At 39.6% G+C, this 1,120,216-nt stretch overlaps 1 protein-coding gene across 1 annotated transcript; it reads right to left on the bottom strand.

Annotated features, from left to right (window-relative positions):
• Positions 1-244,427: 244,427 nt before the first annotated feature.
• On the bottom strand, positions 244,428-1,076,037 carry DISC1 (DISC1 scaffold protein). Its single transcript, XM_053712267.1, has 12 exons — positions 1,075,901-1,076,037; positions 1,030,930-1,031,849; positions 1,000,852-1,000,921; positions 894,944-895,085; positions 885,105-885,228; positions 861,970-862,205; positions 796,903-796,957; positions 741,108-741,210; positions 715,975-716,160; positions 366,605-366,665; positions 300,477-300,729; positions 244,428-244,583 (listed from the first exon to the last, which is right to left on the bottom strand). Exons 1-12 carry the CDS (start codon positions 1,075,914-1,075,916, stop codon positions 244,428-244,430), a joined length of 2,322 nt encoding a protein of 773 aa, XP_053568242.1. The 5' UTR covers positions 1,075,917-1,076,037.
• Positions 1,076,038-1,120,216: the final 44,179 nt, after the last annotated feature.

The raw sequence follows: 1,120,216 nt of genomic DNA, 5'->3' as shown, positions 1-1,120,216 counted from the left end.
AGAATATCCAGATATATATAGGAATATATATTTAATAATCAAAATAACATTTTCCTGCATGCCAATATAAGGTAAAACACATTATTAAATATTATTATACAATTCTTATTTACACAGTCAAATACATGGCCTTTTAACCCTTATAAAAATATATATAAATATTTATATCATTAATTTTTATTAGATAGTGTTTAGTGTGTAACAGTATATTTTAATGTATTTATGTTGTGTTTGGTACAACTTTTATTTTATCCCTAACCCTTTACGTGAGGTTCTTAGTTGCGCTAAACTGATGAGCGTTAAATTCAGCAAAAGCATTTGCTTTCAACTTGTATTTTGAGCGTAAGTTAGCGCGGGTGTGATTTTCCTATATTGCTTGTGCACAAATGTTAGTGCACCGCTTTACCAGCCCTTCATGTTTAAAGTGTCTTTAACAATATTTTGTTGTCATCATGCAGACAAAACTCTCTCTAAACACATGTGAAATAGTCTGGTAGCTATGAAAACAATCTCTTAAAGTAGGGTCATGTGACTGCTTTATTGATTGGATTAGCAACAGTTTCTGCTTGGGACCAGCAGTGCTCTGTGGGTTCCAAATGGTATTTCTACTTCCCGTTTCCTGGGGTTAAAAACATTAGGTGCAAGGTTGCTAGTGATAAAATGACATGCTCTAACGAATAAGAGTTTTTCATTTTATCAATATAATGGAACTTTAAGTAAGTACTCCATTTTATAGAAATCGCTAAAAAAGTGTAAGAGTGAATGGAAGTCAAAATTAAACTTTTATGATTCAGAATGAACAATTACATTTAAAAAAAAAATTAACCTATCTTTTCAGGAGTGTGCATGTGTCTTGCGCACATTGTTGCCAAAGTTGTTGAAGACATGCTCACTTTTCTAAGCCTATCTCAGTATGCTCTCATGGAAAGGAGCTAAATTTCAATAAAGGACATCAAGAGATGAGTTAAGTTTGATTACTGAAGAAAACTTTAAACATTTAAAGGGACATGAAACCCAAAATGTTTCTTCCGTGAATTAGGTAAAACATACAATTTTAAACAAACTTCCAGTTTACTTCTATTATCAAATTTGTTTTATTCTCTTGATATCATTTGTTGAAGGTGCAGCAATGCACTACTGGTTTCTAACTGAACACATGAGTGAGCCAATGACAATCGGTATATATATGCATCCATCAATCAGCAGCTAGAACCTAGGTTCTTTGCTGCTCCTGAGCTTTCCTAGATAAACCTTTCAGCAAAGGATAACAAGAGAAGGAAGCAAATTAAACAATAGAAGTAAATTGGAAAGATGTTTAAAATTGTATGATCTGTCTAAATCATGAATGTCTAATTATGTCTTTACTGTCCCTTAACAGTACACTAAATGCGGGTAGCAACTTTTTTTGAAGCGAAGCACATATTAATCAAATTGCTCTGTTTGTTCAAATATACACATTTGAATTTCGAATGTGTATATTCTATATATTAAGAACATCCCAAATCAAATTTAAATTCATTGTCATTCGAAACTCCCATATGCTTTCCTGTGTCCAATCGATCTTACATGTTTTGCAAAAAAATTCAAGATCCTTCATAACCGAATCTCTGAAAACTGGTATACATTTACATTTAGACTGAACTGGGAAGAAAGTGGAAGTAGGTTTAAGGAAATAGTTTTTATAAGTTAGAATTGTGTCATCTCTATCTAAACTGAGAGCAGGGGTTGCACACACACACACACACACACACGTATATACTACTTCTATGGTGAGCTCAATATATACATTATACACAATATGAGCCAGGTTTTTTAAAGCTCTCTACTCAGATGAGATGTTCTAAAATTATCCTCTGGCACTGTGAGATCCCTCACAAGATACTAAAAAGGCAGATTTTGCTATATTTATCCAAGTGGAGTTACCTATATTTTTAGATGTGAAGGAGAAAAACGCCCAGTTTTTTTAAGGTTTGCACTTTTTGCTTGTATTTTATAATACTTTACACTTATGGGGTCCATTTATTAAGCAGTGAATTCTGCTTCAGAGCCCCATCATTTCAGGTCCGTCTGAAACAGAAGTTAACAAGCACTCTGCTCCTTAACTTCTCCACCTTTTAGGTGGCGGACTGAAATCATCCCGATCCAATCTAATGATTTGGCAATGTACTTAAGGAGAGTTCTCCTCTGTGAAAAGCCCAATTGGGCTAAAAGAAAGCTACTCCCAAGTGGTAACCGGCCATAGAACAAGCTTACATAGCTGTTGTTCATACCTGGAAGAATGATTTTCTTTCTGTACAGTTTGTATAAAGTTGTACAGTGCAACCTATATTTTGGGAATTTGTGCTCTCTGAACTAGATTTTAGCTTCCGGAGGGAAATTTAGGCCTAGATTTAGAGTTTGGCGGTAGCCGTCAAAACCAGCGTTAGAGGCTCCTAACGCTGGTTTTTACCGCCCGCTGGTATTTGGAGTCAGTCAGGAAAGGGTCTAACGCTCACTTTGCAGCCGCGACTTTTCCATACCGCAGATCCCCCTACGCCATTTACGTATCCTATCTTTTCAATGGGATCTTTCTAACGCTGGTATTTAGAGTCTTGGCTGAAGTGAGCGTTAGAAATCTAACGACAAAACTCCAGCCGCAGAAAAAAGTCAGTAGTTAAGAGCTTTCTGGGCTAACGCCGGTTTATAAAGCTCTTAACTACTGTGCTCTAAAGTACACTAACACCCAGAAACTACCTATGTACCCCTAAACCGAGGCCCCCCCACATCGCCGCCACTCTATTAAAAAAGTTTAACCCCTAATCTGCCGCTCCGTACACCGCCGCCACCTACGTTATCCCTATGTACCCCTAATCTGCTGCCCCTAATACCGCCGACACATACATAATATTTATTAACCCCTAATCTGCCGCCCCCAACGTCGCCGCCACCTACCTACACTTATTAACCCCTAATCTGCTGACCGGACCGCACCGCTACTATAATAAATGTATTAACCCCTAATCCGCCTCACTCCCGCCTCAATAACCCTATAATAAATAGTATTAACCCCTAATCTGCCCTCCCTAACATCGCCGACACCTAACTTCAAGCATTAACCCCTAATCTGCCGACCGGAGCTCACCACTACTCTAATACATTTTTTAACCCCTAAAGCTAATTCTAACCCTAACCCTAACACCCCCCTAAATTAAATATAATTTTTATCTAACGAAATAAATTAACTCTTATTAAATAAATTATTCCTATTTAAAGCTAAATACTTACCTGTAAAATAAACCCTAATATAGCTACAATATAAATAATAATTATATTGTAGCTATATTAGGATTAATATTTATTTTACAGGCAACTTTGTATTTATTTTAACCAGGTACAATAGCTATTAAATAGTTAATAACTATTTAATAGCTACCTAGTTAAAATAATTACAAAATTACCTGTAAAATAAATCCTAACCTAAGTTACAATTAAACCTAACACTACACTATCAATAAATTAATTAAATACAATACCTACAAATAAATACATGAAATAAACTAACTAAAGTACAAAAAATAAAAAAGAACTAAGGTACAAAAAATAAAAAAATATTTACAAACATTAGAAAAATATTACAACAATTTTAAACTAATTACACCTACTCTAAGCCCCCTAATAAAATAACAAAGACTCCCAAAATAAAAAAATGCCCTACCCTATTCTAAAATTAAAATAGAAAAGCTCTTTTACCTTACCAGCCCTTAAAAGGGCCCTTTGCGGGGCATGCCCCAAAGAATTCAGCTCTTTTGCCTGGAAAAAAAACATACAATACCCCCCCAACATTACAACCCACCACCCACATACACCTAATCTAACCCAAACCCCCCTTAAATAAACCTAACACTAAGCCCCTGAATATCTCCCTACCTTGTCTTCACCACGCCGGGTTCACCGATCTGTCCACCGAAGTCTTGATCCAAGCCTCCAAAGTCTTGATCCAAGCCCAAGCGGGGGCTGAAGAGGAACGTCCATCCTCCGGCTGAAGTCTTGATCCAAGCAGGCAGAAGAGGACATCCGGACCGGCAAACATCTTCATCCAAGCCGCATCTTCTATGTTCTTCAATCCGATGATGACCGGCTGATCTTCAGGACCTCCAGCGCGGATCCATCCATCTTCACCGACGACTTCCCGACGAATGACGGTTCCTTTAAGGGACGTCATCCAAGATGGCGTCCCTCGAATGTCGATTGGCTTATAGGATTCTATCAGCCAATCGGAATTAAGGTAGGAAAATTCTGATTGGCTGATGGAATCAGCCAATCAGATTCAAGTTCAATCCGATTGGCTGATCCGATCAGCCAATCAGATTGAGCTCGCATTCTATTGGCTGATCGGAACAGCCAATAGAATGCAATCTCAATCTGATTGGCTGACATCCGGACCGGCAAACATCTTCATCCAAGCCGCATCTTCTATGTTCTTCCATCGCATCTTCTATGTCGTCATCGGATGGAAGAACATAGAAGATGCGGCTTGGATGAAGATGTTTGCCGGTCCGGATGTCCTCTTCTGCCCGCTTGGATCAAGACTTCAGCCGGAGGATGGACATCACTCTTCAGCCCCCTCTTGGGCTTGGATCAAGACTTCGGAGGCTTGGATCAAGACTTCGGAGGCTTGGATCAAGACTTCGGTGGACGGATCGGTGAACCCGGCGTGGTGAAGACAAGGTAGGGAGATCTTCAGGGGCTTAGTGTTAGGTTTATTTAAGGGGTGTTTGGGTTAGATTAGGGGTATGTGGGTGGTGGGTTATAATGTTGGGGGGGGGTATTGTATGTTTTTTTTCCAGACAAAAGAGCTGAATTCTTTGGGGCATGCCCCGCAAAGGGCCCTTTTAAGGGCTGGTAAGGTAAAAGAGCTTTTCTATTTTAATTTTAGAATAGGGTAGGGCATTTTTTTATTTTGGGGGTCTTTGTTATTTTATTAGGGGGCTTAGAGTAGGTGTAATTAGTTTAAAATTGTTGTAATATTTTTCTAATGTTTGTAAATATTTTTTTATTTTTTGTAACTTAGTTCTTTTTTATTTTTTGTACTTTAGTTAGTTTATTTAATTGTATTTAATTGTAGGTATTTTATTTAATTAATTTATTGATAGTGTAGTGTTAGGTTTAATTGTAGATAATTGTAGGTATTTTATTTAATTAATTTATTGCTAGTGTAGTGTTAGGTTTAATTGTAACTTAGGTTAGGATTTATTTTACAGGTAATTTTGTAATTATTTTAACTAGGTAACTATTAAATAGTTCTTAACTATTTAATAGCTATTGTACCTGGTTAAAATAATTACAAAGTTACCTGTAAAATAAATATTAATTCTAAAATAGCTACAATATAATTATAATTTATATTGTAGCTATATTAGGGTTTATTTTACAGGTAAGTATTTAGCTTTAAATAGGATTAATTTATTTAATAAGAGTTCATTTATTTTGTTAGATTTATATTATATTTAACTTAGGGGGTGTTAGTGTTAGGGTTAGACTTAGCTTTAGGGGTTAATACATTTATTATAGTAGCGGTGAGATCCGGTCGGCAGATTAGAGGTTAATTATTGTAGGTAGGTGGAGGCGACGTTGGAGGAGGCAGATTAGGGGTTAATAAATATAATATAGGGGTCGGCGGTGTTAGGGGCAGCAGATTAGGGGTACATAGGTATAATGTAGGTTGCGGCGGTGTACGGAGCGGCAGATTAGGGGTTAATAATAATATGCAGGTGTCAGCGATAGCGGGGGCGGCAGATTAGGGGTTAATAAGTGTAAGGTTAGGGGTGTTTAGACTCGGGGTACATGTTAGAGTGTTAGGTGCAGACTTAGGAAGTGTTTCCCCATAGGAAACAATGGGGCTGCGTTAGGAGCTGAACGCTGCTTTTTTGCAGGTGTTAGGTTTTTTTTCAGCTCAAACTGCCCCATTGTTTTCTATGGGGGAATCGTGCACGAGCACGTTTTTGAAGCTGGCCGCGTCCGTAAGCAATGCTGGTATTTAGAGTTGCAGTGGCGGTAAATATGCTCTACGCTCCCTTTTTTGGAGCCTAACACAGCCCTTCTGTGAACTCTAAATACCAGCGGTATTTAAAAGGTGCGGGGGAAAAAAAAGCACGCTTAGCTAATGCACCCCTTTGGCCGCAGAACTCTAAATCTAGGCCGCTCTGTTTGGGGTTTAAACATACTGGCACTGTATTGATTATGCTTGTTATATGAAAATGCTTCCTAAAAATATTTAATAAAAAAGTATATAACTTTTTTTCACAGTGCACATTTTAATGTGGAATTACAATTTTTAAATTTGTATTTATTGTTTACATTCATTAAAGGACTAGTAAATACAGTAGATTTGCATAATCAACAAATGCATGATAAAAAGACAATGTAATAGCACTAGCTTCAAATGAGTAGTAGATTTTTTTTCTGACAAATTTTAAAGTTATGTCTATTTCCACTCCTCTTGTATCATGTGACAGCTATCAACCAATCACTAATGCATATACATATATTCTGTGAATTATTGCACATGCTCAGTAGGATCTGGTGACTCAAAAAGTGTAAATAAAGAATAGATTGTGCACATTTTGTTAATGGAAGTAATTCTGAAAGTTGTTTAAAACTGCATGAGTTTAATTTTGACTTGAGTTTCCCTTTAAAATATGAAGCACTGTATTATATTACTTTTTTATTCTCTCCATTTTTAGTTACTTAACGGGGCAGTAAACCTACAAAATAATGTTATATAATTTTGCACAAAGTGCAGGGCCAAGTATATTACAACAAAGTTTTCCTGAGATTTTACTACAAAATTGAGTTTTGCAGAGCGAGAGCATGCTACATTCATTTTAATGGCGCGGTCGGGCCCGTGATGCACTTAAGAAAAAATAGACCCACTCAGTAGAGCCAGGAGTGGCGTTCTGCAATACTCAACTTCGTAGAAAAAAATCTCAGGAACAGTTTGTTGTATATACTTGGCGCTAAGCTAATGTTATATAATTCTGCACATAACATTATTTTAAAGGTTTACTGCCCCTTTAATTAGGCAAGCAAGTTCATACTTACTAATAAATTTGTACATTTTCTCAAGGGATACTGAATAATAAACTTCAGACATTAATTAAAGACATGGGGGCCCATTTATCAAGCTCCGGATGGAGCTTGAGGGCCCGTGTTTCTGGCGAGTCTTCAGACTCGCCAGAAACACCAGTTATGAAGCTCTGATGAGGCGGACAGGAATCGCCGAGTACGATCGGGTTGATTGACAACCCCCTGCTGACGGCCCATTGGCCACGAATCTGCAGGGTGCGGTGTTGCATCAGCAGCTCTTGTGAGCTTCTGGTGCAATGCTGAATACAGAGAGCGTATTGCTTTCTGCATTCAGAGAGGTCTTGCGGACCTGATCCGCACTGTAGGATCAGGTCCGCAAGACCTTTGATAAATAGGCCCCATGGAGACTGTGTCCTTCATACATAGTAATTGTCCATAAAATTTGTGTTCACCTAAAGAAGGCAAGTAGAAGATTAAAAAAAAAATACAATACAAGTATACAGTTAAGTGGAATACCTCATAGATTTATAATACATTATTAATACCACTGGGATTGGAAGATGTGAGAATTTAAATTCCACATGGAATCATTGCAGAATTCTAATTGAGTTTACATTTTCCTTTTTGACTAAAACCATCAAACATTTTCTTGATGTTGTTTTACCTCAGGAAGAAGATACTTGCTATTGCTTTGAAAAGAGTGTTGTGTTTTATCTTAGCTTTTTTTCTTCTACATAAGTAAGAAACAGTGTGCTCATTTAATGCTAAGGCATGCAGATTTATACCTTCTTGATCAGAGATTTTCTCCGGAGGACATAGCAAAATAATTATTTATCACTTCTAAAATGTCATGCCTGGCAAGTGTATAAACTCTTCTTGATTCTATCAGTACAAAAATTGTGTTGCTTTATAAGCATTTACCGGACGGTTACTCAAATAGCTTTGATCTTTAGTGTAGAGCTTCTTGTTTTCTAAAAAGAAATACATTTTAAATGTACTTGGTTCAAAGGTATCTAATACAAATACAAGTCAGTTATGTAATGTTTTATTTAGAAACTCTGTAAAAAGTGGTTTAATATACCCATTTTATTTTCTTTCATTATTCAGATAGAGGAATCGATTTTATACAACTTTCCAGTTTATTTCAGTTATCTACTTTGCTTTGTTCTCATTGTATCCTTGTGGGAAAGCATAGCTAGGAAGGCTCAGGAGCAGCAATGCACTACTGAGAGCTAGCTGCTGATTTGTGGCTGCACATATAATATGTCTCTTCTTTTTGACTCACCTAATGGGGTAGAATTATTAAGAGGCAAGCGGACATGATTCGCTGTAGCTAATCAGGGGTACAATGCACTTTTGCTTTAGTAATTGCAATCACCTTTCTTTTAATCTATTCCTTTCCTCTTTTTGTATTTAGAAAGTCTGTGTTCCCATTTGAGGAGGATAAGAGAAGGAATCCAGCTAGTATTAATCCTCTGATGGCATTAAGGATCTTCAATTCCATGTTGAAGTAGCTCAGCAAAGTAGAATGATCAAATTCTAAGCATGCAAAGCCATGTTGTGTAGTCAATATGTTGAATATAATTGTACAGTGTATCTCAATAACATTTTTTCATTTACACTAACAGTTTGAATGTATTCTGTGCATAATGTAGGAAATAGATAGTTTAGCAACCAAGAGAAGTGGGGAGGGAAAGGGGGGGGAAAGAAAAAAAAAGGGAGGGGAGTATCTACAACATGTACTGAACTGCCGTTACAACTAAAATATTAATAATTGTGCTTAAGAGTATGGGAGTTATTTCTTCTTGCCTTTATTCCATGTTTCCAAATTTTTTCCATGCAAATCTATTGGATCGGTCTGAAAATAGTGATACCTCTCCAGCTGTAGAAGTAAATCTATTTGGGCTGACCCAAATAGACCTACTTCTATTTAAGATTTTTATACCATTGAACATAATTATAATAAGATTTTGTTTGGCTTTATTTTCTAACTTGGGAAGCCCTGAGAAAAGCAATGTCCTAGGACTGTTGGGAATAATTGCTTCTAAAACAATTCTTCACAAAACTTTTTTAAGTCCACAAAGCCCCACCAAATATGAACTATGGTACCTAATTGGACAAATCCCCTCCAACACCTGCCCATAGTTTTGGAGTATATTTTCTGCAGTCTATGGGGTGTAAGATACCATCTTGTCAGAAATGTCTAATTTGTTTCTTAAACTTTAGCGGAAATAGAGAAAGATTTGGTAGCTCCAAAAATTGCCTTACAATTCTTTTGTTGAAATATCTGAAACCAGTTCATGATTCCAAGTGTTAGTAAGTTGCCCCAAGGATCAGCATCAATTTATACAGAATTGAGATAGAATGAGCAGGGGTGCAATCTGTTGTTTAGAAGGGTGCGTTTCTAGGAAGTGTTTTATTAGTGCATAGGCAAGCCACTTTGGGAGAAGTTCAGGATCTAGATCCATAATATTTTATTTATTGTGCTATAGAATGCATCTTGCTAGTGTTGATGATTGTGTAGCTAGGTTTGAAGAGGGGTCTTTTTTATGGGTGGGGTTTTCCCAATAGAATATTTGAGAAAGTAAAGAATTCAAAAACTGTCTGTTCTGCTTTTGTTGACATGCCTTCATTTTAAGAAGTTCCCCTCTTATTGCACATTTTTGGGCCTCCCATATGGTGGAAGGTGTGTGAGACTCAATAGTATTAAAACGAAAGTATTCCCTAAGTGTTTTATCTATGCCAGTTTTAACTAAACCATTTTCTATAAGGCCTGTTTGTCCAGCTTCCATATGAAGGGTAATATGAGTATGTACGGCCAGTCAAATTGATATGATACTAATACCAGGAAAATGATAATGCTTTATAGACCAAAGATAACCCTGCAGATATAATCTATTCTGGAATGGGAGTTATGTGGATAAGAATAAAAGGAGTAATCCCTACCCCTTTTAAAGTGGGTCTCTTGTAACTGCATAATGTCTCCATGTGATCTATGCAATTCCCGAAAGGCCATTGATCAGGTCTCAGGGCTGTTTAGCCCTTTGGCATTTATTTATAATGAGAATAAAATACCAATATTATGCAGAACAGTCCACCAATAGTAATATAGTGTCCAATGTTATCTGGTGCAAATACCAATATTTTATAGTATTGAAGTTGCCTGGAAGGTACTTAGTGTGGACTGATATAACATTTTTTGTTATGACCACTAAAAGTTTGGACCAAGTTCCTCTAAGAAGACTGATTGATAGAACTGAGGAGATGCTGACCATGTTCAGAAGAATGTGGAGCAAGTTTCCCCCCCCCTCAAAGTAACATACCAAAAGTCCAAGGCAGGTGATATGCTGACACTTATCTGAGTTTGACCATTTTCTTTCTGTGAAAACGTTTTTTTGAGACACAACCCAGCTTAAATGACTAGCATCTGTGTGGATATCAAAATCTGAGATACAATGAAAAATGGCTCTGCTACTGCAGACCTTTATTTCAATAAGCCACCATGAAAGCTATTCCTTGACTTCCAAATAAAGTAATATAGAATCTGCATAACTTTATCCCTTACAGAGATAATCTGCTGTCAGATGCTGGATAGCTTGTTTATGAAGCGGCTTGGAAAAGATCACCTAAGTAGAGAAGACCTGTAATTCTAGCTAGTTTCTAAAGAGATAGAGATAAAGAGAGAGAGACAGAGAGAGAGAGAGGCTTAGGATATTGGCTATCTTTTTTTATATAGCAAATTTTGATTTAATTGAGGAAAAGGATAGCTGTCTGTACTTAAACCCAAAAAGGTGATCAAGTGCTAAGCTGTAAAATTAGATTTCTTTTTATTGATAAAAAAAGCATAGGTGTTGAAGAAGAAGAGAAGTAGAATAAAGGAGAAATAGAACAGTGTTTAAGGGGCATATTTATCAAGCTTCAGGCTTGCCGGAAACAGAAGTTATGACTAGGGATGGGCGAATGTTTCGCAATAATCGAAAAATGAAATTAATTTTAACACATGCGTTTGTTCGAGTCGAATTTCGAATGTTTACATAACATTCTAACATTCAATTTTTGAATGTTTGGTTTCGAATTTTACAATTAAATTCAAAAATATTTGTTTAGAAAAATTTGAATTTATATATTTGTAATAGTATTTTTAATGCTTTCCTTAAATGTAATATTCAAATTCGTAAAATTCGAATTTATATATTTGTAATAGTATTTCTATAATGCTTTATTTAAATGTAATAGTCGAATTATGCAATATTTGAATTCGAAAAATTTGAATTTATATGTTTGTAATAGTATTTCTAATGCTTTCTTTAAATGTAATATGCGAATTATGCAATATTCGATCGAAATAGAAACATTCAAATTGATATATTTCTATCTATTATGTATCAATTTACTAGATTCCCTAACACATGAACTATTGCACTTCTGAATAGTATTTGTTAAATAGAATGTTAAATTCGAAATTTTGAATGTGGACATTTGATCTAATTATAAACATTCAAATTCGAAAGTGACATTTGAAAACTGTAAATAGCTTTCGATTATAGAATTTTTAAGAATATTCATTCGTATCAACATTCGGATTTGTAATTCAAATTTCGGTAATAACATTCGAATTCGGAAATTTACACATTCGCCCATCCCTAGTTATGACCTGTCTGTCTGCTCTGAGGCGGCAGACAGACATCGCCAAAAATCAACCCTATCGAATATGATCACGTTGATTGATACCCCCTCTGCAGGGTGTGGCATTGCACCAGCAGTTCACAAGAACTGCTGGTGCAATGATATACGCTGTCAGCATTTATCGATGTGCAGCGGACATGATCCGCAATATCGGATCATATCCGCTTGCACTATGATAATTAGGCCCCTAAATCTTGATTAATCAGGAGGATGCCATCCAAATATATATTTAGACAAACACTTCTTGAATGAAGGCAATCAACAACCAGTTTCAGGATTTTCTAAGAACAGACCAAAAGGAAGACAAGTGGATTTTTATAGCTTCCAATCCAAGAAAACTAAAGGAATTTACAATCAGAGTAGTAGATATTTTTTTAGTTTGAAGATAAAAAGTCAGTCATTGTTGAGGAGAAAATCTTTGAAAATGTGAACTATTTCAGTTTTGAAGTGCTTGTAGATCACAAACCCTGAGATTTATAATTGGTCTTAATTTGCCATTTTTCTTGGTGACAAAAAACTTATTTCGGACAAAATGAGGGATTTGATTTGGGAATAATTTGATGACCTTTTTTTGAAGAATGGATTGTTATTACTAACAACAGAAAAGTGTTTTTTTTATTTTTTGGAGTGGGGCATGGGTTTCAGCCGGGATCCATAGCTGGATGAACAGATAATAAGTTCTGTTGAGTTGTGGTAATGTGTTTTGCTTTATTCACATTGGTGGCCGTGCCTTCCAATAACTCCACTCTTATGTTATGGACCACTCTACTGTCATAACCCCTCTTTACCAGCTTCTCCTCCATCTCATCCAGTTGTTTTAACATCGTGGGTACATCACTGTTGTTGTGGATGACCCTAGTGAGTTGTGATTTGATAAGCCCTGTTTTTTGGTGCCTAGAGTGAAAGCTGTTAGCTTCCAATAAAGAATTACGGTCAGTTTCCTTAGTATATAAAGAAGTACCAAATATACACTGTTCATTATTTAATACCTTAATTATATTAAGGTCCAAAAAATGTACCTCCGTATCACTGTACTCAAATTTAAATCTGATGGGACAGTCCATGGAGTTCAAACCTGACACCCATTGCTCCAACTCAATCGCATCCCCTCTCCACACCAGGAACACGTCATCAATGTAACGTACATAGTACCTGATGTGGGGATGGGCATGAGGTTTCATGGCCTGCTGTTCATACCATGCCATGTACAAATTTGCATATGAGGGTGCCATGTTTGAACCCATGGCTGTCCCAGAGATCTGTAAGTAGTAGTCACGTTCAAACCTGAAGTAGTTCTTGTCTAAACATAGCATAATTAGTTCACACAAAAATTCCACAGGTGGCCCTTCATAAAGAGGATTGCCAGTCACCCTGGATCTGACAGCCCCCACTCCCCCCTCATGAGGGATGGAAGTGTATAGACTGTCAACATCCATGGTGACCAGCAAATCACCTACATTTAGATCAGTGTAACTCCTAAGAGTTTGTATCAAACTTGCTGAGTCCTGTAGATATGCAGGGATGCCTTTAACTACAGGTTGTAGATGGAAATCAATGAACATAGATAGACTGGATAATAGAGAATCCCTGGCAGACACAATCGGTCTGCCAGGGGGATTTTCTAGAGTCTTGTGCACTTTTGGCAACAAGTATAGCACTGGAATCTTAGGATGGTCAGTAATTAAAAAATCGGTTTCCTGTTCAGAGAGTATCCCTGATTCCAGACCCATACGTATCTGTTGGTCTATAATTCTTTTATAAGTGGCTGTTGGATTACCTTTAAGTTTCAAGTATACCCCTGTGTCCGAAAGCTGACGTAGAGCTTCTGCCCTGTAGTTAGTATAATCCTGTATGACTATAGAGCCACCTTTATCCGCTGGGCGGATGATAATTGAATTATCATCTCTCAGCGATTTAATTGCTAATCTTTCCTCAGCATTTAAATTGGGATATATTGTGTCTGTTTTAGAGTTATTGATGTCATGGCATATCATTCTTGTGAATCCCCTGATAGAGTGATGTGTTCCAGGAGGTTCAAAAGAAGATGGTTTCCTGAATGTGGGCAATGGTCCCATGGTCTCATTCTTAAAAAATTCTTTTAGTTTTAGTTGTCTCTGAAACTTATGAATATCTACCATAGTGTTAAAAGTGTCACACTTAGGGGTAGGTATAAAAGAGAGACCTCGATTAAGGACAGACATTTCACTTTTACTCAATTCCCTTGAGCTAAGGTTAAAGATGATATTTACTTTTTCTTTGTTACTTTTTTGCGTGTCTCCCTCGCCTATTGTGTGGTCTTCTCTTTCTTTTACATCCCTCTGGCCGGGTAACGGCGGCTTTGCCGCGGATCTCGTAACCACCCCAGAAAAAGACAGCTGTTGTGAGGTCCCTTTTGCATTGGCCCCTGAACTCTCATTGCCAGATGAATCCCCCCCACTGCTATCAACAATACTGAGTGTGTTCCTACCACGTGTGTTTCTACGTTTGTGTCTGGGCAATTCATCCTTACCATATAACCAACGATAAACATGTCTATCTCTATAATCATTTTCTACTGTGTTTAGTTTCTTATTTTTAAACATTATTAACTCATTCCTGTATTTAGTCACCATGTTGTCTAGTTTGGTAACCCAATCCTGTGAGCTATCATCCACCATAATCTGGTAGTTCTGCAGCTTAGTGGTTTCAATTTCCACTTTGATTTTTGCTTCCAGTCTGCTGACCTCCTCTATGACTAAAAGTAATAAGTCATAGGAGCACTTATTCAATATTGCACACCACTTTCTGCAGAACTCCATATTCTGGCGGCCTAATGTAGGTACATTTTTTATTCTGAAGCCCCTTGGTATATATTTTTTACGGTGATACCCCGAGAGGTATACCGCATGTAAGTGGTAGTCTCTTTCTTTCTCAAATTTAACAATTTATGGTATATATTTATAGGGGTATCTCCCCTTAACTCACTCAGGTCATCCACAACTCTTATTCTTTCGGCGTCTTCATCTGTGAATCCTAGTGTGGTAATGTAAGACTGTGCTTATCTCTCTTTGGAGGATATTTGTATTTTGATTTTTGAGATGAGGCACTCCACTTTTTTGAATAAGATATTTGTGATATAATCGAAAGTGTTATCAGAGAGAAGAAATCACTAACATTGTTTGACTCATTTTACCTGTGCTTGTTTGCAAACCCTGACAGACATTCATTTCAACATGGCAACCAGTATACCGGATATGGAAAATCTTTATATGGATGAGGACTTTAATACAGAGGCTCTAGGATTCACAGATGAAGACGCCGAAAGAATAAGAGTTGTGGATGACCTGAGTGAGTTAAGGGGAGATACATTTTTTGGACCTTAATATAATTAAGGTATTAAATGATGAACAGTGTATATTTGGTACTTCTTTATATACTAAGGAAACTGACCGTAATTCTTTATTGGAAGCTAACAGCTTTCACCCTAGGCACCAAAAAACAGGGCTTATCAAATCACAACTCACTAGGGTCATCCGCAACAACAGTGATGTACCCACGATGTTAAAACAACTGGATGAGATGGAGGAGAAGCTGGTAAAGAGGGGTTATGACAGTAGAGTGGTCCATAACATAAGAGTGGAGTTATTGGAAGGCACGGCCACCAATGTGAATAAAGCAAAACACATTACCACAACTCAACAGAACTTTATCAGCACTTATACTCCTATGAGTATGAAATTGACCAGATCTGTACGTCAACACTGGTCAATCCTGGAAACGGATACGACGCTCCCTTTCTATGGCACCAGGCCACCACGTATGGTGCATAGACGGGCTGATAATTTACGTGATCTGTTAGTGAAGACTGATCCAGTCAGCTGTTACCAGAAAGACACATGGCTGAAGCCCTCAAGTAAAGGCTGTTACACTTGTGGGGGCTGTACGACCTGCAATGGCATGATAAGAGGGAAGACCTTTCAACATCCACATACGAACAAACGTTACACTATTCGTCATCGACTGACCTGCACCAGTACACATGTCATTTACATGTTGATTTGCCCATGTTCCCTGGTGTACATTGGGAAAACTGTCACGAGCTTCAGAGATAGGATGGCAAACCATCGATGTGCCATCCGCGAAGCCTTAAAATCGTGTGATTCAGATCAACCTGTAGCACGCCATTTCGCACAACACAGTCATAGTGTCTCAAGTATGAAAACGATGGTCATTGACCATATTCCACCATTACCAAGAGGTGGCAATAGAGCAAATCGATTGCTCCAGAGAGAAACCAAATGGATTCATATGCTGGACACGGTCATACCAAAGGGATTGAACACTAATCTGGACTTTGGACCATTCTACACTAAATAACCCATAAACTGAACATGGACATATACTTTGATCTACCATCCCAATATGTAGGAACATATTCCAGGAATCCACATGAATCTTCATTCTAGTGGGTACACACTGGTTTCTATCTATTCCAATCAGGCATGAAGGAGATGGTTTCTTATGTGTCAAAAGAATATACAAAAATGGAGTCAAGTGTACATATCAAAGATAATGTTTTATTAGGGAATATAGTGTTAACTATGTCAGTCAGGGATTGCAAACTATTAGCATGGGTGATATTTGCTAATCAGTTACATTGTTTTTAATTTTGTCTACATTTAATGTGTCCCTTTATTTTTGGGCTGTTATGTGTGGGGAAAGCATCGATCGCGGTTAAACCACTCGTGGATCTTTAATTGAAAGGCACTGTTGTGCTTTATATGAAGTTTATCTTCATCCTCAAGTTGTCATATCGTTCGATGCCTATCTGAACTCATACGCCTTATATTGGGACTAACACAATTTGTTGGTGTTTATGTTTTTTCTTCCTGGCTGTAGGTTCCCATGACAACCGCCTGCTGATTGGCCTATACGATAGGGCTACAGTCACGCAGTTGGATGATGACAACAGTGGGAGCGGCTAATAAAGACACACCGTAGTGTGTTTACAAGCGGTTGCCATGGAGACACATGGCCAATTGGAAACGAATGACGTCTCACGCTCACGCTCACGTCTGAGCGCGATGACGTCAGGGGGGAGATGGAGGATCTGCAGGAGCGGGAAGATGTGAATATGAATGGGTATATAAGGTTGTATTTAAATGTATGTTGTTAGCGATTTTCTACTTTGGAAACATGTTTGTTCTATATTGGTGATGTTAGCAGAACATTTGACAAAGATGTCATAACGACATCGAAACGTTATGGATGTAATTGCTTTTTAAATCTATGAATTAAAAGTTGTTTTTTACTAAAGACCAGTGAGTGCCTTCTTGCAAACGAGGAATGAATATATATATATATATATATATATATATATATACAAAACACGGAAGGGAACTGCACTCTCATACCGGACCGGGTACACATCCCATGACCCTGCAACATGCTCAGCCCTGGGTGCCACTGGCACTCACAGGAAGCTGTGCTGTCCCCAGAGCCACAAGCAGTTAACCCCAGACAGGTCTGGGTGCAAGAACCATAGGGAAAATTACAAAACAAATTAATACAACACACAGAGAAAACCCAGCACTCACTTACAAGCTCTCAGCTAAGATTTAAAAGCAAAAATGGAAAGGTTAGTCACCGCATCTGGCCAAATGGGACAAGCTCAGGTACCACGTCAAGGTCCTCTCCAATACCTGAGACCCTAAAACAGCCACACAATGCAAGCTTTCAAATCCAAACAAACTGAAAACAAGGGAAGGGTGCACAGGAATATGTAACCACCCTAGACATATACAAAACACGGAAGGGAACTGCACTCTCATACCGGACCGGGTACACATCCCATGACCCTGCAACATGCTCAGCCCTGGGTGCCACTGGCACTCACAGGAAGCTGTGCTGTCCCCAGAGCCACAAGCAGTTAACCCCAGAAAGGTCTGGGTGCAAGAACCATAGGGAAAATTACAAAACAAATTAATACAACACACAGAGAAAACCCAGCACTCACTTACAAGCTCTCAGTTAAGATTTAAAAGCAAAAATGGAAAGGTTAGTCACCGCATCTGGCCAAATGGGACAAGCTCAGGTACCACGTCAAGGTCCTCTCCAATACCTGAGACCCTAAAACAGCCACACAATGCAAGCTTTCAAATCCAAAATTTTGTAATTTTGTAATTTTCCCTATGGTTCTTGCACCCAGACCTGTCTGGGGTTAACTGCTTGTGGCTCTGGGGACAGCACAGCTTCCTGTGAGTGCCAGTGGCACCCAGGGCTGAGCATGTTGGAGGGTCATGGGATGTGTACCCGGTCCGGTATGAGAGTGCAGTTCCCTTCCGTGTTTTGTATATGTCTAGGGTGGTTACATATTCCTGTGCACCCTTCCCTTGTTTTCAGTTTGTTTGGATTTGAAAGCTTGCATTGTGTGGCTGTTTTAGGGTCTCAGGTATTGGAGAGGACCTTGACGTGGTACCTGAGCTTGTCCCATTTGGCCAGATGCGGTGACTAACCTTTCCATTTTTGCTTTTAAATCTTAGCTGAGAGCTTGTAAGTGAGTGCTGGGTTTTCTCTGTGTGTTGTATTAATTTGTTTTGTAATTTTCCCTATGGTTCTTGCACCCAGACCTGTCTGGGGTTAACTGCTTGTGGCTCTGGGGACAGCACAGCTTCCTGTGAGTGCCAGTGGCACCCAGGGCTGAGCATGTTGCAGGGTCATGGGATGTGTACCCGGTCCGGTATGAGAGTGCAGTTCCCTTCCGTGTTTTGTATATGTCTAGGGTGGTTACATATTCCTGTGCACCCTTCCCTTGTTTTCAGTTTGTTTGGATTTGAAAGCTTGCATTGTGTGGCTGTTTTAGGGTCTCAGGTATTGGAGAGGACCTTGACGTGGTACCTGAGCTTGTCCCATTTGGCCAGATGCGGTGACTAACCTTTCCATTTTTGCTTTTAAATCTTAGCTGAGAGCTTGTAAGTGAGTGCTGGGTTTTCTCTGTGTGTTGTATTAATTTGTTTTGTAATTTTCCCTATGGTTCTTGCACCCAGACCTGTCTGGGGTTAACTGCTTGTGGCTCTGGGGACAGCACAGCTTCCTGTGAGTGCCAGTGGCACCCAGGGCTGAGCATGTTGCAGGGTCATGGGATGTGTACCCGGTCCGGTATGAGAGTGCAGTTCCCTTCCGTGTTTTGTATATGTCTAGGGTGGTTACATATTCCTGTGCACCCTTCCCTTGTTTTCAGTTTGTTTGGATTTGAAAGCTTGCATTGTGTGGCTGTTTTAGGGTCTCAGGTATTGGAGAGGACCTTGATGTGGTACCTGAGCTTGTCCCATTTGGCCAGATGCGGTGACTAACCTTTCCATTTTTGCTTTTAAATCTTAGCTGAGAGCTTGTAAGTGAGTGCTGGGTTTTCTCTGTGTGTTGTATTAATTTGTTTTGTAATTTTCCCTATGGTTCTTGCACCCAGACCTGTCTGGGGTTAACTGCTTGTGGCTCTGGGGACAGCACAGCTTCCTGTGAGTGCCAGTGGCACCCAGGGCTGAGCATGTTGCAGGGTCATGGGATGTGTACCCGGTCCGGTATGAGAGTGCAGTTCCCTTACGTGTTTTGTATATGTCTAGGGTGGTTACATATTCCTGTGCACCCTTCCCTTGTTTTCAGTTTGTTTGGATTTGAAAGCTTGCATTGTGTGGCTGTTTTAGGGTCTCAGGTATTGGAGAGGACCTTGACGTGGTACCTGAGCTTGTCCCATTTGGCCAGATGCGGTGACTAACCTTTCCATTTTTGCTTTTAAATCTTAGCTGAGAGCTTGTAAGTGAGTGCTGGGTTTTCTCTGTGTGTTGTATTAATTTGTTTTGTAATTTTCCCTATGGTTCTTGCACCCAGACCTGTCTGGGGTTAACTGCTTGTGTCTCTGGGGACAGCACAGCTTCCTGTGAGTGCCAGTGGCACCCAGGGCTGAGCATGTTGCAGGGTCATGGGATGTGTACCCGGTCCGGTATGAGAGTGCAGTTCCCTTCCGTGTTTTGTATATGTCTAGGGTGGTTACATATTCCTGTGCACCCTTCCCTTGTTTTCAGTTTGTTTGGATTTGAAAGCTTGCATTGTGTGGCTGTTTTAGGGTCTCAGGTATTGGAGAGGACCTTGACGTGGTACCTGAGCTTGTCCCATTTGGCCAGATGCGGTGACTAACCTTTCCATTTTTGCTTTTAAATCTTAGCTGAGAGCTTGTAAGTGAGTGCTGGGTTTTCTCTGTGTGTTGTATTAATTTGTTTTGTAATTTTCCCTATGGTTCTTGCACCCAGACCTGTCTGGGGTTAACTGCTTGTGTCTCTGGGGACAGCACAGCTTCCTGTGAGTGCCAGTGGCACCCAGGGCTGAGCATGTTGCAGGGTCATGGGATGTGTACCCGGTCCGGTATGAGAGTGCAGTTCCCTTCCGTGTTTTGTATATGTCTAGGGTGGTTACATATTCCTGTGCACCCTTCCCTTGTTTTCAGTTTGTTTGGATTTGAAAGCTTGCATTGTGTGGCTGTTTTAGGGTCTCAGGTATTAGAGAGGACCTTGACGTGGTACCTGAGCTTGTCCCATTTGGCCAGATGCGGTGACTAACCTTTCCATTTTTGCTTTTAAATCTTAGCTGAGAGCTTGTAAGTGAGTGCTGGGTTTTCTCTGTGTGTTATATATATATATATATATATATATATATATATATATATATACTGTATATATATACTGTATATTCACAGTAATCTCCACATTTGGAGCAGAGGATTGTGGTTAATGCAAATTAGCTTCAAAATGCTTGACCTTTTTGCCTCCAGCATCAGTTTTAAACACAGATTCCCTCATGGCAGTGATGTGTAACTCTGGACAGCTTTAAAGCATACCAGGGATATGAATTGCACAGGAAGAGAAATCTAATGAGGATAGCTGCTTCAGTCTTGATAGCTTTCTGCACAGAGAAACTAGTATAGGGCATCCAAAATGATATTTAAAACAAAAAGGTGAGGCATTGTGATCTTTATTTGCATATACTTAACCAGAATCCTCTGCTTCTGTGGAAACATTGTCAGTTGCAGTTTTCTATGAAGAAACTTGTGGGTGCGCTGAATAATGATCTTTTGTTTATCACTATACTCACAGTGGAGAAATTTTTTCAACTCACCTTTTTACCATAACTTATTTTAAAATTGTTCATATAATTAATCTAAATATAAATTCAGCAGAATGTCCATCCATTTACATCTCCAAATTTGATACTATGGTGCCTATTTAAGAAAGTGCGAGCGGACATGATCCGATATTGCGGATCATGTTCGCTGCACATCGATAAATGCAGACAGCATAAGCTCTCTGCATTTATCATTGTACAAGCAGTTTCCCCTGCAGATTTGCGGCCAATCAGCCGCTAGCAGGGGGTGTCAATCAACACGATCGTATTGGATCGGGTTGATTTCCGGCAATGTCTGTCTGCCGCCTCAGAGCAGGTGGACAGGTTATGGAGCAGAAACATGAAGGCTCGCCAGAAACACAGGGCATCAAGCTCCATACAGAGCTTGATAAATATGCCCCTATATATGTACTGCCACACGGGTACATCATTGCACAGTGCTGTCAGGTAGGTATTGGTACTTGTGGAAGCCAAAGCATTTGCATATAAAACAATGCTCATACTAAGGTTATTGACATATAAACTACATTATATTTGTGTTCAATTTGTAGTATTAAGAAAATACTTACAGGGTTTCCAAGTGAAAGAAAATATAATTGTGGCTCAATAACTATAAACATTTGACAACCCTGGTATAAAGCTAACACCTTACACTCTGCTGCTCTTAGAAAGTGAGCACTTTCACAAATCTGTGTATAACATCAAGAAAAAACTCTAAGTTGCTAAACTTAGAAGCAAGCTCACCCTCTGGTTCTATGCTTTGGGGCATCCACTCAGGGCCATCTTTAATATTGATTGGACCCTGGGCAAACATTTTCTTGCCCCCACTCCTTGAAAAGGTGATAAAAGCACCCTTTCAGCGCTAAAACTCAGAGCACATATTTTAAGTATTCCTGCTTCACACTTAAGCTGGAAGCTTTAGGTTATGTGCTTCAGTGCTAAAAGGGTGCTAAAACCACCCTTTCATCACTGAAGCAGGGAGCGCACTGAACATCTCTAAATATCCCCTGTATATAACGTTCATACAGCTATTGGCACAGTACATCTCTAAATATCCCCTGTATATAACGTTCATACAGCTATTGGCATAGTACATCTCTAAATATCCCCTGTATATAACGTTCATACAGCTATTGGCATAGTACATCTCTAAATATCCCCTGTATATAACGTTCATACAGCTATTGGCACAGTACATCTCTAAATATCCCCTGTATATAACGTTCATACAGCTATTTGCACAGTACATCTCTAAATATCCCCTGTATATAACGTTCATACAGCTATTGGCACAGAACATCTCTATAACCTGCAAAAATGGCTATGTGTGTGTATATATATACACACTTACACAATCCTAAACGGGCTGTATGCCAATGCCATTAAAATTAAAATCTAAATTACATGATCATCACTGGTGATGTTTTTGCTCACCAGAATGACCAGATGACACCTCTGTGGGACTCTGACGTGACCACTGACCAGCCAAGCTAGACTACATAATCATACATACGTAATAATAATTGGGAGCATCGCTGCACTGCTGGGAGCTAGCTGGTGATTGGTAGCTGTACATAAGTCTTTTGTTATTAAATCTCCGATGTGTTCAGCTAGCTCCCAGTAGTGCATTGCTGCTCCAGACCTAAGCTAGGTTTACTCTTTAACAAAGAATACCAAGAAAACAAAACAAGTTTGACAAAAGAAGTAAGTTGGAAAGTAATTTAAAATAGCATACTCTGAATCATGACGGCTCCTTTTTTACTTTACTGTCTTTGTAAAGTAATATAACAACTAGCACTATGGCCCATATTTATCAAGCTCCGTACGGAGCTTGAAGGGCCGTGTCTAAAGACCGCTGCTCCATAACCCTGTCCGCCTGCTCTGAGCAGGCCGACAGGAATCGCCGGAAATCAACCCGATCGAGTACAATCGGTTTGATTGACACCTCCCTGCTGGCGGCCGATTGGCCGCAAGTCTGCAGGAGGCGGCGTTGCACCAGCAGCTCTTGTGAGCTGCTGGTGCAATGTTAGATGCGGAGAGTGTATTGCTCTCCGCATTTAGCGAGGTGTTGTGGACCTGATCCGCACTGTCGGATCAGGTCCGCAAGACCTTTGATAAATCGAGGCCTATATGTTTATCATGATCAGATAAAAAAAGGATTGGAATGTTAATAATAATAATAATATATATATTTACTCTGTAAATTCATTTGACTTGAAATTAATTAATCACAAAACCAAATATCGCTGAGAGTAAGTCAAAGCCAACTACCCATATTTATACAAAAAATGGTTTACCATATAATGAATTATAATTTCTAATTCCCTACATTATTATTCCATTTTCCTTTCATTTCATTACGTATTACAACATATTGGAAATAATGTAATTGCAAGAAAACAATCTGTTCCATCTCATTTGGAAATAATAACATTTTGCTGAGTCCTCTCATTACATTTTGCTTCAGTGTTTTATCCTCTTAGGTACAAATCATCATATACAACATTCTCAGCAAACAATTGAGAAAAAAATATATATTATTTGTCCAATGTTTGTCTTTTTTTTCATATTGTAGTATTTTTCCCATTAGCAATGATATAAAAAGCTAGTCCTATCCTTGCTGCTGCAGACTGCAGTGAGTGCTAGCCTAACTAGGCTACTGCTTGCCTCCAGAGTCCCTCTCAGTTTGCTCAGCCTGCTGCTTCCCTCTCTCACAGTTTCTGCGTGCACCGCTGCATGCATAGGATGCTGGGACTGGGAGGAGGAGTGATTGCCAATAGAATTTTTTCTACCTTAATTCCGATTGGCTGATAGAATTCTATCAGCCAATCGGAATCTAGGGGACGCCATCTTGGATGACATCACTTAAAGGTACCTTCATTCTGTTTTAGTCGCCGGAAGTAGAGGATGCACCGCGTCGGATGTCTTGAAGATGGAGCCGCTCCGCGCCGGATGGATGAAGATAGAAGATGCCGTCTGGATGAAGACCTCTGCCTGTCCGGAGGACCACTTCTGCCTGGCTTGGATGAATACTTCTGCCCGTCTGGAGGACCACTTCGCTCGGCTTGGATGAAGACGTCTCCCGGTAAGTCGATCTTCAGGTGGATAGTGTTAGGTTTTTTTAAGGGTGTATTGGGTGCGTTTATTTTTTAGATTAGGGGTTTGGGCTTGCAAAAGAGCTAACTGCCCTTTTAAGGGCAATGCCCATCCAAATGCCCTTTTCAGGGCAATGGGGAGATTAGGTTTTTTTAGATAGTATTTTATTTGTGGGGTTGGTTGTGTGGGTGGTGGGTTTTACTGTTGGGGGGGTTGTTTGTGTTTTTTTTTTTACAGGTAAAAGAGCTGATTACTTTGGGGCAATGCCCAGAAAAAGGCCCTTTTAAGGGTTATTGGTAGTTTAGTTTAGGCTAGGGTTTTTTTTTATTTTTTTGGGGGGGGGCTTTTTTATTTTAATAGGGCTATTAGATTAGGTGTAATTAGTTTAAATTTCTGTAATTTGTTTATTATTTTCTGTAATTTAGTGGGGATTTTTTTGTACTTTAGCTAATTTAATATAATGTAGGTAATTGTATTTAATTTAGTTAATTTATTTAATTATAGTGTAACTTAGGTTAGGTTTTATTTTACAGGTAAATTTGTCTTTATTTTAGCTAGGTAGTTATTAAATAGTTATTAACTATTTAATAACTATTCTACCTAGTTAAAATAAATACAAAGTTGCCTGTAAAATAAAAATAAATCCTAAGCTAGCTACAATGTAACTTTTAGTTATATTGTAGCTATCTAAGGGTTTATTTTACATGTAAATATTTAGTTTTAAATAGGAATAATTTAGTTAATGATAATAATTTTATTTAGATTTATTTAAATTATATTTAAGTTAGGGGGTGTTAGGTTTGGGGTTAGACTTAGGTTTAGGGGTTAATAACTTTAATATAGTGGCGGCGACGTTGGGGGCGGCAGATTAGGGGTTATTAAATGTAGGTAGGTGGCGGCGATGTTAGGGCCGGCAGATTAGGGGCTATTAATATTTAACTAATGTTTACGAGGTGGGAGTGCGGCGGTTTAAGGGTTAATATGTTTATTATAGTGGCGGTGACGTTGGGGGCGGCAGATTAGGGGTTAATAAGTGTAGGTAGGTGGTGGTGACATTGGGGGTGGCAGATTAGGGGTTAATAAATATAATGTAGGTGTTGGCGATGTTGGGGGCAGCAGATTAGGGGTTCATAAGTATAATGTAGGTGGCGGCGGTGTCCAGAGCGACAGATTAGGGGTTAATAGTATAATGTAGGTGTCGGCAATGTCGGGGGCCGAGATTAGGGGTGTTTAGAAGTGTAAGATTAGGGGTGTTTAGACTCGGGGTTAGGGTGTTAGGTGTAAACATAAATTTTATTTCCCCATAGGAATCGTGCATGAGCACGTTACACCAGCTCACCGCTGACTTAAGCAGCGCTGGTATTGGAGTGCGGTAATGAGCAAAATTTTGCTAAACGCTCTCTTCTTGTCTTTTAACGACAGGTTTCTGAAAACTCGCAATACCAGCGCTGTAGGTAAGTGAGCGGTGAGAGAAAAATGCTCGTTAGCACCGCATAGCCTCTAACGCAAAACTCGTAATCTAGGTGATTGTTTGCCACATTACAAGTCCGCTGTAGGCTTTGTGGATACATTTTTATGGCTGACAGAATTGGAACACAATAGCATGTGAGTTTATTAGCCTATGAGGCATCGGAGAACACCGATCATGTGATTACACCTCTTTTCATCTTATGGTAACAAACTATTATCTGATTCCTAATCCAAGTGGAGTACTTTTAAGGTACCATTTTAATAGACATTTTATTCTCACTCAGCACCAAGGGAAGACGTCCCTATATTGTTCTTGTATTTCAGTGCCTTTTATTTTAAGCCTTGTTTATTAAAATATATGTATTTCTGAAGAATCTTTTGGTATATACTCGTGTTTTTATATATTTGTGTATTCACATTCTTATATATTTGTGTTCTTCCATATATTTATCCTTTGTTGAAGCGCTAGCTAGATTGTGTTTTGGAGTTTATGATATCTTATATCTGCTTGAGAGGGACAGATTTATAGCTTGGCTTTAAGGGATAATATATTTTGAGCAAGGTCGAGCGGACATGATATGCTACAGTGAATCATGTCCGCTCGACCTTTGGTAAATCTACCCGTTGTCTCAGAGCTTTTAAAACTGAAGAGTGGGATAATGAAGAGTCTTGACCTGTTGCTAAATTTGTTATAGCTTTGTAACTCTTTTCAGAGACTCAAAAAGTTTAATTTTTAAAAGGTAGACATTTGTGCTCGTAGGGCCTGGCTTTTGGTGGGTGCTGTACTTTCACTGTATTGCAGTTGGCCTAACAGTTTATCATTTCACTAGCCCCACACTTGACAACTATGCCCCACTGGAAGAGGTAGAGTATGCTGTATAATCAGAAGGAGAGATCTCAGCACGCCTTGTTGCAAGAAAAAGTGTGAGGTGTAGACCAGCTGAATAAACCTGGCCTCCTTTTTAAAAAATCTTCAATTTTTTTTAACATCAAAATCTATAAATATGTATTTTACTTTCCCTCTTTACACACTATACAGACTTCTATAGAGTAAAATTATCATTTCCTGTGCGTTCTTTGCTTAGACAAAAATTATTCTGAAATGCTCAAACCACCACATAAAAAAATATTACAAGCTTCAGATCAGGGTGAAATTTATAACTCTTTTTCTTTTGTAGTTTAGCAGTTCATGGTTTAAATCCTAAATAATGTAGCTTTAAAATGAAGTAAAGTTGTTACAAAATGTGTTAAATAAAGCTTTCTTTTGTTGCTGTTACGTTGAAAGTCTGAAGAGAAAACTTGACCCCCAGACTAAAGCATGAGATCATTAGCGATGCTGGCTTAAAGTAATGGTAAATCCTGTCATTTTTGAGAGTGAAGTATAAAAAAAAATTCATGCTGAAAGTTCGTTTATTTGCCTGCATCTTATGCCAAGATGAACTACTCCGGCTGCCCACAGCAAGACAGTGTTTTTTCAATGAGGTGACGTTTCCACCTCTTAGCCAATAGCTGTGCAAGTCGATTGGCATTATGCAGGATGGCTGGCATGCTATTGGCTAAAAGGTGTGAACACTGAAATGTATTTGTAAATACAATGGCTTAAAGATATCTAGCACAGGAATTTGAACTGGCTCAGCACTTGAGAAATAATAAGGCAGATATAAATGTAAATATGTACCAATTTGTTCTTTTTTTTCTGTGGTCTTGCTAAACAGAGACAGCTGAATACTTAAAAGTGATACTAAAGCCAATGAGATTCAGTAATAGTTATTTCTAGCATATCTACTGAATACCCCAAAGCCTAAGTCCTTGGAGTCTCGTTAGAAACTGCTGAATATTGTTCTTAGGCTTTTAATGATGAGAACACGCAATCCAGGGATAAAGATAATGATGGATCTGGGTTTATTTTTAAACTGGACTACTTCATATGTATAACAGGCTTGTGTGTATACACTGTGAATTGCTATTGATGAAATATAACCATATTATAACAAAATTCTGCTAAATATATATTATTATTATTATTATAACCTCTTTCTGGAGTGGTAAAATTCTACCAAAATATTGTAATGAATTCTTCAAAATTTCCAGAATTCTGTTACTGCTTATTTTGTAGGCAATTTGCACACAAAAATGCATAAATATTTAATGAAACGCACAAACAAAGATTATCTGATAGTGAAGTTTAATTTTTGCCAGATATTAAATAATCTTCTCGGATATTAAACTGAATTCCTTTGTCATGTTAAAGGAACATAATACTCATATGCTAAATCACTTGAAACTGATGCAGTATAACTATAAAAAGCTGACAGGAAAATATCACCTGAGCATCTCTATGTAAAAAAGGAAGATATTTTACCTCACAATCTCCTCAGCTCAGCAGAGTAAGTTCTGTGTACAAAGTTATACTCAACTGCTCCCAGCTGCAGGTAAAAAAATAAAAAAAAATGAAGAAATGAACAGCAGCCAATCAGCATCAGCAGTGCTGAGGTCATGAACTTTTACTGTGATCTCATGAGATTTGACTTGACTCTCATGAGATTTCATTGTAAACTTCCTTTACCTGATTGGTGAAATAATATGAGAGTGCACAATGCTCATCCCTTCAGATGTCCCAGGACAGACACACTAAAATGCTGCTTAGAAATCTTTTACAATGGGAGGTGGCTACTGAGGAACTTTTGAGGTAAAATATCTTTCTTTTTTACATAGAGATGTTCAGGAGATATTTTCTAGTCAGCTTTTTACAGCTATGCTGCATCACTTTCAAGTGTTTAAACATTTGGGTATTATGGCCCTTTAAGATAAATAAGGTTAAAAAAGGATGATATCAGAGAAGAAGTGCTTTATTCATTGTGGGCAATTTTGTATATTTTACAGTAAAACTATAATTATTAATAATCATTTTTTAACATTTAATATTTATATAACATTCCTTAAAGGACCACTCAGTGCAGTAGAATTACATAATTAACAAGTACATAATAAAAAGACAATGCAATAACACAATTTCAAATAAGCAGTAGATTTTTTTCTGACAAATGTATTTTACTCCCATTTTCCAGCCCCCTGTATCATATGACAGACATCAGCTAATCACAGACACTAGTCTGTGATTAGCTAATGTCTGTCATATGATACAGGGGGCCGGAAAATGGGAGTAAAAATAAATTTGTCAGAAAAAAATCTACTGCTTATTTGAAATTGTGTTATTGCATTGTCTTTTTATTAGCTTGTGCACATGTTCAGTAGGATCTTGTTCAACAGAAAGCGTGAACATAAAAAAACAGTGCAAAATGTCCCTGTCCCTTTAAGATATCCCTTTAAGATAATACATTTTTCATGTGATCTAACCTGACACTCTGTTAAAAAAACAGCATGAAACTCGAAGCGTGTTACACATATTTTACATTCAAATGTTCTTTTTATTTTTACATGTATACAGTGTATACAGGTATACCTCACTTTACAGCTCTTCGCTAATACAGCGCTTTGTGGAGCTGAATTTCAACCTCAGGATTTTGAAACAGTGCTGTAATCTTCGTGAGATTGTGAGAAAAGTGACTGGCACTATTTTGTTATGTGCAGTTCACGCTATGTGCAGTTCACTCTGTTTTATTATTGGCTGAATTGGGCCAATTCACCCTGTTTCCGCGTGAGCCTTTAGGCTCGCCGGAAACAGGAGTTAAGAAGCAGCAGTTAAGAAACAGGAGTTAAGAAGCAGCGGTCTATAGACCGCTGCTCCTTAAGTCATACACCACCTCTGAGGCTGCATACATCAATCCGCCCTATCCTATACGATCGAGCTGATTGACACCCCCTGCTAGCGGCCGAATCTGCAGGGGGCAGTATTGCACACAATTGCTCACTAGAACTGCTTGTGCAATGCTGAATACAGACAGTGTATGCTGTCCGCATTCAGCGATGTCTGGCTGACATGGTTCTCTACAGCATATCATGTCCACCAGACTTTAATAAATTGACCCCTTACACAGTGCAATCTGTGTCTCAGTGCTATATTCTGGTAGATTTTACTACAGTAATTGTCACTATTTTACAGGTACAGTATTTATTGAATACTAATTGAATACTGTGCTGTGCGAGTGGTAACACCCTGAAAAGTTAAATTAAATGCTAACTTTGAAAATCCTGGCAAGTGCATCCCTTTTCTTCAATACTATCAATACTTTGAAAGCACCCTGGGTGGATGAAATGTTAACCGTGAATGCTGGCCTGTCAGCGTGTCTCACAGCTCCTATTACAATCACTGGTCTGTGTTCAGATATCCACGCTGCAAGCATTATTCAGTGTGCTGTGTCTCGCAGCAGGTCACTCCCCTGTCAGCACCTGCAGTCTGTGTGTCTCATATCTCTCACGCTTCAGTGCTTATTACAATGAACACTATCTCTCTAATTTGGGCTTGAGCTATACCAACGTCAAAAGTTGTTATTAATACTAATACTTATTTTCAAACTCTTAATACTTATATGGTATAACAATAATATATAACCATATAAAGACTTACTGCCCTTCCTTATAAAAATCACCCTGAGTAAAACAGTCTATGCTGATATAATAGCCTGTACTTCAGTTGTGAAACAAATATAATTTATTTAGACTCTGCAGTTGTGATTCAAATAACCAAGGAACCTGATATAACAACTAAGCCATAAATAATGGATCCAGCAGAGCTTCCTCAAATTGTTTATAATTTAACACAAAGAGTTGACCAACTTAGTCAAGCCTTAAGAGAGTTACAATTAGAAAATGAAACTTTAAGAAAAGTAATAAAAGACACTGTCTCTACTAAACAGAGCCTTCCTGACAATCTGTCAGAACCATATATTGCACCTCCACATTTTTTCAATGGAGATAGGAATTTATACCGTCAATTTAAAAATGCTTGTCTGCTTAATTTCACCCTTAAACCTAGAACATACCCAAATGATAGGGTTAAAGTCCTTACAATGATAAGCTATTTAAGAGGTGAACCTCGCATTTGGGCAGACACTATCTTTGAGACAAATAATCCTGTTCTCTCATCTTTTTCATCTTTTCTGGATATCATGCATGAATTATACTATGATTCTAACCTACAGTATACTGCTGAGAAAAAGATGAGGAACCTAAAACAAGGTATCAAACCTGTTGAATGTTACATAACAGAATTTAAACAATATTCTATTGACTCTCAATGGAACGCCATTGCTTTAAAAAACCAGTTCAGGCTTGGACTCTCTGACGCAGTAAAAGATGAATTAGCCCGAACTGAGTTGCCTGAAACATTGGAAGGCCTTATGAAGCTCAGCAGGCAAATTGATAGGAGATTACGTGAAAGAAGATTTGAACGTCAATACCCTGAAATTGTTTACAAGAAGGATAAGGTTCTAAACCATCCCACTTCTAACAGTTCTCATACTGGTTCAACTGGTGCTGAAGCAATGGATATAAGTTTTATTAGAGGACCTCTAACTCCTGAAGAACGCATCAGAAGGAAGACTAGAGGCCTCTGCATGTATTGCGCATCCTCATCTCATACTTTAAAGGATTGCCCCTCTTTGCCACAGAACAAGAAGAGTAAGTACCATACCAATCTTTCTCTCCAGTTAAAGCATAACAACCCTCTTCATTGTTCTTTACTTCTTTCTCTACAGTGGGCAAATAAGCAAGTGACCATTCCAGCCATCTTGGATACAGGAGCACAAGGAAACTACATTGACAGTTCTCTGGTTTAAAAAAATAAAATACCATTGATAAAAAAGTTGTCTCCTATTTTCCTTCGTGTGGTTGATGGCTCTGAGATATCATCAGGGCCCATTACACATCACACCATCCCGCTCTCTGTCACCACATTAAAAACACATCATGAACATCTCACCTTTGATGTAATCACTTCTCCATTATTCCCAATAGTACTTGGGCTAGCTTGGTTACAGCTACACGAACCTGATATTAATTGGAAATCCTTAAATGTTCAATTAAATTCTGATTTCTGCCAACAGACTTGTCATAGAACCTTTTTTCACAGTTTATCCTCCACTTCAGAAACTCTGATACCAGAAATGTACAAGCAGTTCTCTGAAGTCTTCAGTAAGAAGGAAGAAGACACCCTTCCCCCACACAGAATCTATGACTGCCCTATTAAATTGAAACCTGGAACCACACCACCTATCGGACATTTATACCCACTTTGCCAACCAGAACTAGATCATCTAAAGACTTACCTAGATGAAAATCTAAAGAAAGGGTTTATCCGTCCTTCGGTTTCTCCTGCTGGTGCAGGAATGTTTTTTGTGCGGAACAAAGACCAATCTCTTCGGCCTATCATTGACTTCAGACAACTGAACAAAATAACCATAAAAAAACGATACCCTCTCCCCCTCATTCCTGAACTCATAGAAAGACTCAGGCATGCTCAGATTTTTACTAAATTAGATTTGAGAGGGGCGTACAATTTAGTGCGTATCCGAGATGGGGATGAGTGGCTTACCGCTTTTAGAACTAGGTATGGGTTGTTTGAATATCTAGTTATGCCCTTTGGCTTAACCAACGCACCCGCAACTTTCCAGTTCTTTATTAATGACATTTTCCATGATCTCCTTGACACATGTGTTGTTGTCTACCTAGATGACATTCTAATCTATTCCACAAATCTAGAAGAACATATCAAACATGTTAGTTGGGTTTTAGCAAGACTCCAAGTCCATCGGCTCTACGCCAAATTGGAAAAATGTATTTTTCACACCAACAAAATAGAGTTCCTGGGTTACTCCATCAGCCCAAATGGGATTCAAATGCAAGATAACAAAGTAGAAGCAGTAAAATCCTGGCCCACACCGTCAACACGGAAAGAACTACAAAAGTTTCTTGGCTTCAGTAACTATTACAGAAAGTTAATTCGCAATTTCTCAAAAATTGCGAAACCTCTGACTAAATTAACTAGTGCTAATTGCTCTTTCCAGTGGACCAAACAACAGGATGATGCGTTCAGCTTCCTGAAGAATTCCTTTTCATCTGCTCCCATTCTGAAATATCCTGATCCAAACCTTCAATATACCCTAGAGGTGGATTCTTCAGATTACAAACTACCATTTTAGTTGTTACAGATCATTTTACTAAAATGGCACATTTTATTCCTTATCACAAGTTACCCACTTCCATTGAAACAGCATACTTATTTCTAAACCACATTGTACGATACCACGGGTTACGCTCCATTTTAACTACTGATAGAGGAACCCAATTCACTTCACGCTTCTGGAAAGCACTCACTAAAGCACTCCAAATCGATCAAAGGTTAAGCACAGCCTTCCACCCTCAGACTAACGGCCATACTGAGAGACTCAATCAGTGGCTTGAGCAATATTTACGTTGCTATTGCTCATATCATCAAAATAAATGGACTTCTTTTCTCTCTATGGCTGAATTTGCCTATAATAATACCATTAACAGCACTACAAATTACTCTCCCTTCTTCGCCAATTATGGTTTTAACCCAAGATTCACTATCCAAACGACCGCTACACATGATTCACCATCTGTTGATGTGTTGTCACAAAACATAGCTGAAAATTTCCTACACTTACGTGATAACATCAAACAAGCTCAGGCTTCTCAGAAGAAATTCTATGATTTACGACGTAGAGCTTCTCCAAAATATTCCATAGGGGACTATGTTTGGTTATCTTCCAAAAACATTAAAATGCACTTACCAAGTAAAAAATTGGCTGGGTTGTTCCTTGGCCCATTCAAAATTCTACACATCATCAATGAAAATGCTGTTCGGCTTGACCTACCCGATTCTTTACCCATCCACCCAACTTTCCATGTATCATTATTGAAACCCTACTTAGGAGATAAGCCTGATGCACCTCTTTTACCCCCTTCTCCTATTCAATTGGGCACTGATGTCTATGAAGTTTATGATCTCTTGGACTCAAGACATTATAATGGAGAATTACAGTATCTGGTCCGATGGAAAGGGTTCGCCCCAGAGGATGACACTTGGGAACCTCATGCACACATTAATGCTCCGAAGCTTATTGCTCGTTTCCATAGACGCTATCCAAGTAGACCTAAATTTCAACCCGTGGTCGGCTTGCTTGAGGGGGGGGATCTGTAAGGATTCCAGTCCTGCTTTTACCTTTTACCTCAACTCACCTTCCTCACCTCTACTTAAGGCATTACCCTGCCCCAAACAAGTGCTTAGTTGTTGAGTATTGTTTGCTAAAACCAGTGCTCTGTTTCTTATAAGCTACATTCTTATCAAGAGAAGATCTACTTCTACTACTTTATCATTTGGATTACAAATACCAGCTGCAGTTTGGTCTCATAAAGGGACTAATAACAACTAGTCTCATTCATCCTGAAGTTTACTATTCCAAGAAGTATTAATTTATTTCAACTCTACATCTCTACAGGAATTGCTACTTAATTTCCAACAGGAGGATTCTACCTACTACCGCTACGGTATTTGTATCAAATCTAATTTACCTTGGATGCCTAAAGTAACGGCTAATTTCAAATATCATGTTTTCTCTTGAACTTTTCTAAATTGACTTTGTCTCTCAGTTATTACTGTCATTTACAACGTATGTTTCATGTTAATGATATAAACTTTCTTTGATTAATTTTCATACCGGACAGTAACGGACTTTATGTGACGTCACACAGCTTCACTCATCTCAGCGTGCCATACAGCTCCTTACAACTCAGCGTGTCTCACAGCTCCTGTCAGCACCTGCAGTCTGTGTGTCTCATATCTCTCACGCTTCAGTGCTTATTATAATGAACACTATCTCTCTCATTTGGGCTTGAGCTATACCAACGTCAAAAGTTGTTATTAATACTAATACTTATTTTCAGACTCTTAATACTTATATGGTATAACAATAATATATAACCATATAAAGACTTACTGCCTTCCTTTATAAAAATCACTCTGAGTAAAACAGTCTATGCTGATATAATAGCCTGTACTTCAGTTGTGAAACAAATATAATTTATTTAGACTCTGCAGTTGTGATTCAAATAACCAAGGAACCTGATATATATATATATATATATCCTTAAATGGGCATTTAAGGATATATATATAACCATGTTCCAAAATTTATGTAGGTGAAACAACTAGGAGGGTCCGAGATCGGATCACGGAACATAAATCTAACATCAGGACCAAAAACTCCAAATCCCCTGTTGCATGCCCCTTTAAAGAGGCAGGGCATGCAGTAAATCAACTAAGATATCAGATTATAGAATTTTTTCCAGTGGCGAGGAGAGGGGGAGATTGGGAGTGAAAATTAAAACAAAGAGAGGCTTTTTGGATATATAATTTAGAAAATAAGAGGCCTATTTACAAAATGTCTGTCGAACCTGATTCGACAGTGCGGATCAGGTCCGACAGACATCTCTGAATGCGGAGAGCAATACGCTCTCCGTATTCAGCATTGCACCAGCAGCTCACAAGAGCTGCTGGTGCAACGCCGCCCCCTGCAGACTCGCGGCCAATAGGCCACCAGCAGGGAGGTGTCAATCAACACGATCGTACTCGATCGGGTTGAATTGTGGCGATTCCTGTCCGCCTGCTCAGAGCAGGCGGACAGGGTTATGGAGCAGTGGTCTTTAGACCGCTGCTTCATATCTGCTGTTTCTGGCGAGACTGAAGACTCACCAGAAACAGGGGCCATCAAGCTCCATACGGAGCTTGATAAATGGGCCTCTAAGGGTCTATTAGGTATGAATAGAGATTGGGACTTATCTGTATTTTTATAAATGACCAGATGTATCAATATACAATTCCCATTGGATTCTGTATGTGGATATAATATGTTGAGAGGCCCTTTCCCTGTTATTTTTAGGAGGTGTTATCTCTTAGACCCATTATGGTCAACTGCAAATGTTAGTATATATCTTAAAGGGACACTGTACCCAAAAATTTTCTTTCGTGATTCAGATTGAGCATGAAATTTTAAGCAACTTTCTAATTTTCTCCTATTATCAAATTTTCTTCATTCTCTTGGTATCTTCATTTGAAATGCAAGAATGTAAGTTTAGATGCCGGCCCATTTTTGGTGAACAACCTGGGTTGTCCTTGCTGATTGGTGGATAAATTCATCCACCAATAAAAAAGTGCTGTCCAGAGTACTGAAACCAAAAAAAAGCTTAGATGCCTTCTTTTTCAAATAATGATAGCAAGAGAACGAAGAAAAATTGATAATAGGAGTAAATTAGAAAGTTGCTTAAAATTGCATGCTCTTTCTGAATTACAAAAGAAAAAATTTGGGTACAGTGTCCCTTTAATATAGGTTTTATATGGATAAGAAGTGCATGTAATGGGGGTTTCATTATGTTACATTATAATATATTGAAGGCTATGATATATTTAGCATTTAAGTTAACTTACATGTTGATTAATATAAGAGATAAAATGTCTGTTAAGTAAATATATAGAGGCTGTTAATAACTGATAATATAAAATGAGTAAAATGTAGCAATATGCTATTCTGTTTGATAGGTATTGAAAGGGTTTAAATTACATAGGGGAGGTGTTAAACAATTACATAGGGGAGGTGTTAAACAATTACATAGGGGAGGTGTTAAACAATTACATAGGGGAGGTGTTAAACAATTACCTGTGTGATGTCACAGTAGGAGGTGTTTGTATAGACCACTTAAAGGGACAGTATACTGTAAAATAGTTTTTCCATTAATGTGTTTACAATTGCATTTTTTACCAACTGCAGAGTAAAAAATGTATGAAAATTAGCTTTTTAAGGTTTATTTGTGTATTTTAAAGCTCTGATATTGTGTTTTGAAGCCACAACCTAATGAAATGGGTTGAGCTTGTAGGTATAATCAGATCTTATTACTTTATCATGTTGTGCACATATACCTGCTTCTTTATCTTATATTTGTCCATAAAACAATCACCAGTATTTGGAGAGAACAATGGAAAATCAACATTTTATTACCTTATCTCTGCTATATCCCACTGGGAGTGTAACTTCTGCTGGCTGTGTTTACAAAGCTTATCTATAGCTTGGACCTGCGGCCACAAACTTTTAGAATAGGTGGGGATACCACATGTTAAATCAACTATTTCAAATGCCAATATAAGGGTAAAGGAGCTACTTGTAAACAATTTAATACACTCCAGCAGGTAAAGTGGATCAATGGGAACAAATTAAAGGGGAGACATTTTTTTAGTAAACTGTCCCTTTAAGGACGCTGAGTGTGTTTGATTCTATACATGACTAAGGACCTTTAGGTTTGAAATGTTGTACTTTTACTGGCTGCAGTAAATAATTTTGATATTTATCTACGGTGCTGCTGTACTCTGTCTTTCTTAATAATTAAATTGTAATCAAGGTGCAAATTTCAACACAAACAAAATCAATTTACACTGAAAATGTACAAAAATTAGATAAACTCTACAGCTCAAAGCTTATATATTTTCACATATATCTATGCCTCATGTTATTACTGTCTAACCCATTTGTAATTGCTGTTTCTTTACCAAAGGATACTAAGAGAATGAAGCAAATTACATCATAGAAGTCAATAGGAAAGTTGTTTAAAATTGTATGTTCTTTCTAAAACATGAAAGAAAAATGTGGGTTTCAGGTCCCTTTTAATCTAATATATATATATATATATATATATATATATATATATATATATATATATATATCTATATGAATATATATATATATATATATATATATACATACACACAGGTATTGGTGTATATATTATATATTAATATTAAAATAACATTTTTCTGTATGTGAAGAACATTGGAATGTAAAAACATATTTATAACTTCTGTCACTTCTGTTCACTGTGGGTTTAACATGGTGTTGGGTTAGCCATATCTCCAGAAGGCTATAAACAAACTGAAATGTGTACAAAGGTGGGCTACCAAAATGGTACATTGTCTAAAAAATGAAACGTACAAGGAGAGGCTCATTTACCTAAATGTGTATAGCTTAGAGGAGAGAAGGGAAAGAGGTGATATGATAGCAACTTTTGAATATAGGGGGTTAGTAAAACTGAACCAGTGAGTATGTTACATAAAAAGAAAAATTCAAGAACAAGGGGTTATGATCTCAAGCTAATGGGTTGTATATTTAGGAGTAATTTGAGGAAGCACTTCTTTACAGAAAGGGTGATTGATTCATGGAATAAACTTCCACAAGAGGTGGTAATGACAAACACTGTGGGGGATAATAATGAGATAAGCATAAGGCTATCCTATGAACTAGATAAGTTTATTATTTTAGGAAATATCGGGCAGATTTGCTTGGCCTATGGCTTTTATCTGCCTTCAATATCTATGTTTCTATGTTACTGCATGAGCGCTAAGATTTTAAAGCACACTCTGTTGAACTCTATGGAGAGAATAAGTTAATGTGGTCACCATACCTGTAGTCCTTTAGTTAACGCCTGTCATGTTTCGCTCATGGGCCAAAATTTTCTTTCAACTTGTAATACAAGCGCTAACCCGAGCACACAAAAACGTTACTTCTGGCGGTGTTAACGCTTGAGGCAAAATCACTAAATAGCGCTCCATTTTTAATCTAGCCCATAGTATGTTGCTATTTAACATCCTATTATTTATTTTGATTTATAATTTTGCTAAATTATTGTATTTGTATTGATTCATTCAATGTATATGTTTATTATTCTTTCGCTATTAATTAATATACTTTTTATTTATTTTTTAGCAGCATGGAGAACATATATATATATCATTGATATTATCTGTTTTTTTTACTCTATACTAATAGTACACATTGAGGGGTAGTTATCAAGCCGTCTACTTTACCTGCCTTCGCCGGTTCAATACGCCCGCCTAAGCTCGCCTACCATCGCCGCCGCGGACCTGCAAAACTTCGCCTAAGTTATCAAAAAAGCTGTCAAAAAGCCACGCACCAAGTACGGGGCGATGAGCAGCGGACTGTGAGAGTTATCACTCATCCGATCTCGCTGCTCTTCGGCTTTTTTACAGCTTTATTGCTAGCCTGTCACTAAGCACCCACACTAACTATACTGTTCTACCCCCTATACCGGCACCCCCGGAGCCCCCCGCAACTCAATAAAGTTATTAACCCCTAAACCGCCGCTCCTAGACCCCGCCGCAACTCTTATAAATGTATTAACCCCTAAACCGCCGCTCCCGGACACCGCCACCACCTACATTATACCTAGTAACCCCTATCCTGCCTCCCCTATACCGCCGCCCTCTATAATAAAGTTATTAACCCCTATCCTGCTGATCCCGGACCTCGCCGCAACTAAATAAATAGTTTAACCTCTAAACCGCCGCTCCCGGACCCCGCCGCAACCTATATTAAACTTATTAACTCCTAATCTGCCCCCCTACACCGTCGCCACCTATAATACATTTATTAACCCCTATCCTGCCCCCCACTACACCGCTGCCACTGTAATAAAATTATTAACCCCTAAACCTAAGTCTAACATTAACCCTAACATCCCCTAACTTAAATAATAATTAAATAAATCTAAATAATATTTATCTTATTAACTAAGTTAATCCTATTTAAAACTAAATACTTACCTTTAAAATAAACCCGAATATAGCTACAATATAAATAATAATTATATTGTAGCTATCTTAGGATTTATTTTTATTTTACAGGTAACTTTCAATTTATTTTAACTAGGTACAATAGCTATTAAATAGTTATTAACTATTTAATAGCTACCTAGCTAAAATAAAGAGAAATTAACCTGTAAAATAAAAACTAACCTAAGTTACAATTACACCTAACACTACACTATAATTTAATAAATTATTTCTATTTTAAACTAAATACTTACCCGTAAAATAAACCCTAAGATAGCTACAATATAATTAATAATTACATTGTAGCTATTTTAGGATTTATATTTATTTTACAGGTAACTTTTTATTTATTTTAGCTAGTTAGAATAGTTATTAAATAGTTATTAACTATTTAATAACTACCTAGCTAAAAGAAATACAAAATTGGCTGTAAAATAAATCCTAACCTAAGTTGCAATTAAACCTAACACTACACTATCATTAAATTAATTAAATAAATTACCTACAAATAACTACAATTAAATACAAAAGCTAAGTTACAAAAAATAAAAAAAATAAGTTACAAACATTTAAAAAATATTACAACAATTTTAAGCTACTTACACCTAATCTAAGCCCCCTAATAAAATAACAAACCCCCCCAAAATAAAAAATTCCCTACCCTATTCTAAATTAAAAAGTTCAAAGCTCTTTTACCTTACCAGCCCTTAAAAGGACCTTTTGCGGGGCATGCCCCAAAGAATTCAGCTCTTTTGCCTGTAAAAGAAAAATACAACCCCCCCAACATTAAAACCCACCACCCACATACCCCTAATCTAACCCAAACCCCCCTTAAAAAAACCTAACACTACCCCCCTGAAGATCATCCTACCTTGAGTCGTCTTCAGCCAGCCGACCATCGATGGAACCGAAGAGGAGATCCGGAGCGGCAGAAGTCATCATCCAAGGGGCGCTAAAGAAATCTTCCATCCGATGAAGTCATCATCCAGGCGGCGCTGAAGAAGTCTTCCATCCGGGCGATGTCATCTTCCAAGCGGCGTCTTCAATCTTCATCCATCCGGAGCGGAGCGGAGCCATCTTCAGACGAGCCGACGCGGAGCCATCCTCTTCTTCCCGACGACTACCGACGAATGGATATTCCTTTAAGGGACGTCATCCAAGATGGCGTCCCTTCAATTCCGATTGGCTGATAGGATTCTATCAGCCAATCGGAATTAAGGTAGGAAAAATCTGATTGGCTGATTGAATCAGCCAATCAGATTGAAGTTCAATCCGATTGGCTGATCCAATCAGCCAATCAGATTGAGCTCGCATTCTATTGGCTGCTCTGGATGGATGAAGATTGAAGACGCTGCTTGGAAGATGACATCGCCCGGATGGAAGACTTCTTCAGCGCCGCCTGGATGATGACTTCATCGGATGGAAGATTTCTTCAGCGCCCCTTGGATGATGACTTCTGCCGCTCCGGATCTCCTCTTCGGTTCCATCAATGGTCGGCTGGCTGAAGACGACTCAAGGTAGGATGATCTTCAGGGGGTAGTGTTAGGTTTTTTAAAGGGGGGTTTGGGTTAGATTAGGGGTATGTGGGTGGTGGGTTTTAATGTTGGGGGGGTTGTATTTTTCTTTTACAGGCAAAAGAGCAGAATTCTTTGGGGCATGCCCCGCAAAAGGCTCTTTTAAGGGCTGGTAAGGTAAAAGAGCTTTGAACTTTTTAATTTAGAATAGGGTAGGGAATTTTTTATTTTGGGGGGTTTGTTATTTTATTAGGGGGCTTAGATTAGGTGTAAGTAGCTTAAAATTGTTGTAATATTTTTTAAATGTTTGTAACTTATTTTTTTTATTTTTTGTAACTTAGCTTTTTTATTTTTTGTACTTTAGTTTATTTAATTGTATTTAATTGTAGTTATTTGTAGGTAATTTAGTTAATTAATTTAATGATAGTGTAGTGTTAGGTTTAATTGTAACTTAGGTTAGGATTTATTTTACAGGTAATTTTGTATTTCTTTTAGCTAGGTAGTTATTAAATAGTTAATAACTATTTAATAACTATTCTAACTAGCTAAAATAAATACAAAGTTACCTGTAAAATAAATATAAATCCTAAAATAGCTTTATCGTTTTAAATAGAAATAATTTATTAAAGTATAGTGTAGTGTTAGGTGTAATTGTAACTTAGGTTAGTTTTTATTTTACAGGTAAATTTCTCTTTATTTTAGCTAGGTAGCTATTAAATAGTTAATAACTATTTAATAGCTATTGTACCTAGTTAAAATAAATTGAAAGTTACCTGTAAAATAAATATAAATCCTAAAATAGCTACAATATAATTATTATTTATATTGTAGCTATATTAGGGTTTATTTTAAAGGTATTTAGTTTTAAATAGGATTCATTTATTTAATAAGAGAAATATTATTTAGATTTATTTAATTAATATTTAAGTTAGGGGGGTGTTAGGGTTAGACTTAGGTTTAGGGGTTAATAATTTTATTACAGTGGCGGCGGTGTAGGGGGGGCAGGATAGGGGTTAATAAATGTATTATAGGTAGCGACGGTGTAGGGGGGGCAGATTAGGGGTTAATAAGTTTAATATAGGTTGCGGCGGGGTCCGGTAGCGGTGGTTTAGGGGTTAAACTATTTATTTAGTTGCAGCGAGGTCCGGGATCGGCAGGATAGGGGTTAATAACTTTATTATAGGTGGCGACGGTATAGGGGGGGCAGGATAGGGGTTAATAGGTATCATGTAGGTGGCGGCGGGGTCTGGGAGCGGCGGTTTAGGGGTTAATACATATATTATAGTTGCGGCAGTGACCGGGAGCGGCGGTTTAGGGGTTAACATATTTATTATAGCTTGCGGTGGGCTCCGGGAGCGGCGGTTTAGGGGTTAATAAGTTTATTATAGTGGCGGTGGGCTCCGGGAGCGGCGGTTTAGGGGGTAAACACTTTATTTAGTTGCGGCAGTGTAGGGGGGGTACAGATTAGGGGTGTTTAGACTCGAGGTACATGTTAGGGTGTTAGGTGTAGACAGCTCCCCTAGGAATCAATGGGATATCTGGCAGCAGCGAACATGAACTTTTGCTATGGTCAGACTCCCATTGATTCCTATGGGATCCGCCGCCTCCAGGGCGGTGGTTTGAAAACCAGGTACGCTGGGCCGGAAAAGTGGCGAGCGTACCTGCTAGTTTTTTGATAACTAGCAAAAGTAGTCAGATTGTGCCGAACTTGTGTGCGGAACATCTGGAGTGACGTAAGAATCGATCTGTGTTGGACTGAGTCTCGCCACAAATACGTGTTTCTCAGAGCTCACCACTCTGTTTCCTCAGGCAAGTTATACTGATCTTATGATAAAGTCTCCTATTTAAACCCTCAAGAGCTAATTGGGATATCAGTTACACCCATTGCACACCTTTTTCAAATAGCTCATGCAAGTGTTTCCATAACAACCTTTCAAGCTACACCCAACAATTCCCAATGGAGTATACAATATATATGGTACAATTTATACAGAGAATAACTTGCCTGAGGAAACAGAGTGGTGAGCTCTGAGAAACGCGTAGCGTGTTTTACTGACTATTTTTATGTTTATTTAATTTTATAAAGAATATTTTTATACATTTCTGAAGTCTCCTATCTACTATTTTTAACATTCATCCATTGTTTGCCAGAGTGTTATGTGTGCTGGGCCACTACAATATACCCAGCTTGTCTCATTAGCACTATAGTGTGCTCCATAATATGTGAGTATCTCTACAAAGGGATAAGTTGGGGTTTGAAACTATACTGACTGATCTGCACTAGGAGTCGCCCTCTGTATACCATTCCATTTTTTCAGATTTCTATCATTTAAGAGGAGCTGCCCTGCATATGGTGCACAGTTGACTGGGACACTGACAAGTTTCCAGACTGCTTACCTAGGCATTATCGTTGCCTTTACCAGATGTGAGTATAAAATCTGCATACATTTTATATCTATTTGCATATAAATTGGCTACACTAGGAGGCGCCCTTTCTCTTTTGTCTCATTCACCACAAATACGCTGCGGAATTCCAGCGTATTTGAGGTTGACGGCTTGATAACTACCCCCCATATTATACAGCAAAGAGAAGCACTCTACCAAGAACAAACAACAGCTCAGTAGCTTGTTCTATGGTGAGTTACCTAGGAGCAACCTCTTTTAGCCAAGTTGTGCTTTTCACAGAAGTATATCCGTCTGATCCCACCTAGTAAGGTCAGGCCAGCCCTGAAATACCAAGCAATTCTCCTCTGAACAAGGAACATGGCAACCCCAGATGATCCTGGTAACTGGGCCATAGAATAAGCCACTGAACTGTTCATTTCTATCAGACTTCTCTTTCTGTGTGTATTTGTATTACACATTAACTGAGTGTCAAAACTCTGAAGTATATTTTGTATCAGTATGAAATTGACACATTGGAATTTAATTTCCATAGAACTGTTATTTGTTTTAAATAGTTACTTTTTATTCAGCAGCTAGTTTTTTTTTTCTCCACACTAAAAACCTAGTAATTATTAGAAATTTCTGTTGCCTTGCTATAGAATCACATATCAAGCAAAGCTAAACATTTTTCAGAACAAAGTAATTCTTGTTTGCTGCAATTGTTTTTCAATAGCCAAATACTATGCACAACACCTGCCTTATTTGGAGGAGGCGATGCAAGCTTGCTTCTGTGCAAGATAAGGCTAGACACTTTTATTATGTTAGTTGCTATCTGCTGATACCAATTAAAGGGACATTAAACCCATTTTTTTCTTTCATAATTCAGATAAAGAATACCATTTTAAACAACTTTCTAATTTACTTCTATTATCTAATTTGCTTCATTCTCTTAATATTCTTTCCGGGAAAGCATATCTAGATAGGCTCAGAAGCTTCTGATTGGTGGCTGCAAATAGATGCCTCATGTGATTGGCTCACCAATGTGCATTGCTATTTCTTTAACAAAGGATATCTAAAGATTGCAGCAAATTAGATAATAGAAGTAAATTGGAATGTTGTTTAAAATTGTATTCTCTATCTGAATCATGAAAGAAAAATTTGGGGTTCACTGTCCCTTTAAGGATACACATGTGGCAGGGTTAGCCTTGATACATCTGTGCATTTCCCGTTCTGATAATTAGTTTTTTAGCTAAATTACATGGAAATGTGGCGAAATAAATCATGAAACTATATTTAAAGTATGATGGGAAGGTTTGACTGTATTTAGGAATTAACTATTGCAAATCACTAATAAAATCTGAAATTTTTTGACTGCGCAAGTTTTACGCACATGTTCTAAAACTTCTAAGGCTCACAGTGGTGGTTTTAGCACTCACCTGTATTATGAGTTCAACAGCGGTTAGATTAACATGAACTAAGCTTTGCAAGCTTTTGAAAAACTATGCGTGCTATCTTTTCAAAAACGCTGTTCTGCTTATTACAAGTTGCTGGGTAATATGCATGCGTCCACCCTATCGAGAACATTTCAAGATTTTTTAACCACAGCTTCTACTTTTAGTTAAATAATTGGGCTTCTAAATTTTAAATATGTTTCATCTACATATGGTCAAGAATCATTACTAAGGCGCTCACATAGGTCTACTGTAACAGAAATTAAACAGACATCACAGCCAATATGTCCCATGCCTATCAAGCCATTCTTGCCTTTTTGTAGCAGTGCTCTTTTGATTGACTTATTGACATCACTTCACTATTTGGCTATGCAAATTTGTATCCTGAGTTTGCTTGCTCACTTGCTCGTGGATAGCTCTGTCTCAACACGATTATATGTGCCAGCTGTATTGCCCACAACTGATGCTGAGGCTTATGACATCTAAAACATCTATACGCAGCACATGATTAGTTTATACCATGTGAAAAGGATGACTCAAGGCAATTTTACTGTCATAATTGGGAAGTTTAGGAATGCCATCCTCAACACGTGACATCTGCTCATAGTATTCCCTCACAAAGAGGACGCTTGGCCTGATCTCAAGAGGGACTAATAGAATATGGGGGCCTAGCTAACATGTGTGGGACAATATACTGCACCCACATTGCTCTGTGGCCATTGGAGACCAGAACATGGTATATTGCTTTTTTGTTTTTTAAGGATTCTTTTGAATTAATTATGCTGACATTTCCTTAAGTGGTACATATTCTCAACAAATGTTACTCGCATATCTGTAAAACTTGGTTCCATTTCTGTACACGCATTGGATTTTGTAGGCTCAGCTTTAATGTCCAGAATCTCATCCCTTTACATCTGCAAATGTTAAAAAGTGGTTAATGTTTTATATGTATTACCTTTAAAAGTCTTTAAAATTGACACTTGTGCCTTGTACAAAATGTTGGTCGTCATCTATCAATTTGTACAATTTCTCAAAAAAAGTTAAATCTGAAGGATGATCTGAAATGTTACATTTTATGATGATTGCAAATAATATTTCTCCTTACTATGCATTTGAGTTCTGACTTTCTATTAAAGGGTTAATAATAACCTCAAGTATAGTTGTTTTGCAAATAAGTGACATTTAGAAATAGGTTAGGGTACTTTTCCATAAATAGAGCACCACTCTTGCGCAATAGATTTTTTTACCCGTTATTGGCAAAATACAGTAGAAGCTGAAATTCCTCCATCTCCACTCTCTTTGTGGCCTCTGCCTGGGGATTCAATGGGGACGAAGCGTCAATCCACGAGTTTGACTTGGGATGGATGCCAGAGAATCGGCAGTGTTCTACACCAATCCTCTGGCATCCACCCCAAGGGAAACTATTGGATTGATGCTTCGCCCCACATTTAAATTCCCCCAGAGATTGGAGATGGGGGAATTTCAGCTTTCACTGTACTTTGGCAATGATGGACAAAAAATCTATAGCGCAATTAGCTGGCAGTGGCGGTCCGGTAATGGAAAAGTACCCTAAATTATTTGTTATCAGAAGGATATAGGTAGTATATTAGCTAGTAGCTCCTGTTTAATATAGGAGTCATATCTATATGTCTCCTATATTAAACTAATAACTATTATATTTTATTAACTAAAAACTACTTACTTTTAAAGGAACAGTCTATTCAAAATTAAACTTTCATGATTCAGATAGGGCATGCAATTTTAAACAACTTTCCAATTTACTTCTATTATCTAATTTGCTCAATTCTTTAGATATCCTTTGTTGAAGAAATAGCAATGCACATGTGTGAGCCAATCACACAAGGCCTCTATGTGCAGCAACCAATCAGCAGCTTCTGAGAATATCTAGATATGCTTTTCAGCAAGTGATATCAAGAGAATTAAGCAAATTAGATAATAGAAGTAAATTAGAAAGTTGTTTAACCCTTTGAGTGCTAACAACGGCTCGGAGCCCTCACAAATTTTCCCAGTCAGGTGCTAACGACGGTTTAGAGCCGTCGCTAGCACTCACCCACCTTGAGGGCAATCTGGTGACTGTCATCGCCGGGGCTTCACGTTTTGTGTGGTGACGTCACGCGCAATGACATGATGATATTACCGCACAACTTTATTTTAAAAATACAATAGACAGTATAGGGAAATGGGGCATGCTGCTTAGAAGCCTGTATTTCAGGCATCTAAGTAGCTACAGACCCCCAAGACCCCCCGTTGGAAAGGTAATTGACTAACCTTTCCAACGTTATAAGTCTTGGGGATCTGAAAAAACAAAATAAAAAAAAAGTTAAAAAAAATATATTTAAAAAATAAAAAACCCTCAAATCCAGTTTAGCACACAAAGGGTTAAAAACACAATTTATGCTTACCTGATAAATTTATTTCTCTTGTGGTGTATCCAGTCCACGGATCATCCATTACTTGTGGGATATTCTCATTCCCAACAGGAAGTTGCAAGAGGACACCCACAGCAGAGCTGTAATATAGCTCCTCCCCTAACTGTCATAGCCAGTCATTCGACCGAAAACAAGCCGAGAAAGGAGGAACCATAGGGTGCAGTGGTTACTGTAGTTTAAATTTAAAAATTACCTGCCTTAAAATGACAGGGCGGGCCGTGGACTGGATACACCACAAGAGAAATAAATTTATCAGGTAAGCATAAATTGTGTTTTCTCTTGTAAGGTCTATCCAGTCCACGGATCATCCATTACTTGTGGGATACCAATACCAAAGCTAAAGTACACGGATGAAGGGAGGGACAAGGCAGGAACTTAAATGGAAGGAACCACTGCCCGTAAAACCTTTCTCCCAAATATAGCCTCCGAAGAAGCAAAAGTATCAAATTTGTAAAATTTTGAAAAAATATGAAGCGAAGACCAAGTCGTCGCCTTGCAAATCTGATCAAAAGAAGCCTCATTTTTAAAGGCCCAAGTGGAAGCCACAGCTCTAGTGGAATGAGCTGTAATCCTTTCAGGAGGTTGCTGTCCAGCAGTCTCATAGGCTAAGCGGATTAAGCTTCTTAGTCAAAAAGAAAAAGAGGTTGCCGAAGCCTTTTGACCTCTCCTCTGTCCAGAGTAGACAACAAACAAAGCAGATGTTTGACAAAAATCTTTAGTAGCTTGTAAGTAAAACTTTAAAGCACGGACCATGTCCAAATTGTGTAACACAAGGATGGAACAACAATCTCTTGATTGATATTCTTGTTAGATACCACCTTAGGTAAGAACCCAGGTTTGGTACGCAGGACTACCTTATCCGTAAGAAAAATCAGATAAGGAGAATCACATTGTAAGGCAGATAGCTCAGAGACTCTACGAGCGGAGGAAATAGCTACCAAAAAAAGAACTTTCCAAGATAAAAGCTTGATATCTATGGAATGAAGAGGTTCAAACGGAACTCCTTGAAGAACCTTAAGAACCAAGTTTAAGCTCCATGGTGGAGCAACAGGTTTAAACACAGGCTTGATTCTAACTAAAGCCTGACAAAATGCCTGAACGTCTGGAACATCTGCCAGACGCTTAACTAGCTGACAATCCTTTTTCCAAACCTTCTTGAAGAAAATATAATATCCTAGCAATCCTGACCTTACTCCATGAGTAACCCTTGGATTCACACCAATAAAGATATCTACGCCATACCTTATGGTAAATTTTCCTGGTGACAGGCTTTCGTGCCTGTCTTAAGGTATCAATAACTGACTCGGAGAAGCCACGCTTTGATAAAATCAAGCGTTCAATCTCCAGGCAGTCAGCCTCAGAGAAATTAGATTTGGATGGTTGAAAGGACCCTGAAGTAGAAGGTCCTGTTTCAGAGGCAGAGACCATGGTGGAAAGGATGACATGTCCACTAGATCTGCATACCTGGTCCTGCGTGGCCACGCAGGTGCTATCAGAATCACCGATGCTCTCTCCTGCTTGATCTTGGCAATCAGTCGAGGGAGCAGAGGAAAAGATGGAAACACATAAGCCAGGTTGAAAGACCAGTGCGCTGCTAGAGCATCTATCAGTGTCGCCTTGGGATCCCTGGACCTGGATCCGTAACACGGAAGCTTGGCGTTCTGGCGAGACGCCATGAGATCCAGTTCTGGTTTGCCCCAACGATGAATCAGTTGTGCAAATGCCTCCGGATGGAGTTCCCACTCTCCCGGATGAAAAGTCTGACGACTTAGAAAATCCGCCTCCCAGTGCTCTACACCTGGGATATGGATAGCTGATAGGTGGCAAGAGTGAATCTCTGCCCAGCAAATTATTTTTGAAACTTCTAACATCTCTAGGGAACTTCTCGTTCCCCCTTGATGGTTGATGTAAGCTACAGTCGTGATGTTGTCCAACTGAAATCTGATGTACCTCAGAGTTGCTAACTGAGGCCAAGCCTGAAGAGCCTTGAATATCGCTCTTAGTTCCAGAATATTTAATGGAAGGAGAGACTCCTCCTGAGTCCACGATCCCTGAGCCTTCAGGGAGTTCCAGACTGCACCCCAACCTAGAAGGCTGGCATCTGTCGTAACAATTGTCCAATCTGGCCTGTGAAAGGTCATACCTTTGGACAGATGGACCCGAGATAGCCAACAGAGAAGAGAATCCCTGGCCTCTTGGTCCAGATTCAGTTGAGGGGACAAATCTGTGTAATCCCCGCTCCACTGACTGAGCATGCATAGTTGCAGCGGTCTGAGATGTAAGCGTGCAAACGGCACTATGTCCATTGCCGCTACCATTAAGCCGATTACTTCCATACACTGAACCACCGAAGGGCGCGGAATGGAATGAAGAACCCGGCAGGAATTTAAAAGCTTTGATAACCTGGACTCCGTCAGGTGAATTTTCATTTCTACAGAATCTATCAGAGTCCCTAGAAAGGAAACTCTTGTAAGTGGGGATAGGGAACTCTTTTCCTCGTTCACTTTCCACCCATGCGACCACAGAAATGCCAGTACTACGTCCGTATGAAACTTGGCAATTTGGAAGTTTGACTCCTGTATCAGGATGTTGTCTAAATAAGGGGCTACTGCTATGCCCCGCGGCCTTAGGACCGCCATAAGTGACCCTAGAACCTTTGTAAAGATTCTTGGGGCTGTAGCTAATCCCAAGGGAAGAGCTACAACTGGTAATGCCTGTCTTGAAAGGCAAACCTGAGAAATCGATGATGATCTTTGTGTATTGGAATGTGAAGATAAGCATCCTTTAGATCCACTGTAGTCATATATTGACCCTCCTGGATCAGTGGTAGGATGGTACGAATAGTTTCCATCTTGAACGACGGAACTTTGAGGAATTTGTTTAAGATCTTTAGATCCAAAATTGGTCTGAAGGTTCCCTCTTTTTTGGGAACCACAAACAGATTTGAGTAAAAACCCTGTCCCTGTTCCTCCTTTGGAACTGGATGGATCACTCCCATAACTAGGAGGACTCGTACACAGTGTAAGAATGCCTCTCTCTTTATCTGGTGTGCAGATAATTGTGAAAGGTGAAATCTCCCTTTTGGGGGGGAAGCTTTGAAGTCCAGAAGATATGCCTGGGATATAATTTCCAACGCCCAGGGATCCTGAACATCTCTTGCCCACGCCTGGGCAAAGAGTGAAAGTCTGCCCCCTACTAGATCCGTTCCCGGATAGGGGGCCGTTCCTTCATGCTGTCTTAGAGTCAGCAGCAGGCTTTTTTACCTGCTTACCTTTTTTCCATGTCAGGTTTGGTCTCCAAACCGTCTTGGATTGAGCAAAAGTTCCCTCTTGTTTATTATTAGAGGAAGTTGATGCCGCACCTGCCTTGAAGTTTTGAAAGGCACGAAAATTAGACTGTTTGGCCCTAGATTTAGACCTGCCCTGAGGAAGGGCATGACCTTTTCCTCCAGTGATATCAGCAATAATCTCCTTCAACCAGGCCCGAATAGGGTCTGCCCCTTGAAGGAAATGTTAAGTAGCTTAGATTTTGAAGTCACGTCAGCTGACCATGATCTAAGCCATAGCGCTCTGCGTGCCTGTATAGCAAAACCAGAATTCTTAGCCGTTAGTTTAGTCAAATGAACAATGGCATCAGAATAAAAGAATTGGCTAGCTTAAGTGCTCTAAGTTTGCCAAGTATGTCATCCAATGGAGTCGCTACCTGTAAAGCCTCTTCCAGAGACTCAAACCAGTACGCCGCAGCAGCAGTGACACGGGCAATGCATGCAAGGGGCTGTAGGATAAAACCTTGTTGAATAAATATTTTCTTAAGATAACCTCTAATTTTTTATCCATTGGATCTAAAAAAAAAAAAAAGCACAACTGTCCTCGACAGGGATAGTAGTACGCTTTACTAGAGTAGAAACTGCTCCCTCCACCTTAGGGACTGTCTGCCATAAGTCCCGTGTGGTGGCGTCTATTGGAAACATTTTTCTAAAAATAGGAGGGGAAGAGAACGGCACACCTGGTCTATCCCATTCCTTATTAATAATTTCTGTAAACCTTTTAGGTATTTGGAAAAAAATCAGTACACACAGGCACTGCAAAGTATTTATCCAGTCTACACAATTTCTCTGGCACTGCAATGGTATCACAGTCATTCAGAGCAGCTAAAACCTCCCTAAGCAACACGCGGAGGTGTTCAAGCTTAAATTTAAATGTAGAAATATTAGAATCAGGTATCTTTCCTAAGTCATTAACATCACCCATTGACTGAAGCTCTCTTTCCTCTGCTTCTGCATATTGTGAGGCAGTATCAGACATGGTTCTTAAAGCGTCAGTATGCTCTGCATTTTGTCTCACCCCAGAGCTATCTCGCTTACCTCTAAGTTCAGGTAGTCTGGCTAATACTGCTGACAGCGTATTATCCATGACTGCCGCCATGTCTTGTAAAGTAAACGCTATGGGCGCCCTAGATGTACTTGGCGCCATTTGAGCGGGAGTCCCTTAAGCGGGAGTCAAAGGGTCTGACACGTGGGGAAAGTTAGTCGGCATAACTTCCCCCTCGTCAGATTCCTCTGGTGATACATTTTTTAAAGACAGAAAATGATCTTTATTGCATAAAATGAAATCAGTACATTTGGTACACATTCTAAGAGGGGGTTCCACCATGGCTTTTAAACATAATAAACAAGGAGTTTCTTCTATGTCAGACATGTTTATACAGAATAGCAATGAGACTAGCAAGCTTGGAAAACACTTTAAATCAAGTTAACAAGCAAATATAAAAAAACGGTACTGTGCCTTTAAGAGAAACAAATTTTGTCAGAATTTGAAAAACAGTGAAAAAATGCAGTAAATCAAACGGAATTTTTACAGTGTGTATAATAGGCTAACAGAGCATTGCACCCACTTGCAAATGGATGATTAACCCCTTAGTTCAAAAAAACGGATCAAAAAAACGACATAGACGTTTTTTAACAGTCACTACCAACTGCCACAGCAAGCTGTGGCCCTACCTTCCCCAATAAACGACTTTGGAAAGCCTTTGGGCCCTTTAGAGATGTCCTATAGCATTCAGAGGGCCTTTGAGGGAAGCTGGATGTCACAGTTTGTAATTTTAACTGCACCAACTGTAACTTTTATACTACAACAGTGGAAATTGTTTCTAGTCAAAATTTAAGCCAGCCATGTGGAAAAAACTAGGCCCCAATAAAGTTTTATCACCAAAGCATATATAAAAACGATTAAACATGCCAGCAAACGTTTTATATTGTAAATATCATAAGGGTATTACCCCTGGGAGTAAGCATGATACCAGTCGTTATTAAATCACTGTATTCAGGCTTAACTTACATTAATCCGGTATCAGCAGCATTTTCTAGTGTTTTCCATCTCTAGAAAAAATTATAACTGCACATACCTGATAGCAGAATAAACTGCACGCCATTCTCTCGCTGAAGTTACCTCATCTGTGTAATCCCCTCAGACATATGTGAGAATAGCAATGGATCTTAGTTACAACCTGCTAAGATCATAGAAACCTCAAGCAGATTCTTCTTCTATTTACTGCCTGAGATAAAATAGCACAACTCCGGTACTATTTAAAAATAACAAACTTTTGAATGAAGAAAATAAACTAGCTATATTTAACCACTCTCCCCTACAACGTCCTTGCTTGTTGAGAGTTGCAAGAGAATGACTGGCTATGACAGTTAGGGGAGGAGCTATATTACAGCTCTGCTGTGGGTGTCCTCTTGCAACTTCCTGTTGGGAATGAGAATATCCCACAAGTAATGGATGATCCGTGGACTGGATACACATTACAAGAGAAATTACATGCTCTTTCTAAATCGCAAAAGAAAAAATTTGGGTTTCATGTCCCTTTAACTCTTAACTATTTACTATTATCTATATATTAGTAAATAGTTAAGAGTTAAAAGTAAGTGGTTTATAGTTAATAATATATAATTAATAGTTATTAGTTTAATTTGTAAATAAATAAGGTATAGTTAATAGTTATTAGGTTAGATTTATAAATAGTTAATAGTAATTAGTTTCATGTATATAGATAAAAAAAATGCATTCACAAATAAAAATATATATATATTTATTTGACAGATAATCAGAATAGTGAAATCTGGCATTTCTTTCACTAATAAATCTTGAAAAATATTGCCATAGTCCAGCGTGTCTGAAATATAAGTTAAACATTTTTTGTAGTCAAACTATTTGACAATGGACATTTTCAAAAATGGTTCTTACATGTTGAACGCTCATCTTTGCCGTGTACATTGTTTTCAATATTTTCAGGATGGGAGAGGAACACAGAACCCACATGAAAGAGATGTGATGGGGCCTCAGAACAAATATTAATCTGTTGTGAAATGTCAGAAACTGGATTTTCAGACGTCAAAAGGTTCAGGAAATCTTTTTCATACTGTTTGGTCATCAAATTTTTCCAATTATGTTCTTAGCTTTTCTTTTTTGCGTAATAGTATTTTCTTCCTTAAAGGGACAGTCTACTCCAGAATTTTTATTGTTTAAAAAGATAGATAATCCCTTTTTTACCCATTCCCCAGTTTTGAATAACCAGCACGGTTATATTCATATTTTCACCTCTGTGATTACATTGTATCTAAGCCTCTGCAGATTGCCCCCTTATTTCAGTTCTTTTGACAGACTTGCATTTTAGCCAATCAGTGCTGACTTGCATTTTAGCCAATCAGTGCTGACTCGTAGGTAACTCCACGGGCGTGAGCACAATGTTATCAATATGGCACACATGAACTAACGCCCTCTAGCAGTGACAAAAAGAAGCAGTCTTCAAGGGCTTAGAAATTAGCACATGAGCCTACCTAGGTTTAGCTTTAAGCTAAGAATAACAAGAGAACAAAGCAAATTTGATGATAAAAGTAAATTGGAAAGTTGTTTCAAATTACATGCCCTATCTGAAACATGAAAGTTTAATTCTGACTGTCCCTTTAAAACCTTCCTTTTTATGTCATATATACTTTTCCGACATTGTGGAACAGATTTCTCATTCTGCACAGTCAAGTTGACAATATCTGCAATGTCACTCCACAGGACATCCTTTTCTAATGTGGGTTCCTATTTCTTCTCCACAATCCCATTAGGTGGATATATTGCAGCTCTAAAGCAACCAAAAGCATAATTTTCTTCTAGGGTAAAGTGTGAAGCCACCATGGCAATATTTTTCAAGACTAATGGAATTTAAGGAAGTGGCCCAATTTATATTTTTTTGTCATGCAATTAGTACAATGTGTTATAAATTCCCATTGGCTGTTAATACGGATGATAATTGTATTTTTGGTGAAAATAAACTTTGCACTGAATTATGGTTGACAGGTGTTTTGTTAACCCCTTAAGGACCAGAGACGTACCTTTTATGTTACTGGATTGTGTAATTAATAGCGTGGTTTCGCAGCCACCAGCGAGATTGCGTTATTTCCGGTGACCAGAAGGGAGGGTATAATAGTGCTGTCTCTAACATAACTTTTGTTCAGTGTATTAGTTTCAGTAGTAGTGTTCTGAGTTACTTATGTTTCATGGTGTGCATAATTGCGCCCCAGGACAGCACTTGTATATTGAGGCTGGAGATCACTAGTCCTGTTCGCCTCTGCACACCCTGCAGCATGTATAAGTCATGTGTCCAAAAAAACATGGCTGAGATGTCAACCACAGGTGCACTCCTGCGATCATTGTAAACTGTGCTAAAGATGTAAATCCAATTAAAGTGACCATTGTCCTATAATTAAATTTTGTATATGCATATGCACAAGGTAGATATGTTAATATGCAGTTGTTCTAAGTGGTTTTCCAACACATTAATGGTTGTCACTATTTTAATTAATTAGTCTTATCCCCTCAGTTAAGGATGCCACAATCCCAAGTCAAAACACCAGACGCAAGCTTTGCGATAGAAAAATCTCGTAATCACAATTTACATCTTTGTGTAAATACTACAGGGAGTGCAGAATTATTAGGCAAGTTGTATTTTTGAGGATAAATTTTATTATTGAACAACAACCATGTTCTCAATGAACCCAAAAAACTCATTAATATCAAAGCTGAATATTTTTGGAAGTAGTTTTTAGTTTGTTTTAAGTTTTAGCTATTTTAGGGGGATATCTGTGTGTGCAGGTGACTATTACTGTGCATAATTATTAGGCAACTTAACAAAAAACAAATATATACCCATTTCAATTATTTATTTTTACCAGTGAAACCAATATAACATCTCAACATTCACAAATATACATTTCTGACATTCAAAAACAAAACAAAAACAAATCAGTGACCAATATAGCCACCTTTCTTTGCAAGGACACTCAAAAGCCTGCCATCCATGGATTCTGTCAGTGTTTTGATCTGTTCACCATCAACATTGCGTGCAGCAGCAACCACAGCCTCCCAGACACTGTTCAGAGAGGTGTACTGTTTTCCCTCCTTGTAAATCTCACATTTGATGATGGACCACAGGTTCTCAATGGGGTTCAGATCAGGTGAACAAGGAGGCCATGTCATTAGATTTTCTTTTTTTATACCCTTTCTTGCCAGCCACGCTGTGGAGTACTTGGACGCGTGTGATGGAGCATTGTCCTGCATGAAAATCATGTTTTTCTTGAAGGATGCAGACTTCTTCCTGTACTACTGCTTGAAGAAGGTGTCTTCCAGAAACTGGCAGTAGGACTGGGAGTTGAGCTTGACTCCATCCTCAACCCGAAAAGGCCCCACAAGCTCATCTTTGATGATACCAGCCCAAACCAGTACTACACCTCCACCTTGCTGGTGTCTGAGTCGGACTGGAGCTCTCTGCCCTTTACCAATCCAGCCACGGGCCCATCCATCTGGCCCATCAAGACTCACTCTCATTTCATCAGTCCATAAAACCTTAGAAAAATCAGTCTTGAGATATTTCTTGGCCCAGTCTTGACGTTTCAGCTTGTGTGTCTTGTTCAGTGGTGGTCGTCTTTCAGCCTTTCTTACCTTGGCCATGTCTCTGAGTATTGCACACCTTGTGCTTTTGGGCACTCCAGTGATGTTGCAGCTCTGAAATATGGCCAAACTGGTGGCAAGTGGCATCTTGGCAGCTGCACGCTTGACTTTTCTCAGTTCATGGGCAGTTATTTTGCGCCTTGGTTTTTCCACACGCTTCTTGCGACCCTGTTGACTATTTTGAATGAAACGCTTGATTGTTCGATGATCACGCTTCAGAAGCTTTGCAATGTTAAGAGTGCTGCATCCCTCTGCAAGATATCTCACTATTTTTGACTTTTCTGAGCCTGTCAAGTCCTTCTTTTGACCCATTTTGCCAAAGGAAAGGAAGTTGCCTAATAATTATGCACACCTGATATAGGGTGTTGTTGTCATTAGACCACACCCCTTCTCATTACAGAGATGCACATCACCTAATATGCTTAATTGGTAGTAGGCTTTCGAGCCTATACAGCTTGGAGTAAGACAACATGCATAAAGAGGATGATGTGGTCAAAATACTCATTTGCCTAATAATTCTGCACTCCCTGTATCTTACTAACTGTAATCTAGCACATACATATTTTTTTGGATAGAAATGGAAGCATTTCTTAAAATCTGTAAAAAAATAAAAAAATAAAATTAATATTACGGTAACAAATGTTTTTTTTATCATTGGGCTATGACATTCTAAAGCAGTTTTTTTAACCTTGGTGACACCCAAGGTGACATGCTATTAAACATGCCGACACCTATGTGCCGGCAATATCATTTTGTACTGTCCCAAATACCGTCATTTTTAAAGTAAGAGCAGATGAAATGAAGAAGTGATTAATGAATGTTCTTAAGTAGATAGTTACATGAAAGTTCTAACAACTGAGCTTTGAGAAATACCGGGGAACAAAGTTTGACAAAGCAATTGCAAGTTAAGATGTAGAAAAGTTTACATGCACAGTAACATATTCTGCACAAAGTGGTGAAGTGATACAAATTCTAATTACATATTCTATATGGATTTGTCATTATTACGGGGGATAGATTAGAAGTGAGATTTAGCAGATTTAGGAGTATTTATGATCACTTAGTGCATAGTCATTTAACGGGACATGGCAGAAGACAGGATTTGTATCCGGGATTATTAACTGCAGCAGATGTCAGGTTTAACCTCACAAGCACAGAAGATCACAGTTTATCTTCAGGTATTATACTGTTTATAACATTCAACTGCATATATCACATTGGTATTGTGTATGAATTAAAGGGACATGATACCCAAATGTTTAAGCACTTGAAAATGATGCAGCATAACTGTAAAAAGCTGATTAGAAAATATCACCTGAACATCTCTATGTAAAAAAGGAAGATATTGACCTCAAAATTTCAAAAGTATTTACACCCCACTAATCAGGATGCCAGTCCCAAGCACAGTCATGTTATTTTGTACTCAATTTAAAAGGACACTAAACCCAACATTTTTCTTTCATGATTCAGGTAGAGAATACAATTTTAAACAACATTCCAATTTACTTCTATTATTTAATTTGCTTCATTTTATAGATGTCCTTTGTTGAAGAAATAGCAATGTACATAGGTAAGCCAATCCACACGAGTCATCTATGTGCAGCCAGCAATCAGCTGCTACTGAGCCTATCTAGATATGCTTTATTAGCAAAGAATATCAAGAGAATGAAGCAAATTAGATAATAGAAGTAAATTAGAAAGCTGTTTAAAATTGCATGTTCTTTCTAAATCATGAGATAAATAATTTGGGTTTCATGTCCCTTTAAGGAAGTTTACTATGAAATATCATGAGATTTCAGTAAAATCTCATGAGAACACAGCAAAGCAATGCATGACCAGCTGCTGATGCTGATCAGCAATTGTTTGTTTGTTTTTTAACTTGCAGCTTTACAGCAGCTCTATTTTTTTACACAGCACTTACTCTGGGGAGCTAAATAAATTATGAGGTAAAATATCTTCCCTTTTTCAGGCGATATTTTCATGCCAGCTTTTTACAGTTATGTTGCATCACATTCAAGTGATTAAGCATATGAGTATTATGACCCTTTAATGTATTTGTTACATTGACTGTCAGCAATTGTCTCCATATCACCACTAGGATGATGAAAATAAGAATTTCTGAATATATTAAAAATGTCAAAAGTGCAAAATGGGACAAACTATGAAAGAAAAACTATAACCTGTGCTGTATTAAAGTTAAAGGTTTTTTTTTTTGGTTTTTTTTTAAGTAATCATTATTTATTTTATAAGATAGTGAAAGCAAATGAGCTATTATATGTGGGATAAAAGTCCAGTCCAATAGGAGGAGGCAAAACACCCAACATAACAGTGCTTTTAATCACTCCCACTTTCCCATTATCCTTTTTTTGCCCCCAGCAAGGAGTGATGGTCAAACTTGAAGTGCTGATCTTCACATCATTTGACCCGATATGAAACCCATTTTCCTCTTCAGAGAACCTACAAACAGTAAAAATCTCCCAGTAGATGCCTCCCATGTGAAATATGGCCATGCCCACTAGTCCCCTGTTCTACAGTGCGCTGCTACTTACAGATCCTTGGTAATGTGCTTGCAGTCTACTGCACAGTAGATGTGCTGACAGGTAAGAACCATGCACCTTCATAGGTGGCTATTAGCGTGATCATGTACACATGTTTCACACAGCCCGGGGACATACTGCAGTTACTTACACCATTTAACACAACACACAGTTGTAGGCACTTTAGATACTGTCTGTATAAATTTACTGTTGTTGGCTTTAGCACACACCAGAGTTTAAATCCTCATAATCTGTATGCTCTCAGGCAATCAGGAATGTTTTCATAGCTTTTGAGAGCAATTGTGTTATTTTCATGTACTGTATATTCTGTCATACACGATCGGGCGTATTGATGTCCGCAGCCTCAGAGGCGGCAAGCCAGTTAAGGAGCAGCAGTCTTAAAACCGCTGCTTCTTAATTGCTGTTTCCAGCGAGCCTAGTGGCTCGCGTGGAAACAGGGGCATCATGGGTTATTTGGCCCTTAATAAATCAGCCCCATAGACCTTGATTCAGGTAAGAAAACCTGTTACTAGGCACATTTATCACAAAATCTGGAAAGTTTTGCTTTCCTGATGTGAATAAAAGCATTCTCGTTGGAATTATATTAGAATTCCTCATATTCTTCAGTTTTTGCAGGATGGTCTGGATAAGGCTTTACCAGCTAGTTCCATTAAAGACCAAATTTCTGCCTTATCAGTCTTGTATCACAAAAACATTTATAGAATCCCTAAAATTCAAGCCTTTATTCATGCTTTGGTCAGGATTAGAACAGTTATCAGGCCAGCTTCTCCTCCATAAAACTTTAACCTTGTTTTAAGAGTTCTTCAGGCTTAGCCGTTGAAGATGTCTTGGAAAGTTCTTTTTCATTGGTCATTTCCTGAGGTAGAAGGATATCTGAACGTTCTACCCTCTCCTATAATTCCCCTCACTTGTTTTTTGACAGGAGACCCAAATATTCTTACTTTTATAAGGCTGTATTTTCAAATAACATCAATTGGTAAATTGTGGTTCCAGCTCTCTGTCCAACTCCAAAACAGAGATTACCCATAACTTGGATGTGGTCAGGGCCTTGAAATTTTAATCTGCAGGCCACAAGAGAATTTAGAAATTCTTCCTCTTTGTTTATCCATTTATCTGGAAAAAAGCTACAGTAATTACCTTGACAGCTTAGATTAAAAGCTTTGATTTGCAAAACATACTTGGTAGTGGTAGATTTTCCCCTCAGCAAATTACTGCTCATTCTACTAGAGCATTTGCCACCTTTTGGATATTCAGTTATTCCATTGAACATATTTGTAAGGAAGCTACTTGGTCATCTTTGCATACTTTTACAAACTTTTACTATTTTGACACGTTTGCCTTTTCTGAGGCTGCTTTTGGTAGGAAAATTCTGCAGGCTGCTATGCCTGTTTAGTGCCTTTACCTCTGAATCATGAAAGTTTAATTTTGACTACACTGTCCCTTTAATGGGACATGAAATACAAAGGGCTAAATTACAAGTGGAGCGCTAAATATCGCTTGAGCGCTCAACTTTGTAATACCAGCACACGATAAAGTATGCTGGTATCACAAGTAAATCACAATGCGAACTTGAGCTCTCATTCGCATTGCGCTCACGAGAGCTCACTTCCATAGGCACCTATGGGAGCTTCGTTCTGATGCTGTCAGAGACGGCATCAGAACCTCGAGCAGCTAAGGGGGTAAAGTAGCGATAGGCAGCATTTTTAAATATATATGTATATGAATATATACATATATATTTATGTGTTAATATGTGTATATAAACACATTACCACATAAATATATATGTATATAAGCATATTCATATATATTTACATTGCAGTCTATGAGAACACACAGTTCCCATAGACCGTAATGTAAAGTCACTTTTTAGTGCTGTTTTTTTTCTAACACCCCACTCCCACCAACTAAAGCCCCAAAACTGCTTAGTGTGGGTTTTGTTTTGTTTTTTGTTTTTTTAAATGCAATTTTTTTTAAATATAAAACTATAATGCCCTGTATTTTTAGGGCATTTGGGGCACTTTTAGAAAATTAACCAGAGATCTGATCTCTGGTTAATTTACATGGTGCTAATAATGTAATAGCTAGTTTATTATCGTGCTCCCGCAAACTGGCAAATTTGCCAGTTTTCGGAAGCGTGATAATTTAGCTCTCCACTTGTAATCTAGCCCTAAATAAATGCTAGATAAAATGATGCAGTCAAAGAAAAGATTAGTCTGATAATAACATGTAGATTTATTTTTTAAAGTTTTATTAGTTGTTTAAATATTAAAAAAATAAGTGTAAAGTTTTGGTGTCTATAAAACAATGGGAGCTGCCATGTTGTAACTTAGGTTACCTTCTCTGCTGTGACCAATTAGGGACAATAGGTCACTAGTGTGTGTAGCCAATGGCTGTGTGTGTTCTGCTCTTCCATTTCTTACAGGAACTAAAAAGCTCACAATTTCAGAATGGAGTTACAGGAAAAGGGGACAAAATAAATAATGAAAGTATATCGCAGAGTTTTTATATACAGTATATATATATATATATATATATATATATATATATATGACTTATCATTTATATTACCATCTCAAAGTGTTTAATGTCCCTTTAAGTGTTTGTTCCACCTTATTTCATGGTGGTCTCTTTAACTTCACATCTTGGGCATAAGGTTCCACATGTGATGGCTTGTGGACTCTCACTATCTTATGAAAGAAAACAAAAATGTATGCTTACCTGATAAATTAATTTATTTCCTGATGCTGAGAGTCTAGGAGACCTTCCCTTGTTTCTTTACAGTTGGCGGCAGTACCAGTTTGCACTTCACTTACCCTACATTATCATTGTCACCAAATGGAATGAATGAAACAATAACAGTGTTTTTTAATAAAATATATATTTTTCAGAGGTTAGACTTTATACTTAACAATACAATGTTATAAGATATATATAAAGTATAATATATTTTATAATATAATATTTCCATTTTTTATAGTGTGGCAAACTATTTTCAGCAAGGTCTGAAAATACAATCACTAGAGGTTTGAGACACAATACTATATATATAAATATATATATATATATATATATACCGGTATATATATACTGTATGTATGTATATGTATGTATGGGCCTGTCTAGATTTGTTAATGAACTACACAATGAGTTATTTTTTCTATATTTTGTGCGTAGTGGAGGTTTTTAAACTCGCCTTTTATCTCCCCCTAATTTAAAATGTTGTTGTATTCTGCCTGGAATCAACTTCACCCAGCAGTGATTCTAATCTTCTCCCAGCTGATGAGTGGCAAAAACCACGAAACAGTCTGTCCTGGGATGGTTATGAATCACTGCACTAACCCTAGCTAAGTTTATAAGCTGTGTGAACAGCGATACTTTGGCGTAAAAGGAACCTGCTGAAAAGCAGACTGAAGTAAAAAGGTGTGTCATTGTGTACTTAATTTGCATATCTTACCCAGAATCCTTTGCTGCATTGGAAACAATGTAATTCAGAGGTTTTATGTGGGAAAACAAGCCTCTGGGCCTGTCTAGATTTGTTAATGAACTACACAATGATTTATTTTATATATATATACATACACATATATATATATATATATATATATATATATATATATATATATATATATATATATATATATCCAGTACCAGGAGTGCACTTTAAACACATAAGTAGTATAATGAACTCTCCAGGATTATTTACTTTTTAACAAATAGTTAACCTTTTAACCTTTTTGTAGTGTTTTTGGGTTTCCACTGTCTACATCTAAACTGTCCTGTGGATAAACAATTGAACCTAGTGTATCCTAAAAACCTACTGCAAACTGCTTTGGATCTTTTTAAGGACATGAAACCATTAACTTTTCTTTCATGATTTAGATAAACAACACAATTTAAAAAAAAACAACTTTCCAATTTACTTTTATTATCTCATTTGCTTTGTTCTGTCAGTATTTTTTGTTGAAAAGCATATCTAAGTAAGAACTGGGAGCAAGCTGCTGATTGGTAGCTGCATCATCGGCTTACTGAAGTGTTCAGGTAGCTCCCAGTAATGCATTGCCAATAGAATGAAGCGGAAATGTTAATAGAGGTATCTTGGAAATTGTTTAAAAATGGATGCTCTATCTTAATCATGTTGGTGTATAGGGCCCATGCAGTGAGGGTTGCATGTCCCTTTAAGACAAGTTTTTAGCATTTTGCTAGATAGCCAGTCAGTCTTCAAAATAATCATCTACCTTCTGATACTTTGTTTCAGCCAACAATGTAGATTGTGTTGTCTCTTTAGTATCTCCCCTCTGTTTCATCTTCTGTATCAATGAAGTATCTGGTTCTAAACTATTTCCAACCATCATCCTGGATTTTGTGTTTACCAAATGCTAAATGGTTGTACTTTATGGCATGCAGCAGAGTTTCTGTCCACATTTTAATGAAAAGGGGTTGTTGGTAAATGTCTTCATCAAATCAAAATGTTGGATGAGTTTGGTTTAATCTTGCAAACCACTATTATGATTCTCATATAGGGTTTGAGTCTCAAAAACTGATGTTTTTGACTTTTGTATTTGCAACTAATATAAATAAATGTGGGACACTTTACACATCAACATATAAGGCATAAATCAATATTAGCTGGTCAAGGTTTGATACACACAGTTTGTAAACTGAGGTTGAATCTGACCTCATTCAATATGGCAGGGGTAATGTCAATGTGTAACCATTATTGCATTAAAAAAAACATTTGTAGGTACTTGGTTATTTGAAAAGTCTTGTCTGTGAGATCTATTGAGTTATTTTACCTTTGCAAAAATGGCCTGTGACTAACCCATTCATTTCTTATTTATATTTGTTTTGATGAGTTGGACTTACTGTGAATGTTACATATTTTTGCTAAATAACGTTTGTGTTGATATATTCACATGTTTTAAAGGGATAGTCTAGTCAAAATTAAACTTTCATGATTCAGATAGGGCATGCAATTTTAAACAACTTTCCAATCACATTTGCTTTGTTTTCTTGTTTGTTTTCATATGCTAATTTCTAGGACCTTGAAGGCCGCCTCTTATCTCAGTGCATTATGACAGTTTTTCACAGCTAGACAGCGCTAGTTCATTTTTTGCGATATTGATAACATTGTGCTCACTCCTGTGGTTACCTAGGAGAAAAATACAAGTCTTTCAAAAGAACAGAAATAAAGGGGCAGTCTGCAGAGGTTTATACAAGGTAATCACAGAGGTAAAAAACAGAATTTATGCTTACCTGATAAATTACTTTCTCCAACGGTGTGTCCGGTCCACGGCGTCATCCTTACTTGTGGGATATTCTCTTCCCCAACAGGAAATGGCAAAGAGCCCAGCAAAGCTGGTCACATGATCCCTCCCAGGCTCCGCCTACCCCAGTCATTCGACCGACGTACAGGAGGAAATATGCATAGGAGAAACCATATGATACCGTGGTGACTGTAGTTAGAGAAAATAATTCATCAGACCTGATTAAAAAAAACCCAGGGCGGGCCGTGGACCGGACACACCGTTGGAGAAAGTAATTTATCAGGTAAGCATAAATTCTGTTTTCTCCAACATAGGTGTGTCCGGTCCACGGCGTCATCCTTACTTGTGGGAACCAATACCAAAGCTTTAGGACACGGATGAAGGGAGGGAGCAAATCAGGTCACCTAAATGGAAGGCACCACGGCTTGCAAAACCTTTCTCCCAAAAATAGCCTCCGAAGAAGCAAAAGTATCAAATTTGTAAAATTTGGCAAAAGTGTGCAGTGAAGACCAAGTCGCTGCCTTACATATCTGGTCAACAGAAGCCTCGTTCTTGAAGGCCCATGTGGAAGCCACAGCCCTAGTGGAGTGAGCTGTGATTCTTTCAGGAGGCTGCCGTCCGGCAGTCTCATAAGCCAATCGGATAATGCTTTTAAGCCAAAAAGAAAGAGAGGTAGAAGTTGCTTTTTGACCTCTCCTTTTACCAGAATAAACAACAAACAAAGAAGATGTTTGTCTGAAATCTTTAGTAGCCTCTAAATAGAATTTTAGAGCACGGACTACGTCCAAATTGTGTAACAAACGTTCCTTCTTTGAAACTGGATTCGGACACAAAGAAGGTACAACTATCTCCTGGTTAAAATTTTTGTTGGAAACAACTTTCGGAAGAAAACCAGGCTTAGTACGCAAAACCACCTTATCTGCATGGAACACCAGATAGGGCGGAGAACACTGCAGAGCAGATAACTCTGAAACTCTTCTAGCAGAAGAAATTGCAACCAAAAACAAAACTTTCCAAGATAATAACTTAATATCTACGGAATGTAAGGGTTCAAACGGAACCCCTTGAAGAACTGAAAGAACTAGATTTAGACTCCAGGGAGGAGTCAAAGGTCTGTAAACAGGCTTGATTCTAACCAGAGCCTGAACAAATGCTTGAACATCTGGCACAGCTGCCAGCCGTTTGTGAAGTAAAACAGATAAAGCAGAGATCTGTCCCTTCAGAGAACTTGCAGATAATCCTTTCTCCAAACCTTCTTGTAGAAAGGATAGAATCTTAGGAATTTTTATCTTGTTCCATGGGAATCCTTTAGATTCACACCAACAGATATATTTTTTCCATATTTTATGGTAAATTTTTCTAGTTACAGGCTTTCTAGCCTGAATCATAGTATCTATTACAGAATCTGAAAACCCACGCTTTGATAAAATCAAGCGTTCAATCTCCAAGCCGTCAGTTGGAGGGAGACCAGATTCGGATGTTCGAATGGACCTTGAACAAGAAGGTCCTGTCTCAAAGGTAGCTTCCATGGTGGAGCCGATGACATATTCACCAGGTCTGCATACCAAGTCCTGCGTGGCCACGCAGGAGCTATCAAGATCACCGAAGCCCTCTCCTGATTGATCCTGGCTACCAGCCTGGGAATGAGAGGAAACGGTGGGAATACATAAGCTAGGTTGAAGGTCCAAGGTGCTACTAGTGCATCTACTAGAGTCGCCTTGGGATCCCTGGATCTGGACCCGTAGCAAGGAACCTTGAAGTTCTGACGAGACGCCATCAGATCCATGTCTGGAATGCCCCATAATTGAGTTATTTGGGCAAAGATTTCCGGATGGAGTTCCCACTCCCCCGGATGGAATGTCTGACGACTCAGAAAATCCGCTTCCCAATTTTCCACTCCTGGGATGTGGATTGCAGACAAGTGGCAGGAGTGATTCTCCGCCCATTGAATTATCTTGGTCACTTCCTCCATCACCAGGGAACTCCTTGTTCCCCCCTGATGGTTGATATATGCAAAAGTCGTCATGTTGTCTGATTGAAACCTTATGAATTTGGCCTTTGCTAGTTGAGGCCAAGCTTTGAGAGCATTGAATATCGCTCTCAGTTCCAGAATGTTTATCGGGAGAAGAGATTCTTCCCGAGACCATAGACCCTGAGCTTTCAGGGGTTCCCAGACCGCGCCCCAGCCCACCAGACTGGCGTCGGTCGTGACAATGACCCACTCTGGTCTGCGGAAGCTCATTCCCTGTGACAGGTTGTCCAGGATCAGCCACCAACGGAGTGAATCTCTGGTCTTTTGATCTACTTGAATCGTCGGAGACAAGTCTGTATAATCCCCATTCCACTGTCTGAGCATGCACAGTTGTAATGGTCTTAGATGAATTCGTGCAAAAGGAACTATGTCCATTGCTGCAACCATCAATCCTATTACTTCCATGCACTGTGCTATGGAAGGACGAAGAACAGAATGAAGTACTTGACAAGAGCTTAGAATTTTTGATTTTCTGACCTCTGTCAGAAAAATCCTCATTTCTAAGGAATCTATTATTGTTCCCAAGAAGGGAACTCTTGTTGACGGGGACAGAGAACTTTTTTCTTTGTTCACTTTCCATCCGTGAGATCTGAGAAAGGCTAGAACGATGTCCGTATGAGCCTTTGCTTTTGACAGAGACGAAGCTTGAATCAGGATGTCGTCCAAGTAAGGTACTACTGCAATGCCCCTTGGTCTTAGAACCGCTAGAAGGGACCCTAGTACCTTTGTGAAAATTCTCGGAGCAGTGGCTAATCCGAATGGAAGAGCCACAAACTGGTAATGCTTGTCCAGAAAAGCGAACATTAGGAACTGATGATGTTCCTTGTGGATAGGAATATGTAGGTACGCATCCTTTAAATCCACCGTGGTCATAAATTGACCTTCCTGGATGGTGGGAAGGATCGTTCGAATGGTTTCCATTTTTAACGATGGAACCCTGAGAAATTTGTTTAGGATCTTGAGATCTAAAATTGGTCTGAATGTTCCCTCTTTTTTGGGAACTATGAACAGGTTGGAGTAAAACCCCATCCCTTGTTCTCTTATTGGAACTGGATGAATTACTCCCATCTTTAACAGGTCTTCTACACAATGTAAGAATGCCTGTCTTTTTATTTGGTTTGAAGATAATTGAGACCTGTGGAATCTTCCCCTTGGGGGTAGTTCCTTGAATTCCAGGAGATAACCTTGAGAAACTATTTCTAGTGCCCAAGGATCCTGAACATCTCTTGCCCAAGCCTGAGCAAAGAGAGAAAGTCTGCCCCCCACCAGATCCGGTCCCGGATCGGGGGCCATCCCTTCATGCTGTTTTGGTAGCAGTGGCAGGCTTCTTGACCTGCTTACCCTTGTTCCAGCCTTGCATCGGTCTCCAGGCTGGTTTGGGTTGTGAAGTATTACCCTCTTGCTTAGAGGATGTAGAATTAGAGGCTGGTCCGTTTCTGCGAAAGGGACGAAAATTAGGCTTATTTTTAGCCTTAAAAGACCTATCCTGAGGGAGGGCGTGGCCCTTTCCCCCGGTGATGTCTGAAATAATCTCTTTCAAATCAGGACCAAACAGTGTTTTACCCTTGAAAGGGATGTTAAGCAATTTTGTCTTGGAAGACACATCCGCTGACCAAGACTTTAGCCAAAGCGCTCTGCGCGCCACGATAGCAAACCCTGAATTTTTCGCCGCTAATCTAGCTAATTGCAAAGCGGCATCTAAAATAAAAGAGTTAGCCAATTTAAGTGCTTGAACTCTGTCCATAACCTCCTCATACGAAGATTCTTTATTGAGCGACTTTTCTAGTTCTTCGAACCAGAAACACGCTGCCGTAGTGACAGGAACAATGCATGAAATTGGTTGTAGAAGGTAACCTTGCTGAACAAACATCTTTTTAAGCAAACCCTCTAATTTTTTATCCATAGGATCTTTGAAAGCACAACTATCTTCTATAGGAATAGTAGTGCGTTTGTTTAGAGTAGAAACCGCCCCCTCGACCTTGGGGACTGTCTGCCATAAGTCCTTTCTGGGGTCGACTATAGGAAATAATTTCTTAAATATAGGGGGAGGAACAAAAGGTATGCCGGGCCTTTCCCACTCCTTATTTACTATGTCCGCCACCCGCTTGGGTATAGGAAAAGCTTCGGGGGGCACCGGAACCTCTAGGAACTTGTCCATCTTACATAATTTCTCTGGAATGACCAAATTGTCACAATCATCCAGAGTAGATAATACCTCCTTAAGCAGTGCGCGGAGATGTTCTAATTTAAATTTAAATGTTACAACATCAGGTTCAGCTTGTTGAGAAATTTTTCCTGAATCTGAAATTTCTCCCTCAGACAAAACCTCCCTCCTGGCCCCTTCAGATTGGTGTGAGGGTATGTCAGAACAGTTATCATCAGCATCCTCTTGCTCTTCAGTGTTTAAAACAGAGCAATCGCGCTTTCTCTGATAAGTAGGCATTTTGGATAAAATGTTTGCAATAGAATTATCCATTACAGCCGTTAATTGTTGCATGGTAATAAGTATTGGCGCACTAGATGTACTAGGGGCCTCTTGTGTGGGCAAAACTGGTGTAGACACAGAAGGGGATGATGCAGTATCATGCTTACTCCCCTCATTTGAGGAATCATCTTGGGCAATATCATTATCTGTGGCATCATTGTCCCTACTTTGTTTGGACACTATGGCACAATTATCACATAAATTTAAATGGGGAGAAACATTGGTTTTCATACATATAGAACATAGCTTATCTGATGGTACAGACATGTTAAACAGGCTTAAACTTGTCAACAAAGCACAAAAAACGTTTTAAAATAAAACCGTTACTGTCACTTTAAATTTTAAACTGAACACACTTTATTACTGAATATGTGAAAAAGTATGAAGGAATTGTTCAAAATTCACCAAAATTTCACCACAGTGTCTTAAAGCCTTAAAAGTATTGCACACCAAATTCGAAAGCTTTAACCCTTAAAATAACGGAACCGGAGCCGTTTTTACATTTAACCCCTATACAGTCCCAGCTATCTGCTTTGCTGAGACCCAACCAAGCCCAGAGGGGAATACGATACCAAATGACACCTTCTATAAGCTTTTTCAGTGGTTCTTAGCTCCTCACACATGCATCTGCATGCCTTGCTCTCCAAAAACAACTGCGCATTAGTGGCACGAAAATGAGGCTCTGCCTATGACTAGAAAAGGCCCCCATCTGAAAAAGGTGTCCAATACAGTGCCTGCCGTCTTTTTAAAACAATCCCCAAGATTATGATAACTATTAAGAGTTATAATCTGCAAAATATGCTTAGCAAAGTAATCGTTTTAGCCCAGAAAAATGTCTACCAGTTTTTTAAGCCCTTATGAAGCCCTTTATTCTTTTACTTAATCTAAGAAAATGGCTTACCGGTCCCCATAGGGGAAATGACAGCCTTCCAGCATTACATAGTCTTGTTAGAAATGTGGCCAGTCATACCTCAAGCAGAAAAGTCTGCCAACTGTTTCCCCCAACTGAAGTTACTTCATCTCAACAGTCCTGTGTGGAAACAGCAATCGATTTTAGTAACGTTTGCTAAAATCATCTTCCTCTTACAAACAGAAATCTTCATCTCTTTTCTGTTTCAGAGTAAATAGTACATACCAGCACAATTTTAAAATAACAAACACTTGATTGAAGGATAAAAACTACATTTAAACACCAAAAAACTCTTAACCATCTCCGTGGAGATGTTGCCTGTGCAACGGCAAAGAGAATGACTGGGGTAGGCGGAGCCTGGGAGGGATCATGTGACCAGCTTTGCTGGCCTCTTTGCCATTTCCTGTTGGGGAAGAGAATATCCCACAAGTAAGGATGACGCCGTGGACCGGACACACCTATGTTGGAGAAAGTATATTATTATAACTGTGTTGGTTATGCAAAACTGGGGAATGGATAATAAAGGGATTATCTTTCTTTCTAAACAATAAAAAATCTGTAGAAGACCGTCGCTTTATCTATATTAGTAGTTACACACTGTCCATGCTGATCAAGTAGTCTCCTTATTTAGTTCATGCTCTAGACATTTCAAAAAACAGTCTAAACACAGCACGTGTGATGCGCACTTCAATGAATGTATCGCTTCTAATAGCTCTGCCATTAATAACCTTTCATGAAAATTATATGTTAATTAAAAGGTAAATTGGTAACATATGCTAAGGCATATATATCCAATTTAAAACCTATATACTTTGGGGCATATTTATCAAGCTCTGAATAAAGCTTGATGCCCCGTGTTTCTGGCGAGCCTTCAGGCTCACCGGAAACACAAGTTATGAAGCAGCGGTCTAAAGACCGCTGCTCCATAACCTGTCCAGGACAGACATCGCCAGAAATCAACCCGATCGAATACGATCGGGTTGATTGACACCCCCTGCTAACGTCCGATTGACCGCGAATCTGCAGGGGGCAGTATTGCACCAGAACAAGAACTGCTGGTGCAATGATAAATGCAGAGAGCGTATGCATTTATCGATGTACAGTGGACATGATCCACAATATCAGATCATGTCCACTTGCACAATGATAATTCGGCCCCTTTGCCTCAAAATCAACTCTTTTTCCTTTTTGGCGTGCAAAGGCCGCTAAACTTAAAACTCTCTCTCATACAGCTGCAGTTTCACCAGAGCCAGTCCAGCTCTATAATGGGGCCTGGTGGGACCTCAAGACCCAGGCAGCACTTAAAGGGACATGGTGAGAATATTGTTGCCTTAAAGGGACACTGAACCCTTCATGATTCAGATAGAGCATGCAATTTTAAGCTTAGATGCCTTCTTTTTCAAATGAAGATAGCAAGAGAGCGAAGAAAAATTGATAATAGGAGTAAATTATAAAGTTACTTAAAATTGCATGCTCTATCTGAATCATGAAAGAAAAAATTTGGGTTGTTTCCCTTTAAATAATATAAAAGTACCCAAGTCCCTTGTATACATCTATTTATCGCTTTTGACTTTAGGATGCAATGCAATGTTTGGGTTTAGACTGTAACAGAAAGAGAGTTAGGAGCATCAATAATTCTCTCATCCATTTTTAAAGGGACATTAAACACTTTAATATGGTAATATAAAATGATAAATCGTATATATAGAAAAAACTCTGCAATTTACTTTCATTATTTATTTTGTCCACTTTTCCTGTAATTCCATTCTGAAATTATGAGCTTTTCATTTCCTGTTAGAAATGGAAGTGCAGAACACTGTTATATTCCACACAGCCATTGGCTGAACACTCTTGTGACCTATTTATAACTGTATCTAATTGGCCACAGCAGAGAAGGTAACCTAAGTTACAACATGGCACCTCCCATTATTTTATAGACATTAAAACCTTACACTCATTTTATCATATAAAATAATAAAACTTAAAAAATATATCTACATGTTATTCACAGACTAATCTTTTCTTTGAATGCATCATTCCATGTAACATTTATTTGGTGTTTAATGTCCCTTTAAGAGTCAATTAGGAGAAACGTAGCATACCAAAATATAGACGCAATAGGTGGACAGAGCTTGGTCGCCATATTCATCTCCTAACAAACAAGGAGTTTCATCAACTTCGTACAAGCTTATAGATATGGGACCAGTTTCAGGATGTTTGTCTGGTTTGTAACAATAAGTAATCAAAATTATGTATTGGGTCTAGACTGTCCCTTGAACATCTGTATTGGTGGACAGTGACAAACAATAAGTAGTTTTATTCAAGAGTGAAACATCAATTTTTTTTTTTTCCAAAATATCCTTTTCTTAAAAGTAATAACTTTAATTACAATTGAAGGTAAATGAAAAATAGATTTGTAATATATATATTCTAGAAAATGTTTTTACACTAGTTAAATATAATATGAAAACTTCTTTAAAAATTGCTGCATTCACAATAAAATAGTGGTTTTGGATGTTATTTTCTATATACATTATTTGAAAACCTCCTCCTTTTTATGTTTGTTATCCAGGCGCAACTAAAGTGGTTTGTCTGTCAAATTTCTTTAAACAGACTAGTACAAAGACCCAAAAAAAGTTGTTTTTGCTAAGCTTATGTTAAAGAAACAAGAGATGTCCTTAAATTTGTACCACTAAAAAGTAAGAATAAGTTACATACTGTATTTTTTCTTTTGTATGTTAAAGGAATATAAAAGCATACAAAGAGAGAAGCGCTCTACCAGGAACGAACAACAGCTCAGTGGCTTGTTCTATGGCGATTTACCACCCGGAAGCAGCCTCTTTTAGACCAGTGTGCTTTTCACAGAAGAAAACTTTCCTGAAGTATATCAGTCTGATCCTGCCAAGTAAGGTCAGTCCAGCCACGAAATACCAGGCAATTCTCCTCTGAACAAGGAACATGACAACCCCAGACGATCGTTTCGGCCTCCTATGGGCCTCGTCAGTGAGGTGCAGCCACATTCCTCTAAGCACACTGGGCAAGGAGTCCACGTCTGTTTTCCCCCATCACCCATAGGGAGACTTCCCCAGGGTCATAATAATTTGCATACAAAGAGAGAAGCGCTCTACCAGGAACAAACAACAGCTCAGTGGCTTGTTCTATGGCGATTTACCACCCGGAAGCAGCCTCTTTTAGACCAGTGTGCTTTTCACAGAAGAAAACTTTCCTGAAGTATATCAGTCTGATCCCGCCAAGTAAGGTCAGTCCAGCCACGAAATACCAGGCAACTCTCCTCTGAACAAGGAACATGACAACCCCAGACAATCGTTTCGGCCTCCTATGGGCCTCGTCAGTGAGGTGCAGCCACATTCCTCTAAGCACACTGGGCAAGGAGTCCACGTCTGGTTTCCCCCATCACCCATAGGGAGACTTCGCCAGGGTCATAATAATTTGCATACAAAGAGAGAAGCGCTCTACCAGGAACGAACAACAGCTCAGTGGCTTGTTCTATGGCGATTTACCACCCGGAAGCAGCCTCTTTTAGACCAGTGTGCTTTTCACAGAAGAAAACTTTCCTGAAGTATATCAGTCTGATCCTGCCAAGTAAGGTCAGTCCAGCCACGAAATACCAGGCAATTCTCCTCTGAACAAGGAACATGACAACCCCAGACAATCGTTTCGGCCTCCTATGGGCCTCGTCAGTGAGCTGCAGCCACATTCCTCTAAGCACACTGGGCAAGGAGTCCACGTCTGGTTTCCCCCATCACCCATAGGGAGACTTCGCCAGGGTCATAATAATTTGCATTCAAAGAGAGAAGCGCTCTACCAGGAACCAACAACAGCTCAGTAGCTTGTTCTATGGCGATTTACCACCCCGAAGCAGCTTCTTTTAGACCAGTGTGCTTTTCACAGAAGAAAACTTTCCTGAAGTATATCAGTCTGATCCTGCCAAGTAAGGTCAGTCCAGCCACAAAATACCAGGCAATTCTCCTCTGAACAAGGAACATGACAACCCCAGACGATCGTTTCGGCCTCCTATGGGCCTCGTCAGTGAGCTGCAGCCACATTCCTCTAAGCACACTGGGCAAGGAGTCCACGTCTGGTTTCCCCCATCACCCATAGGAAGACTTCCCCAGGGTCATAACAATTTGCATACAAAGAGAGAAGCGCTCTACCAGGAACGAACAACAGCTCAGTGGCTTGTTCTATGGCGATTTACCACCCGGAAGCAGCCTCTTTTAGACCAGTGTGCTTTTCACAGAAGAAAACTTTCCTGAAGTATATCAGTCTGATCCCGCCAAGTAAGGTCAGTCCAGCCACGAAATACCAGGCAACTCTCCTCTGAACAAGGAACATGACAACCCCAGACGATCGTTTCGGCCTCCTATGGGCCTCGTCAGTGAGGTGCAGCCACATTCCTCTAAGCACACTGGGCAAGGAGTCCACGTCTGGTTTCCCCCATCACCCATAGGGAGACTTCCCCAGGGTCATAATAATTTGCATACAAAGAGAGAAGCGCTCTACCAGGAACGAACAACAGCTCAGTGGCTTGTTCTATGGCGATTTACCACCCGGAAGCAGCCTCTTTTAGACCAGTGTGCTTTTCACAGAAGAAAACTTTCCTGAAGTATATCAGTCTGATCCTGCCAAGTAAGGTCAGTCCAGCCACGAAATACCAGGCAATTCTCCTCTGAACAAGGAACATGACAACCCCAGACGATCGTTTCGGCCTCCTATGGGCCTCGTCAATGAGCTGCAGCCACATTCCTCTAAGCACACTGGGCAAGGAGTCCACGTCTGGTTTCCCCCATCACCCATAGGGAGACTTCGCCAGGGTCATAATAATTTGCATTCAAAGAGAGAAGCGCTCTACCAGGAACCAACAACAGCTCAGTAGCTTGTTCTATGGCGATTTACCACCCGGAAGCAGCTTCTTTTAGACCAGTGTGCTTTTCACAGAAGAAAACTTTCCTGAAGTATATCAGTCTGATCCTGCCAAGTAAGGTCAGTCCAGCCACGAAATACCAGGCAATTCTCCTCTGAACAAGGAACATGACAACCCCAGTCGATCGTTTCGGCCTCCTATGGGCCTCGTCAGTGAGCTGCAGCCACATTCCTCTAAGCACACTGGGCAAGGAGTCCACGTCTGGTTTCCCCCATCACCCATAGGAAGACTTCCCCAGGGTCATAATAATTTGCATACAAAGAGAGAAGCGCTCTACCAGGAACGAACAACAGCTCAGTGGCTTGTTCTATGGCGATTTACCACCCGGAAGCAGCCTCTTTTAGACCAGTGTGCTTTTCACAGAAGAAAACTTTCCTGAAGTATATCAGTCTGATCCTGCCAAGTAAGGTCAGTCCAGCCACGAAATACCAGGCAATTCTCCTGGGAATATAAAACCCTTTTTTTTTTCATGATTCAGTAAGAGCATGCAATTTTAAACAACTTTCCAATTTACGCCTATTATCTAATTTGCCGCACATAGAAGCCTTCTGTGATTGGCTCACTCATATGCATTTCTATTTCTTCAACAAAGGATACCTAAATAATATAGCAAATAAGATAATAGAAGTAAATTGGAATGTTGTTTAAAACTGTATTCTCTATCTGATTCATTAGATATTTTTTTCTGGTTTCTTGTCCCTTTAAATATAAAGGCAGTGTTTCCCTTTTCTTACTTTTTTCCCCCAGAAAAAAAAAAAAACAACAAAAAAATGATGGTGTTGTCCTTAACGAAGGAACATAGTATTAATTAAAACTGAAGTCTGAATAAAGTTATTCATCATGTATACAATCCAGATGTCTAGCAATACCATTTTTTCCTTTTGCATTTATAGTCTTTTTTTCCTTTTAAAACCTTGTATATCAGATACACTTTGCTAGACACTAAGCACTTTTCATGACCTGGCTTTTCATATTTATTTCAGCACTTAGATACTGCTCAAAAACACTTGAGAATAGAATCTGTTCCATAACATATGAGTGTAGAATAGAGCAGAGTTCTTCAAACTAAGGCCCAGATTAAGGCCCCTATTTATGAAAGTCTGGTGGACCTGATCCGACAGTGCGGATCAGGTCCGCCAGACTTCGCTGAATACGGAGAGCAATACGCTTGCCCTATTCAGCATTGCACCAGCAGCTCACAAGAGCTGCTGGTGCAATGCCGCCCCCTGCAGACTCGCGGCCAATCTGCTACCAGCAGGGGGATGTCAATCAACCCGATCGTACTCGATCGGGTTGATTTCCGGTGATGTCTGTCCGCCTGCTCAGAGCAGGCGGACAGGTTATAGAGAAGCAGTCTTTGTGACCGCTGCTTCATAACTGCTGTTATGGCATACGGATCTTGATAAATATGCCCCTAAGAGTTTCGCGTTAGAGGCTATGCGGTGCTAATGAGCAGTTTTCGCTCAACGCTCACTTACCTGCAGCGCTGGTATTACGGGTTTTTACAAACCCATCGTTAAAAGACAAGAAGTGAGCGTTGAGCAAAATTTTGCTCACTACCGCACTCCAATACCAGCGCTGCTTAAGTCAGCGGTGAGCTGGAGTAACGTGCTCGTGCACGATTTCCCCATAGGGATCAACGGGGAGATCCGGCTGAGAAAAAGTCTAACACCTGCAAAAAGAAGCGTAAAACTCACTAACGCAGCCCCATTGATTCCTATGGGGAAATACATTGTATGTCTACACCTAACACCCTAACATGAACCCAGAGTCTAAACACCCCTAATCTTACACTTATTAACAACTAATCTGCCGCCTCCGACATCGCCAACACCTACATTATAATTATTAACCCCTAATCTGCTGCCCACAACATCGCCGAACCCTACATTATATTTATTAATCCCTACTCTGCCACCCCCAATGTCGCTGCCACCTATCTACACTTATTAACCCCTAATCTGCTGCCCCAACGTCGCCGCCACTATAATAAACATATTAACCCCTAAACCGCCGCACTCCCACCTCGCAAAAATTATTAACCCCTAATCTGCCGGCCCTAACATCGCCGCCACCTACCTACATTTATTAACCTCTAATCTGCCGACCCCAACGTCGCCGCCACTATATTAAAGTTATTAACCCCTAAACCTAAGTCTAACCCTAACCCTAACACCCCCTAACTTAAATATAATTAAAAGAAATTGAAATAAATATTCCTATCATTAACTAAATTATTCCAATTTAAAACTAAATACTTACCTGTAAAATAAACCCTAAGCTAGCTACAATATAACTAATAGTTACATTGTAGCTAGCTTAGGATTTATTTTTATTTTACAGGCAAGTTTGTATTTATTTTAACTAGGTAGAATAGTTATTAAATAGTTATTAACTATTTAATAACTACCTAGCTAAAATAAATACAAAAGTACCTGTAAAATAAAACCTACCTAGGTTACAATTACAGCTAACACTACACTATAATTAAATGAATTCCCTAAATTAAATACAATTAAATACAATTAAATAAAATTAGCTAAAGTACAAAAAAAACAAACACTAAATTACAGAAAATAATAAACATATTACAAGATTTTTAAACTAATTACATCTAATCTAATCCCCATAACAAAATAAAAAAGTAAACTCCAAAATAAAAAAGCCCTACCCTACACTAAATTACAAATAGCCCTTAAAAGGGCATTTTGCGGGGCATTGCCCCAAAGTAATCAGCTCTTTTACCTGTAAAAAAAATTACAAATCCACCCAACATTAAAACCCACCACCCACACAACCAACCCTACTCTAAAACCCACCCAATACCTCCTTAAAAAAACCTAACACTAGCCCCTTGAAGATCACCTTACCTGGAGAAGTCTTCATCCAACTGGGCCAAAGTCCTCAACGAAGCCGGGAGAAGTCTTCATCCAAGCCGGGCAAAGTGGTCCTCCAGACGGGCAGAAGTCTTCATCCAGATGGCATCTTCTATCTTCATCCATCCAGCGTGGAGCGGGTCCATCTTCAAGACATCCGACGCGGAGCGTCCTCTTCATCCGATGGCTAACACTGAATGAAGGTTCCTTTAAATTATGTCATCCAAGATGGCGTCCCTTCAATTCCAATTGGCTGATAGAATTCTATAAGCCAATTGGAATTAAGGTAGAAAAAATCCTATTGGCTGATGCACTCAGCCAATAGGATTGAGCTGGTATTCTATTGGCTGATTGGAACAGCCAATAGAATGCCAGCTCAATCCTATTGGCTGATTGGATCAGCCAATAGGATTGAACTTCATTTCTATTGAGGATTTTTTCTACCTTAATTCCGATTAGTTGATAGAATTCTATCAGCCAATCGGAATTGAAGGGACGCAATCTTGGAAGATGTAATTTAAAGGAACCTTCATTCAGTGTTAGCCGTTGGATGAAGAGGATGCTCCGCGTCGGATGTCTTGAAGATGGACCCGCTCCTTTCCCCCGGATGGATGAAGATAGAAGATGCCATCTGGATGAAGACTTCTGCCCGTCTGGAGGACCACTTCGCCCGGCTTGGATGAAGACTTCTCCCGGCTTCGTTGAGGACTTCGGCACGGTTGGATGAAGACTTCTCCCGGTAAGGTGATCTTCAATGAGTTAGTGTTAGGTTTTTTTAAGTGGGTATTGTGTGGGTTTTAGAGTAGGGTTGGTTGTGTGGGTGGTGGGTTTTAATGTTGGGGGGGATTTGTAATTTTTTTTACAGGTAAAAGTGCTAATTACTTTGGGGCAATGCCCCGCAAAAGGCCCTTTTAAGGGCTATTTGTAATTTAGTGTAGGGTAGAGCTTTTTTTTATTTTGGGGGGCTTTTTTATTGGAATTTGTTTATTATTTTCTGTAATTTAGTGTTTGTTTGTTTTTGTACTTTAGCTAATTTTATTTAATTGTATTTAATTGTTAGGTTAGGTTTTATTTTACAGGTCAATTTGTATTTATTTTAGCTAGGTAGTTATTAAATAGTTAATAACTATTTAATAACTATTGTACCTAGTTAAAATAAATACAAACTTGCCTGTAAAATAAAAATAAACTCTAACGGCTAGATTTGGAGTTCGGCGGTAGATGGGTTGCTAACGCCACGCGTGTTTTATGTCTAACGCACGGCATTGTTTGACTCCGGTATTTAGAGTACAAAAAAGACCATCTAACGATGCTCCTAACGCGTGTATGTCACACGCGGAATACTGCCTGCGTTAGACAGTCTCCCATAGAGATCAATGGGAAAGCCAAAAAATAGCTTTTTTCACCTAACACTCGATCTCGCGAGAATACGCACAGCTCGGTCATATGACGCATACCACATCATGCACAACAATAACACGCCGCAAATGTCACAACAACAATCAATCAACAAAGCACACAAGCATTACACATTCACAAGCGGGGGGATTTTTAATAAAATTTAATACGGGGAATACGCATATACTTTAAGATGCGGAAATTCGCAAAATAACAACAAGGAATAAAAAATATATACATACACTAGAAAAATAATCGCATTCAATATCACTATATATTAGGACAAACATACATATACAACACTTCACTAATACCACACCATCGCAAATTCACATTTAAAAAGAATACTATTGGACAATGTTAGAGAAAATGACCACTATGACATCATCGCATTCTACACATTCCACAAATACTAACTCAAAATGAGCATGCGCAAATTCACACAACTAATACACATTGCACTAATATTAATTGCTAATAAAGCACACCTGAACACAATTTACAACGGAAATTGGTACATCATTAAACATTTACATAGGGTATATAAGCACCACACAAGCAGGGCTTCTTTGACTGTGTTGCTGGTGGGTCTTTGGAGATTGGAGGTTTAAGATTAGAGAGTTGGTGCATTATTGTGAGTGAGTTAGTGTTAGCGTGAGAGAGTCAGTTGTTAGTGTTATCGTGAGTGAGTTAGTGGGAGTTAGTGGGAGTGGGAGAGAGTCTGTTAGTGGGAGCGTGAGTGAGTTAGTGGGAGTGGGAGTTGTTAGTGAGAGTTGTTAGTGGGAGCGTCAGTTAGTGGTAGTTAGTGAGAGTTAGTGGGAGTGTTTGTTAGTGAGAATTAGTAGTAGTGTGTTAGTGAGAATTAGTAGTAGTGTGAGTTAGCGAGCGAGTGATTTTTCTGTACACGTAACACATTTACACGCAAACACATTCAATACATACATACACTTATCAATAACACTACATACACTCCATACCCCCTACCCCCTCATACTACACTCCATACCCCATTCCCTGTAGTCCCATTCCCTTTCATCCCATTTACTCTTATCCCATACCCCATACCCATCCCATACCCATCCCCTAGTTACATTTAGTTTACATATCCTCCTTTTAGTCTTCTTCTTCTTTTGGTTTATTTAAATACTCCTTACCCTCTTTGTTTTTTTACATCCCTCTCACACTTTCAGCACTTTTTTTGTCTTTTTAGTTCTTTATTTTGACCCCCTTTCATTTCATCACACTCACTTTTTGTTTGATTATTTGGGGTTTAGTTTAGGGAACAGATGGAGGCCAGGCAGGGGAGAGGTAGAGGGGGGAGGAGAGGGAGGGGGAGAGGAACAGGGCAGGAAGGGGGGCAGGAAGCGGGGGTGGAAGCGGTGGGTGGACCCAGCCACTTGGTTCAAGATGAACAAGTGGCTGGGCCCAGTGGCGGACAGAGTAGGGCTTCACAGTCCGGGAAACAGAGGGCATCGTCACAGGGGAAGGCCAAGGCGACTAGGGAGGCGAGGTTTTCGATGGAGGAGAAGGAGGCCCTCGTAGAGGCCTATATGGCCAGGTATAGGAGGCTGCAGCACCAGAAGACTACCCCGACTGACAAGAGGAGGCTCTGGAATGAGATAAGAAATGCAGTCAATGCAGTGGGTGGCCGGAACAGAGATCTGGATTCGATAAAACATCGCTACCGGGACTGTAAGATGGATCTCAAGAAAAAGTTAAGCCTGGAGGCCTGACATGCCGCAGGAACCGGTGGCGGACCTGCCCTGGAAATAGAGTACTGCCGATGGGAGGAAATGTTGCGGCCCAGCATCTCCGAGGTGGAAATAGTCGGTATCGGAGGAATTGATACCGGGAACCTGCCACTCTCATCTGACGGTAAGCTCATTGAACAATAAATTCACATACGAATGTATTTCAAGGGACACTATACGCAAACATTTACTTTCATGATTGAGGTAGCGAATACAATTTGACAAAATATTACCTAATTTGAATCATTCTTGAGATATATTTTAATTAAGAAATAGCCATGCACACGGTGAAACAATCACAGGAGGCAGCTATATTCAGCTAACAATCAGCATCTTATAAGCATATTTAGATATGCTTTTCAGCAAAGAATATCCAGAGAATGAAGCTAATTAGATAAGAAAAGTACATTAGAAAGTTGATAATAAATGTATGCTTCTAAATCATGAAAGATAAAACATTGGGTTTCATGTCCCTTTAAGGATCAGATTAATGCTATAACGTTGTTTACACGCATTCAATTACTTTGCGGTTACATCAGTATCTAGGCTATAGGTTAGGTGTGCATTTAAACAGACTGAAAACAAACGCGAAAACATTCAGATTGACCAGAGATATCACAAACACGGTTTAGAAAATGTGGAAATCGTATTGATTGTTTGTTAGATTTCAAAGTGGATTAATGATTCTGCATTTGTAATTGTATCGTAAGCTAAGTCATTTAAAGCTTGATTTGCAAATATGCTAATATATACATTTTTTTTTTTTTTTTAAATATACAGAGTCTGGGGAGGAGGCAGCACAAGAAACACAGCCTCATCCATCTCCCCGGGATGAGAGTGGTGGGGAGGAATTTCCACTTCGGAGGGAAGAGGCCCCCCGTGATGAAGAGCGCACGGAAGCTGATGAAGAGGCCCCGGAAGCAGAGGAGGAGCCCGCGGAACCAGAGGACCCTCAAGGACCCGCACACCGCCGTGCACGGGTACCCCGCCAAGCACAACAAGAGGAAATAGCGGAGGTGCGGGTTCTACTGGACTACATAGACCAGATGCGTAACTCCCGGATACAAAATATCGAAGGCCGCACTCGAATTCTTGATGGACAAAATCAAATAATTGAAGGACAAAACCAAATAATAAACATACTTAATAGAATCGAACAAGGCCAAAACAGAATCTTTAATCTGCACCAAGAGATGTTCAATTTTTTCCGGGAGGCGCATGCTGGTCTACCTCCTGGTCCGCCTCCTGCTGCTGGGCCTCCTGCTGCTGGGCCTCTTGCTGCTGGGCCTCCTGCTGCTGGGCCATCTCCTCCTGCCGGCCCATCTACTCCTGCCGGGCCATCTCCTCCTCTTCAGCCATCTCCTCCTCTTTAGCCATCTCCTCCTCTTCAGCCATCTCCTCCTCCTCAGCCATCTTCTCCTCCTCAGCCATCTTCTCCTCCTCAGCCATCTTCTCCTCCTCACCTTGGTCGTCCCAGTACTCTTCCTTCCACTCTTCCCACAACATCTCCAAGGAGAACTCTTCGGAGTCGGCAGTTGCCCCTCCCAGAGCCTCAGCCCCGTGGGAAGAGGGGAAGGAAGAGGAAGTAAGTATTTATTGTCATCTTTAATGTTTTTTTTATTTAATGTGTAATGGATAGGTATGTGATGATGTGGTTTTCATACACTTGTGGACCACACTCTGTATATAATCTACTTCTATGGGACCGGGTCCATGGAGGCAGATTGTTTGCAGAGTGTGGGTTATAAGTGTGTGAAAACCACATCATCACATACCTATCCTTGTTCATGATATTGATTGGTTTCTGTGATGTGATGTCCAAACTGTTTCCCGAATCGCAAACAAAATTACCATTACAATTATCCATGATGGCATATTACTGTTTGAATGCCAATAACACAGCTTAAAGGGACAGTCAGAAAATTATTGATTACAAAGAAAACACTGTATTACGCATTATCAAGTTGGAAACAACAAAACATGGAGAAATACGTGTGACTTATGTGCTTAACCTTGTATCTATGACTAGGAAAAATGACCACTTATTTGTTGTTCTGACATAACAACATTTTAGATATCAATGATCAATACATGGTAAATAATATGCTGTATGAGCACAAGGTTTTACATATACAAATGCTATCCAAATGCCCTCTAGTGGTCAAATTGTATAATGATTACATGCATTCTTCAAGCTCGAAGAAATGAGCACACGAACCTCATAGGTTTAGCTAGCAAATTTAAATAAACAAAGACAAATGATTAATTGGTGAGAAACATTTGATATCATTGATATTACAAAATTGACTTTTAGAATAATGCAAAACATTATTTGTTTTCTAAACTGTCCCTTTAACAAAATTACATATGCTAACACATATTTGAAGCTTGTTGGTATATCTACATGTACTTGTTCAAAAATTAAATATTGAAATCAGATTTATATTGACGTGTTAAATAAAGTCTATTTTCTTAAAGAGACATTATTGTGTTAATTTTTTTTTAGAAAGACATTTGTTTGAACAATGAATATGGTTTAAAGTCCTTTTAGGAGTGGGGGGTGAAAATATGCTAACAATAATATATTTGAAGATTAAACAATGTGGAACTCATACATGATACACAAATCAACATTTGCATTAAAGGGACAGTATACTATATTTTTAACAGAACTGTATGTAATAGACACTACTACAAAAAACAAGATTAACATATACTGATATCAATATTACAAAGCTTCAAACACTTTCAAAGAAAATCGGGTTAGCTCTATTCAAAATATTGATGAACCCCCATTACAACCGTAAAACAAGACAATACACCATCATACACAAAACAGGAGAAAGCTGGAGATGGTACTCACATGAAACTTAGAGGCTTGGCGAGGAGTCTGATAATTAATTACATTTTATTTGAACAGAAGCAAAATGAAACGTGTATTTGTTAAACAATGGACTATCTAACTAGAGACCAAATTAAAAGATTTCATTTATAATGTGAGTGTCTAATGAACCTTTAATAAAATATACAACGAAATTACATTTAGAAGAAGTCGGCATCATATATTTAGCATATGATAAAGCTAAATGCATATTGATTACTTTATTCTAACACAATAGCTCATATTTATTAATTAGATATCTTTAACATTAAACACAACAGTCATTTTTCTGAAAAAGGAACATATTGTTGACAAACATATTAAACAACATGGACTATAGAGATTTGCACTTGCCTCGAAATATCATATGCATGAAAACATTTTGCTTTCGTTCGTTTATTCAACCAGACATCCAGCAAAAGAGAATGTGGTGGTCTTTATCAGCTACGGGTCAACAATGTAACATGATGCAAATAATACATATTCGCAAGGTTTTTAAAATTGGCTGCAGTCACAAACGTGTTTAACGTGCACAAACAAATATTGCGGGACTACGTAATCCAATCAGACGTTTTTTTACCTTTGCATGTGACGTCTTAACATGGCGCTTCCTTGATCACGTAAGAACGCCATCCAATAAAAGGCACATTCTTGATCACGTAAGAACGCCCAAAAAAAAGGCGCATCCTTGATCGCGTCAAAACGCCATCCAATAAAAGGCACATTCTTGATCACGTAAGAACGTCAGTCAATACAAGGAATCATTGGACAGCCTGGCAGGTGACGTTTTAAGCAACATGGCGCATCCGAGATCACTGAAAAACCGCAGCCAATACAAGGACTCAGTTGACAGCTTGGCATATCACTAAGAAACGTATTTATATTTTAGGAACTAGTATGTGTCTAGATTGCTATCTAGGAATGTCACCAAATCATGAATCATCTTTTCGGACTTGACTGTCCCTTGAACTATAGCTATGGTGTATATCTTTAACATTTAAAAGATACACATGAGAAATACATATGCCATTGATGTTTTAAGATATGTTTTGATTGTTTTGGAATAACAATAATGATACATGTATTGATTAAACGTGTCATTTATTCAAGTTTAAATATGGTCAGCCTACCTATAGCCATATATGGGAGGAGAAGTATTTTGTTAACATATTTGTTAAAAAATATTCATCATCTAAAATATTTGCATTACACACAGAGATTTATTTGGTTACACTTTTACAATAAGATAGAATAGAAAATGAAATACATGTGCTGTCAACATTACAATAAGATTGTTTATTAATAAGATTATATGTCCTTGTTCATGTAAAAAGGACAAAAACGCTTTAGAAATGGAAATACATTCATTAACAATTGTGCTCACCATCACTTAAACGGACATTATTTTGTTTTTAAAAAGAGGATACACATAGACAATACTATTTCAATAAAATGAACACTTTACAGGGATTATATCATTGTATCAATCCTCAGATCATTTGTTAAAGGTGCATCAATTCATGCAGAGTTTCTAAATACACACATGGATGTGAAAATTGAAATATACATATATACACAAATAACAATCTATATATACATATATAAAACAATTACTATGCTAATCATAATCATGCAATGATAAAGCTAAGAGAAAAATATATAAAGACAAATAATAAGATTACATTGGAGATGTTAATCTTAAAGTCATTTACAATTGTCTTACATATATGATTTTTGAAAAAAAAAATATTTTTGGTAGGTCCCTTTAAGGATCAACAAGATAAACTAGAGCTTTCAAAAAATAACATGAAGAATGAGGACAAAGAATCGTGCAATTACATGTCTTTTATTAGTATGTAAGAAAACATCAACAACGTTTAGAAATAATCTTGTAAAAATAAGGAATATTTGAGCCATATGACAAGGTAACAGAGTGCATCACAGTCCATGAAGAGAGTTGCCAAGGGCCACCATAGCCCCATTGGAGACATATGACAAGGTAACACAGTGCATCACAGTCCATGAAGAGAGTTGCCAAGGGCCACCATAGCCCCATTGGAGACATATGACAAGGTAACACAGTGCATCACAGTCCATGAAGAGAGTTGCCAAGGGCCACCATAGCCCCATTGGAGACATATGACAAGGTAAAAGAGTGCATCACAGTCCATGAAGAGAGTTGCCAAGGGCCACCATAGCCCCATTGGAGACATATGACAAGGTAAAAGAGTGCATCACAGTCCATGAAGAGAGTTACCAAGGGCCACCATAGCCCCATTGGAGACATATGACAAGGTAACACAGTGCATCACAGTCCATGAAGAGAGTTGCCAAGGGCCACCATAGCCCCATTGGAGACATATGACAAGGTAAAAGAGTGCATCACAGTCCATGAAGAGAGTTGCCAAGGGCCACCATAGCCCCATTGGAGACATATGACAAGGTAAAAGAGTGCATCACAGTCCATGAAGAGAGTTACCAAGGGCCACCATAGCCCCATTGGAGACATATGACAAGGTAACACAGTGCATCACAGTCCATGAAGAGAGTTGCCAAGGGCCACCATAGCCCCATTGGAGACATATGACAAGGTAAAAGAGTGCATCACAGTCCATGAAGAGAGTTGCCAAGGGCCACCATAGCCCCATTGGAGACATATGACAAGGTAAAAGAGTGCATCACAGTCCATGAAGAGAGTTACCAAGGGCCACCATAGCCCCATTGGAGACATATGACAAGGTAACACAGTGCATCACAGTCCATGAAGAGAGTTGCCAAGGGCCACCATAGCCCCATTGGAGACATATGACAAGGTAAAAGAGTGCATCACAGTCCATGAAGAGAGTTGCCAAGGGCCACCATAGCCCCATTGGAGACATATGACAAGGTAAAAGAGTGCATCACAGTCCATGAAGAGAGTTACCAAGGGCCACCATAGCCCCATTGGAGACATATGACAAGGTAACACAGTGCATCACAGTCCATGAAGAGAGTTGCCAAGGGCCACCATAGCCCCATTGGAGACATATGACAAGGTAAAAGAGTGCATCACAGTCCATGAAGAGAGTTGCCAAGGGCCACCATAGCCCCATTGGAGACATATGACAAGGTAAAAGAGTGCATCACAGTCCATGAAGAAAGTTACCAAGGGCTACCATAGCCCCATTGGATACATATGACAAGGTAACACAGTGCATCACAGTCCATGAAGAGAGTTGCCAAGGGCCACCATAGCCCCATTGGAGACATATGACAAGGTAAAAGAGTGCATCACAGTCCATGAAGAGAGTTGCCAAGGGCCACCATAGCCCCATTGGAGACATATGACAAGGTAAAAGAGTGCAACAGGCACAACAATAAACTTTGAAAAAGGCCAAATGGCAACAATAAAAAAAACATCAACATGTGGACGGAGGATTCTTATCTGCCACCTTGGAGCATCTCCAGATCCTCCACTTACTGGTCATCCTCTTCATCGTCCTGTGCATGTCCAGCTCCAGATTCAGGCCTTGAACTTAATCGCATAATTTCACGCAGAGTCAAGTCCTGAACCCGGAGCTGGGCCTGCATGGTGTCGTTCATCCCTCTCAGGACAGCTGCGTTCCTCAACACGGCCTGCTCTACTCTTGCTATACCTTCTAGCATGAGCCATGCTGAGTCACAGCCTAAAATAAAGAATAAATTAAATATTAATGATAATTACACAACAGACGAAAAAAATAAGCAAAGATACATTGTCATCATAAAGACAAATCATTCTTTACATCAATTAGTTTAAATTTATTCTTTACACATGAAATATGTTATTCAGACAGACCGAAATCATTAAAGGGACAGTTTACTCAAACATGTTGTGCCCTTTAATTGGTTTTAGATGATCCACTTATACAGCTTGAGTGTATCAAATCTTGTTAAAGGATTTACATTGTACTTACATTAGCAATTTAAATATTTTAATTATACTGTGGTAGGCACACCTATCCTTAAACATTTTGGCATTGAGGACAAGCTGTGTAAACATAGCAACCTGAAGAAATTACATTCCCACTGGGTTAGACAAGAGATAATGTATAAACATTTGTACATTAATTGTTGGATCCAAGTAGTGGTGATTGGTATATGTAGTGATATCCAATTAAAGGGACACTGAACCTAAATATTTAATTGACTGATTCAGATAGAGCATGACATTACAAATATTTAAAAATTACACATATTCTTTAAATGTTTGAATTCTATAGCTAGATTTTGAATGCAAGAATGTCAGTTTTTAGGGCAGGCCATATTTGTTTATCAACTTTGTTTGTCCCTGCTGGTTGATGGATACATCATCCAACAATAAAGAAATGATGTCCACAATTATTTTCTATTTAAAATTAATTATAGGCATTTCTTTGTTTCAATAAAGATATCAAGAGAATGAAGAATAATTCATAAGAGTAGTAAATTATAAATTTGATTAACATTGCATGCTCTATTTGAATCACAATAGAAAATATTTACCTTCAGTGTACCTTTAAGTATCTTATAATGTTGATTTTGAATGATACTTACAGATGTGCCTGGGAAGGACAATTCGACACCCAGGACAATGAAGGTTGAGACAGGGGGGAGGGATGGGATTGGATTGGGGAGGGATGGGATTGGCTTGGGGAGGGATGGGATTGGCTTGGGGAGGGATGAGCTGCTGCTCCGGGGTAGGCTGTACAGCTGGGGAGTGGGGAGTTGGGGTCTGGGCAGCTGTACGGGCCATAATACGGGGAGAGCGGCGAAGGGGGTTGTAGGGGCATTTTTTGGGAGGGGCAGGAAATGATAAATGGGAAGGGCCGGCAGGGGTCTGGGCATGGGCAGGAGTCTGGGCATGGGCAGTGGTCTGGGCATGGGCAGGGGTCTGGGCCTGGGCAGTGGTCTGGGCATGGGCAGGGGTCTGGGCATGGGCAGGGTTCTGGGCATGGGCAGGGGTCTGGGCATGGGCAGGGGTCTGTGACTGGTCAGGGGACTGGGCAGGGGCGGAAACCAGATGACCAGAAGTGGCGGATCCATCTGAAAATTTAAAAAATATATATTAACATCTCATACATCATGAAATCAAATCAACGCATTTCAAATTGATTATGTTTTCAATATACTTAGAAGTGTGTTTGAATTTGTAAACAATTATGAAATGAGGATATGGTATGCATATAGGCACTCAGATGAATATCAATTACTGTCTGTACAATTATAACATTATTATTGTGTTTTGGCCTGGAATATGCATGTGACATAATGATGGCATGAATTATACATTTTTTAAAAAAATAATATTTTCATGCTGCCTGATATAGAAAGGGGGCAGTAGTGTATTTGAACAGACAAATAATATTCCTTTTCAAAGTGCAAAAGCTGTAGACTTTGAATGTCTTCAATGAAATGATTTAAAAAAAAGCAACATGTTGGAAACATGATAGATATATTTCACATACCATTAGACTCCAAGGCAGCCTCTTCCTCCTCCGTCACATATGTTAAATCAATCTCTGTAAAACATAACATGTTGTGTACACGTTAAGAACAGATATTATAACATATGTTACTGTTGTTCAAAGACACACATCAATGTTGCATTAAAGATATACACACCCAAAGTTATGATTTACATCATTTTGATGGAGCATACAAATTACATGAGATTTGTTATTCTCAATGATTCAGATTTTCGATGTATTGTTTGTATTAATTTAAAAATCATAAAAGCATAGTACATAGAACATTTAAGATTTCTCATGTGTGTATCACTTGATGACTGTTGTCAAAAATGAACATGGAAACAAACATATGCTATACATCTTCTGAATAACAAATGTGTAGACTAATAAAGTTTTAATTATTAATCTTTCAATATTAAAAGAAAATTAATATATAATCAGAAGATAAAATTATATGTTTGTTTCAAATGTTATGCTTCATCAGAATCATGCTCATAATATTGATTACCAATACACCTTCAATGACATATAAATGAGTCAATGGACTTACCAGGAGACCGCAAAGGCGGCTCTGTGTCACTGCTGGATTCCTGTGGGCTCACCACACCAACTCTCTCTATGAATGATATAGATGTATATTAGTAAACACATTTGGGATATCACTAAATCACATCTGTATCGAATTTTAAGATTAATCAACTTGAAAATGTGAAGAATAGAGCAGTCATTAAACCAAAAAATGCTTGATTGAATCAAGGGGATTCTGTTAAAAATGATGTATTGAACATATGTTTAATTTCAGACTATATTAGACATCAAACTCATCTCATACGTTGCTATTGCATATCTAAATATACCCATTGATCAATGTTCTTAAAAGAATACACACAAACCACATTTTGAAGAACAGCTGTTGACAAATCTAAACAAACACATGTGGCACATCGAGCCATTTGTGCAATGTACAGTAATCTTGTTTAGGACACAACACATATTTATCACAATACAAAACCAAATTGATTAGTACAAATATGTAATCATGGTGCTGTTAGAGTATGCTGATATCTATAAAGTAACTCCAACAGTGAATATGTGAATTATATATCAATATTGTTTAATCCAAAGAATGTAAAGATGAATGAATCTATTGTTTATTAAAGGGACACTGACATGATTTATTTAAATCATTGATTTCTCCGTTCAAACTGTTCAAAATGATTTAACATTGACTCCTATTATAATTTGAATGTTGCTACATTTTAATCTTAAAGGAAGAGAAGCAATATTGTATTCAATAAATATTGTTTGTTGAAGGTATCCACCAATCATCAATAAAAACCCAGGTTGTTCAACCAAAATTGAGATGCAGATAAACGTACATTCTTGATTTTAAAATACATTTAGCAATAGAATATTTCACATATGATGATAGTATTATATTTAAATGTTTATTAATATTGCATACTCTATCTGAATGACAACATTAATAATTGTAGCTCAGTATCCCTTTAATATAAAATTATATTGATTTGACAATGTTGGTGTTAATGAATTCTCTACTCCATATGTTGATGTAATGAATGGGATTGAGCATGCAATTCAAATCTAATATGTAATTTAAGGATATCCGAAGAATTATTTAATTTTCATCTATTAAAGGGACATTACATATAAATATTGAACAATGTGGATTTAGTATGTAATGTTCTGTCCATGTTTCTAAGACAAATGTCAATTAAAATGAGACATACCATACTGTGACAAGCCCTGCCTTAAGGATCCAGCAGCAACATCCATATCTGTAATATATTAAATGAGGATTGCATATCATTAATACAAATCATGCCATGTTTAAAATCTTTACATTATTAGCAAATCAATTTAAAACTATTAATCCTTTGGTAGTCCCATGAGTTAATTGTTTCCTCAATTCAATTCATGATAAATATATCCTGTACTCTTATTTTCAGTTGTGTTGTTTACTGAAGCTTTAATTATTTTTTGGTGTTATTTCATTCTCATCAATTGATGGGCATATGTTATAATTTATTTGGATTCTTCTTTTTTTATTATGTATAATATTGAAAATAAGAATACTGTATTCTTCACATATATAATAATTCACATTTCATTTTGACCAACATGTATAAAGCAATGCCACTTACAGCAAAGCCATGTTAACGTGTATGCGAAATTCCATTTTCGCAATCATTGCGCAATGATTCCAAGCGGAATTACGCATCCGTCATTTGACCAACATGTGTAAAGCAATGCCACTTACAGCTAACCCATGTTAACGTGTATGCGAAATTCCATTTTCGCTCTGTGACGCATATTCTGTAGAGCGCAAGACACATCATTCCTATTTCATGTGTCACTAATCTAAAATCAGATATCTAAACATCATATGTAGTGTATGTTGTGAGATCTGTATAGGTTTAGTATCTGACTATATACACATTTTTTTATTAAAAAAAAAAAATTAAGATATTATATGAAGTTGGATAATTACCTGGTTCAGATTCTCCATCTCCTCCCAGGCCACCGGACGGAGAAGCAGCTGCCCTGGCCCCCGCGTCAGGACTTTCAGATCCCACAGCTGGGAGGGAAGAAGAGGAGGCCAAGGATGGCGAGGATCTGAATCTTTTGGGGACCCGGAGATTGAGGAGCTCGCATAAAGTCACCTCATAAGGGAGTAGGTACAATTTCCGCGGGGCCTGTCTTTTGCCACCTCTTTTACGGGCTTGTACCCAGTCCCTTATGAGGTTGACTTTTTTTGTTAACCGCAACCTCATATCTCCGAATCTCCTCATGATCTGATCCTGGGTCCTCTGGACGTCACACACCAATCTAACCGCATTGGTGATAGACTCCCAGAGGGCCTTCTTATCAGGCGCATCTGTCAACCTCCTCTTGTTCCCAAACAGCTGGGGATAAAAGTCCTTGACGGCGTGGACCAGTGCAGCGCTCTCCTCCTTGGTGAACCTGGGAGCTGACATGCCTGCTGGGTTGTCCAATAAATATATTATAATAATAATAATATAAACTGCCTGCAGGCATTAGAGAACTGACAAAGATGGCAACGTGTAATGGACTTTTATATGGTGAAGTAAACATGAGATGCACCATGGGAAAAGTTATCTGTACATCTGATTAGATAAAAGTTTGAAATATTGTTAGAATGTCTGTGAGACCATCCTGACTCAAGTTGTGTTTGTGTGATGAACTCTGATTGGCCGTTCCTTAATGTTTCATATCTTAGTAACTTCCTTACACATACCTCATGGTGGTGCTGTTACTTCATTTTTCATGTAGACTTATTTGTAACTCATGGGCCTGTCATGCGGATATGTGTGACGCAGATTTAATATCCGTGATCCGTTAAATATTAATGATTAAATTCTCTTTAACATCTAATACTGTCACATTATTAAATGTTGTAGACATTTCTCGGTTTAATAACGGTCTGTTTCTTTAATACAAATACACATTTAATATTGTATGTCTTTATTGTTCATAAAATCCATTTATTGACTTATTGTGAAGTATTGATATTGCTCTATTAAATGTATTTCATAATGCACATTGATTGTGTGCTATTGTGTGACATTAGACTCTAATGTTTAAAGATGCTAATCTGGTGTTTCAAGATGCGTTTCCCACGCAATATTTCTGAATGTTCAAATTCAGGTTATAAGGTCAGTAACTTGGATAATCTGTTTATAAATGTTAAACTACAGGTTTGTTAGTTATTAGTAAATAAACCTCAAGCTTGTATTTGTCTGAAGTGCTCATATATGTTATTGTGCAATGGCGTCTTTATTTTTAAATAGACATTACAAACAAACAATTGTATCAAATGATCTGTAGAGATAGAAGATTGTTTAGACTTTAAAATGTATATCAATTTATCTTAGTATTTAGATATCCTCAACAGAAGAAATTTAAATGCACATGGTTGAGACAATCACATAAGGCATCTCTGTGCATCCACAAATCTTCATCTACTGAGCCTATCTCGATATGCTTTTCAAGCAAAGTATGTCAAGATAGGAAGAGAAGTAAATACACTCTTTAAATCTCTTAAAGGGACACTGTCCAAACAAATTTAGCGTTGGTGATTCAGATTGAGCATGAAATGTTAATCAACATTATAATTTAATCCGATTCTCAAATGTTAACAATTATCTTGTTATCTTTCTTTGCAAATCAATAATGATATTTGAGATTACGGACAATTGTTTAAAAAAACCTGGGTTGTCCTTGATTATTGTTGGATAAATTAATCCACCACAAAAAAACAAGTTCAGTCCAGAGTACTGAAGCAAATAAATTATCTATTTAATGCCTTATTTTTAAAGTAATGATAGCAACATCACAAGGAGCATTCATAATATGAGACAATTTTTAAAGTTGCTTAAAATAGAATACTCATTCAGAATGTATAAATCATTAATTTTTTAACTGTCTCCCTTTAAGTATATTTTTAGTTCATGTCCCTTTAAATAAACATTTCACAATAATGCTTGAAATATCAGAAACCTAGGCACCTTCCTTTTGATAAATTAGTATAACATATGAGTAAATAAAATTTAGATTAACTTCTGGATTGTTTTACACACTGACTGAAATATATATTGTAAAGGAGGTATTTTGGAGTCTTCAGCTTAGAGGGACATTAGGCTATATGTTATGTATGCATTTTGGATAAGATTATAATATTTGAACAACTTAATATGTTTTGGTATTCAATCATTAGATTGTAATTATATATATTTTTGGATTAAATACATTTCTAGATAGGCTATTTTGATGCTGATTGTTGGTTGCACATAGATACCTTATGTAATTGACTAAGATATGTGCATTGATGGGTTTTTTTCAAAGTATATTTAAAGACTGAATGTAATTCTATAGTACTTTCTAAATATGTTTAAATTCTTTTATGAATTATTTAAAAATCAATACACAATATACTTTGTGAATGTCCCTTTAAGGACAAAAACATTTGTAATGTTGATTTAACATTGTCAAAATAAACTAAAGGGGAATGAAAATTATATATAGATATGTGATGTCTAACCCAAGAGGTAAGATTTTAAAAACTACATAATATTATTAACTATAATTAAATGACTCCACTAGAAAATCAAATCGATTAACCTGCCATCCAATAACTAGCTTGTGAAAAATATCAAGTTAAATGACCTACCATTTATAAATGTAAAAATTAAAATAATTTAGAAAATAATGTTTTGAGATACCTAAGGAAGATACAAGATCTTATAAAATTAATTTTACATTCAACAACACTGTCACTTTAATGTAATTGAACCACTTCCCCTTCTTAAAAGTGAAAACAAATACTTTTTGAGAAATTGACTACATATCCGAAATTATTTTAACATCTAAGAATTTCAAAAGAAAAACATTGATGGATCTCACTCCCCAATGAATGTTAAAAATGATAGTTTAATGTAATATTCTCGGAATCAGTGGATTTTCCACAATTAATGCATTATTTGATCTTATGCATGTGCTTGTCAAATAGACAACTACCAGTCATGGGAGTCCAATTTTTTTTATTGACAGATTATATGGATATTTATTATAATCTGTTCCAAAGAGTGTATTTAATACTAAAATGTTTATTATTACCATTTTAAAATTTAATAGTTTCTGAACCAAAAAGAAAAAAATATTCCTGGAAGTCATCAGATGCCAATCTGAAATGTAAAAAATTTTTTTTAACAAAGTTAATACACACGTAGTCAAAGATTCATAAAATACATTTACAATCATCTTGTGTCTATGCTCTAACTTTGTTCAACATTTATTAATTATATTTAAAAAAAAAACAAAAAAAAACATTATATTGTGTAATAAAATTAAAAAAAAAATCTGATTTTCTAATTATACATAATAATGTATATCACATTTCAATAATATATATGTTGAACATAAATGTCATATTTCATGTCCATTCTTCCTGTGATTATTAACTAGCATGCATTGGTACACCAACCTGGATAATGCATGGTCTTTGAAAGTCAATTCAGGGGTAAACAGTTGATCTTCAATAGGTGTCTTATTCATCATTTCAAAAATAGAGGACTGAAATCCCATCTAAAAATTAGAAATTCATTAAGTGTCTGATTGTGATCCCTAAATATCTAATTAAGAACTAAATATGACTAATGTATGTAAGCTACCAATAATCAACATTCTTCCTGTGATTATTAACTAGCATGCATTGGTACACCAACCTGGATAATGCATGGTCTTTGAAAGTCAATTCAGGGGTAAAAAGTTGATCTTCAATAGGTGTCTTATTCATCATTTCAAAAATAGAGGACTGAAATCCCATCTAAAAATTAGAAATTCATCTAAGTGTCTGATTGTGATCCCTAAATATCTAATTAAGAACTAAATATGACTAATGTATGTAAGCTACTAATATTCAACATTCTTCCTGTGATTCTTAACTAGCATGCATTGGTACACCAACCTGGATAATGCATGGTCTTTGAAAGTCAATTCAGGGGTAAAAAGTTGATCTTCAATAGGTGTCTTATTCATCATTTCAAAAATAGAGGACTGTGAAATACCATCTAAAAATGAGAAAATCATCTAAGTGTCTCCAATAGGATGCCTCAACAGCCTTATTCTATCAAATAGTTGGCACTTACCATGTGAACATGTCTTTGTATGGTTTTCAAGGTCAGCAGATGTGAAAGATAATGCCAGACATGATCCCATTGGTATACTTCAATTTCAATCTTGGCTTTTTCCACTGTCAGTCTGGGCAATTTTCACTGTCAGGCTTCTAATTCTTCCCTTTCAGTCTTTAGATTAAGTAAGCTCCCTAATGGCATAAAAAGTTTATTCAAAATTACTACAAGTGTGTGACTCATTTCTGTAGCCCTCTCCCACCCCCCATTTCATAAGAAATTTCTGTCACTAGCTTACTGTGTAGCATCTTGTGTTATGTTCTATCAAGTGTGAAGATGAGTCATATTGAGCAGAACAAACCTCTAATGTGTGACATTGAACCATAGTCATGCTAGAGGATCCCTTTCTGAGTATTTACATTTTAAGTAATGTGTAAACTAAATACTAGTTTATAAAATGTATGCCATATGATGTATTTGTGTACAATTCATGCCAGCAACAGTCCAGACATTTATACTTACCAGCTGATGTCCTCTTTAAAAACCAGGTGGCAAAGACTCGCTACAGGACCCAATGGCCAGAGCATCACCTATATTAATAAATGAAACACATTTTTAACATTTGATGAACAATCCTAACATGTTTGCACAATTCTCTACTTGTCATTTCCCTAGAGTTCACATCTATTGACAATACTCCAGTCTAACTTCTATTCTTTACCGTCTAAAGTTGCGGTTGATGATGTCTGCTCTGACATTGAGCCCCTCGTCCCGGGAATGGCCCCTCTAGAACAGGATCATCCTCCTCATCTCTGAGGAGGTTTCTGTCCGGCCGGACGGCCTGCAGCATCCCAGCCCACTGTGCAATATTATGCAGGACGCTACAGGCTACAACGATCTTAGCCACCTTCTTTGGGTTGTACTGGAGGGCTCCTCCCGACCTGTCCAGGCACCTGAACCTCATCTTCAGGAGCCCGAACATCCGTTCAACCACCGCCCTGGTTCTCTTATGAGCCCTATTGTAGCGCTCCTCAGACACATCAGTCGGGCTACGCAAGGGGGTAATGAGCCAAGGTCGGCTCATGTACCCAGAATCATCTATAAATTATGAACAGAACATAATTCAAACAGAATCCTCAAAATAGTATTTGTAGTACAATAAAAAGTTTTGTACACGATAATCCATTAACAAATGTTTATTTTAACTTTAAAATATCTAGTTCAATATTATTCTCTATCTTCCCATTTCAGCTAAGACATGCTACATATGCGTATTTCTCCTAAATCAAGCCTTGTGTAAAATGCTAACTACATGGTTACATTACATTCTCTATCTGAGCATTTAAGGTAAGACATGCTACATATCTGCATTGAACTAAAAGACATTTGCGGAAAGAGACAATGACATGGTTAAATTGCATTAGCTAATATCTTCCCATTTCAGCTAAGACATGCTACATATGCGTATTTCTCCTAAATCAAGCCTTGTGTAAAATGATAACTACATGGTTACATTACATTCTCTATCTGAGCATTTAAGGTAAGACATGCTACATATCTGCATTGAACTAAAAGACATTTGCGGAAAGAGACAATGACATGGTTAAATTGCATTAGCTAATATCTTCCCATTTCAGCTAAGACATGCTACATATGCGTATTTCTCCTAAATCAAGCCTTGTGTAAAATGATAACTACATGGTTACATTACATTCTCTATCTGAGCATTTAAGGTAAGACATGCTACATATCTGCATTGAACTAAAAGACATTTGCGGAAAGAGACAATGACATGGTTAAATTGCATTAGCTAATATCTTCCCATTTCAGCTAAGACATGCTACATATGCGTATTTCTCCTAAATCAAGCCTTGTGTAAAATGATAACTACATGGTTACATTACATTCTCTATCTGAGCATTTAAGGTAAGACATGCTACATATCTGCATTGAACTAAAAGACATTTGCGGAAAGAGACAATGACATGGTTAAATTGCATTAGCTAATATCTTCCCATTTCAGCTAAGACATGCTACATATGCGTATTTCTCCTAAATCAAGCCTTGTGTAAAATGATAACTACATGGTTACATTACATTCTCTATCTGAGCATTTAAGGTAAGACATGCTACATATCTGCATTGAACTAAAAGTAGACATTAGCGGGGGGAAAATATATGGTTAAATTGCATCCTATAGCTGAACATTACACTAACATTTTAAAACTACAGTGCCAATTGTCAAACTAATTAACCATGTTGTGCACAAATACTCACCAACGAGATAACCAGGGGGCATTTGTCTTTCCTCAAACGGTCTCCACAGGGACGACAGAGAGAGGATGCGGGCATCATGACAAGCCCCTCCAAAATTCGCACACACATGCATAATCCTCATCTGTGTGTCACAAACATACTGCACGTTGAGGCTATGAAAATGTTTGCGATTTCTGAAGGGCGAGTCATCAATTGGAGCACGCAGCGCAATGTGGGTACAATCTATGGCTCCCAAGACATTGGGCAATTGAGCAATATCAAAGAATTCCCGCTTCAGGCGCCTCTAATCACCATCATTCTGTGGGAATCCTATGTATTGCTTACTGATACGTACCATGGCGTCCAGAAAGTTATCAAACACCCCAGAGAATGTACCTTGAGCCAGGCCATGCATGTACAGTTCTCCGGATTGAAAACTCCCGGAGGCCAGGACGTATAGACAGCTTAGCATCTTACTCATGGCGGGAACAGCAGTCCTTATTCTTATACGTGGCTCCAAATGAGGTTTAAGAAGATCGTAAAGGCCAATGAGCTGTTCGCGATCGAGCCGATACTTATCATAAACCTCAAAGTCGCTCATGTTTTCCAAGGTGGGTCTCACCCTGTAGACACGAGGACCTCGAACCAGATGACTCCTTCGTCTCAGTCTGATCCGCCGAGGCTGCCTGATTCGACCAACAGCTAGTTCGCCAATAGCAGCACCAGCAGCGTCTACCATGTCATCATCATCCATCTTTCAAAACAGCGTAACAAGGTAAGCACTTGATCTGATGTGGATCACAAGTGATGCATTGGCCATGTTGTTTGGGGGATTTATAGTACAATTAGTCCAATGGTAGTGAGTTTGTAATGATTGCTGATTGTATTCACCTGTTTGTATGTGAGCAGCGCGAATGCTTTCACAGTGGGCGTTTATTTGTTGTTTGCTGAAATGTTATTTTGCAACAATGAATCTCAATGTGAAAGTGTCAAATATCACACATACAGTGCATGTTTGTAATGTTTGTTCATATGCGTAATCAATATTTCTTAAACGCGATCTTATAGTAACAAGCACACGTCCAGGCTAACATGAATGAAAGTGCATAGTTGTGTATAATGTGCATCGAATGTGATCGATCAATGTTGCTGCAATATTGTTTGTAAACGATAAAGTAACAGCTGCCATCTGTAGTATTGTATATATAAGTGATTGGTGAGATGTCAATATTGTACGCGTCCCTTTAAAATCGCAATAATAATTCAGAACTTCCCGTCTGCCATCTGTAGTATTGTATATATAAGTGATTGCCGAGCAGTCAATATTGTATGCGTCCCTTTAAAATCGCAATAATAATTCAGAACTTCCCGTCTGCCATCTGTAGTATTGTATATATAAGTGATTGCCGAGCTGTCAATATTGTACGCGTCCCTTTAAAATCGCAATAATAATTCAGAACTTCCCGTCTGCCATCTGTAGTATTGTATATATAAGTGATTGCCGAGCTGTCAATATTGTATGCGTCCCTTTAAAATCGCAATAATAATTCCGAACTTCCCGTCTGCCATCTGTAGTATTGTATATATAAGTGATTGCCGAGCTGTCAATATTGTATGCGTCCCTTTCAAATCGCACTAATACTGAATAACTTCCGGTTGTCATCTGTAGTATTGTATATATAAGTGATTGCCGAGCTGTCAATATTGTATGCGTCCCTTTCAAATCGCACTAATACTGAATAACTTCCGGCTGTCATCTGTAGTATTGTATATATAAGTGATTGCCGAGATGTCAATATTGTATGCGTCCCTTTCAAATCGCACTAATACTGAATAACTTCCGGCTGTCATCTGTAGTATTGTATATATAAGTGATTGCCGAGATGTCAATATTGTATGCGTCCCTTTCAAATCGCACTAATACTGAATAACTTCCGGCTGTCATCTGTAGTATTGTATATATAAGTGATTGCCGAGATGTCAATATTGTATGCGTCCCATTCAAATGGCACTAATACTGAATAACTTCCGGCTGTCATCTGTAGTATTATATATATAAGTGATTTGCGATCTGACAATATTTATTAATTGTCCCATTGAAATCTCCATAATAATGCTGTTCCAAACTGTTGTTTACGTATATGTTGTATTGTTGTATTGAGTGTTAAAGTTCCGAAAGGGGCAGTACAGTCGTGAATCTGTGATGTGTATGGTTGAATCTTCTAATGACGTCATCATATTATTAACCTGCCTATGTAGTTCTGAAATCCTCATTGTGTTGTTGTATTTGACTACATTGTTATTGTGTGCTGAATAAAATCTAAATGTGTGCTTTGTGGTTGCGTGATGGGTGATGCGTGTTATGTACATGTACGTATATATTGTGATTGTGTCCCACATATGCTGACTTCTATATAGCGGTCTGGCATTGTTGTTCCTTCCCATAAAGTGACATCTGTAATCTGGTGTACTGATGTTCTTGTTGTACGTAATTCCTAATGGTTTCTGGTGATGGAATCATGATGTTAAAAGTACAGTAAAATCCATATGTTGTGTTTTGTGATTCCTCGAGAGAATGTAATGTGTTTTTCCCCCATCATTTGAATGCACATGTATGAGTGAATGTTAAAAGTAATGTATGTGCATCCATGAGTGATCATGTGTTAAGCCTATGTAGATATGCTGTCGCTGCAAGCATATGAGTTGAATAACTGAAATGCAATAATAAAGGTAAATGAGAATTGTTTCCCATTGTGTAGTGTTTGTGAATCCTGAAAAGTTGACATTATTTTTGTGTCTGTTTAAATGTAATATTTTTAAAACAAAAATGTTGTTACTAGTGATGTTGATTTGTAGTTGATGTAATATAAAAGTCTGAAAGAATTTAATGGTGTTGTGAATATTCAAACAGTAAAATCCATAAATCCACCATAGGGAAATAGTCATTTCTTGATCTATTTATCATAGCTGTGTCTAACGCATGAAATCATGTCTTTTCTAGCGCTGGTATTTGGAGTTTTTCTGTCTACGCTATTTGCGTGCGTTAGGGAAATTAGGGTTTCGCGTGCACGAGCACGTCTTCCCAATAGAAGTCAATGGAGGCTCTAAAATTTGTTCATTTTTTTTTTCTAAGACTGGTTTTCCTCGTAAAGTGAATGACGTCATGAGCTTTTGTGAAAAAGTAACTAAATCGTGTTCATTTTGTGATAAATAAATATTTTGTGTATGTCATGTGGTGTATATTGTTTGTATGCATCGATGAGTGTATGTTTGTGATAATGTTATTAGTTAGATGTAGGTATATGAGGGTCTTTTCCCGTGTGTCAATGTAAGTCAATGGGAAAATGGATTTGTGTTGTTTTTTTTTATAACACCCGAGATCTCGCAACTTTAATCCTTTGTATTTTGATGAAAAATTATTAAATATGAAAAATAAACATAGTGTAGTGTTTGTATGACTGTAAGTGTAGTTTGTGTAATATTTGTTTTTTGATTCGTGGATGTTTTTTTTGTCGGTATATGTTTACTACTGGTTCTGAGGTGTCGGTAGAAATTTGAGCCTTAGGTGTTTTTTGAGTGTCGGTAACTGAACTCTAAATACTGGAGTCCGTAAGAAACCCGCGTTAGGAGCCTCTAACGCTGGTTTTCACGGCTAACGCCGAACTCCAAATCTAGGCCTATGATAGATACAATGTAACTATTAGTTATATTGTATATAGCTTTGTGTTTATTTTATAGGTAAGTATTTAGTTTTAAATAGGAATAATTTAGTTAATGATAGTAATTTTTATTTAAGATTTCTTTTAATTATATTTAAGTTAGGGGGGGTTAGGGTTAGACTTAGATTTAGGGGTTAATAGTATAGTGGCGGCGACATTGGGGGCAGCAGATTAGGGGTTAATAAATGTAGGTAGGTGTCGGCGATGTTAGGGACAGCAGATTAGGGGTTAATAATATTTAACTAATTTTTGCAAGGCGGGAGGGCGGCGGTTTAGGGGTTAATATATTTATTATAGTGGTGGCGATGTCCGGAGCAGCAGATTAGGGGTTAATAATTTTATTTTACTGTTTGCGATGCGGGAGGGCCTCGGTTTAGGGGTTAATAGGTAGTTTATGGGTGTTAGTGTACTTTTTAGCACTTTAGTTAAGAGTTTTATGCTACAGCGTTGTAGTGTAAAACTCTTAACTACTGACTTTAGAATGCGTTACCATTTCTTTTTCAAATGAAGATAGCAAGAGAGCGAAGAAAATTTGATAATAGGAGTAAATTAGAAAGTTGCTTAAAATTGCACGCTCTATCTGAATCATGAAAGAAAAAATTTGGGTTCAGTTTCCCTTTAAATAATATAAAAGTACCCAAGTCACTTGTATACATCTATTTATCGCTTTTGACTTTAGGATGCAATGCAATGTTTGGGTTTAGACTGTAACAGAAAGAGAGTTAGGAGCATCAATAATTCTCTCATCCACCAGCATATTATCAGTGTAATTCCTTGAATTATTAAATAATCACCTTTTGTTAGCCACCAAGTTCCGCCCAGAGTTTTCTTCTTGTCCAGTTAACTGTTTTATTGTATTACAGTTTAGCAGTGCACATTTAATATTTTTCAGTTAGCTATTTCAAATTGCACATGCACAAATCAGAATGTGCGAGTAGGAAAACATATTTAAAGTGACATTAAAAACTTTGATATGGTAATATAAAATGATAAATCGTATATATAGAAATAACTCTGCAATTTACTTTCATTATTTATTTTGTCCACTTTTCCTGTAATTCCATTCTGAAATTGTGAGCTTTTCATTTCCTGTTAGAAATGGAAGTGCAGAACACTGTTATATTCCACACAGCCATTGGCTGAACACTCTTGTGACCTATTTATAACTGTATCTAATTGGCCACAGCAGAGAAGGTAACCTAAGTTACAACATGGCACCTCACATTATTTTATAGACATTAAAACCTTACACTCATTTTGTCATATAAAATAATAAAACTTAAAAAATATATCTACATGTTATTAACAGACTAATCTTTTCTTTGAATGCATCATTCCATGTAACATTTATTTGTTGTTTAATGTCCCTTTAAGAGTCAATTAGGAGAAACGTAGCATACCAAAATATAGACGCAATAGGTGGACAGAGCTTGGTGGCCATATTCAGCTCCTAACAAACAAGGAGTTTCATGAACTTCGTACAAGCTTATAGATATGGGACCAGTTTCAGGATGTTTCTCTGGTTTGTAACAATAAGTAATCAAAATTATGTATTGGGTCTAGACTGTCCCTTGAACATCTGTATTGGTGGACAGTGACAAACAATAAGTAGTTTTATTCAAGAGTGAAACATCAATTACATTTTTTTTTCCAAAATATCCTTTTCTTAAAAGTAATAACTTTAATTACAATTGAAGGTAAATGAAAAATAGATTTGTAATATATATATTCTAGAAAATGTTTTTACACTAGTTAAATATAATATGAAAACTTCTTTAAAAATTGCTGCATTCACAATAAAATAGTGGTTTTGGATGTTATTTTCTATATCCATTATTTGAAAACCTCCTCCTTTTTATGTTTGTTATCCAGGCGCAACTAAAGTGGTCTGTCTGTCATATTTCTTTACAAAGACCCAAAAAAGTTGTTTTTGCTAAGCTTATGTTAAAGAAACAAGAGATGTCCTTAAATTTGTACCACTAAAAAGTAAGAATATATATATGACATGAATATACTGTATTTTTTCTTTTGTATGTTAAAGGAATATAAAACCCAATTTTTTTTCATGATTCAGTAAGAGCATGCAATTTTAAACAACTTTCCAATTTACGTCTATTATCTAATTTGTTTCATTCTCTTGATATCTTTTGTTGAAAATCATATCTAAAAAGGCTCAGTAGCTGCCGCACATAGAAGCCTTCTGTGATTGGCTCACTCATATGCATTTCTATTTCTTCAACAAAGGATACCTAAATAATATAGCAAATAAGATAATAGAAGTAAATTGGAATGTTGTTTAAAACTGTATTCTCTATCTGAATCATTAGATATTTTTTTTCTGGCTTCTTGTCCCTTTAAATATAAAGGCAGTGTTTCCCTTTTCTTACTTTTTTCCCCCAGAAAAAAAAAAACAAAAAAAAAATGATGGTGTTGTCCTTAACGAAGGAACATAGTATTAATTAAAACTGAAGTCTGAATAAAGTTATTCATCATGTATACAATCCAGATGTCTAGCAATACCATTTTTTCCTTTTGCATTTATAGTCTTTTTTTCCTTTTAAAACCTTGTATATCAGATACACTTTGCTAGACACTAAGCACTTTTCATGACCTGGCTTTTCATATTTATTTCAGCACTTAGATACTGCTCAAAAACACTTGAGAATAAAATCTGTTCCATAACATATGAGTGTAGAATAGAGCAGAGTTCTTCAAACTAAGGCCCAGATTAAGGCCCCTATTTATGAAAGTCTGGCTGACCTGATCCGACAGTGCGGATCAGGTCCGCCAAACTTCGCTGAATACGGCGAGCAATACGCTTGCCCTATTCAGCATTGCACCAGCAGCTCACAAGAGCTGTTGGTGCAATGCCGCCCCCTACAGACTCGCGGCCAATAGGCCGCCAGCAGGGGGGTGTCAATCAACCCGATCGTACTAGATCGGGTTGATTTCTGGCGATGTCTGTCCGCCTGCTCAGAGCAGGTGGACAGGTTATGGAGCAGCGGTCTTTGTGACCGCTGCTTCATAACTGCTGTTATGGCATACGGAGCTTGATAAATATGCCCCAAAGAGTTTTGCGTTAGAGGCTATGTGGTGCTAATGAGCAGTTTTCCCTCACCGCTCACTTACCTGCAGCGCTGGTATTACGGGTTTTTACAAACCCGTCGTTAAAAGACAAGAAGTGAGCGTTGAGCAAAATTTTGCTCACTACCGCACTCCAATACCAGCGCTGCTTAAGTCAGCGGTGAACTGGTGTAACGTGCTTGTGCACGATTTCCCCATAGGGATCAACGGGGAGAGCCGGCTGAGAAAAAGTCTAACACCTGCAAAAAAGAAGAGTAAAACTCACTAACGCAGCCCCATTGATTCCTATGGGGAAATACATTGTATGTCTACACCTAACACCCTAACATGAACCCAGAGTCTAAACACCCCTAATCTTACACTTATTAACCCCTAATCTGCCACCCCCGACATCCCCAACACCTACATTATAATTATTAACCCCTAATCTGCCACTCCGGACACCGCCGCCACATACATTATACTTATGAACCCCTAATCTGCTGCCCCCAACATCGCCGAACTCTACATTATATTTATTAATCCCTACTCTGCCAACCCCAATGTCGCTGCCACCTACCTACACTTATTAACCCCTAATCTGCCGCCCCAACGTCACCGCCAATATAATAAACATATTAACCCCTAAACCGCTGCACTACCGCCTCACAAACATTATTAACCCCTAATCTGCCGGCCCTAACATTGCCGCCACCTACCTACATTTATTAAACCCTAATCTTCCGACCCCAACGTCGCCGTCACTATATTAAAGTTATTAACCTCTAAACCAAAGTCTAACCCTAACCCTAACACCCCCTAACTTAAATATAATTAAAAGAAATCAAAATAAATATTCCTATCATTAACTAAATTATTCCAATTTAAAACTAAATACTTACCTGTAAAATAAACCCTAAGCTAGCTACAATATAACTAATAGTTACATTGTAGCTAGCTTAGGATTTATTTTTATTTTACAGGTAGGTAAGTTTGTATTTATTTTAACTAGGTAGAATAGTTATTAAATAGTTATTAACTATTTAATAACTACCTAGCTAAAATAAATACAAAAGTACCTGTAAAATAAAACCTAACCTAAGTTACAATTACAGCTAACACTACACTATAATTAAATTAATTCCCTAAATTAAATACAATTAAATAAAATTAGCTAAAGTACAAAAAACAAACACTAAATTACAGAAAATAATAAACAAATTACAAGATTTTTAAACTAATTACATCTAATCTAATCCCCATAACAAAATAAAAAAGCCCCCCCAAAATAAAAAAGCCCTACCCTACACTAAATTACAAATAGCCCTTAAAAGGGCATTTTGCGGGGCATTGCCCCAAAGTAATCAGCTCTTTTACCTGTAAAAAAAAATTACAAATCCACCCAACATTAAAACCCACCACCCACACAACCAACCCTACTCTAAAACCCACCCAATACCCCCTTTAAAAAACCTAACACTAGCCCCTTGAAGATCACCTTACCTGGAGAAGTCTTCATCCAACTGGGCCGAAGTCCTCAACGAAGCCGGGAGAAGTCTTCATCCAAGCCGGGCGAAGTGGTCCTCAAGACGGGCAGAAGTCTTCATCCAGATGGCATCTTCTATCTTCATCCATCCAGCGCGGAGCGGGTCCATCTTCCAGACATCCGACGCGGAGCATCCTCTTCATCCGACGGCTAACACTGAATGAAGGTTCCTTTAAATTATGTCATCCAAGATGGCGTCCCTTCAATTTCGATTGGCTGATAGAATTCTATAAGCCAATCGGAATTAAGGTAGAAAAAATCCTATAGAATGCCAGCTCAATCCTATTGGCTGATTGGATCAGCCAATAGGATTGAACTTCATTTCTATTGAGGATTTTTTCTACCTTAATTCCGATTAGCTGATAGAATTTTATCAGCCAAGCGGAATTGAAGGGACGCAATCTTGGAAGATGTAATTTAAAGGAACCTTCATTCAGTGTTAGCCATCGGATGAAGAGGATGCTCCGCGTCGGATGTCTTGAAGATGGACCCGCTTCCGCTCTGGATGGATAAAGATAGAAGATGCCGCCTGGATGAAGACTTCTGCCCGTCTAGAGGACCACTTCGCCCGGCTTGGATGAAGACTTCTCCCGGCTTCGTTGAGGAATTCGGCACGGTTGGATGAAGACTTCTCCCTGTAAGGTGATCTTCAAGGGGTTAGTGTTAGGTTTTTTAAGGGGGTATTGGGTGGGTTTTAGAGTAGGGTTGGTTGTGTGGGTGGTGGGTTTTAATGTTGGGGGGGATTTGTAATTTTTTTTACAGGTAAAAGAGCTAATTACTTTGGGGCAATGCCCCGCAAAAGGCCCTTTTAACGGCTATTTGTAATTTAGTGTAGGGTACAGCTTTTTTTATTTTGGGGGGGCTTTTTTATTTTGTTAGTGGGATTAGATTAGGTGTAATTAGTTTAAAAATCTTGAAATTTGTTTATTATTTTCTGTAATTTAATGGGGTTTTTTTGTACTTTAGCTAATTTTATTTTATTATGTATTCAATTTAGGGAATTAATTTAATTTATAGTGTAGTGTTAGTTGTTAGTGTAACTTAGGTTAGGTTTTATTTTACAGGTCAATTTGTATTTATTTTAGCTAGGTAGTTATTAAATAGTTAATAACTATTTAATAACTATTGTACCTAGTTAAAATAAATACAAACTTGCTTGTAAAATAAAAATAAACCATAAGATAGATACAATGTAACTATTAGTTATATTGTAGATAGCTTTGGGTTTATTTTATAGGTAAGTATTTAGTTTTAAATAGGAATAATTTAGTTAATGATAGTAATTTTTATTTAGATTTCTTTTAATTATATTTAAGTTAGGGGGGGTTAGGGTTAGACTTAGATTTAGGGGTTAATAACTTTAGTATAGTGGCAGCGACATTGGGGGCAGCAGATTAGGGGTTAATAAATGTAGGTAGGTGTCGGTGATGTTAGGGACGGCAGATTAGGGGTTAATAATATTTAACTAATGTTTGCAAGGCAGGAGTGCGGCGGTTTAGGGGTTAATATATTTATTATAGTGGCGGCGATGTCCGGTTCGGCAGATTAGGGGTTAAACAATTTTTTTTAGTGTTTGCGATGCGGGAGGGCCTCGGTTTAGGGGTTAATATGTAGTTTATGGGTGTTAGTGTACTTTTTAGCACTTTAGTTAAGAGTTTTATGCTACAGCGTTGTAGTGTAAAACTCTTAACTACTGACTTTAGAATGCGTTACCAGTCTTGACAGGAGAGGGTGTACCGCTCACTTTTTGGCAGACTCGTAATACCGTTGCTATGCAAGTCCCATTGAAAAAAGAGGATACACAATTTACGTAAGTGGATTTGCTGTATTTCCAAGTCTGGCCAAAAAAGTGAGCGGTGAGCCTGTACCTTCAAGACTCGTAATACCAGGGGGCGTTAAAAAGCAGCGTTAGGACCGGCTAACGCTGCTTTTTAAGCCTAATGCAAAACTCATAATCTAGCCGAATGGTTTTAATCCAACAGTGGGTGGCAACATCGCTTTTAACTGGGCTGCACACTCCCCTACTTATTTGTGTTTCTCATAGTGTGCATCTCCGAGAAGCAATGCTTAATGTAGCTATAATGCAAGCCTTTTTCTTAAAGGGACAGTAAAGTCAAAATTAAACTTTTATGATTCGGAGAGAGAGCATGCCATTTTAAACAACTTTCCAATTTACATCTGTTATCAAATTTGCTTTGTTCTCGCTGTATCTTTTATTGAAGAGCAAAACTAGGTAGGCTCATAAGAGCTCAGGAGTGTGCATGTGTCTTTAGTACTCTATGGTAGCAGTGTTTTGCAACATTGTATAACAAAGCTACAAATAATGGAACGGTGGAGGTATTAAGGGTTTCTGATCAGCAGAGCTTGGTCGCAAATTTGGGGTATAAATTTAACCCCTTAATGACCAGTGACGGAATTATTCCATTATGGAACAACTGAGCAAACTGAAACTGTGTCCTTAAAGGGCTATCACGTATTACATTGTGTCCTTTGGTGCCTTCTGGGTTAATTACCTCAGTGCTTTTGTACTGGTTATTTGCTTCAGTCTATCTATTACACTTAAAGCATATTCCTTATTGTTACTAGGAAGCTAACTAGTGTAGCTTAGGCCTCTTTAGAAGGCAAAACCCTCTGATAATTTAACTAATTCCAGTTTTTGTTTGCTTTGTAAGGTTCTTCAGGTGTGGCTTCTGCTCAGCTATGTGCTGAGTGTATTTCTAACTTTTAGCCTTATAAAGATTGCTCCCAGGAAGTTTCATCTGAACGTTCTCCAAAACTTAAAGGGACACTGAACCCAAACTTTTTTACATGATTCAGATATAACATGAAATATTAAGCAACTTTATAATTTACTCCTATTATCATATTTTCTTTGTTCTCTTGTTATCATTATTTGAAAAAGCAGGAAAGTAAAGCTTACAAGCTGGCCCATCTTTGGTTCAGCACCTGGGTAGCGCTTGCTGATTGGTGGCTAAATGCAGCCACCAATCAGCAAGCACCTTTACAGGGTGCTGAACCAAAAATTGATAATTGGAGTAAATTAGAAAGTTGTTTAAAATTGCATGCTCTAGCTGAACCATGAAAGAAACAAATTGGGTTTAGTATCCCTATAAGGAGTAATATTACCTCTGCTATTAATGAGGCTGTTATGTCTCTTACTGTTAAGCACAGACGTTTGTCTTCTTTAGCGTTTAGTTTTTCAGGAACTTCCCTTTGGTAGATTCTATGAGGACGTAAGTAAAAATATAGATAAAGGGGAATCAGTTGATGTGATATACTTAGATTTTGCAAAGGCGTTTGATACAGTGCCACATGAGAGATTAATGCACAAAATTAAGGGACTGGGAATAGCTGAAGATGTTAGTTTGTGGATAAATAACTGGATTAAATATAGGGAGCAACGAGTAGTAGTAAATGGATCATACTCAGATTGGACAAAGGTAATCAGTGGAGTACCCCAGGGATCAGTGCTGGGCCCTATTCTTTTTTTTAAAAAAAATTTTATTTAATATTTTTATTGAGGATAAATACAAAATAAACATCATCAGGCAAATACAGAGTAAAAGAACAGATAGTTGAAAGCTAATATGTTACAGAGGTAATAGGAACATTTATGGCATTAGAGTATGTTTTAGATCACCTATTTTGTCAGTATAATTCACTCTAAATACAAACTGCAATTGCCCTTAAAGAGAAACAAATTAACCTCATGCTTTTATAATAAGAACAGACAATAAATCCCTGTATAGTAACAATTTGTTTTATAGAAGCAGCAGTTTTAAATCAGAGCTGCCTTAACCTGAAAGGGGGGCAATGTAAATTTCTAAGGCAGAAATAGAACAACTAGCCCTTTAATAAATCACTATAAAGGGATGGGTACTTTTCAGGGAATAATGTGCCCTCTCGTTAGATGGATCCAGTAAGTAACTATTTTAGGGCACAATTATATAACATATAACTAAGGAAAGGGACGTACAACAATAAAGTTGAAAACATATTTCACTATAACCAAACATAGCGATGGAGCATATACTATCATATATTATGAAGTCACAAGTTATATAGCATAGTAATTATTGGGAAACATAGCAAATACTTGTGTGCCCTTGATGAATCTGGTATATGGCAGTAAATAAAAGATTCATTGAAACCAGAGGGTCAGTTGCTATTAGATGTAGCCTTGGATTTTTAGATTAACAATGCAGATATATACATAAATGAAATTATTTATATCCCCCAGAGTTCCTCCACCATATTATAGTGTCATTAATCCGGAGAGGGTTTACAATGTAGATATGGCACTCTAATGACCATGTATAGCTATGAATCTGAGTGTTACATGTACCTGCATTAGTGCAAGTAAGTCCTAAAGTCATCGGCCTCACATAATTTCACTCCATTCCTGCATTATAGGCTGCCAATATATGCCTAACCCTTCTACCCCACTCCGGCTTTATAGATAGCTGTGTGAAATGGCGTATATGCTCTAAACTGGTCTATTCCGTACTGCTGCACGGATCTGAGTCCTTGTATAATAAGTTGACCAGGCATCTGACGGATTTGCTGAACCCTGCCACGAGGCTCTAGCTGAAGTGGGGGTTGAGGTAGATCACTCCAATGAAGGCCTTGAACGGCATGATCTCCAACGCCGCGGGCAAAGGCAGCATCTGGAGGATGAGCAATCCTGAGCCGTTTCAGGGGTCGTCAGCTTCACGTTGATGTGAGACAAAGGTTGTGGGTATGAACTGCATCCTTAACGGCTTCTCTTTTACGTTGCCCACTCCTATGTTTCCAATGTCAGGAATGTGAGACCGCAAGTCTCCAGTTACCTGGACATACACATTGCCTCTCTGTCTTGTCACTGGCCCCAAACTGTTCCCCGATGCAACCACTCCACCTGCAGCATCAGGCAATAGTGCATTGGTCAACAAAGCGGGTGAGTGTGTTACTGGGGTGTTAGATCCTATGGATATCGCCATAGGTACAGATGTATTGGGTGATATCTCCGTTTGTGGCTTCTTAGGGTGATCTTGTATCTCAGAGGTATCCGAACTTTCCCATGCTAACTTCATATGTTGTATCATGAGGTCTGCCCTATCTGACAGCCATTTGTCCAAAGCCATGACCAAGGATATTTCTATCGGCTGCATTTTGTTTGTTGTAGGGAAAGAGGTATAACTTTTAGTAGTTAATGGGGAATGTTCAGCATATACAGCTGCTTGTCCTGTGTCTGCAGGATAATGGGGAGGGCTAGATGAAGGCTTAGGCCGTAAGAAGGCCTCCGCTGCGCACCACATCTGTTAGGTCTTTCGGGCCGAAATCTGGGTGAATAAGTATATTTTTCTATTCAGCAGGTTCTGGATTGTAAAATACCGCTAATAAAATAGCTCAGATTATGAGATCTCAGAGCAGTAAACAGCGGATCTATCTGCTCCTGTAATCAGCCTTAGAGAAAAGCAGCCATCTTGGTTGCTGTTTCGACACGCCCCCCGGGCCCTATTCTTTTTAATATTTTTATAAATGACTTGGAGCTAGGATTAAATAGTGACATCTCTATTTTTGCAGATGATACTAAGTTAAGTAAGGTCATTAGGTCAGAGCAGGATGAACTTTCGTTACAAAGAGACCTGCAAAAATTAGAAGTATGGGCAGGTAAATGGAAAATGAGATTTAATACAGGAAAATGCAAGGTTCTACATTTTGGAAGTAAAAATAAGCAGGCAACATATTATTTAAATGGGACAAGACTTAGCCAAACACAGGAGGAAAGGGATTTGGGAGTAGTATTGGATAACAAGCTAAAGATGGGTGCACAATGCAGGGCAGCAGCTTCAAAGGCTAATAAGATACTAGCATGTATTAAAAGAGGCATTGACTCAAGGGAGGAAAGCATAATTCTGTCACTATATAAAGCACTGGTAAGACCTCACCTTGAGTATGGAGTGCAGTTCTGGGGACCGATCGCAAAAAAAAGATATTGCAGAACTAGAAAAAGTTCAGAGAAGGGCCACAAAGCTAATACGGGGATTGGAGAATTTAACATATGAGGAGAGGCTAGACAAACTGGGTCTGTTTTCTTTAGAAAAAAGGCGCTTAAGAGGTGACATGATTAGTTTATATAAATATATTCAAGGCCCATATACAGAGATGGCAGAAGCGCTGTTTATTCCAAGAAAATTGTTTGTGAACAGAGGTCACATTTTAAGGTTGGAGGAAAGGAGATTTAATCTCCTGCAACGGAAACGTTTTTTCACTGTAAGAGCAATAACATTTTGGAACTCATTACCAAAGGAGGTAGTGAATGCCAATACCCTAGATACATTTAAAAATTATTTGGATACATTTCTGTCTTTAAACAAAATTCATGGATATGATTTCTAGTATTAAATGAGTCACCTTTTAGTGGGATTATTTAAGCTTAACTGGAGCTTTTTGTATATATTTTAGATTTGTATAGGTTGATCTCGATGGACTTCGGTCTTTTTTCAACCTCATCTACTATGTATGTCCCCTCAAAGTTACCTTCTCATGATAAGGGTGCTTCTGACTCTTAGGACTCTTATTCTGACTATAGTCTCTCTGAGTTTCAGGATCTTGCTGCTATAGCAGATGATGTGTCCTTTGCATTGGCTTTCAGTGCTGCCATGGGTAGGAGAGAGGCGGGCAGGTGGCGCATTTGCGTGAGGAGGGGAGGAAGGGATTCCCTATCTACGAAAAAAAAAAAATTGTTGAGGGAGGAAGAGGGATGGGCTGCTGCACTACAGAAATTGGTGAGGTAGGGGGCCCCAATGAAAATCGTTTGGGGGGAGGGGGAGGGAGGATCACTACACTACAGAAAAGGAAAATTATATAAATGATAAAATATAGAGAGAGACCACGGCAAAATTATCAGTTTCTCTGGTTTTACTATTTATAAGTATGTACTGTATTTGAGTAAAATTATAATTTTTAATTTATTTTATAAACTACTGACAACATTTATCTTAAATTCCAAATAAAAATATTCTCATTTTACACCTTGATGGACCTGGCTGTGCGGTATGGAGCACTGTCCTTCTGGAAAAACAATCCTCAGAGTTGGAGAACATTGTCAGAGCAGAAAGAAGCAATTTTTATTCCAGAGTAACCTGGCACCTGGCTTGATTCATGCATCCTTTAAAAAGATAAATCTGCTGAAGCACTATCAGATCATTAACGATCCTCAAACCAATATTGCTCAGTCAATCTCTCTTATCTGACCAGCTGCCAAAACGATATATCCACATCTACTACAATCTAATTAGACCAAAAATTCAGGATTTACAAAATGTATGTATACTTCATTCTGGCTTCCAAATGCAATATAAAATCCAGATTATTATAGAACCTAAAATTGATATAAAATTTATAACAACTTGGCAATGAGAACACCAATGTTATTGAAATTTGCAGTATTTTTTAAACTTTATATCTCCAGATCTTTTTTTGCCACACAAAAGGATACACCTAGCCCATGAAAGCTATTGCCAATGCCACATTTTTGTCATGCTACTTTTCATAGGGGTATATTTATCAAAGCATCAATCTCAGTGCATTCGCCGGCATCAATACGCTCGCCAAACATCGCTGCCGCAGATCTGCATACGATACCCTTATTTATAAAAAAATCAGTCAAAAACACACGCATCAAGTACGGTGCGATAAGCATCAGACTGTTGTTAACTAACAGTCATCGATGTCGCGGTTATTCAGGTTTTTCCCAACTTTATTGATACAATTTCATTACTGTCCATGAACAAGCACATTTCTCTAAAGCTAATCTTTTATTTTTCATCTATTAATGTCCAAGAAATAACTACATTTATATTTGAACAAACAATATCTCATAGAAAGTTATTTTTATATTTATTTGTTATACCAAAAAAATCTGTTATATGATACTTTCACATACATTAATGTGTATTTGTATTTCTAGAAGTCATGATATGTTTTTTTTATAAATGATTAATAATGCTAGAATTTGTACATATATCTTTGCACATACTTGTATATATATGTGTGTGTGTGTGTGTGTATCCATTTGCAATCAATGGATATTTTAAAAGCTGGGCCAGTTTTCTCTCTGTACCTGTGTAACCCTTCTTGATTGCAATCTAGGTTTAAAAACCACCCTGAATATACTGATATTACTGAAAAAGAAATTCAAGAAAAGGAAGAAATACACTGAAAATAGTAAGACAGTAAAGAGGTGATTTAAATTTCTGCTGCATCTAAATCATGACAGTTAGGTGGGCTATCCCTTTGAGCTATCAGTTTAAGATTATATTGAATCAAACATCAATTTGACTTTTAAAATCATTGTCTAAAATATTACACTGTGTGTCCTAATGTCAGCATCAATGTTTATCTTTAATACTAATTTCACATATACATACTTTAAAAGTATAATACACAATGTAACAAATGGCACTTTTGAGTTTTGATGAGTGATCAATGGAACAAGTATTAAGCAATTTGATTCGTTAGTGATAGTTTAAAATGTATATTTGAATCAGATTGGCTGATTTCATAAATCATGTGATTATGCATATTCCAATCAAAAGTGGTTGAAAAATTCACAAGGGTGTAGGTTGTTTTGGAGTTTGTGTCATAATTGGTGCAAAAAGTGTTGAATCAAAATTGGTGCGTAGTGGAGAGTGTGACTTACATGGCTTAACATGGTCCACATAGATTTTTTTGCAAAAAATAAAAAGGAAGTTAGCTTTATTATGTTGTGTATTTATTTCATTTTTATCTCTATATCTATTTGTGCGAAAACTTTGGGGCAAAACTTTTCAACAAATTTGTAGAAATAATATTGTCCCCTTGCTTTGTAAGGAGAGACAAATTTGTAGCATACACCATAAGTAGTAATGTATTTTTCATTTTTATCCCTATTCTATTATCTACTAGTGAACCAAATGTTGAGCAATAATATTGTTTGATTTAGAAAGGGTATACAATTTTAATAGAGTTTCTAATTTTCTTTTATTATGTAATATACTTCATTCTATTGCAGAATCGAACATAAGCTTTCTGTGTTTTCAGACTCCCATTGAGTTCTATGGCATCCGCGACCTCAAGGGTGGCAGATTGAAAACTAGGTACACTGCATCAGAATACACAAGAGCGTACCTGTTAAATGTTTGATAAATTGGGAAAAGAGTCAAATAGAGTCGAATCTGAATTCGAAACATCTGTAATGACGCAAGCATCGATCTGCGTCGGATTGAGATTGCAGGATCGTATATTACGTCACAAATTTAAACATTTGCCGATCTTGACGCTTTGATAACTACAGCGGATCAATCTTGCGACAAATATGACGCCGGATTCAAGCGTATTTCCAGTTGACACTTTAATAAATATACCCCATAGTGGTTTTTTTTGTCATATGGCCATATTAAAAAAGTATTTATATCCAAACGTTCATATTTGCAAAAGGAATATCTGAGCTACTTATGGTTTCCAACTCGAATGCCAGAAACCATGGGTAACTTTCTTGTTATATGCATGTGCAAAACAATTACAAAATATGAATGTTTGCATGTCTATTGAAAAGAGGACACTCAAACACACACATATTATAATAAAAATTAGAAAAGTCTTTAAATATACAGTTGGTTAAAAAAGCACAACATGCACTTTTCTAAAACCATTCTAAAATGAAATTAGATTATTTTTTATTACTCATTATAGTGCCAATGATAGCCAGAATGCCTTGAAAAAAATGTAACAAAGAAGTATGGAGAAACAGATGCTTCTGCAGCTTATCCGACCCATCAAAGAAGATATTTCAGATTAAAACTGATGTAACATCTGAATGAGAGAGGTCCAGTATTGCTCTGACATAGTTGTAATTCCTGTACATCGCATAGTACCCTAATTACATTTGAATCATCCAAGCTTGCACTTATTATGTACTGTAAGCTTATAGAAAAAAAATCATATACAAAAATCATATTATACTACATGCACCAAACCAGATTTGTGTGCTAGAACACCTTATCCGATGCTGGAACATCTAGTCTATGCTGCTTTATTAGAAATAGTCAAGGCTGAGTTTGTGTTGATTAAAAAAAAAAAAAAATACAAAAAAACATATATTAATTTATTGTGCGCAATATAGCAATATCATGTCTGCGCTAATTGTTTTGGGTAATCAAATTTAACCTGTGTCAGGTTAGTGAAACTGAAGAACTTGCGTAAAAGGCTAGGGCTAAAACAAACGTTCCACCAAACACAACATAAATACATTAAAATAAACAGTTACTCTTATATAAACACTATTGGCCAGATTACGAGTTTTGCATTATGAGCGGCTCTGTAATAACTTGCAAGTTATTTCCACAGCTCACCTTTAATAGGGCTTCTATTACAGGTTTGCAAAAACCCGGCGTTATCGGGCAATATGGCAGCGTTGAGCTCCATACCGCACACAAATACCAGCACTGCTTTGAGCTGGTTTTATGTGCTCATGCACGATTTCCCCATATACATCAATGGGGAGAGCCGGCTATAAAAAAGCCTAACACCTGCAATAAAGGAGCGTAAAGCTCCATAGCGCAGCCCCACTGATTCTATGGGAAAGAAAATTTATGTTTAAACTCCGAGTCTAAACACCCCTAATCTGCTGCCCCTGACATCGCCGACACCTACTTTACACCTATTAACCCCTAATCTGCCGCCCGACATCGCCGCCACCTACCTACACTTATTAACCCTTAATATGCTGCCCAAATGTCGCCGCCTCCTACATAAATGTATTAACCCCTAATCTGCCACCCCCAACATCGTCGCCGCCACTATACTAAAGTTATTAACCCCTAAACCTCTGGCCTCCCACATCACTAACACTAAATAAATATATTAACCCCTAAAACAAAGTCTAACCCTAACCTATCTTTAATATAATTAAAATAAATCTAAATAAACATTACTATCATTAACTAAATAATTCCTATTTAAAACTAAATACTTACCTATAAAATAAACCCTAAGCTAGCTACAATATAACTAATAGTTACATTGTAGCTAGCTTAGGTTTTATTTTAATTTAACAGCTAAGTTTGTATTTATTTTAACTAGGTAGACTAGTTAGTAAATAGTTATTAACTATTTACTAACTATCTAGTTAAAATAAATACAAATTTACCTGTAAAATAAAACCTAACCTGTCGACACACTAACACCTAACATTACACTAAAATTAACTAAATTACATTAATTAAATACAATTAACTAAATTACAAAAAAATAAACACTAAATTACACAAAATAAAAAAGAAATTATCAAATATTTAAACTAATTATACCTAATCTAATAGCCCTATCAAAATAAAAAAGCCCCCCCAAAATAAAAAAGACCCTAGCCTAAACTAAACTGCCAATAGCCCTTAAAAGGGCCTTTTGTGGGGTATTGCCCCAATGAAATCAGCTCTTTTACCTGTAAAAAAAAAAACCAAACAAACAACCCACCAACAGAAAAAACCCACCACCCACACAACCAAACCCCCAAATAAAATCTAAAAACCTAATCTCCCCATTGCCCTGAAAAGGGCATTTGGATGGGCATTGCCCTTAAAAGGGCATTTAGCTCTTTTTTGTTGCCCAAACCCCTAATCTAAAAATAAAACCCACCCAATAAACCCTTAATAAAACCTAACACTAACCCCCGAAGATCCACTACCATTTTTGAAGACCGGACATCCATCCTCATCAAGCCGGGAGAAGTCTTCTGCCAAGCAGGCAGAAGTCCTCAACGAAGCCGGGAGAAGTCTTCATCCAAGCGGCAAGAAGTCGTCCTCCAGGCGGGCAGAAGTCTTCATCCAGACGGCATCTTCTATCTTCATCCTTCCGACGTGGAGCGGCTCTATCTTCAAGACATCTGGCGCGGAGCATCCTCTTCTTTCGAATCCTCTTGAAGAATGAAGGTTCCTTTAAATGACATCATCCAAGATGGCATCCTTTGAATTCCGATTGGCTGATAGAATTCTATCAGACAATCGGAATTAAAGGGTAAAAAATCCTATTGGCTGATGCAATCAGCCAATAGGATTAAGCTTCAATCCTATTGGCTGATCCAATCAGCCAATAGAATGCGAGCTCAATCCTATTGGCTGATTGGATGAGCCAATAGGATTGAAGCTCAATCCTATTGGCTGATTGCATCAGCCAATAGGATTTTTTACCCTTTTTATTTCCGACTGGCTGATAGAATTCTATCAGCCAATCGGAATTCAAGGGACGCAATCTTGGATGATGTCATTTAAAGGAACCTTCATTCTTCAAGAGGATTTGAAAGAAGAATGTCTTGAAGATGGATCCGCTCTGCTTTGGAAGAATGAAGATAGAAGATGCCATCTGGATGAAGACTTCTGCCCGCCTGGAGGACGACTTCTTGCCGCTTGGATGAAGAATTCTCCCGGCTTCGTTGAGGACATCTGCCCGCTTGGCTGAAGACGTCTCCCGGCTTGATGAGTATGGATGTCCGGTCTTCAAAAACTGTAAGTGGATCTTCGGGGGTTAGTGTTAGGTTTTATTAAGGGTTTATTGGGTGGGTTTTATTTTTAGATTAGGGGTTTGGGCAACGAAAAAGAGCTAAATGCCCAACCGAATGCCCTTTTCAGGGCAATGGGGAGCTTAGTTTTTTAGATAGAATTTTATTTGGGGGGTTTGGTTGTGTGGGTGGTGCGTTTTACTGTTGGGGGGTCGTTTGTATTTTTTTTACAGGTAAAAGAGCTGATTTCTTTGGGGCAATGTCCCACAAAAGGCCCTTATAAGGGCTATTGGCAGTTTAGTTTAGGCTAGGGTTTTTTTTAATTTTGGGGGACCTTTTTTATTTTGATAGGGCTATTAGATTAGGTGTAATTAGTTTAAATATTTGATAATTTCTTTTTTATTTTGTGTAATTTAGTGGGGGGTTTTTGTAATTTAGTTAATTTTATTTAATTAATTAAATTTATTTAATTTTAGTGTAATGTTAGGTGTTAGTGTAACTTAGGTTAAGTTTTATTTTACAGGTAAATTTGAATTTATTTTAACTAGGTAGCTAGTAAATAGTTAATAACTATTTACTAACTATTCTACCTAGTTAAAATAAATACAAACTTAGCTGAAATAAAAATAAAACATAAGCTAGATACAATATATCTATTAGATATATTGCAGCTAGCTTAGGGTTTATTTTACAGGTAAGTATTTAGTCTTAAATTGGTATTATTTAGGTAATAATAGTAGGTTTTATTTAGATTTATTTTAATTATATTAAAGTTAGGGGTGTTAAGGTTAGGGTTAGACTTAGGGTTAGGGATTAATATATTTATTTAGGTTAGTGATGTGGTAGGCCAGAGGTTTAGGGGTTAATAACTTTAGTATAGTGGTGGTGACATTGGGGGCAGCAGATTAGGGGTTAATAATATTTAACTAATGTTTACGATGCGGGAGTGCGGCGGATTAGGGGTTAATATGTTTATTATAGTGGCGGCGATGTCCGGAGCGGCAGATTAGGGGTTAATAATTTTATTTTAGTGTTTGCGATGCGGGAGGGCCTCTGTTTAGGGGTTAATAGGTAGTTTATGGGAGTTAGTGTACTTTGTAACACTTTAGTTATGAGTTTTATGTTACAGCTTTGTAGCGTAAAACCCATAACTACTGACTTTCAGTTTACGGTACGGATCTTGTAGTTATGGGCTGTACCGCTCACTTTTTGGCTGGACAGGCAAACTCGTAATACCTGCGCTGTGGAAGTCCCATTGAAAAAGGACTTTTTAAAAAGTGCGGTAGTTACGTTGCGTGACGGCCAAAAAAGTGTGCGGTACAGCTATAGCTATAAGACTCGTAATAGCAGCGGTAGTGAAAAAGAGCCATAACGCAAAACTCGTAATTTAGCCGTGACTGATTAAAAAAAAATCATAAAAATATTTATAAAAAAATATTTATAACGGTTTGAAGATATATGGTATATGGCCATGTATTTGCAAAGGGATCTAAAATACTTAAAGGGACATAATGCTCATATGCTAAATCACTTGAAATGGATGCAGTATAACTGTAAAAAGATGACAGGAAAATATCACCTGAGCATCTCTATGTAAAAAAGGAAGATATTTTACCTCACAATTTCCTCAGCTCAGCAGAGTAAGTTGTGTGTAAAAAGTTATACTTCAGTTACTGCCCAGCTGCAGGTAAAAAAAAAAAAAATGAAGAAATGAACAGCAGCCAATCAGCATATATAGAATAGTGCTGAGGTCATGAACTCTTTTACTGTGATCTCATGAGATTTCACGTAACTCTCATGAGATTTCATAGTAAACTTCCTTAAACTGAATAGGGAAATAAGGTGAGTGTGCATGTAAGCTCGCTCCTTCCGCTGTCCCGGGACAGACATACTGATTTACTGCTTAGAAGTCCTTTACAATGGGATGTGGCTACTGAGGAATTTTTGAGGTAAAATATCTTTCTTTTTTACATAGAGATGTTCAGGTGATATTTTCTAGTCAGCTTTTTACAGCTATGCTCCATCACTTTGAAGTGTTTCAACATTTGGGTATTATGGCCCTTTAATAAAGTGTTTTCTGGTGTATTTACTGTAAATATTTAAGATTACAATGTTCTTTATGTAGGGAAAATGTCCTTAGTATTTTTAAATTCATATCTGTATATATCTATACCTGTATATTTTCTTATAGGTACAGATATATATTTTACATTAACATTATCAGATATTTATAAAGACATATAAATTTTAAAATAAATAGATTTTTTTCCTATGTGAAGAACATTAGAATGTAAAATATGCATAACATGCTTTGGGTTGCACGCTGTAGGCCTAACGCAGTTAGCAAACATGGAGAATTAGTTTTGCGCAAATAAGCCCCACAGGTGTACACTAATTCTTCACGTGCGCCAACCCATTGTAGGTTATATTAAGTTATATTAAGGTGCGTTCTATATTTATTAAATATAAAATATTGAAAAATACTAATAATGTTTATAATTATTATAGATGTACTAAAATATTCTAAAAAATCTATAAACTATATATATATATATATATATATATATATATATATATATATATATATACATACAGTCATGCCAAAAATATTGGCACCCCTGCATTTCTGTCAGATAGTGCAACATTTCGCCCAGAAAATTGTTGCAATTACAAATGTTTAGGCATTCTCATGTTTATTTCTTTTCTTTGTATTGAGTGCATCAATGTAGTCTTTTGGTGTCACATCAGCATCTAGGTACATTGTACATTCCATTACTCACCATATTATTATGATTCCTCCTGTACCTGCAGCTAGTCAAGCTCCTCATTTGCATACTAGGTACTGCCATATTGGAACTTAAGTATTTTTGCACCCTGTGACAGTAGCGGTGCATATTCATATATAGTGATGTTGCCTTATTAACAGCTGTAATGTGCACTTCAGGTTATCATGCATGGTAGAGCAAGATTAACATTTTTACAGTGGCTGCATTCAAGGATGTTGCAAGGCGGCAAAAAAGCTAGGGGCTTCAGCCCAAGGGTATAATTGATGCCCCCCAACTTATTGACTTTAACCCCTCCCAGAACCCCACCCCCTAAATATGTCCTATTTCCAACCCATCATGCAGCAACACACACAGTCTTTCTCTCTTTTACACACACACAGTCTCACTCTCTCTCTCTTACACACACACACACAGTCTCTCTCTCTTTTTCACACACACTCACACACAATTTCTCTCTCACACACAGAGTCTCCCCTCACATACACAATCTCTCTCTTTCTCTCACTCACTCACTCACTCACTCACTCACTCACTCACTCACACACACACACACAGTCTGTTTTACACACACAGTCTCTCTCTCTCACATACACAATCTCTCTCTTTCACACAAACAGCCTTTCTCTCTCATAAATACACACGCACAGAACCTTTCTCTCTCTCACACACACACACACACACAGCTTCTCTCTAGCTCTCTCTCTGTCTGTATCTCACACAGTCTCTCTCACACACACACAATCCAGCACCAACGTTATGTAGGTGTGCACGCCAACTAGGGTTGTCACCTCAGCCATGTTTTCCTGGACACTTATGAGTTACACATGCTTCAGGGTTTGTAGGGAGGATCATGAATAGTGCTGTCTAAAATCCCTGTTTATGTGCTGTCCAGGGGTAAAATTAATGCCCCCCTCTGCACACCCTGCAGCATGTGTAAATCATAACTGTCCAGGAAAACATAGCTGATGTGGCAACCCTAATGCCAACGGTTAAGGCTGTGACACACTGCAAGCAGAGCGACGCGCAGCGTGTAGATGCAGCTGTGCGCGCTCAGTGTGTCTTGCCTTTTCATCTCTGAGCACTCTGCTGCGTCAGGTCGCGTAGCTAAGCGCTCAGAGATGAAATATTTGAACTTCAGAAGCGATGCAACGCGGAGCAAAGCAGCTGCTTTGCCTCGCACCGCATCGCTTGCAGTGTGTCACAGCCTTTATTGCATATATTAAAAGTAGATAAAACATCCAAAGAAAGGCAGCACCACCATTATACTTTTAATCCATTCACCAGGAGCAGAAAAGATAAAGCAAGACTACATTTCAGGTTACATACCCTTAGTCATGTCTTAAAGATTATGTGCAACATTTATCATGCCACACAGGCATTTAATGAGATACACAACAAATGTAGCATTACATGTGAAGTAGCTATTAATTCCATACTTTTTACCGGTGTAGGAGTGGAAAAAACTATCGCCCTTGATCAGACTGCTACAACTAGAGCAGCCCAAACAAGGGAAACAGCCATTCTTTTTAGCTGATATATACCCTGTAGTGTTTCTTTTCAAACTACCAATGTCTGCCCTTACCAATACATCTCTTAAATTAGGTGGGTGTGTAGAGGCTAGCATAGGGGAATTAGTAAAAATCTCTATCCCTGGGTTGCACTCCTTTACTATATGCCAGTATTGTCTAATGATACGTTGAACACTAGGACTAAAAAATTAAATTCTGATACAAATACCATCCTCTCCATCTGGTTCTTTTTCTTTGTTATTTTAAAGACTTACTATGTGTTATTTTATTTATTTCATCAATACTTCTTTTGATGAGTTCATCTGGGTAGCCTCTATCCAGAAAACGTTTACCTTCTAGAGCTCACAAATTCTTCATCCTTAACTATTCTCCTAACTCTTAGGAGTTGGCTCTTTGGCAAATATTCTTTCAGTGTAGGTGGGTGCGTACTAGTATTAGGATCTGTCTCTTTGTGATATGTCAGTATATAGAAGGCCATTGTGTTTGTATATTTTAGTATCCAAGAAATTAATACTCTCTTCACTACAAATGAGTGTGAACTGAAAATATCTTGAATTGATATTTAATGTCTTGAACAAACTATTTTAGGGATTCAAAGTCTCCCCACCATATTCCAAATATGTCATCTATATAGCGCCACCAAGTGGCGCCATATAGATGAAACAATTCATTCTCAAAAAACAGATGTTCCTTGTATCAATTCATATATATGTTTGCATAAGTGGGGGCGACGTTGGACCCCATAGCTGTTCTTTGACATTGGATGTTAAAAGTATCCTGAAATAAAAAGTAATTGTAGTAAAGAATAACTGTTGTTCTTGTGGGGTAAACCTCTTACTCTCCGCTAGGACACCTTTAATCACATCAATACCACTAGTGTGCATAATGGAAGTATAGACGCTAACAATGTCCAAACTGTAAAGGATACCTTTTTCCTAGTTACCTGTTAACTCAACAATTTTTAACAAGAAGTCACTGGTGTCTCTAATGTAGGATAACGATTGTGTAATTAAAGGCCTAAATAATTTATCTAAATAGATGGAAATGTTTGTGAATATAGAGTATGTCCCTGCAACTATTGGGTGGCCAGAAGGTTTTGATAGATTTTTATGCACTTTTGGAAGAGTATAAAAAACAGGGATGGTATAGTCATTTTTTATGATAAACTTTTTTGTGTCTAAATCTATAATTCCATATTTAAAACCACACTCTACAAATGTAATAATGCCCTTTTGGAGTTGTTTAAAGGATCCGAGGGAAGCTCATTGTATATAGAGACATCTGATTGTTAGTATAATATCCCCTTGATATAATAAGCCTTATCCAATACTATAGCTGCTCCACCCTTATCGGCATGCTTCAAAATCACATTTTTATTCTTTTTTAATGTTTCTTAAGCTTCATACTCCTGTTGAGAAAAATTAGGACATCTTTTACCATTCTTACCTCTGATCTTATTCTGCCATTTTTTAACATCACCTTTAACTAAGGTGATAAAGGTGTCAATGCTTGGGTCACAAGTAGCAGGTGTGAATTTACTTTTGTTTGGTAAACCTAAATGTTTAATTGATAATTCATTAATCATTACATTTGAACCAACATCCATAGGCTTGTCATGCTTAGCAAAAAAGGATTTGAGCGTAAGACTCCTGAAAAACTTATGCAAGTCCTGTTCTAATTTAAAGAAATCTCCAATTGTGTCCTTATAAAAATAAAAAAACCTTTTGTTAGTACCTCCTCTTGCACCATTGTCAGTACAGTCTTAGAGATGTTGATTACACTTGGCGGCTCCCGCGGCGTGTCATTTGCCATGGTTCTATCATGGTGCCTGTTGGAGTACCATGCTGCCTGATGTTTCCTCCCCCTGTACGACCTTTGCATCGGATTCCCCGAAGAGGAATCAGAGGTTGTCTCTGAGTTACTACCACATCTGGGAGATTGTTGGAAGCGACGGAGTGATGAACTGGAAGTGTTACCTCTGTCCCTTCCGGTTGGATCCCTGGTCCATCGGTAAACAGAGTCTGTCAGGTAATCCTGTTCATCGTGCAAAAACTTGGTGTGCTTCTTGCCTTCCATTTCTTTGCATAATTCGGCAATCTTGTTATTAACATCATTCAACATTTTATCCATATCCACAGTTTTACCGGACTCCTTTAGAGAAGCTTCCAATTGTTTGATCTCATCCTGTTGACCGTCAATTGCCTTTTGTAAGTAATCCACTGTTAGCACACACTTTCTCTCTCACAAACACAGTCTCTCTTACACACACAGTCTGTCACATATACACACACACGCACACACTTTCTCTCTCACAAACACAGTCTCTCTTGCACACACAGTCTGTCACATATACACACACACGCACACACTTTCTCTCTCACAAACACAGTCTCTCTTACACACACAGTCTGTCACATATACACACACATGCACACACTTTCTTTCTCACAAACACAGTCTCTCTTACACACACAGTCTGTCACATATACACACACACACTTTCTCTCTCACAAACACAGTCTCTCTTACACACACAGTCTGTCACATATACACACACACGCACACACTTTCTCTCTCACAAACACAGTCTCTCTTACACACACATTCTGTCACATATACACACACACGCACACACTTTCTCTCTCACAAATACAGTCTCTCTTACACACACAGTCTGTCACATATACACACACACGCACACACTTTCTCTCTCACAAACACAGTCTCTCTTACACACACAGTCTGTCACATATACACACACACGCACACACTTTCTCTCTCACAAACACAGTCTCTCTTACACACACAGTCTGTCACATATACACACACACGCACACACTTTCTCGCTCACAAACACAGTCTCTCTTACACACACATTCTGTCACATATACACACACACGCGCACACTTTCTCTCTCACAAACACAGTCTCTCTTACACACACAGTCTGTCACATATACACACACACGCACACACTTTCTCTCTCACAAACACAGTCTCTCTTACACACACAGTCTGTCACATATACACACACACGCACACACTTTCTCTCTCACAAACACAGTCTCTCTTACACACACATTCTGTCACATATACACACACACGCACACACTTTCTCTCTCACAAATACAGTCTCTCTTACACACACAGTCTGTCACATATACACACACACGCACACACTTTCTCTCTCACAAACACAGTCTCTCTTACACACACAGTCTGTCACATATACACACACACGCACACACTTTCTCTCTCACAAACACAGTCTCTCTTACACACACAGTCTGTCACATATACACACACACGCACACACTTTCTCTCTCACAAACACAGTCTCTCTTACACACACATTCTGTCACATATACACACACACGCGCACACTTTCTCTCTCACAAACACAGTCTCTCTTACACACACAGTCTGTCACATATACACACACACGCACACACTTTCTCTCTCACAAACACAGTCTCTCTTACACACACAGTCTGTCACATATACACACGCACGCACACACTTTCTCACAAACACAGTCTCTCTTACACACACAGTCTGTCACATATACACACACATGCACACACACTTTCTCTCTCACAAACACAGTCTCTCTTACACACACAGTCTGTGACATACACACACACACACACAGTAACAGTTTCACAGACACATTGGGGTCTATTTAACAAGGGCCGAATGGCCCCTCTTCCCCTTGTTTCCGCGCAAGTCTTCAGGCTTGCCGGATACAGGAGGCAGCGTATAGCAATCCGCCCGATCATGTATGATCAGGCTGATTGACACCCCCTGCTAGCGGCCGATTGGCCACGAATCTGCAGGGGGCGGCATTGTACCAGCAGTTCACAAGGACTGCTGGTGCAATGATAAATGCCAACAGCGTATGCTGTCTGCATTTATCGATGTGCGGCAGACATGGATCACTATAGCTGATCATGTCTGTCCGCACATATATAAATAGACTCCATGTGTCTCACTCACACATACATAGTCACCGTTTTCACACAGTACACATCCACACACACAGTCCAGAAAGTGCAGAAGATCCTAACTAGTGATGTCGCAAACTTAAAAATTTTGGTTCGCGAACCGGCGAACCACGTGAACCGTCATTGACTTCAATAGGCTGGCAAACTTTAAAACCTACAAGGACTCTTTCTGGCAAAAATAGTGATGGAAAAGTTGTTTCAAGGGTACTAACACCTGGACTGTGGCATGCCGGAGGGGGATCCATGGCAAAACTCCCATGGAGAATTACATAGTTGATGCAGAGTCTGGTTTTAACCCATAAAGGGCCTAAATCACCTAACATTCCTAAATTGTTTGGGATAACGTGCTTTAAAACATCAGGTATGATGTTGTATCGATCAGGTAGTGTAAGGGTTACGCCAGCTTCACAGTGACAGACCAAACTCGCCGTGTAACACACCGCAAACAACCGCAAACAGTCCATTTGCACAACCACGAGATAGATAGATTTGATAGATGGATACATAGATTACATAGCTCAATAGATGCAATATACATATGATAGATACAAATTACATAGATCAATAGATGCAATATACATTTTATAGATACGAATTACATAGATCAATAGATGCAATATACATTTGATAGATACGATTGATAGTTAGATAGATTCGATAGATAAATAGATAGATTTGAAAGATATATAATTTCTCTGACAGAGTATAACAAGACATGCTGTCTGGGACCCGTGGTGTGTTAAGTAGTACTATTCTTAGCAGTTTACTACTACCTGTTACTCCCCCTATCGGGGGAGGTCTATATGGCCTGCATTTTTGGAACAGGGAGATGGAAGAAGATGATTGGTCTGTCCTCCTACTTCAAATTTGTCCTAAACACAAGTGGCTGTCTCAAAACAGTCCGGCCACGAGATAGATAGATTTGATAGATAGATTATACATAGATTGATAGTTAGATAGAATCGAAAGAAGATAAATAGATAGATTTGATAGACATATAATTACCCTGACAACGTATAATAATAAAACATGCGGTCTGGGACCCATGGTAACTAGGATGTGTTAAGTAGTACTATTCTTAGCACTTTAATCCCTCTTACTCCCCCTATCGGGGGAGGTCTATATGGCCTGCATGATTAGCCTGACAAAGTATAACAACAAAACATGCGGTCTGGGACCCATGGTAACTAGGTTGTGTTAAGTAGTACTATTCTTAGCACTTTAATCCCTGTTACTCCCTCGATCGGGGGAGGTCTATATGGCCTGCCTGATTACCCTGACCAAATATAACAATAAGACATGCGGCCTGGGACCCACAGTAACTAGGTTGTGTTAAGTAGTACTGTTCTTATTAGTTTAATACCTGTTACTCCCCCTATCGGGGGAGGTTTATATGGCCTGCATGATTACCCTGACAAAGTATAACAACAAAACATGTGGGCTGGGACCCATGGTAACTAGGTTGTGTTAAGTAGTACTGTTTTATTAGTTTATTAATATCGGGGGAGGTCTATATGGCCTGCATGATTGCCCTGACAAAATATAATAATAAAACATGCGTTCTGTGACCCATGGTAACTAGGTTTATTTCAGTAGTACTGTTCTTATTAGTTTAATACCTGTTACTACCCCTATCGGGGGGAGGTCTATATGGCCTGCATGATTTTTTTTAATTTTTTTTTTATTTACACTAATGTTAGACCACCAAATATGAGTGGTGGCAAAGAGGAATTAATCACAGTATATGCTGTGTGCCTGGCACACAGACCTGATGGAAAATTAAATTAGATTAAACTTGCAATTAGCAAACTAATGTAAAAGTTTTTTTTTTAATTTACACTAATGTTAGACCACCAGACATGAGTGGTGGCACAGAGGAATTAATCACAGTATATGCTGTGTGCCTGGCACACAGGCCTGATGGAAAATGAAATTAGATTAAACTTGCAATTAGCAAACTAATGTAAAAGTTTTTGTTTTTTTTTTAAAATAATGTTACACCACCAGATATGAGTGGTGGCAGCGAGCAAGTTGGCACAATATATGCTGTGAGGCTCACACACAGGCTGGTGGCAGGCAGGCAAATGCAAAAAAAAAAAACGACTGGAGTTCTAGCCCTATGCAAAAAAAAAAAAAAAAGACTGGAAAACAAACAAACAAAAAAAAAAGCCAGATGTAGCCCTAAAAAGGGCTTTTTGGGGTGCTGTCCTTACAGCAGAGATCAGATGAGTCCTTCAGGACTGTAGTGGAGACTAAATACACTAGCCTAGCTATCAATTTCCCTATAAAATCAGGAGCTGCAACACTAAACCTCTTCTCTCTTCAAAAGCTGCATCACAATGATTCTAAAATGGCTGCTGCCCGGGACCTGGGAGGGTCTGGAAGGGAGTGTCTGCTGCTCATTGGCTGTAATGTGTCTGCAGACTGTGAGATACAGGGTCAAAGTTTACTCAATGATGACGAATAGGGGGCGGATCGAACATCGCATATGTTTGCCCGCGGCGGCGAACGCGAACAAGCAATGTTCGCCGGGAACTGTTCTCCGGCGAACAGTTCGGGACATCACTAATCCTAACGTTTTTTTTTTTTGTTCTTTAAAACTATACTATTTAAATTAAATACATTAACCTAGCCACTAAAGAAAAGTTTGACTTCATTTAAAGTTTAAAATACAATAATCATCTTCAGGACTAGACAGATTTGACATTCAGAAATCAAGCTTCATAACAAAACCCCCGATTATTTTTAAGCCACATTTCTAGCCATTTGCACCACGTTTGAAAATACCTCAGCTTTCACTACCTACAATGATAATACAAATTTACATTTCAAATTTAAATTCTTCTCCATTAGAGCAAAATATATAGAAAGCTAATGTTTAAAGAATTGACTTAAAAGAACAATACAAAATGACCCCTTCCCACTTCTCTGAGTCCTGATATGTTATGTGCAACTCTGTGGTAATAAGCAGAGATACGTGCACCTTCTATGGTAATAAGCAGAGAGATGTGCACATCTGTGGTAATAAGCAGAGAGATGTGTACCTCTGTGGTAATAAGCAGAGAGATGTGTACCTCTGTGGTAATAAGCAGAGAGATGTGTACTTCTATGGTAATAAGCAGAGAGATGTGTACATCTGTGGTAATAAGCAGAGAGATGTGTACCTCTGTGGTAATAAGCAGAGATATGTGTACCTCTGTGGTAATAAGCAGAGATACTTGTATTTCTATAGTAATAAGCAGAGAGATGTGTACCTCTGTGGTAATAAGCAGAGAGATGTGTATCTCTGTGGTAATAAGCAGAGAGATGTGTACCTCTGTGGTAATAAGCAGAGAGATGTGTACCTCTGTGGTAATAAGCAGAGATATACATGTACCTCTATAGTAATAAGCAGAGAGATGGGTACCTCTGTGGTAATAAGCAGAGAGATGTGTACCTCTGTGGTAATAAGCAGATAGATGTGTACCTCTGTGGTAATAAGCAGAGATACGTGTAGCTCTATAGTAATAAGCAGAGAGATGTGTACCTCTGTGGTAATAAGCAGAGAGATGTGTACCTCTATGGTAATAAGCAGAGAGATGTGTACCTCTGTGGTAATAAGCAGAGATGTGTATCTCTGTGGTAATAAGCAGAGAGATGTGTACATCTGTGGTAATAAACAGAGTGATGTATACCTCTGTGGTAATAAGCAGAGAGATGTGTACCTCTGTGGTAATAAGCAGAGATACGTGTACCTCTGTGGTAATAAGCAGAGATACGTGTACCTCTATAGTAATAAGCAGAGAGATGTGTACCTCTGTGGTAATAAGCAGAGAAATGTGTATCTCTGTGGTAATAAGCAGAGAGATGGGTACATCTGTGGTAATAAACAGAGAGATGTGTACCTCTATGGTAATAAGCAGAGAGATGTGTACCTCTATGGTAATAAGCAGAGAGATGTGTACCTCTATGGTAATAAGCAGAGAGATGTGTACCTCTGTGGTAATAAGCAGAGAGATGTGTACCTCTGTGGTAATAAGCAGAGATACGTGTACCTCTGTGGTAATAAGCAGAGAGATGTGTATCTTTGTGGTAATAAGCAGAGAGATGTGTACATCTGTGGTAATAAACAGAGTGATGTGTACCTCTGTGGTAATAAGCAGAGAGATGTGTACCTCTGTGGTAATAAACAGAGAGATGTGTACCTCTGTGGTAATAAGCAGAGAGATGTGTACCGCTATGGTAATAAGCAGAGAGATGTGTACCTCTGCGGTAATAAGCAGAGAGATGTGTACCTCTGTGGTAGTATATACTCCAAATGATACAGCAAAGGGTAGAATGCAATGTCTGTGCTCATGAAGACCTGGGGTTGCTGCCTTGCTCCCCAATCAATAATCAATCAACCAGTCGGTCCACAGCACAATAATATAAAAGTTCACTTTATTAGAAACAGGGTAAAAGAAAAAGTCACACATATCTATGCTTATTACCATAGAGGTACCCATCTTCCTGCTTATTACCACAGAGGTACACATATCTCTGCTTACTACCACAGAAGTATACATCTCTCTGCTTATTACCACAGAGATACACATATCTGTGCTTATTACCACAAAGGTACAAATTTCTCTGCTTATTACCACAGAGGTACCCATCTCTCTGCGTATTACTTACAGAGTTACACATCTTTACTTTGCTTATTACCAGAGGTACACATCTCTCTGCTTACTACCACAGAGGTACATATCTCTCTGCTTATTACCACAAAGGTACACATCTCTCTGCTTATTACCACAGAGGTACCCATCTCCCTGCTTATTACCACAGAGGTACATATCTATCTGCTTATTACTTACAGAGGTACACATCACTCTGTTTATTACCACATAGGTACACATCTATCTGTCTATTACCACAGAGGTACACATCTATCTGCTTAATACCACAGAGGTACACATATCTCTGCTTACTACCACAGAAGTAGGAAATTGGCACTACATAAGTTGTATAATACTCAGGATGATGTAACAACTACTGATATACAAACACTTGATACCCTAATTGGGCTATGGAATGAGAGTGAGGGACATGACACAACAGATACTGAGACATTTTTGGACAAAAAGATTAGGTTAAAATCTAAGTACATGCCTCCAATATCGAAATTTCCACAAATAGAAGTATATCTTAAAATGGTAATGACTGATTTCCTCAAACTAGACAACAATACTAAACACAATATTAGTAAAATTGAAGAACAAGCTCTAAAGGAGATCAATTCTTGGGAAGATGTCCTCATTAAGCCATCCGACAAAGGGGGCAACATAGTGGTATGGGAAAAAGACAAGTACATCATTGAAGCCAAACGACAGCTAAATGACAAAACGTGTTATAAATGCCTTTTCTCTAATCCAACAGAACAATTTTTGATTGAATACAATAAGCTAATTGATAATGCGAAAGATAATGACCTAATAAGTCAAAGAGAATACTCTTTTTTACAAGTAAAGACACCAAGAATTGCAACACTCTACCTACTACCCAAAGTCCACAAAAATAAAGAATCTCCACCAGGAAGACCGATAGTGTCAAGCATAAACAGCCTGTGTGAGCAAGCAAGCAGATTCCTTGATTTATACCTAAGGGAAATAGTCTGGACTTTACCATCATATACCAGGGATACGATGGACATCCTCAGTAAACTGAATGATTTAACACTAGAAGATGATTCAATATTAATTACATGTGATGTTGAATCACTATATACGTCAATCAAACATGAATATGGTTGTCAAGCAGTAGAGTACTTTCTTAGTATGCAATCAAGTGACAGAATGGAGCGCAATAAATTTGTGATAGAATTACTTACATTCGTATTAAAACATAATTATTTTGTCTTTAATGACTACTTCTATCTCCAAATACAAGGCACTGCCATGGGGTCATCTTGCGCACCCACATATGCGAACATATATCTTGGATGGTGGGAAAGAGAACATGTCTTCAATGAAAATCTAACAGCATATACGGAACACATCAGTTTATGGTGCCGCTATATTGATGACCTCTTCATAATATGGACAGGCAACGAAACACTCTTCAAGGAATTCATCTCCATTCTGAATCAGAACACAATGAACCTAAAACTGACCTACAATCTAAGTAGGGATAAAGTAGAATTTCTTGACATCTCAATCTATAAGGATGTGAACAATAAAATAAAAACGGATCTTTACAGGAAGGACACAGCAACCAACTCTATCTTACAATATGATAGTTGCCATGCTGAAAGTACCAAAAAAGCGATACCTACTGGAGAATTTCTGAGGATTAGGAGAAATTGCACTGATTTTGAAGTGTTTAACAAAAGAGCTAAAGAATTGAAAATAAGGTTGAGAGAAAGAGGATATAGCCGAAAAGTAATACGTGTAGCTTACCAAAGGGCTAAAAGAACTTTACGTGACTCCCTTCTAACTCCTAAGAACAAAATAGAAAGTAGTACCAACGAAATTAGATTTGTGACGACTTTTAATAACAACTGCACAAAAATATGTGAAATTCTGAACAAACACAGTAACATACTGAAATCAGATGAATCCCTATCGAAATGCTTGGGTAAGAGAATTTTAACCAGTTGGAGAAGAGCGCCCACCATTGGGAACAGACTGGTCAAGAGTCACTTTACAAGAAGAAATCCAAGTAATAGGAATATTACCGGAACCTATGCCTGTGGGAATTGCAGTTTCTGTAAATTTATGACAAACGAAAGGGAATTCACTACCTGTGTGGGCGACACTAAACGAATGCTCAGTTTTGCAAACTGTAAAACTAAAAATGTGGTCTATTGCCTTTTCTGTAAATGTGGAATGAAATACATAGGCATCACGACACGGGAACTCCGCGTCAGACTGGGAGAACACATTAATAGTATAAAAAACTGTGAAACAGACAGTAAGAAAGGCAAAACCCTAACACCAGTGGCGAAACACTATCTTCGCAAACATGGGAACAAACCAGATCTAAAAATTGCAGTCTTACAAGTAATTAAGACAGGCATTAGAGGAGGAAATGTGGAAAATATGTTGTTACAGGCTGAGTGCCGATGGATTTTTTGGCTGAAAACCTTAACACCACATGGATTGAACGAACAGGACGGATATAACTCCTTCTTATAATCCATACTAATAAAAATGAATTACGTGCTCATTTAAAGTCTAATAAATAACATTGACATTAGCACACTTCCTCTTTAATCTTGCTGTTATGATCCAGAAGAATATAGCATTTTCGCGAGACTTTAGTCTATGACCAGGTCTAACTGGATTTTTGCCACTAAGATTCACATTTTTGATATATCGTTTGAAAAGAAATAATACTGAAATACAATAATTTTTGATTTTGTTCTAATGCCTATCCTTTGTTGAAGCAATATAAGATTGATAGCAATAATCAACCAGGATATTTGCCACTTAACTAAGAGACTAACAATTGTATTATGTCCATTCCTTAGTGAAAATGTAAAATTACAAACCATTGACCTTATTCTCAAGTCTATCCTTTGTTGAAGGTTAAAAATACTGTAATTACATGTAACCAAGATTACTATTGTGAGACTTATTTTTGAGTATAGATGAGGTGTCAGTCTTTGAACCACGATTGAAAGTACATACAGACATCCCGGAGATACATTACACCAGTTGTCTCATCTATATTATTGTAATCGGGTTCTTAACACACATATAATAACCATACATAACCCTCATTTATATCTGAGACCACCGTATATGAGAGTAACCCCATAATTTTTGATCAATAACGTCAAAGTGGTACTCTATAACTTCTGATAGTTGCTAATGATGGGAGTATATAAAGATAGATATTTGTAAGAATTAATCGCAGGTTTATTTTAACCTTTGAAACAATGGTAAGATCTCCCTTCCCGCAGATGTATTTACTGCATAAATTAATTTTAAGTGCGGAATTACTAGATATTACGCAATGCAGAAATCATTGTAACATCTTCATTTGATGATATTCACTGTCATTCTAGCGCAGATTGTATTTACAATCTTAAGCGCTGTCAATATTTTCCTGCCCCATGTGACTCTACTCGAGTGATGTCATGTGGTAAACCATAGCCAATTAGAAATGACGCCCATGTGTACGAATGGGGGAAAGGGGTGTGTAGGACTACAACCCCTTTGATTGGCCACCATACTATTTTTAAACAGTGAGGCTCTACCCAGTCGGGTTAGCCTTTGACAAAGCCCGGATAGGGCGAAATGCGCATCAGGCGCTTAATTGAGAGCTCTGCAACCTCATAGACGTTACTTAGCGCTACTTTGTATCCATTCCGTTATTGAATTTTGGAATTTCTGCTGCCATATACACCGCTCCAGTACTGCACAGCTTAGCATAATTGGTTGAGGCTTGTCCTCTTTAGTAGATTTGTTTTTAGTGCAATCCGCGAGCATTTTATGGTGTTTTTGCAGCAGACCCATTCCCTTCTATGCTTATAGACTTTATACTTGGTTACATTGTTGCAGCTACGTCTTTAAGGATACTCTCCTAGGTTCACCAGCTCTACTGTACCACAATACAGCTTTTAATGCACTACACTGGTAGTCATTACTACCTTTTTAACTAATACAATTAAATGTTAAGTTTTACCTTACACCCACTGCATACTACCTCACTGTTCTATAATTGAAATACTAAGAGTGCTCTGGTTATCCATTTTTTTCTTTGTTTATCTACTACTTTACCGGATAAGAGCACCCCCCACCAGATTTATAGTTAATAGCTAAGACAGGAATACTTGGGTTTGATTACCCTAGATATACTATATACTAGCTTATTAATTATTTTGGGGTCTAGTTATATTGAATCCATTCCCTCCATACCTTATCATTCTATACTACCACAGAAGTATACATCTCTCTGCTTATTACCACAGAGGTACCCATCTCTCTTCTTATTACCACAAAGGTACACATCTCTCTGCTTATTACCACAGAGGTACCCATCTCCCTGCTTATTACCACAGAGGTACACATCTATCTGCTTATTACTTACAGAGGTACACATATTTACTTTGCTTATTACCACAGAGGTACACATCTATCTGCTTATTACCACCGAGGTACACATCTATCTGCTTATTACCACAGAGGTACACATATCTCTGCTTACTACCACAGAAGTATACATCTCTCTGCTTATTACCACAGAGGTACCCATCTCTCTGCTTATTACCACAGAGGTACCCATCTCTCTGCTTATGACCACAGAGATACACATATCTGTGCTTATTATCACAGAGGTACCCATCTCTCTGCTTATTACCACAGAGGTACCCATCTCTCTGCTTATGACCACAGAGATACACATATCTGTGCTTATTACCACAGAGGTACCATTTCTCTGCTTATTACCACAGAGGTACACATCTCTCTGCTTATTACCACAGAGGTACACATCTATCTGCTTATTACTTACAGAGGTACACATCTCTCTGCTTATTACCACAGAGGTACACATCTATCTGCTTATTACTTACAGAGGTACACATTGTTACTTTGCTTATTACCACAGAGGTACACATCTATCTGCTTATTACCACAGAGGTACCACACACTGGTTATCCAGTTGGTTAACCCATTGTGCAGTGAATCACTCTATATGGTGTTTTAATTAACCCATATAATTCCAGGGACCTAACCAGAACATGATAACACAGGGGTTACTCCTACAGAAACTAAACAGATTAATTCACACCATGGGGCTTAAAGGCATCACTCAGTTATCCCTGCACAGCCTGTTAGCCCAGATATATGTAACTCTGTGGTAATAAGCACCCAACTCAATAATAAATTATTTCACTTCCCTCATCTATCTCTGCATATTTCTCAATCTTGCAGTCTTCACCTCCTGTTTCTTTCAGGCACAGGGTACACATGTGTCAGCTCGCACTATACATCGCAATCTGAATAAAAAAGGGACGCTATGGTAGGAGACCCAGGAGGACCCCACTGCTGACACAGAAACTTAAAAAATCCAGATTGGAGTTTGCCAAAACGTACCTGAAGCCAAAATCCATTGGGAGAATGTGCTGTGGACAGACAAAACAAAATTACAGCTCTTTGGTATGACACAAAAAAGTGGAGAAAAAAAAGCCAAATCTGACACATTCCATGCATAACTCCAAAAATAGACTGGACAAAATTATTGGCACCCTCAATATAATAATTGGTAGCACACCCCTTGGACAAATTAACTGAAATCAATCGCTTTCTGTAACCACTAATGAGTTTCTTACACCTCTCTACTGGAATTTTAGACCACTCTTCTTTCGCCAACTGCTCCAATTTTCTAAGATTGGAACTGTTCCTTTTCCCAACTGCTGTTATGAGATCTTTCCACAGGTGCTCTATGGGATTAAGATCTGGACTCATTGCTGGTCAGTTCAGTACTCTCCAGCGCTTTGTCTTAAACCATTTCTAGGTGCATTTTGAATCTTTTTTTGTCATTGTCCTGCTGTAAGACCCATGACCTCTGACAGAAACCCAACTTTCTGACACTGAGCCCTACATTGTACCAAAATATTTGGTAGTCTTCTTATTTCATAATGTCATGCACATGCATGTAGAACGTGTTTGTCAAACATGTTCTACATGCGGTTGGAATTTAAGACACTGCAAACATATAAAGCTATAAACAGTAGTGAGTAAGCTTTGGGTCAAGTACATAAGAAAAACAGAAGAGATTAGATCTAGTTGGAATAATTAGGAGCTGTCCCACTAACAAAAGTGCTTGTACATTGCTTGATAAGGTCCTCCTATACCAAATAGCTAAAACGCTACATAAGAAATCATATGAAGGTACAAGTTGTAGCACTCAAAAGATATTATACGGCATCATAGTGAGTACTTGTGTAGAAACTATGGAAGGCATATGAGTGTGTAGCCCAATCCTTTCTGTAAACAACAAGTAGATCTGTGACAACTCAAATACCGACCCAGAAGCAGTTGTAGCTAGAATGACATGGTGCTTTGTACCTGTGCTTGAGATACATCCATATACTTTCCAACAAGCACATTTCTAAGCATCTGGACACCACAAAATGCACATCCACAATTCCCAAGGCTGAAGCTGTCAAAAAGTAAAGACGAGTCTACCCAACAGTCTAATGTCATCATTGTCTGCATAACACAAAATAACGCTCGGCATGAAATAACAGATACAACACTGTTTTACTCCACTTAGCTGGGGGTAACCACCAAAGACCCCAATGTGCCAGATTGGCAAGAATTTTCAGTTCCACAAAAAAATCTAATTTGACAACAATCAGTCTCCTAGGTTTATTTTTGTGGTTTTGGTGGTGTATTGGGCAAAAAGCTACTGATATTTGGCAATATAACAGCAGCCTCCACGCAGCTGCCAATATTGCTACCATTGAAGGTGCTGCCCAGAGCGTGCCCTTTAATTCATAATATTTGCTATTAAGGGCAAGATTACATGTGGCACGCCATTGTCAGCACGGGTCACAATAACCAATTTCTCACCCCCGCCAACTTATGCACTTTTTACAAGATGAAAGTAAACACATTCACTTAAGCTCAAACTATATTTGTGTGTATACGGTAAGCATGAGTGGAGACCTAACGTAAGATTGAAAGTTAAAAACAATGTGCACCAAACACAACATAAATGCATTAAAATAAAGTTTTCCACTCAAATATATGCTAGCCAAACTTGGAATATCGCAACCACGTTAATGTATTCCCCCATAGACTTCTTGACAATCCCACTACCTCCTCTGCAAAACAACTTCTGCAACTCACTTCCTCTTTCGGTTTGTCACAATGGACTGATTCTCCCACTCACAAAGATGGTCACTCCCTTGACCTGATCTTTAGCTATCGATGCACTCTCTCAAACTTCACAAACTCACCCTTTCCTCTTTCTGACCACCCTCTCCTTACTTGCAACATATCATCCCTCCCTACAACTCTCCCCCCTTATGCTCCTCACACCAAACTTCACAGAAGCATTATGTCATTAGATCAACAACAGCTGTCTAATTCCCTCAAACCTCTCCTCTCATCCTTCTCCTCCTTTTCCTGCCCTGACCAATCTATCTGCCACTATAACTCCACCCTTACCTCCGTCCTTGACAATCTCGCCCCTCTTACCATAGCTCGGAAATCAAACACTCATCCTCAGCCCTGGCATACTCCTCTGACACGATACCTACGCAGATGTTCCCGTACTGCTGAGCAGCACTGGAGAAAATCTAGGAATTCAGCTGATTTTCAACATTACAAATTTATCTTGAACTCCTACTATTCTGCCCTTAATTTCAATAAGCAACATTACTTCTCTACTCTTATCTCTAATCTTTCTTCAAATTCTCAGGTTTTTATGCTTCAAAATAATACTGTTTTAACACAGCTATCCTTTTAACAGGATTATTACAGCAAACCAGAAATCACTCACTAGACAGCCTGTTTCATTCTTTTTGGAACTCAACAGTAGGAGATAGATTTCTGGTTGCTGCATTGGTGAAGCTATTAGGTTAAACCAAAATTCATTTAAATTATGGGGGGAGATAAAAAACTGAAATTATAATCCTCCATGTCTCAAAATTAAATCAATGTATATATTTGCATAGGAAATTAGCACATCTAGGCAAGTATCCCCGCTTGCTTTTCCCCAGAAATAACTCATATACAATGTTACCAATGCACAAGAGAATTCTGGGTAAGTTATGCAAATTAGATATGCAAATTCTCATTTGTTTTGCTTCAAAATAATACTGTTTTAACACAGCTATCCTTTTAACAGGATTATTACAGCAAACCAGAAATCACTCATTAGACAGCCTGTTTCGTTCTTTTTGGAACTCATCAGTAGGAGATAGATTTCTGGTTGCTGCATTGGTGAAGCTATAATAAACACTACACTATCATTAAATTAATTAAATAAATTAGCTAACAATATCTACAATTAAATACAATTAAATAAACTAAACTAAATTACAAAAAAAACCCACTAAATTACAGAAAATAAAAAAATATTACAAGAATTTTAAACTAATTACACCTAATCTAAGCCCCCAAATAAAATTAAAAAAACCAAAATAATAAAATTCCCTACCCTATTCTACATTAAAAAGTAATCAGCTCTTTTACCAGCCCTTAAAAGGGTTTTTTGCGGTGCATGCCCCAAAGTAATCAGCTCTTTTGCCTGTAAAAAAAATACAACCCCCCCAACATTAAAACCCACCACCCACATACCCCTACTCTAACCCACCCAAACCCCCTTAAATAAACCTAACACTAACCCCCTGAAAATCTCCCTACCTTGAGTCGTCTTCACCCAGCCGGGCCGAAGTCTTCATCCGATGGGGCCAAAGAGCACATCCAGACCAGCAGAAGTCTTCATCCTATCCGGGCAGAAGAGGACATCCGGACCAGCAGACATCTTCATCCAAGCGGCATCTTCTATCTTCATCCATCCGACGAGGAGCGGCTCCATCTTCAAGACCTCCGGCGTGGAACATCCTTCTTCACCGGCGACTACCCGACGAATGAAGGTTCCTTTAAGTGACATCATCCAAGATGGTGTCCCTCGAATTCCGATTGGCTGATAGGATTCTATCAGCCAATCGGAATTAAGGTAGGAAAAATCTGATTGGCTGATGCTATCAGCCAGTCAGATCTAATTTCAATCCGATTGGCTGATCCAATGAGCCAATCGGATTGAACTTGAATCTGATTGGCTGATAGCATCAGCCAATCAGATTTTTCCTACCTTAATTCCGATTGGCTGATAGAATCCTATCAGCCAATTGGAATTCGAGGGACGCCATCTTGGATGATGTCACTTAAAGGAACCTTCATTCGTCGGGTAGTCGTTGGTGAAGAAGGATGTTCCGCGCCGGAGGTCTTGAAGATGGAGCCGCTCCTCGTCGGATGGATGAAGATAGAAGATGCCACTTGGATGAAGATGTCTACTGGTCCGGATGTCCTCTTCTGCCCGGATAGGATGAAGACTTCTGCTGGTCTGGATGTGCTCTTCGGCCTCATCGGATAAAGACTTTGGCCCGGCTGGGTGAAGATGACTCAAGGTAGGGAGATCTTCAGGGGGTTAGTGTTAAGTTTAAGGGGGGTTTGGGTGGGTTAGAGTAGGGGTATGTGGGTGGTGGGTTTTAATGTTGGGGGGGTTGTATTTTTTTTACAGGCAAAAGAGCTGATTACTTTGGGGCATGCCCCGCAAAAAGCCCTTTTAAGGGCTGGTAAAAGAGCTGATTACTTTTTAATGTAGAATAGGGTAGGGAATTTTATTATTTTGGGGGGTTTTGATTTTATTAGGGGCTTAGATTAGGTGTAATTAGTTTAAAATTCTTGTAATATTTTTTTATTTTCTGTAATTTAGTGGGTTTTTTTGTAATTTAGTTTAGTTTATTTAATTGTATTTAATTGTAGGTATTGTTAGCTAATTTATTTAATTAATTTAATGATATTGTAGTGTTAGCTTTAATTGTAACTTAGGTTAGGATTTATTTTACAGGTAATTTTGTATTTCTTTTAGCTAGGTAGCTATTAAATAGTTAATAACTACTTATTAACTATTGTACCTACTTAAAATAAATACAAAGTTACCTGTAAAATAAATATAAATCCTAAAATAGCTACAATGTATGGGTTTATTTTACAGGTAAGTATTTAGTTTTAAATAGGAATAATTTATTTAATGATAGTGTAGTGTTAGGTGTAATTGTAACTTAGGTTAGTTTTTATTTTACAGGTAAATTTGTCTTTATTCTATCTAGGTAGCTATTAAATAGTTTATAACTATTTAATAACTATTGTACCTAGTTAAAATAAATTTACATTTGCCTGAAAAATAAAAATAAATCCTAAAATAGCTACAATATAATTATTAGTTATATTGTAGCTATATTAGGGTTTATTTTATAGGTAAGTATTTAGTTTCAAATAGGATTAATTTAGTTAATAAGAGTAATTTTTTTAATTTAGATTTATTAAAATAATATTTAAGTTAGGGGGGTGTTAGGGTTAGTGTTAGACTTAGGTTTAGGGGTTAATTAGTTTAATATAGATGGCGGCGGTATAGGGGGGCAGGATAGGGGTTAATACATTTATTATAGGTGGCGACGGTGTAGGGGGGCAGATTAGGGGTTAATAAGTTTAATATAGGTGGCGGCGGGGTCCGGGAGTGGCGGTTTAGGGGTTAAACAATTTATTTAGTTGCGGCGGGGTATGGGATCGTCAGGATAGGGGTTAATAACTTTATTATAGATGTCGGCGGTATAGGGGGGCAGGATAGGGGTTAATAGGTATTATGTAGGTGGCGGAGTGGTCCGGGAGCGGCAGTTTAAGGGTTCATACATTTATTATAGTTGCGGCGGGGTCCGGGAGCAGCGGTTTAAGGGTTAATACATTTATTATAGTTGCGACGGGGTCTAGGAGCGGCGGTTTAGGGGTTGATAACTTTATTTAGTTGCGGGGGGCTCCGGGGGCGGCGGTATAGGGGGTAGAACAGTATATAGTATAGTGTAGTGTGAGTGCTTAGTGACAGCTTATCAATAAAGCTGTAGAAAAGCTGAAGAGCAGCGAGATCGGATGAGTGATAACTAACACAGTCCGCTGCTCATCGCCCCGTACTTGGTGCACAGCTTTTTGACAGCTTTTTTGAAAACTTTGGCGAACGTATTCAGGTCCGTGGTGGCGATGTGAGGCGAGCTTAGGCGAGCGTATTGGGGCCGGAGCTTGATAACTAGACGCCTAAGACTCTTAGCTTTTTGGATAATTCAACATAATCTATATACAAATGCCCCTTCATGTGTTCTAAAAAGTATGTGTCTGGCTTCTCAATATTCAGTATCAGTTGAATTCTAAATTACAAATAAAAATGTCACCCCTGCATTGTAAAAATGTAACCATGAGTGTCCATCTTTAGGCCCAAAGGCAACTATTCAGCCCTTCATTGGTTTTAATTTGTTTGCATTAACCAGTGTATAGATTATATACATACAGTACAGTTTGTGTGTATTAAACAATATTAATTGTGAGGGGGGTGGAAGGCTTGGTGAGTTTGTACAATTCTTTTTGTAGGACTTGACCCCTGTATATACATACATATACATATTTAGCCATGTCTAAGTATGTATCTTTAATGAAAAAAAATGCATGCAAATATCTTTAAGCCCTTATAACTTTTTTGATGCAATTTATTTTTATTAGATAGTGTTATAATGAGTGTAATTGTACTTTTTTATGTGTTTTTTGCAACTTTTTTGTCAAGTATAACAGTTAACCAGCGCTCTGAAATCGTGCTATCCCAACAGGCGTTACATTGATTCAGATAGAGCATTTAATTTGAAGCAACTTTCTAATTTACTTCTATTATCAATTTTTCTTTGTTCTCTTGCTATCTTTGTTTGAAAAAGAAGACATCTAAGCTTTTCTTTTGGTTCAGCCTCTGGAGAGCACTTTTTTATTGGTAGATGAATTTATCCACCAATCAGCAAGAACAACCCAAGTTGTTCACTGAAAATGGGCCAGCATCTAAACTTACATTCTTGCATTTCAAATAAAGATACCAAGAGAATGAAGAAAATTTGATAATAGGAGTAAATTAGAAAGTTGCTTAAAATTAAATGCTCTATCTTAATCACAAAAGAAAAAAATTGGGTTCAGTGTCCCTTTCAACTTGTAATAGGCATGCTACTTCTGACGCAAGCAAAGAGACAAGATAAAACCCTTATGTTATTGCGCACACAGTGCAGAATTATATAACATTATTTAAGCGGTAACTTCGAAAATGAAAAGTATTTTCCAATTTTGCAGTGTAACATTGGACTACCCTCCAGGATCTACTGAGTGGGTCTTGGATATCCAAAGTGCATCGCGTGCTTGCTGGCTACTCACAGCACGCCTGGTCGTGCAATTGGAATAAATGTAGCATGCTCCCACTACTAGACCAGAGCGAGAGCGAGCTACATTTATTCAAATAGCGAGACCGGGCGTGCTGTGACTAGCCAAGCCTGCGAAGTGCTTTGGATATCCAGGACCCGTTCAGTAGATCCTGGAGCGGAGTCCAAGGTTAAACTGCAAAATCGGAAAATACTTTTAATTTTCGAAGTTACCGCTTAAATAATGTTATATAATTCTGCACTGTGTGCAGAATTATATAACATTATTCTGAACCTTTACTGTCCCTTTAAAGTTCTCTGTAATTTTATAATTCCGTTTAAAAAAAATAAAAATAAAAATTAATCACATAATTTCAATCATTACATTAAGATTCTGATAAATATTAATTGTGTAACCTAACAATATATATTTTTTTCGTTATTATATGTGGATTTATTACTTGTAATCTGAGAATATGCAAACAATTAAGAATACATGCAAACCTCCAAGATATGCTACTTGAGACAAGCCAAAAGGGTTTTCAGCTGGTTAAGAAATGATGGGGCTGAGGAAAACATTGCTCTTGTTTTTGGCAGCTAACAATTTCAGAGCTTTGGCTAATATTGTTTTTTTCCAGTGATTACAATCCCTAAATACTTCTGGCATTAATACCACTAAATCTATTTCAAATTAAAAAAACAACTTAAAATAGTTATCTGTGTTGTTAATCTTGCAATTTCATAATCATAAAACAAATGGGTATTTCCTTGTATCTGACACAAAGTGAACCTATTGTTATAAAAGGCATCACGTATATGACAACTGCTTATTAATTGAAGCTACCACAGCTGTTAATTAATAGGGGAATTATCTTCTTTGATAGTTTTTCTTAAATGTGGTTTTAAAATTAAGTATATAGCCTTTTCTAGTTCAGTATATTCCTGGAATGTTTGTGTTGAGTATTTTTGAAGTGTTTTTTTGTGTCAAATGGAGATGGAACTACAGCCAAAGGCTTCACAGAGAGCTGCCAGCTTGCAGTCTTCCTTTGATAGGGAAATAGGCACTCAAGTTAATACAGTCTATTTTTACAGAGATGGAAATCCTAAGGAATTATTTTTGTCTTTGACATTTTTTTCCCAGTCAAGCTAATGCTCCTTTTTACAACCCAGTGTATAATACTACTGTATACTGTCTGTGAAGAATCTATTATTTGTATAAGAAGTGATTCATGGTAAATGGATTCAAGATGTTTTTTAAGCTTGTTCATTTGAAATCCACATGAAGGCATATACTACAGTGCCCTAGAAAATATTCCTCTGAATTCATAATAATTGCCCATGAATCCCTTCCTGATGATTATCCCTGCAGGATACTGTATGTATAATCCGTTCTCTAAACCTGGCCATGTGAACAGCATGAAATATTTAGTAATTTCCTGTAGTGTGTCACCTTTGTACAAGATGGTATCTATTATCAATGACTGAAAAAAGTCATGAAGAGGATAGAAATTTTATTTCCAATCAGTACTTTTTAATAGAAGATTAAACATAACATATTTGGATATATAAAAAGTAATAAACTCAAAAGGCAAGGCGAAGACTATAATGTATGTGTATATGTATGTGTATATAAAATAAATCTATCTATACATATATGTGTGTGTGTGTGTGTATATATATATATATATATATATATATATATATATATATATATATATATATATATATATATATATATATACTGTATATATATTTATACTGTAACAGTTCAAAACTTTTTTTCAAAACACAGCAACACTTCCAAGACCACATCCATTCTAACAAACAGTCCAGAACCTCAGGAGAGCCCTCCGGAATACCACGCTCCGACAACATGACTGCCCACTCCCGCCAGACTCTATCATAAGATGCCCAAGTACCTGGAGCCAAAGAATTCATCACCACTCGAGCCAGTCCTCCGTTCCAAGCTTCCACAGATGGGTGGGGAATTGGCACCCAAACTGATCTGCCCCTGGAGCTAACTCCTGAAACCGGCGCCACTGGAAACGAGAGAGAATCGGCTATAGCATTATCCACACCAGGAATATGTTTTGCCCGCACAAAAACATTCATCCACAGACACTTCAAGACCAATAAGCGCAAAAGCCACAACACCGGATGCGAGGAAGAGGACAAGGTATTCAGCACAGAAACAACCCCCATGTTATCTGTAAAAAACACCACAGACCTATTAACCAGATATTTTTCCACACAAACAGAGACACCACAATCGGGAACAATTCAAGAAAAACTAGGTTATGAACCAACTCACCATCAAACCAAGCACCCGGCCAAGCAGCCAAACACCAATGACCCTGAAAATAAGCTCTGAAACCATGACCCCCAGCAGCATCAGTCACCAAACCCAATTCATCATTAGAAATTCAAACCTCCTGGATCAAGCTAGACCCGTTAAAATCCAAAAGAAAAAGCCTCCACACAACCAAGTCATCCTTTAAGTCACGAGACAAACGCACAAAATGATGCGGCTGCCTAACCCCGGCTGTGGCCAAAGATAGCCGTGTGCAAAAAACTCTACCAATCGGTATAATGCAACAGGCAAAATTCAACTTGCCCAGCAATGACTGGAGATCCCTCAACGTCACCTTTTTTAAGAGCAAAAATCAGTCAATCAGCAAAATTAAGTCCTGTACTTTATCAATCGGTAACCCCTTACCCTACGACCCCTTACCCTAGCGTACTTGACGAGCCACAGCTCCATCGCTCCGACCCTCACTGGGGTTACTCCCTTTGTCGGCAGACTCAATACTCCCACTGGACTTCCTTTTTTGGAAACACTTGAAAAATGGGTGGGAACCCCCACATCCCGAGCACTCATGCCGGAATTTACACGTCGCACCTCACTTACAAAATTTCTCATTAAAGGCAAAACAGTAGCCTTTTTTTCCACTAGCCAGCGGCCCGCCAGAAGGTTGACTGCCGGCTCCTGCTCGAAAGGGCTGGGCAGCCCTAAACGGAGTCATGATCTTCAGCAACAACCCCATATCCCGATCATCCCACTGCATAGCTGGCTTAAACGATAAACGTTGCCTAAACTGTTCATCATAAGCCCACCAGGCCATTTCCCCCATACGTTCTCTGCGCAGCCGCAATTTCGTCCAGGTAGCAAAATAATGCCACACCCTGCTCGGGAAACTTCCCCGACATGACACTGGCATAAATAATGAAAGCTTAGAACCAATTGGTAAACGTCTTCGGCAACTTTCCGATAACGTTTTTTACGTTCCTCCTCTTTTCTAACCGAATCTTTCTTTGAATCATCAGGGATTTCAAAAGACTGGTCCAGAGGCAGGAGGGAGAAAAGCTCAATAAATTCTCGCTTAGTAATCTTGTCCCGGAGCTCAGCCGACAAGTGCATACCCAACGGCCCAATCAAGCAGAGGCAGGATCTGGACATTGCTGTGTCCGCCACCTTAAGCTCAGCCCCTACAGTCACTTTCTCAATGACCCCCACTGCCGAAACCACCGGACCAGGTACTTGGCTACCAGCAGCCCCACCCCCCGAGGGGTCACTACCCAATAAACTAACTGTAGCCTCCTTCACCAATGCGGAGGTCGAAGGAGATACCTCTGTCGGGACCCAAACCCAAACCACCGCTGGCGGGACCCAAACCACCGACGGACTCACTGGGACTCCCTGGCCCTCCAGCCGCGACAACAAATCACGCAATCCAGCCAACAAAGACCCCGACACAGACTCGCCACCAGACACTCCCCCACATTCCAGAACAGACTTCCCACCCCCAGCAGACTCAACCTCCATCTCACCTGAACTGGCCTCTGCTGACGGTGGAACACCGCCGCAGACGCTTTCACCCAGGAGTCTCGTCTGGAGCCCGCTCCTGCACTGCTCCTTAGCTGTGCCTTCTGCCACCGATGTCCCGGCAACCACGCCCCGTACATCTGACCCAACCTGGGATGGCCGCCGTACCACATTCTGCAAAACAGGAACACGTGAAACCACATTTGAGGGCAAATAACCACCCCTACCCCGTCTCCACTTAGATTGGTCGACCCTGCCAACTGTAGCAATCCCTCTACCTCTTTTTGGGACCGTCACCCCAAGGCATCCTGACCCCAACACATCAGAACCTGGCCTCCTATGTGATCTCCCTCTACCCACCCCAAAATGACCCCCAGGCCTACGCGGCCATCTGTCAAGTGACCAGGCACCTCTAGAAGATGCTGTAGATGTCAACCCCACCCCATGCACAGGCCCCTCAATACCTCCTCCTACCAAACCCACCAGACCTGAGGGACCAGGACCCCCAGTCCAAGGGACTCCGTCATCCCGCTCCAGGCTAATGGATTCCGTCCAAGAACCATGCAGGCCAAAGGAGTCCTCCTCCCAGCCGTCAACATCCGGAACATCACGAGAATGGCCAGCTGGATCCACCGGCCGTTCGCACCGCTGCTCCACCTCTGCAAAAGAAACAGATGCACGTGACAAATGACCCGCCCCTCTCCCCCCTTTTTGACCCCAAACCCCCCTGCCAGAAGTAACAGGGGTGACCCCGCCCCCGTGTGAATAAAAACCTGCATACCCCAGACCAGGGGAGTGAACGATGGACCTTGAACCATGGGCCTCAGGAGAGGGAGGAACATAATCTTTACCAGAGGAGGGGGACAAACATAAAGCCAAGACACCTGGGGGGGGGGGGGACTCCTCCCGGACATCCCTGAACATCTCTTCTAGCTACCCCTCAGAATATATTTCTTCATCATCCCCCAAAAACCTGCAGCTTGACCCCTTTCCTTATTAAATCCCTGGCCCTCATCTGTGGCTGAAGATCTGCCCGTAACACCAGGATTCCTCCCAGAGGCCTTATCTGCAGCCTGGCCTCTGACCCCATTGGATCCCCCAACATTCCCCTGGCCCTCATGTGTGGCCGAAGAAACAATATTAGCACCCTCATGTCCGGATCCCTGAACATACCCCTGGCCCTCATGCGTGGCCAAATAAACATGATGCCTGCCCTGATGCCCACCATATGAGGCCTCCACAACAGAGACAAGCCCCACCTGAGACCCCCCGCAGGCCTTATCCCTTGCAGCAACCCCACCCACTGCATATAACCCACCCTCACCAACAGGCCTGGACAAGCCATCACTCTGCTCCTGTGTCTGACGCAGCACTCCATTCACCACTGCAGGCCCTACACGGCAGTGAGCACCAGACCCCGTGGGGACTTACCCAAAACCAGGAAAGAAGCGCACCGCTCCGGATCTCTGACGCACTCTGAACTGCCAGGCCCCGCCTTCGCTGGAACAGGAAGATTCACCGCTGCCGAGGACCCAGCTGAAGACGAACTCCGACGGCCTGGGACCGAGACTCTTTTCTTTCCTCCAGACGACCGACCAGCAGGCTCCAGACTCAACCGAACAGGAGGACGAGAGTTCCTAGAAGACCTGGACCTCACCGTCGCAGCATCCGCCACCGGAACCGGATCACCAAAGATGGACTGGAACTGCTCCTCCAACCAGGTAGGCCCTCTCTCCACAGCAGCCTCCAGGATGCGACCCAACAGCTCCTCGACAGAAGCCATCGCTCAAAAGGCCAGAGCGGGAAAAAAGCCAGACCATTACCAAGATGCTTCTCCTATAATTTTTCTTAACAGACTGGCTATTTTCCCGCTTTGGCCTCTTAAGTATTGCCTTCTCTTGCTCCTCCCACTTCCTCCTTACCAGCATGAAAGCCTTATTCCTCCCCTGGTCAAAGGCCTTGCCGTCTAACTACGTCCGCCTCTAGGGGCCCCATTTCTGCAAGTTTTCAAATCAGATGATGTTAAATCCTTCTGAAATTAAAGTAGTTTGGTCATCATATATTTGGATTTTTATTTCTACGTGTCTCCTCAGGTACTGTGAGCTTTCTCTTTTATGATGAAACATATATGATAGTCCCAACTTTGATGTATTTGGTGATTTTATCATAATTGTATTCATTGCAATGCTCATGAATAGCAAATAAGTCTTTAGTCACTATGAAATAATCTTCATATATTCCATTAAATAAGATGCAGCTATTATTCCATTACAAAAATATATACAAAAAATAACAATGACTTTGTGTTTGATTTTACTTTATTTAATTATTTGTTAACATTCAAATGCCTGTAAACTCGCTTGTATATCTCATGGCTATGTTTGTCATGTGGGCCTTATCTGGAGAGGGTTTGAGTCATATCTGTAAGTCTTGGTGAGAAAAAGCACAATTTATAATCTTGTATTCCAATTAAAAAAGACCATATTCCTTTTAGAATCTGTCTATCCATATATATATATACATACATACAGGTGCAAAACACTTTATCCAAACATCTTGGAGAGGGGACGGAACCAAGTGTAAACAAAAATATCTTACATCTTTTACGCAATATGTATAATCTTGTATTTCAGTTAAAATTGACCATATATATTCCTTCTAAAAAAAAAAATTGTGTGTGTATGTACTTTTCAGATAACCCAAAACAGGCAAAGACAAATAGATAACCCACACAGAAGCATAATAATAAGTCAAACATCATTTAAAGAGACAATACCACATATCTTTATTGCAAATAGAGAATAGGACAAATGGAGAGAAATGATCTGTAGAAAAAAATGTGCATGAATATCTAAACAGTATATATTAAAGGGACAGTCAACACAAAAATTGTTATTGTTTAAAAAGATAGATAATGACATTACTACCCATTCCCCAGCTTTGCACAATCAACATTGTTATATTAATATACTTGTGTCTGTCTGTTTCTAAGTCACTAAAGACAGCCCCATGACCACATGCTTTTTATTAGCTTTTCACAACAAAGGGAGTGCTAGTTCATGTAGATAACATTGTGCTCATGTCCGTGGGTTCTAACAACACAGCACTAATTGGCTTCAATGCAAGTCAATAGATAATAAATAAAAGGTGTATCCCTGGAAGCAGGCAGAGCTGGATGGAAGGGAGCTTTGACCTGTGGGAGGTGAGAGCCCTATGGGTTGGATTTAAGGTAAATAAGGGGGTGGAGTATTCAGGCCTCAATATAAGGGAACTGAGCTGGAGAAGTAGCAGAAAGTTTTTTACAAGAAGTCTGTGTTGCATGTTTTTTCCAACTTAGTTCTGTTATGGCAGCAGTTGATGATCTGTTTGCTAGGTTGAGGGAGACAGCTGTTTCCAGAGACCCTACCTGGCTAGAGGACAAAGTGCGTTGGTTTCTGGATGACTAGCCAGGGGAGGTGGATTGGGAGGCACCTTCTGTGCGGAGTCGTCCGTCAAGGAGATCCAGGCCGCCTAGAAGATTGAGCCCAGAAGTTTTCAGTGGATCCAGAGAACCTGGGAAGCGAAGCAGGAGTTTTGGCAGGAAGAAGAGTGTAGTTCCGGTGACCAAAACAGTTGCTGTTGAGGTGGTGAGAAGAGGGCAGTCGCAGTTGGAGCACAGCAGGAATCCGGAGGTGCAGGCCACACCTGTTTCATCTGTGAGGGGTAAGGTGGCAATGCAGGTGACGGTGCACGGCCCAGCTGGGGCTGTTGAGTAGAGGGGAGGAGCTTTGAGGCTACAGAGGCAGGAAGGGTACAGCGGCCGGGTTGGGCCTGATGGTAAAGGGGGAGGGGTGTCTAGGCAGCTGGGAATGGAGGAGTTGGCCCAGAGGGACCTACTGAGCAGGAGAGAGGAGAGTTCAGTCTGCAAGGACAGGAGGGGCATGACGGTCTGGATGGGCCTGAGTCTTATAGGGTGTTGGGGAGCACATTTGAAGAGGAGGGATCAGAGGGGGATGTCCAAATAGATGAGGATAAGTCTTGTTGGGGTGATAGGGAGGTTCAGGAGATCCACGGATCCTTGGGGGTGGATATGGGAGGGGATGATGTTATTGTAGTAGAAGAGGAGGAGGTAGGGGCAGTCTATTGTTCCTGTTGCTTCCCAAGGGGTGAGTGGTCATGTTATTGGTACCTCATGTGTGGATTTATCTATTTCAGAGCTTAGGGCCACTGCTTAATGAACGGCAGCGCCGCTGGGCCCACAGGATCATGCGGAGTGGACTGACGGCCAGGAAAGGGATTTCTCTGGTCTGCAAGAATCTTGGACCGAGTCCATATGGCTTGATTCGGATGACGGCATTTCCCATGGGGAACGTACAGGTCCTGGACGTCAGGGGGTGCTGGTGAGTATGGCCCTGGTTGTTGCTGGGGCCAGAGGGTCCCTGGGGATAAGGTGGGTGGTGGGTCTACAGGCATTAATACTTCTTTGGGAAGGCCTGGTAGGTCACGTGGAGGGGTAGGGGCTGCTAGGGGCAGATCTCGCAGGAAAAATTGAGCTGAGGAGCTGTGGCCCAGTGGTGTGGGAAGTTCAGAGTCAAAACGTGTTAAGGGTAATATCATGGTTGGAGCACCCAACCTAGGGGTTCACAGGGTATGCTTTGGTGGGGTGGACATGGATTCACGTGTTCCTGTTTTGCAGAATCGTTCAAGGCAGCCACAACAGCGAGAGTGGCGTGAAGTGGTGTGGCTGTTGGTGGGATCTGATCACATGGCCGGGATTCCAGAGCCAGATGGGAGTCAGTCTAGGACTAGCAACCTGTTGCACAACCATGGTAGTACGGCTCGGGGTCATCCAGCAGTAGACTCATGGACAGGTGAGAGCAGTTTTCTTGATGAGGGATATGGGGTTAGTACTGTGTGTGGTGATAGTGTGCATTGTGATCATATGTTGCAGGTGTTAGTAATAGGCTTGAGGGATTTGTTGGCCAAGTTAGACAGTGCTAAATCTTTGGGTTCTTCGGAAGTGGCAGTACCCGAGGGACTAAATACTGGGGTTCTGGTGAGTGTTGTGGCTGGTGGATCCTCATTGCCAGACAAGAGTACTCAGTTGACAGTTCCTCTTGTGCAGGCAGAGTCCACTCAAGGGATTAGTGCTGTTGGGACAGCTGTGGGAAGTCCTGCCAAGTCAGTAGGGCCGGAGATTAAAGTGGCTGATACTGCTATGACCAGGTCATGCCTTTACTCCACTGGTCCCTTGGGCATGCACTTGACGGCTGAATTAAGGAATTGTAATATCCTTAGGGTAGTTATGGGTTAATTCTCTCAGCCTCTATTTCACTTTGCATTTCCTTTATAAGGCACACCCTTGTATAGTAATATTGCTTGGTATTGAATGTTTACTACAGCTGATACTAGCCTCTCCATACTAACGGACTATCTTGGTTTAAACCTAACTACTTGGTCTCTTCCTGAGACCCTCTGTTTCCCTCAACCCAGTTCCAGCCAAGATACAGCTTTATTCGCTGCACCAGATCCACAAGCATACCCTTACAATCTCCGGTTGCTATTTTTTCCGGATTCCGCAGGATCAGCTGTTAGGCGGGTGACATCACCGACGGCCGCACCGGATCCATCCGCAATGCCACGCTGCAAACTCCATACAGGCTGCTCACTGCTGCTCCACACAGCTCCGCTCAGTGCTCGTTGCAACCCCCACACCTACAGGTTGTTAAGGAAACGTAATCTACGCTTGGTAAGCGTTCTCAGTACTGTTATAAACACTAAACTATATACTTTGCCTATCTCTATGTTATATATACTAGCTACGCTGCTTATATTTCAAACTGTGATCATTCAGCTTATAACTTTAATCTGCCACCATGTTGTCTTGTTAGCCTCAGTGTCATACAGACATTGACACTGAGCTAGCAAATAACTATATTAATAACCTGAGCTAACTATATAGGTTATAGTATCTACCTATGTATCACTGCTTGGGATTACAAACCTATATTACATTTAATATGATGTTGTATTGTTTCTGGGTTTTCAATTCTACCTATCACATCTAATGATAAATTCAGTAAGAATACTCCAAGCTGTAATAACAACACTCTGTATATCTGGATTGTTACAGGAATACCAAGCCAAAAAATATATAGGTGTGATGAATCCTGTGGAGCTCTCTAATTATGTGGTTACTCTAGGCCAAAAAGTGGATCAGTTAAATCTGGGCCTGAGAGACCTACAGGTAGAAAACCAAACCCTAAAGAATATAATTAAAGAAGGGCTCACCCCAGCACCTCATAACACTGACACTCCATCAGAACCTCCTGTCAGTCCACCAGATAAATTTTGTGGCGATAGGAAGCAATTCAGACAGTTCATTAATGCCTGCACTTTATTTTTTACTTTAAAACCAAAAACCTTTTCTAATGACAAAATCAAGGTTTTGACAATGATATCATACCTAAGGGGTGAACCCCGGGTATGGGCTGATTCACTCTATGAACAAAATAGCCCTATATTAAACTCACTTGATAACTTCCTCTGCTCCCTATCCTCTTTATATGAGGACCCCCACAGACAAAGCACTGCAGAGCACAAACTCAGAAATCTAAAACAAAATAAAAGAGCTGTGGAGGATTATATTTCTGAGTTCAAGATCTGGCAGCTAGATTCAGGCTGGAACCAGGTTTCCTTAAAAAGTCAGTTTAGACTAGGATTGACAGAACAGATTAAAGACGAATTTGCTAGACTTGATTTACCAGATGATCTGGAAGGTCTAATGCAATTAAGCATCAAGATTGATCACAGAATTAGAGAGAGAAAACAGGAAAAGGTTTCTCATGACACCAATATCAGATACCACGAATCCAGAGTTCCTTCACAACTAAAGGGAACAGAGGAACCTATGGATATCAGGGCCATCAAGGGACCTTTGACCCCCGAGGAGAAAAACAGATGTAGACTTAACCACTTATGTCTATACTGTGCTTCAAAGGAACACGATGTTTCCACTTGCCCAGTACTTAAAAGGACTAAAAAGGGTAAGAAATGTGATACAGTGTATACCTTGAAAATTACCAATTCCCAGGTAACAAACTGTCTTATTCCCTTCTCTTTACAGTGGGACCACCGCCGCCTCTGCTCTGAAGCTGTGATTGATTCTGGGGCATACTCCTGTTACATAGATTCTGCACTTGTTTTGTTAAATAAAATACCACTAGTAAAGAAACAGAAACCTGTACTGGTGCGCCTTATTGACGGTAAACAACTTGAGTCAGGGCCTATTACACATCAGACAGTACCTATACTGGTTACATTACAAAACAATCACCACGAGTATATAACTTTCGATGTACTTACATCACCTATCTTCTCCTTGGTTCTTGGGCTACAATGGCTTAGGTTACACCAACCTACAATACTATGGGAATCTAACACCATACATTTCACCTCTCCTTATTGTAAGTCTACCTGTATACCACATATACCTATACTCTCAGTCACAGAGGTTCAAATACCACAACAATACATACATTTTGAACAAGTATTTTGCAAAAAAGAGGCTGAAACACTTCCACCACATCGGCCATATGATTGCCCAATAGATTTAATCCCGGGTTCCGACATTCCCTATGGGCACATATTTCCACTATCCGAAAATGAGTTATCACACTTAAAAGCATACATCAATGAGAATTTACGAAAAGGCTTTATAAGACCTTCTACCTCTCCAGCAGGAGCAGGTATCTTTTTTGTTAAAAACAAAGATCACTCCCTGCGCCCAATTGTGGATTACAGGGAATTAAACAAAAGGACTGTTAAGAACCGTTACCCCCTACCCTTAATTCCAGAGTTAATTGAACGCCTTAGGGGTGCATCTATATTTACAAAGCTCAACTTAAGGGGAGCATACAATCTGATAAGAATTAGACCAGGTGATGAATGGCTAACAGCCTTCAGAACCCGATATGGGTTGTATGAATACACCGTTATGCCTTTCGGGCTTTGTAACGCCCCTGCTACTTTTCAAAGGTACATAAACGATATATTCAGAGATTTACTTGACAGATCTATGGTGATTTATCTAGATGACATCTTAATTTATTCATCTAACATTGAAGAACACATTAAGCTAGTCAGAACTGTACTTTCTAGGCTACAGGCACATCACTTGTATGTGAAACTAGAGAAGTGTATCTTCCATTCACAGGATATTACATTTCTGGGATACCACATTACACCTCAGGGTATTTCCATGGAAACCGACAAGGTTTCAACTATACTTAATTGGCCAACTCCAAAAACAAAAAAAGACGTTCAGAGGTTTCTTGGATTTTCCAATTTTTGCCGGAAATTCATAAGGAATTTCGCTAGAATAACAAAACCCCTAACCGAATTAACAAAGAGCCAAACACCTTTCCTATGGTCACAGACCACAAACAAAGTTTTCCAGTATTTGAAAACATGTTTCACTACAGCACCAATATTATCTTTTCCCAAACCAAACCTCCAATATATCTTAGAGGTTGACGCCTCCCATTACGCAATTGGTGCCATTCTGTCCCAACGCCCCTCACCTCAAGAACCCATACACCCTATTGCTTTCTATTCTAGAGTACTAACAGCATCAGAACTCAACTATCACATAGGTGAGAAGGAGCTGCTTGCTATGAAAACAGCCTAAGAGCATTGGAGGCATCTTCTAGAGGGTACTGACATACCCATACAAATTTACACAGACCATAGAAACCTTCAATACCTCAAGACCCATAGGACATTGACTTCTAGGCAAGTCAGTTGGAGTCTTTTCTTTTCAAGGTTCTCATACAACATAACGTATAGACCCGCATCAAAAAATACAAAAGCTGACATACTCTCAAGACTACCCGACAAACCTCCTGTACAAACGCCATATGGAACTATTATTCCAGACCACTGTTTTCGCGAATCACTTGGAATACTTTTTAATGAGGGATCTTCTTTCCAAGAACATCAGCAAACAGATGCTACATTGCCTAAACACTTGTTAACAAAAGGTACTGACGGGTTATATCACAAAAATAATATGGTCTATGTTCCCCCATCTTTAATAATGACTATTCTCAAAGCCATGCATAAATCAACTTTAACGGGTCACCCTGGGGTACAAAGGACCATAGAGCTAACAAAGAGATCTTACTGGTGGCCACAAATGTCCACTGATATACTGAAATACATTCAGTCGTGTGAGATTTGCACAACCTGTAAGATTGAAAAACACAAACCAGTAGGTTATCTACTTTCACTACCTATACCTGAAAAACCTTGGACTCATATAGCTGCTGACTTTATAGTGGAACTACCAAAATCCAGTAACAATACTACAATCATGGTGGTTGTTGATTTATTCTCTAAAATGGCTCACTTCATTCCATACCACAAACTTCCAACCTCAATGGAAACCGCTACCTTACTCATCGATAACGTCATAAAATTACATGGTTTGCCTCTATCAATTACCACAGATAGAGGAACACAATTTACCTCTAGAATGTGGAGAGAACTCTGTAAGGCTTTATCCATTGAACAACGTTTGAGTACCGCATACCATCCTCAGACCAATGGTCAAACGGAGAGAACAAATCAGTGGTTGGAAGAATATCTCAGATGTTTTGTCACACAAAACCAAGATAATTGGACATCACTACTTCCACTTGCGGAATTCACCCATAACACGCCTATCATTCCACAATCAAGACCACACCGTTCTTCACCAATTATGGTTTTCACCCATTATTCCATGTCAACCCTCAATATGACAGTCAGTGCCCGGTAGTCAATGACACCACTAACAGTATCGCTGAAACCTTCTCCATTCTTGCCGACAACATCAAGACTGCTCAAGACAGACAGAAAGTCTATTATGATTTAAGGAGGAGACCAGCACCCACATATATGATTGGAGACCTTGTATGGCTGTCAACGAGGAACCTCCGTCTCAGTACGCCGACTAGGAAATTAAATAGATTCTACATTGGACCCTTTCCAATTAAGAGGGTAATAAACTCTAACGCAGTGACCCTTGAACTCCCTGAAGACTATAGGATACATCCCATATTCCACGTTAACCTGCTTAAACCATACAAAGAACTCAGGAATGCTTCTACAAGATCTACCACTCAGGTTCCCGTCGTTCCAGACTGTGAATTTGAGGTGGAAAAAATATTGGACTCCAGAAGAGTATCTGGCCGGTTGCAGTACCTGATCCATTGGAAAGGTTATTCTTCTGATGACGATTCCTGGGAGCCTTCCGTTAATTTGTCGGCCCCAAGGTTGATCTCTCTGTTCCATCGGCGTAACCCGGACAGGCCTCATCCTTGAACCCCAGAGTGGTTCATTTTGGGGGACCCCTCTGTAATATCCTTAGGGTAGTTATGGGTTAATTCTCTCAGCCTCTATTTCACTTTGCATTTCCTTTATAAGGCACACCCTTGTATTGTAATATTGCTTGGTATTGAATGTTTACTACAGCTGATACTAGCCACTCCATACTAACGGACTATCTTGGTTTAAACCTAACTACTTGGTCTCTTCCTGAGACCCTCTGTTTCCCTCAACCCAGTTCCAGCCAAGATACAGCTTTATTCGCTGCACCAGATCCACAAGCATACCCTTACAATCTCCGGTTGCTATTTTTCCGGATTCCGCAGGATCAGCTGTTAGGCGGGTGACATCACCGACGGCCGCACCGGATCCATCCGTAACGCCACACTGCAAACTCCATACAGGCTGCTCACTGCTGCTCCACACAGCTCCGCTCAGTGCTCATTGCAACCCCCACACCTACAGGTTGTTAAGGAAACGTAATCTACGCTTGGTAAGCGTTCTCAGTACTGTTATAAACACTAAACTATATACTTTGCCTATCTCTATGTTATATATACTAGCTACGCTGCTTATATTTCAAACTGTGATCATTCAGCTTATAACTTTAATCTGCCACCATGTTGTCTTGTTAACCTCAGTGTCATACAGACATTGACACTGAGCAAGCAAATAACTATATTAATAACCTGAGCTAACTATATAGGTTATAGTATCTACCTATGTATCACTGCTTGGGATTACAAACCTATATTACATTTAATATGATGTTGTATTGTTTCTGGGTTTTCAATTCTACCTATCACATCTAATGATAAATTCAGTAAGAATACTCCAAGCTGTAATAACAACACTCTGTATGTCTGGATTGTTACAGGGATAAGATGCTTAAAAGGGAATTTCTGGAACTTTTTTCACTACTACCTTTGGAACAGTCTTCTGAAGATCCGGAGGATTCTACAAAGGTAGGAAGAGAGGAAAAAAACGCTACAGGAAACTGCCCAAAACTTTCAAGTTTCAATTGTTTGTGATATACACCTGTGTGTTTACGGGCAAGTTTCCAGAGCAGGGGGCATCGCTTTTTTGTTACTTGGACGAAATAGCGGTGGCCCAGAGGACCTATGGGGGTATGGCCTGGTGGGCCTATGATGAACAGTTTAGACAGAGGTTAGCGGTTAAGCCTGACATGGAGTAAGATGATAGGGACATGGGTCTATGGCTTAAGATGATGACCCCGCTTAGGTCCTCGCAGCCCTTTGGATCTGGTGCCAGCAGACAATCTTCTGGGGAGACATTGGAATCGGTCAAAAAGGGATTTTTCTTTGCATACAATGAGAAGATTTGCAAGTGGGGAGCCACTTGCAAGTTCCGTCATGAATGTTAAGGGTGTGGGGGTTCCCATCCTTTCACAAAATGTTTCTGTAGTGGCAAATCCAGTTGGTTTTGTGGGTCCTTTGACAAAGGGGGCATTTCCAGTGAAGCTAAGGGAGATGGAGCGGTGGCTCGTCAAGTACGCTAGGGTGCGTGGCTGTAAAGAGAAGGCAGTTTTGCTATTTCATGATTTCGAGATTGTTTTCTTGATTCCTTTGGAGGGTGGGGTGGAACAATTTCGGGGAAATCTAAAATCTGCTAGCCAATGGCCTGGGGTGGTTAGGGAAAAGATTGATAGGGAGGTGTCCTTTGGCCACATGGCGTTCCCCTTCGGTTTTTCCTCCCCTACCTAACTTGAAGGTTTCTCCTTTGAAGGAACCTGGCAAGTTTAGGATGATACATCACCTGACATTCCCTAGCTGTCATTTGATAAATGACGGCATTCCAGAGGACAGGGCGTCAGTTTCGTATAGCTCTTTCGACCAGGCCATACAGCTGGTTCAGGAGGCTGGGACTTTCGCGTCTGTATTGAGGTGACTTTTTGGCTTCTGCTGGTGAACCCTAAGTCTCATCACCTGTTGGGTTGCTTCTTTGAGGGCGTCTAGTATGTGGACCTATGCATTCCAATGGGCAGTTCCATTTCTTTTTTGCCTTTCAAGTGCTTCAGCACGTTCTTGGTATGGGCGGTTAAGGTTGCGTTGGGTTCCCGGTCTGTTGTTCAATACCTGGACAACTTTTTATTTGAAGGTCTGGCTGGGTCTGAGGGGTGTAGGGGGTTACATGATGCTTTTTATAAGATAGCTGAAGAATTTGGGGTTCCCATAGCGATGGACAAAACTGAGGGGCCAGTGACTGCTCTCAGTTTTTTGGGTATAGTGATTGACTCCAAAAGAATGGAGTGCAGGCTTCCTATTAATAACGTTTCTGACATGGTGGGCCTGATTAAACATTTTTTGGTTACTTCCAAGGTGACCCTGAGGGCTTTGCAGGCCTTGATCGGAAAATTGAATTTTGTTTTTTTTGCAGGAGGTTGTCATTGGCTACTGCCTGAGTTGTCCGGCCTCATCATTTCATGAGATTAACTAGGGAGCTCAAAGATGACTTGAGGGTTTGGTTATTGTTCTTGATAGAGTTCAATGGGGCTGCCTTGTTCCAGGAGGTTAGGAGGTCCAATGCGGACCTGGGCTTGGTTACTGATGCCTCTGGCTTATGCGGGTTCTGGGCTTATTTTCTGGGGAACTGGTGCTCAGCCAGAATCATTGTTTGGGAGCAAACTTGTACGGAATTTAGTATTTTTGGAGTTATTCCCGATTGTGGCGGCGATGTTTCTTTGGGAAAGGGAACTGGTGAACAAATCTGTTTTGTTTTACACTGACAACATGGGAGTGGTGGCTGCTTTGAACTGACTGTCGGCATAGTCGCTGCCTGTCCTGAGATTGTTGAGGTTGTTAGTCCTAAAGTGCTTGCGTATAAATGTGCTGGCGAGGGCAAAACATATTTCATGAGTGTGTAATTCTATAACCGATGCTTTGTCTCATTTCCAGTGGCAGCAGTTTTGATACATGGTGCCAGAGGCCGATGCCGAGGGACAGCAGTGTCCGGTGCACCTCTGGAGGCTTGGAATGGAGGATTGGCTGGAATGGTGAGAGTGTCTTTGGCCCCAGGTACTTGGGCTTCTTATGTTAAGGTCTGGGGAGAATGGGAGGCCTGGTTGTTGTTGAAAGGGGTTTGTGAACTTGTCATGTTCTGTCTCAGGATATCATGTGAGAGCCTCAGTGTCTGGAACAGTTGCTTTAAAGGAAGATTAGTAGCAGCCATACTGATTGAAAATGATAACAAATTTATTTAAACAACAAAATACTTTGTTTAAGCAAATACTTGCAGAATATTTAAATATGCTACTCAGGTATGTTAAGACCACATACAGCAGGAGTGAAAATAAACAAAACTAGTAAGCAGAGATGCAGATTCAAAAAGGAAAGTCTTTCTCCTGGTAATAACTGAAATGTAAGATTAGCACAAGGCAGAAAACAACTTGTAAGCAGGTAGCAGGTTTAAAGGTAAAAGTCTTTCTACTGGTAATTGTTGAGTGCAGGAATTGCACAAGGCCGGAAACAAACTTGCAAACTGGTAACAGGTTTAAAGGTAAAGTCTTTCTTCTGGTTATAGCTGAGTGTAGGAATTGTACAAGGCAGGAAACAAACTTGTGAACTGGTAACAGGTTTAAAGGTAAAGTCTTTCTCTTGGTTATAGCTGAGTGCAGGAATTGCACAAGGCAGGATACAAACTTGTGAACTGGTAACAGGTTTAAAGGTAAAGTCTTTCTCCTGGTTATAGCTGAGTGTAAGGATTTAGTAGAGAGGATGGATCACAACTGCAGAGTATGCAAAATAAATGATTTGTATCACTTTTGGCAAATGGACTATTGAACAGCATAGACCAAGCTGCTTTCAGTGAAGTTGTTATTCTCAAGTAATTGAATTGCAGATCAGAAACTTGTCTGGCAACGAATGATGTAAATCACATATGCTGTTGAACGTCACAGCAGTAGTATAGACATAAACAAAGGCTGGATCAGAAGAAATATAAAAAATAAATCAGTTTGTCAGTAGCAATCTTTAGAGTTCAGCTAGCTCCCAGTACGATAAATCTTGATAAAGAAAAGCAGAGTTCCAGAAAGCAGGTAGTGTTGCTATTAGTGCTGGAGTAAGATATAACAGTTCAGTGTGAAGTGTAACTCTCAGTTTTAGACACAGTTAGTTAGTTTGTCACAGAATGGTATACACAGATGCTGATAGTCTTGTGGTCAGTAGAGTAGCAGGGAAAAGCAAAGTTCAATGTTTATTTGTACAGCACAGCTTAAAGTAACTACAGCGCTTACCCCCCAGTCACCGGATGGTGTGTAATAGAAGCGGAATTAATTCTGAGATGTCCTTGTACTTAGTCCGTGGGACGTTGTTTGTAGAAGAGTTGCGCTGTGTTGCAGTGGAAGAGAGGTTGAAGTCCGGTGTGTGAGAAACGCTTCAGTGGCTCAGATGAGATAGAAACTCAGAGGGAGACGGCAGCAAACACACTGCAGTATGAAATAAGTCTCTGTTGTAGCGTGCATGCTAAAAAGAAAAACTTGCCTCTGTAAAACTTTCTGTAGGCAAAATGAGCATGTGAACCGGCAGTATAAAATAAGTAATCCAAAGGTAGTAGCTGATTCAATAATTTGGAAGAAAAGCAGACTGGTTTGTTTTCAGAAAAAACACACAGCAAGTGGAAAACAGACACGCTTCAGAGCTAGTCTAGAAACTTAATAATTAAGCACCTGTCTGCAGTCAGCTGATGCCTTAAGTACAGGTAAGGCTGAAGTCAGGTGAATGGGAAAGGCATAGGTAAAACATGGAGCGGAATCCTTACATAAGGTGAATGGGAAAGGCATAGGTAAAACATGGAGCGGAATCCTTACATACGCCCCCCTTCAAGCAAGCCGATCCTCGGCTTGATGTTTAGGTCAAAGGGGATATCGTCTGTGGAAACGAGAGATGAGTCTAGGTGCATCTATATTGGTATAAGGCTCCCAAGTGTCATCATCAGGTGAGTAGCCTTTCCATCTGACCAGATATTGTAAAACACCTTTATGCCGTCTGGAATCCAGGAGGTCTTGAATTTCATAAGTGTCCGGATCTAGGGGTACAGGTACAGGTGGTAAAATGGTTTTCACTGAAGGATCATCTGAAGCTGGTTTAAGAAGGGACACATGAAAAGTAGGATGGATGGGTATAGAACTAGGAAGGTCCAGAGTAACTGCATTTGGGTTAACAACGTGAGTGATAGTGAACGGTCCGATATATAATCCTGCTAGTTTTTTACTGGGAACAGGGATTTTGATGTTTTTTGTCGAAAGCCAAACTTTATCGCCTATGGCATAAGATGGTGATGGTCGTCTGCGTAAGTCGTAGTATTTCTTCTGTGAGGTCTGAGCCTGTTGAATATTTGTTTTTAGGAAGTGGAAGTTTTCAGCGAGCTTCTGTAGTAGATCATCTACAGAAGGAGAATTTGGGTTATCCGTTTGTTCCAGGGAGAAATGAGGATGAAAAGCATAGTTTGCAAAGAAGGGTGAAACTTTGGTGGATGAATTAACCGAGTTACTGTAGGCAAATTCGGCCAGATATAGGTATTGTGACCATTCATTTTGCTGATAAGAGCAATAACAGCGTAGATACTGCTCTAGCCATTGATTTAATTTCTCTGTTTGGCCATTTGTTTGTGGATGGAAGGCAGTACTTAGGCGATGATCAATTTTTAGTTGAGCAGAAAGACTTTTCCAGAACTTCGAAGTAAACTGAGTACCCCTATCAGTTGTTATGATGGAAGGAATTCCGTGGTATCTGACAATCGAATTTAAGAAGAGTTGTGCTGTCTCACTGGAAGTGGGAAGTTTGTTAAAAGGGATAAAATGAGCCATTTTGGTCAGGATGTCTGTGACAACTAGAATGGTGTTGAAACCTGAACTCACAGGTAATTCAACTATGAAGTCCATGCCGAGATGTAACCAAGGTCTATCAGGTATTTGAATCGGAAGAAGATGTCCATATGGCTTGGCCCTTTCCTTTTTGGAAGTAATGCAGATGGAGCAGTTTGAGATATAGTTTTTAACAGATGTTTCCAAATTTGGCCACCAGTAGGATCTGCTGAGAAGTTCCTTTGTTTTCGTAATACCTGGATGTCCAAGGAGAGGTGGATCATGATGTTGTTTAATTAGAGCAGGTCTAAGAATCTCAGGGACATACAAGAGAGTCCCATGATAGTAGAAGTTGTTTCTACGAGATAGTCGGAGTTGAGGTAGCTGAGGATCTGACCGTAAAGCTGTTTGAAGTTGCGTCTTGAAGGTGGACAGTAGACCCAAAAATCTATCTGGGGGAATGATAGAAGTAGATTCCTGAGTGTTTGGAGGTCTAGGGCCTTTCCTAGAAAGTGCGTCCGCCTTTCCATTTTTAGAGCCGGGCCTGTAGATGATTTGATAGTTAAACCTGCTGAAGTATAGGCTCCATCTTACCTGTCGACTAGAGAGAGTTTTATTCCTCTGTAGGAACTCGAGATTACGGTGATCCGTGTAGATGATTATTGGTAAGACGGTGCCCTCCAGGAGATGCCTCCAATGTTCAAAGGCACGTTTTATCGCCAGGAGTTCCTTTTCTCCAACAGCATAGTTCATCTCAGGTGCAGAAAGAATTTTGGAATAGAAAGCTACTGGATGTAGTGGTTGGGATATACTGCGTCTTTGCGAGAGGACAGCTCCAAGGGCATAATCGGAGGAATCCACCTCCAAAATGAATTGGAGAGAAGGGTCAGGAAACTGAAGTATTGGAGCTGAGCAGAAGGAGTTTTTTAATGAGTTGAAAGCTTCAGTTGCCTTGGAGTTCCAGGTGAAAGGTGTACTAGAACTGGTGAGTACAATGAGAGGTTTAGCAATTTGAGAGAAATTTTTAATAAACTTTCTATAATAGTTGCTAAACCCGAGGAAACGTTGTAGTTCCTTCCTATTTTTTGGTTGTGGCCAGTTTTTTACTGAATCGACTTTGTTAGCCTGCATTTGGATACCTTTTGGGCCAATGGAGTACCCCAAAAAATCTATTTCTTTGGTGTGCAATACACACTTTTCTAGCTTTGCATATAGCCTATGAACTTGGAGCCTGGAAAGTATCCAAATAACATGTTTAACATGTTCTTCAAGCGTGTTTGAGTACACTAGAATGTCGTTCAGGTATACGACCACACAAGTATCAAGAAGATCGTGAAATATATCGTTAATAAAATACTGGAATGTGGCCGGGGCGTTAGTTAACCCGAACGGCATTACCAGGTACTCAAACAGGCCGTATCTTGTCCTAAAAGCGGTCAACCACTCATCCCCTTCTCTTATGCGGACAAGGTTATAAACCCCTCTTAGATCTAATTTGGTGAAGATTTTGGCATGTTGGAGGCGTTCAATGAGTTCGGGGATGAGTGGTAGGGGATACCTGTTTTTTATCGTAATTTTATTGAGTTCCCTGAAGTCGATGATTGGTCGAAGGGAGTTATCTTTGTTTCTTACAAAGAAGAACCCGGCTGCTGCTGGAGAGACTGAAGGACGTATAAAACGTTTTTTTAAGTTTTCATCTAAATACGTCTTTAAATGATCAAGCTCGGGTTGGCAAAGAGGGTAGAGATGACCGTAGGGAGGAGTGGTACCAGGTTTGAGGTCGATCGGACAGTCATACGACCGATGAGGAGGTAGAGTATCAGCTTCCTTCTTACTGAATACGTCTGCAAACTTCTCATATACTTTAGGTATGTGTGGAGTTTCTGTCAAATGGAAGAGAACAGAATGATTTAGACAGGTTTGCTGGCAATATGGTGAATCAAATTTTACTTCCAAAGAACTCCAATTGATCACAGGTTCGTGTAAACGAAGCCATTGCAACCCTAGTACAATGGGGAATAGAGGAGAGGTAATAACATCAAAGGTGATGTATTCCTGATGTGAACCTAGGGTGGATACCAGAATGGGAATTGTATGCTGAGTAATAGGACCAGAAGAAATTTCAGACCCATCTACAACCCGTATAGAGACAGGAGACAATTTAGTGATGAGAGGTATTTTATTTTTTTCAACAATAGCTTTATCTATGTAATTCCCTTGGGCTCCTGTGTCAATTATAGCTTCTTTCGTCATGCGATTGCTGTCCCACTGTAAAGAGAGGGTTAAAGTACAGTGAATTGGTTTATCATGTTCAATCATTGAAGTCAAATGTAAGAGAGACTTACTATTTTTATTTTTACGTAGGGAGGGGCATTCGCGGATAGGATGGTTTGGACTTCCACAATACATACACAGTCCTTTTGATTTTCTTCTAAATCTTTCTTCAGAGGTCAATGGACCACTCATAAAGCCTATATCCATAGGTTCAGGCACATTTGATGAAGAAGCAGTTGGAGGAGGATGGAATGATCTCTTGTAAGAAGAATCCCCAATTTGACGCTCTGACTTCCTTTCGCGAAGCCTTCTATCTATTTGAATTGAGAGCTTCATGAGGCCGTCTAAGGAGTCAGGGAGATCAGTTCGGGCTAGCTCATCTTTAACTGCTTCTGAGAGTCCTATGCGAAATTGGTTTCTTAAGGCAATCACGTTCCATTGGGAGTCAATGGCATGTTGTTTAAACTCCGTTATATAAACTTCAACAGGACGGTTGCCTTGCTTTAGTTTCCGCATCTTGCTTTCTGCAGTCAATTGTAAATTTGAGTCTGAATAAAGTTCATCCATGACTGCTAGAAAAGACTGTAGGGATGATAGAATAGGATCGTTGGTTTCAAAGAGCGTGTCTGCCCAGATTCGGGGTTCACCCCGTAGATAGGTAATCATTGTGAGCACTTTAATCTTATCATTAGGATATGTGAGTGGCTTAAGGTTGAAAGTGAGGAGGCAGGCATTCCTATATTGGCGATAGAGACTCCTATCACCATTGAACAAATCAGGTGCTGCAATCTGTGGTTCCACAATAGATTCAGCAGCTTTTGCTTTGGGAGGAGTTGTCTCTCTTATAACCTTAGTTAAAGTCTCATTTTCAACCTTTAGATCTCTAAGGCCTTGACTGAGTTCATCTACTCTTTTAGACAGGTTGTAAACGAATTGGGGCAATTCTGCTGGATCCATATTTTATAAGGCTTAATTATTCTGTAAGGATTTAGTAGAGAGTGAGGATGGATCACAACTGCAGAGTATGCAAAATAAATGATTTGTATCACTTTTGGCAAATGGACTATTGAACAGCATAGACCAAGCTGCTTTCAGTGAAGTTGTTATTCTCAAGTAATTGAATTGCAGATCAGAAACTTGTCTGGCAACGAATGATGTAAATCACATATGCTGTTGAACGTCACAGCAGTAGTATAGACATAAACAAAGGCTGGATCAGAAGAAATATAAAAAATAAATCAGTTTGTCAGTAGCAATCTTTAGAGTTCAGCTAGCTCCCAGTACGATAAATCTTGATAAAGAAAAGCAGAGTTCCAGAAAGCAGGTAGTGTTGCTATTAGTGCTGGAGTAAGATATAACAGTTCAGTGTGAAGTGTAACTCTCAGTTTTAGACACAGTTAGTTAGTTTGTCACAGAACGGTATACACAGATGCTGATAGTCTTGTGGTCAGTAGATTAGCAGGGAAAAGCAAAGTTCAATGTTTATTTGTACAGCACAGCTTAAAGTAACTACAGCGCTTACCCCCAGTCACCGGATGGTGTGTAATAGAAGCGGAATTAATTCTGAGATGTCCTTGTACTTAGTCCGTGGGAGGTTGTTTGTAGAAGAGTTGCGCTGTGTTGCAGTGGAAGAGAGGTTGAAGTCCGGTGTGTGAGAAACGCTTCAGTGGCTCAGATGAGATAGAAACTCAGAGGGAGACGGCAGCAAACACACTGCAGTATGAAATAAGTCTCTGTTGTAGCGTGCACGCTAAAAAGAAAAACTCGCCTCTGTAAAACTTTCTGTAGGCAAAATGAGCATGTGAACTGGCAGTATAAAATAAGTAATCCAAAGGTAGTAGCTGATTCAATAATTTGGAAGAAAAGCAGACTGGTTTGTTTTCAGAAAAAACACACAGCAAGTGGAAAACAGACACGCTTCAGAGCTAGTCTAGAAACTTAATAATTAAGCACCTGTCTGCAGTCAGCTGATGCCTTAAGTACAGGTAAGGCTGAAGTCAGGTGAATGGGAAAGGCATAGGTAAAACATGGAGCGGAATCCTTACATAAGGTGAATGGGAAAGGCATAGGTAAAACATGGAGCGGAATCCTTACACTGAGTGCAGGAATTGCACAAGGCAGGAAACAAACTTGTGAACTGGTAACAGGTTTAAAGGTAATGGCTTTCTCCTGGTAATACCTTGTAAACAGGTGCAAAGGTGAAATCTTTCTCCAAAGAAGTACAGGAAACAGGTTCTGACTTGACAAAACAGATCCAATGTGAAGACACTAATGCAGACTAAAAGCCATCCTTAAATAGGGAGGTTTTGCACAGGGTTGGTTCTGATTAATTCCAGAATTGAGAACACCTGTGTGTTGCACAGGTGTATTAACAAGTAAGGCAAAAAGTTATTTATCAGATCTTTTAAGATCCATGCTATTGCTAGAACTGGCTGTAGGGGGTTACATGATGCTTTTTATAAGATAGCTGAAGAATTTGGGGTTCCCATAGCGATGGACAAAACTGAGGGGCCAGTGACTGCTCTCAGTTTTTTGGGTATAGTGATTGACTCCAAAAGAATGGAGTGCAGGCTTCCTATTAATAAAGTTTCTGACATGGTGGGCCTGATTAAACATTTTTTGGTTACTTCCAAGGTGACCCTGAGGGCTTTGCAGGCCTTGATCGGAAAATTGAATTTTGTTTTTTTTTTGCAGGAGGTTGTCATTGGCTACTGCCTGAGTTGTCCGGCCTCATCATTTCATGAGATTAACTAGGGAGCTCAAAGATGACTTGAGGGTTTGGTTATTGTTCTTGATAGAGTTCAATGGGGCTGCCTTGTTCCAGGAGGTTAGGAGGTCCAATGCGGACCTGGGCTTGGTTACTGATGCCTCTGGCTTATGCGGGTTCTGGGCTTATTTTCTGGGGAACTGGTGCTCAGCCAGAATCATGGTTTGGGAGCAAACTTGTACGGAATTTAGTATTTTTGGAGTTATTCCCGATTGTGGCGGCGATGTTTCTTTGGGAAAGGGAACTGGTGAACAAATCTGTTTTGTTTTACACTGACAACATGGGAGTGGTGGCTGCTTTGAACTGACTGTCGGCATAGTCGCTGCCTGTCCTGAGATTGTTGAGGTTGTTAGTCCTAAAGTGCTTGCGTATAAATGTGCTGGCGAGGGCAAAACATATTTCATGAGTGTGTAATTCTATAACCGATGCTTTGTCTCATTTCCAGTGGCAGCAGTTTTGATACATGGTGCCAGAGGCCGATGCCGAGGGACAGCAGTGTCCGGTGCACCTCTGGAGGCTTGGAATGGAGGATTGGCTGGAATGGTGAGTGTCTTTGGCCCCAGGTACTTGGGCTTCTTATGTTAAGGTCTGGGGAGAATGGGAGGCCTGGTTGTTGTTGAAAGGGGTTTGTGAACTTGTCATGTTCTGTCTCAGGATATCATGTGAGAGCCTCAGTGTCTGGAACAGTTGCTTTAAAGGAAGATTAGTAGCAGCCATACTGATTGAAAATGATAACAAATTTATTTAAACAACAAAATACTTTGTTTAAGCAAATACTTGCAGAATATTTAAATATGCTACTCAGGTATGTTAAGACCACATACAGCAGGAGTGAAAATAAACAAAACTAGTAAGCAGAGATGCAGATTCAAAAAGGAAAGTCTTTCTCCTGGTAATAACTGAAATGTAAGATTAGCACAAGGAAGAAAACAACTTGTAAGCAGGTAGCAGGTTTAAAGGTAAAAGTCTTTCTACTGGTAATTGCTGAGTGCAGGAATTGCACAAGGCAGGAAACAAACTTGCAAACTGGTAACAGGTTTAAAGGTAAAGTCTTTCTCCTGGTTATAGCTGAGTGCAGGAATTGCACAAGGCAGGAAACAAACTTGTGAACTGTTAACAGGTGTAAAGGTAAAGTCTTTCTCCTGGTTATAGCTGAGTGCAGGAATTGCACAAGGCAGGAAACAAACTTGTGAACTGGTAACAGGTTTAAAGGTAAAGTCTTTCTTCTGGTTATAGCTGAGTGTAGGAATTGCACAAGGCAGGAAACAAACTTGTGAACTGGTAACAGGTTTAAAGGTAAAGTCTTTCTCTTGGTTATAGCTGAGTGCAGGAATTGCACAAGGCAGGATACAAACTTGTGAACTGGTAACAGGTTTAAAGGTAAAGTCTTTCTCCTGGTTATAGCTGAGTGTAAGGATTTAGTAGAGAGTGAGGATGGATCACAACTGCAGAGTATGCAAAATAAATGATTTGTATCACTTTTGGCAAATGGACTATTGAACAGCATAGACCAAGCTGCTTTCAGTGAAGTTGTTATTCTCAAGTAATTGAATTGCAGATCAGAAACTTGTCTGGCAACGAATGATGTAAATCACATATGCTGTTGAACGTCACAGCAGTAGTATAGACATAAACAAAGGCTGGATCAGAAGAAATATAAAAAATAAATCAGTTTGTCAGTAGCAATCTTTAGAGTTCAGCTAGCTCCCAGTACGATAAATCTTGATAAAGAAAAGCAGAGTTCCAGAAAGCAGGTAGTGTTGCTATTAGTGCTGGAGTAAGATATAACAGTTCAGTGTGAAGTGTAACTCTCAGTTTTAGACACAGTTAGTTAGTTTGTCACAGAACGGTATACACAGATGCTGATAGTCTTGTGGTCAGTAGAGTAGCAGGGAAAAGCAAAGTTCAATGTTTATTTGTACAGCACAGCTTAAAGTAACTACAACACTTACCCCCAGTCACCGGATGGTGTGTAATAGAAGCGGAATTAATTCTGAGATGTCCTTGTACTTAGTCCGTGGGAGGTTGTTTGTAGAAGAGTTGCGCTGTGTTGCAGTGGAAGAGAGGTTGAAGTCCGGTGTGTGAGAAACGCTTCAGTGGCTCAGATGAGATAGAAACTCAGAGGGAGACGGCAGCAAACACACTGCAGTATGAAATAAGTCTCTGTTGTAGCGTGCACGCTAAAAAGAAAAACTCACCTCTGTAAAACTTTCTGTAGGCAAAATGAGCATGTGAACCGGCAGTATAAAATAAGTAATCCAAAGGTAGTAGCTGATTCAATAATTTGGAAGAAAAGCAGACTGGTTTGTTTTCAGAAAAAACACACAGCAAGTGGAAAACAGACACGCTTCAGAGCTAGTCTAGAAACTTAATAATTAAGCACCTGTCTGCAGTCAGCTGATGCCTTAAGTACAGGTAAGGCTGAAGTCAGGTGAATGGGAAAGGCATAGGTAAAACATGGAGCGGAATCCTTACATAAGGTGAATGGGAAAGGCATAGGTAAAACATGGAGCGGAATCCTTACACTGAGTGCAGGAATTGCACAAGGCAGGAAACAAACTTGTGAACTGGTAACAGGTTTAAAGGTAATGGCTTTCTCCTGGTAATACCTTGTAAACAGGTGCAAAGGTGAAATCTTTCTCCAAAGAAGTACAGGAAACAGGTTCTGACTTGACAAAACAGATCCAATGTGAAGACACTAATGCAGACTAAAAGCCATCCTTAAATAGGGAGGTTTTGCACAGGGTTGGTTCTGATTAATTCCAGAATTGAGAACACCTGTGTGTTGCACAGGTGTATTAACAAGTAAGGTAAATAGTTATTTATCAGATCTTTTAAGATCCATGCTATTGCTAGAACTGGCTGCGGCTCAACATGTAAGCAAACAGAATTAGCAACCACAGAGCCACAGGTTCAAATCCCCACACAGCCCTTCTTAGCAGAATGCCTCCTTTTCTTTTTAGTCTGGAGGCTTGGTTCATGACAGATGCCCCCTCCAAAGAGCGCACTCCGGGAGCTCAAAGCCTGTTCAAACATCTGAAGGTGGGATTTATGAACAAGTGTTCCATTTGAAGCCCTAATACAATCAGATGGAATTGATTCTTCGCTTGGAACAGCTGCCTGAGATTGGGGACCCTTAGAAGATATCCCTGTAGGCATAACAAGAGCTGAAAAACCAAGACAGTTTTGATTTAGAGGTTCCTGATTATACCCAGCAGCTTGCAATGGACTGGCTGATGGGCAGAGTACCTCCGGGTAGGAAAAGACCTCTCCTTCAGAGTCAAGGAATTTGTTATCTGGGTCATATCTGCCTGATGGGTAGAGTACCTCCGGGTATGGTATGACCTCTCCTTCAGAGTCCAGGAATTCATTTTCTGTGTCATTTATATCCAATTCAACCATCTCATCCAATTATTTCTCAGTTAATGAGTAGCTGGGTGAAGGTGGTGCAGGGAGGTGTGGAACTTTAGATTTGTCAGGGTCTGATTCAGCTGGAAGATTTGTCACTTTTATGTCTGATGAGTGACTTTTGTTAGATGGATCTCCAACCAGGGCAGAAACAAGGTAATGTGCAGGATTTCCAGGAGGTGTTTTTGCAGAGTTCCCCAATGTGGTAGATGCAGAAACAGAGGCAGTGGCATGGGTAGTGGATGTTGTTGAAGTTGTACTGCCAACAACCATCTGTTTCAAATCAGGTACCATTTCTTGAAGCGTGTTAGAAATGGTTGTTTGTAAAATAGATGTATTCTCAGTAGCTGGATCCTCTCCAGGGGTATCTTTAAGTTTGCTAATGGAAGAATAATTTGTTCCCTTAACATCAGAGTCCATTTTAAACTTGGCTGTATCTCAACTTGATCCTCTAGGGGGTCTTACTGGACACCCTGTGATGCGGTGACCAGTTCCCCCACAATAGAAACAGAGGTTAAGTTGTCTTCGCCAAATTTTCTCCTCTTCTGTTAAGGGTTCTTTAAAACCTTTCCTTGTTTGGGAGGTAACTTTAGACAAGGTTTCGGTTGGGAGAGATAACATTTCCATCAGCTCCATGAAGTTAATCAGTATGTCCTTAATAAACTTTAACACTGATTCCAATACAGCAATAATTCCAGAGGGCTCTCTTTTAGGGTCTTCACATCATGTGAGAGCCTCATTGTCTGGAACAGTTGCTTTAAAGGAAGATTAGTAGCAGCCATACTGATTGAAAATGATAACAAATTTATTTAAACAACAAAATACTTTGTTTAAGCAAATACTTGCAGAATATTTAAATATGCTACTCAGGTATGTTAAGACCACATACAGCAGGAGTGAAAATAAACAAAACTAGTAAGCAGAGATGCAGATTCAAAAAGGAAAGTCTTTCTCCTGGTAATAACTGAAATGTAAGATTAGCACAAGGCAGAAAACAACTTGTAAGCAGGTAGCAGGTTTAAAGGTAAAAGTCTTTCTCCTGGTAATTGCTGAGTGCAGGAATTGCACAAGGCAGGAAACAAACTTGCAAACTGGTAACAGGTTTAAAGGTAAAGTCTTTCTCCTGGTTATAGCTGAGTGCAGGAATTGCACAAGGCAGGAAACAAACTTGTGAACTGGTAACAGGTGTAAAGGTAAAGTCTTTCTCCTGGTTATAGCTGAGTGCAGGAATTGCACAAGGCAGGAAACAAACTTGTGAACTGGTAACAGGTTTAAAGGTAAAGTCTTTCTTCTGGTTATAGCTGAGTGTAGGAATTGCACAAGGCAGGAAACAAACTTGTGAACTGGTAACAGGTTTAAAGGTAAAGTCTTTCTCTTGGTTATAGCTGAGTGCAGGAATTGCACAAGGCAGGATACAAACTTGTGAACTGGTAACAGGTTTAAAGGTAAAGTCTTTCTCCTGGTTATAGCTGAGTGCAGGAATTGCACAAGGCAGGAAACAAACTTGTGAACTGGTAACAGGTTTAAAGGTAATGGCTTTCTCCTGGTAATACCTTGTAAACAGGTGCAAAGGTGAAATCTTTCTCCAAAGAAGTACAGGAAACAGGTTCTGACTTGACAAAACATATCCAATGTGAAGACACTAATGAAGACTAAAAGCCATCCTTAAATAGGGAGGTTTTGCACAGGGTTGGTTCTGATTAATTCCAGAATTGAGAACACCTGTGTGTTGCACAGGTGTATTAACAAGTAAGGCAAATAGTTATTTATCAGATCTTTTAAGATCCATGCTATTGCTAGAACTGGCTGTGGCTCAACATGTAAGCAAACAGAAATAGCAACCACAGAGCCCTTCTTAGCAGAATGCCTCCTTTTCTTTTTAGTCTGGAGGCTTGGTTCATGACAGAACTGGAGGATGATTTGTGTGGTCCTTTGTTAGAATGGTTGTGGCATTTGAGGTTGGCGGGCTTATCAGCATTGGCGTTGGAGAAAAAGATGTCACCATTGGCGTTTAGACTTAAGGTTAGCCTTTTTAGGGCTGTTTTTTATAATGGTCTTTTTTGGGGCTTTCAGAATATCGGAGTTGGTGTGCAAGAGTAGAGTTTCTCCTGGGGGTTTGTTGGTGGAGGACATGTCGGTATCTGGGTCAAGGTTTGATATTTTGTTGAGGAGGAGAAAGACAGATCAGAAATGGAGTGGAAATAATATTGTACTGTTTGCTAATGATAGGAAAGTATGCCCATGTAAAAGTTTGGGGGCATTTCTGTTCTAACGTCCTTAAGTGCAGGGCCCTTTGTTTATTCATTTGGCTGGTTCTTTCCTATCCCAATTCCAATTTCGGGCAGTGTTGTTTAAGGCCCTGGGGTGTTTGGGAGTGGGTCCATCAGAATTTGGGTCCCATTCATTTAGGATTGGGGCAGCTATGGAGGCATCTTTACAGAGCCTGAATGAAAGGGCAGTTAAGCATATTAGGAGGTGGAGATCTAATAAGTATCATTTATATATGTTCAGCCTGATTTGAGAATTTAGGTTCACATCATGTTTTAATGTTTTTGTGTGTTTTCTTTTGGTGTCCTAGGTATGAGAAGGATATAGGTTGTTGGACATTCGTTCGTCTATGAAAGAGCACAGTTTATTGTTAGGTTTCCCTTCGGAAGCTTGGGAGGTAAAATGGTTTAAGGTCAGGGGTCTCAGATGGGAAAGGGTTCTGTTGCTGGTGGTGGATTATTGCAAACAATTTCCACACCTGGATGTGTTGGTAGCTCATGCTGGGGGGGATGACTTGGGTTTTATGTTCCAGCAGGAGCTAGTCAGAAAAATGAAGAGGGATTTAGGGAGATTGCAGGATTTGTACACCCGGATTAGTATTGTGTAGTCCGACATTGTTCCCAGGTGGGTGTGAAGGGCAACATTGGACCCGGTTAGGTTGGATAGGAGAAGGAAGAAGTTAAATAAACTGATTGGACCTTTTGTTCGGAAACTTGGGGGTGTGGTGTCTCATTAGCCTGATTTGGAAGAAGTGGGCCAAGGTGAATTTTACTTGGGAGACGGGGTCCATCTCAATGATTTTGGCTTGCAGCTATTCATTTTGGATTTTAAGGAAACACTGAGGGGGTTGGGGGCACTAGACTGATGGTGTCAGGCAAGTCATTGGTGGGGATGTTAGTTCTTTACACGTGTCAATAAATATGGTCAAGTAAAAAAATTGTAGGAAATTGGTGCCTCTCCATGGGGTGAGAGAGCATGTGTAGGGTTTCTAGGGGCAAGGGGTTCCCTAGAGCTAGGTGTTAAAAGAGAATTGAACTAGCAGTTTAGGACAAAAAGGTATGTGAAGGTTGATCTGGTTATACGTTTGCAAATAGTTGGTTATTATTGGATATTTATATGGTATTTAAAGTTATAGAAAATATATATTTAATAAAGGAGCTGCGGACAAATGTAATGCCACCATGTGAGTTTTGTGTCGTTATTTATAATATAAATTGAAAATGTTGGTAAGGAGTATAATAGGACAATGGGAAGAATAATAAAAGGGGCGAAAATTTGACGACTCAAAAGGTCAAAGTCATGGGATCAGGGAGCTGTCAGAAGATGCTTAGAAACAATGTAATCACAGAGATAAAAAGTGTATTAATCTAACCATGTTTTCTGTGCAAAACTGGGGAATGTGTAATAAAGGGATTATCTATCTAAACAATAAATACATTTGAGTTGACTGTCCCTTTAAATCCCTATCTTAAGCAACTGCAATGGTGCAACAGTCCCTCTATTTGTGGTGCACATTGGGGCTCTTGATGAATTGCAGGCAGCTCTATATTGCATGTTAATGAGTTCATAAAAAAATTTCAGCTACCTGAATCCCCCAGCTAGCCAATCTGACTATAATTTGTCCTTTCTGGCTTTCAGATTCACCCTGCGATTCCTTCTCCTATGTGAGGATAAGAAGGGGGTGCAGAGAGTAATTCTCCATGCACTGTAGCAGCTCTGGCCATCATGTCTGAGAAATAGACATGTGCGGTTCGTTTCGGATTTATTCGGAAATTCGGAAAATTCTGTAAATTCGGAGATTCGGATCGATTTGAATTTCCGAATTAAAATAATTCCGAATCTACCGAATGAATCCGAAATAGCTGCCGTATCTCCGAATAAATCCAAATTAGCTCGGTAAAATTCGGCATTTCCCCATAGGAAACAATGGGAGTTTCGGCTGAAAAAAAACCTAACACCGCAGCCCCATTGTTTCCTATGGGGAAACACTAAGTCTGCACCTAACACCCTAACATGTACCCCGAGTCTCTAAACACCCCTAATCTGACACTTATTAACCCCTAATCTGCCGCCCCCGATATCGCTGACACCTGCATTATCTTATTAACCCCTAATCTGCCGACCGGATATCGCCGCCACCTACATTATAGCTATGAACCCCTAATCTGCTGTTCCTAACATCGCCGACCCCTACATTATAGTTATTAACCCCTAATCTGCCCCCCCCCAATGTCGCCGCAATCTAACTACAAGTATTAACCCCTAATCTGCCGACCGGATATCGCCGCCACCTACATTATAGCTATTAACCCCTAATCTGCTGTCCCTAACATCGCCGACCCCTACATTATAGTTATTAACCCCTAATCTGCCCCCCCCAACGTCGCCGCAATCTAACTACAAGTATTAACCCCTAATCTGCCGACCGTTAATCGCCGACACTATAATAAATGTATTAACCCCTAAACCGCCACACTCCCGCCTCGCAAACACTATAATACATTTTATTAACCCCTAATCTGCCCTCCCTAATATCGCCGCCACCTACCTACAATTATTAACCCCTAATCTCCCGCCCCCAACGTCGCCGCTACTATAATAAGGTTATTAACCCCTAAACCTAAGTCTAACCCTAACCCTAACACCCCCTAACTTAAATATAATTTAAATAAAATGAAATAAATTTACTATAGTTAAATAAATGAATCCTATTTAAAACTAAATACTTACCTGTAAAATAAACCCTAAGCTAGCTACAATATAACTAATCGTTACATTGTAGCTATTTTAGGATTTATATTTATTTTACAGGCAACTTTGTATTTATTTTAACTAGGTACAATAGTTATTAAATAGTTAATTACTATTTAATAGCTACCTAGCTAAAATAAATACAAATTTACCTGTAAAATAAATCCTAACCTAAGTTACAATTACACCTAACACTGCACTATCATTAAATTAATTAAATAAATGAATCCTATTTAAAACAAAATACTTACCTGTAAAATAAACCCTAATATAGCTGCAATATAACTAATAGTTACATTGTAGCTATTTTAGCATTTATATTTATTTTACAGGCAACTTTGTATTTATTTTAACTAGGTACAATAGTTATTAAATAGTTAATAACTATTTAATAGCTACCTAGTTAAAACAATTACAAAATTACCTGTAAAATAAATCCTAACCTAAGTTACAATTAAACCTAACACTACACTATCATTAAATAAATTAACTACAAGTACCTACAATTATCTACAATTAAATAAACTAAACTAAAGTACAAAAAAACCAAACACTAAATTACAAAAAAAAAAACAAACACTAAATTACAAAAAATAAAAAAATATTACAAGAATTTTAAACTAATTACATCTAAGCCATCTAATAAAATAACAAAGCCCCCCAAAATAAAAAAATGCCCTACCCTATACTAAATTACAAAAGTTAACAGCTCTATTACCTTACCAGTCCTTAAAAGGGCCTTTTGCGGGGCATGCCCCAAAGAAAACAGCTCTTTTGCCTGTAAAAAAAACCTCAATACCCCCCCACATTACAACCCACCACCCACATACCCCTACTCTAACCCAAACCCCCCTTAAATAAACCTAACACTACCCCCCTGAAGATCTCCCTACCTTGAGTCGTGTTCACCCAGCCGGGCCGAAGTCTTCATCCGATGGGGCAGAAGAGGACATCCAGACCGGCAGAAGTCTTCATCCAAGCGGGGCAAGAAGAGGTCTTCCATCCATCAGAAAAGTACCAAAATACAAACAAACACTTAGGCCTAGATTTGGAGTTCGGCGGTAGCCGTCAAAACCAGCGTTAGAGGCTCCTAACGCTGGTTTTGGCCGCCCGCTGGTATTTGGAGTCATGTGATTAAAGGGTCTAACGCTCACTTTTCAGCCGCGACTTTTCCATACCGCAGATCCCCTTACGTCAATTGCGTATCCTATCTTTTCAATGGGATCTTTCTAACGCTGGTATTTAGAGTCGTTTCTGAAGTGAGCGTTAGAGCTCTAACGACAAAACTCCAGCCGCCTGAAAATAGCAGGAGTTAAGAGCTTTCTGGCTAACGCCGGTTCATAAAGCTCTTAACTACTGTACCCTAAAGTACACTAACACCCATAAACTACCTATGTACCCCTAAACCGAGCTCCCCCCACATCGCCGCCACTCGATTAAAATTTTTAACCCCTAATCTGCCGACCGCCACCTACGTTATACTTATGTACCCCTAATCTGCTGCCCCTAACCCCGCCGACCCCTATATTATATTTATTAACCCCTAACTTGCCCCCCACAACGTCGCCGCCAGCTACTTAAAATAATTAACCCCTAATCTTCCGACCGCAAATCGCCGCCACCTACGTTATCCCTATGTACCCCTAATCTGCTGCCCTAACATCGCCGACCCCTATATTATATTTATTAACCCCTAATCTGCCCCCCTCAACGTCGCCGACACCTGCCTACACTTATTAACCCCTAATCTGCCGAGCGGACCTGAGCGCTACTATAATAAAGTTATGAACCCCTAATCCGCCTCACTAACCCTATAATAAATAGTATTAACCCCTAATCTGCCCTCCCTAACATCGCCGACACCTAACTTCAATTATTAACCCCTAATCTGCCGAGCGGAGCTCACCGCTATTCTAATAAATTGATTAACCCCTAAAGCTAAGTCTAACCCTAACACTAACACCCCCCTAAGTTAAATATAATTTTTATCTAACGAAATAAATTAACTCTTATTAAATAAATGATTCCTATTTAAAGCTAAATACTTACCTGTAAAATAAATCCTAATATAGCTACAATATAAATTATAATTATATTATAGCTATTTTAGGATTAATATTTATTTTACAGGCAACTTTGTAATTATTTTAACCAGGTACAATAGCTATTAAATAGTTAAGAACTATTTAATAGCTACCTAGTTAAAATAATAACAAATTTACCTGTAAAATAAATCCTAACCTAAGATATAATTAAACCTAACACTACACTATCAATAAAATAATTAAATAAACTATCTACAATTACCTACAATTAACCTAACACTACACTATCAATAAATTAATTAAACACAATTCCTACAAATAACTACAATTAAATAAACTAGCTAAAGTACAAAAAATAAAAAAGAACTAAGTTACAGAAAATAAAAAAATATTTACAAACATAAGAAAAATATTACAACAATTTTAAACTAATTACACCTACTCTAAGCCCCCTAATAAAATAACAAAGCCCCCCAAAATAAAAAATTCCCTACCCTATTCTAAATTAAAAAAGTTACAATCTCTTTTACCTTACCAGCCCTGAACAGGGCCCTTTGCGGGGCATGCCCCAAGAATTTCAGCTCTTTTGCCTGTAAAAGAATAAATACAATACCCCCCCCAACATTACAACCCACCACCCACATACCCCTAATCTAACCCAAACCCCCCTTAAATAAACCTAACACTAAGCCCCTGAAGATCTTCCTACCTTGTCTTCACCATACCAGGTTCACCGATCCGTCCTGAAGAGCTCCTCCGATGTCCTGATCCAAGCCCAAGCGGGGGCTGAAGAGGTCCATGATCCGGTCAAAGTCTTCATCCAAGCGGGGCAGAAGAGGATCTTCCATCCGATTGAAGTCATCATCCAGGCGGCATCTTCTATGGTCTTCCATCCGGAGCGAAGCGGCAGGATCCTGAAGACCTCCAGCGCGGAACATCCATCCGGACCGACGACTGAACGACGAATGACTGTTCCTTTAAGGGACGTCATCCAAGATGGCGTCCCTCGAATTCCGATTGGCTGATAGGATTCTATCAGCCAATCGGAATTAAGGTAGGAATTTTCTGATTGGCTGATGGAATCAGCCAATCAGAATCTAGTTCAATCCGATTGGCCGATCCAATCAGCCAATCAGATTGAGCTCGCATTCTATTGGCTGATCGGAACAGCCAATAGAATGCGAGCTCAATCTGATTGGCTGATTGGATCAGCCAATCGGATTGAACTTGATTCTGATTGGCTGATTCCATCAGCCAATCAGAAAATTCCTACCTTAATTCCGATTGGCTGATAGAATCCTATCAGCCAATCGGAATTCGAGGGACGCCATCTTGGATGACGTCCCTTAAAGGAACAGTCATTCGTCGTTCAGTCGTCGGTCCGGATGGATGTTCCGCGCTGGAGGTCTTCAGGATCCTGCCGCTTCGCTCCGGATGGAAGACCATAGAAGATGCCGCCTGGATGATGACTTCAATCGGATGGAAGATCCTCTTCTGCCCCGCTTGGATGAAGACTTTGACCGGATCATGGACCTCTTCAGCCCCCGCTTGGGCTTGGATCAGGACATCGGAGGAGCTCTTCAGGACGGATCGGTGAACCTGGTATGGTGAAGACAAGGTAGGAAGATCTTCAGGGGCTTAGTGTTAGGTTTTTTTAAGGGGGGTTTGGGTTAGATTAGGGGTATGTGGGTGGTGGGTTGTAATGTTGGGGGGGGGTATTGTATGTTTTTTTTACAGGCAAAAGAGCTGAAATTCTTGGGGCATGCCCCGCAAAGGGCCCTGTTCAGGGCTGGTAAGGTAAAAGAGCTTGTAACTTTTTTAATTTAGAATAGGGTAGGGAATTTTTTATTTTGGGGGGCTTTGTTATTTTATTAGGGGGCTTAGAGTAGGTGTAATTAGTTTAAAATTGTTGTAATATTTTTCTTATGTTTGTAAATATTTTTTTATTTTTTGTAACTTAGTTCTTTTTTATTTTTTGTACTTTAGCTAGTTTATTTAATTGTAGTTATTTGTAGGAATTGTGTTTAATTAATGTATTGATAGTGTAGTGTTAGGTTAATTGTAGGTAATTGTAGGTAGTTTATTTAATTATTTTATTGATAGTGTAGTGTTAGGTTTAATTATATCTTAGGTTAGGATTTATTTTACAGGTAAATTTGTTATTATTTTAACTAGGTAGCTATTAAATAGTTCTTAACTATTTAATAGCTATTGTACCTGGTTAAAATAATTACAAAGTTGCCTGTAAAATAAATATTAATCCTAAAATAGCTATAATATAATTATAATTTATATTGTAGCTATATTAGGATTTATTTTACAGGTAAGTATTTAGCTTTAAATAGGAATCATTTATTTAATAAGAGTTAATTTATTTCGTTAGATAAAAATTATATTTAACTTAGGGGGGTGTTAGTGTTAGGGTTAGACTTAGCTTTAGGGGTTAATCAATTTATTAGAATAGCGGTGAGCTCCGCTCGGCAGATTAGGGGTTAATAATTGAAGTTAGGTGTCGGCGATGTTAGGGAGGGCAGATTAGGGGTTAATACTATTTATTATAGGGTTAGTGAGGCGGATTAGGGGTTCATAACTTTATTATAGTAGCGCTCAGGTCCGCTCGGCAGATTAGGGGTTAATAAGTGTAGGCAGGTGTCGGCGACGTTGAGGGGGGCAGATTAGGGGTTAATAAATATAATATAGGGGTCGGCGATGTTAGGGCAGCAGATTAGGGGTACATAGGGATAACGTAGGTGGCGGCGGTTTACGGAGCGGCAGATTAGGGGTTAAAAAAATATGCAGGGGTCAGCGATAGCGGGGGCGGCAGATTAGGGGTTAATAAGTGTAAGGTTAGGGGTGTTTAGACTCGGGGTACATGTTAGAGTGTTAGGTGCAGACGTAGGAAGTGTTTCCCCATAGGAAACAATGGGGCTGCGTTAGGAGCTGAACGCTGCTTTTTTGCAGGTGTTAGGTTTTTTTCCAGCTCAAACTGCCCCAATGTTTCCTATGGGAGAATCGTGCACGAGCACGTTTTTTAGGCCGGCCGCGTCCGTAAGCAACTCTGGTATCGAGAGTTGCATTTGCGGTAAAAATGCTCTACGCTCCTTTTTTGGAGCCTAACACAGCATTTGTTTGAACTCTCGATACCAGAGTTAATTTTATGGTGCGGCCAGAAAAAAGCCCGCGGAGCGTTAACAGCCCTTTTACCGCCAAACTCCAAATCTAGGCCTAAATTACCAAAAATAATAAAATATTACAAGAATTTTGAACTAATTACACCTAATCTAAGCCCCCTACTAGCTATTAATATAGCTACAATATAACTAATAGTTACATTGTAGCTATTTTAGGATTTATATTTATTTTACAGGCAACTTTGTATTTATTTTAACTAGGTACAATAGTTATTAAATAGTTAATAACTATTTAATAACTACCTAGCTAAAATAAATACAAATTTACCTGTAAAATAAATCCGAACCTAAGTTACAATTACACCTAACACTACACTATCATTAAATTAATTAAATAAATTAATCCTATATAAAACTAAATACTTACCTGTAAAATAAACCCTAATATAGCTGCAATATAACTAATAGTTACAGTGTAGCTATTTTAGGATTTATATTTATTTTACAGGCAACTTTGCATTTATTTTAACTAGGTAAAATAGCTATTAAATAGATATTTACTGTTTAATAGCTACCTAGTTAAAATAATTACAAAATTACCTGTAAAATAAATCCTAACCTAAGTTACAAATAAACCTAACACTACACTATCATGAAATAAATTAAATAAATTAACTACAAGTACCTACAATTAAATACAATGAAATAAACTAAACTAAAGTACAAAAAACAAACACTAAATTACAAAAAATAAAAAAATATTACAAGAATTTTAAACTAATTACACCTAATCTAAGCCCCCTAATAAAATAACAAAGCCCCCCAAAATAAAAAAATGCCCTACCCTATACTAAATTACAAAAGTTAACAGCTGTATTACCTTACCAGCCCTTAAAAGGGCCTTTTGCGGGGGCATGCCCCAAAGAAAACAGCGCTTTTGCCTGTAAAAAAAAAAAAAAAAACACAATACCCCCCCCACATTACAACCCACCACCCACATACCCCTACTCTAACCCAAACCCCCCTTAAATAAACCTCACACTACCCCCCTGAAGATCTCCCTACCTTGAGTTGTGTTCACCCAGCCGGGCCGAAGTCTTCATCCGATGGGGCAGAAGAGGACATCCAGACCGGCAGAAGTCTTCATCCAAGCGGGGCAAGAAGAGGTCTTCCATCCATCAGAAGTCTTGATCCAGGCGGCATTTTCTCTGTTCATCCATCCGGACCGGAGCGGCAGCATCCTGAAGACATCCGACGCGGAGCATCCTCTTCTTTCTTGATCCGACGACTAAATGACTGTACCTTTAAGTGACGTCATCCAAGATGGCGTCACTTGAATTCCGATTGGCTGATAGGATTCTATCAGCCAATCGGAATTAAGGTAGGAAAAATCTGATTGGCTGATTCAATCAGCCAATCAGATTCAAGTTCAATCCGATTGGCTGATCCAATCAGCCAATCAGATTGACCTCGTATTCTATTGGCTGTTCCGATCAGCCAATAGAATGCGAGCTCAATCTGATTGGCTGATTGGATCAGCCAATCGGATTGAACTTGAATCTGATTGGCTGATTGAATCAGCCAATCAGATTTTTCCTACCTTAATTCCGATTGGCTGATAGAATCCTATCAGCCAATCGGAATTCAAGGGACGCCATCTTGGATGACGTCACTTAAAGGTACAGTCATTTAGTCGTCGGATCAAGAAAGAAGAGGATGCTCCGTGTCGGATGTCTTCAGGATGCTGCCACTCCGGTCCGGATAGATGAACAGAGAAGATGCCGTCTGGATCAAGACTTCTGATGGATGGAAGACCTCTTCTTGCCCCGCTTGGATGAAGACTTTTGCCGGTCTGGATGTCCTCTTCTGCCCCATCGGATGAAGACTTCGGCCCGGCTGCGTGAACACAACTCAAGGTAGGGAGATCTTCAGGGGGTTAGTGTTAGGTTTATTTAAGGGGGGTTTGGGTTAGAGTAGGGGTATGTGGGTGGTGGGTTGTAATGTGGGGGGGGTATTGTGTTTTTTTTTACAGGCAAAAGAGCTGTTTTCTTTGGGGCATGCCCCGCAAAAGGCCCTTTTAAGGGCTGGTAAGGTAATAGAGCTGTTAACTTTTGTAATTTAGTATAGGGTAGGGCATTTTTTTATTTTGGGGGGCTTTGTTATTTTATTAGGGGGCTTAGATTAGGTGTAATTAGTTTAAAATTCTTGTAATATTTTTTTATTTTTTGTAATTTAGTGGGGGGGTTTTTGTACTTTAGTTTAGTTTATTTAATTGTATTTAATTGTAGGTACTTGTAGTTAATTTATTTAATGATAGTGTAGTGTTAGGTTTAATTGTAACTTAGGTTAGGATTTATTTTACAGGTAATTTTGTAATTATTTTAACTAGGTAGCTATTAAATAGTCAATAACTATTTAATAGCTATTGTACCTAGTTAAAATAAATACAAAGTTGCCTGTAAAATAAATATAAATGCTAAAATAGCTACAATGTAACTATTAGTTATATTGCAGCTATATTAGGGTTTATTTTACAGGTAAGTATTTTGTTTTAAATAGGATTCATTTATTTAATTAATTTAATGATAGTGTAGTGGTAGGTGTAATTGTAACTTAGGTTAGGATTTATTTTACAGGTAAATTTGTATTTATTTTAGCTAGGCAGCTATTAAATAGTAAATAACTATTTAATAACTATTGTACCTAGTTAAAATAAATACAAAGTTGCCTGTAAAATAAATATAAATCCTAAAATAGCTACAATGTAAACTATTAGTTATATTGTAGCTAGCTTAGGGTTTATTTTACAGGTAAGTATTTAGTTTTAAATAGGATTCATTTATTTAACTATAGTAAATTTATTTCGTTTTATTTAATTTATATTTAAGTTAGGGGGTGTTAGGGTTAGGGTTAGACTTAGGTTTAGGGGTTAATAACCTTATTATAGTAGCAGCGACGTTGGAGGCGGGAGATTAGGGGTTAATAATTGTAGGTAGGTGGCGGCGATGTTAGGGAGGGCAGATTAGGGGTTAATAAAATGTATTATAGTGTTTGCGAGGCGGGAGTGTGGCGGTTTAGGGGTTAATACATTTATTATAGTGGCGGCGATTAACGGTCGGCAGATTAGGGGTTAATACTTGTAGTTAGATTGCGACGACGTTGGGGGGGGGCAGATTAGGGGTTAATAACTATAATGTAGGGGTCGGCGATGTTAGGGACAGCAGATTAGGGGTTAATAGCTATAATGTAGGTGGCGGCGATTAACGGTCGGCAGATTAGGGGTTAATACTTGTAGTTAGATTGCGGCGACGTTGGGGGGGGCAGATTAGGGGTTAATAACTATAATGTAGGGGTCGGCGATGTTAGGGACAGCAGATTAGGGTTTAATAGCTATAATGTAGGTGGCGGCGATTAACGGTCGGCAGATTAGGGATTAATGCTTGTAGTTAGATTGCGGCGACGTTGGGGGGGGGCAGATTAGGGGTTAATAACTATAATGTAGGGGTCGGCGATGTTAGGGACAGCAGATTAGGGGTTAATAGCTATAATGTAGGCGATGGCGATATCCGGTCGGCAGATTAGGGGTTAATACTTGTAGTTAGATTGCGGCGACGTTGGGGGGGGCAGATTAGGGGTTAATAACTATAATGTAGGGGTCGGTGGTGTTAGGGACAGCAGATTAGGGGTTAATAGCTATAATGTAGGCGATGGCGATATCCGGTCGGCAGATTAGGGGGTTAATACTTGTAGTTAGATTGCGGCGACGTTGGGGGGGGGCAGATTAGGGGTTAATAACTATAATGTAGGGGTCGGCGGTGTTAGGGACAGCAGATTAGGGGTTAATAGCTATAATGTAGGCGTCGGCGATATCCGGTCGGCAGATTAGGGGTTAATACTTGTAGTTAGATTGCGGTGACGTTGGGGGGGGGCAGATTAGGGGTTAATAACTATGTAGGGGTCGGCAATGTTAGGGACAGCAGATTAGGGGTTCATAAGGATAATGTAGGTTGCAGCGATATACGGTCAGCAGATTAGGGGTTAAATAATGTTATTATAGGGTTTGCGATGTGGGGGGGCCTCGGTTTAGTGGTTCATAGGTAGTTTATGGGTGTTAGTGACTTAGTGTACTAAATCGGTGTTAGTGTACTAAAACATACCAAATTTCGGAACCGAATAGAACCGAATTCATTCGAATCCGAATAAATCCGAAACGAATTTATTCGAATCCGAATAAATCTGAAACAAATTAATTAAAATTTTGCCGAATTCGATTCGATCCGAACCCGAAATTCGAAAATTCCGAATCGATCCGAACCGAAAACTAACCGAATTTTTTAGGCGTGCACATGTCTACTGAGAAACAGTAGCTTCTTGTTCTGGGGCTAGAGAGCCTAACTTACTAACCCCAAAACAGTCCAATCGCATACCCTTGGGGCAGAGAAAAAACATTTTTTTGCTCCATTGTTCAGCTAATTAATCTAATTACATTTTTAGGGAGCTGGTGCACCTTACCTTACTCCCACACACTTGAATACTGGACGCTCACCTACAAAAGCTTCCATGAAGTTAAAATCCACTGCTCCTTGGATCCTTTCTAGCTAAGGTATTACAAGGCAAGTAAAGCCCCGAGCTTGGTCCCTCCCCACTCTGGGTAGAAATCTAGCTCCTTATTCCACCAAATACTCCTCCTGAGCCCTCCAACAAAGTACATTCTAAAAGAAAAACAAAGGAAGGACCAAGTTGTCTTGCACAAAACATATAACAACCTTTTAGGAACTCTGGTATTACACATATTACACATATCCTGAACCGTTCATTGTTAAACCATGACTTTCTAGATTACACATACATTTATACTAAGGGGTCAATTTATTAATGTGCGAGCGGACATGATACAATGTAGCGTATCATGTCCGCTAGACATCGATAAATGCAGACAGCATACGCTATCGGCATTTATCATTGCACCAGCAGTTCTTGTGAACTGCTGGTGCAATGCCGTCCCCTGCAGATTTGTGCGTCCCATCTCTCTACTCAATCTCGACACAAAATAAAACTATTGGACAATAGACTCTCTAAGATTATTACCTCATTGATCCATCCAGACCAAGTAGGCTTCATTCCCTGTAGGGAGGAATCCGATGCCACTAGGCGTATTCTAGGCATCCTTTCTGTGGCATCCTACGGGGGGCTCCTTTTCTTGCCCTGTCCCTGGATGCTGAAAAGGCTTTCAACAGGGTCAGATGGGAGTACCTCTGGGAGACTATGAGAGCCTTTCCGATTCCAAACCCCTTTATCCAAGCGGTGCGGGCCCTTTATACATAGCCGTCGGCAAGGATCAGAGGTGTAGGCTTCCAGTCTAGTTCATTCGGTATAGCCAACGGCACAAGACAGGGTTATCCGCTCTCACCCCTACTGTTTGCTTTGGATATTGAACCTCTTGCACAAGCTATTAGATAAGACCCTCACATTAGCGGCATATCCTTAGGGAATCACCACTACAAAATCTCCCTCTACGCCGATTACATCACTCTTTTTTTTGATGTCTCCTAAAACCTCTTTACTGGCAGTGCATAGAATCCTCAGATACTTTGGCACGATGAGTTTCTATAAGCTCAATATTACCAAAACGGAGGCTTTGCCTATTAACATCTCTGCCCATGACCTTACTAGATTACAACGGTCACATAGATTGCAATGGAATCTGAACTCCATTAATATATTGGGTATATCCCTGAGTCCAGACCCCTTCCATTACTATCACTAAAAATGATGTAAATAGATTACTGGAATTTCGTAAACTGCTCAATACTTGAGTGATATCCTGGACGGGAAGAATAGCTACAATCAAGATGTCCTTCTTACCCAAGTTAACTTATTTATTCAGGTGTATCCCATATAATATCCCCAGATCCACCCTTAACAAGCTACAAAGCCTTATTACCACCTATGTCTGAAAAGACAAAAGACCCAGAACATCCAGGCATACCCTGGAGAGACCTCTTGCACAGGGAGGACTGGCCCTACCCAACCTCATCTTGTACTACAATGCAGTTAGGCTATCACACCTACTAAGCTGGAACAATGGGGAACGATCCCCACGCTGGCACCTCATTGAGGCCTCATTACTCCCCTCAAATCTTATGCTCCCTGATCATCTCTGGATACTCTCTCACCATAAACATGATTTAGGCAAAACTCACCCTATGTTGCACGACGCCTTCCAGTTTTGGGATCAAATTAGACATAATAATTGCCCCCCACCCCTTCCCTGTTCATACCCTAGCGGGTGCGCTCTACTTTTTCCTGGATTCCCAACCAAACTCCTGGCAAAATCTCCAGATCATTTCAGTAACAGATTTTTATGAAAATGACACTTTCATTTTCTCATCCTCAGCTATGCATCAAATACCAAATACCTCCCCACTTACAATCGTAAGCGGGGAGGTATTTGGTATTTGATGCATAGCTGAGGATGAGAAAATGAAAGTGTCATTTTCATAAAAATCTGTGCTCATGGTTACACTCATGGGGATACCCTAAACATGCACTTAGATCACTATCACAATGGGAAAACCAGTGGAAACAAGCCCACAATATAAAACATTCTCTATCTTTCCACTACAACTTCTTAAATCACATACACATCACAAAATATCCCAACACCATGCCTGGGAGCGGGAGATAGGTTTCACAGCTGACACTGACACTTGGCATAGCAGGATCTTGCTAATCAAAAAACTTCTACATTGCACATCCTTATGGGAGCTGTACTACAAACTGTTAGATGGCATTTAGTCCCAGCCACACTCCACAAGATAGACGGTAAACACTCACCTATGTGTTGGCGACAATGTGGACAGAGGAGTACAGCATTACATATATGGGGGGTCCTGTCCTAAAATCCAACACCTATGGAGGAAGTTGTATACAATTCTCAACCTACTTGGTATAACACCCCCTTACCTTCCAGAGGTCTCTATACTCCACATGCAAATACCAAATTTAAACCCAGCCAATGAAGCACTGACGATCTACCTTTTTATGGCTGCTAGCAATAGCAAGATCATGGAAAAATAAAGACCCTCCATCTATTTCACAAGTTCTATCCATTACACAATTCATCAGACAAATGGAGTCATACTCCCACAGGGTTCTAGATAAAGTAGACTTTTTCCACAAGACTTGGTCTGCATGGCTTATTATGTTCCCAGACTAGAATTTATATATTGGTATAACGTCTATTGGATATTACTGCTACTCCCCCCTTTTTTTTTTTTTTTTACTCCCTCAACGTCCTCCTTTTAACCTACTCCTTCTTTCTGAACCACATCCTTAACCCCATCAGTCGTATATCTCCCTCAAACCACAGCTCCACTGCAGAGGAGCATACATATCAGATATAACTATCTACTGAATTTCATTATCTACCTTACATAAGAAAACGAGGCATCACACCTCACCTACAAGAACCTCTATCCTACATATTCCTATGAAACATTGATTATTCATCTGTATCAGTGCTTTTTCTCTTTGTATCACCTTAATGTACCATGCAAAATGTTACTCGCAGGTTCTCACTTGTTATGTCCACAATTGCCTCAATAAAAAATCTAGTATATAGTACCATCACATGATGGTATGTATTCTGCCCATCTCCATTTAATTCAAAGGAAGGGAGGTGGCATTGTAGTTAGGGGCATGTCTACCAGGCAGTATAATGCCCACATGGAACACAAACTTCAGAAAGATGTTTACTAGGTAGTCGAACAAGGACAGGCAATGTTCAACCTATGGGTCATGAAGGATTGTTCCCTATATGGTTGCTCCTCTTCACAGGACATAGCCATCATCCCAGGTTCAACCTCCACAGCATAAAGAAACGTAGCCAGTAAAGACACTCATTATGGCCTTTGAGCTAAATAGTAGCAAATTGGTAAATCCATTGATGTTTGTTATTCCTACCCATCCTCTTTTCATAGGTGGAATTGCCATCACATATTGCTGCTTCAATAACTGATCTTTAATTGGCCATTCTGGTTTTGATGTCAGCTGTTTTGCCGACATAGAATAAACCAACAGAAATCTTTGTGGTATTAAAATGTTTAATATTAAATTTGTAGGTTTTGTGTGAAGGCAGTCTTGTACAGAAACATAGATTTTGATGGCAGAAAAGAACAATATGCCCAACATGTCTTTTCAACACTTCTGAAAAGTGTTATATTATTTATGACTATTATTTAAAAAAATAATAAATAAAAAGTTATGATATGAGGTTTAAGGTGTTTAACATAGAGATACATACATGCACATGTCTAAATATGTATGTATATATGTATTTATATGTGTATATATGTATTTACAGACATACTGCATATGAGGGCATATGCCTGATCGTTACAGACGGTGAAACTGTGTGTGTCACCGTCTGTAACGATCTTCTGCTGGTAGTGTGGGCGGGAGGCGGTTGACGGCTCAGCAGTGGAGAGAAGGGGAGGGTAGTGGAAAGGCCCTACGCTACAGAAATTATTTTTTAAAGGAACAGGGAGAGAGGTGGCAGCTACACTACACAAAAACAGAATTTATGCTTACCTGATAAATTACTTTCTTCAACGGTGTGTCCGGTCCACGGCGTCATCCTTACTTGTGGGATATCTCTTCCCCAACAGGAAATGGCAAAGAGTCCCAGCAAAGCTGGCCATATAGTCCCTCCTAGGCTCCGCCCACCCCAGTCATTCGACCGACGGACAGGAGGAAATATATATAGGAGAAACCATATGGTACCGTGGTGACTGTAGTTAGAGAAAATAATTCATCAGACCTGATTAAAAAACCAGGGCGGGCCGTGGACCGGACACACCGTTGGAGAAAGTAATTTATCAGGTAAGCATAAATTCTGTTTTCTCCAACATTGGTGTGTCCGGTCCACGGCGTCATCCTTACTTGTGGGAACCAACACCAAAGCTTTAGGACACGGATGAAGGGAGGGAGCAAATCAGGTTACCTAAACGGAAGGCACCACAGCTTGCAAAACCTTTCTCCCAAAAATAGCCTCCGAAGAAGCAAAAGTATCAAATTTGTAAAATTTGGCAAAAGTGTGCAGTAAAGACCAAGTCGCTGCCTTACATATCTGGTCAACAGAAGCCTCGTTCTTGAAGGCCCATGTGGAAGCCACAGCCCTAGTGGAGTGAGCTGTGATTCTTTCAGGAGGCTGCCGTCCGGCAGTCTCATAAGCCAATCGGATGATGCTTTTAAGCCAAAAGGAAAGAGAGGTAGAAGTCGCTTTTTGACCTCTCCTTTTACCAGAATAGACAACAAACAAAGAAGATGTTTGTCTGAAATCTTTTGTAGCTTCTAAATAGAATTTTAGAGCACAGACTACGTCCAAATTGTGTAACAAACGTTCCTTCTTTGAAACTGGATTCGGACATAAAGAAGGTACAACTATCTCCTGGTTAATATTTTTGTTAGAAACAACCTTTGGAAGAAAACCAGGCTTAGTACGCAAAACCACCTTATCTGCATGGAACACCAGATAGGGCGGAGAACACTGCAAAGCAGATAACTCTGAAACTCTTCTAGCAGAAGAAATAGCAACCAAAAACAAAACTTTCCAAGATAGTAACTTAATATCTATGGAATGTAAAGGTTCAAACGGAACCCCTTGAAGAACTGAAAGAACTAGATTTAGACTCCAGGGAGGAGTCAAAGGTCTGTAAACAGGCTTGATCCTAACCAGAGCCTGAACAAATGCTTGAACATCTGGCACAGCTGCCAGTCTTTTGTGTAGTAAGACAGATAAAGCAGAGATCTGTCCCTTTAGAGAACTTGCAGATAATCCTTTCTCCAAACCTTCTTGTAGAAAGGAGAGAATCTTAGGAATTTTTATCTTATTCCATGGGAATCCTTTGGATTCACACCAACAGATATATCTTTTCCATATTTTATGGTAAATCTTTCTAGTTACCGGTTTTCTGGCCTGAACCAGAGTATCTATCACAGAATCTGAAAACCCACGCTTCGATAGAATCAAGCGTTCAATCTCCAAGCCGTCAGCTGGAGGGAGACCAGATTTGGATGTTCGAATGGACCCTAAACAAGAAGGTCCTGTCTCAAAGGTAGCTTCCATGGTGGAACCGATGACATATTCACCAGGTCTGCATACCAAGTCCTGCGTGGCCACGCAGGAGCTATCAAGATCACCGAGGCCCTCTCCTGATTGATCCTGGCTACCAGCCTGGGAATGAGAGGAAACGGTGGAAATACATAAGCTAGGTTGAAGGTCCAAGGTGCTACTAGTGCATCTACTAGAGTCGCCTTGGGATCCCTGGATCTGGACCCGTAGCAAGGAACCTTGAAATTCTGACGAGACGCCATCAGATCCATGTCTGGAATGCCCCATAATTGAGTTATTTGGGCAAAGATCTCCGGATGGAGTTCCCACTCCCCCGGATGGAATGTCTGACGACTCAGAAAATCCGCCTCCCAATTTTCCACACCTGGGATGTGGATCGCAGACAGGTGGTAGGAGTGATCCTCCGCCCATTGAATTATTTTGGTCACTTCTTTCATCGCCAGGGAACTCCTTGTTCCCCCCTGATGATTGATATACGCAACGGTCGTCATGTTGTCTGATTGGAACCTTATGAATCTGGCCTTTGCTAGTTGAGGCCAAGCCCTGAGAGCATTGAATATCGCTCTCAGTTCCAGAATGTTTATCGGGAGAAGAGACTCTTCCCGAGACCATAGACCCTGAGCTTTCAGGGATTCCCAGACCGCGCCCCAGCCCACTAAACTGGCGTCGGTCGTGACAATGACCCACTCTGGTCTGCGGAAGCTTATTCCCTGGGACAGATGGTCCAGGGTCAGCCACCAACGGAGTGAATCTCTGGTCTTCTGATCTACTTGAATCATTGGAGACAAGTCTGTATAGTCCCCATTCCACTGTTTGAGCATGCACAGTTGTAATGGTCTTAGATTAATTCGTGCAAAAGGAACTATGTCCATTGCTGCAACCATCAACCCTACTACTTCCATGCACTGCGCTATGGAAGGACGAGGAACAGAATGAAGAACTTGACAAGAGCTTAGAAGTTTTGACTTTCTGACCTCTGTCAGAAAAATCCTCATTTCTAAGGAATCTATTATTGTTCCCAAGAAGGGAACTCTTGTCGACGGAGACAGAGAACTTTTTTCTATGTTCACCTTCCATCCGTGTGATCTGAGAAAGGCCAGAACGATGTTTGTATGAGCCTTTGCTTTTGACAAGGACGACGCTTGTATTAGAATGTCGTCCAAGTAAGGTACTACTGCAATGCCCCTCGGTCTTAGAACCGCTAGAAGGGACCCTAGTACCTTTGTGAAAATCCTTGGAGCAGTGGCTAACCCGAATGGGAGGGCCACAAACTGGTAATGCTTGTCCAGAAAAGCGAACCTTAGGAACTGATGATGTTCTTTGTGGATAGGAATATGTAGGTACGCATCCTTTAGATCCACGGTAGTCATAAATTGACTTTCCCGGATAGTGGGTAGAATCGTTCGAATGGTTTCCATCTTGAACGATGGTACCCTGAGAAATTTGTTTAGGATCTTCAAATCCAAAATTGGTCTGAAAGTTCCCTCTTTTTTTTGGGAACTACGAACAGATTGGAATAAAATCCCATTCCTTGTTCCTTTATTGGAACTGGGTGTATCACTCCCATCTTTAACAGGTCTTCTACACAATGTAAGAACGCCTGTCTCTTTATTTGGTTTGAGGATAAGTGAGACATGTGGAACCTTCCCCTTGGGGGTAGTTCCCTGAATTCCAGGAGATAACCCTGAGAAACTATTTCTAGCGCCCAGGGATCCTGAACATCTCTTGCCCACGCCTGAGCAAAGAGAGAGAGTCTGCCCCCCACTAGATCCGGTCCCGGATCGGGGGCTACTCCTTCATGCTGTTTTGTTAGCAGCGGCAGGCTTCTTGGCCTGCTTACCCTTGTTCCAGCCTTGCATCGGTTTCCAGGCTGGTTTGGGTTGTGAGGCATTACCCTCTTGCTTAGAGGATGCAGAATTAGAGGCCGGTCCGTTCCTGAAATTGCGAAAGGAACGAAAATTAGACTTATTTTTGGCCTTGAAAGGCCTATCTTGTGGAAGGGCGTGGCCCTTTCCCCCAGTGATGTCTGAAATAATCTCTTTCAATTCTGGTCCAAATAGAGTTTTACCTTTGAAAGGGATGTTAAGCAATTTTGTCTTGGATGACACATCTGCTGACCAAGACTTTAGCCAAAGCGCTCTGCGCGCCACGATAGCAAACCCTGAATTTTTCACCGCTAATCTAGCTAATTGCAAAGCGGCATCTGAAATAAAAGAGTTAGCCAACTTAAGTGCGTGAACTCTGTCCATAACCTCCTCATATGGAGTCTCTCTACTAAGCGAGTTTTCTAGCTCCTCGAAACAGAACCACGCTGCTGTAGTGACAGGAACAATGCACGAAATGGGTTGTAGAAGGTAACCTTGCTGTACAAAAATCTTTTTAAGCAAACCCTCCAATTTTTTATCCATAGGATCTTTGAAAGCACAACTATCTTCGATAGGAATAGTAGTGCGTTTGTTTAGAGTAGAAACTGCCCCCTCGACCTTAGGGACTGTCTGCCATAAGTCCTTTCTGGGGTCGACCATAGGAAATAATTTCTTAAATATAGGGGGGGGGGGGAACAAAAGGTATGCCGGGCTTTTCCCACTCCTTATTTACTATGTCCGCCACCCGCTTGGGTATAGGAAAAGCGTCGGGGTGCACCGGAACCTCTAGGAACTTGTCCATCTTGCATAATTTCTCTGGAATGACCAAGTTGTCACAATCATCCAGAGTAGATAACACCTCCTTAAGCAGTGTGCAGAGATGTTCTAATTTAAATTTAAATGTCACAACATCAGGTTCAGCTTGTTGAGAAATTTTTCCTGAATCTGAAATTTCTCCATCTGACAAAACCTCCCTCATGGCCCCTTCAGATTGGTGTGAGGGTATGACAGAACAATTATCATCAGCGCCCTCCTGCTCTTCAGTGTTTAAAACAGAGCAATCGCGCTTTCTCTGATAAGTAGGCATTTTGGATAAAATATTTGCTATGGAGTTATCCATTACAGCCGTTAATTGTTGCATGGTAATAAGCATTGGCGCACTAGATGTACTAGGGGCCTCCTGTGTGGGCAAAACTGGTGTATACACAGTAGGAGATGATGTAGTATCATGTTTACTCCCCTCATCTGAGGAATCATCTTGGGCAATTTCATTATCTGTGGCAGTACTGTCCTTACTTTGTTTGGACGCTATGGCACAATTATCACATAAATTTAAATGGGGAGACACATTGGCTTTCATACATATAGAACATAGCTTATCCGAAGGCACAGACGTGTTAAACAGGCTTAAACTTGTCAACAAAGCACAAAAAACGTTTTAAAACAAAACCGTTAATGTCTCTTTAAATTTTAAACAGAAAAAACTTTATTACTGAATATGTGAAAAAGTATGAAGGAATTGTTCAAAAATTACCAAAATTTCACCACAGTGTCTTAAAGCATTAAGAGTATTGCACACCAAATTTCAGAGCTTTAACCCTTAAAATAACGGAACCGGAGCCGTTTACAAATTTAACCCCTATACAGTCCCAGCTATAGCCTTTGCTGAGACCCAACCAAGCCCAGAGGGGAATACGATACCAATTGACGCCTTCTAGAAGCTTTTCCAGCAAATTTCAGATCCTCACACATGCATCTGCATGCCCTGCTCTCAAAAAACAACTGCGCAGTAATGGCGCGAAAATGAGGCTCAGTCTACAACTATGAAGGCCCCCTGACTTGAAAAGGTGTCTAACATAGTGCCTGCCATTTAATAAACGTTCCCCAAGTTTATAAATGCGAATTGTCAGCATAAATATTAATAAAATGCCCAAATAAAGCAATCGATTTAGCCCATAAAAATGTCTACCAGTTTTTTTAGCCCATATTAAGCCCTTTATTCTGTTTGTTTGACTAAGAAAATGGCTTACCGGTCCCCATGAGGGGAAATGACAGCCTTCCAGCATTACATGGTCTTGTTAGAAATATGGCTAGTCATACCTTAAGCAGAAAAGTCTGCTAACTGTTTCCCCCAACTGAAGTTACTTCATCTCAACAGTCCTATGTGGAAACAGCAATCGATTTTAGTTACTGTCTGCTAAAATCATCTTCCTCTCACAAACAGAAATCTTCATCCTTTTCTGTTTCAGAGTAAATAGTACATACCAGCACTATTTTAAAATAACAAACACTTGATAGAAGAATAAAAACTACATTTAAACACCAAAAAACTATTAACCATCTCCGTGGAGATGTTGCCTGTGCAACGGCAAAGAGAGTGACTGGGGTGGGCGGAGCCTAGGAGGGACTATATGGCCAGCTTTGCTGGGACTCTTTGCCATTTCCTGTTGGGGAAGAGATATCCCACAAGTAAGGATGACGCCGTGGACCGGACACACCAATGTTGGAGAAAGGGGTTTGGGGGTGCGAGGGGGTACTAAATGTGATCTCGGGAGGGTGGAGGTGGTGGGACTACTGCACTGCAGAAAAAAATAAAAAGATTACTTTATAAAAAAAAAAGAAAAAAAAGGGGGTTTATAGGTACTGGCAGACAACTGCCAGTAACTAAGATGGCGGCAGTAGTTATAGGGTTAGAAAGCTGTTTGAGGGGGGATCAGGGAGGTTGGAGGGTTAGGAGGATCCTACACTGCAGAAAAATAGAGATAGAGAGATAGAGGGATAGGGATAGGGATTGGTAGGTATATTTCTTTCCTTAAACATTTTGGCCCATGTACACAGGCTTTAAAACTAGTTACATATATTTCAATGCGAAGAACATTGGAATGCACAATAATATTAGCTTAGTTTGGGTTGGCGCGCGAGTATAGGTGTTTTCTTCACTTTGTGCGCTCCATTGAAATCTATGGGGAGAATATGTTAACACAGTTGCAATACCTAAAGTCCAACTCTTTGCCCGTGTTGGATTTCAATCGTGCACAATCTTTTTTACTTTCAACTTGTAATTTAAGCACTAATTAAAACACGCAAAAAGTTAACTTCTAGCAAAGCTAACGCTTTAAAGGGTGCCTTAAATAGCGCCCCACTTGTAATCTAGCCCAAAGTGTAATCTAGCTCTGGCCATGCTTGTTTAATATTTACTTTCATGTCCCATCTATTTCATCTGTTTATATAGAGTTATATCTATCACGGAGCCCTTCTCTTCCTTTACACGTTTTATTTTTTTTTGGCCTGCAAGCCTTTGCTGTTTCTCCTTTTGAAAATTCAGATAGTCAAAGTAAGAAACAGTTTTAAACCAAAAATATGACAAAGCATCAGATTCTATAAAAAAATGTTTATTTTAATGTTGGAAAGGAAAATAACAAGTATAAAATATGATATAGTGGCATATAAAATTCATAGGTTGTTTACAAGTACAAAATTATCATGTTAAATTATAATCCATACAAAATATTAAGGCACTGAAAAAAGTGAATAAAATTAAAGTCCTGTCTATTAGTTGGATAATACACACATATACAGGATATATATATACACACACACACACAGTATATATATATATATATATATATATATATATACACACACACACACAGTATATATATATATATATATATATATATATATACATATATATATATATATATGCATTTAAGAATATACCACAAAGTGTATGCATAAAATTGCAGAAGACACAGTTAAAATATTTCAGAACAAAGTAAAGATGCAGAACAAATGGACAATTTTAAACAAAATCTCACAAACATGAATAATTAAAACTACCTTGCATTATCATTTACAAGAATGTGAATAGAAATGTAAATTTGTCTTTTCAGAATGCACTGCTTATTTATAGTAGTGTACATGCAGTAAAAAGAACCTTTATTTGCAGTTTTCACAGGTGCAAAGTGATAAATCTATATGCTATATCTTGGCAAGCAGCAGCACAGATGGCCTCTTTTTTGAAAACTATATGTTGTTTTTCACACACAAAAAAACTCCTCAGCATGAGTATGCATTCTGCTGCTTCAGTCTGTTGTTGAAACACAATAAAATAAATTTTGTAGTTAGTGACCTTATTTTAAAAATGCATAAGAACTATGCCTTGGTTATCTTTATTAAAAAACCTAAAAATCCATGCCGTATTTCCATTAAAGGTACAGTATAGTCAAAATTAAACTTTCATGATTCAGATAGGGCATGCATTTTAAACAACTTTCTAATTTGCTTTTAGCATCAAATTTGCTTTGTCCTCTTGGTATTCTTTGTTGAAAGTTAAACCTAGGTAGGCTCATATGCTAATTTTTAAGCACTTTGAAGGTCGCTTCTTATTTTCATGCATTTTGACAGCTAGACAGCAGTAGTTCATGGGTGCCATATAGGTAACACTGTGCTCACTTCAGTGGAGTTATTTATGAGTCAATACTAATTGGCTTCAATGCAAGAATGTCAAAAGAACTGAAATAAGGGGGCAGTCTGCAGAGGCTTAGATACAAAGTAGAAATTCTGGAGTAGATTGCACCTTCAGTTCAATATTCAGCTGAAACTATGAATTATAAAGCAACATTCTTGTATCAAATTTCCACTAGAATGCATAATTATAAGTTTACATTCAAAATGAAGTTAAACATCAATATCATCGTAGCACAAAATATTTTATTTATTATATGCATGGCCCCCATTTTAAGGCATCAAAAGAGGAGTGTGGCAGCATATTTTAGGGAGCTTGCAGAAACATCATATCCATGCTTGGGTGATATTAGACTTCATTTTCTAAGACATTCCAAACTGTTAGAAGATGACTTTGGCCTCTAGTTATGAAGCTCCGTACGTACCTGCCTTCGCCGGCCCCAATACGCTCGCCTAAGCTCGCCTCATATCGCCGCCGCGGACCTGAATACGCTCGCCAAAGTTATCAATAAATCTGTCAAAAAGCCGCGCACCAAGTACGGGGCGATGAGCAGCGGACTGTGATAGTTATCAATCATCAATCTCGCTGCTCTTTGGCTTTTTTACAGCTTTATTGATACCCCTGTCACTATGCACTCACACTATACTATACTGTTCTACCCCCTATACCGGCGCCCCCGGAGCCCCCCGCAACTAAATAAAGTTATTAACCCCTAAACCGCCGCTCCTAGACCCCGCCGCAACAATAATAAATATATTAACCCCTAAACCGCCACTCCCGGACCCCGCCGCAACTATAATAAATATGTTAACCCCTAAACCGCTGCTCCCGGACCCCGCCGCAACTATAATAAATATGTTAACCCCTAAACCGCCGCTCCCGGACCCCGCCGCCACCTACATAATACCTATTAACCCCTATCCTGCCCCCCCTATACCGCTGACAACTATAATAAATTTATTAACCCCTATCCTGCCCCCCCTACACCGCCGCTACTATAATAAAATTATTAACCCCTAAACATAAGTCTAACACTAACCCTAACACCCCCCTAACTTAAATATTAATTAAATAAATCTAAATAATATTACTCTTATTAACTAAATTAATCCTATTTAAAACTAAATACTTACCTATAAAATAAACCCTAATATAGCTACAATATAACTAATAATTACATTGTAACTATTTTAGAATTTATTTTTATTTTACAGGCAACTTTGTATATATTTTAACTAGGTACAATAGCTATTAAATAGTTAATAACTATTTAACAGCTACCTAGCTAAAAGAAATACAAAATTACCTGTAAAATAAATCCTAACCTAAGTTACAATTAAACCTAACACTACACTATCATTAAATTAATTAAATAAATTAGCTACCAATACCTACAATTAAATTCAATTAAATAAACTAAACTAAATTACAAAAAAACAAACACTAAATTACAGAAAATAAAAAATATTACAAGAATTTTAAACTAATTACACCTAATCTAAGCCCCCTAATAAAATAATAAAAAAAAAAATAATAAAAGTCCCTATCCTATTCTACATTACAAAGTAATCAGCTCTTTTACCAGCCCTTAAAAGGGCTTTTTGCGGGGCATGCCCCAAAGTAATCAACTCTTTTGCCTGTAAAAAAAAATACAACCCCCCCAACATTAAAACCCACCACCCACATACCCCTACCCTAACCCACCTGAACCCCCCTTAAATAAACCTATCACTACCCCCCCTGAAGATCTCCCTACCTTGAGTCGTCTTCACCCACCCGGGCCGAAGTCTTCATCCGATGGGGCAGAAGAGGACATTCAGACCGGCAGAAGAGGACATCCAGACCGGCAGAAGTCTTCATCCTATCCGGGCAGAAGAGGACATCCGGACCGGCAGACATCTTCATCCAAGCGGCATCTTCTATCTTCATCCATCCGACAAGGAGCGGATCCATCTTCAAGACCTCCGGCACGGAACATCCTTCTTGCACGACGACTACCCGACGAATGGCTGGTCCTTTAAATTACATCATCCAAGATGGCGTCCCTCGAATTCCGATTGGCTGATAGGATTCTATCAGCCAATCGGAATTAATGTAGGAAAAATCTGACTGGCTGATGCTATCAGCCAATCAGATTGAAGTTCAATCCGATTGGCTCATTGGATCAGCCAATCGGATTGAACTTCAATCTGATTGGTTGATTGCATCAGCCAATCAGATTTTTCCTACCTTAATTCCGATTGGCTTATAGAATCCTTTCAGCCAATCGGAATTCAAGTGACGCCATCTTGGATGACGTCATTTAAAGGACCAGCCATTCATCGGGTAGTCGTTGTGCAAGAAGGATGTTTCGCGCCGGAGGTCTTGAAGATGGAGCTGCTCCTCGTCGGATGGATGAAGATAGAAGATGCCACTTGGATGAAGATGTCTGCCGGTCCGGATGTCCTCTTCTGCCCGGATAGGATGAAGACTTATGCCGATCTGGATGTCCTCTTCTGCCCCATCGGATGAAGACTTCGGCCCGGCTGGGTGAAGACGACTCAAGGTAGGGAGATCTTCAGGGGGGTAGTGTTAGGTTTATTTAAGGGGGGTTTGGGTGGGTTAGAGTAGGGGTATGTGGGTGGTGGGTTTTAATGTTGGGGGGGTTGTATTTTTTTTACAGGCAAAAGAGCTGATTACTTTGGAGCATGCCCCGCAAAAAGCCCTTTTAAGGGCTGGTAAAAGAGCTGATTACTTTGTAATGTAGAATAGGGTAGGGACTTTTATTATTTTTTTTTTATTATTATTTTATTAGGGGGCTTCGATTAGGTGTAATTAGTTTAAAATTCTTGTAATATTTTTTTATTTTCTGTAATTTAGTGGGTTTTTTTTTTGTAATTTAGTTTAGTTTATTTAATTGTATTTAATTGTAGGTATTGGTAGCTAATTTATTTAATTAATTTAATGATAGTGTAGTGTTAGGTTTAATTGTAATTTAGGTTAGGATTTATTTTACAGGTAATTTTGTATTTCTTTTAGCTAGGTAGCTGTTAAATAGTTATTAACTATTTAATAGCTATTGTACCTAGTTAAAATATATACAAAATTGCCTGTAAAATAGAAATAAATCCTAAAATAGTTACAATGTAATTATTAGTTATATTGTAGCTCTATTAGGGTTTATTTTATAGGTAAGTAGTTTTAAATAGGATTAATTTAGTTAATAAGAGTAATATTATTTACATTTATTTAATTAATATTTAAGTTAGGGGGGTGTTAGGGTTAGTGTTAGACTTATGTTTAGGGGTTAATAATTTTATTATAGTGGCGGCGGTGTAGGGGGGGCAGGATAGGGGTTAATAAATTTATTATAGGCGGCGGTGGTATAGGGGGGGCAGGATAGGGGTTAATAAATGTATTTTAGGTGGCGGCGGTATAGGGGGGGCAGGATAGGGGTTAATAAATTTATTATAGGTGGCGGCAGTAAAGGGGGGGAGGATAGGGGTTAATAGGTATTATGTAGGTGTCAGCGGGTCTGGGAGCAGCGGTTTAGGGGTTCACATATTTATTATAGTTGCGGCGGGGTCCGGGAGCGGCGGTTTAGGGGTTAACATATTTATTATAGTTGCGGTGGGCTCCGGGAGCAGCGGTTTAGGGGTTAACATATTTATTATAGTTGCGGTGGGCTCCGGGAGCGGCGGTTTTGGGGGTAATAAATGTATCTAGTTGCGGCGGTGTAGGGGGGACAGATTAGGGGTGTTTAGACTCGGGGTACATGTTAGGTGCAGGCATCTCCCATAGGAATCAATGGGATATCGGGCAGCAGCGAACATGAGCTTTCGCTATGGTCAGACTCCCATTGATTCCTATGGGATCCGCCGCCTCCAGGGTGGCGGATTGAAATCCAGGTACGCTGGCCCGGAATAGTGGCGAGCGTACCTGGTAGTAGTTTGATAACTACCAAAAGTAGTCAGATTGTGCCGAACTTGCGTTCGGAACATCTGGAGTGACGTAAGCATCGATCTGTGTCAGACTGAGTCCGGCGGATCGAAGCTTACGTCACTATATTCTACTTTTGCCGGGCAGTAGGGGTTGATTACTAAGGCGAATCAGCCTTGCCACAAATACGCTGCGGAATTCCAGCGTATTTGCGGTTGACGGCTTGATAACTAGAGGCCTTTGTGGGGGTTTTTTACAAACTAATTCATAGACTTTCACTAAAGCAAAAAAATATGTTGACAGATTAATACCAGATTGATTCAATATTGATGATACCTAATTTGTCTGGAAATAACTTATTTGACTAATAAATATCAGGGGCTCGATCACATATGCAGTGTCGCCCGCAAAAGCCAGCAACACCAGATTTTACGCAATTTTGGTATTACATATAAGGCGTAGCATACAAGTTACGCGCGTATTTTTTACCCTTCAGCCGTATTTTTTTTAACCATAGACTAACATAGAACAGACGTGCAATTTGGTATCCAATATACAGCGTAAGGACTTAAGCGCGCAGAATTCAGAAAATATACTCCATTGTCATCTCGCCACAAATTGCAGGCGCAGCAACCCTTGCACTGATTAAAAAAGCAACGTAACTCCCTGGAAGCCTTAACAAACACATACATTTAAGCAGCATCTCAAGGTTAAAGGGACAGTATACTATGATAATTGTTTTTTTAAGGTTTAGTTGTGTATTTGAAATAGTTTGAAGCCACAACATAATCAAATGGATTGAGCTTGTAGGTACTTTATCACATTGTGGACATATACTTGCTTATTTACTTTAAATTTCTTCTCAAAACAATCAACAATACTTGGAGGAGAGAACAATGGGAAATCATAATTGTATTACCTTCATCTCTTTATATATGGGTTTATATATGAATTTTGAATAGCAGAATTACGTGTCGCATTTATTTGAAATCGCGGATCATTTTTACGAGTGTTAGCCTAATTTGCACTAGAGCGAAGACCGCCACGCTAATCCTTCTCTGGTAAATGGGATTGCATTCTTTCATATAACTAGTTAGGGATGGGTGAATGTTTCTAAAAATTCGAAATTTAAAACGAGTTTGTATAACATTCTATTTTCGAATTTTCGTTTTCGAATTTTTCAATAAAATTTGTTAGAATAAAAGAATGTTTAGCTATGTATTCATTCAATTTCGAAATGTAATATTCGAATTTGAATGTGACATTCGAATTTGAATGTGACATTCAAATTTGAAATAGTATTTCTAGTCTACAACTGTGTTTAATAAATGTAATATTCGAATTCGATAGTATTTGTAGTCTAATACTGTGTTTTAAATGTAATATTCGATTTGAATGTGATATTCAATTAGAATGTGACATTCGAATTCGAAATAGTATTTCTAGTCTAATACTGTGTTTTATAAATGTAATATTCGAATTCGAATGTGACATTCGATTAAAATGTGATATTTGATTCGAATGTGACATTCGAAATAGTGTTTCTAGTCTACAATTGTGTTTTATAAATGTAATATTCGAATTCGAATGTGATATTCGAATGTAATATTCGAATTCGAATGTGACATTCGAATTCAAATGTGACATTCGAATTCGAATGTGACATTTGAATTCGAATGTGACATTTGAATTCGAATGTGACATTCGAAAACTGTAAATAACATTCGAAAATCGAATTTTTAAGAATATTCGTTCTTATCAACATTCTATTATGTAAATCGAATTTCTACAATAACATTCGTTCTAACATTCGAATTCGGATATAAACACATTCACCCATCCCTATAACTAGTATCAATGTGCAATTAGCATTTTCATATTTTTGTTAAAGGGACTGTACTCTACACCCTAGTCATCTTAGTCTTACCTTAGATTAAGCTGTAAATAGCCTCCTGTACCATTTTTATATCATGCAGCAGATACTGTAAAGAAGTTATTTTAAAATTAATATTGTTTCTGGCCACTTTGAAATAGCTACCAATCTCCGCCCACTGATTACATCACTATCTGGGCTGCATATGGCATCCAATCACAAAAGGTCACTAGTTGAATTCAACAGACTGCCAAGTCAATACTATTCAGCAGAGTGAGTGTCTAGATGCAGACCAGATTGTGAGCAGAATATAATATTTATTTTAAAATAACTTTTTTACTATACCTGCTGCATGATATAAAAAGGGTGCAGGAGGCTATTTACAGCCTAATCTAAGGTAAGACTTTAAGATGACTAAGGTGAAGACTGTCACTTTAACAAAAATATAAAATTGATAATGCACGTTGCACGTTTATACTAGTTATTTGAAAAAAAAATGCATTCAAAAATGGTTTAAAAGATGTGGTATATGACAAGGTGTTTTACTGGGAAGGACTCAGCAGTGTATATTTGTGTATATATTTGTGTGTGCATATGCATTTAAGTGTATAAATGGATGTGCATACATACATAAATATGTACACACATATACACTTCTGAGTCCTTCCCAGTCAATGTGTGTATATATTTGTATATATTTTTGTGTGCGTATGCATATATGTGTATACATGCATGTGCATACATACTGTACATAAATATACACACACACACATAATATATATATATATATATGCACAGAAATCAGCCCGATCGAATATGATTGGGTTGTTTGACACCCCCTGCTAGCGGCCAATTAGCCACCAATCTGCAGGGGGCGGCATTGCACCAGCAGTTCACAAGAACTGCTGGTGCACTGATAAATGTCGACAGCGCATGCTGACGGCATTTATCGATGTGCAGTGGATATGATACGCTACTTTGTATCCTGCCTGCTCGCACATTAAAGGATTACTTTCTGTTATAATTTTTAAGCTAAACAACTAACATATTAAAGTTAATAAACATTAATTAAAACCTACTGACCTATATTTTCTCCAAAACGAAGTTTCATAACGTTCTAAAAGTTATATCTTTTATTCGCTGATGATGTCACGTTATCCTGCCCACTATTTTCAGCACTGTGTGTTCAAAATACTTAAACCAATAACTTTGTGCTTAAAGCGCCATTTTGAAACCTAGGTATTGTAAACGGATTCGTACAGAGCAAAGGATACCCACGGAGTGGGTTTGGAAAACAATTAAATTTGCAGACAAGATTTCTGATATACGGTAGAGTTATGTTAATGAAATGCTATTGATAAAAAGCGTATTTGGGGTAGTTAGTAACAGGCATAGAAAATATTTACTTACAGTGGCCCTTTAATAAATATGCCCCTTAGTATCTTATCTTGTTTTCTATTTAACCTATTTAACTAAACCTTAAGAAACTACAACTTACAAATGGATTTTTGACATAAACATCAATATTACAATAAATCCAATTTCAAGTACCCTTCATAAACAGTTCTATTTGACAGCTCTCTCTATTGAATTCCAATATTTTCATAGTACATGATCTTAATGACACTTTTATAAAGCTATAGTTATGTAATACAAAAGCTAATGTTGGAAGTGCACATATGTTCTGTATTATACAAATATAAATTTATGTCTGATCAGCAACAGTGCTTCAAAGAGGTTGCCAATAACTGTTGTCATCAAATAGGTCTATTCCAGTCTGTGAAAAATAACTACTGTATATACAAGGAGTTCTCCAGTGGTTAGACACCGTATTACAGTTCGATAGAAACATTCCAGTCAATTAGAAAAAAGCTTTTCAAGCGTATTTCTGCAGGATGTTTAAACTTTTCTATTTCAACAACTTAAAAAAATATTTTTGCCTGTTGTCGAGTAGCATATTGCGGTTGTTTGCACAAATCTTTTTTATTCACAAAATTGTAACTGTGCTTCTTCCCCCATAGACTCTATGGGGCACGTTACAAAAAGCCTTATTAGTTATCGCTTTTGCACTAACTCGACTTGCACATTTTCTGTTAATCCAATAAACCTCATTTCACTACTGAAATATTACTCTGTCCTTCAGTTATTTGATAGATCAAAATGAAATTGCTGATCCAAACACCCAATTATTTATAAATGAAAATCATGGAAATTTTCAGGGGTGCCTAAACTTTTGCATATGACTGCATATATATTTATATATATATATATATATATATATATATATATATATATATAAAGAACAGTTTTTTTCTAAGTGAAAAACACATTTATAAAAATTACATTGCATGTTCAAAGATATTAGACTGGGAAGGGCACAAAAGTGTGTGTATGTTTACATGTGTCTGTGTTTAGATGTGTATGTATTAATGTATATGTACACATAGGGCACAATTTTTTGCTGTTAAATTAATCTGCTTTATATAAGTACAACACAAAGGGCTACATTAGGAGCAGAGTGGTAGTTTGTGCTTGCGTTCGAGCATTAAAACCACTAGAAGTATTTTTTTTGCGCTTGTATTATGAATTGAAAGTAAAATGTTTGTGTGCTTGTGTTCTTAACATTGCGGTAACTTAAAACTTTGAGAAGTCGCAAACTCAAAATCGCATAGACTTCAATGGAGCCGAAAAAGTTGAAAACATCCACAAGTCTCACAAACACGATTGCGGTTATTTAAAAACGCAAACTAATAATATAATATTTTATAATAATATAATCCAATGTTCTGCACCTAGGAGAAAATGCTCTATATATCTGATGGATTTTTGCACAAATATCTATACCTACAGTATATATATTATATATATATAAAATTATATATATGTATAGAGATATACATAGGAATATCTATTTAAAAATACATAGCACATAATCTGCTATGTGCAGAACATTGGAATGTATAATATTTACAGTAAATACATAGCATGGCACTTTATTAAATATGAATTTTGCATGAACATAATTTTTCATGTTTTCATCTACTTGAGTGCAAAGGGCTCCAATGCACTTATATATGTGTGTCTACATATGTATACATGTCTGTAAGTACATATATACACATATAAATACATAAATACAAATGTACACACATATATACATAAATATATATATATACACATACATATACATCTTTAAATATGTACATGTATGTATCTCTATGTTAAAGCCCTTTGCCTGCCTTTTTTTTCCTAACACCTGTGACCTCATATCTTTGAGCCCTTATAACTTTATTGCAATATTTTTTTTAAATAATTTCTATTAGATAGTGTTATTACGAGTGTAACTGTATTTTTACATGTGCTTCCATGTGTTTTCTGACACTTTTTTGTCAAGTGTAACAGTTAAACACAGCTCTGAGGTCACAGTAATCATTCTGGGTAATTTTGCTGCATTTACTTTGTGAGAAGAAGAGTTGGAGAGAGATGGAAGAATGAGTGCTTACGGCCTTCAGTGAAACATGGTGGAGGGTCTCTCCTGGTTTGGGGCTGCATTTCTGCCAGTGGTATTGGCGATATTGTCCAAATTGATGGGATCATGAATGCTGAAAAGTACAGATAATTTTTAATTCATCATGCCATTCCTTCTGGAAAGCGCCTGATTGGGAATGATTAACGATCCCAAGCACACTGCTAATGAAGGGAAATTATATCTGGGGAGAAAAACTGCTGCTAAAACACTGACAGTCATGGACTGGCTTCCCAAGAGTCCAGACCTGAATATTATAGCCGCAGTATGGGATCACCTGGACAGAGAAAGACATAAGACAACCTAAATCTAAAGAAGAACCATGGGAAGTGCTGAAAGAAGCCTGGAGACAGTCTGGAGACAGTCTCCGGAAAAGAGTTCAAAATGTGTTTAGTGCCAAGGGAGGTCACACTAAATACTGAAGCCATTTTGTACTGAATTTTATTTTTGTGTGTACATATTTACTGTATTTTTCGTTTGTATCTTAATAAGGAGAGCAAAAAATAAATATGTATGGTCATTAAAACTTTGCTAAAACAACAAATCTAATGGTGGCCTAAGACTTTTGCATAGTTCTGTATATATATATATATATATATATATATATATATATATATATATAAATATAATATATATATAAAAAGATAGAATATATAGAGGCGCCAATGGTGCAGATCAATGAGGAATCTCAAGAGTTACCAATAAGAGATATACACAGGGTACTCACTTGTAGAAAAGGCAATCAATTATGCCCATAGAAGCAGACTGGATTTCTACAGCAGTCCAGCTAGCTGATCAAAGCCCCAGCAGACAACTCCAGGGTGTAGGGGATCAACAGGTCCAGGTTGTATACCAAAGAAGGTATACAGGCAGGATGATAGGGATAGGGACTCTCACCCTATTAGTAGCGTTGCACCAAGATATGATGGACACTTAAAAGTTGGTAAAATAAAAACAAATTTATTTAAAAATTGTAAAATACACAACTTCTTATAGTGCCAAATAAAATCTTGGATAAAAAGAGAAACAATGCAATGCGTTTCTCAGTAAAAACTGTTTCATCAGGTATATATATATATATATATATATATATATATATATATATATATATATATATATATATATATTAGGTACACCTGTTAAATTTCTTGGTAACACAAATTGCTAATCAGCCAATCGCATGGCAGCAACTTAATGCATTTAGGCATCTAGACGTGGTGAAGATGACTTACTGAAGTTCAAACCGAGCATCAGAATGGGGAAGAAACAGAATTTAAGTGACTTTAAACGTAGCATGGTTGTTGGTGCCAGAAGGGCTGGTCTGAGTATTTCAAAAACTGCTGATCTACTGGGATGTTCACTCACAAACATCTCTAGGGTTTACAGAGAATGGTCCGAAAAAGAGAAAATATCCAGTGAGCGGCAGTTGTGTTGAAGAAAATGCCTTGTTGAGGTCAGAGGAGAATGGGCAGACTGGTTCGAGATGATATAAAGACAAAAGTAACTAAAATAACCACTTGTTACAACCAAGGTATGCAGAATACCATCTTTGAACGCACAAAATGTCGAACCTTGAAGCAGATGCGCTACAGAAGCAGAAGACCACACCAGGTGCCACTCCTGTCAGCTAAGAACAGGAAACTGAGGCTACAATTTGCACAGGCTCACTAAACTTGGACAATAGAAGATTGGAAAAACGTTGTACGGTCTGTTGAGTCTCAATTTTAGCTGCGACATTCAGATGGTAGGGTCAGAATTAAGCATAAACAACATGAAAGCATGGATCCATCCTGCCTTGTATCAACGGTTCAGGCAGGTGTGGCGGTGTAATGGTGTGGGGGATATATTCTTGGCACACTTTGGGCCCCTTGGTACCAATTCAGCATCCTTTAAATGTCACGGCCCACCTGAATATTGTTGCGGACCATGTCCCATCCCTTTATGACTGAAGTGTACCCATCTTCATATGGCTATTTCCAGCAGGGTAATGCACCATGTCACAAAGCTTAAATCCTTTCAAACTGGTTTCTTGAACATGACAATGAGTTCACTGTACTCCAATGATTCCACAGTCACCAGATCTCAATCCAATAGAGCACTTTTGGGAGGTGGTGGAATGGGAGATTCGCATCATGGATGTGCAACCAAAAAATCTGCAGCAACAGCGTGATGCTATCATGTCAATATGGACCAAAATCTCTAAAGAATGTTTCCAACACCTTGTTGAATCTATGCCATGAAGAATTAAGGCAGTTCTGCAAAAGGGGGTCCAACCCGGTACTAGCAAGGTGTACTTAATAAAGTGGCCAGTGAGTGAGTGTGTGTGTATGTATGTATGTATGTATGTATGTATGTGTATGTGTATATATATATATATATATATATATATATATATATATATATATATATATATATATATATATATACATATACACAAAAGTATTTATGTGTATTGGAGCCGTTTGCAGTTAAATAGCTGAAAACATGTAAAATCATATTTATGCAATATTCATATCTAATAAAGTGTTTGTGTATTTACCGTAAATATTTCACATTCCAATGTTTTTCACATAGGAATATGCAATTATAATAGATATATATGGATATCTATTTATATATATATATATATAAAGATAGAGAGAGAGAGAGATCGATAGATAGCTGTATATATCTATGCCTAATTATAATCATCTATATATTTATTTATTTATAAAATATTTTACCAGGAAGGATACATTGAGATTTCTCTCGTTTTCAAGTATGTCCTGGGACCACAAAACATTGCATTGATACAATAGGGCACAATAAAATACAAAAACAATAATAATACACAATATATGCAAACATTTAACATAGAGCAGGTACAAAATATTTAATCAACCATGACAGGAGCATTATGTTTTGAGATATGTATAGAGGGATCTCTTAAAGGATTTTAGGCTTGGGGAAGTTTTTAAAGTGTGAGGGAGGTCATTCCATAATTGTGGCGCTCTGTAGGAAAAGGAGGATCGAGCTGCTTTCTTTTTGTATTGAGGCAAGTTAAATAATGTGCTGTTATTGGATCGGAGGTTATAGGAGGTGGGAATAGCAGGGGAGAGCATTCTGCTCAGGTAGGGTGGGAGCTTCCCAGAAAGGCTCTTAAAGACAAGTCAGGAAAGATGGAGGGTGCGTCTGGATTCCAGCGACAGCCAGTTTAGTTCTTTTAGCATGTCACAATGGTGGGTCCTGTAGTTACATTGTAGAAAAAAGTGGCAGAACGAGTTATACAATGTATTGTATAGATATATATTTTACCAAAAAATTATATATATATATATATGTGTATGTATTTATGAATAAAAAGAGCATAATCTGCTATGTGAAGAACATTGGAATGTAAAATATTAATATTTTCATGTGGGGTTAACGCCCTTGAGAAAATGCGATTGGGTTTTTGCAACTTGTTGGGTGTTTTCAATTTTCACGCTCAATTGAAGCCTATGGGGGAATACGTTATTGTGGTTGCAATATTCTAACTGCCTTTTTGCACGTCTGGTAAGCGAGCGAAAACCTTTTACTTTCAACTTGTAATACACGCTACTGCGTGTAAGTGAGAAAAAAGTTTTGGCTTTATCACTTACATAAACAAACCAAACTGATGTTTTCTCCCTAGATGACATAAAATAAAGGGATGTAAAAGTCAAATTAAACTTCCATGAATTAGACAGAGCATGTAATTTCTGTATGAATTAGAACAGCCATGTAGGGATTAAGATATTAAATTGCATGCAACAGCTATATAGGGTTTAAAAAAGTTTCAATAATTCTTTGTAAAAAAAAAAAAAAAAACCTAAACGTGATAAACAACTAAAGGATGGCTGCTCATTCTTGGAAGACATCAATTCCTACAGATCATGCGCAAAAATTCAGTTTCTATAAATGTATGATTCTGTAATTGACTGATGTCGGTCACATGATACAAGGGGCAGGGAAATTACTTACATTTGTGAGAAAAAAAATCTACTTCTTGTTTGAATAGATAATCTCTTTATCACTCACTCCCAGCTTTGCATAACCAACACTGTTATATTAATAGACTTTTTACCTCTGTGATTACCTTGTATTTAAGCCTCTGAAGACTGCCCCCATATTTCAGTTATTTTGACAAACTTGCATTTCAGCCAATCAGTGTCCTCTCATATACTTATGAGAGGACACTGATTGGCTAAAATGCAAGTTACTACTCTACGGGCGTGAGCACAATGTACTCTACATGGAACACATGAACTAACATTCTCTAGCTGTGAAAAACTATCAAATGCATTCAGATTAGAGGCGGCCTTCAAGGGCTTAGAAATTAGCATATGAGCCTACATAGGTTTAGCTTTCATCTAAGAATACCAAGCAAGCTCTCCGTATTCAGCATTGCACCAGCAACTCTTGTGAGCTGCTGGTGCAACGTCACCCCCTGCAGACTCGCGGCCAGGGGGGTGTCAATCAACCCAATCGTACTCGATCGGGTTGAATTCCGGCGATCTCTGTCCACCTGATCAGAGCAGGCGGACAGGTTATGGAGCAGCGGTCTTTAGTACACTGTTTCATAACTGCTGTTTCTAGCGAGCCTGCAGGCTCGCCAGAAACACGGACCCTCAAGCTCCATTCGGAGCTTGATAAATGGGCCTCAATGTCTTGATCCAATATACAAATACGGCTCAAGAAATTTAGGCCAATTGCAGAGCTGTCAAACAGCAGCCACTGCTTGGTCCACCAATCTAGTAATTGACTATTATCTAAGAATTAGGTTACATCTATTTTAAAAGGATAGTAAATTCCAAATTACAATTTCATGAATCAGATAGAACATGCAATTTTAAACAACTTTCCAATTAACTTCTGTTACCAAATTTGCTTTGTTGTCTTGTATTCTTCATTGAACGGTAGGCTCAGTGGGAGCTAGCTGAACATATCTGATGAGCCAATGACAAGAGGCAACTATGAAGAGTCACTAATCACCACTTAGCTCCCAGTACTTTATTGTTGCTTCTGTGCTTACCTAAATATGCTCTTCAGCAAAGCACAATCCAAATTAAAAAATAAAAGTAAACTGAAAAGTTGTTTAAAATTGCTGTCCCTTTAAGGAGTTTCTCATAAAATGGTAGTAATTTAGAAATGATGGAAAGCCATTCCATTATGATATATGTTTTGTTATTCCAGTTTTGAATAATGTACAACATAACATGTCAATGTCCCTTTAATACTTTATAATAATGTTCAGAACAACATGAGCAGTATTCTCAGCAGAGACTGGGTGATAGGAAGAGTTACTAATGGAAACACATCATTTTCTCATTCACCAGCTGCTACATGGAACGTTTTCAGCATCATGTCTCTTGCCTTCGCTCAGCTGGAGTCGGATCAGCATGGACTGCAAGGTTTCTTTCACCATCTGTGTTTCAGTTTGTAAAGACTGTGCACATTTTATTAAGGAGTAAACAGAATCTTTATTTGAAAAAAACAAATAAAAATAATAATAATAATAATAATAGTAAATTAAAGGGATATTCTAGTCATAATTAAACTTTCATGATTCAGATGGAACAGGCAATTTTGAACAACTTTCTAATTTACTCATATTATGATTTTTTTTCTTCATTCTCTTGGTATCTTTATTTGAAAAAGCAAGAATGTGGGAGCTGGCCCATTTTTGGTTCAGCACCTGGGTAGCGCTTTCTGATTGGTGTCTAAATTTAGCCACCAATCAGCAAGCGCTACCCAGGTTCTGAACCAAAAATGGGCTGGCTCCTAAGCTTACATTTAAATAAAGATACCAAGAGAACGAAGAAAAAATAATAGGAGTAAATTAGAAACTTGCTTAAAATTGCATACTCTATCTGAAAGTTTAATTTTGACTAGACTGTTCCTTTAAGAGAGCACATCATATTTTTGTGATAAATTTGTGAAATATAAAGAGAGATTTGCCTTATTTAGACCACAATTAAAAGGCACATGAAAGTTGTTTAATAAGCAGACTTATTACTAATAGTCCACCAGCACATTATCCTGTTTTACAAGGAAAACCAGTAATAGATATATTTAATAATTAACATTTAGTTAGTTTCTAGAACCCACAACCCAGCCATTTTTTTTTATAGCCAGTGCCCTGAGAGATGGTATTGTCCAAGCCATAAATACCTACGGAAGACCTGCTGTTGAGTGCTTGATGTCAAGGGGTAAAATACTAAGGATTACAAATAAGGAGCAAAAACCATTTTGTGAAATATAAAGAGAGATTTGCCTTATTTAGACCACAATTAAAAGGCACATGAAAGTTGTTTAATAAGCAGACTTATTACTAATAGTCCACCAGCACATTATCCTGTTTTACAAGGAAAACCAGTAATAGATATATTTAATAATTAACATTTAGTTAGTTTCTAGAACCCACAACCCAGCCATTTTTTTTTATAGCCAGTGCCCTGAGAGATGGTATTGTCCAAGCCATAAATACCTACGGAAGACCTGCTGTTGAGTGCTTGATGTCAAGGGGTAAAATACTAAGGATTACAAATAAGGAGCAAAAACCATTAGAACTATTGTGCGTTAGCATGGCTCAAGCGCAATCAATAGCGCTTCTATTTTTCATAGATATTTTTTATCATTCAAGCAATAGTCTAGCTTGCACTAACATCTGTATGTCAGATAGTGCTGGTGCTTCCTAGAATAGACTATTATGGTGGTATGCAGGAAAATTCATATTGGTGATCATCTGATGAAGCGCATGTACGCATGCGCGAAACGCGTCAGATAGGAGCTTACCTTTTGTTCATTGAAGCCTGTATCCCAATAAACCTGTGGATATACCAAGAGACCAAGCGCTCTTTCTTTCCTCATCTCATGATCATTAAAGTGCTAACCAAATGGTGCACAAGCAGTGGAGTTCTTCATGTGCTATACTATTAATAATTATGGTTTACTTCAAGTCTTAAAAAGTGTTTTTTTTTACTAGTAATAGTTAAGTATTATTACTTCTACATAAATCTCACTATTAAATGACAAACAAGTCTCAATCTCTTTTTTAAAACAACATTACTATTTGAGGAATATACCTTTGCCCCTAGCATTTCACTTATAAAAGATTAACATTATCATAATTTTTTCCCAATATTTACTAATTAAATGGACAATGTATTGAGATAAGCAGCTGATGAGAGTTAAATGTATTAAAAGTTTCTGCATGAACTTTCTATGAAATAGGCTGCTGTCTCTCTCTTACCCAAACTGTGATTTCTGCCTCTTCTTGTTTCCCTTGCTTTTATACATCTAGTACTGCAGCAATGTAGATATCCCCTGCTTTTTCCTGTTAAAACCATGACCTGTACTCTATCAAATAACAAAATACACTGTGTGCAGAATTATTAGGCAAATGAGTATTTTGAGCACATCATCCTCTTTATGCATGTTGTCTTACTCCAAGCTGTATAGGCTCGAAAGTCTACTACCAATTAAGCATATTAGGTGATGTGCATCTCTGTAATGAGAAGGGGTGTGGTCTAATGACATCAACACCCAATATCAGGTGTGCATAATTATTAGGCAACTTCCTTTCCTTTGGCAAAATGGGTCAAAAGAAGGACTTGACAGGCTCAGAAAAGTCAAAAATAGTGAGATATTTTGCAGAGGGATGCAGCACTCTTAAAATTGCAAAGCTTCTGAAGCGTGATCATCGAACAATCAAGCGTTTCATTCAAAATAGTCAACAGGGTCGCAAGAAGCGTGTGGAAAAACCAAGGCGCAAAATAACTGCCCATGAACTGAGAAAAGTCAAGCGTGCAGTTGCCAAGATGCCACTTGCCACCAGTTTGGCCATATTTCAGAGCTGCAACATCACTGGAGTGCCCAAAAGCACAAGGTGTGCAATACTCAGAGACATGGCCAAGGTAAGAAAGGCTGAAAGACGACCACCACTGAAAAAGACACACAAGCTGAAACGTCAAGACTGGGCCAAGAAATATCTCAAGACTGATTTTTCTAAGGTTTTATGGACTGATGAAATGAGAGTGAGTCTTGATGGGTCCGTGGCTGGATTGGTAAAGGGCAGAGAGCTCCAGTCCGACTCAGACGCCAGCAAGGTGGAGGTGGAGTACTGGTTTGGGCTGGTATCATCAAAGATGAGCTTGTGGGGCCTTTTCGGGGTGAGGATGGAGTCAAGCTCAACTCCCAGTCCTACTGCCAGTTTCTGGAAGACACCTTCTTCAAGCAGTGGTACAGGAAGAAGTCTGCATCCTTCAAGAAAAACATGATTTTCATGCAGGACAATGCTCCATCACACACGTCCAAGTACTCCACAGCGTGGCTGGCAAGAAAGGGTGTAAAAGAAGAAAATCTAATGACATGGCCTCCTTGTTCACCTGATCTGAACCCCATTGAGAACCTGTGGTCCATCATCAAATGTGAGATTTACAAGGAGGGAAAACAGTACACCTCTCTGAACAGTGTCTGGGAGGCTGTGGTTGCTGCTGCACGCAATGTTGATGGTGAACAGATCAAAACACTGACAGAATCCATGTATGGCAGGCTTTTGAGTGTCCTTGCAAAGAAAGGTGGCTATATTGGTCACTGATTTGTTTTTGTTTTGTTTTTGAATGTCAGAAATGTATATTTGTGAATGTTGAGATGTTATATTGGTTTCACTGGTAAAAATAAATAATTGAAATGGGTATATATTTGTTTTTTGTTAAGTTGCCAAATAATTATGCACAGTAATAGTCACCTGCACACACAGATATCCCCCTAAAATAGCTATAACTAAAAACAAACTAAAAACTACTTCCAAAACTATTCAGCTTTGATATTAATGAGTTTTTTGGGTTCATTGAGAACATGGTTGTTGTTCAATAATAAAATAATCCTCAAAAATACAACTTGCCTAATAATTCTGCACTCCCTGTAGTGGGGGGCGGAGTCAACCACTGAACCGAGCAGACGGAGATACCAGGAGCTCCTGCTCTAATAACTCATTAAAAGCCACTAAATAGCCCCAAAATACTATCTTACATGGTAAAGAGAACGCAAGATTCATTCATAAACTCTGTAGTACACAATTGGAAGTAAATAATAGAAAGACACGAAGATAATGGCAGAGGCAATGATGGCAAGCACATAACGATTCCCACGATAGAGAAGGGCAGACCACCTATACATCGGAGCCCTCCAACTGTGAATCTAACGGCATTCAACCCCTGGACTCTTCTCTATGGCTCACATATTGAGTGTAGACCTGTTCCCACATTAAACTAAGAGGATGGATTCTGTACTCATAAACGCTTTGGCTGAGTTGGGACACCGCATGGATGCCCAGTTCCACATCCTTTCTCAAAGCCTACCACTCAGACAGGAGAAATCTCTTGCCCTTCCAGAGGGGAATCTCAATAACTTATCCCCTTGGGTTCACTACCCGCGTCGACAGGACAAGATGGCCGATATGACCAGCCAAAGCCATTCCACATTACCCCAGCAGTCTGACGCCATTCTCGACTTTACCGCCATTCACCCGGCTCCTGTCCCGGAGCGGCCAGTCGTGGCGGGGGTCGAGTAGACGCACCTCTCTACAGTTGGTCCTCCTGATCCCGGGTTCTTGATAGCCACGCATCCTTTTTTCTCTGTGAAGAGGACAGACAATGATTGGAGGGTCCTGCGTTAAGATCGCAGAGCGGGACTATGTTTCTGGCCCACGATACAGCCCAGCGGTGTGCATGATGTGTCCAAACCAGTACACCTCCTATGCAATGAAAAGCCTAGACATCCTGGCCAGTTAGACCCCAAAGACCTGTCCCTTCTTGCTGTTCCTCAGAGTCGTAGCATTAAAGATGGCTCCCATGTGCGCTCTCTGAACCAAGCTCTAAACCTCACTGCTATGAAAGCCTGCAGAGCCTTCTGTGACCTCCAGGACAAAACCCTCGACATGGAACATTTACAGGACCAAAGGCAGTCTGGAGTAGGCTAATTCCTAATAACATTTACTGGCATGGAGCTGTATAGTTCTGTCTGACACCAGACTTGTTCCTACGTTGTCTTATTTACTCATCCCCATATGCATTATCTACGGTATGTTCGTTATTGTTTATATACTGTATTAGTAATATTTCTCGTTTGATGTTCCTGAGTTATTAACTAATTCTTACCACATAGACTAAAACCACACTTATGATGTCAGGGTGCCAGGAATAAGACAGATGACAAGTGCAAAAATAATCACACCTTTATTAATAGCAAAAAATAATAAAAAGTCCACAAGTCAAATAACAAGCCAAAGTCAAAACCAGAGCTGGTAGTCAGACGAGCCGAGTCAGGAGCCAAAGCGAATAGTCAGACGAGCCGGAATCAGGAACAAGGAAAACAGCAGAGTCAGGAACAAGCCAGGGATCAGGAACCAGGAAGGATGTTAGGCAGCCAGGTAATACCCAGGAACTCTCACAAACAGGTCTGAGACAACACAAAGGCAAAGCATACTGAACAGAGGCCCTTTGAATAATAAGTGATGACATCACAATTCTGAGACTGCATCCTGTCTCACATGGATGATGCACACCAGTCTGGCCATTAAAGAAAGTGCAGGAAAAGAGCAGCATCCCCCACAATGCACCATAGTCAGGAAGAGAGGTGAGTAAAATGGCTGCCAGCAGCACATGGCAAACACAACAGGGAAAAAACCCTGACATATGGTAGTTGAATCACCTTTTACTGGCCTTGAGTGAGGTTCTTATTATAGTCAACTCATTTCAGGTAATATATGCCCTTATTTTGCTTGGTTACACCCCATTTCACTTTTAATAGGAGCCTCACACATCTACCATTTTTAGGACACAAAAGGGAAGAAGTATGGTCAATATTAACTACTATTTACCCTAACTAATGATCACACAATCTTTCAATTAGTAATACACATTACAATGTGTTCAGTCCTAGCCAGGACACAGCTCCCAACATTCATATTAAAGGATCCCAGCCCTAACTGTAGTCAATATTTTTAATAAGCCTAGGTAGGGCTAAATTGCTCTATAATCAGTCTTGTTGACTATTTTAGTCAAGCCCACCTGATTCGGTCACATCTCAGTGGTTTAGACAGCTCACTCTATATATACCATAAGGTGTGATTTTGTGTCCAATAGAGTAAATAGCATTCTGGTATTCATGACTAGCTCCTATAGGTATAATCCCTCCTAACCCATACTGTTCTTCTCTTTCACCAGATGAACGATTATGCTCCTAAAGGGGGTTCATGCGTATCTTTTTACAGCTTTTAGCATGCACAATCCACCCTAAGCATGAAACACGGTACTTTTATCAGTTCTCCATTTATAATGTATGTTAAGTGTGACACAACATTTTGATGTCTCAGCTGTTATGTAACAATAGAAATGTAACCGTAAGCTAAGCTCTCAACTACTAGGGTTCAATGCTATCTAAAGTATAGTCCCATGGGGACTATTCCCTGACTAACCTCTCCCCTCTTACACCAGGTCTTTTGTGATAAGGTGGACATTAGATTAAAAGTCCCATATAACCTCAATAATATTTCAACTGCATACGTAATGCTTAGTTAGAGTGACAGCCGAGGTTTTTCTTTTTTTTTTTTTTTTTCTCTCACCACCTCACTACCACCATCATGACCTGGTATTATGCTTAAGCATTTACAATAGGTAACATATTTGCCACACTACCCTATTTATATATACATTATTTATCCTACACCTGACTGAGCATCCACACTAAGCAACATACAGTATGTATTAGCTTATCCCCCTATATGTAATTTCTTCAGGAAGTTCCTTCAAACGCTTTATACTCAAATACACCCAGTCCCAAAAGCCCTACCATATTCTCACCCTCACAGACTCCGCCCCCCTTCTCCCCCCATCTCACTTAAAGCGGCTTCTGCCCGCTGAACATCCCTTTCCCCAAATAAAACCATCATACTAACCCCCATGTTGCTCCAATCCATTTAGAATAGATAAATTACTATATGAGTTCCGTAGTAATATGGGGACCATCTTTACCCTCACTAAGTTAAAGGTTATAAAAAGAGGTTTCATTCTTATATGTCCCAGTTACCCTTCTCTTCCACACACAAGCCCTTTCTATTACTCTCCACCCTATATATCATACTTATTACGATCCATACTTTAGACATACTCTTCTAACCTTCACCAGAAACTATCTCCTTACTGGTGATTTTGTTATTCTGTCTGGTTAAAGCTTTTATCTACGTGTATCTAGTAGTCATGGCACTTATTATTGTAATATCACTATCTTAATGTTTTAGGCCAAACCTACTTTCTATAAGAGAATTGTAAAGATGTACTATTTAAGCTTGATATATATCTGGACATATTTTCTGTTTTGTTGTAATTGCTCAAAAAAAAAAAAAATAGTTAAAATAACACTCTGCAAACAATGTAATACATTCCAACAGGTAAAATAGATAATTTAAAATCTTACTGTACAATGTCTCTTTAAATGACTGTACAAATTTCAGATACTTCATATAAATTGCATTTATTATTCTCTCTAAAATATTGCTGAAGACTATCCCAGAAAAAAACACCAAAATGTATGCTAACCAGATAAATTAATTTCTTTCATGACGGTGAAAGTCCACAAGTCATCACATCACAGGATCCAATGCCCAAGTCCACAAGACCACCATAAATTAGGACAGTGTAGATCCAAAAAAGGAGGATAGCAGCACCACCAAAAGTTGTAGTAAAACTATTTCTACACCAACATAATAAAAAAGACAACGTTTCGGATTCACATCCTTAGTCATGTCTATTGTACAAACAATTAAAATCAGCCTTAAATAGGCTCAAGGCCACACCTCCACACACACCTCCACCTGGGTTAACCCCTACCATTACAAATTAACATTATTACATTTTTGTATAGGAATAGCTCCAGCTAGTGGTCATAACGTATAATGTCCTAGCTCAATCAATCAATTTTATGGAAATAAATTGGCACAAATGTTGATACAAATGTTGATAGAGTAACAGCACTCCCTATATACAATAGATCAAAACTCATTTAAAGGCATACACCCCAATCCATTTCCCTATTCATCCCACCAGGGGCCATAGTCCGTAACTCATGAATCCAATATAATTCTCTGCCCAATAGGATTTTTGCCCAGTCACCACCCCTCCTTGGCATTTTTACTTGTTCCAAAATCTGGTTAATTTGGTGACCAGCAGAAATAAAATGGTTGGAGACCGGTGCTTCTAAATTTCCTGTCCTAATATTGCTTTTGTGTTGGTTGATACGATCTTACAGGTGGTCTCGCCAACGTACCCCAACAAACAGGGACATAATAAGATAAATAGCATAGCTTGTATTACATGTATAGTAATCCCTTAGTCTATACTTTTTACCCGTTCGTGGATGAGTACAGATTGGGACTTTAATGATACTGTTACAATTCTGGCACCCTAAACAGGGAAAACATCCAAAATTCTTACCATCAATAAACCTCTGACTAGTAACTTTCTTAGAGCCAACATCTGCCTTCACCAATGTGTCTTTCAAATTTCTCCCCCTCCTGAAAGCCGCAATAGGTAAATTTTCATGAGAATACTCATTTATCAAAATCATTCTATTTTTCTTAACCTTTATTTTCTTAACCTTTATTTTTTCTTTTAACAAGGAGGCCCTGGGAATTTGTAATGTAGCTGCTTTTTCCTTATCAATCAAATCAACAGGGTCCCCCTCTGTTTGAAGCGTTTAACCATTTCAGTTAGCCTTTCTCCAATTAAATGTTCATCTGAGACAATATGTCTCACCCGCATAAACTGACTTTTGGGTAAACTCTTCACCAGAGCAGGAGGATGTGCACTATTAAAATGTAGCAAATTGTTACAGTCTGTTTCTTTCTTAAATAGATCCACAGCCAACATGCCATCTTTCTTAAACACTGTGGTGTCAAGGAAATCAATCCTTTCCTCACTCACATTCAGTTTAAATTTTATATGTTGTGTGGCACTATTTAGATCCTTAACAAACTTCCAATGATCCTTCCAATGTCACCCAACCATATACCAAAAATATTGTCTATATAGCGCCACCAAGTGGCGCCATATAGAACAAATAAAGGGTGATCATAAATAAAAAATTCTTCAAAGGTATTCATAAAGATATTGGCATAGGTTGAGGTGACATTGGAAAATAAAAAAATACAATCAGATGCGCCTATTAGTAAAACATACAGTGTATCAATCTAATGTGATACCCCTATAGGGTAGTGATAATACCGTATATAAATATATAATTATATAAACCCCAATGACTGTTTGAAATAAAACAAACAAACCGCAATGTCCATAGAGTTAAATCAATACAAACTTCCACTGCAATGGCAGTCTTGATATAAATGTCCACACTCAAGGAGTATTATGTAGAAGTCTCCAGGCAGCAAAACTCGTTCCAAAGGTAAAATTGGCCAATTACACGATCTGTGAATAAGAAGAAGAGAAGAGGCGCCAAATAGTGTGTACCGTTAAATTGTAAGCAGCAAACCCCCAAATTACGGCTCCTACTTATTAGATATTCAGCACTTGAGAAGTGCCACAAAGACATTCTGAACAATTAGCAGCTGTCCAGCAAGCTGATCTAGACCATCCGTTCCTCCAGTAGAAAACTGTAAAGGTGATACAAAAACCACAGGCACCACAATAGTGTATATCAGTGTGTAAGTTGACTCGCACGCACAACAAAGAGATATACTCACAATGTGGTAAGCACTTGAAAAGTGCCACAAAGACCTCCTGGACAATTATCAGCTGTCCAGACCACTGGTTCCTCAGGCAAATCTTGGCAGTTCCATTAGACAAAAACAGGGGAACACAAATGATGTCACCAAAGTTAACTATCCAAATATAGCGGTTAGAAATGACAAAGCACTCACTAAAAAAAGTTTTTAGTGAGTGGTTTGTCATTTATCACCTTTACAGTTTTCTACTGGAGGAACGGATGGTCTAGATCAGCTTGCTGGACAGCTGCTAACTGTTCAGAATGTCTTTGTGGCACTTCTCAAGTGCTGAGGTGACATTGGAAAGCATGGAAGTACCCTGGAGCTGTAAATAGAACTGGTCCTGAAACAAAAAATAATTACATCTCAGTACAATACATAAGAGATCCAAAACATAAAATTCTCTTTGTTCATTACTTATATCAATATTTTGTATCAAGTATCTATTCACAGCTCCCAGGCCTGCCTCATGTGTAATGGATGTATACAGGCTTGTGACATCTAGGCTATACACAATGCCCTTGTTGTTTTCCAATGTTACGTTCTGAACTTTGTTCACAAAATCCCCTGTGTCTTTGATAAAGGAGGTAGAGCTAACAAATGGTCTTAATATTTTATCAAGCTATATAGATATTTTGGATAATATGGAACCAACCCCTGCCACAATCAGACAGCCTGGGGGCCTTGTCATGTCCTTGTGGACCTTAGGGAGTGTATATAAGACTGGTATAATGTCATCTGTCTCTAAAATAAATTTAACCACTTTGCTATCAATCAACCCATTGTTTGGGCTTTCTTAACACAAGCCTCAATCTCTTTTTTAATCCTGTGTGTTGGGTTGTTTGGTAGCAATTTATATACATCCTATTGGGCAGATAATTATATTGGATTCATGAGTTAGGGACTATGGCCCCTGGTGGGATGAATAGGGAAATGGATTGGGGTGTATGCCTTTAAATGAGTTTTGATCTATTGTATATAGGGAATGCTGTTATTAAACTGTTAGGGGGTGCTGTTACTTTATCAACATTTGTATCAACATTTGTGCCAATTTATTTCCATAAAATTGATTGATTGAGCTAGGACATTATACGTTATGACCACTAGCTGGAGCTATTCCTATACAAAAATGTAATAATGTTAATTTGTAAAGGAAGGGGTTAACCCAGGTGGAGGTGTGGCCTTGAGCCTATTTAAGGCTGTTTTTAATTGTTTGTACAATAGACATGACTAAGGAGGTGAATCCGAAATGTTGTCTTTTTTATTATGTTGGTGAATAATACGTTTTACTACAACTTTTGGTGGTGCTGCTATCCTCCTTTTTTGGATCAACATTGTATCTGAGACTGTGGTGCCAGTCTTGAATAGCTTGCACACCTGCATATTTGCAGCCCCACATTGGGGGTTACCTTGGTGCTGGAACACACTGGACTTTCTCATAATTTAGGACAGGATATATTTAAGGCAGGCAAAGCACTTAATAGGCACAGCAGCCTGCAGAGCTTTCCTGCAAAAAGCAACCTTGGAAGGGAAAAATGTGTCAAAATAGTAAAACTGCCTTACAAATGTGTTCAATAGAAGCTTAAAGCCCAAAAGTTGGCAAATGCTCTAGTAGAATGAGTAGTAATTTGCATGGTGGGGAAACTTGATCCTCTGAATTTTCGTACTAAATTCATTGTACTTAGAAACAAATACTATCATGTCTTTACTATTTTCCTTGATTTTTACCTGTGGTTTTAACACATTATCGCTGGGGATCAATAACATTACTAATCCCTTTCTCAATTAATTATCTGTCATATCCTCTGTCCATAAATAGATTACCAATTTCCCAGAGTATTTCTTCAGTTCTTTTGTCATCTGACACAATGAGGCGAACCCGCAAAAATTGACTTTTGGGAAGGGAATTCTTTAAGGACGGAGGATGAGCACTACTAGCCAATAGTAGATCATTTCTATCTGTGCTTTTTTTGTACAGATCCACCCTAATTCTTCCATTATCTTTAATCACCAGGGTGTCTAAGAATGCTAAACTCTCCTCACTATGGACTAATGTGAATTTAATAGTCAATGTTGCTGAATTTAATATTTCTACAAATTGCAATAGGCTTCCAATGTCGCCAAGCCATATGATAAACACATAATCAATATAGTGCCACCATGTGGCGCCATATTGCTTAAAAAAATTGTTATTACACACTAATTTCTCTTTATATATACTCATGAAAATGTTGGCATATGTAGGGACGACATTGGAGCCCATTGCTGTACCCTGTTTTTGTATATAAAATTGATCCTGGAATATAAAGTAATTGAACCTTAGTAAACCTTGTGAATTATTGCATTAAGCCAACAAGGCCGGTGCCTAGGTCGTAAATTTTTTGGGGGGGCAGCACTTGTCCACTGCACTTCAATATCTGGCTGCTTTAAAAAAAAAATTTTGAACAGGTAGCTTACCACCGAGCGGTCACGTAACCGGATTTTTGCCTAGGTCATGTGACGTTTTCGACCAGCCAGCTTCCACTATCTGTTTGCATGCTGTAGAGCGGCAGAGCCAGTGAGGACTGGAGCGGGGCAACAATGAACTCAGGTAGGGAACTCAGTCTCTGCCACAGAGTCACTCGTCGTACTACTACTGTCTGCTCTGTACTTAGTGATCACTAGTCAAGTCAGTGTCTTGGAAACGGGTGGGTGACTGTTACTTAGTTAGTGATAGGAGCCGCTGCCAATAAGAATTTAATCACTTTTTTGTAAGGTCAACTGGCATGGCAATGATAGGGTTAAATCAACTACTATGTGTTATTGGCAATAAAAGGGGTTAAATATATACGCTGTGTGTTTGTAGCAATGGCAATATGGGTGTTTAATCCTTGATCTGTGTGTTACATGATGATGTCTGCTTTGTTCATGTTACTGGCAATATTGGTATTAAATCCCACTTCAGTGTGTATTACCGCCAATATTAAATCACTTCACTGCATAAAAGAGGGTTAAGTCATTGCTCTGTGTGGGCTAAATTAATTCAGGGATGGTTCTACACTATAATACTTGTGGCAGCAAACTTTGGTGAGCAAAAACTTGACTTTATGGCTAAATATCAAGGGAGTGGGTGTTACTGCTTGGGTACCTTGGAGGGGCAGCAGAATTTTGAGTAGAAAAGCAGAAAGTCCATTGTTGGACTGGAGGGAAAAGAGTTTCTGATCAATAAACATCCAAGAACACCAGTCATATATACATTACCGAAAGTCCATAAAAACTTGTTAAAACCCCCAGGTCGCCCAATGGTGGCAGGTGTGGACTGTGTGTTCTCAAATTTTTCAGTATATTTAGATCGAATACTAAGGAGGTTTGTGATTGAATCCCAATCATATATCACGGATATTGGAGACTTCTTAAATAAATTGGAAAATATCTCTGTCCCTTTGAACAAATGTATTTTGTTTAGTATGGATATCTCCAGCCTCTATACCTCCATCAGTCATGATAGGGGTGTGGGAGCTGTAAAAAAGATAATGGCTGACTCTAATCTATACACCAGAGAGGAAAAGGAATTTATATTGAAATTATTAGACATCATACTAAGGTGCAATTACTTTTTATTCCAGGATCAATTTTATATACAAAAACAGGGTACAGCAATGGGCTCCAATGTCGCCCCTACATATGCCAACATTTTCATGAGTATATATAAAGAGAAATTAGTGTGTAATAACAATTTATTTAAGCAATATGGCGCCACATGGTGGCGCTATAGTGATTATGTGTTTGGCATATGGCTGGGCGACATTGGAAGCCTATTGCAATTTGTAGAAATATTAAATTCAGCAACATTGACTATTAATGTCACATTGGTCCATAGTGAGGAGAGTTTAGCATTCTTAGACACCCTGGTGATTAAAGATAATGGAAGAATTAGGGTGGATCTATACAAAAAAAGCACCGATAGAAATGATCTACTATTGACTAGTAGTGCTCATCCTCAGTCCTTAAAGAATTCCCTTCCCAAAAGTCAATTTTTGCGGGTTCGCATCATTGTGTCAGATGACAAAAGAAGTGAAGAAATACTCAGGGAAATTGGTAATCTCTTTATGGACAGAGGATATGACAGATAATTAATTGAGAAAGGGATTAGTAATGTTATTGATCCCCAGCGATAATGTGTTAAAACCACAGGTAAAAATCAAGGAAAATAGTAAACACATTATAGTATTTGTTTTTAAGTACAATGAATTTAGTACGAAAATTCAGAGGATCATCTGTAGACATTGGTATATTTTAAAGAACTGTAATCCAAGTATACCAGAGTTCAAAAAATTTCCCAATGCCAGCCTATAAAAGAGGGGTTCATTTGAGAGATACTTTGGTGAAAGCGGATATTGGCACTGCCAAAACAAACAGGCAAAATTATATAACAGAAAAAAATAGGGGATGCTCACATTGTAATAACATGATTAAGGGGCCAAATTTTGTACATCCTCAATCTGGGAAAAGATTTTGGATTAAAGATTTCCTGACCTGTAATACTAACTTTGTAATATATCTACTTAAATGCCCATGTGGGCTTATTTACAATGGTGAAACGACCTGCAGGGTTAGGGAAAGGATTACTGAGCATAAGTCGAGTATTAGGAGAAAAAATCTAAAATCCCCAGTAGCTACTCATTTTTTAGAGGCCCAACATGGAGTCAGTCAACTTAGATTCCAAGTAATTGAGCATATTCCCCCTTGTAGATGAGGGGGTGATAGAGAGCAGTACCTTAAACAAAGAGAGGCATTCTGGATATTTAATTTGAACTCATTAGCCCCAATGGGTATGAATAAGGACTATGACCTGTCAGTATTCCTATGAAAGATTGTACTTGGATTTTTGGTATATATATATTGAAAAGTAGAGTTGCTTATTGATGACTAAGGGAATTGTCTTTTGAGAATATTATATTATTGGTTATTATTGCACATTAACAGATTTTGAATTTTTGTAAAATACTAAAAAAATATATTTTTGATATATATTGATTTCTCCAAATAATTTTGTATTGTTTCATTTCTCTTTTGTTTAGGAGAATAAAGTAATATTGTGTATATAGTCATTTTAAGAAAATTATTAGGATATCTACATATGCCATTTAAAAAAATGTAATACTGTTTGTGGCAGGGACGGTTCTACACAGGGGCCCACAGGGGCCAGTGCCCCTGTAAAAATGTCCCTGCCCCCCCCCCCCTGTGGCCCCCCCTGAGCTGGCCACTGAGCTGAATGAAAAATACCGGACAAGATCAAGGCTATTGATCTGCTTCCCTGTCCCTGAAACGCTGTCTAGTCAAAGCGTGGGGTTAACAAAGTGAAGTAAAACTTGTGCCCCCTCCCCTTTCAGAGATGTGCTACAGTTCCCGGGTTGTTGTGGGGGTGGGGTGTCTTACAGCTATAGTCTGCAGACAAGAGTTCCAGAAGTGTCACTGGTTTGTTTTGCAGATGTTCTCTCTAGCCTGTACACTGCCAGAACAGAAGAGATGTAAGTCTGCCCTCTCACCTCCACAACTCTGCTGGAGTGTTTTCCTTATTTTTCTAATGTATGTAAATAATTATTTGACACCATTTTCATTGAATGTGCTATTTGAACTATGTAGCACTAGTTAAGTGCATAGACCTCTTTTTTTTATTATATTTTTTTCTACTCAGTGTGTGTATGTATGTGTATGTATGTGTGTGTATATGTGTATATGTGTGTGTATGTATATATATATATATATATATATATATATATATACATACAGGGAGTGCAGAATTATTAGGCAAGTTGTATTTTTGAGGATTAATTTTATTATTGAACAACAACCATGTTCTCAATGAACCCAAAAAACTCATTAATATCAAAGCTGAATATTTTTGGAAGTAGTTTTTAGTTTGTTTTTAGTTTTAGCTATTTTAGGGGGATATCTGTGTGTGCAGGTGACTATTACTGTGCATAATTATTAGGCAACTTAACAAAAAACAAATATATACCCATTTCAATTATTTATTTTTACCAGTGAAACCAATATAACATCTCAACATTCACAAATATACATTTCTGACATTCAAAAACAAAACAAAAACAAATCAGTGACCAATATAGCCACCTTTCTTTGCAAGGACACTCAAAAGCCTGCCATCCATGGATTCTGTCAGTGTTTTGATCTGTTCACCATCAACATTGCGTGCAGCAGCAACCACAGCCTCCCAGACACTGTTCAGAGAGGTGTACTGTTTTCCCTCCTTGTAAATCTCACATTTGATGATGGACCACAGGTTCTCAATGGGGTTCAGATCAGGTGAACAAGGAGGCCATGTCATTAGATTTTCTTCTTTTATACCCTTTCTTGCCAGCCACGCTGTGGAGTACTTGGACGCGTGTGATGGAGCATTGTCCTGCATGAAAATCATGTTTTTCTTGAAGGATGCAGACTTCTTCCTGTACCACTGCTTGAAGAAGGTGTCTTCCAGAAACTGGCAGTAGGACTGGGAGTTGAGCTTGACTTCATCCTCAACCCGAAAAGGCCCCACAAGCTCATCTTTGATGATACCAGCCCAAACCAGTACTCCACCTCCACCTTGCTGGCGTCTGAGTCGGACTGGAGCTCTCTGCCCTTTACCAATCCAGCCACGGCCCCATCCATCTGGCCCATCAAGACTCACTCTCATTTCATCAGTCCATAAAACCTTAGAAAAATCAGTCTTGAGATATTTCTTGGCCCAGTTTTGACGTTTCAGCTTGTGTGTCTCGTTCAGTGGTGGTCGTCTTTCAGCCTTTCTTACCTTGGCCATGTCTCTGAGTATTGCTCATCTGGCTTGAGGCACACCTTTAAGGAAGGTTGGGCTTTTTGGCCTGTTTGGACTAAGACAAAGAGGAGCCAGGCCACCATGAGCATGTGGAGGTAGAGAAATTGAGGAGGAGAATATTTGCATTTTGGAAATATGAAAAAAATTAAAAAATATCCATTGGACTTTTAACTCTACCCTTAGATTGTTTGCTTTGTGGCAGAAAAACTCCCTTACCTTCAGTAGCTGTTGCAATAATATTTGCCTGGAAAGGAGGGGAAAGAAGTCTGCTTTTAGATACCATATCAGCAGATCATTTCATAAGGCCCTTCTAGCCAAAACAGTCATAGCAGCAATTGTCACATTAATGTGAGTAATTTCAACAGCTGTGTCACAAATTAAATTGTTTGCAATCTTGACCAATTTCAGATGATCCTGAATGTCTTCAAAGGAAGATTCTTGAGAAATAAGGTCAGAAAGGTTTTCACATCAGACTGCAGTAGCTACAGCAACGTGGGCTACACTGACAACAGGACAAGACATATAGCCTGCCAGCTCAAAGTCTCACCTATAAAGGTTTTCAAGCTATTCAAGGAATAGCAGTTTGCCTAGCAAGAGTGGAGATTGATCCATGTACTTTTCAAATAGATTCCCTCACCTCCAATTGTTATAAGGGAATATGGAATATATTCTAAAATGTATTGGAGGGAACAAAAGGAACTCCTGATTTGTTCAATTTCTTGGTGACTAGAAACAGAATCAGGTATAGGGAAGGTAGATAGATTTTTAAGATATGCCTTTAAAGAACTTATCAATCTTCTTGACATATTCTTTGTCTGTGGTTGGAGGATCTTTAACCACCAAAGCTATTAAAATATCTTGTAAGAGAGTGTGTATGAGCTCAATATAAAAAATAAAGACACTTCTGCTACGTCATCAGCAGGGGCATACTGGGTTTCTAAATAATCTTCAGAAGAGGAAATTTCTGATTTCACTGTACGCCTGAGTTGTGCAGGGTACCCTGTTGAGCCTAAGCCCGTGAAGGATTCCTTTCTGCCCCTTGCAAGCATCTGTGTTTAACTAGTGGATGTATAACATAATTTCTGAAATTTCAGAGTGGATAATTTATGGAGACAATTCAGAAGAGCTGTCCTGGGGCTAACCCTGGTGGGTTGTAAAATCCCTGATCGCTCTGTTGTAAAGGTAACGTCACATGACCCTGTCTAGAATGAGACAGTATAAAAGTAAGGATATATATATAAGGATAGGCAAGTATCTAAAGGTAGATAGCAGCAGAGAAATATACAGTATAAGAGGCACACAATAGTTTAACCCCCTCAGGGAAACTCAGAATAAAGTCACAATGTTAAACTTAAGTCTCTAAAAAGGGTTAAGAATAATTGGACACTGTCTCTTGATATGGAAACAAATTGTACTTTAAATGCTAGAATTGCAGAAAATGAAGGGTTAAAATTAATTTAGCCAAGCTCTGAGAATAAAGGGTGCAACTAATGTCCAGGAGAAATTCTGCTGCCATTTCTTAGACTATGTCCACAGGCTATGTGAAACGTGTACATAGTCATACTGAAAGCGGGCTATGAAGATGCATGGTACTGTCAACAGCTTTATCTACCTTGCTCACTTTAGCTGCAGAAGACTGCTTCCAGTAGATGCGCCCATCTGAGGCAGTGCAAGCAAAGTGCTGAGAAGCTGGTAAGGTTATAACAAGGAGCAGCACACTGTAAACCAGGGGATTGGTGGGCATGCCTATATTTCAACTAGGATGCTGGTGGCATCTCACACTAGGAGAAGATAATTCTTTCTACCCCTCTGCCATCTTTAAAGGTTCTCTGAGGAGAAATAGGTATTCGATTGGTAAAAGAACCCCTAGCAAACAACATGAAGATCAGCAGTTCAGAATTTACATCTCTCCTTGCAAAAAAAATGGTCTGAGGAATTATGGGAAACATGGGAGGGATTAAAAGCTCTGTTATTTTTTATTTTGTTTTGCCTTCTCCTAGTAGGTTGGAATCTCACATGATATGACTCGTGACTTACCATTTTATGAAAGAAAAGAAGAAAAGTGACGAAGACAAGATTATTTTAGAACTTTCAATTTGACGGACACGTAAAGTGCTTGAAATTATTTTCACAAATACATAAGCTTCCTGTTCAATCGAAAGCTAAAAATTAATAAAACACTTTTACACTAATAGAGAATTGTGAAATTGATAGCTCAACCAGCACACATGCGCACTACACAGATAATGCCCTGTTCAAATACCTTAAAAAGACATACATACATATCTTTTGTTGTGGACCACAACTAGTTAACAGTGCTAATGTCACCTATATCTGGCAGCATCGAACATAAGCTTTCGCTGCTTTCAGACTCCCATTTATTCCTATGGCATTGGCGGCCTCCAGGGTGGCGGATTGAAAACCAGGTACTCTGGGCCTGAATAGCCGCGAGCGTACCGGTTAACCATTTGATAACTTTGAAAAAGTGTCAAATAGTGCCGAATGTGTATTCGGAACATCTGTAATGACGTAAGCATCAATCTGTGTCGGATTGAGACCGGCGGATTGTATGTTTCGTCACAGATTTCAACTTTTGCCGGTCTGCAGGGTTTGATAACTAGGTCGAATCAAGCTCGCCACAATTATGCTGCGGAATTCCAGCGTATTTGCGGTTGACGACTTGATAAATATCCCCCCTTAAATGGGAATCAAGAGAGTTGCCAACAAGGATGGTTATCAGTGGTAGTTCTAGAACTTAATATTGGTGGGTGGAGAAAAAGTTAAAAGACACAGCACATACAGTATATAGAGCCCTTTACAGCTTAACGGGAGTGCTGCTTGTGTGTCTTAAGATGCATAGCAGCCCCCCCCCCCCATAGAACCGCCATTAATGGTTACATAAGTTTGATAAATGTATAATATTATTTATGTATGGTACCATTTAATATATCCATATAATTTATTGATAACCATTTTTTTAAAGTATGTTGTGAAAATGGAACCTTGAAAAAAAGTGTGTTTAATTATAGTATATTTATAAATATTTCTTACAAAATAGTCAGCTTCAGGTCTTCTTTATTTATATATGGCAACATAAACTAAAACCTTAATTAGTAAGAAGGATTCAAATTAGTTGAAGCATCATATAAGTTTAAAGGCAGTGCTGTCCAAATTACAGCCAACTAACCAAATATTTTTCTAAATGTAAGTAGTATATACAGTTATAATTAATACATGTCATTTAATAAAATCTAAAATTTAATACCATTCTAATGTAATCTTGGCCTCCAGCCAACCCCAGCATTTATAGAAAAAAAAAATTTGATTGTTCAGATCCAAAGACATAAATGTATTTCTGGTTCACAGTAAAAGACTTATCTGCATCTACACACACCAATTTTTCTTCCTTTGTTTTGTTCTAATTAATCATGCAGACTGTTTTCGCACACTTGTCACTGTTTCACAGTTAATTTTTGGAAGTGCTATTTGGTTATAATACATATAATTTCGTTAGAATGCCAGAATGGATTGATGCAGTCGTGCATTGTGTGACGGCTTTTATACCATGAAAGCTTCAATTATAAATGAAAGGAGAGAAAAGCTATACAATGCCTTTTAGTAATTATGCAACAGAGAAAATTAACTTTTGTATTACTTATTAGAGACATCAACAGATTTCCTTTTAACTATGCACCCATGCCGAGTAGAATATATCCAATACAGATCCATGTTTCTGAAATAAAAAAAGAAAATTTCAAATTTTCTACATTTTAGTATGAACTGCACACAAAGGGCTCTATTTAACAAGTTCCGTAAGGAGCCTGATGGCCCCTGTTTCTGGCGAGTCTTCAGACTCGCCAGAAACAGCAGTTATGAAGCAGCGGTCACAAAGACAGCTGCTCCATAACCTGTCCGCCTGCTCTGAGCAGGCGGACACACATCGCCACAATACAACCCGATCGAGTACGATCGGGTTGATTGACACCCCCCTGCTGGCGGCCCATTGGCCGCGAGTCTGCAGGGGGTGGCGTTGCACCAGCAGCTCTTGTGAGCTGCTGGTGCAATGCTGAATACGGCGAGCATATTGCAAACAAAGTTATGACCAAGGTAGTGCACCATATTGATGGAAGATATGTTAAATCAAAAAAAGATAAAGGACTGCTGTGTCTGTTCCAGGTAATCCATGGGCTAAATCACTGTTGTAAGCACTTTACTCAACCATGAATTTAAATCCTTGATTGTTTGTGTTTTTAAAAAAATCAAGAATTTGTTTATCTAGCAATCAAAGGTTTACATCTCTTCTGCTTGTGTAACAGCTGATATATAAATTCTAGCATGCAATAGCCAAGAGATTGTTTATATGATCTAATGGATTCCTGAAAATTTCTAGTCCCTAAACTTTTGGGTTGGCTCCAAGACTGAACAAATTTGTTAAATGTTGTGCTTGTCTATATTGCTTCTCTTGTCTATATGAATATAACTTTCTGTCAAATTATGCATTTCATATCCATTTATGAGTTCCTACATTTCATTCAACGTTAGTACTAACAGTTTTAACCACCAATAGTCTTGCACTTGAAAGCATTATTCTTTTAGTAATGTCACTATAGTTTTTGATATACTATTCCTACAGAGGTGTATTTTGGCCTCTGCCAACTAAGCCTTTGCCTAAGGCAGCAGGAGTTATGGGTGAAGAAATTCTTGAGTGGTAGTTCTATGACATGATGCCTTTCCTTGCTTTCTATTTAATTTATTGATGTTATTACAAAGTAATGATCCCTTGGTGTCTATTTGAAGGTGCATGATACCTTCATATGTCCATGACCTCCAATTATGAGGTAAATATACGCTACATGTGTGGGATGGAGGGGTGTGGGATGGAGAGGCAGCAGCTTTCCCAATGCCTAAAGCAGCACAAAAAATAAATTCACTAAATTAACTAAGGACTTTTCCCCAAGAGCTTACCAAATATCCTCTTACATTTGTCTTACCTTGTAGATCAGTGATTCTTACCACTGGCCTAAAAAGAGGCTATTCATACAGTAATTCAATTATTAATTTCATAATCATAAAATGTGGCTATTTCCAAAGACCAAAGTTAGAAACATTGTTGTCTGTCATCCATACCTATTGTTTTTCACAATCTCCTCTCACATCAATATGCTTTTTTTCAGTTACCTTAAAAAAAAAATCTTAAGATAAAAATTACAGCTGACAAAAGGGTCAATCACAATCTTTCTGATATCCCCTCCCAATATCGAGGATTTGGTTTCTGATGATAAGGGTTTTTTTTTGAGAGATCCCAATCCAAAATGGATTTGGCTGCTAAAGCCTCTCACTTTAAATGGGACTTAACTCAAAAACAGAATTTATGCTTACCTGATAAATTACTTTCTCCAACGGTGTGTCCGGTCCATGGCGTCATCCTTACTTGTGGGATATCTCTTCCCCAACAGGAAATGGCAAAGAGTCCCAGCAAAGCTGGCCATATAGTCCCTGCTATGCTCCGCCCACCCCAGTCATTCGACCGACAGACAGGAGGAAATATATATAGGAGAAACCATATGGTACCGTGGTGACTGTAGTTAGAGAAAATAATTCATCAGACCTGATTAAAAAACCAGGGCGGGCCGTGGACCGGACACACCGTTGGAGAAAGTAATTTATCAGGTAAGCATAAATTCTGTTTTCTCCAACATTGGTGTGTCTGGTCCACGGCGTCATCCTTACTTGTGGGAACCAAAACCAAAGCTTTAGGACACGGATGAAGGGAGGGAGCAAATCAAGTTACCTAAACGGAAGGCACCACAGCTTGCAAAACCTTTCTCCCAAAAATAGCCTCCGAAGAAGCAAAAGTATCAAATTTGTAAAATTTGGCAAAAGTGTGCAGTGAAGACCAAGTCGCTGCCTTACATATCTGGTCAACAGAAGCCTCGTTCTTGAAGGCCCATGTGGAAGCCACAGCCCTAGTGGAGTGAGCTGTGATTCTTTCAGGAGGCTGCCGTCCGGCAGTCTCATAAGCCAATCGGATGATGCTTTTAAGCCAAAAGGAAAGAGAGGTAGAAGTCGCTTTTTGACCTCTCCTTTTACCAGAATAAACAACAAACAAGGAAGATGTTTGTCTGAAATCTTTTGTAGCCTCTAAATAGAATTTTAGAGCACGGACTACGTCCAAATTGTGTAACAAACGTTCCTTCTTTGAAACTGGATTCGGACATAAAGAAGATACAACTATCTCCTGGTTAATATTTTTGTTAGAAACAACCTTAGGAAGAAAACCAGGCTTAGTACGCAAAACCACCTTATCTGCATGGAACACCAGATAGGGCGGAGAACACTGCAGAGCAGATAACTCTGAAACTCTTCTAGCAGAAGAAATTGCAACCAAAAACAAAACTTTCCAAGATAGTAACTTAATATCTATGGAATGTAAAGGTTCAAACGGAACCCCTTGAAGAACTGAAAGAACTAGATTTAGACTCCAGGGAGGAGTCAAAGGTCTGTAAACAGGCTTGATCCTAACCAGAGCCTGAACAAATGCTTGAATATCTGGCACAGCTGCCAGTCTTTTGTGTAGTAAGACAGATAAAGCAGAGATCTGTCCCTTTAGAGAACTTGCAGATAATCCTTTCTCCAAACCTTCTTGTAGAAAGGAGAGAATCTTAGGAATTTTTATCTTATTACATGGGAATCCTTTGGATTCACACCAACAGATATATATTTTCCATATTTTATGGTAAATCTTTCTAGTTACCGGTTTTCTGGCCTGAACCAGAGTATCTATCACAGAATCTGAAAACCCACGCTTCGATAGAATCAAGCGTTCAATCTCCAAGCCGTCAGCTGGAGGGAGACCAGATTTGGATGTTCGAATGGACCCTGAACAAGAAGGTCCTGTCTCAAAGGTAGCTTCCATGGTGGAACCAATGACATATTCACCAGGTCTGCATACCAAGTCCTGCGTGGCCACGCAGGAGCTATCAAGATCACCGAGGCCCTCTCCTGATTGATCCTGGCTACCAGCCTGGGAATGAGAGGAAACGGTGGAAATACATAAGCTAAGTTGAAGGTCCAAGGTGCTACTAGTGCATCTACTAGAGTCGCCTTGGGATCCCTGGATCTGGACCCGTAGCAAGGAACCTTGAAGTTCTGACGAGACGCCATCAGATCCATGTCTGGAATGCCCCATAATTGAGTTATTTGGGCAAAGATCTCCGGATGGAGTTCCCACTCCCCCGGATGGAATGTCTGACGACTCAGAAAATCCGCCTCCCAGTTTTCCACACCTGGGATGTGGATCGCAGACAGGTGGCAGGAGTGATCCTCCGCCCATTGAATTATTTTGGTCACTTCTTTCATCGCCAGGGAACTCCTTGTTCCCCCCTGATGATTGATATACGCAACGGTCGTCATGTTGTCTGATTGGAACCTTATGAATCTGGCCTTTGCTAGTTGAGGCCAAGCCCTGAGAGCATTGAATATCGCTCTCAGTTCCAGAATGTTTATCGGGAGAAGAGACTCTTCCCGAGACCATAGACCCTGAGCTTTCAGGGATTCCCAGACCGCGCCCCAGCCCACTAGACTGGCGTCGGTCGTGACAATAACCCACTCTGGTCTGCGGAAGCTCATTCCCTAAATAGCACACACAAAGAGGAACTCCAGCACTCCAGTAATAGAAAAAGGCAATTTATTGAGCAACGTTTCGGGGTCACAGCCCCTTCCTCATGCTATATCTTTATTCAACAACACACCACCATTTAAATACCCTCCTCCAGGCGCCAAAATACACCTGCATTGGGGAAATGTCTCCCTCTAGTGGTCATTTATGGTTATTATACCAGATGTATATACTATTTCCTTAGTGATATATACTGCTAATTTAAAAACAATATACTATGTATACTACTGTAGAAGAATATACGACAATATCAAAAATACATAAATGTATGAAAAATCTTTTCTACAAATGTACAAAAAAAAAAAAAAATTTTTTTTTTAAACAAATGTATAAAAAATATATGAAGATGCAGATTTTTATATTTTTTGTATGTTTTACTCTAACACAATTGATATTAGTTCACTTTCTCAAAGCACATTTTCCCAAAATCATGTAGCTATTTGGATAGTCATAGGGGGGAAGTCTAAAAAGGCAGACTTTTATTAGATTAAAATCTTGTTATGCAATATTCAAACATAGGATAAACTACTAAAAGAGATATGTTCCTTAGAGGAAGTACATAATGCTTTAGAAAAAACAAGACAAGTCATAGTCTCTGTTGAGACCCCTAGGTTGTAGTGTAGCTAGTTGGTGTATCCACCACATTTCCCTTTGTTGGAGGAGACGTTCCCTATCCATTCCATTTCTATTAGGGCCTACATGGTCTATTATCTGCCACCTCATCTGGCTGACACTATGTCCTTTCTCTAAGAAATGACTTGAGACTGGGGCCTCTTTGTTCTTACACCTAATGTTTGACCTGTGCTGACTCATACGGTCACGGGCCTTACGAGTAGTCTCACCGATATACACCAAAGAACATGGGCATTTTATGAGGTAAATTACATGAGTTGTCTCACAGGTATAAAAACCTTTAATATTGTATTTCCTACCACTTTGAGGGTGGTGGAAATTTTCTCCTTTAATGATCGAATGGCAACTCATGCAATTGTAACAGGGGAAAGTACCTACTCTCTTTTTCCCAGTGAGTGTCTGTTGTATTTTACCCACGGTCCCCAAATCTGTTTTAACAAGCTGGTCCCTTAGGCTCTTAACCCTTTTATAGGCCATGAGTGGTGGTTTTTTAAAGTATGTGACTCCCTTATTGCATTCCTCCAAAATATGCCAATTCTGGCGTATTAGTTTAGCTATTTTGTTACTGAGTGGATTATATTGGCTTACAAAAACCATTCTATCCATATTCTTGTCTGTGTTCCTAATCTTAGTTCTATCCAATTCAGTAAGAGTATTATCCAATAGTTTGTCAGGGTATCCCCTATTAGTGAACTTTTCCTTCATTTCTTTAAACCTGTGGGATTTCCTGTCATTTGAGCTCACAATCCTATCTACTCTGAGTAGTTGACTCCTAGGGAGTGACTCTATCAAATTTCTGGGGTGAAAACTATTGTACAGAAGGAGGTTATTTTTGTCTGTTTCTTTACAGTGTAAATCAAACTCCAGAAGTCTACCTGCTTTGATGACTTTCGTGTCTAAAAAGGCTACATGTTCCTCACTGTAGTTTACAGTAAACTCTAAACCTCTTACTTCTATATTAAGCTCTTTAACGAACTGTAAGAGGGACTCCACGCTGCCCCACCATACGCCAAACACATCATCAATGTAGCGGAGCCATACTGCCCCATACTCTCTAAACAATGCATTTTGATATACACAATTTTCTTCAATTTCCTTCATGAAGAGATTGGCGTATGATGGGGCAACGTTGGAGCCCATAGCAGTGCCTCTTGTCTGGACATACCATTGGTCCTGAAACAAAAAGTAGTTCCAGTAAAGGATCAATCTCAAAAGATCTTCAATAAAATTTACCTGACCATGACCATATCCCCTGTCCACCATCAATGTCTTTCTTATAACAGCTATCCCTGTTTCGTGTTTTATAGAGGTGTAAAGACTTTTCACATCCATGGTGAACAGGAGATATTTGTCACTTGGAAATTCCAGGGCCCTTGTTTTTTCCAGAAAGTGGTTGGTGTCTTTTAAATAACTTGCCATCTTAATCACTTCTGGCTGAAGTATTCTATCAAGGAACTTAGAAATATTAGTGTATACCGAGTCCACACTCGAGACAATAGGTCTCCCTGGTGGTCTCTGACTGTCCTTGTGGACTTTTGGTACAGTATAGAAGATAGGGTTACGTGGATTATTGACACTTAGGAAATCCATAAGTTTGTTATCTATGATATTTCTGTCTACTGCTCTCTGCAAAATGCCTGTGATTTCCTTCTGTATAATATTTAATGGATTCTGTTTCAGTGTCTCATATGTATCCCTATCTCCTAATTGTGATAGTGCCTCCTTGATATAATATGCTCTGTCCATAATGACAGTGGCACCACCTTTGTCAGCCCCCTTGAATATGATGTCACTGTTCTTCTTTAGGTTCTCTAATGAATTTTTGTCTGTTTTTGAAAAGTTAGATAATTCAATTCTATTACCTTTGTGCCAAATTTTTGAATGGTCTTTTTTCTTATATTGATCTTTAAATTGTGCCACCCCATTTTGTATCAATTTGATAAAGGTATTAACCCCATGTTCACTTATGTTAGGGTTAAACTTACTCTTTTTCCTAAGGTTAAGGTTTTTAAGGGACCATTCATTGGCTGTATCTGCAACATATACCTCTTTACCACAATTCTGCTGTTGAAACCAAATTTTTAATTTAATGTTTCGAAAAAATCTATGCAAATCTTTATCCACTTCAAAAAAATTGGTATTACGATAAGGGCAAAAGGATAATCCCTTATTGAGCATTTTACTTTCTTCCTCAGTTATTACATAGGAGGAGGCATTAATGACAATGTCCTTAGGTGCAGTATAGCTACTCACAGAGTCCTTTGTCAGTACTTCTTCTTCTTCTGCCCCCTCCGTTCTGATCTCCGCACTTCTCCTTTTTTGTCCGCGGTGTTTCTTGCCTGCCCTGCGGTTCCGGCGCTTTCCTCGCTGCTTGACGTATCCAAAGGGGAGGACTGTGATGACGTCTCTTGTGTACTTGACGTTCCTGAAGCTTTACTCTGATGTAATCTTCGTTGGCCGTATCTGCGTCTCCCCCTGGGTCCTACTGCGCCCCGGTTTCCCTGGTTACCACGCCAACGGTACACTCTGCCTGAGCGATAGTCGTCCTCATCCCTTTGGAACTTTGTACGCTTTGTTTCTTTTATTATTTTTTGTTCCTCTGCCACTTTTGTTGCGATCCTGCTCTCCATTTCGTTAAACTCCTCCACTGTCATGGTGGTAAGTAGCTCTTCTTTATGTTTTGCGATAGCTACTTTTTGCAGCTCCATTTCTTCCTGCAGGGACTCGACTGTCCAAACCATGATATCATAGGAGCATTTGTTTAGGATTGCCTCAAACTTGTCACAGTACTTTTTATTATTACTCAGTAAGGTAGGGCAGGTACTCATGCGGAGGCCTCTAGGGTGTAAGAACAAAGAGGCCCCAGTCTCAAGTCATTTCTTAGAGAAAGGACATAGTGTCAGCCAGATGAGGTGGCAGATAATAGACCATGTAGGCCCTAATAGAAATGGAATGGATAGGGAACGTCTCCTCCAACAAAGGGAAATGTGGTGGATACACCAACTAGCTACACTACAACCTAGGGGTCTCAACAGAGACTATGACTTGTCTTGTTTTTTCTAAAGCATTATGTACTTCCTCTAAGGAACATATCTCTTTTAGTAGTTTATCCTATGTTTGAATATTGCATAACAAGATTTTAATCTAATAAAAGTCTGCCTTTTTAGACTTCCCCCCTATGACTATCCAAATAGCTACATGATTTTGGGAAAATGTGCTTTGAGAAAGTGAACTAATATCAATTGTGTTAGAGTAAAACATACAAAAAATATAAAAATCTGCATCTTCATATATTTTTTATACATTTGTTTAAAAAAAAAATTATTTTTTTTTTTTTGTACATTTGTAGAAAAGATTTTTCATACATTTATGTATTTTTGATATTGTCGTATATTCTTCTACAGTAGTATACATAGTATATTGTTTTTAAATTAGCAGTATATATCACTAAGGAAATAGTATATACATCTGGTATAATAACCATAAATGACCACTAGAGGGAGACATTTCCCCAATGCAGGTGTATTTTGGCGCCTGGAGGAGGGTATTTAAATGGTGGTGTGTTGTTGAATAAAGATATAGCATGAGGAAGGGGCTGTGACCCCGAAACGTTGCTCAATAAATTGCCTTTTTCTATTACTGGAGTGCTGGAGTTCCTCTTTGTGTGTGCTATTTGCAGTTTGTTGGGGGGCTGTGGCAGTGCCCCTGGTCTCCTGTGCACCCAGACCTCTGTGCTGTGCTCACTTTTGGACTGGGAAGCTCATTCCCTGGGACAGATGGTCCAGGGTCAGCCACCAACGGAGTGAATCTCTGGTCTTCTGATCTACTTGAATCATTGGAGACAAGTCTGTATAGTCCCCATTCCACTGTTTGAGCATGCACAGTTGTAATGGTCTTAGATGAATTCGTGCAAAAGGAACTATGTCCATTGCTGCAACCATCAACCCTACTACTTCCATGCACTGCGCTATGGAAGGACGAGGAACAGAATGAAGAACTTGACAAGTGCTTAGAAGTTTTGACTTTCTGACCTCTGTCAGAAAAATCCTCATTTCTAAGGAATCTATTATTGTTCCCAAGAAGGGAACTCTTGTCGACGGAGACAGAGAACATTTTTCTATGTTCACCTTCCATCCGTGTGATCTGAGAAAGGCCAGAACAATGTCTGTATGAGCCTTTGCTTTTGACAGGGACGACGCTTGTATTAGAATGTCGTCCAAGTAAGGTACTACTGCAATGCCCCTCGGTCTTAGAACCGCTAGAAGGGACCCTAGTACCTTTGTGAAAATCCTTGGAGCAGTGGCTAACCCGAATGGGAGGGCCACAAACTGGTAATGCTTGTCCAGAAAAGCGAACCTTAGGAACTGATGATGTTCTTTGTGGATAGGAATATGTAGGTACGCATCCTTTAGATCCACGGTAGTCATAAATTGCTGTCTCTTTAAATTTTAAAAAGAAAACACTTTATTACTGAATATGTGAAAAAGTATGAAGAAATTGTTCAATTGCATTAAGAGTATTGCACACCAAATTTCAGAGCTTTAACCCTTAAAATAACGGAACCGGAGCCGTTTACAAATTTAACCCCTATACAGTCCCAGCTATAGCCTTTGCTGAGACCCAACCAAGCCCAGAGGGGAATACAATACCAATTGACGCCTTCTAGAAGCTTTTCCAGCAAATTTCAGATCCTCACACATGCATCTGCATGCCCTGCTCTCAAAAAACAACTGCGCAGTAATGGCGCGAAAATGAGGCTCAGTCTACAACTAGGAAGGCCCCCTGACTGGAAAAGGTGTCTAACATAGTGCCTGCCGTTTAATAAACGTTCCCAAGTTTATAAATGCGAATTGTCAGCATAAATATGAATAAAATGCCCAAATAAAGCAATCGATTTAGCCCATAAAAAAGTCTACCAGTTTTTTAGCCCATATTAAGCCCTTTATTCTGTTTGTTTGACTAAGAAAATGGCTTACCGGTCCCCATGAGGGGAAATGACAGCCTTCCAGCATTACATGGTCTTGTTAGAAATATGGCTAGTCATACCTTAAGCAGAAAAGTCTGCTAACTGTTTCCCCCAACTGAAGTTACTTCATCTCAACAGTCCTATGTGGAAACAGCAATCGATTTTAGTTACTGTCTGCTAAAATCATCTTCCTCTCACAAACAGAAATCTTCATCCTTTTCTGTTTCAGAGTAAATAGTACATACCAGCACTATTTTAAAATAACAAACACTTGATAGAAGAATAAAAACTACATTTAAACACCAAAAAACTCTTAACCATCTCCGTGGAGATGTTGCCTGTGCAACGGCAAAGAGAATGACTGGGGTGGGCGGAGCCTAGGAGGGACTATATGGCCAGCTTTGCTGGGACTCTTTGCCATTTCCTGTTGGGGAAGAGATATCCCACAAGTAAGGATGACGCCGTGGACCGGACACACCAATGTTGGAGAAAACTTCCTGAAAGCGTGTTTTCTATTGTTAAGTACTTGTTATCAGGATCGAACTTGAATTCCAACCAAAACTGACATATAATTGCTATTTTACACCTCTTAAAATTACATAACAGCTGTTTTAAATTAACCCCTTTGTACAGTGTGTGATGGAAATCATAATTTACATGTGTGAGATTAAACTATTGTAATCCAAATCCATCCAGACAAATAATATGCATGCTATTTTTATATGGGTATGATGAGTATACTGGTCATGTTTGCTCAATGATTTAATATCTTAAATGTGATTTTCCCCCCCACACCATTTTTTCAATCATTGCTTAAGAGAGCACCGTTTTCCACTTTGGCAAGATATACATTAGAAATCAAGAAGAACATTATGGGAAATTATTTTCTATTAGGAGAAAGTGGCTGCAACTGATCTCATCCTCTAGAATGGGATTTTAACAGTTTTCATACTGTAAATAATTAAACCTCTAAGTTACAAGGTTTACTTTATTGCAATAATGTAACTGCAAAAATGTCACCAAAACTTAAAAACATCAATGCAGAAAACAAGGTGTGTGTTTGCCCAATTTGACTGTAAGAAGATGGCGACATGCATACTACAATATCAGGTTATTCCTTTCTTGGACTTGTGATACCCTTCAAAAATGGATCCCTCCAGGGAGAGAGATGGCAACTGTTACCCTAAAGATTACAACCCCCAAATGATTTAAGCCAATAAAATACAAAATTAATTTAATCTTTTGGATTATACTAACACAAAGTTATGTAGCCTATTGCTTACCACTAGCTCATACAATAGTGATTTAATGATGTAAAGCTTGATTACGATTAACATGAGCTTAGCAGTAATTTAACCCCTTAATTGCCCTGAACATATATAGTCAATTAAAAGACTAGTGAAACACACTTGCAATAGTAACCGCTTAAATGGTAGAATCATATGGACAATAAAGAGTTTTATTGAACCCCTTGATTGTCTGCAAAAAATTCTACAGTTATTTAATCCCTTAATCATCCCCATCACCATTGCAAGTCTTAGGTTTGGGAGTTAAAGGGAGAAAGACAGTTTTAAGTCTGACTGCTTTGTAAACGCAGGAAGGTTGAGAGTCTTAATAACTCACACATTTCTCTCTAGACAAAATGCCATAGATAAAGGTAATTTTACCTGGCTAGGGCTCTTTATGTTGTTAAACCAGATATAAATTATTCACAGCAGAAAGGATATGAATGTGTCCATCATCATGATTGCTGTTTACATGTTGAAGCTGTTCCTCTAAATATACCAGATGCTTGTTTACTGATTCACATTCTTTCAAGAGCTCCATCAAATCAGGGTTAACTTCCTAAGAACAAATAGAAAAACATAGTATAGTTAAAAAAGTTGTTGTTTTTTTTCCCTGGAGAAACAAAGGTATGCAGTCAAAACACTTTGGACTATATTACAAGTGGAGCGGTATTTAGCGCTCCCGCATAAACTTTGCTGGATGGAAGATTTTTTTACACATCGGGAAGTGGACTTTTTACAAGTTGAAAGTAAAAAGTTTGTGACCCGTGAGTTTTGCTCGCATGCAAACTTTTTACTTTCAACTTGTAATGAGGACTTCAGAAATCGCTATATATCACGTTAACTCATTTGCCCCATAAACCTCAATGGAGCGTGTTAAAGAAAAAAGCCTTACACTTATTGCTCACACTAACCTGACAGGAGTTATTAATATTTAACATTCCAATGTTCTTCACATACAGGAATATGTTATTTTTAGTGTAAATACATATTTCTATATATACCTATACCTGAATATCTATTTCTATAGATATATATTTTACATTAACATTATAAGATATATATATATATATATATATATATATATACATATTCAATAATAAAAATTTAAAAAATTATATGTGAAGAACATAGGAATGTAAAATATGTGTAACACGCTTCGGATTTCGCACTTTAGGTCTAACACGGTGTCGGGTTAGCGCTGAAAACAATTATCTTAAGGGCATTATGTAAATATTAAATATAAAAAAATATTAATTATTAAAAAATATTATACATACAGTAAAAAAAAAATCTAAATAAAACATAGAATATATTTTTTTTTACAGTATCAATATTAATTTATAATAATCATTTTTTTTTTATTTTACATTTAATGTTTCCACAACACACCTTAAGTTAACTAAGTTTTCATGTGTGCTACCCCGACACTGCGTTAGACCTAAAATGCGAAACCCGAAGTGCATTACACAGATTTTACATTCCTATGTTCTTCACATAATAATAATAATTTGTATTATTAAATACATATTTCTATATACATCTGATAATGTTAATGTAAAATATATATTTATACCTATATTTCTATAAGAATAGATATACAGGTAACTACCGTTTATGCAAAGTTTTCAGTCCTGCTAACCAGACGGGCGTAAAATGCAAGTGCGCTCTTGCAATCACGTTTACTTTCAACTTGTAATATGAGCCCAAGTAAACATGGCTGCGATATAACTATATTAGCACCACTTTTAATCTATCCCTTTGTATTCATTAGATTAACGTAAGAAACATTGCAAAGCAAAGTTTACATGCTCTAATTTGTTAGTCCCTAGCTTACTATGTGCTAGATTACAAGTGGAGCACTAATTTATTGTGCGCCTGCAAATAGGTAAATTTGCCTATTTACGGGTGCGCAATAAATAACCAGCCATTACAAGTGGCTGGTTATTGCTACCATGAGCTTGCGGTAGCAATTAGCGCTCAGAGTTCTGATCTCTGGTTTATTTTCTTAATGTCCCCTAAAGTGGTGTGTTAGGTTGTGCAAAAATACAAATATAAGCATCTTTATTTTCTAAATTTATAACTGCTAAAAGAAGATATAAGGGGTTAAAAGTGGTGGGAGTGGGGTGTTAGAAACAAAATGACACTGAAAAGTGCCTTTACATTGCAGTGTATGAGATGGGGACTGTGTTATTTCTGTAATTAAATATGTACTGTATGTGCTTATATACATATATATTTCAATTTGCTGCCCATTACTGTGCAACTAACCCCCTTCGCTGCACTAGGTTCTCATGCCGTGTCTGATGGCATGAGAACAAGGCTAACACCGAAGCCCAAGGAAGCGTGCTCTCGTGAGCGCAATGCTTCCGTTAAATGTGAACGCAAGGTCACGTTCGAATTGCACCTCATTTGTAATAACAACGCACATTGGCATGTGCTGGTATTACTCAGTTCAGCATAAATATCACTTTCGTGGAAGCAATATGTTGCGCTCAACTTGTAATCTGGCCCTATGTGTTTAACATCTCTAAAGTGATTGGCAGCTACTTATGACTGACACTGTTCATTGGTGCTTTAATATTACTATTACAAGAATATTGTTGATATTTATTGCATTAGCTTTAATATTCATGCAGAATAACGCTGAAGCCAATCGAGCGCAAACATTCCATTCAATATTTTTTCATGTATTTCTATAGAATTTTAAGGTGTATTTAAATGTGCAATATTGTTAAAAATTAATACCCAGTTTTCAAGAGTTAAATAAGAATGTGTTGCTCTTGAAATCACGCTATATAGGTATCGAAATTGTTAACATGCTTTGGTTTTAATACCCAATAGACCGTTATTGATTGCGTGAAGCAGAACACAACATGCCAATTGTTAAAGGGACTATATACTGTAAAATGTTCTCACCTTTAATATGTTCCAACTTCCCAATTATCAATTTTATCTGCTAGAGTGTAATACATTTTTTCAAGTAGCTTCTTTACCCTTATTTTGGCATTTAAAATAGCTGAGCTGTCCCCAACTATACTGAAAATTTCTATACTTAAAGGGACACTGAACCCAAATTTTTCCTTTCGTGATTCAGATAGCGCATGCAATTTTAAGCAACTTTCTAATTTACTCCTATTATCAATTTATATCGTTCTCTTGCTATCTTTATTTGAAAAAGAAGACATCTAAGCTTTTGTTTAGGTTCAGACTCTGGACAGCACTTTTTTATTGGTGGATGAATTTGTCCACCAATCAGCAAGGACAACCCAGGTTGTTCATCAAAAATGGGCTGGCATCTAAACTTACATTCTTGCATTTCAAATAAAGATACCAAGAGAATAAAGAAAATTTGATAATAGGAGTAAATTAGAAAGATGCTTAAAATGTCATGCCCTATCAGAATCCCCAGCTTTTTCCCTGGGGCCCCAAAAACTAGTGAAGAGGGCCGCATATGGCTACTTGGCCATTCCTGCATGTAATGTTTGGCTTAGAACGTCCCTTCACCTAATAAGACAATTTAATTAATGGAACACTCAAGTCTAAATAAACTTTAAAGGGACAGTATACACTCATTTTCATATAACTGCATGTAATAGACACTACTATAAAGAATAATATGCATATAAAAATCCAGTATAAAACTGTTTAAAAACTTACTTAGAAGCTGTCAGTTTGGCTCTGTTGAAAAGGTAGCTGGAAAGCCCACTGCAAGTGGGAAATAAGACACTCCCCCCTCCCCCTTCTTTTGCATATTAAAAGACCCTTTACACAAACAGGAGCAAGCTGGAGTAGGTAGTCGAGCGTATTCACATAAAACTTTGGGGCTTGGTTAGGAGTCTGAAAATCAGAGCAATGTTATTTAAAAATAAGCAAAACTATACATTTATTTAAAAAAAAACTTTATGGGCTATATAAACAGATTATCTACAAAACATTTATGCAAAGAAAAAATGAGTGTATAATGTCCCTTTAATGATTCAGAAAGAGTATGCAGTTTTAACACACTTTTAAATTTACTTCCATTTCGAAATTTTGCTACTTTTTATATTCTTGTGTGGGGAACATGATATTACTGAGCATGTGCACAAGCTCACAGGGTATATGTATACTAGTCTGTAATAGGCTGATGTCTTTCACATGATACAGGGGGCCGGAAAATGGGAGAAAATATAATTTTTTCAGAAAATTTGAAATTCAGAGTAGGTGTTAAAACATTGTCTTTTTATTATGCACTTAATTACGCAATTCTAATGCATTGAGTGGCCCTTTAAGGTAAATGACTTAAACTTGACAATTGTTGCTGAAATTCTTATTAAGTGCATTTAAAAATTGTCCTGTTATTTATTCTTGTATAAATGTGGCCATGATAAATTAACTTATAACAAACAATTGTCACTAATGAACTTGTAGCTACTTTAGTGTCAAAGCTTAATAAATAGCCCAATCCAGTAGTGGACCTACTCAAAAGAGGGCCCTGGTGCAAAAGTAACTCAGTAGTAACCAATAGTAATAATATAGATGTTGCTCAGTATAATAATGTTGAGGATAGATAGATCGATAGAATGAATCTGCAACCCGCAATAACAAAAGGCTCCTCTGCATTAGGATTTTACACATTCTGCACATGCCTATGTAGTGTATAGACTGGCTACTATAGGGCCCCCCCCAGCACTTGGACCTGGTGCCACTGCACCTGCTGCACCAATGGTAGTTCCGCCCCTGGCCCAATAACAAAACAGTCAAAGAGAGACCATACAAAACAATTTGCTTTTAAAGAGACAGTCTACACCAGAATGTTTATTGTTTAAAAAGATAGATAATCCCTTTATTACCCATTCCCTAGTTTTGCATAACCAACACATTTATATAAATACACCTTTTACCTCTGTGATTAACTTGTATCTAAGCCTCTGCAAACTGCCCCCTTATTTCAGTTCTTTTGACAGACATCCATTTTAACCAATCAGAGCTGGCTCACTGGAACTCCACGTGCGTGAGCACAGTGTTATCTATATGACACACATGAACTAACATGCTCTAGTGGTGAAAAACTGTCAAAATGCCCTGAGAGAAGAGGCGGCCTTCAAAGGCTTAGAAATTAGCATATGAACCTCCTAGGTTTAGCTTTCAAATAAGAATACAAAGAGAGAAGAGAACAAAGCAAAATTGGTGATAAAAGTAAATTGGAAAATTGTTTAAATTACATTCTCTATCTGAATCATTAAAGTTTATTTTGGACTAGACTGTCCCTTTAAGCCTTGAGCCATGAATAATGGAAACCAGCTTTCTTCCGTGTATTTTCATATCTTTAGCTATACGGTGTTAATCATCTCAGATGTTTGCCATAAAACAGGTAAGCAATCAGAATAATGCCAGGTTTATCAATCAATCAACAAACTAATTCAGCGTAAATTAAACTTATATTGAAAAACTTATTTATGTATTTTTTTTAGAAATTTTAGAATAGTTTTAGATTTTTAAATTCCATTTCATAATTAATAAATCAATGTTATCACCATAAATGTGATACAAGCATGCTAATCTATGACTGCAATAAAAAAATATCAGAGCTTTCCCTATTATAAATAAAATTTCACTTTTAAAGTGAACATAGGAATGTAAAGTATTCCTAACACTCTCAGCTTTAGCGCAGTTGCTGTAGCGCAGCGTTGGGTTAGCACGTTAGCAATAACTGTTAGTTTTTTTCAGCACACCCAATATAAGTCTATGGAGAGAAGAAGTACACTTGCGATATCTGAAGTCCTTGGCTCACGTGCTAACATTTTACTTTCAACTTGTAATATGCGTTCTAAAGCGACCACAATACATTTTTACCTTGAACGTTAAAGTTAGCGCAAGACTGAATTTTATTTTTGTTTAGCTTGCCACTAGTCAGGTGCATGATTAAACAATTATACCAAACAGATTGTAGTGATTATCAAAACATGGAGAAAATTGCAAGAAAAAAATTGGTTCCCAATGTTCAATTATACCAAACAGGTTCAATTTAATTTGTAGGTTGAAACACATTCATTAACTGAAACAGAACCAGCTGTGTAGGAGGAATAAAAATGGATGAGGAACAGCTAAACTCCCTTAATAAGGTGAGGTTACTGAAGACAGTTTAATGTCAAAAGTCATACACCATGGCAAGACTGAGCACACAAGACTCAAGGTAACTACTGCATCAGCAAAAACAATAAACAAACAAACAAAAACAACATTGTGGACTCTCACCACCTATATGAAAGAAAACATAATTTATGTAAGAACTTACCTGATAAATTAATTTGTTTCATGGTGGCGAGAGTCCACGATTTGTTACACATGGGATATTACATTCCTACAAGGATGCGGCAAAGTTTCCCAAACCTCAAAGTTTCCCAAAGCCTATAAATACCTCACTCATATCTCAGTTTAACGTATAGCCAAGAAGGCAAGGTGTAAAAAAGGAGTAAGAAAAATCCATAAAAAAGGAACAGGAAAAAAAGATGTGCTCTTTTAAAAAAACGACCCATAATAGGGAAAGGACCTCGTAGACTCTCGCCACCATAAAATAAATGTATTTATTAGGTAAGTTCTTACATAAATTATGTTTTCTTTCATATAGGTGGCGAGAGTCCACAATTTGTTACACATGATGTGGAAGTCCATGAGTAACAAAATTAAAAGGGAGGGATAAAATATAAACAGCTTTTTTTCACTGAAAAAGTATATCCAAAATAAAGTCTTTTAATAACTAAAAAACCGAAAAAGAAAATTTATAGGCAACAGAATCAAAGAGTGACCACTGCCTGAAGAACCTTTCTACCAAAAGCTGCATCTGAAGAGGCAAAAACATCAAAATGGTAAAATTTGGTAAAAGTATGCAAAGACGACATAGGGGCATATTTATCAAGCTCTGTATGGAGCTTGAGGCCACTTGTTTCAGACTCGCCAGAAACAGAAGTTTTCAAGAAGTTATGAAGCAGCGGTCTAAAGACCTAAAGACCGCTGCTCCATAACTTGTCTGCCTGCTCTGATGCGGCGGACAGAAATCAACGCGATCGAATTCGCAGGGGGCGGCATTGCACCAGCAGTTCACAAGAACTGCTGGTGCAATGAGAAATGCTGACAGCGTATGCAGTTATCGATGGGCAGCGGACATGAGACGTTACTTCATATCATGTTCACTCGCACATTGTTAACTATGCCCCCAAATGGCTGCTTTGCAGATTTGATCATCTGAAGCCTCATTCCTTAAAGCCCAAGATGTGGCAACTGATCTTGTAGAATGAGCTGTAATTCTTTGAGGTGGAGACTGACCCACTTCCAAATAAACTTTGTGAATCAGATGTTTTAACCAAGAAGCTAAAGAAAAAATAACAAACTTGAAGTCTTTCTGAAATCTTTAGTGGCATCAACATATTTCAAAGCTCTGACATGTGTAAAAGAATGGGAAAATAAAAATTAGCATCAATTTTAGGATTAGGACACAAAGAGGAAACAACAATTTCCCTGTTAATGTTGTTATAATCAACAACCTTTGGCAAAAACATGAAAGTAGTCCGCAAAACTGCTTTGTCTTGATGAGAAATCAAGTAAGGAGTTTCACAAGAAAGAGAGGATAATTCAGAAACTCTTCTAGCAGAAGAGATAGCTAAAAGAAACAAAACTTTCCAAGAAAGTAGTTTAATGTCTAAAGAATGCATAGGCTCAAAAGGAGGAACCTGTACAATCTGCAACACTATATTGAGACTCCATTGAGGAGAAATAGATTTAATAACAGGTTTTATTCTGGACAAAGCCTGAACAAAAACAATGAATGTGTGGAAGATAAGCAATCTTTCGGTGAAACATTACAGAAAGAGCAGATATTTGTCCTTTCAAGATACTGGCAGATAAGTCTTTATCTAAACCATCTTGAAGAAACTGAAAAATTCTAGGAATTCTAAATGTATGCCAAGAAAAATTATAAGTGGAACACCAAGAAATATAAGTTTTCCAAACTTTATAATACATTTTCCTGGAAACAGGTTTCTCCGTTGAATCATAGTATTAATTAAAGAGTCTGTAAAACCTCTGTGACTGAGAACTAGGCAGTCAATCTCCACGCCATTAAGTTCAGAGATTTTAGGTCTGGGTGAAAGACAGAAGATCTGGTCTTAGAGGAAGATGCCAAGGCGGGTAGCTGGACATCCAAACTAGATCTGCATACTAAATCCTGAGAGGCCACGCAGGAGCTATCAGAAGTACAGATTGTTCCATCTTGATTCTTGAAATCACTCTGGGTAGTAGAACTAGTGGAAGAAATATATAAGCATATTGGAATCACTAAGGGATTGCTAGAGCATCCGTCTACTTTCTTGGGCAGAAACACATCCCAGGTGTGGACAACTGGGAGGCAGATTATCTCAGCTGTCAGTCACTAAACCTGGAAGAATGGTCTCTCCACCAGGATGTATTCTTACAAATTGTTCAAATAGATCTCATGGCATCTCGTTGAACAAGAAACTTCCCAGATACCTTGCAAGGTCACAGGATCCTCAGGCAGTAATCTCACAAATCTGTTTTCAGATCCAATATTGGTCTGAAGGAATTATCCTTCTTTGGTACAATGAATAGATTTGAGTGAAAACCCTATCCTTGTTCCTGAAGAGGAACTGGGACAATTACTCCCATAAGCTCTAGATGTGAGACATGTTAGAAAAGCCTGAGCTTGTAATGGATGTTTTGGTACATGAGTTAGATAGAACCGACCCCTTGGGGGTTTGATTTTGAAACCAATTCGATATCCCTGAGAGGTAATATTATGAATCCAGGAATTTTGGACAGATTCTTTAGTCTTAGTTTTAATCTGCGCCCAACCAGAAGAAATGGAGAAAGAAGGTCTCCAATTAGAGCCAGGGGCTTTTGGAGAGGGGTAAGGCTTCTGATCTTAGTTTAGAAAAGTACGAAAATGATCTGGAGCCCTGAATTTCCCCTTAGGTCTATAGTCTTAAGGCAGAAAAACTGACTTACCTCCAGTTATGGAAGAAATAATTGAAACCAATTGTAAACCAAAAAGATTCTTACCCTGATTAGAAAGATAGTAATCTCATTTTAGAGACCAAACAGCGTGAAAACAGGCAGCATCACAGCAAAAAGTGATTGGGCCTGAGCTGAAAGCGATTGTCCCCTGTCAAACACTTCATATTCTCTCCATCTCTGAGCCCCCAATAAAATATGATTCCTCTAACATATAAGCAGTGCCCCTTAAAAAGAATTCAAATACTTTCAACAAGTATTTAACCCCTATAGTGCCGGTACCTTCTAACCTAGAAGGGAAAGCACTTACCTGTAAATCCTGCTCTGTCAGGCAGGAACTGTTTTCTGAGGTATGGCAGCTTCTCCACTTCTAACAGGGACCTATAGAAAGGAAAGAACAGAGTAACCAACCCTGACTTTCTATAATAGGGGTAGCAATAATGTTAGAACTTAAGCAAAGACCACCTCGCCTTCTTCTAACTGCTAATAGCCACCATTACTCTTACTAAAGAGATTAACATGGACACAGCTAGACCCAAATCCTTGCTTGCAGGGAAAAGTACTCATAAAAGGATTTAAAAAAATCTTCAGACACCATCTTCGCCATCCACCCGTGATCAAGGCAAAGAGAATGACTGGGGGTTATGGGTAAGGGAAGTGATACTTAACAGCTCTGCTGGGGTGCTTCTCTGCCTCCTCCTGCTGGCCAGGAGTGAATATCGCACAAGTAATTAGAATGTTTTGTGGACTCTCCATGCCATAGGAAAGAAAAAGGTGCACCAGCGCAACTATGACGTCACCGGGAGTTCAAAAAAGGCGCAACATGGTGGCCATTTCTGTTAGAGATATTTTATTCCCCCTGCAGACAGTAAGTACCCTCTGATCCTTAACTCTCCACACTCAGGACAGATAGGTGCCCTAGAAGACCATAACGCCCTTAACGCTCCTCCCTTTACAACATACCTAGGACAAATAAATTCCTTTCTCTAAAAAATAGTTTAAAATGAAACAAACATGCGTGTCCCTGGGCCGCATATATAAATAAATATAAGCATACTTTTAACAAGTGCCCAAATAAATAAACGTGTCTTAAAAAGCAAATATACTTACCTAAGAGCAAGTTTCTCTGTGAAAAAAATCACAAAAAGACAAAGGCGCCTCCTAGTGTAATACAGTTGGTGAAAGAGATTTGTTAGGTAATCAAAAAGGTACTCACAAGTGGAGCAGCACCCAATTGTGCTAAATCAAACAGACTGGGATCTCACAGTGTCCCAGCTCACTGACACTGCAAGGAAACTGGTTTCTCCAATGTCTTGCCGGACTGACAGAGCTCAGACTCTCACATACGGAAAAATGTAAGGTTCTACATTTTGGAAGTAAAAATAAGCAGGCTATGTATTTTTTAAATGGGACAAGACTTAGCCAAACACAGGAGGAAAGGGATTTGGGAGTAGTAATAGATAACAAGCTAAAGATGAGTGCACAATGCAGGGCAGCGGCTTCAAAGGCTAATAAGATACTAGCATGTATTAAAAGAGGCATTGATTCAAGGGAGGAAAGCATAATTCTGTCATTATATAAAGCCCTGGTAAGACCTCACCTTGAGTTTGGAGTGCAGTTCTGGGGACCGATTGCTAAAAAAGATATTGCAGAACTAGAAAAAGTTCAGAGAAGGGCCACAAAGCTAATAAGGGGATTGGAGAAATTAACCTATGAGGAGAGGCTAGCCAAACTGGGTCTGTTCTCTTTAGAAAAAAGGCGCTTGAGAGGTGACATGATTACTTTATATAAATATATTCAAGGCCCATATACAGAGATGGCAGAAGCTCTTTTTATTCCAAGAAAATTGGTTCTGACAAGAGGTCATAATTTAAGGTTGGAGGAAAGGAGATTTAATCTCCTGCAACGGAAACGTTTTTTCACTGTAAGAGCAATAAAATTGTGGAACTCATTACCAAAGGAGGTAGTGAATGCCAATACCATAGATACATTTAAAAATAGTCTGGATAAATTTCTGTATATAAACAAAATTCATGGATATGATTGCTAGTATTAAATGGGTCACATTTTAATGGGGTTATTTAAGCTTAACTGGAGCTTTTTGTAAGTATTTTAGATTTGTATAGGTTGAACTCGATGGACTTCAGTCTTTTTTCAACCTTATCTACTATGTTACTATGTAAAGCGGTTTACATAAAACCAAATTTTATTAATAAAATAAAAATCTCAGTGTCTCATGACACTAGATATTAAAAGAACAAGCAACGCGTTTCTCAGACTTACCTGTATTTTGCAGACACACGTCCACTAGTAGTAGACAGGCAAACAGTACTGAAAGCATATCAGCAGAGGTAGAAATAGTATGTAGATCTGTAAAGGGAGGCAGAAAAAGATTTACTGCAACCAAATTTACAGAGAGCCTTATAGAAGACTACCAGAGGTTAAAACATGGTGTCTAAAGGCTAAACTCCCGATACATCCCTTTGAAAATCACTGTAACTCTGAGGGGAAAACCGGACTTCAATATACACTGAAGCACCTATCTTAAGCACATCATACTTTAACCACCTCCAAAGGAGGTAAAGTTTAAACTGAGATATGAGTGAGGTTGGTGGGGTATTTATAGGCTTTGAGGTTTGGGAAACTTTGCCTCCTCCTTGTAGGAATGTATATCCCATGTGTAACAAATCATGGACTCTCACCACCTATATGAAAGAAATAGAGGGTTTTAAAGTAACTTTCCCATAAGTACCCAAAACTAATTCACCATAGCCATGTTGGCGGTCTCCTAATAATATGAGGATACTTGTCAAAACTTTTTTTCCCCCACAAGGAATATTTGAGTATATCAATGTTTCAAATAATTCGAAGAATCCCAGGAGTATCATGAACAGGTTCTAAATATTTGAAAATGTATTTTCTTATCTATGTATTATAACCAGAATATACGATTTTGCTGGGTATTTTTACATTTTGGAAATATAGATATGGTATTTTATATCTATGCCCAAAAGTTTTTTTGTTATTTATTAACTTAAAGGGATACCAAATCCAAAATTTTTCTTTAATGATTCAGAGAGAGCATGCAATTTTAAGCAACTTTCTAATTTACTCCTAATAATATTTAATTAATAAAAATGTAATTGAAGGGCACTTTTATTGATCTAAATCATTGTAGAAGCTAAAATATATAAATAATCACCCTTTCATTTTCTTTTACATTCCGCCGTTCCTCCGCCCGCAACGCATAGGGACCGGTTTTTCAATGTCTGGTGGACATGATCCGCTGTAGCGGATCATGTGCGCCAGACATCGCTGAATGCCGACAGCATATGCTGTCGGCATTTAACATTGCACAAGCAGTTCTGGTGAACTGCTTGTGCAATGCCACCCCTGCAAATTTGCTGCCAATCGGCCGCTAGCAGCGATGTCAATCAACCCAACTGTACACGATCGGGAGGATTGATGTCCACCACCTCAGAGGAGGCATATTAGTTAAGGAGCAGGGGTCTTAAGACCGCTGCTTCTTAACTCCTGTTTTCGGCGAGCCTGAAGACGCGTGCGGAAACAGAGGTATTTAGCCCTATTCAAAACCAAGGGCATTATTATTAACTTTTTAAAAGAACAGGAAAAAATAAACCCAAAAGAACATTTTTAATGCTTTGGTATTTAAAAAGCATATGTATTATTTAAAATGTTAATAAATCAGTGCTTGATTTGCATGAATAAACCATCATATATCTTACTTTGACATAAGGTGCATTGCTTTGTTAGTTCCGCAAACAGTGTTTTTGATAAATGACTATGTGTAATCCTAAATAAAATGTTAAATGTCAACAGCAACAATGAATAGTAAAATATCTGATTTTACAAGACCCGCAGAAGACTATCATTGCTGTTAAAATACCATTTTTTATTTGTGTAAGCAGTTATTCACCAACATTAAACAATGAATCACATACGTGGGTTTTGTTGTGAAGCAGAATGCTTAGTTGTGTAAATGGGAAAAACAGCATTTCACAGTCATTCCTCTTTTATCTTAAGCAGCTGGTTTACAAGCGCATAGATTAACACATCTTAATCAAGTTCTGGTGTCACAAATGAAATATCTAGTTCTCTAAAAATAAAATAAGATAATGATACAAAGCTGTCATGACCTATCATTTTAAAACATTTACATAAACTCAGTAATAGAACAATTTCACCTGAGAAATAGTAATCTAGGGGTCGATCCGATATAAAGCGTCGCCCGCAAAAGCCGGCGACGCCAATATTTACGCTGATTTGGTATCCTATATACGGCGTAACCTAGAAGTTACGCGCGTATATTTCTGCCGTCGCCCGCAGTTTTTTGGGCCATAGGCAGGTATACCAAACCAGCGCAGTTTGGTATCCAATATGCAGCGTAAGGACTTACGTGGCGAAAATGGAGAAAACTTACTCCATTTTCACCTCGCCACAAAAAGCAGCCGTAAGAAGCCTTACGCTGACTATTGGAGCCCCGTAACTCCCTAAACTAACTAGAAAATAAACCTAACACCTAACGCATGCGCAATGTCTATCTCCCTGTCAACCGCGATCTGCTAAAATAAACCTAACACCTAACGCATGCGCAATGTCTATCTCCCTGTCAACCGCGATCCCCCCCCCCCGAAATCCCTAATAAAGTTATTACCCCCTAAACCGCCGCTCCCGGACCCCCCCGCCATCTACATAAACTAACCCCCTACTGTGAGCCTCTAAAACCGCCGCCATCTACCTTATCTATCCCCTAATCTGACCCCTTACACCGCCGCCACCTATATAAAAATTATTAACCCCTAATCTAATCCCCCTATACCGCCGCCAGCTATATTAATATTATTAACCCCTAATGTAAGCCCCTTACACCGCCGCCATCTCTATTAAAATGATTAACCCCTAATTTAATCTACCTACCCCGCCGCCAGCTATATTATCTATATTAACCCTAAGTATATTATAGTTAATATAGGTATTACATTAGATATATTAACTATATTAACCCTAATTATATTAGGGTTAATATAGTTAATATAGTTACTATAGTATTTATATTAACTATATTAACTCTATCTAACCCTAACTAAATTTATATTAAATTAATCTAATTCATTTATAAACTAAAATATTCCTATTTAAATCTAAATACTTACCTATAAAATAAACCCTAAGATAGCTACAATATAATTAATAATTACATTGTAGCTATGTTAGGGTTAATATTTATTTTACAGGTAAATTGTTAATTATTTTAACTAGGTATAATAGATATTAAATAGTTATTAACTATTTAATATCTACCTAGTTAAAATAATTACCCAATTACCTGTAAAATAAATCCTAACCTAAGTTACAAATACACCTACACTATCAATAAATTTAATAAACTACAAACATCTATCTAAAAATACAATTAAATTAACTAAACTAAATTACAAAAAAAACAAACACTAAATTACAAAAAATAAAAAAAAGATTACAAGATATTTAAGCTAATTACACCTATTCTAAGCCCCCTAATAAAATAATAAACCCCCAAAATTAAAAAAATTCCCTGCCCTATTCTAAATTCAACAAATTTCAAAGCTCTTTACCTTACCAGCCCTTAAAAGGGCCTTTTGTGGGGGCATGCCCCAAAGAATTCAGCTCTTTTGCATACAACAAATACAATACCCCCCCCCCCATTACAACCCACCACCCACATACCCCTATTCTAAACCCACCCAAACCCCCCTTAAAAAAGCCTAACACTACCCCCCTGAAGATCTCCCTACCTTGTCTTCACCACACCGGGCCGAACTCCTGATCCGATCCGGGCGATGTCTTCCTCCAAGCGGCAAAGAAACATTCTTCCTCCGGCGATGTCATCCTCCAAGCGGCAAAGAAGAATTCTTCCTCCGGCGACGTCTTCCTCCAAGCGGCAGCAAAGTTTTCATTCTTCCGGCGGCATCTTCAATCTTCTTTCTTCGCTCCGCCGCCGCGGAGCATCCATCCCGGCCGACTGCTGAACTTGGAATGAGGTACCTTTAAATGACGTCATCCAAGATGGCGTCCGCCGAATTCCGATTGGCTGATAGGATTCTATCAGCCAATCGGAATTAAGTTAAAAAAATCTGATTGGCTGATTGAATCAGCCAATCAGATTCAAGTTCAATCCGATTGGCTGATCCAATCAGCCAATCAGATTGAGCTCGCATTCTATTGGCTGATCGGAACAGCCAATAGAATGCGAGCTCAATCTGATTGGCTGATTGGATCAGCCAATCGGATTGAACTTGAATCTGATTGGCTGATTGAATCAGCCAATCAGATTTTTTTAACTTAATTCCGATTGGCTGATAGAATCCTATCAGCCAATCGGAATTCGGCGGACGCCATCTTGGATGACGTCATTTAAAGGTACCTCATTCCAAGTTCAGCAGTCGGCCGGGATGGATGCTCCGCGGCGGCAGAGCGAAGAAAGAAGATTGAAGATGCCGCCGGAAGAATGAAGACTTTGCTGCCGCTTGGAGGAAGACGTCGCCGGAGGAAGAATTCTTCTTTGCCGCTTGGAGGATGACATCGCCGGAGGAAGAATTCTTCTTTGCCGCTTGGAGGAAGACATCGCCCGGATCGGATCAGGAGTTCGGCCCGGTGTGGTGAAGACAAGGTAGGGAGATCTTCAGGGGGGTAGTGTTAGGCTTTTTTAAGGGGGGTTTGGGTGGGTTTAGAATAGGGGTATGTGGGTGGTGGGTTGTAATGGGGGGGTATTGTATTTGTTGTATGCAAAAGAGCTGAATTCTTTGGGGCATGCCCCCACAAAAGGCCCTTTTAAGGGCTGGTAAGGTAAAGAGCTTTGAAATTTGTTGAATTTAGAATAGGGCAGGGAATTTTTTTTATTTTGGGGGTTTATTATTTTATTAGGGGGCTTAGAATAGGTGTAATTAGCTTAAATATCTTGTAATCTTTTTTTTATTTTTTGTAATTTAGTGTTTGTTTGTTTTTTTAATTTAGTTTAGTTAATTTAATTGTATTTTTAGATAGATGTTTGTAGTTTATTAAATTTATTGATAGTGTAGGTGTATTTGTAACTTAGGTTAGGATTTATTTTACAGGTAATTGGGTAATTATTTTAACTAGGTAGATATTAAATAGTTAATAACTATTTAATATCTATTATACCTAGTTAAAATAATTAACAATTTACCTGTAAAATAAATATTAACCCTAACATAGCTACAATGTAATTATTAATTATATTGTAGCTATCTTAGGGTTTATTTTATAGGTAAGTATTTAGATTTAAATAGGAATATTTTAGTTTATAAATGAATTAGATTAATTTAATATAAATTTAGTTAGGGTTAGATAGAGTTAATATAGTTAATATAAATACTATAGTAACTATATTAACTATATTAACCCTAATATAATTAGGGTTAATATAGTTAATATATCTAATGTAATACCTATATTAACTATAATATACTTAGGGTTAATATAGATAATATAGCTGGCGGCGGGGTAGGTAGATTAAATTAGGGGTTAATCATTTTAATAGAGATGGCGGCGGTGTAAGGGGCTTACATTAGGGGTTAATAATTTTAATATAGATGGCGGCGGTGTTACGGGCTCACTTTAGGGGGTTATAGATATAATATAGCTGGCGGCGGGGTACGGGAGCGGCGGTTTAGGGGTTAATAACTTTATTAGGTTGCGGCGGGGTAAAGGAGCGGCGGTTTAGGGGTTAATAGCTTTTTTATTGTTGGGCTAGTGAGGGGGGATAGCGGATAGAGGGTTAGACAGTGCGGGCTATGTTAGGGAGGCGTGTTAGACAGTGCGGGCTATGTTAGGGAGGCGTGTTAGACAGTGCGGGTGTTTTAAACTTTAGTCAGGTTTTATAGGCGCCGGCAGTTTCTAACGTGCCGCAAGTCACTGGCGACGCCAGAAATTTGTACTTACGCAGATTTCTGGACATCGCTGGTTTGTGAGACTTACGGCACGTTAGCATCTGACGGCGACCTATATGGGATAGCTCGAGTTGCGAGCTGAAACTGCGGGCGACGCCGGTTCCCTCGCTTGCGCCGCAAACTGCGATCGATATCGGATCGCGCCCTTAAAGGGGCATAATACTCATATGCTAAATCACTTGAAAGGGATGCAGCATAACTGTAAAAAGCTGACATGAAAATATCACCTGAACATCTTTTTATGAAGATATTTTACCTCAAAATGTCTTCAGCTCACCAGTGTAAGCGCTCTGTGAATAGTTATAATTCAGCTGCTGTCCAGCAGAAAGTTGAAAAAAAAAAAAATCAGCATCAGATCTGAGGTAATGCTATTTTATTTCTGTGATCTCATGAGATTTCACTAAAATCTTTTGAGATTTCATATTAAACTTCCTTAAACTGAATAGAAATATTACATGACTGTACAAGCACATGCCAGAGGCATACTCCCTTGCAAGTCTTGGTACTGACATGCTACTTAAAGGGAGAATTAACACTTTGAGATGGTATAATGATAAATTGTATATATATTAAAAAAAAACCTCTGTAATACACTTTCACTAATTATTTTGTCCCCTTTTCCTGTAAATCCATTCTGAATTGTGAGATTTTCAGTTCCTGTTAGAGATAGAAGTGCAGAACATTGTTATATTCCACACAGCCATTGGCTGCACACTCTAGTGACCTATTTATAACTGTCCCTAATTGGCCACAGCAGAAAAGGTAATCTAAGTTACAACATGGCAGCTCCCATTGTTTTATAGACCTAGGCTCCTGAGCTTACCTAGATGAACCTTTCAGCAAAGGATAACAAGAGAAGTAAGCAAATTAAATAGTAGTACATCGGAAAGCTGTTTAAAATTGTATTCTCTGTCTAAATTATGAATCTCTAATTATGACTTTACTATCCCTTTAAACACACACTTTTCAATAGGTTTTTGCCAGAATTTTCATGGAGACCATCATCAAAGCAAAAGAAAGCATGATGGATAATAATTCAAAGTTAATAATGAGTGCCTAATATATATAAATACAGTTATTATCATTTAACCAATACAATTAGATATTAAATGGTGATGTGTGCAATTAATAATTTTATGTTATCAATAATTTGATCATATATTTAAATCTCCAAACACTTTTTTTACCATCATAAATTGATATTTAGATAATCATAATTACTTTGTGTATAATCTGAAATTTATTTTTAAATTTTACCAAACTAAAAAGATCTGGTTTAGTAACATGAATTGAGCATGTGCAGAAACTTTGCACAACTGTTTTGCAATGTTAAACTGCCAAGAAACACCACTGATAACATATTTCCCAAACATCATTTGTTGCTTGCTTTGTAACAGTATTTACATTTTTTTAAACTTTTAAAATAAAATCACATTTTTAGCCATCACTGTTTTTATGTCTTTAAAAATGTGAGTTCAGTAGTATGTGCAGAATTTGAAAAATGTAACAATCATTTGAAAATTTGCCATAAGAGTGGTTTCCTATCGATTGGAATACTGGTATCCAATCATGCCCATGTGATTTGTTATTTTTTATGTTTACTTTTGTATTGGACACATGCATTTGAAAAGTGTCAGATAAATGGGTTATCATGGGGGGGGGGGGGTTTCAAACTCAACCCCCCCCCCCAAAAAAAAAAACAAAAAAACATGGGATACATTTTGTAAGGCAATTCTTAATTATTAGAGGCACTTAAAGGGGTAGGAAAGTCAAAATTAAACTTGCATGATTCAGATAGATCATGTACTTTTAAGACACTTTTAAATTCACTTCTTTTTTCAAATGTGGTTTGTTCTCTATGTATCACTTGTTGAAAAATATATGCGCATATCCTACACTAGTTGGAGCTAGCTGCTAAATGGTGCCTGCACACAATTGTTTCTGGTGATTAGCTAACTAGATTTGTTTAGCTAGCTCCCAGTAGTGCAATGCTGTTTCTTCAGCAAAGGATTAAAAGATAATGAAGCAAATTTGAGAATAGAAGTCAATTGGAAAGTTGTTTAAAATTGTATGCTCTATGCAAATCATGAAATACATTTTTGGGGTTTCCTGCCCTTTTAAGTGGACACAAAATACCCTGAAATAGCAAAATAGTTCTGTTGTTTTGCTATAGGATAATAAATATATCAGTCAAGTGTACATTTTCTTCTAAGCAAATTAACAGCTTGTTTGCTGTAGCTGTTTTTCAATAGCCAAACTACACCTATCAGAGTTTGTCTTGAGAATTTTGCAGTGTGCATTTCCAGTTTTGAAAATTAAAAAACACACAATTTTTAATGTTAATGTACAGTATATTCAAAGTGGGGAAAAGATCAAAAAAGTGTATTGCTAAGTATTTTTTAACTATATATATTTTTTTCTATAATATTTTATCTAATTTAACTAAAATTGTATTAATTGTATAAATTTTAATGTATCAATATTATTTTAATGTAGAAACGTAAATATTTCATTACTTTGCATTTTTAAATCTTTATGTATGTTATTACTTTACTTAAAGGGCCACTGTAAGTAAATATTTTCTATGCCTGTTACTAACTAACTACAACAAATACGCTTTTTATCAATAGCATTTCATTAACATATCTCTACCGTATATCAGAAATCTTGTCTGCAAATTTAATTGTTTTCCAAACCCACTCCGTGGGTATCCTTTGCTCTGTACCAATCCGTTTACAATACCTAGGTTTCAAAATGGCGCTTTAAACACAAAGTTATTGGTTTAAGTATTTTGAACACGCAGTGCTGAAAATAGTGGGCAGGATAACGTGACATCATCGGCGAATAATAGATATAACTTTTAGAACGTTATGAAACTTCGTTTTGGAGAAAATATAGGTCAGTAGGTTTCAATTAATGTTTATTAACTTTAATATGTTAGTGGTTTAGCTTAAAAATTATAACAGAAAGTAATCCTTTAATGTTTTTATATTACTTTCAGAATATTTTTACACATTAATTGCATATAAATATACATTATATTCTGTCCCCAGAGATTCTGGGGAATGTAAAAATAGTGAAAATAATTACAATAAGGTAAACTTATTGTAATGAAAATGTATATTTTTAGAATTGAACTCCTTATCTCCCCCCTTCTTCCAAAATCTCAACCACTCAACTTTATATAACTATCAATAACTACTAATAATTCCAACCCAGCATGCCCAATGTCTTAAAGTGAATGTCAATTTTCATTGTTTATGTGCCTCATAATTATTCCGAATGTGTTTATAAAATAAACCGCCACTTTTTTTCCCCTAAAAAATAAAAGGTTATTTATTTCACCAATTTGCTGCCGTTTATAAGCCCAACTCCTCCCAGCAGCTACTTCCTACTTCTCCTCAGTGTGACGTATAGAGCGGTCCCACCCGCTCTATACGTAGTCTCCAAGCGCGCTCCTGTGGACTTCATCATCAACAGCGCATGCGTTGAAAGGCGATATTGTTGACTAGCTACATAGTATTCAATTAATGAATTCATCCATTAAATACTATCGTGGCATCGAGTGCAACAGAAATTTTTGACCTCCTTCGATTTTCATAAAAGAAATCGCCTTGTAAGTATTAAAATCAATTTTTATGTAGTGCATGCGTGACCTGTGAATGTGCATCTAAGCCGAGTAGAAGATTTCAGCTGTACCGCATGCGCATTAGGAGCAAGTGACGTAGCAAAAAAGGCGTTTGTCCCCCCGGAGGGAGTCAATGATTGGCCTAAAGCAATGATCAGAATCTGTCACTCAAACAGCAAAGATGGTGGGCGGAGGAAGATTACTGAAAACGAGCGGTTAATAAGGTAAATTTCAGGAAAAACAAAGTAGAAAATTGAAAATAATTAATTAAAGTTCATCTATTTTTCAATGACGATTACTGTGGCGTTCCCAGGAGAGGCTGACTTTACATTCACTTTAAGGTCACAATTCACTCAGATCTTTCATTTACTCCTTATAGCCAGTTTGTGCCATTTCCACCTTTAAACATCTCCAAAAATCTCCACATCCGCACACAACATACAACTCTCTCTTCATTTCTTGGCTTAACTATTGTAGTTGCAAGTTTGGTTTTAAATTCAGAAAAGCCTATTTACTCTTTCGTTATGTTACTAAATTCCTTTAGACCATTTGGAACTTAAGATACAATAAACTCAAACTTTAATTTCTGATAAAGGCTAGATTACAAGCAGAGGCAGGGCCAGCTCAAACATGGGACCAAGTGGGTCCAGCGAACCCAGGCAGCACTTCACAAGGGGTAGCACTTAAAGGGATACTAAACCCAATTTTTTTTCTTTCATGATTCAGATAGAGCATGAGATTTTAAGCACCTTTTTAATTTACTCCTATTATACATTTTTCTTTGTTCTCATGCTATCTTGATTTGAAAAAGCAGTACTGTAAGCTTTAGAGCCGGACCATTTTTTGTTCAGCACCTGGGTAGCACTTGCTGATTTGTGGCTAAATGTAGCAAACCAATAAGCAAGCTCTACCAAGGTGCTGAACTAAAAATGGGCCGGCTCCTAACCTTTCATTACTGCTTTTTCAAATCAAGATAACATGAGAACAAAGAAAAAATTGATAATAGGAGTAAAATAGAAAGTTGCTTAAAATTGCATGCTCTATCTGAATCATGAAAGAAAAAAATTGGGGTTAGTGTCCCTTTAAGTGACTGAGACAGTCACTGACTGACCCAGACCACTCCTCTCCTGTCCGTGGGGGAAGTCGCAGGCTCCCAGCAGCTAAACCTCATCTTGCACAATAAGACAGAACTGGTCAGGGGCAACATTCAAGGTGGAACAGGTGCATCTCTTTCCTAAATTCCTTCTCAGTTATTGAGCAATTGTGCATAAGCATTGGTTACATGCAGGAAGGGCTTAGTAAGGTCTGCGGCCAGGGTCCTATATTAATATGCTAATCAGTAATATTACTACTGGGGGGGGGGGGGGGGGGGCATTACATTCCTGGACACAGGCAGCACAATATCTTGATCCAGCACTGAGCAGATGGCAATCTTTAGCACAGTGTGCATTATTCTTTGTGTGACATTACGTAAATGATAGCATACAATTTAGAGTTTTTTAAGACCTGAAGTAAACCATTATTAATAATAGTATAGTACAGAACTACATGACAAACTCCACTACTTGCGCACCATCAGGTTAGCACTCAAGCGATATCCAATATGACGTTTACTGCATGTCTTTTATTTGAAGGATTTAGCAAACATTAGACTATTGCTTGAGCGATAAAAGATAACTTTGGACTTGTAATATGATCACAAAAATTGTAGAACTCCTGATTGTGCTTGAGTGATGTTAATGCACAATAGCACTAATATTTTTGCTCTAAACTAGTAATCTAGGCCAAAATGTTTAATTATTCCATTATTTATTTTGCCTGCTTTTACTGTTATTTAAATCTGAATGCAGTTCTCAATGTACTAAGCAGCATAAGTACATGCAAGCCTGCATCCCGCTGCTTCTTACACACTCCGCCACCTCTTAGGTTCAATACGAAGCCATGCAAACAGGTTCTCAAATTGAGAACAGTCACCAAGATTTCAAGTTGTGCGCTAAACCGGGTGTGTAAATAATGCTAAAAAATGAGCGATATCGCAGTCTCCATAGCGCTGCCATTACAAGTTACTGAAAAACCTTCTTTTGTTGTGCGAAATGCTCCATACCGGACAAAACCCACGCCTGACTTAACGTACTTGTGCACGTTTTCCCCCATATATATCAATGGAGAGAAAGTGTTAGAAAAAAAACTAACATATGCGATTGCGGAATGGCGATCGCCGTAACGTAGACCCCATTGAGATCTATGGGGAAAAGAAAGTTATGTAAAAACCTAACACCCTAAAAAAAAAACCTAGTCCGCCGACCCCCAACATCGCCAACACTAAATAAAGTTATTAACCCCTAAACCGCCACCTCCCCCATCGCTAACACCTAAATAAACCTATTAACCACTAAAGCGCCGGCCCACCACATCGCTACTACTATCATAAAAACATTAACCTCTAAACCGCCGTCCCCCCACATCGCAACACACTAAATTAAACTATTAATCCCTAAACCTAACTATTCCCTATACTTAGATTTACAATATGACTATCTTAAAATAAATAAAAACTTACCTGTGAAATAAAAAAAAACCTAAGCTTAAACTATAAATAAACCTAACATAACTATTAAGAGAAGAAAAAAAACTAAAATTACAAAATTTAAAAAAAACACTACGAAAAAATAAAAAATATCTAACATTACCAAAAAAAAACCAAAAACACTAAAATTATGAAAAATAAAAAACACTAACATTACAAAAAGTAATAAACGAAATTATCCAAAATAATAAAAATTAAACCTAATCTAATATCCCTAGCTTAGGTTTTTTTTAGATTTAGGTCTTTTTATTTTGGGAGGTTGATTGGGTGGGGGGTTTACTGTTGCTGATTGCTTCAGGGTAATGCCCTACAAAAGGGCCTTTTGAGGGCTATTGGTAGTTTATTGTTAGCTTAGGGGGTGTTTTTATTTTTGAGCTGCTTTTTTGTTTTTATAGGGGTATTAGATTAGCTTTAATTTTTCTTATTTTGGATAATTTCATTTATTATTTGTTGTAATTTTAGTGTTTTTTAGTTTTCGTAATTTTAGTTTTTTTTGTAAGATTAGGGTTATTTTTCGTAATTTTAGTGTTTTTTTTTAGTAAGTTTAGTTTTTTTTAAATTTTTCGTAGTGTTAGGATTTTTTTGAAGGGTAGGCATCTGGAGCACTACCTGGCAGGAAATAGTGCTGCCATCTTGAAAATGGATAACATTCTTGCTAAACTGCTGCCATATAGTGCTCCAGAAATGGGCCGGCTCCTAATCATATGTCCCTGCTTTACAACAAAAGATACCAAGACAATAAAGAAAAATGAATAGAAGTAAATTAGAAAGTTGGTTAAAATTGCATGCTCTATCTGAATCATGGAAGAAACATTTTGGGTTTCAAATCCCTTTAAGTGGGATGACAAGTGCCTGTTATATTGAGAGACAGTGACTACACAGGATGATGAGCAACGAGTGGCTATTCTTTATTTAAATTTGAACTTCAATAGCTTCTCATCTTTTTATATTACATTTCACTAATTTACTTTTTAATGAGAATTTACAAAATACAGGGACAGAATGGTATTGAGAATTGTGTTAGTAACTTTAAATACTTTTGTAAATCAAACTAGTACATTATTCTTGTCACTTTTAGTGTATGGATAAATAGCAAAAAGGGCAGGGGTGTGGGCTGCTCTGCCATAAAATATCCGGGCCTATTTTTGGTCCCATTCTGGCATTTCTGGCCACAGTCATATTAGTATCAAGTGCAATGTTATGCATTTGTTAGATATATAGCAGGGTTAGCCTGGATAAATCAGAATTGTGCTTTTCCAGCTTTGGGAATTAGAAAATCCACACTTTTCAGAACTAAATTACATAAAAATGGGGCAGAATTATAATGAAAGTATATTACAAAGTTGTTTTTATTACGCATAGCTAAACATTTTATATAAAAATCTCAAGGTGATTAGTGCCCCTTTAAAGGGACATAACATTTCAGAAGCAGTCTAGGGCTGTGCAGACTATGCACAATAATATTGAAAGAAATATTTCTATTACAAAATGGAATACATTTATGAACATGTCAGTTTGGACTACCATGTCTCAAAGTAACACAAATACCAAAAAAACTATATACAGGTATCAATTCCCAAATCTGGAATTCCAAAATCCAAGCTTATTCTGAAATCCAATCGTTTTAATTAATATTTTTTTTTTTTAAATAAAATCACCAATAATTACTATTTTTCACCGCCTCTAAGTCACAATCTTCTCTGTCTGTCTATGTTTTTTTGTGTTCTGAAATGCAAATAATAGTCTATATTTATTTAAAACAACAACTATTATCTTTCTGAGTGTACTATGTATAAAAAAAGTATTAAAAATGATATAAAACTACTTTTAGCTTACATGTATAAGATGTACTATGAAATGTAAATATTGCCTATATGACATAAGATATTGTGGTTTAAACATCCACTTTAAACATGCAAATATTCTAAAATCCAAAAATATTCTAAAATCCAAACCTTTTCCAGTTTCAAGCACAAAACCCAGACAGATATACATTAGGTTAGGATCACTGCAAACTGCCTTTTTATAAACATAATTCTAAAATATTAAGGGCCAGATTACAAGTGGAACGCTAATTAACGCTCCCACTTGAGTGTTAATTGCGCTAGAAGTAAGCTATTTGTGCTCGTATTATAATTTGAAATTAAACTGTTTTCACTCGCGTACTAACCCATTGGGGCCTATCTATCAAGCTCCAAATGGTCACAAAGACCGCTGCTCCATAACCTGCTCAGAGCAGGCGGACAGACATCGCCGGAATTCAACCCGATCGAGTACGATCGGGTTGATTGACACCTCCCTGCTGGCGGATGATTGGCCGCGAGTCTGCAGGGGGCGGCATTGCACCAGCAGCTCTTGTGAGCTGCTGGTGCAATGCTGAATACGGCGAGCGTATTGCTCTCCGTATTCAGCGAGGTCTGGCGGACCTGATCCGCACTGTCGGATCAGGTCCGCCAGACCTTGTTAAATAGAGGCCATAGAGTACAAAAAGCTGAACTTACAATATCCCGTGCGCGTTCATGTATTTACCCATAGAAGTCAAGAAGGAAAAAAACCCAAAAAAACTAACACCCCACTCTCGCGCAATCCCGATTGCATATTCTCATGTGCGCTAACCCGACATGAAAATATGAATATTTCACATTCCAATGTTTCTATATATATCTGATGTGTTTTTTTTGGTATAATATATATATCTATTCCTATACATATATTTATAGATTATTATATATAGGCATTGATGTATACAGATAGAAGAATATCTATTTATAAATACTAAAAACATATTCTGCTATGTGAAAAACATTGGAATGTGAAATATTTACAGTAAATACACAGTATAACACTTTATTAAATATAAATATTGATTAAGGCATCATCAACTAGTCGAACAGCATTTTGAAAACTGGGGAGCTCAAGTTTACTGTCCTTGGACACAGAGAAGTAGTTCGAGCAAACCTCTTCCTGCCAGGGGCACCTAATGAGCCTCAAAAGGAGAACCCAACTAAATGATTGCCTTCGTTATAACATAACAATAAAAAACAGGGAAAGGAAGGGTGGGAAAAACTTAAAGGAATCCACAGCAGCAAAATAAAGGAAGTGGATTCTCTGCACAGCACATTTCAAGGGTGAGTAAATCCCTCCCATAACAAATGCAACATTTTAACACAACATACATACTCAGCACTTACTAAACCCGGCCTTAACCCTTAGATTCGTTCCAGGCTGTTTTTACATGTTTTCAGCTACTTAAAGGGACAGTCTAGTCCAAAATAAACTTTCATGATTCAGATAGGGCATGCAATTTAAAACAACTTTTCAGTTTACTTTTATTACCAATTTTGCATTGTTCTCTTGGTAACCTTAGTTGAAAGCTAAACCTAGGAGGTTCATATGCTAATTTCTTAGACCTTGAAGGCCGCCTCTAAGCTGAATGCATTTTGACAGTTTCTCACCACTAGAGGGTGTTAGTTCATGTGAGTCATATAGATAACACTGTGCTAACGCACGTGGAGTTACCTAGGAGTAAGAACTGATTGGCTAAAATGCAAGTATATAATGTATATAATATATAATTTAACTGTGTTGGCTGTGCAAAACGAGGGAATAGGTAATAAAGGGATTATCTATCTTTTAAAACAATAAAAATTCTGGTGTAGACTGTCCCTTCAACTGCAAATGGCTCCAATGCACATACATACACACACATATATATATATATATATATATATATATATATACTGTATATATATATATATATATATATATACAGTAAATATACATATTTATATATACATATACATATATATATGAACATATGTATGTAGGTGTTTATATGTGTATATTTGTCTGTAAATAGATATATACACATATAAATACAGCTGTACACACACACATATATATATATATATATATATATATATACATATAGACACATACACACACAAATATACACATCTTTAGACATGTATAAGTATGTATCAATTATTATTATTATTATTGGTTATTTGTAGAGTGCCAACAGATTCCACAGCACTATAAACATAGGCGGTATACAAGGTAGCAATTATAGGGATCAAACGGGTAGAGGACCCTGCCTAGAGTCGCACTGTTGTAGTCAGTTCTTGTGAAGTTGATCTGCAAACAGTTGGGCTCTTAGGCTTCCATTCTAAGAGGGTTCATGGCGGATAGCAATGGAGGAGGAACTGGTATTAGGAATGGTTAGTGTATTTTTTGTAGTTTAAATGATCTGAGAAACACCGTACTCACATTTTTGGATAGAATTCACTGTAGCCGCATTTTTTTTTTTTTTTAAACACTAGCTGTAGTTTAATATCCCTATTTTTTTCTTTTTTTTTTTCTTCTCTCAGAGTGATCTGAGAAACACTGAATTCACATTTTTGAATAGAACTCACTGAAGTTGCCCCTTTTTTTTTTTTTTTTCTTTTTTTTTTTCTTTTCGGCATAAATTGAAGGAGAATATCCTTTTTTTTTTTTTCTCTCTCTTTCCCTAAACTAAACTTTTTTGGCACAAATTGAAGGACAATATCCTTTTTTTTGCATTGTGTTGCACTGAAACACAAATTGAATTAGAATTTTTTTTTTTTTTTTTTTCCCTAAATTAAACTTTTTTGGCACAAATTGAAGGAGAATATCCTTTTTTTTGCACTGTGTTGCACTGAAACACAAATTGAATTAGAATTTACTTTTTTTTTTTTTTTTCTTTCCCCCTCACCTGGCCTGGTGGGGTATTACACTGAGTGCCACTATATATACACACAGTCACACATTAGTCCCGATATACAGCACATTTACACCTACATTGATATGAATGGAGAGGTTCATTTCTCAACAAAAGAACTCTTCTCCGATAATGCCACCTAAACAGAAAGACAAAAAAACGAACGCTAAAAACACAGAAGCGTCTCATGATACCTCGCAGGATCGAAACGCTTTAAATTTCTTTAATGATATATCAGAGTTCGCCACTGAAGTGGAAAAAATGATGGCCCCACACCTTGAATTAGTCAAGCAAGAAATTAAATCTGAGATTTCTAACCTTACGTATGAGATTAGGCAATTTACTGCTAGAATGGAGGAGGTGGAGATGAGAGTGTCGGATCTAGAGGACAGAATGAATGCCTTGGAAGCGGTAGCAGCTGTTCGGGATAAGGCCATCACTCAGTTACAGGCTCGCGTAGAGGACCTTGAAGATAGGTCAAGGCGCAATAATTTGAGAGTGATAGGCCTACCCGAAACAGCTGAATTTCAAGATCTATTACATTTCGTTTCCGTCACGCTACCTCAGGCACTCCTGATCCCCCCTCCTTCCACACCATTTTTGATAGAAAGAGTGCATAGAATTGGGGCACTGAGAGAAAATAACAGTACCTCGAAAATGAGGCCGGTTATTTTTAAATTTGTCAATTATCAGGACAAAGTATTATTTTTGAATCACTACCGGAAACTTAATTCCTTGAATATTAAGTCGCATAGAGTTGCAATTTTTCAAGATTTTTCTGTAGAAACAAGGTCGAAGAGAAAAGAAATGTCCCCCTATTTTGAGAAATTCTTGAAGGCAGAATGTGATGTTAGGTTAGTATACCCAGCTAGACTTCTGATTCATAAGGCAGGAACATCCTATGCTGTTAATAATATTGAAGAGGCAAGATCTTTATGCAAGAAAATGGGTATACAATGAGAATACTGTATAGAGAATACTGTTTGCTGCTTAGAAGCTTAATATTTAAAGTGTTGATGTATCATAATGTAATTTTATGGTCTCTGTGTTTTAAAAAGTTTTTTTGTTTTTATGCCTTGTTGGGTTTTTCCTTTTTTTTTCTTTTTTTTTTTCTTTTTCTTCTTTTCCTGTTTATTTTTGCTCCCTCCTCCACGTTCCTCTTCGACCCCTCGTCTCCTGACAGTTTGGTTGCCTCACGTTTACATAATTATAGATGGGTTACATGGTGAGATCTCTTAGGGCAAGGATATATGTTGGGGACTCTTAATTTGGTATTGTGGAATGTGGGGGGCATAAACTCACCAATAAAGCGGAAAACCATAATTAAGCATTTAGCAAAAAATGAAACCAGACTTGGCTTTCCTGCAAGAGACACATTTAAATAATGTGGAGTCTATGAAACTGCAGACTAACTGGGTGGGGGAGGTAATTGCCGCCTCATATAATACGCATAAAAGAGGAGTGGCTATCCTTTTCAATAAAGGTTTGGAATATAAAATAGAATCTACTTTTCTGGATCCGGAAGGGCGTTTTTTAATCATAGAAAGTACAATTAATAAAACTCGTTACGTATTGTGCAATGTATATGGGCCTAATAAAATTGATAAGTCCTTTTGGGACAAGATGATATCTCTGTTGCATAAGTTTATCGGGCAAAACCTGATAGTGGCAGGTGACTTTAACCTATTGGCAGATCCTACTCTTGATAGATTGAATAGAGGTAATAGTTGTACGCGCGATAGAAAGACCCGTATTCTGCAAAAATTCTGTGCGCAATTGGGATTATTAGATATCTGGCGCATACAAAACCCTGATTTAAGGGCCTTTTCTTGTCTATCAAAAGGAAAGCAATCTCTCTCCAGAATAGATCTATTCCTGGTTGCAGAAGCTATGATCGGGTTAGAATGGAAAGCAGACATCAGAGATATAACAATTTCCGATCATGCGGTGATCACTTTAGCACTTAACGTTCCTCGCATACAAATAAACAATAATCAAACTATTTTTTTCCCCAAATACTTATTGAACAATGTTAATTTTAAAAACTGGTTAAATGTTCAATGGAAAGAATATGAAAGTCTTAACAAAGCTTATAAAGATAGACCTGAGATATACTGGGAAGCAGCGAAAGCCGTTTTGAGAGGCCAAATTAAGGCATATATGTGCAAATTCAAAAAAAAAACTAGACAACAAGAATTGCAATTAAGCAATCAAGTAAAAAACGCGTATAGAGCATATATGAGGGATCGTAGAAATGGAAAATGGCAAAAATATATAGATGCCAAGACTACGAGAGATGTGTTTATTAAACAAAGAACCGCCCTAGAACTTCAGAAGCAAAAAGCTCTATATGGCGGATTCGCTGGCAGATCTGCCAAATTTTTGGCCAGATTAACGGAAAAAAAACGCATCGGAACATAATAACGGCCATTAGATCTGACTCACACAGGTTTACCAATAATTCAGATATTATCAACACTTTCTATGATTATTTCTCCAAACTTTATAGAGCCGAAGAATATCCAGTATCTAGACAGAAAGGTTTTTGGGATAGAATTCAGATCCCTAAAATCTCTCCAGAAATCTTGGCGGATCTTAATAAACCGGTTGAAGAGGATGAAATTTCTGAAGCAATTAAAATTGCTAAAACCAATAGGGCAGCGGGGCCAGATTGCCTCCCCATCGAATTTTATAGGATTCTACATCCCAACATTATTCCGTCCCTCAAGAAACTGTTTAACTTCTATTTTGTGGGAAATAATAAATGCTCTCCGTATTTTGCAGCCGCAGTAATATCTCTGATCCCCCAAAAAAAATAAAGATTTAGATCTTCCAGAGTCATATAGGCCAATTTCCGTGTTAAATACGGATTATAAGTTATTAGCGTCTGTTTTAGCAAAAAGATTGAAACCATGTTTAGGGCTAATTATCCATGAAGACCAATCCGGTTTTATGGCTGGACGGAATCCCTCTAAAAATATGCGAAAGGTTTTGACACTTCTAGATTTCGTCTGGAACAAATTTAGAGCTACATGTCATAGAGACGTATCAGATTTAGCCTTATTAACATTGGACGCCGAAAAGGCGTTCGATAGTATCTCTTGGAAACATCTTTTCTTTACTTTAGAACAATTCGGTATCTCTGGACATATACATAATTTTATTCAGTAAATATATTCTTCTCCTATCTCAACACTACTGATTAATGGTCAAATTTCAAAACGTATGACTTTACAACGAGGTACGCGTCAGGGATGCCCTCTTTCTCCATTGTTGTTCAATTTATCATTGGAACCACTTGCGATCTTGCTTCGACAACAATTGGATGGGATTCGTATCGGAGATCAGAGATTAGTATTGTTAATGTACGCGGATGATGTTCTTGTCTGTTTGAGTAATATTGACCGAAATCTTGCACTGTTACTAGAATCAATAGAATTATTCGGCTCTATTTCTGGATACAAAATCAACCTCGTTAAATCTGAATTATTATGGTTGAATAAAAGAGAACATTTTATTAGACATCCGTTTACTGAAACTTCTCAAATAACTTATCTCGGTATCAAATTAAGCGCTAATCCAGATGACTGGTATAACCTAAATTTTGGTAAATGTTTCTCAGACTGCAAAAGGAGTATGGAGGGTTGGATAAATCTACCCATCTCATTAATAGCTAGAGTTACACTTATAAAAACTATTATTTTTCCCAAAATATTTTATCTTATACAAAATATCCCAATACCTATACATAAGACATAAATAATTACAATAAGGCTTGTTCTAAATTAATTTGGAGAGGCGCCAGACCACGTATTTCTGTTTCGCGTCTTATGCGTAACAAAGAAGCGGCTGGACTTTCTCTCCCCGATTTACAACTATATAGTTTGGCAGCACGCATAAAAATCGCGGTATATTGGTTAACGAAACAAGATCAAGTTACGGCTATGGCTTGGGAATCTGCTCTAGTAGCTCCATTTCGCTTAGACGCTAGTCTTCACTGCCCAATGACGGCGCTCCCATCATCAATTTTTGTTCTCAAAACATATAGATATATTATTTTAGCTTGGCAAAAAGCTTGCACTCTTGTAAAATGCGCGCCCTATGTTTCTAAGTACTTATCTATTACAGGTAACCCAAATTTTGCCCCTGGATTGTCAGACAAAACTTTTAAAAATTGGTTTCTTAAAGGATTAGTATTTGTTACACAAATCCTAGACTCGGAGTATGTTCCATTAACTTTTACCGAGTTAATGCATCGGTTTGGACTTGAGAACAAAGATTTTTATGCATATTTGCAAGTGAGACATTTCATATTTGAACTTAAGCAAAATTATGGATCGGATTGGTCTTCGGCAGAGCTGCAAACTAGAATCAATAATTTTCAAAAGGGCTTCTATTCTATAGCTCCTTTCTATAATTTGTTTAACCAAGAATCATCGGTTGCTCAAAGAGAATATATAGCTGCGAAATGGAATAAATTTTTCCCTGAGATAAACCCCCAGGATATTGAGGACACTTTCAAAACAAGTGGAGAAGGCTGGGTGGTGACTACTTGGAGGGAGACACAGGTGAAATGATCTTTTATGACATACTTAACACCAGTTAGATTGGCGAATTGGTATAGGGTGAAGAATGTATGCCCTAAATGCTCATCCGTTAGGGCGGATTTAGTGCACTGTTTTTGGGCCTGCCCAAAGATTAATCAATTTTGGGCTAAAGTAGCTTATTGGATGCAGACCACACTGAAAATAGAGTATCAACTACAGGCAACGGAAATATTTTTCTTGTTAAAATCGCAGACAATTCCACAGAATCGTAGATTAATTAATCTGATCATATTTTTGGGTCGTAATATGATATTAAAAGCGTGGAAAGCAAAAATTGACCCTAATGTAAAGAAGCTTAAGAATGCGTTGACTGCGCATTTTTTACTTGAACAATGGAATCTTCGAGATTCCACAGAGAGAAAGTTAGAATTATTTTTTAACCAATGGAAAATATTTATTTTGTCATTCCCAGTGGAAACTCAAATCAGATTGATTAAACCTTTTAAGGATACAGAATACGTGCAATTACAAGTGTTGGCTGGTCATTTTCCCAGTGCATGGTGTAATAGTGGGGCAACATGATGTGGTAAGGGCATGGATAGGACAGGGTCGGAGTGGAAGGTTGGACGTCGGAGTGCCTTGTATGTGTCTCATTTATTTATTTATTTATTTATTTATTTTTATTTTGTTTTGTTTTGTTTTTTGGCTTAGGTAACGCTTTGGAAACATGGTTAATGGTAGGTCTGGATAGATAAATAACAATTAGACATATCTGTTATGTATATGGGTACAATTAATTTAATTTAGAGTTTAGCTTTAATTTTTAGGGATTTAGCCACAAAAGGTATAATTGTGGTATAGGGTTAGTAATAGAAATGCCTTTAGTTCGTTTGATTTTGGTGACATGATGGTTTTTGGAGTTAAATTAAATCGTAATAGAGATGTGGCATGATATTGCGACTGAGATTTTCATATTGTTTTGGAAAAACATAATTTATGCTTACCTGATAAATTCCTTTCTCCTGTAGTCAGTCCACGGGTCATCATTACTTATGGGATATTAACTCCTCCCCAACAGGAAGTGCAAGAGGATCACCCAAGCAGAGCTGCTATATAGCTCCTCCCCTCTACGTCACACCCAGTCATTCGACCGAGAACCAAACGAGAAAGGAGAAACTATAGGGTGCAGTGGTGACTGGAGTATAATTAAAAAATTTAGACCTGCCTTAAAAAACAGGGCGGGCCGTGGACTGACTACACTACAGGAGAAAGGAATTTATCAGGTAAGCATAAATTATGTTTTCTCCTGTTAAGTGTAGTCAGTCCACGGGTCATCATTACTTATGGGATACCAATACCAAAGCTAAGTACACGGATGACGGGAGGGACAGGCAGGATCTCTATACGGAAGGAACCACTGCCTGAAGAACCTTTCTCCCAAAAACAGCCTCCGAAGAAGCAAAAGTGTCACATTTGTAAAATTTGGAAAAAGTATGAAGAGAAGACCAAGTTGCAGCCTTGCAAATCTGTTCAACAGAGGCCTCGTTCTTAAAGGCCCAAGTGGAAGCCACAGCTCTAGTAGAATGAGCTGTAATCCTTTCAGGAGGTTGCTGTCCAGCAGTCTCATAGGCTAAGCGTATTATGCTACGAAGCCAAAAGGATAGAGAGGTAGCAGATGCTTTTTGACCTCTCCTCTGTCCAGAATAAACGACAAACAGGGAAGAAGTTTGTCGAAAATCTTTAGTTGCCTGGAAATAAAATTTCAGGGCACGGACTACATCTAGATTGTGCAGAAGTCGTTCCTTCTTTGAAGAAGGGTTAGGACACAATGATGGAACAACAATCTCTTGATTGATATTCTTGTTAGTGACTACCTTAGGTAAGAACCCAGGTTTTGTACGCAGAACTACCTTATCTGAATGAAAAATCAGATACGGAGAATCACAATGTAAGGCTGATAATTCAGAGACTCTACGAGCCGAGGAAATAGCCATTAAAAACAGAACTTTCCAAGATAACAGCTTGATATCAATGGAGTGAAGGGGTTCAAACGGAACACCCTGTAAAACGTTAAGAACTAAGTTTAAGCTCCACGGCGGAGCAACAGATTTAAACACAGGCTTAATCCTGGCCAAAGCCTGACAAAAAGCCTGAACGTCTGGAACTTCTGACAGACGCTTGTGTAAAAGGATGGACAGAGCTGAGATCTGTCCCTTTAACGAACTAGCAGATAAACCCTTTTCTAAACCTTCTTGTAGAAAAGACAATATCCTAGGAATCCTAACCTTACTCCATGAGTAACCCTTGGATTCGCACCAGTGTAAGTATTTACGCCATATCTTATGGTAAATTTTCCTGGTAACAGGTTTCCTAGCCTGTATTAAGGTATCAATTACTGGCTCCGAAAATCCACGCTTTGATAAAATTAAGCGTTCAATTTCCATGCAGTCAGCTTCAGAGAAATTAGATTTTGATGTTTGAAAGGACCCTGAATTAGAAGGTCCTGTCTCAGAGGCAGAGACCAAGGTGGACAGGATGACATATCCACTAGATCTGCATACCAGGTCCTGCGTGGCCACGCAGGCGCTATTAGAATCACTGATGCTTTCTCCTGTTTGATCCTGGCAATCAAACGAGGAAGCATCGGGAAGGGTGGAAACACATAAGCCATCCTGAAGGTCCAAGGTGCTGTCAAAGCATCTATCAGGACCGCTCCCGGGTCCCTGGACCTGGACCCGTAACGAGGAAGCTTGGCGTTCCGGCAAGACGCCATGAGATCCATATCTGGTTTGCCCCAACGTCGAAGTATTTGGGCAAAGACCTCCGGATGAAGTTCCCACTCCCCCGGATGAAAAGTCTGGCGACTTAGGAAATCCGCCTCCCAGTTGTCCACTCCTGGGATGTGGATCGCTGACAGGTGGCAAGAGTGAGACTCTGCCCAGCGAATTATCTTTGATACTTCCATCATCGCTAAGGAACTTCTTGTCCCTCCCTGATGGTTGATGTAAGCCACAGTCGTGATGTTGTCCGACTGAAACCTGATAAACCTCAGAGTTGCTAACTGAGGCCAAGCCAGAAGGGCATTGAGAACTGCTCTCAATTCCAGAATGTTTATTGGAAGGAGACTCTCCTCTTGAGTCCATGATCCCTGAGCCTTCAGGGAATTCCAGACAGCGCCCCAACCTAGAAGGCTGGCGTCTGTAGTTACAATTGTCCAGTCTGGCCTGCTGAAGGGCATCCCCCTGGACAGATGTGGCCGAGAAAGCCACCATAGAAGAGAATCTCTGGTCTCCTGATCCAGATTCAGCGTAGGGGACAAATTTGAGTAATCCCCATTCCACTGACCTAGCATGCACAATTGCAGCGGTCTGAGGTGCAGGCGTGCAAAAGGAACTATGTCCATTGCCGCTACCATTAAGCCGATTACCTCCATGCATTGAGCAACTGACGGGTGTTGAATGGAATGAAGGGCACGGCAAGCATTTAGAAGCTTTGTTAACCTGTCCTCTGTCAGGTAAATTTTCATTTCTACAGAATCTATAAGAGTCCCCAAGAAGGGAACTCTTGTGAGTGGTAAGAGAGAACTCTTCTCCTCGTTTACTTTCCACCCATGTGATCTTAGAAATGCCAGTACTAACTCTGTATGATACTTGGCAGTTTGAAAGCTTGACGCCTGTATCAGAATGTCGTCTAGGTACGGAGCTACCGAAATTCCTCGCGGTCTTAGTACCGCCAGAAGAGAGCCCAGAACCTTTGTAAAGATTCTTGGAGCCGTAGCCAACCCGAAGGGAAGAGCTACAAACTGGTAATGCTTGTCTAGGAAGGCAAACCTTAGATACCGGTAATGTTCTCTGTGAATCGGTATGTGAAGGTAAGCATCCTTTAAATCCACTGTGGTCATGTACTGACCTCTTTGGATCATGGGTAAGATTGTCCGAATAGTTTCCATCTTGAATGATGGAACTCTTAGGAATTTGTTTAGGATCTTTAAATCCAATATTGGTCTGAAGGTTCCCTCTTTTTTGGGAACCACAAACAGATTTGAGTAAAACCCTTGTCCGTGTTCCGACCGCGGAACTGGATGGATCACTCCCATTAGTAAAAGGTCTTGTACACAGCGTAGAAACGCCTCTTTCTTTATCTGGTTTGTTGACAACCTTGAAAGGTGAAATCTCCCTTGTGGAGGAGAAGCTTTGAAGTCCAGAAGATATCCCTGAGATATGATCTCCAACGCCCAGGGATCCTGGACATCTCTTGCCCAAGCCTGGGCGAAGAGAGAGAGTCTGCCCCCCACTAGATCCGTTACCGGATCGGGGGCCCTCACTTCATGCTGTCTTAGGGGCAGCAGCAGGCTTTCTGGCCTGCTTGCCCTTGTTCCAGGCCTGGTTAGGTTTCCAGCCTTGTCTGTAGCGAGCAACAGCTCCTTCCTGTTTTGGAGCAGAGGAAGTTGAAGCTGCTCCTGCCTTGAAATTACGAAAGGCACGAAAATTAGACTGTCTAGCCCTGGGTTTGGCTCTGTCTTGAGGCAGGGCATGGCCTTTACCTCCCGTAATATCAGCGATAATTTCTTTCAAACCGGGCCCGAATAAAGTCTGCCCCTTGAAAGGTATGTTAAGTAGTTTCGATTTAGAAGTTACATCAGCTGACCAGGATTTTAGCCACAGCGCTCTGCGTGCCTGAATGGCGAATCCGGAATTCTTAGCCGTAAGTTTAGTTAAATGTACTACGGCATCAGAAATAAACGAATTAGCTAGCTTAAGGGTTTTAAGCTTAAGTGAAATCTCATCTAATGTCGCTGAGTCAAGGGTCTCTTCCAGAGACTCAAACCAAAATGCTGCCGCAGCCGTGACAGGCGCAATGCATGCAAGGGGTTGTAATATAAAACCTTGTTGAACAAACATTTTCTTAAGGTAACCCTCTAACTTTTTATCCATTGGATCTGAAAAGGCACAGCTATCCTCCACCGGGATAGTGGTACGCTTAGCTAAAGTAGAAACTGCTCCCTCCACCTTAGGGACCGTTTGCCATAAGTCCCGTGTGGTGGCGTCTATTGGAAACATTTTTCTGAATATAGGAGGGGGTGAGAAAGGCACACCGGGTCTGTCCCACTCCTTAGTAATAATTTCAGTAAGTCTCTTAGGTATAGGAAAAATGTCAGTACTCGTCGGTACCGCAAAATATTTATCCAACCTACACATTTTCTCTGGGATTGCAACTGTGTTACAATCATTCAGAGCCGCTAACACCTCCCCTAGCAATACACGGAGGTTTTCCAGCTTAAACTTAAAATTTGAAATGTCTGAATCCAATTTATTTGGATCAGATCCGTCACCCACAGAATGAAGCTCTCCATCCTCATGCTCTGCATATTGTGACGCAGTATCAGACATGGCCCTAGCATTATCAGAATACTCTGTTCTCATCCCAGAGTGATCTCGTTTACCTCTAAGTTCTGGCAATTTAGACAAAACTTCAGTCATAACATTAGCCATGTCTTGTAAAGTGATTTGTAATGGCCGCCCTGATGTACTTGGCGTTACAATATCACGCACCTCCTGAGCGGGAGATGCAGGTACTGACACGTGAGGCAAGTTAGTCGGCATAACTTCCCCCTCGTTGTCTGGTGAATGTTGCTTAACATGTACAGATTGACTTTTATTTAAAGTAGCATCAATACAATTAGTACATAAATTTCTATTGGGCTCCACCTTGGCATTTGAACATATTGTACAAAGAGTTTCCTCTGTGTCAGACATGTTTAAACAAACTAGCAATTAGACTAGCAAGCTTGGAAATACTTTTCAACAAAATTTACAAGCAATATGTAAAAACGTTACTGTGCCTTTAAGAAGCACACAAAAAAACTGACACAGTTGAATAAAAATGAACCGGATTAGTTATATAAACCAATTTTAGCAAAGGATTGCACACATTAGCAATGGATGATTAACCCTTAATATCAGAAAAAAACGTATAACAATTGATAATATAAGCGTTTTTATCACAGTCAAGCACAGTCTCACAGGTCTGCTGTGAGTGATTACCTCCCTCAAAACTAGTTTTGAAGACCCCTGAGCTCTGTGGAGACGTCCTGGATCATGCAGGAAGAAAAGACAGACTGTGACTGAATTTCTGATGCGTAGTAAAAGCGCCAAAATAGGCCCCTCCCACTCACACTACAACAGTGAGGGAAGCTCAGTAAACTGTTTTAATTTAAAACAACAACAGCCATGTGGAAAATAAAGCCCAAAACAATTTTCACCAAGTACCTCAGATAATTAAACGATTTAACATGCCAGTAAACGTTTAAAATCTAATATATGAAATGTCATTAAAAAGCCTGCTGCTAGTTGCTCACACTGCAAGTTAGGCTAAAAGTTATATGCATACAGTATTTTCCCAGTGAAGTGCCATTCCCCAGAAATACTTAAGTGTAAACATATATACATGTCAGCCTGATACCAGTTGCTACTACTGCATTTAAGGCTGTACTTACATTATATCGGTATTAGCAGTATTTTCAAAGTCAATTCCATTCCTTAGAAAATAATATACTGCAACATACCTCTTTGCAGGTGAACCTGCCCGCTGTCCCCTGATCTGAAGTTACCTTACTCCTCAGAATGGCCGAGAACAGCAAACGGATCTTAGTTACGTCCGCTAAGATCATATACAAAAAACTCAGGTAGACTATTAGTTGGGTGCAAGAGAATGACTGGGTGTGACGTAGAGGGGAGGAGCTATATAGCAGCTCTGCTTGGGTGATCCTCTTGCACTTCCTGTTGGGGAGGAGTTAATATCCCATAAGTAATGATGACCCGTGGACTGACTACACTTAACAGGAGAAATGTAACCCATGTATCATGTTGGTTTCTGTTTCATTTATATGTTTGTGGTTACTACCAGAATGTACATGTTCGTGTCTTGTTGAATAATAATAAAAATATATTATAAAAAAAAAAAAAAGAAGTAAATTAGAAAGTTGCTTAAAATTGCATGATCTATCTGAAGCATGAAAGAAAAAATTTAGGTTCAGTGTCCCTTTAAGCACATTGCAATGTTTTGACCTGGACTGCAAATCTGTTATGTTTCTGTTAGGTTGTTGTATTTATTCACATCAAATGAAATGTATAAACATGGTCAAGCATTGTATTTCTGTTTATATCTTATAAAACAATAAAAATAAATAAAAAAAAAAAAAAAAAAAAAAAAAAAGGAATGGTTAGTGTAGGTTGTATGCATCCCTGAACACAAGAGTCTTTAGGGAGTGCTTGAAGCTTTCAAAACTAGGGGAGAGTCTTGTGGAGCGAGGATGAGAGTTCCACAAGATGAGAGCAAGTTTGGAGAAGTCCTGTAAATGGGAATGTGATGAGGTCGTGAGCAGAGCGAAGGGGACGGGAAGGAGAGTATCTGGAAACAAGGTCTGAGATATAGAGGGAAGCAGTGCAGTTGAGGGCTTTGTATGTCAGAGTCAGAATTTTGTGTTTAATCCTGGAGGCAAGAGGAAGCCAGTGAAGGGATTGGCAGAGAGGTGTAGCAGATGAAGAGCGATGTGTAAGGAAGATGAGCCTGGCAGAGGCATTCGTTATGGATTGTAAAGGAGCTAGGCAGCAGCTAGGGAGACCAGAAAGGACGGAGTTGCAGTAGTCAAGGTGGGAAAGGATAAGAGAGGGGATGACAACCTTAGTTGTGTCTTGTGTAAGGAAATGTCTAATTTTAGAGATGTTTTTAAGGTGGAGGTGGCAGGCTTTAGCCAAGGTCTGAATGTAAGGAGTGAAAGAAAGATCTAAGTCAAGTGTGACCCCAAGAGATGTAACATCTAAAATCACATATTTTTGAGCCCGTTTAACTTTTGTGTGCGATATTTTTTATTTTTTTTTAAAAAATTTCTATTACAGGGAGTGCAGAATTATTAGGCAAGTTGTATTTTTGAGGATTCATTTTATTATTGAACAACAACCATGTTCTCAATGAACCCAAAAAACTCATTAATATCAAAGCTGAATAGTTTTGGAAGTAGTTTTTAGTTTGTTTTTAGTTATGGCTATTTTAGGGGGATATCTGTGTGTGCAGGTGACTATTACTGTGCATAATTATTAGGCAACTTAACAAAAAACAAATATATACCCATTTCAATTATTTATTTTTACCAGTGAAACCAATATAACATCTCAACATTCACAAATATACATTTCTGACATTCAAAAACAAAACAAAAACAAATCAGTGACCAATATAGCCACCTTTCTTTGCAAGGACACATCCATGGATTCTGTCAGTGTTTTGATCTGTTCACCATCAACATTGCGTGCAGCAGCAACCACATCCTCCCAGACACTGTTCAGAGAGGTGTACTGTTTTCCCTCCTTGTAAATCTCACATTTGATGATGGACCACAGATTCTCAATGGGGTTCAGATCAGGTGAACAAGGAGGCCATGTCATTAGATTTTCTTCTTTTATATCCTTTCTTGCCAGCCACGCTGTGGAGTATTTGGACGTGTGTGATGGAGCATTGTCCTGCATGAAAACCATGTTTTTCTTGAAGGATGCAGACTTCTTCCTGTACCACTGCTTGAAGAAGGTGTCTTCCAGAAACTGGCAGTAGGACTGGGAGTTGAGCTTGACTCCATCCTCAACCCGAAAAGGCCCCACAAGCTCATCTTTGATGATACCAGCCCAAACCAGTACTCCACCTCCACCTTGCTGGCGTCTGAGTCGGACTGGAGCTCTCTGCCCTTTACCAATCCAGCCACGGGCCCATCCATCTGGCCCATCAAGACTCACTCTCATTTCATCAGTCCATAAAACCTTAGAAAAATCAGTCTTGAGATATTTCTTGGCCCAGTCTTGACGTTTCAGCTTGTGTGTCTTGTTCAGTGGTGGTCGTCTTTCAGCCTTTCTTACCTTGGCCATGTCTCTGAGTATTGCACACCTTGTGCTTTTGGGCACTCCAGTGATGTTGCAGCTCTGAAATATGGCCAAACTGGTGGCAAGTGGCATCTTGGCAGCTGCACGCTTGACTTTTCTCAGTTCATGGGCAGTTATTTTGCGCCTTGGTTTTTCCACACGCTTCTTGCGACCCTGTTGACTATTTTGAATGAAACGCTTGATTGTTCGATGATCACGCTTCAGAAGCTTTGCAATTTTAAGAGTGCTGCATCCCTCTGCAAGATATCTCACTATTTTTGACTTTTCTGAGCCTGTCAAGTCCTTCTTTTGACCCATTTTGCCAAAGGAAAGGAAGTTGCCTAATAATTATGCACACCTGATATAGGGTGTTGATGTCATTAAACCACACCCCTTCTCATTACAGAGATGCACATCACCTAATATGCTTAATTGGTAGTAGGCTTTCGAGCCTATACAGCTTGGAGTAAGACAACATGCATAAAGAGGATGATGTGGTCAAAATACTAATTTGCCTAATAATTCTGCACTCCCTGTAGTGTTATTATGAGTGTAAGTATACTTTGTAATGCATTTTTGATGTGTTTTGTGCAACTTTGTAGTTTTCTAAAACAGGTTTCCAGAGCTCTGAAATCATAGTAATCATTCTAGCGTAAATTGCGACTGCTCTTAAAGGGTTAGCAAAGTCTAAATTAAACTTTCATGACTATGGAATATAATTTTAAACAACTTTCTAATTGACTTTTATCATCAAATTTGATTTGTTATTTTGGTATTCTTTGTTGAAAGTTAAACCTAGGTAGGCTCATATGCTAATTTCTAATCCCTTGAAGGCCACCTCTTATCTGAATGCATTTAACAGTTTCTTACATCTAGAGGGTGTTAGTTCATGTGTTTCATATAAATAACATTTTGCTCATGTGGAATTATTTAAGAGTCAGCACTAATTGCCTGAAATGCAAGTCTGTCAAAAGACTGAGATAAGGAGGTAGTCTGCAGAAGATTAGATACAAGGGTAATCACAGAGGTAAAAAGTATATTTCTAGAACAGTGTTGGTTATGCAAAACTGGGGAATGGTAAATAAAGGGATTATCTATCTTTTTACACAAGAACATTTTTGGTGTTTACTATCCGTTTACTTTCAACTCTTAATACAAGAAGTTAGCCCGACAAGTGCAAACCCCTGCAATAAACACCTTATTGCTCGCTCGTAATCTGGCTCTAAGTCTGGGGGGGAGAAATTCTGACATATTTCCTCTAATACATGAAACATTTTACTCTTTCAATACTTAATAGAAAAGTCAGACATCTTCTCAACTTTACCGAATCATGTTACTACAGGTGCTGTTTTACTGAATGTGTTAGAGCTGTGTTAATTAAATGATAATTGAATGATCCCTCCAGTGCTATTTATGGAAATCCTTTGTTCTTTAAACGTGCATCACATTTGCTAAAGGGAATTTGGACCTGAAATCACACTTTGCATAATGTTATTTCAGTCTATTTGTATTACTGTTGAAAGTGATTATCCACATTTCATCCTATCTATCCTTAGCATAAAGATGTGGCATTATTTGAAACAAGCATTTTTGGAGGACAGACCACAAGATAGCAGCTCATGCGTAACAGAGGCGTAACTAGGAACTTCAGGGCCCTGGTGCAAGAATTCATAAAGGGCCCCCCTCTCATGGTGCGGTGTGAGGCTGACAGTTACCATTCATCACAATAGATAGTTCTCACATATGGAAAAGCATGCTTTCTATTACAGATAGCCATGAGTTCTTCATTTAAATATACTTTAAGTAAAATTCAGCTTATTTTTGGATGAAAACTAAATATATTTGTTTAGTTACAGAGTTCCAATGTTTTGGCCCTCTTTCACAAAGTGTATGTATATATATATATAAAAACAAGGATAATCAGCGCTTGAAGTATATAGGTTATCTGCTGGTCCCAATATATATTCTCATCCACTAGTAAGAATATATATTTTATATAGATATATATATGTGTGTGAGACAATTTACAGTTTATGTAACAAGCAGTCTTATTAAAATGGACAGTCTATGGGTGTACAATGTTCCTTATAATCCACAGTACTAGTTCCCGTGTGCTGTAGGTAATTGGCAGCCCGTCTTTTAAAAAGGATGATCCCCCGCAGGGCGAGGTTCCTCTTGGGTATCTGAAAGGTATGGAGAAAGACAGGCGCACAGGGGCACATTTCGTGTAATACGTTCACACTCAATGTATAAATAACAGTGGGAAAAATCCACGCTCACCTGGTATACCCTCAAGATGTGAGGTATTTTAAAGGCACTTGTGTAGATATACTCTGTCTCCTTGCACCCTTCCTGCTTGTCCATGGTTCTTCAGTAATTCAAATGCTCCCAGCAAGTCCCAGCGGGTAGTTACCAGTGGATGAGGGGGTAAAATATGTGTACTGGTATGGGTATTTACCAAATTAACAGCACTACACAATATGACAGAGTAAAAACCCAGTGTTTTATTTATGTACGGTTAAACTGACAAAAATCCCACTTAGAACTCAAGTAGGGACATATAAAAGATACATATATATATATACACAAAACATGAGCCGTAGTTCAGACAAGTAGCAAGATCCTGTGGTATGGACCGTTTACAAGTACAGACTAATATGCTCAACAGTATCCAAATTATGGAGCACCAAAGGCTTACCTCTGAATTGCCTTACTATGTTAAATAGTGTGGCAGCCGAGTACCTTATGCAGCTCCGTGTAAGCTGTGCACACAATGCGTGCAATCTGTGACGTGTGGCGGGGGGCGGAGCTCATGTCTGAACTATGGCTTGGCAGACGGACATTTGGCAGACGGACATTTAGCCGACAGACAGAAAGCTAAAGAATGTTCCGATTTCGTCCGAGGGCAGATACGTTCCAGAGTGCTCTGTTCTAATCAGAGCCTCGGGTGCCGCAACTGCCTCTGGGAACATTACCATGGGTCCCAGACCGCACGTTTTGTAATTCTCTGTCTGGGAAATTATCTATCTATCAAATCTATCTATTTATCTATCAAATCTATCTATCATATCTATCAAATGTATCTATTGCATCTATTGATCTATCTATCTATCTATCTATCTAATCTATGTATCTATCTATCAAATCTATCTATCTCGTGGCCGGACTGTTATCTGAAAGACACTTGTGCTTTGGCCAAATGTCCGTCGGCCAAATGTCCGTTGGCCAAATGTCCGTCTGCCAAATGTCCGTCGGCTAAAAGTCCGGCCACGGTAATACCACATTAAACCATCTAACCTATATGTGCTTGAATGAAGTTGTAAACAGATTGTTATAAGCCCGTTTTACGCAAACTATAGCAATACAATTTCCCCCCTATATTCAGTATGAATTATCCTTTAAAATTGAATGTAATTATAACCACTGTATTTTCCTTGAAATATGCTATATTAGTTATGTAATTCATTTGATGAAATACCACCTTGTTATTTTTGAACTGTGTATAATATATTATAAAGGGATCGAACAGGAGCACTTGGACATTACCCTTGAAAAAGCCCCGTGGGTGTGGCGAAACGTACGTTGGGTTTGCTTGTCAGTTACATCACAGTGAGAGGGAGCTACATCGTATCAGTCCTGACTCTTTTGATACATTGCCGAGAGTTTCAATCTGGAGCCATCCTGTTTCTAAGGACTTGATACTTTGAACAGATTAGTATATTAATACTTTGTCCCTGAGTGACTGTATACTGACGTATATATTCTATTTTCTGTATGTTTGATTTTATTAAATTTTACCATTTTACCAAGTGTTCCTGTATCTCTGTATAGCTGACTCAGTGGCTCATACTGAGATTGTGATTCGCCTAGAGCTGTATATCAGCTCCTGAAAGTGTGAGTATACACCTGCAGTAAGATTATCTAAACCATGTGTTTACAATATCACCCTATTGTATCCCCTTTTTTAAAGCATCTATATATAGATATATACTGGATCTTCATGTAATCTGTATCGCTGATCCTGACAGAGTTGTGAATCAGGAACGCCATACATATGAGCTTAGAGTAGCTCTGAAAAGTGTGAGTATATATCCTTTTGCACTATACCTGTCACGCTGCGCCGTTGCTAGGGGCGCGGCGTCCTCTCCATGCTCGTTGCCTAGGGCAGTGTCGGCTCAGTATACGTGCGGCTCTGACATCATCGCCACACGCTCCTGATGCTGGCCGGTCTCTTGGCGCCTTTCCAAAGGTATGTAAATGGACAGCAAACTACCTGTCACTGCCCAAGTATAGGTGCTACTTTGTGTGCTCCTGGGAGTGACAGATCGTTTGCTGGATTATACCTTGTTGCCGAATCCCTGCCTGTCTCATTACGCTAACTGGTTAACCCCTAATCTGCTGGACTGATACTTGTTACTGAACCCTGCCTGTCTTATTACGCTAATTGGTTAACCCCTAATCTGCTGGACTGATACCTTGTTACTGAACCCTGCCTGTCTTACTACGCTAATTGGTTAAGACATAATCTGCTGGACTGATACCTTGTTACTGAACCCTGCCTATCTTACTACGCTAATTGGTTAACCCCTAATCTGCTGGACTGATACTTGTTACTGAACCCTGCCTGTCTTACTACGCTAATTGGTTAACCCCTAATCTGCTGGACTGATACCTTGTTACTGAACCCTGCCTGTCTTACTACGCTAATTGGTTAACCCCTAATCTGCTGGACTGATACTTGTTACTAAACCCTGCCTGTTTTACTACGCTAATTGGTTAACTCCTAATCTGCTGGACTGATACTTTGTTGCCGAAACTTTGCCTGTCTTACTATGCTACCTGGTTAACCCCTGAGCTACTGGTCTGATACATTGCTGCTTCCCCGTCTCACTACGTCTCCTGTTTAACCCCTGAATTGCTGGACTGCTTTTCTGTTGCTGTATCCTGTCTGCCTAATTTGCCTTGTGCTGTCCTGCCTGTGGTGAGTGCCGCTCTTCTCATTTTCCTGATATTCTTTGCTCTGGGATATTCCCTATCTTTCCGACTCAACACCGAGATAACAAGACTACTGGCCAAGTTCGGTCTGATAGAGGAGTATCCCACGAGCTCACATTATACTTAGGCCATGGAACCAGATGAGGTGGCACGAGCTGTTTATCTCCAAGGACAGATGTTGGGAGCCCATACTACACAATTGCAGAATATGGATTACAAGCTGGAGGCTATCACCGCTCAACTCTCCTTACTAGTCACTCGAGGAGTACCACTCCTGTTGTTACTATGCCAGTCCCTGCTCCTAGTACTGTGGTTTCTCTGTCAAGTCAAGGGTCACCTTTATCATTTCCTTGCTGAAAGACAAGGCCCTAGCCTGGGTCTCTCCTCTTCTGGAACAGGACGCTCCACTCCTGCATGATGCTGATGATTTCATCTCTGCTTGCTTTTTCTGCTGTGTTTGGGACTTCTGGCCGTACCTCTGCTGTGGAATATTCCCTCCTGGATCTTCGCCAGGGCAACAGAAACATGGCTCAGTTTGCCGTGGAGTTTCGCATCTTGGCACTTGAAATCACTTGGGATGGCAGTGCTTTCAAGGCAGCCTTTAGGAGGGGTCTGCATGAACGCATCAAAGATGAACTCGCCTATCGGGATATTCCTTCTTCTTTGGATGACTTTATAGCACTTTGTATCAGCCTGGAATCTCGCTTTCAGGAGAGACAAGTAGAGAGAGACCAAACAAGGAGGGTCCTCCCTTCCCGTCCCCCTGTTCGTCTGGCTCAGGTGGTATCCTCTACCCCTTCTGCAGCTCCAGTTACCTCAGTGGAGGAACCCATGGACCTCTCTTCCTTCAAAACTTCAGAGTCCGAGAGACAGAGAAGAAGGAGACTGAGACTATGCTTTTATTGTGGCTCTAACTCCCACCAACTAAAGGACTGTGACATTCAGCCGGGAAAAGCCAATGCTTAGAGGATAACACAGGGGTACCTCTAAGTAGTGATGTCACAAATTATTCACCGGCGAATAGTTCCCGGCGAACATAGCATGTTCACGTTCGCCTTGGCGGGCGAACATATCCGATGTTCGATCCGCCCCCTATTACTATTAGTCATCATTGAGTAAACTTTGACCCTGTACCTCACAGTCAGAATACACATTACAGCCAATCAGCAGCAGACCCTCCCTCCCAGACCCTCCCACCTCCTGGACAGAATCCATTTTAGATTCATTTGGAAGCTGCATTCTTAGTGAGAGGAGGGTCAGTGTAGCTGCTGCTGATTTAATAGGGAAATCGATAGCTAGGCTAGTGTATTCAGTGTCCACTACAGTTCTGAAGGACTCATCTGATCTCTGCTGTAAGGACAGCACCCCAAATAGCCCTTTTTAGGGCTAGAACATCAGTCTGCTTTTTTTTTTTTTTTCCTGTGTAATCTAATTGAAGTTGCCTGCCTGCCAGCGTGTGTGTCAGGCTCACAGCGTATACTGTGCCCACTTGCACAGTGCCACCACTCATATCTGGTGTAACAATAGTGTACATTTAAAAAAAAAACTTTTTTGACTGTGAAATAATAGCAGACAGCTGCCAGTACCCAAGATGGACGCCAATAGGACAGATGGGGAGGGTTAGAGAGCTGTTTTCAGTGAGAAACCTAAAATTGCGAAAAAAGTTTTTTAAAATTTGATCGCATTTGGCAGTGAAATGGTGGCATTAAATATACCAAAATGGGCCTAGATCAATACTTTGGGTTGTTTACTACACTACACTTAAGCTAAAATTAACTCTACAAGCTCCCTACATGCTCCCTAATTAACCCCTTCACTCCTGGTCATAAAACACGTGTGGTGCGCAGTGGCATTTAGCAGCCTTCTAATTACCAAAAAGCAACGCCAAAGCCATATAAGTCTGCTATAATGGCATGTCTGGGACACAGTGTTGGGGCAAGGGTCCATCTGACCACTGATACCTGGTCTGCAAAGCATGGTCAGGGCAGGTATATCACCTACACTGAGCACTGTGAAGCGGGCGTAACCCTTACACTACCTGATCAATACAACATCATACCTGATGATTTAAAGCACGTTATTCCAAACAATTTAGGAATGTAAGATATGCAAATTAAGTACACAATGACACACCTTTTTACTTCAGTCTGCTTTTCAGCAGATTCCCAATCAACTTCACCCAGCAGTGATTCAAATCTTCTCCCAGCTGATGAGTAGCAACAACTATGAAACAGTCTGTCCTGGGATGGTTATGCATCACTGCACTAACCCTAGCTAAGTTTAGAAGCTGTGTGAACAGCGATACTTTGGCGTAAAGGGAATCTGCTGAAAAGCAGACTGAAGTAAAAAGGTGTGTCATTGTGTACTTAATTTGCATATCTTACCCAGAATCCTTTGCTGCATTGGAAACAATGTAATTCAGAGGTTTTCTGTGAGAAAACAAGCCTTCGGGCCTGTCTAGATTTGTTAATGAACTACACAATGAGTTATTTTCTCTATATTTTGTGCGTAGTGGAGGATTTTAAAATCACCTTTTATCTCCCCCTAATTTAAAATGTTGTTGTATTCTGCCCGGAATCAACTTCACCCAGCAGTGATTCAAACCTTCTCCCAGCTGATGAGTAGCAACAACTACTACGAAACAGTCTGTCCTTGGATGGTTATGCATCACTGCACTAACCCTAGCTAAGTTTATAAGCTGTGTGAACAGCGATACTTTGGCGTAAAGGGAATCTGCTGAAAAGCAGACTGAAGTAAAAAGGTGTGTCATTGTGTACTTAATTTGCATATCTTACACAGAATCCTTTGCTGCATTGGAAACAATGTAATTCAGAGGTTTTCTGTGAGAAAACAAGCCTTCGGGCCTGTCTAGATTTGTTAATGAACTACACAATGAGTTATTTTCTCTATAAACAAAAATATATATACATAATTACTTTTTCCTTCTTCCCACTCCTACGAGTCCTCCTTGGAGATGGTTGGGGAAGAAGGGGAGGAGGAGTAGTATGAGTGGTTGGGGATTCACCAAGCAGAGGAGGAGATGGAGGAGGCCCAGGAGCAGATGGTCCAGGAGCTGAGGGTCCAGGATCTGAGGGTCCAGGAGTTGAGGGTCTTCCCATTCCTGGTCTGCCTGCCACCTCCCGGAGCAACTGCAAGATATTATTTTGTCCTTCGAGCAGCCGGTTCATTGCATTTGTCATATACTGTCGGTATTCCTGTTGTTCCCTCCGGGAACTCTGCATTTCTATCAGGAAGGCCTTCATTAGCTCCACCTCTGGTACCTCTGGGGGGATGTTCTCCTCAGTAGGATTTTGTGCATGGCGGACTAATGCACGGGGGGCTGGTTCTGCACGGGGGGCTGGTGCTGCATGGGGGCTGGTGCTGTACGGGGGGGCTGGTGCAGGGATGTTTTCTGCATAGGGGGCTTCTTCAGGGAGGGAAAGTGCAGGGATATCTTCCATTTCTCCCTGAGGTGGTGTGTCACCTTCTGCACCACTTTCATGCCTGGGTGAAGGAGGAGCCTGTTGGTGCTGTGTTTCCTCCTCCCTGGCCTCAGACTCTGTATATTTGAAAATGAAAGAAATCGAGATATTAGCACAGTTCCAAATAAAGATGTAAATGTTATATTTTAAAGTTTATTAATGAGGCTGCCTTCGTAATTCAATTGTAATCAAAATCAAACAATATGATTTACGTATTTGCAAACCCGTCTTTCGTCTATCTAGATAGTCAATATGAATGTTTTTTTGTGTGTGTCTTAAATCTGTTTAAATGCACACCTAATCTGTAGACTAAATACTAAATGTGATGGCTTTTCTTCCAATCCAACTTTCTCAAGGTAATTCTGAATGCGTTTCCGTAATAATGTTGAAAAAAGCATAATTGTGTTAGTCATATCCCTAATTTATTTTGTGAGTGAATGGGTTATGAGGTGGATGTAAAGAGATTATTAAATGAGCTTACCAGCAGATGAGAGGGGCAGGTTCCTGGTATCAATTCCTCCTTCGATACCGACTACGGCCACCTCAGAGATGTTGGGATGCAGCATGTCCTTCCAGCAACTGTAGACAAATGTCTGTTCCGACCCGCCACCGGTCCCTGCATGGTATGCATTCTCTCTTGACATCTTCTTCTTGAGTTCACTTCTGCAGTCCCAGTAGCGGTGCTGTATTGGTTTGACATCCCTCCTGCACTCCCCCACTGCATTGACAACATTCGTTATCTCCAGCCACAACTTTTTCTTATCTGAAGGGGTGGCCTTTGGTGCCTGCAGCCTCCTAGCCCTCTCCATATAGGCTGCTATGAGGACCTCCTTCTCCTCCGTGGTATATCTCTCCTCCCTCTGTTTGGGCTTCCCCTGTGATGTGAGCCTCTGTTGTCCGGACTGTATTGCGCCCTGTCTGCGCTCCTGCCCTACACCACTGGGCCCAGCCACTTGTTCATCTTCAACAAAGTGGCTGGGTCCCCCCATCCCTTCCTCTCCCCCTCCCTGTCCCTCTCTCCTGCCTAACCTTCTATCTAACCTCCTCCCTAACCTGCTGTGTAATAAGCTGTAAGAGCTCCTCGCTGATCTCCTGCCTCGGCTCTCCCCTAGCCCTCCTTCCCACTATACTCGCTCCAAATGTGAAAGTGCCCAAATGAAAGGGGTCAAAATAATAAACTAAAAGTAAAAAGTGCTCAAACTGTGAATGGTCTTAATAAAATAGGATAATGGGTATTAATTAACAGACAAATGTTTTAAAAAAATGGATTAAATGAGGGTATGTAAACAATAAGTTGGTGTAAATAAACCAAATTCAAACTATGGGATGGGTATGGGATTAAAGGGAATGGAGTATGGAGTGTATGTGTGTGTATGTAGTGCTACTGATATGCGTATGTATGTAATGAATGTGTTTGCGTGTAAATGTGTTTATGTAATGTCTCAAAAAACAGCACTCGCACACTCACCCAGACAAATTCTCACTCTTTCTCACTCACTCACTCACTCACTCACTCACTCACTAACTATCTGTCTCTCACTAACTAACTCTCACTCTCTCTCACTAACTAACTCTCACTCACTAACTCTCTGTCTCTCACTAACTAACTCTCTCTCACTAACTAACTCTCACTCACTAACTCTCTCTGTCTGTCACTAACTCTCACTCTCTCTCACTAACTCTCACTCACCTACCCTCTCTTTCTCTTTTACTAACTAACTTGCTAACTCTCAGAAACCTCCATTGCCTAGACCTGCACCTATCTCGAAAAAGCAATACAGTCAAAGAAGCCATGTTTCTAGCGTGCTTATATACCCTATGTAAATGGTTAATGATGTATCGGTTTGCAAAGTAAAGGAGGTCGAGGTGTGCTTTAGTAATGATTTGCATGTTTGCAATGTGTATTAGTTGTTTTAATTTGCACATGCTCATATTGCGTTTGTAAAGCACATATGCATTTGTGGAATGTGTACAAAGTGATGATGTCATAGTGATCATTTTGCATAACATTCTCCTTATTTAGTATCCCAAAATCTAACGGAAAACGGACATCAAATCAATCAAATAAGATGGCAGATCATTGACCATGTTGATATGCCTAGAGGAGGAGGTGACAGGGAGCGTATCCTTAAGCAAAAGGAAGCATATTGGATCCATAAGTTGGAATCCTTGTATCCAAATGGTCTAAATAGAGAGTTAGACCTGTCTGTCTTCCTCTAGGTATATTGTAACATGGTATATTGAAACATGGTCTATTGCATATTGAAACATGGTCTATTGGATATAGTAACAACTAAATGTTGATCTATATTAAAACAGTAACAACTTAATATTGGTTTATATTAAAATGATCAAACACAGATTATTCTTTGTATATTATTTAAAGGGATACTAACCCCTCATTTTTTCTTTCATTATTCAGATAGAGCATGTAATTTTAAGCAACTTTCTAATTTACTCCTATTATCAATTTTTCTTTGTTCTCATGTTATCTTGATTTGAAAAAGCAGTAATAAAAGGTTAGGAGCCGGCCCATTTTTTAGTTCAGCACCTTGGTAGAGCTGCTGATTGGTTTGCTACATTTAGCCACAAATCAGCAAGTGCTACCCATGTGCTGAACAAAAAATGGTCTGGCTCTAAAGCTTACAGTACTGCTTTTTCAAATCAAGATAGCATGAGAACAAAGAAAAATTGATAATAGGAGTAAATTAGAAATGTGCTTAAAATCTCATGCTCTATCTGAATCATGAAATAAAAAAATTGGGTTTAGTATCCCTTTAAGGTAGGCAGACTCATAGTTTCTGTATTTATTTACTTTTGTAATTTTTATGAATTTATGTATATATCTATTTGCACATTTTGTATTGATTTTATCTATTGTGTGATTTTATGAAAATATTTGGTTGTGTTTACATAGACACAAAAATGCTAGTACACCTATTATCCAAATGTATACTATTTAAATATAAATCTTCATTATCCACTAGAGGGCACTGTAAAGTACACACATTGTGAGGTGGGAAGAGTTATATGGAGGTAACCAGTGATTGGCTGGATATGCCTTTAAATAAAGGTTCAGGTGTATAGTGAGGTATGCATGATTAAGGGATTACGTTCCCGAAACATCGCATATTATGCTGTCCAAAATTGTTGAATAAAGGACGTTTTATTTAAGGTGCTGTGGAACTGACTTTTTGTACTTCACATGTTGAGCTAGTGGTCGCTAGCTAATCCTACGTGCACCTGGCCAACCGGCCACATCCTTGTTTGCTGGGTCTGCCTATTTTTTTTTTGCCAAAATCTAAATGGTGATTTCTGTTCGTATCATATTCGATAGTTGTTGTAAAAATTTTTTTTGTAATAATGTTTTGTAATCGTCAATGCGAATGTTTTGTTTGTGTATCAGTGTGCAATTCATTTTTAATGTTGTTTTGTTCCGTGATGCAGATCGCAATGTATTTTGCCAATCCTCATTTAGTGTAAATGTTATGTAGTATTAGTTGTAAAGGATTGTGAATGTTGAATGTGTATGTGCTATGTTGTGTAGGGTTGCCACCTGTCCCTTAAAATACAGAACACTTATAAGTTACACATGCTGCAGGGTGTGCAGGGAGGAATATGAATAGTGCTGTCCAGAAACACAATACATGTTCCTTCCTGCTCACCCTGCAGCATGTATAACTCATAAGTGTCCAGGAAAACATGGCTGAGGTGGCAACCCTAATGTTGTGTGAGCGATTGTTGTTTGTACATTTGATCTGATTTTAGTTTGTGTCCATGATGTTGTATGCGTGATATGACAGAGCAGTGTCTAGTTCTCGCGATAGCGAGTGTTAGAAGACAAATCAGTGTATTCTTCATTTTGTATTGATCTCTATGGGAGATTCCATTACGCGTCTGTGATTCCGCTAGTGAAATAAATGCGGTACTCGTATTACCGTGATGCGTAACGAGGTTATTTTCAGAATTGTAATCTCGACGTTATAAAAAGTGCGCAATGCTAATAACGAACACGCTCATTGCGGACAGCCATTACGCCATAACTTGTAATCTAGCTGTTAATTTCCTAAGATGGTACAGTCACCAACACCCATTAATGAATGACGAAATCCTAATCTTTTCACTGTTTGGGTCAGTGCTTACCATGAATACTACGTGAATAGTTATAATTCACTACCAACTGCTTCTACGCTAACCTCCCATCACTAGACTAGCGCTGACCTCTCCACCACAACCGTTAACCACAAATTACTTCTAGTTACTATAGACTTATCGATTAGGATGCAAGGAATGTAGTTGTTACCCCTCCCAAAGCTCTAGAGAGCAGCATTAGACATATTTTTCAGTCTCTTCTCTCTCTATTATACAGCAGAAGCAGAGAGGTTTAACAGAGATTTAAAAAATAGCCTTTGGTGTCCCCTCAAATGAAGCATTCAAGTGTAACAGATAAAATGACTACTCTTTTATATGGGTGAAAAATAAAAGGGAAGGGTGTAAAGGAGGAGCTCAGTTTTTTACATTTTGCTATAGGGCTTCTTTAATTATTCCCCAGACTGGTCAAGCAGTAGCCTCCCATCAATGAGCATTCTGCCCCTGCTCTTCAACTACTGACTGTTCATTCAGTTTTATTACTAAAATCTGGGCATGATTACAGACCAGCAGTTTAATGCTTCCATATCACAGTACCTACCTCCATCCCTGTACAATTGCAGGGCCTGTATGTGTCTCCTTATGTGCACCATGCTGTTACATTGGTCATTCTAATGATAATTAACACTGTGAGCACAGATGCCAACATGTATATTGTTCAATATAATATAATACCTCTATAGTTGTAGAAATAATAATTTGCATAGTCATATCCCCACCATCTGAGTAGTTTCTGCTTTAACTTCTGATTTTTCCAACCCTAACTACTTTCATATAACTGAATGATCTTATGCCACTTATTGATACATTGTATTTCAGTCAGAATCTATTTTTAAAGAGATTAAATGACGCATTTGTGAGTTTTTTTTCGAAAATTAGCTCCGGTCGGCAATTGCCACGGTCCTTGACCATGCCCCCACTGGCACAGCGCCAGGTGGTCCCAGTTTCACCTCTAAAAATTATGGTATATATATATATCTGTTGGCACTCTACAAATAACTGATGATAATAATAATAATAATAATAATATATATATATATATATATATATATATATATATATATATATATATATATATATATATATATAAAGCATGGACATTTGTTGTATGGTCAGAGTTTTGGGAAAAGGTTTCACAGGTATGTGTGAAGATGTCTGATTCCTGGACATGATAATATGGATATGCATAACAAACAAACAAGCAGGTACATTGCCATAATAAAGCTTTACAATTATATTGGTGGTGCTTGGACTGTTTTCTTATATTTGTATATTCTATAAATTAACTTTATTGTATGCACTTGACCAATATAACTGACTATTGTGTCTGATAATTGAGGCAGGGAATAGGCCTAGTCAGTATAGCATAGTCGGATACTCGTGTTTCAGTCATGAGAGTATGATATGGAAGGATTTGTACAGTAGGATAGTAAAATGAGTGCATTGAAGCCCTCATTCATACACAATTCCCTTAAGCATAAGGAGAAAACTGCAGATTAGAAGTAAAATATCTAATTAAACATTCCAGAGTGCTTATAGTATAGGCACATATGAAGGCTTACATAATAAAAAAAAAATGTATGCAAGCCTTTGTGCTTTAATACTTCTTCTGAATAATTTAAAGAAATATTGCATAGGAGATCATAGGCACATACTGTATGAAGATTTACATAATAATAAAAAAAAATGTATACAAGCCTGTGTGGTTCAATATCTCTTTATCTGTATAATTGGCAGAAATATGGCATGGGAGAGCATAGGAAGCTATATGCACAGCGAATCAGGCTACGGCTAAGGGCTCCTTGGCATTTTTATAAAGTCCTAGAGTGCTGTGGGACAGTGGACTTCTCAATCCATGACAATCCGGCAAAATGCAGGACAGTTGGGAACACTTGGGTGTGAATCTTGATAGTGTTTTGTAATTCTGATATGATCAAGATCTTCTATTAGTGTATTTTACACTTTCTTAACAGTAATTTGTTTTGCATGGTAATTATATATATATATATATATATATATATATATATATATATATATATATATATTATATATATACATAATATATATATATATATATATATATATATATATAATATATATATATATATAAAAAATACACATTTTCCCCCTCTTATAATTGTGTTTATTACATTTTCTTGCAGACGCTTCCTCTTTAGCTATATACATGTACAGATATATTTATATCCTTTTGGGCACTTGAGTAGAATAATTTTCACAGACTAAAGCCCTTGATCTTTTCTGATCCCAGCAATGTCCCTGACTGCAGTGGTAGTTTGGAACCAGATTTTTAAGAAGAAATACGTGTAGATCCTGCAGGTTTATTGTATTTCTGACATGAAATACTCTGTTAGTAGAACTCTATTAACTTAACAGGTCAATAAATAAATAAATATATTTATATAAAATATTGTCACCTCTTCCACTTCATTGTATTTGTGTTGATAAGATTTTCTTGCCGCAACCCACTCTTTAGCTTTTGGGTAAAAATGTTCCATTTTGATTCCTGGATCCAAACAAACATCACAAGCTGCCTCTGCTTCATCTGTCTGACTTTCTCTTGCATCAAAAGCTTTGGAGTCAGCTCCTTTTAGATGAATTTCTCTGATCAACAACTGACAGGCTTCCAAATCCGCTTCCCACACTCGCCCCAGCAGCTGGTTTCTGCAGCTAGTGAAGTGATAACAAAAATGAAAAGCTAATAAACACAAGGTTGATATACTCCTCCTGTAACTGCAAATCCCATTACTCCACAACTGCCCAATGTATTAAACATTTAACAAATATTACATAAGCAAAATTAGTATAATTGACAGATTAACTTCCCTAAATTGGCCAGTAGAAACGGCAACAACAAAAAATGACTAGGGATTAGTAAAAAGGACTAACCAACTATAATTGAATTACAATTTTTATTTCTCAATTGGTTTAGCAATCAGAAGGTAGGCTTTTGTGTGCAGGCATGTATAATTATTTTCTCTGGAGTGCAAAGAGAATCAAATCTGACATTTCTAAATTAATAGAAAGGGGATTTTTATACCACTGTAATAATTTAACATTCCTGCTTTGCAATTGTAAAATTTACACAAAACTGGCAATTAGTTTCTAAGGCTCATGAATGTTAAAAGTCTTAATAACAGTTTACAGAGAAGTATTGGTTCAAAAACTATATATTTAATGTGAGTAAATACAGTTAGGTGATATTAGATAGATATACAGATAGATCAAAAGATAAACTATAGACAGACAGACAGATCGATAGATAGACAGACAGATATATTATAGGCTCCATTTATTATAGGAGGAGCGGACATGATTCACTACTGTGCTGCGAGGGGACAGCATACGCTGTCTGCGTTTAACATTGCACAAGCAATGCCTCCCCTTGCTCGCTGGTGGCCAATCAGCCTCTTGCAGGGCCTGTTAAGACAGGTGGCGGACAGGTTAAGCAGCAGTAGCAGTCTTAAGGCCACTGCTACGTAAAGGGACATGAAACCCTACATTTTTCTTTTATGATTCTGATAGAGAATACAATTTTAAACAACTTTCCAATTTAATTATATTATTTAATTTGCTTCCTTCTCTTGTTATCCTTTGCTGAAAGGTTTATCTATGAAAGCTGAGGAGCAGCAAAGAACCTAGGTTCTAGTTGCTGATTGGTGGATGCATATCTATACTGATTGCCATTGGCTCACGCATTTATTCAGTCAGCAACTAGAAGTACCTTGCTGCTCATTCAACAAAGCATACCAAGAGAATGAAGAACAATTGTTAATATTAGTAAATTAGAAAGTTGCTTAAATGTCATGCTCTATCTGAATCCTGATAGAAAAAATTTGGGTTTCATATCTCTTTAAGTATTGTTTCAGGAGAGAACGAAACACCGGGGCCCCTAAGCTGCTTTCACAGAGTGACAAATGTGGCGGATGCTGATTATTTTTACCTTTTGTGGTCTTTTTAATAAATTGGATTTTTAGCAATCTTTTTTGCTGATTGGAGTATGTTTTATCACGGATAAGTGGATGTGACAAAGTTACTGGTGGGAATTGGCTGAGTAACTGAGACTTCAGCCTGCACTTTTCACCCAGTGTGTGAATGTTTATTCTAAGTATAAGTTCTAGCACAATCACAATTTATGCTGGAATCATTACCACAATCTTAAAGGGACACTGAACCCAATTTTTTTCTTTCGTGATTCAGATAGAGCATGCAATTTTAAGCAACTTTCTAATGTACTCCAATTATTAAATTGTCTTCATTCTCTTGGTATCTTTATTTGAAATGCAAGAATGTAAGTTTAGATGCCGGCCCATTTTTGGTGAACAACCTGTGTTGTCCTTGCTGATTGGACAGCACCAATGAACAAGTGCTATCCATGGTCCTGAACCAAACATTTTTTGGCTCCTTAGCTTAGATGCCTTCTTTTTCAAATAAAGATGGCAAGAGAACGAAGAAAAATTGATAATAGAAGTTAATTCGAGAGTTGCTTAACATTGCATGCTCTATCTGAATCATGAAAGAACAAATTTGGATTTAGTGTCCCTTTAACTGTTTCTCGAAAATAAAAAATGTGTCACAAAACACATCAAAAATACATTACAAAGTACAGTTACATAACTTACATTCATAATAACACTATATAATAAAAATTATTTAAAAAAAATATTGCACACAAAAATGCAAAAAAGATATGAGATCTTGGGTATTAGAAAAAAAAAAGCCAAAGGACTTTAACATAAAGATGCATACATATACATTGCTAAGTGCATTGTAGCCCTTTGCAGTTAGGTAAATGAAAACAAGTTAAAGCATATATATCAGGGGTGTCCAAACTTTGCTCTCCAGAGGTTTTGGAACTACATTTCCGATGATGCTCAGCCAGCATTTTATCTAGCTGCGCATCATGGGAAATGTAGTTCCAAAACCTCTGGAGAGCAAAGTTTGGACACCCCTGATACATATGCAATATTAATATTTTCGTGTTTAGTACAAGCATTTTACAGTATGGGGTCATTTATGCGCATTTTACAGTATGCAATCGGGTATGCACATTTTACAGCATGCGAACGGATATGCGCATATTACAAACATGTTAAAGAGCATTGTAATATGAAATATTCATATTTTCAATATGAATTAGGTAGCCCTAATAAAAATATGTGATGGTGTTAGTTTTTTTCCACTTTTTTCTCCATTGACTTCTATGGGGGAAATACGTGAACGTGCACACAATATTGTAAGTTCCGATTTTTGCGCTAGTTCGGTTACTGCTAGCGTAAAATAAAAAAAAATCAACTTGTATACCAGCAAACCAGACTAGTGGGAAAAAAACAATTTACGTAAGAACTTACCTGATAAATTAATTTCTTTCATGGTGGCGAGAGTCTATGTGCTAGTTACTGATGGGATATACATTCCTACCAAAAGGGGGCAAAGTTTCCCAAACCTCAAATGCCTATAAATACACCTCCCACCTCACTCATACATCAGTTTAACGTATAGCCAAGTTAGTGAGGTGTATAAGGAGTAAAAGCATAAAAAAGAGGAACAGGATAAATAATGTGCTTTATACAAAAAAATCATAACCCTCAAAAAATAGGTGGGTCTCGTGGACTCTCGCCACCATGAAAGAAATTAATTTATTAGGTAAGTTCTTATATAAATGATGTTTTCTTTAATATAGGTAGTGAGATCCCACAAGCTAGTTACTGATGCGATATATTAGCGCTGCGGAATCTGTTGGCGCTCTACAAATAACCGATAATGAATAATATAATACCAAAGATGTGGAAGTCCACAAGTAACTAACGAGTAAAATAAAAACAGCTATTTCCACTGAGAAATTAAATCCCAAAAAATTAAGTTTTCTTAAAAATTAAAACAAATTAAGTCATATGCACTAGAATCAAACTGAGACAGCTGCCTGAAGAACCTTTCTACCAAAAGCTGCTTACAAAGAAGCAAAAACTTCAAAATGGTAAAATGTAGTAAAGGTATGCAAAGAAGACCAAGGGGTCCATTTATCATTGTGTGGATGGACATGATCCGCTATAGCAAGCTATGTCCGCCGCACATCGATAAATGCAGACAGCATACGCTGTCAGCATTTATCATTGCACATTGAACTGCTGGTGTGATGCCGCCCCCTGCAGATTTGCGGCCAATCGGCCGTCAGCAGGGGGTGTCAATCAACCCGATTGTATTGGATCGGGTTGATTTTCGGCGATGTCTGTCCGCAGCCTCAGAGCAGGCGGACAGATTATGGAGCAGCGGTCTTGTGTTTCTGGCGAGTCTTAAGGGTTTGGGAGATATTCCGCCTAATCCAGCTTGTAGAGCTCCAGATGCTGGTCGAGGCTGTCAGCTATGAGCGGTCTTTCGTCTGACGTCACCGCGTGTAGGAATCCGAAGTTCCCGGGTAGACTGAGGGAACATGCTCACATCAGATGACCTGAGTGATCTCAGGTGAATGTCCAGACAGGCTGGCTGCAGGTAGGGTCTTGACAGGATGACAGAATAACTCTGATAGTAATGCTAGGGTTAGGTTAGTGAACAGCGTCCACAGAAGTCAGGCTAAGAATAGAATACATTTACAATGAATACCAAGCAATTAGACAGGGGCAGCTGGTTATTTATACCGGATATGAGGAAGAATAGTCCAAAATTTAAAGAAACAGTAGTGACAAATGTCAAATAAGGTTGATAAGCTGAACTGAACATAATGAAGTGATAAGATTGTGGCTATATACATGACAGTTGTGGACATGAAGTGACCTTGTTAAACAAAAGGCAGAATAGTCCTTATAGTCACCATCTTGAAAGTTAAGACTCTCACAAAATGATTTAAAGTTTTCAGATCCAAAATTGGTCCGAAAGAATTTTCCTTCTTTGGTACAATGAACAGATTTGAATAAAAACCCAATCCTTGTTCCTGCTGTGGAACTGGGATAATTACCCCTGAAAGTTCTAGATCTAAAACACATTTCAGAAAGGCTTGAGCTTTTACTGGGTTTTTTGGTACATGGGTAAGAAAGAATCTTTCCAAGGGAAGTTTTATTCTGAATCCTATTCGATACCCCTGAGAAATTTTATTCTGAATCCACTGATTTTGGACAGAGTCTGTCCAAACTCTTTGAAATAGCTTTAGTCTGCTCCCTACCAGAAGAAACGGATTGAGGGCCGCACCTTCATGTAAGTTTAGGGGCAGGATTTGGCTTCTTATAAAGCTTGGATTTATTCCAATTCGGAGATCGTCTCCAATTAGAGCCAGAGGCCTTAGGGAAAGGAGTGGTTTTCTGTTCTCTATTCTGAGGAAATGAACGAAAATGATTGGGAGCTTTTAATTTACCCGTAGATTTCTTGTCTTGGGGCAGAAAAACTCCCTTACCCCCAGTAACAGTGGAGATAATAGAATCCAATTGTGAACCAAAAAGATTTTTACCTTGAAAAGTGAGGTAATAATCTAGTTTTATACACCATGTCAGCATTCCATGATTTAAGCCATACAGCTCTTCTAGTTTGAATGGCTAAAGACATGGATTTGACATTGATCTTCATAACATCAAATAATATGGCATCACAAATAAAATGATTTGCATGTTGAAGTAAAACAATAATGTTAGATAATTCAGAATCTGAAGACAACTGCTGTGCTAAACTGTCCAACCAAAAAGTAGAAGCAGCAACAACATCAGCCATAGATATAACAGGTCTAAGAATATAGCCAGTATGTAAATATGCCCTTCTTAGATAAGATTCAAGCTTCCTTTCTAAAGGATCCTTAAAAGAAGTACTGTCTTCCATATGAATAGTAGTATGTTTGGCAAGTGTGGAAATTGCCCTATCAACTTTAGAAACCCTTTCCCAAAGTTATAAATTGGCTAGAGGTAAAGGGTACAATTTCTTAAACCTAGAAGAAGGGTTACAAGAGGTATCAGACTTAGACCATTCTTTAGCAATCACATTAGAGATAGCGTCTGGAATAGGAAATACTTCAGGAGTAATAACAGTAGTCTTAAATACAGAATTTAGATGATTACTAGCTTTATCATAAGGAGGTTTAGACTCCTCAATACCCAAAGTAAACAAAACTTCCTGTAAGAGCGAATATATTCTATCTTAAATAAAAAAGATGATTTGTCTATTACTGTCTGACGTGGAGTCTTCTGAATCAGAGGAAGCCCCATCAGTAGAGGTCAGAACTTAATTCACCAGGTTTAGGAAAATGTTGCAAAACCCTTTTACGTGTATTTGAAGGTGGAATAGCAGTCATTGCCTTCTCTACAGCCGCAGCAATAAAGTCTTTTATTTCTGCAGGAATGCTATGTACATTAGCCTGAGATGGAATAACAGTGGGTGCATTTGTACTCAGATATATTATCAGCATTTAACAAATTGTCAAAATAAGAGCGACATACTTGAGCTGAAGAATTTAGATCAGCTTTTTTACAACACACACACTTGGTAGATACGTGTTCAGGCAGCTCAAATCCTATGGTAACATCAGAGGCAGGTTCAGTTTGAGACATAATTGCAACAAAAAATAAATAAATTTATATCCATGCTACTATGTATGATATATATATATAACAGACGTGAGAGAATTACTGGCTCAAGGCATAAATACAAACAATATATAACAACTTTACTTAAAAAGTGCCCAATTTTATTATATAAGAGTGTCTTATATAATAAAAGTATATACTTACCGTGTAAGACACCCATCCAAATATAGCAGACAACCAAACCAGTACTCAAACATATCAGCAGAGGTAATGGTACAAAAGTATATTGTCGATCTTTAAAGGGAGGCAGCAGATGAATCCCTGCGACCGATTTACAGAGAGCCTTATGAATAGATTTCCTATAGGCGAAAACATGGTATCATCAGGCAATACTCCATTCAAATCCCTCAGACAAACACTGCACTTAGAGAGGAACTGGGCATCAATATGCTTAGCGCCTTTCATTGAAGAAATCAAACACATCATGCTTCACCACCTCCTAAGGAGGCAAAGTTTTTAAAGCTGAGGTATGAGTTAGGTGGGAGGTGTATTTATAGGCTTTTGAGATTTTGGGAAACTTTGCCCCCTCCTGCTAGGAATGTATATCCCATCAGTAACTAGCTTGTGGACTCTCACCAACTATATGAAAGAAATACTGTATATCTTTGAGCTATGGACACTCATATAGTAACACAGGGATAGCCTTAAAATGTGGTCCTTGTGGATAAATAATTGACAAGCTGGTTCTAAAATTGCATACAAATCTTAAAGCTAATGTTCTCTCTGATACTAAACATGTTGAAAAGTCAATATAGCCCTTGGCCTCTAGTTATCAAGCCGTTAACCGCAAATACCCCAGGCTGATTCGCTGTAGTTATCAAGCCCTACAGCCCGGCAAAAGTAGAATTTAGTGACGTAACATACAATCCACCGGACTCAGTCCGACACAGATCGATGCTTACGTCACTGCAGATGTTCCGAACGCAAGTTCGGCACAATCTGACTACTTTTGCTAGTTATCAAAGAACTAGCAGGTATGCTCACCACTATTCCGGGCCAGCGTACCTGGTTTTCAATCCGCCGCCCTGGAGGCGGCGGATCCCATAGGAATCAATGGGAGCCTGACAGCAGCGAAAGCTCATGTTCGCTGCTGCCCAATTGATTCCTATGGAAAGTGTCTACACCTAACACTCTAACATGTACCCCGAGTCTAAACACCCCTAATCTGCCCCCCTACACCGCGCACCACCTACTTTATACTTATTAACCCCTAATCTGCCACCCGACACCGCCGCCACCTACATTATATGTATTAACCCCTAAACCGCCGCACCCGGACCCTGCCGCCACCTACATTATACTTATTAACCCCTAATCTGCCGCCCCCTATACCGCCACCACCTACATAAAGTTATTAACCCCTATCCTGCCAATCCCGGACCCCACCCCAATAAATTAATTGTTTAACCCCTAAACCCCCGCACCCGGAGCCCTCTGCCACCTACATTACATTTATTAACCCCTATCCTGCCCCCCTACACCGCCGCCACCTACAGTACATTGATTAACCCCTAATCTACCCCCCACACCGCCGCTACTATATTAAATGAATTTACCCCAAAACCTAAGTCTAACCCTAACACTCCCCTAACTTAAATATTATTTCAATTAATCTAAATAAATATTCCTATCATTAAATAAATTAATCCTATTTAAAACTAAATACTTACCTATAAAATAAACCCTAAGATAGCTACAATATAATTAATAATTACATTGTAGCTATTTTAGGATTTATTTTTATTTTACAGGCAACTTTGTATTTATTTTAACTAGGTACAATAGTTATTAAATAGTTATTAACTATTTAATAGCTACCTAGCTAAAATAAATACAAAATTACCTGTAAAATAACTCCTAACCTAAGTTACAAATACACCTAACACTACACTATCAAGAAATTAATTAAATTAATTAACTACAATAATCTAAAATAAAATACAATTAAATAAATTAAACTATATTACAAAAACCCCCCACTAAATTATAAAAATTAAAAAAAATTACAAGAAGTTTAATCTAATTACACCTAATCTAAGCCCCCTAATAAAATAAAAAAGCTCCCCAAAATAATAAGATTCCCTACCCTAAACTAAATTACAAATAGCCCTTAAAAGGGCCTTTTGCGGGGCATTGCCCCAAAGTAACCAGCTCTTTTACCAGCCCTTAAAAGGGCTTTTTGCGGGGCATTGCCCCAAAGTAATCAGCTCTTTTACCTGTAAAAAAAAAAGGAATACAATACCCTCTAACATTACAACCCACCACCCACACACCACTACTCTAAAACCCACCCGATCCCCCCTTAAATAAACCCATTGAAGATCACCCTACCTTGAGCCGTCTTCACCCAACCAGGCCGAACTTCAATCCAATTGGCTGATTACATCAGCCAATCAGATTTTTCCTACCTTAATTCCTATTGGCTGATAGAATCCTATCAGCCAATCGGAATTCGAGGGACGCCATCTTGGATGACGTCATTTAAAGGACCAGTCATTCGTCGGGTAGACGTCGATAGAGATGGATGTTCCGCGCCGGAGGTCTTCAAGATGGAGCCGCTCATCGCCAGAAGGATGAAGATAGAAGATGCCGCTTGGATGAAGACTTCAGCTGGATGGAGGACCTCTTCTGCCCCGATCGGATGAAGACTTCTGCCCGGCTGGAGGACCACTTGTGCCCGCATCGGATGAAGAGTTCAGCCCGGTTGGGTGAAGACGGCTCAAGGTAGGGTGATCTTCAATGGAGTAGTGTTAGGTTTATTTAAGGGGGGGGTTAGAGTAGGGGTGTGTGGGTGGTGGGTTGTAATGTTGGGGGGGTATTGTATTGCCTTTTTTTACAGGTAAAAGAGCTGATTACTTTGGGGCAATGCCCCGCAAAAAGCCCTTTTAAGGGCTGGTAAAAGAGCTGGTTACTTTGGGGCAATACCCCACAAAAGGCCCTTTTAAGGGCTGGTAAAAGAGCTGATTACTTTGTTATTTAGTTTAGGGTAGGGAATTTTATTATTTTGGGGGGCTTTTTTATTTTATTAGGGGGCTTAGATTAGGTGTAATTAGATTAGGTTAGGATTTATTTTACAGGTTATTTTGTATTTATTTTAGCTAGGTAGCTATTAAATAGTTAATAACTATTTAATAACTATTGTACCTAGTTAAAATAAATACAAAGTTGTCTGTAAAATAAAAATAAACCCTAAAAGGTAAATATTAATTATATTGTAGCTATCTTAGGGTTTATTTTATAGGTAAGTATTTAGTTTTAAATAGGATTAATTTATTTAATGATAGGAATATTTATTTAGAATAATTTAAATAATATTTAAGTTAGGGGGGTGTTAGGGTTAGACAGATTTTGGGGTTAATTCATTTAATTTAGTGGCGGCGGTGTAGGGGGGTAGATTAGGGGTTAATCAATGTACTGTAGGTGGCGGCGGTGTAGGGGGGCAGGATAGGGGTTAATAAATGTAATGTAGGTGGCGGAGGGCTCTGGGTGTGGCACTTTAGGGGTAAAACAATTAATTTATTTGCGGCGGGGTCCAGGATCGGCAGGATAGGGGTCAATAACTTTATGTAGGTGGCGGCGGTGTAGGGGGCGGCAGATTAGGGGTTAATAGGTATAATGTAGGTGGCGGCGGGGTCTGGGAGCGGCGGTTTAGGGGTTTATATATTTATTATAGTGGCGGCGGGATCCGGGAGCGGCGGTTTAGGGGTTAATATATTTATTATAGTTGTGGCGGGGTCCGGGAGCGGCGGTTTAGGGGGTAATAAGTTTATTTAGGTGTGGGGGGCTCCGGGAGTGGCGGTTTAGGGGGTAAAACAGTATAGTATAGTGTGTGTGCTTAGTGACAGGGTAGCAAGAAAGCTGCGAAGAAGCCGATGAGCAGCGAGATCGATGACTGTCAGTTAACAGTCCGCTGCTTGACAGCTTTCTTGATAACTTTATGGACAAAAAAAGTTTTATATGCTTCTGAAACACAGCAACAGTTATAATAATAATAATAATTATTAATAATAATTTCATACTACCCATTATATGCTGGCATCAGGAGGCTTAGGGCACAATCTGGGTGTTCTGAGGGAAACAGTTAGACCATTTAGAGGTCAGATGGCTCAGGACACAAACTGGATGGCCTCAGAGCAGAGTTAGACAGTGCCAGTGAGCAGTCGCACATGTCAGGGATGGATAAAGGCATTTCTGCACATGGCTGGGTAGTCTCAGGTTTCGGTTCCAGAAACCAGCAAATAAATAGGACACCAAGAGTAACAAAAGGGGCCGACGGACATACCTCTCCCAAAATACAAAATGATATAAAGCTCTGTTCAACAGTAACTGTATATTTATATACTGTATATATTGATCATTTCTAACATCCTTTTTTGTATTTGAATCAAAATTACTGTATTCTGATTAATTCAATTAACTGCAAAGATTTATAATTAGATGTAAAAAAATTCATGACTATTTTCACTATTGACCATTCATATATCAAACCCAAGTCAATCCATTCATCTTTAAAAAATTTAGTTATAAATGCAATAATGAACTGGAAAGTGCATTTGTTTGCAAATAATGTTTCATTAAAGGGACAGTCTACTCCAGATTTTTTATTGTTTAAAAAGATAGATAATCCCTTTATTACCCATTCCCCAGTTTTGCATAACCAACACAGTTATAATAATATACTTTTTACCTCTGTGATTATCTTGTATCTAAGCCTCTGCAGACTGCCCCTTTATTTCAGTAATTTTGACAGGCTTGCATTTAAAGGGACAGTAAACCTTAAAAATAATGTTATATAATTCTGCACATAGTGCAGAATTATATAACATTATATTAGCCAAACATTTCTAAAACCTAATATTCCCTATTAATTTTTTTTAAAAAAACGCTGTTTCACAGACCCGCTCTCTGCTCTCTGCCGAGCGGGTCTGTTATATTTACTCAGCGCATCGGGCCAGCTGTATAGTCACGGCCCGACCGCGCCATAAGACTAAGTGCAGCTCGCTCCTGTCACAGGAGCGAGCTGCACTTAGTCTTATGGCGCGGTCGGGCCGGGCTGTTACTATACAGAGACCCGCTCAGCAGAGAGCGGGTCTGTGAAACAGCGTTTTTTTTTTTTAATTAATAGGGAATATTAGGTTTTATAAATGTTTGGCTAATATAATGTTATATAATTCTACACTATGTGCAGAATTATATAACATTATTTTTAAAGTTTACTGACACTTTAACCAATCAGTCCCTCTCATAAGTAACTCCATGGGAGTGAGCACGTTATCTATACGAAACACATGAGCTAGCGCTGTCTAGCTGTGAAAAACTGTCAAATGCACTCAGATAAGAGACGGCCTTCAAGGGTTTAAAAATTAGCATATGAGCCTACCTAGGTTTAGCTTTCAAATAAGAATACCAAGAGAACAAAGAAAATTTAATGATAAAAGTAAATTGGAAAGTTGTTTAAAATGGCATACCCTATCTGAATCCTGAAAGTTTAATTTTGACTAGACTGTCCCTTTAATACAAAAGTATTTCTTTGCAGCCTCTTATCATATTTATTAACGCTATCCTATCTGTCCTCTTTTTATCAGCAAGTCATACAAAATATTGCATGGGAGGTCATAGAAAACTACATAAATTAGTTAAATGGAGAGTACAACAAAACATTTTTTTTTATATATTACATACTTTAAGGAAAACTTCTTAAATAGTTGTCTCTTATAAATGTCTTTCTGCCATTCTCTCTGCCAACTAGAGTTTTATTTCTACCCACTTTGATTATGTATAGGCTTTTTATTTTGAAAAGAAGTAGTTCCAAATTATTTGTAGCCCTTTACCATCTCCTAGCAAACATTTTGGGCTAGATTAAGAGTGGCGGTCTAACTGTTGTATGCAAGCAATAAGGGGTTTATAGCAGCTCTTTACAAGAATCTGATGATGTGCGCATCAATTTAATTTAACATGCATCAGGATAGCGCGTCTTCAGAGCTCTGGTTAACGGTTACACTCGACTTAAAAGTTGCACAAAATATATCAAAAATACATTTAAAAGTACAGTTACCCTATCTAATAAAAAAAAATATTTTAAAAAAATTGAAATAAAAAATAATGGCTTCAAGATATTAGGTCTCAGGTGTTAGAAAAAAAGGCATTCAAAGGCATTTAACAAAGAGATACATACATACTGTATACATGTCTAAAGATGTTTATGTGTGCACATATTCATTTATATACATATATATAACATAATTTATGCTTACCTGATAAATTCCTTTCTTCTGTTGTGTGATCAGTCCACGGGTCATCATTACTTCTGGGATATAACTCCTCCCCAACAGGAAATGCAAGAGGATTCACCCAGCAGAGCTGCATATAGCTCCTCCCCTCTACGTCAGTCCCAGTCATTCGACCAAGAGTCAACGAGAAAGGAGTAACCAAGGGTGAAGTGGTGACTGGAGTATAATTTAAAAGATATTTACCTGCCTTAAAACAGGGCGGGCCGTGGACTGATCACACAACAGAAGAAAGGAATTTATCAGGTAAGCATAAATTATGTTTTCTTCTGTTATGTGTGATCAGTCCACGGGTCATCATTACTTCTGGGATACCAATACCAAAGCAAAAGTACACGGATGACGGGAGGGATAGGCAGGCTCATTATACAGAAGGAACCACTGCCTGAAGAACCTTTCTCCCAAAAATAGCCTCCGAAGAAGCAAAAGTGTCAAATTTGTAAAATTTGGAAAAAGTATGAAGCGAAGACCAAGTTGCAGCCTTGCAAATCTGTTCAACCGAGGCCTCATTCTTAAAGGCCCAAGTGGAAGCCACAGCTCTAGTGGAGTGAGCTGTAATTCTTTCAGGAGGCTGCTGTCCAGCAGTCTCATAGGCTAAACGTATTATGCTACGAAGCCAAAAAAAGAGAGAGAGGTAGCAGAAGCTTTTTGACCTCTCCTCTGTCCAGAATAAACGACAAACAGGGAAGAAGTTTGGCGAAAATCTTTAGTTGCCTGCAAGAAGAACTTGAGGGCACGAACTACATCCAGATTGTGTAGAAGACGTTCCTTCTTTGAAGAAGGATTTGGACACAAGGATGGAACAACAATCTCTTGATTGATATTCCTGTTAGTGACTACCTTAGGTAAGAACCCAGGTTTAGTACGCAGAACTACCTTGTCTGAGTGAAAAATCAGATAAGGAGAATCACAATGTAAGGCTGATAACTCAGAGACTCTTCGAGCCGAGGAAATAGCCATTAAAAACAGAACTTTCCAAGATAACAATTTTATATCAATGGAATGAAGGGGTTCAAACGGAACACCCTGTAAAACGTTAAGAACTAAGTTTAAACTCCATGGCGGAGCAACAGCTTTAAACACAGGCTTGATCCTAGCTAAAGCCTGACAAAAGGCCTGGACGTCTGGATTTTCTGACAGACGCCTGTGTAACAAGATGGACAGAGCTGAAATCTGTCCCTTTAATGAACTAGCTGATAAACCCTTTTCTAAACCTTCTTGTAGAAAGGACAATATCCTAGCGATCCTAACCTTACTCCAGGAGTAACCTTTGGATTCGCACCAGTATAGGTATTTACGCCATATTTTATGGTAAATCCTTCTGGTAACAGGCTTCCTAGCCTGTATCAGGGTATCAATAACCGACTCAGAAAAACCACGTTTTGATAAAATCAAGCGTTCAATTTCCAAGCAGTCAGCTTCAGAGAAGTTAGATTTTGATGTTTGAATGGACCCTGTATCAGAAGGTCCTGTCTTAGAGGTAGAGACCAAGGCGGACAGGATGACATGTCCACTAGATCTGCATACCAAGTCCTGCGTGGCCATGCAGGCGCTATTAGAATCACTGATGCTCTCTCCTGTTTGATTTTGGCAATCAATCGAGGAAGCAGCGGGAAGGGTGGAAACACATAAGCCATCCCGAAGTTCCAAGGTGCTGTCAAAGCATCTATCAGAACCGCTCCCGGATCCCTGGATCTGGACCCGTAGAGAGGAAGTTTGGCGTTCTGGCGAGACGCCATGAGATCTATCTCTGGTTTGCCCCAACGTCGAAGTATTTGGGCAAAGACCTCCGGATGAAGTTCCCACTCCCCCGGATGAAAAGTCTGGCGACTCAAGAAATCCGCCTCCCAGTTTTCCACTCCCGGGATGTGGATTGCTGACAGGTGGCAAGAGTGAGACTCTGCCCAGCGAATTATCTTTGATACTTCCATCATTGCTAGGGAGCTTCTTGTCCCTCCCTGATGGTTGATGTAAGCTACAGTCGTGATGTTGTCCGACTGAAACCTGATGAACCCCCGAGTTGTTAATTGGGGCCAAGCCAGAAGGGCATTGAGAACTGCTCTCAATTCCAGGATGTTTATTGGAAGGAGACTCTCCTCCTGATTCCATAGTCCCTGAGCCTTCAGAGAATTCCAGACAGCGCCCCAACCTAGTAGGCTGGCGTCTGTTGTTACAATTGTCCAGTCTGGCCTGCTGAATGGCATCCCCCTGGACAGGTGTGGCCGATAAAGCCACCATAGAAGAGAATTTCTGGTCTCTTGATTCAGATTCAGAGTAGGGGACAAATCTGAGTAATCCCCATTCCACTGACTTAGCATGCACAATTGCAGCGGTCTGAGGTGTAGGCGTGCAAAAGGTACTATGTCCATTGCCGCTACCATTAAGCCGATCACCTCCATGCATTGAGCTACTGACGGGTGTTGAATGGAATGAAGGACACGGCATGCATTTTGAAGCTTTGTTAACCTGTCTTCTGTCAGGTAAATCTTCATTTCTACAGAATCTATAAGAGTCCCCAAGAATGGAACTCTTGTGAGAGGAAAAAGAGAACTCTTCTTTTCGTTCACTTTCCATCCATGCGACCTTAGAAATGCCAGAACTAACTCTGTATGAGACTTGGCAGTTTGAAAGCTTGAAGCTTGTATTAGAATGTCGTCTAGGTACGGAGCTACCGAAATCCCTCGCGGTCTTAGTACCGCCAGAAGGGCACCCAGAACCTTTGTGAAGATTCTTGGAGCCGTAGCCAATCCGAATGGAAGAGCTACAAACTGGTAGTGCCTGTCTAAGAAGGCAAACCTTAGATACCGGTGATGATCTTTGTGAATCGGTATGTGAAGGTAAGCATCTTTTAAATCCACTGTGGTCATGTACTGACCCTTTTGGATCATGGGTAAGATTGTCCGAATAGTTTCCATTTTGAACGATGGAACTCTTAGGAATTTGTTTAGAATCTTTAAATCTAAGATTGGCCTGAAAGTTCCCTCTTTTTTGGGAACCACAAACAGGTTTGAGTAGAACCCTTGTCCTTGTTCCGACCGCGGAACCGGATGGATCACTCCCATTAATAACAGATCTTGTACACAGCGTAGAAACGCTTCTTTCTTTATCTGGTTTGTTGACAACCTTGACAGATGAAATCTCCCTCTTGGGGGAGATAATTTGAAGTCTAGAAGGTATCCCTGAGATATGATCTCTAGCGCCCAGGGATCCTGAACATCTCTTGCCCAGGCCTGGGCGAAGAGAGAAAGTCTGCCCCCCACTAGATCCGGTCCCGGATCGGGGGCTCTCGGTTCATGCTGTCTTTGGGGCAGCAGCAGGTTTCCTGGCCTGCTTGCTCTTGTTCCAGGACTGGTTAGGCTTCCAGCCTTGCCTGTAACGAGCAACAGCTCCCTCCTGTTTTGGTGCAGTGGAGGTTGATGCTGCTCCTGTTTTGAAATTCCGAAAGGGACGAAAATTAGACTGTCTAGCCTTAGCTTTGGCTTTGTCTTGAGGTAGGGCGTGGCCCTTACCTCCTGTAATGTCAGCGATAATTTCTTTCAAACCGGGCCCAAATAAAGACTGCCCCTTGAAAGGTATATTAAGTAATTTGGACTTAGAAGTAACATCAGCTGACCAGGATTTTAGCCACAGCGCCCTACGTGCCTGTATGGCGAATCCTGAGTTCTTAGCCGTAAGTTTGGTTAAATGTACTACGGCCTCCGAAATGAATGAATTAGCTAGTTTAAGGACTCTAAGCCTGTCCGTAATGTCGTCTAGCGTAGATGAACTAAGGTTCTCTTCCAGAGACTCAATCCAAAATGCTGCCGCAGCCGTAATCGGCGCGATACATGCAAGGGGTTGCAATATAAAACCTTGTTGAACAAACATTTTCTTAAGGTAACCCTCTAATTTTTTATCCATTGGATCTGAAAAAGCACAGCTATCCTCCACCGGGATAGTGGTACGCTTAGCTAAAGTAGAAACTGCTCCCTCCACCTTAGGGACCGTTTGCCATAAGTCCCGAGTGGTGGTGTCTATTGGAAACATCTTTCTAAATATTGGAGGGGGTGAGAACGGCACACCGGGTCTATCCCACTCCTTAGTAACAATTTCAGTTAGTCTCTTAGGTATAGGAAAAACGTCAGTACTCGCCGGTACCGCAAAGTATTTATCCAACCTACACAGTTTCTCTGGTATTGCAACGGTGTTACAATCATTGAGAGCTGCTAAGACCTCCCCTAGTAATACACGGAGGTTCTCCAATTTAAATTTAAAATTTGAAATATCTGAATCCAATCTGTTTGGATCAGAACCGTCACCTACAGAATGAAGCTCTCCGTCCTCATGCTCTGCAAGCTGTGACGCAGTATCAGACATGGCCCTAGTATTGTCAGCGCACTCTGTTCTCACCCCAGAGTGATCACGCTTGCCTCTTAGTTCTGGTAATTTAGACAAAACTTCAGTCATAACAGTAGCCATATCTTGTAATGTTATCTGTAATGGCCGCCCAGATGTACTAGGCGCCATAATATCACGCACCTCCCGGGCGGGAGATGCAGGTACTGCCGCGTGAGGCGAGTTAGTCGGCATAACTCTCCCCTCGCTGTTTGGTGAAATTTGTTCAAATTGTACAGATTGACTTTTATTTAAAGTAGCATCAATACAGTTAGTACATAAATTTCTATTGGGCTCCACCTTGGCATTGGAACAAATGACACAGATATCTTCCTCTGAGTCAGACATGTTTAACACACTAGCAATAAACTTGCAACTTGGTTATAATCTTTTTTAGCAAAAACGAACTGTGCCTCAAAGAGGTACTAAACGATTAAATGACAGTTGAAATAATGAACTGAAAAACAGTTATAGCATCAAACTTTAAAACAACACAACTTTTAGCAAAGGTTTGTTCCCATTAGAAAAATAACAATAATTAAATTTGACATAAAAATTACAGAGCAACGTTTTTTATTCACAGTCAATATAAAATTCTCACAGCTCTGCTGAGAGAATCTACCTCCCTCCAAAGAAGTTTGAAGACCCCTGAGATCTGTCAGAGATGAACCGGATCATGCAGGAAATATAAGAGTAACTGACTGGAATTTTTTGATGCGTAGCAAAGAGCGCCAAAAACGGCCCCTCCCCCTCACACACAGCAGTGAAGAGAAACGAAACTGTCACAATTAAAACCAAACAACTGCCAAGTGGAAAATAATGCCCAAATATTTATTCACTCAGTACCTCAGAAATGTAAACGATTCTACATTCCAGCAAAAAAGGTTTAACATGATAAATACCTATTAAAAGGATTAGTGACTTTTAACAGAGTAGTTCCGGTGAAATACCATCCCCAGAATACTGAAGTGTATACATACATGTCATTATAACGGTATGGCAGGATTTTCTCATCAATTCCATTCAGAAAATAAAAACTGCTACATACCTCAATGCAGATTCATCTGCCCGCTGTCCCCTGATCTGAAGCTTTTACCTCCCTCAGATGGCCGAGAACAGCAATATGATCTTAACTACTCCGGTTAAAATCATAGTAAAAAAAAACTCTGGTAGATTCTTCCTCAAACTCTGCCAGAGAAGTAATAACACGCTCCGGTGCTATTGTAAAATAACAAACTTTTGATTGAAGTCATAAAAACTAAGTATAATCACCATAGTCCTCTCACACATCCTATCTAGTCGTTGGGTGCAAGAGAATGACTGGGACTGACGTAGAGGGGAGGAGCTATATGCAGCTCTGCTGGGTGAATCCTCTTGCATTTCCTGTTGGGGAGGAGTTATATCCCAGAAGTAATGATGACCCGTGGACTGATCACACATAACAGAAGAAATATATTTATATGTGTGTACATATGTATATATGTACTTATATATGTGTATATATGTATTTACAGACATATATAAACATATAAACACATAAATACAAATGTATACATATATACTGTATATATATATATATATATATATATATATATATATATATATATATATATATATATATATAAGTGAATTGGAGCACTTTGCAGCCAAGTAGCTGAAACTACTGTTTATGTACTGTACATATTTCACATTCCAATGTTCTTCATATAGGGAGATAAGTTTTTAGAAATAGATATTCCTATATACGTATACCTTTATTCTGCTATGTGAAGAACATTGAAATATGAAATATAAATATATTTCATGTCGGGATAGCGCACTTGAAACATTCATATAACCAGTAAGTTCAAAAACATTTTATCTCCATCAATAAGGTTACAGGGAGGAAGCTATGAATGTTGTTTCTTTTGTATAAATGTAATGCAAGACCTTTAATCTGCATTAGTTAGATTATTAAGGGCACAGTCTGAGGGTTATTTGTCAAAATATTTTTTTCTGTCCCTTCAAATGAGGCCCTCATCTGGTGGCTAAGAGAAAGCTATAATCAGGAGAGAAGTTTCTCACAGACCAACTATTGTGGAATCCACTCAGAGCTTAAAGGGACATGAAACCCAGCTATTTTTGCTTGTGATTCAGACAGAGCATGTGATTTTAAACAACTTTCTGCTTTACTATTATCTAATTTGTTAGTAACACTGTATGCCAGAGCATCATGCCAGAATTATGCTACTTTCTCTTAGTACTGGGAATACACAGCACACGTCTTTAAAGCTTCTTTGCACAGCAATATCGCTGCCACCTGCTTAAACTTTATATGACCTACTTTTTATATTTAGAACGGAAAAGATCTATTTCCATAACAACTATCGTCTCATCTTTAATCACGTAGCTTCAGAACCGAATACCATGAAAGTGTGAGACTTAAAATGTTTATTTCACAAAGTGTTTCCACTGGCTGAAATAAGCATTTTTCTACTGAGACTCAAAGTCTCGACAAATGCATTTCCAGAGTGTCTTTGGTTATTCTGCAGCTCCAAGCATTTTGTGCTGAGATTGAAATCACTATTGTTCGTTTCTAACCACTAAGCAGAGTTCCTGTATGTTTATTTGTATGAATATCTCTTAAGGTTGAAAAAAAGAGCAGTTATATAACCTGTTATTCATTCTCACCAAGAAAGCAGCCATACCCTGAAGATATGGAAGGTATAAGATACCAGAAAAGGGAATCTCTTATTGGTTTATTTTTAGACTTCATTTATATTTTTCCATTACATTATTTTTCTTTATAGAGTTACATAACGCTTGCTTGAGAAGCTCAATTGGAAAAAAAAAATATTTGCTCTCATTAAATATGGTAGCAACATATGTAAGATTTGTAGCCTTGCCATTTGCTGAATAGTTTTTTTTTCATTTTATACTGTGTTATATACAGTATATATATATATATATATATATATATATATATATATATATATATATATATATATATATATATATAAAACAGGGCTCAAAATTTTCACTCACCAAATTTAAAGTTAGTGAGTGAATGTCTACAAATATTATCTAAAGGAATATAGTGGCGAGTAACTCAAAATGTCATGCCCTAAGCTACTAAGCTTAGGGCATGACATTTTGAGTATATATGTATATATATATATATATATATATATATATATGTATATATATATATATATATATATATATATATAAATATATATGTATATATATATACACACACACACACACACCACACGCACACACACTGAGAGAATGAGGAAAAGTAAGAGAAACAGGGTATAAAGGTGCCAGAAGAAAAACAAAAAGGTGCCGCCTCTCCCTGCCAGGAAAGAAAGGAATTTATCTGGTAAGCATAAATTTTGTTTTATTTCCATAAGGCAGGAAGAGTCTACGACTTCATTCCTTACTGTTGGGAAAACAATACCCAAGTTGCAGAGGACACTGAAGGAATAACGGGAGGGAACAGAAAAAAAGCAGACCCTAATCTGAGGGCACCATAGCCTGTAAAACCTTTCTTCCAAAAGCTGCTTCAGCCAAAGAAAACACATCAAATTTGTAAAATTTAGAAAATGTATTAAAGGAGGACCAGGTAGCCGTCTTAAAAATCTGATCCATAGAGGCTTTGTTCTTAAAAACCCAGTTAGAAGCTACTGCTCTAGTGGAACAAGCCATGATTCTCTCAGGAGGATGCTGTCCTGCATAAGCCAAGCAGTTAACACTCCTTAACCAGAAAGACAAAGAAGACATAGTGGCCTTCTGACCCTTACGTCTACCCGCATAAATGACAAAGATGAAGATTGTCTGACCTCCTTAGTAGCCTGAAGGTAAAACTTCAAAACACGAACTACATCTAGATTGTGAAGCAAACGTTTCTTTGCTGAAGGAGGATTGGGACGCAAAGAAGGAACAACAATCTCTTGATTAATGTTACAATCTGACACCACCTTAGGAAGGAAACCTAACCTAGTGCGTAAAACATAAAGCCTTTGTTTACCATGCTCTGTTTACATGAACAAAAGCCATAAAGAAAGTCATGGATGGTAAACAAGGGGAGTTATTATTTCCCCAGGCTTCCTCCCATTCAATAGAGTCACCAAATGTTTACATGTAAATAGAAGTCTTTCATGTGGCTGTTGGGGTGTGGATGTGGTAGATACTAGGTTATCATGATTTATAGATAGCTACCCCCTATAATAGCCCCTATTTACATGTAAACAGAGCTAGACCAATGACGTTCGTTGTTCCAAATATGGTTAGAGAGGGAAAATTGAGCCAATTAAATCCAAGTTAGTATTGTCAGATGGGACATTGTTTAAAAAATATATATACTATATATACAGTATAGTTAGGCAGTAAGGAGAGAGGAGAAAGGGAAGAAGGAGTAAGAAAGAGAGAGAAGAGAGGGGAGGATGAGCTTCCTAGCAGAGAAAACATCCAAACTTTCCCAGACAACCCTGTTAGAACATCTAAATAAGGTACCTGTATCATGTATGTTTGTACAAGTGTATATTTGTCTTGTAAGTAAATGTAATTGTTATTGTATTTAGGCCTAAAGCATTGAATATTGTGTAATATTATGGTTTTAGCTGATCTAATAAATAATGGTGTATTTGGAAACCAACAGTATTTTTAAGAGTCTTATTACTTTGGAAGGAGGGGGTTTAGTAAATGAAGTCTCCGACTCTGAGAGTTCACCCTACAGAGGTTAACTCATCCTCGGACAATTGAGACATACTGGCTAAATCTGATTGTAAATTAGCTGAGTCTAATTCAGTAGAACTATGTTTAACCTTTTTCTTTAGTTTTCCAGAGATAGGTAAGGCACTCAGGACCGCAGACACAGCAGATTGTAACTGCATGGTAAAATCCGCAGGAAAAAGCCCCCTACAGCATTAGTGTTAAGCGTGCCCGGGGAAACTGCATGTGAAGCGGTTTGAGGGGATAGGGTAGGCATCTCCCGGACCACAGAATCCTGAGAGGTTGATGGCTCAGAGGGACTAATTATGCTAGGGAGGTTAGCAGATCCTTAGACTTAGGTTAGCTCCCTTCTTAGACTTTAGAACAGTACCCAGGCGATTGTAACAAAATTGAGCAGGTGGAAAAACCACCGCCTCCTCACAGTATAAACAGGTATTATTTAGAATAGAAGGAGCAGAACCTTCTAACATATTATCAAAGTCCTCCATTGCTGGAGATGCAATCCCACAGTATGAAAACAGATTAAAGCAATTTCTCTGGGACTTGTTTTAATAAAAAAAGAGGCACTTTTATAACCCCAAAGGCTGGGGCACTCACCACCTCCTAGACCCAGACAGTTATACAATGCTCTCCATAGGATTGCCAGAGTTCCTGCAGTAGGATCGCAAGGAAAATGAATGAGCCGCATTACGCTCCAGATTACGTGGTACACAAGAAGGGACCTCCCCTACTATGAGAAAAAGTGTGCAAAGCTATTAGAAGCTGCGCAACTCACAAAAACGAAAGTGAATCCTGTCTGTTCTATTGCCAAAAGTATGCAGTCTAATTGAGCCCAAACCTTGTGTTCCTTAGAGAACAAAGCAGTACATATTACCCCAAACTGTTCCAAATTAATCTCTGAATTAAAGGAGATATTAACCCTTGATCCTATTGAGGTAATGAGGAGTCACACTGTGACCCTAATAATAAGAGTCCCTGCTAAATAGTAAAATAAAGCGGACTTACCCACCAGGATCTATGCTGTGGAACAGATACAGCCTCTCAAGTGTGACAGCCTTGCCGCAGTGTTCTGACAGGGACCTAAGTGTAAAAGGCAAGCAGTGTAACTTGTTAACACTGATTGCCCAGGAGCTGTTAGATAGACAGTCTGGATTGCTTCACAGAAAAACTTTCCCTGCATCTCCAGACTCTAACGTTCATCAATACTCTCACAGAGAGGTTTATATGATTACTTAAAACTCCAGTCCTTGAAGTCGTGAAGGGAACATACCCATTTAAGGACTATCTGAATCTTCTGACACTTCTCTGCCATCCTCCTCTAGTAACAAAAGGCAAATAATGACTGGGGGGGATGGGAGAAGTGGGAGGGATATGTAAGCCTTTGGCTGGGGTGTCTTTGCCGCCTCCTGGTGGCCAGGTGTTGTATTTCCCAACAGTAAGGAATGAAGTTGTGGACTCTCCCTGCCTTATGAAATTAAATACATATTTTAAGAATCTTGCAAACTAATAATTGATCCATTCACACAAAAATACACGGGGAAAAAATGTTCTGTTAAGGTGCCTCAAAAATCATAACAAAATTGTTCACCAAAAATTATATTTTATCAAAAATGTAAAATCTGCATGTAAATTACACAAGAATGAATCATATTAAATATGCAGAGTGCAAAACGTAATTAAAGTACACTGGATGTGCAAAAATCATTTAGAAATCCGTACAAAATACAAAACGGAATTGTGGTAAAATGGACTGAACAGTGGTGTTCCTTGGTTGTATACGAAATTGAGGCCCATTTATCAAGCTCCGAAAGGAGCTTGAGGGCCCGTGTTTCTGGCGAGTCTTCAGACTCGCCAGAAACAGAAATTATGAAGCAGCGGTCTAAAGATCGCTGCTCCATAACCCTGTCCGCCTGCTCTGATGAGGGGGACAGAGATCGCCACAATTCAACCCAATCAAGTACGATCGGGATGATTGACACAACCCTGCTGGCGGCCGATTGGCCGCGAGTCTGCAGGGGGCGACGTTGCACCAGCAATGCTGAATGCGGAGAGCGTATTGCTCTCCGCATTTATCGATGTCTGTCGGACCTGATCCGCACTGTTGGATCAGGTCCGACAGACATTTGATAAATAGGCCTGACTCATATGTGGTTTCTCAGACAAGTTCAGATACTAAGGGGTAGATTTATTAAATGATGAGCGGACATGATTTAATATAGCGAATCATGTCACATCGCTACTATGTCTAGACTAGATGTCTAGTGAAATTCCTGTGCAATGCCGCCCCCCTTCTCACTGACGGCCAATCAACCACTAGCAGGGGCTGTCAATCATCCCAAGCGGATCAGATTGGGATTATTTCAATCCGCCACCTAAAAGGTATCTTGTGACCGCTGCTTCTTAACTTCTGTTTCAGGCGAGCCTGAAACAATGGGCCTACCAAGCAACATCCGCTGCTTCATAAATGGAGCCCTAAGCATCAATACAGATCTGAATTTCTTCTTCACGCTTCTGCAGTACTACTCAAATCCCAATTATGAGTTGTGATACATGTAAGGCCCTAGACAATTTTTGCTTGGATGTCTTCCCAGGTCATGTCACAGAGACCAGAGGGGCCAGGTACTACTGCAGAATTTATAGATAAGTCTAGTTTATATGGAAAATCTAGTCAGAATTAATGTTTCAGGATTCATATAGGGCATGTAATTTTAAACAACTTTCCAATTTACTTGTATCATCAAATTTGCTTTGTTATCTTGGTATTCTTTGTGGCAAGCTAAAACTAGGTAGCCCTTGAACTGCGTATTTTCTCAGTGCATTTTGACAGTTTTTCACAGTTAGACACTGTTAGTTCATGTGTGTCATATAGATAACATTTTGCTCACTCCTGTGGAGTTATTTAAGAGTCTGCACTGATAAAATGCATATCTGTCAAAAGAACTGATATAAGGGGGCAGTCTGCTGAGGCTTAGATACATGGTAATCACAGAGGTAAAAAGTATATTAATATAACTGTTGGTTATGCAAAACTGGGGAATGAGTAAGGAATTATCTATATTTTTAATGATAAAAATTCTGGAGTACACTGGATTGTGACGTTTTCTCTAACTTTAAAAGAGTCATTTATTACGATCAATTGGATTGTAAATTTTCAATGCAACTTCTATATCTTTCAGGACAAACAAGGAAATCTGTCTTACATCATCTTTTTCTGACAAAATAAGTGTGTACCCTATTTGGTATTAACAGTGCTGGAATTCTTGGGGAGAACCTTGTTGCCACTCCCTGGATTATTATTTACAAATGACTGTCTGATAAATTAGTATTCAGCCTATAATACAAAGTAACATAGAAGATTAAGTTAAAAAAGACAGAAGTCCATAGAGTTCAACCTATACAAATCTAATATACTTACAAAAAAGCTCCAGTTGAGCTTAAATTCCACTAAAAGGTGACACATTTAATACAAGCAATCATATCCATGAATTTTGTTTCTAGCCAGAAATGTATCCAATTTTTTTTAAATGCATTTAGTGTATTGGCATTCACTATCTTCTTTGGTAATGAGTTCCACAATTTTATTGTTCTTACAGTGAAAAAACGTTTCCGTTGCAGGAGATTAAATCTCCTTTCCTCCTACCTTAAATTATGACCTCTTGTCACAAACAATTGTCTTGGAATAAACAGAGCTTCTGCCATCTCTGTATATGGGCCTTGAATATAGTTATATAAAGTAATCATGTCACCTCTCAAGCGCCTTTTTTCTAGAGAAAACATACCTAGTTTGGCTAGCCTCTCATAGCTTAAATTCTCCATTCCCCTTATTAGCTTTGTGGCCCTTCTCTGAACTTTTTCTAGTTCTGCAATAAAAAAAAATTGCGATCGGTCCCCAGAACTGCACTTCATACTCAAGGTGAGGTCTTACCAGAGATTTATATAGTAACATAATTATGCTTTCCTCCCTTGAATCAATGCCTCTTTTAATACATGCTAGTATCTTATTAGCCTTTGAAGCCGCTGCCCTGCATTGTGCACCCATCTTTAGCTTGTTGTCTATTACTACTCACAAATCCCTTTCCTCCTCTGTTTGGCTTAATCTTATCCCATTTAAATAATACATTGCCTGCTTATTTTTACTTCTAAAATGTAGAACCTTGCAGTTTCCCTTATTAAATCTAATTTTCCATTTACTTGCCCATACTTCTAATTTTTGCAGATCCCTTAGTAACGAAAGTTCATCCTGCTCTGACCTAATGACCTTACTTAAATTAGTATCATCTGCAAAAATAGAGATGTTGCTATTTAATCCTTGCTTCAAGTCATTAATAAAAAATAATAAAAAGAACAGGGCCCAGTACTGATCCCTGGGGGACTCCACTGATTACCTTTGTCCAATCTGAGTATAATCCATTCACTAGTACTCACCGCTCCCTATGTTTTATCCAGTTATTTTTCCTGATAAATCTAACCCAGTTAATGGTATGCGCTGGTATGTTCTAGCTTGTTCCAAAGTATCCTGCATTGGGCTCTCTCTTGTGTATACTGAAGAAAACAACTGGTTTAGTACCTCAGCCTTCTCCCTGTCACTGTTAATCATGCTACCCTCCACACATTTTATTGTACCTATATTGTCCTTCTTAGATTTTTTGCTATTTATGTACTTAAAGAACCTTTTATGGTTAGACTTTGAATCCTTTGCAATTAATCTTTCATTTTCAATTTTCGCTAATTTGATTTTTTTTGCATGTTTTGTTACATTCCTTATAAATATGGTATGTTGAGTCTGTACTATTTTCTTTTAATAAACTAAATGCCCTACGTTTTTTCCTAATTTCTCTTAACACTATATAACATTATATTATTATTATTATATATATTATATTATTTAGCCACGTTGGCTTGGATTTTTTATTTTTATAACATATGGTATTTGTTGATATGTATATTTATTTAACAAAGTTTTAAATGTCATCCATTTATCCTCTGTATTTTTATTAGAGAATACATTGTCCCAATTTGTGTTATTTAATGATTTCCTTAAATCGTTGAATTTTGCTTTCTTAAAATTAAAAGTCTTGGTTAAACCTTTAAGACACTGCTCATGAAAAGAGATTTCAAATGTGACCATGTTATGATCACTGTTACCCAAATGTTCTTTGACTTCTATGTTTGATATTATATCTTTATTGTTTGATAGCACTAAATCCAATATAGCTTTACTCCTAGTTGGCTCCTCTATTAATTGTGACAAGAAGTTATCCCTGAGAACATTTAAAAATCTCCCTTAGCTGAATTACTAGTTTCATTGGCCCAGTTTATATCCCATAATTATAGCACTGTTATTAGCAGCCTTACCCATTTGCATTAGTAGTTAAGTTTCCTCCATGTCACTAATGATTGGGGGCTTGTAGCATGTTCCTAGTAATCATTTTATAACACTAGTCTCTATGCTATTTTCTATCTGTTTATCCATACTCCTCAACATTTTGGTGTCCAAAATAAGGTAAAATTTAGGCTGTAATTGTTAGGGCACAACCTCAATCTGCAATAATGTTCTTTAAATAGTCATAGTACTAGGCATTTTCCCTTAGCCAATATGGCTACTAAGTGTATTGCACATGTGCAGAGCTTATATAATTAAACCGCCTTATGTGCAAGCATCAGAGTAACCTATTGCTATGTTTTAAAAACAGGAAAAAAAATCTTTAAAGTTTAGTCATGATCCAATCATATTTAAGTCACAAATGAGAAATAAAAAATCAATATTTCCAGGAACAATTGGGGCAATGGTGATTAGAGCTGTATATGCAAATTAGCTGAACATTCTCCTCACACATTAAAGGGATCATTTTTTTTTTGTTCTCTTGATATCGCTTGTCAAAAATGGATGCATAGGTAGACCCAGAAGCTGCTGATTGGTGGCTTCTCATATATGCCTCATGTTATTGGCTCTCCCAATGTATTCAGCAAGCTCCCGGTAATGCATTGCTGCTTCTACAACAAAGAATACCAAAAGAATGAAGCAAATTAGATAATAGAAGTAAATTGGAAAGTTATTTCAAATTGTATTCTCTCTCTGAATCGTGAAAGAAAATATTTGTGTTTTATGTCCCTTTAATTCATCATTGATTTGATGCTGGTATGAAAACCACACTTCCAGTTGTAGTTAAGTGGTATTAACAAAATGTAAATAAAGAATGCATTTAAATTCCCAGCAATATCAAATATATTTCCAACATGATGAATATATGTAGAGACAAAAAAAGATACACTACTAAATTCTAATGGAACAGCCAACTGGCAGATTAGTTCTATACATTTGAGTTACAGCAACTCCTATCTGGTACTCTTTGTTTGAAAGTGTCAAATGTAATTATATTTAGCTGTTGCACTTCTTAAACTGTTAATCCATTTATACACTTGACTAGGCTTCTATCTTATTAGCACATTTGCACACAGGAACAATAACTGCTATATAGTGATTCATTATATCTAAGTCTCTCCACTTAAATCTAGGCACACTATAAGATGCCTATAGCAGTGAATCCTGTATTTATTATAATCTTTTTCCAATATTTACATTCAGCTCATAGACATTTATAGACTCATAAAATGATTATCCAATCTAATAATTTGTTGAGTGTTTAGAACACCAACAAACTGCTTTATAATTCTCTCTAAATCTGGGAATTAATAGAATACCAAACACTACATCATGATTGTACTCCTTATTTATATAGAATGTTCTTACGGAGACACGGAATGGTCTGTACTGACATATATAATATTTGAAAAAATATTAAGAAATCAGGCAGCGGGTTATAGCAGAAATTATTATTATTTTTTTCCTCACTTGATTCAGATAGAACATATAATGTTAAACAATTTCCAGTTGACTTATTTTATCTAATTTACTTCGTTTTCTTTATTTCTGTTTTTGAAAGCATACCCAAGTAGCCTCAGAAGTACAATGCACTACTGGAAGCTAGCTGCCGATTGGTGGCAAAATTAGATAATAGAAGTAAATTAGCAATGTGGGTTTTATGTACCTTTAAAGGGACAGTCTACTACAGAGTTTTTATTTTTTTAAAAGATAGATAATCCCTTTATTACCCATTCTCTGGTTTTGCATAACCAACACTGTTATAATAATACACTATTTAGCTCTGTGATTATCTTGTTTCTAAGCTTCTGGAGACGGCCCCCTTATTTCATTTTTTTTTGGCAGACTTGCATATAAGCCAATCAGTGCCCTCTCATAAGTAACTCCATGGGCGTGAGCACTATGTTATCTATATGACACACAAACTAACGCCCTCTAGCTGTAAAAGACAGTCTAATGCACAGAGATAAGAGGCGGCCTTCAAGCGCTTCGAAATTTTGACAAGCTGAAACCAATTTCAAACGTCTCTTGTCCGTCAGAGACAAAGTCATGGACACTGAATCTATTTGGAAACCTAAAAAGGTTACCCTTGTCTGAGGAATCAATGAACTCTTTGGTAAATTGATCCTCCAACCATGTTCTTGAAGAAACGACACAAGTCGATTCGTATGAAATTCTGCTAAATGTGAAGACTGAGCAAGTACCAAGATATCGTCCAAATAAGGAAATACCACAATACCCTGTTCTCTGATTACAGATAGAAGGGCACCGAGAACCTTTGAAAAAATCCTTGGAGCTGTTGCTAGGCCGAACGGCAGAGCCACAAACTGGTAATGCTTGTCTAGAAAAGAGAATCTCAGAAACTGAAAGTGATCTGGATGAATCGGAATATGCAGATATGCATCTTGTAAATCTATTGTGGACATATAATGCCCTTGCTGAACAAAAGGCAGAATTTTTTTTTTTAATAACTTTTTATTTGACAGAGTCAGCAAATATGAAAAAAAAATCACAATTCATATTGTATATGCCGCGCAGGGCAAAAACAGTAGCCATATAAACAGGTTAATACAAAAAAGGAAAAATTGATATAGTAAATAATATCTGCCACGCAGGGCAGAGTACAATGATCATAAACCTGCTATCTAAGACCAGGTTAAGACAATCTTTAAGACATCAACTAATTTTTAGGCATACTTTAATAATTTTTTTATTATATTTTTTTTTTTTTATTATTATTATTATTTTTTCCCCATTTTTTTTTTTTTTTTTTAACATATAATGGATATAACAATATCTATGGCTGACTCATACTTTTTCTTTTCTCACAATAAAATTAAAGAAATAACATATATAGAAGAAGAAAGAAGAAGAGGGAAAGAGAGAAAAAAAATAAAAAAAATAAAAATAAAAAGAGAGAACAAATCCCTCTCGCCCTCAACCCTATCCCAACCTTATAACACCCTGAAAATCTAGGATATAATCAATAGGGGCCTTGTTCTCTGTAACAAGAGATCCAGGATGCTGGAAATACATCATAGAGTACAAGTTCAGCAAAACTATCTGAACTTAAAAATGGCGACAAAATACGTTTTTGAATATTAAGTGTATAGGATTTAATAATAGGTAACCAGTCTAAGATAAATTTCTTTCTTTTTTTTTATTTAGCAGATTTAAGATGGTAGGATTTGAAAATTATTTGATTTTGTATTTCCTGAATAACCAGAGAAAAGGGGGGGACCGATTTAGATTTCCAATTTTTTGCTATGAGATGTCTAATTGACAAAATGATAGAAACAGCAGTTTTTAATCTCAACTTAGAGTTAATGATATGAAAATTAAAGAAAAAAATGTTGTCTGGAGTAAGTGCTATATTAGCGCCGTAGAACTTTTTTAACCAAAAGGATAATTTATTCCATAGTTGTCTTAGTTTAGGGCAATAATAAAACATATGTAATAGATCCGCTTTAGGATATGAACACCGAGGACAAACGGCAGATTGAGTGCTATACATCTTTGACAACTTTAAAGGGGTTAAATAAGATCTATTTATAATTTTAAGATGTGATTCTTTCCAGCTCGAAGGGATTCGACATTTATTGACTAGAATACAGCTAGCTTTTATTTCATCGTCCTCCAGATTTGGACAGTCCCGTGACCACGAAATACCAATATCGTAAATATTAAGTAGGTTCTGTTTATTGAGCATTATATAATACATGAGGGAAATTGAGGAAAGTCCTACTCGGAACTTCGATATACATTTTTTGATATCAGACCATGCTAAGCCTAGATTGGGTTCCCAGTTATGGCTACTAACATAATGCCTTAACTGAAAATAAGCATACATGTCTTGTCTGGGAAGACCAAATTGTGAGGCAAGAGATTCAAAGGAGCAGATATGACCATCATGCTGGAAAATTTGATATATATTAGTAAGTCCTTTATCTGCCCACTTCTTGAAGACTAACTGAGAGTAACCTGGAGAGAAATCTATTATTCCTATTATAGGAAGAACATCAGAAAAGGAATAATCAATTCCTATAAAAGTGCAGAATTTTTGCCAAGCTTTAATAATGTTTTGAATAGTTAAGAGGCCTTGAATATTATAAGGTAAGTCCTTAAAGGAGTGATGTAAACTAGCTGTGATAGAAAAAGGTGATACCATAAAGTTTTCCATAGCTGAAGTAGAGAAGATATTAGTATCGGCTAACCAGTCTATAGCAATATTAGCTAAACAGACGATGTTATAGAATTGAATATTTGGCAATGCAAGACCAGCTGAGTGGCGAGCATGCATTAATTTTCTAAGCGCGATACGAGGTTTTTTGTTTTTCCAGATAAATCTGGAAAAAATTGAATATAATTTGCGTTGATCCGGAGTTGAAATAAAAAGTGGTAGATTCTGTAGAGGATATAACAAACGAGGAAATATGATAGTTTTAATAAGGCTAACACGAGCAGAGATTGACAAAGGCAGCGAGATCCAGGATTCTAAATCGTTTTTGATTTTCCTAATAAGAGGAGGAATATTTAATTTATACCATTGCTTTGGATTAGGATGCATATAAATACCTAGGTATTTAAATGTTTCCGTTGATTTAAAAGGGAAGTTGTACTTGATGGAGCTTACCTTATTTATCCACATTAATTCACTTTTCTTAGAGTTAATTTTATAGCCGGAAAAAGAGCTAAACATTTTTAGACTATCCAAAACTATAGGAGTTTCCTGGCCAAGATTCCCTAAAAATAGCAATAGATCATCTGCATATATAAGTAGTTTTAAATTCTGTGTTCCAAAACTAATACCATTGATTACGTCCCTTAGCCATATGGCTAGCGGTTCTAAAGCGATATTAAATAAAAAGGGCGACAGGGGACAACCCTGTCTAGTGCCCCTGCCTAATATCAGAGGCGCAGATAAGTTAGAATTAACTAAGAGAAATGAAATAGGGTTTCTATAGATATTGTGAATAAAACGGGTGAATTGATTTCTAAAACCAAATTCTTCTAGAGCTCTGAATAAATGCTTCCATATTATTGCATCAAAAGCTTTTTCGGCATCAAGACTAATTAAAGCTGTATCTTGCAGAGATTGCCTCTGATGGGTTTGAAAATTATTATGGATATAATCTATGCAGGTTAAAACCTTGCGGATATTTTTTGAAGAATTCCTAGAACACATAAAACCTGTTTGATCTGGATGAATTATCTTATCAAAAGAGATTGAAAGCCTGGAGGCTAAGATAGAGGTTAAAATTTTATAATCTGTATTGAGAACAGAGATAGGTCTATAAGACGCAGGATCCTCCGGGTCTTTGTCTTTTTTAAGTATTAAAGAAATATTGGCTGCTGCAAAATATTTCGACATCTGTTGCCCATTAATGAAATAATTATTAAAAAGTTTTTCCAGGGTCTCTATAATCTCTTCTAGCAGAATCTTAAAAAATTCTGCAGGAAGGCCATCAGGGCCAGCCACCTTATTTAGTTTGGTTTTTTCTATAGCTTTCCGTATTTCATCTCGAGATATAGGGGCATTTAATATCAATAAATCTGTATCAAGCATTTTTGGGGGCTGGATCTTTGACCAAAACAGTTCTTCCTGTGCTATATCTGATTCAATTCTAGAATAAAATTGCTGGTAATAGGAATGAAGGAAATTACTGATTTCTTGAGGATCTGAATATTTTTTATCGCCATCTCTCAAAGATAAGATATAATTTTTTTTTTCCTATTGCTAGTTAATTTGGCTAAGAATTTGGCTGAACTTTTATAGTGGAGATTATTCTTTATTTCTTCCTCTTGTATTTTTTGCTTAATTGCTATATCTCTTTCCTGTCTAGCTGCTATGTATTGGTTCCAATTTTGGTCATTACGATCAGTATTATAGCTTTTATAGGCACTTCTGACTTGATTGGCTAACGTTTTCTCTTGTTCAGCAGCTTTCCTTTTTGATGCACACATGTAGGCTTTTATCTCTCCTCTTAAGACGGCCTTTGCCGTTTCCCAGAATATTTAAATTTTATTAAAATGAGCTATGTTGTTAGTACAATAGTTTCTCCATACCTGTCTCAGCCATAGAGAAAATTTAACATTATTATAAAGATATCTAGGAAAATATAATATCTGATTATTAATCTTTCTCAGAGGTAAAGAAGGCAACAATATGGAGGTGCTAGCATGGTCTGATAAAACAATGTCATTGATCTGTGGGACTATTTTAAAGATAGATAATGATTCGGAAATTAAAATATAGTCGATTCTAGAAAAAGTTTTGTAAGTTTTAGATTCACACGTAAAGACCCGGGACTCTGGGTTCTTGATTCTACAAATATCAATAAGTTTCATCCCATAGCAAAAATATTTAAAAAATTTAGCTTGTCTGTCATATTCTCTCTTATTCCTACTATCAAATCTGTCCAATTCCGTGCACAGGGACATATTAAAATCACCAGCAATTATCATATGTTGGTTAATATAAGGAAACATTTTAGACTGGATTATTCTCCAAAATTTAGGAGAAAACTTATTTGGAGCATAGATATTACATAATAGCAAGTTAATATCTTGGATTTGAATTTGTAATAGTATAAACCTTGCTTCCGGATCTTTTTCTACATTTATAATCTTATATGATAGATTTTTATTAATTAAAATTGCAACACCATTTTTTCTGGTAATACAAGGGGTGGCTATGACTTCTCCTACCCATTTAGAGCGTAATTTCGAAATTTCAATATCTTTAAGATGTGTTTCCTGTAGAAAAACAACAGAGGGATTTAATTTTCCCAGTCTTTGGATAACGGATTTACGTTTTATTGTTGCAGTAATCCCTCCAACATTCCAAGATAAAAGTTTGAACTCTTCTGCTAACTTAATCTTATAATGTTATTTATCTTGAGATAAAGATATTTAATTGTAAGCATCTATTTTAAACAAGGTTACACTTATCAAAAAAAAACATATGAGGGATGGGGAGAGGGAGAGAGGGAGAGAGAGAGAAAAGAAAAAGAAAGAGAGAAGAGAAAAAAAAATAAAAAAAAAAATGAAAAAGTAATTAAAACTGAAATTAAGAGCCATCAGAGCTATATTTTTGAGCTTTTTCTACAGAACTGAATATTATCCTATTATCTTCTACATTAGGAGCCATCAGATAGAAATTTTTGGGCTTCTTCTACAGAACTAAGCGTTATCCTATTGCCTTCCCTCATTATTATTATTCTGGCTGGGTAGAGCATGCGGGCATTTTCCCCTTTATAATAATCAACTGTGTACAGAAAGGGGCCATACTTTTTCTCTTCAGGGCCGTTTCGTTTGAAAAATCCTGAAATAATAGAATTTTTTTATTTGCTATAGTAAAAGTATCAGCTTTCTTAAACAATTGTAGGATTTTAACTTTATCTTGAAATCTGAGGAGTTTAAAGATACAAATTCTATTTCTAGATGTACCATCTTGGTTAGACCTCCTAGGGCCTATTCGATGAGCTCTCTCAATTGGGAGAGGGAGTAAGTGGGCAGGGAATCCTAAGGCTTGTTGGAGAACAGTGGATGTAAACTGCATTAAATCCTCATACTCAGGGGTATCGGGGAGGCCGACAATTCTAATATTATTGCGCCTGGAGAGATCTTCAAGATACTCCAGGCGACTCTGAAAATTAGAGATTTTATCTCCTTGTTTTTGTAATATATTTTCTTGTGTATTAATTAAATTTGAATTCTGCTTCAGAGATTCTTGTGGCAAACTGTTTAACTTCCACTGAGATCAAATCTAATCTGGAGGTAATACTTGATAGATCCTTTTTGATAGAGTCAAATTGGGATAATAAAATGGGGGAGGGGTGCGCTCAAATACAGAGCAGTGAGTGGGACTGAGTCTATTGCCTAATAACTAATATATATATATTTTCAAATGCTCGTTGTTATTTGGCAACCTAGTTATGGGAGGTGATTTGCCGTGATATCTAGTAATTATATAGTGGGGGGATGTTATAAGTGGATCCTCAATAGGATAAGATACACGTATGTGTACAATGTGGTTCGTTACAAATTGTGATACAATATGTTACAAGATAGCAATGCTTAAGGTGCAAAATACATATGGTGGAAACAAACAACAATATGTGGTGTTTAGAAAAAAGACAGGTGCTAATATAGAGTAAAGGTTTAAACTATATAGGGTATGTCTCTGTTATACAGATATGTGTATATATATAAATACATCCAGATTAAAAAACAGATACTTCCAAATTAAAAAACAAAAACAAATATTCAATTGTATTAATATTCAGTTTATAGATATAAACAAATAAAAACAAATAAAAACAAATAAAAGGAACAAATCTTATCAATGGAGTATATCAAATAATGCACTGTGTCAGTGAAAATGGTGTCGGTAAAAATAACTTGTTGTCGGTAAAAATAACTTGTCAGCATAGACAAAAATACTGAAATTTAGCTGATATGATAATAGACACTCTTATTCGTACTATGTCCTTGAAAGGATATGATGATTATAGTCAGCATGAAGTGTAAAAGTTAAAAGTTGTGGCCACAACTATTTATAAGGGATCCAAAGAGCTCCAAAGAGCTATTTCCTGTTTAGGTAGCTTGTGTAGCTTGTAATGTCCCGTTATTAAAATAGAGTATACAGAGTTCTTATGATGCTCACCCCTACCGGACTACCGATATCCCTTACCTCCTCTTCTAGTATCGTGGGTTATGGGAAGGTTGTAATAGACCCGGGATGTGTCTCAGTTCGGCGTGTAGAACTGAGGGCACCAACATATAATCAAGATATATACTTTCAAAGAAGAACAGACGATAGACACTACTATCCTAATAAATACAACTCCCATTACAATAGACAAAATTATTTTAGATATAATGACGACAGACATTATTATCATGAGGGACATAAATCTAATTATAATGGACATCAAAGAAAAAATGAGAGAACAGGTAATACACATGAAAACATTGAACTTAAAAACAGATATGAAGTATTAAGTACTACAAATGAAAATAAAAATAACCATCATTTTTTAGAGATAAGACCAGAACAACCATCCACATCAAAAAACGCCAAGTTAGAGAATCAAGAAAGGTTAAAAAACCAAAAGAGAAGAAGACCAGAGGATGTAGAGGAGGGGGGGGGAAGAACCCACAGGAAATCACAAGAAATCGAGATAATAAATAATACTACTGCAATCAGTGAGGAAAATACCCCCAATAACAATAATGGTATATTTAATCTGAGTGATAAAATACTAAACAAAGAACAAGAACACATCTTAACAAAAGGATTATCCTTTGCTCCATCTACAAGATTAAATAAATTCAACACCCTAATCAACGCTAATCAATTCATACGCAAACTAACCCTTAAAAGACATTTTCTGAAGAATCCATTAGAAAGACAAACACCTAAAACAGAATATTTACATACATCACTTAAACCGAAATCACAATATTACCCAACACAGGATAAAGGAAAACATATTGAGATGTTTGAGAAATTGATAAAAGAAGATATACAGAAATGTGAAATTAATAAAAGGAAACCATTAAATCTCACTAAGAAAGAAAAAACTATTCTGAAAGAACTTAAAGATGATCCATTAATTACAATAAAGCAAGCTGATAAGGGAGGAGGGGTAGTAGTACTAAACACTAAAGATTATATAAAAGAAGCAGAAAGAATATTAGGAGACACAGACACTTACAAAAAACTACCATTTAATCCCATTCAAAAACAAATAAAAAAGTTTGAAAGTATCTTGAATGAAGCCAAACAAACAGAAATAATAAATAATCATGAATATCAATTTTTAATTATTACACATCCCAAAACTCCTGTTTTTTACTATCTTCCAAAAATACATAAGACTTTAGACCATCCGCCAGGACGACCCATAATTTCAGGGATAGGCAGTCTAACTTCCAACATGTCACAATATGTAGATACATTCTTACAAAAATATGTACACAATTTACCATCATACCTCAAGGACACAACTGATTTTTTGAATACAATAACAAATATAAATTGGCAAACTGACTACACATTAGTCACTTGCGACGTGAATTCGCTGTATACTAATATCCGACACGAATTAGGTATTGCAGCCTCAGAACATTACCTTAATTCAGATTATGAAATGAAAACACCACAAATAAAATTTATCACAGATTGTATAACATTCATTTTGGAAAATAACTATTTCAACTTCAATAACACTTTTTATTTACAATTAAAAGGCACCGCTATGGGCACGAGGTTTGCACCCAGTCATGCCAATTTATTTATGGGGAGGTTTGAAGAAGAACACATTTTACACTCCCCATGGGGTGCAAACCTTGTGCTCTACAAGCGATTTATCGACGATATATTTTTCATTTGGAAAGGTGATGTCGAATTACTGCACCTGTTCCTTGAGGATATCAACTCCAATAATTGGGGAATAAAATTCACTCATGAATACAGCAAAGAACACATACATTTTCTTGATGTCCAAATAAAGATTAGTAATAACACTATCATCACTGAAACATATTTCAAACCTACCGATACTAACAGTTACTTACATCCAGATAGCTGTCATCTTAACAAATGGATCAATAACATACCTAAAGGTCAATTTTACAGAATAAAGAAAAACTGCTCAGAAGATAAAACTTTCATTACACAAGCTAATACATTAGAAAATAAATTTCGGGACAAAGGATATGGAGATAATATAATCAAAGAAGCAAAAGCACAAGCGATAAGAAAAGATAGAACAGAATTATTAAAATATAAGAAGAAGGATGCTAATAAAAATACAAATAATAAAATATCATTCATAACAGAATACAATAAAGACCATAAAATCATAAAAAAGATCCTAGACAAGCACTGGCATATAATTAAAAAAGATCCAATTCTGTCAGACATTATAGACCAACACCCTACTATAATATATAGAAAAACTAAAAATTTAAAGAGCATACTAGCACCTAGCCAGTTTAATAAAAATACTAAATCAAGACAGCAAGATTTACTAGGAAACAATCTTCATGGCTTCTATCCTTGTAATAGCTGTAAAGCTTGCAAATTTGGTAAAAAAGACAAAGAAGTGACATCATCCAACAATAATTATAAGCATCTGATAAGAGAGACAATCAGATGTTCAGATATTAATGTAATCTATTTAATACAGTGCCAATGCAAATTACAATATTTAGGACAAACTAGTAGACCTCTACATGACAGAATAAGGGAACATCTCTCAAATATTAGACGTGGTAACTGTAAGCACTTACTATCAAAACATTTTACAGAAATACATCACAAGAAACCAATAGGTTTTAAATATTGGGGTATCAAAAAAGTCTTCAATAATAGAGGAGGAGATATAGAAAATATTTTACTATTAAAAGAAGCAGAACTAATATTCAAATTCAATACATTGACACCTAATGGTCTCAATGCAGAACTTAACTTGAACTCCTTTATATAAGTCAAAACAGATATCCAATTGATACGAAATAGTTACACTTATCTCCCAATATATCCCAATAGAATTATTTTTATTAATCTACCATCACTGCACCATATGTAAAATCTCTATTAAACATAAATAAATATAGATATATCTCCATCTTGACAGATGACAATCCATCAATCCATATTGTAATATTTAAGATCCCCAATTATTGCTATCCTTACAAATATGAACTCATTGTGTCATTCCATAATTATTTGGCATAAATCCTCATCTATTTAAAGATACAAACCCTAACCATTACCTTTCAACTTTGTTTAACTTTGATTAACTTTGTTTAATATATTTCAATTTGTGTGACAGTAAATACATAAAATTCCGCATTTTGGATTAACATCAAGCACTTAGCTCAAATACTGTTTGAGTGCAACACTGTCATTGTTGTTTTTCAAATGTATATTAATGTGTTATTCTGATATTATCAGTTTTTAATATCATCGATCTTAATAATAGCATAGGCATAGACAAAAAAGCGATAAAATCGCTTGATATATGATATCTTGGGAGGAGTTCTCTAACGCCCAGAATACTAGAAATAGAGCCACAGAAAACACACAAGAATAGGAAGTCTTGATAAAGGCGCATATCCAGCGCTGAAACGCGTAGATTTTGACAATCCAGTGTGACCGAATTTGGCTCCAGCAAGAAAATCTGATAGAACCGCTATCGCACCACTCCCCCCAACGACCCGGCTATCCGATTGGACCTCCGAGGACCACGTGACTACTCTGTGTAGACGTCAGGGTAGGAAGGACTGACCGGGAAATTTGAAGGTGAGACGCTCACATACTACCACAGCTACACGGCAACACGCTGAACTGAGACACATCCCGGGTCTATTACAACCTTCCCATAACCCACGATACTAGAAGAGGAGGTAAGGGATATCGGTAGTCCGGTAGGGGTGAGCATCATAAGAACTCCGTATACTCTATTTTAATAACGGGACATTACAAGCTACACAAGCTACCTAAACAGGAAATAGCTCTTTGGAGCTCTTTGGATCCCTTATAAATAGTTGTGGCCACAACTTTTAACTTTTACACTTCATGCTGACTATAATCATCATATCCTTTCAAGGACATAGTACGAATAAGAGTGTCTATTATCATATCAGCTAAATTTCAGTATTTTTGTCTATGCTGACAAGTTATTTTTACCGACAACAAGTTATTTTTACCGACACCATTTTCACTGACACAGTGCATTATTTGATATACTCCATTGATAAGATTTGTTCCTTTTATTTGTTTTTATTTGTTTTTATTTGTTTATATCTATAAACTGAATATTAATACAATTGAATATTTGTTTTTGTTTTTTAATTTGGAAGTATCTGTTTTTTAATCTGGATGTATTTATATATATACACATATCTGTATAACAGAGACATACCCTATATAGTTTAAATCTTTACTCTATATTAGCACCTGTCTTTTTTCTAAACACCACATATTGTTGTTTGTTTCCACCATATGTATTTTGCACCTTAAGCATTGCTATCTTGTAACATATTGTATCACAATTTGTAACGAACCACATTGTACACATACGTGTATCTTATCCTATTGAGGATCCACTTATAACATCCCCCCACTATATAATTACTAGATATCACGGCAAATCACCTCCCATAACTAGGTTGCCAAATAACAACGAGCATTTGAAAATATATATATATTAGTTATTAGGCAATAGACTCAGTCCCACTCACTGCTCTGTATTTGAGCGCACCCCTCCCCCATTTTGTTTTAGACTTTACACTTTCTGATACTGGGAGCATATCAGAATTAGGGGCTGCATAGTTGAGTCCTGCACATATATCACCACACATCTTACTAGCATTCAAATTGGGATAATAACAACTGACTTATCTGTGTTATTAATGGCTGAGTATCAGAGGGGGTAACCATGGTTTCTGGTAAAAAGTCAGTATTAGTTTCATTTAATTTACTTTTTTTATCTTTTGATTTAGCAGGCATTATGGGTGAATTTTGTTTCACCTGAGTGACAAACCTTTCCATTAAGGTGAATATAGCTATACCAGTACAATATTGTAATTAATTTTAATATTACAATCACATTTGTTGTGAAGATATATAAAAGAAGGAAAAAAGAATTAAAAAAAAAGGGGTCCAGTAGGGACCTTGTGAGGGGAGTGCGTGCACAATCAATAAACAAAAGGAAAAAAAAAAAAATCTGTGTAGTTAAGTGAGGTTTTTTTTTGTGTGTGTGGTGAGACTAGTGCCTGCAGTGACCAGAAAAAATTAAACAAATGATCTATGTATTAATTTAACTCTATCTATCCAGGTTGAATGCTCCTCTAGAGCTATATACAATTAGCCCCTAAGGGCAATAGAGCTCTCTTTTAAGGGAGATAGTAAAAAATACTAAATCAGGGAGCTGATTAACTATAACGTTCTCTCAATTATATTCTGATCAAAATATTATTTACAGATATTCCGTGCAAAACTATTTTCAAACATTACACATCCTTGAATAGATAATAATACATTTGATCTGGAAAATACATAAACAAAAATGAACCCAGCTGGGAGCAAAGAAACTATAGACAATCCTGATATTGCTGCATATGGTGGGTCAAAGTCCAGAGATACAGAACAAAATTAGAATGCAAACAAAAAATAAAAAAAATAAAAAACAAAGAGCCAAGTTGGCCCAGATACTTGCGTTCAGCTAGGAGAGAAAAAGGGAGTACCTTCTTTGGATATTGATCTAATTTGACTCTCCAGTGCTCATTAAGGGTCAGCCAACAAATCAAACAGCTTACTCTGCGGGCTTTAGAGCAAATACAGGGCTGCCACTACTTGCAATCTGAATTTTTGAAAGCTCTGACCAGTGGCTGTAGCTTCTAGAATTTTTAAAGGTGTAATGGTAGCGTTGAAAGTACAGTAGTGCTGAGTTCCACATATGAAGAAGAAAAAGTACTTGCTTTAAGCGCTGAATATGCCCATAGGTAAAGAGACTTTTCAAGTTCCTTGTACAAAGAAGGCAGGAACAGAACTGTGGTTGACTCGGCGATGACTTTAAGATCTTTACCTGCCACCAGGGGCAGAATCTGTAGCCGAAGTAGATAGCTGTTTCTCCAGCCCAATGTAACACAGCATACGGGTTAAACCGTGAGACCGGTCAGATTGAACTTGCACCAAATGGCTGGACCAGGTATATCTTTTCCCTGCTTCTGTGCCGAGGGCTTTGTATTCTGGCGGAACAGCCGCCTCAGTAGAAACAGATCGCGCCCACAGCTCAGGTAATCAGGTACAGGGCTCCATTCTGGAAGAGATTTGAAGGCTTGGTTGTGTAGCGATTACCGCACATCAGATAGATAGGCTCTGCTCGAGGTGGTGTCTCTCGATGATTTTAAGAGACGCAGTGGACCCTTCGACGGCTGGTAGCCGTTAGACCCGATGGTCTACACCACTCGAAACATGGCCGTGGCAAATCGACCTCTTGCCTTTTGGAGACTTCAGTGTTGATTTGGAGCCGAAAGTCCTGCTCCGCAATCCGCACAGCAAAGGTCCAATTGCTGGCTAGGATCCAAACACTGGCGGTTCAGCGTGGTACGCTCAGATAGGGAGCCGGCTTGTTACCTGCCTGCTCCTGTGAGCTCCGCCCCGGAAGTCTCCCTGCTTTCTGAACAACAACAAAAGGCAGAATAGTCCTTATAGTTACCATTTTGAATGTTGGTATCCTTACATAACGATTCAATATTTTTAAATCCAGAACTGGTCTGAAGGAATTCTCCTTCTTTGGTACAATGAACAGATTTGAGTAAAACCCCAGACCCTGTTCCAGAACTGGAACTGGCACAATTACTCCAGCCAACTCTAGATCTGAAACACATTTCAGAAATGCTTGAGCCTTCACTGGGTTTATTGGAATGCGAGAAAGAAAAAATCTTCTTGCAGGAGGCCTTACCTTGAAACCTATTCTGTACCCTTGTGAAACAATGTTCTGAATCCAAAGACTGTGAATCGAATTGATCCAAATTTCTTTGAAAAATCGTAATCTGCCCCCTACCAGCTGTGCTGGAATGAGGGCTGCACCTTCATGTGGACTTGGGAGCTGGCTTTGGCTTTCTGAAAGGCTTGGATTTATTCCAGACTGGAGATGGTTTCCAAACAGAAACCGTTCCTTTAGGGGAAGGATCAGGCTTCTGTTCCTTATTCTGACAAAAGGAACGAAAACGATTAGCAGCCCTATATTTACCTTTAGATTTTTTATCCTGAGGTAAAAAAGTTCCTTTCCCCCCAGTAACAGTTGAAATAATAGAATCCAACTGGGAACCAAACAATTTATTACCTTGAAAAGAAAGGGAAAGCAAAGTTGACTTAGAAGACATATCTGCATTCCAAGTTTTAAGCCATAAAACTCTTCTAGCTAAGATAGCTAAAGACATATACCTGACATCAACTCTAATGATATCAAAGATGGCATCACAAATAAAGTTATTAGCATGTTGAAAAAGTTTAACAATGCTATGAGTATTATGATCTGACACTTGTTGTGCCAAAGCCTCCAACCAAAAAGTGGAAGCTGCCGCAACATCAGCCAAAGAAATAGCAGGCCTAAGAAGATTACCTGAACATAAATAAGCTTTCCTTAGAAAGGATTCAATTTTCCTATCTAAAGGATCCTTAAAGGAAGCACTATCTGCCGTAGGAATAGTAGTACGTTTAGCGAGAGTAGAGATAGCCCCATCAACTTTAGGGATTTTGTCACAAAACTCTAATCTGTCAGATGGCACAGGATACAATTTCTTAAACCTTTTAGAAGGAGTAAATGAATTACCCAGATTATTCCATTCCCTAGAAATTACTTCAGAAATAGCATCAGGGACAGGAAAAACATCCGGAATAACTAAAGGAGGTTTAAAAACCGAATTCAAACGCTTAGTAGATTTAGTAACAAGAGGACTAGATTCCTCCATCTCTAATGCGATTAAAACTTCTTTAAGTAAAGAACGAATAAACTCCATTTTAAATAAATATGAAGATTTATCAGTGTCAATATCTGAGACAGAATCCTCTGAACCAGAAAAAACATCATCAGAAACAGACAAATCAGAATCATGATGTTCATTTAAAAATTAATCTGAAAAATGTGAAGTTTTAAAAGACCTTTTACGTTTACTGGAAGGAGGAATAACAGACATAGCCTTCCTAATAGATTTAGAAACAAAATCTCTTATATTAACAGGAACATCCTGAGTATTAGATGTTGATGGAACAGCAACAGGTAATGGAATATTACTAATGGAAATACTATCTGCATTAGCAAGCTTATCATGACATTCATCACAAACTACAGCCGGAGGAACAGTTACCACAAGTTTACAGCAGATACACTTAACTTTGGTAGATCCAGCATCAGGCAGCGTTTTTCCAGAAGTAGCTTCTGATCCAGGGTCAATCTGAGACATCTTGCAATATGTAAGAGAAAAAACAACATATAAAGCAAAATCTATCAAATTCCTTAAAAGACAGTTTCAGGAATGGGAAAAAATGCCAATGAACAAGCCTCTAGCAACCAGAAGCAAATTAAAAATGAGACTTAAATAATGTGAAAAAAAGGTGGAGACAAAAATGACGCCCACATTTTTTAGCACCAAAAAAGACACCAAATTATTGGCGCCTAAATGCTTTTGGCGCCAAGAATGACGCCACATCCGGTGAAACCGACATTTTTGGCGCAAAACGTCAAAAAAATGATGTAAACACGAACAACTTCCGGCGACAAGTATGACGCCGGAAATGACAAAGAAATTTTTTGCGCCAAAAAAGTCCGCGCCAAGAATGACGCAATAAAATGAAGCATTTTCAGCCCCCGCGAGCCTAACAGCCCACAGGGAAAAAATGTCAATTTTAAGGTAAGAAAAAATTATTTATTCATATGCATTATCCCAAATAATGAAACTGACTGTCTGAAATAAGGAATATTGATCATCCTGAATCAAGGCAAATAAATGTTTAAACACATATATTTAGAACTTTATATAAAAGTGCCCAACCATAGCTTAGAGTGTCACAAAAAATAAGACTTACTTACCCCAGGACACTCATCTACATGTAGTAGAAAGCCAAACCAGTACTGAAACGAGAATCAGTAGAGGTAATGGTATATAAGAGTATATCGTCGATCTGAAAAGGGAGGTAAGAGATGAATCTCTACGACCGATAACAGAGAACCTATGAAATAGATCCCGTAGAAGGAGACCATTGAATTCAAATAGGCAATACTCTCTTCACATCCCTCTGACATTCACTGCACACTGAGAGGAAAACCGGGCTCCAGCCTGCTGCGAAGCGCATATCAACGTAGAATCTAGCACAAACTTACTTCACCACCTCCACGGGAGGCAAAGTTTGTAAAACTGATTTGTGGGTGTGGTGAGGGGTGTATTTATAGGCATTTTGAGGTTTGGGAAACTTTGCCCCTCCTGGTAGGAATGTATATCCCATACGTCACTAGCTCATGGACTCTTGGTAATTACATGAAAGAAAACACATTCACATAACTACAGCACAATTTGGTGTTGGCACTAAAATGCTTGTATTCACACACACAATATAGTATTAATGGAAAATACAAATATAGAGAAAATAAAAAAAAATATGTTTTTAGTTATCCTATACCCTGATCCAAATGAATATGTTGCTTACTATATAATTATCTCAAACCTTCCTACACATTTAAAGGTTTTAAAGTTTATTTTACGCTAATATTTCTACAAACTGGTAAGATTAAATCTTATTGTAAATCAAGTAGGTACCTTTAAATGAAGTGATAAAACTGAAAGAACTGAAAAAAATTGTATCAGAGGGCACTTCCATGCAGGGGGCATAATTGGTTAACTTCAGTAAAACCTAAACAGTTAAGTAGGAAGGGCTAGATTACATATGGAGCGTAAATTTGCATTCCTGTACGTGCTTTATCTACACTCGTAGACTCATACACTCACGCAAGTATTACAGGTTGTAAATAATTTGTACTCTCGCGGTCGCATCCTTGGGCAAAAAAAAAATACTTTGGAAAGTTGCAAACGCAGGATTGTATTGTATCCCCCATAGAATTCAATAGACCCTCATTTTGAACAAAAAAAAAATAACAGCCTCCAGCTCAAGCAACCACGAGAGCAAGATTGCAATGAGATATGTATGTATTTCTATGAATATGTCTGTAAATACATATATACACATATAAATACATATATACATATGTATACAAAAACATACATATACATATTCATATACATACATATATTTATACGTGTTCCTATGGATTCCTATGTAAAAGCACTATTTTTTGTGTTTTGTGACACTTTATTGATTCGTATATCAGTTAACCAGAGCTCTGAAGTTGTGGTAATCATTCTAGTGTAAATCGCGTTCCCATTTACTTTGAACGCCTCGAAAACTCATTATCACTTGTATGCAAATGATAGCGCTCCACTCGTAAATCGCGAATGCACTCACGTGTTCTCATTTACTTTGAAAGCCTAAAAAACCAGTTATCACTTGTGTGCAAATGATAGCGCTCCACTTGTAATCTAGCCCTTAATCTAATAAATACCTATGGTTTCCTCTACCAAGCTGTGGTCTGATTTAAAGAAAATGTTGCTACTATGTGTTTTGTTTACAGAGGAAAAAATATTGCCATATAACATAAGGAATTTAATTTACTATGTATGAGTAAGCGCCGCTACTAGGAGTGAAACGCGTATGATCTCATCCTCCATATTTATATTTTTAATGTAGCTGTGAATAAAAAAAATTGTTTTTATTTGAGTGCAGTTTCAATCCGGTTTTGTCTACAATTTAATTTACAACACATGGCTAGATTACGAGCAAAGAGTTATTTAGCGCTCCCGCTTAAGAGATAACATCTCTTGGTGAAGGCTTTTTGCGCAGGTTGGGTTGTGCTAGTATTATTAGTTGAAAGTAAAGTTAGCACACAAGTGAAAACTCGACGCGAGCAAAAAGTGGAACTTAGAATATCGTGACTGAGTTAACTTATTCTCCCATAGACTTCAATGGAGTGAGAAAACAGCAAAAAACGAAACTAACACCCATACTCGTACACTAACCTGACTGCGTATATTCAAGAGTGCTAAATCAGAGAAGAAATATTAATATTTCACATTCAAATGTTCTTCAAATATCAGAATATGTTATACTTATTCATAAATAAATATATATATACACACAGAGAAAGTCCAGCACTCACTTACAAGCTCTCAGCTAAGATTTAAAAGCAAAAATGGAAAGGTTAGTTACCACATCTGTCCAAATGGGACAAGCCCAGGTACCACGTCAAGGTCCTTTCCAAACCCGGGACCCTAAAACAGCCACACAATGCAAGCTCTCAAATCCAAACAAACTGGGAACATGGGAAGGGTGCACAGGCTTATGTAATCACCCAGGAAATATACAAAAGTTTGTTTGGATATGAGAGTTTGCATTGTGTGGCTGTTTTAGGGTCTCAGGTATTGGAAAGGACCTTGACGTGGTACCTGAGCTTGTCCCATTTGGCCAGATGCGGTAACTAACCTTTCCATTTTTGTTTTTAAATCTTAGCTGAGAGCTTGTAAGTGAGTGCTGGACTTTCTCTGTGTGTTGTATTATTTTGTTTTGTAATTTCCCTATGGTTCTTGCACCCAGACCTGTCTGGGGTTAACTGCCTGTGACTCTGGGGACAGCACAGCTTCCTGTGAGTGCCGGTGAGCACCCAGGGCTGAGCATGTTACAGGGTCATGGGATTTGTACCCGGTCCGGTATGAGAGTGCAGTCCCCTTCCTCCGTGTTTTGTGTTTTATATATATATACATACAGTGTGTGTGTATATATATATATATATATATATATATATATATATATATATATATATATGATTATTTTTTGGGGTAAAATAAATATCTATATGTCTTTATGATTATACTATATAAAGATATAGATAGATAGATAGATAGATAGATAGATAGATAGATAAGATAGATATAGAAATATCTATTTAAAAATACTTAGAACATATTACCCAATGTGAAGAACATTGGAATGTGAAATATGTACAGTACATACATAGTTAAACACTATTAATAACTATTACATAATATGATTTTACAAGTTTTCAGCTACATATTATGTGCTTATATGTGTATGTCTGTAAATAAAAGTTTATATAATGAATTTCAACAGAAAAAGAATATTAAATTCTATGGGGATTTTTGTAGATATGTTTTCAAAAGAATTGTGATCGACACCAATGATAAGTGAAAGGGAACATGACAGGATTAACAAGCTTGACCCTGCCACACATTTATCCCATGTTGGCTTTAGTAGAGATTATCAAATTATAAACTGCAAAATATATTAATATATTAAATGGATGTGAACTACAAAAAAAAAATTATGATTCAAATAGACTATAGACTTTTTTAATTTAATTTGTTTTCTTGGTATCCTTTTTTGAAAAGCATACCTAGGTAGGTTCAGGAGCAACAATGCACTACTGGGAGCTAGCTAGTGATTGGTGGCTGTACATAAAGCTATCATGAGAACCAATTAGCCCAACAATTATAAATAAGATGCAGATAGGAAATCCCTTTCGGCGAGATTACGAGTCTTGCGTTAGCCTTAAATAGCAGTGTTGAGAGGTCCCAACGCTGCTTTTTTCCTAACGCTGATATTGCGAGTCTTGAAATGACAGGTGTACCGCTCACTTTTTTGGCCAGACTCGGAAACACCGCAAATCCACTTATGTAAATTGCGTATCCTATATTTTCAATGGGACTTGCATAACGCCGGTATTACAAGTCTTCCAAAAAGTGAGCGGTACAGCCTCTCCAGTCAAGCCTGGTACCGCATTTAAAAGTCAGTAGTTAAGAGTTTTATGGGCTAACGCCGTAGCATAAAACCCTTAACTAAAGTGCTAAAAAGTACATTAACACCCATAAACTACCTATTAACCCCTAAACCGAGGCCCCCCCCACAACGCAAACACTTAAATAAAAATTTTAACCCCTAATCTGCCGACCAAACATGGCCGCCACGTTAATAAATGTATTAACCCCTAAACCGCCGCACTCCCGCCTCGCAAACACTAGTTAAATATTATTAACCCCTAATCTGCTGTCCCTAACATCGCCGACACCTACCTACATTTATTAACCCCTAATCTGCCGCCCCCAACGTCGCCGCAACTATATTAAAGGTATTAACCCCTAAACCTAAGTCTAACCCTAACACCCCCCTAACTTAAATATAATTTAAATAAATCTAAATAAAATTAATACAATTAAATAAATTATTCCTATTTAAAACTAAATACTTACCTGTAAAATAAAGGTATATATATATATATATATTGGATCAGCCAATAGAATGCCAGCTCAATCCTATTGGCTGATTGCATTAGCCAATAGGATTTTTTCTACCTTAATTCCGATTGGCTGATAGAATTCTATCAGCCAATCGGAATTCAAGGGACGCCATCTTGGATGACGTCATTTAAAGGAACCTTCATTCTTCAGTTGGACTTCATTGGAAGAGGATGCTCCGCGCCGGATGGATGAAGATAGAAGATGCCGCCTGGATGAAGACTTCTGCCTGTCTGGAGGACCTCTTCTGGCCGGCTTCGATGAAGACTTCTGCCCATCTGGAGGACCACTTCGCCCGGCTTCGTTGAGGACTTCGGCCTGGCTGGGTGAAGACTTCTCAAGGTAGGGTGATCTTCAAGGGGTTAGCGTTAGGTTTTATTAAGGGGGATAGAAAGTTAACCCTCCCTCTCAACAGTCAGATAGTGTTCCAGAAAAAAACATATGAATATGCACTTAGTATAAAAAGTTTGTTTAAAGGGTTCCGTTAAATCTTATTCCCACTTTGCAATCCTCACTTTTCAAAACCACAGGTTACTTGGTAGGCAGGTCAGTAACGGTCAGACTACTATACACACTTAACTCTCACTTGTTTGTAAGTGTGACCGACCGGCTCCGGTCCATAGAGAGTGGTGCAATTAATACTTATGTCCGCAATCGGAGATATAAGATATATATATAAATCACTCACCACCTCTCCTCTTCAGAGACACCGACCTGGCTCCTGTCAACCTTTTGAGTGCTGTGTGCTGTACGGACCCTGGTATACGCCATACACAATAGAGCTCTACCCGGATAGTAGGTACAAAGCAGTAATCCAAAAGTGAAAAAAAAATTACCCGGGGAGCTCTGTTTAAAATCCAAGATGCTTTATTGAAACAATTCTTTAAAATTCATTGCAGCAGCAAGAAAGCGATCAATCGCTTTCTTGCTGCTGCAATGAATTTTAAAGAATTGTTTCAATAAAGCATCTTGGATTTTAAACAGAGCTCCCCGGGTAATTCTTTTTCACTTTTGGTTTATTAAGGGGGGATTGGGTGGGTTTTAAAGTAGGGTTGGGTGTGTGGGTGGTGGGTTTTAATGTTGGGGGGGTATTGTACTTTTTTTTTACAGGTAATAAAGCTGATTACTTTGGGGCAATGCCCCGCAAAAGGCCCTTTTAAGGGCTATTTGTAATTTAGTGTAGGGTATGGCTTTTTATTATTTTGGGGGGCTTTTTTATTTTATTAGGGGGATTAGATTAGGTGTAATTAGTTTAAAAAACTTGTAATTATTTTATTATTTTCTGTAATTTAGTGGGGGGGTTTCGTACTTTAGATAAAAAAAAATTAATTGTATTTAGTTTAGGTAATTAATTTAATTATAGTGTAGTGTTAGGTGTTATTGTAACTTAGGTTAGGTTTTATTTTACAGGTACTTTTGTATTTATTTTAGCTAGGTTGTTATTAAATAGTTAATACCTATTTAGTAACTATTGTACCTAGTTAAAATAAATACAAAGTTGCCTGTAAAATAAAAATAAATCCTAAGCTAGCTACAATGTAACTTTTAGTTATATTGTAGCTAGCTTAGGGTTTATTTTATAGGTAAGTATTTAGTTTTAAATAGGAATAATTTAGTTAATGATAGTTATTTTATTTAGATTTATTTAAATTATATTTGTTAGGGGGGTGTTAGGGTTAGACTTAGGTTTAGGGGTTAACAACTTTAATATAGTGGCGGCGACTTTGTAGGCGGCAGATTAGGGGTTAATAATTGTAGGGAGGGAGGAGCGGAGCCTAACCACGGAGCTGAATGGCGGTGTGAAACAGGAGCTCTTAGGCCCGGTGGCTCCTTGGGAATATACACACAGTGCAAACATGGTTAATTTTATATCTTGGTAGCCCTTATGTGTTGGGGGACGCAGCTGACCTAGCCTCTGGAGTCGGAGACATCTATACGGGCTGACCGCAGCACCTGGAGCCATTACACGCAGGCGGTGAGTGTCTCTTACGCGCACAAAGCGCATGGCGCTCACCTAGAGATCAGAGAATTACCGCTGCAGGGCTTGAAAAGTAGCTGCTGAGCGGCACTGTGGGTTGTCTAACCCGATAGCTGACCGGGTGTACCACTGCCTCATGGAAATCACGTACCCACTCTCCGCAGGGCCCTCTGAACAACGGACTGCAGCAAGCTTAAACAGGTCCGGTAAGAAGCCTAGCACAAAACTCACATATGCCACTATAAAGATTGACCCCGGGGGGAGAGAGCAGTGACTGAACCCGCTAAACTTTATCACAGGTCCCATATAGCAGACTCTGAGGGGACTTGGGCCCAATACTTCCAGACAGGGCCTAGAGGCCTAGAGGGGGAAAAAAAATATATAAGATCAGAGACACTACGTCACCTTTCTCTCTTGGTGCAGATATCACATTTTGGCGCAGACATCACATCCACACTTGCCTGTTAAAATATCAGCTTAACAGACCACTGGGAGACTTTATAAGCCAGTAATGCCACAAAAGAAAATACAAAGAATGGAGAAGGGCACGCTAACTAAAACAATAGGCCATTATCTAAGGCCAGCAGAGCAGATCCAAACAACACAGCCAAACATAACAGATGACGGTCACACTAAAGTGCAGGCCCAAACACACAGTACAGAACAAATACCAACGGATTATGTTACAAAAGCAAATCTCAGCCTGCTATCTTCAAAGGAGGATATTAAAGTTGCAATGCATGAAGTGAGAGCATTATACAAAGACCTGCACAAAGATGTCACCACACTTAAGGGGCGACTGAACACAGTAGAGGAGCAGAGTACATCCTCTGCTCAGGAGCTGAAGAAAATGTCTACTACAGTGATATCGCATGAAAACATGATTGAGGCCTTAAATGATAAAATTGAGGACTTGCAAAATCGCAGTCGCCACAATAACCTAAGGATCAGAGGTGTACCGGAGTCGGTGGCCCCCACGGCTATTGCCGGGTACCTTCAGGATCTATTCCGCACAATAAAGGGGACCCCTGGCGCCCATGACATATAAATTGAAAGAGCACATAGGGCCCTCAGGGCCAGACCGCCACCTAAAGCCCCCCCTAGGGATATTATTGTCAAGCTTCTTCATTTCCCTGACAAGGAGGATATCCTAAGGAATTCTAGGGCAAAACAAACCATTAGGCACGCGGGAATTAATCTACAAATTTTTAGTGACCTGAGCCCCACCACTTTACAGAAGTGCCAAGCTCTGGCATTCCTTACAGTCGCTCTCCAATCCCACAAAATCCCTTACAGATGGAGGTTTCCGGTGTCCATAATTGCAACTAAAGACAATAAAACAGTAGTTTATAAAACAGAAGAGGATTTAGAGCAATTCTGCTCACATCTAGCAATAGAGATTCCCACACCTTCCCTCCCTAACGAGGGAAATTTGCAATGCACACGAGTTCCAGCAAGTGAAGAAATTGCCTCGAGTTCACAGAAAGCCAATGCCACTAGGATAGCAGAAGGTTGATAACAACAAAGGGGGCTTTACGACCTCCCAGGAACTCTTAGGAACTATCGAGATGAAGCCTCCATCCACGTAAGGAAAGTGCAAGTACACCTCACTCTTTTCTTTAATACTGTTATATGTTTTGTCTGCCTAGTTGGGAAAATGTAGTTCTCCTCGTGGACTACTTGCACTGACTTTTTCTTGACAATGGAAATACAATTTTTGATCGCAAAAGTTAGTATAGCTTAACAGGAAACTCTACAATAGTCAGTATATGCGAAGAGTTAATGTGAGTGGGGGTTATAATGTTATACACCAATAACAAACAAAAAAATAACAAAAAAAAAAGAAAAATTGTTTTGCTTACTCTCATTTTCTCAAAAACAGAATTTATGCTTACCTGATAAATTACTTTCTCCAACGGTGTGTCCGGTCCAAAGCGTCATCCTTACTTGTGGGAAATCTCTTCCCCAACAGGAAATGGCAAAGAGTCCCAGCAAAGCTGGCCATATAGTCCCTCCTAGGCTCCGCCCACCCCAGTCATTCGACCGATGGACAGGAGGAAATATATATAGGAGAAACCATATGGTACCGTGGTGACTGTAGTTAGAGAAAATAATTCATCAGACCTGATTAAAAAACCAGGGCGGGCCGTGGACCGGACACACCGTTGGAGAAAGTAATTTATCAGGTAAGCATAAATTCTGTTTTCTCCAACATTGGTGTGTCCGGTCCATGGCGTCATCCTTACTTGTGGGAACCAATACCAAAGCTTTAGGACACGGATGAAGGGAGGGAGCAAATCAGGTTACCTAAACGGAAGGCACCACAGCTTGCAAAACCTTTCTCCCAAAAATAGCCTCCGAAGAAGCAAAAGTATCAAATTTGTAAAATTTGGCAAAAGTGTGCAGTGAAGACCAAGTCGCTGCCTTACATATCTGGTCAACAGAAGCCTCGTTCTTGAAAGCCCATGTGGAAGCCACAGCCCTAGTGGAGTGAGCTGTGATTCTTTCAGGAGGCTGCCGTCCGGCAGTCTCATAAGCCAATCGGATGATGCTTTTAAGCCAAAAGGAAAGAGAGGTAGAAGTCGCTTTTTGACCTCTCCTTTTACCAGAATAAACAACAAACAAGGAAGATGTTTGTCTGAAATTTTTTGTAGCCTCTAAATAGAATTTTAGAGCACGGACTACGTCCAAATTGTGTAACAAACGTTCCTTCTTTGAAACTGGATTCGGACATAAAGAAGGTACAACTATCTCCTGGTTAATATTTTTGTTAGAAACAACCTTAGGAAGAAAACCAGGCTTAGTACGCAAAACCACCTTATCTGCATGGAACACCAGATAGGGCGGAGAACACTGCAGAGCAGATAACTCTGAAACTCTTCTAGCAGAAGAAATTGCAACCAAAAACAAAACTTTCCAAGATAGTAACTTAATATCTATGGAATGTAAAGGTTCAAACGGAACCCCTTGAAGAACTGAAAGAACTAGATTTAGACTCCAGGGAGGAGTCAAAGGTCTGTAAACAGGCTTGATCCTAACCAGAGCCTGAACAAATGCTTGAACATCTGGCAAAGCTGCCAGTCTTTTATGTAGTAAGACAGATAAAGCAGAGATCTGTCCCTTAGAGAACTTGCAGATCCTTTCTCCAAGCCTTCTTGTAGAAAGGAGAGAATCTTAGGAATTTTTATCTTATTCCATGGGAATCCTTTGGATTCACACCAACAGATATATCTTTTCCATATTTTATGGTAAATCTTTCTAGTTACCGGTTTTCTGGCCTGAACCAGAGTATCTATCACAGAATCTGAAAACCCACGCTTCGATAGAATCAAGCGTTCAATCTCCAAGCCGTCAGCTGGAGGGAGACCAGATTTGGATGTTCGAATGGACCCTGAACAAGAAGGTCCTGTCTCAAAGGTAGCTTCCATGGTGGAACCGATGACATATTCACCAGGTCTGCATACCAAGTCCTGCGTGGCCACGCAGGAGCTATCAAGATCACCGAGGCCCTCTCCTGATTGATCCTGGCTACCAGACTGGGAATGAGAGGAAACGGTGGAAATACATAAGCTAGGTTGAAGGTCCAAGGTGCTACTAGTGCATCTACTAGAGTCGCCTTGGGATCCCTGGATCTGGACCCGTAGCAAGGAACCTTGAAGTTCTGATGAGACGCCATCAGATCCATGTCTGGAATGCCCCATAATTGAGTTATTTGGGCAAAGATCTCCGGATGGAGTTCCCACTCCCCCGGATGGAATGTCTGACGACTCAGAAAATCCGCCTCCCAGTTTTCCACACCTGGGATGTGGATCGCAGACAGGTGGCAGGAGTGATCCTCCGCCCATTGAATTATTTTGGTCACTTCTTTCATCACCAGGGAACTCCTTGTTCCCCCCTGATGATTGATATACGCAACGGTCGTCATGTTGTCTGATTGGAACCTTATGAATCTGGCCTTTGCTAGTTGAGGCCAAGCCCTGAGAGCATTGAATATCGCTCTCAGTTCCAGAATGTTTATCGGGAGAAGAGACTCTTCCCGAGACCATAGACCCTGAGCTTTCAGGGATTCCCAGACCGCGCCCCAGCCCACTAGACTGGCGTCGGTCGTGACAATGACCCACTCTGGTCTGCGGAAGCTCATTCCCTGGGACAGATGGTCCCGGGTCAGCCACCAACGGAGTGAATCTCTGGTCTTCTGATCTACTTGAATCATTGGAGATAAGTCTGTATAGTCCCCATTCCACTGTTTGAGCATGCACAGTTGTAATGGTCTTAGATGAATTCGTGCAAAAGGAACTATGTCCATTGCTGCAACCATCAACCCTACTACTTCCATGCACTGCGCTATGGAAGGACGAGGAACAGAATGAAGAACTTGACAAGTGCTTAGAAGTTTTGACTTTCTGACCTCTGTCAGAAAAATCCTCATTTCTAAGGAATCTATTATTGTTCCCAAGAAGGGAACTCTTGTCGACGGAGACAGAGAACATTTTTCTATGTTCACCTTCCATCCGTGTGATCTGAGAAAGGCCAGAACAATGTCTGTATGAGCCTTTGCTTTTGACAGGGACGACGCTTGTATTAGAATGTCGTCCAAGTAAGGTACTACTGCAATGCCCCTCGGTCTTAGAACCGCTAGAAGGGACCCTAGTACCTTTGTGAAAATCCTTGGAGCAGTGGCTAACCCGAATGGGAGGGCCACAAACTGGTAATGCTTGTCCAGAAAAGCGAACCTTAGGAACTGATGATGTTCTTTGTGGATAGGAATATGTAGATACGCATCCTTTAGATCCACGGTAGTCATAAATTGACTTTCCTGGATAGTGGGTAGAATCGTTTGAATGGTTTCCATCTTGAACGATGGTACCCTGAGAAATTTGTTTAGAATCTTCAAATCCAAAATTGGTCTGAAAGTTCCCTCTTTTTTGGGAACTACGAACAGATTGGAATAAAATCCCATTCCTTGTTCCTTTATTGGAACTGGGTGTATCACTCCCATCTTTAACAGGTCTTCTACACAATGTAAGAACGCCTGTCTCTTTATTTGGTTTGAGGATAAGTGAGACATGTGGAACCTTCCCCTTGGGGGTAGTTCCCTGAATTCCAGGAGATAACCCTGAGAAACTATTTCTAGCGCCCAGGGATCCTGAACATCTCTTGCCCAAGCCTGAGCAAAGAGAGAGAGTCTGCCCCCCACTAGATCCGGTCCCGGATCGGGGGCTACTCCTTCATGCTGTTTTGTTAGCAGCGGCAGGCTTCTTGGCCTGCTTACCCTTGTTCCAGCCTTGCATCGGTTTCCAGGCTGGTTTGGGTTGTGAAGCATTACCCTCTTGCTTAGAGGATGCAGAATTAGAGGCCGGTCCGTTCCTGAAATTGCGAAAGGAACGAAAATTAGACTTATTTTTGGCCTTGAAAGGCCTATCTTGTGGAAGGGCGTGGCCCTTTCCCCCAGTGATGTCTGAAATAATCTCTTTCAATTCTGGTCCAAATAGAGTTTTACCTTTGAAAGGGATGTTAAGCAATTTTGTCTTGGATGACACATCCGCTGACCAAGACTTTAGCCAAAGCGCTCTGCGCGCCACGATAGCAAACCCTGAATTTTTCGCCGCTAATCTAGCTAATTGCAAAGCGGCATCTAAAATAAAAGAGTTAGCCAACTTAAGTGCGTGAACTCTGTCCATAACCTCCTCATATGGAGTCTCTCTACTAAACGAGTTTTCTAGTTCCTCAAACCAGAACCACGCTGCTGTAGTGACAGGAACAATGCACGAAATGGGTTGTAGAAGGTAACCTTGCTGTACAAAAATCTTTTTAAGCAAACCCTCCAATTTTTTATCCATAGGATCTTTGAAAGCCCAACTATCTTCGATAGGAATAGTAGTGCGTTTGTTTAGAGTAGAAACTGCCCCCTCGACCTTAGGGACTGTCTACCATAAGTCCTTTCTGGGGTCGACCATAGGAAATCATTTCTTAAATATAGGGGGGGGGGAACAAAAGGTATGCCGGGCTTTTCCCACTCCTTATTTACTATGTCCGCCACCCGCTTGGGTATAGGAAAAACGTCGGGGTGCACCGGAACCTCTAGGAACTTGTCCATCTTGCATAATTTCTCTGGAATGACCAAGTTGTCACAATCATCCAGAGTAGATAACACCTCCTTAAGCAGTGCGCGGAGATGTTCTAATTTAAATTTAAATGTCACAACATCAGGTTCAGCTTGTTGAGAAATTTTTCCTGAATCTGAAATTTCCCCATCTGACAAAACCTCCCTCATGGCCCCTTCAGATTGGTGTGAGGGTATGACAGAACAATTATCATCAGCGCCCTCCTGCTCTTCAGTGTTTAAAACAGAGCAATCGCGCTTTCTCTGATAAGTAGGCATTTTGGATAAAATATTTGCTATGGAGTTATCCATTACAGCCGTTAATTGTTGCATGGTAATAAGCATTGGCGCACTAGATGTACTAGGGGCCTCCTGTGTGGGCAAAACTGGTGTAGACACAGTAGGAGATGATGTAGTATCATGTTTACTCCCCTCATCTGAGGAATCATCTTGGGCAATTTCATTATCTGTGGCAGTACTGTCCTTACTTTGTTTGGACGCTATGGCACAATTATCACATAAATTTAAATGGGGAGACACATTGGCTTTCATACATATAGAACATAGCTTATCCGAAGGCACAGACATGTTAAACAGGCTTAAACTTGTCAACAAAGCACAAAAAAACGTTTTAAAACAAAACCGTTACTGTCTCTATAAATTTTAAACAGAAAACACTTTATTACTGAATATGTGAAAAAGTATGAAGGAATTGTTCAAAAATTACCAAAATGTCACCACAGTGTCTTAAAGCATTAAGAGTATTGCACACCAAATTTCAGAGCTTTAACCCTTAAAATAACGGAACCGGAGCCGTTTACAAATTTAACCCCTATACAGTCCCAGCTATAGCCTTTGCTGAGACCCAACCAAGCCCAGAGGGGAATACGATACCAATTGACGCCTTCTAGAAACTTTTCCAGCAAATTTCAGATCCTCACACATGCATCTGCATGCCCTGCTCTCAAAAAACAACTGCGCAGTAATGGCGCGAAAATGAGGCTCAGTCTACAACTAGGAAGGCCCCCTGACTGGAAAAGGTGTCTAACATAGTGCCTGCCGTTTAATAAACGTTCCCCAAGTTTATAAATGCGAATTGTCAGCATAAATATGAATAAAATGCCCAAATAAAGCAATCGATTTAGCCCATAAAAATGTCTACCAGTTTTTTAGCCCATATTAAGCCCTTTATTCTGTTTGTTTGACTAAGAAAATGGCTTACCGGTCCCCATGAGGGGAAATGACAGCCTTCCAGCATTACATGGTCTTGTTAGAAATATGGCTAGTCATACCTTAAGCAGAAAAGTCTGCTAACTGTTTCCCCCAACTGAAGTTACTTCATCTCAACAGTCCTATGTGGAAACAGCAATCGATTTTAGTTACTGTCTGCTAAAATCATCTTCCTCTCACAAACAGAAATCTTCATCCTTTTCTGTTTCAGAGTAAATAGTACATACCAGCACTATTTTAAAATAACAAACACTTGATAGAAGAATAAAAACTACATTTAAACACCAAAAAACTCTTAACCATCTCCGTGGAGATGTTGCCTGTGCAACGGCAAAGAGAATAAATAGGGTGGGCGGAGCCTAGGAGGGACTATATGGCCAGCTTTGCTGGGACTCTTTGCCATTTCCTGTTGGGGAAGAGATATCCCACAAGTAAGGATGACGCCGTGGACCGGACACACCAATGTTGGAGAAATAAGACTCAATCTCTTTGCAATGTAACGAGTTATTCCAACATGATGACTTAATAGAATGCATAGTTCAGTAAATGGAGATATAGAAGACAGCTTCCTATGCTCATGACAAGTCAATTGGGTTGTGTTATAATGTTGATTACAGAGAAGTGACTATTTGTGGACATACTCGGAAATCTCGTTACTGAATGCAACTGATAGCAGTGGGGCGGAGCACTCACTCTCTAATGATTATTGGTTTATTGTACTCCTTACCCCTTATACCTCCTAGCACTTACTTTAGAATGTAAAAGAGAGCCTAATTATATGGTATAGTCATTGTGTGTTGAAATTTAAATCTTCATGTTTTTTCCAAGTTGATGGGTTTTCCTTGTTATATTGTAATTAATCCTAATATGCTTAATGTATCACAATTGATAAGCAGAAATGTATCTATGCATCTCTCTCTCTCTCCTCTACCTTTCTTAAGAAACTAGAAACAACTGACTCCTACTACAAATAATAACTCCCACTTGAAAGACAGGTGTTGCTCCCGACACAAAAAATAGTCAGCAGAGGAAACTCTGCTTTTGTTATCAGAATTACTACTGAAAGATATTAAAGTATGCATAATGTAAATGCAAATAGTTTACAAGATGCGGGCGAGGATTTTCGCTAGCACATTTAGATACTATAGCTCATACAACGGCCCACGGAAGCCACCGGGCCACATCCCCATTAGTGTACTACCCTTTACAAGTGCACCTTAGCTGGGAACACCCTTGTTTCCCATCTGATTTAACTTATATACTAGGCACATTTCTTGTGCTATTTCACTGATATACCTTATATTTTCCCTACACGCTCTTAAGGTATTTCAATCTTAACCCACTTCCCCATCTTCGGCTATACCTTTATTCTCCTGTTCTTCTCTTAAACTATTCACCTCTCTTTCTTTTTTTCCCCCTTCCTTATTTCCTCTTTTCCCCTCCTCCCATCCCCCCCCCTTTTTTTTGCAAGCAGGACCATAATGTAACGCTTACAACAGTTAATGTACATGGACTTAACAGTCCCGGTAAACGCTCTATTACACTTAGAGAGATATCCAAATTTCATAGCTCTATCATTTTCATACAGGAAACACATTTCCAAAGAGGCAAGGAACCTAAGTGGCTTAATAACAAATACCCGACTGCTTACTTTGCGTCTGGCCCTCAAAAGAAGAATGGTGTAGGTATAATATTTCATAACTCTGCAGCTTACCAACTAACAACAATGCACAAAGACCCAGATGGCAGATATCTGCTGTTGTCCGGCCTTTTATTTGGGAGACCCATTACTTTACTTAATGTATATGCTCCAAATACCCAACAACACAAATTCTTCAAAAAGGTAGCAAAGGGACCGGTATTGCTTGGGGGCGACTTCAACATCCCAATCTGTCCTATCCTAGATACATCAAATTCCGAGTCATGTATTCCCAAAAATATACTAAAAACAATTAAACACACTCTTGCTGACTTAAACCTACACGACATATGGAGGACGTTACACCCCTCAGGAAGGGACTATACATATTTCTCTGGTGTGTTTCATAAATATTCCCGTATAGACTACTGGTTCACATATTCCACTTGTCTCCCTGTTGCCGTTCTTGCAGTATAGGCTTCATCTCATGGACTGACCATGCTCCCGTGTCATGTGACATAGAGAGGCCTGAGGCCCCGCTGACAGAATATATATGGAGACTGGAGGATCATTTGTTACTAGACCCGACGGCAGTAGCATCAGTCAATACAATTCTAACAGAATATTTTTCCTTTAATTCCCACACAGACACATCCTTCTATACAAATTGGGAGGCGCACAAGTGTATAGTTAGAGGTGAGCTATTAAAAATCAAAGCCAAAATAATGAGGGAAAAAAGAATCAAATATAAACAGGCCCAGTCTCTGATACACAAGTTGGAAATAACACACAAAATAAACCCTAAAGACCCTAAAACCTCCCATGACTTGCAACAAGCTAAAAAAGATCTTAAGTACATTTTAGACGCTGAATCACAAAAACAAGCCTTACACCTGAGACAGATGTACTACGACCAAGGAAATAAACCTGGCAAACTACTTGCGAGTGCGACAAAACGCAAAAACTCAAAACATACATTCACAAGTTAACCGATACAAATGGCGAGTCAGCACAGGACAGCAAGGGCATAGCAAACATCCTTAGCCACTACTATAGCAACTTATACAATATTGACTCGCGTACACCATTATCAGATGCTAGGGAACATTCGAACACAAAAAAAATACTCACATCAGCTTATCTGTCGGATCTTCCCTTGGCCCAGCTCTCACCCGAGGAATCTGAGTCCTTGGACTCATCTATCACATCAGAGGAAATCCTAAAGGCAGTAGGGGACCTTCCGACCGGAAAAAGTCCAGGCCCGGACGGTCTGACGCCTAAGTACTATAACATTTTCAAAGATACCCTGGTCCCCCATATGCAAGCCCTATTTAATGACCTGTTTGTATCCAGATCTTTACCGTCATCGATGCTGGAAACCCACATTACGGTGTTACCAAAGCCTGGGAAGACACCGGACAAACCAGGCAATTTTAGACCTATCTCGCGCCTAAATACCGACGTGAAAATACTGGCAAAAATATTGGCGTCTAGATTAAACAAGTTCCTTCCAGGCCTGGTCTCTACAGATCAGGCGGGGTTTGTGCCTGGCCGAGAGGCCAGGGATAATACCCTTAGGGTCCTCAATATTATCAGCTATGCTAAGCATAGATCTCTACCACTGGCTCTATTCTCGTTGGACGCCGAAAAGGCGTTCGACAGAGTAGACTGGCACTTCCTTAGGGAAGTAATGAGGAAGATGAACTTCGGTACCCCATTTCTCGACTTGGTCTTCTCACTCTACTCAAATCCTAACGCTAAAGTTAGAACCAACGGCACCCTCTCAGACTCATTCACAATAACTAACGGCACGCGCCAGGGATGTCCCCTCTCCCCTTTACTTTTTGTTTTATCTATAGAGGCGCTCGCAGTCAAAATCCGGCTTAACCAATCCATAGACGGTATCACAATAGGTGATAAGGAACATAAAATGATAATGTATGCCGATGACATCCTATTCACCATGACAAGGACAGAGTCCACACTTCCTATTATCCTCAGCGAGCTGGAGGAATACGGGCAGGTCTCTAACTTTCACTTGAATATAACTAAATCGGAATTGCTCAATGTCTCGACCCCTTCCCAAACTATCTCTCATTTAGAAAACACACTGCATATTAGCGTAGCTAAGGGAAAGATGAAATATCTCGGGATCAACCTAGCGGGCAGTGTAGAAGACCTTTTTAAGTATAACTACCAAACACTTAAAGATGAAATAACAGGAGACTTTACAGTTTTGGAATAACAAGCCAATATCCTGGCTTGGAAGGGTGGGCATCATAAAGATGAACATTCTCCCAAGGGTGTTATATCTACTACAGGCACTGCCTATCCCACTACCTCCCACTTTCCTTGCTCTCCTGCAGAAAACTATTGACAGCTACATTTGGAAGGGGAAAGGGAGCAGAGTGAGTAGAAAGACTTTGCATCTACCTAGACACAGGGGTGGACTGGGTCTCCCAGACCTTCAAATCTATTGCAGGGTGACAATCCTGCAACATATAATAGACTGGAGTCACAACACTACACATAAGGCTTGGGTACAACTCGATAACCAGATCTACAGTAAAGGAAACACAGCCACAATAGCTTGGATAGAGCCACGTCATAGACCCAATATACTGCACCATTACACAGTTACAAAAGAAACATTACATGTATGGGACAGAGTGCTCTCCTCTTCAAATAAAATCTCCTCACGCTACTCACCACTAACCCCCATAAGGGAACATCCAGCGATTCCTTTGGCCCATGCTAAAATCGCCAACAGACAGGCCTACAGTCTAAGAGAGGGGGTCCTACATTTTGCATTAGACAGGGGTGACATAGCCCCACTGTCGTTCCTTCAAAGTTGGGACAAGAGGCTCTTCACATCATGGTTTTCGCGCTCACAACTCAAGCACTTCATCACTACCCACAAATATAAAGGCGACATGAACAGATCATTGACCCCTTTTGAACTCCTATGTGTGCAGCAGGCCCCACCTAGACACACAATCTCTCTTTTGTACAAGCTCCTGCTGGTGGGGGACGAGGAGACACTTCCATCATATGTCGGGGCGTGGGATAGGGAAACAGCTCAGGACACCCACACTTCTGAGTGGAGGGGGGCGCTCCAGGTGGCGGCGAAGTCATCATCTTCAGCTGCCATCCAAGAAATGCACTTTAAACTTTTGAGTAGGTGGTACCTTACTCCTGCTCGATTACATAAATCTAACCCGGTAATTTCTAACTTGTGCTGGAGAGGGTGCGGTCAGGTGGGTACAATGTACCATATTTGGTGGGCATGTCCAGTCATTACAGCCTATTGGGTGGCAATTTTTGCCGTAATGTTGAACATAGTAGAAATTGATCTAACGCCCCAGATGTACGCCCTGCTCTTCTTGGGCATACCAAAGATTCAAAACAAAGTCCTAAGATCACTCCTGTTGATAATGATAAACGGCGCAAAAAAGCTTGTCCCTATCAGATGGACAACCTCCTCACACTAGAGAAATACCATTTCATGAAAACTGACAAACTTGAAACATATTATCTCATGTTGGAGATTTGGGATAAACACAAACAGGCTAAATCACCAGGCACCCAGACCTTAACAGGGGTTATACCAGCAAGCTGAGACTATACAGATCATATTCCATGCACATAACTTTACAACTGCATAAACACTTCATTTAGACAGCCCATTTCGCATTGGATCATAGGAGCAATAGATTAGAAGGTAACTCATCAGATCCCTCGTTAATTATTTCCCTCCCCCACCCTATACCTTTCCATTGTGCATGGGTTTTTTTGGGGTTTTTTTCTCTCCCTTTATCCCCTCATCCTTTCCTCCTCTCCTATCTTTCTCTCTTTTCTACTTTTCTTCTTAGATCTCTCCATGCAATACTCTTGTTAATTTATAGCAACCTCATGCAAAGATAAATATCATATCGTCAGACATTTGGCATTTTATATTCCACTCATTGTTTTAATAAGAACTAAGATGTCTCTGATGTATTATAATTCTTTTATATTGAATAACTGCATGTTGTTTGATTCTCTACTGTTTATTTTGAAATTCTCAATAAAAATGATAATAAAAAAAATAAATAAAAATAAATAAATAATAATAATTGTAGGTAGGTTGCGGCGACATTGGGGGTGGCAGATTAGGCGTTAATAAATATAATGTAGGGTTCGGCGATGTTGGGGGCAGCAGATTAGAGGTTCAGAACTATAATGTAGGTGGCGGCGGTGTCCGGAGCGGCAGAGTAGGGGTTAATAATATTATGCAGGTGTTGACGATGTCGGGGGCGGCAGATTAGGGGTTAATAAGTGTAATATTAGGGGTGTTTAGACTCGGGTTTCATGTTAGGGTGTTAGGTGTAGACATAAAATGTATTTCCCTATAGGAATCAATGGGGCTGCGTTAGGAGATTTACGCTGCTTTTTTGAAGGTGTTATTTTCAGCCGGCTCTCCCCCATTGATTTCTATGGGGAAATCGTGCACAAGCACGTTTTACCTGCTTACCGCTAACGTAAGCAGCACTGGTATTGAGGTGAGATGTGGAGCTAAATTTTGCTCTACGCTCACTTTTTTGCGGCTAACGCCGGGTTTCTAAAAACCCGTAATACCAGCGTTGTCTGTAGGTGAGCGCTGAGGGAAAACTGCGCGGTAGCACCGCACAGCCTTACCGACAAAACTCGTAATCTAGGCGTTTGTTTTTTTCTCATTTTAAGCAATACATATAATAAAATAAATATATATGGAATTTGTTTTCATTTATTTATTTTTATCCTTTTTTCTTACTAAATAAAAAATGAGGCCTTCATTTTATAACACAGCATACTGACAGTTCAATATATCAACTATCCCCTAGATTATGGCAATTTCAGCGTAAAAACAGTAACGCAGCTATTGCGAGTTTTGCATGGAATTTTCATAGCCTATGTCCGGACTTCAGCAACCGTGAGTAGATATTCTGGGGTTAGTGTTATGTATTTTTTTTATTTTTTGGGGTGTTTTTTTTTTAGATTAGGGCTTTGGGCTTTTGTAAAAGAGCTAAATGCCCTTTTGATGGCAATGAAAAAGAGCTAAATGCCCTTTTAAGGACAATGCCCATACAAATGTCCCTTTAGAGGCAATGGGTAGCTTAGGGTTTTTTTTTTTTTAGTTGTTTTTTTTTTATTTTGGGTGGTTGCTTCGGTGGTGGGTTTACTGTTGGGGGGACTTAGTATTTTTTTACAGGTAAAAGAGCTGTTTAACTTAGGGCAATAATTTTAAGGGCTTTTGGTAGTTTATTGTAGGCTAGGGGGTGTTTTTATTTTGGGGGGGCTTTTTTATTTTTATAGGGCTATTAGATTAGGTGTAATTGTTTTTATTTTTGATAATTTCGTTAATTATTTTTTGTAAGCTTAGTGTTTTTTATTTTTCATAATTAAGTGTTTTTTAAATTTGTAATTTAGATTTTTTAATTGGCAGTATTTTTTATTTTATTAATAGTAATGTTAGGTTAATATATAGTTTAATGTTAGGTTTATTTTTATTTCACAGGTAAGTTTTTATTTATTTAAATATAGTTATATTGTAATTTAAATTTAAAGTTGGGGGGTGTTAGGTTTAGGGGTTAATAGTTTAAGTGTTTTTCAATGTGGGGGGGTCATGGGTTTAGGGGTTAATAGGTTTATTTAGTGGCGGAGAGGTGGGAGGCTGCTGGTTTAGGGGTTAATAGGTTTAATTAGTTGCGGAGATGTGGGAGGCCGAAGGTTTAGGGGTTAATAGGTTTATTTAGTTGCGGAGATGTGGGAAGCCAGAGATTTAGGGGTTAATAACTTTATTATAGTTTTGGCGAAGTCGGAGAGCAGCGGAATAGGAGTTAATAGCTTTATTATAGTGTCGGTGATGTTGGGGAGCGGCGGAATAGGGGTTAATAGCTTTATTATAGTGGCGGCGATATTGGGAGCGGCAGATTAGGGGTGTTTAGACTCAGGGTTTATGTTAGGTTTAAACGTAACTTTTTTTTCCCCCATAGACATCAATGGGGTTGCATTACGGAGAATTTTCATTCCGCGATGGCAGGTGTTTTTTTCTAACACTCTCTCCCCATTGATGTCTGTGGGGTAAAGTGTGCACGAGCACGTCAAAGCAACTCTTGGCTTTTGTGCGGTATGGAGCTTAACGCCACCATATAGCACGCACAAGGAGGCTTTTCAGTAACTCGTAATGGCAGCGCTATGGAGGGTGAAACAACGCAACTTTTTGGCGTTAGTTTTACACCCTCTTTAACGCAAAACTCGTAATCTAGGTGCAAGTTATTTTGTGTTTTTTTTTTACATATTAATGAATATCTTACCATAGCAGTTTTTCCTCCAGGATGTTAACATATCTTACAGCAAGTTCCTTCACCCTTTTTTCTGAAAAAGAAAAAGTGTTTTTTTTATAGAATAAAAAAAAATAACACCAATTTATATCTTTAGTTTGATAATTGTTCTCATTTGTAGTATTTTATTAACTTCTTATGACTTCCAGATGATGTTCAAATATAAAAAAAGATATAACATTTGGTATAATTTTTGTTTTTGAACATAAATATTACACATTAAAGGGACTGTAAAGTAAAAAACTTGAATGGTTTAGAGAGAGCAAGTCATTTTATACAACTTTCAAATTCACTTTTATTATCAAATTTGCTTCATTCTCTTGATATATACTCGCGTGCAAACCCAATTGCATTTTCTCAAGTGCGCTAACCCTATATGTAATATGAATATTTCACTTTCCAATGTAGCAGAATATGTTCTATGTATTCATAAATACATATTTCTATATATATATCTGATGTTTTCAGCTACTTAACTGCAAAGGGCTCCAATGCACTTCTATATATGAATACATATGTATTTATGTGTTTATATGAATATATGTCTGTAAATACATATGTAAATACATACACACATATATACATATACATCTTTAGACATGTATGTATGTATCTCTGTGTTAAAGACCTTTGCAGTCCTTTTTTCCCTACCACCTGATACCTCATATCTTTGAGCCATTATAACTTTATTTTTTTCATGAAATCATTTTTAAGTTTTATTATGAGTGTAACTAATTTTAAACATATTTTTTAAGTGTTTTGTGCAACTTTTTTATCTCACGTAACAGTTAACCAGAGCGCTCAAAAAAACGCATTTACTTTCAACCTTTAAAAAAAAGAGCCAGAATAAACCTTTTTGCTTGTGTGCAACAAAAAGCGCGCCACTCGTAATCTAGCCCATAATGTCCTCTATGCAACTTTCAAAGCTCTTTGTAATGTTTTACTTTGTGAAATTATATGCTGTCTGTCTGGTAACAGATATTTTAATAACATTGAGCATCAGTGCATTCTTTGAACAAAAGACGTTTCAAGGACTTGTAATAGGACATATGAATACATAATGTCTAGTAGTAAAATATCAAGAAAAAACGGTTTTATAACATGTTTTCAACCTCCTGACAGTATGTTCTATTATTCTGTAAAGAATAAATTTAAACTCCAATTTTTCTAGCTCTGCCTGTCACTAATTTAATTGAATAAAATCTGATATAGCAATTCTTGATTTCACTGTTCAGACGCACACCTACAAGCAATTTTACAATGTCCTTGAAAGTCACTGGATAATAAATCAGTGTTATCAAACGATACAGGCAACACACCAGACAAAACACGTTAAAATGAGGTCATTTCAAAGTTAAAGTGTGACATTTATTAAAAGTTTTTCCTTCTTTCAATACAGATAATACGGTAATGTGCACTTTGCTTTGTTTCCACTTTTGTTTTATATAATAGTCATATGAAAATAATTTATTACAGTACCAAATAGATCTTGCACAACTGATTTTAATTTTGAGCCATTTCGTATTCCTGTGCTGAAGCAGGACATAGGACCTGATCTAAAGTTCTCTGCTCTGGTGAGATTATCTAAAACGTCTCGAGAGTACTGTGAGATCCCTCAAATAATTTTAGAATTGCATTACAACATAATAATTTAAGGGACAGACTAGTCAAAAATAAACTTTCATGATTCAGATAGGGCATGCATTTTTAAACAACTTTCCTGTTTACTTTTATCATCAATTTAGCTTTGTTCTCTTGGTATTCTTATTTGAAAGCTAAACCTAGGTAGGCTCATATGCTAATTTCTTAGCCATTGAAGGATGCATCTTATTTGAATTTTGGCTTTTTTTCACAACTAGAGGGCATTATATGTGTTCCATATAGGTAAGATTGTGCTCATGCCCGTGGAGTAACCTAGGAGCTGGCACTGATTAGCTAAAATGCAAGTCTGTCAAAAGAACTGAAATAAGGGGGCAGTCTGCAGAGGTTTAGATATAAGGTAGTCACAGAGGTAAAAGGTATATTAATATAACTGTATTGGTTATGCAAAACTGGGGAATGGGTAATAAAGGGATTATCCATAGTTTCTGGTGTAGACTGTGTCTTTAAAAAAAAAAGTTTGTGTGATTTCTCTGCATACCAGTGAGTTTTTCAGAATCATTTATAATTCTTAGGGCTTGCTAATTAAGGCTTTATGGCCCAATGATCTCCACTCAAATGAAATGATGGAAGAAGTCTCATCAATGCAGTAAGGTCCCTCAACATTAAAAAAAAAAAACTAAATTTATGCTTACATGATAAATGTATTTATTTCATAGTGGTGAGAGTCCACAAGCCATTACTCCTGGGAATTTAACTCCTGACCACCAAGAGAAGACAAAGATACCCAACATTCTACAAGCTTTTAATCCCTATCACCTCCTCAACTCCCAGACTACACCCCAACTCGAAAGACTGGCGGTAAAGAAATTATTGTCCAAGAGGTACGAAAAAGAACACCCCCAGAAGACTGGAGTGGAGAATAATCCACTAGGACAAAGATTGATATTTTAATAACATTGAGCATTGATCCCTAAGACAATGTCGCAAGATACTGTCTACAAAAACTCTCAGAAATAAAACTCATAATTGAGGAGAGAAAGCTTTCTGAAAAAAATAGTTTCTTCCACCAGACCTGCAAAAAACAGTAAACTGCTGATAACAATAATTTCCATAAATGGAACCACTGAAATACCCTGAGAAATTATAACAAAGAAGTTATCAGAGCCTATGCAAAATGTCTGGGAGCTATAGTAAGCGTTTGTCTAGAAGGACAAAATTTAAGAACTGGTGGTGGTCCTTGAGGATAGGAATATGGAAAGCATCCTTCAAATTAATCACATCAATTCAAATCAATCAAAAGTCAAAATTAAACTTTCATGGTTCAGATAGAGCATGCACTGTTAAACATAGCAAAGAAAAAGGAACAGCCGCACTAGTAAGGCACCAAGGAGAAGGGCTGATAAAAAAACAGAATTTATGTTTACCTGATAAATTTATTTCTCCTACGGTGTGTCTGGTCCACGGCTTCATCCTTACTTGTGGGATATTCTCTTCCCCTACAGGAAATGGCAAATAAAGCACACAGCAAAAGCTGTCCATATAGCCCCCCCTCTGGCTCCGCCCCCCAGTCATTCGACCGACGGTTAGGAGAAAAAGGAGAAACTATAGGGTGCCGTGGTGACTGTAGTGTACAGAAATAAAAATGTTTAAACCTGACTAAAAGCCAGGGCGGGCCGTGGACTGGACACACTGTAGGAGAAAGAAATTTATCAGGTAAACATAAATTCTGTTTTCTCCTACATTGGTGTGTCCGGTCCACGGCTTCATGCTTACTTGTGGGAACCAATACCAAAGCTTTAGGACACGGATGAAGGGAGGGAACAAGTCAGGTAACCTAAACGGAAGGCACCACAGCTTGCAAAACCTTTCTCCCAAAAACAGCCTCCGAAGAAGCATAAGTATCGAATTTGTAAAATTTGGCAAAAGTATGCAGAGAAGACCAAGTCGCTGCCTTACAGATCTGATCAACAGAAGCCTCGTTCTTGAAGGCCCATGTGGAAGCCACAGCTCTAGTAGAGTGAGCTGTAATTTGTTCAGGAGGCTGCCGTCCGGCAGTCTCATAAGCCAATCGGATGATGCTTTTCAGCCAAAAGAAAAGAGAGGTAGCAGTAGCTTTCTGCCCTCTCCTCTTACCGGAATAAACGACAAACAAGGATGATGTCTGTCTGAAATCCTTTGTTGCTTCTAAATAGAATTTTAAAGCACGGACCACATCTAGGTTGTGTAACAAACGTTCCTTCTTCGAAACTGGATTCTAGCAGAAGAAATAGCAACCAAAAACAGAACTTTCCAAGATAGTAACTTAATATCTATGGAATGTAAGGGTTCAAACGGAACCCCTTGAAGAACTGAAAGAACTAAGTTTAGACTCCGCGGAGGAGTCATAGGTCTGTAGACAGGCTTGATTCTGACTAACGCCTGTACAAACGCCTGTACATCTGGCACGGCTGCCAGACGTTTGTGCAACAAAACAGACAGAGCAGATATCTGTCCTTTTAGAGAACTAGCTGACAAACCTTTATCCAAACCCTCTTGGAGAAAGGAAAGTATCCTAGGAACCAACAGATATATTTTTGCCATATCTTATGGTAAATTTTCCTAGTCACAGGTTTTCTGGCTTGAACCAGAGTATCTATAACTGAATCTGAAAACCCACGCTTAGGTAGAATCAAGCGTTCAATTTCCAAGCAGTCAGTTGCAGAGAGACTAGATTTGGATGTTCGAATGGACCTTGTACTAGAAGATCCTGTCTCAAAGGTAGCTTCCATGGTGGAGCCGATGACATATTCACCAGGTCTGCATGCCAAGTCCTGCATGGCCATGCAGGAGCTATTAGAATCACAGAGGCCTTCTCCTGTTTGATCCTGGCTACAAGCCTGGGAAGGAGAGGGAACGGTGGAAACACATAAGCTAGATTGAACGACCAAGGCGCCACCAATGCATCCACTAGCGTCGCCTTGGGATCCCTTGATCTGGACCCGTAGCGAGGAACCTTGGAGTTCTGACGAGACGCCATCAGATCCATATCTGGAATGCCCCATAGTTGAGTTAACTGGGCAAAGACCTCGGGTGGAGTTCCCACTCCCCCGGATGGAAAGTCTGACGACTCAAATAATCCGCCTCCCAGTTGTCTACTCCTGGGATGTGAATTGCAGATAGATGGCAGGAGTGATCCTCCGCCCATTTGATAATCTTGGATACCTCTCTCATCGCCAAGGAACTCTTTGTTCCCCCCTGATGATTGATGTACGCTACAGTCGTCATGTTGTCCGACTGAAATCTTATGAATCTGGCTTTCGCTAGTTGAGGCCAAACTAGGAGCACATTGAATATCGCTCTCAGTTCCAAAATGTTTATCGGGAGAAGAGACTCTTCCCGAGACCATAGACCCTGAGCTTTCAGGGAGTCCCAGACCGCGCCCCAGCCTAAGAGACTGGCGTCGGTCGTGACAATGACCCACTCTGGTCTGCGGAAACTCATTCCCTGAGACAGGTGATCCTGAGTCAACCACCAGCGGAGTGAGTCTCTGGTTACCTGGTCTACTTTAATCTGGGGAGACAAGTCTGCATAATGCCCATTCCACTGTTTGAGCATGCACAGTTGTAATGGTCTTAGATGAATTCGAGCAAAAGGAACCACGTCCATTGCTGCAACCATTAATCCTATTACCTCCATGCACTGAGCTATGGAAGGCTGAGGAATAGATTGAAGAACTTGACAAGCGTTTAGAAGCTTTAACTTTCTGACCTCTGTCAGAAAAATCTTCATTTCTACAGAATCTATTATTGTTCCCAGAAAAGGAACCCTTGTGGACAGGGACAGGGAACTCTTTTCTACGTTCACCTTCCACCCGTGAGACCTGAGAAAGGCTAAAACAATGTCTGTATGAGCCCTTGCTTTGGAAAGGGACGACGCTTGGATTAGAATGTCGTCTAGGTAAGGTGCTACAGCAATGCCCATCGGCCTTAGAACCGCTAGAAGGGACCCTAGCACCTTTGTGAAAATTCTGGGAGCAGTGGCTAAACCGAATGGAAGAGCCACGAACTGGTAATGTTTGTCCAGAAAGGCGAACCTCAGAAACTGATGATGATCTTTGTGGATAGGAATATGCAGGTACGCATCCTTTAAGTCCACGGTAGTCATATATTGACCCTCCTGGATTGTTGGTAAAATCGTCCGAATGGTTTCCATTTTGAATGATGGAACTCTGAGGAATATGTTTAGAATTTTTAAATCCAGAATTGGCCTGAAAGTTCCCTCTTTTTTGGGAACTACAAACAGGTTTGAATAAAAACCCAGACCTTGTTCCGCTGTTGGAACTGGGTGTATCACTCCCATCTTTAATAGGTCTCCTACGCAATGTAAGAATGCCTGTCTCTTTATCTGGTCTGAAGATAAGCGAGACATGTGGAACCTTCCCCTTGGAGGAAGTTCCTTGAACTCTAGAAGATACCCCTGAGAGACTATTTCTAGTGCCCAGGGATCCGGAACATCTCTTGCCCAAGCCTGAGCAAAGAGAGAAAGTCTGCCCCCTACTAGATCCGGTCCCGGATCGGGGGCTACCCCTTCATGCTGTCTTGGTAGCAGCAGCAGGCTTCTTGGCCTGTTTACCCTTGTTCCAGCCTTGCAATGGTTTCCATGCTGGTTTAGGCTGGGAAGTGTTACCCTCTTGTCTAGAGGCTGCAGAGTTAGGAGTCGGCCCGTTCCTGAAATTGCGAAAGGAACAAAAATTAGATTTGTTCTTAGCCTTGAAAGGCCTATCCTGTGGGAGGGCATGGCCCTTTCCCCCAGTGATGTCTGAAATAATCTCCTTCAATTCCGGCCCGAAAAGGGTCTTACCTTTGAAAGGAATATTAAGCAATTTAGTTTTGGACAACACATCCGCCGACCAAGATGTTAGCCAAAGCGCTCTGTGCGCCACTATTGCAAAACCTGAATTTTTCGCCGCTAATTTAGCCAATTGAAAAGCGGCATCCAAAATAAACGAATTAGCCAACTTTAGTGTGTGAATTCTGTCCATGACTTCATCATATGGAGTCTCCTTTTGGAGCAAATTTTCTAGTTCCTCGAACCAAAAAGACGCCGCCGTGGTGACAGGAATAATGCACGAAATTGGTTGAAGAAGGAAACCTTGCTGAATAAATATCTTTTTAAGCGATCCTTCCAATTTTTTATCCATAGGATCTTTGAAAGCTCAACTGTCCTCAATAGGAATAGTTGTGCGCTTGGCTAACGTTGAAAGTGCCCCCTCAACCTTAGGGAGCGTTTGTCATTCGTCCCTTCTGGGGTCGACAATGGGGAACATTTTCTTAAATATAGGAGGTGGAACAAAAGGTATACCTGGCTTCTCCCACTCCTTAGTCACTATGTCCGCCACCCTCTTGGGTATCGGAAAGGCATCAGCGTGCACAGGGATCTCTAAGAATTTGTCCATTTTGCACAACTTCTCTGGAATCACCAAAGAGTCACAATCATCAAGAGTAGTTATCACCTCCTTAAGCAGGGCGCGGAGATGTTCTAACTTAAATTTAAATGCCATGATATCAGGTTCTGCCTGCTGAGAAACTTTTCCTGAATCAGAAATTTCTCCCTCAGACAGACCCTCCCTCACTGCCAATTCAGATTGATCTGAGGGTATAACAGATAAATTATCGTCAGCGCCAACTTGCTCATCCTCTGTATTTAAAACTGAGCAATCACGCTTTCTGGGAAATGCTGGCAGTTTGGATAAAAGATTTGCTATAGAATTATCCATTACTGCAGTTAATTGCTGCATAGTAACAAGCATACTAGGTATCGCCTGCGTGGGCAAAACTGGTGTTGACACAGAAGGAGAGGATGATGAGCTATCCCCACTACCTTCATTTGAAGAATCATCTTGGGCAACCTTATTAAATGTGACAGTACTGTCCTTACTTTGTTTGGACGCCATGGCACAATTTGCACATACATTTAAAGGGGGAACCACCTTGGCCTCCATACACACAGAACATATGCTATCTGAAGGTACAGACATGTTAGACAGATTTTGGCAGGCTATTAATGCAATAAAAACGTTTTTAAACAAAACCGTTACTGTCTCTTTAAATAATAAAAAGAGCACACTTTATTTCTGAATGTTTGAAAAACTATGAAGGAAATATCCGATCTTTACAAAATTTGCACCCCAGTGTCTTAATGCTTTGAAAGTATTGCACACCAAATGTCAAGTCTCTAAACCCTTAAATGAGCAAACCGGAGCTAATTGTTCAATTTACCGGTTTAAACACACTACAGTCCCTGCCACAGACTTTGCTGCGGCTTTTACCTTCCTTAGGGGTTATTCACCACAGAAATAAGCCTTCCTGAGTCCGTTTTTCAGCCACAGGACCCTCTCACATGAAGCTGCATGCACTGCCTCTAGAAGTAACTGCGCAACTGAGGCGCGAAAATGAGGCCTCCTCCCTCTGCATACCAGAGTGAAGGGGCCTTCCTGACTAGATTAGGCGTCTAAACAACTGCCAGGCGTAATAAAACGTTCCCAAAAGTGTTTCCAAATTCACAAAACACTCCAAATGTCATATAAATATGATATAAACCAATCGATTTAGCCCACAATAGTGTCAACCAGCATAGAGACCATTTTATAAGCCTTAATTCTGTTATGAGTCTAAGAAAATGGCTTACCGATCCCATAAGGGAAAACTGACTGTCTTCTAGCATTACTATGTCTTGTTAGAAAAGAGACTGGTCATACCTGGAGCAGAAAAGTCTGCAAACTGTTCCCCCCAACTGAAGTTCTCTGGTTTCAACAGTCCTGCGTGGGAACAGCAATGGATTTTAGTTACTGGTGCTAAAATCATACTCCTCTTTTAACAGAACTCTTCATCACTTTCTGTTGTAGAGTAAATAGTACAAACCGGCACTATTTTAAAATAACAAACTCTTGATAGAAGAAATAAAACTACAACTAACACCACATACTCTTTACCATCCCCGTGGAGATGCTACTTGTTCAGAGCGGCAAAGAGAATGACTAGGGGGCGGAGCCAGAGGGGGGGCTATATGGACAGCTTTTGCTGTGTGCTCTCTTTGCCACTTCCTGTAGGGGAAGAGAATATCCCACAAGTAAGGATGAAGCCGTGGACCGGACACACCAATGTAGGAGAAACAAAAAATTATTGGAACAGTTTAAAATAAGGTATGTGGCAGGCAAACATCCTGACTAGTTTTGTGCTCACAGGAGCACTTAAAGGGACATTCCAGCCAAAATTGGAATCCACATGATTGCGCTATAGTATTTAATAGATGCATTTTTATAATGTACATGTATTAGCAAAAATGCTTCTAATAAAAGTTATAGCTGTTTCAAAAATGTATTTAAATATGCACCGTGCACTAGCATTTTAAACACAGCACGTGCTCAAAGAGCCTAAAATGCTTGTACCATTTGGCAATGACTCAATTTTGTAATTCCTAACATGATACAAGCCCCACTGATGCTCAGAGCATCTGCAGTACTTAAAATGCTGGTGCATTGACAATATCTAGCAATGCTTCATATGCATGTGCATAGAAAAATGTTAACATTAAAACAGTGATAACTTTTACTACAAGCAAATTTGCCAATACATCTATATTGCAAATATGTTTCTATTCAAAGATGTAATTAATCTATGTGCATTTAAATTTTGACTGGAATGTCCCTTTAATCATAGGATGTGTTTGCATGTGCAAGCTTCCTATTTAAAGGGACAGCATAATCAATTAAGTAAACTAAATTAAAAACATAAGTACATATGTATATAAAAACTGACAAATTCATATATTTAAGTAATCTACATTACAGTGGAGAAACAGAAAACACTTAATAAACATAAATAAAAGAAGATAGATATTAACAATACTGCATTAGCACAATTCACCTGAAATAAATGCAATAAATTTCATCTTCATTCATATGTATGTATAATTATGTTCTTATTCTGTTGGTTTTCATATATCTCATTAATGAACAAAGTAACCTTATGAAATCAATATGATGAGGCTGCATCATCATATGTTATGACCCCATAATAAAAAAATCTTGAATATATATATATATATATATATACATGCATACATACATATATACTATAAACCTAACTAAGGGGTACTATATATTAATATTCAACACACTCTATGTTAGCCTCAATCAAATAATTTGTGTGGACACACATATCAAATAGCACAATTGAAGAACAGTTAATATTTTAACACTTGATGATGTTTCTATAGAGCGATCAATATTTATTCAATAAAATAGCTCAAATCCCATTCACAGTTGAGACCTAAAGGAGATAAGGTTTTTAATTTGTATATCCAATACAATTCTTGCTTCAGCTCCCCCTCTTATTGGATGAAAGACTCTGTCGATAACACGAACCTCCATATTAAACACATTACTCATATGTACAAAATTAAAATGACGTGCTATGGCAGATTCTTTAACATATTCTTTGGTGTCCCTGATATGCTCTCTTAGCCTTGTTCTCAATTCCCTATGAGTCTGACCTGTATATTGTAGGGAACAAAGTATGCATTCCAGAAGGTAAACCACATAAGTGGTCCGGCAATTAGCATAGAATTTACTCTTAAATTCCTCCCCAGTAACTGTACTTTTAAATCCACTACCAATGTGCAATACGTTACAAGTGATGCAAGGACCTAATCCACATCTATAGGTACCTTTTCTCTTTATCCAGTCACTGCTTTTATTCCTTTCAGCACATACCAAGCTTGGAGATAATCTAGTTGATAATGTAGAAGCTCTTTTTGAGACAAATCTACATTTATCTGTTAACAAACTCAAAACTGGCTCATCTCCAAGCATGTTCATGTTCTTTTTTTAAAATATGACAAATCTGAAAGAATTGGTTGGAATACTCAGTGGAAAAAACTATGGTCTCCTGGGTTATAGTCTTCTTCCTTACACAACCCTGAATAAGGTCTGTTTGCGTCATATTTTTCACTTCCTCACACGTATTAATAAGATCCTTCCTATTGTACCCTCTATTAGTAAGACGTTCTATAAGAGCCCCTGCTGCTTGTTTATCAAACAATTCAATGGAATTCGTGTTCCTGCGCAAACGCATAAATTGACCCCTAGGAATAGAACGTACTAAATGGGGGGGATGACGAGACTGCGCATGCAGTATAGTGTTCCCTGCTGTCGGTTTACGAAAGGTGTCACTGACAATGACACCTCTGTCAATGCACTTTTAAGCAACTTTTTAATTTACTCCTATTATCAAATTTTCTTTGTTCTCTTGGTATCTTTATTTGAATGTAAGTTTAAGAGCTGGCCCATTTTTGGTTCAGCACCTGGGTAGAGCTTGCTGATTGGTGACTACATTTAGACAATAATCAGAAAGTGCTACACAGGTTATGAACCAAAAATGGGCCGGATCCTATGCTTACATTCTTGCTTTTTCAAATAAAGATACCAAGAGAACGAAGAAAAAATGATAATAGGAGTAAATTAGAAAGTTGCTTAAAAGTGCATGCGCTATCTGACTATTCCTTTAACCAGAAAAAAGCTGAGATACAGTCTATCCTGAAGACCATGGGGCTGATTTATTAAAATGTCGGAAGGACATGATCTGCTGTAGCGGATCATGTCCGCACGACATCGCTAACTGCTAACAGCATACACTGTTGGCATTAATCATTGCACAAGCATTTCTGGTGAAATGCTTGTGCAATGCCGCCCCTTGCACATTTGCGGCCAATCGTCCGTTAGCAGGGGTTGTCAATCTACCCGATCGGGATGATTGCTGTCTGCCACCTCCGAGTTGGCGGACGAGTTCAAAAACAAGGGTCTTAAGACCGCTGCTTCTTAACGCCTGATTCCGGCGAGACAGAAGGCTTGCACGGAATAAGCAGCATTGACTGTTTCATAAATTGATAAAAAGTTCCAAAGGAAGATCGCCAGTTAACAGAGTAATAAATAAAAAACAAACTTTATTAAGATTAAGTTAAAAAGTGATGGGACAGCATTCCCCTTATCTAGCAAAGACTAACATGCTTCGGCGTAAGCCATATTCATAGTCCTTGAAGGACTACAGTGGTCTAGATAAGGGGAATGCTGCCCCATCACTTTTTAACTTAATCTTAATAAAGTTTGTTTTTTATTTATTACTCTGTTTACTGGCGATCTTCCTTTGGAACTTTTTATAAATATAGTATTGCCAGAAATCTAGTAAACTTCCTGCAGCACCGTCTGTTTCCAGCAGTCTTTTTGACACCCTTGAAGGAGCGCAATTGAAGGATTCAAAGTATGTGACAAGGTACACTTTTTCCCGCTTACTGTTATCGCTGCATTGCATTCCACTGCGGAAAACACAGCCAGAGTTAAGCTCCGTGAGAACCCCCATAGTCACCAGTGCATACACGAAAAGGAGGCCTGGTCACCGGAACAGTGACGTCATCGGCACCACGTGAACCAGGACAAACGCTCAGCCGCGTAGTGCGGACAGACCGGAGTCTGGGAGCGATACAACTGCAGACTGCAGACTGGTGAGAAGCCTGTTATTCAATTTATTACTTATAATAGTGGCACGGTTGGTACAAAAGGGGTTTTGTGAGGAGAGTGTGCTTTCTTAAGAGAGACTGCTTTGATACAGTAATACCCGGGAGGTAACTTACACGTACACATACGGAACAACTGAAAGTTGTGGACATTTACAAGTTGGGCACTAGTCTAATAGACTTTCAAAGTGTGCAAACTGTGATTATTATACATGAACTTGAGAGGTTACATTTTATATTGGACTGACTGCTGGATTACAAGAATACTATAAAATTACACAGACGAGTATTTATTATTATCTTTGTGTCTGAGTGAACTTTTTCTGTTTTTTTCATGCTTCATAAATTGGCCACCATATCTGCTTACAAAGGATTGGGCTACAGAGCTATTCTGGGTGGGCAGCAAAAGTCATATCTCAGCATTAAAGGGACAGTATACTGTAAAATAGTTTTTCCCTTAATGTGTTTACAATTGCTTTTTTTACCAACTGCAGAGTAAAAAATATATGAAAATTAGATTTTTAAGGTTTATTTGTGTATATTAAAACTCTGATTTTGTGTTTTGAAGCCACAACCTAATAAAATGGATTGAGCTTGTAGGTATAATCCGATCTCATTACTGTATCACATTGTGCAAATATACCTGCTTCTTTATCTTATATCTGTCCTTAAAACAATCACCAATACTTTGAGAGAACAATGGAAAATCAACATTTTATTACTTTATCTCTGCTATAGCCCACTGGGAGTGTAATTTCTTCTGCTGGCTGTGTTTACAAAGCTTATCTATAGCTGGTACGCGCGGCCACAAACTTTCAGAATAGGTGGGGACACCACATGCTAAATCAACCATTTCAAATGCCAATATAAGGGTAAAGGAGCTACTTGTAAACAATTTAATACACTCCAGCAGGTAAAGTGGATCATTGGGAACAAATTAAAGGGGAGAACATTTTTGAGTAAACAGTTCCTTTAATATCAATAATGACTAAAATGACATTACTTTAGAAGATTAAAACATTTTAAATTTTTTCAACAGAATCTTCTTAAACTAGTTCAGACAGATTTCTACATCAAAGTGGAGAGACTGCAATTACCCCAGTGATGTCAAGGCTGAAAACAGGGAACCCACTTGTAGAAAACAATGCCTTTATAAGGAAAGAAACCAAAATACGTATCCATAAGGTCCCTGAAAAAAAATCTATCCTCAAAGGAAATAGTAAATAATATGGCTGAATTGGAAATTGTCACATCCACCTGGGAAAAGATTCCCCAAAACTCTGCAAAACAAGCTGATTAAAGAAACATCTTTTAATAACTCAGAAAACTAAGTAAAATAAGTCCTGGTATGGCTTATACCAAGGAAAAATATTGCAAAATGACCTCAGGAATAGGAAATGCATCTAGAGGTTTAGCAGAAGTAGAAAAAGTCAAATCAGTTGTATGATAGATTGTATGATAGATTATTTAGGACACCTAAAATACTTAAAGGGACAGTAAAGTCCAAATTAAACTTTCATGATTCAGATAGGACAAGACATTTTAAACAACTTTCTAATTTACTTTTATCATCAAATTCTCTTTGTTCTCTTTGTATTCTTGGTTTAAAGCTAAACATAGGTAGGCTCATATGCTAATTTCTAAGCCCTTGAAGGCCGCCTCTTATCTGAATGCATTTTAAGTCGTTCACAGCTAGAGGGCATTAGTTCATGTGTTTCAAATAAATGGCATTGCGCTCACGCACATGGATTTATTTAAGAGTTTACACTAATTGGCTAAAATGAAAGTCTGTCAAAAGAACTGAGATAAGGAGGCAGTCTGCGAAGATTAGATACAAGGTAATTACAGAGGTAAAAAGTATATGTCTATAACAGTGTTGGTTATGCAAAACTTGGGAATGGTAAATAAAAAAAGTATTTATCTTTTATACAATAATATTTTTGGTGTTTACTATCCCTTTAAGCCATATTAAAGGGACACTGAACCCAATTTTTTTTCTTTCATGATTCAGATACAGCGTTATTCAGATAAGCAACTTTCGAATTTACTCCTATTATCAAATTTTCTTCATTCTCTTGGAAACTTTATTTGAAATGCAAGAATGTAAGTTTAGATGCCGGCCCATTTTTGGTGAACACACTGGGCTCTATTTAACAAGCTCTGGAGCTTGATGGCCCCTGTTTCTGGCGAGTCTTCAGACAAAGAACGCTGCTCCATAACCTGTCCGCCTGCTCTGAGCAGGCGGACAGACATCGCCACAATACAACCCGATCGAGTACGATCGGGTTGATTGACACCCCCCTGCTGGCGGGCTGCGAGTCTGCAGGGGGCGGCGTTGCACCTGCAGCTCTTGTGAGATGCTGGTGCAATGCTGAATACGGCGAGCGTATTGCTTGCCGTATTCAGCGAGGTCTGGCGGACCTGATCCGCAGTGTCGGATCAGGTCCGCCAGACCTTGATAAATATGCCCCACTGTGTTGTTCTTGTTGATTGGTGGATAAATTCACCCACCAATAAACACATGCTTTCCATGGTCCTGAACCAAAAAAAAATAGCTTAGATGCCTTCTTTTTCAAATAAAGAAAGCAAGAGAAGGAAGAAAAAATGATAATAGGAGTAAATTAGAAAGTTGCTTAAATTTGCATGCTCTATCTGAATCATGAAAGAAAAAAAATGGGTTCAGTGTCCCTTTAAGACAGTTACATTGTGATGCATAGTGGCAAATAAAGTTGTTGCTTTTTTGCAAGGTCCATTAGAGACCCAAAAGTTATTTAGATGATACCTGGGTGTTATTACTAGTTTGCTCTGCGTATTTCTTAAAGTAAGATTTTACAAAACAATCATATTGGTGTGCCCCTATGCCCCTTACTTATGCTAAGATTTTTAGAATTTGATTCAGATATGATCCTATTTATATAGTATACAAATAGAAAAACAAAAAACGAAAAAAACCCAGACCGGCACCACTGATAGAGTATAAAAACATCAATTTATTGTTACATACTTAACCTCTTAAGGACATATGACGGAATTTGTCCGTCATAAAACAATTGAGCAAACTGAAAGCTGTGTCCTTAAAGGGTTAAAAAGTGGTAAGCACACCACTTGGGAATAAAAGGGCTAACATACCAAACAGTAGAAAGCTGCGGTTAAAAGGTGTGGCAGCTACAACCTGGGCCCGATGACGTCACTGACGCGTTTCAGGTATCAACCCGTAGTCATAGTTACCGCCATGGGGTCCAGGTAAGCTTAAATAGCTAAATCTCAGGTGTAGACTGTTAATTCAAAATTTTCAATATTAACCCTTTAACATTTTTGCTTTTGGAACATCTTATACTTAACTTATTATTAATAATATGCATAAAGCACATAACACAGAAAACCAACTCCTTTCTTATTTTCATTTTTACATTTTAACATTGTTACATAACTAATATGCAAAAAGATACCTGTTTACCAAAATGCAAACTTTATTTGTCAAATTTAATTTTATCTGGATTTATACATAACCTTCGTGTGAATTGAAACAGCGATTTCTCGCATATCTACTACATTTTATTAAAAGTTTGCAACGCTTCACTAAGTACCATATTTACTAATGTATTTATACCTCGATACTGGTTAGTAACTTTTCACATGAGCATCAACCTACATGCTTAGCTATCCCATGTTATTATCAATTTCAGCTTTAGAACAAAAAACTCGATAGAAACTATACATACTTAAACTCAAAATTATACTAGTCTATCATAACCCCCAACATATCCTACTTATATCATATATAACCAATTATTGGTATCATTTGGGGTTCTCTATCTAATTCTTATGGTTCTGACTGACCTTTACATAATGTTACAATATCAGTTATAATGTGCAAAAAATACACTGTTTTACTATTTTGTTTAATTTAGTACTTATCCTAAAATAACAACAATAGTTGTAACTTAGGATGCCAATACAGGTTTTTGTATACCTATATTTACTTTATCATTATTAGGAACTTTCCTGTACTAAGAGTATTGGATAACCAAAACTGCTAACCAGTAATTAATATCAAATACTTAGTGATTATTTCATATTCATATCTCATTCCCAATGGTTGATGAGATCAAAGAATTTTGTCCCTATCACCTCCTCGCTTGGGGGGTAATACTCTCTCAATTGCCTGCCACTTAAAATTACTCACATTTTTATTGTGGTCAAAAATGAAATGGGAGGCCAGAGCTGAACAATCTCTTTCCTTATCGATGTTATTAAGATGCTCCCTAATTCTTGACCTCACCTCTCTTGTGGTGAGCCCTACATACTGTTTTTTACATTGTATGCAAGTCACCAAATAAACAACAAAATTCATTGAGCAGTTTATACACTGCGACGTCTCATACTCCTTCCCTGTCACACATGACACAAATTTATCAGAAATGATAATGTGTTCACAGGCCTTACATTTTCTGCTCCCGCACCTATAAGTGCCTTTATGTGACAGCCATGAACTGCTTTCTCCTGTATTAACAATTGGAAGCTGAGATGGTGACAGGATATTACCAATAGTCACTCCCCGTCTATATGAAAACCTACATCCCTGTTCTATGATGGGTTTTAACTTGTTATCAGCCAATAAAATTGGTAAATGTTTCTTTAACAGTTTACAGACATTATTGTACTGGTTACTGTAATTCGTTACAAAAGTAACCTTATTCTCTTCCTTACTATGCACTTCCTTTCTTTTATCTATTAGAAGGCTTTTCCTAGTGCTATAGTCTGCCTGATTTTTCGCTCTCTTTATAACTCTATTCGAGTAACCTCTCTCTCTTAACAGTTCTGTCAATTTTTCACTTTCTCTTCGATAGATCTCAATATTACTACTATTTCTCTTTATGCAGAGAAATTGTCCCTTTGCTATTGCAAATGGAACATGAGATGGATGATTACTAGCCGCATGTAATAGTGTATTTTTAGATATTGGCTTTTTGTACAGCTGACTTTCAATCAAATTATTTTCTGTACCCACCAGTGTCACATCTAGATAGTTAGTTGTGTTTGCATTATATTCCATGGTAAATCTTAGATTTACATAATTTTTATTCAGATATTCAACAAAAGATCGCGCTTCATCCTCACTGCCCGACCAAACAAATATCAGGTCGTCAATGAAGCGCTTATATATTCTGATCTTGTCCCTAAAGGGGTTTCTACCTCCAAAGATGTGGTCGGTCTCCCACCAACCTAAGAACAGGTTGGCGTAGGAAGGGGCGAATTTCGCCCCCATGGCCGTACCACACCTCTGGAGGTAGAAACTCCCCTCAAATTCAAAAAAGTTATGTTCCAAAAGGAAACGAACTACCTTCAGGATGTACTCTCTTTGTTCAGATGTAAATTCCATTTTCATTAAAAAGCTGTCAATAGCGGTAATACCACAGTCGTGTGGTATCGTTGAATACAGCGAAACCACATCGACTGTGAGCCAGCTAAAATTAGAATTCCATTCTACCTCTTCGAGTATATTGAGTAGATGTTTTGTATCTCGTAAGTGGCTCCATAAACTCTTAACCAAAGGCTGTATTATGGAGTCCACCCATTCTGATAAAGGTTCTAAGATAGACCCGATTCCAGACACAATCGGTCTACCTTTAATATCATCCAAAGATTTGTGAATCTTTGGTAAATGGTGGAAGAGGGGGGTCTTGGGACATTGTACTAGCAAAAATTGTGCTGTTCTTTGATCCAGAAAACCCTTTTCAACCCCCTCCTCCACCATTATCTCAATCTCTTGAGAAAAAAGCCTCGTAGGATTTCTACCCAATTTCAAATATGTGTCTTGATCCTCAAGTTGTCTTAGTGCTTCAGTCACATATGCATGTCTATACAGTACCACTGTACTGCCTCCTTTATCGGATTTTTTGTACACTAATTCCTTCCTGTCTTTTAGACTAGTGGTAATAGTTCCGATAGCTTTGTTTTTATTCATATACCTATTCTTCTTCCTTTTTTCCAACATAGTTTTAGTATTTAAATCATTCAATTCTCTTTCTATAGTCTTATGAAAGAGCTCAAGGACTTTACCACTACTCTGTAGAGGGTAAAAGGACGACTTTGCAGAAAAGGTATTTGTTATTCTTTTATTGTGTTCAATGCTCGAATCAAAATCCTCATACTGACTTACAGTTAATTCACTCTGTTGCTCTAGTTCATACAAATCATGTAAACTACATATCTCATCAAAATCTAATTTACTGACATTGTCACTTCCATCTATATCAATGATCATATTTTGATTATCATTAGACCCTTCATTAGGTGTTGTCTCAGAGGAGAAATGCCTTTTGAGAGTCAAAGCTCTAACAAACCTATTCAGATCAATTAATGTGTCGAATACATTAAAATCTCTTTCTGGGACAAAACCAAGGCCAAGATTCAGGATTTTGTATTCGTCATCTGTTAAACTTATATCTGTAAGATTTATTACATTACCTACCACAGTGACAGTGTTACCTAGAGGTGTAATAATAATCTCAGGGGTTATTTTTGGGTTCTTAGTTGGTATCTTGACCTCTCCGTTTTCCCTCTCTTTACGTTTCTTTGTCCCCCCCCCTTCGTTTGTTTCTAGGCCTAACTGAAAAACCTGTTGCATTGTAGCTGCCTCTTCATCATCATATGTGGTTCTACCTCTTACTGTCCTATCTGGTAACATATACTTGTTAGCTGGATGTTGATATCTTCTTCTACCTCTTCCCCTACGGGGGGTTGTGATCTTACTACTTCTTCTCTATATCCTTGCTCATAAGCTCCTATCCCTGAATCATAAGTATTTCTTTCTGATACTTCAGCATGATTTAATGTACGACCTCTCCCTCTCCAATTACCTTCTCTATTTCTAAGTATTGACCCTCTGGTCACCTTCTCCTTTGGAGTAGGTAGAGAACTCTCACTTGTAGATGACTCTCCTATCTCATCTTCGGCTGATTCAGCCTCTGTATCCGAAAAAGTCACTTTTTTATATTCATTTGATGAAGAAACTTGATAATCTTCTCCTCTTCCACCTTCTCTATAGTCATTTGACCCAGTCCTTCTTCTTCCTCTATTTCCCCTGCCTCTCGATCTGTAATGCATTTTTCGTTTTTGCATTCGCTCTTTCTTGTTCCAAATATATGCCTGATTGTTCTTGTAATCCTCAGAATCTCTGATGTACTTATTATGTTTGATCTTTATTATTTCAGTTTTCACATCCTCAACCGTGGTCTTCAGGATCACATCCAATTCAGTATAAGTTGGATCTTCAGCATAAATATCCAGACTCCCTTGTAGTTCCACGATCTTATCTCTGGTCACAGCTAGTTCCTTAGTTTTGTACTTTATAATTAACAAAAGGAGCCTGATGGAACATTCCTGAAGAACATCATTCCATTCATGCTCAAACTCTGTATCATCCACCTCAAATGTCGGATATTTATTCAGTCTGAGGCCACGGGGAACTATCTTCATATTGTGGTACCTCTCCAGGGTCCACTTATCTAATTTCAAACGTGTCTCTTTAATCTGTAGTTTCTCCAATTCATAAAACAAATCTCCCAAGGCAGAGTTAGTACGACTCGCTGTAAAGATAGTTTCAAATTCAGCACTATTTTGATCCTTATCAAATGCCTTACTCAAAGAGTAATATTGATGTTCTTCCATATTTTGTTCCATTTTTATTTAACTGCTTTGGTATTTAAAAAGATGCCTTAACCCTTTTAAATGGAAAAGGAAACTTCTTTGATATACACACCTCCTTCAATTGTTTTCAATCCTGTTCAGAGGCTAGTTTAGTGTTAACATGAAGTATCCATATCGCTCCTAGACAGGAGACTTATAGTATTGGTAAATCGGTATATCTCTTTAAATAAATAAGTTAGCTCTTATGTTCCAATTTACTGTTGGTATTTGCCTAGAGTTTCTGTATATTCCCAAAAATATATATATTCCTTTTAGAAAAATTCAAACTGCAGATAATAATTATTGCTGCAGATTATTAGGTGTGCTGACCATTATGTGACAAAAAAGAGAACAAAGCCCCTTTATGCTTATGTCCATGCCTTCACTCAAAATTGGCAAATGAAATAGGCGTAGTGATAATGTGTTCAAAATGTGTCCGCTCATCAAGGCAAGCGGTTATAAACAGCAAAGTACTCCTCTCTCTCCCCAAAGTTGAAACACATATAAGCACTTATATGATATAATGGAAAGGATCCAAAACAGTTAATCCAGATAGCAGAGCCGTAAAAAGTGATACTCAATTTAAATGAGCGTACAATACGTGTGACAGCCTATATTGCTGATGCAGTTCCCAGTCATAAAGCTTCATATATATCGTGTGATACAATCCATTAGTTAGATAATCACTTACTTCGGGAGGTTAAACCAGTCCTGATGATCACTCACGTTTGCGCCTTCTTGTGTAGTTGATATTCCTTTAATGCCTCGCTCTGTCTTCTGCTTGAAATGAGACCCAGCTGTGTGTAGCTGGGAAAACGGATCTTTGCTTTCGCCTTTGCTAAGATATACTCACAGTGTGCCCTGTAGGTACCTTAATGTGAGTCCAAACAAAAAACGAAAAAAACCCAGACCGGCACCACTGATAGAGTATAAAAACATCAATTTATTGTCACATACTTAAAAAGTGGTAAGCACACCACTTGGGAAAAAAAGGGCTAACATACCAAACAGTAGAAAGCTGCGGTTAAAAGGTGTGGCAGCTACAACCTGGGCCCGATGACGTCACTGACGCGTTTCAGGTATCAACCCGTAGTCATAGTTACCGCCATGGGGTCCAGGTAAGCTTAAATAGCTAAATCTCAGGTGTAGACTGTTAATTCAAAATTTTCAATATTAACCCTTTAACATTTTTGCTTTTGGAACATCTTATACTTAACTTATTATTAATAATATGCATAAAGCACATAAAACAGAAAACCAACTCCTTTCTTATTTTCATTTTTACATTTTAACATTGTTACATAACTAATATGCAAAATGATACCTGTTTACCAAAATGCAAACTTTATTTGTCAAATTTAATTTTATCTGGATTTATACATAACCTTCGTGTGAATTGAAACAGCGATTTCTCGCATATCTACTACATTTTATTAAAAGTTTGCAACGCTTCACTAAGTACCATATTTACTAATGTATTTATACCTCGATACTGGTTAGTAACTTTTCACATGAGCATCAACCTACATGCTTAGCTATCCCATGTTATTATCAATTTCAGCTTTAGAACAAAAAACTCGATAGAAACTATACATACTTAAACTCAAAATAATACTAGTCTATCATAACCCCCAACATATCCTACTTATATCATATAAGTGGTGTGCTTACCACTTTTTAAGTATGTGACCATAAATTGATGTTTTTATACTCTATCAGTGGTGCCGGACTGGGTTTTTTTCGTTTTTTGTTTGGACTCACATTAAGGTACCTACAGGGCACACTGTGAGTATATCTTAGCAAAGGCGAAAACAAAGATCCGTTTTCCCAGCTACACACAGCTGGGTCTCATTTCAAGCAGAAGACAGAGCGAGGCATTGAAGGAATATCAACTACACAAGAAGGCGCAAACGTGAGTGATCAGCAGGACTGGTTTAACCTCCCGAAGTAAGTGATTATCTAACTAATGGATTGTATCACACGATATATATGAAGCTTTATGACTGGGAACTGCATCAGCAATATAGGCTGTCACACGTATTGTACGCTCATTTAAATTGTGTATCACTTTTTACGGCTCTGCTATCTGGATTAACTGTTTTGGATCCTTGCCATTATATCATATAAGTGCTTATATGTGTTTCAACTTTGGGGAGAGAGAGGAGTACTTTGCCAAATAGAAAAACAGCAGCACTGTGGATTTTGCTTCAAAAAACATAATTTATGCTTACCTGATAAATTCCTTTCTTCTGTAGTGTGATCAGTCCACGGGTCATCATTACTTCTGGGATATTACTCCTCCCCAACAGGAAGTGCAAGAGGATTCACCCAGCAGAGCTGCATATAGCTCCTCCCCTCTACGTCACTCCCAGTCATTCGACCAAGGACCAACAAGAAAGGAAAAGCCAAGGGTGAAGTGGTGACTGGAGTATAAATTAAAAAATATTTACCTGCCTTAAAAACAGGGCGGGCCGTGGACTGATCACACTACAGAAGAAAGGAATTTATCAGGTAAGCATAAATTATGTTTTCTTCTGTTAAGTGTGATCAGTCCACGGGTCATCATTACTTCTGGGATACCAATACCAAAGCAAAAGTACACGGATGACGGGAGGGATAGGCAGGCTCTTTATACAGAAGGAACCACTGCCTGAAGAACCTTTCTCCCAAAAATAGCCTCCGATGAAGCAAAAGTGTCAAATTTGTAAAATTTGGAAAAAGTATGAAGCGAAGACCAAGTTGCAGCCTTGCAAATCTGTTCAACAGAGGCCTCATTCTTGAAGGCCCAAGTGGAAGCCACAGCTCTAGTAGAATGAGCTGTAATTCTTTCAGGAGGCTGCTGTCCAGCAGTCTCATAAGCTAAACGAATTATGCTACGAAGCCAAAAAGAAAGAGAGGTAGCGGAAGCTTTTTGACCTCTCCTCTGCCCAGAGTAAATGACAAACAGAGAAGACGTTTGTCGAAATTCCTTAGTTGCCTGTAAGTAAAATTTTAGAGCACGGACTACATCCAGGTTGTGCAGTAGACGTTCCTTCTTTGAAGAAGGATTTGGGCATAAAGAAGGAACAACAATCTCTTGATTGATATTCCTGTTAGTAACTACCTTAGGTAAGAACCCAGGTTTAGTACGCAGGACTACCTTATCCGAATGAAAAATCAAATAAGGAGAATCACAATGTAAGGCTGATAATTCAGAGACTCTTCGAGCCGAGGAAATAGCCATTAAAAATAGAACTTTCCAAGATAACAACTTTATATCAATGGAATGAAGGGGTTCAAACGGAACGCCCTGTAAAACATTAAGAACAAGGTTTAAACTCCATGGTGGAGCAACAGTTTTAAACACAGGCTTAATCCTGGCCAAAGCCTGACAAAAAGCCTGTGGACGTCAGGAACTTCTGACAGACGTTTGTGTAACAGAATGGACAGAGCTGAGATCTGTCCCTTTAATGAACTAGCAGATAAACCCTTTCCTAAACCTTCTTGTAGAAAAGACAATATCCTAGGAATCCTAACCTTACTCCAAGAGTAACCTTTGGATTCACACCAATATAGGTATTTACGCCATATCTTATGGTAAATCTTTCTGGTAACAGGTTTCCTAGCCTGTATTAAGGTATCAATAACTGACTCAGAAAACCCACGTCTTGATAAAATCAAGCGTTCAATTTCCAAGCAGTCAGCTTCAGAGAAGTTAGATTTTGATGTTTGAAGGGACCCTGTATCAGAAGGTCCTGTTTCAGAGGTAGAGACCAAGGTGGACAGGATGACATGTCCACCAGGTCTGCATACCAAGTCCTGCGTGGCCACGCAGGTGCTATTAGAATCACTGATGCTCTCTCTTGTTTGATTCTGGCAATCAATCGAGGAAGCAACGGGAAGGGTGGAAACACGTAAGCCATCCTGAAGTCCCAAGGTGCTGTCAGAGCATCTATCAGGACTGCTCCTGGATCCCTGGATCTGGACCCGTAACGAGGAAGCTTGGCGTTCTGTCGAGACGCCATGAGATCTATCTCTGGTTTGCCCCAACGTCGAAGTATTTGGGCAAAGACCTCCGGATGAAGTTCCCACTCCCCCGGATGAAAAGTCTGACGACTTAAGAAATCCGCCTCCCAGTTCTCCACTCCCGGGATGTGGATTGCTGACAGGTGGCAAGAGTGAGACTCTGCCCAGCGAATTATCTTTGATACTTCCATCATAGCTAGGGAGCTTCTTGTCCCTCCCTGATGGTTGATGTAAGCTACAGTCGTGATGTTGTCCGACTGAAACCTGATGAACCCCCGAGTTGTCAACTGGGGCCAAGCCAGGAGGGCATTGAGAACTGCTCTCAATTCCAGAATGTTTATTGGCAGGAGACTCTCCTCCTGACTCCATTGTCCCTGAGCCTTCAGAGAATTCCAGACGGCACCCCAACCTAGAAGGCTGGCGTCTGTTGTTACAATTGTCCAGTCTGGTCTGCTGAATGGCATCCCCCTGGACAGATGTGGCCGAGAAAGCCACCATAGAAGAGAATTTCTGGTCTCTTGATCCAGATTCAGAGAAGGGGATAAGTCTGAGTAATCCCCATTCCACTGACTTAGCATGCACAGTTGCAGTGGTCTGAGGTGTAAGCGTGCAAAGGGTACTATGTCCATTGCCGCTACCATTAAGCCGATTACCTCCATGCATTGAGCCACTGACGGGTGTTGAATGGAATGAAGGGTGCGGCAAGCACTTTGAAGTCTTGTTAGCCTGTCCTCTGTCAGGTAAATCTTCATTTCTACAGAATCTATAAGAGTCCCCAGGAAGGGAACTCTTGTGAGTGGAACGAGTGAACTTTTCTTTTCGTTCACCTTCCATCCATGTAACCTTAGAAATGCCAGCACTAACTCTGTATGAGACTTGGCAGTTTGAAAGCTTGAAGCTTGTATCAGAATGTCGTCTAGGTATGGAGCTACCGAGATTCCCCGCGGTCTTAGTACCGCCAGAAGAGCACCCAGAACCTTTGTGAAGATTCTTGGAGCTGTAGCCAATCCGAATGGAAGAGCCACAAACTGGTAATGCCTGTCTAGGAAGGCAAACCTTAGGTACCGATAATGATCTTTGTGAATCGGTATGTGAAGGTAAGCATCTTTTAAATCTACAGTGGTCATGTACTGACCCTCTTGGATCATAGGTAAAATTGTCCGAATAGTCTCCATCTTGAACGATGGAACTCTTAGGAATTTGTTTAGGATCTTTAAGTCCAGGATTGGTCTGAAAGTTCCCTCTTTTTTGGGAACCACAAACAGATTTGAGTAAAACCCCTGTCCCTGTTCCGATCGTGGAACTGGATGGATTACTCCCATTAACAAGAGCTCTTGTACGCAGCGTAGAAACGCCTCTTTCTTTGTCTGGATTGTTGACAATCTTGACAGATGAAATCTCTCTCTTGGAGGAGAGTATTTGAAGTCCAGTAGGTATCCCTGAGATATTATCTCTAGCGCCCAGGGATCCTGAACATCTCTTGCCCAAGCCTGGGCGAAGAGAGAAAGTCTGCCCCCCACTAGATCCGATCCCGGATCGGGGGCCCTCAATTCATGCTGTTTTAGGGGCAGCAGCAGGTTTCCTAGTCTGCTTGCCCTTGTTCCAGGACTGGTTAGGTTTCCAGCCTTGTCTGTAGCGAGCAACAGCTCCTTCCTGTTTTGGTGCAGAGGAAGTTGATGCTGCTCCTGCTTTGAAATTACGAAAGGAACGAAAATTAGACTGTCTAGTCTTGGCTTTGGCTTTGTCCTGAGGCAGGGCATGGCCTTTACCTCCTGTAATGTCAGCGATAATCTCTTTCAACCCGGGCCCGAATAAGGTCTGCCCTTTGAAAGGTATATTAAGCAATTTAGACTTAGAAGTAACATCAGCTGACCAGGATTTTAGCCACAGCGCCCTGCGTGCCTGAATGGCGAATCCTGAATTTTTCGCCGTAAGTTTAGTAAGATGTACTACGGCCTCCGAAATGAATGAATTAGCTAGTTTAAGGACTCTAAGCCTGTCCGTAATGTCGTCCAGAGTAGCTGAACCAATGTTCTCTTCCAGAGACTCAATCCAGAATGCCGCTGCAGCCGTGATCGGCGCAATGCATGCAAGGGGTTGCAATATAAAACCTTGTTGAACAAACATTTTCTTAAGGTAACCCTCTAACTTTTTATCCATTGGATCTGAAAAAGCACAGCTATCCTCCACCGGGATAGTGGTACGCTTAGCTAAGGTAGAAACTGCTCCCTCCACCTTAGGGACCGTTTGCCATAAGTCCCTTGTGGTGGCGTCTATTGGAAACATTTTTCTAAATATCGGAGGGGGTGAGAACGGCACACCGGGTCTATCCCACTCCTTAGTAACAATTTCAGTAAGTCTCTTAGGTATAGGAAAAACCTCAGTACTCGTCGGTACCGCAAAATATTTATCCAACCTACACATTTTCTCTGGTATTGCAACTGTGTTACAATCATTCAGAGCCGCTAACACCTCCCCTAGTAATACACGGAGGTTTTCCAGTTTAAATTTAAAATTTGAAATATCTGAATCCAGTCTGTTTGGATCAGAACCGTCACCCACAGAATGAAGTTCTCCGTCCTCATGTTCTGCCACCTGTGACGCAGTGTCTGACATGGCCCTAATATTATCAGCGCACTCTGTTCTCACCCCAGAGTGATCACGCTTACCTCTTAGTTCTGGTAATTTAGCCAAAACCTCAGTCATAACAGTAGCCATATCCTGTAATGTGATTTGTAATGGCCGCCCAGATGTACTCGGCGCTACAATATCACGCACCTCCCTCTGAGCGGGAGATGTAGGTACTGACACGTGAGGCGAGTTAGTCGGCATAACTCTCCCCTCGTTGTTTGGTGAAATTTGTTCAATTTGTACAGATTGACTTTTATTTAAAGTAGCATCAATACAGTTAGTACATCAATTTCTATTGGGCTCCACTTTGGCATTGCAACAAATGACACAGGTATCATCCTCTGAATCAGACATGTTTAACACACTAGCAAATAAACTTGCAACTTGGAAATACAATTCAATTAGAATAATTTTAAAACGTACTGTGCCTTTAAGAAGCACAGAAGATTTATGACAGTTGAAAATTAATAAATTGAAACAGTTATAGCCTCAATCCTTGTAAACAACACAACTTTAGCAAAGGTTTAATCCCATTAGCAAAGATAACAAATTCTGAAAGCAGGAAACAAATTACAGAATAAACGTTTTTTATCTCAGTCAAACTATAATTCTCACAGCTCTGCTGAGAGAAATTACCTCCCTCAAAATAAGTTTTGAAGACCCCTGAGCTCTGTAGAGATGAACCGGATCATGCAGGGAATACAATGAGTTGCTGACTGAAATATTTGATGCGTAGTAAAAGCGCCAAAAAACGGCCCCTCCCCCTCACACACAGCAGTGAGGGAGAACAGAAACTGTCAGAAAACAGATTAAGCAACTGCCAAGTGGAAAAATAGTGCCCAAACATTTATTCACTCAGTACCTCAGCAAATGAAAACGATTTTACATTCCAGCAAAAACGTTAAACATAATCTCTAGTTATTAAACAGCTTTATGTATTTCATACAGTGTAATTCTAGTGAAGTACCATTCCCCAGAATACTGAAGTGTAAAGTATACATACATGACATTATATCGGTATGGCAGGATTTTCTCATCAATTCCATTGTCAGAAAATAAAAACTGCTACATACCTCTATGCAGATTCATCTGCCCGCTGTCCCCTGATCTGAAGTTTACCTCTCCTCAGATGGCCGAGAAACAGCAATATGATCTTAACTACTCCGGCTAAAATCATAACAAAAACTCTGGTAGATTCTTCTTCAAACTCTGCCAGAGAGATAATAACACACTCCGGTGCTATTTTAAAATAACAAACTTTTGATTGAAGATATAAAACTAAGTATAATCACCATAGTCCTCTCACACATCCTATCTAGTCGTTGGGTGCAAGAGAATGACTGGGAGTGACGTAGAGGGGAGGAGCTATATGCAGCTCTGCTGGGTGAATCCTCTTGCACTTCCTGTTGGGGAGGAGTAATATCCCAGAAGTAATGATGACCCGTGGACTGATCACACTTAACAGAAGAAATCTTATTTTTATTCCAATACTGAGGGAACAAGTATAGACCACGTTTCGGGCCTTCTGCCCTTAATCATGTCATAACAGGTAATACCATGCATGCACACCTTTATACACTACACCTGGTGGCTCATTAGCATATTAATTAATAATCTCATTGGCCTTTCTTACTCTGGCAGATTTCTTGTGTTCTATCGCCACCTAGTGTCCCTTAGTAGAAAAACAATTAAAACCATACATATATACAGGAGGCAGAGAATAACTACACAAATAAATTCAATTCCATATCCCTATTCATACCTTTAGGATACATTGAATCTAATCTGTATATACAATAATCTTTCTTGTTTCCTAAGGTACAATTCTCTATCCCCCCTCTTTTTAAAGGAGCCACATGCTCAATAACCTGAAATCTCAGTTGAGAGACAGAATGATCAGCCTCGACAAAATGATGTGCCATAGGGGCATCCTTATCCTTTCTTCTGATCGCCGATTTATGCGGTATCATCCTGTCTCTCACTCTCTGGGTCGTCTCACCTAAATAAATAATTTCACACGGACACTTAATTAGATAGATTACATAAGTAGTGTTGCACATGTGGAACCCAGAGATCTTGAACTTCTGTCCTGTTAATGGATGTACAAATGTATCACCCCTTATCATACAATTATAGTTTGAGCATGACAAACAAGGAAAACAGCAATTTATTTTAGATGTGATATACCCTGTGTTATCTTTCTTGCAAGTGCCTACATCAGCCCTCACTAGTCTATCCTTAAGATTGCCAGATCTTTTGAAAGCCAAAAGTGGGTAATTCTTAAATTCCTCCTGTTGTGGATGACATTCCCTTAAAATGCACCAGTACTTTTTCAGAATTCCAGAAATGTGTTTACTTAACATATTGTTATCTGTAACTAAAGTCATTCTATCATGTTTTCTATTTTTCCCTTTTCTCCTTATGGGTCCTAAGACCTCTGACCTGGGAATTTGATACACTCTCTTGATGGCATCATCAATAATTTCTTTAGGATAACCCCTATTTATAAATTCCTGACCCATCTCATACAGTCTGGTGTGTATTAGACGGTCATCCTAAACAATCCTCCTCACCCTCAATAATTGGCTATATGAGAGAGATTTCAATAAAGCCTCAGTGTGTGAACTAGTGAAGTGTAGTAGACTATTGCAGTCTGTCTCCTTGGTGTATAAATCAGTTTTTAAACAACTATCTTCCTTGTACACCAATGTGTCTAAAAATGGCACAGATATCTCGCTATGTGTCAAGGTGAATTTAATCTGAGTTGTGACTGCATTCAAGTTAGATACAATTTTTTTTCAGGGATCCAATTTCACCCCACCATATACCAAAAACATCATCAATATAGCGCCACCAGGTGGCACCATACTGCAAGAATAGAGTATTATCAAATACAAATCTTTCCTCAAATTGGTTCATTTATATATTGGCATAGGTGGGGGCCCATGGCCGTTCCCTGTTTCTGCATAAAAAAAATCATCTTGGAATAGGAAGTAGTTGTAATAGAGAACAATTTCCGACAATCTTATAATAAACTCCTGTTGGATTTCAGAGTAGTCATTATGGAGGCCAAGGTTTTCTTTATAGCCCCCAAGCCACTAGAGTGGGTGATAGATGTGTACAGGCTTACTACATCTAATGTGTATAGAATACATTTATTTGAGGTTATGTCTAAATTTTCCAATTTCAACAGAAAATTGCTGGTATATTTTATGAAGGACATAGATTTAACCACATAGGGTTATAACAGTTTCTCCAAAAATATTGACATATTGGAAAATACAGAGTTAGTGCTAGCCACAATGGGTCTCCCATGGGGAGCAGATCTATTCTTATGAATCTTTGGGAGCGTGTAGAAACTGAGATAAAAGAATCCGCAATCGAAATTTTTTTTGTTTCTGCATCAGTAATGCCCAATTCTTTAGCTCTCTCCACACACCCAAAGATCTCTTTTTTAATCATTACTGTGGGATCTCTATCCAATCTCTTATATACATTGGAATTACTTAACTGTGTCAGTATCTCTTTGACATAATATCCTTTGTCCAGAACTACAGTGGCTCCGCCTTTATCGGCCTGTTTACAAATGACATCCCTGTTATTTTTCAATTTATCTAATGCCACATATTCAGACTTAGACATGTTCTTATTAAAGCTTAACGAATTATGTTTAGATTTCAACACTTCAACATCTTTATTTACCAAATCCATTAAAGTATCTATACTATGGTGATAATCACTGTGTGTAAATCTACTCTTGTTCAACAGACCCACTGCCTTTATACTTTAACAATCACCAGTATTCATTTTAACATAACCCCCAGTGTCCAATTGAGCTTGGAGTCTAAAAAATGATTTTAATTTGAGATTCCTATAGAATCTTTGTAAGACCTGATCAAGGCTAAAGAAATTGCATCTTACTTTATCACAGAAAGTCAAACTAGTAGCAGGAGGAGTATCTGAGCCATTTTGCTCCTTGTTAGTGCGGCGGAAGAGTCTCCGCGCTGTACCGGAAGTGTTCCTCCTCTCCCTTCGGTGGGGTCCCGGGTCCACCGGTAGATAGTTCCAGATTGGTAATCTTGCTCATCCTGGTAAAATTTCTCACGCTTCTGTATCTCCATTGTTTTACAGAGCTCAGCAATCTTCTCCTTTGTTGAGGTGAGTAGTTTGTCTAATTCAGTGCTGTTCAAATCGTTTTTTACATCATCTTCTATTTTTTTAACAGCATCCTTCTGAGCCTCTGTTGTTTGTGGCAAAAATTCCACTGTCAGGACTATCAAGTCGAAAGAACATTTGTTCAATATGAGTTTAAACTAACGTCAGTACTCTTGGTTATCAGCCAATAAAGTGAGAGTAAGATTTTACTAGACAATCATATTGGTGTGTCCATATGCCCCTTACTTATGCTAAGATTTTTAAAATTTGATTCAGATATGATCCTATGTATATAGTGGATCCAAAAGTGGCCTTTGTGTTTTTTCTTATAACCCCTTATAGTATATTTACTGCACAACTACAGGGCTAAGGTTTGTACTTTCATTTTTACAACAGATTAGGTGTTCTATGAAAATGATGTTTTTATTGTAAAGCTTATGTTTTCTTAATACACTATTTGCTTAGTGTAAGCTCAAAGTCCTGTGATTAAAAATGTAATGGTGAGTTGGTTTGGAATTGTTGGGGACATGTGTGTATTGTCAATGTTGCTTTTACACTGGGCCTCTTTGATGTCTTTGATCTTGTATTTGACTATGTGCTCACTTGATTTTAATAAGATATGTTCATTGTACACTGAGTTTTGAACCTCAATAAGAATAAATATTAAACAAAATAATAATAAAAAGCTAAATATTATACAGCACAGACAGAATAATGAGAGAAATGAAACTGTCAGGCGAATGTGTTTGTATTCTAATTCGAATAATAGAACAAATGTTATTGTAGAAATTTGATTTACATATTAGAATGTTGATAAGAACGAATATTCATAAAAATTATCGAATGTTATTTACAGTTTTCGAATGTGAAATTCAAATTTGAATATTACATTTATAAAACACAGTTGTACTGTAGACTAGAAAAACTATTTCAAATTTGAATGTGACATTCGAATTTGAATATTACATTTATACAACACAATTGTAGACCAGAAATACTATTTTGAATTCGAATGTGACATTCGAATTCAAATGTTACATTCGAATTTGAATATTAAATTTCAAAATTGAATGTGATATTAAATACATAGCTAAACATTTTATTATTCAAATGAATATTTTCGAATGTTATTGAAAAATTTGAAAATGAAAATTTTAAAATAGAATGTTAAAATGTTATATAAACATTATAAATTCGAACGAATGAATGTATCAAAATTTGTTTCAAATTTTGAATTTTTAGAAACTTTCGCCCATTCCTAGAGACAAGGAGTTAATAACCCTTATAATTGAGAAGTAACAATTTAAGCTATTACATGTGAACAACTATACAATTTCCAAAAACTTAAATAGTTACGGTGCTGAAAAAACACTATTTTAATTATTCTGCTCTTGTAATGGTGCATATTTACCCCCTTTTATCCCATGATGGTGACCAGAGCAGAAACACACAGATGTAATAAATAAAATGGCTGTCACCTACTGGAGAGGAAGCAAGCATGCAACTCTGCAGCATGGCGGGAAAAATCCTATAATTTGGATATTATAAAAAATATTGTGAAAAGCAAATTTTCCTGATGTTGCTTGCTCATATAGCACATGTGGCTCCAACAACCACAGTTATTAAAAAATAGTAGAAAGTTAGCATGTCAAATTCAACACAAAGGCCAGGGAATGACTGATAACCAGAAAAAGTTGATGATAATTTCTATAACACCTTCTGGAGAGATTCCTCATGATGTTTGGTTTTGCTATACTTCCCTCATTCATAAAGTGTTCTAAATTACACATTATACCTACTGCAGAGTATTAATTGAATGGGGAATAGTTACTTCAGGTTTATTTTTGTATTCAAAATAGCTGGTTTTACTCATTTAAAACATGGCCCCTATTTATGAAAGTCTGGCGGACCTGATCCGACAGTGCGGATCAGGTCCGCCAGACCTTGCTGGTGCAACGCCGCCCCCTGCAGACTCGCGGCCAATGGGCCGCCAGCAGGGGGGTGTCAATCAACCCGATCGTACTCGATCGGGTTGATTTCCGGCGATGTCTGTCCGCCCTCAGAGCAGGCGGACAAGTTATGGAGCAGCGGTCTTTGTGACCGCTGCTTCATAACTGCTGTTTCTGGCAAGCCTGCAGGCTCACCAGAAACACGGGGCATCAAGCTCCATACGGAGCTTGATAAATATGCCCCTTTATGTTGTCCTAAAAGACATACCCATGAAAATGGACTTAGCCTGCAGGTAGATGCAGATCTACTAATGTTATCTATGTCTAAACATATTTAGGTATTGAAATGCTAAACATGGCTGGGCACAACCAACTATTTCAGATACAAAAATATCTGTCATACCCTCCCACTGGTCTCTTGCTTACATAGCTTTTCTACAAAAAAATAGGCTTGTTATTCATATTTTCAGTATAAATGGTGGTTTCTACAGGCAAAAGTAGCTATGTTAAACAACAAAATAAAGGTAAAGCAACTGTTTGCAAACAAATACACTCTAGCAGGTAACAAGTACCACTGGGAACACATTAAAATGTAGAAAAAGTATAATGTCCCTTTAAAGGAGCATAAAATATTTTAAATGGGATTGTGTCTTTCTGACCATGATTTCACGGTTTACCATTTTAGGCTTCTTTGTGACACAGAAATGACAGAATTTAAAAAAAAAATTAGAAGTTACAATTGTGTTATTAAAAAAACTCGACTTACAGTAAACAGAACCTTATGTTACAATCTAGTTACAGTAATAGAAATAGCACAAAGACAAAACTCATTTATGATGGGTGCAGTTTTCTTGTTTTGGAAACATTTTTGTGGCTACATTATTACAATGGAGGAAACCTGTTTACTTAGTCGCTTCACGGTTTACAGTATGAGAACTGTTAATAGTTGCGGCCACTACCTTTTAATAGAAAACCTTAGTGTACTTTTTGATTTCAGATTATACCTCTCAAAACCGGAAAAAAATGCTTAAAGTGAAGGTTAGTTTTCATCAATGAGTGCCCGTTTTTTAAAAATACTTTAAAAACAGGGGCACTTTCATTAATGAAAATTAACATTGCACTGGATATGAAGAAATACTTACCTTTTACTTATGCAAAGCCGGATCGACGATCCCCCTCCTTCTTCTTCCTGCTGTAGACCACAGCAATGATGAAACTGGCTTCCTCCAAACACAGTCAGGCATCACGAGCTGGACGCTCTGGGGTGTAAGCCATGATTGGAGGAAGCCGGTTTTCGTCATTTCTGACTTCAGTACAAAGGAACTGAGGCTGAGATCGGCGATCCGGTTTTGCAGGAGTAAAAGGTAAGTATTTCTTCAAATCCAGTGCAATGTTAATTTTCATCAATTAAAGTGCCCCTGTTTTTAAAAGTATTTTTAAAAACTGGGCACTCATTGATGAAAATTGACCTTCACTTTAATCAATAATTGTAAATATTTTTTTTTTATGTTAAAAGTGTCATTATGAGCACACACAGTATAACCATCAAGTCTATATAAAATTATTATTCTGAAGCGCTATAAACATAGGCGGTATACAAGATAACATTTATAGGGATCAAATGGGTAGAGGGCCCTGCCGAGAGTCGCTCTGTTGTAGTCAGCTCTTATGAAGGTGATCTACAAACAGCTGGTCTCATAGGCTTACATGCTAAGGGGGTTCAAGGGGATTGCAAAGGAGGAGAGGAACTAGGGTTAGGAAAGGTTAGTGTAGGTTGTATGTATCCCTGAACAGTAGAGTCTTTAGGGAGCACTTGAAGCTTTCAAAGCTAGGGGAGAGTCTTGTTGAGTGAGGCAGGGAGTTTCACAAGATTGGGGCCAGTCTGGAGAAGTCCTATAAACGGGAATGTGAGGAGGTAACAAGAGAGGGTGAGAAAGAGGTCGTGAGCAGAGCGAAGAGGATGAGAGGGAATTGCATTCATACTGTTTACCAGTTTTCAAGATGGATTCGGATTACAGTGTGAAAGGGAAATGCTTATTTACATGTGTGAGCTTAACCAACCAATCTCACATGTAAATGAGCATTTCCCTTACACACTGTACAAAGAGATTACTTTAAAACAAACGTGTGAAAGGGTCATTATATATATATATATATATATATATATATATATATATATATATATATATATATATATATATATGTCTGTTTCAGTTGGATTCCCAGTTTCCCAGTACTGTACTTAAAGGGACACTGAACCCAATTTTTTTCCTTCATGATTCAGATAGCGCATGCAATTTTAAGCAACTTTCTAATTTACTCCTATTATTAATTTTTCTTTGTTCTCTTGGTATCTTTATTTGAAAAAGCAGGAATGTAAGCTTACAAGACGGCCCATTTTTAGTTCAGCACCCTGGGTAGTGCTTGATTGGTGGTTACATTCAGCCACCAATCAGCAAGCGCTACCCAGGTTCTGAACCAAAGATGGGCCGGCTCCTAGGCTTACATTCCTGCTTTTTCAAATAAAGAAACCAAGAGAACAAAAAAAATTGATAATAGGAGTAAATTAGAAAGTTGCTTAAATATGCATGCGCTATATGAATCATAATAGAAAAAATGTGGGTTCAGTATCCCTTTAAGCATAAACATGTTTTAAGGAACTTTTCTAATGAAAACTAGTTGGTGGCTGTGGGATTTTAGCGGCCAAATCAATTTTGGATTGTGATCACTAGAAAAACAGGCTTTCCATATCGGCCAAAACAAGTGGTCAGGAGCCAATATCAGAAAGATTGGAATTGACCCCTGGTAAGTTATGCCGGAAAAACATATAAAAACTACCTACTGCAAGAATGGGGGTGTGGTAAGGAGTTAAAAAGGAGTTTAAATTAAACTTTATGTATACTTATTCCCTTTGGTCTGAGATTCTCTGGTACCCTACATCTAGCCAAAACACCCACCGTAATGGCTAGAGGGGGAAAGCCACTTAAGGAGACAGTAAACACCAAAAATGTTATTGTTTAAAAAGATAGATAATCCTTTTATTTACCATTCCCCAGTTTTCCATAACCAACACTGTTATAGAAATATAATTTTTACCTTGATAATTATCTTGTATCTAAGCTTCTGCTGACTGCCTCCTTATCTCAGTTCTTTTGACAGACTTGCATTTCAGGCAATTAGTGCTGACTCTTAAATAACTTCACGTGCGTGAGCACAATGTTATCTATATGAAACACACAAACTTATGCCCTTTAGCTGTGAAAAAAACGTCAAATGCATGCAGAAAAGAGGCGGCCTTCAAGGGATTAGATATATGAGCCTACCTAGGTTTAGCTTTCAACTAAGAATACCAAGAGAACAAAGCAAATTTGATGATAAAAGTAAATTAGAAAGTTGTTTGAAATTGCATGCCCTATCTGAATAATGAAAGTTTAATTTGGACTTTAATATCACTTTAATAATGGGGGGTTTTCACATTAAAGGGGCAGGAAACCCACAATTTTCTTTCATGATTCGGAAAGAACATACAATTACAAACAATTTTCCAATTTACTTCTATTAAATTTGCTTCATTCTCTTGTTATCCTTTGCTGAAATAACAGCATTGCACTACTAACAGCTAGATGAACACATCTAGTTAGCCAATCACAAGAGACAAATGTGTGCAGGCACCAATCAGCAACCAGCTCCTACTAGTATAGGATATGTGCGTATTCTTTTTCAACAAAGGATACCAAGAAAACTAAGCACATTTGAAAATAGTAGTGAATTTAAAAAAGTGTCTTAAAATAACATGCTCTATCTGAGTCATGCAAGTTTAATTTTGACTTTCCAATCCTTTAAATGCTTATTAATGCTTTGATACTAAATTAATTACTGAGGACAGTTTATTTTTATTTTTTTTTGCCACTCAAACTCAGCCAGGCCAAATGAGATATGAGTTTCAGGCAAAGCCATTATTTTCAGTGGGAGTTATTGTGCTAGGCTAACAAATTCAAGCCCTTAAACAGGCATAAAACTATTTTTCTTTCATGATTCAGATTTTATACAATTTTTTAAATGTGGTTTATTCTTTTGGTATCCTATTTTTAAAAAGCACACCTAGGTAGGCTTATAGCAGCAATGCACTACTGTGAGCTAGCTGCTGATTGGTGGCTGCATATAAATTACTTTGGATCTTTTCCAGATAAGCCCCGCCACTAATGCAAACAGTGCACGCGCCAAAAGTTAAGCCCCGCCACTTTTGTCAGCTGACGTATTACATTGCAATAAAAACTATGAAAATGAGTGAAACTATGAACTTTCTTACGCTTTCGACTGTCGTTCATGACAAGGAGACGGCAATACTTTTTTTGCAAACACACGGAGTGATCCATCAGCAACGTTTATGCAACAATGGGCACCAAATTACACTTTCCACTGTTTCTGACAGGTGGAGGTGTAATGCACGACAGTGTCGTCAAGAAATCGCTCTTAGAAAGGGAACTTGGCTGGAACGGTCTAGGATGGAGTTCAGGACAGTAATTCTATTTATTTATTGCTGGTCTAAAAATCTGACAAGTATGAAATTCTGCTCTGAGGAATTATCTATTGGCCACACGACCGCTGTTGACTGGAAGAACTTTCTTCGCGAAATTTGTGCCTGGCGTCTTTTGCAGAATCCAACTATTGTCGGTGGGCCAGGTCTACACGTCGAGATAGATGAAACGCTAATATCTCGCCGTAAAAACAACGCAGGGAGAGTCCTTCCCCAGCAGTGGATTTTCGGAGGGATCTGCAGGGAGAGTAAAGAAGTGTTCATGTATGCAGTTCCAGATCGAACTGCGGACACTCTGATGCACACAATACAGGCCTGCATAGCTCCCGGCTCAATCATCATTTCCGATATGTGGCCATCATACAAAGGAATTGAAACTATTCTTTCAATAAATTATACTCATCAAACGGTTAATCATAGTGAAAACTTTGTGGATCCAACGACTGGAGCTCACACACAAACCATTGAATCTTTCTGGCATGTCTACAAGATGCAGAATAAGCGCCAATGCGGCACACACAGATCTTTAGTGGACAGCTACTTGTGTGAGTTCGTTTGGAGGCAAAGGTACAGAAATACGGACCTTTTCATGCAAATTATCAATGACCTGTCCCAATTTCACCCTCTTAAATAAAAAACAAGTTTCAATGCAAAATAAAAGTACAAAGTTTCAATGCACCGATAAAAAATAAAAGTACAAAGTTTCAATGCAGCTTCTTCAATAAAAAAATTAAACTACAATACAAAATAACAATATAAGTTACAGTTTAGTACAAGTTTAATTTAATTTCACAAGTACAAGTTTCAAGTACAAGTTTCATTTCACACTGTTCCTGTTCAATAAACAATAAATGTACAAGTTTAATATCTTTTTTTTTTTCATATTTGTTGCGGCGGGGCTTAACTTTTTGGCGGGGCTTATCTGGAAAAGATCCAATATTTATTTATTAGCAGTAATTGTTAGATTAGCAACAGTAACTGTGCCCTAGCAAAACTGCAAGAATATGTTTTTAACCCCTGCAAAAGGGTTACACACAGTTAATTCATCTCTTACACAGAGCACCCGCTGGTCCTGAATGGATACAGCTGGTGAAGCAATCATCAGCAGACAAACAACCCAGTTGTGTGACTGTTACTGCTGAATGGTTCAACACCCTTTTTGAGGAGTAAAACACATAGCATTGCAGGGTCTTTAGTGCTAAAATTACATACTCTAATGAATAAGAGCAGGACATTTTTGTATCTTTAATATTTTTTTTGCCTGCAATTTAACACTATAATAAAAAAAATATTCATACCTTAATCAGTATAACAGGAAAAAAAAGTGTACCAGTATTTAATTTTTAAAAAATTCTCCTAATGCTGTAATTGCGCAAGCCTTTATTTTCAATGGGAGTATGACTCTGGGTGATAGTTAGTACAAGGGAAGGAGACTGCAAAAGTGCACAGACTTACTAAGGCTTCTATCATTTGTGCTTTCAGGTTTCTGAATCTGGCGCAAAATATCTGGGCAGCTTTTGATTTAGGCGAGAGGCCATCACATCTATTTCGGGAAGACCCCACCTGGAGACAATCTGATTGAAGACTTTGTGATGTAGAAACCACTCTCCAGGGTGTAAGGACTGGTGACAAATAGTCAGCTTCCCAAGTTCTTACCTCAGGTATAAGAATTGCTGACATAATACAAATGATTCTGCTCTGAATAAAGAGCAACATCTAAGACACCTCCATCATTGGACTGTCTGACTGGAGTCAAAAATATTTATCTTGTTTCAGGAGAGACATAGAGACCCATTTATCAAGCTCTGAATGGAGCTTGAGGGCCCATGTTTCTGGCAAGCCTGCAGGCTCGCCAGAAACAGCAGTTATGGTGCAGCGGTCTAAAGACTGCTGCTCCATAACCCTGTCCACCTGCTCTGATGAGGCGGACAGAGATCGCCACAATTCAACCCAATCGAGTACGATTGGCCGCGAATCTGAAGGGGGTGGCGTTGCACCAGCAGCTCACAAGAGCTATGCTATTGGTGCAATGCTCAATATGGAGAGCGTATTGCTCTCCGCATTAAGCGAGGTCTGACGGACTGTTTGATAAATAGGCCTCCATGACTAAAGATTTTAAAGAAACCAAACTCCATCCACTCACTGAGTTTCCCAGACCATGCCCCAGCCAAAAAAAGACTGGCATCTGTTACCACCATAGACCAGAATGGATGAAGAAAAGAAGCCCTAAGGGTTAAGCGCTAATTGTCTATACACCCGGATAGAAATAGTTATTCAGAATAATCTAGAACAATCCTTTGATATAAATAAAGATAATTTCTCATTCATTGCTTCGCATAGACAGTCAGAACGAGCAAAAGGAATGGTGTCCTATGCTGCCACTATTAATCTACAACTTCCATGCATTGAGCTACTGTTGGAGAAGCTGAACACCGAAGGATAGAACATGCGTTCTTAAAGGTTCATATGCAGATTTCTAAGCCCTTGAAGGCCGCCTCTTCTCTCAGGGCATTTTGACAGTTTTTCACAACCAGAGGGTTTTAGTTCATGTGTGTCATATAGATAACACTGTGCTAATGCACGTGGAATTCCAGGGAGCCAGCTCTGATTGGCTAAAATGGATGTCTGTCAAAAGAACTGAAATAAGGGGGCAGTTTGCAGAGGCGTAGATACAAGATAATCACAGAGGTAAAAAGTGTATTTATATAACTGTGTTGGTTATGCAAAACTAGGAAATGAGTAATAAAGGGATTATATATCTTTTTAAACAATAACAATTCTAGTGTAGACTGTCCCTTTATCCAGATCCAAAAAGTACCTTCCCTTGAAAGGAAAGTTTTAACAATCTGTTCTTGGAAAACATGTCTGCAGACCAAGATTTAAGCCACAGGACTCTTCTGGCTAGGACAAAAAAGGACACGTTTTTCACATGAATCTTGACAATGTCCATAACTGCATCACAGATAAATAAATTGACAGCACCTTAATATGACCATGGCAATTCACCACAGAGGACTGGTCCAAAATTAGATCAGGTAAGGAATAACACCAGAAAACCTGCTACACATTATATTCCAACAGTTGGTTTGAAAAAATAACCTGTTTCAAGGGAAAACTTCTTAGGAAAATATTGTAGTACTGTCCTCTAAAGGGATAGTAGTACACTTAGCGAGAGTAGATACTGCTTCATCAACCTTTAGAGTAGATTCCAATGGTTCCAAAGTCTGTTCTGGTAAGGGGTACATCTTATTAAAATGAGATAACGATCCAAAAGGAATACTCTGCTTTTCCATTCTCTAGAGATTGTTTCCATGACAAGGTCAGGGACATGAAAAACCTAGAATTAAATCAGTTGACTCGCAGGTTCTTCCTCAAAAGATTTCTTATCTCAATGGCCCAAAGTCTTAAGAACCTCATGTAGTAAGAAATGTAAATGCTCAACCTGTAAACAGGAGCTATCTGAATTGAAATTAGGAATAGATCCCTGATACTCACCCTCTGAGGAAAAATCAGAATTATCCTGTTAGACACCTGAGAACCTGTATCATCTTCTGGCAAAATGTCACAAGATTACGCTTAGTAGATTGCAGAATAGCCACAAATATTTCAAATATAGTAAAGCATAGGCTACTTTTAAACTCAGGGGGAAACTCCATAAAAGGCTTCCTGGCTGAAATTAGCATGCTCCCTTGTAGCCCACATCTCACTGTCCAGCACATTACCTAAGTATGGAGAAAATTGTGCACGCTCCTCTAAATAGCGCCCTCAGTAGGCAATGTCTTAACCGATAGCGCTCCTGCTGAGTTACCCGGCCAAAATGACAAGCAACCAAAGAATATATCTTGAAGTGATAGAGAAAAATAAAATATTGTAAAATAAAATCTTAAATAAACTAAGTCTAAAATACCTAGAAGGCACCAAAGCAAATTTGAGAGACTATAATCCACAACACTAAGGGTAATCTAAAATAATATTAACCCTGAAAATGTGTCCTGAAAATTTTGTGTAGTGTGCTTAACCCAATATACACTGAACTGAATGTGTGAGGTAATCTGTTGTTCCCTGGCTATGCTATACATTTGTATGTATCGACTAATAACCTGCAGGCTATGTGAGTGCAGTGCAATTATCTGTGAAAGCATCCACTCCACTGATCTTACCAGCAATTAACCCCTTAACGACTGAGGACGTGCAGGGTACGTCCTCAGAAAAAAGGCAGTTAATGCCTGAGAACGTACCCTGCACGTCCTCAGTGTGGAAAGCAGCTGGAAGCGATCCTGCTCGCTTCCAGCTGCTTTCCGGTTATTGCAGTGATGCCTCGATATGGAGGCATCCTGCAATAACGTTTGTAAGCCATCCGGTGCAGAGAGAGCCACTCTGTGGCCCTCTCTGCACCGGAGATCGGTGGCTACCGGCGTTGGTGGGTGGGAGCCGGACCGGGAGGCGGGTGGCGGCCATCGATGGCCATGTGGATCTGAAGGGGGGCGGGATCGTGGGCGGGGGTGGCTGGGGGCGCGCACGGGCGCGCGCGCATGCACGGGAGGGTGGGGGCGGGCGCGTGCACGGGGAGGGAGCGGGTGGGAACCGCTACACTGCAGAAAATGGGGAAATAAAAAATATAATCAAAATAAAATATATACAATGAGCAAGGTGGTGGGGGTTTGTTTGTGGGGGGTGGGGGGTTGGGGGAAGCTACACTACAGAAAAAAACAAAAAACCCCAAAAAAAAGCACTTTTTATTGTAAACTGGGTACTGGCAGACAGCTGCCAGTACCCAAGATGGCCCCCAATAAGGCAGAGGGGAGGGTTAGAGAGCGGTTTTGGGGGGGATCAGGGAGGTTGGGGGCTAAGGGGGGGATCCTACACAGTAGCATATGTAAATATGCTAAAAAAAAATTCATTTTTTTTTAAAAACTCTTTTATTTTAGTACTGGCAGACTTTCTGCCAGTACTTAAGATGGCGGGGACAATTGTGGGGTGGGGGAGGGAAGGGAGCTGTTTGGGAGGGATCAGGGGGTGGGATGTGTCAGATGGGAGGCTGATCTCTACACTAAAGCTAAAATTAACCCTGCAAGCTCACTACAAACTCCCTAATTAACCCTTTCACTGCTAGCCATAATACACGTGTGAGGCGCAACAGGATTTAGTGGCCTTCTAATTACCAGAAAGCAACGCCAAAGTCATATATGTCTGCTATTTCTGAACAAAGGGGATCCCAGACAAGCATTTACAACCATTTGTGCCATAATTGCACAAGCTGTTTGTAAATGATTTCAGTGAGAAACCTAAAATTGTGAAAAATTTTACGTTTTTTTTAATTTGATCGCATTTGGCGGTGAAATGGTGGCATGAAATATACCAAAATGTGCCTAGATCAATACTTGGGGTTGTCTACTACACTACACTAAAGCTAAAATTAACCCTACAAGCTCCCTAAAAGCTCCCTAATTAACCCCTTAACTGCTGGGCATGATACACTTGTGGTGCGCAGTGGCATTTAGCGGCCTTCTAATTACCAAAAAGCAACGCCAAAGCCATATATGTGTGCTATTTCTGAACAAAGGGGATCCCAGAGAAGAATTTACAACCATTTATGCCATAATGGCACAAGCTGTTTGTAAATGATTTCAGTGAGAAACCTAAAGTTTGTGAAAAAATTCGTGAAAAAGTGAACAATTTTTTGTATTTGATCGCATTTGGCGGTGAAATGGTGGTATGAAATATACCAAAATTGGCCTAGATCAATACTTTGGGATGTCTACTAAAAAAAAATATATACATGTCAAGGGATATTCAGGGATTCCTGAAAGATATCAGTGTTCTAATGTAACTAGCGCTAATTTTGGAAAAAAATGGTTTGGAAATAGCAAAGTGCTACTTGTATTTATGGCCCTATAACTTGCAAAAAAAGCAAAGAACATGTAAACATTGGGTATTTCTAAACTCAGGACAAAATTTAGAAACTATTTAGCATGGGTGTTTTTTGGTGGTTTTAGATATGTAACAGATTTTGGGGGTCAAAGTTAGAAAAAGTGTGTTTTTTTCCATTTTTTCCTCATATTTTATAATTTTTTTTATAGTAAATTATAAGATATGATGAAAATAATGGTATCTTTAGAAAGTCCATTTAATGGCGAGAAAAACGGTATATAATATGTGTGGGTACAGTAAATGAGTAAGAAGAAAATTACAGCTAAACACAAACACTGCAAAAATGTAAAAATAGCCTTGGTCCCAAACGGACAGAAAATGGAAAAGTGCTCTGGTCACTAAGGGGTTAAGAAGAGCTGAATCCAGTAGAGAGCCCATCCAACGCTGTGAGGATATAGGAGAGGAGTAAACATTGATCCCACAGGATAAGGCTAAGGGACAAGTCCCTGTGACACCTGGGAGGGTTATGGCTGAAATCCCATAAGGAAATACTGTTCCAATAACCAAGTACTCCTATACTCCAGAATCCAGGAATCAGCAATAGAGGGGTAATGGGTCTCACATAGGTCAGAGCACCCCTGTCAACGTAGAAACGGGAATACCTCTAATCTTTATTTTATTCCTCCTGGGAGGCAAAGAACAAAACTGAGTAGTACCGGGAGGTTGGACGGTTCAAAATCTCTGGTTGTTTGGAGTTCTTTGCCTCCTCCTAGTGGCGGGAATTCAATCCCACACATCAAGGCTCATGGACACTCACCACTATATGAAATAAAAAAACTGTAGCAGAGTGAACTGGCTGGAGGCTGCAGAATTTAAAATATTAAAAAACAAGGCATGTACATGCTTTTTTTACACCAAATGCATTATGCAATAATAAAAATTAAAAAAAGTGTTTTATTGAAATTATTTTCACTAGTTCATTGCTTATGTTGCCTTATTAGATATGTCTGGAAGAGTTAGGTAATGAGGTATTTTTGGGGAAGGTGGTTACAAAAATATTGCCACTGCAATGTCCACCATGACCACATGTGAATGCACAGGCAACATTACTGACAGGAGAATGGCATTAATAATTCATACCAGCCAACACTGATATCCAAGAACACAACCCTGCACCTATCCATAGCTGGAGTTCCTAATCTCAATACTTAAAGGGATAGTAAAGTAAAGTTCCCATTTTACTTCTTTTGCCTAATTTGCTTTGTTCACCTTAGTACCCATTGTTAAAAAACATATGAAAGTAGTTCGGGAGAGCAGCTTTGCACTAATTGGATTAGTGACTGTACATATGCCTCATGTCATTGGCTCAACCAATGTATTCAGCTACATTCCAGTAGTGCATTGCTGCTCATTCAACAAAGGATTCTAAGAAGAAGGAAGCAAATATGATACTAAAAGTAAATTGGAAAGTTATTTAAAATTGTGTTCTGTTTGAATTATGACAGAAAAAAAAATTAGGTTTCATCAACTTTCACGTCTCTTTGAAAAGGTTAAAACATACTACAAAGGGGTTAAAACATAGGTAAAATGCCTCTCATGAGCTGCAAATCACTGCAGGACCAAGCGGACACAGTGCTCTTGGGGTCCCAAGTGATATTACCTATACCTATTTGTTTAACACCCACAGTGGTTAAACACAGAGTTGGAAGGTTGCCAGTGTTAAAATGATCTATAATGAAATATATAATGTGCCACTTTATCACTACAATTTCACTTTAATAACTAGGGGAAGTTACATTAGGTAGGAAAGGAACTTACCATAATTAAACATGATGTTGTATTAGGGGAGTATTTGCTGTAGACTAACTAGGGCTGTGCTTGGGGCAGCAGGATTTAGGGAGGGGCAACTAATTTTAAGGGGCAATTCTATGGCATGATGCCTTCCAACTCCTATGCTCTCTCCAAATGGTTTATTTATGAATTCACAAATCAATAATCCATGCAGCCCTGGCCACCGCTTGTGGGAAAAAGGAGTTAAAATAGTTGGAGGTGAGGGGTCTTAAAGGGCTAAAGATTACTCAGGGCCTAGGGCAGTACAAAAAACAACTCTTCCATTGATCTGTAGGAATATACTTGTGTGTTCATCATGTTAGGTGACTTGCAATTACTAATATAGAAAACTAAAGCTAAGGAACTCATGACATCCTTTGAGTTACTTTGCTATCAAGTGCATTTAATGTTACTGTAATTAACTAAAGCTGACATTAGCCTCTACAGAGAAGTGAGCTGTCTGCCGTGCATTGAGAAAGGTGCACCTAAGACATATGACTAGTCTAATGTCATGGCATTTCAAAGAGCACACTTACAAATGTTACATTTAAAATGATTTGGCTTTTTAAATGTGGTAACATCTTATTAACCCATCGACTTTTCCATAATGTGTTACAGCTTCCTCTGGCAGGGAAGGGGGTTAACTCTTTCCTAACCAGCAAAATGTCAAGTGATTTCAATTTAAGATTTGATTCAAAGATTTAAATGATTCAAACACTTTCTAGAACTGAATACTTAATGGTATTCTAAATAAGCACCTACAGCAGAAACAAAGCTTGGTGAGGTAAGTGTTTTTAAAAGTATATTTGTAATTACTGCAGCAACATGCATTTTTAATTTTAGATGTTTTTTTAAAGAAATGATTACAGCATCTATTTGGTATTCCTTGCCATATGAAATAATTGATGCGCTATATGTTTAATCTGTAAGTGCTCTGCACCATGTTATTTAATCTAATAAACAATATGGCAATGAAAAATAGAAGAGGCGCCACATAGGGTAATAACGTAGAGAACAAGACTGCCTGTGTGTCAGGGCCCCCCTCCTGAAAACTACTCACATAAGAGGCAGCATAACCGGAGTGCCTATCCAAGCAGTACGGGACCAAATAGTCGCCTGAAAGAGTCAGGTGGGACGCCAGGATGCCAACGTCAGGTTGCGTGGAAGGATACCGATACAACATGCTCTAGGAGGATCAGGGGATCAAGTTGGCTGCGCCTTAATATCGCAGGCTAAAATGGGTCATTGATGCTGACCAGTAAAAAGACGGAGCAAGTAGTAATGGTAAAAAGTGTGAATTTTATTATACACACTAGAATAACAGCAACGCGTTTCTCAGCATATAAAATTGCTGTTTCATCAGGCTTGGATAGGCACTCCGGTTGTGCCGCCTCTTATGTGAGTAGTTTTCTGGAGGGGGGCCTAGACACACAGGCAGTCTTGTTCTCTACGTTATTACCTTATGTGGCGCCTCTTCTATTTTTAATTGCTATAGGACTCTATCTCCTCGGATACCACTAAGAGTGCTGCCGGATCTCGTTCATCATCACCTCTCCTATTACACCAGCGCACCTCCTTAGGATCGGAAGATTCCTATTATCAATAAACAATATGCAATTCTTAAAGGTATATGAAACTCAAAAAAAAATATTTCATGATTCAGATAGAGCATGTGATTTTAAACAACTTTCTAATTTACTTCTATTATGAATTTGTCTTCTTTCTTTTGGTATCTATTGTTGAAAAGCATGGATGTAAGATTAGAAGCGGCTCATTTCTGGAGCACTTTATGGCAGCAGTTTTGCTAAAATGTTATCCATTTGCTAGAGCACTAGATGGCAGCAGTACTAGAAATGGTGCTCCAGATGCCTACCTAGGTATCTCTTCAAAACCGAATATCATGGGAATTAAGCAAATTTCATAATATAAGGAAATTGTAAACTTTTTTTAAATTGTATGCTCCGTCTGAATCACAAAAGAAAATTATTGGGTTTCATATCCCTTTAAAGTGATAATAAACACCTTTTGCTAGATTACGAGTCTTGCGTTAGCCTTAAAAAGCAGCGTTGAGAGGTCCCAACACTGCTTTTTATCGCCCGCTGGTATTACGAGTCTGGCAGGTACAGGTGTACCGCTTACTTTTCTTCCGCGACTCGAGCATACCGCAAATCACCTTACGTCAATTGCGTATCCTATCTTTTTAATGGGATTTTCCTAACGCCGGTATTACGAGTCTTGGAAAAAGTGAGCGGTACACCCTCTCCTGTCAAGACTCCTACCGCATTTAAAAGTCAGTAGTTAAGAGATTTATGGGCTAACGCCGTAACATAAAACTCTTAAGAAAAGTGCTAAAAAGTACACTAACACCCATAAACTACCTATTAACCCCTAAACCGAGGCCTCCCCACACATCGTAAACACTTAAATACATTTTTTTAACCCTTAATCTGCCGACAGGACATCGCCGCCACTGTAATAAATATATTAACCCCTAAACTGCCACACTCCCGCCTCTCAAACACTAGTTACATTTTATTAACCCCTAATCTGCCGTCCCTAACATCGCTGACACCTACCTACATTTATTAACCCCTAATCTGCCGCCCACAATGTCACCACCACTATATTAAATGTATTAACCCCTAATCTAAGTCTAACCCTAAACCTGACCCCCCTAACTTAAATATAATTTAAATAAATCAAAATAAAATAACTGCAATTAACTAAATTAGTCCTATTTAAAATACTAAATACTATAAAATAAACCCTAAGATAGCTACAATATAACTAATAATTTCATTGTAGCTATTTTAGGATTTATTTTTATTTTACAGGCAAGTTTGTATTTATTTTAAGTAGGTACAATAGTTATTAAATAGTTATTAACTATTTAATAACTACCTAGCTAAAATAAGTACAAATTTACCTGTAAAATAAACCCTAACCTAAGTTACAATTACACCTAACACTACACTATAAATAAATTACCTAAATTAAATTAAACTAATTACAATAAAATAAAATAAACTAGGGGGGCGTGTCTGACCATCGACCAAGATGGCTGCTTGTTAAAGTCTGTCTAACTATGGGAGCTGATAAAACTGCTGTTTGTCTCTCCAGAAGCTGCTGGATCTTGTCTTTTTTAAAAGAACTGAAACAACCTTTATTTTTGCAGCAGATCTATACGACTTTTGTATGATATTAAGAATAAGCAGCCTAAAATAGAGAAGGTACGCAGCAGAGGTCTGAGAGCGGCCTGTTCCTTTCTCTACCCCCCCATTGTTCTGATTTATCAGTATATCCAGCCAGTTGTGCTGCAGTAAGTTCACCTACAAGATTTTATTATGGAAGATCAATTCAGCTTCAGAATAATAGAGTCGCTAAGTGCTCTTTTCTCTCATGTTGAGGAGGAAGTCACCAGAGAATTGCGTCTATCTATGGAGGAGACCGCTACAAAAAGAATGCCTGATCTAGTGGAAGTTCTCCCCCCGGGATTTAAAAAGGTTCCATTATCCCAATCACCACTTACAAATGAAGTGGGGTCACCTATAGACTTGGAGAGACTGTCTGATAGCCCAGAGCATGGCACCATGGCCCGGCATATGGCGCATCTGCAACAGGAGATGACGGTGCAGGAGACACTTCAGAGAGGTACACTTAATAAGGAGCGTCTGTTATTGCTAAGTGCCACCCCGGACAATTATAACTGTCAAGAGCCAGATACCTTTGGAGAAGCTTGCCGGCTAACTATGTATCACGCTATGATGGGGCCTTGGAATCTGGCCCCCCTATCAGAGAAGGTGTTGTCGGAAGCCCGCTGCGAGGCGGCCGATCGTGGCGGGTGAAGCAGCCTGTCTGGAATGGGATCTCACTCAGGACATGACATTGCGGTTGCGAAGTCTGGCAGTGCAGAGGTGTTGGAGCTGGAGGCCGGGAGCAATTGAGGAGACTGTGCCAGGTATGCTCCATTGCTATGTCTGGTCACCGGAGACTGCCGTGGGAGAGCTATGGCCTATTTTGTTTGGCCTTCACTTATGTTTAGAGACTTACCGCTGCCCCAGCGTTCAAGAACCGGCTGGGGTCGGTTAAAATATCGACTAAGTGCTGGGTAATGCCGGACTCCATTGCTCAGCTAAGCTGATAGTTGCTGGGGACTTTCCTAAATATCCTATAAAAAGTAATGAATCATAAACCGGACGGTATTGCAGTTTAAAAGTTTTAGTTCTTTGTTATTTGTAGCATGTTTAGTCTGCTCCAATTCGCTTAAATGATGTTCAGAATGTTTTTATTTTTGTTTGTTTTTATCTACCTTCACATATTTGACTGGTCTCATGTGTACTTATGTATAATCTTGGTTATATGTATGTTTGGGCTCCAGCTCTGGGCTCCACGGTAGGCATAGACTAAAGATATCCACTATTAAATGTCAGGGGTATATTGTAACATCGTAGTTAGTGCAGAAGTTTTACTTTATATTTGCCCCCTCCTCCTATAAGCCCCAGTAATTATGCCCACGCAGCCCTTGTGGGGTGCCTGCAAATATGCTTAGAGCTTTCTGGCTTAGTTCTCTAAGAGCAATCGTTATTTCTTTACACCAGTTATGCAGCTCTATATCTCTAACCTTATTACATTTACAGTCTCTTCCACATATGTGGGTATGATATAGTATATCTGGCCCTTCCTTATAGTTGGTTTACAATATCTTAGACCTCTATAGCTGATCATTAATACTTTTTATATAAGCTGAATATATAAGCTGTGTTTAAATTATGATTTGACGGTCCAAAAGTGATCTAAATATTTGAAGTATAAGGCATAGAATTGATAACTATGTTATAATAGTCTGTAACAGGTCTATATGGTACCTGCTTTTAATACATCCCTCCTGTAGATTTCTTTTTTTTTTTCTTCATATAATAGCTGTATTGGAAGCCCAAAAGTGGCTCCACTTGTTTCACAGGGGGTAGAAACTTGAGGATTAGTATTGGATAATTTTCTGATTTATTTTACTATTCTATAATAGCTTTGATATATTGGCTGAGTTACTGTATTTTATTTTTCTGTCTATCTATACAATTATTCGCTCATATGCCTTCCCATTGACATGGAATATATCACCTGTTGGTTTTTTGTTGTAATATTACATGTCAGACTTTCTGTATGTTTATCTTAATCCTCAATAAAAATATTTAAAAAAAAAAAATAAAAAAAAAAAAAATAAACTAAAGTACAAAAAACCCCCACTAAATTACAAAAAATAATAAAATAATTACAAGAATTTTAATCTAATTACACCTACTCTAATCCCCCTAATAAAATAAAAAAAGCCCCTATACTAAATTACACATAGCCCTTAAAAGGGTCTTTTGTGGGGCATTGCCCCAAAGTAATCAGCTCTTTTACCTGTAAAAAAAACTACAATACCCCCCAACATTTACAACCCACCACCCACACACCCAACCCTACTCTAAAACCCACCCAATCCCCCCTTAATAAAACCTAACACTAACCCCTTGAAGATCACCCTACCTTGAGATGTCTTCACCCAACCGGGCAGAAGTGGACCTCCAGACGGCCAGCAGTCTTCATCCGATCCAGGCAGAAGAGGCCCTCCAGACGGGCAGAAGTCTTCATCCAGGCGGCATCTTCTATCTTCATCCATCCAGGGCGGAGCGGGTCCATCTCCAAGCCAGCCGACGCAGAGCATCCTCTTCCAACGACATCCAACTGAACAATGAAGGTTCCTTTAAATGACGTCTATTGGCTGTTCCAATCAGCCAATAGAATGCAAGCTCAATCCTATTGGCTGATTGCATCAGACAATAGGATTTTCCCTACCTTAATTCCGATTGGCTGATAGAATCCTATCAGCCAATCGGAATTCAAGGGACGCCATCTTGGATGACGTCATTTAAAGGAACCTTCATTCTTCAGTTGGATGTCGTTGGAAGAGGATGTTCCGCGTCGGCTGGCTTGAAGATGGACCCGCTCCGTTCCAGATGGATGAAGATAGAAGATGCCGCCTGGATGAAGACTTCTGCCCATCTGGAGGTCCTCTTCTGCCCGGATCGGATGAAGACTTCTGGCTATCTGGAGGTCCACTTCTGCTTGGGTGAAGACGTCCCAAGGTAGGGTGATCTTCAAGGGGTTAGTGTTAGGTTTTATTAAGGGGGGATTGGGTGGGTTTTAGAGTAGGGTTGGGTGTGTGGGTGGTGGGTTGTAATGTTGGGGGGTATAGTCATTTTTTTTACAGGTAAAAGAGCTGATTACTTTGGGGCAATGCCCCGCAAAAGGCCCTTTTAAGGGATATTTGTAATTTAGTATAGGGTAAGGCTTTTTTATTTTGGGGGGCTTTTTTATTTTATTCGGGGGATTAGAGTAGGCGTAATTAGTTTAAAATTCTTGTAATTATTTTATTATTTTTTGTAATTTAGTGGGTTTTTTGTACTTTAGTTTATTTTATTTAATTGTAATTAGTTTAATTTAATTTAGGTAATTAATTTATTTATAGTGTAGTGTTAGGTGTAATTGTAACTTAGGTTAGGGTTTATTTTACAGGTAAATTTGTACTTATTTTAGCTAGGTAGTTATTAAATAGTTAATAACTATTTAATAAATATTGTACCTAGTTAAAAACAGAATTTATGTTTACCTGATAAATTACTTTCTCCAACGGTGTGTCCGGTCCACGGCGTCATCCTTACTTGTGGGATATTCTCTTCCCCAACAGGAAATGGCAAAGAGCCCAGCAAAGCTGGTCACATGATCCCTCCTAGGCTCCGCCTTCCCCAGTCATTCGACCGACGTAAAGGAGGAATATTTGCATAGGAGAAACCATATGATACCGTGGTGACTGTAGTTAAAGAAAATAAATTATCAGACCTGATTAAAAAAACCAGGGCGGGCCGTGGACCGGACACACCGTTGGAGAAAGTAATTTATCAGGTAAACATAAATTCTGTTTTCTCCAACATAGGTGTGTCCGGTCCACGGCGTCATCCTTACTTGTGGGAACCAATACCAAAGCTTTAGGACACGGATGAAGGGAGGGAGCAAATCAGGTCACCTAGATGGAAGGCACCACGGCTTGCAAAACCTTTCTCCCAAAAATAGCCTCAGAAGAAGCAAAAGTATCAAACTTGTAAAATTTAGTAAAAGTGTGCAGTGAAGACCAAGTCGCTGCCTTACATATCTGATCAACAGAAGCCTCGTTCTTGAAGGCCCATGTGGAAGCCACAGCCCTAGTGGAATGAGCTGTGATTCTTTCAGGAGGCTGCCGTCCGGCAGTCTCGTAAGCCAATCTGATGATGCTTTTAATCCAAAAAGAGAGAGAGGTAGAAGTTGCTTTTTGACCTCTCCTTTTACCAGAATAAACAACAAACAAGGAAGATGTTTGTCTAAAATCCTTTGTAGCATCTAAATAGAATTTTAGAGCACGAACAACATCCAAATTGTGCAACAAACGTTCCTTCTTTGAAACTGGATTCGGACACAAAGAAGGCACGACTATCTCCTGGTTAATGTTTTTGTTAGAAACAACTTTCGGAAGAAAACCAGGTTTAGTACGTAAAACTACCTTATCTGCATGGAACACCAGATAAGGAGGAGAACACTGCAGAGCAGATAATTCTGAAACTCTTCTAGCAGAAGAAATTGCAACCAAAAACAAAACTTTCCAAGATAATAACAATATCAACGGAATGTAAGGGTTCAAACGGAACCCCCTGAAGAACTGAAAGAACTAAATTGAGACTCCAAGGAGGAGTCAAAGGTTTGTAAACAGGCTTGATTCTAAACAGAGCCTGAACAAAGGCTTGAACATCTGGCACAGCTGCCAGCTTTTTGTGAAGTAACACAGACAAGGCAGAAATCTGTCCCTTCAAGGAACTTGCAGATAATCCTTTCTCCAAACCTTCTTGAAGAAAGGATAGAATCTTAGGAATTTTTACCTTGTCCCAAGGGAATCCTTTAGATTCACACCAACAGATATATTTTTTTCCATATTTTGTGGTAAATTCTTCTAGTTACAGGCTTTCTGGCCTGAACAAGAGTATCAATGACAGAATCTGAGAACCCTCGCTTTGATAAGATCAAGCGTTCAATCTCCAAGCAGTCAGTTGGAGTGAGACCAGATTCGGATGTTCGAACGGACCTTGAACAAGAAGGTCTCGTCTCAAAGGTAGCTTCCATGGTGGAGCCGATGACATATTCACCAGCTCTGCATACCAAGTCCTGCGTGGCCACGCAGGAGCTATCAAGATCACCGATGCCCTCTCCTGATTGATCCTGGCTACCAGCCTGGGGATGAGAGGAAACGGCGGGAATACATAAGCTAGTTTGAAGGTCCAAGGTGCTACTAGTGCATCTACTAGAGTCGCCTTGGGATCCCTGGATCTGGACCCGTAGCAAGGAACCTTGAAGTTCTGACGAGAGGCCATCAGATCCATGTCTGGAATGCCCCACAATTGAGTAATTTGGGCAAAGATTTCCGGATGGAGTTCCCACTCCCCCGGATGAAATGTCTGACGACTCAGAAAATCCGCTTCCCAATTTTCCACTCCTGGGATGTGGATTGCAGACAAGTGGCAGGAGTGAGTCTCCGCCCATTGAATGATTTTGGTCACTTCTTCCATCGCCAGGGAACTCCTTGTTCCCCCCTGATGGTTGATGTACGCAACAGTCGTCATGTTGTCTGATTGAAACCGTATGAACTTGGCCTTTGCTAGCTGAGGCCAAGCCTTGAGAGCATTGAATATCGCTCTCAGTTCCAGAATATTTATCGGGAGAAGAGATTCTTCCCGAGACCAAAGACCCTGAGCTTTCAGGGGTCCCCAGACCGCGCCCCAGCCCACCAGACTGGCGTCGGTCGTGACAATGACCCACTCTGGTCTGCGGAAGCTCATCCCCTGTGACAGGTTGTCCAGGGACAGCCACCAACGGAGTGAATCTCTGGTCCTCTGATCTACTTGTATCGTCGGAGACAAGTCTGTATAGTCCCCATTCCACTGACTGAGCATGCACAGTTGTAATGGTCTTAGATGAATTCGCGCAAAAGGAACTATGTCCATTGCCGCTACCATCAAACCTATTACTTCCATGCACTGCGCTATGGAAGGAAGAGGAACAGAATAAAGTATTTGACAAGAGTTTAGAAGTTTTGATTTTCTGGCCTCTGTCAGAAAAATCCTCATTTCTAAGGAGTCTATTATTGTTCCCAAGAAGGGAACCCTTGTTGACGGTGATAGAGAACTTTTTTCTACGTTCACTTTCCACCCGTGAGATCTGAGAAAGGCCAGGACAATGTCCGTGTGAGCCTTTGCTTGAGGAAGGGACGACGCTTGAATCAGAATGTCGTCCAAGTAAGGTACTACTGCAATGCCCCTTGGTCTTAGCCCCGCTAGAAGGGACCCTAGTACCTTTGTGAAAATTCTTGGAGCAGTGGCTAATCCGAACGGAAGTGCCACAAACTGGTAATGCTTGTCCAGGAATGTGAACCTTAGGAACCGATGATGTTCCTTGTGGATAGGAATATGTAGATACGCATCCTTTAAATCCACCGTGGTCATGAATTGACCTTCCTGGATGGAAGGAAGAATTGTTCGAATGGTTTCCATTTTGAACGATGGAACCTTGAGAAACTTGTTTAGGATCTTGAGATCTAAGATTGGTCTGAATGTTCCCTCTTTTTTGGGAACTACGAACAGATTGGAGTAGAACCCCATCCCTTGTTCTCCTAATGGAACAGGATGAATCACTCCCATTTTTAACAGGTCTTCTACACAATGTAAGAATGCCTGTTTTTTATGTGGTCTGAAGACAATTGAGACCTGTGGAACCTCCCCCTTGGGGGAGGCCCCTTGAATTCCAGAAGATAACCTTGGGAGACTATTTCTAGTGCCCAAGGATCCAGAACATCTCTTGCCCAAGCCTGAGCGAAGAGAGAGAGTCTGCCCCCCACCAGATCCGGTCCCGGATCGGGGGCCAACATCTCATGCTGTCTTGGTAGCAGTGGCAGGTTTCTTGGCCTGCTTTCCTTTGTTCCAGCCTTGCATTGGTCTCCAGGCTGGCTTGGCTTGAGAAGTATTACCCTCTTGCTTAGAGGACGTAGCACTTGGGGCTGGTCCGTTTCTGCGAAAGGGACGAAAATTAGGTTTATTTTTGGCCTTGAAAGACCTATCCTGAGGAAGGGCGTGGCCCTTGCCCCCAGTGATATCAGAGATAATCTCTTTCAAGTCAGGGCCAAACAGCGTTTTCCCCTTGAAAGGAATGTTAAGCAATTTGTTCTTGGAAGACGCATCCGCTGACCAAGATTTTAGCCAAAGCGCTCTGCGCGCCACAATAGCAAAACCAGAATTTTTCGCCGCTAACCTAGCCAATTGCAAAGTGGCGTCTAGGGTGAAAGAATTAGCCAATTTGAGAGCATGAATTCTGTCCATAATCTCCTCATAAGAAGAAGAATTATTATTGAGCGCCTTTTCTAGTTCATCGAACCAGAAACACGCTGCTGTAGTGACAGGAACAATGCATGAAATTGGTTGTAGAAGGTAACCTTGCTGAACAAACATCTTTTTAAGCAAACCTTCTAATTTTTTATCCATAGGATCTTTGAAAGCACAACTATCTTCTATAGGTATAGTGGTGCGTTTGTTTAGAGTAGAAACCGCCCCCTCGACCTTGGGGACTGTCTGCCATAAGTCCTTTCTGGGGTCGACCATAGGAAACAATTTTTTAAATATGGGGGGAGGGACGAAAGGTATACCGGGCCTTTCCCATTCTTTATTTACAATGTCCGCCACCCGCTTGGGTATAGGAAAAGCTTCGGGGGGCCCCGGGACCTCTAGGAACTTGTCCATTTTACATAGTTTCTCTGGAATGACCAAATTCTCACAATCATCCAGAGTAGATAACACCTCCTTAAGCAGAGCGCGGAGATGTTCCAATTTAAATTTAAATGTAATCACATCAGGTTCAGCATGTTGAGAAATTTTCCCTGAATCTGAAATTTCTCCCTCAGACAAAACCTCCCTGGCCCCCTCAGACTGGTGTAGGGGCACTTCAGAACCAATATCATCAGCGTCCTCAAGCTCTTCAGTATTTTCTAAAACAGAGCAGTCGCGCTTTCGCTGATAAGTGGGCATTTTGGCTAAAATGTTTTTGATAGAATTATCCATTACAGCCGTTAATTGTTGCATAGTAAGGAGTATTGGCGCACTAGATGTACTAGGGGCCTCCTGTGTGGGCAAGACTGGTGTAGACGAAGGAGGGGATGATGCAGTACCATGCTTACTCCCCTCACTTGAGGAATCATCTTGGGCATCATTTTCTCTAAATTTTGTGTCACATAAATCACATCTATTTAAATGAGAAGGAACCTTGGCTTCCCCACATTCAGAACACAGTCTATCTGGTAGTTCAGACATGTTAAACAGGCATAAACTTGATAACAAAGTACAAAAAACGTTTTAAAATAAACCGTTACTGTCACTTTAAATTTTAAACTGAACACACTTTATTACTGCAATTGTGAAAAAGTATGAAGGAATTGTTCAAAATTCACCAAAATTTCACCACAGTGTCTTAAAGCCTTAAAAGTATTGCACACCAAATTTGGAAGCTTTAACCCTTAAAATAACGGAACCGGAGCCGTTTTTATATTTAACCCCTTTACAGTCCCTGGTATCTGCTTTGCTGAGACCCAACCAAGCCCAAAGGGGAATACGATACCAAATGACGCCTTCAGAAAGTCTTTTCTATGTATCAGAGCTCCTCACACATGCATCTGCATGTCATGCTTCCCAAAAACAAGTGCGCAATAGAGGCGCGAAAATGAGACTCTGCCTATGATTAGGGAAAGCCCCTAGAGAATAAGGTGTCCAATACAGTGCCTGCCGGTTATTTTACATAATTCCCAAGATTAAAATAATTCCTCAAGGCTATGGAGTATAAAAACAGAATTTATGTTTACCTGATAAATTACTTTCTCCAACGGTGTGTCCGGTCCACGGCGTCATCCTTACTTGTGGGATATTCTCTTCCCCAACAGGAAATGGCAAAGAGCCCAGCAAAGCTGGTCACATGATCCCTCCTAGGCTCCGCCTTCCCCAGTCATTCGACCGACGTAAAGGAGGAATATTTGCATAGGAGAAACCATATGATACCGTGGTGACTGTAGTTAAAGAAAATAAATTATCAGACCTGATTAAAAAACCAGGGCGGGCCGTGGACCGGACACACCGTTGGAGAAAGTAATTTATCAGGTAAACATAAATTCTGTTTTCTCCAACATAGGTGTGTCCGGTCCACGGCGTCATCCTTACTTGTGGGAACCAATACCAAAGCTTTAGGACACGGATGAAGGGAGGGAGCAAATCAGGTCACCTAGATGGAAGGCACCACGGCTTGCAAAACCTTTCTCCCAAAAATAGCCTCAGAAGAAGCAAAAGTATCAAACTTGTAAAATTTAGTAAAAGTGTGCAGTGAAGACCAAGTCGCTGCCTTACATATCTGATCAACAGAAGCCTCGTTCTTGAAGGCCCATGTGGAAGCCACAGCCCTAGTGGAATGAGCTGTGATTCTTTCAGGAGGCTGCCGTCCGGCAGTCTCATAAGCCAATCTGATGATGCTTTTAATCCAAAAAGAGAGAGAGGTAGAAGTTGCTTTTTGACCTCTCCTTTTACCAGAATAAACAACAAACAAGGAAGATGTTTGTCTAAAATCCTTTGTAGCATCTAAATAGAATTTTAGAGCACGAACAACATCCAAATTGTGCAACAAACGTTCCTTCTTTGAAACTGGATTCGGACACAAAGAAGGCACGACTATCTCCTGGTTAATGTTTTTGTTAGAAACAACTTTCGGAAGAAAACCAGGTTTAGTACGTAAAACCACCTTATCTGCATGGAACACCAGATAAGGAGGAGAACACTGCAGAGCAGATAATTCTGAAACTCTTCTAGCAGAAGAAATTGCAACCAAAAACAAAACTTTCCAAGATAATAACTTAATATCAACGGAATGTAAGGGTTCAAACGGAACCCCCTGAAGAACTGAAAAAACTAAATTGAGACTCCAAGGAGGAGTCAAAGGTTTGTAAACAGGCTTGATTCTAACCAGAGCCTGAACAAAGGCTTGAACATCTGGCACAGCTGCCAGCTTTTTGTGAAGTAACACAGACAAGGCAGAAATCTGTCCCTTCAAGGAACTTGCAGATAATCCTTTCTTCAAACCTTCTTGAAGAAAGGATAGAATCTTAGGATTTTTTACCTTGTCCCAAGGGAATCCTTTAGATTCACACCAACAGATATATTTTTTCCATATTTTGTGGTAAATTTTTCTAGTTACAGGCTTTCTGGCCTGAACAAGAGTATCAATGACAGAATCTGAGAACCCTCGCTTTGATAAGATCAAGCGTTCAATCTCCAAGCAGTCAGTTGGAGTGAGACCAGATTCGGATGTTCGAACGGACCTTGAACAAGAAGGTCTCGTCTCAAAGGTAGCTTCCATGGTGGAGCCGATGACATATTCACCAGCTCTGCATACCAAGTCCTGCGTGGCCACGCAGGAGCTATCAAGATCACCGATGCCCTCTCCTGATTGATCCTGGCTACCAGCCTGGGGATGAGAGGAAACGGCGGGAATACATAAGCTAGTTTGAAGGTCCAAGGTGCTACTAGTGCATCTACTAGAGTCGCCTTGGGATCCCTGGATCTGGACCCGTAGCAAGGAACCTTGAAGTTCTGACGAGAGGCCATCAGATCCATGTCTGGAATGCCCCACAATTGAGTAATTTGGGCAAAGATTTCCGGATGGAGTTCCCACTCCCCCGGATGAAATGTCTGACGACTCAGAAAATCCGCTTCCCAATTTTCCACTCCTGGGATGTGGATTGCAGACAAGTGGCAGGAGTGAGTCTCCGCCCATTGAATGATTTTGGTCACTTCTTCCATCGCCAGGGAACTCCTTGTTCCCCCCTGATGGTTGATGTACGCAACAGTCGTCATGTTGTCTGATTGAAACCGTATGAACTTGGCCTTTGCTAGCTGAGGCCAAGCCTTGAGAGCATTGAATATCGCTCTCAGTTCCAGAATATTTATCGGGAGAAGAGATTCTTCCCGAGACCAAAGACCCTGAGCTTTCAGGGGTCCCCAGACCGCGCCCCAGCCCACCAGACTGGCGTCGGTCGTGACAATGACCCACTCTGGTCTGCGGAAGCTCATCCCCTGTGACAGGTTGTCCAGGGACAGCCACCAACGGAGTGAATCTCTGGTCCTCTGATCTCCTTGTATCGTCGGAGACAAGTCTGTATAGTCCCCATTCCACTGACTGAGCATGCACAGTTGTAATGGTCTTAGATGAATTCGCGCAAAAGGAACTATGTCCATTGCCGCTACCATCAAACCTATTACTTCCATGCACTGCGCTATGGAAGGAAGAGGAACAGAATGAAGTATTTGACAAGAGTTTAGAAGTTTTGATTTTCTGGCCTCTGTCAGAAAAATCCTCATTTCTAAGGAGTCTATTATTGTTCCCAAGAAGGGAACCCTTGTTGACGGAGATAGAGAACTTTTTTCTACGTTCACTTTCCACCCGTGAGATCTGAGAAAGGCCAGGACAATGTCCGTGTGAGCCTTTGCTTGAGGAAGGGACGACGCTTGAATCAGAATGTCGTCCAAGTAAGGTACTACTGCAATGCCCCTTGGTCTTAGCACCGCTAGAAGGGACCCTAGTACCTTTGTGAAAATCCTTGGAGCAGTGGCTAATCCGAACGGAAGTGCCACAAACTGGTAATGCTTGTCCAGGAATGCGAACCTTAGGAACCGATGATGTTCCTTGTGGATAGGAATATGTAGATACGCATCCTTTAAATCCACCGTGGTCATGAATTGACCTTCCTGGATGGAAGGAAGAATTGTTCGAATGGTTTCCATTTTGAGACCTGTGGAACCTCCCCCTTGGGGGAAGCCCCTTGAATTCCAGAAGATAACCTTGGGAGACTATTTCTAGTGCCCAAGGATCCAGAACATCTCTTGCCCAAGCCTGAGCGAAGAGAGAGAGTCTGCCCCCCACCAGATCCGGTCCCGGATCGGGGGCCAACATCTCATGCTGTCTTGGTAGCAGTGGCAGGTTTCTTGGCCTGCTTTCCTTTGTTCCAGCCTTGCATTGGTCTCCAGGCTGGCTTGGCTTGAGAAGTATTACCCTCTTGCTTAGAGGACGTAGCACTTGGGGCTGGTCCGTTTCTGCTTAAGGGACGAAAATTAGGTTTATTTTTGGCCTTGAAAGACCTATCCTGAGGAAGGGCGTGGCCCTTGCCCCCAGTGATATCAGAGATAATCTCTTTCAAGTCAGGGCCAAACAGCGTTTTCCCCTTGAAAGGAATGTTAAGCAATTTGTTCTTGGAAGACGCATCCGCTGACCAAGATTTTAACCAAAGCGCTCTGCGCGCCACAATAGCAAAACCAGAATTTTTCGCCGCTAACCTAGCCAATTGCAAAGTGGCGTCTAGGGTGAAAGAATTAGCCAATTTGAGAGCATGAATTCTGTCCATAATCTCCTCATAAGAAGAAGAATTATTATTGAGCGCCTTTTCTAGCTCATCGAACCAGAAACACGCTGCTGTAGTGACAGGAACAATGCATGAAATTGGTTGTAGAAGGTAACCTTGCTGAACAAACATGTTTTTAAGCAAACCTTCTAATTTTTTATCCATAGGATCTTTGAAAGCACAACTATCTTCTATGGGTATAGTGGTGCGTTTGTTTAGAGTAGAAACCGCCCCCTCGACCTTGGGGACTGTCTGCCATAAGTCCTTTCTGGGGTCGACCATAGGAAACAATTTTTTAAATATGGGGGGAGGGACGAAAGGTATACCGGGCCTTTCCCATTCTTTATTTACAATGTCCGCCACCCGCTTGGGTATAGGAAAAGCTTTGGGGGGCCCCGGGACCTCTAGGAACTTGTCCATTTTACATAGTTTCTCTGGAATGACCAAATTCTCACAATCATCCAGAGTGGATAACACCTCCTTAAGCAGAGCGCGGAGATGTTCCAATTTAAATTTAAATGTAATCACATCAGGTTCAGCTTGTTGAGAAATTTTCCCTGAATCTGAAATTTCTCCCTCAGACAAAACCTCCCTGGCCCCCTCAGACTGGTGTAGGGGCCCTTCAGAACCAATATCATCAGCGTCCTCATGCTCTTCAGTATTTTCTAAAACAGAGCAGTCGCGCTTTCGCTGATAAGTGGGCATTTTGGCTAAAATGTTTTTGATAGAATTATCCATTACAGCCGTTAATTGTTGCATAGTAAGGAGTATTGGCGCGCTAGATGTACTAGGGGCCTCCTGTGTGGGCAAGACTGGTGTAGACGAAGGAGGGGATGATGCAGTACCATGCTTACTCCCCTCACTTGAGGAATCATCTTGGGCATCATTTTCTCTAAATTTTGTGTCACATAAATCACATCTATTTAAATGAGAAGCAACCTTGGCTTCCCCACATTCAGAACACAGTCTATCTGGTAGTTCAGACATGTTAAACAGGCAAAAACTTGATAACAAAGTACAAAAAACGTTTTAAAATAAACCGTTACTGTCACTTTAAATTTTAAACTGAACACACTTTATTACTGCAATTGCGAAAAAGTATGAAGGAATTGTTCAAAATTCACCAAAATTTCACCACAGTGTCTTAAAGCCTTAAAAGTATTGCACACCAAATTTGGAAGCTTTAACCCTTAAAATAACGGAACCGGGGCCGTTTTTATATTTAACCCCTTTACAGTCCCTGGTATCTGCTTTGCTGAGACCCAACCAAGCCCAAAGGGGAATACGATACCAAATGACGCCTTCAGAAAGTCTTTTCTATGTATCAGAGCTCCTCACACATGCATCTGCATGTCATGCTTCTCAAAAACAAGTGCGCAATAGAGGCGCGAAAATGAGACTCTGCCTATGATTAGGGAAAGCCCCTAGAGAATAAGGTGTCCAATACAGTGCCTGCCGGTTATTTTACATAATTCCCAAGATTAAAATAATTCCTCAAGGCTATGGAGTATAAAATATGTTTATATATAAATCGATTTAGCCCAGAAAATGTCTACAGTCTTAAAAAGCCCTTGTGAAGCCCTTTTTTTCTTTCTGTAATAAAAATGGCTTACCGGATCCCATAGGGAAAATGACAGCTTCCAGCATTACATCGTCTTGTTAGAATGTGTCATACCTCAAGCAGCAAAAGTCTGCTCACTGTTCCCCCAACTGAAGTTAATTCCTCTCAACAGTCCTGTGTGGAAACAGCCATCGATTTTAGTAACGGTTGCTAAAATCATTTTCCTCTTACAAACAGAAATCTTCATCTCTTTTCTGTTTCAGAGTAAATAGTACATACCAGCACTATTTTAAAATAACAAACTCTTGATTGAATAATAAAAACTACAGTTAAACACTAAAAAACTCTAAGCCATCTCCGTGGAGATGTTGCCTGTACAACGGCAAAGAGAATGACTGGGGAAGGCGGAGCCTAGGAGGGATCATGTGACCAGCTTTGCTGGGCTCTTTGCCATTTCCTGTTGGGGAAGAGAATATCCCACAAGTAAGGATGATGCCGTGGACCGGACACACCTATGTTGGAGAAATATGCTTATATATAAATCGATTTAGCCCAGAAAATGTCTACAGTCTTAAAAGCCCTTGTGAAGCCCTTTTTTTCTTTCTGTAATAAAAATGGCTTACCGGATCCCATAGGGAAAATGACAGCTTCCAGCATTACATCGTCTTGTTAGAATGTGTCATACCTCAAGCAGCAAAAGTCTGCTCACTGTTCCCCCAACTGAAGTTAATTCCTCTCAACAGTCCTGTGTGGAAACAGCCATCGATTTTAGTAACGGTTGCTAAAATCATTTTCCTCTTACAAACAGAAATCTTCATCTCTTTTCTGTTTCAGAGTAAATAGTACATACCAGCACTATTTTAAAATAACAAACTCTTGATTGAATAATAAAAACTACAGTTAAACACTAAAAAACTCTAAGCCATCTCCGTGGAGATGTTGCCTGTACAACGGCAAAGAGAATGACTGGGGAAGGCGGAGCCTAGGAGGGATCATGTGACCAGCTTTGCTGGGCTCTTTGCCATTTCCTGTTGGGGAAGAGAATATCCCACAAGTAAGGATGACGCCGTGGACCGGACACACCTATGTTGGAGAAATAAATACAAACTTGCCTGTAAAATAAAAATAAATCCTAAAATAGCTACAATGTAATTATTAGTTATATTGTAGCTATCTTAGGGTTTATTTTATAGGTAAGTAGTTTTAAATAGGAATAATTTAGTTAATTGTAGTTATTTTATTTCAATTTATTTAAATGATATTTAAGTTAGGGGGGTTAGGTTTAGGGTTAGACTTAGATTTAGGGGTTAATAGCTTTATTATAGTGGTGGCGACGTTGTGGGTGGCAGATTAGGGGTTAATAATTGTAGGTAGGTTGCAACGACATTGGGGCAGCAGAGTAGGGGTTAATAAATATAATGTAGGTGTCGGCGATGTTGGGGGCAGCAGATTAGGGGTTCATAAGTATAATGTAGGTGGCGGCAGTGTCCGGAGCAGCAGATTAGGGGTTAATAATATAATGCAGGTGTCGGCGATGTTGGGGGCGGCAGATTAGAGGTTAATAAGTGTAAGATTAGGGATGTTTAGACTCGGTGTTCATGTTAGGGTGTTAGGTGTAAACATAAATTTATTTTCCCCATAGGAATCAATGGGGCAGTTTCGGCTGAAAAAAAACCTAACACCTGCAAAAAAGCAGCGTTCAGCTCCTAACTCAGCCCCATTGATTCCTATGGGGAAAATAAATTTATGTTTACACCTAACACCCTAACATTTACACCGAATCTAAACATCCCTAATCTTACACTTATTAACCTCTAATCTGCCGCCCCCAACATGCGGAAATCATGCACGAGCACGTTTAGCTCACCGCTGCCGTAAACAGCGCTGGTATTGAGGTGAGATGTGGAGCTAAATTTTGCTCTCCACTCACTTTTTTGCGGCTAACGCCGGGTTTAAAAAAACCTGTAATACCAGCGTTGTTTGTAGGTGAGCGGTGAGCATAAACTAAGCGTTAGCACCGCACCCCTGTTAACGCAAAACTCGTAATCTAGGTGATTGTTATTATAATATTGCTCTTCTGCCACTAGGATGAATTTTGAACAAATTTTTAATTAATCAATAACGATTACTGCAACTGCTTTTCAATTTCTAACTCCATAAACCAATCTAGATTTGTTACTGGAGTAGACAAAACTAGCTACTGTTTTGTTAGCAAAATTCCCATTGTTTTTCAGTTTCTTATCTGATAATCTCTCCTGTGACCAATTAGGGACAGATATAAGGTAGGATACGCTTGTGAAACCATCCGTGTGCACTTCCATTCCCTACTTTAAATTAATATCACTGTAGTGGTAGAGTCGTTTCATCTACTTATAAAGCCTAATCTACCTTGTGGGTGCACCTGTCTGCTATCTACCATTTTTTTTATTTATTTTAAAACTATATGAACTCAAATTTTCTTTAATGATTCATACAGAACATACAATTATCCTTTGTTAAAAAACATACCCAAGTAGTCTCAGATGCAGCAATGCACTACTGGGAGCTAGCTGAATACATGGGTTAAGCTAATGACATGCTGTAATATACATGCAGCCACCAATCATCAGCTAGCTCCCAGTAAGTGCTTTGCTGTGGTAACGTGGTTGAGCTTCCTAAATATGCTTTTCAGCAAAGCATGCCAAGAGAATTCAGCAAATTTGATAATAGAAGTAAATTGGAATTTTGTTTCAAATAGCATGTTCTATCTGAAACATGAAAGCTTAATTTTTATTTTACTGTCCCTTTTAATCAACACAAAGCTCTTCAAATGTAAGTGTAACTCTTTTATCAAAGTTATTTAGATCTCTTGGTAACCTTTTTTGTAGAGTATACTTAGGTAGGCTCAGGAGAGTGCAAATTTCTGGGACACAGATGGTGCAGTTTTACAACAATGCTATAATTTTGAGCCCTAGTTAGCTGCAGTATTTGAACAATGTACAGCATTATTAAAAGAATTGTTGCAAAACTGCTGCATTATAGTCCTTCAGACACATGCACTCTCCTAAGCCTAAATTGTACATTCTATTTGAAGCAAGAAAGAAAAAAAATGAGTTTCATGTCCCTTTAACCCTTTGCACCATATAGACAAATGTACTATGTCACACAGTACTTTACCCAGCATACTGTGTTAAGGTATTACCTACATCGAGCACAGAGGCACATTTTGCAGTTCCTGCTGTCAGCTTAGACAGCGGGAGTCACAACTAGGGGCAGAAGGCATCTTGATTTCATCTTGTGATTTGTGTAGACCTTAGTGTGTTGCACTTTCAGAAGAAGAAATCCGGCTCCAAAAAGCCGAATTACGCACCTTCATCCGCATTCAGCGCTAACAAAACTGCAGAACATGCATCCCTATTAATTATCAAAAACCATTGGCAAACCTACGAATGCCTGCCATTTCTGAACAAAGGGGATCCCAGAGAAGCTTTTACAACCATTTGTGATATGACTGCAGTAGTTGTGTGTAAATCATTTCAGTGAGAAACACAAAGTTTGCACACAAAAAAAACAGAATTTATGCTTACCTGATAAATTACTTTCTCCAACTGTGTGTCCGGTCCACGGCGTCATCCATTACTTGTGGGAAATGTTCTCCCCCACAGGGAAAGGCAAGGAGAGCACACAGCAAGAGCTGTCCATATAGCTCCCCCTCTGGCTCTGCCCCCCAGTCATTCGACCGACGGTTAGGAGAAAAAGGAGAAACTATAGGGTGCCGTGGTGACTGTAGTGTATAAAGAAAAACATTTTCAAAATGATTAAAAAAAAAACAGGGCGGGCCGTGGACCGGACACACCGTTGGAGAAAGTAATTTATCAGGTAAGCATAAATTCTGTTTTCTCCAACATTGGTGTGTCCGGTCCACGGCGTCATCCATTACTTGTGGGAACCAATACCAAAGCTTTAGGACACGGATGAAGGGAGGGAGCAAATCAGGTTACCTAAACAGAAGGCACCACGGCTTGCAAAACCTTTCTCCCAAAAACAGCCTCCGAAGAAGCAAAAATATCAAATTTGTAGAATTTGGCAAAAGTGTGCAGAGAAGACCAAGTCGCTGCCTTACATATCTGGTCAACAGAAGCCTCGTTCTTATAGGCCCATGTGGAAGCTACAGCCCTAGTAGAGTGAGCTGTAATACGGTCAGGAGGCTGCCGTCCGGCAGTCTCATATCTTAATAGAAGAATAAAAAACTACAACTAACACCACAAATTCCTCGCGATCCCCGTGGTAGATGCTACTTGTTCAGAGCGGCAAGGAGAATGACTGGGGGGCGGAGCCAGAGGGGGAGCTATATGGACAGCTCTTGCTGTGTGCTCTCCTTGCCTTTCCCTGTGGGGGAGAACATTTCCCACAAGTAATGGATGACGCCGTGGACCGGACACACCAATGTTGGAGAAAGTTTTTTTTTTTTTTATATGATCACCAGCCAGATAGTGGCATTAAATATACCAAAATGGGCCTTGGGTTGTTGACTTTAAAAATATATGTAGTTTTTATAGGTGAATAAAAAAAAAATCAAAGGCTCTATTTCTGTTTAAAATGCTAAAAAAAATTTCAGGTTTTGGGCAAGTTTTTCTCTGAAATTCCTGGTAGTGAAGGGGTAAACTCTATCCATTGCCTTTCTCCTGTGGCATAAAGTCAGCTTAAAGTGAATGTAAACTTGACCACATTTCATTAACGTCCGAGCATAGTTTTAAAAAAAAAAATAAGGCAGACTTTCATTCATCATTTCTTTAAATCTGGTTTACTTCTTCAAAAAAATTATCTTTTTATCCTCTAAAGATTAGCGCCGTTCCTCTGCCCGCCATACTTGTTGATTGATAGATGACAAATAATGTATTGACTAATCATTATTTCCCCCCCGGGGCGTTCAACCCCTTTCATGACAGGTCACGCGATTATTATGCGCATGTGCTAATGTAAATTTTTCAGGCTTCAATCTACACGCGCGTTCACGGAACGCGAATGCTCTATATGGCTCACATTACTCATAGATCGGGACCAAGTAAGTTTCACTCAAAGCTGCAAACCTAGGAGATTAGCGCATGCGCAGATAAAATGTATATAAGGAACGTGCTTTAGAGCTATGTGTAGAGCGGGTGGGTCAGCTGTAGACGTTACACAGTACAGAACAAGGAAGTAGGGTTTGGGAAGAGTCGGAAAAGAAACGGTACCAATTTTTAAACATATATATTGCATAGTTGTAATGTCAAAATTACTAAGGCCTAGATTTGGAGTTCGGCGGTAGCCGTCAAAACCAGCGTTAGAGGCTCCTAACGCTGGTTTTGGCCGCCCGCTGGTATTTGGAGTCAGTGATTAAAGGGTCTAACGCTCACTTTACAGCCGCGACTTTTCCATACCGCAGATCCCCCTACGCCATTTGCGTATCCTATCTTTTCAATGGGATCTTTCTAACGCCGGTATTTAGAGTCGTTTCTGAAGTGAGCGTTAGAGCTCTAACGACAAAATTCCAGCCGCCTGAAAATAGCAGGAGTTAAGAGCTTTCTGGCTAACGCCGGTTCATAAAGCTCTTAACTACTGTACCCTAAAGTACACTAACACCCATAAACTACCTATGTACCCCTAAACCGAGCTCCCCCCACATCGCCGCCACTCGATTAAAATTTTTAACCCCTAATCTGCCGACCGCCACCTACGTTATATTTATGTACCCCTAATCTGCTGCCCCTAACCCCGCCGACCCCTATATTATATTTATTAACCCCTAACCTGCCCCCCACAACGTCGCCGACACCTGCCTACACTTATTAACCCCTAATCTGCCGAGCGGACCTGAGCGCTACTATAATAAATGTATTAACCCCTAATCCGCCTCACTAACCCTATCATAAATAGTATTAACCCCTAATCTGCCCTCCCTAACATCGCCGACACCTACCTTCAATTATTAACCCCTAATCTGCCGACCGGAGCTCACCGCTATTCTAATAAATGTATTAACCCCTAAAGCTAAGTCTAACCCTAACACTAACACCCCCCTAAGTTAAATATAATTTTTATCTAACGAAATAAATTAACTCTTATTAAATAACTTATTCCTATTTAAAGCTAAATACTTACCTGTAAAATAAATCCTAATATAGCTACAATATAAATTATAATTATATTATAGCTATTTTAGGATTAATATTTATTTTACAGGCAACTTTGTAATTATTTTAACCAGGTACAATAGCTATTAAATAGTTAAGAACTATTTAATAGTTACCTAGTTAAAATAATAACAAATTTACCTGTAAAATAAATCCTAACCTAAGTTATAATTAAACCTAACACTACCCTATCAATAAAATAATTAAATAAACTACCTACAATTACCTACAATTAACCTAACACTACACTATCAATAAATTAATTAAACACAATTGCTACAAATAAATACAATTAAATAAACTAGCTAAAGTACAAAAAATAAAAAAGAACTAAGTTACAGAAAATAAAAAAATATTTACAAACATAAGAAAAATATTACAACAATTTTAAACTAATTACACCTACTCTAAGCCCCCTAATAAAATAACAAAGCCCCCCAAAATAAAAAATTCCCTACCCTATTCTAAATTAAAAAAGTTACAAGCTCTTTTACCTTACCAGCCCTGAACAGGGCCCTTTGCGGGGCATGCCCCAAGAAAATCAGCTCTTTTGCCTGTAAAAAAAAAAACATACAATACCCCCCCCCCAACATTACAACCCACCACCCACATACCCCTAATCTAACCCAAACCCCCCTTAAATAAACCTAACACTAATCCCCTGAAGATCTTCCTACCTTGTCTTCACCATCCAGGTATCACCGATCCGTCCTGGCTCCAAGATCTTCATCCAACCCAAGCGGGGGTTGGCGATCCATAATCCGGTGCTCCAAAGTCTTCCTCCTATCCGGCAAGAAGAGGACATCCGGACCGGCAAACATCTTCTCCAAGCGGCATCTTCGATCTTCTTCCATCCGGTGCGGAGCGGGTCCATCTTGAAGCAGGCGACGCGGATCCATCCTCTTCTTCCGATGTCTCCCGACTAATGACGGTTCCTTTAAGGGACGTCATCCAAGATGGCGTCCCTCGAATTCCGATTGGCTGATAGGATTCTATCAGCCAATCGGAATTAAGGTAGGAATATTCTGATTGGCTGATGGAATCAGCCAATCAGAATCAAGTTCAATCCGATTGGCTGATCCAATCAGCCAATCAGATTGAGCTCGCATTCTATTGGCTGTTCCGATCAGCCAATCGGATTGAACTTGATTCTGATTGGCTGATTCCATCAGCCAATCAGAAAATTCCTACCTTAATTCCGATTGGCTGATAGAATCCTATCAGCCAATCGGAATTCGAGGGACGCCATCTTGGATGACGTCCCTTAAAGGAACCGTCATTAGTCGGGAGACATCGGAAGAAGAGGATGGATCCGCGTCGCCTGCTTCAAGATGGACCCGCTCCGCACCGGATGGAAGAAGATCGAAGATGCCGCTTGGAGAAGATGTTTGCCGGTCCGGATGTCCTCTTTTTGCCGGATAGGAGGAAGACTTTGGAGCACCGGATTATGGATCGCCAACCCCCGCTTGGGTTGGATGAAGATCTTGGAGCCAGGACGGATCGGTGATACCTGGATGGTGAAGACAAGGTAGGAAGATCTTCAGGGGCTTAGTGTTAGGTTTATTTAAGGGGGGTTTGGGTTAGATTAGGGGTATGTGGGTGGTGGGTTGTAATGTTGGGGGGGGGGTATTGTATGTTTTTTTTTACAGGCAAAAGAGCTGATTTTCTTGGGGCATGCCCCGCAAAGGGCCCTGTTCAGGGCTGGTAAGGTAAAAGAGCTTGTAACTTTTTTAATTTAGAATAGGGTAGGGAATTTTTTATTTTGGGGGGCTTTGTTATTTTATTAGGGGGCTTAGAGTAGGTGTAATTAGTTTAAAATTGTTGTAATATTTTTCTTATGTTTGTAAATATTTTTTTATTTTCTGTAACTTAGTTCTTTTTTATTTTTTGTACTTTAGCTAGTTTATTTAATTGTATTTATTTGTAGCAATTGTGTTTAATTAATTTATTGATAGTGTAGTGTTAGGTTAATTGTAGGTAATTGTAGGTAGTTTATTTAATTATTTTATTGATAGGGTAGTGTTAGGTTTAATTATATCTTAGGTTAGGATTTATTTTACAGGTAAATTTGTTATTATTTTAACTAGGTAACTATTAAATAGTTCTTAACTATTTAATAGCTATTGTACCTGGTTAAAATAATTACAAAGTTGCCTGTAAAATAAATATTAATCCTAAAATAGCTATAATATAATTATAATTTATATTGTAGCTATATTAGGGTTTATTTTACAGGTAAGTATTTAGCTTTAAATAGGAATAATTTATTTAATAAGAGTTAATTTATTTCGTTAGATAAAAATTATATTTAAGTTAGGGGGGTGTTAGTGTTAGGGTTAGACTTAGCTTTAGGGGTTAATCCATTTATTAGAATAGCGGTGAGCTCCGATCGGAAGTTTAGGGGTTAATAATTGAAGGTAGGTGTTGGCGATGTTAGGGAGGGCAGATTAGGGGTTAATACTATTTATGATAGGGTTAGTGAGGCGGATTAGGGGTTAATAACTTTATTATAGTAGCGCTCAGGTCCGCTCGGCAGATTAGGGGTTAATAAGTGTAGGTAGGTGTCGGCGACGTTGTGGGGGGCAGATTAGGGGTTAATAAGTGTAGGCAGGTGTCGGCGACGTTGTGGGGGGCAGATTAGGGGTTAATAAATATAACATAGGGGTCGGCGATGTTAGGGCAGCAGATTAGGGGTACATAGGGATAACGTAGGTGGCGGCGTTTTACGGAGCGGCAGATTAGGGGTTAAAAGTGTAATGCAGGGGTCAGCGATAGCGGGGGCGGCAGATTAGGGGTTAATAAGTGTAAGGTTAGGGGTGTTTAGACTCGGGGTACATGTTAGAGTGTTAGGTGCAGACGTAGGAAGTGTTTCCCCATAGGAAACAATGGGGCTGCGTTAGGAGCTGAACGCTGCTTTTTTGCAGGTGTTAGGTTTTTTTTCAGCTCAAACAGTCCCATTGTTTCCTATGGGAGAATCGTGCACGAGCACGTTTTTGAGGCCGGCCGCGTCCGTAAGCAACTCTGGTATCGAGAGTTGCATTTGCGGTAAAAATGCTCTACGCTCCTTTTTTGGAGCCTAACGCAGCATTTGTTTTAACTCTCGATACCAGAGTTAAATTTATGGTGCGGCCAGAAAAAAGCCCGCGGAGCGTTAACAGCCCTTTTACCGCCGAACTCCAAATCTAGGCCTTAGTGACTACATTTAATTACACTACTTAAATGAATAGCAGACTTCCAGAACTCATAAGTTTACATTCACTTTAAGTACCAATCAAACCCAACTGCAAGGGACTGCCAACAATACTGTTAGAAAAAAAAAAAAAGTGTCACAGCAGCAAGGGACTAAAAAACATTAAAAAAATGTTAACCTATTAAATGATGTATTTTCTTTAACCCTTTTGTTGTCTAATAGCTGTAACTGTTGTAAAAGTCCCAAGCTCTCCTGCAGTAATGCTTTAAATCATTAAGAATACATACAGGGATAAATTTCAGATTTTCTTCAATACATCAAATGAATAACCTGATTCCATCAGTGAGCAACACTGGTGGCTTATGCCTTATCCATTATGCATGGAGTTAGTAATCTTATAATCACATAAAATGACAAGATGGAGTGCAGTGCCTGCACTTTTATTCTTCCCCATAGATTTGCAATATTTATTACACTTCTGATGAGAAATTACTGAACATCCAGCAATATGAAGGCTTGAGGCAAAAAAGCTATTTTTAAACAGTAATCACTTAGGCTCTAAGACTCGTGTATCCAAAATAATAAAAAAAAAAAATCTAGTTTGAAAATTTTTTTATTTACAAATACTTAAGAGGTTTAAATTTAATTTAGCACATATTCTATATTCTTACAAAAAGAGTAAATGTGCGCTGGTATTACAAATGAGGCGCAATGCAGAAGCAACAATGTGTTCATATTGCCTGGAAGCCTTGCGCTCCCAAGAGAGAGACTTTTATAGGCTCCAATGGGAGCCACATTCTTATGCCATCAGACAAGGCAAACCACCTAAAGCAGTGCAGGGGGCAATTCGTGCAGCGTTGGGCCGCAATAATTAAATATATATGTATGTATATTTATGTGTTTATATACACATATTAATAAACAAATATATAGAGTAAAAACACAGTCCCCCATTCACCACTATGTAAAGGCACTTCTAGTGCCGTTTTTTTCACATAGCCCACATCACCTCACTTTAACCCCTTATAACTGCTTTGTGGAGTTTTTTTATTAAAAAAATTTAAAATGCTCTTATTTATTTATTTATTTTAAAGAACTGTCCATTTTATTTGGGGCAATTTGGGCAACTTTTAATCATTAACCAGAGGTCTGACATTTGGTTAATTGCGCTTAGCGCAAAGTGAAACCATGACCGTGAGCATTAACCAACCACTTGGTTATTTAACGTGCGCCCGTAAATGGGCAAATTTTTTCACTTGTAATTTAGCCCATTGGCTTTTGAAAATGCTTTTCATACTTCACGTGACAGCCTGGAGTGATTTTTAGATATGCCACATACTGCAAGGTGTTATAAAAATATGGTTATCAGTAGTTTAATGCCATGACAGGTCTTTTTAAAAGGACATTAAACACCCCTTGCTTTGTATAAAAATTGGGTTTTGTCTAACACTCCCTAGAGAGGCTAAAAAGCCAACTCTGCAAATATAATAGCTAAATTAGGCTACTTGCAGCAGTTGGAAAAACATAATTTATGCTTACCTGATAAATTCCTTTCTTCTGTAGTGTGATCAGTCCACGGGTCATCATTACTTGTGGGATATTAACTGCTCCCCTACAGGAAGTGCAAGAGGATTCACCCAGCAGAGCTGCTACATAGCTCCTCCCCTCTACGTCACCTCCAGTCATTCGACCAAGGACCAACGAGAAAGGAGAAGCCAAGGGTGTAGTGGTGACTGGAGTATAATTTAAAAAATATTTACCTGCCTTAAAAAACAGGGCGGGCCGTGGACTGATCACACTACAGAAGAAAGGAATTTATCAGGTAAGCATAAATTATGTTTTCTTCTGTTAAGTGTGATCAGTCCACGGGTCATCATTACTTGTGGGATACCAATACCAAAGCAAAAGTACACGGATGACGGGAGGGATAGGCAGGCTCTTTATACAGAAGGAACCACTGCCTGAAGAACCTTTCTCCCAAAAATAGCCTCCGAGGAAGCAAAAGTGTCAAATTTGTAAAATTTGGAAAAAGTATGAAGCGAAGACCAAGTTGCAGCCTTGCAAATCTGTTCAACAGAGGCCTCATTCTTAAAGGCCCAAGTGGAAGCCACAGCTCTAGTGGAATGAGCTGTAATTCTTTCAGGAGGCTGCTGTCCAGCAGTCTCATAAGCTAAACGAATTATGCTACGAAGCCAAAAAGAGAGAGAGGTAGCAGAAGCTTTTTGACCTCTCCTCTGACCAGAGTAAACGACAAACAGGGAAGACGTTTGTCGAAAATCTTTAGTTGCCTGTAAATAAAATTTAAGGGCACGAACTACATCCAGATTGTGCAAAAGACGTTCCTTCCTCGAAGAAGGATTTGGGCACAAGGATGGAACAACAATCTCCTGATTGATATTCCTGTTAGTGACAACCTTAGGTAAGAACCCAGGCTTAGTACGCAGAACTACCTTATCCGAGTGAAAAATCAAATAAGGAGAATCACAATGTAAGGCTGATAACTCAGAGACTCTTCGAGCCGAGGAAATAGCCATTAAAAATAGAACTTTCCAAGATAACAACTTTATATCAATGGAATGAAGGGGTTCAAACGGAACACCCTGTAAAACGTTAAGAACAAGGTTTAAACTCCATGGTGGAGCCACAGCTTTAAACACAGGTTTAATCCTGGCCAAAGCCTGACAAAAAGCCTGAACGTCTGGAACTTCTGACAGACGCTTGTGTAACAGAATGGACAGAGCTGAGATCTGTCCCTTTAAGGAACTAGCGGATAACCCCTTTTCTAAACCTTCTTGTAGAAAAGACAATATCCTAGGAATCCTAACCTTACTCCAAGAGTAACCTTTGGATTCGCACCAATATAGGTATTTACGCCATATTTTATGGTAAATCTTTCTGGTGACAGGCTTCCTAGCCTGTATTAAGGTATCAATAACTGACTCAGAAAAACCACGCTTTGATAAGATCAAGCGTTCAATTTCCAAGCAGTCAGCTTCAGAGAAGTTAGATTTTGATGTTTGAAAGGACCCTGAATCAGAAGGTCCTGTTTCAGAGGTAACGACCAAGGTGGACAGAATGACATGTCCACCAGATCTGTATACCAAGTCCTGCGTGGCCATGCAGGCGCTATTAGAATCACTGATGCTTTCTCCTGTTTGATTCTGGCAATCAATCGAGGAAGCATCGGGAAAGGTGGAAACACATAAGCCATCCTGAAGGTCCATGGTGCTGTCAAGGCATCTATCAGGACCGCTCCCGGATCCCTGGATCTGGACCCGTAGCGCGGAAGCTTGGCGTTCTGTCGAGACGCCATGAGATCTATCTCTGGTTTGCCCCAACGTGGAAGTATTTGGGCAAAGACCTCTGGATGAAGTTCCCACTCCCCCGGATGAAAAGTCTGACGACTTAAGAAATCCGCCTCCCAGTTCTCCACTCCCGGGATGTGGATTGCAGACAGGTGGCAAGAGTGAGACTCTGCCCAGCGAATTATCTTCGATACTTCCATCATTGCTAGGGAGCTTCTTGTCCCTCCCTGATGGTTGATATAAGCTACAGTCGTGATGTTGTCCGACTGGAACCTGATGAACCCCCGAGTTGCTAACTGGGGCCAAGCCAGAAGAGCATTGAGGACTGCTCTCAATTCCAGAATGTTTATTGGAAGAAGACTCTCCTCCTGATTCCATAGTCCCTGAGCCTTCAGAGAATTACAGACAGCGCCCCAACCTAGTAGGCTGGCGTCTGTTGTTACAATTGACCAGTCTGGCCTGCTGAATGGCATTCCCCTGGACAGATGTGGCCGATAAAGCCACCATAGAAGAGAATTTCTGGTCTCTTGAATGGAATGAAGGACACGGCATGCATTTTGAAGTTTTGTTAACCTGTCCTCTGTCAGGTAAATCTTCATTTCTACAGAATCTATCAGAGTCCCCAGGAAGGGAACTCTTGTGAGTGGAAAGAGAGAACTTTTCTCTTCGTTCACTTTCCATCCATGCGACCTTAGAAATGCCAGTACTATCTCTGTATGAGATTTGGCAGTTTGAAAGCTTGAAGCTTGTATCAGTATGTCGTCTAAGTACGGAGCTACTGAAATTCCTCGCGGTCTTAGTACCGCCAGAAGAGTGCCCAGAACCTTTGTGAAGATTCTTGGAGCCGTAGCCAGTCCGAATGGAAGAGCTACAAACTGGTAATGCCTGTCTAAAAAGGCAAACCTTAGATACCGGTAATGACTTCTGTGAATCGGTATGTGAAGGTAAGCATCCTTTAAATCCACTGTGGTCAAGTACTGACCCTCTTGGATCATGGGCAAAATTGTTCGAATAGTTTCCATCTTGAACGATGGAACTCTTAGGAATTTGTTTAGGATCTTTAAATCCAAGATTGGCCTGAAGGTTCCCTCTTTTTGGGAACTACAAACAGATTTGAGTAAAACCCTTGTCCTTGTTCCAACCGCGGAACTGGATGGATCACTCCCATTAATAAAAGATCTTGTACGCAGCGTAGAAACGCTTCCTTCTTTGTTAGGTTTGTTGACAACCTTGACAGATGAAATCTCCCTCTTGGGGGAGAGGATTTGAAGTCCAGAAGGTATCCCTGAGATATGATCTCTAACGCCCAGGGATCCTTGCCCAAGCCTGGGCGAAGAGGGAAAGTCTGCCCCCCACTAGATCCGGTCCCGGATCGGGGGCCCTCAATTCATGCTGTCTTAGGGGCAGCAGCAGGTTTTCTGGCCTGTTTGCCCCTGTTCCAGGACTGGTTAGGTTTCCAGCCTTGTCTGTAGCGAGCAACAGCTCCTTCCTGTTTTGGTGCAGAGGAAGTTGATGCTGCTCCTGCTTTGAAATTACGAAAGGAACGAAAATTGGACTGTCTAGCCTTGGCTTTGGCCTTGTCCTGAGGCAGGGCATGACCTTTACCTCCTGTAATGTCATCAATAATCTCTTTCAAGCCGGGCCCGAATAAGGTCTGCCCTTTGAAAGGAATATTAAGCAATTTAGATTTAGACGTAACATCAGCTGACCAGGATTTTAGCCACAGAGCTCTGCGTGCCTGAATGGCGAATCCTGAATTTTTAGCCGCAAGTTTAGTTAAATGTACTACGGCATCTGAAATAAATGAATTAGCTAACTTAAGGAATTTAAGTTTGTGTGTGATGTCATCTAGTGTGGATGATTGAAGTGTCTCTTCCAGAGACTCAAACCAAAATGCTGCTGCAGCCGTGACAGGCGCAATACATGCAAGAGGTTGCAATATAAACCCTTGTTGAACAAACATTTTCTTAAGGTAACCCTCTAATTTTTTATCCATTGGATCTGAAAAAGCACAGCTATCCTCCACTGGGATAGTGGTACGTTTAGCTAAAGTAGAAACTGCTCCCTCCACCTTAGGGACCATTTGCCATAAGTCCCGTGTGGCGGCGTCTATTGGAAACATTTTTCTGAATATAGGAGGGGGTGAGAAAGGCACACCGGGTCTATCCCACTCCTTAGTAACAATGTCAGTAAGTCTCTTAGGTATAGGAAAAACGTCAGTACTCGTCGGTACCGCAAAATATTTATCCAACCTACACATTTTTTCTGGGATTGCAACTGTGTTACAATCATTCAGAGCCGCTAATACCTCCCCTAGTAACACACGGAGGTTCTCAAGCTTAAATTTAAAATTTGAAATGTCTGAGTCCAGTTTATTTGGATCAGAACCGTCACCCACAGAATGAAGCTCTCCGTCTTCACGTTCTGCAAACTGTGACGCAGTATCAGACATGGCCCTTGCATTATCAGCGCACTCTGTTCTCATCCCAGAGTGATCACGTTTACCTCTTAGTTCTGGTAGTTTAGCCAAAACTTCAGTCATAACAGTAGCCATATCTTGTAATGTGATTTGTAATGGCCGCCCAGATGCACTCGGCGCTACAATATCACGCACCTCCTGAGCGGGAGATGCAGGTACTGACACGTGAGGCGAGTTAGTCGGCATAACTCTCCCCTCGTTGTTTGGTGAAATATGTTCAATTTGTACAGATTGACTATTTTTTAAAGTAGCATCAATACATTTAGTACATAAATTTCTATTGGGCTCCACTTTGGCATTAACACATATAGCACAGAGATATTCCTCTGAATCAGACATGTTTAACACACTAGCAAATAAACAGCAACTTGGAAATACTTTTCAAAGTAATTTACAAATAATATGAAAACGAACTGTGCCTTTAAGAAGCACAGAAAATATTATAACAGATAAAATAATTAAGTTATAGCATCAATCTTTGTCAGAATATACAGTTTTAGCAAAGGATTGTTCCCCTCAGCAAATGATAACTAACCCAGGCAGCAGAAAAAAAATACACAAATAAACGTTTTTTATATCACAGTCAATACAATCAGCACAGCTCTGCTGTGAATGATTACTTCCCTCAAAAAAGACTCTTGAGATCCTTGAACTCTGTAGAGATGAACCGGATCATGCAGGAAGAAAATGAACCTCTGACTGAGTTTTTCTGATGCATAGTGAAAGCACCAAAATGGCCCCTCCCCCACACACATAACAGTGAGAGGGATCAGTGAACTGCTCTAATTTAAATCAAAACTATTGCCAAGTGGAAAAAAAGTGCCCAAAACATTTTTTCACCCAGTACCTCAGAGAAAAAAACGTTTTTACATGCCAGCAAAAAAACATTTTACCTCAATAATTAATTGTCATTTAAAACCTATTGCAAGTCCCTGCAAAATAGGTTAAGTCTATGTATACAGTTTAAAAGCCAGAGAAGTACCATTTCCCAGAAAACTGAAGTGTAAAATATACATACATGACAGCCTGATATCAGCTACATCTACTGCATTCAAGGCTGAGTTTACATTATAACGGTATGGCAGGATTTTCTCATCAATTCCATGTCAGAAAATAATAAACTGCTACATACCTCTTTGCAGATTAATCTGCCTGCTGTCCCCTGATCTGAAGTTTACCTCTCCTCAGATGGCCGAGAAACAGCAATATGATCTTAACTACTCCGGCTAAAATCATAGAAAAACTCAGGTAGATTCTTCTTCAAATTCTACCAGAGAAGGAATAACACACTCCGGTGCTATTATAAAATAACAAACTTTTGATTGAAGATATAAAAACTAAATATATCACCATAGTCCTCTCACACATCCTATCTAGTCGTTGGGTGCAAGAGAATGACTGGGGGTGACGTAGAGGGGAGGAGCTATGTAGCAGCTCTGCTGGGTGAATCCTCTTGCACTTCCTGTAGGGGAGCAGTTAATATCCCACAAGTAATGATGACCCGTGGACTGATCACACTTAACAGAAGAAACCTAGATCATGGATTTAGCATTTTTGGCTTCTCTAGGGAGCGTGAGATAAAACCCAATATTTATACAAAGTAAGGAGAGTCTACGACCCGCCCTTAAATTTGAGACAGCTTTGTTTAATTTTCTAAACCTCAGGTACCTCTATACCCTTTGTGTCTTCTCTTTCCATAATTCCTCGGCTGAATGACTGGGGATTGTGGGTAATGGGAGGATACTTAAGGCTTTTCTGGGGTGTTCTTTGCCTCCACCTGGTGGCCAGAAGTTGAATTCTCTCTAGTAATTGAATGGATTTGTGGACTTTCCATGCCAGGAAAGAAAATAATTTATCAGGTAAGTAAAAATTATGTTTTCCCTTGCTTGCAAAGAATTATATAGCAGGTTCCAGATTTCTTAGTCCCCAGTTAAGAATCTCATTAAATCAGTAAGGTAGTGTCTCAGTTGTAAATACGCAAAGAAGCCATGTTTGTGAAGAGAAAACTCCAGACAAAGTACCCTGAATGATTTAATATATTCTAGACCCTGATCCATAACTTGGAATACGTATTTAAGACCTAAAGCAGCCCACTGTTTAAAGACAGAGGAGGGTAAGACCTGATGTGAACTCTGGATTACCTACGATAGGTAATTTTGTAATTTTTTTAACACTTCAGAAGACATCTCGCCATTCACCATCTAGGAAGCTCATAAGCAGTGGTAAGAGGAGAGTGTCTAAAAGAAAAAAGCTTTAAAGGAACAAAGTATACAACAAAGGGGTTACACATTGGACTTGCCATGGTCAACACTCTTGAACTACAACATAAAACAACCCCTAAAGACCCTAACCTATTATACAAACTTCACTCAGCCAGAAGGGAGTTAAACTCCCTCATGAATAAAGCCCAAAGGAAGGCACTCTTCCTTTAGAAGATTTTTTTCTATGAGGGTAACTGGGCCAGTACTTGGCTGGCCCTATCCCACCAATCTAAAATCTCCAAATATCATAATCATAAACTATAATCCACCAACAGTCAACATATACACAATAGTAAAGAATTAGCAGACTACTTCAGCGACTACTATAAACTTCTCTATGACCTACCCAAAAATACAACTCCCTCCCACATAAATAAAAAGCATACATACAAGATACGGAAATTAACAGACTTACACAAACACAAAGAAAAACTCTAGATAACCAGATCATTTTAAAAGGAGAAAATCGAATAATTGCCCACAGGAAAACACCCAGGTTCCGACGGATACACTAACAATTATTATAAAACCTTTAAAGATATCCTTGCACCTCATTTACTATCAATTTTCCAAACAATAGACAAAGGATACCCAATGCCCCAAACTATGCAAGAAGCCTATATAACCGTGATCCCAAAGCCAGGCAGATACCCAGAAGATCCAAGTAACTATAGACCTATCTCCCTCCTAAATGCAGACTTGAAAATACTAGGCGCGTTGGGAGGCGAGAGATAACACTATAAGAGCACTTACCCTGGCATTATATGCCAGAACACAAAACTTAAGATCAGTGTTTCTCGCCACTGATGCGGAGAAGGCCTTTGATCACCTGGATTGGGTGTTTCTGAAAGCCACATTAGAAGGTTTCGGATACGGAGATACAACTATTAGGCATATCTTCAGTTTATACACATCACCATCAGCCAAAATCAAAGCAAATGGTACCTTGTCCAAACCCTTCTAGATTTTAAACGGCACACGGCAAGGATATCCACTATCCCCTACCCTATTTATATTAACCATGGAAATATTAGAATCCAAAGTAAGAACAAACCACAATATAAAAGGCATTCCAATAGGAGAACAAGAATTTAAAATAGCATACGCAGATGACATTTTATTTACAGTAATATTCCCCGAAAATTAGATTCCAGAAATATGTAAAGATCTTTCCCTTTTTGGAGAATTATCCAACTTCTCAGATAATATGACAAAATCTGAAATACTTAATATTTCTCTATCAGACTCAGACTTTGACCGTTTAGAAACTATATGCCCACTCTGTCTACAAAAAGACACAATTAATTACCTAGGCACCTATCTCCCCCAACAATGACACACTTTTTAACAAAAACTATTCCTCCCTCCTAAAATCTCTACAAACAGACTTGCATGATTGGAGCCTAAAACTCATCTCATTGTGGGGTCGCATTCAATCAGTCAAGATGACATCCCTCTCAAGAATCCTTTATATATTTCAAACTACACCGCTACAAACTGTACCCAACTGGAACATATCCCAACTACAAAAATCAAATAATACGTTTATATGGGGAAAAAATCAAACCCAAATAAATAGACAGACATTATATACAACAACAGAAGCTGGGGGATTAGGGGTACCATGTATTGAGGATTACTACAAAGCAATAACTTTGCAAAGAATATTAGACTGGCACATCTCTACAGACACCAAAGAATGGATAGCCATAGAATAATATCCTAAAAACTCCCAGAGTAGGAGCACTGGCTGTGTCCCTAAGGAATCTAGGCCACCACAATGTTATCATATAGACATCCATAAACACATATTCCAACTATACGACCAAATAAATAAAACACACATCATCATAACTTCCAAACTTTCACCTATGTTTCCTATCCCCTTAAATGCAGAACTAGTGGGAGGACTGGGCAAGGGTTTTCTAGAGACTACAAGAGTGGGACCATACCATCCCTCTAGCTACTTTCTTAGCAGAAGGAAAACTAATTGAATGGGATAATTTACCTAACCAAACTGACCTTTACACCAAAAGATGGCTTAAATACGCACATAGCTTACATTTTCTCACTTTTAACCCATACAAAACATACTCTCATACTTTACAATGTTTAAATTGCTATGCCTCAAACAAACCGCAATAAAACACCAACTCTTTCTTTCAAGACGACTCATACAGACTGAAAGGCACACTCGCTCTACCGAATACTTTGATAGATGGCAAATGGATCTAACTATACAACTAGATCAAGACAGGGACAGATTCTCATTTAGATTACTTCTTCCTAGATTATTGGACCCTAAATGGGGTAGTTGAATCCAGAATTCATTCCTGTGCATGGTCAGATCACAATGCTATCTCTGTAACTCTAATGACCAGACCGTCTTGGAAATTCGTACAGTTTCTGTGGGAAGATCAGACTTTCTTACATTCATTCCAAGACTCAGTAAACTATTGTCTACAAAATAACAGAAGAACAGACCTCTCACCAAATTCGGTGGGCAGCTCTGAAATCTTTCAGCAGAGGATTCTGCATAGGGAAAATAGCAAACCTCTGTAAAGAGAAAGGCAGTCCACTAGGTGAATTAATATGTGAAGTTCGTAGACAGGAAAAGCACAACAAAACAATCCCACTCCTGAGACAGCCGATAAGATTACAGAGTTAAAACCCTGATTAAAAACTGGGACTTAATGAGAATTCAAGAAGCCACAATGAGGTTTTAAAAGACTCTATACTCAAAGAGTAATAAGGCAGATTCCCTTCTAGCTAGAAAACTAAAACATAGAGCAGCGGCAGCTAGAATCCCATGTATGACCCACAAGGGATAAACAGCATATGCACCAGCTGAGATTGGGAAAATGTTTGCCTCCTATTATGAAGTGCTATATACAACATAGCAACAAAATAAAACCCATCAGAAACCACAATTTCAGATATATCTACTTTTCTTAAACATCTTAGGCTCCCCACCCTTAAGGAGGACGAGCAAGAAAAATTGCTACAACCTTTCTTGATTGAAGAAGTAACTAAGGCTGTGAAACAGCTACATGGCAACAAGGCCCCGGGTCCAGATGGATTCATGGGCACATTCTACAAAAAGCTACAACCGCTCTTAAACCTATTACTACTAAAGACCTTCAACAAAATAAAAAAGAAAGGCCAACCTCTTAGAGAATTTCTCGAAGCGTCCATACTACCAATACCTAAGCCAGGGAAAAACCATAATGAGTCTGGAAACTTTTCTCCTATATCTTTAATAAATATTGATATGAAATTATATTCGAAGATCCTCGCTAACAGGATAGTACATATACTACCAAACCTGATCCACTGTGACCAGGTAGGATTTATGGAGGGATATAATGGACCTGACAATTACGAGAAAGCTCATTAACATCTTTTCTGATGCAAAAACACGCAATTACCCTGTAGTGGCCCTGGGAATACCTTTGGGAGGTCCTAAAGATATTCGGCTTCCCAGAACCATTCGATGCAGCTTTCAAAGCCCTAAATACCTCCCCGTTCACGAGGATAAGAGGAATTGGGTTCTGCTCCCCAGAGAACCAGATCAGAAATGATACATGGCAGGGATGCCCTCTAACCCCATTGATATTTGCGATAGTGATGGAACCCTTTGCTCAAGCAATAAGGACATCTCAATCTATAACTGGAAACCATATAGGTGCTCAGGAAGAGAAAATTGCACTATTTGCAGATGACATGACCCTATTAATCACAGATCCGCTTACATCACTCCCCGCTGTATTTCAGTTAATTGAACTATTTGGCAAAATTACATATTATAAAGTTAACCTCTCTAAGACTGAAGCATATACAATTAACATCCCCTCACAACTCCTTACTCAACTAACAACAAACTATCAGTTCTCCTAGACCCCAACTCACCTCAAACACTTGGGAGTCCTTCTTAGTCATGATCCGATATATGCTTCAAGAAAACTATAACAAACTTATCCTAGACATTAAGAATCTAATCGGAACCTGGGAATTTACAGAGATTTCTTGGTTAGGCAAAATAGCTGCAATAAAGATGGCGCTATTACCAAAAATACTCTATTTCTGTGTGTACCGCTTAATGTACCATATACAACTTTATATCAACTCCATAAGCTTTTTTCAGCTTATGTCTGGCAAGGCAAAAAGTCCAGAATAGCCCATAGTATCTTACAAAGAAGTTATTCAAAAGGGGTGTAGCATTCCCTAATGTCTTCTTAAATCAGGAGGCAACTAGACTATCCAATATTACAAAATGGAGCCAAGCAGAGAATAGCAGCAATATGCTATACGACAAGATGGAAGAGGAGCCTCATGGTGTGATATCGTAAGGAAAAAGACAAAAATGGTGAGTGAAGGTTTACAGAATACTCACAAACGTCCTTGCACATCAAGTGCAATAAAGCACAAGCCGAGACTTCAGAGCCACTCGGCTGACTCAAACATGCCCGCTGGAACACAGGGCCACAATGAGGATCGTCACAAGTGACGTCTCAAATGGAGTAGGAGAGTCAGCCAATCCGGAAGAACCTACGATGAATCCATGTAGGTCAAACAGCCAGGCAAAACTCTTATAGAAGGCGAAACAGAGCAGGGTACGATAAAAAAGTGTTTTTATTAAAATATTTGTTAAAACAAACACATCAACGCGTTTCTCTGCACCAGTTGCCGCTTCATCAGGCCTTATGAAACGGCAACTGGTGCCGAGAAACACGTGGCCTTGTGTTCCAGCGGGTTTGTTTGAGTCAGCCGAGCGGCTCTGAAGTCTCGGCTTGCGCTTTATTGCACTGGATGTGCAAGGACGTTTGTGAGTATTCTGTAAATCTTCACTCACCATTTTTTTCTTGTTCCTTACAATTTCATACCATGAGGCGCCTCTTCCATCTTGTCTTATAGGATATCACTGCTGATCTTCCAATCATTTTATGAGTGCTGCCTGCTGTTATTCACTGTTTTAGAGACTCACCAAGACCTGTATCACCAAGTTTGGACTTATCACCAAAGTTTTATTCACAATTATTTTATTTTAAATTATTTTTAATTTGTATTTCAAATATTTATTTTCAGCTTAAGTTAATAATGCTTTCATATTTATTTTTATTCAGTATAAGTTATACATACTGTCCCGTTGCATATCATACCTTATCACGCATTTATATACACATTTATATACACACTAATACAGACACTGCCTGATTGTTATATCACGTATATACATTGGTTATATATGATAATTCGTATATATGTTGCTTTGTGCACTTTATTTAGTCTAGAGCTTTTCATTTTTGGCGCACCTCCCTCACACAATATCATATTGTGGTATTTCTTTTGATCAAGCGGAGAATAGGCCAGGCTCGTACCATATTGAGGAAGCAGCACTTCTTCCTAACTTATCGTTTCCAGACATTCTATGGATACCACACCATTTGAAACTAACCAAATCAATAACCAACATTTGGATTCTACACAACCTCCATCCCCAGCTCATCACCTGAAAGGCCTCTTCTGGGATCTTATAAATATACATATAGAAGAATGGACTCGTAGGGACTTATAAGGGCAGCCAAGCTATACAACCAAACATATCTGACCTCTGAGAGGGAGGTAATATTGAGATATGAATCAGTACTGTCCTGGTTTAGGTTTAAAAGCTTGAGAGTGCTCAGTTTTATGCACAACTGGGGCTTTGCAAAACAACAAATCAGGGAGAATGATGATATATATCTTAGCAGATTCCAAAATCAATTGCTAGAGACTGGAAAAAACAGGATCCTCCACATATAACTAAGGTTATAGCTACTATAGAATACATGGCTGAGATGGAAAAACACTACTATGCCTCACAAGATAGAATAGAAACGTATTGGGAAATTTGGGACGCGTGGATAGACAGATAGCCTATAGGCCCTTTAAATTAAGGTATGTAATGAAAGGAAGCTGGGAGATGGTAGAACCAGGAAGCCTGGAGATGGTAGTTTTCCCCTCTCCTTAAGAGGAAGGAGAAAAGAAAGAGAAAAAAAATCTTCTTTTTTTTTAAATGTATTTATTTATTTTTCCTTCTCTTCTCCCCTCCTCGCTCACTCTCTTAGCCCCCATCTACTACATTATACCTTTCCCATACTAGAATCTATCATAACCAACCACGAGACTGAGTGTAATTAATATTTAGACACTTCTAAAGATATTACTGACCTGGTATAGCTGTTTCTTACACGATTATGAGATATCACTGTATTGTTCAGCTACTACTAAGATGTGTAACCGATTGTATACCTTGTTTATTACTGTATGTAATGATATATCATTATGCAATGCCCACGTTTTTAATTCATTGTTTGTAGCTAAAATATTAAAAAATTTATTGAAGAAAAAAAACAAAACAGGGACAGAATCATAAAATTAACCGACAATCTTCATCCTCTCACCAGATATTAGAGTTAAATTAAAAAATCCTCCTTAGGTGGTACCTTACACCTACCAAAATAAATAGTATTTACCCAGGAACCTCCACCAATTGTTGGAGAGGTTGCGGGAAAAAAGGAACTCTAATTCATATATGGTGGGAATGTGATCAAATTCGTTCACTACTGGCAGATATTAGAACACTTCATTTCGATAATGAACATAAACCTTAACTTAACTCCTAGAAACACCCTGCTAAATGACCTCCCGAAATTTCCTTGTAGACTACTCCTACTGCAGATAGGAATCAACGCAACTAAATCCATTGTAGCAAAACACTGGAAAACAACCTTTATTCCTGACAGAATCAATGTGGAAAGACAAAATGCAGGACCTAATTTCCCTAGAAGAGTATGGCCACAAAAGACTAAATAACTACACACCCTTCCCTGAATTAAAATTAATTTGGGAAGATCACCTACACTCCCAAATACAACACTAAGAGACTAACAACTTAAACATAAATACCATACATCCAAACAGTACTAAGAAAACCAATATTAGGAACTCTGCATTTTTTTATTATTTTAAATATTTAGAGCATGTAGTTTTGCATTACTGACTCTAACTTATCATGCGTTTTAACCCAGGAAAGGGGATTAAAAATGAAATTATTCCACTCAAGAGCCGCAAACATTCCAGTTCTAAAGCAGTAAACTACCAGTAAGCCATTCAGGAGGCTAAGTTGTATGCACCTGTCATTCATCTGCTCAGGAGTTGTAATCCTTGTAGTTCACAAAATTGACTTTACCTATGTGTTAAAACCCTTAGTAAAGCTTTTGTCTGTAATGCAAAAGTCAAGAGATTAAAAAAATAATAATAAATATGAATATATAGTGCAGCCAGAGTAAGCTATTTGATTAAAATTAGAGTTAAAAAAAAGGGTAGGAGCAGGAAACCAGCACACGTAATGCATTTCTTGAAGAAAAACATATTTAGATTTCTGATGTTGTTAGTTAATTCCCTCCGGATCTAACACTTTTACAAATGTTAGCCAATTACCTATGATGTCAATCCCAGGCACTGATACAAACATTCACACACTAGAAGGTTTAAATGAGATTTTAATGCAAAAATAACATTTATTTTAGCAAGGTCATTCTCTTTTTTTAATATTGAGAGCAATCATTTTTTCAGCATAAGAAAGAAATATTGAAAAATCAAAACTACATCTTGTAATTGAAATAAAGTTTTTTTTAATAAATGGTATAAATGGTAGCAGTGACCAAGTGCGCATGTGCACGAAACGCATCTACCGTTTGCACCTGTTCATTTACCTGTAACTGCATCTTTTTTGATACTGAACGTTTTCATGTTTTTAAATTTGCAATCAATAAAAGTTTTTTACATTTTTTATTTTCGGGCTTGGAGCGCTCTTTTCCTTTTGATTTCTTCAGTACTTGTATGGAGTGTATGCAGACACGCTGAAGGGAGCAGCTATTGCCTGTTTGTTTTGGGAGTTACATCCCGGCCCACTCTTGGCCTAGAACGTCACTCTTGGGAAAAAAAGGACTTTTGTCTGTTCGCTCCGTTGTGAAGGTTTGTGTTGCATGTATTTTTAAAATACACAGGGCTAGATTACACTTGGAGCGCTAAATTATTGCGCGCCTGCAAGCGGACAAGCTTGCCCATTTGCACGATAGCCAGATTTTGTAATGTCTGCTGCGAGCTTGCGGTAGCAATTAGTGCTTAGAAAATTAACCAGAGATCCGATACATAGATATAGTTATGTGTTAATATATGTATATACACATATTAACAAATAAAGATATATGTATTTAGTCATATACATATATATTTAAAAATGCTGCAATCACTGTGCTACTTGCCAATTTTGCTGCGCTTAGGTTCTGATGCCCTCTCTAACAAGCGATATTTTAGCGATCCACTTGTAATCTTGCCCACAATTGGGTGATAGTTGCTCTTAAAATAGATGTTAAACATGGGTTCAAGGGTATATGTTACACAAATATGTATTCTAAATTCTCAAACCTACTATTTCTTTCTATTTCATAATTATTATGTGCTAAAAAGGAGCACACAATTTTAAACAAATTTACTTCTAATATCAAAATTAATTAACCCCTTGACCACAGCACTTTTCAGTTTTCTTACCGTTTGGGACAGGGCTATTTTTACATTTCTGCAGTGTTTGTGTTTAGCTGTAATTTTCCTTTTACTTATTTACTGTACCCACACATATTATATACTGTTTTTTCTCGCCTATAAATAAAAATATAAAATATGAAAAAATGGAAAAAAACACACTTTTTCTAAATTTGACCCCCAAAATCTGTTACACATCTGCAACCACCAAAAAACTCCTATGCTAAATAGTTTCAAAATTTTGTCCTGAGTTTAGAAATACCCAATGTTTACATGTTCTTTGCAATACAAACCCCCCCCCACATTTTATTTGATTTGATTAGGGGTTATTAGTATAATTGAGTTTATTGCGATGAGGGGGGCTTTCAGTTTAGGGGTTACTAGTTTACTTTAGTATATTTTGTTGTGGGGGGCTTGCGGTTTAGGGGTTAATAGGTTTATTATAGTGGCGGCGGTGTAGGGCTTAATAACTTTAGTACAGTGGAGACGATGTGGGTGGATGGCAGATTAGGGGTTAATAATATTTAAATAGTGCTTGCGATGCGGGAGGGCGTGGTTTAGGGGTTAATAACTTTATAATAGTGGTGACGATGTTGGGGAGCGGCTGAATAGGGGTTAATAATTTTTATTAGTGGTGGCGATGTTGGGAGCGGCTGATTAGGGTTTCATAAGCTTAATATAGTATTTGCGATGTGGGAGGGCCTAGGTTTAGGGGCAAATAGGTATTTTATGGGTGTTTAGTGCACTTTGTAGCAGTTTAGTTATGAGTTTTATGTAACAGTTTTGTTTGTGTAAAACTCATAACTACTGCTTTTAGATGGCGGTAGGGAACTTGACGTTTTAGGCTGTAATGCAGGTTTTTTAGCCTCAGCGCAAAACTCGTAATTGCAGCGCTATGGGAATGCCATGAAAAAACGTATTTTTTATGAGTGCGGTACTGATGTTGCGTTACAGGCTAAAAGGCTTGCGGTACAGCTATACCGACAAGACTCGTAATGGCTGTGGTGCTGTTTTAACTCTGAAATGACATTTCTTTCCGCGTTAAAACACAAACGCACAACTCGTAATCTAGGTGTTAGTTTCTTATAGTTTTGTTTTTAAATTAGATAATGTTGTACCAGTACATTGTAAAATGTTATGAATTTTTTTTAGTTTAAACTATATTTTGATAAATCTGTTTAATATTTTTACAAAAGTCTTGAATGACACACAAGCACATGCTATACACCATAATATTGCGCACCTAATGCTTAGAGTACACGCCCACCAACTGTTAAATTAGAATATGGCTTCACAACTAGCAGATCAGAAAATGAACAATCACCATAAACACCAAAGGGCTCAATTCACCATTTAAGAGATCTAAAGCATTCCGTGACCTAATTTACAAAAATGTCAGCATACTGTTTCTCCAAAAAACCCACTTCAAATGAGGAAATGAACGCAAATATTTTTTTTATCTAATTACCCCACCCATTACCACAATAGTAACCTTAAAAAAATAAACAAATGGTGTTAGTATCTTCTTCCACAAATCCATACCGTTTGAACTCATCCACAGAGTACAGGACAAAAAGGGCAGATATTTAGGCATTTGTGAGCTGTTACAGTATTTGGTAAGCAAGTGACCCTAGTAAATTTATATGGCCCCAAATACAAACCAAGCCACCATTTAAAAAAAAAAACAACAACTCCATCATTACCTACTCCAAATGCCCATTAATACTTGCAGGAGATTTCAACTTCCCGTTAAACCCTTTAATCAACACTTCTAATACACATCTCAAAATTCCTAATAAAACCCAACACTCAATCTGGAATAATTTTTCCTTATTAACTCTCCATGACACTTGGAGAAATTTACACCCTAACAAACAAAGATTATACCTTCTTCTCTAACCCTACCTGGAAACAAATAAAACTAGACCAAGCCAGAGCCCAATTTAACCTTTTAATGCCGTTATGGCGTTCTATTCCGTCCTAACTGTGCTGGGCTTTAGTGGCGTTAGGACGGAATAGAACGTCCTAGATGTTTGGCTGCCCTGAAGCCAATAGCGCTTCCTTGATGCGATCGCTGTCTGGAGGACGTGCCTAGTGTCATATGGACACCCCTGACCCGATTCCATAACTGAAATCTCGTGATCGCGTGCACGATCGTGGGATTTCAATTTGTCCACATCAGGACATTGTTCCAATGTAGAAAACTTGACCCCGTCATGAAAGGGTTAATGAATATCTTGATATTAAAGCTCAAAATGTAGCCATTCTACTACATCGAAGGTTTCATGTTCAAGCTAACAAACCAGGCAAACTATTAGTGAGGGTACTTAAACGTAAATTGATCTTGTGATATGTACATTCCCTAACAAATAGCAAATCAGAAAAAATTATAGACTCCAAAACCATAACAAAAATATTTTGTGACTACTACTCCAAATTATATAATTTATTCCCAAACCGCCCCGATGACACCCACAAACAGAAATGCGAAAATTACCTTAGCTCATTGGAATTACCCCAGATTCGTCCTGAACACCACCAATCCTTATCCAGACCAATCACATCTCAAGAATTAGGCACTGCTATAAAATCCCTAAAACAAGGGAAAAGTCCAGACCCAGATGGGATCAGCAATTTTTATTATAAAAACTTTAAATCCCTACTAATGCCATCACTCTTAAAACTTTATAAACAAACTAACTCTAAACACCAATTCTCAGGGATCATGTTAGAAGTATACAAGTTCTGCCTAAACCAGGTAAACCAACCACCACCCCCGTTAACTTTGGTCCCATATCTTTACTTAACGTAGACCTTAAACTCTATGAAAAAATCTTAGCCAACAGATTAAATCCAATTCTCCCACATATAATACACCCTGACCAGATAGGGTTTGTACCACAAAGAGAGGCCAAAGACAACACAGTTAAAGTAGCCCATCTTTATCATTATACTCACCATCACAAAATACCTACATTTGTCATATAAGCAGACACAGGTAAAACGTTTGATCACCTCGACTGGACCTTCCTACTGAGCACTCTCCACAAATTTGACATCCCTAAAGAATTCATATAAAAAATCTCAGTCCTATATGCTTCTACATCTGCTAAGATCAGAGTGAACAATCTCCTCTCTGAAAGCTTCCAGATTAGAAACTGAACCAGACAAGGGTGGCCACTATCCCCCCTTCTCTTTGTCCTCTCGATGGAAGTATTAGCAACTAATCTACGTAACTACCCTGAAATAAAAGGAATTAAGGTTAAAATCTCTGAATATAAATTGACATTGTTTGCCGACGAACTTTTGATAACCCTCACTGAACCACTGCAATACCTCTCAGTGGCTCACTCTGTTCTCAATAACTTTGGCAAGGTATCAAACTTCTCAATTAATTTTAGGAAATGGGAAATACTACCAGTAAACGTATCAAAAGATGACATAGCTATTATAAATGGCACTGCCCAATTTACTCTTAATTCCCGATCTTTAAAAAACCTAGGTACACATCTCTCCCAAGACCTAACCAAATTAAATTATGACTCTTATTTCAGACATATTGGCAAACACTACACCATTGTGTAGTGTTTGCCAATATGTCTGAAATAAGAGTCATAATTTAATTTTGTTAGGTCTAAACACATATCATGGATGGGGAGGATTGGGACGGCTAAGATGACACTACTCCTAAAAATTCTTTATATCCTGCAAATAGTCCCAAATCCACTCCCAAACACTACCATACCAAAATTACAATCACTACTCAACTCATATATATGAAAACTAAAACCCCCGAGAATCCCGAAATTGACTCTACCGAAACCCTGACCAGGGAGTACTGGGAGTACCGAATCTCCAGGATTGATGCTCTTATGAAGAACACCACCATAAACAATGGGTTCAATTTGAACATGATCTATGGATTTCTCCCCAGCTCAAACCTCTATGTTGGTTGGAAAGAGGCCAGGACAAACACACATAACATAAACCCTATAGTTTCGGAGACTTTTAAAAAAATACCATGACATTTTATCAATACCCTCCCCACTAACACCCATTCTGCATAGCCAAATTTTTCAACCTGGCATTAATTTCACCCCAACAGGCCCTAAGGACATACACCTTTTCCTACTGACCTATGTTAGTAGAAGACAAAAGACTATTGTCTAAACAGCTCATAGAGCACTTAGGTGATGGATTCTTTACCAAATGGTTTTGGTACCACCAACTTAACCACTTCTTAAACACTTCCCAAAATAACAACCTAACCAGAGCCCAAACCCCATTTGAAAAGCTATGTAGCTCCTCTTCACCAATTCACCACATAGGGACCCATTTATCAAGCTCCAAACGGAGCTAGAAGGGCCGTATTTCTGGTGAGTCTTCAGAATTGCCAGAAACACCAGTTATGAAGCAGCGGTCTAAAGAGTCAGCAGGGGGTGGCGTTGCATCAGCAGCTCTTGTGAGCTGCTGGTGCAATGTTAAATGCGGAGAGCGTATTGCTCTCCGCATTCAGCGAGGTCTTGCAGACCTGATCCGCACTGTCGTATCAGGTCCCCAAGACCTTTGATAAATAGGCACCATAATCTCATTAATTTACAAACTCTTAAACAAACCAAAAGGAGACAGCCTGGGATAAAGAACTTCCCTTCCTTGTGTGGAATTCAATCTTTGTTAATATACATAAATCGGCCCACTCATCTAAACTCTTAGAAACAACGCTAAATTAATGACCAGATGGTTACCTGACCCTACACAGGTTGAAAACAGAATTTATGTTTACCTGATAAATTACTTTCTCCAACGGTGTGTCCGGTCCACGGCGTCATCCTTACTTGTGGGATATTCTCTTCCCCAACAGGAAATGGCAAAGAGCCCAGCAAAGCTGGTCACATGATCCCTCCTAGGCTCCGCCTTCCCCAGTCATTCGACCGACGTAAAGGAGGAATATTTGCATAGGAGAAACCATATGATACCGTGGTGACTGTAGTTAAAGAAAATAAATTATCAGACCTGATTAAAAAACCAGGGCGGGCCGTGGACCGGACACACCGTTGGAGAAAGTAATTTATCAGGTAAACATAAATTCTGTTTTCTCCAACATAGGTGTGTCCGGTCCACGGCGTCATCCTTACTTGTGGGAACCAATACCAAAGCTTTAGGACACGGATGAAGGGAGGGAGCAAATCAGGTCACCTAGATGGAAGGCACCACGGCTTGCAAAACCTTTCTCCCAAAAATAGCCTCAGAAGAAGCAAAAGTATCAAACTTGTAAAATTTAGTAAAAGTGTGCAGTGAAGACCAAGTCGCTGCCTTACATATCTGATCAACAGAAGCCTCGTTCTTGAAGGCCCATGTGGAAGCCACAGCCCTAGTGGAATGAGCTGTGATTCTGTCAGGAGGCTGCCTTCCGGCAGTCTCGTAAGCCAATCTGATGATGCTTTTAATCCAAAAAGAGAGAGAGGTAGAAGTTGCTTTTTGACCTCTCCTTTTACCAGAATAAACAACAAACAAGGAAGATGTTTGTCTAAAATCCTTTGTAGCATCTAAATAGAATTTTAGAGCACGAACAACATCCAAATTGTGCAACAAACGTTCCTTCTTTGAAACTGGATTCGGACACAAAGAAGGCACGACTATCTCCTGGTTAATGTTTTTGTTAGAAACAACTTTCGGAAGAAAACCAGGTTTAGTACGTAAAACCACCTTATCTGCATGGAACACCAGATAAGGAGGAGAACACTGCAGAGCAGATAATTCTGAAACTCTTCTAGCAGAAGAAATTGCAACCAAAAACAAAACTTTCCAAGATAATAACTTAATATCAACGTAATGTAAGGGTTCAAACGGAACCCCCTGAAGAACTGAAAGAACTAAATTGAGACTCCAAGGAGGAGTCAAAGGTTTGTAAACAGGCTTGATTCTAACCAGAGCCTGAACAAAGGCTTGAACATCTGGCACGGCTGCCAGCTTTTTGTGAAGTAACACAGACAAGGCAGAAATCTGTCCCTTCAAGGAACTTGCAGATAATCCTTTCTCCAAACCTTCTTGAAGAAAGGATAGAATCTTAGGAATTTTTACCTTGTCCCAAGGGAATCCTTTAGATTCACACCAACAGATATATTTTTTCCATATTTTGTGGTAAATTTTTCTAGTTACAGGCTTTCTGGCCTGAACAAGAGTATCAATGACAGAATCTGAGAATCCTCGCTTTGATAAGATCAAGCGTTCAATCTCCAAGCAGTCAGTTGGAGTGAGACCAGATTCGGATGTTCGAACGGACCTTGAACAAGAAGGTCTCGTCTCAAAGGTAGCTTCCATGGTGGAGCCGATGACATATTCACCAGGTCTGCATACCAAGTCCTGCGTGGCCACGCAGGAGCTATCAAGATCACCGATGCCCTCTCCTGATTGATCCTGGCTACCAGCCTGGGGATGAGAGGAAACGGCGGGAATACATAAGCTAGTTTGAAGGTCCAAGGTGCTACTAGTGCATCTACTAGAGTCGCCTTGGGATCCCTGGATCTGGACCCGTAGCAAGGAACCTTGAAGTTCTGACGAGAGGCCATCAGATCCATGTCTGGAATGCCCCACAGCTGAGTAATTTGGGCAAAGATTTCCGGATGGAGTTCCCACTCCCCCGGATGAAATGTCTGACGACTCAGAAAATCCGCTTCCCAATTTTCCACTCCTGGGATGTGGATTGCAGACAAGTGGCAGGAGTGAGTCTCCGCCCATTGAATGATTTTGGTCACTTCTTCCATCGCCAGGGAACTCCTTGTTCCCCCCTGATGGTTGATGTACGCAACAGTTGTCATGTTGTCTGATTGAAACCGTATGAACTTGGCCTTTGCTAGCTGAGGCCAAGCCTTGAGAGCATTGAATATCGCTCTCAGTTCCAGAATATTTATCGGTAGAAGAGATTCTTCCCGAGACCAAAGACCCTGAGCTTTCAGGGGTCCCCAGACCGCGCCCCAGCCCACCAGACTGGCGTCGGTCGTGACAATGACCCACTCTGGTCTGCGGAAGCTCATCCCCTGTGACAGGTTGTCCAGGGACAGCCACCAACGGAGTGAATCTCTGGTCCTCTGATTTACTTGTATCGTCGGAGACAAGTCTGTATAGTCCCCATTCCACTGACTGAGCATGCACAGTTGTAATGGTCTTAGATGAATGCGCGCAAAAGGAACTATGTCCATTGCCGCTACCATCAAACCTATTACTTCCATGCACTGCGCTATGGAAGGAAGAGGAACAGAATGAAGTATTTGACAAGAGTTCAGAAGTTTTGTTTTTCTGGCCTCTGTCAGAAAAATCCTCATTTCTAAGGAGTCTATTATTGTTCCCAAGAAGGGAACCCTTGTTGACGGAGATAGAGAACTCTTTTCTACGTTCACTTTCCATCCGTGAGATCTGAGAAAGGCCAGGACAATGTCCGTGTGAGCCTTTGCTTGAGGAAGGGACGACGCTTGAATCAGAATGTCGTCCAAGTAAGGTACTACTGCAATGCCCCTTGGTCTTAGCACCGCTAGAAGGGACCCTAGTACCTTTGTGAAAATCCTTGGAGCAGTGGCTAATCCGAACGGAAGTGCCACAAACTGGTAATGCTTGTCCAGGAATGCGAACCTTAGGAACCAATGATGTTCCTTGTGGATAGGAATATGTAGATACGCATCCTTTAAATCCACCGTGGTCATGAATTGACCTTCCTGGATGGAAGGAAGAATTGTTCGAATGGTTTCCATTTTGAACGATGGAACCTTGAGAAACTTGTTTAGGATCTTGAGATCTAAGATTGGTCTGAACGTTCCCTCTTTTTTGGGAACTACGAACAGATTGGAGTAGAACCCCATCCCTTGTTCTCCTAATGGAACAGGATGAATCACTCCCATTTTTAACAGGTCTTCTACACAATGCAAGAATGCCTGTTTTTTTATGTGGTCTGAAGACAATTGAGACCTGTGGAACCTCCCCCTTGGGGGAAGCCCCTTGAATTCCAGAAGATAACCTTGGGAGACTATTTCTAGCGCCCAAGGATCCAGAACATCTCTTGCCCAAGCCTGAGCGAAGAGAGAGAGTCTGCCCCCCACCAGATCCGGTCCCGGATCGGGGGCCAACATCTCATGCTGTCTTGGTAGTAGTGGCAGGTTTCTTGGCCTGCTTTCCTTTGTTCCAGCCTTGCATTGGTCTCCAGGCTGGTTTGGCTTGAGAAGTATTACCCTCCTGCTTAGAGGACGTAGCACTTGGGGCTGGTCCGTTTCTGCGAAAGGGACGAAAATTAGGTTTATTTTTGGCCTTGAAAGACCTATCCTGAGGAAGGGCGTGGCCCTTGCCCCCAGTGATATCAGAGATAATCTCTTTCAAGTCAGGGCCAAACAGCGTTTTCCCCTTGAAAGGAATGTTAAGCAATTTGTTCTTGGAAGACGCATCCGCTGACCAAGATTTTAACCAAAGCGCTCTGCGCGCCACAATAGCAAACCCAGAATTTTTCGCCGCTAACCTAGCCAATTGCAAAGTGGCGTCTAGGGTGAAAGAATTAGCCAATTTGAGAGCACGAATTCTGTCCATAATCTCCTCATAAGAAGAAGAATTATTATTGATCGCCTTTTCTAGCTCATCGAACCAGAAACACGCGGCTGTAGTGACAGGGACAATGCATGAAATTGGTTGTAGAAGGTAACCTTGCTGAACAAACATCTTTTTAAGCAAACCTTCTAATTTTTTATCCATAGGATCTTTGAAAGCACAACTATCTTCTATGGGTATAGTGGTGCGTTTGTTTAGAGTAGAAACCGCCCCCTCGACCTTGGGGACTGTCTGCCATAAGTCCTTTCTGGGGTCGACCATAGGAAACAATTTTTTAAATATGGGGGGAGGGACGAAAGGTATACCGGGCCTTTCCCATTCTTTATTTACAATGTCCGCCACCCGCTTGGGTATAGGAAAAGCTTCGGGGGGCCCCGGGACCTCTAGGAACTTGTCCATTTTACATAGTTTCTCTGGAATGACCAAATTCTCACAATCATCCAGAGTGGATAACACCTCCTTAAGCAGAGCGCGGAGATGTTCCAACTTAAATTTAAATGTAATCACATCAGGTTCAGCTTGTTGAGAAATTTTCCCTGAATCTGAAATTTCTCCCTCAGACAAAACCTCCCTGGCCCCCTCAGACTGGTGTAGGGGCCCTTCAGAACCAATATCATCAGCGTCCTCATGCTCTTCAGTATTTTCTAAAACAGAGCAGTCGCGCTTTCGCTGATAAGTGGGCATTTTGGCTAAAATGTTTTTGATAGAATTATCCATTACAGCCGTTAATTGTTGCATAGTAAGGAGTATTGGCGCGCTAGATGTACTAGGGGCCTCCTGTGTGGGCAAGACTGGTGTAGACGAAGGAGGGGATGATGCAGTACCATGCTTACTCCCCTCACTTGAGGAATCATCTTGGGCATCATTTTCTCTAAATTTTGTGTCACATAAATCACATCTATTTAAATGAGAAGGAACCTTGGCTTCCCCCCATTCAGAACACAGTCTATCTGGTAGTTCAGACATGTTAAACAGGCATAAACTTGATAACAAAGTACAAAAAACGTTTTAAAATAAAACCGTTACTGTCACTTTAAATTTTAAACTGAACACACTTTATTACTGCAATTGCGAAAAAGTATGAAGGAATTGTTCAAAATTCACCAAAATTTCACCACAGTGTCTTAAAGCCTTAAAAGTATTGCACACCAAATTTGGAAGCTTTAACCCTTAAAATAACGGAACCGGAGCCGTTTTTATATTTAACCCCTTTACAGTCCCTGGTATCTGCTTTGCTGAGACCCAACCAAGCCCAAAGGGGAATACGATACCAAATGACGCCTTCAGAAAGTCTTTTCTATGTATCAGAGCTCCTCACACATGCATCTGCATGTCATGCTTCTCAAAAACAAGTGCGCAATACAGGCGCGAAAATGAGACTCTGCCTATGACTAGGGAAAGCCCCTAGAGAATAAGGTGTCCAATACAGTGCCTGCCGGTTATTTTACAAAATTCCCAAGATTAAAATAATTCCTCAAGGCTATGGAGTATAAAATATGTTTATATATAAATCGATTTAGCCCAGAAAATGTCTACAGTCTTAAAAAGCCCTTGTGAAGCCCTTTTTTTCTGTCTGTAATAAAAATGGCTTACCGGATCCCATAGGGAAAATGACAGCTTCCAGCATTACATCGTCTTGTTAGAATGTGTCATACCTCAAGCAGCAAAAGTCTGCTCACTGTTCCCCCAACTGAAGTTAATTCCTCTCAACAGTCCTGTGTGGAAACAGCCATCGATTTTAGTAACGGTTGCTAAAATCATTTTCCTCTTACAAACAGAAATCTTCATCTCTTTTCTGTTTCAGAGTAAATAGTACATACCAGCACTATTTTAAAATAACAAACTCTTGATTGAATAATAAAAACTACAGTTAAACACTAAAAAACTCTAAGCCATCTCCGTGGAGATGTTGCCTGTACAACGGCAAAGAGAATGACTGGGGAAGGCGGAGCCTAGGAGGGATCATGTGACCAGCTTTGCTGGGCTCTTTGCCATTTCCTGTTGGGGAAGAGAATATCCCACAAGTAAGGATGACGCCGTGGACCGGACACACCTATGTTGGAGAAATACATATTCCCAATTTCATCCAACCGCTGTTGGAGGCTCTGTTTACAAGAAGGAATACTATATCACATATGGTGGTCTTAGCCCCAAACTACAATACTTCTGTTATGCAGTATCAAAATATTTACAGGAAACACTAGGAACCCCCGTCCCTTTAGATCCACTTACATTCCTATTCCACAGATATCCAAAACTCCAATCAAAAAAGCTCAGTCAATTTATGATAAACAGCGCAAACCAACTAATTCCACGCTTGTGGAAAAAAAAGACAATTCCTACTATCCAAATGTGGAAACAAGAAATACACATCAATCTTAAACTAGAGACACCATTACCTAATCTTTAACACAGATGTATAACATAATATATTGTTTCTCTGGGAATCCTGATCTCAACCATACAGAGGTAGTCCCTGCTGCTCAGACATCATCACATCCATACATCTAAGGCAGGTGAACTCTAAACCATTCTTGGGGCAATCGCATCAACCTTGACACCATAAACCCCTAAACTCCATACCCCCATTAGTATTATCCCCTAACTGTCAGATCATGACTGGTAAGAATCCTATGCAATTAAAGGGACTGTGTACTCCCGAATTTTATTGTTTAAAAAGATAGATATTCCTTTATTACTCATTCCCCAGTTTCGCATAACCAACGGTTATATAAATATACTTTTTACCTCTGATTATCTTGTATCTAAGTCTCTGCAGACTGTCCCCTTATTTCAGTTCTTTTGACAGACTTGCATTTTAGCCTGCTGGTGAGCTGCTGGTGCAATGCTGAATACGGCAAGCGTATTGCTCGCCGTATTCAGCGATGTCTGTCGGACCTGATCCGCACTGACGGATCAGGTCCGACAGACATTGATAACTAGAGGCCTAAGTGGGTACAAGTTATTTCTATTGCCTGATTTGAATTTTTTAATCAATAAATAGGAAAAAATACTATTCCTTATGAATGAATAGAAATAATCAGTCTACGTGAGAGGGATCTTAGCAAAGGTTTAGGTGATTAGCAGCTTTCCAATGGGGGTCTGGCAGTTAGGAGTTTAATAGAAGTAATTACAGATCTAAACTTGGTAAACTTTTTTTGGATGTTGCCAAATAGTCGGCTAGATTACGAGTTTTTGTCGGTAATGATGGGCGTGACTAACGCACAGTTTTCCCTCACCACTCACCTAAAGTAACGCTGGTATTACGGGGTTTTTTAAACCCGGCGTTAGCCGCAAAAAGGTGAGCGTAGAGCAGAATTTAGCTCCACATTTCACCACAATACCAGCGCTGCTTACGGTAGCAGTAAGCTGGCTAAACGTGCTTGTGCACGATTTCCCCATAGGAATCAATGGGGCAGAGCCGGATGAAAAAAAAACTAACACCTGCAAAAAAGCAGCGTTCAGCTAGTAACGCAGCCCCATTGATTCCTATAGGGAAACACATTTATGTCTACACCTAACACCCTAACATGAACCCCGAGTCTAAACACCCCTAATATTACACTTATTAACCCTTAATCTGCCGCCCCGACATCGCCGACACCTGCATTTTATTATTAACCCCTAATCTGCTGCTCCAGACACCACCGCCACCTACATTATCACTATGAACCCCTAATCTGCTGCCCCTAACATCGCCGACACCTACTTTTTATTTATTAACCCCTACTCTGCCGTCCCCAATGTTGCCGCCACCTAACTACACTTATTAACCCCTAATCTGCCACCGCAAACATCGCCGCCACAATAATAAAGTTATCAACCCCTAAATCTAAGTCTAACCCTAACACCCCCCTAACTTAAATATAATTTAAATACATCTAAATAAAATTACTATTATTAACTAAATTATTCCTATTTAAAACTAAATACTTACCTATAAAATAAACCCTAAAATAGCTACAATATAACTAATAGTTACATTGTAGCCATCTTAGGATTTATTTTTATTTTACAGGCAAGTTTGTATTTATTTTAACTAGGTACAATAGTTATTAAATCATTATTAACTATTTAATAACTTCCTAGTTAAAATAAGTACAAATTTACCTGTAAAATAAACCCTAACCTAAGTTACAATTACACCTAACACTACACTATAATTAAATTAATTACCTAAACTAACTACAATTAATTACAATTAAATTAAATAAACTAAAGTACGAAAAACAAACAAACACTAAATTACAGAAAATAATAAAATAATTACAATTTTTTTTTTAAACTAATTACACCTAATCTAATCCCTCTAATAAAATAAAAAAGCCCCCCAAAATAATAAAAATCCCTACCCTACACTAAATTACAAATAGCCCTTAAAAGGGCCTTTTGCGAGGCATTGCCCTAAAGTATTCAGCTCTATTACCTGTAAAAAAAAAAGACAATACCCCCCCAACATTACAACCCACCACCCATACACCCAACCCTGCTCTAAAACCCACCCAATCCCCCCTTAATAAAACACTACCCCCTTGAAGATCACCCTACCTTGAGACGTCTTCACACGGGCAGAAGTGGTCCTCCAGACGGCCAGAAGTCTTCATCCGATCTGGGCAGAAGAGGACCTCCAGACGGGCAGAAGTCTTCATCCAGGCGGCATCTTCTATCTTCATCCATCCGGAGCGGAGCGGGTCCATCTTCAAGCCATCCGACGTGGAGCATCCTCTTCCATCCGATGACTAACACTAAATGACGGTACCTTTAAGTGACATCATCCAAGATGGCGTCCCTTCAATTCCGATTGGCTGATCCAATCAGCCAATAGGATTGAGCTTGCATTCTATTGACTGTTCCAATCAGCCAATAGAATGCAAGCTCAATCCTATTGGCTGATCCAATCAGCCAATAGGATTGAACTTCAATACTTTTGGCTGTTTGCATCAGCCAATAGAATTTTTTCTACATTAATTCCAATTGGCTGATAGAATTCTATCAGCCAATCGGAATTGTTAGTCGTCGGATGGAAGAGGATGCTCCGTGTCGGATGGCTTGAAGATGGATCCGCTCCACTCCGCCTGGATGAAGACTTCTGCCCGTCTGGAGGTCCTCTTCTGCCCGGATCGGATGAAGACTTCTGGCCGTCTGGAGGACCACTTCTGCCCGGTTGGGTGAACATGTCTCAAGGTAGGGTGATCTTCAAGGGGGTAGTGTTAGGTTTTATTAAGGGGGGATTGGGTGGGTTTTAGAGTAGGGTTGGGTGTGTGGGTGGTGGGTTGTAATGTTGGTGGGGGTATTGTCTTTTTTTTTTTACAGGTAATAGAGCTGATTACTTTGGGGCAATGCCCCCCAAAAGGCCCTTTTAAGGGCTATTTGTAATTTAGTATAGGGTAGGGATTTTTATTATTTTGGGGGGCTTTTTTATTTTATTAGGGGGATTAGATTAGGTGTAATTAGTTTAAAAAAATTGTAATTATTTTATTATTTTCAGTAATTTAGTGTTTGGTTTTTTTCGTACTTTAGTTTATTTAATTTAATTGTAATTAATTGTAGTTAGTTTAGGTAATTAATTTAATTATAGTGTAGTGTTAGGTGTAATTGTAACTTAGGTTAGGGTTTATTTTACAGGAAAATGTGTACTTATTTTAACTAGGAAGTTATTAAATAGTTAATAACTATTTAATAACTATTGTACCCAAAATAAATACAAACTTGCCTGTAGAATAAAAATAAATTCTAAGATGGCTACAATGTAACTATTAGTTATATTGTAGCTATTTTAGGGTTTATTTTATAGGTAAGTATTTAGTTTTAAATAGGAATAATTTAGTTAATAATAGTAATTTTATTTAGATGTATTTAAATTATATTTAAGTTAGGGGGGTGTTAGGGTTAGACTTAGATTTAGGGGTTAATAACTTTATTATAGTGGCAGCGACGTTGACGGCGGCAGATTAGGGGTTAATAAATGTAGGTAGGTGTCGGCGATGTTAGGGATGGCAGATTAGGGGTTAATAAAATTTAACTAATGTTTGCAAGGCGGGAGTGCGGCGGTTTAGGGGTTAATATATTTATTGAAGTGGCGGCGATGTACGGTCGGCAGATTAGGGGATAAAAAAATTATTTAAGTGTTTACGATGGGGGGGGGGCTCGGTTTAGGGGTTAATAGGTAGTTTATGGGTGTACTTTTTATCACTTTAGTTAAGAGTTTTATGTTATGGCGTTAGCCCATAAAACTCTTAACTACTGACTTTTAAATGCGGTAGGAGTCTTGACAGGAGAGGCTGTACCGCTCACTTTTTCCAAGACTCGTAATACCGGCGTTAGGCAAATCCCATTAAAAAGATAGGATACGCAATTGACGTAAGTGGATTTGCGGTATGCTCGATTCGCGGAAAAAAAGTGGGTGGTACACCTGTACCTGCAAGACTCGTAATACCAGCGGGCGTTAAAAAGCAGCGTTGGGACCTCTCAACGCTGCTTTTTAAGGCTAACGCAAGACTCGTAATCTAGGCAAGTGTTTTTTTGTTTTTTTGTTTTTAATTATGTCCCTTTTTATTGTCTATATTATTAGATTTTTTTCCACTTTTTGTCAAATTGTCATCTGCTTTGTTGGCTCCCACAAGGCCTCCCAAAGAAGCAGCAATTCATATTCTTATCCATACATATCCTTTTTTGGGGACTAGCTTTACTTTTGTGCATAAACCCCTTAGCAGGGGTGAGAGATAAAGAGAAAGAAAGGAGTTAAAAAAAAAAAATTAAACTTCTAATATAATAGTATCTCCCTTTTATATTAATATTATAATATATATATTATATATATATATATATATATACATACACATACACTGTAATAGTAATATATATATATATATATATATATATATATATATATATATATATATATATATATATATATATATATACAGTATATATATATATACTGTAATATATATACACAGCACATACATTATGCTGTCCTATTTAAATACACAAATAACTCATTTTATTTTTTAATACAGCTGAACTACATTTACAATATGTATTTCTATTATTATCTTTGCAATTTTATATTTCATATAGCAAAAAATGCCTCTCCGAACTTCTGTTACCTAAAACAAATGCTGTGACCTATATAAAATGCTAAAGCAGCCAAGAGTCATGTGGAACAAAACACATTTACAGGTGAAAGATGACTATAAAATAGCAAACCCATTCAAATAGAAAAAATGCAGTTGCGATACTTTTTCAGGTCTAAATAATTACTAGTAGAGTTCTTTTTCCTTCTGTTTAAAGTGACATTAAACAATCATAGTTCATTCTTTTTAGTGAAAAGAGCCTCACACTTCCTGCTAAGACCTTTAACCAAAAACTGCCAAACAAATCTCTATAAAATGTTGGAAAGGGAGCTGAGTTGTCATTTCTCCCAATAGCTCAGGGGGCAAAATCTAACTGCTAAACTGGTTCAAGTACCCCTCAAGACAAATTTTATTTTTCATTTTTTGCACTGTAATACTACTACTAATAATAAAAATAATAATAAATCAAAGTTCAGATAGAAACATCCTTAAAGGGACATTATACACTAGATTTTTTTTGCATAAATGCTATGCAGATGATCCATTTTTAAAGCCCAACTGGGTGTGTTTTTGTAAAAATGTATAGTTTTGCTTATTTTTAAAAAAACATTGTGCTGATTTTCAGACTCCTAACCGAGCCCCAATATTTTAGATCTATACTTATGTATACAGACTTCTGATTGTTTGTAAAATGGGTCTTTTCATATGCAAGGGAGGGGGGGAGGTTCTGCTCTTAGCCCCTTTCAGTGGGTGTCCCAGGCTTATCTCATTAACAGTGTTAAATCAGCAGCTTCTAAGTAAGTTCTCCTGATTCATCATTTCAAACCCGTGTTCATTTAGGTTGCATTTTTTTGCCCACTTCAAGTAATCTATATTTGCATTTTACACGGGGCAAATTTGTGCATTCATTTTGGTGTGTTACCAAAATAGCTTTTTTCTTTAAAAGGGACATGAAACCCAAAAATGTTCTTTCATGATTTAGGTAGAACACACAATTTTTTAAACAACTTTCCAATTTACTTATATTATCAAATTTGCTTAATTCTCTTGGTATCATTTGTTGAAGGAGCAGCAACTACTGGTTTCTAAGTGAACACACAGGTGAGCCAATGACAATCGCTATATATACTGTATGCAGCAACCAATCAGCAGCTAGAACCTAGGTTCTTTGCTGCTCCTGAGCTTACCTAGATAAACCTTTCAACAAAGGATAAAAAGAGTAGGAAGCAAATTAAATAGAAGTAAATTAGAAAGTTGTTTAAAATTGTATGTTCTGTCTAAATCATGAATGTATAATTTTGACTACTGTCCCTTAAATATCCCTTTAACTTTGTTATAATAATGACCCTATATATAGGCTAACCATAATTTTTAGAGGTGAAACTGGGACCACCTGGCACGGTGCCAATGGGGGTGTGGCCAGGGGCATGGTCAAGGGGGCGTGTAGATTAACTGGTTCATTTAAAGTAGTAGCTTTTATGTGCGTAATGTTTTGTAGATACTCTACCCTTTCTCAGTCAAACAACAAGTGAATCAAACTGTTTAAATAGACCATAACACTACCCCTAGCGAAAAAGGCACCATTACATTGTCATGGCAACCCACACACAACATGAGCAAATAAATCATCCATCTAAATCTCAGATTCTAAATAATGCTAAACATCAAGCATAATTACCAATTTCATAAAATAGTGAAAAGCATATACATCACACAATTTAATATCTGCGGTGTAATATGTGTATTATGTGTCTAATTATGGAACAGAACCGGAAACACATACCTGCTAAAGCTGTTTAAGAGGCTACGTTATATCATAATGCAGGAAGATTGTAGCCAAAATGCTATTCTGCATAAAGTAAAGCAAGATCCACACCAAAAGCCAAAAGTTCTGGCTTGCTGCACTTCCTGGTCATACCCACATGATTCCCCTAAACATGTATCACCGGTAATGTCACCAGGAGTCGGGTGGTGTTAAATTACTAGAAAAATAAACAAAGAAGTACTAAAAAATTAAAAAAACCCTATGCAGCTCACTCAGCGGGGGGTTTTACTAAATGTGAACTTTGAAGGGCACGAACGTTAAGCTAAGCAGGGCTGTATCTAACAAAGTATCAGCATCCAACTATGCTGGAGAGCCACAGCCACAGACTCACAGTCAAGTCATTTTGAATAATGTGTCCGGGATTCAGGCGGTCTGAAACCTGGAAACATGATTCGAAACCCGGAGGTGGCAACCGTACTGGGACAGAATGACCAACCGGGTGGGACACTGGGACAGCGCCTCCAAACAGGGGCAATCCCAGTCAAACTGAGACTTCTGGTAAGCCTACCTATATAACCAAAACACATTCAAATTGTTAATACAATTCAAGATCTTTGGGGGGCAATTTTGCATTCTATATTTGGCAGATGTAGCTAGCCAAAGATAGAATCAGAAAGTACTAGACATGTGCACAGCGGAAAAATTAGTTTCGGTTCGTTTCGGACCGATTTTGATTTTTTCAAATTTTGTTTTGGATCGATTCAAATTCGAATACATTTGAATATATTAGTTTCGGATTTATTCGGATTTGAATAAACTCGGATGTATTCATTTCGGATTTGATTAGTAAATTTGGAATTTCGGTATGTGTTATGTTGATTCAGTTGGTTCCAAGTTACACAAACAGAATTATTTCACTGTTCTATCTCACTAAAGCTCACTAAATTTAATTTGTATACTGAATTGTGATTAGTCCACGGCGATTCGAATGTAACAAATAAATCTGAACTAATTCAGATTTATTCGTAACAAATGCATTCAGATTAGTTTAGTTTCGTTGCTAGGGTAATTTGGAAATTTTAATCAATTTGAATCTCCGAATTTGGCTAATTCGTCTGAATTTCAATTCGGAACAAATCAAAATGCACATGTCTAGAAAGTACTCCATCAGAAATAGATGTTAACATGACAAGCTCAAAAACAATGATTTCTAATGCTGTTCTCCACAGCACCTACGGTAAGGTGACCAGATTTTTAAAATTAAATCCAGGAACTTTTGTTTATTTTATAGGCAAATGGTAAAAAAAACTATTAGCATATATACACTGCCACCTACATTATACTTATTAACCCCTAATCTGCCGCCCCAACATTGCCGCCACCTACATTATACTTATTATATTAACCCCTAATCTGACACCCCGACACCTACATTATACTTATTAACCCCTAATCGGCTGCCCCGACACCGCCGCCACCTACATTATACTTTTTAACGCCTAATCTGCTGCCCCAACACCGCCACCAGCTACATTATACTTATTAACCCCTAATCTGCCACCCCCTACACCGCTGCCACCTACCTACACTTATTAACCCCTAATCTGCCCACCCCCAACGTCGCAACCCCTATATTAAATGTATTAACACCTAAATCTAAGTCTAACCCTAACCCTAACACCCCCTAACTGAAATATAATTAAAATAAATCTAAATAAAATTACTATAATTAACTAAATTATTCCTACTCAAAACTAAATACTTACCTATAAAATAAACCCTAAGCTAGCTACAATATAACTAATAGTTGTATCTAGCTTAGGGTTTATTTTTATTTTACAGGAAAGGATTTATTTTAACTAGGTAGAATAGTTATTAAATAGTTATTAACTATTTAATAACTACTTAGCTAAAATAAAGACAAATTTACCTGTAAAATAAAACCTAACCTGAGTTACACTAACACCTAACACTACACTACAATTAAATAAATTCCCTAAATTAAATACAATTAAATAAATTAAATTAAATTAGCTAAATCACAAAAAAACAAAACACTAAATTACAGAGAATAATAAACAAATTACAGATCTTTAAGATAATTACACCTAATCTAATAGCCCTATCAAAATAAAAAAAGACCCCCAAAATAAAAAAATATAATTAACCCCTAATCTGCTGTCCCTAACATCGCCGCAACCTACATTACTGTTATTAACCCCTAATCTGCTGCCCCCAAAATTGCTGCCACTATAATTAAGCTATTAACCCCTAAACCTAACCTTAAGTCTAACCCTAACACCCACTAACTTTAATATAATTAAAATAAATCTAAATAAAAATTACTATCATTAACTAAATAATTCCTATTTAAAACTAAATACTTACCTGTAAAATAAATAAAAAAAACATTGTATCTATCTTAGGTTTTATTATTATTATTATTTCACAGGTAAGTTTGTATTTATTTAACTAGGTAGACTAGTTACTAAATAGTTATTGACTATTTACTAGCTACCTAGGTAAAATAAATACAAATTTACCTGTAAAATAAAACCTAACCTGAGTTACACTAACACCTAACCTTACACTACAATTAAATCAATTACATTCATTAAATACAATTAACTAAATTACAAAAAAACTCCACAAAATTACACAAAATAAAAAAGAAATTATCAAATATTTAAATGAAGTACACCTAATCTAATAGCCCTATCAAAATAAAAAAGCCCCCCCCCAAAATAAAAAAAAACTAGCCTACAATAAACTACCAATGGCCCTTAAAGGGGCCTTTTGCGGGGCATTGCCCCAAAGAAATCAGCTCTTTTACCTGTTAAAAAATAATACAAACAACCCCCCAACAGTAAAACCCACCACCCACACAACCAAACCCCCCAAATAAAATCCTATCTAAAAAAAACTAAGCTCCCCATTGCCCTGAAAAGGGCATTTGTATGGGCATTGCCCTTAAAAGGGCATTTAGCTCTTTTTCTGCCCAAACCCTAAGCTAAAATTAAAACCCACCCAATAAACCCTTAAAAAAAACCTAACACTAACCCTCGAAGATCCACTTACAGTTTTTGAAGACCGGACATCCATCCTCAACGAAGCCAGGAGAAGTCTTCATCCAAGCGGCAAGAAGTGGTCCTCCAGACTGGCCGAAGTCTTCATCCAGTCGGCATCTTCTATCTTCATCTTTCCGACGCGGAGCGGCTCCATCTTCAAGACATCCGGCGCGGAGCATCCTCTTCTTTCCACGGCTCTTCCAGAATGAATTCTCCTTTAAATGACATAATCCAAGATGGTATCCCTTGAATTCTAATTGGCTGATAGAATTCTATCAGCCAATCGGAATTAAAGGTGAAAAAATCCTATTGGTTGATGCAATCAGCCAATAGGATTAAGCTTCAATCCTATTGGCTGATCCAATCAACCAATAGGATTGAGCTTGCATTCTATTGGCTGATTGGAACAGCCAATAGAATGTAAGCTCAATCCTATTGGCTGACATAATTTACAGGAGAATTCATTCTGGAAGAGCCGTGGAAAAAGAGGATGCTCTGCGCTGGATGTCTTGAAGATGGAGCCGCTCTGTGTCTGGAGGACCACTTCTTGCCGCTTGGATGAAGACTTCTCCCGGCTTCGTTGAGGACTTCTTTCCGCTTGGATGAAGACTTCTCCCGGCTTCGTTGAGGATGGATGTCCGGTCTTCAAAAACTGTAAGTGGATCTTCGGGGGTTAGTGTTATGTTTTTTTAAAGTTTTATTGGGTGGGTTTTATTTTTAGCTTAGGGTTTGGGCAGAAAAAGAGCTAAATGCCCTTTTAAGGGCAATGCCCATACAAATGCCCTTTTCAGGGCAATGGGGAGCTTAGTTTTTTTTAGATAGGATTTTATTTGGGGGGTTTGGTTGTGTGGGTGGTGGGTTTTACTGTTGGGGGGTTGTTTGTATTTTTTTTTACAGGTAAAAGAGCTGATTTATTTGGGGCAATGCCCTGCAAAAGGCCCTTTTAAGGGCCATTGGTAGCTTATTGTAGGCTAGGGGTTTTTTTTTATTTTGGGGGTGCTTTTTATTTTGATAGGGCTATTAGATTAGGTGTAATTAGTTTAAATATTTGATAATTTCTTTTTTATTTTGTGTAATTTAGTGTTTTTGTTTTTTTTGTAATTTAGTTAATTGCATTTAATTAATGTAATTTATTTAATTGTAGTGTAAGGTTAGGTGTTAGTGTAAGACAGGTTAGGTTTTATTTTTCAGGTAAATTTGTATTTATTTTAACTAGGTAGTTAGTAAATAGTTTACTATTTACTAACTAGTCTACCTAGTTAAAATACATACAAACTTAGCTGTGAAATAAAAATAAGACCTAATATAGCTACAATGTAACTATTAGTTATATTGTAGCTAGCTTAGGTTTTATTTAACAGGTAAGTTTTTAGTTTTATATAGGAATTAGTTAGGTAATGATAGTAATTTTTATTTAGATTTATTTTAATTATATTAAAGTTAGTGGGTGTTAGGGTTAGACTTAGGGTTAGGTTTAGGGGTTAATAACTTTAGTATAGTGGCGCCGACGTTGGGGGCAGCAGATTAGGGGTTAATAAGTGTAATGTAGGTGGCGGCATTGTTAGGGGCGGCAGATTAGGGGTGTTTAGACACGGGGTTTACGCTAGGGTGTTGATAGGAATCAATGGGGCTACGTTACGGAGCTTTACGCCCCTTTATTGCAGGTGTTACGCTTTTTTTTAGCCGGCTCTCCCCATTGATGTCTATGCGGAAATTGTGCACGAGCACTTAAAACCAGCTCAAAGCAGCGCTGGTATTTGAGTGCGGTATGGAGCTCAATTTCGCTCAACGTTGACATATTGCCTGCTAACGCCGGGTTTATGAAAACCTGTAATAGCAGCGCTATAGGGAGGTGAGCAGTGGAAATAACTTGCAAGTTAGCACCGAGGCGCTCTTACCGCAAAACTCGTAATCTAGTCATTAGGTTTTATTTTTATTTCACAGGTAAGTTTGTATTTGTTTTAACTAGGTAGACTACTTAGTAAATAGTTATTAACTATTTAAGAACTACCTAGTTAAAATAAATACAAACTTACCTGTCAAATAAAACCTAAACTACCTTACACTAAAACCTAAAATTACAAAAAATAAAAAAACTATCATTACAAAAAATAAAAAAACTAAATTATCCAAAAAAACATAAAAAAATATTCCTTTTCTAATAGCCTTTAAAAAAAAACAACATCCCAAAATAAAAAAACCTAATCTAAAATAAACTACCATGGACCCTTAAAAGGGCCTTTTGGGGGCCCTTAAAAGGGCCTTTTGTAGGGCATTGCCCTAAGTTAAACAGCTCTTTTACTACAAAAGAAAAACAAACACCCCCTAAAAAAATACATTACACAAAAAAACAAATTGTCAAAAATAATATTCTAATACCCATTAAAAAAACACCCCAAAATAAAAAACCTAATCTAGAATAAACTACCAATGGACCTTAAAAGGGCCTTTTGTAGGGCATTGCCCTAAAGAAATCAGCTCTGTTTATGAAATAAAAATACAAATACCCACTAACTTACAAACCCCCACCCCCCAAACCCACAAAATAAAAAAACTATCTAAAAAAACCTAAGCTATCCATTGCCCTGAAAAGGGCATTTGGATGGGCATTGCCATTAAAAGGGCATTTAGCTCTTTTACTTCCCAAACCCTAATCTAAAAATAAAGCTCACCCAAAAAAAACATTAAAAAAAACCTAACACTAACCCCAAGATAATCCACTTACAGTATTTGAAGTCCCGCTTGAATGATCTTAATCTAGGCGGCGAGAAGTCTTCATCCAGGCGGCCTCTTCAATCTTCATCTTGGCAGCGAAGTCCTCATCCAAGCGGCGAGAAGTCTTCATCTAGGCGGCCTCTTCAATCTTCATCCAGGCGACATCTATCTTGATCACGGTGGCGCGGAGCGGGTCCATCCTGAAGACATCCGGCGCGGAGCATCCTCTTCATACGGTCGCTGCTGTACACTAAATATTCAATGCAAGGTACGCGATCCATGATGGTTAAATCCTATTGGCTGTTCAAATCAGCCAATAGGATTTAAGCAGCTCTCATTCTATTGGCTGATTCATCATCCAATAGAATTAGAGCTGCTTAAATCCTATTGGCTGATTTAAAATATTGCAGCTAGCTTATGTTTTATTTTACAGGTAAGTATGTATTTAGTTTTAAATAGGTATTATTTAGTTAATAATTGTAAGTTTAATTTAGCTATATTTTAATTATGTTAAAGTTAGGGGGTGTTAGGGTTACGTTAGGGTTAGAGCTACGTTAGGGTTAGGTTTAGGGGTTAATATAGTTTAATTTAGGTTGTTGCAATGTGGGGGGCTGGCGGTTTAGGGGTTAACAGGTTTAATTAGATAATAATTGTAAGTTTAATTTACCTCTATTTTAATTATGTTAAAGTTAGGAGGTGTTAGAGTTAGGGTTACGTTAGGCTTAGGGTTACGTTAGGGTTAAGGGTTAATAGTTTAATTTAGGTTGTTGTGATGTGCAGGGCTGGCGGTTTAGGGGTTAATAGGTTTATTTAGTGGTAGTGATATGGGAGAGGTTTAGGGGTTAATAGCTTTATTTAGTATAGTGGCGGCGATATAGGGAGCGTCAGAATAGGGGTTAATACCTTTATTTAGGTAGCGGCGATATCGGGAGCGGTAGATTAGGGGTTAATAACTGTATGTAGGTGTCAGCAATGTCGGGGACAGCAGATTAGGGGTGTTTAGACTCGGGGTTTATGTTAAGGTGTTAGGTTTAAACTGTATTATCTTTTTACCCATAGACATCAATGGGGCTGCGTTACGGAGCTTTTCTTTCCGCGATCGCAGGTGTTAGGTTTTTTTCTGACCCGCTCTTCCCATTGATGTCAAGTTTTTTTCTGACCCGCTCTCCCCATTGATGTCTATGGGGAAAGCGTGCATGAGCATGTCATATCAACGCTTGTTTTTGGTGCAGCAGTATGGAGCTTAAAAGCACCATATCACCTGCACAAGCGTGTTTTTTTAAAACTTGCAATGGCAGCGCTATAGGGGATTCAATAACGCCACTTTTGTTGTGTTCGTTAATTTCCCTATAGTGCTCAAAACTCGTAATCTAGCTGTAAAGTAGAATATTGTTACTTACAGAGCTGCCACCTCTGCTTCTGTTTACATCATGCCGCACAGTTTGTAGTTGCTAAACAAAACACAGACACACTCACAGTGCATGTGCTGCTGACTGCACTAAATCCATGTTTAACAATAGCAACTTCTGCACCGCTAGTAGTAGCTCCTCCCCTGGCCAGCTGAAGGTGTGAGAATGTGTTATATAACAGGAGTGTACGGCGCAGACCATCCGTCTTCTGGGGACATAAATTGTCTGGGGACAGTCTCCTCAATCCGGGAACTATCCCCGGAAATCGGGGACCTCTGGTCACCCTAACCTATGGAGAACTTGAATGCTCGTATTTGTAAGAGAACTTTGCGTTCTCCAAAGGAGCAAAAACATGATAAATTGGTAACTGGGCGCAATGCGACTAAAACTAGCAAATGTAACCCTTTTTTGAGCGCACCGGTGCGCCTTGGAGAAAGTGAACAAAGTTAGAGGAATATTTAGTCGGACTTGCCCAATATTATGCGTACTTCGCATTTGACTAAATCCCCTGATTTATTAATGCAGATTTATGGGTGCATTTTTAGGAGAATTGCTTTGATAAATCCTGCTCAAAGCGTTTGCTTGCAAACACATTTAACCTTTGTCTCTGATGGACTTACAATATACTTCTGTTTGATCTATAATCATGAAATGTAAAACTATAAAAAAAAGAACTATTATGTGAGCAGATAGCTAAAGAGATAAAGTACTTCATTGCTATGTTTAATTTCAGAAATTCTAATCACACTTAACCTGTTATTTTTTAATAGTGTTTTAGAGCTCAGAGAAAACTTACAAATAAACGTTTAGCTCGTGCACAATATGGGTTTGTTTGTGGCTTATTTAAACAGAAATTTAGATCTACGCCTCTTTTTTTGCAGTCAAAAAAAATTCAACAATTATAATTACTATAATTTATTTGTATAGTGCTGCCAAATTCTTTAGTGCTAGATACACAATGAGAACGGACTGTGGCAAAAAAAAAGATAAGATATACAGATACTTGAAAGAGATTAAACAGAAGAAATAAATACAAGCGGAGGAGGGTCCTGCTCTGAAGAAGCAAAAAAAGTAGATGTTCCTGTGCTGAATAAAATCAATGTTGTGTGAGTTGTTCCTATCAGAAAAGATAAGAGACCTGAAACTAAGTTGTACACAACCATGCACTTTTAGTTTTAAACCAAATTTAATAAACATCCTTTACATAACCTGTTTCATGCACACACACAATTTTTATATATATATATATATATATATATATATATATATATATATATATATATATATACATTTTTAAAGGGACATTAGAGACTAATTACATTTCATGCACCTCCCTCAAATAATTAGTGCTGCCAATTAAAACCTACGTTTTACTGCAGGTATCTGAACGAGAGTTACTGCATCTGTACAAACAGGTCAGCACTGGGATGCAGTAAAAACATAAATTATGCTTACCTGATAATTTAGTTTCCATCGTGGGGAGAAGAGTCCATGGCTTCATTCATTACTTGTGGGAAATAAGAACCTGGCCACCAGGAGGAGGCAAAGACTCCCCCACTCCCCTCAATCCCAGTCATTCTGCCGAGGGAACAAGAAACAGTAGGAGAAATATCAGGGTATAAATGTTGCCAGAAGAACAAATATAGTTTAGGTCCGCCCAACGGAGCAACAGGCGGGAGCCGTGGACTCTCCTCCCCACAATGGAAACAAAAAAGATTAGGTAAGCATAATTTATGTTTTCCATCTAAAGGGGAGGAGAGTCCACAGCTTCATTCATTACATGTGGGAAACAAATACCCAAGCTCTAGAGGACACTGAATGAAAAATGGGAGGGCAAAATGGTGGACCCTAATCTGAGGGCACCACAGCCTGCAAAACCTTTATCCCAAAAACCGCTTCCGCAGAAGCAAAAACGTCAAATTTGTAAAACTTTGTAAAAGTATGTAAGGAGGACCAGGTAGCTGCATTACAAATCTGCTCCATAGAGGCCTCATTCTTGAAGGCCCAAGAAGAAGCCACAGCTCTAGTGGAATGAGCCATGATCCTCTGAGGAAGCTTATGTCCCGCTGTGCTAAGCGAATCATGCTCCTCAACCAAAAAGACAAAGAAGTAACAGAGGCCTTCTGGCCCTTACGCTTCCCTGAATACATCACAAACAGAGATGTAAACTGTCTGAAATCCTTAGTAGCCTGAAGGTAAAACTTCAGGGCACAAACAACATCCAAATTATAAAATAACCTCTCCTTTGGAGAAGAAGGGTTAGGACACAAAGAAGGAACAACTATTTCCTGATTGATGTTACGATCAGACACAAACTTGGGAAGAAATCCCAATCCAGTGCGAAGAACAGCCATATCGGCGTGAAAAAACAAATAAGGAGGCTCCTATTACAAGGCCGCCAGCTCAGAAACTCTGTGTCCGATGCAATAGCTAACAGGAAGAGGACCTTCCAAGAAAGAGTCTTAATGTCAATCGAGTGCATAGGTTCAAATGGAACCCTCTGCAATACCTTAAGAACTAAGTTTAAGCTCCAGGAAGGAGCGGACTGTCTGAAGACAGGCCTGATTCTAGACAGAGCATGAACAAAAGACTGAACATCAGGAAGCTCAGTTGAAATCTGTCCCTTTAAGGGACTGACAGCAAGCCCCTTATCCAGACCATCCTGGAGAAAGGAAAGAATCCTGGATACCTTAACCTTATGCCAAGGATATCCATGCGACTCACACCAAAACAAGTAAGTCCTCCACATCTTATGATAGATGCGATGAGTGACCGGCTTCCTGGCCTGAACTAGAGTATCAATCACCCTCTCAGAAAAATCTCATCTGGCCAAGACTAAGCATTCAATCTCCACACAGTCAGCCTCAGAGAATCTAGATTTTGACGTTGAAAGGGACCCTGTTTCAGAAGATCCCTGCGACAGGGTAACCTCCAAGGAGAAGAGGTTGACATCCCCACCAGATCCGCAAACCATGTCCTCCGCAGCCAAAATGGAGTGATCAGAATGGCCGAAGCTCCCTCCTGCTTGATGCGGGCCACTACACGAGGAAGAAGTGGTAACGTTGGAAAATGTAAGCTAGGTTGAAACCCCAAGGAACTGCTAAGTCATCTATCAGCTCTGCCTGGGGATCCCTTGACCTCAACCTGTATCTGGGAAGCTTGCAATTGAGTCTGGATGCCATGAGATCTATCTCCAGCGTTCCCCATCTGAGACAAATCTCTGCAAACACCTCCGGATGGAGAAACCATTCCCCTGGATGAAAGGACTGCCTGCTGAGAAAGTCCACTTCCCAGTTGTCCACACCCAGAATGTGGATCCCTGAGAGTGAGCAGTTGTAAGACTCCGCCCATTCCAAAATCCGAGACACCTCCCTCATTGCTAGGGAGCTTCTCGTACCCCCCTGATGGTTGATGTAAGCCACCGAGGTAATGTTGTCGGTCTGGAATCTTATGAAGCTGAATGACCCCAGAGGAGGCCACGCCTTCAGAGCATTGTAGATTGCTTGAAGTTCCAGAATGTTTATCGGGAGAAGAGACTCCTCCCGGGTCCATTTTCCTTGTGCCATCCTGGCACCCCAAACAGCTCCTTATCCTGCCAGACTTGCGTCCGTGGTCACAATCTCCCAGGATGGTCTCAGGAAGGATGTCCCCAGGGACAGTTGTTCCGGATGGATTCACCAAGAGAGGAAGTTCCGAGTCTGAACGTCCAGGGATATCTGCTATGATAGATCGAAATGATCGCCGTTCCACTGTCTCAACATGCACAACTGAAGAGGTCTGAGATGGAACCTGGCAAATGGAATGACATCTATGCTGGAAACCATGAGTTTGATCACCTCTATACATAGGGCCACCAAGGGACTTGAGGAGGACTGAAGAGCCAGACAGGAGGATGCAATCTTCCTGCGTCACTGATCTGTGAGAAATATCTTCATGGATATAGAGTCTATTATCATGCCCAGGAACTCCAACCTGTTGCTGGGAACGAGGGAACTTTTTCCTGAGTTGATCTTCCAACCGTGAGATTGGAGCAGGAGAAAAAGGGCCCTCGAGTGATCCTGTGCAAGACTGAATGACAGCGCCTGGACTAGGATGTCGTCCAGATAGGGTGCCACAGCAATGCCTCTGGATCTGGCCACTGCAAGTAGCACCCCCAGAACCTTTGTGAAGACTCTCAGGGCTGTCGCCAGACCAAAAGGAAGGGCCACAAACTGGAAGTGTTGGTCCAGAAACACAAATCTCAGGAACCTGAAGTGATCCCTGTGGATTGGTACATGAAGGTAAGCATCCTTCAAGTCTATTGTTGTCATGAAGTGTCCCTCTTATACTAGGGGCAGAATAGATCTGATCGTTTCCATTTTGAACAATGGAACAGCCAGAAATTTGTTTAAACACTTTAGGTCTAGAATCAGGCAGAACGTGCACTCCTTCTTTGGGACCACGAAAAGGTTTGAATAATACCCTAGACCCCTCTCTGCCGGGGGTACTGGTACAATAACTCCTAGAGAGATCCCTCACACACTCTAGAAATGCTTTTCTTTTTTCTGGTCTTGCAGACAGATTTCACAAGAGGAATCTGCCCCTTGGTGGATGAGATCTGAATCCTATCTTGTACCCTTGGGCGACAACTTCCAAAACCCAAGGGTCCTGAACGTCCTGCAACCAGGCTTCTGAGAAGAGAGATAACCTGCCCCCTACTTGGTCCAGAGACCGGTCAGGGGCTGCCCCTTCATGCCGATTTTGACTCAGCGGCTTCTTGCTCTGCTTGGACTTACCCCAAACTGAAGTGGCTTCCAAGTTCCCTTGAACTGATCCGCTTTCGCGGCGGGCTGCTGGCGTTGGGCCTTGTCCGCACGAAATGGACAAAAGGTAAAACCCTTAGGCTTAGCCTTCTTATCCTGCGGTAGAAAAGCACCCTTGCGTCCCGTAACCGTGGATATGATCGAATCCAATCCTGCACCGAACAAAATCTTTCCTTGAAAAGGTAGGGACAACAATCTCGACTTTGAGGCCATGTCAGCAGACCATGATTTTAGCCACAAAGCCCTGCGAGCTAATATGGAAAAACCTGATATCTTCGCATTCAGGCGAGTAATTTGCATATTGGCGTCACATATAAAAGAATTGGCGATCTTCAATGCCTTAATCTTTTTCTGGGATTCACATTAATTTGTCACAGCTCCGGAAACCGCAGCCACAGCAGCTGCCGGTTGAAAAACAAACCCTGTGTGCTGAAACATCTTTCTTGACATGTTTTTCAACTTTTTATCCATGGGCTCTTTTAACGACGAACTATCCTCAAGTGGAATAGTCGTCCGCTTTGCGAGCATAGAGATGGCACCATCCACTTTAGGGACAGTCCCCCATAGTTCGAGCTGAGAGTCCGGAATGGGGAACAGTTTCTTAAAGGGACACTGAACCCAAATTTTTTCTTTTGTGATTCAGATAGAGCATGCAATTTTAAGCAACTTTCTAATTTACTCCTATTATCAAATTTTCTTTGTTCTCTTGCTATCTTTTTATTTTAAAAAGAAGGCATCTAAGCTTTTTTTCTTAGTTCAGCACTCTTGACAGCACTTTTTTATTGGTGGATGAATCTATCCACCAATCAGCAAGGACAACCCAGGTTGTTCACCAAAAATGGGCCGGCATCTAAACTTACATTCTTGCATTTCAAATAAAGATACCAAGAGAATAAAGAAAATTTGATAATAGGAGTAAATTCGAAAGTTGCTTAAAATGTAATGCTCTATCTGAATCATGAAAGAAAGAATTTGGGTTCAGTGTCCCTTTAAAGGAAGAAAAAGGGGAAAAGGAAGAACCTAATCGCTCCCATTCATTCTTAATAATATAAGCCATGTTAACGGGAACCGTGAAGGTCTGAGGTACCACCCTGTCCTCATATACTTTATCAAGCTTAGTAATCAAGGTACCTCCGGAAACTTCGGTTCCGGAACCTCCAGAGTAGCAAACACTTGCTTCAGCAAAAAGCGCAAATTCTCCATCCTAAACCTAAAGTCAGGCTCCTCCACAGCCGGAGGCCTAGATGACACGGATTCTGACCCAGGAGGGGCCTCCTCCAAAGATAACGCCTCTGATATTTCCATAGGCGTTGATAACCCCTGGCCAGACCGCCAAGATGTGTCCTACGCTTGAGCTTAGCAGAACGTGGTAAAGCATGGATCACCTTCGATACCGCCGTTTGCAGTTGATCCGCAAAATCTGACGGCTAATGAAGCTCTCCCGTAGGAGTAATGGTTGAACCCTGGGGTGCTGCATGTGCAATAGGAGATGGATGCAGGGCACGCACCTCACAGGATTGAGAATCCTCAGAGGTGAATGACTCAGTAGTACTAGACATCCTTTTATTTTTAGATGTCGCAACATTATCAAGGCATGTGGAACATAGTTGAGCAGGCTGATCTACCAGAACCTCCTCACAATAAATACAGGTATGAGACTTTGTTAAAGAGGGAGTACCCTCTAACGCACCAGGGTCCTCCATAGCTTGAACTTTTATTACAGACTAGATTTTAATAATAAAAAGGGGCACCTTTATAACCTCCAATGGCGGGGCACTCACCACCTCCTATGACCCGGACTACAGAAACCGATTCGTCTCTTGCGCCAGTCAAGCAGAAGTAGTTGCCGAGGCCACACCCGGTCACATGGAGTACCTCGCAGAATTCCTCCCTGCACTAGGGAAGAAAACACGCCAAAAAGGCTGCACAATACTCCTGGAAGAGAACCTGTCAGTTCCACCATTGCCAGAGCCTCATCTCGCACATAACATAGCAATGACACAAGAAACAATATTATGTATAACCCCCCCTGTTCAATAATCCCCCTTCCAGGAATATTAACCCTTGATTCTATAAAGATAAAGGTGCCACACTGTGTCCCTGTCTTCTCCGTTATCATTATGATATAATAAAATGAAACAATCTTACCAGAATCTATGCCGTGGAACAGGAACATGGCCCTTCAAGTGTGACAGGTTAGTAGCATCACTCCTGACATGGACTTGAGTGTAGAAAACAGGCAGCAAAACTCGTCAACGCTGATTGCTTATGGAGCTGTTAATATGAGTCAGGATGGTTTCGCAGAAAGGCTCTCCCTGCATCTCCGGACTCTAACATTCACCCAGGCTCTCACTGAGAGGCTGACAGGACTAGTTAAAACTCCAGTCCCATTCTGAAGAGTACTACCCTCCATAAGAGACTACTCTGAATCTTCCGGCACTTCTCTGACATCCTCCTGTGACGAAAGGCAAAGAATGACTGGGGGGTGAGGGGAGTGGGGGAGGTATTTAAGCCTTTGGCTGGGGTGTCTTTGCCTCCTCCTGGTGGCCAGTAGACAAGTGCGATTCGATTCGTTCCGAATCAAAATTCGGCCGAATTTGTCGAATTCGGAGATTCAGATTGATTCGAATTTCCGAATTGCGGTAGTGCCGAATCTACCGAATAAATCCGAATCGAGTTGAATTTATTCAGTAGATTTGGATGGCCGTGTATTACACTAGTATTGTACAGTATATTAGGTTTTATCACTCTGCTATGGGTTAAACCTAATATACAGTACATAATACTAGTGTAATACACAGCACATCCCACCTAACACTTACCGAAATTCCTAATTTCCGAATCGAACCGAACCAAATCGAATCCGAAACAAATTCATTCGATTTTTTCCGAATTCAAATCGATCCGAACCGAAAGTCGAATCAATCCAAATCGATCCGAAACGAATTCATTCGTTTTTTTCCGAATTCGAATCGATCCGAACCGAAATTCGAATCAATCCAAATCTATCCGAACCGAAACAAATTTTTTGAAGCTGCACAAGTCTAGTGGCCAGGTTCTTATTTCCCACAAGTAATGAATGAAGCTGTGGACTCTCCTCCCCTGTAGATGGAAAGTCAGATTACAACATGGTGGGAAATAACCTAAACACTATGCTTATAAATTGTATCATGTTTTATGTCCCTTTTTAACATGTTTACCTGCTGTTATTTCAGAAACATGATAGAAGCACTTGTTACTTTACCTACTTGCTCAAATATAAAAAAGCAAGGAATTTCTTGATGTAAATTCTCTTATATTTAGCATCAATTATAATTACTATAATTTATTTTTAAAGATTGAAGCTCAGTCTATTTGATGCCCCCCTCCAAAAAAAAAAAAATTTTGTTAAATGAAGAGCTCCCGGGTAAGGTGGTACGCGAACAAAACCCTTTATCCAAACTACTTGGGATTGTAAAGGGTTTGAATTTCAGAATCATTTTGATTTTAGAATATTTGTATATTTACATCTGCAAAATTGGACATCTTGGAGACGGTATGGGAACAAGTGTACACAATATCTTACATTATTTAGCCAATATTGATATATAATAATAGAACTTATAAATGCAACCTAAAAGTAGTGTATCAATTTTATTAGTTCTGTATACACAGTACCATCAGAAAGCTAATACAGTACTGTAATCAGAAAATAAATTAGTGGTTGCTTTTAATATAGATTAGCATTTGCACATGAGAACACAAAAATAAGACACAGACAGCTAGATTTGGAGTTTTGTCGGTAACGACCCGAAAAACGAACGCCGGCTTTTTTCTGGCCGCACCATAAAAATAACTCTGGTATTGAGAGACCACATAAAGGCTACGTTAGGCTCCAAAAAAGGAGCGTAGAGCATTTTTAACGCAGCTTCAACTCTCGATACCAGAGTTGCTTACGGACGCGGCCAGCCTCAAAAACGTGCTCGTGCACGATTCCCCCATAGGAAACAATGGGGCTGTTTGAGCTGAAAAAAAACCAAACACCTGCAAAAAAGCCGCGTTCAGCTCCTAACGCAGCCCCATTGTTTGCTATGCGGTAACCCTTCCTACGTCTGCACTTAACACTCTAACATGTACCCCGAGTCTAAACACCCCTAACCTTACACTTATTAACCCCTAATCTGCTGCCCCTGCTATCGCTGACCCCTGCATATTATTATTAACCCCTAATCTGCCGCTCCGTAAACCGCCGCTACTTACATTATCCTTATGTACCCCTAATCTGCTGCCCTAACATTGCCGACCCCTATATTATATTTATTAACCCCTAATCTGCCCCCCACAACGTCGCCTCCACCTGCCTACACTTATTAACCCCTAATCTGCCGACCGGACCTACACGCTACTATAATAAAGTTATTAACCCCTAATCCGCCTCACTAACCCTATAATAAATAGTATTAACCCCTAATCTGCCCTCCCTAACATCGCCGACACCTAACTTCAATTATTAACCCCTAATCTGCCGACTGGAGCTCAACGCTATTCTAATAAATGTATTAACCCCTAAAGCTAAGTCTAACCCTAACACTAACACCCCCCTAAATTAAATATAATTTTAATCTAACGAAATTAATTATCTCTTATTAAATAAATTTTTCCTATTTAAAGCTAAATACTTACCTGTAAAATAAATCCTAATATAGCTACAATATAAATTATAATTATATTATAGCTATTTTAGGATTTAGATTTATTTTACAGGTAACTTTGTATTTATTTTAACCAGGTACAATAGCTATTAAATAGTTAAGAACTATTTAATAGCTAAAATAGTTAAAATAATTACAAATTTACCTGTAAAAGAAATCCTAACCTAAGTTACAATTAAACCTAACACTAGATTATCAATAAATTAATTAAATAAACTACCTAAAATTATCTACAATTAACCTAACACTACACTATCAATAAATTAATTAAATACAATTGCTACAAATAAATACAATTAAATAAACTAGCTAAAGTACAAAAAATAAAAAAGAACTAAGTTACAAAAAATAAAAAAATATTTACAAACATAAGAAAAATATTACAACAATTTTAAACTAATTACACCTACTCTAAGCCCCCTAATAAAATAACAAAGCCCCCCAAAATAAAAAAATGCCCTACCCTATTCTAAATTACTAAAGTTCAAAGCTCTTTTACCTTACCAGCCCCGAACAGGGCCCTTTGCGGGGCATGCCCCAAGAAATACAGCTCTTTTGCCTGTAAAAAAAAACATACAATACCAAAGCCCCGCAACATTACAACCCACCACCCACATACCCCTAATCTAACCCAAACCCCCATTAAATAAACCTAACACTAAGCCCCTGAAGATCCTCCTACCTTGTCTTCACCTCACCGGGTATCACACCGATCCGTCCAGAAGAGCTCCTCCGATGTCCTGGTCCAAGCCCAAGCGGGGGGCTGAAGAGGTCCATGATCCGGCTGAAGTCTTCATCCAAGCGGGGCAGAAGAGGTCTTCCATCCGATCGAAGTCTTCATCCAAGCGGCATCCATCCGGAGCGAAGCGGCAGCATCCTGAAGACCTCCACCGCGGAACATCCATCCTGGCCGACGACTGAACGACGAATGACGGTTCCTTTAAATGACGTCATCCAAGATGGCGTCCCTCGAATTCCGATTGGCTGATAGGATTCTATCAGCCAATCGGAATTAAGGTAGGAATATTCTGATTGGCTGATGGAATCAGCCAATCAGAATCAAGTTCAATCCGTTTGGCTGATCCAACCAGCCAATCAGATTGAGCTTGCATTCTATTGGCTGATCGGAACAGCCAATAGAATGCAAGCTCAATCTGATTGGCTGATTGAATCAGCCAATCGGATTGAACTTGATTCTGATTGGCTGATTCCATCCGCCAATCAGAATTTTCCTACCTTAATTCCGATTGGCTGATAGAATCCTATCAGCCAATCGGAATTCGAGGGACGCCATCTTGGATGACGTCATTTAAAGGAACCGTCATTCGTCGTTCAGTCGTCGGCCAGGATGGATGTTCCGCGGTGGAGGTCTTCAGGATGCTGCCGCTTCGCTCCGGATGGATGCCGCTTGGATGAAGACTTCGATCGGATGGAAGACCTCTTCTGCCCCGCTTGGATGAAGACTTCAGCCGGATCATGGACCTCTTCAGCCCCCCGCTTGGGCTTGGATCAGGACATCGGAGGAGCTCTTCTGGACGGATCGGTGTGATACCCGGTGAGGTGAAGACAAGGTAGGATGATCTTCAGGGGCTTAGTGTTAGGTTTATTTAAGGGGGGTTTGGGTTAGATTAGGGGTATGTGGGTGGTGGGTTGTAATGTTGGGGGGCTTGGGTATTGTATGTGTTATTTTACAGGCAAAAGAGCTGTATTTCTTGGGGCATGCCCTGCAAAGGGCCCTGTTCAGGGCTGGTAAGGTAAAAGAGCTTTGAACTTTAGTAATTTAGAATAGGGTAGGGCATTTTTTTTATTTTGGGGGGCTTTGTTATTTTATTAGGGGGCTTAGAGTAGGTGTAATTAGTTTAAAATTGTTGTAATATTTTTCTTATGTTTGTAAATATTTTTTTATTTTTTGTAACTTAGTTCTTTTTTATTTTTTGTACTTTAGCTAGTTTATTTAATTGTATTTATTTGTAGCAATTGTATTTAATTAATTTATTGATAGTGTAGTGTTAGGTTAATTGTAGATAATTGTAGGTAGTTTATTTAATTAATTTATTGATAGTCTAGTGTTAGGTTTAATTGTAACTTAGGTTAGGATTTCTTTTACAGGTAAATTTGTAATTATTTTAACTATTTTAGCTATTAAATAGTTCTTAACTATTTAATAGCTATTGTACCTGGTTAAAATAAATACAAAGTTACCTGTAAAATAAATCTAAATCCTAAAATAGCTATAATATAATTATAATTTATATTGTAGCTATATTAGGATTTATTTTACAGGTAAGTATTTAGCTTTAAATAGGAATAATTTATTTAATAAGAGTTAATTAATTTCGTTAGATTTAAATTATATTTAACTTAGGGGGGTGTTAGTGTTAGGGTTAGACTTAGCTTTAGGGGTTAATACATTTATTAGAATAGCGGTGAGCTCCGGTCGGCAGATTAGGGGTTAATAAGTGTAGGCAGGTGGAGGCGACGTTGAGGGGGGCAGATTAGGGGTTAATAAATATAATATAGGGGTTGGCGGTGTTAGGGGCAGCAGATTAGGGGTACATAAGGATAACGTAGGTGGCGGCACTTTGCGGTCGGCAGATTAGGGGTTAATAAGTGTAGGTAGGTGGAGGCGACGTTGTGGGGGGCAGGTTAGGGGTTAATAAATATAATACAGGGGTCGGCGGTGTTAGGGGCAGCAGATTAGGGGTACATAAGGATAACGTAGGTGGCGGTCGGCAGATTAGGGGTTAAAAAAATTATTCGAGTGTCGGCGATGTGGGGGGACCTCGGTTTAGGGGTACATAGGTAGTTTATGGGTGTTAGTGTACTTTAGAGTACAGTAGTTAAGAGCTTTATAAACCGGCGTTAGCCCAGAAAGCTCTTAAAGGGACAGTCTACACCAAAATTTTTCTTATTTAAAAAGATAGATAATCCCTTTATTACCCATTCCCCGTTTTTGCATAACCAACACAGTTATATTAATATACTTTTTACCTCTGTGATTACCTCTGTGATTACCTTGTATCTAAGCCTTTGCAGACAGCCTCCTTATCTAAGTGCCTTTGACAGACATGCAGTGTAGTCAATCAGTGAAGACTCCTAAATAACTTCACGGGAGTGAGCACAATGTTATCTATATGACATATGTGAACTAGCACAGTCTAACTGTGAAAAACTTTCAAAATGCTCTGAGCTAGGAGGCGGTTTTCAACTGTTTAGAAATCAGTTTGAGCCTAGCTAGGTTTAGCTTTTCAAAAATACCACCAAGGGAACAAAGCAAATTTGATGATAAAAGTAAATTGGAAAGTTGTTTAAAATTGCATGCCCTATCTGAATCATGACAGTTTAGTTTTGACTTTACTGTCCCTTTAACTACTGACTTTTTTCCTGCGGCTGGAGTTTTGTCATTAGATGTCTAACGCTCACTTCAGACACGACTCTAAATACCGGAGTTAGAAAGATCCCATTGAAAAGATAGGATACGCAATTGAGGTAAGGGGATCTGCGGTATGGAAAAGTCGCAGATGAAAAGTGAGCGTTAGACCCTATTTTGAGTGACTCCAAATACCGGCGGTAGCCTAAAACCAGCGTTAGGAGCCTCTAACACTGGTTTTCACGGCTAACGCCAAACTCCAAATCTAGGTCAGAGAGAAGACTGGTCCTTATTGGAGGGGAAAATTGTTTTTTTTTCTGTCAAATTTTAAAGTTATGTCTGTTTCCACAAGATTTGGATTCCGCCAAAGAAGAGATTTATTAGAGATACTTCTTTTATTGCTAGGGGACTGCGAGTCCTTCTCGCTTGATTATATGTTGGTGCTTATGCCCATCGTTTAACTCACACTTTGTTACTTTAATTGTGGAAATAAGTAGCCGATTTACTATGGGATTAACCCTACCTTTACACTAACTTAGATTTGGCTTACGAGTCAGTGTAAGCCCTGGTGGCAAATAGTGAAACAGGGATCTCTGCAAGTACAGCTACGGTGGTTCTGTATATATATATGACTACATTGGATATGTTTTAAAGTGCGATATTCCAAGGGACTATCCCTCTCTTTAGACTAACTCAATGGGGCATATGTATCAAGGTCTGGCGGACCTGATCCAACACTGTGGATCAGGTCCGCCAGACCTCGCTGAATACGGCGAGCAATACGCTCACCGTATTCAGCATTGCACCAGCAGCTCACAAGAGCTGCTGGTGCAACGCCGCCCCCTGCAGACTCGCAGCCGCCAGCAGGGGGGTGTCAATCAACCCGATCGTACTCGGTTGTATTGTGGCGAAGTGTGTCCGCCTGCTCAGAGCAGGCGGACAGGTTATGGAGCAGTGGTCTTTGTGACTGCTGCTTCATAACTGCTGTTTAACTGCTGTTTCTGGCGAGCCTGCAGGCTCGCCAGAAACACGGGGCATCAAGCTCCATTCAGAGCTTGATACATATGCCCCAATATCTGCTCAGGTGCTAGTATAAGCCATTGCGGCCAAATAGTGAAATAGGGATATCTACTAATTTCAGCAACCAGGACTTTTTACATATATTACACACCACTTATGGATTTAAGTGTGATACCAATATAATCAAACTCAGTATTGTGACTCATTCAACAGAGGGCAGGCATATGTATTTTGTATGTCTTTTAAATGATTTTAACGTGTGTCATACGCCTAGAATTAGAGTTCTGCGGACAAAGGGGTGCGTTAGCTACGCTTTTTTTTTCCCCTCGCACCTTTTAAATACCGCTGGTATTTAGAGTTCACAGAAGTGCTGCGTTATGCTCCAAAAAGGGAGTGTAGAGCATAATTTACGGCCACTGCAACTCTAAATACCAGTGGTGCTTACGGACGCGGCCAGCTTAAAAAACGTGCTTGTGCACGATTCCCCCATAGGAAACAATGGGGCAGTTTGGGCTGAAAAAAAAACTAACACCTGCAAAAAAGCAGCGTTCAGCTCCTAACGCAGCCCCATTGTTTCCTATGGGGAAACACTTCCTATGTCTGCACCTAACACCCTAACATGTACCCCGAGTCTAAACACCCCTAACCTTACACTTATTAACCCCTAATCTGCCGCCCCCCCTATCGCTGACCCCTGCATATTATTTTTAACCCCTAATCTGCCGCTCCTTACACCACCGCAACCTACGTTATCCCTATGAAGCCCTAATCTGCTGCCCCTAACCCCCGCCGACCCCTATATTATATTTATTACCCCCTAATATGCCCCCCCCCAACGTCGCCGCTACTTACCTACAATTATTAACCCCTAATCTGCCGACCGGACCTCACCGCTACTATAATAAAGTTATTAACCCCTAATCCGCCTCACGCCCGCCTCAAAAACCCTATAATAAATAGTATTAACCCCTAATCTGCCCTCCCTAACATCGCCGACACCTAACTTCAAGTATTAACCCCTAATCTGCCGACCGGACCTCGCCGCTACTCTAATAAATGTATTAACCCCTAAAGCTAAGTCTAACCCTAACACTAACACCCCCCTAAGTTAAATACAATTTTAATCTAACGAAATAAAATAAATCTTATTAAATAAATTAATCCTATTTAAAGCTAAATACTTACCTGTAAAATAAACCCTAATATAGCTACAATATAATGAATAATTATATTGTAGCTATTTTAGGATTAATATTTATTTTACAGGCAAATTTGTATTTATTTTAATCAGGTACAATAGCTATTAAATAGTTAATAACTATTTAATAGCTAATTAGATAAAATAATTACAAAATTACCTGTAAAATAAATCCTAACCTAAGTTACAATTAAGCCTAACACTACACTTTCAATAAATTAATTAAATAAACTACCTACAATTACCTACAATTAAATCAACTAAACTAAATTACAAAAAAACCCCCCACTAAATTACAAAAAATAAAAAAAGATTACAAGAATTTTAAACTAATTACACCTACTCTAAGCCCCCTAAAAAAATAACAAAGCCCCCCAAAATAAAAAAATGCCCTACCCTATTCTAAAATAAAAATTGTAAAGCTCTTTTACCTTACCAGCCCTTAAAAGGACCATTTGCGGGGCATGCCCCAAAGAATTCTGCTCTTTTGCCTGTAAAAAAAAAACATACAATACCCCCCCCAACATTACAACCCACCACCCACATACCCCTAATCTAACCCAAACCCCCCTTAAAAAACCTCACACTAAGCCCCTGAAGATCTTCCTGCCTTGTCTTCACCACGCCGTGTATCACCGATCCGTCCAGAAGAGGGTCCGAAGTCTTCCTCCTATCCGGCAAGAAGAGCTCCTCCAGAGGGTCCAAAGTCTTCATCCTATCCGGGCAGAAGAGGAGATCCGGACCGGCAGACATCTTCATCCAAGCGGCATCTTCTATCTTCTTCCATCCGGCGCGGAGCGGGACCATCTTCTAGTAACCGACGCAGAGCCATCCTTCTTCACCGACGGACTAACGACGAATGAAGGTTCCTTTAAGGGACGTCATCCAAGATGGCGTCCCTCGAATTCTGATTGGCTGATAGGATTCTATCAGCCAATCGGAATTAAGCTAGGAAAAATCTGATTGGCTTATTGAATCAGCCAATCAGATTCAAGTTCAATCCGATTGGCTGATCCAATCAGCCAATCAGATTGAGCTCGCATTCTATTGGCTGTTCCGATCAGCCAGAAAATATAACTGCAGGCCCATATTTCTGGGATAGAACAATATTATTCTTTCTTTGTTCTGCACACCCAACGGCGATGGCGTCCAAAACAAATATCAAACCTAACAAAACTACTAAATCAGTAGCCCCTAAGGGGAATTCAGTGTGTTCATACTTTAATGCCACAGAACACCCAACAACAGGGGCAATTAGCCCTAACACAAAGATTTCATGTGGAAGCACTAGAAAATCAAGGAGAAATAATCTCTGATGAAATATCCTCCATGCAAAATTTAATAGAAGAACAGTCTGATTTAATCTCATTACTTCAAGACAAAATGAAGGATATAGAGAACAGGAGTCACAGGAAAAACCTCAGGATAAGAGAAGTGCCAAAAGATCTTCCTCTTTATTTACTTGCATTATTTGTACACCTTACAGGCTCACCTGCAGCAGGTAACATCCTATGAGATAAAGCTCATCAAAACCACAGGAAAGTGCTCCGCCTAGAGACATTATCATAAAGTTTAAAAACTTTAATCAGAAAGAAGAACTAATGTTGGTGGCCAGAAAGAACCAACCCATCAGATTCAGAGGCACAGTGCTGCAATTCTATGCTGACCTATCTCAACGCACTCTTCAGAGAAGAAAAGAATTAGCACCGCTAACACTACTAAGAAATAAGATTCCCTATAGATGGGGTTTACCTTTTCACCTGGCAGTAATTCATGAAAACAGACACCTCATCTGCTCAGAATTGTCTCAGAAATCCATTTTCTTTGTTAGTCCTTAGGCATCGAAGCTCCAGATATACCAACTCTACCAACAAATACTTCCTCGCACGAAGCTAGAACAACCCTGGAAAAATCCAAAAGAAGCTGGGAAACTATACCACCAAAAAAGAAGGGGAGATCGACAACAACACCAAACCTCAACAGAAGAGACTCACCATCTACCTCCAATCAGAGATCACCTACTACTCACTCAACCGCAGTGACCACACCTACTACAGGATGCTAAATAGTATCCTTTATGTATCTTATAAAAATAGGAAAATCCATAAGGACACAGAAACTTATAGAACAGTCGTATTGCTAAAGTATATTGATTGCTGTGGTTATGCAATTAGTCGATAAATGGGATTAACTGGACAAAAGTCTAGGTTTAAATAAAGTTTCATGTGTTTACTCTGCACTAATAGTGATGCTATGTGTATTAAGTATATTTTTAGTAAATATGCTAATGGTCCATAACACCATATTGTTTTATTTCAGATATATTAGACTTATATTACTTGTCTGTTGGTTATTACTTAGTCAATAGTTGGGACTGACCGACAAATCGTACTAACCCTAACAAGGTTACAGGTGATCACTTCACATTATTTGTAATTTTCTGTACACTTAATATATAGATTGTAAATATGCTAATGGTCCAAAAGATCATAATGTTTCATTTAGGATTCCTGTTTCCCTCCCTTTTCTGTTGTTGGACACTCCACAATGTGATTCATTTCCACATTCGGTTAAGTTGGTAAGATCTTGGCCCTGTTTGAGATGTGGGGTCTCTGGTAACAGCATTATCGGACACAACCCGATTAGGGTTTCAAGTTCACCTAGTTTTAGAGTTTTATAAAACTTTTTCTGTTTTATTACATTACTGATTTTATCTCCTACACATTACTTGCTATCTCCCCAGGTATATCTGATACAATGAATACAGCATATAAGCAATCTATTACACTTATCTCGCAAAATGTTAAATGGTTTAACTCCCCACAAAAGAGAAGGGCAGCCTTAATATATATACATATTAACAACGCTGATATACTCCTTCTACAGTAGACCCATTTCAGGCCCAACAAAGAACCAAGATATTTCGGCTCCAAATATACCACTCATTACCATAGTTCATTAAACTCTAGGAAAAACATAGTAAACATATTAATCAAAAAATGGTATCCTCTTTCAATAACATGAGGTCGATAGAGACAAGGAAGGTGGATACCTCACAATCCAGGGTACTTTATATGGTAGTTTAGTCATGATTGTGAACATTTATGCTCCGACCCAAACCCAGGCCAAATTCTTCAAAATACTACAAAACAAATTATTAGATTTTGCGAGGGGTATCATCGTGATAGGAGGGGATCTTAAATTTCTTTTTAATCCATGTGTAGACTCATCTACTTCCACTTCCCATATCCAACATAAAACCCTCAAACACATATGGCAATCTTTTACTAACTCCTTGCTACAAGATACCTGGAGGTATTTACACCCTACAACACAAGACTATTTTTTTTCACATCTAAATAAGACATATTCTTGCCTAGATTATTTTTTCACGGACCAGACTGGACTACAATATATCTCTAATTCCTCCATCAAACATACTGCTTGGTCTGACCATTCAGCAGTATCCTTGACTATGTCTTGGCCTACTAAACCTCATTCTCCCTTTCTATGGCGCCTAGATGATTCACTACTATCGGACCCCATTAAAATTAAGATAATAGACTCACTGACCAAATTCTTTGACATAAACACACCTGATATGGACCCATATATCACTTGGGAAACCCATAAATGTTACATCAGAGGGCTCTTTATCAAGTTAAAATCACAAATGAGCAAAGACAAAAAAAGAGAAATACAACCAATTATCTACCTCACTTTCTAAACTCGAACATCTACATAAATTAAACCTCACAGATACACAGACATTGGGGCCTATTTAACAAGGTGCGGACGGACATGATCCGATATTGCGGGTCATGTCCGCCTCACATCGATAAATGCCGACAGCATACGCTGTCAGCATTTATCATTGCATAAGCAGTTCTTGTGAACTGCTGGTGCAATGCCACTCCCTGCAGATTCGCAACCAATCGGCTGCTAGCAGGGGGTGTCAATCAACCCGATCGTATTGGATCGGGTTGATTTCTTGCGATGTCTGTCTGCCGCCTCAGAGCAGGCTGACAGGTTATGGAGCAGCAGTCTCATAACTTGTGTTTCCAGTGAGCCTGAAGGCTCTCCAGAAACACGGGGCTTCAAGCTCCATACGGAGCTTGATAAATATGCCCCTTTATCTCAACTCACTTCTACCATATCCTTATTACAGGACCTTCTACACCAACAAGCCCAACAATACAACTTATATCTGAATAGAAAATTCTTCCTGGAAAATAATAAGGCAGGTAAACTCCTGGCATGGGCCCTTAGAAAGAAAACACTTGCAACATTTGTACGGAGATTGAAACACCCAAATGGTAAGATAGGAAATACCACTTCAAATATTGCCCAATTTTTCAGAGAATATTACACCAAATTATATAATTTACCTAATAAGCATTAAGGTCATTAAAAACTTGAACATAGGGAAAAGCCCAGGCCCTGATGGTTTTTCAGCTAAATACTTTAAAACATTCTGCAACATCTTATGCCCACAATTGTTGACAATTTTTGATCAAATAGATAATGGGGTAACTCCACCTAAATCTATGCTAGAAGCTAGAATAATAGTTCTCCCAAAACCGGGGAAATCGGCAGATGACCCTGCAAATTTCCGTCCAATCTCACTGTTAAATCTGGATATAGAAATTTATGCCAAGATTCTAGCCACAAGAATTAACAAATTTTTACCACAATTTATACATTATAACCAGGTAGGGTTTGAGGGACAACACCAATAAAATTATACAACTAATAGAACACGCAAAATCTGTAAAATTGCAAGAAGTAATTATGGCCATGGACGCAGAGAAGGCCTTTGACCTTCTATCTCCCCATTCAAGTAAAGAATGCACCACTATTTTTCTACGCACATCCAAAGCTTCAATTTCAGCAAACATCTTAGAGACTAATTACAAAATATTAATGCATTGGTATTTAAACCCGCATAGATTGAATTCAATATTCCCTAAGGTCTCAGATAGCTGTTGGAGAGGATGTGGCGAGGCAGGGACCTTGACTCACATATGGTGGCCATGCCCTTTGAGTGTACCTTTCTGGACACAAGTAATTTCCGAAATTAATACCCTACTACACATTAACATAACATTTGATCCAACTTATATACTACTAAATAAACCTATATATAAACTCCCCAAAACACATAATCTGGCCCTCATGATTCTCCTAAATAGAGAAAAACAGGTTATACCAAGACACTGGAAAAAAACAGAGATACCCTACCTGCAGGAATGGAAACAGGTCCATTCCACCTTTTCATTAAAAAAAATTACAATACCAATTAACAGACAACCTAGATAGCTATTATGGGATTGCTGAATTACTGCACATACAAATATAAGGTGACCATGAATCTGTATCATTTACTCTATTCTTACCTATCCCCCCCAAACTCTACTTTTTGGCCATGCCTATATGTTTCATTAGGATATGCTCTCAATACTATCCATAATTGTGTGACAGTGATAGGAGATGTTTGTTAATTTTTTTTTTTTTTTTATGTTATTGTTTTTGTGTTAATTAACATATTGTGAGATTACGAGTCTTGCGTTAGCCTTAAAAAGCAGCTTTGAGAGGTCCCAACGCTGCTTTTTTCCTAACGCTGGTATTAATAGTCTTGAAATGACAGGTGTACCGCTCACTTTTTTGGCCAGACTCGGTAATACCGCAAATCCACTTACGTAAATTGCGTATCCTATATTTTCAATGGGACTTGCATAGCGCCAGTATTACGAGTCTTCCAAAAAGTGAGCGGTACAAGCCTGTCAAGCCTGGTACCGCATTTAAAAGTCAGTAGTTAAGAGTTGTATGGGCTAACGCCGTAGCATAAAACTCTTAACTAAACTGCTAAAAAGTACACTAACACCCATAAACTACCTATTAACTCCTAAACTGAGCCCCCCCCCCCCAAATCGCAAACAATAAAAAAAAATTGAACCCATAATCGGCCGAACCGGACATCGCCGCCACTATAAAAAATATATTAACCCCTAAACCGCCACCCTCCCGCATCGTAAACACTACTTTAATTTTTATCAACCCCTAATCTGCCGTCCCTAACATCGCCAACACCTACCTAAATTTATTAACCCCTAATTTGCCGCCCCCAACATCGCCGCAACTATATTAAATGTATTAACCCCTAAACCTAAGTCTAACCCTAACACCCCCTAACTTAAATATAATTTAAATAAATGTAGATAAAATAACTAACATTAATAAAATTATTCCTATTTAAAACTAAATACTTACCTATAAAATAAACCCTAAGATAGCTACAATATAACTAATAGTTACATTGTAGCTAGCTTAGGATTTATTTTTATTTTACAGGCAACTTTGTATTTATTTTAACTAGGTACAATAGTTATTAAATAGTTATTAACTATTTAATAGCTACCTAGTTAAAATAAATTCAAATTTACCTGTAAAATAAATCCTAACCTAAGTTACAATTACACCTAACACTACACTATAATTAAATTAATTACCTAAACTAAATACAATTAACAAAAATTATCTAAAATACGGAAAAAAAAACACTAAATTACAGAAAATAATAAAATAATTACAAGTTTTTAAAACTAATTACACCTAATCTAATCCCCCTAATAAAATAAAAAAGCCTCCCAAAATAATAAAAAGCCCTACCCTATACTAAATTACAAATAGCCCTTAAAAGGGCCTTTTGCGGGACATTGCCCCAAAGTAATCAGCTCTATTACCTGTAAAAAAAGTACAATACCCCACAACATTAAAACCCACCACCCACATACCCAACCCTATTCAAAAACCCACCCAATCCCCCCTTAATAACACCTAACACTAACCCCTTGAAGATCACCCTACCTTGAGAAGTCTTCACCCAGCCGGGCCGAAGTCCTTGACGAAGCCGGGCAAAGTGGTCCTCCAGACAGGCAGAAGTCTTCATCCAAGCCGGCCAGAAGAGGTCCTCCAGTGGCTCAACCTCTGATATAAAAGATTCTAATCACACCACCCCTAAATCACATGCCTTCATATACTAACAAATGGGACAGAGACCTTCTATCTCCCCCTTCAAGTAAAGAATGGACCACTATTTTTCTACGCACATCCAAAGCTTCAATTTCAGCAAACATCTTAGAGACTAATTACAAAATATTAATGCATTGGTATTTAAACCCGCATAGATTGAATTCAATATTCCCTAAGGTCTCAGATAGCTGTTGGAGAGGATGTGGTGAGGCAGGGACCTTGACTCACATATGGTGGTCATGCCCTTTGAGTGTACCTTTCTGGACACAAGTCATTTCCGAAATTAATACCCTACTTTCCATTAACATAACATTTGATCCAACTTATATACTACTAAATAAACCTATATATAAACTCCCCAAAACACATAATCTGGCCCTCATGATTCTCCTAAATAGAGAAAAACAGGTTATACCAAGACACTGGAAAAAAACAGAGATACCCTACCTGCAGGAATGGAAACAGGTCCATTCCACCTTTCCATTAAAAAAAATTACAATACCAATTAACAGGCAACCTAGATAGGTATTATGGGATTGCTGAATTACTGCACATACACATATAAGGTGACCATGAATCTGTATCATTTACTCTATTCTTCATCCAAGCCGGCCAGAAGAGGTCATCCAGACGTGCAGAAGTCTTCATCCAGGCGGCATCTTCTATCTTCATCCATCCGGCGCGGAGCGGCTCCATCTTCAAGATATCCGACGCGGAGCATCCTCTTCCAACGAAGTCCAACTGAAGAATGAAGGTTCCTTTAAATGACGTCATCCAAGATGGCGTACCTTCAATTCTGATTGGCTGATAGAATTCTATCAGCCAATCGGAATTAAGGTAGAAAAAATCCTATTGGCTGATGCAAGAAGATGGAGCCGATCCGCGCCGGATGGATGAATATAGAAGATGCTGCCTGGATGAAGACTTCTGCATGTCTGGAGGACCTCTTCTGGCCAGCTTGGATGAAGATTTCTGCCCATCTGGAGGACCACTTCACCCGGCTTCGTTGAGGACTTCAGCCTGGCTGGGTGAAGACTTCTCAAGGTAGGGTGATCTTCAAGGGGTTAGTGTTTTATTAAGGGGGGATTGGGTGGGGTTTAGAGTAGGGTTGGGTGTGTGGGAGGTGGGTTTTAATGTTGGGGGGGTATTGTACTTTTTTTTACAGGTAAAAGGTCTGATTACTTTGGGGCAATGCCCCGCAAAAGGCCCTTTTAAGGGCTATTTGTAATTTAGTATAGAATAGGCCATTTTATTATTTTGGGGGGCTTTTTTATTTTATTAGGGGGATTAGATTAGGTGTAATTAGTTTAGCAAACTTGTAATTATTTTATTATTTTCTGTAATTTAGTGGGGGGTTTAAGTACTTTAGATAATTTTTTTAAATTGTATTTAATTGTATTTAGTTTTGGTAATTAATTTAATTATAGTGTAGTGTTAGGTGTAATTGTAACTTAGGTTAGGATTTATTTTACAGGTAAATTTGAATTTATTTTAACTAGGTAGATATTAAATCGTTAATAACTATTTAATAACTATTGTACCTAGTTAAAATAAATACAAAGTTGCCTGTAAAATAAAAATAAATCCTAAGATAGCTGCAATGTAACTATTAGTTATATTGTAGCTAGCTTAGGGTTTATTTTATAGGTAAGTATTTAGTTTTAAATAGGAATAATGTAGTTAATGATAGTTATTTTATTTAGATTTATTTAAATTATATTTAAGTTAGGGGGGTGTTAGGGTTAGGGTTAGACTTAGGTTTAGGGGTTAATAACTTTAATATAGTGGCGGCGACTTTGTGGGCGGCAGATTAGGGGTTAATAAGTGTAGGTAGGTTGCAGTGACATTGGGGGTGGCAGATTAGGGGTTAATGAATATAATGTAGGGTTCGGCGATGTTGGGGGCAGCAGATTAGGGGTTCATAAGTATAATGTAGGTGGTGGCGGTGTCCGGAGCGGCAGATTAGGGGTTAATAATATTATGCAGGTGTCGGCAATGTCGGGGGCGGCAGATTAGGGGTTAATAAGTGTAATATTAGGGGTGTTTAGACTCAGGGTTCATGTTAGGGTGTTAGGTGTAGACATAAAATGTGTTTCCCCATAGGAATCAATGGGGCTGCCTTAGGAGCTTTACGCTGCTTTTTTGAAGGTGTTAAGTTTATTTTCAGCCGGCTCTGCCCCATTGATTCCTATGGGGAAATAGTGCACAAGCACGTTTTACCTGCTTACCGCTAACGTAAGCAGCGCTGGTATTGAGGTGAGATGTGGAGCTAAATTTTGCTCTACGCTCACTTTTTTGCGACTAACGCAGGGTTTATAAAAACCTGTAATACCAGTGTTGTCTCTAGGTGAGCGGTGAGGGAAAACTGTGCGTTAGCACCGCACAGCCTTACCGACAAAACTCATAATCTAGGCACAAGATAATATGTAGCATTGTTCATCGCTTATATGCAACACAGGAACATAAGATGGAGTATATGATACAATACCATTATGTACAACCTCAATCTCATAATATTCAGCTTGCTGTAATGCACTCATATAGGAAAGACTATCACTGCAAAATTGTTGTACTATACAGATGTTGTTGTTTCTTTGTATTTGATCATTTTATCAATAAAAATTAAAAAAAAAAGCACTGACTCAAGGCATGTATACAGATATATAGCAACTTTACTTAAAAAGTGCCCAATCCATAGCTGAGAGTGTCTTATATAATAAAACTATATTCTTACCGTGTAAGACACCCATCTACATATAACAGACAGCCAAACCAGTACTGAAACATATCAGCAGAGGTAATGGTACACGAGTATATTTTTGATCTATAAAGGGAGGCAGAAGATGAGTCCCTGCGACCGATTTACAGAGAGCCTTATGAAAAGCTTTCCCATAGGCGAAAACATGGTATCATCAGGCAATACTCCCTTCACATCCCTCAGACAAACACTGCACTTAGAGAGGAACTAAGTTTCAATATGCTTAGAAGCGCCTTTCACTGAAGAAATCAAGCACATCATGCTTAACCACCTCCTAAGGAGGCAAAGTTTTTAAAACTGAGGTATGAGTGAGGTGGGAGATGTATTTATAGGCATTTGAGGTTTGGGAAACTTTGCCCCCTCCTCCTGGTAGGAATGAATATCCATTCTGTAACTAGCTGAGGACTCTCGTCACCTATATGAAAGAAAGAAGAGAATTCCCCAACTTAACACATCTCAGAAATCTGACCATCCCATACAGATGGGGGTTCCCCATACAATTACAAGTGATCAAAAATGGCAAAAGAATAGAGTGTATACATACTCTGGAAATCTATTTATTCTGTGCCAAACTAGATATACCACCACTGGAGAAACCTCCTTCACGACAGCTCATACACCGACACAGAGAAGCCCAACTAACCAAAAATCGCTACAAAAACCCTGGAGTGAAGTAGCTAGGAGGCTACCTAAAAGAAGACACTTTTGTCAGAATATCCAATCTTTGGTTGGATATTCTGACAAATGTTTATAATGGTTATTATCGGTCTCTCTGTTTGCAGTTTTATGTTTGTTTATTTCACAGTTGATAATTATCAGTTAATAGTGCTCTTAACCCAACAGTTATTTTAAGATCTTCCTGACCTGTTACAACTCAAAGATCAACAGTTTAAAATGTATAAAAAAGGTATTGTCATTATTATCATATATGTACCTCTCAGAATAGACCATACAAATTTTGTTAAGATGCCTTACTAATCCACTAGAAGACCCCTATGTTGCATTAACTAGAAACTTTCCTTGAGTTTTTATCTAAAACTCACTTCTCTATCTTTCTAACCTCCTTTATTCCTTCATACCTCCCTCACTCACTAAATATATATCCCCCTTTCACACAACAAAAACTTCAGATCTCTTGCAGTCGCAGCATAGCCCATAGTGTACGCCCCAACAATCTAAATGATTGCCACACAAAACGTAAAGGGATTCCTTTCTGCTCAAAAGCGTTCTATAGCGCTTCATGACTTCCACAAAAAACATCTTGATATAGTTTTCATACAAGAAACACACTAAGAAAAAACACAAACCCAAAATCTCACCTTACTATTACAACCAGTGCTTTACTAGCTCTGACAAAACCGAAAAAAATTGAGTTTGCATTTTGATCAGAAAAACAGAATTTATGCTTACCTGATAAATTACTTTCTCCAACGGTGTGTCCGGTCCACAGCGTCATCCATTACTTGTGGGAAATGTTCTCCCCCACAGGGAAAGGCAAGGAGAGCACACAGCAAGAGCTGTCCATATAGCTCCCCCTCTGGCTCCGCCCCCCAGTCATTCGACCGACGGTTAGGAGAAAAAGGAGAAACTATAGGGTGCCGTGGTGACTGTAGTGTATAAAGAAAAAAAATTTCAACCTGATTAAAAAAACCAGGGCGTTGGAGAAAGTAATTTATCAGGTAAGCATAAATTCTGTTTTCTCCAGCATTGGTGTGTCCGGTCCACGGCGTCATCCATTACTTGTGGGAACCAATACCAAAGCTTTAGGACACGGATGAAGGGAGGGAGCAAATCAGGTTACCTAAACAGAAGGCACCACGGCTTGCAAAACCTTTCTCCCAAAAACAGCCTCCGAAGAAGCAAAAATATCAAATTTGTAGAATTTGGCAAAAGTGTGCAGAGAAGACCAAGTCGCTGCCTTACATATCTGGTCAACAGAAGCCTCGTTCTTATAGGCCCATGTGGAAGCCACAGCCCTAGTAGAGTGAGCTGTGTATAAAAATGTATAAAAAAGGTATTGTCATTATTATCATATATGTACCTCTCAGAATAGACCATACAAATTTTGTTAAGATGCCTTACTAATCCACTAGAAGACCCCTATGTTGCATTAACTAGAAACTTTCCTTGAGTTTTTATCTAAAACTCACTTCTCTATCTTTCTAACCTCCTTTATTCCTTCATGCCTCCCTCACTCACTAAATACATATCCCCCTTTCACACAACAAAAACTTCAGATCTCTTGCAGTCGCAGCATAGCCCATAGTGTACGCCCCAACAATCTAAATGATTGCCACACAAAACGTAAAGGGATTCCTTTCTGCTCAAAAGCGTTCTATAGCGCTTCATGACTTCCACAAAAAACATCTTGATATAGTTTTCATACAAGAAACACACTAAGAAAAAACACAAACCCAAAATCTCACCTTACTATTACAACCAGTGCTTTACTAGCTCTGACAAAACCGAAAAAAATTGAGTTTGCATTTTGATCAGAAAAACAGAATTTATGCTTACCTGATAAATTACTTTCTCCAACGGTGTGTCCGGTCCACGGCGTCATCCATTACTTGTGGGAAATGTTCTCCCCCACAGGGAAAGGCAAGGAGAGCACACAGCAAGAGCTGTCCATATAGCTCCCCCTCTGGCTCCGCCCCCCAGTCATTCGACCGACGGTTAGGAGAAAAAGGAGAAACTATAGGGTGCCGTGGTGACTGTAGTGTATAAAGAAAAATTTTTTCAACCTGATTAAAAAAACCAGGGCGTTGGAGAAAGTAATTTATCAGGTAAGCATAAATTCTGTTTTCTCCAGCATTGGTGTGTCCGGTCCACGGCGTCATCCATTACTTGTGGGAACCAATACCAAAGCTTTAGGACACGGATGAAGGGAGGGAGCAAATCAGGTTACCTAAACAGAAGGCACCACGGCTTGCAAAACCTTTCTCCCAAAAACAGCCTCAGAAGAAGCAAAAATATCAAATTTGTAGAATTTGGCAAAAGTGTGCAGAGAAGACCAAGTCGCTGCCTTACATATCTGGTCAACAGAAGCCTCGTTCTTATAGGCCCATGTGGAAGCCACAGCCCTAGTAGAGTGAGCTGTGATACGGTCAGGAAGCTGCCGTCCGGCAGTCTCATAAGCCAAGCGGATAATGCTTTTCAGCCAGAAAGAGAGAGAGGTAGCAGTAGCTTTTTGACCTCTCCTCTTACCAGAGTAAACGACAAACAAGGATGAGGTTTGTCTAAAATCTTTTGTTGCTTCTAAATAGAACTTTAAAGCACGAACAACATCTAAATTGTGTAATAAACGTTCCTTCTTTGAAACTGGATTCGGACACAAAGAAGGAACAACTATTTCCTGGTTGATGTTCTCGTTGGAAACAACTTTTGGAAGAAAACCAGGCTGAGTACGCAAAACAACCTTATCTGAATGGAACACCAGATAGGGTGGATCACACTGCAAAGCAGATAATTCAGAAACTCTTCTAGCAGAAGAAATAGCAACCAAAAACAGAACTTTCCAAGATAGTAACTTAATATCTATGGAATGTAAAGGTTCAAACAGAACCCCTTGAAGAACTGAAAGAACTAAATTTAGACTCCAAGGAGGAGTCATGGGTCTGTAAACAGGCTTGATTCTAACCAAAGCCTGAACAAAAGCTTGTACATCTGGCAAAGCTGCCAGTCGTTTGTGCAACAAGACGGATAATGCAGAAATCTGTCCTTTTAGAGAACTAGCTGACAATCCTTTATCCAAACCTTCTTGGAGAAAGGAGAGAATCTTTGGAATTTTAATCTTACTCCAGGAGAATCCTTTGGATTTACACCAACAGATATATTTTTTCCATATTTTATGGTAAATCCTTCTAGTCACAGGTTTTCTGGCTTGGACCAGAGTATCAATCACAGAATTTGAAAACCCACGCTTGGATAAAATCAAGCGTTCAATTTCCAAGCAGTCAGCTGCAGAGAAACTAGATTGGGATGTTCGAATGGACCTTGTACTAGAAGGTCCTGTCTCAAAGGTAGCTTCCATGGTGGAGCCGATGACATATTCACCAGGTCTGCATTTGATCCTGGTTATGAGCCTGGGGAGAAGAGGGAACGGTGGAAACACATATGCTAGGTTGAACGACCAAGGCACCACTAATGCATCCACTAGAGTCGCCTTGGGATCCCTGGATCTGGACCCGTAGCAAGGAATCTTGAAGTTCTGATGGGACGCCATTAGATCCATGTCTGGAATGCCCCATAATTGGGTTAACTGAGTAAAGACCTCCGGATGGAGTTCCCACTCCCCCGGATGGAAAGTCTGACGACTCAAATAGTCCGCCCCCCAGTTGTCTACTCCTGGGATGTGAATAGCAGATAGATGGCAGGAGTGATTCTCTGCCCATTGGATTATCTTGGTTACTTCCTTCATTGCTAGGGAACTCTTTGTTCCCCCCTAATGATTGATGTACGCAACAGTCGTTATGTTGTCCGACTGAAATCTTATGAACCTGGCTTCCGCTAGCTGAGGCCAAGCCAGGAGCGCATTGAATATAGCTCTTAGTTCTAAAATGTTTATCGGGAGAAGCGACTCTTCCCGCGACCATAGGCCCTGAGCTTTCAGAGAGTCCCAGACCGCGCCCCACCCCAAGAGGCTGGCGTCAGTCGTGACGATGACCCACTCCGGTCTGCGGAAACTCATTCCCTGAGACAGGTGATCCTGGGTCAACCACCAGAGAAGTGAGTCCCTGGTTACCTGGTCTACTTGAAGTTGGGGAGACAAGTCTGTATAGTCCCAATTCCACTGATTGAGCATGCACAGCTGTAATGGTCTTAGATGAATTCGAGCAAAACGAACCACATCCATTGCTGCGACCATTAGTCCTATTACTTCCATGCATTGAGCTATGGAGGGTTGAGGAATAGAGTGAAGAACTTGACAAGCTTTTAGAAGCTTTGTCTTTCTGACGTCTGTGAGAAAGATCTTCATTTCCACAGAATCTATTATTGTTCCCAGAAAAGGAACCCTTGTGGACGGTGACAGTGAACTTTTTTCTATGTTCACTTTCCACCCGTGAGATCTGAGAAAAGCCAACACAATGTCTGTATGAGCCCTCGCTTTGGAAAGAGACGACGCTTGGATTAGGATGTTGTCTAGATAAGGTGCTACAGCGATGCCCCTCGGTCTTAGGACCGCTAGAAGGAACCCTAAGCACCTTTGTGAAAATTCTGGGAGCGGTGGCTAAACCGAATGGAAGAGCCACAAACTGGTAATGTTTGTCCAGAAAGGCGAACCTCAGGAACTGATGATGAGATTTGTGGATTGGGATATGCAGATACGCATCCTTCAGATCCACGGTAGTCAAAAATTTACCCTGCTGGATTGTTGGTAAGATTGTCCGAATGGTTTCCATCTTGAAGGATGGAACTCTGAGGAACTTGTTTAATATCTTTAAATCCAGAATTGGCCTGAAAGTTCCCTCTTTTTTGGGAACCACAAACAGGTTTGAGTAAAACCCTAGACCTTGTTCCCCGGAGGGGACTGGGTTTATCACTCCCATCTTTGATAGGTCTCTTACACAACGTAAGAATGCCTGTTTCTTTATCTGGTCTGAAGATAAGCGAGACAGGTGGAACCTTCCCTTTGGAGGAAGTCCCTTGAATTCTAACAGGTATCCCTTGGAAACTATCTCTAGTGCCCAGGGATCCAGAACATCTCTTGCCCAAGCCTGAGCGAAGAGAGATAGTCTGCCCCCTACCAGATCCGGTCCCGGATCGGGGGCTACCCCTTCATGCTGTCTTGGTAGCAGCAGCAGATTTCTTGGTTTGTTTACCCTTGTTCCAGCCTTGCATGGGCTTCCAAGCAGGTTTGGGCTGGGCCGCGTTACCTTCTTGTCTAGCGGCAGTGGAGTTATTAGCCGGTCCGTTCCTGAAATTGCGAAAGGAACGAAAATTAGACTTGTTCTTAGCCTTAAAAGGCCTATCCTGTGGGAGGGCATGGCCCTTACCCCCAGTGATGTCTGAAATAATTTCCTTCAATTCCGGCCCAAAAAGTGTCTTACCCTTGAAAGGAATATTCAGTAACTTAGTCTTGGACGACACGTCTGCCGACCAGGATTTCAGCCAAAGCGCCCTCCGCGCTACTATAGCAAAACCTGAGTTTTTCGCCGCCAATTTCATTATTTGAAAGGCGGCATCCAATATAAAGGAATTAGCTAACTTTAATGTGTGAATTCTGTCCATTACTTCTTCATAGGAAGTCTCTTTCTGGAGCGACCTTTCTAGTTCTTCGAACCAAAAGGACGCCGCTGAAGTGACAGTAATAACACACGTAGCTGGATGAAGGATGAACCCTTACTGAACAAAAATCTTTTTAATCAATCCTTCCAATTTTTTATCCATAGGATCTTTGAAAGCGCAGCTTTCCTCTATAGGAATAGTTGTGCGCTTCGCTAGTGTTGAAACAGCTCCCTCAACCTTCGGGACCGTTTGCCATGCGTCCCTTCTAGGGTCTACTATGGGAAACATTTTCTTAAATATAGGAGGTGGGGCAAAGGGTACACCTGGCTTCTCCCACTCCTTTTCCACTATGTTCGCTACCCTCTTAGGTATTGGAAAAGCGTCGTCGTGCACTGGGACCTCTAAAAATTTGTCCAATTTGCACAACTTCTCTGGTACTACCATGGAATCACAGTCATCCAGAGTAGCTAATACCTCCTTAAGCAAAGCGCGGAGATGTTCTAGCTTAAACTTAAATGCCACTAGATCAGGTTCTGCCTGTTGAGAAATTTTTCCTGAGTCTGAAATTTCACCCTCAGACAGCCCTTCTCTCACAGCCAATTCCGATTGATGTGAGGGTAAAATAGATAAGGCATCGTCAGCGTCTGATTGTTCATCCTTTTTATCTGTATTTAAAACTGAACAATCACGCTTTCTCTGAAAAAACTGGCAGTTTGGATAAAAGATTTGCTATAGAATTATCCACTACTGCTGATAATTGTTGCATAGAAATAAGCACTGGTGCGCTAGGTGTCGCCTGCGCGGGCAAAGCTGGTGTAGACACAGAAGGAGAAGATGTAGAGCTATCCCCACTACCTTCATTAGATAAATCATCTTGGGCAACATTATGAAAAATAACAGAGCTGTCCTGATTTTGTTTGGACGCTATGGCGCAATTATCACAAACACTCGAAGGGGGAACCACATTTGTCTCTATATACACAGAACATAGGTTATCTGATGGAACAGACATGTTAAACAGATTTAGGCAGGCAAACAATGCAATAAAAACGATTTTAAACAAAAACGTTACTGTCTCTTTAAATAATAAAATGACACATTTATTTCTGAATGTTCAAAAAACTATGAAGGCAATATCCGATTTTTCTGAAATTTGGAGACTCTAGCTCTTAAAACAAGCAAACCGGAGCTAATTGTTGGATTTAACCGTTTTTACACACCACAATCCCAGCTACAGCCTTGCTGCAGCTTTTTACCTTCCTTAGGGGTCACCATTCACAGAAAAAAGCCTTTTGGAGTCACTTTCTGAACCACAGGACCCTCTCACATGAATCTGCATGCACTGCCTTGAAATTCAACTGCACAGCTGAAGTGCCAAAATGAGGCTTCCTCCCTCAGCACACTAGAGTGAAGGGGCCTTCCTGACTAGATTTAGGTGTCTAAAACAAGCCAGATCAATAAAAAACGTTCCCAAGTGTATGTGAGCTTATAAAATATTTCAAATGGTATAATATTGTAATAAAAACCAATCGATTTAGCCCCTAACAGTGTCTACCAGCATAAAAAACAAAAAGGGGAAGCCTGTTATCTTTTTTGCTGAGGTGAAAGAAAAATGGCTTACCGTTTCCCCTGAGGGGAAAAATGACTATCATCTAGCATTAGCCTGTGTTGTTAGAAGGAGACTAGTCATACCTGAAGCAGATGAGTCTGCAAACTGTTACCCCCAACTGAAGTTCTCTTGTTTCAACAGTCCTGAATGGTAACAGTAATGGATTTTAGTTACTTGTGCTAAAATCATAGCCCTCTTAAACAGAAATCTTCATCACTTTTCTGTTATAGAGTAAATAGTACAAGCCAGCACTATTTTAAAATAACAAACTCTTGATAGAGGAATAAAAAACTCCAACTAACACCACAAACTCCTAGCCATCCCCGTGGTAAATGCTACTTGTTCAGAGCAGCAAGGAGAATGACTGGGGGGCGGAGCCAGAGGGGGAGCTATATGGACAGCTCTTGCTGTGTGCTCTCCTTGCCTTTCCCTGTGGGGGAGAACATTTCCCACAAGTAATGGATGACGCCGTGGACCGGACACACCAATGTTGGAGAAAGGAATTCCATTTGATTTAATCCAAAACACACAAGATGAAGGCAGGTTCGTTCTATTAGTAGGTTTATGTTGTGATAACCTTAACATTGCTAAATTTATATGCACCAAATTGCCCAAGCGCTACCTTCTTCAGAAATGTGATGAATAAATTAATAGATTTAGTTTAAGGACCCATTTTTATAGCAGGAGACAAACTTCCCTTTAAATCTTGAAATAGATGTCTCTTCCGGGAAATTGTATATGTCACTAAAAACCATAAAAGTCAACTGGACAGCCCTACAATCCATTCTTCTTGCACCCCCCAAAAAAATTATTGAGATTGGACTACATTCTCTGATCAAACATCCCTTCATCTTTTAATTGACACAAAAATTGCCTAAATTCCCTGGTCTGACCATGCGATGGTGCTTAGCTCATTTGCGTGGCCACAAAAACCAGGTATACGGAATTCCTGGAGACTGAATGATATCGTTTTCACAGATCCAAAACCACCCTTTTCTTTGACTTAAATCTTACCTACGGACACCTCTGCTTTAAATAACTGGGAAACATAAAATGTTACATAAGGGGTGAAAAAAAACATCATAATATAAACAACAAGAGACAACATATAAAAACCTGCTAAAGTCCCTAAATTCACTGGAATTAGACAACAACAAAAATCCACAATCAGAAGCTACACTAATAAAAATTTGAAATGCCAGAGAAGACCTAAATCAATTTCTTATCCTAAATGCGCACCGCCGTGCACTAGTTCACAATTAGGGATGGGCAAATGTTTCTAAAAATTCGAAATTTAAAACTAATTTTGATACATTCGTTTGTTCTAATCGAATTTCGAATGTTTATATAACATTCTAACATTCTTTTTTCGAATTTTCGTTTTCGAATTTTTCAATAAAATTCGAAAAAATTTGTTTGAATAATAGAATGTTTAGCTATCTATTCATTCAATTTCGAAATGTAATGTCACATTCAAATTTGAAATAGTATTTCTAGTCTACAACTGTGTTTAATAAATGTAATATTCAAATTTGAATGCTACATTCGAATTCGAATGTCACATTCGAATTTGAAATAGTATTTCTAGTCTAATACTGTTTTAAATGTGATATTCGATTTGAATGTGACATTCGAATTCGAAATAGTATTTCTAGTCTAATACTGTGTTTTATAAATGTAATATTCGAATTCGAATGTGACATTCGATTCGAATGTGATATTCGATTCGAATGTGATATTCGATTCGAATGTGACATTCGAAATAGTGTTTCTAGTCTACAATTGTATTTTATAAATGTAATATTCTAATTCAAATGTGATATTCGAATGTCACATTCGAATTCGAATGTGACATTCGAATTTGAATGTGACATTCGAAAACTGTAAATAACATTCAAAAATCAAATTTTTAAGAATATTCGTTCTTATCAACATTCTATTATGTAAATCGAATTTCTACAATAACATTAGTTCTAACATTCGAATTCGGATATAAACACATTCGCCCATCCCTATTCACAATGCTAATTTTTTTGCAGAAAAATATAAGACAGGAAAACTAATGGCAGAATCTTTAAATAAGAAAAAAAAATCCTTTATAAGATCTATAAAAGGTAGCGATACACAAATCAAACATACTAGCAATGACATATCAAACACATTTGCAGAATACTACAGTAACCTATACCACTTTAAAAAACAATGCCCAACTGATAAAAAAAAGACCTAATAGACCAAAATCTTTCAGATTTAGATCTCCCAACTGACAGATACAGACATAACCAAACTGGTAGCCTCCATCCTTTTGACTGAAATACAGGACACCAAACAACAACAGGTAAGGCACCTGGTCTGGACGGTTTCACTCCTAAATTTTACAAGTCACTATCACCCTACATAAGCCCACACCTATTGATGCTCTTCCAATAGATGACAACACCTTTTCTAGCCAGATGCTAGAAGCCACAATAACGGTTTTACCAAAACCAAGCAAAGACCCAGATAATGTCACAAACTATAGGCCAATCTCCCTACTAAATGTAGATATAAAAATATATGCAAAAATACTGGCCAATAGGCTAAAACAATTTCTCCCCTCCCTAAACCAAGCAAACAAAACTGTCCACAGCACCAATGTAATAAAAGGAATCTTCTTTATTGAATGTTTAAAAGCATACAAGACAGGTATGCAACGTTTCGAGACCGCAGTCTCTTAATCATGCATACACAGTAATGCACCTGTCTCTTAATTTAAAGGCAGTGTCAACCAATCACATTCAGGATCCAAAGTAACACACCTTGTGCTTGGATTAACCTTTTCATCTCTTATTAAACTATTTAAAGGGGAAAAATCTTATTACAGGGGTTCAAGAACAGTGGGAATTTGTGAAAGGTGCCATTTTAGATGCAACCGCACACTGTATTAGACATGTCTGTAAAAGTAAAAGAAAGCGGAAACCAATTTGGTTTTCCAAAGAAGTAGCACATGCTGTAAAGACAAAAAAGATAGCTTATAAAAATTACAGACACACACAAGCAGATGATGATATGAAAATATGGAGACTCCAACAAAAAAAGACTAAGCAGTTAATTAGGAAGGTTAAAGCTGATGCAGAAGAGAAGATAGCACAGTCAGTAAAACATGGGGACAAAACATTCTTTAGATATATCAGTGAAAGAAGAAAAAATAAGGTAGGAATAGTAAAATTGAAATCAGTTGATGGTAGAATAATAGAAGGAGATAAGCAGATTGCAGACTGTCTCAATGATTACTTCTGTTCTGTTTTCACTAAAGATTGTGAAGATACAATGTCTACATTAAGGGATGCTATGCAAAATAGAAACAAGCTTAACAGTAATCTTTTTACAGAGGATGAGGTTTTGTTAGCATTATCAAAAATAAATGTTACAAAGGCAGTGGGTCCTGATAATATTCATCCAAGGGTTTTAAAAGAACTTCGTTCAGTGCTAACTGTCCCATTAACTGATCTGTTTAATCAGTCACTATTAACAGGAGCTGTCCCAGATGATTGGAGAATAGCAAATGTAATACCTCTTCATAAAAAGGGCAGTAGAGAAGAATCTGGCAACTACAGGCCAGTTAGTTTAACTTCAGTAGTAGGGAAATTAATGGAAAGCCTCTTAAAGGAAAGAATTATGACTTACATAAAGACAAACAATTTAGAGGACCAAAATCAGCATGGTTTTACTTCAGGGAGATCATGTCAGACTAATCTAATTGACTTCTTTGATTATGTAACAAAAGTATTAGACAAGGGAGGAGCAGTTGATGTAGCATATCTAGATTTCAGCAAAGCATTTGACACCGTCCCACACAATAAACTTATTCACAAACTATATCTCCTTGGTCTAGATTCAAAAATTGTGAACTGGGTGGAATGCTGGCTTAAGGACAGAAAACAAAGTGTCTTAGTAAATGGAGTTCATTCAGCAGAGGGGGCTGTTACTAGTGGTGTTCCTCAGGGGTCAGTTCTGGGGCCTGTTTTGTTTAACATATTTATCTGCGATATCAGCAAAGGGCTACAGGGGAAAGTATGTCTCTTTGCAGATGATACAAAAATTTGCAACAGAGTGGATGTTCCAGGGGGGGTAGACAAAATGAGAAGTGATATACAACAATTGGAGGATTGGACAAACGACTGGGATCTAAAGTTTAACACAGCAAAGTGTAAAATAATGCATTTAGGGAAGAAAAATCCAAATGTTAATTACAGACTCAATGACACTTTACTGACTGTTACAGACGAGGAACAGGACTTGGGAATTATTATTTCAGATGATTTAAAACTTAGTAAACAATGTAGTAAGGCAGCGAGTAAGGCTAGCAGAATGCTTGGATGTATTGGTAGAGGTATTTGCAGCAGAAATAGTAAGGTTCTTATGCCACTTTATAGATCATTAGTTAGGCCTCATCTTGAGTATTGTGTGCAGTTCTGGAGGCCATATCTTCAGAAGGATATTAACAAACTTGAATCTGTGCAAAGGAGGGCTACCAAAATGGTACATGGTCTAAAAAATAAAACTTACCAGGATAGGCTCAATGACCTAAATATGTATAGCTTAGAGGAGAGAAGGGAAAGAGGTGATATGATAGCAACTTTCAAGTACATTAAAGGGTTTAGTAAAACTGAGGCTGTGGGTATTTTACATAAAATGGAAAATTCAAGAACAAGGGGTCATGAGCTCAAGCTAAAGGGTAGTAGATTCAGGAGTAATTTGAGGAAGCACTTCTTTACAGAAAGAGTGATTGATTTATGGAATAAACTTCCTCAAGAGGTAGTAGCAACAAACACTGTGGGGGACTTTAAAAATGCATGGGACAAGCATAGGGCTATCCTACGAACTAGATAAGTTTATACTGTTAGGTAAGGTGGGGCAGACTTGCTGGGCCTATGGCTCTTATCTGCCGTCAATATCTATGTTTCTATGTTTCTATATTTATACATATATATACAATTGTGATTTAAGTATGTAGATTCTGCCATCCATAGATAGAGACACAAATAAAAACAATATATTTACACAAAGAACAGGTAAATTACAAAACACAGGTAAAAAGCAGATGTACACTTACAGAAATATAATTACATCTCAATTTTGCAACTCTTCTAATTTACAGCCTTTAAGCAAAACACTGTTATTTTTTACAATGTATAAATTCTTTATTTTAATACTTCAGAGAACGAGATATAAAAATTATCCTGCATAAACTATTAATTGATTTATAACCCTAAACCTTAGGAATACACTCATGATAGAACAATCAAGAGTATAAGTAGAGGGGAACTCAGACTTAAAATAAGAAGATTTTTAACATCATATTGTCAGAAGAGGATTTAAAAGTGAGTTTGCTCAGAGGACGACCGACAGATCCCATTCTCTATTTAACCCCTTAGGGTACATAGAATCCAACTTGTGGATCCAAAATGCCTCTCTTTGTTTCAGAAACATTTTTCTGTCACCTCCTCCTCTGAGCACTCCCACTTGATCTATGATTTGCCAACGTAGTTGGCTAATCTGATGGCCGAATTCCACAAAGTGGCAAGCTACAGGAGCCTTATCGTCTTTCTTTCTAATATTTGACTTATGTTGTAAAAAATAACAGTGTTTTGCTTAAAGGCTGTAAATTAGAAGAGTTGCAAAATCGAGATGTAATTATATTTCTGTAAGTGTACATCTGCTTTTTACCTGTGTTTTGTAATTTACCTGTTCTTTGTGTAAATATATTGTTTTTATTTGTGTCTCTATCTATGGAAGGCAGAATCTACATACTTAAATCACAATTGTATATATATGTATAAATAAGAGATGAAAAGGTTAATCCAAGCACAAGGTGTGTTACTTTGGATCCTGAATGTGATTGGTTGACACTGCCTTTAAATTAAGAGACAGGTGCATTACTGTGTATGCATGATTAAGAGACTGCAGTCTCGAAACGTCGCATACCTGTCTTGTATGCTTTTAAACATTCAATAAAGAAGATTCCTTTTATTACATTGGTGCTGTGGACAGTTTTGTTTGTTTGACATTGTGGAGCTGGAGGTCGCCAGCTTGACCAATTTGCACCAAAGCCTAGGAAGGCATTGCCCTGTGCCGGTCTCATCTCACAGTGCTGTACCTATATGAGCGACTGGGGACACGAGCAGAAGGGTTAAAGATTAAGGACATTTGAATACGAATAAAACTCTTAAAGATGGAAAAGCAACAAAAGACAGATGGTAATAAAGTATTCATGTACACTGAAATGGAAGCAGCACGTATAACCACTTTAACCAGAGGATCTAGAGACTTTTTGAAAACCATACCCATCCAAGATCATGAGAAAAAAATTGAAAATCTAAAAAGCAAGAATGTAGCTTGGGATCTACATATCACAACGCTATCTGAATATCACAGGGTTAAAAGGATTCCGAGAGGCCTACGGATGAACACCCGCCCCACATTATTACGTGAGAATGAAGAATACTGTGATAAATTTGAGGCTATTTTGAACAAATGCAGTTATGATTTAATAACCCTAACCGTTGAATACCTACTTAAAGATGTGGAACGACAAGAAAAAGATATAGAAACCTGCAGAAATTAATTGGTAAAATCGCTAACAGCTGAAGCTTTGGATGAATTCCTGAAAAAAACAGATGAAAAAATATCTGACCTGAAAAAGCAAATTCAGGAACGGAAGCGGTTAAAGTTCGTCCACGATGAAGACGACTATATGAAAGGCAGAGTTTACAAGTGGAGGTCGGGGTACTTTGAGTCACAGAGGGGATTCCCCACTACATCACAGCGACGCCAAGGGCGGTATACCAATCAGCAGCAGAGACGTAAGGAAGGGGGCGGAGCTACATCAGATACGTCATCCGGATCATCATCACCTTTTTTATCCAGCAGCGAAGACGGAGCCACAGAGGTGGGAGGAAACACCGGCGGAGAGCAGTCCAAGCAGATGAAGACGAGGGGACCAGGCAATCGGAAGCCCCGCAAACAGTAATTAACATTTCCAAAACCAAATTGGAGAGCAGTGAGTACGAACTTTTAGAAAAAGGGTTATCCTTTTGCCCCTATAAAGACCTGGACTTCTTTGAGCTAAACAAAGATTTGTTTAGATTTTTCAGAAGTATAAAATTGAAATTGTTTTTTGGTAATAAACATATTGGCATAAATGACAACATGTTAAGTAAATCTGACAAATGCTGTGCTATCACCCCAAAAAGGTATAATCTATACAAAAAGAGTACATTTACACCCCAGGTACATAACAGCAGTCTAGACACATTCATGAAATTGGTTATGTCTGACATTAAAGAATTAGAAACAAAAGTAACCAAGGATAGAAAAAGGAAAAACTTGAATTTATCTAAGGTTGAACGAGAGGCCATTAAAACTATTAAACAAAAAGATAATGAAATCATAATTAAAAGAGCGGACAAGGGCGGAGCCACCGTAGTCCTAGATAAAGAGTATTACATAAATGAGATTCTGACACAGCTACAAGATACTGACACCTATCAGAAATTAGACACCAACCCTATTTTTAAGATCCAGAAAGAAATTAAACGTATTATAACCAATGCCATTAGAGCAGGTATCATTGATAAAACAATGGGAGAATATTTATATAGAGAACATCCAAGAACCCCCATTTTTTATACTGTACCTAAAGTACATAAAAACATGCAAAGTCCTCTGGGGCGTCCCATAGTCTCCAATGTTGAATCTGTATTCTCTAATATTGCTGTTTTTTTTTATAAATTGCTGCAACCGTATGTAGAAAAAATGTCCTCATACATTAAGGATACAAGTGATTTTATCAGTAAATTATCCACACTAGAATTAGACTGCTCTAAATGCATAATTTACACATTAGATGTAAAGAGTTTATACACCTCAATAAAGCATGAGAGTGGCATTGGTATAATAAGACAAATGTTAATAACATCAGGGGAATATAATTTGCAACAAATTGATTTTTTTGAAGAATTACTGAGAGTGGTGTTATTTTACAATTATTTTATTTTCAGGGACTCTTGGTATATACAAAAGAAGGGAACGGCCATGGGGTCTAATGCTGCCCCATCATATGCCAACCTTTACATTAATTTTTTTGAAGAAAAATTTGTCTATAGTAACCAACTCTTTCAGAAGTATGGCGCCACCTGGTGGAGATTCATAGATGACATCTTTGGCATATGGTGGGGCAGCAGGGACTCCCTGGTCCGCTTTGTGGATGAGATCAATCATGAGGTAACAGGCCTCGAGTTCACTTTAAATTTAAGTGAAGAAAGGATGGTGTTTCTAGACACTGAGATATACAAAAAGGGTACTGAATTGAAAGTTGATATACATTGCAAAGAAACAGATCGCAATACCCTTTTAAGGTATGATAGTTTTCATAACAATAGGTTAAAGGACTCATTACCTAGGAGTCAATTTATTAGGGTGGACAGAATTGTCAGTGAGCAAGAAATCAAAAAAATCAGGTTTAAGGAAATGGGCAAAAAGTTTCTAGATAGAGGGTATCCTGCAGTGCTTATTAATCAAGAGATACAAAATGTACATAGAGTAAGGGATAGAGATAAAGCAAGACAAGCTAAAGATGATAAATTAATCTTCATATCCCAACACAATGAGCACAGTAATAAGATATCTAAGATTATAAGAAGACACTGGCATATCATCCAGGATTGCAATAAAGAGATAAAAGTATTGCAGAATAAACCCATTATGGCCCACAAGTGTGTTAAAAATCTTGGAGACTTTCTAGTAAAATCTGACTTAGGATCTAAACGACCAAATAAAGAAAGGTACATCACTGAGAGGAATGTTGGTTGTTATCCATGTTTAGGGTGTGGTAATTGTAATTCTGTTATCAAGGGCAAGGAATTTGCACACCCTATAAATGGTCATAAATTTAAGTTGAAATCACATTACACATGCGAATCCACATATGTGGTATATATAATTAAATGCCCATGTGCCCGTATCTATGTAGGTGAAACGACCCAAAGCATGAGAAATAGACTCAATCAACATAAGTCAAATATTAGAAAGAAAGACAATAAGGCTCCTGTAGCTTGCCACTTTGTGGAATTCGGCCATCAGATTAGCCAACTACGTTGGCAAATCATAGATCAAGTGGGAGTGCTCAGAGGAGGAGGTGACAGAGAAATGTTTCTGAAACAAAGAGAGGCATTTTGGATCCACAAGTTGGATTCTATGTACCCTAAGGGGTTAAATAGAGAATGGGATCTGTCGGTCTTCCTCTGAGCAAACTCACTTTTAAATCCTCTTCTGACAATATGATGTTAAAAATCTTCTTATTTTAAGTCTGAGTTCCCCTCTACTTATACTCTTGATTGTTCTATCATGAGTGTATTCCTAAGGTTTAGGGTTATAAATCAATTAATAGTTTATGCAGGATAATTTTTATATCTCGTTCTCTGTAGTATTAAAATAAAGAATTTATACATTGTAAAAAATAACAGTGTTTTGCTTAAAGGCTGTAAATTAGAAGAGTTGCAAAATCGAGATGTAATTATATTTCTGTAAGTGTACATCTGCTTTTTACCTGTGTTTTGTAATTTACCTGTTCTTTGTGTAAATATATTGTTTTTATTTGTGTCTCTATCTATGGATGGCAGAATCTACATACTTAAATCACAATTGTATATATATGTATAAATAAGAGATGAAAAGGTTAATCCAAGCACAAGGTGTGTTACTTTGGATCCTGAATGTGATTGGTTGACACTGCCTTTAAATTAAGAGACAGGTGCATTACTGTGTATGCATGATTAAGAGACTGCGGTCTCGAAACGTCGCATACCTGTCTTGTATGCTTTTAAACATTCAATAAAGAAGATTCCTTTTATTACATTGGTGCTGTGGACAGTTTTGTTTGTTTGACATTGTGGAGCTGGAGGTCGCCAGCTTGACCAATTTGCACCAAAGCCTAGGAAGGCATTGCCCTGTGCTGGTCTCATCTCACAGTGCTCTCCCTAAACCAAGGATACCCAACCACACTCTTTATCTAGAGACGACTGAGGATTAGGCATCCCGAACCTATCGAATTATTATTGAGCCATCCACCTTGCACACGTAGCGTCCTGGAGCCACAAAGAAATCCACTAAACTTTGGGTCTTACTAGAAACGCAAATCAACAACAGTATCTCAGTAAAAGATATTTGCTGGACCCCCAGGAAATATTGCCAACCTTACTTATATAACAACCCCTTCACAGGGGAAACACTACATACTGTATATGGGATAAACTACTAATATTCCTCAAGACTTTCAAGGCCAATATCTCCTCTTACCCACTTGCTAAACAATACATTCTTTACTGGTCCTCACTCCTATAAACCAGCAGTCATTGATGGCCACACCTCATATATCCCACTTCACTTGCTCTTTAAAGAGGGTCACAATAAAACATTTCTCGAATTATAAAATGAAATAGGAGCTCCACTCAACACATGGTTTTCCTACTTCCAAATAAGACACTTCTTGTAATTTGAGTTTTGCTAGGATGTGACTGTATGAACACTCACCCAATTTAAAAACATATGTCTAATGGCAAATATTCCAAAACATCTTATCTCACTAACACATAAGATACTGCAATTATCTGACTCAATCAGACCCTACTCCTTTAGAGTCCTCTGGAAAAAAACCCCCGCAATTTACAACTTACTGAACTAGATTGGAAAAGATGCTTCAAACCCATCAAAAAATCCTCCATGTCGGACAATATTGTTGAAACTAACTATAAGATAGTATCTAGGTAGTACCTCAACACATCAAAGCTACATAGGATATACCCTTTGGTATCTCAGAAATGTTGGAGGCGATGCGGAGAAAATTGTACAATTTCATATGTATGGTGGCACTGCCCCATAATCAAACACTTCTGGGACCAAATGTAACAATACATTTCTAAAAAACTAAAGCACAACATAAGTCTAGACCCCCAGATGATTTTCCTCAACAAAGCTGAATTGTAAATACAGAAATACTCTACTCCAAATTATGCTGAATAGTTCTAAGAGCATAATACCTCTGTTTTGGAAGAAGACACAAACACCCACTCTAGAACAATGGTAAAAAGAAGTGAATTATGTGCTATCTCTAGAGGAAACATATTATAGCTAATGCAATAGGTCGGACCAGTTTGTTAATGTTCTCTTTTACTGGAATCAAACGTAACACAAATACCATATATCCTTCAAAGAACCCTACATACATATTTAAGACGAAGTGACTAACACCCTAAATTCCTAAACCTTAGACTCCAAATCACTTACTCCCCCCCTCTTCTAATCTACCCTACCTCTCTTTTAAACACCTATTTCTATTCCTCAATACCCCATCCCCTAACAGTTGTATTCCCTATACTATACTCACCATTGAACTGAAATTTGTCGGATAAACAAATGTTGATGTTCATACCACAATGCATGTTCTGTTTAAAATATGTACCTCAAAGATTGTAATTTGTTTATTTTTGAATAAAACAAAAAATATTTAAAATAAAAAAACAAATAAGCAGGCAATCTATTATTCAAATGGGACTAGAGTTAGTCAAACAGAGGAGGAAAGGGATTTGGGAGTAGTAATAGATAACAAGCTAAAGATGGGTGCACAATACAGGACAGCGGCTTCAAAGGCTAATAAGATACTAGCATGTATTAAAAGAGGCATTGATTTAAGGGAGGAAAGTATAATTCTGTCACTATATAAATCCCTGGTAAGACCTCACCTTGAGTATGGAGTGCAGTTCTTGGGATTAATCGCAAAAAAGATATTGCAGAACTAGAAAAAGTTCAGAGAAGGGCCACAAAGCTAATAAGGGAAATGGAGAATTTAAGCTATAAGGAGAGGTTAGCCAAACTGGGTCTGTTTTCTCTAGAAAAAAGGCGCTTGAGAGGTGACATGATTACTTTATATAAATATATTCAAGGCCCATATACAGAGATGGCAGCTCTATTTATTCCAAGAAAATTGTTTGTGACAAGAGGTCATAATTTAAGGCTGGAGGAAAGGAGATTTAATATCCTGCAACAGAAACATTTTTTCACTGTAAGAGCAATACAATTGTGGAACTCATTACCAAAGGAGGTAGTGAATGCCCATAACTTAGATACATTTAAAAATTATTTGGATACATTTCTGGCTATAAACAGAATTCAGGGATATGATTGCTTGTTTTAAATGGGTCACCTTTTAATATGATTAATTTTAGCTCAACTGGAGCTTTTTTGTAAGTATATTACATTTGTATAGGTTGAACTTGATGGACATCAGTCTTTTTTTTAAACCTCATCTGCAATGTTACTATGTTAAATATAAAAAGGCTGCACATTTTGTTAATGGAAGTAAATTAGAAAGTTGTTTAAAAACATAATTTATGCTTACCTGATAAATTCCTTTCTTCTGTTGTGCGATCAGTCCACGGGTCATCATTACTTCTGGGATATAACTCCTCCCCAACAGGAAATGCAAGAGGATTCACCCAGCAGAGCTGATATAGCTCCTCCCCTCTACGTCAGTCCCAGTCATTCGACCAAGAATCAACGAGAAAGGAGTAACCAAGGGTGAAGTGGTGACTGGAGTATAATTTAAAAGATATTTACCTGCCTTAAAAAACAGGGCGGGCCGTGGACTGATCGCACAACAGAAGAAAGGAATTTATCAGGTAAGCATAAATTATGTTTTCTTCTGTTATGTGCGATCAGTCCACGGGTCATCATTACTTCTGGGATACCAATACCAAAGCAAAAGTACACGGATGACGGGAGGGATAGGCAGGCTCATTATACAGAAGGAACCACTGCCTGAAGAACCTTTCTCCCAAAAATAGCCTCCGAAGAAGCAAAAGTGTCAAATTTGTAAAATTTGGAAAAAGTATGAAGCGAAGACCAAGTTGCAGCCTTGCAAATCTGTTCAACAGAGGCCTCATTCTTAAAGGCCCAAGTGGAAGCCACAGCTCTAGTGGAATGAGCTGTAATTCTTTCAGGAGGCTGCTGTCCAGCAGTCTCATAGGCTAAACGTATTATGCTACGAAGCCAAAAAGAGAGAGAGGTAGCAGAAGCTTTTTGACCTCTCCTCTGTCCAGAATAAACGACAAACAGGGAAGAAGTTTGGCGAAAATTTTTAGTTGCCTGCAAGTAGAACTTGAGGGCACGAACTACATCCAGATTGTGTAGAAGACGTTCCTTCTTTGAAGAAGGATTTGGACACAAGGATGGAACAACAATCTCTTGATTGATATTCCTGTTAGTAACTACCTTAGGTAAGAACCCAGGTTTAGTACGCAGAACTACCTTATCTGTGTGAAAAATCAGATAAGGAGAATCACAATGTAATGCTGATAACTCAGAGACTCTTCGAGCCGAGGAAATAGCCATTAAAAACAGAACTTTCCAAGATAAAAATTTTATATCAATGGAATGAAGGGGTTCAAATGGAACACCTTGTAAAACGTTAAGAACTAAGTTTAAACTCCATGGCGGAGCAACGGCTTTAAACACAGGCTTGATCCTAGCTAAAGCTTGACAAAAAGCCTGGACGTCTGGATTTTCTGACAGACGCCTGTGTAACAAGATGGACAGAGCTGAAATCTGTCCCTTTAATGAACTAGCCGATAAACCCTTTTCTAAACCTTCTTGTAGAAAGGACAATATCCTAGGGATCCTAACCTTACTCCAGGAGTAACGTTTGGATTCGCACCAGTATAGGTATTTGCGCCATATTTTATGGTAAATCTTTCTGGTAACAGGCTTCCTAGCCTGGATCAGGGTATCAATAACCGACTCAGAAAAACCACGCTTTGATAAAATCAAGCGTTCAATTTCCAAGCAGTCAGTTTCAGAGAAGTTAGATTTTGATGTTTGAATGGACCCTGTATCAGAAGGTCCTGTCTTAGAGGTAGAGACCAAGGTGGACAGGATGACATGTCCACTAGATCTGCATACCAAGTCCTGCGTGGCCATGCAGGCGCTATTAGAATCACAGATGCTCTCTCTTGTTTGATTTTCGCAATCAATCGAGGAAGCAGCGGGAAGGGTGGAAACACATAAGCCATCCCGAAGTTCCAAGGTGCTGTCAAAGCATCTATCAGAACCGCTCCCGGATCCCTGGATCTGGACCCGTAGTGAGGAAGTTTGGCGTTCTGGCGAGACGCCATGAGATCTATCTCTGGTTTGCCCCAACGTCGAAGTATTTGGGCAAAAATTTTCGGATGAAGTTCCCACTCTCCCGGATGAAAAGTCTGGCGACTCAAGAAATCCGCCTCCCAGTTCTCCACTCCCGGGATGTGGATTGCTGACAGATGGCAAGAGTGAGACTCTGCCCAGCGAATTATCTTTGATACTTCCATCATTGCTAGGGAGCTTCTTGTCCCTCCCTGATGGTTGATGTAAGCTACAGTCGTGATATTGTCCGACTGAAACCTGATGAACCCCTGAGTTGTTAATTGGGGCCAAGCTAGAAGGGCATTGAGAACTGCCCTCAATTCCAGAATGTTTATTGGAAGGAGACTCTCCTCCTGATTCCATAATCCCTGAGTCTTCAGAGAATTCCAGACAGCGCCCCAACCTAGCAGGCTGGCGTCTGTTGTTACGATTGTCCAGTCTGGCCTGCTGAATGGCATCCCCCTGGACAGGTGTGGTCGATAAAGCCACCATAGAAGAGAATTTCTGGTCTCTTGATTCAGATTCAGGGTAGGGGACAAATCTGAGTAATCCCCATTCCACTGACTTAGCATGCACAATTGCAGCGGTCTGAGGTGTAGGCGTGCAAAAGGTACTATGTCCATTGCCGCTACCATTAAGCCGATCACCTCCATGCATTGAGCCACTGACGGGTGTTGAATGGAATGAAGGACACGGCATGCATCCTGAAGCCTTGTTAACCTGTCTTCTGTCAGGTAAATCTTCATTTCTACAGAATCTATAAGAGTCCCCAAGAATGGAACTCTTGTGAGAGGAAAAAGAGAACTTTTCTTTTCGTTCACTTTCCATCCATGCGACCTTAGAAATGCCAGAACTAACTCTGTATGAGACTTGGCAGTTTGAAAGCTTGAAGCTTGTATTAGAATGTCGTCTAGGTACGGAGCTACCGAAATCCCTCGCGGTCTTAGTACCGCCAGAAGGGCACCCAGAACCTTTGTGAAGATTCTTGGGGCCGTAGCCAATCCGAATGGAAGAGCTACAAACTGGTAGTGCCTGTCTAGGAAGGCAAACCGTAGATACCGTTGATGATCTTTGTGAATCGGTATGTGAAGGTAAGCATCTTTTAAATCCACTGTGGTCATGTACTGACCCTTTTGGATCATAGGTAAGATTGTCCGAATAGTTTCCATTTTGAACGATGGAACTCTTAGGAATTTGTTTAGAATCTTTAAATCTAAGATTGGCCTGAAAGTTCCCTCTTTTTTGGGAACCACAAACAGGTTTGAGTAGAACCCTTGTCCTTGTTCCGACCGCGGAACTGGATGGATCACTCCCATTAATAACAGATCTTGTACACAGCGTAGAAACGCTTCTTTCTTTATCTGGTTTGTTGACAACCTTGACAGATGAAATCTCCCTTTTGGGGGAGATAATTTGAAGTCTAGAAGGTATCCCTGAGATATGATCTCCAGCGCCCAGGGATCCTGAACATCTCTTGCCCAGGCTTGAGCGAAGAGAGAAAGTCTGCCCCCCACTAGATCCGGTCCCGGATCGGGGGCTCTCGGTTCATGCTGTCTTTGGGGCAGCAGCAGGTTTCCTGGCCTGTTTGCCCTTATTCCAGGACTGGTTAGGTTTCCAGCCTTGCCTGTAACGAGCAACAGCTCCTTCCTGTTTTGGTGCAGTGGAGGTTGACGCTGCTCCAGTTTTGAAATTCCGAAAGGGACGAAAATTAGACTGTCTAGCCTTAGCTTTGGCTTTGTCTTGAGGTAGGGCGTGGCCCTTACCTCCTGTAATGTCAGCGATAATTTCTTTCAACCCGGGCCCAAATAAAGACTGCCCCTTGAAAGGTATATTAAGTAATTTGGACTTAGAAGTAACATCAGCTGACCAGGATTTTAGCCACAGTGCTCTACGTGCCTGTATGGCGAATCCAGAGTTCTTAGCCGTAAGTTTGGTTAAATGTACTACGGCCTCCGAAATGAATGAATTGGCTAGTTTAAGGACTCTAAGCCTGTCCATAATATCGTCTAGCGTAGATGAACTAAGGTTCTCTTCCAGAGACTCAATCCAAAATGCTGCCGCAGCCGTAATCGGCGCGATACATGCAAGGGGTTGTAATATAAAACCTTGTTGAACAAACATTTTCTTAAGGTAACCCTCTAATTTTTTATCCATTGGATCTGAAAAAGCACAGCTATCCTCCACCGGGATAGTGGTACGCTTAGCTAAAGTAGAAACTGCTCCCTCCACCTTAGGGACCGTTTGCCATAAGTCCCGAGTAGTGGCGTCTATTGGAAACATCTTTCTAAATATTGGAGGGGGTGAGAACGGCACACCGGGTCTATCCCACTCCTTAGTAACAATTTCAGTTAATCTCTTAGGTATAGGAAAAACGTCAGTACTCGCCGGTACCGCAAAGTATTTATCCAACCTACACAGTTTCTCTGGTATTGCAATGGTGTTACAATCATTGAGAGCTGCTAAGACCTCCCCTAGTAATGCACGGAGGTTCTCCAATTTAAATTTAAAATTTGAAATATCTGAATCCAATCTGTTTGGATCAGAACCGTCACCCACAGAATGAAGCTCTCCGTCCTCATGCTCTGCAAGCTGTGACGCAGTATCAGACATGGCCCTAGTATTGTCAGCGCACTCTGTTCTCACCCCAGAGTGATCACGCTTGCCTCTTAGTTCTGGTAATTTAGACAAAACTTCAGTCATAACAGTAGCCATATCATGTAATGTTATCTGTAATGGCCGCCCAGATGTATTAGGCGCCATAATATCACGCACCTCCCGGGCGGGAGATGCAGGTACTGCCGCGTGAGGCGAGTTAGTCGGCATAACTCTCCCCTCGCAGTTTGGTGAAATTTGTTCACATTGTACAGATTGACTTTTATTTAAAGTAGCATCAATACAGTTAGTACATAAATTTCTATTGGGCTCCACCTTGGCATAGGAACAAATGACACAGATATTTTCCTCTGAGTCAGACATGTTTAACACACTAGCAATAACTTGCAACCTGGTTATAATCTTTTTTAGCAAAAACGTACTGTGCCTCAAAGAGGTACTTAAACGATTAAATGACAGTTGAGATAATGAACTGAAAAAACAGTTAAAGCATCAAGTTTAAAATAACACAACTTTTAGCAAAGGTTTGTTCCCATTAGTAAATAACTAAATTTGACATAAAAAATTACAGAGTAACGTTTTTATTCACAGTCAATAAAAATTCTCACAGCTCTGCTGAGAGAATGTACCTCCCTTCAAAGAAGTTTGAAGACCCCTGAGATCTGTCAGTGAACCGGATCATGCAGGAAATATAATAGTAGCTGACTGGAATTTTTTGATGCGTAGCAAAAGAGCGCCAAAAACGGCCCCTCCCTCTCACACACAGCAGTGAGGAGAAACGAAACTGTCACAATTTAAAGCAGACAATTGCCAAGTGGAAAATAATGCCCAAACATTTATTTACTCAGTACCTCAGCAATGTAAACGATTCTACATTCCAGCAAAAACGTTTAACATGACAATATTTATTAAAAGGATTAGTAACCTTTAACAGAGTAGTTCCGGTGAAAAACCATTCCCAGAATACTGAAGTGTATACATACATGTCATTATAACGGTATAGCAGGATTTTTTCATCAATTCCATTCAGAAAATAAAAACTGCTACATACCTCAATGCAGATTCATCTGCCCCCTGTCCCCTGATCTGAAGTCTTTACCTCCCTCAGATGGCCGAGAACAGCAATATGATCTTAACTACTCCGGTTAAAATCATAGTAGAAAACTCTGGTAGATTCTTCTTCAAACTCTGCCAGAGAAGTAATAACACGCTCCGGTGCTATTGTAAAATAACAAACTTTTGATTGAAGTCATAAAAACTAAGTATAATCACCATAGTCCTCTCACACATCCTATCTAGTCGTTGGGTGCAAGAGAATGACTGGGACTGACGTAGAGGGGAGGAGCTATATCAGCTCTGCTGGGTGAATCCTCTTGCATTTCCTGTTGGGGAGGAGTTATATCCCAGAAGTAATGATGACCCGTGGACTGATCGCACATAACAGAAGAAATTGCATGTTCTATCCAGATAATGAAAGTTTAATTTTGACTTGAGTCCCTTTAATTCAATTTTACTATCTACAGTACAGAAATACATCAAAGCATTTATGTTACACATAAAATAGATTTGGTCAGTCTGTTTTCGCATTATCACTTTTTGAGCTTTAAAGCAAGGATTATAATAGCAACAGTAAAAATATTGCAATTCCAACACCCAATTTTATCTTCATACATAAAGAAAGCTGATCACTATATGCACAATTATACTGAAGTTCATACTGTAACATACAATATGTCACTGTATCCACTGATTTACAGTTATTTACAGTGTATTGTTATGTTGTGAGCTGCATAAGTCACCTGCCTTTTTAGTTTTAATATAAAAACAGGAAAAAAAGAGAAAATCTGAGATATTTGTTATCCAGGCTGTCCAAAAGTGGTGATGGAACTGATTTATTGTGTCTGAACCCTTTGACCTTGTTGAGATTATTGTAGAAATGTACAGAGAGGAGAACAATAAAGTCACAGGCCATATCATAAGGGATGAAGTCCTAAGTGAGTTATGACATGACAGCTAAGCTCTGAGGATGGATGCATTTGTACTATTTTATATATAATGGTCCTGTAAAAGAAAAAAGGCAACAGACCCATCAAAAAAAAATCTTATTGCAAGCAAGTCATTCAATTAGAAGCATTTGATATAAATGGCACATGAAAATAAGGAACATTTCCTGAAACATTTGAACATTCTTTTTTTTTGGTGAATAAAACAGTTACAGAATAACGTGCATTTGAAAAAATTGACATTTTGACACTTGCTTCATTTTTCCACACAACAAATTTGTATTTAAAGGGACTCTGAACCCAAATGTTTTCTTTTGTGATTCAGATAGAGCATGCAATTTTAAGCAACTTTCTAAGTTACTCCTATTATCAATTTTTCTTAATTATCTTTGTATATTTATTTGAAAAGCAAGAATGTAAGTATAGATGCCGGCCCATTTTTGGTGAACAATCTGGGTTGTCCTTGCTGATTGGACAGCACCAATAAAAATGTGCTGTCCATGGTTCTGAACCAAAAATTTGCTGGTTCCTTAGCTTAGATGCCTTCTTTTTCAAATAAAGATAGCAAGAGAATGAAGAAAAAACAGAATTTATGTTTACCTGATAAATTACTTTCTCCAACGGTGTGTCCGGTCCACGGCGTCATCCTTACTTGTGGGATATTCTCTTCCCCAACAGGAAATGGCAAAGAGCCCAGCAAAGCTGGTCACATGATCCCTCCTAGGCTCCGCCTACCCCAGTCATTCGACCGACGTTAAGGAGGAATATTTGCATAGGAGAAACCATATGATACCGTGGTGACTGTAGTTAAAGAAAATAAATTATCAGACCTGATTAAAAAACCAGGGCGGGCCGTGGACCGGACACACCGTTGGAGAAAGTAATTTATCAGGTAAACATAAATTCTGTTTTCTCCAACATAGGTGTGTCCGGTCCACGGCGTCATCCTTACTTGTGGGAACCAATACCAAAGCTTTAGGACACGGATGAAGGGAGGGAGCAAATCAGGTCACCTAAATGGAAGGCACCACGGCTTGCAAAACCTCTGAAGAAGCAAAAGTATCAAACTTGTAAAATTTGGTAAAAGTGTGCAGTGAAGACCAAGTCGCTGCCCTACATATCTGATCAACAGAAGCCTCGTTCTTGAAGGCCCATGTGGAAGCCACAGCCCTAGTGGAATGAGCTGTGATTCTTTCAGGAGGCTGCCGTCCGGCAGTCTCGTAAGCCAATCTGATGATGCTTTTAATCCAAAAAGAGAGAGAGGTAGAAGTTGCTTTTTGACCTCTCCTGTTACCAGAATAAACAACAAACAAGGAAGATGTTTGTCTAAAATCCTTTGTAGCATCTAAATAGAATTTTAGAGCGCGAACAACATCCAAATTGTGCAACAAACGTTCCTTCTTCGAAACTGGTTTCGGACACAAAGAAGGCACGACTATCTCCTGGTTAATGTTTTTGTTAGAAACAACTTTTGGAAGAAAACCAGGTTTAGTACGTAAAACCACCTTATCTGCATGGAACACCAGATAAGGAGGAGAACACTGCAGAGCAGATAATTCTGAAACTCTTCTAGCAGAAGAAATTGCAGCCAAAAACAAAACTTTCCAAGATAATAACTTAATATCAACGGAATGTAAGGGTTCAAACGGAACCCCCTGAAGAACTGAAAGAACTAAGTTGAGACTCCAAGGAGGAGTCAAAGGTTTGTAAACAGGCTTGATTCTAACCAGAGCCTGAACAAAGGCTTGAACATCTGGCACAGCTGCCAGCTTTTTGTGAAGTAACACAGACAAGGCAGAAATCTGTCCCTTCAAGGAACTTGCAGATAATCCTTTCTCCAATCCTTCTTGAAGAAAGGATAGAATCCTAGGAATCTTTACCTTGTCCCAAGGGAATCCTTTAGATTCACACCAACAGATATATTTTTTCCATATTTTGTGGTAAATTTTTCTAGTTACAGGCTTTCTGGCCTGAACAAGAGTATCAATAACAGAATCTGAGAACCCTCGCTTTGATAAGATCAAGCGTTCAATCTCCAAGCAGTCAGCTGGAGTAGGACCAGATTCGGATGTTCGAACGGACCTTGAACAAGAAGGTCTCGTCTCAAAGGTAGCTTCCATGGTGGAGCCGATGACATATTCACCAGATCTGCCTACCAAGTCCTGCGTGGCCACGCAGGAGCTATCAAGATCACCGACGCCCTCTCCTGATTGATCCTGGCTGCCAGCCTGGGGATGAGAGGAGACGGCGGGAATACATAAGCTAGGTTGAAGGTCCAAGGTGCTACTAGTGCATCTACTAGAGTCGCCTTGGGATCCCTGGATCTGGACCCGTAGCAAGGAACCTTGAAGTTCCGACGAGAGGCCATCAGATCCATGTCTGGAATGCCCCACAGTTGAGTGATTTGGGCAAAGATTTCCGGATGGAGTTCCCACTCCCCCGGATGCAATGTCTGACGACTCAGAAAATCCGCTTCCCAATTTTCCACTCCTGGGATGTGGATTGCAGACAGGTGGCAGGAGCGAGTCTCCGCCCATTGAATGATTTTGGTCACTTCTTCCATCGCCAGGGAACTCCTTGTTCCCCCCTGATGGTTGATGTACGCAACAGTCGTCATGTTGTCTGATTGAAACCGTATGAACTTGGCCCTCGCTAGCTGAGGCCAAGCCTTGAGAGCATTGAATATCGCTCTCAGTTCCAGAATATTTATTGGTAGAAGAGATTCTTCCCGAGACCAAAGACCCTGAGCTTTCAGGGATCCCCAGACCGCACCCCAGCCCATCAGACTGGCGTCGGTCGTGACAATGACCCACTCTGGTCTGCGGGAGGTCACCCCTTGTGACAGGTTGTCCAGGGACAGCCACCAACGGAGTGAGTCTCTGGTCCTCTGAGTTACTTGTATCTTCGGAGACAAGTCTGTATAGTCCCCATTCCACTGACTGAGCATACACAGTTGTAATGGTCTTAGATGAATGCGCGCAAAAGGAACTATGTCCATTGCCGCTACCATCAAACCTATCACTTCCATGTACTGCGCTATGGAAGGAAGAGGAACGGAATGAAGTATCCGACAAGAGTTTAGAAGTTTTGTTTTTCTGGTCTCTGTCAGAAAAATCCTCATTTCTAAGGAGTCTATTATTGTTCCCAAGAAGGGAACTCTTGTCGACGGAGATAGAGAACTCTTTTCCACGTTCACTTTCCATCCGTGAGATCTGAGAAAGGCCAGGACTATGTCCGTGTGAGCCTTTGCTTGAGGAAGGGACGACGCTTGAATCAGAATGTCGTCCAAGTAAGGTACTACAGCAATGCCCCTTGGTCTTAGCACCGCCAGAAGGGACCCTAGTACCTTTGTGAAAATCCCTGGAGCAGTGGCTAATCCGAAAGGAAGCGCCACGAACTGGTAATGCTTGTCCAGGAATGCGAACCTTAGGAACCGATGATGTTCCTTGTGGACAGGAATATGTAGATACGCATCCTTTAAATCCACCGTGGTCAAGAATTGACCTTCCTGGATGGAAGGATTGTTCGAATGGTTTCCATTTTGGACGATGGAACCTTGAGAAACTTGTTTAGGATCTTGAGATCTAAGATTGGTCTGAACGTTCCCTCTTTTTTGGGAACTACGAACAGATTGGAGTAGAACCCCATCCCTCGTTCTTTTAATGGAACAGGATGAATCACTTCCAGAAGATAACCTTGGGAGACTATTTCTAGCGCCCAAGGATCCAGAACATCTCTTGCCCAAGCCTGAGTGAAGAGAGAGAGTCTGCCCCCCACCAAATCCGGTCCCGGATCGGGGGCCCGCATCTCATGCTGTCTTGGGAGCAGTGGCAGGTTTCTTGGCCTGCTTTCCTTAGTTCCAGCCTTGCATTGGTCTCCAGGCTGGATTGGCTTGAGAAGTATTACCCTCCTGCTTAGAGGACGTAGCACTTGGTGCTGTTCCGTTTCTGCGAAAGGGACGAAAATTAGGTTTATTTTTGGCCTTGAAAGACCTATTCTGAGGAAGGGCGTGGCCCTTGCCCCCAGTGATATCAGAGATAATCTCTTTCAAGTCAGGGCCAAACAGTGTTTTCCCCTTGAAAGGAATGTCAAACAATTTGTTCTTGGAAGACGCATCTGCTGACCAAGATTTTAACCAAAGCGCTCTGCGCCACAATAGCAAACCCAGAATTTTTCGCCGCTAACCTAGCCAATTGCAAGGTGGCGTCAATTTAAGAGCACGAATTCTGTCCATAATCTCCTCATAAGAAGAAGAATTACTAATAATCGCCTTTTCTAGCTCAACGAACCAGAAACACGCGGCTGTAGTGACAGGGACAATGCATGCAATTGGTTGTAGAAGGTAACCTTGCTGAACAAACATCTTTTTTAGCAAACCTTCTAATTTTTTATCCATAGGATCTTGGAAAGCACAACTATCTACTATGGGTATAGTGGTGCGCTTGTTTAGAGTAGAAACCGCCCCCTCGACCTTGGGGACTGTCTGCCATAAGTCCTTTCTGGGGTCGACTATAGGAAACAATTTTTTAAATATGGGGGGAGGTACGAAAGGTATACCGGGCCTGTCCCATTCTTTATTAACAATGTACGCCACCCGCTTGAGTATAGGAAAAGCTTCGGGGGGCCCCGGGGCCTCTAGGAACTTGTCCATTTTACATAGTGTTTCTGGAATGACCAGATAATCACAATCATCCAAATTGGATAACACCTCCTTAAGCAGAGCGCGGAGATGTTCCAACTTAAATTTAAAAGTAATCACATCAGGTTCAGCTTGTTGAGAAATTTTCCCTGAATCTGAAATTTCTCCCTCAGACAAAACCTCCCTGGCCCCCTCAGACTGGTGTAGGGGCCCTTCAGAAACAATATCATCAGCGTCCTCATGCTCTTCAGTATTTTCTAAAACAGAGCAGTCGCGCTTTCGCTGATAAGTGGGCATATTGGCTAAAATGTTTTTGATAGAATTATCCATTACAGCCGTTAATTGTTGCATAGTAAGGAGTATTGGCGCGCTAGATGTACTAGGGGCCTCCTGTATGGGCAAGACTGGTGTAGACGAAGGAGGGGATGATGCAGTACCATGCTTACTCCCCTCACTTGAGGAATCATCTTGGGCATCATTTTACTAAATTATTTATGACATAAATCACATCTATTTAAATGAGAAGGAACCTTGGCTTCCCCACAGTCAGAACACAATCTATCTGGTAGTTCAGACATGGTAAACAGGCATAAACTTGATAACAAAGCACAAAAAACGTTTTAAAATAAAACCGTTACTGTCACTTTAAATTTTAAACTGAACACACTTTATTACTGCAATTGCGAAAAAGTATGAAGGAATTGTTCAAAATTCACCAAAATTTCACCACAGTGTCTTAAAGCCTTAAAAGTATTGCACACCAAATTTGGAAGCTTTAACCCTTAAAATAACGGAACCGGAGCCGTTTTTATATTTAACCCCTTTACAGTCCCTGGAATCTGCTTTGCTGAGACCCAACCAAGCCCAAAGGGGAATACAATACCAAATGATGCCTTCAGAAAGACTTTTCTATGTATCAGAGCTCCACACACATGCAGCTGCATGTCATGCTGTTCTCAAAAACAAGTGCGCCATACCGGCGCGAAAATGAGGCTCTGACTATGATTAGGGAAAGCCCCTATAGAATAAAGTGTCTAAAACAGTGCCTGCCGATATTATTTTACAAAAAATACCCAGATTAAATGATTCCTCAAGGCTAAATATGTGTAACTATGATCGATTTAGCCCAGAAAATGTCTACAGTCTTAATAAGCCCTTGTGAAGCCCTTATTTACTGTCTGAATAAAAATGGCTTACCGGATCCCATAGGGAAAATGACAGCTTCCAGCATTACATCGTCTTGTTAGAATGTGTCATACCTCAAGCAGCAAAAGACTGCTCACTGTTCCCCCAACTGAAGTTAATTCCTCTCAACAGTCCTGTGTGGAACAGCCATGGATTTTAGTAACGGTTGCTAAAATCATTTTCCTCATACAAACAGAAATCTTCATCTCTTTTCTGTTTCAGAGTAAATAGTACATACCAGCACTATTTTAAAATAACAAACTCTTGATTGAATAATAAAAACTACAGTTAAACACTAAAAAACTCTAAGCCATCTCCGTGGAGATGTTGCCTGTACAACGGCAAAGAGAATGACTGGGGTAGGCGGAGCCTAGGAGGGATCATGTGACCAGCTTTGCTGGGCTCTTTGCCATTTCCTGTTGGGGAAGAGAATATCCCACAAGTAAGGATGACGCCGTGGACCGGACACACCTATGTTGGAGAAATTGATAATAGGAGTAAATTAAAAAGTTGCTTAAAATTGCATGCTCTATCTGAATCTTGAAAGAAAAAATTTGGGTTCAGTGTCCCTTTAAATGTGTAGTGTAATTAGAGTTGCCACCTCAGCCATGTTTTCCTGGACACTTATGAGTTATACTTGCTGCTGGGTGTGCCCGAACATGAATTTCAGCCCTGCATAGCACACAAATGGTAACACTGCACAGCACTATTCATGTTCTTCTCTGCACACCCTGCAGCATGTATAACTAATAAGTGCCCAGGAAGACATGGCTGAGGTGGCAACCCTAACTGTAATAGTTTTATTTAAAATATAAATTTGTTTTTACCTCTGTGTGAAATTAAAGGGGCAATGAGCACTATATAACTATAATGTGTATGAAAAAAACACCATTTATATGACGAGGCATTCAAATGCAAAACAAAAATGTCCCTGGGAAAATTGGAGTCTGTAGAATCCCCACACCCCATTTTTTTTTCTCACGAGGAATACTGGGATACTCCTTCCCCCGTTTTTTTCAGAATTTAATTTTATTAGGCCATTCACCCTTACAACCCAATTTCATCCATGATTCCCTTTCATAGTGTGAAAATGATTATCCCTGGAGTGATCTGAAGAAGACAATTAAAAACAGTGTGTCACTCTGTCTTCTTGTTTGACATGACTAGACACTAGAAACCATTCACAGGAGGGATACTAAATGGTACGTAGTATAGAAAATAAAACAAGCAAATAGTAGCTGGCTAGTCCCAGCTGCTCTGGCCCACTGGGAAATCTCCTGGTGCCCTGGTAGGCCAATCCAGCCTTGACTATCTGTTAAATCCTGTAAAATGGGTTAAAAACAGTTAAAGGGACATGCAAATCAATTTTGTTTTCATGATTCAGATTCAAACAATTCACATTTAATATCTAATTTGCTTCACTCTCTTTGTATCTTTTGTTGAAAAGCATACCTTTGTAAACACAGGAACTACAACACACTACTGGGAACTAGCTGAGCATATAATATCATTGGTACCGTGATGTGTTCATCTAACTCCTAATAGTGTATTGCTGCTCCTTCAACAAAGAACACCAAAAGCATGAGGCTAATTTGATCACAGAAATAAATTGAATATTTGTTTAAAATTGTATGCGCTGTCTGAATCGTCAAATAAAAATTTGGGGATTTCTGTCTCTTTAAAGTCAGCTCCAAACCAGCAATGCTTGAAAGTTAGCGGAATACAATGGGTGAGCCAATGACAAAAGGCATGTGTGTGTAAACACCAATCACACACCCACACCCACATATACACACACAGACCCACACAAACACACCCACACACACCTACACACACACATACACAGACCCCCTTACAAACAAACACATACTTACAAATACACACACAGACCCACCCACACACATATACATACACCCACACAGACCCCCCTACACACCCACACAGACTCATACATACACACACAGACCCACACATACACAGACACACAGACTAACACATACATAGACAGACTCAAACATACACACACAGACACACACCCACACAAACACACACACACACAGACCCACACACACACAAGTTATGGCATGGCAGTATTTTAAACAAAGCAAGCTATTCAGCCCTCTCTTAAATAGAGAAACAAAATAAAACTTACTATAAGGCAACTGTACTTGGCACATACCTTGCTCAACCCCATTGCTTGTCCTCCTCGGCTGCTGCTCCTGACCGTCTCTGCTGCTGCCTGCTTAGACTCACGGCTAGATTTAGAGTTTGGCGTTAGCCGTCAAAACCAGCGTTAGAGGCTCCTAACGCTGGTTTTGGGCTACCGCTGGTATTTAGAGTCAGTCAGGAAAGGGTCTAACGCTCACTTTGCAGCCGCTACTTTTCCATACCGCAGATCCCCTTACGTCAATTGCGTATCCTATCTTTTCAATGGGATCTTTCTAACGCCGGTATTTAGAGTCTTGGCTGAAGTGAGCGTTAGAAATCTAACGACAAAACTCCAGCCGCAGAAAAAAACCAGGAGTTAAGAGCTTTCTGGGCTAACGCCGGTTCATAAAGCTCTTAACTACTGTGCTCACCCATAACACACATAAACTACCTATGTACCCCTAAACCGAGGTACCCTCACATCGCCGCCACTCTATTAAAATTTTTTAACCCCTAATCTGCCGACTGCACACCGCCACCACCTACGTTATCCCTATGTACCCCTAATCTGCTGCCCCTAATACCGCCGACACCTATATTATATTTATTAACCCCTAATCTGCCGCCCCCGCTATCGCTGACACCTGCATATTTTTTTAACCCCTAATCTGCCGCTCCGTACACCGCCGCAACCTACATTATACCTATGTACCCCTAATCTGCTGCCCCTAACACAGCCGACCCCTATATTATATTTATTAACCCCTAATCTGCCGCCCCCATCGTCGCCTCCACCTACCTACAATTATTAACCCCTAATCTGCCGACCGGACCACACCGCTACTATAATAAATGTATTAACCCCTAAAGCTAAGTCTAACCCTAACACTAACACCCCCCTAACTTAAATATAATTTAAATTTAACGAAATAAATTAACTCTTATTAAATAAATTATTCCTATTTAAAGCTAAATACTTACCTGTAGAATAAACCCTAATATAGCTACAATATAAATTATAATTATATTGTAGCTATTTTAGGATTAATATTTATTTTACAGGCAACTTTGTAATTATTTTAACCAGGTACAATAGCTATTAAATAGTTAATAACTATTTAATAGTTACCTAGTTAAAATAATTACAAAATTATCTGTAAAATAAATCCTAACCTAAGTTACAATTAAACCTAACACTACACTATCAATAAATAAATTAAATAAACTACCTACAATTATCTACAATTAAACCTAACACTACACTATCAATAAATTAATTAAATACAATACCTACAAATAAATACTATTAAATAAACTAACTAAAGTACAAAAAATAAAAAAGAACTAAGTTACAAAAAATAAAAAAATATTTACAAACATTAGAAAAATATTACAACAATTTTAAACTAATTACACCTACTCTAAGCCCCCTAATAAAATAACAAAGACTCCCAAAATAAAAAAATGCCCTACCCTATTCTAAAATTGAAATAGAAAAGCTCTTTTACCTTACCAGCCCTTAAAAGGGCCCTTTGCAGGGCATGCCCCAAAGAATTCAGCTCTTTTGCCTGTAAAAAAAAACATACAATACCCCCCCCAACATTACAACCCACCACCCACATACCCCTAATCTAACCCAAACCCCCCTTAAATAAACCTAACACTAAGCCCCTGAAGATCTCCCTACCTTGTCTTCACCACGCCGGGTTCACCGATTGATCCAGAAGAGCCTCCGATGTCTTGATCCAAGCCCAAGCGGGGGGCTGAAGATGTCCATGATCCGACTGAAGTCTTCATCCAAGCGGGAGCTGAAGAGGTCCATGATCGGGCTGAAGTCTTCTATCAAGCGGCATCTTCAATCTTCTTTCTTCCGGATCCATGGTCATCCCGCCGACGCGGAACATCCATCTTCACCGACGACTTCCCGACGAATGACGGTTCCTTTAAGGGATGTCATCCAAGATGGCGTCCCTCGAATTCCGATTGGCTGATAGGATTCTATCAGCCAATCGGAATTAAGGTAGGAAAATTCTGATTGGCTGATGGAATCAGCCAATCAGATTCAAGTTCAATCCGATTGATCCGATCAGCCAATCAGATTGAGCTCGCATTCTATTGGCTGATCGGAACAGCCAATCGGATTGAACTTGAATCTGATTGGCTGATTCCATCAGCCAATCAGAATTTTCCTACCTTAATTCCGATTGGCTGGTAAGGTAATTTTAGAATAGGGTAGGGCATTTTTTTATTTTGGGGGTCTTTGTTATTTTATTAGGGGGCTTAGAGTAGGTGTAATTAGTTTAAAATTGTTGTAATATTTTTCTAATGTTTGTAAATATTTTTTTATTTTTTGTAACTTAGTTCTTTTTTATTTTTTTGTACTTTAGTTAGTTTATTTCATAGTATTTATTTGTAGGTATTGTATTTAATTTATTGATAGTGTAGTGTTAGGTTTAATTGTAGATAATTGTAGATAGTTTATTTAATTAATTTATTGATAGTGTAGTGTTAGGTTTAATTGTAACTTAGGTTAGGATTTATTTTACAGGTAATTTTATAATTATTTTAACTAGGTAACTATTAAATAGTTATTAACTATTTAATAGCTATTGTACCTGGTTAAAATAATTACAAAGTTGCCTGTAAAATAAATATAAATCCTAAAATAGCTACAATATAATTATAATTTATATTGTAGCTATATTAGGGTTTATTTTACAGGTAAGTATTTAGATTTAAATAGGAATAATTTATTTAATAAGATTTATTTTATTTCTTTAGATTTAAATTATATTTAAGTTAGGGGGGTGTTAGGGTTAGGGTTAGACTTAGCTTTAGGGGTTAATACATTTATTATAGTAGCGGTGTGGTCCGGTCGGCAGATTAGGGGTTAATAATTGTAGGTAGGTGGAGGCGACGTTGGGGGCGGCAGATTAGGGGTTAATAAATATAATATAGGGGTCGGCGGTGTTAGGGGCTGCAGATTAGGGGTACATAGGTATAATGTAGGTTGCGGCGGTGTACGGAGCGGCAGATTAGGGGTTAATAATAATATGCAGGGGTCAGCGATAGTGGGGGCGGCAGATTAAGGGTTAATAAGTGTAAGGTTAGGGGTGTTTAGACTCGGGGTACATGTTAGGGTGTTAGGTGCAGACATAGGAAGTGTTTCCCCATAGGAAACAATGGGGCTGCGTTAGGAGCTGAACGCTGCTTTTTTGCAGGTGTTAGTATCACTAACGAATCAAATTGCTCAATACTTGTGTCATTGATCACTCATCAGAACTTGTAAGTGCCATTTGTTACATTGTGTATTATACTTTGAAAGTATGTACATGTAAAATTATTATTATAGTAAAACAATAATGATGATATTAGGAGACACAGTGTAATATTTTTGACAATGATTTGTATGATTGATGTTTGGTTCAATATAATCTTAAGAATGATAGCTCAAAGGGATAGTCCACCTAACATTAAACTGTCACGAATCAGATACAGCAGAAATTAAAATCACCTCTTTACTGTCATATTTTAACTGTTTTTCTTTCTTCTCTTGAATTTCATTTTCATTAAGAAATGTCATCTTATATGCCAGCCCATTTTCTAACACCTGTGTAGGGGTAGTGTTTAAAACTAGACTGCAATCAGGAAAGGTTACACAGGTTCAGAGAGAAAACTGGCCCATCTCTTAACCCTATGAGTGCTTACGACAGCTCTGAGCAATCACAAATTGTCCCAGTCAGGTGCTAACAATGGCTCAGAGCTAGCACTCACCCACCTTGAGGGCAATCTGGAGGCTCCCACTGACTCCCACCACGGCGATCTGGCCTGTATAGTGACAGGCATTGCTGGGGCTTCACGTTTTGCGTGGTGACATCACACGCAATGACGTGATGATGTCACCGCGCAACTTTATTTAAAAATTACAATGGACAGTATAGGGAAATGGGGGCATGCTGTATCTCAAGCATCTAAGCAGCTACAGACCCCCAAGACCACTGGAAAGGTAATCTCCTAACCTTTCCAATGGTATAAGTCTTGGGGATCTAAAAAAAAAAAAGTAAAAAAAAATCTATATATTTAAAAAAAAATTAAAAAAAATCTCAAATCCAGCTTAGCACCCAGCTGGGAAATTGCTTAGCACTCCATGGGTTAAAATATCTATTGATTGCAAATAAATACATATGATACCCTGATTGCATGTTATATTTGCATATTATTCTTGCTCAGATTAATAATATAATTAAAACTATATACATATAGTGGTTTAAATAAACACAGAGATATGAAAGACAACATTGTTCAGAATAAAATAAAATTTAGGGACATGTAAATATGTTTGGAAACTATTTCTGGCATAACACATACTGTATATATATATACAAGTATGTGCAAAGATATATGTACAAATTCTAGCATTAATAATAATTTTAAAAAAAGAACATGACATGAGATCCTCATATCATGATTTCTAGAAATACAAATACACATTAATTTATGTGAAAATATCATATATCAGATTTTTTTTATAACAAATAAATAAATAAAACAATTATATATTATTGTTTGTTCAGGTATAAATCTAGCTATTTCTTGGACATTAACAGATGAAAAATAAAAGATTAGCTTTAGAGAAATGTGCTTGTTCATGGACAGTAATGATATGGTAAAAATAACGTTGGAAAAAACAGAATATCTGTGACATTGATGACTCGTATTTATCAACAGTTCGATGCTCATCGCTCCGTACTTGACGCACGTGCTTTTAACAGACTTTTTAATAAATAAGGGCATCGTATTGTGAAGATTTTACTAAACAGTCTGATAAAATACTGGACTATCGGGTTAAATACTGGACACTTGGCAACCCTAGAAAATATCCTAAGGAAAAATTACTCCAAAATTCCTGAATGGAACTAGAAGTTTCTCCTCGTCTCACCTTATTGATCTCTTTTATGATTGTTTGACACTGAGGTTTCATAAGCAGAAGACTTTCTGTGATTGACAGAATTCAATTAAATCTTGAAACACTTGGGGACTGGAATCTTATTAAACACTGCAACTGAATAAGAAAATAATATTGCACCAGTCTTGCAAGTGCCATTGTGCCTGCTTTACCTGATGAATTAAGGAGGACCTATTTTTCTGGTTACAACCTTATTGATTCTTTGGGGCCTATATATCAAGCTCCAAATGGAGCTTGAGGCCTCGTGTTTCTGGCGAGCCTGCAGGCTCGCCAGAAACAGCAGTTATGAAGCAGCGGTCTAAAGACCGCTGCTCCATAACCCTGTCCGCCTGCTCTGAGCAGGCGGACAGACATCGCCGGAATTCAACCCGACCGAGTACAATCGGGTTGATTGACACCCCCTGCTGGCGGATGATTGGCCGCGAGACTGCAGGGGTCACATTGCACCAGCAGCTCACAAGAGCTGCTGGTACAATGCTGAATACGGAGAGCGTATTGCTCTCTGCATTCAGCGATATCTGTCGGACCTGATCCGCACTGTCAGATCAGGTCCGACAGACATATGATAAATTGGCCTCATAGTATTAACCAGATTACCTTATTCTTTGAAAGATACACCTGTTATTGGCAAAATATAGAAATTTTGCAACAAAAAATGATTCCTACCTTGGAGACAACTAACTCTTTCAACCAGCCATGGAACTGGATATATTGCAAAACCCTATATCTGCTTCTAGTACTGACTAGGTCAGGATAAAGATGTTCAAGTTCTCTAGTTCCATTTTATTGAGCTCTGCTACAAAATTGACTAGATACAAAATTCAGGGTTGGTCACCAGAATTTTTACAGAAAACATCAGGAATTTCTTTCCACAAAAAGTAACACTTTAGATACCATAAAAGGGTATTGCTGACATTCTGCTATAACAGTTGGACATATTTCCATATTGAATTGCTTGCCTTATCAAACTTGTTATTATATATAAAGTCCAAAACTGGATATCTATTTGTTTTTCTAATTAGGCGAGGATCAAAAATGTTTTTCAAAATCTTTAGTTCCATCTTTTTGAACTATAAAAGTGACCAGTACCTTTTTTACAATTACAATTCAGTGGTTAGTCAACAGACCAAAGAAAGCAGATAAAATAGAAATTCTAAATTCCTACAGAAAACATCAAGTGACAAACATAAAAGGGTATGCATGAACTTCTTCTATACCAGTTGGAAAAAAATCCATATTGAATTGTCTGACCTTATAAGTCTGAACTGGGGTGATAATCTGTTAAGGCCTTTAGGACCAGGATCATCTTGGAGTACAACCGTTATTAAAGAGATACTAAACCCAGATTTTTTTCTTTCATGATTCAGATAGAGCATGCAATTTTAAGCTACATTGTAATTTACTCCTATCAATTTTTCTTCGTTCTCTTGCTATGTTTATTTAAAAAAACATAATTTATGTAAGAACTTACCTGATAAATTAATTTATTTCATGGTGGCGAGAGTCCACAAGCTGTTACTGATGGGATATACATTCCTACCAAGAGGAGGCAAAGTTTCCCAAACCTCAAATGCCTATAAATACCCTTCCCACCTCACACATACCTCAGTTTAATGTATTGTCAAGTTGGTGAGGTATTTAAATCATAACCTCAAAAAATGGGTGGGCCTCGTGGACTCTCGCCACCATTAAATAAATTATGTTTTCTTTCCTATAGGTAGCGAGAGTCCATGAGCTGTTACTGATGGGATATAATACTATAGTAATACTATAGTGCTATAATAATATAGAAGTCAACAAGTAAAAAATGGAGGGATAAAATAAATTTAAAAAAGCTATTTTCGCTGAAAAATAAATCCAAATTTTAACAGCCTTTTAAACCAAAAAAAATAAAATCATAGGCACTAGAATCAAACAGACAGCTGCCTGAAGAAACTTTCTACCAAAAGCTGCGTCTGAAAAGGCAAAAACATCAAAATGGTAAAAATTTTGTAAAAAGGTATGCAAAGGCCAAGCGGCCAAATTGCAGATTTGATCAACTGAAGCTTCATTCTTAAAAACCCGAGATGTGGCAACTGATCTTGTAGAATGAGCTGAAATTCTCTAAAGCGGAGACTGCCCCGCCTTTGTGAATTAAAAGCTTCAACCAAGATGCTAATGAAACGGCAGAGGCTTTCTGACCTTTTCTAGAACCGGAAATAACAAACTGACGAGAAGTCTGTCTGAAATCCTTAGTAGCATCTACATAGTATTTCAAAGCTCTAACAACATCCAAAGAGTGTAAAGATCTCTCAGTAGCATTCTTAGGTTTAGGATACAAACAAGGTACAATAATTTCCCTATTAATGTTATTAGAATTTACAACCTTAGAAAGAAATTATAGTAGTCTGCAAAACAGCTTTATCTTGATGGAAAATCAGATAAGGAGACTCACAAGAGAGAGCAGACAATTCAGACTCTTATAGCAGAAGAGAGAGCCAAGAGAAAACACTTTCCAAGAAAGTAGTTTAATGTTCAAAGAAAACATAGGCTCAAAGGAAGGAGCCTTTAGAATCTTCAATACCAGATTAAGACTACAGCGAGGTGAAATAGATTTAATGACAGGTTTAATTTGAATTAAAGCCTGAACAAAACAGTGAATATCAGGAAGGTTAGCAATCTTTCTGTGAAACAAAAAAGAGCAGAGATTTGTCCTTTCAAAGTATTGGCAGACAAACCTTTATCCAAACCATCTTGAAGAAACTGAAGAATCCTAGGAATTTGAAAAGAATGCCAGTAGTAATCATGAGAAGAGGACCATAAGAAGTTTTTCAAACTTTATGGTAGATCTTCCTTGAAACAGGCTTGTGGGCCTGAATCATATGGGGGCATATTTATCAAGCTCCGATTGGAGCTTGATGCCCCGTTTTTCTGGCGAACCGCAAGGCTCGCCAGAAACAGCAGTTATGAAGCAGCGGTCACAAAGACTGCTGCTCCATAACCTGTCCGCCTGCTCAGAGCAGGCGGGCAGACATCGCCGGAAATCAACCCAATCAAGTATGATCGGGTTGATTGACACCCCCTGCTGGCGGCCTATTGGCCGCGAGTCTGCAGGGGGCGGCATTGCACCAGCAGCTCTTGTGAGCTGCTGGTGCAATGCTGAATACGGCGAGCGTATTGCTTGCCGTATTCAGAGAGGTATGGCGGACCTGATCCGCAGTGTCGGATCAGGTCCGCCAGACCTTAATAACTAGAGGCCATAGTGTTAATCACAGAGTCAGAGAAACCTCTATGACTGAGAACTATTCGTTCAATTTCCATGCCACTAAGTTTAGAGACTTTAAGTCTGGATGGAAGAAAGGACCTTGAGATAGGTCTGGACAAATTAGATCTGCGTACTAAATCCTGTGAGGCCACGCTGGGACCATCAAGATTATCGGAGGCTGTTCCCTTTTTATCTTTGAAATCACTCTGGGAAGTAGGACCAGAGGGGGGGAACAGATAAGCTGACTTGTAAAGACAGGGCACTGCTAGAGCGTCCAACGCTTCTGCCTGAGGGTCCCTGGTTCTCGCAAGATACCTGGGATTTTCTTGTTCAAACAAGAGGCCATCAGATCTATTTCTGCTAAGCCCCAAAGTAGTACAATGTGATTGAATACATCTTGATGGAGAGACCACTCTCCCAGATGTAAGGTCTGACGACTGAGGTAATCTGCCTCCCAGTTGTTTACACCTGGGATGTGAATCACAGAAATGAGGCAGGCGTTTGGCTAGCGGACTGTGCATTCCCTCTTGGTGATTGACATCAGCTACTGCTGTGATATTGTCTGTTCAGAAACAGAGATAAGACTCCTTTGCCAACAGAGGTCAGGCCTGAAGGGTTCTGAAGAGAGCCCAGAGGTCTAATAAATTGATTGGTAACCTCGTTTTGCGAGGTTTCCAGACTCCTTGTGCTATTAGAGACCCCATACAGCTCTACAACCTGCAAGACTTGCATCTGTGGTGATTAAAGACCAGTTAGGTTGTGCAAAGGAAGCCCCTTGAAATATGAAGTGGTGGTTTAACCACCAAATCAGAGAAAGTTGTGTATTGGGATCTAAGAATATCAATTGTGATATTCCAGTATAATCCCTACAACATTGGAGTAGCATGCAAAGTTGGAGGGGTCTCATATGAAAAAGAGCAAAGGGGATCGCGTCTGATGCTGCAATCATGAGGCTGAGTACCTCCATGTACATAGCCACAGACTAAACTAATTTTAGTTGTCTCATTTCTGTTAAGGAAAGTGTCATGGACATTTTGTCTGAGGAATCAAGGAACGCTTTTAGGCAAATTGTTCCTCCAAACTTGTTTTTGCAGAAACAGCAGTTAGGTTGTATGAGATTTTACAAAAAAAAGACTGAGCTAGTACCAAGATATCATCCAAATAAGGTAACACTGCAATACCCTGCTCTCTGATTACCGATAGAAGGGCACTGAGCTCCTTTGAAAAAATACTTGGAGCTGTTGCTAGGCCAAACAGGAGAGAAGGATTGGTAATGTTTTTCTAAAAAAGGAGAACCACAGAAATTGATTGTGTTCTGGGTGTATAGGGATGTGAAGATACGCATCCTGTAAGTCTATTGTGGACATAAAGTGACGTTGCTGAATATAGGGCAGAATAGTCCTTGGTGTCCATTTTTTAATTTGGGTCTTTCACAAATCTGTTTAGGGTTTTCAGATCTAGAATACCATATCAGCATTCCATGATTTGAGCCAAAAGACCCTTCTAGTTAGAATACATAGTAACATAGTAGATGAGGTTGAAAAAAGACCGAAGTCCATCGAGTTCAATCTATTCAAACATACAGTAAAATACTTACAAAAAGCTCCAGTTAAGCTTAAGTAATCTCACTAAATGGTGACCCATTCATATCCATAAATTCTGTTTCTAGACAGAAATGTATCCAAACAATTTTTAAATGTATCTAGGGTATTGGCATTCACTACCTCCTTTGGTAATGAGTTCCACAATTTTATTGCTCTTACAGTGAAAAAACGTTTACGTTGCTGGAGATTAAATCTCCTTTCCTCCAACCTTTAATTGTGACAAACAATTTTCTTGGAATAAACAGAGCTTCTGCCATCTCTGTATATGGGCCTTGAATATATTTATATAAAGTAATCATGTTACCTCAGCAGCGCCTTTTTTCTAAAGAAATCAGACTCCGTTTGGCAAGCCTCTCCTCATAGCTTAAATTCTCCATTCCCCTTATTAGCTTAGTGGCCCTTCTCGGAACTTTTTCTAGTTCTGCAGTATCCTTTTTTGCGATCGGTCCCCAGAACTGCATTCCATACCCATGGTGAGGTCTTACCAGCGATTTATATAGTGACAGAATTATACTTTCCTCCTTTGAATCAATGCTTCTTTTAATACATGCTAGTATCTTTTTAGCCTTTGAAGCCGCTGCCCTGCATTGTGCACCCATCTTTAGCTTTTTATCTATTGCTACTCCCAAATCCCTTTCCTCCTCTGTTTAGCTAAGTCTTGTCCCATTTAAATAATAAATTACCTGCTTATTTTTACTTCCAAAATGTAAAACCTTACATTTTCCTGTATTAAATCTCATTTTCCATTTACCTGCCCAATTTTTGCAGATCCCTTTGTAACGAAAGTTCATCCTGCTCTGACCTAATGACCTTACTTAACTTAGTATCATCTGCAAAAATAGAGATGTCGCTATTTAATCCTTGCTCCAATTAATTTTTTTAAAATATTAAAAAGACCAGGACCCAGTACTGATCCCTGGGGGACTCCACTGATTACCTTTGTCCAATTTGAGTATGATCCATTCACTACTACTCGTTGCTCCCTATCTTTTATCCAGTTATTTATCCATGAGCTAACATTTTCAGCTATTCCCAGTCCCTTAATTTTGTGCATTAATCTCTCATGTGGCACTGTATCAAACGCCTTTGCAAAATCTAATTATATCACATCAACTGATTCCCCTTCATCTATATTTTTACTTATTACCTCATAGAATCAAATTAGATTAGTTTGACATGATCTATTTCTCATAAAACCATGATGATTTGAACTCATAATCTTGTTTATATGAATATGCTCATCAATATAATCCCTTATAATCCCTTCAAATATCTTCCCTACTATTGATGTCAGACTAACTGATCTATAGCTTCCTGGATCATCCCTGCTTCCCTTTTTAAAGAGTGGCACCACATCAGCTTCACGTCAATCCTGGGGGACCATGCCTGAGGATAATGAGTCTTGAAAAATTAAGAGTAGAGGTTTGTCTATAACAGTACTAAATTCCCTTAACACCCTTGGGTGAATTCCATCTGGGCCTGGAATTTTATTTACTTTAATATTATCCAGTTCTTTTCCTGATATCCTCTAGACATAACCCAATTAATGGTATGGGCTGGCATGTTCTAGTTTGTTCCAAAATATCCTCCATTGGTTCCTCTCTTGTGTATACTAAAGAAAAGAACTGGTTTAGTACCTCAGCCTTCTCCCTGTCACTATTAATTATGCTACCCTCCATGCATTTTAATGTACCTATATTGTCCTTCTTAGATTTTTTGCTATTTATGTACTTAAACAACCCTTTAGGGTTAGACTTAGAATCCTTTGCAATTAATTTTTTATTTTCAATTTTGGCTAATTTGATTGCTTTTTTGCATGCATTGTTACATTCCTTATAAATATTGCATGTTGAGTCTGTACTATTGGCTTTCATTTTTTTTTTTTTTTATAACCATATGGTATTTGTTGATATGTATATTTATTTAACAAAGTTTTGAATGTTATCCATTTATCCTCTGTATTTTAATTAGAGAATACCTTGTCCCAATTTATGTTATTTAATGATTTCCTTAAATCGTTGAATTTTACTTTCTTAAAATTATAAGTCTTAGTTAAACCTTTACGTTTTGATGTTAATCTTAAATTGTCAAAAACTGCATCGCAAATAAAATTATTTGCATGTTGCAGTATATTTAAAATGTTGGTATTTTCAGTGTCAGAAGATATCTGCTAAACAAGATTGGTTAAGCAAAAGGAAGAAGCTGAAACTATGTAAGCAATGGATATGGCTAGTATAAGAATATAGCCAGTATGTAAATAAGTCCTTCTTAGATAACATTCAAGTTTCCTATCTAGAGGATCTTTGAAAGAAGTGCTATCTTCTAAAGAAATAGTAGTAAGTTTAGCAAGAGTGGAAATGGCCCCATCAACATTGGGGACTGTTTCCCACGGTCCTAAATTAGTAATAGGTAAATGGTACATATTTTTAAACCTTGCAGAGGAGTTAAAGAAGGTACCTTGTTTAGACCATTCCTTAGCAAACATGTCAGAGATAGCATCAGGTACAGGGAAAATCTCTGGGAGATTGGTAACTGTTTCATATACTGAATTTAAATGACTACAGGGTTTATCATCAGCAGGATTATTCTCTGCAATCCCTAAAGTGACTAAGACTTCTTTTTAAAAGAGAATGGATATATTCATTGTTAAACATAAAGCAGGGATTATGTCTGATGATGAATCAAAGGAATCCTCATCATTAGTGGATACTTCAGTATTCTGTTAAGTCACTACAGATATTACTAGTGTTAAGTAAAAAAAATGGGCTGACCTTATGCATTTATTTGAAGTTTGCAGTGCAGTCAGGGTCTTATCAATGACAGCAGCAACAAATTATTTCAGTGCTAGGGGTATGCCATCTGCATCCAACTGTTTATGTGAAAACAGTAGGAGTTTCTGCATATATGGAAACATCATAAAGTTGTTTAAAATGTGACAAATCTAGACACATCAGTAACAGCTTGTGGACTCTCGCCACCTATATGAAAGAAAGCAAGAATGTAAAGCTTAGGAGTTGGCTCATTTTAGGTTAAGCACCCTGTATAGCGCTTGCTTATTGGTGGCTACATTAAGGGCTCCATGTACTAAGCAGTCAGCGAGCTACCCGCAACAAATCTCGCGTCAAAACTTGCAAACTGATATGTACAAAGCCGTCAATTATGTTAAAACTCGCATCTTTAAAATTGCGAGCGTACTTATCCGCCAAACCTCGTTACCTCTCCATTTTTCACTGTAATTAGACACATTTGACCACCAACTCGCCAAAAACGAATGTACTAAAAAAATCTATTTGTCCGCTCGCGTCAATCTCCGCCCCCATATTTTTGCCTCGCCACCTTTTAGGTGGCGGGCAAGGTACAAAACAATAGGAAAGTCACTCTAGACGCCAGTCTAGACATATATAAAAGGCAGTAATATCAGCATTGTACTTACATTGTTCATTTCAGCAGCTATGGAGAGAATTCTGTTTTTGTTCATTCTCCGTGTGATGCAAATCCGGGCTAGAAGACAGAATACTGGAAATGTAGCTAATCGTATCGTTAGAAGAAGGAGAGTTTGTGTCCCCCGTGTATTCCTTCCACGGGTTGGTTTGCACGGCCTTTCTGACCGAGAGATCATACAAAGATTCCGGCTTGATCGTGAATCGATATTACACCTGTATTGAGAGATTGAAGATCATTTGGAGCCGATGACTGCTCGTTCACAAGCTATTCCGGGACTTCTGAAACTATTAGCTGCATTGCATTTTTTTGCAACAGGCTTCTTTCAGGCAGTTTCTAGCGTCATTATTGGAATGAGTCAATCTGCTTTTTCACGCCACTTATCCAAAGTAATAGGGGCTATGATGGTTATTTTTCATCAATATGTTTGTTTGCCATCTACCCCTGAAGAATGGCAATCTATCAAGTCAAATTTCTATAGGATGGCTGGGATGCCCAATGTCCTAGGTGCCATAGACTGTACCCATGTTGCTGTAAGACCACTTCAAGCTCGTGAGGAGATCTATAGGAATAGAAAGCATTTCTTGGATTTTGAAGCGGTTTCAGATCCAGATGAAGCCATATCGAATTTGTAAATAAAGATCACAAAAAAGAGCGCTCTGTAATTACTCTCCAAAAATTTGGGAACAATAATAAAGTTGTTTAGAAAAGTTGTACATTTATAGGAGCAAAATTCTATTCCCGCGACTACTATGACGTTCATGACACCTTACATGTCACGTGTTAACAATTGGCCAGACAATTCAACTGAAAGTTAAGTACATCAGCTTAGTCGCGGTCAAATTTATCAATATTCCGCCACTGCTCGCGGCGGGCTAGACGTGTCTATTTATTGTGGGATTATTAGTGCATAGCAACAGCGGACACCATTTCGCCCGCGGCGAGTAACGGCGAGTTTAGCCGCGTCTAAAATGACGGATGAATTGACGGCTTAGTACATGGAGCCCTAAGCTACCAATAAGCAAGGGCAACCCAGATTCTGAACCAAAAATGAAACGGCTCTTAAACTTTACATTCCTGCTTTTTAAATAAAGATACCAGGAGAACGAAGAAAATGTGATAATAGGAGTATATTAGAAAGTGGCTTAAAATTGCAAGCTCTATTTGAATCCTTTAAAAAAATGGGGTTTGTATCCCTTTAAAGGTTTATGGTTTTGAGAAAACAGAATTTATGCTTACCTGATAAATTACTTTCTCCAACGGTGTGTCCGGTCCACGGCGTCATCCTTACTTGTGGGATATCTCTTCCCCAACAGGAAATGGCAAAGAGTCCCAGCAAAGCTGGCCATATAGTCCCTCCTAGGCTCTGCCCACCCCAGTCATTCGACCGACGGACAGGAGGAATATATATAGGAGAAACCATATGGTACCGTGGTGACTGTAGTTAGAGAAAATAATTCATCAGACCTGATTAAAAAACCAGGGCGGGCCGTGGACCGGACACACCGTTGGAGAAAGTAATTTATCAGGTAAGCATAAATTCTGTTTTCTCCAACATTGGTGTGTCCGGTCCACGGCGTCATCCTTGCTTGTGGGAACCAATACCAAAGCTTTAGGACACGGATGAAGGGAGGGAGCAAATCAGGTTACCTAAACGGAAGGCACCACAGCTTGCAAAACCTTTCTCCCAAAAATAGCCTCCGAAGAAGCAAAAGTATCAAATTTGTAAAATTTTGCAAAAGTATGCAGTGAAGACCAAGTCGCTGCCTTACATATCTGGTCAACAGAAGCCTCGTTCTTGAAGGCCCATGTGGAAGCCACAGCCCTAGTGGAGTGAGCTGTGATTCTTTCGGGAGGCTGCCGTCCGGCAGTCTCATAAGCCAATCGGATGATGCTTTTAAGCCAAAAGGAAAGAGAGGTAGAAGTCGCTTTTTGACCTCTCCTTTTACCAGAATAAACAACAAACAAGGAAGATGTTTGTCTGAAATCTTTTGTAGCCTCTAAATAGAATTTTAGAGCACGGACTACGTCCAAATTGTGTAACAAACGTTCCTTCTTTGAAACTGGATTCGGACATAAAGAAGGTACAACTATCTCCTGGTTAATATTCTTGTTAGAAACAACCTTTGGAAGAAAACCAGGCTTAGTACGCAAAACCACCTTATCTGCATGGAACACCAGATAGGGCGGAGAACACTGCAGAGCAGATAACTCTGAAACTCTTCTAGCAGAAGAAATTGCAACCAAAAACAAAACTTTCCAAGATAGTAACTTAATATCTATGGAATGTAAAGGTTCAAACGGAACCCCTTGAATAACTGAAAGAACTAGATTTAGACTCCAGGGAGGAGTCAAAGGTCTGTAAACAGGCTTGATCCTAACCAGAGCCTGAACAAATGCTTGAACATCTGGCACAGCTGCCAGTCTTTTGTGTAGTAAGACAGATAAAGCAGAGATCTGTCCCTTTAGAGAACTTGCAGATAATCCTTTATCCAAATCTTCTTGTAGAAAGGAGAGAATCTTAGGAATTTTTATCTTATTCCATGGGAATCCTTTGGATTCACACCAACAGATAACATAATTTATGTAAGAACTTACCTGATAAATTCATTTCTTTCATATTAACAAGAGTCCATGAGCTAGTGACGTATGGGATATACATTCCTACCAGGAGGGGCAAAGTTTCCCAAACCTTAAAATGCCTATAAATACACCCCTCACCACACCCACAAATCAGTTTAACGAATAGCCAAGAAGTGGGGTGATAAGAAAAAAGTGCGAAGCATATAAAATAAGGAATTGGAATAATTGTGCTTTATACAAAAAAATCATAACCACCACAAAAAAGGGTGGGCCTCATGGACTCTTGTTAATATGAAAGAAATGAATTTATCAGGTAAGTTCTTACATAAATTATGTTTTCTTTCATGTAATTAACAAGAGTCCATGAGCTAGTGACGTATGGGATAATGAATACCCAAGATGTGGATCTTTCCACACAAGAGTCACTAGAGAGGGAGGGATAAAATAAAGACAGCCAATTCCCGCTGAAAATAATCCACACCCAAAATAAAGTTTAATGAAAAACATAAGCAGAAGATTCAAACCGAAACCACTGCCTGAAGTACCTTTCTACCAAAAACTGCTTCAGAAGAAGAGAATACATCAAAATGGTAGAATTTAGTAAAAGTATGCAAAGAGGACCAAGTCGCTGCTTTGCAAATCTGATCAACTGAAGCTTCATTCCTAAACGCCCAGGAAGTAGAAACTGACCTAGTAGAATGAGCTGTAATCCTCTGAGGCGGAGTCTTACCCGATTTAACATAGGCAAGATGAATTAAAGATTTCAACCAGGATGCCAAAGAAATGGCAGAAGCTTTCTGGCCTTTTCTAGAACCAGAAAAGATGACAAATAGACTAGAAGTCTTTCGGAAAGATTTAGTAGCTTCAACATAATATTTCAAAGCTCTAACAACATCCAAAGAATGTAACGATTTCTCCTTAGAATTCTTAGGATTAGGACATAATGAAGGAACCACGATTTCTCTACTAATGTTGTTGGAATTCACAACCTTAGGTAAAAATTGAAAAGAAGTTCGCAACACCGCCTTATCCTGATGAAAAATCAGAAAAGGAGACTCACAAGAAAGAGCAGATAATTCAGAAACTCTTCTGGCAGAAGAGATGGCCAAAAGGAACAAAACTTTCCAAGAAAGCAATTTAATGTCCAATGAATGCATAGGTTCAAACGGAGGAGCTTGAAGAGCTCCCAGAACCAAATTCAAACTCCATGGAGGAGAAATTGACTTAATGACAGGTTTTATACGAACCAAAGCTTGTACAAAACAATGAATATCAGGAAGAATAGCAATCTTTCTGTGAAAAAGAACAGAAAGAGCAGAGATTTGTCCTTTCAAGGAACTTGCGGACAAACCCTTATCTAAACCATCCTGAAGAAATTGTAATATTCTCGGAATTCTAAAAGAATACCAAGAAAAATGATGAGTAAGACACCAAGAAATATAAGTCTTCCAGACTCTATAATATATCTCTCTAGATACAGATTTACGAGCCTGTAACATAGTATCAATCACAGAGTCAGAGAAACCTCTTTGACTAAGAATCAAGCGTTCAATCTCCATACCTTTAAATTTAAGGATTTCAGATCCGGATGGAAAAAAGGACCTTGCGACAGAAGGTCTGGTCATAACGGAAGAGTCCATGGTTGGCAAGATGCCATCCGGACAAGATCCGCATACCAAAACCTGTGAGGCCATGCCGGAGCTATTAGCAGAACAAACGAGCATTCCCTCAGAATCTTGGAGATTACTCTTGGAAGAAGAACTAGAGGCGGAAAGATATAGGCAGGATGATACTTCCAAGGAAGTGATAATGCATCCACTGCCTCCGCCTGAGGATCCCGGGATCTGGACAGATACCTGGGAAGTTTCTTGTTTAGATGAGAGGCCATCAGATCTATCTCTGGAAGCCCCCACATTTGAACAATCTGAAGAAATACCTCTGGGTGAAGAGACCATTCGCCCGGATGCAACGTTTGGCGACTGAGATAATCCGCTTCCCAATTGTCTACACCTGGGATATGAACCACAGAGATTAGACAGGAGCTGGATTCCGCCCAAACCAAAATTCGAGATACTTCTTTCATAGCCAGAGGACTGTGAGTCCCTCCTTGATGATTGATGTATGCCACAGTTGTGACATTGTCTGTCTGAAAACAAATGAACGATTCTCTCTTCAGAAGAGGCCAAAACTGAAGAGCTCTGAAAATTGCACGGAGTTCCAAAATATTGATCGGTAATCTCACCTCCTGAGATTCCCAAACTCCCTGTGCCGTCAGAGATCCCCACACAGCTCCCCAACCTGTGAGACTTGCATCTGTTGAAATTACAGTCCAGGTCGGAAGAACAAAAGAAGCCCCCTGAATTAAACGATGGTGATCTGTCCACCACGTTAGAGAGTGTCGAACAATCGGTTTTAAAGATATTAATTGAGATATCTTCGTGTAATCCCTGCACCATTGGTTCAGCATACAGAGCTGAAGAGGTCGCATGTGAAAACGAGCAAAGGGGATCGCGTCCGATGCAGCAGTCATAAGACCTAGAATTTCCATGCATAAGGCTACCGAAGGGAATGATTGTGACTGAAGGTTTCGACAAGCTGTAATCAATTTTAGACGTCTCTTGTCTGTTAAAGACAGAGTCATGGACACTGAATCTATCTGGAAACCCAGAAAGGTTACCCTTGTTTGAGGAATCAAAGAACTTTTTGGTAAATTGATCCTCCAACCATGATCTTGAAGAAACAACACAAGTCGATTCGTATGAGACTCTGCTAAATGTAAAGACTGAGCAAGTACCAAGATATCGTCCAAATAAGGAAATACCACAATACCCTGTTCTCTGATTACAGACAGAAGGGCACCGAGAATCTTTGTGAAAATTCTTGGAGCTGTAGCAAGGCCAAACGGTAGAGCCACAAATTGGTAATGCTTGTCTAGAAAAGAGAATCTCAGGAACTGAAAATGATCTGGATGAATCGGAATATGCAGATATGCATCCTGTAAATCTATTGTGGACATATAATTCCCTTGCTGAACAAAAGGCAATATAGTTCTTACAGTTACCATCTTGAACGTTGGTATCCTTACATAACGATTCAATAATTTTAGATCCAGAACTGGTCTGAAGGAATTCTCCTTCTTTGGTACAATGAAGAGATTTGAATAAAACCCCATCCCCTGTTCCGGAACTGGAACTGGCATAATTACTCCAGCCAACTCTAGATCTGAAACACAATTCAGAAATGCTTGAGCTTTCACTGGATTTACTGGGACACGGGAAAGAAAAAATCTCTTTGCAGGAGGTCTCATCTTGAAACCAATTCTGTACCCTTCTGAAACAATGCTCTGAATCCAAAGATTGTGAACAGAATTGATCCAAATTTCTTTGAAAAAACGTAACCTGCCCCCTACCAGCTGAACTGGAATGAGGGCCGTACCTTCATGTGAACTTAGAAGCAGGCTTTGCCTTTCTAGCAGGCTTGGATTTATTCCAGACTGGAGATGGTTTCCAAACTGAAACTGCTCCTGAGGACGAAGGATCAGGCTTTTGTTCTTTGTTGAAACGAAAGGAACGAAAACGATTGTTAGCCCTGTTTTTACCTTTAGATTTTTTATCCTGTGGTAAAAAAGTTCCTTTCCCACCAGTAACAGTTGAAATAATAGAATCCAACTGAGAACCAAATAATTTGTTTCCCTGGAAAGAAATGGAAAGTAGAGTTGATTTAGAAGCCATATCAGCATTCCAAGTTTTAAGCCATAAAGCTCTTCTGGCTAAGATAGCTAAAGACATAAACCTAACATCAACTCTAATAATATCAAAAATGGCATCACAGATAAAATTATTAGCATGCTGAAGAAGAATAATAATATCATGAGAATCACGATTTGCTACTTGTTGCGCTAGGGTTTCCAACCAAAAAGTTGAAGCTGCAGCAACATCAGCCAATGATATAGCAGGTCTAAGAAGATTACCTGAACACAGATAAGCTTTTCTTAGAAAGGATTCAATTTTTCTATCTAAAGGATCCTTAAACGAAGTACCATCTGACGTAGGAATGGTAGTACGTTTAGCAAGGGTAGAAATAGCCCCATCAACTTTAGGGATTTTGTCCCAAAATTCTAACCTGTCAGGCGGAACAGGATATAATTGCTTAAAACGTTTAGAAGGAGTAAATGAATTACCCAATTTATCCCATTCTTTGGAAATCACTGCAGAAATAGCATTAGGAACAGGAAAAACTTCTGGAATAACCGCAGGAGCTTTAAAAACCTTATCCAAACGTATAGAATTAGTATCAAGAGGACTAGAATCCTCTATTTCTAAAGCAATTAGTACTTCTTTAAGTAAAGAGCGAATAAATTCCATCTTAAATAAATATGAAGATTTATCAGCATCAATCTCTGAGATAGAATCCTCTGAACCAGAAGAGTCCAAAGAATCAGAATGATGGTGTTCATTTAAAAATTCATCTGTAGAGAGAGAAGATTTAAAAGACATTTTACGTTTACTAGAAGGAGAAATAACAGACAAAGCCTTCTTTATGGATTCAGAAACAAAATCTCTTATGTTATCAGGAACATTCTGCACCTTAGATGTTGAGGGAACTGCAACAGGCAATGGTACATTACTAAAGGAAATATTATCTGCTTTAACAAGTTTGTCATGACAATTATTACAAACAACAGCTGGAGGAATAGCTACCAAAAATTTACAGCAGATACACTTAGCTTTGGTAGATCCAGCAGGCAGTGATTTTCCTGTAGTATCTTCTGGCTCAGATGCAACGTGAGACATCTTGCAATATGTAAGAGAAAAAACAACATATAAAGCAAAATAGATCAAATTCCTTATAAGACAGTTTCAGGAATGGGAAAGAATGCCAAATCTCAAGCTTCTAGCAACCAGAAGCAAATGAAAAATGAGACTGAAATAATGTGGAGACAAAAGCGACGCCCATATTTTTTAGCGCCAAATAAGACGCCCACATTATTTGGCGCCTAAATGCTTTTGGCGCCAAAAATGACGCCACATCCGGAACGCCGACATCTTTGGCGCAAAATAACGTCAAAAAATGACGTAACTTCCGGCGACACGTATGACGCCGGAAACGGAAAAGAATTTTTGCGCCAAAAAAGTCTGCGCCAAGAATGACGCAATAAAATGAAGCATTTTCAGCCCCCGTGAGCCTAACAGCCCACAGGGAAAAAAGTCAAATTTTTGAGGTAAGAAAAATATGATAATTCAATGCATAATCCCAAATATGAAACTGACTGTCTGAAAATAAGGAAAGTTGAACATTCTGAGTCAAGGCAAATAAATGTTTGAATACATATATTTAGAACTTTATAAATAAAGTGCCCAACCATAGCTTAGAGTGTCACAGAAAATAAGACTTACTTACCCCAGGACACTCATCTACATGTTTGTAGAAAGCCAAACCAGTACTGAAACGAGAATCAGTAGAGGTAATGGTAAATATAAGAGTATATCGTCGATCTGAAAAGGGAGGTAAGAGATGAATCTCTACGACCGATAACAGAGAACCTTATGAAATAGACCCCGTAGAAGGAGATCACTGCATTCAATAGGCAATACTCTCTTCACATCCCTCTGACATTCACTGCACGCTGAGAGGAAAACCGGGCTCCAACTTGCTGCGGAGCGCATATCAACGTAGAATCTAGCACAAACTTACTTCACCACCTCCCTTGGAGGCAAAGTTTGTAAAAACTGATTTGTGGGTGTGGTGAGGGGTGTATTTATAGGCATTTTAAGGTTTGGGAAACTTTGCCCCTCCTGGTAGGAATGTATATCCCATACGTCACTAGCTCATGGACTCTTGTTAATTACATGAAAGAAATATCTTTTCCATATTTTATGGTAAATCTTTCTAGTTACCGGTTTTCTGGCCTGAACCAGAGTATCTATCACAGAATCTGAAAACCCACGCTTTGATAGAATCAAGCGTTCAATCTCCAAGCCGTCAGCTGGAGGGAGACCAGATTTGGATGTTCGAATGGACCCTGAACAAGAAGGTCCTGTCTCAAAGGTAGCTTCCATGGTGGAACCGATGACATATTCACCAGGTCTGCATACCAAGTCCTGCGTGGCCACGCAGGAGCTATCAAGATCACCGAGGCCCTCTCCTGATTGATCCTGGCTACCAGCCTGGGAATGAGAGGAAACGGTGGAAATACATAAGCTAGGTTGAAGGTCCAAGGTGCTACTAGTGCATCTACTAGAGTCGCCTTGGGATCCCTGGATCTGGACCCGTAGCAAGGAACCTTGAAGTTCTGACGAGACGCCATCAGATCCATGTCTGGAATGCCCCATAATTGAGTTATTTGGGCAAAGATCTCCGGATGGAGTTCCCACTCCCCCGGATGGAATGTCTGACGACTCAGAAAATCCGCCTCCCAGTTTTCCACACCTGGGATGTGGATCGCAGACAGGTGGCAGGAGTGATCCTCCGCCCATTGAATTATTTTGGTCACTTCTTTCATCGCCAGGGAACTCCTTGTTCCCCCCTGATGATTGATATACGCAACGGTCGTCATGTTGTCTGATTGGAACCTTATGAATCTGGCCTTTGCTAGTTGAGGCCAAGCCCTGAGAGCATTGAATATCGCTCTCAGTTCCAGAATGTTTATCGGGAGAAGAGACTCTTCCCGAGACCATAGACCCTGAGCTTTCAGGGATTCCCAGACCGTGCCCCAGCCCACTAGACTGGCGTCGGTCGTGACAATGACCCACTCTGGTCTGCGGAAGCTCATTCCCTGGGACAGATGGTCCAGGGTCAGCCACCAACGGAGTGAATCTCTTAACCATCTCCGTGGAGATGTTGCCTGTGCAACGGCAAAGAGAATGACTGGGGTGGGCGGAGCCTAGGAGGGACTATATGGCCAGCTTTGCTGGGACTCTTTGCCATTTCCTGTTGGGGAAGAGATATCCCACAAGTAAGGATGACGCCGTGGACCGGACACACCAATGTTGGAGAAAATGAATTATACCTTTTTATCTGACATCTAGGTCATATTATTGTCTATTGCAGCATAATATAGGAGGGTTGCTTGGAACATGAGAGGGTATACAGATATTTTAGTCTGGATTTTTCTTCAGTTTCAGAATATGTCCTTTGAGCGACCACAACAAAAGATAAAAGATAAATTAAGATAGACTATCTGACTTGAAAAGCCTAGCAGACTTATCTTCAGACTTTAACTTGTTTTAGGAAGCAGGAGACAATGTTCTTAACCCCTTAATGACCACAATGTACCCTGTATGTCACTGGTCGTTAAGAGTTTTTTCAGGACATAATAGCAAAAGTCTAGCAAGAACACGTTATTAATGCCCTCCCTCCAGAAGGCTTTGTGGAATAGAGCAGTCTTAACGTTGGTGGCAAGACTGCGCTATAAAACATACAAAGAGAGAAGCGCTCTACCAGGAACGAACAACAGCTCAGTGGCTTGTTCTATGGCGATTTACCACCCGGAAGCAGCCTCTTTTAGACCAGTGTGCTTTTCACAGAAGAAAACTTTCCTGAAGTATATCAGTCTGATCCCGCCAAGTAAGGTCAGTCCAGCCCCGAAATACCAGGCAATTCTCCTCTGAACAAGGAACATGACAACCCCAGACGATCGTTTCGGCCTTCTATGGGCCTCGTCAGTGAGGTGCAGCCACATTCCTCTAAGCACACTGGGCAAGGAGTCCACGTCTGGTTTCCCCCATCACCCATAGGGAGACTTCCCCAGGGTCATAATAATTTGCATACAAAGAGAGAAGCGCTCTACCAGGAACGAACAACAGCTCAGTGGCTTGTTCTATGGCGATTTACCACCCGGAAGCAGCCTCTTTTAGACCAGTGTGCTTTTCACAGAAGAAAACTTTCCTGAAGTATATCAGTCTGATCCCGCCAAGTAAGGTCAGTCCAGCCCCGAAATACCAGGCAATTCTCCTCTGAACAAGGAACATGACAACCCCAGACGATCGTTTCGGCCTTCTATGGGCCTCGTCAGTGAGGTGCAGCCACATTCCTCTAAGCACACTGGGCAAGGAGTCCACGTCTGGTTTCCCCCATCACCCATAGGGAGACTTCCCCAGGGTCATAATAATTTGCATACAAAGAGAGAAGCGCTCTACCAGGAACGAACAACAGCTCAGTGGCTTGTTCTATGGCGATTTACCACCCGGAAGCAGCCTCTTTTAGACCAGTGTGCTTTTCACAGAAGAAAACTTTCCTGAAGTATATCAGTCTGATCCCGCCAAGTAAGGTCAGTCCAGCCCCGAAATACCAGGCAATTCTCCTCTGAACAAGGAACATGACAACCCCAGACGATCGTTTCGGCCTTCTATGGGCCTCGTCAGTGAGGTGCAGCCACATTCCTCTAAGCACACTGGGCAAGGAGTCCACGTCTGGTTTCCCCCATCACCCATAGGGAGACTTCCCCAGGGTCATAATAATTTGCATACAAAGAGAGAAGCGCTCTACCAGGAACGAACAACAGCTCAGTGGCTTGTTCTATGGCGATTTACCACCCGGAAGCAGCCTCTTTTAGACCAGTGTGCTTTTCACAGAAGAAAACTTTCCTGAAGTATATCAGTCTGATCCCGCCAAGTAAGGTCAGTCCAGCCCCGAAATACCAGGCAATTCTCCTCTGAACAAGGAACATGACAACCCCAGACGATCGTTTCGGCCTTCTATGGGCCTCGTCAGTGAGGTGCAGCCACATTCCTCTAAGCACACTGGGCAAGGAGTCCACGTCTGGTTTCCCCCATCACCCATAGGGAGACTTCCCCAGGGTCATAATAATTTGCATACAAAGAGAGAAGCGCTCTACCAGGAACGAACAACAGCTCAGTGGCTTGTTCTATGGCGATTTACCACCCGGAAGCAGCCTCTTTTAGACCAGTGTGCTTTTCACAGAAGAAAACTTTCCTGAAGTATATCAGTCTGATCCCGCCAAGTAAGGTCAGTCCAGCCCCGAAATACCAGGCAATTCTCCTCTGAACAAGGAACATGACAACCCCAGACGATCGTTTCGGCCTTCTATGGGCCTCGTCAGTGAGGTGCAGCCACATTCCTCTAAGCACACTGGGCAAGGAGTCCACGTCTGGTTTCCCCCATCACCCATAGGGAGACTTCCCCAGGGTCATAATAATTTGCATACAAAGAGAGAAGCGCTCTACCAGGAACGAACAACAGCTCAGTGGCTTGTTCTATGGCGATTTACCACCCGGAAGCAGCCTCTTTTAGACCAGTGTGCTTTTCACAGAAGAAAACTTTCCTGAAGTATATCAGTCTGATCCCGCCAAGTAAGGTCAGTCCAGCCCCGAAATACCAGGCAATTCTCCTCTGAACAAGGAACATGACAACCCCAGACGATCGTTTCGGCCTTCTATGGGCCTCGTCAGTGAGGTGCAGCCACATTCCTCTAAGCACACTGGGCAAGGAGTCCACGTCTGGTTTCCCCCATCACCCATAGGGAGACTTCCCCAGGGTCATAATAATTTGCATACAAAGAGAGAAGCGCTCTACCAGGAACGAACAACAGCTCAGTGGCTTGTTCTATGGCGATTTGACTATGACTCTCTTTTTATTTATGCAAATTATGACATTTTGGGAAGTCTCCCTAAGTGTGATGCGGGAATCCAGACGTGGACCCGTTGCTCAGTATGCCTAGAGGGATATGGCTGCACCTCACTGACGAGGCCCACAATAGGCCGAAACGTACGTCTGGGGTTTTGCTGTTTCTCTCGTTCAGAGAGGGATTGCCTGGTATTTCGGGGCTGGACTGTACTGTGAAGTCAGGATCAGACTGATATGCTTCAGGAAAGTTCTTCTCTGTGAAAGGCACATTTTGAGCAAAAAGAGGCTGCTCCTTGGGTGGTAACTAGCCATAGAGCAAGCTATTATGCTATTGTTCGTTCCCAGGTTGAGCGCTTCTCTCTTTTTATTTATGCAAATTATGACATTTTTGGAAGTCTGCCTAAGTGTGATGCGGGAATCCAGACGTGGACCCGTTGCTCAGTGTGCCTAGAGGGATATGGCTGCACCTCACTGACGAGGCCCACAATAGGCCGAAACGTACGTCTGGGGTTTTGCTGTTTCTCTCGTTCAGAGAGGGATTGCCTGGTATTTCGGGGCTGGACTGTACTGTGAAGTCAGGATCAGACTGATATGCTTCAGGAAAGTTCTTCTCTGTGAAAGGCACATTTTGAGCAAAAAGAGGCTGCTCCTTGGGTGGTAACTAGCCATAGAGCAAGCTATTATGCTATTGTTCGTTCCCAGGTTGAGCGCTTCTCTCTTTTTATTTATGCAAATTATGACATTTTGGGAAGTCTCCCTAAGTGTGATGCGGGAATCCAGACGTGGACCCGTTGCTCAGTGTGCCTAGAGGGATATGGCTGCACCTCACTGACGAGGCCCACAATAGGCCGAAACGTACGTCTGGGGTTTTGCTGTTTCTCTCGTTCAGAGAGGGATTGCCTGGTATTTCGGGGCTGGACTGTACTGTGAAGTCAGGATCAGACTGATATGCTTCAGGAAAGTTCTTCTCTGTGAAAGGCACATTTTGAGCAAAAAGAGGCTGCTCCTTGGGTGGTAACTAGCCATAGAGCAAGCTATTATGCTATTGTTCGTTCCCAGGTTGAGCGCTTCTCTCTTTTTATTTATGCAAATTATGACATTTTGGGAAGTCTCCCTAAGTGTGATGCGGGAATCCAGACGTGGACCCGTTGCTCAGTGTGCCTAGAGGGATATGGCTGCACCTCACTGACGAGGCCCACAATAGGCCGAAACGTACGTCTGGGGTTTTGCTGTTTCTCTCGTTCAGAGAGGGATTGCCTGGTATTTCGGGGCTGGACTGTACTGTGAAGTCAGGATCAGACTGATATGCTTCAGGAAAGTTCTTCTCTGTGAAAGGCACATTTTGAGCAAAAAGAGGCTGCTCCTTGGGTGGTAACTAGCCATAGAGCAAGCTATTATGCTATTGTTCGTTCCCAGGTTGAGCGCTTCTCTCTTTTTATTTATGCAAATTATGACATTTTGGGAAGTCTCCCTAAGTGTGATGCGGGAATCCAGACGTGGACCCGTTGCTCAGTGTGCCTAGAGGGATATGGCTGCACCTCACTGACGAGGCCCACAATAGGCCGAAACGTACGTCTGGGGTTTTGCTGTTTCTCTCGTTCAGAGAGGGATTGCCTGGTATTTCGGGGCTGGACTGTACTGTGAAGTCAGGATCAGACTGATATGCTTCAGGAAAGTTCTTCTCTGTGAAAGGCACATTTTGAGCAAAAAGAGGCTGCTCCTTGGGTGGTAACTAGCCATAGAGCAAGCTATTATGCTATTGTTCGTTCCCAGGTTGAGCGCTTCTCTCTTTTTATTTATGCAAATTATGACATTTTGGGAAGTCTCCCTAAGTGTGATGCGGGAATCCAGACGTGGACCCGTTGCTCAGTGTGCCTAGAGGGATATGGCTGCACCTCACTGACGAGGCCCACAATAGGCCGAAACGTACGTCTGGGGTTTTGCTGTTTCTCTCGTTCAGAGAGGGATTGCCTGGTATTTCGGGGCTGGACTGTACTGTGAAGTCAGGATCAGACTGATATGCTTCAGGAAAGTTCTTCTCTGTGAAAGGCACATTTTGAGCAAAAAGAGGCTGCTCCTTGGGTGGTAACTAGCCATAGAGCAAGCTATTATGCTATTGTTCGTTCCCAGGTTGAGCGCTTCTCTCTTTTTATTTATGCAAATTATGACATTTTGGGAAGTCTCCCTAAGTGTGATGCGGGAATCCAGACGTGGACCCGTTGCTCAGTGTGCCTAGAGGGATATGGCTGCACCTCACTGACGAGGCCCACAATAGGCCGAAACGTACGTCTGGGGTTTTGCTGGTTCTCTCGTTCAGAGAGGGATTGCCTGGTATTTCGGGGCTGGACTGTACTGTGAAGTCAGGATCAGACTGATATGCTTCAGGAAAGTTCTTCTCTGTGAAAGGCACATTTTGAGCAAAAAGAGGCTGCTCCTTGGGTGGTAACTAGCCATAGAGCAAGCTATTATGCTATTGTTCGTTCCCAGGTTGAGCGCTTCTCTCTTTTTATTTATGCAAATTATGACATTTTGGGAAGTCTCCCTAAGTGTGATGCGGGAATCCAGACGTGGACCCGTTGCTCAGTGTGCCTAGAGGGATATGGCTGCACCTCACTGACGAGGCCCACAATAGGCCGAAACGTACGTCTGGGGTTTTGCTGTTTCTCTCGTTCAGAGAGGGATTGCCTGGTATTTCGGGGCTGGACTGTACTGTGAAGTCAGGATCAGACTGATATGCTTCAGGAAAGTTCTTCTCTGTGAAAGGCACATTTTGAGCAAAAAGAGGCTGCTCCTTGGGTGGTAACTAGCCATAGAGCAAGCTATTATGCTATTGTTCGTTCCCAGGTTGAGCGCTTCTCTCTTTTTATTTATGCAAATTATGACATTTTGGGAAGTCTCCCTAAGTGTGATGCGGGAATCCAGACGTGGACCCGTTGCTCAGTGTGCCTAGAGGGATATGGCTGCACCTCACTGACGAGGCCCACAATAGGCCGAAACGTACGTCTGGGGTTTTGCTGTTTCTCTCGTTCAGAGAGGGATTGCCTGGTATTTCGGGGCTGGACTGTACTGTGAAGTCAGGATCAGACTGATATGCTTCAGGAAAGTTCTTCTCTGTGAAAGGCACATTTTGAGCAAAAAGAGGCTGCTCCTTGGGTGGTAACTAGCCATAGAGCAAGCTATTATGCTATTGTTCGTTCCCAGGTTGAGCGCTTCTCTCTTTTTATTTATGCAAATTATGACATTTTGGGAAGTCTCCCTAAGTGTGATGCGGGAATCCAGACGTGGACCCGTTGCTCAGTGTGCCTAGAGGGATATGGCTGCACCTCACTGACGAGGCCCACAATAGGCCGAAACGTACGTCTGGGGTTTTGCTGTTTCTCTCGTTCAGAGAGGGATTGCCTGGTATTTCGGGGCTGGACTGTACTGTGAAGTCAGGATCAGACTGATATGCTTCAGGAAAGTTCTTCTCTGTGAAAGGCACATTTTGAGCAAAAAGAGGCTGCTCCTTGGGTGGTAACTAGCCATAGAGCAAGCTATTATGCTATTGTTCGTTCCCAGGTTGAGCGCTTCTCTCTTTTTATTTATGCAAATTATGACATTTTGGGAAGTCTCCCTAAGTGTGATGCGGGAATCCAGACGTGGACCCGTTGCTCAGTGTGCCTAGAGGGATATGGCTGCACCTCACTGACGAGGCCCACAATAGGCCGAAACGTACGTCTGGGGTTTTGCTGTTTCTCTCGTTCAGAGAGGGATTGCCTGGTATTTCGGGGCTGGACTGTACTGTGAAGTCAGGATCAGACTGATATGCTTCAGGAAAGTTCTTCTCTGTGAAAGGCACATTTTGAGCAAAAAGAGGCTGCTCCTTGGGTGGTAACTAGCCATAGAGCAAGCTATTATGCTATTGTTCGTTCCCAGGTTGAGCGCTTCTCTCTTTTTATTTATGCGCTATAAAACAATCAAGTCCCAAAAAAACGCCAGCGACATACAGGGTACGTCGCTTGTCCTTAAGGGGTTAAACAGGAGTTTACCCACAGCTTTATTAAAGGGACAGTCTACTCCAGAATTTTTATTGTTTAAAGAGATAAATAATCCCTTTATTACCCATTCACCCAATTTTGCATAACAAGCACTGTTATCTTAATATACTTTTTACCTCTGATTACCTTGTATCTTAGCCTCTGCAGACTGCCCCCTTATTTCAGTTCTTTTGACAGTCTTGCATTTTAGTCAATCAGTACTGACTCAAGCAACTCCAGGGTAGTGAGCACAATGGTATTTATATGGCACACATGAACTATCGCTGTCTAGCTTTGAAAAACTGTCTAAGAACACTGAGATAAGAGGCAGCTTTCAAGGTCGTAGACATTAGGATAGGAGCCTACCTAGGTTTAGCTTTCAACAAAGAATACCAAGAGAACAAAGCAAATGTGATGATAAAAGTAAAATGAAATGTTTAAAATTGCATGCCCTATCTAAATCATGAAAGTTTAATTTTGACTAGACCGTCCCTTTAAAGGACCTGTCGGGTACCTTTTTAACATTACAAAACAAGGTCTAGAAGTAAGCAATTTTAAGTAACAAATGTTTTTTATACTTAAGTTAATATCTTTAGGAATGCCTTTATTTTATTGTTGGAAATAGGAACAAGATTGAAACCTGAGAGCTATGGCAAGTAGCTTGATATATGATCTAATTAAAGTGCTGAATAGTAAAATGCCAAATAGACTATTCTAGCTAAGCTCAGAAAAAATGCTTTGGCGTAGAAGCCTCAAGCTGTAAGCAGCACTGTTAACATCTATCATTGGATAAATCTAGATGAGATGAGTCATTTAGAAATTCCGCAATATTGCACAGAATCTCCTTTTTAACAGCTGCTTTAAAGGAATCGGAGCCCTAATAAAATTTGCCTCCAGTTAATCAGAAACATAAAGCATTTCCTTCACTTAATAGCATTTAGTGATTATTCTAGAAAGCATTGGAAATTATTTATTCTACAAGAAAAAAATATATAAAAAACTGTAGTAGACATGCCAGAGTGTGTACTCAAATATAAATTAAAGGGATTGGAATGTTCAAGGTTCATTTCATCACATAGGGGGATATTTATCAAGCCGTCAACCGCTGCGTAATTGTGGAGAGCTTGATTCGACCTAGTTATCAAAGCCTACAGACCGGCAAAAGTTGAAATCTGTGACGTAATATACGATCTGACGGTCTCAATCCGAAATTAACTCCATTTACTAAGACACTTTGTTTTCTGTCCTTAAGCCAGCATTCCACCCAGTTCACAATTTTTGAATCTAGACAAAGGAGATACAGTTTATGAATTAGTTTATTGTGTGGGACGGTGTCAAATGCTTTGCTGAAATCTAGATATGCTACATCAACTGCTCCACCCTTGTCTAATACTTTTGTTACATAATCAAAGAAGTCAATTAGATTAGATTAGGATCTTGAATGCAAGTGACGTCATCCAAGATTGCGTCCCTTGCATTTCTATTGGCTGAAAGGTTCCAATCAGCCAATAGGATTAGAGCCGCTAAAATCCTATTGGCTGTTCTAATCAGCCAATAGGATTTGAGCAGCTTTCATCCTATTGGCTGTTCCAATCAGCCAATAGGATGAGAGCTCAAAAGGGGTTAATACTTTTATTTAGTTGCAGTGGGGTCCGGGAGCAGCGGGATAGGGGTTAATACTTTTATTTAGTTGTGGTGGGGTCCGGGAGCTTCGGAATAAATTAAAGGGACAGTCAACAGCAGAATTTTTGTTGTTTAAAAAGAAAGATAATCCCTTTATTACCCATTCCCCAGTTTTGCATAACCAACACTGTTATAGAAATACACTTTTCACTTCTGTGATTACCTTGTATCTAAGCCTCTGCAAACTGCCCCCTTATTTCAGTTCTTTTGACAGACATGCATTTTAGCCAAATCAGTGCTCACTCCAGGGATGAGCTCAATGTTATCTATATGAAAAACATGAACTAATGCCCTCTAGTGGTCAAAATGCATTCAGATTAGAAGCAGTCTTCAAGATCTAAGAAATTAGCATATAAACCTCCTAGGTTTAGCTTTCAACAAAGAATACCAAGAGAACAAAGCTAAATACCAAGAGAACAAAAATTATGATAAAAGTAAATTGGAAAGTTGTTTAAAATTACATTCCCTATTTAAATCATGAAAGTTTTTTTGGAATTGACTGTTCCTTTAAATAGACATTTTCTTTTGTGATTCAGACAGAGAATTTTTCCAATTTACTTCTATTATCAAATATGCTTTGTTCCCATGGTATTCTGTGTTGAAGAAATACCAAGGTAGGTTTCTGGAGCACTACATAACAGGAAATAGGGCTGCAATCTAGTGCTCTTGCAAAACTGCTACCACATAATGCTCCATACATGTGCACAATCCTGAGATTACCTCCCTGCCTGTAAACAAAAGATATAGAGACAACAAAGAAAACTTGATAATATAAGTAAACTAGAAAATTGTTTACAATTGCATGATCTATCAGAATGGAAAGAAAAGATTTTGTGTTTCATATCCCTTTAAGCACAAAATAAAACGAGATAGAAAGATGTATCCAAAGCAAAGATTAGCCTGATAATAATATAAAGATCTATGTTTTTTAAAGTGATTGTAAATTTTTATGCTAAAGTGCCCGTTTTTTAAAAATCCGATTAAAAACAGGGGCACTTTAATTCATAAAAATTTACATTTCACTTGTGTTGTGAAAAAAACTTACCTTTTAATCTTGACAGCAGCTCCAGCTTCCTCCACCCGTCACAAAGCCTCTTTCTGGGTCTAAAATTATGAATCCGGCTTCCTCCAATCACGGCATTGAATCAGACACCAATTCCCCCGGGGGGGGGGGGGGGGAGCTGTGATTGGAGGATGACCTATCCATCATTTCTGACATCAGAAATGGCTTGCAACGACCAGAGGAAGCTGGAGCTGCTGTCAAGTTTAAAAGGTGAGTTTTTCTTCACAACGAGTGAAATGTAAATTTTGATAAATTAAAGTGCCCCTGTTTTTAATAAAAAATTTAAAAACCGGGCACTTTAGCATCAAAATTTACATTCACTTTAAGTTATATAACTCAAGTTAAAATGAGTCTAAAGCAATGGGTGCCACCATGTTACCTAAAGGGTTCACCTCATGATTTAAATAGAACATGCAATTTTAAAGAACTTTCCAATTTACTTCTATTAAATTTTCTTTGTTCTCTTGGTATAATTTGTTGAATTGTTAATCTAGGAAAGCTGATAGGAGCTCTGAAACGTGAATGTGTCTTTAGCATTCTATAGCAGCAGTGTTTGCAACTATGTATAAACATTGTTGCAAACAGTACTGCCAGATGGCTAAAGACATGTGTTCACTGTCCCTTTAAAATTACATTACAATTATAAAAGAACAGTAAATTAAAAATGAAACTTTCATAATTTAGGTAGAGCATGCAAATTTAAACAACTTTCCAATTTAAAGATAAAATGCACCAGAAACTTACGGCTAGATTTAGAGTTTTGTCGGTAGCAACCGACGTAGCTAATGCTGGCTTTTTTCTGGCCGCACCTTTTAAATACCTCTGGTATTGAGAGTTCACAGAATGGCTGCGTTAGGCTCCAAAAAGGGAGCGTACAGGCATATTTAACGCCACTGCAACTCTCGATACCAGAGTTGCTTACAGACGCGGCCAGCTTCAAAAACGTGCTTGTGCACGATTCCCCCATAGAAAACAATGGGGCTGTTTGAGCTGAAAAAAACCTAACACCTGCAAAAAAGCCGCGTTCAGCTCCTAACGCAGCCCCATTGTTTGCTATGGGGAAACACTTCCTACGTCTGCACCTAACACTCTAACATGTACCCCGAGTCTAAACACCCCTAACCTTACACTTATTAACCCCTAATCTGCCGCCCCCGCTATCGCTGACCCCTGCATATTATTATTAACCCCTAATCTGCCGCTCCGTAAACCGCCGCTACTTACATTATCCCTATGTACCCCTAATCTGCTGCCCTAACATCACCGACCCCTATATTATATTTATTAACCCCTAATCTGCCCCCACAACGTCGCCTCCACCTGCCTACACTTATAAACCCCTAATCTGCCGAGCGGACTGCACCGCTATTATAATAAAGTTATTAACCCCTAATCCGCCTCACTAACCCTATAATAAATAGTATTAACCCCTAATCTGCCCTCCCTAACATCGCCGACACCTAACTTCAAACATTAACCCCTAATCTGCCGACTGGAGCTCACCGCTATTCTAATAAATGTATTAACCCCTAAAGCTAAGTCTACCCCTAACACTAACACCCCCCTAAGTTAAATATAATTTAAATCTAACGAAATTAATTAACTCTTATTAAATAAATTATTCCTATTTAAAGCTAAATACTTACCTGTAAAATAAATCCTAATATAGCTACAATATAAATTATAATTATATTATAGCTATTTTAGGATTAATATTTATTTTACAGGTAACTTTGTATTTATTTTAACCAGGTACAATAGCTATTAAATAGTTAAGAACTATTTAATAGCTAAAATAGTTAAAATAATTACAAAATTACCTGTAAAATAAATCCTAACCTAAGTTACAATTAAACGTAACACTACACTATCAATAAATGAATTAAATGCAATATCTACAAATAAATACAATTAAATAAACTAACTAAAGTACAAAAAAATAAAAAAGAACTAAGTTACAAAAAATAAAAAAATATTTACAAACATTAGAAAAATATTACAACAATTTTAAACTAATTACACCTACTCTAAGCCCCCTAATAAAATAGCAAAGCCCCCCAAAATAAAAAAATTCCCTACCCTATTCTAAATTACAAAAGTTCAAAGCTCTTTTACCTTACCAGCCCTGAACAGGGCCCTTTGCGGGGCATGCCCCAAGAAATTCAGCTCTTTTGCCTGTAAAAAAACACATACAATAACCCCCCCCCAACATTACAACCCACCACCCACATACCCCTAATCAAACCCAAACCCCCCTTAAATAAACCTAACACTAAGCCCCTGAAGATCTTCCTACCTTATCTTCACCGGGTATCACCGATCCGTCCTGGCTCCAAAATCTTCATCCAAGCCCAAGCGGGGGCTAGACATCCATCATCCGACGGCTGAAGAAGTCCAGAAGAGGGTCCAAAGTCTTCATCCTATCCGGGAAGAAGAGTAGATCCGGACCGGCAACCATCTTCTTCAAGCGGCATCTTCTATCTTCATCCGATGAGGACCGGCTCCATCGTGAAGACCTCCAGCGCGGACCCATCTTCTTCCGACGACGTCCAACTGAAGAATGACGGTTCCTTTAAGGGACGTCATCCAAGATGGCGTCCCTCGAATTCCGATTGGCTGATAGGATTCTATCAGCCAATCGGAATTAAGGTAGGAAAATTCTGATTCAAGTTCAATCCGATTGGCTGATCCGATCAGCCAATCAGATTGAGCTCGCATTCTATTGGCTGTTCCATCAGCCAATCAGAATTTTCCTACCTTAATTCCGATTGGCTGATTTGCCTTCAGTTAATCAGAAACATAAAGCATTTCCTTCACTTAATAGCATGTAGTGATTATTCTAGAAAGCATTAGAAGTTATTTATTCTGCAAGAAAAAAATATATAAAAAAAGCTGTAGTAGACATGCCAGAGTTTGTAGTCAAATATAAATTAAAGGGATTGGAATGCTCAAGGTTCATTTCATCACATAGGGGGATATTTATCAAGCTGTCAACCGCAAGTACGCTGGAATACCGCAGCGTAATTGTGGCGAGCTTGATTCAACCTAGTTATCAAAGCCTACAGACGTAACATACGATCCGCCGGTCTCAATCCGAAATGAACTCCATCTAAGACACTTTGTTTTCTGTCCTTAAGCCAGCATTCCACCCAGTTCACAATTTTTGAATCTAGTCCAAGGAGATACAGTTTGTGAATCAGTTTATTGTGTGGGACGGTGTGAAATGCTTTGCTGAAATCTAGATATGCTACATCAACTGCTCCACCCTTGTCTAATACTTTTGTTACATAATCAAAGAAGTCAATTAGATTAGATTAGGATCTTGAATGCAAGTGACGTCATCCAAGATGTCGTCCCTTGCATTTCTATTGGCTGAAAGGTTCCAATCAGCCAATAGGATTAGAGCCGCTAAAATCCTATTGGCTGTTCCAATCAGCCAATAGGATTTGAGCAGCTCTCATCCTATTGGCTGTTCCAATCAGCCAATAGGATGAGAGCTCAATAGGGGTTAATACTTTTATTTAGTTGCAGTGGGGTCCGGGAGCAGTGGGATAGGGGTTAATAGTTTTATTTAGTTATGGTGGGGTCCCGGAGCGGCGGAATCATTTTATTTAGTTGCGGTGGGGTCCAGAAGCGGCAGAATAGGGGTTAATACATTTATTTAGTTGCGGTGGGGTCTGGGAGCGGCGGAATAGGGGTTAAACATTTTAGTATAGTGGCAGCGTTTAGTGACAGGGTATAAATAAAGTTGGTAAAAAGCCGAATAGCAGTGAGATCGATGAATGCTAGTTAACAACAGTCCGATGCTCATCGCCCCGTACTTGGTGCGCAACTTTTTGACGGCCTTTTTAATAAATATGGAGATCGTATTAAGCTCCGCAGCCACGATGTTAGGCGATGTTAGGTGAGCGTATTGGTGCCGGCGAATGCATCATAGTTGACGGCTTGATAGATATCCCCCTTAAGCTTCACAGTGCAGTTTAAGCCCTTTCGGGTCATCCGACTTTCTTTAGCAAAAATTATTTTGTTAATGAAATTCGTTCAAACAAAATAAAACCATAAAACATCCTCTACCTACAAGATTTGACCAAAACACTACCTAACCCCTAAACTACCACAACCCCACTACTTAACCTTACATTAAACCCCACTCTTAACTCCTAAACTGGCACAACCCCATTGCAAAAAAAGCCTACACTACTTACCCCTAAACCGCCACAACCCCCATTACAATTAACTAGACATATGCATTTCGTTTCGTTCCGAAATTTAAATTTGCGAATTACCGTAGTTCCGAATCTAACGAATAAATCCGAATCACAATTACACTAGTATTGTACTGTATATTAGGTTATATCACTCTGCTATGGGTTACACCTAATATTACAGTACATAATACTAGTCTAATACACAGCACATCCCACCTAACACATACCAAACTTCCGAATTTACGAATTGAATCCGAACCGAATACATCCGAATACATCCAAATTTATTCGAATCCGAATGAATCCAAACGAATCCGAAACGAATGCATTCGAATGTATCCGAATTCGAATCGATCCGAAAACGAAATTCAAAAACATCCTAATCGATCCGAAACGAACCGAAACAATTTTTTTCGCTGCGCACAAGTCTACAATTAACCCCTACACATCTGTATGCTATTAACTCCTAAACCACCATAACCCCATTGCATATCCCCTAAATTATTAACCTCATAAACTGCCACATCACTGCTGTTATAAAACCCCTATATGCAGACTTCGAGACACCAACTACTACTGTGATTGGCTGAGCGCTGTCACATGATGCAGGGGATTTGCTAAAAAAAAAAACTACTGCTTATTTAAAATTCAGAGAAAGTGCTATTGCATCTTTTAATTATTATTATTATGCATTTGTTTATTATGCATTCTACTGTATTTTATGGTCCTTTAACTGCCAGGTCATCCCCATGCAGTATAATTTTTTAAAATTTTTCTCACAACTGAAATATCCTCTAATGATCTATCGCATTAGATTCATTTATAATCCACAACTCTGAAACAGCTAATTTTTGACATTTTAATATTTTGTATGCCCATGTTTAAATAAATTCAGTCTTAAAGGGACAGTCAACAGCAGAATTTTTGTTGTTTAAAAAGAAAGATAATCCCTTTATTACCCATTCCCCAGTTTTGCATAACCAACACCATTATAGAAATACACTTTTCACCTCTGTGATTACCTTGTATCTAAGCCTCGGCAAACTGCCCCCTTATTTCAGTTCTTTTGACAGACTTGCATTTTAGCCAAATCAGTGCTCACTCCAGGGATGAGCTCAATGTTATCTATATGAAAAACATGAACTAATGCCCTCTAGTGGTCAAAATGCATTCAGATGGGGGGGCGGAGCCAACTGCCGGCATGGATGGCCGCTAACTCATGGGGCTCTGACTAACTGTAAGCTGAAGAGGCTAGCTACCACTTTATAAGTCTTTAAAAAACTGCTATCACCACCTCCTAGCAGTGCCTAGATATCTCTGACACCATCCAGCGTCCCTGCAGAGCTGACTATCACCAACATAACGGCAAGATCTGGATTCATAGATACTAAGCCACGTGGCGGTTAATATACCCTGAATATGGAGGGATGCCGCACCACCTTACAATCCCTGCTTCAAAATTTAGAGGCTAAGATGGACTGTTACTTTGCTGATCTAACTATAGCGTGCAGGGGCACAGACAGCGACAACCCCGCTTGGCCTGACGACCACCTGTTATTTCCTAGTAAGCAGAGCGTACACTACAGACCGGGCCATGAAGGACTAACCCCAGATCTCGCTGACACGCAGATCGAGACTTCATCTTCACACCCAGCGCTCAATGAACTCAGGAAGACTCAGCCCGTGTCCTCGGTGAAACAACTCCCCACGCTAGAGGGGCATACAAGTACAGGGACTTTGTTCTTCAGGCATATACGCCCGGCTCCCTGTGATACAGGTCTGTATCTTGACACACTCATCGCTTCTAAATACACCGGAGGCCTGGAATCCCTTAGCGCTTCAGCTGTGTTTGATTATGATTGCAGCTGGCCTTACCACAGTCCCCTGAAACACGCATGCGACACCGCTGCACAGTGCATAGGAATCCCTGCAGACCCAAGAATTCCGGAACTATTCCAGGCTGGTAATTTAGGGCTATACCTTTTCACTATATGCTCAGCTATGGCACAGGCTCTGGGATGCATTTGGGCTGCTGTTGGGTACTTCGTTGCTTGTTTAATTGGAATACATGTCATGAGAACAGGAATAGGTTGAAGAAGGTCAGACTCTAATTTGGCGATGGGCTAACTGTTAGGGGGATGCCCTATTAAGCCTTGCTAATTTATGTACATTCTCGGACTCCGGATTCTGCTTGCTGTAGGCACCATATTTAAGGACTATCAATATTCTATACGAAGTTTAACGGCCTGAAAAATGGGATATAATAATGTACTGTATAGATAAAGGTTATCAGGCTTCAATTTTGCTTCAAATTTTAAAGCAGATTAGGCTATAACGCTACCCCTACAATATATAAATGTACAGTTTACTGTATTTACTTTGCCTCACCTATGTTTGCACAATTCTACGATGGTCTGAAATCTCTCAGACTATCTCTCACAGTATCAATGAATCCAATCCCTTCCTACATATAAGCATTTACCCTGCTGGTACCTGCAAGTTAATTATTTCTATAGGTTTATATGAGACCAATATTGCATATGTGTGATATCTGATGTTTTACATTTAGATGTACAAGTCTTTTTGCTGTTATGGTTCATATTATATAGGTTATATTTATGCTGTGTATAGGGGTCTCATGGTTGCATTAGGCAGGATCTGTGATCTATGTCATCTAGTATAAACTCCCAGGCTTGCTTGCTACCCTTAACCTATCCTACTCAGCTCACTAGCATAGTATAGCTGAGCAAGCAGAGAAAGATATACTGAGGTTGCTTAGATATAAAAAAAAATGGCTGCAAAGCTATCTGAAGTTGAAGGAGATTAGTGCAGTTACTATAACAGCCTATATTAAAATTTCTGTTCAGTCAAAATCATACAGCATTTTGTGGTGTCTGTATGTAATTTCTCCTTCACCGTAACCATTTGTTCGTTAACTTAACAGGCAAGGCTTTTATCTCAATCTCAAAGTTTATACAAGCCTACTAATCAGCCATATATTAGCAGATAAGGGGTTGCCTTTAGGTTAGACAGATATTATATAAAGTTGTCAAACCTGATAACTCAGATTGTTGAACATGTGAATAGTCATCCATGCAGATACTCAATTTCACTTTGCAGCTTAAACTAAGTAGTAAAACTCTGTAAAAATTGTAAATATTTCATTGAAAGTTCCAAATTTGCAGCATTTCTATAATTTTGCCCTATCTCTACAGTTAAAATATTTCATACAGGATAATAGCAATGGGCATGAAAATGCTTTCATAGGAGATGTCTGTTTTTGCAGGATCCTGTCCATATCTTATTTCTCTACATCCTCTGATTATTAGAGGAGCAGCTATTCCTGTAGGTCAGACTACATACACTTATAGTAGACACTGTTTGATGATATCTAGGGGAGAGCTAACTAATTATACTCTGTAGCTTATTTCTTAATGATCCTAGATTCAGGAGACATTTATCCAATACTCTCTATGACAAGAATCACTGGAACCGAGTATTAGATGTCAGTTTCGCTCAGATTTCCACCAAGTTGCTTTCCCATAATAGGAGTTTATTACTGATAGTCGCAACATATCCCCCTGAAAATTAGGTTACATATTAGAGTTAACAGAACAGCCCACTATAGAGCCACTACATCTACCATGGGTTATTTGTTATGTGTTTTATTTTAGTAGTGGCTAACTTTCATTTCTTAAAGGTCTCCTTTTTAAACTATTAATCTAATAAGTGACCAACTCGCCGTAGGGCGTGATATAATTTGCAATGACACACTGTCACTACATCAAGAAGTAAAACTGAGGAGAAGCTTGCCGCTTAGCAAACTCTCATGTGTTTTAGCAGTTTCATACATAAAAAGAACAGTAATTAAAACCTGACTAATTCTATTATATATATAGACACAATTTTATTCTTAGACCTACTGGTATCTGTTTATGTTGGCTAATTGTTATACAACTCTTATGTTATGTTATATACTATATGTTTTCTCACGATTTCCTCATGTATTCTAAGTCTTAGATATGCTTAAAATATCTCTCATATGTACTAAGATAGATTGACTGTTTGCTGCATGACACCGCATAAATCTTGGCTTATGCCAATAACTAGATAATTATACTCAAGACAACAGCTACTAGTCTAAACAATAAAATATCTGCTCCATTCCATATAGTCACATACATTTTGCAACTTAAATCAACCATTCTGCAACCCATCTATTTCTTAGCCTATATGTATCTGCAGGAGATTTTGTTAATTCCCCCACTTAGTTCTATAAGCTTCAATAATACATGATTTCTACGATCGGGCACTTCAATGTCCAAATCAGGCACCCTATGTTACTTAATTTATATATGGCTCCGTCCCCCCACCCCTGTTCCCTATGCGTATAGCGGTGCTTACCCGCTGAATATCCCCCTCCCCCCTACATATCTCAGCCCAAGAGTGGCTGATACTCATGTTAAATCTCCACAAGCTGATGGTTTGGTCCTAGGTTAAATATTATTAAAATGTGGAGTTCATACGGTGATAATACAAAATGAAGTTCTATTTTCTCTCGCCTAAGATATTGTCTATCTTCATACTCAGATTTGAAATGTATGTGTATACTACTTTCGCAATAATATCTCTGTATAGACAATGTATTATTTTCTTTGTTGTAATTTTGGCCTTAGGGCGAGTTCTTGTTGTGATGATCTATGCTTAACTTCAATAAAAAAATTATTTAAAAAAAAAAAAATGCATTCAGATTAGAGGCAGTCTTCAAGATCTAAGAAATTAGCATATAAACCTCCTAGGTTTAGCTTTCAACTAAGAATACCAATAGAACAAAGCGAAATACCAAGAGAACGAAAATTATGATAAAAGTAAATTGGAAAGTTGTTTAAAATTACATGCCCTATTTAAATCATGAAAGTTTTTTTGGAATTGACTGTTCCTTTAAATAGACATTTTCTTTTGTGATTCAGACAGAGAATTTTTCCAATTTACTTCTATTATCAAATATGCTTTGTTCCCATGGTATTCTGTGTTGAAGAAATACCAAGGTAGGTTTCTGGAGCACTACATAACAGGAAATAGGGCTGCAATCTAGTGCTCTTGCAAAACTGCTACCACATAATGCTCCATACATGTGCACAATCCTGAGATTACCTCCCTGCCTGTAAACAAAAGATATAGAGACAACAAAGAAAACTTGATAATATAAGTAAACTAGAAAATTGTTTACAATTGCATGATCTATCAGAATGGAAAGAAAAGATTTTGTGTTTCATATCCCTTTAAGCACAAAATAAAACGAGATAGAAAGATGTATCCAAAGCAAAGATTAGCCTGATAATAATATAAAGATCTATGTTTTTTAAAGTGATTGTAAATTTTGATGCTAAAGTGCCCGTTTTTTTAAAAATCCGATTAAAAACAGGGGCACTTTAATTCATAAAAATTTACATTTCACTTGTGTTGTGAAAAAATACTTACCTTTTTTTTTCTAAAAATACAGGGCAAGAGGATAGATAATAAAATATATATCACAAATATGTACAAGAAAATGATGTCATATAGCAAGAGCAAAAAAATAATATATATATGTATGTATGTAAAATCGATGGTTAGATTGTCCCAATAATTGAAGAGCCCTCTGTGTGGTTTTTGTTCAGAACTTTCCAATTTACCTATTAAGCAATTTGCTTTATTTTCTTGGCATCCTTTGTATCTGTTGGGTTTTATATCCCTTTAACTCCCAACTTTATATGTATATACATCACAAGGTCCTTGGCTTTAACCCTTTCGTGACAGGGTTAAAGTGCCTACATCGGAACAACTGTTCCGATGTAGACAAATTGAAACTACGCGATCGTGCATACGATCGCGAGATTTCAATTATTGGATCGCATCTGGGGGGCGTCCCTACAATCCTAGGAACGCCCTCCAGACCGCGATTAAATCCCTGAAGCACAGAAGGCTTCAGGACAGCCGTTAGTTATGACGTTCCATTCCGTCATAACGGCTTTAAAGCCCAGTCTAATTATGACGGAATGGAACGGCATAACGGCTTTAAAAGGTTAAGAGCCATATTGATGTGTATACATATATAAACAACACATTTTTAGAAGACATGAGCAATTTCTCACACTTTGGGTCATTGGAAACTATTTTGTTGAGGCTTGTCCGTGTCCACTAATACATACAGCTTTAAGAGAAATCTGTCCCTTAGGTATGTGTTGTGCACAAACATTGATTTCCTATTTTTTTTAATAATAAGTTCAAAGAAATATATACTGATTTGAGCAAAAAAGTTAAATGTTTTAATTGCTGCACCTTTGAGAGAAATGCACCCTTTTAATATCCCTTTAATTTGCTGTTTAAATTATTTCCTCTTGAATGTTATGTTTACATATTTCAGTGAAAAACAAAATTTTAGTGTAAGTCTTTAAATCTCCATTCAAATATAAAATCTCACTGTTTTGAATGTTATGTCTCACATGTAAATATTGAGTCAACATTTTAAAAATATATTTTAGTTAATTTAGAGAAAGCATTACTAAACTAAAATAATAATATTTGTTGAAGAATTTAAAGGGAAATTATTCTGAAAAAAGTTACTAATTTACTTCTATTGTGTCAATGTTGCTTCATTCTTTTGCTATCCTTTATTGAGCAGCAATGCACTACTGGGAGCTAGCTAAACACATCAGTAAGTCAATGATAAACATATATGTGCAGCCACCAAATAGCACCCAGCTCCTGAACCTACCTTAATTACCCATTCCCCAGTTTTGCATAACCAACATGTTTATATTAATACACTTTTTACCTCTGATTACCTTGTATCTAAGCCTCTACAGACTGCCTCCTTATTTCAGTTCTTTTGACAGACTCATTTTAGCCAATCAGTGCTGACTCATAAATAACTCTACCGGTGTGAGCGCAATGTTATCTATATGGCACACATTAACAAACATTCTAACTGTGAAAAACTGTCAAATGCATTCAGATAAGAGGCGGCTTTGAATGGCTTAGAAATTAGCATATGATCCTAACTAGGTTTAGCTTTAATCAAATAGCAAGAGAGAAAAAAAACAAAATTTGATGATGAAAAGAAATTGGAAAGTTGTTTTAAATTGCATGCCCTATCTGAATCATGAAAGTTTAATTTTGACTTTACTGTCCCTTTAAGTAAAATAGATAATAGTGTATACAATTAAAAAAAAATCCAGCTTACTACAGTGAATCATGAAGCAAAAATATTGGGTTTCATGTCCCTTTAAAGTTTATTTGTTCTATAAAAGATTTTCAATATCAATTAAAATTTGTATGAAAAACAGAATTTATGCTTACCTGATAAATTACTTTCTCCAACGGTGTGTCCGGTCCACGGTGTCATCCATTACTTGTGGGATATTCTCCTCCCCCACAGGGAAAGGCAAGGAGAGCACACAGCAAGAGCTGTCCATATAGTCCCTCCCAGGCTCCGCCCCCCCAGTCATTCGACCGACGGTTAGGAGAAAAAAAGGAGAAACTATAGTGTGCCATGGTGACTGTAGTGTATAGAGAAAGAAATTCTTCAAACCTGATTAAAAAACCAGGGCGGGCCGTGGACCGGACACACCGTTGGAGAAAGTAATTTATCAGGTAAGCATAAATTCTGTTTTCTCCAACATTGGTGTGTCCGGTCCACGGTGTCATCCATTACTTGTGGGAACCAATACCAAAGCTTTAGGACACGGATGAAGGGAGGGAGCAAATCAGGTTACCTAAACAGAAGGCACCACGGCTTGCAAAACCTTTCTCCCAAAAATAGCCTCCGAAGAAGCAAAAGTATCAAATTTGTAGAATTTGGACAAAGTGTGCAGAGAAGACCAGGTCGCTGCCTTAAATATCTGATCAACAGAAGCCTCGTTCTTGAAGGCCCATGTGGAAGCCACAGCCCTAGTAGAGTGAGCTGTGATTCGTTCAGGAGGCTGCCGTCCGGCAGTCTCGTAAGCCAATCGTATGATGCTTTTCAGCCAAAAGGAAAGAGAGGTAGCAGTAGCTTTTTTGACCTCTCCTCTTGCCAGAATAAACTACAAACAGAGAAGACGTTTGTCTGAAATCCTTTGTTGCTTCTAAATAGAACTTTAAAGCACGGACTACATCTAAATTGTGTAACAAGCGTTCCTTCTTTGAAACTGGATTCGGACACAAAGAAGGCACAACTATTTCCTGGTTAATATTCTTGTTGGAAACAACCTTTGGAAGGAAACCAGGTTTAGTACGCAAAACAACCTTATCTGAATGGAACACCAGATAGGGCGGATTACAATGCAGAGCAGATAATTCAGAAACTCTTCTAGCAGAAGAATAGCAACCAAAAACAGAACTTTCCAAGATAACAACTTGATATCTATGGAATGCAAGGGTTCAAACGGAACCCCTTGAAGAAATGAAAGAACCAAATTTAGACTCCAGGGAGGAGTCAAGGGTCTGTAAACAGGCTTGATCCTGACCAAAGCCTGAACAAAAGCTTGAACATCTGGCACAGCTGCCAGTCGTTTGTGTAACAAGACAGATAAAGCAGAAATCTGTCCTTTTAGAGAACTCGCTGATAATCCCTTATCCAAACCTTCTTGGAGAAAGGAAAGGATCCTAGGAATTTTCATCTTACTCCATGAGAATCCCTTGGATTCACACCAACAGATATATATTTTCCATATTTTATGGTAATCTTTCTAGTCACAGGTTTTCTGGCTTGTACCAGAGTATCTATCACAGAATCCGAAAACCCACGCTTAGACAAAATCAAGCGTTCAATTTCCAAGCAGTCAGCTGGAGAGAAACTAGATTTGGATGTTCGAATGGACCTTGTACTAGAAGATCCTGTCTCAAAGGTAGCTTCCATGGTGGAGCCGATGACATATTCACCAGGTCTGCATACCAAGTCCTGCGTGGCCACGCAGGAGCTATCAAAATCACCGAGGCCTTCTCCTGTTTGATCCTGGCTACCAGCCTGGGAATGAGAAGGAACGGTGGAAACGCATAAGCTAGGTTGAAAGTCCAAGGCGCCACTAATGCATCCACTAGAGTCGCCTTGGGATCCCTGGATCTGGACCCGTAGCAAGGAACCTTGAATTTCTGACGAGACGCCATCAGATCCATGTCTGGAATGCCCCATAATTGGGTCAACTGGGCAAACACCTCCGAGTGGAGTTCCCACTCCCCCGGATGAAAGGTCTGACGACTCAGATAATCCGCCTCCCAGTTTTCCACTCCTGGGATGTGGATCGCAGACAGGTGGTAGGAGTGATCCTCCGCCCATTTGATTATCTTGGTCACCTCTCTCATCGCCAGGGAACTCCTTGTTCCCCCCTGATGGTTGAAGTAAGCAACAGTCGTCATGTTGTCTGATTGGAATCTTATGAATCTGGCCTTTGCTAGTTGAGGCCAAGCCCGGAGAGCATTGAATATCACTCTCAGTTCCAGGATGTTTATCGGGAGAAGAGACTCTTCCCGAGACCATAGACCCTGAGCTTTCAGGGAATCCCAGACCGCGCCCCAGCCTAATAGACTGGCGTCGGTCGTGACAATGACCCACTCTGGTCTGCGGAAGCTCATTCCCTGGGACAGGTGATTCTGAGTCAGCCACCAACGGAGTGAGTCTCTGGTCTTCTGATCTACTTGAATCACTGGAGACAAGTCTGTATAGTCCCCATTCCACTGTTTGAGCATGCACAGTTGTAATGGTCTTAGATGAATTCACACAAAAGGAACTATGTCCATTGCTGCAACCATCAACCCTACTACTTCCATGCACTGAGCTGTGGAAGGCCGTAGAACAGAGTGAAGAACTTGACAAGCGTTTAAAAGCTTTGACTCTCTGACATCTGTCAGGAAAATCTTCATTTCTAAAGAATCTATTATTGTTCCCAAGAAAGGGACTCTTGTTGACGGAGACGGGGAACTTTTTTTCTATGTTCACCTACCACCCGTGAGATCTGAGAAAGGCTAGAACAATGTCGACAACATGACGACTGTTGCTTACTTCAACCATCAGGGGGGAACAAGGAGTTCCCTGGCGATGAGAGAGGTGACCAAGATAATCAAATGGGCGGAGGATCACTCCTACCACCTGTCTGCGATCCACATCCCAGGAGTGGAAAACTGGGAGGCGGATTATCTGAGTCGTCAGACCTTTCATCCGGGGGAGTGGGAACTCCACTCGGAGGTGTTTGCCCAGTTGACCCAATTATGGGGCATTCCAGACATGGATCTGATGGCGTCTCGTCAGAAATTCAAGGTTCCTTGCTACGGGTCCAGATCCAGGGATCCCAAGGCGACTCTAGTGGATGCATTAGTGGCGCCTTGGACTTTGTCTTTGAAAGAGACGACGTTTGAATTAGGATGTCGTCCAAGTAAGGTGCCACTGCAATGCCCCTGGGTCTTAGAACCGCTAGAAGGGACCCGAGCACCTTTGTGAAAATCCTTGGAGCAGTGGCTAGTCCGAATGGGAGAGCCACAATAGGTAATGTTTGTCCAGAAAGGCAAACCTTAGGAACTGATGATGATCTTTGTGGATAGGAATATGCAGATACGCATCCTTTAGATCCACAGTAGTCATAAATTGACCCTCCTGGATTGTAGGTAAAATCGTTCGAATAGTTTCCATTTTGAACGATGGCACTCTGAGAAATTTGTTTAGAATTTTTAAATCCAGAATTGGTCTGAAAGTTCCCTCTTTTTTTGGGAACTACAAACAGATTTGAGTAAAACCCCTGACCTTTTTCCACAGTTGGAACTGGGAGTATCACTCCCATCTTTAACAGGTCTTCTACACAATGTAAGAATGCCTGTCTCTTTACTTGGTTTGAAGATAAGTGAGACATGTGGAACCTTCCCCTTGGGGGTAGTTCCTTGAATTCTAGAAGATAACCCTGAGAGACTATTTCTAGTGCCCAGGGATCCTGAACATCTCTTGCCCAAGCCTGAGCAAAGAGAGAGAGTCTGCCCCCTACTAGATCCGGTTCCGGATCGGGGGCTACCTCTTCATGCTGTCTTGGTAGCAGCAGCAGGTTTCTTGGCCTGTTTACCCTTGTTCCAGCCTTGCATTGATTTCCAAGCTGGTTTAGTCTGGGAAGCGTTACCCTCTTGTCTAGAGGCTGCCGAGTTGGAAGCCGGTCCGTTCCTGAAATTGCGACAGGAACGAAAATTGGACTTATTCTTAGCCTTGAAAGGTTTATCTTGTGGGAGGGCATGGCCCTTTCCCCCAGTGATGACTGAAATAATCTCTTTCAATTCTGGCCCAAAAGGGGTCTTACCTTTGAAAGGGGTATTAAGCAATTTTGTCTTGGAAGATACATCCGCCGACCAAGACTTTAGCCAGAGCGCTCTGCGCGCCACAATTGTAAACCCTGAATTTTTTGCCGCTAACCTCGCTAACTGCAAAGCGGCGTCTAAAATAAAGGAATTAGCTAACTTAAGTGCGTAAATTCTGTCCATGACTTCCTCATATGGAGTCTCCCTACTGAGCGACTTTTCCAGTTCCTCAAACCAGAACCACGCCGCTGTAGTGACAGGAATAATGCACGAAATAGGTTGAAGGAGGTAACCTTGCTGTACAAAAATCATTTTAAGCAAACCCTCCAATTTTTTATCCATAGGATCTTTGAAAGCACAATTGTCCTCAATAGGAATGGTTGTGCGCTTGGCTAGAGTAGAAAACTCCCCCTCGACCTTAGGGACTGTTTGCCATGTGTCCTTCCTGGGGTCGACCATAGGGAACAATTTCTTAAATATAGGAGGAGGGACAAAAGGTATGCCTGGCTTCTCCCACTCCTTATTCACTATGTCCGCCACCCGTTTAGGTATCGGAAAAGTATCAGGGTGCACCGGGACCTCAAGGAACTGTCCATCTTGCACAATTTTTCTGGGTTGACCAGATTGTCACAATCATCCAGAGTAGATAGCACCTCCTTAAGTAATGCGCGGAGATGCTCTAATTTAAATTTAAATGTCACAACATCAGGTTCTGCCTGCTGAGAAATTCTTCCTGTATCAGAAATTTCCCCATCTGACAAACCCTCCCTCACTGCCACTTCAGATTGGTGTGAGGGTATGACAGAAAAATTATCATCAGCGCCCTCCTGCTCTACAGTGTTTAAAACAGAGCAATCGCGCTTTCTCTGAAATGCTGGCATTTTGGATAAAATATTAGCTATGGAGTTATCCATTACTGCCGTCAATTACTGCATAGTAACAAGCATTGGCGCGCTAGAAGTACTAGGGGTCGCCTGCGCGGGCATAACTGGTATAGACACAGAAGGAGATGATGTAGAACTATGTCTACTTCCTTCATCTGAGGAATCATCCTGGGCAACTTTACAATTTGTGACAGTTCTGTCCTTACTTTGTTTGGACGCAATGGCACAATTATCACACTATATTTGAAGGGGGAACCACATTGGCTACCATACATACAGAACATGATCTATCTGAAGGTACAGACATGTTAAACAGGCTTAAACTGGTTAATAAAGCACAAAAACCGTTTTAAAATAAAACCGTTACTGTCTCTTTAAATGTTAAACAGGGCACACTTTATTACTGAATATGTGAAAAACTAGGAAGGAATTATCCAATCTTTAACACATTTTCACCACAGTGTCTTAATACATTCAAAGTATTGCACCCCAATTTTCAAGCTGTTAACCCTTAAAATGTGTAAACCGGAGCCGTTTTTAATTTTAACCCCCTTACAGTCCCAGCCACAGCCTTTGCTGCAACTTCACCAATCCCAGGGGGTATATGATACCAAATGAAGCCTTCTAGGAACGTTTTTAGTGGATTCCAGACCCTCACACATGCAGCTGCATGTACTGAACTCAAAATTAACTGCACAGTAATGGCGCGAAAATGAGGCTCTGCCTACTACAGAGAAAGGCCCTTCCTGACTGGGAAGGTGTCTTAACAAGTGCCTGGTGCTAAAAACGTTCCCCAATGTTATAAAAGTGTGAAATTCAACTTCAAACTGCATATAATACTTAAATAAGCAATCGATTTAGCCCCTAAAAGTGTCTACCAGTTTATAGCCCAAAATAAGCCCTTTATTCTGTTTGAGACTAAGAAAATGGCTTACCGATCCCCATGAGGGGAAAATGACAGCCTTCCAGCATTACACAGTCTTGTTAGAAATATGGCTAGTCATACCTTGAGCAGAAGAGCCTGCTAACTGTTTCCCCCAACTGAAGTTCTCTCAGCTCAACAGTCCTATGTGGAAACAGCAAACGATTTTAGTAACTGCTGCTAAAATCATAATCCTCTCACAAACAGAAATCTTCATCTCTTTCTGTTTCAGAGTAAATAGTACATACCAGCACTATTTTAAAATAACAAACTCTTGATAGAAGAATAAAAAACTACAACTAAACACCACAAACTCCTCACCATCCCCGAGGAGATGCTACTTGTTCAGAGCGGCAAGGAGAATGACTGGGGGGGACTATATGGACAGCTCTTGCTGTGTGCTCTCCTTGCCTTTCCCTGTGGGGGAGGAGAATATCCCACAAGTAATGGATGACACCGTGGACCGGACACACCAATGTTGGAGAAACTGCATTTAAATAAGACTTTAGCATTTTCTAGCTTTTGCATAAACCAAAAAAAACATGTTAGAAATTGCTGAAATAATGAAATATTACAGTCAAATTCCATTCTAATGCCACACAAATTGTGTGTGTGTGTATCTTTATTTTTAGGAAAGTTTTAAGTGATGTAATAAAGAAGAGTGTAATGAAGAGAATTGGATTTGAAATGTTAAAGGCAAAATCAATCTAATGACAGTAGGCATTTTTCTTTATATACTGTTTATACACTGTTTGTTAGCCCCTTAGGGGCAAGATTGGCGCATTACACGCTTTTAAAAGAAGGTATATGACAGTTCCACTATATTACCTAAGTGCTCTACATCATCAGATCACCAAGGTAATAAGAAAGGTCAGTCTGAAGGACACAGTTATTGTTTACAAGAACGGGAATTTTTCCATGGTTTTAGGACAGAGGATTAAGAGCATTGATGTCATATCCACAGTAAAGAAATAACAGAGGTGAATTAAGGGTATAATAAAATTTTAAGTAAAATATAACTTATAGGATAATACTCCAAATGTTCTCCAAGCAACAAACACAAGGTGAAAATGCCAACCCTAATAAATATATTTAATTTGATTATTTTTGTGCACGGCTACATAGCTGGCTTGTGAGTTTACCCAGAAGATGTATCGATTTTATGTTGCTTTTATATTTTATAACTCACATATTTTGTTTAAGTACTTTGTATTTTACTAGAGTTAGATGAATAAAAATCTACACACGGGTGCAATGTGTTTTGGACAATTATCAATAAAGCTTTGATCGGGTTGATTTCTGGCAATGTCTGTCTGCCGCCTCAGAGCAGGCTGACAGGTTATGGAGCAGCGGTCTGAAGGCTCGCAAGAAACACGGGGCAACAAGCTCCATATGGAGCTTTATAAATATGCCCCCTAGTGTAAAGTTTAAGGGGTGAAAAAAAGTTTTGCACCAAGCACAACATAAGTAGATTAAAATAAAGTTTTACATTCATCTGAAAAATGTTCATATAAATATTAAAAAAATATATCTCAGAAGGGTTAAAAGGTCTATGGAATATGACAAGGTGACTGGAAAGGGCTATTATGTATAAATATATATATATATATATATATATATATATATATATATATATATATATATATATATAATATCTATCTACACACACACACATATATATATATATATATATATATACACATACACACACATATATATATATATATATATATATATATATACACACACACACATATATATATATATATATATATATATATATATATATATATATATATATATATACATATATACATATATATATATATATATATATATATATATATATATATATACAGACAGTATCTATATCTATTTAAAAATAAATAGAACATTTTCTTCTATGTGAAAAACATTGGAATGTGAAATATTCATAACTACTTATGGGTTTAGCGCTGTAGGTCTAATGCGGTGTCGGGTTAGTGCACAAGTGATGTGTTATTTTATGTTTTGCTTTTTTTTTAAAGCGCACTCAATTGAAGTCTATGGAGAGAAGAAGTTAAAGGGACAGTAAACAGCACTTACAAGTCTATTTTGTATCAAACGATATAAGCTATTAAACAATGTACACATACCCCCATTAGTGAATGCCATCATCAGCTCTCATCGTTACTGTTCATATTATTATATTTCTCCTTAAAAAATGGCCCCTAAACTCCTCCTCCCTTTACCTTCTTTACCCCTGTGTATATTTCATTTTCAAAATTGCTGCTCGCTCACGATTTGTAGCAAGTGAAGATGACAACTCGTAACTGCCACTGACGTTCACAAATACATTGTAAATATATGGTTCCGGAATATTAGTTCCCCGTGGAGGTTGCGCATGCACAAATGCGGCAGTCGATGTGGGCTTAGACGCGATGATGCAAGCGCAACAGTACGTGAACTGAAGTAATAACTGATTTGCGACTCGCATCTAAGAGGGGCATTGATAGAACAGGTAAATTCGATTCATACATAGGGGCTGAGTTTGGGGGCCATATCTAATGGTCTGGATTGTATTTTGAAAATGTAGCTGGGACACACTGCTAATAGAGGATGCGAATTGAAAATAAAAAGTGTACTCAGCAATGTAATATATTTAAAATAAAGTGATTTTATATGGGGTGTTTACTGTCCCTTTAACCCAGTCGCGATGTCCGAAGTCCTGAAGTTAGTTTGCATTGGATAACACGATGCACGATAACTTTATGCACGCTATCCTGTCTGCGTTAGAAGTTTACTTATAGTGGTATTGTCATGCAAGAGCGGGGGGGGGGGAATAGCGCGCCATTTGTAATATGGCCCTAAATGTTTTAAAATGATTTACAAATGAAGAGCTGTTTATGGACACAGCCTTCTAAAAAGATGTATCCCATGTTCCTGTTACTCGTATGCTCAGTTGTTGCCAATTAAGAGCTGTTCTCTGGTCTGGGCAGCCACTTTGTAGAATTTTGCAGGCTCAAAATTCTACACAGAACACGCACAATTTGCAGGGTTATTTTTACAGCAAAAGCAGGCAGGTAATTAAAGTATAGTGCAATGTTATGGGAGAAGATTTTGAGTATAACCTCACTTTAACACATTAAGTGGAGAACAAAAATATTAGAACTATTGTGTGCTAACAACACTCAAGTTAAATCTATTGCAGCTGCGCACCACACTTTTGAAATTCCTGGCAGTGAAGGGGTTAATCAGCTTGCAAGGTTAATTTTTCCTGCAATGTAAAGATTACCGTCCCACCTGACACCTCCCACCCCTGATCCCTACCTGATCCCTCCAAACACTTCTCTTCCCTTCTTCAACCCCCTCCCACTGGTCACCATCATTTTAGGTACTAACAGCTAGTCTGAGTATGCAGTTTAGGGCTTTTTTTTTAATAGTTATTTTTTTATTATTTTCTGCAGTATAGGGATCCCACCTCCCTGATCCTTCCCAAACAGCTTTCTTCCTTTCCCCCTGGTCAACACCATATTTGTTACTGGAAGACTGGCTGCCACTAACATTCTATAACTTTTCTTTATTTTCTGTAGTGTAGGTAACCCCCTTACCTTCGGCACTTCACCCTGCAAATAATCATTCATTTTTTTGTATCCAACATGTATTCAAGAACAGTTTCTATAGTATAGGGCCCATTCCTCCCATGATCGTAGTGTAGGGTATCCTCTCCCTTCCCCTCCTTCCTTAACCTCCCACACTGTCTGTATTGATAGGAGATCTGGATTAATATGGTAAGGGAGCGCAATCAGTGCTCCCTTACTATAAGAATACAGATGCCTTCTAACCTGCTGCTACACTGTCCATTGTCTAAGCTGACTGCAGTATGTGCCACAGTTTTGGACGTAGGCACTACGCAGGGGCGTATTAAGGCATAGGCCAACGAGGCCGGTGCCTAGGGAGGCAGATTTTTAAGGGACAGCAGAATTTTGAGTCCCTAGGGCCACTCTACTGAACTCAGGGCCGGGTGGCTAAATCAACCAATTACAAATGACTTAAATGGCTGGCCCAGCTATTGCTGTCCTATGAGATTGTATGTGGATACGCATGTCGTTGTGACAGTGGAGGCGGAGCTCACTTGCGCAGCCCGGCCTGGACTGAGAGGGAATGCGATATTCTTCCTGGCTCCACCGCGTGATTGAGACTCACACAGACTACACCGTGACCACTGTGAAACAGCATATGCCTTTCTCCCTTCAATACATCTTCATTAGGCATTAACCCCTTAATGACCGAGGACGTGCAGAGTATGTCCTCAGAAAAAAGGCAGTTAACGCCTGAGAACGTACCCTGCACGTCCTCGGTGTGGAAAGCAGCTGGAAGCGATCCTGCTCGCTTCCAGCTGCTTTCCGGTTATTGCAGTGATGCCTTGATATGGAGGCATCCTGCAATAACCTTTTACGGCCATCCGATGCAGAGAGAGCCACTCTGTGGCCCTCTCTGCACCGGACATCGATGGCCGGTAACGTTGGTGGGTGGGAGCCGGTGTGGGAGGTGGGTGGCGGCCATCGATGGCCCTGGTCATGTGGAGGGGGGCGGGATCGTGGGCGGGGAAGTCCGGGGGGCGTGCGGGCGCGCGCACGTGCACGAGGGGGCGGGGCGGGCGCGTGCACGGGGAGGGAGCGGGTGGGAGCCGCTACACTACAGAAAAAATGTGTCCCAAAGCTAAATAAAAGTGGGACATTTAATCTAAAAAAATACCCCATTAGGTGTAATTTCGGTGGTGGGGGTTGGTGCATGGGTGGGGGGGAGCTACACTACAGAAAAAATTTCAAAAAATAAAAAAATAAACATTTAATTGTTCAAACTGGGTACTGGCAGACAGCTGCCAGTACCCAAGATGGCCCCCAATAAGGCTGAGGGGGAGGCTTAGAGAGCTGTTTTGGGGGGGATCAGGGAGGTTGGGGGTTAAGGGGGGATCCTAAACACAGCATATGTAAATATGCTTTTTTTTTTTTTTTTTTTTTTAAAAAAAACCCAAAAACTTTTATTTTAGTACTGGCAGACTTTCTGCCAGTACTTAAGATGGCGGGGATAATTGTGGGATGGGGGAGGGAAGGGAGCTGTTTGGGAGGGATCAGGGGGTGGGATGTGTCAGGTGGGAGGCTGATCTCTACACTAAAGCTAAAATTAACCCTGCAAGCTCCCTACAAACTACCTAATTAACCCCTTCACTGCTAGCCATAATACACGTGTGATGCGCAGCAGCATTTAGCGACTTTCTAATTACCAAAAAGCAACGCCAAAGTCATATATGTCTGCTATTTCTGAACAAAGGGCATCCCAGAGAAGCATTTACAACCATTTGTGCCATAATTGCACAAGCTGTTTGTAAATAATTTCAGTGAGAAACCTAAAATTGTGAAAAAATTAACGTTTTTTTTAATTTGATCACATTTGGCGGTGAAATGGTGGCATGAAATATACCAAAATGGGCCTAGATCAATACTTGGGGTTGTCTACTACACTACACTAAAGCTAAAATTAACCCTAGAAGCTCCCTACATGCTCCCTAATTAACCCCTTCACTGCTGGGCATAATGCACGTATTGTGCGCAGTGGCATTTAGCAGCCTTCTAATTACCAAAAAGCAAAGCCAAAGCCATATATGTCTGCTATTTCTGAACAAAGGGGATCCCAGAGAAGCATTTACAACCATTTATGCTATAATTGCATAAGTTGTTTGTAAATAATTTCAGTGAGAAACCTAAAGTTTGTGAAAAAATTTGTGAAAAAGTGAACAATTTTTTTTATTTGATCGCATTTGGCGGTGAAATGGTGGCATGAAATATACCAAAATGGGCCTAGATCAATACTTTGGGATGTCTTCGAAAAAAATATATATATATGTCAATGGATATTAAGGGATTCCTGAAAGATATTAGTGTCCCAATGTAACTAGCGCTAATTTTGAAAAAAAGTGATTTGGAAATAGCAAAGTGCTACTTGTATTTATGGCCCTATAACTTGCAAAAAAAGCAAAGAACATGTAAACATTGGGTATTTCTAAACTCAGGACAAAATTTAGAAACTATTTAGCATGGGTGTTTTTTGGTGGTTGTAGATGTGTAACAGATTTTGGGGGTCAAAGTTAGAAAAAGGGTGTTTTTTTCCATTTTTTCCTCATATTTTATAATGTTTTTTTTATAGTAAATTATAAGATATGATGAAAATAATGGTATCTTTTGATAGTCCATTTAATGGCGAAAAAAACGGTATATAATATGTGTGGGTACAGTAAATGAGTAAGACGAAAATTACAGCTAAACACAAACACCGCAAAAATGTAAAAATAGCCTTGGTCCCAAACGGACAGAAAATGGAAAAGTGCTGCGGTCATTAAGGGGTTAAAATACTTAAATGGATTAGTCAGCAGAATTTTGAGTGCCTAGGGCAGCACAAAACCTAAATACGCCCCTGGCACTACGTCAACACAGTTTGCTGAACAAAGTTCTGTGTGATATAGTACCTATGTCCAATTGGCTCAAGGAGTTAATGTTTTTAAAATACAGATTGTAAAACATTAGTGCACTTAAATTTGAGGGTAGTTTAAAAAAATCCAATATTTTTTTTTTGTAAAAAAACACAAACATGAATATGCAAATGCAATATGTTTTAATTGTTGTCCTTTCAAAGGCAATGTCAAAATGTTAATGTCCCTTTAATTTTACTACTTCAAATAAATTGATGTTTGTATTTTTTTTTAAACAAACTATATTTTAGTGTAAATCTATGTAAAACAATTTGAATATCAAATTTCACTGCCTTAAATGATAAGTCTCAGAGGTAAATAGAAAGGTCCACATTTTTGAAAGTCCAGACAGACAAGTTCCCAGGCAGGGGACCTATCCACCCATGCAGCATTTATCATTGTACAAGTATTTATTGTACAGCACTGCTCCTTGCTCTCATGCTACCAACTGCACAATAGCAAGGCTTGGCAATCACCTCAGACAACTAAGTCTGGAATGTTTGACATACGCAACCTCCAGGGGTGTTGCTTTGTGGGAAAAGAGACCAGGGGCTTTAGCCCAAGGCTATATTTGATGCCACCAAAACTTGGCCCCTCCCAAAACCCTACCCCCATAATTCCCTATGCCCAACCATCAAGATGAAATACAGTCACACACACACTACACACAGTCTCTCATGCAGTGTCACACACAGTCTCTCTCACACACAGTTTCTAAATCTCTGTCCCTCACAAATACAAAATTATATATAGTCTTACACACACTAACACACAGGAAAGTGCAGAAGAAAAACACCAACATATGCACACACACAAATGTAAACACAAGCACCATCAGACAAGTCAATGTACATACAAACAAATCCACAAGCATTAAACATAAATCTCCAAACAACTATATAAAAATTCAATAATCTAGGTCCTAAAAAACTTTGGCTTCATTCAAAGCTTAAAGGATTCCAAAACTTTAGTATTTTTTCTACCAACTGATTATCAATATCATATGTAACACGTTTACATATCCTCACATACCTATTTGTTCTCTGAAACAAAGTTTCTAACCATTAGAAAAATAATTGCTTATTTTCGGCAATTACGTCATATTAGCCAACACTCAAATATGGGAGGCGCTTGATACAACAAACTTTCCAATAGTAATTACAATAATTGCATCTCATTAACTTGCGATGTTGTCACCATGCGCATATCTTTTTGTCTACCCGCGCATGTGCATATTCATTCACTGACTCCACATTTAGCCATACAATGGTATGGGAATAACGCAACCGCATGCGCATAGAAATCGCACATAGCATCGAAAATTCGCCATGTTGATAACTGGAGTTATCAGTCTCGATTGGAGGATTAGAAGTTATTGCCGGCGGTGGGTTCAGAATTCAATAAAATTTCGGATGAAGATTTCTCATAAAGGGTAAAAATAAGAAGCACAATGATAATTACAAAAAGTTTGTATTTATATTGATCTGGCTATTGGAGGTCACTTTTTTGATCGGTTTTGTGTCCCTTTATCATATATTGCTTAACTTTAGCACTAGACAGATTTGACATTCAGAAATTAACCTATTCAGAACCTAACAAAGTTAGAAGCTTCATTTAAAAAAAAAAAAAACATAATTTAAAGCCACATTTTTATAAATTTGCGCCACATCTGAAAATCTCAGCTCTCGGTGCCTCCTATTCTCCATTACAGCCAAATATATAGAAAGATAATGCAGAAAGTTGCTTACAAGAACACTATAAAATTACCCATTGTCACTACTAGATTAAGTTATTCGAAACTGATTTAAAGGGGTAGATATATCAAACCCCAGGCGGACATGATTCGCAATAGCGAATCATGTCCGCCCTGCATCACTAAAGAAATGCTTGTGCAATGCTGCCCGTGCACATTCACAGCCAATCGGCCGCTAGGAGGGGGTGTCAATCATCCAGATCGGATCACGATGATTGCAGTCCACCACCTCAAAGGTGGCTGACAAGTTAAGGAGCAGTGGTCTTAAGACTGCTGCTTCTTATCGCCTGTTTCCGGCAAGCGCGGAAAAAGCATCATCTGCTGCTTAGTAAATATACCCCATAGAGTAAGTTTGCTCTTCAAACTTAGTGAATCAGCACCATATAATAGCATATTGCATATTATTATAGGGATTAGAGTATTTTATCTAAATGGAGTTGTTTAAATAATTGGATTTATGGAACTGTGCATTTTCTAATTTATTATACATTCTATGTTACTTTAGTATAGTAGAATTTCCCTTTTGTCTTGTAACAACCCTGAATCATATAGCCAGCTCCACTGCCACCTAAAGGTGCCTTAAAATTAAGAGTAAAAAAAAATAGAATATGTATTAAATTAATTATTAAATTTAGAATTAGCAATCCAATATTTAGCTTAAAGCCCACTTTTAAAAAAAATAAAATGGAAATATCCCTTGCAAATTGTTTATACCTTATATACATAATTCTAATGGGATTTTCATAATCATCTACTGTTGAGAGCTGAAACCATAAGCGCCTCCATGCCCATCAAACCCAAGACACCTTCCAGCACCTGAGCACTAAATAATCTCCCATAAATTGCGGCATCTTTACAGTAATTTTGAAAAACACAAAATCAAAGGTTTATAGAGAGATTTCTTGAATCTCCCTTTTTCCAACACCTGCAAACTTACATCTTGCAGTATGATCCCCCAAGTCAAGCCTCAGCTCAGGTTCTAAGTCAACTGCTCCATGACCCTTAATTGCCACCCTTCTCTCTTTACAAAAGGCTGTTTAGGGTACAGGGATACATCATGTGTGGGGGAAATAAATAAGAGGCCAGAGCCAGCAAGTGGCTGTCACTCTGGAGTGATGCTGTTTTGTCCCTGGATTGATGCAGTCTATGGGCTCCATTTATGAAGCATCGGATGCTGCTTTGGAAGCCTATCGTTTCAGGCTCGCCTGAAACGGAAGTTAAGAAGCAGCGGTCATAAGACTGCTGCTCCTAAACCTGTCCGCCACCTTTTAGGTGGCTGATGGAAATCCTTTTGATACTATAGAGATGATTGACAGCCCCTGCTAGGACTGATAGGCGGCATTACACAAGCATTTCACTAGAAATGCTTGTGCAATGATTGTCAGAGTTTTTTCCCTGTTTTGTTTGCCATGTGCTGCTGGCATACATTTTACTCACCTCTCTTGCTGACTCTGGTGCATACTGTGTGATGCTGCTCATTTCCTGCACTTCCTTTTATGGCCAGACTGGTGTACATCATCCGTGTGAGACAGGATGCAATCTCAGAATTGTGATGTCATCACTTACTATTTAAAGGTCCTGTCACGCTCAGCTGCTGGGAAGCTCTGCAGTCCTCTCTGTGTGCTTGATTGACAGGTGTCTGAGCCACCCCTTCCTGATGATGTCACAACCAGGCTTTTTATTCTGGCTTCCTGTTTCTCCAGTGTCCGTTTGCTTGTTCACTTTGAGGCTTCTGTTAGGATTTCGCTGAGGAATCTCTCTAACTGCTGCTTTTCTGTTGCCAATCTCTTCAAGGACTTACTATGCTGCATTAACCTTCAACCTCCTGAATACCTGTCTCCAAACAATGCAAGTACTGTTTGTTTTGTGAAACTTTCAAACTTCCTGTTTACCTGCTGCAAACCCTGCATATTCAGACTACTCTGTGTAGTTCAAACTATTCAAATACTGTTATTTCTGTGAATCCTTCAATCTGCATGTTTACCTGTTTCCAAACTCTGCAAATACTATTATTCTGTGTACACCTTCAAACTGCTGGATATCCTGTTGCCAATCTCCACAAGTACTGATTATCTGTGTTAACCTTCAAACTACCAGCTTACCTGTTGCTATCACTGCAAGTTCTTACAACACAGTGTTAACCTTCAAACTACCTGATTACATGTTATTAATTCTGCAAGTTCTGACTACACAGTGTTTACCCTCAAACTGCCTGATTACCTGTTGCATACTCTGCAAAGACTGTCTACACAGTGTTAACTCTCAAACTGCCTGATTACCTGTTGCATACTCTGCAAAGACTGTCTACACAGTGTTAACTCTCAAACTGCCTGATTACCTGTTGCATACTCTGCAAAGACTGTCTACTCAGTGTTAACCCTCAAACTGCCTGATTACCTGTTGCATATTCTGCAAAGACTGTCTACACAGTGTTAACCTTCAGACTGCCTGATAACAAATGACCTACTCCTGCATTATTAACTGTTTCCTGTTTTACCCTTCTTCTGTCTGAGTATAAGTGACTATCCCTCCTCTCCTGATTCTGTAGAAGGCATTTCCTGAAACCAGTTCCTTATTCAGAAGTCTATCTGGCTGATATCATGAATTACTTTGGCACAGGCTAACCCTGCTCCATATCGTGAGTACTTTGTTTTTTGGAGGTTGTCGTGGGGTCACGTCCTGGATTAAACTCAGAGTGCAAGGGTGTTGTTTAAGTTCGCCCTTGCATTTGGGTCTACTTCTGGATATTTCCTAACCTGACAGGTCCTCTGTTCAGTATGCTTTGCCCTTGCGTTGTCTCAGACCTGTTTGTGAGTACTCCTGTGTATTACCTGGCTGTCTGACGTCCCTCCTGGTTCTTGATCCCTGGCTTGTTCCTGACTCTGCTGTTCTCCTTGTTCCTGATTCCTGCTCGCCTGACTACTCACTTTGGCTCCTGACTCGGCTTGTCTCACTATTCGCTTTGGCTCCTGACTCGGCTCGTCTGACTACCAGCTCTGGTTTTGATTCCTGGCTTGTTATTTGACTTGTGGACTTTTTATTATTTTTTGCTATTAATAAAGGTGTGATTATTTTTTCACTTCTCGTCTCAGTCTGATCCCTGGCATCCTGATAATGATAAATGCCAACAGCGTATGCTGTCGGTATTTAGGGATGTTGAGCGGACATAATTCGCTGCTCAACATATAGTAAATCTACCCATATGTGTGGTTTCAGTGTGCAGTTGTATGGGGAAGGGCACTGGTCAGCTAGAGGTGCTCTTAGGAAATGGTGGTCCTCATGCCATATGCTGCACCACTGTTCTCGGCTTCCTATTGTGCACTGTAAGTAACATGCTACTCCCAAGTTCTCGCTCTCTGTATTAAGCGCGGGACTCAGGAGGCCATTCAAAAAAATGGTAACATATTAAAAATAAATAATGTGTATTCAAAAAATGCAGTGGTGCCTGACAGCTTGGGGCCTTTCAGAAAACATTTGGGGCTCCAGCACCAATCAACTTCCCCCTAATTTCGCCAATGACAGCCTCTGAGGTTGTGGACAGATGAAGAAGTTGCAGTCTTATGACCTCAGTTCTTGTGGTTGTAGGTTTACATGAGCGCTCCTTCACAGCAAAGACTCCAAACCTGCATCTTCAGCAAATCATTTTTCTCTTGTAAGGTGTATCAAGTCCACGGATCATCCATTACTTGTGGGATATTCTCATTCCCAACAGGAAGTTGCAAGAGGACACCCACAGCAGAGCTGTAATATAGCTCCTCCCCTAACTGTCATAGCCAGTCATTCTCTTGCAACTCTCAACAAGCTAGGATGTTGTAGGAGAGAGTGGTTAAATATAGTTAGTTTATTTTCTTCAATCAAAAGTTTGTTATTTTTAAATAGTACCGGAGTTGTGCTATTTTATCTCAGGCAGTAAATAGAAGAAGAATCTGCCTGAGGTTTCTATGATCTTAGCAGGTTGTAACTAAGATCCATTGCTATTCTCACATATGTCTGAGGGGATTACACAGATGAGGTAGCTTCAGCGAGAGAATGGCGTGCAGTTTATTCTGCTATCAGGTATGTGCAGTTATAATTTTTTCTAGAGATGGAAAACAATAGAAAATGCTGCTGATACCGGATTAATGTAAGTTAAGCCTGAATACAGTGATTTAATAACGACTGGTATCATGCTTACTCCCAGGGGTAATACCCTTATGATATTGTAATATAAACGTTTGCTGGCATGTTTAATCGTTTTTATATATGCATTGGTGATAAAACTTTATTGGGGCCTAGTTTTTTTCCACATGGCTGGCTTAAACTTTGACTAGAAACAGTTTTACTGAGGCTTTCCACTGTCATAGTATAAAAGTTACAGTTCGTGCAGTTAAAATTACAAACTGTGACATCCAGCTTCCCTCAGGAGTCCCCTGTATGCTATAGGACATCTCTAAAGGGCTCAAAGGCTTTCCAAAGTCGTTTATTGGGGAAGGTAGGACCACAGCTTGCTGTGGCAGTTGGTTGTGACTGTTAAAAAAACAAAAAACAAAAAAAAAACGTCTATTTCGTTTTTTTGATCCGTTTTTTGAACTAAGGGGTTAATCATCCATTTGCAAATGGATGCAATGCTCTGCTAGCCTATTACATACACTGTAAAAATTTTGTTTGATTTACTGCATTTTTTCACTGTTTTTCAAATTCTGACAAAATTTGTTTCTCTTAAAGGCACAGTACCGTTTTTTATATTTGCTTGTTAACTTGATTTAAAGTGTTTTCCAAGCTTGCTAGTCTCATTGCTAGTCTGTATAAACATGTCTGACATAGAAGAAACTCCTTGTTCATTATGTTAAAAAGCCATGGTGGAACCCCCTCTTAGAATGTGTACCAAATGTACTGATTTCATTTTATGCAATAAAGATCATATTCTGTTTTTAAAAAAATTATCACCAGAGGAATCTGACGAGGGGAAAGTTATGCCGACTAACTCTCCCCACGTGTCAGACCCTTTGACTCCCGCCCAAGGGACTTACGCTCAAATGGCGCCAAGTACATCTAGGGCGCCCATAGCGTTTACTTTACAAGACATGGCGGCAGTCATGGATAATACACTGTCAGCGGTATTAGCCAGACTACCTGAACTTAGAGGTTAGCGAGATAGCTCTGGGGTGAGACAAAATGCAGAGCATACTGACGCTTTAAGAACCATGTCTGATACTGCCTCACAATATGCAGAAGCTGAGGAAGGAGAGCTTCAGTCAGTGGGTGATGTTAATGACTCAGGAAAGATACCTGATTCTAATATTTCTATATTTAAATTTAAGCTTGAACACCTCCGCGTGTTACTTAGGGAGGTTTTAGATGCTCTGAATGACTGTGATACCATTGCAGTGCCAGATAAATTTTGTAGACTGGATAAATGCTTTGCAGTGCCGGTGTGTACTGATGTTTTTCCAATACCTAAAAGGTTTACAGAAATTATTAATAAGGAATGGGATAGACCAGGTGTGCCGTTCTCTTCCCCTCCTATTTTTAGAAAAATGTTTTCCAATAGACGCCACCACACGGGACTTATGGCAGACAGTCCCTAAGGTGGAGGGAGCAGTTTCTACTCTAGCAAAGCGTACTACTATCCCTGTCGAGGACAGTTGTGCTTTTTTAGAGCCAATGGATAAAAAATTAGAAGGTTACCTTAAGAAAATATTTATTCAACAAGGTTTTATCCTACAGCCCATTGCATGCATTGCCCCTGTCACTGCTGCGGCGGCGTACTGGTTTGAGTCTCTGGAAGAGGCTTTACAGGTAGAGACTCCATTGGATGACATACTTGGCAAACTTAGAGAACTTAAGCTAGCCAATTATTTTATTTCTGATGCCATTGTTCATTTGAATAAACTAACGGCTAAGAATTCTGGTTTTGCTATACAGGCGCGCAGAGCGCTATGGCTTAAATCATGGTCAGCTGACGTGACTTTAAAATCTAAGCTACTTAACATTCCCTTCAAGGGGCAGACCCTATTCGGGCCTGGTTTGAAGGAGATTATTGCTGATATCACGGGAGGAAAAGGTTGTGCCCTTCCTCAGGACAGGTCCAAATCTAGGGCCAAACAGTCTAATTTTCGTGCCTTTCGAAACTTCAAGGAAGGTGCGGCATCAACTTCCTCTAATAATAAACAAGAGGGAACTTTTGCTCAATCAAAGACGGTCTGGAGACCAAACCAGACCTAGAAAAAAGGTAAGCAGGTCAAAAAGCCTGCTGCTGCCTCTAAGACAGCATGAAGGAACGACTCCCTATCCGGTAACGGATCTAGTAGGGGGCAGACTTTCACTCTTCGCCCAGGCGTGGGTAAGAGATGTTCAGGATCCCTGGGCGTTGGAAATTATATCCCAGGGATATCTTCTGGACTTCAAAGCTTCCCCCCAAAAGGGAGATTTCACCTTTCACAATTATCTGCAAACCAGATAAAGAGTGAGGCATTCTTACACTGTGTACGAGACCTCCTAGTTATGGGAGTGATCCATCCAGTTCCAAAGGAGGAACAGGAACAGGGTTTTTACTTAAATCTGTTTGTGGTTCCCAAAAAAGAGGGAACCTTCAGACCGATTTTGGATCTAAAGATCTTAAACAAATTCCTCAAAGTTCCGTCGTTCAAGATGGAAACTATTCGTACCATCCTACCACTGATCCAGGAGGGTCAATATATGACTACAGTGGATCTAAAGGATGCTTATCTTCACATTCCGATACACAAAGATCATCATCGGTTTCTCAGGTTTGCCTTTCAAGACAGGCATTACCAGTTGTAGCTCTTCCCTTTGGATTAGCTACAGCCCCAAGAATCTTTACAAAGGTTCTAGGGTCGCTTTTGGCGGTCCTAAGGCCGCGGGGCATAGCAGTAGCCCCTTATTTAGACGACATCTTGATACAGGCATCAAACTTCCAAATTGCCAAGTCTCATACGGACGTAGTACTGGCATTTCTGAGGTCGCATGGGTGGAAAGTGAACGAGGAAAAGTGTTCTCTATCCCCACTCACAAGAGTTTCCTTTCTAGGGACTCTGATAGATTCTGTAGAAATGAAAATTTACCTTGACGGAGTCCAGGTTATCAAAGCTTCTAAATTCCTGTCGGGTTCTTCATTCCATTCCGCACCCTTTGGTGGCTCAGTGTATGGAAGTAATCGGCTTAATGGTAGCGGCAATGGACATAGTGCCGTTTGCACGCTTACATCTCAGACCGCTGCAACTATGCAGGCTCAGTCAGTGGAGCGGGGATTACACAGATTTGGCCCCTCAACTGAATCTGGACCAAGAGACCAGGGATCCTCTTCCCTGGTGGCTATCTCGGGTCCATCTGTCCAAAGGTATGACCTTCGCAGGCCAGACTGGACTATTGTAACAACAAATGCCAGCGTTCTAGGTTGGGGTGCAGTCTGGAACTCCCTGAAGGCTCAGGGATCGTGGACTCAGGAGGAGTCTCTCCTTCCAATAAATATTCTGGAACTAAGAGCGATATTCAAGGCTCTTCAGGTTTGGCCTCAGTTAGCAACTCAGATTTCAGATAGTACATCAGATTTCAGTCGGTCAACATCACGACTGTAGCTTACATCAACCATCGAGGGGGAACAAGAAGTTCCCTAGAGATGTTAGAAGTTTCAAAAATAATTCACTGGGCAGAGATTCACTCTTGCCACCTATCAGCTATCCATATCCCAGGTGTAGAGCACTGGGAGGCGGATTTTCTAAGTCGTCAGACTTTTCATCCGGGAGAGTGGGAACTCCATCCGGAGGTATTTGCACAACTGATTCTCCGTTGGGGCAAACCAGAACTGGATCTCATGGCATCTCGCCAGAACGCCAAGCTTCCGTGTTACGGATCCAGGTCCAGGGATCCCAAGGCGAAACTGATAGATACTCTAGCAGCGCCCTGGTCTTTCAACCTGGCTTATGTGTTTCCACCGTTTCCTCTGCTCCCTCGACTGATTGCCAAGATCAAGCAGGAGAGAGCCTCAGTGATTCTGATAGCACCTGCGTGGCCACGCAGGACCTGGTATGCAGATCTAGTGGACATGTCATCCTTTCCACCATGGTCTCTGCCTCTGAGACAGGACCTTCTACTTCAGGGTCCTTTCAACCATCCAAATCTAATTTCTCTGAGGCTGACTGCCTGGAGATTGAATGCTTGATTTTATCAAAGCGTGGCTTCTCCGAGTCAGTTATTGATACCTTAATACAGGCACGAAAGCCTGTCACCAGGAAAATTTACCATACGGTATGGCGTAGATATCTTTATTGGGTTACTCATGGAGTAAGGTCAGGATTCCTAGGATTTTATCTTTTCTCCAAGAAGGTTTGGAAAATGGATTGTCAGCTAGTTTCTTAAAGGGACAGATTTTTGCTCTGACTATTCTTTTGCACTAGCGTCTGGCAGATGTTCCAGACGTTCAGGCATTTTGTCAGGCTTTAGTTTGAATCAAGCCTGTGTTTAAACCTGTTGCTCCACCATGGAGTTTAAATTTGGCTCTTAAGGTTCTTCAAGGAGTTCCGTTTGAACCTCTTCATTCCATAGATATCAAACTTTTATCTTGGAAAGTTCTTTTTTTTTATTTATTTTTTTATTTTGGTAGCTATTTCCTCGACTCGTAGAGTCTCTGAGCTATCTGCCTTACAATGTGATTCTCCTTATCTGATTTTTCATACGGATAAGGTAGTCCTGCGTACCAAACCTGGGTTCTTACATAAGGTGGTATCTAACAAGAATATCAATCAAGAGATTGTGGTTCCATCCTTGTGTTACACAATCTGGACGTGGTCTGTGCTTTAAAGTTTTACTTACAAGCTACTAAAGATTTTTGTCAAACATCTGCTTTGTTTGTTGTCTACTCTGGACAGAGGAGAGGTCAAAAGGCTTTGGCAACCTCTTTTTCTTTTTGGCTAAGAAGCTTAATCCGCTTAGCCTATGAGACTGCTGGACAGCAGCCTCCTGAAAGGATTACAGCTCATTCCACTAGAGCTGTGGCTTCCACTTGGGCCTTTAAAAATGAGGCTTCTGTTGAACAGATTTGCAAGGCGGCGACTTGGTCTTCACTTCATACTTTTTCAAAATTTTACAAATTTGATACTTTTGCTTCTTCGGAGGCTATATTTGGGAGAAAGGTTTTACAGGCAGTGGTTCCTTCCATTTAAGTTCCTGCCTTGTCCCTCCCTTCATCCGTGTACTTTAGCTTTGGTATTGGTATCCCACAAGTAATGGATGATCCGTGGACTGGATACACCTTACAAGAGAAAACACAATTTATGCTTACCTGATAAATTTATTTCTCTTGTGGTGTATCCAGTCCACAGCCCGCCCTGTCATTTTAAGGCAGGTAATTTTTAAATTTAAACTACAGTAACCACTACACCCTATGGTTCCTCCTTTCTCGGCTTGTTTTCGGTCGAATGACTGGCTATGACAGTTAGGGGAGGAGCTATATTACAGCTCTGCTGTGGGTGTCCTCTTGCAACTTCCTGTTGGGAATGAGAATATCCCACAAGTAATGGATGATCCGTGGACTGGATACACCACAAGAGAAATAAATTTATCAGGTAAGCATAAATTGTGGGTTTTTTTTTTTACGATAAATCTTTTTTATTGAAATCGCAAATATTACAGTTACAAAATCATACAGTAGAAGGAAATTTCTTTTACAAGAATAACTCAACAACTAACATAAATAAGAACATTAGTACAAATAAAAAACAGGAGCATATGATCACAGTACATTCTGGCATAAACAATTAACACAACCAGTACCTTAGTACGATTCAGCTTAGTGTAATTAGCATAAATCTTGTTCCCAAAGAAATATCACATCTGCAATGAAGTCCTTTTTACCAACATAAGTGTAATGGATTTTCTCCAATTCTAAAATATGATTAACTTCTCTCATCCACATCTCATATGATGGAACTATATCTTTTTTCCAAAACCTGGGTATCAGACGTCTAGCACAGTTAAGCATAATCTGCAAAAGCTTCTTCCTATATAGACATGGGGTTTTTGGTATATCACCCAAAAGGACCATAGTAATTGTAAGTTTGATAGTGTTTCCTATAGTTTTCGTGAGTTTATCGCCAATAGCCTTCCAGTATGTCTGTAAGAGTGGACAGGACCACCATGTATGGGAAAGAGTGCCAATCTCGCCGCAATGTCTCCAGCAATAGGGGGATGAGTTAGGGTAAATACTGTGAAGACGGCGAGGTGTTAAATACCATCTTGACATTAGCTTGAAGTTCATTTCTATTAAAGTTAGTGAAAGGGAAGCCTTTTTATTTTCCCTGAAAATACGACTCCAGTGAGTATCAGGTAGGTTTATGCCAAGCTCTCTTTCCCATTTACCAATAAATGTAGGTTTTTTTAGAGGGAAAAGATCCTCTAAGTAATTTGTAAACTATTGAGATATGAGAGCTTTTAATAGAAGGGGACGTACACAGTGACTCAAAGGGGGTTAGGGGTCTGGTAAGGGTTGTGTGGGCTATTGAATATGGCATGTCTGACTTGGAAATAAGGGAACCACATATGAAACGGTGGGCCTAGCAATTGACCTACCTCTGCTTGTGTACGTATCAACCCGCCATGAAGGAGAATATGTGCTGGTATATTAGAAGGGGAACCTGCGATCAAAGGTGTTTGGATAGTCTGGGATTTTAAGAAAAGGGAGTTATTTAATAGAGGGGTGAGGGGGGATATCTGTGTAGATATCAGGCTATCTCTAGCCAGTAGTTTATCCCATGTGCGGATAGTGGTTGCTATGAAATAGTCATTCCAAATCTCTAAGGGTCTCAGCTTTGGTGGAGTCCAACACTGATCACCTAGGTTGATTCCACCTGCCAGGTAGGTTTCCATTTGTTCCCAGGGTTTTTCAGAAGGGGAATGTTTCCAGGCCACAATGCGTGCTAGGTGTGTCGCTCTATAATAGTTTATCAAGTTATGTGCTCCCAGTCCACCATCTTCTCTATCTAGAAATAGTGTTTCTCTGGCCACTCTAGATCTTTTGTGCGACCAGATAAACTGGTCAAATTTTTTTTGTTGTCGTGTAAGAAATTGTGTAGGGATGTCTATTGGGAGTACTTGAAAGAGGTATAAAAATTTAGGAATAATACTCATTTTTATTGCATTTATACGTCCCATCCAAGAAAGCCGACCCTGTTTGTGCCAGGATTCCAACAATTTATTGGTTTCGTCTTGCAAAGGGGTATAATTAAGGGGGAATAGTTCAGTTTGTGTTGCTGATATGTCGATGCCTAGATACCTTATTTTCTTGGCTATCTGGAAAGAAGTGTATGTTGTGATAAAGTGTGTTTCTTCATCATTGAGATACAGTGATAGGATCATTGATTTGTTCATATTGACTGAGAAATTAGAAACCGTTCCATACTCCTCCAGTTCTCCCAGTAGGGCCGGGACTGAGGTGAGAGGTGAGCGCAGGGTAAATATAACATCATCTGCATATAGGAGACATTTCTGCAATAGCTCACCAAAGGGGACGCCCTGTATATTATGATTACACCGTATTCTAGAGGCAAACGCCTCCACAGCCAAGGCAAATAGTAGGGGCGAGAGAGGGCATCCCTGCCGTGTGCCGTTATTTATGGGGATTTCCTGGGAGAGTGTGCCGTTGATCATGACAAAAGCTGTTGGGTTACTATAGAGGGCTTGTATGCGTGATATCATTGTACATGAAAACCCAAACTTTGACAGGATGGACCACAGAAAGTCCCAGTCCACCCTGTCAAAGGCCTTCTCGGCATCTATAGAGAGAAGCATCAATGGTGTCTTGGAGGCTGAAGAGCTTGAGAGGGTATGCAGGACTCTAATGGTATTCTCCTTAGCTTCCCTTCCAGGGATGAAACCGACCTGGTCGGGGTGCACTAGAAAGGGAAGGAATTTGCTAATTCTCGTGGCTAACAATTTGGCATATAGTTTGATATCGATATTTATTAACGATATGGGGCGGTAATTAGTTACTTTCTCTGGTGGCTTGCCCGGTTTGGGTATCACCGAGATTGTGGCTTCTAGTAATTTTGTCGGAAGTTGATTAATCTGGTCGATAGAGGTGTACATCTCCAGTAGATGGGGGCTAAGAAGGGGTTTGAAGAGGTGATAAAATTTAGGTGTGAATCCGTCTGGGCCGGGTGCTTTTCCTTGTGGTAAGTCTTTAATGGCTAGTAATAGCTCCTGTAAAGTAAACTGTTTGTCTAGATTTTCTATATCGGTATCAGAAAGCCTAGGGAGCTGGGTCTGATCAAGATACGAATTTATTCGCTGCTGCTTATCTTCTGGACTTAAGGAGGGAATGTTATACAGGGAGGTGTAGTATTGTGCAAACTGATTAGCGATTTCAGTGTTATCAGAGTGGGCGACGCCCGAGGAGTCTATAATCTTAGTGATATGTGTTTTATATCGCTTTTTACGTAAGGATCTCGCCAGTAAGCGCCCGGCCTTATTGTTTTCAATGAAAAACTTGGACTCGGATGTGATAGCTCTCATATGTGCATTTTGTATTAAATATTGGTTTAAAGCTTCCCTGGCTAGTTGTGATCTCGCTAGTAGAGATTGTGACTGGGGGTTTCTTTTCAGCTCTTTTTCACAGTTATTAAACTCTGAGGTCAGAGAAGCAAATTGAGCAGCACGCTGTTTGCGTTGCCTATGCGTATGTCCCATAATCACCCCCCTTATGAAACACTTATATGCCTCCCAATTAGTTATTGCGGATGTGTCTAGATGATTGTTGAAAGAGAAATACTCTGTGGTTTTTTCTGCTATATCGGTGCCTATTAAGGGGTCTAAGAAAATCTGATCATTTAGTTTCCAACGTTGTTGGAAGCCTGGCTTAGAGGTCCAAATAAAGGTGGAACAGACCATGCTATGGTCAGACCATGTAGTATGGTATAGTCTAGAGTCAACAAGGGAGGGAAGCATACTTTGTTCACAGAATATATAATCGATACGTGTGTAAGTGTGTTGTGGGTTAGAAAAAAAGGAGAAATCTTTAGTGGATGGGTGGGTAGTTCTCCAAGAGTCAAAGAAGGGAATAGAGCATATTGCTCGCCAGTTGGCTTTTATCTGGGTGTTCCTGATATATGACCTGCCTGAGGACGTGTCTAATGCAGGATTAATAGGGAAGTTTAAGTCGCCCCCTAAGAAGATGGGTCCCTTTGCAATATCAAGTATCTGGTTTATCACCCTGTGGAAGAGGGGAGGTTTAGGGCAGTTCGGGGCATAAATGTTAGCTAGAGTTATAGGTCTACCAAAGTATAGCCCCACCAAAACAAGAAAACGACCCTCTTTATCAAGATATTTGGTAAGTAGTTCAAAAGACGTACCTTTTCTAAAAGATATACAAACCCCATTATGTCTAGTCGGGCCTGAGCACAAAAAATGCTGTTCATAATGGAGTTTCGAAAGGATGGGTTCATTCGATTTTTTAAAGTGCGTCTCTTGTATCATGATAATGTCCACTCTTTTTTTATAGAAATCGTGGAAGGCTATTGAGCGCTTTTGTGGTGAGAGAAAACCTTTAACATTTTGTGTGGCTAGCTTAAACTGACTAGATTGTTTTGGTGTTGACATGTATATGTTGTCTGGGACTTATAAAGAAAGGGAAACCAAGATGTACTGGTCACTTGTGTCGTGTGTATGGGAGTTTTGGTGTCAGAGAGTACAAATATATAAAACCAAAATATATAACTCTAAAACAAAGAAACAGAACAATTTGGAATAACTGTGTCCAAGGATATACTGAAGTGATACAGTAAGAAGAGGGAGAGGGGGGGAGGAGGAAGGGGAACAAGGAAAGGAAGGATGGGGGAGGGGGGGAAGGGGGGAGAGTAAGATTGGTGTAGGGTGAAAGTGGAACGGTATCTGTAGTCCTCTGCCAGCAGGGGCAGAGGGTACAAGGGAAGAGAGTTATTGGGAACAGACAGCTAGTGAGAAGCTGAGAAAGAGAGGGAAATGGGGGAAGGTACGGCCCGGTGGAGCCGCCCCAACAGACCTGGTATTATCAAGTGCATGTTCGAGACCAAAGACAATAAGAGGAAAAAAAAAACAAACAAACATAATTTGAACAGTAAAACATCAAACCTTATGCATGACATACAAATAATAAAACAATAGAACATTGAGCATTGTATATCAAACCATTGTGACATGAGAATAAACCAGCATTTATAAGCTTTTGTGGGAAATAACTTGATTTTTGCAAGTCAAAAGTCTCAATAAGTTCAAACAGCATAAGCGCGCTCAGAAAAAGGATCTGTGGTGCGAGATTATGCATAGTCAGTTTCGTTAAAAGTCAAAGTGAAATAGAACAAGGTATCACCCTGTAGGGTGTGTGTACAGCCATATACTCACAAACTCTTGGGTATCGGGTCATGTAGTGACAGCCACAGCAGAGTCCATCTGAGCTGCAATAGCTGTGCAAATCTTCTTACGCTGTTGTTTACCAATGATTTCAGACCAAAGTCTCCGCTGTGGCCTTGGTAAAGGAGTTGAAGCTTTGGAGGGTCCAGGGGCTGCGGCCTCAGGAGCCGGAATATCCAAAAGTTGGCAGAAATCATTAATATCCTCTGTAGAGGTGCATTCAAATCTTTTGCCATTTTTGATGATTTGTAGTGATACTGGGAATCCCCACCTATAAGGGATTTTTAGGGAGCGCAGATGGGCAGTGAAGAGTGCAAATTCTTTTCTCAATAACAGCGTTCTGGTCGATAAATCTTGAAAAATTTGAATTTTCGCACCTTGAAAGGAAAATGTAGGTTGTGATCTTGCCATTTGAAATATCTTTTCTCTATCCCTGTAGCTCGAAAAGCACACTATTATATCCCTTGGGGGCTGATTATCATTCGGTTTAGGCCTAAGAGACCTATGTGCTCTCTCGATAGGTATAACATCAATCACTCTCTGGTTAGAGATGGCTAGGGACTGTAGAAGATTTTGTAGGTGTTCAGATATATCTTCATTTTTCACGGATTCAGGGATTCCTCGGATCCGAAGATTATTTCTCCTTGTTCTATTTTCAATATCGTCTATTTTATTCTCTAGGTCCGAAATCTGCTGCTGCTGACTGTCTATAGTGCGTGACATTTCAGAAACATCTCTAGTGATCTCTTCAGTGTGATCCTCAAGGGATTCGACTCTACACCCTAGATCGTTTATATCTTTCTTGAGGGCAGCACATTCTGATTTAATACAGGATTTGACCTGGTTAATGAGGGCCTCCATAACTTTTAGTGTGACTGGGCCATCTTCACTATGGTGCTGAGTGTGAGGGGGGGATGCTGCTGATTGAACTGTGTCCGGATTATCAGATAAATCCTCTTCCTCACTGCAAGCTTGAGATATCTCAGGTTTTTTCTTTTTGTGATCTGAGCTTTTAAAGAAGGTATTCACTGTTCCAGAAACCAAAGTTGTCTTTAGTGTCTTATCATTCTTGGTGTTTCTGCGTACCGCCATGCTGACAAAACAGGTACAGGCTTTTGCTCTTTTACAATGAAATTGAACTTTCCTGGTGTATAATGTTGCAAGTCTATCACTGAGATGTCATTGGGATTAAGGTATATCTTTCTTTATGACATTAAGTCAAAACATGGGCTGTATGGTAGTTTGTGTATACAACACCTCTTGCCCCTGGATTGCATTAAATTATCTCTGTGTTAGAAGCTGGGGGCGGTTTTTTTTTTTTGGGCCTTCAAGAGCTTTTAGAGCATTTTGGTATTTGGCATTATGCTGTTAATCACTCGTTTTTGCTCTCCATTATCCCAACGTGGCACTGCTTACCCTGTTACTATGATAGTCCTGCAGTTCTCTGAGGAAAGGCTTCTTCCAGCGTTCGTCACTAGAACGCATGAGCAGGCTTCAGATGCGGCCTCCTTTACGGGTCGGGAGCCCAAACAGCTGTTCCGCCGTAATCACGGCTCAGAAAATCAGTCCGGAGGTCCCCGTGTGCTTTACCCTCATGCCACGGTAGAAATCAGATCTCTCCTGGCTGTATATACTCATCTGTGAGGAAGCTCCACCGCCGCCGTTTCAGGAGCTCTAACAAAGTGCGGCCATTCAGCACGCCCGCACGCTCCGCCCCCCATAAATTGTGTTTTGCCTTAGAATGTACCCAGGATGTGTCTAGAATTTTGTATTTTAGAAAAATACTGACTTGAACTGTGTATTTAAAGAATACTTTTAGTTGTAAAGGGATACTGAACCTAAATGTTTTCTTTTATGATTCGGATAGAGCAGGCAATTTTAAGCAACTTTCTAATTTACTCCTATTATTTTTTTCTTTTGCTTGGTATCTTTATTTGAAAAAGCAGATATGTAAGCTTGTTTGAGGACAGAAAAGTGCCCTTTTGGTATATCCTGACAGGCAAAGGCCCTCAATGTATTAAATGAAGCCTTGCTTCTAACTAACATATAGGAGGCGATTTATTAAGCAGCGGAAGCTGCTTATTCCACGCAAGCCTTTTGGCTCGCCGGAAAAGGGAGTTATAACACATCGATCTTTAGACCGCTGCTCCTTAATTCGACTGCAATCATCCTGATCATATACAATCGGGATTATTGACACATCCTGCTAGGGGCCGATTGGCCGCAAATGTGCAGGGGGCGGCATTGCACAATAATTTCACCAGAAATGCTTGTGCAATGATAAATGCCAACATTTGATACACTGGCCCCTTGGTTTGACATTTATCATGTTTGGCTATCATCTAACAATTATTATTGAGACAATGCAGACATATTTTAGGTGTAATTTACAAAAAGGATATTCAGTTTATGAAGAACAGATGGCAAATGTTTAGTATTACATTTACTAAACTGTCTATAATAGCAGCAGCACTGGAATCATGCATCTATTGTCAGTATTGAGATGACATGTGACATGGGTTATACTAGAAAATTGCTCCATAAAGAAGAAATAAAGCATGTAAAAAAACTGCAAACATTCTGTTTATCACATCAAATTATTTATTTTTATCTATGTGCCCATTAACGTCATAATATAACCTAATTCAAAGGCTTTTGACACAGTACCGCATGACAGTTGGCTGTACAAAATTAAAGGCAAGCAAAAATCTGATAATATTAGCACATGGATAAACAACTGATTGAAAGACAGGGAACAAAGAGTTGTAGTATATAGATATTCAGTAGGTTTAGACAAGTAGTAAGTGGGGTCTCACAACGTTCCATAAAGGGCCCAGTTGTTTTTATAAATGATCCAAAGGATTATGTAGCAATATCTCCACCTTTGCAGATTATACTTATTTGTGTAAGGTAATTAGGTAAGTGCAGTATATAATTGTTCTGCAAAGAGACAAAAATTGGGAAATAAGTTGGTAAAGGGCAAATCAGATTTGATGCTGGTATATAGGCAAAAGTTTAAAACTTTGTTGAAAAATAGGCATGACACATATTTCATAAAGGGGATATAACAGTTGGTAAAGTATTTAGTGGTTCTTAAAGAGAACACATTAAAATGTAGTTCTCAATACCAGGTAGCAGGGAAATAAAGCAAATAAGATATGTGATGTTTAAAAATGTGCATGGGTGCAACAGAGAAGATTTAAACTAGGAAGTCAAGTTAGCCAAACTGAGTCTTTTTGCATTAGAAATACATGAGAAGTTTTACAATGGCTATATAAAATTATATTAATGACCCATTACAGAGAGTTGGCAGGGGCTCTGTTTTTTTCCAGGAAAATTGTTTGTATCAAGAGGTCACACTTTAAGGCTGTAGGAAATTACATTTAATCTCCAGAAATGAAAACAGTTTTTCACTGCAAGAGCAATCAAACTGTGGAACTCTTTGCCTGAGGAGGCAGTGACTGTACACAGCTTTATATATATTGTTTGGCTAAAACCAGAATCTTAGTATATAATTGCTTGTGTTAAATGGTTAGACAGGTAGTACTGTCAGTTCACTTGGCTTTTTTATATTCAAAGAGGTTAAACTTGATGTACTTTGTTTCTTCTTTCAAACTCATCTACCATGTTGCTGTGTATGTAAAGGATACATTTACTTCATTAATAAAAGTTTTTTTGTTTTGTTTTTTTAAAAAAAATAGGGATTAGGGGACTTCCGGTGGGCGGGCACCAAGTATAATGGCGTGAAATAGAGCTCCCGAGATCTTCACCTTGAAATACCGCCATACCGGCCCTCAAAGTGAACTTGGCTGCTTATAGTAGCCTGGAAACACTGTAGAGCTCCAGTGCTATTTTTTGAGAGGTTTAACATCGGCTACCTTGCCATGGAAGGACAGCACAACCTTTATCGGAATCGGTAATACAACGCCACGCAGATGGCATCTAGGTCAGCCGGCTCCGATATCACCACCAAATTTGATTGGGAAACAAGACTTCTCAACATAGCAACTCAAACGAACAGCAAAGGAGTTGAGTGCTCCTACTCCCACATGACTATACAGGGCACTAACAAAGCTACTGCATCACAGAACAGCACAAAACACAAGCACCTACGATGGGCTGCGTGGCCTTAACACAATACTCTGGCCTTACTTTGATTCTTAAGTTGTACATAGTCTGGGCACATAACGCTCCAGCATTTACCTAACCGGAACGCAACGGACCTAAGGGAGCACCAGCACCGGGTCACAGCAAAGGCTGAATACAGCTGAGTTAGAATGTTTGACAATTTACCACAACTTATAACTTACAACTCCGTGCCATAGTGCTCGCTATACAACTTGCATTTATACTACCTGGAATCTGGGGCTATAATCTAAATTCAATCCCTGAAGTGGATTGCATTATCTTGTAAAAAACAAGCAAGTGAAACCCTGACTAAATAGAATATAGTTTCTTCGGTGTTCAGTTCTTTTGGACATTTATGCCTGTACTCTCACAGGGTAACAGTAATCCCTTTAGTGCAAAGCTTATATGGTGCACAAGTCACGCCATACTTTTAATTTTGAGACCTGCTCCCACTATTTCACACGGGTGTGTTTTGAGATGGACACACAGGGCAAAAACCCAGTATAAAAAGGGTAAAGGGGCCCCTGACCCCACACCCCCATCACCATCGGTGACAGCCGCATTCATAACATTCGATACCCTATGCCTCCCACTGAGCAACAGCTTAACTCCCTACTTCTGGCCAAGCTAGATAACCTGCAGCAAGGAATGGACACAATCACAACTGAGGTAAAAAAAAAAATATTCAAGATTAACTACAGCGCATATAAGACCTAGAGGATGGTCATACCTCCACTGTACAAATAAAAGATTTAATCAAACAAAACATCTCTTCACCTGAAAATAGATGACTTAGAAAACCGTTCCCACAGGAACAATGTCAGATTTGTGGGCCTGCCTGAAACAGTCCACTTATCTATTTTTTCATTTATTTTGCAGAACACTCCCTAACGAATTTACTAAAAGTTCCAGCTAAGTACATTCCTATGAAGGAAAGAGCACACAGGATTGGCAGCGACAGAATGTCTTACTCTGATAAAAATGCCCCACTGAGAGTAATGATCATCTATGATGATAAAAGACTACACCTATTCCAGGACTACTCATCAGATGTCCTAAAGTGAAATAAGGAATTTGCACCTCTATGCACATTGCTCCACAAGGAAAACCGCCAAGCTACTCTACTGTACCCAGTGCACCTGCGCCTAAACACCATGAAAGGACCGATTTTCTTTGACTCACCTAAAGATGATCAAGCCTTCTTTGATCAAGACAAAGAATCTCCACTACAACCTCAACTTTAGCAGCAGTACTCTCCTGGGTGACTTTCGTTATCTGAGTTTATTTAAAATACCCCCCCTTTATGGGGGATCTTGGACTTTCAATCCATCTGAGGACCCACTATGGCTTGGATCCTATTAAGGTTGTATGTTTAACTTCTTGTATTATGGTTATTAGATACTTTGTTTATTGTTATATAGTTATGTTATGGCTGTGAGACACTTTGATCTATCAAACACTACACTACTGTTTGCTTACCTCTACTGGAAATTGGTCCCAAATCCCTATATGATACCTCCCGATAGCTCACTTTATTACTCTTCACATAAATCCCTCAAATGACAGCAAAAATAATTTCCTGGAATATAGGGGGGATTAATTCCCTCATCAAAAGAAAAACTGTTCTGACCCACCTGAAAAAATCTCACGCAGATAATATGTGCTTACAAGAGACCCATCTTAATGAACTTGAACATGCAAAACATAAAACAAATTGGATAGCAGAAATTATTTCTGCCCCCTACAATAACTGCAGTAGAGGTGTGGCTTCTGTAAAAATTTCCCAATATTAGGTTGACCCAACGGAAGTTTTATTATTTTAAAATTTAAATGGCAAGAACGATGGTATACCTAGTGTAACCTATACAGACCTAACCGCCGTAACTTAGAATTCTGGCAAGGACTGACTGGAAGATTGGCCCAATTAAATTCTAGATACTGACATCATCCTCACAGGTGACTTCAACCTAACACCCAATACAGTACTAGACTGATTTAAAGTAGTTATGACCCTACTATGAAGCCAACTCCCACCAACTCCTAAATGTATACCCACTGAAGATTTTTGACATTTTACACTCAGCCCTGGGTGTCCAAGATATATGGAGGAAACAAAACCATGAGATGCGACTTTACATGAGCATCTCGAGCACACAATACACTATCACACATAGATCTTTTCCTTACTTCTGTTTCATTGGAGTTCCTGATCACTGAGACTAGAGTACACAATAATACTATATCAGACCATGCCCCTATATCTGAGACTCTTTCCTGCCCCACAGCCTACCAATAAGCGAGTCTCATTTCCTGACGCACCTACTAATGTTCCCTGACTTTCATATGTACCTTACGAGACAATGGGATGACTTCACATCTAGCAACGCACCGCAACTGGAAAACCCAGAAGATTTTCTGGGAAACTGCTAAGTCTGTCCTAAGGGGAGACATCATAGCTTACCTCACTAAAAAAGAAACATCTACACAATAGTAAGGAGAAATTTCACTATGACAAACTAACCAAAGCTTACTTAACTTATTGTCAGACCCCAACTGCAGCCCATAGATTCTACTACTTCCAGGCCAAAAAAGATAGGGACACCTTTCTACTCCGTATCACTGCATACCAGGAGAATAGGAAACAAGGACATGAGAACCGAATAAGCAAATACGTAGCTTCCTTAATTAAAATTAAACAAGCCAACCAAGGTATTCCAGTACTTAGAAAAGATAGTTCTTTTACGCATAATCCAGCTGACATAGTAGTCGAATTTGCAGAGTACTACTTTACTTTATATACAGCGCAACCGAGTAACAGAGGCCCAGACAAGATTCTGGAATAAGGTTGCCCTCTTTAAACTATATGTAAACCAAATAGATAATCTAAATGCACCGATATTGCAAGATGAAGTGCAACTAACAATTGAATCACTAGCACTCAGGAAAACCCCTGGCCCAGATGGGCTCCCACAGAATTCTACCACATGCTTAACAGACAAGTTTCTCCTATCCTGACCTCGCTATTCGGTCGCTACTTCACACTCCAACAACAACCCTCCACAAACTTTTCAGCGGCGAATATCTGTCAAACAGAAATTGGGTAGAGATCATTTACTCCTACAGACCCATTTACCTACTAAACATAGATTATTAATCACTAATGAAACTTCTAGCCAATCGCCTCAAACATATCTTGTCATGTATATTGTACACTGACGAAACTGGCATCATGGCCCGTCGATCTTCGGTCACTAAAATTCGGCATGTTCTTCACACGGTAACACTACTGGATAGCCAAACGTGAAGGTACGGCTGCTGATCTGCCGGAGGTCTTCCTGCTGTCCCTGGACACAGAGAAGGCCTTCAACAGAGTGAAATAGGACCACCTGTTTCACACTATGGGAAATTTTGGAAAAGAGGGCTGCTTTATCGAATTCATCAGAAACATCTACTCTAACCCTATTGCATCTCTACTGGTTAATAATCTCTACTCCCCCTGTGCCCCTTCAAAGAGGTACCCACCAGGGTTGTCCGCTATCCCTGATCCTATTCAATATGGCACTGGAGCCCCTGATGGTCTATCTCCGATCTATATTTCCTGGAATTGACCTCCACTCACATAAACTGCAAATAGCCCTTTATGCGGACGACATGATCTTCATTTCAGACCCCAAAACATATGTCCTCAAAATTTTAGATGCCATTCAACTGTTTGGAGATTTCTCCGGATACAAAATAATAAATCAGAGATATTGTGGCTACATTGTGCGACTGGAAAGAGATTATTCTCTTATCCTTTCTGGGTACCTATCTAGGCATACATATTTCATCTAATCCACATAAATGGTACGAGCACGACTTTGCCCCGATTTTCCATGGAATCAAAACTGACTTAATCACATGGCAGAGTCCACCACTCTCTCTGATGGAAAGAGTGCATATAACAAAAATTGTTGTGCTCCCTAAACTCCTATATCCAATGCAGATGCTTCCACTGCGACTTAGACAAGGAGAATTGACAGCTTTGAACCGTACCTTTCACACTTTCTTATGAAAGGGACACAAACCGAGAATTATCCTCACTAAACTATATCTGCTTTACTTGAAGGGTGGGTTAGGATTACCAAACATTCTTTACTACCACTGGGCATCTCTGGTGAAATATTCCCTGGACTGGAAACTAGGTACACAACATTTCTCCCCCTACATATTTAGCAGAGGTACTGCTCTCACAGACATCACTAGCTTTTCTACCAAATGCTACTTCCACAGAACTAACACCCTCTCTTCAAACCCACCCGATGTTCAGAGATATACTCCTAGCATGGAACTCTGTGACTAAACATCTAAATATAGATCCCTCTCACTCCCCTTATCTGCTGATCTGTGGGAACCCGAGATTTCCACTGGGCTCTCTGTACCCGGTCTTTAGTAACTGGAAGCACTTGGGGGTTAATAATCTGAGAAAGGTCCTAGATAACTCCACAAAGTCATCACTACCCTTTGATACCATATGCCAAACTTACTCTATCCCCCAGATCAAAGATTCGCTTACTTCCAACTACGCCACTATACAAACCAGGTCTTACGTACTTTTAACACATTCTGAGAACCCACAAGGCCCCACATATATTATGTTTCGTTTGAATATCTTTGCCATATCCCCAATATATAAAGTACTACTACAGTCGGGGTTACCTAGCTCACAACAGGGATTTATGACTACTTGGAACAAATAAACAGTCAGACTTCAGTCCACTGATACTATATATAACAGCTTGAAGCTGACCTGGTCAGCTACCCTAGCAGCAGACCTCAGTGAGTCTCAGATTAGAGTTATATACCAAGACTATATTACCCCTAATAGACTGAGCAAGTGGAGGAAAGACTGCTCTAATGTGTGTGGTAAGTGCTCTTTTCCAGACTGACTTCTTTCACTATGGTATTGCCCTAAGATTTGTAGATACTGAAAGAGTGTCTAGTTCTGGCTGTCTAGAAAGATGAGTCAACAGTTGTCACTCACACTGTAACATATACAATTCCTTGATCAGCTTCCCTGTGGAAGATGTAACCAGAAACTGATGACTGTTATATAACTAGCTAGGAAATGCATATTCTGTAAATGGTACATAAGGAAGCACGCTCTATTGTATTTTTTAAACAAATGTTGCTGAAATATGTAATTTATGAGCAATTTGACACCATATTTGATGTTTCCGTGAGAGTCCCAAGCTTCCTTAACAAATGGAAATTATACTTACAAATCCTAGACTTGCCAACCAAGAGACAGTTCCTATCTCCCTTTAAGGATACTAAATATATATATATATATATATATATATATATATATATATATATATATATATATATACTGGAGGAAAACCTTAAAGGCGAGTGGAATATATGGGAGCAAACAGGATAAGTGTATTTTGAGACCTCTCACATTAACGCCTAGATTTAGAGTTTTGTGGGTAAAGACCCGCGGTGCTAACGCTGCTTTTTTTTCCAGCGCACCCTTAAGACAACGCTGGTATTTAGAGTTGTCTGAGTGGCTGCGTTAGGTTCAGAAAAGGGAGCGTAGAGCATAATTTAGCTCCACTTCAACCCTCAATACCAGCATTGCCTACGGTAGTGGTAAGCTGGAAAAACGTGCTCGTGCACGATATCCCCATAGGAAACAATGGGGCTGAGCTGGCTGAAAAAAAACCTGCAGAAAAGCAGCGTTCAGCTCCTAGCGCAGCCCTATTGTTTCCTATGGGGAAACACTCTCTAAGTCTACACCTAACACCCTAACATGAACCCCGAGTCTAAACACCCCTAACCTTACACTTATTAACCCCTAATCTGCCGCCCCCGCTATCACTGACACCTACATTTTATTATTAACCCCTAATCTGCCGCTCCGGACACCGCCACAACCTACATTATAGCTATGAACCCCTAATCTGCTGTCCCTAACATCGCCAACACCTACATTATATTTATTACCCCCTAATCTGCCCCCCCCCCAACGTCGCCACCACCTACCTACACTTATTAAACCCTAATCTGCCAACCGGACCTCGCCGCCACTATAATAAATGTATTAACCCCTAAAGTGCCACACTCCCGCCTCGTAAACACTATAATAAATTGTATTAACTTCTAATCTGTCCCTAACATCGCCGCCACCTACCTACAATTATTAACCCCTAATATCCCGGCCCCAACGTTGCCGCTACTATAATAAAGTTATTAACCCCTAAACCTAAGTCTAACCCTAACCCTAACACCCCCCTAACATAAATATAATTTAAATAAAACGAAATAATATTCCTATAATTAAATAAATTAATCCTATTTAAAACTAAATACTTACCTATAAAATAAACCCTAATATAGTTACAATATAACTAATAATTACATTGTATCTATTTTAGGATTTATATTTATTTTACAGGCAACTTTGTATTTATTTTAACTAGGTACAATAGCTATTAAATAGTTAATAACTATTTAATAGCTACCTAGTTAAAATAATTACAAAATTACCTGTGAAATAAATCCTAACCTAAGTTACAATTAAACCTAACACTACATTATCATTAATTAAATAAATTAACTACAATTACCTACAATTAAATTTAATTAAATCGGAATTAAGGTAGGGAAAATCTGATTGGCTGATTGAATCAGCCAATCAGATTGAAGTTCAATCCGATTGGCTGATCCAATCAGCCAATCGGATTGAACTTGCATTCTATTGGCTGTTCCAATCAGCCAATAGAATGCGAGTTCAATCCGATTGGCTGATTGGATCATCAGATTTTTCCTACCTTAATTGCGATTGGCTGATAGAATCCTATCAGCCAATCGGAATTGAAGGGACGCCATCTTGGATGACATCACTTAAAGGTACCGTCATTGTGTTAGAAGACTCCGGATGAAGAGGATGGCTCCGCGTCGGCTCCTTGGAAGATGGCTGCGCTCCGGATGGATGAAGATTGAAGACGCCGCCTGGATGAAGACTTCTACCGGATGAAGCCGGACCTCTTCTGCGCACCTTGGATGAAGATTTCAGCCCGGTTGGGTGAAGACGACTCAAGGTAGGGAGATCTTCAGGGGGGTAGTGTTAGGTTTTTTTAAGGGGGGTTTGCGTGGGTTAGAGTAGGGGTATGTGGGTAGTGGGTTTTAATGTTGGGGGGGTTGTATTTTTTTTTTACAGGTAAAAGAGCTGATTACTTTGGGGCAATGCCTCACAAAAAGCCTTTTTAAGGGCTGGTAAAAGAGCTGATTACTTTTGTAATTTAGAATAGGGTAGGGCATTTTATTATTTTGGGGGGCTTCTTTATTTTATTAGGGGGCTTAGATTAGGTGTAATTAGTTTAAACTTCTTGTAATTTTTTTTATGTTCTGTAATTTAGTGTTTGTTTTTTTTGTATTATAGATTAGCTTATTTAATTAAATTTAATTGTAGGTAATTGTAGTTAATTTATTTAATTAATTTAATGATAGTGTAGTGTTAGGTTTAATTGTAACTTAGGTTAGGATTTATTTCACAGGTAATTTTGTAATTATTTTAACTAGGTAGCTATTAAATAGTTATTAACTATTTAACAGCTATTGTACCTAGTTAAAATAAATACAAATTTGCCTGTAAAATAAATATAAATCCTAAAATACATACAATGTAATTATTAGTTATATTGTAGCTATATTAGGGTTTATTTTATAGGTAAGTATTTAGTTTTAAATAGGATTAATTTATTTAATTATAGGAATATTATTTCGTTTTATTTAAATTATATTTATGTTAGGGGGGTGTTAGGGTTAGGGTTAGACTTAGGTTTAGGGGTTAATAACTTTATTATAGTAGCGGCGACGTTGGGGGCGGGAGATTAGGGGTTAATAATTGTAGGTAGGTGGTGCCGATGTTAGGGAGGGCAGATTAGGGGTTAATACAATTTATTATAGTGTTTGCGAGGTGGGAGTGCGGCGGTTTAGGGGTTAATACATTTATTATAGTGGCGGTGAGGACGGTCGGCAGATTAGGGGTTAATAATTGTAGTTAGGTAGCGGCGACGTTGGGGGGGGGGGCGATTAGGGGTTAATAACTATAATGTAGGTGTCGGCGATGTTAGGGGCAGCAGATTAGGGGTTAAAACATTTTATTAGAGGGTTTGCGAGGTGGGGGGCCTCGGTTTAGGGGTACATAGGTAGTTTATGGGTGTTAGTGTACTCTATAGCACAGTAGTTAAGAGCTTTTTGTTCCGGCGTTAGCCCATAAAGCTCTTAACTACTGACTTTTTTTGGAGGTAGGAGTCTTGTCGGTAGAGGGTCTACCGCTCACTTCTTCCAAGACTCCAAATACCAGCGTTAGGCAAATCCCATTGAAAAGATAGGATACGCAATTGACGTAAGGGGATCTGCGGTAGCCTGGAGTCGCGGAAAGAAAGTGAGCGGTAGACCCTTTCCTGCCTGACTCTAAATACCAGCTGGTGGTAAAAAGCAGTGTTAGGACCTTAACGCTGCTTTTGACGGCTAACGCCAAACTCAAAATCTAGCCGTAAGTTTGTTATGAATGTTTAGTTAGATGGAAACAGTAACCCACATATGTTCTATAACATGCTAATTCTGCTAATGTAGAACTGTATGTAAAATGATTCTTTCAACATGTACCCATATAACATGCAGGGAATGCTAATATTGTAATGTTTTTTCTAAAAAAAAAATTGTTAAGTTGGGGGAACCCAGTAGGACTTTATGGACTTTGGAAATCGACAGTTGGGTGACTTCACTCCCAAAATGTCTGAATCATTGCTCTTCTGTTCTGTCAAATCTAAAAGTGTCACCATAATTACTGTATCTAACTGCTCGATATTTCATAAATAAGAGTTGGGGGGGGGGGGGGGCAATAGGGATTAGACACACCACTGCACAAAATACTCTTAACCAGTGGTATCCAAACCCCTTTGGGGTATCACAATCAAATGATGGGAGTATTAGTCCGGATCTCTGAGTAATTAAAAAAAAGTTGTTTGATTAGATTATTTACTATCACCATTATCAAGACCTTTTTCCATATTTTGATTGCACACAAATACAGTAAAAATCTCACTTGCTGTAACTAGATTGTACATTTGTCATTTGCTATTTTTATATAAATAAATATAATTAATCCTTATGATTTTCCTTTAGCTGTTCTGTTCCAAACTATCTATTAGTAAAGTAAAAACCAAGGAACACTGAACCAAATTTTTTCTTTTGTGATTCAGATAGAGCATGCAATTTTAAGCAACTAATTTACTCCTATTATCATTTTTTCTTCATTCTCTTGCTATATTTATTTGAAAAAGAAGGCATCTAAGCTAAGGAGCCAGCCAATGCTTGGCTCAGCACCCTGGACAGCACTTGTTTATTGGTGGGTGAATTTATCCACCAATCAGCAAGAATAGCCCAGGTTGTTCACCAAAAATGGGCCGGCATCTAAACTTACATTCTTGCTTTTCAAATAAAGATACCAAGAGAATGAAGAAAATTTGATAATAGGAGTAAATTAGAAAGTTGATTAAAATTGCGATAATAGGAGTAGATTAGAAAGTTGATTAAAATTGCATGCTCTATCTGAATCACAAATGAAAACATTTGGGTTCAGTGTCCCTTTAACAAAAACATCTACGAAACATTTATGCAAATAAAATGTAGTGTACAATGTCCCTTTAACTGAAATTTCACATCACTACATGCTGTACAATTTTGCTGTGAGCACACAATACAGCTGGATATGTGACTTTTGCTTTACGCTGAGTATGAAGGAGTTTTCAAAGTTAGACGCAGTCTAATGCATAGTTTCAGTTTCCACATTTAGAAGAAAAAACAGAATTTATGTTTACCTGATAAATTACTTTCTCCAACGGTGTGTCCGGTCCACGGCGTCATCCTTACTTGTGGGATATTCTCTTCCCCAACAGGAAATGGCAAAGAGCCCAGCAAAGCTGGTCACATGATCCCTCCTAGGCTCCGCCTACCCCAGTCATTCGACCGACGTTAAGGAGGAATATTTGCATAGGAGAAACCATATGGTACCGTGGTGACTGTAGTTAAAGAAAATAAATTATCAGACCTGATTAAAAAAACCAGGGCGGGCCGTGGCCCGGACACACCGTTGGAGAAAGTAATTTATCAGGTAAACATAAATTCTGTTTTCTCCAACATAGGTGTGTCCGGTCCACGGCGTCATCCTTACTTGTGGGAACCAATACCAAAGCTTTAGGACACGGATGAAGGGAGGGAGCAAATCAGGTCACCTAAATGGAAGGCACCACGGCTTGCAAAACCTTTCTCCCAAAAATAGCCTCAGAAGAAGCAAAAGTATCAAACTTGTAAAATTTGGTAAAAGTGTGCAGTGAAGACCAAGTCGCTGCCCTACATATCTGATCAACAGAAGCCTCGTTCTTGAAGGCCCATGTGGAAGCCACAGCCCTAGTGGAATGAGCCGTGATTCTTTCGGGAGGCTGCCGTCCGGCAGTCTCGTAAGCCAATCTGATGATGCTTTTAATCCAAAAGGAGAGAGAGGTAGAAGTTGCTTTTTGACCTCTCCTTTTACCGGAATAAACAACAAACAAGGAAGATGTTTGTCTAAAATCCTTTGTAGCATCTAAATAGAATTTTAGAGCGCGAACAACTAAAAACTACAGTTAAACACTAAAAAACTCTAAGCCATCTCCGTGGAGATGTTGCCTGTACAACGGCAAAGAGAATGACTGGGGTAGGCGGAGCCTAGGAGGGATCATGTGACCAGCTTTGCTGGGCTCTTTGCCATTTCCTGTTGGGGAAGAGAATATCCCACAAGTAAGGATGACGCCGTGGACCGGACACACCTATGTTGGAGAAATGAGCTTCTTTGTAAGTGCTTAGTGACTATAAAATCTCTTATCTGTAATCCATACACAATTACATAGAGTCTCAGGTAAAAAGGGCTGTTTAGAAATTAGATACTTGTAAATAAACTGCATTATGCAAATAATACTGGAAGTCGGTACTAAAAAATTATTACAAATATCATCCAATGGGTTATAAAAATAAAATAATAAACAAATAGTAAATATGATTTCACAGTTAGATTCTGAAGTTTGGTACCAAGAAAAATAATGATTACAGTTTTTAAAGGGACATGACACCCCAGAAGGTTTTTTCATGATTCAGAAAAAGCATACGATTTTAAACATTCCAATTCAATTTTATTATCAAAATTGCTTAGTTTTCTAGGTGTTCTTTGTTGAAGGAGCAGCAATGCACTACTGGGTGCTTGTCAGGTGAACCAATGACAAGGGGTATATACGTGCAGCCACCAATCAGCGGCAAGCTCCCAGTATTGTATTGCTGTTCCTGACCCTTCCTAGGTATCCTTTTGAACAAGAGATACCAAGATAATGAGGCAAACTAGATAATAGAATTAACTGGAAAGTTGATTAAAATGATGTCTCTTTAATATATAACATATTTTTGAGAAATTATTAGAAATTAAGTAAGTATTTAAGTACATTTTAATCTATATACAGTAATATTTCCCTACTATTTATGACAGAAAGTATCTGGGGTTTCTATTTAACAAGCTCCGTATAGGGCTTGAGGCCCCGTGTTTACGTCTAGCGGCTAGCCTTCAGGCTCGCCAGAAACACAAGTCATGAAGCAGCGGTCTAAAGACCATAACCTCTCCGCCTGCTCTGAGGCGGTGGACAGACATCGCCAGAAATTAACTTGATCCAATACGATCGGGTTAATTGACACCCCCTGCAGGGGGCGGCATTGCACCAGCAGTTCACAAGAACTGCTGGTGCAATGATAAATGGCGCCAGCGGACATGATACGTAATATCGGATCATGTCCGCTCGCATCAAGATAAATAAGCCCCTTAGGGGCCAGATACTTCAGAATAGCTGATGTTTAATTTTGAGTTGTCTGGTTACCAGTATCCAAACTATGCATTTGTAAAATAGAATTTTAAAAGCAAGTGCAGCATGACTTCTAGGGGTAAATTTATTAAAGTGGTGCAATGCCGCCCCCTGCAGATTCGCGGCCAATCGGCCACTAGCAGGGGCATCAAGCTCCGTACAGAGCTTGATAAATTCACCCCCTAAAATCAACATAAAATTAATTTTTATCTGGTAATGAAAATATATTTTTTATAAAGTTATTTCAGTCTGGTAAGATGGGATCTGCACATGGTCACCAAATTCTATTTTTGTATTAGGTTTGTTTTATTTTCTGGCAAACTGGCAAAAATGGACAAGGTGGCACAAATTTGTTTGCACTTTCCCTCTGTGCTACCACCTACTCCTTATTTGTATTGGCTTTAAAACCACAGTCTAGTCAAAATTAAACATTCATAATTCAGAAAGAGCGTCAAATTTTAAACAACCTTCCAATTTACTTTTTTCATCAAATTTGCTTTTTTCTCTTAGTATTCATTGTTGAAAGCTAAACCTAGGTAAGTTTATATGCTAATTTCTAAGCCATTGAAGGCTGCCTCTTATCTCAGGGCACTTTGACAGTTTTTTCACAGCTTGACAGCGCTAGTTCATATTTGCCATATAGATAACATTGTGCTCACTCCCATGGAGTTATTTATTAGTCAGCACTGATTGGCTAAAATGCCAGTCTGTCAAAAGCACCGAGATAAGGGGACAGTCTGCAGAAGCTTATATACAAAGTAATCACAGATGTAAAGTATATTAATATAACACTGTTGGTTATGCAAAACTGGGGAATGGGTAATACACTATCTTTTTGTCCCTTTAATGAATCATTTTTTCTATATGAATCCATGCTATATACAGTATATATAAGCAATTAAGCATTAATTGTTGATAGATAGATAGATGATAGATAGATAGAAAAGAAAAAATAACTGTTACTTTTATGAACCTTTGAATTAAAAAAGCACCAGGGGCACTCAAGCTATTTATAAACTTGATGGCACAACCTTAAAGGAACAGTGTACTCAGACAATCAACACATAAGAGATATTTTATTTGAAGCTGAAGCAGAAAACCCATTTAAAAGAACTGGTCTCTCTCTCATCCCCTCCACCCACTGGAAGGCTAAGACTAAGGGCCAGATTACTACTGTAGCGCTAATTTATTGTTTGCCTGTAAACAGGCCAATTCGCCCATTTAAAGGCGCACGAAAAAATAACCAGCCATTACAAGTGGCTGGTTTGTGCTCCCGTGGTGAACATAGACTTTCTGGTATTTTTAAATATTGTGACTATTCATTTGGCTTTTTATGCAGATTAAGAGCCCTGGCAATGCAAGATCACAGAAGTAAACTTGCAAGACGAAACCCAGCATTATTCTTTCACGATTTAGATAAAGCATACAATTGTAAATATTTGACTAATTTACTATAATCAATTGTGCTTTATTCTCTTGTTATCCTTTCTTGAAGGAGCAGCAATTTAGTACTGGAAAGTAGCTGAACACATCCGTAAGTTAATCACAAGAGGCATATATGTGCAGACACCAATCAAATATGCATTTATACAAATGATATCAAGAGAATGAAGCCAATTAGATAAAATAAGTAAATTGGAAAGTTGTTTAAAAATGTATTTGAATGTTAAGTTGAATGAATGAGTGCACGGTTTTTAAAACTACTATTTAAAAACAGGGTTGCTTTCATTCATTAAACTTTGCATTGTAGAGTTTTTTTTTAAAACTTACCTTTTTCCTTATGAAACCCAGACTAGCGATCCTCCGCCCACAGCTCCTCTGTACTCACCACAGCAATGACGAAACAGGCTTCCTCCAATGTTGTGTGGCCTCACGAGATGGAAACTCTGAGGTGCATGCCATGATTGGAGGAAGCCTGTTTCGTCATTGCTGAGGTAAGTACAGAGGAGCTGCTGGCGGAGTATCGCCGGACACCGGTCTGAGTTTCATAAAGAATAAGGCAAGACATTTTAAAAAACGCTGCAATGTAAAGTTAATGAATGAAAGTGCCCCTGTTTGTAAATAGTATTTCTCCAACATTGGTGTGTCCGGTCCACGGCGTCATCCTTACTTGTGGGATATTCTCTTCCCCAACAGGAAATGGCAAAGAGTCCCAGCAAAGCTGGTCAAATGATCCCTCCTAGGCTCCGCCCACCCCAGTCATTCTGGTTAAGAGTTTTTTTGGTGTTTAAATGTAGTTTTATTCTTCTATCAAGTGTTTGTTATTTTAAAATAGTGCTGGTATGTACTATTTACTCTGAAACAGAAAAGGATGAAGATTTCTGTTTGTAAGAGGAAGATGATTTTAGCAGACAGTAACTAAAATCGATTGCTGTTTCCACACAGGACTGTTGAGATGAAGTAACTTCAGTTGGGAGAAACAGTTAGCAGTCTTTTCTGCTTAAGGTATGACTAGCCATATTTCTAACAAGACCATGTAATGCTGGAAGGCTGTCATTTCCCCTCATGGGGACCGGTAAGCCATTTTCTTAGTTAAACATAAAAGAATAAAGGGCTTCAAAAAGGGCTTAAAAACTGGTAGACATTTTTCTGGGCTAAAACAATTGCTTTACTAGGCATATTATGCAGATTCTAACTAATTATTGGTATTATAATCTTGGGGAACGTTTAGAAAAACGGCAGGCACTGTGTTGGACACCTTTTTCAGATGGGGGCCTTTCTAGTTATAGACAGAGCCTCATTCTGGGACTGTATAGGGGTTAAATGTAAAAACGGCTCCGGTTCCGTTAATTTAAGGGTTAAAGCTCTGAAATTTGGTGTGCAATACTTTTAATGCTTTAAGACACTGTGGTGAAATTTTGGTGAATTTTGAACAATTCCTTCATACTTTTTCACATATTCAGTAATAAAGTGTTTTCAGTTTGAAATTTAAAGTGACAGTAACGGTTTTATTTTAAAACGTTTTTTGTACTTTGTTGACAAGTTTAAGCCTGTTTAACATGTCTGTACCATCAGATAAGCTATGTTCTATATGTATGAAAGCCAATGTGTCTCCCCATTTAAATTTATGTGATAATTGTGCCATAGTGTCCAAACAAAGTAAGGACAGTAATGCAACAGATAATGATATTGCCCAAGATGATTCCTCAAATGAGGGGAGTAAACATGATACTACATCATCCCCTACTGTGTCTACACCAGTTATGCCCACACAGGAGGCGCCTAGTACATCTAGTGCGCCAATACTTATTACCATGCAACAATTAACGGCTGTAATGGATAACTCCATAGCAAATCTTTTATCCAAAATGCCTACTCATCAGAGAAAGCGCGATTGCTCTGTTTTAAACACTGAAGAGCAAGAGGACGCTGATGATAACTGTTCTGACATACCCTCACACCAATCTCAAGGGGCCATGAGGGAGGTTTTGTCTGATGGAGAAATTTCAGATTCAGGAAAAATTTCTCATCAAGCTGAACCTGATGTTGTGACATTTAAATTTAAATTAGAACATCTCCGCGCACTGCTTAAGGAGGTGTTATCTACTCTGGATGATTGTGACAATTTGGTCATTCCAGAGAAATTATGTAAGATGGACAAGTTCCTAGAGGTTCCGGTGCCCCCCGACGCTTTTCCTATACCCAAGCGGGTGGCGGACATAGTAAATAAAGAGTGGGAAAGGCCCGGCATACCTTTTGTTCCCCCCCCTATATTTAAGAAATTATTTCCTATAGTCGACCCCAGAAAGGACTTATGGCAGACAGTCCCCAAGGTCGAGGGGGCGGTTTCTACTCTAAACAAACGCACTACTATTCCTATCGAAGATAGTTGTGCTTTCAAAGATCCTATGGATAAGAAATTAGAGGGTTTGCTTAAAAAGATTTTTGTACAGCAAGGTTACCTTCTACAACCAATTTCATGCATTGTTCCTGTCACTACGGTAGCGTGTTTCTGGTTCGAGGAACTAGAAAAATCGCTCAGTAAAGAATCTTCGTATGAGGAGGTTATGGACAGAGTTCAAGCACTTAAATTGGCTAACTCTTTTGTTTTAGATGCCGCTTTGCAATTAGCTAGATTAGCGGCGAAAAATTCAGGGTTTGCTGTTGTGACGCGCAGAGTGCTTTGGCTAAAGTCTTGGTCAGCGGATGTGTCTTCCAAGACAAAATTGCTTAACATTCCTTTCAAAGGTAAAACATTATTTGGACCTGATTTGAAAGAGATTATTTCAGACATCACTGGGGGAAAGGGCCACGCCCTCCCACAGGATAGGTCTTTTAAGGCTAATAATAAGCCTAATTTTCGTCCCTTTCGCAGAAACGGACCAGTCTCTAATTCTGTATCCTCTAAGCAAGAGGGTAATACTTCACAACCCAAACCAGCCTGGAAACCAATGCAAGGCTGGAACAAGGGTAAGCAGGCCAAGAAGCCTACCACTGCTACCAAAACAGCATGAAGGGATAGCCCCCGATCCGGGACCGGATCTAGTGGGGGGCAGACTTTCTCTCTTTGCTCAGGCTTGGGCAAGAGATGTTCAGGATCCTTGGGCGCTAGAAATAGTTTCTCAAGGTTATCTCCTGGAATTCAAGGAACTACCCCCAAGGGGAAGGTTCCACAGGTCTCAATTATCTTCAAACCAAATAAAGAGACAGGCATTCTTACATTGTGTAGAAGACCTGTTAAAGATGGGAGTGATACATCCAGTTCCAATAAGAGAACAAGGAATGGGATTTTATTCCAATCTGTTCATAGTTCCCAAAAAAGAGGGAACATTCCGACCAATTTTGGATCTAAAGATCCTAAACAAATTTCTCAGGGTACCATCGTTCAAAATGGAAACTATTCGAACGATCCTACCTACTATCCAGGAAAATCAATTTATGACTACCGTGGATTTAAAGGATGCGTACCTACATATTCCTATCCACAAGGAACATCATCAGTTCCTAAGGTTCGCTTTTCTGGACAAGCATTACCAGTTTGTGGCACTTCCATTTGGATTAGCCACTGCTCCAAGGATTTTCACAAAGGTACTAGGGTCCCTTCTAGCGGTTCTAAGACCAAGGGGCATTGCAGTAGTACCTTACTTGGACGACATCCTGATCAAGGTTCCTTGCTACGGGTCCAGATCCAGGGATCCCAAGGCAACCCTAGTAGATGCACTAGTAGCACCTTGGACCTTCAACCTAGCTTATGTATTCCCACCGTTTCCTCTCATCCCCAGGCTGGTAGCCAGGATCAATCAGGAGAGGGCCTCGGTGATCTTGATAGCTCCTGCGTGGCCACGCAGGACTTGGTATGCAGACCTGGTGAATATGTCATCGGCTCCACCATGGAAGCTACCTTTGAGACAGGACCTTCTTGTTCAGGATCCATTCGAACATCCGAATCTGGTTTCCCTCCAACTGACGGCTTGGAGATTGAACGCTTGATTTTATCAAAGCGTGGGTTTTCAGATTCTGTAATAGATACTCTGATTCAGGCTAGAAAGCCTGTAACTAGAAAAATTTACCATAAAATATGGAAAAAATATATCTGTTGGTGTGAATCTAAAGGATTCCCATAGAACAAGATAAAAATTCCTAAGATTCTATCCTTTCTACAAGAAGGTTTGGAGAAAGGATTATCTGCAAGTTCTCTGAAGGGACAGATCTCTGCTTTATCTGTTTTACTTCACAAAAGACTGGCAGCTGTGCCAGATGTTCAAGCATTTGTTCAGGCTCTGGTTAGGATCAAGCCTGTTTACAGACCTTTGACTCCTCCCTGGAGTCTAAATCTAGTTCTTTCAGTTCTTCAAGGGGTTCCGTTTGAACCCTTACATTCCGTAGATATTAAGTTATTATCTTGGAAAGTTTTGTTTTTGGTTGCAATTTCTTCTGCTAGAAGAGTTTCAGAGTTATCTGCTCTGCAGTGTTCTCCGCCCTATCTGGTGTTCCATGCAGATAAGGTGGTTTTGCGTACTAAGCCTGGTTTTCTTCCGAAAGTTGTTTCCAACAAAAATATTAACCAGGAGATAGTTGTACCTTCTTTGTGTCCGAATCCAGTTTCAAAGAAGGAACGTTTGTTACACAATTTGGACGTAGTCCATGCTCTAAAATTCTATTTAGAGGCTACTAAAGATTTCAGACAAACATCTTCCTTGTTTGTTGTTTATTCTGGTAAAAGGAGAGGTCAAAAAGCGACTTCTACCTCTCTTTCCTTTTGGCTTAAAAGCATTATCCGATTGGCTTATGAGACTGCCGGACGGCAGCCTCCTGAAAGAATCACAGCTCACTCCACTAGGGCTGTGGCTTCCACATGGGCCTTCAAGAACGAGGCTTCTGTTGACCAGATATGTAAGACAGCGACTTGGTCTTCACTGCACACTTTTGCCAAATTTTACAAATTTGATACTTTTGCTTCTTCGGAGGCTATTTTTGGGAGAAAGGTTTTGCAAGCCGTGGTGCCTTCCATTTAGGTGACCTGATTTGCTCCCTCCCTTCATCCGTGTCCTAAAGCTTTGGTATTGGTTCCCACAAGTAAGGATGACGCCGTGGACCGGACACACCAATGTTGGAGAAAACAGAATTTATGCTTACCTGATAAATTACTTTCTCCAACGGTGTGTCCGGTCCACGGCCCGCCCTGGTTTTTTAATCAGGTCTGATGAATTATTTTCTCTAACTACAGTCACCACGGTATCATATGGTTTCTCCTATATATATTTCCTCCTGTCCGTCGGTCGAATGACTGGGGTGGGCAGAGCCTAGGAGGGATCATGTGACCAGCTTTGCTGGGACTCTTTGCCATTTCCTGTTGGGGAAGAGAATATCCCACAAGTAAGGATGACGCCGTGGACCGGACACACCGTTGGAGAAAGTAATTTATCAGGTAAGCATAAATTCTGTTTTTTAAAAACTGGGCAATCATTCATTCAACTTAACATTCAAATACATTTTTAAAAAACAGGCACAAAATACTCTTAACCAGTGGTATCCAAACCCCTTTGGGGTATCACAATCAAATGATGGGAGTATTAGTCCGGATCTCTGAGTAATTAAAAAAAAGTTGTTTGATTAGATTATTTACTATCACCATTATCAAGTCCTTGATTCCATATTTTGATTGCACACAAAAACAGTAAAAATCTCACTTGCTGTAACTAGATTGTGCAATTGTCATTTGCTATTTTTATATAAATAAATATGATAAATCCTTATGATTTTCCTTTAGCTGTTCTGTTCCAAACTATCCATTAGTAAAGTAAAAACCAAGGAACACTGAACCAAATTTTTTTCTTTTGTGATTCAGCTAGAGCATGCAATTTTAAGCAACTAATTTACTCCTATTATCATTTTTTCTTCATTCTCTTGCTATCTTTATTTGAAAAAGAAGGCATCTAAGCTAAGGAGCCAGCCAATGCTTGGCTCAGCACCCTGGACAGCACTTGTTTATTGGTGGGTGAATTTATCCACCAATCAGCAAGAACAGCCCAGGTTGTTCACCAAAAATGGGCCAGCATCTAAACTTACATTCTTGCTTTTCAAATAAAGATACCAAGAGAATGAAGAAAATTTGATAATAGGAGTAAATTAGAAAGTTGATTAAAATTGCGATAATAGGAGTAGATTAGAAAGTTGATTAAAATACATTTTTAAAATACATTTTTAAAAAACAGGCACTTATTCATTAAAGGGACATAATACTCATATGCTAAATCACTTGAAACTGATGCCGTATAACTGTAAACAGCTGACAGGAAAATATCACCTGAGCATCTCTATGTAAAAAGGAAGATATTTTACCTCACAACTTCCTCAGCTCAGCAGAGTAAGTTCTGTGTAAAACAATATACTTCAGCTGTTGCTCAGCTGCAGGTAAAAAAAAAATGAAGAAATGAACAGCAGCCAATCAGCATCAACAGTGCTGAGGTCATGAACTCTTTTACTGTGATCTCATGAGATTTCACTTAACTCTCATGAGATTTCATAGTAAACTTCCTTAAACTGAATAGGGAAATAAGATGAGTGTGCACGTAAGCTCACTCCCTTAGCTGTCCCGGGACAGACATAATGATTTGCTGCTTAGAAGTCCTTTACAATGGGATGTGGCTACTGAGGAATTTTTGAGGTAAAATATCTTTCTTTTTTACATAGAGATATTACATTATATTTACAGCTATGCTGCATCACTTTCAAGTGTTTCAACATTTGGGTGTCATGGCCCTTTAAGCTTTGCATTTACTTTAACTTCTCCTCCACCTCAAGGGTAGTGGAGTTAAAACATTTAAGTCAGATCCAATCAAAATGATTGACATGCTGTGTGTTGCCCAAGATCAGGGTATGAGGCTGCACAAGCATTTCCTTGTGCAATGACAAATGTGACCAGGTTTGATGGGGAGGGACGGATTCCTCTATTAAAAAGTCCATGAGGGTTCATTGACATAAGGCCCAAATATATTAATAAAATCACATACATATTTTGAATGATTATATTTATTGATTGCTCATTATTCATTGTATTACTGTTTTGTACATCACATTTGTTTGCAATCTTATTTTACTAAAAACATACATTTTTATTTTATTATTTTTTATTGAGGGTTAAATGCAAAGATGATATAGATGCCTTACAATTCAACAAATAAAAAATAATAAAAGCAAGATCCTTGCAATATTAAATCCCAGCAGTCTAGAAAGGCCACAGAAAGAACAATATATCTTGTCTGTATGTCTATATGAGTGTGCTATTCCTTGTAACAAAGAACAGGAAGAAAAGCCAAATATGCTACAAATGTAGAAGATGTTTTTCTTTTTTATATAACACCATAAGTGATGAATATTAATATAGCAGTCATAGCTTCAGATTTATATAGTGATCTCTATTACAGCTGAGCTGAAGAAATATAATTTCCCTCAAGGCCATTCTCTCTCGATGAGACTGTGCGCCACTGCTATTGCAGGGAAACGAAGGGCAAATTGCAAGTGACCTTGAAATGCTAAGTCAGACCACAACAAAAGATTAATGACAAGAAAGCGCGGTGATCTTTGATACAGTGAAATCAATGCAAGAGGAGGTAAACAAATACCTAAATGTTTTTTTCTCACATTACAAGATTTTTATTCCCACTGACAGAAAAAAAACAAAACATTAATGAAAACAGTAGTTATTTTTTTTTTAAAAGATGTATTAATTTAAAACTGTATTTGTACCTGAAAAGATACAAAAATTGTATGCTATAATAAAAAGATTATTTTGCTGCAAACACACACTTTTTGAAAAAACATAGCACATCAGAATTAATAGTTTGGGGCTTTTCTAAAATCAGTATTTGAACACAGTCTAGTCAAAATTAAACTTTCATGATTCAGATAGAGTATGTAATTTTAAACAACTTTCCAATTTACTTTTATCATCAAATTTGCTTTTGTTCTCTTGGTATTCTTAGTTAAAAGCTAAACTTAGGTAGGCTTATATGCTAATTTCTTAGTCCTTGAAGGACACCTCTTATCTGAATGCATTTGACTGTTTTTCACAGCTAGAGGGTGTTAATTTCAAGTGTGCTATCAGTTATTTATGAGTCAGCACTGATTGGCTAAGTCTGTCAAACGAACTGAAATAAAGGGTCAGTCTGCAGATGCTTAGATACAAGGTAATCACAGAGATAAAAAGTATATTTATATAACTGTTGGTTATGCAAAACTGGGGAATTGGTAATAAAGCGATTATATATCTTTTTAAAGAATTCTGAAGTAGACTGTCCCTTTAAACAATATGTCATGGTAATAAATTATTTTTAATATCAACATTTTCTAGGTTCTTCTTCTGTTCAGGAATACATTCAAGTTTTTAAAGTCATATGGGAATGTATATTCTCTATCAAAAATTAAAGGACATTAAACATGTTTCCTTGTAAAATAAAATGTTCAATTGTATGCAGAAAAAAACCCATTGTAATATACTTACATTTATTTTTCCCCTCTTTTTCTGTAGCTTAATTCTGAACATTGTGGACGCCCAGACTTAACATTGCTATATTCCACTCAGTCATTGGCTGTACACCCTAGTGAGTGACCCATTTATAGTTGTCCCTAACTGACCTCAGCAGGAAACATGGCCATGCTAATTGCTTTATAGATACCACAACTTTAAATTTATTTTATTCATTATTAAAAAAACAGTTTGCCCATCCCCTGTTTCATGGTGATCGCATGGACTTCACTGCTTGGGTATAGATTCCCACATATGAAAATTCGTGGACTCCACCATCTGATGAAAGAAAAGAAACTGTATGCTTACCTGATAAATGAATTTCTTTCATAATGGTGAGAGTCCACAAGCCCTGTCTTTTGTTTAGGTGACGACAGTGCTTGTTCTTAAACTTCTTTTACCCCACTTTGTTTTTTTATTTCTTCCATCTACTTGGCTATATGTATGAACTGAGGAAGTGGGAGGGATTGAAAACTCTGGTGTGCTGAGGTATATTTTGCCTCCTCTTATTAGTCAGGACTCTCATCATGAAAAATATTATTTTATCAGGTAAGTATAAATTTTGTTAGATCAGCTCACTGTTTAGCAAGCACAAGAAAATGAACAGCTTTGTAAATTGCCAGATGGTGTTACCTTTATTAACTTAAGTTTTAATTGCTAAATGCTCACTGAAAACACTGTCAAAGAATCTCAGTCTCAAAGTTTCTTCTCAGTTGAATGACACAGCTGAATATTAGAGATGTGCATTTGTTTTGTCACGAAAACCAGTTATTAGTTTTCTTTTTAACTAATGAATATCTGAAAAAATGCACCAAAGAAAATTAAAGAAAACAAAAAAAAGGCTAGATTACAAGTTGAGCGCTCATTTATAGCCTGCCCGCAAAATGGCAAATTTGCCCATTTTCGGGCGTGCAATAAATAACCAGCCAATCTAGCTCCAAATAAGTTGAATGTTTAAACCATTCATTGGTTCAAAGAAGAGTTTGAAAAACTCTTAAAACCAATAAGGTTCTCAGGAACAAAAAAAATTCTTATCTAATACTTATTTTGACTAGCTCTAGAAAAAATATCTGAATATCTGAAAAATATCTGAATATCAGATATCAGAGTATTAGGAAACTTGCAAATAAGCTCTTAAAATTATTTAGTAAGAATGAAAAATGTCTGAAAGTTCTGAGAAATACTGGTAAAACAATGTTTATCACACCACGAAAGTGAAAACATATTTTTAAAGTAGTTAAAAAATAACTTGTTACAGGTTACCTTGCCTGAAGAAAAAAAGTTTCAACTATCTTGTTCAGAAACTTAGTTTATGAATCAAGATATCAATCTCTGGGCCATTAAAATTAATAGGGCTGAGGAAAACAAAAAATAAGGATATAGACTCAGTGATAAAGACAACGGGGTAGATTAATCATGAGTCGGGCGGACATGATCCGCTGTCAGCATTTAACATTGCACAAGCATTTCTGGTGGAATGCTTGTGCAATGCTGCCCCCTGCAAATTTGCGGCCATATCTACCCCCAAGTAGGAAGATAGAATTTCCAATTTAGGTTGCATAACAAGATTTGCATGAAAAAGCTGGAGAAATCAAAATTGCTGATTAGCGAAAGCACTTGATTTTAAATATGCCTGAGACCATAAGGTCTAAATGTGAACTAAGTCATAGATTCACAAACTGGAATATAACCATTTAAAGGAGAACCTGTTCTCCTAGAAGAGGAAATTGTAAACCGAAACATTCCATCTACAAAAATTCACTTCTAGGAAATGATGCAGAAAAAGTACAGTACTCAGTTCAAGATAAATTCCAGATACTAATATTATTAGTAAGAAAAACTAGATCTCCTCTGAGGAACACAAACTTGAAAAACAGACAAATTTCTCATTTGAGAAAAAAAGAAGTAGAAGTAAGAAGTCTGAGAAGTAAGAAGATTGCAAAGTAAACGAAGAAATGTATCGGTAACCTCGCCTCCTGAGGAAGCCAACTCCTTGCTTTGTCCTTAAATCCCAGACTTCACCCCAACTTGAGAGACTGGTGAAAATTATAGTCTAAAAGGACAAATACATCCTCCTCCAGAAAACTGAAGTATAAATAAACCAGTACAACAGACTGATCAACAAAGGAATCCAAAAGGATAACTAAGAAAAACACTTGCATGAATGACAAGGCAACCAAGTTTATAAGACTGATATAGAAAGTGCAAAGGGACGTCTGAAGGTGAAACCATTCACTCACAACTTTAATACATAGAATAATGGAAAAAGAGCAAGAAGTTTGAACTTGTATTTATATTGATCTATAAGAGACATGGCACAGTCTACAAAGACTCTCAAGCAATATAACTCATAACCAACGAGAAATAACTTTCGGAAAACTGATTCTCCCACCATTCCTGTGAAGAACAGAAAACTGTTAAATATACAGCTAAACATGGAATCTGTACCAAAAAAGTTTTCATAAACAGAAACAAAGAAATATTGAGGTCTTAAAACATACAAAGGAGTACCCAGAACCTATGCAAAAAGTATGTTCCTAAGAAAGTTAGAAAAAAAAGAGCCACAAACAGAAGACTTGTCTAGAAGACAAAATTAGGAACTGGTGGTGGTCCATGAGTATAGGAATATGAAAGAAAGCATCCTTTAAATCCTTCATGCATTCCGAAAAACTAGGGTAAAATGGACTCCATCTTGAAAGCAAGAACTCTGAGAAGTCTGATAAAGTTTTGAGATCTAAAATAGGCCATAAAGTTCTGTATTTCTTACAGCAAAGAACAATTGATATTAAAATCCTTGATCTTATTCCAAAAATTGGAACCAATACTACCACCTTCTAGGTTCCAGGTAAGAGGCTGAGAAAAAGATCTCCTGAATGTACAGGATCTTTCAGAAAAGAAGCCATGCACTTCACCAAAGGAAATGTAAGCCTGAAGTCCATACTGTAACGCCAAGCAAATATGATTAGAATCCAGAGAATTTGTAATGCGACTAGACCTTTAAGAAAGAAATAATCTACTGTTTCCAAAATAAAATCTGGATTGGAGGTACAAGTTAGAGGAAGAAGATTTCTTAGATTGTTTTACCAATAACACTAGTGACTTCCAGGCAGCTCTGGAAAAATATTTTAGACTTCCTCCAAACACAGTAGAAATAATGGTATGTAACCAAGGAAAAAATTCCTTACCCAGAAAAAAGCAGAGATAAAGTATGTCATAAAGACTATGGAGTTGATTTATTAAGCAGCGGATAATGCATCGATGCCCCAACGGAAGTTAAGAAGCAGCGGTCGTAAGATCGCTGCTCCTTAACTTCTCCTCCGCCTTTTATTTGGCAGACTGAAATCATCCCGATACGATTGGAATGATTGACAGCCTCTGCTAGCGGCCAATTGGACGCGAGTGAGCAGGGGGCAGAATTGCACAAGCATTTCACAAGGAATTCTTGGGCAATATTAAATGCCAACAGCATACCTTTAGTAAATCTAACACCCAAGTCTGCTGACCAAGAAATGAGCCATATAGTTCAGAATGTACTGCAAAAATATTTCTTGGCTTTAATATGCACAATGAGTAAAATTACATTTAAAATGAAGGAATTTATTGAGTTTAGAAGATTCAAAGTTTTTAAAATCTTTAATATCAGAAAAGCTCTATTTAAGAAAAAAATAAATATACATATGGTCAAACTGTGGTCATGTCAGAAATACTATATGCCCCACAATATACTGTATGTAATAGCCATTAACAGTAATGATGGTCTGTGTTTATTGTACACATGTCCCCTGGCTATGAAGTACATGGATGTGTAACTACTAATAGCGTGTGAGCTATGTGAGTGCACATACCCCCTCTGCTGAGATATGTAACTGTAGGAAAAACTGCTTCCACCAGAAAGCCTATCCGGTGCTTTGCAGGCAACAGCAGAGGATTTCTGACAGAAGTACAAAGACAAATGGACAGGAGGAGGCTAGGGGACAAGTCACCAATGCACATATGGCTGTTATTCTCTCACTGCTCAGTACTCCATACTCCCCTCTCTTCTGTTCCTAGCTTTGTGAGGCGAAATCGTGTCACATAGGTCCCCCTTGCAAGAAGACTCTGGAGAACCTCTATTCAAAACTTTCCTCCTGTGTGAGGCAAAAATTAAGACTGAGATATAAGAAAAGTGAGAGGGATTAAAAGCTTATGAAATGTTGGTTATCATTGCCTCCCCTAGTGGCCAGAAGTTTAATACCAGGAGTAATGGCTCATGGACTCTAGCCACCTTATGAAAGAAAGCAGGGTTTAACAATTTCCTCTATACGATTACGTTGTAACGTTTGCTTATTATGGGTTAGATTTAGAGTTCCACGTGTTGTGCATGAGCGAAAAGGATGTTGGCAGATGTAGCACGTATAATAGAGTTTGAAAGTAAACGCGTTCACTTGAGCACAATTGATTTCATGCGCATCAGGATAGCGCAACTTCAGAGCTCTGTTTTACTGTTTAATAGAAACAAAAAAAGTGGCACAAAACACATTAAAATTATATTTAAAAGAACAGTTACACTCATACCATCTAATATTATTTATTTTTTAAATTGCCTTACAAAGTTATAAGGGTTCAAAGATATGAGCTCCCAGATCTTAGAAAACCAAAGTCTGCAAAGGGCTTTAACAGCGATACATACATATTCATGTCTAAATATGTCTAAGTATGTATACATATATATATATATATACATATGTTTTTATTTGTGTACATATGTATGAATGTATTTTTTAGTATATAAATGTATTTATAAGTATATATATATGTATATATATATATATATATATATATATATATATATATATAGATACGCATATAAACACGTTAAATGGAGTAGACGTGTTAGTCCAGAGATTTAGATATCAAAATAACAAGAGTATTGCATTGAGCAATGATACTTTTTTATTGCTTCAGACTTGAAAAAAGAAGACACTCTTCTGAAAGCTTTGTATCTTATAAATGTATAGTTAGTCCAATAAAAAAGTATCATTGCTCAATGCAATACTCTTGTTATTTTGATATCGCATATAAACACAACTACATGTGTGTATATATATATATATATATATATATATATATATATATATATATATATATATATATATATATATATATATATATATATATATATATATATATATATATATATATATATATGCATTGGAGCCCTTTGCAGTCAAGTAGCTGAAAACATGTAAAATCATATGTAGGCAATATTCATATTTAATAAATTGTTTAACTGTATGTACTGTAAATATTTCACAATCAGCTTCCCACAGATAGGATCCCACATAAAACATAGCAGACATGGTAAGATCAGCTCCAATGACCCACACTACCACTTCAAGCCATTAGTGGAGGAGAAAACAGCAAAAAAAACTGTATGACCACATGGCACATGGTCAAGTCCCCTTAAAACTAATGCAGCAGCCCTGAGATGCCTTCACATTCACTCTAGAGTATCTACCCTTATAGCAAACACAGGGGACCCTGCCTGTACAAAGCAGCATAAAAAGTATATATACTCATCCCTTATAGGCATTAAGCCTAGCAAACCAACAAGGGGACTAATCATATACTGTTTTTCTGAAATCAAGCACTGCGCAGCCACGCAATACAGAGCCTCCATTCCACTACAATAAGTACTTACTCAGTAAGAAATCACTTAATCCACTTCGGCTACTAGATTTGCAATATTTCGCTCAAACTGGTGTACAAGACCTGCATAGTGTAGTTTTTGTGCCCTCTCTTAAAATGCCTTCAACACATCATCACTAATATCAAAGGCACTCTCACACAGTAATCAATCGCAACGTGCCTGCCCAGCTGGAAAGACATACTTCTTGCTGACATTCGCCAGCCACATACAAACTTTCTACGCCTATTCTCGTGCAAACTTAATTAATTTATATTTGCAAATAGCAATCACTTAACTGTATTTGTGGGGGGAAATAGTATTTTATCACTATCGGGCAATTAAAAGTAGCTTGAAGTGCTTCACATTATCGTTAACCTATTTTAGACCTATAGTAAAAACCTATTTTCCAGCTATATATGCAAGGAATAAGTGCACTAAGGAATTGGAGAAAAAGAGGGGTGATTGGGAGAGATAAAGAAGGGGATTGTTTATTGAGGTTAAAAGCCATTTTTTTTTTTGTGAACAGGGTATACTAACTACAGGGAAATGACACAGTTTATTGCAAGAGAGGACTAAACAAAAACTGGAAGCTAAAGCTTATGGGGCCCCAATTTGCATAATATGCTCATTGCTGAATTTGACAAAATATGCGTTTTGATCTTCTCCACCTTTTTTTTTTACTTGTTAAAGAAAATGAAGTAAACTTATTTTGGGCATGTTGAAATGTAAATCATTCTTACGATGTTAAAACTATGGCCCCTATTTAAGAAAGTCTGGCGCACCTGATCCGACAGTGCGGATCAGGTCCGCCAGACCTCGCTGAATACAGCGAGCAATACGCTCGCCATATTCAGCATTGCACCAGCAGGGGGGTGTCAATCAACCCGATCATACTCGATTGGGTTGATTTCCGGCAATGTCTGTCCGCCTGCTCAGAGCAGGTGGACAGGTTATGGAGCAGCGGTCTTTGTGACCGCTGCTTCATAAATGCTGTTTCTGATGAGTCTGCAGGCTCGCCAGAAACACGGGGCATCAAGCTCCATTCAGAGCTTGATAGATAGGCCCCCGTGTATCACAAAATAAGGCAGAATACAAAAAATTTAAATTAGAATTAAAATTAATTTATAAGGTATCTGTAGTGCTAGAAAAATGAGAACCTCTCAACATTTACTGGAGATTATCCAGAACTGGGAGGCTGCAGGATGAGTCAGGAACAGTGGGTATAAATGGACCACCTCAACGGTAAAAATCAAAGCCTAGTAGTACTGTATCTGGCAGATCAGGGGTCGAGCTGGGCGTATCATAGGTGAGGGGCATGGCTAGATGGCCACTGGTTTCGCTTTGTAAAACGGGTACATTAATATTAATACATTAATACAAGAAGAGCTGTCAGTGGAACTGTCTAAATGAAGTAAAGCTGGGTTCTCTGAAAATATAGAAGGATCTGGGAACCAAAAACCTTCAGTATTAATACATTAACAATTAACTAATGTTGACTAAATGTTCTTAAAGTCACAAATTAGTCCAAATTAAAGTTAAAGTAAAATCCTTGTAATTAAAATATTGTTTGCTGCAATTGTTTTTTAATAGCCAAACTCCACCCACTACTTGCCTCATTTGGAGAAGCTAACTTGAGTCTGCATGCAACAAGGATAACCACTGTTATATTGGTCGTATAAATTACACTGTTTTGCAACAGCCACGATTTTCAGAGCTATATTAAAGGGACATAAAACCCAACATTTTTCTTTTATGATTTTAAGTAACTTTGAAATGTACTTCTATTATGTAATTTTCTACTGGTATCCTTTGTTGAAGAAACAATGCACATGAGTGATCCAATAACATGAGGCATATATGTGCAGCGACAAATCAGCAGCTCCTGAGCCTACCTAGGTATGCTAGTACATTGCAAAAGTTGTTTAATATTACATTCTCTGCCTAGATTATGAAAGAAAAAAATTGAGCTTTATGTCACTTTTAAAGTGGTAAAAAGAAACAGTGAAAGTAAATTGAAATGTTATTTTCCTAAGCATAACTAAATATTTTATTTTACAATCTCAAGGTGTTTACTGCCCCTTTAAATGTAATATTTACATAACAGGCATCTAGGTCACCAGTGGTGGTAACTCCCAATTTGTCAGCACAACTGTACCAGACAAAACCTCTGAATCAGTTCCTATCCTGCTCAAATATATGTATTTACTGTTTATACTGACATTAACCATCATAGTAGGACTATTAAAACACTAGAAGCAGAATTAAAATTGTGATGTGACACATTATGGCAATGTATATTTATATCACATTGTGTTAACCCACACGTTATAGGAATCCACTAGTGTGATAATAAATCTGCAAGAATTCTAGATAATGAGTTTAACTTGCAGTTTTTGATGGAGGTGCTGGTCTCTCAAGTGTTTACCGGCTGAATCACCACTTCAGTAAACCTCAAATTAAGAAAGTAAAAGATATAGTGCAACATTGTCTAAAACTTGCACTAAAAGGAAAGTACTCACTGGAAGTTGTAGAAAAGTTTAGTGCCTACTGAAGACTCAGCAAGAAAAATCTTCAATTTCAATATTTCCTGAGAGTCTTTAAAGGGACAGTCAACACCAGAATTTTTGTTGTTTTACAAGATAGATAATCCCTTAATTACCAATTCCCCAGTTTTGCATAACCAACACAGTCATAATTATACAGGTTTTACCTCTGTAATTACCTTGTATCTATGCCTCAGCAGACTGCCCCCTTATTTCAGTTCTTTTGACAGACTTGCATTTTAGCCAATCAGAGCTGTCTCGATGGTAAATTCATGTGCATGAGCTCAATGTTATCTATATGAAACACGTGAACTAATGTCCTCTAGTGGTGAAAAACTATCAAAATGCATTTAGATTAGAGGTGGCCTTCAAGGTCTAAGAAATTAGTATATGAACCTCCTAGGTTTAGCTGTCAATTAAGAATACCAAGAGAACAAAGCAAAATTGGTGATAAAAGTAAATTGGAAAATTGTTTAAAATTACATGCCCTATTTGAAACAGGAAACAGAATTTATGTTTACCTGATAAATTACTTTCTCCAACGGTGTGTCCGGTCCACGGCGTCATCCTTACTTGTGGGATATTCTCTTCCCCAACAGGAAATGGCAAAGAGCCCAGCAAAGCTGGTCACATGATCCCTCCTAGGCTCCGCCTACCCCAGTCATTCGACCGACGTTAAGGAGGAATATTTGCATAGGAGAAACCATATGGTACCGTGGTGACTGTAGTTAAAGAAAATAAATTATCAGACCTGATTAAAAAAACCAGGGCGGGCCGTGGACCGGACACACCGTTGGAGAAAGTAATTTATCAGGTAAACATAAATTCTGTTTTCTCCAACATAGGTGTGTCCGGTCCACGGCGTCATCCTTACTTGTGGGAACCAATACCAAAGCTTTAGGACACGGATGAAGGGAGGGAGCAAATCAGGTCACCTAAATGGAAGGCACCACGGCTTGCAAAACCTTTCTCCCAAAAATAGCCTCAGAAGAAGCAAAAGTATCAAACTTGTAAAATTTGGTAAAAGTGTGCAGTGAAGACCAAGTCGCTGCCCTACATATCTGATCAACAGAAGCCTCGTTCTTGAAGGCCCATGTGGAAGCCACAGCCCTAGTGGAATGAGCCGTGATTCTTTCAGGAGGCTGCCGTCCGGCAGTCTCGTAAGCCAATCTGATGATGCTTTTAATCCAAAAGGAGAGAGAGGTAGAAGTTGCTTTTTGACCTCTCCTTTTACCGGAATAAACAACAAACAAGGAAGATGTTTGTCTAAAATCCTTTGTAGCATCTAAATAGAATTTTAGAGCGCGAACAACATCCAAATTGTGCAACAAACGTTCCTTCTTTGAAACTGGTTTCGGACACAGAGAAGGTACGATAATCTCCTGGTTAATGTTTTTGTTAGAAACAACTTTTGGAAGAAAACCAGGTTTAGTACGCAAAACCACCTTATCTGCATGGAACACCAGATAAGGAGGAGAACACTGCAGAGCAGATAATTCTGAAACTCTTCTAGCAGAAGAAATTGCAACCAAAAACAAAACTTTCCAAAATAATAACTTAATATCAACGGAATGTAAGGGTTCAAACGGAACCCCCTGAAGAACTGAAAGAACTAAATTGAGACTCCAAGGAGGAGTCAAAGGTTTGTAAACAGGCTTGATTCTAACCAGAGCCTGAACAAAGGCTTGAACATCTGGCACAGCTGCCAGCTTTTTGTGAAGTAACACAGACAAGGCAGAAATCTGTCCCTTCAGGGAACTTGCAGATAATCCTTTTTCCAATCCTTCTTGAAGGAAGGATAGAATCTTAGGAATCTTAACCTTGTCCCAAGGGAATCCTTTAGATTCACACCAACAGATATATTTTTTCCAAATTTTGTGGTAAATCTTTCTAGTTACAGGCTTTCTGGCCTGAATAAGAGTATCGATAACAGAATCTGAGAACCCTCGCTTTGATAAGATCAAGCGTTCAATCTCCAAGCAGTCAGCTGGAGTGAGACCAGATTCGGATGTTCGAACGGACCCTGAACAAGAAGGTCCCGTCTCAAAGGTAGCTTCCAAGGTGGAGCCGATGACATATTCACCAGATCTGCATACCAAGTCCTGCGTGGCCACGCAGGAGCTATCAAGATCACCGACGCCCTCTCCTGGTTGATCCTGGCTACCAGCCTGGGGATGAGAGGAAACGGCGGGAACACATAAGCTAGTTTGAAGGTCCAAGGTGCTACTAGTGCATCCACTAGAGCCGCCTTGGGATCCCTGGATCTGGACCCGTAGCAAGGAACCTTGAAGTTCTGACGAGAGGCCATCAGATCCATGTCTGGAATGCCCCACAGCTGAGTGACTTGGGCAAAGATTTCCGGATGGAGTTCCCACTCCCCCGGATGCAAAGTCTGACGACTCAGAAAATCCGCTTCCCAATTTTCCACTCCTGGGATGTGGATAGCAGACAGGTGGCAGGAGTGAGACTCCGCCCATAGAATGATTTTGGTCACTTCTTCCATCGCCAGGGAACTCCTTGTTCCCCCCTGATGGTTGATGTACGCAACAGTTGTCATGTTGTCTGATTGAAACCGTATGAACTTGGCCCTCGCTAGCTGAGGCCAAGCCTTGAGAGCATTGAATATCGCTCTCAGTTCCAGAATATTTATCGGTAGAAGAGATTCTTCCCGAGACCAAAGACCCTGAGCTTTCAGGGATCCCCAGACCGCGCCCCAGCCCATCAGACTGGCGTCGGTCGTGACAATGACCCACTCTGGTCTGCGGAATGTCATCCCTTGTGACAGGTTGTCCAGGGACAGCCACCAACGGAGTGAGTCTCTGTTCCTCTGATTTACTTGTATCTTCGGAGACAAGTCTGTATAGTCCCCATTCCACTGACTGAGCATGCACAGTTGTAATGGTCTTAGATGAATGCGCGCAAAAGGAACTATGTCCATTGCCGCTACCATCAAACCGATCACTTCCATGCACTGCGCTATGGAAGGAAGAGGAACGGAATGAAGTATCCGACAAGAGTCTAGAAGTTTTGTTTTTCTGGCCTCTGTCAGAAAAATCCTCATTTCTAAGGAGTCTATTATTGTTCCCAAGAAGGGAACCCTTGTTGACGGAGATAGAGAACTCTTTTCCACGTTCACTTTCCATCCGTGAGATCTGAGAAAGGCCAGGACAATGTCCGTGTGAGCCTTTGCTAGAGGTAGGGAAGACGCTTGAATCAGAATGTCGTCCAAGTAAGGTACTACAGCAATGCCCCTTGGTCTTAGCACAGCTAGAAGGGACCCTAGTACCTTTGTGAAAATCCTTGGAGCAGTGGCTAATCCGAAAGGAAGCGCCACGAACTGGTAATGCTTGTCCAGGAATGCGAACCTTAGGAACCGATGATGTTCCTTGTGGATAGGAATATGTAGATACGCATCCTTTAAATCCACTGTGGTCATGAATTGACCTTCCTGAATGGAAGGAAGAATAGTTCGAATGGTTTCCATCTTGAACAATGGAACCTTGAGAAACTTGTTTAAGATCTTGAGATCTAAGATTGGTCTGAACGTTCCCTCTTTTTTGGGAACTATGAACAGATTGGAGTAGAACCCCATCCCTTGTTCTCTTAATGGAACAGGATGAATCACTCCCATTTTTAACAGGTCTTCTACACAATGTAAGAATGCCTGTCTTTTTATGTGGTCTGAAGACAACTGAGACCTGTGGAACCTCCCCCTTGGGGGAAGCCCCTTGAATTCCAGAAGATAACCTTGGGAGACTATTTCTAGCGCCCAAGGATCCAGAACATCTCTTGCCCAAGCCTGAGCGAAGAGAGAGAGTCTGCCCCCCACCAGATCCGGTCCCGGATCGGGGGCCAACATTTCATGCTGTCTTGGTAGCAGTGGCAGGTTTCTTGGCCTGCTTTCCCTTGTTCCAGCCTTGCATTGGTCTCCAAGCAGGCTTGGCTTGAGAAGTATTACCCTCTTGCTTAGAGGACGTAGCACTTTGGGCTGGTCCGTTTCTACGAAAGGGACGAAAATTAGGTTTATTTTTTGCCTTGAAAGGCCGATCCTGAGGAAGGGCGTGGCCCTTACCCCCAGTGATATCAGAGATAATCTCTTTCAAGTCAGGGCCAAACAGCGTTTTCCCCTTGAAAGGAATGTTAAGTAGCTTGTTCTTGGAAGACGCATCAGCTGACCAAGATTTCAACCAAAGCGCTCTGCGCGCCACAATAGCAAACCCTGAATTCTTAGCCGCTAACCTAGCCAATTGCAAAGTGGCGTCTAGGGTGAAGGAATTAGCCAATTTGAGAGCATTGATTCTGTCCATAATCTCCTCATAAGGAGGAGAATCACTATCGACCGCCTTTATCAGCTCATCGAACCAGAAACATGCGGCTGTAGCTACAGGGACAATGCATGAAATTGGTTGTAGAAGGTAACCCTGCTGAACAAACATCTTTTTAAGCAAACCTTCTAATTTTTTATCCATAGGATCTTTGAAAGCACAACTATCCTCTATGGGTATAGTGGTGCGTTTGTTTAAAGTGGAAACCGCTCCCTCGACCTTGGGGACTGTCTGCCATAAGTCCTTTCTGGGGTCGACCATAGGAAACAATTTTTTAAATATGGGGGGAGGGACGAAAGGAATACCGGGCCTTTCCCATTCTTTATTAACAATGTCCGCCACCCGCTTGGGTATAGGAAAAGCTTCTGGGAGTCCCGGGACCTCTAGGAACTTGTCCATTTTACATAGTTTCTCTGGGATGACAAACTTGTCACAATCATCTAGAGTGGATAATACCTCCTTAAGCAGAATGCGGAGATGTTCCAACTTAAATTTAAACGTAATCACATCAGGTTCAGCTTGTTGAGAAATGTTCCCTGAATCAGTAATTTCTCCCTCAGACAAAACCTCCCTGGCCCCATCAGACTGGGTTAGGGGCCCTTCAGAACCATTATTATCAGCGTCGTCATGCTCTTCAGTATCTAAAACAGAGCAGTCACGCTTACGCTGGTAAGTGTTCATTTTGGCTAAAATGTTTTTGACAGAATTATCCATTACAGCCGTTAATTGTTGCATAGTAAGGAGTATTGGCGCGCTAGATGTACTAGGGGCCTCCTGAGTGGGCAAGACTCGTGTAGACGAAGGAGGGAATGATGCAGTACCATGCTTACTCCCCTCACTTGAGGAATCATCTTGGGCATCATTGTCATTGTCACATAAATCACATTTATTTAAATGAATAGGAATTTTGGCTTCCCCACATTCAGAACACAGTCTATCTGGTAGTTCAGACATGTTAAACAGGCATAAACTTGATAACAAAGTACAAAAAACGTTTTAAAATAAAACCGTTACTGTCACTTTAAATTTTAAACTGAACACACTTTATTACTGCAATTGCGAAAAAACATGAAGGAATTGTTCAAAATTCACCAAATTTTCACCACAGTGTCTTAAAGCCTTAAAAGTATTGCACACCAAATTTGGAAGCTTTAACCCTTAAAATAACGGAACCGGAGCCGTTTTTAACTTTTAACCCCTTTACAGTCCCTGGTATCTGCTTTGCTGAGACCCAACCAAGCCCAAAGGGGAATACGATACCAAATGACGCCTTCAGAAAGTCTTTTCTAAGTATCAGAGCTCCTCTCACATGCGACTGCATGTCATGCCTCTCAAAAACAAGTGCGCAACACCGGCGCGAAAATGAGGCTCTGCCTATGATTAGGGAAAGCCCCTAAAGAATAAGGTGTCTAAAACAGTGCCTGCCGATATTATTATATCAAAATACCCAGATAAAATGATTCCTCAAGGCTAAATATGTGTTAATAATGAATCGATTTAGCCCAGAAAAAGTCTACAGTCTTAATAAGCCCTTGTGAAGCCCTTATTTACGATCTTAATAAACATGGCTTACCGGATCCCATAGGGAAAATGACAGCTTCCAGCATTACATCGTCTTGTTAGAATGTGTCATACCTCAAGCAGCAAGAGACTGCTCACTGTTCCCCCAACTGAAGTTAATTGCTCTCAACAGTCCTGTGTGGAACAGCCATGGATTTTAGTGACGGTTGCTAAAATCATTTTCCTCATACAAACAGAAATCTTCATCTCTTTTCTGTTTCTGAGTAAATAGTACATACCAGCACTATTTTAAAATAACAAACTCTTGATTGAATAATAAAAACTACAGTTAAACACTAAAAAACTCTAAGCCATCTCCGTGGAGATGTTGCCTGTACAACGGCAAAGAGAATGACTGGGGTAGGCGGAGCCTAGGAGGGATCATGTGACCAGCTTTGCTGGGCTCTTTGCCATTTCCTGTTGGGGAAGAGAATATCCCACAAGTAAGGATGACGCCGTGGACCGGACACACCTATGTTGGAGAAAAGTTTTTTTTGGACTTGACTGTCCCTTTGATAAACACTGAACTTTACTATATCAGACAATATTGCACTGGAAACACTGGGGAGACCAACACCTCCATCAAAAACTTCAAACATAGGAACGGTATTATAGAGACCGAAGCTGGCAGCGATTCCCAAGGAAGTGAGCTATGTTTTGCTGTATTTGTTATAATGTGTTTAACTAGCACCTTATAAACTATAGCTGATCTTGTAATATTGTTCAACTATCAACGTCCAGATTACAAGTGCAGTGTTATTGATAGCACGATGCGCTATCACAAACAGTTGTATTTTTTTTTATTGAAGACATTGATTAAATGAAGTAGTCATTCAGATGCTTCGTTAGCATCCGAATACGGCTGCTTGCGCTGTTCAGCTCTTTTCAGACCTGCATTTATTCTTGTGAAAATACAACACATCATGCATTTGCACAGATTGCAGTGTGTTGCACTTTAACAAGAATAAATGCGGCTCCGAAAAGATCCAAACCACACAAGCGACCACCTTCCTCTGCATTCGGATGCTAACAAAGTATCCGAATGACCATGTCTATTGAGTAATTATTTATAGTGCAGGCTGGAAAAAGTGAACCTCTGTGTTAATGATTTCTCCATAAGCTATTTGCAGTCAGGTGTTTCAAATAAGGAGATTAGGTTGGAAGTGTGGGTTGCACAGGTGCCCTGCCCTTTAAATAAAGGCACACAAAGCATGGTTACTGAAAAATGTGTTCTTCTCAAGAAAGATTAGTTAGTGTGAACAACTTTCACAGGACCTTAGAAGACGCATTAATGAGATTCACAAAGCGTAAAAAGAGCATTGCTAAAGTCCTGGGTGTTAATCAATCCATGGACAAATTGTCTACAAATGTAGAAAACTCCTGACTATTGATACTCTCCCTAAGAATGGGATTCATACAAAGATGACTCCAAGAGCACAATGTGCAAAATTCTGAAAGACGTGAGAAAGAACCCTAGGGTACCAGCAAAAAAAACCTACAAACTACAAATCTTTGTTCATTTGTCCACTATCAGAAACACATTGAACAAGAATGGTCTTCATAGACAACATAAAGGAAACCACTGCTGTCTAAAAAAACCTTTCAGCATATCTCAATTTTGCCTTAGACCACCTGGATGTTCCACAATGTGTCTGGGAAAATGTGCTGTGCACAGATGAGACACACGTTTGCACTATAGAACACATAAAGCAAAACAAAAGACACAGGCAGAGAAGATTGGAACTTACTGGCAGAGAAAAATGGTAATTTTTAAAACTTTTAGTGAAAATAACGACTTTGGGATGTGTGTGACTGTGATGGGTGTGTGTGTCTGTGTATATGTGTTGTCAGAAATCCGGGTAATTATGATTACACGTGTAAGACTGACATTACACAAGAGACTGTGGGTAAAGCCTGATGTAACATGATAAATCAACTCAGAGTGCATAGAGTCACTGCATCAAACATACTGTATATACATAATGCACTGCAGTTCCCCATCTTTACTATCTTTTTTGCCTCCGCCTGGGGGAGTTCAAGGGGTGCGGGCTTTACCCACAGCCACTTGGGTAATGTCAGGTTTACATGGGTAATCATATCATTACCTGGATTTCTGACTTTACCCATAACACACAAATATATATATATATATATATATATATATATATATATATATATATATATATATATATATATATATATATATATATATATATATATATATATATACGTATACATATACAGTATATGTCTAAAAAACACACTGGTATATATTTATATGTAATATTTCTATGTGTTCTGTACAAATGATTTACTGTAATATACACTCTAATACAAAAAATAATTAAACTCTTAAAGAGAGTAAATGAACAGATTGAGAAAGGATTGTTTGATATTTGCCATATTTTATTCAGTTAATTAACTCTGTCATAAACTGAGATAAAAATGGAGCTGTGTATTTGATGGCAAGTGTATTGGCAACTGTTATTAACCAGATGTTTAATCCTTAGGGGCACAATACTACAGACAAGATTCTCTCAATCAGATGGATGACTAGATAATGATGCTCCGGTCTCCGGCTGCAAAAAGATGGTCTACAAGGATTTTTTAGTCTGTTAATTTCCTGCTGAGAGATTACATTTAGAATGTGTATACATTTGTTTAAATCTATGCCCCATTTTTAATATATGTCTGATAATTCTGTGCTCTTTTATTTTTTTGTTTAGTTTGCAGTAGCAGAAAATTACATTGTTTTAGATTTTCAGTGTGATGTGGAGTTTTATCTCTTCAAAATGTCATAAATATTCTGTTGATTATCACCTTTCATATTGCTTTTGTCTATTTTTGTGACTTATGACACTAAACAATATAAAACAAATACTACTTCTGTGAAACTGTAGAATAGTTGACATATTGCTTTTCTTCATATATCTTTCTAGTCTCTGACCTTTCTATGTGCTTATTTATATTATCCTTCATATATATGAACTTCCAAACTAATAGATTATATTGCATACAAAGGGCTTCTCATTCATTCATGTTTCATTTAATGTAAGACTATATATACACACACACATTTATATATACATATATATGTATACATATATACACAGTATATATGATATTATATATTAAAATGTAAAAGCAAAATAATTGAAAATTGCTATTAACATTGAGTGGACTAGTAGCTTCTAAACATTGACTAATAAACCATAGTGATATGTTTCCACCCCTGTATATATATTTATCATTGCACCAGCAGTTCTTGTGAACTGCTGGTGCAATGCCGCCCCCTGCAGATTCATGGCCAATCAGGGGTGTCAATCAACCCCAGTGGTCTTTAGACTGCTGCTTCATAATTTCTGTTTCCGGCGAGCCTAAAGGCTCGCACGGAAACAGGGGCATCAAGCTCCATATGGAGCTTGATAAATCGGCCCCTAAGTATCTTAAAAACATAAATTATGCTTACCAGATAATTTTCTTTCCTTCTGTACAGGGAGAGTCCACAGCTGCATTCATTACTTCATACTGAACCTGGCCACCCCAGCAAAAGCCTTAAATACCTCCCCCACTTCCCTCATCCCCCAGTCCTTCTGCCGAGGGAACAAGGAACAGTACGAGAAATATCAGGGTGAAAAAGGTGCCAGAAGAACAAGATCAAATTTAGTGCCGCCCATCTGAGAAAATGGGTGGGAGCTGTGGGCTCTCCCTGTACAGAAGGAAAGGACATTTTCTGGTAAGCATAATTTATGTTTTCCTTCTTAATACAGGTAGAGTCCACAGCTGCATTCATTACTTGTGGGAGATTATACCCAAGCTACAGAGGACACTGAATGCTAACATGAGGGCAAAAAAGAAGAGATGGACGCCATCTGAGGGCACCACAGCCTGCAAAACCTTTTCTCCCGAAGGCTGCTTCAACAGAAGTAAAAAACTCAATAAAGGTTTGGAAAGAGAATGTAAGGAAGACCAAGTAGTCCGCCCAACAAAACTGATCCATAGAGGCCTCATTTTAGCGGCCCAAGAGAACATCACTGCTTGAAAAACTTAACCGTAAACTTCTGAGGAGGCCTGCGTCCCGCTACTCCTATCCCAAGCGGAAGGTACTCCTCAACTAAAAATTAAGGAAGTCTAAGATGTCTGCTGACCCTTACACTTCCCAGATAGATAGTAAACATAGAAAACTGTATATTCCTATATATCCTGAAGATAAAACTTTAAGGCACGACTCCATCTTATGTAGCAAGTTTCCTTCGCGAAGAAGGAATAGGATATAAAAATAGACCACAAATTCTCCACTGAAGTGGAAGTAACACCACCTGGGAGAAATCCTAACTAGTTCTGTAGGATAGCTTTACTACCATGCAACACCCGATAAGGAGGGTCGCATTGTAAGACCGTAAACGTAAGGACCTCTAAAAGAACAACTTAAAGACAACCTCATGCAGAGGAACAAAGGTATTCCGATGCCAAGACCAGAAGGGCATGATCCAAAAACCCTTGGAAAGAGCATCCGAACTATACACTGGCCTGAACGCAATCAGGGCCATAAAAAAAAAAAAAAATGACCCAATAGGGAACCAGCTAAGAGGCTCATCCTCAGAACATCCTGGAGGAAGGAAGGAGCTCTGGCAGGCTGAATAGTGTGCCAGGACGGACCCTGCTCCATCACAGTCGAGGGGTCCTCCACACCTACCATAGATGAAAAGGGACCAGCTTACGCGCCCTAAGGAGTGGACCATAATAAAGAATCGTCTCTGCGGCTAAGAACTAATCGACCTCTTGCAGCCCACCTTAGCAAAAAGGATTTGAGGAAGCAAAGAGACCCTGTTCCAGCAGATCCCTGCCACAAAGAACCTTCCAGAGGAGAAACCCTAAATCGGGAACAACAAGCCAAGTGGCCCCACGACCCATAATGGGTAAACTGGAATAGAGACGGCCCTGCTAAAGGAAAACTGCCCCTGCTAAAAGAAAAGCGTGCCAAGCTTAATAAAACTGTGCAGCTCTCAAGTAAATAACCTGTACGTTCCCTATAAGCCTATGAGCCCAAAACACATCCCGCACACAGAAAGCAGCAAAAATCACATAAACCAATATGATTAAACCCCACTGTTCAACAATCCCTCTCAGTAGATATTAACCCTTGATTCCATAAAGATAAAAGGAGTTTCACTGAGACCCTGTCTTCTAGTGTTAACACATGTATAAAAAAAACTTAGCGGAATCTATGCCATGGAACAGAAACACAGTCCTTCAAGTGTGACAGATTGTAGCATCGCTTCTGACATGGACTTGAGTGTTGAAAAAGCAGGCAGTGAAACTCGGCAACGCTGATTGCTTAGGAGCTGTTAACATGAGTCTGGATGGGTTTGCAAGAAGACTCTCCCTGTATCTCCAGACTCTAACTTTCATCAATGCTCTCACTGAGAGACTGACAAAACTACTTAAAACTCCAGTCCTGTATTGAAGGGTAGATACCTGTCAGGGTGCCAGGAATCAGACTGAGACGAGAAGTACAAAAATAATCACACCTTTATTAATAGCAAAAAATTATAAAAAGTCCACAAGTCAAATAACAAGCCAGGAGTCAAAACCAGAGCTGGTAGTCAGACGAGCCGAGTCAGGAGCCAAAGCGAATAGTCAAACGAGCCGGAATGAGGAACAAGGAAAACAGCAGAGTCAGGAACAAGCCAGGGATCAGGAACCAGGAAGGACATAAGGCAGCCATGTAATACACAAGGAACTCTCACAAACAGGTCTGAGACAACGCAAAGGCAAAGCATACTGAACAGAGGCCCTTTAAATAATAAGTGATGACATCACAATTCTGAGACTGCATCCTGTCTCACATGGATGATGCACACCAGTCTGGCCATAAAAAGAAGTGCAGGAAATGAGAAGCATCCCCCACAATGCACCAAAGTCAGGAAGAGAGGTAAGTAAAATGGCTGCCAGCAGCACATGGCATACACAACAGGGAGAAAACCCTGACAATACCCTCCCCTCAACGACCCCTCCCCCGCGGGAGGACAAAAGGCTTATTGGGGAAACGGGCATGGAAGGCACAGAGGAGGGCGGGAGCATGAACATCAGAGGATGGAAACCCAAGAACGCTCCTCTGGACCGTAGCCCCTCCAGTGAACAAAATACTGTACACAGCCCCTGGACATACAAGAGTCAATAATGCTGCTGACCTCATACTCCTCATGGTTGTCAACAAAGATAGGATGGGGATGAGGCAACACAGTGGTAAACCGATTACAAACCAATGGTTTCAAGAGGGAGCCATGAAAAACATTGGAGATGCGCATAGCCGGAGGAAGGTCAAGAGTGTAGGCCACAGGATTAACCCGTCGGAGTATTCGAAAAGGACCAACATAACGGGGAGCCAATTTATTGGAAGGCACATGAAGGTTCAAGTTGCGGGAGGACAGCCAAACTCTCTCACCAACCTGGTAGGAAGGTGCGGGCAGACACCTACGATCAGCCTGGAACTTTTGGCGCTGCATAGAACGATGAAGGCAATCTTGAATCTACATCCACGTGAAACAGAGATGCCCCTCCAAAGCCGGAATACCCTGAAACATGAATGAATCGGGCAACAAGGATGGTTGAAACCCATAATTTGCCATGCATGGGGATAACTTGGTGGAAGCATTAATAGCACTATTACGAGCAAACTCTGCCCAAGGTAACAGTTCAGACCAATTATTGTGGTGATCTGAGACATAGCAACGGAGGAACTGTTCCAGAGCTTGATTAGACTGCTCCGCAGCCCCATTGGATGGAGGGTGATATGCCGAGGAGAAGGAAAGCTGGATCCCCATTTGAGCACAAAAGGAATGCCAAAAACTGGAGACAAAATGGCTACCCCGGTCCGACACTATCTCCTTGGGTAACCCATGTAAACGGAAGACCTCCCGGGCAAAAATTGAAGCAAGCTCCTGAGCGGTAGGCAGCTTCATCAAGGGAATGCAATGTGACATTTTAGAAAAACGGTCAACCACCATAAGGATAACTGTATTGCCATTGGAAACAGGGAGCTCAACAATAAAGTCCATGGAAAGATGTGTCCAAGGACGCTTACCATTAGCAATAGGTTGAAGAAGACCCACAGGAAGACATCAAGGAGTCTTATTCTGTGCACAAACTGAGCAGGAGGTAACATACGCAGCAACATCAGAACGAAGACCTGGCCACCAGAATTGTCGAGTGATAGACCAAATCATTTGGTTCTTGTCTGGGTGACCTGCGGCTTTAGGATAGTGGTAAGTGTGCAAAAGATTCTCAGGAACAAAACACTTACCACTAGGTTTCTCAGGAGGTGCATTGGTTTGTGCAGCCAGGATCTCCTCCCCCAACGGAGAAGTCAAATTAGTACGTATGGTAGCCAAAATATGGTCAGGAGGTATAACAGGAGTAGGCACAAACTCCTCCTTGGACAGAGGCGAAAATTGTCAGCCCTAACATTCTTACTACCAGGCAGATAGGAGACCACATAATTAAACCAAGACAAAAATAGCTCCCATCTGGCCTGTCGGGGCGACAAACGTTTTGCTTCAGATAGATAAGTTAAATTCTTGTGGTCAGTAAGAATGAGCACTGGCACGCTAGTACCCTCGAGAAGATGCCTCCATTCCTTAAGTGCCAAAATTATGGCCAGTAATTCCCTGTCGCCAATTTCATAATTGCACTCCGCTGGAGACAATTTCTTAGAGAAGAAACCACACGGATGCAAGGAACCGTCAGGCGTAGGACGTTGAGACAAGAGGGCACCTACTCCAGTCTCAGATGCATCGACCTCAAGAATGAAAGACAGGACAGGGTTAGGATGAGCCAGAACTGGAGCGGCAGCAAAGGCATTCTTAAGACTATCAAAGGCTTTAATGGCAGTAGGTGACCAATGGAGTGGATCATTCTCTTTACTGGTCATGTCTGTGATAGGTTTGACCACGGAAGAAAAGTTTTTAATAAACTTTCTATAGTAATTGGTGAACCCCAAAAAACGTTGAATAGACTGAAGACCAACTAGGCGAGGCCACTGCAGAACTGCAGATAGCTTGTCAGGATCCATGGAGAACCCTGCAACGGAGATAAAATAACCTAGGAAGGTTACTTGAGTCTGATAGAACTCACATTTCTTGAGTTTACAAAACAGGCTGTTCTCACGTAGTCTCTGAAGAACCCGTGTAACATCAGAACGATGAGCCTCAAGTGTGGGTGAGTGTATGAGGATGTTGTCTAAGTACACCACAACACACTGTTGCAACATATCTCGTAGGACATCATTAATAAATTCCTGAAAAACAGCAGGAGCATTACATAGGCCAAAGAGCATTACAAGATACTCATAATACCCGCTCCTGGTGTTAAATGCTGTTTTCCATTCGTGGCCCTCCTTAATCCTAATGAGATTGTATGCTCCTCTCAAATCAAGTTTAGTAAAGACCATAGCTCCCTTGAGGCGGTCAAAGAGTTCCGTAATAAGCAGAATAGGGTAAGAATTCTTAATGGTAAAACGATTAAGACCCCGATACATGGTCTTAACTCGCCACCCTTTTTCTTCACAAAGAAGAAGCCAGCCCCTGCAGGAGAGCAGGATTTGCAGATGATCCCCCGTGACAGAGCACCGGCAACATACTCCTCCATAGCACAATTCTCTGCAACAGACAGAGGGTACACCCGGCCCCGAGGAGGAATGGCTCCGGGTTGCAGGTCTATGGCACAATCGTAAGACCTGTGAGGAGGCAACGTACCGGCACGCACCTTGTCAAACACGTCTAGGAACTCTCGGTACTCCTCTGGCAATTGAGATACCGAAGAAATGCACAAGACTTTAACTGGTTTCCGAAGACAAGTGGAAATAAATTACGGGGACCACAACAAAATTTCGGACCTGCGCCAGTCGAGACTGGGATTGTGCTTTTGGAGCCAGGGATAACCCAAAACAACCGGAAAATGCGGAGAGTTTATCACCTGGAACTGGAGGGTTTCAAAATGGAGAGCCCCAACAGCCATGGACAATGGAGCAGTTTCGTGAGTAACGAGTGCGGGCTGAAGGGGCCTGCCATCAATGGCCTCAATAGAAAGCGGAACAGACCGAGGCAAAACAGGAATGGAGTGCTTTGATACAAAAGCACTGTCAATGAAATAGCCTGCAGCACCGGAGTCAACAAGAGCCTGAGTGACTATGGAGGAGTCCACCCAGGAAAGGACAAACTTGACCAAAGGTTTCTCCTTAAGCGGTTCCGGGGACGAGGATAAACCACCCAAGGTCTGCCCCCGACAGGACCTTAGGTGTGAGCATTTCCTGGCCGTGTAGGACAAGACTTCAAAAGGTGGCCCTGTAACCCACAATAGAGGCAGAGCCCCTCCCTCCTCCTAAAGGCCCTCTCTGCCACGGAGAGACACGTGAATCCCAGCTGCATCGGCTCAGCAGTACCTGGTGACTCGGGACCAGGAGGCATGGGAGGAGAGGAAGGCATGGGTGGGAATGAACACGTAGGAGACAACAGAACAGGAGGCTTCCGCAAGCGCTCCTTGAAAGAGGGCCTCTCTCTGAGTCTCTCTGAGTCTGTCTGATGTCAATTAGGATAAAAAAAGACACCAATGCCTCGAGATCCTCTGGTAAATCTCTGGCATCAACTTTGTCTTTAATCGCATCAGAGAGCCCATGAAAGACGGCGGCAACAAGGGCTTCATTGTTCCAACCTACCTCTGTGGCAAGCGTACAGAACTCAATGGCATACTGAGCAACCAATCTTGTACCTTGCTGAGTAGTTTAGCAGCAGAGGAGGAGCGAGCTGGAACATCAAATACCCTTGGAAAGGAGGCCACAAATTCAGGGTAATTTGAAATCACAGGTGTATTAGTCTCCCACAAGGGAGCTGTGTCAGAGAGTATCAAGATGAGAAATCCCACCTTAGCTCTGTCAGAGGGAAACGCCTGAGGTAACATCTCAAAGTAAATGCCCACCTGGTTCAAAAACCCTCTGCACTGATTAGGATTGCCTTCATATCGCTGAGGTAGAGGTGCAGAACCGGACATGCTCCTGGTAGGAAACAGGAGCAGCCATAACTTGCGGGACACTTTGGTCCAAATGTGCAGTGCGAGTCAGCAGGGTTTGCAGGGCTAGTGCAAATTGATCCAAGCAGTGATCCTGTTCATCCATCCTGGAAATTATGGCAGGTAAAGGTGGATTATTAGCACCATCAGGATTCATGGCCTTTGCGTAATGTCAGGGTGCCAGGAATCAGATTGAGACGAGAAGTGCAAAAATAATCATACCTTTATTAATAGCAAAAAATAATAAAAAGTCCACAAGTCAAATAACAAGCCAGGAATCAAAACCAGAGCTGGTAGTCAGACGAGCCGAGTCAGGAGCCAAAGCGAATAGTCAGACGAGCCGGAATCAGGAACAAGGAAAACAGCAGAGTCAGGAACAAGCCAGGGATCAGGAACCAGGAAGGACGTCAGGCAGCCAGGTAATACACAAGGAACTCTCACAAACAGGTCTGATACAACGCAAAGGCAAAGCATACTGAACAGAGGCCCTTTAAATAATAAGTGATGACATCACAATTCTGAGACTGCATCCTGTCTCACATGGATGATGCACACCAGTCTGGCCATAAAAGGAAGTGCAGGAAATGAGCAGCATCCCCCACAATGCACCATAGTCAGTTAGAGAGGTGAGTAAAAACAGAATTTATGTTTACCTGATAAATTTCTTTCTCCAACGGTGTGTCCGGTCCACGGCGTCATCCTTACTTGTGGGATATTCTCTTCCCCAACAGGAAATTGCAAAGAGCCCAGCAAAGCTGGTCACATGATCCCTCCTAGGCTCCGCCTACCCCAGTCATTCGACCGACGTTAAGGAGGAATATTAGCATAGGAGAAACCATATGGTACCGTGGTGACTGTAGTTAAAGAAAATAAATTATCAGACCTGATTAAAAAAACCAGGGCGGGCCGTGGACCGGACACACCGTTGGAGAAAGAAATTTATCAGGTAAACATAAATTCTGTTTTCTCCAACATAGGTGTGTCCGGTCCACGGCGTCATCCTTACTTGCGGGAACCAATACCAAAGCTTTAGGACACGGATGAAGGGAGGGAGCAAATCAGGTCACCTAAATGGAAGGCACCACGGCTTGCAAAACCTTTCTCCCAAAAATAGCCTCAGAAGAAGCAAAAGTATCAAACTTGTAAAATTTGGTAAAAGTGTGCAGTGAAGACCAAGTCGCTGCCCTACATATCTGATCAACAGAAGCCTCGTTCTTGAAGGCCCATGTGGAAGCCACAGCCCTAGTGGAATGAGCCGTGATTCTTTCGGGAGGCTGCCGTCCGGCAGTCTCGTAAGCCAATCTGATGATGCTTTTAATCCAAAAAGAGAGAGAGGTAGAAGTTGCTTTTTGACCTCTCCTTTTACCTGAATAAACAACAAACAGGGAAGATGTTTGTCTAAAATCCTTTGTAGCATCTAAATAGAATTTTAGAGCGCGAACAACATCCAAATTGTGCAACAAGCGTTCCTTCTTTGAAACTGGTTTCGGACACAGAGAAGGTACGATAATCTCCTGGTTAATGTTTTTGTTAGAAACAACTTTTGGAAGAAAACCAGGTTTAGTACGTAAAACCACCTTATCTGCATGGAACACCAGATAAGGAGGAGAACACTGCAGAGCAGATAATTCTGAAACTCTTCTAGCAGAAGAAATTGCAACTAAAAACAAAACTTTCCAAGATAATAACTTAATATCAACGGAATGTAAGGGTTCAAACGGAACCCCCTGAAGAACTGAAAGAACTAAATTGAGACTCCAAGGAGGAGTCAAAGGTTTGTAAACAGGCTTGATTCTAACCAGAGCCTGAACAAAGGCTTGAACATCTGGCACAGCTGCCAGTTTTTTGTGAAGTAACACCGACAAGGCAGAAATCTGTCCCTTCAGGGAACTTGCCGATAATCCTTTTTCCAATCCTTCTTGAAGGAAGGATAGAATCCTAGGAATCTTAACCTTGTCCCAAGGGAATCCTTTAGATTCACACCAACAGATATATTTTTTCCAAATTTTGTGGTAAATCTTTCTAGTTACAGGCTTTCTGGCCTGAACAAGAGTATCGATAACAGAATCTGAGAAACCTCGCTTCGATAAAATCAAGCGTTCAATCTCCAAGCAGTCAGCTGGAGTGAAACCAGATTCGGATGTTCGAACGGACCCTGAACAAGAAGGTCTCGTCTCAAAGGTAGCTTCCAAGGTGGAGCCGATGACATATTCACCAGATCTGCATACCAAGTCCTGCGTGGCCACGCAGGAGCTATCAAGATCACCGACGCCCTCTCCTGATTGATCCTGGCTACCAGCCTGGGGATGAGAGGAAACGGCGGGAACACATAAGCTAGTTTGAAGGTCCAAGGTGCTACTAGTGCATCCACTAGAGCCGCCTTGGGATCCCTGGATCTGGACCCGTAGCAAGGAACTTTGAAGTTCTGACGAGAGGCCATCAGATCCATGTCTGGAATGCCCCATAGTTGAGTGACTTGGGCAAAGATTTCCGGATGGAGTTCCCACTCCCCCGGATGCAATGTCTGACGACTCAGAAAATCCGCTTCCCAATTTTCCACTCCCGGGATGTGGATAGCAGACAGGTGGCAGGAGTGAGACTCCGCCCATAGAATAATCTTGGTCACTTCTTCCATCGCTAGGGAACTCCTTGTTCCCCCCTGATGGTTGATGTACGCAACAGTCGTCATGTTGTCTGATTGAAACCGTATGAACTTGGTCCTCGCTAGCTGAGGCCAAGCCTTGAGAGCATTGAATATCGCTCTCAGTTCCAGAATATTTATCGGTAGAAGAGATTCTTCCCGAGACCAAAGACCCTGAGCTTTCAGGGATCCCCAGACCGCGCCCCAGCCCATCAGACTGGCGTCGGTCGTGACAATGACCCACTCTGGTCTGCGGAATGTCATCCCTCGTGACAGGTTGTCCAGGGACAGCCACCAACGGAGTGAGTCTCTGGTCCTCTGATTTACTTGTATCTTTGGAGACAAGTCTGTATAGTCCCCATTCCACTGACTGAGCATGCACAGTTGTAATGGTCTTAGATGAATGCGCGCAAAAGGAACTATGTCCATTGCCGCTACCATCAACCCGATCACTTCCATGCACTGAGCTACGGAAGGAAGAGGAACGGAATGAAGTATTCGACAAGAGTCCAGAAGTTTTGTCTTTCTGGCCTCTGTTAGAAAAATCCTCATTTCTGAGGAGTCTATAATTGTTCCCAAGAAGGGAACCCTTGTTGACGGGGATAGAGAACTCTTTTCCACGTTCACTTTCCAGCCGTGCGATCTGAGAAAGGCCAGGACGATGTCCGTGTGAGCCTTTGCTCGAGGGAGGGACGACGCTTGAATCAGAATGTCGTCCAGGTAAGGTACTACTGCAATGCCCCTTGGTCTTAGCACAGCTAGAAGGGACCCTAGTACCTTTGTGAAAATCCTTGGAGCAGTGGCTAATCCGAAAGGAAGCGCCACGAACTGGTAATGTTTGTCCAGGAATGCAAACCTTAGGAACCGATGATGTTCCTTGTGGATAGGAATATGTAGATACGCATCCTTTAAATCCACCGTGGTCATGAATTGACCTTCCTGGATGGAAGGAAGGATAGTTCGAATGGTTTCCATCTTGAACGATGGGACCTTGAGAAATTTGTTTAAGATCTTGAGATCTAGGATTGGTCTGAACGTTCCCTCTTTTTTGGGAACTATGAACAGATTGGAGTAGAACCCCATCCCTTGTTCTCTCAATGGAACAGGATGAATCACTCCCATTTTTAACAGGTCTTCTACACAATGTAAGAACGCCTGTCTTTTCATGTGGTCTGAAGACAACTGAGACCTGTGGAACCTTCCCCTTGGGGGAAGTCCCTTGAATTCCAGAAGATAACCCTGGGAGACTATTTCTAGCGCCCAAGGATCCAGAACATCTCTTGCCCAAGCCTGAGCGAAGAGAGAGAGTCTGCCCCCCACCAGATCCGGTCCCGGATCGGGGGCCGATATTTCATGCTGTCTTGGTAGCAGTGGCAGGTTTCTTTGCCTGCTTTCCCTTGTTCCAGCCTTGCATTGGTCTCCAAGCTGGCTTGGCCTGAGAAGTATTACCCTCTTGCTTAGAGGACGTAGCACCTTGGGCTGGTCCGTTTTTACGAAAGGGACGAAAATTAGGTCTATTTTTTGCCTTGAAAGGCCGATCCTGAGGAAGGGCATGGCCCTTACCCCCAGTGATATCAGAGATAATCTCTTTCAAGTCAGGACCAAACAGCGTTTTCCCCTTGAAAGGAATGTTTAGTAGCTTGTTCTTGGAAGACGCATCAGCCGACCAAGATTTCAACCAAAGCGCTCTGCGCGCCACAATAGCAAACCCAGAATTCTTAGCCGCTAACTTAGCCAATTGCAAAGAGGCGTCTAGAGTGAAAGAATTAGCCAATTTGAGAGCATTGACTCTGTCCATAATCTCCTCATAAGGAGGAGAGTCACTATCGAGCACCTTAATCAGTTCATCAAACCAGAAATATGCGGCTGTAGTGACAGGGACAATGCATGAAATGGGTTGTAGAAGGTAACCCTGCTGAACAAACATCTTTTTAAGCAAACCTTCTAATTTTTTATCCATAGGATCTTTGAAAGCACAACTATCCTCTATGGGAATAGTGGTGCGTTTGTTTAAAGTAGAAACCGCTCCCTCGACCTTGGGGACTGACTGCCATAAGTCCTTTCTGGGGTCGACCATAGGAAACAATTTTTTAAATATGGGGGGAGGGACGAAAGGAATACCGGGCCTTTCCCATTCTTTATTAACAATGTCCGCCACCCGCTTGGGTATAGGAAAAGCTTCTGGGAGCCCCGGCACCTCTAGGAACTTGTCCATTTTACATAGTTTCTCTGGGATGACCAAATTTTCACAATCATCCAGAGTGGATAATACCTCCTTAAGCAAAATGCGGAGATGTTCCAATTTAAATTTAAAAGTAATCACATCAGATTCAGCCTGCTGAGAAATGTTCCCTAAATCAGTAATTTCTCCCTCAGACAAAACCTCCCTGGCCCCCTCAGATTGGGTTAGGGGCCCTTCAGAGATATTAATATCAGCGTCGTCATGCTCTTCAGTAACTAAAACAGAGCATCCACGCTTACGCTGACAAGGGTTCATTTTGGCTAAAATGTTTTTGACAGAATTATCCATTACAGCCGTTAATTGTTGCATAGTAAGGAGTATTGGCGCGCTAGATGTACTAGGGGCCTCCTGAGTGGGCAAGACTCGTGTAGACGAAGGAGGGAATGATGCAGTACCATGCTTACTCCCCTCACTTGAGGAATCATCTTGGGCATCATTGTCATTATCACATAAATCACATTTATTTAAATGAATAGGAATTCTGGCTTCCCCACATTCAGAACACAGTCTATCTGGTAGTTCAGACATGTTAAACAGGCATAAACTTGATAAGAAAGTACAAAAAACGTTTTGAAATAAAACCGTTACTGTCACTTTAAATTTTAAACTGAACACACTTTATTACTGCAATTGTGAAAAAACATGAAGGAATTGTTCAAAATTCACCAAACTTTCACCACAGTGTCTTAAAGCCTTGAAAATATTGCACACCAATTTTGGAAGCTTTAACCCTTAAAATAACGGAACCGGAGCCGTTTTAAGCTTTAACCCCTTTACAGTCCCTGGTATCTGCTTTGCTGAGACCCAACCAAACCCAAAGGGGAATACGATACCAAATGATGCCTTCAGAAGTCTTTTATAAGTATCAGAGCTCCTCTCACATGCGACTGCATGCCATGCCTCTCAAAAACAAGTGCGCAACACCGGCGCGAAAATGAGACTCTGCCTATGCTTTGGGAAAGCCCCTAAAGAATAAGGTGTCTAAAACAGTGCCTGCCGATATTATTATATCAAAATACCCAGAATAAATGATTCCTCAAGGCTAAATAAGTGTTAATATCAATCGATTTAGCCCAAAAAATGTCTACAGTCTAAATAAGCCCTTGTGAAGCCCTTATTTACAATTGTAATAAACATGGCTTACCGGATCCCATAGGGAAAATGACAGCTTCCAGCATTACATCGTCTTGTTAGAATGTGTCATACCTCAAGCAGCAAGGGACTGCAAACTGTTCCCCCAACTGAAGTTAATTGCTCTCAACAGTCCTGTGTGGAACAGCCATGGATTTTAGTTACGGTTGCTAAAATCATTTTCCTCATACAAACAGAATTCTTCATCTCTTTTCTGTTTCTGAGTAAATAGTACGTACCAGCACTATTTGAAAATAACAAACTCTTGATTGAATAATGAAAAACTACAGTTAAACACTAAAAAACTCTAAGCCATCTCCGTGGAGATGTTGCCTGTACAACGGCAAAGAGAATGACTGGGGTAGGCGGAGCCTAGGAGGGATCATGTGACCAGCTTTGCTGGGCTCTTTGCCATTTCCTGTTGGGGAAGAGAATATCCCACAAGTAAGGATGACGCCGTGGACCGGACACACCTATGTTGGAGAAATGGCTGCCAGCAGCACATGGCAAACACAACAGGGAGAAAACCCTGACAATACCCTTCCTAAGGAACTACTTTGAAATCTACTGACACCTCTCTGCCATCCTCCTGTGATAAAAGGCAAAGAATGACTGGGGGATGAGGGAAGTGGGGGAGGTATTTAAGCCTTTGGCTGGGGTGTTTTTGCCTCCTCCTGGTGGCCATGTTCAGTATTTACCACAAGTAATGAATGCAGCTGTGGACTCTCCCTGTATTAAGAAGGAAATATCTGTGTACTGAGATGTATAGTGGTCAACACTAGAACATTTCTGTCAACTGTGTATGCCTAACCAGTAACCTGTATTTCAATGTTTGCAATTATATAATTCCATGTGGGTGTTTTGGGTAAATAGATACATTGTTACATTAAACTGAGAGAATTTGGGCTCCATTGTTATATTGTGGATGGGCAATAGTAAATTATTTTCTTTTACTTCTCAATCATCCCAGTCACATATGACTAGGTTGAGTTAACTCCACTACCCTTGAGATCTTAAGCCAGCTGCTTCTTAACTAAAGCTCAGAAACAGCATCCAGAGCTTGATAAATGGCACCTCTGCTCCATATTTAAACTCCTATTGATAAATTGTCTCCAACTATTAGTCTTCAAAGGGTCCCTGAATTATGTAAATTGTTATATACTTGACAGACTGGTTTTTCAAGGTTATTTTAAAGGGACAGTCTTTTTCAAAACTTTTATTGTTTAAAAAGATAGATAATTTCTTTATTACCCATTACCTAGTTTGGCACAGCCAACATGGTTATATTAATATACGTTTTACCTATGTGATTAGCTTGTATCTAAACCTCTTCTGAATTGCATCAAAAGTATATTTATCTTTTTTATACAACATTTTGAATCAGTTATTGCTCCTCCTCCTTAAAACAAATGAAGCCCTAACATAACATCACCTCTTCTCACACTATGGGGTTCAATTTAATAAATGCCAGGCGGACATCATTAAATGCAGACAGCATACGCTGTCGGCATTTAACATTGCACAAGCATTTCTTGTGAAATACTTTTGCAATGCTGCCCCCTGCTCACTCGTGGACAATCAGCTGCTATCAGGGAGTGTCATTCATCCTGATCATATCAGATTGGGATGATTGCAGTTTGGCGGACAAGTTACTTACGACCGCTGCTTCTTAACTTATGTTTCCAGCAAGCCGAAAACTTCGGGGGTAGAAAGCAGCATTCACTGTTAAATCTACCCCTATGGCATGTATTTATCAAGCCGTCAACCGCAAATACGCTGGAATTCTGCAGCGTATTTGTGGCGAGCCTGATTCACCTTAGTTATCAAACCCTACAGACTTACAAAAGTAGAAGTTAGTGATGTAACATACGATCTGCCACACAGATCGATGCTTACGTCACTACAGATGTACCGAACGCAAGTTCGGCACTATCTGACTACTTTGGCTAGTTATCAAATAACTAGCAGGTACGTTCGGCACTTTTCCGGCCCAGCGTACCTGGTTTTCAATCCGCCGCCCTGGAGGCGGCGGATGCCATAGGAATCAATGGGAGTCGGAAAGCAGCGAGAGCTTATGTTCGCTGCTGCCCGATATCCCATTGATTCCTATAGTAATGTCTATACCTAACACCCTAACATGTACCCCAAGTCTAAACACCCCTAATCTGCCCCCCCTACACCGCCACCACTTACATTATACTTATTAACCCCTAAACTGCTGCTCCCGGACCCCACTGCAACTAAAGTGTTTAACCCCTAAACTGCTGCTCCCGGAGCCCACCACCACCTACATTATATTTATTAACCCCTAATCTGCCCCCCCTACACCGCCGCCACCTACATTATATTTATTAACCCCTAATCTGCCCCCCCCTACACCGCTGCCACTATATTAAATGTATTAACCCCTAAACTTAAGTCTAACACTAACCCTAACACCCCCTAACTTAAATATAATTTAAATAAATTGAAATAAATGAATCCTATTTAAAACTAAATACTTACATATAAAATAAACCCTAAGATAGCTACTATATAACTAATAGTTACATTGTAGCAATCTTAGGATTTATTTTTATTTTACAGGCAAATTTGTATTTATTTTAACTAGGTACAATAGTTATTAACTAGTTATTAAAAAAGTGTCGGCTAGCCGCTCCGAACTCCACACAGGGCGCCTCCTTGGCTCACGATAGTGACGTCAGACGCCACGAGTACCGGCATAAGGGCATAGCAAAAGGGCAAAGGGTGCAATGCTCAAAAAGCAGAAACCAACTGCTATTAATGCATAAGAATAATTACAAGAGCAGCACGGCAGTAATATTGAAATGAAATACCTTTATTTCACATGTAAGACATACATGCATGCAAGAATGGACAAAACGTCTGACATGTTTTGCGCCCTCTAGTGGCGATTCATCATAGACTGAGGATAATACTCTGAAGCCTACATTATATAACCGCCCAGGTAATTATAAACAAAACACCTGGCACTTATACAAAACAGTTAAAAACAAAATGTACTTCATGTTATTATACAAGTTTTCAATATTAAACCTGAGGCAAAGGATATGTCAGAGATTATTATGTTAATAGCAACACCATGATATTATTTTAAGCAAAAAAAGCAAAAAAATATATAAGAAATAATGACAAAAATAAACAGCAATTCATAGTGTTACTTAATTCCATATATCTATATAGATCCTAATTCACCATCTTTAATATTCAAAATTAATGAGTTTATATACTTCATGCATCATAGAAAAAAAGATATATAAAGATTATGGAATCTAAGCTTTGTAAGCAAGAAGTTCGGACCCGTGTTACTTAGCCAGATATTTAAAGTGACAGTACCACACACAAATATCACACATTGGGAGATATTTTCATCTACCATCAACAAATCCTATATCCAAAATGGAAATAAAGTGTAGTGTACTGCTTTTAATATTCCTCAAGTTGTTCTTATATTAAAGTAATTTCCATATACTTTAATATAACGTATTCAGGTCCGCGGCAGCGATGTTAGGCGATCTTAGGCAAGCGTATTGCCGTTGAATGCAAGAAAGTTGACGCTTTGATAAGTAGATGCCTATATGTAGATCAGTCCTGTAATGAAACAATTACGCACAGTGGCTTAAAAGGATAAGAAAGTCTACATTAAACTTGCATGATTCAGATAGAGCTTGTCATTTTAAGACACTTTTAATTTCACTGCTATTTTCAAATGTGCTTCGTTCTTTTGGTATCTGTTAGTGAAAAATATGTACATATCCTACACTAGTGGGAGTTAGTTGGTTATTAGTGCCTGTACACATTTGTCTCTTCCGAATGGCTGACTAGATGGTATCAGCTAGGCCCCATTGCTGCTCCTTAAACAAAGGATATCGAGAGAATAAAGCCAATTTGATAATAAAAGTAAATTGGAAAATTGTATTTTCTTTCTGAATCCTGAAAGAAAAAAAAATGGGTTTCATGTCCCTTTAATCCATAAAGAAATCTAATGAAATAAAAGTAAAAGAAAATAGACTAATGAAGTTTCCGCTGGAAAATAAGCATTTTTTTCTTTTTAGTTTCTTTGAAAGAAAGTACCATTTGAGTTTAGAAAGACAGTTGCGATAAAATTAATGGGTGGTGGTTAAGGGGAGGTTGCCGGCACCCAATCAGACCTACAGGTGCGAACCGTACGTACATCAAGCAGAGCAAAGCAAGACAAAAATAACACGGTTGTACAGCTGTAACACATTTTGATAGCTGACAGCTGATGAAATGCACTGGTTCTGTCCAGATGGCTGTGTAGTAATGTCCTCTGTTTTTCCAGAGCTTATTGGACAACTAATGTTAAAAAAAAAAAACAATATTCTGATAAGAATGAGTCTATTGCCGAAAAATGTATTTAACAGCTCATTTTACAATCACTTATAATTATTATAAGTATAATGTACTGCAAACTTCACAATGAGCATATTATTAAGTCTTTTCAGTATTTTAGTGGGAGTTAAACTGAGTATCACAGATACTTGCAAGACAAAGACAAGCTTAGTATATGGTAAGTAAAGTCATCGGAATTAAAGCTGGAGATTTGAATGATGTTTGATCTGATAATAATATGCCTACTTCACAGCTATTGTTATGCAATTCGGCAGATCACAGCCAAATGGAAATTATAGTGAAAGAGTATTGTGCAGCGTATGATACTGCATGATTCAAAGGAGAAAAACAATTGCTTTAAGTAAGCCAATGGTTTATAAAGAGAGTTCTGTGTAATTGCAATGATTTCTGCTCAGTATTTCCTCAGACATCACACTATTTATGTGACAATGATAAATGTGGTCCTTAGATGACTTCTGTATACATCACAACCGTCTCATTCTTTGCTTTTATTTTTGACTAATCTCATTCTAAACTGCAACAGAGCCATCTAGTGGTACCTGCAAATAGAAATAGTATTTTGTATTTAAAGGGACAGTCTACACCAGAATTGTTGTTGTTTAAAAAGATAGATAATCCCTTTATTACCCATTCCCTAGTTTTGCACTGCCAATATGGTTAGATTAATATTCTTTTTTCCACTGTGATTACCTTGTATTTAATCCTTTCCAGATTGCCCCCTTATTTCAGTTCTTTTGACAGACTTGCATTTTAGCCAATCAGCGCTGACTCCTAGGTAACTTCACATGCGTCAGCATAATTTTATCTATATGGAACACATGAACTAACGCCCTCTAGTTGCAAAAAACTGTCAAAATGCATTCAGATAAGAGGTGGCCTTCAAGGTCTAAGAAATTAGCATATGAGCCTACCTAGGTTATCTTTCAACTAATTATACAAAGAGAACAAAGCAAAATTGATGATAAAATTAATTTGGAGAGTTGTTTAAAATTGCATGACCTATGTGATTCATGAAAGTTTATTTTTTACTAGACTGTCCCTTTAATTACAGGGATATGAAACCCTAACATTTTCTTTTGTGGTTCAGACAGAGCATAACATTATTTAAAAACTTTCCATTTAACTTTTATTATCAAATTTGCTTTGTTCCCATGATATTCTGTGTAGAAGAGATAACTAGATAGGAATCTTGAGCACTACATGGTAGGAGATAGTGCTGCCCTCTAGTGCTCTTGCAAAACTGCTGACATATAGTGCTCCAAAAATGGGCCTGTTTCTAAGCTAATATCCTTGCTTTTCCAGAAAAGATACCAAGAGAATGAAGAAATATTAATAATAGAAGTAAATTAGAAAGTCGTTTAAAATCACATGCTCTATCTATATCATGAAATAAAAAATTTGGGGTTTCATATCCCTTTAAATTGGTATTCTTTTTTAAAGGACTACCCTTCCCTGCAGCACTTCAGAAAGGCACAAATTGGGTACATAGAACATATTACCATTTTCGACCAAAATAATCACCTACCTCTCCCCTTTTCTGCACATTTCCTTTTTCTTCTGCACCTGCATTATATCTGTCCACTCTTTAAAGGGACATATAACCTAAAACATGCTTTCATGATTCTGACAGAACATACGATTTTAAAAAAAGTTTCCAATTGAATTATATTATTAAATTTGCTTTGTTCTGCTGTTATTCTTTGTTGAAGAGATACCTAGGTAAGTACACAAGTTTGGAGTACTACATGGCAGGAAAAAGTGCTGCCATCTAGTGCTCTAGCTAATTTGTAACATTCTTGTGCCATATAGTGCTGCAGACACATGCACGCTCCTGAGTTTATGTCCCTGCTTTTCAACAAAGGATACCAAGAAAAAAGAAAATGTTAAAGTAGAAGTAAAAGGTGAAGTTGTTTAAAATTGTATGTTTTATCTGAATCATGAAAGAAAAATTCTGAGTTTAATGCCCCTTTAAGGTAAAATTATTCATGCTGCAGATGGATTTGTTCTCATGCAGAGAACCTGTCCACCTGAAATCGCTACTTGCCATGCAGATTCACTGTGAAATTGAAGATTGCACCAAGAGCTCTGGTGAAATCATTTACATAAGAGCAGGGCCTATCAATCACCCCAAACTAGTAAGAAGCAATAACTGCTTAGATTTGTGGTTGCAGATTTGCTCATGTGAGACTGCACCACAAGATACCACAAGCTGCAAATGCACCTTAACCTTTGGACTCAACATTTATTTTTCAAGGTTTGTGTGTGTATATGTATATGTTTATTGCAGGGATATATCTATATCTAATCTATATCTGCCTGTCTAATCTATATCTGTCTGTCTAATCTATATCTGTCTGTCTAATCTATAACTGTCTGTCTAATCTATATCTGTCTGTCTAATCTATATCTGTCTGTCTAATCTATAACTGTATGTCTAATCTATAACTGTCTGTCTAATCTATATCTGTCTGTCTAATCTATATCTGTCTGTCTAATCTATATCTGTCTGTCTAATCTATAACTGTATGTCTAATCTATAACTGTCTGTCTAATCTATATATGTCTTTCTAATCTATATCTGTCTGTCTAATCTATAACTGTCTGTCTAATCTATAACTGTCTGTCTAATCTATATATGTCTTTCTAATCTATATCTGTCTGTCTAATCTATATATGTCTGTCTAATATATAACTGTCTGTCTAATCTATATCTGTCTGTCTAATCTATAACTGTCTGTCTAATCTATATCTGTCTGTCTAATCTATATCTAGATCTATCTATCTACATGCAAATACTTAGAAAAAACATGTGTCTCTATATATGGAGATAGATATGATTGACAGAGTAATTGAAAAAAATACCTAACAGTTACTCTTTAGTAAGTAGCCTTAATGTGACCATTATTTATAAAGCTAAAAAGGCATCATCCCTGCCCTTCTGGAAGAGGCTTTTGAATCTGTCCACAACCTCAGAAGTTTCCAATTAATTGCACCCCCAGGGATTAAATCGGGGTGATTGACAAATCCCTTCCCTCACAGGAATAGTTGTGTGAGAGCAGGGGGTCGGTTGTGCAAGTGAGCTTGGGTGCAATCATTACTTTTACTGGCAGTGAGTGTGGGTCTAAAGCTTCTTAAATTGGGAATGTAGTCTAAACCAATTTTTAAAAACCTTACAAATGCTCATTATGTGCCTCCCATGTTTAATACACGTGGGAATACACCTTGATGTATCTCCAGAATTAAAAAAAAGAGATGTTATGATATCTGGAGATCTATCAGGACTCAGTCAAGTCATAGTTTAAAGAGAAAAAAATTCCGTGACTTGGAAGGTGATCATAAAGAAACTTCCAGGCCTTGTGATGCAGATGGGCCTTAGATGAAGTGTAGCTTCCTCAATGAAAACAATGTTCTATGTGATTGTAAAAATTGCAGCAGTGATTGTAGCATTTAGCTTAATTATCCACCATTATGGCAAGCAGTAAGTAGCAGTAAGGTTTCAACTATTTATGGAGAATCCTCCAGGCTGTGAGTATGATCACATGATTAGCGCTCCTTGTTAATATTCTAGGATTTTGCTGAATGGTGACATTGAGTGTTAGATTGAAGCATTTGATATATTCCCTTACAACTCTTTTAAAATTCTTCATTCAAAACATAAACCTTCCAGCTTTAGGGGAGGAGCTTGTATGATCTGGGGCAACAAAATTCATCAATATTTTTGAAAATAGCTCTGGTTGTTAAGTACAGGGGATGACCGCCATTAAAATGTAATTTTTTTTAATTACATCAATAATGTGTATATATATATATATATATATTAAACATTATATTAAACACTGGACTGTGAGATAATAACTTTAATACCTTAATACATTTAAGAGGATCATTTAAATGCCCGATGATTTTCCAAAACATAAGGTATTCTAAGTAAGTACTTAGAATACCTTGTATTTTGGAAAATCATGGGGCATTTAAATGATCCTCTTAAATGTATTAAGCTATCAAACTTACTGTAGGTACCTCCAAATGTTTACAGTCTAGTTGATGAAACAATTTAAAAAAAACTTAACATACAGATTTAACAAACAAATTTGATTCCATGATTACAAAGTGAAAACAATTCTGCCTGCCTCAATAAGTACGCACCCTAAAAATTTTGAGCATCCAATTTTAGTATTAGAATGTCAAAGGGATGGGAAAGTCAAACTTAAACTCACATGATTCAGATAGAGCATGTCATTTTAAGACACTTTAAATTCCCTTCTGTTTTCAAATGTGCTTCTTTCTCTTGGTATCCTTTGTTTAAAAAGAATACGCACATATCCTACACTAGTGGCAGCTAGATGCTGATTGGTGCCTGCACACATTTGTCTCTTGTGATTGGCTAACTAGATGTGTTCAGCTAGCTGCCGGTAAATTATCATTCCATAGTGCAATACCACTTTACTTTTGTCAATGTAGATAAAGCCAAAATATGTTTTTATAAATTCATGTTTTAAAGACAGTCACATTTTGTTTTATTTTCTCTAAAACATTTCCCTAGAGGCGTCCGTTCTTTAGGTTAAAATGCCTGGTTTACCTTTAGATATTTCCTTGTCTGTTTTAAAACAAATCTGACATTGAACGTTGTTTACTAAATGCACAGGTCTAAAGCCCTGGGAGAATTTGTAAGGGTGATCCTGTTTTATTTCCTGTTACTGCCAAAGTTTCAAGATCTAGTGTCATTTTGCATTTTAACATCTGAACGCACATGGCAAAACATTTGTTGTAGAGCAATGGTGCTTGCGTAAATTAGAACAAACATTGCTATTAAAGGAACACTGTAACAAAAACTTAATTAGTCTTCAAATTAAAGAAACAGGAAAAACATTTTTTTATGATTCAAATAAATTGTACAATTTAGAAAAAAAAACTTTTCTGAGCCGAGTGGTGGTGGGAAAATCAGGGGTGATCACAGGTGGGGACACAGTGGGGGGCTACTGCCCCTTGTTCCCCTGGTAATGCCCCTGAAGACAAGTTTTTTTTTTTGTTTTGTTTTTTTGGCTATTTGCTCCCAAATTAACAATGTTTAGTTTCAGGATGCATAAGCTAAATACATACAGAAAAAGAAGTTCTCATGCTGGCCAAAATGAGGCTGCTCCTAGGGTGTTAATTACCTATAGAACAAGCTATTATGCTATTCATTCCTGATTTGAGAGCTTCTCTCTTTTTGTGTATGCAAATTATACCCCTTAGGAAAGTTACCCTAAGGGTGATGGCAGGAAACAAGATGTGTGCCTATTGAACTGTGTGCCTAGAGAGATATGGAGGTACCTATGACAATGCCCATCCATACTAGGCCAAAATGTACATTTAAGGTTTGGAAAAATCAGAAATATATATCAGAGCGCCAAAAAACAATGGCAGGGTCTAAATGAAACCATATATTCAAGAAATTTTATTCATACAAATATACACAATATATAAAATTTACAGATAAAAACAAATAAAAACAAATAATCAAGGATCAAGATTTTACAATTAACCCAAAGTGATTGGGTAATTCACAATTCTTGCAATTTTGGTCACAAGTAACAGATCTCAAACATATAATTTTAAAACATATTTTAGAACCAATAATTTCTGATAAATGTCTTGCTGATGTATTGTCTGTGAAGTTAAAAAGTGTGGACCTATGGTCGTGGTTTGGCGGTGGTCCTTCTAATTGTGATATATTTTGGTCAGTCGTATCTTATATCAAAGTGATTGATTGGTGTGTGTTTGATGAATCTAATCAGAGGATTAACCAATTATCTCAATAGAGGTGGTATCACAATATAAATTGGCCTTGTGAAATGAAATACAAAATAATTTCAGTGTGTTAGAAATCCAAATGACAATAGTGAAAAAACAACGTCTAACAACGGTAAAAAAAAAAAAGAACAGTATGATCACAAAAATTCTTAGATTGGTGCAAATTGTGGGTACAATCTGTCTTGATAAACAATAAGCAATCAAAGTGAAGTCTTCACAATTGTGCAAAAACAATCCAAAAATCAAATAAATGAAATATAATCCATAGTGAAAAAAACATCCATAGTGAAATAAAAAAGGAAACAATAAAAGAAAAGACTTAGTCCTGAATGAGTGTGAACAATCACACAGCAAAATAGTTAATGTCAGATTGAGATATAAATGTGTAGTAGTTTTCTCCCAGTGTTAGGTGCAATGTGTCTTCTAAGCAGTAACCCAAACGATAAATTCAGCTTGCTGCAGATATAATTCCTTTGCTTCTTTCCTTTGCTTTCGTATCTGGTTGGCTTTGTGTTTCCTATCCAGTTTGCTCAGATCTTTTCTAATTTTTTTACTTAAGGCTTTTGCTGGAACTCGACCTTTATTCTCTCGGTCTTGCGCTCCTCGACCCCGGTGCCTTCCGGTTTTATGCGACTTGTTGGGTTGTTTAAAGACCCCAGGTACATCTAAGGATACATCTAAGGTTTGCCACATCTTTTGTTCATAGAGGGATTGCCTGATATTTTGGCACTGGACTGTACCTTTTAGTTATTTGCAGGAAAGTTCTTCTCTGTGAAAGGCAGATGCTGGGCTTATGATCATATCTAGTATTATGCTATTGTTTGTTTCCTAGTTTAGGCGCTTCTCTCATTTGGTGTATGCAAATTATAACCCTTGGAGAAGTCTCCCTAAGGGTGATGGCAGGAAACCAGACATGGAACCGTTACCCAATGTGCCTATAGGGATATAGCTGTACCTCACTGATTAGGACAACACTAGACCAACCTCCATCTGGGGTTTTCAAGTGTCTCGTTCAGAGGGAGATTACCTGGTATTTCGGTGCAGGACTAATTTTTTTTTACTGGACTGATACACTGCAGGAATTTTGTTTCTCGGTGTAAGGCACATGTTGGGCAAAAATTGGCTGCTCCTAACATGGTAACTAGCCATAGAACAAGCTATTATGCTATTTATTCCCTGGTTTAAAAAGGTTACAGAAACGCGTACAGTAATTGCACAAACAGATGCAATTATAATAGTGCAATATATAGGCAAATTCTTAGATAATACAGTCTGGAGCAATGGCACATACTATGCAGCAATAAAAGCAAGAATCTAATCACTATTAATGTACTGACTTGGCTAATACCAAGCATAGAAATACTAAAACCAATCAAGAATTGCTAATACAATTTAGTGATTCAGAAGATTTGAGATAGCTAAACACAAAGAGGCCTATTTATCAAATGTCTGTCGGACCTGATCCGACAGTGCGGATCAGGTCCGACAGACATCGCTGAATGCGGAGAGAAATACGCTCTCTGTATTCAGCATTGCACCAGCAGCTCTTGTGAGCTGCTGGTGCAACGCCACCCCCTGCAGACTCACGGCCAATCGGCCGCCAGCAGGGGGGTATCGATCAACCCGCTCGTGCCTCATCAGAGCAGGCGGACAGGGTTATGGAGCAGCGTTCTTTAGACCGCTGCTTCGTAACTGCTGTTTCTGGTGAGTCTGAAGACTCGCCAGAAACACGGACCCACAAGCTCTGTATGGAGCTTGATAAATGGGCCTCACCTAATTAAAAAAATTAAGCCTCCAAATTTTTCTCTATTTTTCAGATAGAACACAGATTTTTGTTAAATGTACTTTGTTCTAATAGTATTCTTTGTTGAAAAAAAAAAAAACCCTAGATAGGTAGAATGCATATGTCTGGATAGCTATATGGCAGCTGTTTTGCCAGATGCATTTGAGCACTAGATGAATGCAGTGCAGTGTTAGACCTAAAAAAACGAGGGCTCTCCTGCAAGACATTTTTGGTCACGTCCCCCCCAGCTGCAGCTCAGAGGTAAAATAAGCAATAGTAATAATACCAATTTATATATAAATGTAGAGAATAACATTTATTTAAACAACAAAAATAAGGTCATGCTGTCATTACATAAGTTACCAATAACAGTATAAATAATATTATAAATGAATGCATAAATAATAAATTGTAATACATAATTATTGCCTAGCCAGGCCTGGTGGCTTGAAAGTTTTACTGTCCTTGCAACTCTCTTTTTACAGTTCTGTTGCTCGAAAAATGAGAAGTCCAGTCTTCTCCAATGTCAACATAAAAGTTATAAATCTCCCCCCAACCTAGTGCCAGATTACAAGTGGAGCGGTATTTAAAGGGCCACTAAACCCAAAATCTTTTTTTCATGATTCAGATAGAGAATAGAAATTTAAACAACATTACAATTTACTTCCATTATTTATTTTGCTTCATTTTTTAAATATCCTTAGTTGAAGAAAAAGCAATGCACATGGTGAGCCAATCACACAAGGCTTCTATGTGCAGCAACCAATCAGCAGCTAGTGAGCATATCTAGATATGCTTTTCATCAAAGAATATCAAGAGAATAAAACAAATTAGATAATATAAGTAAAAAATAAGTTAAAATTGCATTCTCTTTCTAAATCATAAAAGAAAAAATGTGAGTGGCATGTCCCTTTAACACTCCCACTCTAGCGCAAACTGAGCTAGAAATAAGCCTTTTGCACGCGTCGGATAGGGCTTGTATTAAAACTTGAGAATAAACTGTTTACTCTCACGCGCTAACCCAACGTGCGTAAAAAGACAAACTTAGAATATCGGCCCATGACTTGTGTCATAATGTACTAGTGCCGGTAGGGTTAGGGGAGCAAACAGCCAATCAGGGTATGCTTAGCCTTCTCTGAAAATCTAGGGTATGATGTCTGTTTTTCCCATAGTATTATTATTATTATTATTATTTATTTATAAGAGCCAACAGATTCCGCAGCGCTGTCCATGGGTACAAAGATAAAAGTACAATACAATATAAAAAGACACCAGGGAACAAAGTTAAACAAACAAATACAGGGGGAATTGAGGGCCCTGTTCCCGTAGGAACTTACAATCTAGGGTGAGAAACAGGAGGTGGGGACTACAAAGGTGAGATAATGTTAGTGTTTAGGGCAGCTAATTAGGCAAGTGGAATTATTTTGTTACTGATTTGGAGATAGGCTTCCCTGAACAAAAAGATCTTTAGGGAACGTTTAAAGGAGGAAAGGTTAGGGGAAAGTCTCACAGCTTGAGGAAGTGCATTCCAGATGGTTTGTGCAGCATGAGAGAAGTCCTGTAGTTTAGCATGGGAGGAGGTGATGGTAGAAGATGCAAGGAGCAGGTCATTGTTGGATCTTATGGGGGGGGGGGGGCTGCAGTATATTTGTTGATGAGTGAGGACAGGTGGGGGGGGAGTTCGTTGGTAAGGGTTTTGTACATCAGGGTGAGAAATTTGAATTTAATTCTGCTGTGAATGCAGAGCCAGTGAAGGAACTCGCAGAAAGATGCAGCAGATACAGAGCATCGGGAGAGGTGGATTAGCCTAGCAGAGCTATTTAGGATGGATTTACAAGGGGAGAGGCGGAAGAGAGGGAGGCCAGTTAGTTATTACAAGTCGGGAAATTACGAGGGAGTGGATTAGCTGTTTAGTAGTTTCAGCACTCAGAAACTGATAATTTTGGAGATATTGCATAGGTGGTTGCGACAGGATGAAGAGAGCAATTGGATATGGGGTATGAATGACAGATTGGAGTCAAGTGTAACTCCTAGGCAGTGGACTTGGAGTGATGGGGAGATAGTGGTGTCACCAACAGTGATTGAAAAGTTAGAAACCGGGGTAGAATTAGAGGGGCGATTAGAAGTAGTTTGGTCTTAGACATGTTGATTTTTAGGTGGTGAGAGGCCATCCAAGAAGAAATGCCAGATAAGCAGACATTGATGTGAGAAAGGACAGAAGGAGAGAGTGCAGGGGTGGATAGGTAGATCTGAGTATCCTCAGCATAGAGGTGATAGTTAAAGCTATAGCTACTGATAAGTTTACCCAGTGAGGAAGTATAAATAGAGAAGAGTAGAGGACCCAGAACAGAGCCTTGAGGTACTCCAACAGACAGAGGCAATGGAGAGGAGAAGTCGCCAGCAAAGGAGACAGAAAGGGACCTATTAGAGAGATAAGAGTGGATCCAGAAGAGGGCAGTTTCAGAGAGCCCAAGGGAGCTGAGAGTCCGTAGGAGAAAGGGATGGTCAACGGTGTCAAAGGCAGCAGACAGGTCAGGTCAAGTAAGATAAGTATTTAGTAGTGGCCGTTGTTTTTAGCAGAAAGAAGATCAGGTTGAATATATGAGTAAGAGATGGAGTGAAGGTAGAAGACAGAGAAGGTATTAGATGTGAAGGGATAGGGTCACATGGGCAGGTAGTGAGGTGTGAGGAAGACAATAGGGAACTCACTTCATTCTCAGTGGTTGTGGGGAAGGTGCTGAGAGTGGTGGAGGGGGTGGCCGGGGGCGGAGATGGAAGGTTGCAGTCTTGTGTTGGGATATTACTTTGGATGGTAAGTGTTATAGTAATATACAATGATTATAAATGATTGATTCTGATAAGTTATTTTCTTTCTCATATTTTTAACATTTGTCACATGTTTTAATTGTGAATATTTTTTTGAGTTTTTATATTAAGGTGACACACATAATATGCATTATTTACAGTTGTTGACCTACACAGCTATATTTGTAGCCTTTGATTGAATAGGATTTAGCAATAGATACCAACTAATATTAATTATGTTATATAGTTAACAAATGAGGAACAATAGTGGTTTAAGGGTTAATGTGTGTGTAAATATACAGCAACACGTGTACTGGATGAACAGCCCTGACGAATTGCTGCGCATATGGCACGAAATGCGTAGGCTGCTTTTGGCTTTTTGTTTGTTGTCTTAGAAGTGACTAACCACCCCCCCCCCCATCCTTGGTGATGCCATTGCTCCTATGGGCCCTACCAGCATTGCTGCACCTGCAGCGCCTGTTAAAAGCCGTTGCAAAACTGATGCAATATTGTATTCCAGACATCTGCACCCTACCCACCTAGATATTTTTTGATATCAGAAATAAATTGATTTTTAAAAAAAAAAATTAATAGTACACACTATTTGAATCGCGAAAGAGGTTTCATGTCCCTTAAAATATTTAGTGTTACCCTTTTATGTGCCTGAAAAATATTTTCTTTATAAATGCATTATATTCCCACATAAAATCTGTAGCTAGAGTGAGCCCACACAAAAGGTGTTCACAAATTTACCATACAATTGTCCGGAGCTTGTCTCTTATAAAAAAATGTTTTATGTTTATTTTTTCATATTTCTTATTTTCAAATATCTACCCTTAAGCCAATTTTTTAAATACTGGACACCGATATTCCACATGGCACTATATCAAAATCCTTTGCATAATCTAATGAGCAAATAGCTTTTTCTAACTTAATGACTCATGTACAATATTATAATTAGGTTACATTGGCTTGGTCTATCTATTCTTCATAAAATCATGTAGCCTGGCTTAAATAATCTCATTATCTTAAATACATTTATTATTTTCTGTCAGCAGCATTAAGTATTTCCCCCTCTACACTCATAATGCTAAAGCTTTTATTTGAACTAATTACATTTTTTTCAATTGAAACACTAAATCTATTTAAATGGACAGTAAAGTCAAAATTAAACGTTCATGATTCAGATAGGGCAAGCCATGTTAAACAACTTTCCAATATATTTTTATCCCACAAAGATTTTGTGTGATTTCTCTCCATTCCGATGCGTTTTTGATTATCAGTCCCTATGTACCGTTTATTTTTTTTTTAATATTTTGTATGAAAGAAGGTTAAATTAAATATCTTTAATTTAATTCTGAAACTAATAGGAACTGATATCTATATGCAGATGACTCATGGGATAGCTCATTTATTGATAGACAACTCCAAGATCCCTATTGGTAGATAGTTACATGTACCACAAACATACATAGCACATGAATACCAATATAAATGCAAGAATACATAAATCATAATCACATCTAGAAAAACTTGTGCAAACACATTCATACAATGCCGTATTTCATCTTCCCATTTCTGTTATTAAACCTTTTATAAGCAGTTCTAAGTACTTTTGGACACTTCCACATTTTTAAATGTTGTCACTGTTTTTTTAAATTTAGTGTGGTTAGCTTTAGAGCTCTTAGGATTTACTGCAGTACTGTCTATAGCTTTTTTCCCTCACCTGTGCATAAACCTTGATTTTTTCTTTGGGTTAATGGCGTAAGTGCTCACTCAGGGGGATATTTATCAAGCTGTCAACCGCAAATACGCTGGAATTCCACAGCGTAATTGTTGCTTGATCCGACCTAGTTATCAAAGCCTACAGACAGACAAAAAATCTGTGACATAACTTATGATCCGCCGGTCTCAATCCGACACAGATCGATGCTTAAATCATTATAGATGTTCCGAAGACACATTCAGCACTATTTGACACTTTTTAAAAGTTATCAAATAGTTAACAGGTACGCTCGTGGCTATTCCGTCCCAGCGTACCTGGTTTTCAATCCGCCACCCTGGAGGCCGCGGATGCCATAGGAATCAATGGGAGTCTGAAAGCAGCAAAAGCTTATGTTCGATGCTGCCAGATTTCCCATTGATTTCTATGGTAGAAAACCAGTTACGTTTACACCTAACACCCTAACACAAGCCCCGAGTCTAAACACCCCTAATATGCCGCCCCAACCCCGCCGCAACTAAATGAAAGCATTAATCCCTATCCCGCCGCTCCCGGACCCCGCGGCCACTAAATAAACGTAATAACCCCTAAAACTCTGGCCCCCCACATCACTACGACTAACTAAACCTATTAACCCCTAAACCATCAGCCCCAGGCATCGCCATAAACTAAATGTACCTATTAACCCCTAAACCTAACAACCGCTAACTTTAAATTAAAATTACAACATCCCTATATTAAAATAAAGTTAAACTTAGCTGTAGAGTTAAAATAAACTATTTTTAAACTATTAATTAACCTACCCTAACTATTATACTACACTTAAATTAAACTACCCATTAAATTAACTAAATTACATATTAAAAAAAAAACTAAGCCTACTCAAATTATTTAAATATACTATTTAACCTTATTAAAAATTACAAAAAAATTACAAAAAATAAAAAACACTAAATTACGAAAACAAACAAACTACATTATCAAAAATAAAAAAGAATTACACCTAATCTAATAGCCCTATCAAAATAAAAAGCCCCCCCCCCAAATAAAAAAAAACACTAGCCTACAATAAACTACCTTAAAAGGGCCTTTTGTGGGCCATTGCCCCAAAGAAATCAGCTCTTTTACCTATAAAAAAAAATACAAACACTCCACAACAGTAAAACCCACCACCCCCACAACCAACCCCCCCAAATAAAAACCCTATCTAAAATAACCTAAGGGGGCATTTCAGGGCCTAACCTGAAAAGGGCATTTGTATGGGCATTGCCCTTAAAAGGGCATTTAGCTCTTTTACTGCCCAGACCCTACTCTAAAAATAATATGTTACTGATAAGTAACATATGTATTCACTGTTATGCTGGTATCCATTGATACTACAGATTATGCAACTTCCTGGGGGAGGGGTTATATACTATTTAAACACATTGTTTTGTTCACTTCGTTTGGAAGGAAGGAGACAGTTGATTCCCTGAAACATCACTTTTTCACAATAAATTATTGTTTGTTAAAAGTCCAGTGAGTGCGGTTCTCTAAATTGGATATCTGAAATGTTCTGCTCCTGTCACCCTGGCGCATTATATCGTTGGTGAGAGTGCAAATCCCATATGAACTTACAGTATATATATATATATATATATATATATACTGTATATATAGTTATGTGTGTGTATACATATATACATACATTCATATATATATATATATATATACACACACATAACTATATATACAGTATATATATATATATATATATATATATATACATACACACATATATATACATCTATATAAATATATATATTTAAATATACATATACACATATATACAAACATATTATATATATTATTATTATTATACTTTAGCACCATCATATTCCGCAGTGCTGTCCGTGGATACAGTTCATTTAAATGAAAGAATAATAAAAAAAACTTTTATGAGACAGGACAACATTTACAAACACGTACAGGAGGAATTGAGGGCCCTATTACTGTGGGAACTTACAATCTAGAAGGGTAAGAGGTTGAGAAACAGGAGATGAGGACTGCAAGATTGAGAAAGATGTTAATGCAGAGTTAGAGGAGGGAAATGTTGTTAGATAAAAGGAATATTATTGAGTTGTGTGGTAGGCTTCTCTGAACAGAAAAGTCTTCAGGGAGCATTTAAAGGAAGAACGATTAGGGCAAAGCCTGACAGCACGAGGGAGAGTGTTCCAGAGGATAGGTGCTGCACGACAAAAGTCCTGCAGTCTAGCATGAGAAGAGGTAATAGTCGCAGATGCAAGGAGCAGGTCATTGTTGGATCTTAGTGGGCGGGCTGGAGTATACTTGTTGATTAGAGAGGATAGGTAGAGGGGAGCGGTGTTGGTGAGCACTTTGTATGCAAGGGTGAGAATTTTGAATTTAATTCTGTTGTGAATGGGAAGCCAATTAAGGGACTCGCATAGAGGTGCAGCAGATACATAGCGACGGGAAAGGTGGATCAGCCTGGCAGGATTGAAGGGGGGAGAGGCGGGAAAGAGGAAGGCCAGTACGTAGGTTATTGCAGTAGTCAAGTCAGGAAATAACAAGGGATTATTTGCTTTGTGGTGTTAGCACACAGAAAAGGTTGAATCTTGAAAATATTGCGTAGATGGTAGCGGCAGGATGTAGAAAGCGATTGGATATGGGGGGGCGAAGGATAGATTTAAGTCAAGTGTAACTCCGAGGCAACAGACTTGGGGCGCTGGGGAAATGGTGATGCCATCAACAGGGATAGAGAAGCCACATGTCGGCGTAGAGCTTGAGGGGGGATAAGAAGGAGGTCAGTCTTAGACATGTTAATCTTTAGGTGGTGAGAGGCCATCAAGGAAGAAATACCAGATAAGCAGTCGCTGACATGAGAGGTAGATCTGGGTGTCATCATCATAGAGGTGATATTTGAAGCCATAACTGTTAATAAGTTTATTCAGCGTAGAAGTATAAATGGAGAAGAGTAGAGGACCCAGAACAGATCCTTGAGGTACTCCAACAGACAGAGGCATTGGAGAGGAGGAGTCGCCGGCAAATGGCACAGAAAAAGACCTGTGAGAAAGATAAGAGTGAATCCAGGAAAGAGCAGTGTCACAGAGGCCAAAAGAGCTAAGGGTCTGTAGGAGGAGGGGGTGGTCAACTGTGTCGAAGGCAGCTGAGAGGTCAAGTAAGATGAGTATAGAGTAGTGGCCAATATTTTTTAGCAGAGAGAAGATCGTTAGTAACCTTGGTAAGGGCAGTCTCAGTTGAGTGTTTGGGGCGGAATCCAGATTGCAGGAGTTCAAGCAAAGAATTGGCAGACAGGAAGTGGGTTAGACAATTGTAAACTAGTTTTTCAAGGAGTTTTGATGTTAGTAGAAGCAGTGATATGGAGCGGTAGCTTTCAGGAGAATTAGGGTCGAGGGAGGCTTTTTTGAGTATGGGAGTGACTTTGTGTGCTTGAAAGAAGATGGGAATGAGCCAGTAGAGAGAGATAGATTGAAAATATGGGTAAGAGCAGGAGTGAGGGTGGAAGATAGGGAGGGTATTAGATGGGAAGGGATAGGGTTGAGCGAGCAGGTAGTGAGGCGTGAGGAAGATAGTAAGGAAGAAACTTAATTCTCAGTGGCTGGATGGAAGATGCAGAGTGTGGCAGAGGGAGTAACTGGACCTGTTGATGAAATATTGCAGGTTGGGATGTTGCTTCAGATAGTATGTGTCAGGGTGCCAGGGCTGCAACTGACAGCATGATGTTTTGTGCAGCTGGGGAGGGGAAAGTGTGTCTAATGCAGAGGAGAGAGTTTTATTATAGTGGGCTGTTGCAAGATCAGGGCAGGTTATAGTGGAAGTGTGAGGGAGGAGATCTTAAATGATTTTTGAAAATTGGAGCGGATCCACAGCATTTAGATTTCTACAGGTGAAGGGGCAGGATGGAGGAGTGGGTTTTGCTGTTTCATTAATATTATAGGTGAAATGGTAAAAGGGCAACAGGTGAAGTCAGATATAGAACAGAGGTAGGAAAATACCAGGTCGATGGAGTGTCCATCACGGTGGGTAGGGAATAGGGTGGATTGTGAGAGACCGAAGGAGGATGTGAGTGAAAGAAGTTTAGAGGCAGCAGGGGCAGACAGGTTGTCAATGGGAATGTTGAAGTGGTATATTTGTAGAGAGAAAGTGAGGAAGCCAGGTAGCAAAGCTGTCAAGGAATTGGGAGGTCGGTCCAGGAGGGGGAGAACAGGCGGATACAGTGGACTTTAAAGGAGGAGAAGGAGAGAGATGGGATTGGAGGAAGGTGCTGATAAGTGCAGGAGGGGGAGAGCAGGATCCCAACACTGCCGCCACGTTTCTCACCTTGCCTAGGGGTATGGCTTAAGTGGAGACCACCATATGTGAGAGCAGCAGTGGAAACGGTGTAGGAAGGAGATAGCCAGGTTTCGGTAATTGCTAAAAGGGTGAAAGTATTTGAAATAAACAGGTCATGAATAGTTGTAAGTTTCTTGCAGACAGAGCGACAGTTCCAAAGTGCACAAGTCTGTGCGTATGGGATGCATCCCCAGTAGTTACTCTCCCGGACACGCTACAGGTAAACCATTTTATTGTGCTTTTTAGAGTGCCTTTCTGTGTTAATCCTTAGCTTTTGCTGTGGTGCTGTAATCAGCTCAGCGTGTTGGGATAAGCTGTCAGGTTTTATTATTTTTATCAGGTATTTGTAGAGCGCCAACAGATTCCGCAGCGCTGTAAACATAGTCAGTGTACAGGATAGCTTTTGTAGGGGTCAAGTGGGTAGAGGGCCCTGCCGAGAGTTTCACTGTTGTAGTCGGCTCTTATGAAGCGTAAGGTCCAAAGGAGTTGGTTAGATGGTGAGATACCTGAATTGGGGTACAAATTTATTTAACCCTTTGTATGCTGTTATTTATTATGTAACCTTTACTGTTCTATTAGTTATTGCAGCGCTCCTTTGACAGCCATATTTTGCTGTTTTCCCTTTCAGGGACTATTACGCTTTACATTGTGCCATTTCTGTTGCTTCTTAGATAAGTGTTCAAATGTTTGCATGCACTGCTTTCAAAGTGTTGCAGGGTCTCTGGCTTATCATGTTTACACATAGGAGGGTTCTTCTAAACTTTCTTCAAAATCTAAGGAATATATTCAAATCTATTAATGAAGTGTTAACTGTTATACCACCATCTGCAAGTGCAGATGCATGCAAAGATTGGAGGGTGATCCTTCTTATGCTTTTGCCTCAACAGGGACATCCTGTAGGAGCAGCCCAACTAAGTTTCCATAAATGATAGGGATGTTTATGATTCTGAAGATTCTTCCTCTGAGAATGGACTTGAGTATCAGGCTTTGCTGCTGTAGCAGAATATTAATAATTTTATTTCAGACTTGGGTATTTTCATGGTTTAAGGGAAGCTTTAATTGCTTTAGAAGTAGATTTTCTGCTACAGTTAAACAAAAAGTCAAAAAGATCAATACTTTATTAAAAGTGACTGGTTTAGTTAATTTAGTGAACTCATTCCTGAAGGAATGGCAGAGTCAACTATTCCTTTTGTTCTGACTGCTAAGTTCAAATCTATGTTCCCCTTTCCTTCTGCTAACACAGAGATTTGGGTGCTTTTTCTAAAATGGGTGCAGCTATTTCTACTCTTGCTAATTGTGCTACTATTCCTTTGGAGGACACTTCCTCTGGATCATTTGGCTAGAAAGCATGAAGGTTTTCATAGACAGTCCTTTCAGCTTGCAGGTTTTATGTTTAGACCTGCAGTCAGTGTTGCCTGTGTAGCTGCTGCTACTACTGTTTGGTGTAACAACCTTTCAGAACTTGTTTCTTGGTAAACTACTCTACATTAAGGATCACTTAAATCTCCTGAGAACTGAAAAAAAAGTTGTATGTGTACTGCAGCTCTGGAATTGCTTTGCATTCATGCTAAAAATGCTGGTTTGGTCAGACAAGCTTTATGGCTCAACTCCTGGTCAGCTGATATGGTTTTTAAACACAGGCTTCTATCTGTTCCCCTTTGGGGAAAAACCTTGATTGGGTCAAGACTGGAGTCTATTGTTGCCACAGTCAACAGTTACTGGGGGTAAAGGAGCTTTTCTGCCCCAGGATAAAAAGTCTAAATGTAAGCTTAGATCCGCAGGGTGTTTTCATTTCTTTTAGCAATCTAATATTCAGAAAACTTAATCTTCTACACAGAGTTCTGGCTACCCAAATATTCCAGAAATTCCACCCCTTCTTGGTTTGAAAACAAGAAAGCTAAAAAAATGACCTCAGTCTCTAAGTCTGCTTGAAACTGTAACCCCCATAACAGACTAGTCTCTTGTAGCAGGTAGACTGAGTATCTTTTGGGAGGCTTGGGAGACATCTGTTTATGATCCCTATGTGAATAAGCTTTTGTTTAAAGCCTCCTAAAGGGAAGATTCTTCCTGACTTGAGTGCCTTGAAATTATCTTTTTTGGCATGTGTAATATATGGAATTTATGTGAGTTTTTCCTCCAGTTCTCACCTCAGAATTTAACCAGGGGTTTTATTCAAATTTCTTTATACTATCAAAGAAAGTATATGGTTTTTGTCCTGTCTTGGATCGCAAAATCTTAAACAAATTCATGATAGTTACTATTTTAAAGATGTAGACAAGATTTGTTTCTCATAGACAAGCATTATCAGTTTTTGGTCCTTCCTTTCAACCTGGCGACAGGGCCTAGAGTGTTTACCAAAGTATAAGGAGCTCTGTTATTTGTGGTTCGAGTTCAATGAATTCCTATAGTTCCTTACTTGGACAATCTTTTGGTTCAGGAACCCTCTTTTCATCTGACTGTGTCACACACTCTAGTGGTTCTTCAATTGCTTCAGTTAAAACATAAATCTTCCAAAGAGCTCCCTCTTCAGACTTGTGTGTCTTTTCTGGGATTTATAATATATTCAGTTACTATGCATCTGTATCTAACAGATTAGCACAGATTGAAGTTACAACAGGCCTGCACACATCTTAAACTAAACCCTTTTCCTTCTGTTGCTCTATGTATGGAAGTTGTGGGTCTCATGGTGGCGTCTTCTGATGCAGTTCCATTTACCAGATTTGATTGGTCCCTACAGTTACATATGTTGTGTCAGTGGAATGTGGACCACAATGATCTGTCCCAAAGAATCTTGTAAGGACAAGACAGTCTCTACCTTGGTGGTAGACTCACCATTCTTTAGTTTAGAGGGCAATATGGATAGTTATTTCCACAGATGCCAGCCTGTTAGATTAAGGGTGCAATCTGGGGGGTCTCGGAGAATATAGGGATTGTAGACTCCTCATTAGGTGAAATTACCCATAAATATTGTGGAACTCAGTCAAGATGTCAGTCATCCAGATTCCAGGAACTGGGAGACAGACTTTCTAAGTTGCCAGTCCCTTCACCCAGGTCTCTGAAAAGTTCAAAATTTCCTGTGCCCACATGGGATGCTTCCTATCAGAATGGATCTCCTTTTTTCAAGGTCCTTTTAACAGGATCTCAAAACACTGAATTTCACATCCTGTTGATTGAAAACATAGTGCTGTCTCAGAGAGGTTTTTCAGGTAAGTTCATTGACACCTTGATTAAGGCTATGAAACCCGTCACCAGGCATTTTTTTGCTTGATGTGCTTGCAAGAGATAGCATTGTGATTATTTAAGAGTTTTCAAGTTTGTTTTCAAGTTCCTATAGTGGGGGGCTGGAAAAATATTTGTCAGCTAGTTCTCTTATAGTTTCCATTTTGTTCCATAAGAGGATTGCTTAAATTAAAGATTTTCAGTCCTTTGATCAGGACATGGTCAGAAGTAAAACAGTTATTTCTCCTCCTTTTAATTTGAATTTGGTTTTTAGGGTTATTTAGGCTCTTCCTTTTAAAACTATGCATGTCTTAGACCTTCAACTTTTATCCTGGAAGGTTCTTTTTTCTCTGGTGATTTCTTCAGCCGAAAGAGTTTCTAAGCTTTCAGCTTTGTCTTGCAAAACCTTCTTTCTTTAGGCTAAGGGTGTTCTTCGCACTAGTTATTCCTTTCTTCCTAAGGCGGTATCTACAGATACTATAAGACAGGAAATTGTCTTTCCTTCTTTTTGTCCCGCTCCTAACAATTGTAAGGAGCATCTTCTTCACAACTTGGATATTGTGAGAGCTCTTAAATATTATATAGATTTCTTCTATTATTATTTTTTTCTGGGCCTTGCAAAGATCACAAAGCTACAGCTGTACCACTGTATTACTGATTTTATTACTGATTTTATTTTATTTAACATAAAACTGGTAGGTTTCTGGAAATGTAACAAATTGAAATATGTTTTACTTACTAATCTGATAATATGCTCACAAATGATATTTGCACTTGAGTTAAAGAAACTTTACTTTGAACTTGTAATACAAGAAGACAGATACTGATGGTATACTGGCTGTGTCAGTTTCAATTGAGCGCAATTAGCTTTGCATATCTCGTACACAATCTTCTACTAATCAAAGCCTATGGGGCCGAATTATCAAGCTCCGAATATCAAGCCTCAAGGACCGCTGCTCCATAACTTGTCCGCCTGCTCTGAGGCCGCAGACAGAAATCAACCGAATCTGATCGGGTTGATTGACACCCCATGCCAGCGGACAAATGGCTGCGAATCTGCAGGGGGCCGTAATGCACAATCAGTTCTGGTGAACTGCTTGTGCAATGATGTCAGCATTTATAGATGTGCAACGGACATTATACGCTACATTGTATCATGTCCTCTCGTACTTTGATAAATATGTCCCTATATCGGCATGACGTGGATTCCAGATTGATAATTTTTCTATAATCTTGTGTATGGCATTGTGGCGCGCATGCATTTAAAGTGCCTTTGTGCTGTGTGAATAGCACTGCTGATTAGCTCAGAGGCAGTTTCCACTCGGGACTAGAAGTACTTCTACTATGTGTTTAAACATTTTGCAGGAGTTAAAGTGCCATAAAACATGTTGAGATTTGTGCATATCCTAAAAGGGATAACTAAGTAAAAATAGTTTGCATTAAAAAAAAAAGTTTAAAAATAGCTGGCAAGTATTTTAAAATAATTTTCAAAAATAAGCAAAATTAGTTACATAGCCATGCTGTCTGGAGTAGTCTGTTCCACCCCTCCTTATCAGTGTTTAGCATCAAAAACACAAACATTATATTTTAACTGAGTTCACAGCAGCTTGTTTGCTTCTAGGCATGCTCCAGCAGATGAGTGTTAAAGTCTTGCATTCTACCAAAATAATAGTGGATATAGATACAGCCATAGAAGGAATTGTGTGGGGGTAGTTAGAGCTGTACAATTCGTAAACTTAAAAGAAAGGGTTAATGGCAGGGCACTGCAGTATAAAGTAATTAAAATCCTATATAATAAATGGCCAAGTATGTTTGTCAGATGCAGTCATGCGCAGTAGAGACTGCACGTGACAAACATTCCTGGCCATTTGGATCCTGACATTCAGCACTCAGCACAGAGCAAGGCGGAAGCGGAGTGTCAGGGGGCGTGGCCAACGGGAGCATCACGATGGGGGCGTGGCTGGTTGCGACGAGGGGCGTGACCGGGTGCGACGAGAGACGTGGCCGGGTGGGTGTCGCCGCGATGGGGCGTGGCCGGGCGGGTGCCGCGATGGGGGCGTGGCCAGAGAGGCAAAGGGTTTGAAAGACAGAGCCAGAGAGGGAGCAAGAGAGGGGTGGAGAAGGGCCAAAGAGGGGGGTAGAGAGCCAAATAGAGGGGGGGAGAGAGCCAAATAGAGGGGGGAGAGAGCCAAAGGGGAGGAGAGAGAGCCAAAGAGGGGGAAGAGAGAGAGCAAAAGAGGAAAGAGAGCCAAAGAGGAGAGAGCAAAAGAGGGGAGAGAGCCAAAGAGGGAGGAGAGAGAGCCAAAGCGGGGAGAGAGAGACAAAAAGGGGAGAGCAAAAGAGGAAAGAGAGCCAAAGAGGAGAGAGCAAAAGAGGAAAGAGAGCCAAAGAGGAGAGAGAACAAAAGAGGGGAGAGAGCCAAATAGGGGGGAGAGTGAGCCAAAGAGGAGGGAGAGAGAGCCAAAGAGGGGGGGAGAGCCAAAGAGGGGGGAGAGAGAGCCAAAGAGGGTGGAGAGAGAGCCAAAGAGGGGGGAGAGAACAAAAGAGGGGGCAGAGAGAGCAAAATAGAGGGGGGGAGAGAGCCAAATAGAGGGGGGAGAGAGCCAAATAGAGGGGGGAGAGAGCCAAAGGGGGGGGGAGAGAGCCAAAGAGGGGGGAGAGAGAGCCAAAGAGGGGAGAGAGCCAAAGAGGGAGGAGAGAGAGCCAAAGCGGGGAGAGAGAGCCAAAGAGGGGAGAGTTAAAGAGGAAAGAGAGCCGAAGAGGAGAGAGCAAAAGAGGAAAGAGAGCCAAAGAGGAGAGAGAACAAAAGAGGGGAGAGAGCCAAATAGGGGGGAGAGTGAGCCAAAGAGGGGGGAGAGTGAGCCAAAGAGGGGGGAGAGAGAGCCAAAGAGGGGGGGGGGGAGAGCCAAAGAGGGGGGGGAGAGCCAAAGAGGGTGGAGAGAGAGCCAAAGAGGGGGGAGAGAACAAAAGAGGGGGGCAGAGAGAGCAAAATAGAGGGGGGGAGAGAGCCAAATAGAGGGGGGAGAGAGCCAAAGGGGGGGGAGAGAGAGCCAAAGAGGGGGAAGAGAGAGAGCAAAAGAGGGGAGAGAGCCAAAGAGGAGGGAGAGAGAGCCAAAGAGGGGGAGAGAGAGCCAAAGAGGGGAGAGCAAAAGAGGAAAGAGAGCCAAAGAGGAGAGAACAAAAGAGGAAAGAGCCAAAGAGGAGAGAGAGCAAAAGAGGGGAGAGAGCCAAACAGGGGGGAGAGAGAGCCAAAGAGGGGGGGAGAGAGAGCCAAAGAGGGGGGGAGAGAGAGACAAAGAGGGGGGGAGAGAGCCAAAGAGGGGGGGGAGAGAGCCAAAGAGGGGGGAGAGAGAGCCAAAGAGGGGGGAGAGAACAAAAGAGGGGGCAGAGAGAGCAAAAGAAAGGGGGAGAGAGCCAAAAAGGGGTGAGAGAGAGCAAAAGAGGGGAGAGAGAGAGCGCAAAGGAGAGGGGGAGAGAGCACAAAAGAGAGGGGGGAGAGAAAGCAAAAGAGAGGGGGGAGAGAGAGCAAAAGAGAGGGGAGAGAGAGCAAGGGGTGGGACCGCTGTACTGCAAAATATGGCCTGTGTACACAGGCTTTAGTACTAGTACATATTATATTTTGTCAATATCCCAACTTGCTTTATGTCCCTTTAAACACAGATGTCAGGGTCGCCAGTCTTAAAATGAATGAATTAGAGAAGGTAAATAACCTATAATGGCCCTATAAAGTTACTTTTTTATTTCCATCAGAAAAATTAATCAGGGAATTGTAAAGATCTACTTTCAATATTTTTAAAACAATTAAAACTAATTTTGTTAGCAAAATTGCTTTGCTGTCCATTGACACATCCCTTAAATAGCCTCATGAGTGTTTCCTGCTCATATCATCCAATCACTACCAAAGAGGATAAGGATTTTGAATTTTATTGAATATGCCTCATTGGGGCAGTGGAAAAACTGATATACATCTGTGAAAAGCACAACTGGGCTAAAAAAGAGGCTGTTCCTAGGTGCTAAATCGTCATAGAACAAGCTACTGAGCTGCTCGTTCCTGTTAGAGCTCTTCTTTTTATGAATGCATTTTCCTTTCATGATTGTTGATGCAAAATGGATAATCCACTTTAAGAGATCAAATGGCTAGAGAAACAAGGTGAGGAAAAGGGTAAGGAAAACACTAGGTCACAGGAATGTAGAGAACAGTATTAACCCAACCCTCCCCGGAAGAAAGTGAACAAGCACAATTTTCTGATGTATTTTGCAGCAGAAGATAGCAAAATAAATACTGAACGTATATTGCAATAATGTTATACTTTTAAAAATAAAACATTTTATGTATTGCTAATTTTTTAGTTCAACGGCCCTTCAACAGGGCAATAAAAAAGCAGTAAAATCAGCAATCCTCAAAATGTAAACAAAAAGTTTTGCCACACCTCTGCTTAATACAACCACAGTGTTAAAATGGAAATTTTTCTCTATTCACTCTCTTCAAATTCATCTTAATTAAAAAAAAATCACAAAAGAATCTAATGAAAATGCATTCTTCAACTTATGATATTTTAAATAACATTGAGATATCTAAAACAAATGCAAATATGTTGGGTAAGTGGTTTAAGTCATGAGTATTGTCAGTTTGTGATATCAGTTTTTATTAACTATTCAAATCTGAATCTCCTATCAATATAATATATGAACTAGCAAATAAAGATTAATTAAATGCATCCATTAAAGATTAATTAACTGCTGATTGACGGAAAACTTGGCAATAAACTAAAATATCAAAGAGATATGTGTGCAGTTTTTTATATGATAGAATACATGCTAGTTTAAAAGCTGTCTTCCATATGTTATTCAGAAATAAAAATAGTTTTGTGTTTTTCCTCTTCTCTCATTGTATTTGATTAACATTTCTCTATTCCATATGTTTATGTAGCAACTTGTATGCTTCCTGTGTGGGAGGGTGCAAAAGATTTGGCACCAACACCTCACTTCAAACTAATCTGATTATGTGACACTGTTATTAAGGCATGAGGAGTCAGTGCCTCCCATAGGAATGAGTAATATGCAAATGAACTCCACAGTTGCACCCCAATAGCCTACCCTTCCATTATCATTATTTCTAAGGGGATATATATATATATATATATATATATATATATATATATATATATATATATATATATATATATATATATATATATATATATATATACAGTACTGCAAATTCCTTATATAAAGTGAGTTAGTACCTTTCAAGCTAGCTGGTAAATTACAGTTATACTTGTCAACTCCTGGAAGCAAAATCACATATGTAATATAAAATCCATAAGAAAATTGAACTTCGCTGCACATTCCAATTAATTATAAATTTGTTTATTAATTTAGAGCTGCAAAAGAACATTAGTAAAGGATGAAAGAAAATATTGTCTTGAAGAAGATTTGTTTGTACGTACATGTGTTGACAATAATTTGTAGTTGTAATTATTAAACATTTATATTTTAGGTGAAGCTTGTTATTTGGTTTGTTTATTTTGAACTCTCTGTAAAATATATGAAACATACTTCTTAAATAATTTGAGGAATTTTGGGGGAAAACTTAGAACATGGCAAACTGACTTTTCTGCATAAGAACTATAGCTATAATAGCTAGAATCAATTAACCCCTTAAGGACCGGGCATTTCAGACTAAAACTTCCCTAAAAAACCAGAGCATTTTTAGCATTTCTGCCATCAAACAGAATTAGGCTTTTTTTTACCTATCAAAACTATATATTTTTTTAGTAGACAACCCAAAGTATTGATATAGGCCCATTTTGGTATATTGCATGCCCCCATTTCACCCCTCTCTGCATGGGTAACTCTGCAATTCTATTTCTGCACTGCCCCACTTTATTACTGATTTTATTTTATTTAACATAAAACTGGTAGGTTTCTGGAAATGTAACAAATTGAAATATGTTTTACTTACTAATCTGATAATATGCTCACAAATGATATTTGCACTTGAGTTAAAGAAACTTTACTTTGAACTTGTAATACAAGAAGACAGATACTGATGGTATACTGGCTGTGTCAGTTTCAATTGAGCGCAATTAGCTTTGCATATCTCGTACACAATCTTCTACTAATCAAAGCCTATGGGGCCGAATTATCAAGCTCCGAATATCAAGCCTCAAGGACCGCTGCTCCATAACTTGTCCGCCTGCTCTGAGGCCGCAGACAGAAATCAACCGAATCTGATCGGGTTGATTGACACCCCATGCCAGCGGACAAATGGCTGCGAATCTGCAGGGGGCCGTAATGCACAATCAGTTCTGGTGAACTGCTTGTGCAATGATGTCAGCATTTATAGATGTGCAACGGACATTATACGCTACATTGTATCATGTCCTCTCGTACTTTGATAAATATGTCCCTATATCGGCATGACGTGGATTCCAGATTGATAATTTTTCTATAATCTTGTGTATGGCATTGTGGCGCGCATGCATTTAAAGTGCCTTTGTGCTGTGTGAATAGCACTGCTGATTAGCTCAGAGGCAGTTTCCACTCGGGACTAGAAGTACTTCTACTATGTGTTTAAACATTTTGCAGGAGTTAAAGTGCCATAAAACATGTTGAGATTTGTGCATATCCTAAAAGGGATAACTAAGTAAAAATAGTTTGCATTAAAAAAAAAAGTTTAAAAATAGCTGGCAAGTATTTTAAAATAATTTTCAAAAATAAGCAAAATTAGTTACATAGCCATGCTGTCTGGAGTAGTCTGTTCCACCCCTCCTTATCAGTGTTTAGCATCAAAAACACAAACATTATATTTTAACTGAGTTCACAGCAGCTTGTTTGCTTCTAGGCATGCTCCAGCAGATGAGTGTTAAAGTCTTGCATTCTACCAAAATAATAGTGGATATAGATACAGCCATAGAAGGAATTGTGTGGGGGTAGTTAGAGCTGTACAATTCGTAAACTTAAAAGAAAGGGTTAATGGCAGGGCACTGCAGTATAAAGTAATTAAAATCCTATATAATAAATGGCCAAGTATGTTTGTCAGATGCAGTCATGCGCAGTAGAGACTGCACGTGACAAACATTCCTGGCCATTTGGATCCTGACATTCAGCACTCAGCACAGAGCAAGGCGGAAGCGGAGTGTCAGGGGGCGTGGCCAACGGGAGCATCACGATGGGGGCGTGGCTGGTTGCGACGAGGGGCGTGACCGGGTGCGACGAGAGACGTGGCCGGGTGGGTGTCGCCGCGATGGGGCGTGGCCGGGCGGGTGCCGCGATGGGGGCGTGGCCAGAGAGGCAAAGGGTTTGAAAGACAGAGCCAGAGAGGGAGCAAGAGAGGGGTGGAGAAGGGCCAAAGAGGGGGGTAGAGAGCCAAATAGAGGGGGGGAGAGAGCCAAATAGAGGGGGGAGAGAGCCAAAGGGGAGGAGAGAGAGCCAAAGAGGGGGAAGAGAGAGAGCAAAAGAGGAAAGAGAGCCAAAGAGGAGAGAGCAAAAGAGGGGAGAGAGCCAAAGAGGGAGGAGAGAGAGCCAAAGCGGGGAGAGAGAGACAAAAAGGGGAGAGCAAAAGAGGAAAGAGAGCCAAAGAGGAGAGAGCAAAAGAGGAAAGAGAGCCAAAGAGGAGAGAGAACAAAAGAGGGGAGAGAGCCAAATAGGGGGGAGAGTGAGCCAAAGAGGAGGGAGAGAGAGCCAAAGAGGGGGGGAGAGCCAAAGAGGGGGGAGAGAGAGCCAAAGAGGGTGGAGAGAGAGCCAAAGAGGGGGGAGAGAACAAAAGAGGGGGCAGAGAGAGCAAAATAGAGGGGGGGAGAGAGCCAAATAGAGGGGGGAGAGAGCCAAATAGAGGGGGGAGAGAGCCAAAGGGGGGGGGAGAGAGCCAAAGAGGGGGGAGAGAGAGCCAAAGAGGGGAGAGAGCCAAAGAGGGAGGAGAGAGAGCCAAAGCGGGGAGAGAGAGCCAAAGAGGGGAGAGTTAAAGAGGAAAGAGAGCCGAAGAGGAGAGAGCAAAAGAGGAAAGAGAGCCAAAGAGGAGAGAGAACAAAAGAGGGGAGAGAGCCAAATAGGGGGGAGAGTGAGCCAAAGAGGGGGGAGAGTGAGCCAAAGAGGGGGGGAGAGAGAGCCAAAGAGGGGGGGGGGGAGAGCCAAAGAGGGGGGGGAGAGCCAAAGAGGGTGGAGAGAGAGCCAAAGAGGGGGGAGAGAACAAAAGAGGGGGCAGAGAGAGCAAAATAGAGGGGGGGAGAGAGCCAAATAGAGGGGGGAGAGAGCCAAAGGGGGGGGAGAGAGAGCCAAAGAGGGGGAAGAGAGAGAGCAAAAGAGGGGAGAGAGCCAAAGAGGAGGGAGAGAGAGCCAAAGAGGGGGAGAGAGAGCCAAAGAGGGGAGAGCAAAAGAGGAAAGAGAGCCAAAGAGGAGAGAACAAAAGAGGAAAGAGCCAAAGAGGAGAGAGAGCAAAAGAGGGGAGAGAGCCAAACAGGGGGGAGAGAGAGCCAAAGAGGGGGGAGAGAGAGCCAAAGAGGGGGGAGAGAGAGACAAAGAGGGGGGGAGAGAGCCAAAGAGGGGGGGGAGAGAGCCAAAGAGGGGGGAGAGAGAGCCAAAGAGGGGGGAGAGAACAAAAGAGGGGGCAGAGAGAGCAAAAGAAAGGGGGAGAGAGCCAAAAAGGGGTGAGAGAGAGCAAAAGAGGGGAGAGAGAGAGCGCAAAGGAGAGGGGGAGAGAGCACAAAAGAGAGGGGGGAGAGAAAGCAAAAGAGAGGGGGGAGAGAGAGCAAAAGAGAGGGGAGAGAGAGCAAGGGGTGGGACCGCTGTACTGCAAAATATGGCCTGTGTACACAGGCTTTAGTACTAGTACATATTATATTTTGTCAATATCCCAACTTGCTTTATGTCCCTTTAAACACAGATGTCAGGGTCGCCAGTCTTAAAATGAATGAATTAGAGAAGGTAAATAACCTATAATGGCCCTATAAAGTTACTTTTTTATTTCCATCAGAAAAATTAATCAGGGAATTGTAAAGATCTACTTTCAATATTTTTAAAACAATTAAAACTAATTTTGTTAGCAAAATTGCTTTGCTGTCCATTGACACATCCCTTAAATAGCCTCATGAGTGTTTCCTGCTCATATCATCCAATCACTACCAAAGAGGATAAGGATTTTGAATTTTATTGAATATGCCTCATTGGGGCAGTGGAAAAACTGATATACATCTGTGAAAAGCACAACTGGGCTAAAAAAGAGGCTGTTCCTAGGTGCTAAATCGTCATAGAACAAGCTACTGAGCTGCTCGTTCCTGTTAGAGCTCTTCTTTTTATGAATGCATTTTCCTTTCATGATTGTTGATGCAAAATGGATAATCCACTTTAAGAGATCAAATGGCTAGAGAAACAAGGTGAGGAAAAGGGTAAGGAAAACACTAGGTCACAGGAATGTAGAGAACAGTATTAACCCAACCCTCCCCGGAAGAAAGTGAACAAGCACAATTTTCTGATGTATTTTGCAGCAGAAGATAGCAAAATAAATACTGAACGTATATTGCAATAATGTTATACTTTTAAAAATAAAACATTTTATGTATTGCTAATTTTTTAGTTCAACGGCCCTTCAACAGGGCAATAAAAAAGCAGTAAAATCAGCAATCCTCAAAATGTAAACAAAAAGTTTTGCCACACCTCTGCTTAATACAACCACAGTGTTAAAATGGAAATTTTTCTCTATTCACTCTCTTCAAATTCATCTTAATTAAAAAAAAATCACAAAAGAATCTAATGAAAATGCATTCTTCAACTTATGATATTTTAAATAACATTGAGATATCTAAAACAAATGCAAATATGTTGGGTAAGTGGTTTAAGTCATGAGTATTGTCAGTTTGTGATATCAGTTTTTATTAACTATTCAAATCTGAATCTCCTATCAATATAATATATGAACTAGCAAATAAAGATTAATTAAATGCATCCATTAAAGATTAATTAACTGCTGATTGACGGAAAACTTGGCAATAAACTAAAATATCAAAGAGATATGTGTGCAGTTTTTTATATGATAGAATACATGCTAGTTTAAAAGCTGTCTTCCATATGTTATTCAGAAATAAAAATAGTTTTGTGTTTTTCCTCTTCTCTCATTGTATTTGATTAACATTTCTCTATTCCATATGTTTATGTAGCAACTTGTATGCTTCCTGTGTGGGAGGGTGCAAAAGATTTGGCACCAACACCTCACTTCAAACTAATCTGATTATGTGACACTGTTATTAAGGCATGAGGAGTCAGTGCTTCCCATAGGAATGAGTAATATGCAAATGAACTCCACAGTTGCACCCCAATAGCCTACCCTTCCATTATCATTATTTCTAAGGGGATATATATATATATATATATATATATATATATATATATATATATATATATATATATATATATATATATATACAGTACTGCAAATTCCTTATATAAAGTGAGTTAGTACCTTTCAAGCTAGCTGGTAAATTACAGTTATACTTGTCAACTCCTGGAAGCAAAATCACATATGTAATATAAAATCCATAAGAAAATTGAACTTCGCTGCACATTCCAATTAATTATAAATTTGTTTATTAATTTAGAGCTGCAAAAGAACATTAGTAAAGGATGAAAGAAAATATTGTCTTGAAGAAGATTTGTTTGTACGTACATGTGTTGACAATAATTTGTAGTTGTAATTATTAAACATTTATATTTTAGGTGAAGCTTGTTATTTGGTTTGTTTATTTTGAACTCTCTGTAAAATATATGAAACATACTTCTTAAATAATTTGAGGAATTTTGGGGGAAAACTTAGAACATGGCAAACTGACTTTTCTGCATAAGAACTATAGCTATAATAGCTAGAATCAATTAACCCCTTAAGGACCGGGCATTTCAGACTAAAACTTCCCTAAAAAACCAGAGCATTTTTAGCATTTCTGCCATCAAACAGAATTAGGCTTTTTTTTACCTATCAAAACTATATATTTTTTTAGTAGACAACCCAAAGTATTGATATAGGCCCATTTTGGTATATTGCATGCCCCCATTTCACCCCTCTCTGCATGGGTAACTCTGCAATTCTATTTCTGCACTGCCCCACTAGTAGGGTATGCAATAGTGCAATCTTGCTACTTTTAGCGAGATCACGGCAGAGAGGCCCAGGACAGCAGCGTATGCCACTGGTCCTTAAGGGGTTAAGCAGTATAACAAAGCTTTACTTTGAAATATTTATCACCAAACATCCTGTTTTTATTCTCCCCTGTTTCTATCATCGTATGTATAATAAAAACGTCTGTGATATACTTTCATTATTCATTTTGTCCCCTTTTCCTGTAATACCAATCTGAAATTGTGAGCTTTTCAGTTCCTGTTTGAAATGGAAATGCAGAGCACTGTTATATTCCAGAAAGCCATTGGCTGCACACTCTAGTGACCTATTTATAACTGTCCCTAGTTGGCCACAGCAGAGAAGGTAACCTAAGTTGCAACATGGCAGCCCCCATTATTTTGTAGACACTAAAACTTTACACTTATTTTGTCAATATTTAAACAACTAATCGGCTAGATTTAGAGTTTTGTCGGTAACGACCCGCGTAGCTAACGCTGGCTTTTTTCCCCCCACACCTTTTAAATACCGCTGGTATTTAGAGTTCACAGAATGGCTGCGTTAGGCTCTAGAAAAGGAGCGTAGAGCATAATTTACCGCCACTGCAACTCTCAATACCAGCGATGCTTACGGACGCGGCCAGCTTCAAAAACGTGCTCGTGCACGATTCCCCCATAGGAAACAATGGGGCAGTTTGAGCTGAAAAAAAACCTAACACCTGCAAAAAAGCAGCGTTCAGCTCCTAATGCAGCCCCATTGTTTCCTATGGGAAAACACTTCCTAAGTCTGCACCTAACACTCTAACATGTACCCCGAGTCTAAACACCCCTAACCTTACACTTATTAACCCCTAATCTGCCGCCCCCGCTATCGCTGACCCCTGCATATTTTTTTTAACCCCTAATCTGCCGCTCCGTACACCGCCGCAACCTACAGATTAGGGGTTAATAATTGTAGGTAAGGTGGAGGCGACGTTGGGGGCGGCAGATTAGGGGTTAATAAATATAATATAGGGGTCGGCGGTGTTAGGGGCAGCAGATTAGGGGTACATAGGGATAAGGTGGAGGCGACGTTGGGGGCGGCAGATTAGGGGTTAATAAATATAATATAGGGGTCGGCGGTGTTAGGGGCAGCAGATTAGGGGTACATAGGGATAATGTAGGTGGCGGCGGTGTGCAGTCGGCAGATTAGGGGTTAAAAAAATGTAATAGAGTGGCGGCGATGTGGGGGGACCTCGGTTTAGGGGTACATAGGTAGTTTATGGGTGTTAGTGTACTTTAGAGCACAGTAGTTAAGAGCTTTATGAACCGGCGTTAGCCCAGAAAGCTCTTAACTTCTGGCTTTTTGCTGCGGCTGGAGACTTGTCGTTAGATTTCTAACGCTCACTTCAGCCACGACTCTAAATATCGGCGTTAGAACGATCCCATTGAAAAGATAGGATTCGCAAATGGTGTAGGGGGATCTGCGGTATGGAAAAGTCGCGGATGCAAAGTGAGGGTTAGACCCTTTCCTGACTGACTCTAAATACCAGCGGTAGCCCAAAACCAGCGTTAGGAGCCTCTAACGCTGGTTTTGACGGCTAACGCCAAACTCTAAATCTAGGCGAATGAAACTTTAAAAACAACTGTTATTCTCAGACTAATCTTTTCCTTAAATGCATCATTCTATTCTGTTTAGTGTTTAATGTCCCTTTAAGTTAATGTCACCTATTTATCTAATTTCCTGCTAAGTTTTTCTGCCCTTCTTACATTCCAACTGCATATTTCTCCTTCACTCCATTATCTCTTTGCTTTTACTATTTTATCTTAATATCTCTATCCTCTAATCTGCTTTTTCATAAGTAACACAGAATACCTAGTTCAATCTCATATGTGCACACCTGGACACATTTTGCTGACATTTTCTTGCCTTGATCTAGTGGCAACATTCTTAACAAATTGGCTGACTCTTGGGACTTCTTGGGGTGTTGTTCTAACACTCAGCAACAACGTGCTGCTCTAAACAACTAAGGACCAGAAAATAAAGATAATTGACTCTTTCAAAAAAGGGGAAGTTGTATGACCACTGCTTTGCATCCTCTCCAACAACCTCTGAGATAGCAGAGATAAATCTACCCAAACTGGGGGCGGAGCTAGCTGCCAGATCAAGCAGACGTGTTTTGAGGAGCTCCTGAGGCTAGATAGCAAATAATTGATTTAATCAAAGTCTAACTTACAAGTTAGTATATATTAACATAGTACTTGAGATTCTTACTATAGAGTCTTCTATTAAGAATGGATTAATGAACCTTTACGAAGATTAGGGCAGCTATGTCTCCTGAATGAAGCAGGCCAGAAGCAGTACCGAGTAGTAACTACCTTTAATGTTTAAAGCTGGTCAGCGGATCCCCTCCCCACCTCTCCCGGTCTCTTGATCACACAAGATTGACGGACTGGAGCGGTGTTGTCGCAGGGGAGACCATAAGCACCTGTGAAACGGTGAGGACACAGAATAATTTTTATTTTCTTGCTACTGGATGCGGGCAACCAAGATGGCGACAACCGCGTGGGAAGTGAAAATTCTGGGGCTCCTAGATGCTCATTTTCGTGAACTAAAGCAACTGATCGCTACAACCTTTGATTCTATTTCTACAAGGAGATCGCACAGTTACCAGTTTGAGAAGCGGCGAGCCGCATGTGACAGGATTACAACCGATACTATGGAGCTGGGAGCTGGAGTGTGCGGGGATACAGCACTTACTGTAATGGTGGATGCAGGACCTGTTACACATCGTGCTAAAGGCTCTACAACTGTGAAAGATGAGGTAACGTCTAGACCTCAAAAAGAGGGGGTTCAGAAAAATACACAACTAGTTCCTGCATTTCACGACGCCAGCCTGGCCTATTATTCACATGCCACACTTCATACCGGGGGCCCCTACAGACTATCCCAGAGACAGGTACTGTACCCGCGCAAAGACATGGGAGGCTTCAGAATACTTCTTCAGCTCTGTCTGAATAACGGGGTCTCCTACCTTACAGCCCTGGGAGGGCAGCTTTTCTTACTTGTAGCTTCTGCTGACATTGTCCATGGAGATAACCGCTACAACCTTTGTGAAGTGGGAACCCAGAGAACAGGGGTCGGTTAAAAGTCCCCATACTTGGCCATAGTTCAATTCACGGCTAAAATATGAACATACTAGCGCAATTGAACTGCAAACTAATGCAATGCCTAACATCTTTTGCTTCTCTTGTTTCCATTCAGTATTATATTATCTTATTTTGTGTTTGTTCTATGCTTTATTAAATTTAACCTTAGGAAATGTTATTTTATTACTGCCTTATGTAGAGTTTATAGACATATATATCGAGAGCAATTTTGAGACTGAGTGTTAGGATTTGTCTAGCTGAGTAGTATGCAGTCTTGAATAATACTAATATAGGTGTCACGTAACTAAGACACTGGTACACGGAGAGTCAGCATAAGAACTCTAAAGCCTTATCAGAAATGGATTTCTGAAATATACTATTATTGTTCTCTCTCCGTACAAATCTATTGTTAGGTTAGTAACTGCCTATATGATTACCGAGCCATCTTGTCTCCTATGCCATACAATTGGTGGGGCTGTTAATTCTACCCAAACTTCCTGCTGTGATAATTGTTAAACATCCGTTTGCTGAGGTTCCTTGAAACTAGATAGAGGATCATGCGTATCCTTTTTAAGAGGGAGAATATTTCAACCTTTTACACTGTCTGATGGTGCTGTGACACTATTAGTACAAGTACCCTAAACTAGGTGAACTACCCCTTTAACTATATCATCTGGGTCATTCCATTTTTTCATTGAATGGAACCCCATTGTGACTACTGTAGATTTGTTAGAAGAAGGGTCTGATATTTATGAAGTGGGACCTTAATGTTAATTTATCTCGCTGTTTTACCGATATAATGACTTCAGTGATACTGATAAAGCTTTTTATGTATCTGTCCGGTCTGGGGGTTTGAGGGGGCCCCTAGCAGGGACATCTATATGTTATCATTATATTTTGATGTATCATCATTTCATTATTATCCGAGACTATTCCCACATAACGTGCTCCTCCTTCTGGGCCAGTGGCCAGGGCCCTGAGGGAGATCCTACAAAGGTAGTCTAACCCAGGAACACGTAAACCTAGACACAATTAATTTAGGTCTTTATTATACAGCAAGAGGTAGCGATGTTGAAGGCATTAAATTTCATTAACACAAGCATCCTACTTCGAAGTCGACTGACATACTATTAGTGAGATAACTTATTCCGACAAGATATTTGTAGGCTTAACCTACTCAGTCTAGTGATGACGTGCAGCAACGCCCCGTATTGTTCATGAAGGTGGCCCAGTTTTATGTAATCCACAATAGTCTAAGGTTTATTATATTACAAAGGAGGGTATGAGAGATATGCTATGCCCTGAACAAGCACTGCTCACCCACTACCCTTACAATGTGTTATACTCAATCATTTGTATGTTACTTGCATCAGGCATCCTGTACCAGCTCACCACGCCCCCCCCCCCCTGCCCCCCATTTCTATAGAACCCACACCAGGGTTCAAACTAGGCGAACTACTTTCGCCGCAAATCTAACCATCCCAAAACAATACTAGTTTCCCTACTGGCTAGTTTTAACTTGTTTATTACCCGAGCAGGGAAATAGGACTTCATATCATCTTTATTTGCATGCTTCAAGGGAATTTTCTGTTTACATAGTACCTTTTTCAGTATGTGTATTTACTTCGGACCTGCGTGTCTGAATTTCTTGTGTATACCTTTCAGACCAGGGGTCCTGCGTGTCCCCAATTGTTACTTTTATTCTTCAAATCAAATAAAAAATTTAAAAAAAAAAAAAAAAAATCTACCCAAACTAGTTTATTTTGGGTGATTAATGAGTGTTGTGACACTTCACAAAAATAAATGTGGCCAGCGGATGAAGAGCACCCACTAATAATTTTATTAGAAAAAAAAATTATAAAAATCGAACCCATATGCATCATATCACAATAGGCAAAATGTAGTTTCCTTAAAGGGACCCTCAGGTTAAATTACATTTTCATGATTCAGATACAGCATGTAATTTTAAGCAACTTTCCAATTTACTTCCATTAAAAAAAACATAATTTATGCTTACCTGATAAATTCCTTTCTTCTGTAGTGTGATCAGTCCACGGGTCATCATTACTTCTGGGATATTACTCCTCCCCAACAGGAAGTGCAAGAGGATTCACCCAGCAGAGCTGCATATAGCTCCTCCCCTCTACGTCACTCCCAGTCATTCGACCAAGGACCAACGAGAAAGGAAAAGCCAAGGGTGAAGTGGTGACTGGAGTATAAATTAAAAAATATTTACCTGCCTTAAAAACAGGGCGGGCCGTGGACTGATCACACTACAGAAGAAAGGAATTTATCAGGTAAGCATAAATTATGTTTTCTTCTGTTAAGTGTGATCAGTCCACGGGTCATCATTACTTCTGGGATACCAATACCAAAGCAAAAGTACACGGATGACGGGAGGGATAGGCAGGCTCTTTATACTGAAGGAACCACTGCCTGAAGAACCTTTCTCCCAAAAATAGCCTCCGATGAAGCAAAAGTGTCAAATTTGTAAAATTTGGAAAAAGTATGAAGCGAAGACCAAGTTGCAGCCTTGCAAATCTGCTCAACAGAGGCCTCATTCTTGAAGGCCCAAGTGGAAGCCACAGCTCTAGTAGAATGAGCTGTAATTCTTTCAGGAGGCTGCTGTCCAGCAGACTCATAAGCTAAACGAATTATGCTACGAAGCCAAAAAGAAAGAGAGGTAGCAGAAGCTTTTTGACCTCTCCTCTGCCCAGAGTAAACGACAAACAGAGAAGACGTTTGTCGAAATTCCTTAGTTGCCTGTAAGTAAAATTTTAGAGCACGGACTACATCCAGGTTGTGCAGTAGACGTTCCTTCTTCGAAGAAGGATTTGGGCACAAAGAAGGAACAACAATCTCTTGATTGATATTCCTGTTAGTAACTACTTTAGGTAAGAACCCAGGTTTAGTACGCAGAACTACCTTATCCGAATGAAAAATCAAATAAGGAGAATCACAATGTAAGGCTGATAATTCAGAGACTCTTCGAGCCGAGGAAATAGCCATTAAAAATAGAACTTTCCAAGATAACAACTTTATATCAATGGAATGAAGGGGTTCAAACGGAACGCCCTGTAAAACATTAAGAACCAGGTTTAAACTCCATGGTGGAGCAACAGTTTTAAACACAGGCTTAATCCTGGCCAAAGCCTGACAAAAAGCCTGGACGTCAGGAACTTCTGACAGACGTTTGTGTAACAGAATGGACAGAGCTGAGATCTGTCCCTTTAATGAACTAGCAGATAAACCCTTTTCTAAACCTTCTTGTAGAAAAGACAATATCCTAGGAATCCTAACCTTACTCCAAGAGTAACCTTTGGATTCACACCAATATAGGTATTTACGCCATATCTTATGGTAAATCTTTCTGGTAACAGGTTTCCTAGCCTGTATTAAGGTATCAATAACTGACTCAGAAAACCCACGTCTTGATAAAATCAAGCGTTCAATTTCCAAGCAGTCAGCTTCAGAGAAGTTAGATTTTGATGTTTGAAGGGACCCTGTATCAGAAGGTCCTGTTTCAGAGGTAGAGACCAAGGTGGACAGGATGACATGTCCACCAGGTCTGCATACCAAGTCCTGCGTGGCCACGCAGGCGCTATTAGAATCACTGATGCTCTCTCTTGTTTGATTCTGGCAATCAATCGAGGAAGCATCGGGAAGGGTGGAAACACGTAAGCCATCCTGAAGTCCCAAGGTGCTGTCAGGGCATCTATCAGGACTGCTCCTGGATCCCTGGATCTGGACCCGTAACGAGGAAGCTTGGCGTTCTGTCGAGACGCCATGAGATCTATCTCTGGTTTGCCCCAACGTCGAAGTATTTGGGCAAAGACCTCCGGATGGAGTTCCCACTCCCCCGGATGAAAAGTCTGACGACTTAAGAAATCCGCCTCCCAGTTCTCCACTCCCGGGATGTGGATTGCTGACAGGTGGCAAGAGTGAGACTCTGCCCAGCGAATTATCTTTGATACTTCCATCATAGCTAGGGAGCTTCTTGTCCCTCCCTGATGGTTGATGTAAGCTACAGTCGTGATGTTGTCCGACTGAAACCTGATGAACCCCCGAGTTGTCAACTGGGGCCAAGCCAGGAGGGCATTGAGAACTGCTCTCAATTCCAGAATGTTTATTGGCAGGAGACTCTCCTCCTGACTCCATTGTCCCTGAGCCTTCAGAGAATTCCAGACGGCACCCCAACCTAGAAGGCTGGCGTCTGTTGTTACAATTGTCCAGTCTGGTCTGCTGAATGGCATCCCCCTGGACAGATGTGGCCGAGAAAGCCACCATAGAAGAGAATTTCTGGTCTCTTGATCCAGATTCAGAGAAGGGGATAAGTCTGAGTAATCCCCATTCCACTGACTTAGCATGCACAGTTGCAGTGGTCTGAGGTGTAAGCGTGCAAAGGGTACTATGTCCATTGCCGCTACCATTAAGCCGATTACCTCCATGCATTGAGCCACTGACGGGTGTTGAATGGAATGAAGGGTGCGGCAAGCACTTTGAAGTCTTGTTAGCCTGTCCTCTGTCAGGTAAATCTTCATTTCTACAGAATCTATAAGAGTCCCCAGGAAGGGAACTCTTGTGAGTGGAACGAGTGAACTTTTCTTTTCGTTCACCTTCCATCCATGTGACCTTAGAAATGCCAGTACTAACTCTGTATGAGACTTGGCAGTTTGAAAGCTTGAAGCTTGTATCAGAATGTCGTCTAGGTATGGAGCTACCGAGATTCCCCGCGGTCTTAGTACCGCCAGAAGAGCACCCAGAACCTTTGTGAAGATTCTTGGAGCTGTAGCCAATCCGAATGGAAGAGCCACAAACTGGTAATGCCTGTCTAGGAAGGCAAACCTTAGGTACCGGTAATGATCTTTGTGAATCGGTATGTGAAGGTAAGCATCTTTTAAATCTACAGTGGTCATGTACTGACCCTCTTGGATCATAGGTAAAATTGTCCGAATAGTCTCCATCTTGAACGATGGAACTCTTAGGAATTTGTTTAGGATCTTTAAGTCCAGGATTGGTCTGAAAGTTCCCTCTTTTTTGGGAACCACAAACAGATTTGAGTAAAACCCCTGTCCCTGTTCCGATCGTGGAACTGGATGGATTACTCCCATTAACAAGAGCTCTTGTACGCAGCGTAGAAACGCCTCTTTCTTTGTCTGGATTGTTGACAACCTTGACAGATGAAATCTCTCTCTTGGAGGAGAGTATTTGAAGTCCAGAAGGTATCCCTGAGATATTATCTCTAGCGCCCAGGGATCCTGGACATCTCTTGCCCAAGCCTGGGCGAAGAGAGAAAGTCTGCCCCCCACTAGATCCGATCCCGGATCGGGGGCCCTCAATTCATGCTGTTTTAGGGGCAGCAGAAGGTTTCCTGGTCTGCTTGCCCTTGTTCCAGGACTGGTTAGGTTTCCAGCCTTGTCTGTAGCGAGCAACAGCTCCTTCCTGTTTTGGTGCAGAGGAAGTTGATGCTGCTCCTGCTTTGAAATTACGAAAGGAACGAAAATTAGACTGTCTAGCCTTAGCTTTGGCTTTGTCCTGAGGCAGGGCATGGCCTTTACCTCCTGTAATGTCAGCGATAATCTCTTTCAACCCGGGCCCGAATAAGGTCTGCCCTTTGAAAGGTATATTAAGCAATTTAGACTTAGAAGTAACATCAGCTGACCAGGATTTTAGCCACAGCGCCCTGCGTGCCTGAATGGCGAATCCTGAATTCTTTGCCGTAAGTTTAGTAAGATGTACTACGGCCTCCGAAATGAATGAATTAGCTAGTTTAAGGACTCTAAGCCTGTCCGTAATGTCGTCCAGAGTAGCTGAACTAATGTTCTCTTCCAGAGACTCAATCCAGAATGCCGCTGCAGCCGTGATCGGCGCAATGCATGCAAGGGGTTGCAATATAAAACCTTGTTGAACAAACATTTTCTTAAGGTAACCCTCTAATTTTTTATCCATTGGATCTGAAAAAGCACAGCTATCCTCCACCGGGATAGTGGTACGCTTAGCTAAAGTAGAAACTGCTCCCTCCACCTTAGGGACCGTTTGCCATAAGTCCCGTGTGGTGGCGTCTATTGGAAACATTTTTCTAAATATCGGAGGGGGTGAGAACGGCACACCGGGTCTATCCCACTCCTTAGTAACAATTTCAGTAAGTCTCTTAGGTATAGGAAAAACCTCAGTACTCACCGGTACAGCAAAATATTTATCCAACCTACACATTTTCTCTGGTATTGCAACTGTGTTACAATCATTCAGAGCCGCTAACACCTCCCCTAGTAATACACGGAGGTCTTCCAGTTTAAATTTAAAATTTGAGATATCTGAATCCAGTCTGTTTGGATCAGAACCGTCACCCACAGAATGAAGTTCTCCGTCCTCATGTTCTGCCACCTGTGACGCAGTGTCTGACATGGCCCTAATATTATCAGCGCACTCTGTTCTCACCCCAGAGTGATCACGCTTACCTCTTAGTTCTGGTAATTTAGCCAAAACCTCAGTCATAACAGTAGCCATATCCTGTAATGTGATTTGTAATGGCCGTTCAGATGTACTCGGCGCTACAATATCACGCACCTCCCTCTGAGCGGGAGATGCAGGTACTGACACGTGAGGCGAGTTAGTCGGCATAACTCTCCCCTCGTTGTTTGGTGAAATTTGTTCAATTTGTACAGATTGACTTTTATTTAAAGTAGCATCAATACAGTTAGTACATAAATTTCTATTGGGCTCCACTTTGGCATTGCAACAAATGACACAGGTATCATCCTCTGAATCAGACATGTTTAACACACTAGCAAATAAACTTGCAACTTGGAAATACAATTCAATTAGAATAATATTAAAACGTACTGTGCCTTTAAGAAGCACAGAAGATCTATGACAGTTGAAAATTAATAAATTGAAACAGTTATAGCCTCAATCCTTGTAAACAACACAACTTTAGCAAAGGTTTAATCCCATTAGCAAAGATAACAAATTCTGAAAGCAGGAAACAAATTACAGAATAAACGTTTTTTATCTCAGTCAAACTATAATTCTCACAGCTCTGCTGAGAGAAATTACCTCCCTCAAATTAAGTTTTGAAGACCCCTGAGCTCTGTAGAGATGAACCGGATCATGCAGGGAATACAATGAGTTTCTGACTGAAATATTTGATGCGTAGTAAAAGCGCCAAAAAACGGCCCCTCCCCCTCACACACAGCAGTGAGGGAGAACAGAAACTGTCAGAAAACAGATTAAGCAACTGCCAAGTGGAAAAATAGTGCCCAAACATTTATTCACTCAGTACCTCAGTAAATGAAAACGATTTTACATTCCAGCAAAAACGTTAAACATAATCTTTAGTTATTAAACAGCTTTATGTATTTCTTACAGTGTAATTCTAGTGAAGTACCATTCCCCAGAATACTGAAGTGTAAAGTATACATACATGACATTATATCGGTATGGCAGGATTTTCTCATCAATTCCATTGTCAGAAAATAAAAACTGCTACATACCTCTATGCAGATTCATCTGCCCGCTGTCCCCTGATCTGAAGTTTACCTCTCCTCAGATGGCCGAGAAACAGCAATATGATCTTAACTACTCCGGCTAAAATCATAACAAAAACTCTGGTAGATTCTTCTTCAAACTCTGCCAGAGAGATAATAACACACTCCGGTGCTATTTTAAAATAACAAACTCTTGATTGAAGAAATAAAACTAAGTATAATCACCATAGTCCTCTCACACATCCTATCTAGTCGTTGGGTGCAAGAGAATGACTGGGAGTGACGTAGAGGGGAGGAGCTATATGCAGCTCTGCTGGGTGAATCCTCTTGCACTTCCTGTTGGGGAGGAGTAATATCCCAGAAGTAATGATGACCCGTGGACTGATCACACTTAACAGAAGAAAATGTGCACAATCTTTTATATTTACACTTTTTGAGTCACCAGATCCTACTGAGCATGTGTAAGAATTCACAGACTATACGTATATGCATTTGTGATTGGCTGATTGCTATCACATGGTACAAGGGGAGTGGAAATATACATAACTTTGAAATTTGTTATAAACAAAAACTACTAGTCATTTGAAGTCAGACTAAGTGCTATTGCATTGTCTTGTTATCTTGCATTTGTTGATTATGCAAATCTAATGTGCTGACTGGTCCTTTAAAAACTGGACTGCACCATCTGACTGACTAATGTCCCACATAAAGTTGCTGTTCCATCAATAGTTTGCTTCCAGTTCTATGATGGCATTTTAATTACTAGACACTCAAGGGCCCTTTCTATTCATGCATGTAGTATTCTGACTCCACAAATGATTATAACCAATCACCAACTGAATTATGTCACAAAGTAATTTTAAGCATGAATAATATCCTTTTAATAATTTTTCATATTTCTTTTTCTCCTCCCTTTGTTGCTTGTTTTTTTTAAATTCTTAATAAACAAACTTTTGTTTTTCAGAAAACTGTGATATACTGTAAAATGCCCTCTTTTATGAATACTTTACTGTATAACCCCACTACTTCGACAACCCTTCCAAATTAAAGACCCTGGTGTGTAGCCATTGTCTAAATATGTTTACAATTCCATTAAGAAAGTGTTTAATACAATAAATTCCTATACTTGTTTGTATTAGCAACGTCACAGCGTATATCATCTCACTCATATGCACACACATGCCTACAAAGGGCCAGATTACATGTGGAGCGCTAATTTATTGCACGCCCGTAAATGGACAAATTTGCCAGCCATTTCAAGATCTCTGGTTAATTTTCTCAATGTCCCCAAATTGCCCCAAAATTTTAGAATAGTGTTCTTTATTCAAAAATAAAAATAGTAGCGTCTTTATTTTTTAATAAAGTAACTGCAAAAAGCAGTTATAAGGGGTTAAAGTTGTCAGGTGCGGAATGTTAGAAAAAACTGCACTGAAAAGTGCCTTTACATTGGGGTCTATGGGATCTGTGTGTTCCCTGTAAATATATATGTATATATGCTTTTATACACATATAAACACATAAATATATATGTTCTGTGCTGTGTATGATGGTATCCGAACGAGGCTCCCATTGGATCCTATGGAAGTGCTTCAATGCAATATGAACACAAGGCACTTAACTTGTAATACCAGCACACATTTGCGTGCGCTGGTATTACTAAATTGAGTGCAAATATCACTTTTGCCAAAGCAATATTTAGCCCTTAACTTGTAATCTGGCCCAAAGAGTATAATCAGGTACACTCTTCAGGTTTTAACTGTGCACTTTTAAAGAACAAGGGCATAATGTTTTATTGCAAACCAATTGCTTTTGGATTGTAGAAAAATAAAATAAGGCATGGAATGTACTTAAGGTTTTAGAAACTGACATAAGCCACAGATGCTTTGATGCACAGGACCCAAAGTGCAGTGCCTTTAGCAACTACAAAATATGTCAAAATAATTTATTGCAACTTAAATGTTCAATCATCCTTCTTAGATCTGAAATATCAGCATAAAAAGTCAGTTTGTGTGCACAGAACACTGATTGGACTGTACATTTCTTGTAATCAGTACACTAGTTCTGTGGCCAAATTCTGTTCCTAAATTACTAAGTAGCCCATTTAATGGTTTCTCTAGTAAAGGCATTTTCATACATAATTACAATTGTGCTTTGCTTTTATTTTTTACTTTTTTTCTTCAACTTGTTGTAAATCAGGCCAGTTTTAAATATCTGCAGCATGCAATGAATGCAATTGGAGCAAATAAAGTAATTAGAGGGCAAATACAGTACTTGAAAAATAAAAGTGACCACCATTCCAGTCTATGAGCTCCATTTATCAAATGTCGAACAGACATGATTCGCTAAAGCAAATCATGTCCACTGGACATCGCTGCATGCAGATAGCATACGCTGCCCGCAGTTATCATTGCACAAGCATTTCACCAGATCCCGCCCAATGCTCACTGGAGACCAATTGGCCACTAGCAGGGGCTGTCAATTATCCCAATCTTCAGATTGGTATGGCGGACAGGTTAAGGAGCAGCGGTCTTAAGACAGCTGCTTCTTAACTTTCGTTTCAAGCGAATGTGAACGATGGGCCTCTGAAGCAGCATCCACTGCTTAATAAATTGAGTCCTATATGTACTTGGGTGCTTTTTGTTGTCTCCATTTTCATTCCAATCAGTTAGATAAGCACCTATTTAAATGAAAGGGACAATAAACGTTCACTCCATATGGCTCAGAGCAGTGCATATCTATTCTTGCTATTAAAAAAAAGTGTTTTTCATGATTCGAATATAAATATACTAAATATAATACAATACTTTATTGTTGGTTTATTATTTGTATTTTAGTCTCTTTCATTTTTTGTTTTTTTAAATTTAATTAAAAAAAATAATAATAATGGATGGATGGACGGCTTGGGTGAAAATAAAGATGTGCCAAATGGGGTATTCAATGTCTACTGTTTTAAATGTTGAGGATCTCTATGCATTGGGAACTGCTATGGGCCATATGCATTTTATATGAGTGTGTAGTATCTTTGTATGCTGCATCATTTACTTATATGTTAATATATATATATATATATATATATATATATATATATATATATATATATATATATATATATATATACATACATGATAAAATATAAGAATTATATAATATGTTCCATATATATACGGAGTATTATAAGAAACGTCCAAAAAAACTTACTAAATGCATTTTCTTCTTCCGTAAGGTTTTGCTTTAACTTGCTATATGTTTTCTGGAGGTTGTCTAAGTACTGGACATTTTTGGTCTTTTGCAGTATTTCATTTAGGAGTTTTTCTAGCCAATTCTTCTGAAATCTGAGTGACTTCAATTCTTCAGTAAAGTCTTTACTAACACAGAAATTATTTCCTGAAAAACAAAATAAAAGCTTATTTGTGCAATGCTTTCAACAAATTTGAAATGCTGTATATTTAAAACAAAAAATCAGACACAACATAATTGTCTAAATATTGTCCTATATCTAGATGTAAGGTGTATGTTATTCCCTTGAGAGCATTAATTAGTCCATAAATGAGGGGGGGGATTCTAACACAATAACTCAGGTTAAGTTCAGACTCCCTTTATCGCCATATTAAACGGCAATCATCACAACATTAACATTTCCAAAGATATCTGGCTACTGTTCTCTCAAGGAGATGGAGCTAATTATACAATGATGCCAAAAACTGAGGAGGAATTAATTTAATTTGGAAAACTAAGGAGGCTTTCCTAATTATTTAACCAATTTCAAAAACATAATTTGCCTTCTACTCATTAAGAGAGGGCTTTTTTTTCTTTTTTTTTTGCAACATAGGGCTAAAGATGTTTGGACTGATCATATATCTCCTCAAAGTGAAGGTTGATAAATGTATTTCAGATTTAGAAGCTAGTGAGAATACAGAGGAGCCAGCTATGCACTTTGTTAATAAGATATACAAGGGTGGTTTCGGTATAGCATAGTTGCCAACAGTGCCTGATTTCCAGGGACAGTCCCTGGATTTTTTTTGTCCCTGGAAATGTCCCTGAAAATCTCTTTTGCACAACATTTGTTGTTTGCATATATATATATATATATATACACACGCATACACATATACAGATAGATAGATGATAAATAGATATAGTGTATTATTTAAATATAATTAATTCCCAATGGAATATTGTTATTATTATTGAATGGGTTCATATATTAGTTGTCTTTTTAATTTTGATGCTGTGTTGTAAAAATAACCATATTCCCAGAATGTGTTCCAGAGACTGGGTAGGTGTAAGAGCTTGGTGCTGTAATCTGTATAATAAACTATGGATAAGTCTAAATTATACTATTACTATCAAATGGGTGTGTTTTGATTGCAGAACTGAGTGGGCGGAGCAGTTGAACAGTAGGTCGTCAATACTCCAGTAACCCGCTTGCTTGCTCTGCTAGTGTCCTTGGAATTTATTTTTAAATGTTGGCAACTATGGTATAGGTAAAACGAATATTCCAAAGATTTAGGAACCAGGAGTAGAATTCAACCAGCCATGGCCCACTGGCTTCTGGAATTTGTCAAGCTCTGCCATACAGAACTATTTGAAAGGATTGGCTATGACACGGTCATCATAGTTTAGTGTAACAGGATTTTGTTTTATGCTAAGTTACCAGTCTTATGTCCTTGAAGCAGGAAGGAGTGACTACAATGGAATAAATCTACCTTGGTATCTCCTCCAACTTGAGCTGCATCCATGAAATAAGTATGCTTATGATATAAAAATACTATTTTATGCAAGGTTTGTCAAATACACAGTTAAAGGATTACAAAAGTTTTGAAACATTACAAAGAAAAATATAATCTAAAACTTAGCAGATTGCACTTACTATTTTTTCAAAACAAAGCATATATAGTCTATAAAATATAAATTTATATCTTCTAGATATCATCATAACTCTCCTCCCTTAAAATGGTTGTGTCTACAGCTTTTGTTATTGACCAATCAATGCACTGCTAATTCAAATATTTATTTAGACTGTGTGCAATCACAATGTTTAACAAGACCGAAACGCATGCGCATAACATAAATGACTGCCGAAAACTGATCCAGCTCCGATTACTTGGTGTTCACGTGATCAGAGACATGGTGATGTTGGCAGTTTACTCTGGGACATAGAAAGCATGCACTGGGGGGAGGGGGTTGTTTGCAGTGCAGATGTGTTCAATATGTGCTCACTACCTGGAAGTAAGCCACACTAGAGAACACAGGTTGCCCATCATGATTGGCTTATCCAAATTAGTCTCACAGTGAATTTGGAAATACAGTGATTTTAAATCGCTAATAGCTCCTAAACTGCTAGGGAATTGAACACATCTGCACTGCAAACAACCCCCCCCCCCCCCAGTGCATGTTTACTATGTCCCAGAGTAAACTGCCAACATCACCATGTCTCTGATCACGTGAACACCAAGTAATCAGAGCTGGATCTGTTTTCGGCAGCCATTTATGTTATGCGCATGCGTTTCGGTCTTGTTAAACATTGTGATTGCACACAGCCTAAATAAATATTTAAATTAGCAGTGCATTGATTGGTCAATAACAAAAGCTGTAGACACAACCATTATAAGGGAGGAGAGTTATGATGATATCTAGAAGATATAAATTTATATTTTATAGACTATATATGCTTCGTGAATACCAATGAAAGGTATTTCAGCATTTATTTATCATATATAAATGAATGCAACAATTGATGAAAAAAAACCATTTAAAGGGACATCATACTTTATTGTTTTTCTTTCTTTTACTAGGTTCTTAATAACCCATTTGGAATGCATAAAATTGTTTAAAAACAGCTTTTACCTTTATTTTGTCATTTGAAACAATTGGTTTTGCCTGTTAAAACCACCACCTATACTGAAATATTAATACTGCTCTATTCTCTAACAACAAGCTACAGAAAGATGAGGCAACAGTTGTAGTTATCTTTTAAGTGGAGGTGGACAAGATAGGTACTAACATATCAATTTTCAATAGCTCTCTAATTATTGGCTAATGTGTATACAAAGGAAAGACAAGATAAGGAAGCATTTGTGTATAATGATATGGTTGTGGTTTCTGTGAACACAACAACTATTTCATATGCATAAATAAACCTAAAGGACTGATTTTCCATAACGTTTACACTCTACAACTAATATAACAAGTCACAGGAAGCACCTTAAGGGGAACCCAATTTCACAGTACACTCCCCCTTTAATACTTTGTAAGTATGTGGAAAATGTACACAATTAAGTATATGTTTGCTATAACTGAATAAATCTTTGTGTATCTCCTACATACCAAAAAGAAGCTATCAGCAAGAATAAACAAAGATGTTCAATGTAAGCATATAGCTATACAAATTGTACAAATTAGCTTTTGTTAAGTACACAGTAATATTAGTAATTACTGTATGTCTACAGAGTCTTATAAAGTAATTATCTTTATGACTGCAAATTGTATGCTACAAAGCAAAAATTATGCTAGCCTTCAAAAACATGTATATATCAAAATGACAGTGCCAAAGGCTGCCAGTGGTTTTCATTATTGTGCTATTTTCTGTGCAGGGTGCAGTAGCTTAAAGGTAAAACCTGCCATCCAAGATTCATGCATATAGCTTGCCCATTACATATAGCACAAATTACTCTGTATGCTGTAGTTACATTGCGTGCAATCATATTTACAAAATGCCACATGTCTTTTAAATTCAGTTTTAAAGACAAAATACTATTTATTTCTATACGTCCTGAAGCGGTAGCCATAAATATGGAAGAAAATTTAAGCTATGTTAAATTTGTTTGGCTAAATTTCTAGAAGAGGATAAAAACAGTTTAAAGCGACATTCAAAAGAAAAAAGGAAATGCTCTAATTTGTTATGCATGTCATTTTTGTATTGTTATTCTTTGCTAACTATGAGGTTGATTCCAATCTTTCCGATTTTTGTTTTTTTCTTATCTTAGAAAAATGGGAACAGACATTTTTTTTAACAATAACAAAGTGAGCACATTCTTTACAGTTCAAAAACACCTGAGATTGATAACTCTCACAAAACACAATGGGAGCGATCAAATATACGACGCAGGTTTCGGCGCAAACGAGGGAACCCACGCCGTCCGTAATTTCACCTCGCACATCAGGGTATTACATATACTGCGCCGTCAGATGCTAAACTGGCATAAGTAGGACAAACTGGCGATCTTCTGAAATGTGCGCAAATACACATTTTAGTCGTCGCAAGTATGCCAGTATTTTGTCCACGGAAAGTGTCAATATAGAGTAGTTTTATGCAAATTAGGCTAACACTCGTAAAAATGATCCGCGATTTCAAATAAATGCGACACGTAATTCTGCTATTCAAAATTCATATATAAACCCATATATAAAGAGATGAAGGTAATACAATTATGATTTCCCATTGTTCTCTCCTCCAAGTATTGTTGATTGTTTTGAGACGAAATTTAAAGTAAATAAGCAAGTATATATATATATTTTTTTTTTATTTTTTTTTTGGAGCGCCAACAGATTCTGCAGCGCTATAAATAAAGGGGGAGTACAACAAAACAATTATAGGGTAGAGGGGCCTGCCAAGAGTTTCACTGTTGTAGTCAGCTCTTAAGAAGGTGATCTACAAACAGCTGGACTTTTAGGCTTACATGCTAAGAGGGTTCAGGGGATTGCAGTGGAGGAAAGGAACTGGTATTAGGAAAGGTTAGCGTAGGTTGTATGCGTCCCTGAACAGTAGAGTCTTTAGGGAGCACTTGAAGCTTTTAAAACTAGAAGAGAGTCTTGTGGAGCGAGGCAGAGAGTTCCACAAGATGGGAGCCAGTCTGGAGAAGTCCTGTAAACGGGAGTGTGATGAGGTGACAAGAGAGGAGGAGAGTAGGAGGTCATGAGCAGAGCGAAGGGGACGGGAGGGAGAGTATCTGGAGACAAGGTCTGAGATGTAGGGGGGAGCAGTGCAGTTGAGGGCTTTGTATGTAAGAGTGAGAGTTTTGTGTTTGATCCTAGAGGCAAGAGAAAGCCAGTGAAGGGATTGGCAGAGAGGCGCAGCAGATGAAGAGCGACATGTAAGGAAGATGAGTCTGGCAGAGGCATTCATTATGGATTGTAAAGGAGCTAGGCGGCAGGTGGGGAGACCAAAGAGGACAGAGTTGCAGTAATCAAGGCGGGAAAGAATGAGAGAGTGGATTAAAATCTTAGTTGTGTCTTGTGTAAGGAAGTGTCTAATTTTAGAGATGTTTTTAAGGTGGAAGCGGAAGGCTGTAGCCAAGGACTGAATGTGAGGAGTGAAGGAAAGATCTGAGTCAAATGTGACCCCGAGACATCGGGCATGCGGGGTAGGGGTAATGATGGAGTTGTCGACAGTTATAGAGATATTGGGGGTGGAGATTTTGGAAGAAGGGGGGAAAATGAGGAGCTCAGTTTTGGAGAGATTTAGCTTGAGGTAGTGAGAGGACATCCAGGAAGAGATGTGAGAAAGACAGTTAGTGACACGGGTTAGCAAGGAAGGAGATAGTTCTGGTGCAGAGAAGTAGATTTGGGTGTCATCGGCATAGAAATGATATTGGAAACCGGGGGACTTAATTAGGGAACCTAGTGATGACGTATAGATTGAGAAGAGAAGGGGACCGAGGACAGAGCCTTGCGGTACTCCGACAGAAAGTGGTGACGGGGCAGAGGAGGCCCCAGAGTAGGCTACACTGATGTCCACAATGTGATAAAGTACCTACAAGCTCAATCCATTTGATTATGTTGTGGCTTCAAACTATTTCAAATACACAACTAAACCTTAAAAAACAAAATTTATGCTTACCTGATAAATTCCTTCCTCCTGTAGTGTGGTCACTCCACGGGTCATCATTACTTCTGGGATATTAACTCCTCCCCAACAGGAAGTGCAAGAGGATCACCCAGCAGAGCTGCTATATAGCTCCTCCCCTCTACGTCACACCCAGTCATTCGACTGAGAACCAACGAGAAAGGAGAAGCCAAAGGGTGCAGTGGTGACTGGAGTATAATTTTAAAAATTTAGACCTGCCATAAAAAACAGGGCGGGCCGTGGACTGACCACACTACAGGAGAAAGGAATTTATCAGGTAAGCATAAATTTTGTTTTCTCCTGTTAAGTGTGGTCAGTCCACGGGTCATCATTACTTCTGGGATACCAATACCAAAGCTAAAGTACACGGATGACGGGAGGGACAGGCAGGCTCTTTATACGGAAGGAACCACTGCCTGAAGAACCTTTCTCCCAAAAACAGCCTCCGAAGAAGCAAAAGTGTCAAATTTGTAAAATTTGGAAAAAGTATGAAGAGAAGACCAAGTTGCAGCCTTGCAAATCTGTTCAACAGAAGCCTCATTCTTAAAGGCCCAAGTGGAAGCCACAGCTCTAGTAGAATGAGCTGTAATTCTTTCAGGAGGCTGCTGTCCAGCAGTCTCATAAGCTAAACGTATTATGCTACGAAGCCAAAAAGAGAGAGAGGTAGCAGAAGCTTTTTGACCTCTCCTCTGACCCGAATAAACGACAAACAGGGAAGACGTTTGTCGAAAATCCTTAGTTGCCTGTAGATAAAATTTCAGGGCACGGACTACATCTAGATTGTGTAGAAGACGTTCCTTCTTCGAAGAAGGATTAGGACACAAGGATGGAACAACAATCTCCTGATTGATATTCCTGTTAGTGACCACCTTAGGTAAAAACCCAGGTTTAGTACGCAGAACTACCTTGTCTGAATGAAAAATCAGATAAGGAGAATCACAATGTAAGGCAGATAACTCAGAGACTCTTCGAGCCGAGGAAATAGCCATTAAAAACAGAACTTTCCAAGATAACAATTTGATATCAATGGAATGAAGGGGTTCAAACGGAACACCCTGTAAAACATTAAGAACTAAGTTCAAACTCCATGGTGGAGCAACAGTTTTAAACACAGGCTTAATCCTGGCCAAAGCCTGACAAAAAGCCTGAACGTCTGGAACCTCTGACAGACGTTTGTGTAAAAGAATGGACAGAGCTGAAATCTGTCCCTTTAAGGAACTAGCGGATAAACCTTTTTCTAAACCTTCTTGTAGAAAAGACAATATCCTAGGAATCCTAACCTTACTCCATGAGTAACTCTTGGATTCGCACCAATATAAGTATTTACGCCATATTTTATGGTAAATCTTTCTGGTAACAGGCTTCCTAGCCTGTATTAAGGTATCAATTACTGACTCAGAAAAACCACGTTTTGATAAAATCAAGCGTTCAATTTCCAAGCAGTCAGCTTCAGAGAAATTAGATTTTGATGTTTGAAGGGACCCTGGATCAGAAGGTCCTGTCTCAGAGGCAGAGACCAGGGTGGACAGGATGACATGTCCACTAGATCTGCATACCAAGTCCTGCGTGGCCACGCAGGCGCTATTAGAATCACCGATGCTCTCTCCTGTTTGATTCTGGCAATCAATCGAGGAAGCATCGGGAAGGGTGGAAACACATAAGCCATCCCGAAGGTCCAAGGTGCAGTCAAGGCATCTATCAGGACCGCTCCCGGATCCCTGGATCTGGAACCGTAACAAGGAAGCTTGGCGTTCTGTCGAGACGCCATGAGATCTATCTCTGGTTTGCCCCAACGTCGAAGTATTTGGGCAAAGACCTCCGGATGAAGTTCCCACTCCCCCGGATGAAAAGTCTGACGACTTAGGAAATCCGCCTCCCAGTTCTCCACTCCCGGGATGTGGATTGCTGACAGGTGGCAAGAGTGAGACTCTGCCCAGTGAATTATCTTTGATACTTCCATCATCGCTAGGGAGCTTCTTGTCCCTCCTTGATGGTTGATGTAAGCTACAGTCGTGATGTTGTCCGACTGAAACCTGATGAACCCCCGAGTTGTTAACTGGGGCCAAGCCAGAAGGGCATTGAGAACTGCTCTCAATTCCAGAATGTTTATTGGCAGGAGACTCTCCTCCTGAGTCCAAGATCCCTGAGCCTTCAGAGAATTCCAGACAGCGCCCCAGCCTAGTAGGCTGGCGTCTGTTGTTACAATTGTCCAATCTGGCCTGCTGAATGGCATCCCCCTGGACAGATGTGGCCGAGAAAGCCACCATAGAAGAGAAATTCTGGTATCTTGATCCAGATTCAGAGTAGGGGACAAATCTGAGTAATCCCCATTCCACTGACTTAGCATGCACAATTGCAGCGGTCTGAGATGTAGGCGTGCAAAGGGTACTATGTCCATTGCCGCTACCATTAAGCCGATCACCTCCATGCATTGAGCCACTGACGGGTGTTGAATGGAATGAAGGACACGGCATGCATTTTGAAGCTTTGTTAACCTGTCTTCTGTCAGGTAGATCTTCATTTCTACAGAATCTATAAGAGTCCCTAAGAAGGGAACTCTTGTGAGTGGAAAGAGAGAACTCTTCTTTTCGTTCACCTTCCATCCATGTGACCTTAGAAATGCCAGTACTAACTCTGTATGAGACTTGGCAGTTTGAAAGCTTGAAGCTTGTATCAGAATGTCGTCTAGGTACGGAGCTACCGAAATTCCTCGCGGTCTTAGTACCGCCAGAAGAGCACCCAGAACCTTTGTGAAGATTCTTGGAGCCGTAGCCAATCCGAATGGAAGAGCTACAAACTGGTAATGCCTGTCTAGGAAGGCAAACCTTAGATACCGGTAATGATCTTTGTGAATCGGTATGTGAAGGTAAGCATCCTTTAAATCCACTGTGGTCATGTACTGACCCTTTTGGATCATGGGTAGGATTGTCCGAATAGTTTCCATTTTGAACGATGGAACTCTTAGGAATTTGTTTAGGATCTTTAAATCCAAGATTGGCCTGAAGGTTCCCTCTTTTTTGGGAACCACAAACAGATTTGAGTAAAACCCCTGTCCATGTTCCGACCGCGGAACCGGATGGATCACTCCCATTAGTAAAAGATCTTGTACACAGCGTAGAAACGCCTCTTTCTTTATTTGGTTTGTTGACAACCTTGACAGATGAAATCTCCCTTTTGGGGGAGAGGATTTGAAGTCCAGAAGATATCCCTGAGATATGATCTCTAATGCCCAGGGATCCTGGACATCTCTTGCCCAAGCCTGGGCGAAGAGAGAAAGTCTGCCCCCCACTAGATCCGTTCCCGGATCGGGGGCCCTCGATTCATGCTGTCTTAGGGGCAGCAGCCGGTTTTCTGGCCTGCTTGCCCTTGTTCCAGGACTGGTTAGGTTTCCAGCCTTGTCTGTAGCGAGCAACAGCTCCTTCCTGTTTTGGGGCAGAGGAAGTTGATGCTGCTCCCGCCTTGAAATTACGAAAGGAACGAAAATTAGACTGTCTAGCCTTAGGTTTGGCTCTGTCTTGAGGCAGGGCATGGCCTTTACCTCCTGTAATGTCAGCGATAATTTCTTTCAAACCGGGCCCGAATAAGGTCTGCCCTTTGAAAGGTATGTTAAGTAATTTAGATTTAGAAGTAACGTCAGCTGACCAGGATTTTAGCCACAGTGCTCTGCGTGCCTGAATGGCGAATCCGGAATTCTTAGCCGTAAGTTTTGTTAAATGTACTACGGCATCTGAAACAAATGAATTAGCTAGCTTAAGTGTTTTAAGCTTGCTTGAAATCTCATCTATAGTTATTGAGTCAAGAGTCTCTTCCAGGGACTCGGACCAAAAAGCGGCCGCGGCCGAGACAGACGCAATACATGCAAGGGGTTGCAATATAAAACCTTGTTGAACAAACATTTTCTTAAGGTAACCCTCTAATTTTTTATCCATTGGATCTGAAAAGGCACAGCTATCCTCCACCGGGATAGTGGTACGCTTAGCCAGAGTAGAAACCGCTCCCTCCACCTTAGGGACCGTCTGCCATAAGTCCCGTGTGGTGGCGTCTATTGGAAACATTTTTCTAAACACAGGAGGGGGGGAAAAGGGTACACCGGGCCTATCCCACTCCTTAGTAATTATCTCTGTAAGCCTCCTAGGTATAGGAAATACGTCAGTACTCGCCGGTACTGCATAGTATCTATCCAGCCTACATAATTTCTCTGGGATTGCAACGGTGTTACAATCATTCAGAGCTGCTAATACCTCCCCTAACAGTACACGGAGGTTTTCGAGTTTAAACTTAAAATTAGAAATGTCTGAATCCATTCTATTGGGATCAGAACTGTCACCTGCAGATTGAAGCTCTCCGTCCTCATGTTCAGCATACTGTGACGCAGTATCAGACATGGCCCTATTATAAACAGCGCACTCTGTTCTCACCCCAGAGTGATCACGCTTACCTCTAAGTTCTGGTAATTTAGCCAAAACTTCAGTCATAACATTAGCCATATCCTGTAATGTGATTTGCAATGGCCGCCCTGATGTACTCGGCGCTACAATATCACGCACCTCCCGAGCGGGAGATGCAGGTACTGACACGTGAGGCGAGTTAGTCGGCATAACTCTCCCCTCGTTGTTTGGTGAATGATGTTCAATTTGTACAGATTGACTTTTATTTAAAGTAGCATCAATGCAATTAGTACATAAATTTCTATTGGGCTCCACTTTGGCTTTAGCACATATAGCACAGAGATATTCCTCTGAGTCAGACATGTTTAACACACTAGCAATTAAACTAGCAACTTGGAAATACTTTTCAAAGCAATTTACAAATAATATAAAAACGTACTGTGCCTTTAAGAAGCACAGAAAAAAAGTTATGACAGTTGAGAAATAATAAACTTGAGAAACTATAACATCAAATTCTTTCCGGTAAAAACACAATTTTAGCAAAGGATTGCCCCCATTAGCAATGGATAACTAACCCTGAATAGCAGAAAAAATGTACAGAAAAACATAATTTATGCTTACCTGATAAATTCCTTTCTTCTGTTGTGCGATCAGTCCACGGGTCATCATTACTTCTGGGATATAACTCCTCCCCAACAGGAAATGCAAGAGGATTCACCCAGCAGAGCTGATATAGCTCCTCCCCTCTACATCAGTCCCAGTCATTCGACCAAGAATCAACGAGAAAGGAGTAACCAAAGGTGAAGTGGTGACTGGAGTATAATTTAAAAGATATTTACCTGCCTTAAAAAACAGGGCGGGCCGTGGACTGATCGCACAACAGAAGAAAGGAATTTATCAGGTAAGCATAAATTATGTTTTCTTCTGTTATGTGCGATCAGTCCACGGGTCATCATTACTTCTGGGATACCAATACCAAAGCAAAAGTACACGGATGACGGGAGGGATAGGCAGGCTCATTATACAGAAGGAACCACTGCCTGAAGAACCTTTCTCCCAAAAATAGCCTCCGAAGAAGCAAAAGTGTCAAATTTGTAAAATTTGGAAAAAGTATGAAGCGAAGACCAAGTTGCAGCCTTGCAAATCTGTTCAACAGAGGCCTCATTCTTAAAGGCCCAAGTGGAAGCCACAGCTCTAGTGGAGTGAGCTGTAATTCTTTCAGGAGGCTGCTGTCCAGCAGTCTCATAGGCTAAACGTATTATGCTACGAAGCCAGAAAGAGAGAGAGGTAGCAGAAGCTTTTTGACCTCTCCTCTGTCCAGAATAAACGACAAACAGGGAAGAAGTTTGGCGAAAATTTTTAGTTGCCTGCAAGTAGAACTTGAGGGCACGAACTACATCCAGATTGTGTAGAAGACGTTCCTTCTTTGAAGAAGGATTTGGACACAAGGATGGAACAACAATCTCTTGATTGATATTCCTGTTAGTAACTACCTTAGGTAAGAACCCAGGTTTAGTACGCAGAACTACCTTATCTGAGTGAAAAATCAGATAAGGAGAATCACAATGTAATGCTGATAACTCAGAGACTCTTCGAGCCGAGGAAATAGCCATTAAAAACAGAACTTTCCAAGATAACAATTTTATATCAATGGAATGAAGGGGTTCAAATGGAACACCTTGTAAAACGTTAAGAACTAAGTTTAAACTCCATGGCGGAGCAACGGCTTTAAACACAGGCTTGATCCTAGCTAAAGCTTGACAAAAAGCCTGGACGTCTGGATTTTCTGACAGACGCCTGTGTAACAAGATGGACAGAGCTGAAATCTGTCCCTTTAATGAACTAGCCGATAAACCCTTTTCTAAACCTTCTTGTAGAAAAGACAATATCCTAGGGATCCTAACCTTACTCCAGGAGTAACGTTTGGATTCGCACCAGTATAGGTATTTGCGCCATATTTTATGGTAAATCTTTCTGGTAACAGGCTTCCTAGCCTGGATCAGGGTATCAATAACCGACTCAGAAAAACCACGCTTTGATAAAATCAAGCGTTCAATTTCCAAGCAGTCAGTTTCAGAGAAGTTAGATTTTGATGTTTGAATGGACCCTGTATCAGAAGGTCCTGTCTCAGAGGTAGAGACCAAGGTGGACAGGATGACATGTCCACTAGATCTGCATACCAAGTCCTGCGTGGCCATGCAGGCGCTATTAGAATCACAGATGCTCTCTCTTGTTTGATTTTCGCAATCAATCGAGGAAGCAGCGGGAAGGGTGGAAACACATAAGCCATCCCGAAGTTCCAAGGTGCTGTCAAAGCATCTATCAGAACCGCTCCCGGATCCCTGGATCTGGACCCGTAGTGAGGAAGTTTGGCGTTCTGGCGAGACGCCATGAGATCTATCTCTGGTTTGCCCCAACGTCGAAGTATTTGGGCAAAAATCTCCGGATGAAGTTCCCACTCTCCCGGATGAAAAGTCTGGCGACTCAAGAAATCCGCCTCCCAGTTCTCCACTCCCGGGATGTGGATTGCTGACAGGTGGCAAGAGTGAGACTCTGCCCAGCGAATTATCTTTGATACTTCCATCATTGCTAGGGAGCTTCTTGTCCCTCCCTGATGGTTGATGTAAGCTACAGTCGTGATATTGTCCGACTGAAACCTGATGAACCCCTGAGTTGTTAATTGGGGCCAAGCTAGAAGGGCATTGAGAACTGCCCTCAATTCCAGAATGTTTATTGGAAGGAGACTCTCCTCCTGATTCCATAATCCCTGAGTCTTCAGAGAATTCCAGACAGCGCCCCAACCTAGCAGGCTGGCGTCTGTTGTTACGATTGTCCAGTCTGGCCTGCTGAATGGCATCCCCCTGGACAGGTGTGGCCGATAAAGCCACCATAGAAGAGAATTTCTGGTCTCTTGATTCAGATTCAGGGTAGGGGACAAATCTGAGTAATCCCCATTCCACTGACTTAGCATGCACAATTGCAGCGGTCTGAGGTGTAGGCGTGCAAAAGGTACTATGTCCATTGCCGCTACCATTAAGCCGATCACCTCCATGCATTGAGCTACTGACGGGTGTTGAATGGAATGAAGGACACGGCATGCATCCTGAAGCCTTGTTAACCTGTCTTCTGTCAGGTAAATCTTCATTTCTACAGAATCTATAAGAGTCCCCAAGAATGGAACTCTTGTGAGAGGAAAAAGAGAACTTTTCTTTTCGTTCACTTTCCATCCATGCGACCTTAGAAATGCCAGAACTAACTCTGTATGAGACTTGGCAGTTTGAAAGCTTGAAGCTTGTATTAGAATGTCGTCTAGGTACGGAGCTACCGAAATCCCTCGCGGTCTTAGTACCGCCAGAAGGGCACCCAGAACCTTTGTGAAGATTCTTGGGGCCGTAGCCAATCCGAATGGAAGAGCTACAAACTGGTAGTGCCTGTCTAGGAAGGCAAACCGTAGATACCGTTGATGATCTTTGTGAATCGGTATGTGAAGGTAAGCATCTTTTAAATCCACTGTGGTCATGTACTGACCCTTTTGGATCATAGGTAAGATTGTCCGAATAGTTTCCATTTTGAACGATGGAACTCTTAGGAATTTGTTTAGAATCTTTAAATCTAAGATTGGCCTGAAAGTTCCCTCTTTTTTGGGAACCACAAACAGGTTTGAGTAGAACCCTTGTCCTTGTTCCGACCGCGGAACTGGATGGATCACTCCCATTAATAACAGATCTTGTACACAGCGTAGAAACGCTTCTTTCTTTATCTGGTTTGTTGACAACCTTGACAGATGAAATCTCCCTTTTGGGGGAGATAATTTGAAGTCTAGAAGGTATCCCTGAGATATGATCTCCAGCGCCCAGGGATCCTGAACATCTCTTGCCCAGGCCTGAGCGAAGAGAGAAAGTCTGCCCCCCACTAGATCCGGTCCCGGATCGGGGGCTCTCGGTTCATGCTGTCTTTGGGGCAGCAGCAGGTTTCCTGGCCTGTTTGCCCTTGTTCCAGGACTGGTTAGGTTTCCAGCCTTGCCTGTAACGAGCAACAGCTCCTTCCTGTTTTGGTGCAGTGGAGGTTGACGCTGCTCCAGGTTTGAAATTCCGAAAGGGACGAAAATTAGACTGTCTAGCCTTAGCTTTGGCTTTGTCTTGAGGTAGGGCGTGGCCCTTACCTCCTGTAATGTCAGCGATAATTTCTTTCAACCCGGGCCCAAATAAAGACTGCCCCTTGAAAGGTATATTAAGTAATTTAGACTTAGAAGTAACATCAGCTGACCAGGATTTTAGCCACAGTGCTCTACGTGCCTGTATGGCGAATCCAGAGTTCTTAGCCGTAAGTTTGGTTAAATGTACTACGGCCTCCGAAATGAATGAATTGGCTAGTTTAAGGACTCTAAGCCTGTCCATAATGTCGTCTAGCGTAGATGAACTAAGGTTCTCTTCCAGAGACTCAATCCAAAATGCTGCCGCAGCCGTAATCGGCGCGATACATGCAAGGGGTTGCAATATAAAACCTTGTTGAACAAACATTTTCTTAAGGTAACCCTCTAATTTTTTATCCATTGGATCTGAAAAAGCACAGCTATCCTCCACCGGGATAGTGGTACGCTTAGCTAAAGTAGAAACTGCTCCCTCCACCTTAGGGACCGTTTGCCATAAGTCCCGAGTAGTGGCGTCTATTGGAAACATCTTTCTAAATATTGGAGGGGGTGAGAACGGCACACCGGGTCTATCCCACTCCTTAGTAACAATTTCAGTTAATCTCTTAGGTATAGGAAAAACGTCAGTACTCGCCGGTACCGCAAAGTATTTATCCAACCTACACATTTTCTCTGGTATTGCAATGGTGTTACAATCATTGAGAGCTGCTAAGACCTCCCCTAGTAATGCACGGAGGTTCTCCAATTTAAATTTAAAATTTGAAATATCTGAATCCAATCTGTTTGGATCAGAACCGTCACCCACAGAATGAAGCTCTCCGTCCTCATGCTCTGCAAGCTGTGACGCAGTATCAGACATGGCCCTAGTATTGTCAGCGCACTCTGTTCTCACCCCAGAGTGATCACGCTTGCCTCTTAGTTCTGGTAATTTAGACAAAACTTCAGTCATAACAGTAGCCATATCATGTAATGTTATCTGTAATGGCCGCCCAGATGTATTAGGCGCCATAATATCACGCACCTCCCGGGCGGGAGATGCAGGTACTGCCGCGTGAGGCGAGTTAGTCGGCATAACTCTCCCCTCGCAGTTTGGTGAAATTTGTTCACATTGTACAGATTGACTTTTATTTAAAGTAGCATCAATACAGTTAGTACATAAATTTCTATTGGGCTCCACCTTGGCATTGGAACAAATGACACAGATATCATTCTCTGAGTCAGACATGTTTAACACACTAGCAATAACTTGCAACCTGGTTATAATCTTTTTTAACAAAAACGTACTGTGCCTCAAAGAGGTACTTAAACGATTAAATGACAGTTGAGATAATGAACTGAAACAGTTATAGCATCAAGTTTAAAATAACACAACTTTTAGCAAAGGTTTGTTCCCATTAGTAAATAACTAAATTTGACATAAAAAATTATAGAGTAACGTTTTTATTCACAGTCAATAAAAATTCTCACAGCTCTGCTGAGAGAATGTACCTCCCTTCAAAGAAGTTTGAAGACCCCTGAGATCTGTCAGTGAACCGGATCATGCAGGAAATATAATAGTAGCTGACTGGAATTTTTTGATGCGTAGCAAAAGAGCGCCAAAAACGGCCCCTCCCTCTCACACACAGCAGTGAGGAGAAACGAAACTGTCACAATTTAAAGCAGACAACTGCCAAGTGGAAAATAATGCCCAAACATTTATTTACTCAGTACCTCAGCAATGTAAACGATTCTACATTCCAGCAAAAACGTTTAACATGACAATATTTATTAAAAGGATTAGTGACCTTTAACAGAGTAGTTCCGGTGAAAAACCATTCCCAGAATACTGAAGTGTATACATACATGTCATTATAACGGTATAGCAGGATTTTTTCATCAATTCCATTCAGAAAATAAAAACTGCTACATACCTCAATGCAGATTCATCTGCCCGCTGTCCCCTGATCTGAAGCCTTTACCTCCCTCAGATGGCCGAGAACAGCAATATGATCTTAACTACTCCGGTTAAAATCATAGTAAAAAACTCTGGTAGATTCTTCTTCAAACTCTGCCAGAGAAGTAATAACACGCTCCGGTGCTATTGTAAAATAACAAACTTTTGATTGAAGTCATAAAAACTAAGTATAATCACCATAGTCCTCTCACACATCCTATCTAGTCGTTGGGTGCAAGAGAATGACTGGGACTGACGTAGAGGGGAGGAGCTATATCAGCTCTGCTGGGTGAATCCTCTTGCATTTCCTGTTGGGGAGGAGTTATATCCCAGAAGTAATGATGACCCGTGGACTGATCGCACATAACAGAAGAAATAAACGTTTTTTATCACAGTCAGTCACAATCTCACAGCTCTGCTGTGAGTGATTACCTCCCTCAAATTGACTTTTGAAGACCCCTGAGCTCTGTAGGGACGAACCGGATCATGCAGGGAAGATAAGAGACTTCTGACTGAATTTTCTGATGCGTAGCAAAAGCGCCAAAATAGGCCCCTCCCCCTCACACCCAACAGTGAGGGAGATCAGTAAACTGTCTTAAATTAAATAAAACGATTGCCAAGTGGAAAAAACAGTGCCCAAAACAATTTTTCACCCAGTACCTCAGATAATTAAACGATTTAACATGCCAGCAAAAACGTTTAACATCAAATAAATGAAATGTCATTAGAAAGCCTGTTGCTAGTCACTGCAAATTAGGCTAAAGTCTTATGCATACAGTATTATCCCAGTGAAGTGCCATTCCCCAGAATACTGAAGTGTAAATATACATACATGACAGCCTGATACCAGTTGCTACTACTGCATTTAAGGCTGAGCTTACATTATATCGGTATGGCAGAATTTTCTCAGTCAATTCCATTGTCAGAAAATAATATGCTGCTACATACCTCTTTGCAGGTTAACCTGCCCGCTGTCCCCTGATCTGAAGTTTACCTCACTCCTCAGATGGCCGAGAACAGCAATATGATCTTAACTACGCCGGCTAAAATCATACAAAAAACTCAGGTACATTCTTCTTCAAATTCTACCAGAGAAGGAACAACACACTCCGGTGCTGTTATAAAATAACAAAATTTTGATTGAAGGTATAAAACTAAGTATAATCACCACAGTCCTCTCACACATCCTATCTATTAGTTGGGTGCAAGAGAATGACTGGGTGTGACGTAGAGGGGAGGAGCTATATAGCAGCTCTGCTGGGTGATCCTCTTGCACTTCCTGTTGGGGAGGAGTTAATATCCCAGAAGTAATGATGACCCGTGGACTGACCACACTTAACAGGAGAAAACCAATATCATAGTATACTGTCCCTTTAACCTTGAGATGCTGCTTAAATGTATGTGTTTGTTAAGGCTTCCAGGGAGATACGTTGTTTTTTTAGTCAGTGCAAGGGTTGCTGCGCCTGCAATTTGTGGCGAGATGAGAATGGAGTAGATTTTCTGAATTCTGCGTGCGTAAGTCCTTACGCTGTATATTGGATACCAAATTGTGCGTCTGTTCTATGTTAGTCTATGGTTAAAAAAAATAGGGCGAAAAATACGAGCGTAACTTGTAAACTACGCCGTATATGTAATACCAAAATCGCGTAAAATCTGGCGTCACCGGTTTTTGCGAGCGACGCTCTATATGTAATGGAGGCCCATATTGTTTATCCCACAAGTGCATTTAGAATTGCAGATGAATGTTGATCACAATATGGGTTAATGGAATTTGTGTGTATGTTTTACAGTTGGATAGTAGTGTTTATGATAAGTGTTAAACAATACAAATACCTTTTGTATATAGGCATGAGGGGTATAAGGGCTTGTTTAATCTAGGGGCACAACTACCGGTGCAGCCGGAACCACTCTAACGGGGCACATGGGCTGGGAGGGGCCCACACAGGGTTTTTTTTAGGGGCAGATGTACTGGCCATTTGCCCAGACGCCAAGGCTCTATCAGGGGCGGTGTGTGTTGGACTGTCAGCTCTTACCTAAGAACAGTGGCAGCAGCACTAAGTCGAATAGGAGTCTGGCAGTAAAACTTCATGGGCACGCTAAACTGGAGGTACTGTGTGCTGCCGGAACCTGGGGCCAGCTAGGTGATATTGGGTTATACAATAGTGCTGAATATAGATTTAATGAATGTAGACCATATATTTATATATAAATCTAAAATGGTGTCTGGACATTTCATAGTGTATTGCACATGTGCAAGTATTCCAAGTCGGACAGTTTTGCAACTTTATCAGGTGTGAAATTCCTAGTAATGCTCAAGGTGCATTAACAGGAGGTGCCTTTTAGCCATTGTACATTAGCAGTAATTACCTATCAGCCAATAAGCATCAAAAGGAGGTACCTATCAACCAATGTGCATTAGCAGGAAGTACCTATCAAAATTGCTGTGGTCAATAGGAGGCCTCCTCTATTCCAGTGTTTGAAGTGATTCAAGTGGTTTCTTGCCTCAAACAAACAAAATAAGAAAAATATGGTGCAATAAAATTTGGTTAAAAAGAGATATTATCTTCACATTAGTAGTCCCACCAAGGGGTTATTTACATTTTCTTGAGCCCACCAGGCTCTAGGTACAGACGCACACTGCCAGGTAACCAGTATATACCAATCGCAAACAGCTGCTTCAGGTAAAGAATACTTTATTAAAATACATAAAATCATTTAAAAGCCACAAATATATACGTCAACGTGTACAGTCGCTCGGGTGTCAAACCACTAGCAGAGCTTTAAGTGGGAGAGATAAGGATATCAACCAAGGTAAAATAAAAAAAAAACAGAATTTATGCTTACCTGATAAATTACTTTCTCCAACGGTGTGTCCGGTCCACGGCGTCATCCTTACTTGTGGGATATTCTCTTCCCCAACAGGAAATGGCAAAGAGCCCAGCAAAGCTGGTCATATGATCCCTCCTAGGCTCCGCCTACCCCAGTCATTCGACCGACGTACAGGAGGAAATATGCATAGGAGAAACCATATGATACCGTGGTGACTGTAGTTAGAGAAAATAATTCATCAGACCTGATTAAAAAAACCAGGGCGGGCCGTGGACCGGACACACCGTTGGAGAAAGTAATTTATCAGGTAAGCATAAATTCTGTTTTCTCCAACATAGGTGTGTCCGGTCCACGGCGTCATCCTTACTTGTGGGAACCAATACCAAAGCTTTAGGACACGGATGAAGGGAGGGAGCAAATCAGGTCACCTAAATGGAAGGCACCACGGCTTGCAAAACCATTCTCCCAAAAATAGCCTCTGAAGAAGCAAAAGTATCAAATTTGTAAAATTTGGCAAAAGTGTGCAGTGAAGACCAAGTCGCTGCCTTACATATCTGGTCAACAGAATCCTCGTTCTTGAAGGCCCATGTGGAAGCCACAGCCCTAGTGGAGTGAGCTGTGATTCTGTCAGGAGGCTGCCGTCCGGCAGTCTCATAAGCCAAACGGATAATGCTTTTAAGCCAAAAAGAAAGAGAGGTAGAAGTTGCTTTTTGACCTCCCCTTTTACCAGAATAAACAACAAACAAAGAAGAAGTTTGTCTGAAATCTTTAGTGGCCTCTAAATAGAATTTTAGAGCACGGAAAACGTCCAAATTGTGTAACAAACGTTCCTTCTTTGAAACTGGATTCGGGCACAAAGAAGGTACAACTATCTCCTGGTTAAAATTCTTGTTGGAAACAACTTTCGGAAGAAAACCAGGCTTAGTACGCAAAACCACCTTATCTGCATGGAACACCAGATAGGGCGGAGAACACTGCAGAGCAGATAACTCAGAAACTCTTCTAGCAGAAGAAATTGCAACCAAAAACAAAACTTTCCAAGATAATAACTTAATATCTACGGAATGTAAGGGTTCAAACGGAACCCCTTGAAGAACTGAAAGAACTAGATTAAGACTCCAGGGAGGAGTCAAAGGTCTGTAAACAGGCTTGATTCTAACCAGAGCCTGAACAAACGCTTGAACGTCTGGCACAGCTGCCAGCCTCTTGTGAAGTAAAACAGATAACGCAGAAATCTGCCCCTTCAGAGAACTTGCAGATAATCCCTTCTCCAAACCCTCTTGAAGAAAGGATAAAATCCTAGGGATTTTTATCTTGTTCCATGGGAATCCATTAGATTCACACCAATAGATATATTTTTTCCATATCTTATGGTAAATTTTTCTAGTTACAGGCTTTCTAGCCTGAATCAGAGTATCTATTACAGAATCTGAAAACCCACGCTTTGATAAAATCAAGCGTTCAATCTCCAAGCAGTCAGTTGGAGAGAAACCAGATTCGGATGTTCGAATGGACCTTGAATAAGAAGGTCCTGTCTCAAAGGTAGCTTCCATGGTGGAGCCGATGACATATTCACCAGGTCTGCATACCAAGTCCTGCGTGGCCACGCAGGAGCTATCAAGATCACCGAAGCCCTCTCCTGGTTGATCCTGGCTACCAGCCTGGGAATGAGAGGAAACGGTGGGAAAACATAAGCTAGGTTGAAGGTCCAAGGTGCTACTAGTGCATCTACTAGAGTCGCCTTGGGATCCCTGGATCTGGACCCGTAACAAGGAACCTTGAAGTTCTGACGAGACGCCATCAGATCCATGTCTGGAATGCCCCATAATTGAGTTATTTGGGCAAAGATTTCCGGGTGGAGTTCCCACTCCCCCGGATGGAATGTCTGACGACTCAGAAAATCCGCTTCCCAATTTTCCACCCCTGGGATGTGGATTGCAGACAAGTGGCAGGAGTGAATTATCCGCCCATTGAATTATCTTGGTCACTTCCTCCATCGCCAGGGAACTCCTTGTTCCCCCCTGATGGTTGATATATGCAACTGTCGTCATGTTGTCTGATTGAAACCTTATGAATTTGGCCTTTGCTAGATGAGGCCAAGCTTTGAGAGCATTGAATATCGCTCTTAGTTCCAGAATGTTTATCGGGAGAAGAGATTCTTCCCGAGACCATAGACCCTGAGCTTTCAGGGGTTCCCAGACCGCGCCCCAGCCCACCAGACTGGCGTCGGTCGTGACAATGACCCACTCTGGTCTGCGGAAGCTCATTCCCTGTGACAGATTGTCCGGGGTCAGCCACCAACGGAGTGAATCTCTGGTCCTTTGATCTACTTGAATCGTCGGAGACAAGTCTGTATAATCCCCATTCCACTGTCTGAGCATGCACAGTTGTAATGGTCTTAGATGAATTCGTGCAAAAGGAACTATGTCCATTGCTGCAACCATCAATCCTATTACTTCCATGCACTGCGCTATGGAAGGACGAAGAACAGAATGAAGAACTTGACAAGAGCTTAGAAGTTTTGATTTTCTGACCTCTGTCAGAAAAATTCTCATTTCTAAGGAGTCTATTATTGTTCCCAAGAAGGGAACTCTTGTCGACGGGGAAAGAGAGCTTTTTTCTATGTTTACTTTCCATCCGTGAGATCTGAGAAAGGCTAGGACGATGTCCGTATGAGCCTTTGCTTTTGACAGAGACGACGCTTGAATCAGGATGTCGTCCAAGTACGGTACTACTGCAATGCCCCTTGGTCTTAGAACCGCTAGAAGGGACCCTAGTACCTTTGTGAAAATTCTCGGAGCAGTGGCTAATCCGAAAGGAAGTGCCACAAACTGGTAATGCTTGTCCAGAAAAGCGAACCTTAGGAACTGATGATGTTCCTTGTGGATAGGAATATGGAGGTACGCATCCTTTAAATCTACCGTGGTCATAAATTGACCTTCCTGGATGGTAGGAAGGATCGTTCGAATGGTTTCCATTTTGAATGATGGAACCCTGAGAAATTTGTTTAGGATCTTGAGATCTAGAATTGGTCTGAACGTTCCCTCTTTTTTGGGAACTATGAACAGGTTGGAGTAAAACCCCATCCCTTGTTCTCTTATTGGAACTGGATGAATTACTCCCATCCTTAACAGGTCTTCTACACAATGTAAGAATGCCTGTCTTTTTATTTGGTTTGAAGATAATTGAGACCTGTGGAACCTTCCCCTTGGGGGTAGTTCCTTGAATTCCAGGAGATAACCTTGAGAAACTATTTCTAGTGCCCAAGGATCCTGAACATCTCTTGCCCAGGCCTGAGCAAAGAGAGAAAGTCTGCCCCCCACCAGATCCGGTCCCGTATCGGGGGCCATCCCTTCATGCTGTTTTGGTAGCAGTGGCGGGCTTCTTGGCCTGCTTACCCTTGTTCCAGCCTTGCATCGGTCTCCAGGCTGGTTTGGGTTGAGAAGTATTACCCTCTTGCTTAGAGGATGTAGAAGTAGAGGCTGGTCCGTTTCTGCGAAAGGGACGAAAATTAGGCTTATTTCTAGCCTTAAAAGACCTATCCTGAGGAAGGGCGTGGCCCTTTCCTCCGGTGATGTCTGAAATAATCTCTTTCAAATCAGGACCAAACAGTGTTTTGCCCTTGAAAGGGATGTTAAGCAATTTTGTCTTGGAAGACACATCCGCTGACCAAGACTTTAGCCAGAGCGCTCTGCGCGCCACGATAGCAAACCCTGAATTTTTCGCCGCTAATCTCGCTAATTGCAAAGCGGCATCTAGAATAAAAGAGTTAGCCAATTTAAGTGCATGAACTCTGTCCATAATCTCCTCATATGAAGATTCCTTATCGAGCGACTTTTCTAGTTCTTCGAACCAGAAACACGCTGCCGTAGTGACAGGAACAATGCATGAAATTGGTTGAAGAAGGTAACCTTGCTGAACAAACATTCTTTTAAGCAAACCCTCTAATTTTTTATCCATAGGATCTTTAAAAGCACAACTATCTTCTATGGGAATAGTAGTGCGTTTGTTTAGAGTAGAGACCGCCCCCTCGACCTTAGGGACTGTCTGCCATAAGTCCTTTCTGGGGTCGACTATAGGAAATAATTTCTTAAATATAGGGGGAGGCACAAAAGGTATGCCGGGCCTTTCCCATTCCTTGTTTACTATGTCCGCCACCCGCTTGGGTATAGGAAAAACATCGGGGGGCACCGGAACCTCTAGGAACTTGTCCATCTTACATAATTTCTCTGGAATGACCAAATTGTCACAATCATCCAGAGTAGATAATACCTCCTTAAGCAGTGCGCGGAGATGTTCTAATTTAAATTTAAATGTTACAACATCAGGTTCAGCTTGTTGAGAAATTTTCCCTGAATCTGAAATTTCTCCCTCAGACAAAACCTCCCTCCTGGCCCCTTCAGATTGGTGTGAGGGTATGTCAGAAGCGTTATCATCAGCGTCCTCTTGCTCTTCAGTGTTTAAAACAGAGCAATCGCGCTTTCTTTGATAAGTAGGCATTTTAGATAAAATATTTTTAATAGAATTATCCATAACAGCCGTTAATTGTTGCATAGTAATAAGTATTGGCGCACTAGATGTACTAGGGGCCTCTTGTGTGGGCAAAACTACATTTAAACACCAAAAAACTCTTAGCCATCTCCGTGGAGATGTTGCCTGTGCAACGGCAAAGAGAATGACTGGGGTAGGCGGAGCCTAGGAGGGATCATATGACCAGCTTTGCTGGGCTCTTTGCCATTTCCTGTTGGGGAAGAGAATATCCCACAAGTAAGGATGACGCCGTGGACCGGACACACCTATGTTGGAGAAAATATATTTAAACTGCTTTAATTGGACAGAACTTTTTTCAGAACAGTGTACTTTCAAGCTTTAATGACTGCACTATTACAGATATGATGTCACAACCCCTCTGAAAAGAGGTAAAATGTAAGAATATTTCCAAGGATAATCTTCTTCTAGCATTCCCAACTGTTATTATAATACCTTCAAAGAGACTTTCTGGGACAGGGAGCTGAGGAGAACCTGTGGGCAGTGTCCCACCAGTCTTCTATGGGTATAACTGCATTAGGATGGACAAGGGTAATGGTTGTGCCATGGGTACGACTAGTCATGCGATGGACAGGGTTGGGTGGAGACGGCCATGTCATGATTGGTGGCAGGCAGTTCCTAAAAACTGGGATATTTGCCCTAATGGGGAAGCTATGGTAGGGGCAGTCCCACAGTATCAGTGATATATGTATTTTGCATAGGTAATATGGTCTTGTTAAAGGGATACTAAACCCAAATTTTGTCTTTCATGATTCAGGTACAGTATGCAATTTTAAGCAACTTTCTAATTCACTCCTATTATCAATTTTTCCTCGTTCACATGCTATCATGATTTTAAAAAGCTAGACTGTAAGCTTAAGAGCCGTCCCATTTTTGGTTCAGCACCTGGGTAGCGTTTGCTGATTGGTGGCTAAATGTAGCAAACCAATCAGCAAGTGCTAACCAGGTGCTGAAGCGAAAATGGGCCGGCTCCTAACCTTACATTACTGCTATTTCAAATAAAGACAATGAGAAAAAATAAAAATTTGTTCATAGGAGAAAATGAGAAAGTTGCTTAAAATTGCATGCTCTATCTGAATCATGAAATAAAAAATTTGGGTTTAGTATCCCTTTAACATGTGAAAACTTTTAAACAATTACATGTTTCAATTTCAATCCACTTTTTAAGAGCATGTTTTAGATCATTGTTTCTCAACCGCAGTCCTCAAGTACCTCCAAAAGGCCAGGTTTTCATTATACCTGAACTAGAGCACAGGTGAAATAATCAGCTGATGGGTGAGAGTAGGTTAGTGACCATGGTTACTGATCAGTTGATTAATTCACCTGTACACTGGTTCAGCTATAATGAAAACCTGGCCTGTTGGGGGTACTTGAGGACCAAGGTTGAAAAACACTTAAGATAATATTGTGTGCAGAACTTCCATTTTAAAGTATTGTATGCAGCTCTGGTGATTTTTGGCTTCATTTTCTAAGCCATTACAATTCAGTAAATTATTCCTTTTTTTCTTTCTAAATTTAAAAGAATATAGCAGCAACAATTCTGTTTACTACTGTCCTTTTTATATAGTATGATTATAAAATAAATGTCATAGCCAAAACCATAAATATCAGCAAAAGTATTGAAACATGTAACCTTACCTTCAATGTCAAACATAATGTCCTTTAGGTATGATGGTATCTGCATCTCAATATCATTCACTTTTCTTTGCAAGATAGTACACAGCTGTTGATTTGTGCAAACCTAAAACACAGCATGTATTATTCTTTAGCGCTTATCAAACACTTTATGCAAATTAAATAAAAAATTTTTTTTAAAAAATCAGACAATATTATAAATACTGCATGTGCTTGGTACAAAATCACATAAGAATAGATACAAAGATTTAAAAACAATTTTTAAGGCTCAACTAAAAAGAAAAGCTGTAGCAATGTCCTAGTTATAAAAAAAAAAATCACCAGGTCTATATAAAGTACCAGTAAATACAGCAGATTTGCAAAATCAATAAATGCATGATAAAAAGACAATGCAATAGAACATAGGGTTCCATTTAGGAAGCAGCGGCTGCTGCTTCGGAGTCCCATTGTTTCAGGCTAATCTGAAATGGAAGTTAAGAAGCAGCCGTCATAAGACCACTGCTCCTTAACTTGTCCGCAACCTTTTCGGCGGCATATCAAAATCATCCCGATCCAATACAATTGGGATGATTGACAGCCCCTGCTAGCGGTTGATTGGCCACCAGGAAGCAGGGGACAGCATTGCAAAAGCATTCCACTAGAAATGCTTGTGCAATGGTAAATGCCGACAGTGTATGACAATTTTTATAAGTTATGTCCATTTCCACTCCTCCTGTATCATGTGACAGCCACCAGCCAATCACAAATATGTATATTCTGTGAGTTCTTGCACATGCTCAGTCGGAGCTGTTGACTCAAAATGTATAACTATAATAAGACACACACAAATATAATAAGACACACACAAATATAATAAGACACACACAAATATAATAAGACACACAAATGTGAACATTTTGTTTTTGGAAGTAAATTGGAAATTTGTTTAAAATCGCATGCTCTATGTGACTATTTAGACTTGAGTGTCCCTTTATCGTTGAAGATGGTCTAATTATTTCTATCAGAACAGGCTATTTTTAATTTTTTAATGCTTTCATCCATTATAGTTACTGGATTTAGTACTGAGATAGAAAATATATATAAAATGACAAGACAGGCAGTTAATATGTTGTAATAACTGTCATGAAATAAATATATTTCAGCAACAATTGGAAACAAGATGTTTAAAGACATTTTACCTTGAACTAAGTATTTTTTTATTGTAACAGTAAAGATTTAGGCCCCTATTTATCAAATGTCTTGCGGACCTGATCCGACAGAGCGGATCAGGTCCGCAAGACATCGCTGAATACGGAGAGCAATACGCTCTCCGTATTCAGCATTGCACCAGCAGCTCACAAGAGCTGCTGGTGCAACGCCGCCCCCTGCAGACTCGCGGCCAATGGGTCGCCAGCAGGGGGGTGTCAATCAACCCGATCGTACTCGATCGGGTTGATTTCCGGCGATGTCTGTCCGCCTGCTCAAAGCAGGCGGACAGGGTTATGGAGCAGCGGTCTTTGTGACCGCTGCTTCATAACTGCTGTTTCTGGCGAGTCTGAAGACTCGCCAGAAACACGAGCCGTCAAGCTCCTCTCGGAGCTTGATAGATAGGCCCCATGTAGTTGCTAACTATAGCTAATAGGACACAATTAATCATAACATTTTAAAATTATCATACTCAATTTTGAGAACTAAGATTCATGAAAAGGGAGCAAAATAAACAAAGAAATGATTTACTATTCATAAAAAAAAAAACATTTTAAATAAAAATATCAATGTAATTACTGTCCCTTTAAGCTGAATGCTCCACCTTGTTACATTAAAGAGACATGAAACCCACATTTTTTATTTCATGATTCAGAATACAATTTTAAACAACTTTCCAATTTACTTCTATTATCAAATTTGCTTAATTCTTTAGGTATCCTTTGCTGAAGAAATAGTAATGCACTTAGGGATCCATTCACACAAGGCATCTATGTGCAGCCACCAATCATCAGCTACAGAGCCTATTTAGATATGCTTTTCAACAAAGGATATAAAAAGAGTTAAGCAAATTAGGTAATAGAAATACATTGGAAAGGTGTTTAAAATTGTATGGTGGTTCTAAATCATGAAAAAAACCATAATTTATGCTTACCTGATAAATTTATTTCTCTAGTAGTGTGTTCAGTCCACGGGTCATCCATTACTTATGGGATATATTCTCCTTCCCAACAGGAAGTTGCAAGAGGATCACCCAAGCAGAGCTGCTATATAGCTCCTCCCCTCACATGTCATATCCAGTCATTCGACCGAAACAAGACAAGAAAGGAGAAACTATTAGGGTGCAGTGGTGACTGGAGTTTTAATTAAAATTTAGAACTGCCTCAAAAAAAGACAGGGCGGGCCGTGGACTGACTACACTACAAGAGAAATAAATTTATCAGGTAAGCATAAAACATAATTTATGCTTACCTGATAAATTCCTTTCTTCTGTTGTGTGATCAGTCCACGGGTCATCATTACTTCGGGGATATAACTCCTCCCCAACAGGAAATGCAAGAGGATTCACCCAGCAGAGCTGCATATAGCTCCTCCCCTCTACGTCACTCCCAGTCATTCGACCAAGAATCAACGAGAAAGGAGAAACCAAGGGTGAAGTGGTGACTGGAGTATAATTTAAAAGATATTTACCTGCCTTAAAAAACAGGGCGGGCCGTGGACTGATCACACAACAGAAGAAAGGAATTTATCAGGTAAGCATAAATTATGTTTTCTTCTGTTATGTGTGATCAGTCCACGGGTCATCATTACTTCTGGGATACCAATACCAAAGCAAAAGTACACGGATGACGGGAGGGATAGGCAGGCTCATTATACAGAAGGAACCACTGCCTGAAGAACCTTTCTCCCAAAAATAGCCTCCGAAGAAGCAAAAGTGTCAAAATTGTAAAATTTGGAAAAAGTATGAAGCGAAGACCAAGTTGCAGCCTTGCAAATCTGTTCAACAGAAGCCTCATTCTTAAAGGCCCAAGTGGAAGCCACAGCTCTAGTAGAATGAGCTGTAATTCTTTCAGGAGGCTGCTGTCCAGCAGTCTCATAGGCTAAACGAATTATGCTACGAAGCCAGAAGGAGAGAGAGGTAGCCGAAGCCTTATGACCTCTCCTCTGACCAGAGTACACGACAAACAGGGAAGACGTTTGTCGAAAATCCTTAGTTGCCTGCAAGTAGAACTTGAGGGCACGAACTACATCCAGATTGTGTAGAAGACGTTCCTTCTTTGAAGAAGGATTCGGGCACAGGGAAGGCACCACGATCTCTTGATTGATGTTCCTGTTAGTGACTACCTTAGGTAAGAACCCAGGTTTTGTACGCAGAACTACCTTATCTGAATGAAAAATCAAATAAGGAGAATCACAATGTAAAGCTGATAACTCAGAGACTCTCCGAGCCGAAGAAATAGCCATTAAAAATAACACTTTCCAAGATAACAACTTTATATCAATGGAATGAAGGGGTTCAAACGGAACTCCTTGTAGAACGTTAAGAACAAGGTTTAAACTCCATGGCGGAGCAACAGTTTTAAACACAGGCTTGATCCTAGCTAAAGCCTGACAAAAGGCCTGGACGTCTGGATTTTCTGACAGACGCCTGTGTAACAAGATGGACAGAGCTGAGATCTGTCCCTTTAATGAGCTAGCCGATAAACCCTTTTCTAAACCTTCTTGTAGAAAGGACAATATCCTAGGAATCCTAACCTTACTCCAGGAGTAACCTTTGGATTCGCACCAGTATAGGTATTTACGCCATATCTTATGGTAAATCCTTCTGGTAACAGGCTTCCTAGCCTGTATCAGGGTATCAATAACCGACTCAGAAAACCCACGTTTTGATAAAATCAAGCGTTCAATTTCCAAGCAGTCAGCTTCAGAGAAGTTAGATTTTGATGTTTGAATGGACCCTGTATCAGAAGGTCCTGTCTTAGAGGTAGAGACCAAGGCGGACAGGATGACATGTCCACTAGATCTGCATACCAAGTCCTGCGTGGCCATGCAGGCGCTATTAGAATCACTGATGCTCTCTCCTGTTTGATTTTGGCAATCAATCGAGGAAGCAGCGGGAAGGGTGGAAACACATAAGCCATCCCGAAGTTCCAAGGTGCTGTCAAAGCATCTATCAGAACCGCTCCCGGATCCCTGGATCTGGACCCGTAGCGAGGAAGTTTGGCGTTCTGGCGAGACGCCATGAGATCTATCTCTGGTTTGCCCCAACGTCGAAGTATTTGGGCAAAGACCTCCGGATGAAGTTCCCACTCCCCCGGATGAAAAGTCTGGCGACTCAAGAAATCCGCCTCCCAGTTCTCCACTCCCGGGATGTGGATTGCTGACAGGTGGCAAGAGTGAGACTCTGCCCAGCGAATTATCTTTGATACTTCCATCATTGCTAGGGAGCTTCTTGTCCCTCCCTGATGGTTGATGTAAGCTACAGTCGTGATGTTGTCCGACTGAAACCTGATGAACCCCCGAGTTTTTAACTGGGGCCAAGCCAGAAGGGCATTGAGAACTGCTCTCAATTCCAGAATGTTTATTGGCAGGAGACTTTCCTCCTGACTCCATTGTCCCTGAGCCTTCAGAGAATTCCAGACAGCGCCCCAACCTAGTAGGCTGGCGTCTGTTGTTACAATTGTCCAGTCCGGCCTGCTGAATGGCATCCCCCTGGACAGATGTGGCCGAGAAAGCCACCATAGAAGAGAGTTTCTGGTCTCTTGATCCAGATTCAGAGTAGGGGACAAGTCTGAGTAATCCCCATTCCACTGACTCAGCATGCACAATTGCAGCGGTCTGAGATGTAGACGTGCAAAGGGTACTATGTCCATTGCTGCTACCATTAAGCCGATCACCTCCATGCATTGAGCTACTGACGGGAGTTGAATGGAATGAAGGACACGGCATGCATTTAGAAGCTTTGTTAATCTGTCTTCTGTCAGATAAATCTTCATTTCTACAGAATCTATAAGAGTCCCCAAGAATGGAACTCTTGTGAGAGGAAAGAGAGAACTCTTCTTTTCGTTCACTTTCCATCCATGCGACCTTAGAAATGCCAGAACTAACTCTGTATGAGACTTGGCAGTTTGAAAGCTTGAAGCTTGTATCAGAATGTCGTCTAGGTACGGAGCTACCGAAATTTCTCGCGGTCTTAGTACCGCCAGAAGGGCACCCAGAACCTTTGTGAAGATTCTTGGAGCCGTAGCCAATCCGAATGGAAGAGCTACAAACTGGTAATGCATGTCTAAGAAGGCAAACCTTAGATACCGGTAATGATCTTTGTGAATCGGTATGTGAAGGTAAGCATCCTTTAAATCCACTGTGGTCATGTACTGACCCTTTTGGATCATGGGTAAGATTGTCCGAATAGTTTCCATTTTGAACGATGGAACTCTTAGGAATTTGTTTAGGATCTTTAAATCCAAGATTGGCCTGAAAGTTCCCTCTTTTTTGGGAACCACAAACAGGTTTGAGTAAAACCCTTGTCCTTGTTCCGACCGCGGAACCGGATGGATCACTCCCATTAATAACAGATCTTGTACACAGCGTAGAAACGCTTCTTTCTTTATCTGGTTTGTTGACAACCTTGACAGATGAAATCTCTCTCTTGGGGGAGAGAATTTGAAGTCTAGAAGGTATCCCTGAGATATGATCTCTAGCGCCCAGGGATCCTGAACATCTCTTGCCCAAGCCTGGGCGAAGAGAGAGAGTCTGCCCCCCACTAGATCCGGTCCCGGATCGGGGGCCCTCGGTTCATGCTGTCTTTGGGGCAGCAGCAGGTTTCCTGGCCTGCTTGCCCTTGTTCCAGGACTGGTTAGGTTTCCAGCCTTGTCTGTAACGAGCAACAGCTCCTTCCTGTTTTGGTGCAGTGGAAGTTGGTGCTGCTCCTGCTTTGAAATTCCGAAAGGGACGAAAATTAGACTGTCTAGCCTTAGCTTTGGCTTTGTCTTGAGGCAGGGCGTGGCCCTTACCTCCTGTAATGTCAGCGATAATTTCTTTCAAACCGGGCCCAAATAAAGTTTGCCCCTTGAAAGGTATATTAAGTAATTTGGACTTAGAAGTTACATCAGCTGACCAGGATTTTAGCCACAGCGCCCTACGTGCCTGAATGGCGAATCCTGAGTTCTTAGCCGTAAGTTTGGTTAAATGTACTACGGCCTCCGAAATGAATGAATTAGCTAGTTTAAGGACTCTAAGCCTGTCCGTAATGTCGTCCAGCGTAGCTGAACTAAGGTTCTCTTCCAGAGACTCAATCCAAAATGCTGCCGCAGCCGTAATCGGCACGATGCATGCAAGGGGTTGCAATATAAAACCTTGTTGAACAAACATTTTCTTAAGGTAACCCTCTAATTTTTTATCCATTGGATCTGAAAAAGCACAGCTATCCTCCACCGGGATAGTGGTACGCTTAGCTAAAGTAGAAACTGCTCCCTCCACCTTAGGGACCGTTTGCCATAAGTCCCGTGTGGTGGCGTCTATTGGAAACATCTTTCTAAATATTGGAGGGGGTGAGAACGGCACACCGGGTCTATCCCACTCCTTAGTAACAATTTCAGTTAGTCTCTTAGGTATAGGAAAAACGTCAGTACTCGCCGGTACCGCAAAGTATTTATCCAACCTACACAATTTCTCTGGTATTGCAACAGTGTTACAATCATTAAGAGCCGCTAAAACCTCCCCTAGTAATACACGGAGGTTCTCCAATTTAAATTTAAAATTTGAAATATCTGAATCCAATCTGTTTGGATCAGAACCGTCACCCACAGAATGAAGCTCTCCGTCCTCATGCTCTGCAAGCTGTGACGCAGTATCAGACATGGCCCTAGTATTATCAGCGCACTCTGTTCTCACCCCAGAGTGATCACGCTTGCCTCTTAGTTCTGGTAATTTAGCCAAAACTTCGGTCATAACAGTAGCCATATCTTGTAATGTTATCTGTAATGGCCGCCCAGATGTACTAGGCGCCACAATATCACGCACCTCCCGGGTGGGAGATGCAGGTACTGACACGTGAGGCGAGTTAGTCGGCATAACTCTCCCCTCGCTGTTTGGTGAAATTTGTTCAATTTGTACAGATTGGCTTTTATTTAAAGTAGCATCAATACAGTTAGTACATAAATTTCTATTGGGCTCCACCTTGGCATTGGAACAAATGACACAGGTATCTTCCTCTGAATCAGACATGTTTAACACACTAGCAATAAACTTGCAACTTGGTTACAATCTTATTTAACAAAAACGTACTGTGCCTCAAAGAAGCACTAAACGATTAAATGACAGTTGAAATAATGAACTGAAAAAACAGTTATAGCATCAATCCTTAAAAACAACACAACTTTTAGCAAAGGTTTGTTCCCATTAGTAAAGTAACAATAATTAAATTTGAAGCATAAAAATTACAGAGCAACGTTTTTAATCACAGTCAATATATAAGTCTCACAGCTCTGCTGAGAGAATCTACCTCCCTCCAAAGAAGTTTGAAGACCCCTGAGTTCTGTTAGAGATGAACCGGATCATGCAGGAAATACAAGAGTAACTGACTGGAAATTTTTGATGCGTAGCAAAGAGCGCCAAAAACGGCCCCTCCCCCTCACACACAGCAGTGAGAGAGAAACGAAACTGTCACAATTAAAACAAGCAACTGCCAAGTGGAAAAATAATGCCCAAACATTTATTCACTCAGTACCTCAGAAAATGCAAACGATTCTACATTCCAGCAAAAACGTTTAACATAATAAATACCTATTAAAAAGGTTTAATGTACTTTTAACAGAGTAATTCCAGTGAAATACCATCCCCAGAATACTGAAGTGTAGAGTATACATACATGTCATTATAACGGTATGGCAGGATTTTCTCATCAATTCCATTCAGAAAATAAAAACTGCTACATACCTCAATGCAGATTCATCTGCCCGCTGTCCCTTGATCTGAAGCTTTTACCTCCCTCAGATGGCCGAGAAACAGCAATATGATCTTAACTACTCCGGTTAAAATCATAGTAAAAACTCTGGTAGATTCTTCTTCAAACTCTGCCAGAGATGCAATAACACGCTCCGGTGCTATTGTAAAATAACAAACTTTTGATTGAAGTTATAAAAACTAAGTATAATCACCATAGTCCTCTCACACATCCTATCTAGTCGTTGGGTGCAAGAGAATGACTGGGAGTGACGTAGAGGGGAGGAGCTATATGCAGCTCTGCTGGGTGAATCCTCTTGCATTTCCTGTTGGGGAGGAGTTATATCCCCGAAGTAATGATGACCCGTGGACTGATCACACATAACAGAAGAAATTATGTTTTATCTTGTTAAGTGTGTTCAGTCCACGGGTCATCCATTACTTATGGGATACCAATACCAAAGCTAAAGTACACGGATGATGGGAGCGACAAGGCAGGAACATTTAAACAGAAGGAACCACTGCCTGTAGAACCTTTCTCCCAAAAACAGCCTCCGAAGAAGCAAAAGTGTCAAATTTGTAAAATTTTGAAAAGGTATGAAGTGAAGACCAGGTTGCAGCCTTGCAAATCTGTTCAACAGAGGCCTCATTCTTAAAGGCCCAGGTGGAAGCCACAGCTCTAGTGGAATGAGCTGTAATTCTTTCAGGGGGCTGCTGTCCAGCAGTCTCATAGGCTAAACGTATTATGCTACGAAGCCAAAAAGAGAGAGAGGTGGCCGAAGCCTTTTGACCTCTCCTCTGTCCAGAATAAACAACAAACAGAGAAGAAGTTTGTCGAAAATCTTTAGTTGCCTGTAAGTAGAACTTCAGGGCATGGACTACGTCCAGATTATGCAAAAGACGTTCCTTCTTTGAAGAAGGATTAGGACATAATGATGGAACAACAATCTCTTGATTGATATTCCTATTAGAAACTACCTTAGGTAAAAACCCAGGTTTAGTACGCAGAACTACCTTGTCTGAATGAAAAATCAGATAAGGAGAATCACAATGTAAAGCAGATAACTCAGAGACTCTCCGAGCCGAGGAAATAGCCATCAAAAACAGAACTTTCCAAGATAACAGCTTAATATCAATGGAATGAAGGTGTTCAAACGGAACACCTTGAAGAACTTTAAGAACTAAGTTTAAGCTCCACGGCGGAACAACAGTCTTAAACACAGGCTTAATCCTAGCTAAAGCCTGACAAAAAGCCTGAACGTCTGGAACTTCTGCCAGACGTTTGTGTAAAAGAATAGACAGAGCAGAAATCTGTCCCTTTAACGAACTGGCAGATAAACCCTTTTCTAAACCTTCTTGTAGAAAAGACAATATCCTAGGAATCCTAACCTTACTCCATGAGTAACTCTTGGATTCACACCAATATAAATATTTACGCCATATCTTATGGTAAATTTTTCTGGTGACAGGTTTCCGAGCCTGTATTAATGTATCAATAACCAACTCCGAAAAACCACACTTTGATAGAATCAAGCGTTCAATCTCCATGCATTCAGCCTCAGAGAAGTTAGGCTTGGAAGGTTGAAAGGACCCTGAATTAGAAGGTCCTGCCTCAGAGGCAGAGACCATGGTGGACAGGACGACATGTCCACTAGGTCTGCATACCAGGTCCTGCGTGGCCACGCAGGCGCTATCAGAATCACTGATGCTCTCTCCTGTTTGATCTTGGCAATCAGTCGAGGCAGCAATGGAAACGGTGAAAACACATAAGCCATGTTGAAAACCCAAGGGGCTGCTAGTGCATCTATCAGCACCGCTCCCGGGTCCCTGGACCTGGATCCGTAACAAGGAAGCTTGGCGTTCTGGCGAGATGCCATGAGATCCAGTTCCGGTTCGCCCCAACGAAGAATCAGTTGGGCAAAGACCTCCGGGTGAAGTTCCCACTCCCCCGGATGAAAGGTCTGGCGACTTAGAAAGTCCGCCTCCCAGTTCTCCACGCCTGGGATGTAGATCGCTGACAGGTGGCAAGAGTGAGACTCTGCCCAGCGAATTATCTTCGAGACTTCTAACATCGCTAGGGAACTCCTGGTTCCCCCTTGATGGTTGATGTAAGCCACAGTCGTGATGTTGTCCGACTGAAATCTGATGAACCTCAGAGTTGCTAACTGAGGCCAAGCTAGAAGAGCATTGAATATTGCTCTTAATTCCAGAATGTTTATTGGGAGGAGTTTCTCCTCCTGAGTCCACGATCCCTGAGCCTTCAGGGAGTTCCAGACTGTGCCCCAGCCTAGTAGGCTGGCATCTGTTGTTACAATCATCCAATCTGGCCTGCGAAAGGTCATTCCTTCGGACAGATGGACCCGAGACAACCACCAGAGAAGAGAATCTCTGGCCTCCTGGTCCAGATTCAGTAGAGGGGACAGATCTGAGTAATCCCCATTCCACTGACTTAGCATGCATAATTGCAGCGGTCTGAGATGCAGGCGCGCAAATGGCACTATGTCCATTGCCGCGACCATTAAGCCGATTACTTCCATGCACTGAGCTACTGATGGGCTTGGAATGGAATAAAGGACACGGCAAGCATTTAGAATTTTTGATAACCTGGACTCCGTCAGGTAAATCGTCATCTCTACAGAATCTATAAGAGTTCCTAGAAAGGGAACCCTTGTGAGTGGTAATAGAGAACTCTTTTCCATGTTCACTTTCCACCCATGCGACCTCAGAAAAGCTAGAACTATCTCTGTATGAGACTTTGCATTTTGAAAGCTTGACGCTTGTATCAGAATGTCGTCTAGGTAAGGAGCCACCGCTATGCCTTGCGGTCTTAGTACCGCCAGAAGTGAGCCCAGAACCTTTGTAAAAATTCTCGGGGCCGTAGCTAACCCGAAGGGAAGAGCTACAAACTGGTAATGCCTGTCTAGAAAGGCAAATCTTAGGTACCGATAATGATCTTTGTGAATCGGTATGTGAAGGTAGGCATCCTTTAAGTCCACTGTGGTCATATACTGACCCTCTTGGATCATGGGTAGGATGGTTCGAATAGTTTCCACTTTGGAACGATGGAACCCTTAGGAACTTGTTTAAGATCTTTAGGTCTAAGATTGGTCTGAAGGTTCCCTCTTTTTTGGGAACCACAAACAGATTTGAGTAAAAACCTTGCCCTTGTTCCGTCCGCGGAACTGGGTGGATCACTCTCATTACTAAGAGGTCTTGTACACATTGTAGAAATGCCTCTTTCTTTATAAGGTTTGTTGATAACCTTGACAGGTGAAATCTCCCTTGTGGAGGAGAAGCTTTGAAGTCCAGAAGGTATCCCTGAGATATGATCTCCAGAGTCCAGGGATCCTGGACATCTCTTGCCCAAGCCTGGGCGAAGAGAGAAAGTCTGCCCCCCACTAGATCCGTTTCCGGATAGGGGGACCTTTCTTCATGCTGTCTTAGGGGCAGAAGTAGGCTTTCTGGCCTGCTTGCCCTTGTTCCAGGACTGGTTGCCTTTCCAACCCTGTCTGTAACGAGCAGCAGTTCCTTCCTGTTTTGGAGCGGAGGAAGTTGATGCTGCTCCTGCCTTGAAATTACGAAAGGCACGAAAATTAGACTGTTTGGCCTTTGATTTGTGACCCTTACCTCCAGTAATGTCAGCAATAATTTCTTTCAAGCTGGGCCCGAATAAGGTTTGCCCTTTGAAAGGAATATTAAGCAATTTAGATTTAGAAGTCACGTCTGCTGACCAGGATTTAAGCCATAGCGCTCTGCGCGCCTGGATGGCGAATCCGGAATTCTTAGCCGTTAGTTTGGTTAAATGCACAACGGCATCCGAAACAAACCCATTAGCTAGCTTAAGTGCTTTAAGCTTGTTCATAATCTCATCCAATGGTGCTGTGCGAATAGCCTCTTCCAGAGACTCAAACCAGAATGCCGCCGCAGCAGTGACGGGCGCAATGCATGCAAGGGGCTGTAATATAAAACCTTGTTGAACAAACATTTTCTTAAGGTAACCTTCTAATTTTGTATCCATTGGATCTGAGAAAGCACAACTATCCTCCACCGGGATAGTGGTACGCTTAGCTAAAGTAGAAACTGCTCCCTCCACCTTAGGGACCGTCTGCCATAAGTCTCGTGTGGTAGCGTCTATTGGGAACATTTTTCTAAATATCAGAGGAGGGGAAAAAGGCACACCGGGTCTATCCCATTCCTTGCTAATAATCTCTGTAAGCCTTTTAGGTATAGGAAAAACGTCAGTACACACCGGTACCGCAAAGTATTTATCCAGCCTACATAATTTCTCTGTGATTGCAACCGTGTCACAATCATTCAGAGCCGCTAACACCTCCCCTAGCAATACACGGAGGTTCTCAAGCTTAAATTTAAAATTTGAAATTTCTGAATCCGGTCTCCCTGGATCAGATCCGTCACCCACAGAATGAAGCTCTCCGTCCTCATGTTCTGCAAATTGTGACGCAGTATCGGACATGGCTCTCGTGTCATCAGCGCGCTCTGTCCTTAACCCAGAGCTATCGCGCTTGCCTCTTAACTCAGGCAAGTTAGATAATACTTCTGTCATAACATTAGCCATATCTTGCAAAGTGATTTGTAAGGGCCTTGATGTATTTGGCGCCACAATATCACGCACCTCCTGAGCGGGAGGCGAAGGTACTGACACGTGAGGAGAGTTAGCCGGCATAACTTCCCACTCGTTGTCTGGTGATAATTTCTTTACCGGTAAAGACTGACTTTTATTTAAAGTAACATCAATACAATTGGTACACATATTTCTATTGGGCTCCACATTGGCTTTTAAACATAATGAACAAGCAGATTCATCTGTATCAGACATGTTTAAACAGACTAGCAATGAAGCTAGCAAGCTTGGAAAATACTTTCAATAAATTTACAAGCAATATAAAAAACGCTGCTGCGCTTTTTAAAAAACACAAAAAAACTGTCACAGTTGAAATAACAATGAACTAATTCAGTTATAGCAACCAAATTTTAACAGTAAATGTATGAAATTAGCAGAGGATTGCACCCACTAGGAAAAGGATGATTTAACCCCTTAATACCCAAAACGGATAATCAATTCAACAGTTAACGTTTTTATCACAGTCAAACACTGTCACAGGTCTGCTGTGACTGATTACCTCCCTCAAAAATAAATTTTGAAGACCCCTGAGCTCTCTGGAGACGTCCTGGATCAAGGAGGAAGAAGCAGGAAGACTGTGATTGAATTTTAACTGCACAACAAGGCGCTAAAAAAAAAAAGGCCCCTCCCACTCATATTACAACAGTGGGAGACCTGATATAACGGTTTCTATGCAGAAATATACGTTAGCCATGATTCTCTGTTAAAGTAACATTGTCTGTTTAAGTATAATAGCTAACCAAGCTATTTTCTAAATTATTTGCTTTGCAAGGGTTGCATTTTTATTTTAAAAAAAGGAAATAACTAAATAACTTTATTTCTAGCATTCCATTTTTTTTGTTGTTTTTCTGTCTGTGTGGGTAATTAGGGGTGGGATTATTTTCACCTGTTTGGGCCTTGGAAGCCTATAAATTTAGCACATTTACTCTGTGAGCTTGCTCTTTTAGGCTTGCTGTATTGATTCTCTGTTAAAGTAACATTGTCTGTTTAAGTATAATAGCTAACCAAGCTATTTTCTAAATTATTTGCTTTGCAAGGGTTGCATTTTTATTTTAAAAAAAGGAAATAACTAAATAACTTTATTTCTAGCATTCCATTTTTTTTGTTGTTTTTCTGTCTGTGTGGGTAATTAGGGGTGGGATTATTTTCACCTGTTTGGGCCTTGGAAGCCTATAAATTTAGCACATTTACTCTGTGAGCTTGCTCTTTTAGGCTTGCTGTATTGATTCTCTGTTAAAGTAACATTGTCTGTTTAAGTATAATAGCTAACCAAGCTATTTTCTAAATTATTTGCTTTGCAAGGGTTGCATTTTTATTTTAAAAAAAGGAAATAACTAAATAACTTTATTTCTAGCATTCCATTTTTTTTGTTGTTTTTCTGTCTGTGTGGGTAATTAGGGGTGGGATTATTTTCACCTGTTTGGGCCTTGGAAGCCTATAAATTTAGCACATTTACTCTGTGAGCTTGCTCTTTTAGGCTTGCTGTATTGATTCTCTGTTAAAGTAACATTGTCTGTTTAAGTATAATAGTTAGCTAACCAAGGTAGTTAGGCAAACAAGGTTTTGGGGTAACCAAGGGGAAATATATTTATTTAATACTTTTAAGTTAAACCTTTTATTAAGAATGTGTGAGAATCTCATTCAGTGTACAGTTTGCCACATGTTTGCATCACTGGAGCAGCCGCTTCTGGGATTATATGTTTGTGGCAAGTGCGAGCATATTGTCTCTTTAGAAACTCGTATTGGGGATCTGGAGGAACGAATTGCAACACTACATGAAATTCAGACACTTGAAAGGGAAATGGATAGGACTGAGCTGGTTGTTAATGGTTCCAGCAGTGGGAATGGGGAGGATTCAGATGAGGAGACTCCAGGATGTAGCTGGGTCACAGTTAGAGGGCGAAGTAAGCGGAAGAGACAGGCCAGTTCTGAGCTGGTACACCCCAATAGATTTGCAAGATTAAGTGAAGATGTTGGGGATATCAGTTCAGGGGTGGCAGTGTCAGAGAGGGCCGTGTTGCCTAGTATAGTGAACAGTCCTTTAGCTGTGGAAGAGGAGCATACTATGGTGGGCAGTCCTTCAGTCATGGAAGAGGGGCATACAAGTCAGGGCCAGAGGCAGATGTTGGTGGTAGGAGACTCTATTATAAGGAAGGTTGATAGGGTAATTTGTCATCCAGACCCTTTACATAGAACAGTTTGCTGTCTTCCAGGGGCTCGTGTTAGGCATATTGTGGAGCGTATTGATAGATTGTTAGAGGGATGCGGGTCTGATCCTGCAGTCATGGTGCATATTGGTACTAATGAAGAAATCAGTGGGAGATGGAGAGTCCTAAAAAATGACTTCAGGGAGTTAGGTAGCAAGCTTAAAGCAAGGACATCCAAAGTAATATTTTCTGAGATATTACCAGTGCCGTGTGTTAACTCAGTAAGGCAGAAGGAGCTAAGGTCTGTTAATTCATGGCTAAAAACATGGTGTAAAAATGAGGGGTTTGACTTTTTAGAACACTGGGCTGATTTTTCACTAGGGTACAAATTGTACAGTAAGGATGGATTGCACCTGAATGACATGGGTGCAGGTGTGTTGGGGGAAAGGATGGTAGCACGTTTAGAGAACCTTTTAAACTAGGCAAAGGGGGGGAGGGTCAATTTGAACAAAATAGAACAGAGAGATCAGTGTCTGAATATGTCTCTCCATTAATATCTCAAGGAAGGGATGACTTAAGAAATGTCACATTAGAAAGTATAGAGGAAAGTACACCAGGTAGCAGCAGAAAGCACATGAAAATTAAATGTATGACAACAAATGCAAGAAGCATGACAGGTAAAATGGGGGAGCTGACGCTCTTAGTTGCAGAAGAGGACTATGATGTTATCAGTATAACTGAAACTTGGTGGGATGATTCACATGACTGGGCAGTTAACTTAGAGGGGTATACATTATTTAGGAGGGACAGGAATAATAAAAGGGGTGGAGGAATCTGCATGTATATTAAACCTGACCTTAAACCTACAATAAGGGAAGATATTTATGATACAAGTGACAATGTAGAGACCCTGTGGGTTGAAATAAAGAGTGGGGGGAAAAATCCTAAAAAAATATTACTAGGAACATGCTACAAGCCTCCCAACATTAGTGACCCAGAGGAAACTCAACTACTAATGCAAATAGGTAAGGCTGCTAATAACAGTGCTGTAATTATGGGAGATTTTAACTACCCTGATATAAACTGGGCCAATGAAACTAGTAATTCAGCTAAGGGGGATAGATTTTTAAATGTTCTCAGGGATAACTTCTTGTCACAATTAATAGAGGAGCCAACTAGGAGTAAAGCTATATTGGATTTAGTGCTATCAAACAATACAGATATAATATCAAACATAGAAATCAAAGAACATTTGGGTAACAGTGATCATAACATGGTCACATTTGAAATCTCTTTTCATATGCAGTGTTTTAAAGGCTTAACTAAGACTTTTAATTTCAAGAAAGCAAAATTCAACGATTTAAGGAAATCATTAAATAATATAAATTGGGACAATGTATTTTCTAATAAAAATACAGAGGATAAATGGATAATATTTAAAAATTTGTTAAATAAATATACATATCAATACATACCATATGGTTATAAAAATAAAAATAAAAAAAATAAGCCGTTATGGCTAAATATAAATGTGTTAAAAGAAATTAGGAAAAAACGTAGGGCATTTAAATTATTAAAAGAAAATAGTACAGACTCAGCATACAATATTTATAAGGAATGTAACAAAGCATGCAAAAAAGCAATCAAATTAGCCAAAATTGAATATGAAAAATTAATTGCCAAGGATTCTAAGTCTAACCCTAAAAGGTTCTTTAAGTACATAAATAGCAAAAAATCTAAGAAGGATAATATAGGTACATTAAAATGTGTGGAGGGTAGCATGATAAATAATGACAGGGAGAAGGCTGAGGTACTAAACCAGTTTTTTTCTTCAGTATACACAAGAGAGGAACCATTGAATGATACTTTGGAACAGAATAGAACATGCCAGTCCATACCACTAACTGGGTTTTGTTTAGAGGATATCAGGAAAAAACTAAAAAATATTAAGGTAAATAAAACTCCAGGCCCAGATGGAATACACCCAAGGGTGTTAAGGGAACTTAGCACTGTTATAGACAAACCTTTACTCTTAATTTTTCAAGACTCATTATCCTCAGGCATGGTACCCCAGGATTGGCGTAAAGCTGATGTGGTGCCACTCTTCAAAAAGGGAAGCAGGGATGATCCAGGAAGCTATAGACCAGTTAGTCTGACATCAATAGTGGGGAAGATATTTGAAGGGATTATAAGGGATTATATTGATGAGCATATTCGTGTAAACAAGATTATGAGTTCTAATCAGCATGGCTTTAGGAGAAATAGATCATGTCAAACTAATCTAATTAGATTCTACGAGGAAGTAAGTAAAAATATAGATAAAGGGGAATCAGTTGATGTGATATACTTAGATTTTGCAAAGGCATTTGATACAGTGCCACATGAGAGATTAATGCACAAAATTAAGGGACTGGGAATAGCTGAAAATGTTAGCTCATGGATAAATAACTGGATAAAAGATAGGGAGCAACGAGTAGCAGTAAATGGATCATACTCAGATTGGACAAAGGTAATCAGTGGCGTCCCCCAGGGATCAGTACTGGGCCCTGTTCTTTTTAATATTTTTATAAATGACTTGGAGCAAGGATTAAATAGCGACATCTCTATTTTTGCAGATGATACTAAGTTAAGTAAGGTCATTAGGTCAGAGCAGGATGAACTCTCTTTGCAAAGGGATTTGCTAAAATTAGAACTATGGGCAAGTGAATGGAAAATGAGATTTAATACGGAAAAATGTAAGGTTCTACATTTTGGAAGTAAAAATAAGCAGGCTATGTATTTTTTAAATGGGACAAGACTTAGCCAAACACAGGAGGAAAGGGATTTGGGAGTAGTAATAGATAACAAGCTAAAGATGAGTGCACAATGCAGGGCAGCGGCTTCAAAGGCTAATAAGATACTAGCATGTATTAAAAGAGGCATTGATTCAAGGGAGGAAAGCATAATTCTGTCATTATATAAAGCCCTGGTAAGACCTCACCTTGAGTTTGGAGTGCAGTTCTGGGGACCGATTGCTAAAAAAGATATTGCAGAACTAGAAAAAGTTCAGAGAAGGGCCACAAAGCTAATAAGGGGATTGGAGAAATTAACCTATGAGGAGAGGCTAGCCAAACTGGGTCTGTTCTCTTTAGAAAAAAGGCGCTTGAGAGGTGACATGATTACTTTATATAAATATATTCAAGGCCCATATACAGAGATGGCAGAAGCTCTTTTTATTCCAAGAAAATTGGTTCTGACAAGAGGTCATAATTTAAGGTTGGAGGAAAGGAGATTTAATCTCCTGCAACGGAAACGTTTTTTCACTGTAAGAGCAATAAAATTGTGGAACTCATTACCAAAGGAGGTAGTGAATGCCAATACCATAGATACATTTAAAAATAGTCTGGATAAATTTCTGTATATAAACAAAATTCATGGATATGATTGCTAGTATTAAATGGGTCACATTTTAATGGGGTTATTTAAGCTTAACTGGAGCTTTTTGTAAGTATTTTAGATTTGTATAGGTTGAACTCGATGGACTTCAGTCTTTTTTCAACCTTATCTACTATGTTACTATGTTACCAAGTACCTCACAAAACGATTAACATTCCAGTAAACGTTTTAAAAACAAACCTTTCAAGTGTTATGTAAAGTTATCACTAAGCCTGCTACCAGTCGCTTCTACTGCAGTTAAGGCTCATACATTATTTCAGTATTAACATTATTTTCACGGTCAAATTCCATTCCCTAGAAAATAACTCTACTGCGCATACATTTATCAGCCTGATACCAGTCGCTACTACTGCATTTAAGGCTGTACTTACATCATATGGGTATCAGCAGTGTTTTCTTAGTCTATTCCATTCCTTAGAAAATATTTTACTGCACATACCTCATTTGCAGGTGACCCCGCATGCTATTCCCTTTTTCTGAAGTTACCCCACTCCTCAGAATGTACGAGAAGAGCCAGTGGATCAAAGTTACGTCTGCTAAGATCATAGAAAACGCAGGCAGATTCTTCTTCTAAATACTGCCTGAGAGAAAAAACAGCACACTCTGGTGCCATTTAAAATAACAAACTTTTGATTGAAGAATAATTAAGTAAAAAAACTCCTAACTCCTCTCACGACCTCCTTCTTTGTTGAGAGTTGCAAGAGAATGACTTGATATGACATGTGAGGGGAGGAGCTATATAGCAGCTCTGCTTGGGTGATCCTCTTGCAACTTCCTGTTGGGAAGGAGAATATATCCCATAAGTAATGGATGACCCGTGGACTGAACACACTTAACAAGAGAAATTGGGTTTCATGTCCCTTTAATGCAGTTTGCATCACACAGCTTGGTTAATTTAATGTGACAGAGGCCAAATTTGTTTAAATACATATAGAGCACTTAATGGTTACTTACACTTAATAGTTAAATAAAATACTTTGGAACGGAGAAACATGTTATAGGTTATAAAGGTAATGGAATAAATTCTCTAAATATCAGCAGTATTCTATGGGGTCCATTTATCAAATGCTGGGAAGACAACAGCGAACATCTCCAAACCTGTATGCCCAACATCGCAGCTAGCGGACAGCAATACGCTGCACACATTTATGATTGCACAAGCCACTGCTTGTGCAATGCTGCTCCCTGCTCGCGCCTGGGCAGGGCCTGTCAAACACAAGTCCAGGGGAACTGAAAAAGCCAGTTAAGATAAAGGGGCATATTTATCAAGCTCCGTATAGAGCTTGATGCCCGGCTTGCCGGAAACAGAAGTTATGAAGCAGCGGTCTAAAGACTGCTGCTCCATAACTTGTCCGAGTGCTCTGAGGCGGCGGAAAGAAATCAACCCAATCTAATACAATCCGGTTGATTAACACCCCTGCTAGCGGCTGATTGCGTATGCTGTTGGCATTTATCGATGTGTGGCGGACATGATACGCAACTTCGTATCATGTCCGCTCGCACATTGATAAATAGGCCCTTGGTGTATAGGTTAAGAAGCAGCAGTATGAAGACAGTTGCTTCTTAACTAGCAGCAGAAGGCACTTCAAAGCTGCATTTGCAGCTTCTTAAATGGATCCCAAGAAAATATGATTGTTTTTCAGTAGCAAACACTATATAACACATCTAAATCATTAAAAGTGGGTGTGCAGAGGAATCAGCTGTTTTGAGTAAGGGGATCCAGAAAGCTTGGATATTTTTCTGTATGGTCTGCAAAACTTTAATGGGACACTAAACCCAAAAATTTTCTTTTATGATTCAGAAAGAGCATGCAATTTTAAGCAACTTTCTAATTTACTCCTATTATCATTTTTTTTGTTCTCTTGCTATCATTATTTAAAAAGCAGAAATGTAAATGTAGAGCCGGCCCATTTTAAGTTCAGAACCTAGGTTATGCTGCTTATTGGTGTGCTAAATATAGCCACCAGTAAGCAAGCTCTATCCATGGTGCTGAACCTAAATTGGGTTGGCTTCTAAGTTTTAAAGTGAAAGTCAATTTTAATGAATTAGTGCCTGGTTTTTAATAATCCTATTAAAAACAAGGGCACTTTAATTAATCAAAATTGACATTTCACTTGTTTTCTTCAAAAACTTACCCCTGGCCGTCGGAAGCCTCTGCAGACGTCAGAAATGACAAATCCGACTTCCTCCAATTACGGCTCCCCCTCGGGGGAATCTTGGCCTGATGCAAAGCCGTGATTGGAGGAAGCTGGATTTGTCATTTTGGACCCGCAAAGACGGCTTGTGAAGGGCGGAGGAAGTGCTGGAGCGGCTGCCAGGATTAAAATGTAAGTTTTTAAAGAAAATGAGTGACATGTCAATGTTTATGAATTAAAGTGCCCTTGTTTTTAATAGGATTATTAAAAATCGGGCACTAATTCATCAAAATTGACCTTCACTTTAAATTACTGCTTTTTAAATAACGATATCAAGAGAACAAAGAAAAATTGATAGGAGTAAATTAGAAAGTTGCTTAATATTGCATGCTCTCTCTGAATCATGAAAGAAGACAATTGGGTTTAGTATCCATTTAAATCAGCAAAAACATTTTCCAACCTTCCAAATAAAAAATAATGTCCCAAGTTGATGTAATAAGTGAAAATAGTCAGATGCCCTTTCTGTACTTGAACCTAAGCAGTGGTTCTGCAACTAGTGTGTCTAGAATGTGGATTCTTTCACCACCCTGCTATTTTCGGAATCCTTCTGGATTCTTAATATCTTTATTTTAAAAAGCTTAGATGCTAGCCCATTTTTGGTTCAGCACCTGGATAGCGCTTGCTGATTAGTGTCTAAATGTAACCACCCAATCAGCATGCACTACCCAGGTGCTGAACCAAAAATGGGCCGGCACCTAGACTTACTTTCCAGTTTTTTTTAAATAAAGATACCAAGAGAACAAAGAAAAATTGATAATAGGAGTAAATTAGAAAGTTGCTTAAAATTGTGTAAACGTAATTTTATTTCTACCATAGAAATCAATGGGGTATGCTTCATTCTCTTGCAGCATTATACATAAGATTTCGGTGCTTTCATACTCCCATTGATTTCTATGGCATTCACAGCCTCAAGAGTGGCAGATTGAAAACCAGGTACGCTGTGTCTGAATAGCCGCTGTTAAAAGTTTGATAAATGGGAAAAAGCGTCAAATAGAGCTGAAGGTGTATTCGGAACATCTGTAATGATATAAGAATCGATCTGCGTCGGATTGAGACCGGCGGATCGTATGTTACGTCACAAATTTCAACTTTGCCGGTCTTGAGGCTTTGATAACTAGGTCGGATCAATCTCGCAACAATTACAATGTGGAATTCCGGCGTATTTGCGGTTGACACTTTGATAGATAGGCCTCATAGTCTTTTTATTATGCACTGTGAGTGGTCATTTGAATACAAACAGAATCCTTTTACTAACAAAGCATTTAGGTTAATTAAATTTGCCATCCAGAGAACTAGAACTTGTGTTTATCGCTTTAGGGTCCAAAATGACCAAACACACAAATCATATTATATTAGCCATAAAGCATCTGCCTACTAGTTAGATTTAATCTTGGGCTCATTGATACGGAGCTTACGTGAGAAAATGCTAATTTCAGTCATATTTAAAGGGACAGTCTAGTCAAAATTAAACTTTCATGATTCAGATAGGGCATGCAAGTTTAAACAACTTTCCAATTTACTTTTATTATCTAATTTGCTCAATTCTTTAGATATCCTTTGTTGAAGAAATAGCAATGTACATGTGTGAGCCAATCACACAAGGGCTTTATGGGCAGCAGCCAATCAGCAGCTACTGAGCATATCTAGATATGCTTTTCAGCAAGTGATATCAAGAGAATGAAGCAAATTAGATAATAGAAGTAAATTAGAAAGTTGTTTAAAATGACATGCTCTTTCTAAATCATGAAAGAAAAAAATTGGGTTTCATGTCCCTTTAATTAACAGCAATCTTCTTTCCAAATACCCTGTGTTTGTAGAAATCATTAGTATAGAAATGCTATTAATGAGAAAATATAAAGTTTACATAAACATTTAGGGGCAGATTACGAGTGGTGCGCTAACTGTTTTGCGCAATCAATAGCAGGTTTATCGTGACTGTTTACGCTCATCGGAAGGAGCACTCGTATTAGAAGTTGAAAGTAAATGTGACTGTATAAGCGCAATTGTGATTTACGCTATAATATTACCACAACCTCAGAACTCTGGTTACCTGTTACGTGAGACAAAAAAGTTTCACAAAAAAACAAAAAATGTATTTAAAAGTACAGTTACTGTACACTCATAACACTATCTAATAAAAATATTATTTTTTTATAATATTATAATATAATATAAATATTGCACAAAAAAGGGCTCAATGGTATGAGGTCTCTAGTGTTAGACAAAAAAGGACTGCAAAGGGCTTTAACATAGATACAGTATATACACAAGTCTAAATATTATTATTATTATTCTTTATTAATAAAGCGCCAACAGATTCTGCAGTGCTGTCCATGGGTAACAAAGATAAAAGGACAGTACAATACAATTTGAGACACCAGACAAAATTCAACAAATAAATACGGGGGAATTGGGAGCCCTGTTCCCGGGGGAACTTACAATCTAGATGGGTAGGAGGATGAGAAACAGGAGGTGGGGACTGCAAAGGTGGGAATGATGTTAGTGTGGAGTAAGATGAGGGCAACTATTCGGCAAGTGGAATTCATTAGTTACTGATTTGGTTATGGGCTTCCCTGAACAAGAAGGTCTTCAGGGAGCGTTTAAAGGAGGAGAAGCCCGTCCCCTCTATTCACACATCAGCAATGACTAATCTTGCTTCCTCCAATCACAGCTTTCCCCCCAGGGTAGTCATTGCCTGAGGCCATGCTGTGATTGGAGGAAGCAGGATTAGTCATTGCTGACGTGTAAATAGAGGATCTCTATGTGGGGGAAGCTGCTCTAGCTGTGAAAAGAAAAAAAGGTATTTTTTTAACAAAACGGCTGCTTTGTAAACTTTGATGAATGAAGGTGCCCTTGTTTTTAATAGTATTTTTAAAAAACGGGCTTTCATTCACCAAAGTTTACCTTCACTTTAAGAAATGTGATCAGGTTTGTGCACAATTTGACTTCTATGGGGGAATACATTAATGTGGTGGCAATAGTCTAACTTCGGCTTTTTGTGTGTGTCAAGTTAGCACTTGTGCAAAAACGTTTTACTTTCAACTTGTAATACGTGCACTACCTGACACTCGCAAAAAGCTTACTTCTAGATCAGTTAATGCACGAGCAGGAGTGATAAATAACGCTCCTCTCGTAATCTAGCCCTTAGATGACTAGTTAAAGTAAACACTATAAAAATGGACCATGCTTCAATTAGAAGAACTATCAAGTCCCAATCATTTTATTATTTAGAGTCTCTTCTCTGGCCTACACTATGCAAAGCAACGTAACACTTTGGGCATGATGATCTTAAGCTCTCTGGGCGGTGATATTTTCAAGAAATGTCTCCATGACTATAAAGCCCTTGTTCTAATTATCTAAAGTTCGTTTTTTACCTTGAGAACAGTGCGTCTTGCAAAAGTGCACAGTACAAATTGTAATAAAATTACACTGCACGTGCAAAAAAATCTGTACAATTCGTATATATAATACAACATTTAAAATGTGGTGTTTTCCTTATTGTTAAATGAGTTTCTCCGCCTCTCATAGTGATCTGAACAGGGGCATTCCATGGGTGTAGCTGAAATTTCAGGTCTTGCGTAATTAAACATTTTGCAGCTTCAGATCTCACTGTTTTTTCTCGCAAACTAAAAGGTGTGTCAAAACATGTGACCATAGGATTTGAGCTGCCTGAGCACGTATCTACCAAAGCTAAGTATGTGTGTTGTAATAAAGCTGATCTAAATTCTTCAGCTCAATTATGTGGCTCTTGTTTTGACATATTGTTAAATACACCCACTATTATTCTATCTCAGTTTAATGTACTGTACATAGCATCACTCCAGAAATGAAAGATTTATTGCTGCAGCTATAGAGAAGGCAATGACTGCTATTCCACCTTCAAATAAACGTAAAAGGGTTTTGTAACATTTTCCTAAACCTAGTGAATTAAGTTCTGACCTTCAGAGGATGCCACGTCAGAGACAGATATAGACAAATCTTTTTTATTTAAGATAGAATATATTCATTATCTCCTAAAGGAAGTTTTTGTTTACTTTGGGTATTGAGGAGTCTAAAGCTCCTGATGATAAAGCTAGTAATCATCTAAATTCTGTATTTAAGACTACTGCTATTATTCCTGAAGTATTTCCTATTTCTGACGCTATCTCTAATGTGATTGCTAAAGAATGGTCTAAGCTTGGTACCTCTTTTAACCCTTCTTCTAGGTTTAAGAAATTGTATCCTTTGCCTGTAGCCAATTTAAAACTTTGGGAAAAAGTTCCTAAAGTTGATGGGACAATTTCCACTCTTGCCAAACGTACTACTATCCCTATGGAAGAGTACTTCTTTTAAGGATCCTTTAGATAGGAAGCTTTAAACTTATCTAAGAAGAGCATATTTACATACTGGCTATATTCTTAGACCTGTTATATCTATGGCTGATATTGCTGCTGCTTCTACTTTTTGGTTGGGCAGTTTAGCACAGCAGTTGTCTTCAGATTCTGAATCATCTAACATTGTTTTACTTCAACATACAAATAATTTTATTTGTGATGCTATATTTGATGTTATAAAGATCAATGTTCAGCGCTATGGTATTTGGCGGCGCTATACAAATAAATGATAATAATAATAATTATGTCAAATCCATGTCTTTAGCCATTCTAACTAGAAACGCTTTATGGCCTAAATCTTGGAATGCTGACATGGTGTCGAAAACTAGATTATCTTTCTCTTTTCAAGGTAAAAATCTTTTTGGTTCACAATTGGATTCTTATATCTCCACTGTTACTGGGGGTAAGGGAGTTTTTCTGCCCCAAGACAAGAAATCTAAGGGTAAATTTAAAGCTCCCAATCATTTTCGTTCCTTTCATCAGAATAGAGAACAGAAAACCACTCCTTCCCCTAAGGCCTCTGGCTCTAATTGGAGATCATCTCAGAATTAGAATAAATCCCAGCCTTAAAATAAACCAAATCCTGCCCCTAAACCTACATGAATATGCTGCCCTCAAACCAGTTTTTCTTCAAAGAGTTTGGACAGACTCTGTCCTCCTTTTGATGGATGCTCTAGCAGTTCCATGGTTTTATCAACCTGTTTACATTTTTCAACCTCTGATTCTTCTTCCAAGAGTGATCTCAAAGATCATAACGGAACAATCTTATGTGTTTCTGATAGCGCCAGCATGGCCTCACAGTTGCCAACCTTGGTCACGTCCTCTAAGACCAGACCTGTCTCAAAGGCCTGTTTTTCCAATCCAAAGCTTAGCCCTTAGTCATAGAGGTTTCTCTGACTCTGTGATTCACGCTATGATACAGGCTTGTAAAATATGTCACAAGGTTTGAAAAAAAACATTTCATGGTGTTCCACTCATGATTATTCTTGGAATTCTTCTAGAATTTCTAGGATTCTACAGTTTCTTAAGGGTGTTTTGGATAAAGGTTTGTCTGCCAATACTTTGAAAGGACAAATCTTTTTCTGTTTTATTTCACAGAAAGATTGCTAATCTTCCTGATGTTCATGGTTTCGTACAGGCTTTAACTTGTATCAAATCTGTTATTGAATCTATCTCTCCTCCTTGCAGTCTAAATTTGGTATTAAAGACTTTGCAGGCTCCTCCTTTTAAGCCTTTCTCTGAAAGTGTTATTTATCTTGGCTATCTCTTCTGCTAGAAGATTTTCTGAATTGTCTGCTCTCTCTTGTGAGTCTCCTTATCTGATTTTCCATCAAGATAAAGCTGTTTTGTGGACTTAGTTTACATGTTTGCTTAAAGTTGTGAATTCTAACAACATTAATAGGGAAATTATTGTTCCTTCCGTGTGTCCTAATCCTAAGAATACTCTTGAAAGATCTTTACATTCTTTGGATGTGGTAAGAGCTTGAAATATTATGTTGATGCTACTAAATATTTCAGAAAGACTTCTAGTCTATTTGTTATTTTTTCTGGTTCCAGAAAAAGTCAGAAAGCCTCTGCCATTTCTTTGGCATCTTGGTTCAAACTTCTGATTCACTAAGCTTATTTGGAGGCGGGGCAGCTCCACCTCAGAGAATAACAGTTCATTCTACAAAATTAGTTGTCACATCTTGGGCTTTCAAGAATGAAGCTTCAGTTGATCAAATCTGCAAAGCAGCCATTTGGTCTTCTTTGCATACCTTTACAAAATGTTACCATTTTGAAGTTTTTGCTTCTTCGGAAGCAGCTTTTGGTAGAAAGGTTCTTCAGGCAGCTGCTTCAGTTTGTAGTGCCTATGATTTAAGATTGTTGAATTTTTTAAGAATTGGGAATTATATCCCATCAGTAACTAGCTCATGGACTCTTGCCACCTATATGAAAGAAAAAATAATTTATGTAAGAATTTACCTGATAAATTAATTTCTTTCATGGTGGCGAGAGTCCACGAGACCCACCCATTTTTTATGATTGTTTTTGTATAAAGCACATTATTTATCCTGTTTTTTATGCTTTTACTCCTTATACACCTCACTAACTTGGCTGTACTTTAAAATGAGGTATGCGTGAGGTGGAATGTGTATTTACAGGCATTTGAGGTTTGGGAAACTTTGCCCCCTCCTGGTAGGAATGTATATACCATCAGTAACTAGCTTGTGGACTCTCGCCTCCATGAAAGAAATTAATTTATCAGGTAAGTTCTTACATAAATTATGTTGTTGTTTTTTGTTTTTTAAAAAACTGACATATACAAGATAAAGTGACAGCTCTAAACTAAGCTCAGGATCAGTTTTTCAAATAAAGCATTTATTTGCACTATGTGGTATTTAGGTCTTATATAGATTTCACAGGGAAAGTAACCATTTAGGGATCCATGTATGAATCAGTGTACGCTACTCTGGAGCCCTTGCTGAGCAGATTTGCACATGTGACCGCACATTAAACCGCTGTTTCTTACACTCTTCACCACCTCTGAGGTGGCAAAGAGAAATCAGAGAGTTCGGTGATTGCCAGTTCCTTCTTTCGCATGATAGGTCTGATGAGTGTGTAATGATGCATACGGGCCAGCAGACAAACAGATCCGCTGCCCATATGCAGCAAAGTCATGCGGACAGCTTCCCAAGTTGAGAAGCTGTCCACATGCCATTTCAGAGATGGGGCCCTTAGTAAGGATTTGGTTATGGTAGTGTGAAGAATTGTATGTCCATTTATTCTCCAGCCACCCACAAACTATGCTTAGTTTCTAAATTAGTTATAGAGCCTATATAGGTCCCAGTGACAGGGGTTGTAGCTTAGAAACTGGCTTCTATCCACCATCAGGAAAGAGCAGAATGAAACAGATTCAGCATACATGAGGGTCACAATTCACAAGTTATAAATCAACATTGAATCAATGTGTATAAAGATGCAAAATTATGTATACAGGGGAAGTATAAAATAGTGGAAAAAGAAGAAAGGAATGAAAGCAAGAAAGAAAAAAAGAGAATAATAATGGCAAAAGTGTGGACATAGGTTTATCTGTGTATCTATGTATAAAGAGTGTGCAATATACAATGTAATAGACTATATGAAAGTACATTACAAACATTTTTGATAATGTGTTAAGAACCCAGAGTCCACATTTAGTCCAGAATTTAGCAAGCTAAAGTGCATTAATTTTCATTTCAAAGGTTTTTCTTTCCATGGTGTTTTTGAAGTTGCCTCTGAGAATCTTCATTTTGAGGTTTTGGATGAAGTGGTCAGGTTGGGTGAAATGGTGACCAACAGAGGTACAGTATTTTGTTTCACAGTGATTTTTGATTGAGTGTCTGTATAAGTTCATCCGAAGGTGCAGTTTTGGCTTGTTTCTCCAATATGACATCCACCTTCACATGCAGTGCAATGTATCATGTATACCACATTTGCAGATATACATGAATATACCCCTTTAATATGTTATAATATGTCTGTGCTGCTTTCACAAATGTGTTGACATAGTTTGCAGAGAGCTTCCTATGGACCAGTTTCTGTTTTAGGTTGGGTGGTTGTCTGAATGCCAGGATTGAGGGTTTTGGAAATAATTTTTTGAGTGTGGGAATCTCTAAGAGTAGTAGCTGTAAGTCTTACGATTTTTCATATCCCTTACACAGCAGGGTTGTATTTGACTACTAGTGATAGGTTTTTCTTCTCCCTGTATTGTAGTAAGTGTTCAAGTGGAGTATTGAGGGCAGAGTTCATTTGTTTATTTATAATCATTGTTTTGTAACCTTTTTCTCTGAATGATTGGGACAGTGTGATGAGGTGTTTGTCACGGTCCTTGGTGTCAAGCAAATTCTGTGATATCTGGTGGCCTGACTGTAGATTATGGATTGTTTTATGTGATTGGGGTGGGAGCTGGAGCTGTGGAGATAGCTGCATCTATATGTTGGTTTCCTGTATACAGATGAGTGCAATTTGCCATTTATGATGGATATTGTTGAATCCAGGAAGCTGACACAGTCTCTAGAAAAGTTAATTTTAAGCTTGATTGATGCATGAAATAAATTAAATTATTTATGAAAATGTTCTAGGTTTTTTTTCCTTATGTCCATATGATGAAAATATCATCTATGTAGCAAAAGTATTTGAAAGTATTGGAAGTCAGCCATAAAGAGGTTTGCATACTGTTGTGCCATTGTTATGCCCATGGCTGTTCCCATGGTTTGTAAAATAGATGGAGTTATTGAAGATGAAATAATTGTGGGTGAGTATAAATTCTGTAAGTTTACTGACTGTAGAAGCACTATATGTCTGGTTAGAGCTGTCTGAGGAAAGAAAGTTTAAGCAGGCATCAATACCATCTTTTTAGTTGAAACTGTTACACTTATGCCTGAATTTAAATTATTTCACATTTGAAAACAACTTCTTTTTACAAATAGCAAGAACGGCCATGGACTCTAACGTAGCACCATGCTATGCAAACCTTTTTGTGGCACAGTTAGAAGAAAATAACAATCTCCTAGACATACCTGAAATATTAGCTTATTTCCGCTATATCGATGATGTCCATCTAATTTGGCATCAGGATGAAACATCACTCCTAGAGTGGTTTGCCAAACTAAATGCTCTACCAAGCCCCCTGAAATTCACAATACATTTTGACAAAGAACAGATTGATTTCCTGGATATTAGAATCTTCAAAAAGGATTATAAATTGGGTACGACTCTGTACAGGAAGCCCACGGATAGGAACTCAATCCTCCATAGCATGATCTGCCATCCACCAGCCCTTCTACGTGCTATCCCAAAGGCACAATTTGATAGAGTAATCAGAAACAATACGTTGGATGACACAAAACAGATTCAAATCAATGAAATGGAATAGAAGTTTAAACAAAGGGGCTATGGTGCACGACTTCTGAGGGACTCTAAAATGAAAGCATTAGAGGCTGAAACCAAACCTGCAAAAACAGAGCAAAAACATCTTACCTTCACTACAACATTTTATCCAGACAAGAAACTGGTTAATTCAATCTTACGGAAACATTGGGACATTGTTAAATTAGATCCAAATCTACCATTTGGGGTATTAACCTGAAGGATCAATTGATGAGACCTGATATGGATGATAGGATAACGCAAAGAACATGGCTACCTATAAGAAAACCAGGCTACTATCGATGTGTGAGCTGCACCACCTGCAACAGCCTAATTCCTGGAAAAACATTTTCTCTTTTTTTTCCCCTTTCTTTCTTCCTTCTTTCCTTCTTCCTTCCTTCCCTCCATAGTAAAAAAAGTGTCTTGTGCATTCAAAAAAACATGTGATTACATAAAGGTGTAGAAATTTCTGATGTTCCAAAAAATGTTCCGATATTTTGGGAAACAGCCAAGCTTTACCTAGAAGCAGCAATTATTACCTATGTGGCTAAGTTAAAAAAGAAACAAAATATGGAAGTCAAAGAATTATCAAGTAAACTAAGAGATACTTATGCTTTATATCAATATTGTCTGAATAGAGACAACTATTTATCTTGTAAAAAAAGAGAGAGATTTTTCTTCTGAACCAGGCTCAAGAATCTCTACATAAAAATGTGTCTAGATTCGCAACACAAGGTAACAAAACAGGGACATTTTTGGCCGTAATTTTTAAAAGACAAACCAAGAGAAAACCCATAGCCGTCTTGAAAGTGAAAGATAGATTATATACTAAACAGGACCAGATATCTCTTCTATTCCAGAATTTCTATACAGAGCTATACGCATCCCAAAACTAAAATATCAGATATTGATTGCGAATCTTTAATTAAGCCGATAGAAGAACATGAGATTCATAAAGTTATTGCCTCAATGGCTAGAGGGAAATCGCTGGGTCCAGATAGTATGCCTTTAGAGTTATACCGGATCCTCTAACCAGAGATTGTGCCGGTATTAAGAGATCTTTCTAAATTCTACTTTGAAGAGAATCATGCGACATCAGAAAGTTTCAAAAGTGCCAATATTATTCTAATACCTAAAACTAATAAAGATTATTCAGAAATGACTTCATACAGACCCATCTCTCTGCTTAAAGGGACAGTGAACCCAATTTTTTTATTTCATGATTCAGATAGATCACGCAATTTTAAGCAACTTTCTAATTAACTTCTATTATCAAATCTTCTTCATTCTCTTGGTATCTTTATTTGAAAAGCAACAATGTAAGTTTAGATGCCGGCCCATTTTTGGTTACCAACCTGGGTTGTTCTTGCTGATTGGTGGATAAATTCACCCACCAATAAACAAGTTCTGTCCAGTGTTCTGAATCAAAAATTGTCTGGCTCCTTAGCTTAGATGTCTTCTTTTTCAAATAAAGAGAGAGAACGAAAAAAAATTGATACTAGGAGTAAATTATAAAGTTGCTTAAAATTGCATGCTCTATCTGTATCACAAAAGAAAAAAAATTGGGTTCAGTGTCCCTTTAATCTTGATTACAAGATTCTGATACAAATCTTGGCAGAGAGGATGAAATCCATATTACCTAAAATCCCCACCAAGATAAAGTAGGCTTTGTTTCAGAAGCAAATATAAGAAGAAATCTGCACTCAATTTGCCACTATAGTGGAGACCAGTCCGCTCTGCCTGAGGCTTTCCTGCTATCCTTTGATGCAGAGAAGGCCTTAGACAGAGTAGAATGGCCATTTATGATCAAAGAAATGGATACATTTGGCTTTGAAGGTAAATTTGTGGAACTAATTGCAAACATCTACTCTGATGTAAGAGCATCTTTATTGATCAATAATGGTATCTCAGACTCATTTATTTTGACAAGGGGCACCCGACAGGGCTGCCCTTTGTCACCTCTTTTATTTGACCTAACATTGGAGCCACTGGCTATTAAACTGAGGGAGATCCTTCAAGGAATTAACATAGGTAAAATACTAAAAAAGGGATATCTTAGAGGTATGGAGGAAAGCAACAAAGTTATTGGGGACAGAATCAATTGCTTCCAAGTGGTTGCCAGTACAAGGTAATGGGGTCATTTTCCCATAGGAAATATGATTGGCATATTTGATAAATGGTCATCTCCCAAGTCCCTAACAATTGAAGATTTTAATAACAAAGACTCTAAGAAACTTTATACTTTTGATCAATTTCGAAAAAAGTTTCCAGAAGTTCAAAGAAAACATGTTTCATTTTCTTCAATTAAATAATTATATGTATAGGCTGACAAAGAGGTTTCCCCAAATATGGACAGATAATCCACTATTAGAAACTATTAATAATGAAAAATGGTCTATCTCCTCAATTTATAAAATTATTAGAGTAGTCGATGCAGGAAGGCTGTTAGAATTAAGGAATTGTTGGATAAAGTTAGTGGATCTGCCTGATCTGGACAGGATCATTTTAAAAAGTGTTAAAAAAACTCAGGCTGTTTGCCTCTCAACATATTTGGAAGAAACTCAGTTCAGATTATTGCACAGGGATTATTTAACCCCACAAAGAGTGACCAGGTGGAAAAAAAATGCTATCAATGAGTGTCTTAAATGTCGTTATCAAGATCCGGATTTGGGACGCTTATTGTGGGACTGCCCTAAACTAAAACAATTTTGGTTGAAAGTTGGTCATTTTCTTTCCCAAATAATAAAAATGAAAATACAATTGGCAAAAGAATCTATCCTGAAAAGATTCATGGGGAAAAAAATCTAATTTCATTTTGACAGCAATAATAATTCTTAGAAAACTAATATTCAGTAAATGGATTTGTTCCACCACACCCTCGATTGCCGAAGCTAGAAAGTTATTGATAAACTCCGCAAAAATAGAGGCTTACAACTCCAGATTAGAAATGAGGAGAGATGACCCCTTCGGCAGGATCTGGAGTGATTTTGCTCATTATAAAGGAAGAGATTTCATATTGCATTTAGAACAAATCTTTAACACCCAACTCAAGAAGGGGGGTTAGAGGAGGGGTTTAGAGGGCCCTAAGTTAATCCTTTTTTTTTTTAAGGAGGGAGGATGTAATTTTGATAAGGCCACTTGATCTATAAATACTGCTATATATATCTGACTCACAAGCCAGGCTTTCATAGGAACCCTAATGTTAATACTTAGGTAAAGGCTATAGCTATTTGTACGTAACTACTGGCTTTTGGAGTAGTAACTCCACTGTTTGTATTGTTCTTTCTTTATATATACAATCAATGTTTATTGTGTAATTTGAAAAATAAAAAATTTAAATTAAAAAAAAAAAGTTTGGATTTTAAAAGAATAAGTTTGGATTTTGAATTTCAGGATTTGGGAATATGTACCTGTACTCCCAGAGGGGTTAAAACGTCAGTCTGTGCTAATCTGTTTAAAGTGAATGTAATTTTATATGAATCAGTGCCCGGTTTTTAAAAATACTATTTAAAACAGGGGCACTTTTATTCATTAAACTTTACATTGCAGAACATTTAAAAAAAAAATACCTATTTCTGCAGCCAAGCTCACCCAGCGATCCCCCGCCCGCAGCTACTCTGTACTTACCTCAGCAATGACGAATCCGGCTTCCTCCAATCATGGCGTTCACCCCAGAGCAAACATTTCCTGAGGCCACACTGTAATTGGAAGAAGCTGGTTTCGTCATTACTGTGCTAAGTACAGCATGTCTGACAGTGCGGATCAGGTCCGACAGACATCGCTGAATGCGGGAAGCAATACACTCTCCGTATTCAGCATTGCACCAGCAGCTCACAAGAGCTGCTGGTGCAACGCCGCCCCTACAGACTTGTGGCCAATAGGCCGCCAGCAGGGAGGTGTCAATCAACCCGATCGTACTCGATCGGGTTGTATTGTGGCGATTCCTGTCCGCCTCATCAGAGCAGGCGGACAGGGTTATGGAGCAGCAGTCTTTAGATCGCTGCTCCATAACTTGTGTTTCTGGCGAGTCTGAAGACTCGCCAGAAACACAGGCCCTCAAGCTTCAAATGTGACCCCAAGACATCGGGTATGTGGGGTAGGGGTAATGATGGAGTTCTCGACAGTTATAGAGATTGAGGGTGGAGATTTTGGAAGAAGGGGGGGAATAAGAAGCTCAGTTTTGGAGAGATTTAGCTTGAGGTAACATAACATAGTAGATAAGGTTGAAAAAGACCAAAGTCCATCAAGTTCAACCTAAACAAATCTAATATACTTACAAAAAAAAAAAAAAAAAAAGCTCCAATTGATCTTAACTTAATCCCACTAAAAGGTGACCCATTTAATACAAGCAATCATATCCATGAATTTTGTTTCTAGCCAGAAATGTATCTGAAACATTTTTAAATGTATCTAGGGTATTGGCATTCACTACCTCCTTTGGTAATGAGTTCCACAATTGTATTGCTCTTACAGTGAAAAAACTTTCCATTTTTTCACTGTAGTAACCAGGAGTGGAATGCCCAGGAATAATGGCTTATACTCTCACCACCTTTATGAAAGAAATAATATATAACCTAAGAGGTTTGATATTACTTAGTGAAAGTAACAAAAGATGATCAGAACGTCGGAATTAAAGTGACATTAAACTGGGTACAACTACAATATCATGGTTATTATTCATGCTAGAGCATAGAGTAGAGTAATAGTCTCTATTTGATAAATGTGGTAAGGACAAATAGATAAAATAATTCATTGATTGAGCATAAATATATATTAGGTTGACCTGAAAATGAATTAAGTATACAGTTAAAGTCTCATTGCACTTTAAAATTATTTACCCTTTAATGTATTACCAATTATCCATTTTACCTGCTGTAAAATTGTCTACAAACAGCTCATTTACATTGATTTTATTATTTAAAATAGCTGCTTTTGCCTGTTAAAACCTCTAATTATACTAAAAACATAAAGACTGTTGTATTCTGTAGAAAAGCTATGTAAACAAGATACTGTAGCATAAATTAACGTCAGTGGAGATAGAAGATAGTTTTGTATGTATGCGAGAGAAAGATTTTAATTAACAAAAACAGCTATTGCAAATACAAAAATAAGTATGAGGGAACATTTTCTGGTTCTATTAAAACTTGGGCCATAAGTTATTTGGATCACTTCAAGGCGAAACAAATTTTATAGTAAAAATATGAAGAGACTCAATGTTTATATGCTGTAACATAGTAGATAAGGTTTAAAAAAGACAGAAGTCCATCGAGTTCAACCTATACAAATCTAATATACTTACAAAAAGCTCCAGTTGAGCTTAAATTAATCCCACTAAAAGGTGACCCATTTAATACAAGCAATCATAAACATGAATTTTGTTTCTAGCCAAATGTATCTAAGCCATTTTTAAATGTATCTAGGGTATTGGCATTCACTACCTCCTTTGGTAATGAGTACCACAATTGTATTGCTCTTACAGTGAAAAAACGTTTCCATTGCAGGAGATTAAATCGCCTTTCCTCCAACCTTAAATTGTGACCTCTTGTCACAAACATTTTTTTTTAGAGAAAACAGACCCAGTTTGGCTAGCCTATCCTCATAACTTAAATTCTCCATTCCCCTTATTAGCTTTGTGGCCCTTTTCTGAACATTTTCTAGTTCTGCAATATCTTTTTTGGAGATCGGTCCCCAGAACTGCACTCCATACTCAAGGTGAGGTCTTACCAGGGAATTATATAGTGACAGAATTATGCTTTCCTCCCTTGAATAAATGCCTCTTTTAATACATGCTAGTATCTTATTCGCCTTTGAAGCCACTGCCCTGCATTGTGCACCCATTTTTAGCTTGTTATCTATAACTACTCCCAAATCCCATTCCTCCTCTGTTTGGCTAAGTCTTGTCCCATTTAAATAATAAATTGGCTGCTAATTATTACTTCCAAAATGTAGAATCTTGCATTTTCCAGTATTAAATCTCATTTTCCATTTACCTGCCCATACTTCTAATTTTTGCAGATTCCTTTGTAATGAAAGCTCATCCTGCTCTCATCTAATGACCTTACTTAACTTAGTATCATCTGCAAAAATAGAAATGTTGCTATGTAATCCTTGCTCCAAGTCATTAATAAAAATATTAAAAAGAAGAGGGCCCAGTACTGATCCCTGGGAGACTCCACTGATTACCTTTGTCCATGCTGATTTTAACTCATAATCTTGTTTACACGAATATGATCACCAATATAATTCCTTATAATCCCTTCAAATATCTTCCCCACTATTGATGTAAAACTAACTAGTCTATAGCTTCCTGGATCATCCCTGCTTCCCTTTTTGAATAGTGGCACCAATCAGATTTACGCCAATCCTGGGGTACTATGCCTGAGTCTTGAAAAATTAAGAGTAGAGGTTTGTCTATAACAGTGCTAAATTCCCATAACACCCTTGGGTGTATTCCATCTGGGCCTGGAGTTTTATTTACCTTAATATTATACAGTTTTTTTTCCTGATATACTCTATACATAACCCAGTTAATGGTATGGGCTGGCATGTTCTAGTTTGTTCCAAAGTATCCTCCATTGGTTCCTCTCTTGTGTACACCGAAGAAAAGAACTGGTTTAGCACCTCAGCCTTCTCCCTGTCACTGTTAATCATGCTACCCTCCACACATTTTAATGTACCTATATTATCCTTCTTAGATTTTTTGCTATTTATGTACCCTAAGAACCTTTTAGGGTTAGACTTAGAATCCTTTGCAATAAATCTTTCATTTTCAATTTTGGCTAATTTGCTTTTTTGCATGCTATGTTACATTCCTTATAAATATGGTTTGTTGAGTCAGTACTATTTTCTTTGAATATTTTAAATACCCTACAGTTTTTCCTAATTTCTCTTAACACATTTTAATTTAGCCACATTGACTTGATTTTTTTTATTTTTATAACCATATGGTATTTGTTGATATGTATATTTATTTAACAAAGTATTAAATGTTATCCATTTATCCTCTGTATTTTTATTAGAGAATACTTTGTCCCAATTTATGTTTAATGATTTCCTAAAATCGTTGAATTTTGCTTTCTTAAAATTAAAAGTCTTAGTTAAACCTTTAAGACACTGCTTATGAAAAGAGATTTCAAATGTGACCATGTTATGATCACTGTTACCCAAATGTTCTTTGACTTCTATGTTTGATATTATGGGGCATATTTATCAAGCTCCGTACAGAGCTTGATGCCCCGTGTTTCCGGTGTAACCTCCCGCAAGAAATTTCAAAAAAACACCCACACGAAAAAAATAACCTCCCGCACGAAGTATTAACAAACACCGAAACCGCCAACATAGCAAAATAATAAAGTAATTAACCCCTAATCTGCAAATAGCATAATTAAAATATTAACCCCTAAACCGCCAACCCCCACATTGCAATAAACCTAATTAACCTATTAACCCCTAAACTGACAAACCCTTACATTGCAATAAACCTAATAAACCTATTAACTCCTAAACCTCCAAACCCCCCTCCAAATAAACCTAATTAACCTATTTACCCCCAAACCCCCACATCACAATAAACTTAATTAACCTATTTACTCCTAAACTGCCAACCCCCCACAACGAAAATAACTAATTTAATTACTAAGCCCCCTAACCTAAATTAAAAAACTAACATTAATTTAAAAATAAAACCTAACATTTAATTACAAAAAAAATAATCTAAAATTACAAAAAATAAATTCTAAAATTACAGAAAAAAATAAACAAAATTATTAAAAATAAAAAAATTAAACCTATTCCCTATGAAAATAAAAAAGCCCCCCCAAAAATAAAAACACCCCCTAATCTAAACTACCAATAGCCCTTAAAAGGGCCTTTTGTAGGTCATTGCCCTAAGTTAAACAGCTCTTTTACATTTAAAAAATACAAAGTCCCCCTAACAGTAAAAAAAACCCACCCACCAAACCCCTCAAAATAAAAAAACTAACACTAAAAAAACCTAAACTACCCATTGCCGCTAAAGGGACATTTGTATGGGCAATGTCCTTAAAAGGGCATTCAGCTCTTTTACTGCCCTTAAAAGGGCAATAAACTCTTTTACAGCCCATTAAATCCCTAAACTTAAAACATAAAAAAAAATCCTAAAACTAAGTCCCAAATAGGTACTCACAGTTTCTGAAGTCCGGAGGAGGTCTTCTTCCAGATGGCTCCATCATCTTCTATCTTTATCCGGAGCGATGGCGGCGCAGAGCTGGCTTTCCCGATGCACGCGCCTTCATGCGATCGTTCGTCGCACACTGAAGATTGAATGCAAGATACCGGATATTTATTGGGGTACCTTGCATTCCTATTGGCTGATATTTTTAAATCAGCCAATAGGATGAGACCTACTGTAATATTATTGGCTGATTTGAACAGCCAATAGGATTTCAGTAGCTCTAATCCTATTGGCTGATTTCAAAATTGCACCTTTTCAGTGTACGCCGGAGATCAGATAAAGAAGAGTCTCCACGCCGCTAAGGACCACCGCTCCGGATCCGCAAATCGTGGAAGACTGCTCCGCACCTCCGCTCTGCACTGCCTTAGCTCCAGATGAAGATAGAAAATGATGGAGCCGCCTGGAAGAACACCTTCACCGCCGGCCTTCAGGAACGGTGAGTAACCTATTTGGGGCTTAGTCTTAGGATTTTTTTTGAATTTTTTTAATTTTTAAGATTAGGGATTAAATGGTCTGTAAAAAAACTGACTGCCCTTTTAAGGACAGTAAAATAGCTAAATGCCCTTTTTAAAAGCCATAAAACAGGTTGAGATCTGTGCATGTCCTAAAAGGGCTAATTAAAAATTGCTGGCAAGATTTTAAAATAATTTTCAAAAATAAGCAAAATTAATTTCATAGCTAAACTGTCTGGAGCAGCTAACTCCACCCCTCTTATCAGTGTCTAGACAGAGGCATTGTATTTAAACTGAGTTCACAGCTTCTAGGCATGCTCCAGCAGATAATCCCTATTCACTTTTGCATTTTACCTAAAGAACAATAAACATAAATACAGCCATAAAAGGAGTTGTGTGAGGGGAGTTAGAGCTTTACAATTCAGAAACTAGAAAGAAAGGGTTAATGGTGAGACACTGCAGTATAAATTTGCAGGTAAAGTAATTAAAGTACATATTATATTATTTTGTCTCTATCTGAACTTATTTTATGTCCCTTTAAGGGCAATGCCCATACAAATGCTCCTTTAGGGGGCAATGGATAGCTTAGGTTTTTTGAGTGTGAGTTTTTTTTATTTTGGGTGGGTTGGTTGGGTGGGGGGTTTTACTGTTAGAGGGTAATTTGTATTTTTTTAAGTAAAAGAGCGGATTAATTTAGGGCAATGCCCTACAAAAGGCCATTTTAAGGGCTATTGATAGTTTACTATTAGATTAGGGGGTGTTTTTATTTTTGGGGGGTGTTTTTATTTTTATTTTTATAGGGGTATTAGTTTAGGTTTAATTTTTTTATTTCCGATAGCTTTATTTTTTTCTGTAATGTTTTTATTTTTTGTATCTTTAGCTTGGGGGTTTGTATTTTTTAAACATACACTGCCCTCTGGGCAGGCTTATCGCCTAGTTATTAAATAAATATATTGTACAAAAGAGTTAAAAAGAAAAAAAAAAGGCAAGCATAGGGCTTTAATATAGAGATACATACGTATGCATATCTAAATATGTGTGTATATATATATATATATATATATATATATATATGTGTGTGTGTGTGTGTGTGTGAGTAAATATGTATTTATGTGTATATTTGTATTTACAGACATATACACATAAACACATAAATACATATACAAACATGTGCATTGGAGCCCTTTGCAGTCAAGTAGATGAAAATATGTAAAGGCATATTTATGCAATATTCATAAAAATATTTCACATTCCAATGTTCTGCACATAGCAGAATATGTTCTTTGTGTTTTTAAATAGATATTTATATATATATATATATATATATATATATATATATATATATATATATATATATATATATATATATATATATATATATATATATGTATATATGTATATATATATATATATATACCTATATATAATCTATCTATCTATCTATCTATCTATCTATATACTGTATTACATTTTACCGTAGGTATATAGATGACATTTTCCTGATTTGGAGAGGGGGCCTGGATGATCTCCATGTGTGGTTTGAAGCATTCAACAGCACACAAGCAACTGTTCGGTTTAAAATTACCGCCGATTCGCAATCTATCAACTTTCTTGACCTTAAAATATGCAAGACAGCACAGGGTTTGGGTTGCACACTATACAACAAACCCACGGACAGGAACTCCCTCTTGAGATCTGATAGTTGTCATCCCCCAGCTTTACTAAAGGGCATACTTAAGTCACAACTAATTAGAACTGTGTGTAATAATTCAGACCCCACTATGGGAGCCTCCCAGTTGTTGGAGATGGGAGAAAAGTTTGCAGAGAGGGGCTACAAGACACATCATATCAAGGAAATGATTGATGAGGTGTTACAATATACACAGGCACATTTGCTGGCTAAGAAAACATAATTTATGCTTACCTGATAAATTCCTTTCTTCTGTTGTGTGATCAGTCCACGGGTCATCATTACTTCTGGGATATTATCTCCTCCCCTACAGGAAGTGCAAGAGGATTCACCCAGCAGAGCTGCATATAGCTCCTCCCCTCTACGTCACTCCCAGTCATTCGACCAAGAATCAACGAGAAAGGAGAAACCAAGGGTGAAGTGGTGACTGGAGTATAATTTAAAAGATATTTACCTGCCTTAAAACAGGGCGGGCCGTGGACTGATCACACAACAGAAGAAAGGAATTTATCAGGTAAGCATAAATTATGTTTTCTTCTGTTATGTGTGATCAGTCCACGGGTCATCATTACTTCTGGGATACCAATACCAAAGCAAAAGTACACGGATGACGGGAGGGATAGGCAGGCTCATTATACAAAAGGAACCACTGCCTGAAGAACCTTTCTCCCAAAAATAGCCTCCGAAGAAGCAAAAGTGTCAAATTTGTAAAATTTGGAAAAAGTATGAAGCGAAGACCAAGTTGCAGCCTTGCAAATCTGTTCAACAGAGGCCTCATTCTTAAAGGCCCAAGTGGAAGCCACAGCTCTAGTAGAATGAGCTGTAATTCTTTCAGGAGGCTGCTGTCCAGCAGTCTCATAGGCTAAACGAATTATGCTACGAAGCCAGAAGGAGAGAGAGGTAGCCGAAGCCTTATGACCTCTCCTCTGACCAGAGTACACGACAAACAGGGAAGACGTTTGTCGAAAATCCTTAGTTGCCTGCAAGTAGAACTTGAGGGCACGAACTACATCCAGATTGTGTAGAAGACGTTCCTTCTTTGAAGAAGGATTTGGACACAAGGATGGAACAACAATCTCTTGATTGATATTCCTGTTAGTGACTACCTTAGGTAAGAACCCAGGTTTAGTACGCAGAACTACCTTGTCTGGGTGAAAAATCAGATAAGGAGAATCACAATGTAAGGCTGATAACTCAGAGACTCTTCGAGCCGAGGAAATAGCCATTACTCCCAAAAATAGCCTCTCAGTTCTCCACTCCCGGGATGTGGATTGCTGACAGGTGGCAAGAGTGACACTCTGCCCAGCAAATTATCTTTGATACTTCCATCATTGCTAGGGAGCTTCTTGTCCCTCCTTGATGGTTGATGTAAGCTACAGTCGTGATGTTGTCCGACTGAAACCTGATGAACCCCCGAGTTTTTAACTGGGGCCAAGCCAGAAGGGCATGGAGAACTGCTCTTAATTCCAGAATGTTTATTGGCAGGAGACTTTCCTCCTGATTCCATTGTCCCTGAGCCTTCAGAGAATTCCAGACAGCGCCCCAACCTAGTAGGCTGGCGTCTGTTGTTACAATTGTCCAGTCCGGCCTGCTGAATGGCATCCCCCTGGACAGATGTGGCCGAGAAAGCCACCATAGGAGAGAGTTTCTGGTCTCTTGATCCAGATTCAGAGTAGGGGACAAGTCTGAGTAATCCCCATTCCACTGACTCAGCATGCACAATTGCAGCGGTCTGAGATGTAGACGTGCAAAGGGTACTATGTCCATTGCTGCTACCATTAAGCCGATCACCTCCATGCATTGAGCTACTGACGGGAGTTGAATGGAATGAAGGACACGGCATGCATTTAGAAGCTTTGTTAATCTGTCTTCTGTCAGATAAATCTTCATTTCTACAGAATCTATAAGAGTCCCCAAGAATGGAACTCTTGTGAGAGGAAAAAGAGAACTCTTCTTTTCGTTCACTTTCCATCCATGCGACCTTAGAAATGCCAGAACTAACTCTGTATGAGACTTGGCAGTTTGAAAGCTTGAAGCTTGTATCAGAATGTCGTCTAGGTACGGAGCTACCGAAATTCCTCGCGGTCTTAGTACCGCCAGAAGGGCACCCAGAACCTTTGTGAAGATTCTTGGAGCCGTAGCCAATCCGAATGGAAGAGCTACAAACTGGTAATGCCTGTCTAAGAAGGCAAACCTTAGATACCGGTAATGATCTTTGTGAATCGGTATGTGAAGGTAAGCATCCTTTAAATCCACTGTGGTCATGTACTGACCCTTTTGGATCATGGGTAAGATTGTCCGAATAGTTTCCATTTTGAACGATGGAACTCTTAGGAATTTGTTTAGGATCTTTAAATCCAAGATTGGCCTGAAAGTTCCCTCTTTTTTGGGAACCACAAACAGGTTTGAGTAAAACCCTTGTCCTTGTTCCGACCGCGGAACCGGATGGATCACTCCCATTAATAACAGATCTTGTACACAGCGTAGAAACGCTTCTTTCTTTATCTGGTTTGTTGACAACCTTGACAGATGAAATCTCCCTCTTGGGGGAGAGAATTTGAAGTCTAGAAGGTATCCCTGAGATATGATCTCTAGCGCCCAGGGATCCTGAACATCTCTTGCCCAGGCCTGGGCGAAGAGAGAGAGTCTGCCCCCCACTAGATCCGGTCCCGGATCGGGGGCCCTCGGTTCATGCTGTCTTTGGGGCAGCAGCAGGTTTCCTGGCCTGCTTGCCCTTGTTCCAGGACTGGTTAGGTTTCCAGCCTTGTCTGTAACGAGCAACAGCTCCTTCCTGTTTTGGTGCAGTGGAAGTTGATGCTGCTCCTGCTTTGAAATTCCGAAAGGGACGAAAATTAGACTGTCTAGCCTTAGCTTTGGCTTTGTCTTGAGGCAGGGCGTGGCCCTTACCTCCTGTAATGTCAGCGATAATTTCTTTCAAACCGGGCCCAAATAAAGTTTGCCCCTTGAAAGGTATATTAAGTAATTTGGACTTAGAAGTTACATCAGCTGACCAGGATTTTAGCCACAGCGCCCTACGTGCCTGAATGGCGAATCCTGAGTTCTTAGCCGTAAGTTTGGTTAAATGTACTACGGCCTCCGAAATGAATGAATTAGCTAGTTTAAGGACTCTAAGCCTGTCCGTAATGTCGTCCAGCGTAGCTGAACTAAGGTTCTCTTCCAGAGACTCAATCCAAAATGCTGCCGCAGCCGTAATCGGCGCGATGCATGCAAGGGGTTGCAATATAAAACCTTGTTGAACAAACATTTTCTTAAGGTAACCCTCTAATTTTTTATCCATTGGATCTGAAAAAGCACAGCTATCCTCCACCGGGATAGTGGTACGCTTAGCTAAAGTAGAAACTGCTCCCTCCACCTTAGGGACCGTTTGCCATAAGTCCCGTGTGGTGGCGTCTATTGGAAACATCTTTCTAAATATTGGAGGGGGTGAGAACGGCACACCGGGTCTATCCCACTCCTTAGTAACAATTTCAGTTAGTCTCTTAGGTATAGGAAAAACGTCAGTACTCGCCGGTACCGCAAAGTATTTATCCAACCTACACAATTTTTCTGGTATTGCAACAGTGTTACAATCATTAAGAGCCGCTAAAACCTCCCCTAGTAATACACGGAGGTTCTCCAATTTAAATTTAAAATTTGAAATATCTGAATCCAATCTGTTTGGATCAGAACCATCACCCACAGAATGAAGCTCTCCGTCCTCATGTTCTGCAAGCTGTGACGCAGTATCAGACATGGCCCTAGTATTATCAGCGCACTCTGTTCTCACCCCAGAGTGATCACGCTTGCCTCTTAGTTCTGGTAATTTAGCCAAAACTTCAGTCATAACAGTAGCCATATCTTGTAATGTTATCTGTAATGGCCGCCCAGATGTACTAGGCGCCATAATATCACGCACCTCCCGGGCGGGAGATGCCGGTACTGACACGTGAGGCGAGTTAGTCGGCATAACTCTCCCCTCGCTGTTTGGTGAAATTTGTTCAATTTGTACAGATTGGCTTTTATTTAAAGTAGCATCAATACAGTTAGTACATACATTTCTATTGGGCTCCACCTTGGCATTGGAACAAATGACACAGATATCTTCCTCTGAATCAGACATGTTTAACACACTAGCAATAAACTTGCAACTTGGTTACAATCTTATTTAACAAAAACGTACTGTGCCACAAAGAGCACTAAACGATTAAATGACAGTTGAAATAATGAACTGAAAGACAGTTATAGCATCAATCCTTAAAAACAACACAACTTTTAGCAAAGGTTTGTTCCCATTAGTAAAGTAACAATAATTAAATTTGAAACATAAAAAATTACAGAGCAACGTTTTTAATCACAGTCAATATATAAGTCTCACAGCTCTGCTGAGAGAATCTACCTCCCTCCAAAGAAGTTTGAAGACCCCTGAGTTCTGTTAGAGATGAACCGGATCATGCAGGAAATACAAGAGTAACTGACTGGAATTTTTTGATGCGTAGCAAAGAGCGCCAAAAACGGCCCCTCCCCCTCACACACAGCAGTGAGAGAGAAACGAAACTGTCACAATTAAAACAAGCAACTGCCAAGTGGAAAAATAATGCCCAAATATTTATTCACTCAGTACCTCAGAAAATGCAAACGATTCTACATTCCAGCAAAAACGTTTAACATAATAAATACCTATTAAAAGGTTTAATGTACTTTTAACAGAGTAATTCCGGTGAAATACCATCCCCAGAATACTGAAGTGTAGAGTATACATACATGTCATTATAACGGTATGGCAGGATTTTCTCATCAATTCCATTCAGAAAATAAAAACTGCTACATACCTCAATGCAGATTCATCTGCCCGCTGTCCCCTGATCTGAAGCTTTTACCTCCCTCAGATGGCCGAGAAACAGCAATATGATCTTAACTACTCCGGTTAAAATCATAGTAAAAACTCTGGTAGATTCTTCTTCAAACTCTGCCAGAGAGGCAATAACACGCTCCGGTGCTATTGTAAAATAACAAACTTTTGATTGAAGTTATAAAAACTAAGTATAATCACCATAGTCCTCTCACACATCCTATCTAGTTGCTGGGTGCAAGAGAATGACTGGGAGTGACGTAGAGGGGAGGAGCTATATGCAGCTCTGCTGGGTGAATCCTCTTGCACTTCCTGTAGGGGAGGAGATAATATCCCAGAAGTAATGATGACCCGTGGACTGATCACACATAACAGAAGAAACAAAGGCACACCACAGATGAAAAGTTAATCATGGCTACTACCTTCTCTCCTACTACTAGAAATGCAGGACAATCTTTACGGACACATTGGCCCATCATAACTACAGACCCAAAATTACATTTTAGTAATAACCTCACACCTATGGTGGGATACAGGAGGGGCACGAATTTACGTGACTTACTTGTCAGGACTGACCCGAGAGCAAGTTATAGACCCAAGACTCACATTAACATCAGGGGATCTTATCGATGCCTAGGGTGCACTACCTGTAACGGACTCATCAGTACTAAAACATTTCATCATCCGCACACTAACAGGCAATTTGGCATTCGGCATTCTATAACATGCACAACTACATTTGTCATATATCTCTTGGTTTGTCCCTGTTCTCGTTTTTACGTTGGGAAAACGACAGGCACATTAAGGGAAAGAATGGCAAATCACCGACATGCCATCCGTGTGGCACTCAAATCTGGGGACTCGGATCAACCTGTAGCGAGGCACTGTGCACAGCACAATCATTCCGTTGCATCAATAAGATATACGCTGATTGATCATTTCCCCCTTCTGGATAGGGGAGGTGACAGGAGTAAGATACTCCTTCAGCGGGAGGCACAGTGGATGTATCGATTAGGAACAGTGCATCCAGGGGGCCTCAATACAACACCTGACTTTAATGCCTTAACATAGTGCGGTTGTAATGTGTGGTACAATCCAGGGGTACAGCGCCTATACTACCATGACTCTGTGATTACAGTGGTGTGTGGTCTCCTTTAGGGGGTTTTCCCAACCACGTTGGTACACAGCACCAGGCAGGGGGGTCTGTGTCATTCCCATTGCCTGAGTGGAAATCAGGTAGTGGTGCTTTGTGTTACCATCTCTATACACGCATAACCGGTAATTCACTATGAGGTATGTCAAGTCCGTATGGCACAAGTCGCTAGGATTACAATATATGGGTACAATGACAATGATTGAATACACGACAAGGTACAAACAAAAATGACCAGTTATGGCCCCGGTAACATCTATGAAGGGACGGTATTCTCAAGATCTATGTAACTCAGAAGATCCACTATATGGCGACTGTAAGGGTCACAGGAGGATATCTCACCAAGAGAAGGATCTTATAGTGGACTGACATGATACCAACAAGGAAGGGCCTGGAACAAAAAATCCAAAGAAGAAAGAAGATAGTTTTGTGAGACAGCAGTCACTTGGTTGATTGCATCACAAGTAAAATTGTGTTCGCTGTTGCTTATTATGCAAACCTGGAACTCATACAGTTGAGACACTACCCTATGGGGTACCATATTAATGAATATATGGACCCTGACAACAATTTGTTTTTAATATTTTCTTTTTTGTTTTAGGTATTCTTTGTAGTGATATGTGATTCTTGTAGTAAGTGTGGATGTGGTATGGGTGATGGTTTAACTTATGTGCCATATGCTATTGATATAGTGTTGAATCCCCATGAGTAATCACTGTTCCAAATTGGGGTTTTTTATAACTGTTTGTATTTGCGTATGGGGGGTTGCTCCTTAATGGGGTTTCTAGATTACTATTCACATTAGTGAGTGATGAGGATCGGTTCTTTTATGTCCCTCCTGGTATATATAGGTTTCAGATTATCCTAGATTATACAGGAGCATAAGGGGAGGGAGCTATCAGTCTCCACAAACCCCATAGTGCACAACAATCTGTCTTGCACACCTTATAAAGCCGGCAACTAGAAGCCATGGATCCATCTAGTGTGAATCCACATACACTGTGTGCCTAAATAAACAAATATCGTATGGGCCAGCTAGGATCTTAAATTGATATGGTCAGCTACTTTTGGCAGTTTTTATCATGTACATAAAGAACCCCTCTTACTATACACTATTGAAACATAAGGTTGCCAACAACATAGCACACAACATGAATTCATCTTAGGCACAGTATAGTATAGTAAAAAACATAATTTATGCTTACCTGATAAATTCCTTTCTTCTGTTGTGTGATCAGTCCACGGGTCATCATTACTTCTGGGATATAACTCCTCCCCAACAGGAAATGCAAGAGGATTCACCCAGCAGAGCTGATATAGCTCCTCCCCTCTACGTCAGTCCCAGTCATTCGACCAAGAATCAACGAGAAAGGAGTAACCAAGGGTGAAGTGGTGACTGGAGTATAATTTAAAAGATATTTACCTGCCTTAAAAACAGGGCGGGCCGTGGACTGATCACACAACAGAAGAAAGGAATTTATCAGGTAAGCATAAATTATGTTTTCTTCTGTTATGTGTGATCAGTCCACGGGTCATCATTACTTCTGGGATACCAATACCAAAGCAAAAGTACACGGATGACGGGAGGGATAGGCAGGCTCATTATACAGAAGGAACCACTGCCTGAAGAACCTTTCTCCCAAAAATAGCCTCCGAAGAAGCAAAAGTGTCAAATTTGTAAAATTTGGAAAAAGTATGAAGCGAAGACCAAGTTGCAGCCTTGCAAATCTGTTCAACAGAGGCCTCATTCTTAAAGGCCCAAGTGGAAGCCACAGCTCTAGTGGAGTGAGCTGTAATTCTTTCAGGAGGCTGCTGTCCAGCAGTCTCATAGGCTAAACGTATTATGCTACGAAGCCAAAACGAGAGAGAGGTAGTAGAAGCTTTTTGACCTCTCCTCTGTCCAGAATAAACGACAAACAGGGAAGAAGTTTGGCGAAAATCTTTAGTTGCCTGCAAGTAGAACTTGAGGGCACGAACTACATCCAGATTGTGTAGAAGACGTTCCTTCTTTGAAGAAGGATTTGGACACAAGGATGGAACGACAATCTCTTGATTGATATTCCTGTTAGTAACTACCTTAGGTAAGAACCCAGGTTTAGTACGCAGAACTACCTTATCTGAGTGAAAAATCAGATAAGGAGAATCACAATGTAATGCTGATAACTCAGAGACTCTTCGAGCCGAGGAAATAGCCATTAAAAACAGAACTTTCCAAGATAACAATTTTATATCAATGGAATGAAGGGGTTCAAATGGAACACCTTGTAAAACGTTAAGAACTAAGTTTAAACTCCATGGCGGAGCAACGGCTTTAAACACAGGCTTGATCCTAGCTAAAGCCTGACAAAAGGCCTGGACGTCTGGATTTTCTGACAGACGCCTGTGTAACAAGATGGACAGAGCTGAAATCTGTCCCTTTAATGAACTAGCCGATAAACCCTTTTCTAAACCTTCTTGTAGAAAAGACAATATCCTAGGGATCCTAACCTTACTCCAGGAGTAACGTTTGGATTCGCACCAGTATAGGTATTTGCGCCATATTTTATGGTAAATCTTTCTGGTAACAGGCTTCCTAGCCTGGATCAGGGTATCGATAACCGACTCAGAAAAACCACGCTTTGATAAAATCAAGCGTTCAATTTCCAAGCAGTCAGTTTCAGAGAAGTTAGATTTTGATGTTTGAATGGACCCTGTATCAGAAGGTCCTGTCTTAGAGGTAGAGACCAAGGCGGACAGGATGACATGTCCACTAGATCTGCATACCAAGTCCTGCGTGGCCATGCAGGTGCTATTAGAATCACTGATGCTCTCTCCTGTTTGATTTTCGCAATCAATCGAGGAAGCAGCGGGAAGGGTGGAAACACATAAGCCATCCCGAAGTTCCAAGGTGCTGTCAAAGCATCTATCAGAACCGCTCCCGGATCCCTGGATCTGGACCCGTAGTGAGGAAGTTTGGCGTTCTGGCGAGACGCCATGAGATCTATCTCTGGTTTGCCCCAACGTCGAAGTATTTGGGCAAAGATCTCCGGATGAAGTTCCCACTCTCCCGGATGAAAGGTCTGGCGACTCAAGAAATCCGCCTCCCAGTTCTCCACTCCCGGGATGTGGATTGCTGACAGGTGGCAAGAGTGAGACTCTGCCCAGCGAATTATCTTTGATACTTCCATCATTGCTAGGGAGCTTCTTGTCCCTCCCTGATGGTTGATGTAAGCTACAGTCGTGATATTGTCCGACTGAAACCTGATGAACCCCTGAGTTGTTAATTGGGGCCAAGCCAGAAGGGCATTGAGAACTGCCCTCAATTCCAGAATGTTTATTGGAAGGAGACTCTCCTCCTGATTCCATAATCCCTGAGTCTTCAGAGAATTCCAGACAGCGCCCCAACCTAGCAGGCTGGCGTCTGTTGTTACGATTGTCCAGTCTGGCCTGCTGAATGGCATCCCCCTGGACAGGTGTGGCCGATAAAGCCACCATAGAAGAGAATTTCTGGTCTCTTGATTCAGATTCAGGGTAGGGGACAAATCTGAGTAATCCCCATTCCACTGACTTAGCATGCACAATTGCAGCGGTCTGAGGTGTAGGCGTGCAAAAGGTACTATGTCCATTGCCGCTACCATTAAGCCGATCACCTCCATGCATTGAGCTACTGACGGGTGTTGAATGGAATGAAGGACACGGCATGCATCTTGAAGCTTTGTTAACCTGTCTTCTGTCAGGTAAATCTTCATTTCTACAGAATCTATAAGAGTCCCCAAGAATGGAACTCTTGTGAGAGGAAAAAGAGAACTCTTCTTTTCGTTCACTTTCCATCCATGCGACCTTAGAAATGCCAGAACTAACTCTGTATGAGACTTGGCAGTTTGAAAGCTTGAAGCTTGTATTAGAATGTCGTCTAGGTACGGAGCTACCGAAATCCCTCGCGGTCTTAGTACCGCCAGAAGGGCACCCAGAACCTTTGTGAAGATTCTTGGGGCCGTAGCCAATCCGAATGGAAGAGCTACAAACTGGTAGTGCCTGTCTAGGAAGGCAAACCGTAGATACCGTTGATGATCTTTGTGAATCGGTATGTGAAGGTAAGCATCTTTTAAATCCACTGTGGTCATGTACTGACCCCTTTGGATCATAGGTAAGATTGTCCGAATAGTTTCCATTTTGAACGATGGAACTCTTAGGAATTTGTTTAGAATCTTTAAATCTAAGATTGGCCTGAAAGTTCCCTCTTTTTTGGGAACCACAAACAGGTTTGAGTAGAACCCTTGTCCTTGTTCCGACCGCGGAACTGGATGGATCACTCCCATTAATAACAGATCTTGTACACAGCGTAGAAACGCTTCTTTCTTTATCTGGTTTGTTGACAACCTTGACAGATGAAATCTCCCTTTTGGGGGAGATAATTTGAAGTCTAGAAGGTATCCCTGAGATGTGATCTCCAGCGCCCAGGGATCCTGAACATCTCTTGCCCAGGCCTGGGCGAAGAGAGAAAGTCTGCCCCCCACTAGATCCGGTCCCGGATCGGGGGCTCTCGGTTCATGCTGTCTTTGGGGCAGCAGCAGGTTTCCTGGCCTGTTTGCCCTTATTCCAGGACTGGTTAGGTTTCCAGCCTTGCCTGTAACGAGCAACAGCTCCTTCCTGTTTTGGTGCAGTGGAGGTTGACGCTGCTCCTGTTTTGAAATTCCGAAAGGGACGAAAATTAGACTGTCTAGCCTTAGCTTTGGCTTTGTCTTGAGGTAGGGCGTGGCCCTTACCTCCTGTAATGTCAGCGATAATTTCTTTCAAACCGGGCCCAAATAAAGACTGCCCCTTGAAAGGTATATTAAGTAATTTGGACTTAGAAGTAACATCAGCTGACCAGGATTTTAGCCACAGTGCTCTACGTGCCTGTATGGCGAATCCAGAGTTCTTAGCCGTAAGTTTGGTTAAATGTACTACGGCCTCCGAAATGAATGAATTAGCTAGTTTAAGGACTCTAAGCCTGTCCATAATGTCGTCTAGCGTAGATGAACTAAGGTTCTCTTCCAGAGACTCAATCCAAAATGCTGCCGCAGCCGTAATCGGCGCGATACATGCAAGGGGTTGCAATATAAAACCTTGTTGAACAAACATTTTCTTAAGGTAACCCTCTAATTTTTTATCCATTGGATCTGAAAAAGCACAGCTATCCTCCACCGGGATAGTGGTACGCTTAGCTAAAGTAGAAACTGCTCCCTCCACCTTAGGGACCGTTTGCCATAAGTCCCGAGTGGTGGCGTCTATTGGAAACATCTTTCTAAATATTGGAGGGGGTGAGAACGGCACACCGGGTCTATCCCACTCCTTAGTAACAATTTCAGTTAATCTCTTAGGTATAGGAAAAACGTCAGTACTCGCCGGTACCGCAAAGTATTTATCCAACCTACACAGTTTCTCTGGTATTGCAACGGTGTTACAATCATTGAGAGCTGCTAAGACCTCCCCTAGTAATACACGGAGGTTCTCCAATTTAAATTTAAAATTTGAAATATCTGAATCCAATCTGTTTGGATCAGAACCGTCACCCACAGAATGAAGCTCTCCGTCCTCATGCTCTGCAAGCTGTGACGCAGTATCAGACATGGCCCTAGTATTGTCAGCGCACTCTGTTCTCACCCCAGAGTGATCACGCTTGCCTCTTAGTTCTGGTAATTTAGACAAAACTTCAGTCATAACAGTAGCCATATCATGTAATGTTATCTGTAATGGCCGCCCAGATGTATTAGGCGCCATAATATCACGCACCTCCCGGGCGGGAGATGCAGGTACTGCCGCGTGAGGCGAGTTAGTCGGCATAACTCTCCCCTCGCAGTTTGGTGAAATTTGTTCACATTGTACAGATTGACTTTTATTTAAAGTAGCATCAATACAGTTAGTACATAAATTTCTATTGGGCTCCACCTTGGCATTGGAACAAATGACACAGATATCTTCCTCTGAGTCAGACATGTTTAACACACTAGCAATAACTTGCAACCTGGTTATAATCTTTTTTAGCAAAAACGTACTGTGCCTCAAAGAGGTACTTAAACGATTAAATGACAGTTGAGATAATGAACTGAAAAACAGTTATAGCATCAACTTTAAAATAACACAACTTTTAGCAAAGGTTTGTTCCCATTAGTAAATAACAATAACTAAATTTGACATAAAAAATTATAGAGTAACGTTTTTATTCACAGTCAATATAAAATTCTCACAGCTCTGCTGAGAGAATGTACCTCCCTTCAAAGAAGTTTGAAGACCCCTGAGATCTGTCAGTGAACCGGATCATGCAGGAAATATAATAGTAGCTGACTGGAAATTTTTGATGCGTAGCAAAAGAGCGCCAAAAACGGCCCCTCCCTCTCACACACAGCAGTGAGGAGAAACGAAACTGTCACAATTTAAAGCAGACAACTGCCAAGTGGAAAATATGCCCAAACATTTATTCACTCAGTACCTCAGCAATGTAAACGATTCTACATTCCAGCAAAAACGTTTAACATGATAATATTTATTAAAAGGATTAGTGACCTTTAACAGAGTAGTTCCGGTGAAATACCATTCCCAGAATACTGAAGTGTATACATACATGTCATTATAACGGTATAGCAGGATTTTCTCATCAATTCCATTCAGAAAATAAAAACTGCTACATACCTCAATGCAGATTCATCTGCCCGCTGTCCCCTGATCTGAAGCCTTTACCTCCCTCAGATGGCCGAGAACAGCAATATGATCTTAACTACTCCGGTTAAAATCATAGTAAAAAAACTCTGGTAGATTCTTCTTCAAACTCTGCCAGAGAAGTAATAACACGCTCCGGTGCTATTGTAAAATAACAAACTTTTGATTGAAGTCATAAAAACTAAGTATAATCACCATAGTCCTCTCACACATCCTATCTAGTCGTTGGGTGCAAGAGAATGACTGGGACTGACGTAGAGGGGAGGAGCTATATCAGCTCTGCTGGGTGAATCCTCTTGCATTTCCTGTTGGGGAGGAGTTATATCCCAGAAGTAATGATGACCCGTGGACTGATCACACATAACAGAAGAAATATGTCACTCTCTCTTTTTTCACGTATGGTACACAAGGTATATAATATAGTATGGCGAAATCACATGTCACTTAATGTCATACAAGATTGAGGATCACATAGGTTAGTGAGTTTGGTTCCCCTAAAGCTGGTTACGGGGACGTAAGTGTACATAGGTTGCCAGGGCAACAGGTGAGTAGTCGGTACGAAAATTGTACTATCACAAATTAACTTTTTTTTCACTTATGGCACACTTGCTTAATCTATATTGATACGATGTTAAGATATATAGGGGCACACCTCTATTCATGTTATATGACACCTTTTTTTGATAGGGAGTATACATAGCGATTGAATACACAAACCGGAAGTGACGTGGCGCACTGCTTCCGGCTCGCAATACCGGTGGAACGCAGTATGCGTTCCAGCATCGAGTGTTTGGTGCCAAACAAGGGGGTATGGTTTGAAGTGGCGAGTGTGAGTGTTTCACTATTTAAATGTGTTTATTGTACTTTTGAATTATGCTGATGAAGGAGGCGAGACCTCCGAAAACGTTACAAATAAAGTAACTCCGTTTGTTGTGAAAGTCCTGAGAGTGCACTTCTTTTTGGCTGATATACTGTATATATATATATATATATATATATATATATATATATATATATATATATATATATATATATAAACTTCAAGGAAAGAAGAGACACTCACGGGTCTTAGTTAATACAAAATTTTTATTAATTGTTCATCAATTCAGTCAGTCAACGTTTCGGTCCTCACAGGGACCGTTGTCAAGACTGTTTCTCTCTTGCTGACTCTGGTGCATAGTGTGTTAACTAAGACCTGTGAGTGCCTCTTCTTTCCTTGAAGTTTCTACCTATCTACCATAGAGTGCACCCAGGCAATACACACTTACAGTGAGTGCTTGGATCCCAAAACTAAATATATATATATATATATATATATATATATATATATATATATATATATATATATATATATATATATATATATAAACACGGAAGGGGACTGCACTCCTAGACCGGACCGGGTACACATCCCATGACCCTGCAACATGCTCCGCCCTGGGTGCTCAGTGGCACTCTCAAGAAGCTGTGCTGTCCCCAGAGTCACAGGCAGCTAACCTCAGACAGGTCTGGGTGCAAGAACCATAGGGGAATTACAAAACAAATTAATACAACACACAGAGAAAACCCAGCACTCACTTACAAGCTCTCAGCTAAGGTACCTCGTCAAGGTCCTTTCCAATACCTGGGACCCTAAAACAGCCACACAATGCAAGCTTTCAAATCCAAACAAACTGGGAACAAGGGAAGGGTGCACAGCCTGAAACCCAAATGAAACCCACATTTTTTTCTTCCATGATTTAGAAAGAGCATGCAATTGCATACAACTTTCTCATTTACTTCTATGATCTAATTTGCTTCATTATCTTGATATCCTTTGCTGAAAAGAATATCTAAATAGGCTCAGTAGCTGCTGATTGGTAGCTACACAAAGATGCCTCGTGTAATTGGCTCACACGTGTGCATTGCTATTTCTTCAACAAAGGATATCTAAAGAATTAAGCAAATTAGATAATAAAAGTAAATTGGAATGTTGTTTAAAATTGCATGCACTTTTTAAATCATGAAAGAAAAATTTGGGGGTTAGTGTCCCTTTAATGTTACAATTTGAAGATCTTTAACGTTTAGGAGAAGAAAATATCTTGTAAGCAGAAGAAGGCAATCTATATTCTTATTTTAATATGCCAAAATATGTTTCAGAAAGAAAGAAAAAAAACATGCAAAATTGGAAATTCTATCAATGTATTTTTCAAAACATGATTAATATGTGGCGTACACAGCTAAATATGTTCTCTCATTATGTAAAAATGCATCTTAATTATACTGTACATTAGAAGCATTATCTTGTAATTTATCATATAATTTCTAATTAGATCTACAGCATCTGTTAATTTTCCATGGATCACTAACCACTTTGTCAATTCATTCTTTATTGTTTATTTTTTTTATTTATTTTTTTAAGTTTCAAAGTGACCTGATAATTTAATATATAGGGCATACTCCTTTTTTTCTAATTAGTAAAGCTGCAAGCTGTTTATTACTAACTCGTGGTTATACTATAGTCTCAAGGTAGAAAGAATGATAGGAGGCATAAACACATGAGAATATTTTTTATGTTTTTATGTTTTGTGGGAAAATCACCCACCATTTACTTTACTTGGCAGGGCCAATTTAGATTCGCTAATAGAGTATATACGGCTTTGCACTGTCATTTTGTATTACAGTTTTTCGTGGCCTTTAGAGGGACAGTATACACCAATTTTTATATAACTGCATGTAATAGACACTATTATAAAGACCGCTGCTCCATAACCTGTCCGCCTGCTCCGAGCAGGTGGACAGACATCGCCGGAAATCAACCCGATCGAGTACGATCGGGTTGATTGACACCCCCCCTGATGGCGGCCCAATGGCCGCGAGTCTTGTGAGCTGCTGGTGCAATGCTGAATACGGCGAGCGTATTGCTCTCCGTATTCAGCAAGGTCTGGCGGACTTGATCCGCACTGTCGGATCAGGTCCGCCAGACCTTGTTAAATAGAGGTCTTGCCTTACTATGCATGAATGAAGGTGCGTTCCTAATAAAAAGAGTCACAAAAGCACAATCTCATTGGAACGTCAATGCAGATACAATGTTGCGATGCAGCAGGTACATACTTTACAGCCTTATTTAGGAAAGCTATTAAAAAAAAAGAAAGATATGCACTAAATATTTCTTGATAAAAATGTAATACTTACTTGTGCATTAGCTTCTTTCTTCAAACAACAGAGGGACAGCTCTTTTTCATAAAGTCTACAAAAATGGAAGAAACATTATTTTGTTGTATAATTAAAATTGCACAATGCTAGGTGGATCATTAAAGGGAAATAAAAAAAGCAAAATACATTTCATACACTCCCTTTAAAAGGGACATTCCCGTCAAAATATAAATAATTACATCTTTGAATAGTAACATCTTTGCAATATACATGTATTGTAAAAAATACTTTCTAGTAAAAGTTATTACTGTTTTAGTGTTAGCATTTTTCGCTGCACGTGCTTGTGAAGCATAACTAGATATTCTCAGTGCACCAGCATTTTAAATACTACAGCTGCTCAGAGTACCAGTGGGGCTTTTATTTTAAATGCTGGTGCACTATGCATACTTAAATACACTTTTGAAACAGCTATAGCTTTTATTAGAAGCATTTTTGCCAATACATGTATATAACATAAATGCTTCTCTTCAAAACTTTAATGCATCCATGTGGATTCCAATTTTGTCTGGAATATCCCTTTAATTGTGTGCCTGCACTTTGGCACCTAGGTAACCTGAATACTATAATTATAAAATGTATTTAGTGTTTATTATCCCTTTTAGTAGTGTAAAAAACATAAATAGTTTACAATTATTTGAACTAGATGTGGGATTCTGGTTGTTTTCACATTGATGCATTTTAAAACTTCCCAATGTACACACAAACTCTCAAATAAGATTCAAATATCCCAAGGAGCAAAATATATAATAATATATAATAATGTAAATCAATGAAAACCAATTGTGTGAGGCATTCTATATTTTAAATGTAAAGCAGCTTGGAAAATAAGGGTTCTCCAACCAATGTTTTTGCTTCCCCAATGAGGCTCTCTAGACAGTACCAACACAGTAGATTTGCATAATCTCCAAACATTTCCAAGAAACTACCCTTGTCTGGGAAGGCTGACACAGAGACTAGCTGGTGGAATGCTGGCTAAGCAGCCTAAGGTTTCTATAAACCAGGGACCACCTAAATATGCTCTGGACCTCCCATGGATTGGCCAACATTAACCACACCCTACAACCCAATATTGCTTGTAAGTGTCATTAAATAGGTGTATTTATAGGCATAAGAAAGGATAACAGGAATGAGCTTCAAAACTCAATGCCCCAATGGGGCCTAGTTATCAAGCCGTCAACCTCAAATACGCTGGAATTCCGCAGCGTATTTGTGGCGAGGCTGATTCGCCTTAATTATCAAAGGCTCGAGACCGGCAAAAGTAGAATTTTGTGACGTAAGCATCGATCCGCCGGACTCAGTCCGACACAGATTGATTCTTACGTCACTCCAGATGTTCCGCACACAAGTGCGGCTCATTCTCACTACTTTTGCTAGCTATCAAAAAACTAGCAGGTACGCTCGGCACTTTTACGGCCCAGTGTACCTGGTTTTCAATCCGCCACCCCTGGAGGCGGCGGATCCCATAGGAATCAATGGGAGTCTGACCATAGCGAAAGTACAAGTTCGCTGCTGACAGACATCCCATTGATTTCTATGGGAGCTGTCTACACCTAACACCCTAACATGTACCCCGAGTCTAAACACCACTAATCTGACCCCCCCTACACCGCCGCAACTAAATAAAGTTATTACCCCCTAAACCGCCGCTCCCTGAACCCGCCGCAACCTATATTAAATGTATTAACCCCTATCCTGCCCCCCCTACACCGTCGCCACCTATAATAAATTTATTAACCCCTAATCTGCCCCCCCTACACCGTCGCCACCTATAATAAATTTATTAACCCCTATCCTGCCCCCCACTAAGCCGCCGCCACTGTCATAAAATTATTAACTCCTAAACCTAAGTCTAACCCTAACGCCCCCCTAACTTAAATATTAATTAAATAAATCTAAATAAATTAACTCTTATTAAGTAAATGAATCCTATTTAAAACTAAATACTTACCTTTAAAATAAACCCTAATATAGCTACAATATAAATAATAATTATATTCTAGCTATTTTAGGATTTATATTTATTTTACAGGTACCTTTCAATTTATTTTAACCATGTACAATAACTATTAAATAGTTATTAACTATTTAATAGCTTACCTAGCTAAAATAAAGAGAAATGTACCTGTGAAATAAATCCTAACCTAAGTTACAATTACACCTAACACTACACTATACTTTAATAAATTATTCCTATTTAAAAATAAATACCTACCTGTAAAATAAACCCTAAGATAGCTACAATATAATTAATAATTATATTATAGCTATCTTAGGATTTATATTTATTTTACAGGTAACTTTGTATTTATTTTAGCTAGTTAGAATAGTTATTAAATAGTTATTAACTTTTTAATAACTACATAGCTAAAAGAAATACAAAATTACCTGTAAAATAAATCCTAACTTAAGTTACAATTAAACCTAATACTACACTATCATTAAATTAATTAAATAAACTACCTACAAATAACTACAATTAAATACAATTACATAAACTAACTAAAGTACAAAAAATAAAAAAAGCTAAGTTACAAAAAATAAAAAAATAAGTTACAAACATGTTACAAATATTACAACAATTTTAAGCTACTTACACCTAATCTAAGCCCCCTAATAAAATAACAAACCCCCCCAAAATAAAAAAATGCCCTACCCTATTCTAAATTAAATAAATTTCAAAGCTCTTTTACCTTACCAGCCCTTAAAAGGGCCATTTGTGGGGGCATGCCCCAAAGAAAACAGCTCTTTTGCCTGTAAAAGAAAAATACAACCCCCCCCCAACATTAAAACCCACCACCCACATACCCCTAATCTAACCCAAACCCCCCTTACAAAAGCCTAACACTAATCCCCTGAAGATCATCCTACCTTGAGTCGTCTTCACTCACCCGAGCCACCGATGGAACTGAAGAGGACATCCGGAGCGGAAGAAGTTAATCCTCCAAGCGGCGCTGAAGAAATCTTCCATCCGATGAAGTCATCTTCCAAGCCGGGTCTTGAATCTTCCTTCCGCCGACGCGGAACCACCTTCTTCACCGACGGACTACGACGAATGACGGCTCCTTTAAGGGACGTCATCCAAGATGGCGTCCCCTCAATTCCGATTGGCTGATAGGATTCTATCAGCCAATCGGAATTAAGGTAGGAAAAATCTGATTGGCTGATGGAATCAACCAATCAGATTGAGCTCACATTCTATTGGCTGTTCCGATCACCCAATAGAATGCGAGCTCAATCTGATTGGCTGATTGGATCAGCCAATCGGATTGAACTTGAATCTGATTGGCTGATTCCATCAGCCAATCAGATTTTCCTACCTTAATTCCGATTGGCTGATAGAATCCTATCAGCCAATCGGAATTGAGGGGACGCCATCTTGGATGACGTCCCTTAAAGGAGCCGTCATTCGTCGTAGTCCGTCGGTGAAGAAGGTGGTTCCGCGTCGGCGGAAGGAAGATTCAAGACCCGGCTTGGAAGATGACTTCGCCCGGATAGAAGACCTCTTCAGCGCCTCTTTGAAGATGACATCGGCCGGATCGAAGACTTCTTCAGCGCCGCCTGGATGATGACTTCATCGGATGGAAGATTTCTTCAGCGCCGCTTGGAGGATTAACTTCTTCCGCTCCGGATGTCCTCTTCAGTTCCATCGGTGGCTCGGCTGAGTGAAGACGACTCAAGGTAGGATGATCTTCAGGGGATTAGTGTTAGGTTTTTGTAAGGGGGGTTTGGGTTAGATTAGGGGTATGTGGGTGGTGGGTTTTAATGTTGGGGGGGGGTTGTATTTTTCTTTTACAGGCAAAAGAGCTGTTTTCTTTGGGGCATGCCCCCACAAATGGCCCTTTTAAGGGCTGGTAAGGTAAAAGAGCTTTGAAATTTATTTAATTTAGAATAGGGTAGGGCATTTTTTTATTTTGGGGGGGTTTGTTATTTTATTAGGGGGCTTAGATTAGGTGTAAGTAGCTTAAAATTGTTGTAATATTTGTAACATGTTTGTAACTTATTTTTTTATTTTTTGTAACTTAGCTTTTTTTATTTTTTGTACTTTAGTTAGTTTATGTAATTGTATTTAATTGTAGTTATTTGTAGTTAATTTATTTAATTAATTTAATGATAGTGTAGTATTAGGTTTAATTGTAACTTAAGTTAGGATTTATTTCACAGGTACATTTCTCTTTATTTTAGCTAGGTAGCTATTAAATAGTTAATAACTATTTAATAGCTATTGTACCTAGTTAAAATAAATTGAAAGTTGCCTGTAAAATTAAAAAAAATCCTAAAATAGCTAGAATATAATTATTATTTATATTGTAGCTATATTAGGGTTTATTTTAAAGGTAAGTATTTAGTTTTAAATAGGATTCATTTACTTAATAAGAGTTAATTTATTTAGATTTATTTAATTAATATTTAAGTTAGGGGGGCGTTAGGGTTAGGGTTAGACTTAGGTTTAGGGGTTAATAATTTTATTACAGTGGCGGCGGCGTAGTGGGGGGCAGGATAGGGGTTAATAAATTTATTATAGGTGGCGACGGTGTAGGGGGGGCAGATTAGGGGTTAATAAATTTATTATAGGTGGCGACGGTGTAGGGGGGCAGGATAGGGGTTAATAGGTTTAATATAGGTTGCGGCGGGTTCATGGAGCGGCGGTTTAGGGGTTAAACTATTTATTTAGTTGCGGAGAGGTGCGGGATCAGCAGGATAGGGGTTAATAATTTTATTATAGAGGGCGACGGTATAGGGGGGGCAGGATAGGGGTTACTAGGTATACTGTAGGTGGCAGCGGTGTCCGGGAGCGGCGGTTTAGGGGTTAATACCTTTATAAGAGTTGCGGCAGGGTCTAGGAGCGGCGGTTTAGGGGTTAATACATTTATAAGAGTTGCGGCGGGGTCTAGGAGCGGCGGTTTAGGGGTTAGTAACTTTATTGAGTTGCGGGAGGCTCCGGGGGCGCCGGTATAAGGGGTAGAACAGTGTAGTTTAGTGTGAGTGCTTAGTGACAGGCTAGCAATAAAGCTGGGAAAAAGCCGAAGGGCAGCGAGATCGGATGAGTGATAACTGTCACAGTCCGCTGCTCATCGCCCCGCGGCTTTTTGACAGCTTTATTTGATAACTTAGGCGTATTTTTTCAGGTCCGCGGCGGCGAAGGTAGGCGAGCTTAGGCGGGCGTATTGGGCCGGCGAAGCCAGAAAAGTAGACGGCTTGATAACTACCCCCCAATATATTAAACAACTGGGAGTTCTGAGTTCTCCAGTTTTTACACTGTACGTAACTTTTCAGCATTTTCACTGAGACTCCATATCTAGCACATGATTGTTTGATGATTTAGACACACCTGACTGCTGAATATGTAAAATAACTTGTTCCTCTGCAACTAAATCAATTCTGTCCTAACTTGAATAATGCAATCTGGGTCTGTGTGTATATACAAGTTTGTGGCATAAACAATACCATAAATTATGCTAAAGCATCTAACAGATTGCTCATTGAGTAAAGGATTCTGTGTTTGCATTTTTAAAAACAGAATTTATGCTTACCTGATAAATTTATTTCTCTTGTGGTGTATCCAGTCCACGGATTCATCCTTTACTTGTGGGATATTCTCCTTCCCTACAAGAAGTGAAAAGAGAGCACACAGCAGAGCTGTCCATATAGCACCCCCTCTAGCTCCACCCCCCAGTCATTCGACCGAAGGTTAGGAAGAAAAAGGAGAAACCATAGGGTGCAGTGGTGACTGTAGTTTAAAAATAAAAACCACCTGTCTTAAAATGACAGGGCGGGCCGTGGACTGGATACACCACAAGAGAAATAAATTTATCAGGTAAGCATAAATTCTGTTTTCTCTTGTAAGGTGTATCCAGTCCACGGATTCATCCTTTACTTGTGGGATACCAATACCAAAGCTTTAGGACACGGATGAAGGGAGGGACAAGACAGGTACCTTAAACGGAAGGCACCACTGCTTGTAAAACCTTTCTCCCAAAAATAGCCTCCGAAGAAGCAAAAGTATCGAATTTGTAAAATTTGGAAAAAGTATGCAGCGAAGACCAAGTCGCTGCCTTACAAATCTGTTCAACAGAAGCCTCATTTTTAAAAGCCCATATGGAAGCCACTGCTCTGGTAGAATGAGCACGAATTGTTTCAGGAGGCTGCTGGCCAGCAGTCTCATAGGCCAAACGGATGATGCTTTTCAGCCAAAAGGAAAGAGAGGTAGCGGTCGCCTTCTGACCTCTCCTCTTACCAGAATAGACAACAAACAAAGAAGTTGTTTGTCTGAAATCCTTAGTTGCTTGTAAATAGAACTTTAAAGCACAAACCACATTAAGATTGTGTAACAGACGTTCCTTCTTCAACGAAGGATTAGGACACAGAGAAGGAACAACAATTTCCTGATTAATATTCCTATTAGACACAACCTTAGGAAGAAAACCGGGTTTGGTACGCAAAACTACCTTATCTGCATGGAACACCAGGTAAGGTGAATCACACTGTAGAGCAGATAATTCTGAAACTCTTCGAGCCGAAGAGATAGCTACCAAAAACAAAACTTTCCAAGATAAAAGCTTAATATCTATGGAATGTAAAGGTTCAAACGGAACCCCTTGCAGAACTGAAAGAACTAAATTCAGACTCCATGGCGGAGCCACAGATCTATAAACAGGCTTGATTCTGACTAAAGCCTGAGTAAACGTTTGAACGTCTGGTACCTCTGCCAGACGTTTGTGAAAAAGAATAGACAAAGCAGATATCTGTCCCTTTAAGGAACTAGCTGATAATCCTTTCTCCAATCCGTCTTGGAGAAAGGACAAAATTCTGGGAATCCTAACCTTACTCCATGATTAACCCTTGGATTCGCACCAAAAAAGATATTTTCACCAAATCTTATGGTAGATTTTCCTGGTGACAGGCTTTCTAGCCTGAATCAGGGTATCAATAACCGACTCAGAGAAACCACGCTTTGATAGAATTAGGCGTTCAATCTCCAAGCAGTCAGACGCAGACAAATTAGATTTGGATGTTTGAAAGGACCTCATATTAGAAGGTCCTGCCTCATTGGTAGTGTCCATGGTGGCACAGATGACATGTCCACAAGGTCTGCATACCAGGTCCTGCGTGACCACGCAGGCGCTATTGGAACCACCGAAGCCCTCTCCTGCTTGATTCTAGCAACCAGACGAGGGAGGAGAGGAAACGGTGGAAAAACATAGGCCAGATTGAAGGACCAAGGCACTGCTAGAGCATCTATCAGCACCGCCTGGGGATCCCGGGACCTGGACCCGTAAAGAGGAAGCTTGGTGTTCTGACGGGACACCATCAGATCCAATTTTGGAGTGCCCCATAGCTGAGTCAGCTGGGCAAATACCTCCGAGTGGAGTTCCCACTCCCCCGGGTGAAAAGTCTGACGACTTAGAAAATCCGCCCTGGCATGTGAATTGCTGAGAGATGGCAAGAGTGATCCTCTGCCCATCTGATTATTTTGGTTACTTCCATCATTGCTAGGGAACTCCTTGTTCCGCCTTGATGATTGACGTAAGCTACAGTCGTGATGTTGTCCAACTGAAATCTGATGAATTTGGCCGCAGCTAGCTAAGGCCATGCCTGAAGCGCATTGAATATCGCCCTCAGTTCCAGAATGTTTATCGGGAGAAGAGCTTCTTCCCGAGACCATAGGCCCTGAGCTTTCAGGGAGTCCCAGACTGCACCCCAGCCCAACAGACTGGCGTCGGTCGTTATGATGATCCACTCTGGTCTGCGGAAACATATTCCCTGAGACAGGTGATCCTGAGACAACCACCAGAGAAGAGAATCTCTGGTCCCCTGGTCCAACTGTGTTTGAGGAGACAAATCTGCATAATCCCCATTCCACTGTTTGAGCATGCATAATTGCAGTGGTCTGGGGTGTATCCGTGCAAAAGGGACTATGTCCATTGCCGCTACCATTAGTCCGATTGTCTCCATGCACTGAGCTACAGATGGCCGAGAAATGGAATGAAGAGCTCGGCAAGTAGTTAAGAGTTTGAACTTTCTTACCTCCGTCAGAAATATTTTCATTTCTACCGAGTCTATTAGGGTTCCTAGGAAGGGAACTCTTGTGAGCGGGGAGAGAGAACTCTTTTTGATGTTCACCTTCCACCCGTGAGACCTCAGAAAGGCCACTGCAATTTCCGTGTGAGACTTGGCTCTTTGGAAAGTCGACGCCTGAATTAAGATGTCATCTAGATAAGGCGCCACTGCTATGGCCCACGGTCTTAGTACCGCCAGGAGGGACCCTAGCACCTTTGTGAAAATTCTTGGAGCAGTGGCCAACCCGAAAGGAAGAGCTACAAACTGATAATGCTTGTCCAGAAAGGCGAACCTGAGAAACTGGTGATGATCTTTGTGTATAGGAATGTGCAGATACGCATCCTTTAGATCCACGGTAGTCATACATTGACCCTCCTGGATCATTGGTAAGATTGTCCGAATGGTCTCCATCTTGAATGATGGGACTCTGAGGAATTTGTTTAGAATTTTGAGATCCAGGATTGGTCTGAAAGTTCCTTCTTTCTTGGGAACCACAAACAGGTTTGAGTAAAAACCCAGCCCTTGTTCCGCAATTGGAACTGGGTGGATCACTCCCATTGTATGTAGGTCTTCTACACAGCGTAAGAACGCCTCTTTCTTTGTCTGGTCTGTAGACAAACGAGAAATGTGGAACCTTCCCCTTGGAGGGGAGTCCTTGAATTCTAGAAGATATCCCTGGGATACAATGTCTAAGGCCCAGGGATCGTGTACGTCTCTTGCCCAGGCCTGAGCGAAGAGAGAGAGTCTGCCCCCTACTAGATCCGGTCCCAGATCTGGGGCTACCCCATCATGCTGTCTTGGAAGCAGCTGCAGGCTTCTTGGCCTGTTTACCCTTGTTCCAGCCCTGGTAAGGTTTCCAGGCAGGCCTGGGTTGTGAAGCGTTACCCTCTTGCTTTGTAGTAGGGAAGGATGAAGCGAGGCCGCTCCTGAAATTCCGAAAGGAATGAAAATTATTTTGTTTGTTCTTTGTCTTAAAGAACTTGTCCTGAGGGAGAGCATGGCCTTTTCCCCCAGTGATTTCTGAAATAATCTCTTTCAATTCAGGCCCGAAGAGGGTCTTTCCTTTGAAAGGGATGTTCAAGAGTTTGGATTTTGACGACACATCGGCCGACCAGGACTTTAGCCATAAAGCTAAATGCGCTAAAATGGCGAAACCTGAATTCTTTGCCGCTAACTTAGCTAGTTGGAAAGCGGCATCTGTGATAAAAGAATTAGCCAGCTTAAGAGCCTTAATTCTGTCTATAATGTCCTCATATGAGGTCTCCGTCTGGAGCGCATCTTCCAGCGCCTTGAACCAGAAAGCACCTGCAGTAGTTACAGGAACAATGCACGCAATAGGTTGGAGAAGAAAACCATGTTGAACAAAAATTTTCTTAAGTAAACCCTCTAATTTTTTATCCATAGGGTCTTTAAAAGCACGACTGTCTTCAATTGGTATGGTTGTGCGTTTAGCAAGTGAAGAAACAGCCCCCTCCACCCTAGGGACCGTCTGCCACGAGTCCCGCATGGGGTCAGATATGGGGAACATTTTCTTAAAAACAGGAGGGGGAACAAACGGAATACCTGGTCTATCCCACTCCCTAGTAATGATATCCGCAATCCTCTTAGGGACCGGGAACACATCAGTGTAAATGGGAACTTCTAGGTACTTGTCCATTTTACACAATTTCTCTGGAACCACCAAAGGGTCGCAGTCATCCAGAGTAACTAATACCTCCCTGAGCAATAAGCGGAGGTGTTCTAGTTTAAATTTAAAAGCCAACGTATCTGAGTCTGTCTGAGGAGCAACCTTTCCCGAATCGGAAATTTCTCCCTCAGACAGCACATCTGAGCGTTGTGAGTGTATATCGGATACGGCTACTAAAGCGTCAGAATGCTCAGAATCTGTTCTTAAAACAGAGCTATCACGCTTTGCAGGTAACACGGGCAGTTTAGATAAAAACACTGAGAGGGTATTATTCATAACTGCCGCCAAGTCTTGCAAGGTAAAAGAGTTAGACGCACTAGAGGTGCTAGGCGTCGCTTGAGCGGGCGTAACTGTTTGTGACACTTGGGGAGAGGTTAACGGGCTAACCTCATTACCTTCTGCCTGAGAATCATCTTGGGCCACATTTTTAAGTGCAACAATATGTTCTTTAAAATGTATAGACATATCAGTACAAGTGGGACACATTCTGAGAGGGGGTTCCACCATGGCTTCTAAACACATTGAACAAGGATTTTCCTTGGTGTCAGACATGTTTAACAGACTAGTAGTAAAACAAACAGGCTTAGAAAACACTTTAATCAAGTAAAAACACACTTTGAAAAAAAGCGTTACTGTGCCTTTAAGAGATAAAAAAGGCACACAATTTTGCAAAACAGTGAAAAATGCAGCAAACTTTTTGAAATTTTTACAGTATGTACCTAAAGCATTAGTAAGATTGCACCACTAGCAATAAAAACGATTAACCCCTTAATGCCCAAACCGGATCGACAGTAAGCCAACAGACAGGTTAAAACAACAGCAGCACCTTGCCACAGCTCTGCTGTGGCCCTACTTGCCCTTAGGAACCAGATTTGTGGGGAAAAAGCGTCTTATAGGCCCTCAAACTGCAGCAGGGCCCTCCATGTGAAACAGCCTGGACTTCTAGTCAAATATAACTGCGCATCTGAGGCGCAAAATTAGGCCCCTCCCACCTTACTCCGGTGCTGTTAGGCCTAAATAAACACTCCTAAGTGTTTTAATAATAGCCATGTGGGTAACAACCCCTGAAAGAAACCCAAAGGAACATTCAAAGTGTCTCAAAAAACGAAATTTTTCAATAAAAAAGCCATTAAATAGTGTCAACCAGCATAAACTAGCCCTGTTATGTAAGCTTGCAATTCCATACTTAGTCTCTGAATACAGCTTACCCTTCCCTCATGGGGATATTATCAGTCTTTTCTAGCATTATCACAGTCTTGTCTAGAAATAAATGACTGAACATACCTTCTTTGCAGACTAACCTGCAAACCATTCCCCCCAACTGAAGTTTTCTTGTACTCCTCAGGCCTTTGTGGGAACAGCAGTGGATTTTAGTTACAACATGCTAAAATCATCTTCCTCCCTGCAGAAATCTTCATCTCCTTTCTGCTAGAGAGTAAATAGTACACACCGGCACTATTTAAAATAACAAACTTTTGCTTGTAGAAAATAAAAACTACATTTCTAACACCACATTCACTTTACACTTCCGATTGCTTAGAGCCGGCAAAGAGAATGACTGGGGGGTGGAGCTAGAGGGGGAGCTATATGGACAGCTCTGCTGTGTGCTCTCTTTGCCACTTCCTGTAGGGAAGGAGAATATCCCACAAGTAAAGGATGAATCCGTGGACTGGATACACCTTACAAGAGAAAATCTGTTTACAGGTATGCAAGAAAAATCCTTGTGGCCTTGCAATTAAAAGTTGGACATACAATTTCTCTATTAAAGGGCCAGTAAACCCACCAAATAATGTAATATAATTATGCACATAGTGCAGAATAATATAGCATTAGGTTAGCGCCAGCTTTCTTCCGATTGCTTAGAGCCGGCAAAGAGAATGACTGGGGGGTGGAGCTAGAGGGGGAGCTATATGGACAGCTCTGCTGTGTGCTCTCTTTGCCACTTCCTGTAGGGAAGGAGAATATCCCACAAGTAAAGGATGAATCCGTGGACTGGATACACCTTACAAGAGAAAATCTGTTTACAGGTATGCAAGAAAAATCCTTGTGGCCTTGCAATTAAAAGTTGGATATACAATTTCTCTATTAAAGGGCCAGTAAACCCACCAAATAATGTAATATAATTATGCACATAGTGCAGAATAATATAGCATTAGGTTAGCGCCAGCTTTCTAAATCAAAGTATGTCACAGATATTTTCCTATAAAAAACATAATTTATGCTTACCTGATAAATTCCTTTCTTCTGTTGTGTGATCAGTCCACGGGTCATCATTACTTCTGGGATATTATCTGCTCCCCTACAGGAAGTGCAAGAGGATTCACCCAGCAGAGTTGCTATATAGCTCCTCCCCTCTACGTCACCTCCAGTCATTCGACCAAAGACCAACGAGAAAGGAGAAGCCAAGGGTGTAGTGGTGACTGAATTATAATTTAAAAAATATGTACCTGCCGTAAAAAACAGGGCGGGCCGTGGACTGATCACACAACAGAAGAAAGGAATTTATCAGGTAAGCATAAATTATGTTTTCTTCTGTTATGTGTGATCAGTCCACGGGTCATCATTACTTCTGGGATACCAATACCAAAGCAAAAGTACACGGATGACGGGAGGGATAGGCAGGCTCATTATACAGAAGGAACCACTGCCTGAAGAACCTTTCTCCCAAAAATAGCCTCCGAAGAAGCAAAAGTGTCAAATTTGTAAAATTTGGAAAAAGTATGAAGCGAAGACCAAGTTGCAGCCTTGCAAATCTGTTCAACAGAGGCCTCATTCTTAAAGGCCCAAGTGGAAGCCACAGCTCTAGTGGAATGAGCTGTAATTCTTTCAGGAGGCTGCTGTCCAGCAGTCTCATAGGCTAAACGTATTATGCTACGAAGCCAAAAAGAGAGAGAGGTAGCAGAAGCTTTTTGACCTCTCCTCTGTCCAGAATAAACGACAAACAGGGAAGAAGTTTGGCGAAAATCTTTAGTTGCCTGCAAGTAGAACTTGAGGGCACGAACTACATCCAGATTGTGTAGAAGACGTTCCTTCTTTGAAGAAGGATTTGGACACAAGGATGGAACAACAATCTCTTGATTGATATTCCTATTAGAGACAACCTTAGGTAAGAACCCAGGTTTAGTACGCAGAACTACCTTGTCTGAGTGAAAGATCAGATAAGGAGAATCACAATGTAGGGCTGATAACTCAGAGACTCTTCGAGCCGAGGAAATAGCCATTAAAAATAGAACTTTCCAAGATAACAATTTTATATCAATGGAATGAAGGGGTTCAAACGGAACACCCTGTAAAACGTTAAGAACTAAGTTTAAACTCCATGGCGGAGCAACAGTTTTAAACACAGGCTTGATCCTAGCTAAAGCCTGACAAAAGGCCTGGATGTCTGAATTTTCTGACAGACGCCTGTGTAACAAGATGGACAGAGCTGAGATCTGTCCCTTTAATGAGCTAGCCGATAAACCCTTTTCTAAACCTTCTTGTAGAAAAGACAATATCCTAGGAATCCTAACCTTACTCCAGGAGTAATCTTTGGATTCACACCAGTATAGGTATTTACGCCATATTTTATGGTAAATCTTTCTGGTAACAGGCTTCCTAGCCTGTATCAGGGTATCAATAACCGACTCAGAAAAACCACGTTTTGATAAAATCAAGCGTTCAATTTCCAAGCAGTCAGCTTCAGAGAAGTTAGACTTTGATGTTTGAATGGACCCTGAATCAGAAGGTCCTGTCTTAGAGGTAGAGACCAAGGCGGACAGGATGACATGTCCACTAGATCTGCATACCAAGTCCTGCGCGGCCATGCAGGCGCTATTAGAATCACTGATGCTCTCTCCTGTTTGATTTTGGCAATCAATCGAGGAAGCAGCGGGAAGGGTGGAAACACATAAGCCATCCTGAAGTTCCAAGGTGCTGTCAAAGCATCTATCAGAACCGCTCCCGGATCCCTGGATCTGGATCCGTAGCGAGGAAGTTTGGCGTTCTGGCGAGACGCCATGAGATCTATCTCTGGTTTGCCCCAACGTCGAAGTATTTGGGCAAAGACCTCCGGATGAAGTTCCCACTCCCCCGGATGAAGAGTCTTGCGACTCAAGAAATCCGCCTCCCAGTTCTCCACTCCCGGGATGTGGATTGCTGATAGGTGGCAAGAGTGAGACTCTGCCCAGCAAATTATCTTTGATACTTCTATCATTGCTAGGGAGCTTCTTGTCCCTCCCTGATGGTTGATGTAAGCTACAGTCGTGATGTTGTCCGACTGAAACCTGATGAACCCCCGAGTCTTTAACTGGGGCCAAGCTAGAAGGGCATTGAGAACTGCTCTCAATTCCAGAATGTTTATTGGCAGGAGACTTTCCTCCTGACTCCATTGTCCCTGAGCCTTCAGAGAATTCCAGACAGCGCCCCAACCTAGAAGGCTGGCGTCTGTTGTTACAATTGTCCAGTCCGGCCTGCTGAACGGCATCCCCCTGGACAGATGTGGCCGAGAAAGCCACCATAGAAGAGAGTTTCTGGTCTCTTGATCCAGATTCAGAGTGGGGGACAAATCTGAGTAATCCCCATTCCACTGACTCAGCATGCACAATTGCAGCGGTCTGAGATGTAGGCGTGCAAAGGGTACTATGTCCATTGCTGCTACCATTAAGCCGATCACCTCCATGCATTGAGCTACTGACGGGAGTTGAATGGAATGAAGGACACGGCATGTATTTAGAAGCTTTGTTAATCTGTCTTCTGTCAGATAAATCTTCATTTCTACAGAATCTATAAGAGTCCCCAAGAATGGAACTCTTGTGAGAGGCAAGAGAGAACTCTTCTTTTCGTTCACTTTCCATCCATGCGACCTTAGAAATGCCAGAACTAACTCTGTATGAGACTTGGCAGTTTGAAAGCTTGAAGCTTGTATCAGAATGTCGTCTAGGTACGGAGCTACCGAAATTCCTCGCGGTCTCAGAACCGCTAGAAGGGCACCCAGAACCTTTGTGAAGATTCTTGGAGCCGTAGCCAATCCGAATGGAAGGGCTACAAACTGGTAATGCCTGTCTAAGAAGGCAAACCTTAGATACCGGTAATGATCTTTGTGAATCGGTATGTGAAGGTAAGCATCCTTTAAATCCACTGTGGTCATGTACTGACCCTTTTGGATCATGGGTAAGATTGTCCGAATAGTTTCCATTTTGAACGATGGAACTCTTAGGAATTTGTTTAGGATCTTTAAATCCAAGATTGGCCTGAAAGTTCCCTCTTTTTTGGGAACCACAAACAGGTTTGAGTAAAACCCTTGTCCTTGTTCCGACCGCGGAACCGGATGGATCACTCCCATTAATAATAGATCTTGTACACAGCGTAGAAACGCGTCCTTCTTTATTTGGTTTGTTGACAACCTTGACAGATGAAATCTCCCTTTTGGGGGAGAGAATTTGAAGTCTAGAAGGTATCCCTGAGATATGATCTCTAGCGCCAAGGGATCCTGGACATCTCTTGCCCAAGCCTGGGCGAAGAGAGAGAGTCTGCCCCCCACTAGATCCGGTCCCGGATCGGGGGCCCTCGGTTCATGCTGTCTTTGAGGCAGCAGCAGGTTTACTGGCCTGCTTGCCCTTGTTCCAGGACTGGTTAGGCTTCCAGCCTTGTCTGTAACGAGCAACAGTTCCTCCCTGTTTTGGTGCAGTGGAGGTTGGCGCTGCTCCTGCTTTGAAATTCCGAAAGGGACGAAAATTAGACTGTCTAGCCTTAGCTTTGGCTTTGTCTTGAGGTAGAGCGTGGCCCTTACCTCCTGTAATGTCAGCAATAATTTCTTTCAAACCGGGCCCAAATAAAGTTTGCCCCTTGAAAGGTATATTAAGTAATTTGGACTTAGAAGTTACATCAGCCGACCAGGATTTTAGCCACAGCGCCCTGCGTGCCTGAATGGCGAATCCTGAATTCTTAGCCGTAAGTTTGGTTAAATGTACTACGGCCTCCGAAATGAATGAATTAGCTAGTTTAAGGACTCTAAGCCTGTCCGTAATGTCGTCCAGCGTAGCTGAACTAAGGTTCTCTTCTAGAGACTCAATCCAAAATGCTGCCGCAGCCGAGATCGGCGCGATGCATGCAAGGGGTTGTAATATAAAACCTTGTTGAACAAACATTTTCTTAAGGTAACCCTCTAATTTTTTATCCATAGGATCTGAAAAAGCACAGCTATCCTCCACCGGGATAGTGGTACGCTTAGCTAAAGTAGAAACTGCTCCCTCCACCTTAGGGACCGTTTGCCATAAGTCCCGTGTGGTGGCGTCTATTGGAAACATCTTTCTAAATATTGGAGGGGGTGAGAACGGCACACCGGGTCTGTCCCACTCCTTAGTAACAATTTCAGTTAATCTCTTAGGTATAGGAAAAACGTCAGTACTCGCCGGTACCGCAAAGTATTTATCCAACCTACACATTTTCTCTGGTATTGCAACAGCGTTACAATCGTTGAGAGCTGCTAAGACCTCCCCTAGTAATACACGGAGGTTTTCCAATTTAAACTTAAAATTTGAAATATCTGAATCCAATCTGTTTGGATCAGAACCGTCACCTACAGAATGAAGCTCTCCGTCCTCATGCTCTGCAAGCTGTGACGCAGTATCAGACATGGCCCTAGAATTATCAGCGCACTCTGTTCTCACCCCAGAGTGATCACGCTTGCCTCTTAGTTCTGGTAATTTAGCCAAAACTTCAGTCATAACAGTAGCCATATCTTGTAATGTTATCTGTAATGGCTGCCCAGATGTACTAGGCGCCATAATATCACGCACCTCCCGGGCGGGAGATGCAGGTACTGACACGTGAGGCGAGTTAGTCGGCATAACTCTCCCCTCGCTGTTTGGTGAAATTTGTTCAATTTGTACAGATTGGCTTTTATTTAAGGTAGCATCAATACAGCTAGTACATAAATTTCTATTGGGCTCCACCTTGGCATTGGAACAAATGACACAGGTATCTTCCTCTGAATCAGACATGTTTAACACACTAGCAATAAACATGCAACTCGGTTACAATTTTATTTAAAAAAAAAAAAAAAAAAAAAAAAACGTACTGTGCCTCAAAAGCACTAAACGATTAAATGACAGTTGAAATAATGAACTGAAAAACAGTTATAGCATCACTCTTAACAAACAACACAACTTTTTAGCAAAGGTTTGTTCCCATTAGTAAAATAACACTAATTAAATTTTAAACATAAAAATTACAGAGCAACATTTTAAATCACAGTCACTATTAAATCTCACAGCTCTGCTGAGAGAATCTACTTCCCTTCAAAGAAGTTTGAAGACCCCTGAGTTCTGTCAGAGATGAACCGGATCATGCAGAAAATATAAGTGTAACTGACTGAAAATTTTTTGATGCGTAGCAAAGAGCGCCAAAAAACGGCCCCTCCCCCTCACACACAGCAGTGAGAGAGAAACGAAACTGTCATAATCAAAACAAGCAGACTGCCAAGTGGAAAAAATAATGCCCAAATATTTATTCACTCAGTACCTCAGAAATGCAAACGATTCTACATTCCAGCAAAAACGTTTAACATGAATTAAATACCTATTAAAAGGTTTAATGTACTTTTACAGAGTAATTCCGGTGAAATACCATCCCCAGAATACTGAAGTGTAGAGTATACATACATGTCATTATATCGGTATAGCAGGATTTTCTCATCAATTCCATTCAGAAAATAAAAACTGCTACATACCTCAATGCAGATTCAACTGCCCGCTGTCCCCTGATCTGAAGCTTTTACCTCCCTCAGATGGCCGAGAAACAGCAATATGATCTTAACTACTCCGGTTAAAATCATAATAAAAAACTCTGGTAGATTCTTCTTCAAACTCTGCCAGAGAAGTAATAACACGCTCCGGTGCTATTGTAAAATAACAAACTTTTGATTGAAGTTATAAAAACTAAGTATAATCACCATAGTCCTCTCACACCTCCTATCTAGTCTTTGGGTGCAAGAGAATGACTGGAGGTGACGTAGAGGGGAGGAGCTATATAGCAACTCTGCTGGGTGAATCCTCTTGCACTTCCTGTAGGGGAGCAGATAATATCCCAGAAGTAATGATGACCCGTGGACTGATCACACATAACAGAAGAAATGTATTTTACAGACCGCTGCTCCTGGCTCTACTGAGCAAGTCTGTTTTTCTAAGCGCATCGGGCACGCTGTCTAGTAACAGCCGGCCCGATCACGCCATCAAAATGAATGTAGCTCGCTCCCGCTACCAGACCAGAGCGGGAGCAAGCTACATTAATTTTAATGGCATGAAAAGGCCGGCTGTGACTAGACAGCGTGCCCGATGCGCTTAGAAAAAAACCCAGACTCGCTCAGTAGAGCCAGGAGCGGCGGTCTGTAAAATACAATATCTGTGACATACTTTGATTTAGAAAGCTGGCGCTGCTAACCTAATGTTATATTATTCTGCACTATGTGCAGAATTATATAACATTATTTATGGGTTTACTGGCCCTTTACGCATTTAGAACATAAAGTTATATCAAGTTTGCATAGCTTATTTATTTTCTAGGACACTAAGAACTATAGTAATCACAGATGGTTTTCGACATTTGGTTCAGTTATTCTGGACCTTTTCCACAGTATCTTGCCAATGGGCTCCGTTTATTAAGCAGCGGATGCTGCTTCGGAGTCCCATAGGCTGAAACGGAAGTTAAGGAGCAGCGGTCATAAGACCACTGCTCTTTAACCTGTCTGCCATGAGAAACATCCCAATCCAATACAATCAGGATGATTGACAGCCCTGCTAGCGGCCAGAAATGCTTGTCCAATGATAAATACTGACAGCTGTAGCGAATCATGTCCGCTTGACTGATAATACATCTACCCCAATGTGTTCAATGGAGTGAGGAAGGCACCATTTTGTGACAAAACAGTACAATTAAGCAATGCCTTGAATTATTTTTTTTCAATTTATTGATGAGCAAATATTTTTGCATTTTTAATAAAGTAAAACATATTGACTAGATGTGTAATTTAGTTTTTGTTTTTCAAGGAATGTGAAATGCTTGCAAAAATAATCAACATTTATTTTGCAAATAGGAAATCATTTCCTGTACATTACTATTCAAATGCTGATTCTCGTAAACTTCAATAGAAATCTTTTGGAATAAGTATTCAAATGAAGGTCATATGTCAAATTCTATATTTATTTTAAAATACTTTTTATTGAACATTTTTGTAAGAAACATACAAAGAAAGAAGTACTTTTATCATGACAATCTCATCCCTTCTGGTATATAGGTGTTTGGGGCCAATCAACTGTCTTTATGCCCAGCTATATACCTTATCACTAAGCAGAGTACGAATCTCTAGCTTGGGCTAAGATTCCTTAGAAAATTTTCCCTTTGATCTTAACCTATCTTATATAACCAAAAAGGTGGGTCACATAATGGTGGGATGAGCAGTATTCGTTGCAAACATAGTAGAGTCAATTAGTAAAGTACTAGTTGTAAACAAACCAAACAATTCAAACAAACAATTTCTCCTTCCATTCATATATTAAACAGTGTCTCTTTCATAAGAATAGTATAGTACCTGAGAGTTGGAGACACTTCTTCCCGTGGCGCACTCCCGTCAGCCCCCTATCAGCTCATATGAGTTTCAGACCCTAGACCTCTGTTCCTGTCTACCTATCCAATATAGCCATACTTTTTGTACTGTTTCCCTATTGTTTAGAATTCCTGCTGCTTCCTCGTACATGGTGTAGGTGAATTGTATTTTATTATATATTTCTGTCCATGTTGGTGCGCCTACTTTCCAGTATCTTGCGATACATATTCTTGTGATTGTGCATAGAATTCTAATGAAGGTGTTCAAGTGTCTGTGATACGTCTCTATGGGTTCATGTAGTAGTGCTTGTTGTATGGTGAGGGTCATCTCCTCATCTATCAACTGGCCTATAAACGAAGATAATTTATTCCAAATTTCTTGCACAGATATGCAATCCCACCACATGTGTCTATATGTGCCTTTTTGTCCGCATCCTCTGTAACACAAGTTACTCCCCTGAGGCTTGAAGTGTGCCGACCTAACTGGGGTCAAATACCACCTGAAGGCTGTTTTTAGTGTGTTCTCTTTTAAGTCAACGCTTAGTAACCCCTTGTCTCCTGATTGAAAAATTAACTCCCACTCCTGTTTATGTTTTACTATATCCAGCTCCTTCTCCCATGCTAGCATCACTTGTGTCTTTGATTCAGAAGGGGGGGATTGGATAGATACATATAGCTTGGATATTGAGCGTTTGAGTCTATGTGGGCAGACACTAGAGATTTCTAACGGGGTGGTTACCTTGCTAGGTGCATTTTTGAGGAATTCTCGGAGAGAAGATTGCAATTGTAAATAAATGAACCATTGTAGCTTAAGGGGGGTGATCTTCTCTTGTAGCTGAGAGAAAGGTATCAGTGTGTTCTTTTCTATAATGTCAGCTACCCTGTAGAGACCTTTGTTTTCCCATTTTTCTAGATGTTTATGTGTATCTCCCTGTAATAGGTATCTAATTGGCATTAGCAATGAGTTTTTAGGGAAGATGTCCTCTCTTTTCTTAGTTGTTGACCAAACCTTAATGGTAAGGTTTCTTGTGTGTGAGTCTGAATGATAGCTATCAATCTTATTCTGTTGTGTGGCCCACAGAATGGAGTCCGGGTATGGTCTCCCCTCTAGCTCCGCTTCTAGTTTAATCCAAACAGCTTCTCCCTCTCTTTTCAGTATCATTGCATCTTGTGCTAATCTCGCTGCTCTATAGTAGTCCATTAGATTAGGTCCCCCGACCCCTCCTAGTGATCTATGTCTATGTATTAGGTGTCTAGAAATTCTTGCCATTTTAGTACCTCTTATGAAAGCTGAGAGATCTGTTTGTAGTCTTTCGATGTCTGCTTTGACAATCTTAATTGGTAGCGCTCTGAATAGGTATAGTACTCGGGGTAATATGGTCATTTTGACGGCAGCCAGTCTGCCCATCCAAGAGAAGTTATATTTACGCCATTTTGCTATGTCTTGTCTGATTTTTTGAAACAGAGGTAGGTAGTTGTGTTTATATAAGTGTTGTGTTTGTTGTGAAAGATAAATCCCTAAATACTTAAGTGTGTGCTTAACCCAACGAAAATCAAAGTTTAACTCCAGTAGCTTCCTAGTTTGGTGAGGGATAGCGATAGGGAGGACCTCACACTTGTCCGAATTAATTTTGTAACCTGAGATAGTCGAAAAGGATGTTAATACTGCATATAGGTTGGGTAAGGAGATGAGGGGTTTTGTGATGGTCAGTAGGATGTCGTCCGCGAATAGGGTCAATTTGTATTCTGATTGTGCTATCTTAACTCCTTCTATATCTGGATGTGCTCTAATACTAGCTGCCAAAGGTTCAATACAGAGCGCGAAAAGCAGGGGAGACAGGGGGCACCCCTGTCTCGTGCCATTAAGTATGGGGAATATAGCAGATCTGTATCCTCCCGCAGTCACCTGGGCTTGGGGTTGTGAGTAGATAGCTTGGATAGCTGTCATAAATGTGCCCTCAAAGCCCATTTTCAATAAAACCTTGGTCATATATTGCCAGTCAATCCTGTCGAACGCCTTCTCCGCATCCAGCGATAATAGCAGAGAAGGCGTCCTTTGTCTTTCTAGATGGTGAATAATATTAGTAATTCTACGTAGGTTATCTGGGGCTTCCCTATCCTTCACGAATCCCACCTGGTCTGGGTGGACCAAATTGGGGAGAATCTCCTTAAGGCGATTCGCTAGTATCTTAGTAAATAGTTTCAGATCCTGATTTATCAACGAGATTGGGCGGTAGTTCTTACATCTTTTGTGATCTCTATCGGGTTTGGGGATCACCACTATTTTGGCTAGGAGCAGCTCACTCGGGATAGAATTCCCTTCTAAAATATAGTTACAGACTTTGGTTAGGTGTGGTATTAGGGTGCCGCGAAACAATTTATAATATTCTCCCGTGAAACCATCGGGACCTGCTGCTTTACCAGGCTTAAGGTCTTTTACTGCTTTCACTACTTCTAAGGCAGTTATTGGGGCATTTAGGGTATCCTTTTGCTCTTTAGTAAAGACTTTTAATGGGCAGTTTGCTAAGAATGTGTCAGTATGTTTATCCGTCCCCGTGTTATGTAAGACTTTTTTCCCATCATACAATTTGCTATAGAAGGTGGCGAATGTATCAACTATTTCTTGTGGGTTCGAAGTCAATGTTCCCTGATCCGTTTCTATCGTAGGAATGAATGTAGCTTTGCCTCTTTCCCTGATCTTGTGTGCCATAAATTTATCTGGTTTGTTGGCATAGATGAAATAATGTGCCTTCAATTTTTGAATTGCTCTTGCAGCTTGGGAATTTAAAATTTTTGCTAGCATGGTTTTCTTGGTTTGGAGGGTCTGCAATATTGTCTTCTTCCCTGTTAATTTATGTTGTCTTTCCAAAGTTTCTATCTCCTTTTGTAATTGTTCTAATAGATGCCTATTTTGGTGATTTATTCTAGCTTTCTCTTGTATCAGTAGTCCCCTGATCACTGCCTTGTGTGCTGCCCATGTGTTTATAGGGTTGTTTGTGGTGTCTATATTTAATTCCCAGTACTCCACCAGCGACTGCAGAACCTTGTCAAATCTCTGCGGGTGTTTCATAAGAGTCGGATCAAAAGTCCATGATCTTTTTCTATTGCTATCTATCATCCCACTTAACTTTAATAATAGAATAGAGTGGTCTGACCAAACACATGAGTGAATAGTTGAGTTCTGCAGCAACGGGTGGAGCGCCTGACTAACAAAGATGTAATCCAATCTTGTATAGGTGTTATGAGCCGTGGAGAAAAAAGTGGTGTCATTTGTTGCTCCGTATAGTGTGTGCCAAGAGTCCATCAGGGAGTGTGGTGTAAGAGAATCCTGTATTGATTTAACTAATCTATTGTGTCTGTGTTGTTTGTTGGATAAGGGAGTGTGTTTAGTTCCCACTAGTGGGACCATAGAGATATTAAAATCCCCTGCTAGTATAATTTTAGTTTGGGACCATTGGGTTAAGAGATTGGAAACGTGTCTAAAGAAATCATGTTGGTTTTCGTTGGGAGCGTAAATGTTACATAATGTAACCTCAGTATCTAGCATCTTTCCTCTGACTATTAGGTATCGGCCCTCCGGGTCTGCCAAGATGCTTTCGAGGGTAAAGTTAACAGATGAGTGTATAAGGATTGAAACTCCTCTTTTTTTAGCAGCTGCAGTGGCGTGAAAGTGGGTGCAGAAATGTTTTGACCAATATTTTGGGATATTGGTTTTGAGGAAGTGTGTTTCCTGAAGAAACAAGATATTGGCCTTTAGAGATGTATATTGGGATATGGCTACCTTCCTTTTGGTATCAGTGTTAAGCCCTCTAACATTATGTGAAACTATATGTATATTAGAAGACATTATGAGGTCCCCCGTCCCCTATCTGCGCCCTAAGAGTGTCATGCGTGTCCACAATTACCTTCAGATCTAAAGTCTTACTTGCAGTGATGTTTTGTTTCGGAGCTTGGGGTCCACAGGAGTGCGCCACGGAGGTGTCACTAGAAGGAGAAAAAACAACAAGGGTGAGAAACAAGTCCCATTATTGGGAGCAATAACTAAAACTTTATCCCTAACTTTGGGATAGAACATTTGAAATAAATAGCTGGATAACTGTTGTGAGTTCCCTGTTTATTCCTCAGTTAGAGGGAAGGGCTGGGAGGGCCCATCTAGACATATCAGTTTTATCTTATTAATTAAAAAAAAAAGAGAGGGAAGTTATTACAAAACAATAGTTCTTGAACAATAACATTATCATAACACTAGTGGCTCAAGGGTCCTACAGCTGTGCACATCTTTTCTTTTAACCCTTTTTCTTTTCAAGAAAAAATGTCAAACATAAATGATACATAGCCTGTATTTTTGTCAGCTACTTCTGTCACTTAGGCATCCTGTTGCAGGAGATGCCCAAAAAGAGTTTTGCTGTCCCTCTTTTAAGTGTTATGTTTCAAAGTTCTTTGTCTCATGAGGTTGAGAGTTGAGATCTTTGTCAAAGTTCTTTATCTCTGAGTTCCTTTGTCCTCCGTTTCTTGTATTTTGATGTGTGCCATTTAGATTGGTCCTCTGTCCGCGTAGATGGTGGTTTGGATATTAGGGTTGATTCTCTCTCAGGTAGTGAAGGTGTATCCAGGCCTAGCACCTCACATACTTCGGGGATATCTTCTGGTTCCTTAATAGTTATGACTTTAGTGTCTTTTGTTATGAGTAATGCAAAGGGGAAGCCCCATCTATATGGGATCTGCTTTTGTCTCAGCAAGGTGGTAAGTGGGCGTAGGGCGCTTCGTCTCTGCAAGGTCCGAAGGCTTAGATCTTGATAGAACTGGATCACATTGCCTTGGTATTTAAAAGTGGGTTGTTTTCTAGCAGCCTGGAGAATCTTTTCTTTATCTGGGAAGAAGGTCATTTTGATTACGACATCTCTGGGAGGAAGGCCCGTCTTCGGTTTAGCTTTCAATGCTCTATGAGCTCTTTCGACATGGAAGGTGTAGTCAGAGGGAGAATTTGTGATCTGAGTGAAAAGCTGTGTAAGGTAAGCCAAGAGTTCCCCTACTGTTATTTCCTCTGGGACTCCTTTCAATCTGAGATTGTTTCTTCTGCTCCTGTTTTCCAGGTCATCTAGTTTATCCTGGAATTCTAGAAGTTGTTGTTGCTGTGATGAGACCGCTTGAGATATTTCATCTACATTCTCAACCATAGCATCTTTCTGATCTTCGAGCGTGTCTATCCTATTTCCCATATCTGTGAGGTCTGATTTAATCTCTGTGAGACTGCTGGTGACCGAAGAATGGATGGAGTCGATTTTCTCCCAGAGTTTCTCAAAGTTGTCGGTGATGTCTTTTTTTGAAACTAAGGTCTGTAGGTCTGCCTTAGTTAGTGGGGTGTTATCCTCTAGTGGTTGTATGGATTCAAGATCCGAATCCTCCTCTTCCTCCATGTCTTTATTGGATTTGGCTGGTTGTGATGATTTAAAGAAGGACGATACTGTAGAGGGTTTAGGGGTTTGTTTATCACCTTTTGTCACCCTTCTTGAAGACATTGTGTAATTGAGAGATGTGTACAATTCTGTTGTAATGGGTGGTATATTCCCACCTATGGGAAGTCGTGTTTAGTGTCTTGATTGGCTGGACCTTTACTTGTGGCACTGTTGCAGTGTTATGGAGGACAAAAGGGTATTAACATCTCATAGAATCAGAGGATTACACTTCCTCCATGCCTTACTGTGCTAGATGGGCCCTCTCTTGTGAGGTTATCATACGGATTACATGTCCATGGTTAAAGCACAAACAACTAAGTAAAGTACCAACATGTAGCGCCCTTTATTTATAGGAATAGTATGAAAGATATGTAGAGGCTTCTAATCTAGTGTGGCCTTTCCTCCTGTTCCCTTCCTCCAGAGGGCCTTGCTTTCAGAGAAAGTCCTTCTCCCCGGGGTGGTTGTCCTCACAGGGCGATCACGGGAAAAGGTATAGGGGGTATGACCTGCCACCTGTTTAGGATGGCAGGAAAGGGGTGGGGAGAAGGCACTGAGGGATTCTGTAGTCCAGGTGATGTTAGGCTGTATTGTAACCTATATAGTGGTTGTGTGAGACTCCGTGGGTCTGCTTTAATCTGTGATGCTGCCTGTGTACTTTGTCCCTCTGGGTTCCAGAGTGCAGCTGTATATAGGAGGAATCTAGTGTATTATTTGTATAGGATTTACTATGTTGGACTGTAGCACCAAGATCTCAATCCTGCTGGCAGAAACTGAATAACAGCAGAGAAAATAATGCGTGGTCAGAGTAATCTCATGTGTAGAGCAGGGCTGTTTAGGGATGAAATGAGGGCAAAAAGTCTTGATATGGTTCCCAGTGAAAGATGGATGATGATAAGGCCTGAAATCGCTCCTCAGATAGCACTTAGTACATGTTTAAATGTGACCCCATAGATTATGATGTGAAAGGCTAAGGTGTGGGGAGACCGGTAGGGGCCAGCCAAACACCAACACCTTAGGTGGTATATTGCAAACTGCTGTGGTATCGGGTAGGTAGCAATTTCTGAGAGCAGCTTCTGATGCAGGGAGATAAGCCCGTGTAAAGTTAAGTAAGCTGGGCTGCAATAATGTGAGATGAATTCCCTGCTCTTAATTTAATACAAGAGGTCTCTGATAAGGATTGTGTACAGTCTGCGTGGGGAGCACTTAAGATATAAAAATGGTTAGGTCTCACCCGTCTCCACGTGGCTGTCTGCAGCACTGATCTGGGCCTGTAGTTCTCTGAGGGTCAGGCCTGTCTTGCCAAGGGGATCCAACTTTGCTCCAGACGTCCACCTCAGAGCTCGCAGGGGGACAGACAGCCTCCTAGCGTTTGAGGGAGTTGGGTGCTGCTTCTTTGTTGTGAGGTGAGTTCGGCTCTGACACAGCTGCAGTTTCCAGAGCCTCCGGTCCGGTCTGTGTCTTCCAAGATGGCCGTGCTTCGCGCCAAATGGAGCTGGCGTGTGTGTTCGGATCTCTGACTTTTCTCCGTTACCTCTGACGGGGATATCGGCCAGCACCTTCCTCCTCTTACTTTCCCAATGTGCCCGGTCCCGTGGGAGTTAGTATCTTAAGCTCCGGTCTGCACCGGATTGCGGCTGGAGCGTTCGGGCAAGGAGAGTTGACGATTCTCGGTCTGGGTAGGCAGATCTCAACCCCGTAACCTCTCTCAGCTCAGGGGTCCGTGTGTAGGCCGCTTAGCTCCGGAGCGGAGCCCCAGCCCTCCAGAGCCAGATGTAGAGCAGCGGCTAGATTCACACAGTCCGGTGCGGTGAAGACCAGGGTTTTCGGTTTACTTTAAAAGCACCGTTTCTGTTACCCAGGCTAGCAAGGGGTGCCCAGGTGGTTGATAGTTAGGGTGTCTCGTATAAAACCGAGTTTAGGCAGCTAAAAAGAGTTTTAAAGTGGTTTTTGTTAGTAAAAGTGCCTGGAGCTCTTCACTAGTGCGTCTGATCAGATCAGCGGTTAACTCCGCCCCCCCAAATTCTATATTTAAAGGGACACTGAACCCAATTTTTTTCTTTTGTGATTCATATAGAGTAAGCAATTTTAAGCAACTTTCTAATTTACTCCTATTATCAATTTTTCTTTGTTCTCTTGCTTTCTTTATTTGAAAAAGAAGGCATCTAAGCTAAGGAGCCAGCCAATTTGTGGTTCAGAACCATGGACAGCAGTTGTTTATTGGTGCTGTCCAATCAGCAAGGACAACCCAGGTTGTTCACCAAAAATGGGCCGGCATCTAAACTTAAATTCTTGATTTTCAAATAAAGATACCAAGAGAATGAAGAAAAATTGATAATAGGAGTAAATTAGAAAGTTGCTTAAAATTGCATGCTCTATCTGAACCATGAAAGAAAAAATTTGGGTACAGTGTCCCTTTAAATGGTAACATTTGCTCAATACACAATTAAATGTCACAATGAATATAAGCAAATATTTGCTCTACCATTCAAATGTCAGTATACAGACCTATGCATTACAGTGTTTGCAAAATATGGTTAGATGTATTCAGATCATGGGGCCGAATTATCTGAATGAAGCTTGATGCCCTAACAGCAGTTATGAAGCAGTGGTCTAAAACCTACTGCTCCAGAACTGATCCGCTGCCTCTGAGGCTGCGGTCTGCAATCCGCCCGATCCTATACGATCAGGCTGATTGACACCCCCTGCTAGCTGCCGATTGGCCGCGAATCTGCAGGGGGCAGCATTGCACAAGCAGTTCTGGTGACAGCGTATGCTGTCGGCATTCAGCGATGTCTGTCGGACATGATACGCTACAGACATTGATAAATCGGCCCCCATGTATAAAACATTTATTTTTCATTTTAAAGGGACATGAAACACAATTTTTCTTTCATTGGTCAGATAGAGAATACAATTTTAAACAACATTTCAATTTACTAATATTATCTAATGTGCTTCATTCTTTAGATATCCTTTGTTGAAGAAATAGCAGTGAGCCAATCCCACGAGGCATCTACAGTATGTGCAGCCACCAATCAGCAGCTACTGAGCGTATTTAGATAAGCTTTTCAACAAAGGATATCAAGATAATGAAGCAAATCAGATAATAGAAGTAAGATAATTGCATGTTATTTCTTAATCATGAAAGAAAATATTTAGCTTTCATGTTCCTTTAAGTTATAGAAATAATGAAATGCGTTTAAATTACATCATAAAATTGAGTCTTTTCTTTTTATTCTGTGGACCATGTAAGATCTGACTTTTCAGTAAAGAGTTTTATAAGTACCTAAAGCATTAACATACTTGGCAATCATTATCATGCGTGTTTGCCAGGGAAATGTCAGTAATTAATTTATGTTGGTAGCTTTATAATTTGTTAAAATTCATTTTTAATGCTGAGGATTGCAACAGCGCTTAAAAACTGCTGTTTCTTAGGTTACAATAAGTGCGTTATTTTCTTTTTCTGGCCTATGATTATAGTGTAGAGTTGAAACACATCAGACTCTAGGGCCAAAAGCAAGTTTTTTGTTGTTTTTTTTATAAACATATTCTTGTATGTTTAAACAAAATCTACATTTGTTTTAACTTAAATGGACACTAAAGTCAAAATTAAACATTTATAATTTAAATAAAGAATTCAGTTTTAAACAGCTTTCCAATTTACTTCTATTACTGTTGCTTAGTTCTCTTGTTAAAGAGTAATCTTAGGTGAGTTTAGGATGTGTCCTTAGCCATCTGGCAGCAGTGTATGCAACATTGTCTAAAACAATGGTATTCATAGATGCAAACTCTGCTGCCATAGGGGTAGATGTATTAAAGGGATAGTAAACCCCAAATTTGTTTTTCATGATTCGGATAGAGCTTGCAATTTTAAGCAACTCTCTAATTTACTCCTATTATCAATTGTTCTCTTGCTATCTTTATTTTAAAAGGCAGGAATGAAAGATTTGGCGCCGGACTATTTTTTGTTCAGTACCCTGGATAGGGCTTGCTGATTGGTGCCTGCATCTAGCCATCCATTCAGCAAGCGCAACCCAGGTTCTCAACATAAAATGGGCCGGGTCTAAAGCTTTCATTCCTGCTCTTTCAAATAAAGATAGCAAGAGAACGAAGAAAAAATATTAATAGAAGTAAATTCAAAAGCTGCTTTAAATTGCATGTTCTATCTAAATCATGAAAGAAAAACATTGGGTTTAGTATCCATTTAAGCATCCAATGCTGCAATCTACGCCCGAATCTGAAACGGAGCAAATTTTAGGTGAAATTACCCTGATACCATACCATTGGCCGCCGGTGAGCAGGGGGTGGCATTGCAAGAGCATTTCACTAGAAATGCTTGTGCAATGATAAATGCCGACAGCGTATGCTGTCAGCGGATCATGTCCGTCCACAAATTGATAAATCTACCCCCCAAAGCCTTACCTCAGCGAGGTCGACCTTTAGTAAATCTACCCCATAGGCCTCTATTTATCAAAGTCTGGCGGACCTGATCCGACAGTGCGGATCAGGTCTGCTAGACCTCGCTGAATACGGAGAGCAATACGCTCTCCGTATTCAGCATTGCACCAGCAGCTCACAAGAGCTGCTGGTGCAACACCGCCCCCTGCAGACTCGCGGCCAATCAGCCACCAGCAGAGGGGTGTCAATCAACCCGATCGTACTCGATCGTCTTTGTGACCGCTGCTTCATAACTGCTGTTTCTGGCGAGCCTGCAGGCATCATTCGGAGCTTGATAGATAGACCCCATAGTGTCTGTAGAAATCAATAGAAGCAGTGTATGTAATTATGTATAACATTGCTAGAAACATTGTTGCAAACACTGCTGACAGGTGGCTAAAGTCACATGCACACTCCTGAGCTCACCTAGGATTACTCTTTAATAAAAGATACCAAGAGAACTAACGAAAATTGATGACAGAAGTAAATTGAAAAGTTGCTTAAAATGACATGCCCTAGCTTTAATTTTGACTCTACCATCTGTTTAAAACATAAAAAGGAACTTGTTTTTGATTTGTCTATAATCTATGTAATGGAAACAGCTGTGATAACGATAAGGATTATGTTTCAAGGGTTTTATTTGAGAACTTGTCATGTGACCAGAAGTCAGACATAGCACAAATATACAAATACTGAAGATGCGACTCCCAGACCATTCCTCGTCTTCCCAGTAAGTACAGACCAAATTGATCTAACAAGTGCTGAGAAAGAGTATATATAAAAGATAGATATGGATTTCTCAAATTGTTGTTATACAGAAAACTATGTATATAAAGGCCACGTTTCTGCAATCCCGATTGGTACAGTAAGATATAACAGTTTTGCAAGGAAGAAGCGGCTCATTAGTTTCATTGGTAGAAATCACTCCTTTTTACAGAACACATTTTACAAGTGTGAGAAATTATAACCGGAAAAGGCAGATTACTTTTTTTTTTATGTGACGTTAATATTCCGTACTGTTATAATCTTGTTTCTAGACCAAAATCATAGCAAATTATAAAAGCACAATTTTACAAAAAATAAACTTAAAATATGGGAACGCAGTCTATTATCACTTCCCTTATCTAAGGAATGGGTTACCAGCTTTCAACGTATTGCTAAGGCATCTATTTTGGCTTCTATTTTGTAAACCAATTATAAACGTCTTATGAGATGTTATTTACCCCGCACAGATTAAGGACAATATTCCCACCACACCAATCAGATGTTGGAGAGGTTGTGGTGAAAAAGGGTACTCTAGTACATATATGGTGGTCATGACCCATTTTAGCACGTTTTTGGTCACAAGTATTAATAGAAATAAAAGTCCTAGTTTCTGTGACTATTCATTTCAACCCCGCTATTGCCCTTCTTCATAAACCGATTCCTAAACTCTCTAAAACACATAACTGTGCCCTATTAATTATTTTAAATAGTGCAAAGCAGGCTATACCTAGCCATTAGAAAACATCCATAATCCCATCTATTTCAGAGTAGCACAATGTTCTCCTCAGGACCTTTTTAGCGGGTGCACCACCTGGCTGACTTTGCTGGGCACCCGGTTACAATTTAAACATGTTTAATTTTAATTGCACAAATTATCTTTAAATACATTACATATTAAATTATGTAATTAATTTGTGTTTTGGTTAGCTCAAAATTATGATGATAATAAAAAATATTACACTACCCCAGCTGGCTATTTCAGAATGCCACCCAGCTACTTTCGGCTGGCAGCATTTCCTATGGAGAACATTGTGGTATCAACAAGTATGTTCTAGTTTTGCTTTTGAAAAGCTACATTATCAATTACTGGATCAATTACATATTTATTTTGGTATTGCTGAACTGTTACATATTCAGCTTTACTGAGTAAATATATAATAGGTTTTGTTAACCTGTTTTTGTTTTGTTTTGTTTTGTACTAGTTTCTGGTTCATTTTGGAGATGCCTTTTCTTTAATTTTAGATTTCCTTTTCTTGAGTTATTTTTCTTTCTATCTTGTGTTTCTTTTCAACAACTATTTTTCCAGTTTCTGCTTAGAGACTTTTGGCTAGATTACGAATTTGGCGTTAGAGGCTGTGCGGTGCTAACGAGCAGTTTATGCTCACTGCTCACTTACAGATAGCGCTGGTATTACGGGTTTTTACAACCCAGACAAGAAGTGAGCGTTGAGCAAAATTTTACTCATTACCGCACTCCAATACCAGCGCTGCTTACGTTAGCGGTGAGCTGGTGTAACGTGCTCGTGCACGATTTCCCCATAGGAATCAACGGGGAGAGCCGGCTGAAAAAAAGTCTGCCAAAAAGCAGCGTAAAGCTCCTTAACGCAGCCCCATTGATTCCTATGGGGAAATACATTTTATGTCTACACCTAACACCCTAACATGAACCCGAGTCTAAAAACCCCTAATCTTACACTTATTAACCCCTAATCTGCCGCCCCCGACATCGCTGCAACCTACATTATATTATTAACCCCTAATCTGCCGCTCCGGACACCACCGCCACCTACATTATACTTATGAACCCCTAATCTGCTGCCCCCAACATCGCCGACACCTACATTATATTTATTAACCCCTAATCTGCCGCCCCCATGTCGCTACCACCTACCTACATTTATTAACCCCTAATCTGCTGCCCCCCATGTCGCCGCCACTATAATAAACATATTAACCCCTAAACTGCTGCACTCACGCCTCGCAAACATTTGTTAAATATTATTAACCCCTAATCTGCCGGCCCTAACATCGACGCCACCTACCTACATTTATTAATCCCTAATCTGCCGCCCCCAACGTTGCCGCCACTATATTAAAGTTATTAACCCCTAAACCTAAGTCTAACCCATAAACCTAACACCCCCTAACTTAAATATAATTAAAAGAAATCTAAATAAAACCTACAATTATTACCTAAATTATTCCTATTTAAAACTAAATACTTGCAAAATAAACCCTAAGCTAGCTACAATATAACTAATAGTTACATTGTAGCTATCTTAGGGTTTATTTTTATTTTACAGGCAAGCTTGTATTTATTTTAAATAGGTAGAATAGCTACTAAATAGTTATTAACTATTTAATAACTACCTAGCTAAAATAAATACAAATTGACCTGTAAAATAAGGCATTGCCCTTAAAAGGGCATTTATCTCTTTTTCCGCCCAAAGTCCCTAATCTAAAATTAAAACCCACCCAATAAACCCTTAAAAAACCTAACATTAATCCCCGAAGATCCACTTACAGTTTTTTAAGACCCGACATCCATCCTCAGCAAAGCTGGCAGAAGTCTTCATCCAAGCGGGCCGAAGTCTTCATCCAAGCCGGTTTCTTCTATCTTCATTAATCCGGCGCGGAGCAGCTCCATCTTCAAGATATCTGGCGCGGAGCATCCTCTTCAATCGACGTCTTCTGGAACAATGAAGTTTCCTTTAAATGACTTCATCCAAGATGGAGTCCCTTAGATTCCGATTGGCTGATAGAATTCTATCAGCCAATAGGAATTAAGGTTGAAAAATCCTATTGGCTGTTACAATCAGCCAATAGGATTGAGCTTTCATCCTATTGGCTGATCCAGTCAGCCAATAGGATTGAGCTTGCATTCTATTGGCTGACTGGAATAGCCAATAGAATGCGAGCTCAATCAATTGTGTTAGGTTTTTTTAAGGATTTATTGGGTGGGTTTTAATTTTAGATTAGGGTCTTTGGGCAGAAAAAGAGATAAATGCCCTTTTAAGGGCAATGCCCATCCAAATGCCCTTTTCAGGGCAATGTGGAGCTTAGGTTTTCTAGATAGAATTTTATTTGGGGGGGTTGGTTGTGTGGGTGGTGGGTTTTACTGTTGGGGGGGTGTTTGTATTTTTATTTGCAGGTAAAAGAGCAGCTTTCTTTGGGGCAATGCCCTGCAAAAGGCACTTTTAAGGGCCATTGGTAGTTTATTCTAGGCTAGGTTTTTTGTTATTTTGGGGGGGGCTTTTTTATTTTCATAGGGCTCTTAGATTAGGTGTAATTGGTTTAAATATTTGATAATTTATTTTTTATTTTGTGTAACAGTGTTTATTTTTTTTGTAACTTAGTGTTTGTTATTTTGTGTAACTTAGTTAGTTTTTTGTAACTTTGTGATTTTTAGTAGTAGATTTAAATTTGAGTAGGGTTAGGTTTTTAACTATATAATATAGTTAATTTAATTTGTAGCTTAATGTAATTTTAGTATAACAGTTAGGGTAGGTTAATTATTAGTTTAGTGTAGTTTATTGTAATTTTAGTATAACAGTTAGGGTAGATTAATTAATAGTTAATAGTTTTAGTAAGTGGTAGTGATGTGGGAGGCCAGGGGTTTAGGGGTTAATACATTTATTTAGTTGCGGTGGGCTCCGGGAGCGGAGGGATAGGGATTAATACATTTAGTTACTTGCGGGGGTGTCAGGGAGCGGCGGGACAGGGGTTAATAACTTTATTAGAGTTGCGGTGGGCTCCGGGAGCAGCGGGATAGGGGTTAATAACTTTATTTAGTTGCGGTGGGCTCCGGGGCAGTGGGATAGGGGTTAATAACTTTATTAGAGTTGCGGTGGGCTCTGGGAGCAGCGGGATGGGGGTTAATAACTTTATTTAGTTGCGGCGGAATCCGGGAGCAGCGGGATAGGGGTTAAACATTTTAGTATAGTGGTGTTGTTTAGTGACAGGGTATAAATAAAGCTGGGAAAAAGCCTTATAGCAGCGAGATCAATGACTGTTAGTTAACAACAGTCTGCTGCTCTTTGCCCCGTACTTGGTGCACGTTTTTTTGACAGCTTTTTTGATAAATAAGGAGAGCGTATTCAGGTCCACGGCCGCGATGTTAGACGAGCGTTTTGGTGCCGGCGAATGCAGCACAGTTGATGGCTTGATAAGTAGGCCTCATTATCTATCTTTTTAAACAATAACATTTTTGGAGTAGACTGTCCCTTTAAATTTCATAGGCCAAAGAAACATTTGGCATATTGGCAAAACAGTCTGCTAAAATGGATATGTAATTAAAATAGGTTAGGTTATTATACAATTTCTATTTATTATTATTATTGGTTATTTGTATAGCGCCAGCACTAATTAAAAAGATGCAGCCATTATAAGATACATACATTATATTATATAGATTATATAAGGTAGCGTATAAAATAAAATGGCAAAAAAGTCAACATTAAATGTTCATGATTTAAATAGTGTTCTTCTATTCGTCATGTCAAAGGGCCGTTTGAGAGATCCATGATGGAAAAATGTGTCAGTGGTGAGTCTGCTTATTTTGAGCTAGCTTACAAGTGGAGTGAAATTCAATTACTAATGAGAATTCAACTCTTGGCCACCAGGAGGAGGCAAAGAAAACCCCAGCAAACTATAAGTATCCCTCCCACTTCCCCAGTCATTCTTTGCCTTCGTATATCTAGGAGGTGTGTGAAGATGGTGCTCTGAAGAAAATTTTCTTTCATCCTTCTGTGGGCAGAGTCTCACAACTGCCACATTTCGGCCATTCACATCCCAGGTGTGTACAACTGGGAAGCAGATTACCTGAGCAGGCAGACGTTTTACCCAGGGGAGTGGGTTCTTCTTCCAAAAGTATTCTCAATGATAATCCTCAGGTAGGGGGTTCCGGAGTTAGACCTGATGGCTTCTCATTTAAACACCAAACTTCCCAGATATGGGTCCTGATCAAGGGATCCGCAAACAGTTCTGGTGGACGAACTAGCGGTTCCATAGGATTTCATACTGATTTACCTGTTTCCTCCATTTGCCCTCCTTCCCACGCTAATAGCACATATCAAACAGGAGCAGGGTTCAGTGATTCTAATTGCTCTAGCTTGGCCTCACAGAATTTGGTTTGCGGACCTAGTAAAAATGTTGTCATCTCCTCCATGGAAGTTACCGCTGAGGAAGGACCTTCTACTTCAGGATCCATTTCTTTATCCAAATCTAGATTCTCTGAAAATGACTGCATGGAGATTGAACGCCTAGTCTTTTCTAGACAAGATTTTTCTAAAAAGGTTGATACCTTGATCCAGACTCGTAAACCGGTAACTCGCAAAATACATCATAAAGTTTGGCGTACATGCTAATGCTGGTGCAAATCTCAGGGTTTTCCTTGGTGTTAGGTGAGAGTTACCCATATTTTGTCTTTGCTCCAGGAGGGTCTGGAGAAGGGATTGGCCAACATACCGGACGTTAAGTCTTTTGTTTAGGCCTTGGTTAAAATCAGGCCTGTGTTTAAACCTGTTGCTCCTCCTTGGAGCCATAATCTTGTTCTTTGGGTTTTGCAGCAGGCTCTGTTTGAAACTATGCATTCTGTTGGTATTAAACTATTGTCTTAGAAAGTTTTGATCTTGTTAGTGTCAGGGTGCCAGGAATCAGACTGAGATGAGAAGTGCAAAAATAATCACACCTTTAATAATAGCAAAAAAATTATAAAAAGTCCACAAGTCAAACAACAAACTAGGAATCAAAACCAGAGCTGGTAGTCAGACGAGCCGAGTCAGGAGCCAAAGCGAGTAGTCAGATGAGCCGGAATCAGGAACAAGTAGAACAGCAGAGTCAGGAACAAGCCAGGGATCAGGAACCATGAAGGATGTCAGGCAGCCAGGTAATACACAGGAACTCTCACAAACAGGTCTGAGACAACGCAAAGGCAAAGCATACTGAACAGAGGCCCTTTAAATAATAAGTGATGACATCACAATTCTGAGACTGCATCCTGTCTCACACAGATGATGCACATCAGTCTGGCCATAAAAGGAAGTGCAGAAAATGAGCAGCATCCCACGCAATGCACCATAGTCAGGAAGAGAGGTGAGTAAAATGGCTGCCAGCAGCACATGGCAAACAAAACAGGGAAAAAACCATGACATTACCCTCCCCTCAATGACCCCTCCCCCGCGGGAGGACTAAAGGCTTATTGGGGAAACTGGCATGGAAGGCACAGAGGAGGGCGGGAGCATGAACATCAGAGGAGGGAACTCAAGAACGCTCCTCTGGACCGTAGCCCCTCCAGTGAACCAAATACTGTACACGACCCCTGGACATACGAGAGTCAATAATGCTGCTGACCTCATACTCCTCATGGTTGTCAACAAAGATAGGACGGGGACGAGGCAACACAGTGGTAAACCAATTACAAACCAATGGCTTCAAGAGGGAGACAAGGAAAACATTGGAGATGCGCATTGCAGGAGGAAGGTCAAGAGGTTAAGCCACATGATTGACCCATCAAAGTATTCGAAAAGGACCAAAATAACGGGGAGCCAGTTTATTGGAAGGCACACAAAGGTTCAAGTTGCGGGAGGACAGCCAAACTCTCTCACCAACCTGGTAGGAAGGCATGGGCAGACGCCTATGATCAGCCTGGAACTTTTGCCGCTGCATAGAACGATGAAGGCAATCCTGAATCTGCACCCACGTGGAACGGAGTTGCCGGAGATGCTCCTCCAAAGCCGGAATACCCTGAGACATGAATGAATCGGGTAACCCATTATTCGCCATGAACGGGGATAACTTGGAGGAAGCATTAATAGCACTATTACGAGCAAACTCTGCCCAAGGCAACAGTTCAGGCCAATTATTGTAGTGATCTGAGACATAGCAACGGAGGAACTTTTCCAGAGCTTGATTAGACCGTCCTACATTTATTAATCCCTAATCTGCCGCCCCCAACGTTGCCGCCACTATATTAAAGTTATTAACCCCTAAACCTAAGTCTAACCCATAAACCTAACACCCCCTAACTTAAATATAATTAAAAGAAATCTAAATAAAACCTACAATTATTACCTAAATTATTCCTATTTAAAACTAAATACTTGCAAAATAAACCCTAAGCTAGCTACAATATAACTAATAGTTACATTGTAGCTATCTTAGGGTTTATTTTTATTTTACAGGCAAGCTTGTATTTATTTTAAATAGGTAGAATAGCTACTAAATAGTTATTAACTATTTAATAACTACCTAGCTAAAATAAATACAAATTGACCTGTAAAATAAGGCATTGCCCTTAAAAGGGCATTTATCTCTTTTTCCGCCCAAAGTCCCTAATCTAAAATTAAAACCCACCCAATAAACCCTTAAAAAACCTAACATTAATCCCCGAAGATCCACTTACAGTTTTTTAAGACCCGACATCCATCCTCAGCAAAGCTGGCAGAAGTCTTCATCCAAGCGGGCCGAAGTCTTCATCCAAGCCGGTTTCTTCTATCTTCATTAATCCGGCGCGGAGCAGCTCCATCTTCAAGATATCTGGCGCGGAGCATCCTCTTCAATCGACGTCTTCTGGAACAATGAAGTTTCCTTTAAATGACTTCATCCAAGATGGAGTCCCTTAGATTCCGATTGGCTGATAGAATTCTATCAGCCAATAGGAATTAAGGTAGAAAAATCCTATTGGCTGTTACAATCAGCCAATAGGATTGAGCTTTCATCCTATTGGCTGATCCAGTCAGCCAATAGGATTGAGCTTGCATTCTATTGGCTGACTGGAATAGCCAATAGAATGCGAGCTCAATCAATTGTGTTAGGTTTTTTTAAGGATTTATTGGGTGGGTTTTAATTTTAGATTAGGGACTTTGGGCAGAAAAAGAGATAAATGCCCTTTTAAGGGCAATGCCCATCCAAATGCCCTTTTCAGGGCAATGTGGAGCTTAGGTTTTCTAGATAGAATTTTATTTGGGGGGGTTGGTTGTGTGGGTGGTGGGTTTTACTGTTGGGGGGGTGTTTGTATTTTTATTTGCAGGTAAAAGAGCAGCTTTCTTTGGGGCAATGCCCTGCAAAAGGCACTTTTAAGGGCCATTGGTAGTTTATTGTAGGCTAGGTTTTTTTTTATTTTGGGGGGGCTTTTTTATTTTCATAGGGCTCTTAGATTAGGTGTAATTGGTTTAAATATTTGATAATTTATTTTTTATTTTGTGTAACAGTGTTTATTTTTTTTGTAACTTAGTGTTTGTTATTTTGTGTAACTTAGTTAGTTTTTTGTAACTTTGTGATTTTTAGTAGTAGATTTAAATTTGAGTAGGGTTAGGTTTTTAACTATATAATATAGTTAATTTAATTTGTAGCTTAATGTAATTTTAGTATAACAGTTAGGGTAGGTTAATTATTAGTTTAGTGTAGTTTATTGTAATTTTAGTATAACAGTTAGGGTAGATTAATTAATAGTTAATAGTTTTAGTAAGTGGTAGTGATGTGGGAGGCCAGGGGTTTAGGGGTTAATACATTTATTTAGTTGCGGTGGGCTCCGGGAGCGGAGGGATAGGGATTAATACATTTAGTTACTTGCGGCGGTGTCAGGGAGCGGCGGGACAGGGGTTAATAACTTTATTAGAGTTGCGGTGGGCTCCGGGAGCAGCGGGATAGGGGTTAATAACTTTATTTAGTTGCGGTGGGCTCCGGGGCAGTGGGATAGGGGTTAATAACTTTATTAGAGTTGCGGTGGGCTCTGGGAGCAGCGGGATGGGGGTTAATAACTTTATTTAGTTGCGGCGGAATCCGGGAGCAGCGGGATAGGGGTTAAACATTTTAGTATAGTGGTGTTGTTTAGTGACAGGGTATAAATAAAGCTGGGAAAAAGCCTTATAGCAGCGAGATCAATGACTGTTAGTTAACAACAGTCTGCAGCTCTTTGCCCCGTACTTGGTGCACATTTTTTTGACAGCTTTTTTGATAAATAAGGAGAGCGTATTCAGGTCCACGGCCGCGATGTTAGACGAGCGTTTTGGTGCCGGCGAATGCAGCACAGTTGATGGCTTGATAAGTAGGCCTCATTATCTATCTTTTTAAACAATAACATTTTTGGAGTAGACTGTCCCTTTAAATTTCATAGGCCAAAGAAACATTTGGCATATTGGCAAAACAGTCTGCTAAAATGGATATGTAATTAAAATAGGTTAGGTTATTATACAATTTCTATTTATTATTATTATTGGTTATTTGTATAGCGCCAGCACTAATTAAAAAGATGCAGCCATTATAAGATACATACATTATATTATATAGATTATATAAGGTAGCGTATAAAATAAAATGGCAAAAAAGTCAACATTAAATGTTCATGATTTAAATAGTGTTCTTCTATTCGTCATGTCAAAGGGCCGTTTGAGAGATCCATGATGGAAAAATGTGTCAGTGGTGAGTCTGCTTATTTTGAGCTAGCTTACAAGTGGAGTGAAATTCAATTACTAATGAGAATTCAACTCTTGGCCACCAGGAGGAGGCAAAGAAAACCCCAGCAAACTATAAGTATCCCTCCCACTTCCCCAGTCATTCTTTGCCTTCGTATATCTAGGAGGTGTGTGAAGATGGTGCTCTGAAGAAAATTTTCTTTCATCCTTCTGTGGGCAGAGTCTCACAACTGCCACATTTCGGCCATTCACATCCCAGGTGTGTACAACTGGGAAGCAGATTACCTGAGCAGGCAGACGTTTTACCCAGGGGAGTGGGTTCTTCATCCAAAAGTATTCTCAATGATAATCCTCAGGTAGGGGGTTCCGGAGTTAGACCTGATGGCTTCTCATTTAAACACCAAACTTCCCAGATATGGGTCCTGATCAAGGGATCCGCAAACAGTTCTGGTGGACGAACTAGCGGTTCCATAGGATTTCATACTGATTTACCTGTTTCCTCCATTTGCCCTCCTTCCCACGGTAATAGCACATATCAAACAGGAGCAGGGTTCAGTGATTCTAATTGCTCTAGCTTGGCCTCACAGAATTTGGTTTGCGGACCTAGTAAAAATGTTGTCATCTCCTCCATGGAAGTTACCGCTGAGGAAGGACCTTCTACTTCAGGATCCATTTCTTTATCCAAATCTAGATTCTCTGAAAATGACTGCATGGAGATTGAACGCCTAGTCTTTTCTAGACAAGATTTTTCTAAAAAGGTTGATACCTTGATCCAGACTCGTAAGCCGGTAACTCGCAAAATACATCATAAAGTTTGGCGTACATGCTAATGCTGGTGCAAATCTCAGGGTTTTCCTTGGTGTTAGGTGAGAGTTACCCATATTTTGTCTTTGCTCCAGGAGGGTCTGGAGAAGGGATTGGCCAACATACCGGACGTTAAGTCTTTTGTTTAGGCCTTGGTTAAAATCAGGCCTGTGTTTAAACCTGTTGCTCCTCCTTGGAGCCATAATCTTGTTCTTTGGGTTTTGCAGCAGGCTCTGTTTGAAACTATGCATTCTGTTGGTATTAAACTATTGTCTTAGAAAGTTTTGATCTTGTTAGTGTCAGGGTGCCAGGAATCAGACTGAGATGAGAAGTGCAAAAATAATCACACCTTTAATAATAGCAAAAAAATTATAAAAAGTCCACAAGTCAAACAACAAACTAGGAATCAAAACCAGAGCTGGTAGTCAGACGAGCCGAGTCAGGAGCCAAAGCGAGTAGTCAGATGAGCCGGAATCAGGAACAAGTAGAACAGCAGAGTCAGGAACAAGCCAGGGATCAGGAACCAGGAAGGATGTCAGGCAGCCAGGTAATACACAGGAACTCTCACAAACAGGTCTGAGACAACGCAAAGGCAAAGCATACTGAACAGAGGCCCTTTAAATAATAAGTGATGACATCACAATTCTGAGACTGCATCCTGTCTCACACAGATGATGCACATCAGTCTGGCCATAAAAGGAAGTGCAGAAAATGAGCAGCATCCCACGCAATGCACCATAGTCAGGAAGAGAGGTGAGTAAAATGGCTGCCAGCAGCACATGGCAAACAAAACAGGGAAAAAACCATGACATTACCCTCCCCTCAATGACCCCTCCCCCGCGGGAGGACTAAAGGCTTATTGGGGAAACTGGCATGGAAGGCACAGAGGAGGGCGGGAGCATGAACATCAGAGGAGGGAACTCAAGAACGCTCCTCTGGACCGTAGCCCCTCCAGTGAACCAAATACTGTACACGACCCCTGGACATACGAGAGTCAATAATGCTGCTGACCTCATACTCCTCATGGTTGTCAACAAAGATAGGACGGGGACGAGGCAACACAGTGGTAAACCAATTACAAACCAATGGCTTCAAGAGGGAGACAAGGAAAACATTGGAGATGCGCATTGCAGGAGGAAGGTCAAGAGGTTAAGCCACAGGATTGACCCATCAAAGTATTCGAAAAGGACCAAAATAACGGGGAGCCAGTTTATTGGAAGGCACACAAAGGTTCAAGTTGCGGGAGGACAGCCAAACTCTCTCACCAACCTGGTAGGAAGGCATGGGCAGACGCCTATGATCAGCCTGGAACTTTTGCCGCTGCATAGAACGATGAAGGCAATCCTGAATCTGCACCCACGTGGAACGGAGTTGCCGGAGATGCTCCTCCAAAGCCGGAATACCCTGAGACATGAATGAATCGGGTAACCCATTATTCGCCATGAACGGGGATAACTTGGAGGAAGCATTAATAGCACTATTACGAGCAAACTCTGCCCAAGGCAACAGTTCAGGCCAATTATTGTAGTGATCTGAGACATAGCAACGGAGGAACTTTTCCAGAGCTTGATTAGACCGTTCCGCAGCCCCATTGGATTGAGGGTGATATGCCGAGGAGAAAGAAAGCTGGATCCCCATTTGAGCACAAAAGGAACGCCAAAATCTGGAGACAAACTGGCTACCCCGGTCCGACACTATCTCCTTGGGTAACCCATGTAAACGGAAGACCTCCCGGGCAAAAATTGAAGCAAGTTCCTGAGCAGTAGGCAACTTCATCAAGGGAATGCAATGTGAAATTTTAGAAAAACGGTCAACCACCATAAGGATAACAGTATTGCCATTGGAAACAGGGAGCTCGACAATAAAGTCCATGGCAAGATGTGTCCAAGGACGCTCACCATTAGCAATAGGTTGAAGAAGACCCACAGGAAGACGTCGAGGAGTCTTATTCTGTGCACAAACTGAGCAGGAGGCAACATACGCAGCAACATCAGAACGAAGACCTGGCCACCAGAATTGTCGAGTGACAGACCAAATCATTTGGTTCTTGCCTGGGTGATCTGCAACTTTAGGATAGTGGTAAGTGTGCAAAAGTTTAGTTTGAGGATTCTCAGGAACAAAACACTTACCACTAGGTTTCTCAGGAGGTGCATTGGTTTGTGCAGCCAGGATCTCCTCCCCCAACGGAGAAGTCAAATTAGTACGTATGGTAGCTAAAATATGGTCAGGAGGTATAACAGGAGTAGGTACAGACTCCTCCTTGGACAGAGGCGAAAATTGTCGAGAGAGGGCATCAGCCCTAACATTCTTATTACCAGGCAGGTAGGAGACCACATAATTAAACCGAGACAAAAATAGCGCCCATCTGGCCTGTCGGGCGACAAACGTTTTGCTTCAGATAGATAAGTTAAATTCTTGTGGTCAGTAAGAATGAGCACTGGCACGCTAGTACCCTCGAGAAGATGCCTCCATTCCTTGAGTGCCAAAATTATGTCTAGTAATTCCCTGTCGCCAAGGCAGGACAGGGTTAGGTTGAGCCAGAACTGGAGCGGCAGCAAAGGCAGTCTTAAGACTATGAAAAGCCTTAATGGCACTAGGTGACCAATGGAGTGGATCATTCTCTGTACGGGTCATGTCTGTGATAGGTTTGACCAGGGAAGAAAAGTTTTTAATAAACTTTCTATAGTAATTGGCGAACCCCAAAAAATGTTGAATAGACCGAAGACCAACTGGGCGAGGCCACTGCAGAACTGCAGATAACTTTTGAGGATCCATGGAGAACCCTGCAACGGAGATAACATAACCTAGAAAGGTTACTTGAGTCTGATGGAACTCACATTTCTTGAGTTTACAAAACAGGCCGTTCTCACGTAGTCTCTGAAGAACCCGTGTAACATCAGAACGATGAGCCTCAAGTGTGGGTGAGTGTCGTCTAAGTACACCACAACACAATGTTGCAACATATCTCGTAGGACATTATTAATAAATTCCTGGAAAACAGCAGGAGCATTACATAGGGCAAAGGGCATTACAAGATATTCATAATGCCCGCTCCTGGTGTTAAACGCTGTTTACCATTCGTGGCCCTCCTTGATCCTAACGAGATTGTACGCTCCTCTCAAATCAAGTTTAGTAAAGACCGTAGCTCCCTTGAGGCGGTCAAAGGGTTCCGTAATGAGCGGAATAGGGTAAGCATTCTTAATGGTAAGATGATTAAGACCCCTATAATCGATGCATGGTCTTAACTCGCCACCCTTTTTCTTCACAAAGAAGAAGCCAGCCCCTGCAGGAGAGCAGGATTTGCGGATGATCCGACAGAGCATCGGCAACATACTCCTCCATAGCACAATTCTCTGCAACCGACAGAGGGTAAACCCGGCCCCAAGGAGGAATGGCTCCAGGTTGCAGGTCTATGGCACAATCGTAAGACCGTTAAGAAGGCAACGTACCGGCACGCACCTTGTCAAAAACGTCTAAGAACTCTCGGTACTCCTCTGGCAATTGAGATACCGAAGAAGTGCACAAGACTTTAACTGGTTTCCGAAGACCAGTGGAAATACATTGCAGGGACCACGACAAAATTTCAGACCTGCGCCAGTCAAGACTGGAATTGTGCTTTTGGAACCAGGGATAACCCAGAACAACCGGAAAATGCAGAGAGTTTATCACCTGGAACTGGAGGGCTTCAAAATGGAGAGCCCCAACAGCCATGGATAATGGAGCAGTTTCGTGAGTAACGAGTGTGGGCTGAAGGGGCCTGCCATCAATGGCCTCAATAGCAAGTGGAACGGAATGAGGCAAAACAGGAATGTAGTGCTTTGATACTTAAGCACTGTCAATGAAATAGCCCGCAGCACCAGAGTCAACAAGAGCCTGGGTGACTATGGAGGAGTCCACCCAGGAAAGGACAACCGTGACCAAAGGTTTCTCCTTAAGCGGTTCCGGGGACGAGGATAAACCACCCAAGGTCTGCCCATGTAGTACAAGACTTCAAAAGGTGGCCCTGTAACCCACAATAGAGGCAGAGCCCCTCCCTCCTCCTAAAGGCCCTCTCCACCGCGGAGAGATGCGTGAATCCCAACTCCATTGGCTTAGCAATACCTGGTGACTCGGGACCAGGAGGCATGGGAGGAGAGGGAAGCATGGGTGGGAATGAACACGTAGGAGACAACGGAACAGGAGGCTTCCGCAAGCGCTCCTTGAAAGAGGGCATCTCTCTGAGTCTGATGTCAATTAGGATAAAAAAAGACACCAATGCCTCGAGATCCTCTGGTAAATCTCTGGCAGCAACTTCATCTTTAATCGCATCCGAGAGCCCATGAAAGAAGGCAGCAACAAGGGCTTCATTGTTCCAACCAACCTCAAGCGTACAGAACTCAATAGAATACTGAGCAACAGATCTTGTACCTTGCTGAATGGACATGAGTCGTTTAGCAGTAGAGGAGGAGCGAGCCAGAGCATCAAATACCCTTCGAAAGGAGACCACAAATTTAGGGTAGTTTGAAATCATAGGTTTATTAGTCTCCCACAAGGGATTAGCCCAGGCAAGAGCTGTGTCAGAGAGTAATAAGATGAGAAATCCCACCATAGCTGAGGGAAACGCCTGAGGTAACATCTCAAAGTAAATGCCCATCTGGTTCAAAAACCCTCTGCCCTGAATAGGATCGCCTCCATATCGCTGAGGTAGAAGTTCGAAACCGGACATGCTCCTGGTATGACTAGGTGCAGCAGTGGAAACAGGAGCAGCCATAACTTGTGGGACACTTTGGTCCAAATGTGTAGTGCGAGTCAGCAGGGTTTGCAGGTTTGCAAAAACCCTCTGCACTGAATAGGATCGCCTCCATATCGCTGAGGAAGAGGTGCAAAACCGGACATGCTCCTGGTATGACTAGGCGCAGCAGTGGAAACAGGAGCAGCCATAACTTGTGGGACACTTTGGTCCAAATGTGCAGTGCAAGTCAGCAGGGTTTGCACTAGCAAATTGATCCAAGCGGTGATCCTGTTCATCCATCCTGGAAATGATGGCAGGTAAAGGTGGATTATTAGCACCATCAGGATTTATGGCCTTTGCGTAATATCAGGGTGCCAGGAATCAGACTGAGACGAGAAGTGCAAAAATAATCACACCTTTATTAATAACAAAAAAATAATAAAAAGTCCACAAGTCAAATAACAAGCCAGGAGTCAAAACCAGAGCTGGTAGTCAGACAAGACTAGTCAGGAGCCAAAGCGAATAGTCAGACGAGCCAGAATCAGGAACAAGGAAAACAGCAAGGTCAGGAACAAGCCAGGGATCAGGAACCAGGAAGGACGTCAGACAGCCAGGTAATACACAGGAACTCTCACAAACAGGTCTGAGACAACGCAAAGGCAAAGCATACTGAACAGAGGCCCTTTAAATAATAAGTGATGACATCACAATTCTGATACTGCATCCTGTCTCACACAGATGATGCACACCAGTCTGGCCATAAAAGGAAGTGCAGGAAATGAGCAGCATCCCCCACAATGCACCATAGTCAGGAAGAGAGATGAGTAAAATGGCTGCCAGCAGCACATGGCAAACAAAACAGGGAAAAAACCCTGACAGTTGGCTATTTCTTCTGCTCGTAGAGTCTCAGAACTTTCAGCTCTGCAGTGTGATCCCCTTTATCTTATTTTCCATGTGGATAAGGCGGTACTTCGTTCCAAATTGGTGGTTTCGGATTACAATATCAATCAGGAAATTGTCGTTCCTTCATTTTGTCCTAATCCTTCTTCTCAGAAGGAATGTCTGTTACACAACCTGGATGTGGTTCATGCTCTAAAATTCTATCTCCAGGATCCTAGAGATTTTCGTAAATTTTCTGCCTGTAGTGTTTCCTGGCAAACGTAAGGGTAAGGTTTCAGGAGTGTCATTACAATTAGTCTTGTTTCTCCCTCCCTTTCCATTCTGTGTCCTCTGGCTTGGGTATTGGTTCCCAGTAGTAATTGAATGGATTAGTGGAAAACATGTTAAAGCATACTGTATATATGCAATAAAATGTATGCTTACCTGATAAATTATTTTCTTTCTGTAATGCTCGTGGGATATTCCTCTATCAGACCAAACTTGGCCAGTAGTCTTCTTATCCCAGCGTCAAGTGGAATGATAGGAAATATCCCAGAGCAGAGAGAGTTTGTAAAATGAGGTAAGCAGTACTCACAGTAGTCAAGGTAGTCCTTAGCGGTAACAGGAAGACAATCCAGCGGTATAGCAGTTCAGGGGTAAACCAATAGATGGACCAGGAACAGGCAGGAGTCAGCAACAAAAGGAAATCTAGCAGTATAACAGGTCAGGGGTAAACCAATAGAAAGACCAGACAGGCAGAGTTCAGTAACTGTATAGCAATCCAACAATTCAGGGGTTAAGCAAGCAGAATGGTCAGACAGGCAGAGTTCAGCAACAGTATATCAATCCAGCAGTTCATGGGTTAAGCAGGCAGAATGGTCAGACAGGCAGAGTTCAGCAACAGTATAGCAATTGAGCAGTTCAAGGGTTAAGCAGGCAGTGGTCAGACAAGCAGAGTTCAGCAACAGTATAGCAATCCAGCAGTTTAGGGGTTAAGCAAGCAGAGTGGTCAGGTCAGACAAGCAGAGTACAGTAACGATATAGCAATCCAGTTAAAGAAAGTAACACAGCACCAGGAGCACACACAGTAACACCTATACTTGGGCACAGGTGAGAACAACTGAAACACTTACATAGGATAGGATTTGTGCCACAGGAGGGATCCGGACCGGCATCAGAAGACAAGGCGGGCAATAAAGATGTCATCACCATGCTGTAGAAACACTGCTACATCCCTAGCAACAGGACCGCCTGCGTCCGTGGCAACAACCACAACAGAGCAGAGGAGCGTGTGACACTTTTCTGGCATGGAGAGTCCACAACCTGCCCTTGTCTAAAATCAAGACTGCTTATTTTTTGTCTTTTAAACTTCAGGCACCTCCATACCCCTGGTATTGTTCTTCTCTTTCCGTATTCCCTCGTCTGAATGACTGGGGATTATGGGAAGTGGGAGGGATACTTCTAGCTTTGCTGGGGTATTTTTTGCCTCCTCCTGGTGGCCAGGAGTTGAATTTCCACTAGTAATTGATTGGATTCGTGGACTCTCCATGCCAGGAAAGAAAATAAGTTATCAGGTAAGCATACATTTTATTGCATATAAGTGTTTGCTATGTAGTTTGTGTGTGTGTGTATCTGCATGTATAAATGTAAGCTATTAGCATGTTTTCATCTACATAACGGCAAAGGGCTCTAATGCACTTCTATATTTGTCTATATATACAATATATATATATATATATATATATATATATATATGTATTTGTGTTTATATATATATATGTATTTGTGTTTATGTGTATATACATCTGTAAATACATATATACAAATATAAATACATATGTTCACATATATAGACATATATACATACATATCCATCTTCAGAGATGTATATGTATGTATCTCTGTGTTAAAGCATTTTGCCTGCCTTTTTTTTTCTAAATAATAAACACTTTATGTGTTGTAGAAATGTAGTCGTCCTTTAAGCAGATTAATATTGGTGGTAACATTATTTTGTATATGTTGGTTGAAATGGCATGGAGTGTCTAATTATCCTATGCCTAAGGGCATAGTTGGTATTAATCGGAGCTATCACACTTCTGAGTATAAATAATATATTACTTCTATGTGCCAGTATTTTTCTGGGCAAAACTGGCAGATTTATCAGGGCACCTAGACATTATGGATAAAAATCCTGAAATGAAAAATTGAGAAATAAAATATTCTCTACGCACGTTATTAAAAGTTATTTCATACATTATTTTCTAGCGGACATTCCACTGTTTTTGTATGTTTTTTTTCTTTGAAAGAAATAAATCATTAAAAGGTATTGTACAATTGGCCTTTAAAATTTGGCAAGAGTCTCTTTTGTTTTATGGAGATGCAACATAAGCTTCCTAAAGGCCTTCACAGCCCATCAAGTTTGAATGTGTCTCAGTTGTAAATAAGCATACCATAAAACAAGCTCACAGAACAACACATATTTCTACTGCTAGCCTTTGCCAAAAAGTTAATTGGTTTATTAGAACATCGAATAGGGTTTATTTTATTTCATCTAAAATAAGAACGCAAAATGCCAGTTTTGTTGAAATAGTGCTGAATTCATTTTAAATTTTATTAGAATTTATATTTTTATTTTCCTTTTAATAATAATTACAGCATTCCCTCCAAACAATAACCTGTCTGGGTAATATGATTTCAGTAATTCCAAAATTTGAATGATTTTTAAAGTTTATGTAATATTTAGGAGAAAATAATCATATAGCATTTAGCATTCTTTTTTTAATAAATGTTATAGAAGAGATCAAACTGATAATGTAGTATTGTAGTTTGTCTTGCTTTTCTTGATATATATATATATATATATATATATATATATATATATATATATATATATGTATATATACCAGTATACAAAAGAAGTAATGATTCAAAATGGCATCACCTTATAGTAATTACATTACTTATAAGTTGAACAGTAGAGTATTTTCTCCTATGTAATATTAAAAACTGTTAATATGTACTATATTAAAAATACCAGCCCCACAACCTCAATGCAACAAAAGTCAGTTCGCCTTTCATTACTGAGATTCAAATCTTATTTTTTCAAAACCTATGTTCACCTTTATTTTTGATGACTCAATCCCCCTTAGCATGGAGGATACCAGTGTTGCACACATTTCTAGAAAGGTGTTCTGTCATTCTTCAAAGACATTTTTTTTAAGCTGCTGGAGGGGTTGTGTTGCTCTACCTTTCTCTTTAAAATACCGCAAAGCTGTTCTATTGGATACAAGTCAGGAGACATATTTGACCAGTTCATAGTTTTCACTTTTTTTTTCTTTAGAAAGTCTTTTGTGATGTGATATGGATCATTCTCGCTGGAATATTCCTCTTCTGTCAAGCTTCTGAAGACTGTGGACCCTATTTAAGAAAGTCTGACGGACCTGATCCGACAGTGCGGATCAGGTCCACCAGACTTCGCTGAATATGGCGAGCAATACGCTCACCGTATTCAGCATTGCACCAGCAGCTCAGAAGAGCTGTTGGTGCAACGCCGCCCCCTGCAGACTCGCGGCCAATGGGCCGCCAGCAGGGGGTGTCAATCAACCCACTGCTTCATAACTGCTGTTTCTGGTGAACCTGCAGGCTCACCAGAAACACGGGGCCTCAAGCTCCGTTCGGAGCTTGATAGATAGGCCCCTGTGAGTCATGTTGTCAGCCAGCATTTTGGTATCTCCACAGGCATTCATGGTGCCATCTATAAACATCTCCCTAACACCTTTCTCCAACATTGGTGTGTCCGGTCCACGGCGTCATCCTTACTTGTGGGAATATCTCTTCCCCAACAGGAAATGGCAAAGAGTCCCAGCAAAGCTGGCCATATAGTCCCTCCCAGGCTCCGCCCACCCCAGTCATTCTCTTTGCCGTTGCACAGGCAACATCTCCACGGAGATGGTTAAGAGTATGTGGTGTTTAGTTGTAGTTTTTTTATTCTACTATCAAGAGTTTGTTATTTTAAAATAGTGCTGGTATGTACTATTTACTCTGAAACAGAAAGAGATGAAGAATTCTGTTTGAGAGAGGAAGATGATTTTAGCAGACAGTAACTAAAATCCTTTGCTGTTTCCACATAGGACTGTTGAGATGAAGTAACTTCAGTTGGGGGAAACAGTTAGCAGACTTTTCTGCTTAAGGTATGACTAGACATATTTCTAACAAGACTGTGTAATGCTGGAAGGCTGTCATTTCCCCTCATGGGGACCGGTAAGCCATTTTCTTAGTCTCAAGCAGAATAAAGGGCTTAATATGGGCTATAAAACTGGTAGACACTTTTATGGGCAAAATCGATTGCTTTATTTGGGCATTTTATACATGTTTATGCTGGTATTTCACATTTATAAACTTGGGGAACGTTTTTTAACGTCAGGCACTATGTTAGACACCTTTTCCAGTCAGGAAGGGCCTTCTCAGTTGTAGGCTGAGCCTCATTTTCGCGCCATTACTGCGCAGTTGTTTTTGAGAGCAAGACATGCAGATGCATGTGTGAGGACCTGAAAATAGTTGGAAAAGTTCCTAGAAGGCGTCATTTGGTATCGTATTCCCCTCTGGGTTTGGTAGAGTTGCAGCAAAGGCTGTAGCTGGGACTGTAGAGGGGTTAAAACTGTAACCGGCTCCGGTTTCGTTATTTTAAGGGTTAAAGCTCTGAAAGTTGGTTTGCAATACTTTTAATGCTTTAAGACACTGTGGTGAAATTTTGGTAAATTTTGAACAATTCCTTCATATTTTTTCACATATTCAGTAATAAAGTGTGCTCTGTTTAAAATTTAAAGAGACAGTAACGGTTTTGATTTAAAACGGTTTTTGTGTTTTACTGACAAGTTTAAGCCTGTTTAACATGTCTGTGCCTTCAGATAAGCTATGTTCTATATGTATGAAAGTCAATGTGTCTCCCCCTTCTAAATTATGTGATAATTGTGCTAAAGCGTCCAAACAAAGTAAGGACAGTACTGTCACAGATAATGAAGTTGCCCAAGATGATTCATCAGATGAAGGGAGTAGACATGGTTCTACATCATCTCCTTCTGTGTCTACACCAGTTTTGCCCACGCAGGAGGCACCTAGTACTTCTAGCGCGCCAATGCTTATTACCATGCAACAATTGACGGCTGTAATGGATAACTCCATAGCAAATATTTTATCCAAAATGCCTGCATATCAGAGAAAGCGCGATTGCTCTGTTTTAAACACTGAAGAGCAGGAGGGCGCTGATGATAATTGTTCTGTCATACCCTCACACCAATCTGAAGGGGCCATGAGGGAGGTTTTGTCAGATGGGGAAATTTCAGATTCAGGAAAAATTTCCCAACAGGCTGAACCTGATGTTGTGACATTTAAATTTAAATTAGAACATCTCCGCGCACTGCTTAAGGAGGTGTTATCTACTCTGGATGATTGTGACAACCTGGTCATTCCAGAAAAATTATGCAAGATGGACAAGTTCCTAGAGGTTCCGGTGCACCCCGACGTTTTTCCTATACCCAAGCGGGTGGCGGACATAGTGAATAAGGAATGGGAGAAGCCCGGCATACCTTTTGTTCCCCCTCCTATATTTAAGAAATTATTTCCTATGGTCGACCCCAGAAAGGACTTATGGCAGACAGTCCCTAAGGTCGAGGGGGCAGTTTCTACTCTAAACAAGCGCACTACTATTCTTATCAAGGATAATTGTGCTTTCAAAGATCCTATGGATAAAAAATTGGAGGGTTTGCTTAAAAAGATTTTTATACAGCAAGGTTACCTTCTTCAACCCATTTCGTGCATTGTTCCTGTCACTACAGCAGCGTGGTTCTGGTTCGAGGAACTAGAAAAGTCGCTCAGTAGAGAGACTCCATATGAGGAGGTTATGGACAGAGTTCACGCACTTAAGTTGGCTAACTCTTTTATTTTAGATGCCGCTTTGCAAATAGCTAGATTAGCGGCGAAAAATTCAGGGTTTGCAATTGTGGCGCGCAGAGCGCTTTGGCTAAAGTCTTGGTCAGCGGATGTATCATCCAAGACAAAATTGCTTAATATTCCCTTCAAGGGTAAAACTCTCTTCGGGCCAGAATTGAAAGAGATTATCTCAGACATCACTGGGGGAAAGGGCCACGCCCTCCCACAAGATAGGCCTTTCAAAGCCAAGAATAAGTCTAATTTTCGTTCCTTTCGTAATTTCAGGAACGGACCGGGCTCTAATTCTGCATCCTCTAAACAAGAGGGTAAAACCTCACAGACCAAACCAGCCTGGAACCCGATGCAAGGCTGGAACAAGGGTAAGCAGGCCAAGAAGCCTGCCGCTGTTAACAAAACAGCATGAAGGAGTAGCCCCCGATCCGGGACCGGATCTAGTGGGGGGCAGACTCTCTCTCTTTGCTCAGGCTTGGGCAAGAGATGTTCAGGATCCCTGGACGCTAGAAATAGTTTCTCAGGGTTATCTTCTGGAATTCAAGGAACTACCCCCAAGGGGAAGGTTCCACATGTCTCACTTATCCTCAAACCAAATAAAGAGACAGGCATTCTTACATTGTGTAGAAGACCTGTTAAAGATGGGAGTGATACACCCAGTTCCAACGGCGGAACAAGGAATGGGATTTTACTCAAATCTGTTTGTGGTTCCCAAGAAAGAGGGAACTTTCAGACCAATCCTGGATCTAAAGATCCTAAACAAATTTCTCAGAGTACCATCGTTCAAGATGGAAACCATTCGAACGATTCTACCCACAATTCAGGAAGGTCAATTTATGACTACCGTGGATCTAAAGGATGCGTATCTACATATCCCTATCCACAAGGAACATCATCAGTTCCTAAGGTTCGCCTTTCTGGACAAACATTACCAGTTTGTGGCTCTCCCATTCGGGTTAGCCACTGCTCCAAGGATTTTCACAAAGGTACTCGGATCCCTTCTAGCGGTTCTAAGACCAAGGGGCATTGCAGTAGTACCGTACTTGGACGACATTCTAGTACAAGCGTCGTCTCTTTCAAAGGCAAAGGCTCACTCAGACATCGTTCTGGCCTTTCTAAGATCTCACGGATGGAAGGTGAACATAGAAAAAAGTTCCCTGTCTCCGTCGACAAGAGTTCCCTTCTTGGGAACAATAATAGATTCTTTAGAAATGAGGATTTTCTTGACAGATGTCAGAAAGTCAAAACTTCTAAACGCTTGTCAAGCTCTTCATTCTATTCCTCGTCCTTCCGTAGCTCCGTGCATGGAAGTAGTAGGATTGATGGTTGCAGCAATGGACATAGTTCCTTTTGCGCTAATTCATCTAAGACCATTACAACTGTGCATGCTGAAACAGTGGAATGGGGATTATACAGACTTGTCTCCAGTGATTCAAGTAGATCAGAAGACCAAAGACTCACTCCGTTGGTGGCTAACCCAGGATCACCTATCCCAGGGAATGAGCTTCCGCAGTCCAGAGTGGGTCATCGTCACGACCGACGCCAGCCTAGTGGGCTGGGGCGCGGTCTGGGAATCCCTGAAAGCTCAGGGACTGTGGTCTCGGGAAGAGTCTCTTCTCCTGATAAACATTCTGGAACTAAGAGCGATATTCAATGCTCTTAAGGCTTGGCCTCAGCTAGCAAAGGCCAGATTCATAAGATTCCAATCAGTCAACATGACGACTGTTGTGTATCTCAATCATCAGGGGGGAACATGGAGTTCCCTGGCGATGAAAGCAGTGACCAAAATAATACAATGGGCGGAGAATCACTCCTGCCACCTATCTGCGATCCACATTCCAGGTGTGGAAAACTGGGAAGTGGATTATTTGAGTCGTCAGACATTCCATCCGGGGGAGTGGGAACTCCACCCGGAGATCTTTGCCCAGTTGACGCAACTATGGGGCATTCCAGATATGGATCTGATGGCGTCCCGTCAGAACTTCAAGGTTCCTTGCTACGGGTCCAGATCCAGGGATCCCAAGGCAACTCTAGTGGATGCACTAGTAGCACCTTGGACCTTCAACCTAACTTATGTGTTTCCACCGTTTCCTCTCATTCCCAGGCTGGTAGCCAGGATCAAACAGGAGAGGGCCTCAGTGATCTTGATAGCTCCTGCGTGGCCACACAGGACTTGGTATGCAGACCTGGTGAATATGTCATCGGTTCCACCATGGAAGCTACCTTTGAGACAGGACCTTCTTGTTCAGGGTCCATTCGAACATCCAAATATGGTCTCCCTCCAGCTGACGGCTTGGAGATTGAACGCTTGATTCTATCAAAGCGTGGGTTTTCAGATTCCGTGATAGATACTCTGGTTCAAGCCAGAAAACCGGTAACTAGGAAGATTTACCATAAAATATGGAAAAGATATATCTGCTGGTGTGAATCCAAGGGATTCCCATGGAATAAGATAAAGATTCCTAGGATTCTTTCCTTTCTACAAGAAGGTTTGGATAAAGGATTATCTGCAAGTTCTCTAAAGGGACAGATTTCTGCTTTATCTGTCCTACTGCACAAACGACTGGCAGTTGTGCCAGATGTTCAAGCATTTGTTCAGGCTTTGGTTCAGATCAAGCCTGTTTACAGACCTTTGACTCCTCCCTGGAGTTTAAATCTAGTTCTTTCAGTTCTTCAAGGGGTTCCGTTTGAACCTTTACATTCCGTAGATATTAAGTTGTTATCTTGGAAAGTTTTGTTTTTGGTTGCTATTTCTTCTGCTAGAAGAGTTTCTGAGTTATCTGCTCTACAATGTGCTCCACCCTATCTGGTGTTCCATTCAGATAAGGTTGTTTTGCGTACTAAGCCTGGTTTTCTACCAAAGGTTGTTTCCAACAAAAATATTAATCAAGAGATAGTTGTACCTTCTTTGTGTCCGAATCCAGTTTCAAAGAAGGAACGTTTGCTACACAATTTAGATGTAGTCCGTGCTCTAAAATTCTACTTAGAAGCTACGAAAGACTTCAGACAAACTTCTTCTCTGTTTGTCGTCTATTCTGGTAAAAGGAGAGGTCAAAAAGCAACTTCTACCTCTCTTTCTTTTTGGCTTAAAAGCATCATCCGATTGGCTTATGAGACTGCCGGACGGCAGCCTCCTGAAAGAATCACAGCTCACTCCACTAGGGCTGTAGCTTCCACATGGGTCTTCAAGAACGAGGCTTCTGTTGATCAGATATGTAAGGCAGCGACTTGGTCTTCACTGCACACTTTTGCCAAATTTTACAAATTTGATACTTTTGCTTCTTCGGAGGCTATTTTTGGGAGAAAGGTTTTGCAAGCCGTGGTGCCTTCCGTTTAGGTGACCTGATTTGCTCCCTCCCTTCATCCGTGTCCTAAAGCTTTGGTATTGGTTCCCACAAGTAAGGATGACGCCGTGGACCGGACACACCAATGTTGGAGAAAACAGAATTTATGCTTACCTGATAAATTACTTTCTCCAACGGTGTGTCCGGTCCACGGCCCGCCCTGGTTTTTTAATCAGGTCCGATTAATTATTTTCTCTAACTACAGTCACCACGACACCATATGGTTTCTCCTATTTTTTCCTCCTGTCCGTCGGTCGAATGACTGGGGTGGGCGGAGCCTGGGAGGGACTATATGGCCAGCTTTGCTGGGACTCTTTGCCATTTCCTGTTGGGGAAGAGATATTCCCACAAGTAAGGATGACGCCGTGGACCGGACACACCGTTGGAGAAAGTAATTTATCAGGTAAGCATAAATTCTGTTTTTGCACTCATGCAGCCCCATATCATCACACTCCCACTTCTGTGCTTCACTGTTGGGACTATGTATTCACTGTTAGTTCTGGCCAGGTTCACACCAAACAAGCTGGACCCCATCTAAACTGAACAAATTTATCTTGGAGTCATCTGACCAAATAATGTGCTCACAATATTCATCCATTCATGTTCTTTAGTAAAGTTTAATCTTGCAGCTTTGTGTAAAAGAGCAAGCAAGGGTTTTTTCTTGGGCACCGTCCATAGAGGTTGATGTTTTGCAATACCCTTCACACTGTCTCATCTGTCACAGAATCTCCATTTTTCATTGATAACCCCCCGAGAAAAAGTCAGAAGTATTTACCTGTCTGCTTTTCAGAGCTAGATTGTGCAAGTAGCACACTAATCTGTGGCATCATTTTATGAAGATGGCCACTGCGGCTCTCATCGGTACAATGGCTTATTCTATACCTCCTGATTACTTCTGCAACTGTGTTTCAATTGATTTTTACTGACATTCCTGAATACTTTTCCATCTTTGTGAAGTCTCACAAGCAGATTTTTCAATTCCTCAGGCCATTCTTTTCCATGTTGAACCATGATGTAGACATGCAGATAGACACAGCCCATAGGTCCAAAATTAAGAAAGTTCTGGTGTTCACAGGTCGTTTTATAACCATGTTTATACAATTAGGATAATTGAAAATCACAGGTGTACTCAATTTTGTTTTAAGTTTCTACTTTGGGGCCTTTATTTAGAATATAGTTGTTCTAAAATATTTGCTTTTGATTGTTCATAAAAGAAAATGTTCTATTCGTCAACTTAGAAATAATGCAACTATTTGTGAAATGATAGCATTTTGAATCATTTGACCTTTAATTGATATTGCATAGGGGTGTACTGACTTCAGTTGTATGTATATAAAACAGAACAGTGATTGTATTTCCTTAGCTTGCAGTAACAAATATGGCAGCGATTTAGATCCTTGCTGCTGATAAACACAAAACACATTGATTTCTCTGCACCTTTGGCTGTCAGTAACACCTACAAAGCAACAATTGTGCAGTGTTTAAAAAACCCATTTGCATGGATATTCTATCTAGTCCTTGGGCACAGTCATATTTTCCACAAAAATATCACCCTTAATCTGATCTCACCCAGAATCCCCACCTGTAATTGCCTTGTCTGCATTCATAGTATTAGCAGTACATTTGTAATAAACTTTGAGGACTTGCATGGACAGCTGACACAAAGGAAAGATAAAGGCTGTCCCATAAATGAGGAGATAGTGCTACTAGATAGGATCAGAGGCAGGCATATATCTAACAAAGCTCTCTTCATCACCATTAATAGCATTTCGGTCAGTAATGCCCCCCCCTCCCCCCCACACCCAAAGTTTTAAGTCTAGAACTGCCTCTGTTAATATAAAACTGACATTAAATACTAACATTTTACAAGCATGGTACTGAGGTTATTTCCTGTGTGCCTCTAGTGGTGGGTGCTGTTATAGTGAAATCTATCTTTCACTGCATTCAAGTGCTGATGTGTTAACACATGTTCAGCAATTCTTCTTCATAAAGCTACAGTGTAACCTAGGCTCCAAAACAGAGCAACCCATAATTGGAGGTAGGGGGTGCATAGTACTTAACACTAGCTGGTTTACTGTTAGTGATCATAGCTGAAAATGTGCCTGGTATGGCTTGTGCATTCTTTTTCGTTACGAATGAAAATTCATGACAAAAACACGGAACTAAACGAATATCCATACGAATGCACTTGCTAATTTTAAAGAAAAAGGACAAATACTAATAAAAGTATGCATTTATTTCCTTTAAATTGGCTTTAAAAGATTAAATGGCCATTATACACTCATTTTTTCTTAGCATAAATGTTTTGTAGATGATCTATTTATAAAGCCCATAAAGTTAGTTTTTTAAAAAAAAATATAATTTTGCTTATTTTTAAATAACATTACTCTGATTTTCAGACTCCTAACCAACCCCCAAAGTTTTATTTGAATACCGTCAGCTACCTTCTCCAGCTTGCTCCTGTTTGTTTAAAGGGTCTTTTCATATGCAAAAGAAGGGAGAGGGGGGGAGTGTCTTATTTCCCACTTACAGTGGGCTTTCCAGCAACCTTTTCAACAGAGCTAAACTGAGAGCTTCTAAGTAAGTTTTTAAACAGTTTTATACTGGATTTTTATATCAGTATCTGTGCATCTTATTCTTTATAGTAGTGTCTATTACATGCAGTTATATGAAAATGAGTGTATACTGTCCCTTTAAATAATTACCTGTGGTGCACTGGAGTGTCCCTCTTATCATAAAAACATAATTTATGCTTACCTGATAAATTTATTTCTCTTGTAGTGTGTTCAGTCCACGGGTCATCCATTACTTATGGGATATATTCTCCTTCCCAACAGGAAGTTGCAAGAGGATCACCCAAACAGAGCTGCTATATAGCTCCACCCCTCACATGTCATATCCAGTCATTCGACCGAAACAAGACGAGAAAGGAGAAACTATAGGGTGCAGTGGTGACTGGAGCTTTAATTAAAATTTAGAACTGCCTCAAAAAAAGACAGGGCGGGCCGTGGACTGAACACACTACAAGAGAAATAAATTTATCAGGTAAGCATAAATTATGTTTTCTCTTGTTAAGTGTGTTCAGTCCACGGGTCATCCATTACTTATGGGATACCAATACCAAAGCTAAAGTACACGGATGATGGGAGGGACAAGGCAGGAACTTTAAACAGAAGGAACCACTGCCTGTAGAACCTTTCTCCCAAAAACAGCCTCCGAAGAAGCAAAATTGTCAAATTTGTAAAATTTTGAAAAGGTATGAAGTGAACACCAAGTTGCAGCCTTGCAAATCTGTTCAACAGAGGCCTCATTCTTAAAGGCCCAGGTGGAAGCCACAGCTCTAGTGGAATGAGCTGTAATTCTTTCAGGGGGCTGCTGTCCAGCAGTCTCATAGGCTAAACATATTATGCTACGAAGCCAAAAAGAGAGAGAGGTGGCCGAAGCCTTTTGACCTCTCCTCTGTCCAGAATAAACGACAAACAGAGAAGAAGTTTGCCGAAAATCCTTAGTTGCCTGTAAGTAGAACTTCAGGGCACGGACTACGTCCAGATTATGCAAAAGACGTTCCTTCTTTGAAGAAGGGTTAGGACATAATGATGGAACAACAATCTCCTGATTGATATTCCTATTAGAAACAACCTTAGGTAAAAATCCAGGTTTAGTACGCAAAACTACCTTGTCTGAATGAAAAATCAGATAAGGAGAATCGCAATGTAAGGCAGATAACTCAGAGACTCTTCGAGCCGAGGAAATAGCCATCAAAAACAGAACTTTCCAAGATAAAAGCTTAATATCAATGGAATGAAGGGGTTCAAACGGAACACCCTGAAGAACTTTAAGAACCAAGTTTAAGCTCCACGGAGGAGCAACAGTTTTAAACACAGGCTTAATCCTGGCCAAAGCCTGACAAAAAGCCTGAACGTCTGGATTCTCTGCCAGACGTTTGTGTAAAAGGATAGACAGAGCAGAAATCTGTCCCTTTAACGAACTAGCGGATAAACCCTTTTCTAAACCCTCTTGTAGAAAAGACAATATCCTAGGAATCCTAACCTTACTCCATGAGTAACTCTTGGATTCACACCAATGTAAATATTTATGCCATATCTTATGGTAAATTTTTCTGGTAACCGGTTTCCGAGCCTGTATCAATGTATCAATAACCGACTCCGAGAAACCACGTTTTGAGAGAATCAAGCGTTCAATCTCCATGCAGTCAGCCTCAGAGAAATTAGGCTTGGATGGTTGAAAGGACCCTGAAGTAGAAGGTCCTGCCTCAGAGGCAGAGACCATGGTGGACAGGACGACATGTCCACTAGGTCTGCATACCAGGTCCTGCGTGGCCACGCAGGCGCTATCAGAATCACCGATGCTCTCTCCTGTTTGATCCTGGCAATCAGACGAGGCAGCAACGGAAACGGTGGGAACACATAAGCCAAGGGGCTGCTAGTGCATCTACCAGCACCGCTCCCGGGTCCCTGGACCTGGATCCGTAACAAGGAAGCTTGGCGTTCTGGTGAGAAGCCATGAGATCCAGTTCCGGTTCGCCCCAACAAAGAATCAGTTGAGCAAATACCTCCGGGTGAAGTTCCCACTCCCCCGGGTGAAAGGTCTGGCGGCTTAGAAAGTCCGCCTCCCAGTTCTCCACGCCTGGGATGTAGATCGCTGACAGATGGCAAGAGTGAGACTCTGCCCAGCGAATTATCTTTGAGACTTCTAACATCGCTAGGGAACTCCTGGTTCCCCCTTGATGATTGATGTAAGCCACAGTCGTGATGTTGTCCGACTGAAATCTGATGAACCTCAGTGTTGCTAACTGAGGCCAAGCTAGAAGAGCATTGAATATCGCTCTTAATTCCAGAATGTTTATTGGAAGGAGTTTTTCCTCCTGAGTCCATGATCCCTGAGTCTTCAGGGAATTCCAGACTGCGCCCCAGCCTAGAAGGCTGGCATCTGTTGTTACAATCGTCCAATCTGGTCTGCGAAAAGTCATTCCCTTGGAAAGATGAATCCGAGACAACCACCAGAGAAGAGAATCTCTGGTCTCCTGGTCCAGATTTAGTAAAGGGGACAGATCTGAGTAATCCCCATTCCACTGACTCAGCATGCATAATTGCAGCGGTCTGAGATGCAGGCGCGCAAATGGCACTATGTCCATTGCCGCGACCATTAAGCCGATTACTTCCATGCACTGAGCTACTGATGGGCTTGGAATGGAATGAAGGGCAAGGCAAGCATTTAGGATTTTTGATTACCTGGACTCCGTCAGGTAAATCTTCATCTCTACAGAATCTATAAGAGTCCCTAGAAAGGGAACCCTTGTGAGTGGTAACAGAGAACTCTTTTCCATGTTCACTTTCCACCCATGCGACCTTAGAAATGCTAGAACTATCTCTGTATGAGACTTTGCATTTTGAAAACTTGACGCTTGTATCAGAATGTCGTCTAAGTACGGAGCCACCGCTATGCCTCGCGGTCTTAGTACCGCCAGAAGCGAGCCCAGAACCTTTGTAAAAATTCTCGGGGCCGTAGCTAACCCGAAGGGAAGAGCTACAAACTGGTAATGCCTGTCTAGAAAGGCAATCCTTAGGTACCGATAATGATCTTTGTGAATCGGTATGTGAAGGTAGGCATCCTTTAAGTCCACTGTGGTCATATACTGACCCTCTTGGATCATGGGTAGGATGGTTCGAATAGTCTCCATTTTGAATGATGGAACTCTTAGGAATTTGTATAAGATCTTTAGGTCCAAGATTGGTCTGAAGGTTCCCTCTTTCTTGGGAACCACAAACAGATTTGAGTAAAATCCTTGCCCTTGTTCCGTCCGCGGAACTGGGTGGATCACCCCCATTACTAGGAGGTCTTGTACACAGTGAAGAAAAGCCTCTTTCTTTATTTGGTTTGCTGATAACCTTGAAAGATGGAATCTCCCTTGTGGAGGAGAAGCTTTGAAGTCCAGAAGGTATCCCTGAGATATAATCTCCAACGCCCAGGGATCCTGGACATCTCTTGCCCAAGCCTGGGCGAAGAGAGAAAGTCTGCCCCCCACTAGATCCGTTTCCGGATAGGGGGCCCTCTCTTCATGCTGTCTTAGGGGCAGAAGTAGGCTTTCTGGACTGCTTGCCCTTGTTCCAGGACTGGTTGCTTTTCCAACCCTGTCTGTAACGAGCAGCAGTTCCTTCCTGTTTTGGAGCGGAGGAAGTTGATGCTGCTCCTGCCTTGAAATTACGAAAGGCACGAAAACTAGACTGTTTGACCTTTGATTTGGCCCTGTCCTGAGGAAGGGTGTGACCCTTACCTCCAGTAATGTCAGCAATAATCTCCTTCAAGCCGGGCCCGAATAAGGTTTGCCCTTTGAAAGGAATATTAAGCAATTTAGATTTAGAGGCTACATCTGCTGACCAGGATTTAAGCCATAGCGCTCTGCGCGCCTGAATGGCGAATCCGGAGTTCTTAGCCGTTAGTTTGGTTAATTGCACAACGGCATCTGAAACAAATGCATTAGCTAGCTTAAGGGCTTTAAGCTTGTTCAAAGTCTCATCCAATGGTGCTGTGCGAATAGCCTCTTCCAGAGACTCAAACCAGAAAGCCGCTGCAGCAGTGACGGGCGCAATGCATGCAAGGGGCTGTAATATAAAACCTTGTTGAACAAACATTTTCTTAAGGTAACCTTCTAATTTTTTATCCATTGGATCTGAGAAAGCACAACTATCCTCCACCGGAATAGTGGTACGCTTGGCTAAAGTAGAAACTGCTCCCTCCACCTTAGGGACCGTCTGCCATAAGTCTCGTGTGGTGGCGTCTATTGGGAACATTTTTCTAAATATCGGAGGAGGGGAAAAAGGCACACCGGGTTTATCCCACTCCTTGTTAATAATCTCTGTAAGCCTTTTAGGTATAGGAAAAACGTCAGTACACACCGGTACCGCATAGTATTTATCCAGCCTACATAATTTCTCTGGGATTGCAACCGTGTCGCAATCATTCAGAGCCGCTAATACCTCCCCTAGTAATACACGGAGGTTCTCAAGCTTAAATTTAAAATTTGAAATGTCTGAATCCGGTCTCCCTGGATCAGATCCGTCACCCACAGAATGAAGCTCTCCGTCCTCATGTTCTGCAAATTGTGACGCAGTGTCAGACATGGCCCTCATATCATCAGCGCGCTCTGTCCTTAACCCAGAGCTATCGCGCTTGCCTCTTAACTCAGGCAAATTAGATAATACTTCTGTCATAACATTAGCCATATCTTGTAAAGTGATTTGTAAGTGCCTTGATGTGCTTGGCGCCACAATCTCACGCACCTCCTGAGCGGGAGGTAAAGGTACTGACACGTGAGGAGAGTTAGGCGGCATAACTTCCCCTCGTTGTCTGGTGATAATTTCTTTACCGGTAAAGACAGACTTTTATTTAAAGTAACATCAATACAATTGGTACACATATTTCTATTGGGCTCCACATTGGCCTTTAAACATAATGAGCAAGCAGATTCATCTGTGTCAGACATGTTTAAACAGACTAGCAATGAAGCTATCAAGCTTGGAAATTTCTTTCAATAAGTTTACAAGCAATATAAAAAACGCTGCAGCGCTTTTAAAAACACAAAAAAACTGTCACAGTTGAAATAACAACGAACTAATACGGTTATAGCAACCAATTTTAAACAGTAAATGTATGAAATTAGCAGAGGATTGCACCCATTAGCAAAAGGATGATTAACCCCTCAATACCCAAAACGGATAATCAATTTAAGATTTAACGCTTTTCTCACAGTCAAACACACTGTCACAGGTCTGCTGTGACTGATTACCTCCCTCAAAAATGAATTTTGAAGACCCCTGAGCTCTCTGGAGACGTCCTGGATCAAAGAGGAAAAAGCAGGAAGACTGTGCTAGAATTTTAACTGCGCAACAATGCGCTAAAAAAAGGTCCCTCCCACTCATATCACAACAGTGGGAGACCTGATATAACGGTGTCTATGCAGAAATATACGTTAGCCATGTGGAAAAAAATCATGCCCAAAAAGATTTATCACCAAAGTACCTCACAAAACGAATAACATGCCAGTAAACGTTTTTTAAAAAACAACTTTCCAGTGTTATGCAAAGTTATCACTAAGCCTGCTACCAGTCGCTACTACTGCAGTTAAGGCTCATACATTTATTTCAGTACTAACAGTATTTAAAGTTAAATTCTAGTCCCTAGAAAATAACCCAACTGCGCATACATTTATCAGCCTGATACCAGTCGCTACTACTGCATTAAAGGCTGTACTTTATATAAATATATTCAAGGCCCATATACAGAGATGGCAGAAGCTCTTTTTATTCCAAGAAAATTGGTTCTGACAAGAGGTCATAATTTAAGGTTGGAGGAAAGGAGATTTAATCTCCTGCAACGGAAACGTTTTTTCACTGTAAGAGCAATAAAATTGTGGAACTCATTACCAAAGGAGGTAGTGAATGCCAATACCATAGATACATTTAAAAATAGTCTGGATAAATTTCTGTATATAAACAAAATTCATGGATATGATTGCTAGTATTAAATGGGTCACATTTTAATGGGGTTATTTAAGCTTAACTGGAGCTTTTTGTAAGTATTTTAGATTTGTATAGGTTGAACTCGATGGACTTCAATCTTTTTTCAACCTTATCTACTATGTTACTATGTTACTTACGTCATATGGGTAATGGCAGTGTTTTCATAGTCAATTCCATTCCTAGAAAATATTTTACTGCACATACCTCATTTGCGGGGGACCCCGCATGCTATTCCCTTCTCCGAAGATACCCCACTCCTCAGAATGTGCGAGAACAGACAGTGGATCTTAGTTACGTCTGCTAAGATCATAGAAAAAACGCAGGCAGATTCTTCTTCTAAATACTGCCTGAGAGAACAAACAGCACACTCCGGTGCTATTTTAAAATAATAAACTTTTGATTGAAGAGTGTTACTCCTATCTCCTCTCACAACCTCCTTTGTTGAGACTTGCAAGAGAATGACTAGATATGACATGTGAGAGGTGGAGCTATATAGCAGCTCTGCTTGGGTGATCCTCTTGCAACTTCCTGTTGGGAAGGAGAATATATCACATAAGTAATGGATGACCCGTGGACTGAACACACTTAACAAGATAAATATCTTTACAGGGATCCAGGCCTCACTATTAGGAGGCTAACAGTGGTGGATTCCAGAGCCTGCACTAAAGGAGAAGGGATCTGAGGTGCTAAGCCTCGTATTGGGGCGAGTGAGGAAGGGTCGGGATTAGCGCAGCTCTTTTGCGCGCTATAGGTAAGTATAAGGCTACATGTGAACTTTTTCACCTGTAGCAAAGGAACACTTTTAAAGGAAAGGGGAAAAGATTAGGGAAAGGAGCACTAGAGAGAAAATATCAAAACATAGAAAGTGAAAAAATATGTAGAATACGCCACAATAGGCAAAATATACGCTACGCTAGTACATCATAAACCAAAACAATAAGAGGTTAAATGATGAATATTTAATATAAAGTGTTAAAAAAAAATAACACGGTGGAACTTAATCACAGATAAGCACATACAATTATCCTAAATATACCTGTTAAAATGTAAATATACCTGTAAAAATGGTTGGTCAACCTAAAAAAATATATAAAAATACAATAAAGATATCGACATCTCAAAAAAAAAGTATGAGTTCAGTCCAATTTATACAACATTTTTAAAGGAACAAATATTTATCTGAATATTTGTTCTGAAAGATTCACCTGAAACACATTTTCCGCTGCTGCACATGTCTAGTATTAACTCAGTTACAGGTCTAAAGCTATAATGTTTGGAAAAGCTCTAAAAACCAAGGTCATACACAAAAACAAAACAACAAAAAAACATTGACAATCCATCATTCAGCTGAGATTCCTCTTACAAGGGCATCTTGCAATTAAGTTAAAAATCAATATTACTTATACAAAAAGATAAATAAACATTGTTAACCTTTTTAATGATTCCGTTATTTCCAGGGATCTTGTAAGTTGTAATGATAAATCTAAGGTTTCTTTCAAACCGTTGCAAATTTCTTGAAGGTCTCCCAAAGCCATAGAACCGAGCAAAAAAGCTATTTCTTTTTTTTGATTGTTTGAAACATTGTTTTGTTCTTCAATCTCCATCTTTAATTGCTGGTCTTTGGCTTCTAGTAATTCCAATCTTGTTTTAATATCTTCAATTTCTTTCTGTGAACCAAAACAGGTAAGAGTTATAGGCATATTGTATGTTTTGGTATGAGTTTTTTTTTTATTATCTCTTTATTGAAAGAAAAACAATTTATATTAAGCCACTTAATTTTAAATTAAATCATATTCCAAAGCTTCCAAATGTTAAATATAATATTTGGTAAATATTGAATATTCAAAAGTTTTTTAAAGAACAGCAACTTCTCAGAAATGTATATTATCGGGCTCTTAAAGAGTTAGTGTAGGCAAAAATATTCTATTATTCATGTGAAAAAAATACTATGTTCAATATATGTATAAAATTGTATATCTAAAGCTGTTTTAAGTTAAAGTAGCAGGACATACATGTTTGTGAATAAATTATACCTAGAGATCCTATAACACTTTTGACTTAAAGGGACAGTCAACACCAGAATTTTTGTTGTTTAAAAAGATAGATAATCCCTTTATTACACATTCCCCAGTTTTGCAAAAACAACACTGTTATAATAATACACTTTTTACTTCTGTGACTAACTTGTATCTAAGCATCTTCTGACCGCCCCTAATCACATGACTTTTAGTTATTATCTATTGACTTGCATTTGAGCCAATTTAGTGCAGTGTCTGCCACTAGCCACGGGCGTTATCACAATGTTTTCTATATGGCCTACATGAGCTAGCTCTCCCCTGCTGTGAAAAGCAAATAAAAAAGAGGAGGACTTCAAGGGCTTAGAAATTATCATATGTGCCTTCCTAGGTTTGCTTTCAACTAAGAATACCAAGAGAACAAAGCAAAATTGTTGATAAAAGTAAATTGGAAAGTTATTTAAAATGACATGCCCTATTTGAAAAATGAAAGGTTTTTTTTAGCTTGACTGTCCCTTTAAAGGGACATTCCATTAACAAAATGTGCACAGTCTTTTTAGATTTACATTTTTGAGTCAACAGCTCCTATTGAGCATGTGCAGGAATTCACATATATGCATTTGTGATTGGCTTATGGCTGCCACAAGATACAGTGGAAATAGACATAACTTTGAAATTTGTCAGAAAAAAAAAATCTACTACTTATTTGAAGTTTAGACTAAGGCCAAATGATCGAAAGTGCTACAAGGCGGCAAAATATTCCGAAGGATCTGCCGCTATGTCAGTTACAACTTTTTGGGTTAGGCGTTTGATAGAGGATTTTTTTTTTTAATACACTTTTAATTTTTATTTTCTAGGATAGGTTTTTTTTTTAAATAGATTTTGTTATTTTGGGGGTGGGGCTACTTGTAATTGTAGAGGGGGGGGTGTAATTGTTTTTTAATGTAAAAGAGCTTAAATTTCTTTAGGGCAATGCCCTACAAAAAGGTCCTTTTAAGGGCTATTGTAATTTTAGTATTATGGTTGTGGTTTTTTTTTGGGGTGGGCTTTATGGGGCATATAGATTAGTGTTGGGTATAATGGTGGGGGGTTTATTTGGGATTCTGTAGTTTATTATTTTTTGTAACATAGATTTTGTTTTATTGTAACTTAGGGGGTTTAATTTAGATCGGAGTTTAGAGGGGGGTAAGGTGTTAGTGTAATTCTAATTTGCATTGGGAGGTGGTGGTTTAGGCTTTAAAGGTGGCGGCTTAGGTGATTAATGATGGTTACCATTTATTAGGCCTTAATCTCCTAACCTCCCCCGGTGCTCTGACAAAATGCAGAAAGACATTTGGCAGAAGGACATTTGGCAGACGGACATTTGGCCGACAGACATTTGGCTGACAGACAGAAAGCTAAAGAATGTTCCGATTTCGGCCGAGGGCAGATACGTTCCAGAGTGCTCTGTTCTAATCACAGCCTCGGGCGCCGCAACTGCCTCTGGGAACCTTACCATGGGTCCTAGGCCGCACGTTTTGTAATTCTCTGTCTGGGAAACTATCTATCAAATCTATCTATTTATCTATCAAATCTATCTATCTATCATATCTATCAAATGTATCTATTGCATCTATTGATCTATCTATCTAATCTATGTATCTATCTATCTATCAAATTTATCTATCTCGTGGCCGGACTGTTATGTGACAGCCACTTGTGTTTCGGCCAAATGTCCGTCGGCCAAATGTCCGTCGGCCAAGTGTCCGTCGGCCAAGTGTCCGTCGGCCAAAAGTCCGGCCACGACCTCCCCCATACCTGTATGGGTGTTGATTAGGTGATTAGGTTAGGGCATTTTAGGGTTATTTAATAGTTCATTTATCTACAATTTTTAAAATAGTATGCATTCTCATGTATGATGCAAATTCTTTTATTTGTATATAAATTAATATGTATTTATTTTTGTTGTTGTTTTTTTTATTGTAAATATAAATATATATTTTAAAATTTATTATTATTACAACTAGACATGTGCGTTTCATTTCATTCAAATCGAAATTCGGTTGAACTCGGAGATTCGAAACGATTTCAATTTCCAAATTCCCTAGCAACGAAACAAAACTAATCCGAATGCATTTGTATTGAATAAGTCTGAATTAGTTCAGATTTATTCGTTACATTCGAAATGTAATATTCGAATTTGAATGTCGAAATAGTATTTCTAGTATACAACTGTGTTTAATAAATGTAATCGAATTTGAATGTTACATTCAAATTCGAAATAGTATTTCTAGTCTAATACTGTGTTTTATAAATATAATATTCGAATGTGACATTCGAATTCGAATGTGACATTCGAATTCAAAATAGTATTGAACTTCCATATTTACAAATGGAATCCGAAACGAAAACATCTGAATACATCCGAATTTATTTGAATCCGAATGAATCCGAAACTAATGCATTCAAAAGTATCCGAATTCGAATCGATCCAAATCCGAAATTCGAAATCCAATACTTAAAATGCATGGTCATGTATAATGCATATTAGTTTATTTCACATTCTAGATATAATGTAGTCAGGCCTTGCATTGATATTCAATATTTAAACTGTATATTGCATAATGATTTAAGTATTGCATATACATTAAAATGTATTTATGTTAGCTTGTAGCGTGTTTATTAGTGATAACATATATGTTAATATATATTTTTATAGTAGTCAGTAGAATTAAATTATATTTTTACATAACAGGCATTTAGTTTTGTAGAACTAAAATGTTAATTATACTGTCTTTAATAACAAATAATAAACACTAAACACAACATTAATTACATTTTAATTTATACGCAAATATTTAAACAATACGCATTCTACATGCATCATTTTAAAAAATGAATATTTATGTGTAGGGCCATAGCTTCTACAGTTTAAAGTTATGGCAGTTTAAGTGTCAATGTTTAAATGATATGTATAGTCATGTACATTGCATATTGTTTAAAGCATTGTATATATCTATAGAGTAAAACGTTTTTCAAATATATATTTGTTTGAAATAATAGCAAGCAACCATTAAATACATTCAAGATATCTACAATACTTTAAATAATACATGACAATACATATTTTGTCAAGTTTGTGGTTAACTCCGGAGGGCAAGCAAGAACTCGGTGTCAGGGTGTCAGGAATCAGACTGAGCTGAGAAGTGCAAAAATAATCACACCTTTATTAATAGCAAAAAAAAATAATAAAAAGTCCACAAGTCAAACAACAAGCCAGGAATCAAAACCAGAGCTGGTAGTCAGACGAGCCGAGTCCGGAGCCAAAGCAAGTAGTCAGACGAGCCGGAATCAGGAACAAGTAGAACAGCAGAGTCAGAAACAAGCCAGGGATCAAGAACCATGAGGGACGTCAGACAGCCAGGTAATACACAGGAGCTCTCATAAAAAGGTCTGAGACAACGAAAGGGCAAAGCATACTGAACAGAGGCCCTTTAAATAATAAGTGATGACATCACAATTCTGAGACTGCATCCTGTCTCACACGGATGATTTACACCAGTCTGGCCATAAAAGGAAGTGCAGGAAATGAGCAGCATCACACAGTATGCAAGAGAGGTGAGTAAAATGGCTTCCAGCAGCACATGGCAAACAAAACAGGGAAAAAACCCTGACAGTACCCTTCCCTCAACGACCCTTCCCCCGTGGGAGGACAAAAGGCTTATTGGGGAAATGAGCATGAACATCAGAGGAGGGAACCCATGAACGCTCCTCAGGACCATAGCCCCTCCAGTGAACCAAATACTGTACGCGGCCCCTGGACATACGATAGTCAATAATGCTGCTGACCTCATACTCCTCATGTGTCAACAAAGATAGGACGGGGACGAGGCAACACAGTGGTAAACCGATTACAAACCAATGGTTTCAAGAGGGAGACATGAAAAACATTGGAGATGCGCATTGCAGGAGGAAGGTCAAGAGCGTAGGCCACAGGATTGACCCGTCGGAGTATTCGAAAAGGACCAACATAATGGGGAGGCAGTTTATTGGGAGGCACGCGAAGATTCAAGTTGCGGGAGGACAGCCAAACTCTTTAACCAACCTGGTAGGAAGGCGCTGGCAGATGCCTACGATCAGCCTGGAACGTTTGGCGCTGCATAGAACGATGAAGGCAATCCTGAATCTGCACCCACGTGGAACGGAGTTGCCGGAGATGCTCCTCCAAAGCCGGAATACCCTGAGACATGAATAAATCAGGCAACAAGGATGGTTGAAACCCATAATTCGCCATGAACGGGGATAACTTGGAGGAAGCATTAATAGCACTATTATGAACAAACTCTGCCCAAGGTAACAGTTCAGACCAATTATTGTGGCGATCTGAGACATAGCAACGGAGGAACTGTTCCAGAGCTTCATTAGACCGTTCCGCAGCCCCTTTGGATTGAGGGTGATATGTCGAGGAGAAGGAAAGCTGGATCCCCATTTGAGCACAAAAGGAACGCCAAAATCTGGAGACAAACTGGCTACCCCGGTCCGACACTATCTCCTTGGGTAACTTATGTAAATGGAAGACCTCCCGGGCAAAAATTGAAGCAAGCTCCTGAGCGGTAGGCAACTTCTTCAAGGGAATGCAATGTGACATTTTAGAAAAACGGTCAACCAGCATAAGGATAACAGTATTTGCATTGGAAACAGGGAGCTCGACAATGAAGTCCATGGAAAGATGTGTCCAAGGATGCTTACCATTAGCAATAGGTAATAGGAGTCTTATTCTGTGCACAAACTGAGCAGGAGGCAACATACGCAGCAACATCAGAACGAAGACCTGGTCACCAGAATTGTCGAGTGACAGACCAAATCATTTGGTTCTTGCCTGGGTGACCTGCGGCTTTAGGATAGTGGTAAGTGTGCAAAAGTTTAGTTCAAAGATTCTCAGGAACAAAACACTTACCACTAGGTTTCTCAGGAGGTGCATTGGTTTGTGCAGCCAGGATCTCCTCCCCCAAGAGAGAAGTCAAATTAGTATGTATGGTAGCCAAAATATGGTCAGGAGGTATAACAGTAGTAGGTACAGACTCCTCATTGGACAGAGGGGAAAATTGTTGAGACAGAGCATCAGCCTTAACATTCTTACTACCAGGCAGGTAGGAGACCACATAATTAAACCAAGACAAAAATAGCGCCCATCTGGCCTGCCGGGGCGACAAACATTTTGCTTCAGATAGATAACTTAAATTCTTGTGGTCAGTAAGAATGAGCACTGGCACGCTAGTACCCTCGAGAAGATGCCTCCATTCCTTGAGTGCCAAAATTATGGCCAGTAATTCCCTGTCGCCAATTTCATAATTGCACTCCGCTATAGACTTTATTAGAGAAGAAACCACAGGCATAGGACTTTGAGACAAGAGGGCACCTACTCCAGTCTCAGACGCATCGACCTCAAGAATGAAAGGCAGGACAGGGTTATGATGATCCAGAACTGGAGCAGCAGCAAAGGCAGTCTTAAGACTATCAAAAGCCTTAATGGCAGTAGGTGACCAATGGAGTGGATCATTCTCTTTACGGGTCATGTCTGTGATAGGTTTGACCAAGAAAGAAAAGTTTTTAATAAACTTTCTATAGTAATTGGAGAACCCCAAAAAACATTGAATAGACCGAAGACCAACTGGGCGAGGCCACTGCAGAACTGTAAATAACTTGTGAGGATCCATGGAGAATCCTGCAACGGAGATAACATAACCTAGGAAGGTTACTTGAGTCTGATGGAACTCACATTTCTCGAGTTTACAAAACAGGCCGTTCTCACGTAGTCTCTGGAGAACCCGTGTAACATCAGAACGATGAGCCTCAAGTGTGGGTGAGTGTATGAGGATGTCATCCAAGTACACCACAACACACTGTTGCAACATATCTCGTAGGACATCATTAATAAATTCCTGAAAAACAGCAGGGGCATTACATAGGCCAAAGGGCATTACAAGATACTAATAATTCCCGCTCCTGGTGTTAAATGCTGTTTTCCATTCGTGGCCCTCCTTGATCCTAACGAGATTGTACGCTCCTCTCAAATCAAGTTTAGTAAAGACCGTAGCTCCCTTGAGGTGGTCAAAGAGTTCCGTAATGAGCAGAATATGGTAAGCATTTTTAATGGTAAGATGATTAAGACCCTTATAATCGATGCATGGTCTTAACTCGCCACCCTTTTTCTTCACAAAGAAGAAGCCAGTCCCTGCAGGAGAGCAGGATTTGCGGATGATCCCCCGCGACAGAGCATCGGCAACATACTCCTCCATAGCACAATTCTCTGCAACAGACAGAGGGTAAACCCGGCCCCGAGGAGGAATGGCTCCGGGTCGCAGGTCTATGGCACAATCGTAAGACCAGTGAGGAGGCAATGTACCGGCACGCACCTTGTCAAAAATGTCTAGGAACTCTTGGTACTCCTCTGGCAATTGAGATACCGAAGAAGTGTACAAGACTTTAACTGGTTTCTGAAGACAAGTGGAAATACATTGTGGAGACCACAAAAAAATTTCGGACCTGCGCCAGTCGAGACTGGGATTGTGCTTTTGGAGCCAGGGATAACCCAGAACAACCAGAAAATGTGGAGAGTTTATAATCAGGAACTGGAGGGTTTCAAAATGGAGAGCCCCAACAGCCATGGATAGCGGAGCAGTTTCGTGAGTAACGAGTGCGGGCTGAAGGGTCTTGCCATCAATGGCCTCAATAGCAAGTGGAACGGAACGAGGCAAAACAGGAATGGAGTGCTTTGATACAAAAGCACTGTCAATGAAATAGCCCGCAGCACCGGAGTCAACAAGAGCCTGGGTGACTATGGAGGAGTCCACCCAGGAAAGCACAACCATGACCAAAGGTTTCTCCTTTAGCAGTTCCAGGGACAGGGATAAACCACCCAAGGTCTGCCCCGACAGGACCTTAGGTGTGAGCGTTTCCCGGCCGTGTAGGACAAGACTTCAAAGGTGGCCCTGTAACCCACAATAGAGGCAGAGCCCCTCCCTCCTTCTAAAGGCCCTCTCCGCCACGGAGAGATGCGTGAATCCCAACTGCATCAGCTCAGCAGTACATGGTGACTCAGGACCAGGAGGCATGGGAGGAGAGGGAGGCATGGGTGGGAACGAACGCGTAGGAGTCACCGGAACAGGAGGCTTCCGCAAGCGCTCCTTGAAAGAGGGCCTCTCACTTAGTCTGATGTCAATTAGGATAAAAAAAGACACCAGTGCCTCAAGATCTTCCGGTAAATCTCTGGCAGCAACTTCTTCTTTAATCGCATCAGAGAGCCCATGAAATAAGGCGGCAACAAGGGCTTCATTGTTCCAACCTACCTCTGCGGCAAGTGTATGGAACTCAATGGCATACTAAGCAACAGATCTTGTACCTTGCTGAATGGACATGAGTCGTTTAGCAGCAGAGCAGCATCAAATACCCTTCGAAAGGAGGCCACAAATTCAGGGTAATTTGAAATAACAGGTTTATTAGTCTCCCACAAGGGATTAGCCCAGGCAAGAGCTGTGTCAGAGAGTAACGAGATAAGAAATCCTACCTTAGCTCTGTCAGAGGGAAATGCCTGAGGTAACATCTCAAAGTAAATGCCCACCTGGTTCAAAAACCCTCTGCACTGATTAGGATCGCCTCCATAATGCTGAGGTAGAGGTGCAGAACCGGACATGCTCCTGGTAGGACTAGGTGCAGCAGCGGAAACAGGAGCAGCCATAAATTGCGGGACACTTTGGTCCAAATGTGCAGTGCAAGTCAGCGGGGCGTTCTAATGGGAGAAGCCTGCACTTTGACTCGGACACATCGACACAAGATAGATATGTTCAAAGTAGCGAAATGCAGGTTGTGAGGGGGGTAATGGCCATGTTTACCTCACCAGCTATCAGCTGTCGAGACTACATAGCCTGAGGTAGTTAGTGTAGAGATGTAATTAAACTTAGATTCCCACAGCAATATGTGGAGTGTGCCTAAACAAACTATTTTTAATTTCAGTGAGCCCCCCCCAGCAATATGCCGGTAAGTGTGAATTGCTTGGACACGCCCCTTTTCTTTGCTAATTTGAATATCGGGGCCTTCTTGGAAATAAAATACTTTTTTTTCAATTAAAAAAAAAATCTTTTTTTCAAAGTAAGATACCTATAATGCAATTTAAATGCCCTCTTTTTGATTTGACAAAGAAAAGATAGAGTGAAATGTCCCAGTACAAAGTATTTCAAATACATTCTGCAATAATAATAATAATATATCATAATGTACTCAAGGATTTTATAATTAAATAAATTCTTCTTCATAATTATGGCCTCAATCACAATCTATTGGCTGAGGCCTTTTTCAACCACTTTTCCATTTGACGCAAACACAATAGTGTGTGTTCTGCTGTTTCCTACACCCACAAACGTGATTTTGGATCCTCGCAAAAAATAAAACATTTTCCTATGGGACGATCACACCTCAAGGAAGGCAGTGGATAAAAACTCAAAAGGGCATTTTGGACATCTTTGCAAGCATTTGACAGTTATTTGGACAGTCTATTATCTTGTACTTGTGCAAAAAAACTCTGAAATGGTCACAGGAGACACTTTAGAGTTCTATAAGTGACGCACTTCCATGCTTGCTAAATACAAACTTGATCATAACAATGCATTTCAAAGTGCTTGCGCCTACATTATTGAATTCTCGGTCACAAAGGTGCATTCCAGTTTACAATTTCAATAATGTAGGTGCAAGCACTTTGAACACACAACTGTGACTTAAAAACCTGTGAGGTGAGAATCTTGTTGAAAGGTCTTCTAGGTAGATACAATATAGGTTAAGGTACAGTGGGTTCATACTTTGCAGTCTCAGTACAGTTAAAATCCAGTATAAAAAGATATTATAAGTCCTTTCAATAGAAAGGCATAGTCGCAATGGATGACTTATCTTAATTTTTTTTTTGCATTTTAATAATTAAATAAATGTTAAGATTTAAAGGTACCATAACATTGAGCTTCTTTCTTAATTCTTCATTCAGTGGTGGTTGCACAAGATGATTTTTTCTGGTCTTTATTTCCTGTTAATATATTTTGTTTGGTTCATGCCACATCATGATTTGCTCAAACAAAACAATTGTTTTAACTTAACAAGACAAAAAACTGGAAATCACACAACTAGAGGTTGTTTTAAACCATAAATATCAAGGGTGCAGGGAATTGCGGGGGGCCTTTATTTTTACCTCTAATTCCTCATTGTCACGGATACCAGATGGCTAAGGCTATCCCCTACCCCCCTACAACCTCACCCCTGTTGTTTCTCAGTGGTTTTGGGTTCCTCAGAGCAACCACCATCTCTGGAAATTGTTTGTTTGTTTTGTTTTGGCTTGTTTTTGTGTTCAGAGAAGAGTTGGTTTATGACCAGGAAAACCCTCCTAGGCTGGCCGGGCTCCTGGAACTCCCGATCGGCCGCCTCACAACGGACACCTGCCTAACCCCTCTCAGGCCGGCCAGGCTCCTGGAACTCCCGGTCGGCCACAGGACAGCAGAACACTGGTCCCCAGTAACGAATCATGCTGATTTTTGGACTGTGAAATCTGGGGACCGAGAGCTTTAAAATTACACCCTGGAAGTGCCGCCGCTCCACCAGGATCACCCTGAAACCGCCACCCATATGTATTGAGATTATGTGGGACTGTGGCTCCTATGGAGGCGCCGGTCAGTCTGGAGGGGCGGGAATGGCGGGAAAATAGTGGGATTGTCCAGGGTCTTATCAAGATGGACTGTCTGTATAAAAGGAGTGTGTGTTTTCAATAAAATCAGTTCCTGTTTAAACTGAAGGCTAGTCTGTCTAGTTATTTGGGTTGGCTCCAGCTAAAATCACTTTTCCTGAGCTATAGCAGCCTGTTCCAGGCAGAGGAAGGACATTCTGGCAGAGCTACCTAGTCTGGTAGCTGGAGTCTGCCACAGGGTGGGACCCTGGGTACTGGTGCTGTCGGGCATCAGGGGTGGCTACAGGCTGTGGTCACTTGCCAGTTACATAGCTGCAGTTGGCAGGGAGGAAACAGGACCCGTTTGGCGGAGCTACCCAATCGGGGTAGCCGGGGTATCCGTCACACTCATTTACATATTTTTTGCTCTCTAAAGAACACTAGGTGTGTAACAATTCAGGGCAGCTGGTACTCTTGAGGTTTGGGGATTTTACACTAGGTAATAAGGGTTATTGCAACCCCAATAAATGCCTTTGCATACAACAAGCTTGTCACCTACTTATCTACGACTAGTAAACAGCAATTTCCACCTATTTCTATAGCTGTTTTAGGGCTTCCTAGAGATCCTGGTGTAGATTTGGGGAAGGAGATAAATATAAGGATAGAAAAAGTTAATTCTCTGTCATAGGCCTATATTTCATTATTTTAACCTTTGATGTACAAGAGAATCAATCTCAACTTAGCTATTGAATTAATTATCCAGTTTGTGTTATTATTTATAACTAGTGGGAAAGCCTGCCCAGAGGGCAGTCTTTTGTGGTGACGGAACCACCGACCCACCCTGCCATTTTCGGAAGGGCAGTCTATAGTGGTGACGGAACCACCCTGCCATTTTTGGAATGCACCTGGATGCAGTTTACGCCCTGAGATCCAGGTGGATTCCGAAAATGGCAGGGTAGTGAAAGAATCTACCTGGATGCAACTTACGCTGGACTCTTTCACCACCTCTCTTGCGCTCTCTCCCCTCTCTCTTTTGCTTTCTCTCTCACCTCTCTTGCGCTCTCTCCCCCCTCTCTTGTGCTCTCTCCCCCCTCTCTTGTGCTCTCTCCCACCTCTCTTTTGCTCTCTCCCCCCTCTCTTTTGCTCTCTCTCCCCCTCTATTTTGCTATCTCTCCCTCTCTCTTTTGCTCTCTCTCCGCCCTCTCTTTTGCTCTCCCTCTCGAAAAAAGCAGGGTGGTGAAAGAATCCATCCAGGTGGACTTTTTCACCACCCCTTTTGCTCTCTATCCCCCCTCTCTTTTTCACTCTCTCCCCCTCTCTTAAGCTCTCTCCCCCCTCTCTTTTGCTCTCTCTCCCCCTCTCTTTTGCTCTCTCTCCCCCTCTCTTTTGCTCTCTCGCCCCCTCTCCCCTCTCTTTTGCTCTCCCCTCTAATTTGCTCTCCCTCTCCCCCCTCTCTTTTGCTCTGTCTCTCCCCCCTCTCTTTTGCTCTCCCTCTCCCCTCTATTTTGCTCTCCCTCTCCCCCCTCTATTTTGCTCTCTCCCCCCTCTCTTTTTCTCTCTCTCTCCCCTCTCTTTTGCTCTCTCTCTCCCCTCTCTTTTGCTCTCTCTCCCCTCTCATTTGCTCTCTCTCCCCTCTCAGTCTGTGTTGTTAATACAAAAAATTGAACTACAGGAAAAAATAAACAAATTATCAAAAATAAAGAAATAAAACCTAATCCCTATGAAAATAACCCCTCCAAATAAAAACACCCCCTAATCTAATGCTAAACTACCAATAGCCCTTAAAATGGCTTTTTGTAGGGCATTCACCTAAGTTAAACAGCTCTTTTGCAGTTACCAAAAATTCTAAGCCCCCCTAACAGTAAAACCAACCACCAACCAAACACCCCAAAATAAATAAACCTAACACTAAAAAACCTAAACTATACATTGCCCTGAAAAGGGCATTTGTATGGGCATTTCCCTTAAAAGGGCATTCAGCTCTTTTGCTGCCCATCCCTAATCTAAAAATATATATATATATATTTAAAAAAAAAAAAACTAAGTCTAACCCCCAAAAATTAAACCTAAGTTACAGAAAATAAAAACAAATTACCAAATTTACAAAATTAAACCTAGTCCCTATGAAAATAAAAAAGTCCCCCCAAAATAAAAACACCCCCTACTCTAAGAATAAACTAACAGTAGCCCTTAAAATGGCTTTTTGCAGGGCATTGCCCCAAGATAAACAGCTCTTTTACATTAAAAATACACAAAGTCCCCCCTAACAGTAAACCCCCCACCCACTAAACCCCCCAAAATAAAAGAACACTAAAAAACCTAAACTACCCATTGCCCTGAAAAGGGCATTTGTTTGGGCATTGCCCTTAAAAGGGCATTTATCTCTTTTACTGCCCATCCCTAATTTAAATAAAACAAACCCCCCAAAAAACTCTTAAAAAAAACCTAAGTCTAACCCCCAGGTTGGTACTCACCATTCCTGAAGTCCGGCGGAGAAGGTCCTGTTCCAGGCGGTGAAGTCTTCTTCCAAGCGGCGACCTCTTCTTTCTTCTTCCAGGAACAATTCGACGCGGAGGGCGGAGCTGAAGACCGATGACCGCGGAGCTGAAGACCGGCGACCCTGGAGCTGAAAATCGGCGACCCTGGAACTGAAGACCGGCGACTCTGGAACTGAAGACCGGCGAGCATGGAGGATCCTCTTCGTACGATCGCTGCTGTACACTGCATAGTGAATTCAAGGTACACGATTAAAGATGGCATCCCTTGAATTCCTATTGGCTGATTTGATTCTTCAAATTCAAATCAGCCAATAGGATTAGAGCTACTCAAATCCTATTGGCTGTTCAAATCAGCCAATAGGATGAGAGCTACTAAAATTCTATTGGCTGTTTTGAATAGCCAATAGAATTTCAGTAGCTGTCATCCTATTGGTTGATTTAAACAGCCGATAGGATTTCAGTAGCTCTCATTCTATTGGCTGATTTGAATTTGAAGAATCAAATCAGTCAATAGGAATTCAAGGGTCGCCATCTTTAATCGCATACCTTGAATTCACTATTCAGTGTACAGCGGCAATCGTATGAAGAGGATCCTCCACACTCCATGGCTCAGAGGTCGCCGGTCTTCAGTTCCAGAGTCGCCGGTCTTCAGCTCCAGGGTTGCGGGTCTTCAGCTCCTCCCTCCGCTCCGCGCCGGATTGTTCCTGGAAGAAGAAAGAAGAGGTCAACACTTGGAAGAAGACTTTACCACCTGGAACAGGACATTCTCCGCCGGACTTTAGGAACGGTGAGTACCAACCTGGGGGTTAGATTTTTTTTTTTAAGGGTTTTTGGGGGGTTGTTTTATTTAGATTAGGGATGGTCAGTAAAATATGCCCTTTGAAGGGCAATGCCCAAACAAATGCCCTTTTCAGGGCAATGGGTAGTTTTGTTTTTTTAGTATTTGGTTCTTTTTTGGGGGGTTTACTGTTAGGGGGGACTTTGTGTATTTTTAATGTAAAAGAGCTGTTTATCTTAGGGCAATGCACTGCAAAAATCCCTTTTAAGGGCTACTGGTAGTTTATTCTTAGAGTAGGGGATGTTTTATTGGGGTGGCTTTTTATTTTCACAGGGATTAGGTTTACTTTTGTAAACTTTGGTAATTTGTTTTTTTTATTTTCTGTAATGTTAGCCTTTTTTATTTTTGTAATCTTAGTTTCTTTTTTTTGTAACTTTAGTATTTTTTAGTTTAGGTAATTATTGTTAATTTAGGGGGTGTTAGGTTAGGCGGTGTTAGGTTAGGGGACTTAGTAATTTAATTAGTTATTTGCGCTGTGGGTTTTGGCGGTTTAAGGGGTTTATAGGTTAATTAGGTTTATTGCAATGTGTTTTTTTTGCGGTTTAGAGGTTAATGGGATAAATAGGTTTATTGCGATGTGTGGGTTTTGCGGTTTAGGGGTTAATAGGTTAATTATGTTTATTGCTATGTGGGGGTTTTGCGGTTTAGGGGTTAATAGATTAAGTTTATTGCAATGTGTGGGTTTTGCGGTTTAGGGGTTAATAGGTTAATAAGGTTTATTGCGGTGTGTGGGTTTTGCGGTTTAGAGGTTAATAGGTTAATTATGCTTATTGCGATGTGGGGGGTTAATTACTTTATTATTTTGCGATGTGTGGGTTTGCGGTGTATGTGTTAATACTTTTTGTGGGAGGTTCTTTTTTTTTATATACTTCGTGTGGGCAGTGTTTTGTTTTTTGTAATGCTCCATTTGCCTTCGCTGCATCCCAGTGGATTCCGAAAATGGCAGGGTTGCACGCGCAGCCAACATTCCATTGAGGATGCATGCGCAACTGCCGACGGACATTACAAACGCAATTATAGTATAGATAATGTAATTTTCGTAAAGCTTGGGTTTCCTACACACAGATTGGGTAAATATGTGAACCTCAGGTCACCGTGGAAGAAAATACACAGCCAACAGGAAGGGATCATATATTTAAATTGATTAATTATTACTGATCACTGCCTTGTGTGGTTAAAGGGACATGAGAACCAGAAATAAACTATTTCATGATTCAGACAGAGCATGTAATTTTAAACAATTTTCCAATTTACTTTTATTACAAAATTTTCTTAATTTTCTTATCGTTCGTTGAAAAGCAGTAAGTTCAGGAGCGTGCACGTCTGCAGTACTATATGGCAGCAGTTTTGCAACCGTCATTCTCATGCTATTCTTTGTTGAAGAAATACCTAGATGGGTAGCGTGCACAAGCCTGGAGCACTACATAACAGGAAATAGTGCTGCCATCTAGTGCTCTTACTAATGTATAACATAGTTGCAAAACTGCTGCCATATAATGCAGCAGACACATGCACACTCCTGAACTTACCTTCCTGCTTTTCAACAAAGGATAACATGAGAACTAAGAAAATTTTAAAGTAGAAGTTAATTTAAAAATTCTTTAAAATTGTATGTTCTATCTGAATAATAAAAGAAAAAAAAATTGTTTTTATGTCCCTTTAAGACATGTTATACAAAAATTACCAAAATGGGTTTTCAACAAGTAAAGTTTTTATTAAAAAAAAAATATTAAAACTGGTACACAATGTTTTATAATGGTTTGAGAGGTATTTTCTTATTATTTATTTAATGAAGGTGTATGGATTTATATATGAAATGGATTTATATATAAATATGGCTTATTCTACAACCCCAGTTCCGAAAAAGTTGGGACAGTATGGAAAATGCAAAAAAAAAAACAAAAACAGTCATTTGTAAATTTAATTCACCCTGTACTATTTTGAAAACATATTATTTGATGTTTTACTTTGTGAATTTAATGTATTTTTGAACATATACACTCATTTCAAGTCTGATGACTGCAACACTCTCCAAAAGAATTGGGACAGTTGACTACTGTGTAAAATCACCTTTTCTTTTAATAACACTTAGTAAGCGTTTAGGCACTGAAGACACCAGTTAAGTTTAGCAAGCGGAATCTTCCCCCATTTATCCATTAGGCATTTCTTCAGCTGCGCAACTGTACGGGGCCTTAGTTGCCTTATTTTGCACTACATAATAATAATAACTAGCATTTATATAGTGCCTTTCTCCCAGTGGGACTCAAAGCACTTTTTCAGCGCTCGCTCTCGGAATTCACCAAATTCTGAATAGTAATAGTTGTTATTATTTAATGGTACTCATTTTATCGACCTCGGAAGAATGAAGGGCTGAGGCAGCCCTGCCGGGATTTGAACCTGTGACATTGGATCTTTTAAACAGGTTTTTGTTGTAGTCAGGGCATTTACCAACTGAGCTACCTCACCGGCCACACATTCTCAATCGGTGACAGGTCAGGACTGCACGCAGCCCATGCTAGCGCCCGCACTCTCTGCTTACGCGACCATGCTCTTGTAATCTGGGCAGAATGTGGTTTGGAGAAAAAAAAAATGCAGGGACATCCCTGGAAAAGGCGTCTGAATGGTAGCATATGTTGCTACAAAATGTATACATATCTTTCTGCATTAATGGTGCCCTCACAGATGTGCAAGTTACCCATGCCATGGGCACTGATGCACCCCATACAATGACAGACGCTGGCTTTTGGACCCAACGCTGATAACAGCTTAGACTGTCCTTTTCCTCTTTGGCCTAGAAAAAACAACGGCTATTTTTTCCAAAAACTTGTTGACTTGTTGGACCACAAAACCCGATTCCATTGTGCTACTGTAAATCTCAGATGAGACCGAGCCCAGAGTTTTCCTGGCCCAACTTTTTTGGAATGTGTTGCAGTCATCAGATTTGAAATGAGTGTATATTTTCAAAAATTCACAAAGTAAACCATAAAATAATGTGTTTTCAATATAGTACAAGGAGAATTGAATTTTCAAATGACTTTTTTGTTTTTTTGCACTGCTTGTGCAAATAAATGCTGACAGCATATCCTGTCGGCATTTATCGATGTGCGGCGGACATGATATGCTACATCGTATCATGCCCATCAGCACTTTAATAAATCGGCCCCTATAGGTTACCAATATAATGTTAATTAGTAAAATATATTGCTGAAATAGATTGAAAGTCCATCTGTCTTACAGAGCATCTCATGTAAAGCTGATTTACAGCTAGCAGTCACTCACAGACAGAGCACTCTACCCTTTATGATTAATATAAATGTATATTTCACTACTTTACTCTATTTTATTCCTTATTGCCATTGCATTATGTACTATGCTGGTGCTTTATACATGAAGGATAATAATATTAAAGAGATATGAAACCCAAAAATGTTCTTTTGTGATACAGACACAGCATACCATTGTATAAAAGTTCAAATTTACTTATGTTATCAAATTTGATTCGTTCCCATAATATTATTTGTTGATGAGATACCTAGGTAGGCACCTGTAGCACTACATGACAGGAAATAGCGCTGCCATCTAGTGCTCTTGCAAACAGATAACATTCTTGCAAAAGTGCTGCCATCTAGTGCTCTTGCAAACAGATAACATTCTTGCAAAAGTGCTGCCATCTAGTGCTCTTGCAAACAGATAACATTCTTGCAAAAGTGCTGCCATCTAGTGCTCCAAAAATGGCCAGCTCCTAAGCTAATGTCCCTGCTTTTAAACAAAAACATAAATTATGCTTACCAGATAATTTCCTTTCCTTCTGTATGAGGAGAGTCCACGGCTTCATTTCTTCCTTGTGGGAAATACAGAACCTGGCCACCAGGAGGAGGCAAAGACACCCCAGCCAAAAACTTAAATACCTCCCCCACTTCCCCCATCCCCCAGTCATTCTGCAGAGAGAACAAGGAACAGTAGAAGAAATATCAGGGTATAGATGGTGCCAGAAGAAAAAAACATAATTTAAAGGGGCCACCCATCGGAGAATACGGGCGGGGGCCGTGTACTCTCCTCATACAGAAGGAAAGGAAATTATCTGGTAAGCATAATTTATGTTTTCCTTCTTAATATAAGGAGAGTCAACGGCTTCATTCCTTACTTGTGGGAAACATATACCCAAGCTCCAGAGGACACTGAATGAACGGGGGGGCAAAAAAGAAGGCGGACCCTATTCTGAGGGCACCACAGCCTGCAAAACCTTTCTCCCAAAAGCTGCTTCAGCCGAAGGAAAAACGGCAAATTTGTAAAATTTAGAAAAGGTATGTAAGGAAGACAAGGTAGCCGCCCTACAAATCTGAGCCATAGAGACCTCATTCTTGAATACCCAAGAGGAGACCACTGCTCTAGTTGAATGAGCCTTAATCCTCTGAGGAGGCTTATGTCCCGCTGTCTCATTAGCTAAGCGAATAATGCTCCTCAACCAAAAAGATAAGGAAGTGGAGGGGGTCTTCAGACAATCATCTATCAGCTATAGCCAATAAACTGGATGATGACCCCTGGGAAGGATAGCAATACTTGACCTTTCGCTTGCGCTTAGCAGGGCGAGATAAAGCACTAATGGCCGCAGACACCGCTGTTTGTAACTGCGCAGTGAAGTCTGGAGGTAAAAAGCCTCCTCCAGATGGAGGATCAGGCGTGCTATGGGAAACTGCATGTGTATTTGGAGATGAAGCAGGGTACGCACCTCATGGGAAGGAGACCCCTCAGAGGTGGAAGGCTCTGTGGTATCAAACATGTTAACATTTTTTGACATAATCACTTTTTCTAGGCATGTGGAACATAATTGAGAGGGTGGGTATACCTCAGCCTCCTCACATTATAAACAGGCATTAGTCTTAGGTATAGAGGAAGTACCCTCTAAAATGTCAGAGTCCTCCATAGCTATGGGCTATGTCCTAATATAACAATAGCTAACGTTATATAAATATAAAAAACGGCACCTTTATACCCCCAATGGCTGGGGCACTCACCACCTCCTATGACCCAGGCACACAGAGAAAACCGCTTCTCTCTGATGACCAGCATGGTCAGAGTAGGAAGTGAAGCTACGACCACACCCGGTCACATGGTGCGCAACCTAGGACCGCCTCCACTAAGGAAAAGCACGCCAAGCTTGAAAATCTGCGCCACTGAAGTAACCTATATGTTCCAACCTCAGCCTATGAGCCTCAGAAATCATCTTACACATGATTCAGTATAATCAAATAAAAAAATATGAGATCAATCCCCACTGTTCAATAATCCCCCCTCAGGAGATATTAACCCTTTATTCCATATAGATAAAAGGAGCCACACTGTGACCCTGTCTTCTTGCGTTATCATGTGTGTATAAATAAATGAAACGATCTTACCGGAATCTATGCCGTGGAACAGAAACACAGCCTCTCAAGTTTGACAGTCTTGTAGGATCGCTCCTGACATGGACTTGTATGTATTGGGTACTTGTAAAGCACGGCTAATCACCCGTAAGGTCTCAAAGCGATGCTCATTTTATCAACCTCGGAAGGATAAAAGGCTGAATGGACCTTGCCGGGGATTGAACCTGCAACCCTTGGGTTGCTACAGAGATCAGCCACAGTGCCTTAGCATGCTGACCTATCTGTCCAGCTATCTGTCCACTGTAGAATACATAATGGATTTGCGCGATGGAAGCAGGCAGTGAAACTCGTCAACACTGATTGCTTAGGAGCTGTTAATACGAGTCTGGATGGGTTCGCAGAAAGACTCTCCTTGCATCTCCAGACTCTAACTTTTGTCAATGCTCTCACTGGGAGGCTGACAAGACTACTTAAAACTCCAGTCCCATTTCAAAGGGTAGATACCCTTCATAAGGAACTACTCCGAATCTTCTGACACTTCTCTGCCAGCCTCCTGTGACGAAAGGCAAAGAATCACTGGGATATGAGGGAAGTGGGGGAGGTATTTAAGCCTTTGGCTGGGGTGCCTTTGCTTCCTCCTGGTGGTCAGGTTCTGTATTTCCCACAAGTAAGGAATAAAGCTGTGGACTCTCCTTATATTAAGAAGGAAAGATACCAAGAGAACGAAAAATTGATGCAAATTAGAAAATTGTTAAAAATTGCATGCTCTCTGAATCATGAGAGAAAAAAATGGGTTTCATATCCCTTTAAGGATCAGCAAATAAAAAATGACACCAAGTATAGTTATAATGTTAAATTAAATTATTGGTTGAATCGAACAATTTCTTTACCTATTACTGGGAAGATCAATAAAACAATCTAAGAATATATTGCTTTCTTGATGTGCTAAATTCAAAATGTAATGGATCTGCTATGAAAATCTGGTGGGACTACTTTTTTTTCATAACCTCTCCATTATAGCAACTTTCCATAACCCTATGAAAATTAAGGATTGAAATGGAGCCAATGTTTTACTAGACTTTGTAAACAAATTATCCTTTTGAAGTTATTACTAAATTTAATCAGCTCCCTTTACATACCACTTGATCCTTACAGTATATGACAGTAAGCAGTTTACTTGGCCACCTGCATAGAGCAGAGAGGAGTTCAGGGCCCTCATGATTTATTCTGTTTTATCTTCAGCGTTCCTGAGCACTCTGCGCCTGAGGCCAAGTAAAACTGTGAGTGGCTTACTGCCATAGACAGAGTTAATTGCATGCAAAGAGGGAGCAGAAAGGAGGTTATCTGTATGTAATAACAATGACTAACATGCCCTGGGATATGGAAAATAGGTCTCTTTTTTTTTTTTTTTAATAGTACCATGCTTTTGATTTACACCATTATGCTATATTTCTAAAATCTTCAGTAGATTATGTGCAAAGTGAGGGCTAGAATGCAAATGTAGCACTAAATTATCGCAAATTTGTTCGTATGCGGGAATGCAATAATTAACAAACCATTACAAGTGGCTGGTTATTGCTACCGCAAACTCTGGTTAGTTTTATAAAAGTGCCCCAAATAAAAATAAAAAAATTAAACTAGGCAGTTTTGGGGCTTTAAAGTTGGTGGGACTGGTGTGTCAGAAAAAAAACGACACTGAAAAGTGCCTTTACATTGTGGTCTACGGGAACTGTGTGTTCCCAGTAAATATATATGTACAGGGAGTGCAGAATTATTAGGCAAGTTGTATTTTTGAGGATTAATTTTATTATTGAACAACAACCATGTTCTCAATGAACCCAAAAAACTCATTAATATCAAAGCTGAATAGTTTTGGAAGTAGTTTTTAGTTTGTTTTTAGTTATAGCTATTTTAGGGGGATATCTGTGTGTGCAGGTGACTATTACTGTGCATAATTATTAGGCAACTTAACAAAAAACAAATATATACCCATTTCAATTATTTATTTTTACCAGTGAAACCAATATAACATCTCAACATTCACAAATATACATTTCTGATATTCAAAAACAAAACAAAAACAAATCAGTGACCAATATAGCCACCTTTCTTTGCAAGGACACTCAAAAGCCTGCCATCCATGGATTCTGTCAGTGTTTTGATCTGTTCACCATCAACATTGCGTGCAGCAGCAACCACAGCCTCCCATACACTGTTCAGAGAGGTGTACTGTTTTCCCTCCTTGTAAATCTCACATTTGATGATGGACCACAGGTTCTCAATGGGGTTCAGATCAGGTGAACAAGGAGGCCATCTCATTAGATTTTCTTCTTTTATACCCTTTCTTGCCAGCCACGCTGTGGAGTACTTGGACGCGTGTGATGGAGCATTGTCCTGCATGAAAATCATGTTTTTCTTGAAGGATGCAGATTTCTTCCTGTACTGCTTGAAGAAGGTGTCTTCCAGAAACTGGCAGTAGGACTGGGAGTTGAGCTTGACTCCATCCTCAACCCGAAAAGGCCCCACAAGCTCATCTTTGATGATACCAGCCCAAACCAGTACTCCACCTCCACCTTGCTGGCGTCTGAGTCGGACTGGAGCTCTCTGCCCTTTACCAATCCAGCCACGGGCCCATCCATCTGGCCCATCAAGACTCTCTCTAATTTCATCAGTCCATAAAACCTTAGAAAAATCAGTCTTGAGATATTTCTTGGCCCAGTCTTGACGTTTCAGCTTGTGTGTCTTGTTCAGTGGTGTTCGTCTTTCAGCCTTTCTTACCTTGGCCATGTCTCTGAGTATTGCACACCTTGTGCTTTTGGGCACTCCAGTGATGTTGCAGCTCTGAAATATGGCCAAACTGGTGGCAAGTGGCATCTTGGCAGCTGCACGCTTGACTTTTCTCAGTTCATGGGCAGTTATTTTGCGCCTTGGTTTTTCCACACGCTTCTTGCGACCCTGTTGACTATTTTGAATGAAACGCTTGATTGTTCGATGATCACGCTTCAGAAGCTTTGCAATTTTAAGAGTGCTGCATCCCTCTGCAAGATATCTCACTATTTTTGACTTTTCTGAGCCTGTCAAGTCCTTCTTTTGACCCATTTTGCCAAAGGAAAGGAAGTTGCCTAATAATTATGCACACCTGATATAGGGTGTTGATGTCATTAGACCACACCCCTTCTCATTACAGAGATGCACATCACCTAATATGCTTAATTGGTAGTAGGCTTTCGAGCCTATACAGCTTGGAGTAAGACAACATGCATAAAGAGGATGATGTGGTCAAAATACTCATTTGCCTAATAATTCTGCACTCCCTGTATATGCTTATATGTATATTGTCATATACATATATATATTTACTAACTGCTGCACTACTTACCTCTTCACTGCGCAAGGTTCTGATACTGTTTGTGACAGCATTAGAACGAGGCTCTCATTGGAGCCTATTGTTGCGTGCTCTCGTGAACGCAATGCTTCCCAGCAATGTGAAAGCGAGCTCGCGTTCGTATTGCTGTAAACTTGTCATACCAGGGCACATTAGCGTTCGCTGGTATTACAAAGTAGAGTGCAAATATCACTTTAGCTACAGCAATATTTTGCGCTCCACTTGTAATCTGGCCCTAAGTGTTTAATTTGAGTTTTGATATATAAAAGTAAATTAAAATGTTTCAAAAATGTCGGAGCTCATGGCATTTAAAAGATTAAAGGGACACTGAACCCAATTTTTTTCTTTCATGGTTCAGATAGAGCATGCAATTTTAAGCAACTTTCTAATTTACTCCTATTATCAATTTTTCGTCGTTCTCTTGCTATCTTTATTTGAAAAAGAAGGAATCTAAGATAAGGAGCCAGCAATTTTTTTATTCAGGACCATAGACAGCACTTGTTTATTGGTGCTGTCCAATCAGCTAGGACAACCCAGTTTGTTCACCAAAAATGGTCCAGCATCTAAACTTACATTCTTGCTTTTCAAATAAACATACCAAGAGAATGAAGAAAATTTGATAATAGGAGTAAATTAGAAAGTTGCTAAAAATTGCATGCTCTATCTGAATCACAAAAGAAAAAAATGTGGGTTCAGTGTCCCTTTAATTTGTAGTTTTCTTGTGATTAAAATTTACAGAATTATTTATTACCTTCTTACACAGCAAATCTAAAACATGTATGGCTTACCTGTAACTTGTCCCTTTTTGAGATCAGTGCTTCTTTTCTTGTGAAAGAGGCATAATTAATTTCATTGCTGAATAGATCCAACTGGACATTTGAACAGTAATCAGTGGTTTGAGCACCAGAATTCCTTTGAATAAAGACAAATTGGGTTTGGTTAAAGTACATTTTGCAACTGTATTTTTAAAAAATCTTTTATATTAAAAAAAAAAGTAATTTGACATGTTAAAATATTCCTTTGCATGAAAAAGGGTTAAAGGGATATGAAACCCAATTTTTTTCTTTCATGATTCAGATAGAGCATGCAATTTAAAGCAAATTTCTAGTTTACTCCTATTATCAAGTTCTCTTTGTTCTCTTGGTAACTTTATTTGAAAAAGCAGGAATGTAAGCTTACGAGCCGACCCATCTTTGGTTCAGCACCTGGGTAGCACTTGCTGATTGGTGGCTACATTTAGCCAAGGGAACAAAGAAAATTTATAATAGGAATAAATGAGAAAGTTGCTTAAAGAGACACTGAACCCAAATTTTTTCTTTCGTGATTCAGATAGAGCATGAAATTTTAAGCAACTTTCTAATTTCCTCCTATTATCAAAGTTAGTTTATATGCCGGCCCATTTTTAGTGAACAACCGGGTTGTTCTTGCTAAAATTCATCCACCAATAAAAAAGTGCTGTCCGCCTGCTCTGATGAGGCGGACAGAGATCGCCACAATTCAACCCGATCGAGTATGATCGGGTTGATTGATACCTCCCTGCTAGCGGCCGATTGGCCTTGAGTCTGCAGGGGGCGGCGTTGCACCAGTAGCTCTTAAGAGCTGCTGGTGCAATGCTGAATACGGACAGCATATTGCTCTCCGCATTCAGCGATGTCTGTCGAAACTGATCTGCACTGTCGGATCAGGTCCGACAAACATTAGATAAATAGGCCTCTCTATCTGAATCACGAAAGAAAAAAATTTGTATTCAGTGTCCATTTAAAATTGCATGCTCTATCTGAATCCTGAAAGAAAAAATGTGGATTTCATATCCCTTTAAGTAAAATCTGCTTACATTTAATTTGAAACTGGCTTCACCCTTCATACAATCTAATTATCTAAAAATATTTAGGGCCCTCAATAAAAATGTTTGGTGCCAAGCAGGGGGACTGAAGACTTGACAAAAGGCTATGGGGTATATTTAACTTTAACCAGCAGCGGATGCTGCTATTTACCCCCGTAGTTTTCGGCTCGCTGGAAACAGAGGTTAAGAAGCTCCTTTTAGGTGGCGGGCTGCATCATCCCAATCAGATACGATCGGGATGATTGACACCCCCTGCTAGTGGCCGATTGGCCGCGAATGTGCAGGGGGCGGCATTGCACAAGTATTTCACTAGAAATGCTTGTGCAATGTTATACGCTGTCGGCATTTAGCGATATCGGGTGGACATGATTCACTACAGCGAATCATGTCCGTCTGACATATGATAAATTGGCCCCTATGTGTAATTATTCTTCATATTTTAGCATTTTTAAAATACTTGGTCTGGAGAGGAAGGTGGGCATGATATCCCCTCTGGATATTTATCATGTCTAGAAAGATTCAAGAGAGCTCACATGTCTTTAGCAATTAGTTGTAGCAGTATTTACATTCGGCTAGATTACGAGCTGTGCGTTAGGGTAAAAAAGCAGCGTTAAGAGGTCCTAACGCTGCTTTTTTACGCCCGATGGTATTACGAGTCTTTAAGGTATAGGGTGACAGCACACTTCTTTGGCCTTACCACAAAACGACTTACGTAAACTTTGTAAAGTCTTTTGTTTATGGGACTTCCATAGCGCTGATATTACGAGTCTGTCCTGGGAGGCCAAAAAGTGAGCGGTACACCATACCCTGTCAAGAATCCTAACGCATTTAAAAGTCAGTAGTTATGAGTTTTATGGTACAACGCTGTAACATAAAACTCATACCTAAAGTGTTAAAAAGTACACTAACACCCATAAACTACCTATTAACCCCTAAACCGAGACCCTCCCGCATCGCAAATACTAAAATAAAAATTTTAACCCCTAATCTGCCGCTCTGGACACCGCCGCCACCTACATTATATGTACGAACCGCTAATCTGCTTACCCCAAGATCACCGATACCTACATTATATTTATTAACCCCTAATCTGCCACCCCCAATGTCGCCGCCAACTACACTTATTAACCCCTAATCTGGTGCCCCCAATGTCGCCGCCACTATAATAAACATATTAACCACTAAACTGCCACACTCCCGTCTCGCAAGCAATAGTTAAATATTATTAACTCCTAATCTGCCAGCCCTAACATTGCCGCCACATACCTACATTTATTAACCCCTAATCTGCCGCCCCAACGTCGCTGCCACTATATTAAAGTTATTAACCCCTAAACCTAAGTCTAACCCTAAACCTAACACCCCCTAACTTAAATATATTTTAAATAAATCTAAATAAATATTCCAATCATTAACTAAATTATTCATATTTAAAACTAAATACTTACCTCTAAAATAAACTCTAATAAAGCTACAATATAACTAATAGTTACATTGTAGCTAGTTTAGGATTTATTTATATTTTACAGGCAAGTTTGTATTTATTTTAACTAGGTAGAATAGTTATTAAATAGTTATTAACTATTTAATAACTACCTAGTTAAAATAAAGACACATTTACCTGTAAAATAAAACCTAACCTAAGTTACACTAACACCTAACACTACACTATAATTAAATAAATTAACTAAATTAAATAAAAACAGAATTTATGCTTACCTGATAAATTACTTTCTCCAACGGTGTGTCCGGTCCACGGCGTCATCCTTACTTGTGGGATATTCTCCTCCCCAACAGGAAATGGCAAAGAGCCCAGCAAAGCTGGCCATATAGTCCCTCCTAGGCTCCGCCTACCCCAGTCATTTGACCGACGGACAGGAGGAAATATATATAGGAGAAACCATATGGTAACGTGGTGACTGTAGTTAGAGAAAATAATTCATCAGACCTGATTAAAAAACCAGGGCGGGCCGTGGACCGGACACACCGTTGGAGAAAGTAATTTATCAGGTAAGCATAAATTCTGTTTTCTCCAACATAGGTGTGTCCGGTCCACGGCGTCATCCTTACTTGTGGGAACCAATACCAAAGCTTTAGGACACGGATGAAGGGAGGGAGCAAATCAGGTCACCCAAACGGAAGGCACCACGGCTTGCAAAACCTTTCTCCCAAAAATAGCCTCCGAAGAAGCAAAAGTATATAATTTAAAAAATTTGGTCAACAGGAACCTCATTCTTGAAGGCCCATGTGGAAGCCACAGCCCTAGTGGAGTGAGCTGTGATACTTTCAGGAGGCTGCCGTCCGGCAGTCTCAAAAGCCAATCTGATGATGCTTTTAAACCAAAAGGAAAGAGAGGTAGAAGTTGCTTTTTTACCTCTCCTTTAACCAGAATAAACAACAAACAAAGAAGATGTTTGTCTAAAATCTTCAGTAGCCTCTAAATAGAATTTTAGAGCACAGACAACGTCCAAATTGTGTAACAAACGTTCCTTCTATGAAACTGGATTCGGACACAAAGAAGGTACAACTATCTCCTGGTTAAAATTTTTGTTGGAAACAACCTTCGGAAGAAAACCAGGCTCAGTACGTAAAACCACCTTATCTGCATGGACCAGATAGGGCAGAGAACACTGCAGAGCAGATAACTCAGAAACTCTTCTAGCGGAAGAAATTGCAACCTAAAACAAAACTTTCCAAGATAATAACTTAATATCTACGGAATGTAAGGGTTCAAACGGAACCCCTTGAAGAACTGAAAGAACTAGATTAAGACTCCAGGGAAGAGTCAAAGGTCTGTAAACAGGCTTGATTCTAACCAGAGCCTGAACAAACGCTTAAACGTCTGGCACAGCTGCCAGCCTTTTGTGAAGTAAAACAGATAAAGCAGAGATCTGTCCCTTCAGAGAACTCGCAGAAAATCCTTTCTCCAAACCTTCTTGTAGAAAGGAAAGAATCTTAGGAATTTTTATCTTGTTCCATGGGAATCCTTTAGATTCACACCAACAGATATATTTTTTCCATATATTATGGTAAATTTTTCTAGTTACAGGCTTTCTAGCCTGAATAAGAGTATCTATTACAGAATCTGAAAACCCACGCTTTGATAAAATCAAGCGTTCAAACTCCAAGCAGTCAGTTGGAGGAAAACCAGATTCGGATGTTCGAATGGACCCTGAATAAGAAGGTCCTGTCTCAAAGGTAGCTTCCATGGTGGAGCCGATGACACATTCACCAGGTCTGCATACCAAGTCCTGCGTGGCCACACAGGAACTATCAAGATCACCGAAGCCCTCTCCAGATTGATCCTGGCTACCAGCCTGGGAATGAGAGGAAACAGTGGGAATACATAAGCTAGGTTGAAGATCCAAGGTGCTACTATTGTATCCAATAGAGTCGCCTTGGGATCCCTGGATTTGGACCCGTAACAAGGGACCATGAAGTTCTGACGAGAGGCCATCAGAACCATGTCTGGAATGCCCCATAATTGAGTTATTTGGGCAAAGATTTCCAGATGGAGTTCCCACTCCCCCGGATGCTCCTCCATCGCCAGGGAACTCCTTGTTACCCCCTGATGGTTGATATATGTAACAGACGTCATGATGTCTGATTGAAACCTTATGAATTTGGCCTTTGCTAGTCGAGGCCAAGCCTTGAGAGCATTGAATATCGCTCTCAGTTCCATTATGTTTATCGGGAGAAGAGAGTCTTCCCGAAACCATAGACCCTGAGCTTTCAGGGGTTCCCAGACCGCGCCCCAGCCCACCAGACTGGCGTCGGTCGTGACAATGACCTACTCTGGTCAGCGGAAGCTCATTCCCTGTGACAGGTTGTCCAGGGTCCGCCACCAACGTAGTGAATCTCTGGTTATTTGATCTACTTGTATCGTCGGAGACAAGTCTGTATAATCCCCATTCCACTGTCTGAGCATGCACAGGTGTAATGGTCTTAGATGAATTCGTGCAAAAGGAACTATGTCCATTGCCGCAACCATCAAACCTATTACTTCCATGCACTGCGCTATGGAAGGAAGAAGAACAGAATGAAGTACCTGACAAGAGCTTAGAAGTTTTGATTTTCTGGCCTCTGTCAGAAAAACCTTCATTTCTAAGGAAACTATTATTGTTCCCAAGAAGGGAACTCTTGTTGACGGGGACAGAGAACTTTTTTCTATGTTCACTTTCCACCTGTGAGATCTGAGAAAGGCTAGGACAATGTCCGTATGAGCCCTTGCTTTTGACAGAGACGACACTTGAATCAGGATGTCGTCCAAGTAAGGTACTACTGCAATGCCCCTTGGTCTTAGCACTGCTAGAAGGGACCCTAGTACCCTTGTGAAAATCCTTGGAGCAGTGGCTAATCCAATGGAAGTGCCACAAACTGGTAATGCTTGTCCAGAAAGGCGAACCTTAGGAACCGAAAATGTTCCTTGTGGATAGGAATACGTAGGTACGCATCCTTTAAGTCCACCGTGGTCATGAATTGAGCTTCCTGGATGGTAGGAAGGATCGTTCGAATGGTTTCCATTTTGAACGATGAAACTCTTAGAAACTTGTTTAGAATCTTGAGATCTAAAATAGGTCTGAATGTTCCCTCTTTTTTGGGAATTATGAACAGGTTGAAGTAAAAACTCATTACTTGTTCTCCTAATGGAACAGGATGAATCACTCCCATGCTTAACAGGTCTTCTACACAGTGTAAGAATGTCTGTTCGAAGATAATTGAGACCCGTGGAACCTTCCCCTTGGGGGTAGTTCCCCGAATTCCAGGAGATAACCTTGAGAAACTATTTCTAGCGCCCAAGGATCCTGAACATCTCTTGCCCCAGCCTGAGCAAAGAGAGAAAGTCTGCCCCCCACCAGATCCTTCCCAGATCGGGGGCCAACACTTCATGCTGTTTTGGTAGCAGTGGCAGGTGACTTGGCCTGCTTACCCTTGTTCCAGCCTTGCATCGGCCTCCAGGCTGGCTTGGTTTGAGAAGTATTACCCTCTTGCTTAGAGGGTGTAGAATTTGAGGCTGGTCCGTTTCTGCGAAAGGGACGAAAATTTGGCTTCTTTTTAGCCTTAAAAGACCTATCCAGAGGAAGGGCGTGGCCCTTTCCCCCAGTGATGTCTGAAATAATCTCTTTCAAGTCAGGGCCAAGTGTTTTACCCTTGAAAGGGATGTTAAGCAAAAGCGCTCTGCGCGCCACGATAGCAAACCCTGAATTATTCGCCGCTAATCTAGCTAATTGCAAAGCGGCATCTAAAATAAAAAAGAGTTAGCCAATTTAAGAGCTTGAACTCTGTCCAAAACCTCCTCGTACGAAGATTCTTTATTGAGCGACTTTTCTAGTTCTTCGAACCAGAAACACGCAGCTGTAGTGACAGGAACAATGCATGAAATTGGTTGTAGAAGGTAACCTTGCTGAACAAACATCTTTTTAAGCAAACCCTCTAACCTTTAATCCATAGGATCTTGAAAGCACAACTATCTTCTATAGGAATAGAAGTGCGTTTGTTTAGAGTAGAAACCGCCCCCTCGACCTTGGGGACTGTATGCTATAAGTCCTTTCTGGGGTCGACTATAGGAACTAATTTCTTAAATATAGGGGGAGGACAAAAGGTATGCCGGGCCTTTCCCACTCCTTATTTACTATGTCCGCCACCCGCTTGGGTATAGGAAAAACATCGGGGGGCACCGGAACCTCTAGGAACTTGTCCATCTTACCTAATTTCTCTGGAATGACCAAATTGTCACAATCATCCAGAGTAGATAATACCTCCTTAAGTAGTGCGTGGAGATGTTGAAATTTAAATTTAAAAGTTACAATATCAGGTTCTGCTTGTTGAGAAATTTTCCCTGAATCTGAAATTTCTCCCTCAGACAAAACCTCCCTCCTGGCCCCTTCAGATAGGTGTGAGGGTATGTCAGAACAGATATCATCAGCGTCCTCTTGCTCTTCAGTGTTTAAAACAGAGCAATCACGCTTTCTCTGATAAGTAGGCATTTTGGAAAAAATGCATGCAATAGAATTATCCATTACAGCCATTAATTGTTGTATGGTAATAAGTATTGGCGCACTAGATGTACTAGGGGCCTCTTGTGTGGGCAAAACTGGTGTAGACACAGAAGGGGATGATGCAGTACCATGCTTACTCCCCTCATTAGAGGAATCATCTTGGGCAATATCATATCTATGGCATTATTATCCCTACTTTGTTTGGACATTATGACACAAATATATCACATATATTTAAATGGGGAGACACATTGGCTTACATATATATAGAACATCGTTATCTGATGGTTCAGACATGTTAAACAGGCTTAAACTTGTCAACAAAGCACAAAAAACGTTTTACAATAAAACCGTTACTGTCCCTTTAAATTTCAAACTGAACACACTTTATTACTGAATATGTGAAAAAGTATGAAGGAATTGTTCAAATTTCACCAAAATTTCACCACAGTAACTTAAAGCCTTAAAAGTATTGCACACCAAATTTGAAAGCTTTAACCCTTAAAATAACGGAACCGGAGCCGTTTTTACATTTAAACCCTATACAGTCCCAGGTATCTGCTTTGCTGAGACCCAACCAAGCCCAGAGGGGAATACGATACCAAATGATGCCTTCTATAAGCTTTTTCAGTGGTTCTTAGCTCCTCACACATGCATCTGCATGCCATGCTTTCCAAAAACAACTGCGCATTAGAGGCGCGAAAATGAGGCTCTGTCTATGACTAGAAAAGGCCCCCAGTGAAAAAGGTGTCCAATACAGTGCCTGCCGTTTTTATTAAAACAATCCCCAAGATTTAACAACTATTAAAGTAATAATCTGCCAAATATACTTAGTAAACTAATCGTTTTAGCCCAGAAAAATGTCTACCAGTTTTTTAAGCCCTAATGAAGCCCTTTATTCTTTTACTTAAACTTAAGAAAATGGCTTACCGGTTCCCATAGGGAAAATGACAGCTTCCAGCATTACCGAGTCTTGTTAGAAATGTGTCATACCTCAAGCAGCAAAAGTCTGCTCACTGTTTCCCCCAACTGAAGTTAATTCCTCTCAACAGTCCTGTGTGGAAACAGCCATCGATTTTAGTAACGGTTGCTAAAATCATTTTCCTCTTACAAACAGAAATCTTCATCTCTTTCCTGTTTCAGAGTAAATAGTACATACCAGCACTATTTTAAAATAACAAACTCTTGATTGAAGAATAAAAACTACATTTAAACACCAAAAAACTCTAAGCCATCTCCGTGGAGATGTTGCCTGTACAACGGCAAAGAGAATGACTGGGGTAGGCGGAGCCTAGGAGGGACTATATGGCCAGCTTTGCTGGGCTCTTTGCCATTTCCTGTTGGGGAGGAGAATATCCCACAAGTAAGGATGACGCCGTGGACCGGACACACCTATGTTGGAGAAATTACTTACATTAAATTAAATTAGCTAAAGTACCAAAAAAACACTAAATTACAGAAAATAATAAACAAATTACAGAAATGTACCTAATTACACCTAATCTAATAGCCCTATTAAAATAAAAAAGCCCCCCCAAAATAAAAAAAAACCCTAGCCTTAACTAAACTACCAATAGCCCTTAAAAGGGCCTTTTGCGGGGCATTGCCCCAAAGAAATCAGCTCTTTTACCTGTAAAAAAAATACAAACAACCCCCCCAACAGTAAAACCCACCACCCACACAACCAACCCCCCAAATAAAATACTAGCTAAAAAAACCTAAGCTCCCCATTGCCCTGAAAAGGGCATTTGGATGGGCATTGCCCTTAAAAGGGCAGTTAGCTCTTTTGCCGCCCAAACCCTAATCTAAAAAATAAAACCCACCCAATACACCCTTAAAAAAACCTAACACTAACCCCCTGAAGATTGACTTACCGGGAGACGTCTTCATCCAAGCCGGGCGAAGTGGTCCTCCAGACGGGCAGAAGTCTTCATCCAGTAGTGCCTGCTTCCCTGTTCCATTTGCACTTTAGCACTTTTTCTGGCTAGGTTCCGCCACTGCTACGGCACTCCGTTGTGATTGGAGGAGCTTGGATGACCCTTTGCCGGTAACACTTCCGGTTTTGGAAACGCTGAGAATCGGAACGCTGCTTGGATCAACACTTACGTTGTGTTAATAAATATAATGTAGATGTCGGCGATGTTGGGGGCAGCAGATTAGGGTTAATACGTGTAAGATTAGGGTAGACTCAGGGTTCATGTTAGGGTGTTAGGTGTAGACATACATTTTATTTCCCCATAGGAATCAATGGGGCTGTGTTAGTGAGTTTTACCCTGCTTTTTTGCAGGTGTTAGACTTTTTTTTCAGCCGGCTCTCCCCATTGATTCCTATGGGGAAATCGTGCACGAGCACGTTACACCAGCTCACCGCTGACTTAAGCAGCGCTGGTATTGGAGTGCGGTAATGAGCAAAATTTTGCTCAACGCTCACTTCTTGTCTTTTAACGACGGGTTTCTGAAAACTCGTAATACCAGCGCTGCAGGTAAGTGAGCGGTGAGGAAAAACTGCTCGTTAGCACCGCATAGCCTCTAACGCAAAACTCGTAATCTGGGCCATTGTTTGTAAAAATTTTATAGATATTGTATTCTAGACACATGCATTCTCCTCAGCCTACCTCAGTAAGCTCTCATGGAAAGGGGCCAATTTTCAATAAAATGTACCAAGAGGAAGAGGTAAATTTGAGAATAGAAAAAAACGGAAAGCCTAAACTGTCCACTCAAGTTGTCCACTCATACACAAAGCTAAAATAAAAAGAGATCTTGATGAAAAAAGTGCAATTTCTTACCTATAGATTGACTGGTGCATGGCTTTCTGTATTTCACATTGTAGCATGTTTAAAAAATTGCAAACTAAAGGATGCCTTGAAGGGAGACAGAATATACTGGTATTCTTTTGTTTGTCTTCTATAATTGTTCTCAATGTATCCGCTATATGATGGAAAAAAAACTCATTAGCAAAAATATACTTAAAAAAAAAATAGTGTGATGCTTCTTGAAATGGAAAGCTATCAGGCTTGTTGGATTCTCTAAACAATCAGCGATATAAACATTACAATAGGACTCACAAAAATTGTATTTTAAAAATCATATGAAATTATGAAATTACATATTGAAATAAAAATCATAATTAAATTATTCAGCAAACATCGTATTTTATGGGGAAAAAAACTACACTTCATATTCCAAAAACACTGTGAAATATGATAATTTAATAATAATATTATATGATAAAAATATGAAATTCAAAGCATATTATTTTCCTTGTTGTAAAATGGGTTTCCCTGTCTCTGCTAGTGAGCTAAAAAGTAGCTTAAATTTCTCTGCTAGCTCTGGCGTATTATTGTCTAAACATTTTCCACCTGTGGATCTTGCTGTTTTTTTTCTTGCAAACTCAAAGGTGGTGAGATTGTTTTAAAACACTTATACTCATAGGAAAACAGATACATATAAAAATAGTGGCAACTGTATGTATGAAAACAGGTTATATATTATGAAAACAGGTTAATCTGTATTTAATTTTTAAAGTGACCCCCTGCTCCTGGCTCTAGATATTGTGCTGTCTGGGTCTGAGAATGGAATTACACCCCCAGTAGCAACACTATTGATTAGCATATCAAATTACTAGTCTAGCCGCTGACCTTACTAAGCCTGAATAGAACCAATGCTTATGCACAATTGCACAGTAAGTGAGAAGGTAGTTAGAAAAGAGATGCATTTGTCCTATATTGAATGTGCCCCTGAACAGTTCTGTGTCTTTTAGCATAATGAGGTTATGCTGCTGGGAGCCTGCAACTTCCGGAGACAGAGGACAGGATTGGTCTGGGTCTGACAGTGACTAACTCAGTCACTGAAGTGCTGACCCTTGTCAAGTGCTGCCTGAGTCCATTGGACCCACTTGGTCCCATGATTGAGCCGGCCCTGCCCCTGCTTACTTTGTTCTTTTCAGCAGTTTCCCTTTCCAGGAAGCATCATTCCTTTTGTGGGAGATATCTTGAACTCACAGGGACAGCCTCTTTTGTTAAGAGAATTCCTAGAGGGCAGCCCCTGAAAGTATCAATGTGGATTTTCATGTTCCATCAAGTTTTGATCTTTGGGCCCATACTGCAGTAAAATGTCACGTTATGTGTCCATACGTTTTGTGAACACCTGGCCATCACACCTATTTTGAGCTTGCTGGACATCCCATCACTCCAGATAAAAAGTTTTTACTGCTCAGAGTCCAGTGACAGCGTACTATACTATGTTTCTCAATGGTTATCCTCAAGTACCCCCAACAGGTATAGCTGATCTAGAGCACAGGTGACGTAATCCGCTGATCAGTAGCCATGGTTACCAACCTGCTCTCATCCATTAGCTTATTATTTCACCTGTGATCTTGTTCCACTATAATGAAAATATGCCCTGTTGGGGGTACTTGAGGCCCGCAGTTGAGAAACACTGCTTTACACCAATCCAGCCATCGCTTGGCATTGCGCATGTTGATGTGAGGCTTGTGTTAAGCTGCTCAGCCATGGCAATTCTTGTGCTTCCAGAGACAGTTTGGAACTCAGTGATGCAACCGATGATAGGCGATTTTATGCACTACGTTCTTCAGCTGTGCTTGGTGAGTTTGTGTGTTCTACCCCTATGAGGTTGGGCTGTTGCTTCTAGAGGCCTCCCCCTCACAATAATATCACTTACAGTTGACAAGAGCAGACCTAGTAGGGCAGAAGCCATTGTAGAGTCAATGTTTATCTAATAAGATTTCATGGCTATGTTCTGGATTGTATGCCCCTGTTAGCAATGGGTGTGGCTGAAATGCCTTAACTCAATTAGTAGAGGTGTCATCTTATTTTTTGGCCATACCAAGTGTACCGTATAATACTTTGAATTATGGTTTTGCATGTGATTATTGTTTAACAGTATAAGTTCAATGCTAAAAAAAGCTTCTCTCTATGGAGACCAATGAGAAGGGTGTAGTTGTACAGTCATAAGTAGCTGTATTCGAGAAGTAGAGGGGGAATGTTCTATAGAGAAGCAATACTTGCAGTTTGGCATCCTGGGGATCACTCAGTAGCTCTGAAACTTAAAAAAAAGTCTTCAATGACTGAATTTCTTTAGGAGATAATATATTTTCAAGCCGGGAAAGGCTAAGAGGGAGGTTGAAAAAATCTCTGAGAGACAGTCAACAATAAATGCACTGCTGCTTTGCAGCACTGCTCCATATTTGACTGTTCTCTTTGAACAGTTGCTCTGGATGCCCTGTGTTAAAGGGACACTGAACCAAAATGTTTTCTTTTGTGATTCAGATAGAGCATGACATTTTAAGCAACTTTCTAATTTACTCCTATTATCAATTTTTCTTTATTATCTTGGTATCTTTATTTGAAATGTGAGAATGTAAGTTTAGTTGCCGGCCCATTTTTGGTGAACAACCTGGGTTGTCTTTGCTGATTGGTGGATAAATTAATCCACCAATAAAAAAGTGCTGTCCAGAGTGCTGAACCAAATCAAAAAGCTTAGATGCCTTCTTTTTCAAATAAAGATAGCAAGAGAACGAAGAAACATTGATAATAGGAGTAAATTAGAAAGTTGCTTAAAATTGCATGCTCTATCTGAATCACAAAAGAAAAAATTTGGGTTCAGTGTCCCTTTAAGGAAAATTTACGCAGCCAGAGCACAGCTCTGTTTAAAGAGAACAGTCTAATGTGGAGCAGTGCTCTAAAGTGAAAGTGCAAACAGTTCCTGCATGCGTCCCATTCTTTCTGCAGACATGCTGCATTTTCTGCAATGACATCTCCGATCACAGCATGTTCTGCCTTGGGGATTGCAACTATATTCTATGGCATCTTCTGGACTTAAAGGGACATTATACACTCATTTTTTCCTTGCATAAATGTTTTGTAGATGATCTATTTATATAGCCCATAAAGTCTTTTTTTTTTTTTAAATGTATGGTTTTGCTTATTTTTAAATAACATTGCTCTGATTTTCAGACTCCTAACCAAGCCCCAAAGTTTTATGTGAATACCGTCAGCTACCTACTCCAGCTTGCTCCTGTTTGTGTAAAGGGTCTTTTCATATGCAAAAGAAGGGGGAGGGGGGGAGTGTCTTATTTCCCACTTGCAGTGGGCTTTCCAGCTGCCTTTTCAACAGACCTAAACTGAAAGCTTCTAAGTAAGTTTTTAAACAGTTTTATATGGATTTTTATATCAGTATCTGTGCATCTTATTCTTTATAGTAGTGTCTTTTACACACAGTTATATGAAAATGAGTGTACACTGTCCCTTTAAAGTGACACTCAAGTCAAAAAAGACACATTTTCGAATTTACTTCCATTATCAAATTTTGCATAGTCTTTTTATTTCTGGGAACAAGATCCTACTGAGCATGTGCACAAGCTCACAGGGTATACGTATACTAGTCTGTAATTGGCTGATGTCTGTCACATGATACAGAGGGCTGAAAAATGGGGAAAAAAATTAATTTGTCAGAAAAAATCTACTGTTTATTTGAAATTCAGAGTAGGTGTTAAATCATTGTCTTTTTATTATTCACTCGTTTATTATGCAATTATGGGACATTCTTTGGGGGGGTTGGATTTTTTGTGGGCAGGATTGGGTATGGCCAGGTGGAGCTGGGGGGGGGGGGATTCTGTACAGAAAAGTGGTGGGAAAACTATCACAGTTGGGAAGGCACATGGGGGACCAGAAATTATGTTGAGGGGTAGTGCCAGCCTTGGTGAGGCCAGTGTCTATATTAAGAATATAAACCTGGGGGGGGCGGAGCGAACTACCGAAATGGCCGGACGTGTTTCTACATAGCTCCTGGCCTCATGATCTAACTTTCGAGGATTAATCTACATATACCTTTTCAAAAAACCTGATTAAAAGACCTAAGATATTTTACATCCACATAATGTCCAGGACGGATCGAGCACTCATCTCAGAGATAAACTAACAGCCTATATATTACCATGCGGCGAAGGCCATCACTGTACTGCCTAGAGACTTCCCTCTACCTAATATAAAACAGCTACAGGACTGTCGCTTAATCTCCCCTGGAAATACTGGGTCAAGTTGACAATTTACATTGAAAAACAACCCATCCCTCTTTTCATTTTATTTTTTCCTCCGCATACGACAGAAGGATGGATATGATAGAGAGATGGGAGGAATCTGTCCTCCAGTCGTTCCACCGCCATTTCCAGGAGCTTAGACAGTGCCTCTCTATGGTCTTGCTGGATGTTCAACAGAGCCTCCCCATTTCAGAGATGAACACCGAACGCAATCAAGCTCGGGGACATGACATTGTGAAGCCAGTGACCGGAGCTCAAGAGAATGCCGATCTCATTTACACACAGAGATCTATTGACACCCCTTATCCCACTAACTCTTCAACCGAGAGCAACGGGTATAGCTCAGCTGTTACCAGCGCCGGCACACTTCGTGATCAACTCCTATTGTCAGATACAGCGGAGACCGGCCACTTTAAGCTGAGGGAAAACTCTGAGAGCCTGCCTACAAAAGCTATCATACCGAGGTCGGACAGAGGCGGAACTGTCCTGCTGTCTCCTAGAGTACTCAAAGCCGCTCTCTCTGATCGGAACAGCCAATAGAATGCAAGCTCAATCTGATTGGCTGATCGGATCAGCCAATCGGATTGAACTTGATTCTGATTGGCTGATTCCATCAGCCAATCAGAATTTTCCTACCTTAATTCCGATTGGCTGATAGAATCCTATCAGCCAATCGGAATTCGAGGGACGCCATCTTATATGACGTCACTTAAAGGAACCGTCATTCTTCAGTTGGACGTCGGAGGAAGAAGATTGATCCGCGCTGGAGGTCTTCACGATGGAGCCGTTCCTCATCGGATGAAGATAGAAGATGCTGCTTGGATCAAGATGGATGCCGGTCTGGATCGCCTCTTCTTCCCGGATAGGATGAAGACTTTGGAGCCTCTTCTGGACCTCTTCAGCCGCAGGATTATGGATCGCCAGCCCCCGCTTGGGTTGGATGAAGATTTCGGAGCCAGGACCGATCGGTGATACCCGGCGAGGTGAAGATAAGGTAGGAAGATCTTCAGGGGCTTAGTGTTAGGTTTATTTAAGGGGGGTTTGGGTTAGATTAGGGGTATGTGGGTGGTGGGTTGTAATGTTGGGGGGGTATTGTATGTTTTTTTTTACAGGCAAAAGAGCTGAATTCTTTTAAGGGCTGGTAAGGTAAAAGAGCTTTGAACTTTTTTAATTTAGACTAGGGTAGGGCATTTTTTTATTTTGGGGGGCTTTGTTATTTTATTAGGGGGCTTAGAGTAGGTGTAATTAGTTTAAAATTGTTGTAATATTTTTCTGATGTTTGTAAATATTTTTTTATTTTTTGTAACTTAGTTCTTTTTTATTTTTTGTACTTTAGTTAGTTTATTTCATTGTATTTATTTGTAGATATTGTATTTAATTAATTTATTGATAGTGTAGTGTTAGGTTTAATTGTAGGTAATTGTAGGTATTTTATTTAATTAATTTATTGATAGTGTAGTGTTAGGTTTAATTGTAACTTAGGTTAGGATTTATTTTACAGGTAATTTTGTAATTATTTTAACTATTTTAGCTATTAAATAGTTCTTAACTATTTAATAGCTATTGTACCTGGTTAAAATAAATACAAAGTTACCTGTAAAATAAATATAAATCCTAAAATAGCTATAATATAATTATAATTTATATTGTAGCTATATTAGGGTTTATTTTACAGGTAAGTATTTAGCTTTAAATAGGAATAATTTATTTAATAAGAGTTAATTTATTTCGTTAGATTTAAATTATATTTAACTTAGGGGGTGTTAGTGTTAGGGTTAGACTTAGCTTTAGGGGTTAATCCATTTATTACAGTAGTGGCGAGATTCGGTCGGCAGATTAGGGGTTAATAATTGAAGTTAGGTGTCGGTGATGTTAGGGAGGGCAGATTAGGGGTTAATAGTATTTATTACAGGGTTATTGAGGCGGGAGTGAGGCGGATTAGGGGTTAATAAGTGTAGGCAGGTGGAGGCGACGTTGAGGGGGCAGATTAGGGGTTAATAAATATAATATAGGGGTCGGCGGTGTTAGGGGCAGCAGATTAGGGGTACATAGCTATAATGTAGGTGGGGGTGGTGTACGGAGCGGCAGATTAGGGGTTAATAATAATATGTAGGTGTCAGCGATAGCGGGGGCGGCAGATTAGGGGTTAATAAGTGTAAGGTTAGGGGTGTTTAGACTCGGGGTACATGTTAGAGTGTTAGGTGCAGACGTAAGAAGTGTTTCCCCATAGAAAACAATGGGGCTGCGTTAGGAGCTGAACGCGGCTTTTTTGCAAGCTCAAATGGCTTTTTTTTCAGCTCAAATGGCCCCATTGTTTTCTATGGGGGAATCGTGCACGAGCACGTTTTTTAAGCTGGCCGCGTCCGTAAGCACCGCTGGTATCTAGAGTTGCAGTGGCGTTAAATTATGCTCTACGCTCCCTTTTTGGAGCCTAACGCACTGAAAACCCAGCCATTCTGTGAACTCTAAATACCAGCGGTATTTAAAAGGTGCGTGGGAATAAAAGCACGCGCAGCTAACGCACCCCTTTGGCCGCAGAACTCTAAATCTAGGCGTAAGCTTCTCAACATCCCCTTCAAAGGGCAGACCCTATTCGGGCCTGGTCTGAAGGAGATCATTTCTGATATTACTGGAGGAAAAGGACACGCCCTTCCCCAGGATAGGTCCAACAAATTAAGGACCAAACAGACTAATTTTCGTTCCTTTCGAAACTTCAAGAGTGGCGCAGTTTCAACTTCCTCTACTGCAAAACAAGAAGGAAATTTTGCCCAGTCCAAGCCAGTCTGGAGACCTAACCAGGCTTGGAACAAGGGAAAGCAGGCCAAAAAACCTGCTGCTGCCTCTAAGACAGCATGAAGGAGTAGCCCCCGATCCGGGACCGGATCTAGTTGGGGGCAGACTTTCTCTCTTCGCCCAGGTTTGGGCAAGAGACATCCAGGATCCCTGGGCTCTGGAGATTGTTTCCCAGGGATATCTTCTGGATTTCAAAGCCTCATCTCCAAAGGGGAGATTTCATCTCTCACAATTATCTGCAAACCAGATAAAGAGAGAGGCATTCTTACGTTGTGTTCAAGACCTTCTGGTTATGGGAGTGATCCACCCAGTTCCAAGAGAGGAACAGGGGCAAGGATTCTATTCAAATCTGTTTATAGTTCCCAAAAAAGAGGGAACTTTCAGACCGATCTTGGATCTCAAGTTCCTAAACAAATTTCTCAGGATCCCATCCTTCAAGATGGAGACTATTCGAACCATCCTACCTATGATCCAGGAGGGTCAATATATGACTACCGTGGACTTAAAGGATGCTTATCTCCACATTCCGATACACAGAGATCATCATTGGTTTCTCAGGTTTGCCTTCCTAGACAGGCATTACCAGTTTGTGGCTCTTCCCTTCGGGTTAGCCACGGCACCAAGAATCTTTACAAAGGTTCTAGGGTCCCTACTAGCGGTTCTAAGGCCACGAGGCATAGCGGTGGCTCCTTACCTAGACGACATTCTGATACAGGCGTCAAATTTTCAAATCGCCAAGTCCCATACGGACATTGTTCTGGCATTCCTGAGGTCTCATGGGTGGAAGGTGAATGAAGGAAAGAGTTCTCTCTCCCTTCTCACAAGAGTTCCCTTCCTAGGAACTCTGATAGATTCAGTAGAAATGAAGATTTTTCTGACAGAGGTCAGGTTGTCAAAGCTTCTAACTTCCTGCCGTGCTCTTTATTCCACTTCTCAGCCGTCGGTGGCTCAGTGTATGGAAGTAATCGGCTTAATGGTAGCGGCAATGGACATAGTTCCGTTTGCCCGCCTACATCTCAGACCACTGCAACTTTGCATGCTCAATCAGTGGAATGGGGATTACACAGATTTGTCCCTTCTGCTAAATCTGGATCAAGAGACCAGGGATTCTCTTCTCTGGTGGCTATCTCGGGTCCATCTGTCCAGGGGAATGAGCCTCCGCAGGCCAGAATGGACTATAGTGATGACAGATGCCAGCCTTCTGGGCTGGGGCACATTCTGGAACTCCCTGAAGGCTCAGGGAAGCCCTCCTTCCGATAAACATTCTGGAACTAAGAGCGATATTCAATGCTCTTCAGGCTTGGCCTCAGCTAGCTGAGGTCTGGTTCATCAGATTTCAGTCGGACAACATCACGACTGTAGCCTATATCAACCATCAGGGGGGTACAAGGAGCCCCCTGGTGATGTTGGAGGTTTCAAAGATAATTCTATGGGCAGAGGTTCGCTCTTGCCATCTCTCAGCTATCCATATCCCAGGAGTAGAGAACTGGGAGGCGGATTTCTTAAGTCGGCAGACTTTTCATCCGGGGGAGTGGGAGCTCCATCGGGAGGTATTTGCCCAGTTGAATTCAACTATGGGGCAAACCAGAACTGGATCTCATGGCCTCTCGTCAGAACGCCAAGCTTCTTTGTTACGGGTCCAGGTCCAGGGATCCCAAGGCAGCGCTGATAGATGCTCTAGCAGCACCCTGATCCTTCAGCCTGGCTTATGTGTTTCCACCGTTTCCTCTGCTCCCTCGTCTGATTGCCAAGATCAAGCAGGAGAAAGCTTCAGTGATTTTGATAGCTCCTGTGTGGCCACGCAGGACTTGGTATGCAGATCTGGTGGACATGTCATCCTTTCCCCCATGGACTCTGCCGCTGAGGCAGGACCTTCTACTTCAAGGTCCTTTCAAACATCCAAATCTAATTTCTCTGCGTCTGACTGCTTGGAGATTGAACGCTTGATTCTATCAAAGTGTGGTTTTTCCAACTCGGTCATTGATACCTTAATTCAGGCTCGAAAGCCTGTCACCAGGAAAATCTATCATAAGATATGGTGTAAATATCTTCATTGGTGTGAATCCAAGGGTTACTCATGGAGTAAAGTCAGGATTCCTAGAATCTTATCCTTTCTCCAAGTGGGATTGGAGAAAGGATTGTCTGCTAGTTCCTTAAAGGGACAGATTTCTGCTCTGTCTATTCTTTTGCACAAACGTCTGGCTGAGGTTCCAGACGTTCAGGTGTTTTGTCAGGCTTTAGTTAGAATTAAGCCTGTGTTTAAACCTGTTGCTCCGCCATGGAGTTTAAATTTAGTTCTTAAAGTTCTTCAAGGGGATCCGTTTGAACCTTTGCATTCCATAGATATTAAACTTTTATCTTGGAAAGTTCTGTTTCTAGTAGCTATCTCCTCGGCTCGAAGAGTTTCGGAGTTATCTGCTTTACAGTGTGATTCCCCTTATCTGATTTTCCATGCAGATAAGGTAGTTTTGCGTACCAAACCTGGGTTTCTTCCTAAGGTAGTATCTAATAAGAACATCAATCAGGAGATTGTTGTTCCTTCATTATGTCCTAATCCTTCCTCAAAGAAGGAATGTCTTTTACACAATCTTGATGTGGTTCGTGCTTTAACGTTTTATTTACAAGCTACGAAGGATTTTCGTCAAACATCTGCTTTGTTTGTTGTCTACTCTGGACAGAGGAGAGGCCAAAAGGCTTCGGCAACTTCTCTTTCTTTTTGGCTGAGAAGCATAATCCGCTTATCTTATGAGACTGCTGGCCAGCAGCCTCCTGAAAGAATTACAGCTCATTCCACTAGAGCGGTGGCTTCCACATGGGCTTTTAAAAATGAGGCCTCTGTTGAACAGATTTGTAAAGCGGCGACTTGGTCTTCGCTTCACACTTTTTCTAAATTCTACAAATTCAATACTTTTGCTTCTTCGGAGGCTATTTTTGGGAGAAAGGTCTTACAGGCAGTGGTGCCTTCCATTTAAGTTCCTGCCTTGTCCCTCCCTTCATCCGTGTCCTAAAGCTTTGGTATTGGTATCCCACAAGTAATGGATGAACCCGTGGACTGGATACACCTTTACAAGAGAAAACAAAATTTATGCTTACCTGATAAATTTATTTCTCTTGTGGTGTATCCAGTCCACGGCCCGCCCTGTCATTTTAAGGCAGGTGTTTTTTATTTTTAAACTACTGTCACCACTGCACCCTATAGTTTCTCCTTTTTTCTTGCTTGTCTTCTGTCGAATGACTGGGGGTGGCAGTTAGGGGAGGAGCTATATAGACAGCTCTGCTGTGGGTGTCCTCTTGCAGCTTCCTGTTGGGAAGGAGAATATCCCACAAGTAATGGATGAACCCATGGACTGGATAAATTTATCAGGTAAGCATAAATTTTGTTTTTTATTTGTTTTTTGCTTTTTGTTTTTTTTACTATAGAGGGATTGTAAATATGTTCTTTTCAAGTTTGATATGTATCTGGACATATTTTCTGTATTGCAGTTATTATTCAGTACCTCAATAAAAATATATTATTCAAAAAAAAAAAAAAAGAATATAAACCTGCAGGAGGTTAGATTGGATTGGGTCCATGAGGTCTCAGCTGAGAGGGTTAAATATTTTCTAAATGGATATTAGTGTCAATTTTATATATATATATATATATATATATATATATATATATATATATATATATATATATATATATATATATATATATATAATTGACACTAATATCCATTTAGAAAATATTTAACCCTCTCAGCTGAGACCTCATGGACCCAATCCAATCTAACCTCCTGTAGGTTTATATTCTTAATATAGACAGTATATATATATCTGTATACCAGATTACTTTCAAATTATATGAGTGTCTATTATTATTATTATTATTATTTATTTATTTTTACTTTACTGCTACATTCCCACCAAATGTGAAACAAGGTCCCACCCATCTGGCAAAGTCCTGAAAACAAATGAAAAACATTCTTAGATTCTTAGAGTGACCACTATACCATTGTTGCCTGACACCCTAGTACGCCTCCAGATGAGTGATACAATGTGAGGCTTGTTTAGCAATATAAATTGAAGGCTCCCAAAGGAACAGCATATGGTTTGTTAATCATCTTAAATAGCAGTGGCTTCATAAATTATTAGCTTATTACGTTTATAGTACTAAGCTGTAGAATAACAATTAAAGCAGTTGTTTATAGATTTTTCCAGTTTGTGGAGTTCTAGCGCCTCCAAGCTGCATTCCATTGTAATGCAGTAAAGTACAAAGCCTCAAGGGTTTAAACTGCGCCCTATGAATGTTCTTGTTGAGTCCAATGATTAAGTCCATGATTCATTCCTGCAACAAGCCTATAGAAATAGTAAATCCACAGTATAACCAGTGTTACTGCTGAGCCTGAATACCAAATGTTCAAACAAGACTGGGATCTGCTTCCTGGCATCAAGCCCAAAAAATTTTTACTAAGGTATATTTGAATAATTATTTTATTAAAGGGACATTCAACATTTTAAGATGGTAATATAAAATGATAAATTGTATGTATAAAATACCTCTGCATTATAATTTCATTATTTATTTTGTTCCCTTTTCCTGAAATTCCATTCTGAAATTGTGAGCTTTTCAGTTCCTGTTTGGAACATAACAGTGTTCTGCACTTCCATTTCTTTCAGTCATTGGCTGCACACTGTAGTGACCTATTTATAACTGTCTTTAATTGTCCACAACAAAGAAGGGAACCTAAGTTACAACATGGCAGATCCCATTGTTTCATAGAATCTAAAAGTTTACACTTATTTTGTCAATATTTTAATGAAACTTTAAACAATACATCTGCATGTTATTCTTAGACTAATCTTTTCTTTAACTGCCTCATTCTATCTAGCATTTATTTACTGTTTAATGTCTCTTTAAAAATGTTTTCATAAAAACATAATTTATGCTTACCTGATAAATTCCTTTCTTCTGTTGTGTGATCAGTCCACGGGTCATCATTACTTCTGGGATATAACTCCTCAACAGGAAATGCAAGAGGATTCACCCAGCAGAGCTGATATAGCTCCTCCCCTCTACGTCAGTCCCAGTCATTCGACCAAGAATCAACGAGAAAGGAGTAACCAAGGGTGAAGTGGTGACTGGAGTATAATTTAAAAGATATTTACCTGCCTTAAAAACAGGGCGGGCCGTGGACTGATCACACAACAGAAGAAAGGAATTTATCAGGTAAGCATAAATTATGTTTTCTTCTGTTATGTGTGATCAGTCCACGGGTCATCATTACTTCTGGGATACCAATACCAAAGCAAAAGTACACGGATGACGGGAGGGATAGGCAGGCTCATTATACAGAAGGAACCACTGCCTGAAGAACCTTTCTCCCAAAAATAGCCTCCGAAGAAGCAAAAGTGTCAAATTTGTAAAATTTGGAAAAAGTATGAAGCGAAGACCAAGTTGCAGCCTTGCAAATCTGTTCAACAGAGGCCTCATTCTTAAAGGCCCAAGTGGAAGCCACAGCTCTAGTGGAGTGAGCTGTAATTCTTTCAGGAGGCTGCTGTCCAGCAGTCTCATAGGCTAAACGTATTATGCTACGAAGCCAAAACGAGAGAGAGGTAGTAGAAGCTTTTTGACCTCTCCTCTGTCCAGAATAAACGACAAACAGGGAAGAAGTTTGGCGAAAATCTTTAGTTGCCTGTAAGTAGAACTTGAGGGCACGAACTACATCCAGATTGTGTAGAAGACGTTCCTTCTTTGAAGAAGGATTTGGACACAAGGATGGAACGACAATCTCTTGATTGATATTCCTGTTAGTAACTACCTTAGGTAAGAACCCAGGTTTAGTACGCAGAACTACCTTATCTGAGTGAAAAATCAGATAAGGAGAATCACAATGTAATGCTGATAACTCAGAGACTCTTCGAGCCGAGGAAATAGCCATTAAAAACAGAACTTTCCAAGATAACAATTTTATATCAATGGAATGAAGGGGTTCAAATGGAACACCTTGTAAAACGTTAAGAACTAAGTTTAAACTCCATGGCGGAGCAACGGCTTTAAACACAGGCTTGATCCTAGCTAAAGCCTGACAAAAGGCCTGGACGTCTGGATTTTCTGACAGACGCCTGTGTAACAAGATGGACAGAGCTGAAATCTGTCCCTTTAAAGAACTAGCCGATAAACCCTTTTCTAAACCTTCTTGTAGAAAAGACAATATCCTAGGAATCCTAACCTTACTCCAGGAGTAACGTTTGGATTCGCACCAGTATAGGTATTTGCGCCATATTTTATGGTAAATCTTTCTGGTAACAGGCTTCCTAGCCTGGATCAGGGTATCAATAACCGACTCAGAAAAACCACGCTTTGATAAAATCAAGCGTTCAATTTCCAAGCAGTCAGTTTCAGAGAAGTTAGATTTTGATGTTTGAATGGACCCTGTATCAGAAGGTCCTGTCTTAGAGGTAGAGACCAAGGTGGACAGGATGACATGTCCACTAGATCTGCATACCAAGTCCTGCGTGGCCATGCAGGCGCTATTAGAATCACTGATGCTCTCTCCTGTTTGATTTTCGCAATCAATCGAGGAAGCAGCGGGAAGGGTGGAAACACATAAGCCATCCCGAAGTTCCAAGGTGCTGTCAAAGCATCTATCAGAACCGCTCCCGGATCCCTGGATCTGGACCCGTAGTGAGGAAGTTTGGCGTTCTGGCGAGACGCCATGAGATCTATCTCTGGTTTGCCCCAACGTCGAAGTATTTGGGCAAAGATCTCCGGATGAAGTTCCCACTCTCCCGGATGAAAAGTCTGGCGACTCAAGAAATCCGCCTCCCAGTTCTCCACTCCCGGGATGTGGATTGCTGACAGATGGCAAGAGTGAGACTCTGCCCAGCGAATTATCTTTGATACTTCCATCATTGCTAGGGAGCTTCTTGTCCCTCCCTGATGGTTGATGTAAGCTACAGTCGTGATATTGTCCGACTGAAACCTGATGAACCCCTGAGTTGTTAATTGGGGCCAAGCCAGAAGGGCATTGAGAACTGCCCTCAATTCCAGAATGTTTATTGGAAGGAGACTCTCCTCCTGATTCCATAATCCCTGAGTCTTCAGAGAATTCCAGACAGCGCCCCAACCTAGCAGGCTGGCGTCTGTTGTTACGATTGTCCAGTCTGGCCTGCTGAATGGCATCCCCCTGGACAGGTGTGGCCGATAAAGCCACCATAGAAGAGAATTTCTGGTCTCTTGATTCAGATTCAGGGTAGGGGACAAATCTGAGTAATCCCCATTCCACTGACTTAGCATGCACAATTGCAGCGGTCTGAGGTGTAGGCGTGCAAAAGGTACTATGTCCATTGCCGCTACCATTAAGCCGATCACCTCCATGCATTGAGCTACTGACGGGTGTTGAATGGAATGAAGGACACGGCATGCATCTTGAAGCTTTGTTAACCTGTCTTCTGTCAGGTAAATCTTCATTTCTACAGAATCTATAAGAGTCCCCAAGAATGGAACTCTTGTGAGAGGAAAAAGAGAACTCTTCTTTTCGTTCACTTTCCATCCATGCGACCTTAGAAATGCCAGAACTAACTCTGTATGAGACTTGGCAGTTTGAAAGCTTGAAGCTTGTATTAGAATGTCGTCTAGGTACGGAGCTACCGAAATCCCTCGCGGTCTTAGTACCGCTAGAAGGGCACCCAGAACCTTTGTGAAGATTCTTGGGGCCGTAGCCAATCCGAATGGAAGAGCTACAAACTGGTAGTGCCTGTCTAGGAAGGCAAACCGTAGATACCGTTGATGATCTTTGTGAATCGGTATGTGAAGGTAAGCATCTTTTAAATCCACTGTGGTCATGTACTGACCCCTTTGGATCATAGGTAAGATTGTCCGAATAGTTTCCATTTTGAACGATGGAACTCTTAGGAATTTGTTTAGAATCTTTAAATCTAAGATTGGCCTGAAAGTTCCCTCTTTTTTGGGAACCACAAACAGGTTTGAGTAGAACCCTTGTCCTTGTTCCGACCGTGGAACTGGATGGATCACTCCCATTAATAACAGATCTTGTACACAGCGTAGAAACGCTTCTTTCTTTATCTGGTTTGTTGACAACCTTGACAGATGAAATCTCCCTTTTGGTGGAGATAATTTGAAGTCTAGAAGGTATCCCTGAGATATGATCTCCAGCGCCCAGGGATCCTGAACATCTCTTGCCCAGGCCTGGGCGAAGAGAGAAAGTCTGCCCCCCACTAGATCCGGTCCCGGATCGGGGGCTCTCGATTCATGCTGTCTTTGGGGCAGCAGCAGGTTTCCTAGCCTGTTTGCCCTTATTCCAGGACTGGTTAGGTTTCCAGCCTTGCCTGTAACGAGCAACAGCTCCTTCCTGTTTTGGTGCAGTGGAGGTTGACGCTGCTCCTGTTTTGAAATTCCGAAAGGGACGAAAATTAGACTGTCTAGCCTTAGCTTTGGCTTTGTCTTGAGGTAGGGCGTGGCCCTTACCTCCTGTAATGTCAGCGATAATTTCTTTCAAACCGGGCCCAAATAAAGACTGCCCCTTGAAAGGTATATTAAGTAATTTGGACTTAGAAGTAACATCAGCTGACCAGGATTTTAGCCACAGTGCTCTACGTGCCTGTATGGCGAATCCAGAGTTCTTAGCCGTAAGTTTGGTTAAATGTACTACGGCCTCCGAAATGAATGAATTAGCTAGTTTAAGGACTCTAAGCCTGTCCATAATATCGTCTAGCGTAGATGAACTAAGGTTCTCTTCCAGAGACTCAATCCAAAATGCTGCCGCAGCCGTAATCGGCGCGATACATGCAAGGGGTTGCAATATAAAACCTTGTTGAACAAACATTTTCTTAAGGTAACCCTCTAATTTTTTATCCATTGGATCTGAAAAAGCACAGCTATCCTCCACCGGGATAGTGGTACGCTTAGCTAAAGTAGAAACTGCTCCCTCCACCTTAGGGACCGTTTGCCATAAGTCCCGAGTGGTGGCGTCTATTGGAAACATCTTTCTAAATATTGGAGGGGGTGAGAACGGCACACCGGGTCTATCCCACTCCTTAGTAACAATTTCAGTTAATCTCTTAGGTATAGGAAAAACGTCAGTACTCGCCGGTACCGCAAAGTATTTATCCAACCTACACAGTTTCTCTGGTATTGCAACGGTGTTACAATCATTGAGAGCCGCTAAGACCTCCCCTAGTAATACACGGAGGTTCTCCAATTTAAATTTAAAATTTGAAATATCTGAATCCAATCTGTTTGGATCAGAACCGTCACCCACAGAATGAAGCTCTCCGTCCTCATGCTCTGCAAGCTGTGACGCAGTATCAGACATGGCCCTAGTATTGTCAGCGCACTCTGTTCTCACCCCAGAGTGATCACGCTTGCCTCTTAGTTCTGGTAATTTAGACAAAACTTCAGTCATAACAGTAGCCATATCATGTAATGTTATCTGTAATGGCCGCCCAGATGTATTAGGCGCCATAATATCACGCACCTCCCGGGCGGGAGATGCAGGTACTGCCGCGTGAGGCGAGTTAGTCGGCATAACTCTCCCCTCGCAGTTTGGTGAAATTTGTTCACATTGTACAGATTGACTTTTATTTAAAGTAGCATCAATACAGTTAGTACATAAATTTCTATTGGGCTCCACCTTGGCATTGGAACAAATGACACAGATATCTTCCTCTGAGTCAGACATGTTTAACACACTAGCAATAACTTGCAACCTGGTTATAATCTTTTTTAGCAAAAACGTACTGTGCCTCAAAGAGGTACTTAAACGATTAAATGACAGTTGAGATAATGAACTGAAAAACAGTTATAGCATCGACTTTAAAATAACCCAACTTTTAGCAAAGGTTTGTTCCCATTAGTAAATAACAATAACTAAATTTGACATAAAAAATTATAGAGTAACGTATTTATTCACAGTCAATATAAAATTCTCACAGCTCTGCTGAGAGAATGTACCTCCCTTCAAAGAAGTTTGAAGACCCCTGAGATCTGTCAGTGAACCGGATCATGCAAGAAATATAATAGTAGCTGACTGGAAATTTTTGATGCGTAGCAAAAGAGCGCCAAAAACGGCCCCTCCCTCTCACACACAGCAGTGAGGAGAAACGAAACTGTCACAATTTAAAGCAGACAACTGCCAAGTGGAAAATAATGCCCAAACATATATTCACTCAGTACCTCAGCAATGTAAACGATTCTACATTCCAGCAAAAACGTTTAACATGATAATATTTATTAAAAGGATTAGTGACCTTTAACAGAGTAGTTCCGGTGAAATACCATTCCCAGAATACTGAAGTGTATACATACATGTCATTATAACGGTATAGCAGGATTTTCTCATCAATTCCATTCAGAAAATAAAAACTGCTACATACCTCAATGCAGATTCATCTGCCCGCTGTCCCCTGATCTGAAGCCTTTACCTCCCTCAGATGGCCGAGAACAGCAATATGATCTTAACTACTCCGGTTAAAATCATAGTAAAAAACTCTGGTAGATTCTTCTTCAAACTCTGCCAGAGAAGTAATAACACGCTCCGGTGCTATTGTAAAATAACAAACTTTTGATTGAAGTCATAAAAACTAAGTATAATCACCATAGTCCTCTCACACATCCTATCTAGTCGTTGGGTGCAAGAGAATGACTGGGACTGACGTAGAGGGGAGGAGCTATATCAGCTCTGCTGGGTGAATCCTCTTGCATTTCCTGTTGAGGAGTTATATCCCAGAAGTAATGATGACCCGTGGACTGATCACACATAACAGAAGAAATAATAGTTAAACTGTATGAGTTTAATTCCATACACCTTACTTAAATCAGCTTTAAACAAAAGTATGTGTTTAGAGATATAAAGAAATAGATGCAAGTTTTGTTCATTGACTTGGTATATTGACTTCAGAGCTGCTTTTCCATGTATGAGAGTTGAGACCCCACAGTTAACTTTGAACCTAGATGACCCCCAGGTATTTTGTTTTAATATACATCAGAGAGAAACATGCAGAAAGTATTACAATGTTAGGCAATCAAGTTCCTAAAGTCTCTTGTTTAAAAAAAAAAAATTACCAAAATGATATTGTGTTTACGCTGCAATATTATCTGAATAAATTGAATTCTATTTTAGCATTGGGTAAATTGAGACCTTTTCATTATTTATACAGGAATCTCTTCTACATTTGACTGTGATTTTTACTTACATAAATACATGACACTGACTGATCATAAAATAAGGACTCGATTTATCAAGCCCCTACGGCTGCAAGTTCTCACAAGAACTTGCTCGCCGTAATTTATCAAGCAGCGGTCACTAGACGGCTGCTTCCCTAAGCTCTTCGCCACCTCTAAGGTGGCGAAATTCAATCTCCGAGGTCGAGTCCGACCGAGGAGATTGACAGCTCCTGCCCGCGCGTGATTGGCGGTGCGCGGGCAGGATTGCACGCAAGCGCAAATTTGCGCTCGTGTGCAATGTTGATTACCTGCGGGTAATTTCGCACCGCCACAGGCGAGCTGAGGCGTACAGGGGCGCGTATATGTGCCCCTTTACACCTCAGCTTTGATAAATCTAGCCCTAAGTAATGAGATAGAAAAGCACAAAAGCCTGATAACAGCCAAGAAGACCTCACAACTGTTCCTATTTGAGAGGGACAGCCCCTTTGTCTGAGATCTGTCCTGATGAGATCAGTCATATGTCCCCAATTGCAGCCAATCCCTTAGCCCCACCCAAGGAACACCCAGACATGACCACAAACCTCCCAGACTCACCCACCAGTCACAGACACACCCACAGCCCACCCAGACACACCCACAATCCCACACCAACCTCCTCAGTCTTTAATGCTAAGCCACAAATTTTGGGAAGTATGGTCATGTGATTTATATAAATGTAATAAACTAGTAGAGACCTAGCTGAACACATTAGTTGAGCCAAGGATAAAAAACATATATGCTCAGCTATCAATCAGCAGCTATCTACTAGTAGTGCATTGCTGCTCCTGAGCCTGCCAAGGTATGTTTTTCAACAAAGGATACCAAGAAAATTAAGCAAATTAGATAATAGAAGTAAAATATAAAGTTGTCTAAAATTGCATAATCTGTCTGAATCCCGAAAATATAATTTTGACTTTACTGTTCCTTTGCGCCATATAGATATAGGTACTACACCAAAAAGTACTTTGCCCAGCCTACTTTGTTGACATAGTACCTACGTCCATCACATTTGCACATGTTGCCACCTCAACTAGGGGCAAAAGGCATCTGTTGTCATATAGTAAGGACTGATCATGGTCTCTCACCATATGAAGCCGCTGGGAGGTGTGGAAGGGAAGGAAGGAGACAGGTGGGTGGGTGGCCCATCATGGGAGGGTGGAAGAAGATTGTCACCACAGTACACAGGTGATGGGTGAGGGAGGAGTAGGTCCCCACAGTACAGAAAACAACCTGTTTTAAACAGGGGAACATAATCACTGGGAGGGTAGAGCATTTGGTACGCAATCAAGAGAAGGGGTAGGGATCATACTACTACAGAAAATATAAAAAAAAATATTTATATAAATTAATAGTAAAAAATGTGCTAAACTGTTAATGTCAGGTATCCCTACACTACAGAAAATAAAAAAAGAATACAAAGAAAATAAGCCCTAAACTGCAAACTGGTTATCAATACCTAAGATGGTGATAACCAGTGGGGGGGAGGTGTCAGGTGGGAGGGTAATTCCTAAACTACACAAATGATATTCTGTTTTGAAGAGATACCTAGATAGGTGTCTAAACACTACATAACATTCTTGCAAAACTGCTACCATATAGGGCTTTAGAAATGGGCTCCTAAGCATACGTCCCTGTTGTTCAACAAGAAAACAAAGACACATTGAAAATAGAAGTACATTAGAAAGTTGTTTAAAATCGCATGCTCTATCTGAATCATGAAAGAGAATATGTGGGTTTCATATCCCTTTAACTACATTAAAACAAAGCCACACACATGTAATCTAATATAAACAAAAGACGGCACTAAATATTCCAAGATTACAAATATATAAACATAATAAAGTAATCAAGAAAACAGAACACAACAAGAATATTTTTTTTAGTAACTATTTCTTGTAGCTGTAGATCTAAATTTGGATATATATGATTTGGTTATGGGTCTGTCTCAGATGAGTTGCAGGGTCTCGCTTGAGGTCTGATTTGGGTATAGGACTGAAAGAGGAGTTGCAGGGACTGATCTGAGGACTGATTGGGGTATGATGCTAATGGAGGAGATAAAGGGGTCTAATATTTGGGTATGGGGCAGACAGAAGAGTTGCAGTTTTATCTCTAAGCATATCTCGAGCTTCCATCAAACTATATACCTGGTTTGCATTAGTTATTATTAAAGGGATATTAGACACTAAATTAATGCTAGATAGAATGATGTATGGAAAGAAAGAAAATATTAGAATAGAATTACAAGTAGGTGTATTTCTTAGTTTCATTAGCTGTTTAAATATTGACAAAATAAGTGTAAAGTTTGAATGTCTATAAAAAAATGGGAGCTGCCATGTTGTAACTTAGGTTACCTTCTCTGCTGTGACAAATTAGGGACAGTTATAAATAGGTCACTAGAGTGTGCAGCCAATGGATGTGTGGAATATAACTGTGTTCTGCACTTCCATTTTAAAAGCAACGGAAAAGCTCACTATTTCAGTAAAGAATTACTAGAAAAGGGGACAAAATAAATAATGAAAGTATACTGCAGAGTTTTTTTTATATATACGATTTATCATTTAATATTACCAGCTCAAAGTGTTTAACGCCCCTTTAATAATATAATTAATGTTAATTTTTGTAACTATTTGTACTTCAATAATTCACTTCTGGAGCACATTATAGTATTACTTTGACAATGCACTCTGAGTTAAAAACGAAAATATCTGCATGAAATGCTGTATTTTAAATCAACTGAATTTACTTCCATCATATTTTGGCAGGCTTGAAGGTCTTCATGACTTTTAAATTTGGCATTTCACTGCAGTACTGAATTACTCAAGCATCTCAAATCAAAATGATTCAGTTTATTTTTGCATTTTTCAGATACATCAGTTTGCCAACAAATCTTGTGTCTATATTAATATATATATATTAATATATAAATTTAGGTTTCTTCCATGGTATATTGTATAAAAGTATGTACTTGTGTTTATCAAAACAAGGACAAAAATATTTTGGCCCACATACAATAAGCAAACATTGCGCAGTGACTTTGGTTTGTGTCTCAATATACATTTGACAACAGTTCCGAGATAATAACATTTGTTCTTGTTGATAGTATTGATACATTGATAATATACTGATCAAGGTTAATGTGGGTACATTTTTTTTTTTAAAGTTACAAAAAGATCTACTGTTTTATTGTATTATTGTTTTGTATTACACCTTTTAGAAAGCAGATGCTTTTTAGCCTATGTGATTTAATTAGATGTGTTCTCTGATTTGAGTGTGTCCACAGGTCGGGACCCAATACTGGGTCGCAACAGCATGTTTACTGGGTCGAGATTTGTGTGTGTGTCATAGGAGAGTGTGTGTGGTGTGTGTGTTTATGAGTTTGTCTGTGTGTGGTGTGTGTGTGTGGTTTGTGTTATTTGAGTGTGTGTGTTGTGTTTTTTGTAGGAGAGAGTGTGTATGTCAAATATGAAAGTGTGTGGAGCGTGTTTTATGAGTGTGTGAGGTGTGCATGTGTGTTGTATGAAAGTGTGTGTGCTATGTGTGTATGTGTTGTATGAGAGTGTGGTGTGTGTGTGTTATGAGAGAGTGTGTGGGGTGTGTGTGTTGTATGAGTGTGTGCTGTGTATGTGTTGTATGAGAGTGTGTATGTGTTGTATGAGAGTTTGAGTATTATATGTATTGTATGAGTGTGTGTTAACTTTTACAACACTGTAAGTTTGACTACAATCAGTAAAGTACACACACATTTTACTCACTTTGTGTGTGTTTTATGAGAGTGTGTGTTGTGTTTGTTGTAGGAGAGTGTGTGTATGTCAAACAGTGGCGTCACTAGGGTGGTGCGGTAGGTGCGGGCCGCACCCGGGTGACACCCTCCAGGGGGTGACACCACCAGAATTTTTTTTTTTTTACATTTTATTGAAATTAAAAGAAATACAATTTAGAGATGCATAGATTTTTAAATTAGAGGGGTCAGCATTTGTGAACATTAGTGGGACTGGGGAAGTTGTAGACACACTTAATTTTTTTGCCCCTTGAGCCAGCGCTGCAATTTCCACAAATTTTTTTCCCGGCTGCTTTTGCTTGTTTGTGCTTTGCTTCTCCCCTGCCCAATTTCACTATAATTGTTGTGGGCGTGCGAAGTTGCGCTGCTAGCCTAAACCTGCCTGCCTTTCTGTGCTCACTGCTCAGTGACATGTGGAGCTGTCTCTCTAAACGGGAACCGGGAAATCATGAGGGCGATGCCTGGCACCTGAGCGCATGAGTGTCTGACACTGTCTCTAAAGTGTGGGGGGGTGAGACCATAACTTAACGCACCGTGTGACACCAACCCTAGTGACGCCACTGATGTTAAATATAAAAGTGTGTAGTGCGTGTTTTATGAGTGTGTGTGTTGTGTTTATGGTGTGTGTTATAAGAGAGTGTGTGCTGTGTGTATGTGTTGCATGAGAGAGTGTGGGATACGTATGTGTGTTGTATGAGCGTGTGTGTGTTGTATGAGAGTGTGTGGGGTGTGTGTGTTGTATCTATCTATCTATCTATTGGGTACTTATAGAGCGTGAACTAATCACCCGTGAGGGTCTCAAGGCGCTAAGGGAAAGGGGATAGGAGAAGGGGGGGGAGAGGGGATGGGCATTCAGTCGAAAAGCTAGGTTTTGAGGTCCTTTCTGAACTTTGTAAGGGAGGTGGATTGTCTGAGGTGTAGCGGGAGGGTGTTCCATGTCTTTGCTGCCATGTGGGAGAAGGATCTTCTGCCCGCTGTGGATTTGCTGATGCGGGGGATGACTGCGAGTGCTTGGTTGGCTGATCGGAGTTGTCTGGTGTGAGTGTAGAAATTTACGCTGTGGTTGAGGTATTCGGGTCGAATGTTGTGTAGGGCCTTGAACGCATGGGTAAGGAGCTTAAAGGTGATTCTCTTGTTGATGGAGAGACAGTGAAGGTTCCTTAGGTGTTCGGTGATGTGGCATTGGAGAGGGATGTCAATGATGAGTCTGGCTAAGACGTTCTGGATACGTTGGAGTCTCTTTTGTAGTTTGATGGTGGAGCCGGCATAGAGTGCGTTGCCGTAGTCTAACCGGCTGCTGACGAGGGCGTGGGTGACTGTTTTCCTGGTTTCGGTAGGGATCCACTTGAAGATTTGTCGTAGCAGGTGGAGAATGTTTTTTTAGATTAGATTTGTTTATTGTCATTGTACAGAGTAAAAAAACAGACAATGAAATTGTAGTTGAGTATCTAACCTATCCATAACACAAGGTAGTACTGTAATGGTAGGGACAATAACAATCAAGTGACTTGTGCAAAAAGTTTCCATACCACAAAAATATGTAAAGTGCAATATACAAGAGAAAAAACATAATTTATGCTTACCTGATAAATTCCTTTCTTCTGTAGTGTGATCAGTCCACGGGTCATCATTACTTCTGGGATATTACTCCTCCCCAACAGGAAGTGCAAGAGGATTCACCCAGCAGAGCTGCATATAGCTCCTCCCCTCTACGTCACTCCCAGTCATTCGACCAAGGACCAACGAGAAAGGAGAAGCCAAGGGTGTAGTGGTGACTGGAGTATAATTTAAAAAATATTTACCTGCCTTAAAAAACAGGGCGGGCCGTGGACTGATCACACTACAGAAGAAAGGAATTTATCAGGTAAGCATAAATTATGTTTTCTTCTGTTAAGTGTGATCAGTCCACGGGTCATCATTACTTCTGGGATACCAATACCAAAGCAAAAGTACACGGATGACGGGAGGGATAGGCAGGCTCTTTATACAGAAGGAACCACTGCCTGAAGAACCTTTCTCCCAAAAATAGCCTCCGAGGAAGCAAAAGTGTCAAATTTGTAAAATTTGGAAAAAGTATGAAGCGAAGACCAAGTTGCAGCCTTGCAAATCTGTTCAACAGAGGCCTCATTCTTAAAGGCCCAAGTGGAAGCCACAGCTCTAGTAGAATGAGCTGTAATTCTTTCAGGAGGCTGCTGTCCAGCAGTCTCATAAGCTAAACGAATTATGCTACGAAGCCAAAAAGAAAGAGAGGTAGCAGAAGCCTTTTGACCTCTCCTCTGACCAGAGTAAACGACAAACAGGGAAGACGTTTGTCGAAATTCCTTAGTTGCCTGTAAGTAAAATTTTAGGGCACGAACTACATCCAGATTGTGCAGAAGACGTTCCTTCTTCGAAGAAGGATTTGGACACAAAGAAGGAACAACAATCTCTTGATTGATATTCCTGTTAGTGACTACTTTAGGTAAGAACCCAGGTTTAGTACGCAGAACTACCTTATCCGAATGAAAAATCAAATAAGGAGAATCACAATGTAAGGCTGATAACTCAGAGACTCTTCGAGCCGAGGAAATAGCCATTAAAAATAGAACTTTCCAAGATAACAACTTTATATCAATGGAATGAAGGGGTTCAAACGGAACGCCCTGTAAAACGTTAAGAACAAGGTTTAAACTCCATGGCGGAGCAACAGTTTTAAACACAGGCTTAATCCTGGCCAAAGCCTGACAAAAAGCCTGAACGTCTGGAACTTCTGACAGACGTTTGTGCAACAGAATGGACAGAGCTGAGATCTGTCCCTTTAATGAACTAGCAGATAAACCCTTTTCTAAACCTTCTCCCACGTTTTGATAAAACCAAGCGTTCAATTTCCAAGCAGTCAGCTTCAGAGAAGTTAGATTTTGATGTTTGAAAGGACCCTGTATCAGAAGGTCCTGTTTCAGAGGTAGAGACCAAGGTGGACAGGATGACATGTCCACCAGGTCTTCATACCAAGTCCTGCGTGGCCATGCAGGTGCTATTAGAATAACTGATGCTCTCTCCTGTTTGATTCTGGCAATCAATCGAGGAAGCATCGGGAAGGGTGGAAACACGTAAGCCATCCTGAAGTCCCAAGGTGCTGTCAGGGCATCTATCAGGACTGCTCCTGGATCCCTGGACCTGGACCCGTAACGAGGAAGCTTGGCGTTCTGTCGAGACGCCATGAGATCTATCTCTGGTTTGCCCCAATGACGAAGTATTTGAGCAAAGACCTCCGGATGAAGTTCCCACTCCCCCGGATGAAAAGTCTGACGACTTAAGAAATCCGCCTCCCAGTTCTCCACTCCCGGGATGTGGATTGCTGACAGGTGGCAAGAGTGAGACTCTGCCCAGCGAATTATCTTTGATACTTCCATCATTGCTAGGGAGCTTCTTGTCCCTCCCTGATGGTTGATGTAAGCTACAGTCGTGATGTTGTCCGACTGAAACCTGATGAACCCCCGAGTTGTCAACTGGGGCCAAGCCAGGAGGGCATTGAGAACTGCTCTCAATTCCAGAATGTTTATTGGTAGGAGACTCTCCTCCTGACTCCATTGTCCCTGAGCCTTCAGAGAATTCCAGACGGCACCCCAACCTAGAAGGCTGGCGTCTGTTGTTACAATTGTCCAGTCTGGCCTGCTGAATGGCATCCCCCTGGACAGATGTGGCCGAGAAAGCCACCATAGAAGAGAATTTCTGGTCTCTTGATCCAGATTCAGAGAAGGGGACAAGTCTGAGTAATCCCCATTCCACTGACTTAGCATGCACAGTTGCAGTGGTCTGAGGTGTAAGCGTGCAAAGGGTACTATGTCCATTGCCGCTACCATTAAGCCGATTACCTCCATGCATTGAGCCACTGACGGGTGTTGAATGGAATGAATGGTGTGGCAAGCACTTTGAAGTCTTGTTAACCTGTCTTCTGTCAGGTAAATCTTCATTTCTACAGAATCTATAAGAGTCCCCAGGAAGGGAACTCTTGTGAGTGGAACGAGTGAACTTTTCTTTTCGTTCACCTTCCATCCATGTGACCTTAGAAATGCCAGTACTAACTCTGTATGAGACTTGGCAGTTTGAAAGCTTGAAGCTTGTATCAGAATGTCGTCTAGGTACGGAGCTACCGAGATTCCCCGCGGTCTTAGTACCGCCAGAAGAGCACCCAGAACCTTTGTGAAGATTCTTGGAGCTGTAGCCAATCCGAATGGAAGAGCTACAAACTGGTAATGCCTGTCTAGGAAGGCAAACCTTAGGTACCGGTAATGATCTTTGTGAATCGGTATGTGAAGGTAAGCATCCTTTAAATCCACTGTGGTCATGTACTGACCCTTTTGGATCATGGGTAAAATTGTCCGAATAGTCTCCATCTTGAACGATGGAACTCTTAGGAATTTGTTTAGGATTTTTAAGTCCAGGATTGGTCTGAAAGTTCCCTCTTTTTTGGGAACCACAAACAGATTTGAGTAAAACCCTTGTCCCTGTTCCGACCGTGGAACTGGATGGATTACTCCCATTAACAAAAGCTCTTGTACGCAGCGTAGAAACGCCTCTTTCTTTGTTTGGTTTGTTGACAACCTTGACAGATGAAATCTCTCTCTTGGAGGAGAGTATTTGAAGTCCAGAAGGTATCCCTGAGATATTATCTCTAGCGCCCAGGGATCCTGGACATCTCTTGCCCAAGCCTGGGCGAAGAGAGAAAGTCTGCCCCCCACTAGATCCGATCCCGGATCGGGGGCCCTCAATTCATGCTGTTTTAGGGGCAGCAGCAGGTTTCCTGGCCTGCTTGCCCTTGTTCTAAGACTGGTTAGGTCTCCAGCCTTGTCTGTAGCGAGCAACAGATCCTTCTTGTTTTGGAGCAGAGGAAGTTGATGCTGTTCCTGCTTTGAAATTCCGAAAGGAACGAAAATTAGACTGTCTGGCCTTAGGTTTGGCCCTGTCTTGAGGCAGGGCGTGGCCTTTACCTCCTGTAATGTCAGCGATAATTTCTTTCAAACCAGGCCCAAATAAGGTCTGCCCTTTGAAAGGTATATTAAGTAATTTAGACTTAGAAGTAACATCAGCTGACCAGGATTTTAGCCACAGTGCTCTGCGTGCCTGAATGGCGAATCCTGAATTCTTAGCCGTAAGTTTAGTTAAATGTACTACGGCCTCCGAAATGAATGAATTAGCTAGCTTAAGGACTCTAAGCTTGTCCGTAATGTCATCCAGAGTAGCTGAACTAATGGTCTCTTCCAGCGACTCAAACCAGAATGCCGCCGCAGCCGTGACCGGCGCAATGCATGCAAGGGGTTGCAATATAAAACCTTGTTGAACAAACATTTTCTTAAGGTAACCCTCTAACTTTTTATCCATTGGATCTGAAAAGGCACAGCTATCCTCCACCGGGATAGTGGTACGCTTAGCTAAAGTAGAAACTGCTCCCTCCACCTTAGGGACCGTTTGCCATAAGTCCCGTGTGGTGGTGTCTATTGGAAACATCTTTCTAAATATCGGAGGGGGTGAGAACGGCACACCGGGTCTATCCCACTCCTTAGTAATAATTTCAGTAAGTCTCTTAGGTATAGGAAAAACGTCGGTACTCGTTGGTACCGCAAAATATTTATCCAACCTACACATCTTCTCTGGTATTGCAACTGTGTTACAATCATTCAGAGCCGCTAACACCTCCCCTAGTAATACACGGAGGTTCTCCAGCTTAAATTTAAAATTTGAAATATCTGAATCCAATCTGTTAGGATCAGAACCGTCAGCCGCAGACAGAAGCTCTCCGTCCTCATGTTCTGCAAGCTGTGACGCAGTATCTGACATGGCCCTAGTATTATTAGCGCACTCTGTTCTCACCCCAGAGTGATCACGCTTGCCTCTTAATTCTGGTAATTTAGCCAAAACTTCAGTCATAACAGTAGCCATATCTTGTAATGTTATTTGTAATGGCCGCCCAGATGTACTGGGCGCCACAATATCGCGCACCTCCCGAGCGGGAGATGCAGGTACTGACACGTGAGGCGAGTTAGTCGGCATAACTCTCCCCTCGCTGTTTGGTGAAATTTGTTCAATTTGTACAGATTGACTTTTATTTAAAGTAGCATCAATACAGTTAGTACATAAATTTCTATTGGGCTCCACTTTGGCATTAGCACAAATAGCACAGGTATCTTCCTCTGAATCAGACATGTTTAACACACTAGCAAATAAACTTGCAACTTGGAATACTATTCAAGTAAAATACTATGAAAACGTACTGTGCCTATAAGAAGCACAGAAGATTTATGACAGTTGAAAATTAATAAACTGAAAAAGTTATAGCATCAATCTTTGTAAACAACACAACTTTAGCAAAGGTTTGTTCCCATTAGCAAAAGACAACTAACCCTGATAGCAGAAAAAAAATTACAGAATAAACGTTTTTTTATCACAGTCAACTACAATCTCACAGCTCTGCTGTGAATGATTACCTCCCTCAAAACAAGTTTTAAAGACCCCTGAGTTCTGTAGAGATGAACCGGATCATGCAGGAAATACAATGAGCTGCTGACTGAATTTTTTGATGCGTAGCAAAAGCGCCAAAAAATGGCCCCTCCCCCTCACACACAACAGTGAGAGAGATCAGAAACTGTCAGAAACTAGATCAAGCAACTGCCAAGTGGAAAAATAGTGCCCAAACATTTTATTCACCCAGTACCTCAGAAAATGAAAACGATTTTACATTCCAGCAAAAACGTTTAACATAAATTAAGAGTTATTGAAAGCCTGTTGCTAGTCCCTGCAAAATAGGCTAAAGTCTTATGTACACAGTGTAATTCCAGTGAAGTACCATTCCCCAGAATACTGAAGTGTAAAAACATAATTTATGCTTACCTGATAAATTCCTTTCTTCTGTAGTGTGATCAGTCCACGGGTCATCATTACTTCTGGGATATTACTCCTCCCCAACAGGAAGTGCAAGAGGATTCACCCAGCAGAGCTGCATATAGCTCCTCCCCTCTACGTCACTCCCAGTCATTCGACCAAGGACCAACGAGAAAGGAGAAGCCAAGGGTGTAGTGGTGACTGGAGTATAATTTAAAAAATATTTACCTGCCTTAAAAAACAGGGCGGGCCGTGGACTGATCACACTACAGAAGAAAGGAATTTATCAGGTAAGCATAAATTATGTTTTCTTCTGTTAAGTGTGATCAGTCCACGGGTCATCATTACTTCTGGGATACCAATACCAAAGCAAAAGTACACGGATGACGGGAGGGATAGGCAGGCTCTTTATACAGAAGGAACCACTGCCTGAAGAACCTTTCTCCCAAAAATAGCCTCCGAGGAAGCAAAAGTGTCAGATTTGTAGAATTTGGAAAAAGTATGAAGCGAAGACCAAGTTGCAGCCTTGCAAATCTGTTCAACAGAGGCCTCATTCTTAAAGGCCCAAGTGGAAGCCACAGCTCTAGTGGAATGAGCTGTAATTCTTTCAGGAGGCTGCTGTCCAGCAGTCTCATAAGCTAAACGAATTATGCTACGAAGCCAAAAAGAAAGAGAGGTAGCAGAAGCCTTTTGACCTCTCCTCTGACCAGAGTAAACGACAAACAGGGAAGACGTTTGTCGAAATTCCTTAGTTGCCTGTAAGTAAAATTTTAGGGCACGAACTACATCCAGATTGTGCAGTAGACGTTCCTTCTTCGAAGAAGGATTTGGACACAAAGAAGGAACAACAATCTCTTGATTGATATTCCTGTTAGTGACTACTTTAGGTAAGAACCCAGGTTTAGTACGCAGAACTACCTTATCCGAATGAAAAATCAAATAAGGAGAATCACAATGTAAGGCTGATAACTCAGAGACTCTTCGAGCCGAGGAAATAGCCATTAAAAATAGAACTTTCCAAGATAACAACTTTATATCAATGGAATGAAGGGGTTCAAACGGAACGCCCTGTAAAACGTTAAGAACAAGGTTTAAACTCCATGGCGGAGCAACAGTTTTAAACACACTCTTAATCCTGGCCAAAGCCTGACAAAAAGCCTGAACGTCTGGAACTTCTGACAGACGTTTGTGCAACAGAATGGACAGAGCTGAGATCTGTCCCTTTAATGAACTAGCAGATAAACCCTTTTCTAAACCTTCTTGTAGAAAAGACAATATCCTAGGAATCCTAACCTTACTCCAAGAGTAACCTTTGGATTCACACCAATATAGGTATTTATGCCATATCTTATGGTAAATCCTTCTGGTAACAGGCTTCCTAGCCTGTATTAAGGTATCAATAACTGACTCAGAAAACCCACGTTTTGATAAAATCAAGCGTTCAATTTCCAAGCAGTCAGCTTCAGAGAAGTTAGATTTTGATGTTTGAAAGGACCCTGTATCAGAAGGTTCTGTTTTAGAGGTAGAGACCAAGGTGGACAGGATGACATGTCCACCAGGTCTGCATACCAAGTCCTGCGTGGCCATGCAGGTGCTATTAGAATAACTGATGCTCTCTCCTGTTTGATTCTGGCAATCAATCGAGGAAGCATCGGGAATGGTGGAAACACGTAAGCCATCCTGAAGTCCCAAGGTGCTGTCAGGGTATCTATCAGGACTGCTCCTGGATCCCTGGATCTGGACCCGTAACGAGGAAGCTTGGCGTTCTGTCGAGACGCCATGAGATCTATCTCTGGTTTGCCCCAATGACGAAGTATTTGAGCAAAGACCTCCGGATGAAGTTCCCACTCCCCCGGATGAAAAGTCTGACGACTTAAGAAATCCGCCTCCCAGTTCTCCACTCCCGGGATGTGGATTGCTGACAGGTGGCAAGAGTGAGACTCTGCCCAGCGAATTATCTTTGATACTTCCATCATTGCTAGGGAGCTTCTTGTCCCTCCCTGATGGTTGATGTAAGCTACAGTCGTGATGTTGTCCGACTGAAACCTGATGAACCCCCGAGTTGTCAACTGGGGCCAAGCCAGGAGGGCATTGAGAACTGCTCTCAATTCCATAATGTTTATTGGTAGGAGACTCTCCTCCTGACTCCATTGTCCCTGAGCCTTCAGAGAATTCCAGACGGCACCCCAACCTAGAAGGCTGGCGTCTGTTGTTACAATTGTCCAGTCTGGCCTGCTGAATGGCATCCCCCTGGACAGATGTGGCCGAGAAAGCCACCATAGAAGAGAATTTCTGGTCTCTTGATCCAGATTCAGAGAAGGGGACAAGTCTGAGTAATCCCCATTCCACTGACTTAGCATGCACAGTTGCAGTGGTCTGAGGTGTAAGCGTGCAAAGGGTACTATGTCCATTGCCGCTACCATTAAGCCGATTACCTCCATGCATTGAGCCACTGACGGGTGTTGAATGGAATGAAGGGTGTGGCAAGCACTTTGAAGTCTTGTTAACCTGTCTTCTGTCAGGTAAATCTTCATTTCTACAGAATCTATAAGAGTCCCCAGGAAGGGAACTCTTGTGAGTGGAACGAGTGAACTTTTCTTTTCGTTCACCTTCCATCCATGTGACCTTAGAAATGCCAGTACTAACTCTGTATGAGACTTGGCAGTTTGAAAGCTTGAAGCTTGTATCAGAATGTCGTCTAGGTACGGAGCTACCGAGATTCCCAGCGGTCTTAGTACCGCCAGAAGAGCACCCAGAACCTTTGTGAAGATTCTTGGAGCTGTAGCCAATCCGAATGGAAGAGCTACAAACTGGTAATGCCTGTCTAGGAAGGCAAACCTTAGGTACCGGTAATGATCTTTGTGAATCGGTATGTGAAGGTAAGCATCCTTTAAATCCACTGTGGTCATGTACTGACCCTTTTGGATCATGGGTAAAATTGTCCGAATAGTCTCCATCTTGAACGATGGAACTCTTAGCAATTTGTTTAGGATTTTTAAGTCCAGGATTGGTCTGAAAGTTCCCTCTTTTTTGGGAACCACAAACAGATTTGAGTAAAACCCTTGTCCCTGTTCCGACCGTGGAACTGGATGGATTACTCCCATTAACAAAAGCTCTTGTACGCAGCGTAGAAACACCTCTTTCTTTGTTTGGTTTGTTGACAACCTTGACAGATGAAATCTCTCTCTTGGAGGAGAGTATTTGAAGTCCAGAAGGTATCCCTGTGATATTATCTCTAGCGCCCAGGGATCCTGGACATCTCTTGCCCAAGCCTGGGCGAAGAGAGAAAGTCTGCCCCCCACTAGATCCGATCCCGGATCGGGGGCCCTCAATTCATGCTGTTTTAGGGGCAGCAGCAGGTTTCCTGGCCTGCTTGCCCTTGTTCCAAGACTGGTTAGGTCTCCAGCCTTGTCTGTAGCGAGCAACAGATCCTTCTTGTTTTGGAGCAGAGGAAGTTGATGCTGTTCCTGCTTTGAAATTCCGAAAGGAACGAAAATTAGACTGTCTGGCCTTAGGTTTGGCCCTGTCTTGAGGCAGGGCGTGGCCTTTACCTCCTGTAATGTCAGCGATAATTTCTTTCAAGCCAGGCCCAAATAAGGTCTGCCCTTTGAAAGGTATATTAAGTAATTTAGACTTAGAAGTAACATCAGCTGACCAGGATTTTAGCCACAGTGCTCTGCGTGCCTGAATGGCGAATCCTGAATTCTTAGCCGTAAGTTTAGTTAAATGTACTACGGCCTCCAAATGAATGAATTAGCTAGCTTAAGGACTCTAAGCTTGTCCGTAATGTCATCCAGAGTAGCTGAACTAATGGTCTCTTCCAGCGACTCAAACCAGAATGCCGCCGCAGCCGTGACCGGCGCAATGCATGCAAGGGGTTGCAATATAAAACCTTGTTGAACAAACATTTTCTTAAGGTAACCCTCTAACTTTTTATCCATTGGATCTGAAAAGGCACAACTATCCTCCACCGGGATAGTGGTACGCTTAGCTAAAGTAGAAACTGCTCCCTCCACCTTAGGGACCGTTTGCCATAAGTCCCGTGTGGTGGTGTCTATTGGAAACATCTTTCTAAATATCGGAGGGGGTGAGAACGGCACACCGGGTCTATCCCACTCCTTAGTAATAATTTCAGTAAGTCTCTTAGGTATAGGAAAAACGTCGGTACTCGTTGGTACCGCAAAATATTTATCCAACCTACACATTTTCTCTGGTATTGCAACTGTGTTACAATCATTCAGAGCCGCTAACACCTCCCCTAGTAATACACAGAGGTTCTCCAGCTTAAATTTAAAATTTGAAATATCTGAATCCAATCTGTTTGGATCAGAACCGTCAGCCGCAGACAGAAGCTCTCCGTCCTCATGTTCTGCAAGCTGTGACGCAGTATCTGACATGGCCCTAGTATTATCAGCGCACTCTGTTCTCACCCCAGAGTGATCACGCTTGCCTCTTAATTCTGGTAATTTAGCCAAAACTTCAGTCATAACAGTAGCCATATCTTGTAATGTTATTTGTAATGGCCGCCCAGATGTACTGGGCGCCACAATATCGCGCACCTCCCGAGCGGGAGATGCAGGTACTGACACGTGAGGCGAGTTAGTCGGCATAACTCTCCCCTCGCTGTTTGGTGAAATTTGTTCAATTTGTACAGATTGACTTTTATTTAAAGTAGCATCAATACAGTTAGTACATAAATTTCTATTGGGCTCCACTTTGGCATTAGCACAAATAGCACAGGTATCTTCCTCTGAATCAGACATGTTTAACACACTAGCAAATAAACTTGCAACTTGGAATACTATTCAAGTAAAATACTATGAAAACGTACTGTGCCTATAAGAAGCACAGAAGATTTATGACAGTTGAAAATTAATAAACTGAAAAAGTTATAGCATCAATCTTTGTAAACAACACAACTTTAGCAAAGGTTTGTTCCCATTAGCAAAAGACAACTAACCCTGATAGCAGAAAAAAAATTACAGAATAAACGTTTTTTATCACAGTCAACTACAATCTCACAGCTCTGCTGTGAATGATTACCTCCCTCAAAACAAGATTTGAAGACCCCTGAGTTCTGTAGAGATGAACCGGATCATGCAGGAAATACAATGAGCTGCTGACTGAATTTTTTGATGCGTAGCAAAAGCGCCAAAAAAATGGCCCCTCCCCCTCACACACAACAGTGAGAGAGATCAGAAACTGTCAGAAACTAGATCAAGCAACTGCCAAGTGGAAAAATAGTGCCCAAACATTTTATTCACCCAGTACCTCAGAAAATGAAAACGATTTTACATTCCAGCAAAAACGTTTAACATAAATTAAGAGTTATTAAAAGCCTGTTGCTAGTCCCTGCAAAATAGGCTAAAGTCTTATGTACACAGTGTAATTCCAGTGAAGTACCATTCCCCAGAATACTGAAGTGTAAAATATACATACATGACATTATATCGGTATGGCAGGATTTTCTCATCAATTCCATTGTCAGAAAATAAAAGCTGCTACATACCTCTTTGCAGATTAATCTGCCCGCTGTCCCCTGATCTGAAGTTTACCTCTCCTCAGATGGCCGAGAAACAGCAATATGATCTTAACTACTCCGGCTAAAATCATAGTAAAAACTCTGGTAGATTCTTCTTCAAACTCTACCAGAGAAGGAATAACACACTCCGGTGCTATTATAAAATAACAAACTTTTGATTGAAGGTATAAAACTAAGTATAATCACCATAGTCCTCTCACACATCCTATCTAGTCGTTGGGTGCAAGAGAATGACTGGGAGTGACGTAGAGGGGAGGAGCTATATGCAGCTCTGCTGGGTGAATCCTCTTGCACTTCCTGTTGGGGAGGAGTAATATCCCAGAAGTAATGATGACCCGTGGACTGATCACACTTAACAGAAGAAATTATTTCTATACCACAAGATATATAAAGTATAAAATAAAGTGCAAGTGAAAAAATGTATTCCATACCAGAGGAATGTTTATGTGTATATAAAATGCAATATGCAATAAAAGAAATGACGCATCTAATCACACGTGTGTGCCTAGTACACACATAAATATTAGCACATGAAATAGTGAATAATGAATGAATAAATAATAGATGATGAATGAACACTGTGTGTAAATTTACATTATGTAATGTGAAGTGAATCATATAAAAAAAAGTAGAGTGAGTAAAGACCATTATCTGAATAAACTGTTGGATTAATTTAAGCAACCATTAGTTCAGCACTTGCTCTATAGTTAAATAAGAAGTCCATCAAAAAATAAAAAGATAAAAAGGATAAAAAGTTAAAAAGTATACTGTGGAAGCATGTTGAGGTGATGGCATTGATTTGTCGGTCCATGGAGAGTGAGGAGTCCAGGATGAAGCCTAGATTTCGTGCGTGGTCGTTTGGGGTTGGAGGGTGACCGAGGGCTGTGGGCCACCAAGAGTCGTCCCATGCGGATTTATTGGGTCCGAGGAGGACTTCGGTTTTGTCTGTGTTCAGTTTGAGCCGGTTGGCCTTCATCCACGCAGCGACAGCTGTCAGGCCTTCGTGGACATTCTTTTTGGTGGTGGTGGGATCTCGAGTGAGTGAGATGATTACCTCAGTGTCTTTGGCGTAGGAGACGATGTTGAGGTTGTGGCATCGGACGATGGCGGCAAGAGGGGCCATATAGATGTTGAAGAGGGTGGGGCTCAGCGAAGAGCCTTGCGGTACACCGCAGTTGACTGGTGTGGGTTTGGAGGAGAAAGGCGGGAGTCCTTCCCGTGAGGAAGAAGGTGATCCATTCCAGGGCTTTTATGTGGATGCCGGCGTTGTGTAGGCGAGTGCAGAGGGTGTTGTGGTTGACAGTTTTGAAAGCTGCTGAGAGGTCTAGGAGGATGAGGGCGGCGGTTTCTCCTCGGTCGAGCATGGCACGGATGTCGTCTGTGGCGACGAGGAGGGCGGTCTCTGTGTTGTGGTTGCTTCTGAAACCGGATTGGGAGTGGTCCAGGGTGTGGTTGGCCTCAATGTGGTCAATAAGTTGCAAGTTGATGGACTTCTCTATGACTATGGCCGGGAAGGGGAGTAGAAAGATGGGGCGGTAGTTATTCGGGTCTTTGGGGTCTGCCGACGGTTTATTCAGCAGGGGTTTCAGTTCCGTGTGCTTCCAGATATCCGGGAAGGTGCAGGCTTTGATGGAGCAGTTGATAGGGCGGCGGAGTTCAGGGGCGATGGTGTTGCTTGCTTTGTTGAATATGTGATGGGGGCATGGGTGCGAGGGTGTGCCGGAGTGGATGGATATAATGATTCTGAGGGTGTCATCTGTGGTGACGGGGCTCCAGATAGTCTGTGTGTGGTGAGGGGGGCCAATTTGGGAGGGGTGTCGTTGGAAGTAGGGGAGTGGGTGGTGGAGGTTGAGTTATGAGGCGTGAACCTGTCATAGATGTTGAGGATCTTGCGGTGGAAGTGTGCAGCAAGGGTATTGAAGGTCCTGGGAGGGTGGAATGTTGGTGGTGTCGCTGTTGGGTTTAGAGAATTCCTTGATGACTGAGAACAGCTCCTTGCTGTTTTGTGCATTAGAGTTGATTCTGTCTTGGATGGCTGTTTTTTTTGGTGGTTTTTATGAGGTGGTGGTGGGTGGTGATTGCTTCCCTACAGGCAGCTTTATCCAGAAGGGTCATGCTGGATCTCCAGGTTCTTTCCAGTCGTCTACAGTGGCGTTTGGAGTCCTGGAGGGCTGGGGTGAACTAGCTGGCTTTGCTGGTGGTTTGGCGGCCAGATGGTTTTTTGAGGGGGGCGAGGGTGTTGGAGCAGTCTGTAATCCAGCAGTGGAGGTTGCGGCCGGAGGAGTTGGCGTCTGTGGAGCAGTGACGTGCAGTGATAGGAGGCAGGGGAGGCAGTGCCTCCCCTGTCAAATCAGAGAAAAAGTGTTTAATTGTAATTAATAATAAAAAATATATATATATTCAGTTTTTTGGGTTTTTTGGCCACGCCCCCCCCATAGGGACCCCCGCCCGCGCCACCCAATGCATCCAAAAAAATTCAGCATCCATGTTGCGCAATAAGGAGGCAGCGAGCTGTACCGCTGCCCTCCATTGATTGCGCAACCTGGATGCTGAATATGTTCTTAGCTCACTATGAGCTAAGCGCCACCCAGTGGTGGTTCACCGGGCCCCATACACACTCCAATAGAGGCGGTTCTCAAAACCGCCTTTATGATGGAGCTAAATTACATCCAATCAGCAACATCAGCGCTGCAGGGAGGCGTGCCTGCTGCTCTTGGCTGATTCGGCGGGCTGAGTGACGTCACATTTGGCGCTTTGTCGGGAAGAGCAGTTACAACAGGAGGGAGCTGCTGCGAGGAGCCACGTGAAAGAACTTACTCTGTCACACACTGTCAGTGTCACTGTCCGTGTCAGAGTGAGCCGCGAGGAGGAGTATTCGGCAAGGCAACTGACTGACTGTCATCGTGAGCTGCTGAGTCTGTCTTGTCTTCTTTTGAGTGAGTAGAGTAGTAATGATTAATTGATTGCAGTAGTTAGTCAAGTCATCATGGTAGATGATACTGGGTACTAGAGAGCAGTAAAGTGAGGAGGAGTGGACTAAAGGACTTAATCAGTTCTTCACTAGTGACTGTGACTAAGGAACTCAGGAGTGGCATGGGAGACTGGGAGGGAGCAGCACCGGTTAACCGTTAAAATAAAAAAACTCATGAGTTAACATAACAATGAAGAATGAACACAATTAAATAAGAGACTGTGTATGATGACATGACATGACTCGACTAGTCCCCACTACCCGGAGCTACCCCCTGCAGTGCTAGCAAAGGATGATTCAAAATTATCAATCTTACACTGTGACTCACTGACGTAGTTGAGTTAATTGGATAATAAAATCCAAGTTACCAGTACTTGATGAACAGTTTAAATCAGCAATTAAAATTGAACAGGCACAGGCTTTGCAGCGGCAGCCCCTGGCCTGCATAAAATTGCAAAATACTATAATATGCTAAGTAAAGTGCTTGCTTATGCTTTAAAAAAAACTGCTTTTGACTGTTTTTGTTTTAGTTTAGTTGTTTTTTTGTGCTGCTCTATAGTATTTAGGTATGTAAACTAACCAATAAGATCCTCTTAAGCATTTATCTTAACTCTATTGAGTCAGGTACAATAGGTTATTAAACTCCTGCTGATGTATGCAATTGCTATGCACCATGATGTACCAGGCAGGGGACAGACAGACTTACTACAGCCATAGAAAATAAACACATTATACATTCTGAGGGTAGAAAAACAAGCACAATTTTCACTGGTAACTATATATTGCAATGCTGTTTTAATATAGTTAGTTTTGACCCACTATATTATAATCCCAAAAAGGGTGATTTGTTTTTTGGTTGATGACTGTACTACAAGATGTTAAGCCACAAATGCTTTTAGGATACTAAGCCACAGATACATTTATGGGAGTGAAATATTGTCATTAAATAGTATGATACTGGCCAGTCTCTAAATATGTATTTAACTCTTTGCTGAGAGAATTTAATGCTGCAAAATAAATTAAATGTTAAAATAAGGTGGACTATTTATTGTGTCTGGAATAACACTATTTACCACCTGATATGGTGTATTTTTCACACATTTTTAAATTTATATATCCCAAAATCATTGTGTAACATTATCCTCTAAGAGTGGTCTGCTCTAGACACAAAATTACCTAGAAAAACAAAGACTGCAGTCATTATGGCAGTGGGGCATCAACATATTGCAGATGAGCTGGTGCTTTAGTGAAATGCATCTTAACTGTGGTCCTCAAGTACCCCCAACAGGTAAGGTTTTAATTATAGCTGAACCAGTGCAAAGGTAAAATAATCAGCTGATCAGTAACACCATGGTTAATAACATGCTCTCAGCCATCAGCTTATTATTTAATCTATGCACTGGTTAAGCGATAATTTAAACCTGCCCTGCTGGGGGTACTTGCTGCCCGCGGTATATGTATATAGTGCCTCACCAACCTCTGACCTCACCGCACGTCACTGCTGTGGAGGTAGGTGGGGAGGATTTGTTTGTATGAGAGTGTGTGGGGTGTGTGTGTGTTGTATGAGAGTGTGTGTGGGGTGTGTGTGTTTGAGTGTTTGTATGAGAGTGTGTGGGGTGTGTGTTGCATGAGAGTTTGTGTGCTGTATGTATTGCCTGAGGTTGTGTTATGTTAATAACACACTCTCAAACAATACAACACTGTAAGTTTAACTACAATCAGGAGTAAAGTACACACACATTTTACTCACTTTGCCAAAAATTGCAGCAATCTTAAACTAACCCGGTTAGTTAGCCCTGATAACAGAATTAAGAAAACTCAGTTTAAGATGAAACACTATTTCCTTTATTAAAATATTATTTAAATAAACACTTTAATAAAAGGCTTGATTCTTGGGGGTGTTCCCTGGCAGCGATCGCTGTCAATTATCTAATTACATCTAATCCTTAAAGTGATTTAAAGTACATTTTTGGGGATTTGTTTTAAATGTGTACATATTTTCATGTTTTTGTTTTATTTGATGTTTATATTGGATTGTGAATAAATAACAGCACTTAAGTCCTTTTTTATGTCTTGTACTATTTCTGACAGTTTAGATCTACTTTTGTTTGTTTCTGCTAAAATGGTTACTACAAATATTTCTGCACTTAACCCACTTACACGCTGGCCTGGGCTGTTTAAGCCCCCCCCAGTTTGCTTATAACTGCAATCTAGCACAGAGCTGCATTTTTATTCCCTAACCCATACATTTTGTAAGCTCCATTACCTACACAGGAGGCCCTGGACAGATCGGAACATAAGATCTTACAGCGTCTGGAGGACCATTTTATGGAACTGGAGCAGAGACTCTTGTGGTGTAGTCCTTATGGAATCTCACTGATCCCCAGGAGCAATGTGAATTTTACACACCTGTAGATTCTTGCTTTGAAGTGAAGTAAAGTGTTTCAAAGCTCAGACTGCAGTGGAGGCCCTCTCTTTGTCTGCTTCTACCCTTCTGTTGAGCTAACTCCACCACACCTACCTCTGGATGAAGTTAATAAGGATACCCTGTCTAGTCTTCTAAAGTATAGTCAGGTCAGTTATAACTTTGTTAGCCCAATTAATGGCCTAAGCTTGAAGGGAACTTTGACTTTATGGAACCCTGCTGTCACAGGAGATATAAAAACAGTGAGGAATTTTCGCTCATCTTTATTTCCTGACTTGTCTGTTAACTTCTCATTATTACCAAGGCTATCCTTTTCTGTGACACAGATTACCACGATCAAGTTTCTTCTACGTCATGTACTTAGTGCTCTCAAGTCCAGAGTGGGTTAACCTCTTGTTGATTATGCTTAGAGCTGGTATGCTGTATTTCTGCTGGTTTTTAGCTTCACATCTCTATTAAGGTTATCACTTTACACTATTTATACTATTAATCAGTCTGTTTTCTCATTTTGCCCTAGAATGGTTTGACTAATATAAAGGACTTTATGGGACTCCCTTGTTTATTTGAATAAGTTCTTATTGTTAAATATATGCCTTGTCAAAACAGTGTTTAGACTTCATTGCAGAAATGTACTTAAAGGGACAGTCAACACCAGAATTTTTGTTGTTTAAAAAGATAGATAATCCCTTTATTACCCATTCCCCAGTTTTGCAAAACCAACACTGTTATATTAATACACTTTTTACTTCTGTGACTAGCTTGTATCTAAGCATCTTCTGACCTCCCCTAATCACATGACTTTTAGTTATTATCTATTGACTTGCATTTTAGCCAATTAGTGCAGTGTCTGCCACTAGCCACGAGCGTGATCACAATGCTATCTATATGGCCTACATGAGCTTGCTCTCCCCTGCTGTGAAAAGTAAATAAAATAGAGGCGGCCTTCTAGGGCTTAGAAATTATCATATGAGCCTTCCTAGGTTTGCTTTCAACTAGAATTCCAAGAGAACAAAGCAACATTGTTGATAAAAGTAAATTAGAAAGTTGTTTAAAATTACATGCCCTATTTGAAAAATTAAAGTTTTTTTGGACTTGACTGTCCCTTTAAATCTAACTCATTGTTTCCCAAAGTTATCAGTGTCACTTTGCCTATTGACTATTTTACTTTGAAGGGATCTACTTATTTCCATAATTTCTTTTTAGGAAAAGCGGCTTATGCATACTATGACTATTGTGACTGGGAGAGTTCCAGGCCTGTTTAGCATATATAGCCGGTAATTACTTGAGCATTAGCTATGGCTATGAATATTATCCTTATTTACTCAAGCATGGGATGGTACCTGCGGCATAACAAGAGCATTGTTCTATTATCCCTCTCCCCAAACTACTATGTTAGTTTCCTAGAGTTGTAGAGTTTTATCCTTTTTTTTCTTCTTACTCATAAAAAACATCATAAAATACAAGATTAGATTATATGCTGTTTATTATATAATCACCTCAAAGTCATTGGAGCTCCTCCGGTGTTTTAGATGCAATAATATGTTTAAGTGTATTTTTTAATAGTTGTAAAGGTTTATACTTACCTATATCTTTGTTCAATATTATACTGTATTCATATTTTCAAGTTTAAAGTGTTCAAAAGTGGCCCTATATCTTAAAAGATGTTTAATTGTATTGATAAATAGTTTATTTATCTTATCATGGACCCAAAAGTGGTCTTTTGTGTTCCATTTCCCCTGTTATTGCCTATTTTGCTTGCTTATGGGCCTAGAGGTTGAAAAGTGACCTGTATTTTCCAATTGGGCTTGTTGTCAAAATTGATGTAGACATGGAGCAGAGAATATCTAGCATGTCCTTAGACAACATAGGAGTGCTTGGTTCAGAAGAAAAATCCAAAAGCAAAGTTAAACATTCCAAGGGCAGGCAGCAAAGGTTAAAAAAACTATATAAAAAGCAAGAGGGCAGGGCGCAGCAACAGTTCATAAATGGATAAACAGGCAAAATGTTCAGGTAATTAAGATTCATAAACAGGACTTCATTCAAGGAAAGCTCTTTAATAACTGAGCACTGAGTTCACTGAACAGCAGTGCTTTACAGAGTTGCTAAATGAGTGACAACTGGTAAGGGGAGTGATGTTTGCTTTATACCCAAACATTTTCTTTCATGATTAAGGTAGAGAATATGATTTTAAACAACATTCCAATTTACTTCTATTACCTAATTTGCTTTATTCTTTAGATATACTTTAATGAAGAAATAGCAATGCACACAGTGAACCAATCACAGGAGGCATCTATGTGCAGCTACCAATCAGCAGCTACTAAGCATATCTAGATTTTACTTAAGAGTTTACTCTTTTTAAATCATAATGACAACAGAAACTACCCAAATGACCCTGATCAAAAGTTTACACACCCTGGTGATTTTGGCCTGATAACATGCACACAAGTTGACACAAAGGGGTTTGAATGGATAGTAAAGGTAACCATCCTCACCATCTTTTTGCTTGTAATTAGTGTGTGTGTATAAAAGGTCAATGAGTTTCTGGACTCCTGACAGACCCTTGCATCTTTCATCCAGTGCTGCACTGACGATTATGGATTCTGAGTCATGGGGAAAGCAAAAGAATTGTCAAAGGACCTGCGGGAAAAAGTAGTTGAACTGTATAAAACAGGAAAGGGATATAAAAAGATATCCAAGGAATTGAGAATGCAAATCAGCAGTGTTCAAACTCTAATAAAGAAGTGGAAAATGAGCGGTTCTGTTGAACCACAACTGCCAGGAAAATTGTTCGGGATGCAAAGATAAACCCACAAATAACTTCAGGTGAAATACAGGACATGTGGTGTGGCTGTTTCAAGATGCACAATAAGGAGTCACTTAAAGAAAGATGGGCTGCATGGTCGAGTCGCCAGAAGAAAGCCATTACTACGCAAATGCCACAAAGTATCCCGCTTACAATATGCCCAACAGCACAGAGACAAGCTTCAAAAATTCTGGCACAAAGTTATTTGGAGTGATAAGACCAAAATGTAGCTTTTTGGCCACAACCATAAACGCTACATTTGGAGAAGAGTCAACAAGGCCTATGATGAAAGGTACACCATTCCTACTGTGAAACACGGAGGTGGATCGCTGATGTTTTGGGGATGTGTGAGCTACAAAGGAACAGGAAATTTGGTCAGAATTGATGGCAAGATGAATGCAGTATGTTATCAAACAGAACGCCTCATTTTCCACTTCTTGATTAGAGTTTGAACAGTGCTGATTTGCATTCTCAATTCCTTGGATATCTTTTTATATTCCTTTCCTGTTTTATACAGTTTAACTACCTTTTTCCCCACAGATCCTTTGACAATTCTTTTGCTTTCCCCATGACTCAGAATCCAGAAACATCAGTGCAGCACTGGATGAAAGATGCAAGGGTCTGTCAGGAGTCCAGAAACTCATTGACCTTTTATACACACACACTAATTACAACCAAACAGATCACAGATGAGGATGGTTAACTTTAATAGCCATTCAAACCCCTTTGTGTCAACCTATGTGCATGTTATCAGGCCAAAATCACCTAGGTATGTAAACTTTTTATCAGGGTCATTTGGGTAGTGTCTGTTGTCATTATGATTTAAAAAGAGTAAACACAGTTGAATGATAATAAATGGCTTCAGCCAAACACTAACCATGAGTGAAAGAAAAGTTTTTGTGTTATCATTCATATTCTATGAAAAATAGCCAAGAAATCATAAATTCTGCCAGGGTATGTAAACTTATGAGCACAACTGCACTTTGTTAGAGACGGTATTATCAGGGTGGTCACTATGGCAATATAGTTATTTAGTTATTATGTACAGTCACTGTGGTAAAATCAATGTTCTGTATTTTTACTGGTAACCATAGAAGGGTAAATAATATTCCATTCATCGACCACCAGTGCCCAGTCACCTACAGGTTTTTTTGTGGTGAACAGCTGGCAACCGTATCAAAATAAATAAAACTCTTTGTACACTAACAATATAAATCATATATTTTTCCAGCATTGTATTACACAAATAATTTCAGTATAAATATTGTGCATTAAACACATTAACTGGATGAAGGAACAGCAGCCTTGTGTCAACACGATTATCACAGGCGAGTGGTAAACAAGACAAGAACTCCATACTTAAATGTATTGCAATTGAGTATACTAGAAAGCACATGATTTTACGATTTTATCACTTGTATATTGTATACTAAATACCCAGACCAAAAAAAAAAAACAGAACAACATCCCTCACTGGAAAAGGGTCACATCCTACAACATTTCAAATGACAACAGTATGAATGTTGTTAATGTGTTTTTGTTGTTGTTGTTGTTCTTATTCTTGAGGGTTTGTCACTGTCCACCAATAGAAATGTGGGAGTGTTTCTTATCAGCCAGGGAGCTTTTATCTCACAACAGCTGTACATGCAAAACATATTACCATTTTACAGTGTCACTGAGCTCTTCAGTACGACCCATTGTACTGCCATTGTTTGTCTATGGAGATTTCATGGCTATATGTATAAGTACAGTATTTAATGTACTTATTAGCAATTGGTATGGATGAAAGACCGGAACTCAATAATTAGTAGGATGTCCATAAATGTTTGGCCATATAGTTAAGTATTTAGATTTATATGTATTTATTTCAACTGAACAATGAACAATAAAAAAATGTTCTAATGTTTATTTAAAGGGACAGTATATACTAATTTTCATATAACTGCATGTAACAGACACTACTATAAAGAACAAGATGCCCAGATACTGATATAAAAATCCATGATAAAACGGTTTAAAGACTTACTTAGAAACTCTCAGTTTAGCTATGTTGAAAAAGTTAGCTGGAAAGTCCATTGCAAGTCGGAAATAAGACACTCCCCCCTCCCCCTTCATTTGCATATGAAAAGACACTTTACACAAACAGGAGCAAGCTGTAGTAGGTAGCTAACGGTATTCACATCAAACTTTGGGGCTTGGTTAGGAGTCTGAAAATCAGAGCAATGTTATTTAAAAATAAGCAAAACTATACTTTAAAAAAAACAAAAAACTTTATGGGCTATATAAATAGATCATCTACAAAACATATATGCAAAGAAAAAATGAGTGTATAATGTCCCTTTAACCTCTGCAGAGGGGTTAAATGCACAGTTGAATTTTATTTTGAGACCTTTATTATAGGACTATTATGTAGCGATAATATAGTCATTCGACCGACGGTTAGGAGAAAAAGGAGAAACTATAGGGTGCCGTGGTGACTGTAGTGTATAAAGAAAGACATTTTTCAAACCTGATTAAAAACCAGGGCGGGCCGTGGACCGGACACACCGTTGGAGAAAGAAATTTATCAGGTAAACATAAATTCTGTTTTCTCCAACATAGGTGTGTCCGGTCCACGGCTTCATCCTTACTTGTGGGAACCAATACCAAAGCTTTAGGACACGGATGAAGGGAGGGAGCAAACCAGGTTACCTAAACGGAAGGCACCACGGCTTGCAAAACCTTTCTCCCAAAAATAGCCTCCGAAGAAGCATAAGTATCGAATTTTTAAAATTTGGCAAAAGTATGCAGAGAAGACCAAGTCGCTGCCTTACAGATCTGATCAACAGAAGCCTCGTTCTTGAAGGCCCATGTGGAAGCCACAGCTCTAGTAGAATGAGCTGTAATTCGTACAGGAGGCTGCCGTCCAGCAGTCTCATAAGCCAATCGGATGATGCTTTTCAGCCAAAAAGAAAGAGAGGTAGCAGTAGCTTTCTGCCCTCTCCTCTTACCAGAATACACAACAAACAAGGATGATGTCTGTCTGAAATCCTTTGTTGCTTCTAAATAGAACTTTAAAGCACGGACCACATCTAGATTGTGTAACAAACGTTCCTTCTTTGAAACTGGATTCGGACACAGAGAAGGAACAACAATTTCCTGTTTAATATTCCTGTTAGAAACGACTTTTGGAAGAAAACCAGGCTTGGTACGTAAAACTACCTTATCTGTATGGAAAATCAGATAGGGAGAAGTACACTGCAAAGCAGATAATTCAGAAACTCTTCTAGCAGAAGAAATAGCAACCAAAAACAGAACTTTCCAAGATAGTAACTTAATATCTATGGAATGCATGGGTTCAAAAGGAACCCCCTGAAGAACTGAAAGAACTAAGTGTAGACTCCATGGAGGAGTCATAGGTCTATAGACAGGCTTGATCCTGACTAACGCCTGTACAAACGCCTGTATATCTGGCACGGCTGCCAGACGTTTGTGCAACAAAACCGACAGAGCAGATATCTGTCCTTTTAGAGAACTAGCTGACAAACCTTTATCCAAGCCCTCTTGGAGAAAGGAAAGTATCCTTGGAATTTTAATTTTACTCCAAGAGTATCCCTTGGATCTGCACCAACAGATATATTTTTGACATATCTTATGGTAAATTTTCCTAGTCACAGGCTTTCTGGCCTGAACCAGAGTATCTATAACCGAGTCAGAAAACCCACGCTTAGATAGAATCAAGCGTTCAATTTCCAAGCAGTCAGTTGGAGAGAGACTAGATTTGTATGTTCGAATGGACCTTGTACTAGAAGATCCTGCCTCAAAGGTAGCTTCCATGGTGGAGCCGATGACATATTCACCAGGTCTGCATACCAAGTCCTGCGTGGCCACGCAGGAGCTATTAGAATCACTGAGGCCTGCTCCTGTTTGATCCTGGCTACAAGCCTGGGAAGGAGAGGGAACGGTGGAAACACATAAGCTAGGTTGAACGACCAAGGCGCCACTAATGCATCCACCAGTGTCGCCTTGGGATCCCTGGATCTGGACCCGTATCGAGGAACCTTTGCGTTCTGGCGAGACGCAATCAGATCCATATCTGGAATGCCCCATAGTTGAGTTAACTGGGCAAAAACCTCCGGGTGGAGTTCCCACTCCCCCGGATGAAAAGTCTGATGACTCAAATAATCCGCCTCCCAGTTGTCCACTCCTGGGATGTGAATTGCAGATAGGTGGCAGGAGTGATCCTCCGCCCATTTGATGATCTTGGATACCTCTCTCATCGCCAAGAAACTCTTTGTCCCCCCCTGATGATTGATGTACGCTACAGTCGTCATGTTGTCCGACTGGAACCTTATGAATTTGGCCTTTGCTAGGTGAGGCCAAGCCAGGAGCGCATTGAATATCGCTCTCAGTTCTAAAATGTTTATCGGAAGAAGAGACTCTTCTCGAGACCATAGACCTTGAGCTTTCAGAGAGTCCCAGACCGCACCCCAGCCTAAGAGACTGGCGTCGGTCGTGACAATGACCCACTCTGGTCTGCGGAAACTCATTCCCTGAGACAGGTGATCGTGAGACAACCACCAGCGGAGAGAATCCCTGGTTACCTGGTCTACTTGAATCTGGGGAGACAAGTCTGCATAGTCCCCATTCCACTGATTGAGCATGCACAGTTGTAATGGTCTTAGATGAATTCGAGCAAAAGGAACTATGTCCATTGCTGCAACCATTAATCCTACTAATTCCATGCACTGAGCTATGGAAGGCTGAAGAATAGAGTGAAGAACTTGACAAGCGTTTAGAAGCTTTAACTTTCTGACCTCTGTCAGGAAGATCTTCATTTCTACAGAATCTATTATTGTTCCCAAAAAGGGAACTCTTGTTGACGGGGACAGGGAACTCTTTTCTACGTTCACCTTCCACCCGTGAGATCTGAGAAAGGCTAGAACAATGTCTGTATGAGCCTTTGCTTTGGAAAGAGACGACGCTTGGATTAGAATGTCGTCTAGATAAGGTGCTACAGCAATGCCCCTCGGTCGTCATATATTGACCCTCCTGGATTGTTGGTAAAATCGTTCGAATAGTTTCCATTTTGAATGATGGAACTTTGAGGAATTTGTTTAGAATTTTTAAATCCAGAATTGGCCTGAAAGTTCCCTCCTTTTTGGGAACTACAAACAGGTTTGAGTAAAACCCCTGACCTTGTTCCATTAAAGGAACTGGGTGTATCACTCCCATCTTCACTAGGTCTCCTACACAGTGTAAGAATGCCTGTGTCTTTATCTGGTCTAAAGATAAGCGAGACATGTGGAACCTTCCCCTTGGGGGAAGTTCCTTGAACTCTAGAAGATACCCCTGAGACACTATGTCTAGTGCCCAGGGATCCGGAACATCTCTTGCCCAAGCCTGAGCAAAGAGAGAGAGTCTGCCCCCTACTAGATCCGGTCCCGGATCGGGGGCTACCCCTTCATGCTGTCTTGGTAGCAGCAGCAGGCTTTTTGGCCTGTTTACCCTTGTTCCAGCCTTGCAATGGTGTCCATGCTGGTTTAGGCTGGGAAGTGTTGCCTTCTTCTCTGGAGGCCGCAGAGTTAGGATTCGGTCCGTTCCTGAAATTGCGAAAGGAACGAAAATTAGATTTGTTCTTAGCCTTGAAAGGCCTATCCTGTGGGAGGGCATGTCCCTTTCCACCAGTAATGTCTGAAATAATCTCTTTCAATTCCGGCCCGAAAAGGGTCTTACCCTTGAAAGGAATATTAAGCAATTTATTCTTGGACGACACATCCGCCGACCAGGATTTTAGCCAAAGCGCTCTGCGCGCCACTATTGCAAAACCTGAATTTTTCGCCGCTAACTTAGCCAATTGGAAAGCGGCATCCAAAATAAAGGAATTAGCCAACTTTAGTGCGTGAATTCTGTCCATGACTTCATCATATGGAGTCTCTTTTTGGAGCGAATTTTCTAGTTCCTCGAACCAAAAATACGCTGCCGTGGTGACAGGAATAATGCACGAGATTGGTTGAAGAAGGAAACCTTGCTGAACAAATATCTTTTTTAGCAATCCTTCCAATTTTTTATCCATAGGATCTTTGAAAGCGCAACTGTCCTCAATAGGAATAGTTGTGCGCTTAGCTAACGTTGAAACTGCCCCCTCAACCTTAGGAACCGTTTGCCATGCGTCCCTTCTGGGGTCGACATAGGGGAACATTTTCTTAAATATAGGAGGTGGAACAAAAGGTATACCTGGCTTTTCCCACTCCTTAGTCACTATGTCCGCCACCCGCTTGGGTATCGGAAAAGCATCAGCGTGCACTGGGACCTCTAAGAATTTGTCCATCTTGCCCAATTTCTCTGGAATTACCAAAGAATCACAGTCATCAAGAGTAGTTAGGACCTCCTTAAGCAGGGCGCGGAGATGTTCTAACTTAAATTTAAATGTTACGATATCAGTGTCTGCCTGCTGAGAAACTTTTCCTGAATCAGAAATTTCCCCCTCAGACAGACCCTCCCTCACTGCCAATTCAGATTGATGTGAGGGTATAACTGATAAATTGTCCTCAGCGCCAACCTGCTCATCTTCTGTATTTAAAACTGAGCAATCACGCTTTCTAGGGTAGGATGGCAGTTTGGATAATAGATTTGCTATAGAATTATCCATTACTGCAGTTAATTGCTGCATAGTAACCAGCATTGGCGCGCTAGATGAACTAGGTATCGCTTGCGCGGGCAAAACTGGTGTTGACACAGAAGGAGAGGATGATGAACTATCCCCACTACCTTCATTAGAAGAATCATCTTGGGCAATCTTATTAAATGTGACAGTACTGTCCTTACTTTGTTTGGATGCTATGACACAATTTGCACATACATTAATAGGGGGAACCACCTTGGCTTCCATACACACAGAACATAAGCTATCTGAAGGTATAGACATGTTAGACAGAATTTGCAGGCTAATAATGCAATAAAAGCGTTTTTTAAAGAAAAGCTTTACTGTCCCTTTAAATAATAAACAAGCACACTTTATTTCTGATAGTTTGAAAAACTATGAAGGCAATGTCCGATTTTTACAAAATTTGCACCCCAGAGTCCTAATGCCTTGAAAGTATTGCACACCAAGTTTCAAGACTTTAACCCTTAAAATGAGCAAACCGGAGCTATTTGTTCAATTCAACAATTTTAGTACACTACAATCACTGCCACAGCCTTGCTGCGGCTTTTTACCTTCCCTGAGAGTTATTCAGCACTGAAATAAACCTTCCAGAGTCCGTTTTTGTAGCCACAGGACCCCTCACATGAAGCTGCATGCACTGCCATGGAAGTAAACTGCGCAATTGAGGCGCGAAAACGGGGCCTCCTTCCTCTGCATACCAGAGTGAAGGGGCCTTTCTGACTGAAATAGTAGTCTAACTAAATGCCAGGCGAATAAAAACGTTCCCAAAAGTGCTTTTAATTACACAAAACACTCTAAATGCCATCTAAATATGAAATAAATCAATCGATTTAGCCCACAATAGTGTCAACCAGTATAGAGCCCATTTATAAGCCTTAATCTGTTATGAGTCTAAGAAAATGGCTTACTTATCCCTTAAGGGAAAACTGACAGTCTTCTAGCATTAACATGTCTTGTTAGAAATATGACTGATCATACCTGAAGCAGATAAGCCTGCAAACTGTTCCCCCCAACTGAAGTTCTCTGGTTTCAACAGCCCTGCGTGGGAACAGCAATGGATTTTAGTTACTACTGCTAAAATCATATTCCTCTTTAACAGAAATCTTCTTCATTTTCTGTTGTAGAGTAAATAGTACAAACCGGCACTATTTTAAAATAACAAACTCTTGATAGAAGAAATAAAAAACTACAACTAACACCACATACTCTTTACCATCCCTGTGGAGATGCTACTTGTTCAGAGCGGCAAAGAGAATGACTGGGGGGGGCGGAGCCAGAGGGGGGGCTATATGGACAGCTCTTGCTGTGTGCTCTCTTTGCTATTTCCTGTAGGGGAAGAGAATATCCCACAAGTAAGGATGAAGCCGGACACACCAATGTTGGAGAAAGTACATTGGAAATTACATGCCCTATCTGAATCATGAAAGTTTATTTTGGACTTGACTTTTCCTTTAATTGACGAAAACCCTATTTAAATATAATGGGGCCCATTTATCAAGCTCCGAACGGAGCTTGTGGGCCCCTGTTTCTGGCGAGTCTTCAGAAACACAAGTTATGAAGCAGCGGTCTAAAGACTGCTGCTCCATAACCCTGTCCGCCTGCTCTGAGCAGGCGGACAGAAATCGCCGGAAATCAACCCGATCGAGTACGATCGGGTTGATTGACACCCCCCTACTGGCGGCCAATTGGCTGCGAGTCAGCAATGGGTGGCGTTGCACTAGCAGCTCTTGTGAGCTGCTGGTGCAATGTTAAATGCGGAGAGCGTATTGCTCTCTGCATTTAGCGAGGTGTTTCGGACGTGATCCGCACTGTCGGATCAGGTCCGCAACACCTTTGATAAATAGGGGCCATTGTATATGTTTAGATAAAATACCAATAACTAAGGCCTAAATTTGGAGTTTGGCGGTAGCCGTGAAAACCAGCGTTAGAGGCTCCTAACGCTGGTTTTAGGCTACCGCCGGTATTTGGAGTCATTCAAAAAAGGGTCTAACGCTCACTTTTCAGCCGCGACTTTTCCATACCGCAGATCCCCTTACGTCAATTGCGTATCCTATCTTTTCAATGGGATCTTTCTAACTCCGGTATTTAGAGTCGTGTCTGAAGTGAGCGTTAGAAATCTAACGACAAAACTCCAGCCGCAGAAAAAAGTCAGTAGTTAAGAGCTTTCTGGGCTAACGCCGGTTTATAAAGCTCTTAACTACTGTGCTCTAAAGTACACTAACACCCATAAACTACCTATGTACCCCTAAACCGAGGCCCCCCCACATCGCCGACACTCGATTAAATTTTTTTAACCCCTAATCTGCCGACCGCCACCTACGTTATACTTATGTACCCCTAATCTGCTGCCCCTAACACCGCCGACCCCTATATTATATTTATTAACCCCTAATCTGCCCCCCATAACGTCGCCTCCACCTGCCTACACTTATTAACCCCTAATCTGCCGACCGGACCTGAGCGCTACTATAATAAAGTTATTAACCCCTAATCCGCCTCACTAACCCTATAATAAATAGTATTAACCCCTAATCTGCCCTCCCTAACATCGCCGACACCTAACTTCAATTATTAACCCCTAATCTGCCGACTGGAGCTCACCGCTATTCTAATAAATGAATTAACCCCTAAAGCTAAGTCTAACCCTAACACTAACACCCCCCTAAATTAAATATAATTTTAATCTAACGAAATTAATTAACTCTTATTAAATAAATTATTCCTATTTAAAGCTAAATACTTACCTGTAAAATAAATCCTAATATAGCTACAATATAAATTATAATGATATTATAGCTATTTTAGGATTAATATTTATTTTACAGGTAACTTTGTATTTATTTTAACCAGGTACAATAGCTATTAAATAGTTAAGAACTATTTAATAGCTAAAATAGTTAAAATAATTACAAATTTACCTGTAAAATAAATCCTAACCTAAGTTACAATTAAACCTAACACTACACTATCAATAAATTAATTAAATAAAATACCTATAATTATCTACAATTAAACCTAACACTACACTATCAATAAATAAATTAAATACAATTCCTACAAATAAATACAATGAAATAAACTAACTAAAGTACAAAAAATAAAAAAGAACTAAGTTACAAAAAATAAAAAAATATTTACAAACATTAGAAATATATTACAACAATTTTAAACTAATTACACCTACTCTAAGCCCCCTAATAAAATAACAAAGCCCCCCAAAATAAAAAAATGCCCTACCCTATTCTAAAATTACTAAAGTTCAAAGCTCTTTTACCTTACCAGCCCTGAACAGGGCCCTTTGCGGGGCATGCCCCAAGAAGTTCAGCTCTTTTGCCTGTAAAAAAAAACATACAATACCCCCCCCAACATTACAACCCACCACCCACATACCCCTAATCTAACCCAAACCCCCCTTAAATAAACCTAACACTAAGCCCCTGAAGATCTCCCTACCTTGAGTCGTCTTCACCCAGCCGAGCCAAATTCTTCATCCAAGCGGAGCAAGAAGAGGTCCTCCATCCGGTAGAAGTCTTCATCCAAGCAGGGCAGAAGAGGTCTTCCATCCGATTGAAGTCTTCATCCAAGCGGAATCTTCTATCGTCATCCATCCGGAGCAGAGCGGCAGCATCCTGAAGACCTCTGACGCGGAACATCCATCCTGGCCGACGACTGAACGACGAATGACGGTTCCTTTAAATGACATCATCCAAGATGGCGTCCCTCGAATTCCGATTGGCTGATAGGATTCTATCAGCCAATCGGAATTAAGGTAGGAATATTCTGATTGGCTGATGGAATCAGCCAATCAGAATCAAGTTCAATCCGATTGGCTGTTCCGATCAGCCAATAGAATGCGAGCTCAATCTGATTGGCTGATTGGATCAGCCAATCGGATTGAACTTGATTCTGATTGGCTGACTCCATCAGCCAATCAGAATATTCCTACCATAATTCCGATTGGCTGATAGAATCCTATCAGCCAATCGGAATTCGAGGGACGCCATCTTGGATGACGTCATTTAAAGGAACCGTCATTCGTCGTTCAGTCGTCGGCCAGGATGGATGTTCCGCATCGGAGGTCTTCAGGATGCTGCCGCTCCGCTCCGGATGGATGACGATAGAAGATTCTGCTTGGGTGAAGACTTCAATCGGATGGAAGACCTCTTCTGCCCCGCTTGGATGAAGACTTCTTCCGGATGGAGGACCTCTTCTTGCTCCGCTTGGATGAAGAATTTGGCTCGGCTGGGTGAAGAGGACTCAAGGTAGGGAGATCTTCAGGGGCTTAGTGTTAGGTTTATTTAAGGGGGGTTTGGGTTAGATTAGGGGTATGTGGGTGGTGGGTTGTAATGTTGGGGGGGGTATTGTATGGTTTTTTTTACAGGCAAAAGAGCTGAACTTCTTGGGGCATGCCCCGCAAATGGCCCTGTTCAGGGCTGGTAAGGTAAAAGAGCTTTGAACTTTAGTAATTTAGAATAGGGTAGGGCATTTTTTTATTTTGGGGGGCTTTGTTATTTTATTAGGGGGCTTAGAGTAGGTGTAATTAGTTTAAAATTGTTGTAATATATTTCTAATGTTTGTAAATATTTTTTTATTTTTTGTAACTTAGTTCTTTTTTATTTTTTGTACTTTAGTTAGTTTATTTCATTGTATTTATTTATAGGAATTGTATTTAATTTATTTATTGATAGTGTAGTGTTAGGTTTCATTGTAGATAATTATAGGTATTTTATTTAATTAATTTATTGATAGTGTAGTGTTAGGTTTAATTGTAACTTAGGTTAGGATTTATTTTACAGGTAAATTTGTAATTATTTTAACTATTTTAGCTATTAAATAGTTCTTAACTATTTAATAGCTATTGTACCTGGTTAAAATAAATACAAAGTTACCTGTAAAATAAATATTAATCCTAAAATAGCTATAATATCATTATAATTTATATTGTAGCTATATTAGGATTTATTTTACAGGTAAGTATTTAGCTTTAAATAGGAATAATTTATTTAATAAGAGTTAATTAATTTCGTTAGATTAAAATTATATTTAATTTAGGGGGGTGTTAGTGTTAGGGTTAGACTTAGCTTTAGGGGTTAATACATTTATTAGAATAGCGGTGAGCTCCGGTCGGCAGATTAGGGGTTAATAATTGAAGTTAGGTGTCGGCGATGTTAGGGAGGGCAGATTAGGGGTTAATACTATTTATTATAGGGTTAGTGAGGCGGATTAGGGGTTAATAACTTTATTATAGTAGCGGTGCGGTCCGCTCGGCAGATTAGGGGTTAATAAGTGTAGGCAGGTGGAGGCGACATTGTGGGGGGCAGATTAGGGGTTAATAAATATAATATAGGGGTCGGCGGTGTTAGGGGCAGCAGATTAGGGGTACATAGGGATAATGTAAGTAGCAGCAGTTTACGGAGCGGCAGATTAGAGGTTCAAAATAATATACAGGGGTCAGCGATAGCGGGGGCGGCAGAATAGGGGTTAATAAGTGTAAGGTTAGGGGTGTTTAGACTCGGGGTACATGTTAGAGTGTTAGGTGCAGACGTAGGAAGTGTTTCCCCATAGCAAACAATGGGGCTGCGTTAGGAGCTGAACGCGGCTTTTTTGCAGGTGTTAGGTTTTTTTTCAGCTCAAACAGCCCCATTGTTTCCTATGGGGGAATCGTGCACGAGCACGTTTTTGAGGCTGGCCGCGTCCGTAAGCAACTCTGGTATCGAGAGTTGAAGTTGCGTTAAATATGCTCTACGCTCCTTTTTTGGAGCCTAACGCAGCCATTCTGTGGACTCTCAATACCAGAGTTATTTTAAAGGTGCGGCCAGAAAAAAGCCAGCGTTAGCTACGCGGGTCGTTACCGACAAAACTCTAAATCTAGCCGTAAGCTTTTTGTTTTAGATTTTATTAACTGCTTTTTTTATTATGGCTGAAACTAAAAATAATAAATGAATCACAAGTCACGATTCTCCTCTAAAATATAATAGCATTCATTTAACATTGAATATGAATTTAGTAGTTAGCTAACAAAAGGGGACATGCTGCCAGGCGCAACTGTGAAATCTAAATTTCAACACATATCTCCTTCCAGACCATAAGTTTCTGTCAGGTTAGAAAACCATCAAACCCGTCAATTCCCATTTTTTTTAGTGCTACGACACAACTCTGAATTGTGTAAAGGTCAAGTGGAAAAATGTCCCTTCCACTACATCACCTTTGTCTATTGGTAAAGGTCACTTCCACCTGGAGCAATATTATCATGAAAAATACCTTTTCTACTTCAGTCAGTGTAATAAAAAAGTCTGCTTCTGTGGTTAATATGCTGTCTGTTTCCAAACTGCTCTTTTTCTGTCATAGCTCTCCATATACAGTATATAGCATAGCAGAACATAAAGTATATACCTATATATATATATATATATATATATATATATATATAAATATATAATTTTATTTTTATTTTATTTTTTCAGAATAATACAATTCTATTTACCATATTTATATTTTTTATTTAGATTTATTGCTTTATCATTATATAAGGGATACAAAACCCACATTTTTTTCTTTAATGATTCAGATAGAGCATGCAATTTTAAGCAACTTTCTAATTTACTCCTATTATCCATTCTCTTACAATCTCTATTTGAAAAGCAGGAACATAAAGTTTAGGAGCCAGCCCCTTTTTGATTCATCACCTGGCTAGCGCTTGCTGATTGGTGGCTAAATGTAGCCACCAATAAGCAATCGCTATCCAGGGTACTGAACCTAAAATTGGCCGGATAAAGAGAACAAATAAAAAATGATGATAGGAGTAAATTAGAAAAAGAAAAAATTTGGGTTTAGTATCCCTTTAATATTACTTTGGTTATATAGTATCAGGAAGTACAATATATTTGTACAACAAAGTTTGTACATGTTAGAAGTAAATGGGAAGCAAACATTTTCTACTGTATATTAAAGGGATATGAAAGCCAATTTTTTTTTCTTTTATGTTTCAGATACAGAATACATTTTTAAACAACTTTCCAATTTACTTCTAATAATTTTGCTCCATTCTATTGGTATCTCTTATTAAAGGAGCAGCGATGTACTACTGGCAGCTAACTAAACACATCGGTAAGCCAATGACAATAGACATATATATATGCAGCTACCAATCAGCAGCTAGCTCCCAGCTCCTGGGCCTACCTAGGTATTCTTTTCAGCAAAGGATACCATGGGAACTAAGCAAGTTGCATAATAGAAGTAAATTAGGAAAGTTGTTTAAAATGATATGCTCTATATCAGGGGTGCCCATACACTTTTTTCTTGGGATCTACTTTTCAAATGATCAGCTCAACGAAATCTACCTACGAAAAATGGGCCGGTTTCTAAGCTTACATTCCTGCTTTTTCAAATAAAGATACCAAGAGAATGAAGAAAAATTGATAATAGGAGTAAATTAGAAAGTTGTTCTATATCTGAATCATGAAACAAAAAATGTGTTATTTATATCCCTTTAAGGTTGCATGATTTAGCAACACATGGATGTGCAAAAGCATAAAGATACAACAGATTAATCCTGACGACAAAAGTAGCACTAACTTTAGTTTGGGTTAACAGGAGCAACCCCTTGTGCCATGTTACAAAAACATAATTTATGCTTACCTGATAAATTCCTTTCTTCTGTAGTGTGATCAGTCCACGGGTCATCATTACTTGTGGGATATTAACTGCTCCCCTACAGGAAGTGCAAGAGGATTCACCCAGCAGAGTTGCTATATAGCTCCTCCCCTCTACGTCACCTCCAGTCATTCGACCAAGGACCAACGAGAAAGGAGAAGCCAAGGGTGTAGTGGTGACTGGAGTATAATTTAAAAAATATTTACCTGCCTTAAAAAAACAGGGCGGGCCGTGGACTGATCACACTACAGAAGAAAGGAATTTATCAGGTAAGCATAAATTATGTTTTCTTCTGTTAAGTGTGATCAGTCCACGGGTCATCATTACTTGTGGGATACCAATACCAAAGCAAAAGTACACGGATGACGGGAGGGATAGGCAGGCTCTTTATACAGAAGGAACCACTGCCTGAAGAACCTTTCTCCCAAAAATAGCCTCCGAGGAAGCAAAAGTGTCAAATTTGTAAAATTTGGAAAAAGTATGAAGCGAAGACCAAGTTGCAGCCTTGCAAATCTGTTCAACAGAGGCCTCATTCTTAAAGGCCCAAGTGGAAGCCACAGCTCTAGTGGAATGAGCTGTAATTCTTTCAGGAGGCTGCTGTCCAGCAGTCTCATAAGCTAAACGAATTATGCTACGAAGCCAAAAAGAGAGAGAGAGGTAGCAGAAGCTTTTTGACCTCTCCTCTGACCAGAGTAAACGACAAACAGGGAAGACGTTTGTCGAAAATCTTTAGTTGCCTGTAAATAAAATTTAAGGGCACGAACTACATCCAGATTGTGCAAAAGACGTTCCTTCCTCGAAGAAGGATTTGGGCACAAGGATGGAACAACAATCTCCTGATTGATATTCCTGTTAGTGACTACCTTAGGTAAGAACCCAGGTTTAGTACGCAGAACTACCTTATCCGAGTGAAAAATCAAATAAGGAGAATCACAATGTAAGGCTGATAACTCAGAGACTCTTCGAGCCGAGGAAATAGCCATTAAAAATAGAACTTTCCAAGATAACAACTTTATATCAATGGAATGAAGGGGTTCAAACGGAACACCCTGTAAAACGTTAAGAACAAGGTTTAAACTCCATGGTGGAGCCACAGCTTTAAACACAGGTTTAATCCTGGCCAAAGCCTGACAAAAAGCCTGAACGTCTGGAACTTCTGACAGACGCTTGTGTAACAGAATGGACAGAGCTGAGATCTGTCCCTTTAAGGAACTAGCGGATAACCCCTTTTCTAAACCTTCTTGTAGAAAAGACAATATCCTAGGAATCCTAACCTTACTCCAAGAGTAACCTTTGGATTCGCACCAATATAGGTATTTACGCCATATTTTATGGTAAATCTTTCTGGTAACAGGCTTCCTAGCCTGTATTAAGGTATCAATAACTGACTCAGAAAAACCACGCTTTGATAAGATCAAGCGTTCAATTTCCAAGCAGTCCGCTTCAGAGAAGTTAGATTTTGATGTTTGAAAGGACCCTGAATCAGAAGGTCCTGTTTCAGAGGTAACGACCAAGGTGGACAGAATGACATGTCCACCAGATCTGCATACCAAGTCCTGCGTGGCCATGCAGGCGCTATTAGAATCACTGATGCTTTCTCCTGTTTGATTCTGGCAATCAATCGAGGAAGCATCGGGAAAGGTGGAAACACATAAGCCATCCTGAAGGTCCATGGTGCTGTCAAGGCATCTATCAGGACCGCTCCCGGATCCCTGGATCTGGACCCGTAGCGCGGAAGCTTGGCGTTCTGTCGAGACGCCATGAGATCTATCTCTGGTTTGCCCCAACGTCGAAGTATTTGGGCAAAGACCTCTGGATGAAGTTCCCACTCCCCCGGATGAAAAGTCTGACGACTTAAGAAATCCGCCTCCCAGTTCTCCACTCCCGGGATGTGGATTGCAGACAGGTGGCAAGAGTGAGACTCTGCCCAGCGAATTATCTTCGATACTTCCATCATTGCTAGGGAGCTTCTTGTCCCTCCCTGATGGTTGATATAAGCTACAGTCGTGATGTTGTCCGACTGGAACCTGATGAACCCCCGAGTTGTTAACTGGGGCCAAGCCAGAAGAGCATTGAGGACTGCTCTCAATTCCAGAATGTTTATTGGAAGAAAACTCTCCTCCTGATTCCATAGTCCCTGAGCCTTCAGAGAATTCCAGACAGCGCCCCAACCTAGTAGGCTGGCGTCTGTTGTTACAATTGACCAGTCTGGCCTGCTGAATGGCATTCCCCTGGACAGATGTGGCCGATAAAGCCACCATAGAAGAGAATTTCTGGTCTCTTGATTCAGATTTAGAGTGTTGAATGGAATGAAGGACACGGCATGCATTTTGAAGTTTTGTTAACCTGTCCTCTGTCAGGTAAATTTTCATTTCTACAGAATCTATCAGAGTCCCCAGGAAGGGAACTCTTGTGAGTGGAAAGAGAGAACTTTTCTCTTCGTTCACTTTCCATCCATGCGACCTTAGAAATGCCAGTACTATCTCTGTATGAGATTTGGCAGTTTGAAAGCTTGAAGCTTGTATCAGTATGTCGTCTAAGTACGGAGCTACTGAAATTCCTCGCGGTCTTAGTACCGCCAGAAGAGTGCCCAGAACCTTTGTGAAGATTCTTGGAGCCGTAGCCAGTCCGAATGGAAGAGCTACAAACTGGTAATGCCTGTCTAAAAAGGCAAACCTTAGATACCGGTAATGACTTCTGTGAATCGGTATGTGAAGGTAAGCATCCTTTAAATCCACTGTGGTCATGTACTGACCCTCTTGGATCATGGGCAAAAATTGTTCGAATAGTTTCCATCTTGAACGATGGAACTCTTAGGAATTTGTTTAGGATCTTTAAATCCAAGATTGGCCTGAAGGTTCCCTCTTTTTTGGGAACTACAAACAGATTTGAGTAAAACCCTTGTCCTTGTTCCAACCGCGGAACTGGATGGATCACTCCCATTAATAAAAGATCTTGTACGCAGCGTAGAAACGCTTCCTTCTTTGTTAGGTTTGTTGACAACCTTGACAGATGAAATCTCCCTCTTGGGGGAGAGGATTTGAAGTCCAGAAGGTATCCCTGAGATATGATCTCTAACGCCCAGGGATCCTGAACATCTCTTGCCCAAGCCTGGGCGAAGAGGGAAAGTCTGCCCCCCACTAGATCCGGTCCCGGATCGGGGGCCCTCAATTCATGCTGTCTTAGGGGCAGCAGCAGGTTTTCTGGCCTGTTTGCCCCTGTTCCAGGACTGGTTAGGTTTCCAGCCTTGTCTGTAGCGAGCAACAGCTCCTTCCTGTTTTGGTGCAGAGGAAGTTGATGCTGCTCCTGCTTTGAAATTACGAAAGGAACGAAAATTGGACTGTCTAGCCTTGGCTTTGGACTTGTCCTGAGGCAGGGCATGACCTTTACCTCCTGTAATGTCAGCAATAATCTCTTTCAAGCTGGGCCCGAATAAGGTCTGCCCTTTGAAAGGAATATTAAGCAATTTAGATTTAGACGTAACATCAGCTGACCAGGATTTCAGCCACAGAGCTCTGCGTGTCTGAATGGCGAATCCTGAATTTTTAGCCGCAAGTTTAGTTAAATGTACTACGGCATCTGAAATAAATGAATTAGCTAACTTAAGGAATTTAAGTTTGTGTGTGATGTCATCTAGTGTGGATGATTGAAGTGTCTCTTCCAGAGACTCAAACCAAAATGCTGCTGCAGCCGTGACAGGCGCAATACATGCAAGAGGTTGCAATATAAATCCTTGTTGAACAAACATTTTCTTAAGGTAACCCTCTAATTTTTTATCCATTGGATCTGAAAAAGCACAGCTATCCTCCACTGGGATAGTGGTACGCTTAGCTAAAGTAGAAACTGCTCCCTCCACCTTAGGGACCATTTGCCATAAATCCCGTGTGGCGGCGTCTATTGGAAACATTTTTCTAAATATAGGAGGGGGTGAGAAAGGCACACCGGGTCTATCCCACTCCTTAGTAACAATGTCAGTAAGTCTCTTAGGTATAGGAAAAACGTCAGTACTCGTCGGTACCGCAAAATATTTATCCAACCTACACATTTTTTCTGGGATTGCAACTGTGTTACAATCATTCAGAGCCGCTAATACCTCCCCTAGTAACACACAGAGGTTCTCAAGCTTAAATTTAAAATTTGAAATGTCTGAGTCCAGTTTATTTGGATCAGAACCGTCACCCACAGAATGAAGCTCTCCGTCTTCACGTTCTGCAAACTGTGACGCAGTATCAGACATGGCCCTTGCATTATCAGCGCACTCTGTTCTCACCCCAGAGTGATCACGTTTACCTCTTAGTTCTGGTAGTTTAGCCAAAACTTCAGTCATAACAGTAGCCATATCTTGTAATGTGATTTGTAATGGCCGCCCAGATGTACTCGGCGCTACAATATCACGCACCTCCTGAGCGGGAGATGCAGGTACTGACACGTGAGGCGAGTTAGCCGGCATAACTCTCCCCTCGTTGTTTGGTGAAATATGTTCAATTTGTACAGATTGACTGTTTTTTAAAGTAGCATCAATACATTTAGTACATAAATTTCTATTGGGCTCCACTTTGGCATTAACACATATAGCACAGAGATATTCCTCTGAATCAGACATGCTTAACACACTAGCAAATAAACAGCAACTTGGAAATACTTTACAAAGTAATTTACAAATAATATGAAAACGAACTGTGCCTTTAAGAAGCACAGAAAAATATTATAACAGTTAAAATAATTAAGTTATAGCATCAATCTTTGTCAGAATATACAGTTTTAGCAAAGGATTGTTCCCCTCAGCAAATGATAACTAACCCAGGCAGCAGAAAAAAATACACAAATAAACGTTTTTTTTTTTGTTTTTGTTTTTTTTATCACAGTCAATACAATCAGCACAGCTGTGCTGTAATGATTACTTCCCTCAAAAAAGGCTTTGGAGATCCCTGAACTCTGTAGAGATGAACCGGATCATGCAGGAAGAAAATGAATCTCTGACTGAGTTTTTTCTGATGCATAGTGAAAGCACCAAAATGGCCCCTCCCCCACACACATAACAGTGAGAGGGATCAGTGAACTGCTCTAATTTAAATCAAAACTATTGCCAAGTGGAAAAATAGTGCCCAAAACATTTTTTCACCCAGTACCTCAGAGAAAAAAACGTTTTTACATGCCAGCAAAAAAACGTTTTACCTCAATAATTAATTGTCATTTAAAACCTATTGCAAGTCCCTGCAAATTAGGTTAAGTCTATGTATACAGTCTAAAAACCAGAGAAGTATAAAATATACATACATGACAGCCTGATATCAGCTACATCTACTGCATTCAAGGCTGGGTTTACATTATAACGGTATGGCAGGATTTTCTCATCAATTCCATGTCAGAAAATAATAAACTGCTACATACCTCTTTGCAGATTAATCTGCCTGCTGTCCCCTGATCTGAAGTTTACCTCTCCTCAGATGGCCGAGAAACAGCAATATGATCTTAACTACTCCGGCTAAAATCATAGAAAAACTCAGGTAGATTCTTCTTCAAATTCTACCAGAGAAGGAATAACACACTCCGGTGCTAATATAAAACAACAAACTTTTGATTGAAGATATAAAAACTAAATATATCACCATAGTCCTCTCACACATCCTATCTAGTCGTTGGGTGCAAGAGAATGACTGGGGGTGACGTAGAGGGGAGGAGCTATATAGCAACTCTGCTGGGTGAATCCTCTTGCACTTCCTGTAGGGGAGCAGTTAATATCCCACAAGTAATGATGACCCGTGGACTGATCACACTTAACAGAAGAAACACTACATTCAAATTACTGCCACTGACCCCCCCTTTACTTCGCGCTGTGGGCTTAGCCTGATATGACTTGAGGCTTACACAAAGAAATTTCAATAGTGCGCCAAGCAGACCATTTCTTACCAGGTCAACACGTTAATTTGACAGACATCAATCAGACTTGTTCCCTTAGCATAGCACAGCAGCCTTCACCTTTACTTTTTCTATCTATTGACGCTTACCCTCCTAACTATACGAATCATGAAAGAAAGATTTAAGGTTTTTATGTCAATTTAAAAACACGTATGCCCCGAAGTTTGAAAGTGCAACGAGGTGGAAAAATATTCCAAGCGATCTGCTGCTATGTCAAGCGAGCTTGTTGGAATATTTCAAGCTCCCGACATAGCCGCATCACTGAGAAGCGTTTACTATAAATGCCATTGGACGACGATGCTGGCTTAAGCAACACCCAGCATCGCGGACCATATTGGTGATGCATATTAACGATCCCTAGATTATTACTACCATCTGCCTAATCGCTAATCCTAATACCCCTAAACCGAAGTACCCCACGATCGCACACTAAACTAATAAACATCTAAACCGCCACATACCCACCACAATTACTATCTATTAACTGCTGCACCGCCATGAACCCACTGCAAGTGTAAACTATTAACTCTCATGCCACCATGAACCCACCACAAGTGCTAACTATTAACCCCCTATGCCATCTTAAACCCACTGCAAGTTCTAACTATTAATCCCTATGCCACCATGAACCCACCTCAGGTGCAAATTAAAAAAAATCTGACTAAAAAAAAATCAAAGATGCTCAATAGGGTTTAGGTCTGGAAACATGCCAGTCCATCACCTTTACCCTCAGCTTCTTTAGCAAGGCAGTGGTCGTCTTGGAGGTGTGTTTGGGGTCGTTATCATTACCAAAGGGAGGGGATCATGCTCTGTTCAGTATGTCACAGTACATGTTGGCATTCATGGTTCCCTCAATGAACTGTAGCTCCCTAGTGCCGGCAGCACTCATGCAGGCCCAGACCATGACACTCCCACCACCATGTTTGACTGTAGGCAAGACACACGTGTCTTTGTACTCCTCACCTGGTTGCTGCCACACACGCTTGACACCATCTGAACCAAATAAGTTTATCTTGGTCTCATCGGACCACAGGACATGGTTCCAGTAATCCATATCCTTAGTTTGCTTGTCTTCAGCAAACTGTTTACATTGTAGCAAAGTGTCATTTCTTCAGTGTTGTCCCATGAAAGATATAATAAAATATTTACAAAAAATGTGAGGGGTGTACTCACTTTTGTGAGATACTGTATATATGTATATAAAGTTTTCTAGTAAAAGACTGCACTCTCTGGAGTTCCACAAAAAGTAACTTTACGTTTTGATGCCCTACTGGCATCTTTATCAAATATCCCCAATTCTCAGAATTGCAACATCACCAGTGTGATGTCCCAAAGGACATCACGCTGGTGATGTTGCTATTATGAGAATCGGGGATGCAGTTTTCCCAACGGTCCATCAATGCTTTGAACATCGGAAGCTAAGTACTTACATTTTGTAAGGGACATTAAATTACTGAGCACAACAAACACAGGCCTTCAATCTCCATACGGAGCTTTATAAATGGACCCCACAGTCTAATTAGCATTACTAGCGATTCAATACTATTTTGTCTGCCTACAGTGCCCCAGAGTCATATGCCCAATTCAATAAATTGCGTGCATAATTTAAAAAGCCTGTGCACAATTTGCTTAATGTTTTTGCATATATTTTCTATGCATTTCATATGGTGACATTTTTGCCATATTGTGATATATCTGCAAACTAGTAATTTTTATAAAAAAGTATAATGTGTGTGGGTACAGCACAGAAAAATAGTTGAAATGTATATGTTAATGCCACAACTGCCCAAAAAGAGCTCCAGCACAGGGGTGTGGGTAAAGCATTTTTATAAATAAATATTTTTTATTTTTTTTTAAGTTTTAAAACAGTTACAGCAGCCACTATTTTACTTGTTTCATTTATTACTATGAAACATATCTAATTCATATCATGTAGTCTAAAGCCATCTGCAGAGCTGAACATTTTGGAAAGACTCCTCAGAACAGTACAAAATTTGCAGCATGAAGTTTAAGAATTTTTATCCCTATGCCCATAGGGACAGGAAACCCCAAAATTTTCTTTCATAATTTGGATAGAACATACACTATACAATATTACAATATTGCTTCATTTTGTTATTTGCTGAAGTAACAGCATTGCACTACTATACATACTCCCAAATCCCTTTCCTACTCTGTTTTGCCAAGTCTAGTGCCATTTAAATAATATGTTGCCTTCTTATTTTTACTTCCAAAATGTAGAACCTTGCATTTTCCAGTATTAAATCTCATTTGCCATTTACCTGCCCATACTTCTATTTTTTGTAGATCCCCTTGTAAAGCAATTTAATTTTGCACTGACCTAATGACCTTACACAACTTTGTATCATCTACAAAAATTGAGTTGTTTCTATTTATTCTTTGCTCAAAGTCATTAATAAAAAAATTAAAAAGAGCAGGGCCTGACCCCTGGGGAACACCACTGATTACCTTTGTCCAATCTGAGTATGACCTGTTTAATACTACTTGTTGCTCCCTGTCTTTTATCCATGAGCTAACATTTTCAGCTATTCCCAGTCCCTTAATTCTGTACATTAATCCCTCATGTGGCACTGTATCAAATGACTATGTAAAATCTAAGTATATCACAACAACTGATTCCCCTGTATCTATATTTTTACTTCATCAAAGAATCTAATTAGATTACTTTGATATGATCTATTTCTCAGAAAAAAAACATGCTGATTTGAAATCATAATCTTGTTTACATGAATATACTCATGAATATAATCCCTTCCAAAAAATTAAGAGTTTGGCTATAAGTGTTAAATTCTCATAAAAGTATTGGCTGTATTCCATCTGGGCCTGGAGTTTTATTTACCTTAATATTATCTATTTTTTTTCCCTGATATCCTCTAGAGATAACCTAGTTAATGGGCTTTGCACTCAGTTTGTTTTTTTTACATGATAAACTACGGAACAAGCTTTCTACCCTACCCTAAGGAGTACTAAAGTAACATCCAGGTGCAGAGAAGGGGCTTTCCATACAATGTGCGACACTTATCTCATACGGATTGAGGTAACAAAGTGTAAGTAGGAACCCCTAACTGGGTAATAACGACTCTTGGTTGTACATCTGCCATTACACGAAACTAGAGAATTATAATGAGTGTGGCTGTAAATCTATCTATGAACTGAGAAGGATAGACTATCATCAAATTCTGCAAACTATTTTACTGTGAAAAGGGTCATATAACTATTTTCAACCGTGACCTTTGTTCCTAAATTTGTCCTATTGTTGCGCTATTTTATAAACCTCCTTTGCATCCACTTTTTTTATCTGGTAAGTATATGTACGTGATTGCATAGAGGTTGGATATATATATATATATATATATATATATATATATATATATATATATATATATATATATATATATATATATATATATATATATATATATATATATTGATAGATAGATAGATTGATAGATATAAATATATATTTATATATACAGTATATAATATTTTTTTTATTTTTTAACAAACAATGGAGAGCGCTACTAAGGGTATTACAAATCAAAACAAGAGCAAAATAAAGTGAATATGTCTTAATAATATATTAAATTATTATAATAGCAGCAGTTATAGAAAATGACTAGATAAATAAAAAATACAAAGAAAACAGAGCTATAAAATCATATATACACTGCTTCCAAATTAAAATGATTAACAATCAATAAAAGAGTCTATAAAAGACACAAGGAATATAAATATATCTGTCTGTCAGTGAGATCAAGCAATGTGGGGCTCACTTATCACTTGACACCATATAGTATTATTGCAGGATCTCTTGCTTGAGCAAAATTTTAACAATTAAATGATTAAAAAATGTCAAGGTATCGATACAACAATAGGTATATATAAAATATGTTACAATAAGTCAAATGCATTAAATGCTGTGATATATATAAAAAATGCTAGGGAAACACTAATTACTGACAGCATAAGTAATGTGGATATCAATACAGGGAATGAAACATACAAAATGTTAGCAGTGTATCAAATCTTAAGCATTAAAGGGACATTAAACACTTTGAGATGGTAATATAAAATGATAAATCATGTATATAAAAAAATTCTGCAATATATTTTCATTATTTATTTTGTCCCCTTTTTCCTGTAATTGCATGCTGAAATTGTGAGCATTTCAGTTTCTGTTAGAAATGAAAGTGCAGAACACTGTTATATTCCACACAGTCATTGGCTGCACACTCAAGTGACCTATTTATAACTCTCCCTAATTGGCTACAACAGAGAAGGTAACCTAAGTTACAACATGGCAGTTCCCATTGTTTTATAGACACTAAGGCCTAGATTTGGAGTTTGGCGGTAAAAGGGCTGTTAACGCTCCGCGGGCTTTTTTCTGGCCGCACCATAAAATTAACTCTGGTATCGAGAGTTCAAACAAATGCTGCGTTAGGCTCCAAAAAAGGAGCGTAGAGAATTTTTACCGCAAATGCAACTCTCGATACCAGAGTTGCTTACGGACGCGGCCGGCCTCAAAAACGTGCTCGTGCACGATTCCCCCATAGGAAACAATGGGGCTGTTTGAGCTGAAAAAAAACCTAACACCTGCAAAAAAGCAGCGTTCAGCTCCTAACGCAGCCCCATTGTTTCCTATGGGGAAACACTTCCTACGTCTGCACCTAACACCCTAACATGTACCCCGAGTCTAAACACCCCTACCCTTACACTTATTAACCCCTAATCTGCCGCCCCCGCTATCGCTGACCCCTGCATATTTTTTTTAACCCCTAATCTGCCGCTCCGTAAACCGCCGCAACCTACGTTCTCCCTATGTACCCCTAATCTGCTACCCCTAACACCGCCGACCCCTATATTATATTTATTAACCCCTAACCTGCCCCCCTCAACGTCGCCGACACCTGCCTACACTTATTAACCCCTAATCTGCCGAGCGGACCTGAGCGCTACTATAATAAAGTTATTAACCCCTAATCCGCATCACTAACCCTATCATAAATAGTATTAACCCCTAATCTGCCCTCCCTAACATCGCCGACAGCTACCTTCAATTATTAACCCCTAATCTGCCGAGCGGACCTCACCGCTATTCTAATAAATGGATTAACCCCTAAAGCTAAGTCTAACCCTAACACTAACACCCCCCTAAGTTAAATATAATTTACATCTAACGAAATAAATTAACTCTTATTAAATAAATTATTCCTATTTAAAGCTAAATACTTACCTGTAAAATAAATCCTAATATAGCTACAATATAAATTATAATTATATTATAGCTATTTTAGGATTAATATTTATTTTACAGGCAACTTTGTAATTATTTTAACCAGGTACAATAGCTATTAAATAGTTAAGAACTATTTAATAGTTACCTAGTTAAAATAATAACAAATTTACCTGTAAAATAAATCCTAACCTAAGTTATAATTAAACCTAACACTACCCTATCAATAAAATAATTAAATAAACTACCTACAATTACCTACAATTAACCTAACACTACACTATCAATAAATTAATTAAACACAATTCCTACAAATAAATACAATTAAATAAACTAGCTAAAGTACAAAAAATAAAAAAGAACTAAGTTACAGAAAATAAAAAAATATTTACAAACATAAGAAAAATATTACAACAATTTTAAACTAATTACACCTACTCTAAGCCCCCTAATAAAATAACAAAGCCCCCCAAAATAAAAAATTCCCTACCCTATTCTAAATTAAAAAAGTTACAAGCTCTTTTACCTTACCAGCCCTGAACAGGGCCCTTTGCGGGGCATGCCCCAAGAATTTCAGCTCTTTTGCCTGTAAAAGAATAAATACAATACCCCCCCCCAACATTACAACCCACCACCCACATACCCCTAATCTAACCCAAACCCCCCTTAAATAAACCTAACACTAAGCCCCTGAAGATCTTCCTACCTTGGCTTCACCATCCAGGTATCACCGATCCGTCCTGGCTCCAAGATCTTCATCCAACCCAAGCGGGGGTTGGCGATCCATAATCCGGTCCAGAAGAGGCTCCAAAGTCTTCCTCCTATCCGGCAAGAAGAGGACATCCGGACCGGCAAACATCTTCTCCAAGCGGCATCTTCGATCTTCTTCCATCCGGAGCGAAGCAGCAGGATCCTGAAGACATCCAGCGCGGAACATCCATCCGGACCGACGACTGAACGACGAATGACTGTTCCTTTAAGGGACGTCATCCAAGATGGCGTCCCTCGAATTCCGATTGGCTGATAGGATTCTATCAGCCAATCGGAATTAAGGTAGGAATTTTCTGATTGGCTGATGGAATCAGCCAATCAGAATCAAGTTCAATCCGATTGGCTGATCCAATCAGCCAATCAGATTGAGCTCGCATTCTATTGGCTGTTCCGATCAGCCAATAGAATGCGAGCTCAATCTGATTGGCTGATTGGATCGGCCAATCGGATTGAACTAGATTCTGATTGGCTGATTCCATCAGCCAATCAGAAAATTCCTACCTTAATTCCGATTGGCTGATAGAATCCTATCAGCCAATCGGAATTCGAGGGACGCCATCTTGGATGACGTCCCTTAAAGGAACAGTCATTCGTCGTTCAGTCGTCGGTCCGGATGGATGTTCCGCGCTGGATGTCTTCAGGATCCTGCCGCTTCGCTCCGGATGGAAGAAGATCGAAGATGCCGCTTGGAGAAGATGTTTGCCGGTCCGGATGTCCTCTTCTTGCCGGATAGGAGGAAGACTTTGGAGCCTCTTCTGGACCGGATTATGGATCGCCAACCCCCGCTTGGGTTGGATGAAGATCTTGGAGCCAGGACGGATCGGTGATACCTGGATGGTGAAGACAAGGTAGGAAGATCTTCAGGGGCTTAGTGTTAGGTTTATTTAAGGGGGGTTTGGGTTAGATTAGGGGTATGTGGGTGGTGGGTTGTAATGTTGGGGGGGGGGGTATTGTATGTTTTTTTTTACAGGCAAAAGAGCTGAAATTCTTGGGGCATGCCCCGCAAAGGGCCCTGTTCAGGGCTGGTAAGGTAAAAGAGCTTGTAACTTTTTTAATTTAGAATAGGGTAGGGAATTTTTTATTTTGGGGGGCTTTGTTATTTTATTAGGGGGCTTAGAGTAGGTGTAATTAGTTTAAAATTGTTGTAATATTTTTCTTATGTTTGTAAATATTTTTTTATTTTCTGTAACTTAGTTCTTTTTTATTTTTTGTACTTTAGCTAGTTTATTTAATTGTATTTATTTGTAGGAATTGTGTTTAATTAATTTATTGATAGTGTAGTGTTAGGTTAATTGTAGGTAATTGTAGGTAGTTTATTTAATTATTTTATTGATAGGGTAGTGTTAGGTTTAATTATAACTTAGGTTAGGATTTATTTTACAGGTAAATTTGTTATTATTTTAACTAGGTAACTATTAAATAGTTCTTAACTATTTAATAGCTATTGTACCTGGTTAAAATAATTACAAAGTTGCCTGTAAAATAAATATTAATCCTAAAATAGCTATAATATAATTATAATTTATATTGTAGCTATATTAGGATTTATTTTACAGGTAAGTATTTAGCTTTAAATAGGAATAATTTATTTAATAAGAGTTAATTTATTTCGTTAGATGTAAATTATATTTAACTTAGGGGGGTGTTAGTGTTAGGGTTAGACTTAGCTTTAGGGGTTAATCCATTTATTAGAATAGCGGTGAGGTCCGCTCGGCAGATTAGGGGTTAATAATTGAAGGTAGCTGTCGGCGATGTTAGGGAGGGCAGATTAGGGGTTAATACTATTTATGATAGGGTTAGTGATGCGGATTAGGGGTTAATAACTTTATTATAGTAGCGCTCAGGTCCGCTCGGCAGATTAGGGGTTAATAAGTGTAGGCAGGTGTCGGCGACGTTGAGGGGGGCAGGTTAGGGGTTAATAAATATAATATAGGGGTCGGCGGTGTTAGGGGTAGCAGATTAGGGGTACATAGGGATAACGTAGGTGGCGGCGCTTTGCGGTCGGAAGATTAGGGGTTAATTATTTTAAGTAGCTGGCGGCGACGTTGTGGGGGGCAGGTTAGGGGTTAATAAATGTAATACAGGGGTCGGCGGGGTTAGGGGCAGCAGATTAGGGGTACATAAGTATAACGTAGGTGGCGGTCGGCAGATTAGGGGTTAAAAATTTTAATCGAGTGGCGGCGATGTGGGGGGAGCTCGGTTTAGGGGTACATAGGTAGTTTATGGGTGTTAGTGTACTTTAGGGTACAGTAGTTAAGAGCTTTATGAACCGGCGTTAGCCAGAAAGCTCTTAACTCCTGCTATTTTCAGGCGGCTGGAATCTTGTCGTTAGAGCTCTAACGCTCACTTCAGAAACGACTCTAAATACCAGCGTTAGAAAGATCCCATTGAAAAGATAGGCTACGCAAATGGCGTAGGGGGATCTGCGGTATGGAAAAGTCGCGGCTGAAAAGTGAGCGTTAGACCCTTTAATCACTGACTCCAAATACCAGCGGGCGGCCAAAACCAGCGTTAGGAGCCTCTAACGCTGGTTTTGACGGCTACCGCCGAACTCCAAATCTAGGCCTAAAGTTTTACACTTATTTTGTCAATATTTAAACAGCTAATGAAACTTTAAAAAATACATCTACATGTTATTATCAGACTAATCTTTTCATTGAATGCATCATTCTATTTAGCATTTATTTAGTGTTTAATGTCCCTTTAAGACAGCGCTAAAAGATGAATGCATTAGTTACTAGTAGCATAAGTTAAATACACACTGATGCAGAAAGTAAAACATATGAATTGCTAACATTGTATCTGATAGAAAATAGCAAAAAAACTAACAAAAAAAGCAACATAGGATACTAAAAAAAGAAAGAAAGAAAAAAGCTGTGAATAGCAACACTTGCCTGGCCATACCACAGTTCCAAAACACGCTGCAGGGACACACCCCTTCATCAGTAAGAGAAAGCTCTTACCTCCTTTGTTAATATTCAAGCCTTTTTCACAGATCTCTATGATTTTACCACAATTCATTGAACAGGCTCCTTTGGAGAATGGACTTTTGAGAAAGCAGCCAATTGGCTTGAATAGCTTGAGTGATACAGCCTCTATATAGCTAGAGTTGCCTCCGGCAAAAAGAAAACATAGAAAACAAATGGCAAATGCATTTTTCCTTTTAGACATAGATTGTAAATGATGCATTAGACTTTATGTAACACTTCCATGTCTGTTTAATCATAAGACTTTGTATATCTATCTATTGGGTACTTATAGAGCGCGAACTGTATACATATCCCCCAAAAATTGTGAGATGTTTCCTTTATAAATCATCTATCAAGCACTTTAGCAAGGTAAAGACAGATCACTTTTTAATTTAAAGAAAAAAATATGCAAGAAAAAAAAACACATCTGTGTGTAAATAGGTAACAGATTTTGATATGACAAAACATTTTACTATCCTAGGTTCTGAGCTAGCAGTGCAGATCAGTTAACTAACACATCATCCTCCCTAGCCCATCTGTATCCATCTGTATTTATGACGTATTTAAAATTTCCAGAAATAAAGTGAAATATTTCAACTTTAAATACACAAATAGATATGGCCAGAAAGTGGCCCAGTAATATCCATGAATGGGCAAAGTAGGCAGCTGCCTAAGGATGCTTTAACCCCTTCACAACTGGGAATTTCATAGAAAAATTCCCGGGGGAAATTTTAAGCATTTTTGTTATCACCTGTTTAAAACGAAATAGAGCCTTTTTTATAAATTCACCTATAAAATATATATATATATATATATATATATATATATATATATATACATACATACTATGATCATTTATCATGTTCCACCTCTGGCACAAGGAGGCAATAGGAGCAATTTATTGCTACGTCGAGAGTTAAAATGGATTTATGATCTGGATACAGTAATACCCAGAAGTTTGAATGCATATATGGATTATAGTCCTTTCTATGGCAATTAATCTATACTACTGTATGGACATACCAGCAGGATTGTACATGATTGTTCAATCTAGTAGAATCTCACTGGTTTCTACCATTCTTTAATTGGCATGGAAGATAGTCAGCTCTTTTGGGTCAGTTTGGGATCTATATTGTGATTATATTAGGAGCCAAACATAAAAATGAATTATATTCAGATAGTTTGGTTTTTTTAAATAGATACGTCCACTCCTGTTTAGCTTTCAATTTGGTCTAAGTATGATCTTTGTGAATCTGCCTCTCTGATAATGGATATACAGTATAACACATTGTCACCTAGATTACGAGTCTTGCGTTAGCCTTAAACAGTAGCGTTGAGAGGTCCCAATGCTGCTTTTAACGGCAGGTACAGGTGTACCGCTCACTTTTTTTCCGCGACTCGAGCATACCGCAAATCCCCTTACGTAAATTGCGTATCCTATCTTTTCAATGGGATTTTCCTAACGCCGGTATTACAAGTCTTGGAAAAAGTGAGCGGTACACCCTCTCCTGTCAAGACTCCTACCACATTTAAAAGTCAGTAGTTAAGAGTTTTATGGGCTAACGCCGTAACATAAAACTCTTAACTAAAGTGCTAAAAAGTACACTAACACCCATAAACTACCTATTAACCCCCAAACCGAGCCCCCCCCCCCCCACATCGCAAACACTTAAATTAAAATTTTTAACCCCTAATCTGCCGACCGGACATGGCCACCACTTTAATAAATATATTAACCCCTAAACCGCCACACTCTCGCCTTGCAAATATTAGTTACATTTTTTTAACCCCTAATTTGCCGTCCCTAACATGGCTGACACCTACCTACATTTATTAACCCCTAATCTGCCGCCCCCAATGTCGCCGCCTCTATAATAAAGTTATTAACCCCTAAACCTAAGTCTTACCCTAACCCTAACACCCCCCTAACTTAAATATAATTTAAAATAATCTAAATAAAATTACTATAATTAAATAAATTATTCCTATTTAAAACTAAATACTTACCTATAAAATAAACCATAAGCTAGCTACAATATAACTAATAATTACATTGTAGCTATCTCAGGGTTTATTTTTATTTTACAGGCAACTTTGTATTTATTTTAACTAGGTACAATAGTTATTAAATAGTTATTAACTATTTAATAAACTACCTAGTTAAAATAAGTACAAATTTACCTGTAAAATAAATCCTAACCTAAGTTACAATTACACCTAACACTACACTATAATTAAATTAATTCCCTAAATTAACTACAATTAAATACAATTAAATAAATTTATCTAAATTACGGAAAAAACCCCACTAAATTACAGAAAATAATAAAATAATTACAATTTTTTTAAACTAATTACACCTACTCTAATCCCCCTAATAAAATAAAAAAAAGCCCTCCAAAATAATAAAAATCCCTACCCTATACTAAATTACAAATAGCCCTTAAAAGGGCCTTTTGCTGGGCATTGCCGCAAAGTAATCAGCTCTATTACCTGTAAAAAAAAGTACAATACCCCCCCAACATTACAACCCACCCCCCACACACCCAACCCTACTCTAAAACCCACCCAATCCCCCCTTAATAAAACCTAACACTACCCCTTTGAAGATCACCCTACCTTGAGACGTCTTCACCCGACCGGGCAGAAGTGGTCCTCCAGACGGTTCGAAGTCTTCATCCTATCCGGGCAGAAGTGGACCTCCAGACGGGCAGAAGTCTTCATCCAGGCGGCATCTTCTATCTTCATCCATCCGGAGTGGAGCGGGTCCATCTTCAAGACATCCGACGCGGAGCATCCTCTTCGTTCTTGATCCGACGACTTAATGACTGGTCCTTTAAATGATGTCATCCAATATGGCTTCCCTTGAATTCCAATTGGCTGATAGAATTCTATCAGCCAATCGGAATTAAGGTAGAAAAAATCCTATTGGCTGATGCAATCAGCCAATAGAATTGAGCTTGCATTCTATTGGCTGATTGGAACAGCCAATAGAATGCAAGCTCAATCCTATTGGCTCCGGATGGATGAAGATAGAAGATGCCGCAATAATTGTAGTAAATTTTATTTAGATTATTTTAAATTATATTTAACTTAGGGGGGTGTTAGGGTTAGGGTTAGACTTAGGTTTAGGGGTTAATAACTTTATTATAGTGGCGGCGACGTTGTGGGCGGCAGATTAGGGGTTAATAATTGTAGGTAGGTTGCAACAACATTGTGGGCGGCAGATTAGGGGTTAATAAATATAATGTAGGTGGCGGCGATGTTGGGGGCATCAGATTAGGGGTTCATTAGTATAATGTAGGTGGCGGCGATGTCCGGAGCGGAAGATTAGGGGTTAATAATATAATTTAGGTGTCTGCGATGTCAGGGACGGCAGACTAGGGGTTAATAAGTGTAAGATTAGGGGTGTTTAGACTCGGGGTTCATGTTAGGGTGTTAGGTGTAGACATAAAATGTATTTCCCCATAGGAATCAATGGGGCTGCGTTAGGAGCTGAATGCTGCTTTTTTGCAGGTGTAAGGTTTTTTTTCAGCAAATCTGCCCCATTGATTCCTATGGGGAAATCGTGCACAAGCTCGTTTAGCCAGCTTACCGCTACCTAACGCCGGGTTTAGAAAAACCTGTAATACCAGCATTGTCTTAAGTGAGCGGTGAGAAAAAAATGTTTGTTAACACCGCACACCATTACCGACAAAAACTCGTAATCTAGCCGAATGTGAGGTTAAGAAACAGCATTTTTACATTGGTACCTTTTACACTGTCAATGTATATGGCTAAGTGGATATATTATTATGTGGTCAGCTAGATAAACCCATTGTCTGTTAGATAAAACCATTGGAAACAGATATCCTATGCTGTAATATGTACAATATATGTATTGCCATGTTTATTGGCTATGAGCACGGTTAATGTGACATGTTGCTATGGTGCCCGCTCTTTCATTGGTTTCTGCCTCCCTTCTGGGACGTAACATCTGAGACGTTGCCATGAGGGCTGACGTTGCCGGTGAGGATGCGCGCACATTAGCACATGTGCATGAGGTACAGCGTCTGCTTTGTTTGAGGTGTTACCAAGGTAACCGTCCTCCATGTGGGTACGTGCGTGAGATGACGTCCCACGCGTGGGACGCTGGTGGAGTTTGTGGTTCCCAGAGGTGTATTTGAACTGAGCGGGTGGTTCAGGTAAACATAAGTTTTTAGATTCACTGCGGTGGATCATATTTTGGGGCATTTACAAAGGGATTGGAAGAATCACGAACGTTATGCCATTTTAATTTGATTGAATAAAAGTTATATTTTTTATAAGTCCAGAGAGTGCCTATCTTTTTCCCTACCATTATATTGTTCGTTTCATGTGCACCCTGGCAGTTACATATAAGAAAGACTGTGCCTATCTCGCTGGGACATTGATATAGATATATATATATTTAAAGTAGACAACCCAAAGGTATTGATCTAGGCCCATTTTGGTATATTTGAAGCCTTTACTTAGCCGTCCAAATACAAACATATAAAAAAAAAATGTTAACTTTCTCGCAAACTTTGGGTTTCTTACTGAAGTTATTTACACACAACTACTGCAGTCATAAGACAAATGGTTGTAAAAAGCTTCTCTGGGGTCCCATTTGATCAGAAATAGCAACCATGCATGGCTTTGGCATTGTTTTTTGGCTGTTAGAAAGCCGCTAATTTCAGCTATGCATCAAACTTCTGATAATTATTGGCAGTGGAGAGGTTAATCAGTTAGCTTGTAAGGTTAATTTTTGCTGTAGTGTAGAGATTACCCTCCCACCTGACTCCTCCCACCTCCTGATCCCTCCCAAAGAGCTCTCTTCTTGCCTCCCTCCCCCACTGGTCACCACTATTTTAGATACTGGCAGACAGTCTGCCAGTATCCAGTTAAGGACTTTTTTTAAAAATATATTTATTTCTGTAGTGTAGGGGACACTCCTTACCTCCCTGTTACCCCCATAAACTCTCTTAATCTCCCCCCTCCCACTGCCCACCGCCATATTTGCTACGGGCAGCCAGTCTGCCAGTAACAAATTATGAGAAAAACATTCTGTAATGTAGGGGCCCCCTCACCCCCTCTTCCAAGATCTCCTTTTTTATGTAGAGTAGGGTCCCCCTACCCCCAATATTGTTTCATAGTGTAGATCCACATCCCTCCCTCTCCCCTGCCTTAGTTTTGCAGTAGTGTAGAGAACCTCGTCCCTTCATCCCCCCTCCTCCGCTGGACCACTCATTAGCCTCCCTCCTCCCCTCCCACTGCTCCATCCGACACAAACGGAGGATCATTACATACAGTGACGCAGACAGTGTGACTGTCTGTAACGATCAGGCAATCTGGCTTCATATCGTAACAGAGCACTGATCATGCTCCATTACCATATAAAGGCTGACGCCTGCATCCCACCAACAGCAGGTCACTGCTTGAGCATCCCGAAGGACAGCCCAGTAGTGTATTGTTGCTCTTTCTACAAAGAATACCAAAAGAATGTAAAAAATATAATATAAGAAAATTGGTAGAATTAGGTAGAGATACCTAATATGATTTTCAGGAAAAAATGATTCAGCTGCCTATCTTCACTTACCACAGAAAACCTTGATATAGTATCTCTACAGCCAGTAAAGCAGTAAAACAGGCTTTCACAAGAGATTTCATCCACATCAGTTCAGATGTTGATTTGCACAGATAATGACATAAATTCAATCATGCACCCCCTGTGATGTCAGCTGTTTTGAAAAGTCAAATCTTTTATCTTGTATTTATTTTTGGAGAATGTTTTTATTTTTGTGTCATGTTTTATATGTACTTGCAATTACGTAATTATGATGACAAATTTTATGCTTTAAAGGGACAGTCAAGTAGTCAACACCAGAATTTTTGTTTAAAAAGATAGATAAACCCTTTTTACCCATTCCCCAGTTTTGCATAACCAACACAGTTATAATAATACACATTTTACCTCTGATCACCTTGTATCTAAGCCTCTGCAGACTGCCCCCTTATCTCAGTTCTTTTGACAGACTTGCATTTTAGCCAATCAGTGCTTACTCCTAGGTAACTTCACGTGCGTGAGCTCAATGTTATCTATATGATACACATGAACTAACTGTCAAAATGCATTCACATAAGAGGTGGCCTTCAAAGTCTAAGACATTAGCATATGAGCCCATCTAGGTTTAGCTTTCAACTAAGAATACCAAGAGAACAAAGCAAAATTGGTGATAAAAGTATATTGGAAAGTTGTTTAAAATTACATGCCCTATTGGAATCATGAAAGTTTATTTTGGACTTGACTGTCCCTTTAAGTGCTCATTCACAAATTGCAGGTTTTTGCTAAACACTGTCATTCTCTGAACATATCCATAGTGCATAACAAGAGACAATGGTACTTTTTTTTTAACAGTGTAGGCAATGCTTAACTTGTAAAGTAAATGTATTATATCTTTCTTGTAGAATAAAATACAGAAATAGTATATTCTGCATTCAGCAGCATGTTTAACCTTGGAGCTGTCAAGTTACATCATGAATAATGAGGAATGACAACACTCCAACTGATCCTTAGAGAACAAGCCAATTTCTAAAAATCTGCTAGGTAAGGTGAAAATATTATCACATTCAGAATGGTTTACACCTGTCTATTTATGCAATGACTGCAGTTAGGTGGCCACCTAGAGGTCATTCTAAGCAATTACATGCATAAATAAAACACCAACAGTATTAATTATGTATTTTAACACTGCTTGTAACAAAATGCAAATGTTTTAAAATTGCAAAGTGTACAACAGGCTAAAACAACTGTAATGTCTGTACCAATGAAGCTGGTTATGCGGTTGACCTAATGGGAGGCATCTGAAACTCAACAGAAGGAAGAACATCTGGTTCACGTGTGTTCCAACCAAGTTCAGTTGCTATTGCTGGTTGTCTGTTTAGACCTTTGTATGAACTCCCTGTGTCACACAAGTTCATGCTAAGGTTTAGTACAAACTAAAAACTTAGCTAAATAAATGATTTGAAGATGACTTGTAAATTGGAAGAAAAAAAAAACATTTTAATTATAAAAAATAAGCAATCAGAAATTTGGATGGACTTTAATCAATAGAACCCCAAAGCATTTAAAAAAACAAAACAAATGTAAGTATCCCAGATCCCAGATAACTAAGTATATATGTATATTCACTTTCCAAAAGAAAAATCAACAAAAATTTAAAATGTGGCCTTGGATATTTATAGAAAAAGTTAAAATGGACACACTTCTTGCCGCTGCAGATCCCTGGTATGTTCTGACATTACAGGAAGCTGGAGGGTAATTCGGACACAGTCGCAGCTGTGGTGGTATGTGCTGCAAGTGGTGGAGACGCCACGATAAACACAAAAAAAACAACAAACCGCAGCCGCACACAAAAAAACACCAAAAAAAGAATAAAATATAACTTTTATTGATAAAAGTAAAAATACAGGTAAGATAAGGTGGAGAGCCCCAAAAATCCTTATGTGTTTCTTGGCTACTATCGGCACTTAATCATAGGATAATAAATTGAGTCGCTGACCCTCCATTTAAAGGGACAATGCCCAATCAAATGTTAAAACCAATCAATTAAAAAATAACATCATTGTTGCCAAGTCACACATATGAACAGATTACATGTAATACAAGAGAGTATACAGATATAGTAACCTAATATGGCACATTAATCACATAGATAGATAATTGTCATGAAAGGGAAAATTATTTAATTAGTGTAGTAAAGGGTAGTAAAACAGTAAACGCTAGAAAGAGCATGTATATAACTTCAAAAGAGCAGTAAATGGAAAAAATATACAAAAATCTCAGTTGTATTTTAAACACTTTTTAAATACTATAAATAAGTGCAAAATATGTACGAGATTTGCTTCTTATATAAATATATATGTTATAATTGTCATTTTTACTCCTATATACAGCTAGTTCAGTGCATGCATTCACTTCAGATATTCCCTTCAGATATAGAGGCCGAATGATCAAATGTCTGTCGGACCTGATCCGACAGTGCGGATCAGGTCCGACAGACATCGCTGAATGCGGAGAGCAATATTCTCTCCGTATTCAGCATTGCACCAGCAGCTCACCGCCGCCAGCAGGGAGGTGTCAATCAACCCGATCGTACTCAATCGGGTTGAATTGTGGCGATTCCTGTCCGCCTCATCAGAGCAGGCAGACGGGGTTATGGAGCAGCGGTCTCTAGACCGCTGTCCCATAACTTGTGTTTCTGGTGAGTCTGAAGACTGAGTGCCTCATGGGAATAAGTGTTGTGTATTCACATATATCCTGCTTTTTCTGTAATATGTCATGCAATTGGTAACTTATTGTAAGGAAAGTGGTTGCAGTAATTGCTCATATAACACTTGCTTAAACTTGTGTGACTTTGCCTTTAAGAGAGTGAAAGCATTGCACTAACTTGGGTGACTTTGCCTTTAAGAGAGTGTGCCTTTAACAGAGTAAAAGACATTAATTAACTTCAAGTAGATGACACTGAATTTTGCTAAGTCATGCTACAAGTGGTAAACAACCGATGGATGCTGATGATAAGAAGTCAAAACCCAGACAGAACAAGGGTGTAACCTTGGCAGGGGTCACTTACTGACATTAAGGAACACATTGGTATAGGGGCTAATGCCATGGTAATATTGTTAATTATTATTAAGTGCAATAGGCTAAGTAATATTAATTGCAATAGGCTAAGTAATAAAGCCATTATTGATGTTTAGCTATTAATTATATCTATGGAAAGATTGTTAAAACTATTATTGATGTATTTGACAAAAGTAACTGCATAAGACCACATAATTAATGTTAGGCAGAAAAACATGTTTGTTTGAAACTAAAGATGACGGCATTGCAGTTTAGGAATACGTCAGAGATAGTACCTGGGCATGCTCTGATAAGCTTGGTTGAGGCTAAAGACAGACTGGCCAGATGTCTTGGGCCACGGCCAATCTCAGAGGGTGCGGTCTCAGGATCTGTGGAGTTGCGCCAAAACTGTTACACAAGTGAACAGTATAAAGAGGGGTACATCTAGGCAATCTGATCATTGTCTGATTGTATTGATTGTCATGTCTGATGTCTGATGTCTGAGTCAGTCTGAGAGTCTGAGTATTTGTGGTGTGTGTATTTGAGTGTATCTTTTGGGACCCATGGATGGACGCATCCTCGGTGTTGTTTTTTCCCGCTGATCGCCTGTTTTTCTCCTGGTCCAAAGATTGCCCAGATGTCCCCTCCCATTGCGCCCCAGAAGCGGCAGGATAGGATGATGCAAACAGAGATCACGGTGATGTATTAATTTCTTGGTATAAAATTAGCTAGACTTGTTTTAGTGGTAATACAATATAAGATTGTTATCAGTCGTTGCGCAGGCAACTAAATGTAACTGAAAACTGTATAGATAGTTGTATCTAGAATTGTTTATATAAGCATTGCAATTGCAAAGAGTGTTATAAGTATGAATAGTGGTTTGTGGTATTTTGTTTTCCATGATTATGTTGCAGAATAAACCATCATTGTTATTATAAGATTGTGAAAACCTGTGTAATGTGTCAGTCATTTCCTTGCTGAAAAGTGATATATGATAACATCATATCCTGACAAAAAGAATCACATAACATTATTGGCGTAGTCGGCAGGATACATAATTGTTTATCACTTGAGCAAAGAAACTGACAGTTTTCTTACTGAATGTGCAGAGCTGATAGACGCAGCTCCGATCGAAAGTGAAACCCCTTTTGTAGATAAAAAAAAAAATAAGCCAGAAAAATATATAGCTGTATCTTGCACGGTCAGGAGTATAAATATATATGTTTCTGGATTAGTTAGAATTGAATTGTTAATTCCTCAAATGAGCCATGAAAGCTGTGTAAATAAACAGATATTTCATGGACATAGTCACAATTGTCACCTTGGAATGAAATTAATTGATATTGCACAGGTATATACATATTAACGTATATTGTTACTGTTACTGTGAATTTATTGATTGATGTCAGCAATAATTGAAGGTATTATGAAAATGTTTAGGAAGAAAGCACCAACGGTTTCCCCTTCACGGCCTCAAAATATTGTGGCCTGGCAGGGGACCCCATATCAGGAATTAGCAGGGGAAGTCTTGTCTGGGACTGACCTCCCAGATAACGCTGAATTTTTTTACAAAACAGAACCTTGTGAAGTGTTGAATAAATTACAGAATGTAAAAGTTAAGACAAATTCCGACACAGAAAGGTTACATAAGAAATTATGGGTGTTATTACAGGCATACAGAAAGACACACGAGCAGTTAGAGGAAGCTGCAGACGGTGTGCCTGCAGAGTCAGAATAAATTGCTATTAAAAAAGAGCCAGTGTTATGAAGATGTAGCTCAACAGGCTGTGGTTAAGGTAGCCAGGGCCAAAGTAAAGCGGAAGGGTGGTAGGTTGAGCAAAAGTAAGTTACAATCAGTATTACAGAGCAGGGCCAGATGGGACCCTGGGGGGTGGGATGAAACTTTGCAGAAATGGAAGGTCCATTTGGGAAAAGCAGTAAATGTACTGAATGACAGATCTATCACTGACAGTGAAATCTCACTGTCCAGAATGATAGGCACACAGGAGTACATTGAGCATCATGCTCAACATGCTGTGGTAACGTTTTGGGAAACTAGCCCTGAGGGGAAAATGTCCCTAGTTGATTCCCAAACAAAGTCCACTGGAAAAGGATACCAATACCTGGATGGGACAAAAAGGGCCAGTGCCCCTGAAGCCCCAGGGCCAGGGTTGGACTTGCTTTCGTTGGAGGACCTGGAGTAATATTTCCAGGGCCCATACGAAACAGGCCAAGCTCCCAGTATCAGTATGGTCTATTTTAAGCAGGCTTTGATTGATACTGGAGTGGAGGCAACTTAGATTTATTAGGGGGGGTGAGACTATAGAAGTAAAACAAGCAGGGGTGGCATTGAAAGTAGGAAGTCTCCCTAAGCAGTGATGTTTTGTTTTAATTGTACCCATCCCAGAGTATTTAATTAGCATAGATGTATTAAAAGGGAAGTTACAATGTAGTGAATGTAGTCAAGGATAGGGAGCAATGATTGGCTGCATGTGCCTGCGGGCAAGTGCTATTTACGGAATTAATTTGAAGTATGTTTCCTTCCTAGATTCTTGTTGACAGGGCTGCTATTGTAACCGGTGCTCTGTTGGGACTCCTTTTGGCCGCATGCGTAAGCCAAGCACTGATGAGCCAGAGGATGAAACGTGAGGTGTCCAGTGCCAGTTATCACACCTTCTATGAGGGAAGCATGACCGTTCCGTATTGCACAACATGGGCATCCTGCTCCATCCCATTTACCTTTGATGACAACGTAATCTGTTTGACCGAAAATGAATATGGAAATTGGATGCTCCTTACCAAGCGAGAAACGGTGGTATTTGAACTGTCGGAAGAAGAGACAATAACCTGTGACATCCCTTCCTTCACTGTGCATTGTGTAACTAAAGATTTTTGTTCTACTGCAGTGACCAGGGAAGACTGCAAGGACTCTAAGAAGGATTAGAGCTGGACAATTGTTTTACAGGATGAGAACTTAATATTTGAACTGCAAGAAGGGGTTGGGTTGATTTGTGAAAATCCCAGTATGCCTTCCACTTCCCCAAAACTAAAAGTGGGGATTCAGGAACGCATTTTAGGTTGTAAAACATCCACTGATACACAGGTTCGTGCTGTAATGTTAAACATATCATACACTGATGGGGAACCAGAGGGTCTGACATATGTGTGTAAATATACAGGAAAAGAGTCATCTGAACCTCTTTTAATGTATATCAGGAGACCTGTAATGGATGGGAAATTATTAAACAACCGACCCAAGGGAAAGAGGGACCATGCACTGCGCCATTTAGGCTCCCTGCATGCCTCCTCATGGGAACTTGATAATACCTTTGTAAAAACTGCCAAAGATGTGTTTAATGTGACAAATGTTCAGGGACCATGTTGGGTATGTGGGTTTGTGCCTCACGGGCAGACTAGGGGTTACCCTTATCTAGGTGTATCTTTAACCATGAGTATGCTTGCCGATATGATTGGGAATAAGACTGTGTGGAATTTTACAGGTCTTAACACACCAGGTAGGGATGACTTGCTGGATAAGTTGCATTTAGCTAACAATGTGACTACAGGTGCTATTATGTTTCAAAATCTAGATGGGGAGATATATAGTACTAATAACCTAACCCAGCTACCTGACATGATAATGTTAATGTATAACATAGGACGGCTAGTTAAAAATAGGACAGGGGTATTCAACATTAAACTGAAATTCTATGACTTCTCATATTTGACTTATGCCCATGAGAAATGGAAGACTAAGTTTGGTGAGCCCAGAGACCTTATTAAAGACTGGTACCAGCTTAATAGGGAAACACTAGCAGGTAACACACGGACTAAGGATGGGAGGAAGCGACTGAATAGGATATGTCCTCCTTTTGTTAAACTGCCAGTGGGATATTATTGGTTGTGTGGGAGGTGGGCAGTAAAGGTAATACCTTGCACCCATTATGGCCCATGCTTTTTAGGATATATATTCCCTGCTTTTAACATAACCACCACGCTTCCACCACCTATATTGCATAGAACACGAAGATACCTTGACCTGGACAAAATACACAATGGAGTTAAAATTAGTGAAGGTATGCGCCTGCTTGCAACATTTGTCCCTCATTATGGGGCTGCTACAGCCCTCACTAGATTAAACACGCTAGCTGATTTAGTAGATGAAGCTTTTAATGTAACTGGAGATGCAATAAAGCTTTTAGCATTAGAACAGGAACAAATTAGGATGGTGGCATTGCAGAATAGAATGGCTCTAGACTACCTCCTAGCTGCAGAAGGAGGAGTTTGCCAGAGAATCCACCAGCAATGCTGTGTGTACATAGAAGACAATGCAGGTAGAATCAAACATGACCTACACAGATTAGAAGAAGTGCAAAAGCACATACGTGAGGTACATGACGATTCATTTAGCAAATGGCTTAAAGACTTTGACTGGACTTTTGGACTGGGGGGATGGCTTGGAAGCTTAGGCAAAACTATAGTTAAATGGCTATTAATAAGTCTGGCTTGCTTGTGTGGGATATTCATTATAGTAAAAATGTTTGGATGTTTCTGTAATACATTAGGTAGGATGTGTTTTAAACCAAAAGACAATATTACTTGAGTGTTTTAATTATAAAGGTATGTGTTTAGAAACAAGCAAGTTGTCACATGACCAAGGGGTGGAATGTAAGGAAAGTGGTTGCAGTAATTGCTCATATAACACTTGCTTAAACTTATGTGACTTTGTTTTTAAGAGAGTGAAAGCATTGCACTAACTTGGGTGACTTTGCCTTTAAGAGAGTGTGCCTTTAACAGAGTAAAAGACATTAATTAACTTCAAGTAGATGACACTGAATTTTGCTAAGTCATGCTACAAGTGGTAAACAACCGATGGATGCTGATGATAAGAAGTCAAAACCCAGACAGAACAAGGGTGTAACCTTGGCAGGGGTCACTTACTGACATTAAGGAACACATTGGTATAGGGGCTAATGCCATGGTAATATTGTTAATTATTATTAAGTGCAATAGGCTAAGTAATATTAATTGCAATAGGCTAAGTAATAAAGCCATTATTGATGTTTAGCTATTAATTATATCTATGGAAAGATTGTTAAAACTATTATTGATGTATTTGACAAAAGTAACTGCATAAGACCACATAATTAATGTTAGGCAGAAAAACATGTTTGTTTGAAACTAAAGATGACGGCATTGCAGTTTAGGAATACGTCAGAGATAGTACCTGGGCATGCTCTGATAAGCTTGGTTGAGGCTAAAGACAGACTGGCCAGATGTCTTGGGCCACGGCCAATCTCAGAGGGTGCGGTCTCAGGATCTGTGGAGTTGCGCCAAAACTGTTACACAAGTGAACAGTATAAAGAGGGGTACATCTAGGCAATCTGATCATTGTCTGATTGTATTGATTGTCATGTCTGATGTCTGATGTCTGAGTCAGTCTGAGAGTCTGAGTATTTGTGGTGTGTGTATTTGAGTGTATCTTTTGGGACCCATGGATGGACGCATCCTCGGTGTTGTTTTTTCCCGCTGATCGCCTGTTTTTCTCCTGGTCCAAAGATTGCCCAGATGTCCCCTCCCATTGCGCCCCAGAAGCGGCAGGATAGGATGATGCAAACAGAGATCACGGTGATGTATTAATTTCTTGGTATAAAATTAGCTAGACTTGTTTTAGTGGTAATACAATATAAGATTGTTATCAGTCGTTGCGCAGGCAACTAAATGTAACTGAAAACTGTATAGATAGTTGTATCTAGAATTGTTTATATAAGCATTGCAATTGCATAGAGTGTTATAAGTATGAATAGTGGTTTGTGGTATTTTGTTTTCCATGATTATGTTGCAGAATAAACCATCATTGTTATTATAAGATTGTGAAAACCTGTGTAATGTGTCAGTCATTTCCTTGCTGAAAAGTGATATATGATAACATCATATCCTGACAAAAAGAATCACATAACACTTATACATGCCCAATTACACATAAACATACATGCACAATATACTAAACAATATACTAAACTAAAGTTGGCCATCAAATCATAAGAGAGAGGATGAAAGGCAATCTATGACAATGTGAGCAATCTTGAAGACTTATGCTCCTGTATGAAACTCTCCCCAGAATTTATCCATTCTTGGATGTATATATAATCCACTCCCTTGTTATTTCCCGACTTGACTACTGCAATAACCTACTTACTGGCCTCCATCTTTCCCGCCTCTCCCCCCTTCAATCCATCCTAAATGCCTCTGCCAGGCTGATCCACCTTTCCCTTCGCTCTGTATCTGCTGCACCTCTCTACGAGTCCCTTCATTGGCTCCCCATACACAGCAGAATAAAATTCAAAATTCTCCCCCTTGCATACAAAGCGATCGCCAACACCACTCCCCTCTACCTATCCTCTCTAATCAACAAGTATACTCCAGCCCGCCCACTAAGATCCAACAATGACCTGCTCCTTGCATCTGCGACTATCACCTCCTCTCATGCTAGACTGCAGGACTTCTGTCGTGCAGCACCTACCCTCTGGAACACTCTCCCTCGTGCTGTCAGGCGTTGCCCTAATCTTTCTTCCTTTAAATGCTCTCTGAATACTTATCTGTTTAAAGAAGCCTACCACCCAACTCAATAATATTTCTCTTACCTAACAACGTTTCCCTCATCTAACTCTGCATTAACATCTTTCTCAATCTTGCAGTCCTCACCTCCTGTTTCTCAACCTCCTACCCTTCTAGATTGTAAGTTCCCACAGGAATAGGGCCCTCAATTCCTTCTGTATGTGTTTGTAAATTTTGTCCTGTCTCTTAGAAGTTTTATATTATTGTTTTATTTAAATGAACTGTATCTATGGACAGCGCTGCGGAATATGATGGCGCTTCATAAATAAAGTATAATAATAATAATATAATAATAATATAGTTCCTGAAAGCAGAACATGTATGAAAGAATCACAAAGGTTTAGGATAGATTGATTTGATTTTAATATTGTATGTTCTATCTAGAATTTGTAAAATATAAGCATTTTTTTTTAAAAGTGTTTAGATAATCTAGAAATTAGTGTGTGTGTGTGTGTGTGTGGGGGGGGGGGGTTACCCTCCACACATCTTTCCAGAGCTGTAACATAGATTCAGTAAGGGTTGTATGAAGTCATGAAACCTGGCCCTAACCACTCCTCAAAAATATGACTAGAAGCCAGTTGGCTTGGGTTCATATATGTATTTAGGGGTCCTAGACATATTACTAGATGACCTGTCAGAATTCATATTCATCATATTTGACTGCATTTGCTTTAAATAAGACTCCAGTAAATTCAGGATTATTATTAAAGGATAATCTAAAAGGGGCTCCTGGAAGCGGTGCAAAGCTGGCTGGAGGGAGCTTTGACCGCAGAGGAAGTAGGCAGTGTAGTTAGGAGGAGTTAAGGGCGGAGCAGGGTAGGAGGTTATTTATAGCGGAGTTGAGCGGGAAAGCCAGCAGTTGCAAAAAATGTTATATCAGAAAGCATCTTCAGCTGCGTCATGTCTGGGGTGGATGTCCTGTTGGAGAGGCTCCGGGAGGCTGCTAAGGAGAAGGGACCTACCTGGCTGGAGTCCCAGGTCCGTGGCTTGCTTGGAGATCCGGTTGAGGAGCAGGAAGGTCGCAGGAAGAAGTCCACGAGGCGTTCCAGGCCTCCTGCGCGTCTGAGTCCAGAGGTGAGCCGGCGACCTGCTGGGGGGAAGAAGCCTGGTTCCGGTACTGGTAGGAGCCCTGCTGGGCCAGTCGTGTTCCTGGGAGCAGCAGCTGAAGCGGGAAAAGCACCAGTGACGTAATTGGAGGCGGGGAGCGGCGGACCACCGGAGCTGAGGGCCTTCCCTGTTACTTTGTCCAAGCAGGGTAAAGTATCTGTAAAAAAGGCCCACGGCCCTAGCGGGCCTGATGTAGTGGTGGCTGGGTTTACAGGGGAGCGGGTGGCGGTGGATTTGGGAGTGCCTGCTGTGTCTTTTGGGGGAGTTGTGGAGGACAGCCTCAGTGAGGGGGAGGGTATTGATTCTGTGGAGCAGGGAGTGTGTAGTGGGGGGGAGGTGGGGGTAATTCAATCCGGCCATGTTTTTGCAGGCCCTGGGCACAGTGGGGACAGTGTTACTGGGGTGGGCCCTGTATTCCCTGACATGCCTAGAGGTGGGTTAGTGGACATGGATTATGGGTCTGAGGAGGAGGAGGATGAATTTGAGATAGATGCTGGTGTAGTTGATTTATATTTAGACTCCTCTGATGAGGAATATGTCCCTCCTTCCCCTGGGGTCACTGTTAAGTCTGTGGATCGTTTTAGGGGGTCTAATGTTAGGTCTGATTCTGGTAGGGCCCGCGGGGTTGGCAGTCCCCCTCTCAGGGTCCCTGTTTCTGTGGGGAGGGTTGCTGGTGCTGATTTTTGTGACTCACATGCCAGTTTTTCTATTGCAGTTCCTAGTTCCACAGGGCAACGGCCAGAGCCTCAGCCTGGTCCATCCACAGCGGCAGATGTTTTTGACGGCCTTGAGGAGGACTTCTCTGGCCTGCACGGCTCCTGGACTGACACTATTCGTCTGGAGCCCGATGACGGCGTGCAGCAGGAAGTGCAACCGGTTGGTGGAAGTCAGGTGAGGGGGGGAGTTATGGCAAGTGTGGGTGAGAGGGCAAGTTGTAGCAGGGTGGCCAGGGCTGGTATTGCATCCGAGCGTGGTGCTAAAAGGGGGGGTAGTCGGCCTGCCGGGCCTGGGGTAGGTGTTGGTTTAGGGAGGGCTAGGTCTCGGCGACGGCCTGTGGCGGATGTTATGTGGCCTGGTGGAGATGGTTATGGAGCCCCCAAGAGAGGCAGGGGGGAGGGTACGGCTAGGGGATCCAGCCTTATTGGAGGGGGGGGGGGGCGGGCGAGGTGTTGTACAAGGGGACATGTATTTACGTGATGCTGTTTTTCAGGATCAACCACGGCAGTCGCTCCAGCAGGTACGGTCGACTGTCAGGATACCAGACAGAGGTGGAAGGAGTACGGAGCAGCGCATCGGCGGGCTCCAGACGGCGCTTGTCAGCTTCCCGAGTGGCCAGCGTTCTACAGATGCTTCATCAGGTGAGACAATTTTAATTTCTGGGCAAAGTGGTGGTTTGGGGGAGTCTAGTGTGCAGGATGCTAGTGGTGATTCGGTGGCTGGGAGAGTGGTGGCTGGTTTAAAGGATCTACTGTCTAAGTTGGAGGGGGTCCCGGCGGGTTCGGGGTCTTCCGTGGAGAGATCATGGTTGCCTCCGGCTGGGGCTACGGTTGTTCCAGATCTAGGTAGGCCTGAGGTTAGCGGTGAACATGTCACGGGGTCCAAGGTGGGTGTGGTTCTGGAGGCTGTTTCCAGTGCAGGGATGGCTAAGGAGGCAATTAGTGCCGGCATTAAGCCGGCGGACGGGGCCGAGTTGAGGGTGGCCGACACAGCGATGTCACGCTCGTGTCTCTGCTCCATTGGTCCTTTGGGAATGCACTTAACAGCCGATGTGAGGGAGAAAATATGTAAGAGAGAATTCATTGAGTTGTTCTCCCTCCTCCCTCTTGAGCAGTCCTTTGAGATTCCAGAGGATTCCAAAAAGGATGTTGCGAAGAAGGAGGAAGAAGAGAGGAAAAAACATTTTCAAATTGGTTCCAAGCGTTCGTAATCTATGCAAGTGTTTTTTCGGGTAGGTTCCCGGATCAGGGTGGGGCGTTGTTTTGTTACCTGGATGAGGTAGCGGCTGCTCAGAGGACTTATGGGGGTATGGCGTGGTGGTCCTATGATGAGCAGTTCAGGCAGCGGCTTTCGGTGAAGCCGGATATGAGGTGGGACGACCGGGACATGGGTTTATGGCTCAAGATAATGACACCGCTTAGAGCCACCCAGTCCTTTCGGTCAGGAGCCGGTGGCTCTTCCAGCAGTGGGTCTCCGGTATCCGTCAAGAAGGGATGTTGCTTTGCATACAACGATAAATTCTGTAAATGGGGAGCCGGCTGTAGGTTTCGGCACGAGTGCTCTGGGTGTGGGGGATCCCACCCCTATGTTAAGTGTTTCAAAAGGGGTAAGCCAGGAGTTTCAGGTGACGCGCCTGAAAAAGGGGGCGACTCCGGTGAAGCTAGGCGCGATGGAACCATGGCTCGCCCTGTACGCTAGGCGTCTGGGTTGTCGTGAGGAAGCGGCTTTGTTATGGCACGGCTTCCAGTTTGGTTTTGTGATTCCGTCGCAGGGTGGGTGTACTGTTTTTCGGGGAAATTTGAAGTCGGCCCGTCAGTGGCCTGGCGTGGTCTTGGAAAAATTGGGTAAGGAGGTGTCCTTGGGGCGCATGGCCGGCCCATTTGAACGGCCTCCTATTGCGAAGCTGAGGGTATCCCCGCTAGGAGTTGTTCCAAAACGTGAAAGGGGTAAATTCCGGTTGATCCACCATTTATCTTTCCCTAAAGGGGGATCGGTGAATGATGGTATCCCGCAGGAATTATCTTCAGTCAAGTACGCATCTTTCGATCAGGCGGTTCGTTTGGTGCGGGAGGCTGGCCCCTCCGCTTTGCTGGCTAAGATTGACATTGAGATGGCTTTTCGGCTGTTGCCGGTGCACCCGACCTCGCACCATTTGTTGGGTTGCCGGGTAGACGACGGTTACTATGTTGACCTGTGCCTGCCCATGGGTTGCTCCATCTCCTGTTCACTCTTTGAAAAATTTTGTACGTTTCTCGAATGGGTTATTGCTGAGCGATCGGGCCTGTCATCATTGGTTCATTACCTTGATGATTTTTTGTTGGTGGGCCCGGCGGGTTCTGACGATTGTAGGCTTTTGCAGGAGGTTTGCTATATGGTCACGTCTGAGTTTGGCGTGCCCATTGTGTTTGAAAAATCTGAAGGCCCGGTGACATCTTTAGAATTTCTGGGTATTACCATTGATTCGGTGAACATGGAATGTAGGCTTCCCTGGGGTAAGGTGGTTGACTTGTTGGAAGTCATTGAACAATTTTTGCAAGCAAAAAAGGTTACACTTCGGGAAATGCAGTCGTTGGTGGGCAAGTTTAACTTCGCATGCAGAATTATCCCGATGGGGAGGGTTTTCTGTAGGAGGTTATCCTTGGCCACTGCCGGGGTTGTTAAACCGCATCATTTCATTCGGCTTCCCATGGAGTTGAAGGATGATTTGCGTGTGTGGAGGCAATTTTTGTTGAGTTTTAATGGCGCAACTCTAATTCAAGCAGTCAGGGTGTCCAATGAAGAGCTTGGATTAGTGACTGATTCGGCGGGTGGTTGTGGCTTCGGTGCTTATTTTGGGGGTCATTGGTGTGCTGATCGGTGGCCCCCTGAATGGATTTCCCTGGGTTTGGTCAAGAACCTGGTGTTCTTAGAGCTATTCCCGATTGTGGTTACTTTGTTTGTGTGGGAGGGTGACTTGTGTAATAAGGCTGTGGTTTTTTATTCGGACAACATGGGTGTTGTGTATGCATTGAATACTTTGACAGCTAAGTCATTGCCTGTATTGAGATTGTTGCGAGTGTTGGTCTTGAAATGTTTGCAGCTGAACGTGTGCATTAAGGCTAAGCACATCCCGGGAGTTTGTAATGCTATAGCAGATTCTTTATCTCGCTTTCAGTGGCAACGCTTTCGGGAGCTGGTCCCTCATGCAGATACGGAGGGTTGCCCATGCCCAAGTTACCTGTGGCGTCTTGGAGTGGAAGACTGGCTGAACTGGTAAAGGCTTCCCTTGCTCCAGGTACTTGGGCGGCTTATTCTAGAGTGTGGTGGGAGTGGGAACTCAGATTGGCTGGTAGAGCGGGGGAGGAGTGTGTATCATATTTTACAGCCTTTTTGTTGGACTGGATGGTGGAATGGGGTGTATCGAAGTTGTCACATTCGGCGATGGACAGGCGGTTGGCAGCCTTGGCTTTTCGCTTTAAGTTGTTAGGTCTGAGGGACATTACAAAAGAATTTTGTGTGAGGCAGGTCTTGAAAGGTTTGAAGAGAGGTGTTGTAGGGCGTACTTTGGAGCGTCGGCTTCCTATTACTTTTTCACTGCTTAGCAGTATATTTAAGGTGTTGGGGGCAGTGTGCCTATCGGATTTTGAAACTTCTTTGTTCCGTTTGGCTTTTGTTTTTGCCTTCTTCGGGGCATTTAGAATCTCTGAATTGGTCAGTAAAAACTTGGTGTCAATGGGTGGATTGGCGTTGGCGGATGTGGTGTTGTTTGATTCCAAGGTAGAGATATTCTTGAGGCGAAGCAAGACAGACCAGATGGGGCGGGGAAGAACGATAGTTCTTTTTCCCAATGGTTTGGAGGTTTGTCCTTGGCAATGTCTAAGACATTATTTGGGAATACGGCCCCCTGTTGGGGGTTCATTGTTGGTCCATCAAGATGGGCGGCCGCTGTCACAGTTTCAGTTCCGGGCGGTTTTAAATAAGGCATTGCTGAAGTTGGGTTTCTCCGCAGGGGAGTTTGGGTCTCATTCTTTCCGCATAGGTGTGGCAACGGAGGCTTCACTGAGGGGTTTATCTGACACGGTTGTTAAAGGCATTGGTAGGTGGGATTCCAGGAGGTTCCGCCTGTATGTACGTCCTGAATTAAGTGTTTAGGGCAGTATTCATTGTTACTGTTAATTTTCTGTGTTCTAAGTGTGGAGCGCGTGTGGCTGGTCGGCCACTCGCTTATTTATTGGGCACGAAGAGCAGCTGCAATGAGAGTGGACGGCTTGCAGTTGGGGTTTTCCAAGTCTCGTTGTGAGGTTAAATTGTTCGGTGTTAGGGGGCTTCGTTGGGACAAGTTATTGCCCCTGGTTGTTGACTATTGCAAAACTTTTCGGCCTCCAACTGTGTTGCTGGTTCATGCTGGGGGTAACGATCTTGGTTTCTTACTGCAAAGGGAGCTGGTGAGAATCATGAAAAGGGACATTGGGAGGTTATTGGTTTTATACCCTGAGCTTAAGATTGTTTGGTCTGACATTTTACCAAGGAGATTTTGGAGGGCAGCTTGGGATCCTGTCCGGCTTGACAAGAGCAGGAGAAAGGTTAACAAGTTGATGGGTTCCTTTGTTCAGAGATTGGGTGGCTTGGTAGTGCATCACCCGGACTTGGCGGAGGTTGGACAGGGTGAGTTCTATTCCCTGGACGGGGTGCATCTCAATGATTTTGGTTTACAGCTCTTCATACTTGACTTTAAGGAGACGTTATGCAGAATTGAGGGGTTGGCGGGACTGGCCTGAGGTGTCAGTTCAGTCGGTGGCGGGGGTGCTAGCCCTTACAAGTGCAGCAGGTTATGGCCAATTGTTAATGCGGAGGTATTTAGAATTCTCATGGGGGGGATTCTATTTTTGGGTTCCTAAGGGCACGGGGTTCCTTAGAGGTTTAATGTGTTGGTATTGACGGGCCCAATCACTTGCGCGGTTGGGTCCATTGGTGGTTTGACGGCCATTAAATATAAAGAAATAAATAGGGGCTAGCACCACTGTTTTTTGGGGTTATTATGTATATGTGGTTGCAATACTTGTTGTTATTTATTAAGTTATTAAAGTTATTAAAGTTTTATAATATTTATTAAAATAAAGGAGCTGCGGCCAATTTGTACCAACGCCAAGTCTAGTGTCTTTATTTGTTTTGTGTGTATTATAAAATGTTAAAAGGTGGTGTTAAAAAGGTAAGGGCCGGTTCTTGACGAAATAGCAGGTCATGAAGTCTGAACAAGTTTACAAACTAATGCCAGCAATGCAAGTGGAAATATTTATATTGCTTTGAGTGGTATTATCTGAATCATAGCTGCAGTGTAGTAGACCTTACACAATTTAATCATCCTGTCTGTAGTATATATGATCTTCCATATGGTCTTCTATTTTTGTCATCATCTAAAGGGGTAAAAAGTATATTGGGACCCTTTGCCTCTTATGACAAAATCAAAGGCAAACCATAAAACCTGAGCTACAAACCAACAAAAAGATATTCAAACCTAAACCAAACCAGAAAAACACTGTCTAGGACTGACCAGGCTCATTACTAATATTTAAGACTTTACCCTAGACCGAAAAGGCCCCACACCCTACTATAATAAATATTTTAGACAGTGACTAACATCAAAACACTAATACCTAGTAAATGTTCATTACACAGTATATGGTCAACTTCAAATTGAAGAATTCTGTTTAGACCTTTTCTACAGAAGGTCCTATGGCAGATCATATTTCACTGTGGAGCATGTAAGCAGGTTCATACTAAATATCCAAGTATGCCCCATAAAAAGGCAGCTGAACAGGATTGACAATTTTCCATGTACATTCAAATTGAAAGGAGAATAGAGATACTTAGGGATAATGGGTGTTAAAAAGTAAAACAATAAACAGATACACAGGTAGCTCTATTAACTTCAGTGGAACATTGAACTAAAAACAATCATGCATCTTTCTACAGTGCCTTTTGAGAGGAACATCAGAGTCCTTTTTCCTTGCTGTGAGCCTAGTGATTTTTTTTTTCACCATTTAATAGAAATATAGATAAGGTAGATAGGAACAAAAAAGGCCCATCAAGTCTACCGAAATTACATCTTACTGTTTTCTTAGAATAGCCTTATGCATGTTCCAGGGGCATTTTTTTTATTATTTTACAGTTCTTGTAAATATTTAAAGGAACATAAAATCCAAAAAAATTCTTTCATGATTCAGATAGAGAATACAATTTTAAACAACTTTCCAATGTACTTCTATTATCAAATTTTCTTTGTTTTCTTGTTAACCTTTATTGAAAAGCAGGAAGATAAGTTCAGTAGTGTGCACGTGTCTGCAGTACTATATGGCAGCAGATTTGCAACAATGTTATACATTAGCAAGAGCACTAGATGGCAGCACTATTTCCTGTCATGTAGTTCTTCAGAACTGTGCACGCTACCTATCTAGATATCTCTTCAACAAAGAATAACGAGAGAACTAAGCAAATTTGACAAGAGAAGTAAATTGGATACTGCTTTAAAATTGTATTCTCTATCTGAAGTCTAAAAGAAACATTTTGGGTTTCATGTCCCTTTTATTATTATTATAATTGGGCAAGTACCTAGTCAGGAATGAAGTAGAAGGGTTCATTGCCTTCTGAGTGGCTACTTTTTGGGACATGGGTAGGTTATGGTGTACAGACAGGTAGGTAGAGACTATAGAGAAACATTGTAAAATGATTTGTGTTGGAGAGCAGTCACATACACATTATTAAAGGAATTTAAGCTACATATTATAACATGTTGATGCTATTATGGTTAACTACATTTTCACCTTTAGTTAAATGATGCGTGAGCTGCGAATGGTAATAGCTTAATCGCTGTTACTTTGCAGCTTCTAGGATTTAATCTCTGTATGGTAAGCAGTGTAGCAAAGTACATTGGATTTTCCTCATCCAGTTACAACACCTGGCACATATTAATCTACAAAGTGCTTTACCAGAAAAAAAACTAATACAAAAGTACTGCACTGCAATACAGTCAAGAACTAATAACAAAATTGTACACAGAGATAATGTTTTTATCATATAATTTTCATATCATCTGAAAATAGCAATAAAGTTTTAGATCTCAGATCAGATTACCAACACCTGCAAATTTAAACAATGCAGAAGCTGCTATGTAGAAAATGCAACCAAATAACATATTAGACATAATGCAAAGCAGAGTCTGTTAAATAGTGTTGCTTTTTGATTAAAACTATATTACACCTTGAGATATTAAGCTTCAAATTGGTCTCATTGTTATGGAGCCACAGGGTGACCATACAATATTTTTTTGTTTGTAAATCGAGCATTTGGTTTGCTAAAATGTTCGCACGATTTACACACCGGGGCACCATAGGTATAAGCCATACCAGAGAACAATAATAAGCGATTATCTGACATAAATGTGCTATAGACAGCCAAGAAAATAGTCAAGAATTTCAACATTGCTAAGTGAAAATGCTAACAAAATACTGAAAATGTAGCTATGCAATATCACGTGACCCTTATGATGTGATATGACCATATTAGGCAAACAAAGCGAAGTGCTGTCTGGATATAACATGCTTTTCATGGAGCAGCTGAGGAAGCGTTGCCCATGGCACTAACTGGAGGGCACAGTTGCTGGCAACCAACATTTCTGCCCCTTTTTTAAAAAAGAAAGAGAATTAAAGATTGCATGAAACCTGTGGCAAAGAGAAACATGGAACAACGATCTCTATGGCAAAACTAATAGTCCCTAATTAGGAAATCGTTAGACAAATGGCTTCTTAGCTGAAATTCACAGCTGACAGTCTTTATGGGTATTTTTTAATAGTTAATTTGATGGTAAACTTTCCCCTTTGTATAAACAGATCCAGAATGTTACTGATATTTTAGATGGAGTTTAATTTATCAGCTGTAATGAAGATGCACTATAACTTACTTTTTAATGTTGCGCTGAAATTTGAATACCCCACGCTCCGGCCGCCCACTTAAAAAAGTATTTTTTTGTGAGCCAACGGTTTGAACTGTTTTCCAATCGGCGCTCTAGCCATAGAGCACTAGCAAGTTTTATTTTTGTATCTAGCGTTACTTAAAGGGACATGAAACCCAACATTTTTCTTTCATGATTTTGCTAGAACATACAATTTTAAACAACTTTCTAGTTTACTTTTATTATCAAATTTGCTTCATTCTCTTGGTATCATTTGTTGAAGGAGCAGCATTGCACTACTGGTTTCTAACTGAACACATGAGTGAGCCATTGACAATCAGTACATATATATATATATATATATATATATATACAGCCACCACCTTGATTATTTCCTGCTCCTGAGCTTCCCTATATAAACCTTTTAGCAGAAGATAACAAGAGAAGGAAGCTAATTAAATAATAGAAGTAAATTGGAAAGGTGTTTAAAATTGTATTCTCTATCTAAATCATGAATGTCTAATTTTGACTTTACTGTCCCTTTAAGTAGAGAGATCTTAAAGGGACATAAACTCATATGCTAAATCATTTGAAACTGATGCAGTATAACTGTAAAAAGCTGACAGGAAAATATCACCTGAGCATCTCTCAGTAAAAAAGGAAGATATTTTACCTCACAATCTCCTCAGCTCAGCAGAGTAAGTTCTGTGTAAAAAAGTTATACTTTAACTGCAGCCCAGCTGCAGGTAAAAAAAATGAAGAAATGAACAGCAGCCAATCAGCATCAGCTTTGCTGAGGTCATGAACTCTTTTACTGTGATCTCATGAGATTTCACTTAACTCTCATGAGATTTCATTGTAAACTTCCTTTAAACTGAATAGGGAAATAAGATGAGAGTGCATGAGGCTCATCCCTTCGGCTGTCCCGGGACAGACATACTGATATGCTGCTTAAAAATTCTTTACAATGGGATGTGGCTACTGAGGAACTTTTGAGGTAAAATATCTTTCTTTTTTACATAGAGATGTTTAGGTGATATTTTCTAGTCAGCTTTTTACAGCTATACTGCATGACTTCCAAGGGGTCGATCCGATATAAATCGTCGCCCGCAAAAGCCGGCGACGCCAATATTTGCGCGGGTTTGGTATCACATATACGGCGTAACCTAGAAGTTACGCCCGTATATTTCTGCCGTCGCCCGCAGTTTTTTGGGCCATAGGCAGGTATACCAAACCCGCGCAGTTTGGTATCCAATATGCAGCGTAAGGACTTACGTGGCGAAAATGGAGAAAACTTACTCCATTTTCACCTCGCCACAAAAAGCAGCCGTAAGAAGCCTTACGCTGACTATTGGAGCCCCGTAACTCCCTAAACTAACTAGAAAATAAACCTAACACCTAACGCATGCGCAATGTCTATCTCCCTGTCAACCGCGATCTGCTAAATAAAACCTAACACCTAACGCATGCGCAATGTCTATCTCCCTGTCAACCGCGATCTGCTAAAATAAACCTAACACCTAACGCATGCGCAATGTCTATCTCCCTGTCAACCGCGATCCCCCCCCGAAATCCCTAATAAAGTTATTACCCCCTAAACCGCCGCTCCCGGACCCCGCCGCCATCTACATAAACTAACCTCCTACTGTGAGCCTCTAAAACCGCCGCCATCTACCTTATCTATCCCCTAATCTGACCCCTTACACCGCCGCCACCTATATAAAAATTATTAACCCCTAATCTAATCCCCCTATACCGCCGCCAGCTATATTAATAACCCCTAATGTAAGCTCCTTACACCGCCGCCATCTCTATTAAAATGATTAACCCCTAATTTAATCTACCTACCCCGCCGCCAGCTATATTATCTATATTAACCCTAAGTATATTATAGTTAATATAGTTATTACATTATATATATTAACTATATTAACCCTAATTATATTAGGGTTAATATAGTTACTATAGTATTTATATTAACTATATTAACTCTATCTAACCCTAACACCCCTAACTAAATTCTTATTAAATAAATCTAATTCATATTATAAACTAAAATATTCCTATTTAAATCTAAATACTTACCTATAAAATAAACCCTAAGATAGCTACAATATAATTAATAATTACATTGTAGCTATGTTAGGGTTAATATTTATTTTACAGGTAAATTGTTAATTATTTTAACTAGGTATAATAGATATTAAATAGTTATTAACTATTTAATATCTACCTAGTTAAAATTATTACCCAATTACCTGTAAAATAAATCCTAACCTAAGTTACAAATACACCTACACTATCAATAAATTTAATAAACTACAAACATCTATCTAAAAATACAATTAAATTAACTAAACTAAATTACAAAAAAAAAACAAACACTAAATTACAAAAAATAAAAAAAAGATTACAAGATATTTAAGCTAATTACACCTATTCTAAGCCCCCTAATAAAATAATAAACCCCCAAAATAAAAAAAATTCCCTGCCCTATTCTAAATTCAACAAATTTCAAAGCTCTTTACCTTACCAGCCCTTAAAAGGGCCTTTTGTGGGGCATGCCCCAAAGAATTCAGCTCTTTTGCATACAACATATACAATACCCCCCCCCCCCCATTACAACCCACCACCCACATACCCCTATTCTAAACCCACCCAAACCCCCCTCAAAAAAGCCTAACACTACCCCCCTGAAGATCTCCCTACCTTGTCTTCACCACACCGGGCCGAACTCCTGATCCGATCCGGGCGATGTCTTCCTCCAAGCGGCAAAGAAGAATTCTTCCTCCGGCGATGTCATCCTCCAAGCGGCAAAGAAGAATTCTTCCTCCGATGACGTCTTCCTCCAAGCGGCAGCAAAGTCTTCATTCTTCCGGCGGCATCTTCAATCTTCTTTCTTCGCTCCGCCGCCGCGGAGCATCCATCCCGGCCGACTGCTGAACTTGGAATGAGGTACCTTTAAATGACGTCATCCAAGATGGCGTCCGCCGAATTCCGATTGGCTGATAGGATTCTATCAGCCAATCGGAATTAAGTTAAAAAAATCTGATTGGCTGATTGAATCAGCCAATCAGATTCAAGTTCAATCCGATTGGCTGATCCAATCAGCCAATCAGATTGAGCTCGCATTCTATTGACTGTTCCGATCAGCCAATAGAATGCGAGCTCAATCTGATTGGCTGATTGGATCAGCCAATCGGATTGAACTTGAATCTGATTGGCTGATTCAATCAGCCAATCAGATTTTTTTAACTTAATTCCGATTGGCTGATAGAATCCTATCAGCCAATCGGAATTCGGCGGACGCCATCTTGGATGACGTCATTTAAAGGTACCTCATTCCAAGTTCAGCAGTCGGCCGGGATGGATGCTCCGCGGCGGCGGAGCGAAGAAAGAAGATTGAAGATGCCGCCGGAAGAATGAAGACTTTGCTGCCGCTTGGAGGAAGACGTCGCCGGAGGAAGAATTCTTCTTTGCCGCTTGGAGGAAGACATCGCCCGGATCGGATCAGGAGTTCGGCCCGGTGTGGTGAAGACAAGGTAGGGAGATCTTCAGGGGGGTAGTGTTAGGCTTTTTTAAGGGGGGTTTGGGTGGGTTTAGAATAGGGGTATGTGGGTGGTGGGTTGTAATGGGGGGGGGGGTATTGTATTTGTTGTATGCAAAAGAGCTGAATTCTTTGGGGCATGCCCCACAAAAGGCCCTTTTAAGGGCTGGTAAGGTAAAGAGCTTTGAAATTTGTTGAATTTAGAATAGGGCAGGGAATTTTTTTTATTTTGGGGGTTTATTATTTTATTAGGGGGCTTAGAATAGGTGTAATTAGCTTAAATATCTTGTAATCTTTTTTTTATTTTTTGTAATTTAGTGTTTGTTTTTTTTTGTAATTTAGTTTAGTTAATTTAATTGTATTTTTAGATAGATGTTTGTAGTTTATTAAATTTATTGATAGTGTAGGTGTATTTGTAACTTAGGTTAGGATTTATTTTACAGGTAATTGGGTAATTATTTTAACTAGGTAGATATTAAATAGTTAATAACTATTTAATATCTATTATACATAGTTAAAATAATTAACAATTTACCTGTAAAATAAATATTAACCCTAACATAGCTACAATGTAATTATTAATTATATTGTAGCTATCTTAGGGTTTATTTTATAGGTAAGTATTTAGATTTAAATAGGAATATTTTAGTTTATAAATGAATTAGATTAATTTAATAAGAATTTAGTTAGGGTTAGATAGAGTTAATATAGTTAATATAAATACTATAGTAACTTTATTAACTATATTAACCCTAATATAATTAGGGTTAATATAGTTAATATATATAATGTAATACCTATATTAACTATAATATACTTAGGGTTAATATAGATAATATAGCTGGCGGCGGGGTAGGTAGATTAAATTAGGGGTTAATCATTTTAATAGAGATGGCGGCGGTGTAAGGGGCTTACATTAGGGGTTAATAATTTTAATATAGATGGCGGCGGTATAGGGGGATTAGATTAGGGGTTAATAATTTTAATATAGATGGCGGCGGTGTTAGGGGCTCACTTTAGGGGGTTATAGATATAATATAGCTGGCGGCGGGGTACGGGAGCGGCGGTTTAGGGGTTAATAGCTTTTTTATTGTTAGGATAGTGAGGGGGGATAGCGGATAGAGGGTTAGACAGTGCGGGCTATGTTAGGGAGGCGTGTTAGACAGTGCGGGCTATGTTAGGGAGGCGTGTTAGACAGTGCGGGTGTTTTAAACTTTAGTCAGGTTTTATAGGCGCCGGCAGTTTCTAACGTGCCGCAAGTCACTGGCGACGCCAGAAATTTGTACTTACGCAGATTTCTGGACATCGCTGGTTTGTGAGACTTACGGCACGTTAGCATCTGACGGCGACCTATATGGGATGGCTCGAGTTGCGAGCTGAAACTGCGGGCGACGCCGGTTCCCTCGCTTGCGCCGCAAACTGCGATCAATATCGGATCGCGCCCCTAGTGTTTAAACATTTGGGTATTATGGCCCTTTAAATAATCCCTTCTTTATGGGATTACAATAATATCAGGAGTAACATTAAAATAACATTATTTCTTAGAAATGTAATTCTTTTAAAAAATGTATTCTATGTGGAATTTTTGAAGTATAGCTTTTTATTTTCAGATATATTTTTCACTTTCCATTGCCAGCTCAAACATTTTTATGATTTAAGCATTAAATATCAGAAATTGTACCAGTAATAAATATTTTTAACTGAATAATGTAGGATATTTTTCCTCTAAAAAAATAAAAAACATTCAATGACTAATAAGGGACAATATTTTGCTTCTCACACAAACCTGAAAAAAAATGCAAAATCCCTGATCCAATTCAAAGCTTAAACGTCTCCCTTCTGCATGAGACTATTATTGTGCTGGTACCTGGAAACTTTAATTCTACCCAGAATATGAATAAATAATTGCACTGCTCTCATTTGTAAAAGTATAAATGACAGGGTCTAAGGGCCCCATGCATTATTACACACTCTGCTGAGTATGTAATGCCCGCCCCTTCACTGTCAATCACAGAGAGTTAGCATTTTCTCTTCGCCACCTCAGAGTGTAAGAAGCAGCCTTCCAATGACCGCTACTTCTTACACTGCAGGAAGCAGGCTCGAATGTGCGATCCTGCCTCGCAAGGGCTCCAGAGCCCATGGCAAGGTTGGGGCATGTTGTAAAGTGAAAGTAAACACCTTAGGCCTTATCAAAAACTCATTTGTAGAGAGAAAAGATGCGATGGCACTACTATTGGTATAGAGGGTTGGGGTAATAATCGCATCGGCTTGGCCTTATTGTTAATCTATATTGCCCTGGGGTGCTGTGTACCAATTTACATAGAAGATTTACAACCAGAGAAAGTTGCTAAGAAGGTGTACACAGTAATAGCACTCACTCCCTCAAATGTTAAATTATATACATGTGGTGTGGTATATGTATAGAAAAAAATGGCACATTAAAACATAAACTTTAATAAGAATTGATTAAAAATTGGGCTCACTTAAAAACCCTAGAGGACTGGTAGTTGTGATAGGTAGGATCGTCTGGAATCTGGATAATACCAGGCGAATTTAATTCTGACTTAAATTATCAGATAAGTCTTTATAAATTCATTAGGGGTAATGATAAAATATTAATTGTGGTTAAGCAAAACTGTATTGGTACACACAATGTGACCTCAATATGGTCTGTATTAGGTACCTATTAGTATTAAGTGTAATACTTTATCTAGTTATGCTTGAACCATCTAGATTGGTAGGTAGGGTATCATAAGAGCCATGTTAGTAATCGTTACTTGATAATTAAAATATCCACTGGCTATTTTACATGTTGTAGTAAAAATAAAATTAATACTGTAATATTTACTGCGTGACCGTATTCTCAGATTAACCAGATAGATATATTCATCGGGGAGTAGCCCTCTGTTATATTACTTGAGACTAATGTCTCATAAAGTTGATAACTTGTATCCGCTTTACAATTAAGGAGACTATCTTCCAAATCTATTGTAATTCTAACAACCTTAAATTATTGCGAGATTCAAAAGTAACATACTAATAAGCTGTATATAGTACTAATCTTGTATTTGTCACCATAATGCATTAACGGACAGCTCACTGCACAGCATAATATCCGTTTATATATCTAGCTGTTGCTTATTTCAAACAACAAGCATCTAACCAACGATAACTTAATTGATACATCAATATGCTGAATAACCAGTAGGTCCTTCTTTATATATACGGCAAACAAGCTTTTCAGTTATTTGACTTGACGGCGGAATACTGCGTTGTATTCAAATCGCCTAAACTGTACAACAAAATTACACACTGAATAACACACTACTTAGTTGTTTCATTATCTACATACAGCAACTTAGTTCATATATTGATATTGAAGAATATTTGTAGTTCTGACTATATTAAATTATTACGTGATTCAAAAGTAACATAATGAAGTAGCTGCTACTTACTTCAAACAACAGGCAGACAACCAACAATAATCTATTAACACGTAAATATGCTGAATAATCAGTAGGTCCTGTTGTATATATATAACAAATAATCTCTTCAGTTATTTGATTTGACGGCGGAATATTGCGTTTTATTCAAACCGCCTAAACTCTAAAACAAAGTTACACACGGAATAACACGCAACCTAGCTGTTTTATTGTCTACATACAGCATCTAAGTACATATATTGATATTGAAGAATATTGGCAGTTCTAACAATCTTAAATTATTGCGTGATTCAATAGTAACATACTGATAAGCTGTATACAATACTATTCTTGTATTAGTCATCATAATGCATTAACGGACAGCTCGCCACACAGTTTAATATCTGTTTATATATCCAGCTGTTGTTTATTTTAACCAACAAGCATCTAACCAACGATAACATAATTAATTCATAAATATGTTGAACAGCCAGCAGGTTCTTCTTACATATATATGGCAAACAATCTCTTCAGTTATTTGATTTGATGGCGGAATACTGAGGTTTACTCAAACCGCCTTAACTGTAATAACAAAGTTACACACTGAACAACACGCTACCTAGCTGTTCTATTATCTACACACAGTAACTAAGTTCATTTTGTCTCTTAAACATCATTAAGCTGGCATAGTAATCCCATATACCCATACGGATTGCTTATCCTTAACGCTACTGAGTTGCTAAATTGGGAAATAAATACACGCTATTAAGCCATCCTAGTATTAGTATACAGCAACAAATATCTTGGAGTATTGGTGTCACTAAAATGATATAGCAACCTCATTTACCAACAACGATTATTTGTTTCTAAAGATATTACTGAGCGGTTACAATATATTCATACAATACTAGATCTCAGTACATCTGGAGGCAGTGTATAAGATACCTTGATACATAATATCTTTTACCATCTCAAAGTGTTATCTTTGGCTTGAAATTGCACTATCCAATTTATAACAGCTAGATTACTTACATCTAAACTGTAGAATAGTATCATTTGGTGATACCACTAGTACAATTGGCACGCTCACTGTTATACACCTATACATCACGCAGTAAATATTACAGTATTAATTTTATTTTTACTACAACATGTAAAATAGCCAGTGGATATTTTAATTATCAAGTAACGATTACTAACATGGCTCTTATGATACCCTACCTATCAATCTAGATGGTTCAAGCATAACTAGATAAAGTATTACACTTAATACTATGTACCTAATACAGACCATATTGAGGTCACACCGTGTGTACCAATACAATTTTGCTTAACCACAATTAATATTTTATCATTACCCCGAATGAACTTATAAAGACTTATCTGATAATTTAAGTCATAATTAAATTTGCCTGGTATTATCCAGACGATCCTACCTATCACAACTACTAGTCCTCTAGGGTTTTTAAGTGAGCCCAATTTTTAATCAATTCTTATTAAAGTTTATGTTTTAATGTGCCATTTTTTTTCTATACATATACCACACCACACGTATATAATTTAACATTTGAGGGAGTGAGTGCTATTACTGTGTACACCTTCTTAGCAACTTTCTCTTGTTGTAAATCTTCCTTATCAAAAACTCAGTCATTGAGGTAAATAATGCAACATTTTTGGGGTTCTTTTTTAATGTGATATAAATTTATATAAATTTGGTGTCTCTCCTTCACACCAAGCGATCTGCATAAGGAAATAAACAGCTGCCATAGTAAAATTTGCCTTTCTAACACATCTTAGATAATCTAGCGGAGAGCTTTAGATCATCAGGCTACTTGTAATTACAAAACATTTCCGTTGTGTTGCTATAGAATAACATATCAGCCCCGTCTTAACAATTATTTAAAACAAATTAACTTCTTTTTTACTTCAATTGTTTTCCAATAGCCAAAGCCCACCCAACATTTTCCTTATTTGGTGTAGACAATCTGGGCTTTCAGCAATTTCACTTTTTGGTATTTTTAAGGAAAGCAGGGAGTTTGTGTCTGTGTATTTTTAATTTAAGTATCAAATCAATAATAAAAATACCTTCACTGAAGTTATCTTCTTCAACTGCTTTGTGCAGACGTTGCTGAAGTTCCAAAATTAATGCTTTCACCTGTATAAGAGGAAAAGAAAACTGATTATTTTTCTAGAATTGTGTTTGTGATTGAGAATGCTAAGGAAATTTAAAGAGATGGTCTAATGAAAAATATACAAGCTCTTATTAATTTTTACATTAATGACCCTGAGTAATTGTCCTTTAACTGCTGCAATTGAGTTAAACACATAGGTAAAGACTCACTCAGGAGCCACAAACCTTGTAACTCCCAAGCAGAACCAGTAAGCCAGTTAAGAGTAGCAGTCACGTGTTCCTGCCAATCCTGTTTAGGAGCTAAACACTAGGCATGAGCGAAATTTCAGGAACTGCATTAATTTGCCAAATATTGCTGAAGGCATCAGCATTCTGCTTGTTTCAGTGCCGAAAATATCAGTGTGAAAGTGCAACACACAAAGATCTGGATTTGCACAGATCTTTGTGTTGCTCTTTTAAACTGATATATCCGGCACTGAAACTATCAACTGCATGGCCATATTCAGCATTCATTTACCAAATTAATTCCAAATCCCCAAATTTCGCTATGTCTACTAAACACTGTTTCCTAGGCGTAAGTAATGCTGAAATTACATGCTCTAAGGAAAATTTCATGATTCAGGTAGAGCATGCAATTTTAATCAACTTTGCAATTTACTTCCATTAATAAAAAGTGCACAGCCTTTTAATATTTACACTTTTTGAGTCACCAGCTCCTATTGAGCATGTGCAAGAATTCACAGAATGTACGTATATGAATTTGTGATTGGCTGATGGCTGTCACATGATACAGGAGGAGTGGAAACAGGCATAACTTTTACATTTGTCAGAAAAAAAATCTACTACTTATTTGAAGTTCAGACTAAGGGGATGATTTATCAAGCCGATGCTGCTTGCTCTACCCACTGTTTCTGGCTCGCCGGTAACATAAGTTAAGAAGCAGCGGTTATAAAAGACCACTGCTCCTTAACTTGTCAGTCACCTTTTAGGTGATGGACTGCAATCATCCCGATCAAATATGATCGGCATGATTGACACAACCTGCTAGCGGCCAGTTGGCCGCGAATGTGCAGGGGGCGGCATTTTCTTGTGAAATGCATATGCAATGTTAAATGCCGACAGCGTATGCTGTTGGCATTTACCGATGTCGGGCAGACATGGTTCACTACAGCGAATCATGTCTGCCCACCATTCGTTAAATCTACCCCTTAGTGCAATTGCATTGTTTTTTTATCATGATTTTGCTGATTATGCAAATCTACTGTAGTTACTGATAATTTAAAACCATACAAAAATATTTATTAGATAGTCTATTCAATGACCCACATATACAAAAATCACACAACTAAAACTTTTCATTTTACAGATTAATTCATTATTGGGTATTTTTTTCTGCCACAGCAGAAATCTATAACATACCGATCTGCAATATTAAAGCTACACTATAGTAGTTTAAATACAGTATATGGAGGTCAGTTGCATACGTTTAGTTTTCTGCTGATTTAGCTAAACAAAATTCTGCAACCGTGCTAACTGTATAGCATAATTTGTCTCATAAATACAGTTCTGTCAACTCAAATGGCGCCACCATGTAACACACAGGTTTAAAAAGTTTTTCCAGGTGACCCTGCTCTGTGCAGCTATGACATGGTAGCACCAGGTACATGTCATACACCAAACGCAGAGAGAGGATTTGGGTAAATTAATTGAATAGCCTCTCACTGTAGATGATGTCACACAGGAATGCCTCCGCCTACAGTTCCCAGTAGCCCTCACTTCCAACAGAGCAACCTCCTGCAGATGTCTCCCTCTTCATCAACACACTTATTAAGTGTTAGTCTGGCACTAGTGATTAGTTGTATTACAGTGTACTCAAGTCTGGAGGAGTTTATATTCAAGGGACAGTACACTATAAAATTGTTTCTCCCTTAATGTGTTTCCAATAACTTTTTTTTATCAGCTGCAGAGTATAAAATGTATGAGATTTGCTTTTTTAAGGCTTATTTGTGTATATGAGTTAGCCGATTTTGTGTTTTGAAGCCACAACCTAATAAAGTGGGTTGAGCTTGTAGGTATAATCAGAAATCATTACTTTATCAAATTGTGTACATATACCTGCTTCTTTATCTGATATCTGTTCATAAACCAATCACCAATACTTGGAGAGAACAATGGAAAATTAACATTTTGTTACCTTATCTCTTCTATAACCCACTGGGAGTGTAATTTCTTCTACTGGCTGTGTTTACACAGCTTGGCCTGGAGGCCAAAAACTTTCAGGATAGTTGTGGATTTCACAGCTAAATAAACTATTTAAAATGCCAAAAACAGGGTAAAGGAAATACTTGTAAACAATTTAATATACTCCAGCAGGTAAAGTGGATCATTGGGAACAAATTAAAGGGGAGAATATTTTTGAGTAAACTCACTGTCCCTTTAAATGAAGCACATCAGGGTTCATGCGAAGGGATTGAAAAATTGGTCAAGGTTAGAAGTATTTTTTGTTGAACCTGATTACTTTAAAGTTTAAAAAAGCAAGAATGTAAGCTTAGGTGCCGGCACATATTTGGTTCAGCACCTGGGTAGCACTTTCTGATTGGTGTCTAAATGTAGCCACCAATCAGCAAGCACTACCCAGGTTCTGAACCAAAAATGGGCCGACTCCTAAGCTTACATTCAAATTCAGATAGCAAGAGAACGAAGAAAAATTGATAATAGGAGTAAATTAGAAAGTTGCTTAAAATTGCATGCTCTATCTGAACCATGGAAGTTTAATTTTGACTAGACTATTCCTTTAACTAATTTTCCCTTTAACTAGCATATTTTAATAAGAAATAAAACAATTTGCCGTAGATTTACAAGTCTGCATCAACCGTTTTCTTTGTTATTTAAAAATTTTAAAAAACTATAATGCCATTTAATATGCAAATGAATGCACACTGTTTATCAGTAGACGGGTTTGTAAATATTTAACACGAACATATATATACATGTAAATACTTTGAAAGGATCATAAGCTACAGTAGAATTGCATAATGAAAAAGTGCATAATAATAGCACTTACATTGAACAATAGATTTATTTATTTTTCAACAAATTTCAACATTTCCTTTAATTTGTCAGCCCCCTGTAACATGTGACAGCCATCAGCCAATAACAGACTCATATATACGTATACACTGTTTACTCTTGCACATGCACAGTACGAGCTGGAGCCTCATAAGAGTGGTTACGCACAAGCGAAAAGGGGTTTACAGTGGCTGTTTGTGCGCTCGTATTACAAGTTGAAAGTAAATGCGATCGCTTGAGTGCAATTGAAGTAAATGTGCGTTGGGATAGCGCATACTCAGATCTCTGGTTAACAGGGCCGTTTTTAGGGGCGGGCAGACCGGGCAGTGGCCCGGGGCGCATTAGGGAACAGTGGGGAGCACTTCAAAAAAAAATTTGTTTTTGTTTTTTATTGTGTTAAAGTGGCAGTGCTTGCTTGATAAACTACTGGTATAGCAAATGTTAAAATACACAGATCACAAGCTTGATTAGGAGTCTGAAATTCAGAGCAATGTTATTTAAAAATAAGCAAAACTATACATTTAAAAAAAAAAAAAACTTTATGGGCTATATAAATAGATCATCTACAAAACATTTATGCAACCAAAAAATCATGTCCCTTTAATAGTGATGGGGGTGTGAATGTGTCATTTACTCCATAATGACAATGGCAAGTTTTTCACAAACTCACATGTGAGTGCTCGTGTCTGCTATTACTGCCTGAGTGTGTGTGTGTGCTTATCTATCCCTGCCTGTGTGTGTGTCTGCTTTTACTGCCTGAGTGTGTGTATGCCTATCTATCCCTGCCTGTGTGTGTGTATCTGCCTATTACTGCCTGAGTGTGTGTGTGTGTGTATGCTTATCTATCCCTGCCTGTGTGTGCATGTCTCTGTCTATTACTGCCTGTGTGTGTGTATGCCTATCTATCCCTGCCTGTGTGTGTGTATCTGCCTATTACTGCCTGAGTGTGTGTGTATGCTTATCTATCCCTGCCTGTGTGTGTGTATGCCTATCTATCCCTGCCTGTGTGTGTGTATCTGCCTATTACTGCCTGTGTGTGTGTATGCCTATCTATCCCTGCCTGTGTGTGTGTATCTGCCTATTACTGCCTGAGTGTGTGTGTATGCTTATCTATCCCTGCCTGTGTGTGCATGTCTCTGTCTATTACTGCCTGTGTGTGTGTATGCCTATCTATCCCTGCCTGTGTGTGTGTATCTGCCTATTACTGCCTGAGTGTGTGTGTGTGTATGCTTATCTATCCCTGCCTGTGTGTGCATGTCTCTGTCTATTACTGCCTGTGTGTGTGTATGCCTATCTATCCCTGCCTGTGTGTGCATGTCTCTGTCTATTACTGCCTGTGTGTGTGTATGCCTATCTATCCCTGCCTGTGTGTGCATGTCTCTGTCTATTACTGCCTGTGAGTGCATGTCTGTCTATTACTGTCTGTGAGTGCTTGTCTCTGTCTATTACTGTCTGTGAGTGCTTGTCTCTGTCTATTACTGTCTGTGTGTGCACGTGTCTGTTTATTACTGTCTGTGTGTGCATATCTCTTACCCACTTACTTCAGCTGACACAGCCTTTTGCAACAGCTGAATTTTAAAGTATATTTGCCACAGTCTTTAAAGAAAATTCACAGACCCACTTACTTCAGCTGACACAGCCTTTTGCAACAGGTAGCCTTTGGAAGATAGTTATCTCATTATATTTCTACCCTGTTATTACTAATGTGTGTGTTGTTATATGTATTGGCTATTCTTTTTATTCTTTATTTCAAATGCATATTGGAGCACATTGATGGACCGTATATCTTGCTTGTTTAATGGTTTTATTTCCCTCAATGGATACCTCTCTTATCTCTGTAATTTGTGAACTTTCCCTGTGTTTTTTGCCTGTATGACCCCTAGCTCAAATGTCCATAGATACCCCCTCCCTTAACTTTTTTTGCAGGCCAATCTAACGGGAGCGGCGGGATAGGGGTTAACCAGTTTAGTATAGTGGCAGCATTTAGTGACAGGGTATAAATAAAAAAAGGGCTTTTTTTATAAATATGGAGATCGTATTCAGGTCCGCGGCCGCGATGTTAGGCGAGCGTATTGGTGCCGGCGAATGCAGCATAGTTGAGGCTTTGATAAATATCCCCCACAGGATCATAAATATGTTCAATTCCCAGTACAATGACAATGTGATACACAGTTATTCAGGCAAAACGTAAACTGTTACTTAAATTCAGGATAGAGCTATACATCGTATTTAAGCAGAGGTTTGTCTAGAGGCAGTAGGCTATAGGGGTTCATACACAGAGGTCAGCTCAAAGGAAGTGGGATGCTGTATCTGTGCTAAAATGTGGGCTACAGGAAGAATTTGCCCAATGACTTGAAGAGATAGGGGAAATGACTCAGATCTTACACACTGCTGGGTAAAGTAGGGTTGGAGTCAGAAAATCAGTTTCTTTTCAATATAGAAATATTGAAGACATTCCTACAGTATTAGGAAGAAAGAAGCTGTAAACAGAACTCAGGCCCAGGGTAGGAAGGAGAGATAAGGGTAAACCTGATTTATGAGCTGATTTCCGGAGGTTATTCTCACCAACTGGGAAAAGAAGAATTAATTATACCAGAAAGCAGGTGGAGGACAAAATATACAAAACTCTAAGAACATGAATTAAAATATAAACCTAATCTAAAAGTTTGCTTGTGATTTATATTGCGTAGACCTGGATGTGGTTGTGTCTGCCAAGGCTCAGTCCTCCCCAGCAGAGAGTACTGTACTGCGGAAGTGAAATATTACAAAACCAATATAATTGTATCTGGGCTATAGTGAAAAGAAAGTAAAGATCATGAATATTGTGGTGTAATAAGAAAAGATAAGGACAGAGACAAATAGTGCTGCAAATTTAGGTGCTAAGGTGCACATGGCTTCTCAGAAATCTAATCTGGTATTGCTCCATCATTATTACACCTCAATACTGTCAGCATGCAACAGGCGCATTCAAGTCATGTATCTTCTTCATGACTTAAATGTGCCTGTTGTCGAATACCAACAATACTGAGGTGTGATAATGGCGGTGCATACCAGATTATATTTTTGAGTAGCCACTGGCACCCAAGTGCCTAAATTTATAGCTACAGCAGGGAGATACACAGCATGATATGCAGTTAATCAAGTCTCACTCCCGCCTAGTTTATTTGAACTTGCTTATAGGTAAGTCCCGCCCCCAGCAGTACATCAAAATGATCCTCCTCATATGGCTGGCTCTGTAGGTTAAAGGGACATAATACTCATATGCTAAATCACTTGAAACTGATGCAGTATAACTATAAAAAGCTGACAGGAAAATATCACCTGAGCATCTCTATGTAAAAAAGGAAGATATTTTACCTCACAATCTCCTCAGCTCAGCAGAGTAAGTTCTGTGTAAAAAGTTATACTCAGCTGCTCCCAGCTGCAGGTAAAAATATAAAAAAATGAAGAAATGAACAGCAGCCAATCAGCATCAGCAGTGCTGAGGTCATGAACTCTTACTGTGATCTCATGAGATTTGACTTAACTCTCATGAGATTTCATAGTAAGCTTCCTTTACCTGATTGGTGAAATAATATGAGAGTTCACGACGCTCATCCTTTCAGCTGTCCCAGGACAGACACACTAAAATGCTGCTTAGAAATCCTTTACAATGGGAGGTGGCTACTGAGGAACTTTTGAGGTAAAATATCTTTCTTTTTTACATAGAGATGTTCAGGTGATATTTTCTAGTCAGCTTTTTACAGCTATGCTGCAGCACTTCAAAGTGTTTAAACATTTGGGTATTATGGCCCTTTAAATAATTCACTGCAAAGCTATCTTCTCTAATGAATGTGCATTCCGCTGAGGATTGGTCTGTGATAGCTTCAGACAGCCTCAAACCTGGGCAGGTAAGCAGTATACATGGATTATTGTATATATTGAAATAGCATTATTATTGGGGTCTGCATGTGTCTTGTCATCCAGTGTCTGCTTTTTGTCTGTCCTCTAGTAAATGCTTAAACACTCCCCCTTTGTGTTATCACATTGTGTCTCTATCTGTAAACTGTCATTATTATTATTGGTTATTTGTAGAGCGCCAACAGATTCCGCATTTTGGGATGACCTCGGGCAGCGGCATAACTGCAGGCCTGTCAGGGGTCTCACACATCTAGGGGCCATTCTAGCCCTTCAGTCAGTAGTGAATTCCTACCTGGGCTCCACCTTCCACCAGGAAGGCTGTGAAAGTGCACATTCTCTAGCATGAATTAACTAGGATGGGGGAATGTGTTTAAATTTGAATTTAAATGGTGTCAAAATTAGATTTGGTAGAAGGAAGAAGGAATATTCTTTACAATTCTAAAATCTAATGTTATTTCTGGTTTTCGAATGGAACTTTCGATTTCAAATTTTGGTTTTGATAACATTTATAAAAGATAAATGTAGATTAGAAATACTATTTTGAATTCAAATATTACATTTGTAAAAGATAGCTGTAGATTTAAAATACTTTTTTTAAATCGAAATTGAATATTAAAAATTTGATTCACATAAGATGAATTTGAAATTGAATGTTAGTAATATTTTCGAATTTGATATAAAATACATATCTAAATATTCGATTATTCAAATTAATATTTTCTAATGTTCTTTAAAATTCGAAAACAAACATTCGAAAAAAGAATGTTAGAATGTTATATGAACATTTGAAATTCGATTAGAACAAACTTATGTATCGAAATTTGTTTCAAATTTCGAATGTTTCAAAACATTTGCCCATTCATAGAATTAACCAACAGAGAAGGATGACAGTCACAGAGATTGTTGATGTATGTGAGTGTCTGTTTTTGTTGATTGGGGATATCTGGCTTGTTTTTGTGTGAGCATGTAGGTGACAACCAATTTATAATATACAGTGAAGTAAGGATATATGTTACAAATGTACATTAAAGGGACATAATACTGATATGCAAAATCACTTGAAAGTGATGCAGCATAACTGTAAAAAGCTGACAAGAAAATATCACCTGAGAATCTCTATGTAAAAAAGGACAATATTTTACCTCAAAACTTCAGCTTACAAGAGTAAGTGCTCTGTGAACAGTTATATTTCAGCTACTATCCAGCTGCAAGTTGAAAAGAAAAAGAAAGAAAAAATAGCCAATCAGCATCAGCAGTGTTGAGGTCATGCTATGCTGTGATCTTGTGAGATTTTATAATATACTTCCTAATTTACAAGGGGCAATAACAGAAACTTGGGTAAAACAAGTATCACATCATATTGACAATGTAAAGGTTTGTAGTTCAAAATATTGGAAGGAGTAAAGCTCAAATAAAAACATATTTTGACAAAACGGTTATACCTTTTGAATATAACATAGGATATTTGATAAGATATTTTATGTCAAAAAGTCGCTAATTTGTTCCAAAATGGCTTGTACCTTTTTGTATTATGGATAAAGCTAGTCTTGCTGTTTTATCAGATTGAAATAACGGATAAGAAAAAAACTATTTTTAAATGGTATATTAAACAATATAAAAAAATATCTGCTAGATTACGAGTTTTGCGGTAAGAGGGGTGCGGTACTAACTTGCACGTTATTGTCACCGCTCACTTACCTACAGCGGTGAGCTGGTTGTACGTGCTTGTGCACGATTTCCCCATAGATATCAATGGGGATAGTCGGCTGAAAAAAAGCCTAACACCTGCAATAAAGCAGCGTAAAGCTCTGTAACGCAGCCCCATTGATTCCTATGGGGAAACAAAATTTATGTTTACACTTAACACCCTAACATGAACCCCGAGTCTAAACACCCCTAATCTTACACTTATTAACCCCTAATCTGCCGCTCCCGACATCGCCGACACCTATATTATACTTATTAACCCCTAATCTGCTGCCCCAACATAGCCGACACCTACATTCACCTACATTATATTTATTAACCCCTAATCTCCCACCCCAATGTTGCCGCAACCAACCTACACTTATTAACCCCTAATCTTCCGACCCAACGTCGCCCCCACTATAATAAACATATTAATCCCTAAACTGCCGCACTCCCGCCTCGCAAACACTATTTAAATATTATTAAGCCCTAATCTACCGCCCCTAACATCGCCGCCACCTACCTACATTTATTAACCCCTAATCTGCCGCCCCCAACATCGCCGCCACTGTATTAAATTTATTAACCCCTAAACCTAAGTCTAACATTAACTCCCCCTAACTTAAATATAATTAAAATAAATATAAATAAAAATTCCTATCATTAACTAAATAATTCCTATTTAAAACTAAATATTTACCTGTAAAATAAATCCTAAGATAGCTACAATATAACTAATAGTTACATTGTAGCTAGCTTAGGTTTTATTTTTATTTTACAGGCAAGTTTGTATTTATTTTAACTAGGTAGAATAGTTACTAAATAGTTATTAACTATTTACTAACTACCTAGCTAAAATAAATACAAATTCACCTGTAAAATAAAACCTAACCTTAGTTACACGAACACCTAACCTTACAGTACAATTAAATAAATTACCTAAATTAAATACAATTAACAAAATTAAATACAATTACCTAAATTACAATCAAACAAACACTAAATTAAAAATTACCTAAATTACAATCAAACAAACACTAAATTACAAAAAATAAAAAACAAATTACAAGATATTTAAACTAATTACACCTAATCTAATAGCCCTATAAAAATAAAAAAGCCCCCCCCAAAATAAAAAAAAAAACCATAGCCTAAACTACCAATAGCCCTTAAAAGGGCCTTTTGCGGGGCATTGCCCCAAAGAAATCAGCTCTTTTACCTTTAAAAAAATACAAACAACCCCCCCAACAGTAAAACCCACCACCCACACAACCAACCCCCCAAATAAAACCCTAACTATAAAACCTAAGCTCCCCATTGCCCTGAAAAGGGCATTTGGATGGGCATTGCCCTTAAAAGAGCATTTAGCTCTATTGCTGCCCAAACCCTAATCTAAAAATAAAACCCAAACCCTTAAAAAAACCTAACACTAACCCCTGAAGATCCACTTACAGTTTTGAAGACCCGACATCCATCCTCAACGAAGCCAGCAGAAGTCCTCAATGAAGCGGCAAGAAGTCCTCAACGAATCCAGGAGAAGTCTTCATCCAAGCCGGGAGAAGTGGTCCACCAGACGGGCAGAAGTCTTCATCCAGACGGCATCTTCTATCTTCATCCATCCGGCGAGGAGCGGGTCCATCTTCAAGACATCCGGCGCGGAGCATCCTCTTCTTCCGATGACTACCCGACGAATGAAGGTTCCTTTAAGTGACGTCATCCAAGATGGTGCCCCTTAGATTCCGATTGGCTGATAGAATTCTATCAGCCAATCGGAATTAAGGTTGAAAAAATCCTATTGGCTGATGCTAACACTAAAAAAAAGCTTGTAATACCGGCGCAATGGAAGTGAAAAAAGACTTTACGAAAATTGCGTAAGTTAATTTGCGGTACGGCCAAAAAAGTGTGCGGGACAGCTGTACCTACAAGACTCGTAATAGCAGCGGTAGTAAAAAAACAGCGTTAAGAGCCTTAACGCTGCTTTTTTACTCATAACGCAAATCTAGCTGCATGTGAATTAACAGATACTGCATTTGATTTTTCCTAGAAAGAATTTAAAGGAAATACCAGAAAGATGACAATCTGTTTTCAAGTTGGGAAAAGCCATGTCCTATTATTGTTATGGCTGATTAAGGAGAGTTTTGGCAGACAAGATTATTTTGCATCATCAGAGGACAGCGTTGGTGTTTTGGGTTTGACTAAAAGACAAACTAAAGATTAAACTGATGAAACTCCCTGCCTCGCTCCACAAGACTCTCCACTAGTTTTGAAAGCTTCAAGCGCTCCCTAAAGACTCTACTATACAGGAATGCATGCAACAAGCTGGGCTCATAGGTTTACATGATAAGGGGTTCAAGGGGATAGCAATGGAGTTAGGAAGGTTATTCCTTACTCCATTGCTATCCCCTTGAACCCCTTAGATCACCTTCATTAGAGCAAACTATAACAGTGCAACTCTCGTCAGGGTCCTCTACCCATTTGATCCGTATAAATGTTACCTTGTATACCGCCTATCAGGGCCGCCACTAGAAATGTTGGGGCCCATGAATTTACCATTGATCACCCCCCCCCCCCCTTTGACCAGTGCAATTTTTGACCAAGTGACTAAAACGTATATACACTTTATTCTTAAGTGAAGTCAAACTTTGAAATGTTGTAAAGGAAGTAACACTCAAACACAGACACACTCATACACTGAAACACACACTCACACATAAGGATTCACATATAGACACGCAAAGAAACACACAAACACACTCAGACACAGGACACCCAAACAGTAACTCAGCACTTGTTTACATTCACCTGACAAGTAATTAGATAGAATACAGAGTTTTGTCAAAAAAGGAGATTTACAAGACAAAATATGGAGTTCTGATTATCTTTTTATCAAGGAAGATGCCAACTAAATGATGACAACAGCATGCAGTGGCTGAAAGGAAGGGCCCTGAACTGCCTAAACAATAATTTAAGGTTAACTGGTGGATTGGTGACTTCTGGAAAGGTCTCAGTCTCAAAGTCTGTAGAAAGATGTGAATAATCAGTAGTAAGGTCAAAATGTCCTAAAAAGGATCAGACAATGGACACACACACACAAACTTGCACATACAAGGAAACACCTACAGAGACAGCCTCAGAAAACACACAAAGACATACACACACACACGCACAGAAAACACACAAAGACATACACACACTCACAGAGACACCCACAAAAAATGTGCAAAGACATACACACACACACTCACAGAGACACCCACAGAAAATGCACAGACATAAACACACCCTCACAGACACCCACAGAAAACACACAGTTATTCGCACACACCCTCACAAAGACATCCACAGAAAACACACACATACATACACACACCCTAATAGAGACACTCATAGAAAATGCACAAAGACATACACACCCACCCTCACAGAGACATCCACAGAAAATGCACAAAGACAGACACACACACCCTCACAGAGACCCACAAACAATATACACTCTTAGAGACACAAACAAAAGCACAAAGACATAAACACAGACACTCACAGGAGGCAACATTTCTGCACATTGCATCCCCTAAAATTACATTAATGATCTGTCAGAATGGGTAGATAAAGAAAAGTATTTTTTAAAGGTTGACATATATTTTCTCAAACCAAGAGCACCACTTCAAATATGGTGTACAAATGTTCCCATATGTCAGCTGTACTTATGGATTTTGAAAATGATGTACTCTACATGGTCTTTGTGGGACCATAAGCTGTGGTACTCAGTCCCATACCATTATATCTGGTTAAATGCAGGATTTAGGCTTGTTTGTATGTATTTCAAAATTAAGTCAGCTGTAGTGTACATGGAACAGTGTTAAGTTAACCTGTCTAATTTCAAACACTGAGCAATCTTAGCCTGAGAGTATAACATTTTATGCAGATGTAAAAATCTTAGACAAAATGCCTCCTGGCATCTGGAAAGTCCTTGCATAAAGTGGCAGTAAACTGGAATGTAATTAATATATATATATATATATATATATATATTAATAAAAAAAAACTCATATCTGCCAAAAGGGCACCTACCATTTGTGTATTGAGGAGGAAACATTTCTGCATGGTTTTGAATATAGAATTTCTACAGCATTGTCAAATAATCATAAATACACTGCTGCATATTGCTTAAAAAAATGTTTTTATGGACCCCTGGCCCCACCATACAACTACTAACCACACTGAAGTTACAATCCGAAATTGCACAAAGAAAACAAAATTTATGCTTACCTGATAAATTCCTTTCTCCTGTAGTGTAGTCAGTCCACGGGTCATGCATTACTTGTGGGATTATAACTCCTCCCTAACAGGAAGTGCAAGAGGATCACCCAAGCAGAGCTGCTATATAGCTCCTCCCCTCTACGTCATACCCAGTCATTCGACCGAAAACCAAACGAGAAAGGAGAAACTATAGGGTGCAGTGGTGACTGGAGTATAATTTAAAATTTAGACCTGCCATAAAAAACAGGGCGGGCCGTGGACTGACTACACTACAGGAGAAGGAATTTATCAGGTAAGCATAAATTTTGTTTTCTCCTGTTAAGTGTAGTCAGTCCACGGGTCATCCATTACTTATGGGATACCAATACCAAAGCTAAAAGTACACGGATGACGGGAGGGACAGGCAGGCTCTTTACACGGAAGGAACCACTGCCTGAAGAACCTTTCTCCCAAAAACAGCCTCCGAAGAAGCAAAAGTGTCAAATTTGTAAAATTTGGAAAAAGTGTGAAGTGAAGACCAAGTTGCAGCCTTGCAAATCTGTTCAACAGAGGCCTCATTCTTAAAGGCCCAAGTGGAAGCCACAGCTCTGGTAGAATGAGCTGTAATTCTTTCAGGAGGCTGCTGTCCAGCAGTCTCATAGGCTAAACGTATTATGCTACGAAGCCAGAAGGAGAGAGAGGTAGCCGAAGCCTTTTGACCTCTCCTCTGTCCAGAATACACGACAAACAGGGAAGAAGTTTGTCGAAAATCTTTAGTTGCCTGCAAATAAAATTTCAGGGCACGGACAACGTCCAGATTGTGCAGAAGTCGTTCCTTCTTTGAGGAAGGGTTAGGGCACAATGATGGAACAACAATCTCTTGATTGATATTCCTGTTAGTAACGACCTTAGGTAAGAACCCAGGTTTAGTACGCAGAACTACCTTGTCTGAATGGAAAATCAGATAAGGGGAATCACAATGTAAGGCCGATAACTCAGAGACCCTTCGAGCCGAGGAAATAGCCATTAAAAACAGAACTTTCCAAGATAACAGCTTGATATCAATGGAATGAAGGGGTTCAAACGGAACACCCTGTAAAACGTTAAGAACTAAGTTTAAGCTCCATGGCGGAGCAACAGTTTTAAACACAGGCTTAATCCTGGCCAAAGCCTGACAAAAAGCCTGAACATCTGGAACTTCTGACAGACGTTTGTGTAAAAGGATGGACAAAGCTGAGATCTGTCCCTTTAACGAACTAGCGGATAAACCCTTTTCTAAACCTTCTTGTAGAAAAGACAATATCCTAGGAATCCTAACCTTACTCCATGAGTAACTCTTGGATTCGCACCAATGCAAGTATTTGCGCCATATTTTATGGTAGATTTTCCTGGTAACAGGCTTCCTAGCCTGGATTAAGGTATCAATCACTGACTCCGAGAATCCACGCTTTGATAGAATCAAGCGTTCAATCTCCATGCAGTCAGCTTCAGAGAAATTAGATTTGGATGTTTGAAAGGACCCTGCACCAGAAGGTCCTGTCTCAGAGGTAGAGACCATGGTGGACAGGACGACATGTCCACTAGGTCTGCATACCAGGTCCTGCGTGGCCACGCAGGCGCTATCAGAATCACCGATGCTCTCTCCTGTTTGATCCTGGCAATCAATCGAGGAAGCATCGGGAAGGGTGGAAACACATAAGCCATGTTGAATGCCCAAGGTGCTGTCAGAGCATCTATCAGAACTGCTCCCGGGTCTCTGGACCTGGATCCGTAACAAGGAAGTTTGGCGTTCTGGCGAGACGCCATGAGATCCAGATCTGGTTTGCCCCAACGCCGAAGTATTTGGGCAAAGACCTTCAGATGAAGTTCCCACTCCCCCGGATGAAAAGTCTGGTGACTTAAAAAATCCGCTTCCCAGTTCTCCACGCCTGGGATGTGGATCGCTGATAGGTGGCAAGAGTGAGACTCTGCCCAGTGAATTATCTTTGAGACTTCCATCATCGCTAGGGAACTCCTTGTCCCTCCCTGATGGTTGATGTAAGCCACAGTCATGATTAGTTATAGAAACCAAATTTTTACAGTAAATGCATTAATTTAGCAAGGATTGCACCCACTAGCAAATGGATGATTAACCCCTTAATACCAAAAAAACGGATAACAAATAAAAACATAATTTATGCTTACCTGATAAATTCCTTTCTTCTGTAGTGTGATCAGTCCACGGGTCATCATTACTTGTGGGATATTAACTGCTCCCCTACAGGAAGTGCAAGAGGATTCACCCAGCAGAGTTGCTATATAGCTCCTCCCCTCTACGTCACCTCCAGTCATTCGACCAAGGACCAACGAGAAAGGAGAAGCCAAGGGTGTAGTGGTGACTGGAGTATAATTTAAAAAATATTTACCTGCCTTAAAAAACAGGGCGGGCCGTGGACTGATCACACTACAGAAGAAAGGAATTTATCAGGTAAGCATAAATTATGTTTTCTTCTGTTAAGTGTGATCAGTCCACGGGTCATCATTACTTGTGGGATACCAATACCAAAGCAAAAGTACACGGATGACGGGAGGGATAGGCAGGCTCTTTATACAGAAGGAACCACTGCCTGAAGAACCTTTCTCCCAAAAATAGCCTCCGAGGAAGCAAAAGTGTCAAATTTGTAAAATTTGGAAAAAGTATGAAGCGAAGACCAAGTTGCAGCCTTGCAAATCTGTTCAACAGAGGCCTCATTCTTAAAGGCCCAAGTGGAAGCCACAGCTCTAGTGGAATGAGCTGTAATTCTTTCAGGAGGCTGCTGTCCAGCAGTCTCATAAGCTAAACGAATTATGCTACGAAGCCAAAAAGAGAGAGAGGTAGCAGAAGCTTTTTGACCTCTCCTCTGACCAGAGTAAACGACAAACAGGGAAGACGTTTGTCGAAAATCTTTAGTTGCCTGTAAATAAAATTTAAGGGCACGAACTACATCCAGATTGTGCAAAAGACGTTCCTTCCTCGAAGAAGGATTTGGGCACAAGGAAGGAACAACAATCTCCTGATTGATATTCCTGTTAGTGACTACCTTAGGTAAGAACCCAGGCTTAGTACGCAGAACTACCTTATCCGAGTGAAAAATCAAATAAGGAGAATCACAATGTAAGGCTGATAACTCAGAGACTCTTCGAGCCGAGGAAATAGCCATTAAAAATAGAACTTTCCAAGATAACAACTTTATATCAATGGAATGAAGGGGTTCAAACGGAACACCCTGTAAAACGTTAAGAACAAGGTTTAAACTCCATGGTGGAGCCACAGCTTTAAACACAGGTTTAATCCTGGCCAAAGCCTGACAAAAAGCCTGAACGTCTGGAACTTCTGACAGACGCTTGTGTAACAGAATGGACAGAGCTGAGATCTGTCCCTTTAAGGAACTAGCGGATAACCCCTTTTCTAAACCTTCTTGTAGAAAAGACAATATCCTAGGAATCCTAACCTTACTCCAAGAGTAACCTTTGGATTCGCACCAATATAGGTATTTACGCCATATTTTATGGTAAATCTTTCTGGTAACAGGCTTCCTAGCCTGTATTAAGGTATCAATAACTGACTCAGAAAAACCACGCTTTGATAAGATCAAGCGTTCAATTTCCAAGCAGTCAGCTTCAGAGAAGTTAGATTTTGATGTTTGAAAGGACCCTGAATCAGAAGGTCCTGTTTCAGAGGTAACGACCAAGGTGGACAGAATGACATGTCCACCAGATCTGTATACCAAGTCCTGCGTGGCCATGCAGGCGCTATTAGAATCACTGATGCTTTCTCCTGTTTGATTCTGGCAATCAATCGAGGAAGCATCGGGAAAGGTGGAAACACATGAGCCATCCTGAAGGTCCATGGTGCTGTCAAGGCATCTATCAGGACTGCTCCCGGATCCCTGGATCTGGACCCGTAGCGCGGAAGCTTGGCGTTCTGTCGAGACGCCATGAGATCTATCTCTGGTTTGCCCCAACGTCGAAGTATTTGGGCAAAGACCTCTGGATGAAGTTCCCACTCCCCCGGATGAAAAGTCTGACGACTTAAGAAATCCGCCTCCCAGTTCTCCACTCCCGGGATGTGGATTGCAGACAGGTGGCAAGAGTGAGACTCTGCCCAGCGAATTATCTTCGATACTTCCATCATTGCTAGGGAGCTTCTTGTCCCTCCCTGATGGTTGATATAAGCTACAGTCGTGATGTTGTCCGACTGGAACCTGATGAACCCCCGAGTTGCTAACTGGGGCCAAGCCAGAAGAGCATTGAGGACTGCTCTCAATTCCAGAATGTTTATTGGAAGAAGACTCTCCTCCTGATTCCATAGTCCCTGAGCCTTCAGAGAATTCCAGACAGCGCCCCAACCTAGTAGGCTGGCGTCTGTTGTTACAATTGACCAGTCTGGCCTGCTGAATGGCATTCCCCTGGACAGATGTGGCCGATAAAGCCACCATAGAAGAGAATTTCTGGTCTCTTGAATGGAATGAAGGACACGGCATGCACTTTGAAGTTTTGTTAACCTGTCCTCTGTCAGGTAAATCTTCATTTCTACAGAATCTATCAGAGTCCCCAGGAAGGGAACTCTTGTGAGTGGAAAGAGAGAACTTTTCTCTTCGTTCACTTTCCATCCATGCGACCTTAGAAATGCCAGTACTATCTCTGTATGAGATTTGGCAGTTTGAAAGCTTGAAGCTTGTATCAGTATGTCGTCTAAGTACGGAGCTACTGAAATTCCTCGCGGTCTTAGTACCGCCAGAAGAGTGCCCAGAACCTTTGTGAAGATTCTTGGAGCCGTAGCCAGTCCGAATGGAAGAGCTACAAACTGGTAATGCCTGTCTAAAAAGGCAAACCTTAGATACCGGTAATGACTTCTGTGAATCGGTATGTGAAGGTAAGCATCCTTTAAATCCACTGTGGTCAAGTACTGACCCTCTTGGATCATGGGCAAAATTGTTCGAATAGTTTCCATCTTGAACGATGGAACTCTTAGGAATTTGTTTAGGATCTTTAAATCCAAGATTGGCCTGAAGGTTCCCTCTTTTTTGGGAACTACAAACAGATTTGAGTAAAACCCTTGTCCTTGTTCCAACCGCGGAACTGGATGGATCACTCCCATTAATAAAAGATCTTGTACGCAGCGTAGAAACGCTTCCTTCTTTGTTAGGTTTGTTGACAACCTTGACAGATGAAATCTCCCTCTTGGGGGAGAGGATTTGAAGTCCAGAAGGTATCCCTGAATCCCTGAGATATGATCCCTAACGCCCAGGGATCCTGAACATCTCTTGCCCAAGCCTGGGCGAAGAGGGAAAGTCTGCCCCCCACTAGATCCGGTCCCGGATCGGGGGCCCTCAATTCATGCTGTCTTAGGGGCAGCAGCAGGTTTTCTGGCCTGTTTGCCCCTGTTCCAGGACTGGTTAGGTTTCCAGCCTTGTCTGTAGCGAGCAACAGCTCCTTCCTGTTTTGGTGCAGAGGAAGTTGATGCTGCTCCTGCTTTGAAATTACGAAAGGAACGAAAATTGGACTGTCTAGCCTTGGCTTTGGCCTTGTCCTGAGGCAGGGCATGACCTTTACCTCCTGTAATGTCATCAATAATCTCTTTCAAGCCGGGCCCGAATAAGGTCTGCCCTTTGAAAGGAATATTAAGCAATTTAGATTTAGACGTAACATCAGCTGACCAGGATTTTAGCCACAGAGCTCTGCGTGCCTGAATGGCGAATCCTGAATTTTTAGCCGCAAGTTTAGTTAAATGTACTACGGCATCTGAAATAAATGAATTAGCTAACTTAAGGAATTTAAGTTTGTGTGTGATGTCATCTAGTGTGGATGATTGAAGTGTCTCTTCCAGAGACTCAAACCAAAATGCTGCTGCAGCCGTGACAGGCGCAATACATGCAAGAGGTTGCAATATAAACCCTTGTTGAACAAACATTTTCTTAAGGTAACCCTCTAATTTTTTATCCATTGGATCTGAAAAAGCACAGCTATCCTCCACTGGGATAGTGGTACGCTTAGCTAAAGTAGAAACTGCTCCCTCCACCTTAGGGACCATTTGCCATAAGTCCCGTGTGGCGGCGTCTATTGGAAACATTTTTCTGAATATAGGAGGGGGTGAGAAAGGCACACCGGGTCTATCCCACTCCTTAGTAACAATGTCAGTAAGTCTCTTAGGTATAGGAAAAACGTCAGTACTCGTCGGTACCGCAAAATATTTATCCAACCTACACATTTTTTCTGGGATTGCAACTGTGTTACAATCATTCAGAGCCGCTAATACCTCCCCTAGTAACACACGGAGGTTCTCAAAATTTAAAATTTGAAATGTCTGAGTCCAGTTTATTTGGATCAGAACCGTCACCCACAGAATGAAGCTCTCCGTCTTCATGTTCTGCAAACTGTGACGCAGTATCAGACATGGCCCTTGCATTATCAGCGCACTCTGTTCTCATCCCAGAGTGATCACGTTTACCTCTTAGTTCTGGTAGTTTAGCCAAAACTTCAGTCATAACAGTAGCCATATCTTGTAATGTGATTTGTAATGGCCGCCCAGATGCACTCGGCGCTACAATATCACGCACCTCCTGAGCGGGAGATGCAGGTACTGACACGTGAGGCGAGTTAGTCGGCATAACTCTCCCCTCGTTGTTTGGTGAAATATGTTCAATTTGTACAGATTGACTATTTTTTAAAGTAGCATCAATACATTTAGTACATAAATTTCTATTGGGCTCCACTTTGGCATTAACACATATAGCACAGAGATATTCCTCTGAATCAGACATGTTTAACACACTAGCAAATAAACAGCAACTTGGAAATACTTTTCAAAGTAATTTACAAATAATATGAAAACGAACTGTGCCTTTAAGAAGCACAGAAAAATATTATAACAGATAAAATAATTAAGTTATAGCATCAATCTTTGTCAGAATATACAGTTTTAGCAAAGGATTGTTCCCCTCAGCAAATGATAACTAACCCAGGCAGCAGAAAAAAAAAAAAAAAAAAAAATACACAAATAAACGTTTTTTATATCACAGTCAATACAATCAGCACAGCTCTGCTGTATGATTACTTCCCTCAAAAAAGACTCTTGAGATCCCTGAACTCTGTAGAGATGAACCGGAACATGCAGGAAGAAAATGAACCTCTGACTGAGTTTTTCTAATGCATAGTGAAAGCACCAAAATGGCCCCTCCCCCACACACATAACAGTGAGAGGGATCAGTGAACTGCTCTAATTTAAATCAAAACTATTGCCAAGTGGAAAAAAAGTGCCCAAAACATTTTTTCACCCAGTACCTCAGAGAAAAAAACGTTTTTACATGCCAGCAAAAAAACATTTTACCTCAATAATTAATTGTCATTTAAAACCTATTGCAAGTCCCTGCAAAATAGGTTAAGTCTATGTATACAGTTTAAAAGCCAGAGAAGTACCATTTCCCAGAAAACTGAAGTGTAAAATATACATACATGACAGCCTGATATCAGCTACATCTACTGCATTAAAGGCTGAGTTTACATTATAACGGTATGGCAGGATTTTCTCATCAATTCCATGTCAGAAAATAATAAGCTGCTACATACCTCTTTGCAGATTAATCTGCCTGCTGTCCCCTGATCTGAAGTTTACCTCTCCTCAGATGGCCGAGAAACAGCAATATGATCTTAACTACTCCGGCTAAAATCATAGAAAAACTCAGGTAGATTCTTCTTCAAATTCTACCAGAGAAGGAATAACACACTCCGGTGCTATTATAAAATAACAAACTTTTGATTGAAGATATAAAAACTAAATATATCACCATAGTCCTCTCACACATCCTATCTAGTCGTTGGGTGCAAGAGAATGACTGGGGGTGACGTAGAGGGGAGGAGCTATATAGCAACTCTGCTGGGTGAATCCTCTTGCACTTCCTGTAGGGGAGCAGTTAATATCCCACAAGTAATGATGACCCGTGGACTGATCACACTTAACAGAAGAAATATATACGTTTTTATCACAGTCAAAGCACAGTCTCACAGGACTGCTGTGAGTGATTACCTCCCTCAAAACTAGTTTTGGAGACCCCTGAGCTCTGTAGAGACGTCCTGGATCATGCAGGGAGAACAAGGAAGACTTGTGACTGAATTTCTACTGCGTAGAAAAGCGCCAAAAAAGGCCCCTCCCACTCATAATACAACAGTGGGGAAGCTCAATAAACTGATTTTATTTAAAAAAACGACAGCCAAGTGGAAATTAATGCCCATAAAATTTTTCACCAAGTACCTCAGAGCTAAAACGATTAACAAGCCAGTAAACGTTTTAAATATAAATACATGAAAAGTTATAAAAAAGCCTGTTGCTAGTCGCTTTTACTGCAGAAAGGCTATAAGTTATATGTATACAGTATTTCCTTAGTGAAGTGCCATTCCCCAGAAATACTTCAGTGCCAACATACATACATAACAGCCTGATACCAGTTGCTACTACTGCATTTAAGGCTGTACTTACATTTTATCGGTATTAGCAGTATTTTCACAGTCAATTCTATTCCTTAGAAAATAATATACTGCAACATACCTCTTTGCAGGTGAACCCTGCCTGCTGTCCCCTGTTCTGAAGTTACCTCGCTCCTCAGAATGGCCGAGAACAGCAAATGGATCTTAGTTACGTACGCTAAGATCATACACAAACTCAGGTAGATTCTTCTGCTAATGCTGCCTGAGAAAAAACAACACACTCCGGTGCCGTTTAAAATAACAAACTTTTGATTGAAGAATAAAAACTAAGCTTTAATAACCACTGTCCTCTCACACATCCTATCTATTAGTTAGGTGCAAGAGAATGACTGGGTATGACGTAGAGGGGAGGAGCTATATAGCAGCTCTGCTTGGGTGATCCTCTTGCACTTCCTGTTAGGGAGGAGTTATAATCCCATAAGTAATGGATGACCCGTGGACTGACTACACTTAACAGGAGAAATAAAAAACATTTACTAAGTGCCAAGTCTGTCTCACACTGTGCATAGTGGTTTAGTACACACTCAGAAATCCTCTCAAATGCTAATGCTTTACACCTTGTAATGACATTTCCCACACTCAATAGCACTCTGCTGTAGCACCCTCTGGTGGCTGCCCAAAACTTTTTTTTTATTTTTTAAATTATAGTTGTGCTTGCCTCATGGGGCCCCCTGGCCCAGTGGGCCCCTGACAGGAGTCACCCCTGTCACCCCCTGATGGCGGCCCTACCGCCTATGTTTATAGCGCTGCAGAATCTGTTGGCGCTCTATCAATACCTGATAATAATAATACTACTTTTGGAGATCCCGATGGTCGTATTAAAATCAATGTACATAACAGAACCACATTTCAGAAGATGATGGGGACAATCAACAACATTGAAACAGTTGTTATAATCCTACACGTATTAACATGGCATTAGATTAAGAATCAGGCCTAACGTTACAATGTTTACAGAGTTGGTTAAATGTACATATATCCACATTCGTTATTTTTTCTGCCAAATATGAAAGTCAAGGACATTGTCATTTTATGGGGACTTAAAACTTTACAACATCTGATTTTGTGAATTCCCTTTCAAATGTTAATTGTTCAATGTATAATTGTTATGTTTATGAAAAGAATAGTTTATAAAGCGATGTGCTAACCCTTTCTGTTACACTATGAGGCTTAGCAAAGGGGTGGACTGTAAGTATTAATATGTAAAATGTGTGAATACATTTAAAGAGAGGTCAGTTTGTCCTTCTGACTATTTTAGCACTAGGCATGATGTAATGCTGAGGTGGTCAAGAAAGCATAATAATAGAAGAGAACATATATGGTTATTTGGAAATGACTGAGCTGCAAAAGCTTGTTTGGGATGTTGCCAACTATACCTTGGACCTGATGTAAAACAATTTTTACCGTAGTAAAGTTTTCCCCCCAATCTTAACAGTATTGTACATGCTCAGTTTGGGTTATAATCTACACAGTCATTTTTTTATTACCTGATGTGGACTGGGGGTGGGCTTTAGACTGGGCAAACACTTCAAGAGACTAAAGTCTATTGGTCTATGGATTAGGCTGAAGTTATATTAGTGGAACTATAAGCTATAAGCAGCACACCAGGAGTCATGGAGATGCCATTTGCGGGCCTCTCTACATGCTGGTCCCTCGGTCCAGGTCCTATTTGCCTGGCTGATCAGTCCGCCCCTGTTGTCAATATTGTTTTGTCAGTGGTTTTAAAGGTAAATAACTCAGTAATAACAAAGGGGATATTTGAGCTGCCTCTCCAGAGAAGGGTAACATCAGCACATACTCTATAACTTCTAGGCCTCCCACAGATGAACAAATGGGGTAATATAATTTTATTTACTATTTTTCTTGTTACTTTGTTTTCTCTCGCCTAGATTTAGAGTTCTGCGGTAGCCGTCAAAACCAGCGTTAGGGGGTCCTAACGCTGGTTTTTACCGCCCGCTGGTATTTAGAGTCAGTCATTAAAGGGTCTAACGCTCACTTTGCAGCCGCGACTTTTCCATACCGCAGATCCCCCTACGCCAATTGCGTATCCTATCTTTTCAATGGGATCTTTCTAACGCCGGTATTTAAAGTCTTGGATGAAGTGAGCGTTAGAAATCTAACGACAAAACTCCAGCCGCAGAAAAAAACAGGAGTTAAGAGCTTTCTGGGCTAACGCCGGTTCATAAAGCTCTTAACTACTGTGCTCTACAGTACACTAACACCCATAAACTACCTATGTACCCCTAAACCGAGGTCCCCCCACATCGCCGCCACTGTATTAATTTTTTTTAACCCCTAATCTGCCGACCGCACACTGCCGCCACCTACATTATCCCTATGTACCCCTAATCTGCTGCCCCTAACACCGCCGACCCCTATATTATATTTATTAACCCCTAATCTGCCCCCCCAACGTCGCTGCTACCTTACCTACAATTATTAACCCCTAATCTGCCAACCGGACCTCACCGCTACTATAATAAAGTTATTAACCCCTAATCCACCTCACTGCCGCCTCACTAACCCTATAATAAATAGTATTAACCCCTAATCTGTCCTCCCTAACATCGCCGACACCTAACTTCAAGTATTAACCCCTAATCTACCGACCGGACCTCACCGCTACTCTAATAAATGGATTAACCCTTAAAGCTAACTCTAACCCTAACCCTAACACCCCCCTAAGTTAAATATAATTTAAATCTAACTAAATAAATTAACTCTTATTAAATAAATTATTCCTATTTAAAGCTAAATACTTACCTGTAAAATAAACCCTAATATAGCTACAATATAACGAATAATTACATTGTAGCTATTTTAGGATTTATATTTATTTTACAGGCAACTTTGTAATTATTTTAACTAGGTACAATAGCTATTAAATAGTTAAGAACTATTTAATAGCTACCTAGTTAAAATAAGTACAAAATTACCTGTAAAATAAATCCTAACCTAAGTTACAATTAAACCTAACACTACACTATCAATAAATTAATTAAATAAAATACCTACAATTAAATTTAACACTACACTATCAATAAATTAATTACATACAAATCCCTACAAATAAATACAATTAAATAAACTAACTAAAGTACAAAAAATAAAAAAGCTAAGTTACAAAAAATAAAAAAATTAATTACAAACATAATAAAAATATTACAACAATTTTAAGCTAATTACACCTACTCTAAGCCCCCTAATAAAATAACAAAGCACCCCAAAATAAAAAAAATGCCCTACCCTATTCTAAAATTAAAATAGATAAGCTCTTTTACCTTACCAGCCCTTAAAAGGGCCTTTTGCGGGGCATGCCCCAAATAATTCAGCTCTTTTGCCTGTAAAAATAAACACAATACCCCCCCCCCAACATTACAACCCACCACCCACATACCCCTAATCTAACCCAAACCCCCCTTAAATAAACCTAACACTAAGCCCCTGAAGATCTTCCTACCTTATCTTCACCACACCGGGTATGACCGATCCGTCCAGGCTCCGAAATCTTCATCCAAGCCCAAGCGGGGGCTGGAGATCCATCATCCGGCTGAAGTCTTCTATCAAGCGGCTGAAGAAGTCCAGAAGAGGCTCCAAAGTCTTCATCCTCTCCGGGCAGAAGAGGAGATCCGGACCGGCAACCATCTTCATCCAAGTGGCATCTTCTATCTTCATCCGATGATGAGCGGCTCCATCTTGAAGACCTCCGGTGCGGATCCATCCTCTTCTTCCGACGTCCTAAGTCCGAATGATTGGATCAGCCAATCGGATTGAACTTGAATCTGATTGGCTGATTCCATCAGCCAATCAGAATTTTCCTACCTTAATTCCGATTGGCTGATAGAATCCTATCAGCCAATCGGAATTCGAGGGACGCCATCTTGGATGACGTCATTTAAAGGAACCTTCATTCGGACTTAGGACGTCGGAAGAAGAAGATGGATCCGCGCCGGAGGTCTTCAAGATGGAGCCGCTCGTCATCGGATGAAGATAGAAGATGCCACTTGGATGAAGATGGTTGCCGGTCCGGATCTCCTCTTCTGCCCGGATAGGATGAAGACTTTGGAGCCTCTTCTGGACTTCTTCAGCCGCTTGATAGAAGACTTCAGCCGGATGATGGATCTCCAGCCCCCGCTTGGGCTTGGATGAAGATTTCGGAGCCTGGACGGATCGGTCATACCCGGTGTGGTGAAGATAAGGTAGGAAGATCTTCAGGGGCTTAGTGTTAGGTTTATTTAAGGGGGGTTTGGGTTTATTTTTACAGGAAAAAAAGCTGAATTATTTGGGGCATGCCCCGCAAAAGGCCCTTTTAAGGGCTGGTAAGGTAAAAGAGCTTTTCTATTTTAATTTTAGAATAGGGTAGGGCATTTTTTTATTTTGGGGGGCTTTGTTATTTTATTAGGGGGCTTAGAGTAGGTGTAATTAGCTTAAAATTGTTGTAATATTTTTAATATGTTTGTAAATATTTTTTTTTTTTGTAACAGTTCTTTTTTATTTTTTGTACTTTAGTTAGTTTATTTAATTGTATTTATTTGTAGGTATTGTATTTAATTAATTTATTGATAGTGTAGTGTTAGGTTTAATTGTAATTTAGGTTAGGATTTATTTTACAGGTAATTTTGTAATTATTTTAACTAGGTAACTATTAAATAGTTCTTAACTATTTAATAGCTATTGTACCTGGTTAAAATAAATACAAAGTTGCCTGTAAAATAAATATTAATCCTAAAATAGCTACAATATAATTATAATTTATATTGTAGCTATATTAGGATTTATTTTACAGGTAAGTATTTAGCTTTAAATAGGAATAATTTATTTAATAAGAGTTAAATTATTTAGTTAGATTTAAATTATATTTAATTTAGGGGGGTGTTAGTGTTAGGGTTAGACTTAGCTTTAGGGGTTAATCCATTTATTAAAGTAGCGGCGAGGTCCGGTCGGCAGATTAGGGGTTAATAATTGAAGTTAGGTGTCGGCGATGTTAGGGAGGGCAGATTAGGGGTTAATACTATTTATTATAGGGTTTTTGAGGCGGGAGTGAGGCAGATTAGGGGTTAATAACTTTATTATAGTAGCAGTGAGGTCCGGTCGGCAGATTAGGGGTTAATAATTGTAGGTAGGTGGCGGCGACGTTGGGGGCGGCAGATTAGGGGTTAATAAATATAATATAGGGGTCGGCGGTGTTAGGGGCAGCAGATTAGGGGTACATAGGGATACCGTAGGTTGCGGCGGTGTACGGAGCGGCAGATGAGGGGTTAATTGTATAATGCAGGGGTCAGCGATAGCGGGGTTGGCAGATTAGGGGTTAATAAGTGTAAGGTTAGGGGTGTTTAGACTCGGTGTTCATGTTAGGGTGTTAGGTGCAGACTTAGGAAGTGTTTCCCCATAGGAAACAATGGGGACGCGTTAGGAGCTGAACGCTGCTTTTTTGCAGGTGTTAGGTTTTTTTTCAGCTCAAAATGCCCCATTGTTTCCTAGGGGGAAATCGTGCACGAGCACGTTTTTTAAGCTGGCCGTGTCCGTAAGCACCGCTGGTATTTAGAGTTGCAGTGTCTGTAAATTATGCTCTACGCTCCCTTTTTGGAGCCTAACGCAGCCATTCTGTGAACTCTAAATACCAGCGGTATTTAAAAGGTGCGGGGGGAAAAAAACATGCGTAGCTAACGCACCCCTTTGGCCGCAGAACTCTAAATCTAGCCATCTGTGTTTTAACCTTAATAAGCAATAATAAGTTAATCTTGTTATTTATCTTTCTTTAATAAATGTGTGACTATTTATGAAAGTATTGTCATTTGTTCTTAGAGGGTTTTATCAAATATAAGAAGATTTATATAAATCTGTTTGCACAAGGCTCATTATTAATATAATTATTAATTTTGTGTTGAGTAGCTTATTACAATAGGATCAGATTGCATTTAAGTGTATTTTGTTACAAACTGAATATGGCAATAACATGACTGTGCCTGCACATGCCAGATGCACACTCCCTTGCAAGTCCTGGGACTAGTATCTCTGTAATAGCTTATGTGTACTCCGTAGGATGGATCGCAACTGCAGATGTATAAAGTATATTTTGTATCACCACGACAAATGAGCTATTAGATCAGCATAGACCATGTAGTCTTAGGTGAAGCAATAATACATTTTAATTTGGATGCTGTTAGTACAGGCACAGCAAGTCCCTTCACAACACTGTATTCCCAGAACTGTTAATGTAGCACAGTATGGTGAAATTAGCGTTGTCTGGTATAGGAGTATAGGATCTTCCTATGTTTGGTTATACAAGTAAATTAAATGAGAACAGATAAACGTTCTTGCCTGAAGCTGCTTCGTGTCCCAACAATCTGGAGGAATAGTTAGAGTTATAGGAGAACTGGAATCTGTGGACTAGTGTGTAAAAATATTTAACGTGACTTCCCTTTTGCTGTTGGTAATTCAGTGAACTTAGCCGCAATATGCAGGAGGATAAGTTCAAGCGGCGTAGGCTTAGAGTCAGCTGTGAGCTGGGGGAGGAGCTCGGATATCGATCTTGTTGGTTTACAGCTTAGGTAAGAAGCCGATAATAAAAGTCGTTAGTTTCGAAGTTCCCCCTTTGTTCAGTGGAGCACAGAGATCCCAGAGATATACTGCATCAGTTTCGTGAGCTTCAACATTTGGGTATTATATCCCTTTAATGTTTCTTGATAAATTGATTTAATAGTGTTAAAAATGTAGAGTAGAGGGAAAAGACAGATTAAGGTTTAGTCCTGTTTGGGTGTCAGGCAACTGTGAATTAACTTTCACATGCCCACATCCAGTATTTGAGACACCTATACTACTGCTTGATATTTATGAAAGGGTTATTGTACTGTGACAAATAGTGTAAATATTTCATCATTTAAATTTTTTTTTCTTCATATTAATTCATATTGTCACAGTTATGTCACCATTAACAATGTCCTATACAATAGGATGCATAAATAAGGAAAAATAGGTGCACTTCATTTTGTCAACTAAAAATGTGACCTGATTATGTACTGTAATTACACTAATGGACATATTAAAGCGGTAAAGCGATATTTGTGCTCCACTTGGTAATAACAGCGCATGCAAATGTACGCTGGCATTATGAGTTAGATGCATTGTGAAAATGACCTTGCTCACAAGACCGCACTTCCATAGGCTGAAATGAGAACATCAATCTCACTGTTTTTTTGCGAATTTGCCCGTTTGTGGGTGCACAATAAGTTAGCGTTCCACTTGTAATCTATCCCTACGTTAGCATTAATCCACAGCCTGACATTTCTCAACTTACCTACCTTTTTTTTTTTAATTCACTCACAAATTAAATTACATTATACAATGAAAGCTTACTTGAAGATTTCACTTGGAAAATATATAAAAAGGGTGACGATTAGTCTTCGAAAACATAAAAACTAGCCTTTTTTTCAATGTTTATTGCACAAAATATAAAATCTATTTATATTAAAATATGCAATTAATTTGTGATTTGGATGAATTAAAGGGACAGTCTAGTCAAAATTAAACTTTCATGATTCAGATAGGGCATGCAATTTTACTTTCCAATTTACTTTTATCATCAAATTTGCTTTGGTATTCTCTTGGTATTCTTTGTACAAAGCTAAACCTAGGTAGGCTCATATGCTAATTTCTAAGCCCTTGAAGGCTGCCTCCTATCTCAGTGCATTTGGACAGTTGTTTCACAGCTATACAGTGCTAGTTCATGTGTGCCATATAGATAACATTGTGCTCATGCCTGTGGATTCACCAAGGAGTCAGCACAGATTGGCTAAAATGGATGCCTGTCAAAATAATTGAAATAAGGGGGCAGTCTGCAGATGCTTAGATACAGAGTAATCACAGAGGTAAAACGTGTATTATTATAACTGTGTTGTTTCTGCAAAACTGGGGAATGGGTAATAAAGGGATTATCTATTTTTGAATAATAAACCTTCTGGAGTAGACTGCCTCTTTTTAAGTTACATTTCTAAATAACAGAAATGTTATAATATTGCAAAGTATTACACTTCCCTCACTCGGATACTTTTTAACATTACCCAGTTGGCAAAAGTTTCTGTGGAGAACATGGTTTATAGATAGAAAGATAGATATAGACAGAAACATAGATATATAGCTATAGATAGATAGATATACATAGATAGATACAGATAGATAGATAGATAGATAGATAGATAGATAGATAGACAGATAGATATAGATAGATAGATAGATAGATAGATAGATAGATAGATAGATAGATACAGATAGATAGATAGATGATAGATAGATAGATAGATAGATAGATAGATAGATACAGATATATATATATATATATATATATATTGAGAGATAGATAGATAGATAGATAGATAGATAGATAGATAGATAGAGAAAAAAATTGAAGAGCATTAGAATATTTAAATGCAATTTATTAAATTAGAATATATTGGCTTACACACGGAAGCTGCTATAAAATATTATAAAAAATACCCTCCTTAAAGCTATAATAAACCATGTTTACTTTTCAACAACCTAAAATGCAAAAAGCAAGTACAAATGACACAGCTCTCCCGTGTATTAGATACACAATCTTGCAGTACTAGTGCAGATTATGAGGAGGACATACTGACCTTTACTGCGCTTTGGTTTCTTTGAGTACATTCTAAAATAAGTGGCTCATATTTCCTTATCAGGGTATCCCAGCCGCTTTCACTTGCTGAGTTGCTGCTATAGCCAGAGGTAAAAGAATAGGCAGGTTTAGCCACTGAATCAGTGGAGCAGAAAAACTCTGTTTCCCCGTCAGTATTCATCTTAAAGAATTTATCTTTATCAGTGTTTTGCCAGGCTGGTGGTGCACTTTCAATATTTGAGTTACTATTCCAAGGTGAAAACTTGAAATTGTTACAGGAAAACCCATCAATAAAATAGTCTTGTGGCCCTTGATGAGTGCTATTTGTGGGTCCTGACGATGCATTTTCTAGTGGAGTTTGTTCAGAGTCTGGAAATGTTGCCTTGTTTTTCATTTCACTGTCCAGTGACTGCTGAATGAAACTAAAGCTGGACTTAAAAGCACCAATTAGAGGAGATGTCTGCTCATCACAAGAGCGAGATGTTGTCTTCTGACCCAAGACACTCATATTATTTGTTTTAATCCCTTTTGCATAATCAGGATCTTTATTCATTTTCTCCGGAATAATTTGTCTACACAATTGGATAGAATTTGTCTGGCCAGATGATGTTTCTATAGTTCCTGGTGATGCAGTGTAGTCAAATGGCTTCCTAAAACATTCTTCAAAGTTTCCAAAATGTATTATATTATTGGTAACTTTTAGGGAAGTGTCAGTGATACAGGACATAGAGTTAGATTCTGTTCTCTGAAGTTTGTTCTGGACACGGTTTTTGCAGGGCTTTTTGTTCTTTCCAAGCAGGCTTGAGAGAAGTTTTCCTGTCTCAAGAGACTGTAACTCTATATCCCATCGGGCTTCTGTTCTCAGATATCCTGGTTTCTTTGTTGGGATTCTTTTGTGACAACATAACTCTAATGAATTATCTGCAGAAAACAAACAGAGCATTTAAAAAAATATATAAATATATGTTTTACTATGCAGGACTTTATATAAAGCTAGTTTGAAATCATAAAGCAAATGGTTATTTTGATTATTTTTTAAGTGAAAAATAGATTTACTGATACTAATACAACTTATTTTACACAGTTCAAAAACACTAATGCATGAAAATTATGTTTTCAGATTTTAAAACAGAAATACATTGCCTAAACTTTATTTAAATTATGTTTATTTGGTCTACATTTTGGTCTAGCATTTGTTAATACAAAAAAAAATGTTTAGTACACTGTCAGTATAAATTTGCAGTAGGCAAATTGTATTTGGTCTGTGATTAGTTTTGCAACTTCTGAACACCACACTCAGCTTGTTTTAATGTGTATTTTTAAAAATGTTCATAGTCTACATTTTATGTTCAATTATGCTTTCTAAACAGGAATATTGAATACATCAAAAGCAGATTTGTATACATTTAATTGTAAATCTAAAAAATACATTAATTTAGCTTGAAAAACAAATGAAACAAAGTATTCTTTAAAGGGGCAACAAATGAGTAATTAGAAATTGTTGTAAAGTTAGTTTAGGTAGTATTTGTCTGCTACATTTTAATCATTACTGGGGTTACTACATAGGGTCCTTGGGCATCATAAAACCCCCTGGCTTCTGTTTGCCCCTCTTAGGGCCAGGTTACAAGTGGTGCACTAACAGTTATGCACAAATGAAAAGTGGTTTGTCTCAGGTGTTTGCACGCAACTTAAAAGTAAACGCAATCACTTAAACCCAATTGAAGCTAACGCATGTCGGGATTAGAGCTCTGGTTAGCTGTTTCACAAAACAAAAAAGTGTCACAAAACACATGAAAAATACATAACATAGCACATGTTCACTCATAATAATGCTAGCTAATAAATTATTTAAAAATATATATAAATATTGCACAAAAAGTTATAAGGGCTCAAAAATATGAGGTCTCAGGTGATAGTAAAAAAAGGGCTTTAACACTGACATACATACATGTACGTATAAATATGAATATGTATGTGTGTGTATGTGTATATATATATATATATATATATATATATATATACATAGAGAAATGCACTCACAGGAACGAACAACCAGCTCAATACCATTGTTAGCCTGTTCTATGGCGATTTACCATCTGGGTGCAACTTCTTTTAGCCCAGCAATGCTTTTCACAGAGTAAAACTTTCCTGTAGTATATCAGTCTGATCCCGCCTATTACGGTCAGTCCAGCACCGAAATACCAGGCAATTCTTCTCTGAACACGGAACACAGCAACCCCAGACGATCGTTTCCGCCTTCATTGGGCCTCGTCAGTGAGGTGTAGCCACATTCCTCTAAGCACACTGAGCAAGGAGTCCACGTCTGGTTGCCCCTTTTTCCCTTAGGGAGACTAAATATAAATATATATATATATATATATATATATATATATATATATATATATATTAAAGAGTCCAGTCTACAGACCAACCTACCAGATGCCAGCTGCCTGGGTGCAAAAATGCAATGTAATATTCCCACAAACGAATGCACTCACAGGACTTGCACAAAACTTCTTCAGCATCATGCTGAAGAAGGAGTTTGTATCTCCGAAAACGTTCCATTAAACTTTGTTTTGTTTTGTGCAAGTCCTGTGAGTGCATTCATTTGTGGGAATATATATATACAGGTGAAACTCGAAAAATTAGAATATCGTGCAAAAGTTTATTTATTTCACTAATGCAACTCAAAAGGTGAAACTAATATATGAGATAGACTCATTACATACAAAGCAAGATAGTTCAAGCCGTGATTTGTCATAACTGTGATGATTATGGCTTACAGCTCATAAAAACCCCAAATCCACAATCTCAGAAAATTAGAATATTGTGGAAAGGTGCAATATTCTAGGCTCAAAGTGTCCCACTCTAATCAGCTAATTAAGCCATTACACCTGCAAAGGGTTCCTGAGCCTTTAAATGGTCTCTCAGTCTGGTTCAGTAGGAATCACAATCATTGGAAAGACTGCTGACCTGACAGTTGTGCAGAAAACCATCATTGACACCCTCCATAAGGAGGGAAAGCCTCAAAAGGTAATTGCAAAATAAATTGGATGTTCCCAAAGTGCTGTATCAAAGCACATTAATAGAAAGTTATGTGGAAGGGAAAAGTGTGGAAGAAAAAGGTGCACAAGCAGCAGGGATGACCGCAGACTGGAGAGGATTGTCAGGAAAAGGCCATTCAAAAGTGTTGGGGACTTTCACAAGCAGTGGACTGAGGCTGGAGTCAGTGCATCAAGAGCCACCACACACAGACGGATCCTGGACATCGGCTTCAAATGTTGTATTCCTCTTGTCAAGCCACTCCTGAACAACAGACAACGTCAGAAGCGTCTTACCTGGGCTAAAGAAAAACAGACCTGGTCTGTTGCTCAATGGTCCAAAGTCCTCTTTTCTGATGAGAGCAAATATCAGCGTCCAGTGTGAAGTTTTTACAGTCTGTGTTGATTTGGGGAGCCATGTCATCTGCTGGTGTTGGTCCACTGTGCTTCATTAAGACCAGGGTCAACGCAGCCATCTACCAGGAGATTTTAGAGCACTTCATGCTTCCTTCCGCAGACGAGCTCTATGGGGATGCTGACTTCCTTTTCCAGCAGGACTTGGCACCTGCCCACACTGCCAAAAGCACCAAAACCTGGTTCAATGACCGTGGGATTACTGTGCTTGATTGGCCAGCAAACTCGCCTGACCTGAACCCCATAGAGAATCTATGGGGCATTGCCAAGAGAAGGATGAGAGACATGAGACCAAACAATGCAGAAGAGCTGAAGGCCGCTATTGAAGCATCCTGGTCTTCCATAACACCTCAGCAGTGCCACAGGCTGATAGCCTCCATGTCACGCCGCAATGAGGCAGTATTGCTGCAAAAGGAGCCCAAACCAAGTACTGAGTACATACAGTGTGCATGCTTATACTTTTCAGAGGTCCGATATTGTTCTATGTACAATCCTTGTTTTATTGATTGCATGTAATATTCTAATTTTCTGAGATTGTGGATTTGGGGTTTTCGTGAGCTGTAAGCCATAATCATCACAATTATGACAAATCATGGTTTGAACTATCTTGCTTTGCATATAATGAGTCTATCTCATATATTAGTTTCACCTTTTAAGTTGCATTAGTGAAATAAATTAACTTTTGCACGATATTCTAATTTTTCGAGTTTCACCTGTATAAACAGAATAGTTGAGGAATAGGGGCCTATCTATCAAGCTCCAAAAGTCCACCAGACTTTGTTAAATAGAGGCCATAGGATCCGGTGTAAATCCCACTGTATACACAACAATACAAGCCAGCACAAGAGATTCAAAGTAGCACCTTTAATGATTCAAAAACATTCCTCAACTTTTCTCATGTTTGGATTTGCTAAGGCCATGCACAGAGTGACTGGTGATGCTGGTGAGTGCTGATCTCTTTGTATATTTTATATACAAATATATAATTGTGTGTGTGTGTGTGTGTATATATATATATATATATATATATATATATATATACTGTATATATATATATATATATATATATATATATATATATATATATATATGTGTGTGTGTAAATGGGGGAATATTTTGCACACAAGCAGGGTTTTTCCCCAACATTTTTTGCTCCATTGACTTCTATCGGGGAAGTCGATATCACATTCGATATCTTAACGTCATCTTTTTGTGCACATTGGGTTAGAGCACAAGGGAAAATGTTTTACTTTTAACTTGTAATACAAGCGTTTCCCAACACGCACAAAAAGCTTACTTCTAACAGAGTTAGCCCGAGAGTGGGAGCGTTAAATACTTAATAAGCTACATACATAGTAGGTAGCACAGATGCACAGCCAGTAGCATGCACTGCATTTACTGACTGAGCAGACAGCTTATAGTTCCACCAATATAACTTCAGCCTCATCCATAGACCAATAGACTCACTTTAGTCTCTTGAAGTGTTTACCCAGTCTGAAGCCCACCCCCAGTCCATATCAGGTAATAAAAAAAATGACTGTGTAGATTATAACCCAAACTGAGCATGTACAATACTGTTAAGATTGGGGGGAAAACTTGGCTACGGTAAAAATTGTTTTACAACAGGTCCAAGGTAGAATTTATTGTTTGGAATACTACTGTTATAATGTCATCATATAACATATAATGGGTGTCATTGTGCCACAAAAAAACCTTGTGATAAATGGGTTATCAGGAGGTTTATGAAACCACAAGAAAAGCAACCATGTGATGCACTTAACATAGAAATAACTTATAGGAAAGGAAAACATGGATCAGTGGAGCTGGAAATTAGATGAAAATAATTACTTATTTGAAATTCAGACTACTTGCTTTTGCATTGTCTCTTTATTACATAGTAACATAGCAGATGAGGTTGAAAAAAGTCGAGTTCAACCTACACAAATCTAAAATACTTACAAAAAGCTCCAGTTAAGCTTAAATAACCCCACTAAAAGGTGACCCATTTAATACTAGCAATCATATCCATGAATTTTGTTTCTAGACAGAAATGTATCCAAACAATTTATAAATGTATCTAGGGTATTGGCATTCACTACCTCCTTTGGTAATGAGTTCCACAATTTTATTGCTCTTACAGTGAAAAAACATTTCCATTTCAGGAGATTAAATCTCCTTTCCTTCAACCTTAAAATGTGACCTCTTGTCACAAACAATTTTCTTGGAATAAACAGAGCTTCTGCCATCTCTGTATATGGGCCTTAAATATATTTATATAAAGTAATCATGTCACCTCTCAAGCGCCTTTTTTCTAAAGAAAACAGACCCAGTTTGGCTAGCCTCTCTTCATAGCTTAAATTCTCCATTCCCCTTATTAGCTTTGTGGCACTTCTCTGAACTTTTTCTAGTTCAGCAATATCTTTTTTTGCGATCGGTTCCCAGAACTGCACTTCATACTCAAGGTGAGGTCTTACCAGGGATTTATATAGTGACAGAATTATGCTTTCCTCCCTTGAATCAATGCCTGTCACACGGCGCCCTGCTCTAGCCGTTGCTAGGGACGCTGCGTCTCCTTCCCTGTCCGTTGCCAGGGGCAGTGTCGGCTCAGATGCGTGCGGTGCTGACTACATCGCCGCACGCTACTGATGACGGTCAGACCTCAGTGGCGCAAATCCTGTGCCTATTTAAACTTTCCACAAATGATCTGTCACTGCCCAAGTATAGGTGTTACTTTGTGTACTCCTGGGTGTGACAGATCGTTCTTTCTAAGTGCCTAAATACTGTTACTGAACCTGCCTGTCTGACTACTTTACCTACCTTAACCCTCAATCTGCTGGACTGCTTTACTGTTGCCAAACCCTGCCTGCCTGACCATTCTAGTGGTTTATCCTTGGACTGCTTTGCAGTTGCGAGACCCTGCCTGCCTGACCATTCTAGTGGTTCATCCTTGGACTGCTCTGCTGTTGCCGCTGGGGACTGTCCTGCCTGTGGTGAGTGCCGCCTTCCTCATCTCACTAACTTTCTCTGCTCTGGGATATTCCCTATCATTCCAGCTCGACGCCGGGATAACAAGACTACTGGCTGAGTTTGATCTGATAGAGGAGTATCCCACGAGCGTTACAATGCTTCTTTTAATACAAGCTAGTATCTTATTAGCCTTTGTAGCCGCTGCCCTGCATTGTGCACCCATCTTTAGCTTGTTATCTATTACTACTCCCAAATCCCTTTCCTCCTCTGTTTGGCTAAGTCTTGTCCCATTTAAAAAATACGTTGCCTCCTTATTTTTTACTTCCAAAATGTAGAACCTTGCATTTTCCCGTATTAAATCTCATTTTCCATTTACCTGCCATACTTCTAATTTTGCAGATTCCTTTGTAATGAAAGTTCATCCTGCTCTGACCTAATGACCTTACTTAACTTAGTATCATCTGCAAAAATAGAGATGTTGCTATTTAATCCTTGCTCCAAGTCATTTATAAAAATATTAAAAAGAACAGGGCCCAGAACTGATCCCTGTGGGACTCCACTGATTACCTTTGTCCAATCTGAGTATGATCCATTCACTACTACTCCCTATCTTTTATCCAGGTTTTTATCCATGAGCTAACAATTTCAGCTATTCCCAGTCCCTTAATTTTGTGCATTAATCTCTCATGCGGCACGCACTGTATCAAATGCCTTTGCAAAATCTAAGTATATCACATCAACTGATTCCCCTTTATCTATATTTTTACTTACTTGCTCATAGAATCTAGTTAGATTAGTTTGACATGATCTATTTCTCATAAAACCATGCTGATTTGAACTCAGTATCTTGTTTACACGAATGTGCTCATCAATATAATCCCTTATAATCCCTTCAAATATCTTCCCCACTATTGATGTCAGACTAACTGGTCTATAGCTTCCTGGATCATCCCTGCTTCCCTTTTTGAAGAGTGGCACCACATCAGCTTTACGCCAATCCTGGGGTACCATGCCGGAGGATAATGAGTTTTGAAAAATTAAGAGTAGAGGTTTGTCTATAACAAGTTCCCTTAACACCCTTGGGTGTATTCCATCCATATTCCATTACGCATATGTTGATTATGCAATTTTACTGTATTTTATTGTATCTTAAACAGTAACATTTGTAATATGTGAATATGTATCTGTGAATAGATGTAACCTAACAAAAGCCATCTGAAAATATTATTTCCAACTAATATTAAGCATCAGTTTAATGAGAGCCGACATATCTCTTTCGACAAGACCTGTGCTATTACTGGCTTAAAAACCCCTCAAGGACACATCCATGTCGTTAAGGGGTTAAACACTGCTATTTAAAAAAAAAAAAAAACAATGAAAGAGAATGTTGAAATGTATGAAGCACAGACTTACTTTCTACGCGAACAAAAATTAAAACAAACAGAGATTAAACTAAAATTTGTTTCAGAAATAGATTTAAAATGTATGTGAACTTTATTCCTTATTGTAGTCAAACTGGAAAGTGCTGTAAAAGTTAATAAAACACACACTCTCTAATACAACACACATACTCTCATATAACACACACACAAACTCATACAACACACACACAACACGCACTCTCATACAACACACACACTCTCATACAACACAAACACACCAGACACACTCTCATACAACACACACACCACACACACTCTCATACAACACACACACACCACACACACTCTCATACAACACACACACACAACACACACACCCTCATATAACACACACACACAACACACACACTCTCATACAACACAAACACACCACACACACTCTCATACAACACACACACCACACACACTCTCATACAACACACACACACCACACACACTCTCATACAACACACACACACAACACACACACCCTCATATAACACACACACAACACACACACTCTCATACAACACACCCACCACATACTATCTCATACAACACACACACCACACACTCTCTCATACAACACACACACCACACACACTCTCATACAACACACACACACACAACACACATACTCTCATACAACACATACACTCTCATACAACACACACACAATACACACACTCTCATACAACACACAACACACACACACACACAACACATACACTCTCATACAACATACACACTCTCTCATACAACACACTTTCTCTCATACAACACACACACCACACACACTTTCATACAACACACACACTCTCATACAACACACACACTCTCATACAACACACACACAATACACACACTCTCATACAACACACACACAACACACACACTCATACAACACACACACTCTCTCATACAACACACACACCACACACTCTCTCATACAACACACACACAACACACACTCTCATACAACACACATACTATCCTATAACACACACCACACACACTCTCCTACAATACACACAAGTCACGACCAAGTAAACATGTTTCTGCACCCATGGTTGGATGAACCCTGCATAGGAATATGTAATTGATTCACAAATGTTTTTAATTGTTTATTTATGTATTCATTAACTTGTGCCTTTAAGGTAATTATTATTGTTGCTCTTCTTTTTAAACAGATTATTAGAAGAACTCAAATAAAAGGGTGTAAAACCAAAAATGTCTCTTGATTCAGATAGAGGACTCCATTTATTAAGCAGCGGATGCTGCTTCGGAGCCCCATCGTTTCAGGCTCACCTGAAACGGAAGTTAAGAAGCAGCGATCATAAAAGCGTTGGTCCTTAACATGTCCGCCACCTTTTGGGATGATTGAAAGCCCCTGCTAGCGACTGATTGCCCGCCATTGAGCTTGTGCAATGTTAAATGCCGACAGCGTATCCCATTGGCATTTAGCAAGGTCTAGCGGACATGATTCGCTGTAATAGACTATTAATAAATCTACCCCTCTAGAAGATTACTCCTGACACGCAAGAGGAAGCTGTAATTGCACACTATATACTAAGACCCAGGGACATTGCTACCCACTTGCACTAATAAAGTGTAGAAGATAGCACATTATATAGGTGTGGGGACCTCTCTCTCTCTCCTTTTCCCACTCAGGGGGTCTGAGTGGGTCATATACAACAATCCTTATACCGTCTGTGTCCAGTGGTGACAATTGTCCAGAGGAGGCACCCACAACCTATCCCCTGCCAGCTTACTTAAGGCTTTATTCTTCCAATGAGGGATTTGAAATACATCATGTCTGCTCACTAAATCAATCTGGCCCTTCCCTCCCAGGGAACCTGCATGGATGTTTCACATTATATTTGACACACAGGTTATGTAAAAGTGGATTAAGCCTTCCATACCACGGAGACCCCTGATGAGATTTAGGAATATCTTCTAGTTCCTGATTGCATACCACCATGCCGCAGAACCCTAAAAAGAAAACAGTCACCTCTTCTTCTGTTAATAAGTCAGTAGCAGACCATTTTAAAGTTAAGATGTTACTAGATATCACAGTGACAGAAATGGATCAAGAACTACAGCATGAAGAATGTCAGGCTCCCTTAGACTCAAGTCAACAACCTCATATGACAATGGAAGATTCTGCCGCCGCTGAAATAGTGGATACTTTGACACAGCAGCTAAATGCCTTACAAGACTCTCTAACTAAAGCCATCAGACGGTCAGTGGCTGAGCTGCGGAGAGATATTGGAGCCATTAGTGAGCGTACTGAGGCCTTGGAATGCAAACAAGAAGACCTAGCAATCGAACAAGCTAATCTCATGAATCATTTGCAGAACCTAGTAGACCACATTGATTCTCTAGAGGCGAAGATAGCAGATTTGGAGGACCGATCCCACCACAATAATGTGAGATTCAGAGGATTACCAGAAGATGTCCTCAATACAGACCTAGAAGCCTTTATTGTTAAATACTGCCATCACCTACACCCTCCAAAGTTCCAGGTGGAATACATGATTGACCGAGTGCATAGGATCACGAAAGGGAAAAATGTCTGATCGCTCTCATGGATTACCCTGGCAACAAAGTAATGGAATAGAGATCTAGGTCGAATATTCACAGAACAAGAATTTGAAAAAGCTTTAATCTTAACAAAAAAGAGTCTTTATTGCATTACGGTCCTACTCAAATGACACAGGACCCCTATTAGGCCCAACAAGATGTTCCCGACATCTCCATTATGCTGGCAAATGTACGGGGAAATCGGTTCTGACTTCTCACATATTTGGTGGGATTGCCCGAAGCTGACTCACTTATGGCAAGAGATCACGGCTTTACTTAACTCACTTAACATCACCTCTAACCTCACTCCAGCATATGCTTTGTTACATATATTGAATGACACAATCCCAAAAACATTAAGGAGACTAATGATCTATATTTTGGCTGCGGTTAAGCTATGCATAGCACAGGAATGGAAAAAGCCAGATCCCCCACAAATATCCAAGATCCATGGATTGATAGATTACATGGCCAATATGGAGAAATATTTTTACAAATCCCAAGACAGGTTGGAAATTTACTGGAAAATTTGGGACCCATGGCTACACAGATATATATAGACTTACACTTATTCTTTTTCCTCTTTTTTTTTTTCTTCTCTCTCCCATAACCATATCCCCCTACCCTTTTTCATGAAGACGTGTTTAAGATTACCCCTGTTCAAATTGTCAGACTAGTAGATAAAAAACTCTCTTCGATAGATTTAAAACCTACCGCCTTCTCATACCTTCCCCACTGAAGAGACATTAGATCATGTGCACTAAAATATTTTGCCCTCATGTCACTTTATTTGGGACACGAACCAACTACACTTAGCCACTTTGCCCTCATATAACTGCATTTGAAACAATTACAGATTAGTTGAACCTTATGAACACTATGCTCCCCACCTAGTACTTTAGGATTAGCTGATCCCTATATAACTAAATGCTATTCTACATATACCAAGGTGTACATAATTAAAGTAATTCACTGTCATTTCTTATGTCTTTATATTATGATTGTGTAATATGAATTGTAACCCATGTTGATAAGTTTGTTATCTATAAAATAAAAAAAGATTTTGGATTTTTTTTTTTATTAAAGAGTATGTCTTCTGATTCAAGCTTCCAATAGACCTATACTGTAAGCCCTGGACATACCCAGTTCCAGTAGCATAGTAACATAATAGATAAGGTTGAAAAAAGACTGAAGTCCATCGAGTTCAACCTACACAAATCTAAAATACTTACAAAAAGCTTTAGTTAAGCTTAAATAACCCCACTAAAAGGTGACCTATTTAATACTAGCAATCATATCTATGAATTTTGTTTATATACAGAAATGTATCCAGATTATTTTTAAATGTATCTAGGGTATTGGTATTCACTACCTCCTTTGGTAATGAGTTCCACAATTTTATTGCTCTTACAGTGAAAAAACGTTTCCGTTGCAGGAGATTAAATCTCCTTTCCTCCAACCTTAAATTGTGACCTCTTGTCAGAAACAATTTTCTTGGAATAAACAGAGCTTCTGCCATCTCTGAATATGGGCCTTGAATATATTTATATAAAGTAATCATGTCACATCTCAAGCACCTTTTTTCTAAAGAAAACAGACCGAGTTTGGGTAGCCTCTCCTCATAGGTTAATTTCTCCAATCCCCTTATTAGCTTTGTGGCCCTTCTCTGAACTTTTTCTAGTTCTGCAATATCTTTTTTGCTATTGGTCCCCAGAACTGAACTCCATACTCAAGGTGAGGTCCTACCAGGGCTTTATATAGTGACAGAATTATGATTTCCTCCCTTGAATCAATGCCTCTTTTAATACATGCTAGTATCTTATTAGCCTTTGAAGTCGCTACCCTGCATTGTGCACCCATCTTTAGCTTGTTATCTATTACTACTCCCAAATCCCTTTCCTCCTCTGTTTGGCTAAGTCTTGTCCCATTTAAAAAATACGTTGCCTGCCTATTTTTACTTCCAAAATGTAGAACCCTGCATTTTTCTGTATTAAATCTCATTTTCCATTTACTTGCCCATACTTCTAATTTTTGCAGATCCCTTTGTAATGAAAGTTCATCCTGCTCTGACCTAATAACCTTACTAAACTTAGTATCATCTGCAAAAATAGAGATTTCGCTATTTAATCCTTGCTCCAAGTCATTTATAAAAATATTAAAAAGAACAGGGCCCAGTACTGATCCCTGGGGGACTCCACTGATTACCTTTGTCTAATCTGAGTATGATCCATTTACTACTACTCGTTTCTCCCTATCTTTTATCCAGTTATTTATCCATGAGCTATAATTTTCAGCTATTCCCAGTCCCTTAATTTTGTGCATTAATCTCTCATGTGGCACTGTATCAAATGCCTTTGCAAAATCTAAGTATATCACATCAACTGATTCCCCTTTATCTATATTTTTACTTACTTCCTCGTAGAATCTTATTAGAATAGTTTGACATGATCTATTTCTCCTAAAATAATGCTCATTAGAACTCATAATCTTGTTTACACGAATATGCTCATCAATATAATCTCTTATAATCCCTTCAAATATCTTCCCCACTATTGATGTCAGACTAACTGGTCTATATCTTCTTGGATCATCCCTCCTTCCCTTTTTGAAGAGTGGCACCACATCAGCTTTACACCAATCCTGGAGTACCATACCTGAGGATAATGAGTCTTGAAAAATTGAGAGTAGAGGTTTGTCTATAACAGTGCTAAATTCCCTTAACACCCTTGGGTGTATTCCATCTGGGCCTGGAGTTTTATTTACCTTAATATTATGCAGTTTTTTCCTGATATCCTCTAAACATAACCCAGTTAATGGTATGGACTGGCATGTTCTATTTTGTTCCAAAGTATCATCCAATGGTTCCTCTCTTGTGTATACTGAAGAAAAAAAATGGTTTAGTACCTCAGTCTTCTCCCTGTCATTATTTATCATGCTACCCTCCCCGCATTTTAATGAATCTATATTATCCTTCTTAGATATTTTGCTATTCATGTAGTTAAATAACCTTTTAGGGTTAGACTTAGAATCCTTTGCAATTAATTTTTTATTTTATTTTTTGGCTAATTTGATTGCTTTTTTGCATGCATTGTTACATTCCTTATAAATATTGTATGTTGAGTCTGTACCATTTTTTTTTTAATAATTTAAATGCCCTATATTTTTTCCTAATTTCTCTTAACACATTTTTATTTATCCACAACGGCTTTGATTTTTTTATTTTGATTTTTATAACCATATGGGGAGCGATCCGATATACATCGTAGTTTGCGGCACAAGCGAGGGAACCCCCACCGCCCGTAGTTTCAGCTCGCAACTCGAGCTATCCAATATACCCCGCCGGCAATTGCTAAAGTGCCGTAAGTCGGATAAACTAGCGATGTCCAGAAATCTGCGTAAGTACAAATTTCTGGAGTCGCCAGTGACTTACGGCACTTTAGAAACTGCCGGCGCCTACAAAACCTGACTAAGTTATTAAATCTCCCGTACTGTCTAACACGCCTCCCAAACATAGCCTGACACGTATACCCCTCTATCCGCTATCCCCCCTCACTCTCCTAATAATAAATGTATTAACCCCTAAACCGCCGCTCCCGGACCTCGCCGCAACTAATAAAGTTATTAACCCCTAAACCGCCGTTCCCGGACCCCGCCGCCACCTACATTAACTACCCCCTAATGTGAGCCCCTTACACCGCCACCACCTACATTAACTACCCCCTAATGTGAGCCCCTTCCCCCGCCGCCACCTACATTAACTACCCCCTAATGTGAGCCCCTTACACAGCCGCCACCTACATTAACTACCCCCTAATGTGAGCCCCTTACACCGCCACCACCTACATTACCTACCCCCTAATGTGAGCTCCTACACCGCCACCACCTATATTAAATTATTAACCCCTAATCTAATCCCCCTATACCGCCGCCACCTATATTAAATTATTAACCCCTAATCTAATCCCCCTATACCGCCGCCACCTATATTAAATTAATTAACCCCTGAAATACTAAAATATCCCTACCACTAAACCTAAGTCTAACCCTACAAATAGCCCTGAAAAGGGCTTTTTGCGTGGCATTACCCCAAAGTAAACAGCTCTATTGCCAGCCCTTAAAAGGGCTTTTTGCGGGGCTTTGCCCCAAAGTAACCAGCTCTTTTACCAACCCTTAAAAGGGCTTTTTGCGGGGCATTGTCACAAAGTAATCAGCTCTTTTGCCTCTAATCTAAATCCCCCTACACCGCCGCCACCTATAATAAATGTATTACCCCCTAATCTAATCCCCCTACACCGCTGCCACCTATATTAACCCTAATTATATTAGGGTTAATATAGTTATTATATTATATATATATTAACCCTAATTATATTAGGGTTAATATAGTTAATATAGTTATTATATTATATATATATATATATATATATATATATATATATATATATATATATATAGTATAATAACCCTTTCTAACTCTAACACCCCTAACTAAATTCTTATTAAAATAAATCTAATTAATATTATTAATTAAAATATTCCTACTTAAATCTAAATACTTACCTATAAAATAAACCCTAAGATAGCTACAATGTAATTAATATTATTTTACAGGTAACTTGGTATTTATTTTAATTAGGTACAATAGCTATTAAATAGTTAATAACTATTTAATAGCTACCTTGTTAAAATAATTACCAATTTACCTGTAAAATAAATCCTAACCTAAGTTACAAATACACCTACACTATCAATAAATTAAATAAACTACAAATATCTAAACTAAAATACAATTAAATACACTAAACTAAATTACAAAAAATAAAATAAGATTACAAGATTTTTAAACTAATTACACCTATTCTAAGCCCCCTAATAAAATAATAAAGCCCCCCAAAATAAATAAAATTTCCCTACCCTAATCTAAATTACAAAAGTTAACAGCTCTTTTACCAGCCCTTAAAAGGGCTTTTTGCGGGGCATGCCCCAAAGTAATCAGCTCTTTTGCCTGTAAAAAAAAAAACCACCCCCCAACATTACAACCCACGACCCACATACCCCTACTCTAAACCCACCCAAACCTAACACTAAGCCTCAGAAGATCTCCCTACCTTGAGTCGTCTTCACAAAGCCGGGCCGAACTCTTCATCCAATCCGGGCGATGTCTTCATCCAAGCGGCAAGGAAGAAGTCTTCCAACCGGGCGATGTCTTCATCCAAGCGGCAAAGAAAAAGTCTTCCATCCCAGCGATGTCTTCATCCAAGCGGCAAAGAAGAGGTCCTCCATCGGGGCGAAGTTTTCCTCCAAGCGGCATCTTCAATCTTCTTTCTTCCGACCTCCGACACGGAACATCCAGCTGGCCCGACGACTGAAAGACGAATGAAGTTTCCTTTAAATGACGTCATCCAAGATGGCGTCCCTCGAATTCCGATTGGCTGATAGGATTCTATCAGCCAATCGGAATTAAGGTAAGAAAATCTGATTGGCGGATTCAATCAGCCAATCAGATTCAAGTTCAATTCGATTGGCTGATCCAATCAGCCAATCAGATTGAGCTTGCATTCTATTGGCTGTTCCGATCAGCCAATAGAATGCAAGCTCAATCTGATAATCAGATTTTTCCTACCTTAATTCCGATTGGCTGATAGAATCCTATCAGCCAATCGGAATTCGATGGACGCCATCTTGGATGACGTCACTTAAAGGAATATTCATTCGTCGAGTAGGCGTCGGTGGATGAAGATGGCTCCGCGTCGGCTGCTTTGAAGATTGAAGACCCCGCCTGGATGAAGACTTCTATCGGATGGAAGACCTCTTCAGCATCCCTTGGATGAAGACTTCGGCCGCTGCGGATGTCCTCTTCTGGTCCATCGATGGTCGGCTGGCTGAAGATGGCTAAAGGTAGGATGATCTTCAGGGGGGTAGTGTTAGGTTTTTTTAAGGGGGGATTGGGTGGGTTAGAGTAGGGGTATGTGGGTGGTGGGTTTTAATGTTGGGGGGGTTGTATTTTTTTAACATGCAAAAGAGCTGATTTCTTTGGGGCATGCCCCGCAAAAGGCCCTTTTAAGGGCTGGTAAGGTAATAGAGCTGTTAACTTTCGTAATTTAGAATAGGGTAGGGCATTTTTTTATTTTGGGTGGCTTTGTTATTTTATTAGGGGGCTTAGATTAGGTGTAATTAGCTTAAAAATCTTGTAATATTTTTTTATTTTTTGTAACTTAGTTTTTTTTGTTTTTTGTAATTTAGTTAGTTTATTTAATTGTATTTAATTGTAGGTATTTGTAGTTAATTAATTTATTTTATTAAATGATAGTGTAGTGTTAGGCTTAATTGTAACTTAGATTAGGATTTATTTTACAGGTAATTTTGTATTTCTTTTAGCTAAGTAGTTATTAAATAGTTAATAACTATTCTACCTAGTTAAAATAAATACATAGTTACCTGTAAAATAAATATAAATCCTAAAATAGCTACAATGTAATTATTAATTACATTGTAGCTATATTAGGGTTTATTTTACAGGTAAGTATTTAGTTTTAAATAGGAATAATTTAGTTAATGATAGTGTAGTGTTAGGTGTAATTGAAACTTAGGTTAGTTTTTATTTTACAGGTAAATTTGTCTTTATTTTATCTAGGTAGCTATTAAATAATTAATAAATATTTAATAGCTATTGTACCTAGTTAAAATAAATTTAAATTTACCTGTAAAATAAAAATAAATCCTAAAATAGCTACAATATAATTATTAGTAATATTGTAGCTATATTAGGGTTTATTTTATAGGTAATTATTTAGTTTTAAATAGGAATAATTAATTTAATAAGAGTTATATTTATTTAGATGTATTTAATTAATATTTATGATAGGGGGGTGTTAGGGTTAGTGTTAGACTTAGGTTTAGGGGTTAATAATTTTATTATTGGTTGCGGCGGTGTACGGGGGCAGGATAGGGGTTGATAAATTTATTATAGGTGGCGGCAGTATAGGGGGGGCAGGATAGGGGTTAATAGGTATTATGTAGGTGGCTGCGGGGTCTGGGAGCGGCGGTTTAGGGGTTAATACATTTATTATAGTGGCGGCTGGGTCCGGGAGCGGCGGTTTAGAGGTTAATACATTTATTAGAGTGGCGGTGGGCTCCGGGAGCGGCGGTTTAGGGGTTAGCATGTTTAATGTAGGTGGCGGCGGTGTAGGGGGGCAGATTAGGGGTGTTTAGACTCGGGGTCCATGTTAGGGTGTTAGGTGTACACACTTCCCATAGGAATCAATGGGATGTCGGGCAGCAGCGAACTTTCGCTATGGTCAGACTCCCATTGATTCCTATGGGATCCGCCACCTCCAGGGAGGCGGATTGAAAACCAGGTACGCTGGGCCGGAAAAGTTCGGAACATCTGGAGTGACGTAAGAATCGATCTGTGTCGGACTGAGTCCGGCGGATCGAAGCTTACGTCACTAAATTCTACTTTTTCCGGTGTGTAGGGCTTGATAACTAAGGCGAATCAGCCTCTCCACAAATACGCTGCGGAATTCCAGCGTATTTGCGGTTGACGGCTTGATAACTAGGGGCCATTACCTTAATATGTGTAGCTTAGAAAAGATAAGGGAGGAAAATAACCGATAATAATAATAATATATAATGAAAACCTTTAGGTATATTAAAAGGGACAGTATACACCAATTTTCATATAACTGTATGTAATAGACACTACTATAAAGAAGAATATGCACAGATACTGATCTAAAAACCCAATATAAACCCTTTAAAAATGTACTTAGAAGCTTCCAGTTTAGCATTGTTGATGAGGTTAGGCTGGGACACCCAGTTAAAGGGGCTGGCAAAACAAAAGAAGCAGACCCCCCACCTTGCCTACATATGTAAAGACAGAACATAAATAAGAGCTAGCAGGAGTCTGTAAACGCATGTATATAATCTGGCACTGTGAGGCTCTGAAAATCATCCCAATGTTATTAAAATAATAAGCAAAACTATACATTGTTACAAAAACACTCCCAGATGGGCTATGTAAATGGATCATATACAAAACATTTATGCAAAGAAAAATCTAGTGTACAATGTCCCTTTAAGTTATTCAATAAAGTTGAGGCTGAAAGCATTTTTGCAAAAAGATCAACACCAGAAAAATGCGTAATGATCTAAGGGTGGAGCTTTGGGAGTAATTTGCAGAAGAACTTCTTTACAGAGAGGGTAGCTGAAATAGATAAAGATGGAAAAGACAAAACTGTATAGGATTTCAAGAATACCTGAGATAAACATAAGACTTTCTTAAGAACAAATTAAGTTCACAACCCTATAAAAAGAAACAGGGCCTGACTCGATAGGCCTGATCATGATGTGCAGATGAGCTTGTGGTGTAAAATATTCCTAAAATGATATGCAGTTAGTGTTCCTGCAGCTTTGTTACATACTTTATTTACTGATACTTCCTCATTTTACATAGAAAGCTGTCATTATGCACAAAAAAATCAGCAAGATGAGAATGCAGAAGCTGTTAGACCTGCACCAGCATAATTTAGGCCTCCTTTGAGCCCGGGAGCTAAAACTCTTGGGCCTAGATTTGGAGTTCGGCGGTAAAAGGGTAATAATTGAAGGTAGGTGTCGGCGATGTTAGGGAGGGCAGATTAGGGGTTAATACTATTTATGATAGGGTTAGTGAGGCGGGTTAGGGGTTAATAACTTTATTATAGTAGCGCTCAGGTCCGCTCGGCAGATTAGGGGTTAATAAGTGTAGGCAGGTGTCGGCGACGTTGAGGGGGGCAGATTAGGGGTTAATAAATATAATATAGGGGTCGGCGGTGTTAGGGGTAGCAGATTAGGGGTACATAGGGATAACGTAGGTGGCGGCGCTTTGCGGTCGGAAGATTAGGGGTTAATTATTTTAAGTAGCTGGCGGCGACGTTGTGGGGGGCAGGTTAGGGGTTAATAAATGTAATACAGGGGTCGGCGGGGTTAGGGGCAGCAGATTAGGGGTACATAAGTATAACGTAGGTGGCGGTCGGCAGATTAGGGGTTAAAAATTTAAATCGAGTGGCGGCGATGTGGGGGGAGCTCGGTTTAGGGGTACATAGGTAGTTTATGGGTGTTAGTGTACTTTAGGGTACAGTAGTTAAGAGCTTTATGAACCGGCGTTAGCCAGAAAGCTCTTAACTCCTGCTATTTTCAGGCGGCTGGAGTTTTGTCGTTAGAGCTCTAACGCTCACTTCAGAAACGACTCTAAATACCGGCGTTAGAAAGATCCCATTGAAAAGATAGGATACGCAAATGGCGTAGGGGGATCTGCGGTATGGAAAAGTCGCGGCTGAAAAGTGAGCGTTAGACCCTTTAATCACTGACTCCAAATACCGGCGGTAGCCTAAAACCAGCGTTAGGAGCCTCTAACGCTGGTTTTGACGGCTACCGCCGAACTCCAAATCTAGGCCTTGGATTGCAAAGTCACTGTTTTACCAAACACACCTGTATAGGGTTGCCAGATGTCTAGTATTAAACTGCACAGTCCAGTATTTTAGCAGAATGTCCAGTAAAATCTTCACAAAAATACTGGACACTTAAATGTCCAGTTCTTTAAAGTCCATGGATTTTACTTAAAGGGACAGTAAAGTAAAAAAAAAAATCTTTCATGATTTAAATAGGGTATGTAATTTTAAACAACTTTCCGATTTACTTTTATTACCAATTTTGCTTTGTTCTCATGGTATTCTTAGTTGAAAGCTAAATCTAGGAGGTTCATGTGCTAATTTCTTAGACCTTGAAGACTGCCTCTAATCGGAAAGCATTTTGACAGTGTTCACCACTAGAGGGCGTTAGTTCATGTGTTTCATATAGATAACATTAAGCTCCGGCACGTGAAGCTCCTAAGAGCAAGCACTGATTGGCTAAAAATGTATGTCTGTCAAAAGAACTGAAATAAGGGGGCAGTTTGCAGAGGCATAAATACAAGGTAATCACAGAGATAAAAAGTATATTATTATAACTGTGTTGGTTATGCAGAAATGGGGAATGGGTAATAAACGGATTATCTACCTTTTTAAACAACAAAAATTCTGGTGTTAACTGTCCCTTTAAATGTATCCCAGTGTTCTCCCCAAGACCTTTTTAGCAGGTGCCCCACCCAGCTGAATTTACTGACCATCCGGCTAAATTATTAGCCAATATTAAGCTAATATTACAAATTATCATTAAATAAATTTATATTAAATTATGCAATTAATTTGTGCTACTTCATAATGCCACCCAGCTGGTAAAATTTTCCTGCGGAGAACACTGTTTACCAATGAATTACAAATATGGAGCAGAAAGAAATAAGTGACAGTTAAGTTGGTCAAATTACTACTGTTTATTGGTGCAGCAGCTGAGGAAGTAAAATAGTTGATTTGTATTTTCCAGGCAGCCATGGGGTAAAATTACTGCTCAATTGAGAAAAATATATATAGTTGGATCAAGAGTGGGGGGTTTGGGAGGGAGCATTGAGTGACATCAAGTACCATTGTGCCCAGTCACCTACTCCTGTATATTTTGGGTGGACACCTGGCAACCCTACACCTAGAACAGGTTTCACTATATGAAGTGTATATTTTACAATTACTAAGACACTATATGAAATAGGACTTTTGCAATTACTGGGGTACAAACATTTGAATATCACAGCCTCTCTGTGATCTTGGCCAGCGCTTTTTTAGTATCAGTTCTAAGGCAGTGCTAGCGGTGACATTCACACCCATTCATTACTGTATCACCACAAAACTCTTAAATGCCAGCTGCCCTGAAATTGGAGGTTGGTAATGTATTTACCTATACAGTGGTTTACATTGGGGGCAAAAAAGAAAAAATCAAGGATGAAGGGACTAGTAAATAAAGTATACGTGGAAATGTCTGGGAGAAAAAAGACAAACTCCCTACTTTTACGCCACCACCCTTGATAAAGTTATAGTCTAGAACCACCTAAGGCTATATTACTTTGTAATAGCCACGTAAATTTACACGTACATACACCCATTTAAAGACAGATCTATTGAATCCTTCAAAGGACAGGAAACCCCAAAATTTTCTCTTTCATGATTTGGATAGAACATACAATTTTAAGCAACTTTTTGCTTCATTATCTTGTTATCCTTTGCTGAAGTAACAACATTGCACTACTGGCAGCTAGCTGAACACATCTATTTAGCCAATTACAAGAGACAAATGTGTGCAGGCACCAATCAGCAGCAGCTCCCACTAGTGTAGGCAGTGGGGCTGATTTATCAAGGGCCCCTGATGCTCCTGTTTCCGAGCGAGCCTACAGGCTCACCGAAAGCAAAAGTCTTAAGACCGCTGCTCCATAACTGGTCCATCGCCTCTGAGGCTGCGGTCAGCAATCCACCCGATCCTATACGATCACCCTCCGCTAGCAGCCAATTGGCCCCGAATCTGCAGGGGGTGGCATTGCACAAGGAGTTCACCAGAACTGCTTGTGCAATGTTAAATGCTAGCCTGACAGAGTATGCTGTCAGCATTCAGCGATGTCTGTCGGACATGATACGCTACAGAATATCATGTCGGGCAGACATATGTCATTGATAAATCGGCCCCTATGTGCGTATTCTTTTTCAACATCAGAGACCAAGCACATTTGAAAATAGAAGTTTTTTTCTTTCATGATTCAGACAACAACATGCAATTTTAAGGAACATTAATCTAATTTACTCCTATTATCAATTTTTCTTTGTTCTCTTGGTATCTTTATTTAAAAAACAGGAATTTAAAGCTTAAGAGCCCGTCCATTTTTTGTTCAGAATCTGGGTTATGCTTGCTTATTGTTTTGCTAAATGTAGCCATCAATAAGCAAGTACTATCCAGGGTTCTGAACCTAACATGAGCTGGCTCCTAAGAGAACGAAGAAAAATTTATAGTAGGAGTAAATTAGAAAGTTGCTTAAAATTGCATGCTTTATCTGAATCATGAACGAAAAAATTTGGGTTTAGTGTCCCTTTAATTTAAAAGCGTCTTTATGCTCTATCAGAACCATGCAAGTTTAATTTTGACTTTCCTATGCCTTTAAGGCCTAGATTATGCTTCCAAAGACTCCAATGGGAGCCACGTTTTCATGCCGTGAGACACAGCAAAGTACCTAAGCGCAGCGCAGGGGGCAATTCACGCATTGTTGGGAAGCAAAATAAAAAATATATATGAATATATACCTATATATTAATATGTGCATATACAAATATTATCACATAAATATATATATTTATAATCAAGGGAATACGTTCCCCGAAACGTCACATTAAAAGGCACTTTATTTAAAGGCCAGCGAGTGCAAGCCTGCATTTTTCCTATGATATATTGCATGCACCCTGGCATTTGACTTTGGAAGTGAGAGTGCTCTCCTGTAGTTTGTTGATTATAGCATATACATATATATTTACAGTCAAATCACAGTTACCCATAGACAGCAATGTAAAGGCACTTTTCAGTGCGTTTTTTTTTTCTTCAAACACCCCACATCCCCTCACTTTATCCCCTTATAACTGATCTGTGCCGTTTTAAAAAAATATATATATAAAGATGTTCATCAATTTATTTTATAATGAACTGTCCACTTTATTTTGGGGGCAATTGGGGCATATTTTTTTAATTAACCAGAGGTCTGGTTAATTAAAAATAGCGCTCCACTCTCCATTTTATGTCGTACTAGCATATCATACATCTGTTATGTTTCATGTTTGGAATTATGATATATCATGATCGTACGCTACTTACGAATCTGTAATACCAATGTTTGATGACATATGCTACTTGTATACGTTTTTGAACCTCAAATAAAGGGGGGGGAATAGCGCTCCACTTGTAATCTAGCCCTATATACATAAACTTTCTCTTAGTAATCTTGCTGCTACACTTTCCAAAGAATGCTACCCACATTCTATTTATTTGTAATAGAACCCTCTAGTTGGCACTGCCTTAGCACAAATAATCCTACATATTTCTTTGACTTTGTGAAAAAAATGATCTTAGTTATTTCTGCAGCAGTCATTTTTCATGTTTAAATACACACACAAAAAAACAATTTTAGAGTTCTGAGTCCGCCGATGAGTTAAAAATAACGTAGAAAAGAAGCTGTCACTGTCTATCCTTTTGGAGCATTAATGCTGAGACTCTTTTCTTAGCGTGAAACAAACACGGCTATTGATTCCGCCGTCTCTTTTAACCCTTTCGTGACAGGGTTAAAGTGCCTACATCGGAACAACTGTTCCGATGTAGACAAATTGAAACTACGCGATCGTGCATACGATTGCGAGATTTCAATTATTGGATCGCATCTGGGGGGCGTCCCTACAATCCTAGGAACGCCCTCCAGACCGCGATTAAATCCCTGAAGCACAGAAGGCTTCAGGACAGCCGTTAGTTATGACGTTCCATTCCGTCATAACGGCTTTAAAGCCCAGTCTAATTATGACGGAATGGAACGGCATAACGGCTTTAAAAGGTTAAGCGCCTCTGCAACAAATGAAGCATTATAAGTTTAATGCCTCTTGTTTAGACACAACACAAATGAAGTCATTGAGAAGAAAAACCCAAGCAACTTCAAATGATCTTACTTCTGTCAGTTATGTTACTTGCCTTGATGTTGTCCATGTAATACATTATTTTCTTCCAGGCTCTTATTAAATTGCAAGCATTGCAAATATCTAAATATGAAATGGTAAACACAAATGCAACATAAAGAAACATCATTTAGCTGCAAGATGTGCTCACACAGTAATTAGTCATTAAAGGGACAGTCTAGTCAAAATTAAACTTTCATGATTCTGATAGGGCATGCAATTTTGAAACAACTTTCCAATTTACTTTTATCATCAAATTTGATTGCTTTTGTTGTCTCTTGGTATTATTTGTTGAAAGCTAAACCTAGGTAGGCTCATATGCTAATTTCTAAGCCCTTGAAGGCCACCTCTTATCTCAGTGCATTTTGACAGTTTTTCACAGCTAGACAACACTAGTTCATGTGTGCCATATAGATAACATTGTGCTCACCCCAGTATAGTTATTTATGAGTCAGCACTGATTGGCTAACATGCAAGTCTGTCAAAAGAACAGAGGTAAGGGGGCAGTCTGCAGAGTCTTATAGATACAAGGTAATAACAGAGGTAAAAAGTGTATTAATATAACAGTGTTGGATGTGCAAAACTGGGGAATGGGTAATAAAGGGATTATCTATATTTTTAAACAATAAACATTTTCAAGTAGACTGTCCCTTTTTAATGCATGTTACTCATATATTGTATCATGCGAATGTTATGCTGTATATGTGTAAAACGCTAAGTCGAAAAAAATATCACATGAACATCTCTAGGTAAAGATATTTTACTTTAAAAAAAAAATCCATTAAAGGGACATGAGACACACGTTTCCTTTCATGATTCAGATAGAGCATACAATGCTAAGCCAATTTCTAATTTACTTATGTGATCACATTTGCTTAATTTTCTTAGAATCCTTTGTTGAAGGAACAGCAATGCAAACGATAACAGAACAAAAGATACCAAGATAACTAAGCAAATTAGATAACAGAGGTTAATTGGAAAGATGCTTAAAATTATATTCTCTATCTGAATCAAAGTTTCATTTCTTTCATATAGGTGGCAAGAGTCCATGAGCTAGTGACGTATGGGATATACATTCCTACCAGGAGGGGGCAAAGTTTCCCAAACCTCAAATGCCTATAAATACACCTCCCACCTCACTCATACCTCCGTTTTACAAACTTTGCCTCCTTAGGAGGTGGTTAAGCATGATGTGCTTGCTTTCTTCTGTGAAAGGCGCTTCTAAGCATATTGAAGCCCAGTTCCTCTCTAAGTGCAGTGTTTGTCTGAGGGAGGTGAAGGGAGTATTGCTTGATGATACCATGTTTTCACCTATGGGAAATCTATTCATAAGGCTCTCTGTAAATCGGTCTCAGGGATTCATCTGCTGCCTCCCTTTACAGATTGACAATATACTCTTGTACCATTACCTCTGCTGATATGTTTCAGTACTGGTTTGGTTGTCTGCTATATGTGGATGGGTGTCTTACACGGTACGTATATACTTTTATTATATAAGACACTCTCAGCTATGGATTAAGCACTTTTTAACTAAAGTTGTTATATATTGTTTGTATACATACCTTGAGTCAGTAATTTAGTGCTCTTCTTTAGCAACTTTATTTGTGGCTAAATATTTGTCAAGGTTGGTAGTGTCTTTGTTTTTTTGGAGCTAATAATTTTATTTATAAATCAGGATGCTAAGTATTATGTTAGTTTCATGGAATGTTGATAATCTCATTTTATGCAGCTATAATAGAAGTATTCATTAGGCTTTATTTAGGTACATTTAGTTTTTTTTGTATATACCTGCTTTTTAGAGTGAAAGGTGTATAAGAAATCCACTACAGCTTTGCATGTCGCGCATGTGATGATGCTATTTATGTCATAGGGTGACGTTTCATCATTTTGTGCCATTTGTCTGGCGCCAAAAAAATTCTGGCAAAAATTGTTTATTTTCCCGCCAAAAAAAATACCAACAAATATGCTGTTATAAGCTCCGCCTCCAGCTCATTCAGTGTTCTCGGAAAACATTTATAGAGCTTTCATGCAGCATTTTATGAATCAGTTTTCTTTTTTTATACATTTTCGCTCTGTTTCCCATTCTCTCAAGCCTGTTCTATATATTATATATAGGAGCATGGATATCATTTTCCGAATTTTTTTTTTTTTTTGCAATTATGTCTCAAACTGAACCTGCCTTTGATGTTATCATAGGGTTTGAGCTGCCTGAACACGTATTTACCAAAGCTAAGTATGTTTGTTGTAATAAAGCTGATCTAAATTATTTAGCTAAATTATGTGGCTCTTGTTTTGACAAATTTTTAAATATGTCTATGAGTACAAATACACCCACTGTTATCCCATTTCAAGCTAATGTACATAGCATTACTGTAGAAATGTAAGATTATATTGCTACAGCTATATAGAAGGCAATGACTGCTATTTTGCCTTCAAATAAATGTAAAAAGGTTTTTGCAACATTTTCCTATACTTAAGCCTAGATTTAGAGTTTTGTCGGTAACGACCCGCGTAGCTAACGCTGGCTTTTTTCTGGCCGCACCTTTTAAATACCTCTGGTATTGAGAGTTCACAGAATGGTTGCGTTAGGCTCCAAAAAGGGAGCATAGAGGTATATTTAACGCCACTGCAACTCTCGATACCAGAGTTGCTTACGGACGCGGCCAGCTTCAAAAACGTGCTCGTGCACGATTCCCCCATAGAAAACAATGGGGCTGTTTGAGCTGAAAAAAAACCTAACACCTGCAAAAAAGCCACGTTCAGCTCCTAACGCAGCCCCATTGTTTCCTATGGGGAAACACTTCCTACATCTGCACCTAACACTCTAACATGTACCCCGAGTCTAAACACCCCTAACCTTACACTTATTAACCCCTATTCTGCCGCCCCCGCTATCGCTGACCCCTGCATATTATTATTAACCCCTAATCTTCCGCTCCGTAAACCGCCGCTACTTACATTATCCCTATGTACCCCTAATCTGCTGCCCCTAACACCGCCGACCCCTATATTATATTTATTAACCCCTAATCTGCCCCCTACAACGTCGCCTCCACCTGCCTACACTTATTAACCCCTAATCTGCCGAGCGGACCGCACCGCTATTATAATAAAGTTATTAACCCCTAATCTGCCCTCCCTAACATCGCCGACACCTAACATCAAACATTAACCCCTAATCTGCCGACTGAAGCTCACCGCTATTCTAATAAATGTATTAACCCCTAAAGCTAAGTCTAACCCTAACACTAACACCCCCCTAAGTTAAATATAATTTAAATCTAACGAAATAAATTAACTCTTATTAAATAAATTATTCCTATTTAAAGGGACAGTATACTCCGAATTTCCACAGTCAAAATTACATGTGCAACATGTATTTAACCAATGTTTAATTCATCAAATGTTTAAATAACAGTTTTTATCTTATCTATTTTCAACTTAAACTTGTACCACTTGTGTATTCACTGTCCGCCTCCATGACCGCCGCTTTTTTTCAATATATTGGAAGAATCCCAATTCATCCAATAATGTTGATATCGGTCGCGCTATGTACCTGCTATGCGAACGCGCGCACGATGACATCATCTGCTTCTGGGTTCCGCTATTCCTAGTTCTGCGCATGCCCAAAATCATAAGTTCACGTCAAGCGCTCGATGCTTCCAAGATTGCATATACTAGATTGAGGAGCGTGAGCGAGCAATAGTGGGAGGTTAAATGTGAGTCACATCATTTGCATGTGGGAAGTACAGAGTTGGTCTATACCTCCCACATTGGAGATGCCGTGGAGGGGTTGGAGAATGGACATAGAGTAACGGTTAGGCTGCAAAACTTATGATTTAATAAAACATGTCAATTTTATTTTTTGTCAAAATTAACAATGCGGTTAGATTATAAGGATATAGAAGACGTTAGCGTTAGCTTTTACATCCTCTGAGTTTACTGACCCTTTAAAGCTAAATACTTACCTGTAAAATAAATCCTAATATACCTACAATATAAATTATAATTATATTATAGCTATTTTAGGATTTATATTTATTTTACAGGTAACTTTGTATTTATTTTAACCAGGTACAATAGCTATTAAATAGTTAAGAACTATTTAATAGCTAAAATAGTTAAAATAATTACAAAATTACCTGTAAAATAAATCCTAACCTAAGTTACAATTAAACCTAACACTACACTATCAATAAATTAATTAAATACAATATCTACAAATAAATACAATGAAATAAACTAACTAAAGTACAAAAAATAAAAAAGAACTAAGTTACAAAAAATAAAAAAATAAAAAAATATTTACAAACATTAGAAAAATATTACAACAATTTTAAACTAATTACACCTACTCTAAGCCCCCTAATAAAATAACAAAGCCCCCCAAAATAAAAAAATGCTAAATTACAAAAGTTCAAAGCTCTTTTACCTTACCAGCCCTGAACAGGGCCCTTTGCGGGGCATGCCCCAAAGAATTCAGCTCTTTTGCCTGTAAAAAAACACATACAATACCCCCCCCAACATTACAACCCACCACCCACATACCCCTAATCTAACCCAATCAGCCAATCAGATTGAGCTCGCATTCTATTGGCTGTTCCGATCAGCCAATAGAATGCAAGCTCAATCTGATTGGCTGATTGGATCAGCCAATCGGATTGAACTTGATTCTGATTGGCTGATTCCATCAGCCAATCAGAATATTCCTACCTTAGAATCCTATCAGCCAATCGGAATTCGAGGGACACCATCTTGGATGACGTCATTTAAAGGAACCGTCATTCGGTGAGTAGGCGTCGGGAGAAGAGGATGTTCCGCGTCGGCTGGAAGATGATGGCTCCCGAAGAAAGAAGATTGAAGATGCCGTTGATAGAAGACTTCAGCCGGATCATGGGCCTCTTCAGCTCCCACTTGGATGAAGACTTCAGCCGGATCATGGACATCTTCAGCCCCCCGCTTGGGCTTGGATCAAGACATCGGAGGAGCTCTTCTGGATCGATCGGTGAACCTGGTATGGTGAAGATAAGGTAGGAAGAGCTTCAGGGGCTTAGTGTTAGGTTTATTTAAGGGGTTTGGGTTAGATTAGGGGTATGTGGGTGGTGGGTTGTAATGTTGGGGGGGGTATTGTATGTGTTTTTTTACAGGCAAAAGAGCTGAATTCTTTGGGGCATGCCCCGCAAAGGGCCCTGTTCAGGGCTGGTAAGGTAAAAGAGCTTTTGTAATTTAGAATAGGGTAGGGCATTTTTTTTATTTTGGGGGGCTTTGTTATTTTATTAGGGGGCTTCGAGTAGGTGTAATTAGTTTAAAATTGTTGTAATATTTTTCTAATGTTTGTAAATATTTTTTTATTTTTTGTAACTTAGTTCTTTTTTATTTTTTGTACTTTAGTTAGTTTATTTCATTGTATTTATTTGTAGATATTGTATTTAATTAATTTATTGATAGCGTAGTGTTAGGTTTAATTGTAGATAATTGTAGGTAGTTTATTTAATTAATTTATTGATAGTGTAGTGTTAGGTTTAATTGTAACTTAGGTTAGGATTTATTTTACAGGTAATTTTGTAATTATTTTAACTATTTTAGCTATTAAATAGTTCTTAACTATTTAATAGCTATTGTACCTGGTTAAAATAAATACAAAGTTACCTGTAAAATAAATATAAATCCTAAAATAGCTATAATATAATTATAATTTATATTGTAGCTATATTAGGATTTATTTTACAGGTAAGTATTTAGCTTTAAATAGGAATAATTTATTTAATAAGAGTTAATTTATTTCGTTAGATTTAAATTATATTTAACTTAGGGGGGTGTTAGTGTTAGGGTTAGACTTAGCTTTAGGGGTTAATACATTTATTAGAATAGCGGTGAGCTCCAGTCGGCAGATTAGGGGTTAATGTTTGAAGTTAGGTGTCGGCGATGTTAGGGAGGGCAGATTAGGGGTTAATACTATTTATTATAGGGTTATTGAGGCGGGAGTGAGGCGGATTAGGGGTTAATAACTTTATTATAATAGCGGTGCGGTCCGCTCGGCAGATTAGGGGTTAATAAGTGTAGGCAGGTAGAGGCGACGTTGTGGGGGGCAGATTAGGGGTTAATAAATATAATATAGGGGTCGGCGGTGTTAGGGGCAGCAGATTAGGGGTACATAGCTATAATGTAGCTGGCGGCGGCGGCGTGCGGACGGCAGATTAGGGGTTAATAAGTGTAGGTAGCTGGCGGCGACGTTGTGGGGGGCAGATTAGGGGTTAATAAATATAATATAGGGGTCGGCGGTGTTAGGGGCAGCAGATTAGGGGTACATAAGAATAACGTAGGTGGCGGTCGGCAGATTAGGGGTTAAAAAAATTTAATCGAGTGTCGGCGATGTGGGGGGGCCATGGTTTAGGGGTACATAGGTAGTTTATGGCTGTTAGTGTACTTTAGAGCACAGTAGTTAAGAGCTTTATAAACCGGCGTTAGCCCAGAAAGCTCTTAACTGCTGACTTTTTTCTGCGGCTGGAGTTTTGTCGTTAGATTTCTAACGCTTACTTCAGACACGACTCTAAATACCGGAGTTAGAAAGATCCCATTGAAAAGATAGGATACGCAATTGACGTAAGGGGATCTGCGGTATGGAAAAGTCGCGGCTGAAAAGTGAGCGTTAGACCCTTTCCTGACTGACTCCAAATACCGGCGGTAGCCTAAAACCAGAATTAGGAGCCTCTAACGCTGGTTTTCACGGCTACCACCAAACTCTAAATCTAGGCCTTAGTGAATTAAGTTCTGACCTTCAGCATACTGATGTATCCTCTACTGATGGGGTCTCATCTGATTCAGAGGATGCCACGTCAGAGACTGATATAGACAAATCTTTTTATATTTAAGTTGGAATATATTCATTCTCTCTTAAAGGATTTTTTTTTTACTTTGGGTATTGAGGAGTCTAAATCTCCAGATGATAAAGCTAGTAATTGTCTAAATTCTGTATTTAAGACTACTGTTATTACTCCTGAAGTATTTCCTATTCTTTACGCTATCTCTAATGTGATTGCTAAAGAATGGTCTAAGCCTGGTACCTCTTTTAACCCTTCTTCTAGGTTTAAGAAATTGTATCCTTTACCTGTAGCCAAGGATCCTTGAGATAGGAAGCTTGAATCTTATCTAAGAAGGGCATATTTACATACTGGCTATATTCTTAGACCTGTTATATCTATGGCTTATGTTGCTGCTGCTTCTACTTTTTGGTTGGACAGTTTAGCACAGCAGTTGTCTTCAGATTCTGAATTATCTAACATTATTGTTTTACTTCAACATGCAAATCATTTTATTTGTGATGCTATATTTGATGTTAGGAAGATCAATGTCAAATCCATGTCTTTAGCCATTCTTATTAGAAGAGCTTTATGGCTTAAATCTTGGAATGCTGACATGGTGTATAAAACTAGATTATTATCTCTCCCTTTTCAAGGTAAAAATATTTTTGGTTCACAATTGGATTCTATTATCTCCACTGTTACTGGGGGTAAGGGAGTTTTTCTGCCCCAAGACAAGAAATCTAAGGGTAAATTTAAAGCTCCCAATTGTTTTCGTTCCTTTCGTCAGAATAGAGAACAGAAAACCACTCCTTCCCCTAAGGCCTCTGGCTCTAATTGGAGACCATCTCCGAATTGGAAAAAATCCAAGCCTTATAAGAAACTAAATCCTGCCCCTAAACCTATATGAAGGTGCGGCCCTCAAGCCAGTTCTTCTGGTAGGGGGCAGACTAAAGCTATTTCAAAGAGATTGGACATACTCTGTCCAAAATCAGTGGATTCAGAATATAATTTCCCAGGGGTGTCGAACAGGATTCAGAATAAGATCTCCTTTGGGAAGATTCTTAACCATGTAACAAAAAAAAAACAAACAGTAAAAGATCAAGTCTTTCTGAAATGTGTTTCAGATCTAGAACTTTCAGGGGTAATTATCCCGGTTCCACAGCAGGAACAAGGATTGTTTTTTTTTTATTCAAATCTATTCTTTGTACCAAAGAAGGAAAATTCTTTCACACCAATTTTGGATCTGAAAACTTTAAATGGTTTTGTAAGAGTCCTAATTTTCAAGATGGTGACTATAAGGACTATTCTGCCTTTTGTTCAGCAAGGTCACTTCATGTCCACAATAGACTTACAGGACGCTTACCTTTACCATTCGATTCATCCAGATCACTATCGTTTTCTGAGATTCTCTTTTCTAAACAAGCATTACCAATTTGTCGTTCTTCTGTTTGGCCTTGCAACATCACCAAGAATATTCTTAATAGTTTTAGGTGCCCTTCTCTCTGTAATCAGAGAGCAGGGTATTGTGGTGTTTCCTTATTTGGACGATATATTGGTACTAATTCAATCTTTTCATTTAGAGAATCTCAAACAAAACAATTTCTGGTGTTTCTTCAAATACATGTTTGGAGGATCAATCTACCAAAAAGTTTCTTGATTTACATAGTAACACAGTTACATAGTAGATAAGGTTGAAAAAAGACCGAAGTCCATCAAGTTCAACCTATACAAATTTAAAATACTTACAAAAAGCTCCAGTTAAGCTTAAATAACCCCACTAAAAGGTGACCCATTTAATACTAGCAATCATATCCATGAATTTTGTTTATATACAGAAATGTATCCAGACTATTTTTAAATGTATCTAGGGTATTGGCATTCGCTACCTCCTTTGGTAATGAGTTCCACAATTTTATTGCTCTTACAGTGAAAAAACATTTCTGTTGTTCATTTCTTCAGTCTCTTAGCATTCCCTTCAGTGGCTACGTGCATGGAAGTTTTTGGTCTCATGATTGCAGTATCGGATACAATCCTTTTTGCTTGTTTTCATATGAGACATCTACAGCTTTGCATGTTGCACCAATGGTGCAGGGATTATACTCAGATATCACAACTGATATACTTAAATCCCAACACTCAACTCTCTCTGACTTGGTGGTTAAACCATCACCTTATTGTTCAAGGGGCCTCCTTTGTTTGTCCTGGACTGTGATCACAACAGATGCAAGTCTCACAGGTTGGGGAGCTGTCTGGGGGTCTCTGACAGCACAAGGAGTTTGGAATCCTCGAGAGGCGAGGTTACCAATCAATATTAGAACTCTGTGCTATTTTCAGAGCTTTTCAGGCTTAGCCTCTATTAAGAAAGAACTGTATATTTGGTTTCAAACAAACAATGTCACAACAGTAGCCAGTGCTTCACAAATCTGTTTAAAAATTAGTAGCCAGTAAGAATATTTAGGAGCCAGGCATATTTTTAGGAGCCAGCCGGTTGGATTTGTATATAGATATATGGATAATAACCCCAAAACTTAGGAGCCAGGGGTAAAATCCTAGGAGCCAGTGGCTCCCAGGCTCCTGGGTTTGTCGAGCCCTGACAGTAGCATATGTCAATCATCAAGGGGGGGGGGGCTTGCAGTCCCCTAGCAATGAAAGAAGTGTCTCTAATACTTGGGCTGAATCCAACTCTTGTCTAATCACTGCGATTCATATACCAGATGTAGACAATTTGGAAGCGGATTATCTCAGTCACCAGATTCTACATCCAGGGAGTGGTCTCTCCATCCAGATGTGTTCTAGCAGATTGTGCAGATGTGGGGTCTTCCAGACATAGATCTGATGGCCTCTCGTCTAAACAATAAACTTCCTAGATACCTCTCCAGGTCTAGGAATTCTCAGGCGGAATTGATGAATGCTCTAGCAGTTTCATGTTTTTTTCATCTCTGGGAGTGATCTCAATGATCATAATAGAACAATCTTATGGCATGGCCTCACAGTTTCTGGTATGCGGACCTTGTCCAAATGTCCAGTTGCCAACCTTGGTCACTTCTTCTAAGACTAGACCTTCTGTCTCAAGTCCCATTATTCCACCTAGATCTCAAATCTATACATTTGAAGGCATGGAAATTGAACGCTTAGTCCTTAGTCATAGAGGTTTCTCTGACTCTGTGATTAACACTATGACACAGGCTCGTAAGCCTGTTTCAAGGAAAATATATCACAAGGTTTGGAAAACCTATATTTGATGGTGTTCCACTCATGATTATCCTTGGCATTATTTTAGAATTCCTAGGATTCTACAGTTTATTCAGGATGGTTTGGATAAAGGTTTGTCTGCCAATACTTTGAAAGGACACATCTCTGCTCTTTCTGTTTTATTTCACAGAAAGATTGCTAATCATACTGATGTTCACTGTTTCGTACAAGCTTTGACTCATTTAAAACCTGTTATTAAATCTATTTCTCCTCCTTGGAGTCTAAATTTGGTATTAAAGACTTTGCAGGCTCCTTCTTTTGAGTCTATGCATTCTTTGGACATTAAACTACTTTTTTGGAAAGTGTTATTTCTCTTGGCTATCTCTTCTGCTAGAAGAGTTTCTGAATTGTTTGCTCTCTCTTGCGAGTCTCCTTATCTGATTTTCCATCCAGATACAGCTGTTTTGCGGACTTCATTTAAATTTTTGCCTAAAGTTGTGAATTCTAACAACATCAATAGGGAAATTATTGTTCCTTCCTTGTGTCCTAATTCTAAGAATACTCTTGAAAGGTCTTTCCATTCTTTGGATGAGGTAATAGCTTGGAAATATTATGTTGAGGCTACTAAAGATTTCAGAAAGACCTCTAGTCTATTTGTTATTTTTTTCTGGTTCCAGAAAAAGGTCAGAAAGCCTCTGCCATTTATTTGGCATCTTGGTTGAAACTTCTGATTTACAAAGCTTATTTGGAGGCAGGGAAGTCTCCGCCTCAGAGAATTACAGCTTATTCTACAAGATCAGTTGCCACATTTCAAGAATGAAGCTTCAGTTGATCATATCTGCAAAGCAGCCACTTGGTCTTCTTTGCATACATTTACCAAATTTTACCATTTTGATGTTTTTGCTTCTTCGGAAGCAGCTTTTGGTAAAAATGTTCTTCAGGCAGCTGTCTCGGTTTGATTATAGTGCCTATGATATGTTTTTTTAATTTTTAAGAAATTATTTTTTTGGATTTAATTTCTCAGCGGAAATAGCTGTTTTGATTTTATCCCTCTCTCTCTAGTGACTCGTGGACTTCCACATCTTGGGTATTATATCCCATATGTCACTAACTCATGGACTCTTGCCACCTATATGAAAGAAAACATAATTTATGTAAGAACTTACCTGATAAATTCATTTCTTTCATGGTGGCAAGAGTCCATGAGACCCACCCAATTTTTTGGGAGTTATGAATTTTTTATATAAAGCACTTTATTTATCCCATTCCTCTTTTTTATGCTTTTACTTCTTTTACACCTCACTTACTTGGCTATACGTTAAACTGAGGTATGAGTGAGGTGGGAGGTGTATTTATAGGCATTTGAGGTTTGGGAAACTTTGCCCCCTCCTGGCAGGAATGTATATTCCATACGTCACTAGCTCATGGACACTTGCCACCATAAAATTAATTAATTTATCAGGTAAGTTCTTACATAAATTATGTTTTTGACTTTACTTAGACCCCTAGTCTCTCTTCATCAAGTTTCAAAGCCCGTTCTCGCAGTACATTTGGAGGGGGAAGTGCCTTTGTCTGTCCACAGCAATCATACAGAGACCCCCCAAATTGTAAGTTTAGCATTACTAAATGTTCTGCTGTACCAGTCTCTCACATATCTCATCTTGGGGTGTTCAGGCTTTCAGGCCGATATGGAGGAAATTCTCCCAGGGAGATATGGACCTCTCGGATTCCTTGTTATCTCACAGCGGAAATAGGAATCAGTCACCAATTTTTACTTGACGCCCTTAAAACCCTAGGATACTTTACAGAATCTTCCTATACTTTTCCTATTCACATAGCTTAAGTTCTACTGAGATGTATTCCAGATGCCCACATCTATTCATAGATATATATATACACTATATATGACATCAATGGCATCACTAAAGGTCTGCATAGAAATGTGTATGATAGTTTTTAAAAAAGCATTATTTGTCAGATAATTGTAATGAACATATTCTCAGTTGCTTTTGTCTCTTCATTTAATCCCAGACAGACTCTACAATGTTGAGATCAGAGGGTAAATTTATTAAAGGTCGAGCAGTCATGATTCGATACAGCGAATCATATCTACTCTACTTTGCTAAATGCAGACAGCATATGCTTTCGGCATTTATCATTGCACAATCATTTCTAGTGAAATGCTTGTGCAATGCCACCCCTGCTCACTCGCGGCCAATCAGCCGCTAGCAGGGGGTGTTAATCATCCTGATCGGATCGGGATGATTTCAGTCCGCCACCTAAAATTTGGCGGAGAAGTTAAGGAGCAGCAGTCTTATTAACGCTGCTTCTTAACTTCTGTTTCAGACTAGCCTGAAACGATGGGCATAGAAACCAGCATCTGCTGCTAAAAAAATCTACCTCCAGGGCTCTGTGGGGCCATACCATCACTTCCAGGACTCCTTGTTCTTCTTTACACTGAAGCTAGTTTTAATTACTTTGGCTGTATGTTTGAGTCCTTGTCATGCAGAATAACAGAATGACCCTAATCAGGTGCGTCCCTGATGGAATTGCATGATGGATAAGTATCTGCCTTTACGTCTCAGCATTTAGGAGATCATTCATTCTGACCAAATCCCCAATTCAAATTGCAGAAATGCAGCCCCTTAATTGCAAGGAACCAGCACCATTCTTCACTGATGCCTGCAGACACTCATTCAGCCCTTCAGTGAGCAAACTGCCTTCTGCTACAGCCAAATATTTAAAATGTTGACTCATCAGCCAGAGCTGCTGTGTTTATGTGCATAGTTCAATTCCGTGGCCTTGTTTCCACATTGGATGTATAGTGTATGGCTTTTTGGCCACAAGTCATCCAGGATGATCACTTCTGACTTCTCCAGACCGTAGATGTAACACTTGTTTATGCCAACTCTAAGCTGATGGCATTTTTTTCTCAGTACAGTAGCATTCTTTTTACAAAAACATTAAATTGTGATGCCCTCTTTTGCAAACTAACAAAATAACTAATTTCCTTTAAAGACATGAAAGGATTGTCAAACTCTTAAAAAAATTGACATAAAACTCAATAATTTCTATCATTTAACATGTATAAGTAAAATATTCTTAACCCCTTAAGGACAAGGCCATTTTCCAATTTCTTTCCGTTAAGGACCAGGACTATTTTTACATTTCTGCTGTGTTTGTGTTTAGCTGTAGTTTTCCTCTTACTCATTTACTGTACCCACACATATTGTATAAAGTTTTTCTCGCCATTTAATTGGCTTTCTAGAGATACCATTCTTTTCATCATATCTTATAATTTACTATAAAAAAATTATAAAATATGAGGAAAAAATGGAAAAAAACACACTTTTTCTAACTTTGACCCCCAAAATCTGTTACTCATCTACAACCACCAAAAAACACCCATGCTAAATAGTTTCTAAATTTTGTCCTGAGTTTAGAAATACCCAATGTTTACATATTCTTTGCTTTTTTTTTTGCAAGTTATAGGGCAATAAGTACAAGTAGCATTTTGCTATTTCCAAACCACTTTTTTTCAAAATTAGCGCTAGTTACATTGGGACATTGATATCTTTCAGGAATCCCTTAATGTCCCATGACATGTATATATATTTTTTTAGAAGACATCCCAAAGTATTGATCTAGGCCCATTTTGGTATATTTCATGCCACCATTTCACCGCCAAATGAGATCAAATAAAAAAAATTGTTCACTTTTTCACAAATTTTTTCACAAACTTTAGGTTTCTCACTGAAATTATTTGCAAACAACTTGTGCAATTATGGCATAAATGGTTGTAAACTCTTCTCTGGGATCCCCTTTGTTCAGAAGTAGCAGACATATATGGCTTTGGCGTTGCTTTTTGGTAATTAGAAGGCCGCTAAATGCCACTGCGCACTACACGTGTATTATGCCCAGCAGTGAAGGGGTTAATTAGGGAGCATGTAGGGAGCTTCTAGGGTTAATTTTAGCTTTAGCGTAGTGTAGTAGATAACCCCAAGTATTGATCTAGGCCCATCTTGGTATATTTCATGCCACCATTTCACCGCCAAATGCGATCAAATGAAAAAAAACGTAAACTTTTTCACAATTTTAGGTTTCTCACTGAAATTATTTACAAACAGGGGGAACTTCCGGGCGGCGGCCATGACAGGTCGCAAGAGTGTTAGTCTCTTCAAGCTTCCATTGCAATCTCTCTAAAATCTTCATCCTAACACTACATCATCTACATTGCTTGATCAAAGATTTACTGCTGATGTAGGCTCTATCATATGATGCCACTATCTTTTGGTCTAGTTATTAAATCCAGCATCCCGGAGTGAAACAAAGGTTGCGGCCTACCACCTCATACCCCCCCGGCAGGACACCTCGGTGTTCCTGTCGTTAAGAGACAGTGAATCCCCGCAAGGCACTGTTTGACTATACTTTGAGCTTTTATCGCAATTGTACCCTTCATAGTTACCTAGCGCCTATCATCTAACCCGCATGATGGGGAGCCCAACGCATATCTTTTAAGGGTTAAGCCGTTTACTGTGCTGAATATAGAGTTCTGGGAGAGTGCTAGCACAATACATGGTATCCTGGCCAGTGTGCTGTCCGGACATTACTCACAAAGATCCAATATGGACAAGCAGAATGTCACTGCTGTGTTGCAGGAGCTGCGCAACCTACTTTCAATTCACCATGCGGCCTTAGAGGAAAAGATGGCTGCTGCATTTACTCTCGGAAGCTCCATGGCTTCCCAGCAAGTTATTCCAGCTGGACCTGCTCTGGGGATGTGTGTGGGTGGCGGAGATCTGGGGCCCCAGCGCATCAGCCCTCCACTAACCGGAGCGGGTATATCGCACACTACTGCAGGATTTGAGACTGGCGATGTGGTCGCCGCAGAAGAAAATACCAAATGGATCATTGCTGATTCTGCAGCCGAAGCAGGTAGCCGCAAGGGAAACACAGCAACGACCCAGTCAGCTCCTATATTAACCGAGGGCCATGTAGCAGAGGAAACTCCTGTGACACACTCACTTCAGGAATATGGAGGTACACGAGCACGCATACAGAGATCCTCAGTGTCTTTGAAAGTTTTGCAAACCCCTTATCACACAGGTGAGTGGTTCTCCAATTGGGACACTATGCAGGGACAGAGACGGTATTTTCTCATCACCACCTGTGTCTGGCTTAGACTCTGGGAGAACGGGCAACCATCTGGTAAAGAGAACTATCTAAGGAGGAATCGCTCTGGAGTAGGTTAGACTGATTCCTAACCGGATTTAAACAGACTCACATTAAATATTTTATATGCAGCTGCAGTTTGCTTGCAAGTTCCTACTATTTAACCATTGATGTTTAGAAAGATTGATTTAGCCTAAATTTCTATATAGTTCTTTGGCTTTGCTGCTGTTTTATTTTCAAACGTATACTAGTTGCATCTTTTTTTTTAATGATTGTACTCTGGCTTCATGGGTATATTTTTCCCACAAATATGTACTACTGCTATTATGGAAATATGGTGTTGTGCTGTGCGGCTTGCGGCCGAGGCTGTACACTACACACAGGGTTACATAGCCAGTTTCCAAAATTTAACAAAATATATAGAATAATATTTAGTTTAAGATGAGTCTGCCCATATAAGTATTTCCAAAGATACTGCTTCTGTTTCCACAGAATATCAAGTTATGCAATCAGGCACAGTTTACTTTTGCTCATGCTAGTTTGTTCCATAAAATGTCATGCAACTGTTCCTCTCTATTTACTGGTTAGTATAGAATATTTATACCACAGCCTATATTGATTGTATTAATTTATCTAGCGGCTCCCAAATAAGCTACATAACCAACTTCATATTTGACGGAATATTTGGAATAATGTTTAGCTGTAGGTGAAGCTGCACATATGAGTACTTTTAAAGATACTGCTTCTGTTTTAACAGATTCCCAAGATATGCAATCAGACATAGTTTATTCTTGCTCGCGTTAAGGTGTTCCATACAATGTCATGAAAATGTTTTTGGTTTTTTTCTCTTCACTGGTCAGCACAGATAATTCATTCTATCTAGCGTCTCTCAACAATTTAAAAAAAAAAAAGCTTTACCTTCTAGTATCCCCTGAATAATAAAACTCTATCTAAAGAAAAATAAAGTAAAATCTGAGGTTCATTTGAGACCCATGAGTGGTCTCCTTGCTATCAATGTACCCTCTAATGTTTTCATTCTAAATGTGGAGAGGTCCAAAAGAGGCCTCTGCTGTAAGGGAGAAGGTTCATAACTTTTTTGGCATTTCTATTTATATTGTTTAATTGAACTCATTTACTCATGCTTCCAGTTTATATTACTGATGACAGTTTATTCAATGTGTAAAATATGGCTGTATTATTTATTTATTTGCCTGTCTTTTCTTTTTCTGTAATACCGTGTTTGTATGCCACACCATAAAACCTCAATAAAAATCATAAAAAAAAAAAAAAAAAAATTATTTACAAACAGCTTGTGCAATTATGGCACAAATGGTTGTAAAAGCTTCTCTGGGATCCCCTTTGTTCAGAAATAGCAGACATATATGGCTTTGGCGTTGCTTCTTGGTAATTAGAATGTGTATTATGCCCAGCAGTGAATGGGGTTAATTAGGAAGCTTGCAGGGTTAATTTTAGCTTTAGTTTAGTGTAGTAGACAACCCAAAGTATTGATCTAGGCCCATTTTGGTATATTTCATGCCACCATTTTCCCGCCAAATGCGATCAAATAAAAAAAGTTGTTCACTTTTTCACAAACTTTAGGTTTCTCACTGAAGTTATTTACAAACAGCTTGTGCAATTATGGCAAAAAATGGTTGTAAATGCTTCTCTGTTATCTTCACTGTCCCTTTAATAAAAAATAAAAAACTTTAGGTACAGATTTATGAAATACCCCTTTGGTGCAGATTTATAAAATGCCTTAGTGACTTTTCCAGCAGTTGTATTAAAGGGACATAACGAACATTTTTGTTCTTTCATAATTGAAATAAGGTATACAATATTTAAAAAAAAACTTACCAATTTACTTCTATTATATGCAACCTTAATATGCAAAACAAAACTCCATATCCAACACGTTTCACCTGATAAACAAAGCCATTATTTGATCAATGTATGTGGTTACAACGTTTTGCATTGGTTTCTAGGCGATTTCTATTTCTGTGATGATCACGTGATAGCTATGGAGTCTTGGAACACCATTTCATTTCCATTTTTTTTTTTTTTCAAATCTTAGATCTTATGTTATATTTATATGGTTAGAGGGTCATAAAAGCTTCATTAGAGTTGCCATACACCCCAAAGGTCAATATTCTGAGTATGGCATTTGAGGGAATATCTTCTTACAAATTAGTGGTTTCAGTCCCTCTATGTATTAAAGGAAGAGGTTAGATTTGTCTCACTCCCCCATCCTTATGTTCCATATGCTAGCTTATGGATGTATCAGACATACAACAGGGTTTTGATCAGCCAAATGAAATTGGGGGTTCTCATCTAAATGGAGGATATTTATCCATTATTCCACAACTAGCAAGAAATGGGGTCTTCAGTAATCCCTTTAATGATTTATTTATGGCTCTGCATTTCTACACCTGCAGCCCAATGGAACTTGCATTTTTTTCTTCTGCAGTCCGCGTATTCAAATCATCTCTTTGAGGATCTAAATATTGAAATTGCAGGTTACTAACAAATATTATTTTATTAATTTGTAGGTTTTTTTACATGGCATTAACAGTATTGCACCTATTATCTAACTCTGTAAACTATACTGCAAGTTTATAATGACACTTCTGCTTGCAGAACCTTGTTTCTTAGTGATTACTGAAAATATATAACAAATAGGTAAATTATCCCCATAACATAGTATTATAATATATTTTGTTAAATTATACAAATGTTAACAAGTTATAAATCTGGGCTAGAGTTGTACTATGCTGTCCTCAGGTGAGCTAAATATATGTATTTTTTAAGATAACTGTAATTGGCATGCAAAACAGCATGTTTCAGTTTTATATACAGTGCCCTTCACTAATATTGGCACCCTTAGTAAATATGAGAAAAGAAGGCAATGAAAATGTGTCTCAATTATTTAACTTTTTGATCGTTTGTTTAAAAAACACTCTGCTCTCATTGATATCAAACAATTGCAAACAAAACACAGGATTATCCAAAAATAAAATAAGAAGTATTTATAAGTATTTTATTTTCAAAACTGAAAATATGCATCCATATTTAATTATGTCCCTTTAACGCCTTGCGCCATTCTGAGGTAGATCTACATTAGGTGGTACATAGCCCAGTGTACGGCATAATGTAGAGCTACGTCTGACATGCTGGAAGCCCAAGCCAACTCGGTTGTCAGGACTCTCCAATACAGAATTTTTTTTGAAGGGAGAGGGAAGGAGGAAATGCTACACTATCGAAAAGGGGGATATAAGAGAGAGTAGCAGGTGTAGTTTAAGGATTGTGGGGAGATGGGAGGTGGGGACCACTACTCTACAGAAAAATAAATAAATAAAAAAAAAGAAAGAAAGAAAAATAGCTATAAACTAGGTACTGGCAGACAGCTGCCAGTACTTCAACTTCATATGGCAGAGACAGTTGGGAGGCGGGAGGGTAAGAGAGCTGTTTGGAAGGGATCAGGGAGGTGGGAGGGCACTGCAGTAAATAAAAAATAAATAAAATGAATTAGTTTTAAAAAAAAATTCATACCCTTAACCTCTGCACTGCCAGACGTGTGGTGTACAGCTGCAATTTTTGGCCTTCTAAATACCAAAAACCAATGGCAAAGCCATTCATGTCTTCTGTTTATGAACAAAGGGGATCCCATAAAAGCTTTTACAATCATTTGTTCTATAATTGTACAAGCAGTATGTAAATAATTTCAGTGAGAATCCCAAAGTTTGTGAAAAAGTTAATGATTTTTTTTTATATGATCACATTTGGCAGCGAAACGGTGGCATGAAATATACCAAAATGGTTCCTAGATCAATACCTTGGGTTGTCTACTTAAAAACAATATATACTTTTGACAGGTAAATAAAACAAAAACCAAGTCTCTATTTCTGTTTAAATGGAGAAATAGCAAAAATGCTAAAAATTCTCCAGTATTTTTGGGCGTTCCAGTTGTCCTTTAGATAAGAATACAACTGGTGAGCAAATGAACGTGTATGCCCTGTGACTGGCCACAACCTCATCTGAATCAGAATGGGGGTGTTCCAGGTAGTCAACTTTGGTTGTGTTTCTAGCTCTTTTGAAAGGGTTAAAATAGTCATAAAAATAAAATTCTTAGGCTGGAATGTCTCTTTAAAGGGACAGTCAAGTCCAAAAAAAACTTTCATGTTTCAAATAGGGCATGTAATTTTAAACAACTTTCCAATTTACTTTTATGACCAATTTTGCTTTGTTCTTTTGGTATTATTAGTTAAAAGCTAGACCTAGGAAGGCTAATATGATAATTTCTAATCCCTTGAAGGCCGCCTCTAATCACATGTTTTTGTATTTGCTTTTCACAGCAGGGGAGAGCTAGTTCAGGTAAACCCTATAGATAACATTGTGAGCACGCCTGTGGATTGTGGCAGACACTGCACTAATTGGCTAAAATGAAAGTCAATAGATAATAAATAAAATGTCATGTGATCAGGGGGCTGTCAGAAGATGCTTAGATACAAGTTAATCACAGAGGTTAAAGTATATTATTATAACGGTGTTGGTTATGCAAAACTGGGGAATGGGTAATAAAGGTATTATCTATCTTTTAAAACAAAAATTCTGGTGTTGACTGTCCCTTTAACTAAATATACTCTATATTAAAGGGCCATAATAGTTTAAACAATACATGCTCTAATTTCTTAGAGCATGTAATTTTAAGACTACTGACCCTGCACTGCCACAAAAATGTTAAATACACAGTAGAAGTATTGCTTGCTACCTCCAAAGCACTGCTGATCCCAAGCAGAAACCTGCCGCTAATTGCATGGGTCAGCTGTGTAACTAGTGTTGCTGATTGGATCAGCTGTGGTTTCCGCTAAAGACCAGCAGTGCTCTGCAAGTCCCAAGCGGTACCTCTTCTGTATGTTAACCCCTTTGCAGGTCTTAAAATTACATGCTCTAATGAATTAGTGCATTACATTTTTCAACTATTACGGCAATTTCGATTATTATTGTTTTTCAAAGATGCCACATTGTTTAACTTAAACGCATATATCATGCTGAGAGGTATAAGTCTATGCATAAAAAACTTTACTACTGTGTGCCTGTACTATGCTAAAACCTTTTAAGCGTGCAGAATTATTTTCCCTGCATATTGGATTATAACATCATAAACATGTGAGAAACAAACAAGTCTCTTGTTAAAATGTCAATAAATGGCTCCAGAATGTCCTATTTGAATTCTGTTTGTAATGCCTATCTAAAATCATTATTGCAAGCCATTGTAACATTTTTATAAAACATATGTAATATTTTTACTGAAGAAAATGTGTACATATATACATAAATATAGGCACACATTCTGCATTCCTGTGATTTGTGGTATTAAAATAGGACTTATTCCTGTGGGATATTAATAATGGGACACTATTATTTTTTTATGCAAATACTGATTAATACCAGTGTCAAATTATTTTGTCATTTTAGTTCAATTACTTAACACCTAAACAAAATATCCCATTGCACAAAATAAACAAGAAGATTGCAACTTGCATTTTTTCAGTGTCTCTTTATACAGTTACTATCTTTATATATAGCCTTTAATTGCAAAATATGCAACAGTTTAAGACCTATAGTAAGATATCTGATAAACACAAAAGAATGCATAATTTCACACATACCATGCAAAGTTTTTGTAATTAAATAGAAACTAAATTTGTCTTTACCACATTTACTGTTACTTTTTCATATTATTTATAATCATTATCTTCAATGCTTATTAGTATAATCACTTACCTGGGTTTTTAGCCATCTCATTGGTTGTACTTTAAGGTAATGAACTGGTTACATATGAAATTATTATCACCTAATTGTGTGAATTCTGCTCATTTCAAAGGGAAACGTTTTCTGTTTGTTTCAGAGAACAGTCTGACCCAGGCAGGAAGGAGAGGCGGAGTTTCCTTACTGCTTGAAATCTCGGGAATTTGTTCAGATTTTTTTTTTACAACACTGTATATAGTGGAGAGGAAACCGTTACACTGCCACATTGTTTAACTTAAACACATATATCATGCTGAATATCATCGCCTTAAAAAAAAAAGTGTAAAAGCTTTATTTAAAAGCTCTTCCTGTAGACACTTTTTAGTTTTCCCCAACAAAAATAAATTATCATTATCTGTTTATTTGAAACTGTAATCAAATCAGCTGGAACACATCTGCAACTTTTTTTGTTGTGGTTATAATTTAAGGGGACCTTTTTTTAGTGTATATTATTGTCTAGTGACTACAAATACAGGAGTATAATACTAGTATACAATATATTATAATCTACTTTACATGCCATTACATAAAAATCAGACATCGAGTCAATGTTTTTTTAACGTTTGGATATATAAAACATGAAGTGAAACTTATTGCTTCACTGGCAGTGGAAGGTTATTTTACGTCAGAAAAGTTCTAAAATGGAGTTTTGATTCCTTGTGGTTATGTGTCATAATTAAATAAAATGATGTTGGGCATTATACATTTCATTGTTATAGTGTCCCCTGGAACGGAATAAGCAGGGATGTGTTAAAATAGGAAAACCGTGAAGCCACAAGAAAAACTGAAATGCACATATACATAATTAAACTACTACATTCCTCAGTAGGACATTAAACTCAAACTCGATGCACTGTTATAAAATGGAATTTACCTTCCTGGTCTCCTTTGTTGTGGCTAATTGACAACAAGTGTAAATTAAAGGGACATGAAACCCAGAATTTTTCATTCATAATTCATAGAGCATACAGTTTTAAACAATTTTCCAAAATACTTCTATTATCAAATTTGCTTAAAGTGATTTGAAAACAAAATGTTTTCTTTCATGATTCAGATAGAGCATGCAATTTTAAGCAACTATCTATTGGTATCTTTATTTGAAAAGCAGTAATGTAAGCTTAAGATCCAGCCTATTTTTGTTTCAGCACCTGGGGCTGGGTAGCTTGCTGAATAGTGGCTAAATGTAGCCACCAATCAGCAAGTGCTTCCCAGGTGCAGAACCAAAAATGGGCTGACTGCCCATACCCCCTGATCCCTACCTGATCCCTCCCAAACAGCTCCCCTCACACTGGTCACCACCAATTTAGATTTAGATACTGGCAGTCAGTCTGCCAGTATGCAGTTTAATTATTTTTTAATTATTTATTTTGTATTTTCTGTAGAGTAGGGATTTACTGTAGTGTATCATGTCCGCCCGACATTGCTAAATGACGACAGCATACGCTGTCAGCATTTAACATTGCACAAGCAGTTCTGGTGAAATGCTTGTGCAATTCCGCCCCCTGCCACTAGCTGATTGCTGTCCCCCGTTTAGAAGCGGCGGACGAGTTAAGAAGCAGCGGTCTTAAGTTCGCTGCTTCTTAACTCCTGTTTCCGGCGAGCCTGAAATCTAGCGTGGAAAAAGGGGGATCAGGGGCCATTCGGCCCTTGATAATTCGGCCCCTTAGTATGGTGTGTGTGTGTTGTATGAGAGTGTGTAGGTATTGTATGAGAGTGTGTGTCTGTTTTATGAGAGTATGTTTGGTGTGTGTGACTGTGTGTTATATGAGAGTGTGCGTGATGTATGTGTGTTGTATGAGAGTATGTGGTGTGTGTGTGTGTTACCTTTTACAACACTTTCAAGTTTGACTAAAATCAGGAATAAAGTACACACAAAATTGCAGCTATCTTGTTGTATAATACTTAAGAAATTTTCAGCCCAATCAAAAAAATAGGGTCACAAAATTATGTGGTATCATAGCATTGGGTCTTGGGGAAAAAAAGTTTGAAGAACCCTTCTCGAATTAATTAAACCATGTGGTTTTTCAACTATAATGGTCCTTTTAAGTAATTTGAGGGCATTATTACTTAAGTAAGCACCCATCTCCAAGACTTTTTTTTTACTCTAATTGTGTTGAATTATTTCTGTATCATTTGGTGCATTCTTGAAAGTGAAGGTCAATTTTGATGAATTAGTGCCCGGTTTTTAATACTCCTATTAAAAACAAGGGGAATTTAATTAATCAAAATTGACATTTCACAGGTTTTCTTCAAAAACTTACCTTTTAATCCTGTCAGCCGCACCAGCACTTCCTCTGCCCGTCGCAAGCCGTCTTTGCGGGTCCAAAATGATGAATCCGGCTTGCATCAGGCCAAGATTCCCCCAGGGGGAATCCGTTATTGGAGGAAGCCGGATTCGTCATTTCTGACGTCAGCAGAGGCTTCCGATGGCCGGGGGAATCGCTGGAGCGGCTGCCAGGATTAAAAGGTAAGTTTTTGAAGAAAAGAAGTAAAATGTCAATTTTGATGAATTAAAGTGCCCTTGTTTTTAATAGGATTATTAAAAAACGGGCACTAATTCATCAAAATTGACCTTCACTTTGAAGCATGGATAAAACTGTGATTCTATAAATGCTTGTTTAATCTAACTATATAAATATAATATAACTGAGAATTATATCGCTGGCAAGAATTTCTGGCAGCAAATTAATAGCACTTATGTTGTTAAATATCTTCAATATCAAAGTATTTTCTCACCATCTATAGTTAAAGCGACACTGAACCCAATTTTTTCTTTCATGATTCAGATAGAGCATGCAATTTTAAGCAACTTTCTAATTTACTCCTATTATCAAATTTTCTTTGTTCTCTTGCTATCTTTATTTGAAAAAGAAGGCATCTAAGCTTTTTTATTAGTTCAGAACTCTGGACAGCACTTTTTTATTGGTGGATGGATTTATCCACCAATCAGCAAGAACAACCCAGGTTGTTAACCAAAAATGGTCTGGCATTTAAACTTACATTCTTGCATTTCAAATAAAGATACCAAGAGAATGAAGAAAATTTGATAATAGGAGTAAATTAGAAAGTTGCTTAAAATGTCATGCTCTATCTGAATCACGAAAGAAAATTTTTGAGTTCAGTGTCCCTTTAATCATCCACTTTATAATTACTCCTTGAAAATATTCAGCTAAATATTTCTGTAATTTTTGGCCTCCATACTCACTATATAGTATAAAAGTCCTTCTTTCAGTCAACTTGGTGTAAATCTCAGAGAGGTCTTTAGCACTTATTCAACTGAAAGGCCTAATGCAAGGTTACATAGAAACACAGACTTTGTCAGCAGATAAGAACCATAGGCCCACCAAGTCTGCCCACATGTCCTATAAGTATAAGCTTAATTAGTTTGTAGGATATAATTATGCTTATCAAACAGTGTTTGTCAACTCTTCTAACCTACACAACAGCAACCTTCAACTGTTACTCTGCTTAAAGGGACACTCAAGCAAAAATTAAGCTTTCATGGTTCAGATAGAACATGCAATTTTAAACAACTTTTCAATTTAGTTCCATTAGCAAAATGTGCAGTTTTTTTATATTTATATTTTTGAGTCACTAGCTCCTACTGAGCACATGTGCAAGAATTCACAGACTATACATATATGCATTTTTGATTGGCTAATGGCTGTCACATGATACGGGGGAATGGAAATAGACATAACTTTGAAATTTGTCAGAAAATAATCTATTACTCATTTGAAGTTCAGACTAAGTTATATTGTCTTTTTATTGTGCATGTGTTTATTATGCAAATCTACTATATTTACTGGTCCTTTATTTATTTATTTTTACCTTCATTTGTGCAGTATCCATTACTTCCTGCCACAGCCCTACAAGGAGGCTGGAGTCTCTACATGAAGGATAAAGCTTATCTAGCTTTATGCCATAACACTTCTAGAGTAATATGAGCTGATTTACGGTTAAGTAAATACTAGAAAAACATGGAGTCAGATTTGCCAATGTTCAGAAAAGACAGAATACAACCTAATTGCACAACATGTCAGCTCTCTTATTTCCCTGAGCGCAGTGGCCACACTGAAAATATATATGTGCTCATTTTGCAGGAAAACAAGTAAATTGTTTGCTTTTTTATCGGTTTCTTTTTATGTTTACTTTGATTTAAAATATTTGTTTTTACTAAAAGAGCACTGTATATTATCCCTTTAAGATGACTCCTCATTGTTCCTTAAGGGATTAAACATGGAACTGTATTTAAACTGTTTTATTTAAATAAAGATTGTTTATTCATTATTTCTGAGCAAACCCTTATTATAAAGTAGTGGGTTTATATTATGTTGTTTGTAAAAACTAAAATATATTCAACCATCTTTAAAAGGATAGCACATGGAGGATCATTAACTTTAAAATTAAAATGACATTTACACTATATCAGGATATAAGTACATGACTGTTAATAAGTCCTAGACAAAATTGTAACTAAAGAATTGTATACAGTGCAATTAGAGATTTATATACCTTTATGTGGGATTGATATACATCAACAGATGAGAGGGTTTACAATTATAACCTTATTCCATAAATACTTAACATAGTTACCTCTAATTGCGCTTAGGTTTACGTTAGATTTATTAATTAAACTAAATTTATATGGGCTTATTATTGAATATCACACACAGGTGCTGAAGGGGTTAATCACTGAAAATCTTTGGACCAATAGGGATGTAATTACAGGTATATTAGGCAGGATGTAATGGCAGCCAATCATGTCCATGATTAAGGAACCATCCGAAACATGTAGGGCTGATTGGGTCCTAGCCATGAGAAATCTGCATTTTTGTTTTTAGTTTTGTTGCCATAGTTTGTATTTTTTTTTTATATGGAGGAATTAAAGGAGTAACTTTTCTTTGAGGATCACTGTGTTTTTTCGTTTTTTCTATGTTATATTATGCTGATCTATTTATTTTTATAAATATATCAGCTTGAGCAATGATAACAGCTGTGCCTGGTGGTAAAGTAACTGTGCATGTTAAAGCAATCTGTAGTGTCAGTTTCAACCAATAACTCTCTTTAATTCTGATCCCTTTATAGCCAACTATAGGCCAGATTACAAGTGGAGCATTAATTAACGCTCCCGACAAGAGCAAAAGCCGAACTTTGAATATTGCATGCACGTTCACGTATTCCCCCATAGGAGTCAATGAGCCAAAAAAGTGGGGGGAAAAACACCCTACTCGCGCACAAACCCGATTGCATATTCTCATGTGCCCTACCTGACATGAAAATATTAATGTTTCACATTCCAATGTTCTGCACAAAGCAGAATATGTTCTATTTATATATATACAGTAATATATATATATATATATATATATATATATATACAGAGAAACAAGTGCTCTACCAGGAACGAACAACAGTCATCAGCTAGTTCTATGGCGATTTTCTACCCTGGAGCAGCCTCTTTTAAACCAGTTATGCTTTTCACAGAGGAAGACTTTCCAGAAGTATATCAGTCTGATCCCGCCAAGTAAGGTCAATCCAACCCCAAAATACCAGGCAATCCTCTTCTGAACAAGGAACATGACAACTCCAGAAGTTCATTTTGGCATTCTGTAGGCCTCGTCAGTCAGGTGCAGCCATATTCCTCTAAGTACACTGGGCAAGGAGTCCACGTCTGGTTTCCCCCATCACCCTTAGGGAGACCTCCCGATGGTCATAATAAAAATGTATACAGAGAGAAGCGCTCTACCAGGAACGAGCAATAGCTCATCAGCTAGTTCTATGGCAATTTATCACCTAAGAGCAGCCTCTTTTAGCCTTTTCTGCCTATCACAGAAGAAAACTTTTCTGAAGTATTTTTTATGTCATTTTTAAAATAATCTTATTAGATAGTGTTATTATTAGTGTAACTGTAATTCAAATATGTTTTGTGCCACTTCTTTGTCTCGCGTAATAGTTAACCAGAGCTCTGAAGGGACGCTATCCCGACGCACATTAAATTCAATTGCGCTCCAACTAATGCTTTTACTTTCAACCTGTAATATGCACGCTACTTCCAATGCACGCAAAGAGCAGAGATGTTCGCTCATGTGCCACATTTAGCACGCCACTTGTAATCTAGCCCAATATAAGCCAACTAAGGTTCCATGTAATAGAAAGGGTTAATGCTCCAAGAAGAGGAGGAAATAAGGAACGTTTATTAAAAATCATAGATTGGAAACATTGGTACACAAAAGTCTAAATAAAGATTTTGATTGGTCTCTTTTAAATTAGGTCACTCATAGGATTGAGAAAGATGTAAATATGTATGTACGTCATCTTTTAGGTTTGTTTTTTTAATAACATAAAAATAATGGTTTTATGTGTACACTCCGAGTGTCCACATGGTGGCACAATTGCTCTATATGAAGGTAATGATTTATATTGCCTGCGAAAAACACTTTACATGGAATATTTTGATTTATATATATAGACATGACTAAGAGCTTATAGCAGGTCCTAAATGTTGTTTTTACTTCTCAGGATCCTGATGTAAGAAATAAAAGTCCTTTTTAAAAGACAAGAGGCTGGAACCAGACTTTTTACTTTTAGGTTTGCAACTTATTCTTGGAGGTGGTAGATCCAAGGTTTCATGTCTTAGAAAGATTGTGAGTGCTGTTTTACTTTTTTGATTTTTGAGTTGGTTAAAACAGTAATGAGGGATCAAATTGTAAAATGATTAAAACATCCCTATAAATTTTATTAGGAATATGAGTTTATTTGTTCACAGGTTGGTGATGAGCTCCCATTTACGTACTAGTTTTATTGTGTACTAATTCATACCTTCCTGTGGTTGTGAGTTTCTGTCATTAAAGGGACAGTCTACACCAGAGTTTTTATTGTTTTAAAAGATAGATAATCCCTTTATTACCCATTCCCCAGTTTTGCATAACCAACACTTACTATACTTTTAACCTCTGTGATTATCTTGTATCTAAGCCTCTGCAAACTGCCCTTTTATTTCAGTTCTTTTGACAGACTTGCAGTTTAGCCAATCAGTGCCTGCTGCCAGATAACTTCACGTGCACGAGCACAGTGTTATCTATAGGAAATACGTGAAATACGTGAACTAACACCCTCTAGTGGTGAAAAACTGTTAAAATGCATTCTGAAAAGAGGTGGCCTTCAAGGTCTAAGAAATTAGCATATGAACTTCCTAGGTTAAGCTTTCAACTAAGAATACCAAGAGAACAAAGCAAAATTAGTGATAAAAGTAAATTGTCTGAATCATGAAAGTTTACTTTGGCCTAGACTGTCCCTTTAAGTTAGTTAAAGGGACACTCAAGTCAAAATAAACTCTATGATTCAGAAAGAGCATGTACACTTTACAATTTACTTCCATTATCAAATTGTGCACAGTCATTTTATATACACACTTTCTGGGGAACAAAATCCTACTGAGCATGTGCATTAAGCTCACAGGGTATATGTATACTAATTTGTGATTGGCTGATGTATGTCACATGATACAGGGGGCTGAAATATGAGAGAAAAAATAAATTTGTCAGAAAAAAAATCTACTGCGTATTTGAGATTTAGAGTAGGTGTCTGGTGGGCCAGACGTAAAGATCATTAAAAAAAAAGGTAAATAAATAAGTTGAAGTATACATGTGACATATCTGTTGCTGTAAAAACAAATTAAGTAAAAATTGGTTTTTGAACATAAAGTAATTTTTTAATGAAGCGCATTTGGATAAGTACCAGGGTATATTTAATTGCAAGAGCAGCATACCCGCTAAGGGCTAAATTGCGCTCCACTCAGTAATACCTGCGCACGTAAATGTCCACTGACTTGTCCGGAAGACAAACGCTCACGAAAGCACCTTCCCTAATCTCCAATTGAAGCCTTGTTTTAATCCTGTCAGCCACTAGCAAACCACCTAGTGCAGCTCCGGGGGCAAATCGTGCAGTGTTGGGCAGCAATAAATAAATAGAATGTATATGAATATATACATATATATTTATGTGTTTATATGTGCATTAGCATATACATATATATTTATGTGTTTATATGCGCATTAGCATATACATATATATTTATGTGTTTATATGCGCATTAGCATATACATATATATTTATGTGTTTATATGCGCATAAGCATATACATATATATTTATGTGTTTATATGCGCATTAGCATATACATATATATTTATGTGTTTATATGTGCATTAGCATATACATATATATTTATTTGTTTATATGTGCATTAGCATATACATATATATTTATGTGTTTATATGTGCATTAGCATATACATATATATTTATGTGTTTATATGTGCATTAGCATATACATATATATTTATGTGTTTATATGTGCATTAGCATATACATATATATTTATGTGTTTATATGTGCATTAGCATATACATATATATTTATGTGTTTATATGTGCATAAGCATATACATATATATTTATAGTGAAAACAGAGTCCCCCATTTATCTCAATGTAAAGGTAATTTAGGTGCTGTTTTTTTTTCATACACCCCACATCCCCTCACTTTACCCCTTATAACTGCTTTGTGCAGTTTTTTTAATAAAAAAATCTTTTTTTTTTTTAACTACTTTTCTCTTTATTTCTGGGGCAATAGGGGCAACTTTTTCTTTTTAAACCTGAGGTCTGACCTCTGGTTAATTGTGCTTAGCACAAAGTGAAACTGCAAGCTCGTGGTCACATTAACCAGCCACTTGTAATGGCTGGTTATTTAACGTGCACCCGTAAATGGGCAAATTTGCCCCTTTATGGGTGTACATTAAGATAGTGCCTCACTTGTAATATATCCCTAAATTTTGACTAGTTTACTGCTGCTATACCCTCCCTGGTTATGTGTAATCAACAATATACTGATATCCTAGCCTAAAATAATTGGGAGTTTGGTAGTGTCCAATAGGAACAAATTGTGTGTATTACTCATGGTTGCAACAATGTGCCCATATTTTTACTATAGGTAAGAGGTTTCAGTAATCAATCCTTTTTTAAGGCCAAAGTGTCCTATCCACTCATAATGTCAGTGTATCTGTTGGATCAAAAGTATGTTGTCCCTCAATTGGGAGAGAATGTCATTCATATGGTTTCTGTGCTCATGAATAACTATAGCTCAACCTTAGTCTTTTAGTCTAATGATAATAGACCAGTATTGGCTTAGGGAACAGATAACAGCCATTTCCTTAGCGGCTAAATTGTGCCTGAATTGTGTGTGTCTGTAATGCTAGTATTAAGATGTTATGTAAGATGTTTTTGAATCAGAATACTATGACACACCAATATACTCAATTATCTTAGATTATAATGGGTCGCTGAAGGGTTACTTAACTAACTGTACTACTGTTGAAATTAATCACTATGTTATGGCAATTCCCTTCCTCCTATGGCCTCACGTGGTCTTCATTTCACTGTTATTTCACCTTGTTCTGCAGAGCTGTTAGAATTTGTTGTATGGAATTTGTGGTCTAAAGAGGTCAATATCCCTAAAAGATGAATTACCCCCACTCAACTTAATCCTTGCCCTTCTTCTTTGTAGAATACATAAAGGTGGCACTCTCCATAAAGTGAAAATAACTTCTTTATTAAGCTACAACATAGCAATGTTTCGGGGCTCCTGTCCCTTTGTAAAGCCATTATAAACCTCCATCTGTAAAAGAGAGGCCAATCATCCATCACCTAGTGGGCGTATGCCAAAATGACATCACATTAACTATTTGCATTTCTCACTTTTTTTTTTTTTACTTTTAAATTCTTTTATTGAGGTTTATAACAAAAACAATACAAAGAATTTGTTCAATCACACAGACCCTACTAAATAATTAAAAGTGCCTAGTGATGCATACATATTTGCGAACGTGATGAACATAGGTAGCTAAAACCTCTGTTTTCTAATAAAAGTTCTCTGCATGTGTGCCTCAGGTAAACTGATGCCTCAAAGCAGTGATTTGCAACCTTTTTTTTGCCGTGGCACACTTTTTTACATTAAAAAATCCTGTGGCACACCACCATCCCAAAATTTTACAAAATCACACATTGTAGCCTAATACAGGATATACATACAGAGTATATATATATATATATATATATATATATATATATACATACACACACACACACACACACACACACTGTACTGTGCTGTCATGCCATGCCTCCTACAAACTATACATGACATATTGACATTCATTCACAAACAATCATAATGATTGTCTGTGAATGAATGTCAATGTCAGGGTTGTAAATGATGCCTGATGAGCCTGTCACATACCTACCAATATTTAAAAATTTGAAAGAGGGACACCCCCGCACTGTTGTCAGTCTGCCGCGGCACACCTGAGGATCTCTCACGGCACACTGGTTGAAAAACACTGCCTCAAAGGACGGAGATTTATAGTGGTAATGAGCAATGATATAGGTGCGTGAAAAAAATATACCAGTGTGGGTCCTACTATGGGTCCTAGCATACTAGCATATGATTATAATATAAGTGCTTATAGAATATAACAGCGGGTAAGCACCGCTTAACCTTAAACTAAGGAAGGTGGGGGGGGGATCAAATTAGAGCAGAACTAAGTATGAATTCTAATGGTATATATATTTTACAATGAAAACTTCTGCTTTAGCTAATGTAGGCAGGATGTATCTACTTTCTACTAATTAACATGTTTCCTCAAGCATATATTCTCAGCAAATCAACCCCTCAGTTATAGAAGCAACATAGGCAAGATAAAAACATGACGCTGACAGATTACGTATCAATGCATCATGTCTCTCTGGTATATGTATAGCAATAAGGTTCGCACAGCAGACTGGTAATCAGTCAGAACTATCAGCTATTTCCCCTGTCAACAACAATACCCCTCCCTCCCCTGCCGGCTAGGGGAAAGAGAGGATCTATGCTTTAACATAAACAGAAGAGGAGAAAATGAAGCTCACTCCAATATAATATTAGACAGAGCTCCCCTCATCTGTAATAGAAAGGATATGGGGCACTATACTATATAGTTTCATAGCATAACATCTTTATATATACTGTATGCCAGAGGCGAGCCTGCTGCTTGGGTGTAATAAGTAACAGTGCTGATTATAGGCAAAAGAGCTCTAAATGAAATAGAATACGTTGGCGTTCAACAACTAACTGCAAAACACCAGTTTATGAAGCTAGTCTAACTTCTAATAATAAATTGACTGTATATAATATGTAATTAGATATAGAACATTATAAGTTACAATGATCATTTCTCACATTTTTTAATCCCCACTTATATGTGTAAAGATTAGACCTCACAAAAAATCAATTCACTGAAGCAGCCTGTTATTAAAGCGGCAATAACTAAATAGTGACCTATAAAGAATTCAATTTAACCAAATATTACACAATTGGCTGAAAGATTCTTTAATTTTTTAATTATTTTGTTTTTATTTACAAACCAGGAGTAACTACTTTAAGTTTGGCTCTAAATAAATGGAAACAAATTAAATTCCCTATTAGTCCTCTAGGGTACATAGTATCCAATCTCTTTATCCATTTTTTCTCCCTGTATAACAAATCCTTCTCTCTATCGCCCCCCTGTTGATTGATTTGCCTGATGTCCCATTTCTAAAAAAATAGCTGGGGCAGGTAGATCTGCCATATTTGGATTTCTTATTGTTGACTTATGTTGGCAGATCCAGTTCTTAAAGGGACACTGAACCCAATTTTTTTTCTTTCATGTAATTTTAAGCAACTTTCTAATTTACACCTATTATCAATTTTTCTTTGTTCTCTTTCTATGTTTATTTGAAAAATAAGGCATCCAAGCTATTTGTTTAGTTCAGGACCCTGGAAAGCACTTATTCATTGGTGGATGAATTTATCCACCAATCAGCAAGAACAACCCAGGTTGTTCACCAAAAATGGGCCGGCATCTAAACTTACATTCTTGCATTTCAAATAAAGATACCAAGAGAATAAAGAAAATTTGATAATAGGAGTAAATTAGAAAGTTGCTTAAAATTGCATGCTCTATCTGAATCACAAAAGAAAAAATTTGGGTTCAGTGTCCCTTTAAGTTTTCCTTGCTCTTCTTCTTGTCAGTTTCTCCTCTTGGACATTAGTAAATGAACTAATTAAACCCTTTGGAAGAAAATGCCAAATAGCCAATCAGCAATCCCACTAGTGATAGCCACAAGACAATGGAAGCTACCAGTGGCTTGACTTTGACTCTGTCTCTACTCAAAAAGTACAATTTTTAAAGATTGCATACCAAAGCCAGAAAGTTGACGCAACAGGGGGGGTCAATTATACCTCTGATAATAAATGCTGTGGAATCGTTGATCAAATACACTACATCTACAGGGACTTCACATGATTCCAGAATTAGCATGTTTATTTATCTATCAATTTTAGTTCTGGGTTAGGGAAACTAGACTAACACTAAGGGCCTGATCCTCTAAAGCTCTAAGGTCAAGCAGGATTTTATAAAACAAAAGATCTGTTAGCACTTCTATTGCCTGAATTTCTGGATGTGAAGGACAGACATGCACATTAGACTTTTGACCTTTTAAGTCCTTTCTAGTTTGTGGCTTAATGAATAGACTTTATATTTAGCAATTTTTTATGGCTGTGATTTGGGAAAATTGTTAATGTATTTAAAATATTTCTGTATCTTTAACAAATTATGATCAGACTTTTTGTGTATATTGTACAAACAGAAAATGTTTATATAGGAAACTAGAAGAAAATACAAGTTAAATGTAGAAAAAGCATTTCAGTTTAGTTTGTATTTGCTTCAAACTGAGAATTAATGTCTGTGCTAGGTGCTTACCGGTTAACCTTGCTCATCCCTGTGAGGTTCTACAGTCCAGAAATCTTTATTACTTTCTGTGGGAGGCAGCTCACAACTTACTCGGAATTTCAGGTTCTGACTCTGATTTTTAGAAAATTCAGTGATTTCTGCAAGACAATATTCATTCCAAGCTGGAGAATATTTGAGAATCTGTCCCTGAATCCTGGTATGATCAATATATCCATTTGTTATGATAGTGTAAACTTTACACTGTAAAGCCCCTATTGGGCTTGGAATGACCTAAGGGTTAATGCCTGGCAGAGAGGAGGAAGTGATGATTATTTTGGGTACAAATAGAGAGGAGTTGCTTTGCTTACAGTAAAATATTGTATTCATTTGTTCTAGGTCCTCTTCTGTTCCTGTAATAATAGCATTTTTCCCCACCCTCCCTCCTTTGGATATGCCTGATGGTAGCTTGAGTGTTTTTTACAGTTTCCTTAGGGTTTCTGCTAGTCATCCATGGCAGGGTATGGTTATTCGAGCTAGCCTTGGTAAGTCCATGGATTTTTGTCTCCTACAAACTTTAGACCGTTGCTTCATAACTTGTATTTACGGCTCGCCTGAAACACTGGGCATCCGTTCGGAGCTTGATAATTCGGCCCCTTTGTATTATTTGTGTGTGCTCAAGTGGGAATGTGTCTGAGGGTGTGTGGTTGCTTACCAATATGTATGTCTGACAAAGTATGTGAGTGTGTGTCTCTGAGTGTATCCCTTCAAATATGATTGCCATGTGGGAAACTGGGCATATGTATAAGCTTTTCTGATTGCATGAATATCAGCAGGACTATTTTGTAGGAAAGGGATATAAACTGAAAATGAGACACTGAATATAAAATAAGGAGATTAATAATAAAATACACAGCATAAATAAGGTAAATGATTTATTAAAAGATTTGGGTGCACACCCCAATGCTGTACCTGCCTGAGCTTACAATCCTCTACTCTATGTCCTAACCACTCTAAAGGGACAAAAACTGCTCAGTCTGAGCTTGTAGTGTGCCCTGTCACTGGCTCTGTCCTGACCTGTAGCATCACACACTGGTGACAACAAAATACATTGAGTCTCTAGACAATGTTCTGTTTAATTTTGGTTTGCCCACCCATGATACAATTCCTGTGGATGCCCATGGATATAGCCTTTGTATAGTATGATCATCCGTTTTTTAGGAACATTGTTTTTAAAGACCACATCATCCCTTAAAGGGGCAGCAAACACCTTGTAATTACAAGATATCTCTGTAGTGCTGCTAAAGAATAACATATCAGCCGAGTCTTAACTTTTTAAAACAAATTAACATCCTTTTTTTTCTGAAACTATTTTTCAATAGAGAAAATCCACCCACCATTTGCCTTATTTGTAGGAGCCAATCTGGGATTTAGTCTGCAGACTACCAGGCTAGTCACTGTTATTGTCAGGAACCAAGCCTCCAGACTAAAAAGAAAAAGTCTGGGAGGCATTCTGCTAGGAAGGGCTTTGTGGGGATTTGAACCTGTGGCTCTGTGCTTGCCAGTTGGTTTGCTTGCGTGTTGAGCCACAGCCAGTTCTAGCAATAGTATGGAACATAAAATTATCTGATATATTACTATTTTGTCTTACTTGTAAATATACAGGTGCAAAACACAGGTGCTCTTAATTTTGGAATTACTCAGAACCAATCCTGTGCAAAACCTCCCTATTTTAGGATGGCTCTTAGACTGCATTTTGTCTTCACATTGGATCTGTTTTGTCACAAGTCAGAACCTGTTTCCTGTACTTCTGTACTTATTTGGAGAAATACTACACCTTTGCACCTTCTTACAAGGTATTACCAGGAGAAAGACTTTACCTTTAAACCTGTTACCTGTTTACAAGTTTGTTTCCTGCCTTGTGCAATTCCTGCACTCAGCTATTACCAGGAGAAAGACTTTAACTTTAAACCTGTTACCTGTTTACAAGTTTGTTTCCTGCCTTGTGCAATCCTGCACTTCAGCTATTACCAGGAGAAATACTTTACCTTTAAACCTGTTACCAGTTTACAAGTCTGTTTCCTGCCTTGTGCAATTCCTGCACTCAGCTATTACCAGGAGAAAGACTTTACCTTTAAACCTGTTTACAAGTTTGTTCCCTGCCTTGTGCAAATCCTGCACTTCAGTTATTACCAGCAGGAAGATTTTACCTTTAAACCTGCTACCTGTTTACAAGTTGTTTCCTGCCTTGTGCAAATCCTGCATTTCAGTTATTACCAGGAGAAAGACTTTCCTTTTTAAATCTGCATCTCTGCTTACTTTGTTTGTTTATTTCCACTCCTGCTGTATGTGGACTTAACATACCTGGGTAGCACATTTAAATATACCCTGCAAGTATTTTGTTATTTTAATAAATCTGATTAACTTCATACTGATTAACTTCATGGAGCTGGTGGAAATGTTATCTCTCCCAACCGAAACCTTGTCTCAAGTTACCTCCCAAACGAGGAAAGGTTTTAAAGAACCCTTAACAGAAGAGGAAAAGACTCGGCGAAGACAACTTAACCTCTGTTTCTATTGTGGGGGAACTGGTCACCGCATCACAGGGTGTCCAGTAAGACCCCCTAGAGGATCAAGTCGAGATACAGCCAAGTCTAAAATGGACTCTGATGCTAAGGGAACAAATTATACTTCCACTAGCAAACTGAAAGATACCCCTGGAGAGGACCCAGCTACAGAGAATACATCTATTCTACAAGCAACCATTTCTAACACACTTCAAGAAATGGTACCTGATTTTAAACAGGTGGTTGTTAGCAGTACAACTTCAACTACATCCACTACCCATGCCACTGCCTCTGTTTCTGCATCTACCACATTGGGGAACTCTGCAAAAATACCTCCTGGAAATCCTGCACATTACCTTGTCTCTGCCCTGGCTGGAGATCCATCTAACAAAAGTCACTCATCAGACATAAAAGTGACAAACCTTCCAGCTGAATCAGACTCTGCCAATTCCAAAGATCCACACCTCCTTGCACCACCTTCACCCAGCTACTCATGGACTGAAGAAGAATTGGATGATATGGTTGATTTGGAAATATATGACACAGATAATGAATTCCTTGACTCTGAAGGAGAGGTCATATCCTACCCAGAGGTACTCTACCCATCAGCCAGTTATGGCACAGATAATGAATTCCTTGACTCTGAAGGAGAGGTCATATCCTACCCGGAGGTACTCTACCCATCAGCCAGTCCATTGCAAGCTGCTGGGCATAAACAGGAACCTCCAAATCAAACCGATCTTTGTTTTTTAACTCTTGTTATGCCTACAGTGGAATCTTCTATGGGTCCCCAATCTCAGGCAACTGTTCCAAGGGAATAATCAATTCCATCTGATTGTATTAGGGCTTCAAATGGAACACTTGTTCGTAAATCCCACCTTGAGATTTTTGAACAGGCTTTGAGCACCCGGAGTGCGCTCTTTGGAGGGGGCATCTGTCAGGAACCAAGCCTCCAGACTAAAAAGAAAAAGAAAAGGTCTGGGAGGCATTCTGCTAGGAAGGGCTTTGTGGGGATTTGAACCTGTGGCTCTGTGCTTGCCAGTTGGTTTGCTTGCGTGTTGAGCCACAGCCAGTTCTAGCAATAGCATGGAACTTAAAATTATCTGATATATTACTATTTTGTCTTACTTGTAAATATACAGGTGCAAAACACAGGTGCTCTTAATTTTGGAATTACTCAGAACCAATCCTGTGCAAAACCTCCCTATTTTAGGATGGCTCTTAGACTGCATTTTGTCTTCACATTGGATCTGTTTTGTCACAAGTCAGAACCTGTTTCCTGTACTTCTGTACTTATTTGGAGAAAGACTACACCTTTGCACCTTCTTACAAGGTATTACCAGGAGAAAGTCTTTACCTTTAAACCTGTTACCTGTTTACAAGTTTGTTTCCTGCCTTGTGCAATTCCTGCACTCAGCTATTACCAGGAGAAAGACTTTACCTTTAAACCTGTTACTTGTTTACACGTTTGTTTCCTGCCTTGTGCAATCCTGCACTTCAGCTGTTACCAGGAGAAAGACTTTACCTTTAAACCTGTTACTTGTTTTCACGTTTGTTTCCTGCCTTGTGCAATTCCTGCACTCAGCTATTACCAGGAGAAAGACTTTACCTTTAAACCTGTTTACAAGTTTGTTCCCTGCCTTGTGCAAATCCTGCACTTCAGTTATTACCAGCAGGAAGATTTTACCTTTAAACCTGCTACCTGTTTACAAGTTGTTTCCTGCCTTGTGCAAATCCTGCATTTCAGTTATTACCAGGAGAAAGACTTTCCTTTTTGAATCTGCATCTCTGCTTACTTTGTTTGTTTATTTCCACTCCTGCCGTATGTGGACTTAACATACCTGAGTAGCACATTTAAATATACCCTGCAAGTATTTTGTTATTTTAATAAATCTGATATATTTTCAATCTATATGGCTTCTACTATTCTTCCTTTAAAGCAACTGTTCCAGACAATGAGGCTCTCACAAAACATCCTGAGACAGAACATGACAGTTATAAAGATAGCATAAAATGCATTTATTTTAAGTTTTCATTAGATAAAGCCAATTGGGGGCAGCTATCTAGCAGAATTATAAAGTAAACAATGAGAAGATTAAAGGCTCAAAATTACACGCACAAATGGTTAAAAGTCCAACATTTTATTGAATGAAGAGTAAAAGGCCCATATTTATCAAGCTCCATACGGAGCTTGAAGGGCCGTGTTTCTGGCGAGTCTTCAGACTCGCCAGAAACACAAGTTATGAAGCAGCGGTCTAAAGACCGCTGCTCCATAACCCTGTCCGCCTGCTCTGAGCAGGCGGACAGGAATCGCCGGAAATTAACCCGATCGAATACGATCAGGTTGATTGACACCTCCCTGCTGGCGGCCGATTGGCCGCGAGTCAGCAGGGTGCAGTGTTGCACCAGCAGCTCTTGTGAGCTGCTGGTGCAATGTTAAATGCGGAGAGCGTATTGCTCTCCGCATTTAGCGAGGTCTTGCGGACCTGATCCGCACTGTCGGATCAGGTCCGCAAGACCTTTGATAAATATGGGCCAAAACATCAAGGGACACACACAGCTCATACATAGCTGCACTCCAAAGTGTATATCAGGGATATACAGCTGTGCAGAGACCTCCCTTTTGTACAGATCATTTGTGAAAGGTGCCATTTTAGATGCAACCGCACACTGTATTAGACATGTCTGTAAAAGTAAAAGAAAGCGGAAACCAATTTGGTTTTCCAAAGAAGTAGCACATGCTGTAAAGACAAAAAAGATAGCTTATAAAAATTACAGACACACACAAGCAGATGATGATATGAAAACATGGAGACTCCAACAAAAAAAGACTAAGCAGTTAATTAGGAAGGTTAAAGCTCATGCAGAAGAGAAGATAGCACAGTCAGTAAAACATGGGGACAAAACATTCTTTAGATATATCAGTGAAAGAAGAAAAAATAAGGTAGGAATAGTAAAATTGAAATCAGTTGATGGTAGAATAATAGAAGGAGATAAGCAGATTGCAGACTGTCTCAATGATTACTTCTGTTCTGTTTTCACAAAAGATTGTGAAGATACAATGTCTACATTAAGGGATTCTACGAAAAATAGAAACAAGCTTAACAGTAATCTTTTTACAGAGGATGAGGTTTTGTTAGCATTATCAAAAATAAATGTTAAAAAGGCAGTGGGTCCTGATAATATTCATCCAAGGGTTTTAAAAGGTTTTAAACTGATCTGTTTAATCAGTCACTATTAACAGGAGCTGTCCCAGATGATTGGAGAATAGCAAATGTAATACCTCTTCATAAAAAGGGCAGTAGAGAAGAATCTGGCAACTACAGGCCAGTTAGTTTAACTTCAGTAGTAGGGAAATTAATGGAAAGCCTCTTAAAAGAAAGAATTATGACTTACATAAAGACAAACAATTTAGAGGACCAAAATCAGCATGGTTTTACTTCAGGGAGATCATGTCAGACTAATCTAATTGACTTCTTTGATTATGTAACAAAAGTATTAGACAAGGGTGGAGCAGTTGATGTAGCATATCTAGATTTCAGCAAAGCATTTGACACCGTCCCACACAATAAACTAATTCACAAACTATATCTCCTTGGTCTAGAAACAAAAATTGTGAACTGGGTGGAATGCTGGCTTAAGGACAGAAAACAAAGTGTCTTAGTAAATGGAGTTCATTCAGCAGAGGGGGCTGTTACTAGTGGTGTTCCTTAGGGGTCAGTTCTGGGGCCTGTTTTGTTTAACATATTTATCTGCGATATCAGCAAAGGGCTACAGGGGAAAGTATGTCTCTTTGCAGATGATACAAAAATTTGCAACAGAGTGGATGTTCCAGGGGGGGTAGACAAAATGAGAAGTGATATACAACAATTGGAGGATTGGACAAACGACTGGGATCTAAAGTTTAACACAGCAAAGTGTAAAATAATGCATTTAGGGAAGAAAAATCCAAATGTTAATTACAGACTCAATGACACTTTACTGACTGTTACAGATGAGGAACAGGACTTGGGAATTATTATTTCAGATGATTTAAAACTTAGTAAACAATGTAGTAATGCAGCGAGTAAGGCTAGCAGAATGCTTGGATGTATTGGTAGAGGTATTTGCAGCAGAAATAGTAAGGTTCTTATGCCACTTTATAGATCATTAGTTAGGCCTCATCTTGAGTATTATGTGCAGTTCTGGAGGCCATATCTTCAGAAGGATATTAACAAACTTGAATCTGTGCAAAGGAGGGCTACCAAAATGGTACATGGTCTAAAAAATAAAACTTACCAGGATAGGCTCAATGACCTAAATATGTATAGCTTAGAGGAGAGAAGGGAAAGAGGTGATATGATAGCAACTTTCAAGTACATTAAAGGGTTTAGTAAAACTGAGGCTGTGGGTATTTTACATAAAATGGAAAATTCAAGAACAAGGGGTCATGAGCTCAAGCTAAAGGGTAGTAGATTCAGGAGTAATTTGAGGAAGCACTTCTTTACAGAAAGAGTGATTGATTTATGGAATAAACTTCCTCAAGAGGTAGTAGCAACAAACTCTGTGGGGGACTTTAAAAATGCATGGGACAAGCATAAGGCTATCCTACGAACTAGATAAGTTTATACTGTTAGGTAAGGTCGGGCAGACTTGCTGGGCCTATGGCTCTTATCTGCCGTCAATATCTATGTTTAACCTTTACATTACCACATCATACACGATCAAACAAATAAAGAAAAAAGTTAAGAACATCACTTGAAATAGTAAATTTTGCTATTCTAGCACTTTACAAATGTAATAAAAAGAGCAGTATTTTTTTTTTAGATCAACACTTAATAAGTTGATCAAGCAGGTGACAATACATAATTAAAAAAGAACCATGCTGAACTGTCAGACTAACATCTGGCAAAGCCTTAAGGGATTTAGGGCTAGATTACAAGTGGAGCGCTACTTTATTGCGTGCCCGTAAACACGCAAATTCGCTCATTTACGGGCACGTGATAAATAACCAGCCCTTACAAGTGGCTGGTTATCACCACGAGCTTGCGGTAGCAACTAGTGCTCAAAAAACTAAGCAGAGGTCAGACTTTTGGTTAATTTTTAAAAATGTCCCCCAGTAGTCCCCAAAATAAAATGTGAGGTCCCTTTTTGAAACAAAAAAAAAGTGGTATTTTTTTTTTTTTATCTGCACTAAACAGATTTTAGAGGTTAAAGTGTGCGGGTGTGGGGTGTTAGAAACAGATGACACTGAAAAGTGCCTTTACATAGTGGTCTATAGGGAACTGTGTGTTCTCTATAAATATATATGTGTATATATATATATGTTTATGTGCTAATATGTGTATATATACACATATAAAACACATATAAACACATAAATATATATACGGAAGGTAAGCGCGGTATAGCGGCGTCCGGAACCGGAACCGGCAAGTGAAACTGAAATCCTCCAATGAGAACTGCTGCCGTAGCCAGCGATAGACTCCAAATCGCTTATTGACAACTGAGACAGGAAGGTGAGTGGCAGGCTCTGCAATAACCAGACTAGCGCTCCAAAAGTAGGATAAAATTAAAAAAAATTTAATAGAAAAAATATATAAAATACATATAAGGCTGTACACAGAGACAGGGGGGAACAAAAGAAACAAGCCTGACGCGTTTCGCACCCCCTAGTGGCGCTTATTCATAGGCTAGAGCACCAGGTGAATAATACCTATTTAAAGGGAAAAGACGTTAACCCTTTATGTGCAAAACTTAGTTAAAAACAAATAAATGTTAAAAACATTCACAAATTACATTGGAATCGCTTATACAGAAAATATATACAGGATCAGATTAACCAACACAAGAGGGAAAGGATCTAAGACTGCCTAGAAATCTTAATTAATAAATAGGATACTATATAATAGCGACAAACATGTTTTATACATATCCTAAATAGGTATAACAGGGGTACTAGATAGAATATAATAATGAGCAAGAACACTGAATTGTCCTATGTGCAAATTAAGAGAGTAAATGGGGTTATTTGTACAATCACCTATTCTCTATAATGAGATAGAAAGATAATAATAAAGTGCTTATATGTTGATAAACTCTTGATCAGTAGTCTATGAGGTAGTTTATATCACATGCTTTGTTCATTCCATGGGGATGGCATGTATTTAATTTAATTATCCAAAATATTTCTTTTTTATCTAATATTTGTTGTCTATTGCCCCCCCCCTAATTGGAACTATAGCAATATCAATAATTTGAACAGAGATGTCTGCCAAATGAGTAAAGTGCAAACCTAGTCTGGTTATTGCAGAGCCTGCCACTCACCTTCCTGTCACATAAATATATATGTATATGTTGTGGGTAAAGTAAGAAATTGGGTAATCCTAGCATTACCCGGGTAAACCTGACATTACCCAAACGGCTCTGGGTAAAACCCAATGTAACATGATAAATCTTCTCAGAGTACATCAAGTCACCGCATCAAACATTTATACAATGCACTGTAATTCACACATCTTCACTATCTTTTTTGTCTAGATGGGGGAATTACATTACATCAGTCTTTACCCACAGGCGCTTGGGTAATGTCAGGTTTAACAGGGTAAATTGCCTATCGCTACGCTACAACATGAGAACGAGGCTCCCATTGGAGCAGCCTATGGAAGCATGCTCTATTGAGCACAAAGCTTCCATGCAATCGCGTGTACTGGTATTAGAAGTGGATTGCAAATATCCAGCTCACAAAAGCACAATATTTGCATTCCACTCGTAATCTGGCCCTTAAAGGAACAGTCTAGTCAAAATTTTACTTTCGTGATTCAGATAGAACATGCAATTTTAAGCAATTTCTAATATACTCCTATTATCAATTTTTCTTTGTGCTCTTGGTATCTTTATTTAAATGTAACCTTAGGAGCCGGACCATTTTTGGTTCAGCAATTGAGTAGCGCTTGCTGATTGGTAGCTATATTTAGACACCAATCAGAAAGTGATACCCAGGTGCTGAACCAAAAATAGGCCGGCTCCTATGCTTATATTCTTGCTTTTTCAAATAAAGATACCAAGAAAATGAAGAAAATTGATAATAGAACTAAATAAAAAAGTTGCTTAAAATTGCATGCGCTATTGGAATCATGAAAGTTTAATTTTGACTATTCCTTTAATTATTGTGTTGTCAAACATAAGATTGCAAAGTAAAGTAATCATACATATCTAGAAAAGTATAATTGTTCAAATCTTCAGCAATAGTAGTTAGCAAGGGAAAAAAGTTATTATCCCTGTATATAATTTTAAATTCCAGATCTCATTCATCTTTTAAGGGTAACCTGTCCTCAACATATGTATCCAAAACTTCCTTTCTGTGAGGTTCAGCAACTTTATCACCTGCTGTAACTAATTTCAGAATCCAATCTATTGCTTATTGCTTAAAACTCAAAAAGTCAAAGTACCTTTTCATATGTTCATTGTGGACCCTGGGGTCTATGTGTAGCAACGGATTAGCAACAACAGGAGTTTTAGGCATTTCAGAATCTAAAGTTGAACACTGTTCTCTTATACGTTCCTTCTCCTGTACAAAAGCAACCTATATAACTACCTTTTACATAATTGTAGCATTAAATGGATGTAGACCACATTTTAAAAAGGCCTTGTTGTCTAGGTAACCATCCTGAAGATAAAGGAGTGTTAGATTTTGAAAAATGCCTACTGACAAAATTCCTAATAGTCCTCGCTCTTCTAGAAATAAATTTCACTCCTTTCTCAGCCAATTGAGAATATTTATTCAAAAGAGGCAGTCTAGCTGAAGAGCATAGGAAGATCCATCCATGTGAAAAAAAAATCACCGACTCCCCTAGGGTTTTTTAGGACACTTTAGCTCAGATGTCCGGTACAATATTCAGGTTTTATGGAGATATAATCCGTTAAAGCCAAGTAAGGATCAGGAGCTCTTCACAAACATGTCCTTCCGCAACAGCTGTAGGCTCTGCCCCCCCATGTCACCAAAGATTTTAAATAGCTCAAAAAAACTCCTAAACACAAATTAGCATATGAGGGTGTAAAGTTAGCCCCCCATTGTTGTTCCCTGTTTTTATAGATAAACTTTACCTTCAAAGACAAAATAATTTGTGATAGTGATATTTGCGCTCCAATGAGTAATGTGCGCTGGTATTAAAAGTTTATCCTTAAAGGGATGGTATGGTCAAAAATGATATTTTTTGCATTGTACTGGGTTGCTTATAACAAAATTTATGTTCAAATACCTTCCGTTTCACTTCTATTACTGTTCGCTTGATATTCATGCTGTAAAGTGTGGGTATTTCCAAACCCACCGTGAGCCAATCATGGTGGGCAACCTGCATTCTACATTCCCTCCAGTTCCATGTATTTATTTACAGGCCACGCATGTGCTATACTATTATGCTCTAATCTAACGCATGAGCTTTCTGATCGGAGTTCCCTCTCCAACGTCATTGCTCTGGCGGTCACATGACCACAATTAGTCCAGATCGGAGTCAGAGCCGGAAGCTAGCAGTAGGCATATAACATTGCTAGTATAGCGCAGAGACGAATTGCTGTGCGCATGCGGCTAAGTTTCCAGAAGACCTGGCAAAAGTCTTCATGTAATTTCAGTGCTAATGCGTAATATGCCGAATATAAATGCACATGCCTTGTGGGGGAATGAATTTATGGTAAAATATTACAAATAGATGGGAGTTTAAAAGACTGAGACGGACAGCCCTTTCTGGTGGGCTGGCAATTAACCTGTCACACCGGTAAAAGAAATAAAGTTTTTAACCATCTTAGAAGCTTCAGTTTCTTCAAATAGTAAGTTCACATTTATTGTTTTACCATTTAGGAACGATATGCATGTTAAAAACTGACATTTTTAAGTAGACTTTACTAATTCTTTAATGTGAAGCGCCCTCACGTTGGCATTACCGGGAAGCATTGCGCTCATGAGAGCACACTTCCATAGGTTACAATGAGATACGGCATGAGAACTTGCGCAGCAAAAGGGGTAAGTCGTGCAGCGATTGCAGCAAGTTGCTCACAGATTAACACATAAAAGTGATCCATTATCACATTATCCTTCCACATGTATCTTTAATCCAGCTTCTGCACCAATTTTTAGGATTCTATACCTGTTTTGTAACAAAAACATGAACATGTTGTGTGATTTCAATCACTGCCTACATAACATTCACCCAGCATGTTTTTATTAAGACCACAATTTCATGTTTAGTATCAGTTTAAACAGCTTAAATTCATTTTCATATGCATGATATATCAATATGCAGTATTTTTAAATGTCTTTTCATCTATAATTTTTCTTTGCATTGGTTGCTTTAGTGTTCAACTGTCAGGTCATCAAATATAGCTGAAAGAAATAAACACAGCGCATCCCTTCTAAGAGCAAAAGTTTTAATAAACAGATAAAGCGCTTGTACGTGCGTGACGTCAGAGCGTTGATGACCTCAACGCGTTTCGTCCTATAGCGTTAGGACTTTCTCCACCCCATAGGATGAAACGCGTTGAGGTCATCAACGCTCTGACGTCACGCACGTACCCGAATTATCCTAGCTTGACGGAGCGCCCACGAGTGACTTTGGCGCCTATCTCGTTTGTGGCTGTTACCAACTACCTCCTGATCTTGCTGGTAATCCGCTGGACGGCACGGCTCAGAGCAGCTGGTTTTATATTCTGAATGCCTGATTACAATTTACATCCTGTAAGTGTTATTTTAACAAGCGCTTTATCTGTTTATTAAAACTTTTGCTCTTAGAAGGGATGCGCTGTGTTTATTTCTTTCAGCTTTACTTACCTTGGATACTCTGACACGGAAGTTTCCCTTAATCAGCAGCTGCTCCTGACATCTATACTCCAAGCACGACATGCCACTAAGGATTTTGCATAAGATCTCCATTATTGGAAATACACTGGAGTTTTTTCTACCCTACTACATTGAGGTGAAGAGAGACTACCCTACTCCAAGGAGTTCACGCATATGCAGCAGTAATGTATCGATTTTGCAGCTCTATGGACACGGACTGAACCCTGGGGACTATCTATAGACAAGGTACTGTGTTATCATACTGTGCTTTTTTCATTTCATTTCACCTCATTGCTTGAATCATCACCTTTTGAACCATTACGCTACATTCATTGTCCATTGCTTGACTAAGACTCTTGTATTTATCTGACTTGGGAGCACTGAATACCCTCTGTTTGTTTGCTTTAGGTCATCAAATATAGAGTTCTTAGACTTTAATGAAAGAAGGTACCCTGAGAGAAAAGGTTGTCCCTGAGAGGACAAGAGGACACCTGAAGGATGTACGCATACCAAGTTCTGCAAGGTATCTGGAACTGAAGTGTGTTCCTGCTTGATTCTGGCTATCACTCTGGATAGCAACACAAATAGAGTAAATAGGTAGATTAGCTTGAATGACCAGTGAACTATTAGGGCAGGGATTGGCAAACCCGGGCGCCACTGGTGCCTTAAAATTAGGCCCTGGAGCCCAGGTTTGGTGCCCCCAAGACACCACTAGCACCTGTCCTCAACTTACCCACACTGGCCAACGCTTCTTGTTGCCAGCCACACCTAAAATTTAGCCCAGTGCGGCTACATGCTTGTAGGCCGTACTTGTGTAATATAAATCTCGGAATACTTTATAAATAATGAGAGAGGTCCGCTCCCGTTGGGGCAAGTCACACGATGCACTGGCTGATCCCTTGGCTCAGGCATGTGACTAACAAACACTAGCAGAGAGCAGCCGCCTAATCCTGAACATTGTGCACATGCCAGAGACACTGAGTAGCAGTAGAGGAGTTAAGTGACCCTAGAAGCTGAGTTGCGCTCTCACAAGTGAGTACTAGACGTATACTAGGGCCTTGTCCTGTTTTTGCCACTGCTCTTGTGTGTGCGCAACAAAAAAAGTTTAATTTTGTAATTACTGGGGAAAAGGATTTAAGAGGCTGCATGGAGGGGCAATTGCAAAGATGTATGTATACATTGTACAAACAGAAAGAGAAGCAGTCTGCCAGGAATGAACAAGAGCTCTATTGCTCAGTTACCACCTGGGAGTAGCTTGTTTATGCCCAATTGTGCTTTTCACAGAGAAATAGTTTCCTGAAGAATATCAGTCTGATCCTGCCAAAAAAAGGTCAGTCCAGCCCCAAAATACCAGGCAATTCTCCTCTGAACAACGGAAACAACAACCCCAGATGATTGTTTCAGCCTCCTTTGGGCCTCATCAGTGAGGTGCAACCATATCCCACTAAGCCCATTGAGCAAGGAGTCTACATCTGGTTTCCCCTATCACCCTTTGGGAGACTTTCCCCAGGGTCATAATACAAATAGAAAGAGACACAATCTGCCAGGATGAACAACAGCTCAGTGGCTTGGTCTATGGCCCGGTTACCACCTGGGAGTAGCTTCTTTTTGCCCAATTGTGCTTTTCACAGAGGAAAACTTTCCTGAAGTATATCAGTCTGATCCTGCCTAACAAGGTCAGTTCAGCCCTAAAATACCAGGCAATTCTCCTCTGAACAAGGAAAACTACAACCCCAGACAATCATTTCGGTCTCCTTTGGGCCTTGTCAGTGAAGTGCAGCCATATCTCTCTAAGCACATTGGGCAAGGAGTCCATGTCTGGTTACCCCCATCACCCTTAGGGAGACTTTCCCTAGGGTCATAATACAAATACAAACAGAAAGAGAAGCAGTCTGCCAGGAATGAACAACAGTTAAGGGGTTTGTTTTATGGCCCAGTTACCACCTGCGTGTAGCTTCTTTTTGCCCATTTGTGCTTTTCACAGAGGAAAACTTTCCTGAATTATGTCAGTCTGATCCCACTTTGCCCAATGTGCTGCACCTCACTGACAAGGCCCAAAGTCTACTGAGGATCAAATGCCATTTACAAACATAAAGCATAGCACTTACCAGGTTTGAAGCACCACGACTGTTCAACAGGGTCACATTCCCGTATACATTGCAGAATATCTTTACTACCAACTTTAATAGGGAAAGGTCCTGGTCATTTACCTCACTGGTGTGATATTTACTCCATCTCTTGGGGGCACCTCTTTAAGGCCTTGGCAACTTTTGGCTTCAAAAATCATTTTGTTCAATTTATACACGTTATATCTCAATCCAAATTCCTTTCTCCTTATTAATGGTACCTTATCTTCTAAAGTAACGCTTCAAAGAGGTACTAGACAGGCTTGCCCTTTATCTCCTCTCCTTTTCAACATTGTCCTAGAGCCACTAGCGGTCCGATTAAGAGATGTTTTAACAAGGATTTCTCTCTGTACTCATTGTCTGAAAATCTTATTATACGCAGATGATATTCTAATGTTCTTGAAAAATACTCATCAATCAATACCATCGACTCTCCAGTGTCTTGATGAGTTTAGCTCTTTTTCAGGTTACAAAATTAATCTGGAGAAGAGCGAACTCATGTGGGTTGAAAAACATATTTTGAGTCCTCTAAATCTACCGTGTAGAGCCATTAATGCTATTAAATATCTAGAATTGCATAAATACACTAAATACTGGTATAAATCAAACCTCTTGTTTGTCTTTCAAAAGATTAAAGAAGATCTTGAACTATGGACAGCTGTTCCGCTATCTATCATCTATCTTCTTCTATTCATATTAAATAATGACCTACCAAAGCTCTCTTCTTGCTTTTCTAAATTTATCTGGAAAGGTAAGAAACCTCGCATTTCTCTAAATAGACTATCCCATAAATGTGGATCAGCCGGCCTAGCTCTTCCTAATTTTAGATTTTACAATTGGACTGCTATGCTTAAAATTACTATAGACTGGATCGCCGCGACTAATATAGTTTCCTCTATGGACTTGGAATCATAGCTGATCTCTCCGTGGTCTTTAAAAGCTTTATTACACTGTTCACAACGGAAATTACCATCGAATATAGTTTGTCTTATTTCAATTAAGAATATTATCTTAGCTTGGCATAAGTTTTGCTCTGTTTTGGATATCGATCATACTTTTTCAGAATTTCTCACTATAATGGGTAATCCACAATTCACTCCGGGTACGAATCAAAAAGTTTTTAAATTTTGGTCTGAAAAAGGGCTCACATATATTAGTCAATTTCTAGATGAGAACCATAAGATACTTTCCCCGGAGTTAATATTTTAACATTATGATCTCCCTCGAACGAATCAGTTTGCCTACTTTCAAATACAACATTACATTTTATCTCAAAAATGGCACCCTTCTTCATTGATGGCATGGTCTAATGTCAAGATCTGCATCCAAAAATTTATCGCTGGTAATGCATCAATCTCTTTGATGTATGACATTATGCTCACCAAACAAAGCTTACTATATCTGGATAAACTGTGTAATTCCTGGTTACTTGCTCTCTTTAGAATAGATCCTGACAAAATTAAAGAGAGTTTTACCACTCTTACTAAATTTAACTAGTGAAATGTCTATGAGCTGGAAGGAATCACATATGAAACTCATTAATAACTTTTATTTAAAAGGACACAAAACACAATTTTTTTTCTTTCATGATTCAGATAGAGCATGCAATTTTACACCTATTATCAATTTTTCTTCGTTCTTTTGCTATCTTTATTTAAAAAGCAGGAATGTGATGCATAGGAGCCAGCCCATTTTTAGTTGAGAACCTGGGTTATGTTTTCTTATTGGTGGGTAAATGTAATCCTCCAATAAGCAAGCTCTATCCACGGTGCTGAACCTAAAATGGGCTGGCTGCTAAGATTTACATTCCTGCTTTTAAAATAAAGATAGCAAGAGAACGAAGAAAAATTGATAATAGGAGTAAATTAGAAAGTTGAATAAAATGTCATGCTCTATCTGAATCATGAAAGAAAAAAAACTTGGGTTCAGTGTCCCTTTAACTCTCAAAATATCTAAATTTTATCCAACAAATCCATCTGTCTGTCCGCATTGTGCTAATTTTTAAAGCAGACTTAATTCACATGTTCTGGTATTGCCCTAAAATCAATCAATTATGGCTAAAAGTTGAATTTTGGTTTCATAAACTCTATAACATGACTATTGCTTTTTCACCAGAACCTATCATATTGCTATGTTCTCAGAACCATAGAGTTAGCAACCAGATAACCATTTTAAATACCATTATATTGATAGATATTATATAGTCAAAAATTGGAAAGCTAATCGCTCACCAAGCTTCGCTCAGATCCTTAAGGGAATTCAAGCTCAAATTGTTTATGAATTATTTCATCTACTTTCAGCCGCTGAGAAAAGAATACATTTTTTTTTTTTTTTTTGGATGGCTACCCATTATTAAGTCTTACCCAATCCCTATACAAAAACAGTTTCTATTCCCCTTTTTATACTCTATCAGTTTCGCGGAACTAGTCTTACTTGACCTTTTCCCACATACGTGGATTAAGAATTTTAGAGAGGTACATTAGGAATCTATGAGTTTTTCTTTCTATTAGACCAAGGGTTTGTGATATCAGCTGACCACTTGGAGGATCCCCTCCTTCCCCCTATTCCTTTTGGTTATTTTTTTATTTATTTTTTCTCTCCGGGGGATATGATTGTGTCAATTATTACCATTATTATTATTAACCTACGGTTATTGTATTATATGAAATGTATTAAGGACTCAATATGGCCTAATGTTACAGATTCTATGATTATTCCTCTTTTGCCCTATTATTATATGGACTTGTTATGCTTTTTTGGGTGTTTCTTTTTTATTTTGTTTTTCTTATTTTCTTTTTCTGTATTTGATTATATTCCCAATAAAAGCAATAAAAATATATTTAAAAATTAACTACCTAATAATAATGTACCTGCTTGGACCAGGATAGGTTAGGCCTCTAGGAAGTCTTGGGAGAACACAATAGTTGAGGAGAATTAGGGCTTGATGATCAAAAATTCGTCAGCATGGAGAGAAATCCTGCAAAATGAGTTATGAGTCTCTCACATACAAAACCTCAAAAAGAGTTCTCAAGGTAACATTTTCCTTTCTAAAATTCTTTCAGAGATCTCATAGTACTAAAAAGACTTCTCAGATCATCTCGCCAGAGTAGAGAGAGCATTAGATCACCAGGCCTTTAGAGTGCTTAAAGGCATAAAAACCTTACTGAAGATTCCTACTTTTGGACTTGTTTTGTGATAGAAACACTTCCTTACCACCAGTGACTGTGCCAATGATTGTATTTAGACCATAACTTAAGCCATAATGCACCTCTGGGTAGCAGTGTGCACGCTTTCCCCAGCTGCCTCACAAATGAAGCAAATTGTGGTCTTAAAGAGATTATCACTTAAGGTCTCCTTAAGATACAAGCTCCATAATGTTATCACAAAAAACTAAAGTAGCTGCAGCCATGCAAGCTACACCAAGGGAAACAGAAATGACGGGCCATTAAGGTATAATGTACTTATCTGTCAGCACCTTCCTCTACTGTCACCTTAGCTGCAGTAGACTGCCTCCAGAAGAAATGCCAAGGATCAATCAAGGAGCAGCACAATGTAGACCTGTGGGTAGGTGAATAAAGATTTTCACAGCCTGGTTGAAACCCCTGTTCACTCCTTAGAAGAATTATGGGTCTCAGATTGGCTAGAGGACCCCTATCAATTATGTGAAGATCAGCACTTCTGTATTCACCTCTCTCGACCTAGAAAGCAAATAACTGATTGAGGGATAACTAGGAGAATGGGAAAGTTTAAACTGTGTTCTTGCCTCCTCCTAGTAGGATGGGGTTTAATCCCACATGTGTTGATCTTGTGGACTCTAACCATCTTATAAAATAAATAAAAGTTTTATAATGCAATGTAAACTGACACTGAATAAGTGACGAGATCAGTTTGAACCTGGAAAAGTTTAAAAAGTTTAACGTGTTTGTACAAATATAGGGAAAATAGTATTACACCTAAAAAAAATGTTAGTTTAACTAGCATCAACATGAACAGGAAATGGATATACAGTATACTTACAGACCCATTATTCACCCACTATACAACCTAATTCCCATGCAGCAGGAATTAACCATGTAGAGGAACACAGGTTGAAGTAGGTAACACAAAATGCAGAAAAGTACTGAGAATGTTTTAGTATTTGTGAAAATAGCTTCAAGCTGGAGCACAACCCTAGATTGTTATATTTCTAGATATGTGGGCTACTGCCAGTCTAGTAAGAATGGTTAAGTGGAACCTATTCAGACTTCTAGGAGAAGATTCTTCCTAATACAGATGGTACTGCTATATACCCACCAGCAATGGATAAAAAAAATTTAATCTTTTAAAATGTATTTATATTTATTTGCCCATCTGGTAACTCTCAGATGTCTGTTCATATACCACTAAAATAAACATGCATACCTTATTCTGTTAAAGCGCTTGATGTTATAAAATGTATTATATGAAATTATACCTATGTGAAGTTACCAGTTCATCTCAGTTTATGTAATAAATACTTCTACTATTGAATGTTATCAAGATAAATGTAAATGATGTAGTGGACAAGCATTTAAATAGACTTTGTGAACATTTTTTCTCTTGTCAATGGCAAAAAGGGTATTTATTCAATCTTCTAAATGTTGACTCACAGACTTACAATGTGCTATAAAAAACATAAAACATAATTTATGCTTACCTGATAAATTTATTTCTCTTGTGGTGTATCCAGTCCACGGATCATCCATTACTTGTGGGATATTCTCATTCCCAACAGGAAGTTGCAAGAGGACACCCACAGCAGAGCTGTCTATATAGCTCCTCCCCTCACTGCCATATCCAGTCATTCGACCGAAAACAAACAGAGAAAGGAGAAACCATAGGGTGCAGTGGTGACTGTAGTTTAAAATTAAAAAATACCTGCCTTAAAATGACAGGGTGGGCCGTGGACTGGATACACCACAAGAGAAATAAATTTATCAGGTAAGCATAAATTATGTTTTCTCTTGTAAGGTGTATCCAGTCCACGGATCATCCATTACTTGTGGGATACCAATACCAAAGCTAAAGTACACGGATGAAGGGAGGGAAAACCTTTCTCCCAAAAATAGCCTCCGAAGAAGCAAAAGTATCAAATTTGTAGAATTTTGAAAAAGTATGAAGCGAAGACCAAGTCGCCGCCTTGCAAATCTGTTCAACAGAAGCCTCATTTTTAAAGGCCCATGTGGAAGCCACAGCTCTAGTAGAATGAGCTGTAATCCTTTCTGGAGGCTGCTGGCCAGCAGTCTCATAGGCTAAGCGGATTAAGCTTTTTAGCCAAAAAGAAAGAGAGGTTGCCGAAGCCTTTTGACCTCTCCTCTGTCCAGAGTAGACAACAAACAAAGCAGATGTTTGATGAAAATCTTTAGTAGCTTGTAAGTAAAACTTTAAAGCACGAACCACGTCCAGATTGTGTAATAGAAGTTCCTTCCTTGAAGAAGGATTAGGACACAAAGACGGAACAACAATCTCTTGATTGATATTCTTATTAGATACCACCTTAAGTAAAAACCCAGGTTTGGTACGCAGAACTACCTTATCTGCATGGAAGATCAGATAAGGAGAATCACATTGTAAGGCAGATAACTCGGAAACTCTACGAGCCGAGGAAATAGCTACCAAAAAAAGAACTTTAAGAACCAAATTTAAACTCCATGGTGGAGCAACAGGTTTAAACACAGGCTTGACTCTAACTAAAGCCTGACAAAATGCCGTCCGCCAGACGCTTGTGCAAAAGAATAGATAGTGCAGAAATCTGTCCCTTTAAGGAACTAGCTGACAATCCTTTCTCCAATCCTTCTTGGAGAAAAGATAATATCCTGGGAATCCTGACCTTACTCCATGAGTAGCCCTTGGATTCACACCAATAAAGATATTTCCGCCATATCTTATGATAGATTTTCCTGGTGACAGGCTTTCGTGCCTGAATTAAGGTATCAATGACTGACTCGGAGAAACCACGCTTTGATAAAATCAAGCGTTCAATCTCCAGGCAGTCAGCCTCAGAGAAATTAGATTTGGATGGTTGAAAGGACCTTGAAGTAGAAGGTCCTGTCTCAGCGGCAGAGTCCATGGTGGAAAGGATGACATGTCCACCAGATCTGCATACCAAGTCCTGCGTGGCCACGCAGGCGCTATCAAGATCACCAATGCTCTCTCCTGCTTGATCTTGGCAATCAGACGAGGGAGCAGAGGAAACGGTGGAAACACATAAGCCAGGTTGAAGGACCAAGGCGCTGCTAGAGCATCTATCAGCGTTGCCATGGGGTCCCTGGACCTGGATCCGTAACAAGGAAGCTTGGCGTTCTGGCGAGACGCCATGAGATCCAGTTCTGGTTTGCCCCAACGAAGAACCAATTGTGCAAACACCTCCGGATGGAGTTCCCACTCCCCCGGATGAAAAGTCTGTCGACTTAGAAAATCTGCCTCCCAGTTCTCTACACCTGGGATATGGATAGCTGATAGGTGGCAAGAGTGAATCTCTGCCCAGCGAATTATCTTTGAGACTTCTAACATCGCTAGGGAACTCCTTGTTCCCCCTTGATGGTTGATGTAAGCCACATTCGTGATGTTGTCCGACTGAAATCTGATGAACCTCATTGTCGCTAGATGAGGCCAAGCCTGAAGAGCATTGAATATCGCTCTTAGTTCCAGAATGTTTATTGGAAGGAGTGACTCCTCCTGAGTCCACGATCCCTGAGCCTTCAGGGAGTTCCAGACTGCACCCCAACATAGAAGGCTGGCATCTGTCGTTACAATTGTCAAATCTGGCCTGCGAAAGGTCATACCTTTGGACAGATGGACCCGAGATAGCCACCAGAGAAGAGAATCCCTGGTCTCTTGGTCCAGATTCAGTAAAGGGGACAAATCTGTGTAATCCCCATTCCACTGACTGAGCATGCATAGTTGCAGCGGTCTGAGATGTAGGCATGCAAACGGCACTATGTCCATTGCCGCTACCATTAAGCCGATTACTTCCATGCACTGAGCCACCGAAGGGCGAGAAATGGAATAAAGAACACGGCAGGAATTTAGAAGTTTTGATAACCTGGACTCAGTCAGGTAAATTTTCATTTCTAAAGAATCTATCAGAGTCCCTAGGAAAGAAACTCTTGTAAGGGGGAATAGAGAACTCTTTTCCTCGTTCACCTTCCACCCATGCGACCTCAGAAATGCCAACACTATGTCCGTATGAGACTTGGCAATTTGGAAGTTTGACGCCTGAATTAGGATGTCGTCTCTTCGTAAAAATTCTTGGGGCTGTAGCTAGCCCAAAGGGAAGAGCTACAAACTGGTAATGCCTGTCTAGGAAGGCAAACCTGAGAAACCGATGATGATCTTTGTGTATAGGAATGTGAAGATAAGCATCCTTTAAATCCACTGTAGTCATGTATTGACCCTCCTCATAGGTAGGATGGTACGAATAGTCTCCATCTTGAATGATGGAACTCTGAGGAATTTGTTTAAGATCTTTAGATCCAAGATTGTTCTGAAGGTTCCCTCTTTTTTGGGAACTACAAACAGATTTGAGTAAAAACCCTGTCCCTGTTCCTCCTTTGGAACTGGATGGATCACTCCCATAACTAGGAGGTCTTGTACACAGTGTAAGAATGCCTCTCTCTTTATCTGGTTTGCAGATAATTGTGAAAGGTGAAATCTCCCTTTTGGGGGGGAAACCTTGAAGTCCAGAAGATATCCCTGGGATATAATTTCCAACGCCCAAGGATCCTGAACATCTCTTGCCCACGCCTGGGCGAAGAGCGAAAGTCTGCCCCCTACTAGATCCGTTATCGGATAGGGGGCCGTTCCTTCATGCTGTCTTAGAGGCAGCAGCAGGGTTTTTGGCCTGCTTACCCTTGTTCCAGGTCTGGTTAGGTCTCCAGACCGTCTTGGACTGAGCAAAAGTTCCCTCTTGTTTTGCATTAGAGGAAGTTGATGCCGCACTTGCCTTGAAGTTTCGAAAGGCACGAAAATTAGACTGTTTGGCCCTTGATTTGGACCTATCCTGAGGAAGGGCATGACCTTTTCCTCCAGTGATATCAGCAATAATCTCCTTCAAACCAGGCCCGATTAGGGTCTGCCCCTTGAAGGGAATGTTAAGCAGCTTAGACTTTGAAGTAACATCAGCTGACCATGATTTAAGCCATAGCGCTCTGCGCGCCTGGATAGCAAAACCAGAATTCTTAGCCGTTAGTTTAGTCAAATGAACAATGGCATCAGAAACAAAAGAATTGGCTAGCTTAAGTGCTCTAAGCTTGTCAAGTATGTCATCCAATGGAGTCGCTACCTGTAAAGCCTCTTCCAGAGACTCAAACCAGAACGCCGCAGCAGCAGTGACAGGAGCAATGCATGCAAGGGGCTGTAGGATAAAACCTAGTTGAATAAACATTTTCTTAAGGTAACCCTCTAACTTTTTATCCATTGGATCTAAGAAAGCACAACTGTCCTCGACAGGGATAGTAGTACGCTTTGCTAGAGTAGAAATTGCTCCCTCCACCTTAGGAACTGTCTGCCATAAGTCCCGTGTGGTGGCGTCTATTGGAAACAAAAATAGGAGGGGGAGAGAACGGCACACCTGGTCTATCCCATTCCTTAGTAATAATTTCTGTAAACCTTTTAGGTATTGGAAAAACATCAGTACACACCGGCACTGCATAGTATTTATCCAGTCTACACAATTTCTCTGGCACTGCAATAGTATCACAGTCATTCAGAGCAGCTAAAACCTCACTGAGTAACACGCGGAGGTGTTCAAGCTTAAATTTAAATGTAGAAATATCAGAATCAGGTTGCATCATCTTCCCTGAGTCAGAAATATCACCCACAGAAAGAAGCTCTCCTTCTTCAGCTTCTGCATATTGTGAGGCATTATCAGACATAGCTCTTAAAGCGTCAGTATGCTCTGTATTTCGTCTAGCTCCAGAGCTATCTCGCTTTCCTCTAAATTCAGGTAGTCTGGCTAATACCGCTGACAGTGTATTATCCATGATGCCGCCATGTCTTGTAAAGTAAACGCTATGGGCGCCCTAGATGTACTTGGCGCCATTTGAGCGTGAGTCCCTTGAGCGGGAGTCAAAGGATCTGACCCGTGGGGAGAGTTAGTCGGCATAACTTCCCCCTCGTCAGATTCCTCTGGTGATAAATTTTTTAAAGACAGAATATGATCTTTATTGCTTAAAGTGAAATCAGTACATTTGGTACACATTCTAAGAGGGGGTTCCACCATGGCTTTTAAACATAATGAACAAGGAGTTTCCTCTATGTCAGACATGTTTATACAGACTAGCAAGCTTGGAAAACACTTTAAATCAAGTTAACAAGCAAATATAAAAAACGGTTCTGTGCCTTTAAGAGAAACAAATTTTGTCAGAATTTGAAAAATAGTGAAAAAAGGCAGTAAATCAAACGAAATTTTTACAGTGTGTATAATAAGCTAACAGAGCATTGCACCCACTTGCAAATGGATGATTAACCCCTTAGTTCAAAAACCGGATCAAAAAAACGATAGACGTTTTTTAACAGTCACACCAAACTGCCACAGCCTTGCTGTGGGCCTACCTTCCCCAACAAACGATTTTGGAAGCCTAAGAGCCCTTTAGAGATGTCCTGTAGCATTCAGGGAACTCCTGGATGTCTCAGTCTGTAATAGTTAATGCACAAAAAAGCACTAAACTAGGCCCCTCCCACTCATAGTAACACAGTGGAAAGCCTCAGGAAACTGTTTCTAGGCAAATTTAAGCCAGCCATGTGGAAAAAACTAGGCCCCAATAAAGTTTTATCACCAAAGTATATATAAAGACGTTTAAACATGCCAGCAAACGTTTTATATTATAAATATAAAAGAGTATTACCTCAGAAAGTAAGCATGATACCAGTCGCTATTAAATCACTGTATTCAGGCTTACCTTACATAAATTTGGTATCAGCAGCATTTTCTAGCATTCACATCTTCTAGAAAAAATCTTAACTGCACATACCTCATAGCAGGATAACCTGCACACCATTCCCCCGCTGAAGTTATCTCTCTCTTCAGTCATGTGTGAGAACAGCAATGGATCATAGTTACAACCTGCTAAGATCATAGAAATCACAGGCAGATTCTTCTATTTTTCTGCCTGGAACCAAATAGTACAACTCCGGTACCATTTAAAAATAATAAACTTTTGATTGAAGTAAAATAACAGCTACATTTCACCACTTCTCTCTTACTACCTCCATGTTTGTTGAGAGTTGCAAGAGAATGACTAGATATGGCAGTGAGGGGAGGAGCTATATAGACAGCTCTGCTGTGGGTGTCCTCTTGCAACTTCCTGTTGGGAATGAGAATATCCCACAAGTAATGGATGATCCGTGGACTGGATACACCTTACAAGAGAAAAGCTAAATTTGAGAGTAATACTCTGAATGCAGAGAAAGACTGTACAAACGCAGTTCATATATTTTGCTACCAAAGTGGATAATCCATTTAACCCCTTAAGGACCAGCGACGTACCCTGTATGTCGCTGGCCTTTTTTTGGGACTTGATTGTTTTATAGCGCGGTCTTGCCACCAGCGTTGAGACTGCTCTATTCCACAAAGCCTGCTGGAGGGAGGGCATTAATAGCGTGTTCTTGCTAGACTTGTGCTAGTATGTCCTGAAAAAACCCTTAACGACCAGTGACATACAGGGTACATTGTGGTCATTAAGGGGTTAAAGCAACTAATGAGTTCAAGCCTTGTTTTGAACTATAAGACAGGTTTACCTACATAAGTTTGTTTAAAAACAACCCGTTACAAATTTACATTGCACCAAAGACACTTCAGTCTTGAAATTTGCAGATCATCTTTTGGTTGACATCATTCTGTTCACAATCCAGTGATTGGTAATTTCTGTCTATAAAATGATATGTATAAGCAATCTCTCTCTAGGATGTAGAAATTGGCCCTTTTATAGATGTCACCATTCCTCAGTATATACTGATGTTACCATTCCTCCAGTATATGCCAAGCACAATGTATACCAATGCATCTCAATTCTTCTGATCATTTCTGTGAATAGAACTGTTAACTTCAGAGCCTTTACATAAAATCTTTTAAGGCATTTGGTGGGACCTGCACCTTAAATCTTGCTCTTGGGTTTATCTTCCTTTTGAAAGTGTTCAAACATTACAGTTTCTATGAAGTAACAAATTAATGCTAGTGGAAGACTTGACAGTTTTATGTTCACTTTAGTAATTGTTATATTTTAATGGGACAAAGAATTTAAAAGATGCTTAGTGTAAGTTCTGGTTGCACTTTCTTTGTAAACTTTTTTGCTTTTTTCATCATTCCACCCTATGTTGGAAAACAGACCACAAATGTGATTTAAGACCTCATAAATAAATATATATATATATATATATACACACACACATATATATGTACAGTATATATACATACACACACAGTGGCGTTCAAAAGTTTAGGGTCACTTAGACATTTCCTTATTTTCCCTGAAAACATACATCAAATTAGTTTGAATATCTATTTTACAAGATTAGAAATAATGAATTTTAAGTGAAATAATAATTGTGTCCTTCAAACTTTGCTTTCGTCAAAAAATCCACTATGTGCAGCAATTACAGCCTTGCAGACCTTTGGCATTCTAGTTGTCAATTTGTTGAGGTAATCTGAAAAGATTCCACCCCATGCTTCCTGGAGCAACTCCCACAAGTTGGATTGGCTTGATGGGCACTTCTTACGTACCATACGCTCAAGCTGCTCCCACAACAGCTCAATAGAGAGATATTGTTTTGGTGCTGGCTCCTCCATTACAGACAGAATACCAGCTTACTGATTCTTCCCTAAATAGTTTTTGCATAGTTTGGAGCTGTGCTTTGGGCCATTGTCCTGTTGTAGGAGGAAGTTGGCTCCAATCAAGCGCCATCCACAGGGTATGGAATAGCATTGCAAAACTGAGTGATAGCTTTCCTTCTTCAAATCTTCCACTTTACCAAATACCAAAGCACCCCCAGACAATCACATTGCCTCTACATTGCTTGACAGATGGCATCAAGCACCACTCCAACATCTTTCCATTTGGTCTGCTTCTCATGAATGTTCTTCTTTGTGATCCAAACACCTTAAACTTAGATTTGTCTGTTTATAACACTGTTTTTTAAATCTTCCTCTGTCTAGTGTCTGTGTTCTTTTGCCCATCTTAATCTTTTCTTTTTATTGGCCAGATATGGTTTATTCTTTGCAACTCTTTGCCTAGAAGTCCAGCATCTCTGAGTTGCCTCTTCACTGTTGATATTGAGACTGGCGTTTTGCGGGTACTATTAAAAGAAGCTGCCAGTTGAGGACCTGTGTTTCTTAAACTAGGCATTCTAATGTATTTGTCCTCTTGCTCACTTGTGCACCAGGGCCGCCCACTCCTATTTCTATTCTGGTTAGAGCCAGTTTTATATATGTTCTGTGAAGAGAGTAGTACACAGCATTGTGCAAGATCTTCAGTTTCTTGGTAATTTCTCTCATGGAATAGCCTTTATTTCTCAGAACAAGAATAGACTGAAGAGTTTCATAAGGAAATGTTATGTTTCTGGCCATCTTGAGCCTGTAATCAAACCCTCAATTGTTGATGCGTCAGATACTCAACTAATCTAATGAAGGCAAGTTTTATTGTTTCTTTAATCAGCACCACAGTTTTCAGCTGTGCTAACATAATTGCAAAAGGGTTTTCTAATGATCAATTAGCCTTCTAAATGATCATCTTAGATTAACAAATACAATGTGCCATTAGAACACAGATGGTTGCTGATAATGGACCTCTGTAAGCCTATGTAGATATTCCTTTAAAAATCAGTCGTTTCGAGCTACAATAGTAATTTGCAACATTAACAATGTCTACACTGTATTTCTGATCATTATAATGTTATTTTAAATGGACAAAAAATGATATTGCTAAGTACCCCAAACTTTTGAATATCAGTGTGTGTATACATTATATATTAATGACAATGAATGGTTACATCTTTGTTACAATATGAAATGGAACAAAAACATTACAAATACATTTTATTGCATATCTATCAGTTAGATCATGCATTTTTGAATCAACGGTGAGTTTTTATTCATAATGTAATAGAATTCTAACATTTTAACCATTTTGTTTTTATCTTCATCATTTTGAAAGCCGAGGCTATCGGTATTTTAAGCCTAAACACAACAATAGTTCTCACAGAGGTTATTACTTAAATCAATTTTGACAAAAAAAAAAAAACGATGACATTTTTTATTTAAGAGAAACAAATATGTAGATAAAAAACAATACTGCTAAATGAAATGACAAATTAAAATTTGTGATCAAATAGTCAATCACATTTCAGATAGCTGAAAGGGCACACAGTGAAAAGCATATCAAATATATTTTAATAAAAATTACAAACAGTTACAAACTTGTCCATTTATTAATGAACTTAATTGCACCACTACCCTTATCTTCCTAAAAGTAATTTTCTTTTATATTCTATACATACTTGAAGTCTAATAAACCATATGTTTTATTTATATTGCCCTTATTTGAATTCCTCCAATAATTAAGAAAATTGGGTAACCATTCCTTCAACTTGGCTAAATTGGAAGTATCATGCAAAGAATATTAAATTATACCAGGCATTTTTTTCTATGTGGCCTTGCTAGCTCATGTGTAAATTATTGTCCTTTACTGTAAATATGAATATATATTTTAATACAATTGACATTTAAAATGGTCAAATTACACATTTCAAATTATACTTATCTCACTTTTTAATGAAAATGGTGGAATTGGCAAACAAACAATAGGCTGCTTGTTTATATTCATTGCCTATATTTTTTTCTGAAAAAAAATAAATAAAAATAAAATGTATGCTTACCTGATAAATTATTTTCTTTCTTGGCAGTGAGAGTCCACAATTTCATTCATTACCTTTGAGAATTCAACACCTGGCCACCAGGAGGAGGCAAAGACACTCCAGCAAAAGCTATAAATATTCCTCCTACTTCCCCCACCCTCTTAAGGGTAGAAACAACCTTAAAAAGAAAATCCAACTTAGTATGCAAAACCGCATTATCAGCATGAAAAACAAGATATGGCAGATAACATTGTAAAGCAGATAATTAAGAAACTCTGTGAGCAGAAGAAATAGCTAACAAAAACAAAACTTTTCACAATAAGAGTTTAAATGGACAATATACACCAATTTTCATATAACTGCATGTAATAGACACTACTATAAAGAAGAATATGCACAGATACTGAGCTAAAAAATCCAGTATTAAACCTTTTAAAAGCTCCAAGTTAAGCACTGTTGATGAGATTTGCTGAAACACCCAGTGAAAGGGGCTGGGTGCAGATCCCCCCCCCCCCCTTTCCTGCATATGAAAAGACAGATTAGACAGACAGAAGCAGGCAGCATTCTGTAAATGCATGTATACATCTGACACTTTGGGACTTGGTTAAGAGTCTGAAAACCAGCACAATGTCATTGAAAAATAAGCAAAACTATACATTGTTACAAAAAACCTCTAATGTCCCTTTAATATCAATAGAATGCATAGGCTCAAAGGGAGCCTGCTGAAGACCACAGAGAACAAGATTAAGACTCTAAGGAAGAGCAACAGATTTAAACACAGGCCTAATTCTCGCAATAGCCTAAACAAAGGACAAAACATCTGGCAACCTAGCCAATCTTTTATGAAGTAAAACAGAAAGGGCAGAGATTTGACCCTTAAGAGAACTAGCTGAAAGGGCTTTCTCCAAGCCTTCCTGGAGAAACAAAAGGATACAAGGAACCTTCACCTTGTGCCAGGAAAAACCTTGTTCATCATACCAAAGACAAGAAGGTTTGCCACACCCTGTGATAAATGCATCTAGTCACAGGTTTATGAGCCTGAATCAAAGTATCAATGACCTTGTTCGAGAAACCTCTCCTGGACAATACTAAGCAATCAATCTCCACGCAGTCAGCCTCAGAGAATCTATATTTTGATGATACCCTAAAGTAGAAGTTTTGGTCTATTTAGCAGTCTCCAGGGAGGAGCAGATGACAGCTTCACAAGATCTGCAAACCAAGGTCTGCATGGCTACGCCGGAACAATCAGAATCACTGAGACGTTTTACTTGTGCAATCACACGGGGAAGAAGAGCTATAGGAGGAAAGAGATAAAGATTATACCTCCACTGAACTTCTAACGCGTCAACCAGCTCCGCCCAAGGGTCCCTAGATTTCGACCCATATCTGGGTAGCTTGGCATTTAGCCAAGAAGCCATGAGGTCTATCTCCGGAACCCCCCACCTGAGGGTTATCAGGGAAAACACTTCCTGTTAAAGTGACCATTCTCTGGAATGGAAGGTTTGTCTGTTTAGTAAATATGCTTCCAAATTGTCTACACCCAGAATGTCAATGGCTGATATGTGACAATTATGAAGGATATGAGAGACCTCTCTCATCGCCAAGGGACACCAAGTCCCTCCCTTGTGATTTATATAGGCCACTGCAGTGATGTTGTCAGACTGGAATAGAATAAAGCTGACAGACGAAGCTGAGGCCATGCCATTAGAGTGTTGAAGATGGCCCTCAGTTCCAGAAAGTTGATAGGTAGAGAGGCTTCCTCTGGAAGCCAAGTCCCCTGCACTCTGAGGAGACCCCATACAGCTCCCCAGCCTATCAAACTTGCATCTGTAGTCAAAATTATCCAAGAAAGGAGAAAACAAACTCCCTGAGAAAGATGTTCCTGAGAAATCCACCAAGACAGGGACTGCCTCACCCTGGATCCAGCTTAACTAACTGTGATAGGTCGGAGTGATTGCCATTCCATTGTCTGAGCATACATAGTGAAGAGGTCTCAGATGGAAACGAGCAAAAGGAATAATGTCCGTAGCCGCTACCATGAGTCCGACTACCATGCACTGAGCAACCGAGGCGAAGACAGTAACAAACGGCAGGTAGCCTGAAGCTTGTTTTGGCGCTAAAAAGATTCTTATAGAGCCGGAATCTATGATGGTTCCCAGGAAGCATGCTGGGAACAAGAGAGCTCTTTTCTAAAGTGATCTTCTATCCGTGAGATCGAAGGAGACACAAAAGTCTCTCTGTGTGTGATCTTGCAGAATGAAAACAGGGAGCCTGAACCAAGATATCATCCAAATAAGGAGCTACCGCAGCTCTGATCACTGCAAGAAGAGCTCCCAAGACCTAAACAAAGATTTGCAGAGCAGTAGCCAGACCAAAAGGAACAACCACAAATAATGAAAATCCAGGAATGCAAAGTGAATGGGAATATGCAGATATGCATCCTTTAGATCTAACATGATCTTAAATTGTCCCTCCTGATCTAGGGGGAGAATAAATCTGATAGTTTCTATTTTGAATGAGGGAACTCTCAGAAACTTTTTGAGACATTTTAAATCTAAAATAGGGGCAAAAAGTTCCCTCCTTTTTGGGAACTATGAATAGATGTGAATAAAACCCCTTTCCTCTTTCCAATAAGGGTACGGAGAAACAGAAATCAGATCTTCTACACACTCCAGAAAGGCGCTTCTGTTTTCTGGCCTTGAAAAAGGCCTGGATAAAAGCAGCCTGCCTCTTGTATCCCACAGAAATCACCTCCAATGCCCACGGATCCTGTACGTCTTGAATTCAAGCTGCCTAAAATAAGGAAAGTTTACCTTACTTGATCCGAGCCCAGATCAGGGGCCAGCCCTTCATGCTGACTTATTTTCAGGGGCAGATTTCTTGGACTGCTTGCTCTTGTTCAAAGGATAGATTTGGTTTCCAGGTACTTCTGGGTTGATCCGACTTAGAGGAAGCTGGAGATCTCTGGTAATTTTCGTCCCTTTCGTGCAAATAAGAGACCGATTGGCGACCCTTAGATTTAGATTTTTTATTCTGGGGAAGGCAAGCAACATTACCCCCAGTAACTGTGGAGATAATGGAATCCAATACTGTGCTAAATATGGTCTTACCCTTAAAG

This window comes from Bombina bombina, chromosome 4, assembly GCF_027579735.1.
Source record: "Bombina bombina isolate aBomBom1 chromosome 4, aBomBom1.pri, whole genome shotgun sequence".
NCBI classification, from domain to species: domain Eukaryota; kingdom Metazoa; phylum Chordata; class Amphibia; order Anura; family Bombinatoridae; genus Bombina; species Bombina bombina.
The sequence above is the reverse complement of the archived record's forward strand: the minus strand, read 5'-3'. Positions and strand labels throughout refer to the sequence as shown.

Bases quoted from the DNA above. Each gene is read 5' to 3' on its own strand.
- DISC1 (XM_053712267.1), bottom strand. The intron at 895,086-1,000,851 runs GTATTTTTATTA...TCCATCATATAG, and splicing joins AGAAGATAACTTCAGTGAAG to CGGATACATTGAGAACAATT. The intron at 796,958-861,969 runs GTTAACAATGTT...CCATTTTTGTAG, and splicing joins ATAACGGAATCATTAAAAAG to ACTTTATGAAAAAGAGCTGT.